Below are 1,057,500 nucleotides of genomic sequence, written 5' to 3'. Positions count from 1 at the left end.
ACACGCGCCCTCTAGAGGACACAAACATCACTACATGAGAAATATAATTTCAATTCTATTTTGGTTTTATTTTCCCTGAAGAAAGTATTTATATTAAAGTCATCAATGTATTTTTAGAAATAGATTTAAACTAGAAACTAGTGATGTGTCGATGAAGCTTCATGAAACAGTGTGATATTCTACAGAGGACAGTAGGGGGCGCCCTCAGCTTAAAAATGATGTGAGGTTTCAATAGAATAACTTTTCAAATCAATAGATATAGAGCAAAGAGTGACATCTAGTGGACTCAGGAGATAATGACACTGTTTCATGAAGCTTCATCGACACATCACTAATAACGTATCAACGGAAACATCGCTTTTAATGATAATTTTTCAAGTATTTGACAAAGTTGTGCTTGTTTTATATGTTAACTCAGCACCATTTATTTGTCAAGCAAAGTTCAAAGGTGACAGTTTATCACCAGTATATGAATCAACCTGCATTAATACTGGTATCTATGAGTATCTACAGTGACACTCAACACGTTGATTATTTCACGCAAATATTTATGAACTTGAGCAAGTTTTTGGGCGTAGTTTGGGTGATACTTAACACAAAATTCACTCATTTTCTACTCATGTTGACTATTGTTGGGATTATTTTCAGAGTAATCTGTTCTTTTTTAGAGTTCTAGACAAAAATGTTTGTTCATTTTAATGTAGCGACTGGAGCTCAGTTGTCTTCGTCTTCATCTCCGTCCAAAAAGACACTTAAAAACATCCAAATACCTCCAGATTTCACTCATTTTATACTTGAATTAATGTCTAAGAGTTGGGATTATTTTCAGAGTAATCTGTTCTTTTTTAGAGTCATAGACAAACATGTTTGTTCATTTTAATGTAGCGACTGGAGCTTAGTTGTCTTTATCTTTATTGAACTATCACTTTACTTTGTCGACACCTCCTGCGTGAGCATCATGGGTTTGATTCCCAGCGTGGACACTGTCCACACACACACACACACACACACATACACACACACACACACACACATACACACATACACACACACACACACACACACACACACACTAACACTAAAGGAGGCATGTTCCCCCCTCTCTGGTTCCCCCTTAAACCAGGACCAGCTGTGGCGCCTCCACAGTTGTAAGTCACTCGCCCAGTGGAAATTTAAAAGCCATTAAGCGCGAGACCCTCTGTAGTCGCCCCACCCCTGAGTGTCTCCATTATCTCTGCTCCTCTCTCGCCTGGTTCTTCGCCATCATCTCATCCGGTCCGCGGAGGTCGGCGGAGGTCAGCGGAGGTCACTGAGGTCACGGACAAACGAGGGAGTTCGTCGTCCAGATTCTTTCCGGGGGTCTCGGCGCCTGCAGATGTCGCCGGAGATACCGGGAGCGTAGACCACCACGACAAAGCGGCGTTGGACTCGTTCGTGCCAGGGACCCCCAAAAATCCGTGGCTCTTTTTCCCCTTGTTTTTCTTTTGTCTCCTCCTCCTCCTTTCCCTCCGTCTATCTCCTGTTGAGATCTCTCATTTCCTGCAGGCCCGATGTTGATTTCATACTGGAGCTGGGGGGCTTAGAGTGGGAGTCTGCGACCCGGGGAGACCAGTGTGTGCGAGGTGGGGGGGAAGGCTGGGGTTTGGGATTTGGTCAGGGGCCAAGAACAACCTTCACCTCCACTTCTCTCAACTGCCGGTTGGGGAACGAGGAGCGATGTTTTCCCTGACATGCTTCTGCGATCACACACCTCAACACCTCCAGGAGACCGCGGTGCAAACAGCGTCTGCGGTGGAGCTCGTTGGGCTCAAGAGCACCCGGGCAGAAGTCTGGTCTCCACTGATCCACCCTGAACGATAAGAACCTCGAAGGGGTTGTTGACATTCAGACCGATTTGTTTCTAGACCAAAAACATACTTTTTAAAACATCGATTCAATTTGAGATTCTTAAAGTTAAAGTTCAACTAATGTGTAGATTTGAGTGTGTGTTGTTGTGATGTGTGACTCATTTTTATATATATTTTTTTTTAAATATCATATAAAAATCACAAAAGAAAAGATATTCAAACAAAAATCTTTAGTAAAATACCACAAACACATCTGTTTTCAGGCCTTTGGGTCACCTTGACCCAGAGACAACACAAGGGATACCACAAACACGTTTGTTTTCATGCCTTTGGATCCCCTTGACCCAGAGACAACACAAGGGATACCACAAACACATTTGTTGTCGTGCCTTTGGATCACCTTGACCCAGAGACATCACAAGGGATACCACAAACACATTTGTTTTCAACCCTTTGGGTGACCTTGACCCAGAGACAACACAAGGGATACAACAAACACATTTGTTTTCAGGCCTTTGGGTCACCTTGACCCAGGGACAACACAAGGGATACCACAAACATATTTGTTTTCAACCCTTTGGGTGACCTTGACCCTGAGACAACACAAGGGATAAATATCATAAATGAGAAAAATATAATTCAGAATCATATTAAATAACTGAACTTTAAGCAGCTTTAAGAAGTTTAAACCCTTTTAAAGTATTATAAATGTTACATCATGATGTCATTAACTATAACTTGTGATACTTTATGTACTTATTATTCATGTCATATGTTAATTTATTAATGTTTGTCATGAGACATTTTTATCTTATCAGTAATAACTGAGAATTCAGATTAAACCTGAAACTGACACAACCAGCCTTTTTGTCTCGTTCAGTAAACGACTTCACATGCTGTATTTGGCAACAACGGAGGTTCCACGACATTGTACTTACATTCAATTTCTATTTTGTGACTGTTGTGAGGGGCAGAGACAAAAGAAAGTAAAGAATGTAATTAAAAAAAAAAAAAAAAGCTTTAATATGATAAGAATAAAGAAGAAAGAATAAAAAACGTTATAACTAAATTATCTTAAACTGTAATTAGATTAAATATTATAAAATACGAAGATACTTATGAGGAAGAAAACCGTTTTACATTGAATATTTTTTGGAACAGCAAAGCAAAAAAAACGACATAAGCAATTTTATTTTGTCATATTTGATTTTAAATACATTTTATTTCATATTATGATATAAACACACTCTATTTTCTAAAGTATTCCTCCAAAAACAAGGACAGATAAAAGAAGGAAAAGAGAAAAAGTCCAACTTATATTACTTAAAACAGTTAAATATTTAAAAAAAATTGTCATCATAAACATCTAAAGATTATCATGAGGTCAGAGTTACATATAAAATGTATTTGAATCTTACATGTTGCTGCTTTAAGGACCCTGAGAGGAATATAATCTCGAATCTGAAGTTAATGTGTTCATTATTTTACTCAAAACCACCAAGAAATGTAAATATAATGTCACTTTCTTTTCCTGTGACTCATCTGGTGGAAGCTCCTCGGTCACCGTGGCAGCGTCACTCGCTCGTCTTCGGAGGAAAAAGATCCTTCGCTTCTCGAGATGACATTGACGTGTCGTGAAGGTCACACATCGTACCAAAGTCAAAGTCTGACTTCATTTCCTCTTTTCGACCGAATGTCGTTGAATCCGTTTCGCAAGCAGACGGGAAGTCAAGAATGTTTCCGGCGCGAGTGAAACGTTAGCGTTCGCATCACTCGCTCAGTCACGCCAGATTGAGGCACTCGGGCGATTTCTGCTCCTCACTTCCTCTCACGAATTGCTCGCATACAGGAGGCCATCGAGCGCCGAACAGCTGCGGCCGTCGGCTTTCACTTCCTCTTGTGCGAGGCCTCGAGTATCTGTTACCATAACAAGTTCCCCAAACGTGGCCTCCTGTGCCCTCGGTGCCAGCAAACGCACACACAAATATAGACAACTGCTGCCACCGTGACCCACACTGATGATGTGTCACGAGGACAGTGTTTCAACAATGTCTCAACAGTGTTTCAACAATGTTTCAATAATGTTTCAACAGTGTTTCAACAGTGTTTCAACAATGTTTCAATAATGTTTCAACAGTGTTTCAACAGTGTTTCAACAATGTTTCAATAATGTTTCAACAGTGTTTCAACAGTGTTTCAACAATGTTTCAATAATGTTTCAACAGTGTTTCAACAGTGTTTCAACAATGTTTCAATAATGTTTCAACAGTGTTTCAACAGTGTTTCAACAATGTTTCAATAATGTTTCAACAGTGTTTCAACAATGTTTCAACAATGTTTCAACAGTGTTTCAATAATGTTTCAACAGTGTTTCAACAGTGTTTCAATAATGTTTCAACAGTGTTTCAACAGTGTTTCAATAATGTTTCAACAGTGTTTCAGTAATGTTTCAACAATGTTTCAACAGTGTTTCAACAGTGTTTCAACAATGTTTTAACAATGTTTCAACAATGTTTCAGTAATGTTTCAACAATGTTTCAACAGTGTTTCAACAATGTTTCAACAATGTTTCAACAATGTTTCAACAGTGTTTCAACAATGTGTCAACAATGTTACAACAGTGTTTCAACAATGTTTCAACAATGTTTCAACAACGTTTCAACAATGTTTCAACAATGTGTCAACAATGTTACAACAGTGTTTCAACAATGTTTCAACAATGTTTCAACAGTGTTTCAACAGTGTTTCAACAACGTTTCAACAGTGTTTCAAAAACGTTTCAACAATGTTTCAAAAACGTTTCAACAGTGTTTCAAGAGTGTTTCAACAATGTTTCAACAATGTTTCAACAGTGTTTCAACAACGTTTCAACAGTGTTTCAAAAACGTTTCAACAATGTTTCAAAAATGTTTCAACAGTGTTTCAACAGTGTTGAAACAATGTTTCAACAATGTTTCAACAGTGTTTCAACAGTGTTTCAAAAACGTTTCAACAATGTTTCAACAATGTTTCAAAAATGTTTCAACAGTGTTTCAACAGTGTTTCAACAATGTTTCAACAATGTTTCAAAAACGTTTCAACAATGTTTCAACAATGTTTCAACAATGTTTCAACAATGTTTCAACAATGTTTCAACAGTGTTTCAACAATGTTTCAACAATGTTTCAATGGATGGATGGATGGATGGATGGATGGATGGATGGATGGATGGATGGATGGATGGATGGATGGATGGATGGATGGATGGATGGATGGATGGATGGATGGATGGATGGATGGATGGATGGATGGATGGATGGATGGATGGATGGATGGATGGATGGATGGATGGATGGATGGATGGATGGATGGATGGATGGATGGATGGATGGATGGATACAAAGATAATTGAACTTCTTCAAACTTACACCATCAAACAAACAAACACTTGTTTATCTTTCACCAGCTTGACAACAATTCACAAAGTAACAAACACTAATGCAGGAAAGTCAGCAAAAGACTTCTAAAGCAGGATCTATATCTAATGTTTCAGGAAAATACTACAATATTTGACTAGCAGCTATAATAGTAAACTTTTTTTTAATCATTAAAATGTTTAGTTTAGTTTAGTTAAATCTTACATTCAAATGATACACATACATTTGTATTCAATATATTCCTCAATTCCATCAATTGAATCCCTAGAAACACAGACTAATGTAATGTCGCTCTGGCTGCGCCACACACACACACACACACACACACACACACACACACACACACACACACACACACACACACACACACACACACACACACACACACTCAGACACACACACACACACACACACACACACACACACACACTCAGACACACACACGCATACTCAGACACACACACACACACACACACACACACACACACACACACACACACACACACACACACACACACACACACACACACACACTCAAACACACACAGGAACAGCATTGCGTGACTGAGGCTTGACACCTCTCTATCTCTCTTTCACTCGACGAAAGCATAAAAAAAAACCTCGCCCACAGTAACGTGAGAAGTGTGTGTGAGTGTGTCTGAGTGTGTGTGTGTGTGTGTGTGTGTGTGTGTGTGTGTGTGTGCGTGTGTGTGTGCCCTTGTTTGGCCTCGTTGTTTGTCGTTTACTGATGTGAAAGTAGAGCGAGCTCCTCTCAGACCTTCTCGCGAGTTCGTCACGTCACAGTCTCTCCCAGACATTTGTGAATGAACTCAGCGACACGTGTGTGTGTGTGTGTGTGTGTGTGTGTGTGTGTGTGTGTGTGCGTGTGTGTGCGTGTGTGTGTGTGTGTGTATGTGCGGCGCGCCCGGACTCTTTGGAACGACCCGAGTCCTCCGAGAGGCGGGAAAAAATAAAAAAGGTTCTGCTCGTCCACTTCCTGCTGCGTCCACCATAGAATCCTCAGTTAAGAAAGAAATGTCCTTTTGCTAATTTACACCATTATCTTTGCACACACACACACACACACGCACACACACACACACACACACACACACACATGCACATTCTGGGATTAAGTCTCAGCTACGAGTCGGAGAGTTAATGGGATTAAAGCGTGTTCGATCACGTGAAACATAGATTCGTTTGTAATGACTTTCATAAAGTCGGGGATTTTCTTCTCGTCCTGCGATGGAGAAGAAGATGTCGAAGAGGAAGAAGATCCGAACTTGTCGCTAACGTGGAGCTAAAATGGTGTCCGAACACACACACACACACACACACACACACACACACACACACACACACACACACACACACACACACACACCCACGTGTAGTTTCTTAAAACATCGGCGACTATTTGTGTCCCTGGAAAGATAATCTGACGGGATTTAAAGACGTCTTTTGATGCATCAACAAGGAAGTCGACGCGAGGAAAGATTCTTAACCTTGTGTGTGTTTTCAACATTTGCTACACACTCGCACAACAATCTTTGGACACAAATACTGAAGGAAACGTCACTCAATTGTTCAACGTGTGACTTAAAAACAATCAAATCAAATTTCTTAATAAACCAAAAAAACAACATTTCTTCTTCGCGGCAGACGAGCTAGCATGCTAAATGCTAACTGCTAAATGTCATGCTAGTTACAAACCCAAATTGTTGGTCCTTTACGCTCTAAGGAAAGTGAAAGATATCAGATTCTTGCACATTCGATATAAGACGGTATCACCTAAAAAGTGAGATTGAATAAGGAAAAGAGGCTTCGCTGAAAGTTTCTTGAAATCATTCTGTTTTGAGTCAAAACCTCTGAAGAAAAACGGTTCGTTTTTTTGTATCTTTAAGTTACTGCTGTGGAAGAGTCAAGTTAGGATAAGAGAGAAGAAAGTTGTATAGACATGTTTTTATAACGACCTTTACAAAGAATACAATAAAACATTTTAAAAATTAAAAAATAGGTTTGTATTTGCAGGAATACACAGAAACATTCAACATTTCTGGTCAAAATCTCTTCAAATTTCACTAAAATCAAATTCAAACTATATACCTTTTTTTTTAAGAGGGTCACTACAGACGAGCAGTTATTATACTAGTTATCATTTCTATCTCATGACAAGTATTACATCTCGTAGGTGAACGTCTTGAATCCAGAACAGAATTTCTATTGTAGATCCTAAAATACTGCGATAACAAACACACTTAAGTCGACAACAGGATTGTAAATGATATCTTATTATAGCAAAAGGGTCGTGATGTGTCGATGAAGCTTCATGAAACAGTTTCATTATCACGTCAGTATCTGCTCCAAATACGTGTCGTCAGTGACTAAAAAGGAGGACGTTGAGGGTGGAAAGTGTCCATCGATCAACACTCAACTTTCTGGGGCTTTGAGTGCACCAATTGAGTAGGCTTAGCACACAATATTTTTGCACTTGTGCACTCAAAATATTAAGTGTAACTGCAGAAGTGCGTGGTAAAAAACACTTCCATTCTTCTTTGGTTAGCAACATGGCTAACTCTGGAGCTGTGTCTCAAATCACATACTTCTCTTGCACTGGAAGTTAGTATGCATCAGGATAGTGTACGTACTAACTAGTAACTAATTCTCCACAGATAGTATGTCTGAAATCAAACTCTGCTGCTACACACTTACAGGAAATGACGCAACAGCTTCTTCTTCTACTACTATTTAATGATGGTTTCAACCAGCTGTAGGAACACTAGCGACACCTGCTGGCAGCACGTTTGGTTTGGATCAAAATATATGAGAAACGAAATATTGGCGAGATATTTACGCCGGTATCAGCAGCGAAGATGTGTCATCCTCCTACTGATGCTGAAAATACACCAGTAAGTATACGTGAATGTTTATATATTTATATATATATATATATATATATATATAAGGTAAGGTAAGGTAAGGTAAAACTTTATTGAAATTGTTTTTTTCCAATAGCCAATACATACAGAATTTTTTTATAAAAAATAAAAAATAAATCAAAATAAAATAAGAACAAGAACATAAAGAGAGAGAACAAGAATATATATATATATATATATATATATATATATATATATATATATATATATTTATCGTAACTTCCGTTCACAACGTCACTAAGATGGAGCCGTTTAGTGTAGAAAGTGTCCATCGATTCATACTCAATGTGCGTTTTAGTGACATTTAAGTGTGTATGGAGCACTACATTTCACATACTAAGAATTGAGACGCACTTATGCACTAAAAATACTACGTTTAAGTACACAAGTATGCGATTTCAGACACAGCGTTGACATTCTACTCCTGTGATCTGACGCCGACACATGATTGTGCGTGCGTTTTTATTGTTTGTAGTGATGCAATAAAAAGTGTGTAGCTCGAGACGACAAACACAACAATCACTAACATTCATACATCAAAACATTCATTTCCTGCTTCGCTCTTTCAACCAGAATTTCTCTTTTTTTTTTCAGGGGGTGGGGGGGGGGGAAGAGTTGCGGGGGATCCGCCGGCTGTGAGGGATCAGTTTCAGGATTGTAAACATGGTGGGGACCTCTTTTTGAAATAGCTTCGGCCCCTTTGGGTGTGCCCCCCCGACCCCCCCATCCATCCCCACCAGCCCCTCCCCCTTCCTCGCGGTGTTTCCTGTTGAGCTGGCTAGACTCCTTTGACAGATTTACAACTCCGGGGTCAAAGTTTTCCGACGGCAGCAGATAAATCTCGCGCCGCCCCCTCCCTGTTTCTCCTTCACCTGATAAAAAGGCACATACTCCCGACAGCCGCCCGGGACCCCCGCCTCCACATCCTTTCATGTGTGATGTGTGTGTGTGTGTTAATGTTTTCCTTGAGTGTGTGTGTCGCAGCGGTTCACAGAAAGAATGCAGGACGTTGTTCTGAAACCATAAAGGCTCTTCATGTTCCACTAGTTTTTAGGAGGGAAGGTCTTGCAGGATTTTTTTTCTCTCTCTCTCCATCTGAGTTTTTATGTTCAGGTCCCAGTGTGATACTCCATCTTTTTTTCGGTCTTCCTCTCCTCCCCCGGATAGATAAGAGGAGCTTCATTCCAGCAGCATGTCATCATGTGTGTTTACCTTCTCCTCGCTGAAGACTCCTCGTCCTCGTCATCATCTCAGCGACACGACTGTATTAATGAACTCTGCTCATGACGCCTCCAGGAGATGATCCGGATGAAGTAAAGTTCTCTGGTTTTCAACCTTCCATCATGACTTGCCCAGCGGCGTGTGGCAGGAGGTGAAGAACCAGAGGAAATTATCAAAAATCTAAATGTTATGAAGGTCGAGAACAAGAGTTACTCTCATCTTTTCTCTATCCATCCAACCTTCCAGTCAACACTGAAGCTGTGTCTCAAATCGCATACTTGTGTACTTAAAAATATTTTTAGTGCATAAGTGCGTCTCAATTCTAAGTATGTGAAATGTAGTGCTCCATACACACTAGATTGTCACTAAAACTCAAAACTGAGTATGGATTGATGGACACTTTCTACACTAAACGACTCCATCTTAGTGACGATGTAAACGGAAGTCACGACATATATATATATATATTTATATATATACATATATATATACTTACAGGTGTATTTTCAGCAGCAGTAGGAGGATGACACGTATTCGCAGTTGATCCCGGTGTAAATATTTCGCCAATATTTCATTTCTCATATTCCTTGATCCAAACCAAACGTGCTGCCAGTAGGTGTCGCTAGTGTTCCTACAGCTGGTTGAAATCATCGTTAAATAGTAGTAGAAGAAGAAGCTGTCGCGTCATTTCCTGTTAGTGTGTAGCAGCAGTGTTTGATTTGAGACATACTATCTGTGGAGAATTTGTTACTAGTTAGTACGTACACTATCCTGATGCATACTAACCAGTGCACTAAGAGAAGTATGTGATTTGAGACACAACATGAGTCTGGTTCTGCTCGAGGTTTCTGCCTTCTAAAAGTTTTTTTTACCACAACTGTCAAGCTGTGATTCACTCATTGTTGATTCTCTCTTTTTACTTTCTTTAATATATTTCTCCAAAAATTCAATTAAACTCTTGTAAAATTCCTCCAAAATATGTTTTATGTGATTTGATGATTGTCTGCTTTGATACAATAGTAAGTAAACCTGGGAAAACAGTAACCTTACCCTGAAGTTGAAATCTGAATTAAACTGGTCACAATGTGTTTATATTTCTCTTTTTGTTTCTCTGAAACTATGCTGTACATGTGTTTTTGTAAGTATGAAGTATAAAAAATTAAACACTTTACAGTTGAACAACTATTTTGAATAGTCTTATCATTTGTTTGTCAGTCCATTTCTCTTGATCCCTCCATTATTCTGGTTTGATGAGACTAATAAAGAATATAAACTGGTTGAGTTGAATTTGTTGTAACACAAACTGCTGTTTTTTTTTTAAAATGTAGCCATTAGCACATTTATGCTATGATTCCCAACATAATTTCATCTCATCACTGTACATTTTAAACATACAGATAATTAAGATATTTTTAGAAAATAGAAACATCGACCAAATACTACGAATCGGTGTTTTATTTATTTATTGAGTTTATTTTGATTTAAGGGTCACGACACATGCCCCAGCCAGAGTGTCATCTCACAAGGACCTCAGTGTGAACGTTTAGTTTCATTAAAGTAGCTCAGATCTCCTCATTTTTAATAAACGTTTTTGACTTATAAAGGTTGCAAACGTTCCTTTTTTAAATAATCACCACACGTCTCAATAGCGTCGACACATATTTTGTGTAATCGTTCGTTTTTCCGGATCAGAAGACAGTATTTTCCAGCAATAACTTTTGTCTGAGCTTCATTTCCAGTGTTTTTTCAACTACATATTTCTCATCACACTGCAGTTTGTTTGGTCTATTTTCTCCTCAGTGAAAGATCTGCGCTCCAACATAAATCCTCCACTTTACACCACATACTTGGGATTCCTGCAGCTCCGGCGTTCATCTCGCCGTCGATTCCGTTTCGGCTCGGAATCTTCCGATGATGTCGGATCAATTAACGTGATTGATCGTCTGGAATGTGGGCACGGTCGCTCGTGATCAATGTGAGCGCGGCTCACGGCCAGACGCCGTACATCACTGTCGCTCGCAACATGTGTCGAGATCCGTGTGCGAGAGTTTTCTATCGCGTCCATCGAGTGTGATGAATGTTTGCTTTGGGTGTTGCATCACTTCCTGTTTGGGTTCCTCGAAGATGAAGGAGGCCGTGGAGGTGAAACATGAGCCGAGTGGCAGCGTAACGGTTGTTTTGAAACTCTATTCAAAATTAAATCCTTTTTGCTAGTGATGTGTCGATGAAGCTTCATGAAACAGTGTCATTATTTCCTGAGTGCACTAGATGTCACTCTTTGCTCTATAATCTATTGCTTTGAAAAGCTATTCTATTGAAACCTCAAATCATTTTTATACTGTCCTCTGAAGAATATGACACTGTTTCATGAAGCTTCATCGATACATCACTACTTGAAGCCTCACTTGATTTACGCTATTTTTATTTTTGTCCTTTATAATGTCTTATAGAACTTTAGCTACACACAGTTTTTATCCAATTTCTATTGATGTATCGATGAAGCTTCATCAAACATATTTTTCAGAGGACAGTAGGGGGCGCCCTCAGCTTAAAAATGATGAGGTTTCAATAGAATATCTTTTCAAAGCAATAGATTATAGAGCAAAGAGTGACATCTAGTGGACTCAGGAGATAATGACACTGTTTCATGAAGCTTCACTGATACATCACTAATATATTTCTTCCGCTCTAAATACCTTGAGTGAATATTCAAATCAGATTTAGAAAAACAAGTCTGTTTTTAAAAACGAATAGTATATAAAGATCGTATCGTCGTAATAGGGTTTATTTTTTTTGGTCTATCTTTTTTTTCCCACTTTTACTTTTTACTCTTTTTGGCTTTTGGTAGCGATGTGTCGATGAAGCTTCATGAAACAGTTTCATATTCTTCAGAGGACAGTAGGGGGCGCCCTCACCTTAAAAACGATGTGAGGTTACAATAGAATAGCTTCTCAAATCAATAGATTATAGAGCAAAGAGTGACATCTAGTGGACTCAGGAAATAATGACACTGTTTCATGAAGCTTCATTGACACATCACTGATATATTTATTCCACTATAAATACCTTGAGTGAATATTCAAATCAGATTTAGAAAAAAAAGTAATTTTTTTAACGAATAGTATATAAAGATTGTATCGTCGTAAAAGGGTTGTTTTTTTTGGTCTATCTTTTTTTTCACTTCTTTTACTTTTTACTGTTTTTGGCTTTTGGTAACGATGTGTCGATGAAGCTTCATGAATCAGTGTCATATTCTTCAGAGGACAGTAGGGGGCGCCCTCAGCTTGAAAATAATGTGAGGTTTTCAATAGAATAGCTTTTCAAAGCAATAGATTATAGAGCAAAGAGTGACATCTAGTGGACTCAGGAGATAATGACACTGTTTCATGAAGCTCCATCGACACATCACCAAGAATGGGTCGTAAAGACATTTCAAGTAAGTTTGCCTGGGCTTTTATTTTGAAGGGAATGGACAGTAAACATGATTTTAAGATTATTAAAGTCAAACTCCAACTCTCCTGCCATGTAGTAAATGTTCTTCTCTCCAAGATGCAATAAGTTCCTCATCATGACCATGTTTTACACTTTTTACTTTATAAAGTTGCTCTGAAATCTGGGCGAACGAGAGGTTACGAGAGTCCATTATGACGTAATAATGGCTTCACTCCTCCTCCAGCCAGCTGTCATCACGCCCCGCTTTCTTTATACAACGAGTCCCTTGGAGGTGATTGATGACATGCGGTGACACACCTCCACGTTTGACCGATTCCAGCAGAGTGGGCGTGGTTATGGTAAACAAGATTTCATCTCCAGAAAGTGTTTTCAGTGGGCGGGGCTTAAGATCATTTTCTAGTGTCAACATTTCAACGAAAAGAGAGTTTTGAACAAACACAAACGCACACATCATGTTAAAATGTTCCTCAGCCCGTCTACTCTCTTGAGAATCCCCTGAAGGTCAAGTGTCAGATATGACCTCCAGAGAGTCGCGGGGTCGGCGACCAGGACGACACGATCGAAAACCCCAGTATCCTCCTCGAGTCCATTCACAGGTCGTCCCCGTTGAATTTTCCGCACGACCAGACCCTCGTCTCTGGAAATATTACCAAACATCACACGTGCTTTTCGTCGAAGCTCCGTCCTTGAATCCTGGAGAAGGACCTTCGTGGCGAAGGTTCCTCCCTCGGTGCTCCTCACACATCATCATCAGCGACACCCAACGGTACCACGGCGGCGGAGTCGAGGGTTAAGAGACGACAAAAAAAAAGAAAGCCTCGTGACTCCCGGGGGAAATCTTATCACTGTGCCGGGGGGGGGGGGGGGTTAACAGATGAACAGACCTGTTGTCCTCCTCCTCTCCTCCTCCTCCTCCTCTCCTCCTCCTCCTCCTCTCCTGCCCTTCTTCGCTCATCACTCTCTCCTGGCGAAAACGAGACCATATCTCCGGTTAAGTCCTGGCGTGACCTCGCTCATTTTTATGGTCGGCGTGTCTCCTGGTCCGGCCTGTTATTGGATTACTCTCCGCTCCAGAGACTCTCCACTCCTTTGTTCATCCCTCTCTCTCTCGCTCTCTCTCTCTAGTATTACACTCCCCCTCTTTCTGATCCATCTCTGCCCCATGAAAAAAAAAGAAAGTGGTGAAGAACTAATGGTTTCTAGTCTAGGTTTTTGGTTGGATTTCTTTTTTTTTGTTGGCTCCTCGTGTCACTCCAGTGGTCATAATATCATGCGACGGGTCCAGGTTTCCACTCCAGCGGGTCCTGAAGAACTGGAGAGCAGGAGAGGGAAAAAAAAGAAGGGCTGACAGAGACATGGGAAAGGTGGGGGATATCAAGAGCTCTGGAGGGATGTCAGGTCAAGGAACGAGGGAGGAGAAAGAAATGTTTTTTCAACACGATGTCGTCTCGGGTCGGACTCTCTCTCTTTCCTCCTGCAGCACCAGAGGTTCTGGTGAGATCCTGTGACCTTTGGAGAGCAAACCTTGACGTTAACTTGGTTTGTTCGGCTGATCTTCTGAGCCGAGCGATTGGACGAGAGAGAGAAGGATGTCGTCCTTCAAAACTAGGCCAGGAGACCGTCTTCGAATCTGGACTCGTCTCCTTGGTCTTTCACCGGCAGGTTATTGATGAACCTGGTCCAGGAATGTCGTCTGTTTGTCTTTTCAATCAAAGTCATTCGTTCCATGTCCCTCGTGTGTTCGATTGAAGTCGAGTTTTGAAAAAGTCTCGCTCCTGGTTCCAGTCCGTGGTGTCAGATTGTAGTCGTTTCTATAGTAGCAAAGTTGACAGTTCGCTGGTGATAGTTCACCCAAAAATTTCATTTTAAATACATTTTCTACTCGCCCTCATGTTGACTAAGAGTTGGGATTATTTTCATAGTACTTTGTTAGAGTTATAGACAAAAATGTTTGTTCATTTTAATGTAGCGACTGGAGCTCAGTTGTCTTCGTCTTCGTCCAAAAAGACACTTAAAAAAATCTAAATAACACACGGAAAACACACTACAAATGTAAACACTGGGTTTAATTAAATGTATTTTGTTACGTTTTTAAAATAATTGTATTGATTTAATTTAGTGTAATACAGTTGATTATCCCTTGTTGTCTCAGGGTCAAGGTGACCCGAAGGCCCGAAAACAAATATGTCTGATGTATCCCTTGTGTTGTCTCTGGGTCAAGGTGACCCGAAAACAAATGTGTTTGTGGTATCCATGTTGTTATATTTGGAATAAAGGTGACCCCAAGGCCGGAAAACTAACGTGTTTGTGGTATCCCTTTTGTTATCTCTGGGTCAAGGTGACCCGAAGGACCGAAAACAAATGTGTTTGTGGTATCCCTTGTGTCATCTCTGGGTCAAGGTGACCCAAAGGCCCGGAAACAAATGTGTTCGTGGTATCCCTTGTGTCATCTCTGGGTCAAGGTGACCCAAAGGCCCGGAAACAAATGTGTTTGTGGTATCCCTTGTGTTATCTCTGGGTCAAGGTGACCCTAAGGCCTGAAAACAAATGTGTTTGTGGTATCCCTTTTGTTTTCTCTGGGTCAAGGTGACCAGAAGGCCCGGAAACAAATGTGTTTGTGGTATCCCCTGTGTTGTCTCTGGGTCAAGATAACCCAAAGGCCCAATAACAAATGTGTTTGTGGTATCCCTTGTGTCGTCTCTGGATAAAGGTGACCCAAAGGCCCGAAAACAAATGTGTTTGTGTTATCCCTTGTGTTATCTTCGGGTCAAGGTGACCCCAAAACAAATCTGTTTGTGGTATTCCTTGTATTATCTTTAGGTCAAGGTGACCCGAAAACAAATGTGTTGGTGGTATTCCTTGTGTTGTCTCTGGGTCAAACCCAACGACCTCTAAGGCTTCCATAAAAACATATCCAGTGTTGAAGGTCGTTCACCTCGACCCAGAGACAACACAAAGGTTACCATATAACTCTTAACACTAATAGAATTATTTGCAGTAACATTCCATCATTCATTTAAACAAACGTTTTATTATCAACAGTATCAACAATTTTACATCTCGTGGCGTCAGAAACCGAGAAGCTTTTCATCTTCATCCTGCAGAGAAGAACCAGAGACCATATGCTGCACTTTTGTTCTTTTGTAAAAAATACCATCTTCTTCACACATCAAAGATAACATTGTCAACATCACAAAAATGATGTGAGGTTTGGCTTCGTTTAATCATTCTTTGAGGGAAGCTGGGAATGAGTCGCTTCATTGTTGCGCATTATTGCCGAGTCATTGCAGCGTCTGACGTAACAAACACTCGCTTGTTCGTCTCATTGTTGCTTCGTTTTAGGAATTATGTTCTGGAACTTGACAGAACCTGACGTCCAGCCAACAGTCCACGGATCATTCCTGCAAGAACCTCCTGATCATCTGAACAGAAGAGCGCCAGCATCCCGAAAACAAATGTGTTTGTGGTATCCCTTGTGTTATCTCAGGGTCAAGGTGACCCGAAGGCTCATAAAACAAATGTCTTCGTGGTATCCCTTGTATTATCTCAGGGTCAAGCTGACCCTTAGGCCTGAAAAGAAATGTGTTTGTGGTATCCCTTGTGTTGTCTCTCAGGGTCAAGGTGAACCGAAGGCTCATAAAACAAATGCTTTCTTGATATCCCTTGTGTTATCTCAGGTTCAAGGTGACCCGAAGGCCTGAAAAGAAATGTGTTTGTGGTATTCCTTGTGTTGTCTCTGGGTCAAGGTGACCCGAAAACAAATGTGTTCGGGGTATCCCTTGTGTTAACTCAGGGTCAAGGTCACCCGAAGGCTCATAAAACAAATGGGCGAGGTATCCCTTGTGTTATCTCAGGGTCAAGGTGACCCGAAGGCCTGAAAAGAAATGTGTTTGTGGTATTCCTTGTGTTGTCTCTGGGTCAAGGTGACCCGAAAACAAATGTGTTCGGGGTATCCCTTGTGTTAACTCAGGGTCAAGGTGACCCGAAGGCTCATAAAACAAATGTGTTCTTGGTATCCCTTGTGTTATCTCAGGGTCAAGGTGAACTGAAGGCCTGAAAAGAAATGTGTTTGTGGTATTCCTTGTGTTGTCTCTGGGTCAAGGTGACCCGAAAACAAATGTGTTCGGGGTATCCCTTGTGTTAACTCAGGGTCAAGGTGACCCGAAGGCTCATAAAACAAATGTGTTCATGGTATCCTTTTTTGTTGTCTCTGGGTCAAGGTGGCCCGAAAACAAATGTGTTTGCGGTATCCATGTTGTTATATTTGGTTCAAGGTGACCCCAAGGCCCGAAAACAAATGTGTTTGTGGTATCCCTTTTGTTATCTCTGGGTCAAGGTGACCCGAAGGCCTGAAAAGAAATGTGTTTGTGGTATCCCTTGTGTTGTCTCTGGGTCAAGGTGACCCGAAAACAAATGTGTTCGTGGCATCCCTTGTGTTATCACAGGGTCAAGGTGACCTGAAGGCTCATAAAACAAATGTGTTCTTGGTATCCCTTGTGTTATCTCAGGATCAAGGTGACCCAAAGGCCTGAAAAGAAATGTGTTTGTGGTATCCCTTGTGTTGTCTCTGGGTCAAGGTGACCCGAAAACAAATGTGTTTGTGGTATCCCTTGTGTTATCTCAGGGTCAAGGTGACCCAAAGGCTCATAAAACAAATGTGTTTGTGGTATCCCTTTTGTTGTCTCTGGGTCAAGGTGACCCGAAAACAAATGTGTTTGCGGTATCCATGTTGTTATATTTAGTTCAAGGTGACCCGAAGGCCCGAGAAAAATGTGTTTGTGGTATCCCTTGTGTCGTCTCTGGATCAAGGTAGCCCAAAGGCCCGATAACAAATGTGTTTGTGGTATCCCTTGTGTCATCTCTGGGTCAAGGTGACCCGAAAACAAATGTGTTTGCGGTATCCATGTTGTTATATTTAGTTCAAGGTGACCCGAAGGCCCGAGAAAAATGTGTTTGTGGTATCCCTTGTGTCGTCTCTGGATCAAGGTAGCCCAAAGGCCCGATAACAAATGTGTTTGTGGTATCCCTTGTGTCATCTCTGGGTCAAGGTGACCCGAAGGCCTGAAAAGAAAAGTGTTTGTGGTATCCCTTGTGTTGTCTCTGGGTCAAGGTGACCCGAAGGCCTGAAAAGAAATGTGTTTGTGGTATCTCTTGTGTTATCTCAGGGTCAAGGTGACCCGAAGGCCTGAAAAGAAATGTGTTTGTGGTATCCCTTGTGTTGTCTCTGGGTCAAGGTGACCCGAAAACAAATGTGTTCGGGGTATCCCTTGTGTTAACTCAGGGTCAAGGTGACCCGAAGGCTCATAAAACAAATGTGTTCATGGTATCCCTTGTGTTGTCTCTGGGTCAAGGTGGCCCGAAAACAAATGTGTTTGCGGTATCCATGTTGTTATATTTGGTTCAAGGTGACCCCAAGGCCCAAAAACAAATGTGTTTGTGGTATCCCTTTTGTTATCTCTGGGTCAAGGTGACCCGAAGGCCTGAAAAGAAATGTGTTTGTGGTATCCCTTGTGTTGTCTCTGGGTCAAGGTGACCCGAAAACAAATGTGTTCGTGGCATCCCTTGTGTTATCACAGGGTCAAGGTGACCTGAAGGCTCATAAAACAAATGTGTTCTTGGTATCCCTTGTGTTATCTCAGGATCAAGGTGACCCGAAGGCCTGAAAAGAAATGTGTTTGTGGTATCCTTGTGTTGTCTCTGGGTCAAGGTGACCCGAAAACAAATGTGTTTGTGGTATCCCTTGTGTTATCTCAGGGTCAAGGTGACCCAAAGGCTCATAAAACAAATGTGTTTGTGGTATCCCTTTTGTTGTCTCTGGGTCAAGGTGACCCGAAAACAAATGTGTTTGCGGTATCCATGTTGTTATATTTAGTTCAAGGTGACCCGAAGGCCCGAGAAAAATGTGTTTGTGGTATCCCTTGTGTCGTCTCTGGATCAAGGTAGCCCAAAGGCCTGATAACAAATGTGTTTGTGGTATCCCTTGTGTCATCTCTGGGTCAAGGTGACCCGAAGGCCTGAAAAGAAATGTGTTTGTGGTATCCCTTGTGTTGTCTCTGGGTCAAGGTGACCCGAAGGCCTGAAAAGAAATGTGTTTGTGGTATCTCTTGTGTTATTTCAGGGTCAAGGTAACCCGAAGGCCTGAAAAGAAATGTGTTTGTGGTATCCCTTGTGTTGTCTCTGGGTCAAGGTGACCCGAAAACAAATGTGTTTGTGGTATCCCTTGTGTTATCTCAGGGTCAAGGTGACCCGAAGGCCTGAAAAGAAATGTGTTTTTGGTATATCTTGTGTTGTCTCTGGGTCGAGGTGACCCGAAAACAAATGTGTTCGTGGCATCCCTTGTGTTATCACAGGGTCAAGGTGAGCCGAAGGCTCATAAAGCAAATGTGTTTGTGGTATCCCTTGTGTTTTCTCAGGGTCAAGGTTACACAAAGGCCTGAAAAGAAATGTGTTTGTGGTATCCCTTGTGTTGTCTCTGGGTCAAGGTGAACCGAAAACAAATGTGTTCGTGGAATCCCTTGTGTTATCTCAGGGTCAAGGTGACCCGAAGGCCTGAAAAGAAATGTGTTTGTGGTATCCCTTGTGTTGTCTCTGGGTCAAGGTGACCCGAAAAGAAATGTGTTTGTGGTATCCCTTGTGTTATCTCAGGGTCAAGGTGACCCGAAGCATATGGTTTTAGGAAGGAACCGCGGCTCTGACACACGGAGCTTCAGAACCAGGAACATAATGGAACTATTTGTTGTTTGAGATCCAGTCTCGGCTTTCCTTTAAAAAAAAAAAAATGGTTGCAAATGTATTTCGTGTCATTCCCCCAAATCCCCGAAAACTCGTGGCTCATCCGGGACAAAAAGGCCAAGAGTCACACGGGGGCAGGTCACCAACATTAGAGCTCCGGTGTCGACATCTGCGGCTCTCGTACCTATGGCTTCGTTCCGCCTGCCGCTGCCAAACCATTAGCATCATGTAGCGCTGGCGCTAATCCAAGCAGGACAGCGTGACCTTAATCTGGGAGCCGTCACTGAGCTCCCGACACATCTGGCCACCTCCGGCAGCGAGTCCTGCCCCCTCTGCCCCCGAGTGCTCCGCGGCCGGCGTGATAATCTCTGACTGTTTTTATAGCCTCTTCCAAAAAAAATCACCGCAGGTTAACCCGTATTAGACTAGTCGACCTAATCAGCTCTGACGTTACGAGCAGAGGTTAGAAAAACACAAGACCAGTCAGTGCCAGAGAGGAAGGAGGCTCATCTCTATTAGGGGCGTCCCTTGTGTGGTCTCTGGGTCAATGTGACCCGAAGGCCCGAAAACAAACGTGTTTGAGGTATCCCTTGTGTTATCTCTGGGTAAAGGGGACCCAAAGGCCCCTCAAAAAATGTGTTTGTGGTATCCCTTGTGTTATCTCTGGGTAAAGGTGACCCAAAGGCCCCTCAAAAAATGTGTTTGTGGTATCCCTTGTGTTATCTCTGGGTAAAGGTGACCCAAAGGCCCCTCAAAAAATGTGTTCGTGGTATCCCTTGTGTTATCTCTGGGTAAAGGTGACCCAAAGGCCCCCCCAAAAATGTGTTTGTGGTATCCCTTGTGTTATCTCTGGGTAAAGGTGACCCAAAGGCCCCTCAAAAAATGTGTTCGTGGTATCCCTTGTGTTATCTCTGGGTAAAGGTGACCCAAAGGCCCCCCAAAAAATGTGTTCGTGGTATCCCTTGTGTTATCTCTGGGTCAAGGTGACCAGAAGGCCTGAAAACAAATGTGTTTGTGGTATCCCTTCTATTATCTCTGGGTAAAGGTGACCCAAAGGCCCCCCAAAAAAATGTGTTTGTGGTATCCCTTGTGTCGTCTCTGGATCGAGGTGACCCAAAGGCCCGAAAACAAATGTGTTACACCACATTAAGCCCCGCCCACTAAAAAACACGCTTTTCTGTAGATGAAATCTTGTTTACATAACCACACCCAATTTTGCTGTGATTGGTCAAACATGGAGGTAAGTCATTAATCCCGGAAGTCTCCACCTCCAAGGGACTCGTAGTATATACAAAGCGGGGCGTGATTGCAGCTGGCTGGAGGAGGAGTGAAGCCATTATTACATCATAATGGACTCTCGTAACCTCTCGTTCGCCCAGATTTCAGAGCAACTTTCTCGAGTAATGAGTTGAAAACATGGTCATGATGAGGATCTTACTGCGTCTTGGAGATGAATTTAAAAGTATTTTCTATGTTCTGAACATTCTGGTGACGTCGCCATGGAGACCAAAGGAAGGACCAATCGGCACAACAGTTTTGGGTGATTGACAGCACCTACTATAAGGAGCGAAAAGGCCTCCACTGGCCTCAGAGAAGAAGCATGGAAGGAGGACGACAGATGGGACGTAACATCCCGGACAGAGATCAACGGCACCTCCTGAAACATGGAGCTTCTAAACAGTATCGACGGCATCACACGCTGACATTATGTTCAATCGGAGCGCAGATGTTCCGTCACTCACTTCAGGAGAAGCCTTTTCTTCGGAGCGCCGGAGCCGGATCGATGCAGGATTACTATCGCCCTTCTTCACAATGCACTCACACTCTCTCTTCCTGCGGGGGGGATCGATAGAAGGGGTTTTCCCTCCTCAGCCTCATGTGGATCAGGTCTCTCCTGCACTTCGAGGCCAACGTTTGAGGCTTGATCTAGATTAATGAGCTGGAGCTAATTAATAAGTGTTTGTCTGTCATTTCTCTCGTCAAGGCCCCCCTGCTGTGAGACGCTTTTATAACCCAGTTTTGAACCCGAACAAGAGAGTCTGCTGGAGAAAGACTTTGATCTGAAAACACCAGCCTACGCAGCTCGGTTCATAATAAACCTTTCTTTTCTTTTTTTTTTCTAGCGAGCTCGTCGAAAGAGAGAAGATTCAAACACGTCTGTGCAAATTTCCCCTTCGTTCTCATGAAGCTACGAAAATAGGGCAAAAACAGGAAACCTGAAAAAAAGATAAGAGAGACGTCTACGACCAGTGAAACCCTTTGAAATTGTCAATTTCCTTTTTTTTTCTTCTTGCTTTTATACATAAAACTGATTCAATTCAATAACATAAAGAAACATTCGTCAAAGGAATGCAGCGTGAATTCAGATTTACCTTCAAACCTTCCTTGGTTGAACTTATGTTGTCGACCGATCTCTCGACATAAAAGACACAATTCTTCCTTTTTATCCTTTCATTTCTTTTTTATATTGCTCGGGTTGTAAAGAAAAAAAAGTGGTGACGTCACAGAATAAGATAAAAAATAATATTAATCAAATAGATATATAGAGACATTACCATGCGAATAATCTATAAATACTGAATAATGATAAGTAAAATACATTTAATTTGATTAAATAATATACGTGATCGGAACAGAAGACGAGTAGAAAGAGTTGATTTCACTGATATCGCTGCAGTTCTACTCACATGTACTTCCTCGTGTCTGTCGTAAAAATATAAATTACAGAAATATTGAATTTGATTTGAACAGATTCTATAATCATAATCATTTGAATGAATGATATTTAGGCTTTTGTTATTAAGATACACATACAGTGCTGCCACATGTAAGTAAGTAAGTAATATTTATTTATATAGCGCTTTTCGAGACCAGGGTCACAAAGCGCTTAAACAATCAAAACAATATTCAAAAAAGTACATACTGTGGCCCTTAGACTGCGTTTATGTGGCCCTCAAGTGAAAGATGATGTAGAAACTAACTATTTTATTTTAGGTTTAATCATTTTATTCTTTATTAGTCTCTAAATATTAGTGATGTGTCGATGAAGCTTCATGAAACAGTGTCATTATTTCCTGAGTCCACTAGATGTCAGTCTTTGCTCTATAATCTATTGCTTCGAAAAGCTATTCTATTGAAACCTCACATCATTTTTAAGCTGAGGGCGCCCCCTACTGTCCTCTGAAGAATATGACACTGTTTCATGAAGCTTCACTGTTTGATCGACATTCCTCTCACTGTGTGTGACGACACATCAGCGCTGCCGTCTGTCCAGACCTCAACGAAAGGTGGTAAGATTTTTTCATTTCCTCTCTTTAATTCGACTTTTACAACCGAGTTGAACTTCAGTGACAGCTGGTACCCACGTGACCGCTGTTCGCTTCAAAAGATCCCGCTCTGCGCGCCTGTCAGTGACGCGGCGTCGTCAGTGACGTCGTCAGTGACGTCATCGGTGCTGAATGTGGGACTTCTTAATGTTCGCTCCATTACTAATAAATCCTTTATTCTTAATGATCTTTTCACAAGAGTTAATTTGGATTTATTATGTCTTTCTGAGACTTGGCAGAGAGAGGAAGAGTTTATTCATCTGAACGAACTCTGTCCAGTAGGGAGCGCTGTCCTGGGGAAGCCTCGCCTCTCTGGTCGTGGAGGAGGTCTTGCTACTGTTTTTAGGGAGAGTTGTTCTTGCAAAGTGATTCAGACACAGGAATTCACTTCTTTTGAGTCTCAGATGATCTTGGTTGGTTCTACAAGACCTTTCTATTGTGTGTCAATCTACCGTCCGCCTGGTCCTGCGGCGATGTTCTTGAAAGACTTTAGTGACTTCTTATCTTCCATTATTCAGATGGAATCTGTTCTTATTCTTGGAGACTTTAATCTTCATGTTGATGACGTCACATCTTGTTCTGCTAAAGAACTTTTAACTTTAACTGAAGCCTTTAATTTTGAGCAACATGTTTCTGAACCCACTCATCAAAAAGGCCACATTTTAGACCTAGTTTTTACTCTTGGCCTGAACATTTCTAATGTATCTGTACATGATGTCCATCTGAGTGATCATTCTCTTGTCTTGTTCAACCTGGACTTCATCCCTGAACCTAAGCCTTTGAAAGTTAGGTCTCAGAGGCGTGTCATCTCAGCCGATACTGCAGACAGTTTTTCTGCTATGTTTGACCGTCTTTCCTTTGATGACTGTCCAGATGTGGACAGTTTGATTCACTGTTTTACTGATCATTGTGTTGAAATACTAGATCAAGTGGCACCTGTTAAATCGAACTTGAAAATTCAGAAAAAACGGTGCCCTTGGACAAATGAAGATCTCCTGAGTCTGAGGAGACTTTGTCGAAAGACTGAGCGTCTCTGGAAGTCTACTAAACTTGAGGTGCACAGACTTCACCTCAGGGATCTGTTGACTTCTTACAATGAGATGGTAGAAACTGCTAGATCTGATTACATCAGAAAACTGGTAGCAGCAAATAGGAAAAACCCCAAAGTTTTGTTTGACACGATTAATTCTCTCGTGTCTCCTGCTCCTCAAATCACGCCGGTCTTCTGTGAAGCTGACAGCAATGCATTGTTGAGATTTTTCATTGACAAAATTAAATTGATCAAAGAGAAAATCTCTCCCCCTTTGTTGGGAACCCCTACTGTCTCTGAGCCCCTCTCCTCCTCTTGGTCATCCTTCTCTGCTGTATCTTTGGGTGATATTTCAGCACTAGTGAACAAGATGAAACCATCCTCTTGTTCAGATGACGTCCTTCCTTGTAGGCTTTTTATCAAAGTATTTGATGTAATTGGCCCCTGGGTTACCAATATGGTGAACCTCTCCCTTTCCACAGGGGTTTTTCCCAATGCATTTAAACATGCCATTGTGGAACCTCTGCTCAAAAAACCAGGCTTAGACCCAACTGACCTCAGTAATTTCAGGCCTATTTCTAAGCTCCCTTTCTTGTCCAAGATCTTGGAGAAGGTGGTGTCCGAGCAGCTGTCTTTGTTCTTGGATCAGAGCGACATCCATGAGAAGTTTCAGTCTGGCTTCCGTAAACATCACTCTACGGAGACAGCTTTATTGAAAGTGTCCAGTGACATCATGATGTCGGCTGACTCTGGTAAATTCACTGTTCTGGTTCTCTTGGATCTGTCGTCAGCCTTTGACACAGTTGATCACCAGATCCTGCTGAGAAGACTAAGGGATGAAGTGGGACTGTCTGGGTCTGTGTTAGAATGGTTCTCATCTTACCTTTCTGGGCGCAGTTTTAGTGTATCTGCCAATCAAATGAGGTCTGAATCGGCAGATCTGTTGTGTGGAGTCCCTCAAGGTTCTGTTCTGGGTCCTTTATTGTTTTTGCTGTACTTGATTCCCCTTGGTAAAATCATTCAGAGATTTCCAGATGTTTCTTATCACATTTTTGCTGATGACATCCAGCTCTACTGCTCTTTTGACCCAACTGAGCCCCAAAGGCTGAACAGCTTAGTCAATTGTTTGCTAGAAATCAAACAATGGCTGAGTGAAAACACTTTACAGCTTAATGTGGTCAAAACTGAAACTCTGGTGATTGCTCCTGATGATACGATTCCAGGGTTGAGTCAGTACTTGGGTGACTTAGGTCAGTCTGTCAAACTGAGCCTGAGAAACCTGGGTGTTGTATTTGATAAAGACATGTCTCTTGTTCAACACTGTAGAAAACTGACCAGAAACTGTTTCCTTCAACTGAGAAAAATCTCTAAACTTAGGAAAATGCTGTCACAACATGATCTGGAGCTTGTAATCCATGCGTTTGTTTCTTCTCGTCTGGACTATTGTAACAGTTTGTTTTCATGTCTTAACAAGAAGGAGCTGTCTCGCCTGCAGTTGATTCAGAACTCTGCAGCGAGAATTCTGACCCGCTCTAGTAGAAGAACTCACATTTCTCCGGTCCTTAAAACTCTTCACTGGCTTCCAGTTTCTTTCAGGATCAACTTTAAAATTCTGGTTCTTACTTTCAGAGCTATTCATGGTCAGGCTCCTCCTTACATCACTGATCTGATCCAGCCTTACACCCCAGCTCGGGCTCTGAGGTCTGTGGATCAGAATCTACTTATGGTTCCACGCACACGGCTCAGGACCAGAGGAGAGAAATCTTTTCAGGCTGTTGCTCCTAAGCTTTGGAACAATCTTCCTCTCTCTTTGCGCTTGATGGAGTCTACTGACTCCTTTAAGAAACACCTTAAGACGTTTCTATTTGTGCAGGCTTTTCCTTGAATTTCTCGAACTCCTGTGTTGTTCTCGGTGTTGTCTTGATCTTTGAAGTATGTACTGTTTTGAGTATTGTTTTGATTGTTAAAGCGCTTTGTGACCCTGGTCTCGAAAAGCGCTATATAAATATATATTACTTACTTACTTACTTACTTACATCACTACAAAATATGACTATTTAGGTTTGTGTTTTAGTACTTTTGCCACCACTTTTTTCATTTTTTTGTGAGTATTTATTGAGCCTTAGTAAGATTTAAATGAACATAAAAAGAAATGTTAGAGAAAACTGCTTTCGTATCAGGTTAAAAAAAAGGATTATATCAGGAGAGAAAACCACTGGAGCAGCTGTTGGACCTGCTAATGCTCCCGGATCACATGTGGTAGTAGAGACTGGAAGAGGTTCCTTCCAACGTGTCATAAATCCGGTAAGTCTCCACCTCAAAGGGACTCGTTGTATAAACAATGCGGGGCGTGATTACAGCTGGCTGGAGGAGGAGTGAAGCCATTATTACGTCATAATGGACTCTCGTAACCTCTCGTTCGCCCAGATTTCAGAGATGCTTTATAAAGTAATAAGTTGAAAACATGGTCATGATGAGGAACTTACTGTGTCTTGGAGAGGAAGACTTTGACATTTGAACCTTTATCTAAAAGCAGGAGGTATAGCATTAGACTAAATACCCATAATGCCTTGCATGTCATGAGTAGAACTTCCTGTGTCTTGACATGAGTCTACGAAGAATCATTCTACATTGTGTTTCTGTCCATCAGTCTCAGCTGTTCTTCACTCTGACCCTGTTTTCAAGCCTCGTATCTTACTCCTTGTCTGGGTTTTAACTCCTGATCCTGATCCTCGTCTTCTCCCTCGAACCTGCCTCGGATCTGGCGTCACTGACCCTCCTGCATGTGACCTGGAATCTGAGAACAGTTTTCCCCGTTCGACCTCGTCAGACCGTTTTGGTTTTGACCCGGGACACATGGTGAAAACCTTCTGTTGAACATGTACCGATCCATTGATCGTCCTCACTCTCATGAAGTTACTGAAGAGAAACAGCATCGACCGTTTTCAAGGAATCAGATCCAAGGATCATGGCGTTACTTCCATTTCCCATCTGCACCAGGACGTCTTTAGCATATTAAATTTATCGAGGCACATGACTTGATGATGTCTTTTATGTGCCGAGTGCTTATGGCTAATATATGAGCTTTTTATTGATATTAGGGTGATATTTGTCATTTTTATGACTCCTCATGCTACATGATTATCATCTAAAGCTGTAGATTAAGACGAGTCGTAAAGAGGATGTCGAGCGTGATGAAGGTCAGATGATACTCGGCAGTAAAACTAACCAGGAAGGGAAGTTAAATGGTGGTTTATGAAGTATCCAGGCAGAGAGGATTCACTGGTCACATGACCGTCTATTGTAATTCCACACAAATATCAATCGTTGTCGTAATGTAACGTCGCTTTTAATTCTCTGCTTGAGTTTTGTTGTCGTTTTCCAGGAGACAGGTTTGTTTGTCTTAAACGGCTACTAATGTGTGTATTTGCATGTGTTGTGTGATTCTATTGTATCATCAGTGTGTGTTTGTAAAAAACTCTCTTTTCATTGAAATACTGACATTAGAAAATGATCTTAAGCTCCGCCCACTGAAAACTCTTTCTGGAGATGAAATCTTGTTGATCATAACCACACCCACTCTGCCTGGATTGGTCAAGCATGGAGGTTTGTCACCACGCGTCATCCATCCCGGAAGTCTCCACCTCCAAGGAACTTGTTGTATAAACAAAGCAGGGCGTGATCACAGCTGTAGTTAAGAAACATTTAACATGTATAAGAACAAACATTACGACAGTGATTCAACACTAACTCATATACTGAGTATATCCTACTCATATTCTACTCGTAAGATCATAACCCGGCAAAGACCGTCACAAACACCGTCTTAAAATGCTGATAATTTTCACACCCGCAGGCAGGCAGGTAGATAGGTAGGCAGGTAGGTAGGTAGGTAGGCAGATAAGGCAGGTAGGTACGTAGGAAGACAAGGCAGGTAGGCAGGCAGGTAGGCAGATAAGGCAGGTAGGTACGTAGGAAGACAAGGCAGGTAGGCAGGCAGGTAGGCAGATAAGGCAGGTAGGTACATAGGAAGACAAGGCAGGTAGGTAAGTAGGCAGGCAGACAGGTAGGCAGGCAGGTAGGCAGGCAGGTAGGCAGGCAAGGCAGGTAGGCAGGCAGGCAGGTAGACAGACAAGGCAGGTTGGCAGGCAGGCAGGTAGGCAGGCAAGGCAGGTAGGCAGGCAGGCAAGGCAGGTAGGCAGGCAGGCAGGTAGGCAGACAAGGCAGGTAGGTAAGTAGGCAGGCAGACAGGTAGGCAGGCAGGTAGGCAGGCAGGCAGGCAGGTAGGCAGGCAAGGCAGGTAGGCAGGCAGGCAGGTAGACAGACAAGGCAGGTTGGCAGGCAGGCAGGCAGGCAGGCAGGCAGGCAGGCAGGCAGGTAGGCAGGCAGGCAAGGCAGGTAGGCAGGCAGGCAGGTAGGCAGACAAGGCAGGTAGGCAGGCAGGTAGGCAGATAAGGCAGGTAGGTACGTAGGCAGACAAGGCAGGTAGGTAAGTAGGCAGGCAGACAGGTAGGCAGGCAGGTAGGCAGACAAGGCAGGTAGGTACGTATGTAGGTAGGTAGGTAGGTAGGTAGGCAGGCAGGCAGGCAGGCAGGCAGGTACGTAGGCAGGTAGGTAGGTAGGTAGGTAGGTAGGTAGGTAGGTAGGTAGGTAGGTAGGTAGGTAGGTAGGTAGGCAGGCAGGCAGGCAGGCAGGTAGGTACCTAGGCAGGTAGGTAGGTAGGTAGGTAGGTACATAGGTAGGCAGGCAGGCAGGCAGGCAGGTAGGCAAGGTAAGTAGGCAGGCAGGCATGTAAATTACAGGTGTGACAACCAGACCTCTCTCCATGGCGATGTTTGTCCCCTTGGGAAGCTTTAACCTGACAACATACTCATGTAATTTGACTCAGTAACTGCTGTTTCCTCTCATATCAACTGTCAACAGGCGGCCACATGTTATTTACAGCTGCGATGCTTTTAACTGTGGTGCACTTGTATGAAGTCCTGTCGACACTGAGCCCTGGACGACAGCGACATGTTTGCACGTATTAATCGACAGCTGTCTCGACCACGTCGTCTGCTCTAGAGCGACGAGGAAAAACACAACCTCACATCAAATGTATCTTTGTCATGCAGATACATTTTTCATGCTCTTTACTTATTCACCGTTGGTCGCGTTCAAGTGGATCCACTGTGATCAGGAGGAGACGAAGAAAAGTCCTGCTCGAGAGTTCATACTTTCTTTTTTCACCGCCTCGTTTCTCCCTGCACTCTTTTTTTTTACAGGCTGCTATTTCCACTAAATTAGTGCCCAGGGTTTTAATTGTGTTTTATGAAGCTCATTTATTGGCGTGAGAGTGTGTGTTTGTGTGATCTGGCATCCAGCGAACCAGGCCAGTCCTCTATAAGCTTCCCTGCGGTTTTTGCATTTTTTCCTCTGTTGTTCTTTCTCCCTCTTCCCTCTCTCTTAAACAGCAGAATGTTGCCCGGCTTAACCGTACACGCCGCTGTTTTTATAGAGAATTAGCACTTCTGCGTGCGGCGCTGGCTGTGCGGCTCCACGCTGGAAGTGTTGCGTTTAAATCAAACCCTCCACTTTCAAAACCACTTCGGCACGTGCCAAGAAAAAAAGCCACACTTCGAGCAGACGTGTGCATCATTTCCTGTCGCTTCAATCGGCGTCAAAACGTATGGGATGTCGTACGATAACCGTCGTCCACGGTTGGTTTTGGACTCGCCGTTCTTGACCCGTGACCCCGGTTCCTTCCCCCCCCACCCCTCTCACTTTGTCTTGTTTCCTTTTTCACTTCCCGCCTTTCTCTTTCGCTCTTCCTCCTCATTTCGAACCCCTTCATGGCGAGCCGGCGACACCCTGGAGGCTAATTAAGCCTTAATTACATTTGTTGGAATTGATTTGTGATTCACTCGTTCCTCTGTTGTTCCAGCTCATTGGCCCCCGTAGAAATGTCATTAATGCGCCATTATTTTCACGGGCGGTCTAATTAAAGGGACATACTCTCCCAATTCTCTGATGAGATGCCGGGGAAGGGGAACATGCTGGAGACCCCGGCGTCTCGCCGCGATCGGGAAATGGACGCAGTGGGAGGCTCGAGTAATGGAGCCTCGTGGATGGAGGTTCATTGTCTTGTGCGCGAGAAAAACATTCTGGGTCGTCGCACTTGCTGTTCTCAACTCGCTTTTCATTGAACTATTGACATTAGAGAAATGATCTTAAGCCCCGCCCACTGAAAGCACTTTCTGGAGATGAAATCTTGTTGACCATAACCAAGCCCACTCTGCTGTGATTGGTCAAGTATTAAGATTTGTCACCACGCAACATTAAAACTCAGGAAGTCTCCAAGGGACTCATTGTATAAACAAAGCGGGGCAGATTATTACGTATTAATGGACTCTCGTAACCTCTCGTTCGCCCAGATATCCGAGCAACTTTATAAAGTACTAAGTGTAAAACACGGTCATGATGAGGAACTTACTGTGTCTTGGAGAGAAAGAACATTTGAAACATGTCAGTCAGGAAAGTGGGTTATTAGTTACCCTTTAAGACCAAGTGATCTCCATGGTCCTGCCTGGTCTCAGTTCACTCCACAGAAGTCTTTTGATAGAATGTCATCAAAATTGACTTCAATATATATTCAATATCTGTTTTTGTGTATATATTTGGCGTCTCTGTCTTAGTCTTGATTGAAATAAAAGGTTGGTCTTGACTCTGTATGTCTTGGTCTGGTACAAATAGTCTTGTCCTAGAACTTGTCCCCTTGCGATAACACAAATCAAATGGTTACATTCTGCCTATGGGAATGTTTTGCTGCTTTTCTTAGCAACACAGGAGGGAAGAGTGGTCGTCAATGTAGCATTATTTAATTTGGCAAAAGACAAAAGACAATTACAATGAGTTGCCTTTAAGATAAACTTGTAGCAGGAGCTGAGAGACTCGGAGCTTCTTAGTTGTTTCTAAACCATTTTTGGACGAAGATTAAGATGAATACAACTGAGCTCGAGTCGCTACATTAAAATGAACAAACAGTTTTGTCTTTACTCTAAAAAGAATGTGAGCTGAGACACACCTGTGAGGCGTTTCTTGTGCGCTCACTAACATAAACAAGAGAGATTGAGTAATTGAGTTCAGATTATGAAGAATGAAAACAAAAACAAAACAGTTGTGTTTATATTTTTGTGTCGTTATTGATGCTTTTTAACAAAACATTTTTCAAAATGGTGGTCCATGCAGGGACTTTTGACCTATTTATACTTCAATGACACCCTTGTTTGGTTTATTTTTACTCTTTTTGAATTTTTTAGAACATTTCTTATGTATTGCCTTCACTATTTGACCTTTTGTTGTTATATTAGTTTATTTTTTGAGGTTTTATATCAACAAAGTAATAATATTCAGCGGTATAATCTCTTCCTTTCTTGTTTCCATATGAAGCACTGAGAGAGTTTTGTGAACAAATGCAAATGATATATTTGGCGCAGTTGCGTCTTTCTGACATGAGGGGGCGCCAGAAACAACATTTTTAAAGTTGCATATTGTCACTTTAACATTAAATGTTTTGTCCCTTTCATGTTGTTACTTTTTAAACATTTCCCAAAGACTTTTTTTTACAACCCCCCACTCAAACGATCTCTATAAAAAAAGAAGTGATAAATGACGAAACAGTAGAGCAATGACTGACTATCGCTTCCATGTGGCAGATCTGGTTCGTGCTTACACGTAAAATAATGCGGATCTAGATCATACAGACTTTTACTATCCGACCGTTTCATCAGGATCTTATTAACATGCCGTTGACAGGAGTGAATCATCCCGTGATCTTCAGATAAAGCAACAGAACCGTCGTAAACCACGGAGTCAATAAAAAAAAAGCAGCTTTTATGAATAACAAAAATAAACAATAAAACCAGAAACCATCAAATATGTGGTACAGGAAAATACATTGTGGAATTCCAATATTGCAGATTTATGTGGTTTGGAAGATATCTGACTCTGGTTTTTGATTTAGTTAACCAAATACACAACAATAAAACTTGTTTGCATATTTTCCCATGCCTCGCTCGGAGCCAAAAATATGATTTCGAGATGGAGACGCAGATATATGTGGATTCTCTGGGAAGGAATTGTACTGCCACGCGTTTAGATGTGCACGGACGTGATCTGTGTAGAAGGATCTGGTGTGAATACATCTACAATAGAGAACGAGCACAATGACTCGGTTATTGAAAGTGGCTTTTAACAGGCTAACTAAGGTTGCTAGCTCAAAACCTACCTTTGTATAGCATTCAAATAAAGAAGAGTCATATGTTTGAAGGACATTTTTCTGCATATTTCCATTCATTTTTTTCAAAGGACCCTAAAGACGCTGGCTATTTTAGAAATATGTAACTGTTAAAAGAGGCTAACTTAGGTTGCTAGTTCAAAACCCACCTTTGTATAGCATTGGAATAAAGGAGACACACAAAGTCACAGGTTTTTACGACATTTTTCTGCATATTTCCATTCATTTTTTCAAAGGACCTTGAAGACAATGGCCAGTTTGGACTATGTAACTGTTGAAAGAGGCTAACTAAGGTTGCTAGCTCAAAACTTACCTTTGTATAGCATTTAAAATAAAGAAGACACAATAAAATCACTTGTTTTCATGACATTTTTCTGCATATTTCCATTCATTTTTTCATAGGACCCTAAAGACACTGGCTATTTTAGAACTATGTAACCGTTAAAAGAGACTTTAACAGGCTAACCAAGGTTGCTAGCTCAAAACCTACCTCTGTGTAGCATTTAAAATAAAGAAGACACAATAAAGTCACGTGTATTAAGAACATTTTTCTGCATATTTCCATTCATTTTTTCATAGGACCCTAAAGACACTGGTTATTCTAGAACAATGTAACCATTAAATGAGGCTTTTAACAGGCTAACCAAGGTTGCTAGCTCAAAACCCATCTTTGTATAGCATTTTAAATAAGGAAGACACAATAAAGTCACGTGTTTTAAGGACATTTTTCTGCATATTTCCATTCATTTATTTATAGTACCCAAAAGACACTGGCTATTTTAGAACTATGTAACTTTTAAAAGAGGCTAACTAAGGTTGCTAGCTCAAAACCCACCTTTGTATAGCATTTAAAATAAAGAAGGCACAATAAAGTCAAGTGCTTTCACGACATTTTACTGCATATTTCCATTCATTTTTCCAGAGAACCCTAAAGACACTGGTTATATTAGAACTATGTAACTGTTAAAAGAGGCTAACTAAGGTTGCTAGTTCAAAACCCACCTTTATATAGCATTGAAATAAAGGAGACACAATAAAGTCACGTGTTTTCATGACATTTTACTGCATATTTCCATTCATTTTTTCAAAGGACCTTGAAGACAATGGCCAGTTTGGACTATATAACTGTTGAAAGAGGCTAACTAAGGTTGCTAGCTCAAAACTTACCTTTGTATAGCATTTAAAATAAAGAAGACACAATAAAATCACATGTTTTCATGACATTTTTCTGCATATTTCCATTTATTTTTTTATGGGACCCTAAAGACACTGGCTATTTTAGAACTATCTAACCGTTAAAAGAGACTTTAACAGGCTAACCAAGGTTGCTAGCTCAAAACCTACCTTTGTGTAGCATTTAAAATAAAGAAGACACAATAAAGTCACGTGTATTAAGAACATTTTTCTGCATATTTCCATTCATTTTTTCATAGGACCCTAAAGACACTGGTTATTCTAGAACAATGTAACCGTTAAATGAGGCTTTTAACAGGCTAACCAAGGTTGCTAGCTCAAAACCCATCTTTGTATAGCATTTTAAATAACGAAGACACAATAAAGTCACGTGTTTTAAGGACATTTTTCTGCATATTTCCAATCATTTATTTATAGTACCCAAAAGACACTGGCTATTTTAGAACTATGTAACTGTTAAAAGAGGCTAACTAAGGTTGCTAGTTCAAAACCCACCTTTGTATAGCATTTAAAATAAAGAAGGCACAATAAAGTCAAGTGCTTTCACGACATTTTACTGCATATTTCCATTCATTTTTCCAGAGGACCCTAAAGACACTGGTTATATTAGAACTATGTAACTGTTAAAAGAGGCTAACTAAGGTTGCTAGTTCAAAACCCACCTTTGTATAGCATTTAAAATAAAGAAGGCACAATAAAGTCAAGTGCTTTCACGACATTTTACTGCATATTTCCATTCATTTTTCCAGAGGACCCTAAAGACACTGGTTATATTAGAACTATGTAACTGTTAAAAGAGGCTAACTAAGGTTGCTAGCTCAAAACCCACCTTTGTATAGCATTTAAAATAAAGAAGGCACAATAAAGTCAAGTGCTTTCACGACATTTTACTGCATATTTCCATTCATTTTTTCATAGCACCCTAAAGACACTGGTTATATTAGAACTATGTAACTGTTAAAAGAGGCTAACTAAGGTTGCTAGTTCAAAACCCACCTTTATATAGCATTGAAATAAAGGAGACACAATAAAGTCACGTGTTTTCACGACATTTTACTGCATATTTCCATTCATTTTCTCAAAGGACCTTGAAGACAATGGCCAGTTTGGACTATATAACTGTTGAAAGAGGCTAACTAAGGTTGCTAGCTCAAAACGTACCTTTGTATAGCATTTAAAATAAAGAAGAAACAATAAAATCACATGTTTTCATGACATTTTTCTGCATATTTCCATTTTTTTTTTTGGGACCCTAAAGACACTGGCTATTTTAGAACTATCTAACCGTTAAAAGAGACTTTAACAGGCTAACCAAGGTTGCTAGCTCAAAACCCATCTTTGTATAGCATTTTAAATAAGGAAGACACAATAAAGTCACGTGTTTTAAGGACATTTTTCTGCATATTTCCATTCATTTATTTATAGTACCCAAAAGACACTGACTATTTTAGAACTATGTTACTGTTAAAAGAGGCTAACTGAGGTTGCTAGTTCAAAACCCACCTTTGTATAGCATTTAAAATAAAGAAGGCACAATAAAGTCAAGTGCTTTCACGACATTTTACTGCATATTTCCATTCATTTTTCCAGAGGACCCTAAAGACACTGGTTATATTAGAACTATGTAACTGTTAAAAGAGGCTAACTAAGGTCGCTAGCTCAAAACTCACCTTTGTATAGCATTTAAAATAAAGAAGGCACAATAAAGTCAAGTGCTTTCACGACATTTTACTGCATATTTCCATTCATTTTTCCAGAGGACCCTAAAGACACTGGTTATTTTAGAACTATGTAACTGTTAAAAGAGGCTAACTAAGGTTGCTAGCTCAAAACTCACCTTTGTATAGCATTTAAAATAAAGAAGGCACAATAAAGTCAAGTGCTTTCACGACATTTTACTGCATATTTCCATTCATTTTTCCAGAGGACCCTAAAGACACTGGTTATTTTAGAACTATGTAACTGTTAAAAGATGCTAACTAAGGTTGCTAGTTCAAAACCCACCTTTATATAGCATTGAAATAAAGGAGACACAATAAAGTCACATGTTTTCACGACATTTTACTGCATATTTCCATTCATTTTTTCATAGCACCCTAAAGACACTGGCTATTTTAAAACTATGTAAGGATAGCAGCAGCCGAGAGAATGAAGAGGCTTCACTTCCTCCTGCAGTTGTTTTGGCTTCTTCTTAAAGCTGCTCTTTCCTCGGGGACACAGTCGGGGGAGAGAATAAAAAATAGTCGAAGGGTTTGTGGTGCGTTCACACGTGGAAGCTTAAAGCACTAACAATCTTTCCCAGCCTGCTTTGGCCTCATATGGCCTTGGGTATCCAGCTAACAGCCTCACGCTAAACTATTCCCGCTCTCTTTTTTTTTTTACCCCTGTCGCTCCCTCGTTCAGCCACTTGCAGCAGAAGTGACGTCCGGACCCTCCATGTAAAAAAAGCAATTCTGGCTGTTGCCTCTCGCACCCTTTCTGTCGGCTACCATTGTCCATAATGGGACTCACGGCGAGGTGCTAGAAGGAGTTGCTGTCGGAGGGGTTGGACGAAAGTGTGAAAGAAGGATATCAAACCCACTGACGCTCCACCACGTGCCAACAATACTCTTGTTTTTGGAACAGTTAAATAAAAAATGATGATCGAATCTATGACAAATTTGTGGTCTTGGCACCGGTCCCTCCTCTGTCGTTTGAAAACATAGCTGTTGTTAAGACACCCGTCTTTTCATCAGATCACTCTCTTGGCTCGACTGTTGCTGGAGTTATTTTAAAGGCCACATGTCCCTGATTTAAAATCGCTCCTTAATTTATCCTCAGCTGTCCGCCCGGAGTCATTCGTCCTCGAACGCAGGATCCACTCGACGGGTCTTTAAAATAGTTATTTATTTTTTTATTTTGGTGTTTATTTCCTGTTCTCCCTCCTCCCTCTCTTGGGGGGCGTCTCAGGTAATGTCACACTCCTGTGTCTCAAATCATGCACTTCTCTATGTGCACTGCTTTACAGTACACTGTAAGACAGTGTGCATATTTCAACAGTGTAGTACTGTCTGAAATCAAACTCTGCTGCTACACACTAACAGGAAATGACTCGACAGCTTCTTCTTCTACTACTTTTTAACACTGATCAACCAGTCGTTGAAACACTATCACTGACACTTGACAACACTTTTCTACAATTGAAACAAGTTATTAAGTTGTGTTTCATTGTGTTTCTGCTGTTGTTGTGTTGTTTTTGTGGTAAAATGATTGTTTTCTCGAGACATTTACGTCAGTATCTGCTCCGAAGACGTGTCGTCAGTGACGTAGCTTCAGTATTTGAGCGTCATTTTATTTAAAAAAAAATGTAAGTATTTAATCTATTATTCAAGTATTTCCTTATCCCTTCTTTGGAACAATGTGTTTTTTTTGCAGGTACAAATTCTAGCAATAGCCTTCACAAGCCTTGTTCAACTCATCCTCTTATTGGTTCGTGAAATTCTGAATGTCTGAGATACTTGTGTGTGTGTAAATATATTTCAATTTGATATTGCAGGTAAAATACTTTGTGACCATATTTGTGTTATATCGTGCAATTTAATTGTTTGCAAAGAATCAGAAAACTTACAACACTGGCACAAAATATAAAGTAATAAAGACGAAATAAAACAAATGAAATAAAAACAGATTAGAAAGACTTTATTAATCCCTCTGGAAATTGGGTTTCCAGTTCACAGCAGACGATAGTTTCCTAAAAACAAGAATAAAGGGCAAATAAAAGAACAAAGGGCAAATATAAAGAACGTAGATAAATAAAATGAAACACAATAAATTAAAATAAAATAGGAGACATTTCAATAAAATGAAATATGAATAAATAATGAATACTTAATAAGAAATAAGTAATAGATCATTTATAGTTAAACAATATTCATGATCCAGCAGCAGACGGGTAGAAAGAGGTCAATAATAATAGTTAGTTTCAAACTTTTAGACAATAATAATGACATTTTCGGGTAAAATGTTGAAGTCTTGATATATTTTCACTTTTGCTAAACATGTATGGCAAGTTTTGAACAAATTGAGTCGACAGATTTGATGGGTTTTATTACTATTTGTTCAATTCGAAACATAATAACTCAAAGTTTTAATAGTATATGATCTGATTTGACTCATTTTAAAATTGAATCCAAACCAAAATTGGTAAAAAATTAAACAATACTAAGGCTTTTGTTTAATACCCTTGTATTATTATGTCCGTCCCTCAGGGGCCACCATGAAGATGTTGTTGTCTTTCTAATCCTCATAACCTCATATACCACCAACGACAGAGAAGTGATGCCACTGCCTGAAACATTTTCTCGATTCAGAATTGAAGCCAAATGAAGTATTTCCTCCCGACGTCACACAACCCTGCTTGTAAATTCAGACTTCCTATTTGTAAATAAGCCACGATGTTGATCCGCTGTTTCCCCCGTATTATACTTAAGCTGTTTGCAAGTGGTTTCATTTGCTTAACTGTGCCATGTCTGCAGACGTCGTATCGTCTGGCAACAGAAGTGCACATTCGTCTTTTATTCTGGGTTAATGCAGCATGAGAGGAGTTTCTTAGCTTCATGGCAAATGAAATTAACCTACAGTTCAGTGGGTCTTAATGCTTTGAAAGTAACCAAACGTGACAATAAAGAGGCCTGACTTGAAGTTTTTTGATACTGCTCAGACTTCTGGCAAATATCTGCAAATCAAGGGAGAGAAAGAAGGGGTTAAAAACTGTCGGGAGCCCACATCTGGGACCCATTTGAAACATTCCACGAGGCTTACCACATGTTTTCAGATGGACTAAATCCTCCAAAAAGCTCGACTGTCAGAGGTTTGAAAAATCATCTTTTTTTTTTTTTTTTGGGCCAGGAGGGGAAAAAAAAGGAGAACAAGAAAAATTAAACGGTATAATGGGTTTTCTCTCTTGCAGGTGATGTTGAGGAGAGATTTAAAAGGGTTTGTGAGTGTGTGTGTGGCGGGAGGAGGGTGTGTGTGTACGTGCCGTCTGCATGTTTGCTTCTCACCGAGTGCTGCCTGTTTCCATGAAGGTAATGCCAGATCAATCACACTCACTTGGATACGACCCATTCTCAGTGATTGTCGATAAAAAAAACAAGCAAAGAGTCGAGTTTTTCCAAACACAGGTTTATGAAAAAATATCACAATCTTCTCTCAGTTAAAAGAAGAATCAATAAAGTTTTTTTTAACAGTTTTTCATACCATTCATCATCATCAGTTGAACACAGCCCTGTCGACGCTCAATGTACATAGGGGGCCTGATCAACTCTGGGTGGGTGGCTGACCCATGGATTGCCAATGGTTTACCAAGATTGTGTGTGGTTCTAAAATAAGGGATTTGGTGTTTAACTCTCACAAAGACAGTTCAGTTGCTTCAATATTCACACATGAGACTTGAGCTGTGTCTCAAATCGCATACTTGCGTACTTAAACTTAGTATTTCTACTGTATATGTGTGTCTCAATTCTTAGTATGTGAAATGTAGTGCTCCATACACACTAGATTGTCACTAAAACACCCACAAAACTGAGTATGAATTGATGGACACTTTCTACCCTAAACGGCTCCACCTTAGTGAGGTTGTCGTTGTAAACGGAAGTTACAATATATACAGTATATATATATATATATGCATATACTTACAGGTGTATTTTCAGCAGCAGTAGGCCGATGACACATCTTCGGTCCTGATACCGGAAGAGAATATTTAGTTTCTCATATTTCTTGATCCATACAAAAAGTCCTTCCAGCAGGTGGCGATAGTGTTCCTACAGCTGGTTGAAATCATCTTTAAATAGTAGTAGAAGAAAAAGATGTCGCATAATTTCCTGCTAGTGTGTAGCAGCAGAGTTTGATTTGAGACATACTATCTGTGGAGAATTAGTTACTAGTTAGTACGCTCACTAAGTAAGGGAAGTATGCGATTCAGACACAGGATTTCAGTCCGATATGTCAACATGAGAAATAAAGTACTTTAAATGTCATTGAAAAATGTGTCTTATTTACTTTACAAGGTAAGTCAATTAAAAATCAGGTCCTTCAGGCTATAATCACCGCAGCCACGTATACACCGTTACATTCACAATACTAAAGAAACGGTGTTACTTTCATCTCGTAAAGTTGCCCTCAATAAGATTCTCAGTGTAAGGGACTTATTAATTTAGTAAAACAGAGCCTTCCGGAATGTTGTGAACTCGTAGTCAAGACCAACTAAGACAAAAACCAGGACATCACCAAGGCTAGAGAAGACTTTTCTTGAATTGAACCAAGAACAGAAGACTAGTTACAGACAAAATTTTCAACTAGAAATCCAGTTTTGTTTCTAGTAAGAGCATTATAGATGTTTTTGTTCTCACTGTAGTTGAACGTTACAATACACGCAATCAAATCACGACATAATTCCGACTTGTGCGAACGATATTCAACGATGCCCTACTTATCGTACTGGAATATTCAACTCTGCTGGCTCCAATCGAGGCCTCATTAATTATGCAAAGTACAGATCTTCTTTTGCAAAAGTAGTCTCCGAAAAATAATGATGCTAAAACCTGTAAATATTGAATCGCTCAACCTTTTTACTTATTCATCGCACTACCTCCGATCAAAGTAGTCAGTGGGTGAATTTAGAAACTATTTGGAACTAGATTCTGGACACGCCTTAAAATGAAGGCAACGTTCCTTAAAAAAAACTTTTTTTGTAGAATAGGGGAAAGTAGGTCAAATTCTCACCGAGTCACTAGTTAAACTAACTGAAGCAACCGTTGCACTACGTGAAACCTATTCTCTCCTGACGATGGCGGCCTTTGTTCGCTCGAAACCCACGCATGCCCAGACGCTCTGGCAGTTACGTGTGGTACCGTCAGCCAACGTCAAGTTTTTTTTCTCCTCTAAATCCAAAAGTCTCCTTCGTTCCATCAACTCCCAGCAGCCTCCAGTCTCGTCGCAAGGCGGTTGGTTGAGCGGCGGTTTTGACGGTTTCCCCATTACTCCTGACTACAGATGACAAGCTAATAAAGGGGGTTGCAGCGTGATGAATGGTCGGCTGCTGGGAGTTCCAAATAAATATGTGGTTTCTACAGGCAGCGGCAGACTCGGGGAATTAAAAAGTCAAAGGGCTCTGCGGATGGCGATAGACCGCCGATCCTTGGCAACCTTCTCTGCAGCTACCAGACGTTTCCTTTATCTTAAGACGAGCTGGAGGGTTTTTCTAATGTCTGGAGGTCGCTCCGATGAAGGAGACTCCCCACTGTACGCCGTCCAACAGATATCGGAGACGATATTTATGCTGTGCGTGGGTGACACCCCGCTCAGAGGAGGGGCCCCCAGACCGTACTGCCTCCTCTGTTTGTCCGAGCGGCGCTACGACATGTGGTATGTGGCCTCTCGCGGGGGGTTGAAAGCATTGATCGAGCTGGATAATGTTACAAGCCTTTGAAAGCAACGCCGGGGCTTTCACGCCGGACAGTAAATAGTTACTCGACATTCTGAGGTGGAAACCCAGCACCTGCTATGCTGGGATCGTAAAGTGAAAGTCGAGAAACGCTCGACTACATCCTGTGTGACAATGACAATCTGGGACATGGATTTTTAATGGGGGAGTCGCCGATATACATGGACTTGTGGAGCGTTGACTTTTTTCAAAGGCTCAATTTAATTTCTGTGGTACACCACTTTGGTTTTCTGTAAATACACAGAGAAGTTAAGAGTTTACAGTTTTGTAATCGTTCCTGTTCTACATCACTGTGTACTTCTCCTGAATATTTTATTGGATTTAAAAGCTGTTTTTCCTACAATTTTTTTTTACTAATTTTCTCACCCCCATGTTGACTAAGAGTTGGGAGTAATCGCTTTTTTTTTTAGGGTTATAGGCAAAAATATTTGTTCATTTTAATGTAGCGACTGGAGCTCAACTTCTTCGTCTTGGTCCAAAAATACACTTTAAAACTTCCAAATACCTCCATACTGCTCAACTGTAACGTCCCTCTTGGATTGAAGTCTCAATAAGAGGAATAAATCCTTAAAACTTTGAAAAGTCTATATTTTAAGATTGTTTTTAGCGGACGCTGCTAGGCCAACATACCTACACAGACAGAAAACACTGTTATGCTACAAACAAACTTAAAATATAGACTTGTTTACGATTTTCCGGTTCAATTTCTAATCTTGATGCTTCAAGAGTGACGTTACATGGAGGTATTTGGATGTTTTTAAATGTTTTTTTGGACGAAGATGAAGACGAAGACAACTGAGCTCCAGTCGCTACATTAAAATGAACAAACATTTTTGTCTATAACTCTAAAAAGAACACATTACTCTGAAAATAATCCCAACACTTAGTCGACATGAGGGTGAGTAGAAAATGGGTGAATTTTGGGTGAACTATCACTTTAAATTAAGGCCACAAGTAAACCAGGAGTATGACCATCTCTTAATCCTACAGACAGAAGAAGCCCATAAATGCAACATTGTTTACATACTGAAAAAACATTGCATTATTTTACCAGTTAAAAAAAAAGAAGCATTTGCTGATGCATTGCCTTTAGTTTGGAAATTTCTCCATCAATTGTCAATTGTCTCATACAGTTTACAGCTTTATTTAAGAACATTACACTTAGTTCTTGGAAGCCTTTTTACAATTCTGGCTCTCATCGTAGAAACCACAGTCAGAATCCACCTGTCAATCATCACCAAACGTAGAGGATAAACCAATGTCAAAACATTTCTCTCACTCGGCTTTGTGTTTTCTTAGTCTTAAGAGCCAGAATCGTCCGAATGCTTCGTCGGATTCCTCTTGTCACCGAATCGCTGATTCTTTCTGCGTGTCCGGCGTTTTTTCTGCCGCAGAAGTAATGCATACGTCAAACAAAACACATGCTTGACAGGCTGGAAGAGCTCGTTGCATTCGGGGGGGGGGGGGGGAGTCTATCTAAAGCTTTCATAGGAATGTGTCTCCCGTGTCTCTCGCCGTGTATGACATATCCCTACAGCTGTACGCTGCATGTCAAAACGCCGGCTATATCTGTACCTACAAATAGAGCGCCGGTCGAGCGAGGCCATTAAAATTCAACCCCACTAACTTCCAGCGTAAGCCTGGCTACAAGTAAGAGGATGCAGCTGGGAGATGCGGAGATGGAACCCCGAGGCAACGCCAGCCAGAGTAGAGATATGTGGAGGAAACACAATCGTTGTATCATTTGGAATACTGCTATTTAAATGAGTTCCCGTTAATCCCAGTGATCCCGACGAAGTGCTGTTACGTCAGAAAAAGACTTGGTGGGTACATGCGTGTCTTTAGTGGGCCACGTCACGACTCTTCCCTCCAGCACTTCATTCCTTTCCTTTGCTGGTGTGACAAGTGACGCAGCTTAATGCCACTCACAGCTTTGTATGCAAAGCCCCAAAGGAAACAAGGTGGATGAGGCGGCCGTGTCTTTCTCCGTCGCTGCGTCAATACAAGATGAAAAAAGAACAACTCAGAAAAGTAAAAGTGTGTTCGCTGGTGGAGCTTTTTGCACGATCACCCGGGACAGGTACCACCTGCCTTCGACCTTTGCTTTCCGGGGTGTGAAAATATATCTCAGAAGGCATGACTTGGCACACACTTGAATCACATGCACTTCTCTATGTGCACAGCAAACACACCTGCGCACACTGATAAGTGCACGTGATAAATCATGGCGGAGAGAAAAAATGTGGGTCACATATTATTTCACGGTGACCACAATAAATATGTTTTTTTTAAGGGGTGATGTGTGGTGACCTTCGGGGACGGGAAAGTAGGTCAAAGATTAGTGGGAAAATGAAGAGGGAGAGAAATACTAGGGAAAGCACTGAAGAAGGGCATGCCTCCTCCAAGGGAACGATTTCACTATAAAATACAGCGTATCATCAGAAATCAAAGAAGTTTTAATAAAACATGAACAGCAGGACTTTTTTGATGTAGCTGCTGACAAAATTGTGAAAAAAGTGTTAGTTCAAGAATGCACTAAAATAATGAGTTTCACTATCAGGAATCAAGGTTGATGTCTTCGGAAGAAAACATGATTTAAACATAAATAAAAATAAAATAAAATAACTAAAATATAACACATTTCATTAAATAATTGTATAGTTAGCAGGTTAATGTTCATGATTGCGATAAATCGTTTCTGTCTACATGAAAAATACTGATAATAAAACATAAAAATATAAGCTAATAATAGCAAAAAATGATTATTTTGTGTGTTTATTTGCCTCCAGTTTCATGTAAAATGATGTACGTTTCTTTTGTGATATAGTAAAGTTGGTTTGATACTGAATATTGGCTCAGGAACCAGCCCGGTCTTCGTCCGATACATGCACGAAATTACACTGATCATGGCCAGGTTGAACTTCCAAAAGCCTCTTTTACATACTGCAGGTATTTTGTTAGGATCTGGTTGGTTGGTCTTTACTGTATATTTATCTTCTGATATGACAGTTATGTTTGAATGATTAACGACATCTGACATCCCTGCACTTTGACTTTGAAAATAAACATTTCTGAATTCAATGAGTTGTCAACTAAAGATTGAAATTTAGCGTACGATCAAATCAACAAAGCGTCTTCCATGATCCAAAATTGTGTTATTTCTGATTACGTACAGTAGCTAACCTCATAGCTGTGGTCTTCAACTGTTTATCAATCGACGTGAAAGCAGACGCTACTTCATGTTTCTTTTAAAGCTTTTCGCTACAACCTTCATGCAGCTCTTCATTTTATGGTTAATTTTTTTAATAGTATCTTTGCCAGGTACTATTAAAAAAATTTGAACTGTTCTTTTTGTCTTGTGAGTCCACTAGATGTCACTCTTTACTCTATAATCTACTGCTTTGAAAATCTATTCTATTTAAACCTCACATCATTTTTAAGCTGAGGGCGCCCCCTACTGTCCTCTGAAGAATATGACACTGTTTCATGAAGCTTCGTCGACACATCACTATTGTAATAACACCTTAAGGTTGAAGCTAGTTTTTGTACTAATATGAGTGTCAATTTGCTTGTGATGTGTCGATAAAGCTTCATGAAACAGGGTCATTATTTCCTGAGTCCACTAGATGTCACTCTTTGCTCTATAATATATTGCTTTGAAAAATGATTCTATTGAAACCTCACATCATTTTTAGGCTGAGGGCGCCCCCTACTGAAGAATATATGACACTGCTTCATGAAGCTTCATCGACACATCATCAATGTCAACCATCCACTGTTGAGAAGCTAATTTAAAATTAGATCTTTATTCAGAATATAGAACCACAACCATTATAATATTAATATTAACATCTTCAAGCACACATTAGTTTTCCCAACTACACAAGGTTTATTACGAGAATAACATGTTTCTTTTAAAAAACAATGGAGTTAAACTTCGTTTGTTAGCGTCTCATGTTTCTCTGTGAACTCCATAGAAGGTCCATTTAACCTGTCGTCCAATAGGGACACGAGGCTGCAGCTAAGCCTGATGGGAGACTTGCAGAGGCTTTAATGGATTTTGCAGTAGGACACAGAGGCAGAGTCACGCAATGCAAAAAGGGATTGATTAAAATTTGATGCGATGGATGCATATTTCAGTGAAATCCAAAATCCCCCAAAGTTCTTTTTTTGTGACTTTCTATAGTAACGTTATATCCCCTTCGACACAATGCAGGTATTGACGTGGGATTATTGGCACAGGCCAAGAGCTTTGTTTAATCTCTAAAAATCTCTAAATGTTGCAGTAGTTTTCAAGAGTATGGATTGTTACTTAACCTCGGCTGCTTTGTTTAACATGTATGTGTTACTATAGGTGTTATTTTTCATGGTATTTAACATCAATAATGTTAATAAAGATTACAAATGTGTGTGCAATTTTTTGTTATTGAGTTGTTTAATATTCTCATTATTACTTTAGTCTCTGTATCGATGAAGCTTCATGAAACAGTGTCAAATTCTTCAGAGGACAGTAGGGGGCGCCCTCATCTTGAAAATGACGTGAGGTTTCAATAGAATCTTTTCAAAGCAATGGATTATAGAGCAAAGAGTGACATCTAGTGGACTCAGGAGATAATGAAACTGTTTCATGAAGCTTCATCGACACATTACTACTTGAAAGTACCTTTTTAAATATGTGAGTCAGGAGAGTTGGAGTCCCTCATCATGACCATGTTTTCAACTCATTACTTTATAAAGTTGCTCTGAAATCTAGGCGAACGAGAGGTTACGAGAGTCCATTATGACCTAATAATGGCTTCACTTATTGTTGTTGTTTATACAACGAGTCCCTTGGAAGTGGAGACTTTTAGGATTGATGACGGGCATTGACAAACCACGATGTTTGACCTATCACAGCAGTGTGGGTGTGGTTATGGTAAACAAGATTCTATCTCCAGAAAAACAATTTTTCACTTAAGATAATTTTCTAATGTCAATATTTCAATGAAAAGAGAGTTTTGTTCAAACACAAACTGATGATACAATAGAGTCACACATCAAAACAACACATTACTACTTTAATAGAATGGAAAATTGTGGAGTATAATCTCAGGATTTGAAAGCGTTGTATTCCTAGCCTAGGTACTGACCACTGCAGACAAGGATCAGTCGACTTGAGGACGACTTGAGGTTTTTAATGGTCATATATTTTCAAAAATAATAACAACAACAATTAAAACAGTTCAATAGATAAACGTTTTTCTATTTTTACCGAAATAATAAATGACATAAATAGGATTAAAGTGAATTCTCCTGGAAACGTCTCGTGTCACCGCCTCGTCTGACCCCATATAAGGACAAAGGGGCGGGGCCGCGGGACCACGTGACTCCGGGTTCACGAAGACAAACTTCTCCGTCACTGATCAACTCGTCTCGCCGCCCTTTGCGCCTCTTTCCCGGGCAACACAAGCACACTTCCACCCGGCGCTCGAAGGTGGGGACCCCTCGGACTGGATCATACGGAGGGCGGAAAAGGGGGGAACTTTTTTTTTTTCTATCCGTCGGGGGGGCAGCAGAAGCGGGACTTCCCGGAGCAGGAACCCGGAGGGACCCGGAGGAGGAGCCAACAGGTCCAGGTATGAGCATCAAGTGTGAGTGACAGCTGACAACATGTGAGCTCACTGTCACTTTTATTTATCACTGTTATTTTTATAACGTTCTTTTTCAACGTGAAGCTATTAAATAAACACTAGTTTTGCTTTTATTCCGAATTAAATCTGAATATAACTTTGACGCTTTATTGTTATTTATGTAGCATTTAAGCTAACACTGCTAAAGTACATTTTACTACTAAATTTAAAGTACATCAATTTACTGTACCTATGTTTATTTTCTTATTATTTTTAGGGTTTTTATACGTCGTACTAAATATCGAAGGATTTTAAAAGCCGTCATGTTTTTCTATACCAGTAAAAAAAATAACAACAAAAAATCTTTATTTATTTCCAATTAATCCTGTCATTTAAGTTTATATTATATTTGTAAGTTTTATATAGTCGTGTAGTCCTGATAGTTTTACCTCTTTATTTTATTTATTTATCTATTAGTAATGACGTGGAAGATATATTTAATTTAATATTAAACATAAACGACATGTTTTAAATTATAAATAAGAGGAAAAACAGAATAAAATAATGAAATATAAATGGATTAATACAAGTACAATAAATTAAATAAAAAATAAGATATATTAATGTAATATGACATGAATAAATCATGTGTACTTGTTAAAAATGAAATAAAACAAAATATATTTAAGTGTAACTCAATAATATTCATGATCCGGAAGCAGACATTCAGAAAGAGTTCTTTATATATATTATTTATTTATATTCTTATCAATATTCTGTATATTTTGGTTGTTTTTAACCAAATAGAAGAAGCAGCCGACACATCGTGTCGTGTCTGTTTTCTCATTTATTGAGCAACTTTTTCTATCTTCATCATTTTACTGATCCTTATCATGTACTTCTTATCTTAATATGTGCGTTTACTAGTACACGCTGGTTTGCTTACACTAAAAAAAATGAACAAAAGTGATTTACCAAGAAGACACAAAAATGGCGTACGCAGCTTTAAGTACATTTGTTTTAAATAATATATAATTTTGGGGACATTTATTACACAATGTTATTTGTGTTTGAACCATGCAAATGTAATGTTGCGTCAATTAAAGCGCATTTTAATATCTCTGTACAAAATTTCCGTCCATAAAGTACACAATTGTCATGTTGACAGTAGTAAGAACATGTCTGCGGCGCGTCATGAATTATTTGAAAGGTCTGTCTGGGATCGAGGAGGTTACAAAATGGACGTCATGCAGGAAAGTTGCACCATTAAAAACACCTCAATGCCAACTAATATGATTATATGTCTTGTCTCTAACATGTACCAATCTTGGTGAATCGCCCTCAGTCCAGGGTGCAGCCTCCTGCACAAAACACTGAACTACACAAGCTAATAAACGCAAACTAACAGATGTGATTTAAAAAATAAAAACTTCGGAAGCACCGTGTTGGTGTGTAAGGTGTGAAACAAAAAAGTGAAGCTTCAGTGTGCGTCGGTGCCAGAAGTACTGCGAAGAACAACATTTGATTTGACTGCCATACCCTGCAGGCGCAGCAAACCTGTGGTGTTATCTCATAAAAATGTTGTCTTGTTAAAACCACAGATTATAGTCTGGAGTCTGTTAAGCCCAATTGAAGGCTTTAACAACTACTTCCTATAAACGTTCTGGCTTTTAGTGGCGTGATTATGCATCCGTTGAATGATTTGTTGAGGTTTATTTACAATACCAGGCAGTTAATGAGGGCTTGTTTAAAAAGGCTTTGCCAGTGGGTTTTTTTTTTGTTTTTTTTTTGCGAGACGTGATGCCCTTTTCTGTGGAAGTGCTCATGAGACCGTGTGACACGAAGAGGGAAAGTGTTTTTGTCGCCTCATTTCTGGGTATGATTCACAGAAAAATTGTTGTGTGATCATAGATTGTTAACCTGGTCTTTATCTATAAGGAATATCTGTGTGTATTTATAAAGTATATGAGCATTTACGTCATCAAGTTTTCACAGTTTAATACCAGGAAGTAGATGGTGTCAGATGTCCGGATTGTAATCGTAAAAAAAAAGCTATTTATTCACTATTATTTTCAATTAAAGAGCCGTAAATATACAACATGTGTATACTTTTCCTCGGATTATATCCACTAGATTGTGAGAACCCATGTGTGGTCATGCATGCGTGTGCTCGCTTCCGTGTCCTACTTCTTCCTCGGCACATGTTCGAATCAGATGTGGATGACTCTGGAAAATGTGCATCTTCTTTGTCCTTAAAAAAACCCACAGAACAGTGAGTCAGTGGCTCCCGGCGTTGACGGTGTTTTGTATTTCATCCTCCCCGTCCTACGGAACGAGTGATGATTTCAGATAAACGATGAAAAAGGGGATGATAGTAGAGATGGTAATAATCTGTTTCCAGTGTGTTTCTTTGCGCGACGTCATTCCACAGATATGTGGGAGGACATTCTTGCCATGTTTTTGCCACCGAACGACTCATTCTCTTTCTCACGTGATTAAAATGGAGTTTAATATCGTGTGTCTGCGACTAAAAGCGATTTCTGGCCCGTCTACGGTTACACAATGTGTTTCCGATGCAGATAGTTCAACTGTTTACTGGAAGCCGGGGAAATGTGGTCACGAGCCATTAGACAATTATAAAGTTGGCGGGGAATGAAATGTAAAAAAAGATGGTGCAACATTTTTTACTAACTATGAAGAGCAATAATCGCTGAAAGAATTAGTGCTACAATGACATCAGTCAGAGATTATGGTTACATAATGCTGCTGGTTTTCTCCTGGATTCACTCTCTTCTAGTTCAACTGATGCACAAATAAGACGTTTTCACGAAGAAAAAACTGAAGCAGATTTCTGAAATTTTGTCTAAAAGTTGCTGCTTATTAGTTAGAAACATGGCGTTACATGGTTGTGCAATATTGTAAACATTATTCTAGTGGGTTATGAGACATGTCATTGGTATGGTTGTAAAAAAATATTAATAAAGATTAGCGCTGCCTGATACATCGGGAAAATATCGATATTGCGGTATTGGCATGTGCGATATGCATCGAAAACATGTGCGATAATTTATAATTTTTTATTGTATAAATCAAGCATTTCTTTAACTTCGACCAATCAGTGTCACGTTCTGTAAAGTTGTCAATTTGTACTTCTATGTCTCGTTGTTGTTTACGTCTCCGTCTGTCCGTGAACTGTGCGGCGCAGCTTGTTAGGCTCGGTTGCTATGGCGACGCGTCTTGCCGGCGCACTGACTTAGCTCAGTATCTACACAGAAGTAATACTAACTTACGATCTAGTCAAACACTAGTGATCCAGTCACTCGTCTCTTTCAACCTCCTTTGTTAAAGCAACATATCGTAAGAACTTTTCATCTCGTCTCAGTTGTTTTCTTATAAGATCGTGAACTTCCAAACAAGTGTAAACCCGTCCGTCTTCACCGTATGCTAACGAGCTAAGTTGTTAGCGTCTATTATAAAGTGTTACGTGGGCGTGTACAAGGAGGTGGATTTATTATTGATTAGGTGATATCACGACGCGCCGGCGGCTCCTTTCTGATGTCGCTCAGTTTCGCGGGAAACCGATGCAAGTCCCGAAACTTATAAGTGATATTTTTCTACGACCATGTCGGCGGAAATAAACGAAAGGGAAATATCGCATTGATTAGTTTGTCAGGTCAGGGACATGAGTAATACAATCAACCACTATCAATAAAAGGCCATTGATGTAGTCATTTATTTGTCATGAGATATGGTGCTAAGAACTTGTTTCTGGCAGTATTTAGGAGGTTTACAAAAAAATGCCACCGCAGAGAATTTGATTATTATTATAGTTCTTTATTAATACTGTGAAAGGTCAACTAATGATCAAACTGACATGTAGTAAATGTTCTTTCTCTCCAAGACACAGTAAGTTCCTCATCATGACCATGTTTTCAACTTATTACTTTATAAAGTTGCTCTGAAATCTGGGCGAACGAGAGGTTACGAGAGTCCATTATGACGTAATAATGGCTTCACTCCTCCTCCAGCCAGCTGTAATCACGCCCGCTTTGTTTATACAACAAGTCCCTTGGAGGTGGAGACTTCCGGGATTGATTACGCACGATGACAAACCTCAATATTTGACCAATCACAGCAGAGTGGGTGTGATTATGGTCAACAAGATTTAATCTCCAGAAAAAAAAAAGTGTTTTCAGGATCATTTTCTAAAGTCAGTATTTCAATGAAAATAGTTTTGTACAAACACACACTGAAGATACGATAGAGTCACACATATACACTTCCATCAGCACATTAGTTTCCTACAGTTTTTCTATATTCATGATACCAAATTTGTAAATTGCGTTTTCATCTCTTTTTGCTTCCACACAACTCACTAACTTTATTTAAGTGTGCCGAGCCCCCCGACACTGGTCCAGAGGGGCAGATGTTCCCCCGACAAGAGGATCCTATAGCTTCATGTAAAAAAGGCTGTTTCCTCCGTCAGAGCGTAGAAATAGATCGCTATATTTCAGTGGTTTGGCTGTGGCGCCCAATGACGCAGTCCTCGCCTCAGGGACTGGGCCGAGTGTGGGAAAAAAAGACGGAGGAGAAGAAAGGCGGGAGCTGATACCAGTGAAGCTGAGTGGGATTTTTCCCTTTTTTATATATTCTGGGAGGGGGCAAAGAAGTCTGTGATGTCGGGGTGTAGAAGCTCCTCTTCACATCTGCCGGCAGCAGTCGGTCCGGCCATGCTCTCGCATACTGATCCCCCTTGTGCTGCGAGGGTTAACTCCTCTCTCACCAGTACAAACCCTTTTATTCCACTTTTTTTTCTCCAGCTTTGATGGTATTAAATAATCTCTACGTGTCAGAGTGCACGGCTCGCAGTGTTCGTGTCGGGAGAGCGAGGGAGCAATTAGGTCAAAAACGCCGGCGTAACATGGTTTCATCGCAGCCTTAAAGCTGCAGGGCACCGCGACCCCCTTTTTTATATTCACCTCCATCCCTCGCAGCGGGGTTTTTAACGGGAGGTTGAAGGCCGGCGAGGTTATCAAAGCACTCGTGGGAGGAAAGAAAACTTTGTCTCTGTTGTGTAGCCTCGTGGCGGAGAGTCTCCAAGGAGTCGTCGGCAGGCGATATTTTAGGTTAATTTGCCGGAGGAACCGGGACACTTTTATCTTCATTTATCCCTAAATAGGTTAAACTAAAGCCCCCACGAAAACTCATTTTCATCTGATAGATCGTATCCTTTATTGAAACTAGTCCTGTCGTTGGCTAAAAATACACCTTTTTTGTTTCAGTTCTCAAACTGGAGTATTGTGAATAGTACACTCTATAATTATAGAAGGAAATTAATTTATATTAATGGTTTTGGTTTAAAAAATCTTTGTTTGGGTTCTCAGCAAAATTTTTTTTATTTTAAAGTGATAGTTTTACGAAGATTCACTCATTTCTACTCGCCCTCATGTCGACTAATGTTGATATTATTTTCAGAGTAATCTGTTCTATTTAGAGTTATAGACAAAAAAGTTTGTTCATTTTAATGTAGCGACTGGAGCTCAGTTGTCTTCGTCTTCATCTTCGTCCAAAAAGACACTTAAAAACATCCAAATACCTCCATACTGCTCGTCTGTAACGTCCATCTTGGATTGAAGCCTCGACATGAGAAGAATTGTTCATGAAGAATTAAATAAGTCTATATTTTACACTTGGTTTAGGCAGTTGTTTAAAGAACACAAGGTCTATAAACTAGAAGTACTCCAGGTAAATATCGTGGTCGCTTCCAGTGTATACAGTAGGCTTTGCGTACTCTGGAAAGGCTTTTTTTCCGATATTTACCCTTAAAGACAAAAATGTTTAAAAAATACTTAAAAACATCCAAATACCTCCATACTGCTCGACTGTAACGTCCATTTTGGATTGAAGCCTCGACATTAGGAATTGTTCCGCCAAAAGTTAAACAAGTCTGTATTTTAAGCTTGGTTGTAGCTAACGCTGCTAGCTAGCAGCCTAAATCTTGGGCCCCTCACACTTACAATGTGTCCTAATGAGGAAAGATTTGAAGCAGGACCGGATACACTGATACATTCTGTTACAAACATACTTAAATAAACAGACTTATTTAGGGTTTTCCCAGAACAAACTTAAAGTGAAAGCGGGACATTACAGACGAGCAGTAGTTTTTGGACGAAGATGAAGACGAAGACAACTGAGCACCAGTCGCTACATTAAAATGAACAAACATTTTTGTCTATAACTTCCTCATTCAAACATATTGAAAGTGTCAGGGCAAGCTTTTCACTGAGAGACTGAGAACTTCCACTACAAACAGATTTAAAATATAGATTAATTTAAGTGTTTCTATGAATAATTCTTCTCATGTGGAGCTTCAATTCAAGATGGATGTTACAGTCAAGCAGTATATGGAGGTATTTTGATGTTTTTAAGTGTCTTTTTGGACGAAGATGAAGACGAAGACAACTGAGCTCCAGTTGCTGCAGTAAAATGAACAAACATTTTTGTCTTTAACTCTAAAAAAACCCCTGATTTCTCTTAAAATAATCAAAACCCTTAGTCGATATGAGTTTTTCAACAGCACTTTCACAGTTTTTCAGTCTTTTTTGTATCTTGGCTTTTTACGAAAAGCGCCTGCCCCGGCCCGACAGTCCCCGCTGTGTGACGGCTGACATTTCCAGTGAAAGGGCCCCATTGTTGGGCTCTTAATCCCTCTCCACCCTTCTCTTCATAAAACAATGGTATCAATTGCTTCCACTGAGTACATCCACGGCTCCGAGTCCACGGGGCCAGTTAGCGAGTCTGCCGGGGCCGACCTCTTCATTCCTGCTGATGGCTCTCCACTCAAGTGTGTGTGTGTGTGTGTGTGTGTGTGTGTGTGTGTGCTAAGAGGGTAATATTATCACTGGAGTGTGAGAGCCCACTGCTGATTCGAGCTGCCACCTTCTAAATGTACAAATGATGGCCTGTGTATATATTTATTTTCCTGAGTGCACCTTTGCTGCGACACACCTCCGTCCTCTACTTTCCTAATGAATCATCTCCCGTCTATTTCCCGTCATTTTCCCGGGGATTCTGTCATTAACTTTGACTGATGACATATCCTCGCGCTGTTGCTGGAAATTGGATTGGCACCCCCCTTACCCCCCCGACACCCCGGCACCCCCTTCTTCCCTCCCCCAGCTGCAAGCTATACTTTTACTCCATCACTTCTTCTGCCGGCGTCTTTTTAATCCTGTTGGTTTCTCTCTTCAGCTGAGAGATGAGATGTTAATATTCCTCTTAAAGCCACATTTGGTAGACAAGCTGCCAACGTAACCCTGCTGTTGCCGTCATAATCGGGTCGTTGTTGTCGCTCATGCGTCTCGGGATGATGGCACCGCTGCTCAGAACAGAGAATTATTTAAGACAAGTGCATCTAGAAATACTTGCGGAAATCAGTAAATATGGTTGCTATAATAACACTTTCAAATTTGATTTATTTTTACACGATTTGTGTAGTAGTTTATTATTTTAATAATGTTTTTCCACTACTGTTTTGGTGCCCCGCGTGAGGGTCACCATTAGTAAACATTACAAATTGATTAAATGTTGATTATTAGTCAGATTTGGTTAGTTTTGGTTGGTGTTGAGTCAACTAGTGATTCATTGTTGATTTACTGTAACCATTTCATCGTTGAAAGATCAACATTGATTCAAGAGGAGGTGAATAGATGACAAGGAACAGGACATTTGTGGTGGGATTTTTGGACACTTGAGGCCAGTTGGGACAGAGCTCAGTTGGACAGAATTTGGGACGGAATGTTGATACACTGTTAGAATTGGTTAGAAATCCAACATTGTTTCAATGTTGATTATTAGTCAGATTTGGTTATTTTTGGTTGGTGTTGAGTAAACTAGTTATTTATTGTTGATTTACTGAAAGACGAGGCGAATAGATTGTGGGAATTTGGACAGAATTTGGGACAGAATGTTGATACACTGTTAGAATTGGTTAGAAATCCTACATTGTTTCAATGTTGACCATAGCAAACACTTTTAATGTTGTTTCAATGTCAGATATTAATGTTGCCTGACAATGTTTCAACGTTTATTCAATGTATTTTTAAACGTTACAAGATGATAAAGCAAGAAACTGAAAAAGAGCCTTTTATTTTGTTTTGTTTACAATCAGAAAATGTACGACAATACTGGAGGAAACAATCATTTTAATCCGACAGAACGGGTCTTTAAAATACATGAGCAATTACGTAAATAAACTTCACAGCGTACTTCGAGTTCCAAACACAATCATTTACATTGTTTTGTCCAATAGCTTGTGTATAATAATCGGCTTTTATCACATGTGTACTACACACGGTCGACAACACAACAATCTACACAAAAAAAACGTCAACCATAAGGAGAAAAGTATTTTCTAAGCTCGAATAATCAGCTGGAAGCTTTATTTACGTCCTAATCCTCGACGATATAAGTTTACGACTCACAACAACGGTTGTGAAAGAGAAGATTATCTCACGTTTGTTTCCAGATGACAAAGATTATCTCTAATCCAGCTGTAACTCTGCAGCTCACCTTTTCTACTGAAGACACTCGACAGACCCTCCTGGGTTTTGTCGGTGCTTGACTTGTGACTCTTTTGTGCCCGTTTTTTTTTCGGGGGGGAGCGACAGAGTCCAGAAGCATCTCGGACTGTGACGTTTAGTGGAACAAATCCTGTCTATCGTGCTTCTCGGTGCCAGGATTTGGCCGTCGACGGTGAACAACCCACAGCTGCTCGCGTCTGCAGCTGCTTTCACATTAGCTGTGTTTGCACGAGTACATTTATCAGCTCAGAGAACATCTCGCCCGAGAGATAATGATCCTCGAACAAGAGATGATGCCAGTCGCGCCGCTACTACTTTCACTCCTGTAAGTGTTTGTGGTTCGGCTCTCTTGGAAAACTCTCTCTCTCTTGCTCTCTGGGCCCCGGAACCACCTAGTCTTGCGAGGACGGTGAGTCACCGGGCTTTTTTCTGTCTCTCCCGGGCCGTCAACGTAATGCAGCGAGACTCGCTGAAGAACCGTCACATCGCATCAGCGTCATCCAAATATTGCACCACTGAGCCTTTAGGTGAGTGGATTCTCGTGTTTTTTAAGAAGGAGGAGGCTCAGGACGACACAAAATCTGTCACCCATGATGCTTTTTATACCATTTTTGTGAATCCTGTCGGCCCCCGGAAGAGACAAAATGTCCTTTATGTTAGTGTTTAGGTGAAATTTGAGGGGAAAAAAAAGCAAATAATAATTTTAGTGATGATTTCTCTGATGTTTAACCCATAAACTTCTGAACCAGAACATTTATAGAATTACAATTATTTATTTGTCTTCTAAACAATGAGTATATTCAAGTGATAATTCACCTAAAATTCAAAGGGTTGGGATTATTTGCAGAGTAATCTGTTTGTTTGCAGAGTTATAGACAAAATTGTTTGTTCATTTTAATGTAACGACATGAGCTCAACACAAGAGGTACGTTACAGACGAGCAGTATGAAGGTATTTGGATGTTTTTAAGTGTCTTTTCGGACGAAGACGAAGACAACTGAGCTCCAGTCGCTACATTAAAATGAACAAAAAATATTGTCTTTAACTCTATAAAGAACAAATTACTCTCAAAATAATCCAAAATCTTAGTTGACATGAGGATGAGTAGAAAATGAGTGAATATTACATTTTGGGTGATTGATCACTTTAATGATAATAATAATAAAATAAAAACAACTATATTTTTTACCACAATGCATATTTTTCTTTGATAATAGATATGATAGATATGATGATAACTGCATAAAGTTAATGAATTGTATAGAAAAGACAAGTGTAAAGTAATAATATTGGGCAAACAGTCCAGGCCATTTATCTATGAATTCTACTAGTCGACGTTACTTGGGTAAATCAGGTTTGAACACTACAGAATACATACATAACATATTCATTACAAAGGTTGATTAAAAAAGTATAATTAATACTTTTACAATTAAGCCATAAAACTCTGGAAATCAAAGTTATTTAACATGGATTCAACATGGATTAAATTTCATAAAAATTGGACATATTTGATATATTATTAACTAATAAATATGGACCCAGCACAATACTTTTCAGCAGGTTTTCGCTAGTCTATATAAAAATTCTGTTCAGAAGGGAAGCTAACACCAGTTTATTTGAAACGCTTGTAAGGCTTTAAGCAAATGAAGATGGAGTCAAAAAAAAGCTAATGTTTCTAAAGGGTTGGTTCAGCAGATGATGCTACGAAAAGATGAAAAACAAACAATCGAGTAAGAGTGATGGCTTAAAAGATTGAATTGAAACTTTCCTTGATCATTAATGTCAATCTTATGATCGCCCAGATCTAATTTAAAACCGTCTTGTTTTCTGTTATTGGAAAGAAACACTTTTTTTTTAAAACAATGATTAAGTGCTCGGTATGAAACTGACAAAAGACACAATTCTGTACAAAAAGACTTTATCTCCACCTAAGAAGCAACTTGTGTTGGGATTATTTTCAGAGTGATCTGTTCTTTTTAGAGTTATAGACAAAAATGTTTGTTCATTTTAATGTAGCGACTGAAGCTCAGTTGTCTTCGTCTTCATCTTCGTCCAAAAAGACACTTAAAAACATTCAAATACCTCCGTACTGCTCGTCTGTAACGTCTTGGATTGAAGCCTCGACATCAGAAACTCTTCCGAAAAAAACTTGTATACCTCTACTGTATATCTTATGATTGTTTTTAGTACAATATCCCAGACAATCAGCAACTGCTGGAAGTCCTTCCTCATTTAAACACGTTGCAATGCTGTGTCTCAAATCGCGCACTTCTCTAAGTGCACTGCTCTACAGTACACTGTACTTTTCAACAGTGTAGTACTGTCTCAAATCAAACTCTGCTGCTACACACTTACAGTGTAGTACTGTCTCAAATCAAACTCTGCTGCTGCTATACACAGGAAATGACTCGACAGCTTCTTCTTCTACTACTTTTTAACACTGATCAACCAGTCGTTGAAACACTATCACTGACACTTGACAACACTTTTATCCAATTGAAACAAGTTATTAAGTTGTGTGTCATTGTGTTATTACTGTTGTTGTGTTGTTTTGTGGTAAAATTAGTGTTTTCTCGAGACATTTACGTCGGTATCTGCTCTGAAGACGTGTCGTCAGTGACGTAGCTTCAGTTTAACGTCATCTACGTCACTAAGATGGAAGTCGTTGAGGGTGGAAAGTGTCCGTCGATACACACTCAATTTTCTGGCCAAATAAGTGCTCATTATTCACTTCATTTTTGCTTATCGAGACGCACTTGTGCACTCAAAATACAGAAGTGCACGATTTCGGGACACTTTGCTGGACTGGGATCTTCTGGTAAAAAGAAGCTTTAAATTTCTTATTATTTAAGATTTTTCTGAACATTTCTTAATGTCGAAGCTTCAATCCAAGATGGACGTTACAGACGAGCAGTATGGAGGTATTTGGATGTTTTTAAGTGTCTTTTTGGACGAAGATGAAGACGAAGACAACTGAGCTCCAGTCGCTACATTCAAATAAACAAACATTTTTGTCTATAACTCTAAAAAGAACCAAATTCCTCTGAAAATAATCCCAACACTTAGTCGACATGAGGGTGAGTAGAATATGAGTAATTTTTTGGGTGAACTATCCCTTTAAATAATTTCCATAAGAATACATTTATCGTCGTCGTTTTGATTAGAACTTCAATTGTATGGTATCAGGTTCGCTCCGGGCGTCTCAACGATGTAACGGGGGGTAAATGACGCCTCCTCAGACGGAGACACCATCAATAATGACAGATACTCTGATTGTCTTTCTAACTTCATTTCACCCAAATACAATTTCCCATTTTTCTTGATTTCCCTCTTTTTTTTCTCCCCCCCCCACCACCTCGTCCCAGTAATAATTCAGTCAAACGGTTCATCAGGCAGCATATGGCTGTCATCGATGATCAACAGCCTCCGTAAAGAGGTGACTGGAATATGCTAATGTCAGCTAATGGAATAGTAATGTCATGAAGAATGTCGTGTACGGCCAATAATGACGACCCCGCCTTCGTTGTTTTGTGTTTTTTTTTTACTTTATTCTTTGTGTTCCATCACACTCTTGTACGCCGGGGAACAAGTGCAACATATATGATGGCGGGGGATAAATACCTGAAGAAGTAGCCGGGGTTGAATTCCAGGAAGTAAATTGGGCAGAACTGAGACAGATGTGGTGCAGTAAATTAAACAAGCAATCTCCTCTGTCGGGTGACAGCACAATGGTGATTAGGGTTTCATGTGAGCTGCCCTACATTATTTATAGCGGCGCTGTGGGCCGCCCGCAGTTGAATAGACCCACAGTCCATTGACCGGGCACATTAGGGGGGAGGCCCGGCTCGTAGCGAGAGGGGGTTAAAAATGGCTTTATATCCTCCGAGGAGGTCTATTTTCATCTAAATGAAGGTGAAAGCCCCGAGCGTGTTGTTTCCGTGCCCCGCGAGTGTGAAATGTGTTGACTCGATTCCAGGAGGCATTTCGAATGGGGCGGCCCGGGCGCCATGTTGCGGGGAGGGTTTCTGCCGTGGCGCTCGCATCGGCGTGGACTTCTGGCATGTCGCGACGCTGAACTTGGATCTCGTTTGAAATTATTAACAAACTTGTGCAGCGATTATTTGAAACATTTTTTTTTGAAACATTGTTTTAAGGGCCCTTAAGTCACGCCGCCATCATGGCGCCAGAGGTAATTTTGGGGTTTAAAGTCGAGCTAAGAACAACATGACATGATCTCCAGAGCATGCCTCTGGTTTTGGATGGGTGAGGACTAGTAATGGGTGGCTGTTGAATTTCCAGCTGACTCAGCGCCGGTTTATGTATCTTAGATCACGATCAAAAGTGACGTTGAAATGATGGAAATCTTTTATCACTGTTTTATTGAACTTGTGGATTTTTCGTCAACTTACGTGAAAACTCAACTCTCTTGACTCACATGTAGTAAATGTTCTTCTCCAAGACACAGTAAGTTCCTCATCATGACCATGTTTTCAACTTATTACTTTATAAAGTTGCTCTGAAATCTGGGCGAACGAGCTCCAGCTGTAATCACGCCCCGCTTTGTTTATACGACGAGTCCCTTGGAGGTTGACCAATCACAGCAGAGTGGGCGTGGTTATGGTCAACAAGATTTCATCTCCAGAAAAAGCGAGTGTTTTCAGTGGGCAGAGCTTAAGATCATTTTCTAATGTCAATATTTAAAATCCAAATAATTAGTTGCGTTAAAACACGTTAAAATGACAGGAAATAAACTACTATATTTGCAAATGTCATCTCAATTTAGCTCAACTTTTCTGTTACAGTTTGAGTGAGAAGGGTTTTTTCTCTCAATATTTTTCATTGCAAAGTATTTCCTAAAAGCAGTATATGAACTTGTAAGGAACTTTGTGATGAAAAGAAAACTGTGTGAACATGTATTGATAATGTATCTTGTTGTACTTCACGGACATTTAACTGGAAAAAAAACTTTTAAAAAAAGTATTACCTAACAATGAGATCATTCAATTTCAATACTCTGTTATAAGGGATTCAATCGTGGTTTTATAGGGGTGTCCTGAGGAGGGTGACCTAGGAGCGACTAGACCGGTGTCTGATTCTGGTCCTTATTTCCTTTAATAGGTCAAATTCCTTTCAAATGATGACTGAGCTGCTCTGTATCGAAGATTCTGTTTCATGAATCACTGCTTCTTGCCGATGTCGTGGTGTTGTTCTCGGCCCCTCAGGCCAGAACATCCATCGCTCACTGTGTGAAGTTTCCGGGATTTGAACCAGCTGCTCTGAATCGAAGACCTGGGTCAGTGGAATGTCACACACATGTCGGAGGGAGAGACCCTTCCTCGGGTGGAGGAGGTCAAGTATAAGAGGGTCTGGTTCACGAGTGAGGGAGAAGATGAACAGACGGACTGATCAGTGCGACCTTATTGGTCTGTTATAGTGGAAAAAGAGCTGAGCCAAAATGCAAAACCCCTTAATTCACCTGGAATAAGCAGCAGATGGATGGATACATTTAGTTAAAATATAGAGTACAGGCCAAACCTTGTCATTCAATGCCTTTTCTCTGTTTTCCTGATATGTACAGTACTTGTACTTGATATGGACTTTTTTTTGCAAAAGTTTGGCATTATTGGATGAAAATATCAAAAATATCGTCATGTGACATGGTTTTTACTTCACAGTTTGAATCACTGTTACTTGGTGGAACGTTTTCTTGCCTTATTTATGAGGTTAGGATCTTATGATTCATTTTATCAGCTAAGAAAAGGGACCAGTCTGTCAGAACAATTCCAAAGAAAAACTGAGGAAAATCTCCGAACTAGGAAAATGTTGTCACAGCATGATATCGAGCTTATAATCCATGTGTTTGTGTCTTCTCGTTTAGACTGTTAATTAACAGTTGAATTACTTAATTAACAGTTTATTTTGGTGTCTAAGCAAGAAGGATCTGTCTTGTCTGCAGTTGATTTAAAACTGCAGCGAGAATTCTGAGCTGCTCTAGTAGAAGAACTTACATTCCTTCCGATTCTTAAAGCTCTTGGCTGCCAATTTCTTTCAGGATCCATTTTAAAATTCTGGTTCTTACTTTCACAGCTATTCATAAAAACACAAATAAAACTAACCTACTTACTTATGATGGAGTGAGTCTCATTAGAAATGCTAATTTAGTTTCGATAGAATACAACTTGCCAAATAGTAACCAGTTCCAGGTGTGAGTCTACCTCCCATGGCTCTACGCCATCTACAGATGACATCAAGTATCTACCTCGGTCTTCAATGAAAAGAAGAGTTTGGAACGTGTCCATTCCTGAGATGCTACCATGCTAACCACTCTCTCCATTCATCTCCCAGTCCAACAACACAAGTGTTCGGTTATGATTTAATGTGCTGTGTTTGATCAGCTTGTTGTGTTTTCACAGTTTTATGGTGATTTAGTCACGAACGCGAAGCAGATGTGCATCAGTGAAGCAGCGAGTAAGTGGACGAATGTGTGGTTGTTACGGATTGATTCATCCTGGCAAGATTATTTGTTCGTCTAAAATATTATGAGATGGCGATTTAGATTCATGTCCTTTTTAAAAAACAGGTTGGTGGTCTGTTCTTATTAAAATCTGTTGCCTCTTTTTTTGGTGTTTTGACCTGTATGGTGACGCCCTATTTTGCAATTGTAGATCTGGTGAGAATAACTGGGCTTTGCTGCTCATGACCATCAGAATATGAAGTACTTTTCAATAATAAAAGTAGGATCCAAATGTGTTCTACGTTCGATTATCTTCTTGTGCTACAACCATAATGCATTTTAAAAGTAACAGCACTTTTATATAGACGTATGCTGTCTGTGATAGATAGCAAAAATATTTTCCGGGTAAAGTTGCTTAAAAATTGACACCATCTTTTCTCTCGTGCAACAGTTTTGATGCTAACTAAAGATTTTGATACTCGGAACCCTTTAGGCTGGTGATCATGTGGGCGATGGACTTTAGTTTGGCACGCTGTTTTCAGGAAACATTGATCTCTATCTCTGTAAACACAGCTTTTATTTTGTGATTGAATGCAAAAAAAATAGACAAGGAATAGAGATGGTTGAGCAAAAAATTAAAAACAAATATAAGAAGATTATCTGATACATTGAAGGCTTTGTATTTGTTTTTATTTCTTTTTTTGTCTTTTGTGATCTTTGGGTACAAACTACAGATTAAGCAACTATTTAAAAACTCCATATTTGGCTTTAAAAATGTTCATAATACAACGTTGTTTATCCACTATCTCTTGCCTGTTGCTTTATTAGTAAAAACAAACAATATTTTATGTTTATTTTCAAAGAATGTTGCATGTTTTAAGATGTTAAATCCAATCAAGTTAATGCCAGTGCGACAAAACATAGCCTCAGATTCAGGATGTGTTATTGGTATTAAATTGTAAAGTGCTGGCTCAGCAGGATTAGTTTCACAGAGTAGATGTGTCTCGATGGGATTTTTTTCAATAATCCTAAACAGGGAAGATTTTTTTTCCTGATAGAAAAACAAGTTTCTTTGTTTCATAGGTTTAACCTCAAGTAACTTCTATTATATAAATGTTTGTCTCAATTGTTTATTCATAAGAATCAGCCGAACAACGATTTATGTCTTGATGTGAACCCATGTCTGACGTCGGATTGTCAGCATTTCATAAATAAATCCGACAATTTCTATCAACACAATTTGGTTTCTTATTTTTCTGTGTGCATATCATCGATCTCTCTTTCTCTGACCTAGGGAATGTTGAGTCAAAGTGAGCCCAAGGTTTTGTGTTTCACCTCTTAAATAAAGTAAAAAATGTTACAAACAATATTTAAATACCAGATTTATTTCTTTTTTACATCGCTAACCTGAAACCAGTCGAGTACCATTAGATATGAGTGTAAAAGCTGCGATCCATGCGTCCCATCCGAGCAATTTAAAAACTATAATTGCGAATAAAACTTAATAATCTTGACACTTGCAGGGTTGTTTGTACTTTGTTACAAATTGTCTCAGTATTTTGTTTCACCAACTTGTCTACTTCACACTATTTCTTTTTTTTTTTTAGTTTACAATTTAACTTTATTTACTAATAGATTTTAACTAACTGCTGGTAAACATTAAACACTTTATTTGAATAAATACCAACATTTTATTCTAATAATAATAATAATAATAATCTAATAGTAATTTTGGCTTTTTAATAAAAGTATCAGCAGTTTTATTTCATAATAGGGAAGAAAGTTAATATTTTAACTCTTGTATCAGATCGGTATTGATAGTGATGTGTCGATGAAGCTTCATGAAACAGTGTCATTATCTCCCGAGTCCACTAGATGTCACTCTTTGCTCTATAATCTATTGATTTGAAAAGCTATTCTATTGAAACCTCACATCATTTTTAAGCTGAGGGCGCCCCCTACTGTCCTCTAAAGAATTTGACACTGTTTCATGAAGCTTCATGAAACAGTGTCATTATCTCCCGAGTCCACTAGATGTCACTATTTGCTCTATAATCTATTTATTTGAAAAGATATTCTATTGAAGCCTCACATCATTTTTGAGCGGAGGGCGCCCCCTACTGTCCTCTGAAGAATATGACGTTTCATGAAGCTTCATCGATACATCATTAGGTATCAGCTGATACTCAAAGCCTAGGTATCGGTATCAGGACCATAAAATGGTCACTTTAGCTATTAATCAATAATTATTTGTTGTTGTTGTTGTTGTTGTGTTTCTCTTGTGACAAACAAAGATGGCCGACTTGTCCGGGTGCATGGAAACAATGCCGGGATATGCCGTGCTGCCTCAGAGAGCAACTGTTGGACCGAACCCTGGGACTCCGTGTTTACAGATTAGTTTGTGCCAAATGGAGAGTCTGCGACTCAATCGCTTCTTTGTTGTTTCTTTTTTTCTTCCAAATGAGTCGCGGCTCCTCCTGAGTTTGCTGTTCCACAGATATCTTCAGGGCCTGTTTGTTTTTTTCAGCTTTGGTTGAGTTTTAATCAGACGTATTGACCAGGAAAAAAAAGAGTTTTAAAGTGAACTCTGGATCTGACCCCGGCTCCGGTGGTGACTCAATGAAGTGATGTAATGTGTGACTGTGGTGGCGGTGAGTGCCAGTGTGCCAGCCTCGTCCACGCAGGAATTCCAATGTTTGTCTTTGTCATAAACACGGAGCATCTGGATGCCAGTGGTCGTGTTCGGCCTCCGTAAAGACTTCTGACATCTCAACCTGGTTGAATTCTTCAGAGAGACGCTGTCCGGCTGCTCATTTATCATCCGCCGCATGTTTGATGAATGTTGCTGATCACCTCTTGACCCGCAGAGGTCAGCGTCTCCCAAGATGCACCACCTCTCCCTCTCCCGCTGTTTTCCTCTCTGGTTCTTTAAATGCATTTCATTCTGCTTTTTTGTTATTAATTCATATGAAGCGTTTTTACAGCTGACTCGTCACAGCATCTTGTCGTTTTCTTTTAAAGTTAAAGGGATTTTTTTTTTTTACGATAGTATGATTGAAAATTTGACGTTGATTTCCAAGATGATATTCAACGACATAATGAATGCCATAAACTTAATTCAATAAAATAAAGTAATCAAAGCATATTTAAAAAAAACAAGTAAAAAGAAGTATAGTATACACACAACAGGACAGTCATTTTTATGAGGTATAGTTATTTTAATTGTCATAAAATAGGAGACGTATGGATCTGATGGGAAACAAGTTTACTTTCAGTTGCTTGTTGATGGTTTGGGTTCGGATGATTATTTTTGATTATTAGGAACTAGGGCTGCACGATATATCGGAAAAATATCAATATACCCCGATTTTTGGAACGTGCGAGTTGCATATCAAAAACATGTGCGATAATTTATCATTTTTATTGTATACATCAAGCATTTCCTAAATGCACTATCAGTGTCACGTTCTGTAAAGTTGTCAATTTGTACTTCTATGTCTCGTTGTTGTTTACGTCTCCGTCTGTCTGTGAACTGTGCGGCACAGCTTGCTAGGCTACTTTTCATCTTGTATCTGTTGTTTTCAGCGTTCTTATAAGATCGCCAAACAAGTGTAAACCGGTCTGTCTTCGCCGTATGCTAATGTTCGTGTACAAGCAGCTACATTTTTAGGTGAAAGAAAAAAATACCGCATTAATATCGATATCACAATTCAAGACACCAATATCAAATTTGCACTTGTTTCCATTATCGTGCTTTTCTCTTCTTTAATCTTTTAAAAGTTCAACTAATGTGTTGTGTGTTAAGCTCCGCCCACTGAAAATACTTTTATTTTTCTGGAGATTAAATCTTGTTGACCATGACCACAACCACTCTGGTCAAACATGAATGTTTGTCACCGTGTGTCATCAATCTTGGAAGTCCCCACCTCCAAGAGGCTCGTTGTATAAACAAAGCGGGGCATGATTACAGATGGCTGGAGGAGGGGTGAAGCCATTATTACATCATGATGGACCTTGTAACCTCTCGTTCGCCCAGATTTCAGAGCAACTTTATAAAGTAATACAGTAAAACATGGTCATGATGAGGAACTTACTGCATCTTGGAGAGGAAGAACATTTACTAAATAATGAAAAGATGGAAATAAAATCATGGACTTGATGGAATAAAATGAACAAAAATGTTTGACCCAAATGTTTATGGTAGGTATCATTCCTGTTTCCATATTCCTTACTATCCCAGTCACAAATCCTCACTTCCTACCGTTGTTTTAATGATATTGGGCAGAGAAACCGCACACTATAGTGTGTTGCTGTTAAACAAAAAGTAATCTTCGGCACATTTGCTGGATCAGGCTCTTATTTTAGTGCCACTATCTCTTCAGCTGACAGTGGGAATTAGTTCCCGAGCAACAAAAAAGTGTGGAAGAACAGTCAAGGGCTTACGAGGTTGACTGGAGGACTTGAGGGAATTTGGGTATTCTCAGAGACGCAAAGCTGCGAGAAAGAAAAAAAGAAAGATTGTGGAGTGGCAGTGAATGCCTTGTAATTTGCATAAAGGAAAAAAAAGAGAAGCAAACTGATGCATGTGCAGAAGGTGGTTGTTAAAATTCCTCAAATCTTTTAGGGATTTCTTTCTTTTGTCATCGACTTTCCTTCTTTGTGTTGGATGTGTCTTTTCCGCACACATTACTTAGATTAAGTTATTTAACCGTGTCCCGGAAAGATTTATTTATCCTCTTGTTTTTTTCCTCTTGAAATAAATCCTGCTCACTCGTCGAGTCGCTTCACCTGGCGACGAAGACTTACTCCGACGTCACCACGAGGCGTCTGGTCCGGGCCTTACTCCGTCTTCCACAGGTTCTGCTGTTGTGACATGTCATCGATGGAGAACGACAGTCGATACCCACCGGAGGCGCTCGCATTGAAAACTGCAGTATGAATCCTGCACGACTGAATAGCTGTCTCCGTATTGATTTACTCTTCTTGCTCCACATTTCTGGTCTTTTCTGTCGGTCTGACGGTCGGTGTGTGTCGGGAAAAAACTCCAGGAAAAAAAAAGAAGAGGACATTTTTCGAGTGGGATTATGTAATCTGTGATGTAACGTAACAGGTAAATAAGTAAGTAAGTAATAGTTATTTGTAAAGATCGTTCTAGAGCAGGGTCACAAAGCGCTTTTATAATTACAAATTACACAGTTAAATATATACTTTAAAAGATCAAGACACATGAGACAAACACAAATAAAAGTGTCTTAATATGTTTCTTGAAGGAGTCAGTAGATCATCAAACACAGATGTTTCTTGAAGGAGTCAGTAGATCTTCAAACACAGAGATGGTTCAAAAGCTTAGGAGCAACAGTCTGGAAGGATTTCTCTCCTCTGGTCCTGAAGCGTGTTCAGGAACCATCAGTAGATTCTGATCCACAGACCTCAGAGCCCGAGCTGGGGTGTAAGTCTGGATCAGAATCTACTGATGGAAGGTCTGACCATGAATAGATCTGAAAGTAAGAACCAGAATTTTAAAGTTGATCCTGAAAGAAACTGGCAGCCAGTGAAGAGTTTTAAGGATCGGAAGGAATGTGAGTTCTTCTACTAGAGCGGCTGCAGAGTTTTGTATGAACTGCAGGCGAAACAGATCCTATTTGTTTAGACACCGAAATAAACTGTTACAAAATCCAAAACGAGAAGACAAAAACACATGGATTATAAACTCCAGTGTGCTTTGCGACTACATTTTTCTAAGTTTATAGACTCTCTTCAGTTGAAGGAAACAGTTCTAGGTCAGTTTTTTGCACTAGAGACAAAGAGGGGGATTAGATGCAACGTAGGCACTGATTCTAACCATCATCTCGCAACGTCCAAAGACCAGGAATGTTTTGTGCTCCGACGTCCTCGACAGGTGGCGAAGGAGACGCTAATTGATTAATGATCGAGGTGATCTATGAGCCTTCGTGGTCAAACCCAAACATAAAGGCCTGAAGCTTTGGTGGCGCTCTAAATCATTTCCAGCCAAAAGCAGTTCCAGGATTAGCATATGAAAGACCCATCGGGGCAGGGACCGTCCACCGCGCTCTTTTGCTCGAACACCTATTGTCGTCATCGTCCTTCTCAATGAACGGCCGGGTTCATTCTTGCGGATGAATAATGGCTACGAAGATGGTTTGATAATTAGGGTCAACGGCGATAATGAATGATTAAAGTTCTCGTAGAGTTGTCAAAAAAAACCCTCTTAATGTCAACGAGGAACTGCCTAAATGTGTCCCTGGAAGAACTCCCTGAATGATTGTCGCCTCGAGGGCTGAGGTTTGGTATCGTGGGCGTCGATGAACGAGGAAGTGATGCGTCTCAGGACCAATAAAACGCTTGGAAATCCACAAAGTGACTTCCAGTTAATGACCTGCAGACGACACGTATGGCTACATAAAGATCATATTTTATTGCGTGATTTATGTGAAAATAACACAATTGACCGTTTTTATAGGTGCGACGAATGTGTTGATTTAAGTGTGTGTTGTTGTGATGTGTGACTCTATTGTATCATCAGTGTGTGTTTGTACAAAACTCTCTTTTCATTGAAATATTGACATTAGAAAAGGATCTTAAGCCCCGCCCACTGAAAACAGTTGGTTTTTCTGGATCAACCTTGATATTTGACCAATCACAGCAGAGTGGGCGTGGTTACGATCTTGTGGTTATGATCATTTTCTAATGTCAATATTTCAATGAAAATAGAGTTTTGTACAAACACACACTGACGATACAAAAGAGTCGCACGTCACAACAACACACACACACACTGATGATACAATAGAGTCACACATCACAACAACTCACATACACTGATGATACAATAGAGTCACACATCACAACAACACATACACACACACTGATGATACAATAGAGTCACACATCACAACAACACATACACACACACTGATGATACAATAGAGTCACACATCACAACAACACATACACTGGTGATACAATAGAGTCACACATCACAACAACACATACACACACACTGATGATACAATAGAGTCACACATCACAACAACACATACACTGGTGATACAATAGAGTCACACATCACAACAACACATACACACACACTGATGATACAATAGAGTCACACATCACAACAACACATACACACACACTGATGATACAATAGAGTCACACATCACAACAACACAAACACACACACTGATGATACAATAGAGTCACACATCACAACAACACAAACACACACTGATGATACAATAGAGTCACACATCACAACAACACATACACACACACTGATGATACAATAGAGTCACACATCACAACAACACACACACTGGTGATACAATAGAGTCACACATCACAACAACACACACACACTGATGATACAATATAGTCACACATCACAACAACACACACACACTGATGATACAATAGAGTCACACATCACAACAACAACACACACACTGATGATACAATAGAGTCACACATCACAACAACACAAACACACACTGATGATACAATAGAGTCACACATCACAACAACAACACACACACTGATGATACAATAGAGTCACACATCACAACAACAGACACACACACTGATGATACAATAGTCACACATCACAACAACAACACACACACTGATGATACAATAGAGTCACACATCACAACAACACAAACACACACTGATGATACAATAGAGTCACACATCACAACAACACACACACACTGATGATACAATAGAGTCACACATCACAACAACACAAACACACACTGATGATACAATAGAGTCACACATCACAACAACACAAACACACACTGATGATACAATAGAGTCACACATCACAACAACACAAACACACACTGATGATACAATAGAGTCACACATCACAACAACACAAACACACACTGATGATACAATAGAGTCACACATCACAACAACACAAACACACACTGATGATACAATAGAGTCACACATCACAACAACACAAACACACACTGATGATACCATAGAGTCACACATCACAACAACACACACACACACTGATGATACAATAGAGTCACACATCACAACAACAACACACACACTGATGATACAATAGAGTCACACATCACAACAACACATACACACACACTGATGATACAATAGAGTCACACATCACAACAACACACACACACACACTGATGATACAATAGAGTCACACATCACAACAACACAAACACACACTGATGATACAATAGAGTCACACATCACAACAACACATACACACACACTGATGATACAATAGAGTCACACATCACAACAACACACACACTGGTGATACAATAGAGTCACACATCACAACAACACACACACACTGATGATACAATATAGTCACACATCACAACAACACACACACACTGATGATACAATAGAGTCACACATCACAACAACAACACACACACTGATGATACAATAGAGTCACACATCACAACAACACAAACACACACTGATGATACAATAGAGTCACACATCACAACAACAACACACACACTGATGATACAATAGAGTCACACATCACAACAACAGACACACACACTGATGATACAATAGTCACACATCACAACAACAACACACACACTGATGATACAATAGAGTCACACATCACAACAACACAAACACACACTGATGATACAATAGAGTCACACATCACAACAACACACACACACTGATGATACAATAGAGTCACACATCACAACAACACAAACACACACTGATGATACAATAGAGTCACACATCACAACAACACAAACACACACTGATGATACAATAGAGTCACACATCACAACAACACAAACACACACTGATGATACAATAGAGTCACACATCACAACAACACAAACACACACTGATGATACAATAGAGTCACACATCACAACAACACAAACACACACTGATGATACAATAGAGTCACACATCACAACAACACACACACACACTGATGATACAATAGAGTCACACATCACAACAACAACACACACACTGATGATACAATAGAGTCACACATCACAACAACAAACACACACACATCCACACATTAGTTAATCGATCTCACATGTAGATCATTTGATGTTTAATCTTTTCACTGTTCATCAACGAGGAAGTGTTTTCGTCTGTGCTTTTAAAACTTTACACGATCGTATTCAAAACTCAACACACATATCGAAGGCTGGCGTCTTATCTTTTGCCGTCCAACTCCAGCTCCTCCTCGCCCTCTTTTCGCTTTTCCACGCAATTGGTCTCGGGGGGTCCTGGCGTGACCCCTGCTCATTGTTTTGGTGAGGATGACTCTGAAGGACAATGGCAGTCTGGGAGCAATCGAGCGGCACTCGGTCGTGTGTGAATGTTGCACGTCGCCATTAAGAGGGTCGTCCTCTGATGTCAACAGAGGTCACGTGATCTCGCCGTGAACGATGGCGGCTTTTCTCGCCGCCGCCGTCCGAGCCGAAGGAACTCAGGGTTTGTGATCTCCACAGAACCACGGGTTAGTCCGGTCCATGCTTCGGTCACGGTCGTCCAAGGACGCCAATGTTTTTGCAGGAAACGCACATCTACCATTTTTTTCGCTTTATCACTGGTTTTTCCCACGTGTTGAGGGTGACGCGGACCCCCCGAGAGAATCGGGGGACCATGTCCCACCAGAAGAACAGCAGTCATGGCCTTGCTGAGAAATTGGGTCCCATTTGAAAAAAAAAAAAAAAAAGCAGATGGACTAGTCTGGCAAAAATCCAGCATCGAGGGCCTCATTTCTTTTGTGTGTTTATGTGTGTGTGTGTGTGTGCGTCTGCAGTGTGTTGCTTCCACCCATCAGCACGGATAAAGACGTGATTACCCCGGGCTACACCTGTCTGCTCCGATCAGCGTATGGATTTGCAGGAAAGAACACTCGCACACCCACGCTCGCTCGGAAACACTTTTTCTTTTTTTTTGCATTTCCGTGCATGTCGTAGCTCAGTTAGCGACGTATACTCAGTCGCACAGACCGTCCTTCACCGTCTCTAACCCGGGAGTCGGGCCAGCTGGAGGACGCCGAGGCGAGACTGCCCAGAAGACCTGATGCTCAAAGACCCATTAGTGCCGAAGCCCATCGTGGTCATAATGAATCATTTTCTCAAACACGGATCCCTCAAATTGATGAGTGCGGTTCCAGTCGTTAGGTTTTAAATACCGTGGTAAACCATATTCCTTTCGCAACTTTATGGCAAAGTCGGTTTATGTGACGCAGTGACGTGCGGTTCATGGTGGGCGAGGCACCGACTCGTTTAGTCGGCTTTACAAGTATGTAAAGCTGGAACTTATTCAATTGGCTACTGGTTTTTTCTTATCTCAACCAGATTATTCACACATTCATGGTCTGGGGTGCGCATTTTCAACAGTATTTCTATGATTTTATGACAATTTCATGACTAAAATGGTTAAAAATATATGATTTAATTAATCATTTCTAAAAAAAGTATATTTTGAATTGTCGTAATATTTTGTGGGATGTTAGTCTACATCCTCTAGATCTATGTCAGGCATCGATTGTGGATAAAAATGGATTTACTGCATTATAATGTCATATTTGACATTGACATAAGAGTCACAGCTGAAATATTATGTTTAAAAAATAAATCTCAATTGAATTACACATTTTAATCTAAATTTGTTTTAAACAATCAATAGATATAATTAGATAAATAGATTTAAACAATTTCCCGAAGGAGACCTCCTGAGGGATCAATAAAGTTTTACTTTACCTTACCTTATATAGAAAAAAAAATGAATGAACTAATAAATAACATTAAAAAAAATGATAAGCAAACGTGGATTTAAAACAGTATAGAGTACGACCGTGAAAAGGATTACAAGGAAGACGCGTATGTTTCAATGATCTGAATAGCGTTAAATAACCATAAAGTTTAAAGTCATGAGTGTAGAATCCCGAGCGACTGTTAGCTTGACAGCAATATTATATCAGCGCTGTTGTGTTAAAATGTTGTTAAGATGTTAAGATGACTCGATCTCATGTTGTCGTCTCTAACCAGTGTAAATAGTGATGGGAGTCTCCAGCTCTAAGGGACTCGTTGTATAAACAAAGCGGGGCGTGATTAAAGCTGGCTGGAGGAGGAGTGAAGCCATTATTATGTCATTATGGACTCTCGTAACCTCTCGTTCGCCCAGATTTCAGAGCAACTTTATAAAGTAATAAGTTGAAAACATGTTCATGATGAGGAACTTACTGTGTCTTGGAGAGAAAAAACCCAGTGTTTCTTAAAATCCGTGTTAGAAGTAGAAAAAATGTGGATGGCATCATTTTCACCGGGTCTTACTTCATCATTTAAACAAGTCAGCTTGTTGTCGCTCCAGGTAGGACTCCAGCTTTTCCAGCGAGCTGTAGCATCGTATAACAAATCCCATTATCAGTTTAAGTTTTACACTCTCCATGCTTCCCACCATCTTATCCTGCATCAGCGATACACAAAAATTCACAAGCAAAGTACCCAAAGTTCGTCCCTAGTACCAACATAATTGACTTGGAATTTTGAAACAGAAATACGATAATTACAACCTAGTTAATTTCCAAATAAGTTGTTGATGCGTATTAATTAGTATTAAAAGTATTCCCGGCTATTTTAATGTGGCAAATCTGTGAATTTGACACTGAATAAAGCAATATGAAGGTTTGAATCTTAAATAAATACAAAGTACAGTACAGGGATGTGATAAAAACATGAATATTAATAACACTGCCATTTAATTGTCTCGTGAACCTCGTGATAACAAATTACCGTGAAATCCTTCGGTTCCGGTGAAATAGTCTCCAAGGTCGTTCGAAGCCAGAGGGAAGGGGGATTCCTTTAATAATGCACTTCTGAGGAGCCGCTGCAGGGAAAAGTATGTCCTAATAAACTTGGAAGCAATAATAGCGTCAGAGATAAACATGCAAGTCTAGGCCTGAATATGTAGCTTCGGGCTCTCTCTCAGTACAATGGCGACGACCACAATGAAAATCACATTTAACAACTTAACGTTTGCAAGAACCAACAAGGAAGTGCTAAACTCTATTTATCTATCATATGTATTGTCTCAGAGTTTACACTTTTATTTAGGGTTTCATTAGTGTTCGACTCGCAGCAAAAGTATTTGTTTGTTATGCTTTGAATTCTTCTATGGTCACAGAAGTATTACTTGAAACGCAGGTAAAACAGAAAACTATTTTCAGGTGCACAGCCGGGGGACAATAGGGCCCCCACTTTTCTTGCTTCTTCTGGTGAATTTAGAAATACTTTTGTTTTCTAGGTGGAAAAAAAAGATCAAAACACTCAGGGTCAAGGTGACCCAAAGGTGCTTGTGGTATCCCTTGTGTTGTGTCAAGGTCAACGACTTCCCTGGCTTCAATAAATACATATGGTGTATGGTGGAGGTCGTTCAGCTTGACCCAAGAAGAACACAAGGGATAGTACAAACACATTTGTCTTCAGGGCTTCGGGTCACCTTGACCCAGAGATAACAGAAGGGTTAGCAAATAGGTTGATGGTCATTGGTACAGCTGATGTCCAAAAGACTTAAAAGGTCTAATCTTAAAAATATGTCACTGGTTTATATATAGTGATGTAAATATTTTTGTAGGTCAATATACAGTTTAAGCTTTTCTTAAAAAATACTTTCACATATTCTAAGTTAGTAAATCGTTGGGCTATACTCGTAAGTCATTATTAAAGTTCATATTCTTTCTACTCACCGTCATGTCGACTAACGGTTGGGATTATTTTAAGAGTAATCTGTTCTTTATGGAGTTAAAGACAAAAATATTTGTTCATTTTAATGTAGCGACCGGAGCTCAGTATCTTGGTCTTCATCTTCGTCTAAAAAGACACTTAAAAACATCCAAATACCTTCATACTGCTCGTCTGTAACATCCATCTTGTGTTGAAGCCTCGACAAGAAGAATTGTTCTGATAAACTTAAATAAGTCTATATTTTAAGATTGTTTGTAGAAGAAGCTAAAATGCTAACAAGCTACACAGCTAGGAACTGACAGTAGACTGGGATTTTGTTGTTTAATCATTACAAGAAGAACTTTACAGACGAGTAGTACGAAGGTATTTGGATATTTTTAAGTGACTTTTTGGACAAAGAAAATTGGTCACGACCATCGTATGAACATACATTTCTGCCTATATCTCCCAAAAGACATGGATTAAGAAAATAATCCCAACCCTTAGTCGACATGAGGATGAGTAGAAAATGGGTGAAATTCTGGGTGAACTATCCCTTCAAGTTATTTTGCTCTAATTAGTTCTAAAGTTAACAGTCCGAGAACAATGTCGGTGCGTCTGAAGGCTAATGAGGATACAGTTAGAAAATAAACACAGTAATTGCGAGCCTTAGCTCTATGTTTAACCAGACTCGCAACGTACGGCCAATAAAACAACAACATGAATCAAGTACTAAACTGTACGGACTGCTTCTCCTTGTTAACTTGTTATCTTGATGAATCTGCCAAATAAACACAACCCAAGACACCCAAGACTGTTGGCGTCGAGCCTCTTAAGTCTCTCCTTTTCCTTTTTGACTGACGTGAAAATAAAGCTTCTTGTTGTGTCAAGTGCCCAGAGATGTAAAACAAACCCCCAAAAAAACTGGCCACGGATTGAAATGCCATTGGTTTTTCTTTCTTGAGCGTGTCTTTGGAAAACCCTTGGCCCTCATCCCCGGTCGACTGGGATCACGTCGACCGTTTGGCTTGACAGGAGACGCTCGATGTGTTCAAGCTCAGACAGGAAGTCTGCCTTTTTAATTGCTTTTGACACGTAGGGTTTTCTGGTTCCGACTATTTCCTGACCATGATTGTGCATCTTTGTAAAGCCATGATGTGACTGAAACCAACCTTTGACATTTGAACTCCATCATGAAGTGTCGGTTCGTGGCAGAAGATCCGTCGTCAGGCAGTGACGGATGATCCGAACGAAGATAATTTGTCCGTTAAGTCAACACGCATAACCGTTAGCCTTAAGTGTCCCTGTCTGGAGATGACACTCCTTGAGTCGGGGCCTTTTTTTTTTCGCCATAAAGAAACTTCTGTCTTCCCATTTGCGCGTCGGGCCGAAAGGGGATTTCTTGGCCGCCACCTGATTCGCATTGCTGTAATTGAGTTGTAGCCATGAGCGCTGCTGCTGCGCTCGCCTCAGCCCGAGGTAATTCGCACGCCACAAAAGCAGCGTTTTACTCCGGCGTCCACATGATGTCTGGAGCGTCGATGTAGCGCGGGGGTGAGAAAGTCCAATCTATCGGAGGAGGGCGGGGAGATTAGACGGCAGCATGAGAGCGAAGGAGAAGGAAAAAGAGTGTAATAGTTTTCATGTAGTGAAGCACTTGTGTGCCAGAAAAGGCGAGGGAGTCTCAGAGTCTGCTGCACGTGGATAAGGACCACAAAGCCTCTGGTTTCAAATATCTTCTTCTTCTTCTTTCTTTCTCCCTCTCTCTCTCTCTCTCTCCTCAGAGCGAAGGAGCCGCGATCGATTCAAGGGGAGATTTCCTTTGCCAAGAACAGGGAGATTGACGTATTTGGGGTAAGCCCGAATTTGTCACTTCTGTCACTTTTTGGATAATTACCCCCCCCCCCCCCGACTTGTTCATCTTCCGTTCTGCATTGTTCTGCACTGTTTGACAGCTGGTTCTGAAGGTGCTTCATTTCACCGCGTGTCACTTTGGAAAGTTGCATATCTGTTGTATTTGGGTCAGAAAAACAAATACAATTCTAAATAGGGATGAACCTTCACTTTTATGGTCCCGATACCGGTATCTGGGTTTGGAGTATCGGATGATATATCGGATGAGTATTGGACTATAACAATATTGATATATATTTATTTTTTTTGTATCGGACGATACCAATACCCCGATATTTGGGTTTTGAGTATCCAACTATACATGTAAACTGATGTCCAAGTTTTGAGTATAGGACTATAACAATATTGATATTTGTTGTTTTTTTTGTATTACTTTATGAGTAACAGACTATACCGATATCTAGGTTTTGAGTATTGGACTATAACGATATTGATATATACTGTATATATTTTTTTGTATTGGACGATACCAATATCCCGATATTTGGGTTTTGAGTATCCAACTATACATGTAAACTGATATCCAAGTTTTGAGTATAGGACTATAACGATATTGATATATATATATATTTTTCTTGTATCGGACGATACCAATACCCCAATATTTTAGTTATGAGTAACAGACTATACCGATATCTAGGTTTTGAGTATTGGACTATAACGATATTGATATATATATATTTTTTTGTATTGGATGATACCAATACCCCGATATTTGGGTTTTGAGTATCGGACTTTATTGATATCTGGGTTTTGAGTATCGAACTATACTGATATCGATATCTGGGTTTTTCTTTTGTATCGGACGATACCGATACTGATATGTGGAATATGTGTAACGGACTATACTGATATCTGGGTTTTGAGTATCGGACTATACCGATCTTGATATCTGGGTTTTTCTTTTGTATCAGACGATACCAAAACCCCGATATTTGGATTTTCAGTATCGGACTTTATCGATATCTAGGTTTTGAGTATTGGACTATAACGATATTGATATATATATATTTTTTTGTATTGGACGATACCAATACCCCGATATTTGGGTTTTGAGTATCGGACTTTATTGATATCTGGGTTTTTCTTTTGTATCGGACGATACCGATACTGATATGTGGGTTATGTGTAACGGACTATACTGATATCTGGGTTTTGAGTATCGGACTATACCGATCTTGATATCTGGGTTTTTTTTTTTGTATCAGACGATACCAATACCCCGATATTTGTATTTTCAGTATCGGACTTTATCGATATCTGGGTTTTGAGTATCGAACTATACCGATACTGATATGTGGGTTATGTGTAACGGACTATACTGATATCTGGGTTTTGAGTATCGGGCTATACTGATATCTGGGTTTTGAGTATCGGACTAAACCGATATCTGGGTTTTGAGTATCGGGCTATACTGATATCTGGGTTTTGAGTATCGGACTAAACCGATATCTGGGGTTTTGAGTATCGGACTATACTGATATTGATATCTGGGTTTTTTCTTTTGTGTCGGACAAAACAAATACCCCAATATTTGGGTTTTGAGTATCGAATTATACCGATATCTGGGTTTTGAGTATCGGACTAAACCGATATCTGGGTTATGAGTAACGGACTATACTGATACCCATATCTGGGTTTTGAGTATTGGAAAAACTGATCTGATACCAGTGTTACAATAATAACTTTCTTCCCTATTGTGAAATATAACAACTAGTATTTATTCAAATAAAGTCTTTAATGTTTACCAGCATGTTTGAGAACAAGGAAAACAGGAATAAGAAAAAAGGTTAAATTGTTAACTTTAACATGAGTCAAAATGTGGAACAAAGTGCAAACAACCCTGTAGGTGTCAAGACTATTAAGTGAACACAAAAAGTCGAGAAATAAATAACAACAACACTAAATGTGAATAAAAGGAGCGCTCAATATAATCATATATTTGAACATATGATGTAAACAAATCCAACAAACTAGTCTGAATCCGATTCGCAAAAGGTGCCTGAGGGACCTGAGGGCAGAGGTCAAGAGGACATTCACGATCTGTTTCAAACTCAATTTTGATACAAGAAACACTGAATAATCACATTAGTATTCATTAGAGGCGATACTGCAGTCAAACATTAACAATCTTGTTTTGTTTCCTTTCTTTTTCCACCATTAGTCATAATTAAATCATCAATAATGTGTTTATTGGATTAAAGTAACATCATTTATTATCCTCAATAATTGATGTTAAGTTGTTTAAGAAGTGTCTGACAAACTGATAGTAGGCCTTCGTGTCACATGGTGCCCTTGGCAAATGTTGGTGACCCCTGACCCTCAAGCATGTCAGCGGTCAAAGAATGTCCGCATTGTTGAGAGACTTCCTGGATCCCCTGGAGGAACATGTACTGTATAATTCAGTGGCTTTGACTCGCTGTCATCAGTCGTCGTGCTTGTGTGTCGTCCTCTCGTTCACGTCGATTCTTTACGTCACGTTTTGTTGGGCTGTAGTGACGCTTTAATCTCAAGATACCATTCAATACTACATACTTGGGGTCACGATACGATACCATGTATTTCCATATACTTGGTATTTTTGGTTGAATTAATAGAACTAAAGGCAGAAATATATCCAAAACATCGGCTTAAAGAGCTATTGGAGTGGACTGTATCCTCTCGTCCTCAGTCATCACCAGAGATTTTGCGGGATATTATTGTTCCTCCAGTTGTTTCTCATGGTTTCGGAGTAATGTAAAGACCGCTGCCATCTCGTGGCCACGAGTTTACAACAAACATAACAAACTCAGTAAATATAGGCATGATTATTGTAAATGAAAATATCAAATTATTTGAAATATGAAAGAGGAAAATGTCTAAAAAAGGTACAAATAAAATGTGATTTGATCCAATTCGGTACCTACGAAACTTTCCTTTTTATGTTTTTCTTTTTCAGTCATATACATTGTGATATATGGTTGATACAATTTCTTGTAATATATTTCGAAATATCGCATATAACGTGATATCCTTATCAAGGGCTGATCACTGTATCAAATTGTGAGTTATCTGTATCGTCACTACCCTGTTGATAATGTACCAAAGTATCTCATGTGCTTTGTTTTTGTGTCAGTGGCTGCAGAGAGAGAATACATTACATTTATAAATCCATAATATAGAATGTTTTTAACACCCTATACACCAGGGGTCAACAATTATTTTTCCTCGGGGGGCCACACTATAAACAGTGGCTGTTATTAGGGACCGTCAAGCCAAAAGAAGGAAATGACGAATAAAGATTAATAAATAAATAAAGGAACATTTGAAAGTAAGCTTAGTTTTTCATTTGATTGTATATACTTTTATTATAAATCATTTTCTTTTAATATTCTAAAAAAAACTTGAATATTTCTTATATTTTACTATTTGAAAAAACCCAACATAAAATGCAAAAAAGTGTTATTATGATTTATTTTTTTTTAAATTATTTTACTTAATGTAAGGCTGTGTATTGGCAAGATTTATGTACATTTAATTAAAAATACACTACGAAAAGTATAAAACAAAAACCATAATAAGGACAAATGAAAGGAGAAAAAATATATTCAAACAAAGATATTTATGAATAAATGATAAAGAAATGACATTAAGACCAGCGGTTAATAAATTATTTAATATTGAATTTTATATACATTTTATTTAAGAACTATCATGAGAAAAAAAGATCTTCAAATAAAGATGAAGGAAAATATATGTAGGGTTGAACTAGTAATAGTATTGATGGTTTAGCGATGTTAAACATTTTTAAATGGCCAGTTTTAAAGTTATATTTCATATTTTAGTTGATACAGGACACACAGATGGAGTCATGGGTGTGTGTTGTTTTCTAGTTGTGCTGTGAAGTGTTTGGCAAATATCTCGATGGTATTAATGATACATAAGTGCTCATGATTATATTGAAGGTAATTTTGATTCTTCCAGCACGTGAATGTCATTTTTATGAACCATACTTTCCAACAAAATATTCTCAGTGTACTCAAAACATGTCCCTGATACGGACCCACATTTTTGAACGTCCCTGTTGAACCCTCTTCGTACTCACTTGTGTTGTGCCGAACGACAGTGGAGTGAGAAGCTTTCGTGACCCTCACCTTGTGAACAAACACATGTGAGTGTCAGAAATTGACAGCAGCAGATACTCGGTCAGCGTTCTGAGGGAAAAAAAGGCTGCGATAGTCAGGGATGTGTTGCTGACGAATACCTCTTGGAAGCGATAGTTCCACCCTAGAAAATATCAATAATGTGCTTTACATTATTTCTGCCTCCTCCGTTCATCTGGACTATTGCAACAGTTTGTTTTGGTGTCTAAACAAGAAGGATCTGTCTCGCCTGCAGTTCATACAAAACTCTGCAGAGAGAATTCTGAGCCGCTCTAGTAGAAGAACTCACATTTCTCTGATCCTTAAAACACTTCACTGGCTTCCAGTTTCTTTCAGGATCAACTTTAAAATCATGACTTTCAGATCTATTCATGGTCAGACCTTCCATCAGTGATCTGATCCAGACATACACCCCAGCTCGGGCTCTGAGGTCTGTGGATCAGAATCTACTGATGGTTCCTGAACACGGTTCAGGACCAGAGGAGAGAAATCCTTCCAGACTGTTGCTCCTAAGCTTTGGAATCATCTCTGTGTTTGAAGATCTACTGACTCCTTTAAGAAAAATATTTTATTCATGGGCTTTTCCTTGATTCTCTGAGACTCCTGTGTTTGTCTCTGTGATCGTTTAAGTATATATTTTATTGAGTATTGTTTTGATTGTTTAAGCGCTTTGTGACCCTGGTCTAGAAAAGCGCTATACAAATATTACTTGCTTACTTAAAGTTTCAAATTTTGCTTGAACGTCAGATTATCATTTGTTATGCAGGATTTATTCAACATAAAAATGTTTTTTAAATTGTGTCAGGAGCACTTCAGGTCATACTCCAAATAGCTGAAAATATATATATTTTCTCTCAGTGAGCCGGCTCAGTGGGAGGGAACAAACAAAACGACTTCCATCTTCTCGAGAAATAACACAAGAAGTGTTGCTGTTGCAACACTCATCAGATATGGAGCCTCATCTGCAAACATCTGCATTCACGCTTCTACGATTGCACTTCTTTTCCAGATGCACTCAGCAGTGAGGGGGTGTGTTTTTTACCGTAAACATGGGCGAACACCCACCCGAGATTTCCATGTTGCTCTCAACCCAGAGAGCTGTGTAGCTTGAAAGTTTTTGGGTTAAAAACAAAAAAAAAGAAAATCTCTTCTTTGGGAAAACATGTTTCATGTTGTCTTGCCTCATGTGGGGATTAGAAGCAAATGTAGCCTGAAAAAAAAACAAAAAAACCTTGTATGATTTTTAAAGTGGGTCAGATTTTGATTGTTTGGCTTTTTTTCTTTGAGCAGTTTTGAGGTCACGGAACATAATCCGCATCATCTGTTCATTATAAAACATGGTTTCTTCGGGTGATTATTGCATTAGTTGCTTCATTTGTTATCAGTGTTTTTCTCTTACATTTAAACAGATTTTAAGATGATTTTTTTTCGTTCAACCCTCATTCAGCTCCTAATTTAAAGTCGGTCTCGTAAGTGGGAACGAAAGCCGGCCCAGCAGTTGATGTGGACCACATGCCTCTAATGATTCACACTCTCTGTGCTGTAGGTCGCTGTGGCGGCGCAGCTAGTCTGAGGCACTTCCTCACCGTTTACTCACACTGGAGTTTATTACTTTCTTTCTCTACACAAGAAGATGAAGGAACGATCGACCGTTGAAGTACATGTCAAACCATCCAGTTTGTGTAGGTTTGACAGTCTCGTCACATGCTTCCTTCGGAGCCAAACTTTGTGGTCGTGCCAGTCGTTCTGCACTGTAATCCATCCCAGACGTTTGTAATGCACTTTAATTGTGTTTGTTTTCGAGATGACATCCTTTCGAAAACTTTTTCCTTCCATCTCGTCGACTCCCAATTATTCGCCATGAATTCTCAAAAAAGAGAAATGACGTGTTTGAATTTGACATCTTTGACATGTTTCTGTTATTGTGTTGCTACTGTTGGGAGAAGTCAAGCTGGCGAGTCGGAAACAATAAGATCACTGCTGAGGGGAAGAGATGTTGGTTAGTGATGTGTCCACGAAGCTTCATGAAACAGTGTCATATTCTTCAGAGGACAGTAGGGGGCGCCCTCAGCTTAAAAATGATGTGAAATTTTAATTGAATAGTTTTTCGAAGCAATAGATCATAGAGCAAAGAGTGACATCTAGTGGACTCAGGGAATAATGACACTGTTTCATGAAGCTTCATCGACACATCACTGGTTGTAACATGATATATTAACACAGAAAGATGGTCCAGGAACTGTTTGAAGTTTGTATTTAAAAACAAAATCCATTTATTAACACGCAAGTAAAACGTATCGATGTGTCGATGAAGCTTCATGAAACAGTGTCATGTTTTCAGAGGACAGTAGAGGGCGCCCTCAGCTTAGAAATGATGTGAAATTTCAATTGAATAGTTTTTCAAAGCAATAGATTAAAGAGCAAAGAGTGACATCTAGTGGACTCAGGGAATAATGACACTGTTTTATGAAGCTTCATCGACACATCACTAGTTGTAACATGATATATTAACACAGAAAGATGGTCAAGGAACTGTTTGAAGTTTGTATTTAAAAAACAAAATCCATTTATTGACATGAAAGTAAAACGTATTGATGTGTCGACGAAGCTTCATGAAGCAGTGTCATATTCTTCAGAGGACAGTAGGGGGCGCCCTCAGCGTGAAAATGATGTGAGCTTTCAATTGAATTGCTTTTAAAGCGATAGCTTATAGAACAAAGAGTGACATCTAGTGGACTCAGGAAATATTGACACTGTTTCATGAAGCTTCATCGACACATCACTAGTTGTAACATGATATATTAACACAGAAAGATGGTCAAGAAACTGTTTGAAGTTTGTATTTAAAAAACAAAATCCATTTATTGACATGAAAGTAAAACGTATTGATGTGTCGACGAAGCTTCATGAAGCAGTGTCATATTCTTCAGAGGACAGTAGGGGGCGCCCTCAGCGTGAAAATGATGTGAGCTTTCAATTGAATTGCTTTTAAAGCGATAGCTTATAGAACAAAGAGTGACATCTAGTGGACTCAGGAAATATTGACACTGTTTCATGAAGCTTCATCGACACATCACTAGTTGTAACATGATATATTAACACAGAAAGATGGTCAAGAAACTGTTTGAAGTTTGTATTTAAAAACAAAATCCATTTATTAAGACAAAAGTAAAACGTATCGATGTGTTGACGAAGCTTCATGAAGCAGTGTCATATTCTTCAGAGGACAGTAGGGGGCGCCCTGATCTTAAAAATGATGTGAGGTTTCAATAGAATAGATTTTCAAAGCGATAGATTATAGAACAAAGAGTGACATCTAGTGGACTCAGGAGATACAGACACTGTTTCATGAAGCTTCATCGACACATCAGTAATATTTGTACCATGTGGTTGAGTTCGACAGAATACTTCTGTAGCCGTGAGCCATCGCCACCTCTGACCCTGTTGTCTATTCATCGCTTGTACTTTTGATGAACCGATGAACTTGAATCTGCTGCGAGAACTTAGAGGACACAGTGACTGTTTGCTACCAAAGGTTAAGAGTTAACAGAACTTGAATTATCTGGTGCTTTCTTACTTGGTGTTCCAGTTTTAGTTTTTGTACTCAATTTCTACTTACTTCATGTTGACTGATGGATTATTTTCAGAGTAATCTGTTCTTTTTAGAGTTATAGACAAAAATGTTTGTTCATTTTAATGTAACGACTGGAGCTCAGTTGTCTTCGTCTTCATCTTCGTCCAAAAAGACACTTAAAAACATCCAAATACCTCCATCCAAAGTTTAAAGTTAAATTAAAGACTGACAGATACTGGATATTAAATGTTGCTCCAGGTTGTTTGTGTCTTTATAAGAAAGAATATATTATTGTTACTACAGTATCACAATATATCGCAAAATATCGTATTGTCACACATGTATCGTGATACATATGGTATCAACAGATTCTTGACAATACAGCCCTTGTCAACAACAACAATAACACAATGAAACACAACTTAATAACTTGTATAAATTGTAGAAAAGTGTTGTCAAGTGTCAGTGATAGTGTTTCAACGACTGGTTGATCAGTGTTAAAAAGTAGTAGAAGAAGAAGCTGTCGAGTCATTTCCTGTTAGTGTGTAGCAGCAGAGTTTGATTTGAGACAGTACTACACTGTCAAATGTGCACACTTGGCAAGTACGTGCACTGTCGTAAACCAGTGCACTTAGAGAAGTGTGCTATTTGGGACGCGGCATTTGCAGAAGCTAAAATGCTAACATGCTACAGAGTAGCACAGTAAAAACTCCTAGTACATACTTGCGAGAGCTCCGACTGTCTGTTGTCTACACTGTACAGTGGTTCAATTCCTATTGTCGAAATTTAATTAGAATATGGTTGTTATAGACGATTAGTATGAAGGTATTTTGATGTTCTTAGTTGTCTTTTCGGACAAAGAAAAGTGAGCCCTTAAAAGGACATGTGTGCCTGTCGCCTTAAAAAGATACAGATAACTCACAACCTTTAGTCGTAATATTAATAAATGAACAACATCAAAATCAAACAGTACATATATTTTTTATGTACTACTATCTGGTTACTCTTGAATCCACAGTCTACTCTTTCATAGCACACTTTTCTTTTCACAATAGTCTCTCCCGAAGCAGTCAAAAAAGAAAGTCCGGCTCTTGCCAGGAGACATAAATTGCCGCAGAACATTTCCCCCGCCGTCCTCAACCAGCCTTTTCTCCCACGGAATCCCATGTTCCGTGGCTTTTCTTTCCGTCTGCAGCCGTCCTCGAGAGTCTCACGCCCTTTTTCCGTGGCCACAGTTGACCTTTCCCTCTCTCTCGCCGGCAAACACATGAGCACATCACGTCTCTATCGGCGAGCGGCGAACTGACAAACCGCTCGCGTCCTTGAGATAACTGGACGACTCTCCGGTTACTGTGCGGAGACAACCTTGTGGGTGGCCGGAGCAATCACAGCAGAGGAACGCCGACCTCGCTCGACGGACGGCCGCATCAATCCGGTTCCAGAGAATGACATCCATGTTTGCTTGACGCTAGCATCGCACATGTTCCTTGAACCAGTGGACGGTCATTAGGCTATAAACGTTTATTAAGAATCAAAATGCTTTTTCTTTTCATCGTCGTTTTTTTTTTTGTGTGGTAACACTCCGTTCCTCATAAAAAAAAAGCTATAATAAAACTTGATCTTCATCTTTTAAAAGGCTTTTTTGGGTGTTAATCTGATTTTCCGCTACTTTAAAAAAAGACTAAACCGGTTTGACCAGCATTGCAATTTTCAGTCTTCTCAGTTTGTTTGTATTAATATTAGATACACGGTAATATGTACTAATAATATTGCTATATCTTTTAGTTTATGGCCATAGACGATCATTGGCAGTACAGTGGGTTGATGCCTGACGATGACGGGTTTATTTAGGATATATTTTTATTGGTAGATTTTGCCGTTTGATCATCAACGGGATCAAGAGAAGTAAGGAAATAATTCCTGGCTAGATTTATTGGGTGTAAACGAGTGACCAGAGTTATCTGTGACGGAAAAACAATTGTAGACCAGGGTCACAAATCGCTTGACAATCAAAATCAATACACAGTTAAAATACATACTTTAAAAGGCCGAGATAACGTTGAGAAAAACACAGCAGCAACAAGAAAATGAAGGAGAAGCTCAACTAAAAATAATAAAAATAAACAATAAAAAAAAAGCCTGGAAGGATTTCTCTCCTCTGGTCCTGAAGCGTGTTCAGGAACCATCAGTAGATTCTGATCCACAGACCTCAGAGCCCGAGCTGGGGTGTAAGTCTGGATCAGAATCTACTGATGGAAGGTCTGACCTTGAATAGATCTGAAAGTAAGAACCAGAATTTTAAAAATTGATCCTGAAATAAACTGGCAGCCAGTGAAGAGTTTTAAGGATCGGAAGAAATGTGAGTTCTTCTACTAGAGCGGCTCAGAATTTTCGCTGCAGAGTTTTAAGGATCGGGAAAATGTAAGTTCTTCTACTAGAGCGGCTCAGAGTTTTGTATCAACTGCAGGCGAGACAGATCCTTCTTGTTTAGACACCGAAATAAACTGTTACAACAGTCCAGACGAGACTATTGTGTCAAAGTTACCTTGGCAGGTGATGAAAACAAAAGAAGGATCCAGAGAGAGATGTTTAACTAATAATCTGAACCATTTTTGTACCGAAGAAACTTGTACTGAGTATCCATTAATTCCGATTTAATTGTTATCATGTATATTATTTCTATCTAATTAAAGTTAGAGCTACCTAAATGTACGTGTATTATTTTTTTAGGTTTTTTGGCTGTCAAAAAATTCTGCTATAATGTTTAAAAAACATATTAAACAAACCAACCGCTTATGTCATGAAGTTGTGCGACGTATGTTTTGTGCAGAGCTCGTCCTAGAAGAGTTAAAAAAAAAAACACAATAGAGTTGCATTACATACGTGTTGGCGTGGAGGTTTCCCTCCGTCACGGTCAGACTCGCAGACTCAATATATAACCTCGCTCGAGAGCCAGCGAAAATCTCACGCTTCAAATAGAGTTTCATCATTCTCCGTGGGTGATACGGACTCGGCGCCAACACCACCTGACGCTCCAGAACTGCAGCCACTCCAGGCTACGAGGGTGTAGCTACAGTAACAGTTCTGAAGGAGTCTGCAGTTCCTCTCTGGGGCGCCTCCTGACAGGAACTTGGCAGCGGGGGAAACATAAACAAATTCCCCGTGGTAGGCTCACGCCGCACGGTTCCACATCCACCGAACAGGCTCGGCAGCTGAGCCCCGTCCGAGATTTCTAACCTATGGGAGAAACGGCTTCCTTTGGAACATTCGCTAGTTTCTCTTCTCATATCCTAGATTCTGCTTGTGAGAGTCGAAAACCGTTGCCAAGATCTCCATTTTTTTTTATGCTGAGAGTGCAAAAACATTCAGTGATGATGTCATACAATGGCAGTTTGGTGGATGGTTCGGTGTGAAAGCAAAAGGACTGGGTGTGGTTAGACCCGTAACACAAACAAAATGTTTCGCACATACATCTGCTTCCACGGCCCAGATCCACCGACTCACGAGGACCGGCTGCTGGCACATGTGCATATTTATACATGTCCGCCCTCAGAGTTGCAGTTCACTGCTCTTTTTTTTTTTCTATCCGTCCGCCTCCCTCTCTCTCTCTCTCTCTCTCCACCGCCCAACACAACTGCTGTATTGTGCTGCCTGACTTGGTCCGTGTCCAACGGCGAAGTAGAACCCAGATCACCGAAAAAACAGAGGGCCAAACTACAAACACGCCGGCCCCCGGCCAGAGCCGCTATAGTCGGCCCGTGGTTCTTCCAAACCAATAGGGATTTGGAGCCAAGGCCTGAAACGGCGTGGGCGTGTGTGTGTGGCACATGGACATTCCTTTTGATAGGCCACATAAGGTTTTGTATTTTTTTTTTTTTTTTTAAGGAGCCGATGTCGGCCAAAAATCGTACGAACGCTGGTAAAGACATTAGGGAAGACTTTTAATAGCCCAGTGTTTCCACAACATCGTCTGAAGACGGTGTTTTTTTAGCTGGACACTAATGGTGGAGCTGCAGATACACAGGTGACGGCGTACAGTAGATACTTTGACCCGACAAATCATTACAACGTTAAACAATTACTGAGTAAAGCAAAAAACATACTGCATTTTCCGGACGATAGAAGCATTTCATTGAAAAAAACGCCTTATAATCGATTTAATTCGGGTTGTAAGTACTGACCTAAAGGTGTTTTTTTTTGTGGTATACGCGGTAAGCGCTCTGTAGAAATATTTAAGTACGATTTAAGAAGTATTCTGGGTAATAATGAGCGTTCTTGGCTTCATTTAAAGACTCACAAAGTTGGTTAAGATCACCGTCAAAACACACTGGTTTCGGACGCTTAACTTGGACGCTATTCTCGCGATACAAACTGTCACCATGACGACATGATTAAATAAAGTTCAGATATTATATATTGGTGTCAACAGGGCGTTCATAGTTAAACAGTGGATGACTGAAGGCGAACAAACAATCAAGCGCCGGGAGACTTACGCCCGCTATTTAACTTTTAAACTTAGAATTTGAGGGATTTTTGGACGAGGAATGAAATGAAAAATGTATATATATATATATATGTGTGTATTTTGTTGTGTTTTATGTGTTATAACTGAACAAATTTGAAAGTTATTTTGCAGGGCTGTATATCTGCAGATAGGTATCATGATACTTGTGTAACGATACGATATATTGTGATACTGTAGTACCAACGATTTATTGTTTCTTTTAAAGAAACGTCACTTTTTCTTGCTTTTACGACAGATAAATGAACAAATACTTTTTCTGATCTAATGTGAAATTCTTTCTAGGAAAGTGTTTATCAAAATATAACAAATGTAAACTTATATCAACAATGAAGTGCATTAACAAACTGGATCAACATGTAATATTCAGTATCTGTCAGTGTTTAATTTAACTTTAAACTTTGGTTTAAAATGAGTCCAAACATCAGCTTTAAAAACTGCCTCTGGTATATCTTTTTTCACTCATCGCTGACATTTTAACAGTTGTTACTTTGTCATGGAAGAAATCGAAGAAAGTCGCCAACTAGTGGCCGGAGGTTTAATTGCAGCACACAAATGAATAAACACCATGAATATTTGGGTGTTTATTATAAAATAAAACATTAAATGATTGTCTTTTATACACACACTATTGAAAAATATAAACCATAAAATAACTTTGAATTAAAATAAAATGTTTTTTCAAAGGTTAAAAAACAAGCAAAAATGATTGTGTTCAATATTTATGTGTTTTTTTTACGTGTTACAACTGAAAGTTTATTGGGAACATATTTATTAAGTTTGTGGAACTTATTTGACTTTTGTGTTTTAGCTTAACGCGCCTTAAAATCCGACGTCCGTATAGAGTGACAAGAGTCGGAACCTTTGCCACCTTCATGGTTTATAGCTGCAGATGAATTTTCGCGAGCGTGTCGCTGCATAATCGGGGCGTCACAGCCATGAAGCCGAGTCACATTTGAGGGGCGAGGACGAGGCGGACGCCAGGAAATCAGGCATCGACCTGAACATCATTTTTAATTTGTGGGTGGATTTTTTTACATGTATAAACCCTGATGAAGATATAGACAGCTTTGCATCTTTTCTCTTTAAAATGACTGTTTGACAAACTAGCTTCACAACAGAGCCTCTTCAAACCAGAATGCATGATTTCCCACAAAAATAAATAAAGTTTTATGTAAATGTTTCCCAGATGCTGCATAAAAAAAAAAAGAGATGTGATTGTGGAGAGTTATGTCACCGCTGGAGACGCTTCCAAAAAAACAAAAAGTGTGTGTAATAGACAGAACAAGACAGTCGTGGCTCTTGTGCTGATGAAGGGTGGAGGGAATAGAGGGCGGTGACAGAACGTCTTAGGATCATGATGTTGTCCTGGCAGCTCTGGTGACACTGAGGAGAAGGAAGCGAGGGAAGAGAGGGAGAGAAAGAGATGGCATCTAATTAATAACTGTTGTGGTTTTGGAGCTTTTCAGGAATAAATATTGCATCAAACTTAAAGTGCAACTGATGTGAAAACTCTCCAGACTCACGTGTTTCAAATTAGGGCCGTTTGTCGTCGACAGTCTGTCGATACGTATCAAGACACGTGTGATGATACTATATATTACTGTAGTAGCAACAATTTTCTGGCTTTTACAACAAAAAAATGAACAAATACTTTCTCTAGTCGAATGTAAAAGTGTTTGTAGGAAATTGTTTCTCAAAATATGAACAACAAATGTAAACTTATATTAACAATAGAGTACATTAACACGAACAACCTAGAGCAACATGTAGTATCCAGTATCTGTCAGTGTTTGATTTAACTTTAAACTTTGTTTTAAAACGAGTCCAAACATTAGCTTTAAAAGCTGATGGACTCTGGTGTCATCGCTGCCATTTCACCGGTTTTGTTGTTACTTTGTCACTGAGGAAATGTCGCCAATTAGTGGCTGGAGATTTAATTGCAGCACACAAATGAATAAACGCTGTTAATATTTGAGGGTAAATTGTCAAATAAAACATCGAATGATTGTCTTTTACACTCGCACTATTTAAATATAAACCATAAAATAATGTTTAAATAAAATAAAATGTTATTACAAAAGTAAAAAAAATGTAGTAATAATAAAACATTTAAACATCTACACAGTATCGGGGATGAACATATTGATATATATATATATATATCTTTATATTCATGTTTTCTTATAACCCTATTTCAAATGTCAAAGTCTTCCTCTCCAAGACACAGTAAGTTCCTCATCATGACCATGTTTTCAACTTATTCCTTTATAAAGTTGCTCTGAAATCTGGGCGAACGAGAGGTTACAAGAGTCCATTATGACGTAGTAATGGCTTCACTGCTCTGCCAGCCAGCTGTAATCACGCCCACCTTGTTTATACTACGAGGCCCTCGGAGGTGGAGACTTCCGGAACCTCCATTTTTGACCAATCACAGCAGAGTGGGCGTTGCTATGGTCAAAGTGTTTTCAGTGGGCGGGGCTTAAGATCATTTTCTAATGTCAATAGTTCAATGAAAAGAGAGTTTTTTACAAACACACTGATGATACAATAGGGTCACAAGTTTTTGTACTTGTAATTTAAATATGTGTTGTTGTTTTTACAAAAATTAATTGTCAAACATCCTTTTAAATATCTTAAGTCTATATATAAAAAAGCTGATGTTGATCTGGTCAACATTGAAACTGGTCTGGTGTTGGTGTCGGAGGCTCAGGTGAAGTTAAACCCTGCGAGGAGACAGGATGGAGCTCACAGATGTATCTCCACAAACACAGCGACTCTCCTCGTCCCAGTGGACACGTCTCTGTAATGGCCTGCGATCGATCCTCCGCCATCCTTGTCCGCACTCAATGGCCATCGATCGCTGCTTATAAAGGAGTCTCTGAGGGCAGTTTCACATCCTGCCGCTTATTGTGAGGACGCTTCCCGTGGAAGGTGTGTGTGGAAGTCTTTTCATTCTGCCAAATATCCATTTGTCCGAGGAAGCGTTACTTCTTCTTCAGCCCAGTATCAAGTACTTCCATTATTTACAACTTCAGCCAAATGGTATTATCGGTAAAACACTAAATTCCATCTATCGTTGTTGCAGTAAAATGTATACAAAGTGTAAACAGGAAGTGTTTGTTGTTGTTGTGTTTATGGGTTTCATTGTTGTGGAGAGTGTTACTTATAATTTAACTATTTATTGGTTAAAAATACTATCGTTTGAACGAATTAAAATGATTGTTTAATGCATAATTATATTTCCTCAGGGGCCATGGCTGATATTAGGGACCGTCAAGCCAAAAAAAGGAAGGGAAAAATAAAAAAATGTTGTTGGAAATCTTAAGATAAATAAATTAAAAAAAGGACATTTTGACAATAAGGTTTAGTTCTTTCTTTATTTGATTGTATATCATTGCATTATATTTAATTTATACTTAAAGATTCCTAAAAAAAACAATGTTTTTTTGTTTTTTTACCATTTACAATAAAATTCATAAAATGCCAAACAAGTGTAATAACATTCCATACATTAATTTTATTTTAATTATTGAATTTATGATTATTTTATATACATTTTATTTGAAAATATGATATAAAAGAAAGTATTAAACAAAAACCAATAAAAAGGATAATAAAAGTCATATTCAAACAAAGATATTTATGAAAATATATGTACGAAAATGCATGATAAAGAAATGACATTAAGACCGGCGGTATATCAATTGTTTAATATTGAATTTAATATACATTCTATTTAAAAATGAAATTGAAAGCACTATGAAAAATATTAAACAAAAAACAATAAAAAGGACAAATAAAAGCAATATTAAAACAAAGATATTTATGAAAATATACGTACAAAAATGCACGGTAAAGAAATTACATTAAGACCTGCAGTAAATAAATTGTTTAATATTGAATTTAATATATATTTTATTTAAAAATATGATATAAAAGCACTACTAAAAGCCTAAAACAAAAAACAACAAAAAGGATAAATAAAAGTCATATTAAAACAAGATATTTATGAAAATATACGTACGAAAATACACGGTAAAGAAATGACATTAAGACCGACGGTAATTAAATTGTTTAATATTTAATTTTATACACATTTTATTTAAAATTATGATATAAAAGCACTACAAAAATACCTAAAACAAAAAGGATAAATAAAAGTCATATTAAAACAAAGATATTTAGGAAAATATATGTACGAAAATGCATGATAATGATGAAAGATAAATAAATAATTTAATATGTAATTTAATATAGATTGTATTCAAAAATATGACATAAAAGCAAGTATTAAACAAAAACCAATAAAAATGACACATAAAAGTCATATTAAAACAAAGATATTTATGAAAATATATGTAAAAAAATGCATGCTAAAGAAATGACATTAAATAAATTGTTTAATATTGAATTAAATATACATTTTATTAAAGAATCATTTAAAATCACTAGGGGAAAAAAGAGATTCAGGAAAATATATATGTTGGGTTGAGCTAGTAATATTATTGATGGATTTAAAAAATGTCTAAAAGTATTATTTTAATTTAATTTCAGTTTTCAGTTTATTTATGCCGAAAAGATGGATATTTGACGGTAACTAAGGAGTTTACTTGGAGAAATTGAGTCGAAAAACGATGCTGGTTGCATTCTTCAGTTTAAAAATGAGTTTGAGAACAGAGAGAAAGAAGATGGAGAAGGAAGAAAGGATTCCCTCGCTTCCCATGCCAAAGAAAAAAAAAGACAGATTAATCAGTAGAACCACATGAAAACTTTGCTGCTTATTGTTGTTGCTTGATTTATTAAAGTCCTGGATGTGGGTCAAGCAACCCCTTCTCTCGCTCTCTCTCTCCTGCCCGTCTTTTTGTCTCCACCCTAAAAAAAAAGACCCGGTCCGACCCCCCACGGATCTTCCTTTTGTCTCTCATCTGGTTCTGTGTTTTTGTTCGAGGACACTTGATTAATGATGCTCACACAAAGCAGAGCAGTCTGTTCAGCTCCGGCTCAGATAGTGACTCGGCTTTAGCTAAATCAAAACACATGTGCTGGGGACGGGGGTCAGAGAATGAAGGACGGGGTCAGAGATGGACTGAACCACGTCCAGGAAACCCCCCCCCCCCCCCGACATCAAGATACATGTTCATTTGGATTTACGCGGTTATTAAATCTGCTTAAGCCGGAGTTTGAGCACAACATTGTCCATAATAAGATAAAAATTTTAATTTGTGAACGTAGCCTTCTATGGATGTTCTGTTTACTTGATTTAATAAGAAAAAACACCTAAAAAATGTGTGCAATTGTCAAGCTCCTCAGCACTGCTATCTTTTTTTTGTTGCTATCTTGTTTTTGTTGCTATCTTGTACTGTTGCTATCATTTTTTGTTGCTATCTTGTTTTTGTTGCCATCTTGTACCGATACTATCTTGTTTTTGTTGCCATCCTGTACTTTTTCAATCTTATTTTTTGCTATCTTGTTTTGGTTGCTATCTTGTTTTTGTTGCTATCTTGTACTGTTGCTATCTTGTTTTTGTTGCTATCTTGTACTGTTGCTATCTTGTTTTTGTTGCTATCTTTTTACTGTTGCTATCTTGTTTTTGTTGCCATCTTGTACTGTTGCTATCTTGTTTTTGTTGCTATCTTGTACTGTTGCTATCTTGTTTTTGTTGCTATCTTTGTACTGTTGCTATCTTGTTTTTGTTGCCATCTTGTACCGTTTCTTTCTTGTTTTTGTTGCCATCTTGTACCTTTCCTATCTTATTTTGTTGCTATCTTGTTTTTGTTGCCATCTTGTACCTTTCCTATCTTATTTTGTTGCTATCTTGTTTTTGTTGCTATCTTGTTTTTGTTGCTATCTTGTCCTGTTGCTAACTTGTTTTTGTTGCCATCTTGTACTTTTTCTATCTTATTTTGTTGCTATCTTGTACTGATGCTATCTTGTATTGGTTGCTATCTTGTTTTGTTACTTATGTTGGTTTTAACACAAAAATAAGTAAAACCAGACTTAAATATCAGTTGTATTCTTTGACCAAAACCGTATTAAAGTTCAACTAATGTGTTGATGTAAGTGTGTGTTATCGTGATGTGTGACTCTATTGTATCATCGATGTGTGTGTTGTTTTGATGTGTGACTCTATTGTATCATCGATGTGTGTGTTGTTTTGATGTGTGACTCTATTGTATCATCGGTGTGTGTTTGTACAAAACTATATTTTCATTTAAATATTGAGATTAGAAAATGATCTTAAGCTCTGCCCACTGACAACACTTTGTTTTTCTGGAGATAAAATCTTGTTGACCATAACCACTCTGCTATGATTGGTCAAACATGTAGTTTTGTCACGAGCGTCATCAACCCGGAAGTCTCCACCTCCGAGGGACTCGTTGTATAAAGAAAGCGGGGCGTGATCACAGCTGGCTGGAGGAGGAGTGAAGCCATTATTATGTTATAATAGACTTTCGTAACCTCTCGTTCGCCCAGATTTCAGAGAAACTGAATTACTAAAAAGTAATAAGTGTAAAACATGGTCATGATGAGGAACTTACTGCAAGAGGAAGGATTTACTTCATGTCAGGAGAGTTTTAATTGACATTTAACTTTGAATAAATCTAAAGTAAAGTAGATGTTTGGGCTGAAACACAAGTTCACATCAAGGTCGTCATGACAACATCAACATCACACACCACCTCAGCACAAGAGAGTCGTCCACGTACAACATGTAACTTCTGCTCACACGACCAACAGTGCGATCCATAAGCGACTCCAGCCTAAAGTATGCACTTTGAAGTCCCTTATATCAGGCATTATCTTTGTGTATCAGGCACGAGTCCTCTCGCCCGGAGGCTCTTGAGCGAACGTAATGGCTTCCCCTGAACGATGAAGAAGAGAATTATCTCCGCCGGCGCAGGGAACTCGTACTTCACAGCCACGTACTCAACTTGTTCAAGTGGTGACTAATTGTGCCGCGAGCCCGAAGGCCAACGCATCTCGCCGAAAATTATTGGCTGGAATTATTGGATAATGGCCGTGTTGACAGTAGCCTTAGCAAACCTTTTTTTTTTCCTCGTCGCTCCGCCTTCATTTACCAGGAGTGCGCCGGAATTGAATATAAAAGCTAATATGTTAGATTTATCTTGATGTTGAATTGAGTCGCTAACTCTCCGCCGCCGCCGCTCGCTCCGTCTCGGGGCGCAGACGTTAAGTACCCACGTGTCACCTGGAACATGTTCGCGCCGGGAATTAATTGTCTGTACGTAATAGTAACGCTGTAAACATTACGACCGGTGTCGAGAGAATGTTTTAAAAATCTTTTCCCCCGCAGCTGTTACAATGTCACCTCTGGCTGGATCCATCATTTGAGTCATTAATTGCTTATTAATGTGAAAATGTCTCCTCGACTGATTTAAAAACTGATGCAAAAGATGTAAAAGCTTTATGGTTAAAAACACCAGATCTAAACACCAATATATCTTCATTTTATAGTGATACTGTTTGTACAAAACTTTCTTTTCATTAGAATTCTGACATTAGAAAATGATCTTAAGCTCCGCCCACTGAAAACACCTTGTTTTTCTGGAGATTAAATCTTGTTTACCATGACCGCACCCACTCTGCTGAGATTGGTCAAACATGGAGGTCACCGCGCGTGATCAATCCCGGAAGTCTCCAAGGGACTTTGTTATATAAACAAAGCCGGACATGATTACAGCTGGCTGGAGGAGGAGTGAAGCCATTGTTGCGTCATAATGGACTCACGTAACCTCTCGTTCGCCCAGATTTCATAGAAACTTTATAAAGTAATACGTTCAAAACACTTTCTGGAGATTAAATATTGTTTAAAATAACAACGGCAACTCTGCTCGGATTGGTCAAGCATGGAGGTTTGTCACCGTGCAGTCTCCACCTCCAAGGGACTCGTTGTATAAACAAGGCGGCGTGATAACAGCTGGCTGGAGGAGGAGTGAAGCCATTATTACTTCAGAATAGACTCTCTAACCTTTCGTTCGCCTAGATTTCAGAGCAACTTCCTCAGTACTGTTGCTATCTTGTACTGTTGCTATCTTGTTTTTGTTGCTATCTTGTATTATTACTTCATAATGGACTCTCATAACCTCTCGTTCGCCTAGATTTCAGAGCAACTTCCTCAGTACTGTTGCTATCTTGTACTGTTGCTATCTTGTTTTTGTTGCTATCTTGTATTATTACTTCATAAAGGACTCTCATAACCTCTCGTTCGCCTAGATTTCAGAACAACTTCCTCAGTACTGTTGCTATCTTGTACTGTTGCTATCTTTTTTTTGTTGCTATCTTGTATTATTACTTCATAAAGGACTCTCATAACCTCTCGTTCGCCTAGATTTCAGAGCCACTTCCTCAGTACTGTTGCTATCTTGTACTGTTGCTATCTTGTTTTTGTTGCTATCTTGTATTATTACTTCATAATGGACTCTCGTAACCTCTCGTTCGCCTAGATTTCAGAGCAACTTCCTCAGTACTGTTGCTATCTTGTTTTTGTTGCTATCTTGTACTGTTTATAAAGTAATACGTTGAAAACATAGTCATGATGAGGAACTTACTGCATCTTGGAGATGAAAACTTCAACATGTACTACATGAGAGAGTTTTGTTTCCACGTTAGTCGACCTTTAAAGTTGTCATATTCAGACACTACACTCCGACAGTGGTATTGTTTCATATGCAGCAAACAGATCCGTTCAGAAACCGACGTCTCTGATCACCTTTGATCAAGGAGAGTCGTTCTCATCATGTGTCGCTCAAATCCCTGAATGTTTGACACAGATTGATTTTAAAAAGTCTGATGAGAAGAAATGCACTTGGGACTGTTCACAATAGGCGAGCGTGATTGAAATTTAAACCGTGAACTAGGACTGGGTTGGGGTGTGTTTCTCTTAAAATAAACCTTGGCTCGGTTTCTGAAGACCTCTCGGAGTAAAGAAGTAATGAAGTGGTAGTGGACCACATTCCAACCTCACTCGCTCAATTTATGTCATGATGCCCACAAAACTTTTGATTAAATGCCTTATTTTAATTCTACTCTAACAAGATATCGTCATGATTATAGCGTGCGCTTGTTCTTTCATTTGAACGTTCATATGTTTCATCAATAATTAAATAGTTTACAGTTCATCTGACATAAATTTACTGGGTATTTTAGATTTTTTAAAGTACCAGATTATTGCCTACACTTTTTTTTTCTTGTGCTCTTATCGAAATTTTATTTCCTGTAATAGCGGAAAGCAGAGTCTGACCATGAATAGATCTGAAAGTAAGAACCAGAATTTTAAAGTTGATCCTGAAAGAAACTGGCAGCCAGTGAAGAGTTTTAAGGATCGGAGAAATGTGAGTTCTTCTACTAGATTAGGTCAGAATTCTGGCTGCAGAGTTTTGTATTACAATAGTCTAAACAAAACAAACGCATTGATTATAAGATCCAGATCATGTTGTGACATACTTTTCCAAAATTATAAGATTTTTTCTCAGTTGAAAGAAATCCTTTTTGGTCAGTTTTTTGCAGTTTATTTTGCAATTTTCATTGTAACAACTATATTTATGTTTCATTAATATTAAAATCTTTTACAGTTTATTTGAAAACCATTTACTGGGTATTTTAGATTTTTTTTTAAATATAAGATTATTGCCTACATGTTTCTTTTGTGCTTTTATCAAAATTGTATTTCCTGTTATCGCAGTAAGCTGAGCCTAACCCTGAATAGATCCTAAAGTAAGAACCAGAATTTTAAAATGGATCCTGAAAGAAACTGGAAGCCAGTGAAGAGTTTTAAGGATCGGAGAAATGTGAGTTCTTCTACTAGAGCAGCTCAGAATTCTGGCTGCAGAGTTTTGTATGAACTGCAGGCGAGACAGATCCTTCTTGTTTAGACATGAAAATAAACTGTTACAATAGTCTAAATGACACAAACACATGGATAACAAGATCAAAATCGTGTCGTGACATCATTTTCCTGAGTTTAGAGATTTTTCTCAGTTGAAAGAAACAGTTTTTGGCTCTTTCAGTAGCAGATTATTGCCTACACTTTTCTTTTCTTGTGCTTTTATCAAAATTGTATTTCCTGTTATCGCAGTAAGCTGAGCCTAACCATGAATAGATCTGAAAGTAAGAACCAGAATTTTCTAAAATTGATCCTGAAAGAAACTGGCAGCCAGTGAAGAGATTCAAGGATCAGAGAAATGTGAGTTCTTCTACTAGAGCGGCTCAGAATTCTGGCTGCAGAGTTTTGCATCAACTGCAGGCGAGACAGATCCTTCTTGTTTAGACACCAAAATAAACTGTTACAATAGTCTAAACTACACAAACACATGATTACATGACATGATTTTCCTGAGTTTAGAGATTTTTCTCAGTTGAAAGAAACAGTTTTTTGCATTCTTAAAGTAGCAGATTATTGCCTACACTTTTCTTTCCTTGTGCTTTTATCCGGGTCGTCTTTCCTGTGATGGCAACAGGGGCTCAATGACCCAAACACTAATGTCGCAGCAGAGAAACTGAACTACTTCAATCTCCTGAATTCTCATCGCAGTAACATCGGTCGCCATGTCTACAAGTGACACCAGAACCTTCGCTCGGGGAGACTCGGGAGAGTTGTCGGAACAATCCCGGCTCCTGTCGAGCCGACGGGCTCATCTTAACTTCATTAGACAGAGTAAACTTGAATAATTCAGCACCACTTTCGGTGGCAGTAAAACCAGCCTCTCGGCTTCACCAGTCGTCAACATCCCTGGGAACAGGAGGTTTTAACGATCTCACGTTGGCTTCTTTTCTTTTTTCTTTTCTGCCGCCACATCGCTGTACATGCAGCCGAGCAAATGGAGATATCGTGTACGGATGGATAGTATTTAACCGTGGCTGACGTGGGGTTATTTAAGACTACGGTACAACTGAACTATGTAGTTACAATGTATTTAAGTCATTCATCTATGCACAGTATACACTTTTTAAAAACTTGTTTGTCCATCTTTCTTCTTGAGTCATTTGTCAGCGCTTAACAGTAGGAAGTAAGAAAAAACGTCATTGATTTTTATTGTAAATCATTATAAAAGCAATCTATGTCAACTAGGACTGCACGGTGCATCGAAGAAATATTGATATTGTGATATACATATCAAAAACATGTGATTATTTATAATTTTTTATCGTATAAATCAAGCGTTTCTTAAATGCGCACTTCGACCAATCAGTGTCAAGTTCTGTAAAGTTGTCAATTTGTACTTCTATGTCTCGCTGTTGTTTACGTCTCCGTCTGTCTGTGAACTGTGCGGCGCAGGTTGTTAGCTTCGGTTGCTATGGCGACGCGTCTTGCCGGCGCGCTGACTTAGCTCAGTATATACACGGAAGTAATACTAACTTATGATCTAGTCAAACACTAGTGATCCAGTCACTCGTCTCTTTCAACCTCCTTTGTTAAAGCAACATATTGTAAGAACTTTTCATCTCGTCTCAGTTGTTTTCTTATAAGATCGTGAACTTCCAAACAAACCTGTCCGTCTTCGCCGTATGCTAACAAGCTAAGTTGTTAGTGTCATTTATAAAGTGTTATGTGTGCGTGTACAAGGAGGTGGATTTATTATTTTGTTTTGGTGATATTGCGACGCGCCGGCGGCTCCTCTCTGATGTCGCTCAGTTTCGCGGGAAACCGATGCAAGTTCCCGAGACTGAGCGTTATAAGTGATATTTTTCTACGATCACCAAAACTCGGAAATAAATGAAAGTAATTTGGCATGGTTTTCCTTCTTTAAACCCCCGGACCTCCACTACAGTACTCTTGGCTTGCACGCAGCCACATGTTTAGATGATTTTTTTTTTTCCGATATCGCACTTCAAGACACCAATATTGAATATCGCACTCATTTCCAATATCGTGCAGCCCTTGTGTTAAATATGTTTTATTAAATCAATTTTTATTTTCGTGCAACACACTTGTGTCAATACAGTAAATGTATATTTTCTGGTGTTTTGAAACAAAATGAAAAAAAAATCAAACCGATTCGTCAAAGTTTATTCTGGTAAACCACGTTAAGCGTCGTTTCGTTCATTTATCAGCATCTTCGACGTTGTGTCTTCTCCACATAATGAGAACATATTCGCTTCGGTATCATTAATTCAAGAGAAAGATTTTATGCTTCGTTCTATTATGAACGGATCATCTTCAGTCATTGATGATTACATGCTACACTGTATGAATCCAAGCTGGATGCGAACGAAAATGCTTCATGAAGACAAGTCAGAGTTCAGGAACCATCGGTAGATTCTGATCCACAGACCTCAGAGCCCGAGCTGGGGTGTAAGTCTGGATCAGATCACTGATGGAAGGTCTGACCATGAATAGATCTGAAAGTAAGAACCAGAATTTTAAAAATTGATCCTGAAAGAAACTGGAAGCCAGTGAAGAGTTTTAAGGATCGGAGAAATGTGAGTTCTTCTACTAGAGCAGGTTAGAATTCTCGCTGCAGAGTTTTAAAGATCAGGGAAATGTGAGTTCTCCTACTAGAGCAGGTCAGAGTTTCTCGCTGCAGATTTTAAGAATTGTAGAAATGTGAGTTCTTCTACTAGAGCAGTTCAGAATTCTCGCAGCAGAATTTTAAGAATTTGAGAAATGCAAGTTCTTCTACTAGAGCGGCTCAGAATTCTCGCTGCAGAGTTTTAAGGATTGGAGAAATGTGAGTTCTTCTACTAGAGCGGCTCAGAATTCTCACTGCAGAGCTTTGAGGATCGGGAAAATGTGAGTTCTTCAACTAGAGCAAGTCAGAATTATAATAAGAATTATATATAAACATAAGCCATTTTTATAAGCATAAGCCATTTGCAGCTGGTACCCTCTCCTGTGCAAGCAAAAATCCCATTATAATTGTGCAATTTGATCGTTTACTTACTATTGAGGATTGCATTCAGTAAACAGAGGAAACTTCCACGTCATATAAAACAAAATCCTGCTGCTGTTGCTGCTGCTTACAGTAACATTATTAGTAACAGTTAATCCGATTGAAGCGAAAAGTTAAATTAGATTTACTTCAGTTTATTAAATTGGGCTTGGAAATGCTGCCTTCGTGTCATTACGCAACACTTTCTGTCATCACATAATATTCGAAACTCCTTTTTCCACTAGAGTTTTTAGTGCAGTTTTTCATCGCTGCGAATGAAATCCGGATGTTTTTTAGCTCTTCCTGCTGCTCTGCCCTCAGAGAAAGAACTGTATGTTGACGATAAGATCTGGATCTTCTTCAGAAACATTCTGGGGATTATTTTTACCTTCATTGTTGCTTTAAGTTCATGATTTCATTTTCTGCTCAACCTTATGTCGACTTATGTTGATTATTGTCGGAGTAATTTGTTCTTTTGAGAGTTATAGACAAACATGTTTGTTCATTTTAATGTATGTGTTTTATTATAGTTAAAAATTGTTTGATTATAGTTGAAAATATTTGATTATAGTTGAGAATTGTTTGATTATAGTTGAAAATTGTTTGATTATAGTTGAAAATTGTTTGATTATAGTTGAAAATATTTGATTATAGTTGAAAAATGTTTGATTATAATTGAACATTTTTTGATTATAGTTGAAAATTGATTGGTTTTAGTTTAAATTGTTTGATTATAGTTGAAAATATTTGATTATAGTTGAAAATTGTTTGATTATAGTTGAAAATATTTGATTATAGTTGAAAATTGTTTGATTATAATTAAAAATTGTTCAATTATAGTTAAGAATTGTTGGATCAAAGTTGAAAATGTTTGGATTGTAGTTGGAAATTGTTTGATTACATTTAAAAATTGCTTGATTATAATTAAAAATTGTTTGATTATAGTTGAATATAATATAACATAATATTCTAAACTCCTCTTTCCAGTAGTTTTATTGCAGTTATTCATTGCTGCGAATGAAATCCTGATGTTTCTTTAGCTCCTCCTGCTGCTCTGCCCTCAAATTTCTCTGTATATTTGCTTCAGTACGATAGTAATGATGATGTTTCCTTTGTGCAGCACAATATCACAATATCTTCACGTCTTGAAGAACGTTGCTACCATATGTTTCTTCTCTTCTTCTTCTCTGGGCTCCATCCTGAGGGAAAGTCTCTCCTCTTTATATTTCACTTGTTATTCTTGCCGTTTGTCTTCCTGCTCATCATCTCTTGTTGCACGAGGCGGTGTCGGATTCAGACGTGCATCCACCGTCTTTGATGGTTGTGTAACTACTACACCCTGCTCCAGGTTGCACTTCATCCCTACTTTACCTCCCTCTCCCGCTCATAAATTCTCAATCTTCTCCTGGTCCTTCCTCTCCGGTGGTTGGCACCCGTCCAGAACCCACCACCACCACCTCCGCCTTTTCCCCCGAACCTTGAAGGTTGCTGCTCTTCCCCCTTTCTATTATTTTATTTTGATATCATTCCTCCCCTTTGTACGGATCCATGGCTGCCTCCTGCTCTCCCAGTGGTCTCATTAGGTGTGAAGCCTGGTGTGTGTTGTTGTGTTTGTGTGCGTTCTCGTCGAGTCTCACTCGGCTGAGCATGCCACTCGAGCGGGGGGGTGGTGAGGGCTCCATTATTACCACAAAGCTGTCACACACAGTATATTAAGTAGTCTCCTGTTGCTGAGTTGTGGCTGAACACGGGGCCACGGTCTTAACAACTGCAGCCACTAGTGTGGAGGAGAAAAACCTGTTAGGACGGCACGATATATCGGGAAAATATCGGCACGTGCGATATGCATATGGAAAACATTTTCGATCATTTTTTATTGTATAAATCAAGCGTTTCTTAAAAGTGAACTTTGACCAATCAGTGTCACGTTCTGTAAAGTTGTCAATTTGTACTTCTATGTCTTGTTGTTCTTTACGTCTCCGTCTGTCTGTGAACTGTGCGGCGCAGGTTGCTAGGCTCGGTTGCTATGGCGACGCGTCTTCCTGGCGCGCTGACTTAGCTCAGTATATACACGGAAGTAAGTCTAACGTATTTTCCGCACTATTAGGTGCACCGGATTATAAGGCTCACCTTCAATGAATGGCCTATTTTAGAACTGTTTTAAACAAATAGTTTGCACCGGATTATAAATCAAATAGAATAAAAGATACAGTCAAAAGTTTGACTGGGGTTGCGTTTAGCTGTGCTAAAGGGAATGTCAAAAAAACAGTCAGATATAGGCGTTCTTACAACTCCTTTCAATCCCATGGTAACGATGTTCAAATGATGTTTAAAAGGCTTCAAGCAGCAGCTCGTGAGACTGGTATTGTGAGCTGACAATGTTGAGTGCACAGCAGAGAAGTTGAGCGCGTGTATGACGGCTAGAGCGCACATGTATGACATGTTGAACGCACGTACGTGTATGACTGGTTGAGCGCGCAGCAGAGTGATTTGGAGTGTACAACAACCAAGACGAACTCGCTCAAGCCGGTGGCAGTAATATCACTCCATAGCCGTCCGCCCGCTGGCGGCTCCTCTCTGTTTGTCGTTCAGTTTCTCGAGAAACCAATGCAAGTCCTGTGAGACCGAGTGTTATAAGTGATATTTTTCTACTATCATGTCGGCAACGAAATATCGCATAGTTTCTTTTCCCCCTTTAAACCCCCGGACCTCCACTACACGTAGCCACATTTTTAGGTGAAAGAAAAATATATAGCATTAATATCGATATCGCAAGTCAAGACACCAATATCGCACATATTTCCAATATCGTGCAGACCCAGACCCCGTGGATGTAAATCACACCTACTTCTGATTAAGTCCGCACAGCAGTGGAGTCCGGACCCTGTGGGACCCCCCGATGCCCCTCTGTGTTCCTTTCCACTGATTGATCACGTGTGTGCGTCCGCCGTTGTTTTGCCAGGGTCCGGTTACGAGGATGTGCAGGAATGGAGCCCCTTCTGCTGCCGTCGCTGTCAGGGTCCGACCCCGGCGGGTCAGCGTCCATTACCACATGATCCAAGTGTCAAGCGCCCCCCACACCTTCTCCCTTATGAGCGCTTGACTCTCACTGGTGGTTGGTGGTCCTGAGACCTGCACACACATCTGCTTCTGCCTTATCCACGCACGACTGTCGATGCTTTATTAGACTCTGAGATGAAGAACTGTTTGTTGACGATAACATCTGGATCTTCTTCAGAAACATTCTGGGGATTATTTTTTACCTTCATTGTTGCTTTAAGTTCAAGATTTAATTTTCTGCTCAACATCATGTCGACTTATGTTGATTATTGTCAGAGTAATGTGTTCTTTTTAGAGTTATAGACAAACATGTTTGTTCATTTTAGTGTATGTGTTTAATTATAGTTGAAAATGCTTTTTCATTGTATTATCAAATAATTTTCAACTATAATCAAACATTTTTTAACTATAATCAAACAATTTTCAACTATAATCAAACAATCTCAACTATAATCAAACAATTTTCAACTATAATCAAACAATTTTCAACTATAATCAAAGAATTTTCAACTATAATCAAACAACATTCAACTATAATCGAACAATTTTCAACTATAATCAAACAATTTTCAACTATAATCAAACAATTTTCAACTATAATCAAACAATTTTAACTATAATCAAACAATTTTCAACTATAATCAAACAATTTTCAACTATAATCAAACAATTTTCAACTATAATCAAACAATTCCAACTATAATCAAACACTTTTCAACTGTAATCAAACAATTTCAACTATAATCAAACAATTTTCAACTATAATCAAACAATTTTCAACTATAATCAAACAATTTCAACTATAATCAAACAATTTCAACTATAATCAAACAATTTCAACTATAATCAAACAATTTTCAACTATAATCAAACAATTTTCAACTATAATCAAACAATTTCAACTATAATCAAACAATTTTCAACTATAATCAAACAATTTCAACTATAATCAAACAATTTCAACTATAATCAAACAATTTCAACTATAATCAAACAATTTTCAACTATAATCAAACAATTTCAACTATAATCAAACAATTTCAACTATAATCAAACAATTTTCAACTAAAATCAAACAATTTTCAACTGTAATCAAATAATTTTCAACTATAATCAAACAATTTCAACTATAATCAAACAATTTTCAACTATAATCAAACAATTTTCAACTATAATCAAACAATTTCAACTATAATCAAACAATTTTCAACTATAATCAAACAATTTCAACTATAATCAAACAATTTTCAACTATAATCAAACAATTTTCAACTATAATCAAACAATTTCAACTATAATCAAACAATTTCAACTATAATCAAACAATTTTCAACTATAATCAAACAATTTAAACTATAATCAAACAATTTTCAACTATAATCAAACCATTTTCAACTATAATCAAACAATTTCAACTATAATCAAACAATTTTCAACTGTAATCAAACAATTTTCAACTATAATCAAACAATTTTCAACTATAATCAAACAATTTTCAACTTTAATCAAACAATTTTCAACTGTAATCAAACAATTTTCAACTGTAATCAAACAATTTTCAACTATAATCAAACAATTTTCAACTATAATCAAACAATTTTCAACTATAATCAAACAATTTTCAACTATAATCAAACAATTTTCAACTTTAATCAAACAATTTTCAACTATAATCAAACAATTTTCAACTATAATCAAACAATTTTCAACTATAATCAAACAATTTCAACTATAATCAAACTATTTTCAACTATAATCAAACAATTTTCAACTATAATCAAACAATTTTCAACTATAATCAAACTATTTTCAACTTCAATCAAACAATTTTCAACTGTAATCAAACAATTTTCAACTATAATCAAACAATTTTCAACTATAATCAAACAATTTCAACTATAATCAAACAATTTTCAACTATAATCAAACAATTTCAACTATAATCAAACAATTTTCAACTATAATCAAACAATTTTCAACTATAATCAAACAATTTTCAACTATAATCAAACAATTTTCAACTATAATCAAACAATTTCAACTATAATCAAACAATTTTCAACTATAATCAAACAATTTTCAACTATAATCAAACAATTTTCAACTATAATCAAACAATTTTCAACTGTAATCAAACACTTTTCAACTTTAATCAAACAATTTTCAACTTTAATCAAACAATTTTCAACTTTAATCAAACAATTTTCAACTATAATCAAACAATTTTCAACTGTAATCAAACAATTTTCAACTTTAATCAAACAATTTTCAACTTTAATCAAACAATTTTCAACTATAATCAAACAATTCTCAACTATAATCAAACAATTTTCAACTGTAATCAAACAATTTTCAACTTTAATCAAACAATTTTCAACTATAATCAAACAATTTTCAACTTTAATCAAACAATTTTCAACTTTAATCAAACAATTTTCAACTTTAATCAAACAATTTTCAACAATTTTAAACTTGAATCAAACTATTTTCAACTATAATCAAACAATTTTCAACTTTAATCAAACAATTTTCAACTTTAATCAAACAATTTTCAACTTTAATCAAACAATTTTCAACAATTTTAAACTTGAATCAAACTATTTTCAACTATAACTTAACTAGTTTCAACTATAATCTGATACAAATAAATAATAATAATGTTAAATGTTAAAGAATGCAGAAATAAACATACAAAAGGAACATTAAAGTCTAAAACACAATCATGATTGAGCTACAAAAGTTAATGAAGTCGGATAAAAAGACATTAACTAGTCCTTAACCTCAGCAGACAAGGTTAACTAGTGCTGACGTGACTCACGATCATCACTCTGACGCTGCCTGAGCTCACGTCTGCTGTGAAGATGATGAAGATCCTCCAGAGTGACAGTCGCTCTTTGAAGTCCATGATCAAGTCCTCTCTAATGGGCTCTAATGTGGTCTCGAGAAGCTGACTCTGCAGGTCCATGAGAAGCCTGTGACCCGCTGTGATCGTGGTCACGTGAAGGTACCGCCAGGAGAACTTCTCCATTGGGCCTCGTGACCAGAACCCCTGGACGTTGAGTCCAAACAAAGATGGCGGAACACTTGGACCTGGAGGACCTGGACCTCGAAGCAGATGTTCTTGTTTTGATTGAAGAGCATGAAGGCAGAACCGAGGAGAACATGGTGGACCTGGTTATTGTGTTTGATGCATGATTTACTCTTGGACCTCTTTCTTGTATCTTCTCACCTGAGGCTGAGACACATGTTCTTCTACGTTTATCTTTATTAGATTTGTTCATACTTTACACAAACTATTGAACTAACATTATAATCAATAAATAAGAAACAAACAACAAACTATATCAGTTGAACTTTTTTTACATCAAAAGTTCTTCAGTCCAGAGACAAATGTTTTTGTGGTATCCTTTGCGTTATCTCTGGGTCTATTTGACCCAAAGGCCAATAACAAATATGTTTGTGTTAGCCCTTGTGTTATATATTTGGGTCAAGGTGACCAGAAACCCCGAAAACAAATGGGTTTGTGATATCCCTTGTGTTCTCTCAGGGTCAAGATGACCTGAAGGTATGTGAACAAATGTGTTTGTGGTATCTCTTCTGTTGCCTCTGGGTCAAGGTGACCTGAAGTCTTGAAAACAAATGTGTTTGTGGTATCCCTGTGTTATCTCTGGGTCAAGGTGGCCCGAAAACAAATGGGTTTGTGGTATCCCTTTTGTTTTCTCTGGGTCAAGGTGACCCTAAAGCGTGAAAACAAATGTGCTTGTGGTATCCCTTGTGTAATCTCTGGGTCAAGGTGACCCGAAAGATTGAAAACAAATGTGCTTGTGGTATCCCTTGTGTTGTCTCAGGTTCAAGGTGACCTGAAGGTACGTGAACAAATGTGTTTGTGGTAGCCCTTGTGTTGTCTCAGGGTCAAGGTGACCCATAAAACAAATGTGTTTGTGGTATCCCTTCTGTTATCTCTGGGTCAAGGTGACCCGAAGAAGGCCCGAAAACAAATGCGTTTGTGGTATCCCTTGTGTTATCTCTGGGTCAAGGTGACCCGAAAGCTTGAAAACAAATGTGTTTGTGGTATCCCTTGTGTTATCTCTGGATCAAGGTGGCCCGAAGGCTTGAAAACAAATGTGTTTTTGGTATCCCTTGTGTCATCTCTGGATGAAGGTGACCCGAAAGCTTGAAAACAAATGTGTTTGTGGTATACCTTGTGTTATCTCTGGATCAAGGTGACCCAAAAGCTTGAAAACAAATGTGTTTGTGGTATCCCTTGTGTTGTCTCTGGGTCAAGATTGTTCACCTTGATTTGTTTTCAGTTGAGATAACACAATGGGTTAGGTCGGTTTCTGATTGTTTGTTTTTTTAGCAAAAGTATTATACTTGGATACATATCACATCAACACATCAATCACTTGTATATTCCAGGTACATTGTTTACAACATGATTGGTAGCGAGTAATAAAGTACTGCTATATTCACACATCATCTCAGAATAACTATAATATATAGTTATTGTCGTACCTGAGCACTGAGCACCTTTCTCTCCACGTATTCTCCAGCAAGAATCGTCAGATTTGTACAAAGTGATTTTTATTTTATGAGTTGTAAGAAACTGCGTTATATTCTTCCCACCACAGTCGCTCCAGATACTAGATGTTGTTGTACTCTGTTGTGTTTTGCACGTATTTTCCTCATTTCTTCTGTTGTTATTTCAGTTCATGTTTCTGTTTCTATTTTATACAATATAGTGACGAAGAGCTGCTTGTTTTCAGACATTTATATATTTCACTTACTTATCTGAAGTATGTCCCTCAGTGCTTAGTATTTGCTTTACATAGTGGTCTCATATTTGCAAGTATCCAAAGCGATACTATTTTATAGTAATACTATTTTAATAATTACCTTTTTAGTTATTGTACAAAAAGCTTTTTGAAATTATTCCTGATATATACTTTTTTGCATTTTGTTTCGTATTTGCCTTACAATCTTCATCCGTTGTTCCAAATCAGGAACTACCTCTTTAAACAAATGTGTTTGTGTTATCCATTCTGTTATCTTTGGGTCAAGGTCACCCGAAGGCTTGAAAACAAATGTGTTTGTGGTATCCCTTGTGTTATCTCTAGATCAAGGTGACCCGAAGCCTAGAAAACAAATGTGCTTGTGGTATCCCCTGTGTTCTCTCTGGGTCAATGTGACCCGAAGGCTTGGAGCGATATTTAAAATTATTTTTGAGTAGTTTAACTGGTAAAGACTGGAATATGTTCAACAACCGTTGAATAATATTTGTTTTTATTCTTAGAACTAGAGTATTCGTTGACTTAAATTCCAAGGTTCTTAAATGACAACTATTTTGTTGATATAAGTGTGTGTTGTTGTGATGTGTGACTCTATTGTATCATCAGTGTGTGTGTGTTGTTGTGATGTGTGACTCTATTGTATCATCAGTGTGTGTTTGTACAAAACTCTCTTTTCATTGAAATATTGACTTTAGAAAATGATCTTAAGCTCCGCCCACTGAAAACTTTGTTTTTCTGGAGATTAAATCTTGTTGACCATAACCACACCCACTCTGCTCTGATTGGTAAACATGTAGGTTGGTCACCGCGCGTCATCAATCCCGGAAGTCTTCGCCTCCAAGGGACTCGTTGTATAAACAAAGCGGGGCGTGATTACAGCTGAAAGGAGCAGTAAGGCCATTATTACGTCATAATGGACTCTCGTAACCTCTCGTTCGCCCAGATTTCAGAGCAACTTTATAAAGTAATAAGTTGAAAACATGGTCATGATGAGGAACTTACTGTGTCTTGGAGAGGAAGAACATTTACTTCACGTGGGTCAAGAGAGTTACACATTAGTTGACCTTTAACCCTTGCGTTATCTTCTGGGTCGAGGTGAGTGATCTCGGGTCACCTCGACCCAGAGATAACACTCTTATTATCAGGTGCCTACTTAGTCCGTATGTTGCGAAGATATTTTTCCAATGGTTTGTAATTAAATGTTAATAAAATAGTTTTAGTTACATTCGTTTTGTATCCAAATTATTAACCATTGTTTTTTTTTTTTAAAGATCAGTCAAACCTGGGTTTTCAAGGTATGATGTCGACTTTTTTTATTGTGGACTCAAATCCACCATCACCATCAATCTGACCTTGGAATTCTGATATCACTCTTGAAGAACTTAGGATCTGAACCCATGTTGACTTTTGGTTTTAGTTTAACATAAGTATGTCGTTGCAGGATAGTTGAAAAATCATTTCTACTTTAATTCACACGTGTTAAAAAAAAGAGTGAAAAACATCACGAAAGGTCACAAGGATCCGTCACCTGTGGACCCTCGTGATAAATAAAGTCATGTGTTCGCAGCCCAGCGGGGTAATGACGGCGAACACATGAGTATTGACGGAAAGATTGAAGGCGTTCTCAAGGGCTTCTGCAGACGTATGGACCCTCTCTCTCTCTCTTTCTTTTTTTCCTCTCTTACCTTGAGTTTAATTTCTCAACCATCGCCCTCCCGTCCCTCCACACCTTTATTTATCTTGTGCTGGCGGTTCGTCGACACCAGAGACGCCGTAAACACATTCATCAAACAGGAAGTGTCGGCCAACAGGGGAAACACGGCTAACATGAATGAAAAGAATGCGATAATAAAAGAGGGAGAGACGCATAATAACCAGGAGCGAGAAGAAGAATAAAAAAAAAAATCCAGGTACCTCTGGGGTGAAGAGAAGCATCTGCCAAATATATAGCCTTCAGGGAACATATTGTTTTTTGAGTCACCGAGATGGAGAGAGTGGTTTTCCTGCCAGCGGTGGCAGCTCGTACGGCGTATCAACAATGCCACCTGCATTAGCAGTCTGCCCGCGCAGCTCCCGCTTTGATAAATGTTTCATTGTTTATGCGTCTCCGTCTCCTGCTCGCCGCTCGACGTGCTCGGAGACTGTAAAGCTTCCTCGCCCAGTGTTGTCTCGGTGTTAGCGAAGCGTTTGATGTCGGTCCCGTTTGTTGTTCCCTCGTCCTTCCCTGGGATCTGATCACAAGCAGCGTTTATTAATTCTGCGAGTTCAGGCGAACTGCAGAGGGACGGTTACCGGCAGGTCCTCACTCTTGTTAGCTAAGATCTTTGGAAACGGAGACTTTTTTTCAAGGCTTGGATAACATAAAATTCTAATTTCATTTTCTACCCGCCCACTGAGGGATTATTTTCAGAGTCATCTGTTCTTTTTTAGAGTTATAGACAAAAATGTTTGTTCATTTTAATGTAGCGACTGGAGCTCAGTTGTCTTCGTCTTCATCTTCGTCCAAAAAGACACTTAAAAACATCCAAATACCTCTAAAATTCACCCATTTTCTACTGACCCTCAAGAGTTGGGATTATTTTCAGAGTAATCTGTTCTTTTTTTCAGTTAAAGACAAAAATGTTTGTTCATTTTAATGTAGCGACTGGAGCTCAGTTGTCTTCGTCTTCATCTTCGTCCAAAAAAATATCCGAATACCTCCATACTGCTCGACATAAGAAGAATTGTCCAGATAAAATATTTAAAAAGTCTTTATTTTAAGTTTGTTTGTAGCAGAAACTAGGAGACTGAAAAAACAAAGAGTGCAGGGATTATAAAAAACACACGCTGGATAAAACGACAAAAAGTAGGCTCAGGAGGACAAGGTCACAAAAAAATCCCCAAGAAAGAACTCAAATCCAAGAGGAGAGTGTAGAGAACGTACATACCAGGGACGATTATATTCTGGCGCCTGTTGCTGCAGGAGAGGTGGCTTTAAGCGGTGTTGCCGAGGTGGTGATCGCGTGACGAGCTGCTTCTGCTTTTCGAGCAACAGGCGCCATGGAAGGACAAACAAAACGAGTTTTAAAATAAAATCCGACAAGACACTTAATTCCCTAAAGCTGCAGATGCTTTCCGGGCAACAGGCGCTGTGGTAGGACAAACGAAAAAAGTTTCAAAATAAAATCAGACATGACACTTACAGTAGTTCCCTAAAGCTGCAGATGCTTTCCGGGTAACAGGCGCTGTGGTAGGACAAACGAAAAAAGTTTCAAAATAAAATCAGACATGACACTTAGTTCCCTAAAGCTGCAGATGCTTTCCGGGCAACAGGCGCCGTGGAAGGACAAAAAAAAATAATTAGACATGACACTTAGTTCACTTAAAAAAATCTTGTCCACATTCCTCCCTCCTATTTTTCCCTCAGCAACAATGGCCGCGGAGCTAAAAGACACTGGTCTACACAACACCGTGCTACTCGACTCACAACCCTAGTCATCAAAAACCCCCTACGAGAAGTACCACGAGGTCATGCTAGTCTTTTAATTCTGTAGTAATGACTCACGGAGGGGTCGGCATAGCAACACGTCGATTGTTGCTGAGGCGGATCTCGTTGAAGGATCGTCTCAAGTTGTGTAGTCGTGAAAGAGAAAGACTGACTCCAGAAAGATAAAGAGGCCTCTCTTTACCTCAGGGGGATGGGTTTGACAGTACTGTAGCACCCCCCCCCCCCCAACCATCCCTCCCCCGTCTGCCGGAGTCCCCCCTTCAAAACCCCCTTCTTCCCATGCTGATGAATGTGTTGTTCTTGAAGGGAAGATGTGCTCGACGTGAGCCTCTTCTAATGTAGTTTTGTGTGTGTGTGTGTGTGTGTGTGTGTGTGTGTGTGCGCGAGGTTTGCTAATGCAGTGCAGGGCCCGGGCAGACTCGGAGGCAGAACCCGCAACCTCGACCCCAGCATCATTTGTTTGGACGAGGGCCGTCAGCGCTTGTCACGCGGCCCATGATGAAGTGTCAGTCGGTAATTGTCCCCGCGAAGCAGCCACATCTCGGGGGGGTTTTCAGGGGGAGAACGGGGAAGTGACAGGGAGAGAAATGACACCCCGGGTTACTCTCTCACTGTCTGTCTGTACTCCTCACTCCCCCCTGACCCTCCAGAGGGTTTTTTTTTTTCTTTCTAACAACATTCCTACAGCTGCGTTTTTGGATGATGGTCTGTAGACTCGAGGCCACTGCGGACCTGTGGCGCTTCGGTGTGTTTTGACGTACGACCTGCTTTATGTTGGACTAAATCAAAGTTGTAGCGTCGGATGTTACAGCGAAGAGAGTGAAGAGGGAAGTACTTACGTCTTGGTTTGACTCTGACAAAAGCTTTTGTAGACCAGCAGTCCTGAGATCTTGTCTCATGTTCCAATGTTAGAACTGGTTATAGTCCTGGTTCTAAGAAGGCTTTCTGTCCTTGGATCTGTAGTTTTAATAGGTTAGGTTAGGTAGAACTTTATTGTAATCATTTCATTCGATAATTTCTATATTTAAATTAGGGCTGCACGAAATAAGTGCGAAATTTTGGTGTCTTGAATTGCGATATTGATATTAATGCAGCCTAAAAATGTAGCCGCGAGTACTGTAGTGGAGGTCCGGGGGTTTGAAGAAGTAAAACGATGTGATATTTACCTTTCCTTTATTTCCGCGCTTCGGTGCCGACATGATCGTAGAAAAATATCACTTATAACGCTCAGTTTTTTCGGTTTCCCGCGAAACTGAGTGACATCAGAGAGGAGCCTCCGCCGCGTCGCGATTTCACCAAATCAATAATAAATCCACCTCCTTGTACACGCAAACATAACACTTTATAAATGATGCTAACAGCTTAGCTTGTTAGCATACTATGAAGACGGACAGGTTTGTTTGGAAGTTCACGACTGAGACGAGATGAAAAGTTCTTACAATATGTTGCTTTAACAAAGGAAATTAAAAGATGAGTGACTGGATCACTAGTGTTTGACTAGATCATAAGTTAGTATTACTTCCGTGTATATACTGAGCCGACAAGACGCGTCGCCATAGCAACCGAGCCTAGCAAACTGCGCCGCACAGTTCACAGACAGACGGAGACGTAAACAACAACGAGACATAGAAGTACAAATTGACAACTTTACAGAACGTGACACTGATTGGTCGAAGTGCATATTTAAGAAATGCTTGAAAAATTGAATGAAAATATAATTTATTGCACATGTTTTCGCTCGTGCCAATGTCGCGATATCAATATTTTTTTCGATATATCGTATCTGTTTATAATAATTGCATCAAATGGTGTCATTATCTTTCCAAAATGTTCAACATTATTGAATTTAAATGTAAAGAACTCAGAAATCGTATTTTCTTTTTTTAAATCTAAGAATAATTTTAAACATAGTTATAATAACACATATACAGTATATTTTCAGCTAATTCAATTATTTATTTATCCATAATTTGCCTTTTAACTTCAATGTAAAAATGATAGCACTATTACACAAACATTTTTGTGGTCGTGTTCTTAATATCGCCAGTAAAAACTGGTCATAGTTGTGCGTCTAAGAAGGTTTTGTCTCCCTGGACGTCCTGGACAAACTCATGTGTAAACACTTGACCTTTCGACCTCAGATCTAGTCTTGAATTCCTTGCAAACATAATCACAAGTGACATTTTTCTTGAGCCCCTTGAAGAAGTCCATGATCCTATTCACCCGACGTGTACTGGTAATTCCGATTGTGCACCTTTTCTTAAGTCCCGACATTAGCCGGAATTACACGAAAATGAATATTGTTCGGCACCGTCCACTTCCCCTCATTAGACTTATCCGAAGGTTTGTATTGATTGAATAATGTCTTCGGTGTAATAATGAAAAGCTTTCACAGGTCGCTCTGCAGTTATTAATAGAGAGATCCATAATGTGTGTTACTGTGTGTGTGTGTGTGTGTGTGTGTGTGTGTGTGTGTGTGTGTGTGTGTGTGTGTGTGGGGCGGGGGGGGGCTCTAACCCTGCTGAGAAGTATGTACATAAATCGCCAGCGGAGGTTTGAAGTCAGGCCGACCTAAGTAGCTTCTTGATGGAGGACTATGGGGTCAGAAAGAGCTATAAAAGAGGAGAGAAGGGAGATGAAGTGGCGGCAGAAATTAAAGCACACACAAAGGATGGGCTGAAAAATAGGGAAAGGATGAAAAGGACGTGGGGAAAATGGAGACAAAGATGGGAGGATGAATCCTGAAAGGTTTGAAGGGCAGGAAATGGAGATGAGGAAGAGGCTGATGCGGCCAAAAGAAGTGTGGAGGAGATGAAGGGAAGCACCTTGAGATATGAGTCCAATGATTTTTAGTTTCCTCATTCTCTTCTAAGAGCTGTCAACTCAGACCATCAGCGTTTTTAACGATGATGGGATGGAAACCATCAGCCATGTGCGATCAGGGACGGGGGGTTCTTATGGAGGGAAGAATAATGGACGGAACAAAAGAGGCTTGAACTTGAAAACTCAAAGGAAGGACGTAAAAATGTCTGTGTTGCTTCTTATGGACAACTTTTTTCAACTCGCAAAAAGTTTACTCAGGGTTGGGATCAGAGATGCACGAGTCTGGGAACGAGTGCGATGTTGTGAGTCTAGAATTGACATGTCGATATTAACGCGATACTTTTTGCTTTCACCTAAAAATGTCTTTAAAAAAAGTCGAACCAAACACAAACAATAAATACAAAAATCTATGTGAATAATAAAAGTTGCCTTTTCCATTATTCTGCAAACAAAGTGACTCGAGAATTTCAAATAGTGCACTTATTTTTTGAACATTTTGAGCAAGTTTTATAAGTCTCCGGAATTGCAATTTGGGTGAAATATGCGCGCGAAGGCAGTCGATATCTTCGGCCGAACTCCTTTAAAAAGATAAATAAAGCCAACGTTACATACTTAATTGACTGAAAAAGTGCATTTCCTCCTACTAGCACCCGCTCTAGTAGAAGAACTCACATTCCTTCTGATCCTTAAAACTCTTCACTGGCTGCCAGTTTCTTTCAGGATCATTTTAAAATTCTGGTTCTTACTTTCAGATCTATTCATGGTCAGACCTTCCATCAGTGATCTGATCCAGACTTACACCCCAGCTCGGGCTCTGAGGTCTGTGGATCAGAATCTACTGATGGTTCCTGAACACGCTTCAGGACCAGAGGAGAGAAATCCTTCCAGACTGTTGCTCCTAAGCTTTGGAACCATCTCTGTGTTTGATGATCTACTGACTCCTTCAAGAAACATCTGAAGACTTTCTTAACACTCTTGTTGCTGCTCTGTTTTTGTTGTCTTGGCCTATTTAAAGTATATATTTCATTGAGGATTGTTCAAGCGCTTTGTGACCCTGGTCTGAGAAAGGCACTTTACAAATAATGACTTACGTACTTACTTACTATTTTGCAATATAATGCTTTGAATTTTCTTCAAACGTTGGGACAGAAGCAACTGATTCATTTATAGAGGTTTGCCTTTCTTTTTCCCACCTTTACCAGAGTCTTCTGAGCAGTTGTCGACTGAAATGACTCGTAAAGGTCGTTGTGGTTGTTCCTAAGGTGACTGTGTCGTTGTTGCCCCTCGTTGTTGCCACTGTTTCAGAGAACATGTTTTTGTGAATCATCGTCTGTATTGAAACCAAAATATTTCCGACTCCCTAAGGTACCATGTCTTCGTGGTACAAGTTGCTCGCAGCTTTCGTCCAAAAAAAGACACTTAAAAACATCCAAATACCTTCATACTTCTCGACTGTGACGTCCATGAAACATTAATGTCAACATTAACACAGAATAGACTATTTATATTGTTGAAGGGATATCATGGAAATACCAACTACCTCATGTAAAAACAAATATTTTAGGACCAATCGGCTTCTGGAAACTAAAGTGTACTTTATATTGATTTTAAAACAAACTAAACAATAAAAAAGGTATTTAAGGTAAATGCTTTAAAATAAATACATTTGATTCTAGGTCAGGGCTTCATCTGCTACAGTATCAACCTTTTGTAATCTTCGGTGCATCAAATAAACTTAAATTTAGTTTCGTTTTTGTTACAATTTTCGAATTAATCTTGTTCAATTCAATAATTTCTAAATCGATTTATTGAGTAATTAAATAAAAAAATGTGTTTTTTGAAAGGTTGAATTTGTTTTTTAAATAATTACTTTAAAAATCAAAACGTAATATCTGTTGAATTTCAATTCAGTCAAAAATGGTGGCACTTTACCAACATTTTAAATATTGACTTTAAAAGGCTAAGAATTAAAAAACCTGTATTTAGGAACATATATTCTTTGAATATTGGAACAGGAATAAAAAATCGATGTATAAAAAAAACATGTCTTTCACTTTGAGTAAGTATTTGTAATCTTCAGTGCAACATGCGACATGTTGAATTTAGTTTTGAAAAAATTGACATTTTCGTTGCATTTTTCTACTCATTCTTCACTGTCATAGCAATAATACTCACTTAACTTTCTTGAGCCACAAGACTAGATCTTAGATTCATCTTTCATATCATTGATATTTAAGGGAAACATAGAGATGTGAACACATTGAACATGAGTTTGGACTGAAGGATGTGGTTTATCTAGTCTTTGTTTTGCACTTTGTTCTTATCGGGGACATTTTAAAAAGTGGTTTGACCTTTCTTTGATGACGATACACTGTCATTTGAAAAGCCTTAAGCCGGCGCTTGATGCTACAGTTTAGGATCATGTGCGCGACATTGTTTTTTAAATACTCTTTTAATGAAGGAGGAAAATGGTTAAAAAATTAAAAAAAAAAAAAAAAGCAGAACAGCCGGTTCTCCCACTTTTTTGTTCCTCTGGCTTCCAACGACACCCCGAGGACAGCGGGTGGATCAGGAGGAGGCAGATGGGACTGATCCAACATTTTCAACCAACTGTCTCCTGGCTTGTCTGTCGGTTGGCTGCAGGTGGAAGTCAGTCTGTCGAAACCTGGTCTAACCCCAGACCCCTTGCCCCCCTTAGTCCACCTTTCCTCACATGAAAACCCTCTTCTTTAAGCTGAACCGACTCCCTCTGGTGTAACAATCTGAAGTCTGAACCACAAACACCTCCCATCCTGATTCTAAATTACTAAAAGTGTGTGCGATGATGAATCCGGAGGGTAATTAGTGAGCGGGGGGCGGGGGGCGTGGAGGGTAGGGGGGGTACGACTAAGGCCTCTTAATAGCCTATAATTTGGAAGATAACTGTATTGTCCCGACGTTGAAATCTAATCAGACCCTGCTGGTTAACACTCTTGTCCAAGTCGCCCAGAGCCCGGGAGCGATGAAAGCCGGCTCTCGCGGAGTAGGGAGTACCCCCTCGGCGGCGAGGTAGTACCCCCTCGGCGGCGGATCCCCGTCCCTCCGGGGGCCTGGTTGGGGGGGGGGGCGAGTAATTAGAGGCGAGACCCCGGGCCCGTCGTGTCCTAAATGTATCTTTTATTGAGATTTTGTTTAAGAATGAAGGCGGCGATTTAGCAGGATAATAACATGAGATGCATCTGTTCTCTGTACCCCCACCGCCCCCCTATAAACACCACAAGGGAGTCACTCCAAGGCCTCGCCGCCACTCCCTTATTACCAGCCGTGAGATGCTCTGTTTGATTAACACTTCTCTTTCATGCTCTTCATTAGCTCAGGAAAGCCAGTGCAGCCGCCATGACCCATGAAAGCAGGGCATGAATTAGAATCCACTTACTCCATAGGCTCCTGTAATTCCCCGCGATGATGCTAAATGGTGGGAAGTAATAGGGAAAGGGTGTTTCTAATTGTTTCTTTGGATGCCGCTTCCCCTCGTACCACGGAGACCCCGAGATCCTGAACAAAGGCCAAGACCGGTGTTGGAGGAACGACTCGTTCCGTTGAGCAATAAATGCGCCGTAGACTTGCCAATTTCCTCTGGTGGAGCGCCACCCCCCACCGCCCTCCCCTGGCCTCCGTCAACGAGAACCACCTGGTTCCGAGGGAAGTGATTACGACGGCACCGCGGTGAGCCGATCCGTTGTGTCGAGGAGGATTTGCGATGCCACAAGTTAGTTTAGAAATTAGGTTTGTGTGAAAAGATGGTGTGAGGATGCATTTTGGCTTTTTGATTTGATTGGAAAAACAACCAAAATTCACTGGTTTTGTTTAACCTGCAGCGTTGGAGTGATTGTATAACTGACCACAAATGAATTGTGTTCATAAACAGGAAGGAAGAACAATATTTTGAGTGTGTGGAAAATGTATTTTCAACATCTTCAAACTTTAGAATTGTACCTTCCAGGCCTTGTGCTGTCGAACAAGCTGTTTGACAGTCATAAACACCTATTGGTGTTTTATAGATGGATAGAAGTAGAGACACAGATATAGATGGATAGATAGTTGGATGGATTTATAGATAGATGGATGGATAGTTGGATGGATTTATAGATAGATGGATGGATAGTTGGATGGATTTATAGATGGATGGATAGATAGTTGGATGGATGGATGGATGTATAGATAGATAGATAAATAGATAGTTGGATGGATGTATAGATAGATGGATAGATAGTTGGATGGATGGATGGATAGATAGATACAGTAGATGGATAGATGGATGGATAGATAGATGGATAGATAGATGGATAGATGAATAGATAGTTGGATGGATGGATGGATGTATAGATGAATAGATAGTTGGATGGATGTATGTATAGATAGATAGATAGATAGATGGTTAGATGGATTGATGTGTAGATAGATGAATAGATAGTTGGATGGATGTATAGATGGATAGATGGATGGATGGATGATGGATGTAGAGATAGATAGATGTATTTATAGATAGATGGATGTATAGATGAAAGGATGGATGGATGGATGTATAGATCGATGGATAGATAGTTGGATGGATGGATGTATAGATGAATGAGTAGATAGATGGATGGATAGATAGTTGGATGGATAGATAGTTGGATAGATGGATAGTTTATTCAATCTTTTCTAAATTAATTGGTTGAATGTTTTTTGAGAAGTTGAATTCAATCATTTGTATTTCTTTTTTAATAAGTATATTTAATACATCGAAACATTTAGAAATAAAATGACTTTTTTATACTACTTTCCTGTTGTAATTCCAATAATTCAACACACACTGAGTATAATTGAAATACTATTTTGGAAAACAAACTTGAACAAAAGGCACAGAACTTGTTCTCCGCGAGCCCTGCGGCTCAAATAGTATCAAATTATTTAATTTTTCAGCCTCATGTTGCCAAAGCCGTCAGCGACGGCTGCACATCAACACTTCCCTTTAATAAGAAGATCTTTAGCTTCAATAACTTCACACCACGAATGAAAAGAGGTTTAGTTCAGAGGTCCAGAAACTCTTGTCTGTCACCGCGCGTCATCAATCCCTGGAAGTTTCCTCCGCCAAGGGACTCGTTGTATAAACAAAGTGGGGCGTAATAACAGCTGGCTGGAGGAGGAGTGAAGCCATTATTACGTCATAATGGACTCTCGTAACCTCTCGTTCGCCCAGATTTCAGAGCAACTTTATAAAGTAATAAGTTGAAAACATGGTCATGATGAAGAACTTACTGCATCTTGGAGAGAAGAACATCTACTACATGTCAGGAGAGTTTATTATAAAATAAACCTCACACTTACTAAACGAAATGCTGTGTTTGGTTTAACACCAGCCAGATTTATCTTCATTCATCTCAAACACAGTTCAGTGACCATCAGTCGAAGCAGACATGAATGGTCGTCATGTGTTCTATAAATAAAGGACTTGAACTCCCTCTCAAAGCAAACAAATGGACACATTCACGCTCTTCTATTTTCGCGAGCCGGGACGTCATTTCTCCGAAAACGAGCTCCCGAGGATCCGCATGAGAACACAATGAATCCGTGCATGCATCTGATTTTCAAAGGTCTAGCTCTCACGAATATGTGTTTTTCACCCGGCGTGTCGTATCGTTTACTCCCTGGAGCGGTGACTAGGTTTCAGCGGAGCAGCCATGTGACGGGACGCCAGCCAGCCCAGGAGAGAAGCAGCGCTTCATCGCCATGACACTTCAGATGATGAACGTGTGCTTCTCACGCCGGAAACATCACGTCCGGTCAATCCTGGGCTTCCTTGGAACTGAACACACAGGAGCAACATTGACTTCTGTGGAGTCTATACTTGACTATCTATACGTGACATGTTGCCTCTGGGTGTGAGACACTGAGCAGGAACTGAAGGAAGATTCACAGATACACTTCATTCTTGCTGCACTGAACACATGAAGGAATCAAATCTGATGATTTACTGTCAAGTTTGCTCCATAAACACCCTTTGATGTTTTATAGATGGATAGAAGTAGAGATAGAGATAAAGGTTTAGATATAGATAGATATGGATGGATGGATAGTTGAATAGATGGATGGGTAATTGAATAGATGGATAGTTGGATGGATGGATAGATATTTGGATGGATTGATGGATAGATGGTTGGATGGATAGTTGGATGGATAGTTGGATGGATGGATAGTTGAATAGATGGATAGTTGGATGGATGGATAGTTGGATGGATGGATAGTTGAATAGATGGATAGTTGGATGGATGGATAGTTGAATAGATGGATAGTTGGATGGATGGATAGTTGAATAGATGGATAGTTGGATGGATGGATAGTTGAATAGATGGATAGTTGGATGAATGAATAGTTGAATAGATGGATAGTTGGATGAATGGATAGTTGAATAGATGGATAGTTGGATGAATGGATAGTTGAATAGATGGATAGTTGGATGGATGGATAGATATTTGGATGGATTGATGGATAGATGGTTGGATGGATAGTTGGATGGATGGATAGTTGGATGGATGGATAGTTGAATAGATGAATAGTTGGATGAATGGATAGTTGAATAGATGAATAGTTGGATGGGTGGATAGTTGAATAGATGAATAGTTGGATGCATGGATGGATGGATAGTTGGATGAATGGATAGATAGTCGGATGGATGGATAGTTGAATAGATGGATAGTTGGATGGATGAATAGTTGGATGGATGGATGGATGGATAGTTTAAAAGATGGATAGTTGGATGGATGGATGAATAGATAGTTGGATGGATGGATAGTTTAAAAGATGGATAGTTGGATGGATGGATGGATAGTTGGATGATGGATAGATAGTTGGATGGATGGATAGTTGAATAGATGGATAGATAGTTGGATGGATGGATAGTTGAATAGATGGATAGTTTGATGGATGGATAGATAGTTGGATGGATGGATAGTTGAATAGATGGATAGTTGGATGGATGGATAGTTTAATAGATTCTCAGTCCTGGTTGGATATGGATCCGTTTGTTCAATTGAGAATCACTAGAACTTAAATATTATTTTAAAACTTTTACTTTTAAGCAGAAATAAACGTGTTCTCGTTGAACGTCTTCATCTGGTCGTGTTCCTCACGGTGGATCTAATTGAGTTGTTGAGATTGTTATCGTCTCGGCCGCCCGGGCGTGTAAACAGTACCCGGGGTTTCGCCGGCATCGGGGTTTGATTAAAATACACCGAGGCTGAATGTGGCCCCGGGGTTGGTTTAAAAACAAAGACGATCTCGGGGCCGGCGTCTCAGGATGGTCTCGTTGAGGATCGAGAGCGAGTGGATGTGAAGCTGCAATAACTGCGTCTGTAAATGAATTCACGTTTGTTTTCTTAGCAACAACCCCCCAGAGCCGGCGCTCATCTCCAGCCTGTTCCTCCTTGATGTTCCTTTAATTCTTCTGACCTTTTAATTTAACGGGTGTGTGTGTGTGTGTGTCACAGAGCTCCAGTGTTGCAGAAGGTGTTGCTGCGTGAGTGTGTGTGTGTGTGTGTGTGTGTGTGTGTGTGTGTGTGTGTGAGTGTCGTCACACACCGGGGTCATCGCGGTTGAGTGAACGTTGGCTCGCACACGGTAGCTCTGATCACATTTGATGATGGAAATGCATACCACAGAGGATTGTGTGTTTTTTTTTTGTTGTGTTTGCCTGTGTGTGTGTCTGTACAACAACGGGGAGTTCAGGGAGGCCGTGGTTGTCCCGGCCTGGCTTTTATCATCTTTTCCACCCATTGACTTTATTTTTAATCAACGCTGCTGCTCTGAATGTCTTTTTCCTCCTCTTTCATTATTTACTATATCCTTTACGAGATGGATGGATGGATAGTTGGATGGATGGACGGATAGATGGATGGATGGATAGATGGATAGTTGGATGGATGCATAGATGGATAGTTGGATGGATGGATAGATAGTTCGAAGCGTGCATAGATGGATAGTTGGATGGATGCATAGATGGATAGTTGGATGGATGGATGGATAGTTGGATGGATGGATGGATAGTTGGATGGATGCATAGATGGATAGTTGGATGGATGGATAGATAGTTCGAAGGGTGCATATATGAATAGTTGGATGGATGGATGGATAGTTGGATGGATGCATAGATGGATAGTTGGATGGATGCATAGATAGTTCGAAAGGTGCATAGATGGATAGTTGGATGGATGCATAGATGGATAGTTGGATGGATGGATAGATAGTTCGAAGGGTGCATAGATGGATAGTTGGATGGATGGATGGATAGTTGGATGGATGCATAGATGGATAGTTGGATGGATGGATAGATGGATAGTTGGATGGATGCATAGATGGATAGTTGGATGGATGGATAGATAGTTCGAATGGTGCATAGATGGATAGTTGGATGGATGCATAGATGGATGGATGGATGGACGGATAGATGGATGGATGGATGGATGGGTGGATAGTTGGATGGACAGATAGTTGGATGGATGCACGGATAGATGGATGGATGGATAGATGCATAGATGGATGGATGGATGGGAGCATAGATGGATAGTTGGATGGATGCATAGATAGATAGTAGGATGGATAGATAGTTCGATGGATGGATAGTTGGATAGTTGGATGGATAGATAGTTCGATGGGTGCATAGATGGATAGATGGATGGATGGATGGATGGATGGATGGATGGATGCATAGATAGATGGATGGATGGATGATGGATAGATAGTTGGATGAATGGATAGATAGTTGGATGAATGGATAGATAGTTGGATGGATTGATGGATGCATAGATAGATGGATGGATGGATGGATGACCTGTGTTACCAAAGTAAACCCTAGTGGAACATTATCCCTAATTTAGGTTATGAGGAAAAAAGATTCAAATGTTCTTCTCACCCTTATATAGACTAGGATTTGGGATTATTTTCATAATAATTTGTTCTTTTTAGAAAAAAATGTAAATTTGGACGAAGATGAAGACGAAGACAACTGACTTCATGGAGGACGAGGATGTCCCGGCCTGGCTTTTCGACAATAGTTTTTTTTTTTTTATCATCTTTTCCACCCATTGACTTTATTTTTAATCAACGCTGCTGCTCTGAATGTCTTTTTCCTCCTCTTTCATTATTTACTATATCCTTTACGAGAGCAACACGGCGCTTCATGGTTCCCCGTCTGCTTGTTACATCACGGCACTGGTCCCCGGGGTCGCTGTTTATCTCCGCGCCTCTCTTTAGAGCCCCCTCCGTCCCACCCCCTCTCCGTTAAATGTGGGGTTCATCTCCCCCCGTCTGGCTCGTAATATCTCTGCCTCTAATTGAGCCGGCGTCGCTCGAGCGCATCGTCGAGAGGATCGTTGTTTCCTGCCATGGTGTCTCGTACGCATATTTGAAAACTGTGTTCTGAGAGACTGGGATCCAGGTGGTCTTTGTTTGGAGTCAAATACATGTTCAATCTGGTGTACACAAGTTGTACACAAAAAAAAGCAAACTTCACTCATTTTCTACTCGCCCTCATGTCGACTAAGAGTTGGGATTATTTTCAGGGTAATCTGTTCTTTTTAGAGTTATAGACAAAAATGTTTGTTCATTTTAATGTAGCGACTGGAGCTCAGTTGTCTTCGTCTTCATCTTCGTCCAAAAAAGACACTTAAAAACATCTAAATACATTGAAAACATTAACTGAAGTCCATGTTACTGCTTAAATAAAAAGCAGGAATAGTTTGACCAGGTTTAAATTTCCTTAAAACATTGAATAACATTTAAGAATATAAGTAAATGTGTTAAAATTAAACATTCAAATACCTTCATACTGCTCGACTGTAACGTCCATCTTGGATTGAAGCCTCCACGTGAGGAATCCAGGAAAAAAATGTAAAAAGTTAGTATTTTAAGTTTGTTTGTAGCAGAAGATCTCCGTCTTTAAAATGCATCAAGTGTTTCCTCTTTGAAACAAATGAAAGTTTGAAAGATTTACTCTGATGTCCTGGGAAATTCCATGACAAACAAACTTAAAATAATGATTTATTTAAGTTGTTTTTAAAAAATTCTTCTCATTTTCAATCCAAGATGGACGTTACAGACGAGCAGTATGGAGGTATTTAGATGTTTTTAAGTGTCTTTTTGGACGAAGATGAAGACGAAGACAACTGAGCTCCAGTCACTACATTAAAATGAACAAACATTTTTGTCTATAACTCTAAAAAGAACAGATTACTCTGAAGATAATCCCAACTCTTAGTTGACATGAGGGCCGGTAGAAAATGAGTGAAATTTAAGTTTTGGGTCTAAGAATGACTTAAACTACTCATTGTCCACGTTATAGTCAACAAGTCACACATTCAACTCCATTAAACATAAAATGATTTGAGACCTAAAACACTTTTATTCAAATCTTATTTTGTGATCAAGTGTACAAATTCTCTTCAAGACACAGTAAGTTCCTCATCATGACCATGTTTTCAATTAATTACTTTATAAAGTTGCTCTGAAATCTGGGCGAACGAGAGGTTACAAGAGTCCATTATGACGTAATAATGGCTTCACTCCTCCGCCAGCCAACTGTGATTACGCCCGCTTTGTTTATACAATGAGTCTCTTGGAGGTGGAGACTTCCAGGGGTTGATGACTCACGGTAACAAACCTTGATATTTGACTAATCACAGCAGAGTGGGTGTGGTTATGTTCAACAAGATTACATCTCCAGAAAGTGTTTTCATAGCTTAATATCCTTTTCTGATATATACATATTTCAATGAAAAAGAGTTTTGCCTTTAAAAAAAACGTCTGAAGTCATATTAAGAGAGTAGAAATGAATAATAGAAATGAATAAAAAGAACAATTGTTAGTTTCTACCTGACCTTTGACCTCATTAGAGCCACTTTAACACAGTCAAAGGGCGACCCGTGTCACGCCCCCTCGCTCACGTCTTCTTTAATGAAGGCACATCATCGTAAATCTGTCTCATTCCTGACTGACGCTCGGGATCTCACCTGAAGCTGAATGAAGACAAGTCGACACACACACGATCAGATGTGTGTGTTCATGTTCTCTCAGTTCTACTCGCACCTTAAGTATCTGTATCTTGTTATCTGCAGTCTTATCTTATACACCGACATATTTATAGTTCAGTGTTTCACCCGCGGGGCCTTTAATCACGTCAGAAGTCACAGCTATTGTAGAGGAAGTTTGTCCGATCGTCGTCAACAATGGACGGACTTGAGCTTATTTTTTTTAAAGTTCAAAGGTCAAGATCTATCGATCATAGACTGAAAATGCAGCTTCGATTAAAAAACTCTCATTTAAGTTAAATATGATCCAAAAGTCTGAACATTAAGTCACGAAAACATCATGAAAACAGAAATGATTGATGGACTTCATTTAGAAACAACTGTCGAGTTTCTTTACAGTCGCAGTGAAAACCAGTTGATGTTTTTTGGAGGGAAAAAAAACGAGGCTCGCCACAAACTAATGAAACTTTCTACCTTGAAACCGTTTTTAATTCCTGTTTCCATCCATCATGTGATTGAGAGCGTTCTCTTGATTCCGTCAAATCTTTGTGCGCTTATTTCAGCCTGTGCGTCGTCGTTGTCGTCGTAATTCGTCGTAATTTGTCGCCATTCGAGCGGTAAACTGGTCACGTTGTCATCGGGGAAGTCCTGGTGTCTCCATACGTCACGACGCGCGACGGTGTCGAGAATAATTGTGAGTTTTACCTACTGTGTGCGTTAGTGTGTGTGTGTGTGTGTGTGTGTGTGTGTCCATGTGTGTCGTCTCAGCCCCACAGTCATCTCGCTATCATCTCCCGCCAGACAGGCCCCAACAATCCGACCCAGCTGGATAATGAGATCCATTATGATTTACGTGCCATGAGGACAGCGAGACAGAACAAAGACCTACACTCACACACATACACACACACAATTTGGTGTACATGTCACTGTGTGTGTGTGTGTGTGTGTGCGCTCTATCTTTCACTGTACGCCGGCTCGTATTTCAGAATTTCCATTGTAAGTGTCGGAGAGTGAGAGAGGGAGTGAGAGCTCCGTTCGTTGCCCGCGGGGTTTTTTTCTAGCGTTTGCTACTGATTCTGTTTGCAATTTGAGAAGCGAACCCATCTCACTCTCAGCTCCTCTCGTCTCTTCTTCTTCTTCTTCTTCTTCTTCTTCTTCCAGCACTGAAAGAGCGAGCGTCAGCGGTCCAGCTCCGCACCTCCATCCCCCGTGATTGCAGTTGTGTTCCGCATCCAAAAGTCTGCTCAGCCTCTCAGAGATTAGCATCGCTGCACAGCTCCTCGTGAGAAACGAGATATTGTGTTCTGGGATCAGATCCCTTGCCGAGCTGCAGCAGCTGTCAGACGTGTTTGGAAAAAGTAGCAACGCATTGCTTCATTTCACGTCTTGGAGAATGTTTACAGTGAGTGAAGGACACACGGATTTTATCAGCCGCCAAAGTGTCGAAGTATCTATGATCGGATCTCCTTCGTTTTCGCTGGAAAATCTGGCTGAGATTTTTGGTTCTGACAGAGATTTAGTGTAGAATTTTACAACTAAAGCGGTTTTCTGGAGATGAAATCTTGTTGACCATAACCACATCCACTCTGCTTTTATTGGGCAAGCATTGGAGGTTTGTCACCACGTGTCATGAAACCCGGAAGTCTCCACCTCATAGGGACTCGTTGTATAAACAAAGCGGGAGTGATTACAGCTGGCTGGAGGAGGAGGAGTGAAGCCATTATTACGTCATAATGGACTCTCGTAACCTCTCATTCGCCCAGATTTCAGAGCAACTTTATAAAGTAATCAGTTGAAAACATGGTCATGATGAGTAACTTACTGCATCTTCTACATTTAAGTGAGTCAGTGAAGATGGGTTTTCACATTTCAGAGAAAGTAAAAAATATATACTAAGATAATATAAGTGGAAAAAAGTGATTAAAAAAAATACATTTTAGCATCTTTAGCTTGATCTTGTACTTTTTCGCTGTTCTGTTGATGCTTGACGGCCCCTCACGACAACCACCGTGTAAAACGTGGCCCCTGACAAAAATGAATTGCCCGCCCATGGAACATTTTTATCAACTTTTATTGATAATAATAAGACAGTTTTCACTCAACACTGTGAGCTTGTTGGTCATACAGGTTTTCTTTGCTGCTGCTCAACAGACTTCACACATGAGCTTTGACCCAAATCACGCACTTCTGCACTTACACTTACACCTACACGAATAAGTGAGCAGTGTGCAAAAATGTAGTGCTCAACGACCGCCAGATGAAGCTAAACTGAAGCTACGGAGCAGATACTGACGTAAATGTCTCGGGAAAACACTAATTTTACCACAAAAACAACACAACAACAGTAATAACACAATGAAACACAACTTAATAACTTGTTTCAATTGGAGAAAATCGTTGTCAAGTGTCAGTGATAGTGTTTCAACGACTGATCGTTGATCAGTGTTAAAAAGTAGTAGAAAAAAAAAGCTGGTTTTATGTCTTTGTTTGCCGGTGCAACAGACTGGCGTCCTGTCCAGGGTGTCCCCTATCTCACGCCCGAAGAAACTGGGATAGAATCCAGCCCCCCTCGACCCCCATAAGGGATTCGGTGGCATTGGAAATGAATGAATAATCCCGTGTCGAAGCGAACACAGGAGACGACAAACGTACGTTGTGTTCAGACACAATGGACATTAGTGGCTCAGCTTGCTGTCAGACAGACGGCAAACGATGCAGAGCAGAGGGAGGGACCCGAGAAAAATGGAAGTTATTCTCTTATTCCGTCTCTCTCCCCCCACTTCATATTCCAACCACCTCTTCTGTCTCCCTCTCCATCTCCTATCTGTCACTTGTTTGGAGGACACCAGCCGATGACAGTCGCTCCCTCGGGGGGGCGAGAGTAGCTTCTGGTTCCTCTGCTTATCACTGCCTCCTTCCCTAAAAAACATACAGATGCGATGCCGTGCGAAGCATGTTCAGAGGCCCGGTTGCGGTGAATACTAGAGGAGAAGCTGTAACACGGTTTTGGGCCGCGGCACCATTTGTCTGGACACGACTATTACCAGAGCCAATTACTGGCTGGTGTACAGGCAAGTTGCCAACCAGCTAATGTCTTCCCGTCATGCCTTCCCCTCCTCTTATCAACACACACTCGCAGGAGAGGAGGAGGAGGAGAGGGGGAAGTGGGAAATGGAGGAAAAAAGATGGAAGGCCCGGGGGTTGAAACCTCCACCTCATCTGACTGACTGATACTGCGAATAAACTTTCATTTACGCTAATGTTCCCGTCTCTGTTTTTTTTCCCGCCTCCCCCGCTTCTCCCATTTCTCTCTATTTTTACGCCGCTCACTTCCCTTCTGCTCACCTCTCCATCTCTTTTCCCATCAACAGAAGGAAGAAAAAAAAAAGGCCTTTCTCGGAGCGATCGATGTGGGCAGTCCACCAGCTGGATGCCCAGTTGGCCGGAGGGATCAGCGCTTGTGCACAGAGGTGGAAACTCTACACAACACAGAGTCCTGCGACACAAACACACCGAACATGTGCGAGCGGATATGAACATAAACGCCACATTTTAATGCACTAAACACATTTTCAACAGTGTAGTACTGTCTCAAATCAAACTCTGCTGCTACACACTAACAGGAAATGACTCGACAGCTTCTTCTTCTACTACTTTTTAACACTGATCAACCAGTCGTTGAAACACTATCACTGACACTTGACAACACTTTTCTACAATTGAAACAAGTTGTTAAGTTGTGTGTCATTGTGTAACTATTGTTGAAAAGTAGTGGTGTATCTTCTGCTTAGCGACGTAGCTCTAGAAAGGTAGTGTGTCCCAAATCACGCACTTCTGCACTTACACTTAATATTTTGAGTGCATCCACATGGAGCAGTGTGCGAAAAGGTAGTGCGCTATGAGCACTCAATTAGTGCACTCAAACAGCAGAGTCTGAATGGACACTTTCCACCCTCAACGACCACCATCTTAGTGACGTAGATGACGCTTAACTGAAGCTACATCTCAAGAAAACACTTATTCTACTACAACATAGATATGAGGATATATTTGTAGTATTGTCCAGTACTTGACTCTGGTGTTGTGATACTGTAGTAACAAGTATATATTTGTAGTATTGTCCAGTACTTGACTCTGGTGTGGTGATACTGTAGTAACAAGTATATATTTGTAGTATTGTCCAGTACTTGACTCTGGTGTTGTGATACTGTAGTAACAAGTATATATTTGTAGTATTGTCCAATGCTTGACTCTGGTGTTGTGATACTGTAGTAACAAGTATATATTTGTAGTATTGTCCAGTACTTGACTCTGGTGTTGTGATACTGTAGTAACAAGTATATATTTGTAGTATTGTCCAATGCTTGACTCTGGTGTGGTGATACTGTAGTAACAAGTATATATGTGTAGTATTGTCCAGTACATGACTCTGGTATTGTAGTATTTACAGACCACATGACTCTTGACAAAGTCATAACTGATTTCATTTGTTTTTCAAACCAAAATATGTCCAAACATCAGCTTTAAAAGCTGCTGGAGTCACTGTATCCTCTCGTCCTCCGTCATCAAGGGGATCTTTTAATTTCTAACATTTAAAGTTTCTTAACCTGGATCCAAAAGCATTTACCTTGTCCGAAATTAATTTTCCCCAGAGAGTTTCTGTCTTATGAAAGTGTCGCAAACATGGTTGTGTAGTATCTAGATTCTGGCGATACAGTATTCACGATACAGGTGCAACGATACAGTGTATTATGATACTGTAGTAACAACAAGGATATATGTGTAGTATTGTCCAGTACTTGACTCTGGTGTTGTAGTATTTACAGACCACACGACTCTTGACGAAGTCGTAACTGATTTCATTTGTTTTAAAACCAAAATATGTCCAAACATCCGCTTTAAAAGCTGCTGGAGTCACTGTATCCTCTCGTCCTCAGTCATTGCTGAGATATTTTAATTTCTTACGTTTAGAGTTTTATTATGATACTGTAGTAACAAGGATATATGTGAAGTATTGTCCAGTACTTGACTCTGGTGTTGCAGCTGCTGGAGTCACTGTATCCTCTCGTCCTCAGTTGTTGCCGGGATCTTTTATATTCAAAATCAAACTTTGGATTTAAATAGCACATAGTTAAAAACCTAATTGTTATGCAATTGTAACATTTGCAGGGTTTTGGATACGTTGTTTGGTATTAAAGTGTGTTGACTGTTGCACAAAAACTATTATGTTTGTTCTTTGGTTCATTGTTTGTTAAATTATGCTTTAAAATGAATAGACGTAGATACTGGTTCAAGTACTATTTGCCATCGACCATTAAACCTTGCACAGACGTGTTTTTTTTCATTTGTTTTCAAACAAGATAAACCGCAGATAAATAACACAACAATTAACACCGTGAACCTTCGGCGCTAATAAACATCCTAAAAACTCAGCAGCAGCTTCTTTACTTTCCACCTGTTGTTTGTCTCCCTCGAGTCTGGAAATATTCTGATGCTTTGTTGATTAAAGTTGCAGGAGAAGCAACTGCTGCGTTGGGCTCTATTTAAAGGAGGCGAGTGGGTCGAGACCACACTTGGCTCTCGTCCTGCATGTGTGGTTTCTCCTGCGCTGGTACCTTGTCAGTGTGTTGACACCGGACACGCTCTGGGGAAACCACACTGTACTTTTCCTTGTGCGGCTTTTTGCTTGTGTACACGGCTGGTGTGTTCGGGTGTTTTCTGGTCGATCAAATAACATGTATACATATATATATGTTGATTAAGTTGATTTAGCGTCGGTTCATGTTGGATTTCAACAAATCTACGTTGACAGTCAAGTGTAAATAAATGATGATGTCACTTCCTGGTGTAATATTTTTCAGTATTTACTAAAAGTAGATTTAAAAATGACACACTCCAAGTCATTCGATTAGATTACTATCACATTTACATTTTTTTTAATATTTATTTTTGTCACAATATACTAATTATTTTAAAACAAACATTAAATATAAAGGTTTTAATATTAGATGTAGTTTTAAAACTATAGGATTCAGATTAAAAATAATTATAAAAAGTAAATATAAAGACAGTTTTATTAGATTTAAATAGAAATAGTACAAAAAACCCCAAACCATTCCATCTAAGGGTGAGGTTAAAAAAAAATACATAAATATTTTGGAAATAAATAAAAAATGATTATGATTGTCAAAATAATTTAGTTTAATTTTACATTTATTTGAAAAAAAAAGAGGCTTATTAAATATTAATTTCATGTGATTATAATCATTCAGTTTTGACCAACCATTTCAAACATTTAAAACACAATCTTTTTTCTATTAATTTAACCATATTTATTTCAAATATTTATGCTTAAAAATGTGACATTTCATCTCTTAAACATCATCTTGAGTAACTTCCTCTGACGCTCGTTCAAACTCCACTCCGATGCTTTCGCCGCAGAATGCGAAAAATGACATTTTCGGATTAAGACCACAAAAGAAAAACACTGGAACGGCCCATGTTTATATCCTTAAATCATACTGTAGGTCACCAGTGTGTCCTCGAGGGACCCGGCATAGAACTTTTGTTTGGTTTTTTTGAAGTGGAAAATTGTGTTGTTTTTGGGGGGAAAGTCTTCCCAAAATAGTCTTGTTTCTTCCACGAGAACCTCGGGGTCGACATGATCTTGTATGTTTGCGATCGTATCGGTTCTGATGAATCATAATATATATGTTTTAACTCTGTATGATGTAGATGATGGATGGATACAACTTTACTGATCCCTCTGGAGGTCTCGTAGTTCCTCTTCATATCCTGGTTTGACCCTCATGACTTGTGTCGTTGGACAGAAGCAGTAAAGCGCTGCATTAATGATGCACTAAGACGCGGATGTAAGACCTTATCTAACCTCCATGAGGACAAGAACCGGGGATTACATCTCTGACCTGGAAACATGGCGATGCGTACTGAAGCCCGCGAACAATAGAGGATGAAGTTCAGGCGAGGATGAAATTAACATTTTTTTCATTCATTTCGTCTGTGATGCAACGAGACAAACTCCGCTCGGATAATGAGTCTTTTTTTTCCCGTACCTTTCGTGTTCTGGTTACTCCAGAGCGTTCAAACAAACTCCTCGATAATTGAGCTGATCTGCTCATGTGCCACAAGTCAAGACGCATTAAGGGAGATTAATCCTCGGCCCGTAGTGAAGACGAGCGAATCAAGGTCGTCGGATCGGACCGAGGAGAGCGAATCCCACGCTATGTGTTCACAGGAGTAAAAAAAAAAAGGAAAGAAAAAGCGCCGTCTCTGCCGGAGCAGGGAATTCTCAGAGGAGGTTTTGTGATTTATTTATTTTCTTCGCCAAACAACAACTTCAATTGAAGAGTTTGGAGAAAAAAAAACATGTTTATAATGTTCCTCCTTTTATCCGTTTCCACATTCTTATCACGGAAACACATATTTGATTATCTATAACTCATGTCGTGTTCAAGGCCCCGGGGCCGAATCGGTCTTTTTATCCGGCCCCGAATTAACTGTGTATACCTGTAGTTTGTCATTTAATGTATCTTCAATGTTTCATGATCCTAAAGGTAGTATTGTCGAGTACTTGACTCTGGTGTTGTGATAGTGTAGTAACAAGTATATATGTAGTATTGTCGAGTACTTGACTCTGGTGTTGTGATAGTGTAGTAACAAGTATATATGTGTAGTATTGTCGAGTACTTGACTCTGGTGTTGTGATAGTGTAGTAACAAGTATATATGTAGTATTGTCGAGTACTTGACTCTGGTGTTATGATAGTGTAGTAACAAGTATATATGTAGTATTGTCGAGTACTTGACTCTGGTGTTATGATAGTGTAGTAACAAGTATATATGTGTAGTATTGTCGAGTACTTGACTCTGGTGTTATGATAGTGTAGTAACAAGTATATATGTGTAGTATTGTCCAGTACTTGACTCTGGTGTTGTGATAGTGTAGTAACAAGTATATATGTGTAGTATTGTCGAGTACTTGACTCTGGTGTTGTGATAGTGTAGTAACAAGTATATATGTGTAGTATTGTCGAGTACTTGACTCTGGTGTTGTGATAGTGTAGTAACAAGTATATATGTGTAGTATTATCCAGTACTTGACTCTGGTGTTGTAGTATTTACAGACCACATGACTCTTGACGAAGTCGTGACTGATCTCATTTGTTTTCAAACCAAAATATGTCCAAACTACAGCTTTAAAAGCTGTATCCTCTCGTCCTCAGTCAGGATTTCATTGTTCGTTTAGCTGTGGAGGATGTAATGACTGCTGCCATATAAAGGACATCATTTTAATTGCCTTGAATATTTGCATGTTCATTGTACACAAAAATAATTGTATCTTAAACACACTTTATTAAAATACAAACCATAAAATAATTAGCAAGACAAAATATATATGTATATATATATATATATATATATATATATATATATATATATATTGAAACGATACGTTTTACAATACAGCGTTAAAGCTCTTGTATCCTCTCGTCCCCAGCCATCACCAGGATCTAATGATATCTAATTGTTTCTTTAGTTGTGGAGAACGAAATGACTGTTGTATCATGTTTAATTGTGACACAAAAATGAACAAACGCAATTAATATTTACATGTTAATTGTAGTTATTCCATACACATTTTTTTGAAATATAAACAACAAAATGACCTATGTTATAAGTAAAATATAATTTATAATAATAATAATAATAATAATTGTATTTATATAGCGTAATTACAAAGTGCTTTAAATAAAAACAAACAACTACATTTAAAAATGCATTAAACATCACAGTAATAAAAGAAGATAAAACAAACACACTTTGAAGGTGTGTAGGCCAACACAAAAAAATACAACAAATGATACAATGCTCTTCAACATCCCTAGAGTATCGTTCCAAACAAAAATATTTGTGATATATCGTCGTTTCTTTGAACATTATTACCTCCATTCTGGTCGGAGTGACTGCAGACGAGTCGTGATGTGTGTGTGTGTCGGTGTGTGTGTGTGTGTGTGTTGACAGGAATGCAAAGCTGGCATGTGGGCATGTGGTGGCGAGTGTTTATGGGATGAATCGAGACGTGTGAGTGTGTGTGTGTGTGTGTGTGTGTGTGTGTTCATGCTGGAGTGAGAACCGCAGCAGATCTACACGAGTGTATAAATCAAACCAGATGATCGAGCCTCACTTTGCCATGTATGGAAGGAACATTTCTCTTCTTCCCTCCACCCACCCGCCCGTGGATCTGCGAGGGTCTCGTCTTCCGCAGACCGAAGGTGTTGCGAGACGAGCGACACATTTTAATAAGCAAGCGGGCTGTAATTCAGCAGCCGGGGCGGGAGATTAAGCTGATGGATGCTCGGCCCCGTCGTAATGGCTCAGCCTACGGCTTCTGGCCCAAATTGGTGGTAATGAAAGTTTTGTGCAAATTGAGATGGAGGGAAACACGACGTCTCTCTTTCGTCTGCTGTGTCCAGATCTCTCCATTCTGTGTCGTGACACCAGTCTTTCTCTGTGTTGATCAATGTTGGACGTAGTATTGTTGAGTACTTGACTCTGGTGTTGTGATAGTGTAGTAACAAGTATATATGTGTAGTATTGTTGAGTACTTGACTCTGGTGTTGTGATAGTGTAGTAACAAGTATATATGTGTAGTATTGTCCAGTACTTGACTCTGGTGTTGTGATAGTGTAGTAACAAGTATATATGTGTAGTATTGTCCAGTACTTGACTCTGGTGTTGTGATAGTGTAGTAACAAGTATATATGTGTAGTATTGTCCAGTACTTGACTCTGGTGTTGTGATAGTGTAGTAACAAGTATATATGTGTAGTATTGTCCAGTACTTGACTCTGGTGTTGTGATAGTCTAGTAACAAGTATATATGTGTAGTATTGTCCAGTACTTGACTCTGGTGTTGTGATAGTGTAGTAACAAGTATATATGTGTAGTATTGTCCAGTACTTGACTCTGGTGTTGTGATAGTGTAGTAACAAGTATATATGTGTAGTATTGTCCAGTACTTGACTCTGGTGTTGTGATAGTGTAGTAACAAGTATATATGTGTAGTATTGTCCAGTACTTGACTCTGGTGTTGTGATAGTCTAGTAACAAGTATATATGTGTAGTATTGTCCAGTACTTGACACTGGTGTTGTGATAGTGTAGTAACAAGTATATATGTGTAGTATTGTCCAGTACTTGACTCTGGTGTTGTGATAGTGTAGTAACAAGTATATATGTGTAGTATTGTCGAGTACTTGACTCTGGTGTTATGATAGTGTAGTAACAAGTATATACAGTATTTTTAGTATTATCGAGTACTTGACGCTGGTGTTGTGATATTGTAGTAACAAGTATATATGTGTAGTATTGTCCAGTACTTGACTCTGGTGTTGTGATAGTGTAGTAACAAGTATATATGTGTAGTATTGTCGAGTACTTGACTCTGGTGTTGTGATAGTGTAGTAACAAGGATATATGTGTAGTATTGTCCAGTACTTGACTCTGGTGTTGTGATAGTGTAGTAACAAGGATATATGTGTAGTATTGTCGAGTACTTGACTCTGGTGTTGTGATAGTGTAGTAACAAGTATATATGTGTAGTATTGTCGAGTACTTGACTCTGGTGTTGTGATAGTGTAGTAACAAGGATATATGTGTAGTATTGTCGAGTACTTGACTCTGGTGTTGTGATAGTGTAGTAACAAGGATATACTGTATGTGTAGTATTGTCCAGTACTTGACTCTGGTGTTGTGATAGTGTAGTAACAAGTATATATCTGTAGTATTGTCCAGTACTTGACTCTGGTGTTGTGATAGTGTAGTAACAAGTATATATATGTAGTATTGTCCAGTACTTGACTCTGGTGTTGTGATAGTGTAGTAACAAGTATATACTTGTGTTGTAGTATTTACAGACCACATGACTCTTGACGAAGTCGTAACTGTTTTCATTTGTTTTGAAGACATTGAAGATCGATCGTGAAAACAGCATGAAACAAACTTAACAAACAATACAAAGGGTTGAAAAAAAAATGAAAGAAAAACTATAGTAATGATCACAATCATGGTAACAATGACTGTACATTGGTATTAAAGTGTGTTGACTGTTGCCCAAAAATGTGTCCAAACATCAGGTAAAAAAGCTGCTGTATCCTCTCATCCCTAGTCACCATCAGGATCTAAAGAGATGTCACTGTTTCTTTAGTTGTGGAGAACGAAGTCCTTCATTCTTCGTTTTCGTGGACTGTCGACCGGAATCAATGCACGCGTCGTGATTTTCTCCATTTCAACCTCCTTTTTATTCTGCCGGTGGATGTTTACTTCTAACCCCCATCCCTCGTTCTTTTGGACCATCCCTTGTCTAGAACCAGTTTGTCTACCTCGGGTCGGGAGGTCTCGTCTGAACGGCTCTCTTGTTGTCAGGACAAATTTATCTGGATCCACGGAGGGACGGAACAACTGGGCCAATAACTGTCTCCTTCTACCTCCATCTCTCTCTCCTTGTGCCGCTATTTCTCTCTCCCTTTGTTTCTCCCTCCATCCTCCCCTTCGCTCGCTTCACTCCATCAAATCACTTCCAGCCGCCGCCACAGGGACGTCAACCGGCATGTTTGGTATCCGTGGAGATTCTGAGAAGATTCCAAATAACATTTTTACTGCAGGAATGATTTGAAAGCTTTGATTGACACTTTCATAGGCTGTCAATAACCAATAGTTTGTGATCAGAACACGTCCACGAAGACACACGTGAGTCAAGTGACTCGTGGTTCGGAACAAAACTCTATATTTACTTCATAAAGTAAAGAAGATGGACCCAAGCGGTGAACGTTGAACTATTGACTGCAACATAACTTAACCCGCAACAGTAACTATTAATAAATAAATTGAAATAAAACATTTGTATATGTACAGTAAAGATATGGTATCATAGAAATATATATTTTGAAATATCAACTCTCTTGACTCGCATGTAGTAAATGTTCTTCTTCTCCAAGACGCAGTAAGTTCCTCATCATGACCATGTTTTCAACTCATTACTTTATAAAGTTGCTCTGAAATCTGGGCGAACGAGAGGTTACGAGAGTCCATTATGACGTAATAATGGCTTCACTCCTCCTCCTCCAGCTGTAATCACGCCCCGCTTTGTTTATACAACGAGTCCCTTGGAGGTGGAGACTTCCAGGATTGATGGCTCGCGGTGACAAACCTCCATGTTTGACCAATCACAGCAGAGTGGGTGTGGTTATGGTCGACAAGATTTCATCTCCAGAAAGTGTTTTCAGTGGGCGGAGCTTAAGATACTTTTCTAATGTCAATATTTCAATGAAAAGAGAGTTTTGTACAAACACACACTGATGATACAATAGAGTCACACATTACAACAACACACGCGTACACACTGATGATGCAATAGAGTCACACAACAAAACAACACACACACACTGATGATACAATAGAGTCACACATCACAACAACACACACTGATGATACAATAGAGTCACACATCACAACAACACACACTGATGATACAATAGAGTCACACAACACAACAACACACACACACTGATGATACAATAGAGTCACACATCACAACACACACACACTGATGATACAATAGAGTCACACATCACAACAACACACACACACTGATGATACAATAGAGTCACACATCACAACAACACACACTTACACACTGATGATACAATAGAGTGACACAACACAACAACACACACTTACACACTGATGATACAATAGAGTCACACATCACAACAACACACACTTACACACTGATGATACAATAGAGTCACACATCACAACAACACACACACTGATGATACAATAGAGTCACACATCACAACAACACACACACTGATGATCCAATAGAGTCACACATCACAACAACACACACACTGAAGATACAATAGAGTCACACATCACAACAACACACACTTACACATTGATGATACAATAGAGTCACACATCTATTTAACACACAATATTCAATTTAAAGTAATGGTTTTTCAATCCTCATGATCTTGTGCTTCATAAGTCCTTCTAATAGTGGATGTGTTCTCACTGGTCAACATCATTGATCTCAATAATTGATCGGTGCAGTAATGTTGGTCATGTGACTTGAACCCTCAGGTGCTGCACGTTCGTACCTACAGTTCCTAGAGAATACGAAGCGTGTTTAGTGCTGAACGAAGGTTATTCTAATTCATTTGGTAAAGATATATTTAAAAGAAGACACAGTCAGCAACACTTTTTTCTTTTAATCTCAGCATGAATTATTGAAGCTCCTCACGCATTAAATAATGAACATTATTTTAAAATGAACAGAACAGGGATTATATAAGGTAAAGAAACTGGAACGACAACCTCAATTGACACTAGTTTTAGTGAAGGCAGAAATGTGCCTCTTTATGTTCGTTAATGTTTCCAAACTATTGACTACAGTCTCTGTCGTCGTCTGTATCGTCACATGACGATCTGTATCGTCACATGACGATCTGTATCGTCACATGACGATCTGTATCGTCACATGACGATCTGTATCGTCACATGACGATCTGTATCGTCACATGACGATCTGTATCGTCACATGACGATCTGTATCGTCACATGACGATCTGTATCGTCACATGACGATCTGTATCGTCACATGACGATCTGTATCGTCACATGACGATCTGTATCGTCACATGACGATCTGTCTGCTCTACATACTCGTGGAAATCCCCCCCCGAGAGCCATACATACTACTGACGTCTCTCGAATGTTCCGATTAGTTTCACTTCACCACCAGTGTCACGCATGCATGTGCTGGGGTTAGTAGAAAAAACCTGATCATATCCTGGGGGGGGGCCACGGATTCTTTATCCATTTTTTCTTTTGTGGTCCGAGCCTCGAGCGTGAGTCACTTCCTGTTCTTTCAAACATACAAATACAAGTCAGTAAGAGGTATTTGTAAAGTGCCTTTTTTAAGACCAGGGTCACAAAGCGCTTGAACAATAAGGTCCGGAAGCGTGTTCAGGAACCATCAGTAGATTCTGATCCACAGACCTCAGAGCCCGAGCTGGGGTGTAAGTCTGGATCAGATCACTGATGGAAGGTCTGACCATGAATAGATCTGAAAGTAAGAACCAGAATTTTAAAATGATCCTGAAAGAAACTGGCAGCCAGTGAAGAGTTTTAAGGATCGGAGAAATGTGAGTTCTTCTACTAGAGCGGCTCAGAATTCTGGCTGCAGAGTATTTTGTATGAACTGCAGACGAGACAGATCCTTCTTGTTTAGACACCGAAATAAACTGATACAATAGTATAAACGAGACTATTGTGTCAGAGTTACCGTGGCAGGTGATAAAAAGAAAAGAAGGGCGCAGAGAGAGATGTTTAATCAATAATCTGAACCATTTTTCTACCGAAGAAACTTGTATTGAGTAGCCATTAATTCTGATTAAATTGTTATCATGTATTTTTTAAATTTAAAAAATGATCCTGAAAGAAACTGGCAGCCAGTGAAGAGTTTTAAGGATCGGACAAATGTGAGTTCTTCTACTAGAGCAGCTGCAGGCGAGACAGATCCTTCTTGTTTAGACACCAAAATAAACTGTTACAATAGTGTAAACGACACAAACACATGGATTATAAACTCCAGATCGTGTTGTCACATTATTTTCCTAAGTTTAGAGATTTTTCCTCAGTTGAAAAAAACAGTTTTTGGTCCAATTCGAACTAAAGATGTGAAGGACACAAGATTGAAATGGATGAATCCAGAAGGTTTCATGGTCCGTCTCATTCCTCTAAACTCTTCTCAAAGTGGTTTCCCTGACGTCGACTCCAAACACTCGTGAACACGACGTCGAGATGCAGGACACGACACAATAATGCGTTTCCGTTCTATCGCTCTGCCGTGTTTTCGTTTCCACACCATTCGTCCGGACGCGCAGCCGTCCCGAATGATGCGGCCAAATGGAGAGGCGGTAATGAAAAACACCGGGAGCCTCTGAGTAGTTCTATCTTCTCCCGATGATATTCCCTCTCGCCTCGTAACATCGGCCGTGGATGAAGCCATGAGGGGCGAGAACGGAGCCCCGTGATTCGCCCCCGCGTACGTCGGGCTTGTAGCTGATGGCGTGGGCCGTCTGCGTCCCGCTGGCCGCCGGTGAATAAAGGTGTGTTGAGAAAAATGATCGGCGCGGGGAAAAAAAGGGGAAGGAAGTGGAGCGCCGGGGCTGATGGGAAAGAGAATGATGGTAGCGCCGGTGTCAGGAATGGTCTGAGGTGGGCGAGCGGGAGGGGAGGATGAAAGGAGGGCTTGACTGATTAACCTGTTTACCTCCCTGAGAACGCTTCGGGCTGCATTCTGATTAAAGTTCACGCCTTCATCGGTCAATGTCACCCGCCCCCCCCCCCCAAAATAAAACGTGGAGACCCCGACAGACACCCTCGGCTTGGATTGCAGATTCATTGGTACCACTTTGTCATCTCTGGGCTCATCATCTCCTCATCGTTTCCCTTCTTCCTTCACTGAAGGTTTCTCCATATGTGCTGACTTAGTATTCACGTCCTTCTCCTTCCACTCCTCCCACCCCGGCTTCTAAGCTCTGCTAAGCCTCTTGTCCTCAAGGACTTCTTCTACTTCTGCTTCTCCGCTACTTGGCTTGTTTTTTACCTTCTGTGTCGTTGCCTTCCCCAACCCCGGAGCTTTTAGTACCTGCAGCCATGATACGATTACACCCGTTGGAAAAGGGATGTGATATTGTCGATGGCTGTTCTAAAAATACCCCACCGGGGGGCCCGAGCGGCCCCGGCACAGCGGAGGTTCTCGGGGCTGTAGTCCCGGAGCCGAGGGCGAGGCGGTGCCGCACCTAATGTTCTGGCCGCTCATGCACAAATGTTGACACTTTAAAAGCTTTTTGCACCGTCTTGACACAGTGTGACGGCTGTCGAGGTTTTTTTAAACCAAAAGGACTGAAATGACTTTACTTTTGGTGCGGAAGAGATGAAGTTGTTTGAAAGTAAAATGATGGATTTCTTCTCCTGGATAACCTAAAGTTAAGTTTTTTACTAAAGTAAAAATCTAGATGAACTCCTTGGACCAATTACATTATTTTTCATTATCATTTTCTGGAAAAACACAAAATAAACTGCTAGTGTTGGAATTAATTTTTTTCAAAGGTCAACTCTCTTGACTCACATGTAGTAAATGTTCTTCTTCTCCAAGACGCAGTAAGTTCCTCATCATGACCATGTTTTCAACTTATTACTTCATAAAGTTGCTCTGAAATCTGGGTGAACGAGAGGTTACGAGAGTCCATTATGACCAGTTTTCAAATGAACTAGCTGAAAGTTCAGTTCACCAGTTTTCAAAGGATCTAGTTCAAAGTTCAGTTCACCAGTTTTCAAATGAACTAGTTCAAAGTTCAGTTCACCAGTTTTCAGAAGGACTAGTTCAAAGTTCAGTTCACCAGTTTTCAAATGAACTAGTTTGAAGTTCAATTCACCAGTTTTCAAATGAACTAGTTCAAAGTTCAATTCACCAGTTTTCAAAGGATCTAGTTCAAAGTTCAGTTCACCAGTTTTCAAAGGATCTAGTTCAAAGTTCAATTCACTAGTTTTCAAAGGATCTAGTTCAAAGTTCAATTCACCAGTTTTCAAAGGATATAGTTCAAAGTTCAATTCACCAGTTTTCAAAGGATCTAGTTCAAAGTTCAATTCACCAGTTTTCAAAGGATCTAGTTCAAAGTTCAGTTCACCAGTTTTTAAATGAACTAGTTCAAAGTTCAATTCACCAGTTTTCAAACAAACTAGTTCAAAGTCCCTCATCATGACCATGTTTTCAACGTATTACTTTATAAAGTTGCTCCGAAATCTGGGCGAACGAGAGGTTACGAACGAGAGGTTACACAGCAGTTTTTACATCCATTTTAAAGGTTATATATATCGGGGTCAAAGGATTTTTTGGGGTGTTCCGTCCTCCTTCGTTTCTGGTAAATCTTTGGTTGAAAATGTTTCTCATCAGCGACGGTTCCGCCGCGACCGACACTGGTTTCTTTGTGAGCACATGTGTTCGACACGCAAAACCAATCCATGTCAGAACATTGAATTCAAACGGTGTCGTTGGCTCCGAAAGAAGCTTCACCGGAAAAAAAAAACCTCCGACCGCGAACAGACGACGATTGTCCTCATTGTTCTCGTCTATGTTTGCGGCGTGAAGAAAAAATAGGTCAGCGCCGTGTTCTCTGGCCGATGGTGCCTCCCGATAATTCCGCCCTTAAAAAATGGTGTCTTTGTTCACCTGCTCTTCTTCTTCTTCTTCTTCTTCTTCTTCGCTCACGATCCGTGTTGTGGTTCTTCCTGCCAGCGAGCTTGACTGGAACCACATGAGCGTTTGGCCTGTCGAGTCCTGCCTCTGCACACTGTCCTTCTTGTTCGTCACAAAACCCTTTTTTTTCTCCCAGGCTGCAGCCGAGATGCCAAAGTCAGCATTGGTTCCATTTGTTGGCCTTTTCATCCGTCTTTTTTTTTTAATGTGCACAATAATTTCACCACAACAGCCCCATTCTTGTTTCATCCGACCAAACCATTGTCCTTGAATGCAACACAGATGCAGGTCTGAAGGCAACACAGGGATCTGGCTCCGTCTCTGCAGCATGTTGCCAGTGGCATGGATAATGTTATCTAAGGAAGGCAAAGTTTAACGTTATTTTATTGAATTATTTACTCACATTTTGGTCCCAACTTCCCTTAAAAAAAGTGACGTCGGTTTCATGGCAGCGGTTCGTTTTTTTATGCTATTGTTCAACATTTAGAATTCATGATGAAATGTTGGATTTGACGATGAACAGATTCAAACAAGTTAAAGATTGAAACATGAAACGGTTGTTACCTCAGACTGTAACCTTATACGATTATAACTAGGATTATTACTTATTACCCGAGACGTCAACTCACCCTTAAAAAGTCATATAAATGATGATTAACTTTATATATATATCAATAAATATTATTAGCCCAATATCCACAGTATATAACACACCTGAAAATATATATACCAAAAATATATACAGTACACAGATGTTTATTTTATATGTATTTTGAAATGTATGTTTCCATTATAAGGGAGTTTAATTAACAACATAAAATGGTTTCCTTCCTTTCCCTCATCATGACCTGTTTTCAGATGAACTAGATCAAAGTTCAATTCACCAGTTTTCAAATGAACTAGTTCAAAGTTCAATTCACCAGTTTTCAAATGAACTAGTTCAAAGTTCAATTCACAAGTTTTCAAATTGAATAGTTCAAATTTAAGTTCAACAGTTTTCAAATGAACTAGTTCAAAGTTCAATTCACCAGTTTTCAAATGAACTATTTCAATTCACCAGTTTTCAAATGAACTAGTTCAAAGTTCAATTCACCAGTTTTCAAATGAAATAGTTCAAAGTTCAATTCAACAGTTTTCAAATCAACTAGTTCAAAGTTCAATTCACAAGTTTTCAAATGGAATAGTTCAAAGTTCAATTCACCAGCTTTCAAATGAACTAGGTCAAAGTTCAATTCACCAGCTTTCAAATTAACTAGTTCAATTCACCAGTTTTCAAATGAACAAGTTCAAAGTTCAATTCACCAGTTTTCAAATGGAATAGTTCAAAGTTCAATTCAACAGTTTTCAAATCAACTAGTTCAAAGTTCAATTCACAAGTTTTCAAATGGAATAGTTCAAAGTTCAATTCACCAGCTTTCAAATGAACTAGGTCAAAGTTCAATTCACCAGCTTTCAAATGAACTAGGTCAAAGTTCAATTCACCAGTTTTCAAATGAACTAGTTCAAAGTTCAAGTCCCTTATCATGACCATTTTTTCAACGTATTGCTTTACATAGTGGCTCTGAAATCTGGGCGAACGAGAGGTTACGAGAGTCCATGATGACATAATAATGGCTTCACTCTTCCAGCCAGCTTTATTCATGCCCCGCTTTGTTTATGAAAAGAGTTCCTTGGTGGTAGAGACTTTTGGGATTGATCATGTGTGGTGACAAACCTCCATGTTTGTCCAATCAAATGAGAATGGGTGTGGTTATGGTCAACAAGATTTAATCTCCAGAAAAACTAAACTTTACATTACATCAAAAAGCCCAGAAATGACATGTTTATTCATTTAATACAACAATGACATAAAACAAACACAAAAATAACCCAAAGGTGCTTCATTAAGTGATTTAATAAAACACTTTCCTTGAGAAAAAGAATCACGATAACTTGAAACAACTCACATTAACAATAGGACTTCCTGTTACTGTCACCATGGAAACGGTTTTATAAACAACACGGACATGTTTGGGGTCAAATTTCAAACGTTTCCACCTGATAAATAATTCAGTAGCTTCGCTTCGTGATGTGCTTGACTTTGATTTGGCTTTTGAAAGTGGATCCAAAATATCTGTATGATCGCAGATCAGACTCGTCTCTGGTCGTACAAATACAGCTCAGTTACGATGGTTATCTTCAGAGTAATGTGTTCTTTTTAGAGTGATAGACAAAAATGTTTGTTCATTTTAATGTAGCGACTGGAGCTCAGTTGTCGTCGTCTTCATCTTCGTCCAAAAAGACACTTAAAAACATCCAAATACCTCCATACTGCTCGTCTGTAACGTCCATCTTGGATTGAAGACACGAGAAGAATTGTTCTTAAAAAACGTATCTAGAAAAATATAAAGACATTGAACATCAGGATTGTTTAATTTTAAACATATATCTAAAAATATGTTTTCAAGTCTGTATCGGGTCTTGGAAACATTTCCTTTGCAAGAGCGCAAGTCATTTTTAGTCTCCACCTGGTGTGATGCGACCTTAAGATGGCGTGATGTCGGAGACGGCAGCGTAAAGTTACAGAGGGAATGACTATGACTGTGCAGATACTTAAAGGCTGTTTTAAAGGTTTTTTATTTTTTAATTTGATCAAGCCGTGTGACTGATACTGGTGACACATCTTTCCTCGACTTATAGACGAGTGCAGCCTTTACATTTTTTATTGGTTCATTTGTTTATTTAATGATCTTCACCTTCAACCTTAACCTAAGAAATTGGATCAGGAGCTGAAAGTCTGAGAGTTTCAACATTTAAGAAACTTTAAAAAATGAACTTTTTCAGAACAATTTCTTATGTTGTGGTCGAGTGTTGTCTCTACACTGCTTTACAGTATTACAGTACACACTGAAGGACAGTGCACTTATTTGCCCAGTGCTCAAAATTAGGGAAGTACTGTCTCAAATCAAACTCTGCTGCTACACACTAACAGGAAATGACTCGACAGCTTCTTCTTCTACTACTTTTTAACACTGATCAACCAGTCGTTGAAACACTATCACTGACACTTGACAACACTTTTATCCAATAGAAACAAGTTATTCAGTTGTGTTTCATTGTGTTATTAATGTCGTTGTGTTGTTTTTGTGGTAAAACTAGTGTTTTCTGGAGACATTTACGTCAGTATCTGCTCCGAAGACGTGTCGTCAGTGACGTAGCTTCAGTTTAGCTTCAGTTTAGCTTCAGGTTTAGCTTCAGTTTAGCTTCAGTTTAGCTTCAGTTTAGCTTCAGTTTAGCTTCAGTTTAGCTTCATCTACGTCACTAAGATGGAGGTCGTTGAGGGTGGAAAGTGTCCATCGATACACACTCAATTTTCTGGCCGTTTGAGTGCACATAGCGCACTACATTTTCGCACACTGCTCATCGTGACGCATTTGTGCACTCAAAAAATATGATTTGGGACACCCCTCTTGTTTCCGTCGCCACAGCAGGAAGTCTAGTCTCCATGTCACCATCAATAATGTCGTGGTTTTTAACAGACTATTCTTTAAAAAAAAAGAAAATTGTATTTTTTTCATTACATGCATCAATCCTGACGAGTCCATCGTGTTTTTCTTCCAGAGTGAATTGTCGATCCATGTCCTCAGCTGCGTCCGCAGACTGATCACAGTGAGTGGCCATTACTGGTCCACGAGGGCTTTAACCCCGCAGGGGTGGGGGGGGCAGAAGGAAAAGGCTTAGGTGAGTCCACTTCAGCCCAGACAGCCTCCATGGTGTCCCCGCAGCATGTGATGGACTGATTTAATCCTACTGATGGAGCTCATAAGACACGGCGAGAGAGCGATGGTCGGGCAAACGCATTGACCTCAGCCTTCAGTCATAAATGTGGACATAACAGGGACGTCCATGAGTGTGTGTGTGTGTGAGGACCAGAGGTCAGCCGTCCCCTCGCCGTCCTCAAGGTTAATGCGAGGCTGACAGCGGCCGCCATTAGTGCGCCCCCCCGATATCCACGCCGCCGATTCATCCCGGTGGCAGCAGTGCATTAAGATGTAACGGCTTCGCTCCCGAGTGTCACTCGATCCCCCCCCCCCTAAAGATATTGCCTACATCATAATTCCACGTTTCCTATTAAGTCCTATTGTCCATTAAAGCGATTCCGTTATCGTCTCATTCGCACGTGTCAACTCTTCCTATATGTCATGTAATTGCATTGTCTGTTAATTGAAATTCCCCCTTATATTGTCTATATGGTCCATAAACGGGACAGGATCCCTTGTTCCTAAGTGCCGCCGCCGCCGTTCACCGTCGGCGCCCACCTTCAGAATTGGACACAAAAGAAAGACGAGGGGGAGAAAACTAACGCCGTGAAAAGGATGCGCCGAGTCTCGAAACCGAAACCATTTTGAAATCTCATTTACATTTTAATTTAAAGACATTAAGCAGATGCTCCGATGGAGTGCGGGGTTGATGTTTGGCGTTTCCGCTCAAGGACGTGTAGGTGAGGCTAAATGAACGCCGTTAGAACACGAGCCGTCGGATCCTCCCGGTGCTTTTTATGGTCGCGGTCGCTTGTAAGTATTAGGCAGATGTTTACCGGGCTGTTGTCGCGCAAGTGATGGATTCAATGTATATATATATAGTGCACAAATGTAGTATTTATTCATGTGTTTATTTTGGAAGGTGAAAAACAAAGAAGATAATGGTCTGAGGAAGACGATGGTTTTGATTTTCTTCCTTAGCAAACACCGTCAAAAATACACGGAGAAATGCTTATAATGCAGCTTTACAGTCCAAGGAAACAACATATATAACCTGCACTTGTCTATAAGTCTGACAAAGATGATAAACTGACACATGGTTGGATATAGAAACGGCCTTTACATGGCAGCACAGTCATAGTCAAGGGTCATTGCTTTTGGTTCCTCTAAAAAGCTTTGGTTTTTTACGCTGCCGTCTCCCAACATCTCGCCATCATTTTGTCGATGCCGGGCTAAAGGTAAATATCTGCAGTTTTCTTTAAATAAATCAAATTAAATAAAGCGAATAGAGATGCATTTCAAACCTATTACACTCTTGTCCAGGACAAGAGTCGTGACGCCGAGGATTTGCAGGGAATTCAAACGTATACGATGTTTCCGGAGACTAGTTGGAGACGTTTTTCAAGTCAAGGTCTCAGAGACGGCGCCCAAGCAATTTTAAGTTTGCAACGATAAGATTATACCTTTATCTTGGCATCAATTAATTGATTGTGAGATGTTGGAGATGGTAGCGTAAAAAAAAAACTTAAAGCGAATCTTGTTGACCATAACCGCAGCCACTCTGCTGTGATTGGTCAAACATGGAGGTTCGTCACTACGTTTCGTAATTTTCCGGAAGTCTCCACCTACCAAGAGACTCGTTGTATAAACAAAGCGGGGCGTGATTACAGCTGGCTGGAGGAGGAGTGAAGCCATTATTACGTCATAATGGACTCTCGTAACCTCTCGTTCGCCCAGATTTCAGAGCAACTTTATAAAGTAATAAGTTGAAAACATGGTCATGATGAGGAACTTACTGTGTCTTGGTGAGTGTGCAGGGAATTTTTAGTCTTCACCAAGATACTACCTTTATCTGGGCGATATGTTGGAGACGGCAGCGTAAAAAAACATAAAGCAAAAAGCTTTTTAGAGGGGATAAAAGCAGATGAACCTTGTCAGAAAAATACAGTATTTTTTGTTACATTCACAAACATTCCAGTGAGATAAAGGTTGTCTTAAGACCATAAACAAACTTTTAAAATTGTAATGTTCTTTCCAAATCCCTTAAAAAGAGATTTATGACTTAGACTTAGACTTAGACTTAGACTGCACTTTATTGATCCCTTTGAGATGACACTCTCAGGGAAATTTCTGGGTTTCATGGTCAGCAAGTGAGATAACGCTTAGATATAATGTACTGAGAAGTAGAAAAAAACAAGTCCAGATCCTGACCTTGCGTTCATCAAACAACATTTGTCTAAAGAGGTTAAAAAAACACTAGGATCTAGGTATCTAGATTACCTAGGTAACCCAAAGTGTGGTCTTCAAGGCAGGACAGGTTCCCCCTGGGTGGTGTTGTTTCAGGGCTGAGTGGATAAAGAGGATTATCTGCAGTTTCTTTTGAATAAATTGGACACTTATTGTGAAAAATGTATTAGAATGTGTTTTTTAATGGCACTGTGAGGAGAGGGCTTCAGACGGAGTCCCGTCGGAAGAGTGATGGTGTTGTTGAGTCATTGTTGGCCGGCTGCCGATCAATCAATTAACCAATCAATAGTCATCTGCTGAGCGCCTCAGGACATCTCCGAGAAACACTCAAATCAATTGCCTCGGCCTCAGACGTATACACAGGTGTGTAAACCCCCCTCAACACACACTTTGATTGATACAGTCGCCTTAATCTCTCCGCCGTCCATGTTTCCTGGTGTCGTGTCTGAGAGAAGCAGTCGAGTGTTGTGTTACAAATACTACACTTTACAGTGCAACTAATGCTGTGTGTGTCTTGAATTAATCCGTGTGTGTTTCTGTCTGTACAAAATAAATATTGACATTAGAAAATGATCTTAAGCTCTGCCAACTGAAAACACTTTCTTTTTCTGGACATGAAATCTTGTTGACAATAACCACACGCACTATGCTGTGTGGAGGTTTGTCACTACATGTCATCAATCATGGAAGTCTCCACCTCCTAGGGACTTGTTGTGTAAACAAAGCAGGGTGTGATTACAGCTGGCTGGAGGAGGAGTGAAGCCATTATTACGTCATAATGGACTCTCTTAACCTCTCGTTCGCCCAGATTTCAGAGCAACTTATAAAGTAATAAGTTGAAAACATGGTCATGATGAGGAACGTGAAAACTGGTTAATTTAACTTTGAACTAGTTCATTTGAAAACTGGTAAATTTAACTTTGATCTAGTTCATTTGAAAACGGGTGAATTGTACTTTGAACTCGTCCATTTAAAAACTGGTGAATTGAACTTTGAACTAGTTTATTTGAAAACTGGTGAATTGAACACTGAACCAGTTCATTTGAAAACTGGTGAATTGAACTTTAAACTAGTCCATTTAAACTGGTGAATTGAACTTTGAACTAGTCCATTTGAAAACTGTTGAATTGAACTTTGAACTAGTCCATTTAAAAACTGGTGAATTGAACATTAAACTAGTTCATTTGAAAACTGGTAAGTTGAACCATGAACTAGTCCATTTGTAAACTGGTGAATTGAACTTTGAACTCGTCCATTTGAAAACTGGTGAATTGAACTTTGAGCTAGTTGATTTGAAAACTGTTGAACTTTGAACTAGAAATAATTGTTCCTCTTTGAAAGTTGTTTATTTGTGTGATATATCCTCATCAGTATCGGGTCATCATGGTCATAACCTGGTACCGTACGATGCCTCTCAGTACGAAGGACGACGTCCCTCCAGCTGTTGATTCATTCCATCAATTGTTTCGCATGCGTCCAGCTGTCGGCTCCACCGGAGAACACGGTGACGCTCATATCACCGCCTGTGATATATATGCTAATGCTCCATCCGGATTAAACGTCCGTGTGTGCGACCAGAATCGCTTTCTAATCTCGCAGCTCTCGTGTGTAATTGCCGTGACCCGTGGTCACCAGTGGGTTACACACACACACACACACACACCCCCCCACACACACACACACACACACAGTGATACAGTACGTAGCATATGTGCGTGTCACGGGGAGGTCATAGCATGACAATAACTCAGTGGCGTGCCTCCTTCATTTGCATTGACCCACAAACCTTCACGTAAGTGTTGCACACGCATGCACACAGATGTGCTGAGTGTATTTACTCGTTCTCTCGTGTTGATTCTAGTGTCGACATCAGTTCGAACGACTTCCCTCTGTGTTGTTTCTGACGAGACCAAAGGGGTTAAACTAGTGAGGTGTCGATGTAGCTTCATGAAACAGTGTCATATTTTTCAGAGGACAGTAGGGGGCGCCCTCAGCTTAAAAATGTGTGTTTAACACTTTTAAACAAACGATAAACTCAGATCTTGTTTAAAAATACACATTTTACTTGTATATAAGTGAGAATAGAACAGAGTTTACATGTCTGTCTGAATCCTATCTGAAGCACAGCTGTTAGTTCGCTGTTATATCTTGGTCGATGTTTTACAAGCCGTTTTCACCATCAACAAACATGGATGAGTTATTATCCTCAACATCTAGGTTGATGTTTAAACCTTCATACACCAGTTTCTGGCACAAATACATCTCTAATCTTTACATTCCTTTATCGCACATGCAGTAGTGATGTGTCGATGAAGCTTCATGAAACAGTGTCTTATTTTTCAGAGGACTGTAGGGGGCACCCTCAGCTGAAAAATGTGTGCTTAACACTTTTAAACCAACGATGGAATCAGATCTTGCTTAAAAAGACACATTTTACTTGTATAAAAGTGAGAGTAGAACAGAGTTTACATGTCTGTCTAATTCCTTTCTGAAGCACAGGAGGTAGGGGGCGCCCTCACCTTAAAAATGATTTGAGGTTTCAATAGAATAGCTTTTCAAAAGCAATAGATTATAGAGCAAAGAGTGACATCTAGTGGACTCAGGAGATAATGACACTGTTTCATGAAGCTTCATCGACACATCACTAACGTACAGACATGTATTACTGCTGGTGTTTTCCAGAGGAGGAGTGAAGCCATTATGATGTCATTAATGACTTCGCTCTCGTAACCTCTCGTTCGCCAAGAGTTCAGACAAACTTTATAAAGTAATAAGTTGAAAACATGGTCATGATGAGGAACTTACTGCGTCTTGGAGAAGAAGAACATTTACTACTACGAGTCAGGAGACTTATTTGACCTTTAACACTTGACAATGACAAAAAATAAAGTAAATCTTTCCTTTTATTCCCTCATTTATTTTAACAGCTGAGATTATACTTCCCACAGTTCCAGTCACTCTCACAGGTGAGTGTCAGCAGCCTGGTTTTTAAAGTGACATTCTGACAATTTTTTCAACAGCAGCAGTTTTGTACACATGGAAAACATGCTGGTACTGTTGCGAGAAACCACTGACGGTCCCTTTTATTTTTTCTTCTTAAAGGGGGCGCCCCCCGCAACATCTTGTTTGATCCTTAAGCGGGCGAGCGCCGGCATAAACAGGAAGAGGCCCGGCCTTCTAGTGCGTCATTCACTCTCGTGTCATCGGATCTTCTGTGTTGAAATGTGCGAGTGTTTCGCATAACATTGTTAGCTCCACATCCTGCGTCTGACGGCGACACAAGGCTTTTTGCACACAAATATTTTTAAATCATAAAACACACACAATATAAGCACCCGCAACCCAACAACCCGCAAACCCAACAACCCGTATCCAGGGGCGGATCCTGAGGAGAAGTGACACCGGACCCTCTCGGTCAAGGTGCAGGTCTAGGCGTGTGCACGTTTCACATGTTTATAGACATGAAATATGACAGCTCAAGTGTTTTGGCTACGGACGTTATACGTGCGGCTGCGTATGTCAGCGGGTGTTGTGCTGTTGGAGCCCCCTGCTCCGAAATATGGAATTGATTTGCCTTGGGGGCCCCTCACGATAAACTGGAACAGGTCTTGATGCGTGGAGTGTAAGGGAACCTCACGAAGAGAGCCCGAAGGACACCCCTCGGATCGTTGGAGCCGAAGCTGGATGATGCGTATTTGGAGATATAAGTACAGATTCTTTCCCACGACGGATCCACCGTGACTTGATGTTTTAAAGGCGTTGAAAGTTGCATCACAGATGCAAGAACCGACTCGATACCGCAACAATCAGGCGCTCGCTTCCTCTTACCGTTAGCATATTTGTTTTGGGGATGCTAACATTAGCATCCGTGCTTTTGTAGCTTCAACGCTCGACTGAACCTCAACTCCTCGTCCAGTTACAAAACTATTATACTACTATAGTACTACTACTACTATAAATACTATAACCACCTAAGGCGGGGCTCAGGAACCTTTTGGACCGAATGATTGACGCCATATTGTGTTTAATTAAATTGAATTTTCTGATGTACGGTGGCGCAGTGGTTAGTCAATAGCCTCACAGTAAGTAAGTAAGTAACTAGAAGTAAGTAGCTTAAACAATCAAAACAATACCCAATAAAATATATACTTAAAAGATCAAGACAACACCGAGAACAACACAGGAGTCTCAGAGAATCAAGAAAAAGCCTGCACGAATAAAAAATGTCTTGAGAAGGTTGTCGGTTCGCTTCCAGGTGGGGAGAGAGTAAACTTGTTGCATGTTCTCCCCGTTTTACGTGGGTTTACTCCGGGCACCCCGGTTTCCTCCCACAGTCCAAAAACATACAGAGGTCGATTGGGGAAATTGTGTGTAGGTATGAGTGTGTGTGTGAATGGTTGTGTGTCTTTGTGTGCGATAGACTGGCAGTCCTTTCCAGGGTGTCCCCCTGACTTAATTTGAGTCAAAAGGACCCCATAGCTGCCCAGATTGCCAGCAAGAGTTTCACTCCCTGTTCCTGTATTAAACCTAGAAATATGACCATTTAATGAAATAAACATAATGAAGAAATAAATAAATAAGAAATAATAAGGGGTGCTACTTTAAATATACTAAATATTAATATGGCTCCACAAATTTTATATTTTATTTTGAAATCAAAAGTAGTTGAAGAAGTGACATTATTTCCTTTATTTGTAAAAGTCTGTGGTGCTTTCAGCTAGCTAACTAACTTAACTAATTAACTAGCGTGAAACGTTATCATGAGGGAAAACCTTGAGCTTACTTACTTACTAACTAAGTCACTTAGTAACTTACTAACTAGTGTGAAACGTTAACATGAGGGAAAACCTTGAGCTTACTTACTTACTTACTTACTAACTAAGTCACTTAGTAACTTACTAACTAGTGTGAAACGTTAACATGAGGGAAAACCTTGAGCTTACTTACTTACTTACTAACTAAGTCACTTAGTAACTTACTAACTAGTGTGAAACTTTATCATTGGGGAAAACCTTGAGCTAACTTACTTACTAACTAACTAACTAGCGTGAAACATTATCATGAGAGAAAACCTTGAGCTAACTTACTTACTTACTTACTTACCAACTAACTAACTAACCAACGTGAAACGTTATCATGAGGGAAAACCTTGAGCTAACTAACTAACTAACTAGCGTGAAACGTTATCATGAGGGAAAACCTTGAGCTAACTAACTAAATAACTAGCGTGAAATGTTATCATGAGGGAAAACCTTGAGCTAACTTACTTACTAACTAACTAACTACCATTAAACGTTATCATGAGGGACGACCTTGAACATGGGGCGAGGATGAACCCTTGAGTTGCGCCGCTGTGTCGTTCAGATCCAGATCTCAGGTGATGTTTTTCGGATCACGCTGAAAAGCGAGGGCACGTCGAACCTGCCGAGGCAGAAACCCGGCGAGTGGAAGACGTGTGCGTTTGCTGGGAAAGAACAACAAGCTCCGAGGACCTCAGACCACGGGAGGCATGACTCACTCGGGCTCTTCCCCTCAATTACCCCCTCGCTCCTCCATATTACTCTCTTATTCTTCACCGTCTTATTTCCTTCGGGGCATTTATTCCCTCGATCTTCTTTTCTCTCCTTCTGCTGAAATTTCGATCACTTTTTTTTCCTCCCTTCTAGATCGAGCACACGCCCCTCCGACTTAGCTTCCATCCCGGGTTTTTCTTGCAGGCTCTTCCCCTCTCACCTCCCTGCGCTCTTCATATTTCATATTAAGCAACCCTTTCCATGAAGCCAGCTGTGTCAACAATAGGGACCGGCCCTCCATGTTTTCACAGAAGTAGAGAAAAATGCAGGGAAAAAAAAAAAAAAGCGAGACACAAGGAGCTCCCCGAACACCGTCGGTGATCTATAGCCCTTTGTCTTTTTGCAACCTCCTCGGAGCGAACGCGTGACTCTCCGGGCACGCTGTTGCTTTTCTGTGCTGGTGTGATGCGAGAGATTTGTGTTACCATAGCCTCCTGCAAATATTGACTTGTGTTAAATATCAACTGTTATGGGAGGTTTTTTTCTTTGTTTGTTTTTTATTTAGATACAACCAGATCACATGCCTCGTATTTTAAAGGGGGGAAGAATCACTTCAACACTAGTGTGAGCAACGTTCAGATTTTATTCCACAGCTGGCACCGAGTCACATATTTCTGCTTTTCTTTCTTTTTCTAATGAGAATATGATGGCAGACCATACTCAAGGCTATTTGGCAGCGAATAGGAAACTGTCATTTTTTTTCACCCAAAAAAAAGTAGACATGTTTTCGGTACGTAGTCTTGTGCCGCCCGCACATGCCCTACTTTTCAAAAAAGTATCATTAATATCGCGCTCGCACACCATGTTTGTGTTGCTGTTTGTGTGTGTTTTGTAAGAGACGTGTGACCAACGATTGGAGTTTAGCTGAACATCTAAGCCAAGAAGGACAAACTTTTTCTATTGGGGGCAGTTTGTAAAAGAAAAATTGTGACAGGAAGGACTTAAGCGTAAAAATGTATTGTTTTTATATAAAGCCACACATAACCAAATGACCAGTGTTGTGTCTCAAATCACATTCTTCTCCTAGTGCACTAGTTAGTATGCATCAGGATAGTGTACGTGCTAGCTAGTACTCAAATTCTCCACAGATAGTATGTCTCAAATCAAACTCTGCTGCTACACACTAACAGGAAATGACGCGACAGCTTCTTCTTCTACTACTATTTAACGATGATTTCAACCAGGTGTAGGAACACTAGTGACCCCTGCTGGCAGCACGTTTGGTTTGGATCAAGAAATATGAGAAACTTTATATTGGTGAGATATTTACGCTGGTATCAGCACCGAAGATGTGTCATCGTCCTACTGCTGCTGAAAATACACCTGTATATATTTATATATATATATATATATGACGTAACTTCCGTTTACAACGTCAACCTCACTAAGATGCAGCCTTTTAGTGTAGAAAGTGTCCATCGATCCAGACTTAGTTTTGTGGGCGTTTTAGTGACAATTTAGTGTGCATAGAGCACTAGAAATACTAAGTTTAAGTACGCAAGTATGCAATTTGAGACACAGCTCTGGTTCTTCACAGAACAAAGAAAAAATCAGTAAATAAATCACACAATTTGTTAAATATAAAATCAATGAATGACCTTCTCTAGATTATATACAGAAGAAAAGTCAGGAAATATAGATTTAGTCACTAAAAGGTTGATATCTTTTTTAACACAGTCCTTCTTAGAGAACAAAAAAGTATTTTGGTGAAGAATATAACAACAAAAACATACACTCTTGGTTATTATTTATCTACTAAATTATTTACCTCCCAAAAATGGATGGTCATGCACTGCACTGTATATGGAAAAAAACAAAATGTGTCTCTGGGGTTGTTCTGGGGGCTGTGCCAAAATGGAGGTGGGTCGGGGGACCACTGATCTATGGATGTAGAAGATTTGTTGTTTTGTTAGAACCAAACCCTGGAGACTGTGTTAGAATTTTACTTCGCTCCGCGGCCTTTTGCATATTTCACTAAACCAGCATTTTCTTTTCAAATCATTCCTTTTTCTGCTTCCTATGTTAACACCACGGGGAGAGTTGGTTCTTCTGAGCAACTTAACAACAAAAGAACACTAGTGATGTGTCGATGAAGCTTCATGAAGCATCTAGTGAGTCCACTAGATGTCACTCTTTGCTCTATAATATATTGCTTTAAAAACCTATTCTATTGAAACCTCACATCATTTTTAAGATGAGGGCGCCCCCTACTGTCCTCTGACAAATATGACACTGTTTCATGAAGCTTCGTCGACTCATCACTAAAGAAAAACAGAAAAGTAGTGGGTTTTTGACCTTAAATTGTAGAAAAAGGTTTGTCCAAATGGACAAGGATGGATTCAACTGCTGCAGAAAAGGTATTTTAGTCCAAAGATGACGACCATTTCCTTCCTACACTTGAAAAGATAAAGTCATAATAACATAATCCACTAACTGACCCAATTCTAAGACTGTGTTGAACTTAACTTAATTTTACTTATCATTCATAACAATCATTTAAAAGATGTTGGAATAACCAAGGTTTTGTGTTCCAGATAACAGTCTATGTTTTCGATACTTCGAAGAAACCTTTACTTTGAATTTGTTCATTCGTTCATTTTCTATACGGCTAAATCACTTATGTGGGTCGTAGTCTATCTCAGTTTCTCTGGGTGTTAGGCAGGGGACACCCTGGACAGGACGCCAGTCTGTCACAGGGCACACAAAGACACACAACCATTCACACACACACTTACGATTTCCCCAAGTTCTCAATCAACCTCTGTATGTTTTTGGACATTGGGAGGAAACCGGAGTAAACCGCCCCTTTGAGTTACACAACTTTATGAAATAACAAAAAGAAGAATAAACGAAACCAACAACTATTATACCTTCAAACAGTGTTTAAAAACCTTCAAGTATAACAACAAACCGAAACATTTTTCTTATTAATGTGTAAATAAATAAGAAATTAATCAAATAGTACACATTCAAACAGTAGTGATGAGCAGCCTTTAGCTATAAAAGAACATGTTTTCATATTTTCTTTGCCTTTCAAAGAATTATAAGACTCTTGGCTGCAAAACAACGGAACCAAAAGTGTTTTTGTTTTATTTTTTTGTGCTGGTACTGAGTCGACAACCCAACTAAAACCTGAAGATTATATTCATGCTTAATTATAAGAAGTTTCTGGATCTTTAATTCAGCGTTTTAAACTCTAGTTAAGCCCAGGATTTATTGGTGTTTGACGGACAGCTCGTGTCTTTGGTAAAAGTCCAGCTGTAAACTCGCGTGCAGGAAGTGAGTTCGCACCTCGCGGCGCCGACCGCACGCCGATCATCCCGGAGTTTATTTTTTGCTTCTGCAGTGCTTGGTGGCATTTGAGGTAATTAGAGTCTGACCTTTCGAAGGTGAGGCCGAAATGTCAACCAGGCTGCTCCGCTGACAAGTGGATTCACCGCATGGAGGGGGGGTTGGTGGGACGATGGGGGGGGTGGTTGGCAAAACGACCGAGGATTCTCACCGACGATGATGTGCACTTAGCACCCTTTAGCCTTCGGAGAAAGTTGCTCCGTGACCCGGAATGACCGGCTCGACACAATTCTGAGCTGTTGGAGCTTGAAGAGGTGATGTTTGTCTAGTGTTAGTCAAATACTCCATTTTTTAGGGTTTTGTTTACGTTCATCATAAACTACATGAAACGGCACCGAAATAGAAAGTCTAGATTCCAAGGATTTTTGGACAAACGTTACCAATAGAACTAAATAACGATGAACGACTCGGGTTTTCATACACACACCAAATACGTCAAAAACATGATGTTGTTGTTAGTGATTATGGCACAATGTGGCCCAAAACGTTTTTGTGTCAATCACAGTGGAAGAACTGCAGCGTTTTGGAAGTAATATCCAATGACATTTAGGGTTAGAGTGACTAGAGGGAAATTGATGTATTATTTAAACGTTTAATCAAAGTAAGTAAGAAGTTATTTGTAAAGAGCTTTCATAGACCAGGGTCACGAAGCGCTTTAATGATCAAAAAACAATACACAGTTAAAATATATACTTTAAAAGGTCAAGACAACATAGAAAACAAACACAGAAGCAACAAGATAATTAAGAAAAAGCTCAAATAAAAGTGTCTTGAGATGTTTCTCGAAGGAGTCAGTAGATCATCAAACACAGATGTTTCTCGAAGGAGTCAGTAGATCATCAAACACAGATGTTTCTTGAAAGAGTCAGTAGATCATCAAACACAGATGTTTCTTGAAGGAGTCAGTAGATCATCAAACACAGATGTTTCTTGAAGGAGTCAGTAGATCATCAAACACAGATGTTTCTTGAAGGAGTCAGTAGATCATCAAACACAGATGTTTCTTGAAGGAGTCAGTAGATCATCAAACACAGATGTTTCTTGAAGGAGTCAGTAGATCATCAAACACAGATGTTTCTCGAAGGAGTCAGTGGATCATCAAACACAGATGTTTCTTGAAGGAGTCAGTAGATCATCAAACACAGATGTTTCTTGAAGGAGTCAGTGGATCATCAAACACAGATGTTTCTTGAAGGAGTCAGTAGATCATCAAACACAGATGTTTCTTGAAGGAGTCAGTAGATCATCAAACACAGATGTTTCTTGAAGGAGTCAGTAGATCATCAAACACAGATGTTTCTTGAAGGAGTCAGTAGATCATCAAACACAGAGATGGTTCCAAAGCTTAGGAGCAACAGTCTTGAAGGATTTCTCTCCTCTGGTCCTGAACCGTGTTCAGGAACCATCAGTAGATTCTGATCCACAGACCTCAGAGCCCGAGTTGGGGTGTAAGGCTGGATCAGATCAGTGATGTAAGGAGGAGCCTGACCATGAATAGATCTGAAAGTAAGAACCAGGATTTTAAAGCTGATCCTGAAAGAAACTGGAAGCCAGTGAAGAGTTTTAAGGATCGGAGAAATGTGAGTTCTTCTACTAGAGTTCTGGCTGCAGGGTTTGTATTAACTGCAGGCGAGACAGATCCTTCTTGTTTAGACACTAAAATAAACTGTTACAATAGTCTAAATGAGACAAACGCATGGATTATTATCTCCAGATCATGTTGTGACATAATTTTCCTGAGTTAAGAGATTTTTCTCAGTTGAAAGATACAGTTTTTGGACAGTTTTTTGCAGTGTTGAACTAGTATTTGTCAAATACAACACCCAGGTTTCTCAGGCTCAGTTCAACATACCCTACATGGCCATTCGTTTTGCAAGTGAAATTCTGTCACCGTGAACGGACGAAGGTGAAGGTGAACGACCAGCAAGTAATCTCAGTTTAAATCGAAGTCGTCGACATAAAGTCCATTTTTATGGGTCATCGTGTCATTCGTTCGTCTCTCGCTCGCATCCTGTCGTTCCATTAGTAACAATTACTAGTTTTCTTTCTCCTCGTGTGGCAGAATCCTCAGATATATCACATATTCACTGTGCGACTGAGCTGTTGACAACCACCCCCCCCACGCACACATATGCACCGGCGGAGACACTAACAAGGTCCAAACACAAGTGTCTTGACTTGACATGCGGATTCAACTCCAGAACTTGAGGTCGGGTGACACTTTCAAACCTGCATCTCCACACATGACTGCACATAATTCGAGACACTTGTTGACGTTCTTATCGCATCCATATTCATCGCCGTGCATCCGTCCACACATGCCCACACTCGACCGTGCGCATTCCTCGCCGCACTGTCACGTTTGGCTTCCGACATGTATATATCCTCCCACGCCGCTGTCCTCATGAAAATTTCAAGGCATCACGCTCGGGCGGCTTCCATTATGGGCGCCGCGGCGATGAAATGCTGCCTGGCTCCGTGGAACACTCTGTTCTGAAAGAGACGAGACTGCGACCCGAGGAGACGCGACGGTTCTCCTTCGTCGGCGTAACTCAGTTTCTTACAAGTCAGAGTAGAAATGTAGTGAATGTGGAAGATGATTGTATCGTGTTTGTTAGGCTGAAGACTTAAGTAAATATTAGTAAATATTTATGACCTTTTTTTCTCTAGTTTGGTCAATGATGTCCATTGTCTCTTTAGACACGACTATATACGCCTCATTATTAAGTACTGGTCGTTAATTTTCAAACCCACTTGGGTGACCTTAGAGAGACCCCTAAAGGTCAACTAATGTGTTGATGTGTGTGTGTTGTTGTGATGTGTGACTCTATTGTATCATCAGTTTGTGTTTGTACAAAACTCTCTTTTTATTGAAATATTGACATTAGAAAATGATCTTAAGCTCCGTCCACTGAAAACACTGTTTTTCTGGAGATTAAATCTTGTTGAGCATAACCACACCCACTCTGCTCTGTTTGGTCAAACATGGAGGTTTGTCACTGTGCATCATCAATCCCGGAAGTCTCCACCTCCAAGGGACTCGTTGTATAAACAAAGGGGGCGTGATCACTGCTGGAGGAGGAGTGAAGCCATTATTAGGTCATCATGGACTCTTGTAACCTCTTGTTCGCCCAGATTACGTAGCAACTTTATAAAGTAATACATTGAAAACATGGTCATGATGAGGGACTTTGAACTATTTAATTTGAAAACTGGTGAATTGAATGTTGAACTAGTTCATTTGAAAACTAGTGAGCTGAACTTTTAACTAGTTCTTTGAAAACTGGTGAACTGAACTTTGAACTGGTCCATTTAAAAACTGGTGGATTGAACTTTGAACCAGTTCCAGAGTTTTATACAAACACACACTGATGATACAATTGAGTCACACATCACAACAACACACACTTAAATCAACACATTGTGGAGTTTTAAGAAATAAATATAAAGTAAATGCTGCACGTAAACTTCATATCCATAATATGTGTAAACTGTATGTAAAAGTATATACTTTCAAATGTACTATGTTAAATGTAGGTGTTTGGTATTCTTGTATGTGGAAAGGTGCAGTAGTGACTCGATCGATGATCTATATTCAAAGAACTGGCTTGTTTAGCCATAAATCATTGTTACCTTTCAAGAATGAAAACATGTTTACAATATGGCCGACGTGCATGAGCGACGATAAAAGATGTCGTTGTGATCTATTTCTCTCTAGTTGTTTATCAGCTTTTACTTTGTGGGCGACCTCCGCAAACTTTACCCGAGCGTGCTCACCGGTTGAACCGTGCTGTCGTGCACGTCGGTCAAATACGTGCACGTCAAAGTCTCTCTGTATGTCATGCGTTGCATTTGCCGTCCCCTGTGGCTGTGCTCGCTGTCGTCTTGCCGTCCACCTCGACCTTGTGCTGCCATTTGCTGATTTTTTTTTCTTCCAATTATTAATTCAACATTCGCTGTCACATCCCATTACGCTCTCCCGTGTCCCGCGACCTCTGACTCTTCATTCTTCGCGGCTGTTAGATGGTCCAACCCGGAGTTAAGACCAAGTGACCCAGATTGTTTGTTTATTTTCCCCCCTACTGTAATGGATCGCATGGCTTCCCTCAGGAGCTTCTTCTCTTTATTCCCTGCACTTTACATGGTGCTTGTTGACATGTGCTGGGCAGATATAGGCTAACTATAGAAACGTAAGAGCAACACAAGAAGCTATAGGAAGAGAAACTTGATCGAAAGTCTTTTAAAAGAGCAACGGTAATGGTTGAACCCGGAGGGGGCCCCTGTCCACTTCTATAGCATGGCCATCTAGACAAGAAGCTACACTTTAGTCTCCATGTTTATGGTAGGTAGGTAGTTAGGTAGTTGGGTAGGTAGGTAGGTAGATGGATGGGTAGGTAGGTAGAAGGATGGATGGGTGGGTAGGTAGGTAGGTGGATGGGTAGGTAGGTAGGTAGATGGATGGGTGGGTAGGTAGGTAGGTAGGTAGGTAGGTAGGTAGGTAGGTAGGTAGGTAGGTAGGTACGTAGATAGATGGATGGGTAGGTAGGTACGTAGATAGATGGATGGGTAGGTAGGTACGTAGATAGATGGATGGGTAGGTAGGTAGGTAGGTAGGTAGGTAGGTAGATTAACGGGTAGGTAGGTACGTAGATAGATGGATAGGTAGGTAGGTAGATTAACGGGTAGGTAGGTACGTAGATAGATGGATGGGTAGGTAGGTAGGTAGGTAGGTAGATAGGTAGGTAGGTAGGTAGGTAGGTAGGTAGGTAGATTGATGGGTAGGTAGGTACGTAGATAGATGGATAGGTAGGTAAGTAGATGGATGGTTGGTAGGTAGGTAGGTAGGTAGATTGATGGGTTGGTAGGTACGTAGATAGATGGATTGGTAGGTAGGTAGATTGATGGGTAGGTAGGTAGGTAGATTGAATGGTAGGTAGGTAAGTAGATGGATGGTTGGTAGGTAGGTAGGTAGGTAGGTAGATGGATGGGTAGATGGGTGGGTAGGTAGGTAGGTAAAACTTTATTGATACCACTGGAGGTCCCACTCGGAAATGGTTTTTCCAGCACACGGCAACACAGATGATAGATTAATAAAAAACAAGAAAAAAGTGCAATAAAAAGAAAGTGCAGGATGATGCAATCTGATTTTAAAGATAAAGAACATGTATCAAAGATCAACGGTAATGGTTTCACCCAGAAGGTCCCCTGTCCACTTCCATACCGTGGCCATCTGGACAAGAACCTACACTTTAGTCTCCATGTTTAAGCGAGTCAATTTTTAATGTGGAAATCTAAGCCCAGCTCGTGGACGGGTCGCACGTCGCTTCAGTTTTGTTTGCATCAGCGTCGGGTGTTTCATGCGAGAAGACACCTTGACTCCATTGTTAGCCTTGACATCCCTGGAGCTCACGGCGATGAAGAGCGGCCGCTATTATGCAGGATCTCTTTTGTTCTTCTCCATTTCACCGTCCTTGTGTTTCCCTGAGAGCGTATAGAACACATACATCACACAGAAGTGGGTCCCCCCCCCCCATTACTGGTGGAGAGAAATACATCAAGATGCTCCACATCCAGGCTTTATAGAACCTCAGGAGTGTGTAGCCGTACAGACTCGACAGTGTCCTTCAAGGTAACACGCGGGTCCTTTATCTTTTAGATTAGATTGACAGACGTTTACATTAGATTAGATTGACTTTATGAATCCCTCTGGAGATCTTCTTCACAGCAGACCATAGTTTCATAAGAACAAGTGCAAATAAAAAGAATAAAGTGCAAGGGAGGACAAAGTGCAAATGTAAAGAGCATAGATCAAAGGAAATGAACAAATATTAACAGGGAATAACATCATCCTTTCACTCTGATCTCGCCACAAAATTCAGAATTATACAATCTAATTAAATTATTAATCTAACTCTAACTCTAAGTTAAATATTGTTGCTGTGGAGTTACTGGAGAGGTTCTCTTACAGCGTCGTTGATCTTTCTGTTCCTTTACATGTATTTTTATTTATATTATTATTTATATAAATTGTTCACCCAAAATTCAATCTTCACTCATGTTCTACTCACCCTTATGTTGACTAAGAGTTGGGATTATTTTCAGAGTAATCTGTTCCTTTTTAGAGTTATAGACAAAAATGTTTGTTCATTTTAATGTAGCGACTGGAGCTCAGTTGTCTTCGTCTTCATCTTTGTCCAAAAAGACACTTAAAAACATCCAAATACCTTCATACTGCTCGTCAGTGACGTCCATCTTGAATCGAAGCCTGGACAAGAGAAGAATTGTTTCGAAAGAAAATCAAATTTAAAGTTTGTTTGTAGCAGAAATAAAATGCTAAACACAATTAAAAGTACATATTGTCAGAGCTTCCAGTGAGAAGAATCTCTATACGAAGGTATTTGGATGTTTTTAAGTGTCTTTTTGGACGAAGGTGAAGATGAAGACAAGTGAGCTCCAGTCGCTACACTAAAATGAACAAACATTTTGGTCTATAACTCTAAAAAAGAACAGATTACTCTGAAAATAACCCTTTAGTCGACATGAGGGTGAGTAGAAAATGAGTGAAGATTAGATTAAAGGGACACTTGAAGTTATTTACTAGCAAAAAGCTAATAAACAGTAACAAGAAGTAAAGTTTCATTTCATGTGACATTAAATAGCATCAATTTTGGTTTGTATATAAAAAATAATTCAATTTATTCATTTTTTCAAGCACCGATGAGGAATATTCTAAAAATAAGTCACATTTGTGACTAATGTTTTTCAAAAACCCCATTAAAACATTAGAGTAGTTCATATTTACCACAAATATTCTGGTGTGTTTTCTTAACATTCAAATGTCGTAACTAACTGTCGAACACAAATAGCAGGAACATCGTCTGATGGCAGGATTACGTAGATTATGTTCAGCAGGTTAAGTAGAAACGAAGCGACGAGATCGAACATCATATTTGAGTTAAACAGCAGTGAGTCGACTTCAGCAGAAGTTCAGCAGTCATTTCTTCAGATAACGAACTGTACACGTCAGCCATGTTGTCGTCGCCGCGGATAATTTCACGGCAGATTATATCTGGCGGCGTGTTTGAGCCGCGCTCGCCGGGATTATATCGTCCGATCTGCCTCCACGTGATAAGTGTGCGAACCCGGAGAAAATGTTTGATTGTTCGATGTGTCGTAACGCTTCGCCTGCGCCGCTCAGACAAGGTTCATGGACCAAAACCACATCTCAAAGAATGCTCTCCCGCTCTTGGAAGTACATTTGCGGGACATGAATAACACAAATGGGTCTGTGGGCTGTTGCGACCCAATCATAGTTTCACATGAGAACACATCGAGCCCGTTTGTATCGACCCTCGCAGCAGGATCTACAAAACATACCTCAGAGTTTGATGTTTTTTTTTTTAACCCTTAAAATCATCGTTTAAATCCAAACTGTGAGGAAAATACTCTTCTTCAATCGTACGACAATTACTCCAGATGTTACACAATCGTTCCTGTGTGAACTCAACACTTCTCACATCCTTTTTTCAAAAGAGAAAAGTGTATGACAGTAGCGACGGCTTCTGAACCCGAGTTGTGAGAAAGTAAAGTTGGAAAAGAAGGAAGAAAAAACGCTGTAGGTCGATGAAGGTCAAACGACTTCAAGGTTCGCAAGAGACGTTTCCTCGATGTTTTCTCGACGTACACTCGACGTACACTCGACGTACACACTCGACGTACACACTCGACGTACACTCGACGTACACACTCGACGTACACACTCGACGTACACACTCGACGTACACACTCGACGTACACACTCGACGTACACACTCGACGTACACTCGACGTACACACTCGACGTACACACTCGACGTACACACTCGACGTACACACTCGACGTACACACTCGACGTACCCTCGACGTACACACTCGACGTACACTCGACGTACACACTCGACGTACACTAGACGTACACACTAGACGTACACACTCGACGTACACACTCGACGTACACACTCGACGTACACACTCGACGTACACACTCGACGTACACACTCGACGTACACTCGACGTACACACTCGATGTACACACTCGACGTACACACTCGACGTACACACTCGACGTACACACTCGACGTACACACTCGACGTACACTCGACGTACACACTCGACGTACACTCGACGTACACACTCGATGTACACACTCGACGTACACACTCGACGTACACACTCGACGTACACACTCGACGTACACACTCGACGTACACACTCGACGTACACACTCGACGTACACACTCGACGTACACACTCGACGTACACTCGACGTACACACTCGACGTACACACTCGACGTACACACTCGACGTACACACTCGACGTACCCTCGACGTACACACTCGACGTACACTCGACGTACACACTCGACGTACACTAGACGTACACACTAGACGTACACACTCGACGTACACACTCGACGTACACACTCGACGTACACACTCGACGTACACACTCGACGTACACACTCGACGTACACACTCGACGTACACACTCGACGTACACACTCGACGTACACACTCGACGTACACACTCTACGTACACTCGACGTACACACTCGACGTACACTCGACGTACACACTCGACGTACACACTCGAAGTACACACTCGACGTACACACTCGACGTACACACTCGACGTACACACTCGACGTACACACTCGACGTACACACTCGACGTACACACTCGACGTACACACTCGACGTACACACTCGACGTACACACTCGACGTACACACTCGACGTACACACTCGACGTACACACTCGACGTACACACTCGACGTACACACTCTACGTACACTCGACGTACACACTCGACGTACACTCGACGTACACACTCGACGTACACACTCGAAGTACACACTCGACGTACACACTCGACGTACACACTCGACGTACACACTCGACGTACACACTCGACGTACACACTCGACGTACACACTCGACGTACACACTCGACGGTGTTTTTTACTCCCATAGCAGGTTTGACATTGAAGGTACGAGTCGACGTCTGAAGTATGTGAAGTATTTTCTTTAAGCTCTGGACGGAAATATCAATATTCACAAGTATTTGAACAACATGTACAACCTGAATACACTGCAGTATAAACCTGAGCTGTATTTGAATAAAGTAATAAATAAACACATCCTTTGAATTATTAAATAGTTAAAAATCTTAAATATCTAAATATATGTTTGCTGGAGTCGGTTATAAAATAATACAATATTTATGCGAACGTTTACTCTCGTGGTGAAAATATCATAAATGTTAGAATAGATTTTAATGAAAAGTTCAGAAATTTTGGATTTTTTTTCGTTCATAAGTTGCCGATCAGGATCATAAGTATCATCGTTGTTCTTATTTTATTTTGATTTATTTTTTGTGAAAAATTGCTCTATTTGCTGTGGCTATTGGAACAAAAACTATTTCCAGAAGGAGACGTCCTTAGGGATCAATAAAGTTCTACCTTACCTTACCTTACCTTAACAAAGGTTTAAGCTCAAAACTACATTTAAGGTTCGCTTTAAAAAAAAGTTTTTAAAAATCACCCAAAAAAGGTGTTCATTGTTTAAAATTATTCGCTCGTTCGCCCAGATTTCAAAGCAACTTTAAAAAGTAATAAGTTGAAAACATGGTCATGATGAGGAACTTACTGTGTCTTGGAGAAGAAGAATATTTACTATATTTTTCTGGGGATGAAATCTTGTTGACCATAACCATCGAGCCGGTTTAATTTGACTACTATTTCTTTTTGTTTTTATTTTTTTTATTTTTTTTACTGATGCACTATTTCTTTTTATTTTTATATTTTTCTTAATCAATTTTGTGTTCACTTTTTACAGCACTTACTTATTTATTTATTTATTGATTTTTTTCTCCCTTTTATTATTCATTTTTTGTTTAAAAAAACCCACAAAATCTAATTAATTTTTAACTAATAATTATTATTAAATTATTTTATTCTATATTGCAAACACATGTTGATTTTTTTTCTTTGTTTGCAATAAAGAATAAAATAATTAAATTAAATATCAGGCGAAATAAACAATAAAAAATGTAATGAGTTGTTTTTTTGTCTTTCACAATATTAAATAAAAAATAATGTCAATGAAAACAAAACAACAAGAAATATTTATTCATCACGTGATTCATTTGGTGTCGAATCTTATCGTGTGTTTGTTTTATTTTAAGTTGACCTTGATCGGTGTCTTTGAAATAAGAACGTTTGAAGACAAATAAAAACAAATCTGTAGCATCTATTGTTTGTTGTGATGAACTGTTGCCACGACGACCGAGCGACGTCGACAGCAGCTCCCGGACCGAGCGTGTCGAACATAAATAACGTCCTCATAACGCCGTACGATCATTTCTTCGGCTGCTTTCCCGAGGCGTCGTTATCGCGGGCGCCGGTTTAAGCGTCCGTGGCCTGTGGCGGCGACACGAAGGTATAAAGCTTTATATCACGGCGCGACAATACTGATGCATTTTACATGATCACATCAACTCGCCGCCGACACACTATTTCACGGCGGCACCACTTACGGAGCCACAACAAGCAATATTCCACGCGGCAATTGTTTATATGTTACTTTAAATCTGAATTCCCTTTTATTAGGAGGCTGTTGACGGAGGTGAGCGGCAGATAAACGTATGTCAACGTCTCTCCGGTGCTTTAGTTGGTGCCGAACCTGTGACCACGAACTGAAGGAGTTCAGACGAGTTCAAGGAACATAAAATGGCTGCCAGAAGAACACGTTAGCGAAGCTCTTGAGTCTGATCAGCTGATCTATGGAATCACTTCCCATGATGCACTTGACGATATGATTGTCATTATCGTTATTGTTTATGAGCTGAATTTATACATTTACACGGTTAACCAGTTTTCAAATGAACTAGGTCAAAGTTCAGTTCACCAGTTTTCAAATGAACTAGTTCAAAGTTCAATTCAATAGTTTTTTAAATGAACTAGTTCAAGGTTCAATTCACCAGTTTTCAAATGAACTAGGTCAAAGTTAATTTCACCAGTTTTCAAATGAACTGGTTCAAAGTTCAGTTCACCAGTTTTCAAATGAAACAGTTCAAATTTCATATCACCAGTTTTCAAATGAAATGGTTCAAATTTCATATCACCAGTTTTCAAATGGACTAGTTCGAAGTTCAAATCACCAGTTTTCAAATGGAGTAGTTCGACGTTCAAATCACCAATTTTCAAATGAACTAGTTCAAAGTTCAGTTCACCAGTTTTCAAATGAACTAGTTCAAAGCTCAATTCACCAGTTTTCAAATGGAGTAGTTCGAAGTTCAAATCACCAATTTTCAAATTAACTAGTTCAAAGTTCAGTTCACCTGTTTTCAAATGAACTAGTTCAAAGTTCAATTCACCCGTTGTCAAAGGATTTAGTTCAAAGTTCAATTCACCAGTTGTCCAATGAACTAGGTCAAAGTTCATTTAATCAGTTTTCAAATGAACTAGTTCAAAGCTCCTCATCATGACCATGTTTTCAACTTATTACTCTATAAAGTTGCTCTGAAATCTGGGCGAACGAGAGGTTACGAGAGTCCATTATGACATAATAATGGCTTCACTCCTCCTCCAGCAGTTATTACGCCCGCTTTGTTTATACAACGAGTCCCTTGGAGGTGGAGAGAGCGGAGTCCATTATGACTAGCCTAAAATCAGAGTAGATTCTATCGAGACATGAATCCTGATGAAACCAAGATAAAGTCAGTGCATCAGGATTCGACCACTGTTGCGACACATCTCCTCCTCCAGCGGTGGAACCTGTCAGACCCTCATGCATGATGGAGTCGCGACAAGAGAGAACAGGCTCGTCCGAGTCTCTCGTTCCTCCTCGACCGTGAAGCCATGATTCATGGGAGCACATTCTTCGCTTCGTGAAAGAACCTGCAACTCCTCTGCGCTCCCGGACGTCGATGCGTGGAATCCTTTGATGGCATCCGAGCGGATCCTCCGAGCGCGACGTCACCTGTGGCGTCACCTGAAGTCTCACCTGTAGTCTCACCTGCAGTCTCACCTGAAGTCTCACCTGCAGTCTCACCTGTAGTCTCACCTGTAGTCTCACCTGCAGTCTCACCTGTAGTCTCACCTGAAGTCTCACCTGTAGTCTCACCTGCAGTCTCACCTGTAGTCTCACCTGAAGTCTCACCTGTAGTCTCACCTGTAGTCTCACCTGTAGTCTCACCTGAAGTCTCACCTGTAGTCTCACCTGCAGTCTCACCTGTAGTCTCACCTGAAGTCTCACCTGCAGTCTCACCTGTAGTCTCACCTGAAGTCTCACCTGTAGTCTCACCTGCAGTCTCACCTGAAGTCTCACCTGCAGTCTCACCTGTAGTCTCACCTGAAGTCTCACCTGCAGTCTCACCTGTAGTCTCACCTGAAGTCTCACCTGTAGTCTCACCTGCAGTCTCACCTGAAGTCTCACCTGCAGTCTCACCTGTAGTCTCACCTGAAGTCTCACCTGCAGTCTCACCTGTAGTCTCACCTGAAGTCTCACCTGCAGTCTCACCTGTAGTCTCACCTGAAGTCTCACCTGTAGTCTCACCTGCAGTCTCACCTGAAGTCTCACCTGCAGTCTCACCTGTAGTCTCACCTGAAGTCTCACCTGTAGTCTCACCTGCAGTCTCACCTGCGGTCTCACCTCCGGCTCCCCCGACCCTCGTCGTTAGCAGAGTTTTCCCTGCCATGGGTTCGACTTCCGCCGCTATTTGTCGCCTGTCACAGCTAATGAGCTCGTGGACGCAGCTCCTCCGTACTTTAAATGCTGGATAATGACGGCGAGGAGTGTTTTCTTTGGGCTTCAGACGACGCATTAGCATTAATTAGCGTCAAGAGAAAATAAGTGTTTTTTTCGTGGCGGCTTCGCAGAACAAAAGCAAAACAATCTCCTCACCTTGTCAGAGACGCATTAAATAAATCTCTCTCGTGCAGGCGTGACCTCGGATGATGAGTTCAGTTCAGTTCACCAGTTTTCAAAAGAACTAGTATTAAGTTGAGTTCACAAGTTTATAAATAAACTAGTTCCAAGTTCAATTCAACAGTTTTAAATGGACTAGTTTAAAGTTCAGTTCACCAGTTTATAAATAAACTAGTTCAAAGTTCAATTCACAAGTTTTGAAATAAACTAGTTCATAGTTGAATTCACCAGTTTATAAATGAACTAGTTCCAAGTTCAATTCAACAGTTTTCAAATGGACTAGTTTAAAGTTCAGTTCACCAGTTTATAAATAAACTAGTTCAAAGTTCAATTCACAAGTTTTGAAATAAACTAGTTCAAAGTGCAATTCACTAGTTTATAAATGAACTAGTTCAAAGTTCAGTTCACCAGCTTTCGAATGGACTAGTTCAAAGTTCAATTGACCAGTTTTCAAATGAACAAGTTCCACGTTCAGTTCAACAGTTTTCAAATGAACTTGTTCAAATTTCAATTCAACAGTTTTCAAATGAACTAGTTCAAAGTTCAATTCAACAGTTTTCAAATGGACTGGTTCAATTCAACAGTTTTCAAATGAACTAGTTTAAAGTTCAATTCAACAGTTTTCAAATGAACTAGTTCAAAGTTCAATTCAACAGTTTTCAAATGAACCAGTTCAAAATTCAATTCAACAGTTTTCAAATGGACTGGTTCAATTCAACAGTTTTCAAATGAACTAGTTTAAAGTTCAATTCAACAGTTTTCAAATGAACTAGTTCAAAGTTCAATTCAACAGTTTTCAAATGAACCAGTTCAAAATTCAATTCAACAGTTTTCAAATGAACTAGTTCAAAGTTCAATTCAACAGTTTTCAAATGAACTAGTTCAAATTTCAATTCAACAGTTTTCAAATGGACTGGTTCAAATTTCAATTCAACAGTTTTCAAATGAACTAGTTTAAAGTTCAATTCAACAGTTTTCAAATGAACTAGTTCAAAGTTCAATTCAACAGTTTTCGAATGAACTAGTTCAAAATTCAATTCAACAGTTTTCAAATGAACTAGTTCAAAGTTCAATTCAACAGTTTTCAAATGAACTAGTTCAAAATTAAATTCAACAGTTTTCAAATGGACTGGTTCAAAGTTCAATTCAACAGTTTTCAAATGAACTAGTTTAAAGTTCAATTCACCAGTTTTAAAATCAACTAGTTCACAGTTCAGTTCACCAGCTTTCAAATGGACTAGTTCAAAGTTCAATTGACCAGTTTTCGATTGAACTAGTTCAAAGTTCAATTCAACAGTTTTCAAATGAACTAGGTAACAGTTCAGTTCTCCAGTTTTCAAATGAACCAGTTTAACGTTTAATTCAACAGTTTTAAAGTGAACTAGGTAACAGTTTGGTTCACCAATTTTTAAAAAGGAACTAGTTCAAAGTTCAATTCAACAGTTTTCAAATGAACTAGGTAACAGTTCAGTTCTCCAGTTTTCAAATTAACCAGTTTAACGTTTAATTCAACAGTTTTCAAATGAACTAGGTAACAGTTTGGTTCACCAATTTTTAAAAAGGAACTAGTTCAAAGTTCAATTCCCTAGTTTTCAAATGAACTAGTTCAAACCTTGTCAGCGACGCACTAAATGAATCTCTCTCCTGCAGGCTCGACCCAGCGATGACGAGAGGAGAAGAACTCGATGGCATCATGTGATCCACAGAACTCTCCATCAAAGTTCTGACTCAACCCGGAGAGAAAAGTCCAACTTCCACGATCGGAACCTTTTGTTTCCTCGCGTCAAACTTTCCTGGACAGTTCTTTTTTTGGGGGGAATCTACTCTGCGAAAGACGGATTAAATCAAGTTTTTTTGGGGGGTTTTCCGGCGACTGAAGGTGGGCTCGTGCATCATGGCGGGGAAGGGCAACCCGATGCCAGGCCCTCACCTCAACGGCTTCCCGATGCCCACCTACTCCTACTTCTTCCCGCACATGCTGGGAAGTCTGTCGCCGCCGGCGCTGCCCGGTCTGCCCCTCAGCGGGTACAGCACCCCTTCACCAGCCAGTAAGTCTCTTTTTCTACCTCTTCACTGTTGTGCGAGAACAAGAACAAACCGGCGCATGTTGTGACGAAGTCTTTGCTGACAGTTTGTATCGACGCGTGTCTGACTCCCGCCGCGGAGTCAAGTCTTTTCTCTCTGGTGTCGTCAGCAGTGTTTAGATGTGATGCAGCAACAGTGGCTTGAATCAAGATCCGTCCACACAAGCGTTGACAAATGTGTCGAAAGAAAAGTGCTTTTTTAGTGCTTCAATTGAACTATTTCACAGTTCAATTCACCAGTTTTCAAATGAACTAGTTCAAAGTTAGATTGACCAGTTTTCAAATGAACTAGTTCAAAGTTAGATTGACCAGTTTTCAAATGAACTAGTTCAAAGTTCCATTCACCATTTTTCAAATTAACTCGTTCAAAATTCAATTCACTAGTTTTCAAGTGAACTAGTTCAAAGTTCAATTCACCAGTTTTCAAATGAACTAGTTCAAAGTTAGATTCACCAGTTTTCAAATGAACTAGTTCAAAGTTAGATTGACCAGTTTTCAAATGAACTACTTCAAAGTTAGATTGATCAGTTTTCAAATGAACTACTTCAAAGTTTAATTCACTAGTTTTCAAATGAACTAGGTCAAAGTTCATTTCACCACTTTTCAAATTAACTAGTTCAAAGTTCAATTCACCAGTTTTCAAATGAACTAGTTCAAAGTTCAATTCACCAGTTTTCAAATTAACTAGTTCAAAGTTAGATTCACCAGTTTTCAAATGAACTAGTTCAAAGTTAGATTGACCAGTTTTCAAATTAACTAGTTCAAAGTTAGATTGATCAGTTTTCAAATGAACTACTTCAAAGTTGAATTCACTAGTTTTCAAATGAACTAGGTCAAAGTTCATTTCACCACTTTTCAAATTAACTAATTCAAAGTTCAATTCACCAGTTTTCAAATGAACTAGTTCAAAGTTAGATTGACCAGTTTTCAAATGAACTAGTTCAAAGTTAGATTGACCAGTTTTCAAATGAACTAGTTCAAAGTTAGATTGACCAGTTTTCAAATGAACTAGTTCAAAGTTAGATTGACCATTTTTCAAATGAACTAGTTCAAAGTTAGATTGACCATTTTTTAAATGAACTAGTTCAAAGTTAGATTGACCAGTTTTCAAATGAACTACTTCAAAGTTTAATTCACTAGTTTTTAAATGAACTAGTTCAAAGTTCAATTCACCAGTTTTCAAATTAACTAGTTCAAAGTTCAATTCACCAGTTTTCAAATTAACTAGTTCAAAGTTAGATTGGCCAGTTTTCAAATGAACTAGTTCAAAGTTAGATTGACCAGTTTTCAAATGAACTAGTTCAAAGTTAGATTGACCAGTTTTCAAATGAACTAGTTCAAAGTTAGATTGACCAGTTTTCAAATGAACTAGTTCAAAGTTCGATTGATCAGTTTTCAAATGAACTACTTCAGAGTTCAATTCACTAGTTTTCAAATGAACTAGGTCAAAGTTCATTTCACCAGTTTTCAAATGAACTAGTTCAAAGTAAAATTCACCAGTTTTCAAATGAACTAGTTCATAGTTCAGTCAAGACAAAAGAAGGAAGGGAAAATTTAAGAATTTTATATGATGGGAACATTTTATGATTAATAAATAAATTAAAGAAAATAAGCTTAGGTTTTAATTTGATTGTATATACTTTCATTATAATTCATTTTATTTTAAGATTCTAAAAAAACATTGAATATATTTTAACATTTAAAATAAAATACATCAAAAAGTATTATTACAGAATTTTTATTTTTTATTTTATTTGTTTAATATATGATAAGTTTCTATACATTTTATTAAAAATATATTTTATAAAAGCGCTACGAATGAAAAGTCATATTAAAACAAAGATACTTATGAAAATATATGTACAAAAATGCATGATAAAGAAATGACATTAAGACCGACAGTAAATAAATGGTGTAATATATCAAGATAAATTGTTGATTTATTTTAAAATAAAAGAACAAAAAAATAAAACTTTTACGTGAAATAAAGTCACAAAATCCAGGGATTTTAATAACAAAAATGAAAAGTTGTTTTACTTTTTCATTAAACATAAAAAAAAGAGAAAATTGCATTATAAAGTTATTTCAAATGAAAAAATGTTCATTAATGAAGGAAGATATTGACAAAACTACGTGAGTTGAGAATATTTGACGAGGTTATTATAAAATACATATTTATAAGATAATGAGTCACTGGATCAAAGACTTTCTCTCTGGTGGGAAAATCCTTCACGACTGCGTCCCATTTATAGACTTTTTCAGTCTCTTCACGTCATCTTTCTGCGAGTGTGTGTGTGTGTGTGTGTGTGTGTGTGTGTGTGTGTGTGTGTGTGTGTGTGTGTGTGTGTGTGTGTGTGTGTGTGTGTGTGTGTGTGTGTGTGTGTGTGTGTGTGTGTGTGTGTGTGTGTGTGTGTGTGTCACGTACATATGCCCACACTTGTGCCGGCAGCACTGTCCTTAATTCACGACCCACACAACAACACAAACACACAAATGACAAACGTCAGCACGGATCACGACAGGAACGACAGTGGGCGAGACGCTCGATGCTGTGTTGTTGTGCACGTGACTGATCCTTTATTTTTCTACGTCAATTCAAAAATGTTTGTGAAAGCTTTGAGGAGGAGAACAAATAAACTCCAATCAAGCTACTTAAGAGACCAGTGACCTATATATGAACTATATATTATTTAGTGCTTCGTATTGGAAATAAGTGCGATATTCGATATTGGTGTCTTGAATTGCGATATTATTGCGATATTTTTTTCTTCTCAAAAAATGTAGCCGTGCGCATTAGAGAGTACTGTAGTGGATGTACGGGGGTTTAGAGAAGGTACTCGATGCGATATTACCCTTTTTGTTTATTTCTGCGCTTCGGTGCCGACACGATCGTAGAAAAATATCGCTTATAACATGGATTTATTATTGATTTGGTGATATCACGACGCGCCGGCGGCTCCTTTCTGATGTCGCTCAGTTTGGCGGGAAACCGATGCATGTCCCGCGAAACTGAGCGACATCAGAGAGGAGCCGCCGGCGCGTCGTGATATCACCAAATCAATAATAAATCCACCTCCTTGTACACGCACACATAACACTTTATAAATGACGCTAACAACTTAGCTTGTTAGCATACGGTGAAGACGGACAGGTTTGTTTGGAAGTTCACGATCTTATAAGAAAACAATTGAGATGAGATGAAAAGTTCTTACGATATGTTGCTTTAACAAAGGAGGTTGAAAGAGACGAGTGACTGGATCACTAGTGTTTGACTAGATCATAAGTTAGTATTACTTCCGTGTATATACTGAGCTAAGTCAGTGCGCTGGCAAGACGCGTCGCCATAGCAACCGAGCCTATCAAGCTGCGCCGCACAGTTCACAGATGGACGGAGACGTAAACAACAACGAGACATAGAAGTACAAATTGACAACTTTACAGAACGTGACACTGATTGGTCGAAGTGAGTATTTGAGAAATGCTTGAAAAATTGAACGAAAAATTATATTTTATCAAACATGTTTTCGATGCCAATATCGCGATATCAATAATTTTTTCAATATAACGTGTAGCCCTAATAATAATTAAATTAATATATTTTCCCTTTACATATATTTTTTTTACGATTTCATTCTGTTGATTCTTTTCATGTATTCACTACATTTGTAAACATGATATTACCTTTCCTACAATAATCTTGTGTATTATATATCACTTGTAAAATCTTCTGATAACAACTATTTGACAGAATTTCAACTGAAAGCTTTTATCAGTCCAACGAAAAAGTATGTTTTTTATAGAAAGCAAACCATGATTTTGCGTGTATCGTAGTGTTAAACCTCATGTTGTTGTTGTGAGCATTGTCATCATCTGTAAATGTTTGTGTATCAAAGGATCATATCTGCACAAGTAAGAAGTTGTTAATGCACTGAAGGTGTGAAAGTAAGACAAAAAACTATGGAAAATATACAGAAATGAACAAGTAAATATAGAAAAAAGTAGAAATAGTCTCATATTATATGTATTTTCTCATTTATTTATATATATATTCCATCTTTTTATCACATACAATAAGTATAATTATGTTTTATAACGCAGGTGTCACCAGAAAATGATTCAAATTAAATTGCAAAACAGTTCAAATCATTTTGAAGTTAAAAAGTTAAGTATTTATTACATTTTTTTAAACCAACATTTTTTATAAAAAGACTGGATTAGTTTGTAGTTCATGTGCTTCTCGTACATGTTTGATGTCATTAGCAGAGAGTGTTTAAAAAGTGGTTCAGGGTCAGATTGTGTGTCTTGGCGTCGACTGCAGGTTCAAAGGTCACAGTGTTGACTTTGTATCTGATGGAGTTTGTTTTGGACGTTACTGTGGAGGAAAGTGATGCTCGGTGAGGAACCTTCTGCTGCTTCCCTGGTGTCAGGCGGCCCACCTAGGATTCCTAGCTTGTGTGTGTGCGTGTGTGTGTGTGCGTGTGTGTGTGTGTGTGTGTGTGTGTGTGTGTGTGTGTGTGTGTGTGTGTGTGTGTTAGAGCCACTATTCCAGAGTGGCACTGAGGTTCCTTCCCTTTCACTTGGACAAACATTTCCGGTCTGTAAACACAGGAGATACACAACTTCCCGACATCCACACACACTCGTACAGACACACAAACACACACACAAAGGGGTAAACAATTTCTGCTACAAATGACATTTGTGCGTCCACAAATTGACTCTTGATAAGATGTTTTTTGGTGTCACAAACACATGTTTTCAGCTCTATAATATTTGACTAAAGTTTCCCCTTGTGGGACTAAAAAAAGGAAAACTCTAAATCCATCCATCCGTCCGTCCGTCCATCCATCCATCCATCCATCCATCCATCCATCCATCCATCCATCCATCCATCCATCCATCCATCCATCCATCCATCCATCCATCCATCCATCCATCATCTCTTGCAGTTGTTACATATAAAATGGTGAAAAACAAAATTAAAACGTTTTGAATTTGGAATCTGAAATTCACAAAAACAACAATAAAACTATATACTATATATCAGTTACAACCTTCAAAAAAACCACACTATCTACATATGTATATTCTAAATATATATATATATATATATATATATATATATATATATATAACATTTTGTAACAGAATTATTATCAAATTAAGTATTGTGTAAATAAATTGTGTTGCATTTAATCCTTATAGAGTTTTCCAATAATTATTTTTGCATATATTTGGTTATTTTTTAAACATTTGTATAATTACTAAACACGCTTTTCTTTTTGGGGCAAATTTTGTTTCTTTATTAATAAAAAAAAACACAGGGTTGAATGATTCAAGGGATCGTAAAATAAGTGTAAGATTCACAGATGACTCTAAATTGAGAATGTTTATGATGTTTATGATTTACAACATTTACAAACGTGTTCATTTTAACCCTTGAATTAGGTTTGAAGTGTGAAAGTGAGAACGCACACAAACGCACACAAACGCACACACAACTGTCACGCTTCTCCTATCAGCTGCTCTGCACACTTCTTTACCTCTCCTGCCACATTCTTTTCATTTCCCATGTATCCTCTCACTCCCAGCTAAACCTCCCTGTTTAACGCTGAGCAGTGATACCAGGAGTGAGTCAGAATCTTTAGTCGGAGCCCGAAGGATTTACGCGCCGTCAAACTTGTGGCAGCGAGTCTCCAGCGCACGCTTGATGGATTTGGAAAACTTTGTTTTTGTGGTTTTGCAGCAGTTTATGTGCGACTATTACGTTGAGGTTTCTTGCGTTTAGAAGCCAAATGAACGAGCGAATGGACGAGAGCGTGTGATTGAGCGATGAGATTTGTTAACAGATTTTGTAGTTTAACTGTATTAATGTTGGTTTTTAAAACTACATATTTCACCGGTTGTCCTCGTTCTCCTCCAGAATACACATTAAGACCGTTTGGGATCCGATCTATAAAAGTCTGGTCGAGTCAAGAGTTCCACGAACGTCATTCGTCGAGCATCTCAGATGTTTTCCTGAAACCTGTCCACGTCATTTTATCGAACCTCTCGACAGCCGGTGTAAATCCAACACTTTTGCTGAATCACTGTTGAGTTTGTTCAAACACACGTCGTGACAAAAGATGATTTTTCACACCATAGACTTGAGTTTTTTTTCGAATAATGTCAAGAATATTATTTTGATTAAACATTACTTGCAAATTTCACCAGTATTTTAGTTTTACATTAAATTAAAATCTTAGTGAAACCACAAAAAATGTCCACAAATATATTTGTTCTAGAGCCTGGTTCCTCGACTTGTTTGTACCAGGGACCCGTAAATCTGTATTGTATTGTATTCACAGACTTTCAGGTTGAAAAAAAGTCAAAATACAATAGCATGACCTGCAGAAAACTAGAAATAATTGTTTAAATGTGTAAAAAAACGCTGAATCAACAAGAACTCTGGACTGTAGTTGTGTATTTGCACCAACGTATGTTCGATTGTATGCTGATGACGGTGTGTTCGATGTGTGTGTCTCTGAGACTTTGTGCCAATGTGTGATTATGTTTGTGTTCAAGCAATATTTGTACGGAATGAGAAGTTTCTAGAGTTTGTTGTACAAGTACTTAATGGTTATTAATGTGAAGTTCCCTTTTCATTCTTTAATCCACTAAATCCGAGTACCTCTAGTTATCGTTGCGTGAACATTGGAGAACTCAGATTAGATTAACACACATTAGATTATATTAGATTAGATTAACATTATTAATCCCTCTGGAGATCTCTTTGGGAAAATAGGTTTCCAGTTCACAGCAGACGATAGAAGGTACAGAAGATTCATGAACGCAGGAACAAAGTGCAAAAAAAAAAGAAAAAAGAACAAATTGCAAACCAAAAGGAAAAAAGTGCAAAAAAAAAAAACAAAGTGCAAAGAGCATTGATCAAAGTAGAAAAACACAAAGATCTTAAAGGGAAACAAAGATTAACATAGGCATAGTATACTCATTAACTTTGGTTACACAATTAAAAGCTCCTTGTACGACACACACGCCTTCCTACAACTCTACAACTGCCCCGGACGCACACCAGCTCCAGTAGTGGTTTGTTGATTTTATTTTTGCAGGTTGGGAAACGTCTTGAAAAAGATGGACGGGTCAGATTGAGTCCTTCACCTTCACAAACACAGTGTACTATCAACACAGTTGTAAACTATAGTGTGGGTCCTGTGTTAGCCGGTAGTTGTGTAGTGCGTCCGTGTTCGACATAATCGGTGTCTAGATCTGGGTTGTCATGCTTGTTGAATGGCGACAAATTGAAAAACTACACGATACGATCAACTGTGTTCCTCGATCACTCGGACTCTCACATCAAGGCTCACCCTAGTCACGCCGTTCACCATCGATTTGATCCGCTTTCAAAATAATGTACTTAAATCTCATCAGAACACGCTTTTGATCGAGAGCGACGGCTGTGGTCGTGGTTCGCTCCCGGAACGGCGAGCGACGACGTTGATGTTCTCACGGTTGTCGTCTCTTGATCGGCGGTGATGTGGTTTCGCTGCGAGGGACGCGTGAGGTCAACAGATTCCAACAAAAAACTGTCCAAAAATCGACCTCTTAACCTCAACACTACGGTGGATCTAAACTAAACATGCGACAAATGAGGTTGTTTGAAGTTCAGACCTCTTTCTTTCTCGTTGCATCAGTTCCCGACTTTTTCTCATCCGTTTTTCCGTCCAGTCCTCCCGTCCCTGGACTCGTCTGCATCGACCTCCTTTAGGGAAAAACCACAATAGACCAATTATTTGGACCAAGCGGAGCAGAAGGGTTAATCTAGGCTTACAACACAGCCCTTCTATCTGGAGCTCTCCAGCTGGAGCGAGGTCTTCACGTCACATGATCACCGACATCATCAGTCCGGTCCACACGCCCCGGAGCCGGATCTTTACCACGTATTGATATCGCATTAAGTGCCCGGAGCGTTATATTAACAGGAATATCACCGGCGAGGATTCATCAGGACGGCGCGCTCGCCATCGTGGGATACGGAGTCAATACTTCCGTCGTAGTTGAGGAATCGGGACTTGTTGGTCATCACGCCTCGGGTATCGATCGTGTTATTATGATGGAATCCTCCGGCTCAACAGAAGCTTTTACATCGTGCGATTCCATTAGCGGCGTGTTATCTCGGGTCGTAATGAAACCTCGCCGAAGTACTACCTGCTGCCACTGACGACTCATTGGTTTCCCTCACAGTACTTGTTTCTACCCCGGTGTAGGTACAATTTCGGTCCCCCCTACTATATCGCTCCCCCTACTATATCGCTCCCCCCTACTATATTGGCTCCCCCTACTATATCGGTCCCCCCTACTATATCGGTCCCCCCTACTATATCGCTCCCCCCTACTATATCGCTCCCCCCTACTATATCGCTCCCCCCTACTATATCGCTCCCCCTACTATATCGGTCCCCCCTACTATATCGCTCCCCCCTACTATATCGGTCCCCCTACTATATCGGTCCCCCCTACTATATCGGTCCCCCCTACTATATCGCTCCCCCCTACTATATCGGTCCCCCCTACTATATCGGTCCCCCCTACTATATCGCTCCCCCCTACTATATCGCTCCCCCCTACTATATCGGTCCCCCCTACTTTATCGGTCCCCCCTACTATATCGCTCCCCCTACAATATCGCTCCCCCCTACTATATCGCTCCCCCTACTATATCGCTCCCCCTACTATATCGCTCCCCCCTACTATATCGCTCCCCCCTACTATATCGGTCCCCCCTACAATATCGCTCCCCCCTACTATATCGCTCCCCCTACTATATCGCTCCCCCCTACAATATCGGTCCCCCCTACTATATCGCTCCCCCTACTATATCGGTCCCCCCTACAATATCGCTCCCCGTTACTATATCGCTCCCCCTACTATATCGCTCCCCCCTACTATATCGCTCCCCCCTACTATATCGGTCCCCCCTACTATATCGGTCCCCCCTACTATATCGCTCCCCCCTACAATATCTGTCCCCCCACTTCCTACGTGATGACGTCACTCGCTGCATATGCAAACGTCTCTTTAAAATATTTTTTATGGGTTAAAGAAACGTCAACAGAACGTTTACATGATACTTTTTACCACATAAAACATCTATATTGACAAAAAGACGATCTTCGTCAACATAATCACTTTCTTTCATTTCCTGGTCTGACGATCATGTGACTTTGACACCAACAGGAAGTGACCGCGCTACATGTGACGAAGCTGCTGATTGGCTGAAGCTCTTTTACTAATAAAGCACAACTATACAATGAAATACAAACAACAGAGTTCCGAAAATAATTCGCTTTTAAAATAACAAAAATGTTAGAATATTCCTCTTTCTTTAACTCATTCTAGTCTGTAGTTCGGATCATAAACACCTCAGTAATTATTTAGTTTTCATTTCGATTTTTTTCCCTCCCGATTTAAATCAATTATTAAACGTACATAAGCAAATTATTTCGGAACTCGAATGTTTGTACTGCATCGTACAGTTGTGCGTTATTATTAGTAAAACGGCTTCAGCCAATCAGCAGCTTCGTCACATGTAGCGTCGGCACTTCCTGTTGGTGTCAAAGTCACATGATCGTCAGACCAGGAAATTAACAAACAGAAAGTGATTATGTTGACGAAGATCGTCTTCTTGTCAATATAGATGTTTTATGTGGTAAAAAGTATCATGTAAACCTTCTGTTGACGTTTCTTTAACCCATAAAAAATATTTTTAAGAGACGTTCGCATATTCAGCATGTGACGTCATCACGTAGGAAGTGGGGGGACCGATATTGTAGGGGGGACCGATATAGTAGAGGGGACCGAAATTGTACCTACACCGGATCTAATGAATTCCTTCCCCTCGGACGCCCTCTTTTTGAAGGTTTATTTGTTGGGGGGGAAGTGGCTTTTGGCGAATATACTTTTGGCCAGGTCAGGGAATTATGAGGCTGTTTTTTCGAGACCTTAGGGAAGAGTGTGTGTGTGTGTGTGTGTGTGTGTGTGTTGTCACCTCATCCCATTACAAATCCCACAGCGGAGCAAACATGCTTCAGGGTTATGCAGGTTTCTAGACGGACAGCTGGTCCTGCACTGCGCCGGTGGTCTGTGGGAAAACGTAAGGGCAAGTCGGTACACACTCCATGGGTGGCGAGTACTCACACTTGTACCTCTACACACTCTCTGATAAGGATAATAGTGAAAATCACTTGCAGTGCGCTGGAATCCAAAGGATGTGTGTGTGTAAAAACACACACAAACACACACAGACACACCATTGTCCGAGGCAGTGTTAACCAGGAAGTGTCCCGTAAACCATCTCAGAAGGACGCACTTAGAAAATCGGGCGCCTCTGGGGAGTTGCTCGCCATTATTGGAAAGTCATTTGACGCCAGAGACACGTCCAAGCGTTCCATTTTGAAGTATCCGAGGATAGTATTCGACCAAGGTTACTGACGTTTATTCATAGCCCTCCGCTAATCCGAGGAGATTGACTCGTCATTTCAACGACGTACTGCAGTTCAATCGCTCGGCGTTAACATAGACGCATGTTTAAGAGTTGAAATGGGATCGAGGATGTGTTAAAGATACCGAGACAAGAACGTGGACGATCAGTGTGCTTCAGCATTAGTCATTTTAACAAGACGTTTGTTTTTGGATGTTGTTGACAGAAAAACATGTTTACTGGTTTGATTTTTCTTCTTTTAGTTTGTCAAGAAGTAGCTGTAGTTGTCACCGTGTGTCGTCTTATACCAACACTTGGATCAGAACTGTAATCCTGAGTAGTACATGTTGACAACACTCCGTAAGGATCCCTAAAAATCTGTGGAGCTCTTCACGACACCAATGGTCCAACTCTGGAAATCATAGGATTAGAATCATAAATAACATAATGTGAGTGTAAGTCGATTATTTCCCATTTTTGTTGTTCTTTAAGTCGTCCCTACATTATTGGCGACAATATGATTATGTTTTAGGCTTTAAAGTGAGCTTTAGACAAAAATGTTTGTTCATTTTAATGTAGCAACTGGAGCTTCATCTTCATCTTCGTCCAAAAAGACACTTAAAAACATCCAAATACCTTCATACTGCTCGTCTGTAACGTCTTGTATTGAAGACTCGACAAGAGAAGAATTGTTCATGAATAACTTAAATAAGTCTATATTTTACACTCAGTTGTAGCAGGTGTTTAAAGAACACAAGGTCTATAAACCAGAAGTACTCCAGGTAAATATCATAATCGCTTCCAGTGTAAACAGTAGGCTTTATGTACTCTGGAAGGGATATTTCCCCGATATTTCCCTTAATATAACTTTTTTTTTGTTCATTTTAATGTAGCGACTGGAGCTCAGTTGTCTTCATCTTCATCTTCGTCCAAAAAGACACTTAAAAACATCCAAATACCTCCAAAATTCACTCATTTTCTACTCGCCCTCAAGAGTTGGGATTATTTTCAGAGTCATCTGTTCTTTTTAGAGTTATAGATAAAAGCGTTTGTTGATTTTAATGTAGCGACTGGAGCTCAGTTGTCTTCGTCTTCATCTTCGTCCAAAAAGACACTTAAAAACATCCAAATACCTTCATACTGCTCGTCTGTAACGGCCCTCTTGTGTTGAAGCCTCGACATGAGAAAAGAATTTCCCGAAGAAATCAAATAATAAATCTGTATTTTACTCTTGATTGTGGCAGATGTTTAAACAGTATCTAGATATATAAACAGTAAGTTACTCTACAGTATAGACGGTATCAGCGCAATATTGCCCGGAGTACTTGCAGTTTTTATCGCTTATTGCTGTTTAAACATCTGCCACAAACGAGGGTAAAATGTAGATTTTTTCGGGAAATTTGTCGAGGCTTCATAAAGAGGGACGCTACAGACGAGTAGTTTGGAGGTATTTGAATGTTTAATTTTAACACATTTACTTATATTCTTAAATGTTATTCCTGTTTTAAGGAAAGTTAAACCTGGTCAAAAAATTCCGGCTTTTTATTTCAGCAGTAACATGGACTTCAGTTAATGTGTTCAATGCATTTGGATGTTTTTAAGTGTCTTTTTGGACGAAGATGAAGACGAAGACAACTGAGCTCCAGTCACTACATTAAAATGAACAAACATTCTCGTCTAAAAAAGAACAGATTACTCTGAGAATAATCCCAACATTAGTCGACATGAGGGCGTTGAACCATTGAACCATGGCTTTAAATGTTCGTCACCTTTGCAACATCTCGTCTGTTTCCTCGTCAGATCTTCCGCCTCCACCTCGGCGTCCTCTCCTCTCACGTCGACATCCTCCACCTTCTCTCTTCATCAGCCGCACTCGTCTCTTTTGATTCCTTCCCACCTTTCACCTCTAAGCCGTTGACAAAAAGCTACCATTAGAACAACCTCCTGTTTATCCTTCAGCCTCTCGTTTTCTTCTTCTGCTCCGATGGAATCTCGGCGGAGAACACTTCGTGAATCCGCAGGATTTATCCCCTAATTTTCTGGGGGTCACTCTCGGCTCTCTCTCTCCTTACTCCGTCATTCTTTCTCCCCTTTTTTTTTTTCTTCCTCCCCTTTCCACGGCTGCTTATGCAAATACGAGCCTTTTTTTTTGTTTCTTTTCAAAGAGCCGTCTTCCCGAAAATCCGATGGATGGCTCCATTTACGACACACACACACCCGGTGAAAAGACACTCTATTAGCGCGACAAGGACACATACTAGCTCTCATTCACAAGGCGCTGGCAGATACAAGCTCAATGCTTGGACACGTAAGCGCCGGAGAGAAAAAAAAAGCCCGGGCGTAGGCAGCCCGGGTGTTATACTCGCGCCCGTGAGCCTTTTAGCCGTCGCCGGGCCGTAACAACTTCAAAAAACCCGGCGCGAGCCGTTGCCAGCAGCCGTGCAAACGTTGGGTAAACACTGGCATAATCTAAATGTCTTCCTGATGCGCCGGTACCTCCTTCTTCTTTTCTTTTTTTTTCTCCTCCTTCTCTTCAAAGGACCCGCGAGGGAGTCAAGACAAGGGTAATGCGATAAGAACTCTCTGTATCTCCCCCCCCCCCCCACTCTCTCTCTCTCTTAGCATGGCTATCCTTTACTTCAACTCTCACGCCGACGCTCCGTCTTTTATCTCCCGTCCTCGCGCTCACATCTCCGGCAGATATTAACGTCATCTTATGCCCTTTTTGCAGGAGCCGTCGCACGCCGTCGTAACTCATCCCCGCCGCATACATTCAAATGTCAATGGCTCTCTCGCGGGCGTCATTCCTCTATTGTCCTCTGATAAGCGGTGGAAGTGAGGGGCATATATCAAAATATAGGGCAGTTATCTAATGTAGGAGACGACGGCGGCGGCGGGGGGGGGGGAGTGAGGGAGGACTCGAGCACTTGCGATGGTCTGCCCTGCAACAGCTTGGAGAGTGATTGAATTATCAGGCGGAGCTTTGCTAGTTGTCCGAGGAAGGTTTTCGTGGAGGGGGTGGGAGGGGGGAAGCCCTTTTTTTTCAGGGCTGCTAATGCGCTTTTTCAGCCGCGCACAATGGTCCGGCTGTGTGGAGGGAAGAGGCTGAGCGGGGCTCTGTCGGGACCCGGAGCTTATGGGGCCACCGGCTTTCTTTTGGCACTTTCCTGAGGGCCCCCAGTCACACTTAACCTCCAGGCTCTTTCCAGCGAGCAGGAGCTCATGGCCCTGGTAATGTGCACGACGCTAGCTTTTGGCGCATCAGCTTCGATTAATGGTGAAGATAATCATTCCAGAGACACTTTATTGCTGTGGCCACCGGGAGCTCCTACGGCGCGTTCGTTGAATTTTAAGTTTGTGTTTTTTTATTGAGGGATGAGACGTCTTTGTTGGGGATTCTCTTGGCTGAGTTGACCTGTGTCATCAGATCTTCTCCGTCCACTTGAATGTTCAATTATCTCTTTCAGACATTTGTAGAGTCCTATTAGCAAAGGAGTCCTTTTGCTAACAGTTCATTTTGATAAACAAGCATAATTCATGTTGTTTTTCCAACATAATCTACACAACAATAAATACAAATAGAGTTCTTAGTTGTCATTAAATCTAGAAAGCAAAGTCATAATAAAATGAGTGATGAAATATAGTATTGAAAACTCAAAACAATTAAGTATTCAGATATTTATATTGTTTTAATACACATTTCTTTTAGAACAATTTTCTTCTTTTCACATATCAGAAAACATTAACCTAAAGAAATGACGTCCTTGTAATCTGGCCACTAGGGGTTGTGTATTGGCAAGAAACTAACGATACAGGATACATATCCTTCGATCCTGTAGTAACAAGTATATATGTGTATTATTGTCGGGTACTTGACTCTGGTGTCCCAGAGATTTTCTGTCTTATGAAAGTGTCACGACTATGGATTTGTAGTGTTTAGAATCAGGCGATACAGTATTCACGAAACAGGTACAACGAAACAGTGTATTATGATACTGTAGTAAGAAGTATAAATGTGTAGTTTGTTTGTCCAGTACTTGACTCTGGTGTTGTAGTATTTACAGACCACATGACTCTTGACGAAGTCGTAACTGCTTCCATTTGTTTTGAAATATGTCCAAACATCAGCTTTAATAGCTGCTGGAGTCACTGTATCCTCTCGTCCTCAGTCACCGCCGGGATCATTTAATTTCTAAAGTTTTACGTTTTTTTAACCCTGGATCCAAAAGCGTTTTCCTTGTCCTGAATGTATTTCCACCAGAGAGTTTCTATCTATATGAAAGTGTTGCGAATATGGATGTGTAGTATCTAGAAACTGGTGATACAATATTCATGATACAGGTTCAACGATACAGTGTATTAAGATAGTGTAGTACCAAGGGTATATCTGTAGTATTGTGGAGTACTTGACTCGGGTGTTGCAGGATTTACAGACCACACGACTCTTGACGATAATTATGTCCAAACATCAGCTTCAAAAAATCTGCTGGTGTCTATTGTATCCTCTTGTCCTCAGTCCGGAGTCTTTTCGGGATTTCAATGTTTCTTGATCTTATAACTGCTGCCATCTAGCGGCCTCAAGTTTAATTTCAACAAAAAAATGAACACGATCTATAAATTAAAAAAGCAATTTATTGAACTATATACCATAAAAGAAATATGGTCACACATAAAATAAGATTTTCAAGACAAAAATGAAAATCTTAAAAGTATATCGCGATACATCACCAAATATCACTATACATTCTATTAACCCTATAATCCACGCACTCTGGAATATACACAGAAAACTTCAAACAAGTTTAAAGAGTACTGGATATTTTTGTAAACCTCAAATAAATTCACTCAAATTGTTGTACTTAATTTTGTTCCACTGTGACCAGAACCTTGTATTCAGAGAACAGAGTCTAATCTTTCTTTTACTGAGGAAATCATTTGTTTCCGTACAAATGGATTCCTCGTGTTTTATTGAATCCGTTGAATCTTTTAAGAACGAACTCTCAGGTGATGCTAAACATAATATTTACAAGGACAAAAACAACATTCATCTGCTTCCACCTCAATTATTTACCCTTAAATGTTTCTTTTCTCGCTCTTGTATTCTCGCTAACCTCCGCTCCCGTTTCATTCTTCATCTGCGGCTTTGATCTCTCTTTCTTTGTGGCTTCTTCTTCTTTTTCCCACTCCATCATCAGCGAACAGCTGCTCAGCCTCTGATCAGTGTGAAGCGGCACATGAAAGTCGACACCTCGTTCTCCTTCTTCCACCTCTCGCCGGCAACACAAACTCGCTGCCTTCATCCTCCCGTGTTTACTCTCAGACACGGACGTGATTAATGACACGGATCTGCCTCCGTCCGAAGCGGCTGCTCGACAACTGGACCTGGTTATGGCCTGATCGCTCCCTCAAGTGTGTGTCGGGCGCAGTAGCAGATGGTCACGAGCTCCACCGTCACGTCCTGGAAGCTTTGAGAGCCAAGAACCGGTTGATTTAAAAAAAAATATGATTTGAAATTTAAATGTGTTGATGTAACTCATAGTTTTTTTTATTCTGGAGATGAAATCTTGTTGACCGTAGCCACGCCCACTCTGCTGCGATGGGTCAAGCATGGAGGTGTGTCACTATGCGTCATCAATCCGGGAAGTCTCCACCTCCAAAGGACTCGTTGTGTAAAACATTTGCGTTGATTAACATATGCATTTGTAACACCTTAAAATAAGTCTTAACCTTAACTAATGTGTTGATGTGCGTGTGTGTTGTTGTGATGTGTGACTCTATTGTATCATTAGTGTGTGTTTGTACAAAACTCTCTTTTCATTGAAATATTGACATTAGAAAATGATCTTAAGCTCCGCCCACTAAAAACACTGTCATTCTGAGATGAAATCTCATTGACCATAACCACACCCACTCTGCTGTGATTGGTCAAACACCGTGTGTTATCAATCCCGGAAGTCTCCACCTCCAAGGGACTCTTTGTTTTTAACATTTGTAACACCTTTAAATACGATGTATTTGTTTTTAAACACCTCAACCTTTACTAATGTGTTGATGCAAGTGTGTGTTGTTGTTATGTTGAACTTGTATCATCAGTTTGTAAGTGTGTGTTGTTGTGATGTTGAACTTGTATCATCAGTTTGTAAGTGTGTGTTGTTGTGATGTGTGACTCTATTGTATCATCAGTGTGTGTTTGTACAAAACTCTCTTTTCATTGAAATATTGACATTAGAAAATGATCTTAAGCCCCGCCCACTGAAAACACTTTGTTTTTCTGGAGATTAAATCTTGTTTACCATAACCACGCCCAGTCTGCTGCGATGGGTCAAGCATGGAGGTGCATCATCAATCTGGGAAGTCTCCACCACCAAGGGACTCGTTGTATAAAACATTTGCGTTGAATAAAAGTAGCTTTTATGCATTTCTAACACCTTAAAATACAATGTATTTGTTTTTAAACGCCTCAACCTTTACTAATGTGTTGATGCAAGTGTGTGCTGTTGTGATGTTGAATTTGTATCATCAGTATGTAAGTGTGTGTTGTTGTGATGTGTGACTCTATTGTATCATCAGTGTGTGTGTGTTGTTGTGATGTGTGACTCTATTGTATCATCAGTGTGTGTGTGTTGTTGTGATGTGTGACTCTATTGTATCATCAGTGTGTGTGTGTTGTTGTGATGTGTGACTCTATTGTATCATCAGTGTGTGTGTGTTGTTGTGATGTGTGACTCTATTGTATCACCAGTCTGTAAGTGTGTGTTGTTGTGATGTGTGACTCTATTGTATCATCAGTGTGTGTTTGTACAAAAACTCTATTTTCATTGAAATATTGACATTAGAAAATGATCTTAAGCTCCGCCCACTGAAAACAATTTGTTTTTCTGGAGATTAAATCTTGTTGACCATAACCACACCCACTCTGCTGTGATTGGTCAAACATGGAGGTTTGTCAATGCGCATCATCAATCCCTGAAGTCTGCAACTCCAAGGGACTCGTTGTATAAACAAAGCTGGGCGTGATTACAGCTGGCTGGAGGAGGAGTGAAGCCATTATTACGTCATAATGGACTCTCGTAACCTCTCGTTCGCCCAGATTTCAGAGCAACTTTATAAAGTAATAAGTTGAAAACATGGTCATGATGAGGAACTTACTGTATCTTGGAGAGAAGAACATTTACTACATGCGAGTCAGGAGAGTTGGAGTTTCACATTAAATGTGATTCAACTTTGAAAATGTCATCATGTGAAAAAGTTGGACACATTTTATGCCTTTATTATGTTGTATCGTTACAGTCTAGACCAGCTTTAAGACGCTTCTATTTCTATCCTTTTTTATCCTAATCTGCGACAGAAGTATGAATAAAATATCTTAGATTATTAAAATGTATTTTTTTTTTCGCTCTTTATTAAAAAGGATTGTTTGTCATTCCGCCCTGCAGCGAAGCGTCACGTCTTTTCAGTGGCTTCACACTCAAATGAGTGTGAAACCGATCCGCCGGAGGAATTCCACAGGCCGGTGACGTTGACTGATCCGCTACTGTCAAGATAACATCTAAACAGATCGACACGCAGAAATGCAAGAGCATAAAGGCCGTAGTTACGCCGGATCCAAGCCTTTGTCAGCACAATTCCATTAAACCGTCCGCAAGTCGCTTCAATTAAAAAGCGGCTACGACCGAGAAAAAAAAAGGACCAGTGTTTTTGATCAGCTGCTCCGTCTGTTTACATGTTCACTGAAGAGAAACCGAGGCGGGGTAAAAAGCAACCGAGACGAGGGTGCGAACCCTGTGGTTTGTTTTGGTAAACGCCGGGGTCATGAGAGGTCACCCGAGCCACTGCTGAAGAAACTCTCTCAATCCTTGTTAGAGTGTTGGAAGACTTGAAACCCATCCTGGGACATATTTGAGATAATTGTCAGTAGAAGGATATAAAAAACAGACTATTTTAAGGACCTCTGCTGCGTGCTCGGCTATAATGAGCTGTTTATGTCTTTCCATCTGTGCCGTCTTCCTTCTTTTAGCTGTTTACTACAGGCTTGTTTCCCGTGTTTACTTTCCCGTTACCTCCTCGCATCCTTCGTCTTATTAGAGACGGTACAGTAGTAGATGAACTTTCATCAAAGCTGGTTCAAAAAGAAGACAATGCCAATGCTTGTTTCATTTTTTTGGATGGAAGAAAAGGTTATGTTTTCATCTTTGATCTGACTCCAATTATAATGAGAGGAAAAACAAAATCAGGAGTTTCATTCCCTTTTCATTGCCTTTACTTATGAAGTGAGATGAAACATGTCATTCATACCTTTTGCATGTTTATCAAAGATCTAAAAACATTCTAATCTTATGGATTTTCATTCTCACACCCGTCTTAAACGACTGGGTTTCTCCGGTTCTCACTTGATATCGTGGGAATCTCAACATCAGGCTCTAGTTTAAGCAGAACATGGTTATTTTACAAGCCTGTGCAACATCTTTATATTTACTTTTCCTCGCTCTCTTCGCAACAATCATCTCATCCATGATGTCACGCATCGACTGGAAGTAACAGAAACTTTCATCCCAGATGGCGTGTGTCCGTATTGTTTGTTTTCAGAATCGAAAGTTGACTGTTTTATGTCAAAAACTACTTTGAGCCAAGACCATGGCATCTTGTAGCAACACCCTCATTGTTTAGCATTTTAGCGCAAACAACAACGTCATGCTTCAGAAGAAAAGTTGTTGTTTTCCACTTGTTTCTCCATCCAAGGCTATCACATCATGTCCCTTTTGATATAATGTTTTATTGTGACCCAGGTTTTCCTTTTTCTAGAGAAGATGAATTTATTATATTATAAAACACTATAATGGGCAAAATAAACAATGCATACATTATTTTAAATCTTCCGTCCTTAAATTAAAATTTAAAAAGTATAGTTTAGTTGCTAGCAATGCTATCATCTCCATAAGCTAGCAAGTGTTCATTTTAGAATTTTATTATTTTAAAAACAAACCCCAAAAAAACGAGAAGAGCAAATAATATAAAATTGAGTAGAACTTGGTTGCGCTGGTTTCCGACAAAGGTTTGCTTGATATAATCTGCTGTCTGTGATGTCACTACATGGAAAACACGTCTTTGTAATAGCAAGGGCATGGAATGGTCATGGGGTTGTATGTAAAACTGCAGCGATGCATTCAATCACGGCATGTTTCCTGAGGAGAGATAGACTCTGTGTCAAGATAGGAATATAGGAAATGGATTAGCTTGAGCTCACACAATAAAAATAAAAAAAATCTTCCAGTGTGAACACTAGCATGGACAGGTTACCCTTAAAGTCATGGTATGCTAGCACTGGTTATCAGGTCAGTTTTTTTGTCTAATGGAAAATAGTCAGAAACTGGCAGCCAATACAGATTTTTAAGGATCGGAGGAAATGTGAGTTCTTCTACTAGAGCAGCTCAGAATTCTACAGCCAAGACGGTTCCATCTTGTTTAGACATTATGTTACCATTAATGTTGGGACTGATTCCAAATGCACTGCTGTATTGAACAAGCGTCACTCCAATGTATGTCCATGCATTATATGTGTAGTAATACATTTCTTTTACCTGATTTTAGTAGTAAAAGGGAGCATATTAAGTTTATTAAGTTGCTCCATCAAATTGTATTTCTTAAAAATCTCACAAGTTCAACAAGGAGTGATACATCAGTGCCACAGTTTGAAGGGTCTTGACGTCAAAAGTTGTCTTTTAACCATCTGTTTTTTCTGGAACCTTCAACCTATTTTTAAGTCTCCGGCGTAGTTCTTTATCAAAGTAATGAGACGTCTCTCCAGTCTGAGCAGCAAAGGGTTCGAGTTCGCTTTATTTAACTGACTCGGATGATCCGACTGGATTGTTTACAGTCTGCTTGGTTCGACTCTCGCGGTTTATCCGAGCGATTCGTGTTCACTCCACTTCAGATTGAAGACGTTAACACGTTGGAACAAAGTGGGTCATTTAAAAAAAAAAAAGAGAAAAAAAGTCCATGACTGATGAGGGAGAGTGACACATACCTATGGTCTAACCCAAGACCTCCAGTCTTTGACACTAAGACCCTTCTAATCGCTCACTCTTTGAAAGACTGGGGAAGGATCAAGAGCGACTGAGGGAAGTGACGGGGCCCCGCAGGCATCCTAAATCACAGCCGGCTCAGACGAACCCTTCACCCAAGAATCAGACGCACATTCACAAGTGACCAGGCTCTGACGCGGTGAAGGGAAAGAAGCCGTTTCTTGACGTAAAAAAAGCTTCGTAACCAAGACAGTAGACGGTTTAAAAACCATCGGTTCCAACGGCGGGTTACGAGGAGGCGGTTGGTACAAGATAAACAAGAAGGGCTGACCGGTTGGATTTTGCTGATTCAATATTTACTTTTGAAACAGAACTATTTCCTGTAAGCACTTGACTAAAGTCCCTCTCAGCACCTCGCCCTCACAAATCACCTTTTTTTTTTTATAATCCCTGATACTTTCTCCACTTCCACGTGAGATCATAACCATTTCGTCAAACGTCGGCCCTAATTCCCCCTTTACAAACAACGGAGCGACTGGAGATCTATTTATTATACAAACGTTGCGTTCTCGTGGGTGTGTACGGACAAATGTGTGTGTTCAAGCTTTTTATTCTGACTCCACACCTGGTTTCGATTTGTCCGTCTTTGTCACCGGTTCCGTTGGTGTGTCAGGCAAACGATATCTTTCTATTTGCTTGTCTAAACACACAAAGAAAGTATGGATCGCTCCCAAACCTGCAACCGTACGAGTGTGTCTGGAGTGCATTAGCGCTGGAGGACGACTATATGGTCTCTCGACACCACCCCCCCGACCCGTCCACAGTGAGACAGGAGAGGCGGTCCGGTTCTGGCAGATGTGCTGTCAGAGCCGGCGTCTTGCAGGCCTTTTTGAAAAACAGCCTTTATGTCAAAACCAGATTACTCGAGCTGTGCGTTCACATGGAAAGTTATGGAGCAGTTCCAGGGAAGAATGTCTGAGACGAGAACATTTTAAAAAAGTCTTTATCATGGAGGCAGTGGGTCCGTCTGTCGGCGCTGCCCGGAGACTGACGTCGTCTTCTTCTTCTGCGGCGTTTTGTGTGTGTTTTTCTTGTGGCTGCGGGTTCTTGAACCAGACCACCCAAATGTTGCCAGATCTGGCGTGGAGGGTGAGGAAAGTTTCTTATGTGTGAACGTTACGTGACTCACGGTGGTCGATCCATTATCATCCACATGTTCAGGGCTTTTTCTTCACAGTCTGATACCAGCATCTTCTCACAGTCCACAGTAGAAGTGGCCCTAAAGATCGAGCGTGTTGAACAGGGGCCAAAATTTGCACTTTTGTTTGATCTTCCACCTCAAATTTTGACATGGAACATTGGAGCTGCTTTGGGCTTTTCTCAAGCATTCCAATTTTGTGTTGGAATGCATCAGCAATACGGTTTCCTTGACGACCACAGTCACATTCTTTCTTTGTTTCCCCATTTTTATACGTTTCTTTGTTATGATTGAATTTCAGTTTCTGGTTTTCTGCGTCAATATATGCGTGTCTTAATATACGGTAATGAAATAAGTCATTAGTAGACAGGAAGTCAAAACTGTCTTACCGAGAAAAAGACCCGGAGAATGTAAAGAACAAGACAGAGGAAGACTTTTCAAATAATTACACACATTTTATGCATTAAGATTTTCTGGAGTTCGCGTCGTTGGCATCATATTGGAGTTGATTTGAATGACATTCTGTCAATTGATCTTTTAATCATAGTCCACTGAGACCACTATGCCGGCCTGAGACCAGGCCATATGGAGAGAATCCGAGACCGACATAAGACCAAGACTGTCCACATTTAAAAGACAAGACGAAACTAAGACCAGAGACCATACAAGGCTAAGACATAACCAAGACAATAGACTTCTGAGGACCAAGACCATATTCGTCAAGACAAGACTTTGACCATACACGTCTAGACCATGACATGACCAAGACCATAGACTTCTGAGGACCAAGATCCTACTTGTCAAGACAAGTCTATGACCGTACACGTCTAGACCATAACATGACCAAGACCATATGCTTTCAAGACCAAAACAATACATACCGAGACCATTAAAAGACCAAGACCATAAACTGTCGGGACCAAGACCATACACGTTTAGCATAAGACAAGACCAAGGCCATACACGTCTAGACCATGACATGACCAAGACCATAGGCTGTCGGGACCAAGACCGAACACGTTGTGCTGAAGACAAGACTAAGACAGCAGACTGTCTAGACCAAGACAATACTCATCAAGACCATGACATGACCATGACCATAGGCTGTTGGGACCAGGACCTTACACTTTGAACCAAACACTGAGACCAAGACCCCATATGGTAGAAAACCAGACAAAACCAGACAAATTACTTTATAAAGTTGCTCTGAAAGAGTAAGTATCCATCCAACCATCTGAGCCCAAGACGAGACTAAGACTATAGGCAGTCAAGAATAAGACCATACAAGTCTAGACCAAGACAAGAGACCATCGAAACCATGACAAGACAAGACCAAAGATAAGTGATCTCAAGTCCTTGACCAAGACAACACAAGTCAATGTCTCTTGAACCATTGGTAGAACAATTGGTTGAGGACCAGGAAGTGTAGAGCATTGAACTGCTGCAACAACACAACTTGAGAGAATCAATCATGACAATCCCAACACTCGTGGGATCACCAGCCTAATGTGTGAGACCCTCGCACTGATGCGTCTCTCTTCCAATATTTCTTTGAGATTTTATTACCACCAAAGGCATTGTTTTTTCTTCATATTCAGGGAGAGCACTGCTTACAGATGGGCACGTACACACACACACACACACACACACACACACACACACACACACACACTCGTCGACTTCAAAGCCTCGCCGTCCAACAGGCAACTTCAAACGGTGCGGACGCCATTAAAAGACAAAAATTATTTTCTGTAAGGTCTTGATTTATTTGATTGAAAAATGAAACCACTCGCCCAACAGACGTTATAATTCCTTCCAAGGGCCCGCTACGACCGACAGACCCTAAATTGTAACCAGGTGGGAATCTCTCAAGAGCGGAGACTAAAAGCCAGAAGATTTTTTTTTTTTATTTTCCCTCCCGCTTGTCTTGTCCCCCTCGGCGAAAATTTATTGTTTCAACCATTTGGTTTTCGTCAAGATCGCGTCCCTCATTAATTGAAAGTAGGAAAATAAAGTCATCCGATATTTTTCGGTAAATGTCAAGACCCCATGGAGAGCGAGCGAGTCTAGGTATCGATCGAGCTGCGTGACGGAGAAGTTTTGCTACACAACAGGGGGAAACGAAAGCTCACGCAAGATAATCCGATGAGAAAAAACAACTTTTTACGGAGGCGGTTTTTATACGACACTCAAATGTTGAAGGGGAGTGGATTCCCAAATGTATTTTTACCTTGACAGCATCCTTAAGGTACCGCCCCCCCCCCTCACTGTCAATCACCTCTGTCTGAATTATTTTGCTCCACGAACGTTGAATTATTCCTGGCTGTGCAGGAAACGTGTGACTGCGAGACAAATTGCAGGCGAGGGGATGGATTTTATTTTATGGAGAATTGGCTGAAGACGTCTGGAAAGTTTTTTTTTCTCTTCTGTGATGAATTTGAAACCGTATTGAATTCAGAGAAGGTGGTGATAATATCATTTAGAAACAAAAATGAATAAAACCCTCCAGAAAGGAGGAGATTATTTAGGCCACGAAGTTATAGTTAAATAAGAATTCTGTCTTTCTTCAGCCAGAAATGCAAAATGAGGTCAAGCAGAATAACGTCTGAGAGTATCACCCTGTGACGCCGCTGACAAGCACTCGTTCTGTCTTTCAACGCCTGTCTTAACTTCTACTTCTTCTATTTAAAAATCATTTGCTGCTCATTTTCAAAAGGTCTTCTTCAAACAGATCATCGTCGTCGAGCCAGACACGACGTCCCTGTTGTTCACTGACATTTAAATCTCCCCCTCTAACCACTGAGATGATGACGGTCAGATTTGTCACTCTGTCTTATTTCACCACAGATTCGTGGAGTCCAACCATAGAGACGGATGGTTCTGATCGTTTAAACTTTTGCTTTCGACTTCAAACGTTTTCTCCCGGAATAGTAAATTTGACTTTGATAGACTTAAGAGGTCAAAGAATTTAAATCAAACTTAACAATATTATTTACATTTGTATTTATTTATTTGAATATTTTTTTCTGTCCTGTCCATCAAATCCCCACATAACTTTAGTTGTGTTTTCGGGGGGATTCAACCTTTCAAAGCATAGGGTGTGTTTATTATTGTTTTTGTTTGATTTACCGTTAATTGCGACTCATAATAACAGTTTATATCAGGGTCAAGGTGACCCGACAGCCCCTGAAAAACAAATGTTTACCTTGACCCGGAGACAACAAGGGATACCTCAAACACATTAGTTTTCAGGTCTTCGGGTCACCTTGACCCTGAGATTACACAAGGGTTAAAGGTCAACTAATGTCAAACTCTCCTGATCCTGACATGTAGTAAATGTTCTTTCTCTCCAAGATGCACTAAGTTCTTCATCATGACCATGTTTTCAACTTATTACTTTATAAAGTTGCTCTGAAATCTGGGCGAACGAGAGGTTACGAGAGTCCATTATGACGTAATAATGGCTTCACTCCTCCTCCAGCCAGATGTAATCACACCCCGCTTTGTTTATACAACGAGTCCCTTGGAAGTGTTCCGGGATTGATGACGCGCGGCATCAAACCTCCGTGCTTGACCAATCACAGCAGAGTGGGCATGGTTATGGTTAACAAGATTTCATCTCCAGAAAAACAAAGTGTTTTGAAAAATGAGAAGACGCCTGAACACACCAGTGACCGTGGTGAGTTCAATGATGTAGTTAAAGGATGCGACGCATTCCAAACCGTCAGATAGAACTCAACAGAAAAGTTCTTTTTGAGACGAATGTGAAATAAATGTGTGAAAACTTTATTTATATATAAACTCACGACAAGAAGACAGATTCTTATTTTCATTTTTGTTTGTTTTTGCTTCTGCACACGTCGTGTGGTTTCGCTCCATCAGCGAAAGCATTCCTTCTCTTTTTGGTGCATGACTTTGTCTGGAGTATTTCATTCATCCATGATAGTCTCCCTCTCTGTGTTAGCGTGTTTGCTAGTGTGTGTGTGTGTGTGTGTGTGTGTGCAGCTGATGAAATTGCATCTCCTCTCTCAGCACCTCCTCCTCCTCTTCTTCGTGTTATCTCACTTCCTATGGACCCCCCCCTCGCTCCCCCAAACCCAGCCAGCCAACAGAGAGAAAATAGAGCCGCTTTATTGGGACGCCTGTCAGGACTCCCGACCGGATTTATGGCCGACAGACAGCGTTTATCACTCAGCCGAGAGAGGGAGGAACAGAGACGCCCTGTCCTTCCATTTGCATATAGAAGAGCCGAGACAGACGGCGACCATTTCTGGCAACAGATCATTGAATTATTACACGGTTAACATCCACGGGACGAGCCGCCGATGCTTCGTCTCCACGGGTCGAGACTCCGTGAAGCTAATTGAGCGAGAGAGGAAAAAAAAAAGTCAAACGATCAAAGACTCAACTCGTGTCCAAGTATAAACGGTGTCATCGGCATCTGTTTGGAAACCGACATGAGAAAAGCTTCCTTCAATTTGTCCTAGATTTGTTTTGACTTCTCAATTAATACTTAATTAATGCTTTTGCATTTCCTCTATAATTTAGTCTTCCCACTCTTGTCCTCTGGGTTCGTCTGAATCTCTCTTTTCTTCGAGCCTCTTGCAAAAGTTTCATTTGTTCACTTAGTTTTTATCTGTTAGTTTCACATTCGTCTTTCTTTTCTTGACCCACATATGCAGAGAGTTAAATTTGAACACTTTCGCTCCTCCTCACGCCCCGCTTTGTTTATACAACGAGGCCCTTGGAGGTAGAGACTGCGCAGTCACAAACCTCCATGCTTGACCAATCCCAGCAGAGTGGGCGTAGTTATTGTAAACAAGATTTAATCTCCAGAATGTGTTTTTAACTTATTACTTTATAAAGTTGCTCTGAAATCTGGGCGAACGAGAGGTTACGAGACCGGAGTCCATTATGACGTAATAATGGCTTCACTCCTCTTCCAGCCAGCTGTAATCACGCCCTGCTTTGTTTATTCAACGAGTCCCTTGGAGGTGGAGACTGCGCAGTGACAAACCCCCATGCTTGGCCAATCCCAGCAGAGTGGGCGTGGTTATTGTAAACTAGATTTAATCTCCAGAAAGTGTTTTAAATGTATTACTTTATAAAGTTGCTCTGAAATCTGGGCGAACGAGAGGTTACAAGAGTCCATTATGACGTAATAATGGCTTCTCTCCTCCCCCAGCCGGCTGTGATCACACCCCGCTTTGTTTATACAACGAGTCCCTTGGAGGTTGAGACTTCCTGGATTGATGATGCGCGGTGACAAACTTCCATGCTTGGCCAATCCCAGCAGAGTGGGCGTGGTTATTGTAACCTAGATTTAATCTCCAGAAAGTGTTTTAAATGTATTACTTCATAAAGTTGCTCTGAAATCTGGGCGAACGAGAGGTTACGAGAGTCCATTATGACGTAATAATGGCTTCACTCCTCCTCAAGCCGGCTGTAATCACGCCCCACTTTGTTTATACAGCGAGTCCTTTGGAGTGGGTATGGTTATGGTCAACAAGATTTCATCTCCAGAACAACAAAGTGTTTTCAGTGGGCGGGGCTTAAGATCATTTTCTTACGTCAATATTTCAATGAAAAGAGAGTTTTGTACAAACACACACTGAAGATACACAGTTGTGAGTCACACATCACAACATTGGAATTTAAGGCCTTTTAAAATATTTATTTAACTTTTATTATATTTATATTAAACAAATACATTGTATTTTAAGGAGTATCAAATACATAAAAAGCTACTTTTACTCAAATATTTACATTTCAGCCTCATATTGAACGTGAATCGGTTCTTAAGTTGTATCCATTATAGTCCATAATAGTCTTATTAACACTGTATCTGTGTGTCGACACCAGTGTTCTCTTCTTCCAGGGTTGATAATGAATGATAATCAATATATTTCCACGACTAAACCGAGTTACAACTGATGAGATTTTATTATCGTGAACAGGATGTGATTCCGGGTCAGATTTTGACTCGAGATCCCTGAAGGATTTGTTTGTCGTTTTTTTTTGTCCTCCTTAAAAACGACAAACGTCAGTCCATCTATCGTCTCAAAAACATCCCAACCAAACCAAACAGGAAACGGATAAAGACGACAATATCTTCCTCCCTCTCTCTCTCTCTCTCTCTCTCTCTCTCTCTGTCCCTCTGTCCTCATCCCTCTCTCTTCCTCTTCTTCGGGATCATTTTGGGACGAGAGCGTCGAAAAGGGGGAAAAAAGTGGTGAAAATTCTCATTAACTGTGGATTCTATAACGGCTCTGATTTAGTGGCGTGATGATCTGCTCTTCTGGCAACTTTCTCCCCTGAATCAGCCAGGAATGATATTCATTTTCCTCACACCATCATCCCTCCTTCCTTCCTTCCCCCCCGGAGGACTCTCTCTCTCCCTCTCTCCCTCTCTCTCTCTCTCTCTCTCTCTCTCTCTCTCTCGCACACCTTCATGTCGTCTCTCGTTCCCTGCACTGCTTATTTAGATCTCACTTTCCTTGGTCTCATTGTCTCCGTGGCTCCATCTGCCGCCTCGCCCGGTGAGGAGAATTAAGATTTAATGCCCCCAAACAAGCTTTCTGTGTCGGCCTCGCTGGGGGAGGCAGCGGGGGGGCGCTCTGTTCCTCCGCCGAGAGGAATCACTCTCTAGGAGCTGCTCTTGGGCAAACACTCGCTCGCCGGGCGCTTGTGTTTTTTTGAGAACAAGAATATACTCACTCGCGCCCCCTTCACAGGGGGGGGTCTCTGCGTCAACTGCACTTTATTTCTGTCTCCAGCAGGGGATTTTAGTCGAAGCTTTATTAGGAGCCGAATGAGAAACTGGTCCCGTTGTGAGGGACTGAGCTCTAGACTTAGTTACTGAATATAACCATCTATTCTCGGTATTAACTGGTGGTTTAACTTCTCCCGTAGTTAAGTGTTAGTTCAACCAACTTTTTCGACTAATGTTGGGATTATTTTATTTTAAGATTTAATCTGTTCTTTTTAGAGTTATAGACGAAAAATTGTGTTCATTTTAATGTAGCGACTGGAGCTCAGTTGTCTTCGTCTTCATCTTCGTCCAAAAAGACCATGGGAGCTCTCGCCGTATTTACCCAGAGTGCTTCCTGTCTCTGTAGCGTGTTAGCGCATTAGCTTCCCGTACGATACAAAACTCAAAACAATGACTAGTTTAAGTTTTTCCGGAACAATTCCTCAATCCAAGAGTGACGTTACAGACGAGCAGTATGAAGGTATTTGGATGTTTTTAAGTGTCTTTTTGGACGAAGATGAAGACGAAGACAACTGAGCTCCAGTCGCTACATTAAAATGAACAAACATTTTTGTCTATAACTTCCTCATTCAAACACATTGAAAGTGTCAGGGCAAGCTTTTCACTGAGAGACTGAGATATTCCACTACAAACAGATTTAAAATATAGATTCATTTAAGTGTTTTTATGAATAATTCTTCTCATGTCGAGGCTTCAATCCATGAGTGACGTTACAGTCGAGCAGTATGGAGGTATTTGGATGTTTTTAAGTTTCTTTTTGGACAAAGATGAAGATGAAGCTCCAGTTGCAACATTAAAATGAACAAACATTTTTGTCTATAACTCTAAAAAATACCTCCATATACTGCTCGTCTGTAACGTCCCTCTGATATTGAAGCCTCGACAAGAGATATTGTCCTGAAAATACTACTGTAGGTTTGATCCCAGTATCAGAAGTATTTCCTCATTCAAACACATTGTAGGTGTCGGTGTTTAGAATGAAATACTTCAATATTATTGAGTATCGAGAGACGATACTTTCTCTTTCAGTGCCAAGTTTTGATACCTACGCGTGAAGGGAACTTGATAAACTTTTTTCGGAAGAAAAGCTGACAATTGACAAAAACGTTCAAGAAAACAGATTTCCGATGCTGGGAAAGTCAACTCAGGATTTGTAATATGTTTAATGTTCTTTCTGTTAATTGGAACTTGGCGGATTATTTTCCATTTTCAGAGCGTTGAAGGTTTCGTGGTAAAAAAAAGGTTTATTTCTACCTTTTTTTGAGCCTTCAAAAAAAGAAATGTTACACATTTGGACAACATTCAATTGCGTTCACATTATCCCTCATATATCATACTTCAGTTTTCCGACATTATTTCCCATTTTCAGAGACGTTGATTTTTGGCGGGGTAGATTTCTGTGGATTAACATCTTCTTTCGGTAAAATCAATGGTTAAATGGTTGAAGTAAATGGTACACTAAAAAAGTATGATTAAGTATCAGAGTATCGTAGTGAAGGTACCAGTATCAGTACCAGTACGGAAAAGTGATACCCCTGATACGGACTTACATCCTGACATCCTACGTGGCGTGGACTGGAGGTCTTCGGGTCGAAACCATCTCGACGTGTCTTGAAACTTCCAATGGTGTCGCTCACCTTAAAGTCAGTCGCTCCGATCCAGTCTCGCTCCGTCTTTTCCTGCTCGTCATTCCTGAATATACTGTGACCTCAATCTGCTCTGACGGGTGCAGAACCTCATGTGGTTTTGGTGTGCGGTTCTGGACTGCAGACTTATTTGTGTGTACTTTTCAACTTCACAGCACATGGTTACTTGGGGCACTAATACACACACACACACACACACACACACACACACACACACACACACACACACACACACACACACACACACACACACACACACACACACACACACACACAGTTGTGTAGCCGCGACCCTGAGGCATCCCAAACCCATGTTTGCACAAACACACTTCTAAGTGCTGCTACTCCGTTTCCCCCAATTTGCCGACCTCATGGGTACGCACTTACCCAGCTGCTGAAGTACCACACATGCACGCACACCTACACACACCCGCAGACGATATGAACATCCAGAGCAGGAGGGGATCGCCTTAATCGCCAACATATCCCCCTTTCATCCGTTGCTTTTATTCCCTTTTTTCTTCCCCCATGTTTCATTTGCTGCCAGGAGGCGTCGCGCGGAGCGACACCCGCTCCTCCGTCTAGAGCCTCCTGCAGGGCGTCCCACTTCAGCGGCCTCCTGAATAATTAACGCCGGCACGACCAGTTAGAACGACTCGTCAGGTGTCCTTCGTTAAGGATAAGAAGCCATGCACTCCGACGTAGTCCGTGGTCAGTGTCGTGGGTTTCGACCACGGATGTCGCCTCGTGTTCACGTTGATTACGAGCGAGGTTTTCCTGTTGTTCTTGCCATCGCCAGCGCCTCGCCATCGCCTCGCCAGCGCCTCGCCAGCGCCTCGCCATCGCCTCGCCATCGCCTCGCCAGCGCCTCGCCAGCGCCTCGCCAGCGCCTCGCCAGCGCCTCGCCAGCGCCTCGCCAGCGCCTCGCCAGCGCCTCGCCAGCGCCTCGCCAGCGCCTCGCCAGCGCCTCGCCAGCGCCGCACCGATGCCGCCTCGGTTTAGTTTTTTCCGAAAATGAAATTTTGACAGTCGAATACAAGGCAGTTCACGCTCACACTTGCGAGTTGCTTGACAGTCACCATGATTGTAAAATCATAAAACTTGGTTCCAGTAACGAATACAAGCATAATACTGTGATAAATTAGTACATTTTTCGTTGCAAAAACGTTTCAATTATCCCCTTGTTTGTTGATATGAAAAATAGAAAATGTTTGCAATAAAGATTTCTACCATATGGCTCAGCCCTAGTTGATTTTTAACCATTTTTTAAATGTATTTTATTTATCTTATAATATGTTGTATTCAATAACAGCCACTACAGGCTTATTATTACTAGAATTCTTATTATTATTTATTATTATCTTTGCCTTTAATGGCCATAATTTGCGTAAAATGTCTAAAGTAATGTTGGACTATTGTATCTTCATTGTGTGTGTGTTGTTGTGTTGTGTGACTCTATTGTATCATCAGTGTGTGTGTGTTGTTGTGTTGTGTGACTCTATTGTATCATCAGTGTGTGTGTGTTGTTGTGTTGTGTGACTCTATTGTATCATCAGTGTGTGTGTGTTGTTGTGTTGTGTGACTCTATTGTATCTTCAGTGTGTGTGTGTTGTTGTGATGTGTGACTCTATTGTATCATCAGTGTGTGTTTGTACAAAACTCTCTTTTCATTGAAACATTGACATTAGAAAATGATCTTAAGCTCCGCCCACTGAAAACACTGTTTTTCTGGAGATGAAATCTTGTTGACCATAACCACACCCACTCTGCTGTGATTGGTCAAACATGGATGTTTGTCACCGCGCGTCATCAACCCCAAAACACTTCACCTCCAAGGGACTCGTTGTATAAACAAAGCGGGTGTGATTACAGCTGGCTGGAGGAGGAGTGAAGCCATTATTACGTCATAATGGACTCTCGTAACCTCTCGTTCGCCAAGATTTCAGAGCAATTTTATAAAGTAATAAGTTGAAAACATGGTCATGATGATGAACTTACTGTGTCTTGGACAGAAAGAATATTTACTACATGAGGGTCATGAGAGTTGGGTTGTCACATTAAACTTTAAATACTATTTTGAAGGTCTTGAAAAAATGCAATTTCATAAAAACTAACATGTAAACTTCAAAGTGACTATGAAATATTGCAATTCTTGAAGAGACTATTACAAAAGAAATAAAGTGAAGTACCAGGAAAACTACTGATTTTAAAGCCTACAGCAGAAATGTATATTTGATAGTAAGTAGAGTTCAGTAAGTTGAATTACAGAACAGTTTAACTCATGGTTGATGCCGGAGGATTCAAACAAATGAGGTTGATTTCTTTAAGGAAAAAACGTAAGGTATTCAGTATCAACGCGTTATTGAAATGGATCTTGAATTGTATTCATCGCGATCAGTCGTACATCGGACTCGATGAAAGCCTCCGTCGCAGGAACCCGACGAGAATCTCCGCCTCGATGAAAAGAGTTTCTGCTCGTCTTCTGAGCGAACACTGTGTTCGCTCGACGATGTCGCTGACCTGTGCGTCCCGACACCTGTGATGTCTCTTTAGCGAACATCCAGATCCAATAACGAGCTTTGACTCCTCGCGCTGTGGAATCATGGGTAATGCATAGGAAGTCTTTGGTGCCGTTTTAATGAGCCGCGTTTCCGTTTGACACGCCGCCGCTAACGGGAGTGTGTGTACGTGCTGTCATCGAGTGGGTGTTTAAGTGGGTTTGTTTACAGTTCCTGGCTGCTGTGAGCGTGACAGGCCAAACACATAATGAGTTCTCGTCTGCATCGCCACACACACACACACACGCACACACACACACACACACACACACTCGTATTCTTACTTGTTTGCGGCTCTGAAGTATCTCGGCAGCCACTGGAGGTCAGATGCACTCGTGTTAAAGTAGATCTCAGGGAGCAAAAGTTCTTGACGGCGGCGGAACTAGACCTCCATGAAGAAGTCACCAGGTGGACTGAGGAAGTTTACTTTGAGGCACAGGAGGGTAGAATACACGATAATAGTGATGTGTTTCCATTGGTCGGTCATCTCACCAGTAGTTTGGTGAAGATCCAGAATGTGTGGTCTTGGAGTAGACTCCCTTGAACCCCTTAAGTCCACATGGTAGCAAGAGTTTGCCTCTTGAAAACTGTTCCGGGTTCCTTACCCAGCTTTGAGCAGAACTCTAGCGGACAATCTTCAAGAATTTGCAAGCACTGGTCCATAGACCTTATGTGGTACATGCTCCTAAAGAAGATCTTAATCCATAGTGTGATGCAACGCTTGGCTAGCTGACCAAGGACAACATCCTAGCTGAAGTAAGATGCCTGTCAGATGTTGGGGTCTTAGGGTGGTAACTACTTACCAGGAGGCTGTTTAGAAATCAGGGGATGAGAAGTCAATGCAAATGTTTAAGGTAAGAGTCATGGACAGCTAAGTAGAAAAAAAGAAGGTGATTTGTGGGAATCGCTGTAAGAACTTCTTTAGGGCCTTCCTTAATAATGGAGCCATTGAAATCTGAGGTCAACTTCTGGATGAGTGTAGACTGACTCGTGCTTCCAAGGGCAGTGCTGCCTCCGACTGTAGTGTTTTACCAAACTACCATCTAGAACCAAGAATCATTTAAAGATCAACTCCTGTCCAACTCCAACTCTCCCGACATGTAGTTAATGGTCTTCTCTCCAAGATGCAGTAAGTTCCTCATCATGACCATGTTTTCAACTTATTACTTTATAAAGTTGCTTAGAAATCTGGGCGAACGAGAGGTTACAAGAGTCCATTATGACTTAATAATGGCTTCACTCCTCCTCCAGCTGTAATCACACCCGCTTTGTTTATGCACCGAGTCCCTTGGAGATGGAGACTTCTGGGATTGATGACTCATGGTGACAAACCTCCTTGTTTGACCAATCACAGCAGAGTGGGTGTGGTTATGGTCAACAAGATTTCATCTCCGGAAAGTGTTTTCAGTGGGCGGAGCTTAAGATCATTTTCTAATGTCAATATTTCAATGAAAAGAGAGTTTTGTACAAACACACACTGATGATACAATAGAGTCACACATCTATTTAAGACACACTTAAATCTATATTTAAAGGATTTTTGGTGGTGAGTTGCAGTGTGTCCAAGCATTTCTTCTTCGCCTATTGTGTGGTATGTTAGTACCTTCTGTAACGCTAGTACCACCTGTTGACCTCATTAGTACCAACACTGTTAAAACAGTGTCAGAATGTAAAGATAGATAAATGTTTGGCAACAACATTGAGTTATTTGGTGGTTTTGTTGTTTTTATTCTTTCATCTTTTCAATACTGCTGTGGTTTAGTTTCTTATTAAGTGTCTTCACTTTTTATTCTCAATCTGACCTTTGGCATTAGCGCTGGTTCGAGTTTTAAAATAAAGCGAATGTTTTTCAACACAAGTCGAGGCCAATGTCAGGTTTTCACTCTAAAAACTGACCTCCGAGGAAGAAAATGCATCAGGACTTAACAAGCAGTTTCTGATGAAGCTGTTTATTAAAACACCTGTTGATGAAAGTCGATCTACAGCAAGAAGTGATGTCGAGACATGTTTGGAACAGTGTGTTCTGAGTACAAGAACAGAAAGATAATCTACATTAACCCCCTTTTTTTTGACATAATGAGTGCAGGTTACATCGTAGTGTTGAATCTACTTTCTTGTTCTTCCGTCTCTTCTCTCTCATTGCGATTCACCGTGGCTTCTCTCCGGCACTCATCGCCAATATATTCTCATTCTTTCAAGCTCTTGTTAGCATGCTGCCGGGGAAATGGGAAACTTTCAGCTCGGCTTTGATGTCTCTCTCTTTTCTTTTTTTTTTAAAAATCTAACCTCGTTCTCGGTCCGACGCCGGCGTCTTACGGATGCCGCGGTTCAGGGTTTATTTCAGGTAAAAAACCTGAGCATCGTATCACCCGTTGATGGGATTACGACTTGACCTTTTGGCCCCCGCGACGAAGGAAAAGACAACATGATGGCGAGTGGATTAATTCCTGATCCTTGGATATGCTCGAGCTGGTTTTGGTCACCCTTCAATTAGCCTGGTCGCTGAGTGCACTCTGTACAGACGGAGTCTCACACACTCACACACACACACACACACACACCCACGCACACTCCCACACATACCTCTCTCATCACAAAGTCGACTGGTTTACGAGGGTCTGGCTGCAGTGAAAGCCAAGGGTTGTACGGGGGCACGGGAGGTTGTCGGAAAGGATGTAAATTACACAAATAAAAGCTGCACACTGGCACTGATCTTCCCCCGCGAGACAGACGGAGAACAGGGTGGGAGCGAGAGGGATGTTTTACTGTCCTCGGCGAGGGTTGGGGGGTGGGGGGCGACGCAAGAAACTCTGAGCAACCGTTGCATCCGATGAAGACGATGCCCCTCGTTGCGAAAGCGTCCAAAGTAAACCGAATAATGAGTTCTTGTATCCCGTCTGGAGTCGCTCCGTTAAATCCCTTCCTTTCTAATTAAGGTGCGTCTAATCTTCTTGCTGTGTTCAGTTCAGGTGAGCGTTAATGCCTCTCGCCGAGATCCTGAAGCGTAGGTTTGTGTACGGTCACCGTGAGCGGAGGCGAGAGATCGTTCACGGTAGTAGCATCTCATGTGTTAGCTTGTTTCTTCTTTTAATTCCATTATTGTATTTTAAACCGTGTTTAAATGTTGAAGTATTTCTCTCCAAGACGCAGTAAGTTCCTCATCATGACCATGGTTTCCACTTATTATTTTATAAAGTTGCTCTGAAATCTGGGCGAACGAGAGGTTACGAGAGTCCATTATGACGTAATAATGGCTTCACTCCTCCTCCAGCCAGCTGTAATCACGCCCCGCTTTGATTATAGAACAAGTCCCTTGGAGGTGGAGACTGTGCAGTGACAAACCTCCACGCTTGATCAATCCCAGTAGAGTGGGCTTGGTTATTGTGAACAAGATTTAATCTCCAGAAAGTGTTTTGAATGTATTACTTTATAAAGATGTTGTGAAATCTGGGCGAACGAGAGGTTACGAGAGTCCATTATGACGTAATAATGGCTTCACTCCTCCTCCAGCCGGCTGTGATCACGCCCCGCTTTGTTTATACAACAAGTCCCTTGGAGGTGGAGACTTCAATCGTAGCAGAGTGTGTGTGGTTATTGTCAACAAGATTTCATCTCCAGAAAGTGTTTTCAGTGGGCGGAGCTTAAGATCATTTTTTAATGTCAATATTTCAATGAAAAGAGAGTTTTGTACAAACACACACTGATGATACAATAGAGTCCAACAACACAACAACACACACTTACATCAACACATGAATTGAACTTTAGTCCGTCAAAGACTTCTGCTAACACGCTAATAAACAAATGCTCCGAGAACTCTTGGTTCTATGTGTGCCTCTTGCCCCGAGTAGCTGGGACAGGCTACACCCACGCTGAGTCCACTAAGAACTTATGCAGCTGATGCTTGTTTATTTGTTACGCTCTTGAACTGTCGGTAAACGTGAAGAAAGGGTGTGTTTTTCTAATGCCGGGAAGATTCCGTAGCGTGGCAACACTAACAGAGGGAGGAAGCTGGAATCGAACCAGCGCTTCCGCTTTGCTAAACAGTTCTGTCGTCAGTGGATGTTGCTGCAACACACACACACTTTATCAGCGTCACACATGATGATGTGTGTTCAGTGTTTGTTTGAATAACACGCATACATTGTGTTGTTTTTTTTGTGCTGAGAGAACTTTTGTTATATTTGATGAACAGTTTTTCTATTTTTCTCTTTTTTATATTCATTTTAAATATCATTTTTGTAAGTGTTGCTTGTCCTTCAAAATAAAGGAAAACGTAATACTGCCTAAAATAAGTAAAAAGTATTTTACTTGTAAAAAAAAAAACGGTTGGACATTTAAAAACGAAATACATTATTTTTCAACCTTATATTATTGTCAGAATGCTGTGAAATTAATTAAATATTGTGTCAATATATGTTTTTCTATAACAGAAACTTCACTTTAATACTTGTTCCTGAACAATACTTTTTCTTTTTTATTTCAATTTTATATTATAAATCAATTTTAACAGCAAATAACAACTCTGTACAAATCTTCAGTTTGATTTTGCAAAGAATTTCCAAAGAAAAAGTACATTTGTGTGTCAACGTGCTCATCAAAAACACACAACTGATGATACAATAGAGTCACACATACATTTAAGACACACACAAATACACACATTAGTTGAACTTTAAATACTAAGATCTTAACAGGACAAATTGAAGTGCAAAACAAGTATGTAAACACTCAATATCGGCATCAAAACTGCCTTTAAATCTTTATTTATTTATTTTTTTCATGTAGAAAACACAGAATTTCGGACTGATTTCATGTCTTTATGTTTGTGTTGTTTTGATAAACTTGGTAATGTTTCTGATCGAGGATATGAAGGTTGAAATTAGCAAGAAAAGTTTTTAATTCGTTCTAAATATGCCTGAAGATGATGAGCGTTAATGAGTCATTACACACACACACACACACACACACACACACACACACACACACACACACACACACACACACACACACACACACACACACACACACACACACACACACACACACACACAGCAGCTCCAGTGTCCAGGCAGCATCGCAGCATAAGTTGATTATGTGAAGTTAAACATTTCCTCCGGGAGGAAGCGAAGGAAGACGGAGGGAGAGACGGAGAGATCGGTGAAGGAGGAAGAGACGGAGAGATCGGTGAAGGAGGGAGAGACGGAGAGATCGGTGAAGGAGGGAGAGATCGATATGTAGAGCAGAGGCAGTGGAAGAAGAGCTTCTTCCACTTTAACCAGCTGGAATTCATTAATAGAAGAATGAACTCGTTTACAAAGTGGTGCTCGCTCTGTTGAATTCTTTTAAATAGTAGTAAAAACTTTGTTTGCCTGTTAGATGAACTGAAACAGACTTTCAATTTTATTTGAATTGTAAAATTAAACTTTTTAAAGCAGAGACTTTAAACACTTTAAAACTGGTCATTTAGAAATCTTTAGTATCAATACTATTACTAGTTCAACCCTACATTTATTTTCCTAAATACATTTTTGTTTGAATATCGATTTGTCTCCTTGTTTCTGCCTTTTATTTCTCCTTTTTATGGGTTTTTGTTTTATACTTTTCATAGTGTATTGTTTATCTTATATTTTTAAATAAAATCTATATAAAATTGAATAATACACACTTAATTTTTAACGCCGGTCTTAATGTCATTTCTTTATAATTCATTTTTGTACCTTTATTCTTCTAAATATCTTTATTTGAATCTATTTTTTCTCCTTTTATTTGTCCTTTTTATTGGTTTTTGTTTTATATTTTTAATTGTTTATCTTATACTGTTGAATAAAAATGTATATAAAATTAAATAGTACACAATTTATTTACCACCGATCTTAATGTCATTTATTTATTATGAATTTTTGTACGTATATTTTCCTAAATATCTTTATTTGAATATCTTTTTTCTCCTTTTATTTGCCCTTTTTATGGGTTTTTGTTTTATACTTTTCATAGTGTATTGCTTATCTTATATTTTTTAATAAAATCTATACACAATTAAATATTACACAATTGATTTACCATCGGCCCTAATGTAATTTCTTTATGATTAATTTTTGTACCTTTATTTGTCTAAATATCTTTATTTCAATATCTTTTTTCTCCTTTTATTTTTCCTTTTTATTGGTTTTTGTTTTACACTTTTCACTATTTATCTTATACTTTTAAATAAAATGTATATTAAATTAAATATTACACAATTTATTTACCACCGGTCCTAATGTAATTTCTTTATGATTAATTTTTGTACCTTTATTCTTCCAAAAATCTTTATTTCAATATCTTTTTTCTCCTTTTTTCTTTTTCGTTTCATGCTTTTTTGTAGTGATTTTATGTAAAATATAATTATGTGAAATGTTTATACAATTATAATGTAAAAATTATTAATTTTTGGTCGAATAAAAATCAAAAACTTTTGTTGTGCCAGTGTTGTGAAAACACCAGGATTGTTTTCATGATGCCAAAAAAACGTGTTTTCTATTTTATTTTAAATGGTTAAAATATATTAAATATGCAATGTTTTTTTTATAATGTTAATATAAAATGAATAAAATAAAACTATATATAATGAAATTAAAACCTAAGCTTATTTGCAAAATGTACTTATTCATTATTCACTTATTAATCTTAAAATGTTCCCATCGTATAAAAAAATGTGTCCCTTCTTTCATTTGGCTTGACTTTCAACCCCAGTATATAATGTGACCCTGAGGAAGAAGAACTTTCCAGCCCTGACACTTGGCATCAACACTTAGCATTTATTTTGTAGAACCCAAACCTATAATTGCGAGTTTTGCAAACACAATACAGGATTTTTTGTGGTGTCAGTACAGAATAAAACGATAAAATAAGTTTTTTCCATTTGACTTGTTTGGCATTTAGTATTTTTACATTTTCTTGTCAAGGTCTCGGGTTGAATAACACAGTGTTTAGTTTGCAGCACATCTCCAGGAACCTCCAGGTGACATTGACTCCACAGGAGTTTGTGTCTAGAATTGTATAAACAAAAAAAAAACATTTCTCGCCGAGTCACCGTTTAAAAAAACTCTGTTTACCGTAATAAAAGTGAAAGTCAAACACGGCGTTTCTGTAACTTTGCCCTTGACCTGAGGGTTTGGACATCTGAACCCTTGGGTGTCGTCTGGAAACTCCCTACAGCGTGTGCCCTATGTTGTGTATATGTTTTTAACGATTGTGTCGACGAACGACAGGGTGTGTTGTGTGTACATCACCTGAGGAGAAGAGGTATTTACGACTCTTCAAACAGCAGTAAAAGTGTCAGTTTGCACCGGCTTTGTCGGTTCTGTTGGTTCTGGTTCGTCCCTCCTCGTCCACGTGTCCTTCAGCTCGTCCCTGATCTTCCAAATGAAGACCTAATGAGAGACGCGTCGGTCGAGTCGTCCTCCTTTATCCCAGCTCTCCAGAGCACGGCGAAGTGGATCAAGGAGCTTCATTAGCCGGATGAATAGATGAACGCCGGTGTCCTGTGACGCTGTTAACGCTCACCTTTCTCCTGCACCTCAATTATTCAGCCGCGGGTTCGACGCTTGTTCTCCGATCGTGTCGCCTTCGTTTACGTCGTACGTCGACGCCGCTGTCGGTGGATTGATGTGGTTTTACTGATGGATGTTTCGTATCTTGTTCTGAACACAAATATTATTATATTATATTATTACGTTCATTGTACAGGGAAATTCAAAATCTTCGTATGGATACAGTTGATACTAGTGCTGTGTATTGTCAAGAATCTGTGGATCACGATACATGTGCGACGATACGATATATTGCAATACTGTAGAATAGAATAGAATAGAATAGAATAGAAAACGTTTATTCATCCCCAGAGGGGAAACACACTTTTACAACAGCACAATTGAAAATAAAGTAGTAACAACAAGATTTTATTTCTATTACAGATACAATACTTTTTTTTTCGATTTTATAACAAATAAATGAACAAATACATTCTGTAGTCGAATGTGTAAGTGTTTGTAGGAAAGTGTTTCTCAAAATATGAACAACAAATGTAAACTTATATTAACAATGAAGTGCATTAACACAAAAAACCTGGATTAACATGTAATATCCAGTATCTGTCAGCGACTTAACTTTAAACTTTGTTTTAAAGACTAAATAAGTCCAAACATTAGCTTTAAAAGCTGCTGGACTCTGGTGTTTGTTTTTATTTTTCACTCATCGTTGACATTTCAACGGTTTTGTTGTTACTTTGTCACGGAGGAAATGACGAATGTCGCCAACTAGTGGCCAGAGGCTTCATTGCAGCACACAAATGAATAAACGCTGTGAATATTTCAGTGTAAATTTTAAAATAAATCAATGAAAATATGAACCAAAATGAAATATAAACCAAAAAATAACTTTGAATTAAAACAAAATGAATTATTAAAGGTTAAACAACATATATAAATACAGTGCTAATAAATATCGATACAGTATCAGGAATAAAAAATATTGTGATACATTGTTATTATTGATATTCTTACACCAACTACACAGTATCGTGTGTGTTTATCCTCTTGTTTAACTGCCAACTCCATTTGCATTTTTAGTTTATGTCAAATAAAGACATGTCTGGGCTTAAACAAATGTTAAAGGCTTCACTATATGATGGATCAACACCAGAGGTTCAGTCGTTCTTCAGTCAAAGACGCTTCGTTCCTGTCTTCAGTCAAACCAAGAGATGGATTATAATCTCCTTCATGACCTGGTTACCATGAAGAATATACATCAGTTTCTTTAAGTATTGGTGACGAGTTTAACATGGAAAACATGCACACTTGGTCTAAAAAAACGAAAATAAAAGTGATATTTCTACTATTGTAACTTATAATATTGTGCTTTGAACATTTACTTTAGAACAAACTGACTGTTATTCCATTTCTTTCCATTGTCTTCGGTTCAAATGTGTGCGAGGATGTTCGTCAGGACAATTTTTTCCTATATTTGTAAATAAATGTTTAATGTTTTTATTAATATTATAATTAGAGGAAATGACATACAAGTGAAACAAGGAACCGAAATCTTCGTTGCTCATCAGTTTGCTCGACAACCATTGATGTCACAAGTGTCACCATCGTGGTGCCAAGTATCAGTCGTTGGTGTGTGTTGTCTTGAAGTAAATGGTTAAAAGTTCTACTCGCACTCCTGCCTACTAATTTTGGGATTATTTTCAGTGTAATCTGTTCTTTTTAGAGTTATAGACAAAAATGTTTGTTCATTTTAATGTAGCGACTGGAGCTCAGTTGTCTTCATCTTCATCTTCGTCCAAAAAGACACTTAAAAACATCCAAATACCTCCATATATTGCTCGACTGTTACGTCCATCTTGGATTAAAGCCTCCACATGAGGAAGAATTTAAACAAGTCTATATTTTGAGCTTGTTTTTTAGCGAAAGATCCCAGGAGATCAGCCTAAATCTTGTGCTCTGACACATGCAATGAGTTTGATTGAAGACACACTTGTAGCTGTAGCTTGAAAAATCTAAAAATATTGACTTATTTAACTTTTTTCTGAACAATTCCTCATGTCAGTACAGATGTTTTTGGATGTTTTTAAGTGTCTTTTTGGTTCTCAAACGTCATATCAACAAACATTTTTGTCTATAAATCTAAAAAGAACAGATTACTAAGAAAAGAAAATGAGTGAATTTTGGAGGTATTTTGTGTCTTTTTGGACGTAGATGAAGACGAAGAAAACTGAGCTCCAGTCGCTACATTAAAATGAACAAACATTTTTGTCTATAACTCTAAAAAGAACAGATTACTCTGAAGATAATCCCAACTCTTGAGGGCGAGTAGAAAATGAGTGAATTTTGGATGTATTTGGATGTTTTTAAATGTCTTTTTGGACGAAGATGAAGACGAAGACAACTGAGCTCCAGTCGCTACATTAAAATGAACATTTTTGTCTATAACTCTAAAAAGAACAGATTACTCTGAAGATAATCCCAACTCTTGAGGGCGAGTAGAAAATGAGTGAATTTTGGATGTATTTGGATGTTTTTAAGTGTCTTTTTGGACGAAGATGAAGACGAAGAAAACTGAGCTCCAGTCGCTACATTAAAATGAACAAACATTTTTGTCTATAACTCTAAAAAGAACAGATTACTCTGAAGATAATCCCAACTCTTGAGGGCGAGTAGAAAATGAGTGAATTTTGGATGTATTTGGATGTTTTTAAGTGTCTTTTTGGACGAAGATGAAGACGAAGAAAACTGAGCTCCAGTCGCTACATTAAAATGAACAAACATTTTTGTCTATAACTCTAAAAAGAACAGATTACTCTGAAGATAATCCCAACTCTTGAGGGCGAGTAGAAAATGAGTGAATTTTGGATGTATTTGGATGTTTTTAAGTGTGTGAATGAACAAACATTTTTGTCTGTAACAGATTACTCTGAAAATAATCCCAACTCGTAGTCGACACGAGTGTGAGTATAAACGAGTGAAGTTTGAATTTTCACGTGAACTATGACCTTAAGTCGGCGTTCGCTCTCGTACGATGTGAAACGTCCCTGATGTTGTGACAGACGCTCATGATCCAACATGACATATGGATTGTGGTTCGGTTTGCGACAGAGGAAGTTACAGTTGTGTAGGAGGAAGTGTAGAATTATGAATCATCGCCTTATCGGGAGATGTGGCAACGTCCAATTTCAAAACGGGGAAAAGTGTGAAATTGGAGCGTTGAGGCCATCGTTGAGGCCAGCAAGGGAGCGGCGGGGTCGGCGCCCCCGGATGCTCAAGTCAGAGTGAACCCGTGGACCCTCCTCCCCCTCCTCTGGACCTGCTCCGCAGGTACAATCCATAGCACGTGCAGCTAATAAACCCACAGTCTGGCTGTCAGAGTAAACACCTGCCCTCTGTGTTGATGACAGTTTAGCAGTTTTACGACTCTCAGACAAATATTTCCTCACCAACTTACCTGCAGCACCTGAGGTCTTCGCCGCTGGTTCTTCAGAACACATATGGAACATGTGACGGCAGTCAAATGTCACAGCGTCACCTGTCCATGTCAAACACGGTTGTTATCTATAGAATGATGAGGGAAATTGTTTCGGTCCACCTGTAAGAACCAGGTGAAGGAGAAGAGTGTCCACCTGTAAGAACCAGGTGAAGGAGAAGAGTGTCCACCTGTAAGAACCAGGTGAAGGAGACGAGTGTCCACTAGTAAGAACCAGGTGAAGGAGACGAGTGTCCACCAGTAAGAACCAGGTGAAGGAGACAGTGAGTGTCCACCACTAAGAACCAGGTGAAGGAGACGAGTGTCCACCACTAAGAACCAGGTGAAGGAGACGAGTGTCCACCAGTGAGAACCAGGTGAAGGAGACAGTGAGTGTCCACCTGTAAGAACCAGGTGAAGGAGACAGTGAGTGTCCACCTGTAAGAACCAGGTGAAGGAGAAGAGTGTCCACCAGTAAGAACCAGGTGAAGGAGACGAGTGTCCACCAGTAAGCACCAGGTGAAGGAGACGAATGTCCACCAGTAAGAACCAGGTGAAGGAGACGAGTGTCCACCAGTAAGCACCAGGTGAAGGAGACGAGTGTCCACCAGTAAGAACCAGGTGAAGGAGACGAGTGTCCACCAGTAAGAACCAGGTGAAGGAGACGAGTGTCCACCAGTAAGAACCAGGTGAAGGAGACGAGTGTCCACCAGTAAGAACCAGGTGAAGGAGACGAGTGTCCACCAGTAAGAACCAGGTGAAGGAGACGAGTGTCCACCAGTAAGAACCAGGTGAAGGAGACGAGTGTCCACCAGTAAGAACCAGGTGAAGGAGACGAGTGTCCACCAGTAAGAACCAGGTGAAGGAGACGAGTGTCCACCAGTAAGAACCAGGTGAAGGAGACGAGTGTCCACCAGTAAGAACCAGGTGAAGGAGACGAGTGTCCACCAGTAAGAACCAGGTGAAGGAGACGAGTGTCCACCAGTAAGAACCAGGTGAAGGAGACGAGTGTCCACCTGTAAGAACCAGGTGAAGGAGACGAGTGTCCACCAGTAAGAACCAGGTGAAGGAGACGAGTGTCCACCAGTAAGAACCAGGTGAAGGAGACGAGTGTCCACCAGTAAGAACCAGGTGAAGGAGACGAGTGTCCACCAGTAAGAACCAGGTGAAGGAGACGAGTGTCCACCAGTAAGAACCAGGTGAAGGAGACGAGTGTCCACCTGTAAGAACCAGGTGAAGGAGACGAGTGTCCACCAGTAAGAACCAGGTGAAGGAGACGAGTGTCCACCAGTAAGAACCAGGTGAAGGAGACGAGTGTCCACCAGTAAGAACCAGGTGAAGGAGACGAGTGTCCACCAGTAAGAACCAGGTGAAGGAGACGAGTGTCCACCAGTAAGAACCAGGTGAAGGAGACGAGTGTCCACCTGTAAGAACCAGGTGAAGGAGACAGTGAGTGTCCACCAGTATTGCTGGGCGTCATGGAGACGGCGGGAGATAAACACACAGCAGTGAGCGACAACACTCCTCTGGTCAACTACCGTCTAGACTGTCAGACGCTAAGTTGTGTGCTGAGTAAATTATGATCCTGTTTACTCACTTCAAATACTATCTCATTTACACGACTCGCTTTCATAGACGTTTTTTTTCTTCCTTTATTTGACGAGCAAACAGAAGAATTAACGGATTACACTGAACCTTTCGTAGGATTTTTACGATGTAGAATGAAGAATATAGAATCAACATCCTCGTGGAGATGATTATTATTATTTTGTCATAACAAGTTTTACTAATTCAAATATTACATTTTTTATTATTTGATATTATCCGTTCTTCTCTTTATTTCGTTTTTTGGTTTGTGTACAGCTTTTCCATTATATATACATCCATACTTCAAGTGTATACAGAAGGCCTTACGCACTCTGGAAACGCTTGCGATATTTACACTTAAAGACAAAAATGTTTGTTCATTTTAATGTAGCGACTGGAGCTCAGTTGTCTTCGTCTTCATCTTCGTCCAAAAAGACACTTAAAAACATCCAAATACCTTCATACTGCTCGACTGTAACGTCCATCTTAGATTGAAGCGTCAACATGAGAAGAATTGTTCCTGAAAAAACTTAAATAAGTCTATAGTTTAAGCAAGTTTGTAGCAGAAGCTAAAAGGCTAACATGCTACACAAACAGGAAGTACTCTGGGTGTATATTGCGAGTGCTTCCTGTCTACTGTCTACATTAAAAGCGCTTCAATACAAGATGGACGTTACAGTCGAGCAGTATGAAGGTATTTGGATGTTTTTAAGTGTCTTTTTGGACGAAGACGAAGACAACTGAGCTCCAGTCGCTACATTAAAATGAACAAACATTTTTGTCTATAACTCTAAAAAGAACAGATTAATCCCAACCCTTAGTCGACATGAGGGCGAGTAGAAAACGAGTGAAATTTGGCTGAACTAATGTCAACAAAAGTTCTAATATTTAATTAATTATTATTAATTCAAAATTAGATTTTGTATGAAATTTTATATAACGTGACTTATACTATATAATATATTCCAAATTGGTTTTTAAATGATAATATTTTTGCTCTTCTTATTACTCTTATATTTTAAATAAGGTGAACTTTAACTGATTTAAAATCAATTGCGAGCCACATTCGCTGTTAAAGCGACAGATTTTTTCAAACGTCCGCCAACACATGTCTCCTGATCGGCGCCGACATATCTCCGCCTGTGGCCCTTCCACAAACTCACGCCTGCACCTTTTTCACACACTCTCCACTTCAGCACCTTCTCCTGATTATACATGCAAACGCTGATACTGGACGACCGATGCCAAAACACTGGCCCGGGCCCCGGGTCCCGTCCCGAGGCTCCTCCCGAGACGGTGGGCAGAGGAAAAAAGGCCAGTGAATGGGTCTCTCCATCATGCTGTCACCGAGGTGCAGCTTTTTTTTGTTGCCAAGAATGAAGAGTGTTTTTAAAACGTGCTGCGAGGGGCAGCCAGGATGAGTCGGATAAATGACTGGTCTATTCCGCTCAAATAGCCGTGAGGAGCCCACCGGGGTCAGCGTTTGTGTTGTTGTTTGGACTGTAACAGTGTGTGTCTTTGTGTGCGACACTCTCACAGCAGCGAGGAGGCTCAGGTGAGAGTCTCATTCATTCAGTTTCTGACACTTATGGGGGGTCGAGGGGGGTCGGCTGGAGTCCAGCCCAGCTTCTTCGGGGCGAGAAGTGGGGGACACCCTGGACAGGAGGCCAGTCTGTAGCAGGACACACAAAGACACACAACCGTTCACACACACACTCATACTTACGGACAATCTTCTCAAATTGTCAATCGACCTCTGTATGTTTTTGGACTGTGGGAGGAAACCGGAGTGCCCGGAGTAAACCAACGCAACACGGGGAGAACATACTAACACACAGAAAGGTCACAAGTTGTCAGGAGGTGAACCTGAGAATTTCACTTTTATTAACATAGTTAACTAAAGTAGTAAGTAACCACAATCCCTGGACTCACAATGACTCCAGATTCACACCAAAGGCAGTTACAAACCCTGTGTTATTTTTGCGGCCTGATTAAAAATAACTAATGCAAATTCTATTGAGGACTTTCACCAAAAGCAAAGTCACCGTTTTCTGGAATTGGATTGGATCCTTTTTTATCCATGTCACCTGATGGCAACGATTGCTGAGATCAAAATTTAAACGTAGTCACAACACGATCTGGAGCTTTTAATCCATGCGTTTGTGTTGTTTAGACTATTGTAACAGTTTATTTCGGTGTCTAAACAAGAAGGATGTGTCTCGCCTGCAGTTCATACAAAACTCTGTAGCCAGAATTCTGAGCCGCTCTAGTAGAAGAACTCACATTTCTCCGATCCTTAAAACTCTTCACTGGCTGCCAGTTTCTTTCAGGATCATTTAAAATTCATACTTTCAGATCTATTCATGTTCAGACCTGCCATCAGTAGATTCTGATCCACAGACCTCAGAGCCCGAGCTGGGGTGTAAGTCTGGATCAGAATCCAGAACACGCTTCAGGACCAGAGGAGAGAAATCCTTCTAGACTGTTGCTCCTAAGCTTTGGAACCATCTCTGTGTTTGATGATCTACTGACTCCTTCAAGAAACATCTCAAGACACTTTTATTTGTGTTTGTCTCCATGTTATCTTGAGCTAAAGTGTGTATTTTAGCTGTGTATTGTTTTTACAAATAATGACTTAAAAGCGTCGGATGATTTTACTGCGTTTGGTTCGTGGGTAAAACATTTTTTAGCTGTAAACGTGTAATTTGGTCGTCGTCGTAAAGTCCAGAATGTTCTACGAATTTCAAAATACCCTCTGAGTGAACCTACGTTTTCGTGAACCCTTCAAAAAAAAACAACCCCAGAGACTGGTCTGAGCTTGTTCTTAAAGAGCTGGCAGGCTTTAGCCGAGACCGGCCGACGGTTTTTGTTACCCCTGACACTTTAACGTATGATGTTTTTTCTGCCTCTTGCCCCTTCGCCTTTCACCGCCGAGTGGGAAAAGTAATGTAGTGCCGAGGGGGCATGTAAGGTGGAACAATGGCTCAAAAATATTGAATAAGGAGTGAAAGGAGGGCCGGTGCGAATGACAATGGAACAGAGCCTGGGGTGAGGACTGATGGTGTTGAAGGGGTCGGGGGGGTGGAGGGTCCAGATTGATGATAGATCCTCCGCTGGTTAAATATTATCAAGCTTCCATTTTCATGTATCACCCCCCCCCCCCCCCCCCCACCCCCCTCTGTCCCGGACAGAAGAGTCCGGTGTGGCCCGGCTAATGATCTGCCCCTCAGAGCCATTCGCTTTTTTTTTTTTTTTTTCTTGTGTGTGTTGACTCACTACTAAGACCCTCCCCTCGCCACACACAGATGGTTCCAGGTCGCCATGGCGACGCCGGCGCTCGTACGGAACCCACGACTTACCCAACTTTATTTTCATCGAGAAGTGAAAGTCGGGGCGAGACCGTTTCCCGATTTCAGAACCTTTTTTTTTTTTTTCTGTTCTCGTCACTTTCAATGACGTCGGTTTTTCTTTTACCGCGAAACCCGTTTTCGTCACTGACTCGTGACGCATTTCTGAGATTACCTGCTCGTGGTTTTACTAACTAAGGATCTTGCGCTCGTCGTGTTGTAACCTACGTTTCCTGTTGAAAAAGAGTCTTTAAACACCGTCACAAACATTAGTAAACTCCGGTATCGTTCAAGCTAATCTTCCCTCGTTTTGACGGGACCTTGTGTGTCCTCGCTCGCCGCCATCTTCCTGATGGAAGCTCGGCTGTCACTCCGGGAAGCGGCGGCACAAGGGAGTGAAGGATGACAGTCGGAGAATAGGCTCCTGCTCCTTCATTCACCGCTCCCCACTCCTTTTGAGATGCTGATGGATCCTCTTCCTTCACTGTCATCACTATCTTCCCCTTTAATGTGGCGGGTTCTTCCATTCTGCTGAACCCTCCTCCTGCTCGCCCCTTTTTTTTTTGGAGAGTAAAAGGCAGGGTTTTTTTTCCAAGATGGCAGCCGGCGTCGACGCTCCCAGATGCTCGGTCTTTGTTCGGACCTCTGGTCGCAGGATGATTGTGAGATCTCACAACTGTGATAGTTAACGTTATAAGTAAGTAAGTAAGTAATTTGTATTTATATAGTGCTTTTCTAGACCAGGGTCACAAAGCGCTTAAACAATCAAAACAATACTCAATGAAATATATACTTTAAAGATCAAGATAATACTGAAAACAACACAGGAGTTCCAGAAAAGCAAGGAAAAGCCTGCATGAATAAAAACATCTTGAGATGTTTCTTGAAGGAGTCAGTAGATCATCAAACACAGATGTTTCTTGAAGGAGTCAGTAGATCATCAAACACAGTTGTTTCTTGAAGGAGTCAGTAGATCATCAAACACAGATGTTTCTTGAAGGAGTCAGTAGATCATCAAACACAGATGTTTCTTGAAGGAGTCAGTAGATCATCAAACACAGAGATGTTTCTTGAAGGAGTCAGTAGATCATCAAACACAGAGATGGTTCCAAAGCTTAGGAGCAACAGTCTGGAAGGATTTCTCTCCTCTGGTCCTGAAGCGTGTTCAGGAACCATCAGTAGATTCTGATCCACAGACCTCAGAGCCCGAGCTGGGGTGTAAGTCTGGATCAGATCACTGATGGAAGGTCTGACCATGAATAGATCTGAAAGTAAGAACCAGAATTTTAAAGTTGATCCTGAAAGAAACTGGCAGCCAGTGAAGAGTTTTAAGGATCGGAGGAAATGTGAGTTCTTCTACTAGAGCGGCTCAGAATTCTTGCTGCAGAGTTTTGTATGAACTGCAGGCGAGACACATCCTTCTTATACACTCGAACCATAACCCCTGGTGTCCACTGAAGCTGTACTAATCCAGTTTTTCTTCGATACGAGCCATCGCTGCTGCCGTATTCCCTAGAAATACACAAGTCTTCTGGTGTTAGTCGCGTCGATCCAGTAGATGGTTTCATGCAGGAAGTGAGATAAATTGGATCCGGTAAAGTTCTTGCACAATTCGGTTCACGTTTTTAAATCTTTAAAACGATACGATTAGGCCCGATTAAAAGACGACATCACTTCGGTTGATACGTAACATTAAGGTCAAGATGATCGTTGAAAAGAAGTAAAGTTGAGCAAGACATGGACTCAAGAAGTTCATTGTTTCGCTTTAACTTGAGATCATTGTTGCAGTTGATGGAGGGAGAACTGGGGAAACACCGATTGTGCGTCGCTTCATTGATGTGGTGCATTCACTGTCAGCAGAAACACTTGAAGGAATTGTTTTAAAAAGGTGGTGTTTTTGTGTGTGAGTCTAGAATTTCAAAAGAAATATTGATGCCTTTTTTTTCTCCACAGTCTCCACTTTAATGTGACCGTTTCCTTTTTTCAAGTATTTCTTACTCGTCCTAATGTATACAGTACATGTAGCGTGACATAAGAACTGAGTGTGTTTTACTGTCACATGCTGCGTCAACACTGGAGAGAGAGAGTTATGTGTAAACATTTAAATTTAATTCTGTTTGAGAAAAATGTTAGGTGATGATAAAAGAGACGTTGATTCGTTGATGTCTTCATTTTCAAAAGGTTAAATATGTTTTATACATTTTCAAATGTATATTTATATTTATATTTATATTTACAGATATATTTACATTTACATTTACATTTACATGTACAGTTAAATATACATTTATATTTATATTAATATTTACACTCACAGTTATGTTTATATTTATATTTATATTTACAGTTATATTTATATTTATATTTATATTTATATATATATTTACATTTACGGTTATATTTATATTTATATTTAAAGTTATATTTATATTTACAGTTATATTTATATTTACATTTACATTTATATTAACATTTATATTTATATTTATATTTACATTTATATTTATATTTATATTTACAGTTATATTTATATTTATATTAACATTTATATTTGCCTTTCCATTTATAGTTATATTTATAAGTGCATTTATATTATCATTTATATTTATATTTATATTTACATTTATATTAAAATTTATATTTATATTTATATTTACAGTTATATTTATATTTATATTAACATTTATATTTGCCTTTCCATTTATAGTTATATTTATAAGTGCATTTATATTATCATTTATATTTATATCTACAGTTATATTTTTATTTATATTTACATTTACCGCTATAGTTATATTTATAGTTATAGTTATAAGTAGACCAGGAAAGTGATTCTGAAAGATACTACTTTCACGGCTGATGCAAACAACACTAATCTTAGCACAACATTTCACCCTGATGATCATGTATAATAACATAAAATAATATAACTAAATATCTCATATCTAAACTGAACATACGAACCTGAAGCACCATCATCTATGGCCTCATCATGGGAGGATCAGTGTGTCCACCTGAAGATGCAGTTAAAACACACTTCACTGAGAACTCTAGTCGACTGTAGATCTTCCTCCGGTCGCCCGCGGCCACACATTTCTCACTGTACACAATCGGCTCGGGTCCAGAGGGCAGCGCTCAAGTGGAGGTCAGTGGAGGAGGTGTTATAATTTTTTAAGGCTGGGCACAACAAGACCGAGGGCAATCCACTTAAAGCGAACCACTCGCCCCCCTGACCCCCCGCAATCCTCCGCCTCACATCCCCTCCTGGTCATGCCCGGCATCACACCCGGCTGTGGAAACAAAAGAGCAGGAAGAAAACCAAAGACTTCAAGCTGATCGTAGGAGGGAGAGTTGTCGATAAAACCTGTTATTAATACTAGTATTTCAGGGCCTTCGATCCATATAACTGAGGAATTATATAGTTATTTTTCCTCTTTATATTACGTTCTGGCCTTTGATTCTTCTTTTTACATCAAATGGCCCAAAACTGTGCTGTTAGCATCTTTATCGCTGAGTAAATAGTATATATAGACACATTCAACATCCAAACATCAAATTGTTTCTACGATATTAAAGCCTGTTTAGAAGGAAGACACGAGTTGAATTCCGTATCTTCATGTAGAGGAAATTAAAGTGATTCTCTCAGAGATGGCTTTTATTTTCTAGATGGTAGCATCAGAATCAGGTCATTTCAGAAACAGTCCTCCCCCTCATGTCGACCAATGTTGGGATTATGTTCAGAATAATCTGTTCTTTTTAGAGTTTTAGACAAAAATGTTTGTTCATTTTAATGTAGCGACTGGAGCTCAGTTGTCTTCGTCTACATCTTCGTCCAAAAAGACACTTAAAAAACCTCCAAATGCATTGAACACATTAACTGAAGTTCATTTTTCTGCTGGAATATAAAAGCCGAAATATTGACCAGGTTTAACTTTCCTTAGAGCAGGAATAACATTTAAGAATATAAGTAAATGTGTTCAAATTAAACATCCTATATACCTCCATACTGCTCGACTGTGACGTCCCTCTTCTGTTGAAGCCTTAATGTTAAAAAATTAGTAAAAATCTGAAAAAAGTCTATATTTTAATCTTGTTTGTAGCAGAAGCTAAAATGCTACATGCTACAAAGATAGGGAAGTATCAGTGTAGACAGTAGACAAGCAGTACAGATGTTTTTGGATGTTTTTAAGTGTCTTTTTGGTCTCTCGGACTCTAAAAAGAACAGATTACTTTGCAAATAATCCAAACCCTGAGTTGACATGACAGTCAGTAGAAAATGAGTGAATTTTGGATGTTTTTAAGTGTCTTTTTGGACGAAGATGAAGACAACTGAGCTCCAGTCGCTACATTAAAATGAACAAACATTTTTGTCTATAACTCTAAAAAAGAACAAATTAATCTAAAAACCATCCCAACTCTTGAGGGTGAGTAGAAACTGAGTTCATTTTGGAGTTATCTGGGTGTTTTTAAGTTTATTTTTGACGAAGTAGAAGATGAAGCTCCAGCCGCTACATTAAAATGAACAAACATGTTTGTCTATAACTCTAAAAAAGAACAGATTAATCAAAAAATAATCCCAACTCTTGAGGGTGAGTAGAAACCAGGTGAATTTTGCGTGAACTATCACTTTAAACTGACGTACGCCCCTTTCAAAAATGCGACACTTCACGGACGTTAGCGTCCGCGAGCTGCCGTTTCATCCTCCGGTCTATTCCCAGCCCACTTGTCCTTCGAACCAAGAATCTTCTAAGTGGCCCTTCATATTTCCTAAACATCTCCCGTCCCCCTGACAGTTAATGGCCCCGATCCCAGTGCAGCGTGAATGATGGGAGGATCTCCCCCCTCCAGGGTAACATCCATAGCAATCTTCTCTTGATTCGCTGAGCGATGGACTCGCTGCGAAGGAACATAGACCTAATGATCATTGTGGATATGGTCCTCTAACTCAAGGCCACGGAGCGAGGAGGATCACGAGCGCTCGCCATAAGCCGAGGCTCCTCCCCCCCCCTCCTCGCCCCCTCCCTCTCAGAGGTATTTCCAGAATGCCGCCGGGGCCAAGATGGATTTATGAGTCGGGCATACTTTAGTAAACACCGATGGTGGGCAGCCTCGCCCCCCCGCCCCCCCGCCGCCCCCCCGCCCTCCTCTGATATAGTGAAGGTCCCCATAAAAAATGGGAAAACCAGGTTACGGTCATCACAGAGTAGGGGCTAAACAATAAAAGGCTTTATGGGCAGATATAGGCCTGAGCCATAAATGCCGGAATCTGCTTTTGAAGGAAGGGGGTCTGGGGGGTGTGGGGGGCTGCAGGGTGGAGGGTGGGGGGGCATTAAGGAGATAATGACGGGCCGTGGCCTTCAAAAGACGGAGCAATGAGGCGTCTTGTTCGGCAGCGACACCAGAGGAAAGTGTTCGCTGATAAGTGGGGCTTGTTCCCACATGCGAGGGTGAGACCCTCGTTACGTGTCGGGCCGTTGGACAGATGTCGGGTTTGGCCGGTGAGGACTGAGTGTGTCACACAGAACCATTTGTGCGCTGGAGGGAGAGGAGACGCTTATACAGGAAAACTAAACCCTGAGAATCTATACTTTCTGTTGAGTCTTTTATGAGTCGATTGTGTCGCTTGAATAACGTAAAGAACACAATTAAACCTGGACACTGAAGAGAGGAAGCATCGTTTATACGTTTAGATTCTAGACGTTAAAGAGGTAGAATATGTTCTTTTATCAACTCATTTGAATTGAACCAGATGATTGTTTCGTTATTAAACTTGAAGTGATAGTTAAGATAAAAATTAAATTTCACTCATTTTCTACTCGCCCTCATGTGGACTAAGAGTTGGGATTATTTTCAGAGTAAAGTTCATTTTAATGTAGCGACTGGAGCTCAGTTGTCTTCGTCTTCATCTTCGTCCAAAAAGACACTTAAAAACATCCAAATACCTCCATATACTGCTCGTCTGTAACGTCTTGTATTGAAGCCTCGACATGAGAAGAATTGTTCATGAAAAACTTAAACAAGTCTATATTTTACGCTCGGTTGTGGCAGTTGTTAAAAGAATACGAGGTCTATAAACCAGTAGTACTCCAGGTAAATATCATTAATGCTTCCAGTGTAAACAGAAGGCTTTACGTACTCTGGAAATGCTTGCGATATTTACCTGATATTTACCCTTAAAGACAAAAATGTTTGTTCATTTTAATGTAGCAACTGGAGCTTCATCTTCGTCCAAAAAGACATTTAAAAACATACAAATACCTCCATATACTGCTCGTCTGTAACTTTGTAAAACATTTGCTCTGTACAGAATTAAACAAGTCTATATTTTACGCTGGTTTCTGGCAGTCGTTTAAAAGATAGGAGAGCTATAAACCTGAAGTACTCCAGGTAAATATTGCGAGTGCTTCAGAAAGTAGACTGTACACGCTCTGGAAGCGCTCGCCATAGTTATACGGAATACTTCCAGGTTTATATTCTGCCACAAACGAGCATAAAATAAAAAATTGTTTAAGTTTTTCAATTATTCTCATGTTGAAGCTTCAATCCAAGATGGACGTTACAGTCGAGCAGTATGAAGGTATTTGGATGTTTTTAAGTGTCTTTTTGGACGTAGATGAAGACGAAGACAACTGAGCTCCAGTCGCTACATTAAAATGAACAAACATTTTTGTCTATAACTCTAAAAAGAACAGATTACTCTGAAAATAACGGCAACTCTTGAGGTCTTTTTGGACGAAGATGAAGACGAAGACAACTGAGCTCCCGTCGCTACATTAAAATGAACAAACATTTTTGTCTATAACTCTAAAAAGAACAGATTACTCTGAAAATAACGGCAACTCTTGAGGTCTTTTTGGAAGAAGATGAAGACGAAGACAACTGAGCTCCAGTCACTACATTAAAATGAACAAACATTTTTGTCTATAGCTCTAAAAAGAACAGATTACTCTGAAAATAACGGCAACTCTTGAGGTCTTTTTGGAAGAAGATGAAGACGAAGACAACTGAGCTCCCGTCGCTACATTAAAATGAACAAACATTTTTGTCTATAACTCTAAAAATACCTCCAAACTGCTCGTCTGTAACGTCCCTCTTGTATTAAAGCCTCGAAAAAAAGATATTGTCCTGAAAATACTTAAATAGCTCTAGTGGCTACATTAAAATGAACAAACATGTTTGTCTATAACTGTAAAAAGAACAGATTACTCTGAAAATAATCCCAACTCTTAGTCGACGTGAGGGCGAGTAGAAAATGAATGCAGTTTATATTTTTCAATTTAATACAAAACACTCACGGTTGAGTGTCGTTACATAAACCACAAACATTTAGTTTCAAAAGCAACATTAGTCAAGAGAGAGTGTGTATTTTTTTTTTTAAAAGCGTCTCCACAGCTACATATGCTTCCTACTCTGATCATAGAGACGTGACTGGCAAGCGCCACAGGCAGGTCTGGGACGACGCCAGCAGTAGGTGTGAGCGAGGATTACGACGCCGGGCGTCACAGGCGCAGAGTAATGCCTCTGACATGCACTGCTTAGAGGACGAGCGCCGCGGCCGGTATGAACCAGGTCACGGGTCCTCCACGCGTCTCCTGTTGTGGTCGATGCCTTGTTTGTTCGCCGCCACGATTCCGAAGCGAGATACTTCACCGCGGCCCGGCGTGACTGCTCTATCGTCTCGGCATTAGCCATCTGCTGGCACATGTGCCGAGGGGGGGGGGGGGGGGTGTGTGTGTGCAATCTGTGTGTGTGTGTGTGTGTTTGTGTAGTAAGGCAGACAGGAACTCTAAAATTAGTTCCCGGGCCATTTTAACTCCGACATGTCTAGCCTTATCTCGTCGGGCGATGATGTCAATCATCCGAAGCCGTTGTCAAAAAAAAACAAAAACTGCACGTCTGGTGTGTGTTTGCCGTCCCTGGGCTCGCCGTCTCTCGACCAATCAGGAGTGTGTTGACTTTAGCTTGACTTTCAAACACTGTGATTCCAATGTGTTTGGACTCGAGCGTCCACTTCAATAAATGCCACGCTGTGCAGGAAGTGTTCGCTCTCATGCACTTTTTTTTTTCTGTCGATGGATCACCCCCCCCCTCCACCCCCCCCCCACCAAAAAAAAAGAAGAAATCTGCTCCTGCGCTTGTTTGCTCGTTGGAGATCCTGACGACCCCGGCAACACTCTTTTATGACGCACAATAATCCCAATGACATAACGACCTATTGTTTGTTTTAAGCTGCCTGCTCATCTCCTCCGGGGAGGAATGGCTCGGAGGGGAACCCTGCTTTACTGCTTCCTCGCACCCGGGATTGGACCGAAGAAAAGGATAGTGGCGGCAGTAAAAATACTTTGACACCCTCAAGGTCCAGCCAGCAATCTCCCCTCTTCACCCGCGACCATAAACTTTTAGACCCTCTCTTTTCAAGCGCCTTCTCCTTCCCCTGACTGGACGCTGGGTTTTCCCCCTCGTGGAACTTGTTGTCCATCTGTGGGAAAACTTGTGTATCCGATCAGTTGTGCGTAAGGTATGAGGCCGAGTCTGAGTTATTAAGGACTGAGAAAAGATCAATGTGTCCGACCTGTTGATGTGAAGAGGCAACATTTTATAAAGTGCAGCTAAAGCGGTCTTACAATGAAACCCCCCGGTCCATCAAGTGTTCGCTGACTTTTACGACATTAAAAACATGTTTACAGCCTGGTCTTAAACACTAACTTCACTATCGGCACACTAGACTCGGGTTATTTTCTCCAAAATGTCCGTTTTGAGAAAAAAAAACATTGAAACATTTTTACTTAGTTTGGTGCGGTTTCATTACCAAACTTTCTTGACCAGATGAACCAGAAGTCTTCTTCTAAAGATGGCCTGAACTAAGAATTTAGCTTCAACACTCTCAAAACCAACTTAAATAACAGTTGACGCCATAGATACTATGTAAGTAAAGTAAAGTAAAGTAAAGGTTATCTGTTAAGATCTTTCTAGACCAGGGTCACAAAGTGCTTTAACAATCAAAAACAATACACAGTCAGAATATATAATTAGTATGTACTTATATTAAAATTCAAGACACATAAAAAAAACACAGGAGTTCCAGAAAATCAGGGAAAAGCACAAATAAAAGTGTCTTAAATGATCAAACACAGAGATGGTTCCAAAGCTTAGGAGCAACAGTCTGGAAGGATTTCTCTCCTCTGGTCCTGAAGCGTGTTCAGGAACCATCAGTAGATTCTGATCCACAGACCTCAGAGCCCGAGCTGGGGTGTAAGTCTGGATCAGATCACTGATGGAAGGTCTGACCATGAATAGATCTGAAAGTAAGAACTAGAATTTTAAAATGATCCTGAAATAAACTGGCAAGAGTTTGAAGAATCGGGGGAATTGTGAGTTCTTCTACTAGAGCGGCTCAGAATTCTGGCTGCACAGTTTTGTATCAACTGCAGGCGAGACAGATCCTTCTTGTTCAAATACATATATATACAGTATATGTACATATTATATGAAGTATATCTTAAATAGTTCTCACACAGCAACATTCCAGTTCGTACAACGTGATGATTTTAATGTCAGCAGTACATGTTATTGTTGTAAATCTAATATAATATAATTTGTGTAACTTAGTTATTTTTTTAAATAGATAATAATGCAATGTGTTTTCTGCGATGGGTTGAAGGCCTGGTCAGGTTCTCCCTCGTCTCTGAGGCCAAGTATCCGCGATAGGCTCTAGAACCTGCAACCCCATTAAGGATGTAGCTCCAGGAAAAATAAACAACGTTCATATCGTACAATACCATCACATTTTAATTACGAAACGTTGGCCACTAATTTATTTACAAAGGTCAATGAAACAAAAACAATTAACTACACAGATCGCGATAATAAAATACAATAAAGCAACTATCAGAAGAGAACTTTTCGTCTCGTGTTTAACATATTTTTAATCTGCTGTTTCAACCTGTTCATTGTAAACATCTTAATGCACGTCTAAAGTTTACAAGTATATGAAGGAATCATGAAGAGATATTTCAGTTAATATGGCTCTTAAAAAACGTAATATTCTTTAAGGACGTCCCTCTTCATGACCAACGTTTCTTTTACTTTCTTTATAAAGTTGCTCTGAAATCTGGGCGAACGAGAGGTTACGAGAGTCCTTATGACATAATAATGGCTTCACTCCTCCTGCAGCCAGCTGTAATCACGCCCGCTTTGTTTATACAACAAGTCACTTGGAGTTGAAGACTTTGTGCGTTGACAAACTTCCATGTTTGACCAATCACAGCAGAGTAGGCGTGGTTATGGTCAACAAGATTTCATCTCCAGAAAGTGTTTTCAGTGGACGGGGCTTAAGATAATTTTTTTGTACACAGTGTTTTGTACAAACACACACTGATGATACAATAGAGTCACACATCACAACAACACACACTTAAATCAACACATTAGTTGAACTTTAACGTCACGTGTCTAATGATTTGGTCGATTGGTTTAGAGAAAAAAATCATGACTTTGGCAGTTTTGGAATAAATATAAATAATTACTGGTGAAAAGTCGGTTTTGTTTGTGTTGCTAAAATAATTTCTTTGTATATAAATACGTTCATTAAGGAGGTTATGTTGTGTTTAAACAATATTCACATAGAGTGGAGTGTGAGCATCATACTAGCAAGACAAATTGCTAAAGCTAGCTCAAACAAATAAATCTACTAAAGTACTAACGTCCTAGAAAACTGTACTCTATGAAGGTAAAGATATAAACATCGGGAGCCAAATCTTCATGTTCACTTCATGTTCACATCACACTGTGTTTAGTCGAGAAAACTGGATTATTTAGACATTTGACTCTGACTCTGAGAAACACAAACTTCTCTCCCTTCATCACATTAAGCTCAACATGTATTAAATCCAAATATTAGTCAAGCTGCCGTGAACTACAGTGTGAGTGAGAAACGCTGTGGAAACACTTTCACATCAACAATCCGTTATCAGTTGACCGTGCACTCGGGTGTCACCTGAGACAGAACCCTCTCCCTCCGAGAGGAAAAACATGGTGGAAAATTAACATTTCTCCGACTCACGGGACTTAATGCTGTCCAGGAATGTGTGTCTGTGCTATCAGGGGGTCACTGTGTTGCAGGCCTGCACCCCGGGCTCTTATCAGCCTCGGTAAACACTCGCAGGGCCTGCATTAAATAAGTGTCAGTGGGGGCGGAGCGGGTCGGCCGGCCCCCCTGCTGAGGACCCACACAGATAATCCCACTGTGTGTCGGTCAGCTGTGGTTCAGGTGAAGTGAAAGTGTGTGTGTGTGTGTGTGTGTGGGGGGGGGGGTGATGTCGCAGATCATCAACTATATATGAAGTATTTTTAAATCGACCTCTAGTCCGTCAGGAGAAGGTCGTGGATCTACCAGGTCTCACCTGAAGCTTGTTTTTGTGTCGAGATAATCCTCAGAGAGATTTGTGTACGAGCTCCGGCGTGTTTCGTCATCAATGCATGTCTCGCCTGTGACTAATCGAAATGATCTTCACATTTCTGAGGTGGAAATATTTGCAACACGAGTCATATGTGGTGGTTTAAGGAATAAAAGTGGGTTGTGAAAGACTTAATTTTTGTTTGATTTAAAGTAATAGTTCACCCAAAATTAAAACTCATTTTCTACCCACCCTCATGTTGACTAATGTCAAAGTAATCTGTTGCTTTTTAGAGTTCTAGACAAAAATGTTTGTTCATTTTAATGTAGCGACCGGAGCTCAGTTGTCTTTGTCTTCATCTTTGTCCAAAACGACAATTAAAAACATCCAAATTTCACTCATTTTATACTGAAATTAATGTCTAAGAGTTGGGATTATTTTCAGTGTAATCTGTTGCTTTTTAGAGTTATAAACAAAAATAGATGTTGATATGACGGTTTCTACTCGCCCTCAAGAGTTGGGATTATTTTCAGAGTAATGTGTTATTTTTTTTTTACAGTTATAGACAAACATGTTTGTTCATTTTAATGTAGCGACTGGAGCTCAGTTGTCTTCGTCTTCATCTTCATCCAAAAAGACACACTTTAAAAACATCTGTACTGCTTGTCTACTGTCTTCACTGATAAATGACATGTTTTTGTAGCATGTTAGCATTTTAGCAACTGCTACAAACAATCTTAAAATATAGACTTGTTTCAGATTTTTACGAACGATTTTTAACGAGGAGGCTTCAACAGAAGAGGGACGTTACAGACGAGCAGTATAAAGGTATTTGAATGTTTAATTTTAACACATTTACTTATATTCTTAAATGTTATTCCTGTTTTAAGGAAATTTAAACCTGGTCAAACTATTCCGGCTTTTTATTCCAGCAGTAACATGGACTTCAGTTAATGTGTTCAACGTATTTGGATGTTTTTAAGTGTCTTTTTGGACGAAGATGAAGACGAAGACAACTGAGCTCCAGTCGCTACATTAAAATGAACAAACATTTTGTCTATAACTCTAAAAAAAAGAACAGATTATTCCGAAAATAATTCCAACATGAGTCGGCATGAGGGTGAGTAGAAAATTAGTGAATTTTGGAGGTATTTGGATGTTTTTAAGTGTTTTTGGACGAAGATGAAGACGAAGACAACTGAGCTCTAGTCGCTACATTAAAATGAACAAACATGTTTGGCTATAACTCTATAAAAAAGGAACAGATTCATCTGAAAATAATCTGAACTCTTGAGGGCGAGAAGAAAATGTGTGAATTTTGGAGGTATTTGGATGTTTTTAAGTGTTTTTGGACGAAGATGAAGACGAAGACAACTGAGCTCCAGTCACTACATTAAAATGAACAAACATGTTTGTCTATAACTCTATAAAAAAGGAACAGATTCATCTGAAAATAATCCCCACATGAGTCGACATGAGGGCGAGTAGCAAATGAGTTGAACTATCACTTAAATCGGAGCAAAAGTTTGGTAAAACTGACCTCAAATCAACATTTTTTGAAGTCCTGGAGTTTTGAACGATTCCCTTCAAATCCCATTTATTCAGCGCATCAAATGCATGAACTTGTAACGAGCGTGTGAGAAACGCAAGGGATGTCTTTAGACGTCTTTTCAACGATCCCTTTCTTTCCAGGCTGTCTCTCGGCTAAAAGGGTTTTTTTTCCCCGACAACACAACACGACACAAGTGAAAGGTTCAGCGACCTCAGTCGCCATGACGCTCTTGCGGAACTGATTTCCACGTCAGCTGACGATGAGAGGAAGATATTCTTTTGTGTTTGTGCTGCCAACGCTTTTTTTTTTCGGTTTGTTTTTGGCCGCGACTCAAAAAACGCCGCTTATGTAAGAGTCGAGCGATGGTGTCGCCGCACAGGTGGAGGGCCGGGGCGGCCAACAGGTGGTCTACGGGAAAAAAAGGGGGGGGGAGAGGTCTGACTTTTTTTTTTGGTCAGGTGGAGCGAGTCGAGGAAAAGAGCGGCGTAATGGAGTGGTGGTGGTCCGGGAGCGTTACGAGGTTTTGTGGGGTGTGGGGGGGGGGGACCTTGAATGATGTGGGACCGAGAGCGAACCGCGGAGCCAGATCCGAGTCAGCCAGTGGGTCACCAGGAGGTGAGGCTTGCCTACTTCTCCGGGGGTTCAGGAAGAGTTCAGCTGCATAGCATTAGGCAAATTAGGGGGGAGACTGAAACTGGGGGAGAAAAAAAAAAACTGATGAGAGAGAGAGAGAGAGAGAGGGGTCAAAGGAGCTGGAGGGAGGGGCCCCCGAATGGAGTAAATGGGATCTGTCAAAAAAAAGTGAGGGATGAAGAAGAGGATTCTCTCATTCTGTCCCTCAAAAGCTATTTTTGGATTTAAAGAAACCCCCCCCAATCCTCCCAGTCCCACGCAGAAGTCGAAGGGGTTAAACGTGGGCGGGGCTCCGGGGGGGCGGGGCTCCGGCGTCAGGGGGGCGGGGCCTGCGCCTCAGCTGCTCAGCCTCGTCACACTCGTGCAGAACATGATCGCGGTTCGGCCCGGGAAGGATTTAGGCGCCTCTGCGGGACTCGGACACGGACGCTTTCGAGTGAGACTCCTCGTCCAGGTCTAACAGACGTGGGTTCAAGGGGATCAGGATTCGAGTAAAAAAAAAAAAAAAAAAACGTCTTTTTTTCGTGCGCTGGCGGGAGTCCAGCGGCTGAGGCGCGGACGGGACCAGGACGGGATCCCGGCTCGAGTTCAACTGTGATCCCGGTTCTTTTTTTTTTTTTCTTTTTTTTACATTTCCAAACCCCGGATTCTGTCTGAAGTTAAACCTATTTTTAAAGCATGTTCCTCGCGCTGGGATCCGCGCCTCCTGCCCTCAATCCTCTCGGATATTTCCTTCACTGACTTTTTTTAATTTTTAATTTTCATTCTCGTCTGTGGATGTATCCCCCTTTCTTCCCTTCTTCTACCTCACACTCGCCCCTCACCGTCCACTTTTAAAAGAAAACACAAAAAAAATCTCCATCTCCGGCTCCGTATGATGTACGAGAGCGTGGACGTTGTGGGTCTGAATCCCAGCCCGAACCCGTTCCTCATGATGGATTACTACAACCAGAGCCGAGGGTGCTTGATCCCGGAGAAAGGACTGGTGCCGGGGGCCCCCCATCCCTACGGCTCCTCCATCCGGAACCAGCACTGGAACGGATCCAACCACTGTAGGTGTCTCTTAAAAAAAAAAAACTTCGACATTTTTAATCTGAATAAATACTCCAGGCAGCATGTTCCCATCATTACGCAGCTTCATAACAGCATTATATATACTTGACCCACTTTCAGTGGTTCCCCCCTCTCCTCTCCTCTCTGCACTCAGTCCAGGTTTGGATTTCTTTTTCTTTTTTCTTCCTCCTCCTCTCCTCCTTCTTCTTCCTCCCTCCTGCAAAATCTCCTGCAGGATCCAGACCATGTAATCCAGACTATTCCTGAAATATGCTCTTAATGCACCGAGGCATGCCAGCGTTAATCAGATCAAACTTTGCTGCCAACGCTGTCCCTTCAGCTGCTAATCTGGGTTTGGACTCTTGCAAGCCTTTCGGTTCAGAACCAGGACCCAGTTGCTTTTGAATGTCAACCAGAGAGAGAGAGAGAGAAACTGTCATTTAAGAGCCTGTTTTGTCATATTTAGACGCTTTCGAAAGTGTCAAAAGTTCTGACACAATAATGTAGGAATGTGTAATAATAACGTCGTTACGGTATGTCCTGGATATTTTTCGAGCACTTGAATGCACCACCGTGTCGTTTTGGAAGCTGGTTCTGATCAAGAATCATGTTTATTCCCCAGTACATGTTGGTAAACATGGAGTGGAACGTAGTTGTGCAACTGGTTTTAGCAAGAATTTGAATAAAAATAAAAAATAGATACAGAAACATTTTCAAAAATAATAATAATAATCATAAACACAGTGCAACAAATGAAGTATCATAAGGTAAGGTAAGGTAAAACTTTATTGATTGTTTTTTTTCCAATAGCCACAGAAAATACAGCAATTTTTCATGAAAAATAAATCAAAATAAAATAAGAACAAGAACATAAAGAGAACGAACAAACAACAAAAAGAGAGAGAACATATAAATAACATGGTATATAAATAAGTATCATATAACACGTGTTTTTCGGTTAAGATAAGACGCAGGTTATGTGCGGTGTATAGTTTAAAATAAAGGATCCATGGGCTCGTCATTTAAATTCAGACGAACGCTCACCCAAAAAGTGCTTCTGTGAGCCCATGAGGCGTTCAGGGGAGGATGACAGGCGCTCTGCCATGTCTATAAATAGCGCGTGTCTGACGGAAGCTCTTAAAAATCTCAGCAAAAAAAAAGCTCAAAAATCCGACGAGCAAAAAAAAAAGCTTCTTCCAGGGGGGGGGACGTGGGGGGGACGGTACCTGTCGCAGTGCGAGAGTTTTACGGCGACAACAAAGTGTCTTGAAGGGGCCTTTGGCCGTCCTTCACCTCAAAGGAGCAGCAGCTCTTTATGGCGGAGTCGATGGCTCTGTTGTCTTTCACAGCTGAAGGAGCGTAAAAAAAAGCCAGGAATCTCCACAGGCTCTTAAGGGCCAATTTCCTCCTCGGCTCAAGAGCATCGAAAAAAACACAAGGGGGGGGGGCATCTTGAACAGGGAATTTCTTGTTTTTTTGGCAGTGTTTTTTAGCTTCTGTCTTGTGTGATGAGATCTTGTATTTTTGTTGTCGGTCCGCTCACCATCGGATCGGCAGTTATTGAATTGTCCCACTAAACAGCTCTAGTGGCCGCATTGATTCGAACCATGTGAGCATGTCTGAGCGAGACTGTGGGGGTTTGGCCCAGGAAAAGACCTCTGATCCTTTACTCCACTGCACATTGTTTTTCTCCACACAGGACGCCGGGAGGGGGGCGAGTGTGGAGAGGGGGGTCTAGCTGGGGGCTTCTTTATAATAATAAAAAAAAAATGAGTGGCCAAAAGGCGCAGCATCAGTTGGTTGTGTCGTCACATGGCTCCCGGGCTTATTGGATAATAGAGGTTCAAGAAAAATAAGTTATTTTTTTCTCTTCTTTAAACCACAGGAGCACGAGTTGATCCAAACACATCAGCTGGATTTTTTTTTTTTTTTTTAAAGATAAACTTGTCAGACACTTCGGGTTGGTTGACCTTTTTGTACAACATCCTCTTTATTTTCGACACCAGAGTCTGAGGCTGAACTCGCAGAGACACGTGGTTTTTTTTTTATTTCAAGAAAATGTCAAATGAATCCTATTTAAACTAGAGTTAACAGATGCACCACAACAAAAACAACACTATAGAGATACATTGTGTTGATTATAACACAGAACAATTAGAAGAGAATGTTTAAAAATAGAGAGTATCATTTTTTTATTGTCATAAATATGATTTAAATCTAAATGGGAAAAATATTGCATTACATAAAGTTTAAATAATAGACAATAATACACTGATTAACCTTAAATATTGTCCAAAAAAATGGTATTGATCTATTTAAAACGTTAATTATTTAATGTGTAATAAAAAATGCAATTTCTCTATTTTTACATTTCAAATCATTTTTGGTTTAAAATAAAACCATCAGTCGACAAGAAAATTGACTATAAACATCACGTTTCTATTAAATATAACACGTTTATAATGTTTTTATTTTCAATTAAAAATGTTAAAGTTGTTGGAGAATTTTCCTTAATTTTCTCTATGTAGATGTTTTCGCTCGGTTAATGATTGTGATTCAAAAGTTTATTTTTTTATGATTTTAATCAGGATTAACTTTCACTTTAATTATTTTAATGGTAATTATTTGTTGCTACATTTTTTAAATAATATTGTCCCAAATTAAATAGTATTTATCTTTTTAAAAAAAAAAGCAAATTAAGTGCAGTTTTGTGAGGAAAAAAGCAGGATAAATAGGAACATAAGTCATTTTGAATACTTGGTTCACAAATATTATGATTGAACTTTGGAAAAAAAAGTGAAAAAGTTGTATTTTAAACTAATATATAAACAACTCGTGTTCTTCTTCTGCTTATTGTGTTTGTTATTTTATTTCTAAATGACAACACACAAAATCCCATGTCGTGTTAAATTAAAGTTCCTGCTAAAATGAAACGCACAAAGCTGTTGTTGTCGCACAACCATAGTGTAGTCGTAGTGTCGGCTGCGGTGGACATTGAAGCGTCGCTGAGCTCTCAGGTCACATCAGTTACCTGCTGAGTAACGGACCCACAATCGCAGACTTAACGCAGCAGAATTCTTCCTGCAATTAGGACTCATGCATGAAAGAATGTGCAGACCCCGGTTCACATGACTGTCACACTGAGGACGGTGGTCCGGGGGCTGCTCACCGGCCCATATGATTCCTTTTTTCCCCCTCCAAGAAAAAAAAAAAAGCAGACACCAGGGATTTCCAGAGCTTTTTTTTTTTTTTTATTTGGCCAGTAGTTGGTCTCTCCGGCGAGTTAATCAGACTCATGTGGTGTTTCAGTTCGGACGCTTCCTGTGACCGCGGACACGGAGGGAACATGTGGTCTTTTATGGTTCCGTGTCGGGGGGGCGGCGGGGGGGGGCTCATATTTGTAATCGTGAAGAGGATGTTGTCGTGTGGACTTCGAGGAAGAACGTTATGGGCTCGACGAGGATGTATTTACGCTGCTGTCGCTGACCTTCAAGAGCCTCGTTACGCAGCAGATGCTATGAAGCTAACAAGTGTTTTTTTTATCTTTAGTGGACGATAAATGCTGTTTGACGGCAGTCGACGTGACGTAAGAGACTCAAAGATCAATGTTGCGTAAGAATAGACGTGTTTAGTACAATAATTAAGTGAGAAAGTTGATTTTTACCATTGAATATTATTGTTTATCTCTTAAAACTATCACTGTATAATTGAGTTTCATTATTTAATGTATAATTGAAATGCATTTTTTACATTATAAATAATTTTCATTCGTTTTAGAATTTGAAAACTTTTTTTTTTATTCAATTATAAACAACTTGTACGTAACGTTTTTGTTTCAATAAAAAACAATATTGTTGTCGAAGAAATGTCCTTAATTAGTTTTTCTAGATGTTTTAGCTCAGTTTATAATCGTAATTCGACAGTTTATTTTATTTATTTTTATTATTTTGATAAGGATAAACTAACACTAATGTAATCATTGATTTGCTATGTTTTTAAAAAATAATATAATACTTTTGATTATCATATTATTTTGTTTATTTATTGAATTATTACTATTTCTCATCACTTCATATTGACAATATAAGTAAGTAAGTAATTTTTATTTATATAGCGCTTTTCCAGACCAGGGTCACAAAACGCTTAAACAATCAAAACAATATTCAATAAAGTATATATTTTAAAGGTTAAGATAAAACTGATAACACAACAGGAGTTCCAGAAAATCAAGGAAAAGCCTGAACAAATAAATCACTGCACTTTCGTTCTGATAACTTTTATTCTACATCATATTTCTAATAATAAAACCTTTTTTTTTAATACTCTATACTTAATGGTGTCTATGAAGTTGTCTCTGAAGTCGTTGCATCATTGGTGTAAAAGGGATTATGATCCACAGACGAACGATCTGTTCCAAGGGGGCGATAATGAGTCGAGAGCGCTTTAAAAAAAACAACAACCGTGGAATGTTTTCTGCTTCATTGTGCTGCTCATGGTCGTGCGAGCACAGCAAATGTGATCAACAACATGGAGACAGTTTGGAGTTGGCCAGCAGATTGGTGATAACCTTGTGATAGGACGGCGAAATATACCCCCCCCCTCCTCACACACACACACACACTTTTTATTTATATATGCATATTTTATCTGGCAGCTGTTTGCTCTGTGATGGCAGGAAGAAAAAAAAAAAAAGAGGCATAAACAGAAGCTGGGGCTTGTTCCCAAAAAAACTGCTGTCACCCTGTCCTTGTGTGACATTGAAGAAGCCGAGGGGGGGGTCGTCCGTCTACGGCAGAACATTATGTCCTGAGTGTAATTTCTTTGATAAATCTACTTAGCGCTTCCTCGTAAATCTGCTTACAACCTCTGAAATATTACTCTTCGTGACTTTGTTGGCGCCAACCCCTTTAATCCCAGATGTTGCTAATCCTGACCTGCATCCTTTGACCCCGGTGTCTGTCACGACCTTGAGCTTTTAGAGATACTTAGCCGTTGACTTTGGAAGCTCGTGTCGGGGCAGGACCGGGTGGAAGGAGCGAGCGCACCGGGGCAGAGCCCGGTGGTTGCGACACGCCGTCGCCGGCCGATGGCGACAGTGATTTAATGGCTTGAAAGTTGTGTTTGTTTGAGAGACAAAGATCGGCCTCAGGGACACGCCCGCTTTCACCTTCAGGTGAACATCAATAACACCCTTTTGGCATCCAGGTATGTTTGCTATTGCAAAAGGTTGAGAGTTCAACGCTGCTGCTCCTTGTAGGTTGAGGTCCTGGGAAAGCGTTTCCCCCTTTGATACTATGAAAGGAATGTTTTGCTAACAGTACAATTCACGGTTACAAGTGTCCAGAAGTGATCACTTCAAGGAGAGATATTTTATTTAACATGTCTCTTGTTTACAGTGAATGTGGGGTATGACTTATAGTAGCGCTGTGACATTACACTAATATATATACAGTATATTCAGCTCACAGTACGACATATTTAGCTCCTGATACAACATATTTAGCTCCTGATACGACATATTTAGCTCCTGATACGACATAATTAGCTCCTGATACGACATATTTAGCTCCTGATACGACATATTTAGCTCCTGATACGACTTATTTAGCTCTTGATACGACATATTTAGCTCCTGATACGACTTATTTAGCTCCTGATACGACTTATTTAGCTCCTGATACGACATATTTAGCTCCTGATACGACATATTTAGCTCCTGATACGACTTATTTAGCTCCTGATACGACTTATTTAGCTCCTGATACGACATAATTAGCTCCTGATACAACATATTTAGCTCCTGATACGACATATTTAGCTCCTGATACGACTTATTTAGCTCTTGATACGACATATTTAGCTCCTGATACGACTTATTTAGCTCCTGATACAACATATTTAGCTCCTGATACGACATATTTAGCTCCTGATACGACTTATTTAGCTCTTGATACGACATATTTAGCTCCTGATACGACATATTTAGCTCATGATACGACATATTTAGCTCATGATACGACATATTTAGCTCCTGATATGACATATTCAGCTCATGATACGACATATTTAGCTCCTGATACGACATATTTAGCTCATGATACGACATATTTAGCTCCTGATATGACATATTCAGCTCATGATACGACATATTTAGCTCATGATACGACATATTTAGCTCCTGATATGACATATTCAGCTCATGATACGACATATTTAGCTCCTGATATGACATATTCAGCTCATGATACGACATATTTAGCTCCTGATACGACTTATTTAGCTCATGATACAATGTTTTCAGCTCAAGATACAATATATTCAGCTGACGATTCGATACATTTTGGTACACAAGTAATATTTCAGTTACGATTCTAGTGACATCTTGTGATTGCTCTACTCTCTTTTGGTTTAATTAATAGAACTAAAGACCAAAATATTTCCCGACATCAGCTTTAAAAGCAACTGGAGATGTTTGTATCCTCTCGTCCTCAGTCATCGCCATGATCTTGCGAGGTTTCATTGTTACTTTTAGCTGAGCTTAACTGCTAGCGTTTAATAGCATAACCTAAATGAACATACGACATAAACATGTTGTTAATGTTATTTGTATATATCGTATTTTCTGGGTAACAATGTACATGAACCAAAAAAAGGCATTTGATGAAAATAAATGTGATTCAAAAGCCAACAAAATAAAATAAATATATATATATTTTTAAAGAAAATAGAAGAAAAATGGATGCAGAGTTGTTGAATATTGATAAAGTACAGTGAAACATATATATATTAATACTATTACACACATATACACATCAGACATCAGAGTTTAAACCGTCTCTACTTTCCCAGTCAAAGTAAATCAGCAGGTTGTGGTTTCACCTTCATGTCTGTGTGGTCATGACACAGTGTGGTCGGTCACGTTGTACTCTCAGCTGGCCAACACAAACAAACGCACACAATACTCGCCAGAGGAGTCTCGGGGCAGGAATACTGAACGTTGTCAAATATTATACCTGGGCCCGGATTTTCTTTTGTCAGGTCCGCACGCTCGCTCCCTCAATAGGCCTCGGCGTGTTTCGAAGGGAGTTTTGCCGACAGGCGCGAGGGAGGGAGTATTGTTGTACGTTTGTTTTGAGGCTAAATCCCCCCAAACAAGGGTCGGTGTCCCCCTGGTAAAGCCCGCTTTGATGAGCGCAGCGTGGCGGACGGGGAAAAAAAGAGCCAGGCAGTGTCATTGATTCATCTGGGCTTAAAAAGGCAGCTGATTGCAGAGATTGTGACAAAAGGGCCGTAATCTCACTATCAATAATTACATTCTGCCACTTGTCTGCGCCGGAGCCCACACGGACCGGGGCGAGCGAGGAAGATGGAAGCGATTCAGGTTAGAGGGGATTTTCTTTTCTGGCCCCCTCTAAAATATTCATAGCTTCTTCATTTAAATCAATTCGGCTCTTCGGGTGCAGCCGAGCGTCGACTGTCAGAAATTGAGCCGGGCCCCGTTGTAATCACTTCTTTACTTATCTCTACAGATGGCTTGTTTGCAAGGGTCTGCCTGTACAATGAGACTCTCCCCCGTATCCATTTCACCACTTCATCCTTCTACCTCCGTGGTTAATTATGACGATTATCAATCTGGGAATACATGCTCGACTCAAGTCGTCCTCTTAGTGGAAACCACTTACTGTTCCGCTCCCACTTCCTTAAAGGGCAACTCGTGTGAAACTCCAACTCTCCTGACTCACATGTAGTAGATGTTGAAGTTTTTTCTTCATCCACGATGCAGTGAGTCCCACTTAATTCAAGTAGAGAAGGTTCTGAGTTGTGCATGTTACTGTTCCTTTAAAGGTCAGCCGATGTGCAGTAAGTTCCTCATCATGACCAGTGCTGTGTCTCAAATCGCATACTTGCGTACTCAAAGTTAGTATTTTTAGTGCGTAAGTGTGTCTCAATTCTTAGTATGCGAAATTTAACTAAAACGCCCACAAAACTGAGTATGGTTCGATGGACACTATCTACCCTAAACGACTCCATCTCCACATTGACGTTGTACACAGAAGTTACGTTTTATATATATATATATATATAAATATATATATATATATATTTATATATATACGCATAAACTTACAGGTGCATTTTCAGCAGCAGTAGGAGGATGACACGTCTTCGGTGCTGATACCGGCGTAAATATCTTGCAAATATTTAGTTTCTCATATTTTTTCTTTATTTCTTTTTCCAAACTTGCAAAACCTGCTGCCAGCAGGTGTCGCTAGTGTTCCTACAGCTGAAGAAGAAGCTGTCGCGTCATTTCCTGTTAGTGCGTAGCAGCAAAGTTTGATCTGAGACATACTATCTGTGGAGAATTTGCGTACTAGTTAGTACGTACACTAGCCTGATGCACACTAACTTCTAGTATACTAAGAGAAGTATGCGATTTGAGACACAGCACATGTTTTGAACTTGTTCCTTTATAAAGTTGCTCTGAAATCTGGGCGAACGAGAGGTTACGAGAGTCCATTATGACGTAATAATTAATGGCTTCACTCCTACTCCAGCCAGCTGTGATCACGCCCCGCTTTGTTTATACAACGAGCCCCTCGTAGGTGGAGACTTCCGGGATTGATAACACACAGTGTTTGACCAGAGTGGATGTGTTTATGGTCAACAAGATTCAATCTCCAGAAAAACAAGTGTTTTCAGTGGGCGGAGCTTAAGATCATTTTCTAATGTCCATATTCAATGAAAAGAGTTTTGTACAAACACACACTGATGATACAATAGAGTCACACATCTATTTAACACACTTTAAATCGACACATCAGTTGAACTTCAAAGCGTCTCCTCCTTGTTCTGCCGACTTGTATTCGGTGTCACTCGAGTTGGAGGGTCAGCGCCCTCAGTGCACTCAGCCGGTGACTCTCCAGGGCCGGACCTCGCACACAAACACACTTCTTCGGCGTCCCCCTCGGGGGGCATCTGCGCTCGCGTCATGCAGACGACGACACCTTGTGCCGTCCACTCTCTGGACGCACACATCACTTCGGAATGCCATCTTGCTCTCCGCTCTGAGCAGCCGAGAAAACGGGGTAGAGGTTAGTGTGCTAAAAATAAGAAAGAGCCTGGCAGTGCTCCTGCCGTCTGGGCAGAAAATAGCTCCGGTGTTGCTGCCGTCTCCGTCAGTGTTGTTCACGGGGGGGGGGGGGAGAAAAAAGAAAAAGAAAGAGAGGAGTCCTGGCCTTAACTAGAGTTCAACTCTGCAGTCGCGATCATTTTGAAAATGTACTTTCAGTCGATGTTAATCAAGATGGAACCGCTCGAGCCTGGAGACAAAAGCAAGCTTCTTGTAAATCCTGTGCATTGGACTTAAAACGCTACACAAGAATGGATCAAAACCATAAAAAAAAGGCTATTGTAAACAAAAACATGCACAATAAAACGAGTCAGTCCTCGTGTACATGCCCTGCAAGAAGAAGAAGTCCCATGATCCTCCAGGAAAATCACGGAACATGGACTTTTGATAGTGGTTTGTGAAATGGACCAATTGTTTTTTGATATAATCATGAATGAAAGCGTTTGTAGTCGGCAGTATCTCGACACCAGCGCAGGCGTAAAAATAATGTTGCCCTTTCAACGCTAGGTATTTTCCGTCGTCCACATGACGCCTGGTTTCGCTCATTAGTCGCCTTCATAATGTCTGGCGTCGATTGTCCTCACGAGCCTCCGGGACGTTCTCCGGGAAAAAGTGAAAGAAAATGACTTTTTTTTTTTTTGTTGTGAAGATTTATGGAAGCTTTTTATCCCGAGTAACTGGAGAATTGGTGGCGATATTGTGTGTCGTCCGACGGTACCGCTCTCTCTCCATTTCAATTTGGTGCTCTCTGTGACAGTGGGAGTCTCGTCTGGTTCCCACAGAACCCTTTGAATCATTTCATATTCATTACATGTCTGTCTGAGGCTCCGGTCCTGCGACACTCGACTCCCGAAGGCCCACCTGGGACCAGGGATGAAATGGACTGGCAGCGGCGAAGGGTCGGGAGGCGGCGTTTGCGGTGGGTTTGTGATGGATTGGAAAGTATGTTCAAATGAAGGAGGCAGACGCGCTCGGGTTACAGGCCACTTGTTCCCTCTAACCCTGTTTGCGAGATCAGCATTGTGTGAACCAAGAGATGCCCTGTAGCCGAACAACTCCCGACACATGTAGGTTAAGTGAGGTGAGAGTGAAAGAAGAGCGGGACCTTTGGATCTCCTGGATGAATAGATTCATTGTTGGCTAAAGGGTTTGATATCCAGCCAGTTTCTATTTCTCAGAAAAAGGGTTTGTTGAACCTTTGGGATGTTTCGAAGGCAAAAATTCTTAATTGAACCGTAGAGGAAATGCTTTATTTCCTTCTTCCTAATACTAATCTTATTTAACTGGTTACATTTCAATCTTGTATCGTTTCCTTCCGATCTTTTAAGCTTCGTTCTGAATAAAAGAAGGGTCTCATCGAGGGGTCACTGGCTAGACTATCAGACTTTTTGTTCCATGGTCCATCCAGCGAGGGGAAATCGGAACTAATTTCTGGTTCCAAGGGATCAAGTTTTTTCCTTTGCACATATGTTTTAGATATGATAAAACGTTAAAGTGCTTTCAAGGTGTAGCGTGATAGCAACAGTACCTGCTAGTCATGGCGAAATATATCTTATATAAGTAAGTAATGCTTATTTCTAGGGCGTCTTTCTCAGACCAGGGTCACAAAGCGCTTTAACAATCGAAAGCAATACACAGTTAAAATATATACTTTAAAAGATCAAGACACATAAGACAGGAGTCCAAGAAAATCAGGGAAAAGCACAAATAAAAATGTCTTAAGATGTTTCTTGAGGAGTCAGTAGATCTTATATAATGAATCAATGAATGTAAAAGAATACATCATCTGGGGGTTAGCAACTATGGTGGCCAGGCAGGGGGACACCCTGGAAAGTGTCCATGGCCGTAGCATCCATGACTTTAATAGTCAGACCTTAACAAAGTTGTTGTTTTCTAGTTATTCTCAGAAAAGTACACAACTGAACAACAAAATCTCTCCTCGTGTAATTTTAACATTCGTTTTTTTGCCAGTTATCGCACGTTTTCGGCCGGTTTTGTGTATCGAACGTAGTCCAAGATCATCTTTGTGCGTCGACAAGAGGGTTTGCGAGCATAGTGTGGTACAGAGGAAATGGGCCGGTGTGTAGCGTTTTTTTAAAAACCGAGTCTTCCTGTGCCAGGCTTCCTCTGCTTCCTGTCGAAGCAGTCGAATGACAAAACCGTCAACAGTTTGAACTGGTGTTGTCAAGTCAGATTTGATGGTGCTCTGAACCCCCCCCCCCCAGTAACACCAGCACCAGGCACTTCTGGGGGGGAGAGAGACCAGCAGCGCTGCAGCGCCTCCACAATAGAACCGGATTATTGTGTCTGGACTGTCAGCACCTCTCGCTTGAAAGAAAACATGAGGCAGGAAAAAAGAGATCTCAGGCGCAGGGAAAGCGAGAAAGAGAGAGAGAGAGAGAGAGAGAGAGCTGGCATTTTCAAATAATAATCTCCGTGGAGTCTTTTTGGAAGGCTTTACCGTCATTCTTTTTTGGCCTCTGGATTTGAACGAATGGAAATGGAGACAGCAGACAAAGCGAAAGAGGGGATTGGCTTTTCGGCTGCATTATATTACTTCTCTGCCGGGATGATTGAGACGTGGCCTGCATCCAGTTTCAGCCGGCATTGTGTACAGTGGAGGGTAGCGCACTGACCCACATAGACCCACATAGACCCACATAGACCCACGTCCTGCTCGACATTCGCTCGACAGCATGAGCTTCTCTTTAACATGAGATTCCTTCAGTTTTCACCGGGTTCTTACCTTGTCAAACTCCTTTTCTGTGTCTAGTCAGTAATCTATCGTTAACTCTCGGTCGCAGGTTCAACTCGACGAGAGCCATCACTCGATAACTAGTCGGTTTTACCCGATAAATCTTTTTTTTGGTCGGTTGACCAGTGACTTTTGATTCACCTCGCACTGTGCAGATGGTTAATTCATTGGTCAGTAGGTTGTGAGAATTCTGAGCCGCTCTAGTAGAAGAACTCACATTTCTCCGATCCTTAAATCTCTTCACTGGCTGCCAGTTTCTTTCAGGATCAACTTTAAAGTTCTGGTTCTTACTTTCAGATCTATTCATGGTCAGACCTTCCATCAGTGATCTGATCCAGACTTACACCCCAGCTCAGGCTCTGAGGTCTGTGGATGAGAATCTACTGATGGTTCCTGAACATGCTTCAGGACCAGAGGAGAGAAATCCTTCCAGACTGTTGCTCCTAAGCTTTGGAACCATCTCTGTGTTTGATGATTCCTAATCTGGAAAAGCCCTCTATAAATATAAATTACTTACTTGCATAAACTAGGTCATTTGAAATCTTTATTTTTCAGAATAGAGCTAGTTACAGAATACAGAACCCGGTTCCGTGTCTGCTTGTGTACTCCTTATATACTCCCTGAAACTGACCATCCATCAGGAATCCACTGCTCACCTTTTATCAACCTCTCGCTGTTGCCAACTTAACTAGGAGGCGAATAAATCCACTCTTTCGCATATTCTTGTCGAAGCTTATCTCGACTGTAATTCCGCAACTAAGATAAGGAGCCCAGGTACGAGGCCGACTAGAGAACGGATGGAGAAACTCCTGCGCATAAACCAAAGCGGTGCCCTCTCCTTCCTCCCCAAAGCCTGCTGGGAGGCTCGGTGGGCTACAATCCCAAAGCCCGCCGCCCTCGCCTGCACAGCGGGGAGCTCCATCACGGACTTCCATGAGCTGCTAGGGCTTTGGATGTTTGATCTCATTGTGGAAGCGAGAGGCATTTGCCTGCTGCCAAGAAGACGGGGAGAACTTGGAGGAGCTGGGAGAGGTGGAGCAGGATCCAGAGGAGAGGCTTAATAACAGCATTAACATCGGCAGGTCCCGGCGGACGCTCGCCTACACCGGGGTGGAGGGAGGGATGGATGGGGGAGGAAGCTGCATTCTGCCCTAATTTTCATACTTACTCCATTCATTCCCGTTAATAAATATACATCTTGCAAAGAAATTAAAAGCCGCCGAATTCATAATCCACGCGCTCCATTTCCTAATCGTTTCCACACTTTCGCCGAACCCTTTAAGGATTTAGACGCGAGCTGTCGTGTCAATAGGAGGCTTGGTTGTGTATTATTTCACAAAGTCTAATGTGGACGTCGAGGGAAGTTAATCGGAAATAACGTGATTCCGATATTACGTTGCGAAAACGATCCAGGTCATCGTACAAAACCCGCATAGAACCGAGGTAGCGTCCTTGACGGCGGGTCAAAACGAGATTTTTGATATGGTTACGATATTAAAAACCTTGTTGACCCTTTTTTAAACATCTGTCAGGTTTTTTTTCTTATATATATACGTGAGATAGTCATGCGTCGGAATGTTTTATTAATCGTGCTGCATAGGATAGTTTTCGTGCTAGCTAGCGCTCGCTGCGATGTTAGCATTGTCTACCTCCCGACCACGTCAATGAAAATGTAATATGAAGCATAATTGAAAGGGCGCTTAGTTTTGTGTAGTTATTCATGACAGCCCCCTTCATGCGCTGAATAATACATCGCAAAAAGTTTCAATAATTCATGGGTCCCACTTAGCTTAATGGACAGAGTTAACTGCGAGATGCGTCTATTCATGTTGGTGTAACTGGGTCGCAATGAAGGGCACCTACTTAGCCCCGAGGTAATAATGAGAGCCGACTCACAATGCCCCGAGACAGAGCCGTCAACAAGGCCAGTCGGGGTTAACTGGACCCCAGGGGGTGAGGGGGTGGGGGGGTCGTCGAGAGGAACACGTGCGAGCGCTAACGCTGCGCTCACCTGAGAGCCGGGCTCAGGTTACTTCCTCTTTTTGTTCACGGTGGGCTTGCTTTCTTTAGCAGGATTATGACCGTGACAAAATATTTCGACGTTTTTGTGTCGCTGTCAAATCTAAAAAGGGGGAGTTTAGTTTTTAGCGTTTTTTTCGATTTTAAAATACGTTTTAGAAGTAAGTAAGTAAGTTAGTAATATTTATTTATATAGCGCTTTTCGAGACCAGGGTCACAAAGCGCTTAGACAATCAAAACAATTAAGCAGACGTCAGGGGTCGACGTCGTCTCCTTTTAAACCTGTTACCCTCACTGGTGGCAGCCTTGGAACAGGAAATGGTTTGTGTGTGCGTTTGTGTGTCGCGATCAAATGGCTCCCTTCAGGCTACGCAGAAAGGTCAGGGATCCATGCAGGAAATTAGTGTCTGAGGAGCACAGACAACAGACACACATAGCCGGGGAAAGCATAACCCTTACCAGAGGAAGCTGGACGTGCCCTTCATTAGAGAGCAGTAACATCCCACTGTGTTCGCCTGATGACACGTCAGCTCTCGTCAGGCGTTTTCTCCGGAGCGAGCGGCAACTTGACCTCCCATTGCTTTTGGGAATCGCTGCTTTTTTTTCCTGTAAAGACGGATGAGTCTGGCTCTTCCTGAACTCCCGGTTATAACCTTTTTTTCGTCCTCAAGTCTGGCGGCGGTGACTCCAGCAGGATGAAGTATTAGTCATCAGTCACCATAACAGTGCAGCGGTATTTTATTTTGAAGGCTGGTAGTAATTCTTGGTGCGGACACCATTTGTCTCCTGAGATTTTAAACTGAAGGAATGTATCTACTAGGTCTTTATAGTGTTTAAGACAAAAGGAAACTTTGCACGAACACAATTGTTTTTTTTAACATTTTCAATTTAATTGTACTGTGGTTTAATTAAGTTGTGAAATGAGCTCCTTGGTGGAGGTATGCGCTTCTCAAGTGTTGTCTCTAACAATTGTGAGATAAATGGCTGAAAGGTCTCGGCTTATTTGTGTAGTATTATTTTTGTAATTGATCCATAACAGTTATTTATACTTTTGCTTCAAGGTAGATGTAGCTATATTTGTTTACAATATTCCAAGTATTTCTCACGATATCTTATTTTCTTCTTATCAAGTAGGTTGTTTTTTATGCATAAAAATGCATAGACGGTTCTAACAATCGCCAGCATTGCCTTTATTTAAAGCTTTACGCAATTATTAGAGCAGGATAATAATTATTATTACTATCACGTCTTTTCTTTTGCGATGTTGACAAGAAAACTCTCATTGAATCGTTAGCTTTGTGTGTTAAATAACATAGTAATAGTTACGGTCCATATAAAAGTGTAGGAAAATTAAATTAAAAAGATTATGGAATAACAATCCTACAAATTAAAAGGTTTGAAACAATAATATACAAGTGAAACTGTGAAGAAAATGAATGTCTAGGGTGTAAGTCGAGCACTTCTGAGTGTGTTGACACTCCTTGGTAGTTATGAGTGGCTGACATAGACTAGCATAACTAAACTATGACAAACAATGAATAAAGATTTTGGAGTCGCTCATAAAAAAATGAAAAATGACAGCAATGCAAAGACAGAGGAGCTGGTGTTGAGAGATGAAATGAACAAAAATATTGAGATTTATTTGAATTAAACCGCCCTCCCCGTACCACCAAGTTGACGAGTTTAGTTTAGTTATTAACAACTATTGATTCCAAACTGTCATCTTGTTGTTCATTTCTTTCCGTCACATCTGCAGCCACCTTGCCCCCCCCCCTGAGTCCCCCTTATTCTAAATATGTCAACTGTCTCCTTAGGGTCTTAAGACCAATTTAACCTTTCCACTGACCTAGTAACCCCTTGGGGTCGCGGCATCATAGCTCTTAAGCAGGGCCGGTGACAACATAATGGCACGGTCGCCGCCGCCGTCCGCACCCTTTACAAATACCTGGGTTCACACGCGGCGTCATCCTCCCTCGACTTCACCTCGACGTCTGAACTCGCCGCTGATTTACGAAGCCGGGTCTCGTGTGCGGCGAGGATGGAATGCGCGCCGTCCTGCCAGGGCTTGAAGTCGGCGCTAAATTACTGACAAGTTTAACTATTAGCTCTAACTCATCCTGATGAGACCCAAAAGCAAGGCGCTGTTGGATTTTAAGTGAAAGGGTCTGTTGAGAAAGTACATTATTTAGCATCGCTGAACACTGTCTCATCTCGCCATGTCACGCACACACCCCGCGACCTCACTCCGACTCCCCCCCCCATCTCTGAAGTCGAGAAGATCAAACCCATGTAATCTATTCCCCCGTGATTGACTATTGTGTGATCCACAGAGAGAGGAGGGCAAAAGAAGGGGGGGCTTTAACATGACAAAGCCAGTCCCCGGTGATCCCCCCTCTCCTCCCCGAGATCCTCATGAGCCTCTTCTTCTTCCTGGTTCTCTCCCTCTTGATCCCTTGTTAGCCGCCCTCCTCTCTCCGAGTCCACTTCGCCCCTCAGATGCAAATGGAACCTTTTCGCTTCCCTGTATTTATGAGCCGCTTCCTCCGAACCCATGAATATGCGCTTAAGAAACGCCGGCCGCCTTCCGAATGCCGCGGGTCGCGTCGGATTAGCGAGTATCAACGTGGAGATAACCTCTCGGTTAGGAGTGAGTGAAGAGCAAACACTCCGGCGCGAGCGTTTCGTCGAAGGTCTCGCTGCCTTCAAACACCCCCCCGCCACCATAAAGATGAATGGACCGGGTTAATGTGTACGAGGGAGGCGACCCAGCTGCACTGAACGTTACTTTAAAACGGGTCAAAGTGCGGATCTTTAACTGTATGGTTGTGACCTCCGTGAAGCTTCAAAGGTCATCGATGTTCCTGATAACATTTACAAAAAACTTGATTTATTTTATTGATTCTACTACTTTATTTACGGAGTAATTTAAGTCTTAATTTTACTAATATTCTTAAATAAATCCACATTAAATCAAATCCTTACACTTCTTTCTTTGTCCCGTTTTTTTTGATGTAGTTTGACATAAAACATGTGTTTATTAACAGCTTTTATAATGTTTTGTGAGTGTTTCAGCTTAAAAAAAACAAGCAGAATAATTACCAACATGCTGAATATATAAAAATAAAGACCAGAACAAAAAAAGTACCTGGATTTCACTTCCTATGACCACTTTTGAAATTCCAATTACATTCTTTCATTTTCTTACAAAGACCAAAACAACATGACCGTGACACCCGAGGCAATAGAATGTTAGAAATGGAGGATTCTTTCCTCAAATTGAAAAACCCAAATGCAAGCGGCTACTTCTACAGACGGTCATAATCTACTGTTGCTGGGTCACAAGTAAATAAGTACATTTAATTCATCATTTAATGTATTTAAGTCAACAACAATGAGCTGTAGATCCTGCTAATTCAACCGTTTAAAGCACACAACGTTGGATAAACAGAATGTGAAGTGATCAATGATGTCTTCATTCATTCATTGTGTTAAGAAGCGTTAAGAGTTCAGCAGAGAACAGGGAAATCCTGTTTCTCGTCCAGCACCGACGGCACCGTAAAGCAATAAAACGCAGTTTGAATGATGAGGCCGTTCTTTTAGAGGCTTGATCCACCCACAGGTGAGTCTCGTCGTCGAGAACTCCTGACTCACCTGGTTCTGAGAACAAGGAGCGAGCTGATGTTTTCTACTCAAGCGAGGCAGGCGCTCTTAAGACCTCGAGGCTCAATGTTTCATGAAGTCGTTCACGCCGCTAAAAAAGGCGGCTCGTAAAAAAAAATCTCCGGTTTCACGTGTTTGTGATCCGACTGGATCTTGAATTGTGCGTCGCGAGGATCACAGCTGTCACACTCGGCGGATTAAACCCGACGTTTACAAAGGGAGGCAACCCTGCTACACCTTCTCCGCTCGAGCTAAACATGCGCATTCCTCGCCCCGTCCTGCCGCCCTCACCTCCCCCCCCCCGCTCGCCTCGCTGCTCCGAATGTGGGTCAGCTGTGCTCAGCTGATGGCGTACAGCTGCTGGATGCATTTATGAAATCAAGCTCGCCGACATAGATTCACGGTCCACGGAATAAGCGCCCGCTCGGCACCACCGTGAACACCACGCGGACCGACCTGCCGATCGATGGCCTTTGACAGTCGGGAGGTGACGAGTCTCGCAAAGATTTCCGATGTTCATACAAGCAGGTGGACATTTTCAATATTGATCCATGTCCCCTGGAAAAAAAATAATTCCTGTGCAGTTTGGAGAGAAGTACATTTTCATTTAAGGACCCGTACGATGCTGAGGAAAAAAAACAAACATTTTACCGTATTTTCCGGACTATAAGTCGCAGTTATTTTTCATAGTTTGTCCGGGGGTACGACTTATACTCTGGAACGACTTATGTGTGAAATTATTAACACATTATTACCGGTATTTCATTTCACATGTTATTTTCACACTAAACCGCCAGAGGGCGCTCTAGGCCTGTGTTGATAATTTCGACGTAGAAGAGGAAGCGCCGCATCTTCTACCTCCGGAGTTAGTTAGTTGTTTAAAAGTGACACCGAGGATGAAGATTTCATTGAGTTATTTGGAGTTACACGGATGGTTTGGTAAACTTCTTAGTTATTTATGCTATAGTTCTCTGAATAACTCTTCATATGTTATGTTAACATACCAGGTTCTCAGTTCATGTAACGTAACGTACAATTATTCAGCCTGTTGTTGCCTCTATTTTTATTTTAAATTCTCTTTCAAGATGACATGTCTGTTCTTGGTGTTGGATTTTATCAAATACATTTCCCCAAAAAATGCGACTTTGTTTTTTCCTTCTTTATCATGCATTTTATGGCTGGTGCGACTTGTACTCCGGAGCGACTTATAGTCCGGAAAATACGGTAGTTCTTCTGAACAAACCTTGTTCCCGACTGACTGACTGCTGCAATGGTACCTGGGTAATGTCCAGAAGAAGCTTCTAATGTCGATGCTTACCAGGAATATCTTTGCGATCTTCCCGAAAATCGTTCAACAGATTAAATTGCAAGTACCCAAAGCTGCTGTCGACAACGCTCGTCGTCGTGGTAACATTTCATCACAACAAACGATAGATGCTACAGAATTGTTTCTTCGTCTTCAAATCAAAAGACGTCGTTCAAGGTCAATAATCTTAAAATAAAACAAACACACAAGATAAGAATCGTACAATCGACACCAACTAATATGTCTCGTCATTTGGTTTTCATAATTTTTTATTTAATATTGTGAAAGACAAAAAAAACAACTGGTTACATTTTTTATTGTTTATTTTGAGTAGATCAGATCAGTCTAAGTACCATTTTTGAGCGCCTTACCGTTACGGTCCCGGTACTTCCTGGTTGGTTATTATTTCATGAGTGGACGAAACTGTAACTAAAAGATTCAACTGGATTTAAAACCATCAGAATTGAGATACGAGGAATCGGAATCGTTCAAACGTGAACGATACCCAAATTGGAGACAGTACTTGTTTGTACCTTTTTCTCAATGAAATGTAATATTTATAAAGACTTCGGTAACTGAAGTCGCTGAGCAAATATCGGACGGTGACATGTAGATTTTGTAGTTAATAATTCCATAGTATGACCCGTGCAATGTTTTTTTTTTTAATCGCTTGAAAAGACAGCATTAAAATTATGTTTTTAAATATATATCTTTGAGGATCTCACACAACATATAGTAAATGCAAGTATATTTGTTCATTTATTCATTTTCACCCACTGATTCCCAGTCTGTTGATGGATATATAGTTTATTTTCTTTTAAAACTGAAGTTTTAGTTTTCTCTGTAAGATACACCATCTCAGTACCTTTAGCTCCAATAAGTCAACTTTGCTAATCGTGCAATGTTGGGTTTTTTTAATCGCTTGAAAAAAACAAGATTAAAATTATGTTTTTAAATGTATATCTTTTAGGATCTCACACAACATATAGTAAAAGTATATTTATTCATTGATTCATTTTCACCCACTGATTCCCAGTCTGTTGATGGGTATATATTTTATTTTCTTTTAAAAGTGATTCTAGTTCAAGTTTTTGTTTTCTCCAATAAGTCAACCTTCCTAATCAGAAAATTTCCCCGAAGGAATCGCAAAAGATATGTCGTTCCATCTTTTGAAGTTAATGGTTAAGTGTCAACGTAGTCCTAGAGCCGTTCAAAAAGGTTCACGTCCAGTATCTCCGCCTGACACCGGGCCACCCTTTGCCCCCTTGTGCCCACCGTCATGCCCCCCCCAACACTCCACTGCTGATGCCAAATATCTCCTATCAGCTCGGGGCAAGTGCCAACACACATTGTCCCGCTGTCAGTCAGCAGGTCCGGACAGCTGCTGGGTAGAGTTTCACAGTGTTACTCAGAGTTGCAAGGACGCTTTGTTGCCAGGGAACTCGCTGTTCTCTTCTGCCTGAACGCAGCCCGTGGCGGCGAAAGTTTAGCCTTGTGCATCCAGCGAAATTTAGGGTTGAACGCCGCTGATGTGTAAATATATCCTTGTAGAGAAGAAATGATGAGGCTTTTGAGATAAAGTTCCTCTGATTCCAGGACGGTCCATAGTGGTCCCTTTCTACTTTTTGGTACCAGATAATCGTATTTGGCGTCACGTTATCGGAGACTAAACTCAAGGTTTGTCTCGTTCGACAGGCTTGAGAGGTTAGAACGGACTCGTGCCCGTGTGGCAGCTGACTCTAGCGCCCTGGCCTACTGGGACGAAAAGGATACTGATGATTGAATGAACAGCTGGACATTAAAATGTATCAAAAATATATTCATATGAAGTCTTAATCTGGTTGTGCACACGTGTTGTGTTGTCTGAATATTCAAGTGTTGCTCTAAATAGTTTATAGATAACAAGCTCAAAGACACATATTTTACTTAAGGACTCAATTCTCCAATGTAACCATGTTTCCCAGTTGGTTTTTTTAACACGGTAGCTTGAACTTGTTTGTAAATGTGTCGGTTTTCGTGGAGAACTTTGTTTATCTCTGATATTCCACGTCAATGATTTCTGCCTGCTTTTTAAAGATAACGTCCTCCTTAATGTGTGGCAAAACTTAAATGACCTTTTTTATAGTCATTTAATCGTATCAATTCGGTCCGACTTATGTACAGAGAATAGTCATGTCGTCCATTTTCCTTTAACAACGAGTTAAAAAACGAAAGATATTTGGTTTTAATAAGATTGTTTGTTCAGTCGAGATGCAAACCAATGACAACCATCAACAGAAACAAAGGGAATCCTTACGTTTAAACATGTTTTCAATTAAAGTAAAGTAGAAATGTCAACAACAACGGCAGAGGATGGAGCCTCACCTTTTTCCGCCCCCCCCCCTCCCCACACACACACACACACATCCAAGTTTGTCCACACATGTTCCCAGTTGTGTCTCCATTTGCCGAAGGGCAGCGCTGATAGAAAAACCTGATGTGTTGTTATTTCTGGGGGAGAGGGAAGTTATCTCTGGCCCCTGGAGAAGGGGCTTCAGAACATGGCGGGGGCTGCTGACTGATAAAAACCAGCTCTGATCCAGACGCCGACGCTGGAAATACCAGCAGGAGGTTTTTTTTTTCAGCAGATGTACTAGAGTTGCACTTGTCTTTGCTCTCAGCCGATGTCAGTCGTCACCGGGAAGAGCATTTCAAATCAGGATTGGGGCGGACGCCAGGACGTCCAAAATAAATCAGACAAAGTATAAGTGAAATATGGAGGTATGAAATTGAAACGGGAGGAGGAGAAAAAAAAAAAAGATTTAGTTTAGCAAGCGCAGCAGGCCAGATTTATAGGAGCGGCAATGAAGAATAATGGAAGGATGAGGCGATATATCACAAGAACATTTACACAACCACGACCGAGAACACGATCTACGGTCGAAGAGAACCAACGTTGATATGGAAGAAAGTTGGACCAGATGGAAAGTAGGAGGAAAATTGACACTAACCAGTGGTGTTTCTGCACTTACACTTAATATTTTAAGTACAAAAGTGTGTGTACACTGAGCAGTGTGCAAAAATGTAGTGCGCTGTGCACACTTGTTCAAATCGCGGACACTACTTTACAGTACACTTTAAGATAGAGCACTAATTTGCGCAGTTTTTAAATGTCAACAGTGTAGTACTGTCTCAAATCAAACTCTGCTGCTACACACTAACAGGAAATGACTCGACAGCTTCTTCTTCTACTACTTTTTAACACTGATCAACCAGTCGTTGAAACACTATCACTGACACTTGACAACACTTTTATACAATTGAAACAAGTTATTAATGTGTGTTTAATTGTGTTATTACTGTTGTTGTGTTGTTTTTGTGGTAAAATTAGTGTTTTCTCGAAACATTTACGTCAGTATCTGCTCCGAAGACGTGTCGTCAGTGACGTATCTTCAGTTTAACCCAGGGGTGGGCAATTGAAATTCTTCAAGGGGCCACATTAAATTCTGTGAGTGTTGTTAGGGACCGTCAAGCAAAAAGAAAGAAGAAAAAATACCTTAAAAAACAGGACATGCGTCATTAGGCTGTGACATTTATTAAGATAAATAAGCTGCAATTTTCTTGTATAGATGAGTTTTTTTCAAAACATTATTTATATAATACATAATTATATACACAAAAAAAATACACACAAAAAGGAAGGAGAGTGTTTTGTGAAAATGTAAATGAATAATAAATACAAAATACATTTGTTAATACTTTGACATTAGCGTCATCTACGTCACTAAGATGGAGGACGTTGAGAGTGGAAAGTGTTCATCGATCCACACTCTATTTTTTGGCCAATTAGTTGCTCATTGCGCACTACATTTTAGCACACTGTTCATCGGGTCTCCCAAAATATTAAGTGTAAATGCAGAAGTGTGTGATTTTGGGACACACCTTTACTGACGTAGATGATGCTACGTCGCTAAACGCAAGATACACGACTTTTTTTTTTTTACCACAAAACAACACAACAACAGTAATAACACAATGAAACACAACTTAATAACTTGTTTCAATTGTATAATAATAAGTGTTGTCAAGTGTCAGTGATAGTGTTTCAACGACTGGTTGATCAGTGTTAAAAGGTAGTAGAAGAAGAAGCTGTCGAGTCATTTCCTGTTAGTGTGTAGCAGCAGAGTTTGATTTGAGACAGTACTACCCTGTTGAAATATGCACACTGTCTTACAGTGTACTGTAAAGCAGTGCACTTAGAGAAGTGCGTGAGACACAGCACAGGTCGGTGTGTAACAAGATATTCAGGTCGTCGGTCTGTCGTCGCCTCGACATCGAAATAACATGATCTTGTCCCGAACACGAGTTTTTTCTTCGCCGCCGCCTCCAACGCAAACATCTCCACTTCCTGGTGTTTTTTAGGGGAGGGATCTCGAAAACATGAAAAGAAAGCGTCGGGGCCGCCTTGCCCTTTCGGCCCCTGCCCGGGCCCTCATCTATCACTCGAGGATGTGTGTTTTTCGTGGCCGAGGCACTCTAGGTGGGTGAGTGATTCGGGCCCGGTCGGGGGGTGACCATCCATCAAAATTCTGTTTTTTTTAAAGCCTCTGAGCCAGCCTTGCCGGTGAGGAACTCAAACTGTCACATCCATTCCGCCTCGCCTTGACAAATTAACTATCTGCAGGAGTCGCTAAAGAAAGCGGTTCCTTCAAAATCGCGAGCAACAAATGATTGATTTTTTAAGTCGTCGAGCGACGAATCCGAGGTTGTTTTGCTCTTGGTTCGTATCCTTGCCGTCGGTGATGAATACGAGCTCAAAATACGAGCTCAAAATGAAGGCCCGAAGTTAATAATGGAGGATCTGTAGCAATTTGTCTGCACACACTTGTCCCGAAGCGTCACATGTGAGTAATATATACGACCCGTAACGAATGAACGGCTTTGAAAAGCCAAGTCGTCACATCTGGTCTCGTTTTAACTCCAGGCTTTGGACCGGCCCGTGTGAAAGAAGAACCGCTGTGATCGGGTTTGCTTTAAAGATTGACGCTGGGTTTTAAGTCATGGGTTTAAAGCCTTTTATTCAAAGTCAACATAAAAAGAACAATAATTGCTCCAACCACAAGATGAATGTTGTTTCCACTTTTTTACTCTTTACTAAGAAGAATATTTAAAAAATATTAGTAATATTTAAAAAATATTAGTAATATTTTTGAAGGTAATTTTGAATCACACATTTCTACATCAATATTTGTTTTCTTGGTAAAAAATATTTATAAAACATTATCATCATCATTACTTGATTCATATAATTGTATAAAATCCCTTTGTTTGACATGTTTTTCTAAAGGTTGTTTATCATTGTTTAACTTTTTTATTTAGTTTTTTTGTTCAGTTTTGACTCATGAAATAAAGTTAATCTTGACAAGAGAAATTAAAATTAATCATCACATTCTTGCTTACTGTGTTAATGTTTTTTTGCTATATAAACTGTGAGAGAATTATTGAAAATATATATATATATTTATTCAATTATATTATTATATATATTATTTATTTTAAAGATGTAGAAATTGTACTTGATTCTCCTCTTGTTTAAATCACAATTGTATTTATTTTCACTGCAAAACCACCAAATAAGAATTTATTTCGGTACTTTGTGCAACATGAAATCAAATCTAAAATAAAAAAAATGAATCTTAAACATAAATAAAACGTATATATGTAAATACATTTTCATAAATTAATGTTTTATATTGAATCTTTCTATATAGAATCTAAATGTTGATCAATAAAGTACATTTTTACCTCAGTAACTTTGTTTATTCGTCCAACTGAACGCATGTGTTTCAAACTAAAACAGTGGCCGTCACACGCGTGTCAGTCAGTCACGGTAACCTTCACCAGACCCTCCTCTGCATGTGTGTTTTCACGCATGTCTGTCTGGCCTCCAGACCCCCACCACCACCACCACCACCACCACCACCCCCCCACCACGCCGTCCAATAACTGTCCACACTTGGTGTTTAAACACAAACACACCCCGCTGTCGCTGTCCTTACAGCTGTCGCTCTCGCCGGCGTGCGAACGCCCACGCCTCGCTCTCGTAGCGCCGTCTCATATTCGCATGTGAGCGTGATTGGCGAGAGAGAGAGAGAGCGAGAGAGAGAGAGAGCGAGAGAGAGAGCGAGAGAGAGAGCTCGACCGCCCTGCCCCGGCTCATTCCACGGCGCTGTTGTGACGCTCTGTCAGAGAATGGCAGGATTTCCCCGTGAGCGAGGAAGTAGAAGTCCCACTTCCTGTTTGAGTAATTACATAGTGCTGACCAAGCAGTGGCGTGTGGATGATTTTACACCATCGAGTATGTTGACGCTACAGTGTGTTCTCCCGTGAAGAATACTATCCCATATGTACACGTTATGCTGAGAATACTACAAAAAAAATACTGATCCATTCCGTGCAGCAACCATCGGGTTTATTTTGTAAGTATTTCTGCAGCCCATTGTGAGTTTGTGTGTGTAATTGTGTAGCTGCTGGAGTCTGGTCTCTGTGAATACTTGATTCAGTTAACATCAAGCCAGGGTCAAAGGTCGCAGGAGAGAGATTTGCTTTGTTCTACTGAGGGATACGATCTCAGATGCATGTTCCTGCTACACCTTTGAGAGGTGTGTGTGTGTGTGTTTGATACAGCTTTCTATGGTTGTCTTTAAATCATCAATTGTCGTATTGATTTGATCAGAGGAAAGTAACATCACCTACTCACGTGTAGAAGTTCTGTTTTATACTATTAGTATGATCTTATTTCATTATTTTATTCTGTAATGTCACCACAAAGATATCCTGTGCTTTACAATAACTGTCGATACGAACGTTTGTGATTCTGAAGTGTTATACCTCGATTAACCAGTAACATAGTATAAACAACTATATGTTGCGTAACCTTGTTTAAATACAAATTAAATACCTCTGGCCCTTTTATTACTTTATTATTATACAGCCTCTTAACATAAAAAACACAACTTTTAGGCTTAAATTTAATGATGGACTTCTTCCTTTAGATCAAGTTGATTCATAAAAACCTTATATTAGTGCGTCCCGATTAAGCAGTGTGTAAAAATGTAGTGCACTGTGCACACTGAATTGGTGCACTCAAACGGCCAGAAAATTGAGTGTGGATCGATGGACACTTTCCACCCTCAACGTCCTCCATCTTAGTGACGTAGATGAAGCTAAACTGAAGCTAAACTGAAGCTAAACTGAAGCTAAACTGAAGCTAAACTGAAGCTAAACTGAAGCTACGTCACTGACGACACGTCTTCAGAACAGATACTGACGTAAATGTCTCCAGAAAACACTCATTTTACCACAAAAACAACACAACAACGGTAATAACACAATGAAACACAACTTAATAACTTGTTTCAATTGTAGAAAAGTGTTGTCAAGTGTCAGTGATAGTGTTTCAACGACTGGTTGATCAGTGTTAAAAAGTAGTAGAAGAAGAGGCTGTCGAGTCATTTCCTGTTAGTGTGCAGCAGCAGAGTTTGATTTGAGACAGTACTACACTGTCCAAATTTGAGTACTGGGCAAGTAAGTGTACTGTCTAACAGTATACTGTAAAGCAGTGCACGATTTGAGACACATCATTTTTTTTCTTGAAGTCCATTTACAGTGAGCACAAATAAGTGCTACCATCAGTTCTAGGACTAGTTTACTTTTCCATATAGATCGATGCATCAGTACAGGAGACTCCAGTCATACCGGTGAGATGCAAAAAACCTGTTTTCCTTCAGAAACAGACATTGATGTTAAAGCCCTTCACCAAAAATCCACAGCAACTTCTCCAGAAGGTCGAAGCAACAACTGAGGCGCCCCCTATAGACGCATCAAATCCTCCTCCATGATATTCAAACTCAAGTAAAATAAGCTCAGACGACGTAAAACCTCTGGGCAAGTTGGACGTTTTAAGTTGTGTGTCAGTGTTTAGTAAAAAAAAAACGACTGTTGGAGGATGTGGGACTCTCAACCGTGATGTGGTGCGTATGAGACATGGCAGAACACTTCCTGTCTCGACTCTTAAATCTCACGCCGACCACTGTTGAGGAGCTCTTGAAAAGTAGACCCCGGTAAATCTGTAGACACTCTGCTTATTTACACTGCACTCGTGCTTATACTCCACCATGAAATATTGGACTCTTTCCCCCCGAGATGGTTTTTCGAAAAAAACCCCGCGGCCGCTCCGCCGGACCATCCCTCGTCATTATTTTTAAGCAGACTTCAAAAGGCGGGTCGTAATGTATGAGCCCGTGAGCGTCTGGTATCTTTCTCTCGCACACACACACACTCACACACACCAAGACAAATGGACCTCTATACGGGCCTTCATGTATCTCACACATGGCCGGCACATGTGTGTGCGGGTCCAAGTAATCCAATAGAAGTCGGGGGGGGGGGGGGGTAAACACAATGGTCCGTGACTGAGTGGGATTCAACGAGACCCCGTCTCAGACCAGTGCACCTTCCTTCCTTCTCCGCCGCTGACCAGAGTCCGGGCCGACAGTAGCCGCTAATGTGGTTAGCTTCCCCCCTAATGACGCTGAAATCTCATTAATATGCCCCACAGCTGGGCCGCGGAACCAGTGGGGACGAGGGTTAATCGAATCTCTGAGGACTAACCCTGGGCTGAACCTCAAGAGCGGCTGGGGAGACCGGGGCCGAGACTGACCGGAGTCCAAAGGCGTCTTAATAGCCACCGGGCTTCAGTGTGTGTGTGTGTGTGTGTGTGCGCTTTGAAGTGTTGATGTTGGCCAGACCGTCTTATGTCGGCATTAAAGCCGACGCGACTCCATCATCGCTGGAAGACGTTCCCGTGTCCTCGTGCACGAGGGGTCGGCTGAACGTGCACGGCTTCTGACCCTGAGTGCACTCGTAGCTCCTTGATGTATGCAAAGTGAACGACATTACCGACTTGATTCGATCACCGTGGCGTACCCGGGGATCGACGTGGACGTCGCTATCAAAAGCTGCTATCGATTCAAGTTACGGGAAATACTGCGGCTTGTTAATAGACTGTCTTTAAAGAAAAAAAAAATCTGTTTTACGAAGGGTCGGATTTGGAAGACGCTTGTTTTAGCTTTGTTAGCATGTTGTGGTTTAGCATGTTGCGTTTCAATATGACAGATGTTTACTCGTCAAAGAAGGAGATAGTTTTCGGGATTCACGCACTTCTCTGCGGTTTTAGGCTTCGGGTTTTTTTTGCCGAACACTTAACATCCAGTGAAACTAGGTCAGGCAATTTTAATGTGTTCTGGAGTTGATTCCAGGACCAGAGGGGCAGGATGGCATTTGTTACTGGGCCACACAGAGAGAATACAAAATGGTTAATATCATTTATTTTCTATTGATTATTTCTGTCTGAAAGAAGTTTTGTCTGAAATACAAGACTGTATTTTCTCTGAAGCAACATTAGCCTGTGACTCATGACACGCCTAGAAGCTAGTTTCAGTCGAGTTTACTCTAAAAATTAACCCGTAAACAAGTGGAATTTGTTTTGTTATATGAAGGTCGGTCCGAGAATATAATAACCACATCAAACCGGTCTACTTGTGGACCGACGCTGGGGCTGCTTTAGATATAAACGTATATGTTCTAATAAGGAGTTTCAAATGTTGACCTTGAAGACGCACTAAGTCCCTCATCATGACCATGTTTTCAACTCATAACTTTATAAAGTTGCTCTGAAATCTGGGCGAACGAGAGGTTACGAGAGTCCATTATGACGTAACAATGGCTTCACTCCTCCTCCAGCCAGCTCTAATCATGCCCTGCTTTGTTTACACAACGAGTCCCTTGGAGGCAGAGACTTCCTGTGCGGTGACAAACCTAGATGTTTGACCAATCGCAGCAGAGTGGGTGTGGTTATGGTCAACAAGATTGTATCTCCAGAAAGATGAGCAAAACATACGGACGCTGCTTTATATTTACTAGTATTAGAAACATATTTTTTAATGTTACACTCTCTCATAGTAGTACTGCAACGGGTAAATGTCTTCATGAAGAAAGTTAGACTCCAGATAAATACTTCATCCCAGACTAACTTCTCCTGAACCGACTCTCCTCGTTGAACCCGGCATGACGTCAAGAGTTCTTCTGAGTTTGTGTCCTCCACGGTTCGCGTACGAAGTCTCGTCCCTCCACACAATGGCGGGTGTTGATGGGATGCCTGGACGCTGGACGGCGTTGAATAATGACCACTAGTGAAGGGATAAGTAGCTCCGTCGGCCCCAGCTCAGCCTCTCCGTCCACAGGCCGGCCATTGTTGCGGCGACTTGACACGACTCCAGAAGCTCGCCATTGTCCTCGATTACAAGCCGCCCTCGCACACTCTCGTCCTTGTGTCCCAGATTTCCATGAACCTCTCCCATTATTCTAATGACGCCGGTTCAACTCTACAGCCCGGGTCCACACGGGGGTTGGTTCTGAGGTGGAGGAGCGACTGGTCTCTGATGCTGCCGGTGGTCACAGTCGAGCGTAAAACCGTCAGCTTCGAGCTAACGAGGAAGAATGCGGCGTTGCATAAGTGGCGCTCTATTTAATTTTAATTTGTGCAAGAGGAGCGCGATGACCGCATTGGCCGGGCGGAACCGGTGCACTCGGCCCGGAATGGCGAGAGCTGCAGATCAAAGGAGAAACGGGTCCATTAGCACGACTGCTGACCCCTGGAGAAAAAAAAAAGAAGGGAGATAAGATAAACTCAAGTCGTCTTGTGATGAAGAAATAATGGAGAAAGTTTGTCTTTCACGCAGAATTATCCGAACGCTTCACTCGTCCGTGATCCTGACGGATAAAAGGACGAGAAGAGGATGTTGCTGCAGCGACACATTTAGTTAAAGTCGTTCGTGCGGGAGGGTTTTTAACTCGTCTTTTTTAGTTTTAAACAACAATTATGACAAAATGTTAACGTTCAGAGACGCACGTGAACGCCGGTCATGTGACGGTAACACTGCTGAAGATTTTATGACGAATAATAAAACGACTAAACGCGGTTTAGACAATAAAAACTCCTCTTCTACTTCATGGGTCAAATGATCATGTTTGAAACTGTAAACTATAAAGTTCCTTATCAAAAATATACTTATTTTTAACTAATGTTAATACACCAAATGTGATGTTTCTCATATCGTAATAAAATAAGTTGTGAAATATAAAAGCGAGTGACGATTATATCTAGTAGGAAATGTGATGAATTGACCACTTAAAGCTTTAATAATGTAACTTTTCTGTGATTTGTCATTTGAAAAATCTGCTCCAGAGACGACAGATTTGAAAGAAAATAAGGAGAAAATTATGGTATAATTACTATATTTCCTTATTTTGCAAATCAAAAACACTATGCAAAAGTGTTGAAAAAATATATAATAATATATGGGGATATTTTTATTCCTGATACTGTATTGATATAAAAAAAAAAACTTTGATATAACATTTAATTTTAAATCAAACTTATTTTATGTTTTATATTTGAATAGTGTGTGTATAAAATACAATCATTTGATGTTTTATTTTACAATTAACACTCAATTCATTTGTGTGCTGCAATTAAAACCTCCGGCCACTAGTTGGCGACACTCGTAATTTCCTCTGTGTCAAAGTAACAAAAAAAACGTTAAAATGTCAGCGATGAGTGAAAAATAAAAACAAACACCAGAGTCAAGCAGCTTTTAAAGCTGATGTTTGGACTCATTTAGTCTTTAAAACAAAGTTTAAAGTTAAATTAAACACTGAAGATACTGGATATTACATGTTAAGTACAGATTGTTGTGTTAATGCAGTTCATTGTTGATATAAGTTTACATTTGTTGTTCATATTTTGAGAAACACTTTCCATCAATCACTTTCACATTCGATCAGAGAAAGTATTTGTACATTTATTTGTTGTAAAAGCCAGAAAAAGTGTAGTTTCTTTAAAGGAAACAATACATCATTGTACAGTATGTATCGTGATACGTATCATATCGCCAGATTCTTGACAATACACAGCCCTACTATGCAACCTTTTATTGTGAAAGTGTAAAGCTACATGTGTCACCAAATACACATGATTTGTAATCGACATTGACAGAGAAAACTTTATTTACACCATGTCTGCTACGACCTGCCTCCACATGAAGACTTCTTCCTGATGTATATTTAAAATCTCTACGCTCTATAGCGAAGCAACAAGGTTTCATCGCTTGATGGATCTACTGACTCCTTTAAGAAACATCTTAAGACGTTTCTATTTGTTCAGGCTTTTCCTTGAATTTCTTGAACTCCTGTGTTGTTCTCAGTATTATCTTGATCTTTAAAGTATGTACTTTTTTGAGTATTGTTTTGATTGTTTAAGCGCTTTGTGACCCTGGTCTCAAAAAGCGCTATATAAATAAATATGACTTACTTACTTACATGTCGGCGTCAGTTTCCTCTGCTTGAGCTCCACTGTTTACCGTGTACACGCCACGACGTTACCTCGACACAAAACCCGTGCGACCCGACCTCCTCCACCGGGTCGCCCCGACAGTGTTTTGCACACAAACATCAACCGAACGACTCGCCGACGGGTCGTCCTCGCCCGCCTCGCCCCGGCGAATCCACGGCTTGTATCGCGACGTTCTTATAATAATAATAATAATAATAATAATCATCTCTATTTATATAGCGCCTTTCTAGACCAGGGTGACAAAGCGCTTTGACAGCCATTCACACATACTGATGGGAGTAGGCTGCACCACATGGCGCCGAATCTGCCATCAGGAGCAATCAGGGTAAAGTGTCTTGCTCAGGGACACAACGACACAAGCTTGTCTGGAGCTGGGATTGAACCTGCAACCTTTTGGACTACAGGCAACCACTCTACCATCTGAGCTATGACGCCCCATAATCGGCGTGACCCGGAGAAAACCTCTCTCTCAAACGACGACTTTCGAATGATCTTTTTTTTTTTCTCCACCTCATTAGCCACCGCCGTGACGTGTTGTCGTCGTCGGAGGAGCCGAGGCTCGGTGATTAACCGGCGTGTTGTTCTTCAGTCGCGAGCACATTTACAGTAAAGCCTTTAATGTTTCCAGCACGCCGTACTTGAAAGAGCGCATAATCTAACAAAGACTCGCAGCGCCACTGCGGGCCATGTATCAGAGCCGAAGAACTTTCTTTGAACCCGCGACGCATCTCCTTCGCTGCTACACACTCGCGTCTACACACCAGTTCTGCTGCGAGTGGGAACATTCTGGGTTCATCGGCGCTTTGATGTGGAGCCGGGACGTTATTATTTCCCCCGCTTTGGTAGAAGAGCTACCGGCGCTTGTTCCCACACGTGGAGAAGGACGAGTCTTGTTTCCCGAGTCAGCCGAGTCGCTCACAGGTGGATCTGACGCTTCTTCGCCGTCCCAGTATTCCCAGGATCGATCCTGTTCATCCTGCTGGTGCATAAATCATTCATTCGTTTGACAGTTTGACGCCAACAACTGCACTGGAAACACAAAGACAAATCACAGAATCACAATGTTGTTGTTGTTGGTGTGTGTGTCTGTGTAGTGAGGGAGTGTGTTTCAGCGATAAAGTGTTGTTTGTGTTGGAAGTTGGAATGGTGTGTGCGATTGAATTTGTGTTTGTTTTTGGTGTGTGTCTTTTTGTCTTTTTTTCAGGTGGTTTGTGCGTGTGGTGTTTCTGTGTGTTTGGGTGGTGGTAGTGTGTTTGTGTCTGTCTGTAATGTGTGTGTGTGGTGTTTCTTTGTGCGTTTGGGTGGTCTGTGTGTGTGACGTGTATCTGTCTGTGGTGTTTCTGTGTGTGTTTTGGTGGTCTCTGTGTAGTGTGGTGTTTCTGTGTCTGTGCATTGGGGTGGTGTGTCTTTGTGTAGTGTTGTGTTTCTTTGTGTGTGTGCATAGGGCTGGTCCGTCTGTATTTAATGTGGTGTTTCTTTGTGTGTTTGGGTGGTCTTGTCTGTGTGTAGTGTGATGTTTATGTGTTACTGTGTGTAGTGTGGTGTTTCTGTGTGTGTGCATTGGGGTGGTGTGTCTGTGTGTAGTGTGGTGTTACTGTGTGTAGTGTGATGTTTATGTGTGTCTGTGTGTAGTGTGGTGTTTCTATATGTGTGTGCATTGGTTTGGTCTGTCTGTGTGTAGTGTGGTGTTACTGTGTGTAGTGTGATGTTTATCTGTGTCTGTGTGTAGTGTGGTGTTTCTATATGTGTGTGCATTGGTTTGGTCTGTCTGTGTGTAGTGTGGTGTTACTGTGTGTAGTGTGATGTTTATGTGTGTCTGTGTGTAGTGTGGTGTTTCTATATGTGTGTGCATTGGTTTGGTCTGTCTGTGTGTAGTGTGATGTTTATGTGTGTAGTGTGATGTTTATGTGTGTCTGTGTCTAGTGTGGTGTCACTGTGTGTAGTGTGATGATTATGTGTGTCTTTGTGTAGTGTAGTATTACTGTGTGTAGTGTGATGCATATGTGTTACTGTGTGTAGTGTGATGTTTGTGTGTATCTGTGTGTAGTGTGGTGTTTCTGTGTGTGTATGCAATGGGGTGGTGTATCTGTGTGTAGTGAGGTGTTTCTTTGTGTATTTTGGTGGTCTGTCTGTGTGTGTTTCTGTATGAGGTGGTTTGTGTGATGTTTCTCTGTGTGTGTGTGTTTGGTTGTGTGTGTGTGTTTAATGTTTCTGAGTGTGTGTCTGTGTGTAGTGTGGTGTTTCTGTGTGTTTTTGTGTGGTCTGTTTGTGTTTATGTTATCAATATATTTGTAATAAATCATTTCCTATGGTCTCTACACAACAAGACTAACTCGACCTTCACTCTTAACTATTTAAAACCACTTCTATATGTTCAAGTGTCACTGAGGATCTCATGAGGTCTTGAGGAGGATCCACCTTAAATGATACCTCTTCCTAAAACCCAGTCTTTAAAATGTCTCTGAAGATGTTGCACTGCTGCCCGACGTGGCTTCATGTCTAACGTGTCTCTCTCTCCACAGCGATAGAGACCCAGAGCACCAGCTCGGAGGAGATAGTGCCAAGTCCGCCCTCGCCTCCCCCGCCGCCCCGAGTCTACAAGCCCTGCTTTGTGTGCCAGGATAAGTCCTCAGGGTACCACTATGGTGTCAGCGCCTGTGAAGGCTGCAAGGTGAGATTCCTGGACCTTTTTTTTTTTTCTCCCGATCTGCCACGCAAGCAACATCTCCGTCGGTCCGGGGTCCGGTCGCCGCGGGAGACGCTCCACAACAACAAAACTGAGCCTATTTATGATTAACGTTTTTTTATGGAGGTTTTATTGAGGGTCCCGTATAAAGTATTTCAGAACGAAAAAGCTGTCGCAACGTCTCCGTGTACAGTACTTTAGTACCGGTGATACTCGCTGCTATCAGCGGCGCTGACACGACCGCATCCGTTATCATTACGGCCCGATAGTGACGAGTCTTATCGGCGCTTTTGTTTGTGTGCGGACAGACCTCTTGATCCGACCGGCTTGTGTAAGCCCTCGCTGAGGGAGTCCATGTCACACACTTGGAAACACTAACGTCGCGTCTCAGCAGTTTTGAAATGATGTTTTTTTTCAAGTGTCAGTCAGTTCACCGGTGACTTGTTACTTCTCGACCGAGGAACTCGAATATATCAGTAACTGCAGAAACTTTTTGACGTTAATATCATGACGAGGGAAACTGACTTTAACTGCAGGTGTGTTTTTTTTTTTTTAGAGGGTCAAAATGAGTTGGGAGCAAACATGTGAGGCTAGATTAGCTGCGTCGGCTAAAATAAAAAGCTTAAAATATTGATTTATTTAAACTTTTAACTGAATAATTCAGCAGTATGGAGGTATTTTGGATGTTTTTAAGTGTCTTTTTGGACGAAGATGAAGACCAAGACAACTGAGCTCCAGTCGCTACATTAAAATGAACAAACGTTTTTATCTATAACTCTAAAAAGAACAGATGACTCTAAAAATAATCCCAACTCTTTAGGGCGAGTAGAAAATGAGTGAATTTTGGAGGTATTTGGATGTTTTTAAGTGTCTTTTTGGACGAAGATGAAGACGAAGACAACTGAGCTCCAGTCGCTACATTAAAATGAACAAACGTTTTTATCTATAACTCTAAAAAGAACAGATTTTTCTTAAAATAATCACAACCCTTAGTCAACATGAGGGTGAGTTATTTAGTTGAACTTTACCCAAATTAAAAAATACAGTTTAGTTAGAAACACATAAACAGGAATCTCAACAAGACTGGGTATTAAACCACCTTAAATTATATCGTAGTACCAAGTTCTTCGTCTATTGGTACCAATTTTTGATACTCGTGCATGAGAAAACTTGATAATGTATGGATTTATCTGAAGAAAAACTGATGTGACAAAGGCAGAGAAGTGTTCTTTTGAACTGGAAATTGTTTATTTTGGGGGTTTTATTCAAAAGAAAACAGCTTGAAGTGAAATATATACCAAAGCTGAAAACTTAAGCTAAGATTTGTACTATGCCATACTTGCTGTACAAAAAAGTCAACGGTATAAAAGTGAAGGAATCGGTGTTAGTACCTGCAACAAATATAATAGAACGGTACTTAGTCATGAAAATAACACGAGGTGAATTATTTATAATTTTAAACTGAAATAGCCAAACACAAAATGTTTTCATGTCTAGATTAATAGCTTCCTTTATACGTTTAAGGATAAATATCCAGCATCACATGTACTAAACTACCTCACTAAGAAGTAAACTACTACATGCTAAACCAAGATTTAAAGTATAAATAATCTGTAACTATTTTTCCATTTCTGGTCACGCAAGTAAACTAAATTAGAATCGTCTCATATGCCGTGAAGAATCTGTCTTGCAGGACAAGTAGCTTCCCACTTTAGTGTATTCCACAAAGTACTATTCGGTGGTTGTTTTAAACTACGTTTTAAGTTGATCGTTCAGTCCATCAATGAATCTTCTGACATTATTTGCGATGAGGCGTATCCAAGGATGAATGTTCAAATCCAGAGTCTAATCCAGTGCATCGGCAGTGATGAGATTATTATGGATGCTTGAATTTGACCAAAAATGGATTTTTGGAACATTCCAACATGTGATGTTTTCTCTTTGGCGGAGTCGTTACAGACGACCTCTGATCTATTGACCCTTCACATCACCTGCGTTCCACGTGCTCAGGAGCCGGATTAATAATCATTTTAATCTAATTTAATGCAAGTCTTGAAGTGTCCTTTGCAACATTCATCAGGATGAATGTATATCTTCCGGCCATATAAGCGGTGTTTGCGCCGCATTCATTACCCCGCACTAATGTGATCATCAGACGCCGAGGTGATACATCCATCGTTACGTGATTAATCTGTTGATTTTCTCTTGTAATCACAGTTTTATTCCCTCTGACAGAAAAATAATAGCGTCGGGACAATGATGAATCGCTTTCCACGAGCACGTGGAAGCAGAAGCTGATGATTTAATGCGTCTTTTGTCGGATTTATTCAAAACATTCGAAAACAATTTATCTCCAGAGCACATGAAAACAATAAAACCTCGTCACACGTGCATGAAACATTTTCTAGATGATCAATTTTGCAAACTTATTTAAATGCATGTGAGAGATTATTTAGGATATTCTTCTTTATATCCAAACAGATGATGCAGTTTAGTAAGAATGTACATGAAAGTCTCGTCTACTATATTAAAAATGATGATACAAATGACTCACAGCTGAACAGGGAGTTGTTCCAAGTGTTTATTTGCTTGTCGTTTACAGCAGTTAACTACTGCTTAATACCGTCTTCACGGCACTAGCTCGCTGACACGCTAACCTTTGCCATCCTGGGACGCTAACTCGATCTAACCGTCACCAAAGCTCTTTAACAACTGAGCTAAACCGGATAAGTTGCCCTCCTAACTAGTGGGGTTTATTGGCACTAACCTGGTGATACCACAGGTGTCACGGTACAGGATCAACGGTGCAATATATTACCATATATTGTGATACTGTAATAACAACAAGGATATATGTGTAGTATTGTCGAGTACTTGACTCTGGTGTTGTAGTATTTACAGACCACATGACTCTTGACGAATTTGTTACTACTTTGTTTTCAAACCAAAATATGTCCAAACATCATCTTTAAAAGCTGCTGGAGTCCACTGTATCCTCTCGTCCTCAGTCACAGCCAGGATCTCGCCGGGTTCCTTTAGCTGCAGAGAAGCAATTTGTTTTCCTCAACCACTAAGATTGGATTTTGGACTGAAATTTAAAAAGAAAAATAGATTTCTGTGGACGACTGAGAATGACTGCTGGCATCTAGTATTTGTATTTTAATTGTAGATAAAAAGAAAAGTGAGTTTGTTTCACACGTTATTGAAATACAATCCATAAAATAACTATGAATATATTAAGTTAAAAAGCGAAAATCAATTCAAATCTAAAATTTTGTTGAAGGCCTTGAATAAAGTTATCATGGGAAAAGATATCGCAATATCTAAGTGTTTTGATATTTTACTGTTATGTTTCAACTAGTTTCTTTAAAAGAGTTGATTGTTGGCAAAATACGTACAAACATCAGCTTTAAAAGCTACTGGAGTCCACTGTATCCTCTCGTCCTCAGTCACAGCCAGGATCTCGCCGGGTTCCTTTAGCTGCAGAGTAGCAATTTGTTTTCCTAAACCACTAAAATTTGATTTTGGATCGAAATTAAAAAAAAAAAAAAGATTTCTGTGGACGACTGAGAATGACTGCTGGCATCTAGTGGCCGGAGGTTGAATTGCAACACAAAAATTAACAATCATTGTAAGTATTTGGATTTTAATTGTAGATAAAAAGAAAAATTTGTTTGTTTCACACATTATTGAAATACAATCCATAAAATAACTATGAATATATTAAGTTAAAAAGCGATTAAAATAAACATTTTTGTTGAAGCCCTTGAATAAAGGTATCATGGGAAAAGATATCGCAATATCTAAGTGTATTGATATTTTACTCTCATACTATCAGCTGTTATGTTTCAACTAGTTTCTTTAAAAGAGTTGATTGTTGGCGATGTTGACACATTCTTTGATTTTTGTCTTGTTATTTTTTAGTTTCCATTTGTGAGATAATAGTTCGTTTTAGTCTAAATAAGTAATCGTTACCGTAAAACAAGATAAACGATGGATCAGACGACGCCATAATAAGGACCTTGTTGACCTTGAGAATATATTAGAGCAAGAATAGCTGATGCCACCCGTGGAACTCTGACTGTATGTTCTTAATGATAAACATGTGAAGGTTACGTTTGAGTGACAATTTAATTTAAAGCAACAATAGAAGAAGCTTCAGAGTATTTGAACAGGTTACTGTCAACGTCATCAATATTCATCGTCTCGCTGCCTCTCGCCCGCCCACCCGTCAGCTCCGGCTCTAATTTGAGAACTTCAAAAAACGTCTCCTCCACATCTCCGACTTCAGAGGAGATGAGTGGCTGAAGCGTGTTCAATAATTCACCGCTACATGTGAACATATACGGCGTTCTCATCTGAGACCGGGGTAAGTTGGAGGTTAGCGGCGGCGGCCGGGCCGCGGCGTGCCGAACTACAAAGGCGTTTCCTGGGGGCAGCAGCGAGCCGAGGAAACAGGAGAGGGATTTGAAGCTCGCTCGTTTGTTGTCGGGGCTTCTACGCCTTCCTCCTGCAGTTAGCAACAGATAAACATTAAATATGCATGTGCACGCCCACATGTGTGTCATGTTGGGGCCACATCCGCACGTGTCTGCAGATACGCCTGCGATACATGTTCCGTAATTACAGAAGAACGGCGGCTCTAGTCGTAGATTTGTGATGTTCACACGGCTGTCAGTGACTTCTGATGTACTTTCTTAATATATATTTTATATATACGTTTGGGGTTGTGCGATACGGGTTATTCACGATCCGATACTGTGAACGATATCTGCGATTTAGTTTCTATATATGAAGATATATGTGAGAGGAGAAGAAATAATACCCACAAAAATTAAAATGTAAGTACAAACTTGTCTTATGTAAACCATTATTCTATGATCCTGAGAAGTCACGTAAAAAATGACTTTTCTGTTGTTTGTATTATTGTTTTATTATCTTGCATCTCGTCTTCTTCCTTTCTTTACGACGTACTCTGCAGCTAAAGGAACAATCCCGCGAGATCCTAGCGGCGACTGTGGACGAGAGGATACAGTCGACGCCAGCGGGTTTTACTGGTGATGTGTCGATGAAGCTTCGTGAAACAGTGTCATTATCTAGACACTAGATGTCCCTCTTTGCTCTATAATCTATTGCTTTGAAAAGCTATTCTATTGAAACGTCACATCATTTTTAAGCTGAGGGCGCCCCCTACTGTCCTCTGAAGAATATGACACTGTTTCATGAAGCTTCATCGACACATCACTAGGTATTACCCTAATTTATTTTTTCGGGATTAGCGCCCCCACAAAACGCAACAGGATGGATTAAGTACTGACGATGACAATTTAAGTAAATTCGTAATGTGTGATGGAATAAAATATCAATATTTTCCATCAGTGTATCTATTATTTACTGCGATATAAAGCAGAACAATATATTGCTAAATCACAATTGCAATGTATTGTTGTTGTATTTGTACATATTGAACTCGGCATTCTTAAACTTCATTAAATTTCAAATAGTTGTAAATCATCACAAGATAAATGCTAAAATTAAAAAAATTCTAAATTACTGACGTGGTCCGTCATATAATCTTGCCTAATAACTAGCATCAGTTATCGAGTTATAAAGAAAAGTACGGAGTCGTCGTTGACGTATGTATCGCTGAATAATCTGATTGCTTCACTGGTCCGAATAAATCATCTGTAACTCGTACACATGTTAAAATAACGCCGGTGACCCGTGTGAACACGCGTGTGCTCCTCCCTGCGCTCGCCACTCTCCCTGCCCTTTCGGCGCCGTGGGGTTCCGACCGGCGCACCGAGGGTTCTTGTCACCGGCGGGATTAAGCAGTGATACAAAAAGAAGCTTAGAGGCGGCAGGAAGCCATGACTCCTAAATGAAGACGAGCGTGGACGAGCCAATGAGGGGAGGGCGAGGCGGCACCTGAGCCCGCTGGTGTGTGGAGGCACTGGGTCAAATCCCCTCGTGACACCCGGGTCAGGGTCAGGGCAGCGGTGGATCAAAGAGGACATGATACACACAGGGAGGCCACAGTTGTCCGCCCCCCCGCACCCGCACCCCCCCCCTACTCCAGCAGATTGGAATAACCGACGAGCTTTGTTGTGAGGCCTTCGCCGTCCCCCGGAGGAGACGACATCCTCTCCTCACCCGACGCCGGTCGGGAGATTTGAAGGATTGATTCTCTCATCCGTGTCTCTTTTAATCGGCCCCCAGATGCCGATTTTTTTTTTTTTTACACCCGACCCCGCCGTGGACGACGAGGAAACCCAAATTCAAGTCGCCCGCCCGATGGTGGCGGCATCAGCTGAGGACAAATTGCAGGCTTAGACCCGCTAGCCATCTGTTAGCTAGCAGAGCTAATCCTTCTCTGTGGGAAGAGGCCAAAGTCCCTAACCCCCCCCCGCCCCCCCCACGACACTCCCTCGCTGGCTCCTCCCACCTGCCCCCCCCCCCCCTCGCACAGCATCATCTCCAACGTCACACTGTGTCACGTCAATATTGACTCGGGTCGTCCGTCGACCCACATTCACCTCCTCCCGTGATCCATGTTGTCTTGTATCGTCACAAAACTATTCTATAATGTATGAAGCAAAAACATCCAACGTCGGAACTTGTCGTGTTATTTAAAAAAAATACATTGTTTTTCTATTGTTTACTCTCTATGGTTCACTCAATTATGATGGTTTTAAATCGTTTTTTATTTACAAGCATAAAGGAAAAAAAGTGTTTTGATCTGTTGTTTAGATTTAACTACCTAACAGGCAGAAGCCTCAAGAGAACCAGACTCTAGACAGAGGATGACTGCTTCAACAAAAAGGTATACTGAACGTTAGGAGAACATATTTTATTGAAGGAAAGTTTGTAGAAATATTATGAATATTTTAGTAAAACAAGTATGAAATATTAAAGGTTAGTTTCAGTTCAGTTTCAGTTGTGCTACAAATATATCTTTTAAGGTGTATTTGGTGTGTTGCTGTTTGAGCTCAAGCATTAGATTCATTCATAAATAAAAAAAAAAAGAATTCATTTATGCATACATTATTACAAATAAATTGATTTTATTATTAAATATTATTGATTTTACAAACACTATTAGTCGTTTATGTTTTATTTTTCATGCTAGTAGATTCTTAAAGTTCATTATATCTCCTTGTATCTACAATTGATCGAGTAACAGTTAAATTAATTTCTTTAATCTTAGCCGATGAATCTTATTTTTACTCCTTACATTACTTTTCTATTTTTCTCTTCAAGTGTTTGGTCGTTTATTGCGCCCACTGGTGTCGGAACAGTGTCACTGCAACGTCATGAAACCCTGGCTGCTACAAACCACGTGTTTTTATTTTTAATGTTGTGAATATTTCTTGTTTTTTATCTCACTGTGAGTTAAATTAGTTTCTCAGTACTTTATTAAATTGAAGCTTGACTTTTACTACATGATTGATCAAATTTAAACCATTAGTACTGTAAAAAAAAACAACTTAAATTACTGCTTTAAACAATTGTTTTTAAAGGAACACACAATCTTTTGAGTGGATCTAACTTTCTAAATCGCACTCCAATAATACTTTTGTCATCTTGGGAGTTTAGTTGCTCTAGATTTATAAGGAGCTTGATTTACCTTTCATGTGTAATGTATGACCATGTTTTCAACTCATTACTTTATAAAGTTGCTCTGAAATCTGGGCGAACGAGAGGTTACGAGAGTCCATTATGATGTGATATTGGCTTCACTCCTCCTCCAGCTGTGATCACGCCCCACTTTGTTTATACAACGAGTCCCTCGGAGGTGGAGACTTCTGCGATTAATGAGGCGCGGTGACAAACCTCCATGTTTGACCAATCACAGCAGAGTGGGTGTGGTTATGGTCAACAAGATTTAATATCCAGAAAGTTTTTTAAGTGGGCGGAGCTTAAGATCATTTTCTAATGTCAATATTCTAATGAAAAGAGAGTTTTGTACAAACACACACTGATGGTACAATAGAGTCACACATCACAACAACACAGATACACACTGATGATACAATAGTCACACATCACAACAACACAGATACACACTGATGATACAATAGAGTCACACATCACAACAACACACATACACACTGATGATACAATAGAGTCACACATCACAACAACACACACACTGATGATACAATAGAGTCACACATCACAACAACACACACTGATGATACAATAGAGTCACACATCACAACAACACACATACACACTGATGATACAATAGAGTCACACATCACAACAACACACACACTGATGATACAATAGAGTCACACATCACAACAACACACACTGATGATACAATAGAGTCACACATCACAACAACACACATACACAATGATGATACAATAGAGTCACACATCACAACAACACACACACACTGATGATACAATAGAGTCACACATCACAACAACACACACTTACACACTGATGGTACAATAGAGTCACACATCACAACAACACACACTGATGATACAATAGAGTCACACATCACAACAACACACACTGATGATACAATAGAGTCACACATCACAACCACACACACACACTGATGATACAATAGAGTCACACATCACAACAACACACACTGATGATACAATAGAGTCACACATCACAACCACACACACACACTGATGATACAATAGAGTCACACATCACAACCACACACACACCAACACATTGGTTGAACTGTAAATAGGTCATGTGTTCAAAACCACTCTGACCTGGAACCACTCCGTCATGTGCTCCTGGCCGACCTTTGCCGAGCCGATGAGTGACCTCATGAGTCCACGGCAGCATTAGTTTTTTTAGCCTTCGCTCGGCTTGACTCGCGGTTAAGCCTTTTAACAGATTAATAGTTGCTTGTTCGTCGCTTATCTCGCCAGCAGGAGTTGTTGTGGGGCGCGGCACGCCACCTGGCAGCTGCTCCCAGGTCCTGGAAGGAAAACAACGTCTTTCGACGAGAACATGGGAGCTCATCCGTTTTTGTTTTTTTTCCATCTCTTTCTGTCGCGCAGGGATTCTTCCGGAGGAGCATCCAGAAGAACATGGTGTACACGTGTCACCGGGAGAAGAACTGCATCATCAACAAAGTCACGCGGAACCGCTGTCAGTACTGTCGGCTGCAGAAGTGCCTGGAAGTGGGGATGTCCAAGGAGTGTAAGTCCACCCCTGAACGTCTCCACCATTCTTCCTACATCCAGGCCCGGCTGTGGGGGGGTGGGGGGGGGGGGGTGATGGCTCAGTCCAGCTGTGGGCGTCACACCGTTATTTGGTATTTAGGGGTTTTCGTGCTTGTGATGCGGGCTGGCACGAGCGGCGGTGGCGTCGCCCGGGTTGCCAGACCCCCCCTCCCGGGTTGCCAGACCCCCCCCCCCTCGACGAGCGCGTTCTCACCTGCCGAGAGTGAAAGAGCAGACGTGAGCGCCCGAGGGTTGTGTGAACGTCAACACTCACACACACACACACACACACACGTGCAGTCACATTGGATCAAGTAATTGGTCGGAGGTGTGACCAGGCAGGGCCCGGGAGGGCGACGTGTATTTTTAACTCATCACAGAATCACGTTTATATTTTAAAAAAAAATTTTTTATCCTTTATTTGAGAGCGTTTCACCTGCTGCTGGAGGGAGAGTCCAGGTCTCGGTGCCATCGCTTCTGTGGCTTACAGTAAAAGAAGTTATCCTCTGAGCTACTTACCTCTGAATGGAGCCATTAATCATGGTTAGAGGGTCACACACGCGCCGGTGGAGCTCGACTGCCATCTAGCGGTGGAAAAGGGAAACTGCATCATATTTAACATTTCAAGTGATAGTTCGACTACAATTCAAACTTTACGCATTTTCTACTCGCCCTCATGTCGACTCATGTTGGGATTATTTTCAGAGTAATTTTTAGAGTTATAGACAACATTTTTTGTTCATTTTGATGTAGTGACTGGAGCTCAGTTGTCTTCGTCTTCATCTTCGTCCAAAAAGACACTTTAAAACATCCAAATACCTTCATACTGCTCGACTGTGACGTCCATCTTGGATTGAAGCTCCATATGAGAAGAATTGTTCCGGAAAAACTTAAAATAATCTTTGTTTAAGGTTTGTTTGTAGCAGAAGTGTAGTAGGCTAACATGCTACACAGACAGGAAACACTGTGAGAGCTCCCAGTGTCTTTTTGGACGAAGATGAAGATGAAGACTACTGAGCTCCAGTCGCTACATTAAAATGAACAAAAATGTTTGTCTACAACTACAAAAAAAGAACAGATTACTCTGAAAATAACAACATCCAAACGCCTCCATATACTGCTCGTCTGTAACGTCCATCTTGGATTGAAGCCTCGACATGAGAAGAATTGTTCAGAAAAAACTTAAATAAGTAAATATTTTACACTTGTTTGTAGAAGTCATCAGTCTCTCAGCTGCTGCCTGAAGGTTTTCCTCATTCAAACAGATTGCAAGTGTCAGTGCGCAGGAGTAAGGCCGATGGTCTTGCAGCATCTGCTAAAAGCAAACTTAAAATACAGAATTATTTAAGATTTTTCTGAGAAATTTCTCATGTCGAGGCTTCAATCCAAGATGGACGTTACAGTCGAGCAGTATGGAGGTATTTGGATGTTTTTAAGTGTCTTTTTGGACGAAGATGAAGACGAAGACAACTGAGCTCCAGTCGCTACATTAAAATAAACTAACATTTTTGTCTTTAACTCTAAAAAGAACAGATTAATCTGAAAATAATCCCAACTCTTAGTCGACATGATGGTGAGTAAAAGTAGTAGAAAATGAGTGAAGTTTGGATTTTATGTACTTCTGAGTTCTGAGTTCACTTATGTTTCTTGGTGGGAAAAACATCCGCAGTTTTTTTTTATTTACACAAAAACAAGTTTGATTCTAATAATGTAATAGTGTGAACAATCAAATTTTCCTATTTAAAGAACTGATCAAATGGGATCATTTTTGACATCTAAGCCTTTTTTCTTAATTCTAAATTCCCGGTGTTAAAGTCAAGATAATCTGACTTCACGGACATCATATTCCGCTCCTCATGACACGGACTAACTTGTCATCCCCCACCTGGCGCCCGACACAAGGTCACCAGGACGCCCTCCTCCCGCCCAGCGGTGGGTCGGCGTGACAGGAAGTGTCGGCCGTATGAGCGGAGCTGTCCGAGCCGTTCCTCCCTCAGCCTTTGAATCGTCTAATTTATGTTGGTCACCTTGTTCCTGCATAACTTTGGATCAGCGAGTGTCACGGAGACGCCGCGACTCCCTGCTGCTCGCAGATGCTCACTTTTGCTTCTGCGACCAAAGTCACTGGTCAGGATGGTCAGTGTCTTGAGTGTGAGCCCAAAAAATAAGAGCAACTTATGGTCCAAACAAATGTTTTAAAATATAAAAGGATTTATTACTTTAATAAAAGGAGATTATTTCTCTCCTCTGGTCCTGAAGCGTGTTCAGGAACCATCAGTAGATTCTGATCCACAGACCTCAGAGCCCGAGCTGGGGTGTAAGTCTGGATCAGAATCTACTGATGGAAGGTCTGACCATGAATAGATCTGAAAGTAAGAACCAGAATTTTAAAATCGATCCTGAAAGAAACTGGCAGCCAGTGAAGAGTTTTAAGGATCAGAGAAATGTGAGTTCTTCTACTAGAGCGGCTCAGAATTTTCACTGCAGAGTTTTGTATGAACTGCAGGCGAGACATCCTTCTTGTTTAGACACCAAAATAAACTGTTACAATATTCTAAACAAGAAGACACAAACACATGGATTATAAACTCCAGATCGTGTTGTGACATCATTTTCATGAGTTTTCCTCAGTTGTTGTGTTTGATGATTGTGTTGTGGTTTGTCAAAAACATTTGTCGTTTCAGCGACTCTTCTTGGTTGTGTTTGATTTATTGATTCTTATACTTTTCCTTTTTATGTGATTTGTGTCTCTCTCGGTCACTTGTGATGAGTAGTTTAGGATTATTGTGTTCATTAATTTTCTTTAAGTCATGGTCATCTTGTCGTTTTTTAAAGTTAAAGTTAAAACATGTTCGTTTTCTTGGAGTTTATGTCGAATGATGGCTCGTTAAATTATCATTATTTTTCCGTCATATCTTCTTGTCTTGTTGAGTCATTGCGTGAACGGACTCTGTTGTGTTTGCGATCATTAGTTTCACTGCGACGGGTTTCGGTGGAGTCGTTTGTTTATATTTCTCCTCCTTATCATCCTCCTCTCCCTCCTGGAGGAGCAGGATATTCAACAGAAAGTAATAAAAGTAAAACAGGACGAAGCCCTGATATGATGGAGGAGCAGCACCGCCGCGCTTTGAACGTGGTGTGAGCGAGAAGGAAGCGTTGAGGAGATGGGGGGAGGAAACAGAGAGAGAGAGAGAGAGAGAGAGAGAAACTTTCATCACTGTCGACTGCAACATTGACATTTTTATCTTTCCATTGAATCGAATCTGCGTGATGGACGAGCTGCCACCGCTTTAATTTTCCTCACACGAATTATCCGCGTCTGCCCACCTCGCTCACTCTTGTACAGGGAGGCAGCAGCAGAAATTGTCTATTAACTGCAGGCTGAGGCAGAAATCTGCCACGAGGACCCATGATTGAGTGATGTGTGTGTGTGTGTGTGTGTGTGTGTGTGTGTGTGTAGAGTCGACGCTTCTTGTAAATCATGTGCGGCATAAACGTGCAACAATGCACTCGCCACGTTCATATTCTAATAAAACATTTTTTGAAAGGTGCATTGCAGACATGAAGACACACAAACACACATCTTTTCTCCCCCCAACCCCAACCCCCCCCGACCCCCGAGTTATTGCATGTGGCAATTCTCCGTGACAGATCGCCAGTCACGCCTAATAGTCCTTTAACGACTTCATTAAATTGTGTTGTGCGGCTTATGATTGCGCTGCCAATTTGTCAGCGCGGGTAATGTCTGCACTCGCCGCCTCTTCTTTCTCTTTACTCCTGGATTAATTGGTGTGGGCTTGTGTTGCGGCCCTCGGCTCCGCCCATCGCGCACGGGTCGCCGGTCGATGCCACGATGCCGGTCCGGTCAGCGGGTCAGGGTTACTCAACTGACCCGGAATCAGTTTGATTGGACTTTTTTTTTTATAAAGTGAAAAATCACTTGTGTTGTTCAGGAGGTCGAGCTTCTCTCATGTGTTAGTTATGTTTGCATGAAGTTTTTTTTACATGTGGTTACTAAAATAAAATAAGTTTAAGCAAAGTGGTTCTTTCGGGGGGTCTTCATGTAGCTTAAGGAACTGATGTGATACAGGTTAGGATAGTACTGGCTTACAAGAAACATCTTAAGACGTTTTTATTTGTGAAGGTTTTTCCTTGATTTTCTTCAACTCCTGTGTTGTTCTCAGTTGTATCTTGATCTTTAAAGTATATATTTTAGTGAGTATTGTTTTGATTGTTTAAGCGCTTTGTGACCCTGGTCTGGAAAAGCACTTTATAAATACAAATTACTTACTTACAACTTTACTAGGAATTTAACTTTACATATGACTCGATAAAGATTTTTATTTTTATGGGTATGAGTTTTTATATTTTTCCACAGTGCGTTTAAATTATTTAAAAAATAAAAACATGTTACAGAGTTAAATATTACACAATATATTTAAAGCATAATAATGTTTTTTTGTTTTTTTTGCATTGTGATTTATTTTACATTTTTCTTTTCATGAAATACCACATTTTTTAATAAATAAAAAATATTTATAATAATAAACATTAAAAAAAAAAATGATAATAAAAGAAATAAATGAAGAAAAGAAAAAGTAAAAAATACAGAAACACAGAGAACACACGGCTCATTGCTGTTTACGTTACACATCTATAAAGTGTTATTTATATATGGTGACAACTAGTTGTCGCTTTCAGTCTGTGTACCTTTAAATGGGTCAAATATAAAATATTTTTTCTGTGAACCCTCTCATTGTGTACTTTTTGGACTATGAGGAAGTGTATCACATCAAGCTTTATTTATTTAAAGTATTCCCATCATATTTCATTCTTAATTTGCCCTTTTCTTTGGCCCCTTATAACAGTCCCTGGATATAATGTGGCCCCAGAGGGAATTGAATTACCCACCCCTGGTTTAATATAACCTCCCTTAGTCTGGGAGTTCATTCCACGCATCACCAAATGTGGGAAAATAAATAAAAGTTTATGTTGTGATTGGTTTAACTGTCATGATTCGTGTAGTAAAACTCTTAAGCTATTATATAAAAAGTTATCTTCCCTACTTAACCTTGTCTGGAGTCATGTGACCACCAAACTTTGTTATGACCGTTAACTTCTTCATATGAAGGAGAAACATTTGAAATTTACCAGAAGATAAAAACAGAATCTGACACGGCAATAATCAGTATGTTGCAACTGAAGTTGGATGCCCTCGCGGTTACACTGTTCCGACACCGGGGGGAGCCAGAAACAATTGTTTTCATCACTTGAGTGTTGCTTTAACAGCAGCCCCGACCTTACTTTAGTTTATTTCTTTGTCTCCTCGACGTGGTTCCTTCACTTTCACTTTCACTGAAACAGTGAGCGAGCGTCGGCCTCGAGCCGGGGGCCCCCCCCCCCCCCGACACTGATCTCCCATCAGCCCAGCCGTAACGAGCCGTGATGGTCGGAGTCGGAGTCAAGAGAGGGAGAATCCGATCAGCGGCTACTGGACGTTCTGGTACCAAGAGGGATTTGGGGGGATAAATGCTTTGATCTGAAGTCTAGTTCGGGGCCTGAGAAGGCAGGAGTGTGTGTGGACGGAGCTTTTAAAACCATTAGAGGACGGATATTTGTCATATTATGTTATTAGATTAGCCAGGAGCCCTAATGAAAGCAGCGGTGATTTGTCAGCCTTATGGATGGCTCCATCCCCCTCCTCCATTCATCAACCCCGGCAACACTTGAAGTGCACCTCTGTGAGCTTAGATGCAGACCGTAATGGGATTCCAATGCTAAACACCCTGCCAGTGTTTTTTGTCATTTGGGGTGAGCACGTTATTCCCAGCCTGATCGCCCAGAGGGAGACGACATTGGATTATTTCTTTTTTTCTCTCTCTCTCTCCGCCATTACCATAGCGGCTCTCTGCTGGAGCTGTCTCGCCACATTTGTCTTGGAGCAAAGCGGCAGCTGCTGCTGCAGCGTCTTTGTCGACTCACTCCAACACACTGTGGTTCCTCTTCCTCATTTTAGAGTTGTAGACAAAAATGTTTGTTCATTTTAATGTAGCGACTGGAGCTCAGTTGTCTTCATCTTCATCTTCGTCCAAAATGACACTTAAAAACATTCAAATACCTCCATACTGCTCGACTGTAACGTCCATCTTGGATTGAAGCCTCGACATGAGAAGAATTGTTCAGAAAAAAATTAAATAAGTCTTTATTTTAGGCTTCTTTATAACAGAAGTCATCAGTCTCTCAGCTGCTGCCTGAAGGTTTTCCTCATTCAAACACAAGTGTCAGTGCGACGATGGTCTTGCAGCCTCTGCCAAAAACAAACTTAAAATAGAGAATTATTTAAGATTCTTCGGATAAATTTCTCATGTCGAGGCTTCAACACAAGATGGACGTTACAGACGAGCAGTATGGAGGTATTTGGATGTTTTTAAGTGTCTTTTTGGACGAACATGAAGATGAAGCTCCAGTCGCTACATTAAAATGAACAAACCTTTTTTGTCAATGTAAATATCGGGTAAATATCGCAAGCATTTCCAAGAAACGTAAAGCGTACTGTATACACTGGAACGCGATATTTACCCGGAGAACTTCTGGTTTATAGACCTTGTATTCTTTAAACAACTGCCACAACCGAGACAACATTTGAACCCTTCCGAGCGACTATAACTCTAAAAGAACAGATTACTCTGAAAATAATCCCAACCCTGAGTCGACATGAGAGTGAGTAGAAAACTAGTGGAACTTTTGGGTGAATTATCACTTTAAGTGGAATCCAAGGCTACTTCATGTGATAGTCTTTGATAACTTTGCCGCTCAATCCTCAACTTCTCTTCACACTCTTCTCCTGTTTGTTCTCTGCAGCGGTGAGGAATGATCGGAACAAGAAGAAGAAGGAGGAGAAGAAGCAGGAGTGCACGGAAAGCTACGTGTTAAGTACAGAAACGGAGCAGATGATCGACAGGGTTCGCAAGGCTCACAAGGAAACGTTCCCGTCCCTCTGCCAGCTCGGCAAATACACCACGGTGAGTGCGAGAGTGCGTCTCGTGCCCGATGACGGGGTTCTGACCGAGCTTCTTCTGGTCCAGAGTAACAGCTCGGAGCGCCGCGTGTCGTTGGACCATGACCTCTGGGACAAGTTCAGCGAGCTGTCTACCAAGTGTATCATAAAGACGGTGGAGTTCGCGAAGCAGCTGCCAGGATTCACCACGCTCACCATCGCCGACCAGATCACGCTCTTGAAAGCCGCCTGCCTGGACATCCTGGTACGTTCAATTCAATTCAATTTTATTTAGTGTTTGTTTAGACAAAAGTGTCTTATCATAACAAAGTTATCTCAAGACACTATACAGTTGAAATAAGACTATAGTTGATTAAGTAAAAATAGAACCCAGCAATTCAACAAAGAGCAAGAAGCGAAACACTGTACAGTGAGCTATGGCGAGGAAAAACTTCCTTTTAGAAGGCAAAAACCTCGAGCGGAACCAAACTCATTGTTGACAGCCTGCCGCTTTGACCGACTGGGAGGAAGGATGGGGGGGTAGACAGATGGATAAGGAGAGGAGTGAGGGAAATTATAGTGAGAAAAAAAGAGGAGAGTGTAGGAGAGTCCATGGAGGTGCTGGAGAGAACTCGGGATCTGATGACGTGGTGAAGATCCTGGATCAGCAGCAGCTCTGGAGGTCCTGGGGCTCCGGGAAAGAAATAAAAAGGTGTTTAAACTGCACAGGTGATGAATGTAATGCAGAAAAGAAGGATATACAGAGCTCGGTGTCTAAAACTCCTCCAGCATTCTCAGCCTATAGCAGCTAAGATAAACAGTTAAGTTAGTTATAGCAGCTAAAGATAAACAGTTAAGTTAGTTATAGCCTTTATCGAAAAGTAAGGTTTTAAGATTGTTTTTAAACATAGAGAGGGTGTCTGCCCTCCGGACTGAAGCCGGTAGTTGGTTCCACAGCAGAGGGACTTGAAAACTGAAGGCCCTGGCTCCAAATCTACATTTAAATCTACGTCAACTTCCCGCCGGCCCTTCCTGAATCCACTCTTATTCACACTGCCCATGTCTCCACAGATACTTCGGATCTGCACGCGGTACACACCAGAACAGGACACCATGACCTTCTCAGATGGACTCACGCTAAACCGAACCCAGATGCACAACGCTGGCTTCGGTCCCCTTACGGATCTGGTGTTCGCCTTCGCCAACCAGCTGCTTCCTCTGGAGATGGACGACGCAGAGACGGGACTCCTCAGCGCCATCTGTTTGCTGTGTGGAGGTAGAGCAACACACTTTTTCTATCAAAGATACAAGTCCAGAGCGCGATTCAAAGAGGTAGAATCTTTTGGAGAAACTACCTGTCGTCACCCAGACGCCATCCTTGTGTGGCCCACCTTTTGATTCACCTCCGGTTCTTTAACCATCCAAAAACATTCGAACCCTTCCAAGTGTCTCAGTCCAGCCCAGTACACGGAGGCTTGCTACTGAAATAAAAAAACTCATTCGTCCTCTCGTGTTTTTTTTCCGACAGATCGTCAGGACCTAGAAGAGGCGGATAAGGTGGACATACTTCAGGAGCCCCTTCTGGAGGCTCTGAAGATCTACGTGAGGAAGAGGAGGCCACACAAACCACACATGTTTCCAAAAATGTTGATGAAGATTACTGACCTGAGGAGCATCAGTGCTAAAGGTACAGTAGTGAAAACGGTCATTCTGTTGCTTTTCATCCCTTTTCAAAGATATCAGCTAGAGCCCAGTTGTCACCACAGTGAGCTTTAAGAAGACCTCTCCGAAAGACTAGCTATTATAACATGCTGCTAATATCGGTGATGTGTCGATGAAGCTTCATGAAGTAGTGACATTATCTCCTGAGTCCACTAGATGTCAATCTTTGCTCTATAATCTATTGCTTTGAAAAGCTATTCTATTGAAACATGTAGAACAGTGTTAAATGTTTATTTTATTATTTTAAAAATATGCTCTAGATGTGTATTCATGTATAGTATTCACAGTATGATGGATACACAGAGACAAGCGAGGACGAGTTTTGATGTTTCCTTCTGTCTGCAGGAGCTGAACGAGTCATCACCCTCAAAATGGAAATCCCCGGCTCCATGCCTCCTCTGATCCAGGAGATGTTGGAGAACTCTGAAGGCCTGGAGAGCGGCGCGGCAGGCGGTCGACCCAGCGGAGCCCCACCAGGCAGCTGCAGCCCCAGTTTGTCGCCCAGCTCCGCCCAAAGCAGTCCGGCCACACAATCGCCGTAGTGACGGCCGACATTTGAACTTCTGCTCCAACAACGTTCCCGCGGTGAAAGCAGGAAGTCTGGACTCAGACGAGCCGACCCCTTCCTCCACACGAACCTACCTTCACTCTGGAACGCTGTGCTGGTGTGCAGGGAAGCAAGGCCGCCTCCGAGAGACCACCGTAAACACTGCTGACCCCCACTCCTCCCTCCACGACTCCTTCACCCGATGGATGTGATCGCTGCAGGGACAAGTTGGGAGCGGACGTGGAAGTGGCTTCTGTTGGACAAGAATCACCAGACACTTTTTTGTTGGACTCTAAAGCAGACTGCAAGGATTTGTTAGAAGAGCCGCCTCCTCCTCTCCCTCTCAAAGTTTCTTTTTTTTCCTACAAAGTTATATAAATATATATAGATATGAACTATGGTGTTTGACATGAGGGCGACTGAAAACCTTTTCTGAGATGAGAAACCGTTGTATCCCTTCACTGTTTGGATCTTTTCGTACCCACCGAGAGTATTGAGGAAGATGTTTGACTTTGATGTCACATGTACATTATTCTGATGAACACAAAGAGCAAACAGAAGTTATTTCCAGTCCTCACATTTATGTGCACAAAAAGAAAGTCGCTACGAGTGTCACCGTCTATTCCAGGTTGTTTTCCACGTATTGTTTTGTGCTTCCAGACGAATGGAAAACAAATGATTGTATGATATGGTCACAGGTCCTTTCAAGAAATCCAGTTCATGAAGATTCATTATTAAGGTGTTTTTTAAGTAGCCTTTGGTTTGTGTATATAAGCTGTATTCATTTCTTCAAAACTATGAAGAGTTTTAGGCTTCACTTGATTTTGAAAAGAAAAAACCTTTTATGTGTTTTGTTCATAGGTTTGTGATTCCAGGAAATACATTGTTGAGCACATTTTACTGAAGGAAGTTTTTGTGTCCGACTAAATACTGGACACTTAACTAATCACCGGCTGTTCAGAATGTGGCGTTCACGGTTCCCCCCCTTTTTTTCAGTTCCCGCCCTTTTGTTTTGACGTACAGTAGGTATGAACAAGTAGCACTCCAGTCGGGGCATAGCTTTCTGGCCATGTAGCAGACAGAGACGGAGTCTGGAAGTGTTGAGGTGGATCACATCTCGGGCTCGGACGTTCCTGTAGCAGCTTCGTGAGATTGATCAATGTGAAGAGTGGTGTACATACACACTGTATTTAATACAAGTGATTCTCAAAAGCCTCTATGTGGGTCCGTGTCATGTCGTGGTGGGGAAAACTAGATTGTAGTGGTCCCTCTGGACGGGGGATCGTGAAGGTCCCATATGTGATATTTGTCCTCACGCATCGTCCCCTGTGTTAGAAACATGCAGGATCCAGAGCAACCTCACACCCTGTGATACACTTAATGCCAAAACGCCTTCACATCATCTTGACCATCGTTACTGTACACACACCAATGTCTCAGGAAGGAATCATTTTGTGTGCTTGGCCTGTCCATTGTATATGTTCTGTGCTGCCCCCCCACTATGTCACTAACACACACACCTCTGCTACTGAGCCCCTGTGTTTCAAATCACTCAGACCAGAACTTGTGCAGAGAGACACCGACCCTGAACATTATGGTCTCACCATGTGTGGAGTCTCTCTACGAGTCCTTATTTCTTCTTCTTTTTTTTTGTACGGTCAAAGCTGCTTTCCTCATTTTAGGACTTAACATGTCCAGAACAGCGCACAACTTTTCTCTGCACAGCTAATCTGGAATAGAAACGGACACACCTTCGGTTTGAAACGTATGGAATATGTTGCAATTTTGTCAAGATTATCAAGCGACTTTGAGAAAAAAGAAAATAAAGGAAAAAAAAAGATAAAAAATAAAACCAACATTTAATGATTATTGTTGTGTCGTGTGAATCACTTTAATAACCACATTCTGCTATGTTTGAGTCTCAAGTGTTGCCATCAGTTTCCTCCAGCAGGAAAGAATGTTACTGTTGTTTCTTCTAAATAATGAAAAAATAAAACATCAGGGCTATATAAAGTGCTCAAAGTAAACAAATAATAAAGTATTATATAAGTATTAAACGATGCACCAATACAAGTCATCTTCAGGGTGTGACACCCCTAATGGGCTTCGCTATTGGTTTATCCATTGAGGCTTTCGCCTCTGAACCTGTATAAATGTAATCTACTCTCCGCCAAACTGGGGGGAAGGGCCCGCCCCTCTATATAGGCCCTCCCGCCATTCGTCTCCCCTTTTCACTCAGTCACCTCGGATCTACATCATCTATCTACTCAGCGATATATATATATAGTTCACCATCCGGTGTCCCTATAGAACAAAGACCTGCTTCTCCTGCACTACATGGAGTAAAGCATGTTAGAACCAAGTCAACAAATGTCCTACCTCGTTCTGCATCTAGACTCCAGAACTAGCGAGATAAGGGTGTCATTACTACGCCAGTTGGACAGGGTTCGAAAAAACCTCATATCACTCCTGGGTCTTATGGCAGCGGCCCACCCTGTGGTCAGACTGGGCTTGTTAAATATGAGAAGTCTTCAACAGTGGTTTTGGGGGTCTCCGACTTCATCCAGTTCGAGACAAGGGCCACATGTTGATTGTTCCTGCCTTCGTTATGAGGGACATAGTCTTCTGGAACTCTCTAGGGCCGACTCCAGAAAGCAGTCAGATTGGGTTGTGTACATTTCTACACTCATGTGTTCACAGATGCGTACCTGACCGGCTGGGGTGGGACCTGTGGGGGGAAGTGTGGTCGAACACACCGAAACACATCAATTACCTAGAACTGCGAGCGGTTCAAAAGGTCCCCCACCATTTTGCTCCTCAATTAGAAGGGAGACATGTGATGGTCCGATCAGACGACTCCACAACAGTGGCGTATCTGAACAGGCAGGGAGGAGTGAGGTCACCGGGTCTACAATGCTTGGCAGCCTCCATTCTGAGTTTTGCCGACAGGTATGTTTTGTCCCTGCGAGCTCGACACATTCCGGGTTTATTGAATGTGGGAGCGGATCGAATGTCTCGAGGGGGTGCTCTTCAGGAGGAGTGGAAGCTGTACCCCAGATACAACGTCACAGATCTGGCGCCTGTTCGGGAGACCAGTTTGCCTCCAGGGAGAACACAAAGTGCCCCCTTTGGTTTTCACTGAAGGTTACAGACAGACCACCTCTGGGGGTAGATGCTCTGGCCCATCCGTTGATACCCAGGGGTCTGTTGTATGATTTCCCACCAGTGAGACTCATGCTATCTTTCTTAGACAGAGTGAGGTTTTCAGCATCTTACTGTGTTAATGGTACTACCAGAGAGCCCAGGAGCCAGATGGTTCCTGGACCTGGCTCAGTTGACAGTGGGGGAACGATGGCCTGTTCTGATTCTGGGGCGTCGCGTCATGGTTTGGATGTTGAGAGGGTGACACTAGATTCCGTATTCAGGGTGCTCAGGCACCAACTACATCGAAAGCTTATGTGTCACGCTGGTGTGTATTCGAAGCCTGTTGCAAGAAGAAAGGACTGACAGCTTCTTCATCTCCAGTCTCGGAGATCCTGCTTTCTTGCAGGAGTTACTGGTCGAGTGGTTGTGCCGCATCTACGCTGGCGGTTTTTGCGGTCAGCCATGAATGTAGGACATGATGGTTTTGGTCGTTTTACGACCAGAGGTCATACCTTTGTAAAGAGTTTTTTTTTTTTGGGTGCTGGAGTTTTCGACCTCCTACTCGTCATTTGGTCCCACAATGGGATCAGATAGCTTGAGAGCTACTTTCACTCATCAAGACGAGGAGGCTAGGCAGCGGCATTAACTGTGTCCAGTATGAGCTATGGCCTGTTAGGTTAGATGCACAGCTAGTTTACGTAAATCCAATCAGCTGTTTGTCTGTAACGGGGCAAAGAATGCTGGAGCTGGAGTATACCCTCAACGTTTTGCTCATTGAATTTGTAGTGCAATTCTCAAAATTACTGCTTTACTGTAATCAATCATATAGATTTGACACACATTCCAAATAGTCACTTGATTTACTGATAATATTTTATATTTAATTCATATACAATTTTCTTGCCTTGAATCCACTCACTGCAACAACTCACAGGCCCAGATCACATAAAGCCTTGCACACACTGAGAAAGATTAAACAATCCCAGATTCCCAGCAAGTCTGTGGGAACCTATTTGAGATCTCATACTGAAAGACACAACAGGCCAGCAAGTCGCTGGGAACAGATTCTCTCTAGAAGACAACAATCTTTGGTGAATTTCCACGACGACCACGTGCGGCGGCCATCTTAGAATCAAGTGTTTACAGTTACTGACCAATCCTACATGTACATTTGACTAGAGGTGTTAACCTGAATATTGAAGTATAAATGATCCACCATTTTGTGAGATCTTTGTGTTCTGGCATTCGAAGACGTCTGCGATAGATCTCTCTGCTTGCTAGCGCCCGTGTTCACGTAAGTTTGTCTCTGACTTTTGCATAATTCACTAAACGAGCATTTTTCTTAAACTCATCCATTGACTGTCCTTCACTTTCCACCACAATGTACGAGACTGGGGAGGGGTCGGTTAACCAGAACACAAAATCCCCACAACTTGGTGCCGTGACCCGGATGGCGTTGAGTGGTTGTTTGAAGGCCTTTTTGATTCCGAGACGAACTCTGAGCTCTCTTATTGTTCTCCAGGCAACCAGGTGCACCACATACCTTACTTCAGGAATCAGGTGAGAAAGATTTTATCTTATTTTTTACATAGATTTTTTTTCAAGTTTATATTTTTGGTTAGGAAAGATTACATATATTTATATTTTATATTAGTTTTGGTTGCCTGGAAGAATAAACGTAAGTCTCTGGTTCTGTCACAAATTTAGATTATATTTTTCAATAGTGCTTTCTTAAGCTGTTGCTCATTTTTTGGGGTATTGCATGGTAAGTTGTTGTTTGTTGTTGTTTTAAGTGTAGACGACACTATCGTGTCCCGGGAAGAAGAAGCATCGTTGAAAAAACGTTGATTAGAATTTAAGTTAAATTGATAGGCAGAGGAGACGGAGTTACACGACCTGGTAACCCCTGGGATTCAGAGTAGGGGTGGAAGTATAACCGGCTCCCTCTATGGGGCATCTGACATTCTTCCAGATTCCTAAACTAGTTAGGATACTTGGCCTATGGTTGATTAATGTAGACGTACTTTTTCGGTAAACCAAGTAGCTATAATTAATTTGGGGATATGTGGGATTTGAGCGGTCTCTCCCAATATCCTGGTCTGGAGGCTCTGCCAGCCGGTGTGTAGGCCAGTTAGATCTCATTGTGTTCTGTGTTGAGAGGCTCCACAGGTATTTGGCAGTATAGTCAGGGCTAGTTAATTTTTCCGAACCATCACGGTGAGAGATATTGACTCATTGGTGATTAGTTTAGAGTTAGTTTGACGGGGGTTTAAATAGATGGAATAGTTGAGGGGTCTCCTATCTAGGGTGTTTGGAAGCGTATTAAGCGATCGAGAGGCTCTCGCGATAGTGACTTCGACACTTTAGACACGACAGGCTGGTTAGAGTCTCGTTCCAGGTAGCATAGTGTGTCTCTAGACTTGTTTTGGTAAAATACTGCTGTCGTCGTATTTTCATAACATATTGTTTAGTTAAAATTGTCTGTTTTTTTTTCATTTCAATTTTTTCCTTCTTACGTTTTCTCTAACCTCTATCAATTGTTGTCATTTTTATTTTTCTATTTTCTATTGATTTCAATTATTTCTTGTTATCAGTAATTTTGTTTTCAATATTTCTTTATTTTCTTCCCTTCATCATTTCTCTCTCAAGTATTTTGGTTGGGTTTAGTATAATTATCTTCTCTCTTCATTAAGTAACATTCTTTGTTGACAATAGTTATTTTACAATTATTCCTGTTTCTAAAATTAAGGTATATACAGTATATGTTTATATACAGTTAATTAGTTTTATAATTTATAAAGAAGAAAAACTAAAACAACTCACATATCAATTTTCTCCTTCTTCTGCAGTGTTCAAAAAAATAACACAATTAACATTGATTGTTGACATCCTTTGTTTTTGCATGTATTAATGACCTTTTGACCCTATTATCTTAACCACCCTCTCCTCCTATTTCACATGGTCAATTGATCACCTCAAAATTGATCAACTCACAATTGGTCACATTGCATGTCACTTTTGTTGTTTTGTCTAGCTAACACTGCTTATCTAAAGTGTGTCATTGACTGCTTGCACATGTGTGATCGTTTGTTGATATCCATACTGTGTCTCAAACCTCGTACTTGCGTACTCAAAGTTAGTATTTTTAGTGCGTAAGTGCGTCTCAATTCTTAGTATGCGAAATTTAGTGCGCCATGCACACTAAATTGTCACTAAAACGCCCACAAAACTGATGTGGTTCGATGGACACTTTCTACCCTAAACAGCTCCATCTTAATGACGTTTTAAACGTCATATATATATATATATATATATATATATACTTACAGGTGCATTTTCAGCAGCAATAGGAGGATGACACGTCTTCAGTGCTGATACCAGCTTAAATATCTCGCGAATATTTAGTTTCTCATCTTTTTTCTTTATTTCTTCATTCAAACTTGCAAAACGAGTCGCTAGTGTTCCTACAGCTGGTTGAAACCATTGTTAAATAGAAGTAGAAGAAGAAGCTGTAGCGTCATTTCCTGTTAGTGTGTAGCAGCAGAGTTTGATTTGAGACATACTATCTGTGTATAATTAGTTACTAGTTAGTACGTACACTATCCTGATGCATACTAACTTCTAGTATACTAAGAGAAGTATGCGATTTGAGACACAGCACTAGTTCCTGTTTTTGTCTCTTCTTCTACTCTCAATTTCTGATCTTGGGTGTTGTGTTTGCTTTTCTGCCCCCTGCTGGGTTTCTCTTGACTTACTTCTTAATTGCCTTTTTTCTGACTCAATTGGTGTAATTATTTCATTATTAATTAATTGAATCAATTGCATTTATCTAGTTATCAGTATTCATGTTTATTTTGTTTTCTTAATTTTTCAATTATTACTTTAAATAATATTTTAACAATAAGTCATAAATGTACTATTGTTTTATTATTTTTTAGTAAATAAGGGATTGGATTTTTAGCTTTTTTATTCTTTTCTGTTTATTCATTCTTTTTTAATCCACCAGGGGCTTAGCATCTTCGGCAGCCCTGTTCAGAGGAGTGACGGCTGAAGATGTCTGTCAAGCTGCATCGTGGTCGTCTACAGCGTCAATAGCGAAGCGTGTTAGAGGGCTTTGCATGTACTAATAGAACTAGAGTCACATCCAGGTAACTAATATGTATTCCTCACTACAGGGATGAGTGAACCACGACAGGTGATGATAGAGTGACTGGTGTGTTTATTTATTCACTAACAGTTGTGGAAATTAAGTTATCTAGTGGTGAAACTGTAGATTACAGTCAATGTTTTTTCAATCCAACTCTTCAACACATCACAGAAAGTAAATAAGTGTTGTTTGTAATACATCACAGAAAGTTGTTATCACAAACCTGTTGTTTGTAAAAACCCTGGTGTAGCCATTGAATATATTAGGATATATATTAGAGGCTTCAATAAGCACCACTGTTGTACGGCGTGTTCTTCTTACTCTGACATGCTGGTCATCCAAAACTAGTGATGGTTAGATGAAGCTTCATTAACAGTGTCATCATTTTTAATGCTCAGTAGGTGGCGCCTCCGTTTAAAAATGATTTGAGGTTTAATCCAAGTACCTGTTTATTTTTAAATGTTTAAATATTAAATATATTTATTGAAGTTCTCAGTCTCGACTCCAACTAGTGTTTCCTCATCAAACACATTGAAAGTGTCAGTGCACAAGTGCAAGATTTACACTGACAGACTGAGATCTTTCACTACAAACACATTTAAAATATGGATTCATTTAAGCGTTTTTATGAATAATTCTTCTCATGTGGAGCTTCAATCCAAGATGGACGTTACAGTCGAGCAGTATGGAGGTATTTGGATGTTTTTAAGTGTCTTTTTGGACGAAGATGAAGACGAAGACAACTGAGCTCCAGTTGCTACATTAAAATGAACAAACATTTTTGTCTATAACTCTAAAAAGAACAGATTACTCTCAAAATAATCCCAACCCTGAGGGTTGCTCAGTCTCAACTGTCTCCTTCATGCTTCCACTGGTGTCCAGCAGGAAAACATGGAGGAACTCAGAGTTTGGATTCATGTGCTCAGTTCAGATGAAGAGTCTGAGCATCAAATGTTCAGTCTGAAGATCTTTGGAGTTCAGTCAGTGAGTTCTGCTGCTCTGTTCATACCTGAGAGTCTCCAGTCTCCAGTCTGGACTCTTCAGTCCACAGACATCAGCTCCAGTCCTGGTCCTCCTGGATGATTCTTGCTCAGGTCCAGTTCCCTCAGGTGGGATGGGTTCAATGTCAGAGCTGAGGCCAGAGAAGAACAACCTCTCTCTGAGATCTGACACCCTGACAGACTGAAATGAAGGAGAAACACTTTTAGAAACTTATCAGAACCAAGAGAAGATGATGTTCTGACCTGAGAGTCTCCAGGTGACAGTGTGGACTCTTCAGTCCAGCAGACAGCAGCTCCACTCCTGGATCCTGCAGCTTGTTGTTACTCAGGTCCAGTAGAGTCAGACTAGAGGACGGAGAGCTGAGGACTGAGGACAGAAGTGAACAACTTCTCTCTGACAGTCCACAGTCACTCAGGCTGTGAAAGAGACGAGTTTCATCAACAAGTGACTTTTTCAATTTTCTATTTAACAAGAATTGAAAGAGTTTATTTAAAGACAAACTCAACTATTTCCATTGATAAGATCTTCAGTTGTGGTTTGTTGTCTGCTTCCTCTCTAATATAGTTCAGTCAAAGTTTCTTTCAAACCTTTGATACCAACTATTGACACGTCATTGATTCATGCTGGACTTTTGAACATCAACAAGTGTTTGATTGAATGTGTTCATGTTATGGTTGATTTGATGTTGATGGACCAGATGAAGAGAAACTATGGAAGTATATCAGTGTCATCACAATATTGAATGGTTTCAATCTTTCAAATTTGTAACCAATTAGTTATTTCAATAATTAACATAGCTCAATCAACAAAGCTCACAACAAATGCAAACACTAACCCTGAGTCGACATAAGGGTGAGTAGAACATGAGTTTGAATTTTGCGTGAATTATTACTTCAGACGTGTGACATAAAAAGACAACAAAAGACTCAAAACATCACATGATTCCAGAACTGTTGTAATAGTTTTATTTTACCTAAAATTACATGATAAATAATGTTGAATACATTCAACTGTTACTTTAACAACACACTTTTATTTGCAGTTAATAAAATAAAAACTCTCTAAACTGGATCAAGATTATCTCACGATACATTTGTCAAAGTGTAGATTCACTTGTCGATTATAACATTAATGACCAGTTTATAAAATATAATATAGTGTGATTTTGAGAATATTGTGCAAAGAACTGTATGTTTTGAAGCTGTTTGACTAGAGGATTGAATTTGTTGATCTTTTTTAATTCATGTTTCTCTCGCTCTGTTCCTCTGATGACATCATTTCTAGGCGACAGATGAGATGAAGTCAATCTGTCACGATCATATTTAGCTACTGTTGAGAAGTACAGTTTGAAAAAATAACCATTAAACCACTTACTTTCAGAGTAAAAGAGGTTTAACTAGAGAACGATCATAAAAGTCACAAACATAGAAACAAACGTGAAACAAATCCAGCAGGTATGTTAGGCAACATTTGACTTAATAACATATTTTCTTGTGTTTCTTCTGAGAGTCACTCTGATAGTCTCACTTCCTCTCCACCTCCAGTCGCAGCTTTTCAAATCTGTCAGGATGATCCAGATAATCCTGATCCTCCATCAAGTTCCTGTTGTCGTTGGACAGTAGGAGGCGCTGCTGTGTGTGAGTCCAGTGAGAGTGAAGACTGAGAGAAGAAGAGACATGAGGTGATGATGGTGGAAGAACGTTGTCTTGACGATCATATACTGATCCAAACTGAGACGAGTCAATGTTCTGTCAACATTCTTCTGAGAACTTGAGAGAAGAACCATGTGACTGAAACATCCCAGAATCATCTTGGATGTCAGATTTGAAGATGAAGTCAGCAGCTAAACTAGCATGTAGCTAACATGAGTCTAGTCTAGTTGTGATGAAGATGTTCAAGTGAACACATGATTCAATATGAAGTGATTCATGTGTGAAATGATGTTTAAAGTGACTCAACATTGTGAGTTGATGATCAAACTCACGTCTGATTTCAAATATTTGACAGAAATATTTCTTTGTTCTCCACTGACAGTCAAACTGAAACAATGTTGATGTTGAAGCTCCTGAAGAGTTTTGAGCTGAAGGTCTTGAAGATTTGGAATCAGAGCTTCACTTGATACTGTAACTGTGAGTCTTTAACATCTGCACGTTTGTTCTGGAATCTTCTTCATCAAGTCCATGTCCACAAAGACCTTCAACTGCTGTGTCAGCAGATGAGCGTCGATGTTGAAGTCAATCCATGGAATCAAACTTACCATTCATCGATGAAGGTCTAACATATCTGGTCCACAGTGATCCAGCCTGGAGGAAGAAAGAGTCAGAAGATCAGATTCATTTGATTCAGATGTTTCATGAATATTGTTTCATTCTCAGTGGACGACTCAGTCATGACTGTTGATGACAACAAAGATGGATCTATAAACAGGCTGCTCAGTCTCAACTGTCTCCTTCATGCTTCCACTGGTGTCCAGCAGGAGAACATGGAGGAACTCAGAGTTTGGATTCATGTGCTCAGTTCAGATGAAGAGTCTGAGCATCAAATGTTCAGTCTGAAGATCTTTGGAGTTCAGTCAGTGAGTTCTGCTGCTCTGTTCATACCTGAGAGTCTCCAGTCTCCAGTCTGGACTCTTCAGTCCACAGACATCAGCTCCAGTCCTGGTCCTCCTGGATGATTCTTGCTCAGGTCCAGTTCCCTCAGGTGGGATGGGTTCAATGTCAGAGCTGAGGCCAGAGAAGAACAACCTCTCTCTGAGATCTGACACCCTGACAGACTGAAATGAAGGAGAAACACTTTTAGAAACTTATCAGAACCAAGAGAAGATGATGTTCTGACCTGAGAGTCTCCAGGTGACAGTGTGGACTCTTCAGTCCAGCAAACAGCAGCTCCACTCCTGGATCCTGCAGCTTGTTGTTACTCAGGTCCAGTAGAGTCAGACTAGAGGACGGAGAGCTGAGGACTGAGGACAGAAGTGAACAACTTCTCTCTGACAGTTCACAGTCACTCAGGCTGTGAAAGAGACGAGTTTCATCAACAAGTGACTTTTTCAATTTTCTATTTAACAAGAATTGAAAGAGTTTATTTAAAGACAAACTCAACTATTTCCATTGATAAGATCTTCAGTTGTGGTTTGTTGTCTGCTTCCTCTCTAATATAGTTCAGTCAAAGTTTCTTTCAAACCTTTGATACCAACTATTGACACGTCATTGATTCATGCTGGACTTTTGAACATCAACAAGTGTTTGATTGAATGTGTTCATGTTATGGTTGATTTGATGTTGATGGACCAGATGAAGAGAAACTATGGAAGTATATCAGTGTCATCACAATATTGAATGGTTTCAATCTTTCAAATTTGTAACCAATTAGTTATTTCAATAATTAACATAGCTCAATCAACAAAGCTCACAACAAATGCAAACACTAACCCTGAGTCGACATAAGGGTGAGTAGAACATGAGTTTGAATTTTGCGTGAATTATTACTTCAGACGTGTGACATAAAAAGACAACAAAAGACTCAAAACATCACATGATTCCAGAACTGTTGTAATAGTTTTATTTTACCTAAAATTACATGATAAATAATGTTGAATACATTCAACTGTTACTTTAACAACACACTTTTATTTGCAGTTAATAAAATAAAAACTCTCTAAACTGGATCAAGATTATCTCACGATACATTTGTCAAAGTGTAGATTCACTTGTCGATTATAACATTAATGACCAGTTTATAAAATATAATATAGTGTGATTTTGAGAATATTGTGCAAAGAACTGTATGTTTTGAAGCTGTTTGACTAGAGGATTGAATTTGTTGATCTTTTTTAATTCATGTTTCTCTCGCTCTGTTCCTCTGATGACATCATTTCTAGGCGACAGATGAGATGAAGTCAATCTGTCACGATCATGTTTAGCTACTGTTGAGAAGTACAGTTTGAAAAAATAACCATTAAACCACTTACTTTCAGAGTAAAAGAGGTTTAACTAGAGAATGATCATAAAAGTCACAAACTTAGAAACAAACGTGAAACAAATCCAGCAGGTATGTTAGGCAACATTTTACTTAATAACATATTTTCTTGTGTTTCTTCTGAGAGTCACACTGATAGTCTCACTTCCTCTTCACCTCCAGTCGCAGCTTTTCAAATCTGTCAGGATGATCCAGATAATCTTGATCCTCCATCAAGTTCCTGTTGTCGTTGGACAGTAGGAGGCGCTGCTGTGTGTGAGTCCAGTGAGAGTGAAGACTGAGAGAAGAAGAGACATGAGGTGATGATGGTGGAAGAACGTTGTCTTGACGATCATATACTGATCCAAACTGAGACGAGTCAATGTTCTGTCAACATTCTTCTGAGAACTTGAGAGAAGAACCATGTGACTGAAACATCCCAGAATCATCTTGGATGTCAGATTTGAAGATGAAGTCAGCAGCTAAACTAGCATGTAGCTAACATGAGTCTAGTCTAGTTGTGATGAAGATGTTCAAGTGAACACATGATTCAATATGAAGTGATTCATGTGTGAAATGATGTTTAAAGTGACTCAACATTGTGAGTTGATGATCAAACTCACGTCTGATTTCAAATATTTGACAGAAATATTTCTTTGTTCTCCACTGACAGTCAAACTGAAACAATGTTGATGTTGAAGCTCCTGAAGAGTTTTGAGCTGAAGGTCTTGAAGATTTGGAATCAGAGCTTCACTTGATACTGTAACTGTGAGTCTTTAACATCTGCACGTTTGTTCTGGAATCTTCTTCATCAAGTCCATGTCCACAAAGACCTTCAACTGCTGTGTCAGCAGATGAGCGTCGATGTTGAAGTCAATCCATGGAATCAAACTTACCATTCATCGATGAAGGTCTAACATATCTGGTCCACAGTGATCCAGCCTGGAGGAAGAAAGAGTCAGAAGATCAGATTCATTTGATTCAGATGTTTCATGAATATTGTTTCATTCTCAGTGGACGACTCAGTCATGACTGTTGATGACAACAAAGATGGATCTATAAACAGGCTGCTCAGTCTCAACTGTCTCCTTCATGCTTCCACTGGTGTCCAGCAGGAGAACATGGAGGAACTCAGAGTTTGGATTCATGTGCTCAGTTCAGATGAAGAGTCTGAGCATCAAATGTTCAGTCTGAAGATCTTTGGAGTTCAGTCAGTGAGTTCTGCTGCTCTGTTCATACCTGAGAGTCTCCAGTCTCCAGTCTGGACTCTTCAGTCCACAGACATCAGCTCCAGTCCTGGTCCTCCTGGATGATTCTTGCTCAGGTCCAGTTCCCTCAGGTGGGATGGGTTCAATGTCAGAGCTGAGGCCAGAGAAGAACAACCTCTCTCTGAGATCTGACACCCTGACAGACTGAAATGAAGGAGAAACACTTTTAGAAACTTATCAGAACCAAGAGAAGATGATGTTCTGACCTGAGAGTCTCCAGGTGACAGTGTGGACTCTTCAGTCCAGCAAACAGCAGCTCCACTCCTGGATCCTGCAGCTTGTTGTTACTCAGGTCCAGTAGAGTCAGACTAGAGGACGGAGAGCTGAGGACTGAGGACAGAAGTGAACAACTTCTCTCTGACAGTTCACAGTCACTCAGGCTGTGAAAGAGACGAGTTTCATCAACAAGTGACTTTTTCAATTTTCTATTTAACAAGAATTGAAAGAGTTTATTTAAAGACAAACTCAACTATTTCCATTGATAAGATCTTCAGTTGTGGTTTGTTGTCTGCTTCCTCTCTAATATAGTTCAGTCAAAGTTTCTTTCAAACCTTTGATACCAACTATTGACACGTCATTGATTCATGCTGGACTTTTGAACATCAACAAGTGTTTGATTGAATGTGTTCATGTTATGGTTGATTTGATGTTGATGGACCAGATGAAGAGAAACTATGGAAGTATATCAGTGTCATCACAATATTGAATGGTTTCAATCTTTCAAATTTGTAACCAATTAGTTATTTCAATAATTAACATAGCTCAATCAACAAAGCTCACAACAAATGCAAACACTAACCCTGAGTCGACATAAGGGTGAGTAGAACATGAGTTTGAATTTTGCGTGAATTATTACTTCAGACGTGTGACATAAAAAGACAACAAAAGACTCAAAACATCACATGATTCCAGAACTGTTGTAATAGTTTTATTTTACCTAAAATTACATGATAAATAATGTTGAATACATTCAACTGTTACTTTAACAACACACTTTTATTTGCAGTTAATAAAATAAAAACTCTCTAAACTGGATCAAGATTATCTCACGATACATTTGTCAAAGTGTAGATTCACTTGTCGATTATAACATTAATGACCAGTTTATAAAATATAATATAGTGTGATTTTGAGAATATTGTGCAAAGAACTGTATGTTTTGAAGCTGTTTGACTAGAGGATTGAATTTGTTGATCTTTTTTAATTCATGTTTCTCTCGCTCTGTTCCTCTGATGACATCATTTCTAGGCGACAGATGAGATGAAGTCAATCTGTCACGATCATGTTTAGCTACTGTTGAGAAGTACAGTTTGAAAAAATAACCATTAAACCACTTACTTTCAGAGTAAAAGAGGTTTAACTAGAGAATGATCATAAAAGTCACAAACTTAGAAACAAACGTGAAACAAATCCAGCAGGTATGTTAGGCAACATTTTACTTAATAACATATTTTCTTGTGTTTCTTCTGAGAGTCACACTGATAGTCTCACTTCCTCTTCACCTCCAGTCGCAGCTTTTCAAATCTGTCAGGATGATCCAGATAATCTTGATCCTCCATCAAGTTCCTGTTGTCGTTGGACAGTAGGAGGCGCTGCTGTGTGTGAGTCCAGTGAGAGTGAAGACTGAGAGAAGAAGAGACATGAGGTGATGATGGTGGAAGAACGTTGTCTTGACGATCATATACTGATCCAAACTGAGACGAGTCAATGTTCTGTCAACATTCTTCTGAGAACTTGAGAGAAGAACCATGTGACTGAAACATCCCAGAATCATCTTGAATGTCAGATTTGAAGATCAGCAGCTAAACTAGCATGTAGCTAACATGAGTCTAGTCTAGTTGTGATGAAGATGTTCAAGTGAACACATGATTCAATATGAAGTGATTCATGTGTGAAATGATGTTTAAAGTGACTCAACATTGTGAGTTGATGATCAAACTCACGTCTGATTTCAAATATTTGACAGAAATATTTCTTTGTTCTCCACTGACAGTCAAACTGAAACAATGTTGATGTTGAAGCTCCTGAAGAGTTTTGAGCTGAAGGACTTGAAGATTTGGAATCAGAGCTTCACTTGATACTGTAACTGTGAGTCTTTAACATCTGCACGTTTGTTCTGGAATCTTCTTCATCAAGTCCATGTCCACAAAGACCTTCAACTGCTGTGTCAGCAGATGAGCTTTGATGTTGAAGTCAATCCATGGAATCAAACTTACCATTCATCGATGAAGGTCTAACCTATGTGGTCGACAGCCTGGAGGAAGAAAGAGTCAGAAGATCAGATTCATTTGATTCAGATGTTTCATGAATATTGTTTCATTCTCAGTGGACGACTCAGTCATGACTGTTGATGACAACAAAGATAGATCTATAAACACTGGTGTCCAGCAGGAGAACATGGAGGAACTCAGAGTTTGGATTCATGTGCTCAGTTCAGATGAAGAGTCTGAGCATCAAATGTTCAGTCTGAAGATCTTTGGAGTTCAGTCAGTGAGTTCTGCTGCTCTGTTCATACCTGAGAGTCTCCAGTCTCCAGTCTGGACTCTTCAGTCCAGCAGACAGCAGCTCCAGTCCTGGTCCTCCTGGATGATTCCAGCTCAGGTCCAGTTCTCTCAGGTAGGAAGGGTTCAATGTCAGAGCTGAGGCCAGAGAAGAACAACCTCTCTCTGAGATACGACACCATGACAGCCTGAAATAAAGGAGAAACACTTTTAGAAACTTATCAGAACCAAGAGAAGATGATGTTCTGACCTGAGAGTCTCCAGGTGACAGTGTGGACTCTTCAGTCCAGCAGACAGCAGCTCCACTCCTGGATCCTGCAGGTAGTTTCTACTCAGGTCCAGTAGAGTCAGACTAGAGGACGGAGAGCTGAGGACTGAGGACAGAAGTGAACAACTTCTCTCTGACAGTCCACAGAGGCTCAGCCTGTGAAAGAGACGAGTTTCATCAACAAGTGACTTTTTCAATTATTTATTTCTCGATAATTTAAAGGCTTTATTTGCAGTCACACCATAATAAAGAATATCTTTGGCTCCTTGTCTTGTGTTTTATTTTGAAAAGTAACTTCCCTCTCGTTTCAGGTCACTTGCCCTTCCTCCTGTGTCACCTGTCTGGTTTCTCCCCTGATTGTTTCCACCTGTGTCTCCCCTATGGAAGTATCTCAGAGCATCACAATATTGAATGGTTGAATTTAATATTTCAAATGTTGTAACGTTGAATTAGTTTTTTGAGTAATTGAATTCAAATGTTTAAATATTTGCAAAATTAATTAAAACATTTTCACACATTCATTTTGATATTTTATCTTCAACACTTTAAAAATACATTTTCTAGATTCAATATTTTTTCATTTGTAGCCTTTTAAAATACATATAAAAAATGGAAGCCTTTCAACAGAACATGTTTTGTCCAGTTTGTGTAGTAAATCTACTTATGTCTTACTGTACAAATGTGGATAAATGTTTTTAAGAAATCTCTATGAGGATGTTAAGTTTTCTTTAACGTTATTTTATTACAAATCAGCTTCATAAATATACACATTTGTGCTTTATTTGCACTTCTGCTTGACGTGTTGCCTTTTTTCATACTATATGGTTCACAACATCATTTAAATACGTCACTATACCATCATTACACGTGTTATGAAGATTTTATTATTTAGCTTTTTTCTCTACATTAGGTTAATACTTCAAGATGGGTTTATAATATTTTCTTTTAGAACTTAGACCATATGAAAGTAGCATTTCAGGAACAGATTGTCATTTTAACTTCATTTCATGTTTACTATAATTTTCTTTGCATGTCCTGTTTACTTTGAATTACCATAAAATGAAAAGTAAGTTTATAATGACTTGTTCCTAATGTTTACAGATGTCAAGGAAGGAACTGTTTTACCCATAGACATATATACATCGACTACTGCCATCCACTAGAGCAGTGTGTATACAGGGCGGCCATCTTGGAACAGTGCCACTCACTCCTACAGTGCATTATGTCTATAGAGGAATGATGTGTTTATACTATAAAAGAGATTATAAATTGCTCATTTGTCAAGGTTTTTTTTATGGGGTTTGTTTTTCAAACCTCAGACCAGATAGATAGATATTATTATAAGGAATATATTACTATAAAAACTATTAAAAAAAACGTTTTGAATTTAATGAATTTGAAAGATGGAACAAATAAGAACCAAACCATTAGAAAATCGGTCCAGAATTTCGCGAATAGTTGTATTTTAAGATTGAGAAGTTCCTCCTTCCCTGTAGTTTTAAATGCGCCGCTGCCTGTGATGGCACTGTACCAACATGGCGGCGCTTTATCAGTCAATGCAGCGACTATGTATACATGTCTATGGTTTTACCAACCAAAAACACTTCACCACGTAAACAGTCTTCTACCAACACCAGCAACACCTAATAGAGTTGAACCTCGACTTCAGAGTCTGACAACTCCTGTGTGATGGGATTGTGCTTTAAACCAGTTTCAACCACTGTGTCGCAACACACTAGTGCGCCGTGAGCGATGGTCACATGTGCCGTGGTAAAATATCCAATTTAACCTAATTAGTCTAAGAACATTAATTATCTGTGAATTATAGAGAAAAGAGCTTAGATCGGCTGCTCTGTATGTCAATCAAATAGTTATTGTGTGGATTGGTTGACGTTCAGACGTAAGAATAGATCTCAAACAATCCTCACAATAAACATTTGATTGACATGCAGAGCAGCCAATCTGAGCTCCTCCCTCTTCCAGTGTACGCATGTAGTTTCATGTCCTTCAGTTGAAGATGAACAAACACAAAAGTTCATTCAGGGAACAAGCGAAGAAAACATTGAGACAGAAGCAGTTGTTAGTGCTGTGATAGTCCCACATTCTGACCACATTCAACTTTGAAATATGTTCTTTTGATTATTATTCATTTTCATTTAAAGTTGACGCTTGTTTGTTTATCATTACAATGATTTATTAAGATGATATTTTTATAAACTACGTAACATCTTTACCTGCTACACAAACATACAAATGTATCTATGAGCTGCTTCACTGAAGAACAAAGTGATGACAGACTTTGACTCGTGTTTCCACCTCTGACTTTACATTTGAGCTTTGATGATGTAGAAAAGATGATGTTCTGACCTGAGAGTCTCCAGGTGACAGTGTGGACTCTTCAGTCCAGCAGACAGCAGCTCCACTCCTGGATCCTGCAGGTCGTTGTCACTCAGGTCCAGTAGAGTCAGACTAGAGGACGGAGAGCTGAGGACTGAGGACAGAAGTGAACAACTTCTCTTTGACAGTCGACAGAGGCTCAGCCTGTGAAAGAGACGAGTTTCATCAACAAGTGACTTTTTCAATTATTTATTTCTCGATAATTTAAAGACTTTATTTGCGGTCACACCATAATAAAGAATGTCTTGGGCTCCTTGTCTTGTGTTTTATTTTGAAAAGTAACTTCCCTCTCGTTTCAGGTCACTTGCCCTTCCTCCTGTGTCACCTGTCTGGTTTCTCCCCTGATTGTTTCCACCTGTGTCTCCCCTATGGAAGTATCTCAGAGCATCACAATATTGAATGGTTGAATTTAATATTTCAAATGTTGTAACGTTGAATTCGTTTTTTCAGTAATTGAATTCAAATGTTCAAAATTAATTAAAACATTTTCACACATTCATTTTGATATTTTAACTTCAACACTTTAAAAATATATTTTCTAGATTCAATTTTTTAATTCGTAGCCTTTTAAAATACATATAAAAAATGGAAGCCTTTCAAATTCAATATAAATGTTGGTCAAACAGTGACACCAGACTAAACCAGTTTGAGCTACGGTGGCCAACAAAGCTCACAACAAATGCAAACACTAAAGCGATTGAAAAGCGACGACACTTCAACATTAAGCCACAACAGAAGTGATGGACATGTGACTTTATTGTTGAAACACCGACTGAAGCGACAAGTAATGGAAGATTTAAAACCAAAGAGAAAGAAAAGTAAGTAAACTTCATCTAATGTTACGCTCCGAGTGTCATAAATGATTGATATTTACGGTATTTTGTTTTATATTATTCTGTTGCTTCACGTCAGGTTTAACTTGTACTTGTTAATAAAGATGATCAAGTTGTTCAAGTTGAGGCAATGACTAAATACTTTATGAATCAACAGAACATGTTTTGTCCAGTTTGTGTAGTAAATCTACTTATGTCTTACTGTACAAATGTGGATAAATGTTTTTAAGAAATCTCTATGAGGATGTTAAGTTTTCTTTAATGTTATTTTATTACAAAACAGCTTCATAAATATACACATTTGTGCTTTATTTGCACTTCTGCTTGACGTGTTGCCTTTTTTCATACTATATGGTTCACAACATCATTTAAATACGTCACTATACCATCATTACACGTGTTATGAAGATTTTATTATTTAGCTTTTTCTCTACATTAGGTTAATACTTCAAGATGGGTTTATAATATTTTCTTTTATAACTTAGATAAGACTGAATACATTGATTTTATTAAACCAAAATGAAAGTAGCATTTTCAGGAACATATTGTCATTTTAACTTTATATCATGTTTACTATAATTTTCTTTGCATGTCCTGTTTACTTTTAATTACCATAAAATGAAAAGTAAGTTTATAATGACGTGTTCCCCATGTTTACAGATGTCATGGAAGGAACTGTTTTACCCATAGACATATATACATAGACGCCGCATCGGCTACTGCCACCCACTAGAGCAGTGTGTATACAGGGCGGCCATCTTGGAACAGTGCCACTCACTCCTACAGTGCATTATGTCTATAGAGGAATGATGCGTTTATACTATAAAAGTGATTATAAATCGCTCATTAGTCAGGTTTTTTTTACGGGTTTTGTTTTTCAAACCACAGACCAGATAGATAGACATTATTAGAAGGAATATATTACTATAAAAATTATGTATACATGTCTATGGTTTTACCAACCAAAAACACTTCACCACGTAAACAGTCTTCTACCAACACCAGCAACACCTAATGGAGTTGAACCTCGACTTCAGAGTCTGACAACTCCTGTGTGATGGGATTGTGCTTTAGACCAGTTTCAACCACTGTGTCGCAACACACTAGTGCGCCGTGAGCGATGGTCACATGTGCCGTGGTAAAATATCCAATTTAACCTAATTAGTCTAAGAACATTAATTATCTGTGAATTATAGAGAAGAGAGCTTAGATTGGCTGCTCTGTATGTCAATCAAATGGTTATTGTGTGGATTGGTTGACGTTCAGACGTAAGAATAGATCTCAAACAATCCTCACAATAAACATTTGATTGACATGCAGAGCAGCCAATCTGAGCTCCTCCCTCTTCCAGTGTACGCATGTAGTTTCATGTCCTTCAGTTGAAGATGAACAAACACAAAAGTTCATTCAGGGAACAAGCGAAGAAAACATTGAGACAGAAGCAGTTGTTAGTGCTGTGATAGTCCCACATTCTGACCACATTCAACTTTGAAATATGTTCTTTTGATCATTATTCATTTTCATTTAAAGTTGACGCTTGTTTGTTTATCATTACAATGATTTATTAAGATGATATTTTTATAAACTACGTAACATCTTTACCTGCTACACAAACATACAAATGTATCTATGAGCTGCTTCACTGAAGAACAAAGTGATGACAGACTTTGACTCGTGTTTCCACCTCTGACTTTACATTTGAGCTTTGATGATGTAGAAAAGATGATGTTCTGACCTGAGAGTCTCCAGGTGACAGTGTGGACTCTTCAGTCCAGCAGACAGCAGCTCCACTCCTGGATCCTGCAGCTTGTTGTGACTCAGGTCCAGTAGAGTCAGACTAGAGGACGGAGAGCTGAGGACTGAGGACAGAAGTGAACAACTTCTTTCTGACAGTTCACAGAGGATCAGCCTGTGAAAGAGACGAGTTTCATCAACAAGTGACTTTTTCAATTATTTATTTCTTGATAATTTAAATGCTTTATTTGCGGTCACACCATAATAAAGAATATCTTGGGCTCCTTGTCTTGTGTTTTATTTTGAAAAGTAACTTCCCTCTCGTTTCAGGTCACTTGCCCTTCCTCCTGTGTCACCTGTCTGGTTTCTCCCCTGATTGTTTCCACCTGTGTCTCCCCTATGGAAGTATCTCAGAGCATCACAATATTGAATGGTTGAATTTAATATTTCAAATGTTGTAACGTTGAATTCGTTTTTTGAGTAATTGAATTCAAATGTTCAAATATTAAAAAAATTAATTAAAACATTTTCACACATTCATTTTGATATTTTAACTTCAATACTTTAAAAATACATTTTCTAGATTCAATATTTTTTCATTCGTAGCCTTTTAAAATACATATAAAAAATGGAAGCCTTTCAAATTCAATATAAATGTTGGTCAAACAGTGACACCAGACTAAACCAGTTTGAGCTACGGTGGCCAACAAAGCTCACAACAAATGCAAACACTAATGCGATTGCAAAAGCGACGACACTTCAACATTAAGCCACAACAGAAGTGATGGACATGTGACTTTATTGTTGAAACACCGACTGAAGCGACAAGTAATGGAAGATTTAAAACCAAAGAGAATGAAAAGTAAGTAAACTTCATCTAATGTTACGCTCCGAGTGTCATAAATGATTGATATTTACGGTATTTTGTTTTATATTATTCTGTTGCTTCACGTCAGGTTTAACTTGTACTTGTTAATAAAGATGATCAAGTTGTTCAAGTTGAGGCAATGACTAAATACTTTATGTATCAACAGAACATGTTTTGTCCAGTTTGTGTAGTAAATCTACTTATATCTTACTGTACAAATGTGGATAAATGTTTTTAAGAAATCTCTATGAGGATGTTAAGTTTTCTTTAATGTTATTTTATTACAAATCAGCTTCATAAATATACACATTTGTGCTTTATTTGCACTTCTGCTTTACGTGTTGCCTTTTTTCAAACTATATGGTTCACAACATCATTTAAATACGTCACTATACCATCATTACAAGTGTTATGAAGATTTTATTATTTAGCTTTTTTCTCTACATTAGGTTGATACTTCAAGATGGGTTTATAATATTTTCTTTTAGAACTTAGACCATATGAAAGTAGCATTTCAGGAACATATTGTCATTTTAACTTTATATCATGTTAACTATAATTTTCTTTGCATGTCCTGTTTACTTTGAATTACCATCAAATGAAAAGTAAGTTTATAATGACGTGTTCTCCATGTTTACAGATGTCATGTAAGGAACTGTTTTACCCATAGACATATATACATAGACGCCGCATCGACTACTGCCACCCACTAGAGCAGTGTGTATACAGGGCGGCCATCTTGGAACAGTGCCACTCACTCCTACAGTGCATTATGTCTATAGAGGAATGATGTGTTTATACTATAAAAGAGATTATAAATTGCTCATTAGTCAAGGTTTTTTTTATGGGGTTTGTTTTTCAAACCACAGACCAGATAGATAGACATTATTATAAAGAATATATTACTATAAAAACTATTAAAAAAAACATTTTGAATTTAATGAATTTGAAAGATGAAACAAATAAGAACCAAACCATTAGAAAATGTGTCCAGAATTTCGGGAATAGTTGTATTTTGAGATTGAGAAGTTCCTCCTTCCCTGTAGTTTTAAATGCGCCGCTGCCTGTGATGGCACTGTACCAACATGGCGGCGCTTTATACACATCAGTCAATGCAGCGACTATGAATACATGTCTATGGTTTTACCAACCAAAAACACTTTACCACGTAAACAGTCTTCTACCAACACCAGCAACACCTAATGGAGTTGAACCTCGACTTCAGAGTCTGACAACTCCTGTGTGATGGGATTGTGCTTTAGACCAGTTTCAACCACTGTGTCGCAACACACTAGTGCGCCGTGAGCGATGGTCACATGTGCCGTGGTAAAATATCCAATTTAACCTAATTAGTCTAAGAACATTAATTATCTGTGAATTATAGAGAAGAGAGCTTAGATTGGCTGCTCTGTATGTCAATCAAATGGTTATTGTGTGGATTGGTTGACGTTCAGACGTAAGAATAGATCTCAAACAATCCTCATAATAAACATTTGATTGACAGGCAGAGCAGCCACTCTGAGCTCCTCCCTCTTCCAGTGTACGCATGTAGTTTCATGTCCTTCAGTTGAAGATGAACAAACACAAAAGTTCATTCAGGGAACAAGCGAAGAAAACATTGAGACAGAAGCAGTTGTTAGTGCTGTGATAGTCCCACATTCTGACCACATTCAACTTTGAAATATGTTCTTTTGATTATTATTCATTTTCATTTAAAGTTGACGCTTGTTTGTTTGTCAATGATTTATTAAGATGATATTTTTATAAACTACGTAACATCTTTACCTGCTACACAAACATACAAATGTATCTATGAGCTGCTTCACTGAAGAACAAAGTGATGACAGACTTTGACTCGTGTTTCCACCTCTGACTTTACATTTGAGCTTTGATGATGTAGAAAAGATGATGTTCTGACCTGAGAGTCTCCAGGTGACAGTGTGGACTCTTCAGTCCAGCAGACAGCAGCTCCACTCCTGGATCCTGCAGCTTGTTGTGACTCAGGTCCAGTAGAGTCAGACTAGAGGACGGAGAGCTGAGGACTGAGGACAGAAGTGAACAACTTCTCTCTGACAGTCGACAACATCTCAGCCTGTGAAAGAGACGAGTTTCATCATCAAGTGACTTTTTCAATTTTCTATTTGACAAATTCATTTTGATATTTTAACTTCAACACTTTAAAAATACATTTTCTAGATTCAATATTTTTTCATTCGTAGCCTTTTAAAATACATATAAAAATGGAAGCCTTTCAAATTCAATATAAATGTTGGTCAAACAGTGACACCAGACTAAACCAGTTTGAGCTACGGTGGCCAACAAAGCTCACAACAAATGCAAACACTAATGCGATTGCAAAAGCGACGACACTTCAACATTAAGCCACAACAGAAGTGATGGACATGTGACTTTATTGTTGAAACACCGACTGAAGCGACAAGTAATGGAAGATTTAAAACCAAAGAGAATGAAAAGTAAGTAAACTTCATCTAATGTTACGCTCCGAGTGTCATAAATGATTGATATTTACGGTATATTGTTTTATATTATTCTGTTGCTTCACGTCAGGTTTAACTTGTACTTGTTAATAAAGATGATCAAGTTGTTCAAGTTGAGGCAATGACTAAATACTTTATGTATCAACAGAACATGTTTTGTCCAGTTTGTGTAGTAAATCTACTTATGTCTTACTGTACAAATGTGGATAAATGTTTTTAAGAAATCTCTATGATGATGTTAAGTTTTCTTTAATGTTATTTTATTACAAAACAGCTTCATAAATATACACATTTGTGCTTTATTTGCACTTCTGCTTGACGTGTTGCCTTTTTTCATACTATATGGTTCACAACATCATTTAAATACGTCACTATACCATCATTACACGTGTTATGAAGATTTTATTATTTGGCATTTTTCTCTACATTTTGTTAAAACTTTAGGATTTGTTTATAATTTTTTCTGTAAGTACTTAGATAAAACTGAATTGATTTTATTTAACCCGTATAAAAGTAGAAGAACAAAGTGATGACAGACTTTGACTCGTGTTTCCACCTCTGACTTTACATTTGAGCTTTGATGATGTAGAAAAGATGATGTTCTGACCTGAGAGTCTCCAGGTGACAGTGTGGACTCTTCAGTCCAGCAGACAGCAGCTTCACTCCTGGATCCTGCAGCTTGTTGTCACTCAGGTCCAGTAGAGTCAGACTAGAGGACGGAGAGCTGAGGACTGAGGACAGAAGTGAACAACTTCTCTCTGACAGTTCACAGTCGCTCAGCCTGTGAAAGAGACGAGTTTCATCAACAAGTGACTTTTTTAATTTTCTATTCAACTTTAAACACTTTATTTAAAAACACACTAAACTATTTACTTTCATCAGATCATCGTCACATCATTGTTTAAATATTTGTGTACTGGTGTAGTGAGGGACACGAGACACCAGCGTGGATGTTACTCCGGTAGTTTATTACAAACACACGTACGTAACATATGCACTTCCGTAAACACACCCACACATCATGAATACATAAACATTGTCAATATCTCTGTGATGTACAATGCCTGGCATAATACACAGAATCAGTATAAATATATATCATATATTACAATGATAACAACATGAACATGATGATAGAGTAACAACAATATTGAGGTTGTGGTTTGTTGTCAACAAGAAGATTGTAGTGACACCTGAACCCCTTCAATCCTTCTTAAGTTAACAGGAAATAACGCGACAGCTTCTTCTTCTACTACTATTTAACGATGGTTTCAACCAGCTGTAGGAACACTATCGCCACCTGCTGGCAGCACGTTTTGCAAGTTTGGAAGAAGAAATAAAGAAAAAATATGAGTAACGAAATATTCGCGAGATATTTATGCTGGTATCAGCACCGAAGACGTCTCATCCTTCTACTGCTGGCTAAAAATGCACCTGTAAGTTTATGCATATATATATATATATATATATATATATATATATGATGTAAACAGAATTTACATCATATATATATATATATATATATATATATATATATATATATATATATATATATATATGATGTAAATTCTGTTTACAACGTCAGTGTGAGATGGAGCCATGCGATTTGAGACAGCGTTGGTGTGTCAGTCGTGCACTATTCATAGTTGCCATGAGATTGATAACTTTGATGACGCTTTAGCTCTTTTGACCAACATTTGTTTCTTAACCTTCTTAACATGAGCCAGTCTGTTAGAATATTTGAAAACTCTTCGTTGTTAATAAGGTCCAGTAGAGTCAGACTAGAGGACGGAGAGCTGAGGACTGAGGACAGAAGTGAACAACTTCTCTCTGACAGTCGACAACATCTCAGGCTGTGAAAGAGACGAGTTTCATCAACAAGTGACTTTTTTAATTATTTATTTGTCGATAATTTAAATATTTTATTTGAGGAAACATTAAAAGTATCTGAATTTATTAGATGATCATCATTTGTTTAGAAAATTTGAAGCAGGTTATCAAAGATTATGATCAACCTTGTAAACATGACAACAAGACAACAATGATGAAAGAGTAAAACAAACATTCATGTTCACTTCATATCATCAGAGATGTTTCAGTGTTTGATCAACTTACAGAACTTTGTTTGCAGCTTGAACCACCGGCAGAAGCCTCTCAAGAACCTTCTCTGAAGCAGAGTAATTCTTCAGGTCAAACTCGTCCAGATGTTCCTCTGAGGACAGTAAGATGAAGGCCAGGGCCGACCATTGAGAAGAAGTGATTTGTTTAGTGGAGAGACTTCCTGATCTCAGCTGCTGTTGGACCTCCTCCACCAGAGAAGTGTCCTTCACTTCATTCAGACAGTGGAACAGGTTGATGATTCTCTCTGGAGACACATTCTTACTTATCTTCCTCTTGATGAGCTCTGCTGTGTTCTGATTGGTCCAGGAGCTACTTCCTGTCTGTGTCAACAAACCTGGAAGGAGACTCTGGCTGGTCTGCAGAGAAAGACCCAGAAGGAAGCGCAGGAACAAGTCCAGATGTCCATTTGGACTTTTCAGAGTTTTATCTATTGCTGTCTGGTAGAACCTTTCTGTTTGACTTTTTCTACTAAGGATTTTTCGGAAAGATGTTGGTTTTGATTGCATCAGGTTGACTCCAGAGTTGATGAAGGTCTGGTGGACGTGAAGAGCAGCCAGAAACTCCTGAACACTCAGGTGGATGAAGCAGAACACTTTGTCCTGGTACAGTCCTCTCTCCTCTCTGAAGATCTGAGTGAACACTCCTGAGTAAACTGAAGCTGTTGAGATGTTGATGTCACACTCTGTGAGGTCTGACTTATAGAAGATCAAGTTTCCTCTCTGCAGATGCTCAAAAGCCAGTTTTCCCAGAGACTCCATCATCTCCCTGCTCTCAGGATCAGAAACTGTGTCAGTCCCAGATCCTCCGTCGAACTTCAGCTTCTTGACTTTGATCTGAACCACCAGGAAGTAGATGTACACCTCAGTCAGGGTCTTGGGCAGCTGTTCTGTCTCTGTGCTCTTCAACATGTCCAGAACTGTGGCAGTGATCCAGCAGAAGATCGGGATGTGACACATGATGTAGATGCTTCGTGACCTCTTGATGTGAGACATGATGCTGCTGGTTTGCTCCTCATCTCTGAACCTCTTCCTGAAGTACTCCTCCTTCTGGAGGTCAGTGAACCCTCTGACCTCTGTCACCATGTCCACACACTCAGGAGGGATCTGATTGGCTGCTGCAGGTCGTGTGGTGATCCAGAGACGAGCTGAGGGAAGAAGATCCCCCCTGATGAGGTTTGTCAGCAGGACGTCTACTGAGGTGGTCTCTATAGCTTCTATCAGGCGCCGACTGTTGAGGAAGTCCAGAGGGAGTCGACACTCGTCCAGACCATCTAAGATGAACAGAACCTGGAGTCCTTCAAAGCTGCTGAGATCTTTGGTTTCAGGAAAGAAAAGATGAACAAGTTCCATCAAACTCAACTTCTTCTCTTTCAGCAGGTTCAGCTCTCTGAAGGTGAAAGGAAATATGAAGTGGAAGTTCTGGTGGGCTTTGTCTTCAGCCCAGTCCAGAGTGACCTTCTGTGTCAGGAGGGTCTTCCCAATGCCAGCCACGCCCTTCGTCAGCAGTGTTCTGATTGGTTGTTCTCTGTCAGGTGAGGCTTTAAAGAGGTCTTCTTGTCTGATGGTGGTTTCTGGTCTGGTCTGGTTCCTGGTGGCTGCTTCGATCTGTCGGACCTCGTGCTCCTGGTTGACCTGGTCTGTGCCCCCCTCAGTGATGTAGAGCTCAGTGAAGATCTCATTCAGAGGAGCAGAGTTTCCTGCTTTAGCGACCCCCTCAGACACACTGTGGAACTTCTTCTGCAGGCTCCTCTTCAGTCGTCCTCCACACTGTAAGGAAATGAAAACTTTACTGTAATCAATCATCTAGATTTAACACACATTTCAAATAGTCACTTGATTAACTGATAATCTTTCATATTTAATTCATATTAAATAATCTTATTCTTGCATTGCATTCACTTAAACTAAACTCAGGTTCACAATTCAAAGGCCGAGGTCACAAGCCTCACACACACAGAAAGATTAAACAATCCCAGATTCCAGGAATTCAGTGTAAACCTGTTTGAGAACTCACACTGAAAGACACAACAGTCCAGTAAGTTGCTGGGAACAAACTCTCTCTCGAGAAGAAACAACTTTGGTAAATTTCCATAACACATTTGACTAGAGGTTTTAACCTGAATATTCTACTATAAAGATCCACCATTTTGTCTGATCTTTGCGTTCTGGCATTTGAAGACGTCTGCGATAGATCTCTCTGCTTGCTAGCGCCCGTGATCACGTAAGTTCTTGTCTTTGTCTTTTGCATAATTCACTAAACGAGCATTATTTCTCTTAAACTCAATACTGTGTCTGTCTTTCTTGTCCACCACCACGTACGAGACTGGGGAGGGGTCGGTGTTCCTCGGAACAGAGAAACCCCAAACAAATTGGTGACCGTGACCCTTGGCGTGGACTGGTGGTTTGAAGGCCTTTTCGATTCCGAGAGGAACTCTGAGCTGATTGTTCTCCAGGCAACCAGAGGCGCCATTATACCTTACTTCAGGAATCAGGTGAGAAAGATTTTTTCTTATTTCTTACGTAGATTTTTGTTAGCTTGTATTTTGGAATTAATTTAAAGTATATAAAGCTTAGATATGTTTTAGTTTTGGTTGCCTGGACGAATAAACGTAAGTCTCTGGTTCTGTCACAAATTTAGATTATATTTTTCAATAGTGCTTTCTTAAGATGATGCTCGTTTTTGGGGTATTTTATTGTCTGTTGCTGTTTGTTGTTGTATTAAGTGTAGACGACATTATCGTGTCCAGGGTTGAAGTTTTGAAGAAAAAACGTCGTGAAGTTTGAAGAAAAAACGTTGTGAAGTTTGAAGAAAAAACACTGATCAGAATTTAAGTTGAATTGATAGGCAGAGGAGACGGTTACACGACCTGGTAACCCTTGGTAATTCAGAGTAGGGGTGGAAGTATAAGTGGCTCCCTCTACCGGGCGTCTGACATTTTTAATTTCAGATTCTTAAACTAGTTAGGATGCTTGGCCAATGGGTGATTATGGTAGACATACTTTTTCAGTAAGCCAAGTAGCTATCATTAATTTGGGGATAGGTGGGATTTGAGAGGCTCTCCCAGTATCCTGGTCTGAAGACTCTGCCAGCTGTGGGTGTGTAGGCCAGTTAGATCTCATTGTGTTCTGTGTTGAGAGGCTCCACAAAAAAAAAATTGGCAGTATAGTCAGGACTAGTTAATTTTTCCGAACAATCACGGTGATGGACAAAGTCTCATTGGTGATTAGTTTAGAGTTAGTTCGACGGGGGTTGAAATAGAATGGAATAGTTGAGAGGCTCCTATCCAGGGTGTTTGGAAGCTAATTGAGTGATTTGAGAGGCTCCTGCCATTATGACTTCAACACTTTAGACACGACAGGCTGGTTAGAGTCTCGTTCCACGTAGCATAGTGTGTCTCTAGACTTGTTTTGGTAAAATACTGTTGTCGTCGTATTGTCATGACATATTGTTTTGTTTAATTTATCTGTGTCTGTATATTTTTATCTTTTGAATGTTTTTTTCTCGCTGCGGTACTTGTAAAAAATTGCATTCATCTGTGGGAGATCTCCGACTTTGTGTGACTCAGCTGAGAGTCTGTGTGTGTGTGTGTCTTTGGACACTATCTCTTGCTGATAAGAACTGCTGCTTGGCAGACGTTGTCTTGTCAGCTGCGTCAAGGCAACTGAGCTCCGAAAGAAAGTTTCCTTTTTGGTAGAAGTGGTTTCACTTAGAGGTTGGACTTCTAAGACTTTTCTAAGACACTTTTTCCTCACTGACCCCCCCTGCTGGTTCATCTCCGCACATAAATTATTTCTTCATCTTGAATTCTATTTTCTAGATTGTTTGTTTATGAAAGCAAGTAATGTTAATTGAAGTGAATGTGTAAAGTGATTGTTCAGGTTTCTATTTTGGTGTTCTGAATTTTATTTTTTCTTCTCCCTTCAATTTTTTACTTCTTACGTTTTCTCTTACCTTTACCAATTGTTGTCACTTCTATTTTTTTTTTTTTTTAATTGATTTAAATTATCTCTTGTTATCAGTATTATTGTTAACCATTTTTCTTTATTTCCTTCCCTTCTTTGTTTATCTCTTAAGTATTTTGGTTGGGTTTAATATGATTATCTTCTCTCTTTATTAAGCAACACTCTTTGTTGACAATAGTTATTTTACAATTATTCCTGTTTCTTAATTAAGGTATATATGAATATATACAGTTAATTATACAGTTAATTAGTGTTATAATTGGGTTAAGAAGAAAAACTAAAACAACTCACATTTCAATTTTCTCCTTCTTCTGCAGTGTTCAATAACAATAACACAATTAACATTGATTGTTGACATCCTTTGTTTCTGCATGTATTAATGACCTTTTGACCCCATTATCTTAACCACCCTCTCCTCCTATTTCACATGGTCAATTGATCAACTCACAATTGATCAACTCAAAATTGGTCACATTGCATGTCACTTCTGTTGTTTTGTTTAACTAATACTGCTTATCTGAAAGAAGTGTGTCATTGACTGCTTGCACGTGTGTACGTTTGTTGACATCTAGTTCCTGTTTTCTCTTCTTCTCTCAATTTCTGATCTTTGGTGTTGTGTTTGATGTGCTGCCCCCTGCTGGTTTTCCCTTTACTTACTTCTTAATTGACTATTGCTACTGACTCATTTAGTGTAATTATTCAATTAAATCAATCACATTTATCTAATTAGATCAGTATTCTTAATTTTTCGATTAATACATTTAAATTACATAAAATAAACAGATTAAATTACAAATTACATCTTATTATTTGAATTAGTTATAACCTTATATATATATATATATATATATATTATATATATATATATAATATATATATATATTATATATATATATATATATATATAATAATATATATATAATATAATTTTTTTTTTAAACATTGAATTTGTTATTTCAATTCATTTTTATTAATTTTCAATTTTTTTCGTTTATTTTACTATTATTATTTAAAAAAAAAAATGTTTTTAATTTTTAATTTTATTTATTTTTTTATTTTATTTTTTTTATTTTTTCATTTTAAATTTTTTAACTATAATCATTATTATTATTTCTATTCTTTTTTTAAATTTTATTATTAATTTACATTCTTATTTTTATTTTATTTTTATTATTATTATCATTATTATAATTATTATTTTATAAATATTTCTCCCATTAGATTTTATTTTATTTATTTGTTTTTCTTCTACTCGCTACAAGTCAAATTTCTTAATTCTACTATTTCTTCTGTTTTAACAAATGGTGAAACCTACAATTGCTGCTATTATCCTGAGCTGCACAAGCATGAACTCTCTGCCCAACTCTCCACCGAAAATGAACTCTTGCCCGCACCAGAGAGGGAGGCCGCTGTGTACTGGTTCAACGTGATTGAACCCCCTGATGGTTTCTCCCAACTTGAAAAGACCTTTGAGACCTGGAAAAAATGGATTATGCTGCTGTGCTCGTATGATACACCTGCGGACCCCCCGCACTGAACTATGAACTATGTCTGGGATGATGATGACCCTGACTACGATGACAAATGGCACGTTCTGGTCGCAAACATGAACTTGACTCTTGTGTGCGGTGACATTTTTGTGGGTCCGGACAGTGTGGCGGCTGAAGTTGAATTAACAAACGAACAAGGTTTTCTCTATGCTCTCTCCGACACTTCTGTCCCTCATGTTACTTTGGCTGATGTTGCTGGTGGGGAAGCTAGAGCCCTGGGACCCATGATTAAAAAATGCAAAACAGCTTGTGATTGGGTAAAAACTCAGAATAACAATCTATTCTTCTCACCTAGCACTGATTCCTACTACTACTACAACGCATTTTTCTCCATCCCTTTAAATGAGAATAGCAGAAATATCTTTGCATTCACCTACCAAGGAGAACATCTCACATACACTAGACTTCCACAAGGTTACATTGACTCACCATCAATTTTTAACTATTGCCTAAAAAAGCATTTTGAGGAACTCTCATTGCCTGAGAATGGTGTTCTTTTGCATTATGCTGACGACATTTTAATTGGTGCGCCCTCGGCTGAGGATAATTTAAGAGCTACTGAGATTATATTACGTTTCTTGGCTAAGAAAGGCTATAAAATCAGCAGACAGAAAGCTCAGATTTTTTTGACAAAATAAAATAATAATTCTGATTCTCATACTGGAAACAAATCTCTCCATCTCAGATACATCCACTAAGGCCACTGATTCTGCTACAGCCCAGATCAAAACAAAATCTGTAGTATTGGCCAAGCCCATGAATTTGTCTGCTAGACAAAAGCGTCAAGCCCCAAACTATCCTCCTATCTACAACGCAGAGGTAGGAAAAGATCAGACATTTCAAATTGACTACTGTTCTGTTGCCGATTGTGGATCCCGCACAAACGATGCCATTTGGCGACCAAACCCAAAGTATCTCTGTCTGGTCTGGCATCCTAATTGTAAGATTGATTCACTTTGCAACCTCAGCAGGTCTATTGCAAAATGTACCACCCATGACTGCATCATGAACATTATTCGATCTAAAACCGATTCACTTTGTTCATCCTGGAAGAGTGTTGTTGCTAACACTGGCCCCTCCAGATGGAATTGTCATTAAACTGATCTCTATCCACTGGCCCAACGAATCTCAATAACTAAAATGACGGCCAAAGCAAATTGTGTTAAGAATCGATGTAATCCTCTTTCTGTTCATCTTTCATCCCCTGCACTCAAAGACACTGGACTGTATGGTTTAGGAAGCTGGGAAAATGGACATGATCCAATAGGTATATTCTTCCTGAATGTAACTAAGAAAAGCACTTCTGAATTAGATAAAATTAACATTATGGCAACCGAAACGGGATATTATGAAGAAAACATGTGGTTAAAATGGATCCATCTAACTGCTAAACAACATAAGAAATATGACTGCATAATGTGTTCTCGGGCTAGACCAACGTTGTTCACCACACCTGCTTCTTTGCATCATATAGATGATCCGGCTGGATTTTTCTGTATGCTGGCTTTGATGATGACTGAGAGGAAGCAAGACTTCCTGAATGAAGACATAAGTCACACGAGTCAGAAGATTGTAGAAGGTGAAATTGGAGTAAAATCTTCAGATCTGAGGAAAGTGTTCTTCATCTTCATCATGTTTGTTCACATGTTCTTACTGCTCCACAGACGCTCGGCCAGATCCTCCTCCTCCATGTCCTTCAGGAGATGAACTGTGATCCTGAGGAAGTCTTCCCTGATGATTCTCCACTTCTCATCTTCCTCCTCAGTCTGTGGAGTCTCTGGACTCACAAACCTCCAGACTCTCTTCAGCTCCTTCTGCATATAGTTGTAGAAGTTTCTCTCCAGTGACTGGAACAGAATCACAGAGAAGAAAGTCCGAGTGATAGTGGATCATCTCAAGAACCACAAAGACCAGAGATTTTGAACTTGGATTGAGCTGAATGATGATGGTGAACAAAAGGAACCTCTAGGATTAAGACCTCCTCTGGCTCATGAACATACCAGCCGTATGGTTTCCAGTTGTGAGGGATGTTGCTGACCAATGAGAAGCTCTGAGCTATGATGGTCCAGCCTGAGAAGAAGAGATGAAGTCAGGACTGTGAATTAGCTCTTCAGTGTGGAGACGATCTAACTTGAAGGTTCCTCTCAAAATTGCAGAGAGTACCATCTGAATAAGAATAGAAATATTATCAAACTAAACTGTTTAGTTTAAATGTAATATTATAACACATGGAGATTTTAAACTTCAAGGACTCACAACGGTCCAGAGTATTCTGGTTCCTCCTGCTGGATCCTGATGAAAACACAACTCTCATCAACCCTCATCTTTTTCTACCACTAGATGTCCTCACACTGCTGCACATGTCCACCTCTGCACTACAACTGTGAAAGCAACGTTTGAGGTTTTTAATTAAACCCTGCAGTGAAACTGGCAACAAAAATGTGTTGCTTGGCAACTGTTAAAATACACAGCTGAGTGAATGTATTCATAAAAGTATAAATATTAATATTAATAAGTAAAACATAATGCAATATAGTATAAATAGAATACATAAATAACCTTGAAACAACTGAAAGCAATATTTGAGGTTTTTAATTGTGTCTTTATCTGCCCCTGCTGGTGTTGAGAGTGAGGTGAAGTTCTCTGGTTTAATGTGTGTATGAACCTGGTAGACTCACACTTGTACACTCTCACCTCACACCTGGAGACTCTTCACTTCCTCTGAAGTCGATGGGTGTCCACATTGAATGATCACTCTTCAGAGACACACAGCAGGGTTCTGGTCCAGATCTTGGTCCAGGTCCAGCAGGTTCTTGCTGCTGCTTTGATCTTGAACACAGAAGTAGAATGAGTGAGAATGAAGACATGGAGGACAATCTTGGAGGTCCTTGTCTCACCTCTGAGTGCTGGTCTGTTCATCGTGCTCCTCACACTGAGGGTATTTAAAGGAGTCTCTGTCCTCACCATGAGTCTCAGCAGAGTCTTCACCTTCACACAAACACACTCGTGAGATTCTTGTCAACATCAAAAGTTGTTCTCGCCTCATAGTGTAAAAACTATAATCAATACTTTCATAATGTCCTGTTTTCATTAGAGGAAAACAGATTTTACTTCACACGTCCTCCGCCCTCTACAGGCAGGTTTAGATGGAGCATGTTTTTCAAACGAGTGTCAAAATCTCATCCTGCATTGATTTCCTACTAAAAAAGTTTGTACACTCAAACCCAGAAAATAGTAAATAAAAATATTCAGATGTAAGAATCTGTGTGTGACAGGAATTCAAGCATTTTTACTTTCTTCATCCAAATCAAAGTAGAGTTCAGACGGGTTCATCCCTTTTCACGCCTCCATTAAAATATGTCAATCATGTTTAAATGAACCACGAGACCCGAGATTTTCCTTTCCGTGAGAAAAACAAATGAAATCGTGAAATGGATTAACAGTTTATATTGTTATATATTTCAAACATTACTGACATGGACCAGACTTAATATTAATGTTTATGTCATGTTTCTGTCATTCGTGTTTTATTTTGAAGGTGTGTTTCCGTTTTTTGTACGTGTTCCTCTGTTTTGTCTTGACAGACGCTGGCAGGTGCGCGGCTGGTGATGATTGAATGGCGGGTTTACAGCTCTTTACTTTACTCACGTGAGTCTTTTTGTCTTTTTGTTTTTAGTTGCTGTTCGAGACCCCGATCTCCAGCCGTGCCCTGCCTCCGTCCCGAGCGTCCGTTTTGTTTTTTGTTCCGGTCCGTTCCGACCGTTTGGATCATTAAAAGACTTTATTCTGAGCTATTCCTCCGAAGGATTATTCGCACTTCAGCATCTGGGTCTCCTGTCCTGCTCGACTCATGCAGAATACACTGGCCACCAGATGGACCCAGTGGAAGTTAAGGAGCTCCGCCGCGCCCTCGGTTCTCAAGGAACAAGACTTTGCTCTCTCGAGGAAGTGACACGGGACAGTGACGCAGTGCTCGTCCAGCTGTCAGCTGCTGTGGGTGAGCTGACTCTTTGTTTGGCCCCTCCCGCACCTGTTGCAGCCGCTGCAGCCTCTGTGCGCGCACAGACTGTCTCTGCTCTTGCTCAACCTGAGAGACTGCCGGCTCTACGCGAACCCACGATACCCACGCCGGAACATTATAGTGGAGAAGTGGGTGGTTGTGCACGTTTTTTACTCCAGATCCAGTTAGTGTTTAGCCAGCAGCCCTCCTCGTTTTCCACGGGTCGCGCCCAGATCGCGTATCTGATAAATCTCCTCCGGGGTAGAGCAGCGGACTGGGCTACTTCTCTGTGGGAGTCTAACTCTCCGGCTCTAGCGAATTATGACGGTTTTACTGACGAGATGCGCCGGGTTTTTGACCTACCACATCGCTCTCCCGCTGTGTCCTCTCGCAAGTTACTTAGGTTAAGACAGGGAGAGGAGTCTGTGGGGCATTACTCTGTAGATTTCCGTATATTAGCCGCCGAGAGTGGTTGGAATGAGCCCGCACTTGTAACTGCTTTTTCCCAGGGGTTAAGTGACTCGTCAGGGATCAGCTCGCTACTCGGGATGAACCGGAGGGTTTAGAGGCCCTTATTAGCTTAGCGATTAGGATAGATAATAGGCTGAGGGAACGCAGCCGGGAACGTGGCAAGAGTAGTACTCAGGTGGCTCTCTTCTCCTGACCCTACTCATCGGATCACTCTACCTGGACTTTTGACTGTTGACTTGACTTCGACTGCTGAGGTTGTTCTGATCGACTCTGGCGCCGACGTCAACTTCATCGACCGTGACTTCGCCCTATCCCTTAACATCCCTCTGGTTAAACTTGACGTTCCCCGCCCGGTCTGCGCCATAGATGGCCGACCTCTACTCGACGTGACTCACCAGACCACTCCCCTTTCCCTCACTATTTCGGGTAACCACTCTGAGGTCATATGTTTTCTTCTCATTTCATCTCCCTCTTCTCCTATAGTTCTTAGTCTCCCCTGGCTTCGTATCCATAATCCTCACTTTGACTGGGTGAACTCTACTGTACTGGGTTGGAGTCCTCATTGTCACTCACAGTGTCTCCGTTCTGCACCCACTACCTCTCGTCCTCCGCTTCCCATTTCTCCCCCTCCTGATCTTTCCTCCGTTCCTCCGGAGTATCACAGTTTGGGTGAGGTTTTTAGCAAGGAGAGGGCGCTATCCCTACCACCACACCGTCCCTATGACTGCGCCATCGACTTACTTCCTGGTTCTCCACTCCCTTGTAGTCGACTTTACAAGGTTTCTCGTCCTGAGCGTCAGGCCCTCGACACCTACATTGGGGAGTCACTGACGGCCAGTTTGATTCGCCCCTCTTCTTCGCCTCTTGGTGCAGGTTTCTTTTTTATTAGCAAGAAGGACAAGTCCCCGAGGCCCTGCATAGATTACAGGGGGTTGAACGGTATCACCATCAAGAACCGTTATCCCCTCCCACTCATAGACCCGTCCTTTGATCCACTGAACAAGGCCACGGTCTTCACCAAGCTGGACCTTCGAAGCGCGTATCACTTGGTTCGTATTAGGGAGGGCGACGGGTGGAAGACGGCATTTAAGACTCCCTTAGGACACTTTGAGTATCTGGTCATGCCATTTGGCCTGACCAATGCGCCAGCGGTCTTTCAGAGACTCATTAATGAGGTCTTAAGGGATTTCCTAAATGATTTTGTATACGTCTATCTTGATGACATTTTGATTTTTTCCAGTTCCCGTGATGAACACCTCAGCCATGTCCGCCGCGTTCTCCAGTGGCTGTTAGAGAACAGACTCTTTGTCAAGGCTGAGAAGTGTGAGTTTGGGGTTTCCACCGTGAGTTTCCTTGGTTTTATTTTAGGGCAGGGTCAGCTGCGGCCAGATCCCGTGAAGGTGGAGGCAGTTTCCCAGTGGCCGGTGCCTGTTAGCCGCAAGCAGTTGCAACAGTTCCTGGGATTCGCGAACTTCTATCGTAGGTTTATCCGGGGTTATAGCCAGGTTGCCGCTCCACTAACCCAGCTTACCTCCACTAAGAATCTTTTCCTCTGGTCCGCCAAGGCGGAAGACTCCTTCAACCAGCTGCGCTCACTGTTCTCCTCTGCACCCATCCTACGACACCCTGACCCAGCCCGTCAGTTCATCGTGGAGGTTGACGCCTCTGACACCGGCATAGGAGCGGTGCTGTCTCAGAGGTGCTCTAGGGACAACAAAGTACATCCTTGTGCCTTTTTTCCCCGGAAACTGTCTCAGGCGGAGCGAAACTACGACATTGGCAACCGGGAGCTCCTGGCGGTGGTGGCTGCACTTCAGGAGTGGAGGCATTGGCTGGAGGGCTCAGAGGTACCTTTTCTGGTTCTGACGGATCATAAAAACTTGCTCTATTTACAGGAGGCCAGGCGTCTGAACTCCCGCCAGGCTCGTTGGGCCCTGTTTCTGGGCCGATTTGACTTTTCCCTGACTTACCGCCCAGGAGGTAAGAACATTAAGCCTGACACCTTATCCCGACAGTTTGCTCCTTCCCAGGAGGGTCTTGCGAATGAGACCATCCTCCCTAAGCGGTGCTTTATCAGGGCGGCTAGCTGGGATATAGAGCGGGTAGTCCTGGAGGCTCAGGAGAGTCACCCAGGACCCAGTTCTGGACCGCCTGATAGACTCTTTGTTCCGCAGCCAGCTCGTGCCCAAGTGCTTCAGTGGGGGCACAACCACAGGGTAGCGTGTCACCCTGGCATTTCGATGACAGAGATTCTGGTGGCCGGAGATGGCACGCGACGTCAAGGAGTTTGTAGCTGCCTGTGCCACTTGTGCTCGTGGAAAGTCCTCTCGTCGCCCCCCAGCTGGACTCCTTCAACCCTTACCTGTGCAGAGTCGCCCCTGGTCGCACATCTCCGTGGACTTCGTCACCGGTCTTCCTCCATCCATGGGTAGGACAGTAATTCTTACGGTTGTGGACCGCTTCTCCAAGATGGTTCACTTCATCCCCCTGATCAAGCTACCGTCCGCCTTGGAGACAGCGGACCTGCTGGTCCTACATGTTTTTAGACTCCATGGCATCCCGGTGGACATCGTCTCAGATCGTGGACCCCAGTTCTCCTCGCAAGTCTGGAGAGCATTCTGCAAGTCCCTGGGGGCTAAGGCCAGTCTTTCATCAGGCTACCATCCGCAGAGCAACGGACAGACGGAACGGGCTGACCAGGACCTGGAAGCAGCACTACGCTGCGTGTCGGCGCGTCACCCCGCCTCCTGGTGTCAACAGATCCCCTGGGTGGAGTATGCCCACAACTCTCTGACTTCTTCAGCCACTGGGATGTCGCCCTTCCAGGCTGCCTACGGATATCAGCCACCTCTCTTTCCCTCTCAGGAGAGGTAAGCTGCGGTTCCCTCTGTCCGGGCCCACCTACGACGTTGTCGTTCTGTCTGGCACCATACCAGGGCTGCTTTGTCCCGCACCGCCGTCCGGAATCAACACCTCGCTGACAGGCACCGTGTGCCAGCCCCCGTTTACTCACCTGGCCAGAAGGTCTGGCTCTCCACCCGGGACCTCCCCCTTCCAGTGGAATCCCGTAAGCTGGCCCCCAGGTTCGTAGGTCCGTTCGAGATCGAGAGGATCATAAATCCCACGGCGATGCGCCTCCAGCTCCCTCCGTCGCTCAAGGTCCACCCCACCTTCCACCTCTCTCTCCTGAAGCCTGTCACCACCAGTCCTCTCAGTGCGCCAGCCGAGCCTCCACCTCCTCCTCTCATCATTGACAATCACCCCGCGTACAGGGTCCACAAGATCCTGGAGGTTCGCCGCAGAAGCCCTCCAGTACCTAGTGGACTGGGAGGGCTACGGTCCAGAGGAGCGCTCCTGGATCTCCCGCTCACTCATCCTGGACCTCACCCTCCTCCGAGGCTTTTACCGGGAGCACCCGGAAAGACCGGGTAGAACGCCTGGAGGCGCTACCTAGAGGGGGGGGTACTGTCATGTTTCAGTCATTCGTGTTTTATTTTGAAGGTGTGTTTCCGTTTTTTGTACGTGTTCCTCTGTTTTGTCTTGACAGACGCTGGCAGGTGCGCGGCTGGTGATGATTGAATGGCGGGTTCTTCCCACAGATAAGGAGCATCTCTAACCGGAAGAACTCGCCAGAGTATTCAGTTTCCTGACCAGGTTGGAATCTCAGATCTCTCCGTGCTCGTGTTCTGATGAACGATCTTTTGAGAACCCCTGACGTTGTAAGCTCTTTACTTTACCCACGTGAGTCTTTTTGTCTTTTTGTTTTTAGTTGCTGTTCGAGACCCCAATCTCCAGCCGTGCCCTGCCTCCGTCCCGAGCGTCTGTTTTGTTTTTTGTTCCGGTCCGTTCCGACCGTTTGGATCATTAAATGACTTTATTCTGAGCTATTCCTCCGAAGGATTATTCGCACTTCCGCATCTGGGTCTCCTGTCCTGCTCGACTCATGACAGTTTATATGTTTAAATACACATTTATTAACAAGAATATTGTATTTACAGAGGCTATCATTGGCTTATTTGAATCATTTTATGATCAAGTTTAACGAGAATAAAACTGAAGATCAGTAACTTAAAGCACTGTAGTGATGATGATGATGATGATGATGATGGTCTGATCGTCTCTGAGCTTCATTAGAATTTGTGGCTCACGTGCTCAACACATGCACTTATTCTTACTATGTTTTTAAAATGAAAGTTTTTTCTTTGCATGTTGTGATTATGTTTTGGTGTATTTATACAAGTTTGTTTTTAAGGATATAGTTCCGAACTCCCATTTTGTTTGTTATATTATAAAAACAATCTTATAATTCCTTCTCGTTTTTTCCTAATTGTGTGACATGCCTGGAAAAACAACTGTATATACATCATGTTGTCTTAATGAATAAAGATCATTATTTTAGTAAATGACAAACATATTTTTAAGTTTAATTTTAAGTAAAATTTATTATCCACTCATGTATCTACAAACATGTGTTTATTTTTCATCATATTGATATTAATGTGTCTCTGGATCTGAGCAGTAAATATGTACGTAGGACACCTTCAAACCTGTCAGGAAGTCAAGTTTCACGCTCCTATTATTCTTGATACATATGAAATTGGCTGCGCTCACATTGAAAGAGACCAGAGCTCCGACTGGCTGCTGTTCATGTCACATAAATGGTTATTGCGTCGATTACTTCTCTTTTATTTTCTTATATCATATTTTATTATGTCACGGCTCGACCGGTAGATCGCGGCCGACTATTACGCACCCCTGGTCTATATTAACAATACACACTCACATGATCACACTATCAGTCACTACAACAGCACAGACACACAATAATAGTATATTATTTGCTGATAAAGAATATTTATAGACAAATTACAAACAGTGGTTGAAAAATACTAGATTCTTATAAACTGCGTCATCAGGAAGTTAAACAAATATGCACGCACACAAACACACCCAAACACACACACACCCAAATACACCCAAGCACACAAATCAAAGCACAAATATACATACAAAACAAATACTCACACACACCACACATGCTGACAAATAAACACATGTACATGTCAGGTGTTTGAATGTGGTCTGATTCAGATTTTTTGTGTCATCATTTCTAGATCTTTTTCAACTTCTGAAAACATCAACAAGGATTGTCTGATTAATTAATTTTAATTTCTTTTCATCAACTGCTGACTTGTGTGAGAGTCAGAGAGTCACTGACCTGTCTGCAGCTTTCCTCTTCTCTGTGGTCTCAGGTCCATGTTGGAGCAGAATTCAGCTTCTTCTGACCAGAACTGATGGAACAAGACACTGATCAACTCCTTCTGACGCTGGTATAAAGGGTTGGACTGACATAAAACTATGGGACTCATGAAACCGGTGTTTCTTGTTAGACTGTTACCAGGTGTTGTGTTCTTGTTCATTGACAAGATTGTATTTACTGTACGTGCTTTCATTTCTCTCCTGAAAGTAATTCAAAGTAAAAAAAACAACTTTTCTGAGGATCTCTAGTTTCCTTGTTCAGACTGACCCAAACACAAGATGAACCCCTTTCTCTTCATAACCATGGTTCTACAAATGGTTCTTTCTGTTTAGTCATGTTTCGTTATTGCAACTAGTACAACGAGAACAAAACAATGTACTCTCCACACAGCAGGGGGCAGTAGGCCGCGCCTGTAAAAGGCCTCACTTTCCACCAACAAGGCAACTTTTTGGAGTCAGGAAAGCTGAAGTCTACTGGACCCACTTGTAAAGGCTGTTGCAACCATAGAACCATGTTACAGTTTTTTTGGATTGATAAACACTAAAATTTGTACACAATTATAAATACCTTACACTCGAGGAACAAAACTCTAGCCGTGATTACCACAACTATAAGCACAATGTCAGCTTCGCACTTTTTGCAAATGACTGCACACAATTAAAACGATCACAACACGGAGTCCGTTCCGTTCGCTCCAACACCACGTCACTTTCGGTTCTTATACTTCGCTTTGTGGAGAAAGATGGACAATCAAGTGTGTCACGGGTCGTTTATTTGCCGCATCAAGTCAAACTAAATACAAGCTTTACGATCGCGACCGGACAAACTTTCTTCCGGCGACTGTATAGGTCAATAGCCCCGGGAGAAAAGGTCCCGATCTGTAGAAACATCGCTATATTTAAGGCAAATTTCCCCCCCAGGGGGTCGTCCTTTCCGGCCAAATGGTTCTTTCAAGTTCCCTGTGTCCCCATCCCCGTTGAGAGAACTTTCTAATTTGTTTCCTGGTAATCTAATCATTCAGCGGCCCTTTTCCTGGTGTGTCTTGCTCCGTTCTTTGATCTACGATTTAAGGTGTGATTTGCAGATATAAAGATGTTTTAAATAATCGATGTTGTATCTCTAATTCTGTTTCAAGCTGGTCTTGAAACATTGTGTCAGTCTGGAGGGAATGTTGATTGTGAATGTGTAGTCAAACATTTAAGCTCTTAGATGAAGTGAGTAATTTATACTATATAGTTTGAATATCTTTTAGCATTAATTTAAGTATGGCGTATACGTATAGTGTATAATAATTTTAATCTAACACAGGGTTAGAATGACATAAAAGTATGTGACTCATGAAACCGGTGTTTCTTGTTAGACTGTTACCAGGTGTTGTGTTCTGGTTCATTGTCAAGATTTTATTGACTGTATGTGCTTTCATTTCTCTCCTGAAAGGAATTAAAAGTTAAAAAAAAAAAAAAAAATCTGAGGATCTCTAGTTTCCTTGTTCAGACTGACCCAAACACAAGATGAACCCCTTTCTCTTCATAACCATGGTTCTACAAATGGTTCTTTCTGTTTAGTCATTTACCTTCATTGCAACTAGTACAATGAGAAAAAAACGATGTACTCTCCACACAGCAGGGGGCAGTAGGCCGCGTCTGTAAAATGCCTCACTTTCCACCAACAAGGCAACTTTTTGGAGTCAGGAAAGCTGAAGTCTGCTGGGCCCACTTGTAAAGGGCGTTGCAGCCATAGAACCATGTTACAGTTTTTTTGGATTGATAAACACTACACAATTATAAAAACCTTACACACGAGGAACAAAACTCCAGCCTTGATAACCACAACTATAAGCATAATGTCAGCTTCGCACTTTTTGCAAATGACTGCACACAATTAAAACAGTCAAAACACGGAGTCCCTTCCGTTCGCTCCAACACAACGTCACTTCCGGTTCTTATACTTCGCTTCATGGAGAAAGATGGACAATCAAGTGTGTCACGGGTCGTTTATTCGCCGCTTCAGGTCAAACAAAATACAAGCTTTACGATCGCGACCGGACACACTTTCTTCCGGCGACTGTACAGGTCAATAGCCCCGGGAGAAAATGTCTCGATCTGTAGAAACATCGCTATATTTAAAAAAAAAAAAGTCCTGCCCAGGGGGTCGTCCTTTCCGGCCAAATGGTTCTTATCCCTGTGTCCCGATCCCCGTAGAGAGAACTTCCTAATTTGTTTCCTTGTAATCTAATCATTCAAATGTTCTCGGGTGGGGGTTTCCGTCTTTTAGCCCCCCTTTTCCTGGTGTGTCTTGCTTCGTTCTTTGATCTACGATTTAAGGTGTGATTGGCAGATATAAAGATGTTTTAAATAACCGATGTCGTATCTCTAATTCTGTTTCAAGCTGGTCTTGAAACACTGTCAGTCTGGAGTGAAACGTTGATTGTGAATGTGTATTCAAACATTTAAGCTCTTAGATGAAGCGAGTAATTTATACTATATAGTTTGATTATCTTTTAGCATTAATTTAAGTATGGCGTATACGTATAGTGTATAATAATTGTAATCTAACACAGGGTTAGACTGACATAAAAGTATGTGACTCATGAAACCTGTGTTTCTTGTTAGACTGTTACCAGGTGTGGTGTTCTGGTTCATTGTCAAGATTTTATTGACTGTATGTGCTTTCATTTCTCTCCTGAAAGGAATTAAAAGTTAAAAAAAAAAAAAAACTTTTCTGAGGATCTTTAGTTTCCTTGTTCAGACTGAGACTGACCCAAACACAAGATGAACCCCTTTCTCTTCATAACCATGGTTCTACAAATGGTTCTTTCTATTTATTCATTTATCTTCATTGCAACTAGTACAATGAGAAAAATACGATGTACTCTCCACACAGCAGGGGGCAGTAGGCTGTGTCTGTAAAAGGCCTCACTTTCCACCAACAAGGCAACTTTTTGGAGTCAGGAAAGCTGAAGTCTACTGGACCCACTTGTAAAGGGCGTTGCAGCGAAAACAACCATGTTACAGTTTCTTTGTATTGCATAAACACTAAAATCGAAAGTCATACACAATTATAAAAACCTTACATTCGAGGAAAAAAACTCCAGCCGTGATTAGCACAACTATAAGCACAATGTCAGCTTCACACTTTTTGCAAATGAACACAATCAATTGCAAAACCCTAAACACATTTGTATACATTAGACACATATGCATATCATGATATCAGTTCCTTGCAAATTGCAAAACACTGACTTTCAAATGACCACACTCATGATTTAATAAACACAACACTCAGATGCACATGATTGCTTAATTGTAGACACAACAATCAGGTTCATGCTCTACAAAAAGGCAGCATTTCTGGATCAACTACTGAAATAAACTTACAGCATCCTCACAGTGAACCAAATACAACAGATGCAAAACATTGTCATCTGGGACAATGTATCATTCCACCTCTCTGCACAGGTCCACAACTGGTTTCAGCACAATCCTTAATGTTCTGTGCTATACCTTCCACCATACTCTTAATTTCTGGAGAGTGAAGTAGTCTTGAAGATTCGTTGGGATCCTTGAGTTAGTGAGAGAAAAAGTCCGGTCCAATATAGTCTGGCAAAAAGATTTATTAAAGATGTTACACAAGACGTATAACAACGAGAGGTGTACAGAGCTCTGAGTTACGAGTGTGAAAGCATGCGCATATATTCTTACAAGGCCGTTATCTACTGTTGTGAAAACATGCGCATATATTCTTACAAGGCCGTTGTCTACTGTTGCACACAAGTCCTTATAAGGCAACATTCAGTTGGTGTTATGTCTGACTCATGGGGTGAAAGTTACAGACAGAAGTTATTGACACGTTTCAGTGCCATTGGTAGTGCCGCGAGCCAGTTGACTCCGGTACTTATCATGACTCGGTTGAGGTTGTCCTTCAATGTCCTGTTCATTCTCTCCACCTGTGCCTGTGACTGGGGGTGGTAAACAGAACCAAACTTGTGTCTGAGGCCCAATTGGCGCTCCACCTGTTGTAAGTGGGTGTTCTTGAAATGCGTGCCATTGTCACTTTTCAGACAATGGGGAAAACCATGAGTTGGAATGTAATGGTTAACCAAATGTTTAGAGATGCTTTTTGCATCTTCTTTCCGGCAAGGATATGCTTCTGGCCATCCTGAGTAGGCGTCCACCATCACCAACAGGTACCTGTATCCAGAAACTGGGACCAACATGTCAGTATAGTCGATAACAACCATTTGTCCTGGAAAGAAAACTGAGGGGTTTGTTAGTCCTGGTAATGGTTTGAGAGTAGGCCTAATTGCAGCTTGATTGCAAACATTACACGAGATTAGTGCTTGTTTCACCATTTGGTTTTTAAATGGATGCCACCAATTGTCCAATCTTCGAATTGTTTCTTCTCTGCCTACATGTGTAGGATCATGTGCCTCAAGGATTAGAGATTTCAGATAGGCTACTGGTGCAGCCGGGCGTCCCCTTTTACACCAGACACCTTCTTCTGTTTTCCCTGAGCCTTGATTTATCCACATGGAAATCTCTTCAGGTGATGCTTGAGATTGAATGTGAAGAATTTTTGACCAGGATGACTGCTCATCCATTTCTTCAGCTGGAACCACCATCATTTGCCCTTGTGGCTGATAACCCGCGGTTTGTTTTGCCAATGCATCTGCCGCGCAATTACCTTTTGATATTTTGTCAAGTCCGATTGAATGTCCTTTGCATTTGACTACAGCTACTTTTGACGGGAGCATAAGTGCCGCATACAATTTCATTACGTCTTCACTGTTTTTAACAGGAGTTCCTTAGGCAGTCATGTATCCAGTCCTGGACCATTCTGCCAATCCAAAATGTACCGCTGTAACGGCGTACGCTGAGTCTGTGAAAATATTTACATCTTGTCCTACAGATTCTTCTAGAGCTCTTGTGAGCGCCATTATTTCTGCTCTTTGTGCTGACTGTTTCCCTTTTATATTTGCACTTATCAACGGGATCTCTTCATCCCCTATCTGTACTACTACTGCAAAAGAGGACAATAATTCCTCCTTGTCTCTGAAACAACACCCGTCAGTGAACAGCACCCTTTCTGGCTCTGTCAGAGGAGTTATGTACAAATGTTCCCTGATTTTTTGAGCTTGTTTGTCTTTGTCTGCGCACATGTGTGGGGTCCCAACATTCATCCCATCAGCCATGTTCACGCCATCGTGTATATATACAAGGTTTGGTGCAGCAAGAATCTTTTCCAGCTTCTGCTGTCTTCCCGCTGTCATTGTGAAAAGGTTACTCGTGACATATTGTAAAACACTATGTGATGTCATTATGATGACTGAGTGCTTTAACGTTATGTGAGTTGTTTTCAGTAAAATTTTAGCAAGTGCTGATGCATACCTGGCACAAGGTGGACTTTTCTTCTCATAGGCATCTAAAAGGACTGAGCAATACATGTTGACAAACTTATCACCTGTGTTCCCCTTTTTCTGAAATAACACAGCCGAAACGGATGTGTTATTTTACTTTTTCGGAAACATCCAAATAGAATGGTTTGGTGTAGTCTGGAATCTGCATATCAGCGGCTTCCGCCATGGTTTGTTTGAGGACGATGAATGAGGACTCAGCCACTTCGGACCAATCCAGTGAGGCTGTAAGATTATGCATACCACATTTGTTCACCATCTGGCGAAGTGGGGCTACCATGTCAGAGAAATCTCGGATGAAATTATGAGAGTAATTTGCCAAGCCAAGAAATTGTAGCATTTCTCGGACAGTCGTTGGTTTGGGATGATGTAAAATGGTAGCACGGTGTGAAGAACTGACACCCGTGCCATTGGCTGAAATTAATCGTCCAAGAAACGACACCATGGGTCTGCAAACCTGCAACTTAGACCTGGACACTTTGAATCCACAGGAGTACAAGTGTCGTAAAAGGACATCTGTGGCTTCAAGACAGCCTTGTTCCGTGGGGGACGCCAGTAGTAAGTCATCAACGTACTGGACAAGTGTGGTGTCAGGGGGAAGGACACAATCAGAGAGCAAGTCTCTCAGGGTGGCATTGAAAATGCCGGGAGACAACACAAAGCCTTGTGGTAGTCTAGTGTAGGTGTACTTCTTTCCCTCAAATATAAAAGTAAACATGTCACGCAGATGAGGAGCAAGAGGTAAACAGAAAAAAGCATTTGCAAGATCAATGCATGTGAAATACCTGAGTTCTGGTGATAGCGTAGAGAGTGCTGCATGTGGGTTGGGTACTGGTAGAACGGGAGTCAAAACTCTTTCATTAATCAAACGGAGGTCATGTACCATCCGGTACTTCCCTGTACCCTTTTTCTCCACAGGGAGGATCGGGGTGTTCCATTTGGAGCTAAGTGATGTCTGCAACACGCCTGTTTGTAGAAGGCCGTTAATGGTCTCCGCAATGCCCTGTCTACCCTCTGGAGACGTGGGATATTGGGATCTATAAACAAGACCTTGAGAAATATTAAAGGTAATAGGAGTCACTGAGGTACAGAGTCCTACATCCGTAGGAGAAGTAGACCACAATCCTGAAGGGAGTTGGTCTAACATTTCAGCCGCAAAATCAGAATCCATATGTTCTCTGCCATGACATCTGCTGATCAGGGTGTGTTGGAGTGTGGGATGTACTGGATCAGTATGCAATGTGATACAATAAGTCTGAGTGGAAGAAGAAAATGACAAATCCTCATGAAATGTGGGTGACCAGTCTGAGGCCATAATGGCCCGTTTAGTCATGGGGCCCAGTTCTTTAGCGGTACATCCTGCAGCTAAAGCTAATGTGATGTGTGGTGAGGCCGGAGTCACAGAGGGGTCAGTGGGTGTTGACATCATGTACCACTGCAATTGAAAGGCAGTGAGTTCAGTGTTCAGTGCTATGCCTTCAGGGCCCGCAAAAAGACATGGTTTTGACAAAAGCCATTCATTGCCTTCAACCTGGTGAAATCTGTCTTCATAGACAGTGTCACCCATCCGGTCATAATAGAGGGTACAATGTGGCGGGTTGACAGGAGGGAGGTAAGGACGAAGAGCACGACACCATGGCAACCACGTTTCCACTTCTGAGTTAAGTGCAGACCATGTAGGTGACTCAATGTTCATCAATGCCCAGTAGATGTCAGCCGTAGCTGAAACAGGGGTCTCAATATCCTGCTCCATCAATGGAAACATGTGTTCGTCCGATGCTGAGGAGAAAATGACCTTTCCATTTGGAAAAACCAGTTGCAGGCCTTCCGCGGAGCAGTGTATAACAGTAGCCAGTCTTATGAGCAGATCCCTGCCCAATAGATTAATAGGACACGTTGGAGCATAGACGAACGAGTGTTGATGACTCTGGCCCGCCACTGAAACAACGGCAGGCGCGGTGAAAGGCAGGTTTTGGGTCTGCCCTGAGAAGCCAGTAAGTGGAATAGTTCGTGGGGATAACGTCATTGTGGGGGTCAGGCTGTTGATAGTGGAGTGTCGAGCACCAGTATCCACCATGAAAGGAATAGCCACGCCTTGAACATCCACCAGTAGGAGAGGATCCTGCAGTCCTCCCCCTTCAGCTTCTGGGGCCCATCATTGAGGATACTGACCCTGTGGAGGGGCCAGATGCTGGTTATGATGTCGATAACCAAAAGGGCCGGAGCCTGGTGGACCACCTCGGCCACGTCCCCCTCTTCTGGGACCAGACTGTCTTGGAGCCTGCTCGGGACATGAGGTGGACAAATGACCGTATTCTTCACAATACCAGCACTGCACGTCACTCAAGCCGTGAGACACGTAGGGACCTTCAGCCGAACTCCTCGAGTAACCTCCCCTCTGTCTGGGTGTATAGCCGCGATTAGGTCGGGGCTGATATTGGGGCTGTGGGGCAGGATATTGGGGTGGATGCTGTCCCATAAACATGGGATACATCCCGGCGGTGGAATGCCAATCAGAAGGGCCTGAGTAGGGAATGGTTTGGGGTAACGGGGGTGGGTCTGGCATTACGGGGGCCTGAATCGGTGCCTGTACCTGGGGTTTGGTAATCTTCTTAGCCTGGTTGTAATCTTGTTTAGCCCTTTGCACCTGTAAGTTAAGTAATTCTGTTTCTAGTGCTTTAATTTTAACATCATCACCCCGGGCTTTATCATCCTGTCTTTGCAGCAGATATTTCACATGATAACACCATTTTGTATGATCAGCAGTTGCCAAGTCAGGATTATCGCTCACGAGCGTGCGTATAGCCGGGGGCAAACCTCTGGACACCGCCGCTCTGAAGAGAGAGCTGGCCATAGGAATCTGGGCCGGGCTTTCACCAGTTTTGTTTACTAAATCGTCTTCTGCTCTAGCCATAAAGGTAGAAGGATTTTCAACGGGTCCTGGGGTGTATACCAGTTCAGAGAACAACATGGAAGGAGCTGGAAACAATTCCCTGATCACAATTGCCAATTCCCTACCCTGTTGCTGAGAGATAGGCGTGGCGGGATCAGAATTCAGCCATGGACATCTCAGCCATATGGGCCCTGCTTGAACGGGAGAGCTCGTTCTAGCGACAAGTGCTTTCATATCACCCGCTGATAGAAGCAAACCGGCAGTCTGAGTAGTACATTTAGATAACCACGCAGCACCACCAGCTGAAAGTTGAGGCATCTGGCTAGCAAGTGCTTGAATATCAGAAATAGAAAAGGGTTTGTACTGGGGAGCCACACCTCCTCCAGGGGCATTCTTAAAGAGTACCGGCGCCTGTAGATTACTTGGATGGCCTTGTGTATGAGTCGCACCTGTTCCTTGGCCATCTCTACCTGTCAGCCTCTCAGTCCCCCCTACCTCCCCTGCCTCTTCCTCTCGGCAAGACGGATTTAGCTCCCTGTATGACTCTCCTCCGACCGCCCCCTCCTCAGCCCTCTCTTCAGCCTTTCTCGCCAAGTGATTCAGAAAAAGTCTTTCTGCCTCTCTTCTTATTTTCTGTTCCACATTCTCCTCGTCCTCTCTTTTCCTGCCTTGCTGCTTCCTTTTCTGTATATCCGCTAGGCGGCCTCTCCAGTACTCGACATCTTCTTTCATCTGCCGCCCCTTTTTTCCCGTTAAAGTAAAGTTTGAAAATGTATTTGCTGTATCAAAAGACACTTCTGTCATCTCGCGGTCATTTATTATTCCTTTATCCCACATATCGGCCTTTTCCATTAGTGGTGTCGAGCTGCTACATCCTCTACAGTAAGAAAGTCGGGACAACTTATTCCTCCTCCCATCTTTGGTTAACTTTTGTCAATGGTCAGTTGAACTGATTGGCCCTCATCTCCCTCAAAATCTCCCGCAACAACTCCTCTTGTTATATTAAATACCGGCATTTGTATTGATAATGGGTGTGGTGGTGGAGAAGCAGTATGAGATTTGAATGGATTGTTGGATGAATATGGTGGAGGTGTGTCAGTCTGGTGTGAATCCGGTAATCGTAATTCCTCTGACAGTACCGGGTAAAGTCCACTGGATGGTGCCATTATCCCACCTTGTTTCAACTTTCCTTTTCCATCTTCCCCCGCCTCTTTCTCAGAGGGCTGGATTGACTCCACCCCTTTGATACCAGCAGCTGTACTTCCTGTAACTGATTTAGTCACAAGCAGAGCAGCGGACAGATGCAACCATCTTACCAAACATTTTGTGTCTTGAAGATTTTTCACTCTCCCTGCTCTATCTCTCCCTTTCAATATTAATTTCGAAGTGCCTACCGCCTCCATTTCGTTTATTCTTCCGATAAACTTGTGTTCTACTCTATTTAACACATCAGTTAGAAGATGAATGGAACTATTTTGGGGAAGGTAACCTGCATTTTGAGTCTCTGTAAACCATTTCACCATTTTTGCTTTTTTTTCATCTCGTTCATTTGGCGCAAAATTTCCACTATAGACCTGGACTGCAGCCTGAAATTGTTCTGACAAAGACTTTTTCTGAGGATGCGGAACACATTTTGACCAATCAATCCAATCTGTGGAAAGATTAAAGTCTTTCTGTAATTTACTTGACATTTTAATTTAGGTTTATTTCCTTATTAAAATTTTAATAGTTGTTTTTTATTTTTTTTTAGTTAATCTAGTTATCAGATCAGTAAGAGAAGAATGTGGGACCAGTTAACTCTTCCTCCGAACACGACGGAATTCAACACGAGAATTGCGGAACAAGCCAACACCTCTATTCTTCTATTCAATTTATAACAACTATTCACCTCGAGGATTTTTCTAAAAATTTTTAAAACCTGCCACAACAATGCCTGTATTGCTTATCCCATACAACAATACAGTATTCTTTCTACTCCAACACGAGGACGTAGTATTCCCAAGAAACACAAGAAATTTTCACAACTTATTCCAACACGAGGAAAAAACTCTTCATCATATACATCCAATATCTTAACACATTTTGACAAACTTTGGAAATAGGAAAACCTTTACCCACCCAGAGAGAGGTAAAGACTTGTTTTATAATAAATGAGTTCGATGCTTTTTACCTTATTTTACTCGGTGCCTCGAGTCCACCTCCCCCGGAATGGGATCCGGCACCTCCGAACCCTCTCTCTCAAAGGATCCTGTTCGTGACGCCAATTGAAGTAGTCTTGAAGATTCGTTGGGATCCTTGAGTTAGTGAGAGAAAAAGTCCGGTCCAATATAGTCTGGCAAAAAGATTTATTAAAGATGTTACACAAGACGTATAACAACGAGAGGTGTACAGAGCTCTGAGTTACGAGTGTGAAAGCATGCGCATATATTCTTACAAGGCCGTTATCTACTGTTGTGAAAACATGCGCATATATTCTTACAAGGCCGTTGTCTACTGTTGCACACAAGTCCTTATAAGGTAACATTCAGTTGGTGTTATGTCTGACTCATGGGGTGAAAGTTACAGACAGAAGTTATTGACATGTTTCCTGAGTGGTCGGGCTTGACCTTTATTGAATAGAACACTCAGCAAGTGTCACCCGAACAAATACAGGTGATAAGGTTATGCAAACAGATTGACAGAAATATAATGAGGCTTCAAGAGTATGGAGTTCTTTTCAACATGGCGGTGGAAGGTAATGATCTGCAGCCCTAGACTAAAGCGCCACTCATTGAGGTCATGTAGGAGGCCTGTGACCAAATCAACGCCATATTCAAGCATGGATTCCTGGATAATCCCTAATATTTTCTGCTGGACTTTCTTTAAATGTTTTGTTATCAGCCCCGACGTATTTTTTATAGTATATTTTTTTATTATTATTATTGTCAGGTGTGCCGTTAAAAAAAGATCCCATTTCACATAATTTCTCTTTAAATATTTTTCATCAGCAAATAATATACCATACTGTGGTTATTGTGCCCATTGGTTGACGTGCAGTCGTGAGAAGAGATCTCTGACTGACCTTCCTGCACATCAACCAGTTTATTTATTTATTTGAATTAGGACGATGCATATTCCTCAGCATAGAGCAACAGCGTAAATATGCCAGAGTTAACACAATAGCTTATTTTCATCCGTTGTCCTCAGGCAGGTTAGATGATACAAAAGATAAATCACAAGATATTACCTGTAATGTCACTTTCTGTGGTGCGTTAACACGAGAGCTAACTCGCTAAAACACTGAATAGCTATTTCCCGGTGGCCGACAAAGCTCACAACAAATACAAATACCGAAGCAATTACACTTCAAATTTAAGCGAAAACACTCTGACATTTAGCCAAAATGGAAATTTTCCACAAAGGAAGTGACGTTCATGTGAATTCGGGACTTTATTTTTGAAACACCGACTGAAAGTAGCGGAAGATTTAAAACGAAAGACTTGAAATGAAATGAAAATTAAGTAAACCTAATTTAATGTCAAGCTCCGAGTGTCATAAATGATTGATATTTATGGTATATTATTTTATATTTTATTATTCATTCATTTATTATTAAGTCTTTTCTGGAAGAGCAGTATGGTTGCTTCTAGGAGCCAGAGGTTCAGGCTTGCTTGGCTGGCTGCTGGGTTGCGTGCAGCTTGCTTGTGTCTTGAAAAGTACTGCAGCTGGGGAGACGTGCCACACTGTTGCAGAAAGGGAGGAGGGCAGGAGTCAGGAACGGGGTTGAAGAAGGAAGGGGAAGAGACTCCAAGAGTCCAGTGTGAAGTCTCCAGAGAGTCAAGGGACAAGAGGAAGAGTGTCAAGAGAATGTCCCCGCATGACGACGTCGTAAACCAGACCTTTGTCCAGCAAAAACAGCAACAACAAAAACAACATGAAGGATTTCACTACAATTCTGTTAGCTAAACATCACACCACACTGATGTCTTGGTGTGGCAAATGTTTTAAGGAATGTCTATGAGGAGGTTATGTTTCGTTTAACGTAATTTTATTATGAAACAGCTTCATTAATGCATGCATGGTGGGAGGGACGGACGGACGGACGGATGGATGCATGGATGGATGGATGGAACGAGTGAAAGAATGAACAAACGAACGAACAAACATAGAAAGAACAAACAAACTTTATTGATCCCTCTGGAGGTATCCTTTGAGGCCAAACAATCTCCAGAGAGAATGTATCATCCATCTAAAATGCTGCTAATTGTAACCTGAGAGAACATCGCTCCCTCTAGTGGTGATCTTAGATATCGCACTGCCCTGTCAATAATTCTGTAAGGACTAGTAAGTATTCCTCGCTGCAGTGATGAGTGAACCATGACAGGTGATGATAGAGTGACTGGTGTGTTAATGTATTGACTTGGGGATGTGGAAATTGCGTCATCTAGTGGTGAAACTGTAGATTACAGTCAATGTTTTTTCATTCCAGCTCTTCAACACATCACAGAAAGTAAATACCTGTTGTTTGAAATACCCTGATGGAGCTTTGAAAACAGAAAAGTAAATTATTTTGTTATATATTAGTAGGCTTCAATAAGCACCACTGTTGTACGGCGTGTTCTTCTTACCCTGACATGCTGGTCATCCAAAACTAGTGATGGGGAGATGAAGCTTCATTAACAGTGTCATCATTTTTAATGCTCAGAAGTTGGCGCCTCCGTTTAAAAATGATATGAGGTTTAATCCAAGTACTTGTTTATTTTTAAATGTTTGAATATTAAATATATTTATTGAAGTTCTCAGTCTCAGCTCCAGCTAGTGTTTCCTCATCAAACACATTGAAAGTGTCAGTGCACAAGATTTACACTGAGAGACTGAAATCTTCCACTACAAACAGATTTAAAATGTAGATTCATTTAAGTGTTTTTATGAATAATTCTTCTCACGTGGAGCTTCAGTCCAAGATGGACGTTACAGTCGAGCAGTATGGAGGTATTTGGATGTTTTTAAGTGTCTTTTTGGACGAAGATGAAGACGAAGACAACTGAGCTCCAGTCGCTACATTAAAATGAACAAACATTTTTGTCTATGACTCTAAAAAGAACAGATTACTCTCAAAATAATCCCAACCCTTAGTCGACATGAGGGCGAGTAGAAAATCAGTTTGCATTTTGGGTGAATTATTACTTCAGACGTGTGACATAAAAAGACAACAAAAGACTTAAAACATCTCATGATTCCAGAACTGTTGTAATAGTTTTATTTTACCTAAAATTACATGATTAAATAATGTTGAATACATTCAACTGTTACTTTAACAACATACTTTCATTTGCAGTTAATAAAAGAAAAACTCTCTAAACTGGATCAAGATTGTCTCACGATACATTTGTCAAAGTGTAGATTCACTTGTCGATTAAACAAATAATGACCAGTTTATAAAATATAATATAGTGTGATTTTTAGAATATTGTGCAAAGAACTGTATGATTTTGAAGCTGTTTGACTAGAGGATTGAATTTGTTGATCTTTTTTAATTCATGTTTCTCTCGCTCTGTTCCTCTGATGACATCATTTCTAGGCGACAGATGAGATGAAGTCAATCTGTCACGATCATGTTTAGCTACTGTTGAGAAGTACAGTTTGAAAAAATAGCCTCTAAACCACTTACTTTCAGAGTAAAAGAGGTTTAACTAGAGAACGATCATAAAAGTCACAAACAAACGTGAAACAAATCCAGCAGGTATGTTAGGAAACATTTGACTTAATAACATATTTTCTTGTGTTTCTTCTGAGAGTCACTCTGATAGTCTCACTTCCTCTCCACCTCCAGTTGCAGCTTTTCAAATCTGTCAGGATGATCCAGATAATCCTGATCCTCCATCAAGTTCCTGTTGTCGTTGGACAGTAGGAGGCGCTGCTGTGTGTGAGTCCAGTGAGAGTGAAGACTGAGAGAAGAAGAGACATGAGGTGATGATGGTGGAAGAACGTTGTCTTGACGATCATATACTGATCCAAACTGAGACGAGTCAATGTTCTGTCAACATTCTTCTGAGAACTTGAGAGAAGAACCATGTGACTGAAACATCCCAGAATAATCTTGGATGTCAGATTTGAAGATGAAGTCAGCAGCTAAACTAGCATGTAGCTAACATGAGTCTAGTCTAGTTGTGATGAAGATGTTCAAGTGAACACATGATTCAATATGAAGTGATTCATGTGTGAAATGATGTTTAAAGTGACTCAACATTGTGAGTTGATGATCAAACTCACGTCTGATTTCAAATATTTGACAGAAATATTTCTTTGTTCTCCACTGACAGTCAAACTGAAACAATGTTGATGTTGAAGCTCCTGAAGGGTTTTGAGCTGAAGGTCTTGAAGATTTGGAATCAGAGCTTCACTTGATACTGTAACTGTGAGTCTTTAACATCTGCACGTTTGTTCTGGAATCTTCTTCATCAAGTCCATGTCCACAAAGACCTTCAACTGCTGTGTCAGCAGATGAGCGTCGATGTTGAAGTCAATCAATAGAATCAAACTTACCATTTATTTATGAAGGTCTAACCAATGTGGTTGACAGCCTGGAGGAAGAAAGAGTCAGAAGATCAGATTCATTTGATTCAGATGTTTCATGAATATTGTTTCATTCTCAGTGGACGACTCAGTCATGACTGTTGATGACAACAAAGATGGATCTATAAACAGGCTGCTCAGTCTCAACTGTCTCCTTCATGCTTCCACTGGTGTCCAGCAGGAGAACATGGAGGAACTCAGAGTTTGGATTCATGTGCTCAGTTCAGATGAAGAGTCTGAGCATCAAATGTTCAGTCTGAAGATCTTTGGAGTTCAGTCAGTGAGTTCTGCTGCTCTGTTCATACCTGAGAGTCTCCAGTCTCCAGTCTGGACTCTTCAGTCCAGCAGACAGCAGCTCCAGTCCTGGTCCTCCTGGATGATTCCCTCTCAGGTCCAGTTCTCTCAGGTGGGATGGGTTCAATGTCAGAGCTGAGGCCAGAGAAGAACAACCTATCTCTGAGATCTGACACCATGACAGACTGAAATGAAGGAGAAACACTTTTAGAAACTTATCAGAACCAAGAGAAGATGATGTTCTGACCTGAGAGTCTCCAGGTGACAGTGTGGACTCTTCAGTCCAGCAGACAGCAGCTCCACTCCTGGATCCTGCAGCTTGTTGTGACTCAGGTCCAGTAGAGTCAGACTAGAGGACGGAGAGCTGAGGACTGAGGACAGAAGTGAACAACTTCTCTCTGACAGTCGACAACATCTCAGCCTGTGAAAGAGACGAGTTTCATCAACAAGTGACTTTTTTAATTATTTATTTCTCGATAATTTAAAGGCTTTATTTGCGGTCACACCATAATAAAGAATATCTTGTCTTGTGTTTTATTTTGAAAAGTAACTTCCCTCTCGTTTCAGGTCACTTGCCCTTCCTCCTGTGTCACCTGTCTGGTTTCTCCCCTGATTGTTTCCACCTGTGTCTCCCCTATGGAAGTATCTCAGAGCATCACAATATTGAATGGTTGAATTTAATATTTCAAATGTTGTAACGTTGAATTCGTTTTTTGAGTAATTGAATTCAAATGTTCAAATATTTAAAAAAAATAATCAAAACATTTTCACACATTCATTTTGATATTTTAACTTCAACACTTTAAAATTTCTAGATTCAATATTTTTTAATTCGTAGCCTTTTAAAATACATATAAAAAATGGAAGCCTTTCAAATTCAATATAAATGTTGGTCAAACAGTGACACCAGACTAAACCAGTTTGAGCTACGGTGGCCAACAAAGCTCACAACAAATGCAAACACTAATGCGATTGCAAAAGCGACGACACTTCAACATTAAGCCACAACAGAAGTGATGGACATGTGACTTTATTGTTGAAACACCGACTGAAGCGACAAGTAATGGAAGATTTAAAACCAAAGAGAATGAAAAGTAAGTAAACTTCATCTAATGTTACGCTCCGAGTGTCATAAATGATTGATATTTACAGTATATTGTTTTATATTATTCTGTTGCTTCACGTCAGGTTTAACTTGTACTTGTTAATAAAGATGATCAAGTTGTTCAAGTTGAGGCAATGACTAAATACTTTATGTATCAACAGAACATGTTTTGTCCAGTTTGTGTAGTAAATCTACTTATGTATTACTGTACAAATGTGGATAAATGTTTTTAAGAAATCTCTATGAGGATTTTAAGTTTTCTTTAATGTTATTTTATTACAAATCAGCTTCATAAATATACACATTTGTGCTTTCATTGCACTTCTGCTTGACGTGTTGCCTTTTTTCATACTATATGGTTCACAACATCATTTAAATACGTCACTATACCATCATTACACGTGTGCCGTGGTAAAATATCCAATTTAACCTAATTAGTCGAAGAACATTAATTATCTGTGAATTATAGAGAAGAGAGCTTAGATTGGCTGCTCTGTATGTCAATCAAATAGTTATTGTGTGGATTGGTTGACGTTCAGACGTAAGAATAGATCTCAAACAATCCTCATAATAAACATTTGATTGACAGGCAGAGCAGCCACTCTGAGCTCCTCCCTCTTCCAGTGTACGCATGTAGTTTCATGTCCTTCAGTTGAAGATGAACAAACACAAAAGTTCATTCAGGGAACAAGCGAAGAAAACATTGAGACAGAAGCAGTTGTTAGTGCTGTGATAGTCCCACATTCTGACCACATTCAACTTTGAAATATGTTCTTTTGATTATTATTCATTTTCATTTAAAGTTGACGCTTGTTTGTTTATCATTACAATGATTTATTAAGATGATATTTTTATAAACTACGTAACATCTTTACCTGCTACACAAACATACAAATGTATCTATGAGCTGCTTCACTGAAGAACAAAGTGATGACAGACTCTGACTTGTGTTTCCACCTCTGACTTTACATTTGAGCTTTGATGATGTAGAAAAGATGATGTTCTGACCTGAGAGTCTCCAGGTGACAGTGTGGACTCTTCAGTCCAGCAGACAGCAGCTCCACTCCTGGATCCTGCAGGTTGTTTCTACTCAGGTCCAGTAGAGTCAGACTAGAGGAAGGAGAGCTGAGGACTGAGGACAGAAGTGAACAACTTCTCTCTTTTAGTTGACAACTTCTCAGCCTGTGAAAGAGACGAGTTTCATCAACAAGTGACTTTTTCAATTATTTATTTCTCGATAATTTAAGTGCTTTATTTGCAGTCACACCATAATAAAGAATATCTTGGGCTCCTTGTCTTGTGTTTTATTTTGAAAAGTAACTTCCCTCTCGTTTCAGGTCACTTGCCCTTCCTCCTGTGTCACCTGTCTGGTTTCTCCCCTGATTGTTTCCACCTGTGTCTCCCCTATGGAAGTATCTCAGAGCATCACAATATTGAATGGTTGAATTTAATATTTCAAATGTTGTAACGTTGAATTCGTTTTTTCAGTAATTGAATTCAAATGTTCAAATATTTTCAAAATTAAAACATTTTCACACATTCATTGATATTCTAACTTCAACACTTTAAAAATATATTTTCTAGATTCAATATTTTTTAATTCGTAGCCTTTTAAAATACATATAAAAAATGGAAGCCTTTCAAATTCAATATAAATGTTGGTCAAACAGTGACACCAGACTAAACCAGTTTGAGCTACGGTGGCCAACAAAGCTCACAACAAATGCAAACACTAATGCGATTGCAAAAGCGACGACACTTCAACATTAAGCCACAACAGAAGTGATGGACATGTGACTTTATTGTTGAAACACCGACTGAAGCGACAAGTAATGGAAGATTTAAAACCAAAGAGAATGAAAAGTAAGTAAACTTCATCTAATGTTACGCTCCGAGTGTCATAAATGATTGATATTTACGGTATATTGTTTTATATTATTCTGTTGCTTCACGTCAGGTTTAACTTGTACTTGTTAATAAAGATGATCAAGTTGTTCAAGTTGAGGCAATGACTAAATACTTTATGTATCAACAGAACATGTTTTGTCCAGTTTGTGTAGTAAATCTACTTATGTCTTACTGTACAAATGTGGATAAATGTTTTTAAGAAATCTCTATGAGGATGTTAAGTTTTCTTTAATGTTATTTTATTACAAAACAGCTTCATAAATATACACATTTGTGCTTTATTTGCACTTCTGCTTGACGTGTTGCCTTTTTTCATACTATATGGTTCACAACATCATTTAAATACGTCACTATACCATCATTACACGTGTTATGAAGATTTTATTATTTAGCTTTTTTCTCTACATTAGGTTAATACTTCAAGATGGATTTATAATAATTTATTTTATAACTTAGATAAAACTGTATACATTGGTTTTATTAAACCAAATTAAAGTAGCATTTTCAGGAACAGATTGTCATTTTAACTTTATTTCATGTTAACTATAATTTTCTTTGCATGTCCTGTTTACTTTGAATTACCATAAAATGAAAAGTAAGTTTATAATGACTTGTTCCTAATGTTTACAGATGTCATGTAAGCAACTGTTTTACCCATAGACATATATACATAGACACCGCATCGACTACTGCCATCCACTAGAGCAGTGTGTATACAGGGCGGCCATCTTGGTACAGTGCCACTCACTCCTACAGTGCATTATGTCTATAGAGGAATGATGTGTTTATACTATAAAAGTGATTATAAATCGCTCATTTGTCAAGGTTTTTTTTACGGGGTTTGTTTTTCAAACCACAGACCAGATAGATAGATATTATTATAAAGAATATATTACTATAAAAACTATTAAAAAAAACATTTTGAATTTAATGAATTTGATAGATGAAACAAATAAGAACCAAACCATTAGAAAATCGGTCCAGAATTTTGCGAATAATTTTATTTTAAGATTGAGAAGTTCCTCCTTCCCTGTAGTTTTAAATGCGCCGCTGCCTGTGATGGCACTGTACCAACATGGCGGCGCTTTATCAGTCAATGCAGCGACTATGTATACATGTCTATGGTTTTACCAACCAAAAACACTTCACCACGTAAACAGTCTTCTACCAACACCAGCAACACCTAATGGAGTTGAACCTCGACTTCAGAGTCTGACAACTCCTGTGTGATGGGATTGTGCTTTAGACCAGTTTCAACCACTGTGTCGCAACACACTAGTGCGCCGTGAGCGATGGTCACGTGTGCCGTGGTAAAATATCCAATTTAACCTAATTAGTCTAAGAACATTAATTATCTGTGAATTATAGAGAAGAGAGCTTAGATTGGCTGCTCTGTATGTCAATCAAATAGTTATTGTGTGGATTGGTTGACGTTCAGACGTAAGAATAGATCTCAAACAATCCTCACAATAAACATTTGATTGACATGCAGAGCAGCCAATCTGAGCTCCTCCCTCTTCCAGTGTACGCATGTAGTTTCATGTCCTTCAGTTGAAGATGAACAAACACAAAAGTTCATTCAGGGAACAAGCGAAGAAAACATTGAGACAGAAGCAGTTGTTAGTGCTGTGATAGTCCCACATTCTGACCACATTCCACTTTGAAATATGTTCTTTTGATTATTATTCATTTTCATTTAAAGTTGACGCTTGTTTGTTTAGCATTACAATAATTTATTAAGATGATATTTTTATAAACTACGTAACATCTTTACCTGCTACACAAACATACAAATGTATCTATGAGCTGCTTCACTGAAGAACAAAGTGATGACAGACTTTGACTCGTGTTTCCACCTCTGACTTTACATTTGAGCTTTGATGATGTAGAAAAGATGATGTTCTGACCTGAGAGTCTCCAGGTGACAGTGTGGACTCTTCAGTCCAGCAGACAGCAGCTCCACTCCTGGATCATGCAGGTTGTAGTTCTCACTCAGGTCCAGTAGAGTCAGACTAGAGGACGGAGAGCTGAGGACTGAGGACAGAAGTGAACAACTTCTCTCTGACAGTCCACAGAAGATCAGCCTGTGAAAGAGACGAGTTTCATCAACAAGTGACTTTTTCAATTATTTATTTCTGGATAATTTAAAGGCTTTATTTGCAGTCACACCATAATAAAGAATATCTTGGGCTCCTTGTCTTGTGTTTTATTTTGAAAAGTAACTTCCCTCTCGTTTCAGGTCACTTGCCCTTCCTCCTGTGTCACCTGTCTGGTTTCTCCCCTGATTGTTTCCACCTGTGTCTCCCCTATGGAAGTATCTCAGAGCATCACAATATTGAATGGTTGAATTTAATATTTCAAATGTTGTAACGTTGAATTAGTTTTTTGAGTAATTGAATTCAAATGTTCAAATATTTTCAAAATTAAAACATTTTCACACATTCATTGATATTCTAACTTCAACACTTTAAAAATACATTTTCTAGATTAAATATTTTTTCATTCTTAGCCTTTTAAAATACATATAAAAAATGGAAGCCTTTCAAATTCAATATAAATGTTGGTCAAACAGTGACACCAGACTAAACCAGTTTGAGCTACGGTGGCCAACAAAGCTCACAACAAATGCAAACACTAATGCGATTGCAAAAGCGACGACACTTCAACATTAAGCCACAACAGAAGTGATGGACATGTGACTTTATTGTTGAAACACCGACTGAAGCGACAAGTAATGGAAGATTTAAAACCAAAGAGAATGAAAAGTAAGTAAACTTCATCTAATGTTACGCTCCGAGTGTCATAAATGATTGATATTTACGGTATATTGTTTTATATTATTCTGTTGCTTCACGTCAGGTTTAACTTGTACTTGTTAATAAAGATGATCAAGTTGTTCAAGTTGAGGCAATGACTAAATACTTTATGTATCAACATAACATGTTTTGTCCAGTTTGTGTAGTAAATCTACTTATGTCTTACTGTACAAATGTGGATAAATGTTTTGAAGAAATCTCTGAGGATGTTAAGTTTTCTTTAATGTTATTTTATTACAAAACAGCTTCATAAATATACACATTTGTGCTTTATTTACACTTCTGCTTGACGTTTTGCCTTTTTTCATACTATATGGTTCACAACATCATTTAAATACGTCACTATACCATCATTACACGTGTTATGAAGATTTTATTATTTAGCTTTTTTCTCTACATTAGGTTAATACTTCAAGATGGGTTTATAATATTTTCTTTTAGAACTTAGACCATATGAAAGTAGCATTTTCAGGAACAGATTGTCATTTTAACTTCATTTCATGTTAACTATAATTTTCTTTGCATGTCCTGTTTACTTTGAATTACCATAAAATTAAAAGTAAGTTTATAATGACTTGTTCCTAATGTTTACAGATGTGATGGAAGCAACTGTTTTATCCATAGACATATATACATAGACGCCGCATCGACTACTGCCATCCACTAGAGCAGTGTGTATACAGGGCGGCCATCTTGGAACAGTGCCACTCACTCCTACAGTGCATTATGTCTATAGAGGAATGATGTGTTTATACTATAAAAGTGATTATAAATCGCTCATTTGTCAGGTTTTTTTTACGGGGTTTGTTTTTCAAACCACAGACCAGATAGATAGATATTATTATAAAGACTATATTACTATAAAAACTATTAAATAAAAACATTTTGAATTTAATGAATTTGATAGATGAAACAAATAAGAACCAAACCATTAGAAAATCGGTCCAGAATTTTGCGAATAATTGTATTTTAAGATTGAGAAGTTCCTCCTTCCCTGTAGTTTTAAATGCGCCGCTGCCTGTGAAGGCACTGTACCAACATGGCGGCGCTTTATCAGTCAATGCAGCGACTATGTATACATGTCTATGGTTTTACCAACCAAAAACACTTCACCACGTAAACAGTCTTCTACCAACACCAGCAACACCTAATGGAGTTGAACCTCGACTTCAGAGTCTGACAACTCCTGTGTGATGGGATTGTGCTTTAGACCAGTTTCAACCACTGTGTCGCAACACACTAGTGCGCCGTGAGCGATGGTCACATGTGCCGTGGTAAAATATCCAATTTAACCTAATTAGTCTAAGAAGATTAATTATCTGTGAATTATAGAGAAGAGAGCTTAGATTGGCTGCTCTGTATGTCAATCAAATGGTTATTGTGTGGATTGGTTGACGTTCAGACGTAAGAATAGATCTCAAACAATCCTCACAATAAACATTTGATTGACATGCAGAGCAGCCAATCTGAGCTCCTCCCTCTTCCAGTGTACGCATGTAGTTTCATGTCCTTCAGTTGAAGATGAACAAACACAAAAGTTCATTCAGGGAACAAGCGAAGAAAACATTGAGACAGAAGCAGTTGTTAGTGCTGTGATAGTCCCACATTCTGACCACATTCAACTTTGAAATATGTTCTTTTGATGATTATTCACTTTCATTTAAAGTTGACGCTTGTTTGTTTATCATTACAATGATTTATTAAGATGATATTTTTATAAACTACGTAACATCTTTACCTGCTACACAAACATACAAATGTATCTATGAGCTGCTTCACTGAAGAACAAAGTGATGACAGACTTTGACTCGTGTTTCCACCTCTGACTTTACATTTGAGCTTTGATGATGTAGAAAAGATGATGTTCTGACCTGAGAGTCTCCAGGTGACAGTGTGGACTCTTCAGTCCAGCAGACAGCAGCTCCACTCCTGGATCCTGCAGCTTGTTGTGACTCAGGTCCAGTAGAGTCAGACTAGAGGACGGAGAGCTGAGGACTGAGGACAGAAGTGAACAACTTCTCTCTGACAGTCCACACCAGCTCAGCCTGTGAAAGAGACGAGTTTCATCAACAAGTGACTTTTTTAATTATTTATTTCCCGATAATTTAAAGGCTTTATTTGCGGTCACACCATAATAAAGAATGTCTTGGGCTCCTTGTCTTGTGTTTTATTTTGAAAAGTAACTTCCCTCTCGTTTCAGGTCACTTGCCCTTCCTCCTGTGTCACCTGTCTGGTTTCTCCCCTGATTGTTTCCACCTGTGTCTCCCCTATGGAAGTATCTCAGAGCATCACAATATTGAATGGTTGAATTTAATATTTCAAATGTTGTAACGTTGAATTCGTTTTTGAGTAATTGAATTCAAATGTTCAAATATTTGCAAAAATAAAACATTTTCAAACATTCATTTATATTCTAACTTCAACACTTTAAAAAGATGTTTTCTAGATTCAATATTTTTTCATTCGTAGCCTTTTAAAATACATATAAAAAATGGAAGCCTTTCAAATTCAATATAAATGTTGGTCAAACAGTGACACCAGACTAAACCAGTTTGAGCTACGGTGGCCAACAAAGCTCACAACAAATGCAAACACTAATGCGATTGCAAAAGCGACGACACTTCAACATTAAGCCACAACAGAAGTGATGGACATGTGACTTTATTGTTGAAACACCGACTGAAGCGACAAGTAATGGAAGATTTAAAACCAAAGAGAATGAAAAGTAAGTAAACTTCATCTAATGTTACGCTCCGAGTGTCATAAATGATTGATATTTACGGTATTTTGTTTTATATTATTCTGTTGCTTCACGTCAGGTTTAACTTGTACTTGTTAATAAAGATGATCAAGTTGTTCAAGTTGAGGCAATGACTAAATACTTTATGTATCAACAGAACATGTTTTGTCCAGTTTGTGTAGTAAATCTACTTATATCTTACTGTACAAATGTGGATAAATGTTTTTAAGAAATCTCTATGAGGATGTTAAGTTTTCTTTAATGTTATTTTATTACAAATCAGCTTCATAAATATACACATTTGTGCTTTATTTGCACTTCTGCTTGACGTGTTGCCTTTTTTCATACTATATGGTTCACAACATCATTTAAATACGTCACTATACCATCATTACACGTGTTATGAAGATTTTATTAATTGGCATTTTTCTTTACATTTGGTTAAAACTTTAGGATTTGTTTATAATTTTTTTTTTTTAGAACTTAGATAAGACTGAATTGATTTTATTTAACCCCTATAAAAGTAGAAGAACAAAGTGATGACAGACTTTGACTCGTGTTTCCACCTCTGACTTTACATTTGAGCTTTGATGATGTAGAAAAGATGATGTTCTGACCTGAGAGTCTCCAGGTGACAGTGTGGACTCTTCAGTCCAGCAGACAGCAGCTCCACTCCTGGATCCTTCAGGTTGAAGTTTTTACTCAGGTCCAGTCGAGTCAGACTAGAGGACGGAGAGCTGAGGACTGAGGACAGAAGTGAACAACTTCTCTGTGACAGTCCACAACTGTTCAGCCTGTGAAAGAGACGAGTTTCATCAACAAGTGACTTTTTTAAATTTTCTATTCAACTTTAAACACTAAAAACACACTAAACTATTTACTCTCAACAGATCATCATCACATCATTGTTTAAATATTTGAAGTTTGTTTTCTATAACTTAGAAACAACTTTGTTAAACATGCTGACTGTAATATATTCGGGTTCGTCTCTTAGTTTCACTGGTGTAGTGAGGGACACGAGACACCAGCGTGGATGTTACTCCGGTAGTTTATTACAAACACACGTACGTAACATATGCACTTCCGTAAACACACCCACACATCATGAATACATAAACAATGTCAATATCTCTGTGATGTACAATGCCTGGCATAATACACAGAATCAGTATAAATATATATCATATATTACAATGATAACAACATGAACATGATGATAGAGTAACAACAATATTGAGGTTGTGGTTTGTTGTCAACAAGAAGATTGTAGTGACACCTGAACCCCTTCAATCCTTCTTAAGTTAACAGGAAATAATGCGACAGCTTCTTCTTCTTCTACTATTTAATGATGGTTTCAACCAGCTGTAGGAACACTATCGATACCTGCTGGCAGCACGTTTTGCAAGTTTGGAAGAAGAAATAAAGAAAAAAAATGAGTAACAAAATATTCGCGAGATATTTATGCTGGTATCAGCACCGAAGACGTCTCATCCTTCTACTGCTGGCTAAAAATGCACCTGTAAGTTTATGCACATTTGAAAGCTCTTCGTTACTCAGGTCCAGTAGAGTCAGACTAGAGGACGGAGAGCTGAGGACTGAGGACAGAAGTGAACAACTTCTCTCTGACAGTTCACAGTCGCTCAGCCTGTGAAAGAGACGAGTTTCATCAACAAGTGACTTTTTTAATTATTTATTTGTCGATAATTTAAAGATTTTATTTGAGGAAACATTAAAAGTATCTGAATTTATTAGATGATCATCATTTGTTTAGAAAATTTGAAGCAGGTTATCAAAGATTATGATCAACTTTGTAAACATGACAACAAGACAACAATGATGAAAGAGTAAAACAAACATTCATGTTCACTTCATATCATCAGAGATGTTTCAGTGTTTGATCAACTTACAGAACTTTGTTTGCAGCTTGAACCACCGGCAGAAGCCTCTCAAGAACCTTCTCTGAAGCAGAGTATTTCTTCAGGTCAAACTCGTCCAGATGTTCCTCTGAGGACAGTAAGATGAAGGCCAGGGCCGACCATTGAGAAGACGTGATTTTTTTAGTGGAGAGACGTCCTGATCTCAGCTGCTGTTGGACCTCCTCCACCAGAGAAGTGTCCTTCACTTCATTCAGACAGTGGAACAGGTTGATGATTCTCTCTGGAGACACATCCTCACTTATCTTCTTCTTGATGAGCTTTGTTGTGTTGTGATTGGTCCAGGAGCTACTTCCTGTCTGTGTCAACAAACCTGGAAGGAGACTCTGGCTGGTCTGCAGAGAAAGACCCAGAAGAAAGCGCAGGAACAAGTCCAGATGTCCATTTGGACTTTTCAGAGTTTCATCTATTGCTGTCTGGTAGAACCTTTCTGTTTGACTTTTTCTACTAAGGATTCTTAGTAAAGATGTTGGTTTTGATTGCATCAGGTTGACTCCAGAGTTGATGAAGGTCTGGTGGACGTGAAGAGCAGCCAGAAACTCCTGAACACTCAGGTGGATGAAGCAGAACACCTTGTCCTGGTACAGTCCTCTCTCCTCTCTGAAGATCTGAGTGAACACTCCTGAGTAAACTGAAGCTGCTGAGATGTTGATGTCACACTCTGTGAGGTCTGACTTATAGAAGATCAAGTTTCCTCTCTGCAGATGCTCAAAAGCCAGTTTTCCCAGAGACTCCACCATCTTCCTGCTCTCAGGATCAGAAACTGTGTCAGTCCCAGATCCTCCGTCAAACTTCAGCTTCTTGACTTTGATCTGAACCACCAGGAAGTAGATGAACATCTCAGTCAGGGTCTTGGGCAGCTGTCCTGTCTCTGTGCTCTTCAACATGTCCAGAACTGTGGCAGTGATCCAGCAGAAGATCGGGATGTGACACATGATGTAGATGCTTCGTGACCTCTTGATGTGAGACATGATGCTGCTGGTCTGCTCCTCATCTCTGAACCTCTTCCTGAAGTACTCCTCCTTCTGGAGGTCATTGAACCCTCTGACCTCTGTCACCATGTCCACACACTCAGGAGGGATCTGATTGGCTGCTGCAGGTCGTGTGGTGATCCAGAGACGAGCTGAGGGAAGAAGATCCCCCCTGATGAGGTTTGTCAGCAGGACGTCTACTGAGGTGGACTCTGTAGCTTCTATCAGGCGCCGACTGTTGAGGAAGTCCAGAGGGAGTCGACACTCGTCTAGACCATCTAAGATGAACAGAACCTGGAGTCCTTCAAAGCTGCTGAGTCTGGATTCTCTGGTTTCAGGAAAGAAAAGATGAACAAGTTCCATCAAACTCAACTTCTTCTCTTTCAACAGGTTCAGCTCTCTGAAGGTGAAAGGAAATATGAAGTGGAAGTTCTGGTGGGCTTTGTCTTCAGCCCAGTCCAGAGTGACCTTCTGTGTCAGGAGGGTCTTCCCAATGCCAGCCACACCCTTCGTCAGCAGTGTTCTGATTGGTCTTTCTCTGTCAGGTGAGGCTTTAAAGAGGTCTTCTTGTCTGATGGTGGTTTCTGGTCTGGTCTGGTTCCTGGTGGCTGCTTCGATCTGTCGGACCTCGTGCTCCTGGTTGACCTGGTCTGTGCCCCCCTCAGTGATGTAGAGCTCAGTGAAGATCTCATTCAGAGGAGCAGAGTTTCCTGCTTTAGCGACCCCCTCAGACACACTGTGGAACTTCTTCTGCAGGCTCCTCTTCAGTCGTCCTCCACACTGTAAGGAAATGACAACTTTACTGTAATCAATCATCTAGATTTAACACACATTTAAAATAGTCACTTGATTAACTGATAATCTTTCATATTTAATTCATATTAAATAATCCTATTCTTGCATTCACTTAAACTAAACTCAGGTTCACAAATCAAAGGCCGAGGTCACAAGCCTCACACACACAGAATGATTAAACAATCCCAGATTCCAGGAAGTCTGTGTGAACCTGTTTGAGAACTCACACTGAATTCTAGAAAACAACAACCTTTCATAAGTTTCCACTACGATCACGTGCGACGGCCATCTTAGAATCAAGTGTTTACAGTTACAGACCAATACTACATTCACATTTGACTAGAGGTTTTAACCTGAATATTCTACTATAAAGATCCACCATTTTGTCTGATCTTTGCGTTCTGGCATTTGAAGACGTCTGCGATGGATCTCTGCTTGCTAGCGCCCGTGATCACGTAAGTTTGTCTGTGACTTTTGCATAATTCACTAAACGAGCATTTTTCTTAAACTCATCCATGTGTCTGTCCTTCATTTTCCACCACCACGTACGAGACTGGGGAGGGGTCGGTGTTCCTCGGAACAGAGAAACCCCAAACAAATTGGTGACCGTGACCCTTGGCGTGGACTGGTGGTTTGAAGGCCTTTTCGATTCCGAGACGAACTCTGAGCTGATTGTTCTCCAGGCAACCAGAGGCGCCACTATACCTTACTTCAGGAATCAGGTGAGAAAGATTTTTTCTTATTTCTTACATAGATTTTTGTTAGCTTGTATTTTGGAATTAATTGAAAGTATATTGTAAGTTAGGAAAGCTTAGATATTTTTTAGTTTTGGTTGCCTGGACGAATAAACGTAAGTCTCTGGTTCTGTCACAAATTTAGATTATATTTTTCAATAGTGCTTTCTTAAGATGATGCTCGTTTTTGGGGTATTTTATTGTCTGTTGCTGTTTGTTGTTGTATTAAGTGTAGACGACATTATCGTGTCCAGGGTTGAAGTTTTGAAGAAAAAACGTTGTGAAGTTTGAAGAAAAAACGTTGTGAAGTTTTGAAGAAAAAACGTTGTGAAGTTTGAAGAAAAACGTTGTGAAGTTTGAAAAAAAAACGTTGTGAAGTTTGAAGAAAAACGTTGTGAAGTTTGAAGAAAAACGTTGTGAAGTTTGAAGAAAAACGTTGTGAAGTTTGAAGAAAAACGTTGTGAAGTTTGAAGAAAAACGTTGTGAAGTTTGAAGAAAAAACGTTGATTAGAATTTAAGTTGAATTGATAGGCAGAGGAGACGGTTACACGACCTGGTAACCCTTGGGAATTCAGAGTAGGGGTGGAAGTATAAGTGGCTCCCTCTACCGGGCGTCTGACATTTTTAATTTTAGATTCCTAAACTAGTTAGGATGCTTGGCCAATGGGTGATTATGGTAGACATACTTTTTCAGTAAGCCAAGTAGCTATCATTAATTTGGGGATAGGTGGGATTTGAGAGGCTCTCCCAGTATCCTGGTCTGAAGACTCTGCCAGCTGTGGGTGTGTAGGCCAGTTAGATCTCATTGTGTTCTGTGTTGAGAGGCTCCACAAAAAAAAAATTGGCAGTATAGTCAGGACTAGTTAATTTTTCCGAACAATCACGGTGATGGATAAAGTCTCATTGGTGATTAGTTTAGAGTTAGTTCGACGGGGGTTGAAATAGAATGGAATAGTTGAGAGGCTCCTATCAAGGGTGTTTGGAAGCTAAGTGAGTGATTTGAGAGGCTCCTGCCATTATGACTTCAACACTTTAGACACGACAGGCTGGTTAGAGTCTCGTTCCACGTAGCATAGTGTGTCTCTAGACTTGTTTTGGTAAAATACTGTTGTCGTCGTATTGCCATGACATATTGTTTTGTTTAAATTATCTGTGTCTGTATATTTTTATCTTTTGAATGATTTTTTCTCGCTGTGGTACTTGTAAAAAATTGCATTCATTTGTGGGAGATCTCCGACTTTGTGTGACTCAGCTGAGAGTCTGTGTGTGTGTGTCTTTGGACACTATCTCTTGCTGATAAGAACTGCTGCTTGGCAGACGTTGTCTTGTCAGCTGCGTCAAGGCAACTGAGCTCCGAAAGAAAGTTTCCTTTTTGGTAGGAGTGGTTTCACTTAGAGGTTGGACTTCTAAGACTTCCCACTTTTTCCTCACTGACCCCCCCTGCTGGTTCATCTCCGCACACAAATTATTTCTTCATCTTGAATTCTATTTTCTAGATTGTTTGTTTATGAAAGCAAGTAATGTTAATTGAAGTGAATGTGTAAAGTGATTGTTCAGGTTTCTATTTTGGTGTTCTGAATTTTATTTTTTCTTCTCCCTTCAATTTTTTACTTCTTACGTTTTCTCTTACCTTTACCAATTGTTGTCATTTCTATTTTTATTTTTTTGTTGATTGATTTCAATTATCTCTTGTTATCAGTATTATTGTTACCCATTTTTCTTTATTTCCTTCCCTTCTTTGTTTATCTCTTAAGTATTTTGGTTGGGTTTAATATAATTATCTTCTCTCTTTATTAAGCAACAGTCTTTGTTGACAATAGTTATTTTACAATTATTCCTGTTTCTTAATTAAGGTATATATAAATATATACAGCTAATTATACAGTTAATTAGTGTTATAAACAACTCGCATATCAATTTTCTCCTTCTTCTGCAGTGTTCGATAACAATAACACAATTAACATTGATTGTTGACATCCTTTGTTTTTGCATGTATTAATGACCTTTTGACCCCATTATCTTAACCACCCTCTCCTCCTATTTCACATGGTCAATTGATCAACTCAAAATTGATCAACTCACAATTGGTCACATTGCATGTCACTTCTGTTGTTTTGTTTAACTAATACTGCTTATCTGAAACAAGTGTGTCATTGACTGCTTGCACGTGTGTACGTTTGTTGACATCTAGTTCCTGTTTTCTCTTCTTCTCTCAATTTCTGATCTTTGGTGTTGTGTTTGATGTGCTGCCCCCTGCTGGTTTTCCCTTTGCTTACTTCTTAATTGAGTATTGCTACTGACTCAATTAGTGTAATTATTCAATTAAATCAATCACATTTATGTAATTAGATCAGTATTCTTAATTTTTCGATTAATACATTTAAATTACATAAAATAAACAGATTCAATTACAAATTACATCTTATTATTTTAACAATTAGTTATAACCTTATATATATATATATATATATATATATATATATATATATATATATATATATACATGGGTTGTTTTTTTTAAACATTGAATTTGTTATTTCAATTCATTTTTATTAATTTTCCATTATTTTCGTTTATTTTATTATTATCATTTAAAAAAAAAATAATTTTAAATTTTGTTTTAAATTTTAATTTTTTTTTTATTTTATTTTTGTTATTTTTTTATTTTAACATTTTTAACTATTATCATTATTATTATTTCTATTCTTTTTTTATTTTATTAATTTACATTCTTATTTTTATTTTACTTTTATTATTATTATAATTATTATTTTATAAATTTTTCTCCCATTAGATTTTATTTATTTGTTTTTCTTCTACTCGCTACAAGTCAAATATCTTAATTCTACTATTTCTTCTTTTTTAACTTTTCCTTTCTTTAGTTAAATTGACGATACTTTGTTGTGAATTCGAATATTTTTATTTAATTTTTAGTCATCTTGCTTGAATATCAGACGATATCTGATATAGATATATTGAATATCAGACGATATCTGATATAGATATATTGAATATCAGACGATATCTGATATAGATATATTGAATCTGATATTCAAGCTCCACTTGTCACCATTGTTTCTGGGATGCTTGATTTTGTTAGCACTAATGACAGAAACCGAAACCTAAGAAAGTGGTTGAAAGCCGAAAGCCAAGACGCAGAGTTTACTGGGGAAGTGCCAAATCATGATCCGTCAAGAAATATACGTGCCCAAATGTCAGCTGCAAATACTTGTAGTACTCCCTCAGGTAAGGCTGAGCAAGCCTCAAGGGACCAGCTAGGTGAGTTAATCCCACCTGTTGCATTTAGTTCGCGTCACATGACTGCACATGATGGTTCTCCAACTGCAAGTCGGAAGCATGTGATTTTGTTGATGGTGATCCTGAAAACGAAGATTTTCTGGCGCCGGTAGTTACCCAACCTCCTGGAGGTGCAAAGTCTAAGACTCAGCCGAAACGTGAATATAATTTACGATCACTAAAAGAGTATGCAAGGAACCCTTCACGTGGTACTCCTCAAATGCCGATGGTTCCTTTTCCTAACGATCCTACACAAGCCATATACTCTCCTTACACTCGTAAGGATTTGCAGTCAATAGTGGAGAATATGCCTCCACTCTCTCAGGGAGGTGCACCTTGGATTCGTAGCATTGAACATCACACTATGGGCGACAAACTGTGTATGAGAGATTTCCGCATCATCACTTCCAGGGCTGCTGGCTCAACGGCTGCAGCTAATATTGAACAGGAAGCAAATACTCAAGACGTCGATCCTGACGATCCTTTCGAGTATCACCGCGTGGCTCTGTTTAATGTTATCAGACGACAGTTTCCTGTCTGCTACACTTCTGGACAACTTTCTAATCTGCCACCGAAGCCAATGGAGGAACCTGGAGAGTACATACATCGGTGTCTCCAGGCATGGCAAGACTTAACTGGAGCTGATCCTCGCCATGATCAGTCCACCCAAATAGTGTTCCGCATGAATATGATAAACTCTCTGCCTGAGTCTGTCAAGAAGGGTCTTGATTCAGTGGTTAACCTTAATAGTAAATCTTATGACGACTGGGTTACTGACGTCATTCATTTTTTGAAAATCCACAATAAAGGGAAAACTAGTGCAAAGAACTCTTATTATGACGTCCAGACACAGTTAGCCAGAACCCAACTTAAAAACATAAAAGAAGACTCTAAAAGGAAACAGATGGCTCAGACTTCTGTTCCTGTCTCTGCCCCGGAAAATGCTTTTGAGGGCACTATCATGGCTCCACAGTGGCGATTTGCTGGAGGGCGTGGGCGTGGCAGGGGAAGAGGACGAGGGTATAGAAACAACCGAAGCAGTCCAAACGACCAAGCTTGCTTCATCTGTGGCGCTCTGGAGCACTGGGCGAATGAATGTCCCAACTATCAATCAACCGACAACGGATTCAACAACTTCCAGAGACGTGGAGGTCCACCCAGGCCGAGGGGTGGTTTTGGCGGTTACGTGGCTCCAAATCAATATCAGATGCCACAATAGGGAAGCCCGAGACGCTGCTCTGAGGTGTTAGCTCTCAAAGAACCACTCATAGAGCTCACTGTTGGAGGACAGACTATGAATATGTTGCTGGATACCGGTGCAAGATACACCACAAGTAAATATGAACTTCCTATCTCTGGCAACACCACCTCAGTTGTTGGCATCTATGGGACACCACAGGTCCTCCATTTCAGCATACCTCTCCCTTGTGAACTATTGGGGATCAATTTTACCCATTCACTATTGATTTCTTCTCAATGTCCAGTTAGCCTGCTGGGAAGAGACATTTTATCACTCACTGGCACATCTTTGGCTTTCACGCCCTCTGGAACTTTGGTCCAATTCCCAAATGGTGAAACCTACAATTGCTGCAATTATCCTGAGCTGCACAAGCATGAACTCTCTGCCCAACTCTCCACCGAAAATGAACTCTTGCCCGCACCAGAGAGGGAGGCCGCTGTGTACTGGTTCAACGTGATTGAACCCCCTGATGGTTTCTCCCAACTTGAAAAGACTTTTGAGACCTGGAAAAAGTGGATTATGCTGCTGCGCTCGTATGATCCACCTGCGGACCCCCCGTACTGAACTATGAACTATGTCTGGGATGATGATGACCCTGACTACGATGACAAATGGCACGATCTGGTCGCAAACATGAACTTGACTCTTGCGTGCGGTGACATTTTTGTGGGTCCGGACGGTGTGGCGGCTGAAGTTGAATTAACAAACGAACAAGGTTTTCTCTATGCTCTCTCCGACACTTCTGTCCCTCATGTTACTTTGGCTGTTGTTGCTGGTGGGGAAGCTAGAGCCCTGGGACCCATGATTAAAAAATGCAAGACAGCTTGGACGTTGGTCTCATTCATGTTCCATCCGTCCAAATAACTCTCAAACCTAAAATCGTTCCTATTTGACGTGCCCAATATCATCTACCCTTTGAGAAAATAAAGGGTATTGAGGCAACTATTGCTGGATTGAAGAAGGCTGGTGTTTTAATCACTGCTGAATCTGAGTGGAACACTCCAATTTTGCCGGTGCCAAAACCGGGTAAATCAGAATATCGAATGGTGCACGATCTCCGTCCAATCAATCAAGTTGTGGTCCCTTCTGGGTTTGTCGTCCCAAATCCTTTTGTGATGTTCACGGCTATCACTCCAGAACTAAAATATTTCTCTGTTCTTGATCTTGCCAACGCATTTTTCTCCATCCCTTTGCATGAGAATGGCAGAAATTTCTTTGCCTTCACCTACCAAGGAGAACATCTCACATACACTAGACTTCAACAAGGTTACATTGACTCACCAGCAATTTTTAACTATTGCCTAAAAAAGCATTTTGAGGAACTCTCATTGCCTGAGAATGCTGTTCTTTTGCATTATGCTGACGACATTTTAATTGGTGCGCCCTCGGCTGAGGATAATTTAAGAGCTACTGAGATTATACTACGTTTCTTGGCTAAGAAAGGCTATAAAATCAGCAGACAGAAAGATTTTTTGGACAAAATAAAATAATAATTCTGATTCTCATACTGGAAACAAATCTCTCCATCTCAGATACATCCACTAAGGCCACTGATTCTGCTACAGCCCAGATCAAAACAAAATCTGTAGTATTGGCCAAGCCCATGAATTTGTCTGCTAGACAAAAGCGTCAAGCCCCAAACTATCCTCCTATCTACAACGCAGAGGTAGGAAAAGATCAGACATTTCAAATTGACTACTGTTCTGTTGCCGATTGTGGATCCCGCACAAACAATGCCATTTGGCGACCAAACCCAAAGTATCTCTGTCTGGTCTGGCATCCTAATTGTAAGATTGATTCACTTTGCAACCTCAGCAGGTCTATTGCAAAATGTACCACCCGTGACTGCATCATGAACATTATTTGATCTAAAACCGATTCACTTTGTTCATCCTGGAAGAGTGTTGTTGCTAACACTGGCCCCTCCAGATGGAATTGTCATTCAACTGATCTCAATCCACTGGCCCAACGAATCTCAATAACTAAAATGACGGCCAGAGCAAATTGTGTTAAGAATCGATGTAATCCTCTTTCTGTTCATCTTTCATCCCCTGCACTCAAAGACACTGGACTGTATGGTTTAGGAAGCTGGGAAAATGGACATGATCCAATAGGTATATTCTTCCTGAATGTAACTAAGAAAAGCACTTCTGAATTAGATAAAATTAACATTATGGCAACCGAAATGGGATATTATGAAGAAAACATGTGGTTAAAATGGATCCATCTAACTGCTAAACAACATAAGAAATATGACTGCATAATGTGTTCTCGGGCTAGACCAGCGTTGCTCACCACACCTGCTCCTTTGCATCATATAGATGATCCGGCTGGATTTTTCTGTATGCTGGCTTTGATGATGACTGAGAGGAAGCAAGACTTCCTGAATGAAGACATAAGTCACACGAGTCAGAAGATTGTAGAAGGTGAAATTGGAGTAAAATCTTCAGATCTGAGGAAAGTGTTCTTCAGCTTCTTCATGTGTGTTCACATGTTCTTACTGCTCCACAGACGCTTGGCCAGATCCTCCTGCTCCATGTCCTTCAGGAGATGAACTGTGATCCTGAGGAAGTCTTCCCTGATGATTCTCCACTTCTCATCTTCCTCCTCAGTCTGTGGAGTCTCTGGACTCACAAACCTCCAGACTCTCTTCAGCTCCTTCTGCATATAGTTGTAGAAGTTTCTCTCCAGTGACTGGAACAGAATCACAGAGAAGAAGCTCAGAGTGATAGTGGATCATCGCAAGAACCACAAAGACCAGAGATTTTAAACTTGGATTCAGCTGAATGATGATGGTGAACAAAAGGAACCTCTAGGATTAAGACCTCCTCTGGTTCATGAACATACCAGTCGTATGGTTTCCAGTTGTGAGGGATGTTGCTGACCAATGAGAAGCTCTGAGCTCTGATGGTTCACTCTGAGAAGAAGAGATGAAGTCAGGACTGTGAATAAGCTCTTCAGTGTGGAGACGATCTAACTTGAAGGTTCCTCTCAAAATTACAGAGTACCATCTGAATAAAAATATTATCAAACTAAACTGTTTAGTTTAAATGTAATATTATAACATATGGAGACTTTAAACTTCAAGGACTCACAACAGTCCAGAATATTCTGGTTCCTCCTGCTGGATCCTGATGAAAACAAAACTCTGATCAACTCTCATCTGTTTCTATCCTGGTATTCACCAGCTGAACCACTAGATGTCCTCACACTGCTGCACATGTCCACCTCTGCACTACAACTGTGAAAGCAACGTTTGAGGTTTTTAATTTAAACACTGCAGTGAAACTGGCAACGGATATTCGTTGCTTGGCAACCGTTAAAATACACAGCTGAGTGAATGTATTCATAAAAGTATAAATATTAATATTAATAAGTTAAAAATAATGCAATATAGTATAAACAGAATACATAAATAACCTTGAAACAACTGAAAGCAACATTTGAGGTTTTTAATTGTGTCTTTATCTCCCCCTGCTGGTGTTGAGAGTGAAGTGAAGTTCTCTGGTTTAATGTGTGTATGAACCTGGTAGACTCACACTTGTTCACTCTCACCTCACAACTGGAGACTCTTCACTTCCTCTGAATTCCATCCATCTCCCCATTGAAGCATCACTCTTCAGAGACACGCAGCAGGGTTCTGGTCCAGATCTTGGTCCAGGTCCAGCAGGTTCTTGCTGCTGCTTTGATCTTGAACACAGAAGTAGAATGAGTGAGAATGAAGACATGGAGGACAATCTTGGAGGTCCTTGTCTCACCTCTGAGTGCTGGTCTGTTCATCGTGCTCCTCACACTGAGGGTATTTAAAGGAGTCTCTGTCCTCACCATGAGTCTCAGCAGAGTCTTCACCTTCACACAAACACACTCATGAGATTCTTGTCAACATCAAAAGTTGTTCTCGACTCATAGTGTAAAAACTATAATCAATCCTTTCATAATGTTCTGTTTTCATTAGAAGAAAACAGATTTTACTTCACACGTTCTGCGCCCTCTACAGGCAGGTTTAGATGGAGCATGTTTTTTAAACGAGTATCAAAATCTCATCTTGCATTGATTTCCTACTAAAAAAGTTTGTACACTCAAACCCAGAAAAAAGTGCATAAAAATAATCAGATGTATGAATCTGTGCGTGACAGGAATTCAAGCATTTTTACTTTCTTCATCCAAATCGAAGTAGAATTCAGACGGGTTCATCCCTTTTCACGCCTCATTAAAATATGTCAATCATGTTTAAATGAGCCACGAGACCCGAGATTCTCCTTTCCGTGAGAAAAACAAATAAAATCATGAAATGGATCAACAGTTTATATTGTTATATATTTCAAACATTACTGACATGGACCAGACTTTTTATAAATGTTTATATGTTTAATACACGTTTATTGACAAGAATATTGTATTTACAGAGGCTATCATTGGCTTATTTGAATCATTTTATGATCAAGTTTAATGAGAATAAAACTTTAGATCAGTAACTTAAAGCACTGTAGTGATGATGAAACACATGCACTTATTCTCACTATGTTTTTAAAATGTAGTTATTATGTGATGGTGTATTTATTTAAGTGTTTTTTTAAGGATATAGTTCCGATCACGTGATCACATGAGGGAAACCGGCTTTAGCTGCTTTCATTCTGCAGCTTCACTTTGATATAACTGACGTGATGTTGTTTCACAAGAACGTCTGTGACTCTCGTAGAGAAGACTTGAAGGATCCCATTTTGTTCGTTACGTTATAAAAACAAGCTTATAATTCCTTCTCGTTTTTTCCTAATTGCGTGAAATGCCTGGAAAACAATTGCATATACATCATGTTGTCTTAATAAATAAAGATCATTATTTTAGTAAATGAGAAACATATTTTTAAGTTTAATTTTAAGTAAAATTTAATATCCACTCATGTATCTACAAACATTTGTTTCTTTTTTATCATATTGATATTAATGTGTCTCTGGATCTGAGCAGTAAATATGTACGTAGGACACCTTCAAACCTGTCAGGAAGTCAAGTTTCACGCTCCTATTATTCTTGATACATATGAATTTTGCTGCGCTCACATTGAAAGAGACCAGAGCTCCGACTGGCTGCTGTTCATGTCACATAAATGGTTATTGCGTCGATTACTTCTCTTTTATTTTCTTATTTCATATTTTATTATGTCACGGCTCGACCGGTAGATCGCGGCCGACTATTAGGCACCCCTGGTCTATATTAACAATACACACTCACATGATTACACTATCAGTCACTACAACAGCACGGACACAAGATAATAGTATATTATTTGCTGATAAAGAATATTTATAGACAAATTACTCACTAGGTTGAAAAATACTAGATTCTTATAAACTGCGTCATCAGGAAGTTAAACAAATATGCACTCAAACACACCCAAGCACGCACACACCCAAGCACACACACACCCAAATACACCCAAGCACACACAGCAAAGCAAAAATATACATAGAAAACAAATACTCACACACACAGCACACATGCTGACAAATAAACACAGTTACATGTCAGGTGTTTGAATGTGGTCTGATTCCGATTTTTTGTGTCATCATTTCTAGATCTTTTTCAACTTCTGAAAACATCAACAAGGATCGTCTGATTAATTTATTTTAATTTCTTTTCATCAACTGCTGACTTGTGTGAGAGTCAGAGAGTCACTGACCTGTCTGCAGCTTTCCTCTTCTTCTCCTCCTCCTACTCAGGTCCATGTTGGAGCAGAATTCAGCTTCTTCTGACCAGAACTGATGGAACAAGACACTGATCAACTCCTTCTGACGCTGGTATCAAGGGTTGGACTGAAATAAAACTATGTGACTCATGAAACCGGTGTTTCTTGTTAGACTGTTACCAGGTGTTGTGTTCTGGTTAATTGTCAAGATTGTATTTACTGTATGTGCTTTCATTTCTCTCCTGAAAGGAATTAAAAGTTAAAAAAAAAAAAGAAAATTCTGAGGATCTCTAGTTTCCTTGTTCAGACTGACCCAAACACAAGATGAACCCCTTTCTCTTCATAACCATGGTTCTACAAATGGTTCTTTCTGTTTAGTCATTTATCTTCATTGCAACTAGTACAATGAGAAAAAAACGATGTACTCTCCACACAGCAGGGGGCAGTAGGCCGCGCCTGTAAAAGGCCTCACTTTCCACCAACAAGGCAACTTTTTGGAGTCAGGAAAGCTGAAGTCTACTGGACCCACTTGTAAAAGGCGTTGCAGCCATAGAACGATGTTACAGTTTTTTTGGATTGATAAACACTAAAATTTGTACACAATTATAAATACCTTACACTCGAGGAACAAAACTCCAGCCGTGATTACCACAACTATAAGCATAATGTCAGCTTCGCACTTTTTGCAAATGACTGCACACAATTAAAACAGTCAAAACACGGAGTCCCTTCCGTTCGCTCCAACACCACGTCACTTCCGGTTCTTATACTTCGCTTCGTGGAGAAAGATGGACAATCAAAGTGTGTCACGGGTCGTTTATTCGCCGCTTCAAGTCAAACAAAATACAAGCTTTATGATCGCGACCGGACACACTTTCTTCCGGCGACTGTACAGGTCAATAGCCCTGGGAGAAAATGTCCCGATCTGTAGAAACATCGCTATATTTAAGGCAAATTTCCTGCCCAGGGGGTCATCCTTTCCGGCCAAATGGTTCTTATCCCTGTGTCCCGATCCCCGTAGAGAGAACTTCCTAATTTGTTTCCTTGTAATCTAATCATTCAAATGTTCTCGGGTGGGGGTTTCCGTCTTTTAGCCCCCCTTTTCCTGGTGTGTCTTGCTTCGTTCTTTGATCTACGATTTAAGGTGTGATTGACAGATATAAAGATGTTTTAAATAATCGATGTTGTATCTCTAATTCTGTCTCAAGCTGGTCTTGAAACATTGTGTCAGTCTGGAGGGAATGTTGATTGTGAATGTGTATTCAAACATTTAAGCTCTTAGATGAAGCGAGTAATTTATACTATATAGTTTGAATATCTTTTAGCATTAATTTAAGTATGGCGTATACGTATAGTGTATAATAATTTTAATCAAACACAGGGTTAGACTGACATAAAAGTATGTGACTCATGAAACCTGTGTTTCTTGTTAGACTGTTACCAGGTGTTGTGTTCTGGTTCATTGTCAAGATTTTATTGACTGTATGTGCTTTCATTTCTCTCCTGAAAGGAATTAAAAGTAAAAAAAACAAAAAAAAACATAACCATGGTTCTACAAATGGTTCTTTCTGTTTATTCATTTATCTTCATTGCAACTAGTACAATGAGAAAAATACGATGTACTCTCCACACAGCAGGGGGCAGTAGGCTGTGTCTGTAAAAGGCCTCACTTTCCATCAACAAGGCAACTTTTTGGAGTCAGGAAAGCTGAAGTCTACTGGACCCACTTGTAAAGGCCGTTGCAGCGAAAACAACCATGTTACAGTTTTTTTGTATTGCATAAACACTAAAATCGAAAGTCATACACAATTATAAAAACCTTACATTCGAGGAAAAAAAATCCAGCCGTGATTAGCACAACTATAAGCACAATGTCAGCTTCACACTTTTTGCAAATTACTGAACACAATCAAATGCAAAACACTAAACACATTTGTATACATTAGACATATATGCATATCATGATATCAGTTCCTTGCAAATTGCAAAACACTGGCTTTCAAATGACCACACTCATGATTTAATTAACACAACACTCAGATGCACAAGATTGCTTAATTGTAGACACAACAATCAGATTCATGCTCTACAAAAAGGCAGCATTTCTGGATCAACTGCACAACATCCTCACAGTGAACCAAATACAACAGATGCAAAACATTGTCATCTGGAACAATGTATCATTCCACCTCTCTGCACAGGTCCACAACTGGTTTCAGCACAATCCTTAATGTTCTGTGCTATACCTTCCACCATACTCTTAATTTCTGGAGAGTATGGAGTTCTTCTCAACATGGCGGTGGAAGGTAATGATCTGCAGCCCCAGACTAAAGTGCCACTCATTGAGGTCATGTAGGAGGCCTGTGACCAAATCGACGCCATATTCAAGCATGGATTCCTGGATAATCCCTAATATTTTCTGCTGGACTTTCTTTAATTTTTTTGTTATCACCCCCCACATATTTTTTATAGTATCTTTTTTTTAATTATTATTGTCAGGTGTGCCGTTAAAAAATGATCCCATTTCACATAATTTCTCTTTAAATATTCTTCATCAGCAAATAATATACCATATTACGTGTCTGTGGTTATTGTACCCATTGGTTGACGTGCAGTCGTGAGAAGAGATCTCTGACTGACCTTCCTGCACATCAACCAGTTTATTTATTTATTTGAATTAGGACGATGCATATTCCTCAGCATAGAGCAACAGCGTAAATATGCCAGAGTTAACACAATAGCTTATTTTCATCCGTTGTCCTCAGGCAGGTTAGATGATACAAAAGATAAATCACAAGATATTACCTGTAATGTAACTTTTTGTGGTGCGTTAACACGAGAGCTAACTCGCTAAAACACTGAATAGATATTTCCCGGTGGCCGACAAAGCTCACAACAAATACAAATACCGAAGCGATTACACTTCAAATTAAAGCGAAAACACTCTGACATTTAGCCAAAACGGAAATGTGTGGCATTATTGCACAAAGGAAGTGACGTTCATGTGAGTTCGGGACTTTATTGTTGAAACACCGACTGAAAGTAGCGGAAGATTTAAAACGAAAGAGAATTCAAATTAATTAAACTTAATTTAATGTCAAGCTCCGAGTGTCATAAATGATTGATATTTACGGTATATTGTTTTATATTTTATTATTCTGTAGTAATGTTATATATACCTTATAAAAAGTTTTATTTTCAGAACATCTAAGTTCTGGTGGATTTAACTTTTAAATTGCATTTAGGTAAAATGACCTGAAGAAAGGAGCACCACCCTTGTATTCTAGTCCAAAGGAAACTTACATTTTCGTGGATAATAATGAATTATTTGGCCTAATTAATTAATTATGAAACACTAGGTTGAATCAATCTCATTAACTGAAGTTAATAATTGTTGTCGTGATCAATGTTCTTTACTGAGTAAGAGGCTCTTGTAAAGGCAACTGACGTACTTTTTATAGGATTTATTGAAAGAAACAAAGAGAAGAGGAAGAACAGTTAAGAACAATGGAATGGAATGAGGATGCTTGCTTTGATATCATGGAAGGAACAACATTAATGAATCAAAAAGTAAAGGACTTGAAGGCTTTGATAATTGTCAACTTCTGGGAAAGCTTTACAACTTATCTTAAGCTAATCTTGCTACCTCTGATCAATTTGAAAAATCCCAACACATCTATCAATGCAAGAGAGACAATGTTACAGTTTCTTACGACGTCGAGAGGAGAGAGGAAGGAGTGATGATGACGAGGAGGTTGATGTGAAGAGGATGAGGAGGATGAGGAGGATGAGGAGGATGAGGAGGAGTAGGAGGATGAGCAGCAGCAGGAGGAGCAGGACTGAAGGCCCTGGATACAGTGATGTCGGGCGTGATTTCGCAGGGACCACAGTGAAGAAGGCTTGGCGGAGGAAAGCGCTGACGGTCTTCTTGGGTCCGGTCCTGGTTCTTTGTTGCAGGCTGTCCTTGACCGCGTTGGCGTAACCAACCAGAGACGTATCTTTACTAGGTGCAAGGGTCACAAGTCTTTTCTGGAAGAGCAGTTTGGTTGCTTCTAGGAGCCAGAGGTTCAGGCTTGGCTGGCTGCTGGGTTGCGTGCAGCTTTCTTGTGTCTTGAAAAGTACTGCAGCTGGAGAGACGTGCCACACTGTTGCAGGAAGGGAGGAGGGCAGGAGTCAGGAACGGGGTTGAAGAAGGAAGGGGAAGAGACTCCAAGAGTCCAGTGTGAAGTCTCCAGAGAGTCAAGGGACAAGAGGAAGAGTGTCAAGAGTCAACACTCTTCACCCACTGCACCTGACCGTGGAGGAGCAGCTCCTTCAGTGGCTCAGGCACCCCCAGTGTAGGACGGAGCGTTATAGAAGGTCCTTCATCCCAACTGGTGTCAGGATATTTAACTCTTTACTTCAAATATCCTGATGTTAATCCGTAGTGTGTTTTTTCTTCTAGTGTGTTAATTTTTTGTTTTTATTTTATTTTTATTTTTATTTTTATTTTTATTTTTATTTTTATTTTATTCTGTTAAAAGTGTTAATTTTCTAATATTGTAAATAATTTTTATATTTTTAAGATCGTTTTATTTTATTTACTTTTATACTTTTATTATTTGTTTTTTTCCTTGCACTTTATTTCCATTGTGCTGCTGCTGCTGTTATAAAAGTGTGTTTCCCCTCTGGGGATGAATAAAGGTTTTATATTCTATTCTATTCTATTCTAAGAGTGGTTCAAAAGAATAGGCCATATCGCACTTTTTTTTTTTAAAGCCATCCACTCGTGCTCCTGATTGGTGGGTGACATCTGATTCACCCCCACATTGTCTGGAGATGGTCCACCCCTCTGTCCTTGGATTTCTCTCCTCCTTCGAATTGACTTTGAAACTTCTTTTATTTGACGTTATAGAACGGTCTGAGGCACATATATAATGCTAACTCATCATAACTTTCCCAGCTCTTTCTAATGTCGGAATGATATCAATCATTGCATGTTAGGAAACCACAGTATTGATATGTATGTTCAAACAGCATATAAACATCAAAACACTTTTATATTTGGATATATATTTCATGTGACTTCCTTCTTTGGCGTCTCTTTACCTGAAAATATTTTATTGAAGAAGAAAAAGACATTTAGTATTCTGAAAAGTCATCTTGTCATTCTGCTCTCCTGATCATGCTGGTCTTCTGACCATGATCATGTGGTGAATCTACACTCATGTCTTGATGTGGCAAATGTTTTAAGGAATGTCTATGAGGACGTTACGTTTCGTTTAACGTAATTTTATAACGAAACAGCTTCATTCATGCATGCATGGATGGACGGATGGACGGACGGATGGATGGATGGATGGATGGATGGATGGATGGATGGATGGATGGATGGATGGATGGATGGATGGATGGATGGATGGAACGAGCGAAAGAACGAACAAACAAACAAACAAACTTTATTGATCCCTCTAGAGGTCTCCTTCGAGGCCAAACAATCTCCAGAGAGAATGTATCATCCATCTAAAATGCTAAGACAGGGGTGTCAAACCGGTCCAGTAACCAATCAGGCGTCTGAAGACAGTAATCAATTAATTGTCAGTCAGGTGTTGCTTGTTAAGCCGACACCTGATTGGTTCAACTCATGTGTGCTTGACTGGTTGGAACAAAAACCTACACCACCCTGAACCTTTACTGGACCGGTTTGACACATGTGTGCTAAGAGAACATCGCTCCCTCTAGTGGTGATCTTAGATATCGCACTGCCCTGTCAATAATTCTGTAAGGACTAGTAAGTATTCCTCGCTGCAGTCATGAACCATGACAGGTGATGATGGAGGGACTGGTGTGTTTATTTATTCACTAACAGTTGTGGAATTTACGTCATCTAGTGGTGAAACTGTAGATTACAGTCAATGTTTTTTCAATCCAACTCTTCAACACATCACAGAGAGTAAATACCTGTTGTTTGTAATACCCTGATGGAGCTATAAAAACGGAAAAGTAAATTACTTTCAATCCTGTTATATATTAGAGGCTTCAATAAGCACCACTGTTGTACGGCGTGTTCTTCTTACCCTGACATGCTGGTCATCCAAAACTAGTGATGGGGAGATGAAGCTTCATTAACAGTGTTATCATTTTTAATGCTCAGTAGGAGCATATTTAAATTTTTAAAAATGTTTAAAAATGATACAAGGTTTAATCCAAGTACTTGTTTATTTTTAAATGTTTAAATATTAAATATATTTATTGAAGAGTCCAGTCTCAGCTCCAGCTAGTGTTTCCTCATTCAAACACATTGAAAGTGTCAAGGAAGACCTCTCCGAAAGACTAGCTATTATAACATTCTGCTAATATTGGTGATGTGTCGATGAAGCTTCATGAAACAGTGTCATTATCTCCACTAGATGTCACTCTTTGATCTATAATCTATTGCTTTGAAAAGCTATTCTATTGAAACCTGACATCATTTTTAAGCTCAGGGCGCCCCCTACTGCCCTCTGAAGAATATGACACTGTTTCATGAAGCTTCATCGACACATCAATAACTCTAATATTGCTGCCCCCCTAAGGCTGAACATATTTGTTTCTGGCTCCCTCTACTGTTAGAACTGTGTTATTGTCACAGTACCATCACAACATGAGATGAAGACTTTTCTAGGTCAGTTTTATCTCCCTTAGAAGCTTAAAAATCCAAAATAGAAGGAATGTTGTTTGTTGGCCAGTCTAAAACATGGTTAAATGTTTATTTTATTATTTTAAAAATATGCTCTGGATGTGTATTCATGTATAATATTCACAGTATGATGGATACACAGAGACAAGCGAGGACGAGTTTTGATGTTTCCTTCTGTCTGCAGGAGCTGAACGAGTCATCACCCTCAAAATGGAAATCCCCGGCTCCATGCCTCCTCTGATCCAGGAGATGTTGGAGAACTCTGAAGGCCTGGAGAGCGGCGCGGCAGGCGGTCGACCCAGCGGAGCCCCACCAGGCAGCTGCAGCCGCTGTTTGTCGCCCAGCTCCGCCCAAAGCAGTCCGGCCACACAATCGCCGTAGTGACGGCCGACATTTGAACTTCTGCTCCAACAACGTTCCCGCGGTGAAAGCAGGAAGTCTGGACTCAGACGAGCCGACCCCTTCCTCCACACGAACCTCCCTTCACTCTGGAACGCTGTGCTGGTGTGCAGGGAAGCAAGGCCGCCTCCGAGAGACCACCGTAAACACTGCTGACCCCCACTCCTCCCTCCACGACTCCTTCACCCGATGGATGTGATCGCTGCAGGGACAAGTTGGGAGCGGACGTGGAAGTGGCTTCTGTTGGACAAGAATCACCAGACACTTTTTTGTTGGACTCTAAAGCAGACTGCAAGGATTTGTTAGAAGAGCCGCCTCCTCCTCTCCCTCTCAAAGTTTCTTTTTTTTCCTACAAAGTTATATAAATATATATAGATATGAACTATGGTGTTTGACATGAGGGCGACTGAAAACCTTTTCTGAGATGAGAAACCGTTGTATCCCTTCACTGTTTGGATCTTTTCGTACCCACCGAGAGTATTGAGGAAGATGTTTGACTTTGATCTCACATGTACATTATTCTGATGAACACAAAGAGCAAACAGAAGTTATTTCCAGTCCTCACATTTATGTGCACAAAAAGAAAGTCGCTACGAGTGTCACCGTCTATTCCAGGTTGTTTTCCACGTATTGTTTTGTGCTTCCAGACGAATGGAAAACAAATGATTGTATGATATGGTCACAGGTCCTTTCAAGAAATCCAGTTCATGAAGATTCATTATTAAGGTGTTTTTTAAGTAGCCTTTGGTTTGTGTATATAAGCTGTATTCATTTCTTCAAAACTATGAAGAGTTTTAGGCTTCACTTGATTTTGAAAAGAAAAAACCTTTTGTGTTTTGTTCATAGGTTTGTGATTCCAGGAAATACATTGTTGAGCACATTTTACTGAAGGAAGTTTTTGTGTCCGACTAAATACTGGACACTTAACAAATCACCGGCTGTTCAGAATGTGGCGTTCACGGTTCCCCCCCTTTTTTTCAGTTCCCGCCCTTTTGTTTTGACGTACAGTAGGTATGAACAAGTAGCACTCCAGTCGGGGCATAGCTTTCTGGCCATGTAGCAGACAGAGACGGAGTCTGGAAGTGTTGAGGTGGATCACATCTCAGGCTCGGACGTTCCTGTAGCAGCTTCGTGAGATTGATCAATGTGAAGAGTGGTGTACATACACACTGTATTTAATACAAGTGATTCTCAAAAGCCTCTATGTGGGTCCGTGTCATGTCGTGGTGGGGAAACTAGATTGCAGTGGTCCCTCTGGACGGGGGATCGTGAAGGTCCCATATGTGATATTTGTCCTCACGCATCGTCCCCTGTGTTAGAAACATGCAGGATCCAGAGCAACCTCACACCCTGTGATACACTTAATGCCAAAACGCCTTCACATCATCTTGACCATCGTTACTGTACACACACCAATGTCTCAGGAAGGAATCATTTTGTGTGCTTGGCCTGTCCATTGTATATGTTCTGTGCTGCCCCCCCACTATGTCACTAACACACACACCTCTGCTACTGAGCCCCTGTGTTTCAAATCACTCAGACCAGAACTTGTGCAGAGAGACACCGACCCTGAACATTATGGTCTCACCATGTGTGGAGTCTCTCTACGAGTCCTTATTTCTTCTTCTTTTTTTTTGTACGGTCAAAGCTGCTTTCCTCATTTTAGGACTTAACATGTCCAGAACAGCGCACAACTTTTCTCTGCACAGCTAATCTGGAATAGAAACGGACACACCTTCGGTTTGAAACGTATGGAATATGTTGCAATTTTGTCAAGATTATCAAGCGACTTTGAGAAAAAAGAAAATAAAGGAAAAAAAAAGATAAAAAATAAAACCAACATTTAATGATTATTGTTGTGTCGTGTGAATCACTTTAATAACCACATTCTGCTATATTTGAGTCTCAAGTGTTGCCTTCAGTTTCCTCCAGCAGGAAAGAATGTTACTGTTGTTTCTTCTAAATAATGAAAAAATAAAACATCAGGGCTATATAAAGTGCTCAAAGTAAACAAATAATAAAGTATTATATAAGTATTAAACGATGCACCAATACAAGTCATCTTCAGGGTGTGACACCCCTAATGGGCTTTGCTATTGGTTTATCCATTGAGGCTTTCGCCTCTGAACCTGTATAAATGTAATCTACTCTCCGCCCAACTGGGGGGAAGGGCCCGCCCCTCTATATAGGCCCTCCCGCCATTCGTCTCCCCTTTTCACTCAGTCACCTCGGATCTACATCATCTATCTACTCAGCGATATATATATATAGTTCACCATCCGGTGTCCCTATAGAACAAAGACCTGCTTCTCCTGCACTACATGGAGTAAAGCATGTTAGAACCAAGTCAACAAATGTCCTACCTCGTTCTGCATCTAGACTCCAGAACTAGCGAGATAAGGGTGTCATTACTACGCCAGTTGGACAGGGTTCGAAAAAACCTCATATCACTCCTGGGTCTTATGGCAGCGGCCAACCCTGTGGTCAGACTGGGCTTGTTAAATATGAGAAGTCTTCAACAGTGGTTTTGGGGGTCTCCGACTTCATCCAGTTCGAGACAAGGGCCACATGTTGATTGTTCCTGCCTTCGTTATGAGGGACATAGTCTTCTGGAACTCTCTAGGGCCGACTCCAGAAAGCAGTCAGATTGGGTTGTGTACATTTCTACACTCATGTGTTCACAGATGCGTACCTGACCGGCTGGGGTGGGACCTGTGGGGGGAAGTGTGGTCGAACACACCGAAACACATCAATTACCTAGAACTGCGAGCGGTTCAAAAGGTCCCCCACCATTTTGCTCCTCAATTAGCAGGGAGACATGTGATGGTCCGATCAGACGACTCCACAACAGTGGCGTATCTGAACAGGCAGGGAGGAGTGAGGTCACCGGGTCTACAATGCTTGGCAGCCTCCATTCTGAGTTTTGCCGACAGGTATGTTTTGTCCCTGCGAGCTCGACACATTCCGGGTTTGTTGAATGTGGGAGCGGATCGAATGTCTCGAGGGGGTGCTCTTCAGGAGGAGTGGAAGCTGTACCCCAGATACAACGTCACAGATCTGGCGCCTGTTCGGGAGACCAGTTTGCCTCCAGGGAGAACACAAAGTGCCCCCTTTGGTTTTCACTGAAGGTTACAGACAGACCACCTCTGGGGGTAGATGCTCTGGCCCATCCGTTGATACCCAGGGGTCTGTTGTATGATTTCCCACCAGTGAGACTCATGCTATCTTTCTTAGACAGAGTGAGGTTTTCAGCATCTTACTGTGTTAATGGTACTACCAGAGAGCCCAGGAGCCAGATGGTTCCTGGACCTGGCTCAGTTGACAGTGGGGGAACGATGGCCTGTTCTGATTCTGGGGCGTCGCGTCATGGTTTGGATGTTGAGAGGGTGACACTAGATGCCGTATTCAGGGTGCTCAGGCACCAACTACATCGAAAGCTTTTGTGTCACGCTGGTGTGTATTCGAAGCCTGTTGCAAGAAGAAAGGACTGACAGCTTCTTCATCTCCAGTCTCGGAGATCCTGCTTTCTTGCAGGAGTTACTGGTCGAGTGGTTGTGCCGCATCTACGCTGGCGGTTTTTGCGGTCAGCCATGAATGTAGGACATGATGGTTTTGGTCGTTTTACGACCAGAGGTCATACCTTTGTAAAGCGTTTTTTTTTTTGGGTGCTGGAGTTTTCGACCTCCTACTCGTCATTTGGTCCCACAATGGGATCAGATAGCTTGAGAGCTACTTTCACTCATCAAGACGAGGAGGCTAGGCAGCGGCATTAACTGTGTCCAGTATGAGCTATGGCCTGTTAGGTTAGATGCACAGCTAGTTTACGTAAATCCAATCAGCTGTTTGTCTGTAACGGGGCAAAGAATGCTGGAGCTGGAGTATCCCCTCAACGTTTTGCTCGTTGAATTTGCAGTGCAATTCTCAAAATTACAGCTTTACTGTAATCAATCATATAGATTTGACACACATTCCAAATAGTCACTTGATTTACTGATAATATTTTATATTTAATTCATATACAATTTTCTTGCCTTGAATCCACTCACTGCAACAACTCACAGGCCCAGATCACATAAAGCCTTGCACACACTGAGAAAGATTAAACAATCCCAGATTCCCAGCAAGTCTGTGGGAACCTATTTGAGATCTCATACTGAAAGACACAACAGGCCAGCAAGTCGCTGGGAACAGATTCTCTCTAGAAGACAACAATCTTTGGTGAATTTCCACGACGACCACGTGCGGCGGCCATCTTAGAATCAAGTGTTTACAGTTACTGACCAATCCTACATGTACAGTTGACTAGAGGTGTTAACCTGAATATTGAAGTATAAATGATCCACCATTTTGTGAGATCTTTGTGTTCTGGCATTCGAAGACGTCTGCGATAGATCTCTCTGCTTGCTAGCGCCCGTGTTCACGTAAGTTTGTCTCTGACTTTTGCATAATTCACTAAACGAGCATTTTCCTTAAACTCATCCATGTGTCTGTCCTTCATTTTCCACCACCACATACAAGACTGGGGAGGGGTCGGTTAACCGGAACACAAAATCCCCACAACTTGGTGCCGTGACCCGGATGGCGTTGACTGGTGGTTTGAAGGCCTTTTTGATTCCGAGACGAACTCTGAGCTCTCTTATTGTTCTCCAGGCAACCAGGCGCACCACATACCTTACTTCAGGAATCAGGTAAGAAAGATTTTATCTTATTTTTTACATAGATTTTTTTTCAAGTTTATATTTTTGGTTAGGAAAGATTACATATATTTATATTTTATATTAGTTTTGGTTGCCTGGAAGAATAAACGTAAGTCTCTGGTTCTGTCACAAATTTAGATTATATTTTTCAATAGTGCTTTCTTAAGCTGTTGCTCATATTTTGGGGTATTGCATGGTCAGTTGTTGTTTGTTGTTGTTTTAAGTGTAGACGACACTATCGTGTCCCGGGAAGAAGAAGCATTGTTGAAAAATTGTTGATTAGAATTTAAGTTAAATTGATAGGCAGAGGAGACGGAGTTACACGACCTGGTAACCCCTGGGATTCAGAGTAGGAGTGGAAGTATAACCGGCTCTCTCTACGGGGCATCTGAGGTTCTTCCAGATTCCTAAACTAGTTAGGATACTTGGCCTATGGTGGATTAATGTAGACGTACTTTTTCGGTAAACCAAGTAGCTATAATTAATTTGGGGATATGTGGGATTTGAGCGGTCTCTCCCAATATCCTGGTCTGGAGGCTCTGCCAGCCGGTGTGTAGGCCAGTTAGATCTCATTGTGTTTCTGTGTTGAAAGGCTCCACAGGTATTTGGCAGTATAGTCAGGGCTAGTTAATTTTTCCGAACAATCACGGTGAGAGATATTGTCTCATTGGTGATTAGTTTAGAGTTAGTTTGACGGGGGTTTAAATAGATGGAATAGTTGAGGGGTCTCCTATCCAGGGTGTTTGGAAGCGTATTAAGCGATCGAGAGGCTCTCGCGATAGTGACTTCGACACTTTAGACACGACAAGCTGGTTAGAGTCTCGTTCCACGTAGCATAGTGTGTCTCTAGACTTGTTTTGGTAAAATACTGTTGTCGTCGTATTTTCATGACATATTGTTTAGTTCAAATTGTCTGGTTTTTTTTCATTTCAATTTTTTCCTTCTTACGTTTTCTCTAACCTCTATCAATTGTTGTCCTTTTTATTTTTCTATTTTCTATTGATTTCAATTATTTCTTGTTATCAGTAATTTTGTTTTCAATATTTCTTTATTTTCTTCCCTTCATCATTTCTCTCTCAAGTATTTTGGTTGGGTTTAGTTTAATTATCTTCTCTCTTCATTAAGTAACATTCTTTGTTGACAATAGTTATTTTACAATTATTCCTGTTTCTAAAATTAAGGTATATACAGTATATGTTTATATATAGTTAATTAGTTTTATAATTTATAAAGAAGAAAAACTAAAACAACTCACATTTCAGTTTTCTCCTTCTTCTGCAGTGTTCAAAAAAATAACACAATTAACATTGATTGTTGACATCCTTTGTTTTTGCATGTATTAATGACCTTTTGACCCTATTATCTTAACCACCCTCTCCTCTTATTTCACATGGTCAATTGATCACCTCAAAATTGATCAAATCTCAATTGATCAACTCACAATTGATCAACTCACAATTGGTCACATTGCATGTCACTTTTGTTGTTTTGTCTAGCTAACACTGCTTATCTAAAGTGTGTCATTGACTGCTTGCACATGTGTGTACGTTTGTTGATATCCATACTGTGTCTCAAACCTCGTACTTGCGTACTCAAAGTTAGTATTTTTAGTGCGTAAGTGCGTCTCAATTCTTAGTATGCGAAATTTAGTGCGCCATGCACACTAAATTGTCACTAAAACGCCCACAAAACTGATGTGGTTCGATGGACACTTTCTACCCTAAACAGCTCCATCTTAATGACGTTTTAAACGTCATATATATATATATATATATATATATATATATATATATATATATATACTTACAGGTGCATTTTCAGCAGCAATAGGAGGATGACTAGAGGTGTTAACCTGAATATTGAAGTATAAATGATCCACCATTTTGTGAGATCTTTGTGTTCTGGCATTCGAAGACGTCTGCGATAGATCTCTCTGCTTGCTAGTGCCCGTGTTCACGTAAGTTTGTCTCTGACTTTTGCATAATTCACTAAACGAGCATTTTCCTTAAACTCATCCATGTGTCTGTCCTTCATTTTCCACCACCACATACAAGACTGGGGAGGGGTCGGTTAACCGGAACACAAAATCCCCACAACTTGGTGCCGTGACCCGGATGGCGTTGACTGGTGGTTTGAAGGCCTTTTCGATTCCGAGACGAACTCTGAGCTCTCTTATTGTTCTCCAGGCAACCAGGCGCACCACATACCTTACTTCAGGAATCAGGTAAGAAAGATTTTATCTTATTTTTTACATAGATTTTTTTTCAAGTTTATATTTTTGGTTAGGAAAGATTACATATATTTATATTTTATATTAGTTTTGGTTGCCTGGAAGAATAAACGTAAGTCTCTGGTTCTGTCACAAATTTAGATTATATTTTTCAATAGTGCTTTCTTAAGCTGTTGCTCATTTTTTGGGGTATTGCATGGTCAGTTGTTGTTTGTTGTTGTTTTAAGTGTAGACGACACTATCGTCTATCGTGGTCGTCTACAGCGTCAATAGCGAAGCGTGTTAGAGGGCTTTGCATGTAATAATAGAACTAGAGTTACATCCAGGAAACTAATATGTATTCCTCACTACAGGGATGGAGTGAACCACGACAGGTGATGATAGAGTGACTGGTGTGTTTATTTATTCACTAACAGTTGTGGACATTACGTCATCTAGTGGTGAAACTGTAGATTACAGTCAATGTTTTTTCAATCCAACTCTTCAACACATCACAGAAAGTAAATAAGTGTTGTTTGTAATACATCACAGAAAGTTGTTATCACAAACCTGTTGTTTGTAAAAACCCTGATGTAGCCATTGAATATATTAGGATATATATTAGAGGCTTCAATAAGCACCACTGTTGTACGGCGTGTTCTTCTTACCCTGACATGCTGGTCATCCAAAACTAGTGATGGGAGATGAAGCTTCATTAACAGTGTCATCATTTTTAATGCTCAGTAGGTGGCGCCTCTATTTAAAAATGATATGAGGTTTGATCCAAGTACGTGTTTATTTTTAAATATTTAAATATTAAGTATATTTATTGAAGTTCTCAGTCTCAGCTCCAGCTAGTGTTTCCTCATCAAACACATTGAAACTGTCAGTGCACAAGATTTACACTGAGAGACTGAGATCTTTCACTACAAACAGATTTAAAATATAGATTCATTTAAGTGTTTTTATGAATAATTCTTCTCATGTGGACTTCAATCCAAGAGTTACAGACGAGCAGTATGGAGGTATTTGGATGTTTTTAAGTGTCTTTTGGACGAAGATGAAGACGAAGACAACTGAGCTCCAGTCACTACATTAAAATGAACAAACATTTTTGTCTATAACTCTAAAAAGAAGAGATTTCTCTGAAGATAATCCCAACCCTTAGTCGATATAAGGGTGAGTAGAAAATGAGTTTGCATTTTGGGTGAATTATTACTTCAGACGTGTGACATAAAAAGACAACAAAAGACTTAAAACATCACATGATTCCAGAACTGTTGTAATAGTTTTATTTTACCTAAAATTACATGATTAAATAATGTTGAATACATTCAACTGTTACTTTAACAACACACTTTCATTTGCAGTTAAGAAAAGAAAAACTCTCTAAACTGGATCAAGATTGTCTCACGATACATTTGTCAAAGTGTAGATTCACTTGTCGATTAAAAAAAAATAATAACCAGTTTATAAAATATAATATAGTGTGATTTTGAGAATATTGTGCAAATAACTGTATGATTTTGAAGCTGTTTGACTAGAGGATTGAATTTGTTGATCTTTTTTAATTCATGTTTCTCTCGCTCTGTTCCTCTGATGACATCATTTCTAGGCGACAGATGAGATGAAGTCAATCTGTCACGATCATGTTTAGCTACTGTTGAGAAGTAGAGTTTGAAAAAATAACCATTAAACCACTTACTTTCAGTGTTAAAGAGGTTTAACTAGAGAACGATCATAAAAGTCACAAACAAACGTGAAACAAATCCAGCAGGTATGTTAGGAAACATTTTACTTAATAACATATTTTCTTGTGTTTCTTCTGAGAGTCACTCTGATAGTCTCACTTCCTCTCCACCTCCAGTCGCAGCTTTTCAAATCTGTCAGGATGATCCAGATAATCCTGATCCTCCATCAAGTTCCTGTTGTCGTTGGACAGTAGGAGGCGCTGCTGTGTGTGAGTCCAGTGAGAGTGAAGACTGAGAGAAGAAGAGACATGAGGTGATGATGGTGGAAGAACGTTGTCTTGACGATCATATACTGATCCAAACTGAGACGAGTCAATGTTCTGTCAACATTCTTCTGAGAACTTGAGCTAAGAACCATGTGACTGAAACATCCCAGAATCATCTTGGATGTCAGATTTGAAGATGAAGTCAGAAGCTAAACTAGCATGTAGCTAACATGAGTCTAGTCTAGTTGTGATGAAGATGTTCAAGTGAACACATGATTCAATATGAAGTGATTCATGTGTGAAATGATGTTTAAAGTGACTCAACATTGTGAGTTGATGATCAAACTCACGTCTGTTTTCAAATATTTGACAGAAATATTTCTTTGTTCTCCACTGACAGTCAAACTGAAACAATGTTGAAGCTCCTGAAGAGTTTTGAGCTGAAGGACTTGAAGATTTGGAATCAGAGCTTCACTTGATACTGTAACTGTGAGTCTTTAACATCTGCACGTTTGTTCTGGAATCTTCTTCATCAAGTCCATGTCCACAAAGACCTTCAACTGCTGTGTCAGCAGATGAGCTTTGATGTTGAAGTCAATCAATAGAATCAAACTTACCATTCATGGATAACGTTTTAACCAATGTGGTCCACAATGATCCAGCCTGGAGGAAGAAAGAGTCAGAAGATCAGATTCATTTGATTCAGATGTTTCATGAATATTGTTTCATTCTCAGTGGACGACTCAGTCATGACTGTTGATGACAACAAAGATGGATCTATAAACAGGCTGCTCAGTCTCAACTGTCTCCTTCATGCTTCCACTGGTGTCCAGCAGGAGAACATGGAGGAACTCAGAGTTTGGATTCATGTGCTCAGTTCAGATGAAGAGTCTGAGCATCAAATGTTCAGTCTGAAGATCTTTGGAGTTCAGTCAGTGAGTTCTGCTGCTCTGTTCATACCTGAGAGTCTCCAGTCTCCAGTCTGGACTCTTCAGTCCAGCAGACAGCAGCTCCAGTCCTGGTCCTCCTGGATGATTCATGCTCAGGTCCAGGTCTCTCAGGTGGGATGGGTTCAATGTCAGAGCTGAGGCCAGAGAAGAACAACCTCTCTCTAAGATCTGACACTCTGACAGACTGAAATGAAGGAGAAACACTTTTAGAACTTATCAGAACCAAGAGAAGATGATGTTCTGACCTGAGAGTCTCCAGGTGACAGTGTGGACTCTTCAGTCCAGCAGACAGCAGCTCCACTCCTGGATCCTGCAGCTTGTTGATACTCAGGTCCAGTAGAGTCAGGCTAGAGGACGGAGAGCTGAGGACTGAGGACAGAAGTGAACAACTTCTCTCTGACTGTCCACAGTAGCTCAGCCTGTGAAAGAGACGAGTTTCATCAACAAGTGACTTTTTAATTTATTTATTTCTCGATAATCTAAAGGCTTTATTTGCGGTCACACCATAATAAAGAATGTCTTGGGCTCCTTGTCTTGTCTTTTATTTTGAAAAGTAACTTCCCTCTCGTTTCAGGTCACTTGCCCTTCCTCCTGTGTCACCTGTCTGGTTTCTCCCCTGATTGTTTCCACCTGTGTCTCCCCTATGGAAGTATCTCAGAGCATCACAATATTGAATGGTTGAATTTAATATTTCAAATGTTGTAACGTTGAATTAGTTTTTTGAGTAATTGAATTCAAATGTTCAAATATTTGCAAAATTAAAACATTTTCACACATTCATTGATATTCTAACTTCAACACTTTAAAAATATATTTTCTAGATTCAATATTTTTTAATTCGTAGCCTTTTAAAATACATATAAAAATGGAAGCCTTTCAAATTCAATATAAATGTTGGTCAAACAGTGACACCAGACTAAACCAGTTTGAGCTACGGTGGCCAACAAAGCTCACAACAAATGCAAACACTAATGCGATTGCAAAAGCGACGACACTTCAACATTAAGCCACAACAGAAGTGATGGACATGTGACTTTATTGTTGAAACACCGACTGAAGCGACAAGTAATGGAAGATTTAAAACCAAAGAGAATGAAAAGTAAGTAAACTTCATCTAATGTTACGCTCCGAGTGTCATAAATGATTGATATTTACGGTATATTGTTTTATATTATTCTGTTGCTTCACGTCAGGTTTAACTTGTACTTGTTAATAAAGATGATCAAGTTGTTCAAGTTGAGGCAATGACTAAATACTTTATGTATCAACAGAACATGTTTTGTCCAGTTTGTGTAGTAAATCTACTTATATCTTACTGTACAAATGTGGATAAATGTTTTTAAGAAATCTCTATGAGGATGTTAAGTTTTCTTTAATGTTATTTTATTACAAAACAGCTTCATAAATATACACATTTGTGCTTTATTTGCACTTCTGCTTGATGTGTTGCCTTTTTTCATACTATATGGTTCACAACATCATTTAAATATGTCACTATACCATCATTACACGTGTTATGAAGATTTTATTATTTAGCTTCTTTCTCTACATTAGGTTAATACTTTAGGATTTGTTTATAATGTTTTCTTTTAGAACTTAGATAAAACTGAATTGATTTTATTTAACCCGTATAAAAGTAGAAGAACAAAGTGATGACAGACTTTGACTCGTGTTTCCACCTCTGACTTTACATTTGAGCTTTGATGATGTAGAAAAGATGATGTTCTGACCTGAGAGTCTCCAGGTGACAGTGTGGACTCTTCAGTCCAGCAGACAGCAGCTCCACTCCTGGATCCTGCAGGTCGTTGCCACTCAGGTCCAGTAGAGTCAGACTAGAGGACGGAGAGCTGAGGACCGAGGACAGAAGTGAACAACTTCTCTCTGACAGTTCACACCATCTCAGCCTGTGAAAGAGACGAGTTTCATCAACAAGTGACTTTTTCAATTTTCTATTTGACAAGAATTGAAAGAGTTTATTTAAAGACAAACTCAACTATTTCCATTGATAAGATCTTCAGTTGTGGTTTGTTGTCTGCTTCCTCTCTAATATAGTTCAGTCAAAGTTTCTTTCAAACCTTTGATACCAACTATTGACACGTCATTGATTCATGCTGGACTTTTGAACATCAACAAGTGTTTGATTGAATGTGTTCATGTTATGGTTGATTTGATGTTGATGGACCAGATGAAGAGAAACTATGGAAGTATATCAGTGTCATCACAATATTGAATGGTTTCAACCTTTCAAATGTTGTAACCAATTAGTTATTTCAATAATTGAATATTAAATAATTCAATGATTAGTATATTGAAAGGTTAAATTTATCTTCATTAAACTTTTCAGAATCAGGAACAGCAAACTTTTATTGCCAGTGTTGTAAACACAATACATGAATTGTTTGTGATGCCAATACAAAATTACATATAAATAATGAATGAAAATAAAGTTAACGATGGAAAAATGATGAAGGTGAAGCTTGTCACAACCATAATAAAGAATGTCTTGGGCTCCTTGTCTTGTGTTTTATTTTGAAAAGTAACTTCCCTCTCGTTTCAGGTCACTTGCCCTTCCTCCTGTGTCACCTGTCTGGTTTCTCCCCTGATTGTTTCCACCTGTGTCTCCCCTATGGAAGTATCTCAGAGCATCACAATATTGAATGGTTGAATTTAATATTTCAAATGTTGTAACGTTGAATTAGATTTTTGAGTAATTTAATTCAAATGTTCAAATATTAAAAAAAAAAATTAAAAATTTTTCACACATTCATTTTGATATTTTAACTTCAACACTAAGTTTTCTTTAATGTTATTTTATTACAAAACAGCTTCATAAATATACACATTTGTGCTTTATTTGCACTTCTGCTTGAGGTGTTGCCTTTTTTCAAACTATATGGTTCACAACATCATTTAGATACGTCACTATACCATCATTACAAGTGTTATGAAGATTTTATTATTTAGCTTTTTTCTCTACATTATGTTAATACTTTAGGATTTGTATATAATGTTTTCTTTTAGAACTTAGATAAAACTGAATTGATTTTATTTAACCCGTATAAAAGTAGAAGAACAAAGTGATGACAGACTTTGACTCGTGTTTCCACCTCTGACTTTACATTTGAGCTTTGATGATGTAGAAAAGATGATGTTCTGACCTGAGAGTCTCCAGGTGACAGTGTGGACTCTTCAGTCCAGCAGACAGCAGCTCCACTCCTGGATCATACAGGTCGTTGTCACTCAGGTCCAGTAGAGTCAGACTAGAGGACGGAGAGCTGAGGACTGAGGACAGAAGTGAACAACTTCTCTCTGACAGTCCACACCAGCTCAGGCTGTGAAAGAGACGAGTTTCATCAACAAGTGACTTTTTCAATTATTTATTTCTCGATAATTTAAAGGCTTTATTTGCGGTCACACCATAATAAAGAATGTCTTGGGCTCCTTGTCTTGTGTTTTATTTTGAAAAGTAACTTCCCTCTCGTTTCAGGTCACTTGCCCTTCCTCCTGTGTCACCTGTCTGGTTTCTCCCCTGATTGTTTCCACCTGTGTCTCCCCTATGGAAGTATCTCAGAGCATCACAATATTGAATGGTTGAATTTAATATTTCAAATGTTGTAACGTTGAATTAGTTTTTTGAGTAATTGAATTCAAATGTTCAAATATTTTCAAAATTAAAACATTTTCACACATTCATTGATATTCTAACTTCAACACTTTAAAAATATATTTTCTAGATTCAATATATATATATGTATTTTTTTTACGGGATCTTTAAAGTGTATATACTTTTTTGAGTATTGTTTTGTTTGTTTAAGCGCTTTGTGAGCCTGGTCTGGAAAAGCGCTATATAAATAAATATTACTTACTTACTTACAGTGCCTTGCGAAAGTATTCGGCCCCCTTGAACCTTTCAACATTTCGCCACATTTCAGGCTTCAAACATAAAGATATACAATTTTAATTTTTTGTCATGAATCAACAACAAGTGGGACACAATCGTGAAGTGGAACGAAATTTATTGGATAATTTAAACTTTTTTAACAAATAAAAAACTGAAAAGTGGGGCGTGCAATATTATTCGGCCCCCTTGCGCTAATACTTTGTAGCGCCACCTTTTGCTGCAATTACAGCTGCAAGTCGCTTGGGGTATGTCTCTATCAGTTTTGCACATCGAGAGACTGGAATTCTTGCCCGTTCTTCCTTGCAAAACAGCTCGAGCTCAGTGAGGTTGGATGGAGAGCGTTTGTGAACAGCAGTCTTCAGCTCTTTCCACAGATTCTCGATTGGATTCAGGTCTGGACTTTGACTTGGCCATTCTAACACCTGGATACGTCTATTTGTGAACCATTCCATTGTAGATTTGGCTTTATGTTTTGGATCATTGTCCTGTTGGAAGATAAATCTCCGTCCCAGTCTCAGGTCTTTTGCAGACTCCAACAGGTTTTCTTCCAGAATGTTCCTGTATTTGGCTCCATCCATCTTCCCATCAATTTTAGCCATCTTCCCTGTCCCTGCTGAAGAAAAGCAGGCCCAAACCATGATGCTGCCACCACCATGTTTGACAGCGGGGATGGTGTGTTCAGGGTGATGAGCTGTGTTGCTTTTACGCCAAACATACAGTGCCTTGCGAAAGTATTCGGCCCCCTTGAACCTTTCAACATTTCGCCACATTTCAGGCTTCAAACATAAAGATATACAATTTTAATTTTTTGTCATGAATCAATAACAAGTGGGACACAATCGTGAAGTGGAACGAAATTTATTGGATAATTTAAACTTTTTTTACAAATAAAAAACTGAAAAGTGGGGCGTGCAATATTATTCGGCCCCCTTGCGCTAATACTTTGTAGCGCCACCTTTTGCTGCAATTACAGCTGCAAGTCGCTTGGGGTATGTCTCTATCAGTTTTGCACATCGAGAGACTGGAATTCTTGCCCATTCTTCCTTGCAAAACAGCTCGAGCTCAGTGAGGTTGGATGGAGAGCGTTTGTGAACAGCAGTCTTCAGCTCTTTCCACAGATTCTCGATTGGATTCAGGTCTGGACTTTGACTTGGCCATTCTAACACCTGGATACGTCTATTTGTGAACCCTTCCATTGTAGATTTGGCTTTATGTTTTGGATCATTGTCCTGTTGGAAGATAAATCTCCGTCCCAGTCTCAGGTCTTTTGCAGACTCCAACAGGTTTTCTTCCAGAATGGTCCTGTATTTGGCTCCATCCATCTTCCCATCAATTTTAGCCATCTTCCCTGTCCCTGCTGAAGAAAAGCAGGCCCAAACCATGATCCTGCCACCACCATGTTTGACAGTGGGGATGGTGTGTTCAGGGTGATGAGCTGTGTTGCTTTTACGCCAAACATATCGTTTTGCATTGTGGCCAAAAAGTTCGATTTTGGTTTCATCTGACCATAGCACCTTCTTCCACATGTTTAGTGTGTCTCCCAGGTGGCTTGTGGCAAACTTTAAACAAGACTTTTTATGGATATCTTTGAGAAATGGCTTTCTTCTTGCCACTCTTCCATAAAGGCCAGATTTGTGCAGTGCACGACTGATTGTTGTCCTATGGACAGACTCTCCCACCTCAGCTGTAGTTACCTGCAGTTCATCCAGAGTGATCATGGGCCTCTTGGCTGCATCTCTGATCAGTCTTCTCCTTGTTTGAGATGAAAGTTTGGAGGGACGGCCGGGTCTTGGTAGATTTGCAGTGGTCTGATACTCCTTCCATTTCAATAGAATTGCTTGCACAGTGCTCCTTGAGATGTTTAAAGCTTGGGAAATATTTTTGTATCCAAATCCAGCTTTAAACTTCTCCACAACAGTATCTCGGACCTGCCTGGTGTGTTCCTTTGTCTTCATGGTTCTCTCTGCGCTTTAAACAGAACCCTGAGACTATCAAAGAGCAGGTGCATTTATACGGAGACTTGATTACACACAGGTGCATTCTATTTATCATCATCAGTCATTTAGGACAACATTGGATCATTCAAAGATCCTCACTGACCTTCTGGAGTGAGTTTGCTGCACTGAAAGTAAAGGGGCCGAATAATATTGCACGCCCCACTTTTCAGTTTTTTATTTGTTAAAAAAGTTTAAATTATCCAATACATTTCGTTCCACTTCACGATTGTGTCCCACTTGTTGTTGATTCATGACAAAAAATTAAAATTTTATATCTTTATGTTTGAAGCCTGAAATGTGGCGAAATGTTGAAAGGTTCAAGGGGGCCGAATACTTTCGCAAGGCACTGTATCCTTTTGCATTGTGGCCAAAAAGTTTGATTTTGGTTTCATCTGACCAGAGCACCTTCTTCCACATGTTTGGTGTGTCTCCCAGGTGGCTTGTGGCAAACTTTAAACAAGACTTTTTATCGATATCTTTGAGAAATGGCTTTCTTCTTGCCACTCTTCCATAAAGGCCAGATTTGTGCAGTGCACGACTGATTGTTGTCCTATGGACAGACTCTCCCACCTCAGCTGTAGTTATCTGCAGTTCATCCAGAGTGATCATGGGCCTCTTGGCTGCATCTCTGATCAGTCTTCTCCTTGTTTGAGATGAAAGTTTGGAGGGACGGCCGGGTCTTGGTAGATTTGCAGTGGTCTGATACTCCTTCCATTTCAATATAATTGCTTGCACAGTGCTCCTTGAGATGTTTAAAGCTCGGGAAATCTTTTTGTATCCAAATCCGGCTTTAAACTTCTCCACAACAGTATCTCGGACCTGCCTGGTGTGTTCCTTTGTCTTCGTGGTTCTCTCTGCGCTTTAAACAGAACCCTGAGACTATCAAAGAGCAGGAGCATTTATACGGAGACTTGATTAGACACAGGTGCATTCTATTTATCATCATCAGTCATTTAGGACAACATTGGATCATTCAAAGATCCTCACTGAACTTCTGGAGTGAGTTTGCTGCACTGAAAGTAAAGGGGCCGAATAATATTGCACGCCCCACTTTTCAGTTTTTTATTTGTTAAAAAAGTTTAAATGATCCAATAAATTTCGTTCCACTTCACGATTGTGTCCCACTTGTTGTTGATTCATGACAAAAAATTAAAATTGTATATCTTTATGTTTGAAGCCTGAAATGTGGCGAAATGTTGAAAGGTTCAAGGGGGCCGAATACTTTCGCAAGGCACTGTACTTACTTATATTACTCTGTTGCTTCACGTCAGGTTTAACTTGTACTTGTTAATAAAGATGATCAAGTTGTTCAAGTTGAGGCAATGACTAAATACTTTATGTATCAACAGAACATGTTTTGTCCAGTTTGTGTAGTAAATCTACTTATATCTTACTGTACAAATGTGGATAAATGTTTTTAAGAAATCTCTATGAGGATGTTAAGTTTTCTTTAATGTTATTTTATTACAAAACAGCTTCATAAATATACACATTTGTGCTTTATTTGCACTTCTGCTTGAGGTGTTGCCTTTAAAGGCGCCGACGAGGACGGCTGCCTCTTCCAGTAGCTCCGCAGCAATTTCTATAATTTTCTGTTTTTTATTAATTTTTTACTATAATCTTTTTAAATGGATACTTTTGAACATGGAAAGAATCGTCTTGTTTACTCAAGAGAGGATCTACTGTCGCTGAAGTCAATGGCACGGGCTGGAGATCGCCACAAGATCCCGATCGAACTTCAGCGCCGTTACAGAGGCTGTCGGGCAGGGAGGAGGCTAAAGGCTAAGCTATCGGACAATCGGAGACGTCACAGACCAACGATCCCAACGATCACGATGGGGAACGTCAATTCACTGACGAATAAGATCGACGAGCTGTCTGCCCTCAACAACCAGCGGATCTACAGAGAGAGCAGCTTGTTGATCTTCACGGAGACGTGGCTCACTCAACTGACTCCGGACTCACACGTGGATCTGCCTGGTTTCAGCTCCGTCAGAGCGGACAGAGACGCGCGCGCGTGTGGGAAGCGCAGAGGAGGAGGTCTGATCATGTACGTGAATAAACGCTGGTGTAGCCCGGGACACGTTACTGTAAAGAAAGTCTCTTGTTGTCAAGATTTAGAACTGTTGGCTGTCAGCATGCGTCCATATTATCTACCGCGTGAGTTCAGTCACGTGATCGCGCTGTGTGTCTACATTCCTCCGAGCGCTGCGGCTGCATCTGCCTGTGAGAAGATCCACACAATGACAGCTCGACTTCAGAATCAACATCCTGACGCGTTTATCATCATCTCTGGAGACTTTAATCATGCCAACCTGGACTCTACTCTGCCTACTTTCCATCAGGCCGTGGATTGTCCCACCAGGAATAACAGGACAATTGACCTTCTTTATTCCAACTTGAAGGACGCCTACAGAGCCAAACCTCTTCCTCCACTTGGAAGGTCCGATCACAACCTGGTCCACCTTCAGTCACAGTACACTCCTCTGGTGCAGAGACAGACTGTGACCACTAAGACAATCAGAAAGTGGACACCAGCTGTGGAGGACGCCATCAGAGACTGCTTTGAAACAACAGACTGGGATGTGCTGCTGAGGTCTCATGGTGAGGACATCGAGGGACAGACACACTGTCTAACAGATTATTTAAATTTCTGCTTGGACGTTGTCGCCCCTACTAAGACTGTCCGCTGTTACCCTAATAATAAACCGTGGGTAACTAAGGAGGTCAAGGATGTCCTTAACAGGAAGAAAGTGGCATTCAGGAGCAGGGACAGGGACGCCATGAGGTCAGCTCAGCAGGAGGTGAAGCGATGCTTGAAGGAGGCAAAGGACACCTACAGGAGGAGGTTGGAGGAGAAGCTGAGCCGAGAAGAAATAAGAGAGGTCTGGGATGGTGTTAAAACCATCACTGGACACAAGACCAAGGCCTCTCTGACTGCAGTGGACACGGTGGATGAGGCAAATGGACTGAACAACTTTTTCAACAGGTTTGAGCAGGTCACCTCACCCTCACTGCTGCCCGCCTCAGGACCTGCCCCACCTTCTTGTGCCCCCCCCAGCTCCACAGAACCACTTCCCAGCTTCACCTCACTCCAGGTACAGGATGTACTTCGGAGGATTCGTCCAGGGAAGGCTGCTGGTCCTGATAAGGTGTCTGCTCGACTGCTAAAGACCTGCGCTGCTGAACTAGCTGAGCCACTCCAGCATGTCTTCAACCTCAGTCTACGGCTGGGGAAAGTACCAACTCTGTGGAAGACTTCCTGTATCGTTCCAGTCCCTAAAAAGATCCGACCGAGTGTGCTGAACGATTACAGACCGGTGGCACTGACTTCGCAGCTGATGAAGACACTGGAGCGGCTGGTCCTCAAACATCTCACGCCACAAGTCCAGCACGCGCAAGACCCCCTGCAGTTTGCCTACCAGCCAGCAGTTGGTGTGGAAGATGCCATCCTTCACCTCCTGCATCGGACCTACTCCCACTTGGATAAAGGAAGCGGTTCAGTGAGAATCCTGTTCCTGGACTTTTCTAGTGCCTTCAACACTATCCAACCCACTCTGCTGCAGGACAAACTGACTAAGATGCATGTGGACCCTGGTCTGGTCTCCTGGATTACGGACTATCTTACTGATCGACCACAGTATGTCAGGCTGAAGGACATCAAGTCTGACACTATGGTGTGCAGTACAGGAGCACCTCAGGGGACAGTACTGGCCCCTCTCCTCTTCACCATCTACACTTCAGACTTCTGCTACAACTCAGAGCTGAGTCTCGTCCAGAAGTATGCTGACGACACTGCCATTGTTGGATGCATCAGGGACAACAGCGAAGACGAGTACAGGAGTCTGATATGTGACTTTGTGGACTGGAGTGAGAGGAACCACTTGCAGCTGAACACCTCAAAAACCAAGGAGCTGGTCTTGGATTTCGGGAGGTCCAGGACAAAGCCACGTCCAGTGTCCATCAGAGGCGACGAGGTGGAGATAGTGGACAACTATAAGTACCTCGGTGTGTGGATGGACAGTAAACTGGACTGGTCCTGCAACACAGACCATGTGTATAAGAAGGTTCAGAGTAGACTGTACTTTCTGAGGAGGCTTCGATCATTTAACATCTGCAAGAAGCTCCTCTGCATGTTCTACCAGTCTGTGGTGGCCAGTGTCCTGTTCTATGCTGTGGTGTGTTGGGGTGGAAATGTGTCCAAGAGGAGTGTCAACAGGTTGGACAGGTTTATCAGGAGGGCTGGTTCTGTGGTTGGAATGAAGCTGGACTCACTGGTGACAGTTGCTGAGAGGAGATCATTGAACAAACTACTGTCCATCATGGATGATGACAGTCATCCTCTGAACACTGTCATCAGTGAGCAGAGAAGCAGAATGAGTGCACGAATGCTCCTACCCAGGTGCAAAACAAATAGACTCAGGGACTCATTCATCCCTCGGGCTATTAAATTGTACAATTCTGAGTTCGGGGGCAGGAGTGGAGTGAAAGTATCTGGATGTTCTGTTCCATGTTAGTCTCTGTATCTTTGTCTTTGTTGTTTTTCTTTCCTTGACCTATGTCCTTTGTCTTTGTCTTTAGACTTAGATTGTGTCATCTTGTTCTTCCTCTTTATGTTCTTCTTATTTTATTTTTTATGTATTATTTTTTATTGTTTATGAAAAATTGCTGGCTATTGGTAAAAAACAATTTCCCAAAGGAGACCTCCTGAGGGATCAATAAAGTTTTACCTTACCTTACCTTACCTTGCCTTTTTTCATACTATATGGTTCACAACATCATTTAAATACGTCACTATACCATCATTACACGTGTTATGAAGATTTTATTATTTGGCTTTTTTCTCTACATTATGTTAATACTTTAGGATTTGTATATAATGTTTTCTTTTAGAACTTAGATAAAACTGAATTGATTTTATTTAACCCGTATAAAAGTAGAAGAACAAAGTGATGACAGACTTTGACTCGTATTTTCACCTCTGACTTTACATTTGAGCTTTGATGATGTAGAAAAGATGATGTTCTGACCTGAGAGTCTCCAGGTGACAGTGTGGACTCTTCAGTCCAGCAGACAGCAGCTCCACTCCTGGATCCTGCAGCTTGTTGCCACTCAGGTCCAGTAGAGTCAGACTAGAGGACGGAGAGCTGAGGACTGAGGACAGAAGTGAACAACTTCTCTCTGACAGTCGACACCAGCTCAGGCTGTGAAAGAGACGAGTTTCATCAACAAGTGACTTTTTCAATTATTTATTTCTCGATAATTTAAGGGCTTTATTTGCGGTCACACCATAATAAAGAATGTCTTGGGCTCCTTGTCTTGTTTTTTATTTTGAAAAGTAACTTCCCTCTCGTTTCAGGTCACTTGCCCTTCCTCCTGTGTCACCTGTCTGGTTTCTCCCCTGATTGTTTCCACCTGTGTCTCCCCTATGGAAGTATCTCAGAGCATCACAATATTGAATGGTTGAATTTAATATTTCAAATGTTGTAACGTTGAATTCGTTTTTTGAGTAATTGAATTCAAATGTTCAAATATCTGCAAAATTAAAACATTTTCACACATTCATTGATATTCTAACTTCAACACTTTAAAAATATATTTTCTAGATTCAATATATATATATTTTTTTTTTTACGGGATCTTTAAAGTGCATATACTTTTTTGAGTATTGTTTTGTTTGTTTAAGCGCTTTGTGAGCCTGGTCTGGAAAAGCGCTATATAAATAAATATTACTTACTTACTTACTTATATTACTCTGTTGCTTCACGTCAGGTTTAACTTGTACTTGTTAATAAAGATGATCAAGTTGTTCAAGTTGAGGCAAAGACTAAATACTTAATGTATCAACAGAACATGTTTTGTCCAGTTTGTGTAGTAAATCTACTTATGTTTTACTGTACAAATGTGGATAAATGTTTTTAAGAAATCTCTCTGAGGATGTTAAGTTTTCTTTAATGTTATTTTATTACAGCTTCATAAATATACACATTTGTGCTTTTGTGTTGCCTTTTTTCATACTATATGGTTCACAACATCATTTAAATACGTCACTATATTATTTAGCTTTTTTCTCTACATTAGGTTAATACTTCAAGATGGGTTTATAATATTTTCTTTTAGAACTTAGACCAAATGAAAGTAGCATTTTCAGGAACAGATTGTCATTTTAACTTTATATCATGTTTACTATAATTTTCTTGGCATGTCCTGTTTACTTTGAATTACCATAAAATGAAAATTAAGTTTATAATGACTTGTTCCCCATGTTTACAGATGTCATGGAAGGAACTGTTTTACCCATAGACATATATACATAGACGCCGCATCGACTACTGCCACCCACTAGAGCAGTGTGTATACAGGGCGGCCATCTTGGTACAGTGCCACTCACTCCTACAGTGCATTATGTCTATAGAGGAATGATGTGTTTATACTATAAAAGTGATTATAAATCGCTCATTTGTCAAGGTTTTTTTTACGGGGTTTGTTTTTTAAACCTCAGAGCAGATAGATAGACATTATTAGAAGGAATATATTACTATACAATCTATAAAAAAAAAACATTTTGAACTTAATGAATTTGATAGATGAAACAAATAAGAACCAAACCATTAGAAAATCGGTCCAGAATTTTGCGAATAATTTTATTTTAAGATTGAGAAGTTCCTCCTTCCCTGTAGTTTTAAATGCGCCGCTGCCTGTGATGGCACTGTACCAACATGGCGGCGCTTTATACACATCAGTCAATGCAGCGACTATGTATACATGTCTATGGTTTTACCAACCAAAAACACTTCACCACGTAAACAGTCTTCTACCAACACCAGAAACACCTAATGGAGTTGAACCTCGACTTCAGAGTCTGACAACTCCTGTGTGATGGGATTGTGCTTTAGACCAGTTTCAACCACTGTGTCGCAACACACTAGTGCGCCGTGAGCGATGGTCACATGTGCCGTGGTAAAATATCCAATTTAACCTGATTAGTCTAAGAACATTAATTATCTGTGAATTATAGAGAAGAGAGCTTAGAATGGCTGCTCTGTATGTCAATCAAATGGTTATTGTGTGGATTGGTTGACGTTCAGACGTAAGAATAGATCTCAAACAATCCTCACAATAAACATTTGATTGACATGCAGAGCAGCCAATCTGTGCTCCTCCCTCTTCCAGTGTACACATCTAATGTTACGCTCCGAGTGTCATAAATGATTGATATTTACGGTATATTGTTTTATATTATCATATATCATACCAAGATGGAGCCGCACGAGCAGCAGCTGGTTACAACAGCTCCCTCTTTCTTCTTACTTTTTATTACACTTTTTCCTTTTTTTTGGCGTCTTTTTAATTTTTTCTTTAGAGTGGTCGGATCTTGTTGCCGTTGTGCACAAAACGAGACCACTTTTACAACTTTTGCATACGGTTTTCTGCTATTTTCGTCACTTTTGGGAACTCCGTCGGCAGACACTCTCAGCGGGTCTATTGTTTACACAAGGGATCAGCTGTTGGGGTTGCGCAACACCGCTCTCTCTCTCAGCGCGGAATGGACGATTCCCGTGGAAATCAAGAGAAAAAGACGCGGATGCAGAGCAGGTCGGATGAAACAAGAGAAGAAACGTAGGTTCCGTCCCTTTATTCCATCGATCATCATGGGAAATGTACGTTCGATCGTGAATAAAACGGACGAGCTTGCTGCGCTGACCCGGCATCAGAGAGATTTCCGGGAGAGCAGCATTCTATGTTTCACGGAGACCTGGCTGACGGAGAAGATCCCAGACTCTGTTGTTTCCCTGGAGGGGTTCAAGATGGTGCGTGCGGACCGGGACATGGATGGAAAGAGGAGAGGAGGAGGAGTGGCGGTGTTTATTAATGAGAGATGGAGCGATCCCGCTCATGTCTCCATTAAAGAACAAGTGTGCACTAAGGACATAGAGTTTGTTGCGGTGGGCATCCGCCCGTATTACATCCCGAGGGAGTTCTCACATGTGATTGTGTTCACTGTTTACATTCCTCCTCGCAGCGAGCGAGAGGCTGAGCGCCTCAGTGTCGGACCTGCAGCTCAAACACCCAAACTCTCTCCTGCTCATTAACGGAGATTTCAACCATGCCTCACTTTCCTCCATTCTTCCCACCTTCACACAATACGTGAAGTGCCACACCCGGGAGGACAAGACTCTGGACCTTTTATATGCAAATGTAAAAGGTGCCTACACCTCCACCGCCCTGCCCCCCCTCGGCCGCTCTGATCACAACCTGATACGTCTGCGACCTGAATACACTCCCATGGTGAGGAGACAGCCTGCACAGAAAAGAACTGTTAAGATGTGGAATGATGAAGCCAAGGAGAGGCTGAGAGACTGCTTTGAGTCTACAGACTGGAACGTGTTCTCTCATGGTGATGACATCGACACCTTCAATGACCATTCCACAGATTACATAAAGTTCTGTGAGGGCAACGTCACACCGACCCGCAAGGTGCGGTGCTTTGCCAACACCAAGCCATGGGTGACCCCTCAACTTCAAGTTCTGCTGAACAAGAAGAAGAGGGTGTTTGCTTCAGGGAGCAGAGAGGAGCTTAAAGAGGTCCAGCGAGAGCTCAAGAAGGCGATCAGGATGGCCAAGGAGGAATACAAGAGGAAACTGGAGGAGCAACTGGCGCAGGGAAACACAAGGGATGTGTGGAAAGGCCTGAAGAACATCTCAGGTCATGGCCAGAGTGGAGCCAGAGCCACAGCAGGGGGAGACCAAAGATGGGCCACTGAACTTAACCAGTATTTCAACCGGTTTGATCAGGGCCCCCCTCCCCCCTCCATCTCTGCCCCCCACTCTTCACAAAGCTGCTTTTCCCCTGCTTCAGCCCCCTCCCCCCAACCGTTCTCACCTCCAAGCCACCTTTCTCCCCCCCAACACGCCCTACTGCCTCAGCTGCCCAACCCCCCACAGCCACCTCTCTCTGTTACATCTGAACAGGTGAGGAGAGAATTAAGGCGACTGAAGATCAGGAAAGCTGCTGGACCAGATGGACTCAGCCCCAGACTGCTCAGGGACTGTGCTGATCAACTTTGTGAGTTGGTCACACACATCTTCAACCTGAGCCTCAAACTGGAGAAGGTCCCGGTCCAGTGGAAGACCTCCTGTGTGGTTCCGGTTCCCAAGGCGGTACACGCGAAGGAGCCAAGCCACTTCAGAACAGTCGCCCTGACCTCTCATCTGATGAAGTCCTTGGAGAGGCTGGTACTCCGCGAGCTACGCACGACGGTGAGCTCTGCGTTGGATCCGCTGCAGTTCGCCTACAGGCCAAAGATGGGGTGGACGACGCCGTCATCTACCTGCAGCACCGGGCACTGACTCATCTGGAAGCCACCGGTAGCACTGTGAGAGTCATGTTTTTTGACTTCTCAAGTGCTTTCAACACCATCCAGCCGGCGCTGCTAAGGAAGAAGATGGAGGACGCAGGAGTTGGGACACAGCTGGCAGCATGGACGATGGACTACCTCACCAACAGGCCGCAGTATGTGAGGCTGCAGGACTGCAGGTCTGAGGTGACCATCTGCAGCACCGGGGTGCCTCAAGGGACAGTGCTGTCACCTTTCCTTTTTTCCCTCTACACGGCGGACTTTACCTATGACTCCAGCAGCTGTCACCTCCAGAAGTTTTCTGACGACTCGGCCATTGTGGGCTGCGTGTCTGGGGGGGGCGAGCTGGAGTACAGGTCAGTCATCAAGGACTTTGTTGACTGGTGTGAGAGCAACTACCTTTGCTTAAACACCGGTAAGACAAGGGAGATGGTGATTGACTTCAGGAAAAAGTCCCCACCACATCAACCGGTGAGCATCCAGGGCTCGGACATTGAGCTGGTGGACATATTCAAATACCTGGGTGTTCACCTCAACAATAAACTGAACTGGTCCACACACATCAACGCCGTGTACAAGAAGGGCCGAAGTCGCCTCCACCTCCTGGGGAGACTGAGGTCCTTCGGAGTGTGCAGACCACTTTTAAGGACCTTTTATGACTCCGTGGTAGCCTCTGCTATCCACTACGCTGTGGTCTGCTGGGGAGCAGGCAGCACGGACCGGGACAGGAAGAGACTCAACAGGCTGGTCACGAGGGCCGGCTCTGTCCTGGGCCACTCGCTGGACTCGGTGGAGGAGGTGGGAGAGAGGAGGACACTCTCCAGACTATCCTCCATCAGGGACAACGCCCTTCACCCACTGCACCTGACCGTGGAGGAGCTGGCCAGCTCCTTCAGTGGCAGGCTCAGGCACCCCCAGTGTAGGACGGAGCGTTATAGAAGGTCCTTCATCCCAACTGGTGTCAGGATATTTAACTCTCTACTTTAAATATCCTGATGCTAATCCGTAGTGTGTTTTTCTTCTCGTGTGCTTTTTATTTTTATTTTTTTCCCGTTTTTATTTCTATTTTATTTTATTTTATTCTATTTTATTTTGTTAATAGTGTTAAATTCCAAATCTTTGTAAATAATTGTATATTCTTAAGATCGTTTTTATTTTATTTTGTATTATCTCTTTTATTATTTCTTTTTCCTTGCACTTTATTTTTTAAACTGCGCTGTTGTGAAAGTGTGTTTCCCCTCTGGGGATGAATAAAGCTTTTCTATTCTATTCTATTCTATTCTATTATTCTGTTGCTTCAGAATCAGAATCAGAATCAGAAAACCTTTATTAGTCCCGCGAGGGGAAATTCGGTTTAACAACAGCAAGAGAAATAAAAACACCCAGAAATAAAAACGAGAAAGAAAATCTAAATGGAATAAAAGATAAATCTGCGCTATATAATATATACACAATAATATTTACATAAATAACAAGAGGTGCAGTTAAATAGTTATCTTGGTGTGTTCTTGTTGTGGAGTCTGATGGCAGCAGGGAGGAAAGACCTGCGGTACCTCTCCCTCACACACCGGGGATGGAGCATCCTATCACTGATGGAGCTCCTCAATGCCCTCAGTGTGTGCTGGAGAGGGTGAGACAAGTTCCTCCTTATGGAGCCCAGCTTGCTCCGCATCCTCCCTCCAGTCACTTCCTCCACAGGATCCAGGGGGCGCCCTAGGACGTAACCGGCCTTCTCAATAAGGCTGTCCAGTTTAGCCCTATCCTTTGCTGTCATGCTGCTCCCCCAGCAGACCACACCGTTGAAGATGGCAGAGGCCACTACTGAGTCATAGAATGACTTCAGGAGTGGCCCCCGGACACCAAACGACCTCAACCTCCGGAGCAGGTAGATTCTACTCCGCCCTTTTTTATAAAGAGCAGCAGTGTTATCCACCCAGTCCAGGCGGTTGTTGAGGTGAACACCCAGGAACTTGTAAGTCATGACAATCTCAATGTCCTGTCCCTGGATGTTCAGTGGTGAGGGGGAGATGGAGGGACACCGCCGGAAATCCACAATCAACTCCTTAGTTTTGCTGGAGTTGATCTGAAGGTGGTTTTCCAGGCACCAGTCAACAAAGTCCTGGACAAGTCCCCGGTACGGCCCGTCATCCCCGTCCCTAATGAGGCCGACGATGGCAGAGTCGTCCGAGAACTTCTGCAGGTGACTGGTGGGAGACAGGTGTTGGAAGTCTGCAGTGTACAGTGAAAAGAGGAACGGTGCTAACACTGTTCCCTGGGGGACCCCTACACTGCACAGTACAGTCCTCGAAACACCATCCCGGGTCCTCACGAACTGTGGACGGTTGGTGAGGTAGTCCCCAATCCAGTCCGTGAGGTGAGTGTCCGCTCCAGACAGCTCCAGCTTGTCCCTCAGGATGTTTGACCTGATGGTATTGAAAGCACTGCTTAGATCCAGGAAAAGGATCCTCACAGTGCTTCCAGGCGACTCCAGGTGAGAAAGTGCTCGGTGGAGAAGGAAGATGATGGCGTCCTCCACGCCGATGTCAGGTTGGTAGGCAAACTGCAACGGATCCATGGAGGAGCGCACCAGAGGACTCAGGTAACTAAGGACCAGCCGCTCCAGAGCCTTCATAAGGTGGGATGTCAAGGCCACAGGTCTGTAGCAGCTGGGATCCTTAGGGTGCTGAGTCTTCGGCACCGGTACCACACAGGACGTCTTCCACAGTAGTGGAACTCTTCCCAGGGTCAAGCTCATGTTGAACAGAAGTCCAACAATTTCACTTAACTGGTCAGAGCACGTCCTGAGTACTTTGCCACCGATGCCGTCTGGTCCAGGGGCCTTTGTTGTCTTGGTTCTCCTAAGCTGATTTCTCACCTGGAGAGGTGTGAGGGACAGGCTGGGGTGGGGGGGCATTGTCCCCTGTGGAGTCAGCGGGGGGGCTGAAACAATACAAGCTCGGGGGAGAGGAGAAGGTAAGTGTAGAGGTGTGAATGGTTGAGCAGGGGGGGGAGCCGACACCTCAAACCTTGAAAAATAACTGTTTAAGTTGTCGGCCCAATTTTTATCCCCCGCTGCTACAGAGAGCCTGGTCTGATGTCCGGATATGGATTTCAAACCTCTCCAGACATCTCTGGTGTTGTTGTTGGCCAGACTCTCTTCCATCCTCCTCCTGTACCTCCCCTTTCCCTTGCTTCACGTCAGGTTTAACTTGTACTTGTTAATAAAGATGATCAAGTTGTTCAAGTTGAGGCAATGACTAAATACTTTATGTATCAACAGAACATGTTTTGTCCAGTTTGTGTAGTAAATCTACTTATGTCTTACTGTACAAATGTGGATAAATGTTTTTAAGAAATCTCTATGAGGATGTTAAGTTTTCTTTAATGTTATTTTATTACAAAACAGCTTCATAAATATACACATTTGTGCTTTATTTGCACTTCTGCTTGACATGTTGCCTTTTTTCATACTATATGGTTCACAACATCATTTAAATATGTCACTATACCATCAATACATGTATGCCGTGGTAAAATATCCAATTTAACCTAATTAGTCTAAGAACATTAATTATCTGTGAATTATAGAGAAGAGAGCTTAGATTGGCTGCTCTGTATGTCAATCAAATGGTTATTGTGTGGATTGGTTGACGTTCAGACGTAAGAATAGATCTCAAACAATCCTCACAATAAACATTTGATTGACATGCAGAGCAGCCAATCTGAGCTCCTCCCTCTTCCAGTGTACGCATGTAGTTTCATGTCCTTCAGTTGAAGATGAACAAACACAAAAGTTCATTCAGGGAACAAGCGAAGAAAACATTGAGACAGAAGCAGTTGTTAGTGCTGTGATAGTCCCACATTCTGACCACATTCAACTTTGAAATATGTTCTTTTGATTATTATTCATTTTCATTTAAAGTTGACGCTTGTTTGTTTATCATTACAATGATTTATTAAGATGATATTTTTATAAACTACGTAACATCTTTACCTGCTACACAAACATACAAATGTATCTATGAGCTGCTTCACTGAAGAACAAAGTGATGACAGACTTTGACTCGTGTTTCCACCTCTGACTTTACATTTGAGCTTTGATGATGTAGAAAAGATGATGTTCTGACCTGAGAGTCTCCAGGTGACAGTGTGGACTCTTCAGTCCAGCAGACAGCAGCTCCACTCCTGGATCCTGCAGGTCGTTGTAACTCAGGTCCAGTAGAGTCAGACTAGAGGACGGAGAGCTGAGGACTGAGGACAGAAGTGAACAACTTCTCTCTGACAGTCCACAGTTGATCAGCCTGTGAAAGAGACGAGTTTCATCAACAAGTGAATTTTTCAATTATTTATTTCTCGATAATTGAAAGGCTTTATTTGCGGTCACACCATAATAAAGAATGTCTTGAGCTCCTTGTCTTGTCTTTTATTTTCAAAAGTAACTTCCCTCTCGTTTCAGGTCACTTGCCCTTCCTCCTGTGTCACCTGTCTGGTTTCTCCCCTGATTGTTTCCACCTGTGTCTCCCCTATGGAAGTATCTCAGAGCATCACAATATTGAATGGTTGAATTTAATATTTCAAATGTTGTAAGGTTGAATTAGATTTTTGAGTAATTGAATTCAAATGTTCAAATATTTGCAAAAATAAAACATTTTCAAACATGCATTGATATTCTAACTTCAACACTTTAAAAATATATTTTCTAAATTCATTTTTTTTAAATTCGTAGCCTTTTAAAATACATATAAAAAATGGAAGCCTTTCAAATTCAATATAAATGTTGGTCAAACAGTGACACCAGACTAAACCAGTTTGAGCTACGGTGGCCAACAAAGCTCACAACAAATGCAAACACTAATGCGATTGCAAAAGCGACGACACTTCAACATTAAGCCACAACAGAAGTGATGGACATGTGACTTTATTGTTGAAACACCGACTGAAGTGACAAGTAATGGAAGATTTAAAACCAAAGAGAATGAAAAGTAAGTAAACTTCATCTAATGTTACGCTCCGAGTGTCATAAATTATTGATATTTACGGTATATTGTTTTATATTATTCTGTTGCTTCACGTCAGGTTTAACTTGTACTTGTTAATAAAGATGATCAAGTTGTTCAAGTTGAGGCAATGACTAAATACTTTATGTATCAACAGAACATGTTTTGTCCAGTTTGTGTAGTAAATCTACTTATGTCTTACTGTACAAATGTGGATAAATGTTTTTAAGAAATCTCTATGAGGATGTTAAGTTTTCTTTAACGTTATTTTATTACAAAACAGCTTCATAAATATACACATTTGTGCTTTATTTGCACTCCTGCTTGACGTGTTGCCTTTTTTTCATACTGTTACCTTTCCAGCCTTCTGGCGTCTTTACCGTAGTTAAGAGCCGCTGGTTTCCGAAACTAAGTTATCAACTTAGTTGCTCGTTCGTCGGTGGTAACTTATATGTCCGTATAGTTAAGATGAAGATTGTCACGGAGAGTCTCCACAGGAACAACAACTTTACTGGCTTCAATGGTTTTTATTTCCAACGGTATTTCTCCGGACAAACGTGCATATGATGCTTCACTGCTCGCCTCCCCATCAACACACCCAGAACACGCACACAGAGCACGCACACCTAGACACGCCCCCAACCACGCATCATCCGCCTGCATAATGAGGAACGCAGGTTGGTAACAATACTATATGGTTCACAACTTTATTTAAATACGTCACTATACCATTATTACACGTGTTATGAAGATTTTATTATTTAGCTTTTTTCTCTACATTAGGTTAAAACTTTAGGATTTGTTTATAATTTGTGACCCTGGTCTCGAAAAGCGCTATATAAATAAATATTACTTACTTACTTACTTACTTAATGTTTTCTTTTAGAACTTAGATAAGACTGAATTGATTTTATTTAACCCGTATAAAAGTAGAAGAACAAAGTGACGACAGACTTTGACTCGTGTTTCCACCTCTGACTTTACATTTGAGCTTTGATGATGTAGAAAAGATGATGTTCTGACCTGAGAGTCTCCAGGTGACAGTGTGGACTCTTCAGTCCAGCAGACAGCAGCTCCACTCCTGGATGCTGCAGCTTGTTGTTACTCAGGTCCAGTAGAGTCAGACTAGAGGACGGAGAGCTGAGGACTGAGGACAGAAGTGAACAACTTCTCTCTGACAGGAAACAACTTCTCAGCCTGTGAAAGAGACGAGTTTCATCAACAAGTGACTTTTTTAATTTTCTATTCAACTTTAAACACTTTATTTAAAAACAAACGAAACTATTTACTCTCATCAGATCATCGTGACATCATTGTTTAAATATTTGAAGCTTGTTTGTATAAATTAGAAACAACTTTGTTAAACATGATGTAACTGTAATATATTCGGGTTCGTCTCTTAGTTTCACTGGTGTAGTGAGGGACACGAGACACCAGCGTGGATGTTACTCCGGTAGTTTATTACAAACACACGTACGTAACATACGCACTTCCGTAAACACACCCACACATCATGAATACATAAACATTGTCAATATCTCTGTGATGTACAATGCCTGGCATAATACACATAATCAGCATAAATATATATCATATATTACAATGATAACAACACAATCATGATGATAGAGTAACAACAATATTGAGGTTGTGGTTTGTTGTCAACAAGAAGATTGTAGTGACACCTGAACCCCTTCAATCCTTCTTAAGTTGAAAGTACATTTGGTGGTTGAGCTCAGGAATCTCACAATCATTAGAACCAGTGAACATCGACCGCTCTACAGGATCTAAGCTCAAGATCCATGTCATCAAAAGTTGCACTTATTAATGAACTCGTATCAGATTTTACAAATGTTTTCTTTACTGAAACCTGCTTGTATGAGGATGATTATGTGTCTTTAAATTAAATAATAATGAGCATATTAACTTGCCCTGTTCCCTTAGTTCGTATCCAGCCTGGTCCTTAAACCAGATAAAGTGATCATTGGTTCATGATAGCTTGGCTACTGCGTTTAATTCCATACTAGAATCCATTGGCTCCTCTTAGTACGTACATGAACCTACTCACTGTTTCAACCACACCTTAAATATTGTTCCAGCATACACACTTGAAGTTAAAAACATCATTGTCTCTCCTCAGAACTCAGTTTTGTCTGACCATCAGTTAATAACTTTTGATTTCATTACAGCTGATCCAGCACTACAGAGCAGAAGCACTCGTACAACATGTCTGTCTGAAAGTGTCATGGCCGAATTCAAGGAAATACCAAGTCTTGTGCTGTGTCTCAAATCACATACTTCTCTTAGTATATTAGAAGTTAGTATTTATCAGGATAGTGTACGTACTAACTAGTAACTAATCCTCCGCAGATAGTATGTCTCAAATCAAACTCTGCTGCTACACACTAACAGGAAATAACGCGACGGCTGCTTTTTCTTCTACTATTTAACGATAATTTCAACCAGCTGTAGGAACACTAGCGACACCTGCTGGCAGCACTTTTTGCAAGTTTGGAAGAAGAAATAAAGAAAAAATATGGGTAACAAAATATTTGCGAGATATTTAGGCCGGTATCAGCACCGAAGACGTCTCATCCTTCTACTGCTGGCTAAAAATGTACCTGTAAGTTTATGCGTATATATATATATATATATATATATAAATAAAGCACAAATGTGTCTTGGGCAACTCCATATATACATATATACACAAGACGTAACTTCTGTTTACAACGTCAATGTGGAGATGGAGCCATGCGATTTGAGACACAGTGTTGGTGTGTCAGTCGTGCACACCGACCACTGAACTTAACCAGTATTTCAACCGGTTTGATCAGGGCCCCCTTCCCCCTCCATCTCTGCCCCCCACTCTTCACAAAGCTGTTTTTCCCCTGCTTCAGCCCCCTCCCCCCAACTGTTCTCACCTCCAAGCCACCTTTCTCCCCCCCAACAAGCCCTACTGCCTCAGCTTCCCAACCCCCCACAGCCACCTCTCTCTGTTACATCTGAACAGGTGAGGAGAGAATTAAGGCGACTGAAGATCAGGAAAGCTGCTGGACCAGATGGACTCAGCTCCAGACTGCTCAGGGACTGTGCTGATCAACTTTGTGAGTTGGTCACACACATCTTCAACCTGAGCCTCAAACTGGAGAAGGTCCCGGTCCAGTGGAAGACCTCCTGTGTGGTTCCGGTTCCCAAGGCGGTACACGCGAAGGAGCCAAGCCACTTCAGACCAGTCGCCCTGACCTCCCATCTGATGAAGACCTTGGAGAGGCTGGTACTCCGGGAGCTACGCACGACGGTGAGCTCTGCGTTGGATCCGCTGCAGTTCGCCTACAGGCCAAAGATGGGGGTGGACGACGCCGTCATCTATCTGCAGCACCGGGCACTGACTCATCTGGAAGCCGCCGGTAGCACTGTGAGAGTCATGTTTTTTGACTTCTCAAGTGCTTTCAACACCATCCAGCCAGCGCTGCTAAGGAAGAAGATGGAGGACGCAGGAGTTGGGACACAGCTGGCAGCATGGACGATGGACTACCTCACCAACAGGCCGCAGTATGTGAGGCTGCAGGACTGCAGGTCTGAGGTGACCATCTGCAGCACCGGGGTGCCTCAAGGGACAGTGCTGTCACCTTTCCTTTTTTCCCTCTACACGGCGGACTTTACCTATGACTCCAGCAGCTGTCACCTCCAGAGGTTTTCTGACGACTCGGCCATTGTGGGCTGCGTGTCTGGGGGGGGCGAGCTGGAGTACAGGTCAGTCATCAAGGACTTTGTTGACTGGTGTGAGAGCAACTACCTTTGCTTAAACACCGGTAAGACAAGGGAGATGGTGATTGACTTCAGGAAAAAGTCCCCACCACATCAACCGGTGAGCATCCAGGGCTCGGACATTGAGCTGGTGGACAGCTTCAAATACCTGGGTGTTCACCTCAACAATAAACTGAACTGGTCCACACACATCAACGCCGTGTATAAGAAGGGCCGAAGTCGCCTCCACCTCCTGGGGAGACTGAGGTCCTTCGGAGTGTGCAGACCACTTTTAAGGACCTTTTATGACTCCGTGGTAGCCTCTGCTATCCACTACGCTGTGGTCTGCTGGGGAGCAGGCAGCACGGACCGGGACAGGAAGAGACTGAACAGGCTGGTCACGAGGGCCGGCTCTGTCCTGGGCTGCTCGCTGGACTCGGTGGAGGAGGTGGGAGAGAGGAGGACACTCTCCAGACGATCCTCCATCAGGGACAACGCTCTTCACCCACTGCACCTGACCGTGGAGGAGCTGGCCAGCTCCTTCAGTGGCAGGCTCAGGCACCCCCAGTGTAGGACGGAGCGTTATAGAAGGTCCTTCATCCCAACTGGTGTCAGGATATTTAACTCTCTACTTTAAATATCCTGATGCTAATCCGTAGTGTGTTTTTCTTCTCGTGTGTTTTTTGTTTTATTTTTTTCCGTTTTTTATTTCTATTTTATTTTATTTTTATTCTATTTTATTTTGTTAATAGTGTTCAATTTCTAATTTTTGTAAATAATTGTATATTCTTAAGATCGTTTTTATTTTATTTTGTATTATCTCTTTTATTATTTCTTTTTCCTTGCACTTTATTTTTTTAAACTGCGCTGTTGTGAAAGTGTGTTTCCCCTCTGGGGATGAATAAAGCTTTTCTATTTTCTATTTATTCATAGTTGCCATGAGATCGATAACTTTGATGACGCTTTAGCTCTTTTGACCAACATGTGTTTCTTAACCTTCTCAATATCAGCCAGTCTATTTGAATATTTGAAAGCTCTTCATTGTTGCTCAGGTCCAGGACTGAGGACAGAAGTGAACAACTTCTCTCTGACAGTCAACAACATCTCAGCCTGTGAAAGAGACGAGTTTCATCAACAAGTGACTTTTTTAATTTTCTATTTGACAAGAATTGAAAGAGTTTATTTGAGGAAAAGTATCTGAATTTATAGATGATCATCATTTGTTTAGAAAATATGAAGCAGGTTTCCAAAGATTATGATCAACTTTGTAACCATGACAACAAGACAACAATGATGAAAGAGTAAAACAAACATTCATGTTCACTTCATATCATCAGAGATGTTTCAGTGTTTGATCAACTTACAGAACTTTGTTTGCAGCTTGAACCACCGGCAGAAGCCTCTCAAGAACCTTCTCTGAAGCAGAGTATTTCTTCAGGTCAAACTCGTCCAGATGTTCCTCTGAGGACAGTAAGATGAAGGCCAGGGCCGACCATTGAGCAGAAGACATTTGTTTAGTGGAGAGACCTCCTGATCTCAGCTGCTGTTGGACCTCCTCCACCAGAGAAGTGTCCTTCACTTCATTCAGACAGTGGAACAGGTTGATGATTCTCTCTGGAGACACATTCTTACTTATCTTCCTCTTGATGAGCTTTGTTGTGCTGTGATTGGTCCAGGAGCTACTTCCTGTCTGTGTCAACAAACCCGGAAAGAGACTCTGGCTGGTCTGCAGAGAAAGACCCAGAAGGAAGCGCAGGAACAAGTCCAGATGTCCATTTGGACTTTTCAGAGTTTCTTCTATTGCTGTCTGGTAGAACCTTTCTGTTTGACTTTTTCTACTAAGGATTCTTAGTAAAGATGTTGGTTTTGATTCCAGCAGGTTGACTCCAGAGTTGATGAAGGTCTGGTGGACGTGAAGAGCAGCCAGAAACTCCTGAACACTCAGGTGGATGAAGCAGAACACTTTTTCCTGGTACAGTCCTCTCTCCTCTCTGAAGATCTGAGTGAACACTCCTGAGTAAACTGAAGCTGCTGAGATGTCGATGTCACACTCTGTGAGGTCTGACTTATAGAAGATCAAGTTTCCTCTCTGCAGATGCTCAAAAGCCAGTTTTCCCAGAGACTCCATCATCTCCCTGCTCTCAGGATCAGAAACTGTGTCAGTCCCAGATCCTCCATCGAACTTCACCTTCTTGACTTTGATCTGAACCACCAGGAAGTAGATGTACATCTCAGTCAGGGTCTTGGGCAGCTGTCCTGTCTCTGTGCTCTTCAACATGTCCTCCAGAACTGTGGCAGTGATCCAGCAGAAGATCGGGATGTGACACATGATGTAGATGCTTCGTGACCTCCTGATGTGAGACATGATGCTGCTGGTCTGCTCCTCATCTCTGAACCTCTTCCTGAAGTACTCCTCCTTCTGGAGGTCATTGAACCCTCTGACCTCTGTCACCATGTCCACACACTCAGGAGGGATCTGATTGGCTGCTGCAGGTCGTGTGGTGATCCAGAGACGAGCTGAGGGAAGAAGATCCCCCCTGATGAGGTTTGTCAGCAGGACGTCTACTGAGGTGGACTCTGTAGCTTCTATCAGGCGCCGACTGTTGAGGAAGTCCAGAGGGAGTCGACACTCGTCCAGACCATCTAAGATGAACAGAACCTGGAGTCCTTCAAAGCTGCTGAGATCTTTGGTTTCAGGAAAGAAAAGATGAACAAGTTCCATCAAACTCAACTTCTTCTCTTTCAACAGGTTCAGCTCTCTGAAGGTGAAAGGAAAAATGAGGTGGAAGTTCTGGTGGGCTTTGTCTTCAGCCCAGTCCAGGGTCAGCTTCTGTGTCAGGAGGGTCTTCCCAATGCCAGCCACGCCCTTCGTCAGCAGTGTTCTGATTGGTCGTTCTCTGTCAGGTGAGGCTTTAAAGAGGTCTTCTTGTCTGATGGTGGTTTCTGGTCTGGTCTGGTTCCTGGTGGCTGCTTCGATCTGTCGGACCTCGTGCTCCTGGTTGACCTGGTCTGTGCCCCCCTCAGTGATGTAGAGCTCAGTGAAGATCTCATTCAGAGGAGCAGAGTTTCCTGCTTTAGCGACCCCCTCAGACACACTGTGGAACTTCTTCTGCAGGCTCCTCTTCATTTGTTCTCCACACTGTAAGGAAATGACAACTTTACTGTAATCAATCATCTAGATTTAACACACATTTCAAATAGTCACTTGATTAACTGATAATCTTTCATATTTAATTCATATTAAATAATCTTATTCTTGCATTGCATTCACTTAAACTAAACTCAGGTTCACAACTCAAAGGCCGAGGTCACAAAGCCTCACACACACAGAAAGATTAAACAATCCCAAATTCCAGGAATTCAGTGTAAACCTGTTTGAGAACTCACACTGAAAGACACAACAGTCCAGTAAGTTGCTGGGAACAAACTCTCTCGAGACTAAACAACTTTGGTAAATTTCCACTACGATCACCTGAGACGGCCATCTTAGAATCAAGTGTTTACAGTCACTGACCAATCCTACATTCACATTTGACTAGAGGTGTTACCCTGAATATTCTACTATAAAGATCCACCATTTTGTCTGATCTTTGCGTTCTGGCATTCGAAGACGTCTGCGATAGATCTCTCTGCTTGCTAGCGCCCGTGATCACGTAAGTTTGTCTCTGACTTTTTCATAATTCACTAAACAAGCATTATTTCTCTTAAACGCAATACTGTGTCTGTCTTTCTTGTCCACCACCACGTACGAGGCTGGGGAGGGGTCGGTGTTCCTCGGAACAGAGAAACCCCAAACAAATTGGTGACCGTGACCCTTGGCGTGGACTGGTGGTTTGAAGGCCTTTTCGATTCCGAGAGGAACTCTGAGCTGATTGTTCTCCAGGCAACCAGAGGCGCCATTATACCTTACTTCAAGAATCAGGTGAGAAAGATTTTTTCTTATTTCCTACATAGATTTTTGTTAGCTTGTATTTTGGAATTAATTGAAAGTATATTGTAAGTTAGGAAAGCTTAGATATTTTTTAGTTTTGGTTGCCTGGACGAATAAACGTAAGTCTCTGGTTCTGTCACAAATTTAGATTATATTTTACAATATTGCTTTCTTAAACTGATGCTCGTTTTTGGGGTATTTTATTGTCTGTTGCTGTTTGTTGTTGTATTAAGTGTAGACGACATTATCGTGTCCCGGGTTGAAGTTTTGAAGAAAAAACGTTGTGAAGTTTGAAGAAAAAATGTTGTGAAGTTTTGAAGTAAAAACGTTGTGAAGTTTGAAAAAAAAAACGTTGTGAAGTTTGAAAAAAAAACGTTGTGAAGTTTTGAAGAAAAAACGTTGTGAAGTTTGAAGAAAAAATGTTGTGAAGTTTTGAAGAAAAAACGTTGTGAAGTTTGAAGAAAAAACGTTGTGAAGTTTGAAAAAAAAACGTTGTGAAGTTTGAAGAAAAAATGTTGTGAAGTTTTGAAGAAAAAACGTTGTGAAGTTTGAAGAAAAAACGTTGTGAAGTTTGAAGAAAAACGTTGTGAAGTTTGAAGAAAAACGTTGTGAAGTTTGAAGAAAAACGTTGTGAAGTTTGAAAAAAAAACGTTGTGAAGTTTGAAGAAAAACGTTGTGAAGTTTGAAAAAAAAACGTTGTGAAGTTTGAAGAAAAAACGTTGTGAAGTTTGAAGAAAAACGTTGTGAAGTTTGAAGAAAAACGTTGTGAAGTTTTGAAAAAAAAACTTTGTGAAGTTTTGAAGAAAAAACGTTGATTAGAATTTAAGTTTGATTGATAGGCAGAGGAGACGGTTACACGACCTGGTAACCCTTGGGAATTCAGAGTAGGGGTGGAAGTATAAGTGGCTCCCTCTACCGGGCGTCTGACATTTTTAATTTCAGATTCCTTAACTAGTTAGGATGCTTGGCCAATGGGTGATTATGGTAGACATACTTTTTCAGTAAGCCAAGTAGCTATCATTAATTTGGGGATAGGTGGGATTTGAGAGGCTCTCCCAGTATCCTGGTCTGAAGACTCTGCCAGCTGTGGGTGTGTAGGCCAGTTAGATCTCATTGTGTTCTGTGTTGAGAGGCTCCACAAAAAAAAAATTGGCAGTATAGTCAGGACTAGTTAATTTTTCCGAACAATCACGGTGATGGATCAAGTCTCATTGGTGATTAGTTAAGAGTTAGTTAGATGGGGGTTGAAATAGAATGGAATAGTTGAGAGGCTCCTATCCAGGGTGTTTGGAAGCTAATTGAGCGATTTGAGAGGCTCCTGCCATTATGACTTCAACACTTTAGACACGACAGGCTGGTTAGAGTCTCGTTCCACGTAGCATAGTGTGTCTCTCTGGCCTGTTTTGTTTAAATTGTCTGTGTCTGTATATATAAAGATCTCTGACTTTGTGTGATTCAGCTGAGAGTGTATGTGTGTGTGTCTTTGGACACTATCTCTTGCTGATAAGAACTGCTGCTTGGCAGACGTTGTCTGGTCAGCTGCGGCAAGGCAACTGAGCTCCGAAAGAAAGTTTCCTTTTTGGTAGGAGTGGTTTCACTTAGAGGTTGGACTTCTAAGACTTCCCACTTTTTCCTCACTGACCCCCCCTGCTGGTTCATCTCCGCACACAAATTATTTCTTCATCTTGAATTCTAGTTTCTAGATTGTTTGTTTATGAAAGCAAGTAATGTTAATTGAAGTGAATGTGTAAAGTGATTGTTCAGGTTTCTATTTTGGTGTTCTGAATTTTATTTTTTCTTCTCCCTTCAATTTTTTACTTCTTACGTTTTCTCTTACCTTTACCAATTGTTGTCATTTCTATTTTTATTTTTTTGTTGATTGATTTCAATTATCTCTTGTTATCAGTAATATTGTTACCCATTTTTCTTTATTTCCTTCCCTTCTTTGTTTATCTCTTAAGTATTTTGGTTGGGTTTAATATAATTATCTTCTCTCTTTATTAAGCAACACTCTTTGTTGACAATAGTTATTTTACAATTATTCCTGTTTCTTAATTAAGGTATATATAAATATATACAGTTAATTATACAGTTAATTAGTGTTATAATTGGTTAAAGAAGAAAAACAAAAACAACTCACATATCAATTTTCTCCTTCTTCTGCAGTGTTCAATAACAATAACACAATTAACATTGATTGTTGACATCCTTTGTTTTTGCATGTATTAATGACCTTTTGACCCCATTATCTTAACCACCCTCTCCTCCTATTTCACATGGTCAATTGATCAACTCACAATTGATCAACTCTCAATTGATCAACTCAAAATTGATCAACTTACAATTGGTCACATTGCATGTCACTTTTGTTGTTTTGTTTAACTAATACTGCTTATCTGAAACAAGTGTGTCATTGACTGCTTGCACGTGTGTACGTTTGTTGACATCTAGTTCCTGTTTTCTCTTCTTCTCTCAATTTCTGATCTTTGGTGTTGTGTTTGATGTGCTGCCCCCTGCTGGTTTTCCCTTTACTTACTTCTTAATTGATTATTGCTACTGACTCAATTAGTGTAATTATTCAATTAAATCAATCACATTTATCTAATTAGATCAGTATTCTTGATTTTTCGATTAATACATTTAAATTACATAAAATAAACAGATTCAATTACAAATTACATCTTATTATTTTAACAATTAGTTATAACCTTATATATATATATATATATATATATATGGGTTGTTTTTTTTAAACATTCATTTTTATTAATTTTCCATTATTTTCGTTTATTTTATTATTATCATTTACAATTTTTTTTTTTTTTTAATTTTGTTTTAAATTTTAAATTTTAAATTTTTCTTTATTTTTGTTGTTTTTTTATTTTAACATTTTTAACTATTATCATTATTATTATTTCTATTCTTTTTTTATTTTATTTTTAATTTACATTCTTATTTTTATTTTATTTTTATTATTATTATAATTATTATAATCAGTTTTTCTTTTACTCGCTACAAGTCAAATTTCTTAATACTACTATTTCTTCTGTTTTAACTTTTCCTTTCTTTAGTTAAATTGACGATACTTTGTTGTGAATTGGATTATTTTTATTTAATTTTTAGTCATCTTGCTTGAATATCAGACGATATCTGATATAGATATATTGAATCTGATATTCAAGCTCCACTTGTCACCATTGTTTCTGGGATGCTTGATTTGGTTAGCACTAATGACAGAAACTGAAATCTAAGAAAGTGGTTGAAAGCCAAAAGCCAAGACGCAGAGTTTACTGGGGAAGTGCCAAATCATGATCCGTCAAGAAATATACGTGCCCAAATGTCAGCTGCAAATACTTGTAGTACTCCCTCAGGTAAGGCTGAGCAAGCCTCAAGGGACCAGCTTGGTGAGTTAATCCCACCTGTTGCATTTAGTTCGCGTCACATGACTGCACATGATGGTTCTCCAACTGCAAGTCGGAAGCATGTGATTTTGTTGATGGTGATCCTGAAAACGAAGATTTTCTGGCGCCGGTAGTTACCCAACCTCCTAGAGGTGCAAAGTCTAAGACTCAGCCGAAACGTGAATATAATTTACGATCACTAAAAGAGTATGCAAGGAACCCTTCACGTGGTACTCCTCAAATGCCGATGGTTCCTTTTCCTAACGATCCTACACAAGCCATATACTCTCCTTACACTCGTAAGGATTTGCAGTCAATAGTGGAGAATATGCCTCCACTCTCTCAGGGAGGTGCACCTTGGATTCGTAGCATTGAACATCACACTATGGGCGACAAACTGTGTATGAGAGATTTCCGCATCATCACTTCCAGGGCTGCTGGCTCAACGGCTGCAGCTAATATTGAACAGGAAGCAAATACTCAAGACGTCGATCCTGACGATCCTTTCGAGTATCACCGCGTGGCTCTGTATAATGCTATCAGACGACAGTTTCCTGTCTGCTACACTTCTGGACAACTTTCTAATCTGCCACCGAAGCCAATGGAGGAACCTGGAGAGTACATACATCGGTGTCTCCAGGCATGGCAAGACTTAACTGGAGCTGATCCTCGCCATGATCAGTCCACCCAAATAGTGTTCCGCATGAATATGATAAACTCTCTGCCTGAGTCTGTCGAGAAGGGTCTTGATTCAGTGGTTAACCTTAATAGTAAACCTTATGACGACTGGGTTACTGACGTCATTCATTTTTTGAAAATCCACAATAAAGGGGAAACTAGTGCAAAGAACTCTTATTATGACGTCCAGACACAGTTATCCAGAACCCAACTTAAAAACATAAAAGAAGACTCTAAAAGGAAACAGATGGCTCAGACTTCTGTTCCTGTCTCTGCCCTGGAAAATGCTTTTGAGGGCACTATCATGGCTCCACAGTGGCGATTTGCTGGAGGGCGTGGGCGTGTCAGGGGAAGAGGACGAGGGTATAGAAACAACCGAAGCAGTCCAAACGACCAAGCTTGCTTCATCTGTGGCGCTCTGGAGCACTGGGCGAATGAATGTTCCCACTATCAATCAACCGACAATGGATTCAACAACTTCCAGAGACGTGGAGGTCCACCCAGGCCGAGGGGTGGTTTTGGCGGTTACGTGGCTCCAAATCAATATCAGATGCCACAATAGGGAAGCCCGAGACGCTGCTCTGAGGTGTTAGCTCTCAAAGAACCACTCATAGAGCTCACTGTTGGAGGACAGACTATGAATATGTTGCTGGATACCGGTGCAAGATACACCACAAGTAAATATGAACTTCCTATCTCTGGCAACACCACCTCAGTTGTTGGCATCTCTGGGACACCACAGGTCCTCCATTTCAGCATACCTCTCCCTTGTGAACTATTGGGGACCAAGTTTACCCATTCACTATTGATTTCTTCTCAATGTCCAGTTGGCCTGCTGGGAAGAGACATTTTATCACTCACTGGCACATCTTTGACTTTCACGCCCTCTGGAACTTTGGTCCAATTCCAAAATGGTGAAACCTACAATTGCTGCAATTATCCTGAGCTGCACAAGCATGAACTCTCTGCCCAACTCTCCACCGAAAATGAACTCTTGCCCGCACCAGAGAGGGAGGCCGCTGTGTACTGGTTCAACGTGATTGAACCCCCTGATGGTTTCTCCCAACTTGAAAAGACTTTTGAGACCTGGAAAAAGTGGATTATGCTGCTGCGCTCGTATGATCCACCTGCGGACCCCCCGCACTGAACTATGAACTATGTCTGGGATGATGATGACCCTGACTACGATGACAAATGGCACGATCTGGTCGCAAACATGAACTTGACTCTTGTGTGCGGTGACATTTTTGTGGGTCCGGACGGTGTGGCGGCTGAAGTTGAATTAACAAACGAACAAGGTTTTCTCTATGCTCTCTCCGACACTTCTGTCCCTCATGTTACTTTGGCTGTTGTTGCTGGTGGGGAAGCTAGAGCCCTGGAACCCATGATTAAAAAATGCAAGACAGCTTGGACGTTGGTCTCATTCATGTTCCATCCGTCCAAATAACTCTCAAACCTAAAATCGTTCCTATTTGACGTGCCCAATATCATCTACCCTTTGAGAAAATAAAGGGTATTGAGGCAACTATTGCTGGATTGAAGAAGGCTGGTGTTTTAATCACTGCTGAATCTGAGTGGAACACTCCAATTTTGCCGGTGCCAAAACCGGGTAAATCAGAATATCGAATGGTGCACGATCTCCGTCCAATCAATCAAGTTGTGGTCCCTTCTGGGTTTGTCGTCCCAAATCCTTTTGTGATGTTCACGGCTATCACTCCAGAACTAAAATATTTCTCTGTTCTTGATCTTGCCAACGCATTTTTCTCCATCCCTTTGCATGAGAATACTAGAAATATCTTTGCCTTCACCTACCAAGGAGAACATCTCACATACACTAGACTTCCACAAGGTTACATTGACTCACCAGCAATTTTTAACTATTGCCTAAAAAAGCATTTTGAGGAACTCTCATTGCCTGAGAATGCTGTTCTTTTGCTTTATGCTGACGACATTTTAATTGGTGCGCCCTCGGCTGAGGATAATTTAAGAGCTACTGAGATTATATTACGTTTCTTGGCTAAGAAAGGCTATAAAATCAGCAGACAGAAAGCTCAGATTTTTTTGACAAAATAAAATAATAATTCTGATTCTCATACTGGAAACAAATCTCTCCATCTCAGATACATCCACTAAGGCCACTGATTCTGCTACAGCCCAGATCAAAATCTGTAGTATTGGCCAAGCCCATGAATTTGTCTGCTAGACAAAAGCGTCAAGCCCCAAACTATCCTCCTATCTACAACGACGAGGTAGGAAAAGATCAGACATTTCAAATTGACTACTGTTCTGTTGCCGATTGTGGATCCTGCACAAACGATGCCATTTGGCGACCAAACCCAAAGTATCTCTGTCTGGTCTGGCATCCTAATTGTAAGATTGATTCACTTTGCAACCTCAGCAGGTCTATTGCAAAATGTACCACCCGTGAATGCATCATGAACATTATTCGATCTAAAACCGATTCACTTTGTTCATCCTGGAAGAGTGTTGTTGCTAACACTGGCCCCTCCAGATGGAATTGTCATTAAACTGATCTCTATCCACTGGCCCAACGAATCTCAATAACTAAAATGACGGCCAGAGCAAATTGTGTTAAGAATCGATGTAATCCTCTTTCTGTTCATCTTTCATCCCCTGCACTCAAAGACACTGGACTGTATGGTTTAGGAAGCTGGGAAAATGGACATGATCCAATAGGTATATTCTTCCTGAATGTAACTAAGAAACGCACTTCTGAATTAGATAAAATTAACATTATGGCAACCGAAATGGGATATTATGAAGAAAACATGTGGTTAAAATGGATCCATCTAACTGCTAAACAACATAAGAAATATGACTGCATAATGTGTTCTCGGGCTAGACCAACGTTGTTCACCACACCTGCTCCTTTGCATCATATAGATGATCCGGCTGGATTTGTCTGTATGCTGGCTTTGATGATGACTGAGAGGAAGCAAGACTTCCTGAATGAAGACATAAGTGACATGAGTCAGAAGATTGTAGAAGGTGAAATTGGAGTAAAATCTTCAGATCTGAGGAAAGTGTTCTTCAGCTTCTTCATGTTTGTTCACATGTTCTTACTGCTCCACAGACGCTCGGCCAGATCCTCCTGCTCCATGTCCTTCAGGAGATGAACTGTGATCCTGAGGAAGTCTTCCCTGATGCTTCTCCACTTCTCATCTTCCTCCTCAGTCTGTGGAGTCTCTGGACTCACAAACCTCCAGACTCTCTTCAGCTCCTTCTGCATATAGTTGTAGAAGTTTCTCTCCAGTGACTGGAACAGAATCACAGAGAAGAAAGTCAGAGTGATAGTAGATCATCTCAAGAACCACAAAGACCAGAGATTTTAAACTTGGATTCAGCTGAATGATGATGGTGAACAAAAGGAACCTCTAGGATTAAGACCTCCTCTGGCTCATGAACATACCAGCCGTATGGTTTCCAGTTGTGAGGGATGTTGCTGACCAATGAGAAGCTCTGAGCTCTGATGGTCCACTCTGAGAAGAAGAGATGAAGTCAGGACTGTGAATTAGCTCTTCAGTGTGGAGACGATCTAACTTGAAGGTTCCTCTCAAAATTACAGAGAGTACCATCTGAATAAGAATAGAAATGTTATCAAACTAAACTGTTTAGTTTAAATGTAATATTATAACATATGGAGACTTTAAACTTCAAGGACTCACAACAGTCCAGAATATTCTGGTTCCTCCTGCTGGATCCTGATGAAAACATAACTCTGATCAACTCTCATCTGTTTCTATCCTGGTATTCACCAGCTGAACCACTAGATGTCCTCACACTGCTGCACATGTCCACCTCTGCACTACAACTGTGAAAGCAACGTTTGAGGTTTTTAATTTAAACACTGCAGTGAAACTGGCAACGAAAATTCGTTGCTTGGCAACCGTTAAAATATACAGCTGAGTGAATGTATTCATAAAAGTATAAATATAAATATTAATAAGTTAAAAATAATGCAATATAGTATAAACAGAATACATAAATAACCTTGAAACAACTGAAAGCAACATTTGAGATTCTTAATTGTGTCTTTATCTCCCCCTGCTGGTGTTGAGAGTGAAGTGAAGTTCTCTGGTTTAATGTGTGTTTGAACCTGGTAGACTCACACTTGTTCACTCTCACCTCACACCTGGAGACTCTTCACTTCCTCTGAAGCCAATCAATCTCCACATTGAACGATCACTCTTCAGAGACACACAGCAGGGTTCTGGTCCAGATCTTGGTCCAGGTCCAACAGGTTCTTGCTGCTGCTTTGATCTTGAACACAGAAGTAGAATGAGTGAGAATGAAGACATGGAGGACAATCTTGGAGGTCCTTGTCTCACCTCTGAGTGCTGGTCTGTTCATCGTGCTCCTCACACTGAGGGTATTTAAAGGAGTCTCTGTCCTCACCATGAGTCTCAGCAGAGTCTTCACCTTCACACAAACACACTCGTGAGATTCTTGTCAACATCAAAAGTTGTTCTCGCCTCATAGTGTAAAAACTATAATCAATACTTTCATAATGTCCTGTTTCCATTAGAGGAAAACAGATTTTACTTCACACGTTCTGCGCCCTCTACAGGCAGGGTTAGATGGTGCATGTTTTTCAAACGAGTGTCAAAATCTCATCCTCCACTGCATTGATTTCCTACTAAAAAAGTTTGTACACTCAAACCCAGAAAAAAGTGCATAAAAATATTCAGATGTATGAATGTGTGCGTGACAGGAATTCAAGCATTTTTACTTTCTTCATCCAAATCAAAGTAGAGTTCAGACGGGTTCATCCCTTTTCACGCCTCCATTAAAATATGTCAATCATGTTTAAATGAACCACGAGACCCGAGATTCTCCATTCCGTGAGAAAAACAAATTAATTCATGAAATGGATTAACAGTTTATATTGTTATATATTTCAAACATTACTGACATGGACCAGACTTAATATAAATGTTTATATGTTTACATACACGTTTATTAACAAGAATATTGTATTTACAGAGGCTATCATTGGCTTATTTGAATCATTTTATGATCAAGTTTAACGAGAATAAAACTTTAGATCAGTAACTTAAAGCACTGTAGTGATGATGATGATGATGATGATGATGATGATGATGATGATGATGGTCTGATCGTCTCTGAGCTTCATTTGAATTTGTGGCTCACCTGCTCAACACATGGACTTATTCTTACTATGTTTTTAAAATGAGAGTGTTTTCTTTGCATGTAGTTATTATGTGATGGTGTATTTATTTAAGTGTGTTTTTAAGGATATACAGTAGTTCCGATCACGTGATCACATGAAGGAAACCGGCTTTAGCTGCTTTCATTCTGCAGCTTCACTTTGATATAACTGACTGACGTGATGTTGTTTCACAAGAACGTCTGTGACTCTCGTAGAGAAGACTTGAAGGATCCCATTTTGTTTGTTGCATTATAAAAACAATCTTATAATTCCTTCTCGTTTTTTCCTAATTTCGTAAAATGCCTGGAAAACAATTGCATATACATCATTTTGTCTTAATAAATAAAGATCATTATTTTAGTAAATGAGAAACATATTTTTAAGTTTAATTTTAAGTACAATTTATTATCCACTCATGTATCTACAAACATATTGATATTAATGTGTCTCTGGATCTGAGCAGTAAATATGTATGTAGGACACCTTCAAACCTGTCAGGAAGTCAAGTTTCACGCTCCTATTATTCTTGATACATATGAAATTTGCTGCGCTCACATTGAAAGAGACCAGAGCTCCGACTGGCTGCTGTTCATGTCACATAAATGGTTATTGCGTCGATTACTTCTCTTTTATTTTCTTATTTCATATTTTATTATGTCACGGCTCGACCGGTAGATCGCGGCCGACTATTAGGCACCCCTGGTCTATATTAACAATACACACTCACATGATAACACTATCAGTCACTACAACAGCACAGACACACGATAATGGTATACTATTTGCTGATAAAGAATATTTATAGACAAAAACAGTGGTTGAAAAATACTAGATTCTTATAAACTGCGTCATCAGGAACTTAAACAAATATGCACGCACACAAACACACCCAAACACACCCAAGCACACACATCAAAGCACAAATATACATACAAAACAAATACTCACACACACAGCACACATGCTGACAAATAAACACATGTACATGTCAGGTGTTTGAATGTGGTCTGATTCAGATTTTCTCTGCAATCATTTCTAGATCTTTTTCAACTTCTGAAAACATCAACAAGGATCGTCTGATTAATTTATTTTAATTTCTTTTCATCAACTGCTGACTTGTGTGAGAGTCAGAGAGTCACTGACCTGTCTGCAGCTTTCTTCTCTGTGGTCTCAGGTCCATGTTGGAGCAGAATTCAGCTTCTTCTGACCAGAACTGATGGAACAAGACACTGATCAACTCCTTCTGACGCTGGTATAAAGGGTGGACTGACATAAAACTATGGGACTCATGAAACCGGTGTTTCTTGTTAGACTGTTACCAGGTGTGGTGTTCTGGTTCATTGTCAAGATTTTATTGACTGTATGTGCTTTCATTTCTCTCCTGAAAGGAATTAAAAGTTAAAAAAAAAAAAAAAAAATCTGAGGATCTCTAGTTTCCTTGTTCAGACTGACCCAAACACAAGATGAACCCCTTTCTCTTCATAACCATGGTTCTACAAATGGTTCTTTCTGTTTAGTCATTTACCTTCATTGCAACTAGTACAATGAGAAAAAAACGATGTACTCTCCACACAGCAGGGGGCAGTAGGCCGCTCCTGTAAAAGGCCTCACTTTCCACCAACAAGGCAACTTTTTGGGGTCAGGAAAGCTGAAGTCTACTGGACCCACTTGTAAAGGGCGTTGCAGCCATAGAACCATGTTACAGTTTTTTTGGATTGATAAACACTAAAATTTGTGCACAATTATAAAAACCTTACACTCGAGGAACAAAACTCCAGCCTTGATTACCACAACTATAAGCATAATGTCAGCTTCGCAATTTTTGCAGATTACTGCACACAATTAAAACAGTCAAAACACGGAGTCCCTTCCGTTCGCTCCAACACCACGTCACTTCCGGTTCTTATACTTCGCTTCGTGGAGAAAGATGGACAATCAAGTGTGTCACGGGTCGTTTATTCGCCGCTTCAAGTCAAACAAAATACAAGCTTTATGATCGCGACCGGACAAACTTTCTTCCGGCGACTGTACAGGTCAATAGCCCCGGAAGAAAATGTCCCGATCTGTAGAAACATCGCTATATTTAAGGCAAATTTCCTGCCCAGGGGGTCATCCTTTCCGGCCAAATGGTTCTTATCCCTGTGTCCCGATCCCCGTAGAGAGAGCTTTCCTAATTTGTTTCCTTGTAATCTAATCATTCAAATGTTCTCGGGTGGGGGTTTCCGTCTTTTAGCCCCCCTTTTCCTGGTGTGTCTTGCTTCGTTCTTTGATCTACGATTTAAGGTGTGATTGGCAGATATAAAGATGTTTTAAATAATCGATGTCGTATCTCTAATTCTGTCTCAAGCTGGTCTTGAAACATTGTGTCAGTCTGGAGGGAATGTTGATTGTGAATGTGTATTCAAACATTTAAGCTCTTAGATGAAGCGACTAATTTATACTATATAGTTTGATTATCTTTTAGCATTAATTTAAGTATGGCGTATACGTATAGTGTATAATAATTTAAATCTAACACAGGGTTAGACTGACATAAAAGTATGTGACTCATGAAACCGGTGTTTCTTGTTAGACTGTTACCAGGTGTTGTGTTCTGGTTCATTGTCAAGATTTTATTGACTGTATGTGCTTTCATTTCTCTCCTGAAAGGAATTAAAAGTAAAAAAAACAAAAAAAACATAACCATGGTTCTACAAATGGTTCTTTCTGTTTATTCATTTATCTTCATTGCAAAGGGTACAATGAGAAAAATACGATGTACTCTCCACACAGCAGGGGGCAGTAGGCTGTGTCTGTAAAATGCCTCACTTTCCACCAACAAGGCAACTTTTTGGAGTCAGGAAAGCTGAAGTCTACTGGACCCACTTGTAAAGGCCGTTGCAGCGAAAACAACCATGTTAAAGTTTCTTTGTATTGTATGAACACTAAAATCGAAAGTCATACACAATTATAAAAACCTTACATTCGAGGAAAAAAACTCCAGCCGTGATTAGCACAACTATAAGCACAATGTCAGCTTCACACTTTTTGCAAATGACTGCACACAATCAATTGCAAAACCCTAAACACACTTGTATACATTAGACACATATATCATATCAGTTCCTTGCAAACTGCAAAACACTGACTTTCAAATGACCACACTCATGATTTAATTAACACAACACTCAGATGCACATGATTGCTTAATTGTAGACACAACAATCAGATTCATGCTCTACAAAAAGGCAGCATTTCTGGATCAACTGCACAACATCCTCACAGTGAACCAAATACAACAGATGCAAAACATTGTCATCTGGAACAATGTATCATTCCACCTCTCTGCACAGGTCCACAACTGGTTTCAGCAAAATCCTCAATGTTCTGTGCTATAGCTTCCACCATACTCTTAATTTCTGGAGAGTATGGAGTTATTTTCAACATGGCGGTGGAAGGTAATGATCTGCAGCCCCAGATTAAAGTGCCACTCATTGAGGTCATGTAGGAGGCCTGTGACCAAATCGACGCCATATTCAAGCATGGATTCCTGGATAATCCCTAATACTTTCTGCTGGACTTTCTTTAATTTTTTTTATTTATCCCCCACCTCCCCACATATTTTTTATAGTATCTTTTTTAAATTATTATTGTCAGGTGTGCCGTTGAAAAAAGATCCAATTTCACATAATTTCTCTTTAAATATTAATATATATCAGCAAATAATATACCATACTGTGGTTATTGTACCCATTGGTTGACGTGCAGTCGTGAGAAGAGATCTCTGACTGACCTTCCTGCACATCAACCAGTTTATTTATTTATTTGAATTAGGACGATGCATATTCCTCAGCATAGAGCAACAGCGTAAATATGCCAGAGTTAACACAATAGCTTATTTTCATCCGTTGTCCTCAGGCAGGTTAGATGATACAAAAGATAAATCACAAGATATTACCTGTAATGTAACTTTCTGTGGTGCGTTAACACGAGAGCTAACTCGCTAAAACACTGAATAGATATTTCCCGGTGGCCGACAAAGCTCACAACAAATACAAATACCGAAGCGATTACACTTCAAATTTAAGCGAAAACACTCTGACATTTAGCCAAAACGAAAATGTGTGGCATTATTGCACAAAGGAAGTGACGTTCATGTGAGTTCGGGGACTTTATTGTTGAAACACCGACTGAAGCAACAAGTAGCGGAAGATTTAAAACGAAAGAGAATGAAAATGAAGTGAACTTAATTTAATGTCAAGCTCCGAGTGTCATAAATGATATTTACGGTAAATTGTTTTATGTTTTATTATTCTGTAGTAATGTTATAGATACATTATAAAAAGGTTTATTTTCAGAATATCTAAGTTCTGGTAGATTTAACTTTAAAATTGCATTTAGGTAAAATGACCTGAAGAAAGGAGCACCACCCTTGTATTCTAGTCCAAAGGAAACTGTAGGATTTTCGTGGATAATAATCAATTATTTGGCCTAATTAATTAATTATGAAACACTAGGTTGAATCAATCTCATTAACTGAAGTTACTACTTGTTTTCGTGATTATTGTTCTTTACTGAGTAAGAGGCTCTTAAATTGATTATACAAAAATATGAAAAATTGTAAAGGCAACTGACGTACTATTTATAGGATTTATTGAACGAAACAAAGACAAAAAGTTAAGAACAATGTAATGGAATGATGATGCTTGCTTTGATATCATGGAAGGAATAATATTAATTATTCAGAAAGTAACGGACTTGAAGGCTTTGATAATTCTCAACTTCTGGGAAAGCTTTACAACTTATCTTAAGCTAATCTTACTACCTCTGATCAATTTGAAAAATCCCAACACATCAATCAATGCAAGAGAGACAATGTTACAGTTTCTTATGTCGTCGAGAGGAGAGAGGAAGGCGTGATGATGACGAGGAGGTTGATGTGAAGAGGATGAGGAGGAGTAGGAGGAGCACGACTTCTAGCTTATTTTTAACTTTTAGCTGACGCTGGTATTAAGGGTTGGACTGAAATGAAAGTATGTGACTCATGAAACCAGTGTTTCTTGTTAGACTGTTACCAGGTGTGGTGTTCTGGTTCATTGTCAAGATTTTATTGACTGTACGTGCTTTCATTTCTCTCCTGAACTTTTCAGAGGATCTCTAGTTTCCTTGTTCAGACTGACCCAAACACAAGATGAACCCCTTTATATTAATAACCATGGTTCTACAAATGGTTCTTTCTTTTTAGTCATTTATCATCATTGCAACTAGTACAACGAGAACAAAACAATGTACTCTCCACACAGCAGGGGGCAGTAGGCCACGTCTGTAAAAGGCCTCACTTTCCACCAACAAGGCAACTTTTTGGAGTCAGGAAAGCTGAAGTCTACTGGACCCACTTGTAAAGGGAGTTGCAGCGAAAACAACCATGTTAAAGTTTCTTTGTATTGCATAAACACTAAAATCAAAAGTCATACACAATTATAAAAACCTTACATTCGAGGAAAAAAACTCCAGCCGTGATTAGCACAACTATAAGCACAATGTCAGCTTCACACTTTTTGCAAATTACTGAACACAATCAATTGCAAAACACTAAACACACTTGTATACATTAGACACATATATCATGATATCAGTTCCTTGCAAATTGCAAAACACTGACTTTCAAATGACCACACTCATGATTTAATTAACACAACACTCAGATGCACATGATTGTTTAATTGTAGACACAACAACCAGATTCATGCTCTACAAAAAGGCAGCATTTCTGGATCAACTGCACAACATCCTCACAGTGAACCAAATACAACAGATGCAAAACATTGTCATCTGGGACAATGTATCATTCCACCTCTCTGCACAGGTCCACAACTGGTTTCAACACAATCCTTAATGTTCTGTGCTATACCTTCCACCATACTCTTAATTTCTGGAGAGTATGGAGTTCTTTTCAACATGGCGGTGGAAGGTAATGATCTGCAGCCCCAGAGTAAAGTGCCACTCATTGAGGTCATGTAGGAGGCCTGTGACCAAATCGACGCCATATTCAAGCATGGATTCCTGGATAATCCCTAATATTTTCTGATGGACTTTCTTTAATTTTTTTGTTATCACCCCCCACATATTTTTTCTAGTATCTTTTTTATTATTATTATTGTCAGGTGTGTCGTTAACAAAAGATCCCATTTCACATAATTTCTCTTTAAATATTTTTCATCAGCAAACAATATACCATACTGTGGTTATTGTACCCATTGGTTGACGTGCAGTCGTGAGAAGAGATCTTTGACTGACCTTCCTGCACATCAACCAGTTTATTTATTTATTTGAATTAGGACGATGCATATTCCTCAGCATAGAGCAACAGCGTAAATATGCCAGAGTTAACACAATAGCTTATTTTCATCCGTTGTCCTCAGGCAGGTTAGATGATAAAAAAGATAAATCACAAGATATTACCTGTAATGTAACTTTCTGTGGTGCGTTAACACGAGAGCTAACTCGCTAAAACACTGAATAGATATTTCCCGGTGGCCGACAAAGCTCACAACAAATACAAATACCGAAGCAATTACACTTCAAATTTAAGCGAAAACACACGACATTTAGCCAAAACAGAAATGTGTGGCATTATTCCACAAAGGAAGTTACGTTCATGTGAGTTCGGGACTTTATTGTTGAAACACCGACTGAAGCACAAGTAGCGGAAGATTTAAAACGAAAGAGAATTAAAATGAAGTAAACTTAATTTAATGTCAAGCTCCGAGTGTCATAAATGATTGATATTTACGGTATATTGTTTTATATTTTATTATTCTGTAGTAATGTTATATATACCTTATAAAAAGTTTTATTTTCAGAATATCTAAGTTCTGGTGGATTTAACTTTAAAATTGCATTTAGATAAAATGACCTGAAGAAAGGAGCACCACCCTTGTATTCTAGTCCAAAGGAAACTTACATTTTCGTGGATAATAATGAATTATTTGGCCTAATTAATTAATTATGAAACACTAGATTGAATCAATCTCATTAACTGAAGTTAATACTTGTTGTCGTGATCAATGTTCTTTACTGAGTAAGAGGCTCTTGTAAAGGCAACTGACGTACTTTTTATAGGATTTATTGAAAGAAACAAAGAGAAGAGGAAGAACAGTTAAGAACAATGTAATGGAATGATGATGCTTGCTTTGATATCATGGAAGGAACAACATTAATGAATCAGAAAGTAACAGACTTGAAGGCTTTGATAATTGTCAACTTCTGGGAAAGCTTTACAACTTATCTTGAGCTAATCTTGCTACCTCTGATCAATTTGAAAAATCCCAACACATCAATCAATGCAAGAGAGACAATGTTACAGTTTCTTACGACGTCGAGAGGAGAGAGGAAGGCGTGATGATGACGAGGAGGTTGATGTGAAGAGGATGAGGAGGATGAGGAGAAGTAGGAGGATGAGCAGGTGCAGGAGGAGCAGGACTGAAGGCCCTGGATACAGTGATGTCGGGCGTGATTTCGCAGGGACCACAGTGAAGAAGGCTTGGCGGAGGAAAGCGCTGACGGTCTTCTTGGGTCCGGTCCTGGTTCTTTGTTGCAGGCTGTCCTCGACCGCGTTGGCGTAACCAACCAGAGACGTATCTTTACTAGGTGCAAGGGTCACAAGTCTTTTCTGGAAGAGCAGTTTGGTTGCTTCTAGGAGCCAGAGGTTCAGGCTTGCTTGGCTGGCTGCTGGGTTGCGTGCAGCTTTCTTGTGTCTTGAAAAGTACTGCAGCTGGGGAGACGTGCCACACTGTTGCAGGAAGGGAGGAGGGCAGGAGTCAGGAACGGGGGTGAAGAGGGAAGGTGATGAGACTCCAAGAGTCAAGGGACAAGAGGAAGAGTGTCAAGAGCGTTTCAAAAGAATAGGCCATTTCGCGTGGCTCTTTTTAAAGCCATCCACTCGTGCTCCTGATTGGTGGGTGACATCTGATTCCTCACTCCCACGTTGGCTGGAGATGGTCCACCCCTCTGTCCTTGGATTTCTCTCCTCCTTAGAATTGACTTTGAAACTTCTTTTATTTGACGTTATAGAACGGTCTGAGGCACATATATAATGCTAACTCATCATAACTTTCCCAGCTCTTTCTAAGGTCGGAATGATTCATGATTCATGATCATTACATGTTAGAAAACCACAGTATTGATATGTATGTTCAAAACACTTTTATATTTGGATATATATTTCATGTGACTTCTTTCTTTGGCGTCTCTTTACCTGAAAATATTTTATTGAACAAGAAAAATACATTTAGTATTCTGAAAAGTCATCTTGTCATTCTGCTCTCCTGGCCATGCTGGTGTAGTGATTTTATTCCTTATAAAAAGGTGTATTTTGAGAACATCTAAGTTCTGGTAGATTTAACTTTAAAATTGCCTCTAGGTAAGATTTACCTGAAGAAAGGGGACACCACCCTTGTTTTATAGTGCAAGGGAAACTATTAAATTTACGTGAATAATAATTAATTAATTGGCCTAATTAATTAACTATGAAACACTAGTTCTAATCAATGTCATTTAACTGAAGTTTACTACTTTTTGTCGTGATTATCTGTTCTTTACTGAGTAAGAGGCTCTTAAATTGACCGTTATTACACCAGAATAGAGACGCGTACAACGACGTGACGTTTTATAGATTTATTTAAAAAGGGATGAATAATGAATGACAAAAATGAGTATGTTATGGTAAGTTTCGGAACCGAGAATAAAAACGGAAACGGGAAAAGAATCATGGACGAAATCTTAATAGACTACCCGCATATTAAACAACCCAGACACAAATCAATTTGTTCAAGATGAAGTGATCAGCTTCTTACTTGACGCTAGATGGTGAACGGAGGTTTAGGCAGCAGCTGGAGACCAGATGAAGGTGGCAAGCGGGTGGATGTCAACGGAGTTGGAGGATGAGGATGAAGGAGAGGATGATGAGGAGGACAGTCAGGAACGAGGGAATCAAAGTTCTTTCGACGAGTGGGCCAAGCGATTGCGTCCGGTACACCGAACGGTCCGATGAATCACAGTGTCGGCTTCCTGGTTGTAGACACCTCACGTGAACGCGCTGAACGCCTGGAATGTTCACTTTGCTGAGGGAAAGTCTTTAGTTCAGGAACACTTTCTTCTTACGGGAGGTAAGGATGATTCACGGGCTTTTTGCTTCTTGATGGAGATTCGCAGTCATGGAGACGTGCTGCGAATATTGGAATAATCGGACCGGTCTGGTCAAGATTATTAAGAAACTGGAAGGATGCTGGAAGCGGGTCCTTCAGTGCGGTCCTCAGTTTGGACTTGCAGGAGCTGAAGTTAGGAGGCCGGAGATCGTCTTGAAGGCAAAGTTGGTGATGACCCAGTTTATCACGCGGGAGGTGATAAACTCTGATGTTATGAGGTACACCCTGATGTTAAGGGGTACGCTCTGATCTTTTGGAGGAAACAACACGAATTCTCTAAGTTGAACACAGTTCTTATGTTGAAACTTAGTGATTGTAAAAAGGGGCAAACCCTTATGATTGGTTGACGTTTCTTCGGCGGGAAAAGGGTCCTTCCAGACTGACACCCCCTCCTCCTCCTTCTTACCTCTCCAATTGTCTTTTCTTCTCGTCACATAAGAAAAATCATATGTACATTAAAAATGCTTTAAAACTATTTGTTCTTTCTAGATTATTTTCCCACGGAGCGCGGACATTCAAATAACACCAAACATGACAAATTTGGACTACGTATTACAAAATGAAGGTTTTGATAATGATTAATTCAATTCTTATATTTTATATGTGATTTCTTTTCATTTTGATAACTTCAAACACCTTGCACGTAGCTCCATTCACTTACAAGTATATTTCTTTAAGCAGGTAATACACATTTCAATTAATATTATCCAAGTCCCACACACACACACATTTTGCCTGTGAACACATCTGTTAGCACTTTCAATGTTGGTTCGCATCTTCACAGACTCTGTGTCTGCTGGAAGCCATAAAAGTTCTTATCTGATCTTGGTTGGTCGGAATCTCACCATGAAGTGTTGAACTCTTCGGTCATTGAAGGTTTAGCTTGACCAAACTTCTAATCCTCCTTGCTTCGGGAAGTCGGGCTAATGGACTTTATTGCCCTGAAATATCCCTCCTCTGCTGTGATTACTCACTCGAAGTTTGTGAAATGCCAATTCCACCTGGTGTGGGGTTTTCTTATCATTGGAAGAATGTTGACACAGATCCTGAGGAGTGGGTGAGCTTTCACAGATGTTTTCCAATGAAGATAAGTTCATTACACTGGTCTTCTGACCATGTTCATGTGGTGAATCTACACTGATGTCTTGATGTGGCAAATGTTTTAAGGAATGTCTTTGAGGACGTTACGTTTCGTTTAACGTAATTTTATAACGAAACAGCTTCATTCATGCATGCATGGATGGACGGACGGATGGACGGACGGACGGGCGGATGAATGGATGGATGGAACGAGCGAAAGAACGAACGAACAAACCAACACACTTTATTGATCCTTCTGGAGGTCTCCTTCGAGGCCAAACAATCTCCAGAGAGAATGTATCATCCATCTAAAATGCTGCTAATTGTAACCTGAGAGAACATCGCTCCCTCTAGTGGTGATCTTACATATCGCACTGCCCTGTCAATAATTCTGTAAGGACTAGTAAGTATTCCTCGCTGCAGGTGATGATAGAATGACTGGTGTGTTCATTTATTGACTTAAGGTTGTGGAAATTGCATCTAGTGGTGAAACTGTAGATTACAGTCAATGTTTTTTCATTCCAACTCTTCAACACATCACAGAAAGTAAATACCTGTTGTTTGTAATACTCTGATGGAGCTATAAAAGCGGAAAAGTAAATTACTTTCAATCCTGTTATATATTAGAGGCTTCAATAAGCACCACTGTTGTACGGTGTGTTCTTCTTAAACTGACATGCTGGTCATCCAAAACTAGTGATGGGGAGATGAAGCTTCCTTAACAGTGTCATCATTTGTAATGCTTAGTAGGTGGCGCCTCCGTTTAAAAATGATAAGGTTTAATCCAAGTACTTGTTTTTTTTAAATGTTTAAATATATTTATTGAAGTTCCCAGTCTCAGCTCCAGCTAGTATTTCCTCATCAAACACATTGAAAGTGTGAGTGCAAGCTTTTCACTGAGGGACTGAGATCTTCCACTAAAAACAGATTTAAAATATAGATTCATTTAAGTGTTTTTATGAATGATTCTTATCATGTGGACTCTTCAATCTAAGAGGAATGTTACAGACGAGCAGTATGGAGGTATTTGGATGTTTTTATGTGTCTTTTTGGACAAAGATGAAGACGAAGACAACTGAGCTCCAGACGCTACATTAAAATGAAAAAACATTTTTGTCTATAACTATAAAAAGAACAGATTACTTGGAAAATAATCCATGAGATGACATGAGAGTGAGTAGAAAACGTGTGGAATTTTTGGGTGAATTATCACTTGAAGTGGAATCCAAGGCTATTTCATGTGATAAAAATAAATTTTATTTAGTGTTTGTTTAGACAAAAGTGTCTTATCATAACAAAGTTATCTCAAGACACTATACAGTTGAAATAAGACTATAGTTGATTAAGTAAAAATAGAACCCAGCAATTCAACAAAGAGCAAGAAGCGAAACACTGTACAGTGAGCTATGGCGAGGAAAAACTTCCTTTTAGAAGGCAGAAACCTCGAGCGGAACCAGACTCATTGTTGACAGCCTGCCGCTTTGACCGGCTGGGAGGAAGGATGGGGGGAGTAGACAGATGGATAAGGAGAGGAGTGAGGGAAATTATAGTGAGAAAAAAATAGGAGAGTGTAGGAGAGTCCATGGAGGTGCTGGAGAGAACTCGGGATCTGATGACGTGGTGAAGATCCTGGATCAGCAGCAGCTCTGGAGGTCCTGGGGCTCCGGGAGAGAAATAAAAAGGTGTTTAAACTGCACAGGTGATGAATGTAATGGAGAAAAGAAGGATATACAGAGCTCGGTGTCTAAAACTCCTCCAGCATTCTCAGCCTATAGCAGCTAAGATAAACAGTTAAGTTAGTTATAGCAGCTAAAGATAAACAGTTAAGTTAGTTATAGCCTTTATCGAAAAGTAAGGTTTTAAGATTGTTTTTAAACATAGAGAGGGTGTCTGCCCTCCGGACTGAAGCCGGTACTTGGTTCCACAGCAGAGGGGCTTGAAAACTGAAGGCCCTGGCTCCAAATCTACATTTAAATCTACGTCAACTTCCCGCCGGCCCTTCCTGAATCCACTCTTATTCACACTGCCCACGTCTCCACAGATACTTCGGATCTGCACGCGGTACACACCAGAACAGGACACCATGACCTTCTCAGATGGACTCACGCTAAACCGAACCCAGATGCACAACGCTGGCTTCGGTCCCCTTACGGATCTGGTGTTCGCCTTCGCCAACCAGCTGCTTCCTCTGGAGATGGACGACGCAGAGACGGGACTCCTCAGCGCCATCTGTTTGCTGTGTGGAGGTAGAGCAACACACTTTTTCTATCAAAGATACAAGTCCAGAGCGCGATTCAAAGAAGTAGAAACTTTTGGAGAAACTACCTGTCGTCACCCAGACACCGTCCTTGTGTGGCCCACCTTTTGATTCACCTCCGGTTCTTTAACCATCCAAAAACATTCGAACCCTTCCAAGTGTCTCAGTCCAGGCCAGTACACGGAGGCTTGCTGCTGAAATAAAAAAACTCATTCGTCCTCTCGTGTTTTTTTTCCGACAGATCGTCAGGACCTAGAAGAGGCGGATAAGGTGGACATACTTCAGGAGCCCCTTCTGGAGGCTCTGAAGATCTACGTGAGGAAGAGGAGGCCACACAAACCACACATATTTCCAAAAATGTTGATGAAGATTACTGACCTGAGGAGCATCAGTGCTAAAGGTACAGTAGTGAAAACGGTCATTCTGTTGCTTTTCATCCCTTTTCAAAGATATCAGCTAGAGCCCAGTTGTCACCACAGTGAGCTTTAAGAAGACCTCTCCGAAAGACTAGCTATTATAACATGCTGCTAATATCGGTGATGTGTCGATGAAGCTTCATGAAGCAGTGACATTATCTCCTGAGTCCACTAGATGTCAATCTTTGCTCTATAATCTATTGCTTTGAAAAGCTATTCTATTGAAACATGTAGAACAGTGTTAAATGTTTATTTTATTATTTTAAAAATATGCTCTGGATGTGTATTCATGTATAATATTCACAGTATGATGGATACACAGAGACAAGCGAGGACGAGTTTTGATGTTTCCTTCTGTCTGCAGGAGCTGAACGAGTCATCACCCTCAAAATGGAAATCCCCGGCTCCATGCCTCCTCTGATCCAGGAGATGTTGGAGAACTCTGAAGGCCTGGAGAGCGGCGCGGCAGGCGGTCGACCCAGCGGAGCCCCACCAGGCAGCTGCAGCCCCAGTTTGTCGCCCAGCTCCGCCCAAAGCAGTCCGGCCACACAATCGCCGTAGTGACGGCCGACATTTGAACTTCTGCTCCAACAACGTTCCCGCGGTGAAAGCAGGAAGTCTGGACTCAGACGAGCCGACCCCTTCCTCCACACGAACCTCCCTTCACTCTGGAACGCTGTGCTGGTGTGCAGGGAAGCAAGGCCGCCTCCGAGAGACCACCGTAAACACTGCTGACCCCCACTCCTCCCTCCACGACTCCTTCACCCGATGGATGTGATCGCTGCAGGGACAAGTTGGGAGCGGACGTGGAAGTGGCTTCTGTTGGACAAGAATCACCAGACACTTTTTTGTTGGACTCTAAAGCAGACTGCAAGGATTTGTTAGAAGAGCCGCCTCCTCCTCTCCCTCTCAAAGTTTCTTTTTTTTCCTACAAAGTTATATAAATATATATAGATATGAACTATGGTGTTTGACATGAGGGCGACTGAAAACCTTTTCTGAGATGAGAAACCGTTGTATCCCTTCACTGTTTGGATCTTTTCGTACCCACCGAGAGTATTGAGGAAGATGTTTGACTTTGATGTCACATGTACATTATTCTGATGAACACAAAGAGCAAACAGAAGTTATTTCCAGTCCTCACATTTATGTGCACAAAAAGAAAGTCGCTACGAGTGTCACCGTCTATTCCAGGTTGTTTTCCACGTATTGTTTTGTGCTTCCAGACGAATGGAAAACAAATGATTGTATGATATGGTCACAGGTCCTTTCAAGAAATCCAGTTCATGAAGATTCATTATTAAGGTGTTTTTTAAGTAGCCTTTGGTTTGTGTATATAAGCTGTATTCATTTCTTCAAAACTATGAAGAGTTTTAGGCTTCACTTGATTTTGAAAAGAAAAAACCTTTTATGTGTTTTGTTCATAGGTTTGTGATTCCAGGAAATACATTGTTGAGCACATTTTACTGAAGGAAGTTTTTGTGTCCGACTAAATACTGGACACTTAACTAATCACCGGCTGTTCAGAATGTGGCGTTCACGGTTCCCCCCCTTTTTTTCAGTTCCCGCCCTTTTGTTTTGACGTACAGTAGGTATGAACAAGTAGCACTCCAGTCGGGGCATAGCTTTCTGGCCATGTAGCAGACAGAGACGGAGTCTGGAAGTGTTGAGGTGGATCACATCTCGGGCTCGGACGTTCCTGTAGCAGCTTCGTGAGATTGATCAATGTGAAGAGTGGTGTACATACACACTGTATTTAATACAAGTGATTCTCAAAAGCCTCTATGTGGGTCCGTGTCATGTCGTGGTGGGGAAAACTAGATTGTAGTGGTCCCTCTGGACGGGGGATCGTGAAGGTCCCATATGTGATATTTGTCCTCACGCATCGTCCCCTGTGTTAGAAACATGCAGGATCCAGAGCAACCTCACACCCTGTGATACACTTAATGCCAAAACGCCTTCACATCCATCTCATCTTGACCATCGTTACTGTACACACACCAATGTCTCAGGAAGGAATCATTTTGTGTGCTTGGCCTGTCCATTGTATATGTTCTGTGCTGCCCCCCCCACTATGTCACTAACACACACACCTCTGCTACTGAGCCCCTGTGTTTCAAATCACTCAGACCAGAACTTGTGCAGAGAGACACCGACCCTGAACATTATGGTCTCACCATGTGTGGAGTCTCTCTACGAGTCCTTATTTCTTCTTCTTTTTTTTTGTACGGTCAAAGCTGCTTTCCTCATTTTAGGACTTAACATGTCCAGAACAGCGCACAACTTTTCTCTGCACAGCTAATCTGGAATAGAAACGGACACACCTTCGGTTTGAAACGTATGGAATATGTTGCAATTTTGTCAAGATTATCAAGCGACTTTGAGAAAAAAGAAAATAAAGGAAAAAAAAAGATAAAAAATAAAACCAACATTTAATGATTATTGTTGTGTCGTGTGAATCACTTTAATAACCACATTCTGCTGTATTTGAGTCCCAAGTGTTGCCTTCAGTTTCCTCCAGCAGGAAAGAATGTAGCTGTTGTTTCTTCTAAATAATGAAAAAATAAAACATCAGGGCTATATAAAGTGCTCAAAGTAAACAAATAATAAACTATTATATAAGTATTAAACGATGCACCAATACAAGTCATCTTCAGGGTGTGACACCCCTAATGGGCTTCGCTATTGGTTTATCCATTGAGGCTTCCGCCTCTGAACCTGAATAAATTTAATCTACTCTCCGCCCAACTGGGGGGAAGGGCCCGCCCCCCTATATAGGCCCTCCCGCCATTCGTCTCCCCTTTTCACTCAGTCACCTCGGATCTACATCATCTATCTACTCAGCGATATACTGTATATATATATTTCACCATCCGCTGTCCCTATAGAACAAAGACCTGCTTCTCCTGCACCACAAGGAGTAAAGCATGTTAGAACCAAGTCAACAAATGTCCTACCTCGTTCTGCATCTAGACTCCAGAACTAGCGAGATAAGGGTGTCATTACTACGCCAGTTGGAAATGGTTCGAAAAAACCTCATATCACTCCTGGGTCTTATGGCAGCGGCCCACCCTGTGGTCAGACTGGGCTTGTTAAATATAAGTCTTCAACAGTGGTTTTGGGGGTCTCCGACTTCATCCTGTTCGAGACAAGGGCCACATGTTGATTGTTCCTGCCTTCGTTATGAGGGACATAGTCTTCTGGAACTCTCTAGGGCTGACTCCAGAAAGCAGTCAGATTGGGTTGTGTACATTTCTACACTCATGTGTTCACAGATGCGTCCCTGACCGGCTGGGGTGGGACCTGTGGGGGGAGAGTGTGGTCGAACACACCGAAACACATCAATTACCTACAACTGCGAGCGGTTCAAAAGGTTCCCCACCATTTTGCTCCTCAATTAGCAGGGAGACATGTGATGGTGCGATCAGACGACTCCACAACAGTGGCGTATCTGAACAGGCAGGGAGGAGTGAGGTCACCGGGTCTACAATGCTTGGCAGCCTCCATTCTGAGTTTTGCAGACAGATATGTTTTGTCCCTGCGAGCTTGACAAATTCCGGGTTTGTTGAATGTGGGAGCGGATCGAATGTCTCGAGGGGGTGCTCTTCAGGAGGAGTGGAAGCTGTACCCCAGATACAACGTCACAGATCTGGCGCCTGTTCGGGAGACCAGTTTGCCTCCAGGGAGAACACAAAGTGCCCCCTTTGGTTTTCACTGAAGGTTACAGACGGACCACCTCTGGGGGTAGATGCTCTGGCCCATCCGTTGATACCCAGGGGTCTGTTGTATGCTTTCCCACCAGTGAGACTCATGCTATCTTTCTTAGACAGAGTGAGAGTTCAGCATCTTACTGTGTAAGTGGTACTACCAGAGAGCCCAGGAGCCAGATGGTTCCCGGACCTGGCTCAGTTGACAGTGGGGGAACGATGGCCTGTTCTAGAAATTCCCTCGGCTCTGAGTCATTTTCTCCCGACCGATTCTGGGGCGTCGCGTCATGGTTTGGATGTTGAGAGGGTGACACTAGATGCCGTATTCAGGGTGCTCAGGCACCAACTACGTCGAAAGCTTATGTGTCACGCTGGTGTGTATTCGAAGCCTGTTGCAAGAAGAAAGGACTGACAGCTTCTTCATCTCCAGTCTCGGAGATCCTGCTTTCTTGCAGGAGTTACTGGTCGAGGGGTCCTGCCGCATCTACGCTGGCGGTTTTTGCGGTCAGCCATGAATGTAGGACATGATGGTTTTGGTCGTTTTACGACCAGAGGTCATACCTTTGTAAAGAGTTTTTTTTTTTTTTTGGGTGCTGGAGTTTTCAACCTCCTACTCGTCATTTGGTCCCGCTATGGGACCAGATAGCTTGAGAGCTACTTTCACTCATCAAGACGAGGAGGCTAGGCAGCGGCATTCACTGTGTCCAGTGCGAGCTCTGGCCTGTTAGGTCAGTTGCACAGCTAGTTTACATAAATCCAATCAGCTGTTTGTCTGTAACGGGGCAAAGAATGCTGGAGCTGGAGTATCCCCTCAACGTTTTGTTCATTGAATTTGTAGTGCAATTCTTAAAGTCTTATGAGGCAGCAGGTCACACTGCCCCTGATGGCCTTAGAGCTGTAAGGAAATTACAACTTTACTGTAATCAATCACCTAGATTTGACACACATTTCAAATAGTCACTTGATTAACTGATAATCTTTTATATTTAATTCATATAAAATGTTCTTGCATTGAATCCACTCACTGCAACAACTCACAGGCCCAGGTCAAATAAAGCCTTGCACACACTGAGAAAGATTAAACAATCCCAGATTCCCAGCAAGTCTGTGGGAACCTATTTGAGATCTCACACTGAAAGACACAACAGGCCATCAAGTCGCTGGGAACAGATTCTCTCTAGAAGACAAAAACCTTCGGTGAATTTCCACGACGACAACGTGCGGCGGCCATCTTAGAATCAAGTGTTTATAGTTACTGACCAATCCTACATGTACATTTGACTAGAGGCGTTAACCTGAATATTCTACTCTAAAAGATCCACCATTTTGTGAGATCTTTGTGTTCTGGCATTCGAAGACGTCTGCGATAGATCTCTCTGCTTGCTAGCGCCCGTGTTCACGTAAGTTTGTCTCTGACTTTTGCATAATTCACTAAACAAGCATTTTTCTTAAACTCATCCATGTGTCTGTCCTTCGTTTTCCACCACCACGTACGAGACTGGGGAGGGGTCGGTTAACCGGAACACAAAATCCCCACAACTTGGTGCCGTGACCCGGATGGCGTTGACTGGTGGTTTGAAGGCCTTTTCGATTCCGAGACGAACTCTGAGCTCTCTTATTGTTCTCCAGGCAACCAGGCGCACCACATACCTTACTTCAGGAATCAGGCGAGAAATATTTTATCTTATTTTTTACATAGATTTTTTTATTTTTTAAGATTACATATATTTATATTTTATATTAGTTTTGGTTGCCTGGAAGAATAAACGTAAGTCTCTGGTTCTGTCACAAATTTAGATTTTTCAATAGTGCTTCTTTAAGCTGATGCTTGTTTTTTGGGGTAATGCATGGTAAGTTGTTGTATGTTGTTGTTTTAAGTGTAGACGACACTATCGTGTCCCGGGAAGAAGAAGCATTGTTGAAAAATTGTTGATTAGAATTTAAGTTAAATTGATAGGCAGAGGAGACGGAGTTACACGACCTGGTAACCCCTGGGATTCAGAGTAGGGGTGGAAGTATAACCGGCTCCTGCTACGGGGCATCTGACGTTCTTCCAGATTCCTAAACTAGTTAGGATACTTGGCCTATGGTTGATTAATGTGGACGTACTTTTTCGGTAAACCAAGTAGCTATCATTAATTTGGGGATATGTGGGATTTGAGCGGTCTCTCCCAATATCCTGGTCTGGAGGCTCTGCCAGCCGGTGTGTAGGCCAGTTAGATCTCATTGTGTTTCTGTGTTGAGAGGCTCCACAGGTATTTGGCAGTATAGTCAGGGCTAGTTAATTTTTCCGAACAATCACGGTGATGGAAAAAAGTCTCATTGGTGATTAGTTTAGAGTTAGTTTGACGGGGGTTTAAATAGATGGAATAGTTGAGGGGTCTCCTATCCAGGGTGTTTGGAAGCGTATTAAGCGATCGAGAGGCTCTCGCGATAGTGACTTCGACACTTTAGACACGACAAGCTGGTTAGAGTCTCGTTCCACGTAGCATAGTGTGTCTCTAGACTTGTTTTGGTAAAATACTGTTGTCGTCGTATTTTCATGACATATTGTTTAGTTAAAATTGTCTGGTTTTTTTTCATTTCAATTTTTTCCTTCTTACGTTTTCTCTAACCTCTATCAATTGTTGTCATTTTTATTTTTCTATTTTCTATTGATTTCAATTATTTCTTGTTATCAGTAATTTTGTTTTCAATATTTCTTTATTTTCTTCCCTTCATCATTTCTCTCTCAAGTATTTTGGTTGGGTTTAGTTTAATTATCTTCTCTCTTCATTAAGTAACATTCTTTGTTGACAATAGTTATTTTACAATTATTCCTGTTTCTAAAATTAAGGTATATACAGTATATGTTTATATATAGTTAATTAGTTTTATAATTTATAAAGAAGAAAAACTAAAACAACTCACATTTCAGTTTTCTCCTTCTTCTGCAGTGTTCAAAAAAATAACACAATTAACATTGATTGTTGACATCCTTTGTTTTTGCATGTATTAATGACCTTTTGACCCTATTATCTTAACCACCCTCTCCTCTTATTTCACATGGTCAATTGATCACCTCAAAATTGATCAAATCTCAATTGATCAACTCACAATTGATCAACTCACAATTGGTCACATTGCATGTCACTTTTGTTGTTTTGTCTAGCTAACACTGCTTATCTAAAGCGTGTCATTGACTGCTTGCACATGTGTGTACGTTTGTTGATATCCATACTGTGTCTCAAACCTCGTACTTGCGTACTCAAAGTTAGTATTTTTAGTGCGTAAGTGCGTCTCAATTCTTAGTATGCGAAATTTAGTGCGCCATGCACACTAAATTGTCACTAAAACGCCCACAAAACTGATGTGGTTCGATGGACACTTTCTACCCTAAACAGCTCCATCTTAATGACGTTTTAAACGTCATATATATATATATATATATATATATATATATATACTTACAGGTGCATTTTCAGCAGCAATAGGAGGATGACTGGTAGAGGTGTTAACCTGAATATTGAAGTATAAATGATCCACCATTTTGTGAGATCTTTGTGTTCTGGCATTCGAAGACGTCTGCGATAGATCTCTCTGCTTGCTAGCGCCCGTGTTCACGTAAGTTTGTCTCTGACTTTTGCATAATTCACTAAACGAGCATTTTCCTTAAACTCATCCATGTGTCTGTCCTTCATTTTCCACCACCACATACAAGACTGGGGAGGGGTCGGTTAACCGGAACACAAAATCCCCACAGCTTGGTGCCGTGACCCGGATGGCGTTGACTGGTGGTTTGAAGGCCTTTTCGATTCCGAGACGAACTCTGAGCTCTCTTATTGTTCTCCAGGCAACCAGGCGCACCACATTCCTTACTTCAGGAATCAGGTAAGAAAGATTTTATCTTATTTTTTACATAGATTTTTTTTCAAGTTTATATTTTTGGTTAGGAAAGATTACATATATTTATATTTTATATTAGTTTTGGTTGCCTGGAAGAATAAACGTAAGTCTCTGGTTCTGTCACAAATTTAGATTATATTTTTCAATAGTGCTTTCTTAAGCTGTTGCTCATTTTTTGGGGTATTGCATGGTCAGTTGTTGTTTGTTGTTGTTTTAAGTGTAGACGACACTATCGTCTATCGTGGTCGTCTACAGCGTCAATAGTGAAGCGTGTTAGAGGGCTTTGCATGTAATAATAGAACTAGAGTTACATCCAGGTAACTAATATGTATTCCTCACTACAGTGATGAGTGAACCACGACAGGTGATGATAGAGTGACTGGTGTGTTTATTTATTCACTAACAGTTGTGGACATTACGTCATCTAGTGGTGAAACTGTAGATTACAGTCAATGTTTTTTCAATCCAACTCTTCAACACATCACAGAAAGTAAATAAGTGTTGTTTGTAATACATCACAGAAAGTTGTTATCTCAAACCTGTTGTTTGTAAAAACCCTGATGTAGCCATTGAATATATTAGGATATATATTAGAGGCTTCAATAAGCACCACTGTTGTACGGCGTGTTCTTCTTACCCTGACATGCTGGTCATCCAAAACTAGTGATGGGAGATGAAGCTTCATTAACAGTGTCATCATTTTTAATGCTCAGTAGGTGGCGCCTCCATTTAAAAATGATATGAGGTTTGATCCAAGTACGTGTTTATTTTTAAATATTTAAATATTAAGTATTTTTATTGAAGTTCTCAGTCTCAGCTCCAGCTAGTGTTTCCTCATCAAACACATTGAAACTGTCAGTGCACAAGATTTACACTGAGAGACTGAGATCTTTCACTACAAACAGATTTAAAATATAGATTAATTTAAGTGTTTTTATGAATAATTCTTCTCATGTGGACTTCAATCCAAGAGTTACAGACGAGCAGTATGGAGGTATTTGGATGTTTTTAAGTGTCTTTTTGGACGAAGATGAAGACGAAGACAACTGAGCTCCAGTCACTACATTAAAATGAACAAACATTTTTGTCTATAACTCTAAAAAGAAGAGATTTCTCTGAAGATAATCCCAACCCTTAGTCGATATAAGGGTGAGTAGAAAATGAGTTTGCATTTTGGGTGAATTATTACTTCAGACGTGTGACATAAAAAGACAACAAAAGACTTAAAACATCACATGATTCCAGAACTGTTGTAATAGTTTTATTTTACCTAAAATTACATGATTAAATAATGTTGAATACATTCAACTGTTACTTTAACAACACACTTTCATTTGCAGTTAATAAAAGAAAAACTCTCTAAACTGGATCAAGATTGTCTCACGATACATTTGTCAAAGTGTAGATTCACTTGTCGATTAAAAAAAAAAAAAAAACAGTTTATAAAATATAATATAGTGTGATTTTGAGAATATTGTGCAAAGAACTGTATGATTTTGAAGCTGTTTGACTAGAGGATTGAATTTGTTGATCTTTTTTAATTCATGTTTCTCTCGCTCTGTTCCTCTGATGACATCATTTCTAGGCGACAGATGAGATGAAGTCAATCTGTCACGATCATGTTTAGCTACTGTTGAGAAGTACAGTTTGAAAAAATAACCATTAAACCACTTACTTTCAGTGTTAAAGAGGTTTAACTAGAGAACGATCATAAAAGTCACAAACAAACGTGAAACAAATCCAGCAGGTATGTTAGGAAACATTTGACTTAATAACATATTTTCTTGTGTTTCTTCTGAGAGTCACTCTGATAGTCTCACTTCCTCTCCACCTCCAGTCGCAGCTTTTCAAATCTGTCAGGATGATCCAGATAATCCTGATCCTCCATCAAGTTCCTGTTGTCGTTGGACAGTAGGAGGCGCTGCTGTGTGTGAGTCCAGTGAGAGTGAAGACTGAGAGAAGAAGAGACATGAGGTGATGATGGTGGAAGAACGTTGTCTTGACGATCATATACTGATCCAAACTGAGACGAGTCAATGTTCTGTCAACATTCTTCTGAGAACTTGAGAGAAGAACCATGTGACTGAAACATCCCAGAATCATCTTGAATGTCAGATTTGAAGATGAAGTCAGCAGCTAAACTAGCATGTAGCTAACATGAGTCTAGTCTAGTTGTGATGAAGATGTTCAAGTGAACACATGATTCAATATGAAGTGATTCATGTGTGAAATGATGTTTAAAGTGACTCAACATTGTGAGTTGATGATCAAACTCACGTCTGATTTCAAATATTTGACAGAAATATTTCTTTGTTCTCCACTGACAGTCAAACTGAAACAATGTTGATGTTGAAGCTCCTGAAGAGTTTTGAGCTGAAGGTCTTGAAGATTTGGAATCAGAGCTTCACTTGATACTGTAACTGTGAGTCTTTAACATCTGCACGTTTGTTCTGGAATCTTCTTCATCAAGTCCATGTCCACAAAGACCTTCAACTGCTGTGTCAGCAGATGAGCTTTGATGTTGAAGTCAATCAATGGAATTAAACTTACAATTCATGGATGAAGGTCTAACCAACGTGGTCCACAGTCATACAGCCTGGAGGAAGAAAGAGTCAGAAGATCAGATTCATTTGATTCAGATGTTTCATGAATATTGTTTCATTCTCAGTGGACGACTCAGTCATGACTGTTGATGACAACAAAGATGGATCTATAAACAGGCTGCTCAGTCTCAACTGTCTCCTTCATGCTTCCACTGGTGTCCAGCAGGAGAACATGGAGGAACTCAGAGTTTGGATTCATGTGATCAGTTCAGATGAAGAGTCTGAGCATCAAATGTTCAGTCTGAAGATCTTTGGAGTTCAGTCAGTGAGTTCTGCTGCTCTGTTCATACCTGAGAGTCTCCAGTCTCCAGTCTGGACTCTTCAGTCCAGCAGACAGCAGCTCCAGTCCTGGTCCTCCTGGATGATTCTCGCTCAGGTCCAGTTCTCTCAGGTGGGATGGGTTCAATGTCAGAGCTGAGGCCAGAGAAGAACAACCTCTCTCTGAGATACAACACCATGACAGCCTGAAATGAAGGAGAAACACTTTTAGAAACTTATCAGAACCAAGAGAAGATGATGTTCTGACCTGAGAGTCTCCAGGTGACAGTGTGGACTCTTCAGTCCAGCAGACAGCAGCTCCACTCCTGGATCCTGCAGCTTGTTGTGACTCAGGTCCAGTAGAGTCAGACTAGAGGACGGAGAGCTGAGGACTGAGGACAGAAGTGAACAACTTCTCTCTGACAGTCCACATCTGTTCAGCCTGTGAAAGAGACGAGTTTCATCAACAAGTGACTTTTTCAATTATTTATTTCTCGATAATTTAAAGGCTTTATTTGCAGTCACACCATAATAAAGAATGTCTTGGGCTCCTTGTCTTGTGTTTTATTTTGAAAAGTAACTTCCCTCTCGTTTCAGGTCACTTGCCCTTCCTCCTGTGTCACCTGTCTGGTTTCTCCCCTGATTGTTTCCACCTGTGTCTCCCCTATGGAAGTATCTCAGAGCATCACAATATTGAATGGTTGAATTTAATATTTCAAATGTTGTAACGTTGAATTTGATTTTTGAATAATTGAATTCAAATGTTCAAATATTAAAAAAATTAAAACATTTTCGCACATTCATTGATATTCTAACTTCAACACTTTAAAAATACATTTTCTAGATTCAATATTTTTTCATTCGTAGCCTTTTAAAATACATATAAAAATGGAAGCCTTTCAAATTGAATATAAATGTTGGTCAAACAGTGACACCAGACTAAACCAGTTTGAGCTACGGTGGCCAACAAAGCTCACAACAAATGCAAACACTAATGCGATTGCAAAAGCGACGACACTTCAACATTAAGCCACAACAGAAGTGATGGACATGTGACTTTATTGTTGAAACACCGACTGAAGCGACAAGTAATGGAAGATTTAAAACCAAAGAGAATTAAAAGTAAGTAAACTTCATCTAATGTTACGCTCCGAGTGTCATAAATGATTGATATTTACGGTATTTTGTTTTATATTATTCTGTTGCTTCACGTCAGGTTTAACTTGTACTTGTTAATAAAGATGATCAAGTTGTTCAAGTTGAGGCAATGACTAAATACTTTATGTATCAACAGAACATGTTTTGTCCAGTTTGTGTAGTAAATCTACTTATGTCTTACTGTACAAATGTGGATAAATGTTTTTAAGAAATCTCTAAGAGGATGTTAAGTTTTCTTTAATGTTATTTTTATTACAAATCAGCTTCATAAATATACACATTTGTGCTCTATTTGCACTTCTGCTTGACGTGTTGCCTTTTTTCAAACTATATGGTTCACAACATCATTTAAATACGTCACTATACCATCATTACAAGTGTTATGAAGATTTTATTATTTAGCTTTTTTCTCTACATTAGGTTAATACTTCAAGATGGGTTTATAATATTTTCTTTTAGAACTTAGACCATATGAAAGTAGTATTTTCAGGAACAGATTGTCATTTTAACTTTATTTCATGTTAACTATAATTTTCTTGGCATGTCCTGTTTACTTTGAATTACCATAAAATTAAAAGTAAGTTTATAATGACTTGTTCCCCATGTTTACAGATGTCATGGAAGGAACTGTTTTACCCATAGACATATATACATAGACTACTGCCACCCACTAGAGCAGTGTGTATACAGGGCGGCCATCTTGGAACAGTGCCACTCACTCCTACAGTGCATTATGTCTATAGAGGAATGATGTGTTTATACTATAAAAGAGATTTTAAATCGCTCATTTGTCAAGTTTTTTTTACGGGGTTTGTTTTTCAAACCACAGACCAGATAGATAGACATTATTATAAAGAATATATTACTATAAAAACTATTAAAAAAAACATTTTGAATTTAATGAATTTGAAAGATGAAACAAATAAGAACCAAACCATTAGAAAATGTGTCCAGAATTTCGCGAATAGTTTTATTTTGAGATTGAGAAGTTCCTCCTTCCCTGTAGTTTTAAATGCGCCGCTGCCTGTGATGGCACTGTACCAACATGGCGGCGCTTTATACACATCAGTCAATGCAGCGACTATGTATACATGTCTATGGTTTTACCAACCAAAAACACTTCACCACGTAAACAGTCTTCTACCAACACCAGCAACACCTAATGGAGTTGAACCTCGACTTCAGAGTCTGACAACTCCTGTGTGATGGGATTGTGCTTTAGACCAGTTTCAACCACTGTGTCGCAACACACTAGTGCGCCGTGAGCGATGGTCACGTGTGCCGTGGTAAAATATCCAATTTAACCTAATTAGTCTAAGAACATTAATTATCTGTGAATTATAGAGAAGAGAGCTTAGATTGGCTGCTCTGTATGTCAATCAAATGGTTATTGTGTGGATTGGTTGACGTTCAGACGTAAGAATAGATCTCAAACAATCCTCATAATAAACATTTGATTGACAGGCAGAGCAGCCACTCTGAGCTCCTCCCTCTTCCAGTGTACGCATGTAGTTTCATGTCCTTCAGTTGAAGATGAACAAACACAAAAGTTCATTCAGGGAACAAGCGAAGAAAACATTGAGACAGAAGCAGTTGTTAGTGCTGTGATAGTCCCACATTCTGACCACATTCAACTTTGAAATATGTTCTTTTGATTATTATTCATTTTCATTTAAAGTTGACACTTGTTTGTTTATCAATGATTTATTAAGATGATATTTTTATAAACTACGTAACATCTTTACCTGCTACACAAACATACAAATGTATCTATGAGCTGCTTCACTGAAGAACAAAGTGATGACAGACTTTGACTTGTGTTTCCACCTCTGACTTTACATTTGAGCTTTGATGATGTAGAAAAGATGATGTTCTGACCTGAGAGTCTCCAGGTGACAGTGTGGACTCTTCAGTCCAGCAGACAGCAGCTCCACTCCTGGATCCTGCAGGTTGAAGTTTTTACTCAGGTCCAGTCGAGTCAGACTAGAGGACGGAGAGCTGAGGACTGAGGACAGAAGTGAACAACTTCTCTCTGACAGTCCACAGTAGCTCAGCCTGTGAAAGAGACGAGTTTCATCAACAAGTGACTTTTTCAATTATTTATTTCTCGATAATTTAAGGGCTTTATTTGCGGTCACACCATAATAAAGAATGTCTTGGGCTCCTTGTCTTGAGTTTTATTTTGAAAAGTAACTTCCCTCTCGTTTCAGGTCACTTGCCCTTCCTCCTGTGTCACCTGTCTGGTTTCTCCCCTGATTGTTTCCACCTGTGTCTCCCCTATGGAAGTATCTCAGAGCATCACAATATTGAATGGTTGAATTTAATATTTCAAATGTTGTAACATTGAATTCGTTTTTTGAGTAATTGAATTCAAATGTTCAAATATTTTCAAAATTAAAACATTTTCACACATTCATTGATATTCTAACTTCAACACTTTAAAAATATATTTTCTAGATTCAATATTTTTTCATTCATAGCCTTTTAAAATAGATATAAAAATGGAAGCCTTTCAAATTCAATATAAATGTTGGTCAAACAGTGACACCAGACTAAACCAGTTTGAGCTACGGTGGCCAACAAAGCTCACAACAAATGCAAACACTAATGCGATTGCAAAAGCGACGACACTTCAACATTAAGCCACAACAGAAGTGATGGACATGTGACTTTATTGTTGAAACACCGTCTGAAGCGACAAGTAATGGAAGATTTAAAACCAAAGAGAATGAAAAGTAAGTAAACTTCATCTAATGTTACGCTCCGAGTGTCATAAATGATTGCTATTTACGGTATATTGTTTTCTAATTATTCTGTTGCTTCACGTCAGGTTTAACTTGTACTTGTTAATAAAGATGATCAAGTTGTTCAAGTTGAGGCAATGACTAAATACTTTATGTATCAACAGAACATGTTTTGTCCAGTTTGTGTAGTAAATCTACTTATGTCTTACTGTACAAATGTGGATAAATGTTTTTAAGAAATCTCTATGAGGATGTTAAGTTTTCTTTAATGTTATTTTATTACAAAACAGCTTCATTAATATACACATTTGTGCTTTTTTGTTGCCTTTTTTCATACTATATGGTTCACAACATCATTTAAATACGTCACTATACCATTATTACACGTGTTATGAAGATTTTATTATTTAGCTTTTTTCTCTACATTAGGTTAATACTTCAAGATGGGTTTATAATATTTTCTTTTAGAACTTAGACCAAATAAAAAAAGTAGCATTTTCAGGAACAGATTGTCATTTTAACTTTATTTCATGTTTACTATAATTTTCTTTGCATGTCCTGTTTACTTTGAATTACCATAAAATTAAAAGTAAGTTTATAATGACGTGTTCCCCATGTTTACAGATGTCATGGAAGGAACTGTTTTACCCATAGACATGTATACATAGATGCCGCATCGACTACTGCCATCCACTAGAGCGGCGTGTATACAGGGCGGCCATCTTGGAACAGTGCCACTCACTCCTACAGTGCATTATGTCTATAGAGGAATGATAAGGTAAGGTAAGGTAATGCGTTTATATTATAAAAGAGATTATAAATTGCTCATTTGTCAAGGTTTTTTTTACGGGTTTTGTTTTTCAAACCACAGACCAGATAGATAGATATTATTAGATGGAATATATTACTATAAAAACTATTAAAAAAAAACATTTTGAATTTAATGAATTTGAAAGATGGAACAAATAAGAACCAAACCATTAGAAAATCGGTCCAGAATTTTGCGAATAATTTTATTTTAGGATTGAGAAGTTCCTCCTTCCCTGTAGTTTTAAATGCGCCGCTACCTGTGATGGCACTGTACCAACATGGCGGCGCTTTATCAGTCAATGCAGCGACTATGTATACATGTCTATGGTTTTACCAACCAAAAACACTTCACCACGTAAACAGTCTTCTACCAACACCAGCAACACCTAATGGAGTTGAACCTCGACTTCAGAGTCTGACAACTCCTGTGTGATGGGATTGTGCTTTAGACCAGTTTCAACCACTGTGTCGCAACACACTAGTGCGCCGTGAGCGATGGTCACGTGTGCCGTGGTAAAATATCCAATTTAACCTAATTAGTCTAAGAACATTAATTATCTGTGAATTATAGAGAAGAGAGCTTAGATTGGCTGCTCTGTATGTCAATCAAATGGTTATTGTGTGGATTGGTTGACGTTCAGATGTAAGAATAGATCTCAAACAATCCTCATAATAAACATTTGATTGACAGGCAGAGCAGCCACTCTGAGCTCCTCCCTCTTCCAGTGTACGCATGTAGTTTCATGTCCTTCAGTTGAAGATGAACAAACACAAAAGTTCATTCAGGGAACAAGCGAAGAAAACATTGAGACAGAAGCAGTTGTTAGTGCTGTGATAGTCCCACATTCTGACCACATTCAACTTTGAAATATGTTCTTTTGATTATTATTCACTTTCATTTAAAGTTGACGCTTGTTTGTTTATCAATGATTTATTAAGATGATATTTTTATAAACTACGTAACATCTTTACCTGCTACACAAACATACAAATGTATCTATGAGCTGCTTCACTGAAGAACAAAGTGATGACAGACTTTGACTCGTGTTTCCACCTCTGACTTTACATTTGAGCTTTGATGATGTAGAAAAGATGATGTTCTGACCTGAGAGTCTCCAGGTGACAGTGTGGACTCTTCAGTCCAGCAGACAGCAGCTCCACTCCTGGATCCTTCAGGTTGAAGTTTTTACTCAGGTCCAGTAGAGTCAGACTAGAGGACGGAGAGCTGAGGACTGAGGACAGAAGTGAACAACTTCTCTCTGACAGTCGACAACTGCTCAGCCTGTGAAAGAGACGAGTTTCATCAACAAGTGACTTTTTTAATTTTCTATTCAACTTTAAACACTTTATTTAAAAACACACTAAACGATTTACTCTCATCAGATCATCGTCACATTATTGTTTAAATATTTGAAGCTTGTTTGTATAAATTAGAAACAACTTTGTTAAACATGATGTCACTGTAATATATTCGGGTTCGTCTCTTAGTTTCACTGGTGTAGTGAGGGACACGAGACACCAGCATGGATGTTACTCCGGTAGTTTATTACAAACACACGTACGTAACATACGCACTTCCGTAAACACACCCACACATCATGAATACATAAACAATGTCAATATCTCTGTGATGTACAATGCCTGGCATAATACACAGAATCAGTATAAATATATATCATATATTACAATGATAACAACACAATCATGATGATAGAGTAACAACAATATTGAGGTTGTGGTTTGTTGTCAACAAGAAGATTGTAGTGACACCTGAACCCCTTCAATCCTTCTTAAGTTGAAAGTACATTTGGTGGTTGAGCTCAGGAATCTCACAGTCAATCATTAGAACCAGTGAACATCGACCGCTCTACAGGATCTAAGCTCAAGATCCATGTCATCAAAAGTTGCACTTATTAATGAACTCGTATCAGATTTTACAAATGTTTTCTTTACTGAAACCTGCTTGTATGAGGATGATTATGTATCTTTAAATTAAATGTTTATGCGTTTAATTCCATACTAGAATCCATTGGCTCCTCTCAGTACGTACATGAACCTACTCACTGTTTCAACCACACCTTAAATATTGTTCCAGCATACACACTTGAAGTTAAAAACATCATTGTCTCTCCTCAGAACTCAGTTTTGTCTGACCATCAGTTAATAACTTTTGATTTCATTACAGCTGATCCAGCACTACAGAGCAGAAGCACTCGTACAACATGTCTGTCTGAAAGTGTCATGGCCGAATTCAAGGAAATACCAAGTCTCGTGCTGTGTCTCAAATCACATACTTCTCTAGTATACTAGAAGTTAGTATTCATCAGGATAGTGTACGTACTAACTAGTAACTAATCCTCCACAGATAGTATGTCTCAAATCAAACTCTGCTGCTACACACTAACAGGAAATAACGCGACAGCTTCTTCTTCTACTACTATTTAACGATGGTTTCAACCAGCTGTAGGAACACTAGCGACACCTGCTGGCAGAACTTTTTGCAAGTTTTGAAGAAGAAATAAGGAAAAAATATGAAAAAGCGAAATATTTGCGAGATATTTACGCCGGTATCAGCACCGAAGACGTCTCATCCTTACTGCTGGCAAAAAATGCACCTGTAAGTTTATGCATATATATATATATATATATATATATATATATATATATATATATATATATGACGTAACCTTTGTTTACAACGTCAATGTGAGATGGAGCCATGCGATTTGAGACAGCTTTGGTGTGTCAGTCGTGAACCATTCATAGTTGCCATGAGATCGATTACTTTGATGACGCTTTAGCTCTTTTAACCAACAAGTGTTTCTTAACCATCTTAACATGAGCCAGTCTGTTAGAATATTTGAAAGCTCTTCGTTGTTACTCAGGTCCAGTAGAGTCAGACTAGAGGACGGAGAGCTGAGGACTGAGGACAGAAGTGAACAACTTCTCTCTGACAGTCGACAACATCTCAGGCTGTGAAAGAGACGAGTTTCATCAACAAGTGACTTTTTTAATTATTTATTTGTCGATAATTTAAAGATTTTATTTGAGGAAACATTAAAAGTATCTGAATTTATTAGATGATCAACATTTGTTTAGAAAATTTGAAGCAGGTTATCAAAGATTATGATCAACCTTGTAAACATGACAACAAGACAACAAAGATGAAAGAGTAAAACAAACATTCATGTTCACTTCATATCATCAGAGATGTTTCAGTGTTTGATCAACTTACAGAACTTTGTTTGCAGCTTGAACCACCGGCAGAAGCCTCTCAAGAACCTCTTCTGAAGCAGAGTATTTCTTCAGGTCAAACTCGTCCAGATGTTTCTCTGAGGACAGTAAGATGAAGGCCAGGGCCGACCATTGAGCAGAAGACATTTGATCAGTGGAGAGACCTCCTGATCTCAGCTGCTGTTGGACCTCCTCCACCAGAGAAGTGTCCTTCACTTCATTCAGACAGTGGAACAGGTTGATGATTCTCTCTTGAGACACATCCTTACTTATCTTCCTCTTGATGAGCTTTGTTGTGTTGTGATTGGTCCAGGAGCTACTTCCTGTCTGTGTCAACAAACCTGCCAGGAGAGTCTGGCTGGTCTGCAGAGAAAGACCCAGAAGGAAGCGCAGGAACAAGTCCAGATGTCCATTTGGACTTTTCAGAGTCTCATCTACTGCTGTCTGGTAGAACCATTCTGTTTGAATTTTTCTACTAAGGATTTTAAGGAAAGATGTTGGTTTTGATTCCATCAGGTTGACTCCAGAGTTGATGAAGGTCTGGTGGACGTGAAGAGCAGCCAGAAACTCCTGAACACTCAGGTGGATGAAGCAGAACACTTTGTCCTGGTACAGTCCTCTCTCCTCTCTGAAGATCTGAGTGAACACTCCTGAGTAAACTGAAGCTGCTGAGATGTCGATGTCACACTCTGTGAGGTCTGACTTATAGAAGATCAAGTTTCCTCTCTGCAGATGCTCAAAAGCCAGTTTTCCCAGAGACTCCATCATCTCCCTGCTGTCATGATCCCAAACTGTGTCAGTCCCAGATCCTCCGTCGAACTTCACCTTCTTGACTTTGATCTGAACCACCAGGAAGTAGATGAACATCTCAGTCAGGGTCTTGGGCAGCTGTCCTGTCTCTGTGCTCTTCAACATGTCCAGAACTGTGGCCGTGATCCAGCAGAAGATCGGGATGTGACACATGATGTAGATGCTTCGTGACCTCCTGATGTGAGACATGATGGTGCTGGTCTGCTCCTCATCTCTGAACCTCTTCCTGAAGTACTCCTCCTTCTGGAGGTCATTGAACCCTCTGACCTCTGTCACCATGTCCACACACTCAGGAGGGATCTGATTGGCTGCTGCAGGTCGTGTGGTGATCCAGAGACGAGCTGAGGGAAGAAGATCCCCCCTGATGAGGTTTGTCAGCAGGACGTCTACTGAGGTGGACTCTGTAGCTTCTATCAGGCGCCGACTGTTGAGGAAGTCCAGAGGGAGTCGACACTCGTCCAGACCATCAAAGATGAACAGAACCTGGAGTCCTTCAAAGCTGCTGAGATCTTTGGTTTCAGGAAAGAAAAGATGAACAAGTTCCATCAAACTCAACTTCTTCTCTTTCAGCAGGTTCAGCTCTCTGAAGGTGAAAGGAAAAATGAAGTGGAAGTTCTGGTGGGCTTTGTCTTCAGCCCAGTCCAGGGTCAGCTTCTGTGTCAGGAGGGTCTTCCCAATGCCAGCCACGCCCTTCGTCAGCAGTGTTCTGATTGGTCGTTCTCTGTCAGGTGAGGCTTTAAAGAGGTCTTCTTGTCTGATGGTGGTTTCTGGTCTGGTCTGGTTCCTGGTGGCTGCTTCGATCTGTCGGACCTCGTGCTCCTGGTTGACCTGGTCTGTGCCCCCCTCAGTGATGTAGAGCTCAGTGAAGATCTCATTCAGAGGAGCAGAGTTTCCTGCTTTAGCGACCCCCTCAGACACACTGTGGAACTTCTTCTGCAGGCTCCTCTTCAGTTGTTCTCCACACTGTAAGGAAATGACAACTTTACTGTAATCAATCATCTAGATTTAACACACATTTCAAATAGTCACTTGATTAACTGATAATCTTTCATATTTAATTCATATTAAATAATCCCATTCTTGCATTCACTTAAACTAAACTCAGGTTCACAAATCGAAGGCCGAGGTCACAAGCCTCACACACACAGAATGATTAAACAATCCCAGATTCCAGGAAGTCTGTGTGAACCTGTTTGAGAACTCACACTGAATTCTAGAAAACAACAACCTTTCATAAGTTTCCACTACGATCACCTGCGACGGCCATCTTAGAATCAAGTGTTTACAGTCACTGACCAATCCTACATTCACATTTGACTAGAGGTTTTAACCTGAATATTCTACTATAAAGATCCACCATTTTGTCTGATCTTTGCGTTCTGGCATTTGAAGACGTCTGCGATAGATCTCTCTGCTTGCTAGCGCCCGTGATCACGTAAGTTTGTCTCTGACTTTTGCATAATTCACTAAACGAGCATTTTTCTTAAACTCATCCATGTGTCTGTCCTTCATTTTCCACCACCACGTACGAGACTGGGGAGGGGTCGGTGTTCCTCGAAACAGAGAAACCCCTAACAAATTGGTGACCGTGACCCTTGGCGTGGACTGGTGGTTTGAAGGCCTTTTCGATTCCGAGACGAACTCTGAGCTGATTGTTCTCCAGGCAACCAGAGGCGCCATTATACCTTACTTCAAGAATCAGGTGAGAAAGATTTTTTCTTATTTCTTACATAGATTTTTGTTAGCTTGTATTTTGGAATAAATTGAAAGTATATTGTAAGTTAGGAAAGCTTAGATATTTTTTAGTTTTGGTTGCCTGGACGAATAAACGTAAGTCTCTGGTTCTGTCACAAATCTAGATTATATTTTACAATAGTGCTTTCTTAAGATGATGCTCGTTTTTGGGGTATTTTATTGTCTGTTGCTGTTTGTTGTTGTATTAAGTGTAGACGACATTATCGTGTCCCGGGTTGAAGTTTTGAAGAAAAAACGTTGTGAAGTTTGAAGAAAAAACGTTGTGAAGTTTGAAGAAAAAACATTGTGAAGTTAGAAGAAAAAACGTTGTGAAGTTTGAAGAAAAAACTTTGTGAAGTTTGAAGAAAAAACATTGTGAAGTTTTGAAGAAAAACATTGATTAGAATTTAAGTTGAATTGATAGGCAGAGGAGACGGTTACACGACCTGGTAACCCTTGGTAATTCTGAGTAGGGGTGGAAGTATAAGTGGCTCCCTCTACCGGGCGTCTGACATTTTTAATTTCAGATTCCTTAACTAGTTAGGATGCTTGGCCAATGGGTGATTATGGTAGACATACTTTTTCAGTAAGCCAAGTAGCTATCATTAATTTGGGGATAGGTGGGATTTGAGAGGCTCTCCCAGTATCCTGGTCTGAAGACTCTGCCAGCTGTGGGTGTGTAGGCCAGTTAGATCTCATTGTGTTGTGTTGAGAGGCTCCACAAAAAAAAAATTGGCAGTATAGTCAGGACTAGTTAATTTTTCCGAACAATCACGGTGATGGATCAAGTCTCATTGGTGATTAGTTTAGAGTTAGTTAGACGGGGGTTGAAATAGAATGGAATAGTTGAGAGGCTCCTATCCAGGGTGTTTGGAAGCTAATTGAGCGATTTGAGAGGCTCCTGCCATTATGACTTCAACACTTTAGACACGACAGGCTGGTTAGAGTCTCGTTCCACGTAGCATAGTGTGTCTCTCTGGCCTGTTTTGTTTAAATTGTCTGTGTCTGTATATATAAAGATCTCTGACTTTGTGTGATTCAGCTGAGAGTGTATGTGTGTGTGTCTTTGGACACTATCTCTTGCTGATAAGAACTGCTGCTTGGCAGACGTTGTCTGGTCAGCTGCGGCAAGGCAACTGAGCTCCGAAAGAAAGTTTCCTTTTTGGTAGGAGTGGTTTCACTTAGAGGTTGGACTTCTAAGACTTCCCACTTTTTCCTCACTGACCCCCCCTGCTGGTTCATCTCCGCACACAAATTATTTCTTCATCTTGAATTCTAGTTTCTAGATTGTTTGTTTATGAAAGCAAGTAATGTTAATTGAAGTGAATGTGTAAAGTGATTGTTCAGGTTTCTATTTTGGTGTTCTGAATTTTATTTTTTCTTCTCCCTTCAATTTTTTACTTCTTACGTTTTCTCTTACCTTTACCAATTGTTGTCATTTCTATTTTTATTTTTTTGTTGATTGATTTCAATTATCTCTTGTTATCAGTAATATTGTTACCCATTTTTCTTTATTTCCTTCCCTTCTTTGTTTATCTCTTAAGTATTTTGGTTGGGTTTAATATAATTATCTTCTCTCTTTATTAAGCAACACTCTTTGTTGACAATAGTTATTTTACAATTATTCCTGTTTCTTAATTAAGGTATATATAAATATATACAGTTAATTATACAGTTAATTAGTGTTATAATTGGTTAAAGAAGAAAAACAAAAACAACTCACATATCAATTTTCTGCTTCTTCTGCAGTGTTCAATAACAATAACACAATTAACATTGATTGTTGACATCCTTTGTTTTTGCATGTATTAATGACCTTTTGACCCCATTATCTTAACCACCCTCTCCTCCTATTTCACATGGTCAATTGATCAACTCACAATTGATCAACTCTCAATTGATCAACTCAAAATTGATCAACTTACAATTGGTCACATTGCATGTCACTTTTGTTGTTTTGTTTAACTAATACTGCTTATCTGAAACAAGTGTGTCATTGACTGCTTGCACGTGTGTACGTTTGTTGACATCTAGTTCCTGTTTTCTCTTCTTCTCTCAATTTCTGATCTTTGGTGTTGTGTTTGATGTGCTGCCCCCTGCTGGTTTTCCCTTTACTTACTTCTTAATTGATTATTGCTACTGACTCAATTAGTGTAATTATTCAATTAAATCAATCACATTTATCTAATTAGATCAGTATTCTTAATTTTTCGATTAATACATTTAAATTACATAAAATAAACAGATTCAATTACAAATTACATCTTATTATTTTAACAATTAGTTATAACCTTATATATATATATATATATATATATATATGGGTTGTTTTTTTTAAACATTCATTTTTATTAATTTTCCATTATTTTCGTTTATTTTATTATTATCATTTACAATTTTTTTTTTTTTTTAATTTTGTTTTAAATTTTAAATTTTAAATTTTTCTTTATTTTTGTTGTTTTTTTATTTTAACATTTTTAACTATTATCATTATTATTATTTCTATTCTTTTTCTTATTTTATTATTAATTTACATTCTCATTTTTATTTTACTTTTATTATTATTATCATTATTATAATTATTATTTTATAAATTTTTCTCCCATTAGATTTTATTTTATTTATTTGTTTTTCTTCTACTCGCTATAAGTCAAATTTCTTAATACTACTATTTCTTCTGTTTTAACTTTTCCTTTCTTTAGTTAAATTGACGATACTTTGTTGTGAATTCGATTATTTTTATTTAATTTTTAGTCCACTTGTCACCATTGTTTCTGGGATGCTTGATTTGGTTAGCACTAATGACAGAAACCGAAACCTAAGAAAGTGGTTGAAAGCCAAAAGCCAAGACGCAGAGTTTACTGGGGAAGTGCCAAATCATGATCCGTCAAGAAATATACGTGCCCAAATGTCAGCTGCAAATACTTGTAGTACTCCCTCAGGTAAGGCTGAGCAAGCCTCAAGGGACCAGCTAGGTGAGTTAATCCCACCTGTTGCATTTAGTTCACGTCACATGACTGCACATGATGGTTCTCCAACTGCAAGTCGGAAGCATGTGATTTTGTTGATGGTGATCCTGAAAACGAAGATTTTCTGGCGCCGGTAGTTCCCCAACCTCCTAGAGGTGCAAAGTCTAAGACTCAGCCGAAACGTGAATATAATTTACGATCACTAAAAGAGTATGCAAGGAACCCTTCACGTGGTACTCCTCAAATGCCGATGGTTCCTTTTCCTAACGATCCTACACAAGCCATATACTCTCCTTACACTCGTAAGGATTTGCAGTCAATAGTGGAGAATATGCCTCCACTCTCTCAGGGAGGTGCACCTTGGATTCGTAGCATTGAACATCACACTATGGGCGACAAACTGTGTATGAGAGATTTCCGCATCATCACTTCCAGGGCTGCTGGCTCAACGGCTGCAGCTAATATTGAACAGGAAGCAAATACTCAAGACGTCGATCCTGACGATCCTTTCGAGTATCACCGCGTGGCTCTGTATAATGCTATCAGACGACAGTTTCCTGTCTGCTACACTTCTGGACAACTTTCTAATCTGCCACCGAAGCCAATGGAGGAACCTGGAGAGTACATACATCGGTGTCTCCAGGCATGGCAAGACTTAACTGGAGCTGATCCTCGCCATGATCAGTCCACCCAAATAGTGTTCCGCATGAATATGATAAACTCTCTGCCTGAGTCTGTCGAGAAGGGTCTTGATTCAGTGGTTAACCTTAATAGTAAACCTTATGACGACTGGGTTACTGACGTCATTCATTTTTTGAAAATCCACAATAAAGGGGAAACTAGTGCAAAGAACTCTTATTATGACGTCCAGACACAGTTAGCCAGAACCCAACTTAAAAACATAAAAGAAGACTCTAAAAGGAAACAGATGGCTCAGACTTCTGTTCCTGTCTCTGCCCCGGAAAATGCTTTTGAGGGCACTATCATGGCTCCACAGTGGCGATTTGCTGGAGGGCGTGGGCGTGGCAGGGGAAGAGGACGAGGGTATAGAAACAACCGAAGCAGTCCAAACGACCAAGCTTGCTTCATCTGTGGCGCTCTGGAGCACTGGGCGAATGAATGTCCCCACTATCAATCAACCGACAATGGATTCAACAACTTCCAGAGACGTGGAGGTCCACCCAGGCCGAGGGGTGGTTTTGGCGGTTACGTGGCTCCAAATCAATATCAGATGCCACAATAGGGAAGCCAGAGACGCTGCTCTGAGGTGTTAGCTCTCAAAGAACCACTCATAGAGCTCACTGTTGGAGGACAGACTATGAATATGTTGCTGGATACCGGTGCAAGATACACCACAAGTAAATATGAACTTCCTATCTCTGGCAACACCACCTCAGTTGTTGGCATCTCTGGGACACCACAGGTCCTCCATTTCAGCATACCTCTCCCGTGTGAACTATTGGGGATCAAGTTTACCCATTCACTATTGATTTCTTCTCAATGTCCAGTTGGCCTGCTGGAAAGAGACATTTTATCACTCACTGGCACATCTTTGGCTTTCACGCCCTCTGGAACTTTGGTCCAATTCCCAAATGGTGAAACCTACAATTGCTGCAATTATCCTGAGCTGTACAAGCATGAACTCAGCCTTGCCCAACTCTCCACCGAAAATGAACTCTTGCCCGCACCAGAGAGGGAGGCCGCTGTGTACTGGTTCAACGTGATTGAACCCCCTGATGGTTTCGCTGAACTTGAAAAGACTTTTGAGACCTGGAAAAAATGGATTATGCTGCTGTGCTCGTATGATCCACCTGCGGACCCCCCGCACTGCACTATGTCTGGGATGATGATGACCCTGACTACGATGACAAATGGCATGATCTGGTCGCAAACATGAACTTGACTCTTGTGTGCGGTGACATTTTTGTGGGTCAGGACGGTGTGGCGGCTGAAGTTGAATTAACAAACGAACAAGGTTTTCTCTATGCTCTCTCCGACACTTCTGTCCCTCATGTTACTTTGGCTGTTGTTGCTGGTGGGGAAGCTAGAGCCCTGGAACCCATGATGAAAAAATGCAAGACAGCTTGTGATTGGGTAAAAACTCAGAATAACAATCTATTCTTCTCACCTAGCACCGATTCCTACTACATTCCTCACAAAAGTAGGGTTGGCTCCTTCCCAGAAAAAGTATACAGACACAAGACCCATGGCAGAGAGAACACAGACCATCCTGCTGCTGAGGCTATGCTGGACAGCATTCCTGCCTCGTTTTGGAGCAATGGGCCAACGGACGTTGGTCTCATTCATGTTCCATCCGTCCAAATAACTCTCAAACCTAAAATCGTTCCTATTTGGCGTGCCCACTATCATCTACCCTTTGAGAAAATAAAGGGTATTGAGGCAACTATTGCTGGATTGAAGAAGGCTGGTGTTTTAATCACTGCTGAATCTGAGTGGAAAACTCCAATTTTGCCGGTGCCAAAACCGGGTAAATCAGAATATCGAATGATGCACGATCTCCGTCCAATCAATCAAGTTGTGGTCCCTTCTGGGTTTGTCGTCCCAAATCCTTTTGTGATGTTCACGGCTATCACTCCAGAACTAAAATATTTCTCTGTTCTTGATCTTGCCAACGCATTTTTCTCTCTTTGCATGAGAATAGCAGAAATATCTTTGCCTTCACCTACCGAGGAGAACATCTCACATACACTAGACTTCAACAAGGTTACATTGACTCACCATCAATTTTTAACTATTGCCTAAAAAAGCATTTTGAGGAACTCTCATTGCCTGAGAATGCTGTTCTTTTGCATTATGCTGACGACATTTTAATTGGTGCGCCCTCGGCTGAGGATAAATTAAGAGCTACTGAGATTATTTTACGTTTCTTGGCTAAGAAAGGCTATATAATCAGCAGACAGAAAGCTCAGATTTGTCGACAAAATGTCTCCTACCTGGGAAGATTGATAAAAAAGTGGTGAGAAATCCCTCTCTCAATCACATAGACAATCTATTTTGACACACCCACAGCCTGTGACTGTCAAAGACATGATGTCTTTCTTGGGTCTCACAGGCTACAGCAAGGCTACAGCAGTTTATTCCAGACTACCACACTCTGATTGCTCCACTCAGAGCTATGATGAAAGCAGCTGGCCACAAGAACACTAAGACAACACTTGTGTGGTCAACCGAAGCAGAATTTTCTTTTAATGAGTTGAAACAAACCCTGGCTAGGGCTGCTGACTTGTCACCTCCAGACTATACTAAACCATTCCATCTTGATGTAAGTGAGACCAATGGTATTGTCAATGCGGTTCTCTTTAAAAAGGCTAACAGTGAACGCCGGGTTTTGATGTATTACAGTACAGTCCTTGATAACATCCAAATGGGTCATCCATTGTGCACCCGACACTGCATAGCTATAGCTAAGGCACTCACGAAAACTTCCCACATTGTAATACATCACAACATTTTTGTCCACACCTCTCATGGGGTTGCCAGTTTTTTACAGTCTTTGGCTTTTACTTTGTCTGCACAGAGACAACAAAGGCTTAAACAGATCCTTGACCAACCTCACATCAATTACACAGCTGAAGGTGTTAACATGGCTGACGACATGGGGACAGCTGGTCTCCATGACTGTGTAGCGTTGGCAATATCAGATATGAAAGTCTGTGACTCTGAGTTTGCAGAAGTAGAGATGACTCTGTTTTGTGATGGCAGTTGTTTTAGGAAAGAGAATGGTTCTCTTTCTGCTGGCTACTCTGTTGTGAAATTGTCATCGGATGGTGTGTTTTCTACAATGGAAGCTGTATCTGTTCCTCAACCTTGTTCCGCTCAAAAAGCTGAGATCGTTGCCCTCACAAGGGCTCTTTTTTTGGCCTCTGGAAAATCTGCTAATATCTATACTGACTGCATATGCACATCATGCTGTCCATATCGATCTTCCTCATTGGAAGAGGAAAGGGTTTGTTACAGCCACAGGGGCTCCAATTAAACATCTCTCTGAAATGAATGATCTTTTGATGGGTTTAGCATCACCACGTGAGGTTGCAGTATTGAAATGCAAAGGTCATCAATTAGGGACTTCTGTGGTTTCTAAAGGTAATGCTGAAGCTGACAAGGCTGCTAAGCTAGCGGCTGGCTATCGTGCTAAGTTGATGGTTGCTTTACCGGTCCTTCAGGGGGAGGTTTCTTCCGCCATTTCTGAAGAAACAGTTGAACAGTTGCAGTCTTCAGCCAGTCCTGTGTCGTTGAACAGAGGTGCTGTGAAAGTGGGTAAACTCTGGAGGCATAGTGATGGGAGACTTATTGCTCCAGCGGTTCTATTAGAGTTTGTGTCAAGAGAGTCATCATCTTGGTCATGTTTCCAACAAGAAAATGGTGTCGAAAAATTGAATGGTTCTGGTGGCATACCCATTTGAATAATGTGGCTAAACTGACTGTTTTGGAGCGTCAGGCATGTTAGCAGTACAATCCTAGAGCTACCCTCAAAGTGGGGATGGGTTCATTTCTGCCCCCTAGTGGTCCATGGAAGGAGATTGTTATTGACTTGACAGACATGGGACTTGAAAACAGGGTAAAAGGTTTGAGATACCTACTGGTTTGTGTTGATGTGTTTTCTAGGTGGGTTGAGGCTTTTCCCACTAGAACTGAATCGCCAGCGGAAGTGATTAAGTGTTTGACAAAAGAGCTGATACCTAGGTTTGGCCTTCCTAGGCGCATTAGGTCTGATAATGGTACACATTTTCTAACAAAGACATGAAAACAGTGGAAGACTTCTTTGGCATCAAACATAGTTTTGGTTCTGTGTATCATCCTGCTTCGCAAGGTCTGGTTGAGAGAGCGAATGGGACTCTTAAGAGGATGTTGGCAAAACAGTGTGTGGGGACTAAACTGAAGTGAGTGGCTTGATGCATTGCCATTAGCGCTGATGGCAATGAGATCATGCCCTAACGAGACTTTAGGTCTCTCCCCTCATGAGGTATTGACCGGACGGTTGATGCCTGGATCTAGCACATCTGGTCCGTTTAGTGAACCGGACGGTTCCCTTGACGAGATTAGAGTTGATCTTTCAGATTATATCTCTGCCTTGAATAAGATTGCACAAGCTCTCACTCACCAGGTGCCGGAAATCCTTCAGAGGGACCTGGAGGAAGGAGATCTACAACTGAAGCCAGGGGATTGGATCTGGCAGAAACACTTTAGAGACACTGGAGTCTTCCAAAGTGGAAGGGTCCGTTTGAAGTGTTGGAAGCCAAAACTCATTTGATTAAGGTTTTTAAGGAGGGAAAGCCCTCCAATTGGATACATCTAAGCCATTGTGCAAAAGCTGAGGATCCCAAAAGATCCCTCGCTGATATCAGATCTGCCCAAAAGCAATATGTCAGACAACAGCCGAAAGACCTGGCATCCCTTAAAGAGACCAAGAATGTTCAGAATTTTTGCTAAAATAATAATTCTGATACTCATACTGGAAACAAATCTCTCCATCTCAGATACATCCACTAAGGCCACTGATTCTGCTACAGCCCAGATCAAAATCTGTAGTATTGGCCAAGCCCATGAATTTGTCTGCTAGACAAAAGCGTCAAGCCCCAAACTATCCTCCTATCTACAACGCCGAGGTAGGAAAAGATCAGACATTTCAAATTGACTACTGTTCTGTTGCCGATTGTGGATCCCGCACAAACGATGCCATTTGGCGACCAAACCCAAAGTATCTCTGTCTGGTCTGGCATCCTAATTGTAAGATTGATTCACTTTGCAACCTCAGCAGGTCTATTGCAAAATGTACTACCCGTGACTGCATCATGAACATTATTTGATCTAAAACCGATTCACTTTGTTCATCCTGGAAGAGAGTTGTTGCTAACACTGGCCCCTCCAGATGGAATTGTCATTAAACTGATCTCTATCCACTGGCCCAACGAATCTCAATAACTAAAATGACGGCCAAAGCAAATTGTGTTAAGAATCGATGTAATCCTCTTTCTGTTCATCTTTCATCCCCTGCACTCAAAGACACTGGACTGTATGGTTTAGGAAGCTGGGAAAATGGACATGATCCAATAGGTATATTCTTCCTGAATGTAACTAAGAAAAGCACTTCTGAATTAGATAAAATTAACATTATGGCAACCGAAATGGGATATTATGAAGAAAACATGTGGTTAAAATGGATCCATCCAACTGCTAAACAACATAATAAATATGACTGCATAATGTGTTCTCGGGCTAGACCAACGTTGTTCACCACACCTGCTCCTTTGCATCATATAGATGATCCGGCTGGATTTTTCTGTATGCTGGCTTTGATGATGACTGAGAGGAAGCAATACTTCCTGAATGAAGACATAAGTCACACGAGTCAGAAGATTGTAGAAGGTGAAATTGGAGTAAAATCTTCAGATCTGAGGAAAGTGTTCTTCAGCTTCTTCATGTGTGTTCACATGTTCTTACTGCTCCACAGACGCTCGGCCAGATCCTCCTGCTCCATGTCCTTCAGGAGATGAACTGTGATCCTGAGGAAGTCTTCCCTGATGATTCTCCACTTCTCATCTTCCTCCTCAGTCTGTGGAGTCTCTGGACTCACAAACCTCCAGACTCTCTTCAGCTCCTTCTGCATATAGTTGTAGAAGTTTCTCTCCAGTGACTGGAACAGAATCACAGAGAAGAAACTCAGAGTGATAGTGGATCATCTCAAGAACCACAAAGACCAGAGATTTTAAACTTGGATTCAGCTGAATGATGATGGTGAACAAAAGGAACCTCTAGGATTAAGACCTCCTCTGGTTCATGAACATACCAGTCGTATGGTTTCCAGTTGTGAGGGGTGTTGCTGACCAATGAGAAGCTCTGAGTTCTGATGGTCCACTCTGAGAAGAAGAGATGAAGTCAGGACTGTGAATAAGCTCTTCAGTGTGGAGACGATCTAACTTGAAGGTTCCTCTCAAAATTACAGAGAGTACCATCTGAATAAAAATATAAATATTATCAAACTAAACTGTTTAGTTTAAATGTAATATTATAACATATGGAGACTTTAAACTTCAAGGACTCACAACAGTCCAGAATATTCTGGTTCCTCCTGCTGGATCCTGATGAAAACACAACTCTGATCAACTCTCATCTTTTTCTATCCTGGTATTCACCAGCTGAACCACTAGATGTCCTCACACTGCTGCACATGTCCACCTCTGCACTACAACTGTGAAAGCAACGTTTGAGGTTTTTAATTTAAACACTGCAGTGAAACTGGCAACGAAAATTCGTTGCTTGGCAACCGTTAAAATACACAGCTGAGTGAATGTATTCATAAAAGTATAAATATAAATATTAATAAGTTAAAAATAATGCAATATACTATAAACAGAATACATAAATAACCTTGAAACAACTTAAAGCAACATTTGAGGTTAGTATTGTGTCTTTATCTCCCCCTGCTGGTGTTGAGAGTGAAGTGAAGTTCTCTGGTTTAATGTGTGTATGAACCTGGTAGACTCACACTTGTTCACTCTCACCTCACACCTGGAGACTCTTCACTTCCTCTGAAGTCAATCCATCTCCACATTGAATCATCACTCTTCAGAGACACACAGCAGGGTTCTGGTCCAGATCTTGGTCCAGGTCCAGCAGGTTCTTGCTGCTGCTTTGATCTTGAACACAGAAGTAGAATGAGTGAGAATGAAGACATGGAGGACAATCTTGGAGGTCCTTGTCTCACCTCTGAGTGCTGGTCTGTTCATCGTGCTCCTCACACTGAGGGTATTTAAAGGAGTCTCTGTCCTCACCATGAGTCTCAGCAGAGTCTTCACCTTCACACAAACACACTCATGAGATTCTTGTCAACATCAAAAGTTGTTCTCGCCTCATAGTGTAAAAACTTTAATCAATACTTTCATAATGTCCTGTTTTCATTAGAGGAAAACAGATTTTACTTCACACGTTCTGCGCCCTCTACAGGCAGGGTTAGATGGTGCATGTTTTTCAAACGAGTGTCAAAATCTCATCCTCCACTGCAGACAAGTTCAAGGCCTCATGTATGTAAGAATTGCATTGATTTCGTACAAAAAAAGTTTGTACACTCAAACCCAGAAAATAGTGCATAAAAATATTCAGATGGATGAATCTGTGCGTGACAGGAATTCAAGCATTTTTACTTTCTTCATCCAAATCAAAGTAGAATTCAGACGGGTTCATCCCTTTTCACGCCTCCATTAAAATATGTCAATCATATTTAAATGAACCACGAGACCCGAGATTCTCCTTTCCGTGAGAAAAACAAATGAAATCATGAAATGGATTAACAGTTTATATTGTTATATATTTCAAACATTACTGACATGGACCAGACTTAATATAAATGTTTATATGTTTACATACACGTTTATTAACAAGAATATTGTATTTACAGAGGCTATCATTGGCTTATTTGAATCATTTTATGATCAAGTTTAACGAGAATAAAACTTTAGATCAGTAACTTAAAGCACTGTAGTGATGATGAAACACATGCACTTATTCTTACTATGTTTTTAAAATGTAGTTATTATGTGATGGTGTATTTATACAAGTGTGTTTTTAAGGATATAGTTCCGATCACGTGATCACATGAAGGAAACCGGCTTTAGCTGCTTTCATTCTGCAGCTTCACTTTGATATAACTGACGTGATGTTGTTTCACAAGAACGTCTGTGACTCTCGTAGAGAAGACTTGAAGGATCCCACTGTGTTTGTTACATTATAAAAACAATCTTATAATTCCTTCTCGTTTTTTCCTAATTTCGTAAAATGCCTGGAAAACAATTGCATATACATCATTTTGTCTTAATAAATAAAGATCATTATTTTAGTAAATGAGAAACATTTTTAAGTTTAATTTGAAGTACAAGTTATTGCGTCGATTACTTCTCTTTTATTTTCTTATTTCATATTTTATTATGTCACGGCTCGACCGGTAGATCGCGGCCGACTTTTACGCACCCCTGGTCTATATTAACAATACACACTCACATGATCACACTATCAGTCACTACAACAGCACAGACACACGATAAAGGTATATTATTTGCTGATAAAGAATATTTATAGACAAATTACTCACAGTGGTTGAAAAATACTAGATTCTTATAAACTGCGTCATCAGAAAGTTAAACAAATATGCACGCACACAAACACACCCAAGCACACACACACCCAAATACACCCAAATACACCCAAGCACACACGTCAAAGCACAAATATACATTCAAAACAAATACTCACACACACACCACACATGCTGACAAATAAACACATGTACATGTCAGGTTTGAATGTGGTCTGATTCAGATTTTCTCAGCAATCATTTCTAGATCTTTTTCAACTTCTGAAAATATCAAGAAGGATCGTCTAGTTATGTCTGATTAATTTATTTTCATCAACTGCTGACTTGTGTGAGAGTCAGAGAGTCACTGACCTGTCTGCAGCTTTCTTCTCTGTGGTCTCAGGTCCATGTTGGAGCAGAATTCAGCTTCTTCTGACCAGAACTGATGGAACAAGACACTGATCAACTCCTTCTGACGCTGGTATAAATGGTTGGACTGACATAAAACTATGGGACTCATGAAACCGGTGTTTCTTGTTAGACTGTTACCAGGTGTGTTGTTCTGGTTCATTGTCAAGATTTCATTTACTGTAAGTGCTTTCATTTCTCTCCTGAAAGGAATTCAAAGTTTAAAAGTTTTCCGAGGATCTCTAGTTTCCTTGTTCAGACTGACCCAAACACAAGATGAACCCCTTTCTTTTCATAACCATGGTTCTATTATAGGTTCTTTCTGTTTAGTCATGTATTGTCATTGCAACTAGTATAACGAGAAAAAAAAAAAAGCAGGAGGCAGTAGGCCGTGCCTGTAAAAGGCCTCACTTTCCACCAACAAGGCAACTTTTTGGGGTCAGGAAAGCTGAAGTCTACTGGATCCACTTGTAAAGGGCGTTGCAGCCATAGAACCATGTTACAGTTTTTTTGGATTGATAAACACTAAAATTTGTACACAATTATAAATACCTTACACTCGAGGAACAAAACTCCAGCCTTGATAACCACAACTATAAGCATAATGTCAGCTTCGCACTTTTTGCAGATTACTGCACACAATTAAAACAGTCAAAACACGGAGTCCCTTCCGTTCGCTCCAACACAACGTCACTTCCGGTTCTTATACTTCGCTTCGTGGAGAAAGATGGACAATCAAGTGTGTCACGGGTCGTTTATTCGCCGCTTCAAGTCAAACAAAATACAAGCTTTACGATCGCGACCGGACACACTTTCTTCCGGCGACTGTACAGGTCAATAGCCCCGGGAGAAAAGGTCCCGATCTGTAGAAACATCGCTATAGTTAAGGCAAATTTCCTGCCCAGGTGGTCGTCCTTTCCGGCCAAATGGTTCTTTCAAGTTCCCTGTGTCCCGATCCCTGTAGAGAGAACTTCCTAATTTGTTTCCTTGTAATCTAATCATTCAAATGTTCTCGGGTGGGGGTTTCCGTCTTTTAGCCCCCCTTTTCCTGGTGTGTCTTGCTTCGTTCTTTGATCTACGATTTAAGGTGTGATTGGCAGATATAAAGATGTTTTAAATAATCGATGTTGTATCTCTAATTCTGTCTCAAGCTGGTCTTGAAACATTGTGTCAGTCTGGAGGGAATGTTGATTGTGAATGTGTATTCAAACATTTAAGCTCTTAGATGAAGCGAGTAATTTATACTATATAGTTTGAATATCTTTTAGCATTAATTTAAGTATGGCGTATACGTATAGTGTATAATAATTTTAATCTAACACAGGGTTAGACTGACATAAAAGTATGCGACTCATGAAACCGGTGTTTCTTGTTAGACTGTTACCAGGTGTTGTGTTCTGGTTCATTGTCAAGATTTTATTGACTGTATGTGCTTTCATTTCTCTCCTGAAAGGAATTAAAAGTAAAAAAAAAAAATCTGAGGATCTCTAGTTTCCTTGTTCAGACTGACCCAAACACAAGATGAACCCCTTTCCCTTCATAACCATGGTTCTACAAATGGTTCTTTCTGTTTATTCATTTATCTTCATTGCAACTAGTACAATGAGAAAAAAACGATGTGCTCTCCACACAGCAGGGGGCAGTAGGCTGTGTCTGTAAAAGGCCTCACTTTCCACCAACAAGGCAACTTTTTGGAGTCAAGAAAGCTGAAGTCTACTGGACCCACTTGTAAAGGGCGTTGCAGCGAAAACAACCATGTTAAAGTTTCTTTGTATTGCATAAACACTAAAATCAAAAGTCATACACAATTATAAAAACCTTACATTCGAGGAAAAAAACTCCAGCCGTGATTAGCACAACTATAAGCACAATGTCAGCTTCACACTTTTTGCAAATTACTGAACACAATCAATTGCAAAACCCTAAACACATTTGTATACATTAGACATATATGCATATCATGATATCAGTTCCTTGCAAATTGCAAAACACTGACTTTCAAATGACCACACTCATGATTTAATTAACACAACACTCAGATGCACATGATTGCTTAATTGTAGACACAACACTCAGATTCATGCTCTACAAAAAGGCAGCATTTCTGGATCAACTGCACAACATCCTCACAGTGAACCAAATACAACAGATGCAAAACATTGTCATCTGGGACAATGTATCATTCCACCTCTCTGCACAGGTCCACAACTGGTTTCAGCACAATCATCAATGTTCTGTGCTATAGCTTCCACCATACTCTTAATTTCTGGAGAGTATTGAGTTCTTCTCAACATGGCAGTGGAAGGTAATGATCTGCAGCCCCAGAGTAAAGTGCCACTCATTGAGGTCATGTAGGAGGCCTGTGACCAAATCAATGCCATATTCAAGCATGGATTCCTGGATAATCCCTTATACTTTCTGCTGGACTTTCTTTTTTTTTTTTATTTATCCCCCACCTCCCCACATATTTTTTATAGTATCTTTTTTATTATTATTATTGTCAGGTGTGCCGTTGAAAAAAGATCCAATTTCACATAATTTCTCTTTAAATATTTTTCATCAGCAAATAATATACCATACTGTGGTTATTGTGCCCATTGGTTGACGTGCAGTCGTGAGAAGAGATCTCTGACTGACCTTCCTGCACATCAACCAGTTTATTTATTTATTTGAATTAGGACGATGCATATTCCTCAGCATAGAGCAACAGCGTAAATATGCCAGAGTTAACACAATAGCTTATTTTCATCCGTTGTCCTCAGGCAGGTTAGATGATACAAAAGATAAATCACAAGATATTACCTGTAATGTAACTTTCTGTGGTGCGTTAACACGAGAGCTAACTCGCTAAAACACTGAATAGATATTTCCCGGTGGCCGACAAAGCTCACAACAAATACAAATACCGAAGCGATTACACTTCAAATTTAAGCGAAAACACTCTGACATTTAGCCAAAACGGAAATGTGTGGCATTATTGCACAAAGGAAGTGACGTTCATGCGAGTTCGGGACTTTATTGTTGAAACACCGACTGAAGCAACAAGTAGCGGAAGATTTAAAACGAAAGAGAATGAAAATGAAGTAAAGTTAATTTAATGTCATGCTCCGAGTGTCATAAATGATATTTACGGTAAATTGTTTTATGTTTTATTATTCTGTAGTAATGTTATATATACATTATAAAAAGGTTTATTTTCAGAATATCTAAGTTCTGGTAGATTTAACTTTAAAATTGCCTCTAGGTAAAATGACCTTAATAAAGGAGCACCACCCTTGTATTCTAGTCCAAAGGAAACTATAAGATTTTCGTGGATAATAATCAATTATTTGGCCTAATTAATCAATTATGAAACACTAGGTTGAATCAATCTCATTAACTGAAGTTACTACTTGTTTTCGTGATTATTGTTCTTTACTGAGTAAGAGGCTCTTAAATTGATTATACAAAAATATGAAAAATTGTAAAGGCAACTGACATACTTTTTATAGGATTTATTGAACGAAACAAAGACAAAAAGTTAAGAACAATGTAATGGAATGATGATGCTTGCTTTGATATCATGGAAGGAATAATATTAATTACTCAGAAAGTAACAGACTTGAAGGCTTTGATAATTGTCAACTTCTGGGAAAGCTTTACAACTTATCTTAAGCTAATCTTGCTACCTCTGATCAATTTGAAAAATCCCAACACATCAATCAATGCAAGAGAGACAATGTTACAGTTTCTTACGTCGTCGAGAGGAGAGAGGAAGGCGTGATGATGACGAGGAGGTTGATGTGAAGAGGATGAGGAGGATGAGGAGGAGTAGGAGGAGCACGACTTCTAGCTTATTTTTAGCTGACGCTGGTATTAAGGGTTGGACTGAAATGAAAGTATGTGACTCATGAAACCAGTGTTTCTTGTTAGACTGTTACCAGGTGTTGTGTTCTGGTTCATTGTCAAGATTTTATTGACTGTACGTGCTTTCATTTCTCTCCTGAACTTTTCAGAGGATCTCTAGTTTCCTTGTTCCGACTGACCCAAACACAAGATGAACCCCTTTATATTAATAACCATGGTTCTACAAATGGTTCTTTCTTTTTAGTCATTTATCATCATTGCAACTAGTACAACGAGAACAAAACGATGTACTCTCCACACAGCAGGGGGCAGTAGGCTGTGTCTGTAAAAGGCCTCACTTTCCACCAACAAGGCAACTTTTTGGAGTCAGGAAAGCTGAAGTCTACTGGACCCACTTGTAAAGGCCGTTGCAGCGAAAACAACCATGTTAAAGTTTCTTTGTATTGCATAAACACTAAAATCAAAAGTCATACACAATTATAAAAACCTTACATTCGAGGAAAAAAACTCCAGCCGTGATTAGCACAACTATAAGCACAATGTCAGCTTCACACTTTTTGCAAATGACTGAACACAATCAATTGCAAAACACTAAACACACTTGTATATATTAGACACATTTATCATATCAGTTCCTTGCAAACTGCAAAACACTGACTTTCAAATGACCACACTCATGATTTAATTAACACAACACTCAGATGCACATGATTGCTTAATTGTAGACACAACAATCAGATTCATGCTCTACAAAAAGGCAGCATTTCTGGATCAACTGCACAACATCCTCACAGTGAACCAAATACAACAGATGCAAAACATTGTCATCTGGAACAATGTATCATTCCACCTCTCTGCACAGGTCCACAACTGGTTTCAGCACAATCCTTAATGTTCTGTGCTATACCTTCCACCATACTCTTAATTTCTGGAGAGTATGGAGTTCTTTTCAACATGGCGGTGGAAGGTAATGATCTGCAGCCCCAGACTAAAGCACCACTCATTGAGGTCATGTAGGAGGCCTGTGACCAAATCGACGCCATATTCAAGCATGGATTCCTGGATAATCCCTAATACTTTCTGCTGGACTTTCTTTAATTTTTTTTATTTATCCCCCACCTCCCCACATATTTTTTATAGTATCTTTTTTTTAATTATTATTGTCAGGTGTGCCGTTGAAAAAAGATCCAATTTCACATAATTTCTCTTTAAATATTAATATATATCAGCAAATAATATACCATACTGTGGTTATTGTGCCCATTGGTTGACGTGCAGTCGTGAGAAGAGATCTCTGACTGACCTTCCTGCACATCAACCAGTTTATTTATTTATTTGAATTAGGACGATGCATATTCCTCAGCATAGAGCAACAGCGTAAATATGCCAGAGTTAACACAATAGCTTATTTTCATCCGTTGTCCTCAGGCAGGTTAGATGATACAAAAGATAAATCACAAGATATTACCTGTAATGTAACTTTCTGTGGTGCGTTAACACGAGAGCTAACTCGCTAAAACACTGAATAGATATTTCCCGGTGGCCGACAAAGCTCACAACAAATACAAATACCGAAGCGATTACACTTCAAATTTAAGCGAAAACACTCTGACATTTAGCCAAAATGGAAATGTGTGGCATTATTCCACAAAGGAAGTGACGTTCATGTGAGTTCGGGACTTTATTGTTGAAACACCGACTGAAGCAACAAGTAGCGGAAGATTTAAAACGAAAGAGAATGAAAATGAAGTAAACTTAATTTAATGTCAAGCTCCGAGTGTCATAAATGATATTTACGGTAAATTGTTTTATGTTTTATTATTCTGTAGTAATGTTATAGATACATTATAAAAAGGTTTATTTTCAGAATATCTAAGTTCTGGTAGATTTAACTTTAAAATTGCATTTAGGTAAAATGACCTGAAGAAAGGAGCACCACCCTTGTATTCTAGTCCAAAGGAAACTGTAGGATTTTCGTGGATAATAATCAATTATTTGGCCTAATTAATTAATTATGAAACACTAGGTTGAATCAATCTCATTAACTGAAGTTACTACTTGTTTTCGTGATTATTGTTCTTTACTGAGTAAGAGGCTCTTAAATTGATTATACAAAAATATGAAAAATTGTAAAGGCAACTGACGTACTATTTATAGGATTTATTGAACGAAACAAAGACAAAAAGTTAATAACAATGTAATGGAATGATGATGCTTGCTTTGATATCATGGAAGGAATAATATTAATTATTCAGAAAGTAACGGACTTGAAGGCTTTGATAATTCTCAACTTCTGGGAAAGCTTTACAACTTATCTTAAGCTAATCTTACTACCTCTGATCAATTTGAAAAATCCCAACACATCAATCAATGCAAGAGAGACAATGTTACAGTTTCTTATGTCGTCGAGAGGAGAGAGGAAGGAGGATGATGACGAGGAGGTTGATGTGAAGAGGATGAGGAGGATGAGGAGGAGTAGGAGGAGCACGACTTCTAGCTTATTTTTAACTTTTAGCTGACGCTGGTATTAAGGGTTGGACTGAAATGAAAGTATGTGACTCATGAAACCAGTGTTTCTTGTTAGACTGTTACCAGGTGTGGTGTTCTGGTTCATTGACAAGATTTTATTGACTGTACGTGCTTTCATTTCTCTCCTGAACTTTTCAGAGGATCTCTAGTTTCCTTGTTCAGACTGACCCAAACACAAGATGAACCCCTTTATATTAATAACCATGGTTCTACAAATGGTTCTTTCTTTTTAGTCATTTATCATCATTGCAACTAGTACAACGAGAACAAAACGATGTACTCTCCACACAGCAGGGGGCAGTAGGCTGTGTCTGTAAAAGGCCTCACTTTCCACCAACAAGGCAACTTTTTGGAGTCAGGAAAGCTGAAGTCTACTGGACCCACTTGTAAAGGGAGTTGCAGCGAAAACAACCATGTTAAAGTTTCTTTGTATTGCATAAACACTAAAATCAAAAGTCATACACAATTATAAAAACCTTACATTCGAGGAAAAAAACTCCAGCCGTGATTAGCACAACTATAAGCACAATGTCAGCTTCACACTTTTTGCAAATGACTGAACACAATCAATTGCAAAACACTAAACACACTTGTATACATTAGACACATATATCATGATATCAGTTCCTTGCAAATTGCAAAACACTGACTTTCAAATGACCACACTCATGATTTAATTAACACAACACTCAGATGCACATGATTGCTTAATTGTAGACACAACAATCAGGTTCATGCTCTACAAAAAGGCAGCATTTCTGGATCAACTGCACAACATCCTCACAGTGAACCAAATACAACAGATGCAAAACATTGTCATCTGGAACAATGTATCATTCCACCTCTCTGCACAGGTCCACAACTGGTTTCAGCACAATCATCAATGTTCTGTGCTATACCTTCCACCATACTCTTAATTTCTGGAGAGTATGGAGTTCTTCTCAACATGGCGGTGGAAGGTAAAGATCTGCAGCCCCAGACTAAAGTGCCACTCATTGAGGTCATGTAGGAGGCCTGTGACCAAATCGACGCCATATTCAAGCATGGATTCCTGGATAATCCCTAATATTTTCTGCTGGACTTTCTTTAATTTTTTTGTTATCACCCCCCACATATTTTTTATAGTATCTTTTTTATTATTATTATTGTCAGGTGTGCCGTTAAAAAATGATCCCATTTCACATAATTTCTCTTTAAATATTCTTCATCAGCAAATAATATACCATACTGTGGTTATTGTGCCCATTGGTTGACGTGCAGTCGTGAGAAGAGATCTCTGCTCACAACAAATACAAATACCGAAGCGATTACACTTCAAATTTAAGCGAAAACACTCTGACATTTAGCCAAAATGGAAATGTGTGGCATTATTGCACAAAGGAAGTGACGTTCATGTGAGTTCGGGGACTTTATTGTTGAAACACCGACTGAAGCAACAAGTAGCGGAAGATTTAAAACGAAAGAGAATGAAAATTAAGAAAACTTAATTTAATGTCAAGCTCCGAGTGTCATAAATGATTGATATTTGCGGTATATTTTTTTATATTTTATTATACTGTAGTAATGTTATATATACCTTATAAAAAGGTTTATTTTCAGAACATCTAAGTTCTGGTGGATTTAACTTTAAAATTGCATTTAGGTAAAATGACCTGAAGAAAGGAGCACCACCCTTGTATTCTAGTCCAAAGGAAACTATTAAGCTTTCGTGGATAATAATTAATTATTTGGCCTAATTCATTAATTATGAAACACTAGGTTGAATCAATCTCATTAACTGAAGTTAATAATTGTTGTCGTGATCAATGTTCTTTACTGAGTAAGAGGCTCTTGTAAAGGCAACTGACATACTTTTTATAGGATTTATTAAAAGAAACAAAGAGAAGAGGAAGAACAGTTAAGAACAATGGAATGGAATGAGGATGCTTGGCTTGATATATCATGGAAGGAATATATTATATATATATAATATTAATGAATCAGAAAGTAATGGACTTGAAGGCTTTGATAATTGTCAACTTCTGGGAAAGCTTTACAACTTATCTTGAGCTAATCTTGCTACCTCTGATCAATTTGAAAAATCCCAACACATCAATCAATGCAAGAGAGACAATGTTACAGTTTCTTACGACGTCGAGAGGAGAGAGGAAGGCGTGATGATGACGAGGAGGTTGATGTGAAGAGGATGAGGAGGATGAGGAGGAGTAGGAGGATGAGCAGGTGCAGGAGGAGCAGGACTGAAGGCCCTGGATACAGTGATGTCGGGCGTGATTTCGCAGGGACCACAGTGAAGAAGGCTTGGCGGAGGAAAGCGCTGACGGTCTTCTTGGGTCCGGTCCTGGTTCTTTGTTGCAGGCTGTCCTCGACCGCGTTGGCGTAACCAACCAGAGACGTATCTTTACTCGGTGCAAGGGTCACAAGTCTTTTCTGGAAGAGCAGTTTGGTTGCTTCTAGGAGCCAGAGGTTCAGGCTTGCTTGGCTGGCTGCTGGGTTGCGTGCAGCTTGCTTGTGTCTTGAAAAGTACTGCAGCTGGAGAGACGTGCCACACTGTTGCAGAAAGAGAGGAGGGCAGGAGTCAGGAACGGGGTTGAAGAGGGAAGGTGATGAGACTCCAAGAGTCAAGGGACAAGAGGAAGAGTGTCAATAGCGTTTCAAAAGAATAGGCCATTTCGCTTGGCTCTTTTTAAAGCCATCCACTCGTGCTCCTGATTGGTGGGTGACATCTGATTCCTCACTCCCACATTGTCTGGAGATGGTCCACCCCTCTGTCCTTGGATTTATCTCCTCCTTAGAATTGACTTTGAAACTTCTTTTATTTGACGTTATAGAACGGTCTGAGGCACATATATAATGCTAACTCATCATAACTTTCCCAGCTCTTTCTAAGGTCGGAATGATTCATGATTCATGATCATTACATGTTAGAAAACCACAGTATTGATATGTATGTTCAAACAGCATATAAACATCAAAACACTTTTATATTTGGATATATATTTCATGTGACTTCTTTCTTTGGCGTCTCTTTACCTGAAAATATTTTATTGAACAAGAAAAATACATTTAGTATTCTGAAAAGTCATATTGTCATTCTGCTCTCCTGGCCATGCTGGTGTAATGATTTTATTCCTTATAAAAAGGTTTATTTTGAGAACATCTAAGTTCTGGTAGATTTAACTTTAAAATTGCCTCTAGGTAAGATTTACCTGAAGAAAGGGGACACCACCCTTGTTTTATAGTGCAAGGGAAACTATTCAATTTACGTGAATAATAATTAATTAATTGGCCTAATTAATTAACTATGAAACACTAGTTCTAATCAATCTCATTTAACTGAAGTTTACTACTTTTTGTCGTGATTATCTGTTCTTTACTGAGTAAGAGGCTCTTAAATTGACCGTTATTACACCAGAATAGAGACGCGTACAACGACGTGACGTTTTATAGATTTATTTAAAAAGGGATGAATAATGAATGACAAAAATGAGTATGTTATGGTAAGTTTCGGAACCGAGAATAAAAACGGAAACGGGAAAAGAATCGTGGACGAAATCTTAATAGACTACCCGCATATTAAACAACCCAGACACAAATCAATTTGTTCAAGATGAAGTGATCAGCTTCTTACTTGACGCTAGATGGTGAACGGAGGTTTAGGCAGCAGCTGGAGACCAGATGAAGGTGGCAAGCGGGTGGATGTCAACGGAGTTGGAGGATGAGGATGAAGGAGAGGATGATGAGGAGGACAGTCAGGAACGAGGGAATCAAAGTTCTTTCGACGAGTGGGCCAAGCGATTGCGTCCGGTACACCGAACGGTCCGATGAATCACAGTGTCGGCTTCCTGGTTGTAGACACCTCACGTGAACGCGCTGAACGCCTGGAATGTTCACTTTGCTGAGGGAAAGTCTTTAGTTCAGGAACACTTTCTTCTTACGGGAGGTAAGGATGATTCACGGGCTTTTTGCTTCTTGATGGAGATTCGCAGTCATGGAGACGTGCTGCGAATATTGGAATAATCGGACCGGTCTGGTCAAGATTATTAAGAAACTGGAAGGATGCTGGAAGCGGGTCCTTCAGTGCGGTCCTCAGTTTGGACTTGCAGGAGCTGAAGTTAGGAGGCCGGAGATCGTCTTGAAGGCAAAGTTGGTGATGACCCAGTTTATCACGCGGGAGGTGATAAACTCTGATGTTATGAGGTACACCCTGATGTTAAGGGGTACGCTCTGATCTTTTGGAGGAAACCACACGAATTCTCTAAGTTGAACACAGTTCTTATGTTGAAACTTAGTGATTGTAAAAAGGGGCAAACCCTTATGATTGGTTGACGTTTCTTCGGCGGGAAAAGGGTCCTTCCAGACTGACACCCCCTCCTCCTCCTTCTTACCTCTCCAACTGTCTTTTCTTCTCGTCACATAAGAAAAATCATATGTACGTTAAAAATGCTTTAAAACTATTTGTTCTTTCTAGATTATTTTCCCACGGAGCGCGGACATTCAAATAACACCAAACATGACAAATTTGGACTACGTATTACAAAATGAAGGTTTTGATAATGATTAATTCAATTCTTATATTTTATATGTGATTTCTTTTCATTTTGATAACTTCAAACACCTTGCACGTAGCTCCATTCACTTACAAGTATATTTCTTTAAGCAGGTAATACACATTTCAATTAATATTATCCAAGTCCCACACACACACACATTTTGCCTGTGAACACATCTGTTAGCACTTTCAATGTTGGTTTGCATCTTCACAGACTCTGTGTCTGCTGGAAGCCATAAAAGTTCTTATCTCATCTTGGTTGGTCGGAATCTCACCATGAAGTGTTGAACTCTTCGGTCATTGAAGGTTTAGCTTGGATGGAACGAGCGAAAGAACGAACAAACAAACCAACACACTTTATTGATCCTTCTGGAGGTCTCCTTCGAGGCCAAACAATCTCCAGAGAGAATGTATCATCCATCTAAAATGCTGCTAATTGTAACCTGAGAGAACATCGCTCCCTCTAGTGGTGATCTTAGATATCGCACTGCCCTGTCAATAATTCTGTAAGGACTAGTAAGTATTCCTCGCTGCAGGTGATGATAGAATGACTGGTGTGTTTATTTATTGACTTAAGGTTGTGGAAATTGCGTCTAGTGGTGCAACTGTAGATTACAGTCAATGTTTTTTCATTCCAACTCTTCAACACATCACAGAAAGTAAATACCTGTTGTTTGTAATACTCTGATGGAGCTATAAAAGCGGAAAAGTAAATAACTTTCAATCCTGTTATATATTAGAGGCTTCAATAAGCACCACTGTTGTACGGCGTGTTCTTCTTACCCTGACATGCTGGTCATCCAAAACTAGTGATGGGGAGATGAAGCTTCCTTAACAGTGTCATCATTTTTAATGCTTAGTAGGTGGCGCCTCCGTTTAAAAATGATAAGGTTTAATCCAAGTACTTGTTTTTTTTAAATGTTTAAATATATTTATTGAAGTTCCCAGTCTCAGCTCCAGCTAGTATTTCCTCATTCAAACACATTGAAAGTGTGAGTGCAAGCTTTTCACTGAGAGACTGAGATCTTCCACTAAAAACAGATTTAAAATATAGATTCATTTAAGTGTTTTTATGAATGATTCTTATCATTAGGACTCTTCAATCTAAGAGGAATGTTACAGACGAGCAGTATGGAGGTATTTGGATGTTTTTAAGTGTCTTTTTGGACAAAGATGAAGACGAAGACAACTGAGCTCCAGACGCTACATTAAAATGAAAAAACATTTTTGTCTATAACTATAAAAAGAACAGATTACTTGGAAAATAATCCATGAGATGACATGAGAGTGAGTAGAAAACGTGTGGAATTTTTGGGTGAATTATCACTTGAAGTGGAATCCAAGGCTATTTCATGTGATAAAAATAAATTTTATTTAGTGTTTGTTTAGACAAAAGTGTCTTATCAAAACAAAGTTATCTCAAGACACTATACAGTTGAAATAAGACTATAGTTGATTAAGTAAAAATAGAACCCAGCAATTCAACAAAGAGCAAGAAGCGAAACACTGTACAGTGAGCTATGGCGAGGAAAAACTTCCTTTTAGAAGGCAGAAACCTCGAGCGGAACCAGACTCATTGTTGACAGCCTGCCGCTTTGACCGGCTGGGAGGAAGGATGGGGGGAGTAGACAGATGGATAAGGAGAGGAGTGAGGGAAATTATAGTGAGAAAAAAAATAGGAGAGTGTAGGAGAGTCCTGCTGGAGAGAACTCGGGATCTGATGACGTGGTGAAGATCCTGGATCAGCAGCAGCTCTGGAGGTCCTGGGGCTCCGGGAGAGAAATAAAAAGGTGTTTAAACTGCACAGGTGATGAATGTAATGCAGAAAAGAAGGATATACAGAGCTCGGTGTCTAAAACTCCTCCAGCATTCTCAGCCTATAGCAGCTAAGATAAACAGTTAAGTTAGTTATAGCAGCTAAAGATAAACAGTTAAGTTAGTTATAGCCTTTATCGAAAAGTAAGGTTTTAAGATTGTTTTTAAACATAGAGAGGGTGTCTGCCCTCCGGACTGAAGCCGGTAGTTGGTTCCACAGCAGAGGGGCTTGAAAACTGAAGGCCCTGGCTCCAAATCTACATTTAAATCTACGTCAACTTCCCGCCGGCCCTTCCTGAATCCACTCTTATTCACACTGCCCACGTTTTCACAGATACTTCGGATCTGCACGCGGTACACACCAGAACAGGACACCATGACCTTCTCAGATGGACTCACGCTAAACCGAACCCAGATGCACAACGCTGGCTTCGGTCCCCTTACGGATCTGGTGTTCGCCTTCGCCAACCAGCTGCTTCCTCTGGAGATGGACGACGCAGAGACGGGACTCCTCAGCGCCATCTGTTTGCTGTGTGGAGGTAGAGCAACACACTTTTTCTATCAAAGATACAAGTCCAGAGCGCGATTCAAAGAAGTAGAAACTTTTGGAGAAACTAGCTGTCGTCACCCAGATGCCGTCCTTGTGTGGCCCACCTTTTGATTCACCTCCGGTTCTTTAACCATCCAAAAACATTCGAACCCTTCCAAGTGTCTCAGTCCAGGCCAGTACACGGAGGCTTGCTGCTGAAATAAAAAAACTCATTCGTCCTCTCGTGTTTTTTTTCCGACAGATCGTCAGGACCTAGAAGAGGCGGATAAGGTGGACATACTTCAGGAGCCCCTTCTGGAGGCTCTGAAGATCTACGTGAGGGAGAGGAGGCCACACAAACCACACATGTTTCCAAAAATGTTGATGAAGATTACTGACCTGAGGAGCATCAGTGCTAAAGGTACAGTAGTGAAAACTGTCATTCTGTTGCTTTTCATCCCTTTTCGAAGATATCAGCTAGAGCCCAGTTGTCACCACAGTGAGCTTTAAGATGACCTCTCCGAAAGACTAGCTATTATAACATGCTGCTAATATCGGTGATGTGTCGATGAAGCTTCATGAAGCAGTGACATTATCTCCTGAGTCCACTAGATGTCAATCTTTGCTCTATAATCGATTGCTTTGAAAAGCTATTCTATTGAAACATGTAGAACAGTGTAAAATGTTTATTTTATTATTTTAAAAATATGCTCTGGATGTGTATTCATGTATAATATTCACAGTATGATGGATACACAGAGACAAGCGAGGACGAGTTTTGATGTTTCCTTCTGTCTGCAGGAGCTGAACAAGTCATCACCCTCAAAATGGAAATCCCCGGCTCCATGCCTCCTCTGATCCAGGAGATGTTGGAGAACTCTGAAGGCCTGGAGAGCGGCGCGGCAGGCGGTCGACCCAGCGGAGCCCCACCAGGCAGCTGCAGCCCCAGTTTGTCGCCCAGCTCCGCCCAAAGCAGTCCGGCCACACAATCGCCGTAGTGACGGCCGACATTTGAACTTCTGCTCCAACAACGTTCCCGCGGTGAAAGCAGGAAGTCTGGACTCAGACGAGCCGACCCCTTCCTCCACACGAACCTCCCTTCACTCTGGAACGCTGTGCTGGTGTGCAGGGAAGCAAGGCCGCCTCCGAGAGACCACCGTAAACACTGCTGACCCCCACTCCTCCCTCCACGACTCCTTCACCCGATGGATGTGATCGCTGCAGGGACAAGTTGGGAGCGGACGTGGAAGTGGCTTCTGTTGGACAAGAATCACCAGACACTTTTTTGTTGGACTCTAAAGCAGACTGCAAGGATTTGTTAGAAGAGCCGCCTCCTCCTCTCCCTCTCAAAGTTTCTTTTTTTTCCTACAAAGTTATATAAATATATATAGATATGAACTATGGTGTTTGACATGAGGGCGACTGAAAACCTTTTCTGAGATGAGAAACCGTTGTATCCCTTCACTGTTTGGATCTTTTCGTACCCACCGAGAGTATTGAGGAAGATGTTTGACTTTGATGTCACCTGTACATTATTCTGATGAACACAAAGAGCAAACAGAAGTTATTTCCAGTCCTCACATTTATGTGCACAAAAAGAAAGTCGCTACGAGTGTCACCGTCTATTCCAGGTTGTTTTCCACGTATTGTTTTGTGCTTCCAGACGAATGGAAAACAAATGATTGTATGATATGGTCACAGGTCCTTTCAAGAAATCCAGTTCATGAAGATTCATTATTAAGGTGTTTTTTAAGTAGCCTTTGGTTTGTGTATATAAGCTGTATTCATTTCTTCAAAACTATGAAGAGTTTTAGGCTTCACTTGATTTTGAAAAGAAAAAACCTTTTATGTGTTTTGTTCATAGGTTTGTGATTCCAGGAAATACATTGTTGAGCACATTTTACTGAAGGAAGTTTTTGTGTCCGACTAAATACTGGACACTTAACTAATCACCGGCTGTTCAGAATGTGGCGTTCACGGTTCCCCCCCTTTTTTTCAGTTCCCGCCCTTTTGTTTTGACGTACAGTAGGTATGAACAAGTAGCACTCCAGTCGGGGCATAGCTTTCTGGCCATGTAGCAGACAGAGACGGAGTCTGGAAGTGTTGAGGTGGATCACATCTCGGGCTCGGACGTTCCTGTAGCAGCTTCGTGAGATTGATCAATGTGAAGAGTGGTGTACATACACACTGTATTTAATACAAGTGATTCTCAAAAGCCTCTATGTGGGTCCGTGTCATGTCGTGGTGGGGAAAACTAGATTGTAGTGGTCCCTCTGGACGGGGGATCGTGAAGGTCCCATATGTGATATTTGTCCTCACGCATCGTCCCCTGTGTTAGAAACATGCAGGATCCAGAGCAACCTCACACCCTGTGATACACTTAATGCCAAAACGCCTTCACATCCATCTCATCTTGACCATCGTTACTGTACACACACCAATGTCTCAGGAAGGAATCATTTTGTGTGCTTGGCCTGTCCATTGTACATGTTCTGTGCTGCCCCCCCACTATGTCACTAACACACACACCTCTGCTACTGAGCCCCTGTGTTTCAAATCACTCAGACCAGAACTTGTGCAGAGAGACACCGACCCTGAACATTATGGTCTCACCATGTGTGGAGTCTCTCTACGAGTCCTTATTTCTTCTTCTTTTTTTTGTACGGTCAAAGCTGCTTTCCTCATTTTAGGACTTAACATGTCCAGAACAGCGCACAACTTTTCTCTGCACAGCTAATCTGGAATAGAAACGGACACACCTTCGGTTTGAAACGTATGGAATATGTTGCAATTTTGTCAAGATTATCAAGCGACTTTGAGAAAAAAGAAAATAAAGGAAAAAAAAAGATAAAAAATAAAACCAACATTTAATGATTATTGTTGTGTCGTGTGAATCACTTTAATAACTACATTCTGCTGTATTTGAGTCCCAAGTGTTGCCTTCAGTTTCCTCCAGCAGGAAAGAATGTAGCTGTTGTTTCTTCTAAATAATGAAAAAATAAAACATCAGGGCTATATAAAGTGCTCAAAGTAAACAAATAATAAACTATTATATAAGTATTAAACGATTTACCAATACAAGTCATCTTCAGGTCGTGACACCCCTAATGGGCTTCGCTATTGGTTTATCCATTGAGGCTTTCGCCTCTGAACCTGTATAAATGTAATCTACTCTCCGCCAAACTGGGGGGAAGGGCCCGCCCCTCTATATAGGCCCTCCCGCCATTCGTCTCCCCTTTTCACTCAGTCACCTCGGATCTACATCATCTATCTACTCAGTGATATATATATATAGTTCACCATCCGGTGTCCCTATAGAACAAAGACCTGCTTCTCCTGCACTACATGGAGTAAAGCATGTTAGAACCAAGTCAACAAATGTCCTACCTCGTTCTGCATCTAGACTCCAGGACTAGCGAGATAAGGGTGTCATTACTACGCCAGTTGGACAGGGTTTGAAAAAACCTCATATCACTCCTGGGTCTTATGGCAGCGGCCCACCCTGTGGTCAGACTGGGCTTGTTAAATATGAGAAGTCTTCAACAGTGGTTTTGGGGGTCTCCGACTTCATCCAGTTCGAGACAAGGGCCACATGTTGATTGTTCCTGCCTTCGTTATGAGGGACATAGTCTTCTGGAACTCTCTAGGGCCGACTCCAGAAAGCAGTCAGATTGGTTGTGTACATTTCAGTCCCTGACCGGCTGGGGTGGGACCTGTGGGGGGAGAGTGTGGTCGAACACACCGAAACACATCAATTACCTACAACTGCGAGCGGTTCAAAAGGTTCCCCACCATTTTGCTCCTCAATTTGAAGGGAGACATGTGATGGTTCGATCAGACGACTCCACAACAGTGGCATATCTGAACAGGCAGGGAGGAGTGAGGTCACCGGGTTTACAATGCTTGGCAGCCTCCATTCTGAGTTTTGCCGACAGGTATGTTTTGTCCCTGCGAGCTCGACACATTCCGGGTTTGTTGAATGTGGGAGCGGATCGAATGTCTCGAGGGGGTGCTCTTCAGGAGGAGTGGAAGCTGTACCCCAGATACAACGTCACAGATCTGGCGCCTGTTCGGGAGACCAGTTTGCCTCCAGGGAGAACACAAAGTGCCCCCTTTGGTTTTCACTGAAGGTTACAGACGGACCACCTCTGGGGGTAGATGCTCTGTCCCATCCGTTGATACCCAGGGGTCTGTTGTATGATTTCCCACCAGTGAGACTCATGCTATCTTTCTTAGACAGAGTGAGGTTTTCAGCATCTTACTGTGTTAATGGTACTACCAGAGAGCCCAGGAGCCAGATGGTTCCTGGACCTGGCTCAGTTGACAGTGGGGGAACGATGGCCTGTTCTGATTCTGGGGCGTCGCGTCATGGTTTGGATGTTGAGAGGGTAACACTAAATGCCGTATTCAGGGTACTCAGGCACCAACTACGTCGAAAGCTTATGTGTCACGCTGGTGTGTATTCGAAGCCTGTTGCAAGAAGAAAGGACTCACAGCTTCTTCATCTCCAGTCTCGGAGATCCTGCTTTCTTGCAGGAGTTACTGGACGAGGGGTCGTGCCGCATCTATGCTGGCGGTTTTTGCGGTCAGCCATGAATGTAGGACATGATGGTTTTGGTCGTTTTACGACCAGAGGTCATACCTTTGTAAAGCGATTTTTTATATTTGGGTGCTGGAGTTTTCGACTCGTCATTTGGTCCCACTATGGGACCAGATAGCTTGAGAGCTACTTTCACTCATCAAGACGAGGAGGCTAGGCAGCGGCATTCACTGTGTCCAGTGCGAGCTTTGGCCTGTTAGGTCAGATGCACAGCTAGTTTACGTAAATCCAATCAGCTGTTTGTCTGTAACGGGGCAAAGAATGCTGGAGCTGGAGTATCCCCTCAACGTTTTGCTCATTGAATTTGTAGTGCAATTCTCAAAATATTATGAGGCAGCAGGTCACACTGCCCCTGATGGCCTTAGAGCTGTAAGGAAATTACAACTTTACTGTAATCAATCACCTAGATTTGACACACATTTCAAATAGTCACTTGATTGACTGATAATCTTTTATATTTAATTCATATAAAATTTTCTTGCATTGAATCCACTCGATGCAACACCTCAGGCCCAGGTCACATAAAGCCTCGCACACACTGAGAAAGATTAAACAATCCCAGATTCCCAGCAAGTCTGTGGGAACCTATTTGAGATCTCACACTGAAAGACACAACAGGACAGCAAGTCGCTGGGAACAGATTCTCTCTAGAAGACAACAACCTTCGGTGAATTTCCACAACGACCACGTGTGGCGGCCATCTTAGAATCAAGTGTTTACAGTTACTGACCAATCCTACATGTACAGTTGACTAGAGGTGTTAACCTGAATATTCTAGTATAAAAGATCCACCATTTTTTGAGATCTTTGTGTTCTGGCATTCGAAGACGTCTGTGATAGATCTCTCTGCTTGCTAGCGCCCGTGTTCATGTAAGTTTGTCTCTGACTTTTGCATAATTCACTCAACACGCATTTTTCTTAAACTCATCCATGTGTCTGTCCTTCATTTTCCACCACCACGTACGAGACTGTGGAGGGGTCGGTTAACACAAACACAAAATCCTCACAACTTGGTGCCGTGACCCGGATGGCGTTGAGTGGTGGTTTGAAGTCCTTTTCGATTCCGAGGCGAACTCTGAGCTCTCTTATGCAACCAGGCGCACCACATACCTTACTTCAGGAATCAGGTAAGAAAGTTTAAAGTTTATGTTTTTGGTTAGGAAAGATTACATATATTTATATTTTATATAAGTTTTGGTTGCCTGAAAGAATAAACGTAAGTCTCTGGTTCTGTCACAAATTTAGATTATATTTTTCAATAGTGCTTTCTTAAGCTGATGCTTGTTTTTTGGGTATTGCATGGTAAGTTGTTGTATGTTGTTTTTTTAAGTGTAGACGACACTATCGTGTCCCGGGAAGAAGAAGCATCGTTGAAAAAACGTTGATTAGAATTTAAGTTAAATTGATAGGCAGAGGAGACGGAGTTACACGACCTGGTAACCCCTGGGATTCAGAGTAGGGGTGGAAGTATAACCGGCTCCCTCTATGGGGCATCTGACGTTCTTCCAGATTCCTAAACTAGTTAGGATACTTGGCCTATGGTTGATTAATGTAGAGGTACTTTTTCTGTAAACCAAGTAGCTATCATTAATTTGGGGATATGTGGGATTTGAGCGGTCTCTCCCAATATCCTGGTCTGGAGGCTCTGCCAGCCGGTGTGTAGGCCAGTTAGATCTCATTGTGTTTCTGTGTTGAGAGACTCCACAGGTATTTGGCAGTATAGTCAGGGCTAGTTAATTTTTCCGAACAATCATGGTGATGGATATTGTCTCATTGGTGATTAGTTTAGAGTTAGTTTGACGGGGGTTTAAATAGATGGAATAGTTGAGAGGCTCCTATCCAGGGTGTTTGGAAGCGTATTAAGCGATCGAGAGGCTCTCGCGATAGTGACTTCGACACTTTAGACACGAGAGGCTGGTTAGAGTCTCGTTCCAGGTAGCATAGTGTGTCTCTAGACTTGTTTTGGTAAAATACTGTTGTCGTCGTATTTTCATAACATATTGTTTAGTTAAAATTGTCTGTCTCTGTATATTTTTATCTTTGGAGAATTTTTCTCGCTGCGGTTATTGTGAAAGTTGGCATTCATTTGTGTTATTCATTTGTGTAAGATCTCTGACTTTCTGTGACTTGGCTGAGAGTCCATGTGTGTGTGTCTTTGGACACTATCTCTTGCTGATAAGAACTGCTTCTTGGCAGAGGTTGTCTTGTCAGCTGCTGCAAGGCAACTGAGCTCCGAAAGAAAGTTTCCTTTTTGGTAGGAGTGGTTTCACTTAGAGGTTGGATTTCTAAGACTTCCCTCTTTTCCTCACTGACCCCCCCTGCTGTTTCATCCTCGCACAAAAAGTCTTTCGTCATCTTGAATTCTATTCTCTAGACTGTTTTTTTTTATGAAAGAAAGTAATATTAATTAAAGTTAATGTGTAAAGTGATTGTTCAGGTTCCTATTTTGGTGTTCTGATTTAATTAATTTTTTTTCCTTTCAATTTTTTCCTTCTTACGTTTTCTCTTACCTTTACCAATTGTTGTCATTTCTATTTTACTATTTTTTATTGATTTCAATTATTTCTTGTTATCAGTAATATTGTTTTCAATATTTCTTTATTTTCTTCCCTTCATCGAGTATTTTGGTTGGGTTTAGTATAATTATCTTCTCTCTTCATGAAGTAACATTCTTTGTTGACAAAAGTTATTTTACAATTATTCCTGTTTCTAAATTAAGGTATATATGTATATATACAGTTTATTAGTGTTATAATTGGGTTAAGAAGAAAAACTAAAACAACTCACATTTCAATTTTCTCCTTCTTCTGCAGTGTTCAATAACAATAACACAATTAACATTGATTGTTGACATCCTTTGTTTTTGCATGTATTAATGACCTTTTGACCCCATTATCTTAACCACCCTCTCCTCCTATTTCACATGGTCAATTGATCAACTCAAAATTGATCAACTCTCAATTGGTCAAATCTCAATTGGTCACATTGCATGTCACTTTTGTTGTTTTGTCTAGCTAACACTGCTTATCTAAAGTGTGTCATTGACTGCTTGCACATATGTGATCGTTTGTTGATATATATGCTGTGTCTCAAATCGCGTACTTGCGTACTCAAAGTTAGTATTTTTAGTGCGTAAGTGTGTCTCAAATCGCGTACTTGCGTACTCAAAGTTAGTATTTTTAGTGCGTAAGTGTGTCTCAATTCTGTGTATGCGAAATTTAGTGCGCCATGCACACTAAATTGTCACTAAAATACCCACAAAACTGATGTGGTTCGATGGACACTTTCTACCCTAAACAGCTCCATCTTAATAACGTTTTAAACGGTAGTTACGTCATATATATACTGTATATATATATATATACATATATACTGTATACTTACGGGAGCCTTTTCAGCAGCAATAGAAGGATGACACGTCTTTGGTGCTGATACCAGCTTAAATATCTCGCTAATATTGCGATTCTCATATTTTTTCTTATAGTAGTAGAAGGAGAAGCTGTTGCGTCATTTCCTGTTAGTTAAGGCAGCAGAGTTTGATTTGAGACATACTATCTGTGGAGAATTAGTTACTAGTTAGTATGTACACTATCCTGATGCATACTAACTTCTAGTATACTAAGAGAAGTATGCTATTTAAGACACAGCACTAGTTCCTGTTTTTGTCTCTTCTTCTACTCTCAATTTCTGATCTTGGGTGTTGTGTTTGCTTTGCTGCCCCCTGCTGGGTTTCTCTTGACTTACTTCTTAATTGCCTTTTTTCTGACTCAATTGGTGTAAATATTTCATTATTAATTAATTGAATCAATTGCATTTATCAGTATTCATGTTTATTTAGTTTTCTTAATTTTCAATTATTACTTTAAATAACATTTTAATATTTTAACAATAAGTCATAAATTTACTATTGTTTTATTATTTTTTAGTAAATAAGGGATTGGATTTTTAGCTTTTTTACTCTTTTCTGTTTATTTATTCTTTTTTAATCCACCAGGGGCTTAGCATCTTCGGCCGCCCTGTTCAGAGGAGTGACGGCTGAAGATGTCTGTCAAGCTGCATCGTGGTCGTGTACAGCGTCAATAGCGAAGCGTGTTAGAGGGCTTTGCATGTAATAATAGAACTAGAGTTACATCCAGGTAACTAATATGTATTCCTCACTACAGGGATGGAGTGAACCATGACAGGTGATGATAGAGTGACTGGTGTGTTTATTTATTCACTAACAATTGTGGAAATTACATCATCTAGTGGTGAAACTGTAGATTACAGTCAATGTTTTTTCAATCCAACTCTTCAACACATCACAGAAAGTAAATAAGTGTTGTTTGTAATACATCACAGAAAGTTGTTATCACAAACCTGTTGTTTGTAAAAACCCTTATGTAGCCATTGAATATATTAGGATATATATTAGAGGCTTCAATAAGCACCACTGTTGTACGGCGTGTTCTTCTTACCCTGACATGCTGGTCATCCAAAACTAGTGATGGGAGATGAAGCTTCATTAACAGTGTCATCATTTTTAATGCTCAGTAGGTGGCGCCTCCGTTTAAAAATGATTTGAGGTTTAATCCAAGTACGTGTTTATTTTTAAATGTTTAAATATTAAATATATTTATTGAAGTTCTCAGTCTCAGCTCCAGCTAGTGTTTCCTCATCAAACACATTGAAAGTGTCAGTGCACAAGATTTACACTGAGAGACTGAGATCTTTCACTACAAACACATTTAAAATATAGATTCATTTAAGCGTTTTTATGAATAATTCTTCTCACGTGGAGGCTTCAATCCAAGATGGACGTTACAGTCGAGCAGTATGGAGGTATTTGGATGTTTTTAAGTGTCTTTTTGGACGAAGATGAAGACGAAGACAACTGAGCTCCAGTCGCTACATTAAAATTAACAAACATTTTTGTCTATGACTCTAAAAAGAAGAGATTTCTCTGAAAATAATCCCAACCCTGAGTCGACATAAGGGTGAGTAGAAAATGAGTTTGAATTTTGGGTGAATTATTACTTCAGATTTGTGACATAAAAAGACAACAAAAGACTTAAAACATCACATGATTCTAGAACTGTTGTAATAGTTTTATTTTACCTAAAATTACATGATTAAATAATGTTGAATACATTGAACTGTTACTTTAACACACTTTCATTTGCAGTTAATAAAAGAAAAACTCTCTAAACTGGATCAAGATTGTCTCACGATACATTTGTCAAAGTGTAGATTCACTTGTCGATTAAAAGAATAATGACCAGTTTATAAAATATAATATAGTGTGATTTTGAGAATATTGTGCAAAGAACTGTATGATTTTGAAGCTGTTTGAATAGAGGATTGAATTTGTTGATCTTTTTTAATTCATGTTTCTCTCGCTCTGTTCCTCTGATGACATCATTTCTAGGCGACAGATGAGATGAAGTCAATCTGTCACGATCATGTTTAGCTACTGTTGAGAAGTACAGTTTGAAAAAATAAACATTAAACCACTTACTTTCAGAGTAAAAGAGGTTTAACTAGAGAACGATCATAAAAGTCACAAACAAACAAACGTGAAAAAAATCCAGCAGGTATGTTAGGAAACATTTGACTTAATAAAATATTTTCTTGTGTTTCTTCTGAGAGTCACTCTGATAGTCTCACTTCCTCTCCACCTCCAGTCGCAGCTTTTCAAATCTGTCAGGATGATCCAGATAATCCTGATCCTCCATCAAGTTCCTGTTGTCGTTGGACAGTAGGAGGCGCTGCTGTGTGTGAGTCCAGTGAGAGTGAAGACTGAGAGAAGAAGAGACATGAGGTGATGATGGTGGAAGAACGTTGTCTTGACGATCATATACTGATCCAAACTGAGACGAGTCAATGTTCTGTCAACATTCTTCTGAGAACTTGAGAGAAGAACCATGTGACTGAAACATCCCAGAATCATCTTGGATGTCAGATTTGAAGATGAAGTCAGCAGCTAAACTAGCATGTAGCTAACATGAGTCTAGTCTAGTTGTGATGAAGATGTTCAAGTGAACACATGATTCAATATGAAGTGATTCATGTGTGAAATGATGTTTAAAGTGACTCAACATTGTGAGTTGATGATCAAACTCACGTCTGATTTCAAATATTTGACAGAAATATTTCTTTGTTCTCCACTGACAGTCAAACTGAAACAATGTTGATGTTGAAGCTCCTGAAGAGTTTTGAGCTGAAGGACTTGAAGATTTGGAATCAGAGCTTCACTTGATACTGTAACTGTGAGTCTTTAACATCTGCACGTTTGTTCTGGAATCTTCTTCATCAAGTCCAGGTCCACAAAGACCTTCAACTGCTGTGTCAGCAGATGAGCTTTGATTGTTGAAGTCAATCAATGGAATTAAACTTACCATTTATTTATGAAGGTCAAACCAATGTGGTCGACAGCCTGGAGGAAGAAAGAGTCAGAAGATCAGATTCATTTGATTCAGATGTTTCATGAATATTGTTTCATTCTCAGTGGACGACTCAGTCATGACTGTTGATGACAACAAAGATGGATCTATAAACAGGCTGCTCAGTCTCAACTGTCTCCTTCATGCTTCCACTGGTGTCCAGCAGGAGAACATGGAGGAACTCAGAGTTTGGATTCATGTGCTCAGTTCAGATGAAGAGTCTGAGCATCAAATGTTCAGTCTGAAGATCTTTGGAGTCCAGTCAGTGAGTTCTGCTGCTCTGTTCATACCTGAGAGTCTCCAGTCTCCAGTCTGGACTCTTCAGTCCAGCAAACAGCAGCTCCAGTCCTGGTCCTCCTGGATGATTCATGCTCAGGTCCAGTTCTCTCAGGTGGGATGGGTTCAATGTCAGAGCTGAGGCCAGAGAAGAACAACCTCTCTCTGAGATCCAACACCCTGACAGACTGAAATGAAGGAGAAACACTTTTAGAAACTTATCAGAACCAAGAGAAGATGATGTTCTGACCTGAGAGTCTCCAGGTGACAGTGTGGACTCTTCAGTCCAGCAGACAGCAGCTCCACTCCTGGATCATACAGGTCGTTGTCACTCAGGTCCAGTAGAGTCAGACTAGAGGACGGAGAGCTGAGGACTGAGGACAGAAGTGAACAACTTCTCTCTGACAGTCGACAGTAGATCAGCCTGTGAAAGAGACAAGTTTCATCAACAAGTGACTTTTTAAATGATTTATTTCTCGATAATTTAAGGGCTTTATTTGCGGTCACACCATAATAAAGAATGTCTTGGGCTCCTTGTCTTGTGTTTTATTTTGAAAAGTAACTTCCCTCTCGTTTCAGGTCACTTGCCCTTCCTCCTGTGTCACCTGTCTGGTTTCTCCCCTGATTGTTTCCACCTGTGTCTCCCCTATGGAAGTATCTCAGAGCATCACAATATTGAATGGTTGAATTTTATATTTCAAATGTTGTAACGTTGTATTAGATTTTTGAGTAATTGAATTCAAATGTTCAAATATTTGCAAAATTAAAACATTTTCACACATTCATTGATTTTCTAACTTCAATACTTTAAAAAAAAAATTTTTAGATTCAATATATATATATATATATATTTTTACGGGATCTTTAAAGTGTATGTACTTTTTTGAGTATTGTTTTGTTTGTTTAAGCGCGTGTTTGTGACCCTGGTCTCGAAAAGCGCTATATAAATAAATATTACTTACTTACTTACTTACTTACTTATATTACTCTGTTGCTTCACGTCAGGTTTAACTTGTACTTGTTAATAAAGATGATCAAGTTGTTCAAGTTGAGGCAATGACTAAATACTTTATGTATCAACAGAACATGTTTTGTCCAGTTTGTGTTGTAAATCTACTTATGTATTACTGTACAAATGTGGATAAATGTTTTTAAGAAATCTCTATGAGGATGTTAAGTTTTCTTTAATGTTATTTTATTACAAAACAGCTTCATAAATATACACATTTGTGCTTTATTTGCACTTCTGCTTGAGGTGTTGCCTTTTTTCAAACTATATGGTTCACAACTTTATTTAAATACGTCACTATACCATCATTACACGTGTGCCGTGGTAAAATATCCAATTTAACCTAATTAGTCTAAGAACATTAATTATCTGTGAATTATAGAGAAGAGAGCTTAGATTGGCTGCTCTGTATGTCAATCAAATGGTTATTGTGTGGATTGGTTGACGTTCAGACGTAAGAATAGATCTCAAACAATCCTCACAATAAACATTTGATTGACATGCAGAGCAGCCACTCTGAGCTCCTCCCTCTTCCAGTGTACGCATGTAGTTTCATGTCCTTCAGTTGAAGATGAACAAACACAAAAGTTCATTCAGGGAACAAGCGAAGAAAACATTGAGACAGAAGCAGTTGTTAGTGCTGTGATAGTCCCACATTCTGACCACATTCAACTTTGAAATATGTTCTTTTGATTATTATTCACTTTCATTTAAAGTTGACACTTGTTTGTTTATCAATGATTTATTAAGATGATATTTTTATAAACTACGTAACATCTTTACCTGCTACACAAACATACAAATGTATCTATGAGCTGCTTCACTGAAGAACAAAGTGATGACAGACTTTGACTCGTGTTTCCACCTCTGACTTTACATTTGAGCTTTGATGATGTAGAAAAGATGATGTTCTGACCTGAGAGTCTCCAGGTGACAGTGTGGACTCTTCAGTCCAGCAGACAGCAGCTCCACTCCTGGATCATACAGGTCGTTGAAACTCAGGTCCAGTAGAGTCAGACTAGAGGACGGAGAGCTGAGGACTGAGGACAGAAGTGAACAACTTCTCTCTGACAGTCCACAACTGCTCAGCCTGTGAAAGAGACGAGTTTCATCAACAAGTGACTTTTTCAATTATTTATTTCTCGATAATTTAAAGGCTTTATTTGCGGTCACACCATAATAAAGAATGTCTTGGGCTCCTTGTCTTGTGTTTTATTTTGAAAAGTAACTTCCCTCTCGTTTCAGGTCACTTGCCCTTCCTCCTGTGTCACCTGTCTGGTTTCTCCCCTGATTGTTTCCACCTGTGTCTCCCCTATGGAAGTATCTCAGAGCATCACAATATTGAATGGTTGAATTTAATATTTCAAATGTTGTAACGTTGAATTAGTTTTTTGAGTAATTGAATTCAAATGTTCAAATATTTTCAAAATTAAAACATTTTCACACATTCATTGATATTTTAACTTCAAAACTTTAAAAATAAATTTTCTAGATTCAATATTTTTTAATTCGTAGCCTTTTAAAATACATATAAAAAATGGAAGCCTTTCAAATTCAATATAAATGTTGGTCAAACAGTGACACCAGACTAAACCAGTTTGAGGTACGGTGGCCAACAAAGCTCACAACAAATGCAAACACTAATGCGATTGCAAAAGCGACGACACTTCAACATTAAGCCACAACAGAAGTGATGGACATGTGACTTTATTGTTGAAACACCGACTGAAGCGACAAGTAATGGAAGATTTAAAACCAAAGAGAATGAAAAGTAAGTAAACTTCATCTAATGTTACGCTCCGAGTGTCATAAATGATTGATATTTACGGTATTTTGTTTTATATTATTCTGTTGCTTCACGTCAGGTTTAACTTGTACTTGTTAATAAAGATGATCAAGTTGTTCAAGTTGAGGCAATGACTAAATACTTTATGTATCAACAGAACATGTTTAGTCCAGTTTGTGTAGTAAATCTACTTAAATCTTACTGTACAAATGTGGATAAATGTTTTTAAGAAATCTCTATGAGGATGTTAAGTTTTCTTTAACGTTATTTTATTACAAAATAGCTTCATAAATATACACATTTGTGCTTTATTTGCACTTCTGCTTGACGTGTTGCCTTTTTTTTATACTATATGGTTCACAACATCATTTAAATACGTCACTATACCATCATTACACGTGTTATGATGATTTTATTATTTAGCTTTTTCTCTACATTAGGTTAATACTTCAAGATGAGTTTATAATATTTTCTTTTAGAACTTAGACCATATGAAAGTAGCATTTCAGGAACAGATTGTCATTTTAACTTTATATCATGTTTACTATAATTTTCTTTGCATGTCCTGTTTACTTTGAATTACCATAAAATTAAAAGAAAGTTTATAATGACTTGTTCCCCATGTTTACAGATGTGATGGAAGGAACTGTTTTACCCATAGACATATATACATAGACTACTGCCATCCACTAGAGCAGTGTGTATACAGGGCGGCCATCTTGGAACAGTGCCACTCACTCCTACAGTGCATTATGTCTATAGAGGAATGATGTGTTTATACTATAAAAGAGATTAGAAATCGCTCATTTGTCAAGGTTTTTTTTTCACGGGTTTTGTTTTTCAAACCACAGAGCAGATAGATAGACATTATTAGAGGAATATATTACTATAAAAACTATGTATACATGTCTATGGTTTTACCAACCAAAAACACTTCACCACGTAAACAGTCTTCTACCAACACCAGCAACACCTAATGGAGTTGAACCTCGACTTCAGAGTCTGACAACTCCTGTGTGATGGGATTGTGCTTTAGACCAGTTTCAACCACTGTGTCGCAACACACTAGTGCGCCGTGAGCGATGGTCACATGTGCCGTGGTAAAATATCCAATTTAACCTAATTAGTCTAAGAACATTAATTATCTGTGAATTATAGAGAAGAGAGCTTAGATTGGCTGCTCTATATGTCAATCAAATAGTTATTGTGTCGATTGGTTGACGTTCAGACGTAAGAATAGATCTCAAACAATTTTGATTATTATTTCATTTTCATTTAAAGTTGACACTTGTTTGTTTATCATTACAATGATTTATTAAGATGATATTTTTATAAACTACGTAACATCTTTACCTGCTACACAAACATACAAATGTATCTATGAGCTGCTTCACTGAAGAACAAAGTGATGACAGACTTTGACTCGTGTTTCCACCTCTGACTTTACATTTGAGCTTTGATGATGTAGAAAAGATGATATTCTGACCTGAGAGTCTCCAGGTGACAGTGTGGACTCTTCAGTCCAGCAGACAGCAGCTCCACTCCTGGATCCTGCAGCTTGTAGTTGTGACTCAGGTCCAGTAGAGTCAGACTAGAGGACGGAGAGCTGAGGACTGAGGACAGAAGTGAACAACTTCTCTCTGACAGTCGACAACATCTCAGCCTGTGAAAGAGACGAGTTTCATCAACAAGTGACTTTTTAAATTCTTAATTTGACACATTCATTTCGATATTTTAACTTCAATACTTTAAAAATATATTTTCTGGATTTAATATTTTTTCATTCATAGCCTTTTAAAATACATATAAAAAATGGAAGCCTTTCAAATTCAATATAAATGTTGGTCAAACAGTGACACCAGACTAAACCAGTTTGAGCTACGGTGGCCAACAAAGCTCACAACAAATGCAAACACTAATGCGATTGCAAAAGCGACGACACTTCAACATTAAGCCACAACAGAAGTGATGGACATGTGACTTTATTGTTGAAACACCGACTGAAGCGACAAGTAATGGAAGATTTAAAACCAAAGAGAATGAAAAGTAAGTAAACTTGATCTAATGTTACGCTCCGAGTGTCATAAATGATTGATATTTACGGTATTTTGTTTTATATTATTCTGTTGCTTCACGTCAGGTTTAACTTGTACTTGTTAATAAAGATGATCAAGTTGTTCAAGTTGAGGCAATGACTAAATACTTTATGTATCAACAGAACATGTTTTGTCCAGTTTGTGTAGTAAATCTACTTATGTCTTACTGTACAAATGTGGATAAATGTTTTTAAGAAATCTCTATGAGGATGTTAAGTTTTCTTTAACGTTAATTTTATTACAAAACAGCTCCATAAATATACACATTTGTGCTTTATTTGCACTTCTGCTTGACGTGTTGCCTTTTTTCATACTATATGGTTCACAACATCATTTAAATACGTCACTATACCATCGTTACACGTGTTATGAAGATTTTATTATTTGGCATTTTTCTCTACATTTGGTTAAAACTTTAGGATTTGTTTATAATGTTTTCTTTTAGAACTTAGATAAAACTGAATTGATTATATTTAACCCGTATAAAAGTAGAAGAACAAAGTGATGACAGACTTTGACTCGTGTTTCCACCTCTGACTTTACATTTGAGCTTTGATGATGTAGAAAAGATGATGTTCTGACCTGAGAGTCTCCAGGTGACAGTGTGGACTCTTCAGTCCAGCAGACAGCAGCTCCACTCCTGGATCCTGCAGCTTGTTGATACTCAGGTCCAGTAGAGTCAGACTAGAGGACGGAGAGCTGAGGACTGAGGACAGAAGTGAACAACTTCTCTCTGACAGTCCACACCAGCTCAGGCTGTGAAAGAGACGAGTTTCATCAACAAGTGACTTTTTCAATTCTTTATTTGACACATTCATTTTGATATTTTAACTTCAATACTTTAAAAATACATGTTCTAGATTCAATATTTTTTCATTCATAGCCTTTTAAAATACATATAAAAAATGGAAGCCTTTCAAATTCAATATAAATGTTGGTCAAACAGTGACACCAGACTAAACCAGTTTGAGGTACGGTGGCCAACAAAGCTCACAACAAATGCAAACACTAATGCGATTGCAAAAGCGACGACACTTCAACATTAAGCCACAACAGAAGTGATGGACATGTGACTTTATTGTTGAAACACCGACTGAAGCGACAAGTAATGGAAGATTTAAAACCAAAGAGAATGAAAAGTAAGTAAACTTCATCTAATGTTACGCTCCGAGTGTCATAAATGATTGATATTTACGGTATATTGTTTTATATTATTCTGTTGCTTCACGTCAGGTTTAACTTGTACTTGTTAATAAAGATGATCAAGTTGTTCAAGTTGAGGCAATGACTAAATACTTTATGTATCAACAGAACATGTTTTGTACAGTTTGTGTAGTAAATCTACTTATATCTTACTGTACAAATGTGGATAAATGTTTTTAAGAAATCTCTATGAGGATGTTAAGTTTTCTTTAATGTTATTTTATTACAAAACAGCTTCATAAATATACACATTTGTGCTTTATTTGCACTTCTGCTTGACGTGTTGCCTTTTTTCATACTATATGGTTCACAACATCATTTAAATACGTCACTATACCATCATTACACGTGTTATGAAGATTTTATTATTTGGCTTTTTTCTCTACATTAGGTTAATAATTAAGGATTTGTTTATAATGTTTTCTTTTAGAACTTAGATAAGACTGAATTTATTTTTTGATAATAATTATATATATATATAATTATAAAGTGATGACAGACTTTGACTCGTGTTTCCACCTCTGACTTTACATTTGAGCTTTGATGATGTAGAAAAGATGATGTTCTGACCTGAGAGTCTCCAGGTGACAGTGTGGACTCTTCAGTCCAGCAGACAGCAGCTCCACTCCTGGATCATACAGGTTGTTTTTACTCAGGTCCAGTAGAGTCAGACTAGAGGACGGAGAGCTGAGGACTGAGGACAGAAGTGAACAACTTCTCTCTGACAGTTCACAACTGCTCAGGCTGTGAAAGAGACGAGTTTCATCAACAAGAGACTTTTTTAATTTTCTATTCAACTTTAAACACTTTATTTAAAAACACACTAAACGATTTACTCTCATCAGATCATTGTCACATCATTGTTTAAATATTTGAAGCTTGTTTGTATAAATTAGAAACAACTTTGTTAAACATGATGTAACTGTAATATATTCGGGTTCGTCTCTTAGTTTCACTGGTGTAGTGAGGGACACGAGACACCAGCATGGATGTTACTCCGGTAGTTTATTACAAACACACGTACGTAACATATGCACTTCCATAAACACACCCACACATCATGAATACATAAACATTGTCAATATCTCTGTGATGTACAATGCCTGGCATAATACACATAATCAGTATAAATATATATCATATATTACAATGATAACAACACAAACATGATGATAGAGTAACAACAATATTGAGGTTGTGGTTTGTTGTCAACAAGAAGATTGTAGTGACACCTGAACCCCTTCAATCCTTCTTAAGTTGAAAGTACTTTTGGTGGTTGAGCTCAGGAATCTCACAGTCATTAGAACCAGTGAACATCGACCGCTCTACAGGATCTAAGCTCAAGATCCATGTCATCAAAAGTTGCACTTATTAATGAACTCGTATCAGATTTTACAAATGTTTTCTTTACTGAAACCTGCTTGTATGAGGATGATTATGTATCTTTAAATTAAATAATAATGAGCATATTAACTTGCCCTGTTCCCTTAGTTTGTATCCAGCCTGGTCCTTAAACCAGATAAAGTGATCATTGGTTCATGATAGCTTGACTACTGCGTTTAATTCCATACTAGAATCCATTGGCTCCTCTCAGTACGTACATGAACCTACTCACTGTTTCAACCACACCTTAAATATTGTTCCAGCATACACACTTGAAGTTAAAAACATCATTGTCTCTCCTCAGAACTCAGTTTTGTCTGACCATCAGTTAATAACTTTTGATTTCATTACAGCTGATCCAGCACTACAGAGCAGAAGCACTCGTACAACATGTCTGTCTGAAAGTGTCATGGCCGAAATCAAGGAAATACCAAGTCTTGTGCTGTGTCTCAAATCACATACTACTCTTAGTATATTAGAAGTTAGTATTCATCAGGATAGTGTACGTACTAACTAGTAACTAATTCTCCACAGATAGTATGTCTCAAATCAAACTCTGCTGCTACACACTAACAGGAAATAACGCGACAGCTTCTTCTTCTACTACTATTTAACGATGGTTTCAACCAGCTGTAGGAACACTAGTGACACCTGCTGGAAGAACTTTTTGCAAGTTTTGAAGAAGAAATAAGGAAAAAATATGAAAAAGCGAAATATTTGCGAGATATTTACGCCGGTATCAGCACCGAAGACGTCTCATCCTTCTACTGCTGGCAAAAAATGCACCTGTAAGTTTATGCATATATATATCTATATATCTATACATAGATATATATATATATCTATATATGACGTAACCTTTGTTTACAACGTCAATGTGAGATGGAGCCATGCAATTTGAGACAGCTTTGGTGTGTCAGTCGTGCACTATTCATAGTTGCCATGAGATCGATTACTTTGACGCTTTAGCTCTTTTAACCAACAAGTGTTTCTTAACCTTCTTAACATGAGCCAGTCTATTAGAATATTTGAAAGCTCTTCGTTGTTACTCAGGTCCAGTTGAGTCAGACTAGAGGACGGAGAGCTGAGGACTGAGGACAGAAGTGAACAACTTCTCTCTGACAGTCGACAACATCTCAGGCTGTGAAAGAGACGAGTTTCATCAACAAGTGACTTTTTTAATTATTTATTTGTCGATAATTTAAAGATTTTATTTGAGGAAACATTAAAAGTAACTGAATTTATTAGATGATCAACATTTGTTTAGAAAATTTGAAGCAGGTTATCAAGCTTTTAAACATGACAACAAGACAACAATGATGAAAGAGTAAAACAAACATTCATGATCACTTCATATCATCAGAGATGTTTCAGTGTTTGATCAACTTACAGAACTTTGTTTGCAGCTTGAACCACCGGCAGAAGCCTCTCAAGAACCTCTTCTGAAGCAGAGTATTTCTTCAGGTCAAACTCGTCCAGATGTTCCTCTGAGGACAGTAAGATGAAGGCCAGGGCCGACCATTGAGCAGGAGACATTTGATCAGAGAGACGTTCTGATCTCATCTGCTGTTGGACCTCCTCCACCAGAGAAGTGTCCTTCACTTCATTCAGACAGTGGAACAGGTTGATGATTCTCTCTGGAGACACATCCTTACTTATCTTCCTCTTGATGAGCTCTGCTGTGTTGTGATTGGTCCAGGAGCTACTTCCTGTCTGTGTCAACAAACCTGGAAGGAGACTCTGGCTGGTCTGCAGAGAAAGACCCAGAAGGAAGCGCAGGAACAAGTCCAGATGACCATTTGGACTTTTCAGAGTTTTATCTATTGCTGTCTGGTAGAACCATTCTGTTTGACTTTTTCTACTAAGGATTTTTCGGAAAGATGTTGGTTTTGATTGCATCAGGTTGACTCCAGAGTTGATGAAGGTCTGGTGGACGTGAAGAGCAGCCAGAAACTCCTGAACACTCAGGTGGATGAAGCAGAACACTTTGTCCTGGTACAGTCCTCTCTCCTCTCTGAAGATCTGAGTGAACACTCCTGAGTAAACTGAAGCTGCTGAGATGTCGATGTCACACTCTGTGAGGTCTGACTTATAGAAGATCAAGTTTCCTCTCTGCAGATGCTCAAAAGCCAGTTTTCCCAGAGACTCCATCATCTCCCTGCTGTCATGATCCCAAACTGTGTCAGTCCCAGATCCTCCGTCGAACTTCACCTTCTTGACTTTGATCTGAACCACCAGGAAGTAGATGAACATCTCAGTCAGGGTCTTGGGCAGCTGTCCTGTCTCTGTGCTCTTCAACATGTCCTCCAGAACTGTGGCAGTGATCCAGCAGAAGATCGGGATGTGACACATGATGTAGATGCTTCGTGACCTCTTGATGTGAGACATGATGCTGCTGGTCTGCTCCTCATCTTTGAACCTCTTCCTGAAGTACTCCTCCTTCTGGAGGTCATTGAACCCTCTGACCTCTGTCACCATGTCCACACACTCAGGAGGGATCTGATTGGCTGCTGTAGGTCGTGTGGTGATCCAGAGACGAGCTGAGGGAAGAAGATCCCCCCTGATGAGGTTTGTCAGCAGGACGTCTACTGAGGTGGACTCTGTAGCTTCTATCAGGCGCCGACTGTTGAGGTCCAGAGGGAGTCGACACTCGTCCAGACCATCTAAGATGAACAGAACCTGGAGTCCTTCAAAGCTGCTGAGATCTTTGGTTTCAGGAAAGAAAAGATGAACAAGTTCCATCAAACTCAACTTCTTCTCTTTCAACAGGTTCAGCTCTCTGAAGGTGAAAGGAAAAATGAGGTGGAAGTTCTGGTGGGCTTTGTCTTCAGCCCAGTCCAGGGTCAGTTTCTGTGTCAGGAGGGTCTTCCCAATGCCAGCCACACCCTTCGTCAGCAGTGTTCTGATTGGTCGTTCTCTGTCAGGTGAGGCTTTAAAGAGGTCTTCTTGTCTGATGGTGGTTTCTGGTCTGGTCTGGTTCCTGGTGGCTGCTTCGATCTGTCGGACCTCGTGCTCCTGGTTGACCTGGTCTGTGCCCCCCTCAGTGATGAAGAGCTCAGTGAAGATCTCATTCAGAGGAGCAGAGTTTCCTGCTTTAGCGACCCCCTCAGACACACTGTGGAACTTCTTCTGCAGGCTCCTCTTCAGTCGTCCTCCACACTGTAAGGAAATGACAACTTTACTGTAATCAATCATCTAGATTTAACACACATTTCAAATAGTCACTTGATTAACTGATAATCTTTCATATTTAATTCATATTAAATAATCTTATTCTTGCATTGCATTCACTTAAACTAAACTCAGGTTCACAATTCAAAGGCCGAGGTGACAAGCCTCACACACACAGAAAGATTAAACAATCCCAGATTCCAGGAATTCAGTGTAAACCTGTTTGAGAACTCACACTGAAAGACACAACAGTCCAGTAAGTTGCTGGGAACAAACTCTCTCTCGAGAAGAAACAACTTTGGTAAATTTCCATAACGATCACCTGCGACGGCCATCTTAGAATCAAGTGTTTACAGTCACTGACCAATCCTACATTCACATTTGACTAGAGGTGTTAACCTGAATATTCTACTATAAAGATCCACCATTTTGTCTGATCTTTGCGTTCTGGCATTTGAAGACGTCTGCGATAGATCTCTCTGGTTGCTAGCGCCCGTGATCACGTAAGTTCTTGTCTCTGTCTTTTGCATAATTCACTAAACAAACATTATTTCTCTTAAACTCAATACTGTGTCTGTCTTTCTTGTCCACCACCACGTACGAGACTGGGGAGGGTCGGTGTTCCTCGGAACAGAGAAACCCCAAACAAATTGGTGACCGTGACCCTTGGCGTGGACTGGTGGTTTGAAGGCCTTTTCGATTCCGAGAGGAACTCTGAGCTGATTGTTCTCCAGGCAACCAGAGGCGCCATTATACCTTACTTCAAGAATCAGGTGAGAAAGATATTTTCTTATTTCTTACATAGATTTTTGTTAGCTTGTATTTTGGAATTAATTTAAAGAATATTGTAAGTTAGGAAAGCTTAGATATTTTTTAGTTTTGGTTGCCTGGACGAATAAACGTAAGTCTCTGGTTCTGTCACAAATTTAGATTATATTTTAAATAGTGCTTTCTTAAGATGATGCTCGTTTTTGGGGTATTTTATTGTCTGTTGCTGTTTGTTGTTGTATTAAGTGTAGACGACATTATCATGTCCAGGGTTGAAGTTTTGAAGAAAAAACGTTGTGAAGTTTGAAGAAAAAAACGTTGATGAGAATTTAAGTTGAATTGATAGGCAGAGGAGACGGTTACACGACCTGGTAACCCTTGGGAATTCAGAGTAGGGGTGGAAGTATAAGTGGCTCCCTCTACCGGGCGTCTGACATTTTTAATTTCAGATTCCTTAACTAGTTAGGATGCTTGGCCAATGGGTGATTATGGTAGACATACTTTTTCAGTAAGCCAAGTAGCTATCATTAATTTGGGGATAGGTGGGATTTGAGAGGCTCTCCCAGTATCCTGGTCTGAAGACTCTGCCAGCTGTGGGTGTGTAGGCCAGTTAGATCTCATTGTGTTGTGTTGAGAGGCTCCACAAAAAAAAAATTGGCAGTATAGTCAGGACTAGTTAATTTTTCCGAACAATCACGGTGATGGACAAAGTCTCATTGGTGATTAGTTTAGAGTTAGTTAGACGGGGGTTGAAATAGAATGCAATAGTTGAGAGGCTCCTATCCAGGGTGTTTGGAAGCTAATTGAGCGATTTGAGAGGCTCCTGCCATTATGACTTCAACACTTTAGACACGACAGGCTGGTAAGAGTCTCGTTCCACGTAGCATAGTGTGTCTCTAGACTTGTTTTGGTAAAATACTGTTGTCGTCGTATTGTCATGACATATTGTTTTGTTTAAATTGTCTGTGTCTGTATATATAAAGATCTCAGACTTTGTGTGACTCAGCTGAGAGTGTGTGTGTGTGTGTGTGTCTTTAATTGATTATTGCTACTGACTCAATTAGTGTAATTATTCAATTAAATCAATCACATTTATCTAATTAGATCAGTATTCTTAATTTTTCGATTAATACATTTAAATTACATAAAATAAACAGATTCAATTACAAATTACATCTTATTATTTGAATTAGTTATAACCTTATATATATATATATATGGGTTGTTTTTTTTAAACATTGAATTTGTTATTTCAATTCATTTTTATTAATTTTCCATTATTTTCGTTTATTTTATTATTATCATTTAAAAAAAAAAAAAAATTTAATTTTGTTTTAAATTTTTTTTTTTTTTTTTAAACATTTTTAACTATTATCATTATTATTATTTCTATTCTTTTTTATTTTATTATTAATTTACATTCTTATTTTTATTTTATTTTTATTATTATTATCATTATTATAATTATTATTTTATAAATTTTTCTCCCATTAGATTTTATTTTATTTATTTGTTTTTCCTCTACTCGCTACAAGTCAAATTTCTTAATTCTACTATTTCTTCTGTTTTAACTTTTCCTTTCTTTAGTTAAATTGACGATACTTTGTTGTGAATTCGATTTTTTTATTTTTTATTTAATTTTTAGTCATCTTGCTTGAATATCAGACGATATCTGATATAGATATATTGAATCTGATATTCAAGCTCCACTTGTCACCATTGTTTCTGGGATGCTTGATTTGGTTAGCACTAATGACAGAAACCGAAACCTAAGAAAGTGGTTGAAAGCCGAAAGCCAAGACGCAGAGTTTACTGGGGAAGTGCCAAATCATGATCCGTCAAGAAATATACGTGCCCAAATGTCAGCTGCAAATACTTGTAGTACTCCCTCAGGTAAGGCTGAGCAAGCCTCAAGGGACCAGCTAGGTGAGTTAATCCCACCTGTTGCATTTAGTTCGCGTCACATGACTGCACATGATGGTTCTCCAACTGCAAGTCGGAAGCATGTGATTTTGTTGATGGTGATCCTGAAAACGAAGATTTTCTGGCGCCGGTAGTTACCCAACCTCCTAGAGGTGCAAAGTCTAAGACTCAGCCGAAACGTGAATATAATTTACGATCACTAAAAGAGTATGCAAGGAACCCTTCACGTGGTGCTCCTCAAATGCCGATGGTTCCTTTTCCTAACGATCCTACACAAGCCATATACTCTCCTTACACTCGTAAGGATTTGCAGTCAATAGTGGAGAATATGCCTCCACTCTCTCAGGGAGGTGCACCTTGGATTCGTAGCATTGAACATCACACTATGGGCGACAAACTGTGTATGAGAGATTTCCGCATCATCACTTCCAGGGCTGCTGGCTCAACGGCTGCAGCTAATATTGAACAGGAAGCAAATACTCAAGACGTCGATCCTGACGATCCTTTCGAGTATCACCGCGTGGCTCTGTATAATGCTATCAGACGACAGTTTCCTGTCTGCTACACTTCTGGACAACTTTCTAATCTGCCACCGAAGCCAATGGAGGAACCTGGAGAGTACATACATCGGTGTCTCCAGGCATGGCAAGACTTAACTGGAGCTGATCCTCGCCATGATCAGTCCACCCAAATAGTGTTCCGCATGAATATGATAAACTCTCTGCCTGAGTCTGTCGAGAAGGGTCTTGATTCAGTGGTTAACCTTAATAGTAAACCTTATGACGACTGGGTTACTGACGTCATTCATTTTTTGAAAATCCACAATAAAGGGGAAACTAGTGCAAAGAACTCTTATTATGACGTCCAGACACAGTTAGCCAGAACCCAACTTAAAAACATAAAAGAAGACTCTAAAAGGAAACAGATGGCTCAGACTTCTGTTCCTGTCTCTGCCCCGGAAAATGCTTTTGAGGGCACTATCATGGCTCCACAGTGGCGATTTGCTGGAGGGCGTGGGCGTGGCAGGGGAAGAGGACGAGGGTATAGAAACAACCGAAGCAGTCCAAACGACCAAGCTTGCTTCATCTGTGGCGCTCTGGAGCACTGGGCGAATGAATGTCCCCACTATCAATCAACCGACAATGGATTCAACAACTTCCAGAGACGTGGAGGTCCACCCAGGCCGAGGGGTGGTTTTGGCGGTTACGTGGCTCCAAATCAATATCAGATGCCACAATAGGGAAGCCAGAGACGCTGCTCTGAGGTGTTAGCTCTCAAAGAACCACTCATAGAGCTCACTGTTGGAGGACAGACTATGAATATGTTGCTGGATACCGGTGCAAGATACACCACAAGTAAATATGAACTTCCTATCTCTGGCAACACCACCTCAGTTGTTGGCATCTCTGGGACACCACAGGTCCTCCATTTCAGCATACCTCTCCGTTGTGAACTATTGGGGATCAAGTTTACCCATTCACTATTGATTTCTTCTCAATGTCCAGTTGGCCTGCTGGGAAGAGACATTTTATCACTCACTGGCACATCTTTGACTTTCACGCCCTCTGGAACTTTGGTCCAATTCCCAAATGGTGAAACCTAGAATAGAATAGAATAGAAAAGCTTTATTCATCCCCAGAGGGGAAACACACTTTCACAACAGCGCAGTTTAAAAAAATAAAGTGCAAGGAAAAAGAAATAATAAAAGAGATAATACAAAATAAAATAAAAACGATCTTAAGAATATAAAATTATTTACAAAATTAGAAATTTAACACTATTAACAAAATAAAATAGAATAAAAATAAAATAAAATAGAAATAAAAAAGGAGAATAAAATAAAAACACACGAGAAGAAAAACACACTACGGATTAAAATCAGGATATTTAAAGTAGAGAGTTAAATATCCTGACACCAGTTGGGATGAAGGACCTTCTATAACGCTCCGTCCTACACTGGGGGTGCCTGAGCCACTGAAGCACTCAATTGCTGCAATTATCCTGAGCTGCACAAGCATGAACTCTCTGCCCAACTCTCCACCGAAAATGAACTCTTGCCCGCACCAGAGAGGGAGGCCGCTGTGTACTGGTTCAACGTGATTGAACCCCCTGATGGTTTCTCCGAACTTGAAAAGACTTTTGAGACCTGGAAAAAGTGGATTATGCTGCTGTGCTCGTATGATGCACCTGCGGACCCCCCGCACTGCACTATGAACTATGTCTGGGATGATGATGACCCTGACTACGATGACAAATTGCACGATCTGGTCGCAAACATGAACTTGACTCTTGTGTGCGGTGACATTTTTGTGGGTCCGGACGGTGTGGCGGCTGAAGTTGAATTAACAAACGAACAAGGTTTTCTCTATGCTCTCTCCGACACTTCTGTCCCTCATGTTACTTTGGCTGTTGTTGCTGGTGGGGAAGCTAGAGCCCTGGAACCCATGATTAAAAAATGCAAGACAGCTTGTGATTGGGTAAAAACTCAGAATAACAATCTATTCTTCTCACCTAGCACCGATTCCTACTACATTCCTCACAAAAGTAGGGTTGGCTCCTTCCCAGAAAAAGTATACAGACACAAGACCCATGGCAGAGAGAACACAGACCATCCTGCTGCTGAGGCTATGCTGGACAGCATTCCTGCCTCGTTTTGGAGCAATGGGCCGACGGACGTTGGTCTCATTCATGTTCCATCCGTCCAGATAACTCTCAAACCTAAAATCGTTCCTATTTGACGTGCCCAATATCATCTACCCTTTGAGAAAATAAAGGGTATTGAGGCAACTATTACTGGATTGAAGAAGGCTGGTGTTTTAATCACTGCTGAATCTGAGTGGAACACTCCAATTTTGCCGGTGCCAAAACCGGGTAAATCAGAATATCGAATAGTGCACGATCTCCGTCCAATCAATCAAGTTGTGGTCCCTTCTGGGTTTGTTGTCCCAAATCCTTTTGTGATGTTCACGGCTATCACTCCAGAACTAAAATATTTCTCTGTTCTTGATCTTGCCAACGCATTTTTCTCCATCCCTTTGCATGAGAATAGCAGAAATATCTTTGCATTCACCTACCAAGGAGAACATCTCACATACACTAGACTTCCACAAGGTTACATTGACTCACCATCAATTTTTAACTATTGCCTAAAAAAGCATTTTGAGGAACTCTCATTGCCTGAGAATGCTGTTCTTTTGCATTATGCTGACGACATTTTAGTTGGTGCGCCCTCGGCTGAGGATAATTTAAGAGCTACTGAGATTATATTACGTTTCTTGGCTAAGAAAGGCTATAAAATCAGCAGACAGAAAGCTCAGATTTTTTTGAAAAAATAAAATAATAATTCTGATTCTCATACTGGAAACAAATCTCTCCATCTCAGATACATCCACTAAGGCCACTGATTCTGCTACAGCCCAGATCAAAACAAAATCTGTAGTATTGGCCAAGCCCATGAATTTGTCTGCTAGACAAAAGCGTCAAGCCCCAAACTATCCTCCTATCTACAACGACGAGGTAGGAAAAGATCAGACATTTCAAATTGACTACTGTTCTGTTGCCGATTGTGGATCCCGCACAAACGATGCCATTTGGCGACCAAACCCAAAGTATCTCTGTCTGGTCAGGCATCCTTATTGTAAGATTGATTCACTTTGCAACCTCAGCAGGTCTATTGCAAAATGTACCACCCATGACTGCATCATGAACATTATTCGATCTAAAACCGATTCACTTTGTTCATCCTGGAAGAGTGTTGTTGCTAACACTGGCCCCTCCAGATGGAATTGTCATTAAACTGATCTCTATCCACTGGCCCAACGAATCTCGATAACTAAAATGACGGCCAAAGCAAATTGTGTTAAGAATCGATGTAATCCTCTTTCTGTTCATCTTTCATCCCCTGCACTCAAAGACACTGGACTGTATGGTTTAGGAAGCTGGGAAAATGGACATGATCCAATAGGTATATTCTTCCTGAATGTAACTAAGAAAAGCACTTCTGAATTAGATAAAATTAACATTATGGCAACCGAAATGGGATATTATGAAGAAAACATGTGGTTAAAATGGATCCATCTAACTGCTAAACAACATAAGAAATATGACTGCATAATGTGTTCTCGGGCTAGACCAACGTTGTTCACCACACCTGCTCCTTTGCATCATATAGATGATCCGGCTGGATTTTTCTGTATGCTGGCTTTGATGATGACTGAGAGGAAGCAAGACTTCCTGAATGAAGACATAAGTCACACGAGTCAGAAGATTGTAGAAGGTGAAATTGGAGTAAAATCTTCAGATCTGAGGAAAGTGTTCTTCATCTTCATCATGTTTGTTCACATGTTCTTACTGCTCCACAGACGCTCGGCCAGATCCTCCTGCTCCATGTCCTTCAGGAGATGAACTGTGATCCTGAGGAAGTCTTCCCTGATGATTCTCCACTTCTCATCTTCCTCCTCAGTCTGTGGAGTCTCTGGACTCACAAACCTCCAGACTCTCTTCAGCTCCTTCTGCATATAGTTGTAGAAGTTTCTCTCCAGTGACTGGAACAGAATCACAGAGAAGAAAGTCCGAGTGATAGTGGATCATCTCAAGAACCACAAAGACCAGAGATTTTGAACTTGGATTGAGCTGAATGATGATGGTGAACAAAAGGAACCTCTAGGATTAAGACCTCTGGTTCATGAACATACCAGCCGTATGGTTTCCAGTTGTGAGGGATGTTGCTGACCAATGAGAAGCTCTGAGCTATGATGGTCCAGCCTGAGAAGAAGAGATGAAGTCAGGACTGTGAATTAGCTCTTCAGTGTGGAGACGATCTAACTTGAAGGTTCCTCTCAAAATTGCAGAGAGTACCATCTGAATAAGAATAGAAATATTATCAAACTAAACTGTTTAGTTTAAATGTAATATTATAACACATGGAGATTTTAAACTTCAAGGACTCACAACAGTCCAGAGTATTCTGGTTCCTCCTGCTGGATCCTGATGAAAACACAACTCTCATCAACCCTCATCTTTTTCTACCACTAGATGTCCTCACACTGCTGCACATGTCCACCTCTGCACTACAACTGTGAAAGCAACGTTTGAGGTTTTTAATTAAACCCTGCAGTGAAACTGGCAACAAAAATGTGTTGCTTGGCAACTGTTAAAATACACAGCTGAGTGAATGTATTCATAAAAGTATAAATATTAATATTAATAAGTAAAACATAATGCAATATAGTATAAATAGAATACATAAATAACCTTGAAACAACTGAAAGCAATATTTGAGGTTTTTAATTGTGTCTTTATCTGCCCCTGCTGGTGTTGAGAGTGAAGTGAAGTTCTCTGGTTTAATGTGTGTATGAACCTGGTAGACTCACACTTGTACACTCTCACCTCACACCTGGAGACTCTTCACTTCCTCTGAAGTTGATCCCTCTCCACATTGAAGCATCACTCTTCAGAGACACACAGCAGGGTTCTGGTCCAGATCTTGGTCCAGGTCCAGCAGGTTCTTGCTGCTGCTTTGATCTTGAACACAGAAGTAGAATGAGTGAGAATGAAGACATGGAGGACAATCTTGGAGGTCCTTGTCTCACCTCTGAGTGCTGGTCTGTTCATCGTGCTCCTCACACTGAGGGTATTTTAAGGAGTCTCTGTCCTCACCATGAGTCTCAGCAGAGTCTTCACCTTCACACAAACACACTCGTGAGATTCTTGTCAACATCAAAAGTTGTTCTCGCCTCATAGTGTAAAAACTATAATCAACAGTTTCATAATGTCCTGTTTTCATTAGAGGAAAACAGATTTTACTTCACACGTCCTCCGCCCTCTACAGGCAGGTTTAGATGGAGCATGTTTTTCAAACGAGTGTCAAAATCTCATCCTGCATTGATTTCCTACTAAAAAAGTTTGTACACTCAAACCCAGAAAATAGTAAATAAAAATATTCAGATGTAAGAATCTGTGTGTGACAGGAATTCAAGCATTTTTACTTTCTTCATCCAAATCAAAGTAGAGTTCAGACGGGTTCATCCCTTTTCACGCCTCCATTAAAATATGTCAATCATGTTTAAATGAACCACGAGACCCGAGATTTTCCTTTCCGTGAGAAAAACAAATGAAATCGTGAAATGGATTAACAGTTTATATTGTTATATATTTCAAACATTACTGACATGGACCAGACTTAATATTAATGTTTATGTCATGTTTCTGTCATTCGTGTTTTATTTTGAAGGTGTGTTTCCGTTTTTTGTACGTGTTCCTCTGTTTTGTCTTGACAGACGCTGGCAGGTGCGCGGCTGGTGATGATTGAATGGCGGGTTCTTCCCACAGATAAGGAGCATCTCTAACCGGAAGAACTCGCCAGAGTATTCAGTTTCCTGACCAGGTTGGCATCTCAGATCTCTCCGTGCTCGTGTTCTGATGAACGATCTTTTGAGAACCCCTGACGTTGTCAGCTCTTTACTTTACTCACGTGAGTCTTTTTGTCTTTTTGTTTTTAGTTGCTGTTCGAGACCCCGATCTCCAGCCGTGCCCTGCCTCCGTCCCGAGCGTCCGTTTTGTTTTTTGTTCCGGTCCGTTCCGACCGTTTGGATCATTAAAAGACTTTATTCTGAGCTATTCCTCCGAAGGATTATTCGCACTTCAGCATCTGGGTCTCCTGTCCTGCTCGACTCATGCAGAATACACTGGCCACCAGATGGACCCAGTGGAAGTTAAGGAGCTCCGCCGAGCCCTCGGTTCTCAAGGAACAAGACTTTGCTCTCTCGAGGAAGTGACACGGGACAGTGACGCAGTGCTCGTCCAGCTGTCAGCTGCTGTGGGTGAGCTGACTCTTTGTTTGGCCCCTCCCGCACCTGTTGCAGCCGCTGCAGCCTCTGTGCGCGCACAGACTGTCTCTGCTCTTGCTCAACCTGAGAGACTGCCGGCTCTACGCGAACCCACGATACCCACGCCGGAACATTATAGTGGAGAAGTGGGTGGTTGTGCACGTTTTTTACTCCAGATCCAGTTAGTGTTTAGCCAGCAGCCCTCCTCGTTTTCCACGGGTCGCGCCCAGATCGCGTATCTGATAAATCTCCTCCGGGGTAGAGCAGCGGACTGGGCTACTTCTCTGTGGGAGTCTAACTCTCCGGCTCTAGACTTTTGACTGTTGACTTGACTTCGACTGCTGAGGTTGTTCTGATTGACTCTGGCACCGACGACAACTTCATCGACCGTGACTTCGCCCTATCCCTTAACATCCCTCTGGTTAAACTCGACGTTCCCCGCCCGGTCTGCGCCATAGATGGCCGACCTCTACTCGACGTGACTCACCAGACCACTCCCCTTTCCCTCACTATTTCGGGTAACCACTCTGAGGTCATATGTTTTCTTCTCATTTCATCTCCCTCTTCTCCTATAGTTCTTAGTCTCCCCTGGCTTTGTATCCATAATCCTCACTTTGACTGGGTGAACTCTACTGTACTGGGTTGGAGTCCTCATTGTCACTCACAGTGTCTCCGTTCTGCACCCACTACCTCTCGTCCTCCGCTTCCCATTTCTCCCCCTCCTGATCTTTCCTCCGTTCCTCCGGAGTATCACAGTTTGGGTGAGGTTTTTAGCAAGGAGAGGGCGCTATCCCTACCACCACACCGTCCCTATGACTGCGCCATCGACTTACTTCCTGGTTCTCCACTCCCTTGTAGTCGACTTTACAAGGTTTCTCGTCCTGAGCGTCAGGCCCTCGACACCTACATTGGGGAGTCACTGACGGCCAGTTTGATTCGCCCCTCTTCTTCGCCTCTTGGTGCAGGGTTCTTTTTTATTAGCAAGAAGGACAAGTCCCTGAGGCCCTGCATAGATTACAGGGGGTTGAACGGTATCACCATCAAGAACCGTTATCCCCTCCCACTCATAGACCCGTCCTTTGATCCACTGAACAAGGCCACGGTCTTCACCAAGCTGGACCTTCGAAGCGCGTATCACTTGGTTCATATTAGGGAGGGCGAGGGGTGGAAGACGGCATTTAAGACTCCCTTAGGACACTTTGAGTATCTGGTCATGCCATTTGGCCTGACCAATGCGCCAGCGGTCTTTCAGAGACTCATTAATGAGGTCTTAAGGGATTTCCTAAATGATTTTGTATACGTCTATCTTGATGACATTTTGATTTTTTCCAGTTCCCGTGATGAACACCTCAGCCATGTCCGCCGCGTTCTCCGGTGGCTGTTAGAGAACAGACTCTTTGTCAAGGCTGAGAAGTGTGAGTTTGGGGTTTCCACCGTGAGTTTCCTTGGTTTTATTTTAGGGCAGGGTCAGCTGCGGCCAGATCCCGTGAAGGTGGAGGCAGTTTCCCAGTGGCTGGTGCCTGTTAGCCGCAAGCAGTTGCAACAGTTCCTGGGATTCGCAAACTTCTATCGTAGGTTTATCCGGGGTTATAGCCAGGTTGCCGCTCCACTAACCCAGCTTACCTCCACTAAGAATCTTTTCCTCTGGTCCGCCAAGGCGGAAGACTCCTTCAACCAGCTGCGCTCACTGTTCTCCTCTGCACCCATCCTACGACACCCTGACCCAGCCCGTCAGTTCATCGTGGAGGTTGACGCCTCTGACACCGGCATAGGAGCGGTGCTGTCTCAGAGGTGCTCTAGGGACAACAAAGTACATCCTTGTGCCTTTTTTCCCCGGAAACTGTCTCAGGCGGAGCGAAACTACGACATTGGCAACCGGGAGCTCCTGGCGGTGGTGGCTGCACTTCAGGAGTGGAGGCATTGGCTGGAGGGCTCAGAGGTACCTTTTCTGGTTCTGACGGATCATAAAAACTTGCTCTATTTACAGGAGGCCAGGCATCTGAACTCCCGCCAGGCTCGTTGGGCCCTGTTTCTGGGCCGATTTGACTTTTCCCTGACTTACCGCCCAGGAGGTAAGAACATTAAGCCTGACACCTTATCCCGACAGTTTGCTCCTTCCCAGGAGGGTCTTGCGAATGAGACCATCCTCCCTAAGCGGTGCTTTATCAGGGCGGCTAGCTGGGATATAGAGCGGGTAGTCCTGGAGGCTCAGGAGAGTCACCCAGGACCCAGTTCTGGACCGCCTGATAGACTCTTTGTTCCGCAGCCAGCTCGTGCCCAAGTGCTTCAGTGGGGGCACAACCACAGGGTAGCGTGTCACCCTGGCATTTCGAGGACAGAGATTCTGGTGGCCGGAGATGGCACACGACGTCAAGGAGTTTGTAGCTGCCTGTGCCACTTGTGCTCGTGGAAAGTCCTCTCGTCGCCCCCCAGCTGGACTCCTTCAACCCTTACCTGTGCAGAGTCGCCCCTGGTCGCACATCTCCGTGGACTTCGTCACCGGTCTTCCTCCATCCATGGGTAGGACAGTAATTCTTACGGTTGTGGACCGCTTCTCCAAGATGGTTCACTTCATCCCCCTGATCAAGCTACCGTCCGCCTTGGAGACAGCGGACCTGCTGGTCCTACATGTTTTTAGACTCCATGGCATCCCGGTGGACATCGTCTCAGATCGTGGACCCCAGTTCTCCTCGCAAGTCTGGAGAGCATTCTGCAAGTCCCTGGGGGCTAAGGCCAGTCTTTCATCAGGCTACCATCCGCAGAGCAACGGACAGACGGAACGGGCTGACCAGGACCTGGAAGCAGCACTACGCTGCGTGTCGGCGCGTCACCCCGCCTCCTGGAGTCAACAGATCCCCTGGGTGGAGTATGCCCACAACTCTCTGACTTCTTCAGCCACTGGGATGTCGCCCTTCCAGGCTGCCTACGGATATCAGCCACCTCTCTTTCCCTCTCAGGAGAGGGAAGCTGCGGTTCCCTCTGTCCGGGCCCACCTACGACGTTGTCGTTCTGTCTGGCACCATACCAGGGCTGCTTTGTCCCGCACCGCCGTCCGGAATCAACACCTCGCTGACAGGCACCGTGTGCCAGCCCCCGTTTACTCACCTGGCCAGAAGGTCTGGCTCTCCACCCGGGACCTCCCCCTTCCAGTGGAATCCCGTAAGCTGGCCCCCAGGTTCGTAGGTCCGTTCGAGATCGAGAGGATCATAAATCCCACGGCGATGCGCCTCCAGCTCCCTCCGTCGCTCAAGGTCCACCCCACCTTCCACCTCTCTCTCCTGAAGCCTGTCACCACCAGTCCTCTCAGTGCGCCAGCCAAGCCTCCACCTCCTCCTCTCATCATTGACAATCACCCCGCGTACAGGGTCCACAAGATCCTGGAGGTTCGCCGCAGAAGCCCTCCAGTACCTAGTGGACTGGGAGGGCTACGGTCCAGAGGAGCGCTCCTGGATCTCCCGCTCACTCATCCTGGACCTCACCCTCCTCCGAGGCTTTTACCGGGAGCACCCGGAAAGACCGGGTAGAACGCCTGGAGGCGCTACCTAGAGGGGGGGGGTACTGTCATGTTTCTGTCATTCGTGTTTTATTTTGAAGGTGTGTTTCCGTTTTTTGTACGTGTTCCTCTGTTTTGTCTTGACAGACGCTGGCAGGTGCGCGGCTGGTGATGATTGAATGGCGGGTTCTTCCCACAGATAAGGAGCATCTCTAACCGGAAGAACTCGCCAGAGTATTCAGTTTCCTGACCAGGTTGGAATCTCAGATCTCTCCGTGCTCGTGTTCTGATGAACGATCTTTTGAGAACCCCTGACGTTGTAAGCTCTTTACTTTACTCACGTGAGTCTTTTTGTCTTTTTGTTTTTAGTTGCTGTTCGAGACCCCAATCTCCAGCCGTGCCCTGCCTCCGTCCCGAGCGTCTGTTTTGTTTTTTGTTCCGGTCCGTTCCGACCGTTTGGATCATTAAATGACTTTATTCTGAGCTATTCCTCCGAAGGATTATTCGCACTTCCGCATCTGGGTCTCCTGTCCTGCTCGACTCATGACAGTTTATATGTTTAAATACACATTTATTAACAAGAATATTGTATTTACAGAGGCTATCATTGGCTTATTTGAATCATTTTATGATCAAGTTTAACGAGAATAAAACTGAAGATCAGTAACTTAAAGCACTGTAGTGATGATGATGATGACGATGATGATGATGATGATGATGATGATGATGATGGTCTGATCGTCTCTGAGCTTCATTAGAATTTGTGGCTCACGTGCTCAACACATGCACTTATTCTTACTATGTTTTTTAAATGAAAGTTTTTTCTTTGCATGTTGTGATTATGTTTTGGTGTATTTATACAAGTTTGTTTTTAAGGATATAGCTCCGAACTCCCATTTTGTTTGTTATATTATAAAAACAATCTTATAATTCCTTCTCGTTTTTTCCTAATTGTGTGACATGCCTGGAAAAACAACTGTATATACATCATGTTGTCTTAATAAATAAAGATCATTATTTTAGTAAATGACAAACATATTTTTAAGTTTAATTTTAAGTAAAATTTATTATCCACTCATGTATCTACAAACATGTGTTTATTTTTTATCATATTGATATTAATGTGTCTCTGGATCTGAGCAGTAAATATGTACAAAGGACACCTTCAAACCTGTCAGGAAGTCAAGTTTCACGCTCCTATTATTCTTGATACATATGAAATTGGCTGCGCTCACATTGAAAGAGACCAGAGCTCCGACTGGCTGCTGTTCATGTCACATAAATGGTTATTGCGTCGATTACTTCTCTTTTATTTTCTTATATCATATTTTATTATGTCACGGCTCGACCGGTAGATCGCGGCCGACTATTACGCACCCCTGGTCTATATTAACAATACACACTCACATGATCACACATCAGTCACTACAACAGCACAGACACACAATAATAGTATATTATTTGCTGATAAAGAATATTTATAGACAAATTACAAACAGTGGTTGAAAAATACTAGATTCTTATAAACTGCGTCATCAGGAAGTTAAACAAATATGCACACAAACACACCCACACCCAAATACACCCAAGCACACAAATCAAAGCACAAATATACATACAAAACAAATACTCACACACACCACACATGCTGACAAATAAACACATGTACATGTCAGGTGTTTGAATGTGGTCTGATTCAGATTTTTTGTGTCATCATTTCTAGATCTTTTCAACTTCTGAAAACATCAACAAGGATTGTCTGATTAATTAATTTTAATTTCTTTTCATCAACTGCTGACTTGTGTGAGAGTCAGAGAGTCACTGACCTGTCTGCAGCTTTCCTCTTCTCTGTGGTCTCAGGTCCATGTTGGAGCAGAATTCAGCTTCTTCTGACCAGAACTGATGGAACAAGACACTGATCAACTCCTTCTGACGCTGGTATAAAGGGTTGGACTGACATAAAACTATGGGACTCATGAAACCGGTGTTTCTTGTTAGACTGTTACCAGGTGTTGTGTTCTTGTTCATTGACAAGATTGTATTTACTGTACGTGCTTTCATTTCTCTCCTGAAAGTAATTCAAAGTAAAAAAAACAACTTTTCTGAGGATCTCTAGTTTCCTTGTTCAGACTGACCCAAACACAAGATGAACCCCTTTCTCTTCATAACCATGGTTCTACAAATGGTTCTTTCTGTTTAGTCATGTTTCGTTATTGCAACTAGTACAACGAGAACAAAACAATGTACTCTCCACACAGCAGGGGGCAGTAGGCCACGCCTGTAAAAGGCCTCACTTTCCACCAACAAGGCAACTTTTTGGAGTCAGGAAAGCTGAAGTCTACTGGACCCACTTGTAAAGGCTGTTGCAACCATAGAACCATGTTACAGTTTTTTTGGATTGATAAACACTAAAATTTGTACACAATTATAAATACCTTACACTCGAGGAACAAAACTCCAGCCGTGATTACCACAACTATAAGCACAATGTCAGCTTCGCACTTTTTGCAAATGACTGCACACAATTAAAACGATCACAACACGGAGTCCGTTCCGTTCGCTCCAACACCACGTCACTTTCGGTTCTTATACTTCGCTTTGTGGAGAAAGATGGACAATCAAGTGTGTCACGGGTCGTTTATTTGCCGCATCAAGTCAAACTAAATACAAGCTTTACGATCGCGACCGGACAAACTTTCTTCCGGCGACTGTATAGGTCAATAGCCCCGGGAGAAAAGGTCCCGATCTGTAGAAACATCGCTATATTTAAGGCAAATTTCCCCCCCAGGGGGTCGTCCTTTCCGGCCAAATGGTTCTTTCAAGTTCCCTGTGTCCCCATCCCCGTTGAGAGAACTTTCTAATTTGTTTCCTGGTAATCTAATCATTCAGCCGCCCTTTTCCTGGTGTGTCTTGCTCCGTTCTTTGATCTACGATTTAAGGTGTGATTGGCAGATATAAAGATGTTTTAAATAATCGATGTCGTATCTCTAATTCTGTTTCAAGCTGGTCTGGAAACATTGTGTCAGTCTGGAGGGAATGTTGATTGTGAATGTGTAGTCAAACATTTAAGCTCTTAGATGAAGTGAGTAATTTATACTATATAGTTTGAATATCTTTTAGCATTAATTTAAGTATGGCGTATACGTATAGTGTATAATAATTTTAATCTAACACAGGGTTAGAATGACATAAAAGTATGTGACTCATGAAACCGGTGTTTCTTGTTAGACTGTTACCAGGTGTTGTGTTCTGGTTCATTGTCAAGATTTTATTGACTGTATGATGTGCTTTCATTTCTCTCCTGAAAGGAATTAAAAGTTAAAAAAAAAAAAAAAAAATCTGAGGATCTCTAGTTTCCTTGTTCAGACTGACCCAAACACAAGATGAACCCCTTTCTCTTCATAACCATGGTTCTACAAATGGTTGTTTCTGTTTAGTCATTTACCTTCATTGCAACTAGTACAATGAGAAAAAAACGATGTACTCTCCACACAGCAGGGGGCAGTAGGCCGCGTCTGTAAAATGCCTCACTTTCCACCAACAAGGCAACTTTTTGGAGTCAGGAAAGCTGAAGTCTGCTGGGTCCACTTGTAAAGGGCGTTGCAGCCATAGAACCATGTTACAGTTTTTTTGGATTGATAAACACTACACAATTATAAAAACCTTACACTCGAGGAACAAAACTCCAGCCTTGATAACCACAACTATAAGCATAATGTCAGCTTCGCACTTTTTGCAGATTACTGCGCACAATTAAAACAGTCAAAACACGGAGTCCCTTCCGTTCGCTCCAACACAACGTCACTTCCGGTTCTTATACTTCGCTTCATGGAGAAAGATGGACAATCAAGTGTGTCACGGGTCGTTTATTCGCCGCTTCAAGTCAAACTAAATACAAGCTTTACGATCGCGACCGGACACACTTTCTTCCGGCGACTGTACAGGTCAATAGCCCCGGGAGAAAATGTCTCGATCTGTAGAAACATCGCTATATTTAAGGCAAATTTCCTGCCCAGGGGGTCGTCCTTTCCGGCCAAATGGTTCTTATCCCTGTGTCCCGATCCCCGTAGAGAGAACTTCCTAATTTGTTTCCTTGTAATCTAATCATTCAAATGTTCTCGGGTGGGGGTTTCCGTCTTTTAGCCCCCCTTTTCCTGGTGTGTCTTGCTTCGTTCTTTGATCTACGATTTAAGGTGTGATTGGCAGATATAAAGATGTTTTAAATAACCGATGTCGTATCTCTAATTCTGTTTCAAGCTGGTCTTGAAACACTGTCAGTCTGGAGTGAAACGTTGATTGTGAATGTGTATTCAAACATTTAAGCTCTTAGATGAAGCGAGTAATTTATACTATATAGTTTGATTATCTTTTAGCATTAATTTAAGTATGGCGTATACGTATAGTGTATAATAATTGTAATCTAACACAGGGTTAGACTGACATAAAAGTATGTGACTCATGAAACCGGTGTTTCTTGTTAGACTGTTACCAGGTGTGGTGTTCTGGTTCATTGTCAAGATTTTATTGACTGTATGTGCTTTCATTTCTCTCCTGAAAGGAATTAAAAGTTAAAAAAAAAAAAAACTTTTCTGAGGATCTTTAGTTTCCTTGTTCAGACTGAGACTGACCCAAACACAAGATGAACCCCTTTCTCTTCATAACCATGGTTCTACAAATGGTTCTTTCTGTTTATTCATTTATCTTCATTGCAACTAGTACAATGAGAAAAATACGATGTACTCTCCACACAGCAGGGGGCAGTAGGCTGTGTCTGTAAAAGGCCTCACTTTCCACCAACAAGGCAACTTTTTGGAGTCAGGAAAGCTGAAGTCTACTGGACCCACTTGTAAAGGGCGTTGCAGCGAAAACAACCATGTTACAGTTTCTTTGTATTGCATAAACACTAAAATCGAAAGTCATACACAATTATAAAAACCTTACATTCGAGGAAAAAAACTCCAGCCGTGATTAGCACAACTATAAGCACAATGTCAGCTTCACACTTTTTGCAAATTACTGAACACAATCAATTGCAAAACCCTAAACACATTTGTATACATTAGACACATATGCATATCATGATATCAGTTCCTTGCAAATTGCAAAACACTGACTTTCAAATGACCACACTCATGATTTAATTAACACAACACTCAGATGCACATGATTGCTTAATTGTAGACACAACAATCAGGTTCATGCTCTACAAAAAGGCAGCATTTCTGGATCAACTACTGAAATAAACTTACAGCATCCTCACAGTGAACCAAATACAACAGATGCAAAACATTGTCATCTGGGACAATGTATCATTCCACCTCTCTGCACAGGTCCACAACTGGTTTCAGCACAATCCTTAATGTTCTGTGCTATACCTTCCACCATACTCTTAATTTCTGGAGAGTGAAGTAGTCTTGAAGATTCGTTGGGATCCTTGAGTTAGTGAGAGAAAAAGTCCGGTCCAATATAGTCTGGCAAAAAGATTTATTAAAGATGTTACACAAGACGTATAACAACGAGAGGTGTACAGAGCTCTGAGTTACGAGTGTGAAAGCATGCGCATATATTCTTACAAGGCCGTTATCTACTGTTGTGAAAACATGCGCATATATTCTTACAAGGCCGTTGTCTACTGTTGCACACAAGTCCTTATAAGGCAACATTCAGTTGGTGTTATGTCTGACTCATGGGGTGAAAGTTACAGACAGAAGTTATTGACACGTTTCAGTGCCATTGGTAGTGCCGCGAGCCAGTTGACTCCGGTACTTATCATGACTCGGTTGAGGTTGTCCTTCAATGTCCTGTTCATTCTCTCCACCTGTGCCTGTGACTGGGGGTGGTAAACAGAACCAAACTTGTGTCTGAGGCCCAATTGGCGCTCCACCTGTTGTAAGTGGGTGTTCTTGAAATGCGTGCCATTGTCACTTTTCAGACAATGGGGAAAACCATGAGTTGGAATGTAATGGTTAACCAAATGTTTAGAGACGCTTTTTGCATCTTCTTTCCGGCAAGGATATGCTTCTGGCCATCCTGAGTAGGCGTCCACCATCACCAACAGGTACCTGTATCCAGAAACTGGGACCAACATGTCAGTATAGTCGATAACAACCATTTGTCCTGGAAAGAAAACTGAGGGGTTTGTTAGTCCTGGTAATGGTTTGAGAGTAGGCCTAATTGCAGCTTGATTGCAAACATTACACGAGATTAGTGCTTGTTTCACCATTTAGTTTTTAAATGGATGCCACCAATTGTCCAATCTTCGAATTGTTTCTTCTCTGCCTACATGTGTAGGACCATGTGCCTCAAGGATTAGAGATTTCAGATAGGCTACTGGTGCAGCCGGGCGTCCCCTTTTACACCAGACACCTTCTTCTGTTTTCCCTGAGCCTTGATTTATCCACATGGAAATCTCTTCAGGTGATGCTTGAGATTGAATGTGAAGAATTTTTGACCAGGATGACTGCTCATCCATTTCTTCAGCTGGAACCACCATCATTTGCCCTTGTGGCTGATAACCCGCGGTTTGTTTTGCCAATGCATCTGCCGCGCAATTACCTTTTGATATTTTGTCAAGTCCGATTGAATGTCCTTTGCATTTGACTACAGCTACTTTTGACGGGAGCATAAGTGCCGCATACAATTTCATTACGTCTTCACTGTTTTTTTAACAGGAGTTCCTTAGGCAGTCATGTATCCAGTCCTGGACCATTCTGCCAATCCAAAATGTACCGCTGTAACGGCGTACGCTGAGTCTGTGAAAATATTTACATCTTGTCCTACAGATTCTTCTAGAGCTCTTGTGAGCGCCATTATTTCTGCTCTTTGTGCTGACTGTTTCCCTTTTATATTTGCACTTATCAACGGGATCTCTTCATCCCCTATCTGTTCTACCACTGCAAAAGAGGACAATAATTCCTCCTTGTCTCTGAAACAACACCCGTCAGTGAACAGCACCCTTTCTGGCTCAGAGGAGTTATGTACAAATGTTCCCTGATTTTTTGAGCTTGTTTGTCTTTGTCTGCGCACATGTGTGGGGTCCAAACATTCATCCCATCAGCCATGTTCACGCCATCGTGTATATATACAAGGTTTGGTGCAGCAAGAATCTTTTCCAGCTTCTGCTGTCTTCCCGCTGTCATTGTGAAAAGGTTACTCGTGACATATTGTAAAACACTATGTGATGTCATTATGATGACTGAGTGCTTTAACGTTATGTGAGTTGTTTTCAGTAAAATTTTAGCGCTGATGCATACCTGGCGCAAGGTGGACTTTTCTTCTCATAGGCATCTAAAAGGACTGAGCAATACATGTTGACAAACTTATCACCTGTGTTCCCCTTTTTCTGAAATAACACAGCCGAAACGGATGTGTTATTTTACTTTTTCGGAAACATCCAAATAGAATGGTTTGGTGTAGTCTGGAATCTGCATATCAGCGGCTTCCGCCATGGTTTGTTTGAGGACGATGACTGAGGACTCAGCCACTTCGGACCAATCCAGTGAGGCTGTAAGATTATGCATACCACATTTGTTCACCATCTCGCGAAGTGGGGCTACCATGTCAGAGAAATCTGTGATGAAATTACGAGAGTAATTTGCCAAGCCAAGAAATTGTAGCATTTCTCGGACAGTCGTTGGTTTGGGATGATGTAAAATGGTAGCACGGTGTGAAGAACTGACACCCGTGCCATTGGCTGAAATTAATCGTCCAAGAAACAACACCATGGGTCTGCAAACCTGCAACTTAGACCTGGACACTTTGAATCCACAGGAGTACAAGTGTCGTAAAAGGCCATCTGTGGCTTCAAGACAGCCTTGTTCCGTGGGGGACGCCAGTAGTAAGTCATCAACGTACTGGACAAGTGTGGTGTCAGGGGGAAGGACACAATCAGAGAGCAAGTCTCTCAGGGTGGCATTGAAAATGCCGGGAGACAACACAAAGCCTTGTGGTAGTCTAGTGTAGGTGTACTTCTTTCCCTCAAATGTAAAAGTAAACATGTCACGCAGATGAGGAGCAAGAGGTAAACAGAAAAAAGCATTTGCAAGATCAATGCATGTGAAATACCTGAGTTCTGGTGATAGCGTAGAGAGTGCTGCATGTGGGTTGGGTACTGGTAGAACGGGAGTCAAAACTCTTTCATTAATCAAACGGAGGTCATGTACCATCCGGTACTTCCCTGTACCCTTTTTCTCCACAGGGAGGATCGGGGTGTTCCATTTGGAGCTAAGTGATGTCTGCAACAGGCCTGTTTGTAGAAGGCCGTTAATGGTCTCCGCAATGCCCTGTCTACCCTCTGGAGACGTGGGATATTGGGATCTATAAACAAGACCTTGAGAAATATTAAAGGTAATAGGAGTCACTGAGGTACAGAGTCCTACATCCGTAGGAGAAGTAGACCACAATCCTGATGGGAGTTGGTCTAACATTTCAGCCGCAAAATCAGAATCCATATGTTCTCTGCCATGACATCTGCTGATCAGGGTGTGTTGGAGTGTGGGATGTACTGGATCAGTATGCAATGTGATACAATAAGTCTGAGTGGAAGAAGAAAATGACAAATCCTCATGAAATGTGGGTGACCAGTCTGAGGCCATAATGGCCCGTTTAGTCATGGGGCCCAGTTCTTTAGCGGTACATCCTGCAGCTAAAGCTAATGTGATGTGTGGTGAGGCCGGAGTCACAGAGGGGTCAGTGGGTGTTGACATCATGTACCACTGCAATTGAGAGGCAGTGAGTTCAGTGTTCAGTGCTATGCCTTCAGGGCCCGCAAAAAGACATGGGTTTGACAAAAACCATTCATTGCCTTCAACCTGGTGAAATCTGTCTTCATAGACAGTGTCACCCATCCGGTCATAATAGAGGGTACAATGTGGCGGGTCGACAGGAGGGAGGTAAGGATGAAGAGCACGACACCATGGCAACCACGTTTCCACTTCTGAGTTAAGTGCAGACCATGTAGGTGACTCAATGTTCATCAATGCCCAGTAGATGTCAGCCGTAGTTGAAACAGGGGTCTCAATATCTTGCTCCATCAATGGAAACATATGTTCGTCCGATGCTGAGGAGAAAATGACTTGTCCATTTGGAAAAACCAGTTGCAGGCCTTCCGCGGAGCAGTGTATAACAGTAGCCAGTCTTATGAGCAGATCCCTGCCCAATAGATTAATAGGACACGTTGGAGCATAGACGAACGAGTGTTGATGACTCTGGCCCGCCACTGAAACAACGGCAGGCGCGGTGAAAGGCAGGTTTTGGGTCTGCCCTGAGAAGCCAGTAAGTGGAATAGTTCGTGGGGATAACGTCATTGTGGGGGTCAGGCTGTTGATAGTGGAGTGTCGAGCACCAGTATCCACCATGAAAGGAATAGCCACGCCTTGAACATCCACCAGTAGGAGAGGATCCTGCAGTCCTCCCCCTTCAGCTTCTGGGGCCCATCATTGAGGATACTGACCCTGTGGAGGGGCCAGATGCTGGTTATGATGTCGATAACCAAAAGGGCCGGAGCCTGGTGGACCACCTCGGCCACGTCCCCCTCTTCTGGGACCAGACTGTCTTGGAGCCTTCTCGGGACATGAGGTGGACAAATGACCGTATCCTTCACAATACCAGCACTGCACGTCACTCAAGCCGTGAGACACGTAGGGACCTTCAGCCGAACTCCTCGAGTAACCTCCCCTCTGTCTGGGTGTATAGCCGCGATTAGGTCGGGGCTGATATTGGGGCTGTGGGGCAGGATATTGGGGTGGATGCTGTCCCATAAACATGGGATACATCCCGGCGGTGGAATGCCAATCAGTAGTGCCTGAGTAGGGAATGGTTTGGGGAAACGGGGGTGGGTCTGGCATTACGGGGGCCTGAATCGGGGCCTGTACCTGGGGTTTGGTAATCTTCTTAGCCTGGTTGTAATCTTGTTTAGCCCTTCGCACCTGTAAGTTAAGTAATTCTGTTTCTAGTGCTTTAATTTTAACATCATCACCCCAGGCTTTATCATCCTGTCTTTGCAGCAGATATTTCACATGATAACACCATTTTGTATGATTAGCAGTTGCCAAGTCAGGATTATCGCTCACGAGCGTGCGTATAGCCGGGGGCAAACCTCTGGATACCGCCGCTCTGAAGAGAGAGTTGGCCATAGGAATCTGGGCCGGGCTTTCACCAGTTTTGTTTACAAAATCGTCTTCTGCTCTAGCCATAAAGGTAGAAGGATCTTCAATGGGTCCTGGGGTGTATACCAGTTCAGAGAACAACATGGAAGGAGCTGGAAACAATTCCCTGATCACAATTGCCAATTCCCTACCCTGTTGCTGAGAGATAGGCGTGGCGGGATCAGAATTCAGCCATGGACATCTCAGCCATATGGGCCCTGCTTGAACGGGAGAGCTCGTTCTAGCGACAAGTGCTTTCATATCACCCGCTGATAGAAGCAAACCGGCAGTCTGAGTAGTACATTTAGGTAACCATGCAGCACCACCAGCTGAAAGTTGAGGCATCTGGCTAGCAAGTGCTTGAATATCAGAAATAGAAAAGGGTTTGTACTGGGGAGCCACACCTCCTCCAGGGGCATTCTTAAAGAGTACCGGCGCCTGTAGATTACTTGGATGGCCTCGTGTATGAGTCGCACCTGTTCTTTGGCCATCTCTACCTGTCAGCCTCTCAGTCCCGTCTACCTCCCCTGCCTCTTCCTCCGCCCTCTCTTCAGCCTTTCTCGCCACGTGATTCAGAAAAAGTCTTTCTGCCTCTCTTCTTATTTTCTCTTCCACAATCTCCTCGTCCTCTCTATTCCTGTCTTGCTGCTTTATTTTCTGTATATCCGCTAGGCGGTCTCTCCAGTACTCAACATCTTCTTTCATCTGCCGCCCCTTTTCTCCCGTTAAAGTAAAGTTTGAAAATGTATTTGCTGTATCAAAAGACACTTCTGTCATCTCGCGGTCATTTATTATTCCTTTATCCCACATATCGGCCTTTTCCATGAGGTTGGAGTGGTGTTGAGCTGCTACATCCTCTACAGTAAGAAAGTCGGGACAACTTATTCCTCCTCCCATCTTTGGTTTACTTTTGTCAATGGTCAGTTAAACTGATTGGCCCTCATCTCCCTCAAAATCTCCCGCAACAACTCCTCTTGTTATATTAAATACCGGCATTTGTATTGATAATGGGTGTGGTGGTGGAGAAGCAGTATGAGATTTGAATGGATTGTTGGATGAATATGGTGGAGGTGTGTCAGTCTGGTGTGAATCCGGTAATTGTAATTCCTCTGACAGTACCGGGTAAAGTCCACTGGATGGTGCCATTATCCCACCTTGTTTCAACTTTCCTTTTCCATCTTCCCCCGCCTCTTTCTCAGAGGGCGGGATTGACTCCACCCCTTTGATACCAGAAGCTGTACTTCCTGTAACTGATTTAGTCACAAGCAGAGCAGCGGACAGATGCAACCATCTTACCAAACATTTTGTGTCTTGAAGATTTTTCACTCTCCCTGCTCTATCTCTCCCTTTCAATGTTAATTTCGAAGTGCCTTCCGCCTCCATTTAGTTTATTCTTCCGATAAACTTGTGTTCTACTCTATTTAACACATCAGTTAGAAGATGAATGGAACTATTTTGGGGAAGGTAACCTGCATTTTGAGTCTCTGTAAACCATTTCACCATTTTTGCTTTTTTTCCATCTCGTTCATTTGGCGCAAAATTTCCACTATAGACCTGGACTGCAGCCTGAAATTGTTCTGAGGATGCGGAACACATTTTGACCAATCAATCCAATCTGTGGAAAGATTAAAGTCTTTCTGTAATTTACTTGACATTTTAATTTAGGTTTATTTCCTTATTAAAATTTTAATAGTTTTTTTTAATTTATTTTTTTTAGTTAATCGAGTTATCAGTAAGACCAGTATTCCTGGACTGCGTCCTAGTTCCTATATATTTTTACAACAATACAATGTTTTAACACTCCCTTATCAATTTTGTCCCCCGAACACGACGGCATTCAACACGAGAATGTGGGACCAGTTAACTCTTCCTCCGAACACGACGGAATTCAACACGAGAATTGCGGAACAAGCCAACACCTCTATTCTTCTATTCAATTTATAACAACTATTCACCTCGAGGATTTTTCTAAAAAAATTTAAAACCTGCCACAACAATGCCTGTATTGCTTATCCCATACAACAATACAGTATTCTTTCTACTCCAACACGAGGACGTAGTATTCCCAAGAAACACAAGAAATTTTCACAACTAATTCCAACACGAGGAAAAAACTCTTCATCATATACATCCAATATCTTAACACATTTTGACAAACTTTGGAAATAGGAAAACCTTTACCCACCCAGAGAGAGGTAAAGACTCGTTTTATAATAAATGAGTTTGATGCTTTTTACCTTATTTTACTCGGCGCCTCGAGTCCACCTCCCACGGAATGGGATCCGGCACCTCCGAACCCTCTCTCTCAAAGGATCCTGTTCGTGACGCCAATTGAAGTAGTCTTGAAGATTCGTTGGGATCCTTGAGTTAGTGAGAGAAAAAGTCCGGTCCAATATAGTCTGGCAAAAAGATTTATTAAAGATGTAACACAAGACGTATAACAACGAGAGGTGTACAGAGCTCTGAGTTACGAGTGTGAAAACACGCGCATATATTCTTACAAGGCCGTTATCTACTGTTGTGAAAACATGCGCATATATTCTTACAAGGCCGTTGTCTACTGTTGCACACAAGTCCTTATAAGGTAACATTCAGTTGGTGTTATGTCTGACTCATGGGGTGAAAGTTACAGACAGAAGTTATTGACACGTTTCCTGAGTGTTCAGGCTTGACCTTTATTGAATAGAACACTCAGCACGTGTCACCCGAACAAATACAGGTGATAAGGTTATGCAAACAGATTGACTGAAATATAATGAGGCTTCAAGAGTATGGAGTTCTTTTCAACATGGCGGTGGAAGGTAATGATCTGCAGCCCCAGAGTAAAGCGCCACTCATTGAGGTCATGTAGGAGGCCTGTGACCAAATCAACGCCATATTCAAGCATGGATTCCTGGATAATCCCTTATATTTTCTACTGGACTTTCTTTAAATTTTTTGTTATCAGCCCCGACATATTTTTTATAGTATATTTTTTTATTATTATTATTGTCAGGTGTGCCGTTAAAAAAAGATCCCATTTCACATAATTTCTCTTTAAATATTTTTCATCAGCAAATAATATACCATACTGTGGTTATTGTACCCATTGGTTGACGTGCAGTTGTGAGAAGAGATCTCTGACTGACCTTCCTGCACATCAACCAGTTTATTTATTTATTTGAATTAGGACGATGCATATTCCTCAGCATAGAGCAACAGCGTAAATATGCCAGAGTTAACACAATAGCTTATTTTCATCCGTTGTCCTCAGGCAGGTTAGATGATACAAAAGATAAATCACAAGATATTACCTGTAATGTAACTTTCTGTGGTGAGTTAACACGAGAGCTAACTCGCTAAAACACGGAATAGCTATTTCCCGGTGGCCGACAAAGCTCACAACAAATACAAATACCGAAGCGATTACACTTCAAATTTAAGCGAAAACACTCTGACATTTAGCCAAAATGGAATTTTTCCACAAAGGAAGTGACGTTCATGTGAATTCGGGACTTTATTTTTGAAACACCGACTGAAAGTAGCGGAAGATTTAAAACGAAAGACTTGAAATGAAATGAAAATTAAGTAAACCTAATTTAATGTCAAGCTCCGAGTGTCATAAATGATTGATATTTATGGTATATTATTTTATATTTTATTATTCATTCATTTATTATTAAGTCTTTTCTGGAAGAGCAGTTTGGTTGCTTCTATGAGCCAGAGGTTCAGGCTTGCTTGGCTGGCTGCTGGGTTGCGTGCAGCTTGCTTGTGTCTTGAAAAGTACTGCAGCTGGGGAGACGTGCCACACTGTTGCAGAAAGGGAGGAGGGCAGGAGTCAGGAACGGGGTTGAAGAAGGAAGGGGAAGAGACTCCAAGAGTCCAGTGTGAAGTCTCCAGAGAGTCAAGGGACAAGAGGAAGAGTGTCAAGAGCGTGTCAAGAGAATGTCCCCGCATGTCGACGTCGTAAACCAGACCTTTGTCCAGCAAAAACAGCAACAACAAAAACAACATGAAGGATTTCACTACAATTCTGTTAGCTAAACATCACACCACACTGATGACTTGGTGTGGCAAATGTTTTAAGGAATGTCTATGAGGAGGTTATGTTTCGTTTAACGTCATTTTATTATGAAACAGCTTCATTAATGCATGCATGGTGGGAGGGACGGACGGACGGACGGATGGATGCATGGATGGATGGATGGAACGAGTGAAAGAATGAACAAACGAACGAACAAACATAGAAAGAACAAACAAACTTTATTGATCCCTCTGGAGGTATCCTTTGAGGCCAAACAATCTCCAGAGAGAATGTATCATCCATCTAAAATGCTGCTAATTGTAACCTGAGAGAACATCGCTCCCTCTAGTGGTGATCTTAGATATCGCACTGCCCTGTCAATAATTCTGTAAGGACTAGTAAGTATTCCTCGCTGCAGTGATGAGTGAACCATGACAGGTGATGATAGAGTGACTGGTGTGTTAATGTATTGACTTGGGGATGTGGAAATTGCGTCATCTAGTGGTGAAACTGTAGATTACAGTCAATGTTTTTTCATTCCAGCTCTTCAACACATCACAGAAAGTAAATACCTGTTGTTTGAAATACCCTGATGGAGCTTTGAAAACAGAAAAGTAAATTATTTTCATCCTGTTATATATTAGTAGGCTTCAATAAGCACCACTGTTGTACGGCGTGTTCTTCTTACTCTGTTATAATAGTCATCCAAAACTAGTGATGGGGAGATGAAGCTTCATTAACAGTGTCATCATTTTTAATGCTCAGAAGTTGGCGCCTCCGTTTAAAAATGATATGAGGTTTAATCCAAGTACTTGTTTATTTTTAAATGTTTGAATATTAAATATATTTATTGAAGTTCTCAGTCTCAGCTCCAGCTAGTGTTTCCTCATCAAACACATTGAAAGTGTCAGTGAACAAGATTTACACTGAGAGACTGAAATATTCCACTACAAACAGATTTAAAATGTAGATTCATTTAAGTGTTTTTATGAATAATTCTTCTCACGTGGAGTCTTCAGTCCAAGATGGACGTTACAGTCGAGCAGTATGGAGGTATTTGGATGTTTTTAAGTGTCTTTTTGGACGAAGATGAAGACGAAGACAACTGAGCTCCAGTCGCTACATTAAAATGAACAAACATTTTTGTCTATGACTCTAAAAAGAACAGATTACTCTCAAAATAATCCCAACCCTTAGTCGACATGAGGGTGAGTAGAAAATCAGTTTGCATTTTGGGTGAATTATTACTTCAGACGTGTGACATAAAAAGACAACAAAAGACTTAAAACATCTCATGATTCCAGAACTGTTGTAATAGTTTTATTTTACCTAAAATTACATGATTAAATAATGTTGAATACATTCAACTGTTACTTTAACAACATACTTTCATTTGCAGTTAATAAAAGAAAAACCCTCTAAACTGGATCAAGATTGTCTCACGATACATTTGTCAAAGTGTAGATTCACTTGTCGATTAAACAAATAATGACCAGTTTATAAAATATAATATAGTGTGATTTTGAGAATATTGTGCAAAGAACTCTATGATTTTGAAGCTGTTTGACTAGAGGATTGAATTTGTTGATCTTTTTTAATCCATGTTTCTCTCGCTCTGTTTCTCTGATGACATCATTTCTAGGCGACAGATGAGATGAAGTCAATCTGTCACGATCATGTTTAGCTACTGTTGAGAAGTACAGTTTGAAAAAATAGCCATTAAACCACTTACTTTCAGAGTAAAAGAGGTTTAACTAGAGAACGGTCATAAAAGTCACAAACAAACGTGAAACAAATCCAGCAGGTATGTTAGGAAACATTTGACTTAATAACATATTTTCTTGTGTTTCTTCTGAGAGTCACTCTGATAGTCTCACTTCCTCTCCACCTCCAGTCGCAGCTTTTCAAATCTGTCAGGATGATCCAGATAATCCTGATCCTCCATCAAGTTCCTGTTGTCGTTGGACAGTAGGAGGCGCTGCTGTGTGTGAGTCCAGTGAGAGTGAAGACTGAGAGAAGAAGAGACATGAGGTGATGATGGTGGAAGGACGTTGTCTTGACGATCATATACTGATCCAAACTGAGACGAGTCAATGTTCTGTCAACATTCTTCTTGAGAGAAGAACCATGTGACTGAAACATCCCAGAATAATCTTGGATGTCAGATTTGAAGATGAAGTCAGCAGCTAAACTAGCATGTAGCTAACATGAGTCTAGTCTAGTTGTGATGAAGATGTTCAAGTGAACACATGATTCAATATGAAGTGATTCATGTGTGAAATGATGTTTAAAGTGACTCAACATTGTGAGTTGATGATCAAACTCACGTCTGATTTCAAATATTTGACAGAAATATTTCTTTGTTCTCCACTGACAGTCAAACTGAAACAATGTTGATGTTGAAGCTCCTGAAGAGTTTTGAGCTGAAGGTCTTGAAGATTTGGAATCAGAGCTTCACTTGATACTGTAACTGTGAGTCTTTAACATCTGCACGTTTGTTCTGGAATCTTCTTCATCAAGTCCATGTCCACAAAGACCTTCAACTGCTGTGTCAGCAGATGACCTTTGATGTTGAAGTCAATCAATAGAATCAAACTTACCATTTATTTATGAAGGTCTAACCAATGTGGTCTACAGCCTGGAGGAAGAAAGAGTCAGAAGATCAGATTCATTTGATTCAGATGTTTCATGAATATTGTTTCATTCTCAGTGGACGACTCAGTCATGACTGTTGATGACAACAAAGATGGATCTATAAACAGGCTGCTCAGTCTCAACTGTCTCCTTCATGCTTCCACTGGTGTCCAGCAGGAGAACATGGAGGAACTCAGAGTTTGGATTCATGTGCTCAGTTCAGATGAAGAGTCTGAGCATCAAATGTTCAGTCTGAAGATCTTTGGAGTTCAGTCAGTGAGTTCTGCTGCTCTGTTCATACCTGAGAGTCTCCAGTCTCCAGTCTGGACTCTTCAGTCCAGCAGACAGCAGCTCCAGTCCTGGTCCACCTGGATGATTCCCTCTCAGGTCCAGTTCTCTAAGGTGGGATGGGTTCAATGTCAGAGCTGAGGCCAGAGAAGAACAACCTCTCTCTGAGATCTGACACCCTGACGGACTGAAATGAAGGAGAAACACTTTTAGAAACTTATCAGAACCAAGAGAAGATGATGTTCTGACCTGAGAGTCTCCAGGTGACAGTGTGGACTCTTCAGTCCAGCAGACAGCAGCTCCACTCCTGGATCCTGCAGGTCGTTGTCACTCAGGTCCAGTAGAGTCAGACTAGAGGACGGAGAGCTGAGGACTGAGGACAGAAGTGAACAACTTCTCTCTGTCAGTCCACACCAGCTCAGCCTGTGAAAGAGACGAGTTTCATCAACAAGTGACTTTTTTAATTATTTATTTCTCGATAATTTAAAGGCTTTATTTGCGGTCACACCATAATAAAGAATATCTTGGGCTCCTTGTCTTGTGTTTTATTTTGAAAAGTAACTTCCCTCTCGTTTCAGGTCACTTGCCCTTCCTCCTGTGTCACCTGTCTGGTTTCTCCCCTGATTGTTTCCACCTGTGTCTCCCCTATGGAAGTATCTCAGAGCATCACAATATTGAATGGTTGAATTTAATATTTCAAATGTTGTAACGTTGAATTCGTTTTTTGAGTAATTGAATTCAAATGTTCAAATATTTTCAAAATTAAAACATTTTCACACATTCATTGATATTCTAACTTCAACACTTTAAAAACATATTTTCTAGATTCAATATTTTTAATACGTAGCCTTTTAAAATACATATAAAAAATGGAAGCCTTTCAAATTCAATATAAATGTTGGTCAAACAGTGACATCAGACTAAACCAGTTTGAGCTACGGTGGCCAACAAAGCTCACAACAAATGCAAACACTAATGCGATTGCAAAAGCGACGACACTTCAACATTAAGCCACAACAGAAGTGATGGACATGTGACTTTATTGTTGAAACAACGACTGAAGCGACAAGTAATGGAAGATTTAAAACCAAAGAGAATGAAAAGTAAGTAAACTTCATCTAATGTTACGCTCCGAGTGTCATAAATGATTGATATTTACGGTATATTGTTTTATATTATTCTGTTGCTTCACGTCAGGTTTAACTTGTACTTGTTAATAAAGATGATCAAGTTGTTCAAGTTGAGGCAATGACTAAATACTTTATGTATCAACAGAACATGTTTTGTCCAGTTTGTGTAGTAAATGTACTTATGTCTTACTGTACAAATGTGGATAAATGTTTTTAAGAAATCTCTATGAGGATGTTAAGTTTTCTTTAATGTTATTTTATTACAAAACAGCTTCATAAATATACACATTTGTGCTTTATTTGCACTTCTGCTTGACGTTTTTCATACTATATGGTTCACAACATCATTTAAATACGTCACTATACCATCATTACACGTGTGCCGTGGTAAAATATACAATTTAACCTAATTAGTCTAAGAACATTAATTATCTGTGAATTATAGAGAAGAGAGCTTAGATTGGCTGCTCTGTATGTCAATCAAATAGTTATTGTGTGGATTGGTTGACGTTCAGACGTAAGAATAGATCTCAAACAATCCTCACAATAAACATTTGATTGACATGCAGAGCAGCCAATCTGAGCTCCTCCCTCTTCCAGTGTACGCATGTAGTTTCATGTCCTTCAGTTGAAGATGAACAAACACAAAAGTTCATTCAGGGAACAAGCGAAGAAAACATTGAGACAGAAGCAGTTGTTAGTGCTGTGATAGTCCCACATTCTGACCACATTCAACTTTGAAATATGTTCTTTTGATTATTATTCATTTTCATTTAAAGTTGACACTTGTTTGTTTATCATTACAATGATTTATTAAGATGATATTTTTATAAACTACGTAACATCTTTACCTGCTACACAAACATACAAATGTATCTATGAGCTGCTTCACTGAAGAACAAAGTGATGACAGACTTTGACTCGTGTTTCCACCTCTGACTTTACATTTGAGCTTTGATGATGTAGAAAAGATGATGTTCTGACCTGAGAGTCTCCAGGTGACAGTGTGGACTCTTCAGTCCAGCAGACAGCAGCTGCACTCCTGGATCCTGCAGGTAGTTTTTACTCAGGTCCAGTAGAGTCAGACTAGAGGACGGAGAGCTGAGGACTGAGGACAGAAGTGAACAACTTCTCTTTGTCAGTCCACAGAAGATCAGCCTGTGAAAGAGACGAGTTTCATCAACAAGTGACTTTTTCAATTTTTATTTGACACATTCATTTTGATATTTTAACTTCAATACTTTAAAAATACATTTTCTAGATTCAATATTTTTTAATTCGTAGCCTTTTAAAATACATATAAAAATGGAAGCCTTTCAAATTCAATATAAATGTTGGTCAAACAGTGACACCAGACTAAACCAGTTTGAGCTACGGTGGCCAACAAAGCTCACAACAAATGCAAACACTAATGCGATTGCAAAAGCGACGACACTTCAACATTAAGCCACAACAGAAGTGATGGACATGTGACTTTATTGTTGAAACACCGACTGAAGCGAAAAGTAATGGAAGATTTAAAACCAAAGAGAATGAAAAGTAAGTAAACTTCATCTAATGTTACGCTCCGAGTGTCATAAATGATTGATATTTACGGTATATTGTTTTATATTATTCTGTTGCTTCACGTCAGGTTTAACTTGTACTTGTAAATAAAGATGATCAAGTTGTTCAAGTTGAGGCAATGACTAAATACTTTATGTATCAACAGAACATGTTTTGTCCAGTTTGTGTAGTAAATCTACTTATGTCTTACTGTACAAATGTGGATAAATGTTTTTAAGAAATCTCTAAGAGGATGATAAGTTTTCTTTAATGTTATTTTATTACAAAACAGCTTCATAAATATACACATTTGTGCTTTATTTGCACTTCTGCTTGACGTGTTGCCTTTTTTCATACTATATGGTTCACAACATCATTTAAATACGTCACTATACCATCAATACATGTATGCCATGGGAAAATATCCAATTTAACCTAATTAGTCTAAGAACATTAATTATCTGTGAATTATAGAGAAGAGAGCTTAGATTGGCTGCTCTGTATGTCAATCAAATGGTTATTGTGTGGATTGGTTGACGTTCAGACGTAAGAATAGATCTCAAACAATCCTCACAATAAACATTTGATTGACATGCAGAGCAGCCACTCTGAGCTCCTCCCTCTTCCAGTGTACGCATGTAGTTTCATGTCCTTCAGTTGAAGATGAACAAACACAAAAGTTCATTCAGGGAACAAGCGAAGAAAACATTGAGACAGAAGCAGTTGTTAGTGCTGTGATAGTCCCACATTCTGACCACATTCAACTTTGAAATATGTTCTTTTGATTATTATTCACTTTCATTTAAAGTTGACGCTTGTTTGTTTATTATTACAATGATTTATTAAGATGATATTTTTATAAACTTAGTAACATCTTTACCTGCTACACAAACATAAAAATGTATCTATGAGCTGCTTCACTGAAGAACAAAGTGATGACAGACTTTGACTCGTGTTTCCACCTCTGACTTTACATTTGAGCTTTGATGATGTAGAAAAGATGATGTTCTGACCTGAGAGTCTCCAGGTGACAGTGTGGACTCTTCAGTCCAGCAGACAGCAGCTCCACTCCTGGATCCTGCAGGTCGTTGATACTCAGGTCCAGTAGAGTCAGACTAGAGGACGGAGAGCTGAGGACTGAGGACAGAAGTGAACAACTTCTCTCTGACAGTCGACAGTCTCTCAGCCTGTGAAAGAGACGAGTTTCATCAACAAGTGACTTTTTTAATTATTTATTTCTCGATAATTTAAAGGCTTTATTTGCGGTCACACCATAATAAAGAATATCTTGGGCTCCTTGTCTTGTGTTTTATTTTGAAAAGTAACTTCCCTCTCGTTTCAGGTCACTTGCCCTTCCTCCTGTGTCACCTGTCTGGTTTCTCCCCTGATTGTTTCCACCTGTGTCTCCCCTATGGAAGTATCTCAGAGCATCACAATATTGAATGGTTGAATTTAATATTTCAAATGTTGTAACGTTGAATTAGTTTTTTGAGTAATTGAATTCAAATGTTCAAATATTTTCAAAATTAAAACATTTTCACACATTCATTGATATTTTAACTTCAACACTTTAAAAATACATTTTATAGATTCAATATTTTTTAATTCGTAGCCTTTTAAAATACATATAAAAATGGAAGCCTTTCAAATTCAATATAAATGTTGGTCAAACAGTGACACCAGACTAAACCAGTTTGAGCTACGGTGGCCAACAAAGCTCACAACAAATGCAAACACTAATGCGATTGCAAAAGCGACGACACTTCAACATTAAGCCACAACAGAAGTGATGGACATGTGACTTTATTGTTGAAACACCGACTGAAGCGACAAGTAATGGAAGATTTAAAACCAAAGAGAATGAAAAGTAAGTAAACTTCATCTAATGTTACGCTCCGAGTGTCATAAATGATTGATATTTACGGTATTTTGTTTTATATTATTCTGTTGCTTCACGTCAGGTTTAACTTGTACTTGTTAATAAAGATGATCAAGTTGTTCAAGTTGAGGCAATGACTAAATACTTTATGTATCAACAGAACATGTTTTGTCCAGTTTGTGTAGTAAATCTACTTATGTCTTACTGTACAAATGTGGATAAATGTTTTTAAGAAATCTCTGAGGATGTTACGTTTTCTTTAATGTTATTTTATTACAAATCAGCTTCATAAATATACACATTTGTGCTTTATTTGCACTTCTGCTTGACGTGTTGCCTTTTTTCATACTATATGGTTCACAACATCATTTAAATACGTCACTATACCATTATTACACGTGTTATGAAGATTTTATTATTTAGCTTTTTTCTCTACATTAGGTTAATACTTCAAGATGGGTTTAAAATATTTTCTTTTAGAACTTAGACCATATGAAAGTAGCATTTTCAGGAACAGATTGTCATTTTAACTTTATTTCATGTTAACTATAATTTTCTTTGCATGTCCTGTTTACTTTGAATTACCATAAAATTAAAAGTAATTTTATAATGACGTGTTCTCCATGTTTACAGATGTCATGGAAGGAACTGTTTTACCCATAGACATATATACATAGACTACTGCCACACACTAGAGCAGTGTGTATACAGGGCGGCCATCTTGGTACAGTGCCACTCACCCCTACAGTGCATTATGTCTATAGAGGAATGATGTGTTTATACTATAAAAGAGATTATAAATTGCTCATTAGTCAAGGTTTTTTTTATGGGGTTTGTTTTTCAAACCACAGACCAGATAGATAGACATTATTATAAAGAATATATTACTATAAAAACTATTAAAAAAAACATTTTGAATTTAATGAATTTGAAAGATTAACAAATAAGAACCAAACCATTAGAAAATGTGTCCAGAATTTCGCGAATAATTGTATTTTAAGATTTAGAAGTTCCTCCTCCCCTGTAGTTTTAAATGCGCCGCTGCCTGTGATGGCACTGTACCAACATGGCGGCGCTTTATACACATCAGTCAATGCAGCGACTATGTATACATGTCTATGGTTTTACCAACCAAAAACACTTCACCACGTAAACAGTCTTCTACCAACACCAGCAACACCTAATGGAGTTGAACCTCGACTTCAGAGTCTGACAACTCCTGTGTGATGGGATTGTGCTTTAGACCAGTTTCAACCACTGTGTCGCAACACACTAGTGCGCCGTGAGCGATGGTCACATGTGCCGTGGTAAAATATCCAATTTAACCTGATTAATCGAAGAACATTAATTATCTGTGAATAATAGAGAAGAGAGCTTAGATTGGCTGCTCTGTATGTCAATCAAATAGTTATTGTGCTGATTGGTTGACGTTCAGACGTAAGAATAGATCTCAAACAATCGTCACAATAAACATTTGATTGACATGCAGAGCAGACAATCTGAGCTCCTCCCTCTTCCAGTGTACGCATGTAGTTCTACGTCATTGGTGCTCCGCCCTCTAACGGCTTCGCTATTGGTTTACCCCGAGGCACCGCCTCGTCTCTGAGAAAGCTTAATGAACTCGTTGACGGCGATGTTGTTTAACAGATCCTATACGGGGGGGACGCAGATGGTCTCCCTCGCGAATAACATGGCTCTCCTGTGCGGTGCGCTCGACAGGCTCACCGTGGACCGAGACGACCTTGGACCTTCGGAGGTGGAGGAAGTCAAGGACTCGGTGGCTGCGCTCCTCTGGATGTCGCAGGCGTACGCGATCCTGGGAGGGGGACTCCGCGACGCTGGACAGCTGGGCCACCGGCACAAGTGGCTAGACCTGGCCACAGCGCTGCCGGAGAGAGACCGGTGGCTTCTACTGGACGGACCGATAACAGAGGATACCCTGTTTGGTCCGGAGCTCCGGAACATCGTGGTTCGGCAGGAGGCAGCGCAGCAGGAGTCAGCGCAGCTCCGCCATCACCTGCATGGGCGTGAGGGCGAGGCGCGACGGGGGTCTGGCGATCGGAGACGGAGATCCCGTTCGTCGACCTCATCATCTGGTGCTGGGGGAAAGCGTCACCAGAGCCAGCCGCCCCAGCAGAACCAGCAACAACGGCAACAGCCCCCGGGAGCTGGGGGAGCCAGCAGCCGCAGCGGAGTCAGCAGCCGCAGCGGAGCCAGCGGCGACGAGGACGCAGAGGCGGCGAGGCTTCTTCTCGGGGGAACCCTACTCCTTTAAAGGGATCTATGTAAATAGATAAAACTAAGAAAACGTATGACGTTTCTGTGGTTCGTTCTGAGAGAGATGTTAGTAGTGTGCATGTGTTTCTGCCTGTGAGTGTGACGTATTCACAGGCGTCATTAGAAACTTTCGCCGCTAATGCTAAGCTAACATGCTCCGCCGTTCATAGACGGCGTGACTTTCCTCTCAGAACACAGTTCGAAGGAGGTTTTAAACTGCTTCGTCCGGGTCATGCCGAGACTGTAATAATGGATTCTGTCCACACGAATGAGGGGCAGACTCCAACCACATGTGTTTTGTTAACAGACGAGCAGAGGTCCGCGAGACCTGCTGAGTCAGCTGTGTTTACTTCCGCATCGACCAGCGCTCGTGCCCGACAGAGCTTGACAGCTGAGGTGGGTGGAACTAGTCCGGACATGTCTGTGTTGACCGGAGGTTTGTTCCTTCCCCCGCAGCGCTGTCAATAAGCACTGGCACCGTGGAGGACATCACGTTTGGCGGCGGAAAAGAGGAAACGCCATGGAACTGACGCAACATGGTGCTTTTACGCGCGAGTTTTCTCGCCGTTCTGAGACCAGGCGAGGGCGAGGAGCTTCCGCCCCTTCTGGTCGATCAACTGGAGAGGTGCGTGGCGGTCGGATCTCACGAGTGATGAGCAGGTCGGGACCGCCAGCGGAGCTTGAGAATGTACTGGACGCGGTGAGTGATGCGGTGCCGACGTGCGCGCGACCAATTCTGAACTCACATCAGCTCTGGTTTAATTCTCCAGCACATTCCTCCACATCGCGGGTTTTGTCAGCTCTGGTGAGTTCTCTAAGAAGTGCTCAGGGAGTTGGGAAGACTTCCGGGGGGGAAAGGGAACACGCACGACGCGCATCTGAGGTTTTTCACGCGTACTTGCGCGTTTCTCCCACAGAGCCGGATTTTATGTATGAGAGTGGGGGTTCTAGTGAATCAAACTCGAGTACATGCTCTGTTGATTCAAGAGATAGAGACGCGGCTTGTGTGATGCCCTTTCGTCTACGGCCCGCTCTTGGACGTTCGCGGGGGCGGGCCGGAGGACAACCCAAAGTTCCCCAGGGCTGCGGTTCTGACAGAACATTATTCGGCTTCGAGTCGCCTGGTGTTACTTCAGCCCACTTGGCTGGGGGGAGTAGTCAGGCGGGGCTATGCGCTACAATTTGCCCGTCAACCCCCGCGTTTTTCAGGGATTCTCTGGACTCGTGTGGCGGGGCAGGAGAAATTATCCTGTCTGAGAAACGAGGTGTCTACTCTGCTGCGGAAGGAGGTCGTAGAACTGGTTCCTGCAGCCGAGATGATGACAGGGTTTTACTCCCGGTACTTCCTCGTGCCGAAGAAGACCGGGGGTTGGAGGCCCATTCTGGACCTCAGCTATTTGAACAAGTTCATAGCTACCCGCCCGTTTCGCATGTTGACGGTCAAGAAACTGCTTTCAGGTGTAAGTCTAGGAGATTGGATGACATCTATCGACCTGACCGACGCGTACTTTCACATACCGATAGTCAAGAGACATCGAAAGTACTTGCGTTTCGCCCTCGAGGATCGTGTGTTTCAATACACTCGACTTCCGTTCGGCTACTCTCTGGCACCCAGGACCTTCACCAAGTGTGTGGAAGCGGCACTGGAGCCATTGAGAGTGAGTGGGGTAAGGATCTTGACCTATCTGGACGACTGGTTGATCCTTGACAGGTCAGAGGCAGAAAGTTACGCTCACACACAGAAGGTGATGAGCCATATTGCCACCCTGGGGTTCACGGTGAACCTCAGCAAGAGCGCTCTGACTCCAGTTCAACAGTTAGTTTACCTGGGGGTACTGTTGAACTCGGAGGAGGGATACGTGCGCCTCCCGGTCGTGCGTATCCAGCCCATTCTCCGACTGACAACACAGTTGCTGGAAGCTCGGTGTCATGTGACAACAGCAGGCACTGTTATGTCCCTCCTGGGGCTCATGGCAGCAGCTCACACGGTAGTTCGGCTGGGCTTGCTGCATATGAGGGAGCTTCAGAGATGGTTTGGTCGTCTCAAGCTAGACCTCAAGCGGGAACGAGCTCGGAAAGTGCGCCTTCCCGCTCGGGTTTTGCAGGACATCCAGTTTTGGAACTCTCTAGCCAACCTCAGACGGAGAGTTCCATTGGGTTGCGTCCTTCATTACACTCAGGTGTTCACAGACGCTTCTCTGACAGGTTGGGGAGGCACCTCGGGTCAGGCCTATGCCAGTGGGGTCTGGAGCAGACCGGTGCTCAGACACATAAACTGGCTAGAGCTGAAAGCGATTTACAATGTCCTGCTTCACCTCTCTCCCCAACTGTCACGGTCCAACGTCCTAGTGCTATCCGACAGCTCCACCGCCGTGGCGTACGTAAATCGCCCAGCCCTTCTGAGTGTGGCAAAGAAGATTTTTCGCTCAGAGTTCAGCATGTACCGGGCGAGCTGAACGCAGTAGCGGACAGACTGTCGAGGGGGGCCGTCCAGGACGAATGGGGTCTGTCCGATGCAGTGGCGAGCGAGATCTGGTCTCGGTTCGGTCACCCGGTTGCAGACCTCTTCGCCAGCAAGGAGAACTTCAAATGTCCTCTTTGGTTCTCCCTCAGGGCACATTGACACGCGCGCGCATATTGACACACGCACACGCATTGACACGCACGGGCGCATTGACGCACATTGACACGCACGCGCGCATTGACGCACATTGACACGCGCGCAAGCATTGACGCACATTGACACACGCGCGCGCATTGACACACATTGACACGCACGCGCGCATTGACGCACATTGACACGCGCAAGCATTGACGCACATTGACACACGCGCGCACATTGACACACGCGCACGCATTGACGCACATTGACACACACACGCACTAACTCTCGCCTTAAGAAGTGACACTTGTCAGGGTGCAGCTTCAAACCCGCAGCAGCCACTCTGCTCAGCACTAGTCGTAGGGAGTGTGTGTGCGTGCGCGTTTGTTTTATGTGTGCATGCGCGCATTTGTTTTATGTGTGCATGCGCGCATTTGTTTTATGTGTGCATGCGCGCATTTGTTTTATGTGTGCGTGCGCGCATTTGTTTCATGTGACATGCACACATAAAACACACGCACGCACGCACACATAAAACAAACGCGGACGCACACAAAACACACGCATGCACACACAGACATGCACTGACACACGCACACACACGGTGACATGCACACATAAAACACACACACGCACGCACACGCAGACACACACTGACACATGCGCACACACACCAATGACATGCACACAAACGCATAACTACACATCACAAACAAACCTATAAAATCCGCGTTTGTTTTATGTGTGCGTGCGTGCGTGTGTTTTATGTTTGCATGTCACGCATGTTTGCATTGACACGCGCAAGCATTGACGCACATTGACACACGCGCGCGCATTGACGCACATTGACACTCGCAAGCATTGAGGCACGCACACGCATTGACACGCACGGGCGCATTGACGCACATTGAAACGCACGCGCGCATTGACGCACATTGACACGCGCGCAAGCATTGACGCACATTGACACGCGCGCGCATATTGAAACACGCACACGCATTGACACGCACGGGCGCATTGACGCACATTGACACGCACGCGCGCATTGACGCACATTGACACGCGCGCAAGCATTGACGCACATTGACACACGCGCGCATACACACACAAAACAAATGGGCACGCGCACAAATAAAACAAACGCGCACGCACACACGGTGACATGCACACATAAAACACACACGCACGCACACGCACGCACACACTGACACATGCGCACACACATCGTGTGTGACATGCACACAAACGCATAACCACACACGCATTGACGCACATTGACACGCGCGCACGCATTGACGCACATTGACACGCACGCGCGCATTGACGCACATAGACACACACGCACGCATTGACGCACATTGACATGCACGCGCGCATTGACGCACATTGACACGCGCAAGCATTGACGCACATTGACACACGCGCGCGCATTGACGCACATTGACACTCGCAAGCATTGACGCACGCACACGCATTGACACGCACGGGCGCATTGACGCACATTGAAACGCACGCGCGCATTGACGCACATTGACACGCGCGCAAGCATTGACGCACATTGACACGCGCGCGCATATTGAAACACGCACACGCATTGACGCACATTGACACGCACGCGCGCATTGACGCACATTGACACGCGCGCAAGCATTGACGCACATTGACACACGCGCGCGCATTGACACACATTGACACGCACGCGCGCATTGACGCACATTGACACGCGCAAGCATTGACGCACATTGACACACGCGCGCGCGCATTGACGCACATTGACACGCGCGCAAGCATTGACGCACATTGACACACGCGCGCGCATTGACACACATTGACACGCACGCGCGCATTGACGCACATTGACACGCGCACGCATTGACGCACATTGACACACACGCACTAACTCTCGCCTTAAGAAGCGACACTTGTCAGGGTGCAGCTTCAAACCCGCAGCAGCCACTCTGCTCAGCACTAGTCGTAGGGAGTGTGTGTGCGTGCGCGTTTGTTTTATGTGTGCGCGCGTGTGTTGTGTGCGTGTGCATTTGTTTTATCGGTGCGCGCGCATTTGTTTTGTGTGCTCTTGTGCATTTGTTTTGTGTGTGCGTGCGCGCATTTGTTTTATGTGTGCGTGCGCGCATTTGTTTTATGTGACATGCGTGCATTTGTTTTATGTGTGCATGCGCGCATTTGTTTTATGTGTGTATGCGCGCATTTGTTTTGTGTGCGTGCGCGCATTTGTTTTATGTGTGCGTGCGCGCATTTGTTTTATGTGTGCGTGCGCGCATTTGTTTAAATGTGTGCGTGCGCGCATTTGTTTTATGTGTGCATGCGCGCATTTGTTTTATGTGTGCATGCGCGCATTTGTTTTATGTGTGCGTGCGCGCATTTGTTTCATGTGACATGCACACATAAAACACACGCACGCACTCACACATAAAACAAACGCGGACGCACACAAAACACACGCATGCACACACAGACATGCACTGACACACGCACACACACGGTGACATGCACACATAAAACACACACACGCACGCACACGCAGACACACACTGACACATGCGTACACACACCAATGACATGCACACAAACGCATAACTACACATCACAAACAAACCTATAAAATCCGCGTTTGTTTTATGTGTGCGTGCGTGCGTGTGTTTTATGTTTGCATGTCACCGTGTGTGTGTGCGTTTGTCAGTGCATGTCTGTGTATGCATGCGTGTGTTTTATGTGTGCGTGCGCGTTTGTTTTATGTGGGTGTGCGCATTTGTTTAATGTGTGCGTGCGTGTGTTTTGTGAGTGTGCATTTGTTTTATCTGTGCGCGCGCATTTGTTTTGTGTGCTCTTGCGCATTTGTTTTGTGTGCGTGCGTGCGCATTTCTTTAATGTGTGCGTGCGCGCATTTGTTTTATGTGTGCGTGCGCGCATTTTTTTTATGTGACATGCGCGCATTTGTTTTATGTGTGCGTGCGCCGTGCATGTCTGTGTATTCATCCGTGTGTTTTGTGTGCGCGCGCGCATTTGTTTTATGTGTACGCGCGCGCATTTGTTTTATTCATTTTATAGGTTTGTTTGTGATGTGTAGTTATGCGTTTGTGTGCATGTCACCGTGTGTGTGTGTGCGTGTTTCACTGACACACGCACACACACGGTGACATGCACACATAAAACACACACACGCACGCACACACACACTGACACATGCGCACACACACCAGTGGCATGCACACAAACGCATAACTACACATCACAAACAAACCTATAAAATAAATACGCACGCGCACACATAAAACAAATGTGCGCGCGCACACATAAAACAAACGCGCGCACGCACACACAAAACAAATGGGCACGCGCACAAATAAAACAAACGCGCACGCACACACGGTGACATGCACACATAAAACACACACGCACGCACACGCACGCACACACTGACACATGCGCACACACACCGTGTGTGACATGCACACAAACGCATAACCACACACGCATTGACGCACATTGACACGCGCGCACGCATTGACGCACATTGACACGCACGCGCGCATTGACGCACATAGACACACACGCACGCATTGACGCACATTGACATGCACGCGCGCATTGACGCACATTGAGACGCGCGCAAGCATCGATGCACATTGACACACGCGCGCGCATTGACGCACATTGACACTCGCCTTAAGAAGTGACACTTGTCAGTGTGCAGCTTCAAACCCGCAGCAGCCACTCTGCTCAGCACTAGTCGTAGGGAGTGTGTGTGCGTGCGCGTTTGTTTTATGTGTGCGTGCGTGTGTTGTGTGCGTGTGCATTTGTTTTATCGGTGCGCGCGCATTTGTTTTGTGTGCTCTTGTGCATTTGTTTTGTGTGTGCGTGCGCGCATTTGTTTTATGTGTGCGTGCGCGCATTTCCCACGATGCCCCATGAATTAGAAGGTCATCTAAATACACAAGGCACTGTTGACGTGGGACACCAGCTAGCATGCCATCCATTAGTCTCTCAAAGGTGGCTGACACGCGCGCGCGCATTGACACACGCACACGCATTGACGCACATTGACACACACACGTATTGACGCACATTGACAAACGCGCACGCATTGTGTTTTTTACTGTTTTCTTACCACTGTAATGTATATGTTGGCATTAAAAAATAAAATTTCATGCTTAAGATGGGAAATGTGTTTTTATTATTTTTTGGTCCTCCAATGCCCGTTTTCGCTAATTTGCGACATACCCAATTTTACAATAATTTTATGTTCTACAGTAAAAAATTGAATCTTCACTTTATTTAGTCTCTGCTTGAAAGCAAAAACACACATAATTATTTTTTTTGAACAATTGCAAATAAATTGAGGCGTCAAGGGGTTAATTTAAGTATGGCGTATACGTATAGTGTATAATAATTTTTAATCTAACACCACACTTTTGTTTTTGCCAAACCTTGTTTCGCATCAGCTGCCACGACATACTTTGGATGTGATCTTACGGCAACGATAACAGATGAGTTTGTTAGCGTTGTATGAAAAGGCCCATTGGAGTTGTAGTACTGAACACACACTGAATACTGAATACATTTTTCTGTTATTCAACATGTTTTAAAGATACACACATCCATGCAACATGCAACCATGACAGCTGTATCAGCACAATACGGACAATGGACGTGAGGTTCTGGTCTGCAGCCCACATCTGTGTATCGGATAGTCTGTCAAACATAAAAATGTAAACGGTTAGACTTTTATGATGCAATATACGAGGAACTAACTAAAGATATACTGTTCACACCTCCATGATGATTGCCTTTCTCAAGTGGCTTTGTATGTGCTGTTGGGTTTTGTCCATCTGTGCTGGTCTGAATTTGGTGACCTCACATAAAGGGCAGTGAAAGAACAAGCAACACTGACGGCTGTGGAGTGAAGTACATCCTCAAACCTGGCTGATGTTTAACTGATCAGCCATTTATGAGATTAATGAAAGCTTTGACAGAAACTGTTTTCTATATCACAGACTAAGCTACACACACAGGCAAATGAAAACAGCCAGAAATATGTTATGTTCACTGAACAGATCATTTATGAACACATTTTTCATGTTGTATAAAACTGAAACATTCTATTGAATGACTGAACAATCTACTTTAATATCCTCGTGTCCAATTAGTTCATATTCAACGTCTGCTATCTCTGGTCTGTTTATCTGGATTCTTGTCACGGGGGCAGCAGCTTCAGCAGAGAGGTCCATACTTTCTTCTCCCCAGTTACATCGTCCAGCTCTTCCGGAGGACCCCCCTGTGTTTCCAGCCCAGTGGAGGAACATGGTTCTTCAGTGTGTTCTGGGTCTTCCCCGGGTTCTACCATTAGTGGAACATGTTCGACTTCATCGGACTTATTCTCAGATGAATAAATTGATCTAAGACAAGAAAAAAATAAGTCAGTTTAGATTTAAAAAAAAGCTCAAACTAATTGAAATTCTCACGGATGCTCCGTTGAATCCATACATTCATTCATTCATTTCCACTGCCACCTCCTAATAAGAAATAATGATAGTTTCTCTGATGCACAAATACTGCAGTGCTGAAGATATTAAACCAAAATTGACATTAATTTTAATTGTACAAGTGATGACATTTGCAAAATTAATCAACATTACATTTAAACATTAAATCACTTTGATAAATGACTAAAAAACGTTCTTACATACCTTCCTTCTTCTCTTGAACTCTTTTCGATCTGTTAAGGAGAAAAATAATTCAAGGAAATGACTCCAGATAAACACAAATCAATATAATAATGTGATTTTTATGAATGCATTTGTTTTTTACCTCTTTTTCTTTTTTTAATACCAATAAACTACAGAACATGTGATCAGTAGAACGATCACAGCAACAATAATTCCAGCCACTTCTCCTGGTGTCAAACCTTCTCGACATACAGAGTCAGAAGAAATAGTTCCTTCTCGTAGATATGTTGAACATCTACAAAGACAAGTGGAGACAGTTTAGAAGAAAACATCTGGAGCAAACATTTGTGAAGCTTCACTCACTGTTTGTGATCCTGACATGACGTGAACGTTCCATTTGAAAATGTTCCTTCACTGCAGGTTCCACACTCAGTGTCTGTGGAGGACGTTCCTGTGAAGAACATTGTGTGTGTCTTATAGTTTCTGCACTCTTGCATTTCACATGTTGGATGTGAAACTCGCCTGCTCTGATGATGAACTGTCCTGGTTCACATGTGGAGTGTTGCTGTGCTGCCACACATGTGTCCACTGAGCCGTCCACACAGAAAAAACCCTCCAGAGGTTCACACTTGGTGTTTGCTGTGAAGGTACAGGATCTGATCTCTCTCAGTCCTGTTAGTCAATAACAAATTCTACATCACATCTACATACTGACCAAGTCATCATTCTAGTGAAGAACAAACTTTACCTTCAGTACAGACGAGACACTTGAAACCATGTTTCTCTCGGTTCAATTTGTCCATGTAAGTTCCATCATCACAGACAGTGCAGGACGGAGATGGAAATTTTGTGCAATGAACATTGACTCTGAATCCTGTGAGAGAAATAAATAAATGACAAATTTGAGTGACGTTTTACATCAAGACTCCTGACAGTTACTCTTATAAGAAAAAAGGTCAACATTTAAAATAGGCAGAATACATTTGATAGAATCAACATACAAGTGTCATGCTTATATTGTTTTGTTTTATTTTGAAGGTGGTTTTCCGTTTTCATGTGTCCTGCGTTTTGAGTGACAGACGCTGGCAGGTGCGCGGCTGGGGATGATGGAGTGGCGGGTTCTTCCCATTGATAAGGAGCGTCTCTACCCGGAAGAACTCGCCAGAGTATTGCGTTTCCAGACCAGGTTGGCTGTCCTTTCGATCTCGCTCCTCGCCTTTGAATCAGAACTGGATAATCCTTTGGATACTCCTGACGTTGTCAGCACTTTTATTTACTCAAGTGAGTCCTTTTGTCTTTTTGTTTTAGTTGCTGTTGGGACCCCGAACTCCAGAAGTGCCCTGCCTTCGCCCCGAGTGCCTGTTTTGTTTTTTTGTTCCTATTACGGACCGCTCTGGATCTATATAAGACTTTTTTTTCTGAATTTTTCCTCCGTGGATTATTTAGAAGATAGCTGGGAAGGGCGACAGGTCTTGATACCTTCACTTAAACTTAGCGTTACATTTACCGATGTTAATAAAATGAAAAGAGACTTTAATAAACCACAACATGTACCTCTGCTCCTTCCAGCTGGACACTCAACATCCTTATCCTTCAACAGTGGACACTGTGACGTCACTCCTTCAGCATCCTTATCCTTGAGAGAAAAGATCATTTTATATCAGATGATTTTTGAGAATCTATCAGTGATAGTTTCGTAGATTCTTCCGCGTCTGACCGTTATAAACCTCCTTGTAGGTGGACAACGCATGCGCAAATGCGTCGTTGATTTCCAACCTCGTGTACTGTACTGACACTAATAGAATGTTTTTCCATCATATTTGTCCATCATGATGAGTGCCATGGATCATACATGAACACACATGTTTAATGATAAATATTTGTTACCAGAGAACAATTGTTTCAACTGTAATGAAGCATACATGTTTGATATTTACCAATTAGTGTTAAATATTAGCTATATTGATGTTTGAGACAAAATGGGGACCCTTGAAATAAAAAGAAAGACCCACACTGTTAAGTCTTTCTGTAGGTTTGTTTATTGGACATAATAAATAGTTTTAGCAACACTAGAGGGCAGCAGAGAGTACAAGTTGCTTTGCGTGCAGGTGGAGAGACAGGAAGAGCTAATGAGATCACCTGTGCCTGTGAAGCTTCTGTCTACAGAGCATGACTACAGCCAAGGTAATGTTAAACTCTTCTGTTAAATTGTTCTCATTTGGAGAGAATATCTAAGGATTATGGACATAAACTTGCAGTGTGACTGCAGTTCACACTTTTAATGATGTCGTCATTAAGTAGAAAAATGATTAATGACATACATGACCTTAATAATTAAGTCAGATCTACTGTATGTCCATGTGTTGTAAATCTAAAACGTACCGAGAAAGTAGAATTCTAGTGTTTCTGATCCCATCATGCAGGGAATAGCAGGTTTGATATAAATGTACATGAATTGATTCATTAAAGATATTATTACATTTGTCTCTTTTAACATTAAGACTTCATCACAAAGTATCATTTCTGGAGATGATTTGACTTCAATGTTGACAACAGTTTATACTGAGTGGATCTAGTATAACACTGACAGACCCGGCTGCAGAAAAACATTTAAGGGGGGGCATTACATTTTTTTCAGGGGGGCAAACTTTTCAACCTAAAAACGTATTGGCTTCAGGCTGAACAATGGCTCTGGGACGACTCGCACAGTACAGAGAAATAATTCTCCCATTACTAAAAAGTGACGGTTGATCCCAAAATCTAAAAAAACAACTAACAACCAACAACAAAGTTTAGTGCTGTGTCCATGTATTAAACTAAAGCACCACAGCTTCACTTCTACTAAAACATAAGCACTGAAGTCAACCTGAACACTGGATTGAACATCAAATAAGTTTTCATCTCATTGAACAAAATCATGGTAGGTGTGATGTGTGATCTGTTTGATACTTGATGAAGCCCAGTTGCTGCACATTGGCGCACGCATTGACGCACATTCTTCTTCTGAGAGTTGTAACACAGCGTCTCTTAACTGTTGAGCATGGTCCCGTCGTCTCGCACCAACGTCCATCTCCTCACTTTCGCTCTTCACTTTCCCGTACATACCGGCGACGTTCGTTCGCAAAGTTCGTTGCTAATAACCGTTAGCTTCGCCTCAGGAGCAGGTCCGAAAAAGTCGCTTCTGACACCAATGTAACGTTTGGTCCTCCACACATGACCAGACGGTTGTCTTGCACAGATATTGTTTCTTTGTTCGCTGTACTCACAGAGAGGTTATTGTTTCGGCCACAACCAACGCCGCTCGTTCTTCACACCACAAGTTGAACGCAAACTCTCTCTAACAACAACTGCGCATGCGCACAGACTCACCTTCTTAAAGTGCCCGCAACATTAATGAACAGAACAAACAGGATCGTTACAATATATATACAGTATATACACACACACACACACACGTCTATACACATACACACATATACACATACATATACACACACACGTCTATACACATACACACATATACATATACACACACACGTCTATACACATACACACATATATATACACACACGTCTATACACATACACACATATACACACATATATATACACACACGTCTATACACATACACACATATACACACATATATATACACACACGTCTATACAGATATACACACACACACGTCTATACACATACACACATATATAAACACACACACGTATATATATATACACACACACACACACGTCTATACACATACACACATATACACACACACATCTATACACATACACACATATATATACACACACGTCTATACACATACACACACATATATACACACACACGTCTATACACATACACACATATATACACACACGTCTATACACATACACACACATATATACACACACGTCTATACACATACACACATATATGTACACACATATAAACACACGTCTATACGCATTGACACACCCGCACGCATTGACGCACATTGACACACACACGTATTGACGCACATTGACACACACGTATTGACGCACATTGACACGCGCGCACGCATTGACGCACATTGACACGCACGGGCGCATTGACGCACATTGACACGCGCGCACGCATTGACGCACATTGACACGCACGGGTCACCCAGTATTATACAGAGCACCCCCCGACGTCGGATTAAAACGACCCGGGTTACATTTGACGCGTCGCCCATCTCTTCGTTGCCTTGGTAACGTGACGTGTCGCTGTTTCATTTGGCTACCGTAATTCTACAACTATGAAGCTCATTTGAAATGTTTAATGTCAACAGTGTGATTCTAATCCTGATTGTGCTTAACGACCTCAAACCACTTTAAGGAGGTACAGAGTCAATATAAATCGGTAAAAATGCTTAATTTTAATTTTTTGGAGCTTGGATTGTTTACGCATCGCGGAAGTCAAGAAGCTCTCGCGGATTAAAACATGCTTAAAAGGTCCTGTAAAAGTGACTATATTGTATATTTTTAGGTGTTTCAACTCCATAATGTTGACATTGTTTTATGAATGAGTAAAATAAAGTCTGTGCTATTTTGCTTGATCCTCTTTATAATCCGGTGCGCTTTTCTATGAAAATAGAAGCTTTCATTGAGATTGCGTTTATGGACATATGTTTTCTTTTTATTTAGCTGCGATTATGAGCGTCTACGTGACGTTTGTCAACATTAATCGCGATTCTGCAGGGGTGACGTCACACATGCTAATCAACTGATCCTGCAGCGGTGACGTCACACCACAGGAATACAATGAGATATTGTGCTTGTTTGTTTAAAAGCGCCATGAATACAATAGTAGATGCGTGCTTGTATAAAGACCGAGTTAAGTTTAGTTTAAATTTAGCGTCAGCTAAAAAGTTTTCAAATTGCCGCATACGCAACTTCCGGATGATGACGTCACACTTGTTGACAAAGATCGATCGCATTTTATCCTCACGTTTGTGCATAACTTGACGGAATCAGGTGCGCGTCACTCGTCTATTGAGGTAAGATATCATTATTGCTTTAAGACTCAGAAATAATGTTTCATTGCGTGTAATGTAACTTTCTGTGGTGCGTTAACACGAGAGCTAGTTCGCTAAAACTTAGCTTTTTAAATTATAATGTAACTCACACACGTATTTTGTTTGTTATTTTGAAGGACGAAAATATATTTATATTCCAATAAAAAGTTTGCTATATTGGTGGGTCATGGTAGGCGATTTATTTTATTAATATTCAAGATTCTTAGCTACGGCACCTTCAACACATTCAACGCTTGTTAACCATACAACAGCACGAACGTTTAATCGGCGTGTTAAATAACAGATGCGGTGAACTCTGAGCCGCTGAAGCATCTGAACACCACGCGATAACAAAATATAAAGTGCAACTTACTTTCAAAACAAAGTGAAACAGTACAATATAAAATACTATCGAAAATATACACTTGAATAAAGTTATAAAACAATGCTTCAAGTTTCACACAAAAACTTAAATAGCTGCTTCGACACAACATTCATTTACACACAGCAATATAAACAATAATATAAACGTATTGTTTAGGCTCACCTAGGAGTGATAAGCGAGTGTATTCAGTAAAATTGCAGGAGCGTTGGCACACACGTGTCTCAGTCTCTGAGCCGCTGAAGCATCGGAACACCACGCGTCTCATCCGTGGAACGCAGGTAAAAAACAATGGCCGTCTTAAAGCGACAGTGTCTTAATGCGATACATGCATTGAAAAGTAATAAAACATAAAACACGAAAATAACAACTGGGTTTAATTATATACTTCCAGTGAAAATAATTGAAACATAAAACAACAAATAAACGGCTGGGTTACATTACTTTGAGCGAGCACCATAAACCGAATATACACAATAATCCATAGTGGTATTGGTTACAAGTGTCTACACGTGGTGTTCACTGCGCAGGTTAACTGTACCGCATTACAAGTAATAGAATGTAACTTAATGTTGGTGAACCACATAGCAATTCATCTACATTAGAAGTCTAAAAAGCGAATGGTAGTACAGTCACGGTGAATACAATTGTAAAAATCGTTTAATTCATTTAAATATAAGTCAGCAGATGGAGAGACTTACCACAGTCTTTACTAATGGAAACATGGCGGTGGTCCATGAGGTCCAATTACTCTAGAAACTTCTGGATCATTTGAAATGGGCGGAGCATATTAAGATATTAACACTGAATATTGTTAAATTGACCCTTGACTGTGTTCATTCACTTTTTACACTGAATAAATAACACCTGGGTTTTAACTCTGGATATTGACAACAGCACTGCAGGGTTCGGAGCCACGTTTTACACCTGTTGTTGTTGTGTTACATCTGGAAGAGTTAAACCAGTCTATGAAATAGTTAAAATACATTAACACTTCCTTTTTGACACTTGGAAATTTACTGTGCACGAACGCACACATTAAACAAATGCGCACATGCACTGACACACGCACACACACACGGTGACATGCACACATAAAACACACACACGCACGCACACGCAGACACACACTGACACATGCGCACACACACCAGTGACATGCACACAAACGCATAACTACACATCACAAACAAACCTATAAAATCCGCGTTTGTTTTATGTGTTCGTGCGTGCGTGTGTTTTATGTTTGCGCATTTGTTTTATGTGTGCTCGTGCGCATTTGTTTTACGTGTGCATGCGCGCATTTGTTTTATGTGTGCATGCGCGCATTTGTTTTATGTGTGCGTGCGCGCATTTGTTTCATGTGACATGCACACATAAAACACACGCACGCACACATAAAACAAACGTGGACGCACACAAAACACACGCATGCACACACAGACATGCACTGACACACGCACACACACGGTGACATGCACACATAAAACACACACACGCACGCACACGCAGACACACACTGACACATGCGCACACACACCAATGACATGCACACAAACGCATAACTACAGATCACAAACAAACCTATAAAATCCGCGTTTGTTTTATGTGTGCGTGCGTGCGTGTGTTTTATGTTTGCATGTCACCGTGTGTGTGTGCGTTTGTCAGTGCATGTCTGTGTATGCATGCGTGTGTGTTATGTGTGCGTGCGCGTTTGTTTAATGTGGGTGTGCGCATTTGTTTAATGTGTGCGTGCGTGTGTTGTGTGCGTGTGCATTTGTTTTGTGTGCTCTTGCGCATTTGTTTTGTGTGCTCTTGCGCATTTGTTTTGTGTGCGCGTGCGCATTTCTTTAATGTGTGCGTGCGCGCATTTGTTTTATGTGACATGCGCGCATTTGTTTTATGTGTGCATGCGCGCATTTGTTTTATGTGTGCATGCGCGCATTTGTTTTATGTGTGCGTGCGCGCATTTGTTTAATGTGTGCATGTGTGCATTTGTTTTATGTGTGCGTGCGCGCATTTGTTTTATGTGTGCGTGCGCGCATTTGTTTTATGTGTGCATGCGCGCATTTGTTTTATGTGTGCATGCGCGCATTTGTTTTATGTGACATGCGCGCATTTGTTTTATGTGTGCATGCGCGCATTTGTTTTATGTGTGCATGCGCGCATTTGTTTTATGTGTGCATGCGCGCATTTCTTTTATGTGTGCGTGCGCGCATTTGTTTTATGTGTGCGTGCGCGCATTTGTTTTATGTGTGCATGCGCGCATTTGTTTTATGTGTGCGTGCGCGCATTTGTTTTATGTGACATGCGTGCATTTGTTTTATGTGTGCATGCGCGCATTTGTTTTATGTGTGCGTGCGCGCATTTGTTTTATGTGTGCCCGCGCGCATTTGTTTTATGTGTGCGTGCGCGCATTTGTTTTATGTGTGCGTGCGCGCATTTGTTTTGTGTGCGTGCGCGCATTTGTTTTACGTGTGCATGCGCGCATTTGTTTTATGTGTGCATGCGCGCATTTGTTTTATGTGTGCGTGCGCGCATTTGTTTCATGTGACATGCACACATAAAACACACGCACGCACGCACACATAAAACAAACGTGGACGCACACAAAACACACGCATGCACACACAGACATGCACTGACACACGCACACACACGGTGACATGCACACATAAAACACACACACGCACGCACACGCAGACACACACTGACACATGCGCACACACACCAATGACATGCACACAAACGCATAACTACAGATCACAAACAAACCTATAAAATCCGCGTTTGTTTTATGTGTGCGTGCGCGTTTGTTTTATGTGTGCGTGCGCGCATTTGTTTTATGTGTGCGTGCGCGCATTTGTTTTATGTGTGCGTGCGCGCATTTGTTTCATGTGACATGCACACATAAAACACACGCACGCACGCACACATAAAACAAACGTGGACGCACACAAAACACACGCATGCACACACAGACATGCACTGACACACGCACACACACGGTGACATGCACACATAAAACACACACACGCACGCACACGCAGACACACACTGACACATGCGCACACACACCAATGACATGCACACAAACGCATAACTACAGATCACAAACAAACCTATAAAATCCGCGTTTGTTTTATGTGTGCGTGCGCGTTTGTTTTATGTGTGCGTGCGCGCATTTGTTTTATGTGTGCGTGCGCGCATTTGTTTTTTGTGCGTGCGCGCATTTGTTTTATGTGTGCATGCGCGCATTTGTTTTATGTGTGCATGCGCGCATTTGTTTTATGTGTGCGTGCGCGCATTTGTTTCATGTGACATGCACACATAAAACACACGCACGCACGCACACATAAAACAAACGCGGACGCACACAAAACACACGCATGCACACACAGACATGCACTGACACACGCACACACACGGTGACATGCACACATAAAACACACACACGCACGCACACGCAGACACACACTGACACATGCGCACACACACCAATGACATGCACACAAACGCATAACTACAGATCACAAACAAACCTATAAAATCCGCGTTTGTTTTATGTGTGCGTGCATGCGTGTGTTTTATGTTTGCATGTCACCGTGTGTGTGTGCGTTTGTCAGTGCATGTCTGTGTATGCATGCGTGTGTTTTATGTGTGCGTGCGCGTTTGTTTTATGTGGGTGTGCGCATTTGTTTAATGTGTGCGTGTACATTTGTTTTATCTGTGCGCGCGCATTTGTTTTGTGTGCGCGTGCGCATTTCTTTAATGTGTGCGTGCGCGCATTTGTTTTATGTGTGCGTGCGCGCATTTGTTTTATGTGACATGCGCGCATTTGTTTAATGTGTGCATGCGCGCATTTGTTTTATGTGTGCGTGCGCGCATTTGTTTTATGTGTGCGTGCGCGCATTTGTTTTATGTGTGCATGCGCGCATTTGTTTTATGTGTGCATGCGCGCATTTGTTTTATGTGTGCGTGCGCACATTTGTTTTATGTGTGCGTGCGCGCATTTGTTTTATGTGTGCGTGTGCGCATTTGTTTTATGTGACATGCGTGCATTTGTTTTATGTGTGCATGCGCGCATTTGTTTTATGTGTGCGTGCGCGCATTTGTTTTATGTGTGCGTGCGCGCATTTGTTTTATGTGTGCGTGCGCGCATTTGTTTTATGTGACATGCGTGCATTTGTTTTATGTGTGCATGCGCGGATTTTCAGATCCTACTGGATTTAACGATGGTTTCAACCAGCTGTAGGAACACTATCGACACCTGCTGGCAGCATGTTTTGCAAGTTTTGAATATTTGAAAGCTCTTCGTTGTTACTCAGGTCCAGTAGAGTCAGACTAGAGGACGGAGAGCTGAGGACTGAGGACAGAAGTGAACAACTTCTCTCTGACAGTCCACAGCATCTCAGCCTGTGAGACGAGTTTCATTAACAAGTGACTTTTTAAATTATTTATTTGTCGATAATATAAAGATTTTATTTGAGGAAACATTAAAAGTAACTGAATTTATTAGATGATCATCATTTGTTTAGAAAATTTGAGGCAGGTTATCAAAGATTATGTTCAACCTTGTAAACATGACAACAACATGAGTCTGAAGAGAATTTGTCGAAAGACTGAGCGTCTCTGGAAGTCCACTAAACTTGAGGTGCATAGACTTCACCTCAGGGATCTGATGACCTCTTACAATGAGATGGTAGAAACTGCTAGATCTGATTACATCAGAAAACTGGTAGCAGCAAATAGGAAAAACCCCAAAGTTTTGTTTGACATGATTAATTCTCTCGTGTCTCCTGCTCCTCAAATCACGCCTGTCTTCTGTGAAGCTGACAGCAATGCATTGTTGAGATTTTTCATTGACAAAATGAAATTGATCAAAGAGAAAATCTCTCCCCCTTTGTTTGGAACCCCTACTGTCTCCGAGCCCCTCTGCTCCTCTTGGTCCTCCTTCACTGCTGTATCTTTGGGTGATATTTCGGCACTAGTGAACAAGATAAAACCCTCCTCTTGCTCAGATTACGTCCTTCCTTGTAGGCTTTTTATCAAAGTATTTGATGTAATTGGCCCCTGGGTTACCAATATGGTGAACCTCTCCCTTTCCACAGGGGTTTTACGGAGACAGCTTTATTGAAAGTGTCCAGTGACATCATGATGTCGGCTGACTCTGGTAAATTCACTGTTCTGGTTCTTTTGGATCTGTCCTCAGCCTTTGACACAGTTGATCACCAGTTCCTGCTGAGAAGACTGAGGGTTGAAGTGGGACTGTCTGGGTCTGTGTTAGAATGGTTCTCATCTTACCTTTCTGGGCGCAGTTTTAGTGTATTTGCCCTCAAGGTTCTGTTCTGGGTCCTTTATTGTTTTTGCTGTACTTGATACCCCTCGGTAAAATCATTCAGAGATTTCCAGATGTTTCTTATCACATTTTTGCTGATGACATCCAGCTCTACTGCTCTTTTGATCCAACTGAGCCCCAGAGGCTGAACAGCTTAGTCAATTGTTGGCTAGAAATCGAACAATGGCTGAGTGAAAACACTCTACAGCTAAATGTGGACAAAACTGAAACACTGGTGATTGCTCCTGATAATAAGGTTCCAGGGTTGAGTCAGTACTTGGGTGACTTAGGTCAGCCCGTCAAACTGAGCCTGAGAAACCTGGGTGTTGTATTTGATAAAGACATGTCTCTTGTTCGACATTGCAGAAAACTGACCAGAAACTGTTTCCTTCAACTGAGAAAAAACTCTAAACTTAGGAAAATGTTGTCGGAACATGATCTGGAGCTTGTAATCCATGCGTTTGTTTCTTCTCGTCTGGACTATTGTAACAGTTTGTTTTCATGTCTTAACAAGAAGGAGCTGTCTCGCCTGCAGTTGATTCAGAACTCTGCAGCGAGAATTAAAACCCGCTCAAGTAGAAGAACTCACATTTCTCCGATCCTTAAAACTCTTCACTGGCTTCCAGTTTCTTTCAGGATCAACTTTAAAATTCTGGTTCTTACTTTCAGAGGTATTCATGGTCAGGCTCCTCCTTACATCACTGATCTGATCCAGCCTTACACCCCAGCTCGGGCTCTGAGGTCTGTGGATCAGAATCTACTGATGGTTCCACGCACACGGCTCAGGACCAGAGGAGAGAAATATTTTCAGGCTGTTGCTCCTAAGCTTTGGAACAATCCTCCTCTCTCTTTGTGCTTGATGGATCTACTGACTCCTTAAAGAAACATCTTAAGACGTTTCTATTTGTTCAGGCTTTTCCTTGATTTTCTGGAACTCCTGTGTTGTTCTCAGTATTATCTTGATCTTTAAAGTAAATACTTTTTTTTTTTAGTATTGTTTTGATTGTTAAAGCGCTTTGTGACCCTGGTCTGGAAAAGCGCTATATAAATAAATATTACTTACTTACTTACTTACTTACAACAAGACAACAATGATGAAAGAGTAAAAGCAAAAATTCGTGTACACTTCATATCATCAGAGATGTTTCAGTGTTTGATCAACTTACAGAACTTTGTTTGAAGCTTGAACCACCGGCAGAAGCCTCTCAAGAACCTCTTCTGAAGCAGAGTATTTATTCAAGTCAAACTCGTCCAGATGTTCCTCTGAGGACAGTAAAATGAAGGCCAGGGCCGACCATTGAGCAGGAGACAGTTGATCTGTGGAGAGACGTCCTGATCTCAGCTGCTGTTGGACCTCCTCCACCAGAGAAGTATCCTTCACTTCATTCAGACAGTGGAACATGTTGATGATTCTCTCTGGAGACACATCCTCACTAATCTTCCTCTTGATGAGCTCTGCTGTTTTGTGATTGGTCCAGGAGCTACTTCCTGTCTGTGTCAACAAACCTGGAATGAGACTCTGGCTGGTCTGCAGAGAAAGACCCAGAAGAAAGCGCAGGAACAAGTCCAGATGTCCATTAGGACTTTTCAGAGTCTCATCTATTGCTGTCTGGTAGAACCTTTCTGTTTTACTTTTTCTACTAAGGATTCTTAGTAAAGATGTTGGTTTTGATTCCATCAGGTTGACTCCAGAGTTGATGAAGGTCTGGTGGACATGAAGAGCAGCCAGAAACTCCTGAACACTCAGGTGGATGAAGCAGAACACTTTTTCCTGGTACAGTCCTCTCTCCTCTCTGAAGATCTGACTGAACACTCCTGAGTAAACTGAAGCTGCTGAGATGTTGATGTCACACTCTGTGAGGTCTGACTTATAGAAGATCAAGTTTCCTCTCTGCAGATGTTCAAAAGACAGTTTTCCCAGAGACTCCATCATCTTCTTTCTCTCAGGATCAGAAACTGTGTCAGTCCCAGATCCTCCGTTGAACTTCAGCTTCTTGACTTTGATCTGAACCACCAGGAAGTAGATGAACATCTCGGTCAGGGTGTTGGGCAGCTGTCCTGTCTCTGTGCTTTTCAACATGTGCTCCAGAACTGTGGCAGTGATCCAGCAGAAGATCGGGATGTGACACATGATGTAGATGCTTCGTGATCTCTTGATGTGAGACATGATGCTGCTGGTCTGCTCCTCATCTCTGAACCTCTTCCTGAGGTACTCCTCCTTCTGGAGGTCATTGAACCCTCTGACCTCTGTCACCATGTCCACACACTCAGGGGGGATCTGATTGGCTGCTGCAGGTCGTGTGGTGATCCAGAGACGAGCTGAGGGAAGAAGATCCCCCCTGATGAGGTTTGTCAGCAGGACGTCTACTGAGGTGGACTCTGTAGCTTCTATCAGGCGCCGACTGTTGAGGAAGTCCAGAGGGAGTCGACACTCGTCCAGACCATCAAAGATGAACAGAACCTGGAGTCCTTCAAAGCTGCTGAGTCTGGATTCTCTGGTCTCAGGAAAGAAACGATGAACAAGTTCCATCAAACTCAACTTCTTCTCTTTCAGCAGGTTCAGCTCTCTGAAGGTGAAAGGAAATATGAGCTGGAAGTTCTGGTGGGCTTTGCCTTCAGCCCAGTCCAGAGTGACCTTCTGTGTCAGGAGGGTCTTCCCAATGCCAGCCACGCCCTTCGTCATTACTGTTCTTATTGGCCGTTCCCTGTCAGGTGAGGCTTTAAAGAGGTCTTCTTGTCTGATGGTGGTTTCTGGTCTGGTCTGGTTCCTGGTGGCTGCTTCGATCTGTCGGACCTCGTGCTCCTGGTTGACCTGGTCTGTGCCCCCCTCAGTGATGTAGAGCTCAGTGAAGATGTCATTCAGAGGAGCAGAGTTTCCTGCTTTAGTGACCCCCTCAGACACACTGTGGAACTTCTTCTGTAGGCTCCTCTTGAGTCGTCCTCCACACTCTGAAGCAAGACTTCCTGAATGAAGACATAAGTCACACGAGTCAGAAGATTGTAGAAGGAGTAAAATCTTCAGATCTAAGGAAAGTGTTCTTCAGCTTCTTCATGTGTGTTCACATGTTCTTACTGCTCCACAGACGCTTGGCCAGATCCTCCTGCTCCATGTCCTTCAGGAGATGAACTGTGATCCTGAGGAAGTCTTCTCTGATGATTCTCCACTTCTCATCTTCCTCCTCAGTCTGTGGAGTCTCTGGACTCACAAACCTCCAGACTCTCTTCAGCTCCTTCTGCATATAGTTGTAGAAGTTTCTCTCCAGTGACTGGAACAGAATCACAGAGAATAAACTCAGAGTGATAGTGGATCATCTCAAGAACCACAAAGACCAGAAACTTTAACTTGGATTGAGCTGAATGATGGTGAACAAAAGGAACCTCTAGGATTAAGACCTCCTCTGGTTCATGAACATACCAGCCGTATGGTTTCCAGTTGTGAGGGATGTTGCTGACCAATGAGAAGCTCTGAGCTCTGATGGTCCAGCCTGTGAAGAAGAGATGAAGTCAGGACTGTGAATTAGCTCTTCAGTGTGGAGACGATCTAACTTGAAGGTTCCTCTCAAAATTACAGAGAGTACCATCTAAATAAGAATAGAAATGTTATCAAACTAAACTGTTTAGTTTATATTAGTTAGTTAGTTAGAAATATTATAACACATGGAGACTTTAAACGTCAAGGACTCACAACAGTCTCTGCTGGATCCTGATGAAAACACAACTCTGATAAATTCTCATCTTTTTCTATCCTGGTATTCACCAACTGACCACTAGATGTCCTCACACTGCTGCACATGTCCACCTCTGCACTACAACTGTGGAAGTAACGTTTGAGGTTTTTAATTTTGTTTTTATCTCCCCCTGCTGGTGTTGTGAGTGAAGTGAAGTGAAGTTCTCTGGTTTAATGTGTGTATGAACCTGATAGACTCACACTTGTTCACTCTCACCTCACACCTGGAGACTCTTCACTTCCTCTGAAGTCAATCCATCTCCCCAATGAATGATCACTCTTCAGAGACACACAGCATGGTTCTGGTCCAGATCTTGGTCCAGGTCCAACAGGTTCTTGCTGCTGCTTTGATCTTGAACACAGAAGTAGAATGAGTGAGAATGAAGACATGGAGGACAATCTTGGAGGTCCTTGTCTCACCTCTGAGTGCTGGTCTGTTCATCGTGCTCCTCACACTGAGGGTATTTAAAGGAGTCTCTGTCCTCACCATGAGTCTCAGCAGAGTCTTCACCTTCACACAAACACACTCGTGATTCTTGTCAACATCAAAAGTTGTTCTCGCCTCATAGTGTAAAAACTATAATCAATACTTTCATAATGTCCTGTTTTCATTAGAGGAAAACAGATTTTACTTCACACGTTCTGCGCCCTCTACAGGCAGGGTTAGATGGAGCATGTTTTTCAAACGAGTGTCAAAATCTCATCCTGCATTGATTTCCTACTAAAAAAGTTTTTACACTCAAACCCAGAAAAAAGTGCATAAAAATATTCAGATGTATGAATCTGTGCGTAACAGGAATTCAAGCATTTTTACTTTCCTTATCAAAATCAAAGTAGAATTCAGACGGGTTCATCCCTTTTCACGCCTCCATTAAAATATGTCAATCATATTTAAATGAACCACGAGACCCGAGATTCTCCTTTCCGAGAGAAAAACAAATGAAATCATGAAATGAATTAACAGTTTATATTGTTATATATTTCAAACATTACTGACATGGACCAGACTTAATATTAATGTTTATATGTTTACATACACATTTATTAACAAGAATATTGTATTCACAAAGGCTATCATTGGCTTATTTGAATCATTTTATGATCAAGTTTAACGAGGATAAAACTGTAAATCAGTTTCTTAAAGCACTGTAGTGACGATGATGATGATGGTCTGATCGTCTCTGAGCTTCATAAGAATTTGTGGCTCACCTGCTAAACACATGGACTTATTCTTACTATGTTTTCAAAATGAGAGTGTTTTCTTTGCATGTAGTTATTATGTGATGGTGTATTTATACAAGTGGGTTTTTAAGGATATAGCTCCGATCACGTGGTCACATGAAGGAAACCGGCTTTAGCTGCTTTCATTCTGCAGCTTCACTTTGATATAACTGACTGACGTGATGTTGTTTCACAAGAACGTCTGTGACTCTCGTAGAGAAGACTTGAAGGATCCCATTTTGTTCGTTACGTTATAAAAACAAGCTTATAATTCCTTCTCGTTTTTTCCTAATTGCGTTAAATGCCTGGAAAACAATTGCATTTACATCATGTTGTCTTAATAAATAAAGATCATTATTTTAGTAAATGAGAAACATATTTTAAGTTTAATTTAAATTAAAATGTATTATCCACTCATGTATCTAAAAACATGTGTTTATTTTTTATCATATTGATATTAATGTGTCTCTGGATCTGAGCAGTAAATATGTACATAGGACACCTTCAAACCTGTCAGGAAGTCAAGTTTCATGCTCCTATTATTCTTGATACATATGAATTTTGCTGCGCTCACATTGAAAGAGACCAGAGCTCCGACTGGCTGCTGTTCATGTCACATAAATGGTTATTGCGTCGATTACTTCTCTTTTATTTTCTTATTTCATATTTTATTATGTCACGGCTCGACCGGTAGATCGCGGCCGACTATTACGCACCCCTGGTCTATATTAACAATACACACTTACATGATCACACTATCAGTCCCTACAACAGCACAGACACACAATAATAGTATATTATTTGCTGATAAAGAATATTTATAGACAAATTACACACAGTGGTTGAAAAATACTAGATTCTTATAAACTGCGTCATCAGGAACTTAAACAAATATGCACGCACACAAACACACCCAAGCACACACACACCCAAATACACTCAAGCACACACGGCAAAGCACAAATATACATTCAAAACAAATACTCACACACACAACACACATGCTGACAAATAAACACATGTACATGTCAGGTGTTTGAATGTGGTCAGATTCCGATTTTCTCAGCAATCATTTATAGATCTTTTTCAACTTCTGAAAACATCAACAAGGATCGTCTAGTTATGTCTGATTAATTTCTTTTCATCAACTGCTGACTTGTGTGAGAGTCAGAGAGTCACTGACCTGTCTGCAGCTTTCTTCTCTGTGGTCTCAGGTCCATGTTGGAGCAGAATTCAGCTTCTTCTGACCAGAACTGATGGAACAAGACACTGATCAACTCTTTCTGACGCTGGTATAAAGGGTTGGACTGACATAAAACTATGGGACTCATGAAACCGGTGTTTCTTGTTAGACTGTTACCAGGTGTTGTGTTCTGGTTCATTGTCAAGATTTTATTGACTGTATGTTTTCATTTCTCTCCTGAAAGGAATTAAAAGTTAAAAAAAAAAAAAAACTTTTCTGAGGATCTTTAGTTTCCTTGTTCAGACTGACCCAAACACAAGATGAACCCCTTTCTCTTCATAACCATGGTTCTACAAATGGTTCTTTCTGTTTAGTCATTTATCTTCATTGCAACTAGTACAACGAGAACAAAACGATGTACTCTCCACACAGCAGGGGGCAGTAGGCTGCGTCTGTAAAAGGCCTCACTTTCCACCAACAAGGCAACCTTTTTGGAGTCAGGAAAGCTGAAGTCTACTGGACCCACTTGTAAAGGGCGTTGCAGCGAAAACAACCATGTTAAAGTTTCTTTGTATTGCATAAACACTAAAATCGAAAGTCATACACAATTATAAAAACCTTACATTCGAGGAAAAAAACTCCAGCCGTGATTAGCACAACTATAAGCACAATGTCAGCTTCACACTTTTTCCAAATTACTGAACACAATCAATTGCAAAACCCTAAACACACTTGTATACATTAGACACATATGCATATCATGATATCAGTTCCTTGCAAATTGCAAAACACTGACTTTCAAATGACCACACTAATGATTTAATAAACACAACACTCAGATGCACATGATTGCTTAATTGTAGACACAACAATCAGATTCATGCTCTACAAAAAGGCAGCATTTCTGGATCAACTACTGAAATAAACTTACAACATCCTCACAGTGAACCAAATACAACAGATGCAAAACATTGTCATCTGGGACAATGTATCATTCCACCTCTCTGCACAGGTCCACAACTGGTTTCAGCACAATCCTTAATGTTCTGTGCTATACCTTCCACCATACTCTTAATTTCTGGAGAGTATGGAGTTCTTCTCAACATGGCGGTGGAAGGTGTTTGATCTGCAGCCCCAGATTAAAGTGCCACTCATTGAGGTCATGTAGGAGGCCTGTGACCAAATCGACGCCATATTCAAGCATGGATTCCTGGATAATCCCTAATATTTTCTGCTGGACTTTCTTTAAATTTTTTGTTATCACCCCCCACATATTTTTTATAGTATCTTTTTTAATTATTATTATTGTCAGGTGTGCCATTAAAAAAAGATCCCATTTCACATAATTTCTCTTTAAATATTCTTCATCAGCAAATAATACCATATTGTGGTTATTGTGCCCATTGGTTGACGTGCAGTCGTGAGAAGAGATCTCTGACTGACCTTCCTGCACATCAACCAGTTTATTTATTTATTTGAATTAGGACGATGCATATTCCTCAGCATAGAGCAACAGCGTAAATATGCCACAGTTAACACAATAGCTTATTTTCATCCGTTGTCCTCAGGCAGGTTAGATGATACAAAAGATAAATCACAAGATATTACCTGTAATGTAACTTTCTGTGGTGCGTTAACACGAGAGCTAACTCGCTAAAACACTGAATAGATATTTCCCGGTGGCCGACAAAGCTCACAACAAATACAAATACCGAAGCAATTACACTTCAAATTTAAACGAAAACACTTTGACATTTAACCAAAACGGAATTTTTCCACAAAGGAAGTGACGTTCATGTGAATTCGGGACTTTATTTATGAAACACCGACTGAAAGTAGCGGAAGATTTAAAACGAAAGACTTGAAATTAAATGAAAATTAAGTAAACCTAATTTAATGTCAAGCTCCGAGTGTCATAAATGATTGATATTTATGGTATTTTATTTTATATTTTATTATTCATTCATTTATTATTAAGTCTTTTCTGGAAGAGCAGTTTGGTTGCTTCTAGGAGCCAGAGGTTCAGGCTCGGCTGGCTGCTGGGTTGCGTGCAGCTTGCTTGTGTCTTGAAAAGTACTGCAGCTGGGGAGACGTGCCACACTGTTGCAGAAAGGGAGGAGGGCAGGAGTCAGGAACGGGGTTGAAGAGGAAGGGGAAGAGACTCCAAGAGTCCAGTGTGAAGTCTCCAGAGAGTCATGGGACAAGAGGAAGAGTGTCAAGAGTGGTTCAAAAGAATAGGCCATTTCGCACATTTTTTTTTTAAAGCCATCCACTCGTGCTCCTGATTGGTGGGTGACATCTGATTCTTCACTCCCACATTGTCTGGAGATGGTCCACCCTTCTGTCCTTTGGATTTCTCTCCTCCTTTGAATTGAATTTGAAACTTCTTTTATTTGACGTTATAGAACAGTCTGAGGCTCACATAAAATGCTAACTTATCATAACTTTCCCAGCTCTTTCCAAGGATCAGAATGATATCAAACATTACATGTTAGGAAAACACAATATTGATATTATGTTCAAACAGCATATAAACATCAAAACACTTTTATATTTGGATATATATTTCATGTGACTTCCTTCTTTGGCGTCTCTTTACCTAAAAATATTTTATTGAAGAAGAAAAAGACATTTAGTATTCTGAAAAGTCATCTTGTCATTCTGCTCTCCTGGCCATGCTGGTCTTCTGACCATGATCATGTGGTGAATCTACACTGATGTCTTGGTGTGGCAAATGTTTTAAGGAATGTCTATGAGGACGTTACGTTTCGTTTAACGTATTTTATAACGAAACAGCTTCATTCATGCATGCATGGATGGACGGACGGATGGATGGACGGATGGATGGACGGATGGATGGATGGATGGAACGAGCGAAAGAACGAACGAACAAACAAACAAACTTTATTGATCCCTCTAGAGGTCTCTTTCGAGGCCAAACAATCTCGAGAGAGAATGTATCATCCATCTAAAATGCTGCTAATTGTAACCTAAGAGAACATCGCTCCCTCTAGTGGTGATCTTAGATATCGCACTGCCCTGTCAATAATTCTGTAAGGACTAGTAAGTATTCCTCGCTGCAGTGATGAGTGAACCATGACAGGTGATGATAGAGTGACTGGTGTGTTAATGTATTGACTTGGGGATGTGGAAAATGCGTCATCTAGTGGTGAAACTGTAGATTACAGTCAATGTTTTTTCATTCCAACTCTTCAACACATCACAGAAAGTAAATACCTGTTGTTTGTAATACCCTGATGGAGCTATAAAAACGGAAAAGTAAATTATTTCAATCCTGTTATATATTAGAGGCTTCAATAAGCACCACTGTTGTACGGTGTGTTCTTCTTACCCTGACATGCTGGTCATCCAAAACTAGTGATGGGGAGATGAAGCTTCCTTAACAGTGTCATCATTTTTAATGCTCAGTAGGAGCATATTTAAATGTTTAAAAATGTTTAAAAATGATACAAGGTTTAATCCAAGTACTTGTTTATTTTTAAATGTTTAAATATTAAATATATTTATTGAAGAGTCCAGTCTCAGCTCCAGCTAGTGTTTCCTCATTCAAACACATTGAGTGTCAAGGAAGACCTCTCCGAAAGACTAGCTATTATAACATTCTGCTAATATTGGTGATGTGTCGATGAAGCTTCATGAAACAGTGTCATTATCTCCACTAGATGTCACTCTTTGATCTATAATCTATTGCTTTGAAAAGCTATTCTATTGAAACCTCACATCATTTTTAAGCTCAGGGCACCCCCTACTGTCCTCTGAAGAATATGACACTGTTTCATGAAGCTTCATCGACACATCAATAACTCTAATATTGCTGCCCCCCTAAGGCTGAACATATTTGTTTCTGGCTCCCTCTACTGTTAGAACTGTGTTATTGTCACAGTACCATCACAACATGAGATTAAGACTTTTCTAGGTCAGTTTTATCTCCCTTAGAAGCTTAAAAAGCCAAAATAGAAAGAATGTTGTTTGTTGGCCAGTCTAAAACATGGTTAAATGTTTATTTTTTTATTTTAAAAATATGCTCTGGATGTATATTCATGTATAATATTCACAGTATGATGGATACACAGAGACAAGCGAGGACGAGTGTTGATGTTTCCTTCTGTCTGCAGGAGCTGAACGAGTCATCACCCTCAAAATGGAAATCCCCGGCTCCATGCCTCCTCTGATCCAGGAGATGTTGGAGAACTCTGAAGGCCTGGAGAGCGGCGCGGCAGGCGGTCGACCCAGCGGAGCCCCACCAGGCAGCTGCAGCCCCAGTTTGTCGCCCAGCTCCGCCCAAAGCAGTCCGGCCACACAATCGCCGTAGTGACGGCCGACATTTGAACTTCTGCTCCAACAACGTTCCCGCGGTGAAAGCAGGAAGTCTGGACTCAGACGAGCCGACCCCTTCCTCCACACGAACCTCCCTTCACTCTGGAACGCTGTGCTGGTGTGCAGGGAAGCAAGGCCGCCTCCGAGAGACCACCGTAAACACTGCTGACCCCCACTCCTCCCTCCACGACTCCTTCACCCGATGGATGTGATCGCTGCAGGGACAAGTTGGGAGCGGACGTGGAAGTGGCTTCTGTTAGACAAGAATCACCAGACACTTTTTTGTTGGACTCTAAAGCAGACTGCAAGGATTTGTTAGAAGAGCCGCCTCCTCCTCTCCCTCTCAAAGTTTCTTTTTTTTCCTACAAAGTTATATAAATATATATAGATATGAACTATGGTGTTTGACATGAGGGCGACTGAAAACCTTTTCTGAGATGAGAAACCGTTGTATCCCTTCACTGTTTGGATCTTTTCGTACCCACCGAGAGTATTGAGGAAGATGTTTGACTTTGATCTCACATGTACATTATTCTGATGAACACAAAGAGCAAACAGAAGTTATTTCCAGTCCTCACATTTATGTGCACAAAAAGAAAGTCGCTACGAGTGTCACCGTCTATTCCAGGTTGTTTTCCACGTATTGTTTTGTGCTTCCAGACGAATGGAAAACAAATGATTGTATGATATGGTCACAGGTCCTTTCAAGAAATCCAGTTCATGAAGATTCATTATTAAGGTGTTTTTTAAGTAGCCTTTGGTTTGTGTATATAAGCTGTATTCATTTCTTCAAAACTATGAAGAGTTTTAGGCTTCACTTGATTTTGAAAAGAAAAAACCTTTTATGTGTTTCGTTCATAGGTTTGTGATTCCAGGAAATACATTGTTGAGCACATTTTACTGAAGGAAGTTTTTTTGTCCGACTAAATACTGGACACTTAACTAATCACCGGCTGTTCAGAATGTGGCGTTCACGGTTCCCCCCCTTTTTTTCAGTTCCCGCCCTTTTGTTTTGACGTACAGTAGGTATGAACAAGTAGCACTCCAGTCGGGGCATAGCTTTCTGGCCATGTAGCAGACAGAGACGGAGTCTGGAAGTGTTGAGGTGGATCACATCTCGGGCTCGGACGTTCCTGTAGCAGCTTCGTGAGATTGATCCATGTGAAGAGTGGTGTACATACACACTGTATTTAATACAAGTGATTCTCAAAAGCCTCTATGTGGGTCTGTGTCATGTCGTGGTGGGTAAAGCTAGATTGTAGTGGTCCCTCTGGACGGGGGATCGTGAAGGTCCCATATGTGATATTTGTCCTCACGCATCGTCCCCTGTGTTAGAAACATGCAGGATCCAGAGCAAACTCACACCCTGTGATACACTTAATGCCAAAACGCCTTCACATCCATCTCATCTTGACCATCGTTACTGTACACACACCAATGTCTCAGGAAGGAATCATTTTGTGTGCTTGGCCTGTCCATTGTATATGTTCTGTGCTGCCCCCCCACTATGTCACTAACACACACACCTCTGCTACTGAGCCCCTGTGTTTCAAATCACTCAGACCAGAACTTGTGCAGAGAGACACCGACCCTGAACATTATGGTCTCACCATGTGTGGAGTCTCTCTACGAGTCCTTATTTCTTCTTCTTTTTTTTTTATACAGTCAAAGCTGCTTTCCTCATTTTAGGACTTAACATGTCCAGAACAGCGCACAACTTTTCTCTGCACAGCTAATCTGGAATAGAAACGGACACACCTTCGGTTTGAAACGTATGGAATATGTTGCAATTTTGTCAAGATAATCAAGCGACTTTGAGAAAAAAGAAAATAAAGGAAAAAAAAAGATAAAAAATAAAACCAACATTTAATGATTATTGTTGTGTCGTGTGAATCACTTTAATAACCACATTCTGCTGTATTTGAGTCTCAAGTGTTACCTTCAGTTTCCTCCAGCAGAAAAGAATGTTGCTGTTGTTTCTTCTAAATAATGAAAAAATAAAACATCAGGGCTATATAAAGTGCTGAAAGTAAACAAATAATAAACTATTATATAAGTATTAAACGATGCACCAATACAAGTCATCTTCAGGTCGTGACACCCCTAATGGGCTTCACTATTGGTTTATCCATTGAGACTTCCGCCTCTGAACCTGAATAAATGTAATCTACTCTCCGCCCAACTGGGGGGATGGGCCCGCCCCCCTATATAGGCCCTCCCGCCATTAGTCTCCCCTTTTCACTCAGTCACCTCGGATCTACATCCTCTATCTACTCAGCGATATATATAGCTTCTTCATCTCCAGTCTCGGAGATCCTGCTTTCTTGCAGGAGTTACTGGTCGAGGGGTCGTGCCGCATCTACGCTGGCGGTTTTTGCGGTCAGCCATGAATGTAGGACATGATGGTTTTGGTCGTTTTACGACCAGAGGTCATACCTTTGTAAAGCGTTTTTTTTTTTTGGGTGCTGGAGTTTTCGACCTCCTACTCGTCATTTGGTCCCACAATGGGATCAGATAGCTTGAGAGCTACTTTCACTCATCAAGACGAGGAGGCTAGGCAGCGGCATTAACTGTGTCCAGTATGAGCTCTGGCCTGTTAGGTTAGATGCACAGCTAGTTTACGTAAATCCAATCAGCTGTTTGTCTGTAACGGGGCAAAGAATGCTGGAGCTGGAGTATCCCCTCAACGTTTTGCTCATTGAATTTGTAGTGCAATTCTCAAAATTACAGCTTTACTGTAATCAATCATATAGATTTGACACACATTCCAAATAGTCACTTGATTTACTGATAATATTTTATATTTAATTCATATACAATTTTCTTGCCTTGAATCCACTCACTGCAACAACTCACAGGCCCAGATCACATAAAGCCTTGCACACACTGAGAAAGATTAAACAATCCCAGATTCCCAGCAAGTCTGTGGGAACCTATTTGAGATCTCATACTGAAAGACACAACAGGCCAGCAAGTCGCTGGGAACAGATTCTCTCTAGAAGACAACAATCTTTGGTGAATTTCCACGACGACAACGTGCGGCGGCCATCTTAGAATCAAGTGTTTACAGTTACTGACCAATCCTACATGTACAATTGACTAGAGGTGTTAACCTGAATATTGAAGTATAAATGATCCACCATTTTGTGAGATCTTTGTGTTCTGGCATTCGAAGACGTCTGCGATAGATCTCTCTGCTTGCTAGCGCCCGTGTTCACGTAAGTTTGTCTCTGACTTTTGCATAATTCACTAAACGAGCATTTTCCTTAAACTCATCCATGTGTCTGTCCTTCATTTTCCACCACCACGTACGAGACTGGGGAGGGGTCGGTTAACCGGAACACAAAATCCCCACAACTTGGTGCCGTGACCCGGATGGCGTTGACTGGTGGTTTGAAGGCCTTTTCGATTCCGAGACGAACTCTGAGCTCTCTTATTGTTCTCCAGGCAACCAGGTGCACCACATACCTTACTTCAGGAATCAGGTAAGAAAGATTTTATCTTATTTTTTACATAGATTTTTTTTCAAGTTTATATTTTTGGTTAGGAAAGATTACATATATTTATATTTTATATTAGTTTTGGTTGCCTGGAAGAATAAACGTAAGTCTCTGGTTCTGTCACAAATTTAGATTATATTTTTCAATAGTGCTTTCTTAAGCTGTTGCTCATTTTTTGGGGTATTGCATGGTCAGTTGTTGTTTGTTGTTGTTTTAAGTGTAGACGACACTATCGTGTCCTGGGAAGAAGAAGCATTGTTGAAAAATTGTTGATTAGAATTTAAGTTAAATTGATAGGCAGAGGAGATGGAGTTACACGACCTGGTAACCCCTGGGATTCAGAGTAGGAGTGGAAGTATAACCGGCTCCCTCTACGGGGCATCTGAGGTTCTTCCAGATTCCTAAACTAGTTAGGATACTCGGCCTATGGTGGATTAATGTAGACGTACTTTTTCGGTAAACCAAGTAGCTATAATTAATTTGGGGATATGTGGGATTTGAGCGGTCTCTCCCAATATCCTGGTCTGGAGGCTCTGCCAGCCGGTGTGTAGGCCAGTAAGATCTCATTGTGTTTCTGTGTTGAGAGACTCCACAGGTATTTGGCAGTATAGTCAGGGCTAGTTAATTTTTCCGAACAATCACGGTGAGAGATATTGTCTCATTGGTGATTAGTTTAGAGTTAGTTTGACGGGGGTTTAAATAGATGGAATAGTTGAGGGGTTTCCTATCCAGGGTGTTTGGAAGCGTATTAAGCGATCGAGAGGCTCTCGCGATAGTGACTTCAACACTTTAGACACGACAGGCTGGTTAGAGTCTCGTTCCACGTAGCATAGTGTGTCTCTAGACTTGTTTTGGTAAAATACTGTTGTCGTCGTATTTTCATAACATATTGTTTAGTTAAAATTGTCTGGTTTTTTTTCATTTCAATTTTTTCCTTCTTACGTTTTCTCTAACCTCTATCAATTGTTGTCATTTTTATTTTTCTATTTTCTATTGATTTCAATTATTTCTTGTTATCAGTAATTTTGTTTTCAATATTTCTTTATTTTCTTCCCTTCATCATTTCTCTCTCAAGTATTTTGGTTGGGTTTAGTATAATTATCTTCTCTCTTCATTAAGTAACATTCTTTGTTGACAATAGTTATTTTACAATTATTCCTGTTTCTAAAATTAAGGTATATACAGTATATGTTTATATATAGTTAATTAGTTTTATAATTTATAAAGAAGAAAAACTAAAACAACTCACATTTCAGTTTTCTCCTTCTTCTGCAGTGTTCAAAAAAATAACACAATTAACATTGATTGTTGACATCCTTTGTTTTTGCATGTATTAATGACCTTTTGACCCTATTATCTTAACCACCCTCTCCTCCTATTTCACATGGTCAATTGATCACCTCAAAATTGATCAACTCACAATTGATCAACTCACAATTGGTCACATTGCATGTCACTTTTGTTGTTTTGTCTAGCTAACACTGCTTATCTAAAGTGTGTCATTGACTGCTTGCACATGTGTGATCGTTTGTTGATATCCACACTGCGTCTCAAACCTCGTACTTGCGTACTCAAAGTTAGTATTTTTAGTGCGTAAGTGCGTCTCAATTCTTAGTATGCGAAATTTAGTGCGCCATGCACACTAAATTGTCACTAAAACGCCCACAAAACTGATGTGGTTCGATGGACACTTTCTACCCTAAACAGCTCCATCTTAATGACGTTTTAAACGTCATATATATATATATATATATATATATATATATATTCATATACTTACAGGTGCATTTTCAGCAGCAATATGAGGATGACACGTCTTCAGTGCTGATACCAGCTTAAATATCTCGCGAATATTTAGTTTCTCATCTTTTTTCTTTATTTCTTCATTCAAACTTGCAAAACGTGCTGCCAGCAGGTGTCGCTAGTGTTCCTACAGCTGGTTGAAACCATTGTTAAATAGAAGTAGAAGAAGAAGCTGTAGCGTCATTTCCTGTTAGTGTGTAGCAGCAGAGTTTGATTTGAGACATATTATCTGTGTATAATTAGTTACTAGTTAGTACGTACACTATCCTGATGCATACTAACTTCTAGTATACTAAGAGAAGTATGCGATTTGAGACACAGCACTAGTTCCTGTTTTTGTCTCTTCTTGTACTCTCAATTTCTGATCTTGGGTGTTGTGTCTGCCCCCTGCTGGGTTTCTCTTGACTTACTTCTTAATTGCCTTTTTTGTGACTCAATTGGTGTAAATATTTCATTATTAATTAATTGAATCAATTACATTTATCTAGTTATCAGTATTCATGTTTATTTTGTTTTCTTAATTTTTCAATTATTACTTTAAATAACATTTTAATATTTTAACAATAAGTCATAAATTTACTATTGTTTTATTATTTTTTAGTAAATTAGGGATTGGATTTTTAGCTTTTTTATTCTTTTCTGTTTATTTATTATTTTTTAATCCACCAGGGGCTTAGCATCTTCGGCCGCCCTGTTCAGAGGAGTGACGGCTGAAGATGTGTGTCAAGCTGCATCGTGGTCGTCTACAGCGTCAATAGCGAAGCGTGTTAGAGGGCTTTGCATGTACTAATAGAACTAGAGTTACATCCAGGTAACTAATATGTATTCTTCACTACAGGGATGGATTGAACCACGACAGGTGATGATAGAGGGACTGGTGTGTTTATTTATTCACTAACAGTTGTGGAAATTGCGTCATCTAGTGGTGAAACTGTAGATTACAGTCAATGTTTTTTCAATCCAACTCTTCAACACATCACAGAAAGTAAATAAGTGTTGTTTGTAATACATCACAGAAAGTTGTTATCACAAACCTGTTGTTTGTAAAAACCCTGATGTAGCCATTGAATATATTAGGATATATATTAGAGGCTTCAATAAGCACCACTGTTGTACGGCGTGTTCTTCTTACCCTGACATGCTGGTCATCCAAAACTAGTGATGGTTAGATGAAGCTTCATTAACAGTGTCATCATTTTTAATGCTCAGTAGGTGGCGCCTCCGTTTAAAAATGATATGAGGTTTAACCCAAGTACTTGTTTATTTTTAAATATTTAAATATTAAATATATTTATTGAAGTTCTCAGTCTCAGCTCCAGCTAGTGTTTCCTCATCAAACACATTGAAAGTGTCAGTGAACAAGATTTACACTGAGAGACTGAGATCTTTCACTACAAACACATTTAAAATATGGATTAATTTAAGTTTTTTTATGAATAATTCTTCTCACGTGGAGGCTTTAATCCAAGATGGACTTTACAGTCGAGCAGTATGGAGGTATTTGTATGTTTTTAAGTGTCTTTCTGGACGAAGATGAAGAAGAAGACAACTGAGCTCCAGTCGCTACATTAAAATGAACAAACATTTTTGTCTATGACTCTAAAAAGAACAGATCACTCTCAAATTGAATCCCAACATTAGTCGACATGAGGGCGAGTAGAAAATGAGTTTGAATTTTGGGTGAATTATTACTTCAGACGTGTGACATAAAAACACAACAAAAGACTTAAAACATCACATGATTCCAGAAATGTTGTAATAGTTTTATTTTACCTACAATTACATGATTAAATAATGTTGAATACATTCAACTGTTACTTTAACAACACACTTTCATTTGCAGTTAATAAAAGAAAAACTCTCTAAACTGGATCAAGATTGTCTCACGATACATTTGTCAAAGTGTAGATTCACTTGTCGATTAAACAAATAATGACCAGTTTATAAAATATAATATAGTGTGATTTTGAGAAGCTTGTGCAAAGAACTGTATGATTTTGAAGCTGTTTGACTAGAGGATTGAATTTGTTGATCTTTTTTAATTCATGTTTCTCTCGCTCTGTTCCTCTGATGACATCATTTCTAGGCGACAGATGAGATGAAGTCAATCTGTCACGATCATGTTTAGCTACTGTTGAGAAGTACAGTTTGAAAAAATAACCATTAAACCACTTACTTTCAGTGTTAAAGAGGTTTAACTAGAGAACGATCATAAAAGTCACAAACAAACGTGAATCAAATCCAGCAGGTATGTTAGGAAACATTTTACTTAATAACATATTCCCTTGTGTTTCTTCTGAGAGTCACTCTGATAGTCTCACTTCCTCTCCACCTCCAGTCGCAGCTTTTCAAACCTGTCAGGATGATCCAGATAATCCTGATCCTCCATCAAGTTCCTGTTGTCGTTGGACAGTAGGAGGCACTGCTGTGTGTGAGTCCAGTGAGAGTGAAGACTGAGAGAAGAAGAGACATGAGGTGATGATGGTGGAAGAACAGACGTTGTCTTGACGATCATATACTGATCCAAACTGAGACAAGTCAATGTTCTGTCAACATTCTTCTGAGAACTTGAGAGAAGAACCATGTGACTGAAACATCCCAGAATCATCTTGGATGTCAGATTTGAAGATGAAGTCAGCAGCTAAACTAGCATGTAGCTAACATGAGTCTAGTCTAGTTGTGATGAAGATGTTCAAGTGAACACATGATTCAATATGAAGTGATTCATGTGTGAAATGATGTTTAAAGTGACTCAACATTGTGAGTTGATGATCAAACTCACGTCTGATTTCAAATATTTGACAGAAATATTTCTTTGTTCTCCACTGACAATCAAACTGATACAATGTTGATGTTGAAGCTCCTGAAGAGTTTTGAGCTGAAGGACTTGAAGATTTGGAATCAGAGCTTCACTTGATACTGTAACTGTGAGTCTTTAACATCTGCACGTTTGTTCTGGAATCTTCTTCATCAAGTCCATGTCCACAAAGACCTTCAACTGCTGTGTCAGCAGATGAGCTTTGATTGTTGAAGTCAATCAATGGAATTAAACTTACCATTTATTTATGAAGGTCAAACCAATGTGGTCGACAGCCTGGAGGAAGAAAGAGTCAGAAGATCAGATTCATTTGATTCAGATGTTTCATGAATATTGTTTCATTCTCAGTGGACGACTCAGTCATGACTGTTGATGACAACAAAGATGGATCTATAAACAGGCTGCTCAGTCTCAACTGTCTCCTTCATGCTTCCACTGGTGTCCAGCAGGAGAACACGGAGGAACTCAGAGTTTGGATTCATGTGCTCAGTTCAGATGAAGAGTCTGAGCATCAAATGTTCAGTCTGAAGATCTTTGGAGTTCAGTCAGTGAGTTCTGCTGCTCTGTTCATACCTGAGAGTCTCCAGTCTCCAGTCTGGACTCTTCAGTCCAGCAGACAGCAGCTCCAGTCCTGGTCCTCCTGGATGATTCATCCTCAGGTCCAGTTCTCTCAGGTGGGATGGGTTCAATGTCAGAGCTGAGGCCAGAGAAGAACAACCTCTCTCTGAGATCCAACACCCTGACAGACTGAAATGAAGGAGAAACACTTTTAGAAACTTATCAGAACCAAGAGAAGATGATGTTCTGACCTGAGAGTCTCCAGGTGACAGTGTGGACTCTTCAGTCCAGCAGACAGCAGCTCCACTCCTGGATCATACAGGTCGTTGTCACTCAGGTCCAGTAGAGTCAGACTAGAGGACGGAGAGCTGAGGACTGAGGACAGAAGTGAACAACTTCTCTCTGACAGTCGACAGTAGATCAGCCTGTGAAAGAGACGAGTTTCATCAACAAGTGACTTTTTAAATGATTTATTTCTCGATAATTTAAAGGCTTTATTTGCGGTCACACCATAATAAAGAATATCTTGGGCTCCTTGTCTTGTGTTTTATTTTGAAAAGTAACTTCCCTCTCGTTTCAGGTCACTTGCCCTTCCTCCTGTGTCACCTGTCTGGTTTCTCCCCTGATTGTTTCCACCTGTGTCTCCCCTATGGAAGTATCTCAGAGCATCACAATATTGAATGGTTGAATTTAATATTTCAAATGTTGTAACGTTGAATTAGATTTTTGAGTAATTGAATTCAAATGTTCAAATATTTAAAAAAATAATTAAAACATTTTCACACATTCATTGATATTCTAACTTCAATACTTTAAAAATATATTTTCTAGATTCAATATATATATGTATATATATATTTTTACGGGATCTTTAAAGTGTATGTACTTTTTTGAGTATTGTTTTGTTTGTTTAAGCGCTTTGTGAGCCTGGTCTGGAAAAGCGCTATATAAATAAATATTACTTACTTACTTACTTACTTACTTACTTACTTACTTACTTACTTATATTACTCTGTTGCTTCACGTCAGGTTTAACTTGTACTTGTTAATAAAGATGATCAAGTTGTTCAAGTTGAGGCAATGACTAAATACTTTATGTATCAACAGAACATGTTTTGTCCAGTTTGTGTAGTAAATCTACTTATGTCTTACTGTACAAATGTGGATAAATGTTTTTAAGAAATCTCTATGAGGATGTTAAGTTTTCTTTAACGTTATTTTATTACAAAACAGCTTCATAAATATACACATTTGTGCTTTATTTGCACTTCTGCTTGACGTGTTGCCTTTTTTCAAACTATATGGTTCACAACTTTATATAAATACGTCACTATACCATCATTACACGTGTGCCGTGGTAAAATATCCAATTTAACCTAATTAGTCTGAGAACATTAATTATCTGTGAATTATAGAGAAGAGAGCTTAGATTGGCTGCTCTGTATGTCAATCAAATGGTTATTGTGTGGATTGGTTGACGTTCACACGTAAGAATAGATCTCAAACAATCCTCACAATAAACATTTGATTGACATGCAGAGCAGCCAATCTGGGCTCCTCCCTCTTCCAGTGTACGCATGTAGTTTCATGTCCTTCAGTTGAAGATGAACAAACACAAAAGTTCATTCAGGGAACAAGCGAAGAAAACATTGAGACAGAAGCATCAATGATTTATTAAGATGATATTTTTATAAACTACGTAACATCTTTACCTGCTACAGAAACATACAAATGTATCTATGAGCTGCTTCACTGAAGAACAAAGTTATGACAGACTTTGACTCGTGTTTCCACCTCTGACTTTACATTTGAGCTTTGATGATGTAGAAAAGATGATGTTCTGACCTGAGAGTCTCCAGGTGACAGTGTGGACTCTTCAGTCCAGCAGACAGCAGCTCCACTCCTGGATCATACAGGTCGTTGAAACTCAGGTCCAGTAGAGTCAGACTAGATGACGGAGAGCTGAGGACTGAGGACAGAAGTGAACAACTTCTCTCTGACAGTTCACAACTGCTCAGCCTGTGAAAGAGACGAGTTTCATCAACAAGTGACTTTTTCAATTATTTATTTCTCGATAATTTAAAGGCTTTATTTGCGGTCACACCATAATAAAGAATATCTTGGGCTCCTTGTCTTGTGTTTTATTTTGAAAAGTAACTTCCCTCTCGTTTCAGGTCACTTGCCCTTCCTCCTGTGTCACCTGTCTGGTTTCTCCCCTGATTGTTTCCACCTGTGTCTCCCCTATGGAAGTATCTCAGAGCATCACAATATTGAATGGTTGAATTTAATATTTCAAATGTTGTAACGTTGAATTAGATTTTTGAGTAATTGAATTCAAATGTTCAAATATTTTCAAAATGAATTAAAACATTTTCACACATTCATTTTGATATTTTAACTTCAACACTTTAAAAATATATTTTCTAGATTCAATTTTTTAATTCGTAGCCTTTTAAAATACATATAAAAATGGAAGCCTTTCAAATTCAATATAAATGTTGGTTAAACAGTGACACCAGACTAAACCAGTTTGAGCTACGGTGGCCAACAAAGCTCACAACAAATGCAAACACTAATGCGATTGCAAAAGCGACGACACTTCAACATTAAGCCACAACAGAAGTGATGGACATGTGACTTTATTGTTGAAACACCGACTGAAGCGACAAGTAATGGAAGATTTAAAACCAAAGAGAATGAAAAGTAAGTAAACTTCATCTAATGTTACGCTCCGAGTGTCATAAATGATTGATATTTACGGTATATTGTTTTATATTATTCTGTTGCTTCACGTCAGGTTTAACTTGTACTTGTTAATAAAGATGATCAAGTTGTTCAAGTTGAGGCAATGACTAAATACTTTATGTATCAACAGAACATGTTTTGTCCAGTTTGTGTAGTAAATCTACTTATATCTTACTGTACAAATGTGGATAAATGTTTTTAAGAAATCTCTGAGGATGTTAAGTTTTCTTTAATGTTACTTTATTACAAAACAGCTTCATAAATATACACATTTGTGCTTTATTTGCACTTCTGCTTTACGTGTTGCCTTTTTTTTTCATACTATATGGTTCACAACATCATTTAAATACGTCACTATACCATCATTACACGTGTTATGATGATTTTATTATTTAGCTTTTTCTCTACATTAGGTTGATACTTCAAGATGAGTTTATAATATTTTCTTTTAGAACTTAGACCATATGAAAGTAGCATTTCAGGAACAGATTGTCATTTTAACTTTATATCATGTTTACTATAATTTTCTTTGCATGTCCTGTTTACTTTGAATTACCATAAAATTAAAAGAAAGTTTATAATGACTTGTTCCCCATGTTTACAGATGTGATGGAAGGAACTGTTTTACCCATAGACATATATACATAGACTACTGCCACCCACTAGAGCAGTGTGTATACAGGGCGGCCATCTTGGTACAGTGCCCCTCACTCCTACAGTGCATTATGTCTATAGAGGAATGATGCGTTTATACTATAAAAGAGATTATAAATCGCTCATTTGTCAAGGTTTTTTTTTTACGGGTTTTGTTTTTCAAACCACAGAGCAGATAGATAGACATTATTAGAGGAATATATTACTATAAAAACTATGTATACATGTCTATGGTTTTACCAACCAAAAACACTTCACCACGTAAACAGTCTTCTACCAACACCAGCAACACCTAATGGAGTTGAACCTCGACTTCAGAGTCTGACAACTCCTGTGTGATGGGATTGTGCTTTAGACCAGTTTCAACCACTGTGTCGCAACTCACTAGTGCGCCGTGAGCGATGGTCACGTGTACCGTGGTAAAATATCCAATTTAACCTAATTAGTCTAAGAACATTAATTATCTGTGAATTATAGAGAAGAGAGCTTAGATTGGCTGCTCTGTATGTCAATCAAATAGTTATTGTGTCGATTGGTTGACGTTCAGACGTAAGAATAGATCTCAAACGATTTTGATTATTATTTCATTTTCATTTAAAGTTGACACTTGTTTGTTTATCATTACAATGATTTATTAAGATGATATTTTTATAAACTACGTAACATCTTTACCTGCTACACAAACATACAAATGTATCTATGAGCTGCTTCACTGAAGAACAAAGTGATGACAGACTTTGACTCGTGTTTCCACCTCTGACTTTACATTTGAGCTTTGATGATGTAGAAAAGATGATGTTCTGACCTGAGAGTCTCCAGGTGACAGTGTGGACTCTTCAGTCCAGCAGACAGCAGCTCCACTCCTGGATCCTGCAGCTTGTTGTCACTCAGCTCCAGTAGAGTCAGACTAGAGGACGGAGAGCTGAGGACTGAGGACAGAAGTGAACAACTTCTCTCTGACAGTCGACAGTTTTTCAGCCTGTGAAAGAGACGAGTTTCATCAACAAGTGACTTTTTCAATTATTCATTTCTCGATAATTTAAAGGCTTTATTTGCGGTCACACCTTAATAAATAATATATTGGGCTCCTTATCTTGTGTTTTATTTTGAAAAGTAACTTCCTTCTCGTTTCAGGTGACTTGCCCTTCCTCCTGTGTCACCTGTCTGGTTTCTCCCCTGATTGTTTCTGGAGGATTTATCACTGGCTACTAGGAGGCAATGTAGGATTTGCTATGATCGGCTCAGTTAGGAACCGGATATATTTGACGCACATGTTCATGTGAAGGTGGTTTGATCGTGCTGTTCAGCCTAATTCATGTAAGTCGAATTATTTCTTTAATGACAGAGATGAAGGAGCCCTACAATGATACAAACAATTGCAGTATAAGCAAATCTTAATGACTCTTAAATGTGAACATAAAACATAACATGAATCATCACATGTTACAGCATTACTCATATTATGCAGTTGTTGTATTCATTTAGTTATAGAACATTAAACATTCGACTTACATAACTTAGGCTGAACAGCACGATCAAACCACCTTCACATGAGCATGTGCGTCAAATATATCCGGTTCCTAACTGAGCCGATCATAGCAAATCCTACATTGCCCCCTAGTGGCCAGTGATAAATCCTCCATCCCCCCCAGTCCGGAAATCTATGGGATAGGTTAACGGACTCAGAGTTCTATCCATTGGCCAGTCTCAGGCTCGTAGTACCGGGGGGGCTTCCTCACTCGGCATGGACGTGAGGGCTGGGGTGATGGGGGAGCGGGCAGTGATGTCTGTGACGGCATGGGCGGCGCGACATCCATAGGGGCGGGGTCACCATGAGGCTCAAGGTCAGGGGGCGGGGCTGCAACTGGGGCCATGCCCTGGGGTCCGTCCTCTGGCAGCAGAGACCATTCCTGGGGCGTTGCAGGGCACAGATTGACAGGTGAGGTCTCACGCCCAGGCACAGAGGGCATTAGCGGCACAGGTGGCCGCTGTTGGGTGTAGGGGGAGGCCGGAGTATAGGCACGGAGGAATCGCGGATTGCGCAAAGTCAGCCAACCTGACCCATCAACCCTTATACGGTATTGATCGTGGCCCAGCGACTCCACCACCACCCCTGACATGTCCCACATGCGTGGGCTCGGGCCCAGCTGATTCTTGAGGAATACTGTCTCACCAAGTTTCAGCGGGCGGAGAGGCCTAGTGTGAGCCCTCAGAGACTTGGTGGTGCGTGACATCCGGGTCCGTAGAGCATCTTCTTTTGCCGCCCATGCCTGGCGCCAAAGCGGCCGGACATGTGGGTTTGAGAACTTTTCCAGTATATTGACGAAAGGAAGTGAATCCCGGAGTGGACGGCCGAAAATAATCTGTGCTGGTGAGATGTTGCAGTCAGGGTCAGGTGTGTTGCGCAGCTGCAACATCGCACGCAGGAAGCGGTCATGATCAAGGCTGCCGGTCGGGCCAGTGTTGGACGCTAGAAGGCGCTTGGCAGACTTCACAGAAACTTCTGCCTGCGGTTCGACTGTGGAAAGCCAACGGAGGACACACGGTGCTTGACGTGCCATAGCCGGAGAAAGTCTAACGTGCGTCCAGCCATAAACTCCGGGCCGCCGCCGCCGCTTGAGAGTTCCTCTGGTACACCAAAGGTCGCAAAGAATGAACAGAGGTGGCGAACCAGACCAGCTGATCCTCCGGTGTCGGTGCCTGCTGAGGAGCTCAGGACCTCCACCCAGCCTGAGAGATGCTCGAGGACTCTGCGACGGAGGGACGGCGGGATCACAACGCGGTCGTTGTATAGCAGGACCCCATCCTGTGCGTAGACAGACTCGCAGACCGATGAGATGCTGGCTAAAGCCGGGTCGGTAACGTCAATCCTACCCTCATGCTCGATGAGGTAAAAGAAGGCGGGCGAGGCACGCGTCTGCCGCTGTCTCTTCAGCGAGGAGGGGCCATGAGATGGTCCTGTGCATTTTCACAGATGGAGGCCATGAGTGCTGACTCTGTGTTATCAGCCACACTCTGTGAGCCCGGAAAGAGCCCATTTGCTGAGCCTGAGGGAGAAGGGTGTCTTGAGGTTGCGTCAGCGGCGTGATTGCTCACACCCGGCAGGTCCAGAAGTATTTTGTCTGCTCCAGCTAGCGCCTCCCCTTCGATGGCTGCATAGCGTTGCTCTGCTGAGGACAGGAAACGTGACCCGGCAAGGGTGATCCTCCTTCCACCTGGGCAGCAGTCCGGTATGCCAGAGGCGCAGCCGCAATGCTGTTGGAGAAGGAAGTAACCAATTCCGCGCCTCGACCACTCGGGGCGGAGGCATGTGCGTCTTTGCATGTCGTAGATCTCCACACCCTCACGGATGGCCTCAACTATGGCCTGCTTGGATGCCTGGAAGGCTTCCTCTAGTTCAGGAGACCAGGAGAACATGCATCGAGGGCTGAGGTAAGGCTTGAACAGCGCCATCCTGTCACATAGCTGGGCGTAATTGGCCACCTGGTTCACTAAGCCGAACCAGCTCCTGATATCTGTCGTGGAGTCTGGAGCGGGGAAATCCCGGATGGCGTCCAGGTATTTCGGGAGTGGCTCGATGGTGGTGTCCGAGACCCTGAAACCAGCAAAGTTAACATCCTTCTCTGCGAACTGGAACTTGTCTGAGTTCAACAAGATGCCTGCGACAGGTGTGAGAAAGTCAATCGTCCTCCACCAGTGTTGTTCAAGGTCAATGTCATAGTGAATGGTGTCATCGACACACCGTTCCTTGCGTTTCGTAGTCAGAGAGGACAGCATCAAAACGGCGATTGTAGCCGTCCCCTGAAGACAGGAAGCCCTGAGGTGCCCTGGTGTAGCGCCAACGGCCAAAAGGTGTAATGAAGGTGGTCAGGTGACGATCAGACTCACGCAAAGGCACACTATGATAGCCATTCCAGGCATCAGTGACCGTTTTCCAAGTGTCCTTCGGGATGCGACGGGCGAGATGGAATGGGGATTCAGTGGCAAACGTCTCACGTTGACAGAACTTGTTGAGGGGTGAGAGGTCCACTGTCCTGCGGGGGGAGCCGTCATGCTTCCGAGTGACTACCATGCGATGGCACCATGCGATGGCACCATGTCGCGGGTTTCTGATAAGGCACGCGTTCAATAACGCCAAGGGCCTCGTCACGGAGGAGGTCATAGTGGACTCTCTGCTGCCAGTGTAGGGGCACGTTGGCTGCGGTGTGGCATGCTTTAGGCATGGCTGCTGGGTCTACATGTATTTCAATAGGTGGCCCCTCCATACAAGGCAAGGCCTGATGGGGGCAGGTGTTGAACATAGACGAGGCGTACCTGTCGAGCAGCCATTTCCTCATACGGCTGTTGTTCTCCGGTTTGCATGGGAATGGCAGTGCCGTTGGCTGTGGTGGTGGCGCCGTACGCTGGGGACATGAGCACTGGACAACCTCAGAACTATCAAGGCCCCTGCCGCTACTGCCAGTGGAGCGAGTAGCGTTGACCGACAAGGGTGTAGTAGGTGTGCTGAGGATGTCCGGGCAGTTCCCATATCCAGGCCCTCTTCTGCCATCTGTTGATGGGAAGCTTCTAGGCAAGAGGCCGAGGCAGAGTAGTGACTCATAGGAGAGGTACATGGCGCCGACTGAGCTACTCAAATACACCATGGAGCGCCAGCATGACGCCACGACGCCGTCTGGGGGTGTCGACAGGTTGGCGAAGAAGGCTCCTTCAATGGCTATGGGGGAGCGGTTGGCAGCCAACAGACTGAGGTTAACGGGGCATAGACATCGCGTGAGAACCCACAGGACAGAAACTCTGACAGGGACCAGAGCTCTGACTGTGCACCAGTGTCAGCAATGGTGGATATGGTCACCCCAGCGTTCGAACCTCCGCCACTGGTGCTGCCTGGTACGCCCACCTCGTCCACTGAGATGGTAATTGACACTCGGGGGTGGTCTCTCAGTCTGGCTCGCCTCCATTCGCCCCTGGAGAAGATGTGGTGTTCGAGCCTGATGGGCTTGGGTTTGTTGACACTACTATGTGTAGCCCGAGTGTGGCGTCGACTCCCACGATGATTACCAGAGCGAGCTCCAGCCATTGATGAGATCTGGGAGATTTGCTCTGAGGCCATGGCAGCCTGCTGGCCTTCAGATGACGGTGGGGGCCGCCTCCTTCGCCGACGGGCTTTGTAACAGTCAATACAGACCTGGTGAGGCCTAGAGTTCCATCCTCGAGATCCCTCTGTGAAGACTTTAAAGGCGCTGTTACAGTCTGGGCAAGAGGCCTGTTTGGTCTTGTCTACTGGGGCTGTAGCCTGTGCGGGGCTCATCAGTGGGTCCTTCTTCAAGCGCCGGAACGACGACATGGCTGATAGAGTGGGTGACGGGAGAGCATTGCGAGCCATTTCTTTGTTTTCGACAAGTGCAATCACCTTGTTCACAGGTTTCCACAGGATATCAGGTGTGTCTAGTGTTTCACGGTGTATGTCTGAATCATAAATTCCATTAAGTAGGACATCACGTATGATGTGGTCAGTATAGTCCACGTTCTTGCCACATACACATACAGCACTGTAGTCGCACGTCTCTGCCTTCCCTCGTACTCTGGCAGTGAAGGGCCCGGAATGCTTCATCCCGCTCCTGATGCAGCTGAAGAAGTTCAGTGCGCAGGACACACGTGGCTACTGGAATGACTGCTAGCAAGCGCATGGCGGCCATCAAATCTGCCAATGACCCAGCGGTGGCATGTGGATCCGCTTTCAACAAGCTGTCTCCGAGTCCGGGTCCAGCACACTGAAACAGTTTGCAAGTAGCCTGCGTGTCGCCTATGCCTGAGCCAGTGCGAAAGACATCCCAACGCCAGGTAAACACGTTCCATTCCTCTATTGATACGCTGATGTCAACTTTAGGACGATCAAGTTTTGGGCCTCGAGGTGTTGGGGCTTGGGCCGGCGGGTTTTGATGGGCAAGTCCATGATTTGTTAGCAGGGCTATGGCGAGGGCTTCAGACACATTTTCGGTCACAATGCACAGTGCATCCGGGGACAGAGCATTCAACGACAACCATGGCTCCTTCATGAAGAAATGCTCCTCAATGTCGAATTATTTCTTTAATGACAGAGATGAAGGAGCCCTACAATGATACAAACAATTGCAGGGCTCCTTCATTCAGTTTCCACCTGTGTCTCCCCTATGGAAGTATCTCAGAGCATCACAATATTGAATGGTTGAATTTAATATTTCAAATGTTGTAACGTTGAATTATTTTTTTGAGTAATTGAATTCAAATGTTCAAATATTTTCAAAATTAAAACATTTTCACACATTCATTTTGATATTTTAACTTCAATACTTTAAAAATAAATTTTCTAGATTCAATATTTTATCATTTGTAGCCTTTTAAAATACATATAAAAACGGAAGCCTTTCAAATTCAATATAAATGTTGGTCAAACAGTGACACCAGACTAAACCAGTTTGAGCTACGGTGGCCAACAAAGCTCACAACAAATGCAAACACTAATGCGATTGCAAAAGCGACGACACTTCAACATTAAGCCACAACAGAAGTGATGGACATGTGACTTTATTGTTGAAACACCGACTGAAGCGACAAGTAATGGAAGATTCAAAACCAAAGAGAATGAAAAGTAAGTAAACTTCATCTAATGTTACGCTCCGAGTGTCATAAATGATTGATATCTACGGTATATTGTTTTATATTATTCTGTTGCTTCACGTCAGGTTTAACTTGTACTTGTTAATAAAGATGATCAAGTTGTTCAAGTTGAGGCAATGACTAAATACTTCATGTATCAACATAACATGTTTTGTCTAGTTTGTGTAGTAAATCTACTTATGTCTTACTGTACAAATGTGGATAAATGTTTTTAAGAAATCTCTATGAGGATGTTAAGTTTTCTTTAATGTTATTTTATTACAAAACAGCTTCATAAATATACACATTTGTGCTTTATTTGCACTTCTGCTTGACGTGTTGCCTTTTTTCAAACTATATGGTTCACAACATCATTTAAATACGTCACTATACCATCATTACACGTGTTATGAAGATTTTATTATTTAGCTTTTTTCTCTACATTAGGTTAATACTTCAAGATGGGTTTATAATATCTTCTTTTATAACTTAGATAAAACTGAATTGATTTTATTAAACCAAATGAAAGTAGCATTTTCAGGAACATATTGTCATTTTAACTTTATATCATGTTTACTATAATTTTCTTTGCATGTCCTGTTTACTTTGAATTACCATCAAATGAAAAGAAATTTTATAATGACGTGTTCTCCATATTTACAGATGTCAAGGAAGGAACTGTTTTATCCATAGACATATATACATAGACTACTGCCACCCACTAGAGCAGTGTGTATACAGGGCGGCCATCTTGGTATAGTGCCACTCACTCCTACAGTTCATTATGTCTATAGAGGAATGATGTGTTTATACTATAAAAGTGATTATAAATCGCTCATTTGTCAAGGTTTTTTTTACGGGGTTTGTTTTTTAAACCTCAGACCAGATAGATATGTCATGTTTTGACCACTTGATGCCTTTGTTTTGTTTTTGTTCTGTGACAGGCGCAGGCAGGTGCGCATGATCTGCGGCTGATTTGTGGGCGGTTTCTTCCTGGTCTTAAGGAGCAGCTCGTCCCAGAAGAATCCGCCAGAGTTTTGCGTCTCCTGGTCGAGGTTTGGCTTCCCCGTATGTCTCGGGACAATTATTCCGTATTTTTGGACCTGTTCCTGTTTCCGACGTTGCCCGTACTTCTCCGTCCTAACGTGAGTCTTTTTGTTCCTGCTGTTTTAGTTTTCGGCCAGCTGTGCCCCTGCCTGCGTCCTGGATTTTGCCTGTGATCCTGATCCCCCTTTTCGTGGATACACTTTTGTTTATTGACACCCGTTCTGGGCTACGTTTTGGATTTCTACTTGTTTTATTAAACCCTGTTGGATTACCTACTTGGAACTTTGTTTTACTTCCGCACCTGGGTCTCAAGACTTTTTGAACTATGACAAGATAGAAATTATTAGAAGGAATATATTATAAAGGAACTCAAATCTCTTTCCTGTCTAATGAGTTCTGCGCATTCGTTTGATCCAAGGAAGAGTGACATTTTAGAATTAAGACAGTCAATTTATTAATAACAAAGTATGATTACCAAAGTAGGCCTTACAAGACCTTAAATACAACAGTTAAACAAAGAAATGCAAATTATTCAAATTGTTCAGATTGTTCAGAAATACCACAGTTCCAGCGCTTGGTCCAGTCTCTGTCAGTCATCCTGGCTCACCCAGGTCCTCCCAGAGAGTGGCCCTTAATCTTTAGATCGTCTCGTCTTTTAAAGCCAAGACACTCAAGACACTCCCAGAACCAAATCTGACTCCATAATGCACAACAGATGTTGTTTGATCTGATCACTAATCTAAACAAAGAATCTCCTGACCTCCTACACACCTGTTATCTCCAACCAGGTTCGAGGACCATAAATTCTGTGTCTTGATACTTCAAAGTCGGGAACATCCTTGTCTAAACAATCACGACCTTCTTTACCGTGGCTATATTCTTCTTCCCCCAATACATATGTTAATTTCACAGACAGCACTTTGAACACCATGTCACCAAGGGCCATAAAAATTAAGACACAGTTGGCCAGAGCCCCTGAGCCCTGAAACTTCATAACCCCTGCTGTGAGGAAGGGAGCGGTCGTAAAACACAACACAGGATGTTTAAGATCTGAATGAGAGATGACATTATCAATGTTTAACAGTTGATTACACAAAGGACATACATTCAACTCATCAATGGATACACCTATAGGAAAGTAATTTAGAATATGTCTTCAATCCCTCCTTTGACCTCTGAAACCAGAGGTCAACCTTTAAAATGTTGAAGTTCAAAACCTTTTGTCTCAAAATCTGGTATATGGTAAATGATCAATCAGTTTGCAGTTATTTCCATAACTTCTACACACCATTTTCTCACCACAAACCCTTAAACAAACTCTGTAATCGAAAAAGGAGCAGGCTGAAGCCCAAACTTATTTTCCTATCCTATGTAATCCATGAAATAAACCCAAAATATCAATTTTCTAAACAAAAAAAATAAAAACAATCATTTCACATTTCATTCATTTCACCTTGTAATCCTTAGGTATTTTACATTTCAATGTTATTAGCTTTTCATTTATATTTTTTAAATGTATCTTATTTTTAAACTGACCAGTTTCTACAAAACTATGTCACAAAGCCTCTTTCATTATTTCGCTTACATAAATGAAACCAACTATATTTAACATTAGTTCTCAATTCTTAAGCAAAATAATGCTTCTAATGTTTTAAATGTAAAAATGTCAACTAATTTTTAAAATGCCAGACTTTCTAAGTTATGTATTAGTAGTTTTTCTAATGGGAAACATTGCGAATTATTCTAATAACTCATTCTGGAGTTTTTAATCATAGGGTCTATGTATTTCTACATGTATTTCCCCAAAACCTCAACACAATTTCATAAACGGCCTTATAAGTGAGAATTATAATATGCAAAAATTTTACAAATCCCCTACTTTGTAGATTATACAATTAGATTTTTTCTCATTTTTTTTTTTCCAAATTATTATTTTTTTTTTTTAAATACTGTGGCCTCCAACTAAATTCATGCTCACAGATTACTCCCAAAAACATCATCTCATACAATCTTTCAATTTTTACGGACACCCTATGTGTCTGTTTCCCACTTTTGGAAGCATTCAAAAACTATTTAACCTGTGCATTTGATATGAATCATACACCCTCCTTTCACTGAACAATACCAATTGCTACAGTGAAATCTCAATAACATTATCTATCTATTTGTTCAAAACCAACCAAGATTTTATCATTTCCAGTGTGAATCTTAAAACAAGAAAACCTCAATAGTTAATTCCCAAGTTTGTGTCAGAAAGGCAGCATTACAAGGGATATCATTTAAAGAGTTTTCAAGCGAGCTACCAATGTTGTTTGTGGGCTTCCAAACTTTTTAGTTCATCAAGTGAATTGAGATGATTTCATGAGCAAAACAAACACTCAATGAGGGACATGATCGCTTGGTGGAGGCGCAGGATTCCATTCAGCACCTCTTTGATAGAAAGAAATGGAAATTCCCTGAGCGCCCCAGTCCATGTGGGCTCAAGACTCAGGACAATGCACTCATGTAGGCCTTGTAGGGTGTTTCCGCTGGTTGTTGTGGAAAGCCATATTTCAAAATGGTTTAAGGAAATAGGCAAAAGCAGGAAAATTGCCATCAAGCGGTAGTGATGTGGTGGAAAAGGTCATCGCTGGCAGCGAGACTTCATCAGGTGCAGGGGTGGATCACTGCTGGTGAAAAGCAGTGAGACTTCAAGGAGTGAGGATGCAGGGACCACAGGAAGTAGGGGCCGCAGATTGTAGGGCCGCAGTTGGTGGTAACGTTCTACCACTTGTTGGGGACAGCACGCATCTTCTCTTCTGTCCACCTGGAACTCCAATCCGGTCCGGACTTGGATGTAGCTGGTTCAGCTTCCTGTGTAGAACCCTCACGTGTCTGGTCTGGTCTCACGTTACACCCTCCTTTCAGCTCGTCCTGTCTCTAGCGTGGCACCTTCGACCTCTCCGCTAGACTTGCCGTTCGTCTGGACTAGGTCTCCTTTCTCAGACCCTCAAAGCCATGTCGGCGGTGAGCTCTTAGTCATGGTCCCACCCAGCACAGTCTTCAAACTCAACCAGGCATCGTCTCGCGGCAGCTATCACCACCTTCCTAAATTTCGAAAAATCTTTTCTTGTTATGAATTCCTGGTCTTACCTTAGTCATGGAGGTCCCACACTTAAACCTATCAGTGCTGCAAATCATTTCTCTATAAAATTGAAGGTTATTTCGCAAGCGCACAATGTTCATCACAAAGGACAAGACAGTTACACATTATCACAATATCATGAGACACAACACACTCAACAAGGTCCTGGTGTCTCTAGACCACCAAACTACTGACAGGTGTGTTGCTTCTGCTCCTGGAGAATTTAAGTCATCATTAGAAACAAACACTGTTACTAAACATCATTGATATGTGAAATGGAGCCTTCAGGTTCCAACCTGATCCTGCAAAATAAACGTTTGGTGAAGGGGGTCTCTCACTCTCACACACACAGAATTGAGGAAAGAAGAGATTTATGAGGACTCTTCTCCACCTCACTTGAGGTGCAGCATTCCTGGAACCTTTAGGATAAATCTTGTTCCCTTCGTTAGACAAATATCAAAACAATGATCAATCAAATCATGCACATGCACATATCACATGCCGGTATATGTTAGTGTTCATTGCTTCTTTCTCTCAGTGCAAACACACATGATCTCATCTTCTTGCATCCTGGCACTCACATAGACACACAGACAAATAGACACATGGACACATAGACACACAGACACACAAACACACAAACACATAGACACAAAATCTGTTGCACTGCAGATGCACAGTGTTCGGTCTACGTCATGTCATGTCTGTAAGTCAGTCAAATGCATAAGTTCAGTATCATCTGATCAAACTGATGTGATCAAATATAAAGTGGTTATTTCTTTTAAATGTTCTTTCTTCAATTCATTTATCCAGTTGTTCGACTCATAACGTTTTTTTATTTTTTTTTATTAAACTTTACTCAAATCAAATTCATAATAAGTGATTTCCAGTTTAAGTTTAGAATTTAACCATTTTAAAGTAATCCTCAAATCAACAATTATCAAAAGTTCCCAAAAATATTCTAACCCCTTATAGTTATTTAAAGTATTTATATTTTTCTTTATGACACACACCAAACCGTTCCCTAAAGAATCTTAAAATCAATCATTTTAATTGTATTATCAATTATCACTTCTATAAAATCCTTCATAGGACATGATCTCACTGCCATCAGCGCTAATGACAATGTATCAAGTCTCGTCATTACTTTTCAAATCTAAGTTAAAAATTATTTTTACTTACAGACCTCAACAGACTGAATTAAGAATCAACTTCTTCATTAACTTCTTTATCACTTCGATTATTCATTCACTTCTGGTTGGTAAAGTCTCAACATTCCTAAACACAAATTAACAAGTTTTCTCTTTCATCTTCAAAGTAGATCTGAGATTGTTCTGTTGTCAAGCCTGTCACTCCAAACCAGTCAGCATATCAAATCATTTACAATCAGAATATAATGTAGCAATACTTATCCTAAAAATTATCCCAATTCAATGATACTACATTTTCAACCATATATCTTCTTCCTCTCCTTTTATCCCTGTTTTCTTTCCAAAAGTAGCAGATAAAAGGATAGTTTACTTCCCGTTTTTTAAACTATTTCATTTCACTTAAATTTCCTAACTCCCTACATTACACCGTCTCACAGTTATGACTGTTCAGAATCTCTTCTACTAGAGAATTATACTCCCAATCAAAAATAAAAAATCTCAAAATCTTCTCTACAGAGAATTCCCCTTTTCTATTTTAAATCAGAGCTTTCAATGCTTTTAATTAACGGACAAGAAAATGTCAAGAAAACAATATCATGCAAGAAAAGGAGGATTTTCTTCAGCTGCAAACATCCTCATGGGATCAGTCAATGTATTGGGTTTGGCCTGTTTCGCAAAACATGACCCATGAATGGCTTCGTCGTATCATCAGACAGGGTTCTGACAAACTTTCTCTTCCACCTCAGCTCACCAGCATCACCTGCATGGTCCCATCAGTGAGAAATCTTCTCACGGGACTTAGGTCAAGTAATCGTGACTGTGCCTGTCTTAGGTTGTCCCATGGTTTGAGTCAGGATCTTACCCGTCATAAGCGAACCAGCCTTCCATACTCTCCTGAATCAGGCTGCTTCATAGGGCGAGAGTGATAACAGTAGAGGGGAGAGAAGCCACTTTGCCTTTTTCTTAAACCAAACATTTGTTGTGATGACTGTCGGACCCCAGAAAATTGTTTGTCAAAGTAATGGTCATTTTCTGATGTTTCACTGTGACCCATAGTACTTTGATTGTTTGACAGAAAATTTCATCTCCATAAAAGAAAAGCTTTTTTGAAAAAGTGTAATTAGATAGACACTATGTCTCAAAATTGTGTTAAAAGTCACAGAGTGGAAGGAGTGTGTTAGTAGGACAGGAACAGATCTCAGAGTCTAACCCCAAGTAGTGAACAATCCCACAGATAGAGCTCCTCCCTCTAGAGGTTCAGTCTAATTTCATGTCATGGACAAGAAAACACTCACGAGTGGAGCAGAACTTGCTTTGAATTATAAAATGATCTTGAAAACCTAAAAAATATACCTAATTTAAACAATCCTAGATGTTAAAACAGCTGACACAGTCTCAGAGTAAACAAACAAGCCACAAAGAACAATCTCAGTCAGAGTCGAAACTTTACAACAAGGACTAACTTTAGCTCACAATTTAAACAAGTAACCATTACTCTTATCAGCCAAGACAAATACTTCCATAGTCCAACCAAATAGAGTCAAGCAACATAAATTCACAGAACAACCATAAAACCAACTAGATTTAACCTCATGATACCATGTGGGTTGTATTTTTAAGCTTTTAAACTAAGATTTACAAAAAGTAAAATTCACAGTATGGAGGGATGCCTGTTGCTACACAGTGTCCTTTTGACCTTACCATCGTTAAGACATGTGTTACTCCATGACAGAACTCTGTCCAACAATGAGCCTGTTCAATAATGGAACTGGTTTTACTTTAATATGATCAAATTCATTTTTATCTTTAACAGTTAGTTTCTTGTCTTTTCACTGATGTTGAGGAACAAAGGAAATATTAAGTATTTCCTTTTATATGTTTTATTTTAATTTATTTAAAAGCTTTTATCTTTTTACCTATTGTTACTTTTTATTGGTATAGGATTTTTTAGCGCTATAATCTTAATTATTTTCTTTCGAGTAATTTATTGTATTCAGTTCTTATCAATTTAGTATTTTTAATAGGATTTTTTATTTTCAATAACAATATTTTAAGGCCTAGTTTTCCAAACCATTCATAATAAGTGTATTTTTGTGTTCATATTACCTAGTCAGAAGTCTCTTGGGTCGTCAATAGTTCCATGTCAAGTCACTGGCTTTAGAAAGTTGTCTGCTTTCCTCCCGTCGATCAGATGGTCGAGTGACGTGGATGTTTGCCGTGATCCTGCATGTGGTTCCAGGTTTCTCCTGTGTTTCTGTATTTCGGGGGTTGTGGGGAATTTCCCCCTCATTTCTCCTCTCAGAGACACTCTCCTTTCAAACATTTCTCTGCACATCCTTTCAACACAACATATCTGTGATTATTTGCTAAAAAAAATCCCGTACTCTGCCATTCTTTCACATTCTTTTTACCCTCTTTTCCAACTTCCTTTGCATCCTTGGCTGTTGGGACAGAACTTCTCATTTGCTCGAATATTTTTTCAAGTTGCATCCCAACAGATTCACCACACCGTGGAACCATTACCATTCTTTCTCCCGGTCAATTTCCACACTCATTTTGTTACAAGAAATGAAAACGTCCACAGACGTTTCTCAGCACAGCGGCTGTAAATTAGGAAAGTAAAAGAAGAAAAAATGCAACGTTCAAAGACGCTGTAAGTTTGATATCAAAGGAAATATAAAAGGAGAACGTAACATTCACAGAAGTTACGTTTTTTCAAGAGAATATGGAAAGAAAAGAAAAACGTAACATTAAAGATGTTATACGTTTTAGTTCAAGAGAATTTGTTTTATCAACGCCCTTTCTGCGTTTTAGTCCAGGGATTCACCTAAAAAAGGACAAGATTGTAGGTTTTTTCCTCAGCTCAGCAGGCTGCACCCAAAATTCCACTTCAAACAACAGATTAATTTCAACTTCATAGAAAATTAACTTCTTAACAACACAAAATCAAGCTATTATCACAATACAAAGCAAAACAAAACTAACCAAAACAAAAATGACGTCTTTAACTAAACCTAGTTCAAACACAGAGTCCCACTCTGGGTTCTTTTGGTTGTAAATTACCAGGGCCTCCAACCCTTTCGGTTCTTCTCGTTATTGATACAACTCAATACTCCGGCCTCATCCAGAGGAGAACGCAGGTTCCTAACCTTTTTTTTTTTTTTTTTTTATAAAGACTCAACCTAGTTTGAACTTGGAGTCTAACTCCTTGGGTTCTCTAGGGGCGGATCAGACCCCAAGGCCTCCAACCTTTTTCGGTTCTTCAAGTTATTGATACAACTCAATACTCCGGGCCCAGCCCGAGGAGAACGCAGGTTCCAAACCTTAAAGGCATTGATTCCCAATCAATATTAGGCGTCTTAAGCCTAAGCCTTTATTAAAATATTTGTTTCATTTCTATTTTGATTTTAATTTTATTATTTATCTATTTTTTATTTATTTTTTCTTCCAGATGTGTCTGCTTTCCTATGATCGTGAAAGTAGTCACAACCCTTATTGATTTAATTTTAACATTTTATGATCATGTTTAATTCAATGAACAAGTTGGGTTCATACAACTTGTCTCATTGCATCAACAATGACCCTTATTTTTTTACTTTTTAATTTTAATAGCTTATGATCATTTCCCATTCAATGAACAAGTTGTTTGTGTCCACCCCCTCAGGTTCGTACAACTTGCTTCATTAAATCAAAAACGACCCTTATTTTTTAACTTTTATCAATTTTAACAGCTTATGATCATTTCTCATTCAATGAACAAGTTATTTATGTTGACACCCTTTAGGTTCATAAAACGTGATTCATTAAATCAAAAATGACCCTTATTTTTTAACTTTTATCAATTTTAAATCAAAAGCAGCACATCTGACCTTATTCCTTACACATATTTAACAACAACAACAAAATTTAACAATCAACCTCTGGCATTTCCGAACAATCAAACACACTTTGCTCTATACTTATTTAAATTTAAATTTATCTTGATCTCAGCCACGAAACTTGGATCTGGACTCAAAAGAAGACTTCTAATCAATAAAGTGGTGTCTTCTTACCGTTTTATGCTGCGCAGCTTGTAATTATTGAGTCCAGGAATCCAGGCCCCGTCACCTCAACCGGAGTCGTCTTTTCCTCCTTGGATCACGTCGAGGGTCCACCAATTTAAAGGAACTCAAATCTCTTTCATGTCTAATGAGTTCTGCGCATTCGTTTGATCCAAGGAAGAGTGACATTTTAGAATTAAGACAGTCAATTTATTAATAACAAAGTATGATTACCAAAGTAGGCCTTACAAGACCTTAAATACAACAGTTAAACAAAGAAATGCAAATTATTCAAATTGTTCAGATTGTTCAGAAATACCACAGTTCCAGCGCTTGGTCCAGTCTCTGTCAGTCATCCTGGCTCACCCAGGTCCTCCCAGAGAGTGGCCCTTAATCTTTAGATCGTCTCGTCTTTTAAAGCCAAGACACTCAAGACACTCCCAGAACCAAATCTGACTCCATAATGCACAACAGATGTTGTTTGATCTGATCACTAATCTAAACAAAGAATCTCCTGACCTCCTACACACCTGTTATCTCCAACCAGGTTCGAGGACCATAAATTCTGTGTCTTGATACTTCAAAGTCGGGAACATCCTTGTCTAAACAATCACGACCTTCTTTACCGTGGCTATATTCTTCTTCCCCCAATACATATGTTAATTTCACAGACAGCACTTTGAACACCATGTCACCAAGGGCCATAAAAATTAAGACACAGTTGGCCAGAGCCCCTGAGCCCTGAAACTTCATAACCCCTGCTGTGAGGAAGGGAGCGGTCGTAAAACACAACACAGGATGTTTAAGATCTGAATGAGAGATGACATTATCAATGTTTAACAGTTGATTACACAAAGGACATACATTCAACTCATCAATGGATACACCTATAGGAAAGTAATTTAGAATATGTCTTCAATTACTATACAATCTATAAAAAAAAAAACATTTTGAACTTTATGAATTTGAAAGATTGAACAACAAGAACCAAACCATTAGGAAATCGGTCCAGAATTTTGCGAATAATCTTATTTTAAGATTGAGAAGTTCCTCCTTCCCTGTAGTTTTAAATGCTGCCTGTGATGGCACTGTACCAACATGGCGGCGCTTTATACACATCAGTCAAAGCGGCGACTATGTATACATGTCTATGGTTTTACCAACCAAAAACACTTAACCACGTAAACAGTCTTCTACCAACACCAGCAACACCTAATGGAGTTGAACCTCGACTTCAGAGTCTGACAACTCCTGTGTGATGGGATTGTGCTTTAGACCAGTTTCAACCACTGTGTCGCAACACACTATTGCGCCGTGAGCGATGGTCACATGTGCCGTGGTAAAATATCCAATTTAACCTAATTAGTCTAAGAACATTAATTATCTGTGAATTATAGAGAAGAGAGCTTAGATTGGCTGCTCTGTATGTCAATCAAATGGTTATTGTGTGGATTGGTTGACGTTCAGATGTAACAATAGATCTCAAACAATCGTCACAAACATTTGACATGCAGAGCAGCCAATCTGAGCTCCTCCCTCTTCCAGTGTACGCATGTAGTTTCATGTCCTTCAGTTGAAGATGAACAAACACAAAAGTTCATTCAGGGAACAAGCGAAGAAAACATTGAGACAGAAGCAGTTGTTAGTGCTGTGATAGTCCCACATTCTGACCACATTCAACTTTGAAAATTGTTCTTTTATTATTCATTTTCATTTAAAGTTGACGCTTGTTTGTTTATCATTACAATGATATATTAAGATGATATTTTTATAAACTATGTAACATCTTTACCTGCTACACAAACATACAAATGTATCTATGAGCTGCTTCACTGAAGAACAAAGTGATGACAGACTTTGACTCGTGTTTCCAACTCTGACTTTACATTTGAGCTTTGATGTAGAAAAGATGATGTTCTGACCTGAGAGTCTCCAGGTGACAGTGTGGACTCTTCAGTCCAGCAGACAGCAGCTCCACTCCTGGATCCTGCAGCTTGTTGTTACTCAGGTCCAGTAGAGTCAGACTAGAGGACGGAGAGCTGAGGACTGAGGACAGAAGTGAACAACTTCTCTCTGACAGTTCACAACTGCTCAGCCTATGAAAGAGATGAGTTTCATCAACAAGTGACTTTTTTAATTTTCTATTCAACTTTAAACACTTTATTTAAAAACACACTAAATTATTACAAACACCCGTACGTGAGCGACGTACGTAACATATCAGTTCCGTAAACGCACCCACACATCATGAATACATAAACAATGTCAATATCTCTGTGATGTACAATGCCTGGCATAATACACAGAATCAGTATAAATATATATCATATAATACAATGATAACAAGACAATCATGATGATAGAGTAACAACAATATTGAGGTTGTGGTTTGTTGTCAACAAGAAGATTGTCGTGACACCTGAACCCCTTCAATCCTTCTTAAGTTGAAAGTACTTTTGGTGGTTGAACTCAGGAATCTCACAGTCAATCATTAGAACCAGTGAACATCGACCGCTCTACAGGATCTAAGCTCAAGATCCATGTCATCAAAAGTTGCACTTATTAATGAACTCGTATCAGATTTTACAAACGTTTTCTTTACTGAAACCTGCTTGTATGAGGATGATTATGTATCTTTAAATTAAATGTTTGCGTTTAATTCCATACTAGAATCCATTGGCTCCTCTCAGTACGTACATGAACCTACTCACTGTTTCAACCACACCTTAAATATTGTTCCAGCATACACACTTGAAGTTAAAAACATCATTGTCTCTCCTCAGAACTCAGTGTTGTCTGACCATCAGTTAATAACTTTTGATTTCATTACAGCTGATCCAGCACTACAGAGCAGAAGCACTCGTACAACATGTCTGTCTGAAAGTGTCATGGCCGAATTCAAGGAAATACCAATGCTGTGTCTCAAATCGCATACTAATCTTAGTATGCTAGAAGTTAGTATGCATCAGTTTAGTATGCATACTAACTAGTACGCAAATTCTCCGCAGATAGTATGTCTCAAATCAAACCCTGAAGCTACACACTAACCGGAAATCACATGACAGCTTCTTCTTCTACTTCTATTTAACGATGTTTCAAGCAGCTGTTTGAACGCTATCGCCGACACCTGCTGGCAGCACGTTTTGCAACTTTGGAAAAAGAAATAAAGAAAAAATATGATAATCTAAATAATCGCGAGATATTTAAGCTGGTATCAGCAGCGAAGACGTGTTTATCCTCCTACTGCTGCTGAAAATACACATTTAAGTATATGCATATATATGCATTTATATATGACGTAACTTCCGTTTAAAACGTCACTAAAATGGCGGCTGTTTAGTATGGTTAGTGTCCATCGAACCATGCTAGTTTTGTGGGCGTGTTAGTACGCCAATTTAGTATGCATGGCGCACTAAATTTCGCATACTAAGAATTGAGACACACTAACGTACTAAAAATACTAACTTTTAGTACGCTAGTATGCGATTTGAGACACAGCACAAGTCTTGTGCTGTGTCTCAAATCACATATTTCTCTTTAGTATATTAGAAGTTAGTATTCATCAGAATAGTGTACGTACTAACTAGTAACTAATTCTCCACAGATAGTATGTCTCAAATCAAACTCTGCTGCTACGCGCTAACAGGAAATAACGTGACAGCTTCTTCTTCTACTACTATTTAACGATGGTTTCAACCAGCTGTAGGAACACTATCGACACCTGCTGGCTGACACGATTTGCAAGTTTGGAAGAAGAAATAAAGAAAAAATATGGGTAACGAAATATTCGCGAGATATTTACGCCGGTATCAGCACCGAAGACGTCTCATCCTTCTACTGCTGGCTAAAAATGTACCTGTAAGTTTATGCGTATATATATATATATATATATATATATATATATATAATAAAGCACAAATGTGTCTTGGGCAACTCCATATATACATATATACACAAGACGTAACTTCTGTTTACAACGTCAGTGTGAGATGGAGCCATGCGATTTGAGACACAGCTTTGGTGTGTCAGTCGTGAACTATTCATAGTTGCCATGAGATTTATAACTTTGATGACGCTTTAGCTCTTTTAACCAACATGTGTTTCTTAACCTTCTCAATATCAGCCAGTCTATTCGAATATTTGAAAGCTCTTCATTGTTGCTCAGGTCCAGGACTGAGGACAGAAGTGAACAACTTCTCTCTGACAGTCAACAACATCTCAGCCTGTGAAAGAGACGAGTTTCATCAACAAGTGACTTTTTTAATTTTCTATTTGACAAGAATTTAAAGAGTTTATTTGAGGAAAAGTATCTGAATTTATAGATGATCATCATTTGTTTAGAAAATATGAAGCAGGTTTCCAAAGATTATGATCAACCTTGTAAACATGACAACAAGACAACAATGATGAAAGAGTAAAACAAACATTCATGTTCACTTCATATCATCATGAATGTTTCAGTGTTTGATCAACTTACAGAACTTTGTTTGCAGCTTGAACCACCGGCAAAAGCCTCTCAAGAACCTCCTCTGAAGCAGAGTATTTCTCCAGGTCAAACTCTTCCAGATGTTTCTCTGAGGACAGTAAGATGAAGGCCAGGGCCGACCATTGAGAAGAAGACATTTGATAAGAGAGACCTCCTGATCTCAGCTGCTGTTGGACCTCCTCCACCAGAGAAGTGTCTTTCACTTCATTCAGACAGTGGAACAGGTTGATGATTCTCTCTGGAGACACATTCTTACTTATCTTCTTCTTGATGAGCTTTGTTGTGTTGTGATTGGTCCAGGAGCTACTTCCTGTCTGTGTCAACAAACCCGGAAGGAGACTCTGGCTGGTCTGCAGAGAAAGACCCAGAAGGAAGCGCAGGAACAAGTCCAGATGTCCATTTGGACTTTTCAGAGTGTCATCTATTGCTGTCTGGTAGAACCTTTCTGTTTGACTTTTTCTACTAAGGATTCTTAGTAAAGATGTTGGTTTTGATTCCAGCAGGTTGACTCCAGATTTGATGAAGGTCTGGTGGACGTGAAGAGCAGCCAGAAACTCCTGAACACTCAGGTGGATGAAGCAGAACACTTTGTCCTGGTACAGTCCTCTCTCCTCTCTGAAGATCTGAGTGAACACTCCTGAGTAAACTGAAGCTGCTGAGATGTCGATGTCACACTCTGTGAGGTCTGACTTATAGAAGATCAAGTTTCCTCTCTGCAGATGCTCAAAAGCCAGTTTTCCCAGAGACTCCATCATCTCCCTGCTCTCAGGATCAGAAACTGTGTCAGACCCAGATCCTCCGTCGAACTTCACCTTCTTGACTTTGATCTGAACCATCAGGAAGTGGATGAACATCTCAGTCAGGGTCTTGGGCAGCTGTTCTGTCTCTGTGCTCTTCAACATGTCCAGAACTGTGGCAGTGATCCAGCAGAAGATCGGGATGTGACACATGATGTAGATGCTTCGTGACCTCCTGATGTGAGACATGATGCTGCTGGTCTGCTCCTCATCTCTGAACCTCTTCCTGAAGTACTCCTCCTTCTGGAGGTCATTGAACCCTCTGACCTCTGTCACCATGTCCACACACTCAGGAGGGATCTGATTGGCTGCTGCAGGTCGTGTGGTGATCCAGAGACGAGCTGAGGGAAGAAGATCCCCCCTGATGAGGTTTGTCAGCAGGACGTCTACTGAGGTGGACTCTGTAGCTTCTATCAGGCGCCGACTGTTGAGGAAGTCCAGAGGGAGTCGACACTCGTCCAGACCATCTAAGATGAACAGAACCTGGAGTCCTTCAAAGCTGCTGAGATCTTTGGTTTCAGGAAAGAAAAGATGAACAAGTTTCATCAAACTCAACTTCTTCTCTTTCAACAGGTTCAGCTCTCTGAAGGTGAAAGGAAATATGAAGTGGAAGTTCTGGTGGGCTTTGTCTTCAGCCCAGTCCAGAGTGACCTTCTGTGTCAGGAGGGTCTTCCCAATGCCAGCCACACCCTTCGTCAGCAGTGTTCTGATTGGTCGTTCTCTGTCAGGTGAGGCTTTAAAGAGGTCTTCTTGTCTGATGGTGGTTTCTGGTCTGGTCTGGTTCCTGGTGGCTGCTTCAATCTGTCGGACCTCGTGCTCCTGGTTGACCTGGTCTGTGCCCCCCTCAGTGATGTAGAGCTCAGTGAAGATCTCATTCAGAGGAGCAGAGTTTCCTGCTTTAGCGACCCCCTCAGACACACTGTGGAACTTCTTCTGCAGGCTCCTCTTCAGTTGTTCTCCACACTGTAAGGAAATGACAACTTTACTGTAATCAATCATCTAGATTTAACACACATTTCAAATAGTCACTTGATTAACTGATAATCTTTCATATTTAATTCATATTAAATAATCATATTCTTGCATTGCATTCACTTAAACTAAACTCAGGTTCACAATTCAAAGGCCGAGGTCACAAGCCTCACACACACAGAAAGATTAAACAATCCCAGATTCCAGGAATTCAGTGTAAACCTGTTTGAGAACTCACACTGAAAGACACAACAGTCCAGTAAGTTGCTGGGAACAAACTCTCTCTCGAGAAGAAACAACTTTGGTAAATTTCCATAACGATCACCTGCGACGGCCATCTTAGAATCAAGTGTTTACAGTCACTGACCAATCCTACATTCACATTTGACTAGAGGTGTTAACCTGAATATTCTACTATAAAGATCCACCATTTTGTCTGATCTTTGCGTTCTGGCATTTGAAGACGTCTGCGATAGATCTCTCTGGTTGCTAGCGCCCGTGATCACGTAAGTTCTTGTCTCTGTCTTTTGCATAATTCACTAAACAAACATTATTTCTCTTAAACTCAATACTGTGTCTGTCTTTCTTGTCCACCACCACGTACGAGACTGGGGAGGGTCGGTGTTCCTCGGAACAGAGAAACCCCAAACAAATTGGTGACCGTGACCCTTGGCGTGGACTGGTGGTTTGAAGGCCTTTTCGATTCCGAGAGGAACTCTGAGCTGATTGTTCTCCAGGCAACCAGAGGCGCCATTATACCTTACTTCAGGAATCAGGTGAGAAAGATTTTTTTCTTATTTATTACATAGATTTGTGTTAGCTTGTATTTTGGAATTAATTGAAAGTATATTGTAAGTTAGGAAAGCTTAGATATTTTTTAGTTTTGGTTGCCTGGACGAATAAACGTAAGTCTCTGGTTCTGTCACAAATTTAGATTATATTTTTCAATAGTGCTTTCTTAAGATGATGCTCGTTTTTGGGGTATTTTATTGTCTGTTGCTGTTTGTTGTTGTATTAAGTGTAGACGACGTTATCGTGTCCAGGGTTGAAGTTTTGAAGAAAAAACGTTGTGAAGTTTGAAGAAAAAACGTTGTGAAGTTTGAAAAAAAAAACGTTGTGAAGTTTTGAAGAAAAAACGTTGATTAGAATTTAAGTTGAATTGATAGGCAGAGGAGACGGTTACACGACCTGGTAACCCTTGAGAATTCAGAGTAGGGGTGGAAGTATAAGTGGCTCCCTCTACCGGGCGTCTGACATTTTTAATTTCAGATTCTTAAACTAGTTAGGATGCTTGGCCAATGGGTGATTATGGTAGACATACTTTTTCAGTAAGCCAAGTAGCTATCATTAATTTGGGGATAGGTGGGATTTGAGAGGCTCTCCCAGTATCCTGGTCTGAAGACTCTGCCAGCTGTGGGTGTGTAGGCCAGTTAGATCTCATTGTGTTCTGTGTTGAGAGGCTCCACAAAAAAAAAATTGGCAGTATAGTCAGGACTAGTTAATTTTTCCGAACAATCACAGTGATGGACAAAGTCTCATTGGTGATTAGTTTAGAGTTAGTTCGACGGGGGTTGAAATAGAATGGAATAGTTGAGAGGCTCCTATCCAGGGTGTTTGGAAGCTAATTGAGCGATTTGAGAGGCTCCTGCCATTATGACTTCAACACTTTAGACACGACAGGCTGGTTAGAGTCTCGTTCCACGTAGCATAGTGTGTCTCTAGACTTGTTTTGGTAAAATACTGTTGTCGTCGTATTGTCATGACATATTGTTTTGTTTAAATTGTCTCTGTCTGTATATATAAAGATCTCCGACTTTGTGTGACTCAGATTAGAGTGTGTGTATGTGTGTGTGTGTGTGTGTGTGTCTTTGGACACTATCTCTTGCTGATAAGAACTGCTGCTTGGCAGACGTTGTCTGGTCAGCTGCGGCAAGGCAACTGAGCTCCGAAAGAAAGTTTCCTTTTTGGTGGGAGTGGTTTCACTTAGAGGTTGGACTTCTAAGACTTCCCACTTTTTCCTCACTGACCCCCCCTGCTGGTTCATCTCCGCACACAAATTATTTCTTCATCTTGAATTCTATTTTCTAGATTGTTTGTTTATGAAAGCAAGTAATGTTAATTGAAGTGAATGTGTAAAGTGATTGTTCAGGTTTCTATTTTGGTGTTCTGAATTTTATTTTTTCTTCTCCCTTCAATTTTTTACTTCTTACGTTTTCTCTTACCTTTACCAATTGTTGTCATTTCTATTTTATTTTTTTAAAATTGATTTCAATTATCTCTTGTTATAAGTATTATTGTTAACCATTTTTCTTTATTTCCTTCCCTTCTTTATTTATCTCTTAAGTATTTTGGTTGGGTTTAATATGATTATCTTCTCTCTTTATTAAGCAACACTCTTTGTTTACAATAGTTATTTTACAATTATTCCTGTTTCTTAATTAAGGTATATATAAATTTATACAGTTAATTAGTGTTATAATTGGGTTAAGAAGAAAAACTAAAACAACTCACATTTCAATTTTCTCCTTCTTCTGCAGTGTTCAATAACAATAACACAATTAACATTGATTGTTGACATCCTTTGTTTCTGCATGTATTAATGACCTTTTGACCCCATTATCTTAACCACCCTCTCCTCCTATTTCACATGGTCAATTGATCAACTCTGTTGTTTTGTTTAACTAATACTGCTTATCTGAAAGAAGTGTGTCATTGACTGCTTGCACGTGTGTACGTTTTTTGACATCTAGTTCCTGTTTTCTCTTCTTCTCTCAATTCCTGATCTTTGGTGTTGTGTTTGATGTGCTGCCCCCTGCTGGTTTTCCCTTTACTTACTTCTTAATTGACTATTGCTACTGACTCATTTAGTGTAATTATTCAATTAAATCAATCACATTTATCTAATTAGATCAGTATTCTTAATTTTTCGATTAATACATTTAAATTACATAAAATAAACAGATTAAATTACAAATTACATCTTATTATTTGAATTAGTTATAACCTTGTATATATATATATTATTATATATATAATATAATTTTTTTTTTAAACATTGAATTTGTTATTTCAATTCATTTTTATTAATTTTCAATTTTTTTCGTTTATTTTATTATTATTATTTAAAAAAAAAATGTTTTTAATTTTATTTATTTTTTAATTTTATTTATTTTTTAATTTTTTAATTTTTAATTTTTTAACTATTATCATTATTATTATTTCTATTCTTTTTTTTAATTTTATTATTAATTTACATTCTTATTCTTACTTTATTTTTATTATAATTATCATTATTATAATTATTATTTTATAAATTTTTGTCCCATTAGATTTTATTTTATTTATTTGTTTTTCTTCTACTCGCTACAAGTCAAATTTCTTAATACTACTATTTCTTCTGTTTTAACAAATGGTGAAACCTACAATTACTGCAATTATCCTGAGCTGCACAAGCATGAACTCTCTGCCCAACTCTCCACCGAAAATGAACTCTTGCCCGCACCAGAGAGGGAGGCCGCTGTGTACTGGTTCAACGTGATTGAACCCCCTGATGGTTTCTCCCAACTTGAAAAGACTTTTGAGACCTGGAAAAAATGGATTATGCTGCTGTGCTCGTATGATCCACCTGCGGACCCCCCGCACTGAACTATGAACTATGTCTGGGATGATGATGACCCTGACTACGATGACAAATGGCACGTTCTGGTCGCAAACATGATCTTGACTCTTGTGTGCGGTGACATTTTTGTGGGTCCGGACGGTGTGGCGGCTGAAGTTGAATTAACAAACGAACAAGGTTTTCTCTATGCTCTCTCCGACACTTCTGTCCCTCATGTTACTTTGGCTGTTGTTGCTGGTGGGGAAGCTAGAGCCCTGGAACCCATGATTAAAAAATGCAAAACAGCTTGTGATTGGGTAAAAACTCAGAATAACAATCTATTCTTCTCACCTAGCACCGATTCCTACTACTACTACAACGCATTTTTCTCCATCCCTTTAAATGAGAATAGCAGAAATATCTTTGCATTCACCTACCAAGGAGAACATCTCACATACACTAGACTTCCACAAGGTTACATTGACTCACCATCAATTTTTAACTATTGCCTAAAAAAGCATTTTGAGGAACTCTCATTGCCTGAGAATGCTGTTCTTTTGCATTATGCTGACGACATTTTAATTGGTGCGCCCTCGGCTGAGGATAATTTAAGAGCTACTGAGATTATTTTACGTTTCTTGGCTAAGAAAGTCTATAAAATCAGCAGACAGAAAGCTCAGATTTGTCGACAAAATCTCTCCTACCTGGGAAGATTGATAAAAAGTGGTGAGAAATCACTCTCTCAATCACATAGACAATCTATTTTGACACACCCACAGCCTGTGACTGTCAAAGACATGATGTCTTTCTTGGGTCTCACAGGCTACAGCAAACAGTTCATTCCAGACTACCACACTCTGATTGCTCCACTCAGAGCTATGATGAAAGCAGCTGGCCACAAGAACACTAAGACAACACTTGTGTGGTCAACCGAAGCAGAATTTTCTTTTAATGAGTTGAAACAAACCCTTGCTAGGGCTGCTGACTTGTCACCTCCAGACTATACTAAACCATTCCATCTTGATGTAAGTGAGACCAATGGTATTGTCAATGCGGTTCTCTTTAAAAAGGCTAACAGTGAACGCCGGGTTTTGATGTATTACAGTACAGTCCTTGATAACATAGAAATGGGTCATCCATTGTGCACCCGACACTGCATAGCTATAGCTAAGGCACTCACGAAAACTTCCCACATTGTAATACATCACAACATTTTTGTCCACACCTCTCATGGAGTTGCCAGTTTTTTACAGTCTTTGGCTTTTACTTTGTCTGCACGGAGACAACAAAGGCTTAAACAGATCCTTGACCAACCTCACATCAATTACACAGCTGAAGGTGTTAACATGGCTGACGACATGGGGACAGCTGGTCTCCCACATGACTGTGTAGCGTTGGCAATATCAGATATGAAAGTCTGTGACTCTGTAACTGATGTGGATTTGGCAGAAGTAGAGATGACTCTGTTTTGTTACTACTCTGTTGTGAAATTGTCATCGGATGGTGTGTTTTCTACACTGGAAGCTGTATCTGTTCCTCAACCTTGTTCCGCTCAAAAAGCTGAGATCTTTGCCCTCACAAGGGCTCTTTTTTCTTGGCCTCTGGAAAATCTGCTAATATCTATACTGACTGCATATGCACATCATGCTGTCCATATCGATCTTCCTCATTGGAAGAGGAAAGGGTTTGTTACAGCCACAGGGGCTCCAATTAAACATCTCTCTGAAATGAATGATCTTTTGATGGGTTTAGCATCACCAATTGCAGTATTGAAATGCAAAGGTCATCAATTAGGGACTTCTGTGGTTTCTAAAGGTAATGCTAAAGCTGACAAGGCCGCCAAGCTAGCGGCTGGCTATCATGCTAAGTTGGTGGTTGCTTTAACGGTCCTTCAGGGGGAGGTTTCTTCGGCCATTTCTGAAGAAACAGTTGAACAGTTGCAGTCTTCAGCCAGTCCTGAAGAAAGATCTGTGTCGTTGAACAGAGGTGCTGTGAAAGTGGGTAAACTCTGGAGGCATAGTGATGGGAGACTTATTGCTCCAGCGGTTCTATTAGAGTTTGTGTCAAGAGAGTCAGCATCTTGTCACGTTTCCAACAAGAAAATGGTGTCGAAAATTGAAAGGTTCTGGTGGCATTCCCATTTGAATAATGTGGCTAAACTGACTGTTTTGGAGCGTCAGGCATGTCAACAGTACAATCCTAGAGCTACCCTCAAAGTGGGGATGGGTTCATTTCCGCCCCCTAGTGGTCCATGGAAGGATATTGTTATTGACTTGACAGACATGGGACTTGACAACAGGGTAAAAGGTTTGAGATACCTACTGGTTTGTGTTGATGTGTTTTCTAGGTGGGTTGAGGCTTTTCCCACTAGAACTGAATCGGCAGCAGAAGTGATTAAGTGGTTGACAAAAGAGCTGATACCTAGGTTTGGCCTTCCTAGGCGCATTAGGTCTGATAATGGTACACACTTTTCTAACAAAGACTTGAAAACAGTGGAAGACTTCTTTGGCATCAAACATAGTTTTGGTTCTGTGTATCATCCTGCTTCGCAAGGTCTGGTTGAGAGAGCGAATGGGACTCTTAAGAGGATGTTGGCAAAACAATGTGTGGGGACTAAACTGAAGTGGCTTGATGCATTGCCATTAGCGCTGATGGCAATGAGATCATGCCCTAACGAGACTTTAGGTCTCTCCCCTCATGAGGTATTGACCGGACGGTTGATGCCTGGACCTAGCACATCTGGTCCGTTTAGTGAACCGGACGGTTCCCTTGACGACATTAGAGTTGATCTTTCAGATTATATCTCTGCCTTGAATAAGATTGCACAAGTTTTCACTCACCAGGTGCCGGAAATCCTTCAGAGGGACCTGGAGGAAGGAGATCTACAACTGAAGCCAGGGGATTGGATCTGGCAGAAACACTATAGAGTTCACTGGAGTTTTCCAAAGTGGAACGGTCCGTTTGAAGTGTTGGAAGCCAAAACTCATTCGATTAAGGTTTTTAAGGAGGGAAAGCCCTCCAATTGGATACATCTCAGCCATTGTGCGAAAGCTGAGGATCCCAAAAGATCCCTCGCTGATATCAGATCTGACCTAAAAGCAATATGTCAGACAACAGCCGAAAGACCTGGCATCCCTTAAAGAGACCAAGAATGTTCAGAATTTTTGCTAAAATAATAATTCTGATACTCATACTGGAAACAAATCTCTCCATCTCAGATACATCCACTAAGGCCACTGATTCTGCTACAGCCCAGATCAAAATCTGTAGTATTGGCCAAGCCCATGAATTTGTCTGCTAGACAAAAGCGTCAAGCCCCAAACTATCCTCCTATCTACAACGCAGAGGTAGGAAAAGATCAGACATTTCAAATTGACTACTGTTCTGTTGCCGATTGTGGATCCTGCACAAACGATGCCATTTGGCGACCAAACCCAAAGTATCTCTGTCTGGTCTGGCATCCTAATTGTAAGATTGATTCACTTTGCAACCTCAGCAAGTCTATTGCAAAATGTACCACCCGTGAATGCATCATGAACATTATTCGATCTAAAACCGATTCACTTTGTTCATCCTGGAAGAGTGTTGTTGCTAACACTGGCCCCGTCAGATGGAATTGTCATTAAACTGATCTCAATCCACTGGCCCAACGAATCTCAATAACTAAAATGACGGCCAGAGCAAATTGTGTTAAGAATCGATGTAATCCTCTTTCTGTTCATCTTTCATCCCCTGCACTCAAAGACACTGGACTGTATGGTTTAGGAAGCTGGGAAAATGGACATGATCCAATAGGTATATTCTTCCTGAATATAACTAAGAAACGCACTTCTGTATTAGATAAAATTAACATTATGGCAACCGAAATGGGATATTATGAAGAAAACATGTGGTTAAAATGGATCCATCCAACTGCTAAACAACATAAGAAATATGACTGCATAATGTGTTCTCGGGCTAGACCAACGTTGTTCACCACACCTGCTCCTTTGCATCATATAGATGATCCGGCTGGATTTTTCTGTATGCTGGCTTTGATGATGACTGAGAGGAAGCAATACTTCCTGAATGAAGACATAAGTCACACGAGTCAGAAGATTGTAGAAGGTGAAATTGGAGTAAAATCTTCAGATCTGAGGAAAGTGTTCTTCAGCTTCTTCATGTGTGTTCACATGTTCTTACTGCTCCACAGACGCTTGGCCAGATCCTCCTGCTCCATGTCCTTCAGGAGATGAACTGTGATCCTGAGGAAGTCTTCTCTGATGACTCTCCACTTCTCATCTTCCTCCTCAGTCTGTGGAGTCTCTGGACTCACAAACCTCCAGACTCTCTTCAGCTCCTTCTGCATATAGTTGTAGAAGTTTCTCTCCAGTGACTGAATCAGAATCACAGAGAAGAAGCTCAGAGTGATAGTGGATCATCTCAAAGACCAGAAACTTTGATTCAGCTGAATGATCGTGAACAAAAGGAACCTCTAGGATTAAGACCTCCTCTGGTTCATGAACATACCAGCCGTATGGTTTCCAGTTGTGAGGGATGATGCTGACCAATGAGAAGCTCTGAGTTCTGATGGTCCACTCTGAGAAGAAGAGATGAAGTCAGGACTGTGAATAAGCTCTTCAGTGTGGAGACGATCTAACTTGAAGGTTCCTCACAAAATGACAGAGAGTACCCTCTGAATAATTCACTGCACCTGACCGTGGAGGAGCAGCTCCTTCAGTGGCAGGCTCAGGCACCCCCAGTGTAGGACCGAGCGTTATAGAAGGTCCTTCATCCCAACTGGTGTCAGGATATTTAACTCTCTACTTTAAATATCCTGATGGTATCCTGATCGGTAGTGTGTTTTTCTTCTCGTGGGTTTTTTATTTTTATTTTATTTTCTGTTTTTATTTCTATTTATTTTATTTTTATTCTATTTTATTTTGTTAATAGTGTTACATTTCTAATTTTGTAAATAATTTGTATATTTTTAAGATCGTTTTTATTTTATTTTGTATTACCTCTTTTATTATTTCTTTTTTCCTTGCACTTTTTTTTTTTTCAACTGCGCTGTTGTGAAAGTGTTTCCCCTCTGGGGATGAATAAAGCTTTTCTATTCTATTCTATTCTAATACAAATATTATCAAACTAAACTGTTTAGTTTAAATGTAATATTATAACATATGGAGACTTTAAACATCAAGGACTGAACAACAGTCCAGAATATTCTGGTTCCTCCTGCTGGATCCTGATGAAAACAAAACTCTGATCAACTCTCATCTTTTTCTATCCTGGTATTCACCAGCTGAACCACTAGATGTCCTCACACTGCTGCACATGTCCACCTCTGCACAACAACTGTGAAAGCAACGTTTGAGGTTTTTAATTTAAACACTGCAGTGAAACTGGCAACGAAAGTTCGTTGCTTGGCAACCGTTAAAATACACAGCTGAGTGAATGTATTCAAAAAAGTATAAATATAAATATTAATAAGTTAAAAATAATGCAATATACTATAAACAGAATACATAAATAACCTTGAAACAACTGAAAGCAACATTTGAGGTTAGTATTGTGTCTTTATCTCCCCCTGCTGGTGTTGAGAGTGAAGTGAAGTTCTCTGGTTTAATGTGTGTATGAACCTGGTAGACTCACACTTGTTCACTCTCACCTCACACCTGGAGACTCTTCACTTCCTCTGAAGTCAATCCATCTCCACATTGAATCATCACTCTTCAGAGACACACAGCAGGGTTCTGGTCCAGATCTTGGTCCAGGTCCAGCAGGTTCTTGCTGCTGCTTTGATCTTGAACACAGAAGTAGAATGAGTGAGAATGAAGACATGGAGGACAATCTTGGAGGTCCTTGTCTCACCTCTGAGTGCTGGTCTGTTCATCGTGCTCCTCACACTGAGGGTATTTAAAGGAGTCTCTGTCCTCACCATGAGTCTCAGCAGAGTCTTCACCTTCACACAAACACACTCGTGAGATTCTTGTCAACATCAAAAGTTGTTCTCGCCTCATAGTGTAAAAACTATAATCAATACTTTCATAATGTCCTGTTTTCATTAGAGGAAAACAGATTTTACTTCACACGTCCTCCGCCCTCTACAGGCAGGGTTAGATGGAGCATGTTTTTCAAACGAGTGTCAAAATCTCATCCTCCACTGCATTGATTTCCTACTAAAAAAGTTTGTACACTCAAACCCAGAAAATAGTAAATAACAATATTCAGATGGATGAATCTGTGCGTGACAGGAATTCAAGCATTTTTACTTTCTTCATCCAAATCAAAGTAGAATTCAGACGGGTTCATCCCTTTTCACGCCTCCATTAAAATATGTCAATGATGTTTAAATGAACCACGAGACTTTCCTTTCAGTGAGAAAAACAAATTAATTCATGAAATGGATTAACAGTTTATATTGTTATATATTTCAAACATTACTGACATGGACCAGACTTAATATAAATGTTTATATGTTTGCATACACGTTTATTAACAAGAATATTGTATTTACAGAGGCTATCATTGGCTTATTTGAATCATTTTATGATCAAGTTTAACGAGAATAAAACTTTAGATCAGTAACTTAAAGCACTGTAGTGATGATGATGATGATGATGATGATGATGGTCTGATCGTCTCTGAGCTTCATTAGAATTTGTGGCTCACCTGCTCAACACATGCACTTATTCTTACTATGTTTTTAAAATGAGAGTGTTTTCTTTTCATGTAGTTATTATGTGATGGTGTATTTATACAAGTGTGTTTTTAAGGATATAGTTCCGATCACGTGATCACATGAAGGAAACCGGCTTTAGCTGCTTTCATTCTGCAGCTTCACTTTGATATAACTGACGTGATGTTGTTTCACAAGAACGTCTGTGACTCTCGTAGAGAAGACTTGAAGGATCCCACTGTGTTTGTTACATTATAAAAACAATCTTATAATTCCTTCTCGTTTTTTCCTAATTTTGTAAAATGCCTGGAAAACAATTGCATATACATCATGTTGTCTTAATAAATAAAGATCATTATTTTAGTAAATGAGAAACATTTTTAAGTTTAATTTGAAGTACAATTTATTATCCACTCATGTATCTACAAACATATTGATATTAATGTGTCTCTGGATCTGAGCAGTAAATATGTACATAGGACACCTTCAAACCTGTCAGGAAGTCAAGTTTCACGCTCCTATTATTCTTGATAGATATTAAATTTGCTGCGCTCACATTGAAAGAGACCAGAGCTCCGACTGGCTGCTGTTCATGTCACATAAATGGTTATTGCGTCGATTACTTCTCTTTTATTTTCTTATTTCATATTTTATTATGTCACGGCTCGACCGGTAGATCGCGGCCGACTTTTACGCACCTCTGGTCTATATTAACAATACACACTCACATGATCACACTATCAGTCACTACAACAGCACAGACACACGATAAAGGTATATTATTTGCTGATAAAGAATATTTATAGACAAATTACTCACAGTGGTTGAAAAATACTAGATTCTTATAAACTGCGTCATCAGAAAGTTAAACAAATATGCACGCACACAAACACACCCAAGCACACACACACCCAAATACACCCAAGCACACACACACCCAAATACACCCAAGCACACACGTCAAAGCACAAATATACATTCAAAACAAATACTCACACACACACCACACATGCTGACAAATAAACACATGTACATGTCAGGTGTTTGAATGTCAGATTCCGATTTTCTCAGCAATCATTTATAGATCTTTTTCAACTTCTGTAAACATCAACAAGGATCGTCTAGTTATGTCTGATTAATTTCTTTTCATCAACTGCTGACTTGTCTGAGAGTCAGAGAGTCACTGACCTGTCTGCAGCTTTCTTCTCTGTGGTCTCAGGTCCATGTCGGAGCAGAATTCAGCTTCTTCTGACCAGAAGTGATGGAACAAGACACTGATCAACTCCTTCTGACGCTGGTATAAATGGTTGGACTGACATAAAACTATGGGACTCATGAAACCGGTGTTTCTTGTTAGACTGTTACCAGGTGTGTTGTTCTGGTTCATTGTCAAGATTTCATTTACTGTAAGTGCTTTCATTTCTCTCCTGAAAGGAATTCAAAGTTTAAAAGTTTTCCGAGGATCTCTAGTTTCCTTGTTCAGACTGACCCAAACACAAGATGAACCCCTTTCTTTTCATAACCATGGTTCTATTATAGGTTCTTTCTGTTTAGTCATGTATTGTCATTGCAACTAGTATAACGAGAAAAAAAAAATCAGGGGGCAGTAGGCCGCGCCTGTAAAATGCCTCACTTTCCACCAACAAGGCAACTTTTTGGGGTCAGGAAAGCTGAAGTCTACTGGGTCCACTTGTAAAGGGCGTTGCAGCCATAGAACCATGTTACAGTTTTTTTGGATTGATAAACACTAAAATTTGTACACAATTATAAATACCTTACACTCGAGGAACAAAACTCCAGCCGTGATTACCACAACTATAAGCATAATGTCAGCTTCGCACTTTTTGCAGATTACTGCACACAATTAAAACAGTCAAAACACGGAGTCCCTTCCGTTCGCTCCAACACAACGTCACTTCCGGTTCTTATACTTCGCTTCGCGGAGAAAGATGGACAATCAAGTGTGTCACGGGTCGTTTATTCGCCGCTTCAAGTCAAACAAAATACAAGCTTTACGATCGCGACCGGACACACTTTCTTCCGGCGACTGTACAGGTCAATAGCCCCGGGAGAAAAGGTCCCGATCTGTAGAAACATCGCTATAGTTAAGGCAAATTTCCTGCCCAGGTGGTCGTCCTTTCCGGCCAAATGGTTCTTTCAAGTTCCCTGTGTCCCGATCCCTGTAGAGAGAACTTCCTAATTTGTTTCCTGGTAATCTAATCATTCAAATGTTCTCGGGTGGGGGTTTCCGTCTTTTAGCCCCCCTTTTCCTGGTGTGTCTTGCTTCGTTCTTTGATCTACGATTTAAGGTGTGATTGACAGATATAAAGATGTTTTAAAAAATCGATGTTGTATCTCTAATTCTGTCTCAAGCTGGTCTTGAAACATTGTGTCAGTCTGGAGGGAATGTTGATTGTGAATGTGTAGTCAAACATTTAAGCTCTTAGATGAAGCGAGTAATTTATACTATATAGTTTGAATATCTTTTAGCATTAATTTAAGTATGGCGTATACATATAGTGTATAATAATTTTAATCTAACACAGGGTTGGACTGACATAAAAGTATGTGACTCATAAAACCGGTGTTTCTTGTTAGACTATTACCAGGTGTTGTGTTCTGGTTCATTGTCAAGATTTTATTGACTGTATGTGCTTTCATTTCTCTCCTGAAAGGAATTAAAAGTAAAAAAAACAAAAAAAAACATAACCATGGTTCTACAAATGTTTCTTTCTGTTTATTCATTTATCTTCATTGCAACTAGTACAATGAGAAAAATACGATGTACTCTCCACACAGCAGGGGGCAGTAGGCCGCGTCTGTAAAAGGCCTCACTTTCCACCAACAAGGCAACTTTTTGGAGTCAGGAAAGCTGAAGTCTACTGGACCCACTTGTAAAGGGACTTGCAGCGAAAACAACCATGTTAAAGTTTCTTTGTATTGCATAAACACTAAAATCGAAAGTCATACACAATTATAAAAACCTTACATTCGAGGAAAAAAACTCCAGCCGTGATTAGCACAACTATAAGCACAATGTCAGCTTCACACTTTTTGCAAATTACTGAACACAATCAAATGCAAAACACTAAACACACTTGTATACATTAGACACATATGCATATCATGATATCAGTTCCTTGCAAATTGCAAAACACTGACTTTCAAATGATCACACTCATGATTTAATAAACACAACACTCAGATGCACATGATTGCTTAATTGTAGACACAACAATCAGATTCATGCTCTACAAAAAGGCAGCATTTCTGGATCAACTGCACAACATCCTCACAGTGAACCAAATACAACAGATGCAAAACATTGTCATCTGGGACAATGTATCATTCCACCTCTCTCTGCACAGGTCCACAACTGGTTTCAGCACAATCCTCAATGTTCTGTGCTATAGCTTCCACCATACTCTTAATTTCTGGAGAGTATGGAGTTCTTCTCAACATGGCGGTGGAAGGTAAAGATCTGCAGCCCCAGACTAAAGTGCCACTCATTGAGGTCATGTAGGAGGCCTGTGACCAAATCGACGCCATATTCAAGCATGGATTCCTGGATAATCCCTAATATTTTCTGATGGACTTTCTTTAATTTTTTTGTTATCACCCCCCACATATTTTTTCTAGTATCTTTTTTATTATTATTATTGTCAGGTGTGTCGTTAACAAAAGATCCCATTTCACATAATTTCTCTTTAAATATTTTTCATCAGCAAATAATATACCATACTGTGGTTATTGTACCCATTGGTTGACATGCAGTCGTGAGAAGAGATCTCTGACTGACCTTCCTGCACATCAACCAGTTTATTTATTTATTTGAATTAGGACGATGCATATTCCTCAGCATAGAGCAACAGCGTAAATATGCCAGAGTTAACACAATAGCTTATTTTCATCCGTTGTCCTCAGGCAGGTTAGATGATACAAAAGATAAATCACAAGATATTACCTGTAATGTAACTTTCTGTGGTGCGTTAACACGAGAGCTAACTCGCTAAAACACTGAATAGCTATTTCCCGGTGGCCGACAAAGCTCACAACAAATACAAATACCGAAGCGATTACACTTCAAATTTAAGCGAAAACACTCTGACATTTAGCCAAAACGAAAATGTGTGGCATTATTCCACAAAGGAATTGATGTTCATGTGAGTTCGGGACTTTATTGTTGAAACACCGACTGAAGCAACAAGTAGCGGAAGATTTAAAACGAAAGAGAATGAAAATTAAGAAAACTTAATTTAATGTCAAGCTCCGAGTGTCATAAATGATTGATATTTGCGGTATATTTTTTTATGTTTTATTATACTGTTGTAATGTTATATATACCTTATAAAAAGGTTTATTTTCAGAACATCTAAGTTCTGGTGGATTTAACTTTAAAATTGCATTTAGGTAAAATGACCTGAAGAAAGGAGCACCACCATTATATTCTAGTCCAAAGGAAACTATTAAGCTTTCGTGGATAATAATGAATTATTTGGCCTAATTCATTAATTATGAAACACTAGGTTGAATCAATCTCATTAACTAAAGTTACTACTTGTGATCAATGTTCTTTACTGAGTAAGAGGCTCTTGTAAAGGCAACTGACGTACTTTTTATAGGATTTATTAAAAGAAACAAAGAGAAGAGGAAGAACAGTTAAGAACAATGGAATGGAATGAGGATGCTTGGCTTGATATATCATGGAAGGAATATATTATATATATATAATATTAATGAATCAGAAAGTAATGGACTTGAAGGCTTTGATAATTGTCAACTTCTGGGAAAGCTTTACAACTTATCTTAAGCTAATCTTGCTACCTCTGATCAATTAAAAAAATCCCAACACATCAATCAATGCAAGAGAGACAATGTTACAGTTTCTTACGACGTCGAGAGGAGAGAGGAAGGCGTGATGATGACGAGGAGGTTGATGTGAAGAGGAGGAGGAGGATGAGGAGGAGAAGGAGGATGAGCAGGACTGAAGGCCCTGGATACAGTGATGTCGGGCGTGATTTCGCAGGGACCACAGTGAAGAAGGCTTGGCGGAGGAAAGCGCTGACGGTCTTCTTGGGTCCGGTCCTGGTTCTTTGTTGCAGGCTGTCCTCGACCGCGTTGGCGTAACCAACCAGAGACGTATCTTTACTAGGTGCAAGGGTCACAAGTCTTTACTGGAAGAGCAGTTTGGTTGCTTCTAGGAGCCAGAGGTTCAGGCTTGCTTGGCTGGCTGCTGGGTTGCGTGCAGCTTGCTTGTGTCTTGAAAAGTACTGCAGCTGGAGAGACGTGCCACACTGTTGCAGAAAGGGAGGAGGGCAGGAGTCAGGAACGGGGTTGAAGGGGAAGAGACTCCAAGAGTCCAGTGTGAAGTCTCCAGAGAGTCAAGGGACAAGAGGAAGAGTGTCAAGAGTCAACACTCTTCACCCACTGCACCTGACCGTGGAGGAGCAGCTCCTTCAGTGGCAGGCTCAGGCACCCCCAGTGTAGGAGCGTATAGAAGGTCCTTCATCCCAACTGGTGTCAGGATATTTAACTCTTTACTTCAAATATCCTGATGTTAATCCGTAGTGTGTTTTTTCTTCTCGTGTGTTTTTTTATTTTTATTTTATTTTATTCTGTTAATAGTGTTAATTTTCTAATATTGTAAATCATTTTTATATTTTTAAGATCGTTTTATTTTATTTTATGTTATTATCTCTTTTATTATTTATTTTTGTTCCTTGCACTATATTTCCATTGTGCTGCCGCTGCTGTTATAAAAGTGTGTTTCCCCTCTGGGGATGAATAAAGGTTTTCTATTCTATTCTATTCTAAGAGTGGTTCAAAAGAATAGGCCATTTCGCACATTTTTTTTTTAAAGCCATCCACTCGTGCTCCTGATTGGTGGGTGACATCTGATTCTTCACTCCCACAGTGTCTGGAGATGGTCCACCCCTCTGTCCTTGGATTTCTCTCCTCCTTCGAATTGACTTTGAAACTTCTTTTATTTGACGTTATAGAACGGTCTGAGGCACATATAAAATGCTAACTCATCATAACTTTCCAAGCTCTTTTTAAGGATCAGAATGATATCAATCATTACATGTTAGGAAACCACAGTATTGATATGTATGTTCAAACAGCATATAAACATCAAAACACTTTTATATTTGGATATATATTTCATGTGACTTCCTTCTTTGGCGTCTCTTTACCTGAAAATATTTTATTGAAGAAAAAGACATTTAGTATTCTGAAAAGTCATCTTGTCATTCTGCTCTCCTGATCATGCTGGTCTTCTGACCATGATCATGTGGTGAATCTACACTGATGTCTTGATGTGGCAAATGTTTTAAGGAATGTCTATGAGGACGTTACGTTTCGTTTGACGTAATTTTATAACGAAACAGCTTCATTCATGCATGCATGGATGGACGGACGGATAGATGGACGGATGGATGGACGGATGGATGGATGGATGGAACGAGCGAAAGAACGAACGAACAAACAAACAAACTTTATTGATCCCTCTAGAGGTCTCCTTGGAGGCCAAACAATCTCCAGAGAGAATGTATCATCCATCTAAAATGCTGCTAATTGTAACCTAAGAGAACATCGCTCCCTCTAGTGGTGATCTTAGATATCACACTGCCCTGTCAATAATTCTGTAAGGACTAGTAAGTATTCCTCGCTGCAGTGATGAGTGAACCATGACAGGTGATGATAGAGTGACTGGTGTGTTTATTTATTGACTTACGGTTGTGGAAATTGCGTCTAGTGGTGAAACTGTAGATTACAGTCAATGTTTTTTCAATCCAACTCTTCAACACATCACAGAGAGTAAATACCTGTTGTTTGTAATACCCTGATGGAGCTATAAAAACGGAAAAGTAAATTATTTTCAATCCTTTTATATATTAGAGGCTTCAATAAGCACCACTGTTGTACGTCGTGTTCTTCTTACCCTGACATGCTGGTCATCCAAAACTAGTGATGGGGAGATGAAGCTTCATTAACAGTGTCATCATTTTTAATGCTCAGTAGGAGCATATTTAAATGTTTAAAAATGTTTTAAAATGATACAAGGTTTAATCCAAGTACTTGTTTATTTTTAAATGTTTAAATATTAAATATATTTATTGAAGTTCCCAGTCTCAGCTCCAGCTAGTGTTTCCTCATTCAAACACATTGAAAGTGTCAAGGAAGACCTCTCCGAAAGACTAGCTATTATAACATGCTGCTAATATTGGTGATGTGTCGATGAAGCTTCATGAAACAGTTTCATTATCTCCTGATTCCACTAGATGTCACTCTTTGCTCTATAATCTATTGCTTTGAAAATATATTCTATTGAAACCTCACATCATTTTTAAGCTCAGGGCGCCCCCTACTGTCCTCTGAAGAATATGACACTGTTTCCTGAAGCTTCATCGACACATCAATAACTCTAATATTGCTGCCCCCCTAAGGCTGAACATATTTGTTTCTGGCTCCCTCTACTGTTAGAACTGTGTTATTGTCACAGTAACATCACAACATGAGATGAAGACTTTTATAGGTCAGTTTTATCTCCCTTAGAAGCTTAAAAATCCAAAATAGAAGGAATGTTGTTTGTTGGCCAGTCTAAAACATGGTTAAATATTTATTTTTTTATATTAAAAATATGCTCTGGATGTGTATTCATGTATAATATTCACAGTATGATGGATACACAGAGACAAGCGAGGACGAGTTTTGATGTTTCCTTCTGTCTGCAGGAGCTGAACGAGTCATCACCCTCAAAATGGAAATCCCCGGCTCCATGCCTCCTCTGATCCAGGAGATGTTGGAGAACTCTGAAGGCCTGGAGAGCGGCGCGGCAGGCGGTCGACCCAGCGGAGCCCCACCAGGCAGCTGCAGCCCCAGTTTGTCGCCCAGCTCCGCCCAAAGCAGTCCGGCCACACAATCGCCGTAGTGACGGCCGACATTTGAACTTCTGCTCCAACAACGTTCCCGCGGTGAAAGCAGGAAGTCTGGACTCAGACGAGCCGACCCCTTCCTCCACACGAACCTCCCTTCACTCTGGAACGCTGTGCTGGTGTGCAGGGAAGCAAGGCCGCCTCCGAGAGACCACCGTAAACACTGCTGACCCCCACTCCTCCCTCCACGACTCCTTCACCCGATGGATGTGATCGCTGCAGGGACAAGTTGGGAGCGGACGTGGAAGTGGCTTCTGTTGGACAAGAATCACCAGACACTTTTTTGTTGGACTCTAAAGCAGACTGCAAGGATTTGTTAGAAGAGCCGCCTCCTCCTCTCCCTCTCAAAGTTTCTTTTTTTTCCTACAAAGTTATATAAATATATATAGATATGAACTATGGTGTTTGACATGAGGGCGACTGAAAACCTTTTCTGAGATGAGAAACCGTTGTATCCCTTCACTGTTTGGATCTTTTCGTACCCACCGAGAGTATTGAGGAAGATGTTTGACTTTGATCTCACATGTACATTATTCTGATGAACACAAAGAGCAAACAGAAGTTATTTCCAGTCCTCACATTTATGTGCACAAAAAGAAAGTCGCTACGAGTGTCACCGTCTATTCCAGGTTGTTTTCCACGTATTGTTTTGTGCTTCCAGACGAATGGAAAACAAATGATTGTATGATATGGTCACAGGTCCTTTCAAGAAATCCAGTTCATGAAGATTCATTATTAAGGTGTTTTTTAAGTAGCCTTTGGTTTGTGTATATAAGCTGTATTCATTTCTTCAAAACTATGAAGAGTTTTAGGCTTCACTTGATTTTGAAAAGAAAAAACCTTTTATGTGTTTTGTTCATAGGTTTGTGATTCCAGGAAATACATTGTTGAGCACATTTTACTGAAGGAAGTTTTTGTGTCCGACTAAATACTGGACACTTAACTAATCACCGGCTGTTCAGAATGTGGCGTTCACGGTTCCCCCCCTTTTTTTCAGTTCCCGCCCTTTTGTTTTGACGTACAGTAGGTATGAACAAGTAGCACTCCAGTCGGGGCATAGCTTTCTGGTCATGTAGCAGACAGAGACGGAGTCTGGAAGTGTTGAGGTGGATCACATCTCGGGCTCGGACGTTCCTGTAGCAGCTTCGTGAGATTGATCAATGTGAAGAGTGGTGTACATACACACTGTATTTAATACAAGTGATTCTCAAAAGCCTCTATGTGGGTCCGTGTCATGTCGTGGTGGGAAAACTAGATTGTAGTGGTCCCTCTGGACGGGGGATCGTGAAGGTCCCATATGTGATATTTGTCCTCACGCATCGTCCCCTGTGTTAGAAACATGCAGGATCCAGAGCAACCTCACACCCTGTGATACACTTAATGCCAAAACGCCTTCACATCCATCTCATCTTGACCATCGTTACTGTATGCACACCAATGTCTCAGGAAGGAATCATTTTGTGTGCTTGGCCTGTCCATTGTACATGTTCTGTGCTGCCCCCCCACTATGTCACTAACACACACACCTCTGCTACTGAGCCCCTGTGTTTCAAATCACTCAGACCAGAACTTGTGCAGAGAGACACCGACCCTGAACATTATGGTCTCACCATGTGTGGAGTCTCTCTACGAGTCCTTATTTCTTCTTCTTTTTTTTTGTACGGTCAAAGCTGCTTTCCTCATTTTAGGACTTAACATGTCCAGAACAGCGCACAACTTTTCTCTGCACAGCTAATCTGGAATAGAAACGGACACACCTTCGGTTTGAAACGTATGGAATATGTTGCAATTTTGTCAAGATTATCAAGCGACTTTGAGAAAAAAGAAAATAAAGGAAAAAAAAAGATAAAAAATAAAACCAACATTTAATGATTATTGTTGTGTCGTGTGAATCACTTTAATAACTACATTCTGCTGTATTTGAGTCCCAAGTGTTGCCTTCAGTTTCCTCCAGCAGGAAAGAATGTTGCTGTTGTTTCTTCTAAATAATGAAAAAATAAAACATCAGGGCTATATAAAGTGCTGAAAGTAAACAAATAATAAAGTATTATATAAGTATTAAACGATGCACCAATACAAGTCATCTTCAGGCCGTGACACCCCTAATGGGCTTCGCTATTGGTTTATCCATTGAGGCTTCCGCCTCTGAACCTGAATAAATGTAATCTACTCTCCGCCCAACTGGGGGGAAGGGCCCGCCCCCCTATATAGGCCCTCCCGCCATTCGTCTCCCCTTTTCACTCAGTCACCTCGGATCAACATCCTCTATCTACTCAGCGATATATTTATATATTTCACCATCCGGTGTCCCTATAGAACAAAGACCTGCTTCTCCTGCACTACATGGAGTAAAGCATGTTAGAACCAAGTCAACAAATGTCCTACCTCGTTCTGCATCTGGACTCCAGAACTAGCGAGATAAGGGTGTCATTACTACGCCAGTTGGACAGGGTTCGAAAAAACCTCATATCACTCCTGGGTCTTATGGCAGCGGCCCACCCTGTGGTCAGACTGGGCTTGTTAAATATGAGAAGTCTTCAACAGTGGTTTTGGGGGTCTCAGACTTCATCCAGTTCGAGACAAGGGCCACGTGTTGATTGTTCCTGCCTTCGTTATGAGGGACATAGTCTTCTGGAACTCTCTAGGGCCGACTCCAGAAAGGAGACAGATTGGGTTGTGTACATTTCTACACTCATGTGTTCACAGATGCGTCCCTGACCGGCTGGGGTGGGACCTGTGGGGGGAGAGTGTGGTCGAACACACCGAAACACATCAATTACCTAGAACTGCGAGCGGTTCAAAAGGTCCCCCACCATTTTGCTCCTCAATTAGCAGGGAGACATGTGATGGTGCGATCAGACGACTCCACAACAGTGGCGTATCTGAACAGGCAGGGAGGAGTGAGGTCACCGGGTCTACAATGCTTGGCAGCCTCCATTCTGAGTTTTGCCGACAGGTATGTTTTGTCCCTGCGAGCTCGACACATTCCGGGTTTGTTGAATGTGGGAGCGGATCGAATGTCTCGAGGGGGTGCTCTTCAGGAGGAGTGGAAGCTGTACCCAAGATACAACGTCACAGATCTGGCGCCTGTTTGGGAGACCAGTTTGCCTCCAGGGAGAACACAAAGTGCCCCCTTTGGTTTTCACTGAAGGTCACAGGCGGACCACCTCTGGGGGTAGATGCTCAGGCCCATCCGTTGATACCCAGGGGTCTGTTGTATGCTTTCCCACCAGTGAGACTCATGCTACCTTTCTTAGACAGAGTGAGAGTTCAGCATCTTACTGTGTTGGTGGTACTACCAGAGAGCCCAGGAGCCAGATGGTTCCCGGACCTGGCTCAGTTGACAGTGGATGAACCATGGCCTGTTCTAGAACTTCCCTCGGCTCTGAGTCATTTTCTCCCGACCGATTCTGGGGCGTCGCGTCATGGTTTGGATGTTGAGAGGGTGACACTAGATGCCGTAGTCAGGGTGCTCAGGCACCAACTACGTCGAAAGCTTATGTGTCACGCTGGTGTGTATTCGAAGCCTGTTGCAAGAAGAAAGGACTGACAGCTTCTTCATCTCCAGTCTCGGAGATCCTGCTTTCTTGCAGGAGTTACTGGTCGAGGGGTCGTGCCGCATCTACGCTGGCGGTTTTTGCGGTCAGCCATGAATGTAGGACATGATGGTTTTGGTCGTTTTACGACCAGAGGTCATACCTTTGTAAAGAGTTTTTTTTTTTTGGGTGCTGGAGTTTTCGAACTCCTACTCGTCATTTGGTCCCACAATGGGATCAGATAGCTTGAGAGCTACTTTCACTCATCAAGACGAGGAGGCTAGGCAGCGGCATTAACTGTGTCCAGTATGAGCTATGGCCTGTTAGGTCAGATGCACAGCTAGTTTACGTAAATCCAATCAGCTGTTTGTCTGTAACGGGGCAAAGAATGCTGGAGCTGGAGTATCCCCTCAACGTTTTGCTCATTGAATTTGTAGTGCAATTCTCAAAATTACAGCTTTACTGTAATCAATTATATAGATTTGACACACATTCCAAATAGTCACTTGATTTACTGATAATATTTTATATTTAATTCATATACAATTTTCTTGCCTTGAATCCACTCACTGCAACAACTCACAGGCCCAGATCACATAAAGCCTTGCACACACTGAGAAAGATTAAACAATCCTAGATTCCCAGCAAGTCTGTGGGAACCTATTTGAGATCTCATACTGAAAGACACAACAGGCCAGCAAGTCGCTGGGAACAGATTCTCTCTAGAAGACAACAATCTTTGGTGAATTTCCACGACGACCACGTGCGGCGGCCATCTTAGAATCAAGTGTTTACAGTTACTGACCAATCCTACATGTACAATTGACTAGAGGTGTTAACCTGAATATTGAAGTATAAATGATCCACCATTTTGTGAGATCTTTGTGTTCTGGCATTCGAAGACGTCTGCGATAGATCTCTCTGCTTGCTAGCGCCCGTGTTCACGTAAGTTTGTCTCTGACTTTTGCATAATTCACTAAACAAGCATTTTTCTTAAACTCATCCATTGACTGTCCTTCACTTTCCACCACAACGTACGAGACTGGGGAGGGGTCGGTTAACCAGAACACAAAATCCCCACAACTTGGTGCCGTGACCCGGATGGCGTTGAGTGGTTGTTTGAAGGCCTTTTTGATTCCGAGACGAACTCTGAGCTCTCTTATTGTTCTCCAGGCAACCAGGCGCACCACATACCTTACTTCAGGAATCAGGTGAGAAAGATTTTATCTTATTTTTTACATAGATTTTTTTTTAAGTTTATATTTTTGGTTAGGAAAGATTACATATATTTATATTTTATATTAGTTTTGGTTGCCTGGAAGAATAAACGTAAGTCTCTGGTTCTGTCACAAATTTAGATTATATTTTTCAATAGTGCTTTCTTAAGCTGTTGCTCATTTTTTGGGGTAATGCATGGTAAGTTGTTGTATGTTGTTGTTTTAAGTGTAGACGACACTATCGTGTCCCGGGAAGAAGAAGCATCGTTGAAAAAACGTTGATTAGAATTTAAGTTAAATTGATAGGCAGAGGAGACGGAGTTACACGACCTGGTAACCCCTGGGATTCAGAGTAGGGGTGGAAGTATAAGTGGCTCCCTCTACGGGGCATCTGACGTTCTTCCAGATTCCTAAACTAGTTAGGATACTTGGCCTATGGTTGATTAATGTAGACGTACTTTTTCGGTAAACCAAGTAGCTATCATTAATTTGGGGATATGTGGGATTTGAGAGGCTCTCCCAATAACCTGGTCTGGAGGCTCTGCCAGCCGGTGTGTAGGCCAGTTAGATCTCATTGTGTTTCTGTGTTGAGAGGCTCCACAGGTATTTGGCAGTATAGTCAGGGCTAGTTAATTTTTCCGAACAATCACGGTGATGGATATTGTCTCATTGGTGATTTAGAGTTAGTTTGACAGGGGTTTAAATAGATGGAATAGTTGAGGGGTCTCCTATCCAGGGTGTTTGGAAGCGTATTAAGCGATCGAGAGGCTCTCGCGATAGTGACTTCGACACTTTAGACACGAGAGGCTGGTTAGAGTCTCGTTCCATGTAGCATAGTGTGTCTCTAGACTTGTTTTGGTAAAATAATGTTGTCGTCGTATTTTCATGACATATTGTTTAGTTAAAATTGTCTGTCTATATTTTTATCTTTGGAGAATTTTTCTCGCTGCGGTAATTGTGAAAGTTGGCATTCATTTGTGTTATTCATTTGTGTAAGATCTCTGACTTTCTGTTACTTGTCTGAGAGTCCATGTTTGTGTGTCTTTGTACACTATCTCTTGCTGATAAGAACTGCTTCTTGGCAGAGGTTGTCTTGTCAGCTGCTGCAAGGCCAACTGAGCTCCGAAAGAGAGTTTCCTTGTTGGTAGGAGTGGTTTCACTTAGAGGTTGGATTTCTAAGACTTCCCTCTTTTCCTCACTGACCCCCCCTGCTGGTTCATCTTCGCACAAAAAGTCTTTCGTCATCTTGAATTCTATTCACTAGACTGTTTTTTTATGAAAGAAAGTAATATTAATTAAAGTTAATGTGTAAAGTGATTGTTCAGGTTCCTATTTAAGGAGACCTTAAATAAGGAGACCTCCTGAGGGATCAATAAAGTTTTACCTTACCTTACCTTACCTTATTTTGGTGTTATGATTTTTTTTTTTTTTTCAATTCAATTTTTTCCTTCTTACGTTTTCTCTAACATTTATCAATTGTTGTCATTTCTATTTTTCTATTTTCTATTGATTTCAATTATTTCTTGTTATAAGTAATTTTGTATTCAATATTTCTTTATTTTCTTCCCTTCATCGTTTCTCTCTTAAGTATTTTTGTTGGGTTTAGTATAATTATCTTCTCTCTTCATTAAGTAACATTCTTTGTTGACAATAGTTATTTTACAATTATTCCTGTTTCTAAATTAAGGTATATATGTATATATACAGTTAATTAGTGTTATAATTTATAAAGAAGAAAAACTAAAACCACTCACTTTTCAGTTTTCTCCTTCTTCTGCAGTGTTCAATAACAATAACACAATTAACATTGATCGTTGACATCCTTTGTATTTGCATGTATTAATGACCTTTTGACCCCATTATCTTAACCACCCTCTCCTCCTATTTCACATGGTCAATTGATCAACTCAAAATTGGTCAAATCTCAATTGGTCAAATTGCATGTCACTTTTGTTGTTTTGTCTAGCTAACACTGCTTATCTAAAGGTAAGGTAAGGTAAGGTAAGGTAAAACTTTATTGATTCTGAACAAAGAACATAAGAGGAAGAACAAGATGACACAATCTAAGTATAAAGATAAAGACAAAGAACATAGTTCAAAGAAAAACAACAAAGCCAAGTGTATCATTGACTGCTTGCACATGTGTGATCGTTTGTTTATATCCATACTGTGTCTCAAATCGCATACTTGCGTACTCAAAGTTAGTATTTTTAGTGCGTAAGTGCGTCTCAATTCTTAGTATGCGAAATCTAGTGCGCCATGCACACTAAATTGTCACTAAAACACCCACAAATCTGAGTATGGTTTGATGGACACTTTCTACCCTAAACGGCTCCATCTTAGTGACGTTGTAAACAGAAGTTACGTCATATATATTTGAATATATATTCATATTTTTTAGCAGCAATAGGAGGATGACACGTCTTCGGTGCTGATTTATTTTTTAGTAAATTAGGGATTGGATTTTTTCTGTCAAGCTGCATCGTGGTCGTCTACAGCGTCAATAGCGAAGCGTGTTAGAGGGCTTTGCATGTAATAATAGAACTAGAGTTACATCCAGGAAACTAATATGTATTCCTCGCTACAGGGATGGAATGAACCACGACAGGTGATGATAGAGTGACTGGTGTGTTTATTTATTCACTAACAGTTGTGGAAATTGCGTCATCTAGTGGTGAAACTGTAGATTACAGTCAATGTTTTTTCAATCCAACTCTTCAACACATCACAGAAAGTAAATAAGTGTTGTTTGTAATACATCACAGAAAGTTGTTATCACAAACCTGTTGTTTGTAAAAACCCTGATGTAGCCATTGAATATATTAGGATATATATTAGAGGCTTCAATAAGCACCACTGTTGTACGGCGTGTTCTTCTTACTCTGACATGCTGGTCATCCAAAACTAGTGATGGGAGATGAATCTTCATTAACAGTGTCATCATTTTTAAAGCTCAGTAGGTGGCGCCCCCGTTTAAAAATGATTTGAGGTTTGATCCAAGTACGTGTTTATTTTTAAATATTTAAATATTAAATATATTTATTGAAGTGTCCAGTCTCAGCTCCAGCTAGTGTTTCCTCATCAAACACATTGAAAGTGTCAGTGCACAAGATTTACACTGAGAGACTGAGATCTTTCACTACAAACAGATTTAAAATATAGATTCATTTAAGTGTTTTTATGAATAATTCTTCTCATGTGGAGCTTCAATCCAAGAGTTACAGGGCGAGCACTCTGGAGGTATTTGGATGTTTTCATGTGTTTTTTTGGACGAAGATGAAGACGAAGACAACTGAGCTCCAGTCGCTACATTAAAATGAACAAACATTTTTGTCTATAATTCTAAAAAGAACACATTACTCTCAAAATAATCCCAACCCTTAGTCGACATGAGGGCGAGTAGAACATGAGTTTGAATTTTGCGTGAATTATTACTTCAGACGTGTGACATAAAAAGACAACAAAAGACTTAAAACATCAAATGATTCCAGAACTGTTGTAATAGTTTTATTTCACCTACTATTACATGATTGAGTAAATAATGTTGAATACATTCAACTGTTACTTTAACACACTTTCATTTGCAGTTAATAAAAGAAAAACTCTCTAAACTGGATCAAGATTGTCTCACGATACATTTGTCAAAGTGTAGATTCACTTGTCGATTATAACATTAATGATCAGTTAATAAATATAATATAGTGTGATTTTGAGAAGCTTGTGCAAAGAACTGTATGTTTTGAAGCTGTTTGACTGGAGGATTGAATTTGTTGATCTTTTTTAATTCATGTTTCTCTCGCTCTGTTCCTCTGATGACATTATTTCTAGGCGACAGGTTTAGATGAAGTCAATCTGTCACGATCATGTTTAGCTACTGTTGAGAAGTACAGTTTGAAAAAATAACCATTAAACCACTTACTTTCAGAGTAAAAGAGGTTTAACTAGAGAACGATCATAAAAGTCACAAACAAACGTGAAACAAATCCAGCAGGTATGTTAGGAAACATTTTACTTAATAACATATTTTCTTGTGTTTCTTCTGAGAGTCACTCTGATAGTCTCACTTCCTCTCCACCTCCAGTCGCAGCTTTTCAAACCTGTCAGGATGATCCAGATAATCCTGATCCTCCATCAAGTTCCTGTTGTCGTTGGACAGTAGGAGGCGCTGCTGTGTGTGAGTCCAGTGAGAGTGAAGACTGAGAGAAGAAGAGACATGAGGTGATGATGGTGGAAGAACGTTGTCTTGACGATCATATACTGATCCAAACTGAGACGAGTCAATGTTCTGTCAACATTCTTCTGAGAACTTGAGAGAAGAACCATGTGACTGAAACATCCCAGAATCATCTTGAATGTCAGATTTGAAGTTGAATTCAGCAGCTAAACTAGCATGTAGCTAACATGAGTCTAGTCTAGTTGTGATGAAGATGTTCAAGTGAACACATGATTCAATATGAAGTGATTCATGTGTGAAATGATGTTTAAAGTGACTCAACATTGTGAGTTGATGATCAAACTCACGTCTGATTTCAAATATTTGACAGAAATATTTCTTTGTTCTCCACTGACAGTCAAACTGAAACAATGTTGATGTTGAAGCTCCTGAAGAGTTTTGAGCTGAAGGACTTGAAGATTTGGAATCAGAGCTTCACTTGATACTGTAACTGTGAGTCTTTAACATCTGCACGTTTGTTCTGGAATCTTCTTCATCAAGTCCATGTCCACAAAGACCTTCAACTGCTGTGTCAGCAGATGAGCTTTGATGTTGAAGTCAATCAATGGAATCAAACTTACCATTCATGGATGAAGGTCTAACCTATCTGGTCCACAGTCATCCAGCCTGGAGGAAGAAAGAGTCAGAAGATCAGATTCATTTGATTCAGATGTTTCATGAATATTGTTTCATTCTCAGTGGACGACTCAGTCATGACTGTTGATGACAACAAAGATGGATCTATAAACAGGCTGCTCAGTCTCAACTGTCTCCTTCATGCTTCCACTGGTGTCCAGCAGGAGAACATGGAGGAACTCAGAGTTTGGATTCATGTGCTCAGTTCAGATGAAGAGTCTGAGCATCAAATGTTCAGTCTGAAGATCTTTGGAGTTCAGTCAGTGAGTTCTGCTGCTCTGTTCATACCTGAGAGTCTCCAGTCTCCAGTCTGTACTCTTCAGTCCAGCAGACAGCAGCTCCAGTCCTAGTCCTCCTGGATGATTCCTGCTCAGGTCCAGTTCTCTCAGGTGGGATGGGTTCAATGTCAGAGCTGAGGCCAGAGAAGAACAACCTCTCTCTGAGATCTGACACCATGACAGACTGAAATGAAGGAGAAACACTTTTAGAAACTTATCAGAACCAAGAGAAGATGATGTTCTGACCTGAGAGTCTCCAGGTGACAGTGTGGACTCTTCAGTCCAGCAGACAGCAGCTCCACTCCTGGATCCTGCAGGTCGTTGTCACTCAGGTCCAGTAGAGTCAGACTAGAGGACGGAGAGCTGAGGACTGAGGACAGAAGTGAACAACTTCTCTCTGACAGTCGACAGAAGCTCAGCCTGTGAAAGAGACGAGTTTCATCAACAAGTGACTTTTTCAATTATTTATTTCTCGATAATTTAAAGGCTTTATTTGCGGTCACACCATAATAAAGAATATCTTGGGCTCCTTGTCTTGTGTTTTATTTTGAAAAGTAACTTCCCTCTCGTTTCAGGTCACTTGCCCTTCCTCCTGTGTCACCTGTCTGGTTTCTCCCCTGATTGTTTCCACCTGTGTCTCCCCTATGGAAGTATCTCAGAGCATCACAATATTGAATGGTTGAATTTAATATTTCAAATGTTGTAACGTTGAATTAGTTTTTTGAGTAATTGAATTCAAATGTTCAAATATTAAAACAATTAATTAAAACATTTTCACACATTCATTTTGATATTTTAACTTCAAAACTTTAAAAATACATTTTCTAGATTCAATTTTTTTACAAATAAGAACCAAACCATCATAAAATGTGTCCAGAATTTGACGAATAGTTATATTTTAAGATTGAGAAGTTCCTCCTTCCCTGTAGTTTTAAATGCGCCGCTGCCTGTGATTGCACTGTACCAACATGGCGGCGCTTTATACACATCAGTCAATGCAGCGACTATGTATACATGTCTATGGTTTTACCAACCAAAAACACTTCACCACGTAAACAGTCTTCTACCAACACCAGCAACACCTAATGGAGTTGAACCTCGACTTCAGAGTCTGACAACTCCTGTGTGATGGGATTGTGCTTTAGACCAGTTTCAACCACTGTGTTGCAACACACTAGTGCGCCGTGAGCGATGGTCACGTGTGCCGTGGTAAAATATCCAATTTAACCTAATTAGTCTGAGAACATTAATTATCTGTGAATTATAGAGAAGAGAGCTTAGATTGGCTGCTCTGTATGTCAATCAAATGGTTATTGTGTGGATTGGTTGACGTTCAGACGTAAGAATAGATCTCAAACAATCCTCACAATAAACATTTGATTGACATGCAGAGCAGCCAATCTGAGCTCCTCCCTCTTCCAGTGTACGCATGTAGTTTCATGTCCTTCAGTTGAAGATGAACAAACACAAAAGTTCATTCAGGGAACAAGCGAAGAAAACATTGAGACAGAAGCAGTTGTTAGTGCTGTGATAGTCCCACATTCTGACCACATTCAACTTTGAAATATGTTCTTTTGATTATTATTCATTTTCATTTAAAGTTGACTCTTGTTTGTTTATCAATGATTTATTAAGATGATATTTTTATAAACTACGTAACATCTTTACCTGCTACACAAACATACAAATGTATCTATGAGCTGCTTCACTGAAGAACAAAGTGATGACAGACTTTGACTCGTGTTTCCACCTCTGACTTTACATTTGAGCTTTGATGATGTAGAAAAGATGATGTTCTGACCTGAGAGTCTCCAGGTGACAGTGTGGACTCTTCAGTCCAGCAGACAGCAGCTCCACTCCTGGATCCTGCAGGTCGTTGTTACTCAGGTCCAGTAGAGTCAGACTAGAGGACGGAGAGCTGAGGACTGAGGACAGAAGTGAACAACTTCTCTCTGACAGTCCACAGTTGATCAGCCTGTGAAAGAGACGAGTTTCATCAACAAGTGACTTTTTCAATTCTTTATTTGACACATTCATTTTGATATTTTAACTTCAATACTTTAAAAATACATTTTCTAGATTCAATATTTTTTAATTCGTAGCCTTTTAAAATACATATAAAAATGGAAGCCTTTCAAATTCAATATAAATGTTGGTCAAACAGTGACACCAGACTAAACCAGTTTGAGCTACGGTGGCCAACAAAGCTCACAACAAATGCAAACACTAATGCGATTGCAAAAGCGACGACACTTCAACATTAAGCCACAACAGAAGTGATGGACATGTGACTTTATTGTTGAAACACCGACTGAAGCGACAAGTAATGGAAGATTTAAAACCAAAGAGAATGAAAAGTAAGTAAACTTCATCTAATGTTACGCTCCGAGTGTCATAAATGATTGATATTTACGGTATATTGTTTTATATTATTCTGTTGCTTCACGTCAGGTTTAACTTGTACTTGTTAATAAAGATGATCAAGTTGTTCAAGTTGAGGCAATGACTAAATACTTTATGTATCAACAGAACATGTTTTGTCCAGTTTGTGTAGTAAATCTACTTATGTCTTACTGTACAAATGTGGATAAATGTTTTTAAGAAATCTCTATGAGGATGTTAAGTTTTCTTTAATGTTATTTTATTACAAAACAGCTTCATAAATATACACATTTGTGCTTTATTTGCACTTCTGCTTGACGTGTTGCCTTTTTTCAAACTATATGGTTCACAACTTTATTTAAATACGTCACTATACCATTATTACAAGTGTTATGAAGATTTTATTATTTGGCTTTTTTCTCTACATTAGGTTAATAATTAAGGATTTGTTTATAATGTTTTCTTTTAGAACTTAGATAAGACTGAATTGATTTTATGATAATAATTATATATATATATATAATTATAAAGTGATGACAGATTTTGACTCGTGTTTCCACCTCTGACTTTACATTTGAGCTTTGATTTAGAAAAGATGATGTTCTGACCTGAGAGTCTCCAGGTGACAGTGTGGACTCTTCAGTCCAGCAGACAGCAGCTCCACTCCTGGATCCTGCAGCTTGTTGACACTCAGGTCCAGTAGAGTCAGACTAGAGGACGGAGAGCTGAGGACTGAGGACAGAAGTGAACAACTTCTCTCTGACAGTTCACATCTGTTCAGGCTGTGAAAGAGACGAGTTTCATCAACAAGTGACTTTTTCAATTATTTATTTCTCGATAATTTAAAGGCTTTATTTGCGGTCACACCATAATAAAGAATGTCTTGGGCTCCTTGTCTTGTGTTTTATTTTGAAAACTAACTTCCCTCTCGTTTCAGGTCACTTGCCCTTCCTCCTGTGTCACCTGTCTGGTTTCTCCCCTGATTGTTTCCACCTGTGTCTCCCCTATGGAAGTATCTCAGAGCATCACAATATTGAATGGTTGAATTTAATATTTCAAATGTTGTAACGTTGAATTATTTTTTTGAGTAATTGAATTCAAATCTTCAAATATTTTCAAAATTAAAACATTTTCACACATTCATTGATATTTTAACTTCAACACTTTAAAAATATATTTTCTAGATTCAATTTTTTAATTCGTAGCCTTTTAAAATACATATAAAAATGGAAGCCTTTCAAATTCAATATAAATATTGGTCAAACAGTGACACCAGACTAAACCAGTTTGAGCTACGGTGGCCAACAAAGCTCACAACAAATGCAAACACTAATGCGATTGCAAAAGCGACGACACTTCAACATTAAGCCACAACAGAAGTGATGGACATGTGACTTTATTGTTGAAACACCGACTGAAGCGACAAGTAATGGAAGATTTAAAACCAAAGAGAATGAAAAGTAAGTAAACTTCATCTAATGTTACGCTCCGAGTGTCATAAATGATTGATATTTACGGTATATTGTTTTATATTATTCTGTTGCTTCACGTCAGGTTTAACTTGTACTTGTTAATAAAGATGATCAAGTTGTTCAAGTTGAGGCAATGACTAAATACTTTATGTATCAACAGAACATGTTTTGTCCAGTTTGTGTAGTAAATCTACTTATGTCTTACTGTACAAATGTGGATAAATGTTTTTAAGAAATCTCTATGAGGATGTTAAGTTTTCTTTAATGTTATTTTATTACAAAACAGCTTCATAAATATACACATTTGTGCTTTATTTGCACTTCTGCTTGATGTGTTGCCTTTTTTCATACTATATGGTTCACAACATCATTTAAATACGTCACTATACCATCATTACACGTGTTATGAAGATTTTATTATTTAGCTTTTTCTCTACATTAGGTTAATACTTCAAGATGGGTTTATAATATTTTCTTTTATAACTTAGATAAGACTGAATACATTGATTTTATTAAACCAAAATGAAAGTAGCATTTTCAGGAACATATTGTCATTTTAACTTTATATCATGTTTACTATAATTTTCTTTGCATGTCCTGTTTACTTTGAATTACCATAAAATGAAAAGTAAGTTTATAATGACTTGTTCCTAATGTTTACAGATGTCAAGGAAGGAACTGTTTTACACATAGACATATATACATAGACGCCGCATCGACTACTGCCACACACTAGAGCAGTGTGTATACAGGGCGGCCATCTTGGTACAGTGCCACTCACTCCTACAGTGCATTATGTCTATAGAGGAATGATGTGTTTATACTATAAAAGTGATTATGAATCGCCCATTTGTCAGTTTTTTTTACGGGTTTTATTTTTAAAACCTCAGAGCAGATAGATAGACATTATTAGAAGGAATATATTACAATAAAATCTATGTATACATGTCTATGGTTTTACCAACCAAAAACACTTCACCACGTAAACAGTCTTCTACCAACACCAGCAACACCTAATGGAGTTGAACCTCGACTTCAGAGTCTGACAACTCCTGTGTGATGGGATTGTGCTTTAGACCAGTTTCAACCACTGTGTCGCAACACACTAGTGCGCCGTGAGCGATGGTCACGTGTGCCGTGGTAAAATATCCAATTTAACCTAATTAGTCTAAGAACATTAATTAACTGTGAATAATAGAGAAGAGAGCTTAGATTGGCTGCTCTGTATGTCAATCAAATGGTTATTGTGTGGATTGGTTGACGTTCAGACGTAAGAATAGATCTCAAACAATCCTCACAATAAACATTTGATTGACATGCAGAGCAGCCAATCTGAGCACCTCCCTCTTCCAGTGTACGCATGTAGTTTCATGTCCTTCAGTTGAAGATGAACAAACACAAAAGTTCATTCAGGGAACAAGCGAAGAAAACATTGAGACAGAAGCAGTTGTTAGTGCTGTGATAGTCCCACATTCTGACCACATTCAACTTTGAAATATGTTCTTTTGATTATTATTCATTTTCATTTAAAGTTGACGCTTGTTTGTTTATCATTACAATGATTTATTAAGATGATATTTTTATAAACTAAGTAACATCTTTACCTGCTACACAAACATACAAATGTATCTATGAGCTGCTTCACTGAAGAACAAAGTGATGACAGACTTTGACTCGTGTTTCCACCTCTGACTTTACATTTGAGCTTTGATGATGTAGAAAAGATGATGTTCTGACCTGAGAGTCTCCAGGTGACAGTGTGGACTCTTCAGTCCAGCAGACAGCAGCTTCACTCCTGGATCCTGCAGGTCGTTGTTACTCAGGTCCAGTAGAGTCAGACTAGAGGACGGAGAGCTGAGGACTGAGGACAGAAGTGAACAACTTCTCTCTGACAGTCCACACCAGCTCAGCCTGTGAAAGAGACGAGTTTCATCAACAAGTGACTTTTTCAATTATTTATTTGACACATTCATTTTGATATTTTAACTTCAATACTTTAAAAATACATTTTCTAGATTCATTATTTTTCAATTCGTACCCTTTTAAAATACATATAAAAAATGGAAGCCTTTCAAATTCAATATAAATGTTGGTCAAACAGTGACATCAGACTAAACCAGTTTGAGCTACGGTGGCCAACAAAGCTCACAACAAATGCAAACACTAATGCGATTGCAAAAGCGACGACACTTCAACATTAAGCCACAACAGAAGTGATGGACATGTGACTTTATTGTTGAAACACCGACTGAAGCGACAAGTAATGGAAGATTTAAAACCAAAGAGAATGAAAAGTAAGTAAACTTCATCTAATGTTACGCTCCGAGTGTCATAAATGATTGATATTTACGGTATATTGTTTTATATTATTCTGTTGCTTCACGTCAGGTTTAACTTGTACTTGTTAATAAAGATGATCAAGTTGTTCAAGTTGAGGCAATGACTAAATACTTTATGTATCAACAGAACATGTTTTGTCCAGTTTGTGTAGTAAATCTACTTATGTCTTACTGTACAAATGTGGATAAATGTTTTTAAGAAATCTCTATGAGGATGTTAAGTTTTCTTTAACGTTATTTTATTACAAATCAGCTTCATAAATATACACATTTGTGCTTTATTTGCACTTCCGCTTGAGGTGTTGCCTTTTTTCATACTATATGGTTCACAACATCATTTAAATACGTCACTATACCATCATTACATGTGTTATGAAGATTTTATTATTTAGCTTTTTTCTCTACATTTGGTTAAAACTTTAGGATTTGTTTATAATTGTTTTTTTTAGAACTTAGATAAGACTGAATTGATTTTATTTAACCCGTATAAAAGTAGAAGAACAAAGTGATGACAGACTTTGACTCGTGTTTCCACCTCTGACTTTACATTTGAGCTTTGATGATGTAGAAAAGATGATGTTCTGACCTGAGAGTCTCCAGGTGACAGTGTGGACTCTTCAGTCCAGCAGACAGCAGCTCCACTCCTGGATCCTGGAGCTTGTTTCTACTCAGGTCCAGTAGAGTCAGACTAGAGGACGGAGAGCTGAGGACTGAGGACAGAAGTGAACAACTTCTCTCTGACAGTTCACAACTGTTCAGCCTGTGAAAGAGACGAGTTTCATCAACAAGTGACTTTTTCAATTATTTATTTGTCGATAATTTAAAGATTTGATTTGAGGAAACATTAAAAGTATCTGAATTTATTAGATGATCATCATTTGTTTAGAAAATTTGAAGCAGGTTATCAAAGATTATGATCAACTTTGTAACCATGACAACAAGACAACAATGATGAAAGAGTAAAACAAACATTCATGTTCACTTCATATCATCAGAGATGTTTCAGTGTTTGATCAACTTACAGAACTTTACTTGCAACTTGAACCACCGGCAGAAGCCTCTCAAGAACCTTCTCTGAAGCAGAGTATTTCTTCAGGTCAAACTCGTCCAGATGTTCCTCTGAGGACAGTAAGATGAAGGCCAGGGCCGACCATTGAGAAGAAGTGATTTTTTTAGTGGAGAGACGTCCTGATCTCAGCTGCTGTTGGACCTCCTCCACCAGAGAAGTGTCCTTCACTTCATTCAGACAGTGGAACAGGTTGATGATTCTCTCTGGAGACACATTCTTACTTATCTTCCTCTTGATGAGCTTTGTTGTGTTGTGATTGGTCCAGGAGCTACTTCCTGTCTGTGTCAACAAACCTGGAAGTAGACTCTGGCTGGTCTGCAGAGAAAGACCCAGAAGAAAGCGCAGGAACAAGTCCAGATGTCCATTTGGACTTTTCAGAGTTTCATCTATTGCTGTCTGGTAGAACCTTTCTGTTTGACTTTTTCTTCTAAGGATTCTTAGTAAAGATGTTGGTTTTGATTCCAGCAGGTTGACTCCAGAGTCGATGAAGGTCTGGTGGACGTGAAGAGCAGCCAGAAACTCCTGAACACTCAGGTGGATGAAGCAGAACACTTTGTCCTGGTACAGTCCTCTCTCCTCTCTGAAGATCTGAGTGAACACTCCTGAGTAAACTGAAGCTGCTGAGATGTTGATGTCACACTCTGTGAGGTCTGACTTATAGAAGATCAAGTTTCCTCTCTGCAGATGCTCAAAAGCCAGTTTTCCCAGAGACTCCATCATCTCCCTGCTCTCAGGATCAGAAACTGTGTCAGTCCCAGATCCTCCGTCGAACTTCAGCTTCTTGACTTTGATCTGAACCACCAGGAAGTAGATGAACATCTCAGTCAGGGTCTTGGGCAGCTGTCCTGTCTCTGTGCTCTTCAACATGTCCAGAACTGTGGCAGTGATCCAGCAGAAGACCGGGATGTGACACATGATGTAGATGCTTCGTGACCTCTTGATGTGAGACATGATGCTGCTGGTCTGCTCCTCATCTCTGAACCTCTTCCTGAAGTACTCCTCCTTCTGGAGGTCATTGAACCCTCTGACCTCTGTCACCATGTCCACACACTCAGGAGGGATCTGATTGGCTGCTGCAGGTCTTGTGGTGATCCAGAGACGAGCTGAGGGAAGAAGATCCCCCCTGATGAGGTTTGTCAGCAGGACGTCTACTGAGGTGGACTCTGTAGCTTCTATCAGGGGCAGACTGTTGAAGAAGTCCAGAGGGAGTCGACACTCGTCTAGACCATCTAAGATGAACAGAACCTGGAGTCCTTCAAAGCTGCTGAGTCTGGATTTTCTGGTTTCAGGAAAGAAAAGATGAACAAGTTCCATCAAACTCAACTTCTTCTCTTTCAACAGGTTCAGCTCTCTGAAGGTGAAAGGAAATATGAAGTGGAAGTTCTGGTGGGCTTTGTCTTCAGCCCAGTCCAGAGTGACCTTCTGTGTCAGGAGGGTCTTCCCAATGCCAGCCACACCCTTCGTCAGCAGTGTTCTGATTGGTCGTTCTCTGTCAGGTGAGGCTTTAAAGAGGTCTTCTTGTCTGATGGTGGTTTCTGGTCTGGTCTGGTTCCTGGTGGCTGCTTCGATCTGTCGGACCTCGTGCTCCTGGTTGACCTGGTCTGTGCCCCCCTCAGTGATGTAGAGCTCAGTGAAGATCTCATTCAGAGGAGCAGAGTTTCCTGCTTTAGCGACCCCCTCAGACACACTTTGGAACTTCTTCTGCAGGCTCCTCTTCAGTCGTCCTCCACACTGTAAGGAAATGACAACTTTACTGTAATCAATCATTTAGATTTAACACACATTTCAAATAGTCACTTGATTAACTGATAATCTTTCATATTTAATTCATATTAAATATTCATTGTCTTGCATTGCATTCACTTAAACTAAACTCAGGTTCACAACTCAAAGGCCGAGGTCACAAAGCCTGACACACACAGAAAGATTAAACAATCCCAGATTCCAGGAATTCAGTGTGAACCTGTTTTCACTTGAAACTCGTCTCTTTCACCTGCCATTATACCTTACTTCAAGAATCAGGTGAGAAAGATATTTTCTTATTTCTTACATAGATTTTTGTTAGCTTGTATTTTGGAATTAATTTAAAGAATATTGTAAGTTAGGAAAGCTTAGATATTTTTTAGTTTTGGTTGCCTGGACGAATAAACGTAAGTCTCTGGTTCTGTCACAAATTTAGATTATATTTTACAATATTGCTTTCTTTTTTGGGGTATTTTATTGTCTGTTGCTGTTTGTTGTTGTATTAAGTGTAGACGACATTATCGTGTCCCGGGTTGAAGTTTTGAAGAAAAAACGTTGTGAAGTTTGAAGAAAAAATTTTGTGAAGTTTTGAAGAAAAAACGTTGTGAAGTTTGAAGAAAAACGTTGTGAAGTTTGAAAAAAAAACGTTGTGAAGTTTTGAAGAAAAAACGTTGATTAGAATTTAAGTTGAATTGATAGGCAGAGGAGACGGTTACACGACCTGGTAACCCTTGGGAATTCAGAGTAGGGGTGGAAGTATAAGTGGCTCCCTCTACCGGGCGTCTGACATTTTTAATTTCAGATTCTTAAACTAGTTAGGATGCTTGGCCAATGGGTGATTATGGTAGACATACTTTTTCAGTAAGCCAAGTAGCTATCATTAATTTGGGGATAGGTGGGATTTGAGAGGCTCTCCCAGTATCCTGGTCTGAAGACTTTGCCAGCTGTGGGTGTGTAGGCCAGTTAGATCTCATTGTGTTCTGTGTTGAGAGGCTCCACAAAAAAAAAATTGGCAGTATAGTCAGGACTAGTTAATTTTTCCGAACAATCACAGTGATGGACAAAGTCTCATTGGTGATTAGTTTAGAGTTAGTTCGACGGGGGTTGAAATAGAATGCAATAGTTGAGAGGCTCCTATCCAGGGTGTTTGGAAGCTAATTGAGCGATTTGAGAGGCTCCTGCCATTATGACTTCAACACTATTCTATTTTCTAGATTGTTTGTTTATGAAAGCAAGTAATGTTAATTGAAGTGAATGTGTAAAGTGATTGTTCAGGTTTCTATTTTGGTGTTCTGAATTTTATTTTTTCTTCTCCCTTCAATTTTTTACTTCTTACGTTTTCTCTTACCTTTACCAATTGTTGTCACTTCTATTATTTTTTTTTAAATTGATTTCAATTATCTCTTGTTATCAGTATTATTGTTTACCATTTTTCTTTATTTCCTTCCCTTCTTTGTTTATCTCTTAAGTATTTTGGTTGGGTTTAATATAATTATCTTCTCTCTTTATTAAGCAACACTCTTTGTTGACAATAGTTATTTTACAATTATTCCTGTTTCTTAATTAAGGTATATATGAATATATACAGTTAATTATACAGTTAATTAGTGTTATAATTGGGTTAAGAAGAAAAACTAAAACAACTCACATTTCAATTTTCTCCTTCTTCTGCAGTGTTCAATAACAATAACACAATTAACATTGATTGTTGACATCCTTTGTTTCTGCATGTATTAATGACCTTTTGACCCCATCATCTTAACCACCCTCTCCTCCTATTTCACATGGTCAATTGATCAACTCAAAATTGATCAACTCAAAATTGGTCACATTGCATGTCACTTCTGTTGTTTTGTTTAACTAATACTGCTTATCTGAAACAAGTGTGTCATTGACTGCTTGCACGTGTGTACGTTTGTTGACATCTAGTTCCTGTTTTCTCTTCTTCTTCTCTCAATTCCTGATCTTTGGTGTTGTGTTTGATGTGCTGCCCCCTGCTGGTTTTCCCTTTACTTACTTCTTAATTGACTATTGCTACTGACTCATTTAGTGTAATTATTCAATTAAATCAATCACATTTATCTAATTAGATCAGTATTCTTAATATTTCGATTAATACATTTAAATTACATAAAATAAACAGATTAAATTACAAATTACATCTTATTATTTGAATTAGTTATAACCTTATATATATATATATATATATATATATATATATATATATATATTATATATATATATATATAATAATATATATATAATATACATTTTTTTTTAAACATTGAATTTGTTATTTCAATTCATTTTTATTAATTTTCAATTTTTTTCGTTTATTTTATTATTATTATTTAAAAAAAAAATGTTTTTAATTTTTAATTTTATTTATTTTTTTATTTTATTTTTTTAAATTTTTAAATTTTAAATTTTTTAACTATTATCATTATTATTATTTATATTCTTTTTTTAAATTTTATTATTAATTTACATTCTTATTTTTATTTTATTTTTATTATTATTATCATTATTATAATTATTATTTTATAAATTTTTCTCCCATTAGATTTTATTTTATTTATTTGTTTTTCTTCTACTCGCTACAAGTCAAATTTCTTAATTCTACTATTTCTTCTGTTTTACCAAATGGTGAAACCTACAATTGCTGCAATTATCCTGAGCTGCACAAGCATGAACTCTCTGCCCAACTCTCCACCGAAAAGGAACTCTTGCCCGCACCAGAGAGGGAGGCCGCTGTGTACTGGTTCAACGTGATTGAACCCCCTGATGGTTTCTCCAAACTTGAAAAGACTTTTGAGACCTGGAAAAAATGGATTATGCTGCTGTGCTCGTATGATCCACCTGCGGACCCCCCGCACTGAACTATGAACTATGTCTGGGATGATGATGACCCTGACTACGATGACAAATGGCACGATCTGGTCGCAAACATGAACTTGACTCTTGTGTGCGGTGACATTTTTGTGGGTCCGGACAGTGTGGCGGCTGAAGTTGAATTAACAAACGAACAAGGTTTTCTCTATGCTCTCTCCGACACTTCTGTCCCTCATGTTACTTTGGCTGTTGTTGCTGGTGGGGAAGCTAGAGCCCTGGGACCCATGATTAAAAAATGCAAAACAGCTTGTGATTGGGTAAAAACTCAGAATAACAATCTATTCTTCTCACCTAGCACCGATTCCTACTACTACTACAACGCATTTTTCTCCATCCCTTTAAATGAGAATAGCAGAAATATCTTTGCATTCACCTACCAAGGAGAACATCTCACATACACTAGACTTCCACAAGGTTACATTGACTCACCATCAATTTTTAACTATTGCCTAAAAAAGCATTTTGAGGAACTTTCATTGCCTGAGAATGCTGTTCTTTTGCATTATGCTGACGACATTTTGATTGGGGCGCCCTCGGCTGAGGATAATTTAAGAGCTACTGAGATTATTTTACGTTTCTTGGAAAGAAAGGCTATATAATCAGCAGACAGAAAGCTCAGATTTGTCAACAAAATGTCTCCTACCTGGGAAGATTGATAAAAAGTGGTGAGAAATCCCTCTCTCAATCACATAGACAATCTATTTTGACACACCCACAGCCTGTGACTGTCAAAGACATGATGTCTTTCTTGGGTCTCACAGGCTACAGCAAGGCTACAGCAATTTATTCCAGACTACCACACTCTGATTGCTCCACTCAGAGCTATGATGAAAGCAGCTGGCCACAAGAACACTAAGACAACACTGGCTAGGGCTGCTGACTTGTCACCTCCAGACTATACTAAACCATTCCATCTTGATGTAAGTGAGACCAATGGTATTGTCAATGCGGTTCTCTTTAAAAAGGCTAACATTGAACGCCGTGTTTTGATGTATTACAGTACAGTCCTTGATAACATCGAAATGGGTCATCCATTGTGCAACCGACACTGCATAGCTATAGCTAAGGCACTCACGAAAACTTCCCACATTGTAATACATCACAACATTTTTGTCCACACCTCTCATGGAGTTGCCAGTTTTTTACAGTCTTTGGCTTTTACTTTGTCTGCACAGAGACAACAAAGGCTTAAACAGATCCTTGACCAACCTCACATATATTACACAGCTGAAGGTGTTAACATGGCTGACGACATGGGGACAGCTGGTCTCCCACATGACTGTGTAGCGTTGGCAATATCAGATATGAAAGTCTGTGACTCTGTAACTGATGTGGATTTGGCAGAAGTATAGATGACTCTGTTTTGTTACTACTCTGTTGTGAAATTGTCATCAGATGGTGTGTTTTCTACAATGGAAGCTGTATCTGTTCCTCAACCTTGTTCCGCTCAAAAAGCTGAGATCGTTGCCCTCACAAGGGCTCTTTTTTTGGCCTCTGGAAAATCTGCTAATATCTATACTGACTCAGCATATGCACATCATGCTGTCCATATCGATCTTCCTCATTGGAAGAGGAAAGGGTTTGTTACAGCCACAGGGGCTCCAATTAAACATCTCTCTGAAATGAATGATCTTTTGATGGGTTTAGCATCACCAATTGCAGTATTGAAATGCAAAGGTCATCAATTAGGGACTTCTGTGGTTTCTAAAGGTAATGCTGAAGCTGACAAGGCCGCTAAGCTAGCGGCTGGCTATCATGCTAAGTTGATGGTTGCTTTAACGGTCCTTCAGGGGGAGGTTTCTTCCGCCATTTCTGAAGAAACAGTTGAACAGTTGCAGTCTTCAGCCAGTCCTGTGTCGTTGAACAGAGGTGCTGTGAAAGTGGGTAAACTCTGGAGGCATAGTGATGGGAGACTTATTGCTCCAGCGGTTCTATTAGAGTTTGTGTCAAGAGAGTCATCATCTTGGTCATGTTTCCAACAAGAAAATGGTGTCGAAAAATTGAATGGTTCTGGTGGCATTCCCATTTGAATAATGTGGCTAAACTGACTGTTTTGGAGCGTCAGGCATGTTAGCAGTACAATCCTAGAGCTACCCTCAAAGTGGGGATGGGTTCATTTCTGCCCCCTAGTGGTCCATGGAAGGAGATTGTTATTGACTTGACAGACATGGGACTTGACAACAGGGTAAAAGGTTTGAGATACCTACTGGTTTGTGTTGATGTGTTTTCTAGGTGGGTTGAGGCTTTTCCCACTAGAACTGAATCGGCAGCGGAAGTGATTAAGTGGTTGACAAAAGAGCTGATACCTAGGTTTGGCCTTCCTAGGCGCATTAGGTCTGATAATGGTACACATTTTCTAACAAAGACTTGAAAACAGTGGAAGACTTCTTTGGCATCAAACATAGTTTTGGTTCTGTGTATCATCCTGCTTCGCAAGGTCTGGTTGAGAGAGCGAATGGGACACTTAAGAGGATGTTGGCAAAACAGTGTGTGGGGACTAAACTGAAGTGAGTGGCTTGATGCATTGCCATTAGCGCTGATGGCAATGAGATCATGCCCTAACGAGACTTTAGGTCTCTCCCCTCATGAGGTATTGACCGGACGGTTGATGCCTGGATCTAGCACATCTGGTCCGTTTAGTGAACCGGACGGATCCCTTGACGACATTAGAGTTGATCTTTCAGATTATATCTCTGCCTTGAATAAGATTGCACAAGCTCTCACTCACCAGGTGCCGGAAATCCTTCAGAGGGACCTGGAGGAAGGAGATCTACAACTGAAGCCAGGGGATTGGATCTGGCAGACTTTAGAGTTCACTGGAGTCTTCCAAAGTGGAAGGGTCCGTTTGAAGTGTTGGAAGCCAAAACTCATTTGATTAAGGTTTTTAAGGAGGGAAAGCCCTCCAATTGGATACATCTAAGCCATTGTGCAAAAGCTGAGGATCCCAAAAGATCCCTCGCTGATATCAGATCTGACCTAAAAGCAATATGTCAGACAACAGCCGAAAGACCTGGCATCCCTTAAAGAGACCAAGAATGTTCAGAATTTTTGCTAAAATAATAATTCTGATACTCATACTGGAAACAAATCTCTCCATTTCAGATACATCCACTAAGGCCACTGATTCTGCTACAGCCCAGATCAAAATCTGTAGTATTGGCCAAGCCCATGAATTTGTCTGCTAGACAAAAGCGTCAAGCCACAAACTATCCTCCTATCTACAACGCAGAGGTAGGAAAAGATCAGACATTTCAAATTGACTACTGTTTTGTTGCCGATTGTGGATCCCGCACAAACGATGCCATTTGGCGACCAAACCCAAAGTATCTCTGTCTGGTCTGGCATCCTAATTGTAAGATTGATTCACTTTGCAACCTCAGCAAGTCTATTGCAAAATGTACCACCCGTGAATGCATCATGAACATTATTTGATCTAAAACCGATTCACTTTGTTCATCCTGGAAGAGAGTTGTTGCTAACACTGGCCCCTCCAGATGGAATTGTCATTCAACTGATCTCTATCCACTGGCTCAACGAATCTCAATCACTAAAATGACGGCCAGAGCAAATTGTGTTAAGAATCGATGTAATCCTCTTTCTGTTCATCTTTCATCCCCTGCACTCAAAGACACTGGACTGTATGGTTTAGGAAGCTGGGAAAATGGACATGATCCAATAGGTATATTCTTCCTGAATGTAACTAAGAAAAGCACTTCTGAATTAGATAAAATTAACATTATGGCAACCGAAATGGGATATTATGAAGAAAACATGTGGTTAAAATGGATCCATCTAACTGCTAAACAACATAAGAAATATGACTGCATAATGTGTTCTCGGGCTAGACCAACGTTGTTCACCACACCTGCTTCTTTGCATCATATAGATGATCCGGCTGGATTTTTCTGTATGCTGGCTTTGATGATGACTGAGAGGAAGCAAGACTTCCTGAATGAAGACATAAGTCACACGAGTCAGAAGATTGTAGAAGGTGAAATTGGAGTAAAATCTTCAGATCTGAGGAAAGTGTTCTTCAGCTTCTTCATGTGTGTTCACATGTTCTTACTGCTCCACAGACGCTCGGCCAGATCCTCCTGCTCCATGTCCTTCAGGAGATGAACTGTGATCCTGAGGAAGTCTTCCCTGATGATTCTCCACTTCTCATCTTCCTCCTCAGTCTGTGGAGTCTCTGGACTCACAAACCTCCAGACTCTCTTCAGCTCCTTCTGCATATAGTTGTAGAAGTTTCTCTCCAGTGACTGGGACAGAATCACAGAGAAGAAAGTCAGAGTGATAGTGGATCATCTCAAGAACCACAAAGACCAGAGATTTTAAACTTGGATTCAGCTGAATGATGATGGTGAACAAAAGGAACCTCTAGGATTAAGACCTCCTCTAGTTCATGAACATACCAGCCGTATGGTTTCCAGTTGTGAGGGATGTTGCTGACCAATGAGAAGCTCTGAGTTCTGATGGTCCACTCTGAGGAGAAGAGATGAAGTCAGGACTGTGAATTAGCTCTTCAGTGTGGAGACGATCTAACTTGAAGGTTCCTCTCAAAATTACAGAGAGTACCATCTGAATAAGAATATAAATGTTATCAAACTAAACTGTTTAATTTAAATGTAATTTTATAACATATGGAGACTTTAAACGTCAAGGACTCACAACAGTCCAGAATATTCTGGTTCCTCCTGCTGGATCTTGATGAAAACATAACTCTGATCAACTCTCATCTGTTTCTATCCTGGTATTCACCAGCTGAACCACTAGATGTCCTCACACTGCTGCACATGTCCACCTCTGCACTACAACTGTGAAAGCAACGTTTGAGGTTTTTAATTGTGTCTTTATCTCCCCCTGCTGGTGTTGTGAGTGAAGTGATGTTCTCTGGTTTAATATGTGTATGAACCTGGTAGACTCACACTTGTTCACTCTCACCTCACACCTGGAGACTCTTCACTTCCTCTGAAGCCAATCCATCTCCCCATTGATGCATCACTCTTCAGAGACACACAGCAGGGTTCTGGTCCAGATCTTGGTCCAGGTCCAGCAGGTTCTTGCTGCTGCTTTGATCTTGAACACAGAAGTAGATCGAGTGAGAATGAAGACATGGAGGACAATCTTGGAGGTCCTTGTCTCACCTCTGAGTGCTGGTCTGTTCATCGTGATCCTCACACTGAGGGTATTTAAAGGAGTCTCTGTCCTCACCATGAGTCTCAGCAGAGTCTTCACCTTCACACAAACACACTCGTGAGATTCTTGTCAACATCAAAAGTTGTTCTCGCCTCATAGTGTAAAAGCTATAATCAATCCTTTCATAATGTTCTGTTTTCATTAGAAGAAAACAGATTTTACTTCACACGTTCTGCGCCCTCTACAGGCAGGGTTAGATGGAGCATGTTTTTCAAACGAGTGTCAAAATCTCATCCTCCACTGCATTGATTTCATACTAAAAAAGTTTGTACACTCAAACCCAGAAAAAGTGCATAAAAATATTCAGATGTATGAATGTGTGCGTGACAGGAATTCAAGCATTTTTACTTTCTTCATCCAAATCAAAGTAGAGTTCAGACAGGTTCATCCCTTTTCACGCCTCCATTAAAATATGTCAATCATGTTTAAATGAGCCACGAGACCCGAGATTTTCCTTTCCGTGAGAAAAACAAATAAAATCATGAAATGGATCAACAGTTTATATTGTTATATATTTCAAACATTACTGACATGGACCAGACTTTTTATAAATGTTTATATGTTTAATACACGTTTATTGACAAGAATATTGTATTTACAGAGGCTATCATTGGCTTATTTGAATCATTTTATGATCATTTATGATCAAGTTTAATGAGAATAAAACTTTAGATCAGTAACTTAAAGCACTGTAGTGATGATGAAACACATGCACTTATTCTTACTATGTTTTTAAAATGTAGTTATTATGTGATGGTGTATTTATTTAAGTGTTTTTTAAGGATATAGTTCCGATCACGTGATCACATGAGGGAAACCGGCTTTAGCTGCTTTCATCCTGAAGCTTCACTTTGATATAACTGACTGACGTGATGTTGTTTCACAAGAACGTCTGTGACTCTCGTAGAGAAGACTTGAAGGATCCCATTTTGTTTGTTGCATTATAAAAACAATCTTATAATTCCTTCTCGTTTTTTCCTAATTGCGTTAAATGCCTGGAAAACAATTGCATATACATCATGTTGTCTTAATAAATAAAGATCATTATTTTAGTAAATGAGAAACATATTTTTAAGTTTAATTTTAAGTAAAATGTAATATCCACTCATGTATCTACAAACATGTGTTTCTTTTTTATCATATTGATATTATTGTGTCTCTGGATCTGAGCAGTAAATATGTACGTAGGACACCTTCAAACCTGTCAGGAAGTCAAGTTTCACGCTCCTATTATTCTTGATACATATAAAATTTGCTGCGCTCACATTGAAAGAGACCAGAGCTCCGACTGGCTGCTGTTCATGTCACATAAATGGTTATTGCGTCGATTACTTCTCTTTTATTTTCTTATTTCATATTTTATTATGTCACGGCTCGACCGGTAGATCGCGGCCGACTATTACGCACCTCTGGTCTATGTTAACAATACACACTCACATGATCACACTAACAGTCACTACAACAGCACGGACACAAGATAATAGTATATTATTTGCTGATAAAGAATATTTATAGACAAATTACTCACTAGGTTGAAAAATACTAGATTCTTATAAACTGCGTCATCAGGAAGTTAAACAAATATGCACACAAACACACCCAAGCACACACACACCCAAGCACACACACACCCAAATACACCCAAGCACACACAGCAAAGCACAAATATACATACAAAACAAATACTCACACACACACCACACATGCTGACAAATAAACACATGTACATGTCAGGTGTTTGAATGTGGTCTGATTCAGATTTTTTGTGTCATCATTTCTAGATCTTTTTCAACTTCTGAAAACATCAACAAGGATCGTCTGATTAATTTATTTTAATTTCTTTTCATCAACTGCTGACTTGTGTGAGAGTCAGAGAGTCACTGACCTGTCTGCAGCTTTCTTCTTCTCTGTGGTCTCAGGTCCATGTTGGAGCAGAATTCAGCTTCTTCTGACCAGAACTGATGGAACAAGACACTGATCAACTCCTTCTGACGCTGGTATCAAGGGTTAGACTGGAATGAAAACTTGTGACTCATGAAACCGGTCTTTCTTGTTAGACTGTTACCAAGCCTTGTGTTCTGGTTCATTGTCAAGATTGTATTGACTGTATGTGCTTTCATTTCTCTCCTGAAAGGAATTAAAAGTTAAAAAAAGATTGAAGATCTGAGGATCTCTAGTTTCCTTGTTCAGACTGACCCAAACACAAGATGAACCCCTTTCTCTTCATAACCATGGTTCTACAAATGGTTCTTTCTGTTCAGTCATTTATCTTCATTGCAACTAGTACAATGAGAATAAAACGATGTACTCTCCTCACAGCAGGGGGCAGTAGGCCGCGTCTGTAAAAGGCCTCACTTTCCACCAACAAGGCAACTTTTTGGAGTCAGGAAAGCTGAAGTCTACTGGACCCACTTGTAAAGGCTGTTGCAGCCATAGAACCATGTTACAGTTTTTTTGGATTGATAAACACTAAAATTTGTACACAATTATAAAAACCTTACACTCGAGGAACAAAACTCCAGCCTTGATTACCACAACTATAAGCATAATGTCAGCTTTGCACTTTTTGCAAATTACTGCACACAATTAAAACAGTCAAAACACGGAGTCCCTTCCGTTCGCTCCAACACAACGTCACTTCCGGTTCTTATACTTCGCTTCGCGGAGAAAGATGGACAATCAGAGTGTGTCACGGGTCATTTATTCGCCGCTTCAAGTCAAACAAAATACAAGCTTTACGATCGCGACCGGACACACTTTCTTCCGGCGCCTGTACAGGTCAATAGCCCCGGGAGAAAAGGTCCCGATCTGTAGAAACATCGCTATATTTAAGGCAAATTTCCTGCCCAGGGGGTCGTCCTTTCCGGCCAAATGGTTCTTATCCCTGTGTCCCAATCCCCGTAGAGAGAACTTCCTAATTTGTTTCCTTGTAATCTAATCATTCAAATGTTCTCGGGTGGGGGTTTCCGTCTTTTAGCCCCCCTTTTCCTGGTGTGTCTTGCTTCGTTCTTTGATCTACGATTTAAGGTGTGATTGACAGATATAAAGATGTTTTAAATAATCGATGTTGTATCTCTAATTCTGTTTCAAGCTGGTCTTGAAACATTGTGTCAGTCTGGAGGGAATGTTGATTGTGAATGTGTATTCAAACATTTAAGCTCTTAGATGAAGCGAGTAATTTATACTATATAGTTTGATTATCTTTTAGCATTAATTTAAGTATGGCGTATACGTGTAGTGTATAATAATTTTAATCAAACACAGGGTTAGACTGACATAAAAGTATGTGACTCATGAAACCTGTGTTTCTTGTTAGACTGTTACCAGGTGTTGTGTTCTGGTTCATTGTCAAGATTTTATTGACTGTATGTGCTTTCATTTCTCTCCTGAAAGGAATTAAAAGTAAAAAAAACAAAAAAAAAACATAACCATGGTTCTACAAATGGTTCTTTCTGTTTATTCATTTATCTTCATTGCAACTAGTACAATGAGAAAAATACGATGTACTCTCCACACAGCAGGGGGCAGTAGGCCGCGTCTGTAAAAGGCCTCACTTTCCACCAATAAGGCAACTTTTTGGAGTCAGGAAAGCTGAAGTCTACTGGACCCACTTGTAAAGGCCGTTGCAGCGAAAACAACCATGTTAAAGTTTCTTTGTATTGTATAAACACTAAAATCGAAAGTCATACACAATTATAAAAACCTTACATTCGAGGAAAAAAAATCCAGCCGTGATTAGCACAACTATAAGCACAATGTCAGCTTCACACTTTTTGCAAATTACTGAACACAATCAATTGCAAAACCCTAAACACACTTGTATACATTAGACACATTTATCATATCAGTTCCTTGCAAACTGCAAAACACTGACTTTCAAATGACCACACTCATGATTTAATTAACACAACGCTCAGATGCACATGATTGTTTAATTGTAGACACAACAATCAGATTCATGCTCTACAAAAAGGCAGCATTTCTGGATCAACTGCACAACATCCTCACAGTGAACCAAATACAACAGATGCAAAACATTGTCATCTGGGACAATGTATCATTCCACCTCTCTGCACAGGTCCACAACTGGTTTCAGCACAATCCTCAATGTTCTGTGCTATACCTTCCACCATACTCTTAATTTCTGGAGAGTATGGAGTTCTTCTCAACATGGCGGTGGAAGGTAAAGATCTGCAGCCCCAGACTAAAGTGCCACTCATTGAGGTCATGTAGGAGGCCTGTGACCAAATCAATGCCATATTCAAGCATGGATTCCTGGATAATCCCTAATACTTTCTGCTGGACTTTCTTTAATTTTTTTTATTTATCCCCCACCTCCCCACATATTTTTTATAGTATCTTTTTTTAAATTATTATTGTCAGGTGTGCCGTTGAAAAAAGATCCCATTTCACATAATTTCTCTTTAAATATTCTTCATCAGCAAATAATATACCATACTGTGGTTATTGTGCCCATTGGTTGACGTGCAGTCGTGAGAAGAGATCTCTGACTGACCTTCCTGCACATCAACCAGTTTATTTATTTATTTGAATTAGGACGATGCATATTCCTCAGCATAGAGCAACAGCGTAAATATGCCAGAGTTAACACAATAGCTTATTTTCATCCGTTGTCCTCAGGCAGGTTAGATGATACAAAAGATAAATCACAAGATATTACCTGTAATGTAACTTTCTGTGGTGCGTTAACACGAGAGCTAACTCGCTAAAACACTGAATAGATATTTCCCGGTGGCCGACAAAGCTCACAACAAGTACAAATACCGAAGCGATTACACTTCAAATTTAAGCGAAAACACTCTGACATTTAGCCAAAACGGAAATGTGTGGCATTATTCCACAAAGGAAGTGACGTTCATGTGAGTTCGGGACTTTATTGTTGAAACACCGACTGAAAGTAGCGGAAGATTTAAAACGAAAGAGAATTCAAATTAATTAAACTTAATTTAATGTCAAGCTCCGAGTGTCATAAATGATTGATATTTACGGTATATTGTTTTATATTTTATTATTCTGTAGTAATGTTATATATACCTTATAAAAAGTTTTATTTTCAGAACATCTAAGTTCTGGTGGATTTAACTTTAAAATTGCATTTAGGTAAAATGACCTGAAGAAAGGAGCACCACCCTTGTATTCTAGTCCAAAGGAAACTTACATTTTCGTGGATAATAATGAATTATTTGGCCTAATTAATTAATTATGAAACACTAGGTTGAATCAATCTCATTAACTGAAGTTAATAATTGTTGTCGTGATCAATGTTCTTTACTGAGTAAGAGGCTCTTGTAAAGGCAACTGACGTACTTTTTATAGGATTTATTGAAAGAAACAAAGAGAAGAGGAAGAACAGTTAAGAACAATGGAATGGAATGAGGATGCTTGCTTTGATATCATGGAAGGAACAACATTAATGAATCAAAAAGTAACGGACTTGAAGGCTTTGATAATTGTCAACTTCTGGGAAAGCTTTACAACTTATCTTAAGCTAATCTTGCTACCTCTGATCAATTTGAAAAATCCCAACACATCAATCAATGCAAGAGAGACAATGTTACAGTTTCTTACGACGTCGAGAGGAGAGAGGAAGGCGTGATGATGACGAGGAGGTTGATGTGAAGAGGATGAGGAGGATGAGGAGGAGTAGGAGGATGAGCAGCAGCAGGAGGAGCAGGACTGAAGGCCCTGGATACAGTGATGTCGGGCGTGATTTCGCAGGGACCACAGTGAAGAAGGCTTGGCGGAGGAAAGCGCTGACGGTCTTCTTGGGTCCGGTCCTGGTTCTTTGTTGCAGGCTGTCCTTGACCGCGTTGGCGTAACCAACCAGAGACGTATCTTTACTAGGTGCAAGGGTCACAAGTCTTTTCTGGAAGAGCAGTTTGGTTGCTTCTAGGAGCCAGAGGTTCAGGCTTGCTTGGCTGGCTGCTGGGTTGCGTGCAGCTTTCTTGTGTCTTGAAAAGTACTGCAGCTGGAGAGACGTGCCACACTGTTGCAGAAAGGGAGGAGGGCAGGAGTCAGGAACGGGGTTGAAGAAGGAAGGGGAAGAGACTCCAAGAGTCCAGTGTGAAGTCTCCAGAGAGTCAAGGGACAAGAGGAAGAGTGTCAAGAGTCAACGCTCTTCACCCACTGCACCTGACCGTGGAGGAGCAGCTCCTTCAGTGGCAGGCTCAGGCACACCCAGTGTAGGACGGAGCATTATAGAAGGTCCTTCATCCCAACTGGTGTCAGGATATTTAACTCTTTACTTCAAATATCCTGATGTTAATCCGTAGTGTGTTTTTTCTTCTAGTGTGTTAATTTTTTTATTTTTTTTTTATTTTTATTTTTATTTTTATTTTTATTTTATTTTATTTTATTCTGTTAAAAGTGTTAATTTTCTAATATTGTAAATAATTTCTATATTTTTAAGATCGTTTTATTTTATTTACTTTTATACTTTTATTATTTGTTTTTTTCCTTGCACTTTATTTCCATTGTGCTGCCGCTGCTGTTGTAAAAGTGTGTTTCCCCTCTGGGGATGAATAAAGGTTTTATATTCTATTCTATTCTATTCTATTCTAAGAGTGGTTCAAAAGAATAGGTCATTTCGCACATTTTTTTTTTAAAGCCATCCACTCGTGCTCCTGATTGGTGGGTGACATCTGATTCCTCACTCCCACAATGTCTGGAGATGGTCCACCCCTCTGTCCTTGGATTTCTCTCCTCCTTAGAATTTAATTTGAAACTTCTTTTATTTGACGTTATAGAACGGTCTGAGGCACATATAAAATGCTAACTCATCATAACTTTCCCAGCTCTTTCTAATGTCGGAATGATTCATGATTCATGATCATTACATGTTAGAAAACCACAGTATTGATATGTATGTTCAAAACACTTTTATATTTGGATATATATTTCATGTGACTTCTTTCTTTGGCGTCTCTTTACCTGAAAATATTTTATTGAACAAGAAAAATACATTTAGTATTCTGAAAAGTCATCTTGTCATTCTGCTCTCCTGGCCATGCTGGTGTAGTGATTTTATTCCTTATAAAAAGATTTATTTTGAGAACATCTAAGTTCTGGTAGATTTAACTTTAAAATTGCCTCTAGGTAAGATTTACCTGAAGAAAGGGGACACCACCCTTGTTTTATAGTGCAAGGGAAACTATTAAATTTACGTGAATAATAATTAATTAATTGGCCTAATTAATTAACTATGAAACACTAGTTCTAATCAATGTCATTTAACTGAAGTTTACTACTTTTTGTCGTGATTATCTGTTCTTTACTGAGTAAGAGGCTCTTAAATTGACCGTTATTACACCAGAATAGAGACGCGTACAACGACGTGACGTTTTATAGATTTATTTAAAAAGGGATGAATAATGAATGACAAAAATGAGTATGTTATGGTAAGTTTCGGAACCGAGAATAAAAACGGAAACGGGAAAAGAATCGTGGACGAAATCTTAATAGACTACCCGCATATTAAACAACCCAGACACAAATCAATTTGTTCAAGATGAAGTGATCAGCTTCTTACTTGACGCTAGATGGTGAACGGAGGTTTAGGCTGCAGCTGGAGACCAGATGAAGGTGGCAAGCGGGTGGATGTCAACGGAGTTGGAGGATGAGGATGAAGGAGAGGATGATGAGGAGGACAGTCAGGAACGAGGGAATCAAAGTTCTTTCGACGAGTGGGCCAAGCGATTGCGTCCGGTACACCGAACGGTCCGATGAATCACAGTGTCGGCTTCCTGGTTGTAGACACCTCACGTGAACGCGCTGAACGCCTGGAATGTTCACTTTGCTGAGGGAAAGTCTTTAGTTCAGGAACACTTTCTTCTTACGGGAGGTAAGGATGATTCACGGGCTTTTTGCTTCTTGATGGAGATTCGCAGTCATGGAGACGTGCTGCGAATATTGGAATAATCGGACCGGTCTGGTCAAGATTATTAAGAAACTGGAAGGATGCTGGAAGCGGGTCCTTCAGTGCGGTCCTCAGTTTGGACTTGCAGGAGCTGAAGTTAGGAGGCCGGAGATCGTCTTGAAGGCAAAGTTGGTGATGACCCAGTTTATAACGCGGGAGGTGATAAACTCTGATGTTATGAGGTACACCCTGATGTTAAGGGGTACGCTCTGATCTTTTGGAGGAAACAACACGAATTCTCTAAGTTGAACACAGTTCTTATGTTGAAACTTAGTGATTGTAAAAAGGGGCAAACCCTTATGATTGGTTGACGTTTCTTCGGCGGGAAAAGGGTCCTTCCAGACTGACACCCCCTCCTCCTCCTTCTTACCTCTCCAATTGTCTTTTCTTCTCGTCACATAAGAAAAATCATATGTACATTAAAAATGCTTTAAAACTATTTGTTCTTTCTAGATTATTTTCCCACGGAGCGCGGACATTCAAATAACACCAAACATGACAAATTTGGACTACGTATTACAAAATGAAGGTTTTGATAATGATTAATTCAATTCTTATATTTTATATGTGATTTCTTTTCATTTTGATAACTTCAAACACCTTGCACGTAGCTCCATTCACTTACAAGTATATTTCTTTAAGCAGGTAATACACATTCCAATTAATATTATCCAAGTCCCACACACACACACATTTTGCCTGTGAACACATCTGTTAGCACTTTCAATGTTGGTTCGCATCTTCACAGACTCTGTGTCTGCTGGAAGCCATAAAAGTTCTTATCTGATCTTGGTTGGTCGGAATCTCACCATGAAGTGTTGAACTCTTCGGTCATTGAAGGTTTAGCTTGACCAAACTTCTAATCCTCCTTGCTTCGGGAAGTCGGGCTAATGGACTTTATTGCCCTGAAATATCCCTCCTCTGCTGTGATTACTCACTCGAAGTTTGTGAAATGCCAATTCCACCTGGTGTGGGGTTTTCTTATCATTGGAAGAATGTTGACACAGATCCTGAGGAGTGGGTGAGCTTTCACAGATGTTTTCCAATGAAGATAAGTTCATTACACTGGTCTTCTGACCATGATCATGTGGTGAATCTACACTGATGTCTTGATGTGGCAAATGTTTTAAGGAATGTCTATGAGGACGTTATGTTTCGTTTAACGTAATTTTATAACGAAACAGCTTCATTCATGCATGCATGGACGGACGGACGGACGGACGGGCGGATGAATGGATGGATGGAACGAGCGAAAGAACGAACGAACAAACCAACACACTTTATTGATCTTTCTGGAGGTCTCCTTCGAGGCCAAACAATCTCCAGAGAGAATGTATCATCCATCTAAAATGCTGCTAATTGTAACCTGAGAGAACATCGCTCCCTCTAGTGGTGATCTTAGATATCGCACTGCCCTGTCAATAATTCTGTAAGGACTAGTAAGTATTCCTCGCTGCAGGTGATGATAGAATGACTGGTGTGTTTATTTTTTGACTTAAGGTTGTGGAAATTACGTCTAGTGGTGCAACTGTAGATTACAGTCAATGTTTTTTCATTCCAACTCTTCAACACATCACAGAAAGTAAATACCTGTTGTTTGTAATACTCTGATGGAGCTATAAAAGCGGAAAAGTAAATTACTTTCAATCCTGTTATATATTAGAGGCTTCAATAAGCACCACTGTTGTACGGCGTGTTCTTCTTACCCTGACATGCTGGTCATCCTTCCAATTAATGCTTAGTAGGTGGCGCCTCCGTTTAAAAATGATAAGGTTTAATCCAAGTACTTGTTTTTTTTAAATGTTTATTTTATTGAAGTTCCCAGTCTCAGCTCCAGCTAGTATTTCCTCATTCAAACACATTGAAAGTGTGAGTGCAAGCTTTTCACTGAGAGACTGAGATCTTCCACTAAAAACAGATTTAAAATATAGATTCATAGATTCAAGTGTTTTTATGAATGATTCTTATCATGTGGACTCTTCAATCTAAGAGGAATGTTACAGACGAGCAGTATGGAGGTATTTGGATGTTTTTAAGTGTCTTTTTGGACAAAGATGAAGACGAAGACAACTGAGCTCCAGACGCTACATTAAAATGAAAAAACATTTTTGTCTATAACTATAAAAAGAACAGATTACTTGGAAAATAATCCATGAGATGACATGAGAGTGAGTAGAAAACGTGTGGAATTTTTGGGTGAATTATCACTTGAAGTGGAATCCAAGGCTATTTCATGTGATAATCTTTGATAACTTTGCCACTCAATCCTCAACTTCTCTTCACACTCTTCTCCTGTTTGTTCTCTGCAGCGGTGAGGAATGATCGGAACAAGAAGAAGAAGGAGGAGAAGAAGCAGGAGTGCACGGAAAGCTACGTGTTAAGTACAGAAACGGAGCAGATGATCGACAGGGTTCGCAAGGCTCACAAGGAAACGTTCCCGTCCCTCTGCCAGCTCGGCAAATACACCACGGTGAGTGCGAGAGTGCGTCTCGTGCCCGATGACGGGGTTCTGACCGAGCTTCTTCTGGTCCAGAGTAACAGCTCAGAGCGCCGCGTGTCGTTGGACCATGACCTCTGGGACAAGTTCAGTGAGCTGTCTACCAAGTGTATCATAAAGACGGTGGAGTTCGCGAAGCAGCTGCCAGGATTCACCACGCTCACCATCGCCGACCAGATCACGCTCTTGAAAGCCGCCTGCCTGGACATCCTGGTACGTTCAATTCAATTCAATTTTATTTAGTGTTTGTTTAGACAAAAGTGTCTTATCATAACAAAGTTATCTCAAGACACTATACAGTTGAAATAAGACTATAGTTGATTAAGTAAAAATAGAACCCAGCAATTCAACAAAGAGCAAGAAGCGAAACACTGTACAGTGAGCTATGGCGAGGAAAAACTTCCTTTTAGAAGGGGGGGTAGACAGATGGATAAGGAGAGGAGTGAGGGAAATTATTAGTGTGTAGGAGAGTCCATGGAGGTGCTGGAGAGAACTCGGGATCTGATGACGTGGTGAAGATCCTGGATCAGCAGCAGCTCTGGAGGTCCTGGGGCTCCGGGAAAGAAATAAAAAGGTGTTTAAACTGCACAGGTGATGAATGTAATGCAGAAACGAAGGATATACAGAGCTCGGTGTCTAAAACTCCTCCAGCATTCTCAGCCTATAGCAGCTAAGATAAACAGTTAAGTTAGTTATAGCAGCTAAAGATAAACAGTTAAGTTAGTTATAGCCTTTATCGAAAAGTAAGGTTTTAAGATTGTTTTTAAACATAGAGAGGGTGTCTGCCCTCCGGACTGAAGCCGGTTGTTGGTTCCACAGCAGAGGGGCTTGAAAACTGAAGGCCCTGGCTCCAAATCTACATTTAAATCTACGTCAACTTCCCGCCGGCCCTTCCTGAATCCACTCTTATTCACACTGCCCACGTCTCCACAGATACTTCGGATCTGCACGCGGTACACACCAGAACAGGACACCATGACCTTCTCAGATGGACTCACGCTAAACCGAACCCAGATGCACAACGCTGGCTTCGGTCCCCTTACGGATCTGGTGTTCGCCTTCGCCAACCAGCTGCTTCCTCTGGAGATGGACGACGCAGAGACGGGACTCCTCAGCGCCATCTGTTTGCTGTGTGGAGGTAGAGCAACACACTTTTTCTATCAAAGATACAAGTCCAGAGCACGATTCAAAGAGGTAGAAACTTTTGGAGAAACTACCTGTCGTCACCCAGATGCCGTCCTTGTGTGGCCCACCTTTTGATTCACCTCCGGTTCTTTAACCATCCAAAAACATTCTAACCCTTCCAAGTGTCTCAGTCCAGCCCAGTACACGGAGGCTTGCTACTGAAATAAAAAAACTCATTCGTCCTCTCGTGTTTTTTTTCCGACAGATCGTCAGGACCTAGAAGAGGCGGATAAGGTGGACATACTTCAGGAGCCCCTTCTGGAGGCTCTGAAGATCTACGTGAGGAAGAGGAGGCCACACAAACCACACATGTTTCCAAAAATGTTGATGAAGATTACTGACCTGAGGAGCATCAGTGCTAAAGGTACAGTAGTGAAAACGGTCATTCTGTTGCTTTTCATCCCTTTTCAAAGATATCAGCTAGAGCCCAGTTGTCACCACAGTGAGCTTTAAGAAGACCTCTCCGAAAGACTAGCTATTATAACATGCTGCTAATATCGGTGATGTGTCGATGAAGCTTCATGAAGCAGTGACATTATCTCCTGAGTCCACTAGATGTCAATCTTTGCTCTATAATCTATTACTTTGAAAAGCTATTCTATTGAAACATGTAGAACAGTGTTAAATGTTTATTTTATTATTTTAAAAATATGCTCTGGATGTGTATTCATGTATAATATTCACAGTATGATGGATACACAGAGACAAGCGAGGACGAGTTTTGATGTTTCCTTCTGTCTGCAGGAGCTGAACGAGTCATCACCCTCAAAATGGAAATCCCCGGCTCCATGCCTCCTCTGATCCAGGAGATGTTGGAGAACTCTGAAGGCCTGGAGAGTGGCGCGGCAGGCGGTCGACCCAGCGGAGCCCCACCAGGCAGCTGCAGCCCCAGTTTGTCGCCCAGCTCCGCCCAAAGCAGTCCGGCCACACAATCGCCGTAGTGACGGCCGACATTTGAACTTCTGCTCCAACAACGTTCCCGCGGTGAAAGCAGGAAGTCTGGACTCAGACGAGCCGACCCCTTCCTCCACACGAACCTCCCTTCACTCTGGAACGCTGTGCTGGTGTGCAGGGAAGCAAGGCCGCCTCCGAGAGACCACTGTAAACACTGCTGACCCCCACTCCTCCCTCCACGACTCCTTCACCCGATGGATGTGATCGCTGCAGGGACAAGTTGGGAGCGGACGTGGAAGTGGCTTCTGTTGGACAAGAATCACCAGACACTTTTTTGTTGGACTCTAAAGCAGACTGCAAGGATTTGTTAGAAGAGCCGCCTCCTCCTCTCCCTCTCAAAGTTTCTTTTTTTTCCTACAAAGTTATATAAATATATATAGATATGAACTATGGTGTTTGACATGAGGGCGACTGAAAACCTTTTCTGAGATGAGAAACCGTTGTATCCCTTCACTGTTTGGATCTTTTCGTACCCACCGAGAGTATTGAGGAAGATGTTTGACTTTGATCTCACATGTACATTATTCTGATGAACACAAAGAGCAAACAGAAGTTATTTCCAGTCCTCACATTTATGTGCACAAAAAGAAAGTCGCTACGAGTGTCACCGTCTATTCCAGGTTGTTTTCCACGTATTGTTTTGTGCTTCCAGACGAATGGAAAACAAATGATTGTATGATATGGTCACAGGTCCTTTCAAGAAATCCAGTTCATGAAGATTCATTATTAAGGTGTTTTTTAAGTAGCCTTTGGTTTGTGTATATAAGCTGTATTCATTTCTTCAAAACTATGAAGAGTTTTAGGCTTCACTTGATTTTGAAAAGAAAAAACCTTTTATGTGTTTTGTTCATAGGTTTGTGATTCCAGGAAATACATTGTTGAGCACATTTTACTGAAGGAAGTTTTTGTGTCCGACTAAATACTGGACACTTAACTAATCACCGGCTGTTCAGAATGTGGCGTTCACGGTTCCCCCCCTTTTTTTCAGTTCCCGCCCTTTTGTTTTGACATACAGTAGGTATGAACAAGTAGCACTCCAGTCGGGGCATAGCTTTCTGGCCATGTAGCAGACAGAGACGGAGTCTGGAAGTGTTGAGGTGGATCACATCTCGGGCTCGGACGTTCCTGTAGCAGCTTCGTGAGATTGATCAATGTGAAGAGTGGTGTACATACACACTGTATTTAATACAAGTGATTCTCAAAAGCCTCTATGTGGGTCCGTGTCATGTCGTGGTGAGGAAAACTAGATTGTAGTGGTCCCTCTGGACGGGGGATCGTGAAGGTCCTTCTGATATTTGTCCTCACGCATCGTCCCCTGTGTTAGAAACATGCAGGATCCAGAACAACCTCACACCCTGTGATACACTTAATGCCAAAACGCCTTCACATCCATCTCATCTTGATCATCGTTACTGTACACACACCAATGTCTCAGGAAGGAATCATTTTGTGTGCTTGGCCTGTCCATTGTATATGTTCTGTGCTGCCCCCCCACTATGTCACTAACACACACACCTCTGCTACTGAGCCCCTGTGTTTCAAATCACTCAGACCAGAACTTGTGCAGAGAGACACCGACCCTGAACATTATGGTCTCACCATGTGTGGAGTCTCTCTACGAGTCCTTATTTCTTCTTCTTTTTTTTGTACGGTCAAAGCTGCTTTCCTCATTTTAGGACTTAACATGTCCAGAACAGCGCACAACTTTTCTCTGCACAGCTAATCTGGAATAGAAATGGACACACCTTCGGTTTGAAACGTATGGAATATGTTGCAATTTTGTCAAGATTATCAAGCGACTTTGAGAAAAAAGAAAATAAAGGAAAAAAAAAAGATAAAAAATAAAACCAACATTTAATGATTATTGTTGTGTCGTGTGAATCACTTTAATAACCACATTCTGCTGTATTTAAGTTTTGCCTTCAGTTTCCTCCAGCAGGAAAGAATGTTGCTGTTGTTTCTTCTAAATAATGAAAAAATAAAACATCAGGGCTATATAAAGTGAAAGTAAACAAATAATAAACTATTATATAAGTATTAAACGATGCACCAATACAAGTCATCTTCAGGGTGTGACACCCCTAATGGGCTTCGCTATTGGTTTATCCATTGAGGCTTCCGCCTCTGAACCTGAATAAATTTAATCTACTCTCCGCCCAACTGGGAAGGGCCCGCCCCTCTATATAGGCCCTCCCGCCATTCGTCTCCCCTTTTCACTCAGTCACCTCGGATCTACATCATCTATCTACTCAGCGATATACTGTATATATATATTTCACCATCCGCTGTCCCTATAGAACAAAGACCTGCTTCTCCTGCACCACAAGGAGTAAAGCATGTTAGAACCAAGTCAACAAACCTCGTTCTGGATCTGGACTCCAGAACTAGCGAGATAAGGGTGTCATTACTACGCCAGTTGGACAGGGTTCGAAAAAACCTCATATCACTCCTGGGTCTTATGGCAGCGGCCCACCCTGTGGTCAGACTGGGCTTGTTAAATATGAGAAGTCTTCAACAGTGGTTTTGGGGGTCTCCGACTTCATCCTGTTCGAGACAAGGGCCACATGTTGATTGTTCCTGCCTTCGTTATGAGGGACATAGTCTTCTGGTACTCTCTAGGGCTGACTCCAGAAAGCAGTCAGATTGGGTTGTGTACATTTCTACACTCATGTGTTCACAGATGCGTCCCTGACCGGCTGGGGTGGGACCTGTGGGGGGAGAGTGTAGTCGAACATACCGAAACACATCAATTACTTACAACTGCGAGCGGTTCAAAAGGTCCCCCACCATTTTGCTCCTCAATTAGCAGGGAGACATGTGATGGTGCGATCAGACAACTCCACAACAGTGGCGTATCTGAACAGGCAGGGAGGAGTGAGGTCACCGGGTCTACAACGCTTGGCAGCCTCCATTCTGAGTTTTGCCGACAGGTATGTTTTGTCCCTGCGAGCTCGACACATTCCGGGTTTGTTGAATGTGGGAGCGGATCGAATGTCTCGAGGGGGTGCTCTTCAGGAGGAGTGGAAGCTTAACCCAAGATACAACGTCACAGATCTGGCGCCTGTTTGGGAGACCAGTTTGCCTCCAGGGAGAACACAAAGTGCCCCCTTTGGTTTTCACTGAAGGTCACAGACAGACCACCTCTGGGGGTAGATGCTCAGGCCCATCCGTTGATACCCAGGGGTCTGTTGTATGCTTTCCCACCAGTGAGACTCATGCTACCTTTCTTAGACAGAGTGAGAGTTCAGCATCTTACTGTGTTGGTGGTACTACCAGAGAGCCCAGGAGCCAGATGGTTCCCGGGCCTGGCTCAGTTGACAGTGGGTGAACCATGGCCTGTTCTAGAACTTCCCTCGGCTCTGAGTCATTTTCTCCCGACCGATTCTGGGGCGTCGCGTCATGGTTTGGATGTTGAGAGGGTGACACTAGATGCCGTATTCAGGGTGCTCAGGCACCAACTACATCGAAAGCTTATGTGTCACGCTGGTGTGTATTCGAAGCCGGTTGCAAGAAGAAAGGACTGACAGCTTCTTCATCTCCAGTCTCGGAGATCCTGCTTTCTTGCAGGAGTTACTGGTCGAGTGGTTGTGCCGCATCTACGCTGGCGGTTTTTGCGGTCAGCCATGAATGTAGGACATGATGGTTTTGGTCGTTTTACGACCAGAGGTCATACCTTTGTAAAGCGTTTTTTTTTTTTGGGTGCTGGAGTTTTCGACCTCCTACTCGTCATTTGGTCCCACAATGGGATCAGATAGCTTGAGAGCTACTTTCACTCATCAAGACGAGGAGGCTAGGCAGCGGCATTAACTGTGTCCAGTATGAGCTATGGCCTGTTAGGTTAGATGCACAGCTAGTTTACGTAAATCCAATCAGCTGTTTGTCTGTAACGGGGCAAAGAATGCTGGAGCTGGAGTATCCCCTCAACGTTTTGCTCATTGAATTTGTAGTGCAATTCTCAAAATTACAGCTTTACTGTAATCAATCATATAGATTTGACACACATTCCAAATAGTCACTTGATTTACTGATAATATTTTATATTTAATTCATATACAATTTTCTTGCCTTGAATCCACTCACTGCAACAACTCACAGGCCCAGATCACATAAAGCCTTGCACACACTGAGAAAGATTAAACAATCCCAGATTCCCAGCAAGTCTGTGTGAACCTATTTGAGATCTCATACTGAAAGACACAACAGGCCAGCAAGTCGCTGGGAACAGATTCTCTCTAGAAGACAACAATCTTTGGTGAATTTCCACGACGACCACGTGCGGCGGCCATCTTAGAATCAAGTGTTTACAGTTACTGACCAATCCTACATGTACAGTTGACTAGAGGTGTTAACCTGAATATTGAAGTATAAATGATCCACCATTTTGTGAGATCTTTGTGTTCTGGCATTCGAAGACGTCTGCGATAGATCTCTCTGCTTGCTAGCGCCCGTGTTCACGTAAGTTTGTCTCTTACTTTTGCATAATTCACTAAACGAGCATTTTCCTTAAACTCATCCATGTGTCTGTCCTTCATTTTCCACCACCACATACAAGACTGGGGAGGGGTCGGTTAACCGGAACACAAAATCCCCACAACTTGGTGCCGTGACCCGGATGGCGTTGACTGGTGGTTTGAAGGCCTTTTTGATTCCGAGACGAACTCTGAGCTCTCTTATTGTTCTCCAGGCAACCAGGCGCACCACATACCTTACTTCAGGAATCAGGTAAGAAAGATTTTATCTTATTTTTTACATAGATTTTTTTTCAAGTTTATATTTTTGGTTAGGAGAGATTACATATATTTATATTTTATATTAGTTTTGGTTGCCTGGAAGAATAAACATAAGTCTCTGGTTCTGTCACAAATTTAGATTATATTTTTCAATAGTGCTTTCTTAAGCTGTTGCTCATTTTTTGGGGTATTGCATGGTCAGTTGTTGTTTGTTGTTGTTTTAAGTGTAGACGACACTATTGTGTCCCGGGAAGAAGAAGCATTGTTGAAAAATTGTTGATTAGAATTTAAGTTAAATTGATAGGCAGAGGAGACGGAGTTACACGACCTGGTAACCCCTGGGATTCAGAGTAGGAGTGGAAGTATAACCGGCTCTCTCTACGGGGCATCTGAGGTTCTTCCAGATTCCTAAACTAGTTAGGATACTTGGCCTATGGTGGATTAATGTAGACGTACTTTTTCGGTAAACCAAGTAGCTATAATTAATTTGGGGATATGTGGGATTTGAGCGGTCTCTCCCAATATCCTGGTCTGGAGGCTCTGCCAGCCGGTGTGTAGGCCAGTTAGATCTCATTGTGTTTCTGTGTTGAAAGGCTCCACAGGTATTTGGCAGTATAGTCAGGGCTAGTTAATTTTTCCGAACAATCACGGTGAGAGATATTGTCTCATTGGTGATTAGTTTAGAGTTAGTTTGACGGGGGTTTAAATAGATGGAATAGTTGAGGGGTCTCCTATCCAGGGTGTTTGGAAGCGTATTAAGCGATCGAGAGGCTCTCGCGATAGTGACTTCGACACTTTAGACACGACAAGCTGGTTAGAGTCTCGTTCCACGTAGCATAGTGTGTCTCTAGACTTGTTTTGGTAAAATACTGTTGTCGTCGTATTTTCATGACATATTGTTTAGTTAAAATTGTCTGGTTTTTTTTCATTTCAATTTTTTCCTTCTTACATTTTCTCTAACCTCTATCAATTGTTGTCATTTTTATTTTTCTATTTTCTATTGATTTCAATTATTTCTTGTTATCAGTAATTTTGTTTTCAATATTTCTTTATTTTCTTCCCTTCATCATTTCTCTCTCAAGTATTTTGGTTGGGTTTAGTTTAATTATCTTCTCTCTTCATTAAGTAACATTCTTTGTTGACAATAGTTATTTTACAATTATTCCTGTTTCTAAAATTAAGGTATATACAGTATATGTTTATATATAGTTAATTAGTTTTATAATTTATAAAGAAGAAAAACTAAAACAACTCACATTTCAGTTTTCTCCTTCTTCTGCAGTGTTCAAAAAAATAACACAATTAACATTGATTGTTGACATCCTTTGTTTTTGCATGTATTAATGACCTTTTGACCCTATTATCTTAACCACCCTCTCCTCTTATTTCACATGGTCAATTGATCACCTCAAAATTGATCAAATCTCAATTGATCAACTCACAATTGATCAACTCACAATTGGTCACATTGCATGTCACTTTTGTTGTTTTGTCTAGCTAACACTGCTTATCTAAAGTGTGTCATTGACTGCTTGCACATGTGTGTACGTTTGTTGATATCCATACTGTGTCTCAAACCTCTTACTTGCGTACTCAAAGTTAGTATTTTTAGTGCGTAAGTGCGTCTCAATTCTTAGTATGCGAAATTTAGTGCGCCATGCACACTAAATTGTCACTAAAACGCCCACAAAACTGATGTGGTTCGATGGACACTTTCTACCCTAAACAGCTCCATCTTAATGACGTTTTAAACGTCATATATATATATATATATATATATATATATATATATATATACTTACAGGTGCATTTTCAGCAGCAATAGGAGGATGACTAGAGGTGTTAACCTGAATATTGAAGTATAAATGATCCACCATTTTGTGAGATCTTTGTGTTCTGGCATTCGAAGACGTCTGCGATAGATCTCTCTGCTTGCTAGCGCCCGTGTTCACGTAAGTTTGTCTCTGACTTTTGCATAATTCACTAAACGAGCATTTTCCTTAAACTCATCCATGTGTCTGTCCTTCATTTTCCACCACCACATACAAGACTGGGGAGGGGTCGGTTAACCGGAACACAAAATCCCCACAACTTGGTGCCGTGACCCGGATGGCGTTGACTGGTGGTTTGAAGGCCTTTTCGATTCCGAGACGAACTCTGAGCTCTCTTATTGTTCTCCAGGCAACCAGGCGCACCACATACCTTACTTCAGGAATCAGGTAAGAAAGATTTTATCTTATTTTTTACATAGATTTTTTTTCAAGTTTTATTTTTGGTTAGGAAAGATTACATATATTTATATTTTATATTAGTTTTGGTTGCCTGGAAGAATAAACGTAAGTCTCTGGTTCTGTCACAAATTTAGATTATATTTTTCAATAGTGCTTTCTTAAGCTGTTGCTCATTTTTTGGGGTATTGCATGGTCAGTTGTTGTTTGTTGTTGTTTTAAGTGTAGACGACACTATCGTCTATCGTGGTCGTCTACAGCGTCAATAGCGAAGCGTGTTAGAGGGCTTTGCATGTAATAATAGAACTAGAGTTACATCCAGGAAACTAATATGTATTCCTCACTACAGGGATGGAGTGAACCACGACAGGTGATGATAGAGTGACTGGTGTGTTTATTTATTCACTAACAGTTGTGGACATTACGTCATCTAGTGGTGAAACTGTAGATTACAGTCAATGTTTTTTCAATCCAACTCTTCAACACATCACAGAAAGTAAATAAGTGTTGTTTGTAATACATCACAGAAAGTTGTTATCACAAACCTGTTGTTTGTAAAAACCCTGATGTAGCCATTGAATATATTAGGATATATATTAGAGGCTTCAAAGGGCACCACTGTTGTACGGCGTGTTCTTCTTACCCTGACATGCTGGTCATCCAAAACTAGTGATGGGAGATGAAGCTTCATTAACAGTGTCATCATTTTTAATGCTCAGTAGGTGGCGCCTCTATTTAAAAATGATATGAGGTTTGATCCAAGTACGTGTTTATTTTTAAATATTTAAATATTAAGTATATTTATTGAAGTTCTCAGTCTCAGCTCCAGCTAGTGTTTCCTCATCAAACACATTGAAACTGTCAGTGCACAAGATTTACACTGAGAGACTGAGATCTTTCACTACAAACAGATTTAAAATATAGATTCATTTAAGTGTTTTTATGAATAATTCTTCTCATGTGGACTTCAATCCAAGAGTTACAGACGAGCAGTATGGAGGTATTTGGATGTTTTTAAGTGTCTTTTGGACGAAGATGAAGACGAAGACAACTGAGCTCCAGTCACTACATTAAAATGAACAAACATTTTTGTCTATAACTCTAAAAAGAAGTGATTTCTCTGAAGATAATCCCAACCCTTAGTCGATATAAGGGTGAGTAGAAAATGAGTTTGCATTTTGGGTGAATTATTACTTCAGACGTGTGACATAAAAAGACAACAAAAGACTTAAAACATCACATGATTCCAGAACTGTTGTAATAGTTTTATTTTACCTAAAATTACATGATTAAATAATGTTGAATACATTCAACTGTTACTTTAACAACACACTTTCATTTGCAGTTAATAAAAGAAAAACTCTCTAAACTGGATCAAGATTGTCTCACGATACATTTGTCAAAGTGTAGATTCACTTGTCGATTAAAAAATAATAATAACCAGTTTATAAAATATAATATAGTGTGATTTTGAGAATATTGTGCAAATAACTGTATGATTTTGAAGCTGTTTGACTAGAGGATTGAATTTGTTGATCTTTTTAAATTCATGTTTCTCTCGCTCTGTTCCTCTGATGACATCATTTCTAGGCGACAGATGAGATGAAGTCAATCTGTAACGATCGTGTTTAGCTACTGTTGAGAAGTACAGTTTGAAAAAATAACCATTAAACCACTTACTTTCAGTGTTAAAGAGGTTTAACTAGAGAACGATCATAAAAGTCACAAACAAACGTGAAACAAATCCAGCAGGTATGTTAGGAAACATTTTACTTAATAACATATTTTCTTGTGTTTCTTCTGAGAGTCACTCTGATAGTCTCACTTCCTCTCCACCTCCAGTCGCAGCTTTTCAAATCTGTCAGGATGATCCAGATAATCCTGATCCTCCATCAAGTTCCTGTTGTCGTTGGACAGTAGGAGGCGCTGCTGTGTGTGAGTCCAGTGAGAGTGAAGACTGAGAGAAGAAGAGACATGAGGTGATGATGGTGGAAGAACGTTGTCTTGACGATCATATACTGATCCAAACTGAGACGAGTCAATGTTCTGTCAACATTCTTCTGAGAACTTGAGAGAAGAACCATGTGACTGAAACATCCCAGAATCATCTTGGATGTCAGATTTGAAGATGAAGTCAGAAGCTAAACTAGCATGTAGCTAACATGAGTCTAGTCTAGTTGTGATGAAGATGTTCAAGTGAACACATGATTCAATATGAAGTGATTCATGTGTGAAATGATGTTTAAAGTGACTCAACATTGTGAGTTGATGATCAAACTCACGTCTGATTTCCAATATTTGACTGAAATATTTCTTTGTTCTCCACTGACAGTCAAACTGAAACAATGTTGATGTTGAAGCTCCTGAAGAGTTTTGAGCTGAAGGACTTGAAGATTTGGAATCAGAGCTTCACTTGATACTGTAACTGTGAGTCTTTAACATCTGCACGTTTGTTCTGGAATCTTCTTCATCAAGTCCATGTCCACAAAGACCTTCAACTGCTGTGTCAGCAGATGACCTTTGATGTTGAAGTCAATCAATGGAATCAAACTCACCATTCATGGATGAAGGTCTAACCTATGTGGTCTACAGCCTGGAGGAAGAAAGAGTCAGAAGATCAGATTCATTTGATTCAGATGTTTCATGAATATTGTTTCATTCTCAGTGGACGACTCAGTCATGACTGTTGATGACAACAAAGATGGATCTATAAACAGGCTGCTCAGTCTCAACTGTCTCCTTCATGCTTCCACTGGTGTCCAGCAGGAGAACATGGAGGAACTCAGAGTTTGGATTCATGTGCTCAGTTCAGATGAAGAGTCTGAGCATCAAATGTTCAGTCTGAAGATCTTTGGAGTTCAGTCAGTGAGTTCTGCTGCTCTGTTCATACCTGAGAGTCTCCAGTCTCCAGTCTGGACTCTTCAGTCCAGCAGACAGCAGCTCCAGTCCTGGTCCTCCTGGATGATTCCTGCTCAGGTCCAGTTCTCTCAGGTGGAATGGGTTCAATGTCAGAGCTGAGGCCAGAGAAGAACAACCTCTCTCTGAGATCTGACACCATGACAGACTGAAATGAAGGAGAAACACTTTTAGAATCTTATCAGAACCAAGAGAAGATGATGTTCTGACCCGAGAGTCTCCAGGTGACAGTGTGGACTCTTCAGTCCAGCAGACAGCAGCTCCACTCCTGGATCCTGCAGGTTGATGTTGTGACTCAGGTCCAGTAGAGTCAGACTAGAGGATGGAGAGCTGAGGACTGAGGACAGAAGTGAACAACTTCTCTCTGACAGTTCACATCTGTTCAGGCTGTGAAAGAGACGAGTTTCATCAACAAGTGACCTTTTCAATTATTTATTTCTCGATAATTTAAAGGCTTTATTTGCGGTCACACCATAATAAAGAATGTCTTTGGCTCCTGACCCATAGACATATATACATAGACGCCGCATCGACTACTGCCACCCACTAGAGCAGTGTGTATACAGGGCGGCCATCTTGGAACAGTGCCACTCACTCCTACAGTGCATTATGTCTATAGAGGAATGATGTGTTTATACTATAAAAGAGATTATAAATCGCTCATTTGTCAAGGTTTTTTTTACGGGGTTTGTTTTTCAAACCACAGACCAGATAGATAGATATTATTATAAAGAATATATTACTATAAAAACTATTAAAAAAAACATTTTGAATTTAATGAATTTGAAAGATGGAACAAATAAGAACCAAACCATTAGAAAATCGGTCCAGAATTTTGCGAATAATTTTATTTTAAGATTGAGAAGTTCCTCCTTCCCTGTAGTTTTAAATGCGCCGCTGCCTGTGATGGCACTGTACCAACATGGCAGCGCTTTATACACATCAGTCAATGCAGCGACTATGTATACATGTCTATGGTTTTACCAACCAAAAACACTTCACCACGTAAACAGTCTTCTACCAACACCAGCAACACCTAATGGAGTTGAACCTCGACTTCAGAGTCTGACAACTCCTGTGTGATGGGATTGTGCTTTAGACCAGTTTCAACCACTGTGTCGCAACACACTAGTGCGCCGTGAGCGATGGTCACATGTGCCGTGGTAAAATATCCAATTTAACCTAATTAGTCTAAGAACATTAATTATCTGTGAATTATAGAGAAGAGAGCTTAGATTGGCTGCTCTGTATGTCAATCAAATAGTTATTGTGTGGATTGGTTGACGTTCAGACGTAAGAATAGATCTCAAACAATCCTCACAATAAACATTTGATTGACATGCAGAGCAGCCACTCTGAGCTCCTCCCTCTTCCAGTGTACGCATGTAGTTTCATGTCCTTCAGTTGAAGATGAACAAACACAAAAGTTCATTCAGGGAACAAGCGAAGAAAACATTGAGACAGAAGTAGTTGTTAGTGCTGTGATAGTCCCACATTCTGACCACATTCCACTTTGAAATATGTTCTTTTGATTATTATTCACTTTCATTTAAAGTTGACGCTTGTATGTTTATCATTACAATGATTTATTAAGATGATATTTTTATAAACTACGTAACATCTTTACCTGCTACACAAACATACAAATGTATCTATGAGCTGCTTCACTGAAGAACAAAGTGATGACAGACTTTGACTCGTGTTTCCACCTCTGACTTTACATTTGAGCTTTGATGATGTAGAAAAGATGATGTTCTGACCTGAGAGTCTCCAGGTGACAGTGTGGACTCTTCAGTCCAGCAGACAGCAGCTCCACTCCTGGATCCTGCAGCTTGTTGTGACTCAGGTCCAGTCGAGTCAGACTAGAGGACGGAGAGCTGAGGACTGAGGACAGAAGTGAACAACTTCTCTCTGACAGTCCACATCTGTCCAGCCTGTGAAAGAGACGAGTTTCATCAACAAGTGACTTTTTTAATTATTTATTTCTCGATAATTGAAAGGCTTTATTTGCAGTCACACCATAATAAAGAATGTCTTTGGCTCCTTGTCTTGTGTTTTATTTTGAAAAGTAACTTCCCTCTCGTTTCAGGTCACTTGCCCTTCCTCCTGTGTCACCTGTCTGGTTTCTCCCCTGATTGTTTCCACCTGTGTCTCCCCTATGGAAGTATCTCAGAGCATCACAATATTGAATGGTTGAATTTAATATTTCAAATGTTGTAACGTTGAATTCGTTTTTTGAGTAATTTAATTCAAATGTTCAAATATTTTCAAAATTAAAACATTTTCACACATTCATTGATATTTTAACTTCAACACTTTAAAAATATATTTTCTAGATTCAATATTTTTTCATTCGTAGCCTTTTAAAATACATATAAAAAATGGAAGCCTTTCAATGTCAATATAAATGTTGGTCAAACAGTGACACCAGACTAAACCAGTTTGAGCTACGGTGGCCAACAAAGCTCACAACAAATGCAAACACTAATGCGATTGCAAAAGCGACGACACTTCAACATTAAGCCACAACAGAAGTGATGGACATGTGACTTTATTGTTGAAACACCGACTGAAGCGACAAGTAATGGAAGATTTAAAACCAAAGAGAATGAAAAGTAAGTAAACTTGATCTAATGTTACGCTCCGAGTGTCATAAATGATTGATATTTACGGTATATTGTTTTATATTATTCTGTTGCTTCACGTCAGGTTTAACTTGTACTTGTTAATAAAGATGATCAAGTTGTTCAAGTTGAGGCAATGACTAAATACTTTATGTATCAACAGAACATGTTTTGTCCAGTTTGTGTAGTAAATCTACTTATATCTTACTGTACAAATGTGGATAAATGTTTTTAAGAAATCTCTATGATGATGTTAAGTTTTCTTTAATGTTATTTTATTACAAATCAGCTTCATAAATATACACATTTGTGCTTTATTTGCACTTCTGCTTGATGTGTTGCCTTTTTTCATACTATATGGTTCACAACATCATTTAAATACGTCACTATACCATCATTACAAGTGTTATAAAGATTTTATTATTTAGCTTTTTTCTCTACATTAGGTTGATACTTCAAGATGGGTTTATAATATTTTCTTTTAGAACTTAGACCATATGAAAGTAGCATTTTCAGGAACAGATTGTCATTTTAACTTTATATCATGTTTACTATAATTTTCTTTGCATGTCCTGTTTACTTTGATTTACCATCAAATTAAAAGTAAGTTTATAATGACTTGTTCCTAATGTTTACAGATGTCAAGGAAGGAACTGTTTTACCCATAGACATATATACATAGACTACTGCCACCCACTAGAGCAGTGTGTATACAGGGCGGCCATCTTGGAACAGTGCCACTCACTCCTACAGTGCATTATGTCTATAGAGGAATGATGTGTTTATACTATAAAAGAGATTATAAATCGCTCATTTGTCAAGGTTTTTTTTACGGGGTTTGTTTTTCAAACCACAGACCAGATAGATAGATATTATTATAAAGAATATATTACTATAAAAACTATTAAAAAAAACATTTTGAATTTAATGAATTTGAAAGATGGAACAAATAAGAACCAAACCATTAGAAAATCGGTCCAGAATTTTGCGAATAATTTTATTTTAAGATTGAGAAGTTCCTCCTTCCCTGTAGTTTTAAATGCGCCGCTGCCTGTGATGGCACTGTACCAACATGGCGGCGCTTTATCAGTCAATGCAGCGACTATGTATACATGTCTATGGTTTTACCAACCAAAAACACTTCACCACGTAAACAGTCTTCTACCAACACCAGCAACACCTAATGGAGTTGAACCTCGACTTCAGAGTCTGACAACTCCTGTGTGATGGGATTGTGCTTTAAACCAGTTTCAACCACTGTGTCGCAACACACTAGTGCGCCGTGAGCGATGGTCACATGTGCCGTGGTAAAATATCCAATTTAACCTAATTAGTCTAAGAACATTAATTATCTGTGAATTATAGAGAAGAGAGCTTAGATTGGCTGCTCTGTATGTCAATCAAATAGTTATTGTGTGGATTGGTTGACGTTCAGACGTAAGAATAGATCTCAAACAATCCTCACAATAAACATTTGATTGACATGCAGAGCAGCCAATCTGAGCTCCTCCCTCTTCCAGTGTACGCATGTAGTTTCATGTCCTTCAGTTGAAGATGAACAAACACAAAAGTTCATTCAGGGAACAAGCGAAGAAAACATTGAGACAGAAGCAGTTGTTAGTGCTGTGATAGTCCCACATTCTGACCACATTCAACTTTGAAATATGTTCTTTTGATCATTATTCATTTTCATTTAAAGTTGACGCTTGTTTGTTTATCATTACAATGATTTATTAAGATGATATTTTTATAAACTTCGTAACATCTTTACCTGCTACACAAACATACAAATGTATCTATGAGCTGCTTCACTGAAGAACAAAGTGATGACAGACTTTGACTCGTGTTTCCACCTCTGACTTTACATTTGAGCTTTGATGATGTAGAAAAGATGATGTTCTGACCTGAGAGTCTCCAGGTGACAGTGTGGACTCTTCAGTCCAGCAGACAGCAGCTTCACTCCTGGATCCTGCAGATATTTGTTGTGACTCAGTTCCAGTCGAGTCAGACTAGAGGACGGAGAGCTGAGGACTGAGGACAGAAGTGAACAACTTCTCTCTGACAGTTCACACCATCTCAGCCTGTGAAAGAGACGAGTTTCATCAACAAGTGACTTTTTCAATTATTAATTTCTCGATAATTTAAAGGCTTTATTTGCGGTCACACCATAATAAAGAATATCTTTGGCTCCTTGTCTTATGTTTTATTTTGAAAAGTAACTTCCCTCTCGTTTCAGGTCACTTGCCCTTCCTCCTGTGTCACCTGTCTGGTTTCTCCCCTGATTGTTTCCACCTGTGTCTCCCCTATGGAAGTATCTCAGAGCATCACAATATTGAATGGTTGAATTTAATATTTCAAATGTTGTAACGTTGAATTAGTTTTTTGAGTAATTGAATTCAAATGTTCAAATATTTTCAAAATTAATTAAAACATTTTCACACATTCATTTTGATATTTTAACTTCAACACTTTAAAAATATATTTTCTAGATTCAATTTTTTAATTCGTAGCCTTTTAAAATACATATAAACAATGGAAGCCTTTCAAATTCAATATAAATGTTGGTCAAACAGTGACACCAGACTAAACCAGTTTGAGCTACGGTGGCCAACAAAGCTCACAACAAATGCAAACACTAATGCGATTGCAAAAGCGACGACACTTCAACATTAAGCCACAACAGAAGTGATGGACATGTGACTTTATTGTTGAAACACCGACTGAAGCGACAAGTAATGGAAGATTTAAAACCAAAGAGAATGAAAAGTAAGTAAACTTCATCTAATGTTACGCTCCGAGTGTCATAAATGATTGATATTTACGGTATATTGTTTTATATTATTCTGTTGCTTCACGTCAGGTTTAACTTGTACTTGTTAATAAAGATGATCAAGTTGTTCAAGTTGAGGCAATGACTAAATACTTTATGTATCAACAGAACATGTTTTGTCCAGTTTGTGTAGTAAATCTACTTATGTCTTACTGTACAAATGTGGATAAATGTTTTTAAGAAATCTCTATGATGATGTTAAGTTTTCTTTACTGCTATTTTATTACAAAACAGCTTCATAAATATACACATTTGTGCTTTATTTGCACTCCTGCTTGACGTGTTGCCTTTTTTCATACTATATGGTTCACAACATCATTTAAATACGTCACTATACCATCATTACACGTGTTATGAAGATTTTATTATTTGGCATTTTTCTCTACATTTTGTTAAAACTTTAGGATTTGTTTATAATTTTTTCTGTAAGGACTTAGATAAAACTGAATTGATTTTATTTAACCCGTATAAAAGTAGAAGAACAAAGTGACGACAGACTTTGACTCGTGTTTCCACCTCTGACTTTACATTTGAGCTTTGATGATGTAGAAAAGATGATGTTCTGACCTGAGAGTCTCCAGGTGACAGTGTGGACTCTTCAGTCCAGCAGACAGCAGCTTCACTCCTGGATCCTGCAGCTTGTTTCTACTCAGGTCCAGTAGAGTCAGACTAGAGGACGGAGAGCTGAGGACTGAGGACAGAAGTGAACAACTTCTCTCTGACAGTCGACAACTGCTCAGCCTGTGAAAGAGACGAGTTTCATCAACAAGTGACTTTTTTAATTTTCTATTCAACTTTAAACACTTTATTTAAAAACACACTAAACTATTTACTTTCATCAGATCATCGTCACATCATTGTTTAAATATTTGAAGTTTGTTTTGTACAACTTAGAAACAACTTTGTGAAACATGCTGACTGTAATATATTCGGGTTCGTCTCTTAGTTTCACTGGTGTAGTGAGGGACACGAGACACCAGCATGGATGTTACTCCGGTAGTTTATTACAAACACACGTACGTAACATATGCACTTCCGTAAACACACCCACACATCATGAATACATAAACAATGTCAATATCTCTGTGATGTACAATGCCTGGCATAATACACATAATCAGTATAAATATATATCATATATTACAATGATAACAACATGAACATGATGATAGAGTAACAACAATATTGAGGTTGTGGTTTGTTGTCAACAAGAAGATTGTAGTGACACCTTAACCCCTTCAATCCTTCTTAAGTTAACAGGAAATAACGCAACAGCTTCTTCTTCTTCTACTATTTAACGATGGTTTCAACCAGCTGTAGGAACACTAGCGACACCTGCTGGCAGCACGTTTTGCAAGTTTGGAAGAAGAAATAAAGAAAAAATATGAGTAACGAAATATTCGCGAGATATTTATGCTGGTATCAGCACCGAAGACGTCTCATCCTTCTACTGCTGCTGAAAATGCACCTGTAAGTTTATGCACATATTTATATATATATATATATATATATATATATATATATGATGTAAATTCTGTTTACAACGTCAGTGTGAGATGGAGCCATGCGATTTGAGACACAGCGTTGGTGTCAGTCGTGCACTATTCATAGTTACCAGAGATTGATAACTTTGATGACGCTTTAGCTCTTTTGACCAACATTTGTTTCTTAACCATCTTAACATGAGTCAGTCTATTAGAATATTTGAAAGCTCTTCGTTACTCAGGTCCAGTAGAGTCAGACTAGAGGACGGAGAGCTGAGGACTGAGGACAGAAGTGAACAACTTCTCTTTGACAGTCCACAGTTGTTCAGGCTGTGAAAGAGACGAGTTTCATCAACAAGTGACTTTTTCAATTATTTATTTGTCGATAATTTAAAGATTTTATTTGAGGAAACATTAAAAGTATCTGAATTTATTAGATGATCATCATTTGTTTAGAAAATTTGAAGCAGGTTATCAAAGATTATGATCAACCTTGTAAACATGACAACAAGACAACAATGATGAAAGAGTAAAACAAACATTCATGTTCACTTCATATCATCAGAGATGTTTCAGTGTTTGATCAACTTACAGAACTTTGTTTGCAACTTGAACCACCGGCAGAAGCCTCTCAAGAACCTTCTCTGAAGCAGAGTATTTCTTCAGGTCAAACTCGTCCAGATGTTCCTCTGAGGACAGTAAGATGAAGGCCAGGGCCGACCATTGAGAAGAAGACATTTGATAAAAGAGACGTCCTGATCTCATCTGCTGTTGGACCTCCTCCACCAGAGAAGTGTCCTTCACTTCATTCAGACAGTGGAACAGGTTGATGATTCTCTCTGGAGACACATTCTTACATATCTTCCTCTTGATGAGCTCTGCTGTGTTCTGATTGGTCCAGGAGCTACTTCCTGTCTGTGTCAACAAACCTGGAAGGAGACTCTGGCTGGTCTGCAGAGAAAGACCCAGAAGAAAGCGCAGGAACAAGTCCAGATGTCCATTTGGACTTTTCAGAGTTTTATCTATTGCTGTCTGGTAGAACCATTCTGTTTGACTTTTTCTACTAAGGATTCTTAGTAAAGATGTTGGTATTGATTCCATCAGGTTGACTCCAGAGTTGATGAAGGTCTGGTGGACGTGAAGAGCAGCCAGAAACTCCTGAACACTCAGGTGGATGAAGCAGAACACTTTGTCCTGGTACAGTCCTCTCTCCTCTCTGAAGATCTGAGTGAACACTCCTGAGTAAACTGAAGCTGTTGAGATGTTGATGTCACACTCTGTGAGGTCTGACTTATAGAAGATCAAGTTTCCTCTCTGCAGATGCTCAAAAGCCAGTTTTCCCAGAGACTCCATCATCTCCCTGCTCTCAGGATCAGAAACTGTGTCAGTCCCAGATCCTCCGTCGAACTTCAGCTTCTTGACTTTGATCTGAACCACCAGGAAGTAGATGTACATCTCAGTCAGGGTCTTGGGCAGCTGTTCTGTCTCTGTGCTCTTCAACATGTCCAGAACTGTGGCAGTGATCCAGCAGAAGATCGGGATGTGACACATGATGTAGATGCTTCGTGACCTCTTGATGTGAGACATGATGCTGCTGGTCTGCTCCTCATCTCTGAACCTCTTCCTGAAGTACTCCTCCTTCTGGAGGTCAGTGAACCCTCTGACCTCTGTCACCATGTCCACACACTCAGGAGGGATCTGATTGGCTGCTGCAGGTCGTGTGGTGATCCAGAGACGAGCTGAGGGAAGAAGATCCCCCCTGATGAGGTTTGTCAGGAGGACGTCTACTGAGGTGGTCTCTGTAGCTTCTATCAGGCGCCGACTGTTGAGGAAGTCCAGAGGGAGTCGACACTCGTCCAGACCATCTAAGATGAACAGAACCTGGAGTCCTTCAAAGCTGCTGAGATCTTTGGTTTCAGGAAAGAAAAGATGAACAAGTTCCATCAAACTCAACTTCTTCTCTTTCAGCAGGTTCACTTCTCTGAAGGTGAAAGGAAAAATGAGGTGGAAGTTCTGGTGGGCTTTGTCTTCAGCCCAGTCCAGAGTGACCTTCTGTGTCAGGAGGGTCTTCCCAATGCCAGCCACGCCCTTCGTCAGCAGTGTTCTGATTGGTTGTTCTCTGTCAGGTGAGGCTTTAAAGAGGTCTTCTTGTCTGATGGTGGTTTCTGGTCTGGTCTGGTTCCTGGTGGCTGCTTCGATCTGTCGGACCTCGTGCTCCTGGTTGACCTGGTCTGTGCCCCCCTCAGTGATGTAGAGCTCAGTGAAGATCTCATTCAGAGGAGCAGAGTTTCCTGCTTTAGCGACCCCCTCAGACACACTGTGGAACTTCTTCTGCAGGCTCCTCTTCAGTCGTCCTCCACACTGTAAGGAAATGACAACTTTACTGTAATCAATCATCTAGATTTAACACACATTTAAAATAGTCACTTGATTAACTGATAATCTTTCATATTTAATTCATATTAAATAATCCTATTCTTGCATTCACTTAAACTAAACTCAGGTTCACAAATCAAAGGCCGAGGTCACAAGCCTCACACACACAGAATGATTAAACAATCCCAGATTCCAGGAAGTCTGTGTGAACCTGTTTGAGAACTCACACTGAATTCTAGAAAACAACAACCTTTCATAAGTTTCCACTACGATCACGTGCGACGGCCATCTTAGAATCAAGTGTTTACAGTTACAGACCAATACTACATTCACATTTGACTAGAGGTTTTAACCTGAATATTCTACTATAAAGATCCACCATTTTGTCTGATCTTTGCGTTCTGGCATTTGAAGACGTCTGCGATAGATCTCTCTGCTTGCTAGCGCCCGTGATCACGTAAGTTCTTGTCTCTGTCTTTTGCATAATTCACTAAACGAGCATTATTTCTCTTAAACTCAATACTGTGTCTGTCTTTCTTGTCCACCACCACGTACGAGACTGGGGAGGGGTCGGTGTTCCTCGGAACAGAGAAACCCCAAACAAATTGGTGACCGTGACCCTTGGCGTGGACTGGTGGTTTGAAGGCCTTTTCGATTCCGAGACGAACTCTGAGCTGATTGTTCTCCAGGCAACCAGAGGCGCCATTATACCTTACTTCAAGAATCAGGTGAGAAAGATTTTTTCTTATTTCTTACATAGATTTTTGTTCGCTTGTATTTTGGAATTAATTGAAAGTATATTGTAAGTTAGGAAAGCTTAGATATTTTTTAGTTTTGGTTGCCTGGACGAATAAACGTAAGTCTCTGGTTCTGTCACAAATTTAGATTATATTTTACAATATTGCTTTCTTAAACTGATGCTCGTTTTTGGGGTATTTTATTGTCTGTTGCTGTTTGTTGTTGTATTAAGTGTAGACGACATTACCGTTTCCCGGGTTGAAGTTTTGAAGAAAAAACGTTGTGAGGTTTGAAGAAAAACGTTGTGAAGTTTGAAAAAAAAAACGTTGTGAAGTTTGAAGAAGAAATTTTGTGAAGTTTTGAAGAAAAAATGTTGTGAAGTTTGAAGAAAAACGTTGTGAAGTTTGAAAAAAAAACGTTGTGAAGTTTTGAAGAAAAAACGTTGTGAAGTTTGAAAAAAAAACGTTGTGAAGTTTTGAAGAAAACGTTGATTAGAATTTAAGTTGAATTGATAGGCAGAGGAGACGGTTACACGACCTGGTAACCCTTGGTAATTCAGAGTAGGGGTGGAAGTATAAGTGGCTCCCTCTACCGGGCGTCTGACATTTTTAATTTCAGATTCCTAAACTAGTTAGGATGCTTGGCCAATGGGTGATTATGGTAGACATACTTTTTCAGTAAGCCAAGTAGCTATCATTAATTTGGGGATAGGTGGGATTTGAGAGGCTCTCCCAGTATCCTGGTCTGAAGACTTTGCCAGCTGTGGGTGTGTAGGCCAGTTAGATCTCATTGTGTTGTGTTGAGAGGCTCCACAAAAAAAAATTGGCAGTATAGTCAGGACTAGTTAATTTTTCTGAACAATCACGGTGATGGATAAAGTCTCATTGGTGATTAGTTTAGAGTTAGTTCGACGGGGGTTGAAATAGAATGCAATAGTTGAGAGGCTCCTATCCAGGGTGTTTGGAAGCTAATTGAGTGATTTGAGAGGCTCCTGCCATTATGACTTCAACACTTTAGACACGACAGGCTGGTAAGAGTCTCGTTCCACGTAGCATAGTGTGTCTCTAGACTTGTTTTGGTAAAATACTGTTGTCGTCGTATTGTCATGACATATTGTTTTGTTTAAATTATCTGTGTCTGTATATTTTTATCTTTTGAATAATTTTTTCTCGCTGTGGTACTTGTAAAAAATTGCATTCATTTGTGGGAGATCTCCGACTTTGTGTGATTCAGCTGAGAGTCTGTGTGTGTGTGTGTGTCTTTGGACACTATCTCTTGCTGATAAGAACTGCTTCTTGGCAGACGTTGTCTTGTCAGCTGCTGCAAGGCAACTGAGCTCCGAAAGAAAGTTTCCTTTTTGGTAGGAGTGGTTTCACTTAGAGGTTGGACTTCTAAGACTTCCCTCTTTTTCCTCACTGACCCCCCCTGCTGGTTCATCTCCGCACACAAATTATTTCTTCATCTTGAATTCTAGTTTCTAGATTGTTTGTTTATGAAAGCAAGTAATGTTAATTAAAGTGAATGTGTAAAGTGATTGTTCAGGTTTCTATTTTGGTGTTCTGAATTTTATTTTTTCTTCTCCCTTCAATTTTTTACTTCTTACGTTTTCTCTTACCTTTACCAATTTTTGTCATTTCAATTATTTTATTTTTTTTAATTGAGTTCAATTATCTCTTGTTATCAGTATTATTGTTATCCATTTTTCTTTATTTCCTTCCCTTCTTTGTTTATCTCTTAAGTATTTTGGTTGGGTTTAATATGATTATCTTCTCTCTTTATTAAGCAACACTCTTTGTTGACAATAGTTATTTTACAATTATTCCTGTTTCTTAATTAAGGTATATATAAATATATACAGTTAATTATACAGTTAATTAGTGTTATAATTGGTTAAAGAAGAAAAACAAAAACAACTCACATATCAATTTTCTCCTTCTTCTGCAGTGTTCAATAACAATAACACAATTAACATTGATTGTTGACATCCTTTGTTTCTGCATGCATTAATGACCTTTTGACCCCATTATCTTAACCACCCTCTCCTCCTATTTCACATGGTCAATTGATCAACTCTGTTGTTTTGTTTAACTAATACTGCTTATCTGAAAGAAGTGTGTCATTGACTGCTTGCACGTGTGTACGTTTTTTGACATCTAGTTCCTGTTTTCTCTTCTTCTTCTCTCAATTCCTGATCTTTGGTGTTGTGTTTGATGTGCTGCCCCCTGCTGGTTTTCCCTTTACTTACTTCTTAATTGACTATTGCTACTGACTCATTTAGTGTAATTATTCAATTAAATCAATCACATTTATCTAATTAGATCAGTATTCTTAATTTTTCGATTAATACATTTAAATTACATAAAATAAACAGATTAAATTACAAATTACATCTTATTATTTGAATTAGTTATTACCTTATATATATATATATTATTATATATATATATATAATAATATATATATAATATAATTTTTTTTTTAAACATTGAATTTGTTATTTCAATTCATTTTTATTAATTTTCAATTTTTTTCGTTTATTTTATTATTATTATTTAAAAAAAAAATGTTTTTAATTTTATTTTTTTAATTTTTTGATTTTTTAACTTTTAATTTTTTAACTATTATCATTATTATTATTTCTATTCTTTTTTTTAATTTTATTATTAATTTACATTCTTATTTTTACTTTATTTTTATTATAATTATCATTATTATAATTATTATTTTATAAATTTTTCTCCCATTAGATTTTATTTTATTTATTTGTTTTTCTTCTACTCGCTACAAGTCAAATTTCTTAATACTACTATTTCTTCTGTTTTAACAAATGGTGAAACCTACAATTACTGCAATTATCCTGAGCTGCACAAGCATGAACTCTCTGCCCAACTCTCCACCGAAAATGAACTCTTGCCCGCACCAGAGAGGGAGGCCGCTGTGTACTGGTTCAACGTGATTGAACCCCCTGATGGTTTCTCCCAACTTGAAAAGACTTTTGAGACCTGGAAAAAATGGATTATGCTGCTGTGCTCGTATGATGCACCTGCGGACCCCCCGTACTGAACTATGAACTATGAACTATGTCTGGGATGATGATGACCCTGACTACGATGACAAATGGCACGTTCTGGTCGCAAACATGAACTTGACTCTTGTGTGCGGTGACATTTTTCTGGGTCCGGACGGTGTGGCGGCTGAAGTTGAATTAACAAACGAACAAGGTTTTCTCTATGCTCTCTCCGACACTTCTGTCCCTCATGTTACTTTGGCTGTTGTTGCTGGTGGGGAAGCTAGAGCCCTGGGACCCATGATTAAAAAATGCAAAACAGCTTGTGATTGGGTAAAAACTCAGAATAACAATCTATTCTTCTCACCTAGCACCGATTCCTACTACTACTACAACGCATTTTTCTCCATCCCTTTAAATGAGAATAGCAGAAATATCTTTGCCTTCACCTACCAAGGAGAACATCTCACATACACTAGACTTCCACAAGGTTACATTGACTCACCATCAATTTTTAACTATTGCCTAAAAAAGCATTTTGAGGAACTCTCATTGCCTGAGAATGCTGTTCTTTTGCATTATGCTGACGACATTTTAATTGGTGCGCCCTCGGCTGAGGATAATTTAAGAGCTACTGAGATTATTTTACGTTTCTTGGCTAAGAAAGTCTATAAAATCAGCAGACAGAAAGCTCAGATTTGTCGACAAAATCTCTCCTACCTGGGAAGATTGATAAAAAGTGGTGAGAAATCACTCTCTCAATCACATAGACAATCTATTTTGACACACCCACAGCCTGTGACTGTCAAAGACATGATGTCTTTCTTGGGTCTCACAGGCTACAGCAAACAGTTCATTCCAGACTACCACACTCTGATTGCTCCACTCAGAGCTATGATGAAAGCAGCTGGCCACAAGAACACTAAGACAACACTTGTGTGGTCAACCGAAGCAGAATTTTCTTTTAATGAGTTGAAACAAACCCTGGCTAGGGCTGCTGACTTGTCACCTCCAGACTATACTAAACCATTCCATCTTGATGTAAGTGAGACCAATGGTATTGTCAATGCGGTTCTCTTTAAAAAGGCTAACATTGAACGCTGGGTTTTGATGTATTACAGTACAGTCCTTGATAACATCGAAATGGGTCATCCATTGTGCAACCGACACTGCATAGCTATAGCTAAGGCACTCACGAAAACTTCCCACATTGTAATACATCACAACATTTTTGTCCACACCTCTCATGGAGTTGCCAGTTTTTTACAGTCTTTGGCTTTTACTTTGTCTGCACAGAGACAACAAAGGCTTAAACAGATCCTTGACCAACCTCACATCAATTACACAGCTGAAGGTGTTAACATGGCTGACGACATGGGGACAGCTGGTCTCCCACATGACTGTGTAGCGTTGGCAATATCAGATATGAAAGTCTGTGACTCTGTAACTGATGTGGATTTGGCAGAAGTAGAGATGACTCTGTTTTGTTACTACTCTGTTGTGAAATTGTCATCGGATGGTGTGTTTTCTACACTGGAAGCTGTATCTGTTCCTCAACCTTGTTCCGCTCAAAAAGCTGAGATCGTTGCCCTCACAAGGGCTCTTTTTTCTTGGCCTCTGGAAAATCTGCTAATATCTATACTGACTGCATATGCACATCATGCTGTCCATATCAATCTTCCTCATTGGAAGAGGAAAGGGTTTGTTACAGCCACAGGGGCTCCAATTAAACATCTCTCTGAAATGAATGATCTTTTGATGGGTTTAGCATCACCAATTGCAGTATTGAAATGCAAAGGTCATCAATTAGGGACTTCTGTGGTTTCTAAAGGTAATGCTAAAGCTGACAAGGCCGCTAAGCTAGCGGCTGGCTATCATGCTAAGTTGGTGGTTGCTTTAACGGTCCTTCAGGGGGAGGTTTCTTCCGCCATTTCTGAAGAAACAGTTGAACAGTTGCAGTCTTCAGCCAGTCCTGAAGAAAGATCTGTGTCGTTGAACAGAGGTGCTGTGAAAGTGGGTAAACTCTGGAGGCATAGTGATGGGAGACTTATTGCTCCAGCGGTTCTATTAGAGTTTGTGTCAAGAGAGTCAGCATCTTGTCACGTTTCCAACAAGAAAATGGTGTCGAAAATTGAAAGGTTCTGGTGGCATTCCCATTTGAATAATGTGGCTAAACTGACTGTTTTGGAGTGTCAGGCATGTCAACAGTACAATCCTAGAGCTACCCTCAAAGTGGGGATGGGTTCATTTCCGCCCCCTAGTGGTCCATGGAAGGATATTGTTATTGACTTGACAGACATGGGACTTGACAACAGGGTAAAAGGTTTGAGATACCTACTGGTTTGTGTTGATGTGTTTTCTAGGTGGGTTGAGGCTTTTCCCACTAGAACTGAATCGGCAGCAGAAGTGATTAAGTGGTTGACAAAAGAGCTGATACCTAGGTTTGGCCTTCCTAGGCGCATTAGGTCTGATAATGGTACACACTTTTCTAACAAAGACTTGAAAACAGTGGAAGACTTCTTTGGCATCAAACATAGTTTTGGTTCTGTGTATCATCCTGCTTCGCAAGGTCTGGTTGAGAGAGCGAATGGGACTCTTAAGAGGAAGTTGGCAAAACAGTGTGTGGGGACTAAACTGAAGTGGCTTGATGCATTGCCATTAGCGCTGATGGCAATGAGATCATGCCCTAACGAGACTTTAGGTCTCTCCCCTCATGAGGTATTGACCGGACGGTTGATGCCTGGACCTAGCACATCCGTTTAGTGAACCGGACGGTTCCCTTGACGACATTAGAGTTGATCTTTCAGATTATATCTCTGCCTTGAATAAGATTGCACAAGCTCTCACTCACCAGGTGCCGGAAATCCTTCAGAGGGACCTGGAGGAAGGAGATCTACAACTGAAGCCAGGGGATTGGATCTGGCAGAAACACTTTAGAGTTCACTGGAGTTTTCCAAAGTGGAACGGTCCGTTTGAATGTTGGAAGCCAAAACTCATTCGATTAAGGTTTTTAAGGAGGGAAAGCCCTCCAATTGGATACATCTCAGCCATTGTGCAAAAGCTGAGGATCCCAAAAGATCCCTCGCTGATATCAGATCTGACCTAAAAGCAATATGTCAGACAACAGCCGAAAGACCTGGCATCCCTTAAAGAGACCAAGAATGTTCAGAATTTTTGCTAAAATAATAATTCTGATACTCATACTGGAAACAAATCTCTCCATCTCAGATACATCCACTAAGGCCACTGATTCTGCTACAGCCCAGATCAAAATCTGTAGTATTGGCCAAGCCCATGAATTTGTCTGCTAGACAAAAGCGTCAAGCCCCAAACTATCCTCCTATCTACAACGCAGAGGTAGGAAAAGATCAGACATTTCAAATTGACTACTGTTCTGTTGCCGATTGTGGATCCCGCACAAATGATGCCATTTGGCGACCAAACCCAAAGTATCTCTGTCTGGTCTGGCATCCTAATTGTAAGATTGATTCACTTTGCAACCTCAGCAAGTCTATTGCAAAATGTACCACCCGTGAATGCATCATGAACATTATTCGATCTAAAACCGATTCACTTTGTTCATCCTGGAAGAGTGTTGTTGCTAACACTGGCCCCGTCAGATGGAATTGTCATTAAACTGATCTCAATCCACTGGCCCAACGAATCTCAATAACTAAAATGACGGCCAAAGCAAATTGTGTTAAGAATCGATGTAATCCTCTTTCTGTTCATCTTTCATCCCCTGCACTCAAAGACACTGGACTGTATGGTTTAGGAAGCTGGGAAAATGGACATGATCCAATAGGTATATTCTTCCTGAATGTAACTAAGAAACGCACTTCTGAATTAGATAAAATTAACATTATGGCAACCGAAATGGGATATTATGAAGAAAACATGTGGTTAAAATGGATCCATCTAACTGCTAAACAACATAAGAAATATGACTGCATAATGTGTTCTCGGGCTAGACCAACGTTGTTCACCACACCTGCTCCTTTGCATCATATAGATGATCCGGCTGGATTTTTCTGTATGCTGGCTTTGATGATGACTGAGAGGAAGCAAGACTTCCTGAATGAAGACATAAGTGACATGAGTCAGAAGATTGTAGAAGGTGAAATTGGAGTAAAATCTTCAGATCTGAGGAAATTGTTCTTCAGCTTCTTCATGTGTGTTCACATGTTCTTACTGCTCCACAGACGCTCGGCCAGATCCTCCTGCTCCATGTCCTTCAGGAGATGAACTGTGATCCTGAGGAAGTCTTCCCTGATGATTCTCCACTTCTCATCTTCCTCCTCAGTCTGTGGAGTCTCTGGACTCACAAACCTCCAGACTCTCTTCAGCTCCTTCTGCATATAGTTGTAGAAGTTTCTCTCCAGTGACTGGAACAGAATCACAGAGAAGAAAGTCAGAGTGATAGTGGATCATCTCAAGAACCACAAAGACCAGAGATTTTAAACTTGGATTCAGCTGAATGATGATGGTGAACAAAAGGAACCTCTAGGATTAAGACCTCCTCTGGTTCATGAACATACCAGTCGTATGGTTTCCAGTTGTGAGGGATGTTGCTGACCAATGAGAAGCTCTGAGCTCTGATGGTCCACTCTGAGGAGAAGAGATGAAGTCAGGACTGTGAATAAGCTCTTCAGTGTGGAGACGATCTAACTTGAAGGTTCCTCTCAAAATTACAGAGAGTACCATCTGAATAAAAATATAAATATTATCAAACTAAACTGTTTAGTTTAAATGTAATATTATAACATATGGAGACTTTAAACTTCAAGGACTCACAACAGTCCAGAATATTCTGGTTCCTCCTGCTGGATCCTGATGAAAACACAACTCTGATCAACTCTCATCTGTTTCTATCCTGGTATTCACCAGCTGAACCACTAGATGTCCTCACACTGCTGCACATGTCCACCTCTGCACTACAACTGTGAAAGCAACGTTTGAGGTTTTTAATTTAAACACTGCAGTGAAACTGGCAACGAAAATGTGTTGCTTGGCAACCGTTAAAATACACAGCTGAGTGAATGTATTCATAAAAGTATAAATATTAATAAGTTAAAAATAATGCAATATAGTATAAACAGAATACATAAATAACCTTGAAACAACTGAAAGCAAGATTTGAGGTTTTTAATTGTGTCTTTGTCTCCCCCTGCTGGTGATGTGAGTGAAGTGAAGTTCTCTGGTTTAATGTGTGTTTGAACCTGGTAGACTCACACTTGTTCACTCTCACCTCACACCTGGAGACTCTTCACTTCCTCTGAAGTCGATGGGTGTCCACATTGAATGATCACTCTTCAGAGACACACAGCAGGGTTCTGGTCCAGATCTTGGTCCAGGTCCAGCAGGTTCTTGCTGCTGCTTTGATCTTGAACACAGAAGTAGAATGAGTGAGAATGAAGACATGGAGGACAATCTTGGAGGTCCTTGTCTCACCTCTGAGTGCTGGTCTGTTCATCGTGCTCCTCACACTGAGGGTATTTAAAGGAGTCTCTGTCCTCACCATGAGTCTCAGCAGAGTCTTCACCTTCACACAAACACACTCATGAGATTCTTGTCAACATCAAAAGTTGTTCTCGCCTCATAGTGTAAAAACTATAATCAATACTTTCATAATGTCCTGTTTTCATTAGAAGAAAACAGATTTTACTTCACACGTTCTGCGCCCTCTACAGGCAGTGTTAGATGGAGCATGTTTTTCAAACGAGTGTCAAAATCTCATCCTGCATTGATTTCCTACTAAAAAAGTTTGTACACTCAAACCCAGAAAATAGTGCATAAAAATATTCAGATGGATAAATCTGTGCGTGACAGGAATTCAAGCATTTTTACTTTCTTCATCCAAATCAAAGTAGAGTTCAGACGGGTTCATCCCTTTTCACGCCTCCATTAAAATATGTCAATGATGTTTAAATTAACCACGAGACTTTCCTTTCAGTGAGAAAAATTAATTCATGAAATAGATTACCGGTTTATATTGTTATATATTTCAAACATTACTGACATGGACCAGACTTAATATAAATGTTTATATGTTTACATACACGTTTATTAACAAGAATATTGTATTTACAGAGGCTATCATTGGCTTATTTGAATCATTTTATGATCAAGTTTAACGAGAATAAAACTTTAGATCAGTAACTTAAAGCACTGTAGTGATGATGATGATGATGATGATGATGATGATGATCGTCTCTGAGCTTCATTAGAATTTGTGGCTCACCTGCTCAACACATGCACTTATTCTTACTATGTTTTTAAAATGAAAGTGTTTTCTTTGCATGTAGTTATTATGTGATGGTGTATTTATTTAAGTGTGTTTTTAAGGATATAGCTCTGATCACGTGATCACATGAAGGAAACCGGCTTTAGCTGCTTTCATTCTGCAGCTTCACTTTGATATAACTGACGTGATGTTGTTTCACAAGAACGTCTGTGACTCTCGTAGAGAAGACTTGAAGGATCTCACTGTGTTTGTTACATTATAAAAACAATCTTATAATTCCTTCTCGTTTTTTCCTAATTTCGTAAAATGCCTGGAAAACAATTGCATATACATCATTTTGTCTTAATAAATAAAGATCATTATTTTAGTAAATGAGAAACATTTTTAAGTTTAATTTTAAGTACAATTTATTATCTACTCATGTATCTACAAACATATTGATATTATTGTGTCTCTGGATCTGAGCAGTAAATATGTACATAGGACACCTTCAAACCTGTCAGGAAGTCAAGTTTCACGCTCCTATTATTCTTGATACATATGAAATTTGCTGCGCTCACATTGAAAGAGACCAGAGCTCCGACTGGCTGCTGTTCATGTCACATAAATAGTTATTGCGTCGATTACTTCTCTTTTATTTTCTTATATCATATTTTATTATGTCACGGCTCGACCGGTAGATCGCGGCCGACTATTACGCACCCCTGGTCTATATTAACAATACACACTCACATGATAACACTATCAGTCCCTACAACAGCACAGACACACGATAAAGGTATATTATTTGCTGATAAAGAATATTTATAGAGAAATTACTCACAGTGGTTGAAAAATACTAGATTCTTATAAACTGCGTCATCAGGAAGTTAAACAAATATGCACGCACACAAACACACCCAAGCACACACACACCCAAATACACCCAAGCACACACGTCAAAGCACAAATATACATACAAAACAAATACTCACACACACACCACACATGCTGACAAATAAACACATGTACATGTCAGGTGTTTGAATGTGGTCTGATTCAGATTTTCTCAGCAATCATTTATAGATCTTTTTCAACTTCTGTAAACATCAAGAAGGATCGTCTAGTTATGTTTGATTAATTTCTTTTCATCAACTGCTGACTTGTCTGAGAGTCAGAGAGTCACTGACCTGTCTGCAGCTTTCTTCTCTGTGGTCTCAGGTCCATGTTGGAGCAGAATTCAGCTTCTTCTGACCAGAACTGATGGAACAAGACACTGATCAACTCCTTCTGACGCTGGTATAAAGGGTTGGACTGACATAAAACTATGGGACTCATGAAACCTGTGTTTCTTGTTAGACTGTTACCAGGTGTTGTGTTCTGGTTCATTGTCAAGATTTCATTTACTGTAAGTGCTTTCATTTCTCTCCTGAAAGGAATTCAAAGTTTAAAAGTTTTCCGAGGATCTCTAGTTTCCTTGTTCAGACTGACCCAAACACAAGATGAACCCCTTTCTTTTCATAACCATGGTTCTATTATAGGTTCTTTCTTTTTAGTCATGTATTGTCATTGCAACTAGTATAACGAGAAAAAAAAAAGCAGGGGGCAGTAGGCCGCGCCTGTAAAAGGCCTCACTTTCCACCAACAAGGCAACTTTTTGGGGTCAGGAAAGCTGAAGTCTTCTGGGTCCACTTGTAAAGGGCGTTGCAGCCATAGAACCATGTTACAGTTTTTTTGGATTGATAAACACTAAAATTTGTACACAATTATAAATACCTTACACTCGAGGAACAAAACTCCAGCCTTGATAACCACAACTATAAGCACAATGTCAGCTTCGCACTTTTTGCAAATGACTGCACACAATTAAAACAGTCAAAACACGGAGTCCGTTCCGTTCGCTCCAACACAACGTCACTTCCGGTTCTTATACTTCGCTTCGCGGAGAAAGATGGACAATCAGAGTGTGTCACGGGTCGTTTATTCGCCGCTTCAAGTCAAACTAAATACAAGCTTTACGATCGCGACCGGACACACTTTCTTCCGGCGACTGTACAGGTCGATAGCCCGGGAGAAAATGTCCCGATCTGTAGAAACATCGCTATAGTTAAGGCAAATTTCCTGCCCAGGTGGTCGTCCTTTCCGGCCAAATGGTTCTTTCAAGTTCCCTGTGTCCCGATCCCCATAGAGAGAACTTCCTAATTTGTTTCCTTGTAATCTAATCATTCAAATGTTCTCGGGTGGGGGTTTCCGTCTTTTAGCCCCCCTTTTCCTGGTGTGTCTTGCTTCGTTCTTTGATCTACGATTTAAGGTGTGATTGGCAGATATAAAGATGTTTTAAATAATCGATGTTGTATCTCTAATTCTGTCTCAAGCTGGTCTTGAAACATTGTGTCAGTCTGGAGGGAATGTTGATTGTGAATGTGTATTCAAACATTTAAGCTCTTAGATGAAGCGACTAATTTATACTATATAGTTTGAATATCTTTTAGCATTAATTTAAGTATGGCGTATACTTATAGTGTATAATAATTTTAATCTAACACAGGGTTGGACTGACATAAAAGTATGTGACTCATAAAACCGGTGTTTCTTGTTAGACTGTTACCAGGTGTTGTGTTCTGGTTCATTGACAAGATTTTATTGACTGTATGTGCTTTCATTTCTCTCCTGAAAGGAATTAAAAGTAAAAAAAAAAAAATCTGAGGATCTCTAGTTTCCTTGTTCAGACTGACCCAAACACAAGATGAACCCCTTTCCCTTCATAACCATGGTTCTACAAATGGTTCTTTCTGTTTATTCATTTATCTTCATTGCAACTAGTACAATGAGAAAAATACGATGTACTCTCCACACAGCAGGGGGCAGTAGACTGTGTCTGTAAAAGGCCTCACTTTCCACCAACAAGGCAACTTTTTGGAGTCAGGAAAGCTGAAGTCTACTGGACCCACTTGTAAAGGGCGTTGCAGCGAAAACAACCATGTTAAAGTTTCTTTGTATTGCATAAACACTAAAATCAAAAGTCATACACAATTATAAAAACCTTACATTCGAGGAACAAAAATCCAGCCGTGATTAGCACAACTATAAGCACAATGTCAGCTTCACACTTTTTGCAAATTACTGAACACAATCAAATGCAAAACACTAAACAAATTTGTATACATTAGACATATATGCATATCATGATATCAGTTCCTTGCATATTGCAAAACACTGACTTTCAAATGACCACACTCATGATTTAATTAACACAACACTCAGATGCACATGATTGCTTAATTGTAGACACAACAATCAGATTCATGCTCTACAAAAAGGCAGCATTTCTGGATCAACTGCACAACATCCTCACAGTGAACCAAATACAACAGATGCAAAACATTGTCATCTGGAACAATGTATCATTCCACCTCTCTGCACAGGTCCACAACTGGTTTCAGCACAATCATCAATGTTCTGTGCTATACCTTCCACCATACTCTTAATTTCTGGAGAGTATGGAGTTCTTCTCAACATGGCGGTGGAAGGTAATGATCTGCAGCCCCAGACTAAAGTGCCACTCATTGAGGTCATGTAGGAGGCCTGTGACCAAATCGACGCCATATTCAAGCATGGATTCCTGGATAATCCCTAATATTTTCTGCTGGACTTTCTTTAATTTTTTTGTTATCACCCCCCACATATTTTTTATAGTATCTTTTTTTTTATTATTATTGTCAGGTGTGCCGTTAAAAAATGATCCCATTTCACATAATTTCTCTTTAAATATTCTTCATCAGCAAATAATATACCATACTGTGGTTATTGTACCCATTGGTTGACGTGCAGTCGTGAGAAGAGATCTCTGACTGACCTTCCTGCACATCAACCAGTTTATTTATTTATTTGAATTAGGACGATGCATATTCCTCAGCATAGAGCAACAGCGTAAATATGCCAGAGTTAACACAATAGCTTATTTTCATCCGTTGTCCTCAGGCAGGTTAGATGATACAAAAGATAAATCACAAGATATTACCTGTAATGTAACTTTCTGTGGTGCGTTAACACGAGAGCTAACTCGCTAAAACACTGAATAGATATTTCCCGGTGGCCGACAAAGCTCACAACAAATACAAATACCGAAGCGATTACACTTCAAATTTAAGCGAAAACACTCTGACATTTAGCCAAAACGAAAATGTGTGGCATTATTCCACAAAGGAATTGATGTTCATGTGAGTTCGGGACTTTATTGTTGAAACACCGACTGAAGCAACAAGTAGCGGAAGATTTAAAACGAAAGAGAATTAAAATTAAGTAAACTTAATTTAATGTCAAGCTCCGAGTGTCATAAATGATTGATATTTGCGGTATATTTTTTTATATTTTATTATACTGTAGTAATGTTATATATACCTTATAAAAAGGTTTATTTTCAGAACATCTAAGTTCTGGTGGATTTAACTTTAAAATTGCATTTAGGTAAAATGACCTGAAGAAAGGAGCACCACCCTTGTATTCTAGTCCAAAGGAAACTATTAAGCTTTCGTGGATAATAATTAATTATTTGGCCTAATTCATTAATTATGAAACACTAGGTTGAATCAATCTCATTAACTGAAGTTAATACTTGTTGTCGTGATCAATGTTCTTTACTGAGTAAGAGGCTCTTGTAAAGGCAACTGACATACTTTTTATAGGATTTATTAAAAGAAACAAAGAGAAGAGGAAGAACAGTTAAGAACAATGGAATGGAATGAGGATGCTTGGCTTGATATATCATGGAAGGAATATATTATATATATATAATATTAATGAATCAGAAAGTAATGGACTTGAAGGCTTTGATAATTGTCAACTTCTGGGAAAGCTTTACAACTTATCTTAAGCTAATCTTGCTACCTCTGATCAATTTGAAAAATCCCAACACATCAATCAATGCAAGAGAGACAATGTTACAGTTTCTTATGTCGTCGAGAGGAGAGAGGAAGGAGTGATGATGACGAGGAGGTTGATGTGAAGAGGATGAGGAGGATGAGGAGGAGTAGGAGGATGAGCAGCAGCAGGAGGAGCAGGACTGAAGGCCCTGGATACAGTGATGTCGGGCGTGATTTCGCAGGGACCACAGTGAAGAAGGCTTGGCGGAGGAAAGCGCTGACGGTCTTCTTGGGTCCGGTCCTGGTTCTTTGTTGCAGGCTGTCCTCGACCGCGTTGGCGTAACCAACCAGAGACGTATCTTTACTAGGTGCAAGGGTCACAAGTCTTTTCTGGAAGAGCAGTTTGGTTGCTTCTAGGAGCCAGAGGTTCAGGCTTGCTTGGCTGGCTGCTGGGTTGCGTGCAGCTTGCTTGTGTCTTGAAAAGTACTGCAGCTGGAGAGACGTGCCACACTGTTGCAGAAAGGGAGGAGGGCAGGAGTCAGGAACGGGGGTGAAGAGGGAAGGTGATGAGACTCCAGGAGTCAAGGGACAAGAGGAAGAGTGTCAAGAGCGTTTCAAAATAATAGGCCATTTCGCGTGGCTCTTTTTAAAGCCATCCACTCGTGCTCCTGATTGGTGGGTGACATCTGATTCCTCACTCCCACATTGGCTGGAGATGGTCCACCCCTCTGTCCTTGGATTTCTCTCCTCCTTAGAATTGACTTTGAAACTTCTTTTATTTGACGTTATAGAACGGTCTGAGGCACATATATAATGCTAACTCATCATAACTTTCCCAGCTCTTTCTAAGGTCGGAATGATTCATGATTCATGATTATTACATGTTAGAAAACCACAGTATTGATATGTATGTTCAAAACACTTTTATATTTGGATATATATTTCATGTGACTTCTTTCTTTGGCGTCTCTTTACCTGAAAATATTTTATTGAACAAGAAAAATACATTTAGTATTCCGAAAAGTCATCTTGTCATTCTGCTCTCCTGGCCATGCTGGTGTAGTGATTTTATTCCTTATAAAAAGGTGTATTTTGAGAACATCTAAGTTCTGGTAGATTTAACTTTAAAATTGCCTCTAGGTAAGATTTACCTGAAGAAAGGGGACACCACCCTTGTTTTATAGTGCAAGGGAAACTATTAAATTTACGTGAATAATAATTAATTAATTGGCCTAATTAATTAACTATGAAACACTAGTTCTAATCAATGTCATTTAACTGAAGTTTACTACTTTTTGTCGTGATTATCTGTTCTTTACTGAGTAAGAGGCTCTTAAATTGACCGTTATTACACCAGAATAGAGACGCGTACAACGACGTGACGTTTTATAGATTTATTTAAAAAGGGATAAGGTAAGGTAAGGTAAGGTAAAACTTTATTGATCCCTCAGGAGGTCTCCTTTGGGAAATTGTTTTTTACCAATAGCCAGCAATTTTTCATAAACAATAAAAAATAATACATAAAAAATAAAGTAAGAAGAACATAAAGAGGAAGAACAAGATGACACAATCTAAGTCTAAAGACAAAGACAAAGAACATAGGTCAAGGAAAAAAACAAACAAAAAAGCAACAAAGACAAAGATACAAAGACTAACATGGAACAGAACATCCAGATACTTTCACTCCACTCCTGCCCCCGAACTCAGAATTGTACAATTTAATAGCCCGAGGGATGAATGAGTCCCTGAGTCTATTTGTTTTGCACCTGGGTAGGAGCATTCGTGCACTCATTCTGCTTCTCTGCTCACTGATGACAGTGTTCAGAGGATGACCGTCATCATCCATGATGGACAGCAGTTTGTTCAACGACATCCTCTCAGCAACTGTCACCAGTGAGTCCAGCTTCATTCCAACCACAGAACCAGCCCTCCTGATCAACCTGTCCAACCTGTTGACACTCCTCTTGGACACATTTCCACCCCAACACACCACAGCATAGAACAGGACACTGGCCACCACAGACTGGTAGAACATGCAGAGGAGCTTCTTGCAGATGTTAAATGATCGAAGCCTCCTCAGAAAGTACAGTCTACTCTGAACCTTCTTATACACATGGTCTGTGTTGCAGGACCAGTCCAGTTTACTGTCCATCCACACACCGAGGTACTTATAGTTGTCCACTATCTCCACCTCGTCGCCTCTGATGGACACTGGACGTGGCTTTGTCCTGGACCTCCCGAAATCCAAGACCAGCTCCTTGGTTTTTGAGGTGTTCAGCTGCAAGTGGTTCCTCTCACTCCAGTCCACAAAGTCACGTATCAGACTCCTGTACTCGTCTTCGCTGTTGTCCCTGATGCATCCAACAATGGCAGTGTCGTCAGCATACTTCTGGACGAGACTCAGCTCTGAGTTGTAGCAGAAGTCTGAAGTGTAGATGGTGAAGAGGAGAGGGGCCAGTACTGTCCCCTGAGGTGCTCCTGTACTGCACACCATAGTGTCAGACTTGATGTCCTTCAGCCTGACATACTGTGGTCGATCAGTAAGGTAATCCGTAATCCAGGAGACCAGACCAGGGTCCACATGCATCTTAGTCAGTTTGTCCTGCAGCAGAGTGGGTTGGATAGTGTTGAAGGCACTAGAAAAGTCCAGGAACAGGATTCTCACTGAACCGCTTCCTTTATCCAAGTGGGAGTAGGTCCGATGCAGGAGGTGAAGGATGGCATCTTCCACACCAACTGCTGGCTGGTAGGCAAACTGCAGGGGGTCTTGCGCGTGCTGGACTTGTGGCGTGAGATGTTTGAGGACCAGCCGCTCCAGTGTCTTCATCAGCTGCGAAGTCAGTGCCACCGGTCTGTAATCGTTCAGCACACTCGGTCGGATCTTTTTAGGGACTGGAACGATACAGGAAGTCTTCCACAGAGTTGGTACTTTCCCCAGCCGTAGACTGAGGTTGAAGACATGCTGGAGTGGCTCAGCTAGTTCAGCAGCGCAGGTCTTTAGCAGTCGAGCAGACACCTTATCAGGACCAGCAGCCTTCCCTGGACGAATCCTCCGAAGTACATCCTGTACCTGGAGTGAGGTGAAGCTGGGAAGTGGTTCTGTGGAGCTGGGGGGGGCACAAGAAGGTGGGGCAGGTCCTGAGGCGGGCAGCAGTGAGGGTGAGGTGACCTGCTCAAACCTGTTGAAAAAGTTGTTCAGTCCATTTGCCTCATCCACCGTGTCCACTGCAGTCAGAGAGGCCTTGGTCTTGTGTCCAGTGATGGTTTTAACACCATCCCAGACCTCTCTTATTTCTTCTCGGCTCAGCTTCTCCTCCAACCTCCTCCTGTAGGTGTCCTTTGCCTCCTTCAAGCATCGCTTCACCTCCTGCTGAGCTGACCTCATGGCGTCCCTGTCTCTGCTCCTGAATGCCACTTTCTTCCTGTTAAGGACATCCTTGACCTCCTTTGTTACCCACGGTTTATTATTAGGGTAACAGCGGACAGTCTTAGTAGGGGCGACAACGTCCAAGCAGAAATTTAAATAATCTGTTAGACAGTGTGTCTGTCCCTCGATGTCCTCACCATGAGACCTCAGCAGCACATCCCAGTCTGTTGTTTCAAAGCAGTCTCTGATGGCGTCCTCCACAGCTGGTGTCCACTTTCTGATTGTCTTAGTGGTCACAGTCTGTCTCTGCACCAGAGGAGTGTACTGTGACTGAAGGTGGACCAGGTTGTGATCGGACCTTCCAAGTGGAGGAAGAGGTTTGGCTCTGTAGGCGTCCTTCAAGTTGGAATAAAGAAGGTCAATTGTCCTGTTATTCCTGGTGGGACAATCCACGGCCTGATGGAAAGTAGGCAGAGTAGAGTCCAGGTTGGCATGATTAAAGTCTCCAGAGATGATGATAAACGCGTCAGGATGTTGATTCTGAAGTCGAGCTGTCATTGTGTGGATCTTCTCACAGGCAGATGCAGCCGCAGCGCTCGGAGGAATGTAGACACACAGCGCGATCACGTGACTGAACTCACGCGGTAGATAATATGGACGCATGCTGACAGCCAACAGTTCTAAATCTTGACAACAAGAGACTTTCTTCACAGTAACGTGTCCCGGGCTACACCAGCGTTTATTCACGTACATGATCAGACCTCCTCCTCTGCGCTTCCCACACGCGCGCGCGTCTCTGTCCGCTCTGACGGTGCTGAAACCAGGCAGATCCACGAGTGAGTCCGGAGTCAGTTGAGTGAGCCACGTCTCCGTGAAGATCAACAAGCTGCTCTCTCTGTAGATCCGCTGGTTGTTGAGGGCAGACAGCTCGTCAATCTTATTCGTCAGTGAATTGACGTTCCCCATCGTGATCGTTGGGATCGTTGGTCTGTGTATTATTCATCGTTGGATGAATAATGAATGACAAAAATGAGTATGTTATGGTAAGTTTCGGAACCGAGAATAAAAACGGAAACGGGAAAAGAATCATGGACGAAATCTTAATAGACTACCCGCATATTAAACAACCCAGACACAAATCAATTTGTTCAAGATGAAGTGATCAGCTTCTTACTTGACGGTAGATGGTGAACGGAGGTTTAGGCTGCAGCTGGAGACCAGATGAAGGTGGCAAGCAGGTGGATGTCAACGGAGTTGGAGGATGAGGATGAAGGAGAGGATGATGAGGAGGACAGTCAGGAACGAGGGAATCAAAGTTCTTTCGACGAGTGGGCCAAGCGATTGCGTCCGGTACACCGAACGGTCCGATGAATCACAGTGTCGGCTTCCTGGTTGTAGACACCTCACGTGAACGCGCTGAACGCCTGGAATGTTCACTTTGCTGAGGGAAAGTCTTTAGTTCAGGAACACTTTCTTCTTACGGGAGGTAAGGATGATTCACGGGCTTTTTGCTTCTTGATGGAGATTCGCAGTCATGGAGACGTGCTGCGAATATAGGAATAATCGGACCGGTCTGGTCAAGATTATTAAGAAACTGGAAGGATGCTGGAAGCGGGTCCTTCAGTGCGGTCCTCAGTTTGGACTTGCAGGAGCTGAAGTTAGGAGGCCGGAGATCGTCTTGAAGGCAAAGTTGGTGATGACCCAGTTTATCACGCGGGAGGTGATAAACTCTGATGTTATGAGGTACACCCTGATGATAAGGGGTACGCTCTGATCTTTTGGAGGAAACAACACAAATTCTCTAAGTTGAACACAGTTCTTATGTTGAAACTTAGTGATTGTAAAAAGGGGCAAACCCTTATGATTGGTTGACGTTTCTTCGGCGGGAAAAGGGTCCTTCCAGACTGACACCCCCTCCTCCTCCTTCTTACCTCTCCAATTGTCTTTTCTTCTCGTCACATAAGAAAAATCATATGTACGTTAAAAATGCTTTAAAACTATTTGTTCTTTCTAGATTATTTTCCCACGGAGCGCGGACATTCAAATAACACCAAACATGACAAATTTGGACTACGTATTACAAAATGAAGGTTTTGATAATGATTAATTCAATTCTTATATTTTATATGTGATTTCTTTTCATTTTGATAACTTCAAACACCTTGCACGTAGCTCCATTCACTTACAAGTATATTTCTTTAAGCAGGTAATACACATTTCAATTAATATTATCCAAGTCCCACACACACACACATTTTGCCTGTGAACACATCTGTTAGCACTTTCAATGTTGGTTTGCATCTTCACAGACTCTGTGTCTGCTGGAAGCCATAAAAGTTCTTATCTGATCTTGGTTGGTCGGAATCTCACCATGAAGTGTTGAACTCTTCGGTCATTGAAGGTTTAGCTTGGATGGAACGAGCGAAAGAACGAACAAACAAACCAACACACTTTATTGATCCTTCTGGAGGTCTCCTTCGAGGCCAAACAATCTCCAGAGAGAATGTATCATCCATCTAAAATGCTGCTAATTGTAACCTGAGAGAACATCGCTCCCTCTAGTGGTGATCTTAGATATCGCACTGCCCTGTCAATAATTCTGTAAGGACTAGTAAGTATTCCTCGCTGCAGGTGATGATAGAATGACTGGTGTGTTTATTTATTGACTTAAGGTTGTGGAAATTGCGTCTAGTGGTGCAACTGTAGATTACAGTCAATGTTTTTTCATTCCAACTCTTCAACACATCACAGAAAGTAAATACCTGTTGTTTGTAATACTCTGATGGAGCTATAAAAGCGGAAAAGTAAATAACTTTCAATCCTGTTATATATTAGAGGCTTCAATAAGCACCACTGTTGTACGGCGTGTTCTTCTTACCCTGACATGCTGGTCATCCAAAACTAGTGATGGGGAGATGAAGCTTCCTTAACAGTGTCATCATTTTTAATGCTTAGTAGGTGGCGCCTCCGTTTAAAAATGATAAGGTTTAATCCAAGTACTTGTTTTTTTTAAATGTTTAAATATATTTATTGAAGTTCCCAGTCTCAGCTCCAGCTAGTATTTCCTCGTTCAAACACATTGAAAGTGTGAGTGCAAGCTTTTCACTGAGAGACTGAGATCTTCCACTAAAAACAGATTTAAAATATAGATTCATTTAAGTGTTTTTATGAATGATTCTTCATCATCATTAGGACTCTTCAATCTAAGAGGAATGTTACAGACGAGCAGTATGGAGGTATTTGGATGTTTTTAAGTGTCTTTTTGGACAAAGATGAAGACGAAGACAACTGAGCTCCAGACGCTACATTAAAATGAAAAAACATTTTTGTCTATAACTATAAAAAGAACAGATTACTTGGAAAATAATCCATGAGATGACATGAGAGTGAGTAGAAAACGTGTGGAATTTTTGGGTGAATTATCACTTGAAGTGGAATCCAAGGCTATTTCATGTGATAAAAATAAATTTTATTTAGTGTTTGTTTAGACAAAAGTGTCTTATCAAAACAAAGTTATCTCAAGACACTATACAGTTGAAATAAGACTATAGTTGATTAAGTAAAAATAGAACCCAGCAATTCAACAAAGAGCAAGAAGCGAAACACTGTACAGTGAGCTATGGCGAGGAAAAACTTCCTTTTAGAAGGCAGAAACCTCGAGCGGAACCAGACTCATTGTTGACAGCCTGCCGCTTTGACCGGCTGGGAGGAAGGATGGGGGGAGTAGACAGATGGATAAGGAGAGGAGTGAGGGAAATTATAGTGAGAAAAAAAATAGGAGAGTGTAGGAGAGTCCTGCTGGAGAGAACTCGGGATCTGATGACGTGGTGAAGATCCTGGATCAGCAGCAGCTCTGGAGGTCCTGGGGCTCCGGGAGAGAAATAAAAAGGTGTTTAAACTGCACAGGTGATGAATGTAATGCAGAAAAGAAGGATATACAGAGCTCGGTGTCTAAAACTCCTCCAGCATTCTCAGCCTATAGCAGCTAAGATAAACAGTTAAGTTAGTTATAGCAGCTAAAGATAAACAGTTAAGTTAGTTATAGCCTTTATCGAAAAGTAAGGTTTTAAGATTGTTTTTAAACATAGAGAGGGTGTCTGCCCTCCGGACTGAAGCCGGTAGTTGGTTCCACAGCAGAGGGGCTTGAAAACTGAAGGCCCTGGCTCCAAATCTACATTTAAATCTACGTCAACTTCCCGCCGGCCCTTCCTGAATCCACTCTTATTCACACTGCCCACGTTTTCACAGATACTTCGGATCTGCACGCGGTACACACCAGAACAGGACACCATGACCTTCTCAGATGGACTCATGCTAAACCGAACCCAGATGCACAACGCTGGCTTCGGTCCCCTTACGGATCTGGTGTTCGCCTTCGCCAACCAGCTGCTTCCTCTGGAGATGGACGACGCAGAGACGGGACTCCTCAGCGCCATCTGTTTGCTGTGTGGAGGTAGAGCAACACACTTTTTCTATCAAAGATACAAGTCCAGAGCGCGATTCAAAGAAGTAGAAACTTTTGGAGAAACTAGCTGTCGTCACCCAGATGCCGTCCTTGTGTGGCCCACCTTTTGATTCACCTCCGGTTCTTTAACCATCCAAAAACATTCGAACCCTTCCAAGTGTCTCAGTCCAGGCCAGTACACGGAGGCTTGCTGCTGAAATAAAAAAACTCATTCGTCCTCTCGTGTTTTTTTTCCGACAGATCGTCAGGACCTAGAAGAGGCGGATAAGGTGGACATACTTCAGGAGCCCCTTCTGGAGGCTCTGAAGATCTACGTGAGGGAGAGGAGGCCACACAAACCACACATGTTTCCAAAAATGTTGATGAAGATTACTGACCTGAGGAGCATCAGTGCTAAAGGTACAGTAGTGAAAACTGTCATTCTGTTGCTTTTCATCCCTTTTCGAAGATATCAGCTAGAGCCCAGTTGTCACCACAGTGAGCTTTAAGATGACCTCTCCGAAAGACTAGCTATTATAACATGCTGCTAATATCGGTGATGTGTCGATGAAGCTTCATGAAGCAGTGACATTATCTCCTGAGTCCACTAGATGTCAATCTTTGCTCTATAATCTATTGCTTTGAAAAGCTATTCTATTGAAACATGTAGAACAGTGTAAAATGTTTATTTTATTATTTTAAAAATATGCTCTGGATGTGTATTCATGTATAATATTCACAGTATGATGGATACACAGAGACAAGCGAGGACGAGTTTTGATGTTTCCTTCTGTCTGCAGGAGCTGAACAAGTCATCACCCTCAAAATGGAAATCCCCGGCTCCATGCCTCCTCTGATCCAGGAGATGTTGGAGAACTCTGAAGGCCTGGAGAGCGGCGCGGCAGGCGGTCGACCCAGCGGAGCCCCACCAGGCAGCTGCAGCCCCAGTTTGTCGCCCAGCTCCGCCCAAAGCAGTCCGGCCACACAATCGCCGTAGTGACGGCCGACATTTGAACTTCTGCTCCAACAACGTTCCCGCGGTGAAAGCAGGAAGTCTGGACTCAGACGAGCCGACCCCTTCCTCCACACGAACCTCCCTTCACTCTGGAACGCTGTGCTGGTGTGCAGGGAAGCAAGGCCGCCTCCGAGAGACCACTGTAAACACTGCTGACCCCCACTCCTCCCTCCACGACTCCTTCACCCGATGGATGTGATCGCTGCAGGGACAAGTTGGGAGCGGACGTGGAAGTGGCTTCTGTTGGACAAGAATCACCAGACACTTTTTTGTTGGACTCTAAAGCAGACTGCAAGGATTTGTTAGAAGAGCCGCCTCCTCCTCTCCCTCTCAAAGTTTCTTTTTTTTCCTACAAAGTTATATAAATATATATAGATATGAACTATGGTGTTTGACATGAGGGCGACTGAAAACCTTTTCTGAGATGAGAAACCGTTGTATCCCTTCACTGTTTGGATCTTTTCGTACCCACCGAGAGTATTGAGGAAGATGTTTGACTTTGATGTCACCTGTACATTATTCTGATGAACACAAAGAGCAAACAGAAGTTATTTCCAGTCCTCACATTTATGTGCACAAAAAGAAAGTCGCTACGAGTGTCACCGTCTATTCCAGGTTGTTTTCCACGTATTGTTTTGTGCTTCCAGACGAATGGAAAACAAATGATTGTATGATATGGTCACAGGTCCTTTCAAGAAATCCAGTTCATGAAGATTCATTATTAAGGTGTTTTTTAAGTAGCCTTTGGTTTGTGTATATAAGCTGTATTCATTTCTTCAAAACTATGAAGAGTTTTAGGCTTCACTTGATTTTGAAAAGAAAAAACCTTTTATGTGTTTTGTTCATAGGTTTGTGATTCCAGGAAATACATTGTTGAGCACATTTTACTGAAGGAAGTTTTTGTGTCCGACTAAATACTGGACACTTAACTAATCACCGGCTGTTCAGAATGTGGCGTTCACGGTTCCCCCCCTTTTTTTCAGTTCCCGCCCTTTTGTTTTGACGTACAGTAGGTATGAACAAGTAGCACTCCAGTCGGGGCATAGCTTTCTGGCCATGTAGCAGACAGAGACGGAGTCTGGAAGTGTTGAGGTGGATCACATCTCGGGCTCGGACGTTCCTGTAGCAGCTTCGTGAGATTGATCAATGTGAAGAGTGGTGTACATACACACTGTATTTAATACAAGTGATTCTCAAAAGCCTCTATGTGGGTCCGTGTCATGTCGTGGTGGGGAAAACTAGATTGTAGTGGTCCCTCTGGACGGGGGATCGTGAAGGTCCCATATGTGATATTTGTCCTCACGCATCGTCCCCTGTGTTAGAAACATGCAGGATCCAGAGCAACCTCACACCCTGTGATACACTTAATGCCAAAACGCCTTCACATCCATCTCATCTTGACCATCGTTACTGTACACACACCAATGTCTCAGGAAGGAATCATTTTGTGTGCTTGGCCTGTCCATTGTACATGTTCTGTGCTGCCCCCCCACTATGTCACTAACACACACACCTCTGCTACTGAGCCCCTGTGTTTCAAATCACTCAGACCAGAACTTGTGCAGAGAGACACCGACCCTGAACATTATGGTCTCACCATGTGTGGAGTCTCTCTACGAGTCCTTTTTTCTTCTTCTTTTTTTTTGTACGGTCAAAGCTGCTTTCCTCATTTTAGGACTTAACATGTCCAGAACAGCGCACAACTTTTCTCTGCACAGCTAATCTGGAATAGAAACGGACACACCTTCGGTTTGAAACGTATGGAATATGTTGCAATTTTGTCAAGATTATCAAGCGACTTTGAGAAAAAAGAAAATAAAGGAAAAAAAAAGATAAAAAATAAAACCAACATTTAATGATTATTGTTGTGTCGTGTGAATCACTTTAATAACTACATTCTGCTGTATTTGAGTCCCAAGTGTTGCCTTCAGTTTCCTCCAGCAGGAAAGAATGTAGCTGTTGTTTCTTCTAAATAATGAAAAAATAAAACATCAGGGCTATATAAAGTGCTCAAAGTAAACAAATAATAAACTATTATATAAGTATTAAACGATTTACCAATACAAGTCATCTTCAGGTCGTGACACCCCTAATGGGCTTCGCTATTGGTTTATCCATTGAGGCTTTCGCCTCTGAACCTGTATAAATGTAATCTACTCTCCGCCAAACTGGGGGGAAGGGCCCGCCCCTCTATATAGGCCCTCCCGCCATTCGTCTCCCCTTTTCACTCAGTCACCTCGGATCTACATCATCTATCTACTCAGCGATATATATATATAGTTCACCATCCGGTGTCCCTATAGAACAAAGACCTGATTCTCCTGCACTACATGGAGTAAAGCATGTTAGAACCAAGTCAACAAATGTCCTACCTCGTTCTGCATCTAGACTCCAGAACTAGCGAGATAAGGGTGTCATTACTACACCAGTTGGACAGGGTTTGAAAAAACCTCATATCACTCCTGGGTCTTATGGCAGCGGCCCACCCTGTGGTCAGACTGGGCTTGTTAAATATGAGAAGTCTTCAACAGTGGTTTTGGGGGTCTCCGACTTCATCCAGTTCGAGACAAGGGCCACATGTTGATTGTTCCTGCCTTCGTTATGAGGGACATAGTCTTCTGGAACTCTCTAGGGCCGACTCCAGAAAGCAGTCAGATTGGTTGTGTACATTTCAGTCCCTGACCGGCTGGGGTGGGACCTGTGGGGGGAGAGTGTGGTCGAACACACCGAAACACATCAATTACCTACAACTGCGAGCGGTTCAAAAGGTTCCCCACCATTTTGCTCCTCAATTTGAAGGGAGACATGTGATGGTTCGATCAGACGACTCCACAACAGTGGCATATCTGAACAGGCAGGGAGGAGTGAGGTCACCGGGTTTACAATGCTTGGCAGCCTCCATTCTGAGTTTTGCCGACAGGTATGTTTTGTCCCTGCGAGCTCGACACATTCCGGGTTTGTTGAATGTGGGAGCGGATCGAATGTCTCGAGGGGGTGCTCTTCAGGAGGAGTGGAAGCTGTACCCCAGATACAACGTCACAGATCTGGCGCCTGTTCGGGAGACCAGTTTGCCTCCAGGGAGAACACAAAGTGCCCCCTTTGGTTTTCACTGAAGGTTACAGACGGACCACCTCTGGGGGTAGATGCTCTGTCCCATCCGTTGATACCCAGGGGTCTGTTGTATGATTTCCCACCAGTGAGACTCATGCTATCTTTCTTAGACAGAGTGAGGTTTTCAGCATCTTACTGTGTTAATGGTACTACCAGAGAGCCCAGGAGCCAGATGGTTCCTGGACCTGGCTCAGTTGACAGTGGGGGAACGATGGCCTGTTCTGATTCTGGGGCGTCGCGTCATGGTTTGGATGTTGAGAGGGTAACACTAAATGCCGTATTCAGGGTACTCAGGCACCAACTACGTCGAAAGCTTATGTGTCACGCTGGTGTGTATTCGAAGCCTGTTGCAAGAAGAAAGGACTCACAGCTTCTTCATCTCCAGTCTCGGAGATCCTGCTTTCTTGCAGGAGTTACTGGACGAGGGGTCGTGCCGCATCTATGCTGGCGGTTTTTGCGGTCAGCCATGAATGTAGGACATGATGGTTTTGGTCGTTTTACGACCAGAGGTCATACCTTTGTAAAGCGATTTTTTATTTTTGGGTGCTGGAGTTTTCGACTCGTCATTTGGTCCCACTATGGGACCAGATAGCTTGAGAGCTACTTTCACTCATCAAGACGAGGAGGCTAGGCAGCGGCATTCACTGTGTCCAGTGCGAGCTTTGGCCTGTTAGGTCAGATGCACAGCTAGTTTACGTAAATCCAATCAGCTGTTTGTCTGTAACGGGGCAAAGAATGCTGGAGCTGGAGTATCCCCTCAACGTTTTGCTCATTGAATTTGTAGTGCAATTCTCAAAATATTATGAGGCAGCAGGTCACACTGCCCCTGATGGCCTTAGAGCTGTAAGGAAATTACAACTTTACTGTAATCAATCACCTAGATTTGACACACATTTCAAATAGTCACTTGATTGACTGATAATCTTTTATATTTAATTCATATAAAATTTTCTTGCATTGAATCCACTCGATGCAACACCTCAGGCCCAGGTCACATAAAGCCTCGCACACACTGAGAAAGATTAAACAATCCCAGATTCCCAGCAAGTCTGTGGGAACCTATTTGAGATCTCACACTGAAAGACACAACAGGACAGCAAGTCGCTGGGAACAGATTCTCTCTAGAAGACAACAACCTTCGGTGAATTTCCACAACGACCACGTGTGGCGGCCATCTTAGAATCAAGTGTTTACAGTTACTGACCAATCCTACATGTACAGTTGACTAGAGGTGTTAACCTGAATATTCTAGTATAAAAGATCCACCATTTTTTGAGATCTTTGTGTTCTGGCATTCGAAGACGTCTGTGATAGATCTCTCTGCTTGCTAGCGCCCGTGTTCATGTAAGTTTGTCTCTGACTTTTGCATAATTCACTCAACACGCATTTTTCTTAAACTCATCCATGTGTCTGTCCTTCATTTTCCACCACCACGTACGAGACTGTGGAGGGGTCGGTTAACACAAACACAAAATCCTCACAACTTGGTGCCGTGACCCGGATGGCGTTGAGTGGTGGTTTGAAGGCCTTTTCGATTCCGAGGCGAACTCTGAGCTCTCTTATGCAACCAGGCGCACCACATACCTTACTTCAGGAATCAGGTAAGAAAGTTTAAAGTTTATGTTTTTGGTTAGGAAAGATTACATATATTTATATTTTATATAAGTTTTGGTTGCCTGAAAGAATAAACGTAAGTCTCTGGTTCTGTCACAAATTTAGATTATATTTTTCAATAGTGCTTTCTTAAGCTGATGCTTGTTTTTTGGGTATTGCATGGTAAGTTGTTGTATGTTGTTTTTTTAAGTGTAGACGACACTATCGTGTCCCGGGAAGAAGAAGCATCGTTGAAAAAACGTTGATTAGAATTTAAGTTAAATTGATAGGCAGAGGAGACGGAGTTACACGACCTGGTAACCCCTGGGATTCAGAGTAGGGGTGGAAGTATAACCGGCTCCCTCTATGGGGCATCTGACGTTCTTCCAGATTCCTAAACTAGTTAGGATACTTGGCCTATGGTTGATTAATGTAGAGGTACTTTTTCTGTAAACCAAGTAGCTATCATTAATTTGGGGATATGTGGGATTTGAGCGGTCTCTCCCAATATCCTGGTCTGGAGGCTCTGCCAGCCGGTGTGTAGGCCAGTTAGATCTCATTGTGTTTCTGTGTTGAGAGACTCCACAGGTATTTGGCAGTATAGTCAGGGCTAGTTAATTTTTCCGAACAATCATGGTGATGGATATTGTCTCATTGGTGATTAGTTTAGAGTTAGTTTGACGGGGGTTTAAATAGATGGAATAGTTGAGAGGCTCCTATCCAGGGTGTTTGGAAGCGTATTAAGCGATCGAGAGGCTCTCTCTTGTTTTGGTAAAATACTGTTGTCGTCGTATTTTCATAACATATTGTTTAGTTAAAATTGTCTGTCTCTGTATATTTTTATCTTTGGAGAATTTTTCTCGCTGCGGTTATTGTGAAAGTTGGCATTCATTTGTGTTATTCATTTGTGTAAGATCTCTGACTTTCTGTGACTTGGCTGAGAGTCTATGTGTGTGTGTCTTTGGACACTATCTCTTGCTGATAAGAACTGCTTCTTGGCAGAGGTTGTCTTGTCAGCTGCTGCAAGGCAACTGAGCTCCGAAAGAAAGTTTCCTTTTTGGTAGGAGTGGTTTCACTTAGAGGTTGGATTTCTAAGACTTCCCTCTTTTCCTCACTGACCCCCCCTGCTGTTTCATCCTCGCACAAAAAGTCTTTCGTCATCTTGAATTCTATTCTCTAGACTGTTTTTTTTTATGAAAGAAAGTAATATTAATTAAAGTTAATGTGTAAAGTGATTGTTCAGGTTCCTATTTTGGTGTTCTGATTTAATTAATTTTTTTTCATTTCAATTTTTTCCTTCTTACGTTTTCTCTAACCTCTATCAATTGTTGTCATTTCTATTTTACTATTTTTTATTGATTTCAATTATTTCTTGTTATCAGTAATATTGTTTTCAATATTTCTTTATTTTCTTCCCTTCATCGAGTATTTTGGTTGGGTTTAGTATAATTATCTTCTCTCTTCATGAAGTAACATTCTTTGTTGACAAAAGTTATTTTACAATTATTCCTGTTTCTAAATTAAGGTATATATGTATATATACAGTTAATTAGTGTTATAATTGGGTTAAGAAGAAAAACTAAAACAACTCACATTTCAATTTTCTCCTTCTTCTGCAGTGTTCAATAACAATAACACAATTAACATTGATTGTTGACATCCTTTGTTTTTGCATGTATTAATGACCTTTTGACCCCATTATCTTAACCACCCTCTCCTCCTATTTCACATGGTCAATTGATCAACTCAAAATTGATCAACTCTCAATTGGTCAAATCTCAATTGGTCACATTGCATGTCACTTTTGTTGTTTTGTCTAGCTAACACTGCTTATCTAAAGTGTGTCATTGACTGCTTGCACATGTGTGATCGTTTGTTGATATATATGCTGTGTCTCAAATCGCGTACTTGCGTACTCAAAGTTAGTATTTTTAGTGCGTAAGTGTGTCTCAAATCGCGTACTTGCGTACTCAAAGTTAGTATTTTTAGTGCGTAAGTGTGTCTCAATTCTGTGTATGCGAAATTTAGTGCGCCATGCACACTAAATTGTCACTAAAATACCCACAAAACTGATGTGGTTCGATGGACACTTTCTACCCTAAACAGCTCCATCTTAATAACGTTTTAAACGGTAGTTACGTCATATATATACTGTATATATATATATATATACATATATACTGTATACTTACGGGAGCCTTTTCAGCAGCAATAGAAGGATGACACGTCTTTGGTGCTGATACCAGCTTAAATATCTCGCTAATATTGCGATTCTCATATTTTTTCTTATAGTAGTAGAAGGAGAAGCTGTTGCGTCATTTCCTGTTAGTTAAGGCAGCAGAGTTTGATTTGAGACATACTATCTGTGGAGAATTAGTTACTAGTTAGTATGTACACTATCCTGATGCATACTAACTTCTAGTATACTAAGAGAAGTATGCTATTTAAGACACAGCACTAGTTCCTGTTTTTGTCTCTTCTTCTACTCTCAATTTCTGATCTTGGGTGTTGTGTTTGCTTTGCTGCCCCCTGCTGGGTTTCTCTTGACTTACTTCTTAATTGCCTTTTTTCTGACTCAATTGGTGTAAATATTTCATTATTAATTAATTGAATCAATTGCATTTATCAGTATTCATGTTTATTTAGTTTTCTTAATTTTCAATTATTACTTTAAATTACATTTTATTATTTTAACAATAAGTCATACATTTACTATTGTTTTATTATTTTTTAGTAAATTAGGGATTGGATTTTTATCTTTTTAATTATTTTCTGTTTATTTATTCTTTTTTAATCCACCAGGGGCTTAGCATCTTCGGCCGCCCTGTTCAGAGGAGTGACGGCTGAAGATGTGTGTCAAGCTGCATCGTGGTCGTCTACAGCGTCAATAGCGAAGCGTGTTAGAGGGCTTTGCATGTAATAATAGAACTAGAGTTACATCCAGGTAACTAATATGTATTCCTCACTACAGGGATGGAGTGAACCACGACAGGGGATGATAGAGGGACTGGTGTGTTTATTTATTCACTAACAGTTTTGGAAATTGCGTCATCAAGTGGTGAAACTGTAGATTACAGTCAATGTATTTTCAATCCAACTCTTCAACACATCACAGAAAGTAAATAAGTGTTGTTTGTAATACATCACAGAAAGTTGTTATCACAAACCTGTTGTTTGTAAAAACCCTGGTGTAGCCATTGAATATATTAGGATATATATTAGAGGCTTCAATAAGCACCACTGTTGTACGGCGTGTTCTTCTTACCCTGACATGCTGGTCATCCAAAACTAGTGATGGTGAGATGAAGCTTCACTAACATTGTCATCATTTTTAATGCTCAGTAGGTGGCGCCCCCATTTAAAAATTAAATGAGGTTTAATCCAAGTACTTGTTTATTTTTAAATATTTAAATATTAAATATATTTATTGAAGTTCTCAGTCTCAGCTCCAGCTAGTGTTTCCTCATCAAACACATTGAAAGTGTCAGTGAACAAGATTTACACTGAGAGACTGAGATCTTTCACTACAAACAGATTTAAAATATAGATTTATTTAAGCATTTTTATGAATAATTCTTCTCATGTGGAGCTTCAATCCAAGATGGATGTTACAGACGAGCAGTATGGAGGTATTTGGATGTTTTTAAGTGTATTTTTGGACGAAGATGAAGACGAAGACAACTGAGCTCCAGTCACTACATTAAAATGAACAAACATTTTTGTCTATAACTCTAAAAAGAAGAGATTTCTCTGAAAATAATCCCAACCCTTAGTCGATATGAGGCTGAGTAGAAAATGAGTTTGCATTTTGGGTGAATTATTACTTCAGACATGTGACATAAAAAGACAACAAAAGACTTAAAACATCTCATGATTCCAGAACTGTTGTAATAGTTTTATTTTACCTAAAATTACATGATTAAATAATGTTGAATACATTCAACTGTTACTTTAACAACACACTTTCATTTGCAGTTAATAAAAGAAAACTCTCTAAACTGGATCAAGATTATCTCACGATACATTTGTCAAAGTGTAGATTCACTTGTCGATTCAAAGAATAATGACCAGTTTATAAAATATAATATAGTGTGATTTTGAGAATATTGTGCAAAGAACTGTATGATTTTGAAGCTGTTTGACCAGAGCATGTGTCAAACTCAAGGCCCGCGGGCCAAATGTGGCCCGCCATGTGATTTTATGTGGCCCGCCTGCCTTACCTTGATCAATGAGCAAAAAAAAAAAAAAAAATTGTCCGACAAACCAATCCCACAACAGACAAAATGGTTTTCCTTCTTTTATTCGCGCTGCTTGCGTTCCCTTCTCTGACTCTGCCTCGGTCAGGTTTTCACAAGAGCAGGCACGCAATCCATGGCGCAGCAGCGCTGTGGCGGTCACTGCAGGGTCGGGTTCTCATTGCCCAGACTGTTGTAATGAAAGCGGGGGGCGATGGACCATACAGTCTGTCCGTCTGTCTGTCTGTCTGTCTGTCTGTCTCGAATCAACATCACCCGAGATTATCATCCACGCTACGTGTTAGCATTAGCGCCGCTGCTTTGGGAAAACCGGCCGCGAGCCTTTGATGTGAGCAACACACACTCTCATCGCGGCACGCACACACACACACACACACACACACACACACACACACACACACACACACACACACACACACACACACACACACACACACACACACACACACACACACACACACACGCACACACGCACACACGCACACACGCACACACACACGCACGCACGCACGCACACACAGAGTCCCTGGCCTGTCAATCGCTCCCTGTCACACCGATTTCAGCAGGAAAAAGTCTCGCACAAGTTACTGGCTGCTGACTTGTAAAGATATTATTAAAGGTATTATGTTTCCCACGATTGACGCATCACTGCCGCAGCGTCTCCAAATAAATGCGAACAGGTGGAATTGAGAAATACAAATACATCCTCGCAAAATTTCCAAGAAGAGAAGAGTTGATGCGGAGGGAAGGATATTTCAAGAAAGGTGTGAAGAATACATGTTTGTGCTTCAAGGAAAAAGGCATGTAAGTCCTTTGTGTTATGAGGCAGTGTTAGTTGTCAAAGAGTACAATCTACGCCGGCATTTTGACACCAAACACGGAGCTAAGTATGCCAAATTTACTTATTTTCATAACATGACCAATGGATGGTGGAGGGGATCCACTTGGTGTGTTCAGGATCTACTCATCCACAAGAATTGACAGCCAATATATAAGCTGGGGAACCTAAAAACGTGACCAATAACTGGTTGTGAACTGAGACTTTCTTTCTTGTTGGGACATATCTCAAGACTCAACAATCTGATTTTCCTGCAATTGATTTATTTTTTCTCTGCTTGAGATGACAAGTGTGACGACACATGTGCATCAACAGGAAAAGTTGCTTGTCAGACTTATTTCAGTTGCAACTTATTAGTCTTGAGCTGTAAGTTTTTACTTATTTTTATGTGTAGCAATGTATTTAGTACCACATGCAAGGCTATTAGCTTGCATTTAGTTACATTTATAAGTTACATCTGGCCCTTTGAGGCCAGCCATTATAATGATGTGGCCCCTGGTGAAAACCAGTTTGACACCCCTGGACTGGAGGATTGAATTTGTTGATCTTTTTAATTCATGTTTCTCTCGCTCTGTTCCTCTGATGACATCATTTCTAGGCGACAGATGAGATGAAGCCAATCTGTCACGATCGTGTTTAGATACTGTTGAAAGTACAGTTTGAAAAAATAACCATTAAACCGCTTACTTTCAGTGTTAAAGGTAAGGTAAGGTAAAACTTTATTGATCCCTCAGGTTAAAGAGGTTTAACTAGAGAACGATCATAAAAGTCACAAACATAGAAGCAAACGTAAGTAAGTAAGTAAGTAATATTTATTTATATAGTGAATCAAATCCAGCAGGTATGTTAGGAAAAGTTTTACTTAATAACATATTCTCTTGTGTTTCTTCTGAGAGTCACTCTGATAGTCTCACTTCCTCTCCACCTCCAGTCGCAGCTTTTCAAATCTGTCAGGATGATCCAGATAATCCTGATCCTCCATCAAGTTCCTGTTGTCGTTGGACAGTAGGAGGCGCTGCTGTGTGTGAGTCCAGTGAGAGTGAAGACTGAGAGAAGAAGAGACATGAGGTGATGATGGTGGAAGAACGTTGTCTTGACGATCATATACTGATCCAAACTGAGACGAGTCAATGTTCTGTCAACATTCTTCTGAGAACTTGAGAGAAGAACCATGTGACTGAAACATCCCAGAATCATCTTGGATGTCAGATTTGAAGATGAAGTCAGCAGCTAAACTAGCATGTAGCTAACATGAGTCTAGTCTAGTTGTGATGAAGATGTTCAAGTGAACACATGATTCAATATGAAGTGATTCATGTGTGAAATGATGTTTAAAGTGACTCAACATTGTGAGTTGATGATCAAACTCACGTCTGATTTCAAATATTTGACAGAAATATTTCTTTGTTCTCCACTGACAGTCAAACTGAAACAATGTTGATGTTGAAGCTCCTGAAGAGTTTTGAGCTGAAGGTCTTGAAGATTTGGAATCAGAGCTTCACTTGATACTGTAACTGTGAGTCTTTAACATCTGCACGTTTGTTCTGGAATCTTCTTCATCAAGTCCATGTCCACAAAGACCTTCAACTGCTGTGTCAGCAGATGAGCTTTGATGTTGAAGTCAATCAATAGAATCAAACTTACCATTCATGGATGAAGATCAAACCAATGTGGTCCACAGTCATCCAGCCTGGAGGAAGAAAGAGTCAGAAGATCAGATTCATTTGATTCAGATGTTTCATGAATATTGTTTCATTCTCAGTGGACGACTCAGTCATGACTGTTGATGACAACAAAGATGGATCTATAAACAGGCTGCTCAGTCTCAACTGTCTCCTTCATGCTTCCACTGGTGTCCAGCAGGAGAACATGGAGGAAGAGTTTGGATTCATGTGCTCAGTTCAGATGAAGAGTCTGAGCATCAAATGTTCAGTCTGAAGATCTTTGGAGTTCAGTCAGTGAGTTCTGCTGCTCTGTTCATACCTGAGAGTCTCCAGTCTCCAGTCTGGACTCTTCAGTCCAGCAGACAGCAGCTCCAGGCCTGGTCCTCCTGGATGATTCATGCTCAGGTTCAGTTCTCTCAGGTGGGATGGGTTCAATGTCAGAGCTGAGGCCAGAGAAGAACAACCTCTCTCTGAGATCTGACACCTTGACAGACTGAAATGAAGGAGAAACACTTTTAGAAACTTATCAGAACCAAGAGAAGATGATGTTCTGACCTGAGAGTCTCCAGGTGACAGTGTGGACTCTTCAGTCCAGCAGACAGCAGCTCCACTCCTGGATCCTGCAGGTTGTTGAGACTCAGGTCCAGTAGAGTCAGACTAGAGGACGGAGAGCTGAGGACTGAGGACAGAAGTGAACAACTTCTCTCTGACAGTCGACAGCAGCTCAGCCTGTGAAAGAGACGAGTTTCATCAACAAGTGACTTTTTCAATTATTTATTTCTCGATAATTCAAGGGCTTTATTTGCGGTCACACCATAATAAAGAATGTCTTTGGCTCCTTGTCTTGTGTTTTATTTTCAAAAGTAACTTCCCTCTCGTTTCAGGTCACTTGCCCTTCCTCCTGTGTCACCTGTCTGGTTTCTCCCCTGATTGTTTCCACCTGTGTCTCCCCTATGGAAGTATCTCAGAGCATCACAATATTGAATGGTTGAATTTAATATTTCAAATGTTGTAACATTGAATTAGATTTTTGAGTAATTGAATTCAAATGTTCAAATATTTGAAAAATTAATTTAAACATTTTCAAACATTCATTTTGATATTTTAACTTCAATACTTTAAAAATACATTTTCTAGATTCAATATTTTTAATTCGTAGCCTTTTAAAATACATATTAAAATGGAAGCCTTTCAAATTCAATATAAATGTTGGTCAAACAGTGACACCAGACTAAACCAGTTTGAGCTACGGTGGCCAACAAAGCTCACAACAAATGCAAACACTAATGCGATTGCAAAAGCGACGACACTTCAACATTAAGCCACAACAGAAGTGATGGACATGTGACTTTATTGTTGAAACAAGTAATGGAAGATTTAAAACCAAAGAGAATGAAAAGTAAGTAAACTTCATCTAATGTTACGCTCCGAGTGTCATAAATGATTGATATTTACGGTATATTGTTTTATATTATTCTGTTGCTTCACGTCAGGTTTAACTTGTACTTGTTAATAAAGATGATCAAGTTGTTCAAGTTGAGGCAATGACTAAATACTTTATGTATCAACAGAACATGTTTTGTCCAGTTTTTGTAGTAAATCTACTTATGTCTTACTGTACAAATGTGGATAAATGTTTTTAAGAAATCTCTATGAGGATGTTAAGTTTTCTTTAATGTTATTTTATTACAAAACAGCTTCATTAATATACACATTTGTGCTTTTGTGTTGCTTTTTTTCATACTATATGGTTCACAACATAATTTAAATACGTCACTATACCATCATTACACGTGTTATGAAGAATTTATTATTTAGCTTTTTTCTCTACATTAGGTTAATACTTCAAGATGGGTTTATAATATTTTCTTTTAGAACTTAGACCATATGAAAGTAGCATTTCAGTAACAGATTGTCATTTTAACTTTATTTCATGTTAACTATAATTTTCTTTGCATGTCCTGTTTACTTTGAATTACCATAAAATGAAAAGTAAGTTTATAATGACTTGTTTTCCATGTTTACAGATGTGATGGAAGGAACTGTTTTACCCATAGACATATATACATCGACTACTGCCACCCACTAGAGCAGTGTGTATACAGGGCGGCCATCTTGGAACAGTGCCACTCACTCCTACAGTGCATTATGTCTATAGAGGAATGATGTGTTTATACTATAAAAGAGATTATAAATTGCTCATTAGTCAAGGTTTTTTTTACGGGGTTTGTTTTTTAAACCACAGACCAGATAGATAGACATTATTAGATGGAATTTATTACTATACAATCTATAAAAAAAAACCATTTTGAATTAAATGAATTTGAAAGATGAAACAAATAAGAACCAAACCATTATAAAATGTGTCCAGAATTTCGCGAATAGTTGTATTTTAAGATTGAGAAGTTCCTCCTTCCCTGTAGTTTTAAATGCGCCGCTGCCTGTGATGGCACTGTACCAACATGGCGGCGCTTTATACACATCAGCCGATGCTGCGACTATGTATACATGTCTATGGTTTTACCAACCAAAAACACTTCACCACGTAAACAGTCTTCTACCAACACCAGCAACACCTAATGGAGTTGAACCTCGACTTCAGAGTCTGACAACTCCTGTGTGATGGGATTGTGCTTTAGACCAGTTTCAACCACTGTGTCGCAACACACTAGTGCGCCGTGAGCGATGGTCACGTGTGCCGTGGTAAAATATCCAATTTAACCTAATTAGTCTAAGAACATTAATTATCTGTGAATTATAGAGAAGAGAGCTTAGATTGGCTGCTCTGTATGTCAATCAAATGGTTATTGTGTGGATTGGTTGACGTTCAGACGTAAGAATAGATCTCAAACAATCGTCACAATAAACATTTGATTGACATGCAGAGCAGCCACTCTGAGCTCCTCCCTCTTCCAGTGTACGCATGTAGTTTCATGTCCTTCAGTTGAAGATGAACAAACACAAAAGTTCATTCAGGGAACAAGCGAAGAAAACATTGAGACAGAAGCAGTTGTTAGTGCTGTGATAGTCCCACATTCTGACCACATTCAACTTTGAAATATGTTCTTTTGATTATTATTCATTTTCATTTAAAGTTGACGCTTGTTTGTTTATCATTACAATGATGTATTAAGATGATATTTTTTATAAACTACGTAACATCTTTACCTGCTACACAAACATACAAATGTATCTATGAGCTGCTTCACTGAAGAACAAAGTGATGACAGACTTTGACTCGTGTTTCCACCTCTGACTTTACATTTGAGCTTTGATGATGTAGAAAAGATGATGTTCTGACCTGAGAGTCTCCAGGTGACAGTGTGGACTCTTCAGTCCAGCAGACAGCAGCTCCACTCCTGGATCCTGCAGGTGGTTGAAACTCAGGTCCAGTCGAGTCAGACTAGAGGACGGAGAGCTGAGGACTGAGGACAGAAGTGAACAACTTCTCTCTGACAGTCCACAGAGGCTCAGCCTGTAAAAGAGACGAGTTTCATCAACAAGTGACTTTTTCAATTATTTATTTCTGGATAATTTAAAGGCTTTATTTGCGGTCACACCATAATAAAGAATATCTTGGGCTCCTTGTCTTGTGTTTTATTTTCAAAAGTAACTTCCCTCTCGTTTCAGGTCACTTGCCCTTCCTCCTGTGTCACCTGTCTGGTTTCTCCCCTGATTGTTTCCACCTGTGTCTCCCCTATGGAAGTATCTCAGAGCATCACAATATTGAATGGTTGAATTTAATATTTCAAATGTTGTAACGTTGAATTCGTTTTTTGAGTAATTGAATTCAAATGTTCAAATATTTTCAAAATTAAAACATTTTCACACATTCATTGATATTCTAACTTCAACACTTTAAAAATATATTTTCTAGATTCAATATTTTTAATTCGTAGCCTTTTAAAATACATATAAAAAATGGAAGCCTTTCAAATTCAATATAAATGTTGGTCAAACAGTGACACCGGTGCTGTGTCTCAAATCGCATACTAGCGTACTAAAAGTTAGTATTTTTAGTACGTTAGTGTGTCTCAATTCTTAGTATGCAAAATTTAGTGTGCCATGCATACTAAATTGGCATACTAAGACGCCCACAAAACTTAGCATGGTTCGATGGACACTAACCATACTAAACAGCCGCCATTTTAGTGACGTTTTAAACGGAAGTTACGTCATATATAAATGCATATATATGCATATACTTAAATGTGCATTTTCAGTAGCAGTAGGAGGATAAACACGTCTTCGCTGCTGATACCAGCTTAAATATCTCACGATTATTTAGATTCTCATATTTTTTCTTTATTTCTTTTCCCAAAGTTGCAAAACGTGCTGCCAGCAGGTGTCGGCGATAGCGTTCAAACAGCTGGTTGAAACATCGTTAAATAGTAGTAGAAGAAGAAGCTGTCATGTGATCTCCGGTTAGTGTGTAGCAGCAGAGTTTGATTTGAGACATACTATCCGTGGATAATTTGCGTACTAGTTAGTATGCATACTAAACTGATGCATACTAACTTCTAGCATACTAAGAGTAGTGTACGTACTAACTAGTACGCAAATTCTCCACAGATAGTATGTCTCAAATCAAACTCTGCTGCTACACACTAACCGGAGATCACATGACAGCTTCTTCTTCTACTTCTATTTAATGATGTTTCAACCAGCTGTAGGAACACTAGCGACACCTGCTGGCAGCACATATTGCAACTTTGGAAAAGAAATAAAGAAAAAATATGAAAATCTAAATAATCGCGAGATATTTAAGCTGGTATCAGCAGCGAATACGTGTTTATCCTCCTACTGCTGCTGAAAATACACCTGTAAGTATATGCATATATATGCATTTATATATGACGTAACTTCCGTTTAAAACGTCACTAAGATGGCGGCTGTTTAGTATGGTTAGTGTCCATCGAACCATGCTAAGTTTTGTGGGCGTGTTAGTACGCCAATTTAGTGTGCATGGCACACTAAATTTCGCATACTAAGAATTGAGACGCACTAACGCACTAAAAATACTAACTTTTAGTACGCTAGTATGCGATTTGAGACACAGCACAGACAAAACCAGTTTGAGCTACGGTGGCCAACAAAGCTCACAACAAATGCAAACACTAATGCGATTGCAAAAGCGACGACACTTCAACATTAAGCCACAACAGAAGTGATGGACATGTGACTTTATTGTTGAAACATCGACTGAAGCGACAAGAAATGGAAGATTTAAAACCAAAGAGAATGAAAAGTAAGTAAACTTCATCTAATGTTACGCTCCGAGTGTCATAAATGATTGATATTTACGGTATATTTTTTTATATTATTCTGTTGCTTCACGTCAGGTTTAACTTGTATTTGTTAATAAAGATGATCAAGTTGTTCAAGTTGAGGCAATGACTAAATACTTTATGTATCAACAGAACATGGTTTGTCAAGTTTGTGTAGTAAATCTACTTATGTCTTACTGTACAAATGTGGATAAATGTTTTTAAGAAATCTCTATGATGATGTTAAGTTTTCTTTAATGTTATTTTATTACAAAACAGCTTCATAAATATACACATTTGTGCTTTATTTGCACTTCTGCTTGACGTGTTGCCTTTTTTCATACTATATGGTTCACAACATCATTTAATTATGTCACTATACCATCAATACATGTATGCCGTGGTAAAATATCCAATTTAACCTAATTAGTCTAAGAACATTAATTATCTGTGAATTATAGAGAAGAGAGCTTAGATTGGCTGCTCTGTATGTCAATCAAATGGTTATTGTGTGGATTGGTTGACGTTCAGACGTAAGAATAGATCTCAAACAATCCTCACAATAAACATTTGATTGACATGCAGAGCAGCCAATCTGAGCTCCTCCCTCTTCCAGTGTACGCATGTAGTTTCATGACCTTCAGTTGAAGATGAACAAACACAAAAGTTCATTCAGGGAACAAGCGAAGAAAACATTGAGACAGAAGCAGTTGTTAGTGCTGTGATAGTCCCACATTCTGACCACATTCAACTTTGAAATATGTTCTTTTGATTATTATTCATTTATATTTAAAGTTGACGCTTGTTTGTTTATCATTACAATGATTTATTAAGATGATATTTTTATAAACTACGTAACATCTTTACCTGCTACACAAACATACAAATGTATCTATGAGCTGCTTCACTGAAGAACAAAGTGATGACAGACTTTGACTCGTGTTTCCACCTCTGACTTTACATTTGAGCTTTGATGATGTAGAAAAGATGATGTTCTGACCTGAGAGTCTCCAGGTGACAGTGTGGACTCTTCAGTCCAGAAAACAGCAGCTCCACTCCTGGATCATACAGGTCGTTGTAACTCAGGTCCAGTAGAGTCAGACTAGAGGACGGAGAGCTGAGGACTGAGGACAGAAGTGAACAACTTCTCTCTGACAGTCGACAGTCTCTCAGCCTGTGAAAGAGACGAGTTTCATCAACAAGTGACTTTTTCAATTATTTATTTCTCGATCATTTAAGGGCTTTATTTGCGGTCACACCATAATAAAGAATGTCTTTGGCTCCTTGTCTTGTGTTTTATTTTGAAAAGTAACTTCCCTCTCGTTTCAGGTCACTTGCCCTTCCTCCTGTGTCACCTGTCTGGTTTCTCCCCTGATTGTTTCCACCTGTGTCTCCCCTATGGAAGTATCTCAGAGCATCACAATATTGAATGGTTGAATTTAATATTTCAAATGTTGTAACATTGAATTAGATTTTTGAGTAATTGAATTCAAATGTTCAAATATTTGAAAAATTAATTTTTCATTTTCACACATTCATTGATATTTTAACTTCAACACTTTAAAAATATATTTTCTAGATTCAATATTTTTTCATTCGTAGCCTTTTAAAATACATATTAAAATGGAAACCTTTCAAATTCAATATTAATGTTGGTCAAACAGTGACACCAGTGCTGTGTCTCAAATCGCATACTAGCGTACTAAAAGTTAGTATTTTTAGTACGTTAGTGTGTCTCAATTCTTAGTATGCGAAATTTAGTGCGCCATGCATACTAAATTGGCATACTAACACGCCCACAAAACTAGCATGGTTCGATGGACACTAACCATACTAAACAGCCGCCATTTTAGTGACGTTTTAAACGGAAGTTACGTCATATATAAATGCATATATATGCATATACTTAAATGTGTATTTTCAGCAGCAGTAGGAGGATAAACACGTCTTCGCTGCTGATACCAGCTTAAATATCTCGCGATTATTTAGATTCTCATATTTTTTCTTTATTTCTTTTTCCAAAGTTGCAATACATGCTGCCAGCAGGTGTCGGCGATAGCGTTCAAACAGCTGCTTGAAACATCGTTAAATAGAAGTAGAAGAAGAAGCTGTCATGTGATTTCCGGTTAGTGTGTAGCTTCAGGGTTTGAATTTGCGTACTAGTTAGTATGCATACTAAACTGATGCATACTAACTTCTAGCATACTAAGATTAGTATGCGATTTGAGACACAGCACGGGGCTGTGTCTCAAATCGCATACTACTCTTAGTAGTGTACGTACTAACTAGTACGCAAATTCTCCACAGATAGTATGTCTCAAATCAAACTCTGCTGCTACACACTAACCGGAGATCACATGACAGCTTCTTCTTCTACTTCTATTTAATGATGTTTCAACCAGCTGTAGGAACACTAGCGACACCTGCTGGCAGCACATATTGCAACTTTGGAAAAAGAAATAAAGAAAAAATATGAAAATCTAAATAATCGCGAGATATTTAAGCTGGTATCAGCAGCGAATACGTGTTTATCCTCCTACTGCTGCTGAAAATACACCTGTAAGTATATGCATATATATGCATTTATATATGACGTAACTTCCGTTTAAAACGTCACTAAGATGGCGGCTGTTTAGTATGGTTAGTGTCCATCGAACCATACTAAGTTTTGTGGGCGTGTTAGTATGCCAATTTAGTGTGCATGGCACACTAAATTTCGCATACTAAGAATTGAGACGCACTAACGCACTAAAAATACTAGCTTTTAGTACGCTAGTATGCGATTTGAGACACAGCACAGACAAAACCCCTGAGTTATCTATTATAACCTCAGGTTCTGCGAGTTGGTGCGAAGCCCTCCAACGGCTTCGCTATGGGTTTACCCCGAGGCACCGCCTCGTCTCTGAGAAAGCTTAATGAACTCGCCACCCAGCAGGGGGCAATACCTTCCTATAAAGGCGGGCAGCACCCGCCGCACTTTCTCCAACTGAAAACTCAGCGAGAAGGGCGGCCGCTGGGCGACGAGGTTGGAGGGCTTCGCACCAACTCGCAGAACCTGAGGTTATAATAGATAACTCAGGGGTTCTGCGTCATTGGTGCTCCGCCCTCCAACGGCTTCGCTATGGGTTTACCCAAAAGGCGAAGCCTGACGGGATAAATGTACCCCCAGCTGGACGCCGCTCCTGGAGCAGCATCACTAGGGCCCTGCCGGCCCAGGGTCCAAACCCACTTGAGCCGTGGGCCCTGAGGGGGGCACAACAGCGCTCAAGACAGTATGAGCTACTGATCCCGCCGTTACGTCGAGGAGATAGGCCTTAGCGAAGGTAGACGTGGACGCCCAAGAGGCAGCAGAGCAGATATCCTCTGCTGCCACACCCCGCAAAAGAGCCACTGAGGCTGCCACGCCACGGGTGGAATGTGCCCTCAGACCGCTAGGAGCGGATCCACCCGCTGCTCGGTAGGCACGGATAATGGCCGATCTCACCCAATGAGAGAACCTCTGGGGGGAGAGCGCCTCTCCCCGCCGGCATCTACCGTGGCAGACAAAAAGGGCATCAGAGCGCCTAAACTCGGCCACCCGCCGCAAGTAACAGGCCAACGCCCTCACTGGACACAACAGGTGGAGACGCTCCTGACCCGGGTGAAGGCCCGCAGCGTGAAGGTCGTCGCCCGGAACAAGGAACTCAGAATCTTCGGGCGGAACGCTGGGTTAGGACGCAAAGACACCGAAGACTCCTCGACGCCAAAGGAAAGACACTCAGGGCTAATGGAGAGGGCACAAAGCTCACTTGCTCTCTTCGTGGTTGTTAGTGCCAGAAGGAGCGATACCTTGAAAGACAAGATATCCAGTGGGACTTGGTCAAGAGGCTCGAAGGTCGGCCCTGTGAGAGAGTCCAGTACCAACTGGAGATCCCACTGAGGGCTGGAAGGCCTTGCAGGAGGTCGAAGCCTGCAGGCACCCCGCAGGAAACGCGCCACCAAAGGGTGGGCGCGAACCGAAGCACCCTCAAAACCGACATGCCTCGTCGCTATGGCTGATGCGAACACTCTCAGTGTCGCCACAGTCCGCCCGTTATCCAGCAAAAGTTGCAGGAAAGACAGGATAGCGGAGACCAAACAAGAGCTGGGGTCCAAGGACCTGTCTGAACACCAGCGGGAGAATATCCCCCACTTTGAGGCATAAAGCCTACGTGTTGATGGGGCCCGGGCGTTCTCCAGCGTGTGGAGAACGTCCGGGTCCAGGGTCCCGATCAGCTCGTCCCGTGCAGGAGCCACACCTTGAGAGGCCGGCCCAGCACCGGGGGCGCTGTCAGTGTCCCCCCCCGCCTGACACAGGGCAGCGGGGCCCCAAGGGATGGCCCACGGGGCCCCGACCGCCATGCGCACCAGCTCTGGGAACCAGAGCGCCCCCGGGGAGTCTGGTGCCACTAGAATTAACCTCAGCCCCCCCCGCCTCGTCCTCCGAATCAGGGGGAGAAGGAGCCGCGGAGGAGGGAAGGCAAACAGCAGACCGACCGGCCACCTCGAATGGGCTAAAGCGTCCACGCCTAGTGGGGGGCGGTCCGAAGCCCTGAGGGAGAACCAAAGAGGGCATTTGAAGTTCTCCTTGCTGGCGAAGAGGTCTGCAACCGGGTGACCGAATCGAGACCAGATCTCGCTTGCCACTGCCTCGGACAGACCCCATTCGTCCTGGACGGCCCCCCTCGACAGTCTGTCCGCTACTGCATTCAGCTCGCCCGGGACGTGCTGGGCTCTGAGCGAAAGCAGGTGACAGTCCGCCCACAGCCAAATCTTCCTTGCCACACACAGAAGGGCTGGGGATCTGACTCCACCTTGGCGATTTACGTACGCCACGGCGGTGGAGCTGTCTGAAAATACTAGGACGTTGGACTGTGACAGTTGGGGAGAGAGGTGAAGCAGGACATTGTGAATCGCCTTCAGCTCTAGCCAGTTTATGTGTCTGAGCACCGGACTGCTCCAGACCCCACTGGCATAGGCCTGACCCGAGGTGCCTCCCCAACCTGTCAGGGAAGCGTCTGTGAACACTTGAGTGTAACGAAGGACGCAACCCAATGGAACTCTCCGCCTGAGGTTGGCGTGAGAGTTCCAGAACTGGATGTCCTGCAAAACCCGAGCGGGAAGGCGCACTTTCCGACCTCTTTCCCGCTTGAGGTCTAGCTTGAGACGACCAAACCATCTCTGAAGCTCCCTCATGTGCAGCAAGCCCAGCCGAACAACCGTGTGGGCTGCCGCCATGAGCCCCAGGAGGGACATAACAGTGCCTGCTGTTGTCACGTGACACCGAGCTTCCAGCAACTGTGTTGTCAGTCGGAGAATGGGCTGGATACGCACGTCCGGGAGGCGCGCGTATCCTTCCTCCGAGTTCAACAGTACCCCCAGGTAAACTAACTGTTGAACTGGAGTCAGAGCGCTCTTGCTGAGGTTCACTGTGAACCCCAGGGTGGCAATATGGCTCAACACCTTCTGTGTGTGAGCGTAACTTTCTGCCTCTGACCTGGCAAGGATCAACCAGTCGTCCAGATAGGTCAAGATCCTTACCCCACTCACTCTCAAAGGCTCCACTGCCGCTTCCACACACTTGGTGAAGGTCCTGGGTGCCAGAGAGTAGCCGAACGGAAGTCGAGTGTACTGAAACACCCGACCCTCGAGGGCGAAACGCAAGTACTTTCGATGTCTCTTGACTATCGGTATGTGAAAGTACGCGTCGGTCAGGTCGATAGATGTCATCCAATCTCCTGGACATACACCTGAAAGCAGTTTCTTGACCGTCAACATGCGAAACGGGCGGGTAGCTATGAACTTGTTCAAATAGCTGAGGTCCAGAATGGGCCTCCAACCCCCGGTCTTCTTCGCCACGAGGAAGTACCGGGAGTAAAACCCTGTCATCATCTCGGCTGCAGGGACCAGTTCTAAGACCTCCTTCTGCAGCAGAGTAGACACCTCGTTTCTCAAACAGGATAGTTTCTCCTGCTCCACCATACGCGTCCAGAGAATCCCTGAAAAACGCGGGGGTTGACGGGCAAACTGTAGCGCATAGCCCCGCCTGATTACTCCCCCCAGCCAAGTGGGTCCTAGAAGTAAAACCAGGCGACTCCAAGCCGAATAATGTTCTGTCAGAACCGCAGCCCTGGCGAACCTTGGGTAGTCCTCCGGCCCGCCCCCCCATGGACGGGCCGTAGACGAAAGGGCATCACACAAGCCGCGTCTCTATCTCTTGAATCCACAGAGCATGTACTCGAGTTGGATTCACTAGAACCCCCACTCTCATACATAAAAGCCGGCTCTGTGGGAGAAGCGCGCAAGTGCGCGTGAGACACCTCAGATGCGCGTCGTGCGTGTTCCCTTCCCCCCCCGGAAGTATTGCCAACTCCCTGAGCACTTCTTAGTATCACCGGAGCTGACAAAACCCGCGATGTGGAGGAAAGCGCTGGAGAATTAACCCGGAGCTGAAGTGAGTTAGGTCGCGCGCGCGTCGGCACCGCATCACTCACCCGGTCCCGTACATTCTCCAGCCCCGCTGGCGGTCCCGACCTGTTCGTCACTCGTGAGATCCGACCGCCACGCACCTCTCCAGTTGATCGACCAGACGGGACGGAAGTTCCTCGCCCTCGCCTGGTCTCAGAACGGCGAAAAAACTCGCGCGTAAAAACACCAGGTTGCGTCAGTTCCATGGCGCTTCTCCGCCGCCAAACGTGACGTCCTCCACGGTGCCAGTGTTTGTAGACAGCGCTGTGGGGGAAGGAACAACCTCCGGTTAACATAGACATGTCCGGACAAGTTCCACTCACCTCATCAGCTGTCACGCTCTGTCGGGCACGAGCGCTGGTCGACGCGGAAGTAAACACAGCTGATTCAGCCGGTCTCGCGGACCTCTGCTCGTCTGTAAACAAAACACATGTGGTTGGAGTCTGCCCCTCATTCGTGTGGACAGACTCCGTTATTGCAGTCTCGGTATGACCCGGACGAAGGGGTTTAAAACCTCCTTCGGACTGTTATGAGAGGAAAATCACGCCGTCTATGAACGGCGGAGCATGTTAGCTTAGCATTAGCGGCGAAAGTTTCTAATGACGCCTGTGAATACGTCACACTCACAGGCGGAAACACATGCACGCTACCAACATCTCTCAGAACGAACCACAGAAACGTCATACGTTCTCTTGTTTTATTCCCGACACATTCCCTTGAATGAATAGGGTGGAGGAGCCCTCGGCCGTCGACTCTGCTGCGGCTGCTGGCTCCCCGGCTCGCGCTGCGGATCTTGGCGACGCTCACTCGTCGCACGCCGCCGATGTTGTTGGTGCTGCTGGGGTGGCTGGTCTCTGGTGACGCTTCCCCCCAGCACCAGATGATGATGCCGACGAACGGGATCTCCGTCTCCGCGTATCCCCGTCGCGCATCGTCATCACGCCAAACGTGACGTCATCCATGACGTTTCTCCGCCAAACGTGACGTCATCCATGGCGCCGGGATTTTCTTGACAACGCTCATCGGCGGTCAAACCCCGTCAGCGCATGTCAACACGGAAGTAAACACAGCTGATCAAGCCGGTCTCGTGGACATTTGCTTATCAGGCCGACGAACGGGATCTTCTCCGCGTATCCTCGTCGCGCCTCGTCATCACGCCCATGCAGGTGATGGCGGAGCTGCGCCGCCTCCTGCCGGGCCATTCCTCTCAATGGTGCGTCCGTTCCATGGCGTTTCTCCGCCAAACGTGACGTCATCCATGACGTTTCTCCGCCAACGTGACGTCATCCATGACGTTTCTCCGCCAACGTGACGTCATCCATGGCGCCGGGATTTTTTTGACAACGCTCATCGGCGGTCAAACCCCGTCAGCGCATGTCAACACGGAAGTGAAGTAAACACAGCTGATCAAGCCGGTCTCGTGGACATTTGCTTATCTGGAAACAAAGCACATGGTTGAGTCTGCCCTTCATTCGTGTGGACAGACTCCGTTATTACAGTCTCGGCATGACCCGGACGAAGGGGTTTAAAACCTCCTCCGAACTGTGTTCTGAAAGGAAACTCTCGCCGTCTATGAACGGCGGAGCATGTTAGCTTAGCATTAGCGGCGAAAGTCTCTAATGACGCCTGTGAATACGTCACACTCACAGGCGGAGCCACATGCACACTAATACCTCTCAAGTGAACCCGTCGAGTGCGCTGCAGGAGGGCCATGAGACCTGCAAGAGATACTCACCTGATCGCTCTCGCATACCCCATGGTCGACTCCATGCAGCGAGCCAGTCGTCCTCCTCGTCGACATCTGTTCATGACCGATGGACGACTCAGCTCGACTCATCAGGGCCCAACACGTTGGAACGTGAGCTTGTCGAGTGCAGCGCACAGGACTGCCGTGTTGCTATTTTAAACAACACGGCAGTCCTGTGTTGATCATAATCATGATCTGAGGCGGCGTGGGTCGACAAACCTCGAACGCTTCCCAACACTGTCAAAAGCCGTGGGAAGCGCTCGGAAGGCCACATAATCATCCCGTGTGATTTGGGCCTCTAGGCAAAACGAAGCAGACATGTGTGTCTCCTCTTCAGGGAGTCTTCGTGCACACATGGTTCACTTCAATATTCATTCGCCATCATTACATTCCACTGTCAGGAGCTTTCTCGCTGAGTTGAAAAAGGAGAAAGTGCGGCGGGTGCTGCCCGCCTTTATAGGAAGGTACTGCCCCCTGCTGGGTGGCGAGTTCATTAAGCTTTCTCAGAGACGAGGCGGTGCCTCGGGGTAAACCCATAGCGAAGCCGTTGGAGGGCGGAGCACCAATGACGCAGAACCAGTTTGAGCTACGGTGGCCAACAAAGCTCACAACAAATGCAAACACTAATGCGATTGCAAAAGCGACGACACTTCAACATTAAGCCACAACAGAAGTGATGGACATGTGACTTTATTGTTGAAACACCGACTGAAGCGACAAGTAATGGAAGATTTAAAACCAAAGAGAATGAAAAGTAAGTAAACTTCATCTAATGTTACGCTCCGAGTGTCATAAATGATTGATATTTACGGTATATTGTTTTATATTATTCTGTTGCTTCACGTCAGGTTTAACTTGTACTTGTTAATAAAGATGATCAAGTTGTTCAAGTTGAGACAATGACTAAATACTTTATGTATCAACAGAACATGTTTTGTCAAGTTTGTGTAGTAAATCTTCTTATGTCTTACTGTACAAATGTGGATAAATGTTTTTAAGAAATCTCTATGAGGATGTTAAGTTTTATTTAATGTTATTTTATTACAAAACAGCTTCATAAATATACACATTTGCGCTTTATTTGCACTTCTGCTTGACGTGTTGCCTTTTTGTTCATACTTTATTTTTCACAACTTTATTTATATACGTCACTATACCATCATTACACGTGTTATGAAGATTTTATTATTTGGCTTTTTTCTCTACATTATGTAAATACTTCAGGATTTGTTTATAATGTTTTCTTTTAGAACTTAGATAAGACTGAATTGATTTTATTAAACCTGTATAAAAGTAGAAGAACAAAGTGATGACAGACTTTGACTCGTGTTTCCACCTCTGACTTTACATTTGAGCTTTGATGATGTAGAAAAGATGATGTTCTGACCTGAGAGTCTCCAGGTGACAGTGTGGACTCTTCAGTCCAGCAGACAGCAGCTCCACTCCTGGATCCTGCAGCTTGTTTCTACTCAGGTCCAGTCGAGTCAGACTAGAGGACGGAGAGCTGAGGACTGAGGACAGAAGTGAACAACTTCTCTCTGACAGTCCACATCTGTTCAGGCTGTGAAAGAGACGAGTTTCATCAACAAGTGACTTTTTCATTTTCTATTAAACTTTAAACACTTTATTTAAAAACACACTAAATTATTTACTTTCATCACATTATTGTTTAAATATTTAAAGCTTGTTTGTATAAATTAGAAACAATTTTGTGAATCATGATCACTGTAATATATTCGGGTTCGTCTCTTAGTTTCACTGGTGTAGTGAGGGACACGAGACACCAGCGTGGATGTTACTCCGGTAGTTTATTACAAACACACGTATGTGAGCGACGTACGTAACATATGCACTTCCGTAAACACACCCACACATCATGAATACATAAACATTGTCAATATCTCTGTGATGTACAATGCCTGGCATAATACACATAATTAGTATAAATATATATCATATATTACAATGATAACAAGACAAACATGATGATAGAGTAACAACAATATTTAGGTTGTGGTTTGTTGTCAACAAGAAGATTGTAGTGACACCTGAACCCCTTCAATCCTTCTTAAGTTGAAAGTACTTTTGGTGGTTGAGCTCAGGAATCTCACAATCATTAGAACCAGTGAACATCGACCGCTCTACAGGATCTAAGCTCAAGATCCATGTCATCAAAAGTTGCACTTATTAATGAACTCGTATCAGATGTTACAAATGTTTTCTTTACTGAAACCTGCTTGTATGAGGATGATTATGTATCTTTAAATTAAATAATAATGAGCATATTAACTTGCCCTGTTCCCTTAGTTTGTATCCAGCCTGGTCCTTAAACCAGATAAAGTGATCATTGGTTCATGATAGCTTGGCTACTGCCTTTTATTCCATACTAGAATCCATTGGCTCCTCTCAGTACGTACATGAACCTACTCACTGTTTCAACCACACCTTAAATATTGTTCCAGCATACACACTTGAAGTTAAAAACATCATTGTCTCTCCTCAGAACTCAGTTTTGTCTGACCATCAGTTAATAACTTTTGATTTCATTACAGCTGATCCAGCACTACAGAGCAGAAGCACTCGTACAACATGTCTGTCTGAAAGTGTCATGGCCGAATTCAAGGAAATACTAAGTCTTGTGCTGTGTCTCAAATCATATACTACTCTTAGTATACTAGAAGTTAGTATTCATCAGGATAGTGTACGTACTAACTAGTAACTAATCCTCCACGGATAGTATGTCTCAAATCAAACTCTGCTGCTACACACTAACAGGAAATAACGCGACAGCTTCTACTTCTTCTACTATTTAACGATGGTTTCAACCAGCTGTAGGAACACTAGTGACACCTGCTGGCAGAATGTTTTGCAAGTTTGGAAGAAGAAATAAATAAAAAATGTGAGAAACGAAATATTCGCGAGATATTTAAGCTGGTATCAGCACTGAAGACGTCTCATCCTTCTACTGCTGCTGAAAATGCACCTGTAAGTTTATGCATATATATATATATATATATACGTAACTTCTGTTTACAACGTCAGTGTGAGATGGAGCCATGCGATTTGAGACAGCTTTGGTGTGTCAGTCGTGAACCATTCATAGTTGCCATGAGATTTATAACTTTGATGACGCTTTAGCTCTTTTGACCAACATGTGTTTCTTAACCTTGTTAACATGAGCCAGTCTATTAGAATATTTGAAAGCTCTTCATTGTCACTCAGGTCCAGTAGAGTCAGACTAGAGGACGGAGAGCTGAGGACTGAGGACAGAAGTGAACAACTTCTCTCTGACAGTCCACAACATCTCAGCCTGTGAAAGAGACGAGTTTCATCAGCAAGTGACTTTTTCGATTATTTATTTGTCGATAATTTAAAGATTATATTTGAGGAAACATTAAAAGTATCTGAAGAAAAAGTATCTTAGATGATCATCATTTGTTTAGAAAATTTGAAGCAGGTTATCAAAGATTATGACATAACAATGATGAAAGAGTAAAACAAACATTCATGTTCACTTCATTTCATCAGAGATGTTTCAGTGTTTGATCAACTTACAGAACTTTACTTGCAACTTGAACCACCGGCAGAAGCCTCTCAAGAACCTTCTCTGAAGCAGAGTATTTCTTCAGGTCGAACACGGCCAGATGTTCCTCTGAGGACAGTAAGATGAAGGCCAGGGCCGACCATTGAGCAGGAGACAGTTGATCTGTGGAGAGACCTCCTGATCTAAGCTGCTGTTGGACCTCCTCCACCAGAAAAGTGTCCTTCACTTCATTCAGACAGTGGAACAGGTTGATGATTCTCTCTGGAGACACATTCTTACTTATCTTCCTCTTGATGAGCTCTGCTGTGTTCTGATTGGTCCAGGAGCTACTTCCTGTCTGTGTCAACAAACCTGGAAGGAGACTCTGGCTGGTCTGCAGAGAAAGACCCAGAAGGAAGCGCAGGAACAAGTCCAGATGTCCATTTGGACTTTTCAGAGTTTCATCTATTGCTGTCTGGTAGAACCTTTCTGTTTGACTTTTTCTACTAAGGATTCTTAGTAAAGATGTTGGTTTTGATTCCAGCAGGTTGACTCGAGAGTTGATGAAGGTCTGGTGGACGTGAAGAGCAGCCAGAAACTCCTGAACACTCAGGTGGATGAAGCAGAACACCTTGACCTGGTACAGTCCTCTCTCCTCTCTGAAGATCTGAGTGAACACTCCTGAGTAAACTGAAGCTGCTGAGATGTCGATGTCACACTCTGTGAGGTCTGACTTATAGAAGATCAAGTTTCCTCTCTGCAGATGCTCAAAAGCCAGTTTTCCCAGAGACTCCATCATCTCCCTGCTCTCAGGATCAGAAACTGTGTCAGTCCCAGATCCTCCGTCGAACTTCAGCTTCTTGACTTTGATCTGAACCACCAGGAAGTGCATGAACATCTCAGTCAGGGTCTTGGGCAGCTGTTCTGTCTCTGTGCTCTTCAACATGTCCAGAACTGTGGCAGTGATCCAGCAGAAGATCGGGATGTGACACATGATGTAGATGCTTCGTGACCTCCTGATGTGAGACATGATGCTGCTGGTCTGCTCCTCATCTCTGAACCTCTTCCTGAAGTACTCCTCCTTCTGGAGGTCATTGAACCCTCTGACCTCTGTCACCATGTCCACACACTCAGGAGGGATCTGATTGGCTGCTGCAGGTCGTGTGGTGATCCAGAGACGAGCTGAGGGAAGAAGATCCCCCCTGATGAGGTTTGTCAGCAGGACATCTACTGAGGTGGACTCTGTAGCTTCTATCAGGCGCCGACTGTTGAGGAAGTCCAGAGGGAGTCGACACTCGTCCAGACCATCTAAGATGAACAGAACCTGGAGTCCTTCAAAGCTGCTGAGTCTGGATTCTCTGGTTTCAGGAAAGAAAAGATGAACAAGTTCCATCAAACTCAACTTCTTCTCTTTCAGCAGGTTCAGCTCTCTGAAGGTGAAAGGAAATATGAAGTGGAAGTTCTGGTGGGCTTTGCCTTCAGCCCAGTCAAGAGTGACCTTCTGTGTCAGGACGGTCTTCCCAATGCCAGCCACGCCCTTCGTCAGCAGTGTTCTGATTGGTTGTTCTCTGTCAGGTGAGGATTTAAAGAGGTCTTCTTGTCTGATGGTGGTTTCTGGTCTGGTCTGGTTCCTGGTGGCTGCTTCGATCTGTCGGACCTCGTGCTCCTGGTTGACCTGGTCTGTGCCCCCCTCAGTGATGTAGAGCTCAGTGAAGATCTCATTCAGAGGAGCATAGTTTCCTGCTTTGGCGACCCCCTCAGACACACTGTGGAACTTCTTCTGCAGGCTCCTCTTCAGTCGTCCTCCACACTCTGAAGCAAGACTTCCTGAATGAAGACATAAGTCACGAGTCAGAAGATTGTAGAAGGTGAAATTGGAGTAAAATCTTCAGATCTGATGCAAGTGTTCTTCATCTTCATCATGTTTGTTCACATGTTCTTACTGCTCCACAGACGCTCGGCCAGATCCTCCTGCTCCATGTCCTTCAGGAGATGAACTGTGATCCTGAGGAAGTCTTCCCTGATGATTCTCCACTTCTCATCTTCCTCCTCAGTCTGTGGAGTCTCTGGACTCACAAACCTCCAGACTCTCTTCAGCTCCTTCTGCATATAGTTGTAGAAGTTTCTCTCCAGTGACTGGAACAGAATCACAGAGAAGAAACTCAGAGTGATAGTGGATCATCTCAAGAACCTGAAAGGCCAGAAACTTTAACTTGGATTCAGCTGAATGATGGTGAACAAAAGGAACCTCTAGGATTAAGACCTCCTCTGGCTCATGAACATACCAGCCGTATGGTTTCCAGTTGTGAGGGATGTTGCTGACCAATGAGAAGCTCTGAGTTCTGATGGTCCACTCTGAGAAGAAGAGATGAAGTCAGGACTGTGAATTAGCTCTTCAGTGTGGAGACGATCTAACTTGAAGGTTCCTCTCAAAATTACAGAGAGTACCATCTGAATAAAAATATAAATGTTATCAAACTAAACTGTTTAGTTTAAATGTAATATTATAACACATGGAGACTTTAATATTCAAGGACTCACAACAGTCCAGACTATTCTGGTTCCTCCTGCTGGATCCTGATGAAAACACAACTCTGATCAACTCTCATCTTTTTCTACCACTAGATGTCCTCACACTGCTGCACATGTCCACCTCTGCACTACAACTGTGAAAGTAACATTTGAGCTTTTAAGTTGTATCTTTATCTCCCCCTGCTGGTGTTGAGAGTGAAGTGAAGTTCTCTGGTTTGTGTACAAGTGTCAGTTTGAACCTGGTAGACTCACACTTGTTCACTCTCACCTCACACCTGGAGACTCTTCACTTCCTCTGAAGTCAATCCATCTCTCCATTGAATCATCACTCTTCAGAGACACACAGCAGGGTTCTGGTCCAGATCTTGGTACAGGTCCAGCAGGTGTTTGCTGCTGCTTTGATCTTGAACACAGAAGTAGAATGAGTGAGAATGAAGACATGGAGGACAATCTTGGAGGTCCTTGTCTCACCTCTGAGTGCTGGTCTGTTCACCGTGCTCCTCACACTGAGGGTATTTAAAGGAGTCTCTGTCCTCACCATGAGTCTCAGCAGAGTCTTCACCTTCACACAAACACACTCGTGAGATTCTTGTCAACATCAAAAGTTGTTCTCGCCTCATAGTGTAAAAACTATAATCAATACTTTCATAATGTCCTGTTTTCATTAGAGGAAAACAGATTTTACTTCACACGTTCTGCGCCCTCTACAGGCAGGTTTAGATGGAGCATGTTTTTCAAACGAGTGTCAAAATCTCATCCTCCACTGCAGACAAGTTCAAGGCCTCATGTATGTAAGAATTGCATTGATTTCCTACTAAAAAAGTTTGTACACTCAAACCCAGAAAAAAGTGCATAAAAATATTCAGATGTATGAATCTGTGCGTGACAGGAATTCAAGCATTTTTACTTTCTTCATCCAAATCAAAGTAGAATTCAGACGGGTTCATCCCTTTTCACGCCTCCATTAAAATATGTCAATCATGTTTAAATGAACCACGAGACCCGAGACTTTCCTTTCCGTGAGAAAAACAAATGAAATCATGAAATGGATTAACAGTTTATATTGTTATATATTTCAAACATTACTGACATGGACCAGACTTAATATAAATGTTTATATGTTTACATACACGTTTATTAATAAGAATATTGTATTTACAGAGGCTATCATTGGCTTATTTGAATCATTTTATGATCAAGTTTAACGAGAATAAAACTTTAGATCAGTAACTTAAAGCATTGTAGTGATGATGATGATGATGATGATGATGATGATGATGGTCTGATCGTCTCTGAGCTTCATTAGAATTTGTGGCTCACCTGCTCAACACATGCACTTATTCTTACTATGTTTTCAAAATGAGAGTGTTTTCTTTGCATGTAGTTATTATGTGATGGTGTATTTATACAAGTGTGTTTTTAAGGATATAGTTCCGATCACGTGATCACATGAAGGAAACCGGCTTTAGCTGCTTTCATTCTGCAGCTTCACTTTGATATAACTGACGTGATGTTGTTTCACAAGAACGTCTGTGACTCTCGTAGAGAAGACTTGAAGGATCCCATTTTGTTCGTTACATTATAAAAGCAATCTTATAATTCCTTCTCGTTTTTTCCTAATTGTGTGAAATGCCTGGAAAACAATTGCATATACATCATGTTGTCTTAATAAATAAAGATCATTATTTTAGTAAATGAGAAACATATTTTTAAGTTTAATTTTAAGTAAAATGTATTATCCACTCATGTATCTACAAACATGTCTTTATTTTTATCATATTGATATTAATGTGTCTCTGGATCTGAGCAGTAAATATGTACGTAGGACACCTTCAAACCTGTCAGGAAGTCAAGTTTCACGCTCCTATTATTCTTGATACATATGAAATTTGCTGCGCTCACATTGAAAGAGACCAGAGCTCCGACTGGCTGCTGTTCATGTCACATAAATGGTTATTGCGTCGATTACTTCTCTTTTATTTTCTTATTTCATATTTTATTATGTCACGGCTCGACCGGTAGATCACGGCCGACTATTACGCACCCCTGGTCTATATTAACAATACACACTCACATGATTACACTATCAGTCCCTACAACAGCACAGACACACAATAATAGTATATTATTTGCTGATAAAGAATATTTATAGACAAATTACAAACAGTGGTTGAAAAATACTAGATTCTTATAAACTGCGTCATCAGGAAGTTAAACAAATATGCACACACACAAACACACCCAAACACACCCAAACACACACATCAAAGCACAAACATACATTCAAAACAAATACTCACACACACAGCACACATGCTGACAAATAAACACAGGTACATGTCAGGTGTTTGAATGTGGTCTGATTCAGATTTTTTGTGTCATCATTTCTAGATCTTTTTCAACTTCTGAAAACATCAACAAGGATCGTCTGATTAATTTATTTTAATTTCTTTTCATCAACTGACTTGTGTGAGAGTCAGAGAGTCACTGACCTGTCTGCAGCTTTCTTCTCTGTGGTCTCAGGTCCATGTTGGAGCAGAATTCAGCTTCTTCTGACCAGAACTGATGGAACAAGACACTAATCAACTCCTTCTGACGCTGGTATAAAGGGTTGGACTGACATAAAACTATGGGACTCATGAAACCGGTGTTTCTTGTTAGACTGTTACCAGGTGTTGTGTTCTGGTTCATTGTCAAGATTTTATTGACTGTACATACTTTCATTTCTCTCCTGAAAGGAATTAAAAGTTAAAAAAACAACTTTTCTGAGGATCTCTAGTTTCCTTGTTCAGACTGACCCAAACACAAGTTGAACCCCTTTCTCTTCATAACCATGGTTCTACAAATGGTTCTTTCTGTTTAGTCATTTACCTTCATTGCAACTAGTACAATGAGAAAAAAACCAATGTACTCTCCACACAGCAGGGGGCAGTAGGCCGCACCTGTAAAAGGCCTCACTTTCCACCAACAAGGCAACTTTTTGGAGTCAGGAAAGCTGAAGTCTACTGGGTCCACTTGTAAAGGGCGTTGCAACCATAGAACCATGTTACAGTTTTTTTGGATTGATAAACACTAAAATTTGTACACAATTATAAAAACCTTACACTCGAGGAACAAAACTCCAGCCTTGATAACCACAACTATAAGCACAATGTCAGCTTCGCACTTTTTGCAAATGACTGCACACAATTAAAACGATCAAAACACGGAGTCCGTTCCGTTCGCTCCAACACCACGTCACTTTCGGTTCTTATACTTCGCTTCGTGGAGAAAGATGGACAATCAAAGTGTGTCACGGGTCGTTTATTTGCCGCATCAAGTCAAACTAAATACAAGCTTTACGATCGCGACCGGACACACTTTCTTCCGGCGACTGTACAGGTCAATAGCCCGGGAGAAAAGGTCCCGATCTGTAGAAACATCGCTATATTTAAGGCAAATTTCCCGCCCAGGGGGTCGTCCTTTCCGGCCAAATGGTTCTTTCAAGTTCCCTGTATCCCGATCCCCGTAAAGAGAACTTCCTAATTTGTTTCCTGGTAATCTAATCATTCAAATGTTCTCGGGTGGGGGTTTCCGTCTTTTAGCCGCCCTTTTCCTGGTGTGTCTTGCTTCGTTCTTTGATCTACGATTTAAGGTTTGATTGGCAGATATAAAGATGTTTTAAATAACCAATGTCGTATCCCTAATTCTGTTTCAAGCTGGTCTTGAAACATTGTGTCAGTCTGGAGGGAATGTTGATTGTGAATGTGTATTCAAACATTTAAGCTCTTAGATGAAGCGAGTAATTTATACTATATAGTTTGATTATCTTTTAGCATTAATTTAAGTATGGCGTATACGTATAGTGTATAATAATTTAAATCTAACACAGGGTTAGACTGACATAAAAGTATGTGACTCATGAAACCTGTGTTTCTTGTTAGACTGTTACCAGGTGTTGTGTTCTGGTTCATTGTCAAGATTTTATTGACTGTATGTGCTTTCATTTCTCTCCTGAAAGGAATTAAAAGTAAAAAAAAACAAAAAAAACATAACCATGGTTCTACAAATGGTTCTTTCTGTTTATTCATTTATCTTCATTGCAACTAGTACAATGAGAAAAATACAATGTACTCTCCACACAGCAGGGGGCAGTAGGCCGCGCCTGGAAAAGGCCTCACTAAAGGCCGTTGCAGCGAAAACAACCATGTTAAAGTTTCTTTGTATTGTATGAACACTAAAATCGAAAGTCATACACAATTATAAAAACCTTACATTCGAGGAAAAAAACTCCAGCCGTGATTAGCACAACTATAAGCACAATGTCAGCTTCACACTTTTTGCAAATTACTGAACACAATCAATTGCAAAACCCTAAACACATTTGTATACATTAGACACATATATCATATCAGTTCCTTGCAAACTGCAAAACACTGACTTTCAAATGACCACACTCATGATTTAATTAACACAACACTCAGATGCACATGATTGCTTAATTGTAGACACAACAATCAGGTTCATGCTCTACAAAAAGGCAGCATTTCTGGATCAACTGCACAACATCCTCACAGTGAACCAAATACAACAGATGCAAAACATTGTCATCTGGAACAATGTATCATTCCACCTCTCTGCACAGGTCAACAACTGGTTTCAGCACAATCATCAATGTTCTGTGCTATAGCTTCCACCATACTCTTAATTTCGGGAGAGTATGGAGTTCTTCTCAACATGGCGGTGGAAGGTAATGATCTGCAGCCCCAGATTAAAGTGCCACTCATTGAGGTCATGTAGGAGGCCTGTGACCAAATCGACGCCATATTCAAGCATGGATTCCTGGATAATCCCTAATACTTTCTGCTGGACTTTCTTTAATTTTTTTTTATTTATCCCCCACCTCCCCACATATTTTTTATAGTATCTTTTTTTAAATTATTATTGTCAGGTGTGCCGTTGAAAAAAGATCCCATTTCACATAATTTCTCTTTAAATATTCTTCATCAGCAAATAATATACCATACTGTGGTTATTGTACCCATTGGTTGACGTGCAGTCGTGAGAAGAGATCTCTGACTGACCTTCCTGCACATCAACCAGTTTATTTATTTATTTGAATTAGGACGATGCATATTCCTCAGCATAGAGCAACAGCGTAAATATGCCAGAGTTAACACAATAGCTTATTTTCATCCGTTGTCCTCAGGCAGGTTAGATGATACAAAAGATAAATCACAAGATATTACCTGTAATGTAACTTTCTGTGGTGCGTTAACACGAGAGCTAACTCGCTAAAACACTGAATAGATATTTCCCGGTGGCCGACAAAACTCACAACAAATACAAATACCGAAGCGATTACACTTCAAATTTAAGCGAAAACACTCTGACATTTAGCCAAAACGGAAATGTGTGGCATTATTCCACAAAGGAAGTGACGTTCATGTGAGTTCGGGGACTTTATTGTTGAAACACCGACTGAAGCACAAGTAGCGGAAGATTTAAAACGAAAGAGAATGAAAATGAAGTGAACATAATTTAATGTCAAGCTCCGAGTGTCATAAATGATATTTACGGTAAATTGTTTTATGTTTTATTATTCTGTAGTAATGTTATATATACATTATAAAAAGGTTTATTTTCAGAATATCTAAGTTCTGGTGGATTTAACTTTAAAATTGCATTTAGGTAAAATGACCTGAAGAAAGGAGCACCACCCTTGTATTCTAGTCCAAAGGAAACTATAAGATTTTCGTGGATAATAATCAATTATTTGGCCTAATTAATTAATTATGAAACACTAGGTCGAATCAATCTGATTAACTGAAGTTACTACTTGTTTTCGTGATTATTGTTCTTTACTGAGTAAGAGGCTCTTAAATTGATTATACAAAAATATGAAAAATTGTAAAGGCAACTGACGTACTATTTATAGGATTTATTGAACGAAACAAAGACAAAAAGTTAAGAACAATGTAATGGAATGATGATGCTTGCTTTGATATCATGGAAGGAATAATATTAATTATTCAGAAAGTAACGGACTTGAAGGCTTTGATAATTCTCAACTTCTGGGAAAGCTTTACAACTTATCTTAAGCTAATCTTGCTACCTCTGATCAATTTGAAAAATCCCAACACATCAATCAATGCAAGAGAGACAATGTTACAGTTTCTTATGTCGTCGAGAGGAGAGAGGAAGGAGTGATGATGACGAGGAGGTTGATGTGAAGAGGATGAGGAGGAGGAGGAGGAGTAGGAGGAGCACGACTTCTAGCTTATTTTTAACTTTTAGCTGACGCTGGTATTAAGGGTTGGACTGAAATGAAATATGTGACTCATGAAACCAGTGTTTCTTGTTAGACTGTTACCAGGTGTGGTGTTCTGGTTCATTGTCAAGATTTTATTGACTGTACGTGCTTTCATTTCTCTCCTGAACTTTTCAGAGGATCTCTAGTTTCCTTGTTCAGACTGACCCAAACACAAGATGAACCCCTTTATATTAATAACCATGGTTCTACAAATGGTTCTTTCTTTTTAGTCATTTATCGTCATTGCAACTAGTACAACGAGAACAAAACGATGTACTCTCCACACAGCAGGGGGCAGTAGGCCACGTCTGTAAAAGGCCTCACTTTCCACCAACAAGGCAACTTTTTGGAGTCAGGAAAGCTGAAGTCTACTGGACCCACTTGTAAAGGGCGTTGCAGCGAAAACAACCATGTTAAAGTTTCTTTGTATTGCATAAACACTACAATCAAAAGTCATACACAATTATAAAAACCTTACATTCGAGGAAAAAAACTCCAGCCGTGATTAGCACAACTATAAGCACAATGTCAGCTTCACACTTTTTGCAAATTACTGAACACAATCAAATGCAAAACACTAAACACACTTGTATACATTAGACACATATGCATATCATGATATCAGTTCCTTGCAAATTGCAAAACACTGACTTTCAAATGATCACACTCATGATTTAATTAACACAACACTCAGATGCACATGATTGCTTAATTGTAGACACAACAATCAGATTCATGCTCTACAAAAAGGCAGCATTTCTGAATCAACTGCACAACATCCTCACAGTGAACCAAATACAACAGATGCAAAACATTGTCATCTGGGACAATGTATCATTCCACCTCTCTGCACAGGTCCGCAACTGGTTTCAACACAATCATCAATGTTCTGTGCTATACCTTCCACCATACTCTTAATTTCTGGAGAGTATGGAGTTCTTCTCAACATGGCGGTGGAAGGTAATGATCTGCAGCCCCAGATTAAAGTGCCACTCATTGAGGTCATGTAGGAGGCCTGTGACCAAATCGACGCCATATTCAAGCATGGATTCCTGGATAATCCCTAATATTTTCTGATGGACTTTCTTTAATTGTTTTGTTATCACCCCCCACATATTTTTTCTAGTATCTTTTTTATTATTATTATTGTCAGGTGTGTCGTTAACAAAAGATCCCATTTCACATAATTTCTCTTTAAATATTTTTCATCAGCAAATAATATACCATACTGTGGTTATTGTACCCATTGGTTGACGTGCAGTCGTGAGAAGAGATCTCTGACTGACCTTCCTGCACATCAACCAGTTTATTTATTTATTTGAATTAGGACGATGCATATTCCTCAGCATAGAGCAACAGCGTAAATATGCCAGAGTTAACACAATAGCTTATTTTCATCCGTTGTCCTCAGGCAGGTTAGATGATACAAAAGATAAATCACAAGATATTACCTGTAATGTAACTTTTTGTGGTGCGTTAACACGAGAGCTAACTCGCTAAAACACTGAATAGCTATTTCCCGGTGGCCGACAAAGCTCACAACAAATACAAATACCGAAGCGATTACACTTCAAATTTAAGCGAAAACACTCTGACATTTAGCCAAAACGTAAATGTGTGGCATTATTCCACAAAGGAAGTGACGTTCATGAGAGTTCGGGGACTTTATTGTTGAAACACCGACTGAAGCACAAGTAGCGGAAGATTTAAAACAAAAGAGAATGAAAATGAAGTAAACTTAATTTAATGTCAAGCTCCGAGTGTCATAAATGATTGATATTTGCGGTATATTTTTTTATATTTTATTATACTGTAGTAATGTTATATATACCTTATAAAAAGGTTTATTTTCAGAACATCTAAGTTCTGGTGGATTTAACTTTAAAATTGCATTTAGGTAAAATGACCTGAAGAAAGGAGCACCACCCTTGTATTCTAGTCCAAAGAAAACTATTAAGCTTTCGTGGATAATAATTAATTATTTGGCCTAATTCATTAATTATGAAACACTAGGTTGAACCAATCTCATTAACTGAAGTTAATACTTGTTGTCGTGATCAATGTTCTTTACTGAGTAAGAGGCTCTTGTAAAGGCAACTGACATACTTTTTATAGGATTTATTAAAAGAAACAAAGAGAAGAGGAAGAACAGTTAAGAACAATGGAATGGAATGAGGATGCTTGGCTTGATATATCATGGAAGATATATGTTATATATACATAATACTAATGAATCAGAAAGTAATGGACTTGAAGGCTTTGATAATTGTCAACTTCTGGGAAAGCTTTACAACTTATCTTAAGCTAATCTTGCTACCTCTGATCAATTTGAAAAATCCCAACACATCAATCAATGCAAGAGAGACAATGTTACAGTTTCTTACGACGTCGAGAGGAGAGAGGAAGGCGTGATGATGACGAGGAGGTTGATGTGAAGAGGATGAGGAGGATGAGGAGGATGAGGAGGAGTAGGAGGATGAGCAGCAGCAGGAGGAGCAGGACTGAAGGCCCTGGATACAGTAATGTCGGGCGTGATTTCGCAGGGACCACAGTGAAGAAGGCTTGGCGGAGGAAAGCGCTGACGGTCTTCTTGGGTCCGGTCCTGGTTCTTTGTTGCAGGCTGTCCTTGACCGCGTTGGCGTAACCAACCAGAGACGTATCTTTACTAGGTGCAAGGGTCACAAGTCTTTTCTGGAAGAGCAGTTTGGTTGCTTCTAGGAGCCAGAGGTTCAGGCTTGCTTGGCTGGCTGCTGGGTTGCGTGCAGCTTGCTTGTGTCTTGAAAAGTACTGCAGCTGGGGAGACGTGCCACACTGTTGCAGAAAGGGAGGAGGGCAGGAGTCAGGAACGGGGTTGAAGAGGGAAGGTGATGAGACTCCAAGAGTCAAGGGACAAGAGGAAGAGTGTCAAGAGCGTTTCAAAAGAATAGGCCATTTCGCTTGGCTCTTTTTAAAGCCATCCACTCGTGCTCCTGATTGGTGGGTGACATCTGATTCCTCACTCCCACATTGGCTGGAGATGGTCCACCCCTCTGTCCTTGGATTTCTCTCCTCCTTAGAATTGACTTTGAAACTTCTTTTATTTGACGTTATAGAACGGTCTGAGGCACATATATAATGCTAACTCATCATAACTTTCCCAGCTCTTCCTGGGAAAGCTCTTCCGCTTCCGGTGAGCCTTTGATCGGCTGCTTGAAACGTGAGCTCCTGCAATAATTGCCAAAAACAGTCGTTTTAACGACTACTTGTCCGGATATTATGCTCATATCACTTAAGATATGTCTCAAGCATCTCGGATCTATGATCGTGATGCTCTTTTCAACATCAGAGAGTCGATGGAGGACTTCACTCGCGACCGTTACCAACGTCCGGTGAACGTGTTTCCGGCTCCGCTTCTCATCGACTCGGACTCTGTGGAATATCGTTTGATCTCTCGAGTACCGGGCGATTTCCACAAGGGATCGAGTCGGGCTGGAGTACAGGTCAGGATGAGACGTGCAGTTGCGATCGCTCGGAACAACTCTGACGTCATCGAACGTCATCGGTGTTTGATCGACATCCCTCTCACTGTGTGTGACGACACATCAGCGCTGCCGTCTGTCCAGACCTCAACGAAAGGTGGTAAGATTTTTTCATTTCCTCTCTTTAATTCGACTTTTACAACCGAGTTGAACGTCAGTGACAGCTGGTACCCACGTGACCGCTGTTCGCTTCAAAAGATCCCGCTCTGCGCGCCTGTCAGTGACGCGGCGTCGTCAGTGACGTCATCGGTGCTGAATGTGGGACTTCTTAATGTTCGCTCCATTACTAATAAATCCTTTATTCTTAATGATCTTTTCACAAGAGTTAATTTGGATTTATTATGTCTTTCTGAGACTTGGCAGAGAGAGGAAGAGTTTATTCATCTGAACGAACTCTGTCCAGTAGGGAGCGCTGTCCTGGGGAAGCCTCGCCTCTCTGGTCGTGGAGGAGGTCTTGCTACTGTTTTTAGGGAGAGTTTTTCTTGCAAAGTGATTCAGACACAGGAATTCACTTCTTTTGAGTCTCAGATGATCTTGGTTGGTTCTACAAGACCTTTCTATTGTGTGTCAATCTACCGTCCGCCTGGTCCTGCGGCGATGTTCTTGAAAGACTTTAGTGACTTCTTATCTTCCATTATTCAGATGGAATCTGTTCTTATTCTTGGAGACTTTAATCTTCATGTTGATGACGTCACATCTTGTTCTGCTAAAGAACCTTTAACTTTAACTGAAGCCTTTAATTTTGAGCAACATGTTTCTGAACCCACTCATCAAAAAGGCCACATTTTAGACTTAGTTTTTACTCTTGGCCTGAACATTTCTAATGTATCTGTACATGATGTCCATCTGAGTGATCATTCTCTTGTCTTGTTCAACCTGGACTTCATCCCTGAACCTAAGCCTTTGAAAGTTAGGTCTCAGAGGCGTGTCATCTCAGCCGATACTGCAGACAGTTTTTCTGCTATGTTTGACCGTCTTTCCTTTGATGACTGTCCAGATGTGGACAGTTTGATTCACTGTTTTACTGATCATTGTGTTGAAATACTAGATCAAGTGGCACCTGTTAAATCGAACTTGAAAATTCAGAAAAAACGGTGCCCTTGGACAAATGAAGATCTCCTGAGTCTGAAGAGACTTTGTCGAAAGACTGAGCGTCTCTGGAAGTCTACTAAACTTGAGGTGCACAGACTTCACCTCAGGGATCTGTTGACTTCTTACAATGAGATGGTAGAAACTGCTAGATCTGATTACATCAGAAAACTGGTAGCAGCAAATAGGAAAAACCCCAAAGTTTTGTTTGACACGATTAATTCTCTCGTGTCTCCTGCTCCTCAAATCACGCCGGTCTTCTGTGAAGCTGACAGCAATGCATTGTTGAGATTTTTCATTGACAAAATTAAATTGATCAAAGAGAAAATCTCTCCCCCTTTGTTGGGAACCCCTACTGTCTCTGAGCCCATCTCCTCCTCTTGGTCATCCTTCTCTGCTGTATCTTTGGGTGATATTTCAGCACTAGTGAACAAGATGAAACCCTCCTCTTGCTCAGATGACGTCCTTCCTTGTAGGCTTTTTATCAAAGTATTTGATGTAATTGGCCCCTGGGTTACCAATATGGTGAACCTCTCCCTTTCCACAGGGGTTTTTCCCAATGCATTTAAACATGCCATTGTGGAGCCTCTGCTCAAAAAACCAGGCTTAGACCCAACTGACCTCAGTAATTTCAGGCCTATTTCTAAGCTCCCTTTCTTGTCCAAGATCTTGGAGAAGGTGGTGTCCGAGCAGCTGTCTTTGTTCTTGGATCAGAGCGACATCCATGAGAAGTTTCAGTCTGGCTTCCGTAAACATCACTCTACGGAGACAGCTTTACTGAAAGTGTCCAGTGACATCATGATGTCGGCTGACTCTGGTAAATTCACTGTTCTGGTTCTCTTGGATCTGTCGTCAGCCTTTGACACAGTTGATCACCAGATCCTGCTGAGAAGACTAAGGGATGAAGTGGGACTGTCTGGGTCTGTGTTAGAATGGTTCTCATCTTACCTTTCTGGGCGCAGTTTTAGTGTATCTGCCAATCAAATGAGGTCTGAATCGGCAGATCTGTTGTGTGGAGTCCCTCAAGGTTCTGTTCTGGGTCCTTTATTGTTTTTGCTGTACTTGATTCCCCTTGGTAAAATCATTCAGAGATTTCCAGATGTTTCTTATCACATTTTTGCTGATGACATCCAGCTCTACTGCTCTTTTGACCCAACTGAGCCCCAAAGGCTGAACAGCTTAGTCAATTGTTTGCTAGAAATCAAACAATGGCTGAGTGAAAACACTTTACAGCTTAATGTGGACAAAACTGAAACTCTGGTGATTGCTCCTGATGATACGATTCCAGGGTTGAGTCAGTACTTGGGTGACTTAGGTCAGTCTGTCAAACTGAGCCTGAGAAACCTGGGTGTTGTATTTGATAAAGACATGTCTCTTGTTCAACACTGTAGAAAACTGACCAGAAACTGTTTCCTTCAACTGAGAAAAATCTCTAAACTTAGGAAAATGCTGTCACAACATGATCTGGAGCTTGTAATCCATGCGTTTGTTTCTTCTCGTCTGGACTATTGTAACAGTTTGTTTTCATGTCTTAACAAGAAGGAGCTGTCTCGCCTGCAGTTGATTCAGAACTCTGCAGCGAGAATTCTGACCCGCTCTAGTAGAAGAACTCACATTTCTCCGGTCCTTAAAACTCTTCACTGGCTTCCAGTTTCTTTCAGGATCAACTTTAAAATTCTGGTTCTTACTTTCAGAGCTATTCATGGTCAGGCTCCTCCTTACATCACTGATCTGATCCAGCCTTACACCCCAGCTCGGGCTCTGAGGTCTGTGGATCAGAATCTACTTATGGTTCCACGCACACGGCTCAGGACCAGAGGAGAGAAATCTTTTCAGGCTGTTGCTCCTAAGCTTTGGAACAATCTTCCTCTCTCTTTGCGCTTGATGGAGTCTACTGACTCCTTTAAGAAACATCTTAAGACGTTTCTATTTGTGCAGGCTTTTCCTTGAATTTCTCGAACTCCTGTGTTGTTCTCGGTGTTGTCTTGATCTTTGAAGTATGTACTGTTTTGAGTATTGTTTTGATTGTTAAAGCGCTTTGTGACCCTGGTCTCGAAAAGCGCTATATAAATATATATTACTCTTTCTAAGGTCGGAATGATTCATGATTCATGATCATTACATGTTAGAAAACCACAGTATTGATATGTATGTTCAAAACACTTTTATATTTGGATATATATTTCATGTGACTTCTTTCTTTGGCGTCTCTTTACCTGAAAATATTTTATTGAACAAGAAAAATACATTTAGTATTCTGAAAATTCATCTTGTCATTCTGCTCTCCTGGCCATGCTGGTGTAGTGATTTTATTCCTTATAAAAAGGTTTATTTTGAGAACATCTAAGTTCTGGTAAATTTAACTTTAAAATTGCCTCTAGGTAAGATTTACCTGAAGAAAGGGGACACCACCCTTGTTTTATAGTGCAAGGGAAACTATTAAATTTACGTGAATAATAATTAATTAATTGGCCTAATTAATTAACTATGAAACACTAGTTCTAATCAATCTCATTTAACTGAAGTTTACTACTTTTTGTCGTGATTATCTGTTCTTTACTGAGTAAGAGGCTCTTAAATTGACCGTTATTACACCAGAATAGAGACGCGTACAACGACGTGACGTTGTACGCGTGATTTATTTAAAAAGGGATGAATAATGAATGACAAAAATGAGTATGTTATGGTAAGTTTCGGAACCGAGAATAAAAACGGAAACGGGAAAAGAATCATGGACGAAATCTTAATAGACTACCCGCATATTAAACAACCCAGACACAAATCAATTTGTTCAAGATGAAGTGATCAGCTTCTTACTTGACGCTAGATGGTGAACGGAGGTTTAGGCAGCAGCTGGAGACCAGATGAAGGTGGCAAGCGGGTGGATGTCAACGGAGTTGGAGGATGAGGATGAAGGAGAGGATGATGAGGAGGACAGTCAGGAACGAGGGAATCAAAGTTCTTTCGACGAGTGGGCCAAGCGATTGCGTCCGGTACACCGAACGGTCCGATGAATCACAGTGTCGGCTTCCTGGTTGTAGACACCTCACGTGAACGCGCTGAACGCCTGGAATGTTCACTTTGCTGAGGGAAAGTCTTTAGTTCAGGAACACTTTCTTCTTACGGGAGGTAAGGATGATTCACGGGCTTTTTGCTTCTTGATGGAGATTCGCAGTCATGGAGACGTGCTGCGAATATTGGAATAATCGGACCGGTCTGGTCAAGATTATTAAGAAACTGGAAGGATGCTGGAAGCGGGTCCTTCAGTGCGGTCCTCAGTTTGGACTTGCAGGAGCTGAAGTTAGGAGGCCGGAGATCGTCTTGAAGGCAAAGTTGGTGATGACCCAGTTTATCACGCGGGAGGTGATAAACTCTGATGTTATGAGGTACACCCTGATGTTAAGGGGTACGCTCTGATCTTTTGGAGGAAACAACACGAATTCTCTAAGTTGAACACAGTTCTTATGTTGAAACTTAGTGATTGTAAAAAGGGGCAAACCCTTATGATTGGTTGACGTTTCTTCGGCGGGAAAAGGGTCCTTCCAGACTGACACCCCCTCCTCCTCCTTCTTACCTCTCCAATTGTCTTTTCTTCTCGTCACATAAGAAAAATCATATGTACATTAAAAATGCTTTAAAACTATTTGTTCTTTCTAGATTATTTTCCCACGGAGCGCGGACATTCAAATAACACCAAACATGACAAATTTGGACTACGTATTACAAAATGAAGGTTTTGATAATGATTAATTCAATTCTTATATTTTATATGTGATTTCTTTTCATTTTGATAACTTCAAACACCTTGCACGTAGCTCCATTCACTTACAAGTATATTTCTTTAAGCAGGTAATACACATTTCAATTAATATTATCCAAGTCCCACACACACACACATTTTGCCTGTGAACACATCTGTTAGCACTTTCAATGTTGGTTTGCATCTTCACAGACTCTGTGTCTGCTGGAAGCCATAAAAGTTCTTATCTGATCTTGGTTGGTCGGAATCTCACCATGAAGTGTTGAACTCTTCGGTCATTGAAGGTTTAGCTTGGATGGAACGAGCGAAAGAACGAACAAACAAACCAACACACTTTATTGATCCCTCTGGAGGTCTCCTTCGAGGCCAAACAATCTCCAGAGAGAATGTATCATCCATCTAAAATGCTGCTAATTGTAACCTGAGAGAACATCGCTCCCTCTAGTGGTGATCTTAGATATCGCACTGCCCTGTCAATAATTCTGTAAGGACTAGTAAGTATTCCTCGCTGCAGGTGATGATAGAATGACTGGTGTGTTTATTTATTGACTTAAGGTTGTGGAAATTGCGTCTAGTGGTGCAACTGTAGATTACAGTCAATGTTTTTTCATTCCAACTCTTCAACACATCACAGAAAAGTAAATACCTGTTGTTTGTAATACTCTGATGGAGCTATAAAAGCGGAAAAGTAAATAACTTTCAATCCTGTTATATATTAGAGGCTTCAATAAGCACCACTGTTGTACGGCGTGTTCTTCTTACCCTGACATGCTGGTCATCCAAAACTAGTGATGGGGAGATGAAGCTTCCTTAACAGTGTCATAATTTTTAATGCTTAGTAGGTGGCGCCTCCGTTTAAAAATGATAAGGTTTAATCCAAGTACTTGTTTTTTTTAAATGTTTAAATATATTTATTGAAGTTCCCAGTCTCAGCTCCAGCTAGTATTTCCTCATTCAAACACATTGAAAGTGTGAGTGCAAGCTTTTCACTGAGAGACTGAGATCTTCCACTAAAAACAGATTTAAAATATAGATTCATTTAAGTGTTTTTATGAATGATTCTTATCATTAGGACTCTTCAATCTAAGAGGAATGTTACAGACGAGCAGTATGGAGGTATTTGGATGTTTTTAAGTGTCTTTTTGGACAAAGATGAAGACGAAGACAACTGAGTTCCAGACGCTACATTAAAATGAAAAAACATTTTTGTCTATAACTATAAAAAGAACAGATTACTTGGAAAATAATCCATGAGATGACATGAGAGTGAGTAGAAAACGTGTGGAATTTTTGGGTGAATTATCACTTGAAGTGGAATCCAAGGCTATTTCATGTGATAAAAATAAATTTTATTTAGTGTTTGTTTAGACAAAAGTGTCTTATCATAACAAAGTTATCTCAAGACACTATACAGTTGAAATAAGACTATAGTTGATTAAGTAAAAATAGAACCCAGCAATTCAACAAAGAGCAAGAAGCGAAACACTGTACAGTGAGCTATGGCGAGGAAAAACTTCCTTTTAGAAGGCAGAAACCTTGAGCGGAACCAGACTCATTGTTGACAGCCTGCCGCTTTGACCGGCTGGGAGGAAGGATGGGGGGAGTAGACAGATGGATAAGGAGAGGAGTCAGGGAAATTATAGTGAGAAAAAAAATAGGAGAGTGTAGGAGAGTCCATGGAGGTGCTGGAGAGAACTCAGGATCTGATGACGTGGTGAAGATCCTGGATCAGCAGCAGCTCTGGAGGTCCTGGGGCTCCGGGAGAGAAATAAAAAGGTGTTTAAACTGCACAGGTGATGAATGTAATGCAGAAAAGAAGGATATACAGAGCTCGGTGTCTAAAACTCCTCCAGCATTCTCAGCCTATAGCAGCTAAGATAAACAGTTAAGTTAGTTATAGCAGCTAAAGATAAACAGTTAAGTTAGTTATAGCCTTTATCGAAAAGTAAGGTTTTAAGATTGTTTTTAAACATAGAGAGGGTGTCTGCCCTCCGGACTGAAGCCGGTAGTTGGTTCCACAGCAGAGGGGCTTGAAAACTGAAGGCCCTGGCTCCAAATCTACATTTAAATCTACGTCAACTTCCCGCCGGCCCTTCCTGAATCCACTCTTATTCACACTGCCCACGTTTCCACAGATACTTCGGATCTGCACGCGGTACACACCAGAACAGGACACCATGACCTTCTCAGATGGACTCACGCTAAACCGAACCCAGATGCACAACGCTGGCTTCGGTCCCCTTACGGATCTGGTGTTCGCCTTCGCCAACCAGCTGCTTCCTCTGGAGATGGACGACGCAGAGACGGGACTCCTCAGCGCCATCTGTTTGCTGTGTGGAGGTAGAGCAACACACTTTTTCTATCAAAGATACAAGTCCAGAGCGCGATTCAAAGAAGTAGAAACTTTTGGAGAAACTACCTGTCGTCACCCAGATGCCGTCCTTGTGTGGCCCACCTTTTGATTCACCTCCGGTTCTTTAACCATCCAAAAACATTCGAACCCTTCCAAGTGTCTCAGTCCAGGCCAGTACACGGAGGCTTGCTGCTGAAATAAAAAAACTCATTCGTCCTCTCGTGTTTTTTTTCCGACAGATCGTCAGGACCTAGAAGAGGCGGATAAGGTGGACATACTTCAGGAGCCCCTTCTGGAGGCTCTGAAGATCTACGTGAGGAAGAGGAGGCCAAACAAACCACACATGTTTCCAAAAATGTTGATGAAGATTACTGACCTGAGGAGCATCAGTGCTAAAGGTACAGTAGTGAAAACGGTCATTCTGTTGCTTTTCATCCCTTTTCAAAGATATCAGCTAGAGCCCAGTTGTCACCACAGTGAGCTTTAAGAAGACCTCTCCGAAAGACTAGCTATTATAACATGCTGCTAATATCGGTGATGTGTCGATGAAGCTTCATGAAGCAGTGACATTATCTCCTGAGTCCACTAGATGTCAATCTTTGCTCTATAATCTATTGCTTTGAAAAGCTATTCTATTGAAACATGTAGAACAGTGTAAAATGTTTATTTTATTATTTTAAAAATATGCTCTGGATGTGTATTCATGTATAATATTCACAGTATGATGGATACACAGAGACAAGCGAGGACGAGTTTTGATGTTTCCTTCTGTCTGCAGGAGCTGAATGAGTCATCACCCTCAAAATGGAAATCCCCGGCTCCATGCCTCCTCTGATCCAGGAGATGTTGGAGAACTCTGAAGGCCTGGAGAGCGGCGCGGCAGGCGGTCGACCCAGCGGAGCCCCACCAGGCAGCTGCAGCCCCAGTTTGTCGCCCAGCTCCGCCCAAAGCAGTCCGGCCACACAATCGCCGTAGTGACGGCCGACATTTGAACTTCTGCTCCAACAACGTTCCCGCGGTGAAAGCAGGAAGTCTGGACTCAGACGAGCCGACCCCTTCCTCCACACGAACCTCCCTTCACTCTGGAACGCTGTGCTGGTGTGCAGGGAAGCAAGGCCGCCTCCGAGAGACCACCGTAAACACTGCTGACCCCCACTCCTCCCTCCACGACTCCTTCACCCGATGGATGTGATCGCTGCAGGGACAAGTTGGGAGCGGACGTGGAAGTTGCTTCTGTTGGACAAGAATCACCAGACACTTTTTTGTTGGACTCTAAAGCAGACTGCAAGGATTTGTTAGAAGAGCCGCCTCCTCCTCTCCCTCTCAAAGTTTCTTTTTTTTCCTACAAAGTTATATAAATATATATAGATATGAACTATGGTGTTTGACATGAGGGCGACTGAAAACCTTTTCTGAGATGAGAAACCGTTGTATCCCTTCACTGTTTGGATCTTTTCGTACCCACCGAGAGTATTGAGGAAGATGTTTGACTTTGATCTCACATGTACATTATTCTGATGAACACAAAGAGCAAACAGAAGTTATTTCCAGTCCTCACATTTATGTGCACAAAAAGAAAGTCGCTACGAGTGTCACCGTCTATTCCAGGTTGTTTTCCACGTATTGTTTTGTGCTTCCAGACGAATGGAAAACAAATGATTGTATGATATGGTCACAGGTCCTTTCAAGAAATCCAGTTCATGAAGATTCATTATTAAGGTGTTTTTTAAGTAGCCTTTGGTTTGTGTATATAAGCTGTATTCATTTCTTCAAAACTATGAAGAGTTTTAGGCTTCACTTGATTTTGAAAAGAAAAAACCTTTTATGTGTTTTGTTCATAGGTTTGTGATTCCAGGAAATACATTGTTGAGCACATTTTACTGAAGGAAGTTTTTGTGTCCGACTAAATACTGGACACTTAACAAATCACCGGCTGTTCAGAATGTGGCGTTCACGGTTCCCCCCCTTTTTTTCAGTTCCCGCCCTTTTGTTTTGACGTACAGTAGGTATGAACAAGTAGCACTCCAGTCGGGGCATAGCTTTCTGGCCATGTAGCAGACAGAGACGGAGTCTGGAAGTGTTGAGGTGGATCACATCTCGGGCTCGGACGTTCCTGTAGCAGCTTCGTGAGATCGATCCATGTGAAGAGTGGTGTACATACACACTGTATTTAATACAAGTGATTCTCAAAAGCCTCTATGTGGGTCCGTGTCATGTCGTGGTGGGGAAAACTAGATTGTAGTGGTCCCTCTGGACGGGGGATCGTGAAGGTCCCATATGTGATATTTGTCCTCACGCATCGTCCCCTGTGTTAGAAACATGCAGGATCCAGAGCAACCTCACACCCTGTGATACACTTAATGCCAAAACGCCTTCACATCATCTTGACCATCGTTACTGTACACACACCAATGTCTCAGGAAGGAATCATTTTGTGTGCTTGGCCTGTCCATTGTACATGTTCTGTGCTGCCCCCCCACTATGTCACTAACACACACACCTCTGCTACTGAGCCCCTGTGTTTCAAATCACTCAGACCAGAACTTGTGCAGAGAGACACCGACCCTGAACATTATGGTCTCACCATGTGTGGAGTCTCTCTACGAGTCCTTATTTCTTCTTCTTTTTTTTTGTACGGTCAAAGCTGCTTTCCTCATTTTAGGACTTAACATGTCCAGAACAGCGCACAACTTTTCTCTGCACAGCTAATCTGGAATAGAAACGGACACACCTTCGGTTTGAAACGTATGGAATATGTTGCAATTTTGTCAAGATTATCAAGCGACTTTGAGAAAAAAGAAAATAAAGGAAAAAAAAAGATAAAAAATAAAACCAACATTTAATGATTATTGTTGTGTCGTGTGAATCACTTTAATAACCACATTCTGCTGTATTTGAGTCTCAAGTGTTACCTTCAGTTTCCTCCAGCAGGAAAGAATGTTGCTGTTGTTTCTTCTAAATAATGAAAAAATAAAACATCAGGGCTATATAAAGTGCTCAAAGTAAACAAATAATAAACTATTATATAAGTATTAAACGATGCACCAATACAAGTCATCTTCAGGGTGTGACACCCCTAATGGGCTTTGCTATTGGTTTATCCATTGAGGCTTTCGCCTCTGAACCTCTATAAATGTAATCTACTCTCCGCCCAACTGGGGGGAAGGGCCCGCCCCCCTATATAGGCCCTCCCGCCATTCGTCTCCCCTTTTCACTCAGTCACCTCGGATCTACATCATCTATCTACTCAGCGATATATATACAGTGCCTTGCGAAAGTATTCGGCCCCCTTGAACCTTTCAACATTTCGCCACATTTCAGGCTTCAAACATAAAGATATAAAATTTTAATTTTTTGTCATGAATCAACAACAAGTGGGACACAATCGTGAAGTGGAACGAAATTTATTGGATAATTTAAACTTTTTTAACAAATAAAAAACTGAAAAGTGGGGCGTGCAATATTATTCGGCCCCTTTACTTTCAGTGCAGCAAACTCACTCCAGAAGTTCAGTGAGGATCTTTGACTGATCCAATGTTGTCCTGACTGATGATGATACATAGAATGCACCTGTGTGTAATCAAGTCTCCGTATAAATGCACCTGCTCTTTGATAGTCTCAGGGTTCTGTTTAAAGCGCAGAGAGAACCATGAAGACAAAGGAACACACCAGGCAGGTCCGAGATACTGTTGTGGAGAAGTTTAAAGCAGGATTTGGATACAAAAAGATTTCCCAAGCTTTAAACATCTCAAGGAGCACTGTGCAAGCAATTATATTGAAATGGAAGGAGTATCAGACCACTGCAAATCTACCAAGACCCGGCCGTCCCTCCAAACTTTCATCTCAAACAAGGAGAAGACTGATCAGAGATGCAGCCAAGAGGCCCATGATCACTCTGGATGAACTGCAGATAACTACAGCTGAGGTGGGAGAGTCTGTCCATAGGACAACAATCAGTCGTGCACTGCACAAATCTGGCCTTTATGGAAGAGTGGCAAGAAGAAAGCCATTTCTCAAAGATATCCATAAAAAGTCTTGTTTAAAGTTTGCCACAAGCCACCTGGGAGACACACCAAACATGTGGAAGAAGGTGCTCTGGTCAGATGAAACCAAAATCGAACTTTTTGGCCACAATGCAAAACGATATGTTTGGCGTAAAAGCAACACAGCTCATCACCCTGAACACACCATCCCCACTGTCAAACATGGTGGTGGCAGCATCATGGTTTGGGCCTGCTTTTCTTCAGCAGGGACAGGGAAGATGGCTAAAATTGATGGGAAGATGGATGCAGCCAAATACAGGACCATTCTGGAAGAAAACCTGTTGGAGTCTGCAAAAGACCTGAGACTGGGACGGAGATTTATCTTCCAACAGGACAATGATCCAAAACATAAAGCCAAATCTACAATGGAATGGTTCACAAATAGACGTATCCAGGTGTTAGAATGGCCAAGTCAAAGTCCAGACCTGAATCCAATCGAGAATCTGTGGAAAGAGCTGAAGACTGCTGTTCACAAACGCTCTCCATCCAACCTCACTGAGCTCGAGCTGTTTTGCAAGGAAGAATGGGCAAGAATTCCAGTCTCTCGATGTGCAAAACTGATAGAGACATACCCCAAGCGACTTGCAGCTGTAATTGCAGCAAAAGGTGGCGCTACAAAGTATTAGCGCAAGGGGGCCGAATAATATTGCACGCCCCACTTTTCAGTTTTTTATTTGTTAAAAAAGTTTAAATTATCCAATAAATTTCGTTCCACTTCACGATTGTGTCCCACTTGTTGTTGATTCATGACAAAAAATTAAAATTTTATATCTTTATGTTTGAAGCCTGAAATGTGGCGAAATGTTGAAAGGTTCAAGGGGGCCGAATACTTTCGCAAGGCACTGTATATAGTTCACCATCCGGTGTCCCTATAGAACAAAGACCTGCTTCTCCTGCACTACATGGAGTAAAGCATGTTAGAACCAAGTCAACAAATGTCTTACCTCCTTCTGCATCTAGACTCAAGGACTAGCGAGATAAGGGTGTCATTACTACGCCAGTTGGACAGGGTTCGAAAAAACCTCATATCACTCCTGGGTCTTATGGCAGCGGCCCACCCTGTGGTCAGACTGGGCTTGTTAAATATGAGAAGTCTTCAACAGTGGTTTTGGGGGTCTCCGACTTCATCCAGTTCGAGACAAGGGCCACATGTTGATTGTTCCTGCCTTCGTTATGAGGGACATAGTCTTCTGGAACTCTCTAGGGCCGACTCCAGAAAGCAGTCAGATTGGTTGTGTACATTTCAGTCCCTGACCGGCTGGGGTGGGACCTGTGGGGGGAGAGTGTGGTCGAACACACCGAAACACATCAATTACCTACAATTGCGAGCGGTTCAAAAGGTTCCCCACCATTTTGCTCCTCAATTTGAAGGGAGACATGTGATGGTTCGATCAGACGACTCCACAACAGTGGCGTATCTGAACAGGCAGGGAGGAGTGAGGTCACCGGGTCTACAATGCTTGGCAGCCTCCATTCTGAGTTTTGCCGACAGGTATGTTTTGTCCCTGCGAGCTCGACACATTCCGGGTTTGTTGAATGTGGGAGCGGATCGAATGTCTCGAGGGGGTGCTCTTCAGGAGGAGTGGAAGCTGTACCCCAGATACAACGTCACAGATCTGGCGCCTGTTTGGGAGACCAGTTTGCCTCCAGGGACAACACAAAGTGCCCCCTTTGGTTTTCACTGAAGGTTACAGACGGACCACCTCTGGGGGTAGATGCTCCGTCCCATCCGTTGATACCCAGGGGTCTGTTGTATGCTTTCCCACCAGTGAGACTCATGCTATCTTTCTTAGGAAAGGACTAAGCTGCCAGTCCTTCATCTCCAGTCTCGGAGATCCTGCTTTCTTGCAGGAGTTACTGGACGAGGGGTCGTGCCGCATCTACGCTGGCGGTTTTTGCGGTCAGCCATGAATGTAGGACATGATGGTTTTGGTCGTTTTACGACCAGAGGTCATACCTTTGTAAAGCGTTTTTTTTTTTTTGGGTCCTGGAGTTTTCGACCTCCTACTCGTCATTTGGTCCCACTATGGGACCAGATAGCTTGAGAGCTACTTTCACTCATCAAGACGAGGAGGCTAGGCAGCGGCATTCACTGTGTCCAGTGCGAGCTCTGGCCTGTTAGGTCAGATGCACAGCTAGTTTACGTAAATCCAATCAGCTGTTTGTCTGTAACGGGGCAAAGAATGCTGGAGCTGGAGTATCCCCTCAACGTTTTGTTCATTGAATTTGTAGTGCAATTCTCAAAGTCTTATGAGGCAGCAGGTCACACTGCCCCTGATGGCCTTAGAGCTGTAAGGAAATTACAACTTTACTGTAATCAATCACCTAGATTTGACACACATTTCAAATAGTCACTTGATTAACTGATAATCTTTTATATTTAATTCGTATAAAATGCATGCTTGCATTGAATCCACTTGCAACAACTCAGGCCCAGGTCACATAAAGCCTCGCACACACTGAGAAAGATTAAACAATCCCAGATTCCCAGCAAGTCTGTGGGAACCTATTTGAGATCTCACACTGAAAGACACAACAGGCCATCAAGTCGCTGGGAACAGATTCTCTCTAGAAGACAAAAACCTTCGGTGAATTTCCATGACGACAACGTGCGGCGGCCATCTTAGAATCAAGTGTTTATAGTTACTGACCAATCCTACATGTACATTTGACTAGAGGCGTTAACCTGAATATTCTACTCTAAAAGATCCACCATTTTGTGAGATCTTTGTGTTCTGGCATTCAAAGACGTCTGCGATAGATCTCTCTGCTTGCTAGCGCCCGTGCTCACGTAAGTTTGTCTCTGACTTTTGCATAATTCACTAAACAAGCATTTTTCTTAAACTCATCCATGTGTCTGTCCTTCATTTTCCACCACCACGTACGAGACTGGGGAGGGGTCGGTTAACCGGAACACAAAATCCCACAACTTGGTGCCGTGACCCGGATGGCGTTGACTGGTGGTTTGAAGGCCTTTTCGATTCCGAGACGAACTCTGACCTCTTATTGTTATCCAGGCAACCAGGCGCACCACATACCTTACTTCAGGAATCAGGCGAGAAAGATTTTATCTTATTTTTTACATAGATTTTTTATTTTTTAAGATTACATATATTTATATTTTATATTAGATTTGGTTGCCTGGAAGAATAAACGTAAGTCTCTGGTTCTGTCACAAATTTAGATTTTTCAATAGTGCTTTCTTAAGCTGATGCTTGTTTTTTGGGGTATTGCATGGTAAGTTGTTGTATGTTGTTGTTTTAAGTGTAGACGACACTATCGTGTCCCGGGAAGAAGAAGCATCGTTGAAAAATTGTTGATTAGAATTTAAGTTAAATTGATAGGCAGAGGAGACGGAGTTACACGACCTGGTAACCCCTGGGATTCAGAGTAGGGGTGGAAGTATAACCGGCTCCCTCTACGGGGCATCTGACGTTCTTCCAGATTCCTAAACTAGTTAGGATACTTGGCCTATGGTTGATTAATGTAGACATACTTTTTCGGTAAACCAAGTAGCTATCATTAATTTGGGGATATGTGGGATTTGAGCGGTCTCTCCCAATATCCTGGTCTGGAGGCTCTGCCAGCCGGTGTGTAGGCCAGTTAGATCTCATTGTGTTTCTGTGTTGAGAGGCTCCACAGGTATTTGGCAGTATAGTCAGGGCTAGTTAATTTTTCCCAACAATCACGGTGATGGATATTGTCTCATTGGTGATTAGTTTAAAGTTAGTTTGACGGGGGTTTAAATAGATGGAATAGTTGAGGGGTCTCCTATCCAGGGTGTTTAGAAGCGTATTAAGCGATCGAGAGGCTCTCGCGATAGTGACTTCGACACTTTAGACACGAGAGGCTGGTTAGAGTCTCGTTCCACGTAGCATAGTGTGTCTCTAGACTTGTTTTGGTAAAATACTGTTGTCGTCATATTTTCATGACATATTGTGTAGTTAAAATTGTCTGTGTCTGTATATTTTTATCTTTGGAGAATTTTTCACGCTGCGGTTATTGTGAAAGTTGGCATTCATTTGTGTTATTCATTTATGTAAGATCTCTGACTTTCTGTGACTTGGCTGAGAGTCCATGTGTGTGTGTCTTTGTACACTATCTCTTGCTGATAAGAACTGCTTCTTGGCTTCATCTTGAATTCTATTCTCCAGACTGTTTTTTTTATGAAAGAAAGTAATATTAATTAAAGTTAATTTGTAAAGTTATTGTTCAGGTTCCTATTTTGGTGTTGTGATTTTTTTTTTTTTCCTTTAATTTTTTTTCCTTCTTACGTTTTCTCTTACCTTATACCTTATATATAACAATTGTTGTCCTTTCTATTTTTCTATTTTCTATTGATTTCAATTATTTCTTGTTATCAATAATTTTGTTTTCAATATTTCTTTATTTTCTTCCCTTCATCATTTCTCTCTTAAGTATTTTGGTTGGGTTTAGTATAATTATCTTCTCTCTTCATTAAGTAACATTCTTTGTTGACAATAGTTATTTTACAATTATTCCTGTTTCTAAAATTAAGGTATATACAGTATATGTTTATATATAGTTAATTAGTTTTATAATTTATAAAGAAGAAAAACTAAAACAACTCACATTTCAGTTTTCTCCTTCTTCTGCAGTGTTCAAAAAAATAACACAATTAACATTGATTGTTGACATCCTTTGTTTTTGCATGTATTAATGACCTTTTGACCCTATTATCTTAACCACCCTCTCCTCCTATTTCACATGGTCAATTGATCACCTCAAAATTGATCAACTCACAATTGGTCACATTGCATGTCACTTTTGTTGTTTTGTCTAGCTAACACTGCTTATCTAAAGTGTGTCATTGACTGCTTGCACATGTGTGATCGTTTGTTGATATCCATACTGTGTCTCAAACCTCGTACTTGCGTACTCAAAGTTAGTATTTTTAGTGCGTAAGTGCGTCTCAATTCTTAGTATGCGAAATTTAGTGCGCCATGCACACTAAATTGTCACTAAAACGCCCACAAAACTGATGTGGTTCGATGGACACTTTCTACCCTAAACAGCTCCATCTTAATGACGTTTTAAACGTCATATATATATATATATATATATATATATTCATATACTTACAGGTGCATTTTCAGCAGCAATAGGAGGATGACACGTCTTCAGTGCTGATACCAGCTTAAATATCTCGCGAATATTTAGTTTCTCATCTTTTTTCTTTATTTCTTCATTCAAACTTGCAAAACGTGCTGCCAGCAGGTGTCGCTAGTGTTCCTACAGCTGGTTGAAACCATTGTTAAATAGAAGTAGAAGAAGAAGCTGTAGCGTCATTTCCTGTTATTGTGTAGCAGCAGAGTTTGATTTGAGACATATTATCTGTGTATAATTAGTTACTAGTTAGTACGTACACTATCCTGATGCATACTAACTTCTAGTATACTAAGAGAAGTATGCGATTTGAGACACAGCACTAGTTCCTGTTTTTGTCTCTTCTTCTACTCTCAATTTCTGATCTTGGGTGTTGTGTTTGCTGTGCTGCCCCCTGCTGGGTTTCTCTTGACTTACTTCTTAATTGCCTTATTTCTGACTCAATTGGTGTAATTATTTCATTATTAATTAATTGAATCAATTGCATTTATCTAGTTATCAGTATTCATGTTTATTTTGTTTTCTTAATTTTTCAATTATTACTTTAAATAACATTTTAATATTTTAACAATAAGTCATAAATTTACTATTGTTTTATTATTTTTTAGTAAATTAGGGATTGGATTTTTAGCTTTTTAATTATTTTCTGTTTATTTATTCTTTTTTAATCCACCAGGGGCTTAGCATCTTTGGCCGCCCTGTTCAGAGGAGTGACGGCTGAAGATGTGTGTCAAGCTGCATCGTGGTCGTCTACAGCGTCAATAGCGAAGCGTGTTAGAGGGCTTTGCATGTACTAATAGAACTAGAGTTACATCCAGGAAACTAATATGTATTCCTCGCTACAGGGATGGAGTGAACCATGACAGGTGATGATAGAGTGACTGGTGTGTTTATTTATTCACTAACAGTTGTGGAAATTCCGTCATCTAGTGGTGAAACTGTAGATTACAGTCAATGTTTTTTCAATCCAACTCTTCAACACATCACAGAAAGTAAATAAGTGTTGTTTGTAATACATCACAGAAAGTTGTTATCACAAACCTGTTGTTTGTAAAAACCCTTATGTAGCCATTGAATATATTAGGATATATATTAGAGGCTTCAATAAGCACCACTGTTGTACGGCGTGTTCTTCTTACCCTGACATGCTGGTCATCCAAAACTAGTGATGGTTAGATGAAGCTTCATTAACAGTGTCATCATTTTTAATGCTCAGTAGGTGGCGCCTCCGTTTTAAAATGATATTAGGTTTGATCCAAGTACGTGTTTATTTTTAAATATTTAAATATTAAATATATTTATTGAAGTTCTCAGTCTCAGCTCCAGCTAGTGTTTCCTCATCAAACATATTGAAAGTGTCAGTGCACAAGATTTACACTGAGAGACTGAGATCTTTCACTACAAACACATTTAAAATATAGATTCATTTAAGCGTTTTTATGAATAATTCTTCTCACGTGGAGGCTTTAATCCTAGATGGACGTTACAGTCGAGCAGTATGAAGGTATTTGGATGTTTTTAAGTGTCTTTTTGGACAAAGATGAAGACGAAGACAACTGAGCTCCAGTCGCTACATTAAAATTAACAAACATTTTTGTCTATGACTCTAAAAAGAAGAGATTTCTCTGAAAATAATCCCAACCCTGAGTCGACATAAGGGTGAGTAGAAAATGAGTTTTAATTTTGTGTGAATTATTACTTCAGACGTGTGACATAAAAAGACAACAAAAGACTTAAAACATCACATGATTCCAGAACTGTTGTAATAGTTTTATTTAACCTACAATTACATGATTAAATAATGTTGAATACATTGAACTGTTACTTTAACACACTTTCATTTGCAGTTAATAAAAGAAAAACTCTCTAAACTGGATCAAGATTGTCTCACGATACATTTGTCAAAGTGTAGATTCACTTGTCGATTAAACAAATAATGACCAGTTTATAAAATATAATATAGTGTGATTTTGAGAAGCTTGTGCAAAGAACTGTATGATTTTGAACCTGTTTGACTAGAGGATTGAATTTGTTGATCTTTTTTAATTCATGTTTCTCTCGCTCTGTTCCTCTGATGACATCATTTCTAGGCGACAGATGAGATGAAGTCAATCTGTCACGATCATGTTTAGCTACTGTTGAGAAGTACAGTTTGAAGAAATAACCATTAAACCACTTACTTTCAGAGTAAAAGAGGTTTAACTAGAGAACGATCATAAAAGTCACAAACAAACGTGAAACAAATCCAGCAGGTATGTTAGGAAACATTTTACTTAATAACATATTCCCTTGTGTTTCTTCTGAGAGTCACTCTGATAGTCTCACTTCCTCTCCACCTCCAGTCGCAGCTTTTCAAATCTGTCAGGATGATCCAGATAATCCTGATCCTCCATCAAGTTCCTGTTGTCGTTGGACAGTAGGAGGCGCTGCTGTGTGTGAGTCCAGTGAGAGTGAAGACTGAGAGAAGAAGAGACATGAGGTGATGATGGTGGAAGAACGTTGTCTTGACGATCATATACTGATCCAAACTGAGACGAGTCAATGTTCTGTCAACATTCTTCTGAGAACTTGAGAGAAGAACCATGTGACTGAAACATCCCAGAATCATCTTGAATGTCAGATTTGAAGATGAAGTCAGCAGCTAAACTAGCATGTAGCTAACATGAGTCTAGTCTAGTTGTGATGAAGATGTTCAAGTGAACACATGATTCAATATGAAGTGATTCATGTGTGAAATGATGTTTAAAGTGACTCAACATTGTGAGTTGATGATCAAACTCACGTCTGATTTCAAATATTTGACAGAAATATTTCTTTGTTCTCCACTGACAGTCAAACTGAAACAATGTTGATGTTGAAGCTCCTGAAGAGTTTTGAGCTGAAGGACTTGAAGATTTGGAATCAGAGCTTCACTTGATACTGTAACTGTGAGTCTTTAACATCTGCACGTTTGTTCTGGAATCTTCTTCATCAAGTCCATGTCCACAAAGACCTTCAACTGCTGTGTCAGCAGATGAGCTTTGATTGTTGAAGTCAATCCATGGAATCAAACTTACCATTCATGGATGAAGTTTTAACCAACGTGGTCCACAGCCATCCAGCCTGGAGGAAGAAAGAGTCAGAAGATCAGATTCATTTGATTCAGATGTTTCATGAATATTGTTTCATTCTCAGTGGACGACTCAGTCATGACTGTTGATGACAACAAAGATGGATCTATAAACAGGCTGCTCAGTCTCAACTGTCTCCTTCATGCTTCCACTGGTGTCCAGCAGGAGAACATGGAGGAACTCAGAGTTTGGATTCATGTGCTCAGTTCAGATGAAGAGTCTGAGCATCAAATGTTCAGTCTGAAGATCTTTGGAGTTCAGTCAGTGAGTTCTGCTGCTCTGTTCATACCTGAGAGTCTCCAGTCTCCAGTCTGGACTCTTCAGTCCAGCAGACAGCAGCTCCAGTCCTGGTCCTCCTGGATGATTCTCGCTCAGGTCCAGTTCTCTCAGGTGGGATGGGTTCAATGTCAGAGCTGAGGCTAGAGAAGAACAACCTCTCTCTGAGATCTGACACCATGACAGACTGAAATGAAGGAGAAACACTTTTAGAAACTTATCAGAACCAAGAGAAGATGATGTTCTGACCCGAGAGTCTCCAGGTGACAGTGTGGACTCTTCAGTCCAGCAGACAGCAGCTCCACTCCTGGATCCTGCAGCTTGTTGTGACTCAGGTCCAGTAGAGTCAGACTAGAGGACGGAGAGCTGAGGACTGAGGACAGAAGTGAACAACTTCTCTCTGACAGTCCACATCTGTTCAGGCTGTGAAAGAGACGAGTTTCATCAACAAGTGACTTTTTAAATTATTTATTTCTCGATAATTTAAGGGCTTTATTTGCGGTCACACCATAATAAAGAATATCTTGGGCTCCTTGTCTTGTGTTTTATTTTGAAAAGTAACTTCCCTCTCGTTTCAGGTCACTTGCCCTTCCTCCTGTGTCACCTGTCTGGTTTCTCCCCTGATTGTTTCCACCTGTGTCTCCCCTATGGAAGTATCTCAGAGCATCACAATATTGAATGGTTGAATTTAATATTTCAAATGTTGTAACGTTGAATTTGATTTTTGAGTAATTGAATTCAAATGTTCAAATATTAAAAAAATTAAAACATTTTCGCACATTCATTGATATTCTAACTTCAACACTTTAAAAATACATTTTCTAGATTCAATATTTTTTCATCCGTAGCCTTTTAAAATACATATAAAAAATGGAAGCCTTTCAAATTCAATATAAATGTTGGTCAAACAGTGACACCAGACTAAACCAGTTTGAGCTACGGTGGCCAACAAAGCTCACAACAAATGCAAACACTAATGCGATTGCAAAAGCGACGACACTTCAACATTAAGCCACAACAGAAGTGATGGACATGTGACTTTATTGTTGAAACACCGACTGAAGCGACAAGTAATGGAAGATTTAAAACCAAAGAGAATGAAAAGTAAGTAAACTTCATCTAATGTTACGCTCCGAGTGTCATAAATGATTGATATTTACGGTATATTGTTTTATATTATTCTGTTGCTTCACGTCAGGTTTAACTTGTACTTGTTAATAAAGATGATCAAGTTGTTCAAGTTGAGGCAATGACTAAATACTTTATGTATCAACAGAACATGTTTTGTCCAGTTTGTGTAGTAAATCTACTTATGTCTTACTGTACAAATGTGGATAAATGTTTTTAAGAAATCTCTATGAGGATGTTAAGTTTTCTTTAATGTTATTTTATTACAAAACAGCTTCATAAATATACACATTGTGCGTTCATTTGCACTCCTGCTTGACATGTTGCCTTTTTTCATACTATATGGTTCACAACATCATTTAAATACGTCACTATACCATCATTACACGTGTTATGAAGATTTTATTATTTCGCTTTTTCTCTACATTAGGTTAATACTTCAAGATGGGTTTATAATATTTTCTTTTATTACTTAGATAAAACTGTATACATTGATTTTATCAAACCAAATGAAAGTAGCATTTTCAGGAACAATTTGTCATTTTAACTTTATATCATGTTTACTATAATTTTCTTTGCATGTCCTGTTTACTTTGAATTACCATAAAATTAAAAGTAAGTTTATAATGACGTGTTCTCCATGTTTACAGATGTCATGGAAGGAACTGTTTTACCCATAGACATATATACATAGACGCCGCATCGACTTCTGCCACCCACTAGAGCAGTGTGTATACAGGGCGGCCATCTTGGAACAGTGCCACTCACTCCTACAGTGCATTATGTCTATAGAGGAATGATGTGTTTATACTATAAAAGTGATTATAAATCGCTCATTTGTCAGTTTTTTTTTACGGGTTTTGTTTTTCAAACCACAGACCAGATAGATAGACATTATTAGAAGGAATATATTACTATAAAATCTATGTATACATGTCTATGGTTTTACCAACCAAAAACACTTCACCACGTAAACAGTCTTCTACCAACACCAGCAACACCTAATGGAGTTGAACCTCGACTTCAGAGTCTGACAACTCCTGTGTGATGGGATTGTGCTTTAGACCAGTTTCAACCACTGTGTCGCAACACACTAGTGCGCCGTGAGCGATGGTCACATGTGCCGTGGTAAAATATCCAATTTAACCTAATTAGTCTAAGAACATTAATTATCTGTGAATTATAGAGAAGAGAGCTTAGATTGGCTGCTCTGTATGTCAATCAAATGGTTATTGTGTGGATTGGTTGACGTTCAGACGTAAGAATAGATCTCAAACAATCGTCAGAATAAACATTTGATTGACATGCAGAGCAGCCAATCTGAGCTCCTCCCTCTTCCAGTGTACGCATGTAGTTTCATGTCCTTCAGTTGAAGATGAACAAACACAAAAGTTCATTCAGGGAACAAGCGAAGAAAACATTGAGACAGAAGCAGTTGTTAGTGCTGTGATAGTCCCACATTCTGACCACATTCAACTTTGAAATATGTTCTTTTGATTATTATTCATTTTCATTTAAAGTTGATGCTTGTTTGTTTATCAATGATTTATTAAGATGATATTTTTATAAACTACGTAACATCTTTACCTGCTACACAAACATACAAATGTATCTATGAGCTGCTTCACTGAAGAACAAAGTGATGACAGACTTTGACTCGTGTTTCCACCTCTGACTTTACATTTGAGCTTTGATGATGTAGAAAAGATGATGTTCTGACCTGAGAGTCTCCAGGTGACAGTGTGGACTCTTCAGTCCAGCAGACAGCAGCTCCACTCCTGAAACCTGTAGTTTGTTGTAACTCAGGTCCAGTCGAGTCAGACTAGAGAACGGAGAGCTGAGGACTGAGGACAGAAGTGAACAACTTCTCTCTGACAGTTGACAACCGCTCAGCCTGTGAAAGAGACGAGTTTCATCAACAAGTGACTTTTTTAATTATTTATTTCTCGATAATTGAAAGGCTTTATTTGCGGTCACACCATAATAAAGAATATCTTGGGCTCCTTGTCTTGTGTTTTATTTTGAAAAGTAACTTCCCTCTCGTTTCAGGTCACTTGCCCTTCCTCCTGTGTCACCTGTCTGGTTTCTCCCCTGATTGTTTCCACCTGTGTCTCCCCTATGGAAGTATCTCAGAGCATCACAATATTGAATGGTTGAATTTAATATTTCAAATGTTGTAACGTTGAATTCGTTTTTTGAGTAATTGACTTCAAATGTTCAAATATTTTCAAAATTAAAACATTTTCACACATTCCTTGATATTCTAACTTCAACACTTTAAAAATATATTTTCTAGATTCATTATTTTTCAATTCGTACCCTTTTAAAATACATATAAAAAATGGAAGCCTTTCAAATTCAATATAAATGTTGGTCAAACAGTGACACCAGACTAAACCAGTTTGAGCTACGGTGGCCAACAAAGCTCACAACAAATGCAAACACTAATGCGATTGCAAAAGCGACGACACTTCAACATTAAGCCACAACAGAAGTGATGGACATGTGACTTTATTGTTGAAACACCGACTGAAGCGACAAGTAATGGAAGATTTAAAACCAAAGAGAATGAAAAGTAAGTAAACTTCATCTAATGTTACGCTCCGAGTGTCATAAATGATTGATATTTACGGTATATTGTTTTATATTATTCTGTTGCTTCACGTCAGGTTTAACTTGTACTTGTTAATAAAGATGATCAAGTTGTTCAAGTTGAGGCAATGACTAAATACTTTATGTATCAACAGAACATGTTTTGTCCAGTTTGTGTAATAAATCTACTTATGTCTTACTGTACAAATGTGGATAAATGTTTTTAAGAAATCTCTATGAGGATGTTAAGTTTTCTTTAAGGTTATTTTATTACAAAACAGCTTCATAAATATACACATTTGTGCTTTATTTGCACTTCTGCTTGACGTGTTGCCTTTTTTCATACTATATGGTTCACAACATCATTTAAATACGTCACTATACCATCATTACAAGTGTTATGAAGATTTTATTATTTCGCTTTTTCTCTACATTAGGTTAATACTTCAAGATGGGTTTATAATATCTTCTTTTATAACTTAGATAAAACTGTATACATTGATTTTATTAAACCAAATGAAAGTAGCATTTTCAGGAACAGATTTTCATTTTAACTTTATTTCATGTTTACTATAATTTTCTTTGCATGTCCTGTTTACTTTGAATTACCATAAAATGAAAAGTAAGTTTATAATGACTTGTTCCTAATGTTTACAGATGTCAAGGAAGGAACTGTTTTACCCATAGACATATATACATAGACGCCGCATCGACTTCTGCCACTCACTAGAGCAGTGTGTATACAGGGCGGCCATCTTGGAACAGTGCCACTCACTCCTACAGTGCATTATGTCTATAGAGGAATGATGCGTTTATACTATAAAAGAGATTATAAATCGCTCATTAGTCAGGTTTTTTTTACGGGTTTTGTTTTTCAAACCACAGACCAGATAGATAGACATTATTAGAAGGAATATATTACTATAAAATCTATGTATACATGTCTATGGTTTTACCAACCAAAAACACTTCACCACGTAAACAGTCTTCTACCAACACCAGCAACACCTAATGGAGTTGAACCTCGACTTCAGAGTCTGACAACTCCTGTGTGATGGGATTGTGCTTTAGACCAGTTTCAACCACTGTGTCGCAACACACTAGTGCGCCGTGAGCGATGGTCACGTGTGCCGTGGTAAAATATCCAATTTAACCTAATTAGTCTAAGAACATTAATTATCTGTGAATTATAGAGAAGAGAGCTTAGATTGGCTGCTCTGTATGTCAATCAAATGGTTATTGTGTGGATTGGTTGACGTTCAGACGTAAGAATAGATCTCAAACAATCCTCACAATAAAAATTTGATTGACATGCAGAGCAGTCAATCTAAGATCCTCCCTCTTCCAGTGTACGCATGTAGTTTCATGTCCTTCATTTGAAGATGAACAAACACAAAAGTTCATTCAGGGAACAAGCGAAGAAAACATTGAGACAGAAGCAGTTGTTAGTGCTGTGATAGTCCCACATTCTGACCACATTCAACTTTGAAATATGTTCTTTTGATTATTATTCATTTTCATTTAAAGTTGACGCTTGTTTGTTTATCATTACAATGATTTATTAAGATGATATTTTTATAAACTACGTAACATCTTTACCTGCTACACAAACATACAAATGTATCTATGAGCTGCTTCACTGAAGAACAAAGTGATGACAGACTTTGACTCGTGTTTCCACCTCTGACTTTACATTTGAGCTTTGATGATGTAGAAAAGATGATGTTCTGACCTGAGAGTCTCCAGGTGACAGTGTGGACTCTTCAGTCCAGCAGACAGCAGCTCCACTCCTGGATCCTGCAGCTTGTTGTCACTCAGGTCCAGTAGAGTCAGACTAGAGGACGGAGAGCTGAGGACTGAGGACAGAAGTGAACAACTTCTCTTTGACAGTCGACAGTTGCTCAGCCTGTGAAAGAGACGAGTTTCATCAACAAGTGACTTTTTCAATCATTTATTTCTCGATAATTTAAAGGCTTTATTTGCGGTCACACCATAATAAAGAATGTCTTGGGCTCCTTGTCTTGTGTTTTATTTTGAAAAGTAACTTCCCTCTCGTTTCAGGTCACTTGCCCTTCCTCCTGTGTCACCTGTCTGGTTTCTCCCCTGATTGTTTCCACCTGTGTCTCCCCTATGGAAGTATCTCAGAGCATCACAATATTGAATGGTTGAATTTAATATTTCAAATGTTGTAACGTTGAATTCGTTTTTTGAGTAATTGAATTCAAATGTTCAAATATTTGCAAAATTAATTGAAACATTTTCACACATTCATTTTGATATTTTAACTTCAATACTTTAAAAATATATTTTCTAGATTCAATATTTTTTCATTCGTAGCCTTTTAAAATACATATAAAAATGGAAGCCTTTCAAATTCAATATAAATGTTGGTCAAACAGTGACACCAGACTAAACCAGTTTGAGCTACGGTGGCCAACAAAGCTCACAACAAATGCAAACACTAATGCGATTGCAAAAGCGACGACACTTCAACATTAAGCCACAACAGAAGTGATGGACATGTGACTTTATTGTTGAAACACCGACTGAAGCGACAAGTAATGGAAGATTTAAAACCAAAGAGAATGAAAAGTAAGTAAACTTCATCTAATGTTACGCTCCGAGTGTCATAAATGATTGATATTTACGGTATATTGTTTTATATTATTCTGTTGCTTCACGTCAGGTTTAACTTGTACTTGTTAATAAAGATGATCAAGTTGTTCAAGTTGAGGCAATGACTAAATACTTTATGTATCAACAGAACGTGTTTTGTCCAGTTTGTGTAGTAAATCTACTTATATCTTACTGTACAAATGTGGATAAATGTTTTTAAGAAATCTCTATGAGGATGTTAAGCTTTCTTTAATGTTATTTTATTACAAAACAGCTTCATAAATATACACATTTGTGCTTTTATTTGCACTTCTGCTTGACGTGTTGCCTTTTTTCATACTATATGGTTCACAACATCATTTAAATACATCACTATACCATCATTACACGTGTTATGAAGATTTTATTATTTAGCTTTTTTCTCTACATTAGGTTAATACTTCAAGATGGGTTTATAATATTTTCTTTTAGAACTTAGACCATATGAAAGTAGCATTTCAGGAACAGATTGTCATTTTAACTTCATTTCATGTTTACTATAATTTTCTTTGCATGTCCTGTTTACTTTGAATTACCATAAAATGAAAAGTAAGTTTATAATGACTTGTTCCTAATGTTTACAAATGTCAAGGAAGGAACTGTTTTACCCATAGACATATATACATCGACTACTGCCATCCACTAGAGCAGTGTGTATACAGGGCGGCCATCTTGGAACAGTGCCACTCACTCCTACAGTGCATTATGTCTATAGAGGAATGATGTGTTTATACTATAAAAGTGATTATAAATCGCTCATTTGTCAGTTTTTTTTTTTACGGTTTTTTTTTCAAACCACTGACCAGATAGATAGACATTATTAGAAAGAATATATTACTATAAAAACTATTTAAAAAAACATTTTGAATTTAATTAATTTGATAGATGAAACAAATAAGAACCAAACCATTAGAAAATGTGTCCAGAATTTCGCGAATAGTTGTATTTTGAGATTGAGAAGTTCCTCCTTCCCTGTAGTTTTAAATGCGCCGCTGCCTGTGATGGCACTGTACCAACATGGCGGCGCTTTATACACATCAGTCAATGCAGCGACTATGTATACATGTCTATGGTTTTACCAACCAAAAACACTTCACCACGTAAACAGTCTTCTACCAACACCAGCAACACCTAATGGAGTTGAACCTCGACTTCAGAGTCTGACAACTCCTGTGTGATGGGATTGTGCTTTAGACCAGTTTCAACCACTGTGTCGCAACACACTAGTGCGCCGTGAGCGATGGTCACGTGTGCCGTGGTAAAATATCCAATTTAACCTAATTAGTCTAAGAACATTAATTATCTGTGAATTATAGAGAAGAGAGCTTAGATTGGCTGCTCTGTATGTCAATCAAATGGTTATTGTGTGGATTGGTTGACGTTCAGACGTAAGAATAGATCTCAAACAATCCTCACAATAAAAATTTGATTGACATGCAGAGCAGTCAATCTAAGATCCTCCCTCTTCCAGTGTACGCATGTAGTTTCATGTCCTTCATTTGAAGATGAACAAACACAAAAGTTCATTCAGGGAACAAGCGAAGAAAACATTGAGACAGAAGCAGTTGTTAGTGCTGTGATAGTCCCACATTCTGACCACATTCAACTTTGAAATATGTTCTTTTGATTATTATTCATTTTCATTTAAAGTTGACGCTTGTTTGTTTATCATTACAATGATTTATTAAGATGATATTTTTATAAACTACGTAACATCTTTACCTGCTACACAAACATACAAATGTATCTATGAGCTGCTTCACTGAAGAACAAAGTGATGACAGACTTTGACTCGTGTTTCCACCTCTGACTTTACATTTGAGCTTTGATGATGTAGAAAAGATGATGTTCTGACCTGAGAGTCTCCAGGTGACAGTGTGGACTCTTCAGTCCAGCAGACAGCAGCTCCACTCCTGGATCCTGCAGCTTGTTGTCACTCAGGTCCAGTAGAGTCAGACTAGAGGACGGAGAGCTGAGGACTGAGGACAGAAGTGAACAACTTCTCTTTGACAGTCGACAGTTGCTCAGCCTGTGAAAGAGACGAGTTTCATCAACAAGTGACTTTTTCAATCATTTATTTCTCGATAATTTAAAGGCTTTATTTGCGGTCACACCATAATAAAGAATGTCTTGGGCTCCTTGTCTTGTGTTTTATTTTGAAAAGTAACTTCCCTCTCGTTTCAGGTCACTTGCCCTTCCTCCTGTGTCACCTGTCTGGTTTCTCCCCTGATTGTTTCCACCTGTGTCTCCCCTATGGAAGTATCTCAGAGCATCACAATATTGAATGGTTGAATTTAATATTTCAAATGTTGTAACGTTGAATTCGTTTTTTGAGTAATTGAATTCAAATGTTCAAATATTTGCAAAATTAATTGAAACATTTTCACACATTCATTTTGATATTTTAACTTCAATACTTTAAAAATATATTTTCTAGATTCAATATTTTTTCATTCGTAGCCTTTTAAAATACATATAAAAATGGAAGCCTTTCAAATTCAATATAAATGTTGGTCAAACAGTGACACCAGACTAAACCAGTTTGAGCTACGGTGGCCAACAAAGCTCACAACAAATGCAAACACTAATGCGATTGCAAAAGCGACGACACTTCAACATTAAGCCACAACAGAAGTGATGGACATGTGACTTTATTGTTGAAACACCGACTGAAGCGACAAGTAATGGAAGATTTAAAACCAAAGAGAATGAAAAGTAAGTAAACTTCATCTAATGTTACGCTCCGAGTGTCATAAATGATTGATATTTACGGTATATTGTTTTATATTATTCTGTTGCTTCACGTCAGGTTTAACTTGTACTTGTTAATAAAGATGATCAAGTTGTTCAAGTTGAGGCAATGACTAAATACTTTATGTATCAACAGAACGTGTTTTGTCCAGTTTGTGTAGTAAATCTACTTATATCTTACTGTACAAATGTGGATAAATGTTTTTAAGAAATCTCTATGAGGATGTTAAGCTTTCTTTAATGTTATTTTATTACAAAACAGCTTCATAAATATACACATTTGTGCTTTTATTTGCACTTCTGCTTGACGTGTTGCCTTTTTTCATACTATATGGTTCACAACATCATTTAAATACATCACTATACCATCATTACACGTGTTATGAAGATTTTATTATTTAGCTTTTTTCTCTACATTAGGTTAATACTTCAAGATGGGTTTATAATATTTTCTTTTAGAACTTAGACCATATGAAAGTAGCATTTCAGGAACAGATTGTCATTTTAACTTCATTTCATGTTTACTATAATTTTCTTTGCATGTCCTGTTTACTTTGAATTACCATAAAATGAAAAGTAAGTTTATAATGACTTGTTCCTAATGTTTACAAATGTCAAGGAAGGAACTGTTTTACCCATAGACATATATACATCGACTACTGCCATCCACTAGAGCAGTGTGTATACAGGGCGGCCATCTTGGAACAGTGCCACTCACTCCTACAGTGCATTATGTCTATAGAGGAATGATGTGTTTATACTATAAAAGTGATTATAAATCGCTCATTTGTCAGTTTTTTTTTTTACGGTTTTTTTTTCAAACCACTGACCAGATAGATAGACATTATTAGAAAGAATATATTACTATAAAAACTATTTAAAAAAACATTTTGAATTTAATTAATTTGATAGATGAAACAAATAAGAACCAAACCATTAGAAAATGTGTCCAGAATTTCGCGAATAGTTGTATTTTGAGATTGAGAAGTTCCTCCTTCCCTGTAGTTTTAAATGCGCCGCTGCCTGTGATGGCACTGTACCAACATGGCGGCGCTTTATACACATCAGTCAATGCAGCGACTATGTATACATGTCTATGGTTTTACCAACCAAAAACACTTCACCACGTAAACAGTCTTCTACCAACACCAGCAACACCTAATGGAGTTGAACCTCGACTTCAGAGTCTGACAACTCCTGTGTGATGGGATTGTGCTTTAGACCAGTTTCAACCACTGTGTCGCAACACACTAGTGCGCCGTGAGCGATGGTCACGTGTGCCGTGGTAAAATATCCAATTTAACCTAATTATTCTAAGAACATTAATTATCTGTGAATTATAGAGAAGAGAGCTTAGATTGGCTGCTCTGTATGTCAATCAAATGGTTATTGTGTGGATTGGTTGACGTTCAGACGTAAGAATAGATCTCAAACAATCCTCACAATAAACATTTGATTGACATGCAGAGCAGTCAATCTAAGCTCCTCCCTCTTCCAGTGTACGCATGTAGTTTCATGTCCTTCAGTTGAAGATGAACAAACACAAAAGTTCATTCAGGGAACAAGCGAAGAAAACATTGAGACAGAAGCAGTTGTTAGTGCTGTGATAGTCCCACATTCTGACCACATTCAACTTTGAAATATGTTCTTTTGATTATTATTCATTTTCATTTAAAGTTGACGCTTGTTTGTTTATCATTACAATGATTTATTAAGATGATATTTTTATAAACTACGTAACATCTTTACCTGCTACACAAACATACAAATGTATCTATGAGCTGCTTCACTGAAGAACAAAGTGACGACAGACTTTGACTCGTGTTTCCACCTCTGACTTTACATTTGAGCTTTGATGATGTAGAAAAGATGATGTTCTGACCTGAGAGTCTCCAGGTGACAGTGTGGACTCTTCAGTCCAGCACACAGCAGCTCCACTCCTGGATCCTGCAGGTTGAAGTTTTTACTCAGGTCCAGTTCAGTCAGACTAGAGGACGGAGAGCTGAGGACTGAGGACAGAAGTGAACAACTTCTCTCTGACAGTTCACACCATCTCAGCCTGTGAAAGAGACGAGTTTCATCAACAAGTGAATTTTTTAATTATTTATTTCTCGATAATTTAAAGGCTTTATTTGCGGTCACACCATAATAAAGAATGTCTTGGGCTCCTTGTCTTGTGTTTTTATTTGAAAAGTAACTTCCCTCCCATTTCAGGTCACTTGCCCTTCCTCCTGTGTCACCTGTGTCATGTTTTGGTGCTTTCCTGTTTTATTTTGAAGTCGGTTTCCTGTTTTGGTTCGTGTCTTTGCTTTTGTCTTGACAGACGCGGGCAGGTGCGCGGCTGGGGGTGATTGAATGGCGGGTTCTTCCCACAGAAAAGGAGCGTCGCGGACCTGAAGAACTCGCCAGAGAATTGAGTTTCCAGACTAGGTTGGCATTCGCAGATTCTCTATGCTCGTGTTCCGTATGAACTATTTCCCTAAGACCCCTGACGTTGTCAGCGCCTTGTTTTGCTCACTTGAGTCTTTTTCCTCTTTTGTTTTAGTTCCGGATCTGAGATCCCGATCTCCAGCCGCGTCCTGCCTTCGTCCCGAGTTCCTGATTTGTTTTTTGTTTCGGTCCTTTCCGACCGCTTGGAATATTAAAAGACTTTGCTTGAACATTTGCTCCGAGGATATTTGTCCACTTCCGCTTCTGGGTCTCCTGCCGAGTTCCACCCGTGACAGAATTCTCTGGCCACCAAATGGACCCAGCGGAAGTGAAGGAGCTCCGCCGAGCCCTCGGTTCTCAAGGAACCAGACTTTGTTCGCTCGAGGAGATGACATGGGAGAGTCACGCAGCGCTGGTCCAGCTGTCAGCCGCCGTGGGTGAGTTGACTCTCCGTGTGGCCCCTCCCGCACCTGTTGCAGCCGCTGCAGCCTCTGTACGCACGCCGACTGTCTCTGCTCCTGCTCAACCTGAGAGACTGCCGGTTCTACGCGAACCCACGCCGGGATATTATAGTGGAGAAGTGGGTGGTTGTTCACGCTTTTTGCTCCAAGTTCAGTTCGTTTTTAGCCAGCAGCCCTCCTCGTTTTCTGCGGGTCGCGCTCAGATCGCTTATCTAATAAACCTCCTCCGGGGTAGAGCAGCGGACTGGGCTACTTCCCTGTGGGAGTCTAACTCTCCGGATCTAGCTAATTTTGACTGTTTCTCTGACGAGATGCGCCGGGTTTTTGACCTACCACATCGCTCTCCCGCGGTGTCCTCTCGCAAACTACTCAGGTTACGACAGGGCGAGGAGTCTGTGGGGCATTACTCGGTAGATTTCCGAATTTTAGCTGCTGAGAGTGGTTGGAATGAACCCGCACTGATCACCGCGTTTACCCAGGGGTTAGGTAGCGCAGTCAGGGATCAACTCTCCACACGGGAGGAACCAGAGGGGTTGGAGGCTCTTATCAGCCTAGCCATCAGGATCGATAATAGGTTGAGGGAGCGCCGCAGGGAACGTGGCAGGGACGTTTTCTCTCCTTCTTTTCCTCCTTTTGACCAACCAGCTCCTCTGTTGACTCCTGAGACTCCGACGCCGCCACCCGATGAGCCGATGCAGCTGGGTCGGACACGTTTGTCTCCGGAACAGCGCTCCCACAGGCTCACGAAGGGACTGTGTCTGTACTGCGGCGAGCCTGGTCATCGACTACGTGTCTGCCCCAGTCGACCTAAGGTTAGTGCTCGGGTGGGACACACTCGTTCGTCTCATGACCCGACTCACCGGATCACCCTACCTGGTCTATTGACGGTTGACTTGACTTCGACTGCGGAAGCTGTACTAATCGACTCTGGCGCTGACGACAATTTTATTGACCGAGACTTCACCCTTTCCCTCAACCTTCCCCTGGTTAAACTAGACGTTCCCCGCCCGGTCTGCGCCATAGATGGCCGACCACTACTCGACGTTACTCACCAGACTACTCCCCTTTCCCTCACGATTTCGGGTAACCACTCTGAGTTAATTTGTTTTCTTCTGATTTCTTCTCCCTCTTCTCCTATTGTTCTCGGTCTCCCCTGGCTTCGTATCCATAACCCTCACTTTGATTGGGTGAACTCCACGGTACTTGGTTGGAGCCCGCATTGTCATTCACAGTGTCTCCGTTCTGCACCTACTTCCTCTCGTCCTCCACTTCCCATCTCTCCCCCTCCTGACCTTTCCTCCGTTCCTCCGGAGTATCACAGTTTGGGTGAGGTTTTCAGCAAAGAGAAGGCGCTATCCCTACCACCGCACCGTCCCTATGACTGCGCCATCGACCTACTTCCTGGTTCTCCACTTCCCTGTAGTCGACTGTACAAGGTTTCTCGCCCGGAGCGCCAGGCCCTCGACACTTATATCGGGGAGTCACTGACCACCGGTTTAATTCGCCCCTCTTCTTCGCCTCTTGGTGCAGGGTTCTTTTTTGTTAGTAAGAAGGACAAGTCCCTGAGACCTTGTATAGACTACCGGGGGTTAAACAGCATAACCGTTAAGAATCGGTATCCCCTCCCACTCATAGACCCGTCGTTTGATCCTCTGAACAAGGCCATGATATTCACTAAACTGGACCTTAGAAGTGCTTATCACTTGGTCCGTGTTAGAGAGGGCGATGAGTGGAAGACGGCTTTTAAGACCCCCTTAGGACACTTCGAGTACCTGGTCATGCCGTTTGACCTGACCAATGCGCCAGCGGTGTTCCAGAGACTTATCAATGAGGTCTTAGGGGACTTCTTGAGTGATTTTGTGTAAGTTTATCTTGACGACATTCTGATCTTTTCCAGTTCTCCTGAGGAACACGTCAGCCACGTCCACCGCGTTCTCCAACGATTATTAGAGAACAGACTGTTTGTCAAGGCAGAGAAGTGCGAGTTCGGAGGTTGTTGTTGTATTAAGTGTAGACGACATTATCGTGTCCCGGGAAGAAGAAGCATCGTTGAAAAAAGGAAAAAAACGTTGATTAGAATTTAAGTTGAATTGATAGGCAGAGGAGACGGTTACACGACCTGGTAACCCTTGGGAATTCAGAGTAGGGGTGGAATATAACCGGTTCCCTCTACGGGGCATCTGACGTTTTTCCAGATTCCTAAACTAGTTAGGATGCTTGGCCAATGGGTGATTATAGTAGACGTACTTTTTCAGTAAGCCAAGTAGCTATCATTAATTTGGGGATGTGTGGGATTTGAGCGGGTCTCTCCCAATATCCTGGTCTGAAGACTCTGCCAGCCGGTGTGTAGGCCAGTTAGATCTCATTGTGTTTCTGTGTCGAGGGGCTCCACAGGTATTTGGCAGTATAGTTAGGGCTAGTTAATTTTTCCGAACAATCACGGTGATGGATAAAGTCTCATTGATGATTAGTTTAGAGTTAGTTCGACGGGGGTTGAAATAGAATGGATGAGTTGAGCGGTCTCCTATCCAGGGTGTTTTGAAACTGATTACGGATCGAGAGGCTCTCCAATCTGATTTCGACACTTTAGACACGACAGGCTGGTCAAGAGTCTCGTTCCACGTAGCATAGTGTGTCTCTCTGACCTGTTTTGGTAAAATACTGTTGTGGTCGTATTGTCATGACATATTGTTCTGTTAAAATTGTCTGTGTCTGTATGTTTGTATCTTTTGAATAATTTTTTCTCGCTGCAGTACTTGTAAAAATTATCATTCATTTATGTGAGATCTCTGACTTTCTGTGACTCAGCTGAGAGTCCAGGTTCGTGTGTCTTTGGACACTATCTCTTGCTGATAAGAACTGCTGCTTGGCAGACTTGTCTCTTTAGCTGCTGCAAGTACGAATGAGCTCCGAAAGAGTTTTTCCTTGTTGGTGGGAGTGGTTTCGCTTGGAGGTTGAACTTTTAAGACTTCCTTCTTTTCCTCACCGACCCTCCCGTTGTATTCATGTCTTCTTTAAACACACATTCTTACGTCATCTTGAATTCTATTCACTATTGGGTTTGATTACTTAATTGAGGTATATATGAATATATACAGTTAATTACTGGTATAATTGGTTTAAGAAGAAAAACAAACCAACTCACATTTCAATTTTCTCCTTCTTCTGCTGTGTTCAATAACAATAACACAAATGACATTGATTGTTGGCACAGTGTTGTATGTATTAATGATCTTGATCATCCTCTCTTCATATTTCACATTGTCAATTGATCAACTCACAATTGGTCACATTGAGTGTAACTTGGTTGTTTTGTGTTGCTAATACTGCTTATCTAAAACAATTGTGTCACTGACTGCTTGCACGTGTGTACGTTTGTTGATATCTAGTTCCTGTTTTCTCTTCTTCTACTCTCAATTTCTGATCTTTGGTGTTGTATTTGCTATGCTGCCCCCTGCTGGTTTGCTCTTTGTTTACTTCCTAATTGACTTTTGTTCTGACTCAATTGGTGTAATTATTTAATTATTGATTAATTGAATCAATTGCAGTTTATTCTGTTTTCTTAGTTTTTCAATTATTACTTTAAATACATTTTATTATTTTAACAATTAGTCATAAATTATTCCATTTTATTTTATTTATTTTTTTTTTTATTATTAATATCTTAGTTTACTATATACTTTATTTTTATTATTTTCTCGGATTTTATAATGGATTTTAATTAGTTAATTGAAGTTTTGGTTCTTAATTTAGATTTTTAAATTCTTCATCTTTTATATTTTCATTTAATTTTTTTTTTGATAATCGCTTCTTTACTTATTATTATTTCTAGCATTATTATTAATATTATTAATATAATTATTAATTTGTTCTATTCATTTATTGACCTCCTCTTTTTTAAGACAAAAGTAACTTTTACTACAGGTGACAAGTTAAAGCTCCTGACAGGGAAGAAAATAAGAAACTTTAAACTCTGTTTTTTAATTTAATGGTAAATCTTATGAGTGTGTTACTCACATCAATGATTTCTGAGAATTCATAATAAATAAAATAGTTAAACAAAGTGCTCTTATTGAGCTCTTGAGCTAGCTTGATACAGCTAATTAAGATTCAAATTAAAGACTTGAAAGAGCTTCTCTAAAAAATAGAGAAGATGATAGTTGATGATAGTTCTAGGGTCCTATCATAGCTCCCTATTGGCCACTGGCTGGAGTGCATGGGTGTGGCAGGAGAAGAGGACGAGGGGATGGAAACAAACAAATAATTTTGGTCAACAATGGCGCATCTTTGGCTTTTACTCCAGGAACTTTGGTCCAGTTTCCTATTGGTGACACCTACAATTGAAGCAATTTTTCTGAGCTGAACAAACAAGAACTCAACCTCAACAACTCTCCACCAAGAATGAACTTCTGCTCCAGAGAGGGAGGAGCTGTACTGGTTCAACGTGATTGAACATCTGATTTCCCTGATCTTGAAAAGACTTTTGAGACTTCATTCCTATGATCCACCTTTGGACCCCCCACACAGCACTAAGAACTATGTCTGGGATGATGATGAACGTGATTATGAAGACAAATGGCACGATCTGGTCGCAAACATGAACTTGACTCTTGTCTGCGTGACATTTTTGTGGTCCTGATGGTGAGGCTGCTGAACTAACAAACGAACAAGGTTCTCTATGCTCTCTCTGACACTTCTGTCCCTCATGTTGCTCTTGCTGTGGTTGCTGGTGGAGAAGCTAGGGCCCTGAGACACATGATTAAGAAATGCAAAGTTGTTTGCGATTTGACGAAAAAAGCATACAAATCTAGCCTGTTAGAGACATGATATCTTAAGAGGTAACAGTAAAAAATTAATCCCAGAATAACATACTCTGATTGCTCCACTCAGAGCTATGATGAAAGCAGCCATAAGAAAACAAAACGAAAACGTGTGAGGTCGACTGATGCAGAATTTTATTTAAACTAATTAAAAGTGACTCTGTCTAGGGCTGCTGACTTGTCACCTCCAGAAACTAGACTATAGAGAATAGACAATAAAGAATATACTATAGAGATTAGACTATACTATACTAAGCCACTCCATATTGATGCGAGTGAAATTTATGTTATTGTTCTTTGGTAATTAGACTTAAAATAGTGAAAATGGAAAAAATAGAGACTAAAATACTGTAGGAGGAAAGGTCAAAGAAAAAAAATAGATTAAGAGATAAATTAAAAAAAACACTGAGAAATATTAATATGATATTCTTCTCTCTAGTTGCATAAACCAAACACCTATAGACCAAGAGGAAATCTCATTGAAGTGAATATTAATTAAAGAAACTAGTTAAGATAAGCAAAATAGTAATCTAGAATAGATACTGTATTTCTGTTGTGGGTAAATAATCAAAGAGGTCTGACTCACACCTGATCTAATTAACTATAACATTCATAAACAGATTTGAACTCACACAACACTCTCAGACATTCACATAGATACTACAAATAACACAGTGATCTCAGAGATAAACAAACAAACACATGATGTCTTCAATTTAAATTGAATAAGATAAAAAAGTGTCACTGCTACAAACTGCTCCCTGTGTGTGTGAGAGAGTGAAAGAATTCTCTCGAACACCCGCCTCTGTTTCTCTCTTCTCCATGAAGTCAAAACATACTGATAATTTGAACTCTCTGCTAACTTCAAGGTTTATTCAAATAAAACACATGACAAACTTTAACTGACATCCACAGATCTACAAAGTTTGGAATACACAACTCATGACACACACACAATATCCTCATCATCACCTGAATAGATGCATAACTGACCTTCTCATAACTTCTGATCATTCTTATCCTGTTAGAGGTCAGAGGTGGTGTTGAGAAGCTCCAGTGAGGGAGAAATAAGAAGCCACTGTCCACTGCAGACTTTTAAATATATCAAAAGATCTCCTTCTCAGAAGAGACAGAAACATGAGCCAGCATGAGTAAAGCTAAAAACTTGACTAGCATACTTTTAAATATATATATGAACAAATGTAGTTTTAGGAAACTACTCTTTGGACATGTGGTGAAATAGTTAAGATGTTTAAATTACCAAACACAAGAAATCATGATTTGCGAAAAATACAACTTCCCACAAACTAATAAGACTTTACTTAAAGCTAAAAGAAGGAACATATTGGTGTTATATATTTAAAAGGACAATCAGATGGGCTGGAAATTGTCCAAACATTGGAGAAGTTTCAAAGAACAGAAAACATATTGTTATGATTAAACATATTTCTCAGAATTAATCATTAATCAATTTAAGAAGATGTATTTTTTTAAATAAATTAAAATAGAATACTTTTATCTACATCAATAGCAGCCAATAATACAATACACAATATAGAAAGTGAAACTTGGAATTAAAAACTGAAATTGATTAATTGAAAAAGTTCAATAAGAAATGGAAATGTGTTTCTAAAGCTGCTTCTAACGTTCTAAGACAACTATAAACATTAAACAAAATATAAAGCAGGGAAAAGAATTGACTTTGAAAAATATAAGACCCATCAGAAAAAATAAATAAATGATGCCTTCAGGAAAGAAAATAGTAAATAATCTATTTAGAAACTACAGAATCATATCAATCTTTAAATTAACTTTGTTAAGGGTAAATCTACCTTTAATCTAAGTTGATCAAAAAATAAGAACTAGAGCAAGAGATTGATAGAAAATAAACAAGTTGAATTCTAAATTAAAATATGGACTAGCAAGTGTAATTTATTGAAGGAATTGAATTACATAAGCATTGAAAATTACTAGTCTTCATCTACATGACAAAATGAACCTGAATAAACCTAAAATAAATACCAATTTGAAATACTAGAGTTTAACAGTTTTTTGGGGAACTTTAAAATAAAGATAATAAATTGGTTGTAACGATAAGACACTTAAAATTAAATTAAATTGAATTGGTTAATAATTAAAAATAAGGTTACACATTTTAGTGGAGTTCTATATCTAACAAAGGAGAAGAAAAGAAAAGAAAAGAATGAATCATTATAATTATAATCGGAAAAAATATTTTATAGAGTAGATTTTTACTTTTTTTAATTTTAAATTTTAAATTTTTTTATTATTCATAAATTAAGTCTTAGTTAGTCTTTTATTAATTGGTTAAACCTAGGTCCGGAAATCCAACAATAGAAATGCTAATATAGAAAAAACAAAATTGAATAAATAAACGGATGCAGAAATGGTCACTTTTGACAGTCACTTTTTTATATTTGATATTATCCATTTACTTTAGCAATAGACTTTCAAACCAAATCTAAGAGGAATAATAAAGATTAAACAAAGCTTAGAATATTTTTTTTAGCTAATAATGTCATATATTTTAATTTAATTAAATTAATAATTAATTAATCTAATTTAAGAGAGTTAATACAAAGAGTATTATGATTAATTAAATGATTTGACAATAGATTTGGATATAAAGTTATTCAAGAAAACATTTTTTAAATACAAATAAATAAGGTTGTTTATTTGTCCCTCAGGGGGAGGACTTAGATAGATACTTAGCTGGATAATAGGTTTGTTACGTGATGGTGATTCTTGTTGCACGGTTCTGTCGATCAACACTGCTGAAGGGAGCTCTGTCCAGATTGCATTCAATTAGTTTAAATTTTTGGTGTAGAAAACAGCTCGAGAATAAGGTACGACTGTGTTTGACTATCTCTCTGACTTGGGTAGTAAATAGGAAGGGGTTAATTTTGTCTGCATGAAGTAGTATGAGTCAATTCTAAATAAAAAGCATGATTTAAAGATGTATTGTTTCTCATTTGTCCAAAGAATGCGATGCTGTTCATGTCTTTCCTATGTTGCAGGACGAGCTCAATGATGCACTGTTGACGGGGGAGTACGTCAACAACACCTCACACGAAGAGCCCACATCCAAGTCGCCGAAAACGGGGCTGCTGCTTTCTTTTTACCTCGTTAAAGAGGTTTTTCAAAGCAGTGGATACTGGCTCCATATCAATATATATTTTATCAAAATCTCTACTTCAAAATAGACTTATTAGATTTGAGTTAGTTATTGTGAATATGTTTTTTTTTATGATTTGGCATTCTATTACTTCAGTTTTAATTCATAGCATAATTTGGAATTATTATTATTATTACATTTTTTTTTTTGGATTTTTTCTTTTTTTTGTGATTTGAGAGAAATGCTCATAATGTATAATTGTTTTCATTAAATTAATCTGTGTTTCCTCTGTTGCTTTCTCACCATATGTAATCTTTGTGTGGCACTATACGGATGATAGTTTAGCATGTTTAGTTTATAATCAGATTCGCGATTATTTTGAAATCAGACTTGTCTTGGTTTTATTGCATCATTAGTTCATGATGCAATCAGGGGGAGTGTAAGGAAATGACAACTTTACTGTAATCAATCACCTAGATTTAACACACATTTCAAATAGTCACTTGATTAACTGATAATCTTACATATTTAATTAATATTAAATAATCCTATTCTTGCATTCACTTAAACTAAACTCAGGTTCACAACTCAAAGGCCGAGGTCACAAAGCCTCACACACACAGAAAGATTAAACAATCCCAGATTCCAGGACGTCTGGACACCTGTCTGAGAATTCACTCTGAAGGACACAAGTCGCTGGGAACAGATTCTTGAAAACAACAACTTTTGGTAAATTTCCACTATGTTCACGTGCGACCGGCCATCTTAGAATCAAATGTTTACACTTACTGACCAATCCTACATTCACATTTGACTAGAGGCGTTAACCTGAATATTCTACTATAAAGATCCACCATTTTGTCTGATCTTTGCGTTCTGGCATTCGAAGACGTCTGCGATAGATCTCTCTGCTTGCTAGCGCCCGTGTTCACGTAAGTTTGTCTCTGACTTTTGCATAATTCACTAAACGAGCATTTTTCTTAAACTCATCCATGTGTCTGTCCTTCATTCCATCACCACGTACGAGGCTGGGGAGGGGTCGGTTCATCGGAACACAAAAACCCCTAACAAGATGATGCTCGTTTTTGGGGTATTTTATTGTCTGTTGCTGTTTGTTGTTATATTAAGTGTAGACGACATTATCGTGTCCAGGGTTGAAGTTTTGAAGAAAAAACGTTGTGAGGTTTGAAGAAAAAACGTTGTGAAGTTTGAAGAAAAAACACTGATCAGAATTTAAGTTGAATTGATGGGCAGAGGAGACGGTTACACGACCTGGTAACCCTTGGGAATTCAGAGTAGGGGTGGAAGTATAAGTGGCTCCCTCTATGGGGCGTCTGACATTTTTAATTTCAGATTCTTAAACTAGTTAGGATGCTTGGCCAATGGGTGATTATGGTAGACATACTTTTTCAGTAAGCCAAGTAGCTATCATTAATTTGGGGATAGGTGGGATTTGAGAGGCTCTCCCAGTATCCTGGTCTGAAGACTCTGCCAGCTGTGGGTGTGTAGGCCAGTTAGATCTCATTGTGTTCTGTGTTGAGAGGCTCCACAAAAAAAAAATTGGCAGTATAGTCAGGACTAGTTAATTTTTCCAAACAATCACAGTGATGGACAAAGTCTCATTGGTGATTAGTTTAGAGTTAGTTCGACGGGGGTTGAAATAGAATGGAATAGTTGAGAGGCTCCTATCCAGGGTGTTTGGAAGCTAATTGAGCGATTTGAGAGGCTCCTGCCATTATGACTTCAACACTTTAGACACGACAGGCTGGTTAGAGTCTCGTTCCACGTAGCATAGTGTGTCTCTAGACTTGTTTTGGTAAAATACTGTTGTCGTCGTATTGTCATGACATATTGTTTTGTTTAAATTGTCTCTGTCTGTATATATAAAGATCTCCGACTTTGTGTGACTCAGATTAGAGTGTGTGTATGTGTGTGTGTGTGTGTGTCTTTGGACACTATCTCTTGCTGATAAGAACTGCTGCTTGGCAGACGTTGTCTTGTCAGCTGCGGCAAGGCAACTGAGCTCCGAAAGAAAGTTTCCTTTTTGGTAGGAGTGGTTTCACTTAGAGGTTGGACTTCTAAGACTTCCCACTTTTTCCTCACTGACCCCCCCTGCTGGTTCATCTCCGCACACAAATTATTTCTTCATCTTGAATTCTATTTTCTAGATTGTTTGTTTATGAAAGCAAGTAATGTTAATTGAAGTGAATGTGTAAAGTGATTGTTCAGGTTTCTATTTTGGTGTTCTGAATTTTATTTTTTCTTCTCCCTTCAATTTTTTACTTCTTACGTTTTCTCTTACCTTTACCAATTGTTGTCATTTCTATTTTATTTTTTTTAAATTGATTTCAATTATCTCTTGTTATAAGTATTATTGTTAACCATTTTTCTTTATTTCCTTCCCTTCTTTATTTATCTCTTAAGTATTTTGGTTGGGTTTAATATGATTATCTTCTCTCTTTATTAAGCAACACTCTTTGTTTACAATAGTTATTTTACAATTATTCCTGTTTCTTAATTAAGGTATATATAAATTTATACAGTTAATTAGTGTTATAATTGGGTTAAGAAGAAAAACTAAAACAACTCACATTTCAATTTTCTCCTTCTTCTGCAGTGTTCAATAACAATAACACAATTAACATTGATTGTTGACATCCTTTGTTTCTGCATGTATTAATGACCTTTTGACCCCATTATCTTAACCACCCTCTCCTCCTATTTCACATGGTCAATTGATCAACTCTGTTGTTTTGTTTAACTAATACTGCTTATCTGAAAGAAGTGTGTCATTGACTGCTTGCACATGTGTACGTTTTTTGACATCTAGTTCCTGTTTTCTCTTCTTCTCTCAATTCCTGATCTTTGGTGTTGTGTTTGATGTGCTGCCCCCTGCTGGTTTTCCCTTTACTTACTTCTTAATTGACTATTGCTACTGACTCATTTAGTGTAATTATTCAATTAAATCAATCACATTTATCTAATTAGATCAGTATTCTTAATTTTTCGATTAATACATTTAAATTACATAAAATAAACAGATTAAATTACAAATTACATCTTATTATTTGAATTAGTTATAACCTTATATATATATATATTATTATATATATAATATAATTTTTTTTTTAAACATTGAATTTGTTATTTCAATTCATTTTTATTAATTTTCAATTTTTTTCGTTTATTTTATTATTATTATTTAAAAAAAAAATGTTTTTAATTTTATTTATTTTTTAATTTTATTTTTTTAATTTTTTAATTTTTTAATTTTTTAATTTTTAATTTTTTAACTATTATCATTATTATTATTTATATTCTTTTTTTTAATTTTATTATTAATTTACATTCTTATTTTTACTTTATTTTTATTATAATTATCATTATTATAATTATTATTTTATAAATTTTTCTCCCATTAGATTTTATTTTATTTATTTGTTTTTCTTCTACTCGCTACAAGTCAAATTTCTTAATACTACTATTTCTTCTGTTTTAACAAATGGTGAAACCTACAATTGCTGCAATTATCCTGAGCTGCACAAGCATGAACTCTCTGCCCAACTCTCCACCGAAAATGAACTCTTGCCCGCACCAGAGAGGGAGGGCGCTGTGACTGGTTCAACGTGATTGAACCCCCTGATGGTTTCTCCCAACTTGAAAAGACTTTTGAGACCTGGAAAAAATGGATTATGCTGCTGCGCTCGTATGATCCACCTGCGGACCCCCCGCACTGAACTATGAACTATGTCTGGGATGATGATGACCCTGACTACGATGACAAATGGCACGTTCTGGTCGCAAACATGAACTTGACTCTTGTGTGCGGTGACATTTTTCTGGGTCCGGACGGTGTGGCGGCTGAAGTTGAATTAACAAACGAACAAGGTTTTCTCTATGCTCTCTCCGACACTTCTGTCCCTCATGTTACTTTGGCTGTTGTTGCTGGTGGGGAAGCTAGAGCCCTGGGACCCATGATTAAAAAATGCAAAACAGCTTGTGATTGGGTAAAAACTCAGAATAACAATCTATTCTTCTCACCTAGCACCGATTCCTACTACTACTACAACGCATTTTTCTCCATCCCTTTAAATGAGAATAGCAGAAATATCTTTGCCTTCACCTACCAAGGAGAACATCTCACATACACTAGACTTCCACAAGGTTACATTGACTCACCATCAATTTTTAACTATTGCCTAAAAAAGCATTTTGAGGAACTCTCATTGCCTGAGAATGGTGTTCTTTTGCATTATGCTGACGACATTTTAATTGGTGCGCCCTCGGCTGAGGATAATTTAAGAGCTACTGAGATTATTTTACGTTTCTTGGCTAAGAAAGTCTATAAAATCAGCAGACAGAAAGCTCAGATTTGTCGACAAAATCTCACCTACCTGGGAAGATTGATAAAAAGTGGTGAGAAATCACTCTCTCAATCACATAGACAATCTATTTTGACACACCCACAGCCTGTGACTGTCAAAGACATGATGTCTTTCTTGGGTCTCACAGGCTACAGCAAACAGTTCATTCCAGACTACCACACTCTGATTGCTCCACTCAGAGCTATGATGAAAGCAGCTGGCCACAAGAACACTAAGACAACACTTGTGTGGTCAACCGAAGCAGAATTTTCTTTTAATGAGTTGAAACAAACCCTGGCTAGGGCTGCTGACTTGTCACCTCCAGACTATACTAAACCATTCCATCTTGACGTAAGTGAGACCAATGGTATTGTCAATGCGGCTCTCTTTAAAAAGGCTAACATTGAACGCCGGGTTTTGATGTATTACAGTACAGTCCTTGATAACATCGAAATGGGTCATCCATTGTGCACCCGACACTGCATAGCTATAGCTAAGGCACTCACGAAAACTTCCCACATTGTAATACATCACAACATTTTTGTCCACACCTCTCATGGAGTTGCCAGTTTTTTACAGTCTTTGGCTTTTACTTTGTCTGCACAGAGACAACAAAGGCTTAAACAGATCCTTGACCAACCTCACATCAATTACACAGCTGAAGGTGTTAACATGGCTGACGACATGGGGACAGCTGGTCTCCCACATGACTGTGTAGCGTTGGCAATATCAGATATGAAAGTCTGTGACTCTGTAACTGATGTGGATTTGGCAGAAGTAGAGATGACTCTGTTTTGTTACTACTCTGTTGTGAAATTGTCATCGGATGGTGTGTTTTCTACACTGGAAGCTGTATCTGTTCCTCAACCTTGTTCCGCTCAAAAAGCTGAGATCGTTGCCCTCACAAGGGCTCTTTTTTCTTGGCCTCTGGAAAATCTGCTAATATCTATACTGACTGCATATGCACATCATGCTGTCCATATCGATCTTCCTCATTGGAAGAGGAAAGGGTTTGTTACAGCCACAGGGGCTCCAATTAAACATCTCTCTGAAATGAATGATCTTTTGATGGGTTTAGCATCACCAATTGCAGTATTGAAATGCAAAGGTCATCAATTAGGGACTTCTGTGGTTTCTAAAGGTAATGCTAAAGCTGACAAGGCCGCTAAGCTAGCGGCTGGCTATCATGCTAAGTTGATGGTTGCTTTAACGGTCCTTCAGGGGGAGGTTTCTTCGGCCATTTCTGAAGAAACAGTTGAACAGTTGCAGTCTTCAGCCAGTCCTGTGTCGTTGAACAGAGGTGCTGTGAAAGTGGGTAAACTCTGGAGGCATAGTGATGGGAGACTTATTGCTCCAGCGGTTCTATTAGAGTTTGTGTCAAGAGAGTCAGCATCTTGGTCACGTTTCCAACAAGAAAATGGTGTCGAAAATTGAAAGGTTCTGGTGGCATTCCCATTTGAATAATGTGGCTAAACTGACTTTTTTGCAGTGTCAGGCATGTCAACAGTACAATCCTAGAGCTACCCTCAAAGTGGGGATGGGTTCATTTCCGCCCCCTAGTGGTCCATGGAAGGATATTGTTATTGACTTGACAGACATGGGACTTGACAACAGGGTAAAAGGTTTGAGATACCTACTGGTTTGTGTTGATGTGTTTTCTAGGTGGGTTGAGGCTTTTCCCACTAGAACTGAATCGGCAGCGGAAGTGATTAAGTGGTTGACAAAAGAGCTGATACCTAGGTTTGGCCTTCCTAGGCGCATTAGGTCTGATAATGGTACACACTTTTCTAACAAAGACTTGAAAACAGTGGAAGACTTCTTTGGCATCAAACATAGTTTTGGTTCTGTGTATCATCCTGCTTCGCGAGGTCTGGTTGAGAGAGCGAATGGGACTCTTAAGAGGAAGTTGGCAAAACAGTGTGTGGGGACTAAACTGAAGTGGCTTGATGCATTGCCATTAGCGCTGATGGCAATGAGATCATGCCCTAACGAGACTTTAGGTCTCTCCCATGAGGTATTGACCGGACGGTTGATGCCTGGACCTAGCACATCTGGTCCGTTTAGTGAACCGGACGGATCCCTTGACGACATTAGAGTTGATCTTTCAGATTATATCTCTGCCTTGAATAAGATTGCACAAGCTCTCACTCACCAGGTGCCGGAAATCCTTCAGAGGGACCTGGAGGAAGGAGATCTACAACTGAAGCCAGGGGATTGGATCTGGCAGACTTTAGAGTTCACTGGAGTCTTCCAAAGTGGAACGGTCCGTTTGAAGTGTTGGAAGCCAAAACTCATTTGATTAAGGTTTTTAAGGAGGGAAAGCCCTCCAATTGGATACATCTAAGCCATTGTGCAAAAGCTGAGGATCCCAAAAGATCCCTCGCTGATGTCAGATCTGACCTAAAAGCAAAATGTCAGACAACAGCCGAAAGACCTGGCATCCCTTAAAGAGACCAAGAATGTTCAGAATTTTTGCTAAAATAATAATTCTGATACTCATACTGGAAACAAATCTCTCCATCTCAGATACATCCACTAAGGCCACTGATTCTGCTACAGCCCAGATCAAAATCTGTAGTATTGGCCAAGCCCATGAATTTGTCTGCTAGACAAAAGCGTCAAGCCCCAAACTATCCTCCTATCTACAACGACGAGGTAGGAAAAGATCAGACATTTCAAAGTGACTACTGTTCTGTTGCCGATTGTGGATCCCGTACAAACGATGCCATTTGGTGACCAAACCCAAAGTATCTCTGTCTCGTCTGGCATCCTAATTGTAAGATTGATTCACTTTGCAACCTCAGCAGGTCTATTGCAAAATGTACCACCCGTGAATGCATCATGAACATTATTCGATCTAAAACCGATTCACTTTGTTCATCCTGGAAGAGTGTTGTTGCTAACACTGGCCCCTCCAGATGGAATTGTCAATAAACTGATCTCTATCCACTGGCCCAACGAATCTCAATAACTAAAATGACGGCCAAAGCAAATTGTGTTAAGAATCGATGTAATCCTCTTTCTGTTCATCTTTCATCCCCTGCACTCAAAGACACTGGACTGTATGGTTTAGGAAGCTGGGAAAATGGACATGATCCAATAGGTATATTCTTCCTGAATGTAACTAAGAAACGCACTTCTGAATTAGATAAAATTAACATTATGGCAACCGAAACGGGATATTATGAAGAAAACGTGTGGTTAAAATGGATCCATCTAACTGCTAAACAACATAAGAAATATGACTGCATAATGTGTTCTCGGGCTAGACCAACGTTGTTCACCACACCTGCTCCTTTGCATCATATAGATGATCCGGCTGGATTTCTCTGAATGCTGGCTTTGATGATGACTGAGAGGAAGCAAGACTTCCTGAATGAAGACATAAGTGACATGAGTCAGAAGATTGTAGAAGGTGAAATTGGAGTAAAATCTTCAGATCTGAGGAAAGTGTTCTTCAGCTTCTTCATGTGTGTTCACATGTTCTTACTGCTCCACAGACGCTCGGCCAGATCCTCCTGCTCCATGTCCTTCAGGAGATGAACTGTGATCCTGAGGAAGTCTTCCCTGATGATTCTCCACTTCTCATCTTCCTCCTCAGTCTGTGGAGTCTCTGGACTCACAAACCTCCAGACTCTCTTCAGCTCCTTCTGCATATAGCTGTAGAAGTTTCTCTCCAGTGACTGGAACAGAATCACAGAGAAGAAAGTCAGAGTGATAGTGGATCATCTCAAGAACCACAAAGACCAGAGATTTTAAACTTGGATTCAGCTGAATGATGATGGTGAACAAAAGGAACCTCTAGGATTAAGACCTCCTCTGGCTCATGAACATACCAGCCGTATGGTTTCCAGTTGTGAGGGATGTTGCTGACCAATGAGAAGCTCTGAGCTCTGATGGTCCACTCTGAGAAGAAGAGATGAAGTCAGGACTGTGAATTAGCTCTTCAGTGTGGAGACGATCTAACTTGAAGGTTCCTCTCAAAATTACAGAGAGTACCATCTGAATAAAAATATAAATATTATCAAACTTAACTGTTTAGTTCAAATGTAATATTATAACATATGGAGACTTTAAACTTCAAGGACTCACAACAGTCCAGAATATTCTGGTTCCTCCTGCTGGATCCTGATGAAAACAAAACTCTGATCAACTCTCATCTTTTTCTATCCTGGTATTCACCAGCTGAACCACTAGATGTCCTCACACTGCTGCACATGTCCACCTCTGCACTACAACTGTGAAAGCAACGTTTGAGGTTTTTAATTTGAACCCTGCAGTGAAACTGGCAACGAAAATTCGTTGCTTGGCAACCGTTAAAATATACAGCTGAGTGAATGTATTCATAAAAGTATAAATATAAATATGAATAAGTTAAAAATAATGCAATATAGTATAAACAGAATACATAAATAACCTTGAAACAACTGAAAGCAACATTTGAGATTCTTAATTGTGTCTTTATCTCCCCCTGCTGGTGTTGAGAGTGAAGTGAAGTTCTCTGGTTTAATGTGTCAGTATGAACCTGGTAGACTCACACTTGTACACTCTCACCTCACACCTGGAGACTCTTCACTTCCTCTGAAGTCAATCCATCTCCCCATTGAATCATCACTCTTCAGAGACACACAGCAGGGTTCTGGTCCAGATCTTGGTCCAGGTCCAGCAGGTTCTTGCTGCTGCTTTGATCTTGAACACAGAAGTAGAATGAGTGAGAATGAAGACATGGAGGACAATCTTGGAGGTCCTTGTCTCACCTCTGAGTGCTGGTCTGTTCATCGTGCTCCTCACACTGAGGGTATTTAAAGGAGTCTCTGTCCTCACCATGAGTCTCAGCAGAGTCTTCACCTTCACACAAACACACTCGTGACATTCTTGTCAACATCAAAAGTTGTTCTCGACTCATAGTGTAAAAACTATAATCAATACTTTCATAATGTCCTGTTTTCATTAGAGGAAAACAGATTTTACTTCACACGTTCTGCGCCCTCTACAGGCAGGGTTAGATGGAGCATGTTTTTCAAACGAGTTTCAAAATCTCATCCTCCACTGCAGACAAGTTCAAGGCCTCATGTATGTAAGAATTGCATTGATTTCCTACTAAAAAAGTTTGTACACTCAAACCCAGAAAATAGTGCATAAAAATATTCAGATGTATGAATCTGTGCGTAACAGGAATTCAAGCATTTTTACTTTCTTCATCCAAATCAAAGTAGAGTTCAGACGGGTTCATCCCTTTTCACGCCTCCATTAAAATATGTCAATCATGTTTAAATGAACCACGAGACCCGAGATTTTCCTTTCCGTGAGAAAAACAAATTAAATCATGAAATGGATTAACAGTTTATATTGTTATATATTTCAAACATTACTGACATGGACCAGACTTAATATAAATGTTTATATGTTTACATACACGTTTATTGACAAGAATATTGTATTTACAGAGGCTATCATTGGCTTATTTGAATCATTTTATGATCAAGTTTAATGAGAATAAAACTTTAGATCAGTAACTTAAAGCACTGTAGTGATGATGAAACACATGCACTTATTCTTACTATGTTTTTAAAATGTAGTTATTATGTGATGGTGTATTTATTTAAGTGTGTTTTTAAGGATATAGCTCTGATCACGTGATCACATGAAGGAAACCGGCTTTAGCTGCTTTCATTCTGAAGCTTCACTTTGATATAACTGACGTGATGTTGTTTCACAAGAACGTCTGTGACTCTCGTAGAGAAGACTTGAAGGATCCCATTTTGTTCGTTACGTTATAAAAACAATCTTATAATTCCTTCTCGTTTTTTCCTAATTGCGTTAAATGCCTGGAAAACAATTGCATATACATCATGTTGTCTTAATAAATAAAGATCATTATTTTAGTAAATGAGAAACAAAAGTTTTAAGTTTAATTTTAAGTCAAATGTATTATCCACTCATGTATCTAAAAACATGTGTTTATTTTTTATCATATTGATATTAATGTGTCTCTGGATCTGAGCAGTAAATATGTACGTAGGACACCTTCAAACCTGTCAGGAAGTCAAGTTTCATGCTCCTATTATTCTTGATACATATGGAATTTGCTGCGCTCACATTGAAAGAGACCAGAGCTCCGACTGGCTGCTGTTCATGTCACATAAATGGTTATTGCGTCGATTACTTCTCTTTTATTTTCTTATTTCATATTTTATTATGTCACGGCTCGACCGGCTCGACTTTTACGCACCCCTGGTCTATATTAACAATACACACTCACATGATAACACTCAGTCACTACAACAGCACAGACACACGATAATGGTATATTATTTGCTGATAAAGAATATTTATAGACAAATTACTCACTAGGTTGAAAAATACTAGATTCTTATAAACTGCGTCATCAGGAAGTTAAACAAATATGCACGCACACAAACACACCCAAGCACACACACACCCAAATACACCCAAGCACACACGTTAAAGCACAAATATACATACAAAACAAATACTCACACACACACCACACGTGCTGACAAATAAACACATGTACATGTCAGGTGTTTGAATGTGGTCAGATTCAGATTTTTTGTGTCATCATTTCTAGATCTTTTTCAACTTCTGTAAACATCAACAAGGATCGTCTGATTAATTTATTTTAATTTCTTTTCATCAACTGCTGACTTGTGTGAGAGTCAGAGAGTCACTGACCTGTCTGCAGCTTTCTTCTTCTCCTACTACTCAGGTCCATATTGGAGCAGAATTCAGCTTCTTCTGACCAGAACTGATGGAACAAGACACTGATCAACTCCTTCTGACGCTGGTATCAAGGGTTGAACTGAAATAAAACTATGTGACTCATGAAACCGGTGTTTCTTGTTAGACTGTTACCAGGTGTTGTGTTCTGGTTCATTGTCAAGATTTTATTGACTGTATGTGCTTTCATTTCTCTCCTGAAAGGAATTCAAAGTTTAAAAGTTTTCCGAGGATCTCTAGTTTCCTTGTTCAGACTGACCCAAACACAAGATGAACCCCTTTCTTTTCATAACCATGGTTCTATTATAGGTTCTCTCTGTTTAGTCATTAATTGTCATTGCAACTAGTATAACGAGAAAAAAAAAAGCAGGGGGCAGTAAAAGGCCTCACTTTCCACCAACAAGGCAACTTTTTGGGGTCAGGAAAGCTGAAGTCTACTGGACCCACTTGTAAAGGGCATTGCAGCCATAGAACCATGTTACAGTTTTTTTGGATTGATAAACACTAAAATTTGTACACAATTATAAATACCTTACACTCGAGGAAAAAAACTCCAGCCTTGATTACCACAACTATAAGCATAATGTCAGCTTCGCACTTTTTGCAAATGACTGCACACAATTAAAACAGTCAAAACACGTAGTTGTTCCGTTCGCTCCAACACAACGTCACTTCCGGTTCTTATACTTCGCTTCGCGGAGAAAGATGGAGAATCAAGTGTGTCACGGGTCGTTTATTCGCCGCTTCAAGTCAAACAAAATACAAGCTTTACGATCGCGACCGGACACACTTTCTTCCGGCGACTGAACAGGTCAATAGCCCGGGAGAAAATGTCCCGATCTGTAGAAACATCGCTATATTTAAGGCAAATTTCCTGCCCAGGGGGTCGTCCTTTCCGGCCAAATGGTTCTTATCCCTGTGTCCCAATCCCCGTAGAGAGAACTTCCTAATTTGTTTCCTTGTAATCTAATCATTCAAATGTTCTCGGGTGGGGGTTTCCGTATTTTAGCCCCCCTTTTCCTGGTGTGTCTTGCTTCGTTCTTTGATCTACGATTTAAGGTGTGATTGGCAGATATAAAGATGTTTTAAATAATCGATGTTGTATCTCTAATTCTGTCTCAAGCTGGTCTTGAAACATTGTGTCAGTCCGGAGGGAATGTTGATTGTGAATGTGTATTCAAACATTTAAGCTCTTAGATGAAGCGAGTCATTTAAACTATATAGTTTGATTATCTTTTAGCATTAATTTAAGTATGGCGTATACGTATAGTGTATAATAATTTTAATCAAACACAGGGTTAGACTGACATAAAAGTATGTGACTCATGAAACCTGTGTTTCTTGTTAGACTGTTACCAGGTGTTGTGTTCTGGTTCATTGTCAAGATTTTATTGACTGTATGTGCTTTCATTTCTCTCCTGAAAGGAATTAAAAGTAAAAAAACAAAAAAAAAAACATAACCATGGTTCTACAAATGTTTCTTTCTGTTTATTCATTTATCTTCATTGCAACTAGTACAATGAGAAAAATACGATGTACTCTCCACACAGCAGGGGGCAGTAGGCTGTGTCTGTAAAAGGCCTCACTTTCCACCAACAAGGCAACTTTTTGGAGTCAGGAAAGCTGAAGTCTACTGGACCCACTTGTAAAGGCCGTTGCAGCGAAAACAACCATGTTAAAGTTTCTTTGTATTGTATGAACACTAAAATCAAAAGTCATACACAATTATAAAAACCTTACATTCGAGGAAAAAAACTCCAGCCGTGATTAGCACAACTATAAGCACAATGTCAGCTTCACACTTTTTGCAAATTACTGAACACAATCAATTGCAAAACCCTAAACACACTTGTATACATTAGACACATATATCATGATATCAGTTCCTTGCAAATTGCAAAACACTGACTTTCAAATGATCACACTCATGATTTAATTAACACAACACTCAGATGCACATGATTGCTTAATTGTAGACACAACAATCAGATTCATGCTCTACAAAAAGGCAGCATTTCTGGATCAACTGCACAACATCCTCACAGTGAACCAAATACAACAGATGCAAAACATTGTCATCTGGAACAATGTATCATTCCACCTCTCTGCACAGGTCCACAACTGGTTTCAGCACAATCCTTAATGTTCTGTGCTATACCTTCCACCATACTCTTAATTTCTGGAGAGTATGGAGTTCTTTTCAACATGGCGGTGGAAGGTGTATGATCTGCAGCCCCAGAGTAAAGTGCCACTCATTGAGGTCATGTAGGAGGCCTGTGACCAAATCGACGCCATATTCAAGCATGGATTCCTGGATAATCCCTAATACTTTCTGCTGGACTTTCTTTAATTTTTTTTATTTATCCCCCACCTCCCCACATATTTTTTATAGTATCTTTTTAAAAGTATTATTGTCAGGTGTGCCGTTGAAAAAAGATCCAATTTCACATAATTTCTCTTTAAATATTAATATATATCAGCAAATAATATACCATACTGTGGTTATTGTACCCATTGGTTGACGTGCAGTCGTGAGAAGAGATCTCTGACTGACCTTCCTGCACATCAACCAGTTTATTTATTTATTTGAATTAGGACGATGCATATTCCTCAGCATAGAGCAACAGCGTAAATATGCCAGAGTTAACACAATAGCTTATTTTCTTCCGTTGTCCTCAGGCAGGTTAGATGATACAAAAGATAAATCACAAGATATTACCTGTAATGTAACTTTCTGTGGTGCGTTAACACGAGAGCTAACTCGCTAAAACACTGAATAGATATTTCCCGGTGGCCGACAAAGCTCACAACAAATACAAATACCGAAGCGATTACACTTCAAATTTAAGCGAAAACACTCTGACATTTAGCCAAAACGGAAATGTGTGGCATTATTGCACAAAGGAAGTGACGTTCATGTGAGTTCGGGGACTTTATTGTTGAAACACCGACTGAAGCACAAGTAGCGGAAGATTTAAAACGAAAGAGAATGAAAATGAAGTAAACTTAATTTAATGTCATGCTCCGAGTGTCATAAATGATATTTACGGTAAATTGTTTTATGTTTTATTATTCTGTAGTAATGTTATATATACATTATAAAAAGGTTTATTTTCAGAATATCTAAGTTCTGGTAGATTTAACTTTAAAATTGCCTCTAGGTAAAATGACCTGAAGAAAGGAGCACCACCCTTGTATTCTAGTCCAAAGGAAACTGTAAGATTTTCGTGGATAATAATCAATTATTTGGCCTAATTAATTAATTATGAAACACTGGGTTGAATCAATCTCATTAACTGAAGTTACTACTTGTTTTCGTGATTATTGTTCTTTACTGAGTAAGAGGCTCTTAAATTGATTATACAAAAATATGAAAAATTGTAAAGGCAACTGACGTACTTTTTATAGGATTTATTGAACGAAACAAAGACAAAAATTTAAGAACAATGTAATGGAATGATGATGCTTGCTTTGATATCATGGAAGGAATAATATTAATTATTCAGAAAGTAACGGACTTGAAGGCTTTGATAATTGTCAACTTCTGGGAAAGCTTTACAACTTATCTTAAGCTAATCTTGCTACCTCTGATCAATTTGAAAAATCCCAACACATCAATCAATGCAAGAGAGACAATGTTACAGTTTCTTACGACGTCGAGAGGAGAGAGGAAGGCGTGATGATGACGAGGAGGTTGATGTGAAGAGGATGAGGAGGATGAGGAGGATGAGGAGGAGTAGGAGGATGAGCAGCAGCAGGAGGAGCAGGACTGAAGGCCCTGGATACAGTGATGTCGGGCGTGATTTCGCAGGGACCACAGTGAAGAAGGCTTGGCGGAGGAAAGCGCGGACGGTCTTCTTGGGTCCGGTCCTGGTTCTTTGTTGCAGGCTGTCCTTGACCGCGTTGGTGTAACCAACCAGAGACTTATCTTTACTAGGTGCAAGGGTCACAAGTCTTTTCTGGAAGAGCAGTTTGGTTGCTTCTAGGAGCCAGAGGTTCAGGCTTGCTTGGCTGGCTGCTGGGTTGCGTGCAGCTTGCTTGTGTCTTGAAAAGTACTGCAGCTGGAGAGACGTGCCACACTGTTGCAGAAAGGGAGGAGGGCAGGAGTCAGGAATGGGGTTGAAGAAGGAAGGGGAAGAGACTCCAAGAGTCCAGCGTGAAGTCTCCAGAGAGTCAAGGGACAAGAGGAAGAGTGTCAAGAGTCAACACTCTTCACCCACTGCACCTGACCGTGGAGGAGCAGCTCCTTCAGTGGCAGGCTCAGGCACACCCAGTGTAGGACGGAGCGTTATAGAAGGTCCTTCATCCCGACTGGTGTCAGGATATTTAACTCTTTACTTCAAATATCCTGATGTTAATCCGTAGTGTGTTTTTTCTTCTAGTGTGTTAATTTTTTTATTTTTTTTTATTTTTATTTTTATTTTTATTTTTATTTTTATTTTTATTTTATTTTATTTTATTTTGTTAAAAGTGTTAATTTTCTAATATTGTAAATAATTTCTATATTTTTAAGATCGTTTTATTTTATTTACTTTTATACTTTTATTATTTGTTTTTTTCCTTGCACTTTATTTCCATTGTGCTGCCGCTGCTGTTGTAAAAGTGTGTTTCCCCTCTGGGGATGAATAAAGGTTTTATATTCTATTCTATTCTATTCTATTCTAAGAGTGGTTCAAAAGAATAGGTCATTTCGCACATTTTTTTTTTAAAGCCATCCACTCGTGCTCCTGATTGGTGGGTGACATCTGATTCCTCACTCCCACAATGTCTGGAGATGGTCCACCCCTCTGTCCTTGGATTTCTCTCCTCCTTAGAATTGACTTTGAAACTTCTTTTATTTGACGTTATAGAACGGTCTGAGGCACATATATAATGCTAACTCATCATAACTTTCCCAGCTCTTTCTAAGGTCGGAATGATTCATGATTCATGATCATTACATGTTAGAAAACCACAGTATTGATATGTATGTTCAAAACACTTTTATATTTGGATATATATTTCATGTGACTTCTTTCTTTGGCGTCTCTTCACCTGAAAATATTTTATTGAACAAGAAAAATACATTTAGTATTCTGAAAATTCATCTTGTCATTCTGCTCTCCTGGCCATGCTGGTGTAGTGATTTTATTCCTTATAAAAAGGTTTATTTTGAAAACATCTAAGTTCTGGTAGATTTAACTTTCAAATTGCCTCTAGGTAAGATTTACCTGAAGAAAGGGGACACCACCCTTGTTTTATAGTGCAAGGGAAACTATTAAATTTACGTGAATAATAATTAATTAATTGGCCTAATTAATTAACTATGAAACACTAGTTCTAATCAATCTCATTTAACTGAAGTTTACTACTTTTTGTCGTGATTATCTGTTCTTTACTGAGTAAGAGGCTCTTAAATTGACCGTTATTACACCAGAATAGAGACACGAACAACGACGTGACGTTTTATAGATTTATTTAAAAAGGGATGAATAATGAATGACAAAAATGAGTATGTTATGGTAAGTTTCGGAACCGAGAATAAAAACGGAAACGGGAAAAGAATCATGGACGAAATCTTAATAGACTACCCGCATATTAAACAACCCAGACACAAATCAATTTGTTCAAGATGAAGTGATCAGCTTCTTACTTGACGCTAGATGGTGAACGGAGGTTTAGGCAGCAGCTGGAGACCAGATGAAGGTGGCAAGCGGGTGGATGTCAACGGAGTTGGAGGATGAGGATGAAGGAGAGGATGATGAGGACAGTCAGGAACGAGGGAATCAAAGTTCTTTCGACGAGTGGGCCAAGCGATTGCGTCCGGTACACCGAACGGTCCGATGAATCACAGTGTCAGCTTCCTGGTTGTAGACACCTCACGTGAACGCGCTGAACGCCTGGAATGTTCACTTTGCTGAGGGAAAGTCTTTAGTTCAGGAACACTTTCTTCTTACGGGAGGTAAGGATGATTCACGGGCTTTTTGCTTCTTGATGGAGATTCGCAGTCATGGAGACGTGCTGCGAATATTGGAATAATCGGACCGGTCTGGTCAAGATTATTAAGAGACTGGAAGGATGCTGGAAGCGGGTCCTTCAGTGCGGTCCTCAGTTTGGACTTGCAGGAGCTGAAGTTAGGAGGCCGGAGATCGTCTTGAAGGCAAAGTTGGTGATGACCCAGTTTATCACGCGGGAGGTGATAAACTCTGATGTTATGAGGTACACCCTGATGTTAAGGGGTACGCTCTGATCTTTTGGAGGAAACAACACGAATTCTCTAAGTTGAACACAGTTCTTATGTTGAAACTTAGTGATTGTAAAAAGGGGCAAACCCTTATGATTGGTTGACGTTTCTTCGGCGGGAAAAGGGTCCTTCCAGACTGACACCCCCTCCTCCTCCTTCTTACCTCTCCAATTGTCTTTTCTTCTCGTCACATAAGAAAAATCATATGTACATTAAAAATGCTTTAAAACTATTTGTTCTTTCTAGATTATTTTCCCACGGAGCGCGGACATTCAAATAACACCAAACATGACAAATTTGGACTACGTATTACAAAATGAAGGTTTTGATAATGATTAATTCAATTCTTATATTTTATATGTGATTTCTTTTCATTTTGATAACTTAAAACACCTTGCACGTAGCTCCATTCACTTACAAGTATATTTCTTTAAGGAGGTAATACACATTTCAATTAATATTATCCAAGTCCCACACACACACACATTTTGCCTGTGAACACATCTGTTAGCACTTTCAATGTTGGTTTGCATCTTCACAGACTCTGTGTCTGCTGGAAGCCATAAAAGTTCTTATCTGATCTTGGTTGGTCGGAATCTCACCATGAAGTGTTGAACTCTTCGGTCATTGAAGGTTTAGCTTGACCAAACTTCTAATCCTCCTTGCTTCGGGAAGTCGGGCTAATGGACTTTATTGCCCTGAAATATCCCTCCTCTGCTGTGATTACTCACTCGAAGTTTGTGAAATGCCAATTCCACCTGGTGTGGGGTTTTCTTATCATTGGAAGAATGTTGACACAGATCCTGAGGAGTGGGTGAGCTTTCACAGATGTTTTCCAATGAAGATAAGTTCATTACACTGGTCTTCTGACCATGTTCATGTGGTGAATCTACACTGATGTCTTGATGTGGCAAATGTTTTAAGGAATGTCTTTGAGGACGTTACGTTTCGTTTAACGTAATTTTATAACGAAACAGCTTCATTCATGCATGCATGGATGGACGGACGGATGGACGGACGGACGGGCGGATGAATGGATGGATGGAACGAGCGAAAGAACGAACGAACAAACCAACACACTTTATTGATCCTTCTGGAGGTCTCCTTCGAGGCCAAACAATCTCCAGAGAGAATGTATCATCCATCTAAAATGCTGCTAATTGTAACCTGAGAGAACATCGCTCCCTCTAGTGGTGATCTTACATATCGCACTGCCCTGTCAATAATTCTGTAAGGACTAGTAAGTATTCCTCGCTGCAGGTGATGATAGAATGACTGGTGTGTTTATTTATTGACTTAAGGTTGTGGAAATTGCATCTAGTGGTGAAACTGTAGATTACAGTCAATGTTTTTTCATTCCAACTCTTCAACACATCACAGAAAGTAAATACCTGTTGTTTGTAATACTCTGATGGAGCTATAAAAGCGGAAAAGTAAATTACTTTCAATCCTGTTATATATTAGAGGCTTCAATAAGCACCACTGTTGTACGGTGTGTTCTTCTTAAACTGACATGCTGGTCATCCAAAACTAGTGATGGGGAGATGAAGCTTCATTAACAGTGTCATCATTTGTAATGCTTAGTAGGTGGCGCCTCCGTTTAAAAATGATAAGGTTTAATCCAAGTACTTGTTTTTTTTAAATGTTTAAATATATTTATTGAAGTTCCCAGTCTCAGCTCCAGCTAGTATTTCCTCATCAAACACATTGAAAGTGTGAGTGCAAGCTTTTCACTGAGGGACTGAGATCTTCCACTAAAAACAGATTTAAAATATAGATTCATTTAAGTGTTTTTATGAATGATTCTTATCATGTGGACTCTTCAATCTAAGAGGAATGTTACAGACGAGCAGTATGGAGGTATTTGGATGTTTTTAAGTGTCTTTTTGGACAAAGATGAAGACGAAGACAACTGAGCTCCAGACGCTACATTAAAATGAAAAAACATTTTTGTCTATAACTATAAAAAGAACAGATTACTTGGAAAATAATCCATGAGATGACATGAGAGTGAGTAGAAAACGTGTGGAATTTTTGGGTGAATTATCACTTGAAGTGGAATCCAAGGCTATTTCATGTGATAAAAATAAATTTTATTTAGTGTTTGTTTAGACAAAAGTGTCTTATCATAACAAAGTTATCTCAAGACACTATACAGTTGAAATAAGACTATAGTTGATTAAGTAAAAATAGAACCCAGCAATTCAACAAAGAGCAAGAAGCGAAACACTGTACAGTGAGCTATGGCGAGGAAAAACTTCCTTTTAGAAGGCAGAAACCTCGAGCGGAACCAGACTCATTGTTGACAGCCTGCCGCTTTGACCGGCTGGGAGGAAGGATGGGGGGAGTAGACAGATGGATAAGGAGAGGAGTGAGGGAAATTATAGTGAGAAAAAAATAGGAGAGTGTAGGAGAGTCCATGGAGGTGCTGGAGAGAACTCGGGATCTGATGACGTGGTGAAGATCCTGGATCAGCAGCAGCTCTGGAGGTCCTGGGGCTCCGGGAAAGAAATAAAAAGGTGTTTAAACTGCACAGGTGATGAATGTAATGCAGAAAAGAAGGATATACAGAGCTCGGTGTCTAAAACTCCTCCAGCATTCTCAGCCTATAGCAGCTAAGATAAACAGTTAAGTTAGTTATAGCAGCTAAAGATAAACAGTTAAGTTAGTTATAGCCTTTATCGAAAAGTAAGGTTTTAAGATTGTTTTTAAACATAGAGAGGGTGTCTGCCCTCTGGACTGAAGCCGGTAGTTGGTTCCACAGCAGAGGGACTTGAAAACTGAAGGCCCTGGCTCCAAATCTACATTTAAATCTACGTCAACTTCCCGCCGGCCCTTCCTGAATCCACTCTTATTCACACTGCCCATGTCTCCACAGATACTTCGGATCTGCACGCGGTACACACCAGAACAGGACACCATGACCTTCTCAGATGGACTCACGCTAAACCGAACCCAGATGCACAACGCTGGCTTCGGTCCCCTTACGGATCTGGTGTTCGCCTTCGCCAACCAGCTGCTTCCTCTGGAGATGGACGACGCAGAGACGGGACTCCTCAGCGCCATCTGTTTGCTGTGTGGAGGTAGAGCAACACACTTTTTCTATCAAAGATACAAGTCCAGAGCGCGATTCAAAGAGGTAGAAACTTTTGGAGAAACTACCTGTCGTCACCCAGACGCCATCCTTGTGTGGCCCACCTTTTGATTCACCTCCGGTTCTTTAACCATCCAAAAACATTCGAACCCTTCCAAGTGTCTCAGTCCAGGCCAGTACACGGAGGCTTGCTACTGAAATAAAAAAACTCATTCGTCCTCTCGTGTTTTTTTTCCGACAGATCGTCAGGACCTAGAAGAGGCGGATAAGGTGGACATACTTCAGGAGCCCCTTCTGGAGGCTCTGAAGATCTACGTGAGGAAGAGGAGGCCACACAAACCACACATGTTTCCAAAAATGTTGATGAAGATTACTGACCTGAGGAGCATCAGTGCTAAAGGTACAGTAGTGAAAACGGTCATTCTGTTGCTTTTCATCCCTTTTCAAAGATATCAGCTAGAGCCCAGTTGTCACCACAGTGAGCTTTAAGAAGACCTCTCCGAAAGACTAGCTATTATAACATGCTGCTAATATCGGTGATGTGTCGATGAAGCTTCATGAAGTAGTGACATTATCTCCTGAGTCCACTAGATGTCAATCTTTGCTCTATAATCTATTGCTTTGAAAAGCTATTCTATTGAAACATGTAGAACAGTGTTAAATGTTTATTTTATTATTTTAAAAATATGCTCTGGATGTGTATTCATGTATAATATTCACAGTATGATGGATACACAGAGACAAGCGAGGACGAGTTTTGATGTTTCCTTCTGTCTGCAGGAGCTGAACGAGTCATCACCCTCAAAATGGAAATCCCCGGCTCCATGCCTCCTCTGATCCAGGAGATGTTGGAGAACTCTGAAGGCCTGGAGAGCGGCGCGGCAGGCGGTCGACCCAGCGGAGCCCCACCAGGCAGCTGCAGCCCCAGTTTGTCGCCCAGCTCCGCCCAAAGCAGTCCGGCCACACAATCGCCGTAGTGACGGCCGACATTTGAACTTCTGCTCCAACAACGTTCCCGCGGTGAAAGCAGGAAGTCTGGACTCAGACGAGCCGACCCCTTCCTCCACACGAACCTCCCTTCACTCTGGAACGCTGTGCTGGTGTGCAGGGAAGCAAGGCCGCCTCCGAGAGACCACCGTAAACACTGCTGACCCCCACTCCTCCCTCCACGACTCCTTCACCCGATGGATGTGATCGCTGCAGGGACAAGTTGGGAGCGGACGTGGAAGTGGCTTCTGTTGGACAAGAATCACCAGACACTTTTTTGTTGGACTCTAAAGCAGACTGCAAGGATTTGTTAGAAGAGCCGCCTCCTCCTCTCCCTCTCAAAGTTTCTTTTTTTTCCTACAAAGTTATATAAATATATATAGATATGAACTATGGTGTTTGACATGAGGGCGACTGAAAACCTTTTCTGAGATGAGAAACCGTTGTATCCCTTCACTGTTTGGATCTTTTCGTACCCACCGAGAGTATTGAGGAAGATGTTTGACTTTGATGTCACATGTACATTATTCTGATGAACACAAAGAGCAAACAGAAGTTATTTCCAGTCCTCACATTTATGTGCACAAAAAGAAAGTCGCTACGAGTGTCACCGTCTATTCCAGGTTGTTTTCCACGTATTGTTTTGTGCTTCCAGACGAATGGAAAACAAATGATTGTATGATATGGTCACAGGTCCTTTCAAGAAATCCAGTTCATGAAGATTCATTATTAAGGTGTTTTTTAAGTAGCCTTTGGTTTGTGTATATAAGCTGTATTCATTTCTTCAAAACTATGAAGAGTTTTAGGCTTCACTTGATTTTGAAAAGAAAAAACCTTTTATGTGTTTTGTTCATAGGTTTGTGATTCCAGGAAATACATTGTTGAGCACATTTTACTGAAGGAAGTTTTTGTGTCCGACTAAATACTGGACACTTAACTAATCACCGGCTGTTCAGAATGTGGCGTTCACGGTTCCCCCCCTTTTTTTCAGTTCCCGCCCTTTTGTTTTGACGTACAGTAGGTATGAACAAGTAGCACTCCAGTCGGGGCATAGCTTTCTGGCCATGTAGCAGACAGAGACGGAGTCTGGAAGTGTTGAGGTGGATCACATCTCGGGCTCGGACGTTCCTGTAGCAGCTTCGTGAGATTGATCAATGTGAAGAGTGGTGTACATACACACTGTATTTAATACAAGTGATTCTCAAAAGCCTCTATGTGGGTCCGTGTCATGTCGTGGTGGGGAAAACTAGATTGTAGTGGTCCCTCTGGACGGGGGATCGTGAAGGTCCCATATGTGATATTTGTCCTCACGCATCGTCCCCTGTGTTAGAAACATGCAGGATCCAGAGCAACCTCACACCCTGTGATACACTTAATGCCAAAACGCCTTCACATCATCTTGACCATCGTTACTGTACACACACCAATGTCTCAGGAAGGAATCATTTTGTGTGCTTGGCCTGTCCATTGTATATGTTCTGTGCTGCCCCCCCACTATGTCACTAACACACACACCTCTGCTACTGAGCCCCTGTGTTTCAAATCACTCAGACCAGAACTTGTGCAGAGAGACACCGACCCTGAACATTATGGTCTCACCATGTGTGGAGTCTCTCTACGAGTCCTTATTTCTTCTTCTTTTTTTTTGTACGGTCAAAGCTGCTTTCCTCATTTTAGGACTTAACATGTCCAGAACAGCGCACAACTTTTCTCTGCACAGCTAATCTGGAATAGAAACGGACACACCTTCGGTTTGAAACGTATGGAATATGTTGCAATTTTGTCAAGATTATCAAGCGACTTTGAGAAAAAAGAAAATAAAGGAAAAAAAAAGATAAAAAATAAAACCAACATTTAATGATTATTGTTGTGTCGTGTGAATCACTTTAATAACCACATTCTGCTGTATTTGAGTCCCAAGTGTTCCCTTCAGTTTCCTCCAGCAGGAAAGAATGTTACTGTTGTTTCTTCTAAATAATGAAAAAATAAAACATCAGGGCTATATAAAGTGCTCAAAGTAAACAAATAATAAAGTATTATATAAGTATTAAACGATGCACCAATACAAGTCATCTTCAGGGTGTGACACCCCTAATGGGCTTCGCTATTGGTTTATCCATTGAGGCTTCCGCCTCTGAACCTGAATAAATTTAATCTACTCTCCGCCAAACTGGGGGGAAGGGCCCGCCCCTCTATATAGGCCCTCCCGCCATTCGTCTCCCCTTTTCACTCAGTCACCTCGGATCTACATCATCTATCTACTCAGCGATATATATATATAGTTCACCATCCGGTGTCCCTATAGAACAAAGACCTGCTTCTCCTGCACTACATGGAGTAAAGCATGTTAGAACCAAGTCAACAAATGTCCTACCTCGTTCTGCATCTGGACTCCAGAACTAGCGAGATAAGGGTGTCATTACTACGCCAGTTGGACAGGGTTCGAAAAAACCTCATATCACTCCTGGGTCTTATGGCAGCGGCCAACCCTGTGGTCAGACTGGGCTTGTTAAATATGAGAAGTCTTCAACAGTGGTTTTGGGGGTCTCCGACTTCATCCAGTTCGAGACAAGGGCCACATGTTGATTGTTCCTGCCTTCGTTATGAGGGACATAGTCTTCTGGAACTCTCTAGGGCCGACTCCAGAAAGCAGTCAGATTGGGTTGTGTACATTTCTACACTCATGTGTTCACAGATGCGTACCTGACCGGCTGGGGTGGGACCTGTGGGGGGAAGTGTGGTCGAACACACCGAAACACATCAATTACCTAGAACTGCGAGCGGTTCAAAAGGTCCCCCACCATTTTGCTCCTCAATTAGCAGGGAGACATGTGATGGTCCGATCAGACGACTCCACAACAGTGGCGTATCTGAACAGGCAGGGAGGAGTGAGGTCACCGGGTCTACAATGCTTGGCAGCCTCCATTCTGAGTTTTGCCGACAGGTTTGTTTTGTCCCTGCGAGCTCGACACATTCCGGGTTTGTTGAATGTGGGAGCGGATCGAATGTCTCGAGGGGGTGCTCTTCAGGAGGAGTGGAAGCTGTACCCCAGATACAACGTCACAGATCTGGCGCCTGTTCGGGAGACCAGTTTGCCTCCAGGGAGAACACAAAGTGCCCCCTTTGGTTTTCACTGAAGGTTACAGACAGACCACCTCTGGGGGTAGATGCTCTGGCCCATCCGTTGATACCCAGGGGTCTGTTGTATGATTTCCCACCAGTGAGACTCATGCTATCTTTCTTAGACAGAGTGAGGTTTTCAGCATCTTACTGTGTTAATGGTACTACCAGAGAGCCCAGGAGCCAGATGGTTCCTGGACCTGGCTCAGTTGACAGTGGGGGAACGATGGCCTGTTCTGATTCTGGGGCGTCGCGTCATGGTTTGGATGTTGAGAGGGTGACACTAGATTCCGTATTCAGGGTGCTCAGGCACCAACTACATCGAAAGCTTATGTGTCACGCTGGTGTGTATTCGAAGCCTGTTGCAAGAAGAAAGGACTGACAGCTTCTTCATCTCCAGTCTCGGAGATCCTGCTTTCTTGCAGGAGTTACTGGACGAGGGGTCGTGCCGCATCTACGCTGGCGGTTTTTGCGGTCAGCCATGAATGTAGGACATGATGGTTTTGGTCGTTTTACGACCAGAGGTCATACCTTTGTAAAGCGATTTTTTTTTTGGGTGCTGGAGTTTTCGACCTCCTACTCGTCATTTGGTCCCACAATGGGATCAGATAGCTTGAGAGCTACTTTCACTCATCAAGACGAGGAGGCTAGGCAGCGGCATTAACTGTGTCCAGTATGAGCTATGGCCTGTTAGGTTAGATGCACAGCTAGTTTACGTAAATCCAATCAGCTGTTTGTCTGTAACGGGGCAAAGAATGCTGGAGCTGGAGTATCCCCTCAACGTTTTGCTCATTGAATTTGTAGTGCAATTCTCAAAATTACAGCTTTACTGTAATCAATCATATAGATTTGACACACATTCCAAATAGTCACTTGATTTACTGATAATATTTTATATTTAATTCATATACAATTTTCTTGCCTTGAATCCACTCACTGCAACAACTCACAGGCCCAGATCACATAAAGCCTTGCACACACTGAGAAAGATTAAACAATCCCAGATTCCCAGCAAGTCTGTGGGAACCTATTTGAGATCTCATACTGAAAGACACAACAGGCCAGCAAGTCGCTGGGAACAGATTCTCTCTAGAAGACAACAATCTTTGGTGAATTTCCACGACGACCACGTGCGGCGGCCATCTTAGAATCAAGTGTTTACAGTTACTGACCAATCCTACATGTACAGTTGACTAGAGGTGTTAACCTGAATATTGAAGTATAAATGATCCACCATTTTGTGAGATCTTTGTGTTCTGGCATTCGAAGACGTCTGCGATAGATCTCTCTGCTTGCTAGCGCCCGTGTTCACGTAAGTTTGTCTCTCACTTTTGCATAATTCACTAAACGAGCATTTTCCTTAAACTCATCCATGTGTCTGTCCTTCATTTTCCACCACCACATACAAGACTGGGGAGGGGTCGGTTAACCGGAACACAAAATCCCCACAACTTGGTGCCGTGACCCGGATGGCGTTGACTGGTGGTTTGAAGGCCTTTTTGATTCCGAGACGAACTCTGAGCTCTCTTATTGTTCTCCAGGCAACCAGGCGCACCACATACCTTACTTCAGGAATCAGGTAAGAAAGATTTTATCTTATTTTTTACATAGATTTTTTTTCAAGTTTATATTTTTGGTTAGGAAAGATTACATATATTTATATTTTATATTAGTTTTGGTTGCCTGGAAGAATAAACGTAAGTCTCTGGTTCTGTCACAAATTTAGATTATATTTTTCAATAGTGCTTTCTTAAGCTGTTGCTCATTTTTTGGGGTATTGCATGGTCAGTTGTTGTTTGTTGTTGTTTTAAGTGTAGACGACACTATCGTGTCCCGGGAAGAAGAAGCATTGTTGAAAAATTGTTGATTAGAATTTAAGTTAAATTGATAGGCAGAGGAGACGGAGTTACACGACCTGGTAACCCCTGGGATTCAGAGTAGGAGTGGAAGTATAACCGGCTCTCTCTACGGGGCATCTGAGGTTCTTCCAGATTCCTAAACTAGTTAGGATACTTGGCCTATGGTGGATTAATGTAGACGTACTTTTTCGGTAAACCAAGTAGCTATAATTAATTTGGGGATATGTGGGATTTGAGCGGTCTCTCCCAATATCCTGGTCTGGAGGCTCTGCCAGCCGGTGTGTAGGCCAGTTAGATCTCATTGTGTTTCTGTGTTGAAAGGCTCCACAGGTATTTGGCAGTATAGTCAGGGCTAGTTAATTTTTCCGAACAATCACGGTGAGAGATATTGTCTCATTGGTGATTAGTTTAGAGTTAGTTTGACGGGGGTTTAAATAGATGGAATAGTTGAGGGGTCTCCTATCCAGGGTGTTTGGAAGCGTATTAAGCGATCGAGAGGCTCTCGCGATAGTGACTTCGACACTTTAGACACGACAAGCTGGTTAGAGTCTCGTTCCACGTAGCATAGTGTGTCTCTAGACTTGTTTTGGTAAAATACTGTTGTCGTCGTATTTTCATGACATATTGTTTAGTTAAAATTGTCTGGTTTTTTTTCATTTCAATTTTTTCCTTCTTACGTTTTCTCTAACCTCTATCAATTGTTGTCATTTTTATTTTTCTATTTTCTACTGATTTCAATTATTTCTTGTTATCAGTAATTTTGTTATGTCATGTTATTTTGTAATTTCTTTATTTTCTTCCCTTCATCGTTTGTCTCTCAAGTATTTTGGTTGGGTTTAGTATAATTATCTTCTCTCTTCATTAATTAACATTCTTTGTTGACAATAGTTATTTTACAATTATTCCTGTTTCTAAAATTAAGGTATATACAGTATATGTTTATATACAGTTAATTAGTTTTATAATTTATAAAGAAGAAAAACTAAAACAACTCACATTTCAGTTTTCTCCTTCTTCTGCAGTGTTCAAAAAAATAACACAATTAACATTGATTGTTGACATCCTTTGTTTTTGCATGTATTAATGACCTTTTGACCCCATTATCTTAACCACCCTCTCCTCCTATTTCACATGGTCAATTGATCACCTCAAAATTGATCAACTCACAATTGGTCAAATCTCAATTGGTCACATTGCATGTCACTTTTGTTGTTTTGTCTAGCTAACACTGCTTATCTAAAGTGTGTCATTGACTGCTTGCACATGTGTGATCGTTTGTTGATATCCATACTGTGTCTCAAACCTCGTACTTGCGTACTCAAAGTTAGTATTTTTAGTGCGTAAGTGCGTCTCAATTCTTAGTATGCTAAATTTAGTGCGCCATGCACACTAAATTGTCACTAAAACGCCCACAAAACTGATGTGGTTCGATGGACACTTTCTACACTAAACAGCTCCATCTTAATGACGTTTTAAACGTCATATATATATATATATATATATGTATATATATATATATATATATATATATATATATATATATATATATATATATATATATATATATACTTACAGGTGCATTTTCAGCAGCAATAGGAGGATGACACGTCTTCAGTGCTGATACCAGCTTAAATATCTCGCGAATATTTAGTTTCTCATCTTTTTTCTTTATTTCTTCATTCAAACTTGCAAAACGTGCTGCCAGCAGGTGTCGCTAGTGTTCCTACAGCTGGTTGAAACCATTGTTAAATAGAAGTAGAAGAAGAAGCTGTAGCGTCATTTCCTGTTAGTGTGTAGCAGCAGAGTTTGATTTGAGACATATTATCTGTGTATAATTAGTTACTTGTTAGTACGTACACTATCCTGATGCATACTAACTTCTAGTATACTAAGAGAAGTATGCGATTTGAGACACAGCACTAGTTCCTGTTTTTGTCTCTTCTTCTACTCTCAATTTCTGATCTTGGGTGTTGTGTTTGCTTTTCTGCCCCCTGCCCTCTTGACTTACTTCTTAATTGCCTTATTTCTGACTCAATTGGTGTAAATATTTCATTTTAATTAATTGAATCAATTGCATTTATCTAGTTATCAGTATTCATGTTTATTTTGTTTTCTTAATTTTTCAATTATTACTTTAAATAACATTTTAATATTTTAACAATAAGTCATAAATTTACTATTGTTTTATTATTTTTTAGTAAATAAGGGATTGGATTTTTAGCTTTTTTATTCTTTTCTGTTTATTTATTATTTTTTAATCCACCAGGGGCTTAGCATCTTCAGCCGCCCTGTTCAGAGGAGTGACGGCTGAAGATGTCTGTCAAGCTGCATCGTGGTCGTGTACAGCGTCAATAGCGAAGCGTGTTAGAGGGCTTTGCATGTAATAATAGAACTAGAGTTACATCCAGGTAACTAATATGTATTCCTCACTACAGTGATGAGTGAACCATGACAGGTGATGATAGAGTGACTGGTGTGTTTATTTATTCACTAACAGTTGTGGAAATTCCGTCATCTAGTGGTGAAACTGTAGATTACAGTCAATGTTTTTTCAATCCAACTCTTCAACACATCACAGAAAGTAAATAAGTGTTGTTTGTAATACATCACAGAAAGTTGTTATCACAAACCTGTTGTTTGTAAAAACCCTGATGTAGCCATTGAATATATTAGGATATATATTAGAGGCTTCAATAAGCACCACTGTTGTACGGCGTGTTCTTCTTACTCTGACATGCTGGTCATCCAAAACTAGTGATGGTGAGATGAAGCTTCATTAACAGTGTCATCATGTTTAATGCTCAGTAGGTGGCGCCTCCGTTTTAAAATGATATTAGGTTTGATCCAAGTACGTGTTTATTTTTAAATATTTAAATATTAAATATATTTATTGAAGTTCTCAGGCTCAGCTCCAGCTAGTGTTTCCTCATCAAACATATTGAAAGTGTCAGTGCACAAGATTTACACTGAGAGACTGAGATCTTTCACTACAAACACATTTAAAATATAGATTCATTTAAGCGTTTTTATGAATAATTCTTCTCACGTGGAGGCTTTAATCCTAGATGGACGTTACAGTCGAGCAGTATGAAGGTATTTGGATGTTTTTAAGTGTCTTTTTGGACAAAGATGAAGACGAAGACAACTGAGCTCCAGTCGCTACATTAAAATTAACAAACATTTTTGTCTATGACTCTAAAAAGAAGAGATTTTTCTGAAAATAATCCCAACCCTGAGTCGACATAAGGGTGAGTAGAAAATGAGTTTTAATTTTGTGTGAATTATTACTTCAGACGTGTGACATAAAAAGACAACAAAAGACTTAAAACATCACATGATTCCAGAACTGTTGTAATAGTTTTATTTAACCTACAATTACATGATTAAATAATGTTGAATACATTGAACTGTTACTTTAACACACTTTCATTTGCAGTTAATAAAAGAAAAACTCTCTAAACTGGATCAAGATTGTCTCACGATACATTTGTCAAAGTGTAGATTCACTTGTCGATTAAACAAATAATGACCAGTTTATAAAATATAATATAGTGTGATTTTGAGAAGCTTGTGCAAAGAACTGTATGATTTTGAACCTGTTTGACTAGAGGATTGAATTTGTTGATCTTTTTTAATTCATGTTTCTCTCGCTCTGTTCCTCTGATGACATCATTTCTAGGCGACAGATGAGATGAAGTCAATCTGTCACGATCATGTTTAGCTACTGTTGAGAAGTACAGTTTGAAAAAATAACCATTAAACCACTTACTTTCAGTGTTAAAGAGGTTTAACTAGAGAACGATCATAAAAGTCACAAACAAACGTGAAACAAATCCAGCAGGTATGTTAGGAAACATTTTACTTAATAACATATTCCCTTGTGTTTCTTCTGAGAGTCACACTGATAGTCTCACTTCCTCTCAACCTCCAGTCGCAGCTTTTCAAATCTGTCAGGATGATCCAGATAATCCTGATCCTCCATCAAGTTCCTGTTGTCGTTGGACAGTAGGAGGCGCTGCTGTGTGTGAGTCCAGTGAGAGTGAAGACTGAGAGAAGAAGAGACATGAGGTGATGATGGTGGAAGAACGTTGTCTTGACGATCATATACTGATCCAAACTGAGACGAGTCAATGTTCTGTCAACATTCTTCTGAGAACTTGAGAGAAGAACCATGTGACTGAAACATCCCAGAATCATCTTGGATGTCAGATTTGAAGATGAAGTCAGCAGCTAAACTAGCATGTAGCTAACATGAGTCTAGTCTAGTTGTGATGAAGATGTTCAAGTGAACACATGATTCAATATGAAGTGATTCATGTGTGAAATGATGTTTAAAGTGACTCAACATTGTGAGTTGATGATCAAACTCACGTCTGATTTCAAATATTTGACAGAAATATTTCTTTGTTCTCCACTGACAGTCAAACTGAAACAATGTTGATGTTGAAGCTCCTGAAGAGTTTTGAGCTGAAGGACTTGAAGATTTGGAATCAGAGCTTCACTTGATACTGTAACTGTGAGTCTTTAACATCTGCACGTTTGTTCTGGAATCTTCTTCATCAAGTCCATGTCCACAAAGACCTTCAACTGCTGTGTCAGCAGATGAGCTTTGATGTTGAAGTCAATCAATGGAATCAAACTCACCATTCATGGATGAAGGTCTAACCTATGTGGTCCACAGCCTGGAGGAAGAAAGAGTCAGAAGATCAGATTCATTTGATTCAGATGTTTCATGAATATTGTTTCATTCTCAGTGGACGACTCAGTCATGACTGTTGATGACAACAAAGATGGATCTATAAACAGGCTGCTCAGTCTCAACTGTCTCCTTCATGCTTCCACTGGTGTCCAGCAGGAGAACATGGAGGAACTCAGAGTTTGGATTCATGTGCTCAGTTCAGATGAAGAGTCTGCGCATCAAATGTTCAGTCTGAAGATCTTTGGAGTTCAGTCAGTGAGTTCTGCTGCTCTGTTCATACCTGAGAGTCTCCAGTCTCCAGTCTGGACTCTTCAGTCCAGCAGACAGCAGCTCCAGTCCTGGTCCTCCTGGATGATTCTCGCTCAGGTCCAGTTCTCTCAGGTGGGATGGGTTCAATGTCAGAGCTGAGGCCAGAGAAGAACAACCTCTCTCTGAGATCCAACACCCTGACAGACTGAAATGAAGGAGAAACACTTTTAGAAACTTATCAGAACCAAGAGAAGATGATGTTCTGACCTGAGAGTCTCCAGGTGACAGTGTGGACTCTTCAGTCCAGCAGACAGCAGCTCCACTCCTGGATCCTGCAGCTTGTTGTTACTGAGGTCCAGTAGAGTCAGACTAGAGGACGGAGAGCTGAGGACTGAGGACAGAAGTGAACAACTTCTCTCTGACAGTCCACAGTAGATCAGCCTGTGAAAGAGACGAGTTTCATCAACAAGTGACTTTTTCAATTATTTATTTCTCGATAATTTAAAGGCTTTATTTGCGGTCACACCATAATAAAGAATATCTTGGGCTCCTTGTCTTGAGTTTTATTTTGAAAAGTAACTTCCCTCTCGTTTCAGGTCACTTGCCCTTCCTCCTGTGTCACCTGTCTGGTTTCTCCCCTGATTGTTTCCACCTGTGTCTCCCCTATGGAAGTATCTCAGAGCATCACAATATTGAATGGTTGAATTTAATATTTCAAATGTTGTAACGTTGTATTAGATTTTTGAGTAATTGAATTCAAATGTTCAAATATTTGCAAAATTAATTAAAACATTTTCACACATTCATTTTGATATTTTATCTTCAACACTTTAAAAATACATTTTCTAGATTCAATATTTTTTTTTATTTTTTTTTTACGGGATCTTTAAAGTGTATATACTTTTTTGAGTATTGTTTTGTTTGTTTAAGCGCTTTGTGAGCCTGGTCTGGAAAAGCGCTATATAAATAAATATTACTTACTTACTTACTTACTTACTTATATTATTCTGTTGCTTAACGTCAGGTTTAACTTGTACTTGTTAATAAAGATGATCAAGTTGTTCAAGTTGAGGCAATGACTAAATACTTTATGTATCAACAGAACATGTTTTGTCAAGTTTGTGTAGTAAATCTACTTATGTCTTACTGTACAAATGTGGATAAATGTTTTTAAGAAATCTCTATGAGGATGTTAAGTTTTCTTTAACGTTATTATATTACAAAACAGCTTCATAAATATACACATTTGTGCTTTATTTGCACTTCTGCTTGACGTGTTGCCTTTTTTCATACTATATGGTTCACAACATCATTTAAATACGTCACTATACCATTATTACACGTGTGCCGTGGTAAAATATCCAATTTAACCTAATTAGTCTAAGAACATTAATTATCTGTGAATTATAGAGAAGAGAGCTTAGATTGGCTGCTCTGTATGTCAATCAAATGGTTATTGTGTGGATTGGTTGACGTTCAGACGTAAGAATAGATCTCAAACAATCCTCACAATAAACATTTGATTGACATGCAGAGCAGCCAATCTGAGCTCCTCCCTCTTCCAGTGTACGCATGTAGTTTCATGTCCTTCAGTTGAAGATGAACAAACACAAAAGTTCATTCAGGGAACAAGCGAAGAAAACATTGAGACAGAAGCAGTTGTTAGTGCTGTGATAGTCCCACATTCTGACCACATTCAACTTTGAAATATGTTCTTTTGATTATTATTCATTTTCATTTAAAGTTGACGCTTGTATGTTTATCATTACAATGATTTATTAAGATGATATTTTTATAAACTACGTAACATCTTTACCTGCTACACAAACATACAAATGTATCTATGAGCTGCTTCACTGAAGAACAAAGTGATGACAGACTTTGACTCGTGTTTCCACCTCTGACTTTACATTTGAGCTTTGATGATGTAGAAAAGATGATGTTCTGACCTGAGAGTCTCCAGGTGACAGTGTGGACTCTTCAGTCCAGCAGACAGCAGCTCCACTCCTGGATCCTGCAGCTTGTTGTGACTCAGGTCCAGTAGAGTCAGACTAGAGGACGGAGAGCTGAGGACTGAGGACAGAAGTGAACAACTTCTCTCTGACAGTCCACAGTTGATCAGCCTGTGAAAGAGACGAGTTTCATCAACAAGTGACTTTTTCAATTATTTATTTCTCGATAATTTAAAGGCTTTATTTGCGGTCACACCATAATAAAGAATATCTTGGGCTCCTTGTCTTGTGTTTTATTTTGAAAAGTAACTTCCCTCTCGTTTCAGGTCACTTGCCCTTCCTCCTGTGTCACCTGTCTGGTTTCTCCCCTGATTGTTTCCACCTGTGTCTCCCCTATGGAAGTATCTCAGAGCATCACAATATTGAATGGTTGAATTTAATATTTCAAATGTTGTAACGTTGAATTAGATTTTTGAGTAATTGAATTCAAATGTTCAAATATTTTCAAAATTAATTAAAACATTTTCACACATTCATTTTGATATTTTAACTTCAATACTTTAAAAATATATTTTCTAGATTCAATTTTTTAATTCGTAGCCTTTTAAAATACATATAAAAAATGGAAGCCTTTCAAATTCAATATAAATGTTGGTCAAACAGTGACACCAGACTAAACCAGTTTGAGCTACGGTGGCCAACAAAGCTCACAACAAATGCAAACACTAATGCGATTGCAAAAGCGACGACACTTCAACATTAAGCCACAACAGAAGTGATGGACATGTGACTTTATTGTTGAAACACCGACTGAAGCGACAAGTAATGGAAGATTTAAAACCAAAGAGAATGAAAAGTAAGTAAACTTCATCTAATGTTACGCTCCGAGTGTCATAAATGATTGATATTTACGGTATATTGTTTTATATTATTCTGTTGCTTCACGTCAGGTTTAACTTGTACTTGTTAATAAAGATGATCAAGTTGTTCAAGTTGAGGCAATGACTAAATACTTTATGTATCAACAGAACATGTTTTGTCCAGTTTGTGTAGTAAATCTACTTATGTCTTACTGTACAAATGTGGATAAATGTTTTTAAGAAATCTCTATGAGGATGTTAAGTTTTCTTTAAGGTTATTTTATTACAAAACAGCTTCATAAATATACACATTTGTGCTTTATTTGCACTTCTGCTTGACGTTTTGCCTTTTTTCATACTATATGGTTCACAACATCATTTAAATACGTCACTATACCATCATTACACGTGTTATGAAGATTTTATTATTTAGCTTTTTTCTCTACATTAGGTTAATACTTCAAGATGGGTTTATAATATTTTCTTTTAGAACTTAGACCATATGAAAGTAGCATTTCAGGAACATATTGTCATTTTAACTTTATTTCATGTTAACTATAATTTTCTTTGCATGTCCTGTTTACTTTGAATTACCATAAAATTAAAAGTAAGTTTATAATGACTTGTTCCTAATGTTTACAGATGTGATGGAAGCAACTGTTTTACCCATAGACATATATACATAGACTACTGCCATCCACTAGAGCAGTGTGTATACAGGGCGGCCATCTTGGAACAGTGCCACTCACTCCTACAGTGCATTATGTCTATAGAGGAATGATGTGTTTATACTATAAAAGTGATTATAAATCGCTCATTTGTCAGTTTTTTTTTACGGGGTTTGTTTTTCAAACCACAGACCAGATAGATAGATATTATTATAAAGAATATATTACTATAAAAACTATTAAAAAAAACATTTTGAATTTGCGAATAATTGTATTTTAAGATTGAGAAGTTCCTCCTTCCCTGTAGTTTTAAATGCGCTGCTGCCTGTGAAGGCACTGTACCAACATGGCGGCGCTTTATACACATCAGTCAATGCAGCGACTATGTATACATGTCTATGGTTTTACCAACCAAAAACACTTCACCACGTAAACAGTCTTCTACCAACACCAGCAACACCTAATGGAGTTGAACCTCGACTTCAGAGTCTGACAACTCCTGTGTGATGGGATTGTGCTTTAGACCAGTTTCAACCACTGTGTCGCAACACACTAGTGCGCCGTGAGCGATGGTCACATGTGCCGTGGTAAAATATCCAATTTAACCTAATTAGTCTAAGAACATTAATTATCTGTGAATTATAGAGAAGAGAGCTTAGATTGGCTGCTCTGTATGTCAATCAAATGGTTATTGTGTGGATTGGTTGACGTTCAGACGTAAGAATAGATCTCAAACAATCCTCACAATAAACATTTGATTGACATGCAGAGCAGCCAATCTGAGCTCCTAACTCTTCCAGTGTACGCATGTAGTTTCATGTCCTTCAGTTGAAGATGAACAAACACAAAAGTTCATTCAGGGAACAAGCGAAGAAAACATTGAGACAGAAGCAGTTGTTAGTGCTGTGATAGTCCCACATTCTGACCACATTCAACTTTGAAATATGTTCTTTTGATTATTATTCATTTTCATTTAAAGTTGACGCTTGTTTGTTTGTCAATGATTTATTAAGATGATATTTTTATAAACTACGTAACATCTTTACCTGCTACACAAACATACAAATGTATCTATGAGCTGCTTCACTGAAGAACAAAGTGATGACAGACTTTGACTCGTGTTTCCACCTCTGACTTTACATTTGAGCTTTGATGATGTAGAAAAGATGATGTTCTGACCTGAGAGTCTCCAGGTGACAGTGTGGACTCTTCAGTCCAGCAGACAGCAGCTCCACTCCTGGATCCTGCAGCTTGTTGTTACTGAGGTCCAGTAGAGTCAGACTAGAGGACGGAGAGCTGAGGACTGAGGACAGAAGTGAACAACTTCTCTCTGACAGTCCACAGTAGATCAGCCTGTGAAAGAGACGAGTTTCATCAACAAGTGACTTTTTCAATTATTTATTTCTCGATAATTTAAAGGCTTTATTTGCGGTCACACCATAATAAAGAATATCTTGGGCTCCTTGTCTTGTGTTTTATTTTGAAAAGTAACTTCCCTCTCGTTTCAGGTCACTTGCCCTTCCTCCTGTGTCACCTGTCTGGTTTCTCCCCTGATTGTTTCCACCTGTGTCTCCCCTATGGAAGTATCTCAGAGCATCACAATATTGAATGGTTGAATTTAATATTTCAAATGTTGTAACGTTGAATTCGTTTTTTGAGTAATTGAATTCAAATGTTCAAATATTTAAAAAATTAATTAAAACATTTTCACACATTCATTTTGATATTTTAACTTCAACACTTTAAAAATACATTTCCTAGATTCAATATTTTTTAATTCGTAGCCTTTTAAAATACATATAAAAAATGGAAGCCTTTCAAATTCAATATAAATGTTGGTCAAACAGTGACACCAGACTAAACCAGTTTGAGCTACGGTGGCCAACAAAGCTCACAACAAATGCAAACACTAATGCGATTGCAAAAGCGACGACACTTCAACATTAAGCCACAACAGAAGTGATGGACATGTGACTTTATTGTTGAAACACCGACTGAAGCGACAAGTAATGGAAGATTTAAAACCAAAGAGAAAGAAAAGTAAGTAAACTTCATCTAATGTTACGCTCCGAGTGTCATAAATGATTGATATTTACGGTATATTGTTTTATATTATTCTGTTGCTTCACGTCAGGTTTAACTTGTACTTGTTAATAAAGATGATCAAGTTGTTCAAGTTGAGGCAATGACTAAATACTTTATGTATCAACAGAACATGTTTTGTCCAGTTTGTGTAGTAAATCTACTTATGTCTTACTGTACAAATGTGGATAAATGTTTTTAAGAAATCTCTATGATGATGTTTTCTTTAATGTTATTTTATTACAAAACAGCTTCATAAATATACACATTTGTGCTTTATTTGCACTTCTGCTTGACGTGTTGCCTTTTTTCATACTATATGGTTCACAACATCATTTAAATATGTCACTATACCATCATTACAAGTGTTATGAAGATTTTATTATTTGGCATTTTTCTCTACATTTGGTTAAAACTTTAGGATTTGTTTATAATGTTTTCTTTTAGAACTTAGATAAGACTGAATTGATTTTATTTAACCCGTATAAAAGTAGAAGAACAAAGTGATGACAGACTTTGACTCGTGTTTCCACCTCTGACTTTACATTTGAGCTTTGATGATGTAGAGAAGATGATGTTCTGACCTGAGAGTCTCCAGGTGACAGTGTGGACTCTTCAGTCCAGCAGACAGCAGCTTCACTCCTGGATCCTGCAGGTCAAGGTTGATACTCAGGTCCAGTAGAGTCAGACTAGAGGACGGAGAGCTGAGGACTGAGGACAGAAGTGAACAACTTCTCTCTGACAGGAAACAACTGCTCAGCCTGTGAAAGAGACGAGTTTCATCAACAAGTGACTTTTTTAATTTTCTATTCAACTTTAAACACTTTATTTAAAAACAAACGAAACTATTTACTCTCATCAGATCATCGTGACATCATTGTTTAAATATTTGAAGCTTGTTTGTATAAATTAGAAACAACTTTGTTAAACATGATGTCACTGTAATATATTCGGGTTCGTCTCTTAGTTTCACTGGTGTAGTGAGGGACACGAGACACCAGCGTGGATGTTACTCCGGTAGTTTATTACAAACACACGTACGTAACATACGCACTTCCGTAAACACACCCACACATCATGAATACATAAACATTGTCAATATCTCTGTGATGTACAATGCCTGGCATAATACACAGAATCAGTATAAATATATATCATATATTACAATGATAACAACATGAACATGATGATAGAGTAACAACAATATTGAGGTTGTGGTTTGTTGTCAACAAGAAGATTGTAGTGACACCTGAACCCCTTCAATCCTTCTTAAGTTAACAGGAAATAACGCAACAGCTTCTTCTTCTTCTACTATTTAACGATGGTTTCAACCAGCTGTAGGAACACTATCGCCACATGCTGGCAGCACGTTTTGCAAGTTTGGAAGAAGAAATAAAGAAAAAATATGAGTAACGAAATATTCGCGAGATATTTATGCAGCACCGAAGACGTCTCATCCTTCTACTGCTGGCTAAAAATGCACCTGTAAGTTTATGCATATATATATATATATATATATATATATATATATGATGTAAATTCTGTTTACAACGTCAATGTGAGATGGAGCCATGCGATTTGAGACAGCGTTGGTGTGTCAGTCGTGCACTATTCATAGTTGCCATGAGATCGATAACTTTGACGCTTTAGCTCTTTTGACCAACATTTGTTTCTTAACCTTCTTAACATGAGCCAGTCTATTAGAATATTTGCAAACTCTTCGTTGTTAATAAGGTCCAGTAGAGTCAGACTAGAGGACGGAGAGCTGAGGACTGAGGACAGAAGTGAACAACTTCTCTCTGACAGTCCACAACATCTCAGGCTGTGAAAGAGACGAGTTTCATCAACAAGTGACTTTTTTAATTATTTATTTGTCGATAATTTAAAGATTTTATTTGAGGAAACATTAAAAGTATCTGAATTTATTAGATGATCATCATTTGTTTAGAAAATTTGAAGCAGGTTATCAAAGATTATGATCAACCTTGTAAACATGACAACAAGACAACAAAGATGAAAGAGTAAAACAAACATTCATGTTCACTTCATATCTTCAGATATGTTTCAGTGTTTGATCAACTTACAGAACTTTGTTTGCAGCTTGAACCACCGGCAGAAGCCTCTCAAGAACCTTCTCTGAAGCAGAGTAATTCTTCAGGTCAAACTCGTCCAGATGTTCCTCTGAGGACAGTAAGATGAAGGCCAGGGCCGACCATTGAGAAGAAGTGATTTGTTTAGTGGAGAGACTTCCTGATCTCAGCTGCTGTTGGACCTCCTCCACCAGAGAAGTGTCCTTCACTTCATTCAGACAGTGGAACAGGTTGATGATTCTCTCTGGAGACACATTCTTACATATCTTCCTCTTGATGAGCTCTGCTGTGTTCTGATTGGTCCAGGAGCTACTTCCTGTCTGTGTCAACAAACCTGGAAGGAGACTCTGGCTGGTCTGCAGAGAAAGACCCAGAAGGAAGCGCAGGAACAAGTCCAGATGTCCATTTGGACTTTTCAGAGTTTTATCTATTGCTGTCTGGTAGAACCATTCTGTTTGACTTTTTCTACTAAGGATTTTTCGGAAAGATGTTGGTTTTGATTGCATCAGGTTGACTCCAGAGTTGATGAAGGTCTGGTGGACGTGAAGAGCAGCCAGAAACTCCTGAACACTCAGGTGGATGAAGCAGAACACTTTGTCCTGGTACAGTCCTCTCTCCTCTCTGAAGATCTGAGTGAACACTCCTGAGTAAACTGAAGCTGCTGAGATGTTGATGTCACACTCTGTGAGGTCTGACTTATAGAAGATCAAGTTTCCTCTCTGCAGATGCTCAAAAGCCAGTTTTCCCAGAGACTCCATCATCTCCCTGCTCTCAGGATCAGAAACTGTGTCAGTCCCAGATCCTCCGTCGAACTTCAGCTTCTTGACTTTGATCTGAACCACCAGGAAGTAGATGTACACCTCAGTCAGGGTCTTGGGCAGCTGTCCTGTCTCTGTGCTCTTCAACATGTCCAGAACTGTGGCAGTGATCCAGCAGAAGATCGGGATGTGACACATGATGTAGATGCTTCGTGACCTCTTGATGTGAGACATGATGCTGCTGGTCTGCTCCTCATCTCTGAACCTCTTCCTGAAGTACTCCTCCTTCTGGAGGTCAGTGAACCCTCTGACCTCTGTCACCATGTCCACACACTCAGGAGGGATCTGATTGGCTGCTGCAGGTCGTGTGGTGATCCAAAGACGAGCTGAGGGAAGAAGATCCCCCCTGATGAGGTTTGTCAGCAGGACGTCTACTGAGGTGGTCTCTGTAGCTTCTATCAGGCGCCGACTGTTGAGTAAGTCCAGAGGGAGTCGACACTCGTCCAGACCATCTAAGATGAACAGAACCTGGAGTCCTTCAAAGCTGCTGAGATCTTTGGTTTCAGGAAAGAAAAGATGAACAAGTTCCATCAAACTCAACTTCTTCTCTTTCAGCAGGTTCAGCTCTCTGAATGTGAAAGGAAAAATGAGGTGGAAGTTCTGGTGGGCTTTGTCTTCAGCCCAGTCCAGAGTGACCTTCTGTGTCAGGAGGGTCTTCCCAATGCCAGCCACACCCTTCGTCAGCAGTGTTCTGATTGGTTGTTCTCTGTCAGGTGAGGCTTTAAAGAGGTCTTCTTGTCTGATGGTGGTTTCTGGTCTGGTCTGGTTCCTGGTGGCTGCTTCGATCTGTCGGACCTCGTGCTCCTGGTTGACCTGGTCTGTGCCCCCCTCAGTGATGTAGAGCTCAGTGAAGATCTCATTCAGAGGAGCAGAGTTTCCTGCTTTAGCGACCCCCTCAGACACACTGTGGAACTTATTCTGCAGGCTCCTCTTCAGTCGTCCTCCACACTGTAAGGAAATGAAAACTTTACTGTAATCAATCATCTAGATTTAACACACATTTCAAATAGTCACTTGATTAACTGATAATCTTTCATATTTAATTCATATTAAATAATCTTATTCTTGCATTGCATTCACTTAAACTAAACTCAGGTTCACAATTCAAAGGCCGAGGTCACAAAGCCTCACACACACAGAAAGATTAAACAATCCCAGATTCCAGGAATTCAGTGTAAACCTGTTTGAGAACTCACACTGAAAGACACAACAGTCCAGTAAGTTGCTGGGAACAAACTCTCTCGAGAAGAAACAACTTTGGTAAATTTCCACTACGATCACCTGCGACGGCCATCTTAGAATCAAGTGTTTACAGTCACTGACCAATCCTACATTCACATTTGACTAGAGGTTTTAACCTGAATATTCTACTATAAAGATCCACCATTTTGTCTGATCTTTGCGTTCTGGCATTTGAAGACGTCTGCGATAGATCTCTCTGCTTGCTAGCGCCCGTGATCACGTAAGTTCTTGTCTCTGTCTTTTGCATAATTCACTAAACGAGCATTATTTCTCTTAAACTCAATACTGTGTCTGTCTTTCTTGTCCACCACCACGTACGAGACTGGGGAGGGGTCGGTGTTCCTCGGAACAGAGAAACCCCAAACAAATTGGTGACCGTGACCCTTGGCGTGGACTGGTGGTTTGAAGGCCTTTTCGATTCCGAGAGGAACTCTGAGCTGATTGTTCTCCAGGCAACCAGAGGCGCCACTATACCTTACTTCAAGAATCAGGTGAGAAAGATTTTTTCTTATTTCTTACATAGATTTTTGTTAGCTTGTATTTTGGAATTAATTGAAAGTATATTGTAAGTTAGGAAAGCTTAGATATTTTTTAGTTTTGGTTGCCTGGACGAATAACAAAAGTCTCTGGTTCTGTCACAAATTTAGATTATATTTTACAATAGTGCTTTCTTAAGCTGATGCTCGTTTTTGGGGTATTTTATTGTCTGTTGCTGTTTGTTGTTGTTTTAAGCGTAGACAACATTATCGTGTCCCGGGTTGAAGTTTTGAAGAAAAAACATTGTGAAGTTTGAAGAAAAAACGTTGTGAAGTTTTGAAGAAAAAACACTGATCAGAATTTAAGTTGAATTGATAGGCAGAGGAGACGGTTACACGACCTGGTAACCCTTGGTAATTCAGAGTAGGGGTGGAAGTATAAGTGGCTCCCTCTACGGGGCGTCTGACATTTTTAATTTCAGATTCCTAAACTAGTTAGGATGCTTGGCCAATGGGTGATTATGGTAGACATACTTTTTCAGTAAGCCAAGTAGCTATCATTAATTTGGGGATAGTGGGATTTGAGAGGCTCTCCCAGTATCCTGGTCTGAAGACTCTGCCAGCTGTGGGTGTGTAGGCCAGTTAGATCTCATTGTGTTGTGTTGAGAGGCTCCACAAAAAAAAAATTGGCAGTATAGTCAGGACTAGTTAATTTTTCCGAACAATCACGGTGATGGATAAAGTCTCATTGGTGATTAGTTTAGAGTTAGTTCGACGGGGGTTGAAATAGAATGCAATAGTTGAGAGGCTCCTATCCAGGGTGTTTGGAAGCTAATTGAGTGATTTGAGAGGCTCCTGCCATTATGACTTCAACACTTTAGACACGACAGGCTGGTAAGAGTCTCGTTCCACGTAGCATAGTGTGTCTCTCTGACCTGTTTTGGTAAAATACTGTTGTCGTCGTATTGTCATGACATATTGTTTTGTTTAAATTATCTGTGTCTGTATATTTTTATCTTTTGAATAATTTTTTCTCGCTGCGGTACTTGTAAAAAATTGCATTCATTTGTGGGAGATCTCCGACTTTGTGTGATTCAGCTGAGAGTCTGTGTGTGTGTGTGTCTTTGGACACTATCTCTTGCTGATAAGAACTGCTGCTTGGCAGACGTTGTCTTGTCAGCTGCTGCAAGGCAACTGAGCTCCGAAAGAAAGTTTCCTTTTTGGTAGGAGTGGTTTCACTTAGAGGTTGGACTTCTAAGACTTCCCACTTTTTCCTCACTGACCCCCCCTGCTGGTTCATCTCCGCACACAAATTATTTCTTCATCTTGAATTCTATTTTCTAGATTGTTTGTTTATGAAAGCAAGTAATGTTAATTGAAGTGAATGTGTAAAGTGATTGTTCAGGTTTCTATTTTGGTGTTCTGAATTTTATTTTTTCTTCTCCCTTCAATTTTTTACTTCTTACGTTTTCTCTTACCTTTACCAATTGTTGTCATTTCTATTTTTATTTTTTTTAATTGATTTCAATTATCTCTTGTTATCAGTATTATTGTTACCCATTTTTCTTTATTTCCTTCCCTTCTTTGTTTATCTCTTAAGTATTTTGGTTGGGTTTAATATAATTATCTTCTCTCTTTATTAAGCAACACTCTTTGTTGACAATAGTTATTTTACAATTATTCCTGTTTCTTAATTAAGGTATATATAAATATATACAGTTAATTATACAGTTAATTAGTGTTATAATTGGGTTAAGAAGAAAAACTAAAACAACTCACATTTCAATTTTCTCCTTCTTCTGCAGTGTTCAATAACAATAACACAATTAACATTGATTGTTGACATCCTTTGTTTTTGCATGTATTAATGACCTTTTGACCCCATTATCTTAACCACCCTCTCCTCCTATTTCACATGGTCAATTGATCAACTCACAATTGATCAACTCTCAATTGATCAACTCTCAATTGATCAACTCAAAATTGATCAACTTACAATTGGTCACATTGCATGTCACTTTTGTTGTTTTGTTTAACTAATACTGCTTATCTGAAACAAGTGTGTCATTGACTGCTTGCACGTGTGTACGTTTGTTGACATCTAGTTCCTGTTTTCTCTTCTTCTCTCAATTTCTGATCTTTGGTGTTGTGTTTGATGTGCTGCCCCCTGCTGGTTTTCCCTTTACTTACTTCTTAATTGATTATTGCTACTGACTCAATTAGTGTAATTATTCAATTAAATCAATCACATTTATCTAATTAGATCAGTATTCTTAATTTTTCGATTAATACATTTAAATTACATAAAATAAACAGATTCAATTACAAATTACATCTTATTATTTTAACAATTAGTTATAACCTTATATATATATATATATATATATATGGGTTGTTTTTTTTAAACATTCATTTTTATTAATTTTCCATTATTTTCGTTTATTTTATTATTATCATTTACAATTTTTTTTTTTTTTTAATTTTGTTTTAAATTTTAAATTTTTCTTTATTTTTGTTGTTTTTTTATTTTAACATTTTTAACTATTATCATTATTATTATTTCTATTCTTTTTTTATTTTATTTTTAATTTACATTCTTATTTTTATTTTATTTTTATTATTATTATAATTATTATAATCATTATTTTATAATTTTTTCTCCCATTAGATTTTATTTTATTTATTTGTTTTTCTTTTACTCGCTACAAGTCAAATTTCTTAATACTACTATTTCTTCTGTTTTAACTTTTCCTTTCTTTAGTTAAATTGACGATACTTTGTTGTGAATTCGATTATTTTTATTTAATTTTTAGTCATCTTGCTTGAATATCAGACGATATCTGATATAGATATATTGAATCTGATATTCAAGCTCCACTTGTCACCATTGTTTCTGGGATGCTTGATTTGGTTAGCACTAATGACAGAAACCGAAACCTAAGAAAGTGGTTGAAAGCCGAAAGCCAAGACGCAGAGTTTACTGGGGAAGTGCCAAATCATGATCCGTCAAGAAATATACGTGCCCAAATGTCAGCTGCAAATACTTGTAGTACTCCCTCAGGTAAGGCTGAGCAAGCCTCAAGGGACCAGCTTGGTGAGTTAATCCCACCTGTTGCATTTAGTTCGCGTCACATGACTGCACATGATGGTTCTCCAACTGCAAGTCGGAAGCATGTGATTTTGTTGATGGTGATCCTGAAAACGAAGATTTTCTGGCGCCGGTAGTTACCCAACCTCCTAGAGGTGCAAAGTCTAAGACTCAGCCGAAACGTGAATATAATTTACGATCACTAAAAGAGTATGCAAGGAACCCTTCACGTGGTACTCCTCAAATGCCGATGGTTCCTTTTCCTAACGATCCTACACAAGCCATATACTCTCCTTACACTCGTAAGGATTTGCAGTCAATAGTGGAGAATATGCCTCCACTCTCTCAGGGAGGTACACCTTGGATTCGTAGCATTGAACATCACACTATGGGCGACAAACTGTGTATGAGAGATTTCCGCATCATCACTTCCAGGGCTGCTGGCTCAACGGCTGCAGCTAATATTGAACAGGAAGCAAATACTCAAGACGTCGATCCTGACGATCCTTTCGAGTATCACCGCGTGGCTCTGTATAATGCTATCAGACGACAGTTTCCTGTCTGCTACACTTCTGGACAACTTTCTAATCTGCCACCGAAGCCAATGGAGGAACCTGGAGAGTACATACATCGGTGTCTCCAGGCATGGCAAGACTTAACTGGAGCTGATCCTCGCCATGATCAGTCCACCCAAATAGTGTTCCGCATGAATATGATAAACTCTCTGCCTGAGTCTGTCGAGAAGGGTCTTGATTCAGTGGTTAACCTTAATAGTAAACCTTATGACGACTGGGTTACTGACGTCATTCATTTTTTGAAAATCCACAATAAAGGGGAAACTAGTGCAAAGAACTCTTATTATGACGTCCAGACACAGTTATCCAGAACCCAACTTAAAAACATAAAAGAAGACTCTAAAAGGAAACAGATGGCTCAGACTTCTGTTCCTGTCTCTGCCCTGGAAAATGCTTTTGAGGGCACTATCATGGCTCCACAGTGGCGATTTGCTGGAGGGCGTGGGCGTGGCAGGGGAAGAGGACGAGGGTATAGAAACAACCGAAGCAGTCCAAACGACCAAGCTTGCTTCATCTGTGGCGCTCTGGAGCACTGGGCGAATGAATGTTCCCACTATCAATCAACCGACAATGGATTCAACAACTTCCAGAGACGTGGAGGTCCACCCAGGCCGAGGGGTGGTTTTGGCGGTTACGTGGCTCCAAATCAATATCAGATGCCACAATAGGGAAGCCCGAGACGCTGCTCTGAGGTGTTAGCTCTCAAAGAACCACTCATAGAGCTCACTGTTGGAGGACAGACTATGAATATGTTGCTGGATACCGGTGCAAGATACACCACAAGTAAATATGAACTTCCTATCTCTGGCAACACCACCTCAGTTGTTGGCATGTCTGGGACACGACAGGTCCTCCATTTCAGCATACCTCTCCCTTGTGAACTATTGGGGATCAAGTTTACCCATTCACTATTGATTTCTTCTCAATGTCCAGTTGGCCTGCTGGGAAGAGACATTTTATCACTCACTGGCACATCTTTGGCTTTCACGCCCTCTGGAACTTTGGTCCAATTCCCAAATGGTGAAACCTACAATTGCAGCAATTATCCTGAGCTGTACAAGCATGAACTCAGCCTTGCCCAACTCTCCACCGAAAATGAACTCTTGCCCGCACCAGAGAGGGAGGCCGCTGTGTACTGGTTCAACATGATTGAACCCCCTGATGGTTTCTCCGAACTTGAAAAGACTTTTGAGACCTGGAAAAAATGGATTATGCTGCTGCGCTCGTATGATCCACCTGTGGACCCCCCTCACTGAACTATGAACTATGTCTGGGATGATGATGACCCTGACTACGATGACAAATGGCCACGATCTGGTCGCAAACATGAACTTGACTCTTGTGTGCGGTGACATTTTTGTGGGTCAGGACGGTGTGGTGGCTGAAGTTGAATTAACAAACGAACAAGGTTTTCTCTATGCTCTCTCCGACACTTCTGTCCCTCATGTTACTTTGGCTGTTGTTGCTGGTGGGGAAGCTAGAGCCCTGGGACCCATGATTAAAAATGCAAGACAGCTTGTGATTGGGTAAAAACTCAGAATAACAATCTATTCTTCTCACCTAGCACCGATTCCTACTACATTCCTCACAAAAGTAGGGTTGGCTCCTTCCCAGAAATAGTATACAGACACAAGACCCATGGCAGAGAGAACACAGACCATCCTGCTGCTGAGGCTATGCTGGACAGCATTCCTGCCTCGTTTTGGAGCAATGGGCCGACGGACGTTGGTCTCATTCATGTTCCATCCGTCCAAATAACTCTCAAACCTAAAATCGTTCCTATTTGACGTGCCCAATATCATCTACCCTTTGAGAAAATAAAGGGTATTGAGGCAACTATTGCTGGATTGAAGAAAGCTGGTGTTTTAATCACTGCTGAATCTGAGTGGAACACTCCAATTTTGCCGGTGCCAAAACCGGGTAAATCAGAATATCGAATGGTGCACGATCTCCGTCCAATCAATCAAGTTGTGGTACCTTCTGGGTTTGTCGTCCCAAATCCTTTTGTGATGTTCACGGCTATCACTTCAGAACTAAAATATTTCTCTGTTCTTGATCTTGCCAACGCATTTTTCTCCATCCCTTTGCATGAGAATAGCAGAAATATCTTTGCCTTCACCTACCAAGGAGAACATCTCACATACACTAGACTTCAACAAGGTTACATTGACTCACCAGCAATTTTTAACTATTGCCTAAAAAAGCATTTTGAGGAACTCTCATTGCCTGAGAATGCTGTTCTTTTGCATTATGCTGACGACATTTTAATTGGTGCGCCCTCGGCTGAGGATAATTTAAGAGCTACTGAGATTATATTACGTTTCTTGGGTAAGAAAGGCTATAAAATCAGCAGACAGAAAGCTCAGATTTTTTTGACAAAATAAAATAATAATTCTGATTCTCATACTGGAAACAAATCTCTCCATCTCAGATACATCCACTAAGGCCACTGATTCTGCTACAGCCCAGATCAAAACAAAATCTGTAGTATTGGCCAAGCCCATGAATTTGTCTGCTAGACAAAAGCGTCAAGCCCCAAACTATCCTCCTATCTACAACGCAGAGGTAGGAAAAGATCAGACATTTCAAATTGACTACTGTTCTGTTGCCGATTGTTGATCCTGCACAAACGATGCCATTTGGCGACCAAACCCAAAGTATCTCTGTCTGGTCTGGCATCCTAATTGTAAGATTGATTCACTTTGCAACCTCAGCAGGTCTATTGCAAAATGTACCACCCGTGACTGCATCATGAACATTATTCGATCTAAAACCGATTCACTTTGTTCATCCTGGAAGAGTGTTGTTGCTAACACTGGCCCCTCCAGATGGAATTGTCATTAAACTGATCTCTATCCACTGGCTCAACGAATCTCAATAACTAAAATGACGGCCAAAGCAAATTGTGTTAAGAATCGATGTAATCCTCTTTCTGTTCATCTTTCATCCCCTGCACTCAAAGACACTGGACTGTATGGTTTAGGAAGCTAAGGAAATGGACATGATCCAATAGGTATATTCTTCCTGAATGTAACTAAGAAACGCACTTCTGAATTAGATAAAATTAACATTATGGCAACCGAAATGGGATATTATGAAGAAAACATGTGGTTAAAATGGATCCATCTAACTGCTAAACAACATAAGAAATATAACTGCATAATGTGTTCTCGGGCTAGACCAACGTTGTTCACCACACCTGCTCCTTTGCATCATATAGATGATCCGGCTGGATTTTTCTGTATGCTGGCTTTGATGATGACTGAGAGGAAGCAAGACTTCCTGAATGAAGACATAAGTCACACGAGTCAGAAGATTGTAGAAGGTGAAATTGGAGTAAAATCTTCAGATCTGAGGAAAGTGTTCTTCAGCTTCTTCATGTGTGTTCACATGTTCTTACTGCTCCACAGACGCTCGGCCAGATCCTCCTGCTCCATGTCCTTCAGGAGATGAACTGTGATCCTGAGGAAGTCTTCCCTGATGATTCTCCACTTCTCATCTTCCTCCTCAGTCTGTGGAGTCTCTGGACTCACAAACCTCCAGACTCTCTTCAGCTCCTTCTGCATATAGTTGTAGAAGTTTCTCTCCAGTGACTGGAACAGAATCACAGAGAAGAAGCTCAGAGTGATAGTGGATCATCGCAAGAACCACAAAGACCAGAGATTTTAAACTTGGATTCAGCTGAATGATGATGGTGAACAGAAGGAACCTCTAGGATTAAGACCTCCTCTGGTTCATGAACATACCAGCCGTATGGTTTCCAGTTGTGAGGGATGTTGCTGACCAATGAGAAGCTCTGAGCTCTGATGGTCCACTCTGAGAAGAAGAGATGAAGTCAGGACTGTGAATAAGCTCTTCAGTGTGGAGACGTACCATCTGAATAAAAATAAAAATATTATCAAACTAAACTGTTTAGTTTAAATATAATATTATAACATATGGAGACTTTAAACTTCAAGGACTCACAACAGTCCAGAATATTCTGGTTCCTCCTGCTGGATCCTGATGAAAACAAAACTCTGATCAACTCTCATCTTTTTCTATCCTGGTATTCACCAGCTGAACCACTAGATGTCCTCACACTGCTGCACATGTCCACCTCTGCACTACAACTGTGAAAGCCACGTTTGAGTTTTTTAATTGTGTCTTTATCTCCCCCTGCTGGTGTTGTGAGTGAAGTGAAGTTCTCTGGTTTAATGTGTCAGTTTGAACCTGGTAGACTCACACTTGTTCACTCTCACCTCACACCTGGAGACTCTTCACTTCCTCTGAATTCCATCAATCTCCCCATTGAAGCATCACTCTTCAGAGACACGCAGCAGGGTTCTGGTCCAGATCTTGGTCCAGGTCCAGCAGGTTCTTGCTGCTGCTTTGATCTTGAACACAGAAGTAGAATGAGTGAGAATGAAGACATGGAGGACAATCTTGGAGGTCCTTGTCTCACCTCTGAGTGCTGGTCTGTTCATCGTGCTCCTCACACTGATATTTAAAGGAGTCTCTGTCCTCACCATGAGTCTCAGCAGAGTCTTCACCTTCACACAAACACATTCATGAGATTCTTGTCAACATCAAAAGTTGTTCTCGCCTCATAGTGTAAAAACTATAATCAATACTTTCATAATGTCCTGTTTTCATTAGAAGAAAACAGATTTTACTTCACACGTTCTGCGCCCTCTACAGGCAGGGTTAGATGGAGCATGTTTTTCAAACGAGTGTCAAAATCTCATCCTCCACTGCAGACAAGTTCAAGGCCTCATGTATGTTAGAATTGCATTGATTTCGTACTAAAAAAATTCGTACACTCAAACCCAGAAAATAGTGCATAAAAATATTCAGATGGATGAATGTGTGCGTGACAGGAATTCAAGCATTTTTACTTTCTTCATCCAAATCAAAGTAGAGTTCAGACGGGTTCATCCCTTTTCACGCCTCCATTAAAATATGTCAATGATGTTTAAATTAACCACGAGACTTTCCTTTCCGTGAGAAAAACAAATTAAATCATGAAATGGATTAACAGTTTATATTGTTATATATTTCAAACATTATTGACATGGACCAGACTTAATATAAATGTTTATATGTTTACATACACGTTTATTAACAAGAATATTGTATTTACAGAGGCTATCATTGGCTTATTTGAATCATTTTATGATCAAGTTTAACGAGAATAAAACTGTAGATCAGTAACTTAAAGCACTGTAGTGATGATGATGATGATGATGATGATGATGATGATGATGATGATGGTCTGATCGTCTCTGAGCTTCATTAGAATTTGTGGCTCACCTGCTCAACACATGCACTTATTCTTACTATGTTTTTAAAATGAAAGTGTTTCTTTGCATGTTGATATTATGTGATGGTGTATTTATTTAAGTGTGTTTTTAAGGATATAGTTCCGATCACGTGATCACATGAAGGAAACCGGCTTTAGCTGCTTTCATTCTGCAGCTTCACTTATATAACTGATATAACTGACTGACGTGATGTTGTTTCACAAGAACGTCTGTGACTCTCGTAGAGAAGACTTGAAGGATCCCACTGTGTTTGTTACGTTATAAAAACAAGCTTATAATTCCTTCTCGTTTTTTCCTAATTTCGTAAAATGCCTGGAAAACAATTGCATATACATCATGTTGTCTTATTAAATAAAGATCATTATTTTAGTAAATGAGAAACATTTTTAAGTTTAATTTTAAGTACAATTTATTATCCACTCATGTATCTACAAACATATTGATATAAATATGTCTCTGGATCTGAGCAGTAAATATGTACAAAGGACACCTTAAAACCTGTCAGGAAGTCAAGTTTCACACTTCCATACAAAACAAATACTCACACACACACCACACATGCTGACAAATAAACACATGTACATGTCAGGTGTTTGAATGTGGTCAGATTCAGATTTTCTCTGCAATCATTTCTAGATCTTTTTCAACTTCTGTAAACATCAAGAAGGATCGTCTAGTTATGTCTGATTAATTTCTTTTCATCAACTGCTGACTTGTGTGAGAGTCAGAGAGTCACTGACCTGTCTGCAGCTTTCCTCTTCTCTGTGGTCTCAGGTCCATGTTGGAGCAGAATTCAGCTTCTTCTGACCAGAACTGATGGAACAAGACACTGATCAACTCCTTCTGACGCTGGTATAAAGGGTTGGACTGACATAAAACTATGGGACTCATGAAACCGGTGTTTCTTGTTAGACTGTTACCAGGTGTGGTGTTCTGGTTCATTGTCAAGATTTAATTTACTGTAAGTGCTTTCATTTCTCTCCTGAAAGGAGTTTAAAAGTTTTCCGAGGATCTCTAGTTTCCTTGTTCAGACTGACCCAAACACAAGATGAACCCCTTTCTTTTCATAACCATGGTTCTATTATAGGTTCTTTCTTTTTAGTCATGTATTGTCATTGCAACTAGTATAACGAGAAAAAAAAAAGCAGGGGGCAGTAGGCCGCGCCTGTAAAAGGCCTCACTTTCCACCAACAAGGCAACTTTTTGGGGTCAGGAAAGCTGAAGTCTACTGGGCCCACTTGTAAAGGGCGTTGCAGCGAAAACAACCATGTTACAGTTTCTTTGTATTGCATAAACACTAAAATCGAAAGTCATACACAATTATAAAAACCTTACATTCGAGGAAAAAAACTCCAGCCCTGATTAGCACAACTATAACCACAATGTCAGCTTCACACTTTTTGCAAATTACTGAACACAATCAAATGCAAAACCCTAAACACATTTGTATACATTAGACACATATGCATATCATGATATCAGTTCCTTGCATATTGCAAAACACTGACTTTCAAATGACCACACTCATGATTTAATTAACACAACACTCAGATGCAAATGATTGCTTAATTGTAGACACAACAATCAGGTTCATGCTCTACAAAAAGGCAGCATTTCTGGATCAACTACTGAAATAAACTTACAGCATCCTCACAGTGAACCAAATACAACAGATGCAAAACATTGTCATCTGGGACAATGTATCATTCCACCTCTCTGCACAGGTCCACAACTGGTTTCAGCACAATCCTTAATGTTCTGTGCTATACCTTCCACCATACTCTTAATTTCTGGAGAGTGAAGTAGTCTTGAAGATTCGTTGGGATCCTTGAGTTAGTGAGAGAAAAATTCCGGTCCAATATAGTCTGGCAAAAAGATTTATTAAAGATGTTACACAAGACGTATAACAACGAGAGGTGTACAGAGCTCTGAGTTACGAGTGTGAAAGCATGCGCATATATTCTTACAAGGCCGTTATCTACTGTTGTGAAAACATGCGCATATATTCTTACAAGGCCGTTGTCTACTGTTGCACACAAGTCCTTATAAGGCAACATTCAGTTGGTGTTATGTCTGACTCATGGGGTGAAAGTTACAGACAGAAGTTATTGACACGTTTCCTGAGTGTTCGGGCTTGACCTTTATTGAATAGAACACTCAGCACGTGTCACCCGAACAAATACAGGTGATAAGGTTATGCAAACAGATTGACAGAAATATAATGAGGCTTCAACTTCCCCTTTTGGCCTCTGAAGGAGGACAACAACCAAGAGATAAAAACGGATAAAAAACGGAATACAAAATTGCTACAAATTTTAAAACCCTTTAAAATTATCGCCTGAGAAACATGCAAGCATAAGATACAGTGTCACCAAGCTGAATAGCGGTCTTTTAAGGACAGATAGAAGTTAATGGGGCATCCAGGTATTCAGGAACAGGGGTTTGGAGAGGGACAGATGCAGTTGATAACAGATTTAATGGGATGTCCTGATAAACGGGGGCAGTTGGTTCCACAGTAGAAAGTAACTGGTAGGCAGGAGGTTGGGCAAGGTCTCTTTTCTCTTTAGCCATGGGTAATACTAAGTGTGCAACAGCTAAATTATTAAAAATGCGAGAGAACGTAACGAAACTCAAAGAGTGCAAAATGAAACAGCGGATTCAAGGAGGTCTTGCACCTTTTCTTGATCCTAATATAATATTCAATGTTTTGTGTGGGCAAAAACCTGCGGCAGTTGTTGATGCAGGGAAAATTCCTCACACGACTCTTGGTGCCATGCCAAGCAGTCAGACGTTAGACAGTGATGACGGGGGTGATGAAGGATTGTCCAGGTTGACGGGGACGACGTTGGTGGGGGGCAGGGTTGTAGATGGGGTGTGGGCGTTGACGTTGAGGAGGGGTTTGTCACAGCTCTCGGGGTCAGCTGCACACTGCGTCAGGTGGAACCAGGTATCTCCTTTGCCTTCCAGCCGGAGGGCGTGAGATGTCCTTTCCAGTACGCGATGAGGACCAGTCCAACGTGGTTCCGTCCACTTTCGCTTGAGCACCTTCAGGTAGACACACGGGGTGACCTGCAGTGGGACGGGTTGCTTGGGGACCTCTTCAGTCTGCTTGGAGAACCTGGAGCCAAGAAACTGTACAGTTGAGACAAATGGCGTGTGTGTTGGCTTACCCCTTAGGTTTGATATTGGTAATGGAGCGTGGGGTCCTGGAAAACAGCAACCTGTTAGGAGTTCGAATGGAGAGTAGCCCGTCCGGGTATTAACAGACATTCGAACACTTATCAGTGCCATTGGTAGTGCCGCGAGCCAGTTGACTCCGGTACTTATCATGACTCGGTTGAGGTTGTCCTTCAATGTCCTGTTCATTCTCTCCACCTGTGCCTGTGACTGGGGGTGGTAAACAGAACCAAACTTGTGTCTGAGGCCCAATTGGCGCTCCACCTGTTGTAAGTGGGTGTTCTTGAAATGCGTGCCATTGTCACTTTTCAGACAATGGGGAAAACCATGAGTTGGAATGTAATGGTTAACCAAATGTTTAGAGACGCTTTTTGCATCTTCTTTCCGGCAAGGATATGCTTCTGGCCATCCTGAGTAGGCGTCCACCATCACCAACAGGTACCTGTATCCAGAAACTGGGACCAACATGTCAGTATAGTCGATAACAACCATTTGTCCTGGAAAGAAAACTGAGGGGTGTGTTAGTCCTGGTAATGGTTTGAGAGTAGGCCTAATTGCATCTTGATTGCAAACATTACACGAGATTAGTGCTTGTTTCACCATTTGGTTTTTAAATGGATGCCACCAATTGTCCAATCTTCGAATTGTTTCTTCTCTGCCTACATGTGTAGGACCATGTGCCTCAAGGATTAGAGATTTCAGATAGGTTACTGGTGCAGCCAGGCGTCCCCTTTTACACCAGACACCTTCTTCTGTTTTCCCTGAGCCTTGATTTATCCACATGGAAATCTCTTCAGGTGATGCTTGAGATTGAATGTGAAGAATTTTTGACCAGGATGACTGCTCATCCATTTCTTCAGCTGGAACCACCATCATTTGCCCTTGTGGCTGATAACCCGCGGTTTGTTTTGCCAATGCATCTGCCGCGCGATTACCTTTTGATATTTTGTCAAGTCCGATTGAATGTCCTTTGCATTTGACTACAGCTACTTTTGACGGGAGCATAAGTGCTGCATACAATTTCATTACGTCTTCACTGTTTTTAACAGGAGTTCCTGAGGCAGTCATGTATCCAGTCCTGGACCATTCTGCCAATCCAAAATGTACCGCTGTAACTGCGTACGCTGAGTCTGTGAAAATATTTACATCTTGTCCTACAGATTCTTCTAGAGCTCTTGTGAGCGCCATTATTTCTGCTCTTTGTGCTGACTGTTTCCCTTTTATCTTTGCACTTATCAACGGGATCTCTTCATCCCCTATCTGTTCTACCACTGCAAAAGAGGACAATAATTCCTCCTTGTCTCTGAAACAACACCAGTCAGTGAACAGCACCCTTTCTGGCTCTGTCAGAGGAGTTATGTACAAATGTTCCCTGTTTTTTTGAGCTTGTTTGTCTTTGTCTGCGCACATGTGTGGGGTCCCAACATTCATCCCATCAGCCATGTTCACGCCATCGTGTATATATACAAGGTTTGGTGCAGCAAGAACCTTTTCCAACTTCTGCTGTCTTCCCGCTGTCATTGTGAAAAGGTTACTCGTGACATATTGTAAAACACTATGTGATGTCATTATGATGACTGAGTGCTTTAACGTTATGTGAGATGTTTTCAGTAAAATTTTAGCAAGTGCTGATGCATACCTGGCGCAAGGTGGACTTTTCTTCTCATAGGTATCTAAAAGGACTGAGCAATACATGTTGACAAACCTATCACCTGTGTTCCCCTTTTTCTGAAATAACACAGCCGAAACGGATGTGTCTTTTTCGTAAACATCCAAATAGAATGGTTTGGTGTAGTCTGGAATCTGCATATCAGCGGCTTCCGCCATGGTTTGTTTGAGGACGATGAATGAGGACTCAGCCACTTCGGACCAATCCAGTGAGGCAGTAAGATTACGCATACCACATTTGTTCACCATCTGGCGAAGTGGGGCTACCATGTCAGAGAAATCTGGGATGAAATTACGAGAGTAATTTGCCAAGCCAAGAAATTGTAGCATTTCTCGGACAGTCGTTGGTTTGGGATGATGTAAAATGGTAGCACGGTGTGAAGAACTGACACCCGTGCCATTGGCTGAAATCAATCGTCCAAGAAACGACACCTTGGGTCTTCAAACCTGCAACTTAGACCTGGACACTTTGAATCCACAGGAGTACAAGTGTCGTAAAAGGACATCTGTGGCTTCAAGACAGCCTTGTTCCGTGGGGGACGCCAGTAGTAAGTCATCAACGTACTGAACGAGTGTGGTGTCAGGGGGAAGGACACAATCAGAGAGCAAGTCTCTCAGGGTGGCATTGAAAATGCCGGGAGACAACACAAAGCCTTGTGGTAGTCTAGTGTAGGTGTACTTCTTTCCCTCAAATGTAAAAGTAAACATGTCACGCAGATGAGGAGCAAGAGGTAAACAGAAAAAAGCATTTGAAAGATCAATGCATGTGAAATACCTGAGTTCTGGTGATAGCGTAGAGAGTGCTGCATGTGGGTTGGGTACTGGTAGAACGGGAGTCAAAACTTTTTCATTAATCAAACGGAGGTCATGTACCATCCGGTACTTCCCTGTACCCTTTTTCTCCACAGGGAGGATCGGGGTGTTCCATTTGGAGCTAAGTGATGTCTGCAACACGCCTGTTTGTAGAAGGCCGTTAATGGTCTCCGCAATGCCCTGTCTACCCTCTGGAGACGTGGGATATTGGGATCTATAAACAAGACCTTGAGAAATATTAAAGGTAATAGGAGTCACTGAGGTACAGAGTCCTACATCCGTAGGAGAAGTAGACCACAATCCTGAAGGGAGTTGGTCTAACATTTCAGCCGCAAAATCAGAATCCATATGTTCTCTGCCATGACATCTGCTGATCAGGGTGTGTTGCAGTGTGGCATGTACTGGATCAGTATGCAATGTGATACAATAAGTCTGAGTGGAAGAAGAAAATGACAAATCCTCATGAAATGTGGGTGACCAGTCTGAGGCCATAATGGCCCGTTTAGTCATGGGGCCCAGTTCTTTAGCGGTACATCCTGCAGCTAAAGCTAATGTGATGTGTGGTGAGGCCGGAGTCACAGAGGGGTCAGTGGGTGTTGACATCATGTACCACTGCAATTGAGAGGCAGTGAGTTCAGTGTTCGGTGCTATGCCTTCAGGGCCCGCAAAAAGACATGGGTTTGACAAAAACCATTCATTGCCTTCAACCTGGTGAAATCTGTCTTCATAGACAGTGTCACCCATCCGGTCATAATAGAGGGTACAATGTGGCGGGTCGACAGGAGGGAGGTAAGGACGAAGAGCACGACACCATGGCAACCACGTTTCCACTTCTGAGTTAAGTGCAGACCATGTAGGTGACTCAATGTTCATCAATGCCCAGTAGATGTCAGCCGTAGTTGAAACAGGGGTCTCAATATCTTGCTCCATCAATGGAAACATATGTTCGTCCGATGCTGAGGAGAAAATGACTTGTCCATTTGGAAAAACCAGTTGCAGGCCTTCCGCGGAGCAGTGTATAACAGTAGCCAGTCTTATGAGCAGATCCCTGCCCAATAGATTAATAGGACACGTTGGAGCATAGACGAACGAGTGTTGATGACTCTGGCCCGCCACTGAAACAACGGCAGGCGCGGTGAAAGGCAGGTTTTGGGTCTGCCCTGAGAAGCCAGTAAGTGGAATAGTTCGTGGGGATAACGTCATTGTGGGGGTCAGGCTGTTGATTGTGGAGTGTCGAGCACCAGTATCCACCATGAAAGGAATAGCCACGCCTTGAACATCCACCAGTAGGAGAGGATCCTGCAGTCCTCCCCCTTCAGCTTCTGGGGCCCATCATTGAGGATACTGACCCTGTGGAGGGGCCAGATGCTGGTTATGATGTCGATAACCAAAAGGGCCGGAGCCTGATGGACCACCTCGGCCACGTCCCCCTCTTCTGGGACCAGACTGTCTTGGAGCCTTCTCGGGACATGAGGTGGACAAATGACCGTATCCTTCACAATACCAGCACTGCACGTCACTCAAGCCGTGAGACACGTAGGGACCTTCAGCCGAACTCCTTGAGTAACCTCCCCTCTGTCTGGGTGTATAGCCGCGATTAGGTCGGGGCTGATATTGGGGCTGTGGGGCAGGATATTGGGGTGGATGCTGTCCCATAAACATGGGATACATCCCGGCGGTGGAATGCCAATCAGTAGGGCCTGAGTAGGGAATGGTTTGGGGAAACGGGGGTGGGTCTGGCATTACGGGGGCCTGAATCGGGGCCTGTACCTGGGGTTTGGTAATCTTCTTAGCCTGGTTGTAATCTTGTTTAGCCCTTTGCACCTGTAAGTTAAGTAATTCTGTTTCTAGTGCTTTAATTTTAACATCATCACCCCGGGCTTTATCATCCTGTCTTTGCAGCAGATATTTCACATGATAACACCATTTTGTATGATCAGCAGTTGCCAAGTCAGGATTATCGCTCACAAGTGTGCGTATAGCCGGGGGCAAACGTCTGGATACCGCCGCTCTGAAGAGAGAGCTGGCCATAGGAATCTGGGCCGGGCTTTCACCAGTTTTGTTTACAAAATCGTCTTCTGCTCTAGCCATAAAGGTAGAAGGATCTTCAACGGGTCCTGGGGTGTATACCAGTTCAGAGAACAACATGGAAGGAGCTGGAAACAATTCCCTGATCACAATTGCCAATTCCCTACCCTGTTGCTGAGAGATAGGCGTGGCGGGATCAGAATTCAGCCATGGACATCTCAGCCATATGGGCCCTGCTTGAACGGGAGAGCTCGTTCTAGCGACAAGTGCTTTCATATCACCCGCTGATAGAAGCAAACCGGCAGTCTGAGTAGTACATTTAGATAACCATGCAGCACCACCAGCTGAAAGTTGAGGCATCTGGCTAGCAAGTGCTTGAATATCAGAAATAGAAAAGGGTTTGTACTGGGGAGCCACACCTCCTCCAGGGGCATTCTTAAAGAGTACCGGCGCCTGTAGATTACTTGGATGGCCTCGTGTATGAGTCGCACCTGTTCTTTGGCCATCTCTACCTGTCAGCCTCTCAGTCCCGTCTACCTCCCCTGCCTCTTCCTCCGCCCTCTCTTCAGCCTTTCTCGCCACGTGATTCAGAAAAAGTCTTTCTGCCTCTCTTCTTATTTTCTCTTCCACAATCTCCTCGTCCTCTCTTTTCCTGTCTTGCTGCTTTATTTTCTGTATATCCGCTAGGCGGTCTCTCCAGTACTCGACATCTTCTTTCATCTGCCGCCCCTTTTCTCCCGTTAAAGTAAAGTTTGAAAACGTATTTGCTGTATCAAAAGACACTTCTGTCATCTCGCGGTCATTTATTATTCCTTTATCCCACATATCTGCCTTTTCCATGAGGTTGGAGTGGTGTTGAGCTGCTACATCCTCTACAGTAAGAAAGTCGGGACAACTTATTCCTCCTCCCATCTTTGGTTTACTTTTGTCAATGGTCAGTTAAACTGATTGGCCCTCATCTCCCTCAAAATCTCCCGCAACAACTCCTCTTGTTATATTAAATACCGGCATTTGTATTGATAATGGGTGTGGTGGTGGAGAAGCAGTATGAGATTTGAATGGATTGTTGGATGAATATGGTGGAGGTGTGTCAGTCTGGTGTGAATCCGGTAATTGTAATTCCTCTGACAGTACCGGGTAAAGTCCACTGGATGGTGCCATTATCCCACCTTGTTTCAACTTTCCTTTTCCATCTTCCCCCGCCTCTTTCTCAGAGGGCGGGATTGACTCCACCCCTTTGATACCAGCAGCTGTACTTCCTGTAACTGATTTAGTCACAAGCAGAGCAGCGGACAGATGCAACCATCTTACCAAACATTTTGTGTCTTGAAGATTTTTCACTCTCCCTGCTCTATCTCTCCCTTTCAATGTTAATTTCGAAGTGCCTTCCGCCTCCATTTCGTTTATTCTTCCGATAAACTTGTATTCTACTCTATTTAACACATCAGTTAGAAGATGAATGGAACTATTTTGGGGAAGGTAACCTGCATTTTGAGTCTCTGTAAACCATTTCACCATTTTTGCTTTTTTTTCATCTCGTTCATTTGGCGCAAAATTTCCACTATAGACCTGGACTGCAGCCTGAAATTGTTCTGACAAAGACTTTTTCTGAGGATGCGGAACACATTTTGACCAATCAATCCAATCTGTGGAAAGATTAAAGTCTTTCTGTAATTTACTTGACATTTTAATTTAGGTTTATTTCCTTATTAAAATTTTAATAGTTTTTTTTTATTTTTTTTTTTAGTTAATCTAGTTATCAGTAAAACCAGTATTCCTGGACTGCGTCCTAGTTCCTATATATTTTTACAACAATACAATGTTTTAACACCCCCTTATCAATTTTGTCCCCCGATCACGACGGCATTCAACACGAGAATTGCGGAACAAGCCAAGACCTCTATTCTTCTATTCAATTTATAACAACTATTCACATCGAGGATTTTTCTAAAAATTTTTAAAACCTGCCACAACAATGCCTGTATTGCTTATCCCATACAACAATACAGTATTCTTTCTACTCCAACACGAGGACGTAGTATTCCCAAGAAACACAAGAAATTTTCACAACTTATTCCAACGCGAGGAAAAAACTCTTCATCATATACATCCAATATCTTAACACATTTTGACAAACTTTGGAAATAGGAAAACTTTACCCACCCAGAGAGAGGTAAAGACTCGTTTTATAATAAATGAGTTCGATGCTTTTTACCTTTTACCTCCGAACCCTCTCTCTCAAAGGATCCTGTTCGTGACGCCAATTTGAAGTAGTCTTGAAGATTCGTTGGATCCTTGAGTTAGTGAGAGACAAAGTCCGGTCCAATATAGTCTGGCAAAAAGATTTATTAAAGATGTTACACAAGACGTATAACAACGAGAGGTGTACAGAGCTCTGAGTTACGAGTGTGAAAACACGCGCATATATTCTTACAAGGCCGTTATCTACTGTTGTGAAAACATGCGCATATATTCTTACAAGGCCGTTGTCTACTGTTGCACACAAGTCCTTATAAGGTAACATTCAGTTGGTGTTATGTCTGACTCATGGGGTGAAAGTTACAGACAGAAGTTATTGACACGTTTCCCGAGTGTTCGGGCTTGACCTTTATTGAATAGTACACTCAGCACGTGTCACCCGAACAAATACAGGTGATAAGGTTATGCAAACAGATTGACAGAAATATAATGAGGCTTCAGGACCCGGGATGGTGTTTCGAAGACTGTACTGTGCAGTGTAGGGGTCCCCCAGGGAACAGTGTTGGCACCGTTCCTCTTTTCACTGTACACTGCAGACTTCCAACACCTGTCTCCCACCAGTCACCTGCAAAAGTTCTCGGACGACTCCGCCATCGTCGGCCTCATTAAGGACGGGGATGATGGGTCGTACCGGGGACTTGTCCAGGACTTTGCTGACTGGTGCCTGGAAAACCACCTCCAGATCAACTCCAACAAAACTAAGGAGTTGATTGTGGATTTCCGGCGGTGTCCCTCCATCTACCCCTCACCACTGAACATCCAGGGACAGGACATTGAGATTGTCACGTCTTACAAGTTCCTGGGTGTTCACCTCAACAACCGCCTGGACTGGGTGGATAACACTGCTGCTCTTTATAAAAAAGGGGCGGAGTAGACTCTACCTGCTCCGGAGGTTGAGGTCGTTTGGTGTCCGGGGGCCACTCCTGAAGTCATTCTATGACTCAGTGGTGGCCTCTGCCATCTTCAACGGTGTGGTCTGCTGGGGGAGCAGCATGACAGCAAAGGATAGGGCTAAACTGGACAGCCTTATTAAGAAGGCCGGTTACGTCCTAGGGCGCCCCCTGGATCCTGTGGAGGAAGTGACTGGGAGGAGGATACCGAGCAAGCTGGGCTCCATGAGGAGGAACTTGTCTCACCCTCTCCAGCACACACTGAGGGCATTGAGGAGCTCCATCAGTGATAGAATGCTCCATCCCCGGTGTGTGAGGGAGAGGTACCGCAGGTCCTTCCTCCCTACTGCCATCAGACTCCACAATAACAACACAGCCAGATAATTATCTAACTGCACCTTTCTTGCTATTTTTGTAAATATGTGTATATAATATAGTGCAGATTTATTTTCTATTCTATTTATATTCTTTCTTTTCTTTTTAATATTTAATTTCTGGGTGTTTTTATTTTTCTTCTGGTATATTGCTCTTGCTGTTTGTTAAAAAGAATTTCCCCTCGCGGGATAATAAAGGGATTCTGATTCTAACTGGCATATTTACGCTGTTGCTCTATGCTGAGGAATATGCATCACCTAATTCAAATAAATAAATAAACTGGTTGATGTGCAGGAAGGTCAGTCAGAGATCTCTTCTCACGACTGCACGTCAACCAATGGGTACAATAACCACAGACATGGTATATTATTTGCTGATGAAAAATATTTATAGAGAAATGATGTGAAATTGGATCTTTTTTCAACGGCGCACCTGGCAATAAAAATAAAGATACTATAAAAAATATGTGGGGGTTGATAACAAAAAAATTAAAGAAAGTCCATCAGAAAATATTAGGGATTATCCAGGAATCCATGCTTGAATATGGCGTCGATTTGGTCACAGGCCTCCTACATGACCTCAATGAGTGGCACTTTAGTCCGGGGCTGCAGATCATACACCTTCCACCGCCATGTTGAGGAGAACCCCATACTCTCCATAAATTAAGAGTATGATGGAAGGTATAGCACAGAACATTGAGGATTGTGCTGAAACCAGTTGTGGACCTGTGCAGAGAGGTGGAATGATACATTTTCCCAAATGACAAAGTTTTGCATCTGTTGTATTTGGTTCACTGTGAGGATGTTGTGCAGTTGATCTATAAATGCTGCCTTTTTGTAGAGCATGAACCTGATTGTTGTGTCTACAATTAAGCAATCATGTGCATCTGAGTGTTGTGTTTAACCAATTAAATCATGAGTGTGGTCATTTGAAAGTCAGTGTTTTGCAATTTGCAAGGAACTGATATCATGATATGATACATATGTGTCTAATGTATACAAGTGTGTTTAGTGTTTTGCAATTGATTGTGTGCAGTCATTTGCAAAAAGTGTGAAGCTGACATTGTGCTTATAGTTGTGGTTATCAAGGCTGGAGTTTTGTTCCTCGAGTGTAAGGTTTTTATAATTGTGTACATATTTTAGTGTTTATACAATCCAAAAAAACTGTAACATTGTTCTATGGTTGCAACGCCCTTTACAAGTGGGTCCAGTAGACTTCAGCTTTCCTGACTCCAAAAAGTTGCCTTATTGGTGGAAAGTTAGGCCTTTTACAGACGCGTCCTACTGCCCCCTGCTGTGTGGAGAGTACATCGTTTTGTTCTCGTACTAGTTGTTTTTTTACTTTGAATTCCTTTCAGGAGAGAAATGAAAGCACGTACAGTGAATACAATCTTGTCAATGAACCAGAACACCACACCTGGTAACAGTCTAACAAGAAACACAGGTTTCATGAGTCCCATAGTTTTATTTCAGTCCAACCCTTGATACCAGCGTCAGAAGGAGTTGATCAGTGTCTTGTTCCATCAGTTCTGGTCAGAAGAAGCTCAATTCTGCTCCAACATGGACCTGAGACCACAGAGAAGAGGAAAGCTGCAGACAGGTCAGTGACTCTCTGACTCTCACACAAGTCAGCAGTTGATGAAAAGAAATTAATCAGACATAACTAGACGATCCTTGTTGATGTTTTCAGAAGTTGAAAAAGATCTATAAATGATGACAGAGAAAATCTGAATCTGACCACATTCAAACACCTGACATGTACATGTGTTTATTTGTCAGCATGTGTGGTGTGTGTGTGAGTATTTGTTTTGTATGTATATTTGTGTCTGTGCTTTGACGTGCGTGCTTGGGTGTGTTTGTGTGCGTGCATATTTGTTTAACTTCCTCATGAGGCAGTTGTGAAGAATCTATTCTTTTTCAACCACTGTGAGTAATTTCTCTATAAATATAATTTATCAGCAAATAGTATACCATTATCGTGTGTCTGTGATGTTGTAGTGACTGTGAGTGTGATCATGTGAGTGTGTATTGTTAATATAGACCAGGGGTGCGTAATAGTCGGCCGCGATATACCGGTCGAGCCGTGACATAATAAAATATGAAATAAGAAAATAAAAGAGAAGCAATCGACGCAATAACCATTTATGTGACATGAACAGCAGCCAGTCGGAGCTCTGGTCTCTTTCAATGTGAGCGCAGCCAATTTCATATGTATCAAGAATAAAAGGAGCGTGTACTTTTATAACGTAACCAACAAAATGGGATCCTTCAAGTCTTCTCTACGAGAGTCACAGACGTTCTTGTGAAACAACATCACGTCAGTTATATCAAAGTGAAGCTGCAGAATGAAAGCAGCTAAAGCCGGTTTCCCTCATGTGATCACGTGATCGGAGCTATATCCTTAAAAACACACTTGTATAAATACACCATCACATTATAACTACATGCAAAGAAAACACTCTCATTTTAAAAACATAGTAAGAATAAGTGCATGTGTTGCGCACGTGAGCCACAAATTCTAATGAAGCTCAGAGACGATCAGACCATCATCATCATCATCATCATCACCATCATCATCATCATCATCATCACTACAGTGCTTTAAGTTACTGATCTAAAGTTTTATTCTCGTTAAACTTGATCATAAAATGATTCAAATAAGCCAATGATAGCCTTTGTGAATACAATATTCTTGTTAATAAACGTGTATGTAAACATATAAACATTTATAATAAATCGTGTCCATGTCAGTAATGTTTGAAATATATAACAATATAAACTGTTAATCCATTTCATGATTTCATTTGTTTTCTCACGGAAAGGAGAATCTCGGGTCTCGTGGTTCATTTAAATATGATTGACATTTTAATGGAGGCGTGAAAAGGGATGAACCCGTCTGAACTCTACTTTGATTTGGATGAAGAAAGTAAAAATGCTTGAATTCCTGTCACACACAGATTCATACATCTTTATATTTTTATGCACTATTTTCTGGGTTTGAGTGTACAAACTTTTTTAGACGGAAATCAATGCAGGATGAGATTTTCACACTTTTTGAAAAACATGCTCCATCTAAACCTGCCTGTAGAGGGCACAGAACGTGTGAAGTAAAATCTGTTTTCCTCTAATCAAAACAGGACATTATGAAAGGATTGATTATAGTTTTTACACTATGAGTCGAGAACAACTTTTGATGTTGACAAGAATCTCATGAGTGTGTTTGTGTGAAGGTGAAGACTCTGCTGAGACTCATGGTGAGGACAGAGACTCCTTTAAATACCCTCAGTGTGAGGAGCACGATGAACAGACCAGCACTCAGAGGTGAGACAAGGACCTCCAAGATTGTCCTCCATGTCTTCATTCTCACTCATTCTACTTCTCTGTTCAAGATCAAAGCAGCAGCAAGAACCTGCTGGACCTGGACCAAGATCTGGACCAGAACCCTGCTGTGTGTCTCTGAAGAGTGATCGTTCAATGGGGAGATGGATCAACTTCAGAGGAAGTGAAGAGTCTCCAGGTGTGAGGTGAGAGTGAACAAGTGTGAGTCTACCAGGTTCATACACACATTAAACCAGAGAACTTCACTTCACTCACAACACCAGCAGGGGGAGAAAAAGACACAATTAAAAACCTCAAATGTTGCTTTAACTGTTTTAGTGCAGCGGTGGACATTTGCAGCAGTGTGAGGACATCTAGTGGTTCAGCTGGTGAATACCAGGATAGAAAAAGATGAGAGTTGATCAGAATTATGTTTTCATCAGGATCCAGCAGAGACTGTTGTGAGTCCTTGACGTTTAAAGTCTCCATGTGTTATAATATTACATTTAAACTAAACAGTTTAGTTTGATAACATTTCTATTCTTATTCAGATAGTAATCTCTGTAATTTTCTTCTTATTCACAGTCCTGACTTTATCTCTTCTTCTCAGAGTGGACCATCAGAGCTCAGAGCTTCTCATTGGTCAGCAACATCCCTCACAACTGGAAACCATAAGGCTGGTATGTTCAAGACCCAGAGGAGGTCTTAATCCTAGAGGTTCCTTTTGTTCACCATCATTCAGCTGAATCAAAGCTAAAGTTTCTGGTCTTTCAGGTACCTGAGATGATTGACTATCACTCTGAGTTTCTTCTCTGTGATTCTGTTCCAGTCACTGGAGAGAAACTTCTACAACTATATGCAGAAGGAGCTGAAGAGAGTCTGGAGGTTTGTGAGTCCAGAGACTCCACAGACTGAGGAGGAAGATGAGAAGTGGAGAATCATCAGGGAAGACTTCCTCAGGATCACAGTTCATCTCCTGAAGGACATGGAGCAGGAGGATCTGGCCGAGTGTCTGTGGAGCAGTAAGAACATGTGAACAAACATGATCATCAGATCTGAAGATTTGACTCCATTTTCACCTTCTACAATCTTCTGACTCGTGTGACTTATGTCTTCATTCAGGAAGTCTTGCTTCAGAGTGTGGAGGACGACTGAAGAGGAGCCTGCAGAAGAAGTTCCACAGTGTGTCTGAGGGGGTCGCTAAAGCAGGAAACTCTGCTCCTCTGAATGAGATCTTCACTGAGCTCTACATCACTGAGGGGGGCACAGACCAGGTCAACCAGGAGCACGAGGTCCGACAGATCGAAGCAGCCACCAGGAACCAGACCAGACCAGAAACCACCATCAGACAAGAAGACCTCTTTAAAGCCTCACCTGACAGAGAACGACCAATCAGAACACTGCTGACGAAGGGCGTGGCTGGCATTGGGAAGACCCTCCTGACACAGAAGGTCACTCTGGACTGGGCTGAAGGCAAAGCCCACCAGAACTTTCACTTCATATTTCCTTTCACCTTCAGAGAGCTGAACCTGCTGAAAGAGAAGAAGTTGAGTTTGATGGAACTTGTTCATCTTTTCTTTCCTGAAACCAGAGAATCCAGACTCAGTAGCTTTGAAGGACTCCAGGTTCTGTTCATCTTTGATGGTCTGGACGAGTATCGACTCCCTCTGGACTTCCTCAACAGTCGGCGCCTGATAGAAGCTACAGAGTCCACCTCAGTAGACGTCCTGCTGACAAACCTCATCAGGGGGGATCTTCTTCCCTCAGCTCGTCTCTGGATCACCACACGACCTGCAGCAGCCAATCAGATCCCTCCTGAGTGTGTGGACATGGTGACAGAGGTCAGAGGGTTCAATGACCTCCAGAAGGAGGAGTACTTCAGGAAGAGGTTCAGAGATGAGGAGCAGACCAGCAGCATCATGTCTCACATCAGGAGGTCACGAAGCATCTACATCATGTGTCACATCCCGATCTTCTGCTGGATCACTGCCACAGTTCTGGACATGTTGAAGAGCACAGAGACAGGACAGCTGCCCAAGACCCTGACTGAGATGTACATCTACTTCCTGGTGGTTCAGTCCAAAGTCAAGAAGCTGAAGTTCGACGGAGGATCTTGGACTGACACAGTTTCTGATCCTGAGAGCAAGAAGATGATGGAGTCTCTGGGAAAACTGGCTTTTGAGCATCTGCAGAGAGGAAACGTGATCTTCTATAAGTCAGACCTCACAGAGTGTGACATCGACATCTCAGCAGCTTCAGTTTACTCAGGAGTGTTCACTCAAATCTTCAGAGAGGAGAGAGGACTGTACCAGGACAAGGTGTTCTGCTTCATCCACATGAGTGTTCAGGAGTTTCTGGCTGCTCTTCACGTCCACCAGACCTTCATCGACTCTGGAGTCAACCTGCTGGAATCAAAACCAACATCCAAACTGACAGAAACTGACAAAAGTCCAACAGAAAGGTTCTACCAGACAGCAATAGATGAAACTCTGAAAAGTCCAAATGGACATCTGGACTTGTTCCTGCGCTTCCTTCTGGGTCTTTCTCTGCAGACCAGCCAGAGTCTCCTTCCAGGTTTGTTGACACAGACGGGAAGTAGCTCCTGGACCAATCACAACACAGCAGAGCTCATCAAGAAGAAGATAAGTGAGGATGTGTCTCCAGAGAGAATCATCAACCTGTTCCACTGTCTGAATGAAGTGAAGGACACTTCTCTGGTGGAGGAGGTCCAACAGCAGCTGAGATCAGGACGTCTCTCCACTAAAAAAATCCCTTCTTCTCAATGGTCGGCCCTGGCCTTCATCTTACTGTCCTCAGAGGAACATCTGGACGAGTTTGACCTGAAGAAATACTCTGCTTCAGAGAAGGTTCTTGAGAGGCTTCTGCCGGTGGTTCAAGCTGCAAACAAAGTTCTGTAAGTTGATCAAACACTGAAACATCTCTGATGATATGAAGTGAATATGAATTTTAATTTTTACTCTTTCATCATTTTTTTTTTACTCTTTCATCATTGTTGTCTTGTTGTCATAATCTTTGGAAACCTGCTTCAAATTTTCTAAACGAATGATGATCATCTAATAAATTCAGATACTTATAATGTTTCCTCAAATAAAGTATTTAAATTATCGACAAATAAATAATTAAAAAAGTCACTTGTTGATGAAACTCGTCTCTTTCACAGCCTGAGATGTTGTGGACTGTCAGAGAGAAGTTGTTCACTTCTGTCCTCAGTCCTCAGCTCTCCGTCCTCTAGTCTGACTCTACTGGACCTGAGTGACAACGAAGAGCTTTCAAATATTCTAATAGACTGGCTCATGTTAAGAAGGTTAAGAAACACATGTTGGTCAAAAGAGCTAAAGCGTCATCAAAGTTATCGAACTCATGGCAACTATGAATAGTGCACGACTGACACACCAACGCTGTGTCTCAAATCGCAAACTTTGATTTGAGTGTGTTTGTAATAAACTACCGGAGTAACATCCACGGTGGTGTCACGTGTCCCTCACTACACCAGTGAAACTAAGAGACGAACCCGAATATATTACAGTTACATCATGTTTAACAAACTTCAAATATTTAAACAATAATGTGACAATGATCTGATGAAAGTAAATAGTTTACTGTGTTTTTAAATAAAGTGTTTAAAGATGAATAGAAAATTGAAGTTAATGAAACTCGTCTCTTTCACAGGCTGAACAGATGTGGACTGTCAGAGAGAAGTTGTTCACTTCTGTCCTCAGTCCTCAGCTCTCCGTCCTCTAGTCTGACTCTACTGGACCTGAGTCACAACAAGCTGCAGGATCCAGGAGTGGAGCTGCTGTCTGCTGGACTGAAGAGTCCACACTGTCACCTGGAGACTCTCAGGTCAGAACATCATCTTTTCTACATCATCAAAGCTCAAATGTAAAGTCAGAGGTGGAAACACGAGTCAAAGTCTGTCATCACTTTGTTCTTCAGTGAAGCAGCTCATAGATACATTTGTATGTTTGTGTAGCAGGTAAAGATGTTACGTAGTTTATAAAAATATCATCTTAATAAATTGATAAACAAACAAGAGTCAACTTTAAATGAAAATGAATAATAATCAAAAGAACATATTTCAAAGTTGAATGTGGTCAGAATGTGGGACTATCACAGCACTAACAACTGCTTCTGTCTCAATGTTTTCTTCGCTTGTTCCCTGAATGAACTTTTGTGTTTGTTCATCTTCAACTGAAGGACATGAAACTACATGCGTACACTGGAAGAGGGAGGAGCTCAGATTGGCTGCTCTGCATGTCAATCAAATGTTTATTGTGACGATTGTTTGAGATCTATTCTTACGTCTGAACGTCAACCAATCCACACAATAACCATTTGATTGACATACAGAGCAGCCAATCTAAGCTCTCTTCTCTATAATTCACAGATAATTAATGTTCTTAGACTAATTAGGTTAAATTGGATATTTTCCCACGGCATACGTGTAATGATGGTATAGTGACGTATTTAAATGATGTTGTGAACCATATAGTATGAAAAAAGGCAACACGTCAAGCAGAAGTGCAAATAAAGCACAAATGTGTATATTTATGAAGCTGTTTTGTAATAAAATAACATTAAAGAAAACTTAACATCATCATAGAGATTTCTTAAAAACATTTATCCACATTTGTACAGTAAGACATAAGTAGATTTACTACACAAACTGGACAAAACATGTTCTGTTGATACATAAAGTATTTAGTCATTGCCTCAACTTGAACAACTTGATCATCGTTATTAACAAGTACAAGTTAAACCTGACGTGAAGCAACAGAATAATATAAAACAATATACCGTAAATATCAATCATTTATGACACTCGGAGCGTAACATTAGATGAAGTTTACTTACTTTTCATTCTCTTTGGTTTTAAATCTTCCATTACTTGTCGCTTCAGTCGGTGTTTCAACAATAAAGTCACATGTCCATCACTTCTGTTGTGGCTTAATGTTGAAGTGTCGTCGCTTTTGCAATCGCATTAGTGTTTGCATTTGTTGTGAGCTTTGTTGGCCACCGTAGCTCAAACTGGTTTTGTCTGGTGTCACTGTTTGACCAACATTTATATTGAATTTGAAAGGATTCCATTTTTTATATGTATTTTAAAAGGCTACGAATGAAAAAATATTGAATCTAGAAAATTAGTATTGAAGTAGTGAAGTTAAAATATCAAAATGAATGTGTGAAAATGTTTTAATTATTTTTTTAAATAATTGAACATTTGAATTCAATTACTCAAAAAACGAATTCAACGTTACAACATTTGAAATATTAAATTCAACCATTCAATATTGTGATGCTCTGAGATACTTCCATAGGGGAGACACAGGTGGAAACAATCAGGGGAGAAACCAGACAGGTGACACAGGAGGAAGGGCAAGTGACCTGAAACGAGAGGGAAGTTACTTTTCAAAATAAAACACAAGACATGGAGCCCAAGACATTCTTTATTATGGTTTGACAAGCTTCACCTTCATCATTTCTCCATCGTTAACTTTATTTTCAATCATTATTTATATATATTTTGTATTGGCATCACAAACAATTCATGTATTGTGTTTACAACACTGGCAATAAAAGTTTTCTGTTCCTGAATCTGAAAAGTTTAATGAAGATAAATTCAACCTTTCAATATACTAATCATTTAATTATTTAATATTCAATTATTGAAATAACTAATTGGTTACAACATTTGAAAGGTTGAAACCATTCAATATTGTGATGGCACTGATATACTTCCATAGTTTCTCTTCATCTGGTCCATCAACATCAAATCAACCATAACATGAACACATTCAATCAAACACTTGTTGATGTTCAAAAGTCCAGCATGAATCAATGACGTGTCAATAGTTGGTATCAAAGGTTTGAAAGAAACTTTGACTGAACTATATTAGAGAGGAAGCAGACAACAAACCACAACTGAAGATCTTATGAATGGAAATAGTTGAGTTTGTCTTTAAATAAACTCTTTCAATTCTTGTCAAATAGAAAATTGAAAAAGTCACTTGTTGATGAAACTCGTCTCTTTCACAGGCTGAACAGATGTCGACTGTCAGAGAGAAGTTGTTCACTTCTGTCCTCAGTCCTCAGCTCTCCGTCCTCTAGTCTGACTCTACTGGACCTGAGTCACAACAAGCTGCAGGATCCAGGAGTGGAGCTGCTGTCTGCTGGACTGAAGAGTCCACACTGTCACCTGGAGACTCTCAGGTTAGAAAATCATCTTCTCTTAGTTCTGATAAGTTTCTAAAAGTGTTTCTCCTTCATTTCAGTCTTTCATGGTGTCAGATCTCAGAGAGAGGTTGTTCTTCTCTGGCCTCAGCTCTGACATTGAACCCATCCCACCTGAGAGAACTGGACCTTAGCATGAATCATCCAGGAGGACCAGGACTGGAGCTGCTGTCTGCTGGACTGAAGAGTCCAGACTGGAGACTGGAGACTCTCAGGTATGAACAGAGCAGCAGAACTTACTGACTGAACTCCAAAGATCTTCAGACTGAACATTTGATGCTCAGACTCTTAATCTGAACTGAGCACATGAATCCAAACTCTGAGTTCCTCCATGTTCTCCTGCTGGACACCAGTGGAAGCATGAAGGAAACAGTTGAGACTGAGCAGCCTGTTTATAGATCCATCTTTGTTGTCATCAACAGTCATGACTGAGTCGTCCACTGAGAATGAAACAATATTCATGAAACATCTGAATCAAATGAATCTGATCTTCTGACTCTTTCTTCATCCAGGCTGGGTTACTGTGGACCACATATGTTAGACCTTCATCCATGAATGATAACTTTGATTCTATTGATTGACTTCAACATCAAAGCTCATCTGCTGACACAGCAGTTGAAGGTCTTTGTGGACATGGACTTGATGAAGAAGATTCCAGAACAAACGTGCAGATGTTAAAGACTCACAGTTACAGTATCAAGTGAAGCTCTGATTCCAAATCTTCAAAGTCCTTCAGCTCAAAACTCTTCAGGAGCTTCAACATCAACATTGTTTCAGTTTGACTGTCAGTGGAGAACAAAGAAATATTTCTGTCAAATATTTGAAATCAGACGTGAGTTTGATCATCAACTCACAATGTTGAGTCACTTTAAACATCATTGCACACATGAATCACTTCATATTGAATCATGTGTTCACTTGAACATCTTCATCACAACTAGACTAGACTCATGTTAGCTACATGCTAGTTTAGCTGTTGACTTCATCTTCAAATGACACACAATGACAGCTCGACTTCAGAATCAACATCCTGACGCGTTTATCATCATCTCTGGAGACTTTAATCATGCCAACCTGGACTCTACTCTGCCTACTTTCCATCAGGCTGTGGATTGTCCCACCAGGAATAACAGGACAATTGACCTTCTTTATTCCAACTTGAAGGACGCCTACAGAGCCAAACCTCTTCCTCCACTTGGACTTGGAAGGTCCGATCATAACCTGGTCCACCTTCAGTCACAGTACATTCCTCTGGTGTAGAGACAGACTGTGACCACTAAGACAATCAGAAAGTGGACACCAGCTGTGGAGGACGCCATCAGAGACTGCTTTGAAACAACAGACTGGGATGTGCTGCTGAGGTCAGACACACTGTCTAACGGATTATTTAAATTTCTGCTTGGACTTTGTCGCCCCTACTAAGACTGTCCGCTGTTACCAGCCAAGGATGTCAATAACAGGAAGAAAGTGGCTTTCAGGAGCAGGGACAGGGACGCCATGAGATCAGCTCAGCAGGAGGTGAAGCGATGCTTGAGGGAGGCAAAGAACACCTACAGGAGGAGGATGGAGGAGAAGCTGAGCCGAGAAAAAATAAGAGAGTTCTGAGATGGTGTTAAAAGCATCACTGGTCACAAGACCAAGGCCTCTCTGACTGCAGTGGACACGGTGGAGGAGGCAAAAACAACTTTTTCAACAGGTTCGAGCAGGTCACCTCACCCTCACTGCTGCCCGCCTCAGGACCTGCCCCACCTTCTTGTGCCCCCCTCAGCTCCACACAACCACTTCCCAGCTTCACCTCACTCCAGGTACAGGATGTACTTCGGAGGATTCGTCCAGGGAAGGCTGCTGGTCCTGATAAGGTGTCTGCTCGACTGCTAAAGACCTGGACTGCTGAACTAGCTGAGCCGCTCCAGCATGTCTTCAACCTCAGTCTACGGCTGGGGAAAGTACCAACTCTGTGGAAGACTTCCTGTATCGTTCCAGTCCCTAAAAAGATCCGACCAAGTGTGCTGAACGATTATAGACCGGTGGCACTGACTTCGCAGCTGATGAAGACACTGGAGCGGCTGGTCCTCAAACATCTCAGGCCACAAGTCCAGCACGCGCAAGACCCCCTGCAGTTTGCCTACCAGCCAGCAGTTGGTGTGGAAGATGCCATCCTTCACCTCCTGCATCGGACGTACTCCCACTTGGATAAAGGAAGCGGTTCAGTGAGAATCCTGTTCCTGGACTTTTCAAGTGCCTTTAACACTATCCAGCCCACTCTGCTGCAGGAAAAACTGACTAAGATGCATGTGGACCCTGGTCTGGTCTCCTGGATTACGGACTATCTTACTGATCGACCACAGTATGTCAGGCTGAAGGATATCAAGTCTGACACTGTGGTGTGCAGTACAGGAGCACCTCAGGGGACAGTACTGGCCCCTCTCCTCTTCACCATCTACACTTCAGACTTCTGCTACAACTCAGAGCTGAGTCTCGGATGCATCAGGGACAACAGCGTTGACTTTGTGGACTGGAGTGAGAGGAACCACTTGCAGCTGAACACCTCAAAGACCAAGGAGCTGGTCTTGGACTTCGGGAGGTCCAGGACAAAGCCACGTCCAGTGTCCATCAGAGGCGACGAGGTGGAGATAGTGGACAACTATAAGTACCTTGGTGTGTGGATGGACAGTAAACTGGACTGGTCCTGCAACACAGACCATGTATATAAGAAAGTTCAGAGTAGACTGTACTTTCTGAGGAGTCTTCGATCATTCAACATCTGCAAGAAGCTCCTCTGCATGTTCTACCAGTCTGTGGTGGCCAGTGTCATGTTCTATGCTGTGGTGTGTTTGGGTGGAAATGTGTCCAAGAGGTTGGACAGGTTGATCAGGAGGGCTGGCTCTGTGGTTGGAATGAAGCTGGACTCACTGGTGACAGTTGCTGAGAGGAGATCATTGAACAAACTACTGTCCATCATGGATGATGACAGTCATCCTCTGAGCACTGTCTTCAGTGAGCAGAGAAGCAGAATGAGTGCACGAATGCTCCTACCCAGGTGCAAAACAAATAGACTCAGGGACTCATTCATCCCTCGGGCTATTAAATTGTACAATTCTGAGTTTGGGGGCAGGAGTGGAGTGAGAGTATCTGGATGTTCTGTTCCATGTTAGTCTTTGTTGTTTTTCTTTATGTTTTTCCTATGTTCTTTGTCTTTATCTTTATACTTAGATAGTGTCATCTTGTTCTTCCTCTTATGTTCTTCTTCTTATTTTATTTTTTATGTATTATTTTTTATTGTTTATGAAAAATTGCTGGCTACTGGAAAAAACAATTTCCCGAAGGAGACCTCCTGAAATAAATAAAGTTTACCTTACCTTACCTTACCTTAAATCTGACATTCAAGATGATTCTGGGATGTTTCAGTCACATGGACAACTGACCTCAGTAATTTCAGGCCTACTTCTAAGCTCCCTTTCTTGTCCAAGATCTTGGAGAAGGTGGTGTCTGAGCAGCTGTCTTTGTTCCTGGATCAGAGCGACATCCATGAGAAGTTTCAGTCTGGCTTCCGTAAACATCACTCTACGGAGACAGCTTTATTGAAAGTGTCCAGTGACATCATGATGTCGGCTGACTCGGGTAAATTCACTGTTCTGGTTCTCTTGGATCTGTCCTCAGCCTTTGACACAGTTGATCACCAGATCCTGCTGAGAAGACTAAGGGATGAAGTGGGACTGTCTGGGTCTGTGTTAGAATGGTTCTCATCTTACCTTTCTGGGCGCAGTTTTAGTGTATCTGCCAATCAAATGTATCTATTGTAACAGTTTGTTTTCATGTCTTAACAAGAAGGATCTGTCTCGTCTGCAGTTGATTCAGAACTCTGCAACGAGAATTCTGAGCTGCTCAAGTAGGAGAACTCACATTTCTCCGATCCTTAAAACTCTTCACTGGCTTCCAGTTTCTTTCAGGATCAACTTTAAAATTCTGGTTCTTACTTTCAGAGCTATTCATGGTCAGGCTCCTCCTTACATCACTGATCTGATCCAGCCTTACACCCCAGCTCGGGCTCTGAGGTCTGTGGATCAGAATCTACTTATGGTTCCACGCACACGGCTCAGGACCAGAGGAGAGAAATCTTTTCAGGCTGTTGCTCCTAAGTTTTGGAACGATCTTCCTCTCTCTTTGCGCTTGATGGAGTCTACTGACTCCTTTAAGAAACATCTTAAGACGTTTCTATTTGTTCAGGCTTTTCCTTGAATTTCTCGAACTCCTGTGTTGTTCTCAGTATTATCTTGATCTTTAAAGTATGTACTTTTTTGAGTATTGTTTTGATTGTTTAAGCGCTTTGTGACCCTGGTCTGGAAAAGCGCTATATAAATAAATATTACTTACTTACTTACTTACTTATGGTTCTTCTCTCAAGTTCTCAGAAGAATGTTGACAGAACATTGACTCGTCTCAGTTTGGATCAGTATATGATCGTCAAGACAACGTCTGTTCTTCCACCATCATCACCTCATGTCTCTTCTTCTCTCAGTCTTCACTCTCACTGGACTCACACACAGCAGCGCCTCCTACTGTCCAACGACAACAGGAACTTGATGGAGGATCAGGATTATCTGGATCATCCTGACAGATTTGAAAAGCTGCGACTGGAGGTGAAGAGGAAGTGAGACTATCAGAGTGACTCTCAGAAGAAACACAAGAAAATATGTTATTAAGTAAAATCTTTCCTAACATTCCTGCTGGATTTGTTTCACGTTTGTTTGTGACTTTTATGATCGTTCTCTAGTTAATTTTCAAAAAAATGTACTTCTTAACAGTAGCTAAACATGATCGTGACAGACTGACTGTCGCCTAGAAATGATGTCATCAGAGGAACAGAGCAAGAGAAGCATGGATTAAAAACAACAAATTCTATCCTCTAGTCAAACAGCTTCAAAATCATACAGTTCTTTGCACAAGCTTCTCAAAATCACACTATATTATATTTTATAAACGGGTCATTATTTTTTTAATCGACAAGTCAATCTACACTTTGACTAATGTATCGTGAGACAATCTTGATCCAGTTTATAGAGTTTTTCTTTTATTAACTGCAAATGAAAGTGTGTTGTTAAAGTAACAGTTGAATGTATTAATTAGGTAAAATAAAACTATTACAACAGTTCTGGAATCATGTGATGTTTTAAGTCTTTTTTGTCTTTTTATGTCACACGTCTGAATTAATAATTCACCCAAAATGTAAATCATGTCTACTCACCCTCATGTCGACTAATTTCAGCGCAATCTGTTATTTTTAGAGTTATAAAACCCTAGTGGACACTTTTAAAGTATTTAAGTGAAGAAACACTAGCTGGAGCTTAGACAATAAATATATTTAATATTTAAATATTTAACAATAAACACATACTTGGATAAAACCTCATATCATTTTTATAGCTCCATCGGGGTATTCGAACAACACATATTTTCTTTCAGTGATGTGTTCAAGAGTTGGGTTGTAAAACATTGACTGTAATCTACAGTTTTACCACTAGATGACACTATTTCCACAACTGTAAAGCAACAAATAAACACATCAGTCACTCTATCATCACCTGTCATAGTTTACTCATCCCTGCAGCGAGGAATACTTATCTTAGTCCTCACAGGATTATAAACGTGGCAGTGCGATATGTAAAATCACCACTAGAGGGAGCAATGTTCTCTTAGATTAGCAGCATTTTGGTGTTTCTTTATTATATAACACTAGAAGTCCCAGCATTTTGCTGTTCTACCTATTAAACCCACAGGCCGGCCGATTGGCTGGAAACCTCCTGTGGACACTTATTTTGTTACGTAAACAATGCAATCATTGTCGCACCACAGGAGGGAACATGGTGAGAGGGAATGGGAAGGGGAGTTGGCCCAGAGAGCTTATGGGGGAGCTCTTGTTTTTGGTTGAGGAGCAATCTCCTCATCTGCAGTGTGAAAAAATTAAAACTTTGACCAATGGGCTTGCATAGAAGCTAATAGTAATAATCCCAGTATATCTCAAATAGGTTGGTTAAGGTGCTGAGGCGCAGGGACCTCAAGAGAAGTAGAACCAAACAAAACAAACGGAGGCCCGCACTCAAAAACAAAATGGAGGCTGTCTGATGCAAGAAGGTCATAACATGTTTTGACATAATGCTTTTTGCACTACCATTTCCACCTTCCTGCCTAGAATGAAATCTTACCTGAAGACAACGCAGACATCTCTGAGTCCAAATCCGGCTGAAGGTTTATGTCTTCTCTATCACAAGGATTTGCTCCATCCAGGATCATTTCCAATGCCTGTTGAGTGTTGAATCTTCTTTTCATCTTCAAATGGGTCATTAGCATGTTGTTTAGAGATTGGGAGAATGATACGTATATTTTATGCCATTTTAACCAAATAGACTACAGCCAACAGGTCTGTAGACGACGTCCAACTGCTGCACGTCCAGCCATCAGTCTGTTAAACTAATCAAGTTTGCAGACGACACCACCGTCATTAGTCACATCTGGGACGGGGGATGAGTCCGCCTACAGGGGGGGAGGAAGATGGTGTCCTGGAGCAGATGATTGTCGACTTTAGGAAAGTCACAACCCCACCATCGCCCCTCACCCTGGCTGACTCCCTCGCCCCCTTCTCCACTGTGGACTCCTTCCGCTTCCTGGGCACCACCATCATGCAGGACCTCAAGTGGGAGCTGACCATCAGCTCCCTCACCAAGAAGGCCCAGCAGAGGATCTTCTTCTTGCGGCAGCTCAAGAAACATCACCTGCCCACCGAGATGCTGGTGCATCTGCGATAATTGAGTCCATCCTGACCTCATCTATCTCCGTGTGGTACGCCAGCGCCACAACCAGGAGTCAGACTGCATTGTGCACGCAGCTGAGAAGGTCGACTTTAAATTACCATCCTTTCAAGACCTGTGTGTCTCCAAGACCCGGAGACGTGCAGGTCGGATCACCGCTCACCCTGGTCACGGACTCTTCACACCTCTGCCATCAGGCAGGAGACTGTGTTCCATCAGGACCAGAACCTCCCGCCACAACAATTCCTTCTTCCCCTCTGCAATCAGACTAATTAACACAAACCTGTTTCAAACGTCCACACTTCCATAACTGCACTATGTAAATATGTAAATTGTAAATGTGTTTACGTATTTATGTTTCATATTTTATTATAATGTTTGATGTTGTACAGTGGACCACAACAAATTCCAAATTAGTGGACCCTCCCCTTATAATGGCACAAATAAAGAATTCTGAAAAGGTCACAGGTTTCCCAAACCTACTTTGACAAACCTACAACTACATCAAAAAAGGCAAAATCCTTACACTTCCATCATGACTGATTATCAGTCCATCCAGTCATCGGTCTATAGTATGTACTTATTTATGTCGAGCAAATTAAATAAAGGTAGATCTTTTTAGACATTTAAAAATAGCTTGCGAACCAAAAAGGTTTGCCACCCCTGGGCTACAGATTCCATATTTTAATTGTCTCCACTTCCACAACTGCACTTAATAATAATGTTAAATAATGTTATTGTATAATGTTAATGTTATTGTATTATGTTTATAGCTTGAAGTTTGATGTTGAACAGCGGTCCAAAGCAAATTCCTAATTAGTGGACCCTCCACTGATAATAGCATAAAGAATTCTGATTCTGATCATTTTTTAATTGTATCTTTATTTTAATGTTGACCATCCGTCAGTTTTCTGCAAATATATTCTCTAAATAATATTATATTTATTTGGGAGAAATGTTGTCAGTATTTCCAAGAATTAAACAAACATGTTCCTTTCACTCAAACACATTTATTCTAAGTAGTACATTTAGAGAAACTGCAATGGCCTCTTAACGGGCTAGTTCACCCAAAATTACAATTTCACTAATTTTCTACTCACCCTCATGTCGACTAAGGGTTTGGATTATTTTCAGAGTAATCCTTCTTACAGTTAAGTGCAAAAATGTTTGTTCATTTATATTTCCAGAGCTTTATATATGTTTATAGAGATTATTGTAAAGTAAAAATGTAGTATCCGATTTTGTTTTGGGCAAGAAAACAAGTCAAAACGTAACATAAGCTTAATACTAATTATCACAACTTTTTTTAAACTTACATTAAGCCTAGCTTAGGACTTTATTTTTAAACTTAGCACAGGGTTCATACAGTTCCTTAAAAGGTCTTAAGAGGCACTCAATTGATGAAATTAAAACCAAGCACAAAAGGCATAAAAATGTCTTCAATCGTATTTTTAAACGTGTATGTGAAAAACTCATGAAAGTAAGTTATGTACGATTCATATTACAAAATGACTAGTAACATTTATTTACTGTTAAATGACAATTGGTTGTCGAACCAACCTTTTTTTTAATGGATGACTTCGGTTCCAGGTGACGTGCACAAGACGTGGTGTATTTTGTGCAGGATTTTCTTTTGTTTTAATCGACACGATATCTTGACCTTTAAAGTATATACTTTATTGAATATTGTTTTGATTGTTTAAGCGCTTTGTGACCCTGGTCTGGAAAAGCGCTATATAAATAAAAATTACTTGCTTAATATTTTTTTATCACAACTTTTTAATTTATTTAAGTATCATGATGTTCTATTCTATGTTAGTCGTTGTATCCTTTATCTTTGTTATTTTTTCTTTGATCTATGTTCTTTATCTTTAGACTTAGATTGTATTATATTTTTCTTTCTATTGATTTCTCTTTGTTCTTGTTCCTTATTTTTATTTTTATGAATAATTGCTGTATTGCTGTGTCTAATTGGAAAAAAAAAAAATTCTCGAAGGAGACCTCCTGAGGGATCAATAAAGTTCTACCTAACCTAATTTACCTTCCCATAAATGAGCCTGAGAAACCTGGGTGTTGTATTTGATAAAGACATGTCTCTTGTTCAACACTGCAGAAAACTGACCAGAAACTGTTTCCTTCAACTGAGAAAAATCTCTAAACTTAGGAAAATGTTGTCGGAACATGATCTGGGGCTTGTAATCCATGCGTTTGTTTCTTCTCGTCTGGACTATTGCAACAGTTTATTTTCATGTCTTAACAAGAAGGATCTGTCTCACCTGCAGTTGATTCAGAACTCTGCAGCGAGAATTCTAACCCGCTCTAGTAGAAGAACTCACATTTCACTGATCCCTAAAACTCTTTACTGGCTTCCAGTTTCTTTCAGGATCAACTTTAAAATTCTGGTTCTTACTTTCAGATCTATTCATGGTCAGGCTCCTCCTTACATCACTGATCTGATCCAGCCTTACACCCCAGCTCAGGCTCTGAGGTCTGTGGATAAGGTAAGGTAAAGGTAAGGTAAAACTTTATTGATCCCTCAGGAGGTCTCCTTGGGGAAATTGTTTTTTTCCAATAGCCACAGAAAATACAGCAATCTTTCATAAAAAATATATCAAAATACAATATGAACAAAAACAAAGAGAAATCAGGATCAGAATCTACTGATGGTTCCTGAACACGCTTCAAGACCAGAGGAGAGAAATCCTTCCAGGCTGTTGCTCCTAAGCTTTGGAACGATCTTCCTCTCTCTTTGCGCTTGATGGAGTCTACTGACTCTTTTAAGAAACATCTTAAGACGTTTTTATTTGTTCAGGCTTTTCCTTTATTTTCTGGAACTCCTGTTGTGTTCTCAGTTTTATCTTGACCTTTAAAGTATATACTTTATTGAATATTGTTGTGTTTGTTCAAGCGCTTTGTGACCCTGGTCTGGAAAAGCGCTCTACAAATAAAAAATGACTTACTTACTTACTTATATAAAAATAGTCCTAAGGAGAGGAGCTCACCCTCCAAACACTAGGTGGCAGCACCGTCTGCGCTGGCGCGGTGACACCACCCGGAAACAAGTCAAAGCGGTCGCATTGTTCCGGGCAGCAGCGTGTCCGCGCTTTCTCACGTTCACTGGTTCGTTTCTGTAGAAAAGGGAGTCTTTCGTCGAGTTTTCTTCCAGCCACTGTGAACATGGTGAAACTATCCGCGGAGCTGATCGAGCAGGCGGCTCAGTACACGAACCCGGTCAGAGACAGAGAACTGGATCTACGCGGTAAGACTTGAGCGGGGCCTCCCGAACCGGGACTCGGACGACCCCGAATGAGCTCCTAGATAAACGAATGTTCCCGGTTATAATATACAAGCGAGCAGATGTTGGACTTGAAGGAGAACCTTCGGGTTGAAACGGGTTGAGTCAATGTTTCGTTCTAGCCGGTCGTTAATCGCGCCATCGGGTTTGCACTTTTGAACTCTCGCGATAGTTGCAAGTATCGTGTGAAAAATGTGTGTAACTTTTCAAAAGACAAATGATTTGATCACATTTTTAATCAAAGGTCAGTGTAGTGTATGTAAGTATATTTTCTTGTAGACTATATATATAAAAAAGAAGTAATGACTTTAAAAAAAAACGATTCAAATCAACTAAATTCTGGTCAATAAGGTTCAATATTTTATCTGTGACTTTTTAATTGAAAATAAGTCATAACTCGCTTAATATTTACCGCACATTAAAAAGTTCAGTATTGTGGGGAACATTTCAAAACTTTTTTCATTATATAGCAATGATAATCATTAAAAAAAAATTGATAACGAACACTAAATTTGGCTCTATATATATATATATATATACATATATACATACATACATACATACATACAGGTATAACTTTATTGATCCCTCAGGAGGTCTCCTTCGGGAAATTGTTTTATATAAAACTGTTTATATATTTTATATATAAAGATTGAACAGACCTACAGTAAAAGAAACCTCAAGCACAGCTACAGTGTTTTTTTTATTGATTACATTCATGAAATTAACGTCGGAAGTGACTGAAAACGTCAGTATCCGTGTACGAATCGATCAATAGAAATGTTGTCGGACTCACAGATGAATGTAAAACTTATAATATAATACAAAAGGGATTCCAATGCACATTTTACTCGCCTTAGATGTTTTGCAAAAAGGAGTTTTGTTCGAGTGAAACCTTGGAAAATGTCAGGGATGTGTGACGCTTGTACTTGGATCAATCTAAAAAATATTGATATTCATCAGTATTGCCGTGTAGTGGCGACGAAAACAAGGCGAACGTAGTTTAACGGGAGAGATTGATTGATCAAACGGGAAACTAGTGACTACTGCCAATATCCAGGAAGCAGGAAGTGCACATACTTTTACAATAGTCTGTGACTGTAATTGACTACGTTGACTATTTTATTGCAAATTCCCAGGTTATAAAATTCCAGTGCTGGAAAATCTGGGAGCAACATTGGACCAGTTCGACACTATAGATTTCTCCGACAATGAAGTCAGGAAGCTGGATGGATTCCCGTTGCTCAAAAGACTCAAGACGTTGATGCTGAACAACAACAGAATCTGGTATGTTTTAAATAACTCAAAATAAAAGTGGGAAATTAGTTCCAGTAAATAAAATACTACAGGAAATGTTTTAAAATCCACATTTCTTATGCAAACGCATGTTTTGCCGACCTTAGTTTAAAAGTAAAATGAATGTAGATGCTTTTTGTCTTTTTAAATTCCGACTGTCTGATAACAATAGCAGTTGCGTCTGTATTACTGTCCTTCATTTGTGACACATTTTAATTTCTGGATCAACTCAAATGTCCCTTTCTGTTGTGGCTTTAGTCGAATAGGTGAGAATCTGGAGTTGCCGCTGCCAGGTCTGAGGGAACTGGTCCTCACAAACAACAGCATTCAGGATCTGGTGAGTCGACTCTTCAATGTTTGGCCATTAAGCCTAGCTTATTACGTTTTTCTTTCACCTAAAAATGTAGCCGCGAGTACTGTAGTGGAGGTCCGGGGGTTTAGAGAAGGAAAACTATGTGATATTTGCCTTTCGTTTATTTCCGCGCTTCGGTGTCGACATGATCGTAGAAAAATATCACTTATAACGCTCAGTTTCGCGGGACTTGCATCAGTTTCCCGCGAATCTGAGCGACATCAGAGAGGAGCCGCCGGAGCGTCACCATATCACCAAATCAATAATAAATCCACCTCCTTGTACACGCACACAACACTTTATAGATGACGCTAACAACTTAGCTTGTTAGCATACGGTGAAGACGGACAGGTTTGTTTGGAAGTTCACGATCTTATAAGAAAACAACTGAGACGAGATGAAAAGTTCTTACAATATGTTGCTTTAACAAAGGAGGTTGAAAGAGACGAGTGACTGGATCACTAGTTTTTGAGTAGATCATAAGTTTTACTTCCATTTATATACTGAGCTGTGCGGTGGCAAGCCTAGCAACCGAGCCTAGCAAGCTGCGCTGCACAGTTCACAGACGGACGGAGACGTAAACAACAACGAGACATAGAAGTACAAATTGACAACTTTACAGAACGTGACACTCAATGGTCAGAGTGCACATTTAAGAAATGCTTGATTTATACAAAAATAAATGAAAAATTATCGCACATGTTTTCGATATGCATATAACATGTGCCAATATCGCGATATCGATATATCGTGCAGCCCTAGTTCATACGGTTCCTTAAAGTCTTAAGATTTTAATTTTCTAATGGATGAATTTGGTTCCAAGTGACGTGGTGCATTTTGCGTTTTTTTTTTTTTTTTTAATCGACACGATTAAAGGAAAGTTATTTAGTTGACTAAAAAGTCAGGTTTATTTTTTGTTATTATAAACATGTTGGTAAAATGGTCCCTATTTTGTAGTGAACCTTTAAGATTTGAGTATTTCAAATAATTGACTTATTTGGAATTTAACAACAAATGTAATGTTTTGAGGTGAAACCTTTTGAGGATTTTTGTTCTGAAACATTTTGGAATTTAATGAAAATGTTTTATTAGTATTATTTGTCTGAGCATGAATCTTTATTCTATAGGGTGACCTGGACCCTCTGGCCACAATCAAGACCTTGACCCTTTTGAGGTAAGAATAAAAATAAGTTGTTAAAATGTTCCTTTAATGAACAAACTCTTTCCAGCCTCCTAAGGAATCCTGTCACAAACAAGAAACATTACAGACTCTACGTCATCAACAAGCTGCCACAGATCCGTGTCCTGGACTTCCAGAAAGTCAAGATGAAGGTTAGTGACGCTGGAGACACGTGTAGAATACTTGTCTGTTCATCTGTGCAGCAGTTTCACGTCTGTTTGAGCCTCATGGCTTCTGCTACACTGAATATATAAACTGGAGAAAGATTTAACTCTTTTTACAGATTGTCTAAAAAAAGGCACGTAAATATTTTGCTGCAGCAAATGTTCTCGCATGTTTTCAGTATTTTCCTCGATGAAATGCGTTTTACAAACTAGGGATGCTTTGATCACCGACGCTGCTGGCTACATAATTAATATAAAGAACCATGAAATCACATTAATTAAAACGTGTTTACTTCCTGCTTGAATTGAAACGACAACAAAAAAAACCAACCAGGAAAAATGCAACAACTTGATGACACTTAACTGTACCTGATGTCATTGTGCATTTTAAAAGAAAATACAACTATGTGTTTACCTTTCTTAATATATATATATATATATATATATATATATATATATATATATATATATATATATAAATAATATCATGTATCTGCGGAATTTTATGCAAAACAAAATGGCCTATTTTCTACTTTTAAAATCATCAATTTAGTTTTGAGGTGCATTAAAACGGGGAAGAAAAGTTGTTGAGCATTTTGGGTAATGATTTTTGATATATCGGCTCCACTTTTTGTCCTTTGCTGTGCGCCTTGAAGACTTGCAATATTCCATCCCTTTTAAAAATGGAATAAAATTAATTGTGTCAAATGCCTTTTGGTGTGCTTCCTCCTCGAGGTCGTTTTTTTGTTGAAGGACGAGAATTTGAGTTTTTATTTTGTCTGCAATCTAAGTTTGTTTTGTTTCTATGCGGACGTTGAGCTCCAGTTGGTTCTCTCTGACAACATCGATCCTTAGAAAACATTGTAATAATTGATTCTCTACTCGGTCACTGAATAGTGACGTATCTCGTCTTTGAGCTGGTTTTCCAGGTAAATCATTGTATTTAAGGATCGGAATAGAGCAGGTATATAAATATGTTTTAAACTAAAATAAATGCAAGAGACGCCTCAAGGTGACTTTGTTTTTGTACTTGGATGAGAGCGTTTAATGTTGAACATCATTAAGGAGTTTAAATATAATCTCAGGATGAAAGAAGAGCTAATTATATATATATATATATATTACTGTCAATTGAAATGCAGGCAGTAGCTTCAAGTTGTGTGGTTTTGAAGTGTTGTGTGAGGTGCGTGCTTGGTAGACAGTTTTGTGGATTATCCTTGAACACAAAATAAATCAGGCATTGCAGAAAGGGCTGCATGTTTGTTTTATTCAAGTCAACATCGTGATTTTTATGGAATGATGCAATTTAACCAAAACGTGCTTATGCTAAACCCAGGTAGTGAAGAAACTAAAGTTGACAGACTTTGTTTTTGTCTTGTAAAAGGGCAGTTATCTAAGGTTTATATTTTTGAAGTTAAAAATATTTTTTGTAATTGTAGTGCGGAATGTATACAAATGATGTGTGGCGTGGTTTTGTGAACGTGATGCTTCGTAATTCTTACGTCGTTGTTGATTTATCCGACTCTGGATTTTATTGTCGCTCTCCCTAACCTAACCGATATCATCGCTTTAACACCGAGTCCTGAACGATCCTTTTTTCGATAACAATTTTGCTTAAAAGATTAATTCTGAAAAAAGGAAAAATAACATTAGACACTGAACAAATCTTTTTAAAGTATCAAGTGCAAAAATGTGCAACAGAAAATTGACAAAACGATCTAACGTTCACTGCTTTTATCTCGGCAGTTTTCTTTAGAAAAACGTTTTCTCGGGATACAGACGAGTCGGCTGCTGGTCGATGGTGTCCAGCAGTAGAAGAAGTAGCTCTGAGTGTTTAGACACAGACATACCTGGTTGCTTAGTTTGTTGTCTAATCACCTCTGAATCTTTTGACTGCGGTTCGAGTCCATTCTTGTTCCAAGTCTCTCTCTCCCTCAACATTCAAACCCTCTCCCGGGAAGTGACCTCACGATGGGCAGTGTGTCGTCCTCCCTGACCTCTGTCCATCAGGACAATGGGTCGCTTTCAACTTAACTGTGTGGTTGTCGTCATAGGAACGGCAGGAGGCGGAGAAAATGTTCAAGGGAAAACGAGGTGCTCAGCTGGCAAAGGATATTGCCAAGCAACCCAAAACGTAAGACGAACGCTCGCTCTGGACAGCAGCTCCGCGCAGTCACCGGCCTGTGATGCTCCTAGTACTCGGTTAATACGATGTTAAATTTGAATAACTTAGAGGGGGAATATTTAACAAGTTTCCAAAAATTGGGTCTTTAAAGAAGCTCACGCCAGTGACGGTCGGATCTGCTGTCTGTGCCTCTGTATCAGTTTATTTGATCAAGAAAAGATACTACACATGACTACACTGGTTTAAGGGGTCGGAGAAGCTTCATCTTGTTCTTGTCTCTTAACCGCGATCCACTGTCTGCAGGTTCACTCCTGGAGCTGCTCAGCAGCTTGAGAAGAAGAAGGCGGGACCTTCCTACTCGGACGTGGAGGCGATAAAGGTTCTTAAGAGATTTTTTATGTATGAGTTTGACAAGAGGTGATGTCTTCAAAAGTGTCTTTTGAAACAAGAATAATTTCCGCCGAGTTTGGTCACTCTGAGGGTTAATGGAAGACTTTTGTACTGAAAATGAAATTCATTACAAAGCAACATGAATCGTTTCCATGCATATGAATCGTATCAAATCCACCCGATCGTCCAAAGTACTCCGAGGAAAACTATTCAACAACCATCTTGTCTCTGCTCAGACTGCTATCGCTAATGCGTCGTCATTGGCGGAGGTGGAGCGGTTAAAGGGGATGCTGCAGGCTGGTCAGATCCCAGGGCGTGAAGTCAGAGGTCAGTGAACAACTTTAACAAACTTGATTTAAAGTGGACTCTTAAGTAAACGGCTATAGATGTCGAGTGATTAACTCGCTTGGACTAACCCGCCCGTAGGAGCTGATGACGTGGTGGAGGAGGAAGAGGAGGAGCGGGAGGAGGAAGGCGGCGACATGGCACAGGTGGAAGCCAACATGGCCGGAGTGGCCGTGGCGATGGACGAGGGCGCGGGAGAGGAAGCGATGGACGAAGAGCCGCATGTGAACGGATCATCGTGAGGATCCCCGAGTTTTCTTCTTGAGTTTGTTCATTTTCTGTTGTTTCTCAAAACCGATTTTTAAGTTGTTCAAGTACATTAAACTGATATTTTTTTCTTACTCTGGCTCGTTTCTTACCGTTGAGTTGGTTCAGAGTAGTTGAAACTGTATGTTTGGCGCTCATATTTGTCCGTGTGACTTCAATTCAATACTCTATTTAAAGCCCTTTTTTTTCAAGTTGAAATTTTGACCCACAAAGATTTACGTTTTGAGTTTTCTATCGATTAAATGTGATGCAGATGAAAGGATGGGAACATGGATGCATGAAAAAAAATCAACTTGTGTTCTGAGTATTTGCTTCATGCAAAAATGTGCCTCCAATAATTAAGAATGATAGAGTTTTCAGCATATATACATTTAATTTCACCTTCAATCTTTAGAAAAATTATATTATTTGGATTTTTTTTGACAATCCTGAACCTAAATAATTTAGTAAAAAGTCCCAAACACTGAATGATTCTTTATAGAAGTTTTTCAGCCTGTTCTATCCAACCGCACAGCTTTCATTTCTTATTCAACAGTGAGTCTTGGGGAATAAAAGGAATTGCAAAACTCCTTACAAGACATGCAATATAGGATTATCAAAATGTTTGCGATTTAGGATATTTTCAATATTTATTACATGCGAATATGTATCTTTCATATCACTCTGTATTTCTGTTTTGTGTGGTTTAATATTGACATATTCATTAAACATCACTAATAAAATGATAAGGAACATGCATCATGTTTTAACGCTCATAGACGCTGCATCCACTGCTTCCACTAGAGATGTGTGTATACAGGGCGGCCATCTTGGTACAGTGTCACTCACTCCTACAGTGCATTACTCCTCTATAGAGGAATGATTCATTTACACTATAAAAGTGATTACAAATGACTCATTTGTCAAGCTTTGTTCACGGGGTTTGTTATTCAAACCTCAGACCAGATGGAAAGACACTTGTATATATATTTGTTATTATATAAAAAAAAAAATTATAAACATTTTTAATATGATGAATTTGATAGATGAAACATTGTTCCAAAAATTTAGCAAATAATTGTATTTTAAGATTGAGATGTACCTCTTTCCCTGTAGTTATACACTATTGTAAATGCGCAGCTGCCGCTGATGTCACTGTACCAAGATGGCGGCGCTTTATACACATCCGTCTACAGTCGATGCGGCGTCTGTGTATATATACGTCAACACTGTACATTGTAGACAATCGTGCAGTCGAAGTTTGTCGTAGAAGCATGGCGATTGCGCATGCGCGCGTGAATCTTATTTCCGGGATCAATAATCCTTTTCAAAAAATATATCGAACTCTCTCTGTGGCGCAATGACGTCAGTGCGTTACGCCACAGCTTGTGCAAAAGTTTTTGTGTTTTTTTAAAGTATCTATAAAAAAAAGAGAAGATCGTGCGCTATTATGACGTGTCCCCGTGTTGTCGTATAGTAGTGTCGTCATGAGTGATCGACGCGCATGCGCAGAAACGACGGAGCCACCTAAACCTATCGTGTGTTGACACCGAAACTTACCGTGAAGATCGTAAGATCGAAACCTCGGTTCCTTCGGTCAGATTGAATTGATCCGGTTTACGCCAGAGAAGATGGAAGATGTGGAAGTGACGGACGTGGACGACGGGGTCTATGCTCCGGTGGAAAAGGGCCCAGTGAAGAACCAGGACCTGGGATACTTCACTCTGTTTGGTAACCATGTTCGCACACCAACTTACACATTAACTTACACACGAACAAATACACAAAAACAACTATAGATGAAGGAGGAACCTTGACGTTTGGCTGATGCAACATGCACTTGTGCTAGCTAGGTGGCTAATGTTGACATCAGATTTGTTGTGTTGTTACTTCCGCCCAACATGTTGTGTCATTGTTTGTGTGTCTTTTTTACAACATATTTCATGAATAGATAGCAATAAAATGTTCATAAATGTTGACAGTGTATTTAGACAAACTGCAGAAAACTGACCAGAAATGTTTCCTTCAACTGAGAAAAATCACTAAACTTAGGAAAATGTTTTCACAACATGATCTGGATCTTATAATCCATGCGTTTGTTTCTTCTCGCCTGGACTATTGTAACAGTTTATTTTGGTGTCTAAACAAGAAGGATGTCTCGCCTGCAGTTCATACAAAACTCTGCAGCGAGAATTCTGAGCCGCTCTAGTAGAAGAACTCACATTTCTCCTTCAAACTCTTCACTGGCTTCCAGTTTCTTTCAGGATCAACTTTAAAATTCTGGTACTTACTTTCAGATCTATCCATGGTCCGACCTTCCATCAGTAGATTCTGATACAGCCTTACACCCCAGCTCGGGCTCTGAGGTCTGTGGATCAGAATCTACTGATGGTTCCTGAACACGCTTCAGGACCAGAGGAGAGAAATCCTTCCAGACTGTTGCTCCTAAGCTTTGGAACCATCTCTGTGTTTGATGATCTACTGACTCCTTCAAGAAACATCTGTGTTTGATGATCTACTGACTCCTTCAAGAAACATCTGTGTTTGATGATCTTCTGACTCCTTCAAGAAACATCTCTGTGTTTGATGATCTACTGACTCCTTCAAGAAACATCTGTGTTTGATGATCTACTGACTCCTTCAAGAAACATCTGTGTTTGATGATCTACTGACTCCTTCAAGAAACATCTGTGTTTGATGATCTACTGACTCCTTCAAGAAACAACTGTGTTTGATGATCTACTGACTCCTTCAAGAAACAACTGTGTTTGATGATCTACTGACTCCTTCAAGAAACATCTGTGTTTGATGATCTACTGACTCCTTCAAGAAACATCTGTGTTTGATGATCTACTGACTCCTTCAAGAAACATCTGTGTTTGATGATCTACTGACTCCTTCAAGAAACATCTGTGTTTGATGATCTACTGACTCCTTCAAGAAACATCTGTGTTTGATGATCTACTGACTCCTTCAAGAAACAACTGTGTTTGATGATCTACTGACTCCTTCAAGAAACATCTGTGTTTGATGATCTACTGACTCCTTCAAGAAACATATGTGTTTGATGATCTACTGACTCCTTCAAGAAACATCTGTGTTTGATGATCTACTGACTCCTTCAAGAAACATCTGTGTTTGATGATCTTCTGACTCCTTCAAGAAACATCTGAAGACATTTTTATTTGTTCAGGCTTTTCCTTGATTTTCTGGAACTCCTTTTGTTTTCTCAGTTATATCTTGACCTTTAAAGTAGACCCTGGTCTGGAAAAGTGCTATATAAATAAAAAATACTTACTTACTTACTTACAAACCTTTACCTCCATAACTACCTTTTTTTTGTTCTGTGATACTGACCTGTCACGATTGACAAACTGCATCATTGACTTTTATTTTGTTGCAGCAGGGGAAGTGCTGTCGGTGTACGGATGGTACCTCCTGGCGGCGACTGTCCTCCTGTACCTCGTTATTGCCCACCTGAGTAAAAGAAGACCCCAACAAACTACCAACAGAACAGCAAGTGAGACACAAGGTCTGTCCGTTTTTTTCGTCTTTTTATTTCTCAATACCACTTACAAAAAAACTGTTTCCCCGTTACAGCGACCCACGACTGAGATTTCAAACGATCCAGATTTAATTTATTAAATAGAGTTTAAGGTAGAATCTAGACATCCAACGTTGAAGTCCTTCTACAAGATGCAGCCAGTCGCTCATCATGACCAGAGCTGTGTCTCAAATCTCATACTTGCATACTTAATTTGGTATTTTTAGTGCATAAGTGCGTCTCAATTCTAAGTATGCGAAATGTAGTGCTCCATACACACTAGATTGTCACTAAAACACAACACTGAGTATGGAGCGATGGACACTTTCTACACTAAACGGCTCCATCTTAGTGACGTTGACGTTGTAAACGGAAGTAATGTCATATATATATATATTTATATATATATACACACACACATATACTAACATGTGTATTTTCAGCAGCAGTAGGACGATGACACATCTTCGGTGCTGATACTGTCGCAAATATCCCGCGAATATTTAGTTTCTCATATTTCTTGATCCAAACAAAATGTGCTGCCAGCAGGTGGTGATAGTGTTCCTGTTGAAACCATGGTTAAATGGTAGTAGAAGAAGAAGATTTGAGACATACTATCTGTGGAGAATTAGTTACTAGTTAGTATGTACACTATCCTGACCAGTGAACTAAGAGAAGTATATGATTTGAGACACAGCTCATGTTTTTTAACTCATTACTTTATAAAGTTGCTCTGAAATCTGGGCGAACGAGAGGTTATGAGAGTCCATCATGATGTAATAACGGCTTCACTCCTCCTCCAGCCAGCTGTAATCACGCCCCGCTTTGTTTATACAACGAGTCCTTCGGAGGTGGACACTGTCCGTGATTGATGACTCGCATTGACAAACCTCGACGTTTGTCCCAATCACAGCCGAGTGGGCGTGGTTATGGTCAACGTGTTTTTTTCGGTGGGCGGGGCTTAAGATCATTTTCTAATGTCAATATTGCGATGAAAAAAAACACTTAAATCAACACGTTAGTTACACTTTAATAACTTATTTGATAACCTACTTTATTTGATAACTTGTGAAAAGTATTTATAAATATTGTCTTTATGTATTTGAAGATGCAGATTCCGTGGCGCGGCGCCAGGAGGGGATGGAAGCGGCTCGCAGACGCATGCAGGAGGAGCAGGACGCCAGTGCGGTGCTCTTCAAGGAGAAGCAACAGCAGGTCAGTGTCTTGAAGACGCAGGTTTTCGCTCGCAGACGAGCCTGACTCTCTCTTCGTTCGACAGCAAGAAGAAGAGAGGAGGAAGCAGAAGATCGAGATCTGGGAGAGCATGCAGCAGGGGAAGAGTTACAAAGCCAAGCTGTCTCAGGTCGGTTCAAGATCGTTGTTTTTATTAAACGACGACAAAGACAGTTTCACGGGAGAGTAAAATGATTTATGTTTTTTCGATAAAATCTTGGATTCCTCTTTTTAACAAACGAGTTCTACAATTCCAATAGATTATCGAATAAGTCTAAACCAAGACAACATGTTTTCCAGACATTATAATCTCTGACGTTTTGAAAAAGAAATTAAGATAGAAGACACATGAAGAAAATATTAAGAGATTTGATTTGGATTTAAAAAATAATACTAATTCTCTTGGGATTCATGTAAAAGTGGTAAAATACATGTATGGTGTTTTATTCTGCAGGCTGCCGAGGACAGCGGCTCATCGGTGGCAGCTGTCAAACCAAAGACGGACAAGAAGCCTCTCCGCAGTTCTGGTAGGTCTGGGTGTTTGAACACATGATGGTCGTACAGACGAGCACTGAGGAGGTGTTTGGATGGTTTTTTTGGTTTCTCTATTTGGACGAAGAAAACTGAGCCCTATTCGTGCCCATTATATATACATGCTGTGCTGCATGTATATATATATATATATATATATATATATATAAATAAAATAGACCTGACTTTGTCCAAAAAGATAAGAAAAAAAAACACCTAATACTGTTAACATTTAATAATTCTACTACTACTACTTATACGTCTACTTGTACTATAACTTTTATTACTTCTACTTCAACTTCTAAAAATTCTACTTCTGCTTCTAGCTCAACTTCTACTTTAAATTCTACTACTTCTACTTCAACATTGAATAATTCTACTACTATACTTATACGTCTACTTCTACTATAACTTCTACTACTTCTACTTCAACATTTAATAATTCTACTACTACTACTTATGCGTCTAATTCTACTATAACTTCTACTACTTCTACTTCAACTTTTGCAAATTCTACTACTACAACCTCAACTTTAACTTCTACTACTTCTAATTCAACTTTTAATAATTCTACTACTATTACAAATTCAACTTTAACGCCTAGTACTTCTTCTTTGACTTTTCATAATACTACTACTACTACAACGACTTCTATTTTAACTTCTACTACTTTAATGTTTAAAAATTCTACTACTACTACTACAACTTCTAGTACAACTACAACTTCTTCAACTTTTACTACTTATTCTTCTTCCACTACAACTACTACTTCTACTAATACTACTACTACTACTACTTCTAATTCTACTTTAACTTCTACTACTACTTCAACTGTGTACCTTTGATAAATATTGATGTTTAATGTGTCTCTGATGCGAGTGCAGTGATTATTGACCGTGACTCCATCTGTGTGCTGCTGTGTGTCTCAGACTACAACCCTCTGGCTGGAGGAGGAGGAGGAGGAGGAGGTGCCTCGTGCTCCTGGAGACCAGGCAGAAGAGGTCCATCATCTGGTGGATGAGGTTAAAGTCCATCAGAGAGACCATCATCTCTGATGTCCTAAAGTCCTCACCGACCCACTGAACTCGAGCCCACCAACCCTCTAGACCCTTCAGTCTCTCCAGCTCTTTAGTGACTTAAGGACTCCTCCTTCTTCTCCTTCTTCTTCTTCTTCCTTTCCTTCTCACAGAGCTCCAGGGTCTGGTGGGATCACGTGATCTCGATATGACGACACGCCTGTAAATGGTCACCGACCAGCAGGTTTGTCCGATGACGTTCAGGGTCGGCGGTTTTTGTTTTGTTTGTTTTTTTAAACCGCGTTTTATTGTGTCTTCGCTGAGGAATGATTATCTAAACGACATGAATCTAGAGTCTTCTGTCCTGTAGCCATGAGCTCGTTACCTTCTGCACATTGTTTTGGAAATAAATGAAGAGGAAAAAACTGTATGACATTTGAGAATGGAATAAATATTTACGACACACCATCGGGTGAAAATTAATCTGACGGTGGTGATGATTTGAAAATAAAGAAATGGTATTTAAAAGTTCTTGAAGGACACCTTTGTTTTTCTTGGTGTTATCTTGATCTTTTTAGTATATATTTTTTGAGTATTTTCTTTTGTTTGTTTAAGCGCTTTGTGACCCTGGTCTAGACAAGCGCTCTATAAATATAAAAAATATAAATTACAACACCAGGAGACCCTGAGCATTAAACAAGATGGCCACCAGGGGGAGTCAGAGACTTGTTTTGAAGAATCAATTTTCCTGAAAGTTACATTTACTTCTTATTTTTAATCTCAATATATAAGACCGTTTTTATAAAATTCTTATTCGTTCATTGACTTTTTTTTATTGTATATGTTGTTGGAATTCAGTCAGAAAGTGTTCATTTGACGCATAGTTAAAAAAAACAATTAGGATATAAAGCAGGATATAAAAAAGAAGTGGGGTGTAGCGTTTTTCTAATTCAACATATGTTTTTGTTTTAATGGTGGTGTCGGAAAAGAATAAACACAATAAAACACACAAAACAAGCAAGAAATATTTACATCTATAAGATAAAGCAATATATTTACAGTATTTCCATCTCGGTATCTTTATAATAAACTGAATATTTATTTTTATAATGAAGCAACATTTCCTGTAAATCCAAGTTAAATAAGTAAATAATTATTTTCTCCACGACATATAGCATTGATTATATTTACCTTTTCTATTTATTTTTCAGTACGTTTCAGATGCCAAAATAAAGTAGTATAGCAAATCAATTAATATGTAGTTTACGTTGTATAAAATTCGTTCATTGTCTTTTATTATTGTATATGTTGTTGGAATTCAGTCAGAAGGTGTTTTTTTGACGCATAGTTTAAAAAAAACTAGGATATAAAGCAGGATATAAAAAAGATAAAAAAGTGTCCAGAAAATAAAATACCACCAGGGGGAGCCAGAGACTTGTTTTGCGTGACGAAAAATCAATTTTCCTGAAAGTTACCTTTTCTTTTTTTAAATCTCAATATAAGTTAAAAACCGCATGGATGAAGCGAGTATTTTCTCCACGACATACATACATTTTTTTTCTCAGTACGTTTAAGATTCCAAAACAAAGTAATGGAGCAAATAAATGAATATGTATTTTCCGTTTTTTTTTATAAAATTCTCATTCGTTCGTTGACTTTTTATTATTGTATATGTTGTTGGAATTCAGTCAGAAGGTGTTTATTTGACGTATGTTTAAAACAAAAAAAAAACTATTCAACATGTTTTTGTTTTAATGGTGGTGTCGGAAAAGAATAAACACAATAAAACACACAAAACAAGCAAGAAATATTTACATCTATAAGATAAAGCAATATATTTACAGTATTTTCATCTTGGTATCTTTATAATATACTGAATATTTCCATTTTTTTATTATAATGAAGCAATATTGCCTGTAAATCCAGCCTATATTATCAATTATTACTTAATAATAATGTATCTTTTTATTACTTAGAAACACAAGGGCATCACACGGACTTACTTTCATTCCCAGATTTTTTAAACTTTTCTTATGTATATGTTGTTGGAATTCAGTCAGAAGGTGTTTATTTGACGTATGTTTAAAACAAACAAAAACAACTATTCAACATGTTTTTGTTTTAATGGTGGTGTCGGAAAAGAATAAACACAATAAAACACACAAAACAAGCAAGAAATATTTACATCTATAAGATAAAGCAATATATTTACAGTATTTTCATCTTGGTATCTTTATAATATACTGAATATTTCCATTTTTTTTATTATAATGAAGCAATATTGCCTGTAAATCCAGCCTATATTATCAATTATTATTTAATAATAATGTATCTTTTTATTACTTAGAAACACAAGGGCATCACACGGACTTACTTTCATTGCCAGATTTTTTTTTAACTTTTCTTATGTATATGTTGTTGGAATTCAGTCAGAAGGTGTTTATTTGACGTATGTTTAAAACAACAAAAAAAAACTATTCAACATGTTTTTGTTTTAATGGTGGTGTCGGAAAAGAATAAACACAATAAAACACACAAAACAAGCAAGAAATATTTACATCTATAAGATAAAGCAATATATTTACAGTATTTTCATCTTGGTATCTTTATAATAAACTGAATATTTCCATTTTTTTATTATAATGAAGCAATATTGCCTGTAAATCCAGCCTATATTATCAATTATTACTTAATAATAATGTATCTTTTTATTACTTAGAAACACAAGGGCATCACACGGACTTACTTTCATTCCCAGATTTTTTAAACTTTTCTTATGTATATGTTGTTGGAATTCAATCAGAAGGTGTTTATTTGACGCATAGTTAAAACTAAAAAAAAAACTAGGATATAAAGCAGGAAATTTAAAAAAAAAGTGAAAAAAAGCGAGGTTGCGATTTCCGAGGCGCCGTGAACGCAGCAGCGTCACCGGGTCGCGGGGGAGCCTCCGCGCTCGGGCAGCCAGTCACGTCGCTTCTACGGAAGTTCGCTTGGTTCAAACCTCGCGTTAAAACCCTCTCGGACCCTCGTTCGCAAGGGTCAGATAATGGCGAGGAAGGAGCCGCTGCTCGAGGCAGAGGGAGGTCGTTGACGGGCGTTTGAACCCGCAGGAGAAGCACGACGCACGGACTCGCTGAAGCACCAGAGGCGGCAGCAGCAGCAGCGGCGGCGGAGACGCGTTCAGGTGGCGGCGGTGATGCTACGTAGGCAGCGGAGAGAAAAGCGCTTTCGCACCGCGACACGGACTCTTTGAACTCTTTTATTTATTCTATCGCTTTTTTCTTTTTTTATTCATCCCCCTACTCGCCGGTTCAAAGAGGGGGGTGGACTGAGGTGGGACCCCGGGAGGTTTTGCTTGAAGTTGCTCGGGAATGGCAGGTCGAAGCCGAAGAGCATGGTTTAGTGTTCTGCTGGGACTGGTGGTTGGCTTCACGCTGGCGTCCAGACTCATCCTTCCGCGCGCCGGCGACCTGAAGACGGGCGGCCACAAGCGGAAGGCGAGCCCCGCCGGTGCCGCCGCCGGTTCCTCCGCCGGTGCCGCCGCCGGGTGCGGAGGCTTGAACGCGGCGCTGAGGAAGGAGTACGCGGCGGCGGCGCTCTGGTCCTCCTCCTCGCAGGATAACGGTTCGCCGGAGAAGACGGAGAAGAAGTCCGGCTCCAGGTCCAGCCGCTTCCTCTTCGTGGGAGTCATGACGGCGCAGAAGTACCTGAACAACCGGGCCGTGGCGGCGCACAGGTACGTGGAGGAACACCCGCTGGTTTCTGGTGCTCACCTGGTGGAGGCCTCGTGTGTGTGTCTGTGATGGTGACCCGGTGTCTGTGGTCCCGGATCACATCTTTAGGACCAGAGACACTGGACTCTGTGAGATGATGCTTTTTCTTACTTCAGTCAGTCGTGATTCAATGTTGCATCTATTTATTTACACGTTTAATCAAACTAATAACTAAGATTACACGCATTAAATGAATGTAAACTTCTATAAGATAAACTAATATATTTACAGTATTTCCATCTTGGTATCTTTAGAATCAACTGAATATTTCCATTTTTTTATTTTTCATAATGAAGCAATATTTCCTGTAAATACAGCCTATTTTATTTAATAATAATGTATATTTTTTATTTATAAGCCACCTCTCTTAAAACACAAGGGTATTGCAACTTTTATTGCCAGTTTTTTTAAGTGCAACATATGGTTTTTTTGTGTCAGTACAGAATACAACTCATAAAACCAGCAAGACAGATTTACATCTATAAGATAAAGCAATATGTTTACAGTATTTCCATCTTGGTATCTTTATAATATACTGAATATTTCCATTTTTATTTGTTGTAATGAAGCAATATTTCCTGTAAATCCAGCCTATATTATTTAATAATAATGTATCTTTTTATTTATAAGACACCTCTCTTAAAACACAAGGGTATTGCAACTTTTATTGCCAGTTTTTTTAAGTGCAACATATGTTTTTTTGTGTCAGTAAAGAATAAAACTCATAAAACAAGCAAGACAGATTTACATCTATAAGATAAAGCAATATATTTACAGTATTTCCATCTTGGTATCTTTATAATATACTGAATATTTCCATTTTTATTTGTTGTAATGAAGCAATATTTCCTGTAAATCCAGCCTATATTATTTAATAATAATGTATCTTTTTATTTATAAGACACCTCTCTTAAAACACAAGGGCAACATTTATTGCCAGTTTTTTTTAAATGCAACATATGTTTTTTTTATGGTGCTGTCAGTACAGAATACAAACAATAAAACACACTAAACAAGCAAGACAGATTTACATCTATAAGATAAAGCAATATATTTACAGTGTTTCCATCTTGGTATCTTATAGAATAACCTGAATATTTATATTTCAAAGATCCTGTGAATCCGGCCTGCAATATATCATTAAATAATGTTTTTTTTTATTATTATTATTTATTTATAAGGCGCCTTTCGGAACACAACGACATACCTATTTAAAAACCCGAGTAAAAAATACTTATTTTTTTACCTGACATAGGATTTTTGTGGTGTCAGTACAGAATAAAAGAATGAAAAAAAAAAAACGCACAACATAAGCAACACAAACTTGGCTCTATATGTTAAACCAATGTATTTACAGTATTTCCATCTTGATATCTTTTATAATAAACTGAATATTTCAATTTGATTATAAAGAAGATCCAATAATTCCATCTTATTTTACTTCCCAGTCTGTTGAAGTTTTTTCTCACCACAGACCAGGATTATGTCAGTATTTTATTCACGGACCAACCTTTAGATAGAAACGCTAAAAATAAATCTTATAGAGTTTGTGTTTCACTAGTTTAAAGGTTAATTTCTTTCAATATTCTTAACTTAAACATGCGTTTTGACGTGTCAAGCTACTCTGAAGGAAAATACCTTCTTTATTTTATTAAAACAAAACCAATTGAAAGTAATAAATAAATCAATAATCGGTGACAGAAAGCATCAGAAAGGTACCGGTCCTCGGGGGTACTGGACCCTCATGATGCGGTTGGTTGAGCAGAATAGAGACCAGTGTTTGTGGTCAGCATGGATCAGATCTTTCTACCAGAGATGATCGTTTCCTACTTAAGTCAATGTTCAAGTCCTTATAATTTAATTTGTGATCAATATTCGATCCTTTTATTCACAAATTATTCTTTACACATTTGGTATCTTTATAATAAACTGAATAATTCTGGTTTTATAGTGAAGCAATTTTACAAAGACCCTGTATTTCCATCTTACTTCATCGAGATTCCTTCTTTTATTAGTTTTTCTTTCCAGCCTGTTAACCCCGGTTGACCCTCGAGCGGATCCTTACGACTTCCAGGGTAATGGAGCAGTCGGATGTATGATGTATTGAGTGATGAATCACCGCTCGGACACTGTTATCTCGCTAAACTAGAATTCCATCATTAGACTCCTGCTGGATGAGTTTACTTCCAGCTTTTTTCAAAATCAATACGATTCTCCTATATTTATGGACGATCATATAGAATATGTTTCACTGCTGCAAGTTTATTTTTTTCAGAAAGATAATTGCATTTATTGATTGTCATTTGTGAAGCGACTTTTCTAGACCAGGGTCACAAAGCGCTTTAACGCAAACACAATACACAGTTAAAATAAATGCTTTAAAAAGGTCATAGGAAAAACACAAATAAGAATGTCTTCAGATGTTTCTTGAAGGAGTTAGTAGATCATCAAACACAAAGATGGTTCCAAAGCTTAGGAGCAACAGTCTGGAAGGACTTCTCTCCTCTGGTCCTGAACCGTGTTCAGGAACCATCAGTAGATTCTGATCCACAGACCTCAGAGCCCGAGCTGGGGTGTAAGTCTGGATCAGATCACTGATGGAAGGTCTGACCATGAATAGATCTGAAAGTAATAACCAGAATTTTAAAGTTGATCCTGAAAGAAACTGGCAGCCAGTGAAGAGATTTAAAGATCGGAGAAATGTGAGTTCTTCTACTAGAGCGGCTCAGAATTCTGGCTGCAGAGTTTAAATTGGTACAAATCAGTACCTGTACATTCAAACTTGTATTGCCGCAGTGGTGTAATGGTTAGCGTCTGTCTTGACCCGTCTCCAGAAATGGGTATGTTTTGCTCCTGGTGTCTCGCTGTATATGTTCCCTTCAGCCTCTCCAGTTTCTTCCCCTGAAACGACCCCTTGAAGGCATTGCGCTGAATGTAAACATGGAATGATCGAGTACGAATTCCTGTAAGATGAAAAAAGTAGTGTCTCAACAATCGAGACTGGCTGCGTATACAAGTCAACGACGGTCCTCCGACATCCTCTTAATGTAAGACTTAAGTTCTGGAAATTCAATCTGGCGGCTCGATCCCACCTAATGGAAGGACCAGCTCTATAGACTCAAATTATGGTTTCTGTGTGAGCGAACCATTTGATGTCGGTCAAACTTTATTCTCAATGTATTATATAAACCTGACATTCTTATTTCCAACCATATTCAGGTCTGTACCCTATAATTTAAAGACTTTTATTAGTGTAACTTGAACTTAGCTTTGAATCATTTATCTTTCTTTGAACTATCGACGGAGCCTTCACGGTTTCATGTGGTTGAAGGTCCCGCCACACGTTCTCTGTATTAGACATTAGACTTGAGTCGTTCAGATCGTGACGGGTCACAAGTGAGTCTCTCCCGACTTCCAGTAGATTATTACTAGAAGATAACGCCCCCTTTATTCTTTATCTTAAGATGATGTGCTTTTTGAATTATCTTTCGTTTATTCCCTTCGTGATGTCATGGGGAGGTAAAGCCTTCTCCGGTAGAGACGAGGAATCAAACTGGTCAAATTATTGCACCACTGACATGAGAAACTTTAATTTATTTCTAAAATAAATTTTGCTTTAATTAAGTTTAATATCGTTTTGTGACGTACAGTCCGATTAATGGGGTCTAGTCAAGCTACGCAGTGTGTTTGTTAACTCAAGCTCTTGGAGAACATCTCCGTAATTGATAAAAAAAGTACCAAGGACCAGAGATGCTTCAAGCTAGGTGACCTTCTTCCTGAAAGTCTTCTGGACTTTCGACTCCACACGGAGCCGGAGCCTCCAGTTTAAATCCCTTATTATTTTCGCCGTGTGGACCTTTTGTCTGCCAAGCAAGAGCTTCTCAGATCTGTTGTGATATTTCGACAACACAACCATCTCATTGTTTTCGTGATCACGATTTGTTGACACCGGTTTAAATATGTCAGCGAGACCGTCCAAGTGTGCGGAGCAACCGCGCTCTTGTTACGCAATGATGACGTTGTGGAAAAACCGTCGCTGATTTTTTTTCACTTGCAGGAATCTTTTAATGGCACTCCAGGGTTGGAGTCGAGCCCAAATCTTCTTCCGAAACTCGGATGCCAACAGTTCCATTGATGTTGCAGCAGAAGATTTTTTGTTTTTTTTCTGTCTCGTGAAAGCTTTTCCCTCAAGGGTGTTCACTTCCAATGAGGAGATGTCTGGATTGTAGACAACTCTCAGGAACCATTTAATTTCACAAAGAGCCCATATGAAAGCTGATTTAATGTCTGTCACTCAGGCTTTACAAGGAGCTCCTAAACAGAGATTCAGGATTTGTGTTTGTGAGGAACATTTTGGATTCCTACATAAAAAAAAACCCTGGGATCCGACCTCTGTAGAAATTGTATTTAATTTTTGTACTTTGAGTCACTAACCAACGCTCATGGATGTGTAGCTAAATCGGTAGCTTCTCCCTTTGGCTCAGCTCTATCCTAATCATGTCAGGATTGGGTTACCCTAGCTTTCTCTAGTAGAAGAACTCACATTTCTCCGATCCTTAAAACTCTTCACTGGCTGCCAGTTTCTTTCAGGATCAACTTTTTAAATTTTGGTTCTTACTTTCAGATCTATTCATGGTCAGACCTTCCATCAGTGATCTAATCCAGACTTACACCCCAGCTCGGGCTCTGAGGTCTGTGGATCAGAATCTACTGATGGTTCCACGCACACGGTTCAGGACCAGAGGAGAGAAATCTTTTCAGGCTGTTGCTCCTAAGCTTTGGAACCATCTTCCTCTCTCTTTGCGCTTGATGGATCTACTGACTCCTTCAAGAAACATCTTAAGACGTTTTTATTTGTTCAGGCTTTTCCTTGATTTTCTGGAACTCCTGTTGTGTTATCAATTTTATCTTGATCTTTAAAGTATATACTTTGTTGAGGGTCTGGAAAAGCGCTATATAAATGAAAATTACTTACTTACTTACTTCTCAATGGGATAAATATTTGCAGAGATCCTACGTCTGTTCTTGTTGCACCCAATTTTGTACTTTATACCATTTAATCCATTAGAATCATTGACAACAACGTAACTTGCTTCCATGAGTGTCGCCAACAACAATCAGGAATTCCGCCCAAGGTCGAACCTCTCAAGATAATAACTGGTCTTGGAAAAAAAAAATGGAAGCCTTGATGAAGAGAGGGGGTCCTTGAATGGCAGCCTTGACGGTGTCGGGCCTGATAATGTTGATGCCGTCTGACGTTGTGAACAACCAGAAGCTATTTTGAAACGCTAAATGCGACAGCGTTGTCTTCATTTCATTTAATATTTTTGCTTTAATTTCCGTGGCAACTACACATAATTGACTCAATATTAATGTTTTCAATTCATTTTTTTTTTCTTTTTTCATACTTTTGAGCACAAATGAAACGGTCGATAACTTAACCCCAGTCTAAAGAAGCCTCTATCGACCTGCTGCATGTGTTGTGTTTGCCCTTTTCATCAAACCATTAAAGAGAAAACAAATTACATTATACTTTAGCCAAATTAATGGAATTCTACCTGACCTTTAGGCATTCAGGTGTGTGTTGTTTCACTCCAAACTTCATCATGATGCTCATAACGCTTCCAAGTAAGTCCACTTGTTGATGCTTGTTTCTAAAGCTTGATTTGGATGCTTCTCAAAATAATAAAATAATATCATAGTACAATACAGCTTTTTGAAGCGATGACACAAACGAGCAGTTTTTAATTCGAGAACACAAAACTCATCTGGCCACCGCGTGTTATATTTAGTCTTCCTTCTGAAGCTTCAGCCGAGAGACGGTTATAAATAATAACAAAGACGTCGACTGTTCTTCATGTCTGTGAAGCACACACTGTCGGCAGATCATAAATATCGTCAGCGGCTTCGGTTAATGATGCGTCTCTCGGCGCTTCTACCGTACGCTTGCATGCATACGGTGCGTCCAGAGGTTTAACTCATCACTCTGTGAAAATGATACGTAGGAGGTACACTGTTGCAATATGTCGCTTTTGTGCGAAGAAAAGGATGAGTCAGCAGATGGAGGTTGGGAAAACTTGTTAGTAGATGTTGCAGATAATGATTAAAATCAAACATGCAACAGCTTGAACCCCTTGAAGCCTGATTTTAGTTATTCCAGCCACATATTTTAGCATCTGCCACACATGTTTTTTTTTCCAGTCAAAGGTTCGTGGGAATATGTTCGACAGCACGGCTGATGACATAAAGGAGACAATTAGGGAAAAACATTACTAATAGTAACTCATTTGTTTGTCCTAATTTGATAGAAAATGATCAGTTGCCAACAGTTTTTTCAGCTCTTAACCCTTTGGCTCAGACGGTGTCTAAAAGGAAGCGTCAGGGATGATGATCAGTCTTATTAAATCTGAGTCTCTCGATAGGATGTATACAATGTTTAGACGTATGGAAATATTGGATTTCTTTTGCTTTTGCATGAGTTTGAGAATCGGATTATCAGAAGTAGAAGCGAGACAATGTGAGCCTGAGGACAAATCATCACTGTTTTCTAAAGAAATGATCCACCTCACTCCATAAAATGTCAAAAGAAATATAAAATATATAAAAATATAAAAAATTTGACCTGGTTTTTCAAAATAATCCCTTTCGAAAAGTAGTTGTTTGGTGGATCGACCTCCAACTGGTCCACTTTGTGGCTCTTTATTGATATTTTACCTTTTATCCCACAAATGTTTTTCAAAGAAAAAAATGGACCTTGGTAACAATGACCTTTTTTATTTTGTTTGTTGTAGTTCTTTATAAGAGCAGTGGTTGTTCATAAGGAAATAAGCCCAAAATGTTATAATGAAATTTCAATGTCAAGGCATAACAAATATGTAACGGGGTTTACATTTATGAATATTAAGAAAATGTTTCTGCTATTTTTTTTTTTTTTGTGTGCTGAAATGCTGATATGACGATCTTTCAGAGATGAAATCAGTGGTAGCTAATGATGATTTCCTCAAACGTTCTTGAATTTGGTTCCTTTAGATCACACGGATACAATAAACATTCTAAAGCCTTTTTTATTTTATTTTTCGGCTGCATAGCTGCTTTCCCTCTAAAGTTTCACGTTTTAAAAGATCAAAGTATTGCTCAGTTTATTTTTAGCCCGATTTAGATCATATCATTACCTTCATCTTTATTTGGTCCTGCTTTCTTTTTATTAAAATGACCATTTGGTTATTCAGTTAAAAGCGACAGATTCCACTGAGCTCCAAAGTCGCTGTATGTACTGTCATGAATATTCTACTGACAAAAAGTGTGTATTTTTCTCTTCTATGAATCACGTCTTTGTCTCTTGTGCTTGTTATCACAGAGGTAAACATTAGAAACACGGCTCATATGTAACGACTTGTATGTTATGTTTTGTCATCTACTCGTATTCCCTGTTTTCAATGTGCCTGAACAAACACCATTACATCAGTGACACAGACTATGGACCGATCGTTTTTTTTTAAATAAACACTGTTTGTTCAAGGGTTTACCTACAGTGATAACATGTGTGCGCAGGATTAAAATGTAAATGTACATGTGAATTAATCAAATATTGATTCTACCCTTTAAGTCAAATGAATCCATGGTTAGGGTTACCGTTTTCTCGACACTTGCGTACGTATATAACTCTCTAAAATACACATTTTTGACTTGGTTTCCCTTTCATTTCTGTCTCCCTACAATCTGACACAAAAATCCCATTGTTTAGGAGAACATTACCAGACCATTGTGGACTCCTAACAAGACCGTAGAGAAGTCCAACTAGTGAATCGTGAATCAAGGGTGAAGTCTTGAGAGAGTGTAGGTCAGGGGTGGGTCACATTATATACTGTGATTGACGTGATGGCCTGTCAATCCAAAAGAGAGGAGCGAAGAGCTAAAATATGGTAGAAAAAACAATTACGATGAACCTTACTATGGCAAAAAATATTTACAAACCCTTTGTGTAAAAGAAACTGTTAGAAAAATGACCTTTTTGTCTAAATATGACAACAATATTTTCTCCATTTATTTTGAGGGGCATAAAAACAGAATAAAATGGTTAGCTGTCAAAAAAAAGGGGTTCCATGTTCTACTCTACCTCTTGAGAGCTGCATAAATACAGTTAAAGGGTTGTTTTAGGGCGAGTTCCACGGTCCCCTACGGTACTGTTTACCCTCCTGACTCTTGTGTTCATAGAAGTTTAATGTGGATTGTCTGTCTCTTGCAGGACGTGGGCTCAGACGATACCGGGTCGCGTGGAGTTCTTCTCCAGCGAGGGCTCCGACACGTCCATACCCATTCCGATCGTGGCTCTGCCCAATGTGGACGACTCGTACCCCCCGCAGAAGAAGTCGTTCATGATGCTCAAGTACATGCACGATCACTACCTCGACAAGTACGAGTGGTTCATGCGGGCCGACGACGACGTCTACATCAAGAGCGAGAGGCTGGAGGGCTTCCTTCGCAGCCTCAACAGCAGCGAGGCCATCTTCCTCGGGCAGACGGGCATGGGGGCCCGGGACGAGCTGGGCAAGCTGGCCCTGGAGCCGGGGGAGAACTTCTGCATGGGCGGGCCTGGAGTCATCATGAGCCGCGAGGTCCTCCGAAGGATGGTGCCGCACATCCGGGAGTGTCTTCAGGAGATGTACACCACGCATGAGGACGTGGAGGTCGGCCGCTGTGTCAGGAGGTTCGCCGGCGTTCAGTGTGTCTGGTCTTATGAGGTGAGTCTTTTCTAAGTGTCTACCATAGATGGTTTATCGAGAAGCAGCGTTGTGTACTTTGTTTTTGGTGACCTGCCAGTAGTACCAGTCATTACGACCAGGAATGTTAGTGGCCAATTGGCAATGACGATGTAGTCAAATAAACACAGTAAACAGACGTAATTATAATCTGGAATTTAAAGTAGATCGTTGCTACATCTCATTGTTTTTAATCACTTCGTGGCCATTTTGCAGGGTTACTGGCTGACATTTAAATGGAGACTCCGTGTTTGATTTGATGGTTCGGGCTTGAATGTGAAGAGAAAATGTGTCATTCGTCTTGAAGACACTGATGACAAAAACAAGTTGTTGTTGTTCTGTTTGCCCAAACATTTAAAGTGATGGTTCACCCATAATTTTCTTCTCGCCCTCATGTCGACTAAGGGTTGGGATTATTTTTAGATGTCTCGTTTTCTTCGTCTAAAAAAGACACTTAAAAACATCCAAATACCTCCATGGTGCTCGTCTGTAACGTCCCACTTGTAATTGAAGAACATTTAAACAGTTCTATGTGAGTAAATATCATGCAAGTTCCCAGTTCAGACGGTAGACAATGAGGGTTTGCATGGTCTGCAAGAAGGACATTACAGATGAGAAGTATATAGATATCTGGACATTTTTAAGTGAGTCTAACTCCAAAATGAGTAGGATTATTCTGGGAATAATCTCAAACCCCTAGTTGACATGAGGTGAAATTTGAATTTTGGATGAGGTTTGAACCAGAAACGGACACATTTTCTAAATGATAAAACGACACCATAGATGTCCATGTTTCTTAATGGCCTCGGTGTGTTTATCCCGGTAGCACAATTCACTCCATGATTCTCAAAGAGGCTTTCGTGTCACCGAAAGTTTAATGCCTACGAGTCTGCAGTGGCGGTGCAGGGGTGACCAGTGTCACTCTGGACTTGAGGCGGGAGCGCTAAAGAGACCACCGTGCTGTGCCCCATTGAATTTTCTGGTGTTTTGTTGTCGTTTATTTGGGTCTTTTGTGCCATAGAAGGCATCTAAAAGATAAAATGAAACTTGAGTTCAGGTGGAAAAAAAGGATTTTTTATGATCACCCTGTCAAGCTGATTCAGTTCGGTCGCTCTGATTTGCAATAACCCCTTTTATGAATGTCAACAAATTTGAATTGGAGCCATTGACAGTTTACAAGTGCTAATGATAATATTGTTATTAAAAAAAAACACAGTGACAGTGATCCACTGGGATAGAATATCAAGCAAAAACAAAGTATGAATCATTTGTGCCAAAACAAGTGCCTTTGGTCATGATTAATAACTTTTTTAAGATGAAGTTTACACGAGTTATGACTCGTATATCTTGTTGGTTTTGTTGAACAGCTGTAATTTTTTTTTTTTTTCACCTTAAAATCAATTCCTTTTGCTTAACAAAATCCTCACCTGACAAGAATGGAAATACCCATCTCCCCTCGATACTGCCCCATTCTCCTGACCTGTCAGCTCCTTGGATTGATCCTTGTTGACTGACTTGTTCTGAAGTGACTCGGGAAGTGTTGAACTTTGGTCACACTCGGGTCCTCTGGTCTAAAGAGGGATCAGTTTACAAAGGAAATTCCACAGGCGGACCTGGCTACTCTGTTGTATGTTATTTACTCAGTATTATTGCAAACTATCGTGGGTATGGTACGCTATTATTCCACCGGCTGACTCGGTTATGTATACATAAGTCACCATTGCACAAATCAATGTCATTGTTCGCACAAGTGTTGCTGTGATGCAGAAACTATTTCAAGTATTACATATTGTTTAGCAGTTCACATCGAGGACTAAGAATGGGGTTTCATGGCTGAGTGCTTCTGGATCTCGGTCGTCATCACGCTGACTTGTTGGAGCTTGTCTGTAATGAGAAATTGATCAATACAGCATAAAAAAGTAGGCCGACAGAGTGGCCTCATGCTGAGTCAGAGTTGACGTCATCAGAGGAGAACGTATGGTAATGCAGCGGGTTCTCCAAGTCTGGACTTGTCATCTCCTTCTCCTGTCACAGACCTGCTGTGTTCACATGAACTCGGACCATACGGAAGTGGATCTCGTCTAAAACGGTTTCAAGTACTGGACGTGTCAGATGATGGCGTGTTGTTCCCCAAATCCCTAAATCTTCTTCGTGGTGTATGTTCTTTAAATAAGTCTTTAAAGAATCTTTTTAGATTTCTATTTTCTTTGGTTAATTCCTCTCTTTAATCCATAAAGCTGTTTACTATCAATGTTTTGGCATTTGTTCTTAAAGTAATAATTCACCCAAAATTCAAATGTCAAGTTTCTACTCACCCTCATGTCGACTAAGGGTTGGGATTATTTTCAGAGTAATCTCTTTTTTAGAGTTATAGACAAAAAATGGTTGTTCATTTTAATGGGAATTTAAAGTAGATTGTTGCTACATCTGATTGTTTTTAATCACTTTGGCTGACATTTACGTGGAGAATCTGTGTTTGATTTGCTGGTTCAGGCTTGAATGTTAACGGAAAATGTGTCATTCGTCTTGAAGACACTGATGACAAAAACAAGTTGTTGTTGTTCTATTCGCCCCAAACATTTAAAGTGATGGTTCACCCATAATTTTCTACAAGCCCTCACGTCGACTCAGAGTTGGGATTATTTTATAGATTAATCAGTTTCTTTTTAGAGTTATCGACAAAAAATGTTTGTTCATTTTAATGTAGCGACTGGGGCTCAGTTGTCTTCATCTTCGTCCAAAAAGACACTTAAAAACATCCAAATACCTCCATAATGCTCGATTGTAACGTCCATCTTGGATTGAAGTCTCAACATGAGAAATGTTCTACATTAAAAGTGTCAATGCTCATGGAAGATTTACGCTGATGTTCTGGGATCTTTAGCTGAAAACGACCTTAAAATATAGACTTTTTAAAGTGTTTTTTCTGAACAATTCCTCAATCCAAGAGGGACGTTACAGTCGAGCAGTATGGAGGTATTTTGATGTTTTTAAGTGTCTTTTTGGACGAAGATGAAGACGAAGACAACTGAGCTCCAGTCGCTATATTCAAATAAATATTTTTTGTCTATAACTCTAATAAGAAACAGATTATAATCCTTAGTCGACGTGAGGGTGAGTAGAAAATGAATGAAGTTTCAATTTTGGGTGAACTATAACTTTTAAATACCATATGATCTAGATTGGATTAAGTTTGAACGAGCCCGAGATATGTAAAGGTGATGCCAGTTTAGTTTGCGTCGCGTGTTTTTAAAGACGCCGAGATGTGTGTTTTTGGACGAGTGATCTGAAACCTACGAAGACCAGAGTGAGTTGGACGAGCATCAGTGTTTTAACATCGTGCCTGCATCTTACGCGATCCTTCTCCCAGGAGTCCCCCGGACCGAGAAATATGAACATGAAATGATAATGGTGTTGTGAGATTTTTGGCACATCCAAGGCAGCCTGGGACGACTGACAGGCCTCTGCTAATAAGAGTTTGTTTCCATGGTAGCCGTGTCCCAGTGCAGTGATGAAGAGGCTTTATGGAGAAAATTGTCTGCTCTCGACACACGAGCGCTCGACGGAGCCTATATATAGAAGTCCAGATGGGTTCTTCTGGTTCTGTGATTATAGATTGGTGAGTGAGGAGCACATGGGTGGACGGTGATGCCTTCGACAAGAAATCATAGCTTCTGTGTTGATTTGACTTTTTTTTTCTTCCCTCGAGGCAGTTTTTATGTGGCACTGTTGATTATATTTCGGTCAGTAGGCCAGCGGTGCTGGACAGCGCAGGTACAACACACTGTATTTAAGAGGATGAGCAGCACTAATGCAATAAATAATAATCACTGACTGAGTCTGCTGCAGCTGGATGTTCACACACGGTCTCCTCCGTGAAGCTTCATACACGGAGAGGGTTTAATCCACTTTAAGTCGAGCCGGTCGGTGCGTGATGACTTCATGTAATGGTAATGATGACTAGTACTGCAGACCTCTGCCAAGCAGCTCATATTGTGATTCTCACCTGATGTTGTATTCTTAGAATCCCTGAACCTGCTTGAGACCACCAAGTTGAAACTGGGGCTACAGGATGCAGATCCGTGTTCCTGAAGATCTACATGTAACGTTTCCAGATATCAAGTTTGACACAACTTTTTATAAATATGATATAATTGTGTGTTAAGGCTGGACTGCTGGTTTTAGGTTTCAGTAGCAACTAATGCGTTTGTGTTATATAGTTCTTGGACCTTCTATTGTACTCCTCAGTGTGTAGTATTGTGTGGTTGTGAGACTCTGCTGTGATTGGTCAAGCAATGAGGTTTGTCACCGCGTATCATCAATCCCGGAAGTCTCCACATCCAAGGGACTCGCTGTATAAACAAAGCAGGAGTGATTGTCAGCTGTCTGTAGGAGTGAAGCCAGTTATTACATAATAATGGACTCTCGTAACTTCTCATTCGTCAAGATTTCAGAGCAACTTTATAAAGTAATGAGTTGAAAACATGGTCATGATGAGGAACTTACTGTGTCTTGGAGATGAAAACTTTTCAACATTTGAAACAATATTTCTACAGGATTTTCCTTTTTAATCCTTTATCTCACAATCTTGCTGGCTGACCTGACGTTAGTAGGACTTTATTATTTAATTTGTGTATCTCTACTGTTGTCCTCTACATCGACCCCGACATCTTTCTCATTTAACATCAGACCAGACCTTGAGTGCTGAGATGAATGTTATGTGCGGTTTTCACATCTTGCTTTTTCTTTCTGCTGCTCCTGCAGTTCTGAACATGGTGTGAAAAGAGAAACAAAACATGATGACGATACTCGGAGCCACATCTGTTGGCCAATATCTGAAGAAACCGACAACTATGACTCAGCTATTTAGTATGAATTTTATCAATGGTTAGATTTCCAATGAATTTTTAATTTATGTTCCTGCAATTTTTTTATCTCTCTTCTCTAGCCCAGATTAGGTTGTTCAGCCTTTAAATATCATCTTTTATATGTGTGTTGGTTGGCTATTAGACGTGCTAAAGAAGTCTAGCATACGTACCAATGATGGCGCACTAATAAATAAATGTTATCATGTAAACAATAGTGTATCATCAGGATAGTCTGGACACATACTGAGTGCTAGTGTGTCTTCTACATCCACACAAGTGTGTTCTGCCCTCAGTTGACTATTTGTTCATTCTCTTTCTGTGATGATCTCAACTGGACTTCTTTGTTCCTCTTCGGTCCATCACACGGGATATTAATGACTCGTGCTTTCAGCGTGGTGCCCAAATTGAAGTCACATGGAAGCGAATGAAAGAATGCAGTGGAGTGAGTCAAAAGAAAAAATTGTCACCACAGATCTTCACAAAGTTCTTTTTTTTTGGCTTCTGTTCGCATGTTCTGGGCTGCTCGAAGCAGACCTCTCTCATGTCGGTGGAAGCCGTTCATGCTTGGTTCATGCACAGGAAGTCATCCGCCCACACTTCACTCAGCATTGCCTCAACATGCTTCTGTCTCTCAAGTTTTTTTTCTTGCTCTCTCCCCGGAACACATGCTCACACTATCTGCCTCACGTCCTCGGCTATCAATGACCTGACCTTGTTTGAAGCTGGTTGTTGGACTAGATACCGGCTATCGATTCCGCTACTTAAAATAAAGCGATTGTATTCAAGACACTTGGAAGCACATTCACTAAAGGTTGTCAAAACAAGTTCAAATGCGTGGTTTTGCCCCATTTAACATTATTTTTTGCTCTAGAAATAACCATTTCTTACTTACTTACTTGCTTCAATTCAGTTGTAACATTTAGTTTTCCCACACGGCTATGGAAGTTCTAGAAATATTCCCGCGTATTATTTTAGAATTAAATAATTGTAATGAATAATCAAGTAATTGATAAAGAAACGCTGAAGCATCAAGTGCAATACTAGACTAAAATCTCTGTGATTAAACAAATATTCAAGGTATCATTTAACATTGTAGCAGGAAACGTGAAAACGAAAAAAAGTGTCTTAAAATGCTGCACTGAAGTTGGCTACTGCAATAATCGAATGTGTTGCAAACCTACTTGTACATTCTATTCCTCCGAGTAATAGTAACTGCAAATTAAACCTTTCAGCAAATCTGCTCTGTGTATATGATGCAAGCACGCTTCCCATCCATGATGTCATGTTGTGCAACGATTTAAAATGCATATAAACAACATGAATACATTTCAGAATTATCGTAAAATGATCTTTTAAGCATTTAAGCTTTGAAAAGCATAGGATATTGTAGTGATTGATTTGTTGATATAAAAAAAACAACCTGATGTGATGCAATGTTAATATTGACGTACATGGTTTAAGTTTATTTAAACCCTATTTAAATTTTTCCTTTCAACATTTTGTCTCCGTCCACAAGGACTATTTCTGTAGCCTCCCTTAAGGTGAGCTTGAACACGGTCGCCGAATTTGATTTACTGATGGATCGCCATTTGTCTTTTAACGCTCAGACATCTTGGCATGCGGTGACTTTTTCCAGACATCCTGTAGTCGCCTCCCAACGTGTGTGTCATCTCTGTCTCCTGCTTTAGCATCGCACTTGAATTAGGCACTGTGTGCAAACCAACATTTACAGTCGATGGAGGTAGAAAATAAACTGCAGCGGCTGGCCAGGTTGCAGCTCAGCAGCATCAGTGTGTGGCGGAGCAACTATGCTGTGGGAGACTCTAATGAGAATATAGGAATTCCTAGCAGCTTTTTTTAAAACGCTTTAAAGAAAAAAAAAATCCTGTGGGTGGGTTTTATTGGATTAGTCTTTTAAAGTGATAATTTGCCCATTCACTCATTTTCTACTCACCCTCATGTGGACTCAGGGTTGGGTTATTTTCAGAGTAATCTGTTCTTTTTAAAAAATTAAAGACAAATTTTTGTTCATTTTAATGTAGTGACTGGAGCTCAGTTGTCTTCGTCCAAAAAGACACTTAAAAACATCCAAATACCTCCATCCTGCTCGTCTGTAATGTCCCTCTTGTATTAAGTAAGTAAGTCATTTTTATTTATATAGTGCTTTTCCAGACCAGGGTCACAAAGCGCTTAAACAATCAAAACAATATTCAATAAAGTATATACTTTAAAGGGAAAGATAATACTGATAACACAACAGGAGTTCCAGAAAATCAAGGAAAAGCCTGAACAAATAAAAACGTATTAAGATGTTTATGTAATGAACATTATATTAGAAAAAATGTTAAGTCTATATTTTAAACTTGTTTTTAGCAGAACATCCAAGGCTATCGGCGAAAGTCTTGCACACTGACACACTCTTGCTCATTTCAATGTGTTTAAATGAGGATAAACCTGTAGCTGGAACTGATAAATCTGGAGCTTCCATTTTAAGCACCCAAAATACTGATGTATACTTGGTTTTTTCGGAACAACACTTCTCATGTCGAGGCTTCAATCCAAGATGGACGTTACAGACGAGCAGTATGAAGGTATTTGGATGTTTTTAAGTGTCTTTTTGGACAAAGACAACTGAGCTCCAGTCGCTACATTAAAATGAACAAACTTTTTTGTCTATAACTCTAAAAAGAACAGATTTCTCTGGAAATAATCCCAACTCTCAGTCGACACGAGTGTGACGCTTTAAATTCAAGTTTTGCTCCAATTCTTTTTGCAGACCAGACATAAGGTCCCATTCGATTTCATACGTCAGTTTGGAGTCACCGTTTCAATGGAGCGTTCAGAACTCAGTATATACAGAAGCAATGTCTGCCGCCTACACTGGCCCGTGTTGGATCTTTCACCCGAGCATCCAGTCACCTCCTGATCTTCAGGGACAAACGTCAGGCTTCTGAACAAGTTGTGAATTTGTTGAAGACAGATTTTCCAAATCTGCAATTCAGCTCTCCATTATTTTCACACGATCGCCCTTTGCTGCGCTCCACCCATGCACCTCTATAAACACACACTCTCTGTCACCCCGCATGTTGTCAGTCAAAGCATCGGGGTGATACGGCAGGTTTCTGACTCGCTCAAGTACTCTCAAGTAAACACAGTGTGTGTGTGTGATTGGCCTGCCTACTGCTGGGTCGCTCCCATTACCTCAGAACATAATCACAGTTGTGCACGTTACAATTATAAAGTGTTTTTTGTTTTCCTGCTTAAATGATATGCAACAGTGGTTAGTCTTTTCCTTACAAGTATGCTTCTGTTTTCCCCCTTTTATAGCTCAAAGCTACTGGACTATGAAGGCTTTTGGGAAGATGTTTCACCTCTCATCCATGGGGCTTCTTCACTTACAAAATAGCTGGTCTAAGAAGCGAGTAGAGCCTCTTTGATAAGGGTCGCCCTTGCTTTGGAATCCATTGAACTTCTACTTCTTGTTATCTATTGACTATATACGCAGGAGAAAGAGCTTGTTCGACTGAGGCTGAGGACACTTTGGTCAGATTGCCGTCTCTCGGCTACTGCTATCACTTCTGTATGTTGCCATTTAAAATCAAATCAAACCCAAAAAGAACAAGAAAGATGTTGATGATAAGTATCCAAGACAACAGTTGAACCAGTTTGAACATTTCAATACAGCGAGAATTCTGAGACGTTCTAGTAGAAGAACTCACATTTCTCTGATCCTTAAATCTCTTCACTGGCTGCCAGTTTCTTTCAGGATCAACTTTAAAATTCTGATACTTTCAGATCTATTCATGGTCAGACCTTCCATCACTGATCTGATCCAGACTTAAACCCCAGCTCAGGCTCTGAGATCTAGGTGGTCTCAAGAAATTTTCATTTGAGCTTTTCCTTAATGTTCTGAGACTCCTGTGTTGTTCTCTGTGTTATCTTGATCTTTAAAGTATATATTTTTATTGAGATTTGTTTTGATTGTTTTAGCGCTTTGGTCTGGAAAAGCGCTATATAAATATAATTACTTACTTACATTTTTGATATTGTAAGATTGACGTGTTACTTCAAAGACGTGAGAATTTAAGGAACGACGGCTCTTAATGAAGCTGCTTCCAGTTATATTTTGGCATTTTAAGAACATCATCCTGTAAGGATTCCGAAAGGCTGTCAAAAGACGGCGTTTGTACAAGTTTGTGTAACCTCACTCTCTGACCCTGGGCGAGGATTACCAGCACCAGTTGACCTTGTGCTTCAGGAGATCAGAGGTCAGAGACTCACTGTGGCCCAGTGACCTGCTTACTGTTTGTAGTGATCGTGTCCTTAAGATGATCAGCAGAGGGATATTATCACCAGCTACTTCCCACATCGGACCAGATCGGACCCTGAACAGGCTCCCACCAAACAAACGGAAGTCACAAGAGTCTTTTTTCTTTTTTTTGTGGGGAGCAACAAGTCTACTTCCTAATCCCGGTTTCTCGCGAGTGGCCCTCGCTCGGCAGCCAAAGCGGTGGCCGACACTCGGCTCTTGCCAACAACGGCACCATTGTAGGCCCTCCTCGCTTCCTCTTTCTCCTGCAGGCCTGACCGCCTCCCTTCCATCTCAATTTGTAGCATTTAATTAGACTCTCGTTCACAGCCAGCTGCGCACGGATTCATATCTAATCTGATAAATGTGGTGGCGAGTCTGCTTCCTTTGGAAAATCACAGAGTGAAGGAAGTTTTTCCTCGCAGCCCTCGGATCAGACAAATGTGATGCAGCAGCGGCAGTGAACTCGCTCGTCTGGTGTCGTCTGATCGTCGCAACATGATTGGTGTGGAAAATGTGTGCCATGATACAAGCCTCTCATTAGATTCTCTGGTCTTGATGATAGTGTTGTTCGCGCTTCTGCGTCTGCTCTGACAGATTTTATGATGTTTGACACTTTAATCCGACTGTATCTGCTGTTTTTGCCGTTGCTTCTACTTTTATGAAAAGCTGTTTTGTCTTCACGCAGTCCCAGGACCGGTGTGTAGTATCTACAGTAATGTGTCTTTCTAAGAGACTCCTTAAGCCTCTTTTCCACTTGCCACTTCTACTCAGTTCTCGGTAGTCTTCTTTCCACCTGGGATTTCCTGGACGGAGCAGAGTCATGCCACAGTGAATCTAGAAGTGACTGGTCTTCTTCTTCTGTGATGGATGACGCAGGAGGAAGCTGTGATGTCACCTGTGAATCCTGAAAACGGACTCGAACAAAGAGCTTTTCACTCGCGAGTAGGGTTGTCGCAATACCAACGTTTCAGTAGTCGATACCAATACTAGTCTATTTCTTTTACACTTTGATGGTCTCCGGTATGAAAATGCCTTTATTTTGTTAGTACACAACTTTATTTAATAAAGAAAACTAACGATCAGTCATTTCAAATTCAAACATTGTTTATCAGCCTTCAAGTATCATAACAGTTTTGATCTTATAATAAAATCAACAAATATTATACGTTGTAGTGTAACAGTGTTGATGAGTAGCCTTGAAGTATAAAATTAACTATAGTTTTTATAATTTCTCTGCCTTTCAAATAGTTCTGATTGCTCCTGATGGTAGACTTGGCGCAGGTGTGCAGCCTACTCCCATCAGTATGTGTGAATGGCTGTCAAAAGCACTACCGAATTTCCCCTCGCGGGACTAATAAGGGATTCTAAAAAAAAAAAAAAAGTTCTGTGACTCTCCTGCTCCCAGTCAGTGTCATCCAACTTTTACTGTTAAGGAAAAAGACAAATAAAGTTTTCTTTCGAATAACACCAGCTCAGCAACCCACAGAAAGCATTTGATAATGTTACATTACATTATCGTCACATTAAGTTAAAAGAATGTACTGTATCAGAAACGTGCACGTCTGCAGTGAGTGAACATTAAAGTGTTTGTTATATTGAACTGAAATGTACTCGCCTTCAACCCTTTAAACAAGTCAGGATGTCTTTCAAGTGTTTGAAGTTTTGGAAACTAAAGAAGGAAACACTTTGACAGAGACACGTTTGAAGGTTTTTGATGGTTAAAAAACACTTCACCTTCACCTGACTGTGACTGGCAGGTTTAATAATAAGACGAGATGTTTTGTTTTCACTCGAAATAAAAGAAGCCATCGCAGAGGTTATTCTTCGTGTATACTTCCCTCATTGGTTCCGCCAAGAACTTCTGTATTCAGTACCAAACACGGCTGGTATCGTTTGATTTACCTTTACCTGCTGGTACCGGATTGATGCCAAAGTATCAGTTCTTGTGACAACCCTACCTGTGAGTGTAAACGACTCTGGATTTCTGCGAGTGATGTCGAGTGGTAAAGACTAAAGCTAGGTTCGAGTTGGAGCAGGTTTTGTGATCAACACTGTGTTGACGTTTCATTGAAGTTATCTGTTGGTCTCAAGTCAAGACATGGTATAAAAGTAAACCAAGATATTTAAAGGACATGTCCCGACTTACTAACTGATGTGCTTTGTGTTCCACCATTAGGACGGTCATTGAGCTCAGGTGTTCGCAGCCATCATTGTGTCTGGTCGTTCTTTAAAAAGCTACTCTCCACACCAGTCCCCGGGGCCAAGATGACTTGGCCAAACTCCTCCGCAATGTCCGCCCACTGCCAGTTTTTCTTTCATTACACCACCTCTTTTTCTTCTCTGGCTCTCTTTACTATCTCTGCCAAGACTTCTGAAGCAGATGGCTGGCATTTACTCTCTCCTTTTTCACCGAGATGTCATTTGGGTTTTTTTTTTTATGCAACAAGGAGGGGTTTAGTAACCGATGGGAAGATTTGAAGAGGTGGCTTCATTTTGTGGGGTGAGCATGGCATGACTGGTGTAATCTTGAGATACCTCAGTAATGGAGTCAATTCTCTTCCTTTTAATTTTAAAAACGCTTATGTTGCTTTTCAAATTTCTTTTCCCCCCATTTATGGCTCAGCCACTTAAATTCATTGCCTTGTGTTTTTGATGATGCGAGTGTTTAAACTGAGCCAAGGCACGGATTATAAAGGCTTGGAATAAGAAGAAAACCGACAAACGAGTAAAGGGTATTTGTTGAAAGAAGACAAACGCAGAGATCATTTAGAAAGATTGAACCTCCAAGAATGAAAAGACACAATATCACACAGTTTAGAATACTTCAAAATCTGAATAACTGCACATTTTACAGTATTTAATATCCAAAATATGTATTCTTTAAAGAAGACAAATGAGGCAATGTAAGGGGTATTCTTCAACCAAACAATACATCAAAATGTTTATCTTTTCTTTCAACATTACATTTCTTTTTCAAATGATGCTTTCATACATCCCATTTTTCTAGACCTTTTGACCAAAAACCTTTTTACCGAAAAAGGCTTACTAAGCTGTAGAGGAATGACCCACTTAGAATGTTCCACATAAGCTGATAAACTGGAATAAATTCAATTATGGTTATGAATGGGAAGTAGCATTTACTGGTGTGTTTAGAATATCAGGGTTTGTGCTACTGTGCATAACAGAGTCGGCGTCAGCTGTCCAGCCGTGCTCTCCAGCTCATTGCGAGCAGATGTTGCAGATGTAGATACATAATTGAAACCGAATGCACCGAAGTAGTCGTTGCCATGTAAAACCTCTACTTACAAGAAAGTATCCTCCCAAATATGCCATCGGTAATAAAGATGCTTTATATCACAGCACTTGAACACCTTTTTGAGTTTAACCTTTTTACCATAAATGTAGAAAGACGCTCACAGCTGCTTGAAAAGTTTGTCCTCCTCCTTTTCGGCTCTCCTTCCTGTTTCTGTGGCCAAAGCTTCTGGCATTTACTGGCACTTCCAAAGCCCTCTAAAGCTGTGCCACTGTACGCCTGCGTCATCCCCTTGGCTGCCTTCTCTCGCCTCACTTTTGTCTCTTTCAGTTCAACGTGTCATAATTTGAAAACCGTTAGAAGGTCCAGGACTGTATTAAAGTGACCATAAATGGAACCGTCTGTTCAGCTTTGATTATAGCGTTTGATAAATGATCGTCTGTATCGATAATGTCAGCTGGTTCCTCGTTCAACGGACGCTTGTTTGATGCATAATTGTGTCATTGTATCTGGGGGTTAGCCAAGGACTGAGGATGTGAAGCCACTCTGGTAAAAAGGGCTTGTTAAAACTTTGGTCAGTGGCCAACAGAAGGTCTAGCTGTTCTCTTCACCGACACCAGATCTGGTTAGAAGTTGAACCAAATCTTGAGCCGTTCATCTTATGTTGTCATTATGTTTTGACACTAAGACACATCTTGTATTAAGCATAATATAAGTAGTTGTTTCTCTAAGAGTAAATCATTTTCAAACGTAACGCATACAACAAAAATGACCAGAAACAGTTTCCTAATACTGAGAAAATTCTCTAAACTTTGGAAAATGATGTCACAACATGATCTAGAGCTTATAATCCATGTGTTTGTGTCTTCTCGTCTGGACTATTGTAACAGTTTGTTTTCATGTCTTAACAAGAAGGATCTGTCTCGCCTGCAGTTGATTCAGAATTCTGCACCGAGAATTCTGACCCGCTCTAGTAGAAGAACTCACATTTCTCCAATCCTTAAAACTCTTCACTGGCTTCCAGTTTCTTTCAGGATCAACTTTAAAATTCTGGTTCTTACTTTCAGATCTATTCATGGTCAGACTCCTCCTTACATCACTGATCTGATCCAGCCTTACACACCTGAGGTCTATGCGATAATGTGTTGGTCAATAAGGATCTTTTCGCCTCATTTCAATTCACCCTCGAAACCATACAGATGGAAGATAACTCTGAATGGGTTTTCAAGTACCCTTATCAGATATAACCGGTATTATATCCCGTATTATGTGTAAATCTATTCTAAGATGTGCCAACCCAAGGCTTTGTGGCAACGGCATTTCTGGCTTTGGCCGCAAACCATTATTGTGACGTTATTGTCCACTATACATGGCAAGTACCGATGAAGAAGTACTGTGTCTCAAATCACATACTTCTCTTAGTATACTAGAAGTTAGTATCATCAGGATAGTGTACGTACTAACTAGTAACAAATTCTCCACAGATAGTATGTCTCAAATCAAACTCTGCTGATACACACTCACAGGATTTGACGCGACAGCTTCTTCTTCTACTACTATTTAACGATGGTTTCAACCAGCTGTAGGAACACTAGCGACACCTGCTGGCAGCAAGTTTTGCAAGTTTTGAAAAATAAAGAAAGAAAAAATATGAGAATCGAAATATTCGTGAGATATTTATGCTGGTATCAGCAGCGAAGGCGTCTCATCCTTCTACTGCTGCTGAAAATGCACCTGTAAGTATATGAATATATATCCATATATATATGACGTAACTTCCGTTTACAACATCACTAAGATGGCAGCTGTTTAGTGTAGAAAGTGTCCATCGATCCATACTCAGTTTTGTTGGTGTTTTAGTGATAATTTAGTGTGTATGGCGCACTAAATTTTGCATACTAAGAATTGTGACGCAATTACGCACTAAAAATACTAACTTTGAGTATAACAGTATGTGATTAGAGACACACTCGCACTGGTTTCAGAGGCGTCTCCATGATACAGTTCATAGAGTTTACTGATGGCATTAAGGCGATATTTAAAATAAACTAAACATCTTTGGAAGTCGGACCTTCAAATGCTGACCATAAAAAAACACTTTTTGATGCCATTGACATGTTTTGTGTAGCATTTCACTACCGGGTTTGTACTCGGATTTCTTCTCTTTTTTATTTGAAATCCATATCGATCGGTCCAAGTGTGTGTGGAAGGGGCAAAGCAAGGCAATCATCTCCCGGTGTTGGGCGTTAAGCGGAGGATTAGCCCATTCAGTTTGTTTAATTGGGCCGAGCAGCTGTCAGCTCTGTGCTGGCTCAGCGGACTCCCAGTCCTGCTCATTATCTGCATTTCTTTCTGCGCTTTCTGCCACCTTGTGATGTCTGAAGTCCAGATGAAGAATTCAAAAACGAGTGCAAGCTGTCGTGGCTTCAGGACCGGGGCCACAATAGGAAGTGTCGCTTGATTTCTATCAAGGAAACCACACCATTGCGCCTTAACAAGTGTGTCACCATGTTGCCATCATTTTGGCGTAAAACAGGGTTATTATAAAGATTTATTTGGACCCCGTGGTGCAAGGTACCGTGACCCCCCACCCCCCTGAAACTCTGGCTGCCAACAAACACAACTTCCAAACACCCAATCCAAATCTCTTCCTCATGGTCAAACATAGGCAGCACACACATTCCAACCCTAAGCTTCTGTTTACTTCTGGCTCATCAGTTTTTCTAACAATTTTCTCTTGGGATGTTTTTCGATAAAGATGCAGAGGGTGTCGACCTTTTCTGTGCGGGGGGGAAATGTCAGAGGTGACGTCGTCCCTTTCTGTTCCGTCACCGGGGTCTCTCTCGAGGAAGTGCAGGAGGTTCTGGCTAATAATCCGGACCCATTTGAGGCTGTCAAAGCGCATGAAATTGTTTGTGTGCTGGTGGAGGTCTCTGTCAGGAAGACAAAGAATCAAAACATCCCTCCACATCTCTGTGGTGTGTTTAGCCCTGTGGGGGCGTGTGTGTGTGTGGGTGTGTGTGTGTGTGTGTGGGTGTGTGTGTGTGTGTCAGAACTACTCCATCAACATCCAGGCAGGGGGTCTTTGGCAGGTTTGGACAGCGGCGTTGAATCACTGAGCCATTGTTCTCTTCCCTTACCCCATGCGGCTCTGCTGTTAGTCATTCTGATTTTAAATGCATTTTATCAGTGATTTCTTTCTTTTTTTTTCTACCACAAGCAGTTTTACACCTCGTGGTTTAATTTGTCCCACTTATTTGAGCTACTAGTGTGTAGATTTTTCTCATTATTGCTGTTAGAATTCTTATTTTTTCAGTGTTATAATCATACATTTGTTAGAATGTAAGTACATTTTAAGTTCCATAGCATTGGTTTTATTTAACATTGAAATTTAAATCTCAAAAGTCACTGATATTCTTTATTTTGTTGTAAGACACGGTTTCAGTTTCAGTTTATTTAAAAGGAAAATGTTCATTGAAAAGATGCTGCACCAGATTTAGCACAATGCTAGTTTCCATCTGTAGTCCTCAACAAAGATGCAGACAGTTTAAATTATAAGTTTACATAACGGTCTTGATACATTTTGTTTTAATTGAAGTTAAATCTGTAAAAGAAATAGGAATTTATAAAACGTATTGTGGCAAGACTTGACGTTGCCTAGTTCAGACATGATCAACAGGCAGTTTTTGTGGAGTAGGAAAAGTTAGATGTGTGTACAAAACATTATTTGCTTGCTCTGTTTTGAATTCAACTAAATGGGCTTTGTGTTGTGACACGGGTTGAGTCTTGTTTCCAAAAACCTGACTCTAAGACTTCTCTAAGAGAGCAGGAAATTGATGTGGATTATGTTTTTGACGTGGTTCGACCGGCTCGACGGTGGGATAGTTGTTTATCTTGGGACTTGATCAACTGACCTACGCAACCATCGAAGTTTCAGTTGTCTGAGTCACGACACCGTTATCAGTGTGAGACTACTATGAACATACACGATTGTGTCATGTAGCAATCCAAATAAGTTATTTTTAACATCAGTAAAACAGTAAAAAATATGTTTTAAAATGAACTACTACTGTCTTCCACCAGGGGTAACATGGTGCTCACAGGCATGTTCTTACAATAAATTCTTAACCGTTACAGATGGATGGATATTCATTTATTCTTTCCAATTTAAGTTGTCTGAGCAGTTAACAAAATATGTAACATACATCACAACATATTAATACCCATATATTTATACAAGACAATAGTCTCTGTGTTTTTCAAAGTAGTCATTATTTACCACAACAAAACCTGGCAAAACTTTTCCACTTTTCCAGTATAATGGAAGCCAAAGAGGCTTCTGAGCACTTGAAAAAAAATGATGGGAAGATAAACTTCTCAGCCAACAGCTCCTTGTGACTAACACCATCACTGTCGGCCCTGAGAGGTTCCGTCTGACGGGTGTAACAAGCTGAAGAGGCGAGCGTCCTCCATTTCCTTTTCCACGCTCTGCGGTGACGACGAGCTCTTCCTGGACCGTAAGTGTGGATCGTAAATCAAACCACTGCATGTTTGGAATACGCTGTTGAGGCGAAAGGTTTATGTTTGGATAATGCTCAATTATCAACAAAAAGACACTCCATCTTTTTATTCGGCCATTTTAGATGAATAGTGCGGAACAAACACAAGAGCTTGTTGAGAAGAACTTGAATCCTAGTTTAATGAGTTTTAAATGATGTAAAACTGAGGCACACAAGGGAGCTAATGTTATTGTCTAATAACTGAACTATATACAGTGTGGTGACATCATGCTTGATGATTAATTCGGACTTTAGCAGCGGCTCATTGGAAATGGTTGATGAATTAAGACACAATGTTTAAAGACTCAATTATATATTGTGAAACTATATATTTCTAGTATAGGTTAGATTAGGTATGTAGAACTTTATTGAAATTGAAATAGTTTTTTCCAATTAGACACAGCAATACAGAAATTATTCATAAAAATAAGAACAAGAACAAAGGGAAATAAAGAGAAAGAACATATGTACTCTATATATATATATATATATATATATATATATATATATATATATACTGTATGTATATGAACTCTCTTCTCCGGTTCTCTCAACTGTTTCAATAAGTAATTAATTCTATTTAAATCTAGGTAGTAGGTATAGTCACTTTCTTTGTAGCAAGACTGTGTCGAGTGTTTCTACTTGTGTGATCATGGAATAACTGTATCAAAAGATGAGCTGTCAACGCGTAGATGATTAAATATGATATGTACTTGTTAAGGGATGGAGGCTTAAGGGAGTATTTTATGAAAGAATCTAGCTATCGTGTGTTTTATTTAACAAACAGTAGGTGTCACAGGCTCCATCCTTGCCTTCAAGTGTTTTTCTTGTGAGTTGAAAACGGAGCTGCTTTTATTTCTGTATAAATAAAAATTGTAAAACAAGTCCCTCACTCCAGCCAAGATGCTTCTAGTTTTTTTTTGTTATTCTCTTGTGAGCATTTAATCATCGCCCCAGTAAAAAAGTGAGTTATCGCTGCTAAAAGGATTTTAGATAAGTGTGGATGCGAAGAGCAAAAAAAGAATCGTTGGCCGTTGCTGCTGCTGACAAGCCTGGAGGAAAAGCAGTGTTTGGAGTGTTTCCAGGTGCATGCATCATTCCTGGAATGTAAAATATGTTGTTATAGAACAAGCATCTCAGGTAGTTGTGATATGACGGGCGCGAGAAAGCCAACGTTTGATCCAGCCATAAATTGCATCCGCTGCACTTTTTTAACAATTATCACCTCACCTGTATGATCCCACCTGTCCATCAAGTGTTTTCTGATGACACTTCTGCAACACAATGTTGATTTACTCAGGAGGGATGGCAGCGCTCCAGTTGTTAGCTTGGCTTGAAAAATATTACAGTACAAGCACATATGTATTTGTTAGTTCTCTAAATATAGACGTATAATAAAGCCACATGGTTGTAAATTTAAGGGAGATATTTCTATGGACATATGAGACCAACATTGAACGTTTTCGGCCCAAATGCAAAATCTTGTCTCTGTCTGTAAACCAATGCTGCCCATCTCTCTGAACACTGTCCTCTCTGTCGACTGCTTCTCTCACTGAGACACTTCTTACTGAGTCGATGGGTGGAGACCAGGATCTTTGACCTCCACCGGAAACGTAAAGCCTGACCTGTCGTCGATCCACACCGACGTCTTTCTGTTTTGCTTGTTGATCTTTGTCTTCCTCTTTGTTAGTTTTTGTGAGAACACAGCACATTGTAGTTCATTAAATGTACATTCGTTTGAATTCCTAAAGCAACAGCATCAAGACTGAAACGTCTAGCGGCTGTAGTCTCATAGCAGAGGATGACAAACTTGTCTGGCGGGCAGATAAAGCAGTTTTAAGCTCCTCTGCTGACCGTGGCCTATATTGAGGGCAGTGCAGGAACTAGTAAGCCATAATCTTTATCCATCCACGCCGAGACGCATTTATCAGTCGTCTTCTTTCTTATTGATGTGGATGACGTCGCTCATGCTGATGAGCAACGCCTGCAGGGCTGCACGATATATCGGAAAAATGATCGATATCGCGATATGCATATCGAAACATGGCTGAATGAAGGATGATAACGATGAGGTAACGAGTCAGATTGTGGATGAAGAAATATTATATGCGTTATGACTACTTTGTAAACGACATAACTTGAACTACTTCCTAGTTTTGAGTTGATGTGTCAGTTATTTTAGTACAAAAATATTAACGTACCCAAAAACTACACAGCAACATATCGTAAGAACTTTTCATCTCGTCTCAGTCGTTTTCTTATAAGATCGTGAACTTCCAAACAAACCTGTCCGTCTTTGTCGTATGCTAACAAGCTAAGTCGTTAGCGTCATTTATAAAGTGTTATGTGTGCGTGTACAAGGAGGTGGAGTTATTATTGATTTGGTGATATCACGACGCGCCGGCGGCTCCTCTCTGGTGTCGCTTAGTTTCGCAGGAAACTGATGCAAGTCCCGCGAAACTGAGCGATATAAGTGATATTTTTCTACGATCATGTCGGCACAGAATCGCGGAAATAAACGAAAGGGAAATATCGCATTGTTTTCCTTCTCTTAACCTCCGGACCTCCACTACAGTACTCTCTTTTGATTTATACTTTAGGTGAAAGAAAAATATGTCGCATTAACATTGGTATCGCAATTCAAGACGCCAATATCGAAAATCGCACATATTTCCAATATCGTGCAGCCCTTCATTTATTCGCCACTTTATGGACATGTCTCCCGTAAATCTGTACCTGACTTAATACTTCCTCCTCTTTAATCCTGTTGATGTTGACATGGGTACAGGTTAATAGGTTAGCCTGCTGTTTACTGACCACAAACAGGGGGGATTATGATGCTAACATACGTGGTCACGCTCACGGCAAAACCACAATCCAGAATATGGAGGCTGTACGGAAAGTTTGGATGGATTGGAAAATATGCAATCTGTGCTCAAATGACTATATAATGAGACTCATGGTAAGTCAATCCTACCTGCCTTAGTTGATTTCCTAGTGACCTGCGTGAAGTGGGTCAGTGTCAAGGACCCACTCACAGCTTCGCCAATCTGCGCAGGACTCCAGTTCAAAGAAGTGCTCGATATTGAGAGGTAAATAAAGGGTTCGTCCAACCCGGCTTCAGTTGATCTCGTAACAGAATTGATGTATAACATTATATTCTCTTTATTGTCTCAATGAACAACGTTGTTGGGACAGTGCTTTACGGTGAATTTCCATCTCTATGCTGATGGCAACAAACAATACAAGATGCAAAAATGACATTTTAGAATAGGATAGTGTAGAATAAACGTATATAAATATATGATAAGTTCCACTGATGAGTTCCCATTGGACGTTTTAAAACACTGCCTTGGTCACTGGGTTGTTTAAGATTTTTAATTTCACTGAAACGAAAAAGACATTTGACATTTCACTTGTCTTGACTGAGGGATATGTTTGGGCTAAAGATAAAAGTCAACGGTGTACTTGAGCTGTTTAGGGAACCGTCATCGTTTAACGTGTTTAATCTGTTATGTGAACAGAATCCGAGTGTTTGAAGTTTGTCCAAACAGTAAATCACTTGAATGAAACTAACCCTAGGCCTACTTCATATACCTTTGAACTCACAGCAACACGGTTTTTAATCATCCAAAAATTAAGAAATAATTGTTGTAATAATGGGTTGGTGCACATTGACCTGTTGTCTTGGATAATTCTTACTTCTATACTTATCAACATTATTATTTTAATAGATAATGATACTTATCTAATACTTGCTAATTCATATTTATGTATATTATATTTGTATCAAATGGATATAAAAACCTCATGGAACACCACTCTTTTTTTCATTGTGTATGTAATGTAAAAGATAAAAGATAATTCATTGTCAGAGAATGAAACAAATGTCTAACTTTGATTTAACCACAGACTTCAAAAGAAAAAATGTACACGTGCAAACATTTCTGGAGCAAATTGCTAACAGGTTTGATTTCAACTTAAAATATATGAGTAGCAAAGTTTTGGCGAAGACAATGAAAACAACCCCAGCATGAGGGAGAAAGTATTTTGGCCCGAATCTCAGTCCGTCCACGAGGAGAACAGAACCTTGACTCCCACTGTTGTCTTGTAATTAAGAAAATGATCTCATTTTTCACTGCACACTCTTTTTACCAGTTTTTACGCTTCACTTGAAGAAAACGTATCAACAACACAAAGGGATTAAAACAATACAAGAATACAATACAATCTACAAAAATAAACCGTAAATCAAAGAAAATCACTTAATAAACTATGATGAAAATAGCATGTAGATCATGGGATGAATCCAGTGTGAAGGAGGGGATTCCAGGGATGAGAGCCACACAGTGAAAGTCTGTCCTCTGAGGACTTCTCTGTATTTCAGCACATGATCCAGCAGGCGATAGGACAAGTATCAGTGAGTCGACATGGCTTGTTAATAAAAAACAAATCATCTTTTTGTTCATACTTTGATTAAAGTGTGAACTACAGTCTGACTGTTTACTGTATGACAAAATGACTGCTTTGTTTATTTGTGGGAAAGTTTCTTCATTTTCTTTTCTTTCACAATGATTGAGTAAATGATATATATGGCTGTAATTGTTATAATGGCTCCTTTTTAAATGCGGCAATAAACTGCAAGTTAAAAATTCAAAGCATTTTTGTCAAGCTTATGATTATGGTAACAGAGGGATAAAATTCATGTTGAATAACATCTACACTATTCTTTAAAGGGTAACTAATGTGAAACTTCAACTCTCCTGACATGTAGTAAATGTTATTTCTCTCCAAGACACAGTAAGTTCCTCATCATGTCCATGTTTTACACATTACTTTATAAAGTTGCTCTGAAATCTGGGCGAACGAGAGGTTACGAGAGTCTATTATGATGTAGTAATGGCTTCACTCCTCCTCCTCCTCCCCCGCTTTGTTTACACAACAAGTCCCTTTGAGTTGGAGACTTCCTGGATTGATGACGCACGGTGACAAACCTCGATGCTTGAACAATCACAGCAGAGTGGGCGGAGCTTAAGATCATTTTCTAATGTCAATATTTTAAGGAAAAGAGTTTTGTACAAACACACACACACTGGTGATACAATAGAGTCCAAGATCTATTCAACACACACTTCATCAACACTAAAGTGGACCTGTTTTGATTGTTTAAGCGCTTTGTGACCCTGGTCTGGAAAAGCGCTCTATAAATACAAATTACTTACTTACTTACCTTTAAACCTATATTGATGCATCACTAGAAATAAAAATAGTAACTTTACAAATCCACACTCATCTGTTTGGCAACAGTCTGTATGAACACTTGAAGTTTGATCATGGTTGGCTCCACTGTACAGCAACGGTTCTGGCTAAACTCACGTATGACCTCATAATGGCAGCTGCTACTCTCTCCATCCTTATCCTCCTTGTTCACTCTTTCATTGGGTTCCCGGGTCACACCAGCACCGGTCGCTTCAGGTGTGCCCCGGTGCTCTTTCTTATCATACATGTTGTTGTTGTTATAGCGCCGTTATAACCAGGCTCCAGGCATCACGACACACATCACAGTCGATCACTGCAGCCCTGTTAAGCTGCCAGCATCCAATTAGAGCAGATTAGTTTCTAAGAGTCTTACAATGACCATACAAGTCCTCGCCATGTGTTTCCTCCTCAGAGATAGATCACACAGAAGCTGGCACCGACGCCAGCTCGCAACACTGATGCCTTCCTGCCGCCCACGATTGACACGAACACGCCTCAGACGATAGATTCTATCGACGAACAAAGACGACTCGTTATTATACCTTGACTGTGGGGGTTCAAAGGTCATCGCTTCTCAGTCTTCAAAGCCCGATTGAAGCGAACTACCAAAGTCAGGTTAATTGTGCGTCCGTCTCCCGAGGCGAGGGTAGTTTGCGGTACTCACCTTCCCACCGCTGACTTGACGGACGACTGGTCAGACACCGTCATGACCACAGCATTGATTATGTTTTGCGCCTGTAAGTGCGGCATCTGAACCTCACCAGGAAGCTGCCCCTGACACGCCGGGGTGCAGATAATTGATCACGGCATCGGGATTTGCTGCTGGAATGCGAAACCCCGAGGCAAATCTGTGCTCGCCGACCCATGATTACACACTTAAACCAAGACATGAGACCTTTGCCCTTAAACATGAAATGCATAGTGTGTCCCTGGTGTTGTGTGGACGGACAATTCCTTAAATTCTTGGTTTCAGTCGGGAACGTGTCATTAACGCTTTTTTTAAACTGACAATGCACCGAGACTGGTAACTTGTTGCCGAACATGTTCGTCCAGACGGCAGCTACCTCCAATCATCGCATGCAAAACAGGAAGTGGTTTGGCTCAGATCGGACTACAACAAGCAACAAGACGTCATGCTTCTACTGCGGGCGTCTCATGTTTGGATCTAGACCTTTGACACGAGAACTGGAAAAAGAACGAGTATTTACAAGAAGATCACAATACGATGCTCATACTTGGATCACTAAATATTATTATATCACGATATTGTGCTATATTTTAATGTTGTACACGGACAAATAAAGTAAGTAAGTAATTTTTATTTGTATAGCGCCTTTCTAGACCAGGGTCACAAAGCTCTTAAACAATCAAAACAATATTCAATAAAGTATATACTTTAAAGGGCAAGATAAAACTGATAACACAACAGGAGTTCCAGAAAATCAAGGAAAAGTAATAATAAGTAATAAAGTCAACACTACTTCACTATTTTAACCAAAAGTCAACTACAGTGCAGGTGCATAAGTTGAATTTGAATTTTCCAAATGTATGATTTAGAAATGAAGGTTAAGAAATTAAATTAAACATTGGCTTCACATTATAAACTCAAAAGGTTGTAAAAATATGGCAGATGGCCCATCGGGGGCGCCGCCCTCCCACCGATTCCTTTTTATATTTGATTTCATGTAAAATGTTTATTATAATTTTAACCTTTTTTTAGTTGTAACACAATCATCATCATTGATCATTTTGTATGTTTGTAGAAGTTGATAAACGCGGCAAAAGTAACAGAGAAGCGTCGTCTCGGAATATGATGTCGTGGCCCTGGAAGAAACGATCATGGTAGTTGAAATACATAATGGTAAACTTTTGCTTCGCTTTGTCAATAGCATTGTTAGCTCACAATGTAACGGACACTGTTCTTAAAACTTCAGTTTCGATCCCCGCTCTTGACAGTTTCATTTTACTAGTTAAAAAAATATATATACATGTTATTTGCAGTTTCTGTTTGTGATGAGTTTGTAGAAAAGAATTCTTATTTCCTGGTGCAGCGGAGAGTCTGTTAATAGTTTTCCTGTAGTTTTAAATAGTTGAGTTTATTCTGCATGATGTATGTTATAGTATAATTTAAAAGTGTTTTCATTTGTTTCTAAACAAGGAGCTTAAAACAACTTCTTATTCATCATTTGCTGTCAAAGTGTTGATTTCCACTTGTAATTTAATATTGTCCAAGATTAATATGAGACTATTTTCAACTGATAATTCCAATGGTATAGTCAAGGAAATGTACTGGAAAAAAGCCCCACCTTGAATATTTTTGACCAGCCGCCACTGAGTGCAAACAATATTTAGTTTGTCAGATTTGACCGATAAGTTCCTTCTGTTGGTCTAAACTGCAGTAGCTTATGTGTGGTCCAGTCATTTAAACTAGTTAATGTACAAGTTGCTCTGGTGGGTGACGTTTGTTTCCCGTGCTAACTCGATTTTAAATAAATGTTGCAAAAAAATAAAAAACCTTGTTTGACGCTTTTCTGCCAAACTGTCCTTAAGTTGTGAGCTCGGGGGAATCTGGGGGGGGGGGAGGGACACCAATGTTTGGAAACGGAAGCCTAATGGACCTGTTCCCCCGCTCTGGACTAGTTTTGATACAGGGCCGGAGTGTGTTGGTGCACCTGAAGGAGCGAGGAATGCATGGACGCCCGGGCTGAGTGTTCTGCTCAGCTGTGGGATTAGAAGGCTGCCTTTGTCTGCAGGGCCGGAGCCCGGTGCAGCAGGCTCAGGTTGCTGCTGAAGGAATGACTGCAGGGGAGAGGTGAGGATGCCACGAAGAAAGTGTGTGTGTGTGTGTGGGGGGACAAACAGGAGGACGTTTGTCTTCAGCCATGCATTATAGCCACACCGTGCAGTGCTCCTCGGTCAAAGAGAATGTCGAAGTAGAGGCGATTAAGTCACCACTTCCTTTTCGCCGAAGCAGATGACAAATTCAAATTTCCATCCATTTAAATACGAAAAAAAAATCCAGTAAAAGACCTTAAGCATCTTAAGACAATCTCGCATCAATGCTACACTTGTTAAAAATACACCTATGGTCGTGCTTGATGACATGTCCGCCGCCATATTGCCGACACGTGTTCGATGCACGGCGTCGGATGGATTTCGAGCGGTAGATTCATGGTGGAGTGAAAGCGATGTGGTTGTGGTCATATGGCTGTCAGACGTGAGGAGGCCACTGGAAAGTCATTAGCCCTCGTGGAGCAGACTGCTGACTTGGCGCACAAGAATCCATGCCTGAAGTTGTTGTTCCGCTCTGGCCCGAGCGGGAATAGGTGATTCATCATCCAGCAGTCGTCGTCTCGTGTCGCAGACTGACCAACGGTGCTCCTTTCATGGTTCCACAATCGGACGGAAACAAGTATTACTTCACATTCGCGAGTCTGTGACTTAAAGAAAATGACGTCACAGCTTCCATGTTCTGAGGTGTTTTTCTATGCCTGCTATTCAAGATTTAATAGGTCAGACCAACATATCTCTTTATACTTGCTCTGCTCCCTGTGGATTATCTTTCTATAAACTTACTTAGCTGCACCGTTGTTACTGTCGCATGACTGTAAAAAAAAAATCTTTATTGCTGGCAAGATGTATCCATATATCCAAGTATTATATACAAGTTGTCAATGGATTTTGTTTGAAGAGTTCTGCTCCATTGGTTGTCATGTTTTATCGTTTCCTCTACTGTCGAGATCAGCCCAGGTTATGATGCTCTCTATAAATAGAACTTCTGAATATGAAGTTTTCCAAAGTGTCCAGACATTTTCAGCAATAGCTCAACATCGTGAGTCACTCGAAGAAATCCTTTGTGTCAAGACCACTCTCGAGAACTGCCTCTTACTTTCCAAGCTACTGCAGACTAGAAGTCATTTTCCGTCCATATTTCCTGCAGTGCTGAGTGGAAACAGTGGTCTTTAAAAGACCTCAGAATCTTGTGAGGTAAATCCTCGAGAATCCTTTCCAGTTCACTTTCCCGTCTGATTGCTTTCTATTGCAGACGTCTAATCGAGTTCCTGAAGAAAAGTATTTTGACATGAACTGTCAATCTGAGCGGAATATCAGTCTCGGCCATATATGCGAATCCATCCTAAGTGTGTTGGAACAGAAGCATCTGTGATGGACATCTAATACAGTGAGGTGGGGTGCTAGTTGAATTCACAGAAGGTGGTCAATGATGCCCATTAGCCTCGGCTTTAGTTTCCCTTTTCTACGTCAAATCCTTCATGTCACTCGACCGAGTCCTCGTAAAGTCCAAGTCCTGCTGGAGGGCTGGTTTCTTTCTATTACTCAGAGCAACATGTTCAGCGTCTGAAACCATCCCAGGGGATCCTGCAGCGATGTTCCTGCATACGTCTCGTTCCCAGAGCAGAGACTTGACTCCATGACTTTGAACTTCCTTGTATTTGTGTATAAGCGGCGCACTGGCATGAGCCAGCGTGCCCCGAGGCAAAAGAAAAAAATCTTCTCCCACTGATCTGCTGCAGCGAGACACTTTTAATTAAACTCCGAGATGATTATTGAGGCTCAGGGACTCGTGGCCTCGTTCTAGACCCAATTTCAAGCAAAAACACTGGGACTGGCTCCTTTAGGAAACGCCTACAGAGATGAAGATGTGCTTCAGTCAGTAGCTTAAAACTTCTGAGACACATTGTAGTTCTAACTCGCTGCCTGTAGTTATGATGACACTAGAAAGGAAATACTTACAATAAATACATCATATGTTTAAAGTAACGTGTTGATGTAAGTTTGTGTTGTTGTGATGTGTGACTCTATTGTATCATCAGTGTGTGTGTCTGTTTGTACAAAACTCTCTTTTTATTTAAATATTAGATTAATTACGAAATGATCTTAAGCCCTGGCCACTGAAAACACTTTGTTGATCTTCGTTGATTGAGATTAAATCTTGTTTACAATAACCACACCCACTCTGCTGTGATTGGTCAAACATAAGGTTTGTTACCTTATTATCAATCCAGGAAGTCTCCACCAAGTGTCCAAGGGATTCAACATTTCAAACATGTGAGTCAGAAGAGTTGGGGTTTGACATTAGTTGACCTTTAAAGACTTGATTCCGGCCTAAAAAAAGAGAGATTTTGGTTTCTCACTTCCTTTTCCTGACATCAATGATTTATTATAGTTTATTTTGTATGCTTTCTTTAATTTCTTGAATGTACAGAATGAACTAACCACAGTTCCATTGTACAGTATAGTACACAATGTTTTTGCTTTTGTAAAAAAAACAAAACTAAAACATAATAGAAACTGTCTTTTAGCGGTGACATGAATTATTATAGTGGCTAAAAAGTTTATATAAATGTTTGCTATATTGTCAACACCTTGTTTTTTGTCGTGAGAAATATCTGGTGACGAGACATTTTATCGCATGAACTACAATATTTATCTGCAGTAATGAAGTTGTGTTGTAGGCAAACAGTCAGGGGACGGCATGAGGGGCCAGCAGTGCCAGCAGACTTGTTGGGGACGTGAAGTCACTGCCAGACCTCATGCAGGTCTACTAGGGTCCAAATATGGACAAAGACAAAAAGAAGCCAAAACTCTGTCAGCTATGTGAACGTGTAGTGGGACATGTGGGTTTAATTTTGGCAGATTAACAGCATCACTAATAAAATAGATTTTCAGAGGCCCTGATATTTTGACTCTGAACACAATGAAAGTTTTCTTCTTCTTGAGCTGCAGCTAATGCACCACGTGCTGGTCCAAGAACAACATTTCTGTCAGACGTAGAGCCGTTTATTGTGCTCCACCGCCGCGGACGGAAAACAAACGCCAGCCTCTTATCTTCGCCCGATAGCTATAGCAACACCCAAGATGATGTCACCGAATTGGTTTTAGCTCCGACTTGTCATGTCTGGAAACACGGATCTGGCAGCACGGGGCTCCATAAGGTATGCCCTTCCTCGGGGGTGCCCTGGAGGCTTGCCATCCACTGATCTGGCCTGGAAAGGTTTTGAGAAATTGTGTTAAAGTTGTCATTATTAATACTTGATTCTCTATTTTCATAAATGACGGTGTATTGTCCGACCAATGAATGGATAAATACATTATTGCCGCCGTCAAGACTTCGCTACTATTTACGGAAAGACAAACTTGGATCATAATAAGATCCAGTGTCTCACTAACTGATCTTGAAAACCATCCAAAGGAGATAACATGACTGACGGCGGCGTTTATATTTGTCAGCGGCTAATTATCAGCTTTACACGAATGCTTTTGGAAAAATAACAATTGACGAGCTGCTTGTGGCGTGTGTGTGAATGAGCTCTTATCTTTAATACCACTATCAAGATAGTCTGCTTAAATCTTCTTAAACCCAGTTACCACCAGCTCTGCCAGATTTCCCTGTACAACTGCCACTCGGTTTTGCCAGGCAACCAGGCTACACTGATGTAACGGCGTTAACCTCCACCCTGACCGACCTCTGGTGACCTCTGGTGTGGTTATAATGTTATGTCCGATAATCAAGGGATTCGAAAAAGATGGCTTATTTAAATGTTTGAGGAAATTATGTTTTTGGATGCAATGCACTCTGGTTTCCTCCCACATTCCAAAAAAATACCGAGGTTAACTGGGAACTTGGGGAAATTGTCCGAAGGAACAAGTGTGTGTGTGTGAATGGTTGTGAGCCCTGTGACAGACTGGGGTTCTGTTCAGGGTGTCCCCCGCCTCTCGCCCAAAGAGCTAGGATAGGATCTTTCAGTGTAGACTGGAATAGCTTGAGATATTTACCTTCAATATTTCCTGTCTGAATGGGATGATGGCTTTAAACTTCTGCTACAAACAACCTCAAAATATAAACTTTAAGTATTTCCAAGACAATTCCTCATGTCGAGGATGTTACTGACGAGTATGGACGTATTTGGATGTTTTTAAGTGTCTTTTTGGACGAAGACGAAGACAACTGAGCTCCAGTCGCTACATTAAAATGAACAAACATTTTTGTCTATAACTCTAAAAAAAGAACAGATTACTCTGAAAAATAATCCCAACTCTTAGGGCGAGTAGAAAACGAGTGAATTTTTAGTGTTGGGTGAACAAACCCTTTAATGTAAACTCCAGTCATTTCAGTTTACAGTGGTTGTTCAACTTCAGTGCAGGTTTTTTTTACAGCCTGTATCCCAGACTGAGGAGTGACGTCTGTAGTGATGTTTGCCCGGCAGCAGCTGGTTGGACTCCGATGTAGTCCCTGAGACTTTCCCAGGCCCGGTGACTGTGTCTGTGATGACATCTGGACCAGGACACTAACCATCCGCCTGCAGCTGGCTGCTCCCTCACCTGAGGCCACTCAGCCTTCAGAGGGATCAAACAGAGCTACAATTACTATCCCACTCCGACATCAGTCCTCCCGGGCAGACCAGGAGGAGGCTGAAGGGGGGGAGATGGAGTTATGCATGTTGGAGCTCCACAGTGGAATTCTTAAAAAATCTCTCGGGTCGCATCTTTGTTTTGTACACAGTCACGGGTCAGACCGAGGGGGTGGTGCTTTTTCTGGACCTCTTAAGCAATTAGAGATGTTAGACCTAGAGGTGCTTGTGGGTCCACCCTCGGCTTAACCCTCAGTGATGACGGGTTTCATCAGGCCATGTTGAGTGACCGGACCAAACAGCTGTGCCACAGAAGAAAGTTCTAAGAATCATACTGACAGACGGCTAATATAAAGAGTTATGTTGTTATTTTTCCTATAGAGGAACCTTTTTTACACGGCGGTTTAATCCCAACATTATTTCTGATCTTAAGATGTAAACGGCATGTATTCTTAATCACTGGGACCCCTTGGCTGGTTCCTCCGCAACAATATGGCCCGAAATAGAGTATGTTTTTCTCATTTTCGCAAATATATGGATTGTTTTTGCAGTAAACTTGACTGAAACAAACATCTTGACTTGTAGATAGGTAGAACTTTATTGATCCCTCAGCAGGTCTCCTTCTGGGAATTGTTTTTTTCCAATTAGATACAGCAAGTATTCATAAAAATAAATAGTCATTTCAGAATTCAAAAAAGATTTTTTCTCATTGATGCTTCTGCGCCGGGTCTGGATGCACTTGTTGCCAAATTTGCTGAACTTTACTAAGACAATATCTCTAAAGGTCTACATTGGTTGACGAGTAGAGTATATCGTCCGACACGTTTGTCAAATTTCCTCAACGTAGGACTACTTAATGAGTATCAACGTATCTCTCTTTAACCACAGTAACAACACCTGCCTCTCGTCTTGTAGAAGACGGTCCTGGACACTCGCTCTGGTCCTGATGCACGCCATGATGGCAGCTGTAAACATGTGTCCTCTTTTAGAAAAGACAGGATTGTTTAGGGCCGGGACAGAGGTGTAGATTATAGACCTCGATAAACATATTCACTTTCAGCCGTGTGTGTGTGTGTGTGAGTGTGTGTGTGGAAACGCTTGTCCGTGAGTCTTTCCACTCCCACGTCCCGGTTCCTGTTCTTCCACCAGCTTCCTTGGGCGGCACACTCTCTAAATGCTAGCTGCACGGACCACCAAGACTCCGCAAGTATGCCGCTGCCCACTGCTCGGCTATAATTACCTTCGACAATAAAAAAAACAAAAATTGACCAATATTGGCCAGTCTTTCCCTTCCCTTTTTATAGAAGGGTTTAATTTAGGCCTGCACAGGAGCTGTGGATCCACCCTGGTCTGGTTTAGCCGACTGAGGTGATGAAGACTCTGTCAACGACTGGTTTTATGAATGATGAGCCACATACGAGGGTGCCTGGAGGATTTTTAGGTCCACATCAGGTGTCTCGGGCAACATCTGAGCTCATCCCAAGCACTCTCTTTGGGAGTGGTTTTTGAAACAGAAACATGACCAGAGGTGCTTATTCTGGGTCCAAAACCGACTGTTTACCCACAACATCAGCTGCTGCTCGTACTGCGACAGACTGCCATCATGCAGACCCTGTGTGTTTGTTCGTATGCCAACAAGATCAGGCTTCAAAGATGCATTAGCTCTTCTCATCCACTCCTTTCAATTACTGAAGGAAAATCGGTCTATTTTTGTGGAGGTGCATTTCTTCTAAAATGCATTTGCATTTGACACATTTGTTTCTTTGGTCTTTTTTTAAATAGGTGTAACATTGAAAAAACATGTTCTTTGCATCAACTTCAGCAAAATATACCACTTGTCATATTTGTAATAACTGCATAAAGAAAGTGTGAAAGTGGTCGACGAGGCACTCGATTGTTGCTACAGTGTTGCAGCTTCACTTCTTCTGGCTCTTCTTCCTTTCACGGTGACGAGACACGTTCTAAAAGTACAATTTTGTGTGATCGCCCACTTCCTGCTGCAGTAAGTACAGACAGCAGATGCGTGCTGGGACGCCACCAGAACTCTATTAACACAATCATAGACCTTTTGGCGTTCTAGCCGTCTATTTAAAAATAGACCGAGCTGGAAAGTGTGCGATCGTGTGATGTGAGCTGCCGAACGACTCTGACATATGTCTCTTTTTTTTTCTTTTTTTTGTATCTTTGACTGATTTTATAAATGGACATCTGACTGAGTCATGCAGCGGCTCAATTACAGTGCGGCTGTATTTCCATTCGGTCAAACATGTCTTTTTGTGAAGCCAGAAGTACAACATGTACGGACCGTGCAACAGAGAATATCTCATCAAAGATCTTGCTCATCAGGAAGTGAATTCTACTTCTGGTTTTACTGAACTGTCATCGTGGTGTGTAACTTTCACACAATATGTTTCAGTAATGACACTTCACTTTCAGGAGCTGCTCATAAAGTGCAGAAAATGCAGGGTTTCCTCCCTCAGTCCAAAAACATACAGAGGTTGATTGAGAACTTCAGGAACCCTCTGTTCGGTTCAGTTCATTTAAAAGGACAATGATCAGTTACATTAAAAAGATTCCGCACCAGATTTAGTACATTGCTACTTTCCATCTGTAGTCCTCAACAAAGATGCAGTTTACATAATACATCTCGTACAAATAAAGCAAAAACACAATAATATACAAAAACACAGTACAATCTAATAATGTCAATGATGGCCAAATACCCGTCTGGTACTATTGGTGCGAGCAGGACTAGTGTAGGTATGAGTGTGTGTCGGAATGGTTGTGTGTCCTGAGACAGACTGGCGTCCTGTCCAGGGTGTCCCCTGCCTCTGGCCCAAAAATACTAGGATGGGCTCCATGACCTACATAAGGCATTAAGCGGTAAAGAGAATAAATGAATGAATGAATTCCATCATTCAGTTGGTGCTTTGCTCTCTTTGGCATCGTGTTGTTAAACGATAATTAAACATTCTTGTCTTGATGTCGGCTCCGTTGTCAAGGATCTCTAGACGGATGAATAAATGGTGTCGTGAAAGTTTAAATCACTTATCTCACCCAGTGTCTCTTGTTTTCACTTATATTCCCGTATTCCTAAACCATCCATTTCAGTGAACATTCATCATGTACTTTGGAAAAAAACGTGATATGCTCTTTTCCAGAATAAGTTTTGACATTTTTTGGGGGGTTTGAGTCCATCATTATCTCCCGGGTCTGAAGTTGAGTCATGCACGATGACCTAAGTGGAAACGAGACAGTTGAACAGAAGCTTTCACTGATTCAAAAAAAATGAAGGCTTTTTTTCATCTGCTCCGTTCTTGCAACGTTTTACAGCGGACTGGGTTTTACGAGGCGGCGGCTGGGATGAGAGTCCAGCAGGAGCTGCCAGCAGCGACTGCAGCGCTGCAGGTTTACTGGAGCAGGATTCCCAATAAAGAGCCATGCAATATATAACGCTACCTGGTGAGATCTGGTTTAATAACCTTAACCAGGATATTTTTGCTTGACTTGCATCGAACAACTGCTGCTTCATGGGAAGGATGAGCCTTTGGTTCGTGTCCAGCTGAGGATCATGAAGTCATTCTAGGACGGTGCATCTGTATCTTAGCTTCTCTTTTTTCTTACCAGACATGCCTTTTACCTGCCAGTGCTTCTGTGATGTGTTCAATTCAATTCAATTTTATTTAAAGTGTCTTATCATAACAAAGTTATCTCAAGACACTATACAGTTGAAATAAGACTACAGTTGATTAAGGAAAAATAGATCCCAGCAATTCAACAAAGAGCAAGAAGCGAAACACTGTACAGTGAGCTATGGCGAGGAAAAACTTCATTTTAGAAGGCAGAAACCTCGAGCGGAACCAGACTCATTGTTGACGGCCTGCCGCTTTGACCGGCTGGGAGGAAGGATGGGGGGGTAGACAGATGGATAAGGAGAGGAGTGAGGGAAATTATAGTGAGAAAAAAAAAGAAAAAAAGAGGAGAGTGTAGGAGAGTCCATGGAGGTGCTGGAGAGAACTCGGGATCTGATGATGTGTTGATGTGTATCAAGAAACTGCCTGATTTAGAGCTACATGCACTTCACGATAGGGATTGCCAACCTTTTGTCTAATGTAGTCATTTTTTTGGCTTGTTTCTATACAACGAGACAATTCCTTTAAGTGTTTTTACTCATTTGCAGGCCTTACAAGTACAAGTTACAAGTCTGCTGACCAGGATAAATGTCTTGATGTGTCAAATGGTGTTTTTCAAATTAAAATAGATAGAACAATCAATATGGATTCAAGATTCAAGAGCGGCTTTATTTGCCAGTAAATATTGGTATAAATACATGGAGTTTTCAATGGTTGCGGACGACTCCGGAATTGGTTTAACAAAATTAGAAAAGGGATGAACAATATGTATGAAATATACAAGAGAAATGATAATAATAATAATAATAATAAAAACGGTGCAAAAAAACGTCAAACAGTGCAATGAATGAAGTACAAATGGCATGGTGGGAATTAACTGTTCAACATGATGTAGAAAAGGGTCTGTATCTTTTAATAAAGGTCATTTTTGTTTCGACGGGATAGATCGTTGTTTTCAGGTATTGGAATTGCTCAGGGGTGGAAATGGTTGAAGTCTGCTCAGACTCCAGAAATGGTGCTGATCCTCAACCCAGTACTTTGTCAAATAAGGCGTTTTTGGTTCTGCTCTATAAAGAAAGACCTGAAGAGAATGTAGAGTTTAGTTTCCTGATCTCAAGACCACTCTTGGTATCAAGATCACTTGTTCATTTCATTAGTCTTGAAGGTCTATGGTCTTGGTTTTGAAGGTCTATGGTCTTGGTTTTGAAGTTACGTGGTCCTGGTTTTGAAGGTCTGTGGTCTTGGTCTTGTCTGGGTCCAGGGATCTTTCCATCGGTTCTCGGGCCATAATGGTGGTCTTGAATCATAATGGACTGTGATTTTTTTTTTTTCCACTTGTTGAAATTAGACACTTGACAAAAATGTTTACACACCTCCTTACAGTCCACTCCACAGGGATCAGTTGACGGAATGCTGTCAAAATCGACCCCAATATGATTCTAATGTTCTTTAATTCTAGAAAGTATTTTGTATGTATGAGTATTAGTCTTGGACGTGCTTTGGAAACATCCCTGGCAGCCTAAATATTTATAACCAACAATAAAGTTGATGTTTGTTGTGCATGACCTCAGAATCAACGTTGAAAGCAGTAAAGGCAGATACTATTTCATATTTGGGCAACTCTCCAGTTGATACAAACGTCTATTTCACAAGATGATTATGTCTGTGAACCACATGAGGTCAGCACTCTGAGACCAGATACCTACAACTTGATCCACTTAATAGACATCCTGCTGTCTCGGTTTTGCTTGAAGTTTTTTTTACGAAGCAGAGCCCACCGGTCGTCTTCCGCTCAGCACAGTGGGATCGTCTCCGCCACGTGTCAGAGGGCATCTCTATAAAGTCACCCACAAGGCAGCAGTCTCTCTGCTGAGTTCATCCAGAGGGGGCGGGGGGGGTAACATTCAGTACTCGACCACATCAAAACTGCTTAATTATTACCAATAAAAGCCGCCAGCCTCAGTAAGTACTGTAATGACACTAACAGAATAATTGTCACGTAAATTACACTTGAGGTTTCATCAAGTTCAAAACGGGTCAAACGTTTGGGTGGTATGTGGTAGAAATAAGGCATGTCTGTTATGATAAACCTTTCTTTTTTTGTGTCTAAATCTAGTACTTAATTAGATTCAGTAGACGGCAGCGAGTTCTCCAGGTCACTGAACAGAAATGCAGAAATGGTTCTAAACAAGTTGACCAGTATAAGCGTTTACCGTGAGGGAGCCACGAGCAAAATATAGAGAAAAATACATACTATTTATCAAATGTGAGGTTTATCTTTGCTGTACGAGTTTGTGAGAATAATTAAAGTTGAACCAGTGTGTTTATTTAAGTGTGTTAAATATATATTGGACCCTTTATTGTATCATCAGTGTGTGTGTGTTTGTACAAAACTATTTTCCTTGAAATATTGACATTAGAAAATCTTCTTAAGCTCCGCCTACTGAAAACACTTGGTTTTTCTGGAGATGAAATCTTGTTGATCATAACCACACCCACTCTGCTGTGATTGGTGAAGCATCAAGTTTTATCACCGCACGTCATCAATCCCAGAAGTCTCCACCTCCGTGGGACTCGTTGTATAAACAAAGCGGGCCATGATCACAGCCGGTCGGAGGAGGAGTGAAGCCATTGTTACTTCATAATGGACTCTCGTAACCTCTCGTTCGCCCAGATTTCAGAGCAACTTTATAAAGTAATAAGTGGAAAACATGGTCATGATGAGGAACTTACTGCGTCTCGGAGATGAAGAACATTTACTACATGTGAGTCAGGAGAGTTGAAGTTTCACATTTGTTGACCTTTAAAGATGATTATGATCCAGTATTTAAATACTCTCTCCACGCGAAACCTTGTTGTGCGTCACATAGATCCAAGTTGCGACAGCCGGTTCCGAACTTCCCCTCAATGGCTTCTAACCTACGTCAACACTACAAGTTTAATCTGCCGTATTTTTACAAGACCATTGGCGCAGGATGCAGTTTTACGACAAAACAATGACACGCACACAAAGAAAAACTTTTGTGTAGCGCTGCCAAACTCCCCCCCCACCCCCCCCTGTGGAGGAATTAGTTTGGACAGATCAGCCTTGTTTACAAAAGAGCCAATTACAGCCACATAAGACCCGGCTCCAATTAGATTTTCATGCCCGCTCGGAGGCAGGCACTGCTATTGTTCCCCAGATTAAACTCCGTCAGAGCTGCTGCGTCACGCCCCGCTGCTGGCGTGAGTGCTCTCAAAACACACACCATCAACACACCGGACGCCCTTGTCAAATTAATAAAAGTGAACCCTAGTAATTAAACTGCTAATTAGAATTGCTGTGCATGCTTAAGAAGTACATTAGACACCGGCGTCTGTGCTGTAGAGACTCGTTTCACACCATTTTAAAAAGGTTATCTTCAAAAACATGTACCTGGTAATATATAATCTTCATGGCTTCTTGTGTTTATATAATCCTTGCAAGTGTTACATTTGAGGTACGTTTTTTCATGATGCCAGATGATGATCGTTCCCACTAGTCTACTGGCGAAAAGATTCTAGGTCACTTCTGGCTGCACTGAGTCACTATGACGACATTCTTTGTGCTCAAAGTCGCAGACTAAGCACTTTTCCAGAGCTGTGGGTTTTTTTTTTTGCCGTTTCTGCAAGGCTTGTCGTGACCGAAGATTAACTTTATTAAGTTTGAAAATAAAACAGTCCTTTAATGCAAAGACGGTGTAGTTCCATGCATCGTCTTCATCGCTGTTCTTCCGTCGATTTACAGCCGGGATTGATTCCACTCTGTGGTTTCTGTGGCCCTTCTTTAGCTTCCAAGTGAGATCCCTGACAGACCCGGGTTCTACGTTCAATGGGGTCATATTTGCATCTGATGATTTTTCTCTTGACTTCATAGCCTGCGTCCCAGTTGCATAAGTAAGATTCCGACAGAAATGCTATCATCATGTACGGAAGAGCACTCGGGGCACTCGGAGCTCTTAAATCCACTAAGAGGTCGCTGTACTCAGTGTACAGGGGGTCTTTTCAAATATTTGCCCCGGGGGCCACAAACGACCCAGGAGGAGCCTCCGAACAGAGAACTGTAAAAGCATGTCTTCAACAATTCCTTGCCATCTGCCCACTTCACATTAGACTTAAGATCCTAGTGGCTGCTTCTTTGGTGCCGCTTCGATAGGTTAAGTACCTCCACTAGAAATAAGTGTCATATCACTAATTTTTCAAAGGTGCCAGTAGAGTTTACTGGGAATCAGGGAAGAGTCCAAAAAAACGTAATGATGTTCATTCATCAGCTTTATTTCTTGTCCTTTGACTGCTCAGCAGCCCTTGGAGTCCAGGTTTGGCTCCGGCCTACGTTCCACTCGATCAGCCCGGGTGTTGTGAGGTTAATGACTGTGAAGTAATCGGACAAATGAGTCACAAGTCAATCCAGACGCCCTCCAGAGATCAGGTCAGATGATTTGTCAGAGGCATGATTATGAAGCCGCGGGAGGGAGACGTAAACAACCCGAGCGGTGGGTTATTGTCCGTCACTGGGGGGGGGGTGGACTCGGCTGGAGACTCTCCGGAGAGAAGATTAATCTTGTTGGTACAAAGAACACCTTTGACCTGAGCCCAGTCTAAACCCCTTCTGTACGTCCACCTTCACACTCACTGTCCGTTCAATGTGTTGAACATGGACCATCACCTCCGAACACACAATGACACAAAGAGCTCTCTTTTCGCTGGTGCTGTGTCATAGACTGACCTTTTACCTTTGGCTTCCATTAATAACCGTATGTTTCAGTTGGCCCTGTGCCGGTCCAGTTCAAACCATGGAAAAGCAAAGAGTTACTCAGGCAGTTCCTGGGATTCACAGAACCAGGGTATTACTTTCCCCAGCAGTGGGTCCTGTTCGGTCTTATTCCACGTATGGCCTTTTCCCCGGGGATCTGGCTTGTGGCTGCATTCCAGAGCTGTCCTCTCAAATAAGTTTTTCTGGGGCCTCGAGTTGTACTGATGTGCCCTTCTTCTGGGGCAGTGGCAGAAACGCTGCCTTTTTTCTTTTTTTTTAAACCACCGCTGACTTCATGCCAGCGGCTCACAACCAGCTGTCGCACTGTTTACACTCCTGGCTGCCTGTGATTTGGGAGGTTTTCTAAGCTTCAGCAAAGACTGGGTATTGGCCCCAAATAACACCTCAATGGCTACACATTCCTGTCACCACTGAAAGGAAGATTCAATTAAAAGGTGCAATCTGCATGAGAACAGTTTTAGGCACATTACTTTTGAAAAGTACCGAGAAGCCTTTTTAAAGTTTCCACAAAGAGAAAACGATGAGAAAAGACTCATGCTGGGACTTTCTCTTGTTTATTAACCTTCCTTTTTTTCCTGGAAACTTCATAAAAGTGTCCAGGAAATTTGTAAACAAATGTGGTAATGTGGCAACGGCGCAACGGAGAAGCCTCAGCCTTGCAATTAACGATGTGTTCAATCGATGATCTTTAATGTGACGTGAATCACCGATCGTTTGGAAGATGAAATTAATAACTGAAAAGCTTTTGGCCGCAATAGATACTTGGAGTTCTCGCTGTTCCTAATATGAGCTGCAGACTGACATGGTTCCTCCAGCGGACTTTCATGTCACTGTTGAGCCTCTTGTCAGATCATCAGTTGGTAAACGTGTCGTCTTCTGTCCCCACAGATGCAGCAGCTCTTCTACGAAAACTACGAACCCAACAAGAAGGGCTACATCCGGGATCTGCACAACAGCAAGATCCACCGGGCCATCACCCTGCACCCCAACAAGAACCCCCCCTACCAGTACCGCCTGCACAGCTACATGCTGAGCCGCAAGATCGCGGACCTGAGACACAGGACCGTCCAGCTCCACCGGGAGATCGTCCAGATGGGTCGCTACGGGGCGGCGGAGCCGAGTCGAGAGGACCTGCAGCTCGGCGTCCCCCCGTCGTTCATGCGCTTCCACCCGCAGCAGAGGGACGAGGTGCTGGAGTGGGAGTTCCTCACGGGGAAGTACCTGTTCTCCTCGTCGGACGGGCAACCTCCTCGCCGCGGTATGGACTCGTCTCAGAGGCAGGCTCTGGACGACATCATCATGCAGGTGATGGAGATGATTAACGCCAACGCCAAGACCAGAGGGCGAGTGATTGATTTCAAAGAAATCCAGTACGGCTACCGTCGGGTCAACCCGCTCTATGGTGCGGAATATGTGCTGGACCTGTTGCTGCTCTACAAGAAGCACAAAGGAAAGACTATGACGGTGCCGGTCAGGAGGCACGCCTACCTGCAGCAGACCTTCAGCCAGATCCAGTTCAGAGAGGAGGAGGAGATGGACGCCCAGGCTCTGGCCAGCCACATCAACAAGGACTCCGACTCCCTGTCCTTCTTGTCCAACTCTCTGAAGATGCTGGTGCCCTTCAAGCTGGCATCGTCTGGACTGGAGCAAAGGGAACCTAAAGAGAAGAAGGTCAACATCCTGGTTCCCCTGTCGGGACGCTACGACATCTTCGTGCGGTTCATGGCGAACTTTGAGAAGGTGTGTCTGATCCCCAACCAGAACGTGAAGCTGCTCGTCCTGCTCTTCAGCACGGACAACAACACGGAGCGGGTCAAGCAGGTGGAGCTGATGAGGGAGTACCACATGAAGTATCCTCGCGCAGAGATGGAGATCAAGCCGGTCACCGGGTCCTTCTCCCGAGCCCTGGCTCTGGAGGTGGGCTCTTCACACTTCACGAACGATTCCCTGCTTTTCTACTGCGACGTGGACCTTCTGTTCACCGGCGAGTTCCTCAAGCGCTGCCGAGCCAACACGGAGCTCGGCGAGCAGACCTACTTCCCCATCATCTTCAGCCAGTACGACCCCAAAGTGGTGTATGCTGGGAAAGTCCCCAGCAACAACCACTACGTTTTCACCTCCAAGACGGGTCTGTGGAGGAACTATGGCTTTGGGATCGTCTGCGTCTACAAGGGGGACCTCCTCCGAGCCGGAGGCTTCGACACCTCCATTCAGGGTTGGGGGTTGGAGGACGTGGACCTCTTTAATAAATTCGTCCAGTCGGGGATAAGGTTGTTTAGAAGCACGGACACGGGGATAGTTCACGTGCACCACCCGGTCATATGTGACCCCAACCTGGAGGCCAAGCAGTACAAGATGTGTTTGGGTTCCAAAGCGTCCTCGCACGGCTCCACGCAGCAGCTCGCCGAGCTGTGGCTGGAGAAGAACGACCACAGCTTCCGGAGACTGGACAACAACAACAACAATGGCTCGGTCAGAACAGCGTGAGACACGTAACGGCCACTCTGGGCTCGCTCGCTCCCACTAGTGGTGTTCTCACTACCTTATTTATTTTTTATGAAATGAAAGACTGTGTCCTGGTGTCAGGCGGGGGAACTGCTTCCTCCCCGAGTACCTCCCGTCACGTGTACCTCAATGAAGTACATCATCATGGTCCTTAATCTTATGAGTGCTGTGAGCGTCCACGTCTCCTCGAACCAGCGCGAGCTCCAACACGACTTTTTTTCTTTTGATTGTGAATGTTTACAAAGACCTAAAAAAAAAAAAAAAAATCCAGCTCCGTTCGTCACGTCCGAGCATTTCAACGATTTCCCCGAGTCGTGGTCGCGACTCACACTGTGTCTGCTGGACTTCTGTGACGATCGACTTCTGTGAACACAACTGCTGGATTTGAGATCTTTCATGATGTTGTTTTGCTCTAATTTATTGAACTTGCAGACGCATTTTCTCGATTGTCGAACTGTGTATTTCAGAAAGATTGTATAAGTGTCACGTCGCCCCAAGTATCGTCGACTCGTCGTCACCAAAGAGTTTGCACAGTCTGCTTTAGGTGTGTGTGTGATTGTGTGTGTGTGTGTGTGTGTGTGTGTGCGTGTGTGTATGTGGTCACAAACATGGACCAGGCGAGGTGGACTGTGGCGCGTCGTCCTTCTGGAAGTCACGGTTTCGCTCTTTTAAAGATGTTTTTTACGCTGAAGAAGTGACTCGTGCCTGCAGGTCGAGGGCGAACGCGTCCGAACCCGACTCACTCCAGCAGGAACTGTGTCGTAGCATCACTCCAGCATCATGAAGACTGAAGGTCCGAGCTCGTGATGTCAGTGTTTTTTATCTCTTTTTTAAAAACTGTACGTTTTCTTTGGAGTGGGGGGAAGGTTTTCTATTTAAAGATAAATAAAAATGGACTAAAAAAATCCACGCCTGCAGATTTTTTCTTCCGTTTCCTTGACGATGAAATGATCGGTTGTCGGTGAGTTTAGATCAAGAGTCTCCTGGAGTCCATGAGGAGAAAATGGTCTTCAAAGTGTCCTTTTATTGAATATCAAATAAAAATTTTGAATCTTAAACTTTCAGTTGGATTGTAAATCTGTCCAGGGTGTCCCTCGCCTTTCACCCGTTGCAGGGATTGACTTCAGATTAATATAGAGGCAGTTAAAGGGTTAATTGATGCAGAGATCAATAGAGAATATCTCGTAATTTAACTACTAGAACTTATTCTTAAGATTAGAGTTTAAGCAAAAGAGAAGCGCAGTTGTTCCGATTTAACTTCAGGGATTGGTTTCGAAAAAAGTTCTGTAGTTTCATCGACATTTATAAGGTTCTTTTTTCACCGTCATGTCATTACTCATCAGAACTACGGCAGCTCTGGAGGGTGAAAAACTACAACACATCCTTTAATGATTATTTGTGACAAAATCATTTGGTTAATGTTCAATAAAATTCAAGCACTGATTGGGAATCATTCAACTTGTTTTTATACATTTGATGGTTCGTTTGTGAAAAGAAGAAATCAATCGACAAAGCATTGATTTCTATGAGCGTATTGTTGCTCTATCGTTTACTGACACGTTTAAGGGGTCACCGACCTTTTTACAAGACCTTTTTGTGGTTTTTGGGAACCACAAATTACTCCAAGGTCATTGAAGTTTTAACATCAGTTTGTTACACACTTCTGAAATAACTTGATATATTATAATTATTATGACTGATTAATGATATTCCTCTAATAAAATAATCATATTTTTGATTCTTCAATAATAACCAGGAAGGAAACACAAGAAAAACTGAATTAAATCTTTATTTAGATCTTTAAATCTCTTTAAAATAAGAGTTTAATATTGAAAATACTAAATGTATCGAGGTACATGTACATTTGAGAAGTTCATTCACGATTTGGACTCACTAAAAAACAACTTAACGCATATTTCAAGGTAAACGTTTTTGGGCTTTTACAGTAATTTCTTGACGGTCCCTTATTTCAAGTCTCAGCTGAAGCGTCTCTTGTGAAAGTTTAGCTTTTTAAAAATGAGGGATTTTTTTTATTTAAAATAAATAAATTAGGTGTAGTTCAAAGCTGGTATGAAAGTAATAATCAGTCGTTTAAACACTTGGACAAAAAATGTTTGTTTATTTTAATGTAGCGACTGGAGCTCAGTTGTCTTCGTCTTCATCTTCGTCCAAAAAGACACTTAAAAACATCCAAATTTCACTCATTTTATACTCGTATTAATGTCTAAGAGTTGTGATTATTTTCAGGGTAATCTGTTGCTTTTTAGAGTTATAGACAAAAATGTTTGTTCATTTTAATGTAGCGACTGGAGCTCAGTTGTCTTCGTCTTCATCTTCGTCCAAAAAGACACTTAAAAACATCCAAACACCTCCATATACTGCTCGCCTGTAACGTCCATGTTTTGAGCTACATTAAAATGAACAAACATTTGTGTCTATAACTCTAAAAAGAACAGATTAATTTAAAAATAATCCAACATTAGTCATGAGGGCGAGTAGAAAATTAATGAATAAACTTGAACGTGTATCAGGTTTTTCTCGGTGGTTCTGGTGCTTTAAGAGGACCTGGTCCAGTGCAGGGACTCCCGGGTGTGTCCTCGCGTGAACCCGGGACACGACAAGAGCATCATTCATGGCACGTCGGCGCATCTCGTTGGCTGCTCAGCAAACTCTGGGCTCGAACCTCCTTCCAAGAAAATCCTCGGAGGTTTGTTTGTTCAGCATCTGGGCTCAGGTTCCCTTCACGTCCGCGTAGAACCTCTCTGAGTTCTGGACGGAACCACAGGCGGCTCAGTGTTCGTGGAGAGACACGTGATCGAGCCTCTCAGGTGAAGTGGAACTACAGGATCACGTGGTCGAACACAGCCAACCCTCTCCGATGTCATTGAACGCAACACGGACTTAAAAAAGATCTTAAAAGCTTTATTCGGTAAAATAATCATTTCTTGTATTTACACATGAATGAACGAACACACCTGAGCTCGTGTCGCTCTGAGGGACATTTTTAAAAAAAGTTAAAAAAAATAAAAAAAAGGGAAATAAAAGTTCGTGACTTTTTGTGTGTGTGATGAGAAAACGCCCCCTGCTGGCCGTGTCAGTGAAACCCAGTGGAACCAAACTCAACCAGGTGCTCGAGGTGAGAGACGGTAAAAGTGAAATAAAGTCCGTCAGGTGTGTTTTCGGAGCAGCACGTTCATAAATAAATATCTTAAAATCTATAAAACAACATTTAAAACAAGTTAAAAGTTCGACGCTTGGTTTTCGAAGAACACGAGTCAGTCCCTGGGAGTGAATCGATCCCCGAGCGCCTGTTGCTGGGTCAGGACCGTAGAGTCAGTTATCCTCGGGCAGGAGGCCCCGCGGCTCCGAACACTGGGCGTCTGTCGGGCGAGGGCCTCCGACAACAGCTACCTTCTCTTCCTCACGCTGCTCTCCAGGCGGCCGAGGGCCTCGTACGACTGGTAGAAGACCTCCAGCTCCTGGCGGCCCCAGGCCCTCCAGACACACAGGCTCCACTCACTGTTTTCCTTCACGAAGCCGCACACGACCGAGTCCTTCGCCAGCAGCGCCGCCTCCTGCAGGGACCTGAGGACGAGAGAGAGAGGGAAGGATGGATGGATGGATGGATGGATGGATGGATGGATGGATGGATGGATGGATGGATGGATGGATGGATGGATGGATGGATGGATGGATGGATGGATGGATGGATGGATGGATGGATGGATGGATGGATGGATGGATGGATGGATGGATGGATGGATGGATGGATGGATGGATGGATGGATGGATGGATGGATGGATGGAGGGAGGGAGGGATGGATGGATGGATGGATGGATGGATGGATGGATGGATGGATGGATGGATGGATGGATGGATGGATGGATGGAGGTCGAGGATAGAAAAGCAGTTACGACTGAGGACGAGAGGATACAGTCGACTCGAGCAGCTTTTAAAGCTGATGTTTGGACATATTTTGGTTTGAAAACAAATGAAAGCAGTTACGACTTCGTCAAGAGTCATGTGGTCTGTAAATACTACAACACCAGAGTCAAGTACTGGACAATACTACACATATATACTTGTAACTACACTATCACAACACAAGAGTCAATTACTGGACAATACTACACATATATACTTGTTACTACACTATCACAACACTAGAGTCAAGTACTGGACAATACTACACATATATACTTGTTACTACACTATCACAACACCAGAGTCAAGTACTGGACAATACTACACATATATACTTGTAACTACACTATCACAACACCAGAGTCAAGTACTGGACAATACTACACATATATACTTGTAACTACACTATCACAACACCAGAGTCAAGTACTCGACAATACTACACATATATACTTGTTACTACAATATCACAACTCCAGAGTCAAGTACTCGACAATACTACACATATATACTTGTTACTACACTATCACAACACCAGAGTCAAGTACTCGACAATACTACACATATATACTTGTTACTACACTATCACAACTCCAGAGTCAAGTACTCAACAATACTATACATATATACTTGTTACTACACTATCACAACACCAGAGTCAAGTATTGGACAATACTACACATATATACTTGTTACTACACTATCACAACACTAGAGTCAAGTACTGGACAATACTACACATATATCCTTGTTACTACACTATCACAACACCAGAGTCAAGTACTGGACAATACTACACATATATACTTGTTACTACACTATCACAACACTAGAGTCAATTACTGGACAATACTACACATATATACTTGTTACTACACTATCACAACACCAGAGTCAAGTACTCGACAATACTACACATATATACTTGTTACTACAGTATCACAACACCAGAGTCAAGTACTCGACAATACTACACATATATACTTGTTACTACACTATCACAACACCAGAGTCAAGTACTCGACAATACTACACATATATACTTGTTACTACACTATCACAACACCAGAGTCAAGTACTCGACAATACTACACATATATCCTTGTTACTACACTATCACAACTCCAGAAACAAGTACTCGACAATACTACACATATATCCTTGTTACTACACTATCACATCTCCAGAGTCAAGTACTCAACAATACTACACATATATACTTGTTACTACACTATCACAACACTAGAGTCAAGTACTGGACAATACTACACATATATCCTTGTTACTACACTATCACAACACTAGAATCAAGTACTGGACAATACTACACATATATCCTTGTTACTACACTATCACAACACCAGAGTCAAGTACTGGACAATACTACACATATATCCTTGTTACTACACTATCACAACACCAGAGTCAAGTACTGGACAATACTACACATATATCCTTGTTACTACACTATCACAACACCAGAGTCAAGTACTGGACAATACTACACATATATCCTTGTTACTACACTATCACAACACCAGAGTCAAGTACTGGACAATACTACACATATATCCTTGTTACTACACTATCACAACACCAGAGTCAAGTACTGGACAATACTACACATATATACTTGTTACTACACTATCACAACACCAGAGTCAAGTACTGGACAAGACTACACATATATACTTGTTACTACACTATCACAACACCAGAGTCAAGTACTGGACAAGACTACACATATATACTTGTAACTACACTATCACAACACAAGAGTCAATTACTGGACAATACTACACATATATACTTGTTACTACACTATCACAACACTAGAGTCAAGTACTGGACAATACTACACATATATACTTGTTACTACACTATCACAACACCAGAGTCAAGTACTGGACAATACTACACATATATACTTGTAACTACACTATCACAACACCAGAGTCAAGTACTGGACAATACTACACATATATACTTGTAACTACACTATCACAACACCAGAGTCAAGTACTCGACAATACTACACATATATACTTGTTACTACAATATCACAACTCCAGAGTCAAGTACTCGACAATACTACACATATATACTTGTTACTACACTATCACAACACCAGAGTCAAGTACTCGACAATACTACACATATATACTTGTTACTACACTATCACAACTCCAGAGTCAAGTACTCAACAATACTATACATATATACTTGTTACTACACTATCACAACACCAGAGTCAAGTATTGGACAATACTACACATATATACTTGTTACTACACTATCACAACACTAGAGTCAAGTACTGGACAATACTACACATATATCCTTGTTACTACACTATCACAACACCAGAGTCAAGTACTGGACAATACTACACATATATACTTGTTACTACACTATCACAACACTAGAGTCAATTACTGGACAATACTACACATATATACTTGTTACTACACTATCACAACACCAGAGTCAAGTACTCGACAATACTACACATATATACTTGTTACTACACTATCACAACACCAGAGTCAAGTACTCGACAATACTACACATATATCCTTGTTACTACACTATCACAACTCCAGAAACAAGTACTCGACAATACTACACATATATCCTTGTTACTACACTATCACATCTCCAGAGTCAAGTACTCAACAATACTACACATATATACTTGTTACTACACTATCACAACACTAGAGTCAAGTACTGGACAATACTACACATATATCCTTGTTACTACACTATCACAACACCAGAGTCAAGTACTGGACAATACTACACATTTATCCTTGTTACTACACTATCACAACACCAGAGTCAAGTACTGGACAATACTACACATATATCCTTGTTACTACACTATCACAACACCAGAGTCAAGTACTGGACAATACTACACATATATCCTTGTTACTACACTATCACAACACCAGAGTCAAGTACTGGACAATACTACACATATATACTTGTTACTACACTATCACAACACCAGAGTCAAGTACTGGACAAGACTACACATATATACTTGTTACTACACTATCACAACACCAGAGTCAAGTACTGGACAAGACTACACATATATACTTGTTACTACACTATCACAACACCAGAGTCAAGTACTGGACAAGACTACACATATATACTTGTTACTACACTATCACAACACTAGAGTCAAGTACTGGACAATACTACACATATATCCTTGTTACTACACTATCACAACACCAGAGTCAAGTACTGGACAATACTACACATATATCCTTGTTACTACACTATCACAACACCAGAGTCAAGTACTGGACAATACTACACATATATCCTTGTTACTACACTATCACAACACCAGAGTCAAGTACTGGACAATACTACACATATATCCTTGTTACTACACTATCACAACACCAGAGTCAAGTACTGGACAATACTACACATATTTCCTTGTTACTACACTATCACAACACCAGAGTCAAGTACTGGACAATACTACACAGATATACTTGTTACTACACTATCACAACACCAGAGTCAAGTACTGGACAATACTACACATATTTCCTTGTTACTACACTATCACAACACCAGAGTCAAGTACTGGACAATACTACACATATATCCTTGTTACTACACTATCATTATAAATGGTATCGTTATCGTGATAGTCATTGCATCAGATTCCCGAGGTCGTTATGACCCTCACAGGGTCACGTGACCTCTCTCTTGATGCCTCTCGTGACCTCCTGACCTCTGGCCTTCACTACAGGTGCAGCAACAGCTGCTGATCTGGAGCCTGTTCAGTGGTTTACGGCTCAGGAGCTGCAGCTGGACGCTGTAATTACAGGCTCCAGAAGAGAGTCCGTGATGAAGGAGTCCGTCAGGCTCCATGGAGCCTCCATCAGGAGGTCCACGGTCGCCTCCGAGGACTTCCCGGCTCCGCTGGTGGAGTGACTCAGACGCAGAGGTTTGTCGGCTTCGGTCCGGACTTTTATTTCCATTCAGACCAAAATTACAGACGTGGATACGGATCAGAGGGAGCGGATCCGGTCCCACCGAAGCCGGGGTTCTGATCCACCAGCGCCAGCTCGGTCTGCTGACTCCACTAATGAGGATATTTCTGCTCGTGGGTCAGAGGTCGTAAAGAGATGGTCGAGGTGAAAGTGAGTAAACAAGAGATAAACGTCTGATCAAAGGTTCTGGCTCTGAACCCGTGAGTCACGACTGTTGATCCGAGACGATAATGAGTTGATAACGAGTTAAATTATTATAAACACTTTATTCAAATATCATCCATTAATGGTAAAAATAAAATAGGATTTGAAATCCCCCCAAAAAGTTAATTGATGAAGTGTGTAGAATAAAATAATTCTATTTTTTAAAATACAATTAAAATACAAATATTCGTATATGTTGGTTCATTTTTGTGTTGAAATTAAACTTCCGTCCACTGGATGGCAGCAGTCTTTATCTCCTTTTCAATTAAATTAACATGAAATCACTGACAACTACTGAGGACGAGAGGATACAGTAACTTTGTTGGACATACTACACATATATACTTGTTACTACACCATCACAACACCAGAGTCAGGTACTGGACAATACTACACATATATACTTGTTGTTACTACACTATCACAACACCAGAGTCAAGTACTGGACAATACTACACATATATACTTGTTGTTACTATGCTATCACAACACCAGAGTCAAGTACTGGACAATACTACACATATATACTTGTTGTTACTATGCTATCACAACACCAGAGTCAAGTACTTGACAATACTACACATATATACTTGTTACTACACTATCACAACACCAGAGTCAAGTACTCGACAATACTACACATATATACTTGTTATTACAGTATCACGATATATTGTATTTTTGACACTGTATTGTGATAAGTATCTTATCAATATTTAACAGCACTTCAGCGATATATATATATTTATTTTTCTTTTATGGTGTATATTTTAATAAAGTGCGTTTAAAAGCAATTATTTTTGTGTACAATGAACACGCAAATATTTAAGCCGTTTGTTCATTTTTATGTTGCAATTAAAATTGCGGCCTTTAGATGGCAGCAGTCATTACGTCCTCCACAGCTAAACGAACAATAAAAAAAATCCTGCGAAACCCTGACTGAGGACGAGAGGATACAGTGACTCCAGCAGCTTCTAAAAGCTGATGTTTGGACATATTTTGGTTTGAAAACAAATGAAAGCAGTTACGACTTCGTCAAGAGTTCTCGACCGACAGGCGCCTCTAGTGGCGGAGAACTGAAACTCACCCCAGAGAAGACCCTCCAGGAGGACTCAGCACGGCCACGACTCGACCTCTGCTCTCACAGGCGTCCAGCTGCGTCTCGATGACCAGGACGTCGCCTCCGTGTCTGCAGACGTCACAGAAGTTCATCATTAAAACCTTCTTTCTCCTCCTTCTTTTTAGAACGTCCCCATTAGCTCAAGGGTCGGCCGTACAGGTGCGGCTTCTGCAGACGTGTATCAGGTTTAAACCGCTTCAACATTGTGACCCGCTGTGTGACACGCGTGTGCTGCAGTGGCGTGTGCGTCAGTACCTGGGGATCCACAGAGCCTCATTGACCAGGAGAACACAGATGGCCTGTAGCGGAGGAGGTGTGGACGACTCTGCTGATCCGGGATCAGACGGCGGTTCTGGACCGGCTTCATCTAAACCCTCTTCATCCTCCTCTTCCTCTTCCTCTCGGCCAGAAGACGCTGGAACGCCGCGGGGTGACCCGGGATCCGGGGAGGGGTCGTGCCTGTGCTGGATGATCTGAGTCCCGGCGTCCTCGCTGTGGGTCAGCGTGACCCCTCTGGTCAAGTGTTCCTCCTCCTGCTCCTCCTGGTGCTGCCTGGTGAGCTCCGACGTCGCCGAGGAAAGTCTCGAAGGACGCCTCACCACGAAGACGTCCCGGAGAGGATTAGTGTCTCCACAGCTGAAGAAGAAGAAGCACATCTTCATGAGCGTCGACCAGACAAGTGTCTCCTGGACTCAAGGTCACGTGATCAGTGACGACAAGTGTTTACACGGAGCTGAAGCTAAACGACGGCTTCCATCGCTTGGACCCAAATATTTGGATCCGAGATCCGCGAAGTCTAACTCACTCACTGTCACATGTGTTTGTGTAGAGTCGTGAGGGGCTCCACGGACCCCCCACACCAGGGGTGTCTCTGTGAACCCTCCTGGCTCGGCAGAGGACTTCACCAGAGGCTGCCCCAGGGATCAAGACTTTTAACAAACAGAGGTTCCTGTCACATCCCTGACCCTGAACTATCTGAACCCGCTTCAAGATCTTCGTGACGACCTGAGAGCCGGGCCTAGATGATGGGGTGGTGGGTCACACGAGGAGTACTTTCACGCACCAGTACTTGGCGCAGATCTGGTAGGTGGCGGCGTGGTAGAGCATCAGGGTGTTGCTGAGGTCGTCCAGGGTCCACACGGACTCCTCCCCCCACAGGCTGAAGCTGGTCGCCATGGAGACGATGGACGCCGGCGGACCGTACGGGTCCAGCCTCCGCAGGGCTCTCAGGCGGACCGGGTCCACCACGATCAGGCCGGGACCGTGAGAGAACCAGAGCTGAAGATGAGAAGCAGGAGTTTGTAAAAAAGCGATGAGTCGGCGTCACGCGCTCACCTGGGATCCGCCGCCGACCAGAACCATGGTCCGGACCGCGCACGGTCTCTGCCTGGGATCCGAGTCCTCCAGGCCGAACGCGGTCTTGTTGAGGGTGTGCGAACACAAGTAGGAGTCCCCCTCCTCGGGAAGTCCCTCCACCAGGTGGTAGACCGCCACCAGGCCGTCGGACATCCCCGCGAACACCCGGGCCAGACTCTGAAGAAAGAATCCACACCCGTTAATAAAGTTGAACAGAATCAAGTGGATCACGTGGAACATAGTCGACCGTAACCATGGCAGCGTCACCTCGAACAGGTGTCCGAGGTGAGGGGTCAGAGGTCGGCTCCGGAAGAGACGGCGAAAACAACTTTTTTCCCCAAACGGACATTGTTAAAGTGCGTCCAAGTGTGCGTCCATGTGTGCGTCAAGTGTGCGTCCATGTGTGCGTCAAGTGTGCGTCAAGTGTGCGTCCAAGTGTGCGTCCAAGTGTGCGTCCAAGTGTGCGTCCATGTGTGCGTCAAGTGTGCGTCCATGTGTGCGTCAAGTGTGCGTCAAGTGTGCGTCCAAGTGTGCGTCCAAGTGTGCGTCCAAGTGTGTGTTTGTGAGCGTCCATGTGTGTGTTTGTGTGCGTCCATGTGTGCGTCCAAGTGTGCGTCCAAGTGTGCGTCCAAGTGTGCGTCCATGTGTGTGTTTGTGTGCGTCCATGTGTGCGTCCATGTGTGCGTCCAAGTGTGCGTCCAAGTGTGCGTCCAAGTGTGCGTCCATGTGTGTGTTTGTGTGCGTCCATGTGTGCGTCCAAGTGTGCGTCCAAGTGTGCGTCCAAGAGTGCGTGTGGATCCACTTTCACAGAAGCTCCGTTGATGGCATGACAACGAATGAAAGCAGTTATGACTGAGGACGAGAGGATACAGTGACAGATCAGCCACTAGTGCCGTGAGTCCAGTCAAGTGAGACGACCTTCGCTCGGGTCTGTGATCCGACCACGAGCACCGACTCATTGTGACTCATAACTAAGAGTCTAAGAACAGAGTCTTTTTTCTTGATAACATCTCGTTTTATCTCATTTAAAGTCTCGGTTTAATATCAACAACCTCCTGTTCCTTATCTTATCTTAAACGCCGACGTCTTTGAAGGTCGACATATCAACGTCGTCACGTTATTAATCCGGAATAATCTTCCAATCGTCCATCTTCACTATAACATCCGTCACTGGGGTGAAAACATCAACACATGTGTCTCTAAACAGACTCACATCGACGCACGAGAAGCTGCTCTTATCTGGCGTCTCCTCGAGTGTCACGTGACCTTGAGTCTGCTGGACGTGAAGGTCGTGATCTCAGGGCGACGGATAGAGAAGCACGAGGTCGTCTTCTGCGATAGTTCTCCACCTCTGGGTGAAAGTTGAACTGAAGATTCTCTCTTCGAGAGAGAGAAGAATCTAAAGATACGATACATATCACGATACATGGACAACAATCCGATACATGTTAAATAACTAGAATATATGTGTAGTATTGTTCAGTACTTGACTCTGGTGTTGTAGTATTTATAGACCACATGACTCTTGACGAAGTCGTAACTGCTTTCATTTGGTTTTAAACCAAAATATGTCCAAACATCAGCTTTAAAAGCTGCTGGAGTCACTGTATCCTCTCGTCCTCAGTCAGGGTTTCGGAGGATTTCATTGTTCGTTTAGTTGTGGAGGATGTAATGACTGCTGCCATCTAAAGGCCGTAATTTTAACTGCAAAATAAAAATGAACAAACGCCTTGAATATTTGAATGTTCATTGTACACAAAATTAAATGTATTTTAAAAACACTTTATTAAAATATACACCATAAAAGAATTAGCAAGACAAAAATATATATATATATATCGATGAAGTGCTGTTAAATATTGATACGATACAGCATCAACGATACAATATATAGTCATACTGTAGTAACAAGTATATATGTGTAGTATTGTCAAGTACCTGACTCTGGTGTTGTGATACTGTAGTAACAAGTATATATTTGTAGTATTGTCGACTACTTGCCTCGGTGTTGTGATACTGTAGTAACAAGTATATATGTGTAGTATTGTCCAGTACTTGACTCTGGTGTTGTGATACTGTAGTAACAAGTACTGTATATATGTGTAGTATTGTCCAGTACTTGACTCTGGTGTTGTGATAGTGTAGTAACAAGTATATATGTGTAGTATTGTCCAGTACTTGACTCTGGTGTTGTAGTATTTACAGACCACATGACTCTTGACGAAGTCGTAACTGCTTTCAAAAAAGTCCAGAACAAAACATCAGCTTTAAAAGTCACTGTATCCTCTCGTTCTCAGTCATCGCCAGGATCTCACAGGATTTCATTGTTCCTCTAACTGCGGAGGATGTTATGACGACGTTCTGCCATCTAGTGGCCGGAAGTTTAATTGCAACACAAAGATGAATTGTTTTTCTTTTTTAAAATACAGTTCATTGAACTATAAAGCGTTGTGTGTTTAAAAACAACATAATTTGAAGCAAAAAAACTAAAATCGATATAGAATCGTGGAAAAAAGTATCGCGATGTATCCTCGTGTCTAAGTTTTCTAACTACACTGATCATAGATGAGATGAAGTCGAGAGGATCGTCTCAGATTCATCGACACGAGTGGTTTATAAAGTGCGTCAGGTTGTGTTTGTGTGCGTCCAGGTGTGCGTCCAGGTGTGCGTCCATGTGTGCGTCCAAGTGTGCGTCCAAGTGTGCGTCCATGTGTGCGTCCAGGTGTGGGTCCAGGTGTGCGTCCATGTGTGCGTCCATATGTGCGTCCAGGTGTGCGTCCATGTGTGCGTCAAGTGTGCGTCCATGTGTGCGTCATGTGTGCGTCAAGTGTGCGTCAAGTGTGCGTCAAGTGTGCGTCAAGTGTGCGTCAAGTGTGCGTCAAGTGTGCGTCCAGGTGTGCATCAAGTGTGCGTCCAGGTGTGCGTCCAGGTGTGCTTCCATGTGTGCGTCCATGTGTGCGTCCATGTGTGTTTGTGTGCGTACATGTGTGCGTCCAGGTGTGCGTCCAGGTGTGCGTCCAAGTGTGCGTCCAAGTGTGCGTCCATGTGTGCGTCAAGTGTGCGTCAAGTGTGCGTCAAGTGTGCGTCATGTGTGCGTCAAGTGTGCGTCAAGTGTGCGTCAAGTGTGCGTCAAGTGTGCGTCAAGTGTGCGTCAAGTGTGCGTCCAGGTGTGCATCAAGTGTGTGTCCCGGTGTGCGTCCAGGTGTGCGTCCAGGTGTGCGTCCAGGTGTGCATCAAGTGTGTGTCCCGGTGTGCGTCCAGGTGTGCGTCCATGTGTGTTTGTGTGCGTACATGTGTGCGTCCAAGTTTGCGTCCATGTGTGCGTCAAGTGTGCGTCCAAGTGTGCGTCCATGTGTGCATCCATGTGTGTGTTTTTGTGCGTCCATGTGTGCGTCCAAGTGTGTATCAAGTGTGCGTCCAAGTGTGCGTCCAAGTGTGCGTCCAAGTGTGCGTCCAAGTGTGCGTCCAAGTGTGCGTCCAAGTGTGCGTCCAAGTGTGCGTCAAGTGTGTATCAAGTGTGCGTCCAGGTGTGCATCAAGTGTGTACCTGTTCTCCAGCAGGAGCAGGAAGCAAGCAGGTGATGACGGCCGGGCAGGAGAAGCGTCTCTGAGGCTCACTGAGAGGACACATGTCCTTCAGGCTGTAGATGAGAACCTCCTGCTCCTGAGGAACCAACACAAACGATCACATGACCTTGACCTCCATCCAACATCGTGGGTCCGGCGTCCGTACCTCGGTGGCGATCCACAGCGTGGCGTCCATCTTCATCTGGCAGCTGATCCTGCCGCCCGGACACGACACCCTCCTGGCCTCCAGGCCGCCCTTCTGCACGTTGACCACACTGTAGGTCCTGCAACACGGATGTGAAGCCATGATGAGAAACACTTTTCATCACCTCTTAAGAACCTTTAGTCGTTTCCCATGAGCCTCGGCTTTGAGACATCATCAAGCATCAGGAACATCCAAGTAGGACCTTCTTGTACTGCAATGATGTTACTCTGGTGCGGATTTTTAGACGTGATCTTTAAAAAAAACACGCTTCGTTCCACTCGTCATTCTCAACACGACCGAAATCATCCATGAATGTAGTTTTATTAGTACAAGTACACGGTACTACCATGGTACTTGTTAATGCGGACAAACCTCGGTCCATAGTTTGATGATATTTGCTCCTAATCTGCAGAGATTTATACACATGATTTTTTGGAGGCTTTGAACCTGGATTTCAACCCTTGTGCCTGGGTCAAGGTGACCCGAAGGCCTGAGAGCAAATGTGTTTGTTGTATCCCTTGTGTCGTCTCTGGGTCAAGGTGACCCAAAGGCTTAAAAACAAATGTGTTTGTGGTATCCCCTGTGTTATCTCAGGGTCAAGGTGACCCGAAGGCCTAGGCCTAAAAACAAATGTGTTAGTGGTATCCCTTGTGTTGTGTTTGGGTCAAGGTGACCCGAAGGCCTGAAAACAAATATGTTTGTGGTAACCCTTGTGTTATCTCAGGGTCAAGGTGACCTGAAGGCCCGAAAACAAATGTGTTTGTGGTATCCCTTGTGTTATCTCAGGGTCAAGGTGACCTGAAGGCCCGAAAACAAACTTGTTTGTGGTATCCCTTGTGTTGTCTCTGGGTCAAGGTGACCTGAAGGACTGAAAACAAATATGTTTGTGGTATCCCTTTTGTTTTTTCAGGCCTTCGGGTTACCTTGACCCTGAGATAACACATGTGTATGTGGTATCCCTTGCGTTATCTCAGGGTCAAGGTGACCTAAAGACCTGAAAACAAATGTGTTTGTGGTATCCCTTGTGTTATCTCAGGGTCAAGGTGACCTGAAGGCCCGAAAACAAACTTGTTTGTGGTATCCCTTGTGTTGTCTCTGGGTCAAGGTGACCTGAAGGACTGAAAACAAATATGTTTGTGGTATCCCTTTTGTTTTTTCAGGCCTTCGGGTTACCTTGACCCTGAGATAACACATGTGTATGTGGTATCCCTTGTGTTATCTCAGGGTCAAGGTGACCTAAAGGCCTGAAAACAAATGTGTTTGTGGTATCCCTTGTGTTGTCTCTGGGTCAAGGTGAACGACCTCCACCGCTCCATATGAATTTATGTAAGCCAGGGAGGTCGTTCACCTTTAAAAAACATCAGAGATTTTTTATTATTGATTTTATATCCATAAATGATTCAGAATTCTTCAATCGGCCACGATATGTAGGGATTGAAGCTTCTAGTTTTGTAAGAAAAATAATAACATCGTCTGCATATAAAGATATACGATGATCGTCATTTTTTTTGTTTCTATTTTCACCGAACAAACAAGCGTTAACATCTCGAAGCGATCGTTACTTTAACGAAGATCATTCGGTCAGAAGAAGATCCAGGGTCAAGAACGTGGACGAGCTCACTCCAGACCCCGTTTCATCTGATCCTCTTAAAACCTTTGGATCTCCACATCAGAAGGTCGTCGGCTAAAGGCAGGTTTTCGATCCACTTTCTCCCGGAGCCTCCACTCCTGCTCCTCCTGTGTTCATCTGAGGAGCAGCAGCTGTGATCTCGCCGTGGGAGAGCAAGGTCACAGCGGAGCGCCGTGTTCTTTATCTCTCCGAGCACAGATTGCAGAAATAACTGTAAGGTTCTCCGCCAGGTCCCAGCTCCTCGGGGCAGAGGGGGGGGTTAGGGATGTGGGTCTGAAGGAGTTAACGGCAGGAAGAGTGGAGTCATTAACACCACCTGTACATCAGAGGATGAAAGCTCCTCTGTATGCAGATGAACCTGAAGACCTGCTGCTGCTCCAGAACAATGGAGCCTTCAAGGTCTCACAGCTGGAGCTCGTGTGTGGACTTGTGAGGCGTAGACTCATTTATTAGAGGACGTAACGACACGTAGAAACACAGGTTTCCCTCTGAAATAAGGACTTAATAAGCTCTTTAGAAAGACCCCCTCTTAGAAGATGACGGCCCGGAGGTCACTGAAGGATAAGATCTGGACCGAAGATCCGCTGAAGATCTTGGCACGAGCCTGCAGCCACGGGCGGGAGTATAAATACTTGGTACTTTAAGTCCAGCAGCAGTTCCCGCTCTCGACTTCGGTATCTAAGAATAACAAATTCCTGAGTTTAAGGGTTAAAGTTAAAGAAAAGACGTCGTGACTTGAAGGAGTCGTTCGACACGAGATGCAGGAACTATGTCGACCCTCAGGCGTCGCTTTCAGAGAACGAGGTTTGTCTCGTGTTGCTATAAAAAAAAACAGCAGCTTCAGGCGTTTAAGAATCAACTGTCAAGTTGCTGACTCAGCTTTTCGAGAGAACAAACTTTACCAGATCAGTCTTTACACCTTGATACTGAGTGTATTTGATCCATGAGAGGAGAGTACTGGCAAGAATCTGGTCAGTACGAGGCCACAATACACTATATAGTGATAGTGTAGTAACAAGTATATATGTGTAGTATTGTTAGTAATTGACTCTGGTGTTGTGATAGTGTAGAAACAAGTATATATGTGTAGTATTATCCAGTACTTGACTCTGGTGTTGTGATAGTGTAGTAACGAGGATATATGTGTAGTATTGTCCAGTACTCGACTCTGGTGTTGTGATAGTGTAGTAACGAGGATATATGTGTAGTATTGTCCAGTACTTGACTCTGGTGTTGTGATAGTGTAGTAACAAGTATATATGTGTAGTATTGTCCAGTACTTGACTCTGGTGTTGTGATAGTGTAGTGACAAGTATATATGTGTAGTATTGTCGAGTACTTGACTCTGGTGTTGTGATAGTGTAGTGACAAGTATATATGTGTAGTATTGTCGAGTACTTGACTCTGGTGTTGTGATACTGTAGTAACAAGTATATATGTGTAGTATTGTCCAGTACTTGACTCTGGTGTTGTGATACTGTAGTAACAAGTATATATGTGTAGTATTGTCCAGTACTTGACTCTGGTGTTGTGATAGTGTAGTAACAAGTATATATGTGTAGTATTGTCCAGTACTTGACTCTGGTGTTGTGATACTGTAGTAACAAGTATATATGTGTAGTATTGTCCAGTACTTGACTCTGGTGTTAGGATACTGTAGTAACAAGTATATATGTGTAGTATTGTTGAGTACTTGACTCTGGTGTTGTGATACTGTAGTAACAAGTATATATGTGTAGTATTGTCCAGTACTTGACTCTGGTGTTGTGATAGTGTAGTAACAAGTATATATGTGTAGTATTGTCCAGTACTTGACTCTGGTGTTGTGATAGTGTAGTGACAAGTATATATGTGTAGTATTGTCGAGTACTTGACTCTGGCGTTGTGATACTGTAGTAACAAGTATATATGTGTAGTATTGTCCAGTACTTGACTCTGGTGTTGTGATAGTGTAGTGACAAGTATATATGTGTAGTATTGTCCAGTACTTGACTCTGGTGTTGTGATAGTGTAGTAACAAGTATATATGTGTAGTATTGTCGAGTACTTGACTCTGGTGTTGTGATACTGTAGTAACAAGTATATATGTGTAGTATTGTCCAGTACTTGACTCTGGTGTTGTGATACTGTAGTAACAAGTATATATGTATATTATTGTCCAGTACTTGATTCTGGTGTTGTGATAGTGTAGTGACAAGTATATATGTCTAGTATTGTCGAGTACTTGACTCTGGTGTTGTGATAGTGTAGTGACAAGTATATATGTGTAGTATTGTCCAGTACTTGACTCTGGTGTTGTGATACTGTAGTAACAAGTATATATGTGTAGTATTGTCCAGTACTTGACTCTGGTGTTGTGATAGTGTAGTAACAAGTTTATATGTGTAGTATTGTCCAGTACTTGACTCTGGTGTTGTGATAGTGTAGTAACAAGTATATATGTGTAGTATTGTCCAGTACTTGACTCTGGTGTTGTGATACTGTAGTAACAAGTATATATGTATAGTATTGTCCAGTACTTGATTCTGGTGTTGTGATAGTGTAGTGACAAGTATATATGTGTAGTATTGTCGAGTACTTGACTCTGGTGTTGTGATAGTGTAGTGACAAGTATATATGTGTAGTATTGTCCAGTACTTGACTCTGGTGTTGTGATACTGTAGTAACAAGTATATATGTGTAGTATTGTCCAGTACTTGACTCTGGTGTTGTGATAGTGTAGTAACAAGTTTATATGTGTAGTATTGTCCAGTACTTGACTCTGGTGTTGTGATAGTGTAGTAACAAGTATATATGTGTAGTCTTGTCCAGTACTTGACTCTGGTGTTGTGATAGTGTAGTAATGACATGACTCTTGAAGAAGTCGTAACTGCTTTCATTTGTTTTTCAAACCAAAATATGTCCAAACATCAGCTTTAAAAGCTGCTAGACTCACTGTATCCTCTCGTCCTCAGGCATCACAGGGATCTCATGTTTCCTTTAGCAGTGGAAGATATAAAGACTGGTGCCATCTAGTGGACGGAAGTGTAACTACAACAAATAAATGCGAAACGCTGCAAATATTTGCATGCGAGTTGTGAATTAAAGAAAAAATCGTATTATTATTATTTTAAACAAATAAAATGTGGTTTCACTCTAAGAATGAACTTGTTCATTATTTCCTATTTGTTGCTACGAGCTATTATTAGCAAAGTTATTGCAACAGCCTTTATATAACCACAGACAGTCTGATTTATCCCTTGTGTTGTCTCTGGGTCAAGGTGACCCGAAGGCCTGAAAATAAATATGTTTGAGGTATTTCTTGTGTTGACTCTGGGTCTAGGTGACCCGAACGCCTAAAAATAAATGTGTTTGTGGTATCCCTTGTGTTGTCTTTCGGTCAAGTTGACGAAACGTCCCGAAAACAAATGTGTTTTTGGTATTCCTTGTGTCGTCTCTGGGCCAAGGTGACCCGACGTCTAGAAAACCAATTTGTTTGTGGTATCCCTTGTGTTGTCTCTGGATCAAGATGACCCAAAAGTCCCGAAAATAAATGTGTTCATGGTATCCCTTGTGTTGTCTCTGGGCCAAGGTGACCCAACGTCTAGAAAACAAAAGTGTTTGTGGTATCCCTTGTGATGTCTCTGGGTCAAGGTGACCCGAAGGCCTGAAAACAAATGTGTTTGTTGTAACCCTTGTGTTGTCTATGGGCCAGGGTGACCCGACGTCTAGAAAACAAATTTGTTTGTGGTATCCCTTGTGTTATCTCTGGGTCAAGGTGACCGAAGGCCTGAAAACAAATGTGTTCATGGTATCCCTTGTGTTGTCTCTGGGCCAAGGTGACCCAACGTCTAGAAAACAAAAGTATTTGTGGTATCCCTTGTGTTGTCTCTGGGTCAAGGTGACCCGAAGGCCTAAAAACAAATGTGTTTGTTGTAACCCTTGTGTTGTCTCTGGATCAAGATGATCCAAAGTCCCGAAAATAAATGTGTTTGTGGTATCCCTTGTGTTGTCTATGGGCCAGGGTGACCCGACGTCTAGAAAACAAATTTGTTTGTGGTATCCCTTGTGTTATCTCTGGGTCAAGGTGACCGAAGGCCTGAAAACAAATGTGTTTGTTGTAACCCTTGTGTTGACCCAAAGTCCCGAAAATAAATTTGTTCATGGTATCCCTTGTGTTGTCTCTGGGCCAAGGTGACCCGACGTCTAGAAAACAAAAGTGTTTATGGTATTCCTTGTGTTTTCTCTGGGTCTGGGTGATGCGAAGGCCCGAAAACAAATGTGTATGAGGTATCCCTTGTCAAGGTGAACGACCTTCCTGAAAAAAACATATGCAGTGCCGGAGGTCGTTTTCATTTGGTTTCAGTCCTTCGGGTCACCTTGACCCAGAGATAACACAAGGGATAAAATGTCATTGTCACGTCATAATCAGAACAAAATCACTGTCAGTTGTTAAAACAACACAGGAATTGTATGTGTTGTTGTGACATTCCATATAGAATAGAGTGGATGAAATAAATATATTTATAATAAGATGAATAAAATATAACGAAACAAGCGAGTCTTAGTTTAAAGTATGAATATATGAAATAACTAAAGAGGTTTAATTCATGAACTGACTCACAACACTGAGTCTATTGAAGGTCAACACTCACTGATATAACAAACACAGTTACTGTATGAACTGTAAGAACCAAGACATGTGTGAAGACATGAAGACACACAGGATCACAGACCTGTCCTCCTGGCGTCCGCTCCAGAAGACGGCGCTGTGACCTTGAGACAGGAAGAGCTGCGACTGGGACTCGCAGGACATCAAGTATCGGAGACACGGGAAGCTCGGCTCCATCATGCGTCGCACACACTGCGCCGCCGTCGGCCTCTGTTCCGCACAAACGCACAACGTTCACCAGGGATTCAAATCATGACTGGGAGTGACAACCTTCTCCGGCTTGGTGTCCCAGCACTGGGTGAGCAGCGTCTGCAGGCTGCAGAACTGGACCTCCTCCGGGCGTCCCAGCGGAGGTCGGATGCCTTTGGAGAGCTTCTTGGCGATCTGGAGCTGGTGGTGTCCGAGAGCAGGTCTGCAGCCCGTCAGCAGCTCGTACAGCACCATGCCGTAGGAGAACATGTCCACCTGCAGGACGAGACGAGAACATGTTTATTTTAGACTCGGGCGTTAAATGAATTCACAAAAATCGTCTTAAAAATGTCTCTGAAGGTTTTGTTCTTTTGTTAAAGTTAAATATCTTGTAGTTTTACTAAAGTATTCATGGTTGACGTCACGAGAAAACAAACTACTTTACTGACAATTGTATCTTATAATATAAATAAATATATATACTGTATATATCATTAAAAAAGTTAAATTTCTATCAAACTCACATTTTTATTTCATTTTTTTTTTTTCATTTTCAACTATTTTAAACTGTATTTTCATTTTCAATCGATTTACAAGGAACGAACCAAAGTTGATTTCTGACGATAAAATATTCAAGGGAACATTTAGAGACATTACAAACCTCTGCTCAGAAACAGGAAGTTAGGAAATGAAAGCTTGCTCATTATTGATCATGTTAAAAAAATAAGTAAATAAACAATTAAATAAAAGCGTGTTCAGGAACCATCAGTAGATTCTGATCCACAGACCTCAGAGCCCGAGCTGGGGTGTAAGTCTGGATCAGATCACTGATGGAAGGTCTGACCATGAATAGATCTGAAAGTAAGAACCAGAATTTTAAAATGATCCTGAAAGAAACTGGCAGCCAGTGAAGAGTTTGAAGGATCGGAGAAATGTGAGTTCTTCTACTAGAGCAGCTCAGAATTCTGGCTGCAGAGTTTTGTATGAACTGCAGGCGAGACACATCCTTCTTGTTTAGACACCAAAATAAACTGTTACAATAGTGTAAACGAGAAGACACAAGGTACTTTAACTTCAATTCCCTCCAACACTGACTCAAAAATGCCCGAAACTAAACATTTTGATACCATTTTGTGACGTATACGAGTCATGAAAAGACGACTGTGGACACAGAGACCTGCTAGAAAAGGTCTTTTGAACGCTTCCCTCAACTCTAGAGAGCAATAAATCCACAACAATGCCGTCACACAGAAGTGTAAACATGGAGGATGAGTTAGTGAACGCTGGCTTGATAAATATGACACAGATGACCCTGAGGTCAACGACCCAGCTGAGAGAAGACGCAAACACACACTATCACATGCACACGCACACACACAACTGTCTCCTCTTATCATCAACAGCTTATCCATCGTGACCTTGAAAGGAGCAGCAGAGGAGACGAGAGGATTCACGTCTGAAGGTCTGAGATAGTCGACGGAGGACTTGGTCTTCCCGGAATAACTGAGCGAGAATGTTGGAAGACAAGGAAAGACGAGACCATCATATCTCCAGAGGACGACTGCTGGAGCGACTACACCAAACCAGCAGTAATTATTTAAATAAAAGAGAAATAACCAAGATATGAATAAAATAAAGACACAGTTAATTCTCTTTATTTTTTTAAGAAATAGGAAAAGATAGAAAGTGGGAATTTAAATTTGGTTGAAATAAATGCTTTTTTATTGATTCTGTTCATTTAATTCATATTATTTCTCATCTAAATGAAGCACTGAATTCAACATTTTATTTTATACAACATTTACTTACTTACTTACTTACTTACTTATACAACATCGACCATTTTGTAATATTTTAATTTTGATCTAAAATAATTCAGATTTATATTTATTTAATTTAAGCCTTTATGGAGAGTTTTATTGAAATGTTTCCATTCATTTGTATTCATTACTTTTGATTTAATCTGTACGAATTATAACAAAGTTGTAACTACATTTTTATTAATTACTTTTGATTTAATCTGTACGAATTATAACAAAGTTGTAATTACATTTTTATTAATTACTTTTCATTTAATCTGTACGAATTATAATAAAGTTGTAACTACATTTTTATTAATTACTTTTCATTTAATCTGTACGAATTATAATAAAGTTGTAACTACATTTTTATTAATTACTTTTCATTTAATCTGTACGAATTATAATAAAGTTGTAACTACATTTTTATTAATTACTTTTCATTTAATTTGTATGAATTATAACAAAGTTGTAACTACATTTTTATTAATTACTTTTGATTTAATCTGTACGAATTATAACAAAGTTGTAACTACATTTTTATTAATTACTTTTGATTTAATCTGTACGAATTATAACAAAGTTGTAACTACATTTTTATTAATTACTTTTCATTTAATCTGTACGAATTATAATAAAGTTGTAACTACATTTTTATTAATTACTTTTCATTTAATTTGTACGAATTATAACAAAATTGTAACTACATTTTTATTAATTACTTTTCATTTAATTTGTATGAATTATAACAAAGTTGTAACTACATTTTTATTAATTACTTTTCATTTAATTTGTATGAATTATAATAAAGTTGTAACTACATTTTTATTAATTACTTTTCATTTAATTTGTACGAATTATAACAAAGTTGTAACTACATTTTTATTAATTACTTTTCATTTAATTTGTATGAATTATAACAAAATTGTAACTACATTTTTATTAATTACTTTTCATTTCATTTAAGGTGAATATTAACTATTAACTAAACACTGGCGTCAACAAATGAACGTGTGAAACAAAAAATAATTTTCTATTATTTCATCTTAAAAGTATTCCTTAACAAAAAGGAACATTTTAAAACAGCCTTTTGTTGAAATAGATCCATTTAAAGAAGGTTTAATTCCTCGATGGTTCATGAACGTCACACCAGGATGTTGATCTCATGGTTTCTATCAGGAGCAGCAGGAGATTAATAACACATATAGTAGCTCCTACTTCCCACACTTGCTACTTCTTCATGACAACCAAATACCTTTGGATAAAACCAAAATAATTTTCTTCAGTATTTTGTTTTTTTTAACAATTAACTTCATGACCAGAAACAACAACACACTGATACTCGTTAAAAAAAAAGGTGTATCTTTACTTGTAGAGAGAGAATACTGTTCAGAGGTGATAAGTTTAAATACGTTTTTTGAAGGGAGACGTCGTCAATACAGGAAGTCTCCACCTCCAAGGGACTCGTTGTATAAAAAAAGCGGGGCGTGATTAAAAAAAACCCTCTTTTCATTGAAATATTAACATTAGAAAATGATCTTAAGCTCCGCCTACTGAAACCTTTTGTTTTTTTCAGAGATGAAATCTCCATAACCACACCCACTCTGCTGTGATTGGTCAAACATGGAGGTTAGTCACTGCGCATCATCGATCCCGGAAGTCTCCACCTCCAAGGGACTCGTTGTATAAACAAAGCGGGGCGTGATTACAGCTGGCTGGAGGAGGAGTGAAGCCATTATTACATCATAATGGACTCTCGTAACCTCTCGTTCGCCCAGATTTCAGAGCAACTTTATAAAGTAATAAGTTGAAAACATGGTCATGATGAGGAACTTACTGCGTCTTGGAGATGAAGAACATTTACTACGTGTCAGGAGAGTTGGAGTTTTTACATTAGTTGATCTTTAAGGAGTTTTTCTTGACTGACTGAATCTGTTTGTCTTGACCTGCGAAATTTAATAAAAAAATGGTTCTACCTTTTCATCGTACACAATTCCGGGTCTGATCTCCGGAGCCTGATATCCAGGTGTGCCTTCGACTCCCAAAGCTCCCTCGTGGAAGGATTGACGTGAGATGCCGTAGTCCGACAGTTTGATGTTGACCGAGTCCTGCACCTGAAACCATCGCAGTGAATGAAGACATGACGGGATGACAGGAGGGAAACTCTTTTGGATTTAACTTTTCATGTTCCTAACATGTCCCTCAGATACTGACCTCCAGGGACCAGACCAGGATGTTGTCCGATTTGAGGTCACAGAAGATGATGCTCTTCTTGTGCAGGTAGGCCAGACCCGCCGCGATCTGATAGGCCACTCTGAAGGTCATCATGTGACCCAGAGGCAGGTACAGAGACCCTTCGAAACACAGCGAGGAGTTAGACGAGGCAGAGTGAGGAGCGTGGGAGATGTTTTTCTGCACCTTTGCGTCGCTCCTCCAGCACCGTGTTGAGGCTGCTCAGCGGCGCCAGCTGCAGGGCGAAGCACAGCGGGTGGATGCTGATGCCCATCAGGGACACGATGCACGGGTGCTGCAGGGAGTGAAGCATGCTGGTCTCCTGGCGGAACTCGGAGAAGCTGCGGCAGGCGTTGGCCGACTGGAGGTGTTTCAGCATCGTGTCTGAGGCGAGTGAAGACCAGGAGACCAACCTTCAGACCTCGTTTAACATCAGCAGCACGACATGAAGTTCATCTCACGATAATAATAATTATAATGACAGTTAATTTGATTCAGAAGGTGCTTTTCAACACACAAAGAAACGGTAAAGACAGATTAAAAACAACCATAAAAAAGACAGGAGTTTTAAAGTTAACAGATTTTAAAAGTTTTAAAAAATTAAAGGGAAAAACCACAAAAAGTTAAAACTATAAAACAGGAATTTCAGAGAATAAACCAGTTTAAAAAGCTGTTTTTTGGCTAGTTTAAAAAAAAAAAGTGTGTTTATGTTACAAATGTCCACTGGGAGGGCAGGGAGCCTTAAAGGGAGGGTTTTTGTAATTAATACGGCGGGTGATAGAGAGAAATATGAATAATTGAGGGGTTACTGGTGATTATCGAAGAAGCAGCATTTTGCATGAAAGTAAAGGATGACGCGCAAAAGATTCAGTTTTGCTATTGTTGAGTTTTAGAAAGTTTGAGGAAGTACATCATTGAGGTGGTCACAGAAGGAGGGAGAGGGGGAGGCGGGGACTAAAAGGTGGGTGTCTTAAGCATGACAATAGAATGTGATTTTAAATCTACGAAAAAAATGACCAAGGCAGATGAGTTGTATTATGAAAAGAATAGGACCCAGGACCGAACCTTGAGGAACACCAGTGAAGACGGGAGATGGATCGCAGGAAATAAATAATAATCTAAACAAGTCTGTCTCTGTCCTTCACTTGGACAATTAATACATCGTTCAGAGTTGTTGAGAAAAGACACACACGCGGACACACACACACACACACACACACACATGCACACACACAAAAAAATAAAGATTTCCCTCCATATTCAGCTGGAAACAGTTTGTTAGCCGGATATACGTGTCAGAAAGGTTATCAAAAAGTTGTCACTGACGATGTCTGTTCATGGGGAAACGATAACAAGATACACGTTTAAAGAAATATTTAACTGTATCCAAGACAAATAATCCAAAAAAAACATTTTATTTCTTTTTTTATTTGAGGATAAACAGTGAGCGACTCCAAGATCAACCAAGTCTGATGGATAGTCGTGTCATGTTCTGGTGCTACGGAGACATTTCTGTGTAGGAGGTTTTTGAAGTATTTTATGCCTAAAAGACAGTATTCATCGGGAGGGTTTTCATTATATCTTTATCTATTTTCAGGTATATTGAAAGTATAAAATGTATTTAGTTTATTTTAAAGGTTAAACATACACGTCTTGACCTCTTAAAAGTTGAAACTAAAACCTCAGTTTCCTCTCACATTCATTATGATCCCACTTAGTAGACACTTTTTCATCCAACACCACTCATTTTTACTCTTGTTTTTTTTATAATTCAGACTGAAAAGCATTAGTTCTCTGGAAGGAAAAGTGAATTTGTTCAAATAATATCTTCCTAACCTCACTTTACTGTAGTGAACAAGTCAGACACCAACATTGCACTGTGAAAATAACATTTTTGTACCTGTTCCACAACCACCGCTCCGTTGGCGACACTTCTTAAAGTGGAAGCGCTTGACGGCCACTGGCCTCTCGCGGTACTTCGCCCGATAGATGACCGTCCCACTGCCGCCTTGACCCAGGATGGCACTTTCTTCTTCGGCATATTCCAGCTCACTCTTGTCTAGAAACAGTCTTGACAAAACACACAAAAAAATGCATCCTTTTAAATGGAGCTCACTTTAGTCGTCTACACACACCTGCATAGAAAAACATCGCACCACCCCGTAAACGCTGCTTCTTACAAAGACATTGTTTCTTTAGGAGACGTCGCAAACAGCAGATGCTGGAGCCAAGGTCTCAAGCAGTTTCCCACACAACTTTATATTCACACATTTCCACACTGTGGAACACACATCTTAAGACGTTTATATTTGTTTTTTTCCTTGATTTTCTGGAACTCCTGTTGTGTTATCAGTTTTATCTTGACCTTTAAAGTATATACTTTATTGAATATTGTTTTGATTGTTTATGCGCTTTGTGACCCTGGTCTGGAGAAGCACTATATAAATAAAAAATACTTACTTACTTACTAACTATATAAATAAAAATCACTTACTTACATACTATATAAATAAAAATTACTTACTTACTTACTATATAAATAAAAAATACTTACTTACTATATAAATAAAAATTACTTACTTACTTACTTACTATATAAATAAAAATTACTTACTTACTTACTTACTATATAAATAAAAATTACTTACTTACATACTATATAAATAAAAATTACTTACTTACTTACTATATAAATAAAAATTACTTACTTACATACTATATAAATAAAAATTACTTACTTACTATATAAATAAAAAATACTTACTTACTATATAAATAAAAATTACTTACTTACTTACTTACTATATAAATAAAAATTACTTACTTACTTACTTACTATATAAATAAAAAATACTTACTTACTTATTATATAAATAAAAATGACTTACTTACTTACTATATAAATAAAAATGACTTACTTACTTACTTACTATATAAATAAAAAATACTTACTAACTTACTTACTATATAAATAAAAATTACTTACTTACATACTATATAAATAAAAATTACTTACTTACTATATAAATAAAAAATACTTACTTACTATATAAATAAAAAATACTTACTTACTATATAAATAAAAAGTACTTACTTACTATATAAATAAAAATTACTTACTTACTATATAAATAAAAATTACTTACTTACTATATAAATAAAAAATACTTACTTACTTACTTTATAAATAAAAAATACTTACTTACTTACTATATAAATAAAAATGACTTACTTACTTACGGATTATTTTGTGATTTACTTTTGTGTCACTGGGTTGTGTTTTGAAGTGTAAAACCCTGAAACACTAAATAATTAAAATTAAAATAAATACATCTAAAATCAAATTGGGGGACATTTGGGGCACACTGAACAATTGAATCTTTTCTCATAAATGTAGAAAAACATGAGTGCATTTCGTCTGTAAAGGGGGGTTCAATCATCCAACATATCCTCAAATACATCATAAAGATGTGGCGCTACCGTGCAGGGAAGTCGGTCATGAAGAGTTCTGGAACCAGCTCCTGCAGGGGAACCAGTTTGTCCGGGTGCTGAGGACAGACTATGGTTTCCTTATCTACGGCGGCCAGAACACAGTCTTCCATGTTGAAGTAGTGAACACCTCCATCGCCTCCTCCTGCCTCCCCGCCCGGGGCGGTCTGTTGACAGAGGGGACAGGGGGCGTACTGCTCGATGACCAGGCTGCCGTCACTCTCCGTGGCCGTCAGAGCTGGAGGAGGACGAGAAGAAAAGCGAGAGAGAAGGGTCACCGAGGATAGAAATAGAATGACAGTTGCCTCAAGCTCCACAACCGTTATCTTCTTCGCAGAAGACAAACACTCGTTAAAAAAGCAGCTGCTGCAGAACAACATCTAAGTTTCTGTTATAGACCTTCTATGAATCCATACCACTCCCAGGGTGACCGTGGGAACATTAGCAGATGTTGCGCGAGCAAGTGGACAGCTGTTCTTCACCGATGGACGCCTTGACGTTTGACACATTATGAACGAGGACGTGCACTGACCGGGAAACCACTGCTCTATCAGGGAGTTGACGTGGTCGGTGATGAAAGCCATGGCCGAGAAGTCTCTGGTCTCCGACTGGCAGATGATCTTGATGCCGCCGCTCTTCTTCTTCTTCCAGTTGACGTCCGACGACTCCACGCTGCAGCCGGACGACATGGCAAAAAATTGTTTGACGAGTGGCATCATAAATTCTTATAGTTATTAAAAATATATATATATATAATATAAGATAATTTGATCTTTTAGAAAATTGGACGAGTTGTTTAGTGGGCAAAAGAGATTTAACTTTTCTAAACGTCAACTCTCCTGACTCTCCTGTTGTAAATGTCAAAGTCTTCTTCTCCAAGACACAGTAAGTTCCTCATCATGACCATGTTTTCAACTTATTACTTTATAAAGTTGCTCTGAAATCTGGGCGAACAAGAGGTTACAAGAGTCCATTATGACGTAATAATGGCTTCACTCCTCCTCCAGCCAGCTGTGATCACGCCCCGCTTTGTTTATACAACTAGTCCCTTGGAGGTGGACACTTCCTGGATTGATGATGCACGGTGACAAACCTCCATGTTTGACCAATCACAGCAGAGTGGGTGTGGTTATGGTCAACAAGATTTAATCTCCAGAAAAACAGTGTTTTCAGTGGGCGGAGCTTAAGATCATTTTCTTATGTCAATATTTCAATAAAAATAGTTTTTTGCAAACACACACACTGGTGATACAACAGATCAACACCACAACAACACACACGCACATCAACACATTATTTAAACTTTAATGATTTGTGTAAAAGGAAAAAGAAAGTGTAGTTACCATTATGACTTTATTTTCTTTATATTTTCTTTAATGAAGGATTTAACTTTAAACAGTGACTCATGTAGTAGAATCTCTAGTAGAAAAAGTGTTTTCATATGAAGTACTGAGAGACTTTTTTATCAATTTACCAGGAAGTTAAAACCAGAAACCGACACAACAAGAGACTATTATAAAAAATGCGAACTAATTCTGACGTGGCATTTACACTTCTCCAACACCAGGGGGAACCATAAACACTATTCTAAATCTTACAGATTGAGTCTTAAAACAAAGATCTCAACCCTAATTCTTCCATAATGATTATGTACATCTCAGCTCTGACCTCAGGTAACCTCCTTCGAAGGACACCAGCAGCCCCTCCTTCCAGTACACGGTCTGGCTGCGTCGCACTCTGAAGGTACTGCATCGGTTCCTCTGCTGGGTCGCACTGAAGTTGTAGATGACGGAGCCCCTGTTGCTGTGGCCGTTTCTCTTGGGCTCAAACGACTGAACAGACAAACGGGGTTCAACATCCTTTCGCATCTTTTGCGTTGCTTGTTTTTCGTGGTCAGTACCTGCAGGTCCATGTGCGTCAGGCTGATCAGCATGCGGGCGATGAAGCGCTCCCAGAATCCCGCGGGAACGAAGCTCATCTTGAACAGGCGCTGAAGGGTGTTGGCGGTCTGCTGGCGGAAACAGTGGATGTCCATGGCGGGTTTGGGCGGCAGCAGGTGAGGGAGAAGATAGCTGGGAGAGCGACGAGCGTACGTTCCATCGGTGAGACGGCGGCAGGTCAGACTGAGAGAAGATTCCTCACCTGTTGTTGGCGACCGGAAGAGCGATTTCAAACTTGGCCAGGAACTGGAAATACTGCTCCTCGGTCTGCTCCGTGAAACCGGTTCCTACCAGCAGCATCTGTCGAGCGTTCAACCCTTTATCAAATCATACTCCAGAGAGATAATAAAATAAAACGATCTTAAAAATATACAAATTATTTACAGTATTAGAAAATTAACACTATTAACAAAATAAAATAGAATAAAATAAAAATAAAAATAAAATAAAAACAAAAAATAAAAACACACGAGAAGAAAAACACACTACGGATTAACATCAGGATATTTAAAGTAGAGAGTCAGGATATTTAAGTAAGTAAGTAAGTAAGTAATATTTATTTATATAGCGCTTTTCCAGACCAGGGTCACAAAGCGCTTAAACAATCAAAACAATACTCAAAAAAGTATATACTTTAAAGATCAAGATAATACTGATAACAACACAGGAGTTCCAGAAAATCAAGGAAAAGCCTGAAGAAATAGAAACGTCTTAAGATGTTCCTTAAAGGAGTCAGTAGATCCATCAAGCGCAAAGAGAGAGAAGATCGTTCCAAAGCTTAGGAGCAACAGCCTCTTTTTTATTTTATTTTATTTTATTCTATTTTATTTTGTTAATAGTGTTAATTTTCTAATACTGTAAATAATTTGTATATTTTTAAGATCGTTTTATTTTATTATTATATTATTTATTATAGTTTTATATTATCTCTCTCTCTTTTATCTCTTTTATTATTTCCTTTTTTCCTTGCACTTTATTTTCTATTGTGCTGCTGTTGTAAACGTGTGTTTCCCCTCTCTGGGGATGAATAAACATTTTCTATTTTCTATTCTATTTCAGTTATTGATTTTTTTTCTTCCTACCCTCAGGTCGGAGGCTCGGATCAAACCGTTGCGGGCGACGGAGCGAGAGGACTTGAGGTGGATGATCCTCTCCAGGCACTCCGACAGCCACACCGGACACAGGAAGTAGAGCGTGCAGAGGCCGTGGCTGGTGTCGGGGAAATGCAGCAGAGTTCCCGTCTCGATCAGGAAGTGGATCGCTGGAACAGAATCCCATCGGTTTTTAATCCCACCGCTCCCTCGCGCTTCGAAACGCTGGTCTTCCGTACCGCTCTGGAGGTCCTCGTAGTCGTTGATGTCGCTGTCCAGGTTCTGCTCGATGATGCCTTCCAGCTGGACGTCGGTCAAGTACTGGACTTCTCCTTCGCAGGCGCGTCTCTGCTTCTCCGCCATCACGGCCTCCTGGAGCATCAGGTAGCTTCGTGGAATCTGGAGCAACAAGTCAGAAGCAACACGACAATGAAGCTCCAGAACAACTACACCAGAGTTACTTTATTCATTATTAGGTGCCGTTCGTTCACGTCTCTGGTGAGTAACTCATGTTCTTCAAAAACAATCATAAATCATAGTCAGATCTACAACAAGCAAAAATGAATAACGTTATTTAAATGTTAGCTCACCAAAAATCTCACTCTTTTTCTACTCGCCCTCATGTCGACTAATGTTGGGATTATTTTCAGAGTAATCTGTTCTATTTTAGAGTTATAGACAAAAATGTTTGTTCATTTTATTGTAGTGACTGGAGCTCAGTTTTCTTCATCCAAAAATACACTTGAAAACATCCAAATACCTCCATACTGCTCGTCTGTAACTTTCAACTTATATTTAAGACTCACATGAGAAGAATTGTTCAGAAAAAACTTAAATAAGTTTCTATTTTAAGTTTGTTTGTAGCAGGAGTTATCGTTCTCTCTATATCCTCCTGAGGGATCAATAAAGTTTTACCTTACCTTACCTTATATATATGCATGTATTGAGACGTACGGCATAAATGAAATCTTCTCTGACCCACGATACAAAACACTAAAGACATTAAACACTTAAAACAATTAAAGACTAAACCGTTAAAGACTTAAACAGACATCAATTAAGACATTCAAGAAAATAAATAAAAAATAAATAACCAACAAAATGAAAGTAATAATCAACAAACCTAAATAATAAACTAATAAACAGAATATAAACAATAAAACAAGGAACAAAGTTAATGAACAGATAAAAGTTAAAGCAGAGGTGAAAGTGATTGTAGGACAGGAAGGGAAATGTAGACCTAAAATATAGACTTATTTATTTGTCTGTAACTCTAAAAAGTAACAGATTACTCTTAAAATCATCTCAACCCTTGGTCCACATGAAGGCGAGTAGAAAATCAGTCGTACATCTTACAGGAACTTCATCACAGTCGGGGATAATGTGGGTCACTATCGTTAGCTTAACCTAACATTAGCAAAGCAGTGGAGTCTTTCACTTTAAGATGGTTTAAAGAGATAAAATTATGTTTTTTTTTTTACTGCTATGACGGTTGGAGCTAAAAAGAGTTCATAAGATTTCTAAACAATGAGGACTTCACATAAACAAGCTTCTGTTCTCACAATGGTTTGAAATTAAACACATAATAGCAGGACATGTTTCAAGTGAAAGTATCATCAAGACGCTGAGATACAAAAACAGCATGAAGGCAGTCGCGCAGGTTTGCGTCACTGTTGTGTTGTTACGGTAAACACTTCATTATTTCCACTTAAGCGTTGCCTCACGAAAGCTGGCGAAATGGAAAAGAGCGCGACTGAGGCGAGAGCTTAAGTGGCGACATGTGGAGTCTGGAACTATCCAGCGGTGAAAAGCCTGGTTTCCCGAAAATGCCCCAGCAGGTCAGAAATTCATTTACTTGCTCTTAAAAAATTATCTTTACTTGGTCAGCATTCCTGGTTCTTGATCTCCCGGTTTAATTTAAAAAGAATCAAAGCTACTCGCCGATTCTTCCACTCACTGCTCACTCACCAGTCGACCCAGAAGCTTGTTCCCACAGCGGGAGCTGCTGCTGGAGTCCTTCATGGACAGAGACACCTGGTAGATGAGCTTCTTCAACCCGTCCAGTCCCTCCAGAGTCTTGCAGGAGACCTCGCTGAGGACACAGGGTTAGGGTCAGGGTCAGGGTCAGGGTGGTGACGGGAGGTGACACCTACTACAGGTGTTTCCAGGTGACGTCGGGGAAGCCGGAGGCTCGAGCTCCGGAGGGTGAGCGGCACAGAGCCAGGATGTAGGCCCTCAGCGTGGCCAGCCTCTCGGTCCGAAACTTGGTGTCGATGAGGTCCAGGTGTGTCCCCACGACCACCACTGCAGAGTTGGGAGCTCTGGCCTAAAACAGAACCATTTAATTTGTCATTTTTGTTTCAAAATAGAGAAACTAACTAGTTTTAATCATATGTTATGGACCTGGAAGTGTTTAAATGTTTATCATCATATGTCTTTTAAAATGTCAGACCATGGATTTATTTGTTAATAACAGATTTTAATTGAATCATAATAATATAAATGTATATAAAAAGGAGAAAAAATAATTAATTTAGTGATAGTACATTGTTATTGCTATTATTAAAAAGGGCCACGGCAGGAAATACTTATAATAATAAGAAAAAATAAATACACTAAAGTTCAATTTAAGTTTAAAAATAAATTCAGTTAATTGAAATATGAATTATGACATATACTGACAAAATGACTTAAAGTGATAGATCACCAAAAATTCAGCTGTTACAGTACAGTACAAAACTCTGCAGCGAGAATTCTGACCCGCTCTAGAAGAAGACCTCACATTTCTCAGATCCTTAAAACTCCTCACTGGCTTCCAGTTTCTTTCAGGATCAACTTTAAAATTCTGGTTCTTACTTTCAGATCTATTCATGGTCAGACCTTCCATCAGTGATCTGATCCAGACTTACACCCCAGCTCGGGCTCTGAGGTCTGTGGATCAGAATCTACTGATGGTTCCTGAACTTCCGGACCAGAGGAGAGAAATCCTTCCAGACTGTTGCTCCTAAGCTTTGGAACCATCTCTGTGTTTGATGATCTACTGACTCCTTCAAGAAACATCTGTGTTTGATGATCTACTGACTCCTTCAAGAAACATCTGTGTTTGATGATCTACTGACTCCTTCAAGAAACATCTGTGTTTGATGATCTACTGACTCCTTCAAGAAACATCTCTGTGTTTGATGATCTACTGACTCCTTCAAGAAACATCTGTGTTTGATGATCTACTGACTCCTTCAAGAAACATCTGTGTTTGATGATCTACTGACTCCTTCAAGAAACATCTGTGTTTGATGATCTACTGACTCCTTCAAGAAACATCTGTGTTTGATGATCTACTGACTCCTTCAAGAAACATCTGTGTTTGATGATCTACTGACTCCTTCAAGAAACATCTGTGTTTGATGATCTACTGACTCCTTCAAGAAACATCTGTGTTTGATGATCTACTGACTCCTTCAAGAAACATCTGTGTTTGATGATCTACTGACTCCTTCAAGAAACATCTGTGTTTGATGATCTACTGACTCCTTCAAGAAACATCTGTGTTTGATGATCTACTGACTCCTTCAAGAAACATCTGTGTTTGATGATCTACTGACTCCTTCAAGAAACATCTGTGTTTGATGATCTACTGACTCCTTCAAGAAACATCTGTGTTTGATGATCTACTGACTCCTTCAAGAAACATCTGTGTTTGATGATCTACTGACTCCTTCAAGAAACATCTGTGTTTGATGATCTACTGACTCCTTCAAGAAACATCTGTGTTTGATGATCTACTGACTCCTTCAAGAAACATCTGTGTTTCATGATCTACGGACTCCTTCAAGAAACATCCGTGTTTGATGATCTACTGACTCCTTCAAGAAACATCTGTGTTTGATGATCTACTGACTCCTTCAAGAAACATCTGTGATTGATGATCTACTGACTCCTTCAAGAAACATCTGTGTTTGATGATCTACTGACTCCTTCAAGAAACATCTGTGTTTGATGATCTACTGACTCCTTCAAGAAACATCACAAGACATTTTTATTTGTGCTTTTTCTTAACTTTCTTGTTGCTGCTGCGTTTTTTTTTGTTGTTTTTTTTATTGTTCAAGCGCTTTGTGACCCTGGTCTAGAAAGGTGCTTTACAAATAACTATGAATTACTTACTCAGCCTCATGTCGACTAGTGTTGGGATTATATTTAGAGTAAACCTGTTCTTTTTAGAGTTATAGACAAAAATGTTTGTTCATTTTAATGTAGCGACTGGAGCTCAGTTGTCTTCGTCTTCATCTTCGTCCAAAAAAACATTCAAATACCTCCATACTGCTCGTCTGTAACGTCCCTCTTAGATTGAAGTTCCACATTAGGAATGGTTCCGAAAAACATAAATAAATCTATATTAATTTCTATATTTTGAGCTCCAGTCGCTACATTAAAATGAACAACCCTTTTTGTCTATAACTCTGAAAAGAACAGATTAATCTGTAAATAATCCCAACTTTACTCTACTCACTCTAAGATCGACTATCACTTTTATTAGTACAAAAGTATTTGGGAAAGTATTACAATTGTTTCAAATTTGAGCTCTTTGTCTGGTACTTACATTAAATAAACTCTAAAATGAACTCTCACCTCTATGTTGAGCAACCAGGTCTGCAGGCTTGACACCGCCTCCTCGCCCAGAGCCAGGTTCCAGATCATCACGTACAGAGCCTTGTCCGTGAAGAAGCACTGGTTGACGGTGGACATGCTGGCCTGTCCTCCGATGTCCCACACATTGAACACGACCGAGTCCTTCTGCGGGAGATTCAAGTCTTGATGTTCCTGCTCCGGTTTATTTCACACGTCTCGTCTCCTTACACAGTTCTTGCCTCCGTTGGGTTTGTCCAGCTCCCAGATGGAGGTGGAGATGCTGCACTCGGGGGGCGTGAAGGGCGACGCCCGGCCGGTCTGCAGCGCCTCCAGCAGGGCGCTCTTACCCTGCCTGGGCGGACCGATCACCAGCAGCTTCAGCAGCTTGCAGGGCTCGGCTTTACGCAGGTGAGCGCGCAGGTACGCCAGCACCGACATCGGACCTGGACGCACAAGATCGGTCAGGACACGACTACGAGCCGACCTGAGCCGGGAGACGCTGAGATTTAGCGTTGAACTGGACGAGCCGTGACGATACAAACAAAAACAAATGCAACTTCTACAGTAAAAAAAGTAGCTTTTTGATCTAGTATTTTACAAAGTGTTACTGTATATTGCAATGCATTATGGGGGGAAAATGCAGTAACTGAAAAATAGTATCAGATTATTAGACTATAGGATGGTTGTGTTTTTTTGTGTGTATTTTTTTTATTTATTTGGCGGTTAAGAAGAGGACATGAATGACATTAATTGACTCAAGAGCAAGTAGGTTATTAAGCTAAACATTAATATTAACATTAATATGTTTGTACGTCTATGTGAGTTGAAGAACACGTGTGTAATATGTCTTGTATGTCTTTGTTGCTTAAGTGTAGAGTTGCAAAACTTAGAAATCAACTAACTTCAACTCTCCTGACATGTAGTAAATGTTCTTCCTCTCCAAGACACAGTAAGTTCCTCATCATGACCATGTTTTCAACTCATTACTTTATAAAGTTGCTCTGAAATCTGGACGAACGAGAGGTTACGAGAGTCCATTATGATGTAATAATGGCTTCACTCCTCCTCCAGCTGTAATCACGCCCGCTTTGTTTATACAACGAGTCCCTTGGAGGTGGAGACTTTCGGGATTGATGCACGCACGCACACATACGCACACACACACATACACGCACGCGCACACACACAGGTACACACACACACACACAGGTACACCCAAATCTGGGCGAACAAGAGGTTACAAGAGTCCATTATGACGTAATAATGGCTTTACTCCTCCTCCAGCCAGCTGTAATCACACCCCGCTTTGTTTATACAACGAGTCCCCTTAGAGGTGGATCGATGACGGGTGGTGACAAACAGTACACAGCAACGTGGGCGTGGTCATTGTCGAACAAGATTTAATCTCCAGGGTAAACCACCTGGACAATGACGCAATAATACCCACCTTCGATCAGCACTTCCTGTGGAACGTTGGTGATGTTGAGGTCCTCGACGTCCAGCTGCCACAGGTTGGGCAGTTGACCCAGCTCGACCGGGAGCTCCCGGATCCCAGGATTACTGGGAAGAACAAAACAAAGAGTAGCAAGAATCAATGGTGGAGAGTTGCTCTTCATGTATTCATGTATTCCAGACACGTTAGCAAGAGAGCACTCGAGGACAAGAGGAGTCTAGTAAAGATCCAGAGTAATTGAATTATCGAGGAGCTTTTCACTGAACAGCTGCAGAGAAGGAAGTGAGACCCCACACCCCGCCGTCTTTCCAGGAACTGAACTCATGTAGGAACGTTTTTCCAAACACTAAAGGGAATTCAACTGCCATTCCTATAAATGTGTGAGTCTAAACATATACAAAATATTGGTCACGTACTTTAATTCATCTAATAGAGATGTGATGTTTTTAGTGTTTAGCTTCTGATCCGACAAACAGCTGGAAGCGTTGAGAGATGATCCTCGAACAGAGCGAGCAGCTGACTACACAACACACGTCATAGTTCATCCTCTTGAACTGTGAGACCATGTATTTTCTAGGAAACACATTATACACGGATGTTTGAGAAAACATCGATACAGCGTATAATACTATTGATATTCAACAGCATTCTTTTGTTAGCTATCAAGTTATTGTTGGCTATCAAGTTATTGTTAGCTATCAAGTTATTGTTGGCTATCAAGTTATTGTTAGCTATCAAGTTATTGTTAGCTATCAAGTTATTGTTGGCTATCAAGTTATTGTTAGCTATCAAGTTATTGTTGGCTATCAAGTTATTGTTGGCTATCAAGTTATTGTTAGCTATCAAGTTATTGTTGGCTATCAAGTTATTGTTAGCTATCAAGCTATTGTTAGCCTATCAAGTTATTGTTGGCTATCAAGTTATTGTTAGCTATCAAGTTATTGTTGGCTATCAAGTTATTGTTGGCTATCAAGTTATTGTTAGCTATCAAGTTATTGTTAGCTATCAAGTTATTGTTAGCTATCAAGTTATTATTCTGTTTAACCATACTACTTTTATGCAGTTTAAAAAGTGTGTTTAAAATAAAAACATGTATTTTATGTGCTGCTTATTCCCTTGTAGGGGTCATGAGGGGCCTGGAGTCTATCCCAGTTCCTTCGGACACCCTGGACAGGAGCCCAGTTCGACGCAGGACACACAACCATTCACACACACACTCGTACCTACGGACAATTTCCGTAAAAGTTTTTGGACCAATTTTAAAATTGACATTCAATATTCAGCGCATTTGTTCATTTTAGTGTTGCAAATAAACCTTCAGCCTCTAGATGGCAGCAGTCATTACGTCCTCCGCAGCTAAAGGAAGAATGAAATCCTGCGAGAGCCTGACGATGACTGAGGACAAGAGGATACAGTGACTCCAGCAGCTATTAAAGCTGATGTTTGGACATATTTTGGTTTGAAAACAAATGAAAGCAGTTACGACTTCGTCAAGAGTCATGTGGTCTGTAAATACTACAACACCAGAGTCAAGTACTGGACAGTACTACACATATATACTTGTTACTACACTATCACAACACCAGAGTCAAGTACTAGACAATACTACACATATATCCTTGTTATTACACTATCACAACACCAGAGTCAAGTACTAGACAATACTACACATATATCCTTGTTACTACACTATCACAACACCAGAGTCAAGTACTCGACAAAACTACACATATAAACTTGTTACTACACTATCACAACACCAGAGTCAAGTACTCGACAAAACTACACATATATACTTGTTACTACACTATCACAACACCAGAGTCAAGTACTGGACAATACTACACATATATACTTGTTACTACACTATCACAACACTAGAGTCAAGTACTAGACAATATTACACATATATCCTTGTTACTACACTATCACAACACCAGAGTCAAGTACTGGACAATACTACACATACATCCTTGTTACTACACTATCACAACACTAGAGTCAAGTACTAGACAATACTACACATATATACTTGTTACTACACTATCACAACACAAGAGTCAAGTACTGGACAATACTACACATATATCCTTGTTACTACACTATCACAACACCAGAGTCAAGTACTAGACAATACTACACATATATCCTTGTTACTACACTATCACAACACCAGAGTCAAGTACTCGACAATACTACACATATATACTTGTTACTACACTATCACAACACAAGACTCAAGTACTGGACAATACTACACATATATACTCGTTACTGCAAATGTTATTTATACAAAGTATTTGTATGTACTTTAATGTTCTAATGTATGATATCATATGGAGGTGCAGAGAGCGAACTTGAACGTACTTGGACAGGTAGAGCTCGGTGAGAGCGAGCAGCTCACACACGGACTGAGGAACACACTCCAGCTGGTTGTCGTTCAGTAACAGAACCTCCAAGGAATTTCTCAAGAGCTTTGGAAACTCGATCGGACTCACTGCAAACACAGAGGAAACAGAGCCGTGTGTCAGCAGGACCTCAGTCAGAGACACACTGGTGAGGTGATGGAGGAGACGAACCACATGCAACCGTTATAGTCATAGTGGTTTCATTCTTACACTGTTTGCAATAAGAAACAAAGATATTATATCTTTGCAAGTGATTTAGATTAAAACACGCTCGATCTAATAAGAGGCTAAAATATTGTAGAAGTTGTTAAACGTGTTCCGAACAACATGTGTATTTAACAAAACTGTATGTAACAGAAAATATCTGGTTGTAAAATTATCTATTTTGTGTTTTTCCTCCTTCACCAAATACTCAACACCATTAAATTCCTTTGATGCAAGTGTGTGTTAAATAGATGTGTGACTATTATATCATCAGTGTGTATGTGTTGTTGTGATGTGTGACTCTATTGTATCATCAGTGTGTGTTGTTGTGATGTGTGACTCTATTGTATCATCAGTGTGTGTGTGTTGTTGTGATGTGTGACTCTATTGTGTCATCAGAGTGTGTGTGTTGTTGTGATGTGTGACTCTATTGTATCATCAGTGTGTGTGTTGTTGTGATATGTGACTCTATTGTATCATCAGTGTGTGTGTGTTGTTGTGATGTGTGACTCTATTGTATCATCAGTGTGTGTGTGTTGTTGTGATGTGTGACTCTATTGTATCATCAGTGTGTGTTTGTACAAAACTCTCTTCTCATTCAAATATTGACATTAGAAAATGATCATAAGCTCCGCCCACTGAAAACACTTTGTTTTTCTGGAGATTAAATATTGTTGACCATAACCACACCCACTCTGCTGTGATTGGTCAAACATGGAGGTCTGTCACCACGTGTGTGAGTGCGCGTGGGTGTGTGTGTGTGTGTGTGTGTGTGTGTGTGTGTGTGTGTGTGTGTGTGTGTGTGTGTGTGTGTGTGTGTGTGTGTGTGTGTGCATCAATCCCGGGAGTCTCCACCTCCAAGGGACTCGTTGTATAAACAAAGCGGGGCGTGATAACAGCTGGCTGGAGGAGGAGTGAAGCCATTATTACGTCATAATGGACTCTCGTAACCTCTCGTTCGCCCAGATTTCAGAGCAACTTTATAAAGTAATGAGTTGAAAACATGGTCATGATGAGGAACTTTTCAAACATGTGAGTTAATCAGTAGATTTGGGTTTAGCTTCCCTTCAACTTATCTTAAAAACCGGCATTTTTGTAGCTTAAAATATCAACTTGAATATTAATGTAGTTTAATTTCGATCCAAGAATTGTAAAAGTGTAAAAACCACGACTTATAGTCAGAAGCAGCAGTTTTTCTCCCGCACAGACGACATGTTCGTTGTTTATCCTTCGCAGGGTCAGTCGAGGGTGGAGGTTATAAATGGAGTGTTTGGCTTTTTGTGCCTCGCTTTAGAGTGACTTCGGGGAAGTCGGTGGTAGTTTATACACTGATCCTTCATTCTAGCAGCGAGAGCATTATCTCTGACCCGTTATCAACATGTTCATTCATCTAACAAACACCCCACAGAAGGTCATGAAGGCGTTCGTCTTTACAAATGTCTCTTCAAATATGTCTCTTAACGATAACAACTTAATTGGAAGCAGAAAGAAAAGGTTAAGGTTTTACAATATATTACAACATAAACTAATGACGCTCATGTTCAGCCTCCAGACAAACTGAACTGAAACGTATTACAAACCATCAATTCTTATCAGACGTCTTTAATCCATCAAATGATTCTTCCGAGGGAGTCAATCATGGTCTAGTCTGGACTTTAACTGACCTAAAGTTAACTTAAATCTATTTTACTTTAGTTAGTCACAACCACAGGACGTGGTACAAACAATTTTTTTTTGAGAAATATCACATGTGAAGTACTGTATATTATTCTTAAATGATCAAAAGTTAACCCTCTGACTACATCAGGTCAAGATAACACTGGCTAACTTACAACATTATTACTAGTTTACATATAACTAGTTAAAGATCTGTTCGAAGACCTTTTTTATTCTTCTTTCTAGTGCTTTTATATCATCATATATATATATACAATGACATATTCCACAATTGAGTTCATTGCATGATAACACTTTTACACTTTATTTAAAATCTATTAAATATGACATATTTTCCAGGAGAATCTGTAAATAAATGATATGAATAAATAAGTAAACAATGACATAACACCATCATGTGATTAAAGTAATCAACCAGCCCTGGTTTAATCAGAACATAAAGAACACAAACCACCAGAACGATCTAGATTCGTGGATAGAAAGTTGATTAAATGTTTTTTTCTTCAGCTTCAACAGTGAAAAAGCTTCTCTCTCAGAAGATGGTTCTGTTGTGGCTTCAGTACCTGGTTCTGGATCTCTCTTAGTCCACGTGGTCAAGAAGGCCAGCTTCCTGGTTTTGGGGCTTTCACTGGTTCTAGAAGAGAGACGTGGATATTTATTATGTTGGTGTACATGAAACTACCATGTGTACTTCATTCACTTACTGTTAAACACATGTTTGCTTGCACAACAACCTGGAGCTTGAAATATCAACTACATTTATTAATAATGTTTAATACGATCAACTGTAGCTTCGAAAGTATTTTTTCAGAACCTTTTTGCAATTTAAACTCACACATGTACATGAAGAAATCATGTGTGTGTGTGTATTTGTATGTATGTGCGTGTGTTTATGTGGGTGTGTATATATGTGTGTGTGTATTTGTATGTATGTGCGTGTGTTTATGTGGGTGTGTATATATGTGTGTGTGTATTTGTATGTATGTGCGTGTGTTTATGTGGGTGTGTATATATGTGTGTGTGTATTTGTATGTATATGCGTGTGTATGTGTGTTGATGTTTGCATGTCTGTGTGCATGTGTGTGTGTGTGTGTGTGTGTGCGTACATGTGTGTGTTGTTTGTATGTAGTTGTGTAAATGCGTGTGTGTATGCATGTGTATTTGTGTGCATGTAAGGGTGCATGTGTATGCATGCATGCATGTGCATGTGTGTGTATATTTGTGTGCATGTGTGTGTGCGTGTGCATGTGTGTAAATACGTGCATGTGCATGTTTGTATTTGTGTGCATGTAGGTGTGCATGTAGGTGTGCATGTGTGTGTGTATTTGTGTGCATGTAGGTGTGCATGTGTGTGTGCGCTTGCATGTGTGTCCATACGTGCATTTGTATGCATGTGTATTTGTGTGCATGTAAGTGTGCACGTGTGTGTGTACTTGTGTGCATTTAAGTGTGTATTTGTGTGCATACGTGCATGTGCATGTGTGTGTATTTGTGTGCATGTAGGTGTGCGGGCGTGTGAGTGCATACGTGTGTGTGTGTATGTGTGTGCATGTGTGTGTGCACGTGTGTGGACTCACTTGCCCAGCTGGTTCCTGGACAGGTCCAGGGTCCTGAGTCTGCAGCAGCTCCACTTGCTGAGTGAAGGCAGCGTCACCAGGTTGTTCCCACACAGTTTCAACCAGAGCACTGACTGATGGGGGAGGAGGAGGAGGAGGAGGAGGAGGAGGAGGAGGAGGAGGAGGAGGAGGAGGAGGAGGAGGAGGGTGAGGAGGAGGGTGAGGGGGAGGTGGAGGAGGAGGAGGAGGAGGAGGAGGAGGAGGTGGAGGAGGAGAAGGAGGGGAGGGGGAGGAGGGTGAGGAGGAGGGTGAGGAGGGTGAGGAGGGTGAGGAGGAGGTGGAGGAGGAGGGTGAGGGTGAGGAGGGTGAGGAGGAGGAGGGTGAGGAGGAGGTGGAGGAGGAGGGTGAGGAGGTGGAGGAGGAGGGTGAGGAGGAGAGTGAGGAGGAGAGTGAGGAGGAGAGTGAGGAGGAGAGTGAGGAGGAGGAGGAGGAGGAGGAGGAGGAGGAGGAGGAGGTGGAGGAGGTGGAGGAGGAGGGTGAGGAGGAGAGTGAGGAGGGTGAGGAGGAGAGTGAGGAGGAGAGTGAGGAGGAGGAGGAGGGTGAGGAGGAGGAGGGTGAGGAGGTGGAGGGTGAGGAGGTGGAGGAGGAGGAGGAGGAGAGTGAGGAGGAGAGTGAGGAGGAGAGTGAGGAGGAGGAGGAGGGTGAGGAGGTGGAGGGTGAGGAGGAGAGTGAGGAGGAGGAGGAGGGTGAGGAGGAGGAGGAGGAGGAGGGTGAGGAGGAGGGTGAGGAGGAGACGAGATGGTGAGTAAGAAATTCAAGGAAGGATAAATAAAGCAGCTGCTGTTGACAGATTCTTCATCTCATGATATGAAGTCATGAAAGTTAACTTTCCTCAGAAACACTTGGATCCTGATCCAATGATCAGAAGTTAATTCTTATTTAATTCTGTCCATCAAAGTAAACATTCTTCAACATGACTTTACTAACATAAATCCTCGTGGATGTTCCTCTGGTCAGAAGCATGAAGAACATTTTTAAATCAACGTATGAAGAGAAGACAGTAGAAGATCCAAGAGTGGAACAACACCTCCACCTGCTGGTCAGAGCAGAAAGTACAGTCTAAGAGTCAAACCTCCAGCTCAAAGATGTAGGAGGGCAGGTCCTTCAGACGGTTGTCAGAGAAGTCCACCTCCTGCAGCTCAGTCCTCCAGAAGATGGAGATGTTTTCTGGGAGACTTGAGATCATGTTGGAAGAGGCTTTACACACTTTCTACAAAGAAACATCATTTTGTTCAGTAGATAGTTTGGAAACTACAAAAAGAGTTAAAACATCTTCAACTGTTGGTCGTTCTTGCTTCATACGTCATTTTATTAGAGACTAAAGTCAGGGTTTGTTTTTACATGACTGACAATATCCCTTATCTGTATGAAGACAAATGTGTTTGTTGTATCCCTTGTGTTGTATCTGGGTCAAAGTGATTCGAAGGCATGAAAACAAATGTGCTTGTGGTATCACTTGTGTTATCTCAGGGTCAAAGTGACCCCAAAGGCCTGGAAACAAATGTGTTTGTGGTATCCCTTGTGTTGTCTCTGGGTCAAAGTGATTTGAAAGCCTGAAAACAAATGTGTTTGTTGTATCCCTTTTGTTATCTCAGGGTCAAAGTGACCTGAAGGCATGAAAACAAATGTGTTTGTGGTATCACTTGTGTTGTCTCAGGATCAAAGTGACTCGAAGGCATGAAAACAAATGTGTTTGTGGAATCCCTTGTGTTGTCTCAGGATCACAGTGACCCGAAGGCATGAAAACAAATGTGTTTGTGGTATCCCTTGTGTTGTCTCAGGGTCAAAGTGACCCGAAGGCATGAAAACAAATGCGTTGGTGGTATCCTTTGTGTTTTCTCTGGGTCAAGGTGACCCAAAGGCCTGAAAACAAATGTGTTTGTGGTATCCCTTGTATTGTCTCTTGGTCAAGGTGACCCAAAGGCCTGAAAACAAATGTGTTTGTGGTATCCTTGTGTTTTCTCTGGGTCAAGGTGACCCAAAGGCCTGAAAACAAATGTGTTTGTGGTATCCTCTGTGTTGTCTGTGGATCAAAGTGACCCAAAGGCCTGAAAACAAATGTGTTTGTGGTATCCCTTGTGTTGTCACAGGGTCAAGATGACCCAAATGCCCGAAAACACATTTGTTTGTTGTATCCCTTGTGTTCCACCTTGACTCACAGATAACACAAAAGACAAAGATTTTCTCCGACTCTATTGTTGTTAACTATGAGGAGAAAAGGCAACAGTAGTTCTAGTCCAAAGATGAAACTGCAGCAAAGATAAAATCATTGAACTTGTCGTGAGAACAAAGGTCAAACATAGTCACCAGAGGACAGGCCCAAGGGTCCGGGAAGTCCTCCAGTTTGTTCCGGCTCACGTTCAGGACCCTCAGGGATTTAAGGAAGTGCATCACGGACGTAGGGAGGCTGGTCAGAGCGTTGTCGGACACGTCCAGCTCTTCGAGGGAACGAAGTCCGATCCAGTTAGTGGCTTCAAAACAAGAGAGACGAGTGAGTCCGAGGCTGAGCTGAAGGATCTGCAGTGGAAACTTACAGGAGGGGACGTCGAACAGTTCTTCGAGCTGGTTCTTGGCTGCAGACAGTCTCTGGAGGTGGGTCAGGTGGAGCAGGGGAGGCGGCAAACTGGTGAACAGGTTCTGAGACAGATTGACCTGCTGTAGTCTGAGGAACAAGAGTCGCCATCAGTGAACGAATATATGATATAGAAGATCAGAGCCATCAGAATATTCAATGCTTGAATTTAATTTTTGTTTTATTTATTTTCGGGTTTTTTAAACAATTTAATGAAGTATTTTTTTATATTTAATGGTTGAGTTTGTTTTGATGAATCATTGAATTCAACAATTTGAATATTTAAAAGTTTGATGTGTCGTTATTGAATTATTTCAGTTAATAATTGGAAGTAAGTATTTTTATGTCGTTATAAAGCTTTGTATTCTTTAGATATTGTCTGGCAGTACTGCAATACCAACATTTTATATTGAATTCAAAAGGCTTCAAATGTTGAAAGATTGAATTCATAAGGCTTTAAATTTTAAAATATTTAATTTAAAAATAATATAACGGAATTATTGGAATTAGAATATAAAACTCTATGTGTAAAAAAATATTTTTTGAAAATGTTTAAGTTTAAAATTAAAAAAACAAACAAAAAAACTTAAGCTTTTAAATTCTTATAAAGAACTGAACTACAATTGGTTGTAAAAGTATTATTAGTAGAATTAGTATTATAAGTATAAGCATAAGAAGCAGTGGTAGAATTAGTAGTAAAACTAAAAGTAGAATTAATAGTAGAAGTAGTAGTAGAATCAGTAGTAAAATAATTAGTGGAATTAGTAGTAAAAGTAGTAGTAGAATTGGTAGTAAAAATAGAAATAGAAGTAGTAAAACTAGTAGTAGAATAAGTAGAAGTATAGCTTTTAAATTATTATAAAGCAAAAAAAACAGTTATTCAACAAAAAATAAATTCAACCTTTCAATACACACATGATTAAATTAATTAATTAATTAATAAAACTTGTGTTAAATTCAATATTCCGAGTCATGGATCTTCTCCACAGAATGATTGAAAGAACATCCACCTGGAGCAGATGACCTCATGGGAGCTGGAGGCCGAGGGCAGCTGCTTGAGCCTGTTGTCGGACAGGTCGATGTCCAGCAGGTGGACCAGACCCCACGGGACCACCGAGGGAAGCGTGACCAGGTGGTTGGACGACAGGTCCAGGTGAGTGATGGCCGACGAGATGTTGATGAACCAGTCCAGCTCCAGCCAGGGCAGCTGCAGACCTCCCCAGCACACCCGGAGCGTCTGTGTGGGACCAGGATCCATGTTGGTGTTGCTGTGATTCTCCCGTGAAGACCAACACTGACCTGCTCACAGTCCACGCTCTCACACACTTTCTTCCTCAGGAGCTTCTCGCAGAACTCCGGGTGATCCGAGAGCGTGTACGAGGATAAGCCTGCTCCGTGGGTCAGCAGGAAGTCTGCGATCTCCTCGTTTCCTTTGATGCACAGAACACAACAACACACATTACTAGTCATTAACTGCAGTACTACTCATGAATATAACTGTCTGGGGATGTAAAAACTGATGTGAAGACGATGAAATAAACTGAGAAAGGTTGAGAAGAAAAAAAAGAAGTAGAAAAAGTATTAGTAGTGGGAGTGGGAGTAGAACTAAAGTTGGTTGTAAAAGTAGAACTACAATAGGTTGTAAAAGTATTAGTACTAGAATTAGTACCAAATGTATAAGCAGAAGAAGCAGTGGTAGAATTAGTAGTAAAACTAAAATTACAATTAATAGTAGATTTGGTAGTAGAAGTAGAAGTACTAGTAGAATCAGTAGTAAAAGAAGTAGTAGAATTAGTAGTAAAAGTAGTAGTAGAATTAGTAGTAAAACTAAAAGCAGAATTAATAGTAGATTTAGTAGTAAAAGTAGAAGTAGTAGTAGAATTAGCAGTAAAAGTAGTAGTAGAATTGGTAGTAGAATAGAAGAATTAGTAGTAGAAATAGAAGTAATAGTAGTAGAAGTAGTTGTAGAAGTAGTAGTGTGAGAAGATGTAGAATTAGTAGTACAAATAGGATTAGTAGTACAAGTAAATGTAGAATTAGGAGTAAAACTAGTACTAGGATTAGTAGTACAAGTAAATGTAGAATTAGGAGTACAACTAGTAGTAGAATTAGCAGTACAAGTATAAGTATTAAAAGCAGAAGTAGAATTAGTATTATAAATAAAATAAGTAGTAGAAGAAGTACCTGAAGTAGTAGAAAAATTAGTAGTAAAAGTAGAAGTAGTAGTAGTAGTAGTAGTAGTAGTAGTAGTAAGAAGACAATGGTGTTTTTAAAGTTAAATAAAGTTTCTAGGTGTCGATGGATATATCTGAAGGTCAAAGTGGAAGGAGTTGAAACATGAGTTGAAACATGAGTTGAAACATGAGTTGAAACATGAGTTGAAGAATCAAGTGAATGGAGAAAAAAAGATGGAAAAAGAGGAAAAGAAGAAAGAGTTGAAGAGATAAAAGAAAGACAGAACAAAGCCTGTAATTTGTTGATAAAAGTTTGAACGGTTCAAATAAAGTTTGTAGCAGTAGATGCAGTTCAAAGGTCAGAAGAGCAAGAGTAGATCTAAGGTGAGGTCAGAGGTCAGACTCTACTACCTGCCTGTGCAGCTGCATACAAGGGAAGGCCACTGATCACTGCGAACTCTCCGCTGTGGATGGCACAGTCCTTCACGTCCGCACGGTAGGTCTGGACCAGCAGCCGGACCAGGTCCAAGTGACCCTGCTGGCAAGATGAAGCCAGCATCCAGTTGAGCAGGTCTTTCCTCAGACCCGGGCCTGAGAGGAAGGTGGTGACACCACAGAGGTCAAGGTCAACTCAAGAGTTCATGTTTTTCACAAAACTGTATTGATCTGTTGTTATATTTTTCAACCACCGTTCTTTAATGGTTTTTAGTTCAATAAAAGGTCTAGAAAGTAAGGAGAAAACTATTAGATTGTTTTAATCTACAATTAAAATACAAATGTTATTTATTGTGCCGATTTTTGTATTGCAATTCAACTTCCAGCCGCTAGATGGAAGCAGTAGCTCGTTCCTCGTAGCTTGAAGTAAGAAATGAAATGAGGCGAGATCTTTGGACGAGAGGATACAGTGAGTCCAGCAGCTTTTAAAGCTGATGTTTGGACATATTTGGGTTTGAAAACAGATGAAAGCAGTTACAACACCAGAGTCAAGTACTCAACAATACTACAAATATATCCTTGTTACTACAGTATCTCTATATATCGTGATACGCATCATAACGCCAGAATTGTTGCCATTACACAACTATGAAACAGCTACAGATATAAATATAAATATATATATATATATATATATATAAATATATTCTTGTATACATTTAAATGTATTTTCTACATTTCCACCCTTTACTTGATATTGTTACTCATAGTTATTCCTCGCACCTCTTCTTATTATTCATCCTCCTTCCGTTTTTGGCATATTTTACGCACCAGTACCGTTGTGCGCACACAAATGAAAAATAAATCCAAACGTGCGGCTCAATCGGACTCACACCGTTATTATTTTTCTCACCAGATTATAAATCTATCGCCAATTTTGGCCATAAGACTCCAAAAACTGTGATACATTTCCCATAAGGAATGAATGGGACGAGGTCAAAAAAGTCACTAGTCTACTTCATTTTTCAAACACCTCTTGCTCTGGCATACGATCACGTAGAAACATCATTCAAACTTTAAAATATAGATAAAAGTCCAAGTTATCAACGTGGGATTTAACTCTTTTCTAGCTTTTCTAGTTTTTTCGCCAGGGGGCAAAACGCAGAGTCGACTCTCGCGATTTACGGGCAGGGAATTGTCTAGTTGTATATACGAATAAAAATAGAACAGATAAAAAAACATGGAAGAAACTTTGCCGAAAGGCGTGTCAGAGGATTAATTCCCGTCAATCGAGACAAACAACTCGGACTGAAACCTCATGTATAGATATCAGAATAAAATCAACAAAATAAATTCAGTCATGGTCTAGTGACTCGACTCCAGGCCGACAATGTTCCGGTACCTGGTACTGCTCCCAGCAGTTCTCGGACCACGCCGGTGTGTCCGTGGAAGGCGGCCATGATGGCGGGGTTGCTGCTGGACGGCTCCTGGGACACGGGGATGCGGGCCTCCTTCAACAGGAACCGGACACTTTGCACATCTCCGTGCTGCGACGCTACACACAGAAGACTTGTCTGCAGTAACACATGTCAGAACATTGTTACACACTTGAAGTGTTTCCACGAGAATCACTAGTGAAGTTTGAGTTAATACCATGATTCATGTCCATCTTTACCCAGAGACAACATTTTCTGTTTATTACAAACACACGGTTTCTTTAGGTGACCTCAAAGCTTCGCACGAGCCAAGGTCACAAGCAAGTTAAGTCGAACTATAAGCTTAAACTTTCAAACATATAATAGCTTAAATTATTTTTCAAAACTATTATGTCGAATGATTTTATCATCCTAAGAAATTTAACATTATTTTAGTTTAATGAAGATTTGAACCAAAATTCTGTGAATCACAAATCTCCACATATCAGTTACAGGACAGTTTTACAAAAGGGAAACATCTTAAAAAAACATTCATGCTTAACGTCTAAAATGGAAGAAATCTGTAGAATAAAATGTATAATAGTAGAGATTCAACATTAAAAATCTTCAGGGTAGAAGAAACTAATGATTTCAAAGGATTGACTGAGAAATAGAAGGTCAGAAATAGAAAAAAAACATGACAGAAGAACGTGATGGAAGCATGTGTTGAGAGAGGAAAGGAAGAAGAAACTGGGTTGAATCTATAAGGTAAGTTAAAGTTCTCCAACAGGAAATACTGAAGAAAAAAAGAGAACGATTTTGCAAACTAAGCCGTAAGCCTGGAGTAACTTCTGCCGTTCGTTTGAATCCACTGGAGTGTTTAATAAAGACATCAAAGTTAGGATGTGACTCAGAGCATGAGGTTTTTTTGGGAAACACTGAGAGGTTTCTAAAGCACTTCGCAGCTCCATGATAAATTCAAGAAGGTTCTCCACTATTTAATTCATGAACGACAACAAAAAAGGTTGATTGGATTCCGAGGGTTTTTAACACAATTCGATTTATTTACAATTATTATTTATTCTGTTGGTTCCATCTTGAGAGTGTCACTTTACTATAGCAATTCAAATGTTAATGTTAATGTTCTTAAAATGTAGCATTTTCGTTAAGAGTAAATCTCAAAGACTAGAGAAACATTGCTCTATTTCATCACTCCATCTTCCTCAATAACTTTTTAAGATTTTTATCTACAAATCACTCAAACTTTCACTGATATCAAAGATAACTCTCGTCACTGTTCTCAGCTGTGGTTCTGCTCAATTTTTCACAAAACAGTGCCAGACTTTTGACGATTACATTATTATTTGTGCTTTTCCATGATTTTCTGGGACTCCTGTCTTATGTGTCTTGATCTTTTAAAGTGTATATTTTAACTGTGTATTGTTTTTTATTGTTAAAGCGCTTTGTGACCCTGGTTTGAGAAAGATCTTTACTTACTTACTATAGTTATAGAACTAAGTTGATTGATTTTACAGAGAATTAACTGGGGCTGTGTTCCAAAATCACGCACTTCTGCACTTACACTTAATAATTTGAGTGCATCCCATTGAGTAGTGTGCGAAAATGTAGTGCACAATGTGCACTCAAACGGCCAGAAAATTGAGTGTGGATCGATGAACACTTTCCACCCTCAACGTCCTCCATCTTAGTGACGTAGATGAAGCTACACTGAAGCTAAACTGAAGCTAAACTGAAGCTAAACTGAAGCTAAACTGAAGCTAAACTGAAGCTACGTCACTGACGACACGTCTTCAGAGCAGATACTGACGTAAATGTCTCCAGAAAACAATCATATTACCACAAAACAACACAACAACAGCAGTAACACAATGAAACACAACTTAATAACTTGTTTCAATTGTATAAAAGTGTTGTCAAGTGTCAGTGATAGAGTTTCAACGACTGGTTGATCAGAGTTAAAAAGTAGTAGAAGAAGAAGCTGTCGAGTCATTTCCTGTTAGTGTGTAGCAGCAGAGTTTGATTTGAGACAGTACTACACTGTTGACATTTTAGCAATGGGCAAGTGTGTGCACTGTTGCTGTGTCTCAAATCACATACTACTCTTAGTGCACTGGAGGTTAGTATGCATCAGGATAGTGTACGTACTAACTAGTAACTAATTCTCCACAGATAGTATGTCTCAAATCAAACTCTGCTGCTACACACTAACAGGAAATTAGGCGACAGCTTCTTCTTCTTCTACTACTTTTTAACAATGATTTCAACCAGCTGTAGGAACACTAGCGACACCTGCTGGCAGCACGTTTGGTTTGGATCAAGAAATATGAGAAACTATTGGTGAGAAATTTACGCCGGTATCAGCGAAGACGTGTCATCCTTCTACTGCTGCTGAAAATACACCAGTAAGTATATTCATATATATATTTACTTTATATCGTAACTTAACGTCACTAAGATGGAGTCGTTTAGTGTAGAAAGTGTCCATCGATCCATAGTCAGTTTTGTTGGCGTTTTAGTGACAATCAAGTGTGTATGGAGCACTACATTTCACATACTAAGAATTGAGACGCACTTATGCACTGAAAATACTAAAGTAAACAAGTAAAGTAAGTACACAAGTATGCTATTTGAGACACAGCTTGTCTTAACGTGTACTGCAAAACCAGTGAAGTGTGTGATTTGCGACACAGCGACAGACTCGCTGGTATCATGAGAGGTTAGTATGAACCAACACTGAATTATTAACACACACATGTGAGACGAAGGAAGAGATCAACACTTAAAAACATCATCATCTGGATCAACCCTGCAGGTGTGCGACGGTCGAACCCACCCCGCCGATCTTGGGCATCCCGGCGCTGCACTCCACGCAGCAGGCCTGCTGGACCAGCTCCCGGGCGGACTCCTCGTCTCCATCTTGGTACGCCGCCTGGATGTTCTCCAGCGTGGCAGAAGCAGTGAGTCGGGGAGCGGCGCTCGCCACCAGGGACACCTTGGCTCCCATGTCATCCTCCGGGCCTGGAGACGGGTGTTGGGAGTCAGATGTTGGGAGTCAGATGTTGGGAGTCAGATGTTGGGAGTCAGACGAGCGCGAGGCGCTGAGAGCAGGTGAAGAACAACATCTCGCAGCAGCAGCAGCAGCAGCAGCAGCAAGTAGGTCATCTTATTAACCAGAGCACAGATGGATTAGTCCACGCGGAGCAGGAACGAGTGAGAACTGCTGCTCGACTTACGCCGACGATACTTACACCGCAGAAGTACACAGTTATACTGCGAATACACATGGATTTTGGTAGTAAAAGGTAAACCCATTTTTTAGGAAACGTCAGCTTTAGAACAACAACCTGATAATCATCACTTGACAACAAACCCCTTGCTTTGAATTCTTCTTCCACAAACCCAAAGTTAGATCAAGGTATGATGTTCTTGAACCAGGAACTGATCCGTTTCATCCAAACCCACCACTGGAAACCTTCACTCTTCCTGGTGTGTATGAGCTCCAGTGAATCCACGCTTCATCAGATCCCACAACCATTATATGAATCCTGGTTTATATGCTTTTTTTTAAAATCACTCGCATTCATTCACAAGAAACACCGATAATCCTAATTCGGGATGTGGAGCTCTTGTGGAAGGAGTGAGTACAACTATTAAAGAAACAAATACATGTACATCCTCAATAGAGAAGTACACAGTACGCCAGAGTTCGACTCATGTGAAAAGTTCCTCATCATGACCATGTTTTCAACTTATTACTTTATAAAGTTGCTCTGAAATCTGGGCGAACGAGAGGTTACGAGAGTCCATTATGACGTAATAACGGCTTCACTCCTCCTCCAGCCAGCTGTGATCACGCCCCGCTTTGTTTATACAATGAGTCACATCCATCCCTTGTGGTATCCCATGAAGGATACCACAAGGGTCAACATTGGGATACAACAAACACATTTGTTTCCGGGCTTTTGGGTCATCTTGACCAAGAAGCAACACAAAGGATACCACTAACACATTTGTTTCCAGGCTTTCGGGTCACCTTGACCAAGAGGCAACACAAGGGATACCAAAAACACATTTGTTTCCAGGCTTTCGGGTCACATTGACCCAGAGGCAACACAAGGCATACCACAAACAAATTTGTTTCCAGGCTTTCGGGTCACCTTGACCCAGAAGCAACACAAAGGATACCACAAACACGTTTGTTTCACCTTGACCTTGTGATAACCTCCTCCTCCAGCCGGCTGTAATTCACCCGTCACTTTGTTTATACAACAAGTCCCTCTGAGGTGGAGGCTTCCTGGATCGACGACACGCGGTGACAAACCTCAATGCTCGACCAATCACAGCAGAGCAGCAGGTGTGGTCGACAAGGTTTCAGGTCAACAAAGAGCACATACAGTACGACACTGGATTGTACGACGACGTCACATCTGCAGCCACATCTGCAGCCACATCTGCAGCCACATCTGCATCTGCAGTCACATCTGCAGCCAAATCTGCAGCCACATCTGCAGCCACATCTGCAGCCACATCTGCAGCCACATCTGCAGCCACATCTGCAGCCACATCTGCAGCCACATCTGCAGCCACATCTGCATCTGCAGCCACATCTGCAGCCACATCTGCATCTGCAGCCACATCTGCAGCCACATCTGCAGCCACATCTGCAGCCACATCTGCAGCCACATCTGCGTCTGCATCATCCTCCCTGCAGAAGGTCCATGAATAATTGAGAGGAAGTGCTGCCGGAGGAACACGAGACGACTGGAGGCAGTAAAACCATTAGCTCTTCAAATCAATACTGCTTAGTAAAGAGCTGGAGATGAACGAGCCTTCAGCCTGTTTAAATAACGACTGGAGGACGGAGTTGTTACAAAAACATGGGAGAAAAAAAACTTAAAAATAACCAGAAGACAATACAATAATAATATATATATATAATATGGTAAAAATAAGAATCTTGAACAGAAACATTTGATTATTTGGTTAATTATTCATATGAATATCAGAGAATCTGTTTATCTTTACGTTTCCATCTCACCATTAAAATAACCTTCGTCCTGATTGTTTGTTTATTCAGAATAACGTCAGATCCGTGGATTAACTTTTACCATTTATTTCTCACATTATATATTGAAACTCAATTCAGACACACTAAGAAAATCACATTTCAATCCGACACAACGTTATAAACCAAAGATGATTATGTTCCAATTCAAGAACAAGTTCCACAAGATCCGTAGATCCATCTTCCACCACTGAACCAGACTTTCTGTTCCTCAGGAACCTCCTGTAGCTTCTTCTGAGAAACTACACCAGAGACTTCTCCGAGACGTATCTACCCTGAACGTCCAGAAGTTATCTTAAAAGAATAGTGCCTGAGCAACCTCGGATGGAGGTTAGTCACTGCACGTCCTTAATCCCGGAAGTCTCCACCTCCTAGGGACTCGTTGTATAAACAAAGCGGGGCGTGATCACAGCAGGAGGAGGAGCGAAGCCATTATTACGTCATAATGGACTCTCGTAACCTCTTGTTCGCCCAGATTTCAGAGCAACTTTATAACGTGATAAGTTGAAAACATGGTCATGATGAGGAACTTACTGTGTCTTGGAGAAGAAGACTTTGTTCAATAAGGATGACGAGGGCGAGAGAGAATCAAGAAGGACCTACAGGAACAGGCTTGACGACAGAACCTTCTTGACAGGAGCAGCACGAGGACAAAACATCTGCTGGTACTGACCTGCTCACGGCCGACGTGAACGTCCTCCACCCTCGCTCACATCCATCATCAGCAGAACATCATCCATGACAACACCATCATCCTCCATGTGAACCATGAGGACTCACAGCAGCATCCGTCTCTCACAGGCTGCCCCCATGTTGGGGGAGGAACCAGGCGGAGGGAGAAACCCGAGAAGGGTGGAGGGAGTGAGCGACACCACAAATGATGGGTCATAATAGGATTTTAACTACAAACTAGTCACTCGTCCGTTTTGGTCCCAGCGTGGACTGAAGACGTCCGTGTTTAAGATACGGAACTGAGATTATAGAGACTTTCTATACGAGAAAAAGTGATGTTGAGGTCAAATAATCTCTGATGCAAATGTTTAGGAAAAGAGAACAAACGTTTAGATTATCAAGATGAACAGAGCCTCCGAAAATAAGAAGACAAAACATGACACTCAGACCAATACGTCCTTTTTTTGTGGCAACTTAACCTGTTCAAAAGGAAAATAATGTAAAAACTGTCATGTAGTAAATGTTCTTCAAGACGCAGTAAGTTCCTCATCATGACCATGTTTTCAACTCATTACTTTATAAAGTTGCTCTGAAATCTGGGCGAACGAGAGGTTACGAGAGTCCATTATGACGTAATAATGGCTTCACTCCTCCTCCAGCCAGCTGTAATCATGCCCCGCTTTGTTTATACAACGAGTCCCCTGGAGGTGGAGACTTCCAGGATTGGTGACGTGTTGAATTTTAACCATTTCAAGTCTTTTATTTCCATGAACTATATTCCTCTTAAAGCCATCATTCAATGATGCATCATATGTGTCTAATTTACAGAAGTTTAAATCAAAGCTGATGTCCTTTCCAGGGTGTCCTTCTGTCACAGTAAATGTGTGAAAAACCCTTCAATCCTCACAATGAACTGTAAGAAGTTCTACTCAGATTCAGTGACTCATTATTTGAACTAGTTTAAAGTTCAGTTCACCATATTTAAAATGAACTAGTTCAACATTTTCAAAAGGTCCAAGAATGGGGTAGTTCTATATATATTTATATCTATATATATTTTAAAAAAACTAAGTTAGACGATAAATCAGACAAAATAACAATAAGTTTAGTTCACATTCGTCCAAAATATAAACTAGTTCATGAACTATCGTTCGATGACCTCGTTCAGGTACAACACTGGCGTGGGAGGAGTGTGTGTGGTTATGGTCAACAAGATTTCATCTCCAGAAAAACAAAGTGTTTTCAGTGGGCGGAGCTTAAGATAATTTTCTAATGTCAATATTTCAATGAAAAGAGAGTTTTGTACAAACACACACTGATGATACAATAGAGTCACACATCACAACAACACACACACACACTGATGATACAATAGAGTCACACATCACAACAACACACACACACACTGATGATACAATAGAGTCACACATCACAACAACACACACACTGATGATATAATAGAGTCACACATCACAACAACACACACAAACTGATGATATAATAGAGTCACACATCACAACAACACACACAAACTGATGATACAATAGAGTCACACATCACAACAACACACACACACAAACTGATGATACAATAGAGTCATACATCACAACACACACACACTGATGATACAATAGAGTCACACATCTCAACAACAAACACACACTAATAATACAATAGAGTCACGCATCACAATAACACACACACACTGATGATACAATAGAGTCACACATCACAACAACACACACACACTGATGATACAATAGAGTCACACATCACAACAACACACACCCTGATGATACAATAGAGTCATACATCACAACAACACACACACTGATGATACAATAGAGTCACACATCACAACAACACACACACACACTGATGATAAAATAGAGTCACACATCACAACAACACACACTGATGATACAATAGAGTCACACATCACAACAACAGACACACAAATACACACTTTAGTTGACCTTTAGATGTTTTGGCCACTTGAGTTTGACCCCCCACTCTCAAGAAGGATAAAACAACATGTTAACAAAGTACTTGTGAAGTCAGCAGTGACTTCAACGTCTCACTGTCGCCTGTCACTCAACTGCTGCTGTGAGCGTCAACACAACACAACACAAAACTAGGAAAATACCCTGAAAATAACCAGCGGCATAACGTTTTTTTTTACTGTTGAAATATTGAAGTTTGTTTCCTGTTGTGACAAACAAATCCTCTCCAGAGGCATCGATGCAACAGTCGAACCAGGACTGACTAGCAAAACAAAAACAATCTTTGCTACATTTGCTTTAGTAGCAACAAGATGGAGCTCGTTCAACAAATAACCGGTTTGTTCTCTCACTTCCTTCTCACAAACACCTGGTTTAAAAGTAGCATCATCACAAGAAGATCTGTGTCGCCGTCATCTGAAAGTACGTCTATAGTCCCGTCCTCCCAGCCGGTCACAGCAGGAGGCCGTCAACCATGAGTCTGGTTCTGCTCCAGGTTTCTGCCTTCGAAAAGGAAGATTTTCGACGCCACGCTGTGCTTTACTCGTTATTGAGTTGATCTGTTTTTTCTTTCTCCACTAAAGGCTGTAAAGTGTCTCGAGATAACGTTGTTACGATAAGACACTTTCAATTGAACTGTGTGTTGTTGTTGTGTTGTTGTGCGTTTGTTCAAACACTAAAACAGTCAGTCGACGTCCTTCAAGTGAAAAGTTACGCGGCGACAAGCGAGCCTTGTGGTCGACAAACAGACGTGGTTTCAGTTCTCTTTTGGGATAAATGTGTAGCCCTGCACACACACATGCGCACACCCACACACACACAAATGCGCACACACACACACACAAGCACACACACAGTCGTGAGGTCTAGGTCCAGTCGTGGCAGATAAAGAACACACTGTCAGGGCGAGTCAGGGAGGGATAAGTGAAAGTACTCACCATGTGGTTGCGTCATCTCGCTGCCTCCAGAGTCCAGTGGACCTCCAACGGACCAGTAGAACATCCTCCTCAGTCCTGCACACAAGACCGGCTTAAGACTTAGTTTGATGATTCCATCTTTACTTTATGACTAGAGTTTCGGACAAAAACATATAGACGAACTAAACCAGTCTAATTTGTTTTTAAAGTTCAACTAATGATCATGACCATGTTTTCAACTTATTACTTTATAATCTGGGCGAACGAGAGGTTACGAGAGTCCTTTATGATGTAATAATGGCTTCTGTCCTCCTCCAGCCAGCTGTTATCACGCCCGCTTTGTTTATACAACGATTCCCTTGGAGGTGGAGACTTCTTAGATTGAGGACAAACAGTGACAAACTTTCATGTTTGACCAATAACAGCAGAGTGTGTGTGGTTATGGTCAACAAGATTTAATCTCCAGAAAGTGTTTTCAGTGGGCGGAGCTTAAGATCATTTTCTAATGTCCATATTTCAATGAAAATAGAGTTTTGTACAAACACACACTGATGATACAATAGAGTCCCACATCACAACAACACACACGCACACTGATGATACAATAGAGTCACACATCACAACAACACACACACACCGATGATACAATAGAGTCACACATCACAACAACACACACTTACACACTGATGATACACTAGACTCACACATCACAACAACACACACGCACTGATGATACAATAGAGTCACACATCACAACAACACAGACACAACGATGATACAATAGAGTCACACATCACAACAACACACACTTACACACTGATGATACAATAGAGTCACACATCACAACAACACACACACGCATCAACACAGATGATACAATAGAGTCACAAACAACACACACACACATCAACACAGATGATACAATACAGTCACACATCACAACAACGCACACTGATGATACAATAGAGTCACATATCACAACAACACACACACACTGATGATACAATAGAGTCACACATCACAACAACACACACACTAATGATACAATGGAGTCACACATCACAACAACACACACACACTGATGATACAATAGAGTCAAATATCACAACAACACACACACACTGATGATACAATAGAGTCACACATCAAAACAACACACACACACTAATGATACAATAGAGTCACACATCACAACAACACACACACACATCGACACAGATGATACAATAGAGTCACAAACAACACACACACACATCAACACAGATGATACAATAGAGTCACACATCACAACAACACACACACACTAATGATACAATAGAGTCACACATCACAACAACACACACTTACACACTGATGATACAATAGAGTCACACATCACAACAACACACACACACATCAACACAGATGATACAATAGAGTCACATATCACAACAACACACACACACTGATGATACAATAGAGTCACACATCAAAACAACACACACACACTAATGATACAATAGAGTCACACATCACAACAACACAAACACTGATGATACAATAGAGTCACACATCACAACAACACACACACACTGATGACACAATAGAGTCACACATCACACACACACACACTGATGATACAATAGAGTCACGCATCACAACAACACACACACACTGATGATACAATAGAGTCACACATCACAACAACACACACACACATCAACACATTAGTTGAACTTAAAAGTAAATTACGTGTTGAATTTTAACCATTTCAAGTATTTTATTTCCGTGAACTATGTTCCTCTTAAATCCATCATTCAATAATGCATCATGTTTGTCTAATTTACAGAAGTTCAAATCAAAGCTGGTGTCCTTTCCAGGGTGTCCTTCTGTCACAGTAAACGTGTAAAAACTTAATCATCACAATAAAGTTGAGACTCAGTGACTCATTGTTTCCTGCGTGTGTCACACATGATGCTCCAGGAATGAACCGAGATGTAACGTCTTAACACTTTAACAACATGTATGTTTCACGAGCAGCAGTCGCGTGTTTGCATGTTTGAAACACGAGGAACTGACATGTTTAAAACTTTAAATAAGATTCTTAAACTGACATCTTTTCCATGTTTATCGTAGAAAAACGTGAGTTAAACCGTATATAAGTAAGATTTGTATCTCACCGTTTGTGTTGTGGTTTCAGTCCTCATCGTGTCCAGACGCGTTTTATAATGTTCGGTCCATTTGTGTTCGGTTCTGGAGACACTTCCTCATTTTAACACCAGAACTTTCCCGGAAAAAAACGTCAAAGTTGACATTGTTACGCAGGAATCACGGAAATGTTTTTCAAAATAAAATGGATACACGTGTGATTTCCGGCCAGCTTTTATTAATAGCTGGCCATTCGTTTTATTTTATTTTATTAGTCGCAAAATGTCAAAGTATTTTAAGGAAAAGACATGAAAATAAGTAAAATAACGTAATGAGTTATAGTGATCATTATATTGAAATAAATATTACATTTATTTTTAGACGTTTATACTGAAGCGAGTGTGTTTTCAGCCACGTTGATATTGTAACATTTAAAAATAATAATAATAATATTATTAAATAGATATTGTTACAGACTCACTAATATAAGTCATTTTAACTTGTTTTAGCACAATTTTAAAACATTAATAAATGTGTTACTCGTACATTTACTGCCCAGACAAAGGCTCGAGGCGATTGTTAACGCTGTAAAAAATAATTAATAGGATTTTTCTGTTTCACATTTAATTGTTTACACTGAAAAATATTTTAAGGCAGATATTATTTTTTTTATGTGGAATTCTTTTTTTTTAATGAAATGGGATTATTTTTACCTTTTTTTTTTTTCTACATTGAATCGTTTACACTGAATATTTTTTAACACTGACATTATTTACATTAAATTTGTTTTAAAATATTTTTTTATTGCATTTAAACAATTTTATTTTTTGACCTTGGATTATTTACACAGAACATGTTTTAACATTGAAATAATTGACTTTTAATTTGTTTTATTTTAACAAAAGTAAATTGACATTTTATTTGTTTACGGTGAAATGTTTATGCTGAACAGTTTTAACACTCAAATAATTGACATTTAATTTATTAAAAATAATACATTTTTACATTAATAGATTAACATTTTTTAAACACTGAATTCATGCATTGGCAATACAAAAAAAAATCATGTTTATGTAAAATGCAAAGTCGGATTTTGATTCTGTAAAATTCAAAATCGATTGTTTCTCCTCTTTTTGCCAGATTACAGACAAGATGTTTTTACATCAAATTAATCAACATGAAACTTTTTGACATTTTTTTTTAATCGATTTTCTTTACATTGAATACACTGAATATTTTAAACAGTAAATTTATTTACATTGATTTCTTAATATTTGTAATATAATTTTAAACACATTTTTTTTGTTTGATTTGATCATGTTTTAACACTGAATTTATTAACATTGTATTTGATTTAAAAAAGAAAACTATTTTAAAAGATTTTTACAATTAATTTTTTTACATTGCACTGAGCATTTTTTTAACACTGAATTCAGGCATTGGACAAAAATATAGATGTCAAAAATACTTTTTTTCAAATTCAAAGCCTGAATTTAATGGTTTAATAATTCAGTGCAAGAAATTCATGTTCAAAGAGGACACATTTGATGGTGGCACACGTTTACTGCAGTAGAATCTAGAATACTGTGAACACGATGAAGTATCTCTGAAAAAGAAACAAAACTCTGAGAAGGAAACTTTTTTATTATCAACATGAAATGAAGCGAAAACGGCCTCAAGTTTTTCAGCGTTTATTCAGAAGGTCTAACTAGCAACAGATCTATCGGGAGACGGAAACAAAACAACAGTCAAAAAAGGTCAAAAGCAAATAAGTCCCGTTTTGAGAGACATTTTCCAGAGATATGTGGAGTAACTAGAGGTAAATATTACCAGAACCGGCGGAGAAGAACCAGTGGTCTTCTGGAACAAAAGCGTAAGAAACAACATCCACGTGACGGATATATTGACATCATGGAAAATAAATCAAGTTTATCGTTAATGTCCACGAGGGAGGAAAGTGTGAGACGTCCTGAGACGATCGTCAGGTTCTTGATGAGGAATTGAATAAATTACAAAGACTATGTACAGTTTGGGTCACAAATATATCACCGGCGTCTTTAAACCTCGACTCAAATGGAGTGAGAGGAACCACTTCTCAAAGACCAGGGAGCTGGTCTTGGACTGGTGACAGTTGAGAGATCACACGAATGCTCCTCCCATGATGCAACACTTATAGACTCAGGGACTCATTCATTCCTCGTGATATTTGATTGTTTAATTCTTAGTTTGGGCGCAGAAGTGAAATGATGATATTCTTTGTTAATCTTTGTATCTCTTTTCTTTGATTTATGTTCTTTATCTTTAGATTTATATTGTGTCATCTTGCACTTTGTTTTTATTGCACTTTGTTCTTGTTTCGTGAATCTATCGTCAAACAATTTCCCGAATGCAAACCTCCAGAGGGATCACTAAAGATGATCTAATCCATCCAACTGTCGATCAGAACCAGGTCTTAAACTCCTTCAGAGATGAAGAGGCTCCAAGTAGAAACCCCCGGGTTACCTTACGTAACCACGTTCTACGAATGAATGCGAGGCCAGGCCGGAGGGTCTCGCATACATGAAGTAGAACTGCTGCTGCTCAACGTCAAGAAGGGTGAGGTGAAATGTTTTTTAAATAGTGCAGATTTTTGTCCCCGGGTGCCGAAAATTGACCAAAAGTTTACAAAAACATCATTACCAAGCATAAAAAACATCATCGTCTCAGGTCTAAACTGCATTTTTTTTTACAAAGTGGCCGCGTCGACACTAACTATGTTAGTTTATAGTTCTTGAAAAAACAGTATATATATATCTATATATAGATATATATATATATGACCATTTAAAAAATACATGTAAACTCCAGGAAGCATCTCCTCACAGTGTTTCGCTCAGTTTGATGGTCACTGCCTTCACCTCCGTGTACTCCGCCAGCGCGTACTCGCCACTAGAGGGAGCACAAGTACAAAATAAATAAAAGTTGATTTTATCAAACTGTATTTATGGATTCGTTTTCTTACAGCTCTCGTCCGTTCCCCGACATCTTGTATCCTCCGAAGGGGCTCTGAGCGTGGAGGGCGTTGTAGCAGTTGACCCTGAACACACGACCATTGAAGGAACACCGTGAAGTACACAAGTGTACGAGGGGTCACACCGTGAAGTACATAAGTGTACGAGAGGTCACACCGTGAAGTGTACAAAAGGTCACACCGTGAAGTACGTAAGTGTAAGAGAGGTCACACCGTGAAGTACGTAAGTGCACGAGAGGTCAAACCGTGAAGTACACAAGTGCACGAGAGGTCAAACCGTTAAGGACACAAGTGTATGAGGGGTCACATCGTGAAGTACGTAAGTGTATGAGGGGTCACAACGTGAAGTACGCAAGTGTACAAAAGGTCACACCGTGAAGTACGTAAGTGTAAGAGAGGTCACACCGTGAAGTACGTAAGTGCACGAGAGGTCAAACCGTGAAGTACACAAGTGCACGAGAGGTCAAACCGTGAAGTACACAAGTGCACGAGAGGTCACACCGTGAAGTACACAAGTGTACGAGAGGTCACAGAGTGAAGTACACAAGTGCACGAGAGGTCACACCGTGAAGTACACAAGTGTACGAGAGGTCACACCGTGAAGTACACAAGTGCACGAGAGGTCACACCGTGAAGTACACAAGTGCACGAGGAGAACACCGTGAAGTACACAAGTGTACGAGAGGTCACACCGTGAAGTACACAAGTGCACGAGAGGTCACACCGTGAAGTACACAAGTGCACGAGAGGTCACACCGTGAAGTACACAAGTGCACGAGGAGAACACCGTGAAGTACACAAGTGTACGAGAGGTCACACCGTGAAGTACACAAGTGCACGAGAGGTCACAGAGTGAAGTACACAAGTGCACGAGAGGTCACAGAGTGAAGTACGCAAGTGCACGAGAGGTCAGTACTCACCAGACGCTGCCAGTGTCCAGCGCTGAAGACACGGTCAGAGCTCGATCCACGCTGGAGGTAAAGACCGCCGACACCAGGCCGTACTGGGAGTCGTTGGCTCGGGTTATGACCTCCTGCTGGCTCTGGAACGTGAAGATACACAAGACCGGACCAAAGATCTGAAAAGATCAACAACAAAAATGAACAAAACTTGAATCTTTTCTTTTTTCTTTATTCGAACACAAAACTAAATACAAAACTATATCGTTGAGACGAGTCGTCTGAGAAGCAAGTCCATGAAAAACTATCCATCGACTCGAGTTGAAATATTCATTCCTTCAAATTAGGATGAAGTACAATTTAAAAACCTCAATAAATCACAATTAATTTGACCTAATGAACAAATATAACTAATTTGAGTTTAGATTTGATTCTAATAATAAAACAGAGTATATTATACATACACTACATTGTGTATTATATATTTAAAACTAACCTTCAGAAGAAGTCAAGTTAGCAACTGATGCTAAAGTGAGAGACGGACGACAATGAATGATTTTTTTAGCAGTTTAATGCCAATGTTTACTTGTAAATTGATTTTTTTATATTTGCTTTCATGCTAGATTTAAAGACCAGGCTGAGCTGGCAATGATGCAAAGTGAGGTAGATAGAGACTCAGAGGTACTTCCACCATATACTTTGTGTAGTAATATATATAAATCATTTTCAGAGTGGTCCTAATGTTTTTTTTTCATGAATCAAGAGGCACATAGAAGTAGAGAGTATTGTCAAGAATCTGTTGACGTATCACGATACAGGGACAACGATATATCGTGATACTGAAGTAACAAGTATATATGTGCAGTATTGTCGAGTACTTGACCCTGGTGTCGCAGAATTTACAGACCACAAGTCGTAACTGCTTTCATTTGTTTTAAACCAATAAAATCTACAAACACCATCTTTAAAAAGCTGCTGGAGTCACTGTATCCTCTTGTCCTCAGTCATAACTGGGACCTTGAGGGTTTAATTGTTCCTTTAGCGGCATTGGACATAAGGACTGCTGCCATCTTGTGGCCAGAAGTTTAATTGCAACACAAAAATGAACAAACGCTGCAACTATTTTTCATGTTAATTGTAAATGAAAAATCAAATTATTGTAATTTAAACACACTTTATTAAACTGTAAACTATAAGATAATTATAGTAAACCATAAAATATGATTTGAAAGGAAAAAATAATAAATCCAGGTCTGTCGAAAATACAGTATTGTGAGAAAAACATTGAGATATATCCCTGTATCGATATTTTGTAAAACCCCTACATGGTAATAATACAATACAGACATGTTTGTAAATGTACAGTAAAATAATTTAAGTTAAATGACAAAAAAAACACATTAACACCTTATTTCTATAAACCAATGTGGACTTCAGGCACGTTTTCGATGAGCTGCGTCGCTATCTCGTACATTATGATTTAAGTGTTTTTTTAATGTATACTTTTTCCAAATTTCCGACAATATCCTCTAAATACGTCAAAAATGCAAGTCTTCCTCGTCTCCACCAGGTGTCAGCCTTTAAAATCTATTCCAACGGCTGTGACGTGAACTCACCTCTTCTTTGGCGATACGCATGTGATCTTTGACCCCGGAGAAGATGGTGGGTTGAATGAAGAGGGTCTTCTCGCCCACTGAAGACCCTCCACACTCCAGCCTGGCGCCTTCTTTCTTCCCACTTTCTATCAAGTTCATGATCTTGTCAAACTGCTGTTGGTCGATCTACGAGGATCAGAAACGTTCGTCAACGATATGAAGTCATTTGTTCTTCGCTACAGTTACTAGTTACTTCTTTCAAAAGCAACTCAGTTACTATACGTTACTCATTACTTTCAAGGTAACTTGTTACTTCTTTCAGTTACTATACGTTACTCATTACTTTCAAGGTAACTTGTTACTAAGGAAAGTCGTTTTTGTAAGAGAGTGTTATTAATCAATTCAGACAAAAGGTAAGAAAAATAAATGTAACAAACAAATACAAATCAAACTAAATAAATGAGGGATACAGATAGATACTGATTTTTGACTATTTCCTGCCGAGGACCGAAAACAAATGTGTTTGTTGTATCCCTTGTGTTGTCTCTGGGTCGTGGTGACCCGAAGGCCCGAAAACAAATGTGTCTGTTGTATCCCTTGTGTTGTCTCTGGGTCATGGTGACCCGCAGGCCCGATAACAAATGTGTGTGTGGTATCCCTTGTGTTGTCTCTGGGTCAAGGTGACCCCAAAGGCCCGAAAATAAACGTGTGTGTGGTATCACTTGTATTGTCTCTGGGTCAAGGTGACCCCAAAGGCCCGAAAATAAACGTGTGTGTGGTATCACTTGTATTGTCTCTGGGTCAAGGTGACCCCAAAGGCCCGAAAATAAACGTGTGTGTGGTATCACTTGTGTTGTCTCTGGGTCATGGTGACCCGAAGGCCCGAAAATAAATGTGTGTGTGGTATCCCTTGTGTTGTCTCTGGGTCAAGGTGACCCCAAAGGCCCGAAAATAAACGTGTGTGTGGTATCCCTTGTGTTGTCTCTGGGTCATGGTGACCCAAAGGCCTGAAAACAAATATGTGTGTGGTATCCCTTGTGTTGTCTCTGGGTCAGGGGGAAACACAAACACATTTGTTTTCGGGCCATCGGGTCATCTTGACCCAGAGATAACACACACAAAAGTAACTTTTTTACTGTTGATCACAGAAACCCATGAACTTACAACAATAACAACTGTAATGAATAATGCATAAAATAAACAACTATAATAAGTAAGTGCAGAAACAAAGAAGTAATAATATAAAATAAAATCTTCACAAAAAGTAGAATGTATATCTTCTTGGCTCCACAGACGCTTCTCTTCGTTCTTGCAACTTTTTCAATCTATAGAAAGATGTTTTCTGTGGTTCATATTTTATTGAAATAATACAGTGTTGTTGAACGCACCGTAGTGAACGTCTTGTCATTGAACGCATCATTGATGTGTGACGAAGAGGTTCAGAGAAAGTTCTTCAGTCTTAAGCTCGTTCTTGTCTCCATTGATCATTTATTTAAATAATAAATAACATAAAGTTCTGACTTTATATCATCTTGTATGAATAAAAATCGCAAAATTCCAAAATTTAAACTTCACTAATTTTTTACTCACCCTCATGTCAACTTATGTTGGGATTATTTTCAGAGTAATTTGTTCTTCTTAGAGTTATAGACAAAAATGTTTGTTCATTTTAATGTAGCGACTGGAGCTCAGTTGTCTTCGTCTTCATCTTCGTCCAAAAAGACACTTAAAAACATCCAAATACTTCTCTAAAGTTCTTCTAAAAGTACTTCAATAAGTCTATATTTTACACTCGTTTGTGGCAGACGTTTAAAGTATAACAGGCGGTATAAACCGAGAAGTAAATATTGCGAGCACTTCCAGAGCGCACACAGTCTATTGTCTATGATTTATTTTCTTATACATGTTGAGATTTCAAAAGCACACGAATAGAGAACGATGAACCAAGTATAAAAACAGTGGTGTGTGTGTGTGAAACCATCTGGTACCTGCGGTCCATGGGACGTCCTGGGATCCAGTGGATCTCCGACTGTGATCTTCTTCGCTTCCTCGACACTGAGACGAAGGAACTCGTCGTGGATGCTCTCGTGGACGAAGACGCGCGAGGCGGCCGTGCAGCACTGACCCTGGTTGTAAAACGCTCCCTTTTGAGTTTCCTCCACCGCCAGCTGCACTGTAGGAGCAGACGTCCAGTCAGAATCACTGCAGGACATACGAGGAGAAATCATCGCAAACACACTTTCAATGATTGACGTTAGATGGTTATCTTAAGCTCCGCCCACTGAAAACACTTTCTGGAGATCAACTCTTCTTGACCATAACCACACCCACTCTGCTGTGATTGGTCAAACAAGAAGGTTTGTCACATCGATCCCGGAAGTTTCCACCTCCAAGGGACTCGTTGTATAAACAAAGCGGGGTGTGATGACAGCTGGCTGGAGGAGGAGTGAAGCCATTATGACGTCATAATGGACTCTCGTAACCTCTCGTTCGCCCAGATTTCAGATCAACTTTATAGAGTAATAAGTTGAAAACATGGTCATGATGAGGAACTTACTGTGTCTTGGAGAGGAAGACTCGGGTTTGACATTAGTTGACCTTTAATGCATTACATAATCAGTAAACACCGCATTTCCAAGATGGCCGCCATGGCAGATTTGCCTCAAAACTATGGTTCAGTAACAAACTGGTGACATCACAGATCTATATTTTGTAACGTCTATTGCTCTGTCTCAAATCGTGCACTTCTCTAAGCGCACTTCTTTACAGTACACTGTAAGACAGTGCCCTTACTTCCTCAGTGCATATATTTCGGCAGTGTAGTACTGTCTGAAATCAAACTCTGCTGCTACACACTAACAGGAAATGACTCGACAGCTTCTTCTTCTACTACTTTTTATCACTGATCAACCAGTCTTCGAAACACTATCACTGACACTCGACACTTTTATACAATTGAAACAAGTTATTCAGTTGTGTTTCATTGTGTTACTACTGTTGTTGTGTTGTTTTTGTGGTAAAATGCATGTTTTCTCGAGACATTTACGTCAGTATCTGCTCCGAAGACGTGTCGTCAGTGACGTAGCTTCAGTTTAGCTTCAGTTTAGCTTCACTTTAGCTTCAGTTTAGCTTCAGTTTAGCTTCATCTACGTCACTAAGATGTAAGTAAGTAAGTAATTTGTATTTATATAGCGCTTTTCCAGACCAGGGTCACAAAGCGCTTGAACAATCAAAACAATATTCAATAAAGTATATACTTTAAAGGTCAAGATAAAACTGATAACACAACAGGAGTTCCAGAAAATCAAGGAAAAGCCTGAACAAATAAAAACGTTGAGGGTGGAAAGTGTCCATCGATACACACTCGATTTTCTTGCCATTTGAGTGCTAATCGTGACGCACTTGTGCACTCAAAATATTAAATAAAAGTGCAGAAGTGCACGATTTGTGACACACCATGTCTTGGACAAGTTCCACGTATCAATACTGAAGTTGGATCGATGTCGACTTCATTGTATTTCCCTGAGCTGTCGTCATACGTTCAAGTCTCCTGTTGTGGAACATCTAATGCGCTCATGTGTTTGGAGAAGGTTAATAATAATAGCCGCAGGTTGTTTTATTAACACTAACATTCCACGTCTCTGACTGACGATGACACATGAAAGTCAAGTCGTGATGGAGATCGGGTTTCCATAAATAAAAAAAAAAAGCTTTTGTTCCGAGCGGAGCCTTCAGCTAAATAGAGAAACTCTATCGGCTCTGAATCAGCCTCGCGACGCCGAGCCAGACGACATCACGTCCTTTTGTTGGAGAAGGAAACACGAAGGACTCACGGTCGCAGTCGGCGAACACGATGCAGGGGTTCTTGCCGCCCAGCTCCAGGGTCACTCTCTTCAGGTTACTCCTGGCCGCCGCGCTCTGGATCGTCTGCCCGACCTGTCGGGTAAAGCCCAGCGACTCGGGTCAGGTTTGGAAGGAGATGAAGCAGTGATGCAACTTCTCAGAGCTGTGGAAGATATGACGGGATCGCTCTGGACTATCGAGGACAATGGTGTGTAACGAGACACTAAATGTCATGAGAGTAAAAGAAAGACTAAAACATGTCAAAGCTGCTGACGTTAGTCATAATGGAAAATATCTATAGATCAGCTCTTAGATTGAACTCGTAATTAAGTTAAACGTGTTTCAATCTTGTCATTTGTTATCGTTGTGTTCGAATAAATATAAAAAAAACTGAAACGAATTATTGAACTCAATGGAAGCACGCGACATGCTAACATGCTAACGTTTGAAAATAAACTCTATATGTCACAAATGTAGTTAAAGTGTTAGTTCAAATTTCACTCATGTTCTACTCGCCCTCATGTCAACTTATGTTGGGATAATTTTCAGAGTAATCTGTTCTTTTTAGAGTTATAGACAAAAATGTTTGTTCATTTTAATGTAGCGACTGGAGCTCAGTTGTCTTCGTCTTCATCTTCGTCCAAAAAGACACTTAAAAACATCCAAATACTGCTCGTCTGTAACGTCCATCTTGGATTCAAGCCTAAACATGAGACACTGTAAGCCGTTGTTATAATTACCCTGCGTTTTTCCTGACAATTTTCCTGACAATGTAGCATGTTAGCCTTTAGCTTCTGCTACAAAAAACTTAAATATAGACTTTCCAAAGTTGTTTTTAAACAATTCTTCTCATGTTCTTCTTCAATCCAAGATGGACATTACAGACGAGCGGTATGAAGGCATTTGAATGTTTTTAAGTGTCTTTTTGGACGAAGATGAAGACGAAGACAACTGAGGCCCAGTTGCTACACAAAAATAAACAAACATGTTTGTCTATAACTCTAAAAAGAACAGATTACTCTGAAATTAATCCCAACTCTTAGTCGACATGAGGGCGAGTAGAAAATGAGTTGAATCTTATCTTTACTATTACTTATTAAGTTATTAATGCAAAAAAAACAACAACAGAGTAAATGCATAATGTGTAAAAACTGAAGCATGTTTCAAGAAATATTTGACTTGTCTTCTGTAACTGGAGTGGACATAAAAACAATAAAAAACAAAAGTATAAACCCTGCACCTGGATCTGGACCAATCTTGACCAATAACGTGGACAAAACGTATTTAACCCTTGTGTTGTCTCAGGGTCAAGGTGACCCAAAGGCCCGAACAAAACTGTGTTTGTGGTATCCCTTGTGTTATCTCAGGGTCAAGGTGACCCAAAGGCCTGAACACAAATTTGTTTGTGGTATCCCTTGTGTTATCTCAGGGTCAAGGTGACCCAAAGGCCCGAACAAAAATGTGTTTTTGGTATCCCTTGTGTTGTCTCTGGGTCAAGGTGACTGACCTCCATCACTGCATATGTATGTATCTATGGAAGCCGAGGAGGTTGTTGACCTTGACCCAGATATGACACAAGGGATACCTCAAACTCATTTCTTTTTTGGTTCACTTTGACCCTGAGGTAACACAAGGGTTAAAGTGGCAATTTACAAATAACACAAGCGCTTGATCACAAGATGACGAGTCAAAAAGTCCAAATGTGAATTGTTCCTGATTTATCGAATGACTCCAGAGCCAAATGATTTGCAAAAATGTAAAATAAGGAGTAGGTATGATGACGTAAAAACATAGTGATAATAGTTAGATTCAAAATACAACTCGTCGAGTCACATTTACAGATAATAAACAAAATAATTATAACGAAACGACCGACGAACCTCTGTCGACCCGGTGAACGCAACTTTATCGACATCCATGTGATCGGCGATGGCGGCTCCAGCGATGGGTCCGAACCCGGGGACAATATTAACGACTCCAGGAGGGAACTCTGCCTAAAAAATATAAAAAAACAACAAAAACACATCTGTTCGTCATCGATTGTGTCACTGGAACACAGAAATGAAAACGCTGTGATGCGATTCCAACGACACGAGCCACGAGTTTGGAGAAGGATTCATTAGGTTCTCAATCTACCCGCCTCGACCTAAAGTCCCACCTCTTTGATGAGCGACCCCACGTGGAGGGCGCTCAGGGGGGTCTGCTCCGCCGGCTTGATGACCAGGGTGTTGCCACAGCTCAGGGCCGGCGCGATCTTCCACATGAACATCAGCAGAGGGAAGTTCCACTGGAGAGAAGAACATCTTGAGATGATGAAAGATAGATAAAGGATTCACACAGCACTCCTCCTACGCCGTCATCGATTTCCCTCCGATTGGACCAACGTAATTGGGCACTCAAACCCAAATTAGACGGCATCACATGTGAGCGCCGCATGTTTATTGTTTGGGCATTGTTAAATTTTTTACAACGCTTTGGAAAGACTCGCACCCATTATGGTGGACGGTATAAAGTTTTCTATTTTCCTTCTGACAATGAGTCATGTTGTGCGAGCGCCAGCTGTAATTGCACCACATCCTTCGGTATAAATTTCACTTTTATGATATAATCTCTCATGTCAAACAACAGGCGTGTTGTTCCCTTGTTGCCTCGGCAACACTGGAGGTTATAGGCTCCGAAGATAAAAACAAAAAAAACTGAATGCCTTCTGTCAAGATGTCGAAAATTATACCCTCATGTCTGGAAGAATCTTGCAATACAAGATGGTAACGCAGCAAACACGACCCCACCTTAAATCAGATTATCTTGTTATCAAGAGAGGGGAAAAAAAATGCTTTTATTTGTGTAAAAGAAGATCTGAGCGGGCGGGAACCGGAGCCCTGTGTTCTCGCAACAATCGCCCGGCGGGGATTTGAAGAGAGCAGGTCTTGTTTTTTTGGGGGGGGAGAGCTGGTATTAAGATAAGGTTTCCGTTACATTTAGAGTTTCGCTCTCGTGTCCAAGTAATTCCTTCAGATTGACAGGAACGATGCGAGGAGAGCAGGTTTGTCTTCACCTGGGTTTAGTTGGCAGGACAAAGTGGCGACTACGGTTAAACGACAGCGAAAATTAATCTGGGAATTATTCTCAACTACGCTTTCTGTTTACGTGTAGAGCCGTCACTTGTACAAATACAGTATATTCTCATGGAGCAGGTCAGACATCATAAGTCCATCATCTGTCGGCATGAGATAAGAAATCCGTCTGTAAAGAAGTCATTTTTAAAAAATGTTTTGCTCTAAAAGTCATGATACGTAATTTTCAACAGAATCCTGAACCCATTGTTTTGTTTCTTAGTAGTAATTATAGGGACATGCAGGTACACCCATGGAAAAATACTCAAAATGTTCAGTTCCGTGTGTGTATTAGTACAAACTATTTGAAGATACTGATGCTGCTCTAGATTACAAGTTTCCACTCAGATAAAGAGGATTGAATTAAAGAGGAGTGACATGAACCAACTTGAAATCAACCGCAAATATGGCTTTTGAAGAACAAAGACGCTGAACAGATATTTACTCAGGAGGGAGAAGAAAAGAGAAGGTCAAATAAATAAACTCAAACTCTCCTGTTATGTAGTAAATGTTTTTCTCTCCAAGACACAGTAAGTCCCTCATCATGACCATGTTTTCAACTTATTACTTTATAAAGTTGCTCTGAAATCTGGGCGAACGAGAGGTTACAAGAGTCCATTATGACGTAATAATGGCTTCACTCCTCCTCCAGGCAGCTGTAATCACGCCCGCTTTGTTTATAGAACGAGTCCTTGGAGGTGTAGAATTCTTGGATTGATGAAGGCTCGATGTTTTACCAAAAATCCACCAAAATTCTATCGTTAACATATAAAAAAAATACTTTAAACTAGCATTTTGCTATGATCGACCCAGTCCAGTACACACTTCATAGAAATGCATGGAAAAGCTAAATAACCAGTTTATTTGAAAGATATTCGAGTGACGGTGAGTGAATCTCAGAAACACTCAGATATAGATTCTCTCCACTGAACTATGCAGTACAAAGAGTATGACATGAATCCACATTATATATCAGGGTAAATAAAGCCAGATGGACTCACTGGGATGATGGCGCCGCACACTCCGACGGGCTCGTGTTTGGTCAAACACATGAAGTTTTCATCTGCAACAGAGACGACAGAAGTGAAAACGCTGCCACTGGATGGTGATTATATAAGAGGGAAACCTGAGGAGAATCACAAAACTCTTCTGTGATCAGCGAAACATTACGACCGCACGCCTCAAATGACTCTTTGTTCCTCCAATCACAAACATCAAGAGCGTCATGATCTCGAGCCACTAAACCGCGTAAACTTCCTTAACTCTCGGGGTTCGCCCGAACCCGATACACTGCAGTAAAGCGTTCGTAAACGCCCTTGTTAAAATAAATAAATACAAATATCCCGGCGCTGAAAAACAAACGAGCGAACCCGCCGTCCATCTCGAAACCATCTGTTGCTCCGTCAGGAACGGGTTCGTAACAAGAGGTGAAATGAAAAGGCTGGATTTGTAAAGAGAAATTCCTGGAGTTTTTAATTGAATCAACAACATGTTATTGCCAAAGTGCGGGATCACTAAGTAATGAGGTCACGTTATTGAAGGTTTTTATACAGCAGCGTGTACTTGCGAGGGAAGGTCCGGTTCTTTTGTGGCGCTGGTGAAGACCCGCAATGATCCATGTGGTGGGATTTGATGAACGATTCATTTAATATAATTATCACGACACTGGCCTTCAGACAAGCAGGGGTTATTACACAGTGTTCAAGTTGAGCTTCAATTATATTGAGCTTTTCTAAACAAGGTTTACCAAAAATATAAATGAGAGACGTAGTCTCTATTTTAGACACAATACAGAAAATGATACTTTTGTCATTTACGACATTTTGGTATTTTGTGAGCGTGAATCTTCTCTGATCGTCTGCAACAATTCTTTGATTCGTTTGACAAACACGTCAGTATCGTCGGTCACTTCTTATTCTCCTGATCTACATTCTGTCTAATGCTCCTCCCATGATGCAACACTAATAGACTCAGGGACTCATTCGTTTGTTTGTGTTAATAGATTGTTTAATTCTGAGTTTTGGGGGCAGAAGTGAAGAGAAAAGATGATGATATTCCATGTTAATATTTGTATCCTTAGTCTTTATTATTTTCTATCCACCCATCTATCCATCTATCCATCTATCCATCCATCCATCGCCAACCATGACCTGAACCTGGGTTTGACTCTTTTCTCTCTCAGAACTCACTATTAACCTGATTTCTCCAGGACCTGAAGTTTACACAATATTCTCCGTCCTGAAGGAGAGAAAACATATAATAATATAACTTTGAAACAGAAGGATAGCTGCTGAGAATTAGTATAACATACTTTAGAATAAGAAGAATATCTACCATTTTCCTTTCATAATCCTACTTTAAAGAACAAAGCAACCATTTTCACAAAGATAAGTCTCTCACTATAACCATCTGGACCAGTTACTCAAGACGGATGTAGACTATAGTACTCTGTCTGTAAAGAGTCACTCTGCTAAAAGCTTTATAATATTGTTTATTAGCTTTTAAATAGTACATAGTATATCAAAGACAGCAGCTGCCAAGTTGATCCTCTTGGGGAATCAGTTCATCCACTGACAAGTAATAGCTCAGCGTCTGACTTTGAATGAATGAGAACCAACTGTCTTGCTCACAGACACGTCAGTAGTAAAGTGTGACTTAGGCCAGTCTGTCATTTGACAAAGACATGTCTCTAATTCAACACTGCAAAAAACTGACCAAAAACTTTTTCAACTGAGAAAACTCTCTAAACTTAGGAAAATTATGTCACAACACGATCTAGAGCTGAAAATCCATGTGTGTCGTTTAGACTATTGTAACAGTTTATTTTGGTGTCTAAACAAGAAGGATCTGTCTCGCCTGCAGTTGATACAAAATTCTTCTGAGAGAATTCTGAGCCGCTCTAGTAGAAGAACTCACATTTCTCCGATCCTTAAAACTCTTCACTGGCTTCCAGTTTCTTTCAGGATCAACTTTAAAATTCTTACTTTCAGATCTATTCATGGTCAGACCTTCATGATCTGATCCAGACTTACACCCCAGCTCGGGCTCTGAGGTCTGTGGATCAGAATCTACTGATGGTTCCTGAACACGGTTCAGGACCAGAGGAGAGAAATCCTTCCAGACTGTTGCTCCTAAGCTTTGGAACCATCTCTGTGTTTGATGATCTACTGACTCCTTCAAGAAACATCTGTGTTTGATGATCTACTGACTCCTTCAAGAAACATCTGTGTTTGATGATCTACTGACTCCTTCAAGAAACATCTCTGTGTTTGATGATCTACTGACTCCTTCAAGAAACATCTGTGTTTGATGATCTACTGACTCCTTCAAGAAACATCTGTGTTTGATGATCTACTGACTCCTTCAAGAAACATCTGTGTTTGATGATCTACTGACTCCTTCAAGAAACATCTGTGTTTGATGATCTACTGACTCCTTCAAGAAACATCTGTGTTTGATGATCTACTGACTCCTTCAAGAAACATCTGTGTTTGATGATCTACTGACTCCTTCAAGAAACATCTGAAGACACTTTTATTTGAGCTTTTTCTAAATTATCTTGTTGCTGTTGTGTTTGTTTCTATGATATCTTGGCCTTTAAAGTATGTATTTTAACTGTGCTTTAGAAATAATTACTTACTTACTTAGTAAACAGTCTAACCATGAGAACATTCATAGAGTCTGAGCTACAGTGATGTTATAAAGATTTGTTAAACATAAATGCCAAGACTTAAACTGTAAGAATGTAAGAAATGCAGTGGACGACGTACTAAAGATAATCGTAAGATAAAGAGATTTCGGAGGAAGCTCGTTCGTCAAAGGGCATTAAAACCATTGTTAGACTTATCACTAGACCCCTTAGAAAGAAGGGTCCAGATCTGATCTCTGGGTCTCTCCAGGAGTCAGCTCCACCACGTAAACATGGAGATTAAAGAACTTGAGTCGACAAGGCGCGGCTAATCCTCCGCTAACTGTCGCACCTCGCTGATCCCCATCTCTTCCTCCTCCTTTGTCGCCTCCTAATAGAGCCATTGGGATCTAATCGTGAGGAAAGAAAAAGGCCACATGTTTTGTCTGCGAGCCTCAGAGGTGGAGGAGATGCTTTGACCTGATGTGACAGGAGGGGGAAGCGTCGGCTGGAGATCGTACCACCCGCAACTAAAGACTCGTCGCGTCTCCAGAGTCTTTGATTATCCAGTTAGGACTTCCATGACTCAGGACGAGCTCGAGTGGAACGACGAGGACGTCGTGTTCTAACCACTTCTGAGCTCTAACCACCTAGTAACGCTAAAACTTCTAGTCAAATGAAGAGTAACATGTTCATGTGAAAGAGAACTCTTTACATTTACATTGTATGTTGAAGTACCTTGAAAAGCTTTTGTTAGAGCTAGAGTTGTAGCAATACCCGAATACTACTATATATTCTGCTCACGATATGCTGTATTTCGATACATCGTATAATTTTTCGGACAGATTTTAAGGGGACACTGAAATTCAGGGATATCTCTTTAGTCTCTTTTGTAGAAATGAATGGAACAGAAAGTGGGTCCAAAAATCAGCTTTGAAAGTATCCTCTCGTCCTCAGTCATCACTGAGATCTCACTGGATGAAAGATTTCCCTTGATGATAAATAAATAAATAACTTTATTATTTTATTTTACTCAAGGACTTTATTTGAAATATAAAATGTTAGGTTAGGTAGAACTTTATTGTTCTGTGTCTAATTGTTTTTTCCCAATTAGACACAGCAATACAGCAATTATTCATAAAAATAAAAATAAGCACAGGAACCAAGAGAAATAAAGAGAAAGGACAAGGTGATACAATCTAAGTCTAAAGATAAAGGAGGAGATATCCATATATATCGATTTATGGATTTTTTCAGCAATAATACAATTAATGTATATTTTTGTCAAACCCTGAGTTTACGCTAAAGACTTGCACTGAAGGAATGATTTGGAAAATTTAGATCAGTCAGGACAAGTGTTCTGATTGGCTGTCCTGTCCATCAATCAAGTGATGGGATGGATGATCTAAAAATGAATTGTTGTGTCCTGTGTCTGTTATCAAGTCAGCATTAATATGAAATAATGCATCATTAACTGTTAAATAAATATACGTTAAACCGGATAAACCGACGCCGTCGTCACTCACCGACAGGAAGACTCTTGCCGTGGATCTTGTCCGTCCAACCAGCGAAGTACCTCAGAGTTTTGATGCTTCCTTCCAGGTCTATGAAGTAGGACTGCAGGAAGGGCTTCCCTGTGTCGATGGACTCCAGAGTCTGAAGACATGAAGAGAGAAAGTTGTTTAGTTTGGTTAGTCGTTACAAGGATTTACAATAGTGTCCTTTATTCTGATGATTAAGTAAGTAGGTTATTTATATTAGTAGAGCACTTTTACAGACCAGGGTCACAAAGCGCTTAAACAAATCAAAACAATACTCAATAAAATATATACTTAAAAGATCAAGATAACATCGAGACAAACACAGGAGTCTCAGAGAATCAAGGAAAAGCCTGAACGAATAACAGTGTCTTAAGATGTTTCTTGAAGGAGTCAGTAGATCATCAAACACAGATGTTTCTTGAAGGAGTCAGTAGATCATCAAACACAGAGATGTTTCTTGAAGGAGTCAGTAGATCATCAAACACAGATGTTTCTTGAAGGAGTCAGTAGATCATCAAACACAGATGTTTCTTGAAGGAGTCAGTAGATCATCAAACACAGATGTTTCTTGAAGGAGTCAGTAGATCATCAAACACAGAGTTGTTTCTTGAAGGAGTCAGTAGATCATCAAACACAGATGTTTCTTGAAGGAGTCAGTAGATCATCAAACACAGATGTTTCTTGAAGGAGTCAGTAGATCATCAAACACAGAGATGGTTCCAAAGCTTAGGAGCAACAGTCTGGAAGGATTTCTCTCCTCTGGTCCTGAACTGTGTTCAGGAACCATCAGTAGATTCTGATCCACAGACCTCAGAGCCCGAGCTGGGGTGTAAGTCTGGATCAGATCACTGATGGAAGGTCTGACCATGAATAGATCTGAAAGTAAGAACCAGAATTTTAAAGTTGATCCTGAAAGAAACTGGCAGCCAGTGAAGAGTTTTAAGGATCGGAAGGAATGTGAGTTCTTCTACTAGAGCGGGAAGGCTTCTATTATAATATAATTCATAAAGTAAAGTAATTTCTTTATTTATAAAGTTGAATTTAAGATAATGAGTTGCAAGTTAAAAAGTAAAAAAGTAAAGTTAGTTTTGCACATATAAACTGAACGGCGCCCCCTAGCCTGACCTGGTAGTTACTGATGCTTGATCTCCTTGATCTTGGATCAGACGTGGAAAATACTTTAATCAGCTGTTTGGATAGAGTTTTTTATTTTATTTTTTCCGTAGAAATAAGTTCAGAAATTTCCTTTACAAGCACATAAATGTAGCCTCGAGCGCTCAACACTTTTGGGTGAAAATACAAATGACCAGTGAGGTCATTTTTTATTGTAAGACATAACTTCCCCGGCTTCGCTACTGGGCTTAACGAATCAGATATTACAAGAGTAGCAACAAATGTTGTAATACTTTACGAGGAAACTTCTCTGTCACACACATCGTTGTAGTCGGGATGTGACGCCAGGAAGGTTGTTATTCTGTGATGTAGCGTGAAAATAAAATAAATAAACAACAGTATGACGGTGTTCGAGCGAGTTTAATCAGAGGATCATAAAACCCCTTTTTTCCTGCCAGTTCAGTGCAGTTTATTTATGGTATTAAAACTACTGAAAAATAACAGGAAAGAAAAACAAAAATTGAAAAATATTGCTTGTACATCAGTACACAGCGTTCAAAGTTCAGACTACGCAAATATACCTTTAAATAAACATAATAATTCTTATTTTCGCCTGATTTTATGAGTCAGTGACTACGTTTCAAACGGTTAAAACTTAATGTGAATCTATTCTTCCACTATAGACTGTTGTTTCTTGCGCCATTTTATCTTATTAGTCTTTTTAAATGCTGATAATAAATACAGTATTTGAATTTATGTCCAGATATCAAGACATTTTATGATATTTTTCCAACAATATTGTCCAGATAAGTGTTTTCATATACGTTAAATAAATGCACTAAACTAATGTAGTTTCATTTGTAGTTAATAATGAATGAAGAAAATTTGAAAATATGTTTTTTTGGCTGAAAGAAGTTATGTCGTCTGACCTGAAGGGAACATTTTAAACATATATCCTGTTATTACATATATTTTTTAACCGTCTACGATATATTAGATTAGATTAGATCGACTTTATTAATCCACTCCTTCGGGAAATTACATTTCCAGTTCCAGGAGACGATAGAATCTACAGATGTTTCATAGAAGCAAGAATTAACGAGAGTTATTTCCCATGATCCTTGTTCTTTATGTTTGCACTTTGTCATCCCTTGCACTTTATTCTTTTGTTTGCACTTTGTTCTTTTGTTTGCTCTTTGATCTTGCTTTGTTTTTATGAAACTTGCTGAACCAAACTGGAAACCCAATTTCCCAAGATCTCCAGAAGGATTAATCAAGTCAATATCGAAGAACAAAGTGCAAAGAGATAACAAAGTGCAAATATAAAGAGTATAGATCGAAGGAAAAAACACAAACATAGAATCATATGATCCCCTCTACTCTGCTCCTGCCCCCCATCTTAGAGCAACAAATCCAGTTTTTTAAAGTCCAACAAAAACCTCAACCTGGGATATTTAACAACGACACAAATCGAATTAAATTTCGTCCATTTTTCCTGGATTTCAACTTAAATTTTTAGTTGTTTTCTCCCATTTTTGTAATTCTAAGACCAACTCTCTTCTTACATTCCTCTCCCGGGCCGAAGTCAAAACCACAGCAGCGAGTTGTGATGCGTCGGTTGTCGAGTGTCTGGTCCTCATTTGTCGTGTTGTGTTTACAATTATGCATCACATGCGATGTGTCTTCGCTGAACATCTGCACAGATACGTGTCCCGGCCACGAGCTGGCAGAGGAACAGAGGGCATTGTGGGGATTTTTCTGTCTCTGACACAGCGCGAGAGGAACGTCCAGCCGTGGACAGCAAGGGCGTGGCCATGATGTCACGCCGTCGTCTGTCAAGAGTTTCTAAGAAGATCACGGACTCTCAGCGACAAGTAATACTTTTACAAATGTGTTTGTTCATTTTATTTAACAGCGTTAATCGTAATTGATCAAATACTCTCTCGACGTCTGATTAAAATATATTAAAACTACACAAGTTTGTGTTGAAGTTTTTTCATTATTATGAAAGAAGTTGCCTCTGGGTCAAGATGACCCGAAAGCCTGGGACCAAATGTGTTTGTCGTATCCCTTGTGTTGCCTCTGGATCAAGATGACCCGAAAGCCTGGGAACAAGTGTGTTTTTTGGTATCCCTTGTGTTGCCTCTGGGTCAAAGTGACCCGAAAGCCTGGACACAAATGTGTCTGTGGTATCCCTTGTGTTGCCTCTGGATCAAGATGACCCGAAAGCCTGGTAAAAAATGTGTCTGTGGTATCCCTTGTGTTGCCTCTGGATCAAGATGACCCGAAAGCCTGGTAAAAAATGTGTCTGTGGTATCCCTTGTGTTGCCTCTGGATCAAGATGACCCAAAAGCCTGAAAAGAAATGTGTTTGTGGTATCCCTTGTGTTGCCTCTGGGTCAAGATGACCCGAAAGCCTGGAAAACAAATTTGTTTGTGGTATCCCAATGTAGACCCTTGTGGTATCCCATGAAGGATACCACAAGGGATGGATGTGACTCATTGTATAAACAAAGCGGGGAGTGATCACAGCTGGCTGGAGGAGGAGTGAAGCCATTATTACGTCATAATGGACTCTCGTAACCTCTCGTTCGCCCAGATTTCAGATGAACTTTATAAAGTAATAAGTTGAAAACATGGTCATGATGAGGGACTTACTGTGTCTTGTAGAGAAAGAACATTTACTACATGTCAGGAGAGTTGATCATACGTTGACCTGTAAAGTCTTTAAGTCTATGGTCACTGACCGCCAGCAGCGTCCGGTCTCTCTCCATCAGGTCGGCCAGTTTGTGCAACATCCTCCCTCTGCTGGACGCGTCCATCCTCCTCCACACAGACCCTCTTTGTCGAGCGGCTTTAGCTGCTGCTACTGCTTTGTTCACGTCGTCCTGTGGACGCGATCAGAACCTTCGTCAGATTCTACTTTACCATCAATACCGAAAGATGTTTTCTTTACATACAACGAAACCCAATATGTTTAAAGAAAGTTGTTATAACAACCAAAAACGGCCCAATTCTATTCCACGATCATCTCTTTGTTTCTATTAATTTCATTGACAGGTTGATTTTCGAGGCGAACCTCACAAAACATTTATATCTGGACAACAATAAGAGTCAACGATACGATAAAAGGATGCAAAGCTCGGATGCAAATGTCAACGACGTCTTTACTTTAGCTCATATTTAACTTGATATATATGTTTTATCAACATTATTTTTACAGTATTAGATTCATGTATTTCCAAAAAAGTCATTATAATAAATCTAGTATTTGTCGACATACATGTTACATTATAAAGATTATATTAATATAAAAATAAATAATAGTCGGTGGTTGAGCTGTTATTTTAATTGCATTTAATACGTTTTAAGTGGAAGATTCACAGTATTATTTCCAAAATCTATGCACATTATAAAACAATAACTTGACTTAAAATGATATAATTTAGATTAATGTCATTGTTCCACTAACTAATTAGTCAATTAAGTAAGATCGAGATCTATGTAAAGATAGTTCTGAACATATTAATGACTAAAACTGAAAATAATGTATTGTATTAATATGTCGTAGATACAATTAAAATTACTTTTGTTTTTAGCAATAATAGAACTAAAAATAACAATATACATTGACATCATGGATACAATGATTAAAGCTTTTAGTTTGACCAAAGTTTCCTTGATTTTCTGGAACTCCTGTGTTGTATTATCAGTTTTATCTTGACTTTTAAAGTATATATTTTATTGAATATTGTTTTTATTGTTTAGGCGCTTTGTGACCCTGGTCTGGAAAAGCGCTCTATAAATACAAATAACTTACTTAGTTACAAAGTTATTGTTAGAGTCATTTTATTTTATTGTATTTATATTAAATGTATTGTATTTTATAATTCATCCACACAACAAAAGTTTCCTTTTTTTTTTGTTTATCCCCGTTTTTCCATAATTCTGACAATAAAAATGGTCTGATTTTGTCTTAATAACTCTGTGGATCAGTTGTTAAAAGTTAGATACTAAAGATTATGTCATTTAAAAGCATCGTTTTACAACAAGCATACGTCTTTTTGGGGTTTATTTAGTGTTTTTAGTAGATTTATTATCATTAAGAAGAAGAAGAAGATGACGCTGGAGCTGCTGAACCAGGATTCACATCCGTCTATTTATCCACCACCACCTGTATTTTTGCATAAATCCATGTATAAAGTAAGATATATTTGAAACAGACTACTTAGGGATATATTTATCTATTTTCCCCCAGTTTATTTTAAATGAAATAACTGCTGTTTAGTAGATTTATTTTAAATATGAACAAGAATATAACCACAAAGATGTTTCATGTATTAAACACATCAGGTTTTATATTATAATTTCAGTTTAAATCACTGTCGACAACCTCTTGATTCTTAATCTAAAAACCGGCTTAAACATGTCAGTACATTATAGTTGAAGAGATGTTAGTCAAATCTTCTTATTTATGTTGTTTTTTTTTACTTAAAGATTTCGTTGTGACTACTTTCTACCCACTGATGCTCCAAACACGTGTCTGAGTAAAGAGACTCGGTTCTATACCTTGTCGGCCTCCTGGACGTCGCAAATCTTGACCCCGGTGGCAGGGTTGTAGGTGGCAAACGTCCGTCCTCTGCTGGACGTCAGCCACTCGTTGTTGACGAAGATCTGTGAATCGCAACAATCTTGAGAACCGGTCCTCTGAAGGGATCACTCCGGAGACGTCTCATCCTCACCTCGGTGTGCCGGACCTCCTGCACTTTGACGGGCTGAGGAAAAGCCGGCGTCAGGCTGGACGTCCCGTTCTCCACTGTCCCATTGTGAGCCATCCTGGGTCCCTTCAAGCACCAGTCTGTGGGCTCCGTCCATCCGAGCACCCTTTATAGAGCCGCCGTCCCCTCCTCACTGCAGCCGGACTCCGCCTCTGTGGAAGGATCAGGGGCTCGTGGTCCGTTCTTACAGTCCTGAGGTGACGTGGACTGGTTTGTTCACAGCATGGTTTTCAATGATCGTGAAGTTTTTGTCGACCTGGAGACGCATGGAGTCATAACTTTACGTCTTAATAATGTGTTTCATTCATAGATTGGTATTGATGCAGCTTTTAAAAACAAATGTTCTGGCAGATGCTTTGATTGATACTAGATAACATTCATACACTCATCATTTATATTGTTAAATTAAAGTTAAAGATCAACTAATAATAAACTCTTGTTGTTCTCTTCAAGACACAGTAAGTTCCTCATCATGACCATGTTTTCAACTTATTACTTTATAAAGTTGCTCTGAAATCTGGGCGAACGAGAGGTTACGAGAGTCCATTATGATGTAATAATGGCTTCACTCCTCCTCCAGCCAGCTGTAATCATGCCCGCTTTGTTTATACAACAAGTCCATTGGAGGTGGAAAGTTACGGGATCGATGACGAACAGTGACAAACCTTGATATTTGACCAATCACAGCAGAGTGGGTGTGGTTATGGTAAACAAGATTTCATCTACAGGAAGTGTTTTCATTTTCTAATGTCAATATTTCAATGAAGATAGTTCTGTTCAAACACACACTGATGATACAATAGAGTCACACATCACAACAACACACACACACTGATGATACAATAGAGTCACACATCACAACAACACACACACTGATGATACAATAGAGTCACACATCACAACAACACACACACACACTGATGATACAATAGAGTCACACATCACAACAACACACACACACTGATGATACAATAGAGTCACACATCACAACAACACACACACACTGATGATACAATAGAATCACACATCACAACAATACACACACACACCGATGATACAATAAAGTCACACATCACAAAAACACACACACACACTGATGATACAATAGAGTCACACATCACAACAACACACACACACACTGATGATACAATAGAGTCACACATCACAACAACACACACACACTGATGATACAATAGAGTCACACATCACAACAACACACACACTGATAATACAATAAAGTCACACATCACAACAACACACACACACTGATGATACAATAGAGTCACACATCACAACAACACACACACACACTGATGATACAATAGAGTCACACATCACAACAACACACACACACTGATGATACAATAGAGTCACACATCACAACAACACACACACACTGATGATACAATAGAATCACACATCACAACAATACACACACACACCGATGATACAATAAAGTCACACATCACAAAAACACACACACACACTGATGATACAATAGAGTCACACATCACAACAACACACACACACACTGATGATACAATAGAGTCACACATCACAACAACACACACACACTGATGATACAATAGAGTCACACATCACAACAACACACACACTGATAATACAATAAAGTCACACATCACAACAACACACACACACTGATGATACAATAGAGTCACACATCAAAACAACACACACACACACTGATGATACAATAGAGTCACACATCACAACAACACACACACACACTGATGATACAATAGAGTCACACATCACAACAACACACACACACACTGATGATACAATAGAGTCACACATCACAACAACACACACACACTGATGATACAATAGAGTCACACATCACAACAACACACACACACTGATAATACAATAAAGGCACACATCACAACAACACACACACACTGATGATACAATAGAGTCACACATCACAACAACACACACACAAACTGATGATACAATAGAGTCACACATCACAACAAAACACACACACACTGATGATACAATAGAGTCACACATCACAACAACACACGCACACTGATGATACAATAGAGTCACACATCACAACAACACACACACACTGATAATACAATAAAGGCACACATCACAACAACACACACACACTGATGATACAATAGAGTCACACATCACAACAACACACACACACACTGATGATACAATAAAGTCACACATCACAACAACACACACACTGATGATACAATAGAGTCACACATCACAACAACACACACACAATGATGATACAATAGAGTCACACATCACAACAACACACACACACTGATGACACAATAGAGTCACACATCACAACAACACACACACACTGATGACACAATAGAGTCACACACAACAACACACACACACAAATACACACTTCAGATCAACTTTAAATAAGTCAAATATCCAGGTTGACTTTAAGTCTGAGCATCGATGCGATGAATGAAAAGTCGTTGATTCGTTACTTCGAGTCTGTGTCGGTTCGTGTTGATTTGCATCAGTCTGGACTCACACTTTGCATTTTCACTTTGTTGTCTTTGACTCGCCAAAGCCTTTCCTCTCCTCCTCCCCCTCCTCCCTCCATCCCTCCTTCCTCCACTCCTCCGTGGCCCTCATTAGGAAGTGTTAGAAAGCTGCTGGAGTGAGAAACCAAACGCCGGCCGTCCTCATTAGACCCCGACATGAGCGGCGACAAGAGGTGATGAGGGGGAAACAATGGAGGCTTGTGTACGAGGGCGACTCTGGCGCCGGAACAAAAGCAGTTGTTTGCATGTGTGCCGGCGGTCTGGGCTCGGGCCGGGTCCAGGTGCAGCGACTCTGGGCCCGGATCCATCACAACTCATCACACCTTTGCATGGTTGATGAGCCGCCGGTCGCCTCCACTGGAGCGACGCCGGCTGATCAAAGAGGCCGCGCTGCTGCCATGTAAATACTGCCGGACGGATTCCCGGCCCGGACACAAAGCCTTGCTCATTTACTAGTTGAGTCGTTGCTTTTTTTTTAAAGTGCTGACACAGCATTCATGAGACGTCTTGTTGCAGTCATTTTAACACACACACACTCAAGGACATGTCATTCAAAGTGTCGTGTAACTAAATAAATTAAAGTAGATTAGTGTTAGTTGTTAAACGACACTTGTACAATAGAGTTTGACACCCTGGAGTCTACTGACTCCTTCAAGAAACATCTTAAGACGTTTTTATTTGTTCAGGCTGTTCCTTGATTTTCTGGAACTCTTGTTGTGTTCTCAGTATTATCTTGACCTTTAAAGTATATATTTTATTAAGTATTATTTTTGATTGTTTAAGCGTTTTGTGACCTTGGTCTGGAAAAGCGCTATACAAATACAAATTACTTACTTACCCTGATCTATAGAAGCTTTAATTGAGAATATTCTTACCTTAACTTCATCCCAAAAAAGTATTATTGTATTAAAAAATATATGTTATTACGGAGATGTATTTTTATACAAAACCACTTATGTACACTGATAACTAATATTGTTAGACTTTAGTGAAGGTCATCTAATGATTAACTTTCATGACATGTAGTAAATGTTCTTCCTCTCCAAGATCATCATGACCATGTTTTCAACTTATTACTTTATAAAGTTGCTCTGAAATCTGGGCGAACGAGAGGTTACGAGAGTCCATTATGATGTAATAATGGCTTCACTCCTCCTCCAGCTGTAATCACGCTTTGTTTATATAACGAGTTACTTGGAGGTGGAGACTTTCGGGATGGATGACGCACGGTGACAAACCTCCACGTTTGACCAATCACAGCAGAGTGGGTGTTGTTATGGTCAACAAGATTTCATCTCCAGAAAGTGTTGTCAGTGGGCGGAGCTTAAGATCATTTTCTAATGTCAATATTTCAATGAAAAGAGAGTTTTGTACAAACACACACTGATGATACAATAGAGTCAAACAAATACACACATTAGTTGAACTTAAAGTTAAGATAAGAGACGGACATTGTTTATGTCAACATTTAAACAGAGACGTCCAAGAGTTTTTTAAAACTTGTGATCGAGATAGTTTGAGCCTCCAAGATATAAAAAGACAGTATAACACTAGAACGTTCTAGTTACAGACATTTTGTTAAAAACACGTTTGTTGGGTTGTTGTACGTGTTTTCAGTCAATGCTCGTCTTTTAAATGAACTTTATAAAACGTTTATACGTTCATAAATGTAAGATCAACCTAATGAGATTCTACATATGCATCCATTTTTTTTACTACAATTTTTAACTTCTTTCTTGTATTGAACTGAAAATGTACTCGAGGAATTGAACTTAAAGCACTAATTATACATGAAAAAACATTTTCCCTTAATAAGTGACAAACTGGTTTAAATCTATAGATAAACAGTTGTAACTCACAAGTGTTATGAGCATTGATTATTAATTCAGTTTAAAAAAGCAATTGTGGAAATTAATCAAGGCAGAAAAATACGATTGTTTTTTAGTTATTTTATCAATAAATTGAGTAATTTAGGTGTTTATTTCCCCCTTTTCTTTCCTAAAGTTTTCAGATCTAGTCAGTCTTCGGGAATTTGCTCACGTAAAAAGATTATTCTTATTATTTTATTATTGTTACCATTATAGACTCCAGATTATTTTGTTTCCTTTCGAGCCAAAAGTGCAAATGGTTTTATTTTCTTACAGAGTTTATTTAGATACTTTTCAATGTCTTAATATTTTCTTCATTGGATTCTTCCACCATGTTCTCGTCCCTCTATTGACTGCAGATCCAATGATGTCGATACTCGTCCGTGTCGATGCAATGAAAGTGTATTTGTGGTGTTTTTAAAGTAAATTAAATAATGTATCGTTTCACTTTAGTCAACGTAAATGACTATAGAATCCTTTTTGTAAACTAATCTCACAATCATCTTTTATGTCCAGTTATTTCTTTATTTCAAGACTGAAGTGAAAGTCTTTCATTTTAGTCGTATAAAAGTGTGTTTCCTCCTTTTAATACATTTGCTACAATTATGTTTCACGTCTAGAAGGAAAAAATAAAATAATAATTTTGTATTCTTGAGCAGATCTTAACAAGTGTTTATGAGTAACAGTGCAGACATGGCTGCAGTAATTACAGTGTGAAAGTCACATCAAACCAATGAAAGAAGATCACTCTTCAACCTGTCAATCAGCTTTTATATCAAGCAAATATCAAAAGTATTAGACATTAAAAGGCTCCTAAAGATTTCAATTGTGCTCAAGGGAATTCATTTGCTTCAGTTATCTGAGCCGCAGTTCAAGTCGAAACTTTTTTTATACAATTAATTTGCCTGAAAACCAAAGTAATGATGACTTTCTACTCGCAATATCGACACCGAAGTCTTTCACAAAGAAATAAGCGACTCAGGTCTGTAGCGTTTCACAGGGTCTGGCAGGAGAGCGTCGCTGTGAGGCTGTTTTCATAATCACAGATTTAATTTTCTCACTTGGACACGCGAGTAAAACCACAGGTTTTATGCGATCGTGTGAATAAAATGAAGTCAGTGTCACAGTCCAGGTGCATCAAAGCAGGTATAATTCCTGTAAAATCTGCTTTAATGAAGCTAAACAAAAGCATTTACCTCTTATTACTCTGGTATAATAAGGCTGTTATTATAAATAAATGTATGTATTGATGCTATTTTAAACCAGTTTTCATGAATCCCTTCCAAACTAAAGTTCTCGGATCTTCGGCGACGGCTCACAGAACACTCTGACGCACAGGTTTTCGGACTCGTTGCCCACATTAGCATCCAAGCCTGCACCTGACCGTGTGATAAGAAGAAGCCTCTTGTTGTGGGGCAGCAGGACCTTCCACTGCAGGCTCCACTGAACACTCTAATTGGCTCTTCTTCTAATGAAGGTCAAGTCTTCTTCAGGGAGCTTCAAGGTCCATTACAATTAAAGTGGACGACGTATGCATTTCCGACAACGCAGAGAAGATCCTATTTTGGACCCTTTTTTTTTCATTATACTGGTTCTTAATCATGTCTCACAATCGTTCCAGTTTAGGGACCAACCATCGCTAGTTGTTGAATCTTTTTCCCCCGTCATGGAAGATACAGCAGAGTGTAACCTATAGCTGATGCCAATGAACCCTTTGAATGAAAAGAGCTAAAATCGCTCCTTTGTTCTAGAAGGAAGCTCCACTGCAGAGAGATATCTAACCATCAACAAACTAATACTAAATCATTAAAAAAATTGTTTTCCTATTTACTGTAAATAATAAGTTATTGGTCTAGAAAGGTCTATATAAATAGAGATTATTATTATTATTATTATTATTATTTTAGTGTTGTTTAGACCGACTTGGATTAGCATCTATGGGTATAGTTATGCTACTACGTACTTTATTGTTATTATTGACCGTTAATAATGTAAAAAAAAAAAGTAGTTTATTAATGAATATGTACGTTTTTTTAATGTATTCCTCTCCAAGATGCAGTAAGTCCCACTTAATTAAAATAGAGGAGGATCCGTGTTCTGCATGTTACTGTTCCTTTAAAGGTCAGCTGATGTGCAGCAAGTCCCTCATCATGACCATGTTTTGAACTCATTACTTTATAAAGTTGCTCCGAAATCTGGGCGAATGAGAGGTTACGAGAGTCCATTATGACGTAATGATGGATTCACTCCTCGTCCCGCTTTGTTTATACAACGAGTCCCTTGGAGGTGGAGACTTTTCGGAATTGACGAACGTGAGGTGACAAACCTCCGACCAAGCAAAACAGGGTGGGCGGGGTTACGGTCAACAAGATTTCATTTCCAGAAAGTCCAAAGCGCTGAACAAAACATGCCTTTGCTGCACATTTTTAATTCAGAGCGTATGAACCGAACACTCGTGGATGAATGATCGTCAAAACATGAAACCCACTTTCTCACGGCGGTCCATTGTTCCAAAGACGAGTTTAAAGGTTTGGAGAGATTTGGGTGAAAACTGCCTCAGTTCGGACCACAACCGAGCAGATGTTCAGGGCCGGACAAAGACCTCTTTGAAGTTGTGTTACAAAATAGACACACAACGTGTAAAAGTGTAGCAACAGAAGTGTGTTAACCCTGGTCGTGCAAGTCCGTTTGAAAATAGCTTCAAGAAAACGTTTGAAAGGAACGATAAGACTTCAGATCAACAGATCTTTTCAAAAACGTCCCTCAAAAGAAGCGTCAACATTTTTTCCAAGCCCGCGGCCCCTCGGACTCATCTTACCGAGGGACCCATTGTCCGCCCCGGGCGACCCTCCGTCATCCCCGTCCTGCCGGCCTTTGATCCCGGGTCGAGAGTCCTGGTCCTGACAGTTTCACACACATGAACCGGGCCTGGTACCGGCTTTGATAGGACACGTGAGAGATCCGCTTTGTGCTCGCGGATCAGGGCAATTTGCAAGTGGATTCACGCAGAGAATGAGACCAAAGCGGCCCGGATAAAGAATCCCTCATCGCGGTTCCTGACGGGATGCGGATCCACTTTCTGTCCCGATGACACGATCTGAGCGCTCGCTGGAAAAACAAATGGTTTTATTATTCTGGATTCGTTTGGTTGGATTTCCTTGAATCCACGTCCAGAACATCATCCAGTATTTGTCTGTAGGCTCCGCGAGTGTCGGGGAAGGACGGTGGTGTCGGGTGGACACCGGGGCTCGCACCTGGGTCTGGGATTACCTGGCGAGAAACAGAAGGCCTCAATGGCGGCCACGGAGAAGACAGGTGAGCACACAGGCGGTCTCAGAGGTGAGCAGGAGTGCAACGCTCCGGTGCAACTGCTCTGTTACACGACAGGTCAAGGCTGGCTTGTGTGGTCGTGGGACTCGTGTCGTCGTCCGACCGCAGGATCCTGGAGGAAGTTTCCATGGAGATGCTTTGGTCGCAGGTGTGACTTTTAGTTTTGTCTCTTAGACATGTAACCCATGTTGTTGTACCTTAAAGTGTAACTCAAGTGTTGATTAAAGTGTGTGTTGTTGTGATGTGTGACTCTATTGTATCATCAGTGTGTGTTTGTTGTTGTGGTGTGTGACTCTATTGTATCATCAGTGTGTGTGTTGTTGTGATGTGTGACTCTATTGTATCATCAGTGTGTGTTTGTTGTTGTGGTGTGTGACTCTATTGTATCATCAGTGTGTGTGTTGTTGTGATGTGTGACTCTATTGTATCATCAGTGTGTGTGTGTGTGTTGTTGTGATGTGCGACTCTATTGTATCATCAGTGTGTGTGTGTGTTGTTGTGATGTGTGACTCTATTGTATCATCAGTGTGTGTGTGTGTTGTTGTGATGTGTGACTCTATTGTATCATCAGTGTGTGTGTGTGTTGTTGTGATGTGTGACTCTATTGTATCATCAGTGTGTGTGTTGTTGTGATGTGTGACTCTATTGTATCATCAGTGTGTGTGTGTGTTGTTGTGATGTGTGACTCTATTGTATCATCAGTGTGTGTGTTGTTGTGATGTGTGACTCTATTGTATCAGTGTGTGTGTTGTTGTGATGTGTGACTCTATTGTATCATCAGTGTGTTTGTTGTTGTGATGTGTGACTTTATTGTATCTTCAGTGTGTGTTTGTACAAAACTCTCTTTTCATTGAAATTAGAAAATCATCTTAAGCTCCGCCCACTGAAAACACTTTTTCTGGAGATGAAATCTTGTTGACCATAACCACACCGACTCTGCTGTGATTGGTCAAGCACAATGGTTTGTCATTGCGCGTCATCAATCCCGGAAGTCTCCACCTCCAAGGGACTCGTTGTATAAAAGAGGGGCTTGATTACAGCTGGCTGGAGGAGTGAAGCCATTATTACATCATAATGGACTCTCGTAACCTCTCGTTCGCCCAGATTTCAGAGCAAAGTAACAGAACGTATTGTTTTTTCTTTCGGTGCGGCCCAGTAACAGATGTCTCACAGACCAGTACCGGTCCCCGGGTCCAGGGTTGGGAACCACTGCTTATTGGTTATGAGACAGTTTTTGTCAAATCAAGGCAAAAACAACCAGATGCTCTTGAACTGGTGAACCTTTGTCGGTTCCATTCTGAGCCGGTGACCTCGTGGGACGTGGGCATGAGATGACTCCCTCAGCCGCCGGTTCCGCCTCGCTGACCCGGGTCGTCTGGCAGGAAGGTGGGCTGCTTTCACCACGATATGAAGTCTTAATAAAACGCTACGGCTAACAGCTGGTTACGGTAACAAAGCCACGAGAAAAGGACTCTTTGTCCTCGCGGGGTTTGACTGGACGTCACGCCGCTGACCTCTGATGGCCGCCTGTCTCCTGGACAGAGTCTTAAGATAAAGGGTCCCTTGAGAAAGTGGGTTGGAGACGCGCCAGACGCAGATCCAGGAATGTCTGCTCATTTCCTGCTCCACGAATGCGTTTCATTCATCAGTAACGTACAGGCGCTTGCATCGTAAACGAAGCGATGGCGAGTCGATCGAAGAGAATCAACTTGACATGCAGAACGACCTCGCGTCCCATTTACTTCAGGTTAGCTTTGGTCGGATTTAAAGTCTATTTACTGCTTTTTTTGTGATTAAATGGCCATTTCTTTTGCTGAATAAGTAAATAAACTAACTTTAGATCAATTGAATCCTCTTTAAATGTCCCTACCATCCCAGAGCTAATGTCTACAGTTAAAAGGTAAGCCAGAGTCACCAGAAGGCACAGAAAAGAAAACCAATACGTGTGTGTCTTGTATTTACCCTCCAAGTGAAATTATAAAAAAGGATTGGTCCAAATATTGACCCTAGTGGTATCCCATGAAGGGTACCGAAAGTTCGCTCAACTTTATAAAGTAATATGTTCTAACCACTTTCTGGAGATGAAATCTTGTTCACCATAACCACGGCCACTCTGCTGGGATTGGTCAAGCATGGAGGTTTGTCACCACACGTCATCAATCCCGAACTGACTCACTGTATAATCAAGTGGGGCGTGATCACAGCTGGCTGGAGGAGGAGTGAAGCCATTATTACGTCATAATGGACTCTCGTAACCTCTCGTTCGCCCAGATTTCAGAGCAACTTTATAAAGTAATATGTTCTAAACACTTTCTGGAGATGAAATCTTGTTCACCATAACCACGGCCACTCTGCCGGGATTGGTCAAGCACTGCGGTTTGTCACCACACATAATCAATCATGGATGTGACTCGTTGTATAAACAAAGCGGGCCCGTGACTACAGCTGGCTGGAGGAGGAGTGAAGCCATTATTACATAATAATGGACTCTCTTTCGCCAAGATTTCAGAGCCACTTTATAAAGTAATACATTCTAACCACTTTCTGGATATGAAATCTTGTTCACCATAACCACGGACACTCTGCTGGGATTGGTCAAGCATGGAGGTTTGTCACCACACGTCATCAATCCCGAACTGACTCATTGTATAATCAAGCGGGGCGTGATCACAGCTGGCTGGAGGAGGAGTGAAGCCGTTATTACATCATAATGGACTCTCGTAACCTCTCGTTCGCCCAGCTTTCAGAGCAACTTTATAAAGTAATATGTTCTAACCACTTTCTGGAGATGAAATCTTGTTCACCATAACCACGGCCACTCTGCCGGGATTGGTCAAGCACGGCGGTTTGTCACCACACATAATCAATGATGGATGTGACTCGTTGTATAAACAAAGTGGGCCCGTGACTACAGCTGGCTGAAGGAGGAGTGAAGCCATTATTACATCATAATGGACTCTCGTAACCTCTCGTTCGCCCAGATTTCAGAGCCACTTTATAAAGTAATACATTCTTACCACTTTCTGGATATGAAATCTTGTTCACCATAACCACGGCCACTCTGCTGGGATTGGTCAAGCATGGAGGTTTGTCACCACACGTCATAAATACTGGATGTGACTCGTTGTATAAACAAAACTGGCCGTGACTACAGCTGGCTGGAGGAGGAGTGAAGCCATTATTACATCATAATGGACTCTCGTAACCTCTCGTTCGCCCAGATTTCAGAGCAACTTTATAAAGTAATAAGTTGAAAACATGGTCATGATGAGGAACTTACTGCATCTTGGAGAGGAAGACTTTGACATTTACAACAGGAGAGTCAGGAAAGTATGAGTTTATCAATAGTTTAAATGTAATCTGAACATGCTAAGTTACCGTATAAAATCAAATATTGTGTTATTTCTGCACTTTATTTTCAGAGTGTTGTATCCTAAGCTGTGGTTACCTTAAAATTGGACCATTTTCCTCTGCCAGCGTTGATAAGTAGGACATACCTTGGGGTAGGCCTGATATGGTTCGCAGAGCGGCAACGATTTGACGGATAGTTGTGTTTATATTTATGACTCATGAATGTGCAGTATCAGGTGGGAGTGAGGGAAACATTAGATATTTTTAGACGTGCAGACGGCTGACAAAGCTGCTATTGTGTGGACTGTCTGAAGGCGGGCTGGTCCACAGAGGGATGCCATTGTTTTATCATGTAACGTTACCAGTGATCCGTTCACTGATAGGTCCCAATGTTTGGTAAAGTAAGACACAAGTGCATGAGAGGCACTATTAGGTCACCTCTGCTCTGCACTGTGTCTGCGCCGAGTCCTGATGGGAACAAATGAAGGCGAAAGAAGAAACCACTTCTTTACAGACGGCATCTGGAGGGAAAAAAGGAAAACTGGAGGAAAAGAAAATGCCTGATGTAAAATGATACAGCTTTCTGGAGTGATGCCCGACTCGGTGCCATGTTCACATATTAATCTTGCGTCCATTCAACCGAGTTCTAAATGTATTTATACTGTATGTGAAAATAGGAAATGAAAGACATCAATTTAAATCCAGACAAGTTTTAAATATTCTTCTATTAGTAGAAAGAGAAATTTCCAGGCTTCCATTGCTGGTTTTAAAACTATGGTTTACTAGGAAAGACAGGCTCAGATTCTCTGTCAAACCATCAAGATATTTATTTTCCAACAGATTCTTCTTCTGCCACTTTAGCCCCAACAGTTGGATTCATATATAGTATTCCTATAACATCTTTTCTGCTTCTTGTCAAGCGTATGATCGATGACCCAAAGAAAAGTTTGGTCGGACCAATCAGCAACATCCCGTTTAAAAATGGACATCATACCTAAACCGTCTCCTCTGGTGTCTGTTCTACTCAGTAGTTGAATATCCATTAAGGTAACTCATCTTTAAAACCTTCCTTCACGGATTACTTTTACCCTCGACTTTAGTAACCCGAGTTAGAGTTTGTACCGTCTCTGTATCAACGTCAGCCTTGTTGTCGTTTCTCAAGAACTCTCGACGAGGCATTGAATCACATCGTTGGGAAAATAAAAAAAGACCACTCACACATACCTGTCAATCAGAAGGAAGTCTTATAGACTCATCCAGGTTTTGAGAAGTCACGTTGGATTTCATCAACAACACAGGCAAGTGGAAGTATTAGAGAAATTCATGGACTTTAAGAAGATGTCAGAAAATCATACCATGGTTGAACAACAAGGAAAACGAGGCTGGATTGTCTCGATCGAAACATTTTAACAACGAAATAAAGGTGTAAATTAAAAAGGACACTGTATTAAAGAGGCAGACAGACAGAAACTGTGTATTTATTTCCATCCTACCGTGCTGTCTTTATCATGGAAGATCTGTGGAGTTTTGAAGGATTTAGTGACAGTAGCTCAGATGATGGCAGTTCCATTCACCCGTTCTCCTTTAGTGATCCTCTGGTCGTTACCAAAGGACAAGAAAGACATAAACCTCTGGATTAGGTTCTTGTACAAGAATCCTCAATCCCTGGCTGAATATGCACGATCTTGTTAACCTAAAAGAAAACCGGTTATTACAGAAGAAACAGTCGGCCGCCATTTTCAATACCTCCTCGCAACTATTTAAATAATATGAAACTCAACTCCTCGACATGTAGTAAATCTTCTTCCTCTTCAAGATGCAGTAAGTCCCTCATAATGACCATGTTTTCAACTTATTACTTTATAAAGTTGCTCTGAAATCTGGGCGAACAAGAGGTTACGAGAGCCATTGGAACCTCCATGGGATACCACAAGGGTCGATATTGGGACCAATCCTTTTTCACCTGGAGGATTAATACGAGACAAGCGTATATGTGTTTTCTTTTCTGCGCTTTCTGGTGACTCTGGCTTACCTTTGAACTGTAGACATTAGCTCTGGGTTGGCGGAGACATTTAGAGAGGATTCAATCAATCCCAGCTGGGTTGCATCACCTAGAACGACCTCCTCTTCATCACGAGACAGCAAACAGGCTTTTAAACATGAACTTGACTTTATTTCCACATTGAAACATCTGTAGGTCTGCATATCCTGTACATTCAGTAGTTGTTGGCGTGCGGAAGACTTCCGGCTGTTTGAGAGCCACATGAGGCGAGATTGAAGACAAGAAGTCAGTCCATGCAGGAGCTGATCGAGAGAAGGCAGAGCATGTATGAGACACTCTTGCACACGCACACGCATGTAAACATGGAACTGAAGCGACGCTCAGCGCCCGCGGACAGACAGGACTGTAAACCTTGACTTGCTCCGAGTATCAGGAGAAAAGGATTAAAAAAATGTATGGATTAACTCTGGGATCATGATAAAGATTCACTTCAAACATCACTCAAACTAAATTCTAAAATCTTTTTACGGTTTTGATCCAAGACACAAGCTCGAAATCAAGAAATATATTGAAAGCCCAATGGGTTCTTTATGGCTTTGATTCCTAGCAATTTGCAGTCGATACAGACACTACGGATGAAACGCTTAAAAAGTCTGTTTCAATTCAGTGGAAAACGTTGAACGAATCTCACTTTAAAATAATAAAAAAAATCACACGTTTAACAATAGACTCGACAATCATCTAATCTGGAGACTATACGAGAGATAAAGTATAATAAATTATGTTTCTTCATTGTCAGTATTGGATTCATCGATACACAAGTACATATGTTTTTATCTGGCCGTCGCTGTTAAAAGTATTACTGCGGTCAGACTGTCTTATCGCTCAACTTGAATCTATGTAAACATTTTGTTCTGCTTCATTTGTAAAAAAAAAACTATTGAACTTCTGAAACAACAAAAGTAAACTTTTGACACTTTAATCTGGCACAAATGGAATTCTATTAAATATCTGTGAAAACGGGAAGTTGACCCTGAATAAACTGAAAATGTATGAGTATCTTCAACAATGAAAGACAGTCAATATTGTTGTTTTTAACTAGTTGCTGAGCGGAAACCAGACGGATCAAAGGTCAAACTAAGATTAGCTTTATGATGAAAAATATGTTTTCAAACATTCAAAGAGTGAAGGATGGACGTCTGAGTAGAAATCAGTCGGGATAAAGTGGGAAAAGAAACATGTCCTGGTGAACGAAGAGAGAAATTCACAGCTTTTTGAAACGCACAACAAAGACTCTCAGGGATGTTGAGTGACCAGCGAGGCAAACAAACCATATCATAACAATTAAAACACTCTGTAGCGAACAGATTCTTTCACCACAGGTCGTGTCCTTCAAACACTCCAAACACATCCAACGATTAAGTTTAAAAAAGTTTAAATACAACGACAGAAATTAAATTAAGAGTACAAAAATATCTGGTTGTATTTACACCGATGGAGTTGGGTGAACCCCAACAATAATAATATACGTCTTAAAGTAACAGAGGAGATTGTGGAGACGAACAAAGGATTTTTAGTGACAAAACTCAATGGAAAAAAAGTGCAAAATAAAGGAAACGTCAATGTTTCTTTTAGCACAATTTGTTGGAAAGGCATTTTCATCGCTCGACCGTCGACGTGTATTTTGGCGTGAAGACATCGTTTTTCAAAAGATCTCTCCTTGAAAAACCGGTGGTGTGTAGTTGAAACACACAATAATTGTAGCTCACGAACATTTGAAACACTACTGGGGGGTCGTGTGGGGGTCATCAGAGTCTTAAAATTTAAAAAAATCTCTCAGAGCTTATTGTCGAATAAAATAGTTTGGCTTAAGTAATTGTGTTATAATTAAATAGATTATAAAACAAAAATCCAATGAACAGTTTTTAACTGAATAAAGTACAAAAAATGTGTGAGAAAAGCGTTTGTAAATAAATGACAATCATGCACACGACGAACACCACGTCTCCTCCAGGTCTTCCATTGACTTGAGGTTACTCCGTTTTTTTTTAAAAAAGGACCACGTTCAGTCTCGGGCGTACAAAACTAACCTGCGTAGAAGACAAAGTGATTGCATAGTCTGTTGAGATGATGGCGGCGTCTCCAGAACACGTCACACGCTGTCGAACTTGTGTTTTAAATAGTCCTTCATGACCTTCGCTATGGGTAACTCCTCCAGGAGCTTCAAGCTCTGGAGGCCGATGCAGTGTCGGATCTGTATTCGACACAAGTCCTGTAGGCTCCGCGGTTGTCCTGGAAGAAGAGAACGGGGTCGTCAAAGAAGGACACCTGGGAACATCTACAGCAGCTAAAAGTCTAAAAAAATAGTGTTTATGTTGTGTGTAAAACTAACTTCATCACTAACAGAAAAATCCAGGTCCTCAGGGGCCACAAAGGAACCTGGAGTCGATCCCTGTGGTAAAACTATCCCGCTCTGAGCCTTAAGTTGTCACCTGCTGATGTGGACTTCTGGCCCCACATGTGAAGAAGCTGCAGTGGCGGCTGAGTTCACTCAGGACACCATCAATAGAGCGGCCGACATGTGATCCGACTGATGCTCCGAGAGAGCGGCTCTCAGCTGCTCTTTCATATTCCCCCGGAATGTGGCCATTGTTGCGCCCGCGTCACAGCGCTGCAGGTAACGTGGGATTGTTCCCCCGACGAACACGGGTCCATCAGAACCTGCTGCTGGCATGCGGCCCAAATTAAACTTACGCTGCTCTCACAGTTTCAATTCCCAAAATGTATCGCGCCGAGGCCTGAACTGACTGAGACTGCATTAACACTCTGACGTTATCGATAAAGTTCGTGTCCAACTTACGAGGTGTAATAATGTTGGAAATATTAAAAACAATTCATCTTTGTATCGTAAAAGAACTGCTTGGTTCTTGTCATAATATGAATTCTAACAATCGTTGTAGGTTGTGTTTCAACCTGACACAACTGATGGAGCAACTCCATTGAAAAGTCAACTTCAAAAGTCAAGAAGTTCCACAAAGTGACTCAGACAAGACACACCTGTGAAGTGTCAGGTTCCTCTCGATTCATCAAGAATAAGATCAGAGCGGTGATTAGAAAAAAGGCTACCTAGAAGAAACTAGACTAGAACTCATGTTTTCAGGTATTTCAAATGTGTTTGTTGAGAAGATAATTCCACATGTATTCATCCATAGTTGTGATGCCTTCAGGGATAATGTACAATATAAATAGTTGGGGGTAAAAAAACTTTAAATGACAGGGTGTGTCCAAACTTTTGGCCTGTACGCATGTATCTATATCTATATATCTATCTATCTATCTATATGATGACTACCTTGGCTCATCTGAACATCAGATTGTCATTAACAACTCACAGGAAGAACATCCCTTTTTATTATTTATTTAAAGGGAAACTAATATTTAAAGGGAAACTAATAATAAACTCCAACTCTCCTAACATCTAGTAAATGTTCTTCAAGACGCAGTAAGTTCCTCATCATGACCATGTTTTCAACTTATTACTTTATAAAGTTGCTCTGAAATCTGGGCGAACGAGAGGTTACGAGAGTCCATTATGACGCAACAATGGCTTCACTCCTCCTCCAGCTGTAATCACGCCCCGCTTTGTTTATACAAGGAGTCCCTTGGAGGTGGAGACTTCTGGGACTGATGACACGCGGTGACGAACCTCCATGTTTGACCAATCACAGCAGCAGTAGCATTTCATTACATTTCTGCCACTGTTGGTCATTCTTTGCACACGTGGTTCTTAAGATCATGACTGAAGTGCGAGTGGACTTACTGGTGACCTCCTGCAGGTAGTCCAGACAGGGTCGGCTGATCCCCGACATGCTAACCGACACGGCGACAGGCGTCTGTCCCTCATAGTTCCTGGTGTTGGTGTCGGCGCCGTACGTGTGGAGCATCTGAGCGCAGAGCACGTCGTCCCTGAGCGCCGACAGGTGCAGCGGCGTCTGCCCGTCCTCCAGGCGCCCCAGGTTGGTGTCGGCGCCCCGCTGCAGGAACATGCGGCAGTACGAGTGGTTGCCCTTGATGACGGCGTAGCGCAGCAGGAAGCCGTTCTGAATGTCGATGTTGGCGCTGTGGTCCAGGAGGATGCGCACGCAGCTGGAGCGCTCGCGGATGATGGCCAGCTGCAGGGGCGTGGTGCCCTTGTCGCTCAGCGGGTCCACCTCGGCCCGGAACTCCAGCAGGAGGCGCACGAACGAGTCCCGGCCGTAGTGGGCGGCCACGTGCAGCGGCGTCCAGCCGTCGTTGCTCTTGGCGTTGATGATGTCGCTGCGGTACTCCGACTCCAGCATGAGACGGGCGATGCGGGCCCTGCCGTGCATGGCCGCGTAGTGGAGCGCCGTGAAGCCTCCGATGAAGTCCTTCACGGTGGGGTCGGCTGTGGACGGGAGGAGAGGAGATCAGACAAGTCGCATGGCCTGACGGACACCGCCCTCTAGATGTCACCACCCTCAATTACAACCAGAGGAATCTACGACCATCTACAACAGCCTGACGGCGTTTCAGTGATTCTTAGAAAATATAAATACAGAAACTTTTTAAAACACACAAATTCTTGGCTCCTGATTCCGGGACTGCCATTTTGGGCTGCTTACAACAACTGGAGCATTTAAGTAAGTAAGTAAGTAAGTAATATTTATTTATATAGCCTCCAGACCAGGGTCACAAAGCGCTTAAACAATCAAAACAATACTCAATAAAAAAGTATATACACTTTAAAGATCAAGATAATACTGAGAACAACACAGGAGTTCCAGAAAATCAAGGAAAAGCCTGAACAAATAGAAACGTCTTAAGATGTTTCTTAAAGGAGTCAGTAGATCCATCAAGAGCAAAGAGAGAGGAAGATTGTTCCAAAGCTTAGGAGCAACAGCCTGAAAAGATTTCTCTCCTCTGGTCCTGAACCGTGTTCAGGAACCATCAGTAGATTCTGATCCACAGAACTCAGAGCCCGAGCTGGGGTGTAAGTCTGGATCAGATCACTGATGGAAGGTCTGACCATGAATAGATCTCAAAGAAAGAACCAGAATTTTAAAGTTGATCCTGAAAGAAACTGGAAGCCAGTGAAGAGTTTTAAGGATCGGAGAAATGTGAGTTCTTCTACTAGAGCGGGTTAGAATTCTTGCTGCAGAGTTCTGAATCAACTGCAGATGAGACACATCCTTCTTGTTTAGACATGAAAACAAACTGTTACAATAATCCAGACGAGAAGAAACAAACGCATGGATTACAAATGATTAAATGATTCCGAGACAAAGGCAATTTTGTTTGGAATGGTTTTAGCGGAAAAAAGTTATTCTTCAGCGATGGAACAAAGAAGTATCTCCTAGTTTTGATATGTGGCTCATGGAACTTTCAAAGACTCTTTGTATGGAGGGGATCCACTATGAACGGACAGGAAAAGCGAACAAGTTTCGACATATATGGCAGCCTTTCTTGGACTATATCTCGGCACAAAGAATGGACTCCTAAAATGTTATATTTTTCTTTTGTGTAGAATATGTAAGTGTTTGACTGAATTGCCAAATATTGTTTCGTAAGTGCCGTTTTTTTTTTTTTTTGAGGGGGGTGGGGTGATGTGGTTTCTGTTTTTTTCTTGTTTGTGTGTTTTGTCTTGTTCTCTTACAAAAAAAAAAACACAGATTCTAAAAAGAAGACGAGAATATGTGATTAAGTTTGTAAAACCAACATCGAACACGTGCTTAAAAATGTCAGCGGTCTCACCTCCGTGTTCCAGAAAGACTCGCACACATCGCTCCTTCCCTTTGGCGGCCGAGAAGTGGAGCAGGGTCCAGCCGTTGGCGTCCCGGATCTTGGGCGAGTAGCCCTGCTCCAGCATCCTCCGCACGGTGCAGACATCGCCGGCGGCCACCGCTGCTTGGATCTGCAGCTCTTCGTGCAGCTCGGGGTTCCTTCTGCAGTGATGGTTCAGCATCCTGTCGCATGTTAGGATGGCATCAGAATATAAACACATAAACTATACAAACTACACCGAGATGACGGTGTTAAGACACTCAATGTCGAACTGTTATCAATGTATGATTTATTTGTCATGTTGTTAAATAAGACGACATGGAAGGAAAACTCTCCGTGTTTCTCTCCATCATGGGTCCGCCTTGTCTAAAGTCGAATACTGAAGTCCCTTATTTACAATACTCAACATCAATGCTACAGTAGATGCTGCGTTGTTGCAGGTATAAAACAAAGACACTAGAATATATCCTCACGTCACACCAAAGGCTGGATGGAAGAACATGTGCTGCTGCCAAATAAACATTTGATCAGCCATGAATAACAAAACATATTAGTTCCACAATTTGTCTTTTATTCTCGCACCTTTGCCGTCACTAAAAATGATAACTAACCTTGAGAATTAGTGGGAAAATAAACAATTTTTTCACCATAATAAGTGGCCAATCAATCTCTATGTCACCATTTAATCAGATGTTTGTATTTATAAAAGCTTGAATGGTTGATCTGTTGGGCAGATGATTGTTCACAGGTCCACCGATGTTCCTTCCATGCATGACACATATTCTCCACTGCACGGATAAGTAGGTCGAGGTTGTTGGATTTAAAAATACTCCCAAAGCTTCCATTTCCATGATAAGTTATCACAGCCCACTCACAAACAATGTGTGTTATTGGGGAAGTTGTCACCTTTCTTTAAAAAAAAATTCTGCATCACAGATTGTATTCTACATCTTATTAAGTCAATTAAATGTTACTTATTTTGGTTGTTAGAAAATAAGGATACTTCTAAAACTATCAGAAATAATTGCAATAACTATTTTGTAAAAATAATAACTCATTTAAAAAGTGCAAGTTAAGCTGCTCAAAGAAGTCATTACCTTTTGACAAGCTGCAGAGATGGACTTCTCTTAGTCATATCGGAGCTGCACCAGGACAAAGACGGTACGCTGCTTTAACTCGCGTCCCAAACCCCTTTGACCTGGAAGACAAAAGTCACACGTTCAATTACATGGAAATAAAGTTAGTTAAAATATCCAGCATTTGACAAATACAGGTAAATACTGGAAACAATTTTCACCAGATTTATTGACCTGCTTTTTAAGGAGCTTTTATTTGTACAAAAAGTGAAAAACAGAAATGACAAAAGATACATTTTTGATTTGTGGCTGCAGTTATGAAGCTTTTTACTTAGTTAGCCAATACTTGTTTTTATTCAGAGTACTTCTGAGAACTGTTGATCACAAACGTCTACATTACATTCTACAAATATATTATAGCTTGAGTGTCTAGTTACTTTATCAATGAGATTAAAAAAAGACTTTACAAGACTCTGAATTCTTCACATCAGTCTTACATAGTTTGCAGAGAAGTATATTCATCTTTACATCATTTTTGAATGAAATTCCCATTGAGAACGACAAGTAAAAACGGGTGCTGTCACAACTGACAACCACTTTATTTCCCTGGACACAAACCCACTAAACTTAGCATCCCTAAAAAACAGAACAATCTTCAGGGAATGTATTCAAACGAATGAGAATTCTATCAAATGACTTTAACGTCGGAAAAAATGGAGGACAATAAAAAAAGCAATGTTTACTAAAAACAACAACTAAGTAAGCATTTAAAAACACATCAAACTAAACACAGGGAGCACACGGAGCACACAGACAAGGATGCTCGTTTAAAAAAGTGTTTGAGTTTTAAAGAAAGCTTCGTTTTTGACAGTTTAAGGCTTTGTTTATCTATAGATGTTAAGCTAACTCTGGTTAGCCAAGAGGCTAAAAAAAAAACTAACTAGCCTATAGCTCGCTGGCTTCTCCTCCTCGTCTGTTCTTGCAGAAGGAAAAACTAACACAAAACAAACACACAACAACAACACCGACATCAAACTGTGATGGTTTTAAACGCTTGTTTTGTGTCAAGAGATGTTCGAGGCTATAAAACAAAGACTTACTTCACAGCCGTTGAGCCGACATTTAATTTAGCCAATCAGCTTCCGCACAGTTGTCAGGCTGTGGAGACACTTCCGTCCTGCAGGAGACTTGAGTTCGCATGGATCTGAGCAGATGTTCTTCTTCTCTAGCGTCGAGGCGACATTATTGAAGCGATAATTCAAAATATTGGAGAAGAAAGTGTCTCTTGGCCAGAGAGACGCAGACGTCTAATGAAAACAATGGCATTTCTGGTCACACCCTTTCACAATAAGACGAGTGCCGACTGCCGTGTGTGAAATGTCAGCGAAAAAATATGATTTAATGTTAATCATTTCCTACTACATGTTAACTATAATATTGTGCTATTTATTAGTCAACCATTTGATGTTTCAGTTAACCTTACCATGCTGTACTTTATCAATTATATTGTTAATATTTAATTTCAACTATAATACTTTTCAATGGCAACAAATTAAGCACAAAAAAAGCTAAATTTAAGGAAAATATATTCAGTTTCTTTAACGTTGACTACATGCTTCATTTTATTCTGAAAAATAAAAAGCGACCTATCAGTTGACCAAATTGTCTGTTTGTTGTCGTAGCTTCCGCCCCTGATCACGTGATCCGATGCGGAAGCAGCTGCGGCAGCATCATGGAGCGACACGAGCCCAGCGGTCCAGGGACCGTCACCCGGTCCAGGACCGAGATTCTGAACCGCCTGAGAGAAGCCTTCACGAGTCTCGACTCGTCTACGTGTCCGGGTCAAAGTGCGTCCGAGCTCGCGACCGCGATTCAATCCGGGGTTTCCGGGCGTGAAGAAGCCGGAGACTGTTGCCATGGCAACGAGCTGTCCTGCGTCTGCCTGACTCTGATGGAGAAGATGGTTTCTAACTCTCACAGCGAGACTCCTGAGCTGAGCTCCTACTGTCGGGAGCTGCTCCGGGTCTTGTTTAGTGACGTGGATCTGATGTCGTCCCTGGTGAGTCTGTGGTGACACAATGTTTATCTTTTATTTATTTATTTATCTCCTGGATCCACAGGTGCGTTTGTTCCAGTCTGAAGATCCGATCATAAGTCACCTGGCAGCGAAGACAACATCCTCGTACGTGTCCTACCAGCTCCACACATGTGTGAGTGATTTTATTCAACTTTAAAGTGATAAAAAAATGTTATAAAAGCAACAGATTCTTCTTCACTCGTGTCTGCTTCTCTATGATCATGCATTTGTTGATGCAAACACAACATGTACACAATATAATTTAATTTAATTTCGGTGTTAAATCATAACAAAGTTGTCTCAAGACAACTCTTTAAGTAAAGGAGGAAAAACGTCCTTTTTTTAGTAGGCAGAATCCTCGAGCAGAACCAGACTCGGTGTTGACGGCCTCCTGCTGTGATTGGCTGGGAGTGAAAAGGCATGAATTCAAATGTAAAAATACTAAAGATGACATGAAGGACGTGAGTTCACTGGTGTTTTTAAACGCATGACGACGATCAGTTATCTTTTCTTGCAGGGTGCAGTGAACCAGGTGTGGCAGCAGGTGTGTGACAAGTCTTTCCTCTCGTCTCCTCCATCTTCGGGTCTGGACGCCTGCATGTGGTCGTTGACCTCGGTTCTGAAAGGACTGGTCAAGGGAGGTCATCGAGGTAACAAACGTTTATGCTTGAATCACTGGGTGAAGACGATACAGTTACAGAAGCTGATGAATTACTAAGTATTTAAAAAGGTGTGATTGTCTGTGGCTCCCCCCAGTGTCTAAGTAGTGTAACTGCAGTGTAGTGTTTCCACGTCATACTATTTGTTTACAAAACAACATGAAGACTCTGGTGTGAGAAATGTTTATAGAACGCACACCTCATCAGTTCATTAATCATATTATCTTTCTCTTCTTTCTAAAACTAAGGATTTTTGTTTGTTGCACTTTAGCTTTGTTTTTAAATTGGTTAAAAACACACACAAAACCCACAAGCCCATGCACAAACACACACGTATGCACACATACACAAAGATGCACACACAAAACACACACACAACCTACATGAACAAACATACACATGTGCGCACAAACACACACAAAAACAGACACGCATATGCACACATACACAAGCACAAAGGTGCGCACACACGCACACAACCCACATGAACAAACACACACATGCACATTGGACACACATAAGCACACATATGCATACAGACACACTTATACACACGTATAGAAGCACAAATATCCAAAAGCACAAACACGCATGCACACAACCATCATAAACAAACACACACATGCACATACACACATTTGCACACGCACACAAGCACAAACAACAAAAAGCACAAACACACACGCACACAATTCACATAAACAAACACAAACATGCTCATATACACACACATAGACATACAGACACATATACACAAGCACAATTATCCACTTTGACAATCTCAAAACACGCATACACATGCACACAATCCCCATGAACAAACACACACATGTGCGCACAAACAAATATGCACACACAAACAAGCACAAAACCCCCCCAAGCACACATACAGCTGAGTGCAAGTCATTAGAGAAGTTTTGATACACATAATATTATGAATTACAATTAATTTTCATCTAATGTTGTTTTATTTTGTTAAATCCTGTGACTCGCTTTACTTTTATCAATCGTCAGTACTTTACTATTATAGTCGTGTTACTGTGTGTTGACGGCTTTAAGAATACTCTACATGTCTTTTTCTTTCTTTTTTCTATCATTGTTTATTTTATAATTAGTCATAATAAGATTGAAAAATAAAATAAATATATATATTATTATAAAATAAACTACTTATCCTTTTTTTTACCTCTGTTGTTTAGGCATTATTTATATTCTTATATAATTGACACAAGAGACTTTATTCTAATCATATTCTAACCTCTGTTTTTCTGATAGTACAAGACGGATATTACTTTGTATTTTGTTAAAAATCTATAAATTTACAACAGAACTTTTACAGACCATTAATGTTGTTGAAGATTGGCTCATAATTTTGGTGCGAAATACATTAGATAAATACATATATTGATTATAAACATGACTTTGTTCTCCAAAAGTTTAGGTTTAGTGTATTTTTAGTACTTCATAAAATATAAAAACACTCCAAACTACAACTTCACATAATAGTGTTTTCAGTTTGGAGATTGAGAATATGTTCACCGTCATTAAAGATAACACACCATATGGTCAAGTATGTGAGGGTTGTCCTGGTCACACCTTTGATAAGAGTCATGATAGTTCAAAATGATTATTTATTTGTTATAAATGCTCTTTTTTTCTGTCTCTGTCAGATCTGTCTCTCGTCGTCGTGGAGACCTTCGACTCCGGCCTCTGCGTCCTGTGCTCCCGGTTCCTTCCTCTGGAGCAGGAATCTGTTCCCATGACGGAAGACTCCTCCTGCTGGTCCACGACCTTCGGGATCCTCCTTAACCTGCTGGAGGTCCTGAGTTCTTCGGCCTCCCCGCGCCCCCCCGGGGTCCGTCTGCGGAGCCAGAGACTGACCCACGTCCACGGCCCGTCCCTGCTGAGGACGGTGACCCGCTGCCCCCGGTACCACGTCAAGAAGGCGGCGCTGCTGCTGCTGAAGCGGGTCCTGCTGCAGAAGCCCGGCGACGACTGGCTGACGGCGCCGGGAGTCCGACGCTCCCGCCCGTGTCGGGACACGTGCGCGCTGGCGCAGGGCGTGATGCGGGCGGTGGCCACCGGGTGGCTGCTGACCGTGGAGGTCAGGGCCGGCTCTTTTTTTGGAGGCACGTGTCAAAGGTCGGAGCAGAAAAAAGACTGCGTGATGCTGAGAGCCGTCAGTGTAATCCTTCTCAAGGCCGCTCAGGTTTACGTCCAAGATCCACTGGGTGAGTCCAACACACGGTCACAGGAGACATGGAAGCTCAATTTGTCTCTCGTGAAAAACAATATTTTTACTTTTTTGTTGCCGTTATCGTTTCTAATATTTATTTTCTTTTGCTAAAATCTTAACTTTTAAAGATTTATTTTTAAGGTTTGCAGACTTTTAGAGATCATTTGTATCTAATTTACATGTAAAATCCCAAAATGTCCCTTTTACTTACTATATTTTAGTAGAATATGTATAAAAGTTTCTTATGAATATTATGAACTATTGAACTATAGCCACGCCCACTCTGCTGTGATTGGTCAAGCATGGATGTTTGGAAGTCTCCACCTCCAAGGGACTTGTTGTATAAACAAAGCGGGGGTGATTGTAGAAGGCTGGACATTATTACGTCATAATGGACTCTCGTAACCTCTCGTTCGTCCAGATTTCAGAGCAACTTTATAAAGTAATAAGTTGAAAACATGGTCATGATGAGGAACTTGAACTTTGAACTAGTTCATTTGAAAACTGGTGAACTGAACTTTGAACTAGTTCACATAAAAAAAGAATGAGTCACTGAGTCTGAGTAGAACTTCTTACAATTCATTGTGTTGATGGAAGTTTTTTTTTACACACATTTATTGCGACAGAAGGACACCCTGGAAAGGACATCAGCTTTGATTTGAACTTCTGTAAATTAGACACATATGATGCATTATTGAATTATGGCTTTAAGAAGAACATAGTTCATGAAAATAAAAGACTAAAATGGTTAAAATTCAACACGTAATTTCCTTTAAAGTCAAACTATGGAGGTTTGTCACCGCGCGTCATCAATCCTGGAAGTCTCCACCTCCAGGGGATTCGTTGTATAAACAAAGCGGGGCGTGATTACAGCTGGCTGGAGGAGGAGTGAAGCCATTATTACGTCATAATGGACTCTTGTAACCTCTCGTTCGCCCAGATTTCAGAGCAACTTTATAAAGTAATAAGTTGAAAACATGGTCATGATGAGGAACTTACTGTGTCTTGAGAGGAAGAACATTTACTACATGTCAGGAGAGTAGGTTTAAGTGTCGGTTTTATGTCAATAATTAAATGTACAAATACATCTGTCTCACGTATCAACGTGAGCCTAAAAAGACTTGGTGTGACAGTGGCCAGTCGTCTCAATTCCTCCACAAAAACACTTTGTTCCAGTCGAGGGTCCTGGCGTAGAAAAGGTCTGCGGGCTCCTGCAGACGTTGTGGGATTTCCTGAGGCAGCAGAGTGTCCAGATGCAGGAGGTCCTTCACAGCTGCTGCCTCCCTTCTCTGCTGTTCGTGGAGCAGGACGACGACCTGATGGAGGCGGCGGCGGCCCTGCTGGCCATCTTCCTCCACTACAGGTGAACCCTGATGTCTTCTTTCAACTGTGACACGGACAAATGCAAAGACCCTCTATCCTGGACTCTCTCTCTGCAGGACATCCATCGGAGAAGACCCTCGAGATGAAGCTTGTGTGTTCGGCTTCAACCCTCACTGCGCTTTCCTGCTGCTGCTCCGCAGCGTCTCCTTCGACCACAGCATCCTCCTCGACTTCCTCATCTCCATGGAGACCTGTTTCCTGGAGTACCTGGTCCGTTACCTCAAGTACCTGCTCAGCGACTGGGACGGGTTCGTCCGAGCTTGTAGGAGATCGAGCGCGGAGGCGTCAGAAGGTGCCACGAGGTCCAGGGTTTCGGGTCAGACGGGGCGGCGGGGTCCGGATCCGGGGGTTCGTCTGGTGGAGTACGGCAGCTCCGAGGAGTCCGACGAGGATCACATGGAGGTCGAGTCATGTGACACGTTGACTCGGGCGCTGGACTGTCTGTCGAGGCTCAGAGACGTGGTGACCAGACTCAACACCAAACAACTGTTTCCATACAACCCGGCGTCTCTGCTGAGGCTCCTGGCTCTGGTCGGCGGTCAATGATCAGAACCGTTTGACGTGAGGATCTGGACTGAGATGTATCTGAACAATAAACCTCTGTTTAAAATACACTGTTTTTTGAGAAAATATTCTCCCGACTGTGAAAAGATTTGTGTCAGAATCAATCAAAAACATCAGAATCAATAAGAATTTGATCAAGAAAAGACTCAAGTAAATTCATTTTAATGTTATTTTAATTCATAAATAAAATATATATATAGACATCTTTTTCATACATGACTTGTACACAAATACTGCACGATGTTTTTTTGAAAAACATCACCACTGCCTTCAACTCAATGAACAACTTTCATCAAGATGTGCAACTTTGGATTTTACTGATCAAACATTTTTGAATTGGTTTAATCTTTCATCGCTCCTCCTTAAATCTACAATGTCGGCAACATTCTGATGATCAGATATTAACAATAGTTGGATTTATTAGGTGAAAATGTAACCATTTATGTTCAGACTTTACCATCAATCTCCCTCGATTTGTCACTAATTCTCTCCTTAAAGCTGAACAAGTGCCTCGAGCTGTGTCTCAAATCGCATACTTGTGTACTTAAACTTGGTATTTTTAGTGCATAAGTGCGTCTCAATTCTTAGTATGTAAATGTAGTGCTCCATACACACTAGATTGTCAATAAAACACCCACAAAACTGAGTATGGATCGATGGACACTTTCTACACTAAACGACTCCATCTTAGTGAATGACGTCATATATATATATATATATATATATATATATATATATATATATACTTACAGGTGTATTTTCAGCAGCAGTAGGACGATGTCACGTCTTCGCTGCTGATACCGGCATAAATATCTTGTGAATATTTAGTTTCTCAAATTTCTTGATCCAAACCAAACGTGCTGCCAGCAGGTGTCGCTAGTGTTCCTACAGCTGGTTGAAATCATCATTAAATAGTAGTAGAAGAAGAAGCTGTCGCGTCATTTCCTGTTAGTGCGTAGCAGCAGAGTTTGATTTGAGACATACTATCTGTGGAGAATTAGTTACTAGTTAGTACGTACACTATCCTGATGCATACTAACTTCTAGTATACTAAGAGAAGTATGCGATTTGAGACACACACCGGGTGATTTAGTAGAACCGAAGAACATGAAGCACAGCTTCAGGAACTACATTCATCTCCTGCCATTTTCAATCAGTGTTTTCTACTAGTGATGTGTCGATGAAGCTTCATGAAACAGTGTCATTATCTCCTGAGTCCACTAGATGTCACTCTTTGCTCTAATAATCTATTTGTTTGATTTATGAAGTTATTCTATGGAAACCTCACATCATTTTTAAGTTGAGGGCGCCCCCTACTGTCCTCTGAAGAATATGACACTTTTTCATGAAGCTTCATCAATGATTCCCTGCGGGACATTAATACTTGTCTGTAAATGTTTAAATTCTAATCTAACTTTGGGATGTGAATCAGGAGAAAAGGGTTATAATATATATATATATAACAGTATTATTAAGGAGGAGCCACGATGTGTGCTGTTGAAGGAGATAAAGACTTGTAGAATCTGGAAGTGGTCTGTCAGGATTTAACAGGAAAAGGCACCTGACATACATGTTCTTTCATTTCATCTTTCATTCAAGTACTGCCACATTTTTGGGACAAAAAAAACAACAGGAAAACATTCAAAGACTCGTTCCAAGAACACTTAACAACACCCAGGAGATGTCGAGGTGCAAACATGGTCTTCGTAGAATTGAGGCACATGTTTGACCCTCATGTTGTTCACGTTTCTAATGGATCAATAAACGTTGATTGTTATGATATATACTGTATATGTAGGACCTTTACTTCAACAGCTTTCCAACTGTTGACCTATAGATGTTTTGTTCTATATTTTACAGATCTATATGTTCGGTTGTTCTTCTGTAGCAGCTTCGTTGTCGCTTGGCAATTTGAGTTAGCATTAGCTTAGCAGCATTTTGGATTTAAAAAACAAACACATGGTGAATTTATCAGTTTTTTTCTGTTGTTTTCTACCTTTAATAAGAACTATTGCAGTCATACAGTCTATGGAGTGGTAACAATAATGTAAAATACATTATCAAGAAGTTTTATTTTAGCTACTAGCTAGTTGCATATAGCTTTAAAAGTACGTTGTTGATTGTTTATGTTCGTTGCTATTTAGTTAGTAAACTGTTGATCTCAGGTCTAGCTTTAGAAGGTTTACGCGTTACATTTATGTCTAAGAAAAAGCTAGTTTAAGCATGAATAAGTTGAACGTTACTGTGGTAAAACGTTACTGTTGTTGCTATTTAGCAGAATTAAACTATTGAAATGTATTTAGCTGTATTGGTTTTGTAATTATCTTTTTGCAAAGCTAGTCTTTGTATGTAACGGTTAACAAGCATTTGTATTTTTCATCAGTATTGTTGTGCAAATTCTTTTAAGTCATAGAAAGTGAACAGAATTCTGTTCCAGTTTTAAATACGGACCTGATATTGACGTTGTTTTGATGCCGTTAAGGTTGGATTTGAAAGCATAAAGGGTTCTTCAGCAGCATTAACTTAACTTTGGCACAAGGTCAAGGTCACCGCGACGGCGGCGGCTTCCACTGCCGCAGCACACGGACCGTCGTGGACGTGTTCCGGGTCATCAGGTGGGTGACCTGGTCCAGAGTGAGGCAGGCCACCTTCTCCCCGTTCACCTCCAGGATCTCGTCCCCGATGGACAGCAGGCCGGCGTACAGCTTCTCCGTGCTGCTGTCCAGCATGTCCTCCACGTACACCCCTGCACACACGAGTCACACCGTGAGTCGTCATCCATTGGTACCATCCCCCGTCCGGACCTCGGTACCAGAGTCGGAGCGTCCTCGTCCTCTGCTGATGATGAAGCCGAACTTTTCCTGCGCAGCCCGACAGAGCTGGATCAGGAAGGTTCCGTCGGAGCAGACCTGCAGGACGTGACCCACGGACCGCATCGAACTGGGTCGACCCACGTCGTCGACGCTGAGACACCGTTGAAGGACGCTTGATAAAAACAAAACAAATGTTACAACGACACAACTTTTTATTCAAATAGATGTAAAAAACCTAATTATGCTTCCTGACCGGTGCCAGACGGAAATTAAAATCAAACTTTCTTGTTATGACCCGCTCTAGTAGAAGAACTCACATTTCTCTGATCCTTAAAACTCTTCACTGGCTTCCAGTTTCTTTCAGGATCAATTTTAAAATTCTGGTTCTTACTTTCAGATCTATTCATGGTCAGACCTTCCATCAGTGATCTGATCCAGACTTACACCCCAGCTCGGGCTCTGAGGTCTGTGGATCAGAATCTACTGATGGTTCCTGAACTTCAGGACCAGAGGAGAGAAATCCTTGACTGTTGCTCCTAAGCTTTGGAACCATCTCTGTGTTTGATGATCTACTGACTCCTTCAAGAAACATCTGAAGACACTTTTATTTGTTCAGGCTTTTCCTTGATTTTCTGGAACTCCTGTTGTGTTATCAGTTTTATCTTGATATTTAAAATATATACTTTATCGAATATTGTTTTGATTGTTTAAGCGCTTTGTGACCCTGGTCTGGAAAAGCGCTATACAAATAAAAATTACTTACTTACTTACTTACTTAATAGCTTTTATATGTTATATCATATATATTTGACATATTGTTTATCAGTTGCAGGTTCATTTTAAATGTTTTATTTTTCTTATTCAACCAAACTTTTGTTTTAACTAAGTTTCCATCACAGGAAATACTTTTTAATTGCATAACATGCGTTTTTGTTCTTTACTATTCGAAACTCTTTTTGGTTTTATTTGAGCAAATCAAACGTTTTTATAGCCTTTACAGCTCCTCTACAGTCACTGTATTGTTTATTTAAATCGTAAACACAGTGGCAATATTTAAAGTAATCCAGAGAAAAAAACATATATTACTCACACTAGGTAATGTTACAGAATATGTTTAAAAATACTTTTAAAAGCGTGTATTCCGTCATCTCTCGTGGAATACCTTTCGAGAACAACCTTCCCAACACTGACCATTCAACAGCGGGTTTGTAGTTCTCCGAGCGATCCTTCTTCTTCCTCTGCAGGGACCCGAAACTCTGGACGGACAAGGACTTCCTCAACTGCATGAAGGGCGACCCCTGGTGGAAAGACGGTTAAACTCAAGAGTTCGTGAGCAACTGTGAGTTCCTTCCTCACCACATTGAGCGACTGGACGGACGGCGACTTCTTCAACAACGGGGGAGACTTCCTGGACCCCGGGCGCGTTGACTCCGACAGAGCCTCGCCGACTTCCTGCGACCTGCCGGGCTTGGCTCTGTCGTTGCGATCCAGACCGTTGATGTGGTCCAGACTGTTGCTCCGCTTCTTGCTGATGTTGACGTTGGAGAAGAGGCGACGAAGTGACAAACGAGAAGATTCATCTCGACTTTTGAATCTGCAGAGACACGACCGGTCACGTTAGGTGTGATGCTCAAACACTTCTGTATCGTCTTGGTTTAATAAACTTTCTTCTTCTCCAAGACACAGTAAGTTCCTCATCATGACCATGTTTTCAACTCATTACTTTATAAACTTGCTCTGAAATCTGGGCGAACGAGAGGTTACGAGAGTCCATTATGACTTCCAGGATTGATGACACGCAGTGACAAACATCCACGTTTGACCAATCACAGCAGAGTGGGCGTGGTTATGGTCAACAAGATGTAATCTCCAGAAAGTGTTTTCAACACAACACACACACACACACACACTGATGATACAATAGAGTCACACATCACAACAACACACACACACTGATGATACAATAGTCACACATCACAACAACACACACACTGAAAATACAATAGAGTCACACATCACATCAACACACACACACTGATGATACAATAGAGTCACACATCACAACAACACACACTGATGATACAATAGAGTCACACATCACATCAACACACACACACTGATGATACAATAGAGTCACACATCACAACAACACACACACACTGATGATACAATAGAGTCACACATCACAACAACACACACACACTGATGATACAATAGAATCACACATCACAACAACACACACACTCTGATGATACAATAGAGTCACACATCACAACAGACACACACACACTGATGATACAATAGAGTCACACATCACAACAACACACACACACTGATGATATAATAGAGTCACACATCACAACAACACACACACTGAAAATACAATAGAGTCACACATCACAACAACACACGCACACACTGATGATACAATAGAGTCACACATCACAACAACACACACACTGATGATACAATAGAGTCACACATCACAACAACACACACACTGAAAATACAATAGAGTCACACATCACAACAACACACGCACACACTGATGATACAATAGAGTCACACATCACAACAACACACACACTGATGATACAATAGAGTCACACATCACAACAACACACACACTGATGATACAATAGAGTCACACATCACAACAACACACACACTGATGGTACAATAGAGTCACACATCACAACAACACACACACACTGATGATACAATAGAGTCACACATCACAACAACACACACACACACTGATGATACAATAGAGTCACACATCACAACAACACACACACACACTGATGATACAATAGAGTCACACATCACAACAACACACACACACTGATGATACAATAGAGTCACACATCACAACAACAACACACACTGATGATACAATAGAGTCACACATCACAACAACACACTATAGTTGAACATGAACTGAAGACCTTCATGATGTCACAGATGTTTCTCTCCACAGTATCTTCACCTACTTAGAAAGGTTGTCCTCTCTCAGCTCCGCGACGGTCAGTTCTTCCACTCGTCTGTCGGAGTCTTTACACGAGACGGTCGGAGAAGAGTTTCCTTCTGTCGGAGAGAAGTCGCACTTATGGATTATTCATGTCTGAGCACTGAGAAGAACTACACACTCGATCATGAACTCATCAAGTTTCTGTCACTGTCTCCAAGACAACATATCAAAGCAGAGAAGCATGAGTCGAGCAAATAAACTATTTTTTTTAAACACATTTTTATGTCTATTGTGTGGAAACATTCTGTGGTTTTCATCCTCATTTTCCACTGATGTCCATGAAAACCAAGTGGGTTATGGCTACACACTCAAATTTGATTATGGAAATCAATCCTCCTGGAAGTGGGTCTAAAGTTTGTGGAAAGTCAAAATGGTGGAATTCTAGCTCCATATCAGACCTGAACTTAAAGTAATACTATAAAATAAATAATACTATAAAACTGTTACTAATACTAGTTCAACCGTACATACTGTATATTTCCCTAAAGATCTTTGTTTGAATATCTTTTTTCTCGTAGTGATTTCATATGATATTTTTTAAATAAAATGTATGTCAAATTGAATATTACTTAATTTCATTTCTTTATCATGTTTGAATATCTTTTTTCTCCTTTTATTTGTCCTTTTAATGGTTTTTTGTTTTATTGTTTTATTTGAACTTTTCATAGTGGTTTTATATATTTATATATATTTTTATAAAATGTATATAAAATTAAATATTACACCATTTATTTACTGCCAGTCTTAAAGTGGTTCTTTATCATGCATTTTTGTACATATATTTTCCTAAATATCTTTGTTTGAATATATTTTTTCTCGTAGTGATTTCATATGATATTTTGAAATAAAATGTATATAGAGTTAAATATTACACCATTTATTTACTGCAAGTCTTAAAGTGATTTCTTTATCATGCATTTTTGTACATATATTTTCCTAAATATCTTTGTTTGGAAGTATTTTTCTCCTTAAATTTGTTAAAATTTTTATGCGTTTTTGTTTAATACTTTTCATACTGCTACTATATAGTATTTTTTCTTTTAAAGAAATGTAAATAGAATAATCATAAATTAAATGAATGAAATAAAATCATGGCATTTGATGTATTTTATTTTATATGGTAAAATATATGAAATATTCAATGTTTTTTAGGATCTAAAAATGTAATTAATTATAATAATTAAATGAAATCAAATTAAAACCTAAGCTTATTTTTGAAATGTCCTTTTATTTATTTATATATTTCTCCTAAAACTTTCCCCCCATCATAAAAAAAGTATTTCTTTGTCCCTTCCTTCTTTTGTCTTGACGGTCCCTAATAACAGCCTCGGTATATAATGTGGCCCCTGAGGAAATAGAATTTCTCAGCCCTGCTCTATATGATGCTCTGATATCTGCATCCCTAGTTAAAAGCCTGGAACCTGTCGTTGAAGTTCAGATTTTGGGGAGACTTGGGTGATTCTATAGATGTCGTCTAATGTGTGTTTATGTTCTTTTTGTTTTCTTTCTTTATAGTAAGTGTTTGCATATGGATTTTACATGATATTCTACATGTGTTTTGTATTCAATGGGATTTTATAGCTTTTTTTACATCATGACCAGGACAGATGAAAACCAGCCTTTTGGCTAATTCTGTCTTTTTCAACTATGAGTAATCAAGTGTTTTATGAAAAATGTCGCCTTTTAAATAAACTCTTTCTAATTCTAATGGACTCATAAGAAACTTTCTCAAGTCCTTGAGGAATTTGATGCTGGGTTGTAGGGAAAGAGAAAATAAATGATTTAATTTCTGTTACATTGATTATTATCTTCTCAAAGATGTTTAATTAAAAAAAACAAAAAAACACAGGATTTTTTTCTCCCAAATTCATATCAGGCTGTGTCTCTCGACATGTCAAGATACTACTTTGGTTCTAGATTGCTAAAAAAATAAAGAAAAATACTGAGACACAAATTCTATATTTTGCTGACTCAGCGTTATGGTGAGATGCACTAGACGTTTTTGCAGGTTGAGCTTTTTAAATTTTTGTTTTATCTGCAGACCGGTCCGTTAAAATAATGAAAATAATAACTGGACTAAAGAACCTTGTGACGATTCTAACTTCATACCAAGAGTCGCCTTGAGCTGGAGGTTCTGTCCGTCGGTCTCTGCGTGGATCACGGTGTGGTTGGATGTTCCAGAACCAGGAGTCCTCTCCATCATCTCACCCTGTGAGAAGCCCTGCATGGGGACTGAAGCTCTCCTGATCCTCTGCTGGTTCTGGTGTGATGTCGTGCTACTGGTACCGATGTAGGCCGGTGTCGTGACGTGTCCTGGTGCCGCCCGGCTCGGCGGATCCGTGGAGTACGGATTGACCGGTAGAACATTCCAATTGTGTTCCTTCGACCTTCTCTTCACCTTCATCCTCGGCACCGCAAAAGTGGCGTCGGGGGGAACGACCGACCCGATGTAAGTTTCTCTGATGGGCTCGGTCCACAAGTTCACCCGGTACTGGCCCGGCCCTCGTAGGTCCAAGTCCGGTTGGACATTAGAGTCTCCTAACAGCGTCCCACAAGCGTTACACTGACTCGTCCGTCCCAGTGCTCCGGGGTCGCCCGCCGCCCTGCGCTCCAGGTACAGATTGAGGTCCGGTTTGGACGCCAGAACCCCCGACAGCTGGTGCGCCGACCGCCTCCTCTGCCGCTGGCGCTCCTGGTAGCGGGACTCCACGTCGGTCTCGGTCTCGTCCTCGAAGCGGAGGCGCCGGTGAGCGAAGCCCAGAGCCGACTCGTTGCTGGACGAGTCGCTGTCATGGCCCGAGAAGGTGGCGCCCTCTGACCCCGCCTGGACGACGGGACGTAGTCTGACCCCTGACCTGTGGACAGGTGAGAAACGCCGGCGTCAGTGAACTCACCAGAAACATCGCCTCAAGAAGGTCAACTTTAGGTTCAGAACCTCAAACGCCATGTGTGTCCAAACCATAATGGTGGAGGCCATGGGGCAGACCCAGGACACACTACACCTAGAAACACCTCAGAGTTCAAGGACAGAGATGGAGATCCATTCCATATCTTGCAGGAGACCATGGACCTTCATCTTTTCCATTTAAGAAATGTAACGACTCAAAATAAAAGCCTTTACTAAAGAAATAATATTGTTAAAATCTCATATTTTTTAATCTGAATCTACATGTGACGTTTTGTCCATATATTTTGAGTATCTTTTTTCTCCTGATTTTTATGGGTTTTTGTTTTATACTTTTCTTGGTGCTTTTATTTAATATTTTTTTAATACATTCATTTATTCTATTTCCTTCTTCTGGAAGTGGGTCTAAAGTTTGTGGAAAGTCAAAATGGTGGAATTGTAGTAATACTATAAAGTAAATAATACTATAAAACTGTTACTAATACTTTTTCAACCGTATATACTGTATATTTCCCTAAAGATCTTAGTTTGAATATCTTTTTTTTCGTAGTGATTTCATATGATATTTTGAAGTAAAACGTATATAAAAAAAAACTGCCGGTCTTAATGTCATTTCTTTATCATGCATTTTTGTACATATATTTTCATAAATATATTTTTTTGAATATATTTTTTCTCTTTTTTTTGTCCTTTTAATGGGTTTTTGTTTTATTCTTTTCATAGCGGTTTTATAGATATATATTTATTTTTATTAAACCATTTATTTACTGCTGGTCTTAAAGTGATTTCTTTATCATGCATTTTTGTACGTTTATTCCCCTAAATATCTTTGTTTGAATGTATTTTTTCTCCTTTAATTTGTCCTTTTTATGGTTTTTGTTTTATACTTTTCATACTGCTACTATATAGTATTTTTAAAAAAGAAATGTATATAGAATAATCATAAATTAAATGAATGAAATAAAGTCATGGCATGTATTTGTATGTATTTTATTTTAAATGGTAAAATATATTCTTCATTTTCTACCGCTTTATCCCTTACCGGGGTCGCGGGGAGACTGGGGTCTATCCCAGTATCACAGGGTGAGAGGCAGGGGACACCCTGGACAGAACGCCAGTCTGTCTCAGGACACACAAAGACAGACAACCAGTCACACACACACTCATACCTAACGAAAAAGTTCTCAATCAACCTCTGTATGTTTTTGGACTGTGGGAGGAAACCGGAGTCCCCGGAGTAAACCCACACAACACGAGGAGAACATACACACTCCACAGAAAGGTCACAACAATGTATATAAAATAATCGTAAATGAAATGAATACAATTTAATAAAATGATGACATAATAACACTTGTTTTGCATTTTATGTATTTTATTTTAAATGGTAACATATATGAATATGTTTATTTAGAAAATTAGAACAAAAATGAATTAATATAACATTATAAACAATCAATATTTCACTTCCTTCTTCTATAAAATGATTAAAATGTTTACATATAATACACTGAATTACACAATTTTGTCGCTGAACTTTTAAAAATCTTTAATTAAATATTAATTCAATAAATCTGTCTCACAATCAACCCCGAACAAAAAGAGGTGAAAAGTTTCAAGTCATGTTTTGTGTTATTGCTAAAGTATCCTTCATCTCGTGTGTGTGTGTGTGTGTGTGTGTGTGTGTGTGTGTGTGTGTGTGTGTGTGTGTGTGTGTGTACTCACCGTGTTTGTGCGGCAGGGGTCAGCAGGTTATGGTCGGCTCTCAGAGGGACGCAGCGGCGCTTCATACGAGCTCTGGACTCGCACTGCTGCTGCCGCGGAAACCGTGATGACACAAAGACTCTGAAAACACACACACACACACACCGGACCGACACACACACACACACACAGACGGGGGTGGGGGGAGGGTAGAGGGTGACATCAGCACCTCTGATTGGTCGGTGGCACAGAAGGATTAAACGAAGCAGCTCGTCAGGACTAATTAACTGGATGGGACATGACACTGTTTACATCAGCACTTCGCTAATGCAGGTCCTGAGAACCTGGAACCGCCGCGAGGTCGAGAGGTCAACGATCTCTAATATGCCTTTAAATAAATCTGATGCCAGCAACAAACTTTATATCCAAAACAAGATCTTGGTTCTGAGTTTAGTTGAAAGTTGGACTCACGGACGGCTGTCCCCGTCGGTCTGCAGGTCCTGGTTCTTCAGCAGATGCTGCAGGATGCTCCGGTTCACCTGGACTCTCTCGGACAAGGAGAGGACGCCTCGCCGATCCGTGGACGGGTCCAGGTCCGAGCCGGCCAGACTCTCCAGGTCCGCCTGGGAGTCCCTGGCCGAGGTGCAGCCGGGCGAGTCGTCATCGCCGCTGATGGAGGAACCGGAAGACGGAGGGTCCAGACCCGCCACCTCCGAGCTACAGCCCCCCTGAGACCTCATCCCCGGGTGAAGGACCAGACACGCTGGAGATAAGAAAAAATGAATGAAGAGAAGTTTAGATACATGTATTATTACATTAGCATACATTATTCACTGTAGAGGGTCACAGAGGTCAGAGGTCTATTCCAGCGACACGGGGCAAGAGTGGGGGGTCACCCTACACTGTTACTCAGTTAGTCAGAGGACCTTTGTCTCTGGTCGAAACCAAGAGAAGAACAGTTCCAAGATCAAGAAAGCCTGGTTCCAGGACTGATCAGGGAGTGTCCAAAAGACACGGGACCGAGACCAAGAGACAGACTGGGTCCAAGACCGAGAAACTCCTAAGACCAAGACTAGAGAGTGTTGAAAAGACACAGACCAAGAGCAAGACACTACTAAGACCAAGAAAAGACCAGGACCAGAAAGTGTTGAGACTAAAGAAAGACAGAGTCCAAGACCAAAGTTGGCCGAGGCCCAGAAAAGACCGGGACCAAGACCAAAAAGTGTTGAGGCCAAGAAAAGAATGCGACCAAGACCAGAGAGTGTCAAAACCAAGAAAAGACCGGGTCCAAGACCAAGACCAGAAAGTGTCAAGACCATGAAAAGACCGGGTCCAAGACCAGAAAGTGTCAAGACCAATAAAAGTCCAAGACCAAGACCAGAAAGTGTCAAGACCAAGAAAAGACTGGATCCTAGACCAAGACCAGAAAGTGTCAAGACC

At 40.4% G+C, this 1,057,500-nt stretch overlaps 20 protein-coding genes and 2 long non-coding RNA genes across 29 annotated transcripts in view; 11 read left to right on the top strand and 11 right to left on the bottom strand.

Annotated features, from left to right (window-relative positions):
- Window positions 1–129,934: 129,934 nt before the first annotated feature.
- On the top strand, window positions 129,935–291,474 carry raraa (retinoic acid receptor, alpha a). Of its 3 annotated transcripts, none has more exons than XM_087783371.1 (9): window positions 129,935–130,033; window positions 173,445–173,842; window positions 270,970–271,118; window positions 280,175–280,316; window positions 287,201–287,361; window positions 287,425–287,601; window positions 288,408–288,612; window positions 288,865–289,023; window positions 289,404–291,474. In XM_087783371.1, the coding sequence occupies exons 2-9, from the start codon at window positions 173,689–173,691 to the stop codon at window positions 289,598–289,600; spliced, it is 1,344 nt and encodes a 447-aa protein (XP_087639497.1). In that variant the 5' UTR covers window positions 129,935–130,033; window positions 173,445–173,688; the 3' UTR covers window positions 289,601–291,474. The 3 variants fall into 3 exon arrangements, with proteins under 3 accessions (XP_087639497.1, XP_087639496.1, XP_087639495.1); XM_087783370.1 differs by lacking the exon at window positions 129,935–130,033 and adding an exon at window positions 147,612–147,630; XM_087783369.1 differs by lacking the exons at window positions 129,935–130,033; window positions 173,445–173,842 and adding an exon at window positions 236,462–237,122.
- A 7,373-nt stretch (window positions 291,475–298,847) lies between these two features.
- On the bottom strand, window positions 298,848–300,669 carry LOC148085227 (uncharacterized). The gene is made up of 3 exons (XR_015709470.1): window positions 300,499–300,669; window positions 300,156–300,201; window positions 298,848–299,557 (listed from the first exon to the last, which is right to left on the bottom strand). It is a non-coding gene; the product is annotated as an uncharacterized LOC148085227 (long non-coding RNA).
- A 15,144-nt stretch (window positions 300,670–315,813) lies between these two features.
- Window positions 315,814–653,509, bottom strand: LOC148085221 (uncharacterized). 2 transcript variants are annotated; one of them, XM_087783363.1, is made up of 23 exons: window positions 653,416–653,509; window positions 615,813–615,903; window positions 615,610–615,744; window positions 513,676–513,810; window positions 512,982–513,051; window positions 512,639–512,831; window positions 512,438–512,520; window positions 509,827–509,886; window positions 503,816–505,584; window positions 501,613–501,786; window positions 500,422–500,595; window positions 450,464–450,640; window positions 397,760–397,933; window positions 388,562–388,735; window positions 387,077–387,250; window positions 355,925–356,101; window positions 354,439–354,612; window positions 351,659–351,835; window positions 348,852–349,025; window positions 346,986–347,159; window positions 346,750–346,923; window positions 346,420–346,452; window positions 345,209–345,817 (listed from the first exon to the last, which is right to left on the bottom strand). In XM_087783363.1, the coding sequence occupies exons 1-22, from the start codon at window positions 653,453–653,455 to the stop codon at window positions 346,422–346,424; spliced, it is 4,704 nt and encodes a 1,567-aa protein (XP_087639489.1). In that variant the 5' UTR covers window positions 653,456–653,509; the 3' UTR covers window positions 345,209–345,817; window positions 346,420–346,421. The 2 variants fall into 2 exon arrangements, with proteins under 2 accessions (XP_087639490.1, XP_087639489.1); XM_087783364.1 differs by lacking the exons at window positions 345,209–345,817; window positions 346,420–346,452; window positions 346,750–346,923; ... (10 more) ...; window positions 615,813–615,903; window positions 653,416–653,509 and adding exons at window positions 315,814–316,072; window positions 406,216–406,389; window positions 412,200–413,974; ... (4 more) ...; window positions 423,195–423,285; window positions 425,180–425,269.
- LOC148085226 (uncharacterized) lies at window positions 335,410–339,022 on the bottom strand. Its single transcript, XM_087785542.1, has 2 exons — window positions 337,867–339,022; window positions 335,410–335,828 (listed from the first exon to the last, which is right to left on the bottom strand). Exons 1-2 carry the CDS (start codon window positions 339,020–339,022, stop codon window positions 335,410–335,412), a joined length of 1,575 nt encoding a protein of 524 aa, XP_087641668.1.
- On the top strand, window positions 436,338–439,002 carry LOC148085225 (retinoic acid receptor alpha-like). The gene is made up of 3 exons (XM_087783373.1): window positions 436,338–436,547; window positions 436,800–436,958; window positions 437,339–439,002. Exons 1-3 carry the CDS (start codon window positions 436,385–436,387, stop codon window positions 437,533–437,535), a joined length of 519 nt encoding a protein of 172 aa, XP_087639499.1. The 5' UTR covers window positions 436,338–436,384; the 3' UTR covers window positions 437,536–439,002.
- LOC148085224 (retinoic acid receptor alpha-like) lies at window positions 480,454–486,115 on the top strand. The gene is made up of 6 exons (XM_087785541.1): window positions 480,454–480,561; window positions 480,610–480,697; window positions 480,744–480,931; window positions 483,456–483,660; window positions 483,913–484,071; window positions 484,452–486,115. The coding sequence occupies exons 1-6, from the start codon at window positions 480,454–480,456 to the stop codon at window positions 484,646–484,648; spliced, it is 945 nt and encodes a 314-aa protein (XP_087641667.1). The 3' UTR covers window positions 484,649–486,115.
- Window positions 524,306–527,639, bottom strand: LOC148085223 (uncharacterized). The gene is made up of 4 exons (XM_087785540.1): window positions 526,757–527,639; window positions 525,987–526,111; window positions 525,861–525,894; window positions 524,306–524,724 (listed from the first exon to the last, which is right to left on the bottom strand). The coding sequence occupies exons 1-4, from the start codon at window positions 527,637–527,639 to the stop codon at window positions 524,306–524,308; spliced, it is 1,461 nt and encodes a 486-aa protein (XP_087641666.1).
- LOC148085222 (uncharacterized) lies at window positions 549,489–551,249 on the bottom strand. The gene is made up of 6 exons (XR_015709467.1): window positions 551,161–551,249; window positions 550,940–551,092; window positions 550,819–550,847; window positions 550,594–550,644; window positions 549,904–550,527; window positions 549,489–549,823 (listed from the first exon to the last, which is right to left on the bottom strand). It is a non-coding gene; the product is annotated as an uncharacterized LOC148085222 (long non-coding RNA).
- An 8,253-nt stretch (window positions 653,510–661,762) lies between the features above and the next one.
- On the top strand, window positions 661,763–664,215 carry LOC148085220 (retinoic acid receptor alpha-like). Its single transcript, XM_087782234.1, has 5 exons — window positions 661,763–661,936; window positions 662,000–662,176; window positions 662,897–663,101; window positions 663,354–663,512; window positions 663,893–664,215. Exons 1-5 carry the CDS (start codon window positions 661,865–661,867, stop codon window positions 664,087–664,089), a joined length of 810 nt encoding a protein of 269 aa, XP_087638360.1. The 5' UTR covers window positions 661,763–661,864; the 3' UTR covers window positions 664,090–664,215.
- Window positions 664,216–672,313: 8,098 nt separating this feature from the next.
- Window positions 672,314–798,688, bottom strand: LOC148085218 (protein NLRC3-like). Its single transcript, XM_087783365.1, has 15 exons — window positions 798,565–798,688; window positions 796,626–796,716; window positions 796,423–796,557; window positions 692,284–692,418; window positions 691,574–691,643; window positions 691,228–691,420; window positions 691,027–691,109; window positions 681,507–683,275; window positions 679,998–680,171; window positions 678,505–678,681; window positions 675,737–675,910; window positions 674,187–674,363; window positions 673,951–674,124; window positions 673,616–673,653; window positions 672,314–673,017 (listed from the first exon to the last, which is right to left on the bottom strand). Exons 1-14 carry the CDS (start codon window positions 798,602–798,604, stop codon window positions 673,647–673,649), a joined length of 3,399 nt encoding a protein of 1,132 aa, XP_087639491.1. The 5' UTR covers window positions 798,605–798,688; the 3' UTR covers window positions 672,314–673,017; window positions 673,616–673,646.
- On the top strand, window positions 702,709–707,073 carry LOC148085219 (retinoic acid receptor alpha-like). The gene is made up of 6 exons (XM_087785538.1): window positions 702,709–702,837; window positions 702,886–702,973; window positions 703,020–703,207; window positions 705,736–705,940; window positions 706,193–706,351; window positions 706,732–707,073. The coding sequence occupies exons 1-6, from the start codon at window positions 702,709–702,711 to the stop codon at window positions 706,926–706,928; spliced, it is 966 nt and encodes a 321-aa protein (XP_087641664.1). The 3' UTR covers window positions 706,929–707,073.
- Window positions 798,689–807,687: 8,999 nt separating the features above from the next.
- On the top strand, window positions 807,688–810,777 carry LOC148085217 (retinoic acid receptor alpha-like). Its single transcript, XM_087783372.1, has 3 exons — window positions 807,688–807,915; window positions 808,168–808,326; window positions 808,707–810,777. The coding sequence occupies exons 1-3, from the start codon at window positions 807,699–807,701 to the stop codon at window positions 808,901–808,903; spliced, it is 573 nt and encodes a 190-aa protein (XP_087639498.1). The 5' UTR covers window positions 807,688–807,698; the 3' UTR covers window positions 808,904–810,777.
- A 6,490-nt stretch (window positions 810,778–817,267) lies between these two features.
- Window positions 817,268–838,816, bottom strand: LOC148085216 (NLR family CARD domain-containing protein 3-like). The gene is made up of 14 exons (XM_087783367.1): window positions 838,735–838,816; window positions 837,136–837,223; window positions 836,933–837,067; window positions 836,438–836,507; window positions 836,092–836,284; window positions 835,891–835,973; window positions 826,487–828,258; window positions 824,987–825,163; window positions 823,500–823,673; window positions 820,790–820,963; window positions 819,108–819,281; window positions 818,872–819,045; window positions 818,537–818,574; window positions 817,268–817,938 (listed from the first exon to the last, which is right to left on the bottom strand). Exons 1-13 carry the CDS (start codon window positions 838,772–838,774, stop codon window positions 818,559–818,561), a joined length of 3,270 nt encoding a protein of 1,089 aa, XP_087639493.1. The 5' UTR covers window positions 838,775–838,816; the 3' UTR covers window positions 817,268–817,938; window positions 818,537–818,558.
- An 11,878-nt stretch (window positions 838,817–850,694) lies between these two features.
- Window positions 850,695–863,900, top strand: LOC148085215 (NLR family CARD domain-containing protein 3-like). 3 transcript variants are annotated; one of them, XM_087783362.1, is made up of 11 exons: window positions 850,695–850,803; window positions 852,434–852,524; window positions 852,593–852,727; window positions 853,132–853,201; window positions 853,351–853,543; window positions 853,644–855,435; window positions 856,212–856,385; window positions 858,579–858,752; window positions 858,815–858,988; window positions 859,286–859,331; window positions 863,293–863,410. In XM_087783362.1, exons 1-10 carry the CDS (start codon window positions 850,764–850,766, stop codon window positions 859,326–859,328), a joined length of 2,886 nt encoding a protein of 961 aa, XP_087639488.1. In that variant the 5' UTR covers window positions 850,695–850,763; the 3' UTR covers window positions 859,329–859,331; window positions 863,293–863,410. The 3 variants fall into 3 exon arrangements, with proteins under 3 accessions (XP_087639488.1, XP_087639486.1, XP_087639487.1); XM_087783360.1 differs by lacking the exon at window positions 859,286–859,331 and having other exon boundaries at window positions 863,293–863,900; XM_087783361.1 differs by lacking the exon at window positions 863,293–863,410 and having other exon boundaries at window positions 859,286–859,529.
- A 4,747-nt stretch (window positions 863,901–868,647) lies between these two features.
- Window positions 868,648–875,067, top strand: snrpa1 (small nuclear ribonucleoprotein polypeptide A'). Its single transcript, XM_087783359.1, has 9 exons — window positions 868,648–868,838; window positions 870,014–870,161; window positions 870,429–870,507; window positions 871,650–871,696; window positions 871,752–871,854; window positions 873,921–874,000; window positions 874,295–874,370; window positions 874,618–874,708; window positions 874,808–875,067. Exons 1-9 carry the CDS (start codon window positions 868,757–868,759, stop codon window positions 874,966–874,968), a joined length of 867 nt encoding a protein of 288 aa, XP_087639485.1. The 5' UTR covers window positions 868,648–868,756; the 3' UTR covers window positions 874,969–875,067.
- Window positions 875,068–876,467: 1,400 nt separating this feature from the next.
- selenos (selenoprotein S) lies at window positions 876,468–881,827 on the top strand. Its single transcript, XM_087783358.1, has 6 exons — window positions 876,468–876,703; window positions 878,376–878,504; window positions 879,625–879,731; window positions 879,796–879,879; window positions 880,204–880,276; window positions 881,210–881,827. Exons 1-6 carry the CDS (start codon window positions 876,604–876,606, stop codon window positions 881,305–881,307), a joined length of 591 nt encoding a protein of 196 aa, XP_087639484.1. The 5' UTR covers window positions 876,468–876,603; the 3' UTR covers window positions 881,308–881,827.
- A 2,445-nt stretch (window positions 881,828–884,272) lies between these two features.
- chsy1 (chondroitin sulfate synthase 1) lies at window positions 884,273–935,258 on the top strand. Its single transcript, XM_087783368.1, has 3 exons — window positions 884,273–885,032; window positions 893,315–893,810; window positions 932,762–935,258. The coding sequence occupies exons 1-3, from the start codon at window positions 884,668–884,670 to the stop codon at window positions 934,358–934,360; spliced, it is 2,460 nt and encodes an 819-aa protein (XP_087639494.1). The 5' UTR covers window positions 884,273–884,667; the 3' UTR covers window positions 934,361–935,258.
- Window positions 935,259–936,300: 1,042 nt separating this feature from the next.
- lrrk1 (leucine-rich repeat kinase 1) lies at window positions 936,301–995,319 on the bottom strand. Its single transcript, XM_087783348.1, has 38 exons — window positions 995,218–995,319; window positions 993,080–993,154; window positions 987,238–987,422; window positions 984,371–984,542; window positions 982,945–983,124; window positions 981,659–981,789; window positions 981,370–981,596; window positions 980,322–980,449; window positions 980,095–980,258; window positions 978,860–978,997; window positions 977,749–977,861; window positions 976,735–976,805; window positions 974,250–974,379; window positions 971,877–971,989; window positions 970,658–970,872; window positions 970,430–970,594; window positions 967,957–968,129; window positions 967,772–967,895; window positions 966,043–966,202; window positions 965,795–965,973; window positions 964,915–965,012; window positions 964,673–964,844; window positions 964,441–964,604; window positions 963,305–963,444; window positions 962,764–963,010; window positions 961,184–961,353; window positions 959,470–959,667; window positions 959,266–959,405; window positions 959,028–959,165; window positions 955,334–955,528; window positions 955,128–955,273; window positions 948,744–948,861; window positions 948,558–948,674; window positions 944,991–945,188; window positions 944,719–944,933; window positions 943,911–944,291; window positions 943,623–943,724; window positions 936,301–937,963 (listed from the first exon to the last, which is right to left on the bottom strand). The coding sequence occupies exons 2-38, from the start codon at window positions 993,141–993,143 to the stop codon at window positions 937,786–937,788; spliced, it is 5,949 nt and encodes a 1,982-aa protein (XP_087639474.1). The 5' UTR covers window positions 993,144–993,154; window positions 995,218–995,319; the 3' UTR covers window positions 936,301–937,785.
- Window positions 995,320–997,910: 2,591 nt separating this feature from the next.
- aldh1a3 (aldehyde dehydrogenase 1 family, member A3) lies at window positions 997,911–1,018,767 on the bottom strand. The gene is made up of 13 exons (XM_087782223.1): window positions 1,018,669–1,018,767; window positions 1,018,496–1,018,600; window positions 1,016,674–1,016,814; window positions 1,012,800–1,012,929; window positions 1,008,647–1,008,708; window positions 1,006,691–1,006,819; window positions 1,006,413–1,006,526; window positions 1,004,523–1,004,625; window positions 1,002,678–1,002,862; window positions 1,000,711–1,000,875; window positions 999,116–999,273; window positions 998,187–998,261; window positions 997,911–998,113 (listed from the first exon to the last, which is right to left on the bottom strand). The coding sequence occupies exons 1-13, from the start codon at window positions 1,018,759–1,018,761 to the stop codon at window positions 998,044–998,046; spliced, it is 1,530 nt and encodes a 509-aa protein (XP_087638349.1). The 5' UTR covers window positions 1,018,762–1,018,767; the 3' UTR covers window positions 997,911–998,043.
- A 13,192-nt stretch (window positions 1,018,768–1,031,959) lies between these two features.
- Window positions 1,031,960–1,039,977, bottom strand: asb7 (ankyrin repeat and SOCS box containing 7). 2 transcript variants are annotated; one of them, XR_015710490.1, is made up of 6 exons: window positions 1,039,789–1,039,977; window positions 1,038,710–1,038,810; window positions 1,037,583–1,037,794; window positions 1,035,631–1,036,236; window positions 1,033,901–1,034,102; window positions 1,031,960–1,032,112 (listed from the first exon to the last, which is right to left on the bottom strand). XR_015710490.1 is itself a non-coding variant. In XM_087783347.1 (5 exons), exons 2-5 carry the CDS (start codon window positions 1,038,745–1,038,747, stop codon window positions 1,033,963–1,033,965), a joined length of 996 nt encoding a protein of 331 aa, XP_087639473.1. In that variant the 5' UTR covers window positions 1,038,748–1,038,810; window positions 1,039,789–1,039,977; the 3' UTR covers window positions 1,031,960–1,033,962. The 2 variants fall into 2 exon arrangements, 1 of the variants encoding a protein (XP_087639473.1); XM_087783347.1 differs by having other exon boundaries at window positions 1,031,960–1,034,102.
- A 425-nt stretch (window positions 1,039,978–1,040,402) lies between these two features.
- Window positions 1,040,403–1,045,655, top strand: lins1 (lines homolog 1). Its single transcript, XM_087783346.1, has 6 exons — window positions 1,040,403–1,040,747; window positions 1,040,809–1,040,898; window positions 1,041,283–1,041,415; window positions 1,043,095–1,043,655; window positions 1,044,837–1,045,023; window positions 1,045,100–1,045,655. The coding sequence occupies exons 1-6, from the start codon at window positions 1,040,421–1,040,423 to the stop codon at window positions 1,045,587–1,045,589; spliced, it is 1,788 nt and encodes a 595-aa protein (XP_087639472.1). The 5' UTR covers window positions 1,040,403–1,040,420; the 3' UTR covers window positions 1,045,590–1,045,655.
- A 611-nt stretch (window positions 1,045,656–1,046,266) lies between these two features.
- LOC148085207 (uncharacterized) overlaps window positions 1,046,267–1,057,500 on the bottom strand; it is a 14,923-nt gene continuing 3,689 nt past the window's right edge. For both annotated transcript variants that reach the window (XM_087783344.1, XM_087783343.1), the window contains exons 2-9: window positions 1,056,532–1,056,823; window positions 1,056,082–1,056,201; window positions 1,053,561–1,054,306; window positions 1,051,414–1,051,507; window positions 1,049,777–1,050,014; window positions 1,049,612–1,049,718; window positions 1,048,420–1,048,592; window positions 1,046,267–1,048,353 (exon numbers count right to left, since the gene is read on the bottom strand). In XM_087783344.1, coding sequence (XP_087639470.1) covers window positions 1,048,154–1,048,353; window positions 1,048,420–1,048,592; window positions 1,049,612–1,049,718; window positions 1,049,777–1,050,014; window positions 1,051,414–1,051,507; window positions 1,053,561–1,054,306; window positions 1,056,082–1,056,201; window positions 1,056,532–1,056,800 — 1,947 coding nt within the window. In that variant the 5' untranslated portion in view covers window positions 1,056,801–1,056,823 and the 3' untranslated portion in view covers window positions 1,046,267–1,048,153. The remainder of the gene's footprint in view (window positions 1,048,354–1,048,419; window positions 1,048,593–1,049,611; window positions 1,049,719–1,049,776; window positions 1,050,015–1,051,413; window positions 1,051,508–1,053,560; window positions 1,054,307–1,056,081; window positions 1,056,202–1,056,531; window positions 1,056,824–1,057,500) is intronic.

Source organism: Callionymus lyra, chromosome 2 (genome assembly GCF_982586985.1).
Source record: "Callionymus lyra chromosome 2, fCalLyr1.hap1.1, whole genome shotgun sequence".
NCBI lineage: Eukaryota > Metazoa > Chordata > Actinopteri > Syngnathiformes > Callionymidae > Callionymus > Callionymus lyra.
Note: the sequence above shows the minus strand (reverse complement) of the source record. Positions and strands in the feature narration are given on the sequence as shown.

Coding starts and splice junctions, on each gene's coding strand:
- LOC148085219 (XM_087785538.1), top strand. CDS start 702,709: ATGAAGGTGGCAAGCAGGTGGATGTCAACGGAGTTGGAGGATGAGGAT. Junction 702,838..702,885: donor GGGCCAAGCGATTGCGTCCG/GTACACCGAACG, acceptor TCCTGGTTGTAG/ACACCTCACGTGAACGCGCT. Junction 706,352..706,731: donor GAGGAGCATCAGTGCTAAAG/GTACAGTAGTGA, acceptor TTCTGTCTGCAG/GAGCTGAACAAGTCATCACC.
- lins1 (XM_087783346.1), top strand. CDS start 1,040,421: ATGGAGCGACACGAGCCCAGCGGTCCAGGGACCGTCACCCGGTCCAGG. Junction 1,040,748..1,040,808: donor TGGATCTGATGTCGTCCCTG/GTGAGTCTGTGG, acceptor CTGGATCCACAG/GTGCGTTTGTTCCAGTCTGA. Junction 1,041,416..1,043,094: donor GGTCAAGGGAGGTCATCGAG/GTAACAAACGTT, acceptor TGTCTCTGTCAG/ATCTGTCTCTCGTCGTCGTG.
- aldh1a3 (XM_087782223.1), bottom strand. CDS start 1,018,761: ATGGCTCACAATGGGACAGTGGAGAACGGGACGTCCAGCCTGACGCCG. Junction 1,012,930..1,016,673: donor GAGACCGGACGCTGCTGGCG/GTCAGTGACCAT, acceptor TCATGTCTTCAG/ACTCTGGAGTCCATCGACAC. Junction 1,006,527..1,006,690: donor TGGGGTCGCTCATCAAAGAG/GTGGGACTTTAG, acceptor TATATTTTTTAG/GCAGAGTTCCCTCCTGGAGT.
- LOC148085223 (XM_087785540.1), bottom strand. CDS start 527,639: ATGGAGCAAGATATTGAGACCCCTGTTTCAACTACGGCTGACATCTAC. Junction 526,112..526,756: donor CCGGATGGTACATGACCTCC/GTTTGATTAATG, acceptor ATAATCTTACAG/CCTCACTGGATTGGTCCGAA. Junction 525,895..525,986: donor ATTTGGATGTTTCCGAAAAA/GTAAAATAACAC, acceptor CAGTCCTTTTAG/ATGCCTATGAGAAGAAAAGT.
- LOC148085216 (XM_087783367.1), bottom strand. CDS start 838,774: ATGGACCTGAGACCACAGAGAAGAGGAAAGCTGCAGACAG. Junction 823,674..824,986: donor TGTCACCTGGAGACTCTCAG/GTCAGAACATCA, acceptor TCTCTTTCACAG/GCTGATCTACTGTGGACTGT. Junction 820,964..823,499: donor TGTCACCTGGAGACTCTCAG/GTCAGAACATCA, acceptor TCTCTTTCACAG/GCTGATCAACTGTGGACTGT.
- chsy1 (XM_087783368.1), top strand. CDS start 884,668: ATGGCAGGTCGAAGCCGAAGAGCATGGTTTAGTGTTCTGCTGGGACTG. Junction 885,033..893,314: donor CGGGCCGTGGCGGCGCACAG/GTACGTGGAGGA, acceptor TGTCTCTTGCAG/GACGTGGGCTCAGACGATAC. Junction 893,811..932,761: donor AGTGTGTCTGGTCTTATGAG/GTGAGTCTTTTC, acceptor CTGTCCCCACAG/ATGCAGCAGCTCTTCTACGA.
- LOC148085218 (XM_087783365.1), bottom strand. CDS start 798,604: ATGGACCTGAGTAGTAGGAGAAGAAGAAAGCTGCAGACAG. Junction 674,364..675,736: donor TGTCACCTGGAGACTCTCAG/GTCAGAACATCA, acceptor TCTCTTTCACAG/CCTGAACAGATGTGAACTGT. Junction 674,125..674,186: donor TGTCACCTGGAGACTCTCGG/GTCAGAACATCA, acceptor CCTTCATTTCAG/TCTGTCATGGTGTCAGATCT.
- snrpa1 (XM_087783359.1), top strand. CDS start 868,757: ATGGTGAAACTATCCGCGGAGCTGATCGAGCAGGCGGCTCAGTACACG. Junction 870,508..871,649: donor ACAACAGCATTCAGGATCTG/GTGAGTCGACTC, acceptor TTTATTCTATAG/GGTGACCTGGACCCTCTGGC. Junction 874,709..874,807: donor CCCAGGGCGTGAAGTCAGAG/GTCAGTGAACAA, acceptor ACCCGCCCGTAG/GAGCTGATGACGTGGTGGAG.
- LOC148085224 (XM_087785541.1), top strand. CDS start 480,454: ATGTCAACGGAGTTGGAGGATGAGGATGAAGGAGAGGATGATGAGGAG. Junction 480,562..480,609: donor GGGCCAAGCGATTGCGTCCG/GTACACCGAACG, acceptor TCCTGGTTGTAG/ACACCTCACGTGAACGCGCT. Junction 483,661..483,912: donor CATCTGTTTGCTGTGTGGAG/GTAGAGCAACAC, acceptor TTTTTCCGACAG/ATCGTCAGGACCTAGAAGAG.
- LOC148085226 (XM_087785542.1), bottom strand. CDS start 339,022: ATGACGTTATCCCCACGAACTATTCCACTTACTGGCTTCTCAGGGCAG. Junction 335,829..337,866: donor CCGGATGGTACATGACCTCC/GTTTGATTAATG, acceptor TTTTCTTTCCAG/GACAAATGGTTGTTATCGAC.
- LOC148085220 (XM_087782234.1), top strand. CDS start 661,865: ATGATCGACAGGGTTCGCAAGGCTCACAAGGAAACGTTCCCGTCCCTC. Junction 663,102..663,353: donor CATCTGTTTGCTGTGTGGAG/GTAGAGCAACAC, acceptor TTTTTCCGACAG/ATCGTCAGGACCTAGAAGAG. Junction 663,513..663,892: donor GAGGAGCATCAGTGCTAAAG/GTACAGTAGTGA, acceptor TTCTGTCTGCAG/GAGCTGAACGAGTCATCACC.
- asb7 (XM_087783347.1), bottom strand. CDS start 1,038,747: ATGACTAAGAGAAGTCCATCTCTGCAGCTTGTCAAAAG. Junction 1,037,795..1,038,709: donor TCTCTGCAGCTTGTCAAAAG/GTAATGACTTCT, acceptor AACATGCGACAG/GATGCTGAACCATCACTGCA. Junction 1,036,237..1,037,582: donor AGTCTTTCTGGAACACGGAG/GTGAGACCGCTG, acceptor TCCCGTCCACAG/CCGACCCCACCGTGAAGGAC.
- lrrk1 (XM_087783348.1), bottom strand. CDS start 993,143: ATGTTCTACTGGTCCGTTGGAGGTCCACTGGACTCTGGAGGCAGCGAG. Junction 976,806..977,748: donor TCCAGGAACCAGCTGGGCAA/GTGAGTCCACAC, acceptor TCTCTCTTCTAG/AACCAGTGAAAGCCCCAAAA. Junction 961,354..962,763: donor ATGACCGACTTCCCTGCACG/GTAGCGCCACAT, acceptor TGTTTTGTCAAG/ACTGTTTCTAGACAAGAGTG.
- LOC148085215 (XM_087783360.1), top strand. CDS start 850,764: ATGGACCTGAGACCACAGAGAAGAGGAAAGCTGCAGACAG. Junction 852,728..853,131: donor GAAGAGTCTCCAGGTGTGAG/GTGAGAGTGAAC, acceptor TCTTCTTCTCAG/AGTGGACCATCAGAGCTCAG. Junction 858,989..863,292: donor TGGAGACTGGAGACTCTCAG/GTATGAACAGAG, acceptor TTCTTCTCTCAG/TCTTCACTCTCACTGGACTC.
- LOC148085217 (XM_087783372.1), top strand. CDS start 807,699: ATGTCTCCACAGATACTTCGGATCTGCACGCGGTACACACCAGAACAG. Junction 807,916..808,167: donor CATCTGTTTGCTGTGTGGAG/GTAGAGCAACAC, acceptor TTTTTCCGACAG/ATCGTCAGGACCTAGAAGAG. Junction 808,327..808,706: donor GAGGAGCATCAGTGCTAAAG/GTACAGTAGTGA, acceptor TTCTGTCTGCAG/GAGCTGAACGAGTCATCACC.
- raraa (XM_087783369.1), top strand. CDS start 236,945: ATGATGTACGAGAGCGTGGACGTTGTGGGTCTGAATCCCAGCCCGAAC. Junction 271,119..280,174: donor GCGCCTGTGAAGGCTGCAAG/GTGAGATTCCTG, acceptor TCTGTCGCGCAG/GGATTCTTCCGGAGGAGCAT. Junction 288,613..288,864: donor CATCTGTTTGCTGTGTGGAG/GTAGAGCAACAC, acceptor TTTTTCCGACAG/ATCGTCAGGACCTAGAAGAG.
- LOC148085221 (XM_087783363.1), bottom strand. CDS start 653,455: ATGGACCTGAGACCACAGAGAAGAAGAAAGCTGCAGACAG. Junction 505,585..509,826: donor TGAAAGTCAAAGATGTGCCA/GTGAGTGATAAA, acceptor ATTTCCTTACAG/TGTGGAGGACGACTGAAGAG. Junction 349,026..351,658: donor TGTCACCTGGAGACTCTCAG/GTCAGAACATCA, acceptor TCTCTTTCACAG/GCTGAGAAGTTGTCAACTAA.
- LOC148085225 (XM_087783373.1), top strand. CDS start 436,385: ATGACCTTCTCAGATGGACTCACGCTAAACCGAACCCAGATGCACAAC. Junction 436,548..436,799: donor CATCTGTTTGCTGTGTGGAG/GTAGAGCAACAC, acceptor TTTTTCCGACAG/ATCGTCAGGACCTAGAAGAG. Junction 436,959..437,338: donor GAGGAGCATCAGTGCTAAAG/GTACAGTAGTGA, acceptor TTCTGTCTGCAG/GAGCTGAACGAGTCATCACC.